Below are 991,661 nucleotides of genomic sequence, written 5' to 3'. Positions count from 1 at the left end.
ATTGGGTTTTTCAGCCTACATCCTAAGGATGGATTGCGGAAATTTTGTAATATATAGTCGGCAGGTGGCCCGAACAATCTCGTTCATTTTTGTGAAGGCGTAATCGTGGACATACGCTGTTGTACCCAGGAACCTCTAATGAAGTTTTTCCATTCCCCAACAATACATTTTATATGAAGATAAAGTGGCGCGAAACAATTAAATTCAAAATTATATGTATATATATAGCGAATGTGTTATTTGAGCATTTTCTTTGTTGTAAACCTTTTAATATTTTTTTTATACATGTGAGCACACGCGCACACGCAAATATCCTTTTGTGAAACGTAAATTTTGAACTATCAGTAAATTTTATTTTTTTTGGATAATCCAGTTTTTTTTGGCGCACCCTATTGTGGTCTATAAAGTGCAAGCAAAGGTCTTGTGACGATACTTGATGCAAGAGCAATTGGATTGCGGGACATATTAAGCATATAAAATTTGTGCGTGCGGGTGTTGTTGCCATTAAATCCCTCGATAGGGTAGTTCAAATTTAAGTTAATCTTTGTTGCGGGGTCAAAAATGATAAAAATTAGTCGTTAAGATATGGATGGTTAGTATTATATGTATACTGGTGTTAGCATTGCAGTTTTTGTGCATATGCAAAGCGATTTTGCCCGTATATTGAGACTTGTTTAACCCAATCGTATATTCTTTTTTGTTTGTCATCTAGGCTTATGCATACATATAGATACACAGCCATCTATCAGAGCTCTTATAGGTAGGTTTCTACTATTTTTTTTTTTGTGAGAATCATTTCTAGCTTTGTTGTCTGCTTATTGGCAGGGCGCTTTGAATAAGATAAAGATACGATAAGCAATAATTTTAGTGTGTTTCCTTGTAAGATTTTTACTCCTAATATATTTTGATGTCATGTGTACTGGTAATATGATGAGTTAATTTATTTGTTGGGGTAGTGAAGATGGTATGACGAAGAGGTATGTGGAGGGGATGGAGCATGGCAAGAGGGCGACCGCTAGAGTAGGATTGGATGAAGCGAGCGGTCTAAGGTAGGGCGGGCTTCCTGTGGTTGAGGAGTGTGTGGGGTAAGAAGGTGAATGAAGAAGAGAATAAATATGTGTCCGTCCAGCTCCTGGTTGGAGGGTTGAGAACCACTTCCCGTTGTATACTGAGCTAGCCAGGGTTCAACCAGGGGCCAAAAATGTTCGTGTACGTGACATATATTTATATGGCGCCCAAACTAAAAGACAGGAAAAGGACATATAGTTACATATAGATATGTAGGTATATGTCATTTGGTATTGTTTTTTTTTAATAAATATTCGCGCGGCAAAAGGTTTAACTTAGCGCCCACTCAAGATCAGTAAAAAAAAAAAATCCTAACATGCGTTAATAGGAGAACAAAATTGTTGTCGAATCGTTTGATTCTGTTAAAATCTTGTTTAAAAAAATAATTTATTTAAACTTTTTGTACATTAAAATCATTCATCGTAAAAGGGTTGGATAAAAGCGGTCTTCCTTGGCGGGCGAGGTGACTTGTATTTAGTTATTTAGTTACAAAGTTCAACTGCACTAGCACGTCAGGAGTCAGTTCATCGGTCCCGATTCAATAGCCATTCGGTGGCATAGTTATCGATTATTACATTGACCTATTTGCACCGCCACAATACAATACAGATGCAGTTTTAAAAATCTTGCTTTTTCGGAATTACGTAGATCAGTTCAGCACAGTAAGTGAAAGGAGACCGAATTTGAAAATAAAAATTTTTGTTGCTCCATGCGCTTATATCATATTTAGTGACCGCAACCAGTTAATAACAGAGGTTGTGAAGCCTAAAGTTTTTTTTATATACATTTTTTTTATTTTTATCTAATAAATAGCCCACACCCTAGTAAACACAGGAACGATAAACTATGCTCCAAACCCTTCGTTGGAAAAAACCTCTTTGGGAATCATGCCATCGGAACTCCCGCAAATTAGCACAGCATAGAATATTTTTAATCCACAAGAGTTTTTCTTAAAGCATATTTGAAACTTTTTTAGGTATACTAGGTCTTACACAAGTTTATATTCTTATAAAAGTTTATATTTTAACACGAGTTCCTGAGACTACGGTTTTTATAATTTTTTTTTATTTTTTTTTTTGATACTCGGAAAACTAACTTTTTATGAACGATACACCAGCCTGTAATACCCGAGGCAAAATAAAAAGTGCCGCCATGGCAGCCAATGAACAAAATGCTAAACTATCGATGGAAGATGACCCAGCCTTTATTGATTTATCGGATAGAATTCTCGGATCGAAGATTAGTGGGAATGTAACTCCGGGAAATAGGGAGAATGAAGGTGCTAAAAGTATGACACCTGCGGTAAGCAGTAATACAGTGGCGGTACCTAAGCAAAATACAGGAGCTCAGGTCACCCAATCAGTGCTACTACGGCCACCCTTTTTGTATTTTCCTCGTCCTCCTCCGTTCCATAATTTCGCAAATAATGCAACAGCTCATCGGCCAATCCCTCATAGCTTACGCGATGAAGTTGCTCCTTTGGTTAGGGAAATGATGGGTGAAGCGAAAGAGGCCCTGTTGGGAGAAATGCGAATAGGAATACAGGAAATGATGAAAACCATGAATAATTCAAACGGCGAAATGGGACCAACCGGTCAAAGGAATAGGGCGCGTGTATCGTATAAAAGGAGGAATCCATGGAATCAAGGAGGTCAGTACTCGAAAATGAAGGTGTCAATGAAAATGCCAGCAACCATGCCAATGTACAAAACCCGGTCAATTTACAAAAGCATGTCCCTATAAGGCCTGCGGCGGGTCCATTGCCGGCGTTTAATGCACAACTACAACATCGTCAAATACAAGGCGCACAAGCAGCGAGCCATCATTCCGTCCCGGATAGCTCTCCGTCTGACAATCAAAATAAGAACGTGGTAAATAGGTCAGATTTGAAGATAGAGAAGTGGGGGATTAGTTATCAAGGTCACCGCGATGCCATGTCTGTAGATGATTTTTTGTTTAGACTCGAATATATGAAGGAAAAGTATGGGCGCTCGTGGGGAAATATTTTACGGGATTTCCACCGTCTTTTGATAGGCGAAGCGCGAGAATGGTACTGGTTGTACATTCGTACAAACCGAAATGTAGATTGGCAGACTTTACAGTTTGCATTGCAGCGCCAGTTCGCTTCTCAGTTGACGGATTATGAGGTAATGCGAGAAATCAATGAACGTAAGCAAAGGCCAGGCGAGACAATCGATGAGTATTTCCATGCCATCGGTATACTTCGATCTCGGTTGAGAAGTCCCATACCCGAATACGAAATGGTCCGTCTTATAAAAGGGAATTTGCGGGAATCCTTAGCGAAACTAGTGTATCCCATCGCGATATACTCCGTGGAGCAGCTGAGGATGGAGTGTAAAGAAGTGGAACGATGTTTCCCTCGGAATCGGGAACGGATGCCACAAAGTGGATTCATGCCCCGCCAATACCAAGTGAATGAGGTCGTACATACGCAGGCTGATGAGCAGGAATCTCTCAGAGATGAGGGTCAAGTCTCTGTGGAAGAGCTCCGCTATCAGCGCGTAACAAAGCATCCATCATCGCGCGATCAATCAACCCGGAAAAATGTATGTTGGAATTGTGGACTCGAAGGTCATATGTTCACAGAATGCATGTCACTACACCGAAGGATATTTTGTTTTAAATGTGGTAAGGTGGATGTAATCACGCCCAAATGTCCGGTGTGCAATCCAGCGGGAAACGCGAATCGGAACGCGATGACAGCGGGGGTATCGCGCTCCACACAGTTCCCGCATGTATAGATGCGTCAACCAACACACCATTAGACGTAGAAAATTTCGTGATCCGGGATGAACGACCAGCGGGAAATGCGAAAATAATCAAAAATACCGCGTTACAGGCCAGTTCTAACAAAAGTACCCTACACCGCCCAGTTATGCTCTCGCTGGAAGAGCGCATGAGAAAGTACCTTGAAGCGCGCGAACGAATCTTCGCCGAGAGTGTACTGCGAGGTCGTAGGATGGCTTCGCGCAGAATACAAAAAGCAAGAGAACGTTTTCGACGACGAAAACGACTCCGACGAGAAGTAGTAGCTACTGTCAAAAGGGCAGATCGAGTTGACCCGCGAGTATACGCGGATACAGAAATCAAGGGTAGGAAGGTACGCGGACTTTTGGATACGGGGGCTTCCGTTAGCATTTTAGGACGAGGATGTCGCGAGTTAGTAGTATTAGGCGCACCAATCGAAAAATTTATATCAAGCGTCACAACTGCAGGTGGAGGTGCTCATACGGTGTTAGGAAAGATCACTTTAACTGTAAAATACAAAGATTTAGAAAATATTATTACATTTTACTTATGCCCATACCTGGAACAGAACATTTATCTCGGGATTGACTTTTGGCGGATTTTCCAACTAGCTCCAAACGTAACTGACGTAGAAGAAATTGATTTGGTTAGATTAGAGCAGCAGATTGTGACAGAAGAGGATAAGAATAAACGGCGTGTACTGCATGAGTTGACGGCAGAACAACAACAACGGTTGCAACAATTTAAAGAAAGCTTTAAAACTTTTGAGCAACACGGATTAGGTCGAACTCGTCTTGAGAAACATTCTATTCAGCTCGTAGAGGATGCAGTGCCAGTTAAAGATCGCCATTACCCTTTATCTCCCGCGATGCAATCTATAGTTTATGAGGAAATTGATAAAATGTTAGAGTTAGGAGTTATAGAAGAGAGTGAAAGTCCTTGGAGCAATAGAACGACTGTCGTGCGTAAACCTGGGAAAAACCGATTTTGTTTAGATGCGCGGAAGTTGAATGCTTTGACAGTCAAAGATGCATACCCCCTACAGAATATCGAAGGGATTATCAGTCGCCTGGATGATACACATTACATCAGTAGCGTAGACCTGAAGTTCGCCTTCTGGCAGATAGAACTCGAGGAAAAGTGCAAACCATATACTGATTTTACCGTCCCGGGACGTCCCTTATACCAGTTCGTAGTTATGCCATTTGGCTTATGCAATGCAGCGCAACGGTTGTGCCGATTAATGGACCGCGTTATACCACAGAAATTGAAGTCCAACGTGTTTATATATTTGGACGACTTGCTTATCATTGCCCCAGACTTCGATTCGCATATGCGAACGTTACAAGAAGTGGCCGTCTGCCTCAAAGAAGCGGGACTAACGATAGGTTTAAAAAAATCCATGTTTTGTTTTAAAGAATTACCCTATCTGGGATATATTGTAGGCGGGGGAATGCTGAAAACAGACCCTGAGAAAGTAAAGGCGATTTTGAATATTCCATTACCTAAAACTGTAAAACAGGTCAGAAGTTTTTTAGGAACAGCAGGGTGGTACAGGCGTTTCATCAAAGATTTTGCAGCGCTGGCTGCACCATTGACCGACATGTTAAAAAAATCGAGCAAATTTGAAATAACGCCAGAAGCAGCAGAGTCCTTTAACGAATTAAAGAAAGCTCTTACGAGCGCTCTTGTACTAAAACACCCCGATTTTGCAAAGCGTTTTTGGGTCCAGTGTGACGCTTCTGACTATGGTGTTGGAGCGGTGCTCTATCAAAAAGCAGATGATGGTGCTGAAAATCCCATTGCATACTCCTCGCAGAAGCTAAACGACTGCCAACGCAAGTACAGCACGACTGAAAAAGAATGCCTCGCGGCGGTGATGGCAGTGAAAAGGTTTCGCCCGTATATTGAGCTAATGCCATTTACAGTAGTGACTGATCATGCCAGTCTTAAGTGGCTAATGTCCCTAAAGGATTTGAACGGAAGGTTAGCGAGATGGTCATTGCATCTGCAAGCATTCAACTTTGAGATTGAGCATAGGAAAGGGTCAAGAATGTAGTTGCCGATACGTTGTCCCGTTGTATCGAAGACATATCACAATCTCTAATAGCCGGGATAGATACGTTAGAATTTGAGTCTACAGAATACCGGAGTTTGATAAACACAATTGAGGGGAATGCGGAGCGATTCCTCGACTTAAAAGTGGAAGATGGGTTTGTTTTTAAAAGGGCGTTAGCAAAAGACATAGAATTAGAAGAAAGTGAATGGAAGTTGTGGGTACCGTCAGCATTGACATCGACATTGATCGAAAATGCTCATAGTTCTGAGATAGCTGCACACGGAGGAATGACCAAAACTTTACATCGCTTACGGCGTATGTATTACTGGCCGAATATGGTGGTGCAAGTCCGAAATTTCGTTCGTGACTGCAGGGTCTGTAAAGAAAGTAAGCCTAGCAATACTATTTTGAAACCAGGGATAGGATCCGAAGTAGTCACAGAAAGACCGTTTCAAAAAATTTACATTGACTTCCTTGGAAAATACCCCAGGTCAAAGAGAGGAAATACATTTATATTTATCGTAGTAGATCATTTTACTAAATTTACATTTTTAAAGGGCATGCGGGAAGCGACAACGACTAATGTCGTGAAATTTCTTACTGAGGAAATATTTTACAAGTTCGGCGTGCCGGAAACAATTCATTCCGATAATGGCAAGCAGTTCACCTCAAAACAGTTTGGCAAAATGGTGGAAACATATAGTATCAAGCACCTGAAAACCGCGTTTTATTCTCCACAGTCAAATGCTGCGGAACGATTCAACCAATGGGTTTTGTCCGCAATCCGCTCATATTTGAAGACGGACCATCGAGATTGGGACTTGTATTTGCCAGAAAATGAGTGTGCGCTGCGCAGCGCAATACACTTCGCAACTGGTGTGTCACCCTACTTTGCCTTATTCGGAATGAATATGTTTACCAGTGGCGCCGACTATGCATTGGCTCGAAAACTGAGCGCCCTGGACGATAACGAAATTCTTCTCTTAAATAACGGCGACAAGATGAAGATAATGCGGGAGAAAATCAAAGAAAATATGCACGAGGCATATAAAACAAACGCGACGCGTTACAACAAGAGGATTCGCGAAGTTAGATTTATACCCGGACAGGAACTTCGTGTTAAGCGACTTTAAAAACAATGTAAATGCGAAGTTATGCAAAAAATTCACGAAGTGTAGGATTACAAAAGCACTGGGGAAGAATATGTACCTTTTAGAAAACATATCTGGGCGTAGTTTGGGTGTTTGGCATGCGAAAGACCTCAAGCAATAATTTACCATATGCGTTGATGTGTCTCCGGCGATGAGGGTCAAGTCGTCCGGAGAGGCACGTATGTCTCGTGCTCAGCGAACCCAAGCATAAAGAGGAGAAACCAAAAAGTAAAATCCTCATGCAAAATTATAACCAAAATACTTTCCGTAAACTCCCACTGATCGTTTATGGTTGCATTATTTTTGCTACATATGCCCGGCGTAACTCTCGGAGCAGGAGACTGTGTCAGGGGTGGGTGTTCCCCGCGTTGGGCTGGCATAATGTTTTCGTTGGGAAGTCTTACCAGCTTAATAGGGACCGCTCGTCATGAAGCGCGACACAGCTTCAGCATTTGCAGGTCAAACAGTGGTGGTATCTGGGCATAAGAAAGGCCACCATGGCGCTAGTTACGCGGTAATTACCCAATAATCTAATTATAATTATTATTAATTAACATTTAATAATTTACTTAATAATTTATTTAATAATTAGCATTTATTTTTTTTGCAAGAAATCAAAGCAAATATTTTCTTTCAGTTACTGCAGTTATGGTGTCCGAGAGATATGTATTACAAAATTATAACATATTATGTCCGTTTAATAATTTAGCTTCAAGTTCCCTAAGATTTCCATAATAAGGACATTAGTGAGGTTTGGGGGTGTGTGCAAAGTGTGAGCGATCAGCCGGTAGTTGCGCTACTTGGTAAAGCTCATAATTGGTACGGTCGTGAATTTACTCGTTGCGAATGTCAAAACAATGGCAACTAGAAAACTCAACGAAGGTAGAGCTTTTGAAGTGTTGCCGGACGAATATTTTTTGTATAAATTGTTGGTATAAGGGGGAGTACAACAACAAAGAGTTGCTCGGTAGCAACCCGCTAACGATTAGCGGAGAATGAAGGATAGAGGATTAACGTTAAAAGGAAAAGACATAAAAGGGCATACGAAAGATGCTTACGGTATAGTACCAAAAGTTATCGTCACGGCATACGACTGCCCCGCGCTAGTTATTTAAAGGCAAGAAAGTGGTGTAAAAAAATTTTAAAGTTTTAAAAAAAAGTAAAGTGTTAGTTTTTTTATTACATGGGTAAAGTGCCCAAAAGGAGTTGCTGGAAGGAAGTTAAGTGGATTTTAGTGCCGAAGACAGAAAAAAAGGTGAGAGTAGTTTTTATATAGGATGGTGGATGGATATGTACATATGTGCAAGCGTGCATACAGGTGTCTGTATAGACATATATGTATGCATGTACGTGGATATATGTGGATATCCGTCTAGGGATAGAATATTCGGGGGTTTATAAATTTAATTAAAGTCCTGTGCGTTGCAGGAAGTGACGATACATGGTGCCCCGGGTTGCCTAGAGTCGGGCAAGCTAGAAACAGGAATTTTTGGCTCTTTGTGCAACACGTCCAAACGGCGAGATGTAAGTTACGTGAAAATAAGGTTTTAAGCAGTTTTTTGTAAATAATTTTCGTTGTATTGTGCGTAGAAAATTCAGCGCGGGAGGCTTAAAGGTACAACTCGCCGTAAGTGATAGCTTCTAAGTTTTGTTTATGATTAATACATATATATACCTGGCGATATACATACATGCGATTTTGTTTGAAAACGGCAACCAAAAAAAAAAAGGAAATCAAATTCCATAGTCCCCACTTATCGCGTGCATACATAGGCCTACAATTGGGTTTTTATGCCTACATCCTAAGGATGGATTGCGGAAATTTTGTAATAAATAGTCGGCAGGTTGCCCGAACAATCTCGTTCATTTTTGTGAAGGCGTAATCGTGGACATACGCTGTTGTACCCAGGAACCTCTAATGAAGTTTTTCCATTCCCCAACAATACATTTTATATGAAGATAAAGTGGCGCGAAACAATTAAATTCAAAATTATATGTATATATATAGCGAATGTGTTATTTGAGCATTTTCTTTGTTGTAAACCTTTTAATATTTTTTTTATACATGTGAGCATACGCGCACACGCAAATATCCTTTTTTGAAACGTAAATTTTGAACTATCAGTAAATTTTATTTTTTTTGGATAATCCAGTTTTTTTTGGCGCACCCTATTGTGGTCTATAAAGTGCAAGCAAAGGTCTTGTGACGATACTTGATGCAAGAGCAATTGGATTGCGGGACATATTAAGCATATAAAATTTGTGCGTGCGGGTGTTGTTGCCATTAAATCCCTCGATAGGGTAGTTCAAATTTAAGTTAATCTTTGTTGCGGGGTCAAAAATGATAAAAATTAGTCGTTAAGATATGGATGGTTAGTATTATATGTATACTGTTTTTGTGCATATGCAAAGCGATTTTGCCCGTATATTGAGACTTGTTTAACCCAATCGTATATTCTTTTTTGTTTGCCATCGAGGCTTATGCATACATATAGATACACAGCCATCTATCAGAGCTCTTATAGGTAGGTTTCTACTATTTTTTTTTTTTTTTTGTGAGAATCATTTCTAGGGCGCTTTGAATAAGATAAAGATACGATAAGAAATAATTTTAGTATGTTTCCTTGTAAGATTTTTACTCTTAATATATTTTGATGTCATGTGTACTGGTAATATGATGAGTTAATTTATTTGTTGGGGTAGTGAAGATGGTATGACGAAGAGGTAAGTGGAGGGGATGGAGCATGACAAGAGGGCGACCGCTAGAGTAGGATTGGATGAAGCGAGCGGTCCAGGGTAGGGCGGGCTTCCTGAGGTTGAGGAGTGTGTGGGGTAAGAAGGTGAATGAAGAAGAGAATAAATATGTGTCCGTCCAGCTCCTGGTTGGAGGGTTGAGAACCACTTCCCGTTGTATACTGAGCTAGCCAGGGTTCAACCAGGGGCCAAAAATGTTCGTGTACGTGACAACCAATTAAGAGAGTTTATGTTATAATTAAAGTACTTACTTTTCTTTATATCAATTGTATTAATTTAAGTTGCAATATCACGTACATATATAATAAGGGATGTGATACGATTGCTATCGGAATTAGATTTGAAACCAATCAATACTCCTGCTAAGGGTTGCAGAATTATTGCTTATATGATTAGATTTAGAACAATAATAAGTCTGACTCAATTACAATTCGTACATTTTTAAGTTCATCAATTACGACAGCAATCGGATTCCACGACACCTTTGAATATTCTTGATCTGAAACAGGAGTAAACCTAATCTGAATTTCTACTAAGCTTTAAGTTGTAGATTATTTAAATAATTGGAGTTTTTTCTGAAGCTTGGAAAATATTTCAATTGGAAAATAAAAATCAATAAGGCGAGTTTATTTATTATTAAAATTCTTACTTTTCTTTTTTATCAACTGTATTAATTTAAGTTACAATTTCATGTACATATATAATAAGGTATGTCGTGATACGATTGCTGTTGGAATTAGATTTGAAACCAATCAATACTCCTGCTAGGGTTTCAGAATTATTGCTTGAATGATTAGATTTAGAACAATTATAAGTCTGACTCAATTACTAGTCCTACATTTTTTAATTCATATTTTACTTTATTACTTTCAAATTCAATTACGACAGCAATCCGATTCCACGAGACCTTTGAATATTATTCTTGATTTGAAAACAAGAGTAAATCTAATCTGAATTTCTACTTACCTTTAAGTTGTAGACTTAAATTGATTCAAATAATCAAATTTTGTATTCGAAACCATGTAAACAACTCAAATTATACATGAATATAACACACTTCTGAATTGTCCAAATGTAAAGTTAGCTGCAGCAGCAATATAGCTCAAAGCAATTAATATATTATTATGTTATTATTAAATTACTTACTTCCTTTTTATATTAAATGTATTAATTTAAGTTGCAATTTCATGAATATATGAGGCTCCAAGATGCAAAACCAGATGAATCAATGATATGTAAAACTTAGAAAAGCACAAAAAAGATGAAATTTTGTAAATTGTTATGAATTTTCAATACGGCTTTTTAGAATGTTGCAAGGCGATGCAATATTGTCGCAATTTAAATATTATTTTAAAATTTTTAAATATATGGTTTTGCATCTAGGCGCCTCATATATTCTTTATTTGGCAAAAATTGATTGTTTGGTTATTATAATTAAAAACAAATATTGAAAATTAAATTTTTTTGGTTCATATTTTATTCTCGTGGCTGCTCCAGGTAAAGTAAATCGGCAGGTAAAATTCAAGTTATATGGCGGTTATATAAATGGTAAACTTTATTGTCAACAGACTCGGAAATGTAGAGTGAAATGACTGAAAAAATGACCGCCATTTGACGAGCATTGTGCCGTGTGTGAGCAGAACAGTGCTAATCGCACATCCTATAAGAGGGAGCAGAATGCACGATCACATTAAGAGGAACGAAACGGAAAATTTGGTCACAAAAGTTCATCACGCCCATGCAAACGTGGCTATGAATATAACCGTTACAGAAAGTCACAATGACCGCTAAATGACTAGTAAAATGACGTGGAGCATTTTTGCAGGGCATGTTTCATTTGTTGCGCTAGTTGAAAAATGAACATTGCGCAGTGCTGCAATGAGTTGAGATGGTCTTGCAACTAAAATATATATATTATAAATACAATGGAAAATGAACGCTTCTTGTGCGAGTTTTTCGACTTATACCGTGAATTACCAGCACTGTGGAAAAAAATAGTGATTTTTTATACAATTAGTGCCTTTTTTATACAATTAAAATACGTGTTTCATTTGTTGCGCTACTTTAAAAATGAATATTGTGCAGTGTTTTTGAGCCGTATATGTCAAAATTTTCATTTGCACAAATTTCTTCGTTTTATATTTGCGGATGGTTTTTGTGTCATTATGGGCCGTCATAGGAAACAGCGAACAGTTATAAAAACAGCGATATCTGATGTATTGGAAGTACCCATAGGCTTGCCACAAGGCTCGGTCCTGGCGCCAATATTGTTCCTAATATATATAAATGATATAGTTAATGCGATACAAGACTGTGATATCAAACTATTTGCGGATGATGCATTACATCATAGATTAGATTGATACGAATCTTTTGTTTACGCTCTCATATTTTCGCTCTCACGAGGGATTTATCTTCTAGTTGTTGCTGGCAACAATCACAGATAAATCCCTCGCGCCAGCTGAAGCGGGTGCCAGAACAAAAAATGTGCCAGCCAAAACGAAAAACGTGCCAAAAATTTTGGTAAACTTTAGTTTGACCTACAACTGTAGAATAGCGTTCAAAAATTATGGGAAAAAGGATAAAAATACTTGTCTTAGTGTAAGTATTATTAGTTTGAAGGCGGAGGGTAAATATTATTTCCCATTCAAAAGTTATCACTAAAAACAGGTTTTGTAAATATGAACTCCCGATGCAACCAGTCCATTTTGATCACAGAACCTGGAACGCCAGACATGTAGGATAAGCCCTATCCATTAAATAATGTTAACTATTATATCATAAGTCCGATTTACAGAAATTTCAAAAGAATATATGATTTTCACTGCGAGTTAAATGCGTTACAATATTTGACTAATTAATTTAATCTAAATGTTAGTTTTACTTAGATTTGTTTATATTTAACTCTAACTAGTCGTATTATTGTAAAATAACTTTAAGGAAATAAATATTTTACGATTATCATTTTATTAAATGATTGGAACTATAATCGCCGAAATGTATGTCAAAAATCCCCATTTTCAGATCTATTCATTTTTGTTTGGAGTGGCATCATTGATAAATGTTATAAAAAATGTGCATTTTGACAGCGCTCTCTCGAAACAAAGAGTTGCAAATCCATTCATCTATGCATTACATATGATCAGTGACAATAATATTACTACTGCGGTATTAAAAATGCAAACTGATCTCAACAATTTATACACATGGCTATGTGCGAATAGGCTAAATCTTAATATAAACAAAACCAAATATATGGCCATAACAAAAAAAAATATTAATGATGAGGACTTAGTGAGCTAAAAATAAATAATGAAACCATACAAAAAGTTAATAGCATAAAACATTTAGGGGTTATAATTGATAACAAACAAATTTGAAGAACATATAAACTACACAGTTGCGAAAGTCGCGAAAAAGATTGGTGTTGTGCAGAGATCTACCAAGTATATACAAGAAAAATATAAAATAATTATTTATAAATGTATTATTGAACCACACTTTGTGTATTGCCCATCGATATTATTCATAATAGCGGACAAAGAAATTGATAAGCTACAAAAGCTTCAAAATAGATGTATGAGGTTTATTCTTAAAAAATCTAGAGATGTTAGACGGCTGACATGTTAAGAAAGTTGAACTAGCTGAGTGTCGAACAAAAGATTTATTTTCATACCATGAAATTTATATTTAATATAAAACATGGAAATGTACCTGAATATTTAAGTAGCAACGTAGTTCTAGTGGAGCAAACACACAATATAAATACTAGAAATAGACATAATTTTAAATTGCTATTTTTCGAACAGAAATAGATAAGCAAAACATTTTTTACAAAAACCTAAAGGGTTACAACGAGCTCCCATTGGAAATTAAAAACTGCAATGAAATCTTAGGTTTTAAGGCAAAATTATATGAATTTTGTAAAACTCTACCTATAAGATAGAATAGTACTATTTGTATCTTGAATTAGGCTTTAAGGCGTAATAAATAAATAACTAACTAACTAAATGTATGTAAAACTATACAAATCGTCTTTTCCGAAAAAATATGCAACGGCATCACTTTTTTCTCAAGTTCCGTTTTGTGTGGACTTTTATACGATTCAAACGTATGAAAATTTTCATTTAATAATTTTGTTTATTTGAATAAAATGATTAAAACTCGCATATTTTGTGCATTAAATGATGGCAAGATGTTGCAATATTGATATAAAATTGATAACAATTGTTTAAAATAAATTTTTACAGCTTTCCTTGTAGGTTTTGTGACGCTAGAAGTACGGATATTTGATGTTCAAATGTGATTCGCAATGCATTACGTGAGGCTTCGTCGTGCAGGCTGAAAATTGCAACAACGGAGCCAAATGCACCTTTTCTCCATATTGTGGCGTTCACGCCAAGGACGACTTACATATATCACGGCGTGGGCAAAACTTATGCGTTTCAGACACCTCTGAGCTCTTTCTCTCATCTGTATTTGGTGGTGTCTCATTCACCATAAATCTGAGACCAACTGTGCGCTTTTCTTTTTTTCATCTAACGCGCCTATTGGATGGCTATATTATCAGCATCTTCCGTGACGAAGGCAATAACCAGGCGGTGGCATAATTTCCGTCAATGAACCGGAAATTTTAAATGCATGACCTCATTTATTTATTTATTTATTTATTAGTACCGAGACTTTTATGGTTGTTTGGTTGCTTGAGATATCCTGTTAGTGTTAAGCTCAAAACCATTTGGTTAGGTCAATATACCTCCTGAGCATTTTGATACCGCCCTTAAATCGGATAACAAAAACCTGGCTTATGTTCGGGACGTATTGCTCCCTGGGGCTAAGCTCTCAAGGGAATATGGATGACTTTTTCCTATCAACCGTGCTCACTACATCTCTTACACCTAGCGTTGAAGGGGACTTCCAGACTTTCCATGTGTAGCCTGTGCCTTGTTATTGTGAATGTGATCCTTAATATCTCTTTTCTAGTTATAATCGTAGAAACTGTTATTTTCTGATCGTATTTTAATAATTTGTTTGTCGGTTTTATAAGAGTCCGTAGTAACCAATTGCGGATTTCTTGAGATTGGTAAGTATGTCACTATTGATGAATAAAGCTGATGGGCCGTCAGCCTCAGAGATGTCTACCGATACACCGGTCTTTGAGAGGTGGGCGCATTATATTACACTTTTGTATAGTAACCCGATTAATGTACAAGTCATCCACCCATGATGGTCATTCCAGGTGAATGGCTATCAGAAGCTTGTGTAGAGAGGATGGTATAACCTAGAAGGCTCAACTTGGTCACATCAATTCCTTTCAGAGATACTCCTGCTAATACCCTAAGGACACTAGGTGCATCTATATCCGGAAAAGGACTATTAACACCGATAACGTTACATAAAACCTTTGGGGAGTATATTTTATCATTAAGACAAAAGCAAGAAAAATTTATGCTATGTCATGTAGATGAACGCAATGATTCTGAGCGTTACCGGTAAAATAGTACCCAGAACATTATGTAACCGAATATCGTTACCAGTTCTTTTATCCGCGATTCATGCCAGGCATTAAAAAGAAAAGTTTTGGCAAACACATTGTCGTTAATTGTTGATGAAATAACTGACTAATCAAAAAAAAAACTCTTGTTTTATAATAATATTAATAATGGCTAGATATTTCGATCGGTTATACAACACTATGTAAAATATATGAAAATAAAAATTGCTTCTCGCCTAGCATAGCTTATAGCGAGCACTCTGCTGTGTGCCTAACACTTTCAAAACTTATACAAAGAAATTCTATGCATTACTTCTCGTTTGGCACGTTGATATTTAAATCTTTCTCACCCAGCTCAATGAGATCAAGGAATTCCAGGACTATTTTGGTGTTAAACCACGCAAGGTAATTGAAAACTAAGTATCTTGTCACAAGAAATATTTTAATTCGAGGACAGAAGGAAGAGATTTGATTTCGGAAGAAAAGTTTTGTATAAAATTATTCCCGTAGGGCTAGCAGACCCCTGATGCCTGGGATCAAAACTCACACTTACTGAATCTAGGCTCTGATATTAAGTTTAAACGTTAAGGGAAAAAGTAAGCATCTATAAAAATATCACTAACAAAATTGCCTAGTTTCGTTTATGATTTAATGAGTTTTCCACATACATAGTACGGCAACACCAGAACGCAAATTTTGAACCGTTTCTTACTAAAACCTAACTGCACTATACATTTTATTTCATTGCAATCAACAACATAATCCAAGAATCAAGAGCTTTGTGACCAAAACTAGGTTCACAACGTTTTGTTCGTGAAAGACATAGACTTATCTTTTGTCAAAATATAGTACCATTTTTGGTTGCATGCACATATATTTGTTTGTTCAGCTTGAATTAAAGGAAAGTCTTCACATGTTTAGTAAAATTTCAAAATTTTATTTTTTATACTAATAAAATAAAACAAAAATGTTGTCCTTTTTTCGATGAATTTTGGCCCCAAATGAAAACTTGGTATAGCAACCGTGTTCGCTTTACCGAAAATGTCTCACTTGTAGATACGAGGTTAACGAATAAGCGGGACGATGTGTATATGCATATTATGCATGATAAGTTTCTACACAGCTATATGGTAATGTAAACAAATATGTATATATATGTATATGTATAGCAAGAGGCAACACTTTTACTATTATCTTTACTTATTTGCGCTTACAAATCTTTATTTTTCAGTTTTGCCTTTTTCTAAACAACAGCTGTTGTGTGGTTATTTCGATGAAACCACCTCCTTTTGTGGGTAAAAAATTATCCGGCTACTTTCGTGGGTAGAATACCAAAAGGTTGTAAAAGTTCACACGTGATTTCGTTACCGTGGTGAAGAATATTGTTACCACACTAGAATTGGGGCGGTAATGTTGTTTAAAACAACGCTTTTCTTCTGTACTGTCAGCGAAGGCTTGGATAGATGTGTAGTCTAATGACCGATGATCCTTTTGGCTCCGAACTTATGCCTACAGTTGACCTGAGCGTCGAATTGTAATGGTGGGTGACCAGCATTGAATCTTCTCACAGCGGAAACTTCTCAGGTTTACAGGATAAATACTCAAATTCAGAACTTCAACTTACTATATCCAACGTAATTTATACACCTGTGGTCTTGTTCGTCCTACTATTGTATGTTGTTAAATTTTTCCACCACTCCGCTGGAAGGACCAGGCTGAAAAAAACGATTTAAGCTCCCTTGGTGTAACCAGTTGGCAGAGAAAAGAAGCGGCTTGCACACCGTATTGGACGGCCATAACCGTTTAAACGGTTGAGCGCCAATTAAGTAAGTTATACTACAGGACAGGGGTAGACTGCTAATACCCGTTCAAAACTGTCAGGAACGTGTTCAAAAGTCACGTTTTGGTCTCGGAGTTTAAATCCGAACAATGACCCTCTACCGCTCAAAGGCGATCTTTTTCATAGTCTTTTGTCGCAGAACCCTTTCAGAATAATATTTACATAGTTTGTTTTTGCAAACATCTTTTTACATTAATAAAGTTTTTACTTACACGTTATTAATATCGGGGTCAAAACACGTCTTTTGAAACCCTTTTCCGACATTTTTGGCAGTGTATTAGCAGTCGACCTCTGTCCTAGAGTATTACCAGCAAAATCGATGAGCGGTTAACGTTTCAAAAATAATAAAGCAAACTAAATTTCATAGTTTTTTTCATAAAATTGCATTAAAATCAAGCCACATCTATATTCTATCATTATTTAAAAAGTTTTAATTTAAGTACTATTTGAAAAGGGGCCCTCTTTTACGGCCACATTCTCTTGTGCTTCCAAAATAACACCTGGTGCTCACTGGAGCTAAAGCGGGAGTCATTGTTGCCCACAAATCACACAAGAATATTGCGCATTGCGTATGTAAACATTAGTTCATCTCTTTTTATGGGCAATTCTTACGTCATTTACCTTTAGCTCTTGTTTTTTTTCGCTCAAACAGTCAACTGTGACGTAGATGCGCAGAACGAAGCAATTTTGAACTCGCTGTAGTCGTATCCCTAACGTAATCAGCTGTTTATCGTTACGACGGTAAACCAAAACCAATTGGTTGGCTACGATACGGTTACGACCTTACCGGCACCAATAATCGTTTGAATTGATTCCCATGAGGTTGGTCGAATCAGCTGTTATAAGGTTACCGATACGGTTACCGATAAAGCACCATTGTCTGCAGCTTAAGGCCCTGCAAAAACGCTCCACGTCATTTGACTAGTTATTTTACGGTCATTGTGGCTTTCTGCAGCGTTTACATTCATAGTCACGTTTGCATGGGCGTGACCAAATTTTCCGTTTCGTTCCTATTAATGTGATCGTGCATTCCGCTCCCACTTATAGGATGTGAGCATAGCACTGTTCTGCTCATACACGGCACAATGTTCGTCAATTGGCGATCATTTCTTCCGTCATTTCACTCTACATTTTCGAGTCTTTTGACAATAAAGTTTACTGCTGTTTTACCATTTATATAACCGCCATATAACATCAATTTTACCTGCAGATTTACTTTACCTGGAGCAGCCATATGAATGAAATATGAACCAAAAAAATTGAATTTTCAATATTTATTATTTCCAATATTATTATATATGTACATGAAATTGGAACTTATATTAATACAGTTCATATAAAAAAGAAGTAAGTACTTTAACCTTAGAACACACACCCAGAAAATACCACGAAAACACACACCCGGGATACGTTTGTACCCGGGACCTTATTTTGCGGTTTTTTAATGCTTATTCAACCGATTTCTCTGATTTTTTGTTTTGAAGTGTATATTTTAATATATAACAAGTATTTTGTCTTTTGTTTGATTCGAATATTCCTACTGGTTCCAGAGATATGGGCAAATAAAATCAGAACATGCAACAGTGGATTTTTGTTTTTGTTGTTGTCCTGATAAATGCAAAACAAAATAATATAATTTATAATAATATACTTGTAGAGTAACAACGAATACACAGTTTGGTTTTTATTTCATTGAAATATTCTACCTGGTTCAAAAGATATGTGCAAAAAGGTCGCGCAAGGTATGGGTACGTAGGTAGCAAATACACTGGTGTAACTGGTTTTTGTATTTTATATGCAGCTGCAAGGGTTGTTTTCACACGAGGTGTTGTTATAAATGCTGCCTGTTGATATATTCATTATTGTTTTGGTGCTCAAAAGTGTAAGAAGTGAAAATATAAGTGAAAATAAATATAACTGAAACTATAAATAACTGGATACGAAATGACTTCAAGAAGAAACGAATATTTATCAAAAGCAGCATATAGAAGGTAAAAAATGTAAAATAAGCAACAATGTAAACATATACTAATTTTTTTGTATTATGCAGACTAACTGAGGAACAGCGAGAATCATATATACAATCTTTATTTGATGAAATTTGTGACGATGACGCTCCCTATGACTTTGACTCAGTAGATGAAGAAGAAATTCAATTCAATTACATTGAAATTGCTGATGACGATGCTGAAGTTTCGCAAAGTGCCGCAGAAGTATTACCTGATTATGAGGATGATGAAGAAGACGATGAAGAAGAAGATGAAGAAGTAGAAGAAAATAATGAATTATCTGCTAGGGCGAAAAATGTGTTGCACGTGATGGTACTGAGTGGATGAAAGAACCAAATGTAAGTCGTCAGGTACTCGGACAAAATATTATAAGAGAACGTTCTGGACCAGCTAGATGCACTGAAATGTTGTCAATAGAGCAAACATTCAAATGTTTCATGAACGTTAAAATGGCTGATATAATTATGCGCCACACAAATAAGTTAGCAAAAGAAACTTATAATGCTTACAACAATGCGCATCCAAACACAACTCCTAAGTCATGGACGCCTGTGTCAATAACAGAGGTGTATGCATTTTTTGGCAAACCATAGCAATGGAGAACATGATCGAGATTTATGGAGCGTCAAAAACTATCCTTTATATCGCGCCACAATGGGAGTCAACCGTTTCTGTTCGATATTGCGGTTCCTAAGATTTGACGACAAAAAAACACTCGTGCAAGACGCTTACTAACTGATAAAGGAGCACCGATCAGTGAGTTGTGGACGATGATCAACAATAATCTTGCTGCACATTACAAGCCCAGCTCATGCTTGACGATTGATGAACAATTATTTCCTTACCGTGGACGCACACGGTTTACGCAGTACATACCGTCAAAACCTGCTAAATATGGTGTCAAGGTTTGGTGGATTTGCGATGCCACAAATGCATATCCACTGCATGGACAAATATATACTGGCCAAGCAGAAACTGGTAGGGAAACGAACCAAGGCGAACGAGTGGTGAAGGATTTGTCTACCAAATACCAAGGAAGTGGCCGAAACATTAAAATGGACAATTTTTTTACGACCTTGCCAGTTGCAGAACTGCTTCTCACCTGGAAACTTACGATCGTTGGAACTTTGCGCAAAAACAAATCATATATTCCTCAAGAAATGAAGCAGAACAAAAACAGGACAATTGGTTCAACGACATTTGGCTTCAAAAATAATGTGACAATGTGCTCTTATGTTCCCGAAAAAATAAAGCAGTAATTTTGCTTTCGACCATGCATAATGATGCTGAAATAGCTGACAGTGGGAAACCTGAAATAATTGAATATTATAATCGCACCAAAGGTGGTGTTGATCGAATGGACCAAATGTTTGCGGAATATCCAACACAAAGACAAACAAAACGATGGCCACTAGCGATGTTCTTCAACATGTTGGACATTACAGCTCTTGCAGCCTACATTGTCTACGATTTGAATAACCCTATGTTGCCTTGGAGAACAAACAACAAGCGTAAGCAGATCCTGCGCAGCTTGGCTGAAGCATTGTGTATGCCCATTATTGAAGCCAGAGCCATAAATCGTCAAGTGACGCGAAATTTTTCGACTAAACTTGCTATTGAAGCATATTTCAACCGACCGCTGGAATCAATTGTGTCAACAGCAGGATCAACATCTGCCGCAGCGCGCACGCCGAAACCTGTGTCCGGATCTTGCTATTTATGTTACGTACAAGAGGAAAAACGCCGTAGAAAAACCAGAAAGCTGTGCGCCAAATGTAAGAAGCCAATTTGTCTTGTACATTCGGTCACATCAACAAATTGGTCTATTTGCCATGATTTTCCTTAGATATAAGATGCATTTTTATAATTTTTATAATAAAAGTCAATAATATAATGTGTGAAATGAATATTTTTAATTCTTCAAATAAAAAAATAATATAAAAAATGTTTTTTTTTGATTATTATGAGGATTTTTACTATTGGGGTACAAACGTATCCCGGGTGTGTGTTTACGTATATAATGTGTTTGGAAGGCTGTAGCTCCTGAACCAAAGGTCCGATCTGGTTCAAATTTTGAATTTGAACTCAAAACTAAATAATCTTCCTAGATCCGAAGTTACAACCCTTCAACGGTTCAAAAGTTACAACACTTCAAAGTTGATACTGGATACATTTGTACCCGGGTGTGTGTTCTAGGGTTAATAATAGCCGTGTTTTTTAACACGCGTATATCCGTTTACGCTTAAACCTTATATTGACTGCTAAGAGACAAACTATAAATACACCTCTGAAATTGCTGCGCATAAATTTTGTCCTACTAAATTTCAATACGCATTATACTCATATGTAACTGAAATATGTGTCTTTGTTTCACCCTCTACACTAATTCTATGTATTCTATGTGTGTCCACAATTCATCGCAACTGATTCAGCTATATGTTATACCCTATGGCCATCAGAGCGTTGCGTCTCCGCTTTTCGGTACACCCTGTTGCTGTAGCTAGTTGTTTAACCACAGCCGCTAGATGGGTCTCCTAAGCATTGTGTAAGCGAAGATAGGCGTTTTTTTACACGCGCAAACGAAACGTATACGCGCGTGTTAAAAAACACGGCTAATAAATAAACTCGCTTAATTGGTTTTTGTTTTCCAATTGAAATCTTTTCTAAGCGAGAAGAAAATAATTTTAAGCTTTAGAAAAAATTCCAATTATTTGAATAATCTTCAACTTAAAGCTCAGTAGAAATTCAGATTAGGTTTACTCTTTTTTCAGATCAAGAATATTCAAAGGTGTCGTGGAATCCGATTGCTGTCGTAATTGATGAACTTAAAAATGTACGACTGGTAATTAAGTCAGACTTATTATTGTTCTAAATCTAATCATTCAAGCAATAATTCTACAACCCTTAGCAGGAGTATTGATTGGTTTCAAATCTAATTCCAACAGCAATCGTATCACGACATACCTTATTATATATGTACATGAAATTGTAACTTAAATTAATACAGTTGATATAAAGAAAAGTAAGTATTTTAATAAGAAGTAAACTCTCTTAATTGGTTTTTGTTTTCCAATTGAAATCTTTTCTAAGCGAGCAGAAAATAATTTTAAGCTTTAGAAAAAACTCCAATTATTTGAATAATCTACAACTTAAAGCTTAGTAGAAATTCAGATTAGGTTTACTCTTTTTTCAGATCAAGAATATTCAAAGGTGTCGTGGAATCCGACCGTATGACATTACCCTACCGACTGTCTTACACCTTAAAATTTTGGGTGTGACTTTCGATCAGGATATAGATCTTGGATAGCCTGCACTAGCACGAATACTAGTAACGAAAATCCAGAGCTGTAACAAATATTTAATATAATTCGATAAATCGGCAGTACTTGGGGTAAATATAAATAGACGTTTGCATGGTACGCGTCTCCGATATGGTCGCCAAGCCTAAAGGTTACTCACTGGAAGAAAATACAGGCCTGCCAAAATGCTGCCCCCAAAACCCCTACGGGCTGCCTCCTTATGTCCTCGGAACACCACCTGCACAATGAAGCGAGAAAACTCCCAATAAGGGAAAGAAATGAAATGCTAACCAAACAGTTTCTGTAAAATACCCAGCATCCCAACCTTGGCATCCCAACAGACATCTGATTGTTGATCCAACACTGCTTAGGGGCTTAAAGAGTCATCTCCGTAAGCATTATGAGGAAATACGGCACCTGAGAACTCAGCCGTATGAAGTAAAAAAACACAAGCAGGTCCTCAGTGAACTCCACAAACAGGCGTCGGACCTTTATGCTAGGAATTGCTCGGCGAATCCAGTACCTACAGAACAGTACCCAAAACTTGCGGAAGAGGACCGCATACTCCCCAGGGAAAAGCGAGTCACTCTAGCTTAACTTCGTTCTGGATACTGTAACAGGTTAAACTCTTACCTATCCAGAATCAACCCCGACATACAAAATGTATGCCCCGCTTGTAATGTGTCCCCACATGACACCAACCATCTCTTTAATTGTAATGTGGAACCAACGCCTCTAACACCCCTTTCCTTATGGTCCACCCCTGTTGAAACAGCAAGTTTCCTTGGATTCCCGTTAGAGGATATTGATGACAATTTGTGATTAGTCTGACCTATTGGATGGGGCAAAGCACTGTTACAACAACAACCAGTGCTAAAGTTGGTTTTATTTTAATTACATGCAGTTGGGGCATGCCCTCATTCTCTAGTGCGCTCAAAACTATCGCCTCCAAATGGCAATCCAATCAAGATGAGCTAAAAGTAACAGGCAAACATGTTATAGCAGCAATACAAAAATCACTAAGCGAAAAATCGACGACAGCTGTATCTGAGGCAGGTAGTGCGGACGCCAAGCTGCAAGAGTCTTTACGCATCTTTAAGCGACGTTATGATCAACAACACGGCGGTTTTGGTACACAACCGAAATTTCCTGAAGTTTCACGTCTCAAATTCCTTTTACATGCCTATATTATCACCAAAGATGCAGATGTGCTCGATATGGTGCTGCAAACCTTACAACACATTGGTCACGGTGGTATACTCATCATGTTTTTGGTGGTTTTGTGCGTTACTCGGTGGATCGTGTTTGGCATTTGCCACATTTTGAAAAAATGCTCTATGATCAAGGTCAACTTATGACCGCCTACGCAAGTGCTTATAAGCTAACAAATGATAAGACATATATGCGCTATGCTGATGGTATATTTCGTTATTTAATGAAAGATTTACGTCACCCTGGGGATGGTTTCTTTGCTGGCGAAGATGCTGATTCTTTACCTACAGCAGATGCTAGAGCAAAAGTCGAAGGTGCGTTCTATGCTTGGACTTGGGCTGAAGTGAAGTCGGCTGTGGATGCAAATGCAACGCTTTATGAAGAAATAAAATTGGACATGGAACGTATATTTGAAATTTATACTTTTCACTACGACTTGCGTGCAAAAGGCAATGTTGAACCAAAAAGTGATCCGCATGGTCACCTAACTGCGAAAAATATACACATTGTTGGTGGTTCCATTGCTGAGACATGTTATAAATTCGGCTTAACCGAAGAGCAATTACAACGGGTACTTAATATTAGCAATGAAATCGCAGCAATGCGGATGTTGTGCCGCTTCATGAAATCGACTATCTCCGTAATCTTCCCAGTTAGTCCATTACAGTTTAACTGCAGAATTCTGAAGTGCATAAGGGGAGACGCCGCCACACCGGGGTAAGTGACGGGTGACTACGCCTGGGTTGTGGAAGGCCAGGACGCAATTGCTGTTGTGGCCCTGGGACTGGGCGTCCTTGGGCAAACATTGGGGTACCCGGATGATTTGGGTTTGCGACCTGGCAACATGGCGCGATGAAACCCGTCGGGGGGTTGCCGTCGCGGAGACCAGAACATCTAGGAAAGTGCAACCACCCAAGGCAGGAGCTGCATTGGGCGGATGTCGCAAACCTATATATTCTGTGCTGGCAGACGGTGCAAACGGAGGTAGGGACTAAGAGTCTGTTTCCCTGTGGTAGTGGGGGGGCGCTTAGGCGTAGACTACGGGACGCCCTTGGGCGTGAACAGCAAGCAGCCACAAAAGATTTATAAAAGTTACGGGGACGTCGGGTTTTGGGATCAAGCCAAGAACAACCTGTCCGATGCAACCATCCCTTGCACGAAACACACTGAACAGAGTATGACCGTCGTAAAAAGATCCTTTTCCGGCAGATGCAGCAAAACCATTTCTCAGGACCGGGGTCAGGAGACGGACACGGATTGGATTCGATGCCTTCCCGGAGTAAGAGAATATGGAGCAGTCCTGCTGCAAGGAGCTGCTGGGAGGATGACAATTTGTGGGAGGGACGAAACAAATTAAATGGGGTCACACTGATATGACAGTCCTTGGTCGGGAAAAATCCCGAGTCGCTCCGGTACATAGAACCGACTGCCTTGGGAAGCGAGAAAAGTGCTGCTCCGCTCTTTCTATGGACTAGGGACTGGTGATGCAACGCTGGAAAGTATAGCGTAAGTTATATTATGAATTTTACAGTACCACACCTATCGATGGTTCCCTTGACGACTACGCATTTCTCATCAGAGGTCTGTTGGATTATTATAACGTCGTTGGATGGCAGCGTGCTAAAATGGGCACGTGAACTTCAGGAGATACAAGATGTACGATTTTGGGATAATACACATGGCGCCGATTTCTATTCAGAAGAAAATTCTCCAAATGTGATTGTACGCCTAAAAGAAGGTAGTTCATAGTTTTTTATAATCAGTATTGGTTTTTGATGGCAGAGGGGAATTGAGCTACTCTGTAGCCAAATGATTTTTGGGAAACCTAAAACTAAATTAGAGCTCAAAGGCAAGTCAGTGTTCAAAGTAACTAGAAGCAGGTGTTGTGATAACCTTCAGCATGCTCACACCAGTGTAAGGGGTGATATGATATTGGGGTTAAGGAAATCGTTCTCGCTATAATTGTGAGTATTTTTACTCTTACAACATAAACCGAATAAAAGGGCTCTTGTGTGATTGAAAAGGTGGTTCGAACCTGCGTAATAAAGCTCCTGACTACAGCAGGGCCATCTCTGAGAATTCGAGAAATGCCAAGGCGTGGAAGGCATTAAGCTAAGATAGACACAATACCGCAAAGCCTCACTCTTACATTTTTGACAAATTTTTGAAATTAACTCTGAACTAAAAAATAACTTAACGTTCTACAAATGAGCCTAAGTCTTTTTTATTGTTACATAAAATGTGAATTTGTCTTACTTTTCAGATCATGATGGCGCTGAACCATGTGGCAACAGCATAGCTGCACGAAATCTTATCTTACTCTCACATTATTTGGACGAAAAAGCTTTAAGCAACGCGCTTCTAAACTGCTTGAATTCTTTGCTGAAGTTAATCCTTTCGGTTATATGCTACCAGCTATGATGTCCGCATTATTGTTACATGAAAATGGTCTTGATTTGGTAGCAGTTGTCGGTCCAGATTCGAATGATACACGACGTTTTGTTGAAATATGTCAAAAATTCTATATACCAGGCATGATTATATTACATCTTGATCCACAATATCCGGATGATACTTATAATCAACGTGTACAACAAAAATTCAAAATGATAAATGGTAAAACAAAGGTTTATATATGTCATAATCGTGTTTGTCAGCTACCAGTTACCGACCCAGAGCAACTTGAACAAAATTTAAAAGAAAATTTCTTTAAGAATGAACATTAGGCATGTAATATGTATGTACAGTTTTTTTATGATTTTCGTTATATATAATCATGTAGTAAAGGCGCTTGGAAGGTAGTTATTAGAATGAGTTATGGTGTATAGCTGGTACATTTATGTCGAGTTATTAATATATGTATTTTCAAATGCTTCGATTTCAAACTTGAATTGATTCGATTTCAACCTCACCTAACCGCGGCGAATCCTGTTTCACTAACAGACGAGGTTCTGGCGACCTCAAGCTCCTCATGGAACTTGAGGTGGCGAGGGAGGGATTGCCTAGAGGTTTAATGTGGCCATATAAATCGTGCCCGAAATGGTCGGGGTAGCACCTTAATGGTGCTGTGTTACCGGAGCGTTACGGATCTGTATCCGGCAAAGGACCATCACATCGACAACACTCCCCAAAGCCTTCGTGGAGTAACCTTATCGCTACAACAACAACAGCAACAACAACATCAACAACAACATAATCCAAGTTAGATAATCTCAACTCTACCACTATATGCCTAGGTTTCATTGCTTAGAGAATTTATGTAGTAATTGCATTTACTTACATGCTTGAATTCAGAAGAAATATATGCCTTCTTTGGCAAGCTGGATGTTTTTGTTATCGTATTGCTTGTCAAACCGAATTTTGGCTGATAAGTTCGCGATTCTTGTTCTAGTTCACGAAAAACAGTTGCATTGCGGACATCTGGACTCTCTGAGCGTTGCTTAAGATTTGACATGAGCGGCGTAGTTGCTGTATTTTTCATGTATGCACCAACCGGACTTACGATATGCGAAAATTGTTTAGGTCCGGTATTTTCTTTGAGACGTGATGGCATAGCAGTTTGAAGTTTCTTAAATAACTCCAATTTTGACACTGGTTTCATAGAAATTACAAAACGATTCGTTTTCTGTGCACTTGTTAGTGGTGTACGCTTTGGTGATGAGAGTTATTGCTACAAAAAAATTAAGAAAATGAAATCAAATTTTATAAGTGTTATTACATTAAGTAAAAAACTTCTAAATCAACTAATAGTAATTAGTTACAACCCATATCTAAGCGAGTTAACCAGCTTAAAAGCCATCAATAACAAGTGCCAAGAATATATCCGCGGCATACCTGCCGACCAAAATGATTCAAGGGGTTTTGATTGCCAACCTCACCTACCCGTGGCGAATCCTGTACCTAACAATTTGGTGTGAACAATTGGTGCCATTTAACCCTCTGAAATAATCGGCGCAATTGTACGCCATTGTGTTGGCATTAATTTGGCAAAATGCAAAAGATTTTCATCCTCCTCCCGTGACCATTCTGTCTTCTTTATGCTAGGATCAAGCCATTCGTACCAGCGTGCCTTACATTGCTTGGTTTTTGCCATATTTCATTACAGCTGCTTTGAGGATTTCATCCTGAAAGTTATCAATTTAGAGTATGTTTGAGCTCTAATAAGCTTCAAGAAAAAAATAATGAAATTGTAGAGAAACTATTTAAATATAAAATGATCTATACGAAAGAGAAATACCAATTAATAACCAAAACGGCCATCGCGCCAAGACTATATGGCTTACCTAAAATCCATAAAGAAGGATTACCATTGAGACCCATTTGTTCGTCTGTCAATTCCCCATCATACAAGTTATGTAAATATGTTGTCAATGTCCTTGAAAATATAACTAAAACATCTAAATATAACGTAAAAGATACTATCGCCTTTAAGAACAAAATTAAAGATACCTACATCTTTGACGACGAGAGTCTCGTTTCCTTTGATGTTGTCTCATTATTTCCAAGCATCCCGGTAAATCATGCCTTGGAAATTATACTTTCCAAGTGGGATGATATAAAGAACCATACAACTCTCACTAAGGAACTTTTTATGAATATGGTTCGGTTCTGCATAAGAGATAATAGATATTTTAGTTTCAACAATAAAATTTATGAGCGACGGTCAGGAATGCCTATGGGGTCACCAGCATCTCCTGTAATAGCGGATATTGTGATGGAAGAATTGTTACAGAAATTCGAAGGAGATTCACATCACAAGCCACATTTATTAACGAAATATGTGGACGATTTGTTCGCCATCGTAAAAACGGATGCCGTGGAAGATATGCTTAATATTTTGAATGGATACAATAGGAGCATCAAGTTTACTGTTGAAGTCGAAACTGATGGACAGCTGCCATTTTTAGATACCTTAATAATAAGAAGGAATAACCAACTTTCATTTGATTGGTACAAGAAGCCCACTGCATCGGGTAGGCTAATCAATTATAACTCGAATCATGACAAGGCAACGATAGTCAACACAGCCAAGAATTTTGTCAGAAGAGTTCTCTCCATTAGTGATGAAGTCTACCACGAGGAGAATATAAAATCAATAAAAAACATATTAGAAAATAATGAGTTTCCAACACATATGATACAGAGCTATATAAGAGATTATTTCGTAAAATTAAATACAAATAAACCAGCTAATGATACAAAGAAAATGTATAAATCGACCACATTTGTATCTGGTCTGTCTAATAGAATAAAATATTCAAACATATATGACAGAGAGAGATTTAAATTAGCTTTCACATACAACAATACGTTGCAACGGAGGATTTTTAGCAATACGAAAAGCAGAATAGAGAAATTTGGTAAATGGGACGGTATATATAAAATTAATTGTAATGGCGACGGGTCCCACGTATGCGACAAAGTATATGTGGGGACAACTAAATCGAAATTGAAGACGAGGATTTCCGGACATAAATCAAATATCAAAAATCGTGACAACCCTAATGACAATAAGACAGCTTTAACTCAGCACTGTAGAACCACTGGACACTCTCCCGACTTGGAAAATGTAACAATAATGCAGCATGAGAGAAACAGCAATAAACGCTATATACTTGAAATGTTACACATAATAAATACACCAAGTGACAAACGCATAAATTTCAAATCAGACACAGACCATTGCGCCTACGCCTATAGAGAACTTATCAACAACAACAAAAAAGGCTTATAATAAGAGTGTGACTTCGTTTGCACAATTATTCACCTGCTGCTGATGTGAGCGTCGCTTACGTTTGGAGAATTAATGTATTGTTGTTTGTATAAAAATTTGTTTACGATTACTGTATTTTATTGTTTATGTTTTTTAATGTTTTTTAATGTTCTTTTACCCTTGTTTGTTAAAATATAAAATATAAAGTTAGTCGACCAGGTGCAGTCATAAGTGTAAGTTGGCACTTGCGACAATTGTATAATTATGTATGTATGTACCAATGTCTCTATAAATGTTCTTCGTTTTTTTTTCAGTCCTGAAGGTGACTTCAGATTGAAGTCGAAATATTGGCAAGACAAACCATTCGACAAATAAATATACATTGTTTAAACACATTTGCTGTATTTTAATAAACATATGTATATATTGGCCTAGAGCTCAAACATACTTTGAATATATTAACTAAAAGGCCGGAATACAAGAAATTAGTTATCAATTTAGTTAATAAACGGCCAAGAGTAACCAGTCGCGTCAAATGCTTACCTCAGTGTTTCTCCACACACCACCTTTTATCATAATTCGCGGCATGGTGCTATATAATTGTGAATTCTTTCGATGCGCACAAAAATCAAATCAAACATTTTTGTTGAAATAAACAGCAAAAATCATTGTATATTAAAGACTTTGGGAAAATTTTAGAATAGCACCCCCCGAGTTCGGGGTAAAACTTGGTATCAAATGAAAGAGGGAGTTCTTCCGATCACAAATATATATATTTTAAAGTGCGCATACTTATAATTTAAAAGTTATTTGTTGTTAGAATTTGCACCGTTTATAACAATGCCAAGTTTAAGCCTAAAAGTTTTTAAATCGGAAAAATTTGTGATTTAAGCACCTAAGATTTATGTATACAATATTCGATTTTTTTATAGACATCCAGATGTCATATTTTAGTAAAAAAAATATACGTGAGATATAAAAAGCAATTTGGTTTAAATTTGGTGGCCACAATGTATCATTTGAGTGATGGTGAAGATGGTACCGTTGAAATAGTACCACGCCAATCCTACACATTCTTTCGCCTATTTAACATGAATTGGCTTAACGATGATAAATTTTTTTCGCGGTTTCGGTTGACGAAAGGAACAGTCGCACGTATACTTGATGATCGAACCGGGTTTGCAGTTCAACCCAAATCGGTAAATTTTACAAACAATACATTCCCTTGAGATAATAACGTTCGTGATTAACCCGTAAATATTAAAATTCTTATATGAAGTTCACGGAGCATAACACCTTTGAACCAGTTATTAATCGCGCTACGATTTTTCGCAAGCGGAAGTTTTCAAATCACCGTTGGCAACTTTATTGAATGCAGTCACACGAGTGTCTGCATTATTTTAGCGCGCATATCCACAGCAGTAGCTCGCTTACTACCACAAGTCATACGTATGCCTGACACTTCGGAGGAGATGCGGAGGACAAGTTTGGAATTCTACAACATTGCTAGCTTTCCAGGAGTCATTGGTGTAATCGATTGCACGCACGTGAGGATCCAGTCTCCTGGTACTTATCAAGCCGAGAACTATCATAATCGCAAAGGTAGAGAAAGAAGTTAAATTTTTTTTGTGATTTTTCAACATTAGTTATTTTCATTCTTCATAAGGGTGGTTTTCTATTAACGTGCCAACAGTAGTAGATGCGAAAGCCAGAATTACGAATATTGTTGCACGATGGCCAGATTCTACACATGATTCAACGGTATTCAACAAATCGCGATTGTACCGCCGATTAGAGTCTGTGAAATTCAATAACTATATGCTTGTTGCCGATGGTGGCTATCGAAATACCGAATATATGGTGACGCCGCATTTGAATCCACAAACAGCTGAGGAGCAATTGTATAACTCCAGCCACATTAGCACGCGTAATGTTGTTGAGCGGTCATATGGTATATTTAAACGACGTTGGCCACTATTATCAATGGGAATGCGAGTTCGTGTTCGTACGGTACAATCTATTATCGTCGCTTGTGCGATTCTACACAACATTGCAATCGACGCATGTGAGAACCTACCTGACGACGAAGTCGATCGAACCAGCAAAGAAATGGCTGCATCTCAGAATTCAGTTGCATATAGTGATAATAGTACGCGGAGCAACATAAGAGGTCGATTAACTCGACAGTACTTCCACAGCTTGTTGGTAGCTGGAATCGAATAGCCTTGTGTACCTTAGGAGGTTTCTTTAATAAAAGTAAGTTTCCCTATTTTTTTGCTTTTGATGAATAAAAACTTGTAATTTTTCATGTGGTAATGTTTTCTGTTTTATTGGTACCGGTTAGTTGTACGGAAGCGGTTATATTTGGATAAGATTAGCATATTGTTCTTAAATCCAATCGAAACCGGTCAGACCTAATGGACTTCGTCGGTTTGTAACTGGCTATTTTTCGATACCAGCAAGTTTTTTGGATATATGAGTAAAAGCTGGTTTTCCGAGCCGGTTAACTTTGGTTCAAAACAGCAACAACAGGCATTTTTTGCTCAGCGTTCTCGTACAAGATTTCTAATTCTTCGCTCATGGCGAAAATTAGCTCTTCTGTGCCGTTGCCGTCTTTGCTGTTGTTGGGTTTCGCGACAGAAGTGGACACAGCCTGGGTTTGCGAACAAATCTTCGTCGTCATCGTCGGCATTTGGATCGAGACTTTCGATTGTTAAAGCAATCGCAGCGTGCAATTCCTGCTTCGAGTAGCTCAGTACCTTGTCAATATTTTCTGGAGGTTCGCCGCCACCGGTGAGGTGACGAGCAAGCTTGTTGTCAGCGTAGTCCTTCCGAAGAGCAGCTTTAATATTTTTAAATTTGCTTGCTAAGTTCTTGGCTGATCGGAATTTCTATAATAAGACCTCGTCAGAAAAAGGAAAGACAATATAATAGGAAAACAAGTTACCTTGGAGATTGATGACGAATTGAACTCCTTTTCACCTTTCAGCCATGCTTCATTTTTCATTGGTTTATTTTGCATATTTGTGCGCTTGTCCAAAAGCATCTTTCCCTTCGTCCTCAGAATAATTTTGATTCCGTAATTGCAGCAATACAATCAATGGGCCGGAAAATTGTTTGCGTATAAACCACTAACAAGTAGCAAGGGCGAAGTGCTGTTAGAACGTTCCTGGTTGCTAACGTTGTTGCGTGAAGGCGCCAGGATGGAGCAGATTTTAGTATTTTTTGTGCAAAAAGTGCGGGGACAAGCCGAAGCAGCTGTAGCGTTTTTAATAACATTTATAAAAATAATGCCAACTCCATTGGTTGCAAATCATTTGGAGACAATTGTAAGTATCTTACAGGATTGCTTGCCATGTTTGATTACATTTCTTTTTTTACAATTTAAGATTAAATCAATGTCAGCTATGGCCAAAGACACCAAACGCTTTTGTCGAATAAAAATTGGTTATTTGTTAAAAAAACTTTGCAAACGTTTCACTGCTGAAGAATTAATTAAATTTGTATCAGGCGATGTTAAAGTAACACATCGACGTCTCAAAAAATACGGAAGCAAGTGCGACGTGAAAATAGAAAACAGTTGAATGAGAAGGATAAGAACAATGATGAAGATTCTGAATCTTCTTGCAGCATTGGTGACATACTAGCAGATTCAGATTCTGATTTACCCGAAGAAGATGGAAGACTGATTATAAGTGATAAAGCTGTACCTGGTGGCGATGTCAGTGGCAGTACAAGCGACGATACCTATGATGGTGACGCTGGTACTACAATTAAGAAAGCCCCTAAACGTGGCATGGATGTTGACTCCAGTGATGGTATGGTACCATGATTTTATAAAATATTACTGCTTTTTTTAATAATATAACAATTTGTCAACTCTTTCAGAAGAGGAACACCCCACTACAAGCCGAAAACGTAAAGCAACAGATGCTGTCAGTATGCGCTTGGGTAAAACGAATACTTCAAAATATATAGTCGATGGCAAGGGTATACATCGTCCATTAGGTGGTGCTAGCAATGATGCAATATCTATGAAGTCTGGCTACTCAGCAAAGTCGGACAAATCGCGAAAATCTACAGCATGTGATGCGTATGCGGGTAGTGAATATACAACAAAGGAAGCTAAAGGCGAAAAGAAGAAAAAAGGCAAATTCGATCCGTTTGCATATATACCGCTCAGTCAAAATACGCTAAATAAAAGGTTAGATTTACTATATACTGCAAAGCCAAATCAGTGGCTAAAGAATTTGAAATAATGGTGAATTCTGTTATTGAAAGAAATCGCTATGACGAAATGGGTCGTGTAGTTTCGTAACATTTCGGGATTGTTTTGGAAGTATTTTACTTTTTTTCTGGAGCTTTGTATCGCTTTGTAAGTATGCATTATTTTTTAAAGTTTATGTCCAACTTAGAATAACTCAAGTAGCAAAACTATGAATATGTGATAATCTATTACAAGTTCGATTTATGTTTTATATGTCTTTTTATATTTCTTTGCAGAAAACGATAAAAATATCGTAAATAGTGCGCGCAAAGGTGCTTTGAAAGGTGTTAAATATAAAGTTGCCAAGCCTTACAAAAAATAAAAAAATTATGAAACACTGCATAACGAAAAAAAATTTATACCCATATACTTACTTATAATGTATATTTTAAAGTTATCTTGTTGTTAACTATTGAGTTATAAATCAAAAATGATAAGCAGAAAATAAAATTAAATAACATTATATACATTGTAATAAATGCAGTCCCATATAATTATTTAAATGAGAGATTAGAATTAGTTAGCAACTACGTAAGTATATGTGGATGCGGCGGCGTACTCCGGTATTCTCCCTCGTTCACTTACTCCAGAGAGGCTTCGAACTTAGCCCCGGTCTTTGAAATTGCTGCGTCTTCTGAAAAGAAATAGAGATATATAAAATGGTCACACTTTTGTCTGTATATTTCGGCGTAGTTTGTGGCTCCTTGGCGGTCACGCACAAAGGCGACTTACGGTTGCTATTAATGGTCTTTTAATACTCATGCCTCTAGTGGCACAGGTAGCCTCCAGTTTTTTCGGCTGTTTTTAGGAGCTACAATTCCCGATGTGCGAACAGTAGCAAAACTGACCATCAGCCGCTACCACACCTCCTGACCCTCACACCATGACATCACAGAAGCTATAGGACTGCGACTTTGAGCTCATACCTTCGTCGACTTCGCTGTCCTAGAAGCTCTAGGTGTAGCTCCGAATACTTTCCAACGGATGTTTTTGTCGTGCTATGCTTGCCGATTTACACCAAAGAAACACCTTGAAACGTTGGGAGTGTCTATTCGGCCAAGGATGCCGCCCTCGAAATCATAAGCAGTCTAAGTGGATATCATTGCGTAACTCATGGGTGAAAGTCGTATAATCCTCGGAACATCTACATAATTAAAATTTTAGAAGGACCCTGGATAAAATTTTAATATATAGACCAAAAATTGCAGACGGTTGTGTTCACAACATTGATTTCTATAGTCTTCGTTAAATCGCAACGACATTTTAGAATGAAAGTCGACCGATTTTAAGTCGAAAGATGTTAACTGCTGCTTTCCGGCCTTATGATATAAGTGATCATTATGGATGACCGCGTAGCTTCAGTTTTCATACAAGTTCGACTGTCCATCACGGCGGCGGCTTTTATCGGCGGCATATATCTCTAATGTGGATACAATATTTGAACCGTTTATTGAAATTAGCACAAGTACATCTCCGAAATCATTGAACTTATTACAATTTTGGTAAGCTAAAGGTATTTCCATTCAAGCAAGCATTCTTAAAACCGTATTCGAAAAAATTTAACTAAATCATTGGCAAAAATATGACATTTCTTTTTCAGTTTTTTTGTAATAATAACACTGACACGAGTCCAGTTGACAATAAAATAATCGTAAAATTGAACATGTTTACAATCCAGACTGAACTCTACATAGAGTAACCTACCTCTACCGGTAGTTTATAATCAATCTAAATAATTCGATACATAGAAAAATGTACTTGTGACACTCTACAAAGAAACGGCTCATCTGTGTGGTTATGCGCTATTATTAAAAATACTTTTATATTGTTTCACCTGATTCACCAAAAAAGCTAAATAAAATGTGTTTTTAAACAAAAAAAAAAGCTAAAGCTTTAAGGCAACTTTTCAATCGTTTTATTCACTTTCTTTCATAATAACATAACATAAAAGCATAAACATTTCATACATTTAGTAATTTTTTAAATTAATTCGTAGTTCAATTTCATAAAATATACGGCAATTTACAGATCCTATCTGTTTTAAATTTTTTTAAAACCACCAATTTCATAAAAAACAATCGTTTAAACATATCATACTTCTAGTAGAAATTAAAATTAATTTGTACTTCAATTTCCTAACATATAAAGCAATTTAAAATGAAAGGTAGTGTTTTATGCACACGTTTTTAAGATTAATAAACATCAAACATTTTAATAATGACCTAACTGCACTATACATTTTATTTCATTGCAATCAACAACATAATCCTGGAATCAAGGGCTTTGTGACCAAAACTAGGTTCACAACGTTTGGTTGGTGAAAGACATAGACTTATCTTTTGTCAAAATATAGTACCATTTTTGGTTGCATGCACATATATTAGTTTGTTCAGCTTGAATTAAAGGAAAGTCTTCACATGTTTAGTAAAATTTCATATGGAAATATCCTAAAATTTTGTTTTTTATACTAATAAAATAAAACAAAAATTTGGTCCTTTTTTTCGATGAATTTTGGCCCCAAATGAAAACATGGTATAGCAACCATATTCGCTTTACCGAAAATGTCTCACTTGTAGATACGAGGTTAACGAATAAGCGGGACAATATGTATATGCATATTATGCATGATAAGTTTCTACACAGGTATATTGTAATGTAAACAAATATGTATATATATGTATATGTATAGCAAGAGGCAACACTTTTACTATCTTTACTTATCTTTACTTATTTGCGCTTACAATTCTTTATTTTTCAGTTTTGCCTTTTTCTAAACAACAGCTGTTGTGTGGTTATTTCGATGTAACCACCTACTTTTGTGGGTAAAAAATTATCCGGCTACTTTCGTGGGTAGAATACGAAAAGGGTGTAAAATTTCACACATGATTTCGTTACCGTGGTGAAGAATATTTTTACCACACTACAATTGGGGCGGTAATGTTGTTTAAAACAACGGTCTTCTTCTGTACTGTCAGCGAAGGCTTGGATAGATGTGTAGTCTGGTGACCGATGATTCCTTTGGCTCCGAACTTATGCCTACAGTTGACCTGAGCGTCGAATTGTAATGGTGTGTGACCAACATTGAATCTTCTCACAGCGGAAACTTCTCAGGTTTACAGGATAAGTACTCAAATTCAGGACTTCAACTTACTGTATCCAACGTAATTTATACACCTATGGTCTTGTTCGTCCTACTATTGAATGTTGTTAAATTTTTCCACCACTCCGCTGGAAGGACCAGGCTGAAAACAACGATTTAAGCTCCCTTGGTGTGACCAGTTGGCAGAGAAAAGAAGCGGCTTGCTCACCGTATTGGACGGCCATAACCGTTTAAAGGGTTAAGCGCCAATTAAGTAAGTTATACTACAGGACAGGGGTAGACTCCTAATACCCGTTCAAAACTGTCAGGAACGTGTTCAAAAGTCACGTTTTGGTCTCGGAGTTTAAATCCGAACAATGACCCTCAACCGCTCCAAAGCGATCTTTTTCATAGTCTTTTGTCGCAGAACCCTTTCAGCATAATATTTAAATAGTTTGTTTTTGCAAACATCTTTTTACATTAGTAAAGTCTTTACTTACAGGTTATTGATATCGAGGTCAAAACACGTCCTTTGAAACCCTTTTCCGACATTTTTGGCAGTGTATTAGCAGTCGACCTCTGTCCTAGAGTATTACCAGCAAAATCGATGAGCGGTTAACGTGTCAAAAATAATAAATCAAATTAATTTCATAGTTTTTATCATAAAATTGCATTAAAATCAATCAATTATTTAAAAAGTATTAATTTAAGTACTATTTGAAAACGGACCCTCTTTTATGGCCACATTCTCGTTTGCTTACAAAATACAACCTGGTGTTCACTGGAGCTAAAGCGGGAGTCTTTGCCCTACAAGACAGGTACCCGTTACCTAGTCGATTACTTAATCGTCACCAATAACTTGTTCACCAATTATCGTCTTAATGACTTTTACATTACTGTCGTATGCGCTCTCTCAAAATAGTGTACGTGTGACTCGCTTTCTCGCTCTTACCTATTGTGTTTTCGACATTCCTTCTCGCTCGATGTTATTTACATTTTTAAGTTACTTCATCAGTTATGTTTTCGTTATCGCTAACCAAAACATATGCAACAACAACAACACGGGTAACTGGCCTATCGGTTACCCGTATCGGTTACCTTATGTCAAATCGCTTTTTCCATGAATGAAACTCGTCCTTTATGTTCAGATAATATTTAATTATAAATAATTCATATACAAGGTTTTTTACAATTTAAATGATTCCCTTATTACTCTAGTGAACTTTACATATGTGTATATTGATATGTACAAGCTAATTAAGTACAATAACGTCTATTAATAGCTGTGCCCTTTCTGAAACTTTCGAAGCTCAGTGATAATGCCCAATTTTTCCTGCGCTGGTGGTGTGGTTCAACATCAGTTTGCAGAGCCATATGAGTTTTGTAGCGATAATACCGGAAGCCCCAATTCGTGCTATCAAAGTCGATTTACAGGTGATATTGATCCTTTGGTCTTGACCCTTTCCCATAGTATGCTTGTTAGCGCCTTATCTGTGGTACTAAAAAGGCGGGGAGATAGTTGTCGCAGTTTTCTTATAATTTGAGCAAATTTATGTTCTTCCTTCAGCTACAGCTGGAATATTGCTATGCGCACATCGTCAAAATCAAATTACCTAGAATGAGAAAGAAACTAATATCAGTAAGGATAAAGTTTTTAATAAATTTAACCCAAAAAGTGTTCTATAAATAGGGCTCCACAATTAGCTCTTTTCTGAGAGGCCAAAGGCACAAGGGACTCAAGGAGATTTCAGATAACTAGAATCAGGGGTACCCGAAGATGCTTCGCTGTTGCATTCATAGAGAACGCAACATTGTAACAAGGGACAATTGATTGATATTACGAAGGAAATTAGACGTGCTACAAAAACAAACAAATGCAGATGACTGTTTAATTCAACAACAACAACAACAACAAGTTCTTGTATGGACGTGCAGTATGAAAAGTGCAAATTACTGCTAAAACGGATTTCCCCGAGTAACCCGGGAACGAATTGATGTGACTACGCCTATCCTTCTTTAGCAGCAGGGTCTAGAACAAGTTCCCTGTTGGACAGGAAAATAAACGTTTGGTCATCTCCAAGTTGATCATATGCTATTACAGAATATACTCGTATGCTGCATCCGACCAGTACATCCAACTTTCCTAGATTTTCTGGGCTCAGCAAGGGTATCCTCCTGAATGGTGCATTTGTTGCACGCTGCTGCCTGGCCGCTCACCCAACAAAACAAGACACGACGGAACTTTCCTTGGGACACCCAAGGTCACAAACGCTTCTCATGGCTCCAGCGGGTTAGGGGGCTTATAGTATACCCGCGGTAGGCATGCCTGCGTAAGAGGCGATTAAAATACCAAATTGGTTCAGGGGGTTGTGTAGCGCAACCCGTTCAATGGGTTGCCAGCGCAATATATAGCTTCCCAAACCCAATTGTGAACCTCACCTACCCGTGGCGAATCCTGTTTCTTTAACAGCCGAGGCTCTGGCGACCCCATGTTCCTTATGGATCTACATTTGAAGGCGCTTAGTTAGCTGACATCGCTTACTTAAACGGTTGATTCTAAAGTAAAAACCAAAACAAAATATAGGTTAGGTTGAACTGACGGGTTCATGACGACCTCACATAGACTGAATGAGTCCGTAGTGTTACCAGAAGTTTGTTTTAACGACCAAGCTAAAAACCCTATCAACAACCAGGACATGTTATAAAATAACTCCTTCCTCTTGACAAATAACAGAAGCTTCCTAGAACTTAAGCCACTTGCTGCTTATAGATCTGACAGGTGTCAGCTGGAGTCCTAGCATGGCAAGCGCAGGGCAGGAGCACAGAACGTAATCGACCGTTTCCTCCTCCAACCCGCACTTCCTACATCTGCTATCTGCTATCACTGACCAAGCTTAATTTAAAGGCATGTGACGCCAGATGGCAGTGTCCAGTAAGAATACCCGTCATGAGTCTACAGTCTACAGTTTAATGATAATGAAAATATAAGAATCAGTGTTTATGAATAACATATTTTAATTAATCTCTTACAACAACGTGATCGGTGGCTACATCGCCATGTAGGTAGTGTGGTGTTCCAGCTTGTATAAACGTAGGTACCGTATGTGCTCAACCGTGCAAATTGACATTAGCAGTAACATTATTTACTTAAACATAGCTTGGTATTTGTGCAGGCATCAATATAGCATACATTGGTCCAGTTCGGTGTGCACCAGCCACTGGTACAAACACTTTTGAATGCATAGCTTTCATATAGATTGGATGTCCAGCAGTGCTCCGGTTGTGCCAATATTTAAAGGGTTGCTCCGCCTCTTGGTACGGCTGTATAGGTATGGGCGTGTGCAATGTATTACTAGTCTGCTCAAGATCGTATGGTACATAGATAGCTCGAAGACGCCAGAGGGGATTGGAGCCAAAATATCAGTAGCTCTAAAAGCACATCCGAGCATTTTTCAAGCGGAAGTATTCGCCATAAGTTAGTGCGCTAAGCTGAACCTTCAGCGCTGATACCCCAATGAAACAATTGCCATACCCAATTAGGCCCTACTAAAGGCATTTGCGGCGTTCGAAATAAAGTCAGCACTGGTCCTTCAGTGCGTAGAAAACCTAAATCAATTAGGAGCACACAACGTAGTACTGTTGCCGTGTCCTAGGCCACAGGGGAGTAGAGGGTAATGAGCAGGCGGACTCAGTGTTTAATTTATTGCGTCCCTCCCACAAATTGTCATCCTCCCAGCAGATCCTTGCAGCGGGTCTGCGCCATACTCTCCTCTTCCGGGAAGGTATCGACCCCAATCCGGGTCCATCTCCTGACCCCGGTCCTGAGAAATGAGTTTGCTGCGTTTGCCAGATGTTATGGAATCGCATTTACGATGGAAGCAGTAAGGAAGGCGGTCGGCATGATGTGTTGGTGCATAGTGGCTAGTCATTGTCGGCTGGGGCGGGTCCTTGCCAACCTTACTGTTCCTGCGCCATAATCAGAAAAAAATCATATCATGCCTATCAAAACGAGCAGCTGTCAAATTCAAAAAAAAACCGACAGAAGCGCAGAGACCGACTCAAAACGCTTATAAATTCAAAATAAAACAACATCCGGCCGAACCGGATGTCACGGACAGACCGTTAACATTCAAAAAATTTAAACTTCAAAAAAAATTCAACCGCAAAAAAATTTACCGAACCGGACATGGCCGGTTACAAACGCTGAAATTCAACAAAAAATGCTGAAAATTTAAAATAAAAAAGAACAGGGCCGAATATAACTTGGGGGCGCCGCGGGTGTTCTTGCGACGCCCGGTGCTGATACCCACCCTCAAAATCCCTGGCCACCGACGCACCTAAATTTCGGTGGCCCCTTACCTGTTCACCCTACGTGCCTTCTAAATAAATGATGCCAGCATTCCCATATTGTTAACAGATTTATTCAATATTCATTATTGCTAACATAGCTTTCTTTTCCTGTTCTTACTGCAAGGGTTTTGAATATATTTAAGCTTATAAATATTTTTTTTTTTTTTTTAATTATAGCAATCAATATATAGCCTTTATATGTAATAAAATAAAAATATACTATATATGTAATAAAAAAAAATCTTTTTTTTTTCAGAAATTTGGATAAATGCCCTTTTCTCTTTTTTTTGTTTTACAAATCTATCTTAGGGCTGTACAGTTTGGATACAACTTCTGATAATTGGGGCCCCCTTACAAAATTAATAGTTGTTGTATTAAACTTACTTTGAGTTTAACTGAACATCATTTCGGTATTACACATAGTATAATGACAGTAATATGTACTATGCACTAAGAAATTAGTTATAAACGCAACTAGGACTAAACTTGGGGTAAATCCTACCCCTCAAAAAGTATTGTTTCACAAGCTCAAGTAAGACGTAAGCTTTTAGATTCATGGAAAAATTACCGAAGTCATTCACCTGTTCAGGTAAAACATGAACCCTTTAAACTTATAGTACAATTAATGAAATTGTTTTACTTGTTCAGTTGAAACGTTAACTATTTTACATGTAACAGTCAGGGTTGGTATTGTTTCGGGTTTAGTTCGACTCAGTCACCAAAAAATGTATACAACAAAAAGTTTTGTTTTGATAACGCAAGCTAACCCGCATTACTTGTTATTTGCGTCTCTCAATATAGAGTTAATGCATTTTACTGATAATGCAACTGAACCTGAATTACCAATAAAACTTTATTCCTTACCGAAACAATATCAACACTTTTGCTCACTCCAAAATCATATTCGCCACGATGGCATCAATAAAAAAAATGTAATAGTAAAATTCTACCACAACGCAAAGCAAATTTTAATACCTGAAACACCTTTTTCTTTGTTTCACAGGCAGTATAAATAGCACACCTATGACCATTAAAATATGCTTTGTTTGTGTTGGTTAAAATTTCTTTTCAGTATGCAACAACTTGAACGTACAATAAGAATTGCTTCTTTTCTTTTTAACTTTTCATTTCCTCCGGTCATTGTGCATATTGCATTCGTATTCACATTTGCTTTGATTCTACAATAGGGTGATAGCCCTAAATTTGAGTACGGTGGTACATTAACATTACATAATGTTGCGGAGTCAAAAATATAATTTTAAAAGATAGGGTTAAGGCTACAAATACATAACTTTAGTTCAGTAGTGGAACGAACTCACCGCTTTAACCGCTGATGTTCGTTATCGCAATTCGTTTGCCCGCAGGCCTATACTCGCTGCCCTGTGATCGTCATTGTCGCTGGTTTATTGTAGCCCGTCTGGTCGTAGCTGATACGGGTTGTGCTAGCATTGTTATAGCCGGGATGGACGCAGCCAATAAGGATGCGCTAGTAGTATTATTGCCGGTATTTTATTTTTATTTATTTATTTTTTATTTATTTATTATTTAAAGTCGACGACAAACTATGGTCGACTGCATAATATAAAAGATATATAAATATACAACTCAAAAGATAAAATTTAAGATATATCGAGCTTTCAACAATGTTATATTACAAACAAAGAAAGATTAATGAACATTACTATATAATTTCAGAATATAATAATAATAAGAAATATGAGCAGAAATAAGATCTTATGCCGAAATCTTATACTGGCGGAATGCATCAGATTCCGCTCAGCATGATTTCGGAATGCAGTGGATTCCAATCTCCCTGTTGGATTGCAACAAGATTCCAATCAGCATGTTATGGGAATACGGCAGTGCTAAGAGTAGTGTAATGAGGATACGCCATCACAAGGCATAAAAAAGTAACATGACCTGTGTTGTTGGAATGCACCGGATTCCAATCAGCTCGATGCTTGACCCATAAGATTATACTGCCGGAATGCATACGATTCCGGTCAGTGACTCATGAAAAAGCATGTTTTTTACGTTGTTGGAATGCACCAGATTCCAATCAACACAGTACTGTCTTGTTCCTTCTTAATGATACATGTTGATAAATGTTCCTCCATCCTTAAGCGAGATAGTTCCTGTTTATTATCGAAGGAATAAAATGCCGGCAAATTAAATTAGCTTGCATCTCTTAAATTAGATAGGCAAGTATTGCATTACGTATAGTGGCAAAAGTACATTCAAGACTGATGCAGCTATACAAGTCATTGTAGTGCGCGCACCAGATAAGAAGAGGATTATTTTTAGCAAAGTTTCGTCGACAAAGGGGTAAATAGAAAGGAACGTAGTGTCTGGATACTCTAGGGGGAACCGCAAAAAACAAGCGGCTGAGGAGGTCCGCGGAATCAATTTCTCCAATAATGAGCTTATGGATGAATAATACCCCCAGTAATATTCTCCGATTTTCCAGAGTGGGTAAGTTAATAAGAAGAAGTCTACTTCTGTATGGAGGAAGGTGGAGACTTGAGTCCCAATTAAGGCCGCGCAATGCAAATATCAAAAATTGCTTTTGAACTGACTCAAGACGCTTTATATGCTTTTGAGAAACAGGGGACCAAACGCATGAGCAATACTCGAGTATTGGACGAACCAGCGATGTGTAAAGAACCTTAGTGAGGTACGGATCATCGAACTCTTTAGCCCATCTTTTAACAAATCCAAGTAAACCCAACGCTTTGTTGGCTGTAGATGAAATATGCATGTTAAAATTCAATTTCGGATCAAAAAGGACACCTAGATCATTTGCAATAGATATACGCTCCAAAGGCGTACCATCTATTACATAAGATTTCAATGCTGGCTTCACTCGGTGAAATGTCATATGCTTACATTTAGAGCAATTTAAAGCTAATAAATTTGTTGTGCACCAACATTGGAACGAGTCCAAGTCGGCCTGAAGAAGATCCAAGGAACTCAAATCGGTAGGACAGTAAGTGTAGCAAAGTTTTACATCATCCGCATACATTATAGTATGGGAATATAATATTGTCTGTGGCAAGTCATTAATGAAAAGGGCAAAGAGCAAAGGGCCTAGATGACATCCCTGGGGTACGCCGGAGGAAACTCCGAACGATTCCGACAGATTGCACTTGAACAGGACTTTTTGGGTCCGGTTAGAAAGATAGCTTTTCAGCCACATTAATAGGTGAAACGGAAAGCCCAGTAAATCAAGCTTATGAATAAGCAACTCGTGGTTGACGGTATCAAATGCTTTGCTGAAGTCCGTGTAGATGACATCCGTTTGCTCGTTCGCTAAAAATCCTTCCATAACTATAGAGGTGAATACAAGCAAATTTGTAGTGGTTGACCTTTGACGAATAAAACCGTGTTGGCATGGAGATAAAAGACTAGAACACTGATATTGCAATTGATTGGTGACAATCTGTTCAAAGACTTTAGGAATGACTGAAAGTTTAGCAATACCCCTGTAGTTTTCAACTTTTGACCTACTACCTTTTTTATGCAGGGGTATAATAAAAGACTGTTTCCAAAGTGCCGGGAATGACGCAGATCCCAGAGATAGCTCAAATAATTTTAATAATAGGCTCATACATGTTTTCGGCGCAGTACCTAAGCACGCAACTAGGAACACCGTCCGGTCCCGGAGAAAAGGTGGGCTTCAAAGATTGAAGACTCTGAAGAACAATATTACCATCAATAGCAGGATTCCTAATGTAATTCGAGCTATCTAAGCAATAGGGATATTGACCAGAATGAAAACCACTGGATGAATACGTGGACTTAAAGAACTCAGAAAATAGTTCAGCAACGTCGTCATCAGTGCAAGCTTTTTTCCTCCAAAGGTTAATGAGGAAGGATACCCTGAAGTTTTCCGCTTTGAATTTACGAAACTGTAAAACTTTTTTGGATTTCTAAAATATCTTTTTTGCTGAACGCAGCTAATAAAGATGCGGCTAGTATTTGGGTCGGTGGTACCGCCTGTTGTTGGTGTTACCATTAGTGGCTCCGCTACGTGCGTTGCAACTGGTGTGGCGGTACGTCTGATGGTTGTTGCGCTCGTGGTTGCGCTTATGAAGGAGTTGGGGGAGGTACTACCGATGGTGATGCCCGTGGTAATAGTAGGCGCCGTTGGTGGCGGTTGGCGCTGTGGTCCGAGGTGACCAAATGACCCAGGTGGCGATAAAGCTTCGTGCTGGCCTTTACGCCGGTGGTAGTGTCCTCACTAGGTTAAGATTTATTACCACCCAATTTTTTTACATTTGCTGCGCTGCATACAATTGCCACTTGAACATGCCTAATGGTTGATAGGTTAAATGCAAATCTAATTCTGGCGTTGTTTCATTGATGGGAAAATGTTCACGTTGTAAGTTCCAATAATCATTTATAAACACACTAGGTAAATAGGTTTTACCACCATCATCTTTTTTGGTGTCGATCTGGCCGGAAACTCGGCGATTTTTCTCGATTTTTATTTCTTACCAAAATTTGTTTATCTTTCTTCGTGTGTATGCAGCCGGAAACTCCATGCCTTTCTTCCCTCGTGATGGCAGGTCTGTCTTTTTCTTGTTTTCGATATTTTTTTATCGCCACTTTCTCCACATCGTTAGGTGTGTTCGCGTGAACACGCTCCCAAGTGGATCGTAGCCGTAGACCGTAGCAGCAGACCGTAACAAACCTGTTTCGCTTTGGAGACCTGACGATGAAGCGAACAGGAAACTGGATCATCTGTGGGAAGCTACTGCCAGGGATCTTCGACGACAAGCAACGTGGGGCACGACTCACCCCTGAGATAAGAGTCTCAAAGTCCTACTATGAAGCTAGCCGGGCAACATAGGTCCATCAAAAAAAAACTAAGTCAGGTTGGGAATTAATTCTGTTTCCTAGTTTAAAAGGGCTTTGCGGCAATTAGACATTTGTTATGGAGAACTCGTCAAAACTCCGAAAGATGATTTCTAGTGGGTATCGCTCCCACAGGAATGCAAAACAAAAAGTGTAGACATTTTGATCTGGAGAACTCGTCTAAACTCCGAAAGGATAGTCCGACCCAAGCGTGGACTGCCAGGTTGTTCACGGTCCTCGGTGAGTACGCGTGTGAACAACCTATGAGGTCATGGCTCGGGAAGAATACTGGGCGAGATGTCCCCGACCGCCAAAACGCCCAGACAAAAAAAGTCCAATTGGTAGGTATATAAAAAAAAGTAAAATTGTAATTTGGCAAGGAAACGTTTTCTGGTTCATTGCGGACGAATGTCCGAAGCGTGAAAGCGACCTATCAATTTCCCGTTTAGGTCTTCGAGATCATACAGTGCATTACCTATTTTTCGAAGCACGCGACACTTCAGGTATTTGGGTAGGAATTTGGCGTTAATGCCCTGTTTGAAATTACTTAAGGCAAAGTTTCTCCGAAAAACTTCCTGACCTTCCTTATAGTTGACTTGTCTAAAGCGCTTGTTATAGGTGGTTACTCCCCTATCCTTGGCCTGATCTAAATTTCTACGGATCTGCTCACGAATATTAGTCAAATTGTCAGCTCGGCTTACTACCGTAACCTGGTCTTCCCGAAGGCTGCCGAGTTTCCCTAAAATGTTGTACGTTGAGGCATGTTGGACCATATTTTGGCCATATAATGCAAAGTATGGAGAACACTGAATCGCCGTATGAAAATCACTTCTCAAAACTGATAAAATCTCGGGTATATGCTTATCCCAATCGGTATGGTCAGGTTTATCTTTCAGGAAAATCCTAATCTTCGAAACAATCTCTCTATTAACGCGCTCGGATGCGTTTGCTTGGGGAGAATATAATCCCGTCCTCACGTGCGTCACCCCGTAATTTGCAAAAAATTGGTTCATTTCCTTCGAGATAAACTGTTTACCATTGTCACTGTGAATAAACTCAGGGACCCCTATAGCCGGAAAAATTTCTGAAGCGAAGTAATTTATAACGTTAACAGTGGTGGCTCTCTGCATGGGCTTTAGCCAAACGTATTTTGAAAAATGGTCTAGTACTATGAAAAGAAATTGATTTCGCCGCTTAGATCTCGGATACGGCCCTAGAAAGTCGCAATATAACCGCTGAAACGGCCTTTCGGATTCAAAGGTACTCCCTATAGGTGGTCTCGACTGCTGATTGGTGGGTTTTACCGTTTTGCAGGTGTCACAACGCTGGACGTAGTCCCTGACGTCCTTAGCCTGCTGCGGCCAGAAGTACTTCTGCCTGACACGTTCTAAGGTTTTCTGCCATCCGCCATGGTAACTCCGGTTAGCGTCATGTGCTAATCTCACTGCTTCCTTAGTCAACCCTTTTGGCAACCATAAACGCCACAGCGAGTCTTCTTCCCCTTCCATCCCCTTACGAAACTTAACTCTTTTGAAAATTACACCGTCCACAACTCGTAAATGCGGAAGTGATTCCTCGTTTTCGGTGACGGTTCGAATTAAGTCTAAATCTATTTCTCCGGGTGTGGTAGTGAAAGACAACTCATCGGCATCAAAACGCGACAGCGCGTCTGGTACTACATTCAGGGTGCCCTTACGATGTTGCATTCTAAAGTCGTATATTTGCAGTAAGAGTGACCATCTCGCCAACCTCCCGCTCAAGTCTTTTTGTATCATCAACCACTTGAGACTGGAGTGGTCCGTAATAATCCGAAAAGGTAATCCTTCGACATAGGGTCGGAAACGTTTCACGCTGATTATGGCGGCAAGACATTCCAGCTCGGTTACTGTATAATTGTGTTGAGCATTATTCAGCTTTTTCGACACGAATGCGATTGGATGCTCAGCGCCCTCATCATCGACCTGGAACAACACTCCGCCAACACCTATTTTGGAAGCGTCGCATTGTATTACGAATTCTTTGGACAAGTCTGGTTGGGCCAAGACAGGCGCCGAACTCAAGGCTACTTTTAGTTTTTCGAATGCCTCTATAGCTTCAGGAGTAAGCTTAAACGGGCCTGCTGACTTGCGGAGACAGTCGGTCAAGGGACCTGCCAAGTCAGCGAAATTGGTAATAAACGCTCGGTACCAATTTGCCATGCCCACAAACCTACGCACTTGCCGAGGGGATTTAAGGATCGGGAAGTTTTGCATTGCTTCTATTTTTCCCGGATCCACTTTCAAACACCCGCTGCCTATCAGGTACCCTAAATAGCGTATTTATTTCTGGCAAAATTTACTTTTCTCGACGTTTATTGTCAGACCTGCGTCTCTCAAACAGTTAGCCACTTCCGCCAGCAATTTCAGGTGGTCTTCAAAATTTGTACTACACTCCATTAGATCATCTAGGTAGACGAAGACATTCTCTCGCAGACGCGAAGGGATTGCCTTGTCCATCAGCCTACTCATAGTCTGCGGTCCATTGCACAGACCAAATGGCATCACCTTGAAGTGGTACAGAGGCCTCCCCGGAACTGCAAATGCTGTTTTTTCCTTGGAGGACTCTGTCAGTTTGATCTTCAGTCTGCTCAATAAGCCGTTGATATAAGGCAGGGGGTACGAGTCTTTCTTAGTCACCGTGTTGACCTTCCTGGAATCTATGCACAGCCTAACTTTACCTGGTTTCCGGACCAGTACTACAGGACTACACCACGGGGAGTTCGATTCTTCTATAACTCCTAATTTGAGTAACCTGTCTAGTTCGCTAAAAGCTTCGGCTTGCCTCGGTGGCGAAAGAGGGAAATGTTTGCTTTTTATAGGTACAGCATCACCGGTGTCGATGTGATGCTCCACTAATTTGGTTTGCCCTAGGCCTAATTTCTCGTATGAAGGAAACGTCTCGATGACCTTTTGTAATTCTAATTTCCGGTCTGGTGACAATTCATGGAGGTTAAGTTCCTCTTCCTTTTCGAGCCTAATCTCTAAACACTCTACGCTTGGGAATATTTCGGGAGCTAACGCAAATGCTCTCCAAAAATCTACCCCGAAGTCTGCTTCTTGGAGCAATGAGGGAACAAGGTAAAAACGAATAACCTTTGTGATATTTTTGAAGGTGACTGGTAGGGATACTGAGCCTAAACTTTTTTGCTTGTTGCCGCCCGCGGTATATACGAACGCGTGTAAGGGCTGATATTCGAAGCCGTTATCCTCTAGGAATTCTACTCCAGTTTTCCCTAAGATGGACACGTTGGCTCCCGAGTCCAACAACCCTACAAGAAAACTATCTTTAATTTTAGCCTTTACTAAAGGCTTTCGTCCTCTGTAAGCGTTAACGTGGTGGCTTGCAGCAGTCTACGCTCCTGTACTCTCCTGTGGTATCTCTTCCTACCCTTCAAAATATTTTCCGATACCGGGCAGTTGCGTCTGACAAGCGACATCCCTATGCCGGCGTCGCAGAATTTTAGTCGGCTCGCCCATCGCGGATGAAGACGTTTGACTCTCGGCTTCAGAACTATTCGAACTGTCCGTACTATCAGGGTACGTTATTATCACTTTTGAGGGCTCTTCTGGGTACTACTGCACCTCGGAAGCGTATCACCTCCATGCAGAGATTGACCCTCTGGCTCAGCGCACGGGACGACGCCTCGATCACTGGCTGATGTGGGAGCTATGAAGCCGAACGAGGTTCCCCCGCCTTCTCGCTCGGGTACTGGTTTCCCTGCCTGCGATGGTCCCTAGGGCATTTAGGAGTAAATACACCCTTATACCCACATTTAAAACAAAAGGGATTTTTTATGGGTTCATCACAATATATATAGGAGTGCCCCATTCCCTGGCAATTCCAGCATTGGATTCCCGAATAGTCCGGTCTTCTGTTGCGTCGATATTCCAGCGCCTCTATCTGCGGATCCATCTCGCCGTCTTCGTTTTCCATCCTCATGTCCGGGGTTGTCACGCGTGCTTCGCTTACATGCCGTCCTGGGTAAGTGGCTCCCAGCAGCTTGCTTTTTTTCAGCACTTGTTCACCTCTGCGTGCTACATCGCGTAGATCATGAAGGGTCCTTACGTCCGCATTAAAAAGCATTAGCTTAAGGCTACTGTTGACGTTCCTTTTTATTATGTCAATCAGTAAAAGCTCCGACATTGGCTCTCTTAAGCGCGCGTTCAAGGAGATTATGTCCGTGTGAAACACGTCATAACACTCACTTGCTTTTTGCTTCCGCATGGAGATCTCCATCATGATCTCGTGGTCAGTTTTCAAAGTGCCAAACTCTCTTTTCAATGAGTAGCACAAAAAGGCATAGGTCGCGTTTGGGTTTTGTTTAGTGAAAAGCCAGTACCATTCTTCGGCCCGCCCGGAAAGAAACAGGTGGAAACTAGCCATTATTTGATCGTCCGTGCATTGTGTGCGCTCACACAAGGTGTTCAGTTTGAAAAGGAAATCGGCTACGCTCCCAGTGCCGTCAAATGAGATTTTCCACTCCTGCGGTTTTACTGCTATGCTGCTTGGAGTCGGGTACATTGGTGGTACTACCGATGGCAATGGGTTACGGTCCATCCTATTTGCGTTCCTGTGTTGCTGGTTGGATTGCTGCGCAGATTCGAGAGCGGCGTATAGCTGGTCCATATTGCTTCGAATTGACCCCATCTCCCTCCGCATCTCTTCCTGTAAGGTCCTGAACAGTTGGTGCAATACTGCCACCCACGAGTCTCCCTGATTAGCTTCGTTACGCATTCCTGCGGCATTTGTCCCTTCGCTTGCAGCGTCTCCAAAGTTTCCAACTTCATAATTTGGTGGTAAAGCACCAGCTCCATCTGGTGCATAGGCCGACACATTAGTCAGTAGCCCCGAGATGTCATGTGCGTTTAGTAGCGGCGCATTTAAATTGTTGGTACTTACAGGTCGGTCCAGTTTCTCGCGAGGGTCAGTCAGGTCCGAGCCCATGTTTATTAACGCGAGATCTCCGTATTGTCCGCCTACTGGGGTGTGCACCACCAAGGGACGCCTGGCGTGAGAGAAGGCCCCTCTATTTTTGTTACCGCCCCGGCTCTGGTTTCTTCGGGGATTCCCCGTACTCCCAAGCGGAGTAGTTCGGCCCGGTTGGCCGTACGACTGCTCGCGAGACATAATAATTAAAAAAAAATTTTATTTGTTAGGTCGTAGTTAGTTAAATCCTAGTATTCGGAAAAAGGCTTTTATCTACTGCCAAACGTAAGGCCGTTAGGGGTAGGTAAAAGGTCTGAACTCACCCCCCTTCCACCCTATATTTTAGGCGAGGATTTGTCAAAAAAAAAATGTGAATATTTATACATATGCGAGAAAAAAAAAATTTTTGTGCGGAAAAAAAATCGCGCGAACACGTATTGTTGTCCTTTGTTCGACTATCGTATCGACAAAAAAAAAATTTTAAGTTGGAAAAAAGTAGTTAGTAAAATATACAATATAGGTGGTGATGGGAATGCTGACATCCCATCATTAGAAGGCAGCAGGGTCACAAAAAAAAAACACAGATACATTCATACATGTCCCTAGTGCTCCCAACCGCAATACGAGGGGGTCTTAAGGCCCCCTCCGAGACTGGTTGGGGCCACCAGGGTCCGCTCCAGGCACACACGGGTCGGTCTCAACACGCCCAGCCGCAACGCAGGGGCAGTCTCCAGGGGCTTGCCCCTGGGACTGGTTGGGGGTGTTGAGGCCTCTCGTCCATTCTTACTGGACACCCCTCCTGCCTCCGCCGCAATGGGTGGAGCGGTTTCGGAACCGCTTCCCCAGTCTGGTGGGACAGTTAAGGGTGCCGCTTGGGATCCCAGCTCAACCCGTCACAATCCAGATGGTATTCGGTGGTACCACCTGAGACGTGGGCTGAGCTGGGGTCCTACCATTCGATCACACACTCACACTAACATCACAAAATTCGGCAGGTAAAAGAAAAAAAAATGTTTACATTACAAAACAACCCAATTAGCGGACAAATATTTTTCCAATGCCGACTAACGGACAACATTCCGGGAAAATAAAAACCCCAAACCTACAAAAAAAACTTAAGTGCGTGCAGCACTGCCTCATCGGGTGAATACAAAATCCCGATAACTGACGTTAAGTCACGTGGCTCCGTCAGCCACTGCCCCCGATGACCAGCCCGGACAACCTGATCCGTCTAACCATCCCACCGCAACGTAGGTGGCAGCTCCTGTGGCTGCTCACTCGGACTGGTGGGATGGTCAACCTCACAGGTTGACCCGACTGACCCTCGCGAACAGCGCCTCAGGCGCCCTCAGCAACTGTCATTGATGATCATTCTGGACAACTTGATCCATCCAACCTTCCCACCGCAACGCAGGTGGCTGCTCCTGCGGCTGCACACCTCGGACTGATGGGATGGTCAACTTCACAAGTTGACCAAAACGACCAGCACGACAGCGCCTCGGGCACCAAATCCCGTTGGGAGCCATCTGTTATGGAATCGCATTTACGATGGAAGCAGTAAGGAAGGCGGTCGGCATGATGTGTTGGTGCACAGTGGCTAGTCATTGTCGGCTGGGGCGGGTCCTTGCCAACCTTACTGTTCCTGCGCCATAATCAGATAAAAATCATATCATGCCTATCAAAACGAGCAGCTGTCAAATTCAAAAAAAAACCGACAGAAGCGCGGAGACCGACTCAAAACGCTTATAAATTCAAAATAAAACAACATCCGGCCGAACCGGATGTCACGGACAGACCGTTAACATTCAAAAAATTTAAACTTCAAAAAAAAATTCAACCGCAAAAAAATTTACCGAACCGGACATGGCCGGTTACTAACGCTGAAATTCAACAAAAAATGCTGAAAATTTAAAATAAAAAAGAACAGGGCCGAATATAACTTGGGGGCGCCGCGGGTGTTCTTGCGACGCCCGGTGCTGATACCCACCCTCAAAATCCATGGCCACCGACATACCTAAATTTCGGTGGCCCCTTACCTGTTCACCCTACGTGCCTTCTAAATCAATAATAATGCCAGCATTCCCATATTGTTAACAGATTTATTCAATATTCATTACTGCTAACATAGCTTTCTTTTCCTGTTCTTACTGCAAAGGTTTTGAATATATTTAAGCTTATAAATATTTTTTTTTTTTTTAAATTATAGCAATCAAAAAAGCTATATATGTAATAAAAAAAAAAATATACTATAATGTAATAAAAAAAAATCTTTTTTTTTTCAGAAATTTGGATAAATGCCCTTTTCTCTTTTTTTTGTTTTACAAATCTATCTTAGGGCTGTACAGTTTGGATACAACTTCTGATAATTGGGGCCCCCTTACAAAATTAATAGTTGTTGTATTAAACTTACTTTGAGTTTAACTGAACATCATTTCGGTATTACACATAGTATAATGACAGTAATATGTACTATGCACTAAGAAATTAGTTATAAACGCAACTAGGACTAAACTTGGGGTAAATCCTACCCCTCAAAAAATATTGTTGCTTTTAGATTCATGGAAAAATTACCGAAGTCATTCACCTGTTCAGGTAAAACATGAACCCTTTAAACTTATAGTACAATAAATGAAATTGTTTTACTTGTTCAGTTGAAACGTTAACTATTTTACATGTAACAGTCAAGGTTGGTATTGTTTCGGGTTTAGTTCGACTCAGTCACCAAAAAATGTATACAACAAAAAGTTTTGTTTTGATAACGCAAGCTAACCCGCATTACTTGTTATTTGCGTCTCTCAATATAGAGTTAATGCATTTTACTGATAATGCAACTGAACCTGAATTACCAATAAAACTTTATTCCTTACCGAAACAATATCAACACTTTTGCTCACTCCAAAATCATATTCGCCACGATGGCATCAATAAAAAAAATGTAATAGTAAAATTCTACCACAACGCAAAGCAAATTTTAATACCTGAAACACCTTTTTCTTTGTTTCACAGGCAGTATAAATTGCACACCTATGACCATAAAAATATGCTTTGTTTGTGTTGGTTAAAATTTCTTTTCAGTATGCAACAACTTGAACGTACAATAAGAATTGCTTCTTTTCTTTTTATCTTTTCATTTCCTCCGGTCATTGTGCATATTGCATTCGTATTCACATTTGCTTTGATTCTACAATAGGGTGATAGCCCTAAATTTGAGTATGGTGGTACATTAACATTACATAATGTTGCGGAGTCAAAAATATAATTTTAAAAGATAGGGTTAAGGCTACAAATAGGCATAACTTTAGTTCAGTAGTGGAACGAACTCACCGCTTTAACCGCTGATGTTCGTTATCGCAATTGGAATGCCCGCAGGCCTATACTCGCTGCCCTGTGATCGTCATTGTCGCTGGTTTATTGTAGCCCGTCTGGTCGTAGCTGATATGGGTTGTGCTAGTATTGTTATAGCCGGGATGGACGCAGCCAATAAGGATGCGCTAGTAGTATTATTGCCGGTATGAACGCAGCTAACAAAGATGCGGCTAGTATTTGGGTCGGTGGTACCGCCTGTTGTTGGTGTTACCATTAGTGGCCGCAAGCCTATGTACGTGGCCCCGCTACGTGCATTGCAACTGGTGTGGCGGTACGTCTGATGGTTGTTGCGCTCGTGGTTGCGCTTATGAAGGAGTTGGGGGAGGTACTACCGATGGTGATGCCCGTGGTAATGGTAGGCACCGTTGGTGGCGGTTGGCGCTGTGGTCCGAGGTGACCAAATGACCCAGGTGGCGATAAAGCTTCGTGCTGGCCTTTACGCCGGTGGTTGTGTCCTCACTAGGTTAAGATTTATTACCACCCAATTTTTTTACATTTGCTGCGCTGCATACAATTGCCACTTGAACATGCCTGATGGTTGATAGGTTAAATGCAAATCTAATTCTGGCGTTGTTTCATTGATGGGAAAATGTTCACGTTGTAAGTTCCAATAATCATTTATAAACACACTAGGTAAATACGTTTTACCACCATCATCTTTTTTGGTGTCGATCTGGCCGGAAACTCGGCGATTTTTCCCGATTTTTATTTCTTACCAAAATTTTTTATCTTTCTTCGTGTGTATGCAGCCGGAAACTCCTTTCCTTTCTACCCTCGTGATGGCGGGTCTGTCTTTTTTTGTTTTCGATATTTTTTTATCGCCACTTTCGCCACATCGCTAGGTGTGTTCGCGTGAACACGCTCCCAAGTGGATCGTAGCCGTAGACCGTAGCAGCAGACCGTAACACAGAAAAGAATCTTTTTAGGACGGTCATATATATAAGGGCCTGAAATATTTCAATGAACTTCCTAATGACATAAAAAGTAGTAATAACTTTAATACTTTTAAAAAAAGGTTTATTGGAGCATTGTAAAACCCTACCAATAAGATAAAGTTTTTCTCCTCTTATTTTTTACATGATATATCCGATACTGGAGCGCTAACAGGAAATGGTAATATTGGAAGCAGCAAAATACAATGCATCTGGCCCTAAGGAAAAGAAAATCGGTCGCCACCTGTAACTGCAGACAGTTCCAACAACTAATTTCGCTGGAATTCGGTATTTCCAGCTGATATTTACTGTTGCTGATCGGAATCACTCGCATTCCGACAGCATTAATATAACAATACAATTATATAATGTGTAACAAAAATAACGAAAATAAGGCCAAACAAAAGTTGGAGCAGGGGGGATTTAAAACACGTCCTTTTCAACCTCCCATTATATGTTGAGCTGTACTAATCGGAATCTTCATGCATTCCGACAGCGTCTTTACTAAACAAAGTTGAGGGGTGTTTGGATACACGTTATTTTCAATTTCCAACATCCAAAGACATGTTTAGCTGTGTTGATCGGAGACTAATACATTCCGACAGCTTAAAATACACATATAATTGAAAAATATAAGCTCCAAATTTTGGTGCCTTAAGCTGGGAGCACTGGAGGATTGGAAACGCGTCCTTTCCAACCTTCCTTAAATGAGTGGCTCCCAGACTCGTCCCTTTGTCACGCTAGTAAATATGCTGATTGGAATCACATGGCATTCCAGCAGCATATTCAATAGAAATAAGTGATCTTAACAATGAATTGTACTTATTAGTTTAAGTTTTAGGCCTAAACAGCCGTAATAATAAATAAATTAAATTAAAAAAATAAATACTATTGCCAGTGTTTCACGTGCAAGGGATGGTTGCATCGGACAGGTTGCTCTGGGCTAGATTCCAAAATCCAGCGTCCTCGTAACTTTTACAAATCTTTTGTGGCTCTTGTTGTTCACGGCCTCATTACATTATGAGGAAATACGGCACCTGAGAACACAGCCGTATGAAGCTAAAAAACACAAGCATGTTTTCAGTGAACTCCACAAACAGTCGTCGGACCTCTATGCCGGTGATTCCTGTACTCAAAGACCAAAACTAGCAGAGGAGGAACGCACTCTCCATAGGGAAACGAGAGTAGTCACTCTAGCTCAACTTCGAGCTGGATAACGTAACAGGTTAAACTCTTACCTATCCAGAATCAACCCCGACATACAAAACATTGTCCTGCTTTTAATGTGTCCCCACATGACACAAACCATCTCTTTAACTGTATTGTGGAACCAACGCTCCTCTCATTATGGTCCACCCCTGTTGAAACAGAAAGTTTCCTTGGACTCCCGTTAGAAGAGATTGATGACAATTTGTGATCGGTCGCACCTATTGGATGGGACGAAGCACTGCTATAACAACAACAGCAGGCGAACAACCCGGAAATAGAGGCAGCAACTGCATTACCCATCGATCCCGAGCCGTTCCTGGCAGTTGGCTCACTCAATAAATGCCCCTAATAGTAGAAGGGAGAGAAAAGAGAGAACACTGGCGCAATATGCCAGGCCTGAGTCAGTCTAAGTTACTGTTAGGGGGTTACAGCACAACTCGATATAGGGCATTAATAGGCTTCTCAAAAAGAATCCTAACGGCTATTCTTACAAGACACTGTAGACTGAACAATCACATGCAACAGCCGGGTATAATATCGAACAACACATACCGATTTTGTGATGGATCAGCAGACGGCGGACCATATCCTTCTAGATTGCGGCGCAATTTCAAGACGTAGGGCTAAGTTTATGGGCTCACCATGGCCAGAGCATTCCCACATTTAATCCCTCAAGCCAAGAACACTGCTGGGGTTCATCAAGGAAGTCGGCTAGGATGAGGTGCTGTGAAGGAGATGTGCAAGTCACTGTGCAATCCTCAATAAATTATCTATCTATCCACGTTCCAAGCACCATTGTGGTACTAGCCCCACCATCTCGGGAACTATGGACATGACTACATTAAACCTTCTAGGGATTGAATATTAATAATGACCGCAATGCGAAAGTCTGCTAAAATGTACCATTCTCCATGGAATGCTCGATATATAACTTTCCATGTTTTGAAACAGTGATGAAAAGAGCAAAATTTACTAAAATTTTAACTGGCTGTGGGTAGTAAGGTGTTGATGTCCTCTGTTAACGCAATATAATGACAACTGCGACGCAGGGAAAATGACAAAAATTTTGTAAATCTACTGATAATAATTAATTTATTCCTCCCCTTTTATGCAGTTCTATGCATACATACATTTGTATTTTTCTCTCCAAACGCTAATTAAAAAAATTAATTGGTTTTCAATTGAACTTCGAAGTCTGTCGTATTTGCATTCTTCATTTGATTATCAACAAAAGCATGAAAAATTATTTAATATGGTAGCCAATTTACTTACCCTTTCTGGTGCGGGGATTCCTGGACAATCGGGCCTGACTAGACGCGATTTTTTTTTTGCCTTAAGAGAGCGTGCTTAACGCGAACCATATCATGTTATGGCACACCTTTGGTGATGCAAACAATCAGACATTTCAGCTTCTAATGCTTCTAGGATAGCAGCAGTAGCTCCCGGTGGCGCCACATAAATAACAGTTGCGTGCCGATCAGTTGTCTTTTTTGCTCTGGCTACCTATTCAATTTTAATTCACATTATATTATCTATTATTGCAATTTTTAATCAATACAAATCAATATAAATTACCGAAGCAAATACTGGCAAACAAAGATGCGTAGTTCCCCCTTTTTTAGGGAAATACATCCAACAAGTTTGGTACCGTATTCCAAAGCATGTTGGTTGTAAAGTACCTTGTATCCTTGGCAAATGAAACGTGAATCTGCATTTAATTGTAGATTTCCTCTGATTTTGGCATATTCTGAGCTGCATCGGAACCCGGCGGAGATGCTATCTATTAGAATAATATAACATTTTTTTTATTATTTAAAAATGCACATACGTATGGATGAAAATCAGAAAGTAAAGGTAGTAGTGCAGTTTACGGTTCCCACCCTAAAGTTGTGCCAAGATTTTCGAGTGAGGTATCAAAAGACGCGTATTAATCTCGAAAACAATAATCCGAAGGCGGAAAAGAAATATTGTATCTCTGTCCGGAGATATTTGAAGTTGAATTTGGCGATTTTAATGTGGTTGTTGTTGTGTTTGTACTCACAAAAAAATTGTGCATCACCGTGGCGGTAGCCACGGTTATACCACACACCCGGACTTGGCATGGCGTAGCCCAGGGTTATTTTTTATAAGCGTGGCCGAAGGCCACCAACGCAGAAAGGTGTTCTGCGCAAAAATACTATGGATCTCACCCCCGGTTTCAGAGGGAGCCGCGGGTCTTTTTCGGGTTTTGGTTAATATGTTTTGAACGGGTAAAAAAAATTAACTTCCGCTTCCGGATTCTTGATCTAGACGAGAATACGCGTCTTTTAATATCTCACTCGAAAATTTTGTCCCAAATTTCGGTAGGTACCGTAAACTGCACTATTACCAAAGTAAATAATGTTGTTGTTGTTGTAGCGATAAGTACACTCCCCGTTTCGACTTTGTTGGTCCTTTGCCGGATGCAGATCGGGTACGTTCCGGGAACAATTAAGGTACTAGCCCGACCATATCGGGAGCGATTTAGTATGACATGAAACCTTGTAGGCCATCCCGTCGATTATATACAACTTAATATGGTAACGATTTAAAAGACGGTGCACCACTTAATTTTTATCAAAAATTATCAAACGAGGAATCAAAAGACGCGCCTCGAGCTCCGTTTTTATCATTATTTGATATTTTTAAATTAGGTGGTGCACCGTCTTGTAAAACGTTACCCTTAATATTATTTAGGGCGAAGGCCGCCAACGCAAAAAGATGGTCTCTGCAACAAAATTTGGTAATAGTCTAGTTGAGGGGTCGACTGCTAATACGCTACCAAAAATATCGAGAGAGGTGTCAAAAGACGCGTATTAATCTCGAGAACAATAATCCGAAGGTGGAAAAGAAAATTTTTATCTCTGTTCGGAGATATTTGCAGTTGAAGTTGGCGATTTTCATGTGGTTGTTGTTGTGTTTGTACCCACCAAAAAAATTGTGCATCACCGTGATCGTGGATCCCCCCCCCCCCCCCCCTGGTTTCGAAGGTACCCACGGGTCTTCGGATTATTAATACAGATGTCAAGACGCGTCGTTTGACACCTCTCCCGATATTTTTGGTAGCGTATTAGCAGTCGACCCCTCAACTATACTATTACCAAAATGTTTAATTTCCGTCACATGTCACAACTAAAAGCACAAGATAATTTTCGTTGTAAACAATGCTATTTTTTCTCCGTTTCAAAGTTTGTCGGAATAATTAATGAACTGTCATTTCGATGACAGCATGAAACGTCGATGTGTTAGTGGAGAGCGAAAAAAGCTTTGAATGTGTGGTTGAACTAGTTACCTCCGTCTTGTAGGGTGGTGCCCACAAATCACACTAGAATATTACGCGTTGCGTATGTAAACATTAGATCATCTCTTTTTTATGGGCAATTCTTACGTCATTTTCCTTTAGCTCTTGTTTTTTCGCTCTTTCTTTCATTCGCTCAAACAGTCAACTGTGACGCAGATGCGCAGAACGAAGCAAATTTGAACTCGTGAATGCGCAATCTGGGAATGTGATATGTGATTGGTGCCGTATGTCCTATCGCTGTAGTCGTATCCCTAACGTAATCAGCTGTTTATCGTTACGACGGTAAACCAAAACCAATTGGTTGGCTGCGATACGGTTACGACCTTACCGGCAGGTTGGTCGAATCAGCTGTTATAAGGTTACCGATAAAGCACCATTGTCTGCAGCTTAAGGGCGTTCCATATGAAAGCTGTCAAATCTTCCGCCACCTTCTATGATTACATCCCAGCAAAAATGTACCCGTAAATTGACCAGTAAAATGACTAAAATCTGTGTCGATGGAACACGTAAATCGTTAAGTAGCATTTGTACATGGCGTCGGGCACTTTTGTGACCAGTCCATTCCGTCATACCTATTTATGTGATTGTACATACTGCTCACACATAAACGGTATTAGGTTATCGAAATGTAAACAAACTATAGCGCTGTACTGTTCTTACATTCACGTTAACTGTCAAATGGCAGTCATTTTTTAAGTTATATATCAGTAACTTTACTAGTGTTTTTACAGTACTTTTACGCCTTTTGACTAGTATTACGACCGTTGTTTACTTGGATTATAACTGAAATTGCTATATAAATAAAACATTTCTTTAATTCAAATCCATTAACATTACTTTTATTCAACATGTTTATAATATATGAGATTATTTATAATAGTTGTAAATTATTAACTATAAGCCATAAGGAAGGAATAATTTTTCAGTCTTGTTGGTGAGCCATAAATACAAATTTTCTTGTATGCGATTGCATGCATACAAAATTAAGGGAAACTTAAATAAATTAATTAATGATATAGAAAACAAAAGAGAAGAACTAACAGAACTATTCGTTGCAGTAAACCATCAAATCGCGAGTAGGCAATTCACAATTTGAGTAAGTTGACTTGCAATTCGCCAATTTTAATGCTATACCTTTTTTATTTTAGTTCAGAAAGCTGCAATTGAGGTTCGAAAGTTACAATTGAAGTTCAAAAATTTCAATTCAAGTTCAGAAGTTTTAAATTCAAGCTCAGAATTTCTATTTGTAGTTCAGAAAATTAAAATTGAAGTTTAGAATTTCTGTTTGTAGTTCAGAAAATTATAATTGAATTTAAATTGTAATTTTCTGAACTTCAGTTGTAATTTCCTGAACTGCAGTTGAAATTCCTGAGCTTCAATTATAACTCATTGAACTTCTTTTGAAAATTCTGACTTCAATTGTAATTTTTTGAACTTCAATTCCCGAGCTTTCAGAACTTCAATTGCAACTTTCAAAATTTGTTTACATAAAATGAACAATTTAACATTTTTCTGACACTTTTTAATAATTTCATTAATAGACAAATATAACTTTTTTTCCTTTACATTTTAGAACTGTGTACAAAAATATGGAATTTTACATATCGCAACCTGAACCAAAATTTGTGTTGAATGTTGATTTATACCACAAAAACAACAAAATTCTTAACAAAACCAGGCTAAACGATAAAGTTAACTACCAAAAAACATAAGTTATTTTACGATGCTTTCATGGATCGATTTACACTTAAATACCGATTAAATTTTTTTTTAAGTTTTAACATTTTTTAGTTTAAAATGCGATATATACATTCAGTGGAATAATTTTACATTGAGGGTACTTCATGCAATTTTCTTTCTTCGAGATTTTGCAATAATAAACATAGATACTCATAGTAATTTTTTGTTTTGAATTATGTGATTACAATATTTATAAGGACCATTTAGTTGATGATATTGGTACTGTCAGTTAATTATTTATATTCAAAATATTTTCTTGTTATACATCTATTTGTCGAATATTTTTTTAATAAAGAGAATAAAATGCTTATGCCCAGTTTTTTGAAAAAGTGTTAAGTTTACGTCGCGATTTAAAGCTGCTGAATTTAGATTTTACCCAAATTGGATTTTTTTAGAGAGTTTTAATTTTTTTACGACACCGTTTATAACAATTCCAAGTTTAAGCCTAAAATTTTTTAAATCGGAAAAATTTGCACCTTACTCCGAGATTTATGTATACAATATTCGATTTTTTTATAGACATCCAGGTGTTATATTTTAGTAAAAAAAAATATACGTGAGATATAAAAAGCAATGTGGTTTAAATTTGGTGGCCACAATGTATCATTTGCCAATTTCTAATTGGATCAGTGATGATAGTGACAGAGAGAGTGATGGTGAAGATGGTACCGTTGAAATAGTACCACGCCAATCCTACACATTCTTTCGCCGATTTAACATGAATTGGCTTAACGATGATAAATTTTTTTCGCGGTTTCGGTTGACGAAAGGAACAGTCGCACGTATACTTGATGATCGAGCCGGGTTTGCAGTTCAACCCAAATCGGTAAATTTTACAAACAATACATTCCCTTGAGATAATAACGTTCGTGATTAACCCATAAATATTAAAATTCTTATATGAAGTTCACCGAGCATAACACCTTTGCACCAGTTATTAATCGCGCTACGATTTTTCGCAAGCGGAAGTTTTCAAATCACCGTTGGCAAATTTATTGAATGCAGTCGCACGAGTGTCTGCATTATTTTGGCGCGCATATCCACAGCAGTAGCTCGCTTACTACCACAAGTTATACGTACGCCTGACACTTCGCAGGAGATGCGGAGGACAAGTTTGGAATTCTACAACATTGCTAGCTTTCCAGGAGTCATTGGTGCAATCGATTGCACGCACGTGAGGATTCAGTCTCCTGGTACTTATCAAGCCGATAACTATCGTAATCGCAAAGGTAGAGAAAGAAGTTAGATTTTTTTTTGCGATTTTTCAACATTAGTTATTTTCATTTTTCATAAGGGTGGTTTCCTATTAACGTGCAAACAGTAGTAGATGCGAAAGCCAGAATTACGAATATTGTTGCACGATGGCCAGATTCTACACATGATTCAACGGTATTCAACAAATCGCGATTGTACCGCCGATTAGAGTCTGTGAAATTCAATAACTATTTGCTTGTTGCCGATGGTGGCTATCGAAATACCGAATATATGGTGACGACGCATTTGAATCCACAAACAGCTGAGGAGAAATTGTATAACTCCAGCCACATTAGCACGCGTAATGTTGTTGAGCGATCATATGGTATATTTAAACGACGTTGGCCACTATTATCAATGGGAATGCGAGTTCGTGTACGTACGGTACAATCTATTATCGTCGCTTGTGCGATTCTACACAACATTGCAATCGAGAACCTACCTGACGACGAAGTCGATCGAACCAGCAAAGAAATGGCTGCATCTCAGAATTCAGTTGCATATAGTGATAATAGTACGCGGAGCAACATAAGAGATCGATTAACTCGACAGTACTTCCACAGCTTGTTGGTAGCTGGAATCGAATAGCCTTGTGTACCTTAGGAGGTTTCTTTAATATAATTAAGTTTCCCTATAGTTTTTTTGGATATATGAGTAAGAGCTGGTTTTCCGAGCTGGTTAACTTTGTTTCAAAACAACAACAACAGGCATTTTTTGCTCAGCGTTCTCGTATAAGATTTCTAATTCTTCGCTCATGGCGAAAATGAGCTCTTGTGTGCCGTTGCCGTCTTTGATGTTGTTGGGTTTCGCGACAGAAGTGGACACACAGCCTGGGTTTGCGAACAAATCTTCCTCGTCATCGTCGGCATTTGGATCGAGACTTTCGATTGTTAAAGCAATCGCAGCGTGCAATTCCTGCTTCGAGTAGCTCAGCACCTTGTCAATATTTTCTGGAGGTTCGCCGCCACCGGTGAGGTGACGAGCAAGCTTGTTGTCAGCTTAGTCCTTCCGAAGAGCAGCTTTAATATTTTTAAATTTGCTTGCTAAGTTCTTGGCTGATCGGAATTTCTATAATAGGACCTCGTCAGAAAAAGGAAAGACAAAATAATAGGAAAACAAATTACCTTGGAGATTGATGACGAACTGAACTCCTTTTCATCTTTCAACCATGCTGCATTATTCATTGGGTTATTTTGCATATTTGTGCGCTTGTCCAAAAGCATCTTTCCCTTCGTCCTCAGAATAATTTTGATTCCGGACCTTTGACAGACCGCCTTGTCTCTTTTCGTCGCGCTTTGATGTCATTTCGGTATTGAAAAATTTTTTTATTTGAAATTGACAAATAAATAATTTTCAATATCAGGTCGTAAACTGAAAATTCAGCATATTGTCAGCGTCTCAAAGCCAAGTCGTAAATTCTCGTTTACGACGGGTCTCAATTCTAATAGTTTTTGTGAACAAACTGAAAAGTTTTAGCTGAGGTGTAAACGGCATTGTATTATAAATCGGGATTTAACTACATCGAGAATTAGACCGCTTTACGACTCGGTGAACAAATTGGCCATTAGAGTGATTAATTAGAATACATTTTTAAGTTCACCATTTATGTCCGGCTCAGTGGCTTCAGTTGCATCTGTCTCTGCGTCGTCTTCATCATCGCCGTCGTTGCCCTCATGTTTGTTTTCTTCATCAGATTCTTCTTCATTGTCTTGCATTTCATCTGTGTCATCATTCATCACTGTTTGTCATCATTCTCATGTTGTGTGCTATTATCATCGCCAAGTCGCCCGCTCATTTTTGGGCGCTGTTGTATTTCAAGTATAGCGTATGTTGGATTACCCTCATATCTAAGAACCACTGGTTGTTGAACTTCACTCAGTTCCTCTTCATAGTCAAATTCTTTTTCTGCACGTTCGCGTGCAATTTGGTCGCGATCCTGTGACAAAACTTCAGCCCATGAAAACTTTTTCTTCTTCATAGATTTTTTGTCAGATTTGGACCTTAGGTTTCTAGGCGCCACCCGATTGGAGAGTGTGCGCTCATGGAATGGCGTGCCCATTCTGATGACACAAATTTTTGATTTTGGTAAAAATTCTTCATAATCTTCATCGGATGAAACTGCCTTTGTCTGTGTCTTCCTTAACTGAAATACCATCCTCATTGAAGAACTCTGAATAACTAAAACGTTTTGCTGGGGCGTAAATAATGTGACTTCACCATTTCCTCATAGATCGAATTTCTCTTTTGGCGTCGGCATGAGCGTACCTGCAATACATTTTAAATTGTATTAATATAAAAATAGCAAATATTTTGTTTTATTTATATACCGAATTTGATCCACTATATTCCACGATGTTGCGTGGGCGACGCTTCCGATTACGATTTACTGGTGTTTCATAAATGTCAACACTGTTGCTGTTTGTTGTTGCTCCACCATCAAAGTCCTCATCTTCGTCGTCATCGTCGTCCGCATACGTATTACGTTTAACAACAAAATCAGGATCATCATCGTCATCATTGGCCTCCTGCTCTGAACTATTGCCGCTATCTGTAGTCTGTTGTTTTTCTTCATAGTGCTCATCGTATTTTGAGGACTTTATATTAGGCGAACGCGAAGATTTCGTATTGCCCGTGGTAACAGGAGCAGTAGCAGTTTGTTTATTATAATACTTGCATTTGGAAATCATAAGATTTTGCGCTTTCACATCATTGTGACAGTAGCCTTTATCGTGTAATTTTTACAAAACGTTAACAATAGCCGCGTTCTATTCTAAGCGACCACGAAAAGAACGCCAAACTCGGTTAAAATTTCCCTGCATGTATTTAACAACACTGGTAACATTTCAGCTGTCAAAATCAACTGTTGTTCATTATTGACGTTTTCTTTGTTTGTTTAAGCGCGAAAACTAAAACATTTTTGTAAATCATTAATATTTGTTGTGTTTTGAACACCTATCTTGGCGCTTCTTTTCATATTTTCATTGTAGAACTCGTGGAATTTGCAATACAACATTTAAGCAAAATGAGTGCTCCGGAAAACTATTTTGTAAATTACTAATTAATGAAGGAAATTATAAAGAAATAAGGTGTAGTAATCTTTCAGTTTGGATCTCTTCTCTTGGATGACCAGAGAGAATTGCGTGATACTCAAAGCTCAATGCGCATACAAATTGAGCACTCCATAATTGCAGCAATACAATCAATGGGGCCGGAAAATTGTTTGCGCATAATACCACTAACAAATAGCAAGGGTGAAGTGCTGTTAGAACGTTCCTGGTTGCTAACGTTGTTGCGTGAAGGCGCCAGGATGGAGCAGATTTTAGTATTTTTTGTGCAAAAAGTGCGGGGACAAGCCGAAGCAGCTGTAGCGTTCTTAATAACATTTATAAAAATAATGCCAACTCCATTGGTTGCAAATCATTTGGAGACAATTGTAAGTATCTTACAGGATTGCTTGCCATGTTTGATTACATTTCTTTTTTTACAATTTAAGATTAAATCAATGTCAGCTATGGCCAAAGACACCAAACGCTTTTGTCGAATACAAATTGGTTATTTGTTAAAAAAACTTTGCAAACGTTTCACTGCTGAAGAATTAATTAAATTTGTATCAGGCGATGTTAAAGTAACACATCGACGTCTCAAAAAATACGGAAGCAAGTGCGACGTGAAAATAGAAAACAGTTGAATGAGAAGGATAAGAACAATGATGAAGATTCTGAATCTTCTTGCAGCATTGATGACATACTAGCAGATTCAGATTCTGATTTACCCGAAGAAGATGGAAGACTGATTATAAGTGATAAAGCTGTACCTGGTGGCGATGTCAGTGGAAGCACAAGCGACGATACCGATGATGGTGACGCTGGTACTACAATTAAGAAAGCCCCTAAACGTGGCATGGATGTTGACTCCAGTGATGGTATGGTACTATGATTTTATAAAATATTACTGCTTTTTTTAATAATATAACAATTTGTCAACTCTTTGGGAAGAGGAACACCCCACTACAAGCCGCAAACGTAAAGCAACAGATGCCGTCAGTATGCGCTTGGGTAAAACGAATACTTCAAAATATATAGCCGATGGCAAGGGTATACATCGTCCATTAGGTGGTGCTAGCAATAATGCAATATTTATGAAGTCTGGCTACTCAGCAAAGTCGGACAAATCGCGAAAATCTACAGCATGTGATGCGTATGCAGGTAGTGAATAAACAACAAAGAAAGCTATAGGCGAAAAGAAGAAAAAGGCAAACTCGATCCGTTTGCATATATACCGCTCAGTCGAAATACGCTAAATAAAAGGTTAGGTTTACTATATACTGCAAAGCCAAATCAGTGGCTAAAGAATTTGAAATATGGGTGAATTCTGTTATTGAAAGAAATCGCTGTGACGAAATGAGTCGTGTAGTTTCGTAACATTTCGGGATTGTTTTGGAAGTATTTTACTTTTTTTTCTGGAGCTTTGTATGTATGTATTATTTTTTAAAGTTTATGTCCAACTTAGAATAACTCAAATAGCAAAACTATGAATATGTGATAATCTATTACAAGTTCGATTTATGATTTATATGTCTTTTTAAATTTCTTTGCAGAAAACGAGCAAAACACACAGTCACATTAAAAATATCGTAAATAGTGCGCGCAAAGGTGCTTTGAAAGGTGTTAAATAAAAAGTTGCCAAGCCTTACAAAAAATAATAAAATTATGAAAAACCGCATAACGAAAAAAATTTATACCCATATACATACTTACTTATAATGTATATTTTAAATTTATCTTGCTGTTAAACTAATGAGTTATAAATCAAAAATGATAAGCAGAAAATAAAGTTAAATAACATTATATAAACTGTAATAAATGCAGTCCCATATAATTATTTAAATAAGAGATTATAATTAGTTAGCAACTACATACGTAAGTATATGTGGATTAGAGGTTTAAGCCGATCCTTTTATCGGCGGCGGTGGCGTACTCCGGTATTCTTACTTTAAAAAGCTTGATATTTCTATTTAAAAAAATAATATTTAGGAAAGGTTTTGTTTGTATTTAAGGAAATCAACGGTTTGGCCATTTCGGAAAGATCCGGGGTTTTGCCTCAAAATCTCGCAGATCGTTCAAACATTTTCAGGAGTAGCTCCTTGCGGAGGGATTGCCCTCGTTAACTTACTCCAGAGAGGCTTCGAACTTACCCCCGGTCTTTGGAATTGCTGCGTCTGCTGAAAAGAAATAGAGATATATAAAATGGTCACACTTTTGTCTGTATATTTCCGCGTAGTTTGTGGCTCCTTGGCGGTCACGCACAAAGGCGACTTACGGTTGCTATTAATGGTCTTTTAATACTCATGCCTCTAGTGGCACAGGTAGCCTCCAGTTTTTTCGGCTGTTTTTAGGAGCTACAATTCCCGATGTGCGAACAGTAGCAATACCGACCATCAGCCGCTACCACACCTCCTGACCCTCACACCATGACAGCACAGAAGCTATAGGACTGCGACTTCGAACTCATACCTTCGTCGACGTTACTGTCCTAGAAGCTCTAGGTGTAGCTCCGAAGACTTTCCAACGGATGTTTTTGTCGTGCTATGCTTGCCGATCTACACCAGAGAAATACCTTGAAACGTTGGGAGTGCCTATTCGGCCAAGGATGCCGCCCTCGAAATCATAAGCAGTCTAAGTGGATATCATTGCGTAACTCATGGGTGAAAATCGTATAATCCTCGGAACATCTACATAATTAAAATTTTAGAAGGACCCTTGATAAAATTTTAATATATAGACCAAAAATTGCAGGCGCTTGTGTTCACAGCATTGATTTCTATAGTCTTCGTTAAATCGAAACGATATTTTAGAATGAAAGTCGACCGATTTTAAGTTGAAAGATGTTAACTGCTGCTTTCCGGCCTTATGATATAAGAGCTCATTATGGATGACCGCGTAGCTTCAGTTTTCATACTAGGCGTCGTATATCTCTAATGTGGATACAATATTTGAACCGTTTATTGAAATTGGCACAAGTACATCTTCGAAATCATTGAACTTATTACAATTTTGGTAAGCTACAGGTATTTCCATTCAAGCAAGCATTCTTAAAACCGTATTCGAAAAAATTTAACTAAATCATTGGCAAAAATATGACATTTCTTTTTCAGTTTTTTTGTTAATAATAACACTGACAATAAAATAATCGTAAAATTGAACATGTTTACAATCCAGACTGAACTCTACATAGAGTAACCTACCTCTACCGGTAGTTTATAATCAATCTAAATAATTCGATACATAGAAAAATGTACTTGTGACACTCTACAAAGAAACGGCTCATCTGTGTGGTTATGCGCTATTATTAAAAATACTTTTATATTGTTTCACCTGATTCACCAAAAAAGCTAAATAAAATGTGTTTTTAAACAAAAAAAAAAAGCTAAAACTTTAAGGCAACTTTTCAATCGTTTTATTCACTTTCTTTCATAATAACATAACATAACAGCATAAACATTTCATACATTTAGTAATTTTTTAAATTAATTCGTTCTTCAATTTCATAAAATATACGGCAATTTACAGATCCTATCTGTTTTAAATTTTTTTAAAACCACCAATTTCATAAAAAACAACCGTTTAAACATATCATACTTCTAGTAGAAATTAAAATTAATTTGTACTTCAATTTCCTAACATATAAAGCAATTTAAAATGAAAGGTAGTGTTTTATGCACACGTTTTTAAGATTAATAAACATCAAACATTTTAATAATGAACTTACACCTGCGAACAGAAAAATAGCAGTCTCAATTCTTAATAAATTTCGTCAACTAAATACTTTTTTTTATTTCCGATAATTCACGAAAAAACTTCCATGAATTTTTTTAACTGAAACTATGAAAAACAATATCGAAAGCGTTTTCGAAAAACGAATTTACCGAAATTTTGAACTTCTTATTTATGGTTCTATGCATTTTTGGAGTATACAATTTTGTAGCAAAATCAATTTTGGTATAACAAGAGACATGGATGCTATAGGTCTCTAAAAATGTTGTTGATTTTTGAGGTTTTTTGAAGGGTGTTTGAGATTTTCTTCTATACAAATTGTGAAACAGTTTTTTATGAAAGAAAATCTGAAAGACTTTTCAGTAAAAAAATACTCAAAAATCAATGCGAAATAAAAATCTTGTACTTTGTTATACTAAAATTGACTGGGCTACAAAACTGTATACTCAAAAAAGTTCTAAGAACCCCAAATAAAAAGTTCAAATTTAGGTAAAATTTTCTCAAATTTTTGAAAACGTTTTTGAGATGGGTTTGCAAAGTTCATAGAAGCTTTTTCTTGAAATATCGGAAATAAAAAAGAAGTATTTAAGTGACGAAATTTGTTGAAAATTGACACCACTTGTTGAAGACATGGATGAAAATTTGATCCAATTTGATTAACTTACCTGTAAAAATACTGACCTGTTAATACCTACCTTAAATTGCATTGCTGAATTTACACTCAAATTTGAATTTTATACTTACCATTTATATCCATATTTACCCTAAAATCCTAATGTAAAACTCTTAAGAAGAGATTGGAAAGCTACCGCTTCTTTTCTATTTACTTACCTTTTTTTGTATATGTTGATTTGTATGCTCACTGCACAGCTCAGCGAGCGGTCATCGATGGCCGCGCAGACAGTTGTCTTTTAGAGCGCGCGGTTGATTTACCTATCAGTGGTTAAGATTAAAGTAGTTATAGTAGTAAAATCCTATACTCAACCAAAACCTATTGTGCATAAGAAAAATAAAAATCTTGTGAAGTGAAATAAAGTTTGTGAACTAAAATCGTGAAACAAAGAAAATAAAACTGGATTAAAATTAATTATTATTGTATGAAATTAGAAACCATATCGTGTTCTTATTTAGCAAGGAAAGTGCCTGCCAGTGGTGATTGCCCCTACCCCCTCCCATTAATGTGAATACTTGAACATGGTCCTTCGGCGCCAAAAAGTGAACCAGCGAAAAAGCCAATTATGTGTGTGAAAAAAAAAAACTAGCAATTGTGCTAAATAAGAAAAAATAAGTGAAAATAAGCTGGAAGCTGAAAAGAGAAAAAAGGTTTAAAAATATTTGAGAAATAATAATCCTGAAAAGAAAGGTGGAAAACAAAAAACCCGAAAATATAACATATATATAAAATTAAACAAAGGAAAAAAGCGATATAGGTGCTCCGAAGAACCTGTAAGTAAAAAGCAAGAAAATCAGTAAAATAAAAAGCTATTTCGAAATCTGGTGCAAAAAGCAAAAGCGGTTGCTACATTAGGGTACCCGAAACCTGGAAAAAAATTAAATAAACAGTTGAAAATTTAAAAAAAAAAAAAACATAAAAAATAATAATAATTGGAGTATTGAAAAACCTGCAAAGAAAAAAAAGAAGGTTGATAAAAAAGAAATTAAAAACGCAATTATTCGGAAGATTATTTTTACAATTTAAAAATGATTAAGGGAAACTTACCTAAACTGAATCATAAATTTGTGAAATTATAACCGCTTGTTAAAGTGCAAAATTTTCGCAAAACCGAAAACAAAAAACCCAAAAACAAAGTACAAAGTCCACCAAGGAAAGTGAGGTACAGTCAACCCAAAACAGTAGCAGGAACAACCGCAACAGCAAAAAACCAACAGCCGTCACCAGAAAAACCCGTTGTTGAGAAAAGCAACAAACGCTCCATAGAACAAAAACAGGTAGTCAAGTACCAGGACAAAGTAAGTTCCGTTTAAAAACAGGTTCCTCATACACATATATACAGATTCAGATTTATATAACTTAGCGGAGTTTTAAGGCAGTAGATGAGAAACCTCTCAAGTTCTCGATCTATTCTGTCATAAAAAAAAGCTCTTCTTTATATACTCAATCCCTCTAATCCGCTAAGACATATAAATCAAATTTCATATTTATATACACACTGATAAACTCAATATTTATATATACACATATCGCCTTTTCACCTTACCCACGTACCACAGACGATCCGCTATTAGTTCACAAACCTCACAGCCATATAAAAACCCCGCTATAAGACAACGCCGTTAAATATTTCACCCCATAAGCACATATATACATATCCCTGTGTAGAAAGATTTGCATAGCTTAACGGATCAATATAATAAATGAGAAACCTCATGTCCTCATTTGTTGCATTTTAAATAATATGTTCATACAAATCTCCAATTGGTATATATTCTTTCCAAAATCCGCTAAGACATAGAAGTCATACAAAATTTTAAATACATGCATATCACCCGTTTTATATACCAGACCTTGTCACTTCGCTTTATATATGTAATTTACTTACCCGCTGCTAATTACCGTACCACGTAAATCTCCTTTCCCCAATTTGCATTCCGGTCAAAAAACAATATATTGGCGTCTACGTATGTGGACAGTCACCTCACACGCACGTTAATTCTGTTTCTCCCATTCCCCTCACTCTAAGCACACGAAAATCAAAACTTCCAAAAAATTGCAGTTAGCAATATACAAAAATACACTTGGGCTCAGAATCTGTACTCAAATTGCGTCACACATACATACTTGTATTCAGAGACGCTGAAGCAAGTGCATAAGTCAAAATTTATTGCATATAAAGGAAATATATATATGTACACAGTAGCCGCACAGTGAATCTGAATAGCAAAAAACGCACAAAAATACACTGGGTACAAATCACAAAAAAAGTGGTCAAATTTTATTTATTCTCGAATGAGTATAGCCCAAAATAAATTAATTACATAAAAAGGAGTTCTTATCTCCTTTAATAATAACTATTAATTATTATCTCCATTTAATAATAATTTTGGCTATAAAGACCTCCTCGTGTACTCCTAATACATAAGCCCTTAAATATACTTTCTTAACACACAGGGCTTGAATTTTAAAACTTTCCTGTGTACTTCTAAGACACAATATCTCAAATCTTTTCTGGTGTATTCCTGACATACAATATATTTAAAAAACCCAGTGGACTCCGAATACAGTTTCTAGTAATACTCACAAGTATACTCCTTGCGACCCTTTGCAAACGAAATCCCACCCATTAAAACAGCTTAACTTCAACGAAGCATTTATAATGGCTGACGAAAAAGGTGAAAAAACCAATACGCTTCCAGCACCCCAAAGGCCAAAAACGCGATCAAAATCACTGGCAGAAGAAGAAGAAGCGACTCAATCAGTGAGGAAATGCCTATTCGAGATAGCAAAATTCGAAAAGTTTTGCGGGAAATATTGGAACTGCAATTAGGCAGATCACACAAAACCTAGTCTGCAAACTTACATGGAGGAACTCAACAGGCACGTATCCCTAATAGAACGAGCATATGAAGTAGCATACCTAAACCTCACGGATGAACGTTCCATTGCATCTTTGGAAGAAAAATATGACACAGCGATGGGAACAAACATAAGCACCAAAGCTCGAATAAATGAGCTTCTCGCAACGTTGGAACCAACATCCAGCATTCAAATCCAGTCCCCACCTGTAGTAGCCCGGAATAACCCCGAACCCTACCTCAAAGTCCCCGCGTGTGATACAGAAGTGTTTCACGGTGGTTATGAGACATGGCCGTCCTTTAGGGATATGTTTACGGCAGTATACATAAATCACCCTAAATTGTCCAAGCCCAAAAACTTTACCATCTGAGACAAAAAACCAGAGGAAAAGCAGCCCTCATAATTCAAAAATACGCCCTCAATGACCAAAATTTCGAGCTAGCCTGGGGTGCACTCAAGTCTAGATACGAGAATCGAATAATTCTCATAGACAGTCAGCTTAAAACTCTCTTTAATATGCAACCCGTATTCTATGAAAGTGGGGAAAGAATTCAAGAAATTGAAACCACAATAAACAATTGACTCTCAGTGTGTCGGAGCGCAACAAGTTCGTAAAAGACAATAATTATTGTAAAAATTGTCTAGCATTCTCCCATTTAGAAGCCGAATGTTGTAGCAACTTCAAATGTGTATATTGTCAAAAGCGACATCACTCTCTGCTACACTATCAAACATCTCGGCCAGCGAACCCTAACACTTCCCGACAGTATCAGAGAAGAAATCAGTCCAAGACCCAAACCAATGATCAAGAAAATCCTGTACATCAAAACAGGCAATGCAACTCCAAGAATCACAAGCCCAAAACTCTACAAAAACACAAGATTCAGGCAACAAAGTTCTATCTCACTTCTACAGTAACAAAGAAAGAACGTTATTGCCCACGGCAGTTGTCCCGATACTCCATCGAGGAGAAACTTTCAAGGTACGGGCTTTGGTGGACCAAGGCTCCCAAAAGTCATTTATAACCTCTCGAATACAAAAATTGCTAGGTCTACCAACCGAGAAGACTAATTACCAGATATTAGGGATGGGCGGACAAATAGTCCAAAACTCCAATAAAATTTGTTCTATAACAATATGCTCTCGGGATTTAACGACACGAATCATTACCCAAGCCATAATTTTACCACAGTTGACACACTTCCTCCCTTCTTCCAAAGTGGTGATCGAAAATCTTGAACAGTTCTCCTCTTTAGCACTAGCTGACCCCAATTACTGTTCTCCAGGGAGAATAGACATGGTAATAGGTAGCGACATACTGCCACAAATCCTTCTGCAAGGCCTCGAAACCAACGTCGCAGGAAGCCTCATAGCTCAAAACACCATATTCGGCTGGATATTGAGTGGCCCAATAACTGAACAAATTTCAACGTTTTCAACCCTCATAATTGAAAACCCCGACGACTCTAAATGAACTCCTTAAAAAATTTTGGGAGCAGGAAAAGTTCAATCCAACACACCGCTCACAGATGAAGACACCCTTTGTGAAGATCTCTACAAAAGGAGCACCACCAGAAAAGAAGATGGTTGCTACATGGTAAAACTCCCATTCAAACAAAATTTCCCGGAAACATTAGCCCTCGGTCACTCACAACCCGCTGCTCAACAGCAGTATATTAGCATAGAAAGATCATTGGAAAAGAAACCAGAACTAAAAGAAAAATATTCTGAAGTACTGGAAGAATATCTAACCATCAATCACATGGAACCCACTTCACCCCTCGAAATCATCAAGGAAGGAAAATACTACTCATTTTATTTGCCCCATCATGCTGTCATAAAGCCCGACAGCAAAACAACAAAGGTAAGGATCGATTTTAATGCCTCAAAACTCTCGCATTCCGGAAGTTCGCTGAACGACGTACTACACACTGGTCCGACCCTGCAGAACGACTTGATGCTTGTAATCCTACAATGGCGCCTCTACAAGTTCGTTTTTAATGGCGACATCGAAAAGATGTACCGCCAAATATTCATAGACCCAGAAGATCAGGACTATCAGCGAATCATAGTACGCAGATCTCCAAAATCACAGCTCGAAGATTTTAAACTGAAAACAGTTACCTTTGGTGTGAACTGTGCCCCCTACCTAGCAATCCGCACCCTCCATCAGCTAGCAGCAGACACCAAAGATGAATTCCCCCTCGCCAGAAATGTTCTTCTAAACGAGACTTATGTAGATGACATCCTCTCTGGCGGATATAACCTACAGTCCACAATAAACTCCATGACCCAAGTTATCGAAGCTCTGAGATCAGCCGGTTTTCCTCTGAAGAAAATAACGGCTAATCACTCTGGAATACTCAAATCCATCCCAAAATCTGATCTCCTCGATGCAGATTTTCTAAAATTCCATGATATCAGCTCCACAAAGACCCTTGGAATAAAATGGAACGCTATCAACGACTCATTCTCGTACTCGTATGACCCTCTACCAGCCGCCGACTCAAGGACAAAGCGACAAATATTATCAGCAATAGCGAAATTGTTTGACCCGGCAGGATGGCTAGCGCCAATTATGATCTTAGCCAAGGCTCTCCTTCAACAACTCTGGTTGGAAGGAACGGACTGGGACGAAGAGATCAAACCTCTGGCCTTACACAAATGGAATACCTTTCGGGGAAATCTCGCAGCGATAGGTGACATAAAAATCCCCCGATGGATCGACTTTTCTCCCGAAAAACCATTTCAAATACACGGATTCTCTGATGCCTCAGAAAAAGCATTCTGCGCATGCGTGCACCTCAGAGTGCAGAATAGCGATAACGATTTTACTACAAATTTGTTAGTAGCAAAGAGCAAAGTAGCCCCTTTAAAAACTGTAGGCCTACCTCGCCTCGAATTGTGTGGGGCAGTAATACTCTCAAAATTAGTCAAACAAATATGCTCTCATTTAAAACTGCCCCCACATGAGCTAAGTCTCTGGCCAGACTCTTCAATCGTGTTAGCATAGGTGGAAAAACCACCTCACACCTGGAAGACATACGTAGCAAACCGCACTGCGGAAATTCTCAAAAATGTCGGCAATGTTACTTGGCGCCATGTGTCAAGCGGCGACAATCCAGCAGACCTTGGAACACGCGGATGCAAATCCCAAGAGCTAGCTGAATCCTCCCTATGGTGTAAAGGCCCGGAGTGGCTATCAAGTCTCCCGATTTCTGACCCAAAGCGGTTTCTCAAAATTCCAGTCCCCCAGAACAAAAACATGTCGAAGCATTACACACCGGAGAGGCCCTGGATTCCTTAGAACGTTTCTCTTCATTCGCTAGGGCCCTCCGCGTTACCGCGTACATGTATCGGTTCATCCACAAAGCGAAAAAACAACAAGTCCCTTCAACACATTCTCTCTCTCCAGAAGAGATATGTCATGCAAAGGAACGCCTTATCATCGTAACTCAACAAATGTACTATGCGGAAGCAATCTCTTTATTAAAAGCCTCTAAGCCGATAAGTAGGAAGAGTCCGCTACTGCCATTGAACCAGATGTTAGACCATAAGGAAATATTGCCCGTGAATGGACGCCTAAGTTATGGCCCACTCAGTGATAATGAACGTCATCCGATCATCATTCCCGAATCCTCAAAATTTTGTACCCTCTTCCTCGACTTTACTCACAATCGTCTATTTCACGCAGAAAAGCAACTCATGCTTCGGATGGTACAGCAAGAATATTATATTGCGCGCTTGAAACAAAAGATAAAGTCATATATTTTCCACTGCAAGACTTGCACGATCCACAAGCCGAAGATGAATTCCCAGATCATGGCAGCGTTGCCAGCCGAACGATCAACGTATACTGTCCCGTTCCACACGACAGGAGTCCATTTTGCTGGACCATTCCTCGTCAAAACCTCTACTCTACGACGCGCCTCCTACTCCAAAGCCTATGTCTGCGTCTTTGTTTGTTTTTCAACAAAAGCCATACACCTTGAGGTCTGTTCAAACTTGACAACAGAAGCGTTTAAAGCAGCCTTTGCGCGTTTTTTGTGCCGCCGCGGAATGCCGCACAAAATCATGTCCGACAACGGAAAGAACTTTATCGGCGCTCATCGAGCGATGCAAAAGGAAATCCCTCTTTTTCTCCAAGAAGCAGGTCAAGACATCGCCGAAAAATATGCTCCTCAAGGCCTTTCTTGGCAATTCATACCACCATATGCTCCTCACATGGGTGGGCTATGGGAAGCAGCAGTTAAAAGTTTTAAAACCCATTTAACAAAAGTAGCCGGTAATCATAAGTTCTCCTTTGAAGAATTCACGACCCTCATCGTGCGTATTGAAGGAGTCCTCAACTCCAGACCTATTTCTCCCATGTCGGAGGACCCTACAGACCTACTCGCGCTAACGCCAGGACATTTTCTCCGTGGTGCCCCCTGCTGTCCCTGCCGGAAGCCAATGCAGAAAATCTTAATCCAACTCGCAAATGGCAGTTACTTAAACTCTTACACCATCAATTCAGCAACCGCTGGAAGAACGAGTATCTTCAACAACTGCATAAACGACAAAAATGGAAAACATCTCAGACGAACCTGAAAGAAGGCGATCTAGTCGTTGTTAAAGATGGTCTGTTGCCACCCAATGAGTGGCGCCTCGGACGCATTTCAAAACTACATGCAGGTCACGATGGAAATGTTCGCGTCCTCGATATTCGTACTCAAAATGGAGTAATAACGCGGAACATCACCAAAATCTGTTTACTGACCCCATCCTAATTCTCTTGCCTTTTTCTTCCCAGCTAGAACTATTTTATCCTCAGTTCAATCTCAATTTACCCTAATGCTGAGTTACGTTTCTCTTTTTTCTTCTAACGTTTTTCTCCGCATATCTAATCATGGGATTGGGAAAATGCCGCCTATGTTGCCGCCAGCACGCTTTGCGCCAATGCCACGCATTTCTAGTAATGACTCCTGCAGAGCGATATGAGTCAGCACGCGCCCATCGCTACTGCGTCAACTGCTTGGCCACGTCACATACCACCGGCGAGTGCAATTCCGCCGGCAGCTGCCGCCACTGCGGCCGAGCTCACCATACTTTGTTGGACCGTCCGTCCGTTCCAACATCAACACGCCTCCGCCACCCGCGCCTCATAGGCGCGAGGAACCCACGAAGAACGCGACACCGTACAATTTAACGTCCAGCCGCCCGTTCGCAGAGCCGTAGTGGTAGTCAACGTAACATAAGGAAGCTGGTTAATCAAGCAAAGGTTACTTTACAGAAACTGCAAGAGCTTCTAAATTTGTCGACTCCGCAGGCCGGCCGCCATGTTGAAGACATGGATGAAAATTTGATCCAATTTGATTAACTTACCTGTAAAAATACTGACCTGTTAAATACCTACCTTAAATTGCATTGCTGAATTTACACTCAAATTTGAATTTTATACTTACCATTTATATCCATATTTACCCTAAAATCCTAATGTAAAACTCTTAAGAAGAGATTGGAAAGCTACCGCTTCTTTTCTATTTACTTACCTTTTGTATATGTTGATTTGTATGCTCACTGCACAGCTCAGCGAGCGGTCATCGATGGCCGCGCAGACAGTTGTCTTTTAGAGCGCGCGGTTGAATTACCTATCAGTGGTTAAGATTAAAGTAGTTATAGTAGTAAAATCCTATACTCAACCAAAACCTATTGTGCATAAGAAAAATAAAAATCTTGTGAAGTGAAATAAAGTTTGTGAACTAAAATCGTGAAACAAAGAAAATAAAACTGGATTAAAATTAATTATTATTGTATGAAATTAGAAACCATATCGTGTTCGGAAAGTGCCTGCCAGTAGTGAGTGCCCCTATCCCCTCCCATTAATGTGAATACTTGAACACTGCTATTTTTCTCTTCACAGGTTTATGTTTATCGCAAGTATTAAAAATTTGATTCAACTTTTTTGAAAGTAAATCTAAGCTTAAGAAAAAGGTATTCAGTCCAACAAATTCCATAAAGTCCAAAATTTTAATCAATATTACTCTAATAATTAAACATATGTTTGGCTCGCAAGTAAAATATACAGATATGTAAGCTAAAGTAATTTAAATTGGACTGTAGCACACTGTTGAAGTAGTGGAGGTAATGAAAATGTCTACATGACCACATAAGGCGCTCTACTTGATTTCGAATAGTTTATAAACTCATTACAACACAAATTTTCAAACCATCTCGAAATGTTTTCTGTATTGGTTCAAACTCAAAACGTGTTCTAATACGTCGGTCGCTATTGTCGTGTAAACATGGTATCAGAAAATTAAAAAACGTTTTATTTCATAAATTGTTTGAACTACTACTACTTATAAATTTTATTCAAAAACGCTATATCTCAGAATTTGTTTCACATGAAAACGTATTGCATTCGCACTCAGATAAAGTTATTCCAAACAAATTATGAGCGTTTTTAAAACAAATTCTCTGGCAGTGTCTTCGAACGTTAAGGATTATCTGTCCGGTCGGGTGATGCAACCCAGAAATCATCAACATCTACATCCCTCCTGCCACCTGTTGCCCCAGTGGATACCGCCCTAATATCAGCGCCGTACTCACTGGAAACAATGGCATTATCTTAGGTGATTTCAGTGCCCATCACGATCTATGGCATTCAAACTTGCGGGTGGACAGTAGGGGTGAGATGTTGGCGGATCAAATAGAAGAAACCACGTTCTGCACAATAAACGGAGACGCCCCCACACGTATGGTAGGAAGCTGCCAGAGTTCGCCGGATATTTCAATCGTGAGCGCAGAACTCGTAAGCTGCGTCAACTGGCAGCCGATGGTAACATTGGCATCCGACCACCTACCTATACTTATTTCGCTCGAGCGTACCGCCGACTTCATCGTCATAAAAAACGTACTTTCGTAAACTTTAAAAAAGGAAAATGGGATGAATACAAATCCTTTACAGACAACCGCTTTGCTGCCCTCCCTATCTCGACTGATGTCCGCCAAGGGGAGCGTGCTTTCCGTAAGGTCATTGAATCCGCCTCGGCACGTTTCATTCCCGCCGGTAGAATTCCCGAAATTCGGCCTCACTTTCCGGAGGAGGGCGCAAATTTAGCGAGAGAACGTGACCTTATAAGATAGCTCGATCCCGGCGACCCTCAAATAAGGGATATAAAGCAACGCATCCGAACGCTTGTGGATGAACACAAGCGGGCGAAATGGGAGGAGCACCTAAGCGGTTGTAACCTCTTTGCCGGTGTAGGTAAACTTTGGTCCACTGTAAAGTCCCTATCGAATTCGTCTAGGCACAATGTCAAAGGTTCCATTGGCTTTAGAGATAAAGTGCTGTCGGCTAGCTAGCCTGTCATCAGCATTGCTTCAGAAAACTCCATAGCACCACCACCGCGCTAAATGCCATTAGCAACCAGATAAATAGCGGTTTAAATCAAAACACCCACCATAGAACAGTACTCGTTGCGCTAGATATATCAAAAGCTTTTGATACGGTTACCCATGGCACGCTACTGCAAGAAGGAAGGGTCTACCCTTCCCCCATGTCTTAAAAGGTGGACCGCAAATTATCTGGATGGTCGGCAGGCATCGGTGCAATTTAGAAACGAAACATCTAAACCAAGAAGAATTAAACAAGGGGTGGTACAGGGTGGTGTTCTATCCCCACTTTTGTTTAAGTTCTACATATCAAAGCTACATTCGCCACCAGCAGGAGTTACTACCGTTTCCTCCGCCGATGACTGCACAATAATGGCCACAGGCCCATGCCCACAGATCGATAAACTTTGCAACAGAATAAACGGCTACCTCCCTGATCTCTCCAGTTTTTTCGCCTCGCGAAACCTGGCATTATAACCGAATAAATCATCTGTGACCTTATTTACAACATGGACGTCCCAAATGTTGACTATTTTAAACATCGATGGCACTACGCTACCGACCGTCCTACACCCCAAAATCTTGGGTGTGACGTTTGATCAGGATCTACATTTTGGTGAGCACGCAGCCGTAATTGTTCCGAAAATCCAGAGTCGTAAAAAAATCCTCAAATCCCTTGCTGGCAATACCTTGGGAAAAGATACAGAAACGCTCATTACTACATACAAAGCAATAGGCCAGCCGTTTACGTGCTACTCGTCACCCATATGTTCGCCAAGTCTAAAAATTACCCACTGGAAGAAGCTAGAGGCCCGTCAACATACTGCTCTCAGAATCGCCACGGGCTGTCTTCTTATGTCCCCAGAACACCATCTACATAATGAGGCGAGAATACTCCCCATCAGGGAGAGAAATGAGATGCTAACCAAACAGTTCCTGTTGAATACCCAGAAACCTCGGCATCCAAACAGGCATCTGATTGATGAGCCAACACCGCCTAGGGGCTTAAGGAGTCATCTCCGTAAGCATTTTGAGGAAATATGGCACCTGAGAACCCAGCCGTATGAAACAAAAAAAACACAAGCAGGTCCTTGGTGAGCTCCACAAACAGGCGTCGGACCTTTATGTCAGGAATTGCCGGTGAATCCAGTACTCAAAGAAAAGTACCCAAAACTTGTGGAAGAGGAACGCATACTCCCCAGGGAAACGCGTGTCACTCTTGCTCAACTTCGTTCTGGATACTGTAACAGGTTAAACTCTTACCTATTCAGAATCAACCCCGACATACAAAATGTATGCCCCGCTTGCAATGCGTCCCCACATTGACACCAACCATCTCTTTAATTGTAATGTGGAACCAACGCCCCTAGCACCCCTCTCATTATGGTCCACCCCAGTTGAAATTTCCTTGGACTCCCGTTAGAGGACATTGATGACAATTTGTCATTGGGCGCACCTATTGGATGGGCCGAAGCACTGCTACAACAATAACAACAACAAAAATAGCGTCCACAACCATTTTAGAAAAGAAATATTTTCGTTGATGAATAAGTTTGGGGACATTGCTGTGGCAGCGCATTTTTCCAATAAAGCACGATGTTGTTCCATGTCATATTTTGGTCATGCATAATTGTAATGCTTTATGTATAGCTTTAATGATAATACGTGCATGCACGCCTTTCTCAGCATATGGCTTAACTTGTTTTAAGATTTCACCTGCTTAAAGTACTACTGAAGTGGTGCCGTCGCCGACCTGATAAGAGAAACATTTTTATTCTACACATTCTAATATAACAAAAAACTTACCTCAGCATCTTGAGATTTGGCGATGTCGACTACAGTTTTACGGCTGGATATCCAATAGTTTCATACTGTTTGCACCATAATTTTAAATTGAGGCCTTACCACTGCAATCAACAATATGCCTGTCCATACTGCGTGGACCCAATGTAGTGCGTACAGCGTCCACAATTGATTGCGAGGCATTGACGTTGGATATGAGTGGCTCATATTCACCCTCAACCGTGCGTGCCATTGGTGAGATGGTAAGTGTAAAGGACAAAGCTGTTGTTTTTAATAAATCAGTTGTTGCAAGTATGCAATACAAAGAGGACCTACAAACGAGAAAGATCAATGTAATTGCCAAACAAAACATTAATTTCGAATATCAATACCTAACGTAACGTGGCGAGGAGTTACCCTGATCTTCTACCACATATTTTGTGGTCACCAATGGTGGTAATAAACCCTGTTGATTACTAATAAAAGCACAACCAGCGCTATTTTGATTTTCAATGATAACGCTTATCGGATTTGGCATCTGATCGGGATATAAATGGCGTTGGGATTGATCATACTGTTGCGGCTGTTGATATATACCAGTACCAGGTGCAGGTGGTTGCTAAAGAAAATAATACAAAAATAATCATCAGTAATATTTGAAATATATTAGTTGTATTAGCATACCTTATAACCAGGACGTTTGGGTATTGGGGGTTAACCCGGCATGGGTGGCTGCCTGGGCATTGGCTCCTGTCCAGGTTTTGTTGGTGGCATCATATGACCCATGGAACCACCTGGTGCACCTGGTTGTTGTAGAGGATAACCTGGCTGCTGATGCTGGTGAGGATAACCAGGGACCAGGTTGTGGTCGATAGCCCGGCTGTTGTGGCATTGGCAGATATCCAGGCTGCTTATTCAGTGAAGTTGGCTGCGATAGTTCTATATGTGAAAAAATTTCCTTGGTGTATTTAGACTTCATTCACAATAGAGCAATTTTTTTCTACTTTCAACACTACCTCTCAACTCGCTTATTGATTAGCCGACTTCACGAGGACTGGATAAAATAAGCGAGCTAGTGTTATTGCTTTGAATGTAATTCGATGAATAAGCGAGTGTTCTTTTCGTGCTCGCTTATAATAGAACGCGCCTAATGTGTATGCCAAGTGTTAACACATACTTTTGATGGACACGACAAGGCAGCGATTTAGCTTAGCACCCCCCGAGTTCAGGGTTTAACTTAGTATCAAATGAAAGAGGGAGTTCTCCCGATCACAAATATATATTTTAAAGTGCGCAAACTTATAATTTAAAAGTTATTTGTTGTTAAGATTTGCAAATTTCTATACAACTTTTATATGCGTATACGTATATATATTTTATGACATTACAAATCTGTGCTGCCACATCTAAAAAACGGAACAATGCAGAACCGAAAAATAACTCATAAAAATACCTTTCATCTGATATATATATATCTTTAACTTTTCTAGTTTTTATTTACCAAAAATTTGAAAAATGTCTTTTTTGCATTCGTGAACGAGCTGATATTACCTCATAACTCTTATGTTTATTGTTATGTTAGCCGATCCAACACCGGCTGCGCCATGCACAGTAATTCTGCGTAGAACACCTTTCTGCATAGGCGGCCGCTTACGCGGAAAGGTGTTTCAACTTTTCAAAATTAGTAGTAAAAATATATACATATTTTCCTTTTTCTTTATTAACTGAAATGTGGTAAGGTAATATTATGTGGCAGCACAGCTTTGTAATGTCATCAATAATATGTATATATATAAATGTGCAATTTAAGTTTATCGTTGCCAATTTATATAGATAAGTATGTGGATTAAGGTTTTGAAAGATGTGTAAATTGTAATTTAAAGTGCTATAGAAGTTTGCTAAATTTGCAAACTTTAACAACAAATAACTTTCAAATTATGAGTTTGCGCACTTTAAAATATATATACTTGTGATCGGGACAACTCCCTCTTTCATTTGATGCCAAGTTTTACCCCGAACTCGGGGGGTGCTATTCTAAAATTTTCCCCACGACAATTTTTAATTAAATAATGTAGATCGCGATCAAAACGCTGCAACACAAGAAAACGGTAACGAGCATCACCAAAATAATGAGAACCTGATGCGATGTAGCTGGGTATACCCGTAGGTGGAATTTGGGTTAATGATGCTGTAACATTATACATCTAATTAATAACTTTGGTTAAAAATTATTGACAAATTCGTTGCAATTCAATTGCTTTAAAAATTGTTGCAAACTTTACGCCATTGTTGAAAATTTTTTTAATTAGAGCATAAATATCTTAGAATAGGAACGTAGGAAAAAAACTTAGAATTATTGGGTTCTTGTTGAATTCCTAATACAACTCTGCAAACGAATCGTGCATTTCACTCAATTTCTATGTACTATGTATACTTTGTATATAAGGCTAATGTACTTTACAATAATTGAAGAGATTAGCTGTATAGACATCATACCATTTTATTGTAACAGTAAGTTGAAATAAAGAGTTTAACCAGAACGGTCACGCGTTTTAATTCCGCTGCGCTTAAAGAACCTTACAATTGGTTATGGGCCCAGATAGTAAAATCTGGTAAAATCTTTAATTCGGAAAAATTAAAGACTAATTAAAGACAATTTGTTGTGTTTTTCGGTTGTTTTGCTTATCCGGTGTTAAAAGCAATAATCGCGGTATAATGGCGAATGTGTTATCGAATATTGAGAAGTTAAGTAGTGATAATTATTCTACTTGGTGCATACAAATAAAAAGTTTGCTAATTACGTTAGATTTATGGTCTGTTGTAGTGGATTATCCTCCAGAAGCAGAGGAAGCAAAAACAGCATGGTTGATAAGTGATAGAAAAGCACTTGCAACTATCACTTTGAGCGTTAAACCTAGTGAGCTTATACACATAAAAAGCTGCGTTACAGCAAAAAGTGCTTGGGATGTTTTTTAGCGGTCTTTACAAATCAGACACGGCATGTCGCAAAGTAAATTTGTTTAAAAAATTAATTCACTTTAAATTTTCAAGTAGCGGTAAATTTTCGGTCCAATTAAAAGAATTTTGCTGTATAATAGACGATTTAAAGGAAGTTGGCATAACAATGGAAGACGATTTTTTTTATCCATTTTGCTCTTATGTTCGTTACCAGACGAAATGGAAAATTTTGTGGTGGCAATCGAAAGTAGGGACACATTGCCAAAGTTGGATAAACTCACAGCAAAAATATTGGAAGAAGAACAAAGACATGGCGACAAGAGCAGCGGTGGAGAAATAGTTTTTTCAGAAAACGAAGCGCGAAGACGGTACGGAGCTGGAAGTAGCAAAAATGTAAACAGCAGCAGAGGTGGTAGTGGTGATACTGGCATTGGAAGCGGCAAAGGTGCGAGCTGTGAAATCAGCGCAGGTGGTGGCAGAGGCTTTGGCAGCAGTAATGATACGAAGACAAGGCAGAAAGAAAATAGAAAAACTAACGAGCCAGGCAAATACAACAACGTTAAATGTTTTCGTTGTGGGCGGAGAGGGCACATACGCTCACAGTGCTCTTCTTCAGGTAACAATTCGTTGGTAGATGAAAAAACTTGGTCATTATTTGAGAGAGATGGCGATTTCAGCGGAACTTGGATCATTGACAGCGGGGCGACGTCGCATATGTGAAAAAATGCAAATAGTTTTGTGTCGCTTGTTCCTCTTAAGCATAAAATTATCGCGTCGGGTTCGTGCATTTATGCAAAAGGAAAAGGCACGGTAGAATTAAAAACAAATTTTACAACAATGAAATTGCGAGATGTTTGGTATGTGCCTGATCTTCACTCAAATTTTTTTTCTATCAGCAAAGCAAGTGAGGGTGGTAATGTCGTGACGTTTGCACAAAATAGCGCGGTTATAAAAAATAAAAACAAAGACACTATTTTGACTGCTAAATTGGAAAGCGAAATCTATGTAGCAAATGTATTAGCTGGCATAGGTGGTTTGGCCACATAAATGCAAATGATTTAATAAAATTAACAAAAACAAATATGGTGAATGGTTTAAATCTAAAATTTCCTACGAAAATTTACTATTTTACATGTGCAGTTTGTAAAATCCATGGTAAGCCCTACGCAAATTATGGTAAAGTTTATACGAAAGATGTCTTGGAGTTGGTGCATACAGACTTATGTGGACCGATAGGTATTAACTCGGTGGGTGGCGCATCATACTTCATGACTTTTATAGACGATTATTCGCGATATAAAGCGGTTTATTTTTTGAAAAACAAATCCGAAGCGTTTGAAATGCTTAAACTTTTTACTGCGATCGCGGAGAAGCAGACAGGCCGCAAAATAAAAACAATTCGTAGCGACAATGGGAAAGAATTTGTCAATTCCCAGGTCAAGAATATTCTTAATGCGCGGGGTATTCGACACCAAACTACGGTTCCGTATAGTCCTCAGCAAAACGGCGTTGCTGAAAGGGCCAACCGGACATTGGTCGAGATGGCGCGATGTATGCTAAACGCGTGTGGGTTGCCTCAATCGTTTTGGGCAGAGGAACAGGTCACCTACGAAGATTTTGGAATCTGTAACGCCTTATGAAAGGTGGAATGGACGAAAGCCAAGCGTGTCACATTTTCGAACTTTTGGTTGCGATGCAGTGCAAAAGGGTCCGAAGCCGCGTGGAAGTAAATTTTTGCCAAAGGGAATTAAACTAAAGTTCGTTGGTTATCATACGTCAACAAAGGGGTATCGATTAACTAATTTGGAAACAAATCGAGTAACAATTGCACGCGATGTTATATTTTTTGAGAGGTATTTTGAGACAAATTCAAGAGATGAAGAAAACCGGGAAGAACCATTTTTTATCAGCGAAGAACCATTTTTAAGCCAAAATAAGCACGTAATGAGTGACGATACGGTTGAAGAAGATGAGGAATGCGACGACGAAGAAGAAAAACAAGTAGATGAAGAAAAAGAAGTAGTAGAAGAAGAAGAGGAAGATACCGAGTCGGATTATGAAGAGGTAGCGATGGCTAACAATAAGCGAAAGCGAGGTAGGCCAAAAATCATTCGAACTGGGAGTGTAGAAAGACCAAGAAAGGTTTACTGCATGGAAGCTGATGCCGATTTGTTGAATAGTGTTGTTGACGATCCTAGAACGGTGAAAGAAGCATTAAACTCGTCAGAGGGGGAGAAATGGAAGGAAGCCATGAAGCTGGAATATGACTCGTTAATGCGTAATAGCACTTGGGACTTGGTAGACAAACCGGTCAATAAAAATATCATTGGTTGTAAATGGGTATTTACTATAAAACGGAAGCCCGATGGTACGGTTGACAAATACAAGGCAAGATTAGTTGCATTTGGGTGTTCACAAAAGTACAATGTTGACTATAATGAAACATTTGCTCCAGTGGTACGTCATTCAACGATTCGTTTACTGTTGGCGTTAGCGGCGAAACACAAATTGGTTGTAAATCATGTGGACATTGTTGCAGCATACTTAAATGGGGATTTGGAAGAAACGGTTTACATGTATCAACCACCAACGTTCAAATACGCAAATCATCCGAATAAAGTGTGCAGGCTCAGAAAGGCTTTGTACGGTCTGAAACAAACTGGTCGTGAGTGGAACAGGAAAGTCACAGATATATTGTCGAAAATGGGGTTCTTGAGATGTAGGTCTGACCCATCCGTTTATATTCGTCGCGATAAAAACAATATTAATATCATCGGTCTATATGTCGACGATATGATAATAGCGAGTTCCAGTACACAAGAAATGCAGGCAGTTATCAAATCATTAAATAAGCACATCGAGGCGGTCCATCGTGGTCCAATATCTTTTTATCTTGGGATGGAAATTGAAAGAGAGGGTGATCGTGGTGACATAACCATACATCAAAAGAGATACGTCGAGCAACTACTTCAGCAATGGGGCATGGCTGACTGTAAGACAGCAGCAACTCCATGGGCACCGGGTACGGGTTTGCGAAAGTGCGACAAATAATGCGACGCGTTAGAAACAAAAACCTATCAGAGCTTAGTTGGTGGGCTCATGTATCTGGCTGTCATCTCTCGTCCAGATATTGCGCATATAGTTTCCAAACTGTCGCAATATAATTCGCATCCACATAAAGAGCATATGCAAGCTGCAAAATATGTTCTGAGATACCTAAAGAAAAATCCTGTCGGTAAATTAACTTTTTCTGCTAATTGTAAAAGTTTTGTATGTTTCACAGATGCAGACTGGGGTTGCGATAGTGGCGATAGGAAATCCTTCACAGGATACCTTGTTCTAATGGCAGGTGGCGCTTTATCCTGGGAGTCTCGCAAACAGTCTCTGGTTGCCTGAAGTTCAATGGAGGCCGAATATATTGCGTTGTGTCAAGGTACTAAAGAGACGGTGTTCCTTCGTGGACTTTTAGGCGAGTTGGGCTATCATGAATATGCAGAAGGTCCTACGTCAATTTTGTGTGACAATCAAAGCGCGCAGTTCATGGTAAAAAATCCAATGGTGCAAAAGCGAAGCAAACATATCGACATTCGCTATCACTATATCCGTGAAATGTATGAATGCGGGCATATCGAAGTGGAATATGTACCAACAAATGAGAATGCAGCGGACATACTTACGAAACCATTGGGAAAGCAGAAGCATATTTATAATTGCAAATTAATGAACTTAAATATTTAAATTTGAAAGTTTCATGCACCAATTTGGTTTGAAAGGGCGTTTGTTGATCTCCTAATACAACTCTGCAAACCAATCGTGCATTTCACTCAATTTCTATGTACTATGTATACTTTGTATATAAGGCTAATGTACTTTACAATAATTGAAGAGATTAGCTGTATAGACATCATACCATTTTATTGTAACAGTAAGTTGAAATAAAGAGTTTAACCAGAACGGTCACGCGTTTTAATTCCGCTGCGCTTAAAGAACCTTACAGTTCTTATATAGTTTTTAAGTTTGTTGTACAAATTCGTTGCAAATTCAAGGTAATTACAATGTTTATAAGGACCATTTAGTTGATGGTATTGGTACACTCAGTTAAGTTCATCACAAATATTAAATTCAAAATATTTTCTTGTTATACATCTAATTTATAAACTTTGGTTAAAAATTATTGACAAATTCGTTGCAATTAAATTGCTTTCAAAATTGTTGCAAACTTTACGCGATTGTTGAATATTTTTTTAATAAAGAGAATAAAAAGCTGGAGATATTTAAAACGGCGTTGCTTTTCCTATTCGAAGTAGAGGTATACATATCTATGTCTCCTTAAAATATGTCCTGGCTCGCCATTCTTTCTGATCATATGTTCTCCAAGCAAAAAAAAAATACAATTACGAGTTAGCATTTATATAAGTTTGTTTGAAAATATATGAGGAGGTTCTCACCAAAACGTAACAATTCATTCATATGTGAATTCGAGTTAATTGACAAAGTTTATTTTACAATTGATCCCTTATGAAAGCTTATTACGAATATGTTTTTCAAAATAAATATTTTGGAAATGTTACGTTTTGGTATGGACCTCCGCATGTGATCAAATTGGAGCAAGCGATAATATAAGAATATTAGTTTGAAAAAGGTTATGAACTAAGGGTATGAGAAGGTATTTATTTTCAAAAGGAATACAAAAATACTTATGTTCAATATCTTCCCAGGAAATTTCAAGTCTGACTTCATCCAACCTACTTCCAAACAATATACCAAGGCCTGAAAGTGACTCAAGTGGTGTAATGTTATTCCATAATTCCAAAATTTTTCTTTTTTTACATGGTTATTATATTCTCGTTTGTCTCCACACTAGTGCGTATCCATTTTTGCCATGTCAACGCTTTTTGTGGGTATAAAGTTACGAGATGAAAGCTGACATTAAAGGGGTATGTCGCCTGTCTACATAAGATTATATAAGGTTTTGATCCTTGGGAGCGAGGTCTTTCGGGGCCCGTCTTTGCGGCTAACAATCAGTGGTTGGGGGGTTCGCGACCTCTTCCTTAAGATCTCAGTCATTACATTGATATTACAGAGCCCCTATTTTTTTTTTTTTTGATTATTACAAAAATTATTTGATGCCCGTGGATAATGTATTGGAAAAGATCTAATGACAAGGGTGGATGGTGTGATGGATTGGAATCAGATCAGCTGAAAATACGGAAACTAAATATGTTCATACACGGAAAGCTGCACTGGTGTAATTGCGCTCGGGCTTCCATGCCCTCCCCGCCTTGGCCTTTAAGCGCCTAAAATGTATGTTTATAAGGCCCCTTGGTTCGACTTACCCTTTTACATTATTACCCGGAAAACATTTGTTCCTAAATTAGCATTCCATGATTTTCTTTTTTAGAGTTTAAAGTTTAAATACAATAACATTTCATCTTTATATATATTTCTTTCTTTTTTCTTAACTTTACAATATTGCTACATAAAGCGTTCTTACTATAATCGTACTAATCTAAACCTAATTTGGTAAAGAATTTGCAAGAAGGTCTTGATAAATGAATACAAACGAAACGTTACAAAAATTCCAAAGCTAACATTTGAGTAAATTTATAATAACAGTGTCTAATATGGTGATTTTCTGTGTACAAATGGATCTTTCAAAAATAAGAAACCAACCTTGACCTAACAGTAAGTTTATTTATTCAATTTACAATGTTTTCTAGAATTCAATTAGATATGATTACATAATTACTAACATGATTTTTTTTGGTGGTAGCCTAATTTCTGATCTACCTCAACATTGCTTATTGCACATATGTGCTCCATGACCTACTTTTGGTTGCCATATGTATAAATGTAGCAACCTTGGGCACCTATATATGTATACAAACGAAGATCAAAAAAATTTAAAGAGAAGCTCAGCTGCTTCGAACTTTGTAGGGAGGTATGTACTTGATGAAAAATTCCGATACAGTAGCGTCCAATAAAAAGTTATCAATATAATGTAATATATAGCAAAAATTTGAAAGACTTTATTACCGATCTTAAATAGGAAGACTACTGGCCATATATAAGGAACGTACTGTGGATAATGTTCAAAGATAAACAAAGTAAAAAAAACAAATTTACATAACCTCGTTAATAAGGCGAAGGGAATTCTGAGACTATCTTTTCACCGTATTAAACCATACAAATTGTGGTTCTGAAACTCAAAATTGGCTTTTTAGAATCACGTATATATAAACAAATGAAAGGTTACGTTTTACGGGATTCCACCACAATTCGCTTTCATATCACACATATATAAATTAAATTGCAAAATTATGGAAAACTTAAATGCGATACATAAGACTAATAAAAAGTACTTACATTGTTATCGATGATGCGTAGAAGGCCTTCCATGATCGTCGTGATTGCTAGTTTATGGTAAAATTTTACGATCAATCAATTATTAGGGTAATGCATGATTTTTCCATAATTGAACTTACGAGTTTTATGTGGTTAAGTATGATAAAAAAAATAAGCTTTATACGAAACCAAAAGATCTCAAATTCGCAAAATAGCTATAACGCTTTTTTTGAAACAGTCTAATATGCGCACATTAACGGGGTTATTCTGTGTACTTGACAAATTGTCAATAAGTTGACAAGTAATCAAGATGTTTATCAAGTTGACAAATATTTCTATTCTGTGCATAGCTTGACAACTCTAAAAAACTCTACGACCTGTGCTTTTCACCATATTGGGGTGAACTAAATTAGCTAAGCGTGGGGCAGTTGAGGGCGAGTAGTTTAATGTGAGTTATAAGGGAGTGATTTGATGTGCTTGCAGTTGTATAAGTCGTGGCACAGTGGATGACGTACCCGAGTCACACGTTTGGGGTTGCGGTTTCAAAGCCCACTGCAAGCGAGCATTTTTTTAATTTATTATTATTTTTTTATTTTAAAAATTATTATTTTAATGGACTGTATTTTATTTTCATTTAAATCAACGGTTTAGTGCAACAATCGCGAAATGGAAAAAACGTAAGAGTTAAATATTGTTCTTAATTTTTTGTAACAAATATTTTAAAATCATAGTTTTTTCAAAGAAATCAAAATTGGAAAGTGCTACGCATGAGCAATTGGAGCGATATGTCTCGTTTTATGCGTCTAACCCCGAAATTGGAATAGGAAAAAATAATCCGCTGGGTTTTTTGGGGGTCATTTCGACATTGGCGTCATTTAGGGGTCGAGATCTTTTTGGAGACTCTCAGGTGGTCATTTGGGGGACATAACCCCCAAATAACCTCGAGGGAGTCCCCAAAACCATTCCGTAATTATCTCGGGAGAGTCCCCAAAAAAATACCGGAACGACCCCTAAATGACGCCGGGAGGACCAGATGGAGTCCCCAAAACCATCCCGGAATGTCCCCCAAATGCCCCCGCGGGAGTCCCCAAAACCGTCCCGGAATGATCCCCAAATGACCCCGAGGAATTCCCCAAAACCTCCCCGTAATTATCCCCAAATGACCCCGCGGGAGTCCCCAAAGCCATGCCAAAATTACCCCTAAACGACCCCGAGAGAGTCCACATAAACATCCCGGAACGACCCCCAAACACCCCGAGGGAGTCCCCAAAACTGTACCGGAATGATCCCCAAATGACCCCGAGGGACTCCCCAAAACCTCCCCGTAATTATCCCCAAATGACCCCGCGGGAGTCCCAAAGCCATGTCAAAATTACCCCTAAACGACCCCGAGGGAGTCCCCATAAACATCCCGGAACGACCCCCAAATACCCCGAGGGAGTCCCCAAAACTATACCGGAATGATCCCCAAATGACCCCGAGGGAGTCCCCAAAACGATACAGGAACGACCCCCAAATGACCCCGGGAGCACCCAATGGAAACCCCAAAACCATCCCGGAATGTCCCCCAAATGACCCCGAGGGAGACCCCAAAACCGTCCTGAAATTACCTCCAAAATCCCCAGAGGATCTTCCCACAATAATAGCAAAAGTAATAAATCTTCCATTTTCTCTCGATCGCACAATAACAAAATTCTAATTTAAGTTTATCCGTATAAATTAAATTATCAAGGCGTTTGACTTATTGACAATTTGTCAGCGAAAAGGCTTTTTATTTTTTACATAGAATAGTAATTACTTGATAAATTATCAAACTTGACAAATAAGCAAGATGGTGAATTTGTCAAGTGCACAGAATAGGGCTGTAAATGTATATATAGAAGGAGGTATATGCTCACAGAGCTCGAGAAGAATTACTTAAAGACAAATAATGAGATTACATCTCTTTGCAAATGATTAAATATGACCTTCACCATGAAATTTACAGAAGGGATCGCAAAAAAAACAAAATGAAAACAACAATGTTGAGAAAATTAGTGGGGAACAAGTGGGTGAAGATTTCCATACATATATGTTTGTAACACAGTCTTAAATTTTAACATGTACATATGAAGGTGTATGTATAAAGGCATATAACTAACATTCGATTTTGACTAAGCAATAGGCTAATGGGTATACATACTTTTTGTTGTAAAATTTGGTCTGATAATTCCGATTAATTGGAAATTGCTGGATTGTAATCAATTTTACTCCTACTTTTGGTAGAAAATGGATAATGGCTTTTTATCGCTTAGCCTGATGTACCTAACCATTTGAAAAATTACATTTACTTTAAATTAATTATCACATCATAAAAAGCACGTCTAAACTCTTTGCTGGTGCAATTAGAAAAGAAAGAGGCTGCACATTCTGATTGACAGCTCACTCTACTTCCTGTCTAAACCACATATCCGCCATATGGTAATGACATTTGGAAAATTGTAGTAGATTCCATTTATGCTTTTTGGTATACCAGTTCGCTTAGTTTTGCTTTTGTACATTTTATATGGTAGCATTTTTATTTTTGGTACATTTTTTATTAGGTGAATTTTTCCAGTTGGTTTCGCTCAACTACGCATAGGGATTACATGGAAAAGATATCTCTAACTCAAAGGAAATCAATTCAGAGTGTTTGTAGGCAGATTCTGATGAAGAATTACGGTGTTAGCCCCCTTTCCCTCGGATACCTAGCTATTTCTACAATGTTCATTACAGTGGTGCTTCGTAATAATTATCGACTTGTAGAAATGCGTTCGCTACTACCACGTCCTTTCCCAATTCGTTTATTGTTTCTTTATTTTTATTGGACCTGCCCCCTTACTAAAGAAATATGAGTCCTTCTCTTTTTTTGAATCAATAATAAGAGAACCATATTTTGATGTTTTTTTTATTTCTAGGCATTTTCTCTCCTTAAGGCGAAGATAAAGTTGCTGCAAAATTTGATTGGGCTTTTTGATTAAATTTTTCAGGAATTGCATAAAATTTTCGAATTTGTATGCAGAGAATTGATCCAAGGTCCCATTATCCCTGGCACACGCAGGCAAATGCAACAAGCAGTGGATATTAAAGCTAATTAAATCCTCACCGTAAATTTCACCAAAGAGGTTGACAAACTCGTCTAACATTTCTTGTACAACATTGGTTTCGGTTTCGCAAAATGTTCCACAAGAAAGTACTCGTATGCTGGCATGTAAAAGAAGGAAATGATAATAAAACAAATATCCCAGAATAAATTAAAAACTGCCTGTACTCTGTTGATTTCCAGTTTTTATTTTCTTCTAAATTTCTACAAACTCTTCCGAATTCTGAAGGGACGTAGGAAGATATATAGTCAAACATTGTATTCATTTCAACTATGTTTCCCTTGTTAACCAATTGCTGAAGCAGTTTTTTGTCACGCCTAGATTAACAAGATGCATTGGATCGAGGGGGAATTGGGATACCATACGAAAGTTTGCTGCCTCGAGTACACTTTGTTGTCCTAAGTTATGGTGTTCCTTGTCAAGCCTGTTCTTAAAGGACAAGTCGGTTCGCAACTCACATACGTGCTTTGAGAATGTCAATCTTGTTTCTATACGTTCTCCCACCTGGCAACACTTAAGACAACTGTGTTTTCCGCTATGTCCTTGTACTCCAGAAATAAAAGCTCGTGCGGGTGAATCGCATATAAATAGATGAACATCAAACCGTTTCAATTCGGGGAATGATCCTACATTCAAACCATTAACCCTCAATTGATTAACTTCCTCCGCGAAGTCTTTCAAAAAGCCGTTTGCGTTTGTGGGTTTTTGTTTTCCTGAAAAACACGCAATCAAAAAAGGACGCTCTATTGGATCACCGACAATTGATCCTAGAATCGGCCATAGCACTCTCTTCGCACTTTGAAATGGTTTGAGACCATCAACTCCCACATCTATTAATACTTGTGTAGTGTTTTTTAGACTAGGAAACAACCTTGACTCGAAGTAGGATGAATGCCATAGTATGCAAACTCACCACCGAGAATATTCTGTACTTCCACACTATTTTTTGGTGTTTCAAGAATTGTCTGTGCCGACAGCGGCAGATCTTTCACCCCAATAATTAATAAAGTCCGAACGAGGTCATTTAATGCTTCTTGGGTAATAATATGTCGCATGGCCCATGACTTTATATAATAACATTTTCCTGCAGTCGAAAGTTCAGAAGGGAAGCTGTCGAACGTACTCTAAGCATCTGTTGCACATTCAGAAGATTCCTCACGGCAGAAAGAGCTTTCGGAGGTGGTGTCCCATATATATGTAGCAGCTGCATTAAAATCAGCATCTACCCGAGCAAATTTTGAAATATTGGCGTAGTCCTCTACACTGCGCTTGAAATCTTTATTTTCTTGACTGGCAAGATTATAAAAGGGTTGTTCTTCATATTTCTTACCTGATATAGGGCACGTTCAGAAACACACCAAAATAGCACGAACCCAAACACTCAAGCGTAAAAATTCTGCTTCCACTGCTGATATACCTAATCTTTTCCAAAGTATATGATTGCCTAAATATTGAATAAAAAAATTTCAAATTAAAAAACATTGTTAAAAGGCACTCGGAGTGTTAGCCAAATCACTGTCTATGGGCGACCCTATATTATTTTTTATATTTATTATTTTGTCATCCTCTTTCTTTACTTCGAAAATATTAAATCTGAAGTGACATTTGCCTGAGAGACGCGCAGGTCAAGCAGTTGTAGCAAATATGCGCTTTGTCAATTGCATTTTCCATCACGCCTAAAATTTTTAGAGCTACTGAACAATACTTCGTTCTTAGTTGATAAATACATCCAATAATGGAAATAAAAGATTAACGGTAAAGCAATGAAATGATACAATAATATTCCTGTGTTGGATGTGGTGGTATAGACGTGAATATTGAATTATTGAGAATAGAGAAGCTAGATTGTTATTTTGCAGATTTATAGTTAATAGAAGACTTTACGAAGGTTTTGGTGGATGTGTTGTCGATGTCGATGGCCTTTTGACGGATATTGATCCGCACGTTTCGAAATTAAAGTACTAGCCCTACAATCTAAGGAGCGATTGGATATAACCACTTTGAACTTTCTAGGTCATGCCACCATCCATCCCTTTTATACCAAACTGGAGACATGGTTATGATAGTTGACTCATTTTTTTGTGTTGATTTTTCGACAGGGTGCATAATCAGTTATCATTGTTGTTTTGATTTAAAATTTTAGTATATAAAAATGATGTCCCTGGGGGTGGGAGGCCCGCAACAAATTAAATGGGGTTACACTGAAATGACACACTTGGTCGGGAAAAATCCAGAGTCGCTCCGATGCATAAGACCGGCTGCCTTTGGAAGCGAAAATGATACCACTCAAACACTGTAACAAAAGCAACCAATAACTTAAGGAATATTTTAGTCGCAACTCCATGAAAAATGTTTCCTATCCTACTACAAATTTTTTACGACTACTTTCCTTTTAAAGAAAGACTCTACCTACCTACAAAAATCCACACATAAAACTATAGATACTGATCTTGAATAGGTTTGGTAACATTGAGCTCTAAGTGAGAATTGATGTTGCCAACCTAAGAAAGTGATGATTTGACAGATAAATGAACAGCTGATCAATTTGTGGCGGAAATTTAAGCATTTGCAAGTGATTTTGTTATTAAAAGCATGGCTGATATTATCTTAGAACTATTTTATAACGCCAAAAATGTTGGTGATTGACATTTTGCGAATGCGAAAAACATTCGAGTGATCATTCCAATCCCTTGGAACTACCAAGCACCAAATAAGAATAAAATATTTAAGTGGCAAATGATGAGCTTCAAAGGAAGTTATTTTGCAGATTTGAAAGGAAGCATTTTGCTCATTACTAAACACAATTAAGGACCATTCCCGCAAACTGGTTCGAGGGAAGGCTTTACCCCTATTTTAAAATTATGCGCTACGCTCAGATTCCTTGCTGGTGGCAGCTATCAAAAATGCTGTGGAAATTATATTGGTTTTGAACTGGTTTTAGGTATTATTGAGGAGAATATTTGTGCGAAGTGGACTAAAACCCAAACAGCAAAAATTGTATTTTACTCTAAAACAGGATTTCCAAGAGTAGTGATTAGTATCAATTGGACTCACGTTCGCATAATTTCACCTATTTTGGCTGCATCTGAACTGCGGCCAGCCTCGTCCAACTTGGAATGTCGCTCCATAAAGTTAAAAAGTTATTCAATGTAATCCTTCGTTGAAACGTTTTTTCTATACATGTGTACAAAATTGTTGATTATTCTTTGATTAAAAAAATTTAACGACCGCCTTTAAATTTTTTGGTTTTTTCGGTAACATTTTATGAGACCGTGCAAAGGTGGTATCAAAAGACGTGTTTCGATCTCCGTTTTTAGGATTCGAAAGCGGAAATGAAAAACTTTATTTCTGTCCGAAAAATATTTACAAAAACCCACAAAATGGCCTCGAGAGGGTCCGAAATATGAGGCCCGATCCATAGTTTTTTTGCACAGAACATCTTGGGCCTTGGGCTGCGATTTGTAAAAATAACCCTGGGTGCATCCAACGCCTTTCTGCATTAATGTGTACAAAAAATCTGGAAAAATACAACAACCACATGAAAATTTGAACCGAAATGATATGACAGAAATTAAGTTTTTAATTTTTGTTTACGGATTCTTAAATCGGAGGTCTGAACGGGTCTTTTGATACCAACTTTGAAATTTTTTGTTAAAAATTAGGTGGTGAACCTTCTTGTAAAACGTTAACTTTTTTCAACACAACTGCAAAATTATATGAGACAACTGCTAGCAATCAGTTGTGAGATTTTGACGTCTTTGACAACTATACCAGCACAAGGTTGTAAACGGTAATGCCACAAAAAGTTGTTAGACAAGACAAATCAACAGAAATTTTTTTGAGAGGTTGAGTTGTAATATGTAATACCAAATTGCGAAATTTCAACCCAACCAGAGTTGAGTTGTAAACGGTAATAAGGGCATATGGTTCAGCTATATGGTTGGCTCATCTCCATAGCAACAACCTACCTTTGTTCAGATTGTCAATATCTGCGGGTAGCTGTTAGGCAAATGAATGGAATGAGAGCATAAAACTTTGCAAATCTTGTGTGTTGTACCATGGCTCAACTATAGGGGTTAGGCGAATGAAATGAAGAGGAAACATAATACCTTGCATTTCTTGTGTGTTGCCGGAATATAAAGTCGCAAAATAAGACGCATTTACTAAAAAAAATTACTTAAAGTGATGTGAAACTACTTTTTATAAAAAATTGACCACTACGGCAGTACATAATTATCAATGTGTTGGTATCATTTTGCGTTTTCCATATCCTTTTGGCGATCCCTATACCAGTGAAATATTTATTTATAAAAAATTTATTTCTATACAATTATTATTTCTTATTAAGTTTAACAGCCAGCTGTATATAAAATTTAAGTTAATTATAATTAAAAACTAAAATAAATAGATTTATTAAATATTATTTTATATCACATTAATCATCAGCCATTGCATTAGCATCTAACCAGAGACCTATCTTTTCCCTTAACAATCCAACGTTTCTTACATTTTTACTTCATCTGGGACGGTATTGTATATTGCTAGTCCATTCCCAGCAAAAATCTAGTGACTGAAAATGGCGACCAACAACAAAATATCCCACATTGTTCCACAATTGTTAGTATGACAGAATGAGATGTCCTAATTGAAATGTCCGATCCATATATGCTTGCCTTTTCTTACATGATATGTACCCTCAGATACGTCACAAAAATTTTCTGCGAATCCGCCATTTGTTGTATTCAGCTTGAAACCACAAACGTAGCAACAGCAGAGTAATAAAAATTGATTTAAAAATAATTTCGGATTTAATAAAAACTAAATTTAAATTAAGGGTTGTGTGCGCTACGGTATTTGGTTTTTTATTTTAATAATACATTTATATTTTCCACAAAGGAACCAAAATCAAGTAAGTTTTAATGCGATATGGGAAAAGCCATTTTCTGGGAAACTTAAAATCATTTTCCCATATCGCTACACATCCATTAATTCATTTTCATTACTGATGCTAAAAAATCTACATCGTGCAATCTGTTATATTGTAGAATTTATTTTAATATAATTTGAATTAATAAAAAACTATTATTTACCGCATATCGAAAATTTGTCCCCATTATCGCCAGAGGTAATTTCGCGTCAGGCAACAATCAATATTGGCAGGATTGGATACGGTAAGTAAGCTATTTCCGGAGTTCAAACGGAAAGCCATTTTTTATGCAATGCCACGACAGCAGCAGCAACAACCTATCTGCCAATGCCACAAAAGTCGGGCTATCCACCACAACCTGGTACACCTGGTTGCCCTCCACAACCTCAACATCCAGGCTATCCTCTACAACAACCAAGTGCAGCAGGTGGTTAAATGGGTCAAATGATGCCACTAACACAACCTGCACAGGCGCCAATGCCCAGTCAGCCACCCATGCCGGGTCAACCCCCAATACCCGCATGTCCTGGTTATAATATATGCTAATACAAATAATATATTTCAAATATTGCTGATGATTGTTTTTGTATTATTTTCTTTAGCAACCACCTGCACCTGGTACTGGTATATATCAACAGGCGCAACATTATGATCAAGCCCAACGCTGTTTAGATCCCGATCAGATGCCAAATCCGATAAGCGTTATCATTGGAAATCAGAGCAGGTGGTGCTTTTATTACTAATCAACAAGATTTATTGCCACCATTGGTGACCACAAAATATGTGGTACAAAATCAGGGTAACTCCTCGCCACGTTACGTTAGATATTGATATTCGAAATTAATTTTTGGTTTGGCAATTACATTGATCTTTCTCGTTTGCAGGCCTTTTTTATTGCATACCTGCAACGGTTGATTTTTTAAAAGCAACAGCTTTGTCCTTTACACCTACCATCTCACCAATGGCATGCAAGGTTGAGGGTGAATATGAGCTACCCATTAAATTTTGGTGAAATGGGTCTAATTAGATGTAATCGTTTGCAAGGCTAAAATGCAATTTGTAGATGCTGGTCGTCGTTTCCAATGTCTAATGTGTAAAGTAACAACAGATGGTAAAAAAATCTTTCACTTTTACTTGTGTTCATTGATATATATTTTTTCTCAACAGTGCCAACTGAATATTTCCAACATTTGGGCCACACCAGACAGCGTGTCGATAAATATGAACGTCCTGAACTTGTATTGGGTACATGAGTTTTTGTGTAAAAAATATTTGGGTACCGATAGCTGTCAAGGTAGAACCTCTACTCATATCCAACATCAATGCCTCGCATTCAATTGTGGACGCTGTACGCACTACATTGGGTTCACACAGTATGGACAAACATATTGTTGATTCCAGTGGTAGGGCCACAATTTCAAATGATGGGGCAACTATTATGAAACTATTGGATATTGTGCATCCAGCCGTAAAACTCTAGTCGACATCACCAAATCTCAAAATGCTGAGGTAAATTTTTTGTTATATTAGAATGTGTAGAATAAAAATGTTTCTCTTATCAGCTCGGCGATGACACCACTTCAGTGGTACTTTAAGCATGTGAAATCTTAAAACAAGTTAAGCCATATGTTGAGGAAGGCGCGCATGCACGTATCATCATTAAAGCTATACGCAAAGCATTACAATTACTTACTTACTTAATTGGCGCTTAACCGTCTAAACGGTTATGGCCGTCAAACAAGGCGCGCCAGTCGCTCCTTCGCTCCGCCAACCGGCGCCAATTGGTCACACCAAGGGAGTTTAAATCGTTTTCCACCTGGTCCTTCCAACGGAGTGGGGGCTGCCCTCTACCTCTGCTTCCATAGGCGGGTTCCGATAGAAACACTTTCTTGGCCGGAGCATCATCTTTCATTCGCATAACATGGCCTAGCCAGCGCAGCCGCTGCGTTTTAATTCGCTGGACTATGTTGATGTCTGCGTATAGCTCGTACAGCTCATCATTAAATCTTCTTCGGTACTCGCCATCGCCAACGCGTAGAGGTCCATAAATCTTTCGAAGAACTTTTCTCTCGAACACTCCCAAAGCCGCTTCATCTGCTGTTGTCATGGTCCATGCTTCTGCCCCATATAGCAGGACGGGTACGATAAGTGACTTGTAGAGTATGATTTTCGTTCGCCGAGAGAGGACTTTACATTTCAATTGCCTACCTAGTCTAAAGTAGCATTTATTGGCAAGATTGATTCTTCGCTGGATTTCAGTGCTGATGTTGTTGCTAGTGTTGATGCTGGTTCCCAAATAAACGAAGTCTTTTACTATTTCGAAATTATGGCTACCAACAGTAGCGTGGTTGCCAAGGCGCATATGCGCTGACTCTTTGCTCGATGACAGCAGGTACTTCGTTTTGTCCTCATTCACTATCAAACCCATCTTTACCGCTTCTTTTTCCAGCTTGGAGTAAGCAGAACTAACAGCGCGTTTGTTTAGGCCGATGATATCAATGTCATCAGCTTATGCCAGTAATTGCACGCTTTTATAGTATATTGTTCCAGTGCGGTTAAGTTCTGCAGCCAGTATAATTTTCTCCAGCATCAAATTAAAGAAATCGCACGATAGGGGGTCACCCTGTCTGAAACCTCGTTTAGTTTCGAACGGCTCGGAGAGGTCCTTTCCAATTCTGACTGAGCTGATGGTGTTAGGTAGGTAGGATAGGTTAGGTGGTAGCTGCCCTGATAAGGATAGCTCACTTGGACAACACGAAGGTCCGTTGTGATACCACATACACCAAAAATAACGGTGACCTAGATCCAGCTACTTAGAGAATCGTTGGGTAGCAACGATAAAGCTCCGAATGATACCGATCTCAACTTTGGATATATCCTCGGGAGATCAAAGTGAGTCGCGACCGAAGTACTTTCGCCTAATTCTGGCAAAAGCTGGACAATCAAGCATAAAGTGATTTGGTGATTCCACCTCATCATCCTCCATACAGCTGCAGCAGGATGGAGTTTCCAGTATATTGAGACGTACCGCATGGATACCCATGGGACAGTGCCCTGTCAAAACCCCAATGACCATTGATAGGTGAGCCTTAGTGAACCCAATTATTTCAGCAGACCTCCTGCCATCCACTTTCGGCCAGAAAGATCTTGCTACCCTGCAAGACGTGGTATCCGCCCAACGTTTGCTGAGCTGATTCGAGGCCCAGCTATGGAGGAGCAATCCACAGGTGGCCAGCGGGATCCCGAAGTCCCTACAGCCATCTTCATCCGGTTCAGTTGTACCGATGCGGGCTAAGAGATCCGCTTGACAGCTGATGGTGTTGCTCAACGTCAATTTGCACAGCCGTATAAGTTTTGCGGCGAAACCAAATTCAGACATAGCGGCATATAGGCAGCTCCTTTTCGTGCTGTCGAAGGCGGCTTTAAAGTCGACGAAGAGGTGATGTGTGTCGATTCTCTTTTCACGGGTTTTTTCCAAGATTTGGCGCATTGTGAAAATCTGGTCGATGGTAGATTTACCAGGTCTGAAGCCGCACTGATAAGGTCCAATCAGCCGGTTCACGGTGGGCTTCAACCTTTCGCACAATACACTTGAAGGGACCTTATATGCGATATTAAGAAGGCTGATTCCACGATAGTTGGTGCATTTTGCAGTATCCCCCTTCTTGTGGACTGAGCAAAGAACACTTAGATTCCAACCGTCGGGCATGCTTTCGTCCGCCCATATTTTGCTAAGAAGCTGCCGCCGAACTTGAATAGCTCCGCAGGCAATCCATCAGCGCCCACGGCCTTGTTGTTTTTCAATCTGGTTATTGCTATTCTAACTTCATCATAATCGGGCGGGGGGACATATATTCCATCATCATCGATTGCGGGATCGGGTTCTTCATCTCTGCGCGGTGAATTGCTGCCTCCATTTAGGAGAGCAGAGAAGTGTTCCCTCCATAATCTAAGCACTCTCTGGACATCAGTTACAAGGTCGCCGTTTTCATTCCTACAGGAGTTTGCGCTGCCACAGCAATGTCCTCCAAACTTATTCATCAACAAAAAGATTTCTTTTCTAAAATGGTTGTGGAGGCTGTACTTTTCTTTGGTGGACCCAACGTCATACAAAAAATATAAAATCGCAATTTTAAATATAGAATTGGTTGAATTCCAAGCGTGACAATGCTGAAGTACGTATTGATAATGTTCAAGAGTATCAGAAAATTATTGATGCTGAATGGCGTATTATGTACAATAAACTAGCCAAGTACGACGCCAATGTTGTGTTATCTAAACTACCAATTGGTGATGTTGGTACACGGTATTTTGCAGATCGTGAAATGTTCTCTTAGTGTACCAGAAGAAGATTTGAAACGTACAATGAAAGCTTGTGGTGGTGCTGTTATGACTACAGCTAATGATATTAATTCAAGTGTTTTAGGTCAATGTGATTACTTCGAAGAACTTCAAGTTGGTGGTGAACGTTTCAACATTTTCCAAGCTTTGATATGATATTGATATGATATTTCAACATTTTCCAAGGTTTGATAGTGGGTTTGACATTGATTTTATTTTCATAATTTATAATTATTTAAAGGTTGCGTTAATGTTAGAATATGTACATTGCTTTTACGTGGCGGGTGCCGAACAATTTTTGGAAGAAACTGGGCTTCATTACATGATGCTATAATGATTGTGCGGCGTACAATTAAAAATGATTCTGTTGTTGCTGGTAAGTCAAATTACAAATTGAAGAAAAAAAAAAAAACAATGTAATCTTAGGGCCTCATTCTCATTACGAAACGAACTTTCGTTTGCGTATCAGAGACGAATCGTTAGTGTATTTGCACTATGTTAAACGATGGAAACTTATCACTTGACAATTACTTTTGCCTTCCTGTTAGTTAGAAACGTAAAGGCCGAACGAAAATGATAGAGAATACCATTGCTAGACGAATACAGAACGAAGCCCTTAAATAAGTAATATAATGAAAAATTGTGTCCAACTGCCGAAGAAAAAAACCATAAAATTTGTGTCAGTGAAATGATAATTATAGCTTTTGATTGTTAGTTTGGAGGCATCGCCTTCGAGTGCTTCCTGATCGTATATGCCGTTTCTTTTGCCAACTACCTATAAGGCGTTAAACTGATGAGTACTTTGGTTACGGCTAATACTGCCGCTTGGAAAACGCTACAGTAATCCGGCAGCCTGTAGGATCTGCTTGTTTCCGGATCAGCACAGTATACCGCAGACCCTACTCCTTCCACTACTTTGGAACCATCTGTATACACATGTATCGCCTTGTCCGCCATTTGAGCACCCTTGCGCCAACAGTCCGCCTCTGGCTTTAAGATCGCCCTCGAAGCGCAGATAGGGAATCAGGTAGTCTGTTCGTCTTGTGATTGATGACGCTATACTACTATGGGCATATGGTCGACGCTTTTCTATGAGATTCTCTTCGCCGTGGAAATTTCACGCTTGTAGATCCCTGTACTCGTCCCGACACGCTTCGCTTTCCTCGGTCTGCGTGAGCTTAAGTATTTCTTTTACCTGTCTTCTTAGAAGACTCAGCTCATTGCTCTACCATGGCGGCTTTGCTTTTCCTCTGAATCTTCTGAGAGGGCAAGCTTTGTTACACGCAGTCATAAACGTCCTTGTTAGGAATTCATTCGACTCCTCCAGTTCCTAACTGGGGTTGTCCCAGTTTTGTTTCTACCTGTTTCTGTAATTTAGTCCAGTTCGTTGACCTAGGGTTTATAAAAGTTCCTCCCTTCTCTACCCTCTTTAGGGGGATGCTGAAGCTGATATACGCATGGCCGGAGAAGGATGGTCTAGCAAGAACCATCCAATCATGTCTTGATATATCACGTCCGGAGCTCAATGTAATATCCAGAACATTGCTGGATGTTGGACCAATGTATGTAGGGACATTTCCCCTGTTGCCTATCTGCAAATTGGTTTGCAGGATGTAACAAAATAGAGATTCGTCTCTCTCATTCGTATCTGTTCCTCCCCACGCATTGTGGTGCGGATTTGCATCTGCGCCTATGACCAACCACCTTTGCGCCTTTCCTCCTGTACTAGCCTTCTGCACTCCATCGGTGGAACCTCCGCAGCATGGGCCATGTAGCAGGACGCCAGGATAAATGCCTGCTTATTCTTTTGCTCAGCGGCCACCACTACGAGGTCATTAGTAGTGTAATTACGCAGCATATTTGAATGCAGCTGTTTCCTTACCATTACTACAGCTCGCACCCGTCCTTCCGTTTGCGCATAGTAAATGCCAAATCCGCGCGCACTAAGTCCAGAAACCTTTCCTCCCGGTGAGAGCCACGTCAAACGAACTCTCCTCAAGGGTTAGGAGGAGTTCGCTCGAAGCCACTTTACTGTCTTGGGGATTTATCTGTAGTACTCGCAGCATCATTGGGCTGTTTGTCCCCCTCCAACACCTTTTGGTTTAGAGTATTCGACGCCCCCTTCAGCCTCTCGTAACTGTTGTGCCGGGTGTTCCTCTGTGCGAGTCACAGCACCATTTGGCGGTTGGTCCTCTTCTAACACCTTCGTGGTGACGTTGGGGACCTCCACCTGTTTTTTTCCCCTTAGGCTTTTGATGTCCTTTTCGACTTCGACCGCCTCTAGCGCGTTAGGGGTTTTATCCTCAGGACTTCTTTTCCTGAGTCGCATGTAAATTTTGCCAGTGCCAAAGGACATTTTGCCAAGCTGCGTGTGCAAAATATCCTCCGCCTGCTTGTTTATTTGGAAGATGTAGAACTGGCCATCCTCGGTAGGCCGAGATACAGTAAGTACCTTCCAATCCTGTGCCGGTATGTTCGGATTCTGATTCTGCAGAAGTCGCAGTGTATCTTTCGACTTCATCACGCATGGTATCCATACCTTAACTTTCGGTACCGTGGGGATTTGGCTTATCCACTACCTCAAACCGCGCGTTCGTGCCTTGCCTTTGGAGGTTTGGAACCATTCCTCCAGCCACCACAAGCTCGTGATGTTGTTGCACGCTATCATATTCACACCAGTATACCATCCCCGCGATTCAAAGGATGGAAGGGGCTTAGGGGGCTTGGTTGTTCTCGCATCATCTTAAGCATTAAACTAATAAGCTCCCTTTCTACAGATATCCACCTTTCAATAGTCATCTGTCTGAAAGGACTGCTACGATCAACCAGCGCCACAGTCTGTGACTGCTTTGCCACGTCACTCATCTTCTCGGGTAAAGCCGGAGTTTTAGTGTTATCTCGCTTTGGCACCTCCGAGAAGGCCGGAGTCTTAGCTTTAACTCCCTTTAGCACCTCCGAGAAAGCCGGAGTCTTATCGTTATCTCCCTTTGGCTTATCTCCCTCTTCCGTAGTTGGAACTTCCCCCTGACTCGCAGCTTTCGAGGTAGTTGCTACCTCACTATTGGGGCCCAACTGTCTTACTTGTCTTGTCTATGCGACTGCCCTGCCTCGCGGCTTCGGGACTGGGTTCTTTCTACCTCTTGAAAGCAGGCTTGTCGCCTTCCGTCGAACGATGCCTCTTCATTCTGCCATTAGACGCTTCTTCCTCCTCGTACCGGTTGCACAACCGAGGGTTTCTAGCAGCAAACCTTTTGAACTGCCTTCGACCTACTTCTACCTCCTCATGGGCCCATTCCAAGCGCTCGATCTCCACTTCTGTTGGGTCGACCACTGCTCCCAGGCGTTGGACAATTTTTAGTGCTGCATGGTACTGCGAGAGAGCTCTTTTACTGCCTCTGCTCCGTACCCTTCTCCACTCTTCTAATCCGTTTTCATTTGTGTGCTTTTACAACACGGAGTTCATTCATCAGCATCAGCACTACTCTCGCTCCCCGATTCCGACGCATCGCTTAATACGTATTCGTCGTCCTTGGCTTGCGACTCAGTATTCCTCTTATCATCCTCCTTATTACAATTTGGCAATGAGTCGTTCATCTTGGTCGTATGACCACCTGCCCGACAAGGCGGGCTCGCCGGTCCAGTATTATATACGGGGAAAGAACCGTCAGCCATAGCAGCGCTCCTTACTGTGGTAAGGCCATCAATACTTTCCGAGGTGGCCCGGAATCGGGAAGGCTCCGTTCGAATATAGCCGAATTTATCCCCTGGCTGCAAATCGTCCAATAGGGACGGTCCGCATAACACCCTGGATTAGGGGGTTGGCAGTTCTTGGTCACCGACATCTCGCCGCCCTCCTATGAGGCGAAACGGCGTAGATGCCAGTCCTAAACAGCTCCGTATAGTCGGGTGCTATGCAGATCGGCTAAGCCCTCACACCAACGACAAGGTGCCTACCCTAGTGAGGGAGAGATTGGGGAGATAGCTGTTTATTTTATAACAAAGCTCATCGATGTAGGAAACAATAGCATTGGCGTAGAAGCAATAGTGACTCCTTCTGGTGGTAAAGGTAGCTATTGATATGTAGAAGTTAAACAGAAATTTAATGGCGGCCACCGTGGTGTGATGGTAGCGTGCTCCGCCTACCACACAGTATGCCCTGGGTTCGCACCCCGGGCAAAGCAACATCAAAAATTTTAGAAATAAGGTTTTTAAATTAGAAGACAATTTTTCTAAGCGGGGTCGCCCCTCGGCAGTGTTTGGCAAGCGCTCCGGGTCTATTTCTGCCATGAAAAGCTTTCAGTGAAAACTCATCTGCCTTGCAGATGCCGTTCGGAGTCGGCATAAAACATGTGGGTCCCGTCCGGCCAATTTGTAGGGAAAATCAAGAGGAGTACGACGCAAATTGGAAGAGAAGCTCGGCCTTAGATCTCTTCGGAGGTTATCGCGCCTTACATTTATTTATTTTTTTTTTTATAAACAGAAATTTAAATATGAGTTTTTTTAAGTTATTGCAAAAAAAAGCGTTGAGGATTTTTAATATCTTATGAGGCACTTTCGTACATGTTTCTAAGAATGAAGAATGTGACCTATTCAAACTATACTTTAACATACAATACTTTACCCCATTTTAACACAACTATCATTTTCTGATTTTATTAAATTTTATAAAATGTTTCTTTGGCTTCGCATTTTCTCCAATTTTTCAATAACTGTGAAAAGTTGGTCACAGCTTGACTCGGAGCATCTATTCAATAGCTCTCTAGTGGTGATGGTGACAGCAGAGAAACCCAACTGTTTACAAATGTTACACTTCAAAAAGAATCAAAATATCTGCCATTGCGTCTACGGCTCAAATATACTCAGTATACGAATAAATCGAACGCACCTAATTGTCTGCCTAATGGATAGTATACATATTCATGATATACGAGACATCAAAATGTTACATCAAATTGAAAATATTGCACCAAACGAACTGGATGGGTTTAGAGGGTGAGTTATTGAATAACATACGAAAACCACTTTAACCCATCTATTTATTTGCATTACAGCTGAAGCTTTACAAACAACAAAAATTGCTGGCGCCAAGCAATTGGAAAAAGCAGAGAAGCATTCATCGCACTGTACGGATGGTGCAAAGTCAGAAACTGCTGTTGTAACTGCTGCCAACGACACAACGGTCATCTCTACTTCGCCGAGTAGCGGCTCGTCCGACTATCTATCGAAGACAGTATCACCATATTTTTTGCCAACACAGGTTAGTGATGTGCTTGCGCAGGAAAAGATATCAATTAGAAAACAAAAACCAATTAAGCGAGAGTATTTATTATTAAAATACTTACTTTTCTTTATATCAACTGTATTAATTTAAGTTGCAATTTCATGTACATATATAATAAGGTATGTAGTGATCCTATCGCTGTCGCAATTAGACTTGAAACCAATCAATACTCCTGCTAAGGCTTGCAGAATTATTGCTTGAATGATTAGATTTAGAACAATCATAAGTCTGACTCAGTTACTAGTCCTATATTTTTAAGTTCATATTTTACTTTAGTTTATTACTTTCAAATTCAATTACGACAGCAATCGGATTCCACGACACCTTTTAATATTCTTGATCTGAAAAAAGAATAAATCTAATCTAAATTTTTACTTAGCTCTAAGTTGTAGATTTAAATTGATTCAAATAATCAAATTTTTTATTCGAACCCATGGAAACAACTCAAATTTTGCATGAATATAGCACACTTCTGAATTGTCCAAATATAAAGTTAGCTGCTGCAGCAATATAGCTCAAAGCAATTAATATATGTATTTTTTATGTAGTTATTAATGTATTTACTTTTACTTTTTTATATTAAATGTACTAATTTAAGTTGCAATTTCATGTACACATGAGGCTCCAAGATGCAAAACCAGATAAATGTTTATATTATAAGTTATGTTTGGTTATTATAATTAAAAATAAATATTGAAAATAAAATTTTTTTGGTTGATATTTTATTCATGTGGCTGCTCCAGGTAAAGTAAATCGGCAGGTAAAATTCAAGTTATATGGCGGTTATACAAATGGTAAAAGCGCAGTAAAATTTATTGTCAAAAGACTGGGATGCACGGTAACATTAATAGGAACGAAACGGAAAATTTGGTCGCAAAAGTGCATCGCCTCATGCACAAATGACTATGAATATAATCGCTGCAAAAAGTCACAATAACCGCAAAATGACTAGTCAAATGACGTGAAGAGTTTTTGCAAGGTGGTTATGGCGTTAGTGCTATGGTATGGCACCATTAATCGATTACATTGATTTCCATAAGGTAGGTTCGATCAGCTGTTTTATCTGTATATTGTGCTATGGTTATAAGTCACCATTAATTGTCCATTTACCCAGAAAAAATCTAGTGACTGAAAATGGCGACCAACAACAAAATATCCCACATTGTACCACAATTGTTAGTATGACAGAATGAGATGGCCTAATTGAAATGTCCGATCCATATATGCTTGCCTTTTCTTACAAGATATGTACCCTCAAACGTCACAAAAATTTTCTGCGAATCCGCCATTTGTTGTTTTCAGCTTTAAACCGCAAGCGCAGCAACAGCAGAGTAATAAAAATTGATTTACAAATAATTTCGGATATAATAAAACTAAATTTAAATTAAGTGTTGTGTGCGCTACTGTATTTGCATTTTATATTAATAATACATTTATATTTTCCACAAAGGAGCAAAAATCAAGTAAGTTTTAATGCGATATGGGAAAAGCCGTTTTCAGGGAAATCTAACATCATTTTCCCATATCGCTACACATCATTCATTCATTTTCATTACTGGTACTACAAAATCTGCATCGTTCAATCTGTTATATTGTAGAATTTGCTTTAATATAATTTGAATTAATAAAAAACTATTATTTACAGCATATCGAAAATTTGTCCCCATAGGTAATTTCACGTCAGGCAACAATCAATATTGGCAGGATTGGACACGGTAAGTCCACTGTTGTGAAAGCTATTTCCGAAGTTCAAACGAAAAGTCATTTTTTATGCAATGGCACGACAGCAGCAGCAACAACCTATCTGCCAATGCCACAAAAGTTGGGCTATCCACCACAATCTGGTCCACCTGGTTGCCCTCCACAACCTCAACATCCACGCTATCCTCTACAACAACCAAGTGCACCAGGTGGTTACATGGGTCAAATGATGCCACCAACACAACGTGGACAGGCGCCAATGCCCAGTCAGCCACCCATGCCGGGTCAACCCCCAATACCCGGACATCATGGTTATAATGTATGCCAATACATCTAATATATTTCAAATATTACTGATGATTATTTTTGTATTATTTTCTTTAGCAACCACCTGCACCTGGTACTGGTATATATCAACAGCCGCAACAGTAGCCAGACGCCGTTTAGATCCCAATCAGATGCCTAATCCGATAAGGGTTATCGTTGAAAATCAAAATAGCGCTGGTGGTGCTTTTATTACTAATGAACGGGGTTTATTACCAAAGTAATGGCCGGTGGTGTCCAATATAAAATAATACATCTGTATAAGGACAATATTTAAGATTTTATTAATTGACTTTATTTGATCGCAAACAGTAGATACACACGAATGAATATATCAGAAAACGCCATTTTAGTATATCTCAGCTGCCAATCGTTTCCAGTGTTGCCATTGCGTTTATTTTCATCTGGGCTGCCAGGTCTCCACACCCCTCCCTTGTTTTTCAATTTCAAAATTCTTTTTGGATTAATATTTCCTGGTTCATAATTCGTTGCTGTAGAAGATGGGGCTGGGGCTTCCGGTTCCGAAAACTTGGTAGTTGCCGAATCAAGGACAGGAATTCTTTTCACGTGACTTATGTTTCGCCGGAAGACTTTGCCATTACCACGAATTACAACATCGTTTCCACTACGGTCTATAACCTCATATTCCACACTATCAAAATTAGTCGTCAGCTTATTTGGAAACAGAACATTACGAAGAAGGACCTTATCGCCGATCCGAATTTCGCTGTCTTTTGCTCCTTGATTCGTGTCCCCTTTTCTTTGTTCAGCATGTCCCTGTCTTTAACCTCTTCAACCAAAATGTTCTCCTTAATGTCATGAATTGATGGTATTTTATCTCTCAGCCGTCTTTTGAATAATAACTCCGATGGTGATTTACCAGTAGTCCCATGAGGAGTGATATTATACATTAGAATGAACTTTTGTATCTCCTTTTTATAATCTACTCCCCTCGAGTGAGCAATCTGCAATCGCTTAAGAATTGAACGAATCATATTTTCCACTTCGCCATTAGCTTGTGGCCAATAAGGTGGAGACGTCATCAGAATCTTTAAAATTCATCGCCGACAAACTGGCGTCCATTAATAGCGGTCTCGAGAACATCTCTTCTAAAATATCAATTATTACCGTGGATGTAATTTTTCCCACAAATTTCAACTCATGATATCTCGAGTAATAATCAATTACAACAAATATATATTCATGACTCGGCAACGGTCCCAACAGATCCATGGCTAAGCATAGCCAAGGTCCTTCTGGTAGAGTGCGCCTGTTCATTGGGACAGGTGGATTTGGTCGTGATACTAATAAACATTCATGACAGCGTTTCACAAACTTCTCGACATCTCGATCGACTAAGGGCCACCATAACTTAGATCGGACTCGTCGCTTCATTACAGTTTCTCCTGGGCGCCCTTCATGTGCTAATTCTAATACCCTGGACCTCAAATTAGATGGGTTTACTATTTTAGTTCCTCTCAATAGAATATTTCCTAAAGTACATAGTTCGAACCTGTATGGAAAATATTTGCTTTTGTTATCGTTCTTTACTCTGCTTATTGCATACAAAAGATCCGGATCTAAATAATTTTCGCGCACTATTTCCAAAATGGTCAACGCCGGCGGTATGGATTTCTCAATAATTGTGCTTATGTGGTGTTCGCAGCCCTTATCAAAATTTTCGGACTTACCGTTACAGAGTCTGGAAAACGAATCAGCAATATTTGTTTTACCTGGGCGCTACACAACTTTGAACTTAAATGATTGGAGCCGTAGGACCCATCTCTCGATACGTGCTGGAGGCTTTGATGTCGGTTTAAAAATCGTTTCCAACGGCTTGTGGTCTGTAGCTAGCTCAAACTCAATTCCTGCTAGGTAGTAATAAAATCTTTCGACGGCCCATACTAAAGCTAGGCTTTCCTTTTCAGTTTGTGAATACCGTCGTTCGGTTTCAGATAAGATTTTACTAGCAAACGATATTACCTGTGGGCTTTCATTCTCAAATTGAAGAAGCACCGCTCCCAAAGCTACTGGACTAGCGTCTGCAATGAGTTGGTACGACTCTTCGATTTGAAATACGACAATGTTGGTAACTAAATAGTTAGTTTAGAGCGGTAAACGACTCACACACACGACAATATAAAATTGATACACCTTAAAGTCGTATAAACAATATATTTATTGTTTTTGTCTTTATTAAAATAAAAATAAAAAAGCAAAACACTGATGAAGACACTACGTATGTGTCGAAATAATTGTTTTGCTTTTTTATTTTTATTTTAATAAAGACAAAACAATACATATATTGTTTAAACGACTTTAAGGTGTATCAATTTTATATTGTCGTGAATGTTGGTAACATAGCAAGCCTCTGTTTCAATTGTTGAAATGAATCATTTTGAAGTGGGCCCCACACAAATTTCGCGTCTTTTTTAGTCAATCTTCTAAGAGGTTCTGTGACGTCGCCTAAGTCTGGAATGAACTTGACAAGATAAGTTACTAACCCCAAAAAACTTCGAATTTCTTCCTTGTTTGATGGTGCTCGAAATTGCAAAATAGTATCTATTTTCCCAGGGTCAGGATCTATACCTTGACTTGTAAAATATTTGGCATCTTTCAGTCTGGTCATAAAGGAATCAAATGTGGGAAGGGGTAATTCTCCCTCAGAATGGCTTGGTTTGCTCTCCTCATGTCAATGCATATGCGTAGATCTCCATTTTCTTTATGCATAATAACCACAGGAGACACCCATGCACTCGGTCCCACTACCGGCTCGATAATGTCTTGCGCTAAAGCTTAATTCAACTTCGCTTCAACTTTGTCTTCCAATGCTGCTGGGGTTCTTCTAAGCGGTTGCTGAACTGGCTTAATAGAGTCGTCTATTGTTAACAAGATTTTGATATCTTTAATTTTTGGAAAGGAATGTATTTCGTGTATTTGGTTCACCCCAAAATCTAGCTTCAACACATTAAGTTTAATAGCAGTATCCCTACCTAACAAAGATTGTCTACCGTTTTCAATCACGTAAAAGGTAGAAATCAAGTCTGATGTAATCTGTACTCAAATAACTGACTCAAAAACAACTTTAACTTTTAGCAAGTCGTTCCCAACGTATGCACGAATTAAAAGAAAATTCGTGAATCTGTTCTCGTGTTCCACATAGTTGCTTTCCGCCTGTTTAAAATTTCCCAGTCATCCTCACTGAGTAAATTAAACTGAGATCCGGAATCAATGAGCATCGATATTTTATGACCCCCAATGTAACACTCTATTTTCTCATCCATATTAGAAATTGAGCCATCCTCTAGCATAATTTTAAAACAATCAAAAGTTTGTACATCGCTATCTTTTGTTTCTTGCTCAAAATTTTCTGCAACTGAAATACATTTTACATTCGATGTACCGGACTTTGCTCTCTTAGCATTTTTGTTGATGGAATCTAGTTTACATTTATTGCTTCTTGTGCGACACATACGCGCGAAATGTCCAACAAAACTGCATTTATTACACTTCGCGCTTTTCGCTGGGCATCTTACATTGTTAGTGAGATGACCCTGCTGTCCACATCTGCTACACTCTTGACCAGTGTGTTTATTTGTTTCAGAAGATGAAATTTTGTAAATGCCAGAACAAGTAGGAGCCGTTGTCATTTCACCCGATTGACTGTTGATTTGCTCATATCGTGAATATTCTTTACCTCATCAAGTGAATATTCTTTCTCTAATAATCGTTTTTTAAGATCTTTTGGAGCCCAAGCATCTATCAATTTTTCCTTCAGGTTATAATTGATAACCTCTTCTTTAGTTTGCCCAAACTGACATTTGTTTACCTGATTTCTCAACCGTAAAATAAAATGACTTAAATTTTCGCCACTTTCGGGTTGTAGTGATCGAAAGAAATGATGCTCAAACGTTGAGTTTCTTTTGGACGAAAAATATACGTTTAGTTTTTTAACTATAATTTCAAACACATCTTCCTTCGTAGTCGGCTCTATCAACGCACCAGGAATGTTATATATTAATTCTTGGAGTTGTATGCCACGTAGGTGCAATAGCTTATTCCGTTTCTTTATCGAATTTTTGATTTCTTCTGCTTCCAGATACAATCTAAAAGCCCGATACCATTTCTCCAATTCAATTCGAATTAAATATTTATCAATTGTCTCAAACATAAATGGTAATATGTCTGTTGAATTCATCATCACCCTGAAATACCAATATCTTCTTACCGCGGCGAAATTATATTTGTATTTGCAAACAGCAGCACAAAGCTTCAAATATATTGTTTTTTGCTTTGTCTTTTCCTGTTTATGTTTTTGTTTTTACATAGATAATTGTATTTGCAGGCAGCAATTCAGTGCTTCAAAATACTTATATTGTATTTGCTTTGTCTTTTCTCGTTTATGTGTTTTTTTCATGGAAGTCTTTTTCCACGCATGCTTTGCATTGACTTGCTAGTGTGCTTCTGAAAAAACAACACTAACACTTTGCGTTTCTTTTCCATTAATAACATAAATTTACATTTCACTTACGACACTTTCGTCAATTCGCATTCGTCCCTTTTCAAGAGATCTGCATTTTATTCGAAATGACTTGCTTATGCGTTTTCTGAAACGAAACTCCATTAGCACTTTTTATCATATTTTAGGTCACAGAACATTCTTGCATTCAAACATGCACACACAAATGTACATATGTTGATATGAACATTTATATGGATATGTACCCCTGCAAAAATCGCGAGTACTCCATGCATGCATGTATGGAGTACTCGCTATGGACCAACCGAGTTCTCCAAAATTAATCACAATTCATACAAAAATATGTTCCAATTAACATTGTGATGTCCTAGGCCCGGACCATATACTCCAGCTCCGCATTACATCAGAGTAATCCATGGAGTACCCACAGCCCAATAAACATCGTGTAGTGATGACAATCGTAAAAAACGAGCAATGATCATATTGTAAGCCGATCATGTAGAAACATCGTGTAGAAACATGAGTTGGTCCATTGCTGCATTACAGTGGAGTATAATGGTAAGTACTCCAGTGGAACACATGATCCAACGATTTTTGCAGGGTACATGTGTGACTACCTGCACTCACAAAGAGTTGCTAGTTTTTTGTTTTTTATGTTTACCTCGTCGCCAATGTAATGACCGGTGGTGTCCAATATAAAATAATACATCAGTATAACGACAATATTTAAGAGTTTATTAATTGACTTTATTTGATCGCAAACAGTAGATACACACTGTCATTGTTTCCAGTGTTGTCATTGCGTTTACTTTCATCTGGGCTGCCAGGTCTCCACAACCACCATTGGTGACCAAAAAATATGTGGTACAAGATCAGGGTAACTCCTCGCCACGTTACGTTAGGTATTGATATTCGCAATTAATTTTTTGTTTGGCAATTACATTGATCTTTCTCGTTTGCAGGCCTTTTTTTATTGCATACCTCCAACAGCTGATTTATTAAAAACAGCAGCTTTGTCCTTTACACTTACAATCTCACCAATGGCACGCACGGTTGAGGGTGAATATGAGCCACCCATTGTAAATTTTGGTGAAATGGGTCCAATTAGATGTAATCGTTGCAAGGCTTATATGCAGTTGGTAAATGCTGGTCGTCGTTTCCAATGTCTAATGTGTAAATTAACAACAGATGGTAAAAAAACCCTTTCACTTTTACTTGTGTTCATTGATCCATATTTTTTCTCAACAGTGCCAACTGAATATTTCCCACATTTGGGCCACACCGGAAAGCGTGTCGATAAATATGAGCGGTCTGAACTTGTATTGGGTACCGATAGCTCTCAAGGTAGAACCTCAACTTATATCCAACATCAATGCCTCGCATTTAATTGTGGACGCTGTACGCACTACATTGGGTTCACACAGTATGGACAAACGTATTGTTGATTCCAGTGGTAGGGCCACAATTTCAAATGATGGGGCAACCATTATGAAACTATTGGATATTGGGCATCCAGCCGTAAAACTCTAGTCGACATCGGCAAATCTCAAAATGCTGAGGTAAGTTTTTTGTTATATTAGAATGTGTAGAATAAAAATGTTTCTCTTATCAGGTCGGCGATGGCACCACTTCAGTAGTACTTTAAGCATGTGAAATCTTAAAACAAGTTAAGCCATATGTTGAGGAAGGCGTGCATGCACGTATCATCATTAAAGCTATACGCAAAACATTACAATTATAACATACATCAAAACACCACCCGTATGTCTACTATGGGAATCGCAACGAATACATTTGTATGTCGGAATATTTAATTCGGTATCCATTATAAGATCAGTTGTGCATGTTTCTGCGCATAGTACAATGTTTGGTTTTTTATTTCGACAAGCCTCTCCAGTTCAATTTTGTTTGCTGTTATACTACAAATATTGAGATATATACATTCTAAGCTATGCACCCCACTACTTCGATTTTTGTACTTTTTACGCTTTGGTTGCTAATAAACAATCTTTATTTTCCTTGCGGATAATTTTTGCTGATATACAGGCCATGCTCTATCCATAGTATCATGGTTATCATCAAGCCCAATATTCAGTTCCTTATTTGCCCTCATACAGTTGATACATTATAGGCCATGTTATGCGAATGAAAGATGATGCTCCGGCCAAGAAAGTGTTCCTATCGGAACCCGCCTATGGAAGCAGAGGTAGAGGGCGGCCCCCACTCCGTTGGAAGGACCAGGTGGAAAACGATTTAAACTCCCTTGGTGTGACCAATTGGCGCCGGTTGGCGGAGCGAAGGAGCGACTGGCGCGCCTTGTTGGACGGCCATAACCGTTTAGACGGTTAAGCGCCAATTAAGTAAGTAAGTAAGTTGATACATTTCCTGACTGGTTCCTTATCGCATTGGGTATGTTTGTGTTCACCAAGACATTTTGTGCACACTTCCCTTTCTTTACAGTCACTGGCCTTATGATGAAAGCCTTTGCATTTAAAACAACTAAGTACTTGGACTGCATCATACACTCTGCTCCGTTCCCAGCCTACATTTATCCTTTCTGCAGCTAATATATTCGTGAAAGCCTCTACGTCCACTTCCAGTACTGTGTTGTAATACACATTCGAACCCTTTTTCTTTTCATACAGTTTTATAATTTCAATGTCCGTTTCAGAAAGACACGCATTTTGTCGTTTAATTCTCTGCGTCAGTTCTTCACTACCATATTTATAATTTATACCCGATACAACAACTGTCGGTTTCACTTTCTTAGGGATCTTGACCTCATAGGTATTTCCAAGATTAGTCTCGATGGCATTTTTAATTTTATCTCGTTCTTGATCATTTTTACTTTCAACTATCACTACTCCGCTTTGCCTAGTAACTATATTCGTTATTTGCAGCTCTTTAGGGTCTACTTTTGAATTAAGGTCATTTTTTGTCCTTTCCGCATCTTGTTTTTTTCTCGGTTTCACTATTAGCCATATGTTGAGGAAGGCGTGCATGCACGTATCATCATTAAAGCTATACGCAAAACATTACAATTATAACATACATCAAAACACCACCCGTATGTCTACTATGGGAATCGCAACGAATACATTTGTATGTCGGAATATTTAATTCGGTATCCATTATAAGATCAGTTGTGCATGTTTCTGCGCATAGTACAATGTTTGGTTTTTTATTTCGACAAGCCTCTCCAGTTCAATTTTGTTTGCTGTTATACTACAAATATTGAGATATATACATTCTAAGCTATGCACCCCACTACTTCGATTTTTGTACTTTTTACGCTTTGGTTGCTAATAAACAATCTTTATTTTCCTTGCGGATAATTTTTGCTGATATACAGGCCATGCTCTATCCATAGTATCATGGTTATCATCAAGCCCAATATTCAGTTCCTTATTTGCCCTCATACAGTTGATACATTATAGGCCATGTTATGCGAATGAAAGATGATGCTCCGGCCAAGAAAGTGTTCCTATCGGAACCCGCCTATGGAAGCAGAGGTAGAGGGCGGCCCCCACTCCGTTGGAAGGACCAGGTGGAAAACGATTTAAACTCCCTTGGTGTGACCAATTGGCGCCGGTTGGCGGAGCGAAGGAGCGACTGGCGCGCCTTGTTGGACGGCCATAACCGTTTAGACGGTTAAGCGCCAATTAAGTAAGTAAGTAAGTTGATACATTTCCTGACTGGTTCCTTATCGCATTGGGTATGTTTGTGTTTACCAAGACATTTTGTGCACACTTCCCTTTTTTACAGTCACTGGCCTTATGATGAAAGCCTTTGTATTTAAAACAACTAAGTACTTGGACTGCATCATACACTCTGCTCCGTTCCCAGCCTACATTTATCCTTTCTGCAGCTAATATATTCGTGAAAGCCTCTACGTCCACTTCCAGTACTGTGTTGTAATACACATTCGAACCCTTTTTCTTTTCATACAGTTTTATAATTTCAATGTCCGTTTCAGAAAGACACGCATTTTGTCGTTTAATTCTCTGCGTCAGTTCTTCACTACCATATTTATAATTTATACCCGATACAACAACTGTCGGTTTCACTTTCTTAGGGATCTTGACCTCATAGGTATTTCCAAGATTAGTCTCGATGGCATTTTTAATTTTATCTCGTTCTTGATCATTTTTACTTTCAACTATCACTACTCCGCTTTGCCTAGTAACTATATTCGTTATTTGCAGCTCTTTAGGGTCTACTTTTGAATTAAGGTCATTTTTTGTCCTTTCCGCATCTTGTTTTTTTCTCGGTTTCACTATTAGTGGATGATTTTTTTTATCTCTGGCAACGCTTCTTTTTTTTGTTTACTGCTTTTTGTTATGTTCGCATACGATATTTTTGCTTCAACATTATTGACATTCTGCTTCAGTTCATTGCACATTTTTTTGTTTTCGCTGCTTATTGCTTCAATCATTTTCTTATTGTCATCTTTGTTAGTTTTTAATTCGACACATACCTGTTCACTGCTTCGCTTAAAGCCTTCTGCTATTTCCCGTATTTTATTAACCTCTTTTACACTTTTTTCACACGATTCTTGCGCTTTTTGCATAGCTCTAATTCTTTCACTGAAAGCTGTTTCCACCGCTTGTAGAAGATGCTTTATTTCTTTTTCGTTCTTTCTAAGTGCATTGTCAATTTCACTTCTATATTCTTGTAGTTGTTGCCCATTTTGCTTCACTACCATTTGCATGTCTTTTAATATGTCATCTACATTATGTACATACTGTACACAGTCAGTACACATAAATCTTAGCATTTCACATTCTTGCAGTTTATTAATGCTGTATTGGTCCAACCCAGAGCATTAGGTCAGGTGGTAATATTTACCACACACCCCTTCACATCGTATATTGGCCACTTCTCCATGTATCGAACTTTTGCACTTGTCGCACTTTTCCATTTTGGTTTAAGTAACTTGCATACATATGTACATATGCATGTAGCCACTAATGCAGGTGCAAATGTGTATGTCTTATTTATATTAAAAATTGATTAATTTAGACTTTATTTTATTTAATGTCACAAATAACTTCGAAATTAGTTTCCTGAGTCTCTATCTCTTACATTAGATTATGTTATCTAATATTTTTATGGGGTTTTACAATTTTTCAATATAAAATTCAAGGAGCAAAATTAAACACGACCGTTCGTTTTCACGCCACTTTTATCGGCCTATTGATAAAGAATTCAAGGTTCGAAACGAGCTCAAGGCCATAACAATAAGTTTTTGTAATGATTATTTTTTTTTAATTTTTCTATAAATGAAAAATTTTATTTTGTTTTTGGAATAGTAAGTAGAAAATTTTTTCAGACAACCTGCCATAGCTGCGCAGATAGATCCATTTCGAAGGGTGCTAAGCCTTCATCATCAGTACGCTTTAGGCACGCTGCGCTAACCATTTAGCTATACAAAGGTGGTTTATTTGACTTATAAATTGCTACTTCTATTCCTCTTTTACCAACTATATTAAATCAGCGTTGCGCCATCTGTTGCAAGACTCTTATAATGTTGGATTTTTTACTTGTTTGACACATCCCAAGTGCTCTTGGTTTACTAACAATTGTTTTTGTTTTATCGGCCTATTGATAAAGGATTCAAGGTTCGAAACGAGTTCAAGGCCAGAAGAATAAGTTTTTGTAATGATTAATGTTTTTTTAATTTTTCTATAATTGAAACATTATAATTTGTTTTTTGAATAGAAAGTAGAAAATTTGTTCATACAAACTGCCATAGCTGCGCAGATAGATCCATTTCGAAGGATGCTAACCCTTCATCATCAGTACGCTTTAGGCACGCCGCTCTAACCATTTAGCTATACAGCTTTGGTTTATTTAATTGATACATTGCTACTTCTATTCCTCTTTTACCAACTATATTAAATCAGCGTTGCGCCATCTGTTGCAAAACACCGATAATATTGGATTTGTTTATTGCCAATTACTTTGCTTGACTGATAAATTGTTACTTCTATTCTCCTTTTACCAACTATATTAAATCAGAGTTGCGCCATCTGTTTCAAGACTTTGATAATGTTGGATTTGTTTATTGTCAATTACTTTGTTTGACATTTCCCAAGTGTTCTTGGTTTACTTTTTGTTTTATCGGCCTCTTGAAAGAGGATTCAAGGTTCGAAACGAGCTCAAGGCTAGAACAATAATTTTTTGTAATGATTATTGTTTTTTTAATTTTTCTATAATTGAAAAATTTTATTTGGTTTTTGGAATAGTAAGCAGATATTTTTTTCAGACAACCTGCCATAGCTGCGCAGATAGATCCATTTCGAAGGGTGCTAAGCTTTCATCACCAATGCGCTTTAGGCACGTTGCGCTAAACATTTAGCTATACAGCGGTGGTTTATTTGATTGATACATTGCTACTTCTACTCCCCTTTTACCAACTATATTAAATCAGCGTTGCGCCATCTGTTGCAAAACACCGATAATATTGGATTTGTTTATTGCCAATTACTTTGTTTGACATTTGTCAAGTGCTCTTGGTTTACTAACAATTACTTTTGTTTTATCGGCCTATTGATAAAGGATTCAAGGTTCGAAACGATAATAATAATGATAATATTTGCACCTAGGGCTTTAACGGTAGAGATGTATTAAATCTCACATAATAACCTGCACTGCCTCCACCTCAATTTTATTTGACGTTTAATTTTTTCGCATTGAAAAAGCTATGAAGTGGGACCGCATGCACAGTTTAAATTTTTGTGAAGTTTTACAGTCACAAAAAAATTTTATATTTTCTAACTAAACGCAGTCTTTTTTACTTTTACTATAAAGCAAAAACATTCCTGAATGTTATATTAAATATTTTTTATTTTAATCACGTTTAGCAATAAAAATCTTAGCTTTAAATCTTCGAAAAACAACTGTCATCCATGAATTTAAAAACTGCTCATACCTTAAGATATTTCTACCTTAAAACATTTTCCTATCAAAAAATTACATGACATGTGATTTGTAGGTTGGCATACCGGAAATATTGTAATGATTGAGCAGGTGATTGAAGATTTAACTTAAATTTTCTACGTTTCGAGATTTAATTTTGTATGATAAAACTTGCAAGATTAAGCTTTAAATTCTTTTAGATGCCAAAATCTCGAGGTCGAGGTATGCTATAAAGAAAAGTACCAAAAATGTTTTTACTTACTAAAAGCTTCTAAATTTGAAAAAATGGTAGCCCGGTTTGAAACAGACCATATTAAGTACGAATAACGGAAAGTGGTAACCTTGATAGTAATGTGAAGATTGTTTAGTATATAACTGTCATTTGGAAAAATCAATTTCTGCCAATTGGTACGCTTTGTTATAAAATATAGATATTTATTTTGCTGAAAAATTGAAATATTTATGAAACTTTTGTGCTTAATTAATTGGACAGAGAGCATATTGAAATTGCAGTTTAGCTAAATTTGTCGAGCACAGTCAGGTAAGCTGTGATTAATTCTTACCATCTTGAGCTAGCAAGGGCGGATTTTTGTTTATACATAGTTGTAATAACATATATATAGTTTGCAGCTAATCAATAACTGCAATGTATTTTAAATACATTAATTGCTCCATAACGCCGAAAAAAATTTGATGACACATCATGGCTTTGAACTTTATTATATTTATTTAACAATTAGGTGGTTAGGTGGTGCACCGTCTTCTAAAACGTTACCGAACTTTATTGATTTTTCTTGGTGCTTACTGCATTTCGGGTTTTAGCAGTCTACCCTTGTAAATGATTACCACAGCTTATATTTAACATACGACCGTAACATTCTTACTTTTGTTTATGAACTAAATGGGTTTTCAATGTTGTACATTTACGTTACCCGATGTGTATAAATGTGTAGAAAGGTGTTTGCGCGGATTAATGTTTGATCCCAAACAGGTGTTGACCCTCACGAAAAAACTTTGTATACAAGGGGATTTAATTGGCCGAAATCCGTCAATGCATAAAAGCGTTTCCGTAAAATTGCTATCGATCCCACTAATCCGCATCCAAAATTGTAGGATGGGCTGTCAAATGACGTGTCTTGATCGAGATATTTGTTGTTGGTGTTGAAGTGGTTCCCCCATCCAAACTGATACGAAGATAAAATAATAAGCTTAGCCAGGAGTATTCCTCTAACAACTATTATTTATCCGTTTGGTAAATATTTACAACAGGGGTAGACTGTAGACCTCCACCATAGGACAGTACTCGTTGCATTAGACCTTGCAAAAGCTTTTTACATGGTCAACCACGGCAGGTTACTGCACGACCTGGAAAGGTCCTCCCTTCCCTCAAGTCTCAAAAGGTGGACCGCAAATTATCTGTCTGGTCGGCAAGCATCGGTGCAATTCAAGAACATAGCATCCAAACCAAGAAGAATTAAACATGGTGTACCACAGGGTGGTGTCCTATCCCCACATCTGTTTAACTTCTACATATCGAAGCTACATTCACCACCAGAAGGAGTCACTATCGTTTCCTACGCCGATGACTGCACAATAATGGCCACAGGCCCCGGCCCATACATCGATAAGCTTTGCAATAAAATAAACAGCTATCTCCCTGATCTCCACAGTTTCTTCGCCCTGCGAAACCTGACATTGCCACTGACCATATCATCGGCGACCTTATTTACAACATGAACGCGCTAAATGTCGACCAAATTTAACATCCACGTCGATGGCATTGACTGTCTTACACCCAAAAATCTTGGGTGTGATGTTTGATCAGGATCTACGTAATATTTTTTTTTATTTATTTTTTTATTTATTTATTATTACGGTCTTTAAGACCTAGTTTAGGTTAAAATAAGAGATTAAACATAAATACTTATGACACATTTAGTGACGTACAATATAAAAACAATTTTTCTTTGAACTTACTAATATTTTCACAGTCTTTCAAATCAGAAGGTAACTCATTATACATTTTATACCCTATATATTCAAGAGACCTTTTGGCGAACTGAGTTCTTATTCTAGGCAGTCTTATATTATTGCAATTTCTTGTTCCATAATTGTGGATTTCATGATTATAATGTATTTTACTACTCAGGTAATTCGGTAACATTCCTAACCTAAGTTGGTGTATAAATTTCAATGTGAAATAACTAACTGACTGTTTAATACTAAGCCAGTTTAATCTATTGAGCATTACAATTTTTGGCGTTCTTGGAGGACATTTTAAAATAAATCGCATTGCCTTGTTTTGCTGTATTTGAAGTTTCTTAATATATATATCATTACTTAATAGCAGAATAGTAGGACAATAAATAAAGTGTGGTTCAATAATTGAACGATATACCAATATTTTATGACTTTGACTGATATGTTTACATGTTCTATACATGAAGCCTATTTTCTGTGCAATTTTCCTTTCCAGATAAGTTACATGCTCTCCAAAATTTAGATTATCATCAATCAAAACTCCTAAATACTTAATTTTGTCTACTCTTTGGATTTCCATGTTTTTTACCTTCAGCGTAATATTATTTAAACTATTGTTACTTATGATATTAGTGTTTTTACAAAATATCATGAACTTAGTTTTTTCGACATTTAATTTCAGTTTTCTAAGGCATAACCATTTGTATAGCGAGTCCAGGTCTTCTTGTACTTTCAGCATGGCACATTCTGCATATTTTTTACTTATGATAAGCAATGCATCATCCGCAAATAGACGTATTTTACAATATTTTAAGCATCTTTTGATATCATTGATATACAATGTAAACAATATTGGCGCCAAGACCGAGCCTTGTGGTAAACCAATGTTAACATCCACCACTGATGAAACCTCCTTTCCAATTATCGTTCTCTGTTTTCTGTCACCCAAATAACTCCGGAACCATTCCAAAGCCTTTCCTCTTATACCAATTTTAAACATAACGTCCAATAGCTCAGATCTATCGACAGTTTCAAAAGCCCGTTTTAAATCCAAGAAGACAGACACCGTAAATTTTTTGTCCGCCATGTCTTCTTTCCAATCTGCAATTACCATATTCAACGCTGTTTCACAAGAATGGCTCTTCCTGAATCCCGATTGTTCTGGGATAATCACATTGTGCTTCTCTAAGTATGCCACAAGTTGATCCTTCACCACTGTCTCCATAATTTTTTCATCTGTAGGTAACGTGTTAATTGGACTTAGTTCCTCGGGTTTCATTGTATTTTTTACTTTTTCAACAGGTATTATTGTTGAAATTTTCCAGTAACTAGGTACAATACCGCTGTTTAAGGATTCGTTAATTATGTCTTTGTAGAAATTAGCAGTATATGTCATGGCATCTTTAACGACACCCTCCGATAAAAGCTTGTCGCCGCCATATTTGTTTTTAAGTGATTTTGTGATAATAATAATATCGTCCACTACAATGTCAGTAAATTTAAATGTTTCAAATGGATTACTATGATTTGCGCTTATTTCATCCCCATTTACAATTTCTTCGATGCTATCATTAATTTCAACAATACTTTGTATAAAAAAGTTATTTAGGGCATTAGCTATATCATATTCATTTTCCAGGCATTCACCGTTAATTACAATTTTAGTGATATGTTTTTTAACATCATTAAGCTCGACGAGGTCTTTTAGACACTTCCACATACGTTTCATATCGCCATTGTTATGATTTACTCTATCTTCCATGTATTTCTTTTTTTTATAAATTATGGTTCTTTTATATATTTTCTTAATGACGTTATATTCGTCCCAAAATCCAGTATTTCGAGCAGTTTTATAAGATTCTATTTTTCTTTTATGCAGGTTTGTTAATTCTCGGTCGTACCACTTATTTCTTATCTGTATTTGGGTCCTCTTTATATAAGTCAGTGCTTGCATAGTCACAGTTAAAACTTCGTTTAGGGCTTTAGTTTTAGTTTCTACTCCGGAAATTGACATAAAGCTGAAATCGCATGTTCGTAGCAAAGTTAAAAGATTTTCAGCACTATAGTACTCCCAACATGTAACAGTAGCATACCTTCTCATTTTACAAAGCTTTGTTGTTGGCACTTCGAAGTGGATTGTCTCATGGTCAGAAATGCGATGTTCACCTATATTTACTGCTTTAACTTTATCATTGTTACTGAATAGCAAATCAATTCTTGTAGACGAGTACTCTGTTATCCTTGTGTCGAAGTTTATCCTTTGTATCATTGCCATTTGTGCAAATAAACTTGTTAGCTGGTTTGAGTATGTTGACGATACATTTACATTGATATTAAAATCACCAATTATTAAATTATTATCCGCCTCCTTGAGATGTTCAGTGATGATTTCATTTAGATAAGTAATAAAGGTGGAGTCACTGCTACTTGGTGAGTGATATAGTACACCGATTTTCCATTTTAACGCGCATTTGTTTATTTTTACAATAATGCACCACACATTCATGTTGATAGCTTTATTACAAACTATGCTAAATTGTATATTTTCATTCACATACATGACAACACCGCCAGTGTGCCTACTTTGAGAGTCGCAACGAATGCATTTGTATGTCGGAATACTAAGTTCAGAATCCAAGATATGTTCTGTTGTACACGTTTCCGTACATAACACAATACTTGGTCTTCTTATTTCAATAAGACGTTCCAGCTCGATTTTATTTGCTATGATACTACTAATATTAAGATAAATGCATTCCAAGTTGTATATATTGCTATCTCGATTTGAATATTTTGACTTTTGCGCTGCTGTAAGGATTTTCTTTGGTTGCTAATAAAGAACTTTCCTTTTCCTTGCATCTAGCTTTTGTTGGTATACGGGACAAGTTCTATCCAGAGTATCATGGTTTTCGTCAAGTCCTAGATTCAGCTGCTTGTTTGCTCGTATGCAGTTAATGCACTTGTTTACTGCATCCTTTATGCATTGTGTATGCTTATGCTCACCCAAGCATTTTGTGCATACTTCCTTTTCCTTGCAGTCAGCCGCTTTGTGATTGAAGCCTTTGCATTTAAAACAACACAATACCTGCACTGCATCATATACTCGGCAACGTTCCCAACCTACACTTTTTATTCGGCTTGACAATTAGGGGATGATTCTTTCTAATGTCTGGTAACACTTCTTTTTTTTGTCCATCATTTTTTGTTATCGCTGCGTATGACACTTTGGCTTCAACACTATTAACATTTTTCTTTATTTCATTGCACATTTTTTTATTCTCTTTACTTATTTCTTCAATCATTTTCTTATTGTCATCCTTGTTTGTTTTCAACTCATCACAGACCTGCTCGCTGCTTCGCTTGAAGCCTTCAGCAATTTCCCGTATTTTGTTCACTTCTACAACACTCTTTTCGCATGATTCTTGCGCTTTTTGCATTGCCTTAATTCTGTCGCTAAATGCAACTTCCACTGCTTTTAAAACTTGCTTTATTTCTCTTTCATGTTTCTTGAGAGCATTATCAAATTCATTCCTGTACTCAGATAGTTGTTTGCCATTTTTGCTCACTACCATCTGCATATCTTTTAGAATGTCATCTACGTTATGCACATACTGCACACAATCATTACACATAAATCTAAGCATTTCACATTCGTCTAATTTATTAACACTGTATTGGTCTATGCCAGAGCATTTTGGTGCTAAATGATAATATCTCCCACATACCCCTTCGCAACGAATTTTTGACACTTCTCCTCGTATTGTACTTTTGCACTTGTCGCATTTACTCTCCATTTTTTATATAGAATGAATATATGTATATATATGTATCAAACTTTGTAAGTGTATGCGTTTTGCTTTCTTTATTTAGAGTCACTTTCTCGCAAATATATTAAATTTAAAAAATCAAACTTTATTTGGTATAATATTCTTGAAACCAACTTCTGCTTCCGCTTTTTGAGTCTCTGTCTCACACATTATTTATTCTTAAGAAGTATTTGAATATAGTTTTACCATTTTAAAATGTAAAATTCAAGGAGCAGAAATAAACACAACCGTACCGTTTTACCGATGTTGCCAATCTAAAATAAAATCCTCAAATAAAATACACGCTCATTACTACTTACAAAGCATCTGGGCTGCCGTTTGCATGCTACGCGTTGTAGTTGTTGTATTAACGATAAAGACACTCCCCGAAGGCCCTGGGGAGTGTTATGTTGTTGTTGAAGCAATGTTTCGCCCCACTTAATAGCTGCCACCGATCACAAATTGTCATCAATATCCTCTAACAGGAGTCCAAGGAAACTTGCTGTTTCGACACATTGCAAGCGGGGCATACCTTTTGTATGTCGGGGTTGATTCTGGATATGTATGAGTTTAACCTGTTACAGTATCCAGAACGAAGTTGAGCCAGAGCAACTCGCGTTTCCCTGGGGAGTATGCGTTCCTCTTCAGCAAGTTTTGACTACTGTTCCCCGGCATAAAGGTCCGACGCCTGTTTGTGGAGTTCACCAAGGACCTGCTTGTATTTTTTTGCTTCATACGGCTGAGTTCTCAGGTGCCGTATTTTCTCAAAATGCCTACAGAGATGACTCCTTAAGTCCCTAGGCGGGGTTGGCTCATCAATGAGATGTCTGTTAGGCGCTTCCCAAGACAGTCGGTTCTATGTACCGGAGCGACTCTGGATTTTTCCCGACCAAGGACTGTCATTTCAGTGTGACCCCATTTAATTTGTTGCGTCCCTCCCACAAATTATCATCCTCCCAGCAGCTCCTTGCAGCAGGACTGCTCCATATTCTCTTACTCCGGGTAGGCATCGAATCCAATCCGGGTCTTTTTAGGACGGTCATACTCTGTTCAGTGTGCCTCGTGTAAGGGATGGTTGCATCGGACAGGTTGTTCTGGTCTTGATCCCAAAACCCGACGTCCACGTAGGTAGGTAGGTTGAACTGGCCGGTCCATGAGGCCCTCACATAGACTGATTGAGTCCGTAGTGTTACCAGAAGTTTGTTTTAACGACCAAATTGAAAAACCCTATCAAAAAACCAGGACCTATGTTATAAAATAACTCCGTCCTCTTGGCAAATACTAGAAGCTTCCTAGGACTTAAGCCACTTGCTGCTTCTAGATCTGACAGCTGTATCACTCCTAATAGCTGGAGTCTTAGCCTGGCAAGTGCAGGGCACGAGCACAGAACGTGCTCGATCGTTTCCTCCTCCAACCCGCACTTCCTACACCTGCTATCCGCTTCCCAAGGAAGTCGGTTCTATGTACCGGAGCGACTCGGGATTTTTCCCGACCAAGGACTGTCATTTCAGTGTGACCCCATTTAATTTGTTTCGTCCCTCCCACAAATTGTCATCCTCCCAGCAGCTCCTTGCAACAGGACTGCTACATATTCTCTTACTCCGGGAAGGTATCGAACCCAATCCGGGTCCGTCTCCTGACCCCGGTCATGAGAAATGGTTTTGCTGCATTTGCCAGAAAAGAATCTTTTTAGGACGGTCATACTCTGTTCAGTGTGTCTCGTCCAAGGGATGGTTGCATCGGACAGGTTGTTCTGGGCTTGATCCCAAAACCCGACGTCCACGTAACTTTTATAAATCTTTTGTGGCTCCTTGCTGCTCACGCCCAAGGGCGTCCCGTAGTCTACGCCTAAGCGTATCCCCACTACCTTCCAGCAGCTTCGCTGCTCAGCAAGCCACAACAAGTACCCGCTGCTGCTCGCGCCCCACGGCGCCAACAACTCAAACAGCTGATACCACTCATAACTACTACCTTCGTAGTAGAGCTGGTAGCAATGCTGAGCATCAGCCCTTGCCCCCGTCTTCCTCTCCCCCCCTCTTTTCTGGCAGCAATCGTGCAGGTCAGGGAAACAGACTCTTAGTCCCTGCCTCCGTTTGCACCGTCTGCCAGCACAGAATATATAGGTTTGCGACATCCGCTCAATGCAGCTCCTGCCTTGGGTGGTGCCACTTTCCTAGATGTTCTGGTCTCCGCGACGGCAACGCCCCGACGGGTTTCATCGCGCCATGTTGCCAGGTCGCAAACCCAAATCATCCGGGTACCCCAATGCTTGCCCAAGGGCGCCCAGTCCCAGGGCCACAACAGCAATTGCGTCCTGGCCTTCCACAACCTAGGCGTAGTCACCCCTCACTTACCCCTAGAGTGGCGGCGTCACCCCTCATGCACTTCAGAATTCTGCAGTTCAACTGTAATGGACTAACTGGGAAGATTACGGAGATAGTCGATTTCATGAAGCGGCACAACATCCGCATTGCTGCGATTCAAGAGACTAAACTCCGGCAAGATCTGCATTGCAGACCTGCTCTGGTTATAATGTCCACAGGAAAGACCGCGAGAGCGGAAATGGAGGCGGCCTCGCGTTTATTATACACCACTCTGTGCAATATCATATATTTGATCCTGGCATCGACCGCAGTGACAATGTCTTAGAACGTCAAGGCCTATCTGTCCGGTCAGGCGATGCAAATCTAGAAATCATCAACATCTACATCCCTCCTGTCACCTGTTGCCCCAGTGGATACCGCCCTAATATCGAGGCCTTACTCACTGGCAACAATCGCATTATCTTAGGCGATTTCAATGCCCATCACGACCTATGGCATTCAAACTTGCGGGCGGACAGTAGGGGTGAGATGATGGCGGATCAAATAGACGAAACGACGTTCTGCACAATAAACGGAGACGCCCCCACACGTATGGTAGGAAGCTGTCATAGCTCGCCAGATATCTCAATCGTGAGCACAGAACTCGTAAACTGCGTCAACTGGCAGCCGATGGTAACATTGGCATCCGACCACCTGCCCATACTTATTTCGTTCGAGCGTACCGCCGACTTCATCGTCACCGAAAAACGCACTTTCATAAACTTCAAAAAAGGAAAGTGGGAAGAATATGAATCTGCAACAGACAGCAGCTTTGCTGCCCTCCCTATCCCGACTGATGCCCGCCAAGGGGAGCGTGCCTACCGTAAGGTCATTGAATCCGCCTCGGCACATTTCATTCCCGCCGGGAGAATTCCCGAAATCCGGCCCCACTTCCCGGCGGAGGCCGCGAGCTTAGCGAGGGAACGCGACCTTATAAGACAGCTTGATCCAGGCGACCCCCAAATAAGGGATATAAACCAACGCATCAGATTGCTTGTGGACGAACACAAGCGGGCGAAATGGGAAGAGCACCTAAGAAGTTGTAACCTCTCTACCGGTGTAGGTAAACTTTGGTCCACCGTAAAGTCCCTATCGAATCCGACTAAGCACAAAGACAAAGTTTCCATCGCCTTTGGCGATAAGGTGCTGTCGGATGCGAAAAAATGCGCGAGCGCTTTCTGCCGACAATATATAATGCATCCTACGGTCGACAAAGATAGACGGAGAGCCAACAGACACGCACATAAACACAAACTCAGCGCGTCACCAATTACCATCACCGCTAGAGAGGTTGAGGACGCGATTGGTCGCGCTAAACCATCCAAAGCAGTGGGCCCAGACGGCATAGCCATGCCGATGCTTAAAAACCTAGGGAAAGAGGGTTTCAAATACTTAGCGCATGTCTTCAACCTGTCTCTTTCCACCTTTGTCATACCCGAGAAATGGAAAATGGCCAAATGGTATCAAAGCTTTTGATACGGTCAACCATGGCTCGTTACTGCAAGACCTGGAAGGGTCCACCCTTCCCCCATGTCTTAAAAGGTGGACCGCAAATTATCTGGGTAGTCGGCAGGCATCGGTGCAATTCAGAAACGAAACATCAAAACAAAGGAGAATTAAACAAGGGGTGCCACAGGGTGGTGTCCTATCCCCACTTTTGTTTAATTTCTACATATCTAAGCTATCTTCACCACCGGAAGGAGTCACAATCGTTTCCTACGCCGATGACTGCACAATAATGGCCACAGGCCCAGGCCCAAAGATCGATGAGCTATGCAATAAAATAAACGGCTATCTCCCTGATCTCTCCAGTTTTTTCGCCTCGCGAAACCTGGCATTGTCACCGACTAAATCTTCCGCGACCTTATTTACAACATGGACATTTGGTGTCGACCATATCGAACATCCACGTCGATGGCACTACGCTACCGACTGTCCTGCACCCCAAAATCTTGGGTGTGACGTTTGATCAGGATCTACATTTTGGTGCGCACGCAACCGCAATTGTTCCAAGAATTCAGAGCCGTAATAAAATCCTCAAATCCCTTGCTGGCAGTACCTGGGGAAAAGATAAAGAAACGCTCTTGACCACATACAAAGCAATTAGCCAGCCGATTACGTGCTACGCGTCACCCATATGGTCGCCAAGCCTAAAAACCACCCACTGGAAGAAACTACAGGCCTGCCAAAATACTGCTCTCAGAATCGCCACGGGCTGTCTTCTTATGTCCCCAGAACACCATCTGCATAATGAGGCGAGAATACTCCCCATCAGGGAGAGAAATGAGATGGTGACCAAACAGTTTCTGTTGAATACCCAGAAACCTGGGCATCCCAACAGACATCTGATTGACGAACCAGCACCGCCTAGGGGCCTAAGGAGTCATCTCCGTAAGCATTTTGAGGAAATACGGCACCTGAGAACCCAGCCGTATGAAGCGGAAAAACACAAGAAGGTCCTTGGTGAACTCCATAGACAGGCGTCGGACCTTTATGTCGGGAATTGCCCGGTGAATCCAGTACTTCAAGAAAAATATCCAGAACTCGCAGAAGAGGAACGCATACTCCCCAGGGAAACGCGTGTCACTCTTGCTCAACTTCGTTCTGGATACTGTAACAGGTTAAACTCTTACCTATCCAGAATCAACCCCGACATACAAAATGTATGCCCTGCTTGCAATGTGTCCCCACATGACACCAACCATCTCTTTAATTGTAATGTGGAACCAACGCCTCTAACACCCCTTTCCTTATGGTCCACCCCTGTTGAAACGGCAAGTTTCCTTGGACTCCCGTTAGAGGATATTGATGACAATTTGTGATCGGTCGCGGCTATTAGGTGGGGCGAGCATTGCTACAACAACAACAACAACAACAACACCTGCTATCACTGACCAAGCCTAATTTAAAGGCATGTGACGCCAGAAGGCAGTGTCCAGTCAGAATACCCGTCATGAGTATACAGTCCTCTCATTTTAATGATAGAAGCAACTGTGTTAGTCTAAGGTTGTAAGACCTACACATAATCTTCGACACTTTACAGCCCCGCGCTTGAACCCACGCCTTTTCTGCTTGGTCGATCATGTGCACCTCTCGCCTTCACTTAATCTCGCCCAGTCTAATTGGGACGTCTACGGAGAAAGCTTCAAGGGATGCGCCCTTTTTAGCTAGTTCGTCCGCTTTTTCATTGCCATATGCCCTGGGACCCAATATAGATGTATGCTTCTCCCTGTCCCGATTCTCTCCAGAGACTGCTTACACTCTAACACGCATTTAGATGCTGTGCTATGCGAGATTATTGCCTTAATTGTTGCTTGACTGTCAATATAAAAGTTAACACGGTTGCAGCTTAAGCTATTCTCTTCCAGGGTTTCTACTGCTTTGGTTACGGCTAATATTTCCGCTTGGAAAACGCTACAGTAATCCGGCTGCCTGTAGGATCTGCTTAATTCCGGATCAGCGCAGTATACCGCAGACCCTACTCCTTCCACTATTTTGGAACCATCGGTGTACACATGTATCGCCTCGTCCGCCATTTGCGCACCCTTGCGCCAACCGTCCACCTCTATTGTGGCCTTGAGATCTTCCTCAAAGTGCAGGTAGGGAATCATGTAGTCTGTTCGTCTTGTGACTGAGGACGCTATACTACTATGGCCATATGGTCGGCGCTCAAGCTGCCCCGAAGCATCGAGCCTGGTTGCGGTCGTTAACGCTTTGTTCTTTGCTACCAGGTCTACAGGTGGAATGTGCAGAATGGCATACATTGCAGCCGTCGGGGTTGTTTTCAGGGCTCCCGTAATGCAAAGCATCGATAGTCTGCATACCCCCTCTAATTTTTTGAGGTATGTTGTTTTTTGTGTGGCTTTCCACCAAACAAGAACTCCATAGTATAGAATAGGGCTTACAATCGCTGTAAAAACCCAATGAGAAAGAGAGGGCGATAGGCCCCACGTACACCCCAGCATTCTTTTACATGCATAGAGTGCCGTTGAGGCCTTCTTGACCCTCTCCTCCACGGTGAGCTTCCATGACAGCTTACTGTCTAGGATGATTCCTAGATATTTTGTGCAAGGTTTCTCCTGTAAGGTCACCGCTCCTAACTTAGGCCTGGGACCTTGTACCTCTTTGTAAACAAGACCATATCCGTCTTCTCCGCATTGACTTTCAGCCCGACATTAGATGCCCAGGTATGAATATCCCGAAGCGCCCGATCCATCAAAGAACTAATCGTTGGAAGGCATTTTCCACTTATGACAATTGCAACGTCATCTGCGTAAGCCGTAAGTTTTACGGGTCCCTCATCGAATTGCCTGAGCAGTTGGTTGATGACCAGTGTCCACAGCAGAGGTGATAGCACCCCTCCCTGCGGCGTGCCCCTGTCCACTGATTTCGTGGCCTCGTACAATCCCCATTGTGATGTAATATTTCTGCAATTTAACATGCAGCCGATCCATCTGATTAAGGCAGGATGTACTTTAATGTAATTAAGACCATCCATAATCGCCCATTTTGCAACATTATTGAAAGCCCCGGCAATGTCCAAGAAGACTCCTAGAGCATACTCCTTATATTCCAAGGATTTCTCTATGCTTATTACCACCCTATGCAATGCGGTGTCTACCGACTTGCCTTTGGTGTACGCATGCTGTGTTGTGGAGAGCAGCTTTTCATCCACGTTGGACTTTATGTACACATCTATCAGCCTCTCAAAGGTTTTGAGCAGAAATGATGTTAAGCTAATGGGTCTATAGTCTTTGGGATACACGTGACCGATCTTCCCCGCCTTTGGTAGAAAAGCTACACGAGCAGTTCTACAAGAGTGCGGTACATGATTCAGTCTTATGCACCCATCGAATATTATTTTAAGCCATTCCACGACCGCCCTACTTGAGACTTGTAGCATGGCCGGGAATATATCATCTGGGCCCGGCGATTTAAACTTAGAAAACGTCTTCACTGCCCACTCGATCTTGGTATCGGTCACCAAGCCCGGCAGCACTAGCTCCGTGATCGAAGTGTGAGTGATGTCTGCTGGTTCTTCTAAACCGTCTCCCGATGGGAAATGTGTATCGAGAAGCACCTCAAGGGATTCCTCACTATCACGTGACCATTCCCCGTTCTCTTTCTTTATTAGTCCCTGGACTATGTTTCCCTTTGCTAGGACTTTTTTCAACCGTGCTGTTTCACTGGAGCACTATGTACTCCGTACAGAAACTTTTCAATGAGTTTCTCTTCGCCCTGGTAATTTCACGCTTGTAGATCCTCAGTAGATCCCTGTACTCGTACCGACACGCTTCGCTTTCCGCGGTCTTTGCGAGTTTAAACATTTCTTTTACCTGTCTTCTTAGAAGACTCAGCTCATTGCTCCACCATGGCGGCTTTGCTTTTCCTCTGAATCTTCTTAGAGGGCAAGCTTTGTTATACGCAGTCATAAGCGTCCTTGTTAGGAATTCATTCGACTCCTCCAGTTCCTCTACATTAGCAACCTCTTTGGGTTGTCCCAGTTTCGTTTCTACATGTTTCTGGAAGTTAGTCCAATTCGTTGCCCTAGGGTTTCTAAAGGTTCCTCCCTTCTCTACCCTCTTTAGTGGGATGCTGAAGCTTATATACGCATGGTCGGAGAAGGATGGTCTATCGAGAACCATCCAATCATACCTTGATATATCACGCTCGGAGCTCAATGTAATATCCAGAACATTGCTGGATGTTGGACCAATGTATGTAGGAACATTTCCCCTGTTGGCTATCTGCAAATTGGTTTGCAGGATGTAACAAAATAGAGATTCGCCTCTCTCGTTCGTATCTGCTCCTCCCCACGCATTGTGGTGCGCATTTGCATCTGCGCCTATGACCAACCGCCCTTTGCGCCCTTCCTCCTGTACTAGCCTTTTGCACTCCATCGGTGGAACCTCCGCAGCATGGGCCATGTAGCAGGACGCCAGGATAAATGCCTGCTTATTCTTTTGCTCAACGGCCACCGCTACGAGATCCTCGGTGGTGTAATTAGGCAGCATATATGAATGCAGCTGTTTCCTTACCATTACTACAGCTCGCACCCGTCCTTCCGTTTGTGCGTAGTAAACGCCAAACCCGCGCGCGCTAAGTCCAGAAACCTTTCCTCCCGATGAGAGCCACGGCTCCTGGATCAGCGCCACGTCAAACGAACCCTCCTCAAGGGTTAGGAGGAGTTCGCTCGACGCCACTTTACTGTGTTGGAGGTTTATCTGTAGGACTCGCAGCACCATTGGGCTGTTTGTCCCCCTCCAGCACCTTCGTCTTGTCGTCGTCCTCCTCTTGCCCTTTTGGTTTAGAGTATTCGAGGCCCCCTTCAGCCCCTCGTGAATGTTGTGCCGTGTGTTCTTCTGTGCGAGTCACAGCACCATTTAGCGGTTGGTCCTCTTCTAGCACGTTCGTGGTGACGTCGGGGACCTCCACCTGTCTTTTTTCCCTTAGGCTTCTGAGGTCCTTTTCGACTTCGCCCACTTCCAGCGTGTTAGGATTTTTATCCTCGGGACTTCTTTTCCTGAGTCGCATGTAAATTTTGCCAGTGCCAAAGGACATTTTGCCAAGCTGCGTGTACAAAATATCCTCCGCCTGCTTGTTTATTTGGAAGATGTAGAACTGACCATCCTCGGTAGGCCGAGATACAGTAAGTACCTTCCAATCCTGTGTCGGTATGTTCGGATTCTGATTCTGCAGAAGTCGCAGTGTATCCTCCGACTTCATCACGCATGGTATCCATACCTTAACTTTTGGTACCGTGGGGATTTGCGCTTTATCCACCACCTCAAACCGCGCGTTCGTGCCTTGCCTTTGGAGGTTTGGAACGACTTCCTCCAGCCACCGCAAGCTCGCGATGTTGTCGCACGCTATCATCTTCACACCATTATACCATCCCCCCGAATCAAAGGTTGGAAGGGGCTTACTTGGTTGTTCCCGCATCATCTTAAGCATTAAGCTAATAAGCTCCCTTTCCACAGATCTCCACCTTTCAGTAGTCATTTGTCCGAACGGACTGCTACGATCAACCAGCGCCACAGTCAGTGACTGCTTTGCCACATCACTCATCTTCTCGGGAAAAGCAGGAGTCTTAGTGTTATCTCCCTTTGGAACCTCCGAGAACACCGGAGTCTTCGCGTTAACTCCCTTTAGCGCCTCCGAGAAAGCCGGAGTCTTAGCGTTATCTCCCTTTGGCTTATCTCCTACTTCCGTAGTTGGAACTTCCCTCTGACTGGCAGCTTTCGAGGTAGTTGCTACCTCGCTATTGGAACCCATCTGTCTTACAGCTTTGGGCCTACTTGTCTTGTCTATGCGACTGCCCTGCCTCGCGGCTCTAGGACTGGGTCCTTTCTGCCTCTTGAAAGCAGGCTTGTCGCCTTCTGCCGAACGTTGCCTCTTCATTCTGCCATTCGACGCTTCTTCCTCCTCGTACCGGTTGCAGAACCGAGGGTTTCTCGCAGCAAACCTTTTGAACTGCCTTCGACCTACTTCTACCGCTTCATGGGCCCATTCCAAGCGCTCGATCTCCACTTCTGTTGGGTCTACCACTGCTCCCAAGCGTTGTACAATTCTTAGTGCTGCACGGTACTGCGAGAGAGCTCTTTTACTTCCTCTGCTCCGTACCCTTCTCCACTCTTCTACTCCGTTTTCATTTGTGTGCTTCTCCAACACGGAGTTCATTGAATCAGCACTACTCTCGCTCCCCGAGTCCTACGCATCGCTTAATTCGTATTTGTCGTCCTTGGATTGCGACTCAGTCCTCTTTACATCCTCTTTATTACATTCAGATAATGAGTTGTTCATCTTGGTCGTACGACCACCTGCCCGACAAGGCGGGCTCAGCGGTCCAGTATTATATACGGGGAAAGAACCGTCCGCCACAGCAGCGCCCCTTACTGCGGTAAGGCCATAAATACTTCCCGAGATGGCCCGGTATCGGGAAGGCTCCGTTCGAATACAGCCGAATTTATCCCCTGGCTGCAAATCGTCCAATAGGCACGGTCCGCGTAACACCCTGGATTAGGGGGTTGGCAGTTCTTGGTCACCGACATCCCGCCGCCCTCCTATGAGGCGAAACGGCATAGATGTCAGTCCTAAACAGCTCCGCCTCATAGTCGGGCGCTATGGAGTTCGGCTAAGCCCTCACACCAACGACAAGGTGCCTACCCTAGTGAGGGGACGTCCACGTAACTTTTATAAATATTTTGTGGCTCCTTGCTGTTAACGCCCAAGGGCGTCCCGTAGTTTACGCCTAAGCGCCTCCCACTACCTTCCAGCAGCCCCGCTGCTCAGCAAGCCACAACAAGTACCCGCTGCTACTCGCGCCCCAGGACCCCAACAACTCAAACAGCTGCTACCACTCATAACTACTACCTTCGTAGTAGAGTCGGTAGCAATGCTGAGCATCAGCCCCTGCCCCGTCTTCTCCCCCCTCTTTTCCGGCAGCAATCGTGTAGGTCAGGGAAACAGGCTCTTAGTCCCTACCTCCGTTTGCCCCGTTTGCCAGCACAGAATATATATGTTTGCGACATCTGCCAAATGCAGCTCCTGCCTTGGGTGGTGCCACTTTCCTAGATGTTCTGGTCTCCGCGACGGCAACCCCCCGACGGGTTTCATCGCGCCATGTTGCCAGGTTGTTGTTGTTGTTGTAGCAATGCTCGCCCCACCTAATAGCCGCGACCGATCACAAATTGTCATCAATATCCTCTAACGGGAGTCCAAGGATACTTGCCGTTTCAACAGGGGTGGACCATAAGGAAAGGGGTGTTAGAGGCGTTGGTTCCACATTACAATTGAAGAGATGGTTGGTGTCATGTGGGGACTAATTGCAAGCGGGGCATACATTTTGTATGTCGGGGTTGATTCTGGATAGGTAAGAGTTTAACCTGTTACAGTATCCAGAACGAAGTTGAGCAAGAGTGACACGCGTTTCCCTGGGGACTATGCGTTCCTCTTCCGCAAGTTTTGGATAATTTTCGTTAAGTACTGGATTCACCGGGCAATTCCCGGCATAAAGGTCCGACGCCTGTGTATGGAGTTCACCAAGGACCTGCTTGTGTTTTTTCACTTCATACGGCTGGGTTCTCGGTGCCGTATTTCCTCAAAATGCTTACGGAGATGACTCCTTAAGCCCCTAGGCGGTGCTGGTTCATCAATCAGATGGCTGTTGGGATGCCCAGGTTTCTGGGTATTCAACAGGAACTGTTTGGTCAGCATCTCATTTCTCTCCCTGATGGGGAGTATTCTCGCCTCATTATGCAGATGGTGTTCTGGGGACATAAGAAGACAGCCCGTGGCGATTCTGAGAGCAGTATTTTGGCAGGCCTGTAGTTTCTTCCAGTGGCTGATTTTTAGGCTTGGCGACCATATGGGTGACGCGTAGCACGTAATCGGCTGGCTAATTGCTTTGTATGTAGTCATGAGCGTTTCTTTATCTTTTCCCCAAGTACTGCCAGCGAGGGATTTGAGGATTTTGTTACGGCTCTGAATTCTCGGAACAATCGCGGCTGCGTGCTCACCAAAATGTAGATCCTGATCAAACGTCACACCCAAGATTTTGGGGTGTAGGACAGTCGGTAGCGTAGTGCCATCGACGTGGATGTTCAAAATGGTCGACATTTGGGGCGTCCATGTTGTAAATAAGGTCGCGGAAGACTTAGTCGGTGATAATGCCAGGTTTCGCGAGGCCAGGTCGCAAACCCAAATCATCCGGGTACCCCAATGCTTGCCCAAGGACGCCCAGTCCCAGGGCCACAACAACAATTGCGTCCTGGCTTTCCACAACCCGGGCGTAGTCACTCGTCACTTACGACCAGAGTGGCGACGTCTCCCCTTATGCACTTCAGAATTCTGCAGTTAAACTGTAATGGACTAACTGGGAAGATTACGGAGATAGTCGATTTCATGAAGCGGCACAACATCCGCATTGCTGCGATTCAAGAGACTAAACTCACAGCAAGATCTGCATTGCAGACCTGCTGTTGTTGTTGTTGTAGCAATGCTCGCCCCACCTAATAGCCGCGACCGATCACAAATTGTCATCAATATCCTCTAACGGGAGTCCAAGGAAACTTGCCGTTTCAACAGGGGTGGACCATAAGGAAAGGGGTGTTAGAGGCGTTGGTTCCACATTACAATTGAAGAGATGGTTGGTGTCATGTGGGGACACATTGCAAGCGGGGCATACATTTTGTATGTCGGGGTTGATTCTGGATAGGTAAGAGTTTAACCTGTTACAGTATCCAGAACGAAGTTGAGCAAGAGTGACACGCGTTTCCCTGGGGAGTATGCGTTCCTCTTCCGCAAGTTTTGGATAATTTTCGTTAAGTACTGGATTCACCGGGCAATTCCCGGCATAAAGGTCCGACGCCTGTTTATGGAGTTCACCAAGGACCTGCTTGTGTTTTTTCACTTCATACGGCTGGGTTCTCAGGTGCCGTATTTCCTCAAAATGCTTACGGAGATGACTCCTTAAGCCCCTAGGCGGTGCTGGTTCATCAATCAGATGTCTGTTGGGATGCCCAGGTTTCTGGGTATTCAACAGGAACTGTTTGGTCAGCATCTCGTTTCTCTCCCTGATGGGGAGTATTCTCGCCTCATTATGCAGATGGTGTTCTGGGGACATAAGAAGACAGCCCGTGGCGATTCTGAGAGCAGTATTTTGGCAGGCCTGTAGTTTCTTCCAGTGGGTGATTTTTAGGCTTGGCGACCATATGGGTGACGCGTAGCACGTAATCGGCTGGCTAATTGCTTTGTATGTAGTCATGAGCGTTTCTTTATCTTTTCCCCAAGTACTGCCAGCGAGGGATTTGAGGATTTTGTTACGGCTCTGAATTCTCGGAACAATTGCGGCTGCGTGCTCACCAAAAAGTAGATCCTGATCAAACGTCACACCCAAGATTTTGGGGTGTAGGACAGTCGGTAGCGTAGTGCCATCGACGTGGATGTTCAAAATGGTCGAAATTTGGGGCGTCCATGTTGTAAATAAGGTCGCGGAAGATAAAGTCGGTGATAATGCCAGGTTTCGCGAGGCGAAAAAACTGGAGAGATCAGGGAGGTAGCCGATTGTGACTCCTTCGGGTGGTGAAGGTAGCTTAGATATGTAGAAATTAAACAAAAGTGGGGATAGGACACCACCCTGTGGCACCCCCTGTTTAATTCTCCTTGGATTTGATGTTTCGTTTCTAAATTGCACCGATGCCTGCCGACCACCCAGATAATTTGCGGGCCACCTTTTAAGACATGGGGGAAGGGTAGACCCTTCCAGGTCCTGCAGTAACGAGCCATGGTTGACCGTATCAAAAGCTTTTGATAGGTCTAGCGCTACGAGCACTGTTCTATGGTGGGGGTATTGATTTAAACCGTAATTTATCTGGGTGCTAATGACATTTAGCGCGGAGGTAGTGCTATGGAGTTTTCTGAAGCCATGCTGATGAGGGGCTAGCTGAAAATTTGATTGGAAATAAGGGAGCAAAATGGCTTCAAGCGTCTTTGCCACTGGCGATAGGAGAGATATCGGACGATATCTGGGTATAATGTCCACAGGAAAGACCGCGAGAGCGAAAATGGAGGCGGCCTCGCGTTTATCATACACCACTCTGTGCAATATTATATATTTGATCCTGGCATCGACCGCAGGGACAATGTCTTAGAACGTCAAGGCCTATCTGTCCGGTCAGGCAATGCAAACTTAGAAATCGTCAACATCTACATCCCTCCTGCCACCTGTTGCCCCAGTGGATACCGCCCTAATATCAGAGCCTTACTCACTGGCAACAATCGCATTATCTTAGGCGATTTCAATGCCCATCACGATCTATGGCACTCAAACTTGTGGGCGGACAGTAGGGGTGAGATGTTGGCGGATCAAATAGAAGAAACGAACTCGTAACTGCGTCAACTGGCAGCCGATGGTAACATTGGCATCCGACCACCTGCCTATACTTATTTCGCTCGAGCGTACCGCCGACTTCATCGTCACCGAAAAACGCACTTTCATAAACTTCAAAGAAGGAAAGTGGGAAGAATATAAATATTTTACAGACAACCTCTTTGCTGCCCTCCCTATCCCGACTGATGCCCGCCAAGGGGAGCGTGCCTTCCGTAAGGTCATTAAATCCGCCTCGGCGCGTTACGTTCCCGCCGGGAGAATTCCTGAATTCCTGACCTTATAAGACAGCTTGATCCAGGCGACCCCCAAATATGGGATATAAACCAACGCATCAGATTGCTTGTGGACGAACACCAGCGGGCGAAATGGGAGGAGCACCTAAGAGGTTGTAAAGTCCCTATCGAATCCGACTAAGCACAAACACAAAGTTTCCATCGCCTTTGGCGACAAAGTGCTGTCGGATGCGAAAAAATGCGCGAGCGCTTTCTGCCGACAATATATAATGCATCCTACGATCGACAAAGATAGACGGAGAGCCAATAGACACGCACATAAACACCAATTCTGCGCGTCACCAATCACCATCACCGCTAAAGAGGTTGACGCCATTGGTCGCGCTAAACCATCCAAAGCAGTGGGCCCAGACGGCATAGCCATGCCGATGCTTAAAAGCCTAGGGAAAGAGGGTTTCTAATATTTAGCGCATGTCTTCAACCTGCCTCTTTCCACCTTTGTCATACCCGAGAAATGGAAAATGGCCAAGGTGGTCCCGCTACTAAAGCCTGGGAAACCAGCTAACATAGGAGAGTCGTATCGTCCGATATCTCTCCTATCGCCAGTAGCAAAGACGCTTGAATCCATTTTGCTCCCTTATTTCCAAGCAAATTTGCAGCTAGCCTCTCATCAGCGTGGCTTCAGAACCAGCACCGCCTAGGGGCCTAAGGAGTAATCTCCGTAAGCATTTTGAGGAATTACGGCACCTGAGAACCCAGCCGTATGAAGCGAAAAAACACAAGCAGGTCCTTGGTGAACTCCATAGACAGGCGTCGGACCTTTATGTCGGGAATTGCCCGGTGAATCCAGTACTTGAAGAAAAATATCCAGAACTCGCGGAAGAGGAACGCATACTCCCCAGGGAAACGCGTGTCACTCTTGCTCAACTTCGTTCTGGATACTGTAACAGGTTAAACTCTTACCTATCCAGAATCAACCCCGACATACAAAATGTATGCCCCGCTTGCAATGTGTCCCCACATGACACCAACCATCTCTTTAATTGTAATGTGGAACCAACGCCTCTAACACCCCCTTCCTTATGGTCCACCCCTGTTGAAACGGCAAGTTTCCTTGGACTCCCGTTAGATGATATTGATGACAATTTGTGATCGGTCGCGGCTGTTAGGTGGGGCGAAGCATTGCTACAACAACAACAACAACATGTCTGTTAGGGTGCCCAGGTTTCTGGGTATTCAACAGGAACTGTTTGGTTAGCATCTCATTTCTCTCCCTGATGGGGAGTATTCTCGCCTCATTATGTAGATGGTGTTCTGGGGACATAAGAAGACAGCCCGTGGCGGTTCGGAGCGCAGTATTTTGGCAGGCCTGTAGCTTATTCCAGTGGGTAGTTTTTAGGCTTGGCGACCATATAGGGGACGCGTAGCACGCATACAACTGGCCAATTGCTTTGTATGTGGAAATGAGCGTTTCTTTGTCTTTTCCCCCAAGTACTGCCAGCAAGGGATTTGAGGATTTTATTGCGGCTCTGGATTTTCGGAAAAATTGCGCCTACGTGCTCACCAAAATGTAGATCCTGATCAAACGCCACACCCAAGATTTTGGGTCGGTAGCGTAGTGCCATCGACGTGGATGTTCAAAATGGTCGACATTTGGGACGTCCAAATTGTAAATAAGGTCGCGGATGATTTAGTCGGTGATAATGCCAGGTTTCGCGAGGCGAAAAAACTGGATAGATCAGGGAGGTAGCCGTTTATTCTGTTGCAAAGCTCGTCGATCTGTGGGCCTGGGCCTGTGGCCATTATTGTGCAGTCATCGGCGTAAGAAACGCTGGTAACTCCTTCCGGTGGCGAAGGTAGTTTTGATATGTAAAAATTAAACAAAAGTGGGGATAGGACACCACCCTGTGGCCGTCGGTTCTATGTACCGGAGCGACTCGGGATTTTTACCGACCAAGGACTGCTATTTCAGTTAAACACCATTTAATTTGTTGCGTCCCTCCCACAAATTGCCATCCTCCCATCAGCTCCTTGTAGCGGGACTGCTCCATATTCTCTTGCTCCGGGAAGGTGTAGAACCCAATCCGGGTCCGTCTCCTGACCCCGGTCCTGAGAAATGGTTTTGCTGCATCTGCCGGAAAAAAGTCTTTTTAGGACGGTCATACTCTTGTCAGTGTGTCTCGTGTAAGGGATGGTTGCATCGGACAGATTGTTCCGGGCTAGACCTCAAAACCAGACGTCCACGTAACTTCTATAAATCGTTTGTGGCTCCTTGCTGTTCACGTCCTAGGACGTCCCGTAGTATGCGCCTTAGCGCCCCCACTACCTTCCAGCAGCCCCTCGGCTCAGCAAGCCACAACGAGTACCCGCTGTTGCTCGCGCCCCACGGCGCCACCAACTCACACGGCTGCTCCCACTCATACCTACAACCTCCGTAGTAGAGTCGGGAGCAATTCCAAGCATCAGCACCTGCCCCCGTCTTCTTCCTCCCTCTTTTCCGGCAGCAATTGTGTAGGTCAGGGAAACATACTCCTAGTCCCTACCTCCCTTTGCACCGTTTGCCAGCAAAAAATATATACGTTTGCGACATCCGCCCAATGCAGCTCCTGCCATAGACGGTGCCACTTTCCTAGATGTTCTGGTCTCCCAGACGGCAACCCCCCGACGGGTTTTATTTCGCCATGTTGCCAGGCCGCATACCCAAATACACCGGGTACCCCAATGCCTACCCAAGGACGTCTAGTCCCAGGGCCTCAACAGCAATCGCGTTCTTTCCTTCCACAACCCAGGCGTAGTCACCCGTCACTTACTCCCAGAGTGACGACGTCGCCCCCTATGCTTTTCAGAATTCTGCAGTTAAACTGTAATGGATTAACTGGGAAGATCACGGAGATAGTCGATTTCATGAAGCGGCACAACATCCGCATTGCTGCGATTCAAGAGACTAAACTCACAGCACGATCTGCATTGCAGACCTGTTCTGGGTATAATGTCCACAGAAAAGATCGCGAGAGCAGAAATGGAGGCGGCCTCGCGTTTATAACCGCTTGCCAAGGCAGTCGGTTCTATGTACCGGAGCGACTCGGGATTTTTCCCGACCAAGGACTGTCATTTCAGTGTGACCCCATCTAATTTGTTTCGTCCCTCCCACAAATTGTCATCCTCCCAGCAGCTCCTTGCTGCAGGACTGCTCCATATTCTCTTACTCCGGGAAGGCATCGAATCCAATCCGGGTCCGTCTCCTGGCCCCGGTCCTGAGAAATGGTTCTGCTGCATCTGCCGGAAAAGAATCTTTTTAGGACGGTCATACTCTGTTCAGTGTGTCTGGTGCAAGGGATGGTTGCATCGGACAGGTTGTTCTGGGCTTGATCCCAAAACCCGACGTCCACGTAACTTTTATAAATCTTTTGTGGCTCCTTGCTGTTCACGCCCAAGGGCGTCCCGTAGTCTACGCCTTAGCGCCCCCCACTACCTTCCAGCAGCCCCGCTGCTCAGCAAGCCACAACAAGTACCCGCTGCTGCTCGCGCCCCACGGCGCCAACAACTCAAACAGCTGATACCACTCATAACTACTACCTTCGTAGTAGAGTTGGTAGCAATGCTGAGCATCAGCCCCTGCCCCCGTCTTCCCCCCCCCCCCCTTTTTTTTTCCAGCAGCAATCGTGCAGGTCAGGGAAACATACTCTTAGTCCCTACCTCCGTTTGCACCGTCTGCCAGCACAGAATATATAGGTTTGCGACATCCGCCCAATGCAGCTCCTGCCTTGGGCGGTGCCACTTTCCTAGATGTTCTGGTCTCCGCGACGGCAACCCCCCGACGGGTTTCATCGCGCCATGTTGCCAGGTCGCAAACCCAAATCATCCGGGTACCCCAATGCTTGCCCATGGACGCCCAGTCCCAGGGCCACAACAGCAATTGCGTCCTGGCCTTCCACAACCCAGGCGTAGTCACCCGTCACTTACCCCCAGAGTGGCGAAGTCTCCTCTTATGCACTTCAGAATCCTGCAGTTAAACTGTAATGGACTAACTGGGAAGATTACGGAGATAGTCGATTTCATGAAGCGGCACAACATCCGCATTGCTTCGATTCAAGAGACTAAACTCACAGCACGATCTGCATTGCAGACCTGCTCTGGGTATAACGTCCACAGGAAAAACCGCGAGTGCGGAAATGGAGGCGGTCTCGCGTTTATCATACACCACTCTGTGCAATATTATATATTTGATCCTGGCATCGACCGCAGGGACAATGTCTTAGAACGTCAAGGCCTATCTGTCCGGTCAGGCGATGCAAACCTAGAAATCATCAACATCTACATCCCTCCTGCCACCTGTTGCCCCAGTGGATACCGCCCTAATATTAGGGCCTTACTCACTGGCAACAATCGCATTAGCTTAGGTGATTTCAATGCCCATCATGATCTATGGCATTCAAACTTGCGGGCGGACAGTAGGGGTGAGATGTTAGCAGATCAAATAGAAGAAACGACGTTCTGCACAATAAACGGAGACGCCCCCACACGTATGGTAGGAAGCTGTCACAGCTCGCCAGATATCTCAATCGTGAGCGCAGAACTCGTAAACTGCGTCAACTGGCAGCCGATGGTAACATTGGCATCCGACAACCTGCCCATACTTATTTCGCTTGAGCGTACCGCCGACTTCATCGTCACTGAAAAACGCAATTTCATAAACTTCAAAAAAGGAAAGTGGGAAGAATATAAGTCCTTTACAGACAGCAGCTTTGCTGCCCTCCCTATCCCGACTGATGATCGCCAATTGGAGCGTGCCTTCCGTAAGGTCATTAAATCCGCCTAGGCACATTTCATTCCCGCCGGGAGAATTCCCGAAATCCGGCCCCACTTCCCGGCGGAGGCCGCAAACTTAGCGAGAGAACGTGACCTTATAAGACAGCTTGATCCAGGCGACACCCAAATAAGGGATATAAACCAACGCATCAGATTGCTTGTGGATGAACATAAGCGGGCGAAATGGGAGGAGCACCTAAGAGGTTGTAACCTCTACCGGTGTGGGTAAACTTTGGTCCACCGTAAAGTCCCTATCGAATCCGACTAAGCACAAAGACAAAGTTTCCATCGCCTTTGGCGACAAAGTGCTGTCGGATGCGAAAAAATGCGCGAGCGCATTCTGCCGACAATATATAATGCATTCTACAGTCGACAAAGATAGACGGAGGGCCAACAGACACGCACATAAACACAAATTCAGCGCGTCACCAATCACTATCACCGCTAAAGAGGTTGAGGACGCCATTGGTCGCGCTAAACCATCCAAAGCAGTGGGCCCAGACGGGATAGCCATGCCGCTGCTTAAAAGCCTAGGGAAAGAGGGTTTCAAATATTTAGCGCATGCCTTCAATCTGTCTCTTTCCACCTTTGTCATACCTGAGAAATGGAAAATAGCCAAGGTGGTCCCGCTACTAAAGCCTGGGAAACCAGCTAACATAGGTGAGTCGTATCGTCCGATATCTCTCCTATCGCCATTGGCAAAGACGCTTGAAGCCATTTTGCTCCCGTATTTCCAAGCAAATTTGCAGCTAGCTCCTCATCAGCATGGCTTCAGAAAACTCCATAGCACTACCACCGCGCTAAATGCCATTAGCACCCAGATAAATTGCGGTTTAAATCAATACCCCCACCATAGAACAGTACTCGTAGCGCTAGACCTATCAAAAGCTTTCGATTCGGTCAACCATGGCTCGTTACTGCAGGACCTGGAAGGGTCTACCCTTCCCCCATGTCTTAAAAGGTGGACCGCAAACTATCTGGGTGGTCGGCAGGGATCGGTGCAATTTAGAAACGAAACATCAAAACCAAGGAGAATTAAACAAGGGGTGCCAAAGGTTGGTGTCCTATCCCCACTTTTGTTTAATTTCTACATATCTAAGCTACCTTCACCACCGGAAGGAGTCACAATCGTTTCCTACGCCGATGACTGCACAATAATGGCCACAGGCCCAGGCCCAAAGATCGATGCGCTATGTAATAAAATAAACGGCTACCTTCCTGATCTCTCCAGTTTTTTCGCCTCGCGAAACCTGGCATTGTCACCGACTAAATCTTCCGCGACCTTATTTACAACATGGACGCCCCAAATGTCGACCATATTGAACATCCACGTCGATGGCACTACGCTACCGACTGTCCTACACCCCAAAATCTTGGGTGTGACGTTTGATCAGGATCTACATTTTGGTGCGCACGCAACCGCAATTGTTCCGAGAATTCAGAGCCGTAATAAAATCCTCAAATCCCTTGCTGGCAGTACTTGGGGAAAAGATAAAGAAACGCTCATGACCACATACAAAGCAATTAGCCAGCCGATTACGTGCTACGCGTCACCCATATGGTCGCCAAGCCTAAAAACTACCCACTGGAAGAAACTACAGGCCTGCCAAAATACTGCTCTCAGAATCGCCACGGGCTGTCTTCTTATGTCCCCAGAACACCATCTGCATAATGAGGCGAGAATACTCCCCATCAGGGAGAGAAATGAGATGCTGACCAAACAGTTCCTGTTGAATACCCAGAAACCTGGGCATCCCAACAGACATCTGATTGATGAACCAGCACCGCCTAGGGGCTTAAGGAGTCATCTCCGTAAGCATTTTGAGGACATACGGCACCGAGAACCCAGCCGTATGAAGTGAAAAAACTCAAGCAGGTCCTTGGTGAACTCCATAAACAGGCGTCGGACCTTTATACCGGGAATTGCCCGGTGAATCCAGTGCTTAACGAAAATTATCCAAAACTTGCGGAAGAGGAACGCATACTCCCCAGGGAAACGCGTGTCACTCTTGCTCAACTTCGTTCTGGATACTGTAACAGGTTAAACTCTTACCTATCCAGAATCAACCCCGACATACAAAATGTATGCCCCGCTTGCAACGTGTCCCCACATGACACCAACCATCTCTTCAATTGTAATGTGGAACCAACGCCTCTAACACCCCTTTCCTTATGGTCCACCCCTGTTGAAACGGCAAGTTTCCTTGGACTCCCGTTAGAGGATATTGATGACAATTTGTGATCGGTCGCGGCTATTATGTGGGGCGAGCATTGCTACAACAACAACCACCTGCCCATACTTATTTCGCTCGAGCGTACCGCCGACTTCATCGTCACTGAAAAACGCACTTTCATGAACTTCAAAAAAGGAAAGTGGGAAGAATATAAATCCTTTACAGACAACCGCTTTGCTGCCCTCCCTATCCCGACTGATGCCCGCCAAGGGGAGCGTGCCTTCCGTACGGTCATTGAATCCGCCTCGGCACGTTTCATTCCCGCCGGGAGAATTCCCGAAATTCGGCCCCACTTCCCGGCGGAGGCCGCAAACTTAGCGAGAGAACGTGACCTTATAAGACAGCTTTATCCAGGCGACCACCAAATAAGGGATATAAACCAACTCATCAGATTGCTTGTGGATGAACACAGGCGGGCGAAATGGGAGGAGCACCTAAGAGGTTGTAACCTCTCTACCGGTGTGGGTAAACTTTGGTCCACCGTAAAGTCCCTATCGAATCCGACTAAGCACAAAGACAAAGTTTCCATCGCCTTTGGCGACAAAGTGCTGTCGGATGCGAAAAAATGCGCGAGCGCTTTCTGCCGACAATATATAATGCATCCTACGGTCGACAAAGATAGACGGAGAGCTAAAAGACACGCACATAAACACAAATTCAGCGCGCCACCAATCACCATCACCGCTAAAGAGGTTGAGGATGCCATTGGTCGTGCTATACCATCCAAAGCATTGGGCCCAGATGGCATAGCCATGCCGATGCTTAAAAGCCTAGGAAATGCCGGTTTTAAATATTTAGCGCATGTCTTCACCCTGTCTCTTTCCACCTTTGTCATACCCGAGAAATGTAAAATGGCCAAGGTGGTCCCGCTACTAAAGCCTGGGAAACCAGCTAACATAGGTGAGTCGTATCGTCCGATATCTCTCCTATCGCCAGTGGCAGACGCTTGAAGCCATTTTATCACTTATTTCCAAGCAAATTTGCAGCTAGCCCCTCATCAGCATGGCTTCAGAAAACTCCATAGCATTACCACCGCGCTAAATGTAATTAGCACCCAGATAAATTGCGGTTTAAATCAATGCCCCACCATAGAACAGTACTCGTAGCGTTAGACCTATCAAAAGCTTTTGCTACGGTCAACCATGGCTCGTTACTGCAAGACCTGGAAGGGTATACCCTTCCCCCATGTCTTAAAAGGTGGACCGCAAATTATCTGGGTGGTCGGCAGGCATCGGTGCAATTTAGAAACGAAACATCAAAACCAAGGAGAATTAAACAAGGGCTGCCACAGGGTGGTGTCCTATCCCCACTTTTGTTTAATTTCTACATATCTAAGCTACCTTCACCACCGGAAGGAGTCACAATCGTTTCCTACGCCGATGACTGCACAATAATGGCCACAGGCCCAGGCTCAAAGATCGATGCGCTATGCAATAAAATAAACGGATACCTCCCTGATCTCTCCAGTTTTTTCGCCTCGCGAAACCTGGAATTATCACCGACTAAATCTTCCGCGAACTTATTTACAACATGGACGTCCCAAATGTCGACCATTTTGAACATCCACGTCGATGGCACTACGCTACCGACTGTCCTACACCCCAAAATATTGGGTGTGACGTTTGATCAGGATCTACATTTTGGTGAGCACGCAACCGCAATTATTCCGAGAATTCAGAGCCGTAACAAAATCCTCAAATCCCTCGCTGGCAGTATTTGTATTTGTATTTGTATTTATTAGGCAATTCATCCCAGCACAACAATTTGACAAAAATTATTTTACAGTGCTAGTCGGTAAAAGGCATAAAATAGGAACAATCTAATCTTGAAACTTAAAGCTAATGACTATGGCTAAGAAAAGGTTACAACAAATAATATATTTAATAAATAGTAAATAGATAAATAAAGGAATGATAGAGTACATTTGCTTAGAAGGAATCAGTATTTTAATTGTCTAGGTTATTATAGAAACTTGTTAATTCTTTATTGAAGAGCAGAGCATTGCTTATAAGCCTAAGTCTAGAAGGGAGCGAGTTCCAAAGACGTATGGAATTAATGAAGAACTGGCGATCAGATATTAGCATACGATGTCTGAAGTGGGTAAGGAGAACAGATCTAGACGACTGGAGAAAATTTAGCCTCCGATACAGATAGTCAGGTTCCTTCATATATATTAATTTATGTAGCGTAGTGAGCGTTTTAAGTTTAATAAGGTTATCGAAAGAAATGTTTAGCAACCTGTAAGCATGTTGAGAGACGTGGTCAAGTCTTTTCAACCCATAGACGTATCTAGCAATGTTGTTATACACAACATTAAGTTTCCTCTTACATACATAGTCACAATTGGAGTAAACCTCACAACCATAAAGGAGCGTAGGTATTAAGTACGCTTTTGCTATTAGTAGACGAATATGTAACGGAGTAAAATATTGTGTAAGCCAGAGTGTACGAAGCATCCCATACACTTTTCCCACTGTGCGGAAGATGTGATCTTTCCATGTCAGGGTTTTGTTAAAAACTATACCTAGATTTTTTGCCGTGTCAACGTATTCTATAATAGTGTTGTCTAAAATTAAATTTTCCATTCCACTTTTATCTAGTGACCTTCTATGAATGACTATACATTTCGACTTCTTAGGGTTAAGACATAAGCCGTTCATAGAAGCCCACGTACCAATTTGACACAAATCGTAATTTAAGTTATTAATACATGAACTGGTACGATCACTAGGACAGCACATATACAATTGTACGTCGTCAGCATAAATGTGAATATTACAATACTTGAGAACACCAGGCAAATCGTTTATATACAAAACAAATAACAGGGGACCAAGGATTGAGCCTTGTGGGACTCCTCTTAAAACACTGACGAAGTCAGACTTTCTGCTACCAACACTTACTGCCTGAGTTCGGTCGGCCAAATACGATCTGATTAGGGCTGTTGCAGAGTTGGAGAAATTAAATAGGTTGTCCAGCTTCTTGCAGAGAACGGTGTGGTCGACCGAGTCAAACGCTTTTGAATGGTCGAGAAGAGTCAGGAAAGCAGTAAAATTTTTGTCAACTTGTTCTCGAATATCCTCTATCACCGATAGGAGCGCTGTTTTACAGCTACGATTTGACCTGAATCCAGACTGGGAATCTGTGAGAAGGTTATTATTCTGCACATAAGTATTTATCTGGCAGTGCAAAATTCGTTCGACGACCTTGGAAAGGAAAGGCAGAATAGCTATAGGCCTATACTCCTTGTTTTGCTTGGGGATTGGGATTACCTTAGCAACTTTCCAACATTTGGGAAATACACAGGACGTCAGCACAGAGTTAACCAAGTAGGTTAAGTGAGGAAGGATTTTAGGAAGAATTATTTTTAAAAATTTCGGACATATACCATCGAACCCCATAGCATTAGACTTTACTGAAAGAATGGCTTGAACGACATCACACTCATCGACACTAGCAAACTCAAGAGGACCAAAATCAACATTAGCGCGAATACAATGATTATCAGCACATATATTGTCAGTTGAGATTGGCAGATTTACAAAATTTATATTTATCTCATTAATGTCTACATCAGGGAGGACAGAAATATCACATTTGGATTTTCCGATACCAATATGTTTAATCGACTTCCAGGTTTCCTTCGAACTCAAAGCAGCACTAAACTTGTTATTATAAAATTTCTGCTTAGCTGACCTAATGGCTTTGTTTGCAGCGATCCTAGCTGTTTTGAAGCAGTTGTGAGCCTCCAGGGTTTTGTATCTTTTCCATCGTGAGTAAGCAAGGTTACGCTGGTGAATTAAGTGTTTTAGATTGGCACTAAACCAAGGGGTATTATTGTGTGTAGCAGCTTTGAGTTTCACTGGCACATAGTTGTCGAAAAGCCTAATGATATGGTTCTGTAGGAATGATGCCTGATCATCGACCGATGTCAGTGTACGAATCAAGCTCCACTCAACCGACTCCACCGCTGCATTAAGGGAACTGTAATCTATGCTTCTAAAATCACGATATGTAAAGGAACATTGTATGTGTGACGTTTGGAAGTTGTAACTAAGAAATATTAGATCGTGTTTTGAAAAGCAAGATGCCGACAATTGATCGTAGTGGAGCAATTTCAGGGGATCATTCACAAAAAATAAATCCAGCAAAGAAGAATTTGAGTCAGTAAAGTGTGTAGGTGAAGTTAAATTGGTGGGAAAAAGTCCAAGAGACTCCATACTTAGCTTTAGAGTTGAGTCGACGAGAAGGTTGGAGTTGAAATCCCCAGCGATGATTATATTATCATAGCTTATAAGTAGAGGCTCGAGAAATTCAATAAAGCCAGAGAAGTCAACTCCACGATTAGGTCTGTATGCACAGCCGATAAGAAGCCTTTCATTATTTACAGAGAAAACGTCTACGAACACATATTCGACAAGATCACTTGGACTAGCACTGCAGCAAAGTTTACAGGATAAACTACTTTTAACATATATAGCAACACCACCACCATGACCACGTCTATCAGCCCTGAACAGTTGATATCCATTTAGTTGCACCAAATCATTTTTGTGACATGAAGAAAACCAGGTTTCGGAAATACATATAACATCTATATCAGAACCCTCAGATATGAATCTCAATTCATCCAGCTTTTTATATAGGCTTTGCGCATTAAGATGGATGACTTTGAGCCCTTTAGTACGTTTGTTGAATACGCGCAACAGTGTATGTAAACAGTCTTTGGAACTAGACAACCTATAGTCTAGGACCATCACTATATATGGGATATAAAGAATGCTCTGCGATGCGTAACAATAAAGACAACATAAGTGATTGTTTACAAGTATGATAGGGAGAGATAAAGACAGAAACGAACAGACTCAAGAACTTAAGTAATATACCATACATAGAAATTAATTTATTGATCATTATTCGTTGGCGCATCATCAACTCGAAAGGAACTCGCGCTTTCTTCGCCGGTATTCTCAAGACGCTCTAGAAAATCCAAGCTATGTATTGCTTCAGGGCTGGCGTTGGCTGTTCGTCTGATATGTACCAGACCCTTCTTAGAAAAAACCGCCACCACCTTCCTTTTCTTCTTTAGACGGATCGCTGCCTTGAAGATCGCATAGTTTTGCCTAGACAGTGAAGCATTTACATAAATCGGAGCATTTGAATTTATGCCCACATGAACTAATTGCAGACCTTTGATGTTTGGATTGTTTTGGCGCCTAAAGGTGCCTATACTTTTTAGCAATTTGTTTCTGTCTGTCGGCGACTGAAATTTGATTATTACGGCCGGATCTGTCACGCTGTTGTCTATTTTCCGTAGCCGAAAAATGCTCATTATAGGTATTGGTTGCAATCTAAGAGTGGAACAGAGGTGATGAAAGACACTTGCTAAGTTTTCTCCTTCCTTAAAGGGAATTCCGTGTACACGGACTTCACTTGCGGCAATATGGCTCTCTTGCTTTGACGCACTGTTTTTGAGTTTTTTTACTTCCTCTTCGAGATAACCAACGCGCTCGAACACACTCTCCAGCTGAGTAACTCTTGCATTAAGCTCACTGACCTCTTTCTTCAGCACCACAAATTTGTCTTCTAGTTTTTTGCATACGAATTCGATGAGCCTTTTTTCCGAGTCCAAAATTTGCTTAGCAATCAGATCGTTGAACTTAGCAAATCGCTGATCCATGCTTTGCATTAAACTAGGAGAGAAGCCGCTGATCCGTTGCACCTTTTTGGCGCTATCAACCTCGTTATTAAGGTCGTCACCACGACGTTTACCATTGACTTGATCCATGGTGTTCGAAAAAAAAAACGGGCCAAAAAATATTGCTCCAAGAAACTGGGTGGCAGCTCTAACGCAGCTTAGATTATGACGCAGGCTTCAAGTTTAGCATAGACGCAAACCACAAAATAAAGCTTGAAGCACAAACTTCAGTGACTATAAAACTTTTGGCGGGAAGATACACAGTTGATGAAGGTGTCAAAGAAAAACAAGTTGACTAACAACAACAAAGCAGGAGCACCAATCGCAATATACTGCCAAGTTAGTAAAGTTGAATTGGAGATCACCTGGACAGAGGATCTTACTTTCCACAGACAAATGTTACGTTTATTAATGTTTAGACACAGGTTGTAAGAATTAAGACTCACAATAAACAATGAATTTGAAAATTTTAAGAGGAGCACAAATTACTTTAGCTTTCACACACCAGGGTACCTGGGGAAAAGATAAAGAAACGCTCATGACTACATACAAAGCAATTAGCCAGCTTTATGCGTGCTACGCGTCCCCAATATGGTCGCCAAGCCTAAAAACTATCCACTGGAAGAAGCTACAGGCCTGCCAAAATACTGCGCTCAGAACCGCCACGGGCTGTCTTCTTATGTCCTCAGAACACTATCTGCATAATGAGGCGAGAATACTCCCCATCAGGGAGAGAAATGACATGCTGACCAAACAGTTCCTGTTGAATACCCGGAAACCTGGGCATCCCAACAGACATCTGATTGATGAACCAGCACCGCCTAGGGACTTAAGGAGTCATCTCCGTAAGCATTTTGAGGAAATACGGCACCTGAGAACCCATGGATATTGATAACAATTTGTGATCGGTCGCGGCTATTAGGTGCGGCGAGCATTGCTACAACAACAACAACAACATATTTTATCCCGACATCGACGGCAGGGACAGTGTCTTAGAACGTCAAGGATTATCTGCCCGGTCGGGCGATGCAAACCTAGAAATCATCAACATCTACATTCCTCCTGTCACCTGTTGCCCCAGTGGGTACCGCCCTGATATCAGCGGCGTACTCACTGGAAACAATCGCATTATTTTAGGCGATTTCAATGCCTATGACGATTTAAGGCATTCAAACTTGCGGGTGGACAGTAGGGGTGAGATGTTAGCGGATCAAATAGAAGAAACGACGTTCTGCACTATGAACGGAGACGCCCCACACGTTTGGTAGGAAGCTGTCACAGTGCGCCGGATATTTCAATCGTGATCGCAGAGCTCGTAAACTGCGTCAACTGGCAGCCGATGGTAACATTGGTATCCGACCACCTGCCTATACTCATTACGCTCGAGCGTCCCGCCGACTTAATGGTCGCAGAAAAACGCACTTTCATTAACTTTAAAAAAGGAAAGGGGACGAATACAAATCCTTTACAGACAACCACATTGCTGCCCTCCCTATCCCAACTGATGCCCGCCAAGGGGAGCGTGCTTTCCGCAAAGTCATTGAATCCGCCCGGTTTAATTCTTCTTGGGTTTGATGTTTCGTTTCTGAAATGCACCGATGCCTGCCGACCACCCAGATAATTTGCGGTCCACCTTTTAAGACATAGGGGAAGGGTAGACCCTTCCAAGTCTTGCAGTAACGTGCCATGGTTGACCGTGTCAAAAGCTTTTGATAGGTCTAGCGCTACGAGTACTGTTCTATGGTGGGGCTTCTGATTTAAACCACAATTTATATGGGTGCTAATGGCATTTAGCGCGGTGGTGGTGCTATGGAGTTTTCTAAAGCCATGCCGATGGCCGGCTAGCTGCAAATTTGTTTTGAAGTAGGGGAGCACAATAGCTTCAAGCGTCTTGGCTACCGGCGATATGAGAGATATCGGGCGATATGACTCTCCTATGTTAGCTGGTTTCCCAGGCTTTAGTAGCGGGACCACCTTGGCCAATTTCCATTTTTCAGGTATGACAAAGGTGGAAAGAGACAGGTTGAAGACATGTGCTAAATATTTGAAACCCTCTTTCCCTAGGATTTTAAGCATCGGCATGGCTATGCCGTCTGGGCCCACTGCTTTGGATGGTTTAGCATGACCGATGGCATCCTCAACCTCTTTGGCGGTTATGGTAATTGGTGACGCGCTGAACTTATGTTTATGTGCGTTTCTGTGGGCCCTCCGTCTATTTTTGTCGACCGTAGAATGCATTATATATTGTCGGCAGAAAGCGCTCGCGCATTTTTTCGCATCCGACAGCATTTTGTTGCCAAAGGCGATGGAAACTTTGTCATTGTGCCTAGACGGATTCGATAGGGACTTTACAGTGGACCAAAGTTAACCTACACCGGCAGAGAGGTTACAACCGCTTAGGTACTCCTCCCATTTCGCCCGCTTGTGTTCATCCACAAGCAATCTGATGCGTTGGTTTATATCCCTTATTTGGGGGTCGCCGGGATCGAGCTGTCTTATAAGGTCACGTTCTCTCGCTAAACTAGCGGCCTCTGCCGGGAAGTGGGCCGAATTTCGGGAACTCTACCGGTGGGAATGAATCGAGCCGAGGCGGATGCAATGACCTTGCGGAAAGCACGCTGCCCTTGGCGGAAATCTGATGGGATAGGGAGGGCAGCAAAGCGGTTGTCTGTAAAGGATTTGTATTCGTCCCACTTTCCTTTTTTAAAGTTAATGAAAGTGCGTTTCTGCGACGATGAAGTCGACGGAACGCTCGAGCGAAATAAGTATAGGCAGGTGGTCGGATGCCAATTGACGCAGTTTACGAGTTCTGCGCTCACGATTGAAATATCCGGCGAACTGTGACAGCTTCCTGCCATACGTGTGGGGCGTCTCCGTTTATTGTGCAGAACGTCGTTTCTTCTATTTGATCCGCTAACATCTCACCCCTACTGTCCACCCGCAAGTTTGAATGCCATAGATCGTGATGGGCATTGAAATCGCCTAAGATAATGCGATTGTTTCCAGTGAGTACCCTGCTGATATCAGGGCGGTACCCACTGGGGCAACAGGTGACAGGAGGGATGTAGATGTTGATGATTTCTAGGTTTGCATCGCCCGACCGGGCAGATAATCCTTGACGTTCTAAGACACTGTCCCTGCGGTCGATGTTGGGATCAAATATATGATATTGCACAGTGTGGTGTATGATAAATGCGAGGCCGCCTCCATTTCAGCTCTGTTGTTGTTGTTGTTGTTGTAGCAGTGCTTCGCCCCACCTAACAGCCGCGACCGATCACAAATTGTCATCAATATCCTCTAACGGGAGTCCAAGGAAACTTGCTGTTTCAACAGGGGTGGACCATAAGGAAAGGGGAGTTAGAGGCGTTGGTTCCACATTACAATTAAAGAGATGGTTGGTGTCATGTTGGGACACATTGCAAGCGGGGCATATATTTTGTATGTCGGGGTTGATTCTGAATAGGTAAGAGTTTAACCGCTTACAGTATCCAGAACGAAGTTGAGCAAGAGTGACACGCGTTTCCCTGGGGAGTATACGTTCCTCTTCCGCGAGTTTTGGATACTTTTCTTTGAGTGCTGGATTCACCGGGCAATTCCCGGCATAAAGGTCCGAAGCCTGTTTGTGGGATTCACCAAGGACCTGCTTGTGTTTTTTCGCTTCATACGGCTGGGTTCTCAGGTGCCGTATTTCCTCAAAATGCTTACGGAGATGACTCCTTAAGCCCCTAGGCGGTGCTGGCTCATCAATCAGATGTCTGTTGGGATGCTCAGGTTTCTGGATATTCAACAGGAACTGTTTGGTCAGCATCTCATTTCTCTCCCTGATGGGGGTATTCTCGCCTCATTATGCAGATTGTGTTCTGGGGACATAAGAAGACATCCCGTGGCGATTCTGAGATCAGTGTTTTGGCAGGCATGTAGCTTCTTCCAGGGGGTAATTTTTAGGCTTGGCGACCATATGGGTGACGCGTAGCACGTAATCGGCTGGCTAATTGCTTTGTATGTAGTAATGAGCGTTTCTTTATGTTGTTGTTGTTGTTGTTGTTGTAGCGATACGGTTGCTCCCCGAAGGTTTAGGGAGTGATCGATGTGATGGTCCTTTGCCGTTTACAGATCCGGTACGCTCCGGTAACACAGCATCATTAAGGTGCTGGCCCGACCATCTCGGGAACGATTTATATGGCCACATTAAACCTTCAGGCCAATCCGGTATTTTAGTCGCCTCTTACGACAGGCATACCTACCGCGGGTATATTCTAACCCCTGACCCGCTGGGTCATTACTGCCAGCGAGAGATTTGAGGATTTTGTTACGGTTCTGAATTCTCGGAACAATTGCGGCTGCTTGCTCACCAAAATGTAGATCCTGATCAAACGTCATACCCAATATTTTGGGGTGTAGGACATTCAGTAGCGTAGTGCCATCGACGTGGATGTTCAAAATGGTCGATATTTGGGACGTCCATGTTGTAAATAAGGTCGCGGAAGATTTAGTCGGTGATAATGCCAGGTTTTGCAAGGCGAAAAAACTGGAGAGATCAGGGAGGTAGCCGTTTATTCTATTGCATAGCTCATCGATCTGTGGGCCTGGGCCTGTGGCCATTATTGTGCAGTCATCGGCGTAGGAAACGATTGTGACTCCTTCCGGTGGTGAAGGTAGCTTAGATATGTAGAAATTAAACAAAAGTGGGGAAAGGACACCACCCTGTGGCATTCCTTGTTTAATTTTGCTTGGTTTTGATGTTTCGTTTCTAAATTGCACCGATGCCTGCCGACCACCCAGATAATTTGCGGTCCACCTTTTAAGACATGGGGGAAGGGTAGACCCTTGCAGTAACGAGCCATGGTTGACCGTATCAAACGCTTTTGATAGGTCTAGCGCTACGAGTACTGTTCTATGGTGGGGGTTTTGATTTAAACCGCAATTTATCTGGGTGCCAATGGCATTTAGCGCGGTGGTAGTGTTATGGAGTTTTCTGAAGCCATGCTGATGACAGGCTAGCTTCAAATTTGCTTGGAAATAGGGGAGCAAAATGTCTTCAAGCGTCTTTGCTACTGGCGATATGAGAGATATCGGACGATACGACTCTCCTATGTTAGCTGGTTTCCCAAGCTTTAGTAGCGGGACCACCTTGGTCATTTTTCGGGTATGACAAAGGTGGACAGAGACAGGTTGAAGACATGCGCTAAATATTTGAAACCCTCTTTCCCTAGGCTTTTAAGCATCGGCATGGCTATCCCGTCTGGGCTTTGGATGGTTTAGCGTGACCAATGGCGTCCTCAGCCTCTTTAGCGGTGATGGTGATTGGTGACGCGCTGAATTTGTGTTTATGTGCGTGTCTGTTGGCCCTCCGTCTATCTTTGTCGACCGTAGAATGCATTATATATTGTCGGCAGAAAGCGCTCGCGCATTTTTTCGCATCCGACAGCACTTTATCGCCAAAGGCGATGGAAACTTTGGCTTTGTGCTTAGACGGATTCGATAGGAACTGTACGGTGGACCAAAGTTTACCCACACCGGTAGAGAGGTTACAACCTCTTAGGTGCTCCTCCCATTTCGCCCGCTTGTGTTCATCCACAAGCAATCTGTTGCGTTGGTTTATATCCCTTATTTGGGGATCGCCTGGATCAAGCTGCGTTATAAGGTCACGTTCTCTCGCTAAGTTTGCGGCCTCCGCCGGGAAGTGGGGCCGAATTTCGGGAATTCTCCCGGCGGGAATGAAACGTGCCCAGGCGGATTCAATGACCTTGCGGAAGGCACGCTCCCCTTGGCGGGGCATCAGTCGGGATAGGGAGGGCAGCAAAGAGGTTGTCTGTAAAAGATTTATATTCGTCCCACTTTCCTTTTTTGAAGTTTATTAAAGTGCGTTTTTCGGTGACGATGAAGTCGGCGGTACGTTTGAGCGAAATAAGTATAGGCAGGTGGTCGGATGCCAATGTTACCATCGGCTGCCAGTTGACGCAGTTTACGAGTTCTGCGCTCACGATTGAGATATCTGGCGAACTGTGACAGCTTCCTACCATACGTGTGGGGGCGTCTCCGTTTATTGTGCAGAACGTCGTTTCTTCTATTTCATCCGCCAACATCTCACCCCTAATGTCCGCCCGCAAATTTGAATGCCATATATCGTGATGGGCATTGAAATCGCATAAGATAATGCGATTGTTGCCAGTGAGTAAAGCGCTGATATTAGAGCGGTATCCACTGGGGCAACAGGTGGCTGGAGGGATGTAGATGTTGATGATTTCTAGGTTTGCATCGCCTGACCGGACAGATAAGTCTTGACGTTCTAAGACACTGTCACTGCGGTCGATGTCGGGATCAAATATATGATATTGTACAGCGTGGTGTATGACAAACGCGAGGCCGCCTCCATTTCCACTATCGCAATCTTTTCTGTGGACATTATACCCAGAGCAGGTCTGCAATGCAGATCTCGTTGTGAGTTTAGTCTGTTGAATCGCAGCAATGCGGATATTATGCCGCTTTATGAAATCGACTATCTCCGTAATCTTCCCAGTTAGTCCATTACAGTTTAACTGCAGAATTCTGAAGTGCATAGGGGGGGGGGGGGGGGGGGGGACGACGCCACTCTGGGGGTAAGTGACGGGTGACTACGCCTGGGTTGAGGAATGCTAGGACGCAATTGCTGTTGTGGCCCTGGGACTGGGTGTCCTGGGGCAAGCATTGGGGTACCCGGATGATTTGGGTTTTCGACCTGGCAACATGGCGTGATGAAACCCGTCGGGGGGTTGCCGTCGCGGAGACCAGAACATCTATGAAAGTGGCACCATCCAAGGCAGGAGCTGCATTGGGCGGATGTCGCAAACATATATATTCTGTGCTGGCAAACGGTGCAAACGGAGGTAGGGACTAAGAGTCTGTTTCCCTGACCTACACGATTGCTGCCGGAAAAGAGGGGGGAGAAGACGGGGGCAGGGGCTTATGCTCAGCATCTACTACGAAGATAGTAGTTTTGAGTGGTAGCAGCTGTTTGAGTTGTTGTCGCCGTGGGGCGCGAGCAGCAGCGGGTACTTGTTGTGGCTTGCTGAGCAGGAGGGCTGCTGGCAGGTAGTGGGGGGGGGCGCTTAGGCGTAGACTACGGGACGCCCTTGGGCGTGAACAGCAAGGAGCAACAAAAGATTTATAAAAGTTACGTGGACGTCGGGTTTTGGGATCAAGCCCAGAACAACCTGTCCGATGCAACCATCCCTTACACGAGACACTGAACAGAGTATGACCGTCCTAAAAAGATTCTTTTCCGGCAGATGCAGCAAAACCATTTCTCCTGACCGGGGTCAGGAGACGGACCCGGATTGGACTCGATACCTTCCCAGAGCAAGAGAATATGGAGAAGTCCCGCTGCAAGGAGCTGCTGGGAGGATGACAATTTGTTGGGGGGGGGCGCAACAAATTAAATGGGGTTACACTGAAATGACAGTCCTTGGTCGGGAAAAATCCCGAGTCGCTCCGGTGCATAGAACCGACTGCCTTGGGAAGTGCCATTTCCGCTCTCGCGATCTTTTATTTATTTATTTATTTATATTAGTAACAAATGTTTAGTACAGACACTTATGACTAAATTACAGAAACCGGCATAAGCTGAAAACCCCGCCTAAATGCCACGTAGCAATCCTCATCAGATTGTTTAGTGCATAACTGTCATTTGGAAAAATCAATTTCTGCCAATTGGTACGCTTTGTTAGAAAATATAGATATTTATTTTGTTGAAAAATTGAAGTATTTGTGAAACTTTTGTGCTTAATTAATTGAACAGAGAGCAAATTGAAATTGCAGATTAGCTAAATTTGTCGAGCACAGTCAGCTAAACTGTGATTAATTCTTACCATCTTGAGCTAGCAAGGGCGGATTTTTGTTTATGCATAGCTGTAATAACATATACATAGTTTGCAGCTAATCAATTAATAACTGCAATGTATTTTAAATACATTAATTGCTCCATAACGCCGAAAAAATTTGATGACACATCATGGCTTGATACTTTATTATATTTATTTAAAAATTAGGTGGTTAGGTGGTGCACCGTCTTGTAAAACGTTACCGAACTTTATTGATTTTTCTTGGTGCTTACTGCATTTTGGGTTTTAGCAGTCTACCCTTGTAAATTATTACCACAGCTTATACTTAATATACGGACGTAACATTCTTACTTTTGTTTATGAACTAAATGGGTTTTCAATGTTGTACATTTACGTCACCCGATGTGTATAAATGTGTAGAAAGGTGTTTGCGCGGATTAATGTTTGATCCCAAACAGGTGTTGACCCTCACGAAAAAACTTTGTATACAAGGGGATTTAATTGGCCGAAATCCGTCAATGCTTAAAGGCGTTTCCGTAAAATTGCTATCGATCTCACCGCTGGTTTCGACAGGGGTCGACTGATAGCTAATCCGCATCCAAAATTGTAGGATGGGCTGTCAAAGGACGTGTCTTGATCGAGATATTTGTTGTTGGTGTTGAAGTGGTTCGCCCCATCCAAACTGATACGAAGATAAAATAATAAGCTTAGCCAGGAGTATTCCTCCAACAACTATTATTTATCCGTTTGGTAATTATTTACGACACGGTAGACTGTAGACCTCCACCATAGGATAGTACTCGTTGCGTTAGACCTGTCAAAAGCTTTTTACACGGTCAACCACGGCAAGTTACTGCGCGACCTGGAAAGGTCCTCCCTTCCCTCAAGTCTCAAAAGGTGGACCGCAAATTATCTGTCTGGTCGGCAAGCATCGGTGCAATTCAAGAACATAACATCCAAACCAAGAAGAATTAAACATGGTGTACCCAGGGTGGTGTCCTATCCCCACTACTGTTTAACTTCTACATATCGAAGCTACATTCACCACCAGAAGGAGTCACTATCGTTTCCTACGCCGATGACTGGGGATTCAAGGGGTTGTGTAGCGCAATATATAGCTTCTCCAACCCAATTGTCAACCTCACCTTCGAGCGGCGACCCCCGTTTCACTAACAGACGAGGCTCTGGCGACCCCAAGCTCCTCATGGAACTTGGGGGTGGGGAGGGAGGGTTGGCCTGAAGGTTTAATGTGGCCATATAAATCGTTCCCGAGATGGTCGGGCCAGCACCTTAATGGTGCTGTGTTACCGGAGCGTATCGGATCTGTATCCGACAAAGGACCATCACATCGATAACACTCCCCAAAGCCTTCGGGGAGTAACCTAATCGCTACAACAACAACAACAACAACGCCGATGACTGCACAATAATGGCCACAGGCCCCGTCCCATTCATCGATGAGCTTTGTAATAAGCTATCTCCCTGATCTCCCCAGTTTCTTCGCCCCGCGAAACCTGACATTGTCACTGACCATATCATCGGCGACCTTATTTACAACATGAACGCGCTAAATGTCGACCAAATTTAACATCCACGTCGATGGCATTACGCTACCGACTGTCTTACACCCAAAAATCTTGGGTGTGATGTTTGATCAGGATCTACGTAATAAAATCCTCAAATAAAATACACGCTCATTACTACTTACAAAGCAATTGGGCGGCCGTTTGCATGCTATGCGTTGTAGTTGTTGTTGTATTAACGATAAAGACACTCCCCGAAGGCCCTGGGGAGTGTTATGTTGTTGTTGTAGCAATGTTTCGCCCCACCTAATAGCTGCGACCGATCACAAATTGTCATCAATATCCTCTAACAGGAGTCCAAGGAAACTTGCTGTTTCGACACATTGCAAGCGGAGCATACATTTTGTATGTCGGGGTTGATTCTGGATAAGTATGAGTTTAACCTGTTACAGTATCCAGAACGAAGTTGAGCCAGAGTAACTCGCGTTTCCCTAGGGAGTATTGTTAGGGTCTGCTGCTACGGTCTACGGTTACGGTCCACTTGGGAGCGTGTTCACGCGAACACACCTAGTGATGGGGCGAAAGTTGCGATAAAAAGTATCGGAAAACAAGGAAAAAAACAGACCGGCCATCACCAGAGAAAAAAATTGAGAATGAGTTTCCGGCCGCAAGTAAAACGAAGAAGACGTGGAAAAATTTAGAAAAAGAAAAGCAAAAAGATAGCACGTTTTTCCGGCCGGGAAAAAGCAAGAGTTGGATTTTCTTTTGCGCAGTTAATCGGAAAATTTTATAAACCAAAGAGCCAAAAGCGTCAAGCACAGCTCCTGCTTCATTAACACTATTGCTTACAGCAACTGCACATCCCCGACTATATTCAACTCATCGCAAAACACCCTCGCCGTGCTGTGCACATATTCAAGAGAGTATTGTGATGAACCACAAGACCGCAACGAGGAATTGTAGGCCGATTCCTTCACCCAACTACCAAAATAACAAACGGGAAAATGCCCAGAAACTAGGAAAGAGTCGATAGCGCAAAGTACCGACCAGTTCAATCTGACAAACCTCGTTTTTACTCGTCTATTTTGGGTGGTAATAAACCTTACAACGGTTGTGTTGTGTGGACACCAGCTCAACGTAAAGAATATCCAGTTGAAGTAGTAGGTCGGCGTTTCACTGTCAAACCTTGGTATCCGAAGATAAATTCCTTTCTCTACGTTTACGACCTACACCACCACCTTTGGATAAGCGTCCAACACCACCTCCGCCTCCAGGGCCAGCAGTACACTGCAGCGTAATACAACGAACGCCAAAGTTGGCACAAAGTCATCCAGATCGTAAAGGTCAACACGAAGTTTTATTGCCACCAGGTTCACTTGATCACCTCGGACCAGAGCGCAACAACCACCAACAGTACCAACACAGCGCGCCCAAGACCGCGCGCCATAACCAACAACAGCGACAACTTCACCAGCAACAACAACATCACCAGTAACCACGCCGGCAGAGGCCCACGGTACGTACTCTGGCGGCCATGTAAGTACCAGCCATGTATGAACTTTTTGGTCATAAAACTTACCCACGCCCATGCAAATGTGACTAGGAATATAACCTATGACTGTATAATAGCTAGTCAAATGACGTGGAATGACGAGAGCGTTTTTGCAGGGTAGTTAAAGAAACTTCTAAGCAGTACCTCGAGAGTTTTATACAGCCCGGTTAAACCATTTAACAAGGGTCGATTTTTTTTTTTTCGTCAAATTGTATTATTGAATACTCGAAGTTGTTAGCTATACAACAAGGAGCATACATTTCCTTTTATTCATTTTAATGATATTTTTTCTTGCTTTAAAATGATTGAAGTTAGCTCTATAAATTTTATTCATAATAAGCCGTCTTCATCACGTAAAACGTTTTATCGATCCATTTTTGGAGCTCAACCATAAATTGTTAGAAAAAAAATTTGCGACCGCAGCTATTGGTCGATTATGCACGAATTGGCTAAAAGATTTAAACTTTTTTTCTTATATCATACAAATACAATATATATATGCATATTTAATTTAATTTAATTTATTTATTATTACGGCTGTTTAGGCCTAAAACTTAAACTACTAAGTACAATTCATTATTATATCATTTATTTCTATTGAATATGCTGTTGGAATGCCATGTGATTCCGATCAGCATATTCACTGGCGTAACAAACGGACGAGTCTGGGAGCCAGTCATTTAAGGAAGGTTGGAAAGGACGCGTTTCCAATCCTCCAGGGCTCCCAGCTTAAGGCAACAAAATTTGGAACTTATATTTTTCAATTATATTTGTATTTTAAGCTGTCGGAATGTCCGATCAACACAGCTAAACATGTCTTTGGATGTTGGAAATTGAAGTGTACCCAATCACCCCTCAACTTTGTTTAGTAAAGACGCTGTCGGAACGCATGAAGATTCCGATCAGCACATCTCAAAATATATTGGGAGGTTGAAAAGGACGTGTTTCCAATCCCCCCTGCTCCAACTTTTGTGTGACCTTATTTTGGTTACACATCATATAATTTTATTGTTATATTAATGCTGTCGGAATGCGAGTGATCCCGATCAGCAACAGTAAATATAGGCTGAAAATACCGAATTCCAGCGAAATTTGTTGTTGGAACTGTCTGGAGTTACAGGTGGCGACTGATTTTCTTTTCCTTTGGGCCGGGTGCATTGTATTTTGCTGCTACCAGTATTACCATATGAATCAATATTGCTAGCAATATCGTTCGAATAACCAGAAGAAAATAATATACGTGCATATAATACGTAGTACTATCACAATTTGATCTTTATTGCTTTTATAACAAATTTTCTTAGCACATATTACATATTATTCTCATCGTATTATGCCATTATACCAAATTGATATTTTGTGACACTCAAAAATAAGTTCTACTACAACAACATAATAATTTTGTAAGAGAGCCCCAATTATCAGAATTTGTATCCAAACTTTATAGCCCTAAAACATGTTTTGTGAATAAAAAAAAAGGGTATTCGACCAAATTCTTACTTTGTATGTAGTATATTTACTATACATAAGTACATTTAATTACATATTTTTCTCACACATAGCGTTTATAACGATTATAAAAAAAAGGGGGGAGACGTAAATAATTGTATAATTTAAAATATTACGAGCAAAAGTAAGAGAAAAGAAAAGAACCCCCAACAGAACAAGCTTAGTTAGACTAAAGTATTCATATTAGATTTCGTTTCGATTTCGGCCCAATAAAGTGTGATCTGTTGGATCATTTTTTTTTCTCACTTATGCACTACACACACTTACCTACATTTTCATAGTGTAATTAGCTATTCGTAGTTCAACAATGCTGTAGCCCTGGTTAAGAAACCTGCATTATCTTATTTTTTTGTTGCTTACATACGTTAATAGAAATGAATTATAAATAAATTAATATTTAAAATGGGAATGCTGGCGTCGCCATTTATTTACAAGGCACGTAGGGTTTACAGGTAAGGGGCCACCGAAATTTTAGGTGCGTCGGTGGCCATGGATTTTGAGGGTGGGTATATACACCGGGCGTCGCAACAACACCCGCGGCGCCCCCAAGATATACATATTCGGCCCTTTTCTTTTTTATTTTAATTTTCAGCTTTTTTTTTGCAATTTGATTTTTCAGCAGTTTTTTTTTTTTAATTTTGATTTTAGAGTTAGTAACCGGTCATGTCCGGTTCGGTATTTTTTGTTGCGTTTGATTTTTTTTTGAATTTTGAGTTTAAATTTTGAATGTTTTAACGGTCTGTCCTTGACATTCGGTTCGACCGGATGTTGTTTTAGTCCATTTGAGGGTTTTGAATTAGTTCTGCGCTTTTGTCAGTTTTTTTTAAAGGCATGATATGACCTTTTTTCTGATTATGGCGCAGGAACAGTAAGGTTGGCAAGGACCCGCCCCAGCCGACAATGACTAGCCAATGTGCACCACCACATCATGCTGACCGCCTTTCTTACTGCTTCCACCAAAAATGCGAGTCCATAACAGATGGCGCCCAACGGGATTTGGTGCCCGAGGCGCTGTCGCGCTGGTCATTCCGGGTCAACTTTTGAAGTTGACCATCCCACCAGTCCGAGGTGAGCAGCCGCAGGAGCAGCCACCTGCGTTGCGGTGGGATGGTTAGATGGATCAAGTTGTCCGGAGTGATCATCGTTGACAGTTGCTGAGGGCGCCATAACAGATGGCGCCCAACGTGGCACCTGAGGCGCTGGTCGCGAGGGTCAGTCGGGTCAACCTGTGAAGTTGACCATCCCACCAGTCCGAGTGAGCAGCCACAGGAGCTGCCACCTACGTTGCGGTGGGATGGTTGGACGGATCAGGTTGTCCGGGCTGGTTATCGGGGGCAGTGGCTGATGGAGCCACGGACTACACGTCGTGTCCTCCGGACTTTTGTATTCACCCGGTGAGGCAGTGCTGCACGCACTTTACTTTTTTTTGTAATTTGGGATTTTAGTTTTCCGGATGTGGTCCGTAGTCGGCTTTGGAAAATATTTGTCCGCTAATTGGGTTTTTTTTTGTAATGTAAAAATTTTTTTTATATAACTTTCTTTGCCGAATTTCTGATGTCCAGTGTGAGTGCGTGCGTGTATGTGTTGCAAGGACCCCAGCTCATCCCACGTCTCAGGTTGTTGTTGTTGTTGTTGTAGCAATGTTCGCCCCACCTAATAGCCGCGACCGATCACAAATTGTCATCAATATCCTCTAACGGGAGTCCAAGGAAACTTGCCGTTTCAACAGGGGTGGACCATAAGGAAAGGGGTGTTAGAGGCGTTGGTTCCACATTACAATTAAAGAGATGGTTGTGGTCATGTGGGGACACATTGCAAGCAGGGCATACATTTTGTATGTCGGGGTTGATTCTGGATAGGTAAGAGTTTAACCTGTTACAGTATCCAGAACGAAGTTGAGCAAGAGTGACACGCGTTTCCCTGGGAAGTATGCGTTCCTCTTCTGCGAGTTCTGGATATTTTTCTTCAAGTACTGGATTCACCGGGCAATTCCCGACATAAAGGTCCGACGCCTGTCTATGGAGTTCACCAAGGACCTGCTTGTGTTTTTCCGCTTCATACGGCTGGGTTCTCAGGTGCCGTATTTCCTCAAAATGCTTACGGAGATGACTCCTTAGGCCCCTAGGCGGTGCTGGTTCGTCAATTAGATGTCTGTTGGGATGCCCAGGTTTCTGGGTATTCAACAGAAACTGTTTGGTCAGCATCTCATTTCTCTCCCTGATGGGGAGTATTCTCGCCTCATTATGCAGATGGTGTTCTGGAGACATAAGAAGACAGCCCGTGGCGATTCTGAGAGCAGTATTTTGGCAGGCCTGTAGTTTCTTCCAGTGGGTGGTTTTTAGGCTTGGCGACCATATGGGTGACGCGTAGCACGTAATCGGCTGGCTAATTGCTCTGTATGTGGTCAAGAGCGTTTCTTTATCTTTTCCCCAGGTACTGCCAGCAAGGGATTTGAGGATTTTATTACGGCTCTGAATTCTTGGAACAATTGCGGTTGCGTGCGCACCAAAATGTAGATCCTGATCAAACGTCACACCCAAGATTTTGGGGTGTAGGACAGTCGGTAGCGTAGTGCCATCGACGTGGATGTTCAATATGGTCGACATTTGGGGCGTCCATGTTGTAAATAAGGTCGCGGAAGATTTAGTCGGTGACAATGCCAGGTTTCGCGAGGCGAAAAAACTGGAGAGATCAGGGAGATAGCCGTTTATTTTATTGCATAGCTCATCGATCTTTGGGCCTGGGCCTGTGGCCATTATTGTGCAGTCATCGGCGTAGGAAACGATTGTGACTCCTTCCGGTGGTGAAGGTAGCTTAGATATGTAGAAATTAAACAAAAGCGGGGATAGGACACCACCCTGTGGCACCCCTTGTTTAATTCTCCTTTGTTTTGATGTTTCGTTTCTGAATTGCACCGATGCCTGCCGACCACCCAGATAATTTGCGGTCCACCTTTTAAGACATGGGGGAAGGGTAGACCCTTCCAGGTCTTGCAGTAACGAGCCATGGTTGACCGTATCAAAAGCTTTTGATAGGTCTAACGCTACGAGTACTGTTCTATGGTGGGGATATTGATTCAAACCGCAATTTATCTGGGTGCCAATGACATTTAGCGCGGAGGTAGTGCTATGGAGTTTTCTGAAGCCATGCTGATGAGGGGCTAGCTGCAAATGTGCTTGGAAATAAGGGAGCAAAATGGCTTCAAGCGTATTTGCCACTGGCGATAGGAGAGATATCGGACGATATGACTCACCTACGTTAGCTGGTTTCCCAGGCTTTAGTAGCGGGACCACCTTGGCCATTTTCCATTTCTCGGGTATGACAAAGGTGGAAAGAGACAGGTTGAAGACATGCGCTAAATATTTGAAACCCTCTTTCCCTAGGTTTTTAAGCATCGGCATGGCTATGCCGTCTGGGCCCACTGCAACCCATAGTGCCACCTGGATTGTGACGGGTTGAGCTGGGATTCAAAGTGGCACCTCTTCCTGTCCCACCAGTCTGGGGAGCGGCCCTTGAAGCCGCTCCACCCATTGCGGCGGAGGCAGGAGGGGTGAATGAACGGGAGGCCTCAGCACCCCCAGCCAGTCCCACTAGCGCGTCCCCAGAGACCACCTCTGCGTTGCGGCTGGGTGTGTTGGGATCAACCTGTGTGTGTAGGAAATTTACCCTAGTGGCCCCAACCAGTCCCAGAGGCCGGTCCTTAAGACCCCCTTATGCGTTGCAGTTGGGGGCACTAGGGACAAGAATGAATGAGTTTGTGTTTTTTTTTTTTTTTTTTGGAGCCCGAGTGCCTTCGGGGAACAGGAGATGTCAGCGTTCCCATTGAGTATCCAAATTTTTTTTTGGCCTTCTGTGGGGGCGATGACCACTAGCATTTCGGTGTTTGGACGAGTTTTCCTTTATCAAAATGTCTACCCAAATTTTTGTTTGGCCTTCTGTGGGGGCGATAACCACTAGCCTTTCGGAGTTTGGACGAGTTCTCCAGATCAAAATGTCTACACCTTTTTTTTGTTTTGCCTTTCTATGGGGGCGATAACCACTAGAAATCATCTTTCGGAGTTTTGACGAGTTCTCCATAACAAATGTCTAATTGCCGCAAAGCCCTTTTAAACTAGGAAACAGAATTAATTCCCAACTTGACTTAACCTTTTTTTTGATAGACCTATGTTGCCCGGCTTCGTAGTAGGACTTTGAGACTCTTATCTCAGGGGTGAGTCGTGCCTCACATTGATTGGAATCGGATGCCCCTGGCCCCAGCAGATCCGGTTTCCTGTTCGCTTCATCGCCAGGCCTTCAAAGCGAAGCAGGTTTGTTATGGTCTGCTCCTTCGGTCTACGGTTACGGTCCACTTGGGAGCGTGTTCGCGCGAACACACCTAGTGATGGGGCGAAAGTTGCGATAAAAAGTATCGGAAAACAAGGAAAAAAACAGACCGGCCATCACTAGAGAAAAAAATTGGGAATGAGTTTCCGGCCGCAAGTAAAACGAAGAAGACGTGGAAAAATTTAGAAAAAGAAAAGCAAAAAGATAGCACGTTTTTCCGGCCGGGAAAAAGCAAGAGTTGGCTTTTCTTTTGCGCAGTTAATCGGTAAATTTTATAAACCAAAGAGGCAAAGGCGTCAAGCACAGCTCCTGCTTCATTAACACTATTTCTTACATCAACTGCACATCCCCGACTATATTCAACTCATCGCAAAACACCCTCGCCGTGCTGTGCACATATTCAAGAGAGTATTGTGAAGAACCACAAGACCGCAACGAGGAATTGCAGGCCGATTCCTTCTCCCAACTACCAAAATAACAAACGGGAAAATGCCCAGAAACTAGGAAAGAGTCGATAGCGCAAAGTACCGACCAGTTCATTCCGACAAACCTCGTTTTTACTCGTCTATTTTGGGTGGTAATAAACCTTACAACGGTTGTGTTGTGTGGACACCAGCTCAACGTAAAGAATATCCAGTTGAAGTAGTAGGTCGGCGTTTCACAGTCACACCTAGTGAGGAAAGTTCTAGTGATTCCGATTCGGATTCGGACGGCACTAAAATTGTTGATGAGAAACCCTTGGTATCCGAAGATAAATTCCTTTCTCTACGTTTACGACGTACACCACCACCTTTGGATAAGCGTCCAACACCACCTCCGCCTCCAGGGCCAGCAGTACACTGCAGCGTAATACAACGAACGCCAAAGTTGGCACCAAGTCATCCAGATCGTAAAGGTCAACACGAAGTTTTATTGCCACCAGGTTCACTTGATCACCTCGGACCAGAGCGCAACAACCACCAACAGTACCAACACAACGCGCCCAAGACCGCGCGCCATAACCAACAACAGCGACAACTTCACCAGCAACAACAACATCACCAGTAACCACGCCGGCAGAGGCCCGCGGTACGTATTCTGTCGGCCATGTAAGTACCAGCCATGTATGCACTTCAAAATAATTACCCTACAAACAAATTTGGTCATAAAACTTACCCACGCCCATGCAAATGTGACTAGGAATATAACCTATGACTGTATAATAGTTAGTCAAATGACGTGGAATGACGAGAGCGTTTTTGCAGGGTAGTTAAAGAAACTTCTAAGCATACAGCCCGGTTAAACCATTTAACAAGGGTCGATTTTTTTTTCGTCAAATTGTATTATTGAATACTCGAAATTGTTAGCTATACAACAAGGAGCATACATTTCCTTTTTTTCATTTTAATGATATTTTTTCTTGCTTTAAAATGATTGAAGTTAGCTCTATAAATTTTATTTATAATAAGCCGTCTTCATCACGTAAAACGTTTTAGCGATCCATTTTTGGAGCTCAACCATAAATTGTTAGAAAAAAATTTGCGACCGCAGCCATTGGTCGATTATGCACGAATTGGCTAAAAGATTTAAACTTTTTTTCTTATATCATACAAATATAATATATATATTATAATTCCGGTTTATTTGTAATAATAATGCCAAGGTTGGGTTTTTTATGTATATCCGTTCGCATTCAGTGCTCTATTCTCAATCAATCTTCTTTTTTTTTCGTGTCTACATCATTGCCATATTTTCACATTTTTTTTAAACATCTTTCTTATAATAAGTTACCGATGTTTTCCTACAGAGGGCTGCGTCAGCTAAGCGAGAATGAAAGCGGGCACCTGATTGGCTGATCGCCAGATTCTTGCCTAAAAGACAGCGCTGCCATGCTTATATTTTTCACATTACACCTTCTGCTCGTGCAACCGATCTGACTGTTAGATGGCGTTGGCTGCAATCCATCCAGTGACTATTAGGGCTGGCACACAATTATTACTAACGACGAGTGTCAGTACCTTCATTTCTGATGGATTACAGCTTCGGCCAATCTGACACTATAATCGACCACGATTATTAAGTCACTTATTTCTATTTGTAACTATAAGCTAAATTGTCCTTACTTAAAATAAACACAATATACTTGAAATACATGGAGTGTCGCCTAAACGGGAGTTGAGTGGCATTCAGATGCATCGGCAGACCACATTCTAATGCGCGATGCTTCTATAATACCATCATAGGGTAACTGGGTTAACTGGCAATTTTTTATGTCTCTTATTACGTATCGGTCATGTGGTAATACCTTATGAATTACGTATGGGCCTCTATATTTTGGTATAAACTTTTTATTAGAACCGGCCGATGTATCTACATTACGTATGACAACAAAGTCACCGACACTGTATGTCTCAGGAGGCTTGGAGCGATTGGAAAAGTATTTTGAGTTATATTCTTGTGACTTTTCTATAGCAGCTAAGGCAGACGCACGGGTAGCCTCAAGGTCACGAGGCGCACTGTAATGGTTTTTATCCTCTAGGTGTTCTGTCAATTCATCGATTATCGCTCCTCTCTGTTTCACACCGAACAGCAACATACTTGGTGCGTAACCAGTGGTGGAGTGTATGGTATTATTAAGACCGTATTCTACTTGACCTAACTTGGCTGACCAGTTGGCATGGTTCATCGGCTCGGAGATTTTACTCAACATGGCCTTGATTATTCTATTCACCCTTTCTACCTGTCCGTTTGCTTTTAGGGAAGCCGTGGCTACTTTCACGTGACATATGTTGTTTTTTAACAAATACGCGTCGAATTCGAGAGAAGTGAAACAAGAGCCGCGGTCAGATATCAGCCTCTTGGGTCTGCTGTAATAACTGAAGTATTTGTCTAGGGAAGCTATGACTTCTTTCGTACTCGTTGAATTTACTGGATACAAACGAACGAACTTCGTGAATGCATCAACAACCACTAAAATATATTTGCGCTTCGAGTTAATGGAGGGCAGAGGGCCAAAGTGATCGACATGTATGGTGTCGAATGGTATCGGTATTTTAGCAATGCTAAGCATATTTCGCTTGTTCACGCGGGCTGGGGGTGAGTACATGATGCATTTAATGCAATTTCGAACAAAGTTGTCTACTTTATCTTTCATCTTGGGTAGCCAATAGTGTTTCTTTAGTTGATCGCACGTCTTATCGACGCCTAAGTGACCAATTTTCTCATGAACCAGTCTAATAATGTTATTCTCCATCTCATTCGGGACGTACAACTGTAGCCTCCCCTCCCCCTCTTTCCTAAAGACGAGACCGTCTACTAATTCAAAGTTCGGCACGGGACCTGTCTCTAGCTTTTCTCGTAATTGTTTTATGTTATTGTCGCGGCATTGTGTCGCTTGGATGTGAAAATCTGCTTCGTCAGCATCCGCGGCGAAGACCATTTCGCAAAGTTTTATTATTCCCGCAGGCTTCTTGTCGATAGTAGGATTCATCGGCAGTTCCGGCTTCAGGGCAGCGGCTAAGCACATCAACGTGTCCCGTGTTAACTCCACCTCTGTGTTGAATTGTATAGTTATAATTTTCAAGCTCTAGAGCCCATCTGGCTATCCGCGGGCTAAGTTGTTCTTTACTTAAAGTCATCGTAAGGGAGTTGCAATCTGTGACTATCTTGAACGGAATTCCTTCCAAATAAACTCTAAACCGGCGTAGAGCGTATATGATGGACAGGGTTTCCAGTTCGAAGCTGTGGTATATTGCTTCCGCGGGCGAGGTGGCTTTTGAAAAGTACATAATCGGGTGCAAACGACAGTCCGTTTGTCTTTGGAGTATGACCGAACCGAAACCTGCTGAACTTGCATCGCAGTGCAACTCAGTTTGTTTCTTCGGATCGTATATTGCAAGCACTGGGCGGACGACAGTTTTATTTTAAGTTCCTTAAAGGCTCGTAAACATTCTTCTGACAGTTCGAATTTAACACCATCTCGTGTCAGTTTTTGTAATGGTCCAGCTATTTTAGCAAAATTCGGAATAAACCTTCTGAAGTATGAGAAGAGGCCTAAGCAGGTCTTAAGTTCTTTACAATTTTTCGGGAGCCTATATTTTTTGATTGCTTCTATGTGCGCATCGCTGGGGCGAATGCCATCCGAACTGACTGAATAGCCTAAATATTCGAGAGTATTAAACCCGAACATACATTTATTTAGCCTAAGTTCTAAATTCGTTTCCTTCATTCTTCTAAGTACTTTGCCGAGGATCTTAACGTGGGTTTGGAATTCTACCGTGGCTAAAATCATCCATATATATCATTATCGATCCATCGTCAACCAAATCTTTGAAAATGTTGTGGACATATCGCTGGAATACAGCGGGGGCGTTTTTTAACCCAAACGGCATACGCATATATTCAAATTGACCGTAAGGCGTTACAAAAGATGTATATTTAATGGAATCTGGGCCATTTTAACATGGAAGTACCCGTTTTTAGGTCTAGTGTTGAGAAAAATTTTGTTCCGCCTAGATAGTCGAGGCAGTCTTCGATCAAGGGGAGCGGGAAATTGTCCCGAACTGTTAATTTATTCAGCGGTCGGTAATCAACACATTTACGAATTTCGCCATTCTTTTTTTTTACTAATACAACCGCAGAGGCATATGGTGAATCGCTTGGCCTAATGATACTCTTTTCCAATAATTCATCCGTTATCTTTCTAAGTTCAGCTTTTTCATAATGAGAAAGTCGCCTTGGCAACGCATGGAATGGTTTATCCTCAACTAACCTTATTTTCATCTCGTAATCATACGGTTTAGATTCGATATTTCTTGGCCTCAAATAGTTATATTCTAAGATCTTTCTCAATACATCAGTACTATTTTTTTCTAATTCTTGATTTATATTAATTTCAGATATGCAGGCGGCCTGTTTATTAAAAATATTCTCACTAAAATTTTGATCAAGTGGGCATAACCCATCGCTGCAAGCCTCATGAGACACTACGTTTATTTCTTCGAGCTCAAAATCTTCTACCCGTATACTGCTATTTGGTACAGAGATTTGTAATTCTGAATGACTCTTTTCACCCTTAAGACTAGGTATATTATTCAAGTTAAGCGCACAGAAATAAGAAGTGTTATATGGCATATCATTATTTTCTTGTTTTGTATGTTTAATTGTCGCATCACCTAATAAGCATAAGCAAATATGAAATCTTTTTAAAAAATCTCTGCCTAAAATTAGAGGAATCTCCATAGTGTCATCAGGCACCACATTTAAAACAAATTCATCTATTTTATTTTTAAATTTTATTTCGCATTTAATTTTTCCAAAAATCATTAATTTGTTATTTCCCAATCCTCGATATTTTGACTGCTTGGCGACTCCGCTCACATCAAATGGCACGGCCGACTTGCGAACAAAGCTAGTTGGACTGCCAGTATCAAAGAGAGATAAACAATCCATAAATCTTTTGCACTTAACTTGTTTTGTTACATAGGCGACACTTACCATATTCATAGATCCTCACATTCGGTAGCAACGTTCTTCATCCCCATCTTCAGTGTCGGTCCCTACTGCAGAAACGGTTTTCTTCAAGTTTAGTACCTTTTTTGAGTTAGTACAACTGCGGTGGTCATGGCCCATCTTCCAGCAACGGAAACAACTTCCCACCGGCCTTTTTTCGTATGGCCATTTGCTCTGAAAGTGTCCCATATGGGTGCAATTGAAGCAGCGTATTTCTGCTGCATCAGTTTCATCGTTCTTTGGCGTATTTGATTTTGATGGTTTCGGTTTTTGAACGTTGTCGTATATAGATGGGCGAGATGAGCGACGACGCTCGTATAGGTCAAGCGATTGTTTGAATTCTTTCATCGTCCTTGCATTTATTAGGATATATATTTCCGGGGACCTGTCTTGGAGGCCACCAACCATAAAGTTGATCAGTTCAAATTCGTCGACATAGTCACAACGAGCAGCGATGTTTTCCATTTCCAACACATATCGGCGAATGCTGCTTTTTTTTATCCCATTTATGAGTGGCCAACGCTTTGTATACTTCGTGACGGCTCACCACCCGACCAAATTCTCTAACCAAAAGCGATTTTAAATCTTCGTAATTTAGAACGTCTCTATACAGTAAAAGTTTAGCGTCACCGCAAAGAGAAGTGCACAAGCAAGTGTACTTAAAAATGTCGTCTGCATTTACCATCTGCATGACTCTATCAAAATTGCGAAGAAAGTCGTGCACGCTATATGCTTTATTTTCACCGTCAAATTTTGTGATGGTATGTTCGATGTCCCGAAAAGTTAAACGATTTGGGATTTGTAGCCTACCGTTACCAATGGGGGTGTCGTTTCGTGCGTTTTGGAATTCACGTTTTAAGTCCGCAACGGATTTTTCCAACGTCAGGATTTCTTTTTCCTTTCTTAGGATTTCTATCCTTTTGTTCAGTTCATCTTTTATATGTTGTGGACTGTTAGGTATTTCCCCGTATAATATGCCTGCAGCTTCTTCAGTGAACTCGGTTGTGGTATTGGCCATAGTGGCAGCGGTGGTGATGGCGTCGGTATTGGCAATGACAGCGGCGGTGGTGATGGCGTCGGTAGTGGCAGTGGCAGCGGTGGTAGTAGCAGTGGCAGCGGTGGTAGTAATGGCGGCGGTGTCAGCGTCGGGAATGGCGATGACAGCGGCGGTGGTGATGGCGTCTGTAGCGACAGGGACATCGGTGACAGCGGCATCGGTTACGGCAGCATCAGCAGTGCCGGAAGCACCAGAAATAATAACATCATTGGTAATGTTTTGGTTATCCGCGGCAAATGAATCATTTGTATTAATAGCTGAAGGAACGCGTACTGCAATATTGGTGGAAGGGATTTGGCCAGTCCCAACCACGTTTTTTAACAATTTCCGCAACTGCGTTGTTGTAGCTGTTTGTGGAAATTCCACCCCAGCATCAGCCAAGATATTGGCCATTTCCTCACGAATGTTCATTTTTCAATTGTTTTTGTGGTACATAAGTTCTTTTTTCACACCTGAGCTATAATTCCGGTTTATTTGTAATAATAATGCCAAGGTTGGGTTTTTTATGCATATCCGTTCGCATTCAGTGCTCTATTCTCAATCAATCTTCTTTTTTCTTTTTTCCTTGAGAGGGGTGTTAGAGGCATTAGTGGTTCCACATTGCAATTAATGAGATTGTTGGTGGCATGTGGGGACAACTTGCAACCACGACAACATTATGTAACCTTATTTAATTTGTTGTCCCTACCTCCCTTTGCACCGTTTGCCAGCACAGAATATATATGTTTGCGACATCCGCCCAATGCAGCTCCTGCCGTGGACGGTGCCACTTTCATAGATGTTCTGGTCTCCGCGAAGGCAACTCCCGACGGGTTTCATTGCGCCATGTTGCCAGGCCGCATGCCCAAATACACCGGGTACCCCCATGCTTACCCAAGGACGTCCAGTCCCAGGGCACAACAGCAATCGCCTTCTGGCCTTCCACAACCCAGGCGTAGTCCCCCGTCACTTACTCCCAGAGTGACGACGTCTCCCCCTATGCACTTCAGAATTCTGCAGTTAAACTGTAATGGATCAACTGGGAAGATCACGGAGATAGTCGATTTCATTAAGCGGGGATTCAAGGGGTTGTGTAGCGCAATATATAGCTTCTCCAACCCAATTGTCAACCTCACCTTCGAGCGGCGAATCCCGTTTCACTAACAGACGAGGCTCTGGCGACCCCAAGCTCCTCATGGAACTTGGGGGTGGGGAGGGAGGGATGGCCTGAAGGTTTAATGTGGCCATATAAATCGTTCCCGAGATGGTCGGGCCAGCACCTTAATGGTGCTGTGTTACCGGAGCGTATCGGATCTGTATCCGACAAAGGACCATCACATCGATAACACTCCCCAAAGCCTTCGGGGAGAAACTAATCGCTACAACAACAACAACAACAACATTTCATGAAGCGGCACAACATCCGCATTGCTGCGATTCAAGAGACTAAACTCAGCAAGATCTGCACCGCAGACCTCTTCTGGGTATAATGTCCACAGAAAAGATCGCGAGAGCGGAAATGCAGGCGGCCTCGCGTTTATCATACACCACTCTTTGCAATATCATATATTTGATCCCGGCATCGACCGCAGGGACAGTGTCTTAGAACGTCAAGGCTTATCTGTCCGGTCAGGCGATGCAAACCTAGAAATCATCAACATCTACATCCCTCCTGCGACCTGATGCCCCAGTGGATACCGCCCTTATATCAGCGTCTTATTCACTGGCAACAATCGCATTATCTTCGGCCATTTCAATGCCCATCACGATCTATGGCATTCAAATTTGCGGGCGGACAGTGGGGGTGAGATGTTGGCGGATCAAATAGAAGAAACGACCTTCTGCACAATAAACGGAGACGCCCCCGCACGTATGGTGGGAAGCTGTCACATTTCGCCGGATATTTCAAACGTGAGCGCAGAACTCGTAAACTGCGCCAACTGGCTGCCGATGGTAACATTGGCATCCGACCACCTGCCTATACTTATTTCGCTCGAGCGTGCCGACTTCATCGTCACAGAAAAACGCACTTTCATCAACTTTAAAAAAGGAAAGTGGGACGAATACAAATCCTTTACAGACAACCGCTTTGCTGCCCTCCCTATCCCGACAGATGCCCGCCAAGGGGAGCGTGCTTTCCGCAAGGTGATTGAATCCGCCTCAGCTCGTTTCATTCCCGCCGGTAGGATTCCCGAAATTCGGCCTCACTTCCCGGCGGAGGCAGCAAGTTTAGCGAGAGAACGTGACCTAATAAGACAACTCGATCCCAGCGACCCCCAAATAAGGGATATACACCACCGCATCAGACTGCTAGTGGAAGAACACAAGCGGGCGAAATGAGAGGAGAACCTAAGCGGTTGTAACCTCTATGCCGGTGTAGGTAAGCTTTGGTCCACCGTAAAGTCCCTATCGAATCCGTCTAAGCACAATGACAAAATTTCCAACGCCTAATAATAATAATAATAAAGTGCTGTCGAATGCGAAAAAATGCTCGAGCGCTTTCTGCAGACAATATATAATGCATTCTACGATCGACAAGGTTAGACGGAGGGCCAACAGACACGCACATAAACATAAATTCAGCGCGTCTCCAATTACCAATTACAAAGAGGTTGATGATGCCATCGGTCATGCTAAACCATCCAAAGCAGTGGGCCCAGACGGCATAGCCATGCCGATGCTTAAAAGCTTAGGGAAAGAGGGTTTTAAATACTTAGCACATGTCTTCAACCTGTCTCTTTCCACCTTTGTCATACCCGAAAAATTGAAAATGGCCAAGGTGGTCCCGCTACTAAAGCCTGGGAAACAGCTAACATAGGAGAGTCATATCGTCCGATATCTCTCCTATCGCCAGTAGCTAATACGCTTGAAGCCATTTTGCTCCCCTACTTCAAAGCAAATTTGCAGCTAGCCTGTCATCAACATTGGCTTCAGAAAACTCCATAGCACCACCACCGCGCTAAATGTCATCAGCTCCCAGATAAATTGCGGTTTAAATCAAAACCCCCACCATAGAACAGTACTCGTTGCGCTAGACCTATCAAAAGCTTTTGATACGGTCAACCATGGCACGTTACTGCAAGACCTGGAAGGGTCTACCCTTCCCCCATGTCTTAAAAGGTTGACCGCAAATTGTCTGGGTGGTCGGCAGGCATCGGTGTAATTTAAAAATGTAACATCAAAACCGCGAATAATTAAACAAGGTGTGCTACAGGGTGGTGTCCTATCCCCACTTTTGTTTAATTTCTACATATCTAAGCTACCTTCGCCACCAGAAGGAGTAACTATCGTTTCCTTGAATGCCATAGATCGTGATGAGCATTGAAATCGCCTAAGATAATGGATTGTTTCCAGTGAGTATGCCGCTGATATCAGGGCGGTATCCATTGGGGCAACAGGTGAAAGGAGGGATGTAGATGTTGATGATTTCTAGGTTTGCATCGCCCGACCGGACAGATAATCCTTGACGTTCTAAGACACTGTCCCTGCGGTCGATGTCGGGATCAAATATATGATATTGTACAGTGTGGTGTATGACAAACGCGGGGCCGCCTCCAATTCCGCTCTCGCGATCTCTTCTGTGGGCATTGTACCCAGAACAGGTCTGCAATGCAGATCTTGCTGTGAGTTTAGTCTCTTGAATCGCGGCAATGCGGATGTTGTGTCGCTTCATGAAGTCGACTATCTCCGTGATCTTCCCAGGTAATCCATTACAGTTTAACTGCAGAATTCTGAAGTGCATAGGGGGAGACGTCGTCACTCTGGGAGTGAGTGACGGGTGACTACGCCTGGGTTGTGGAAGGCCAGAACGCGATTGCTGTTGTGGCCCTGGGACTAGACGTCCTTGGGTAAGCATTAGGGTACACGGTGTATTTGGGTATGCGGCCTGGCAACATGGCGCAATGAAACCCGTCGGGGGGTTGCCGCCGCGGAGACCAGAACATCTACGAAAGTGGCAGCGTCCATGGCAGGACCTGCATTGGGCGGATGTCGCAAACGTATATATTCTGTGCTGGCAAACGGTGCCTAGGGAGGTAGGGACTAAGAGTCTGTTTCCCTGACCTACACAATTGCTGCCGGAAAAGAGGGGGAAGAAACGGGTTAGGGGATCAGAATATACCCGCGGTAGGTATGCCTGTCGTAAGAGGCGACTAAAATACCAGATTCAAGGGGTTGTGTAACGCAACCTTTCAGGTTGCCAGCGCAATATATAGCTTCTCTGAACCCAATCGTCAACCTCACCTATCCGCGGCGAATCCTGTTTCACTAACAGACGAGGCTCTGGCGACCACAAGCTCCTCATGGAACTTGGGGGTGGGGAGGGGGGAATGCCCTGAAGGTTTAATGTGGCCACATAAATCGTTCCCGAGATGGTCGGGCTAGCACCTTAATGGTGCTGTGGTACCGGAGCGTACCGGATCTTTATCCGGCAAAGGACCATCACATCGATAACACTCCCCATAGCCTTCGGGGAGCAACCTTATCACTACAACAACAACAACAACAGGGGGGAAGAAGACGGGGGCAGGGGCTGATGCTCGGCATTGCTCCCGACTACTACGGAGATTGTAGGTATGAGTGGGAGCAGCCGTGTGAGTTGGTGGCGCCGTGGGGCGCGAGCAACAGCGGGTTCTAGATGGGGTCACACTGAAATGACAGTCCTTGGTCGGAAAAAATCCCGAGTCGCTCCGGTACATAGAACCGACTGCCTTGGGCGATTTCAATGCCCATCATGATCTATGGCATTCAAACTTGCCGGCGGACAGTAGGGGTGAGATATTGGCGGACCAATAGAAGAAACGACGTTCTGCACAATAAACGGAGACGCCCCCACACGTATGGTAGGAAGCTGTCACAGCTCGCCAGATATCTCAATCGTGAGCGCAGAACTCGTAAACTGCGTCAACTGGCAGCCGATGGTAACATTGGCTTCCGACCACCTGCCCATACTTATTTCGCTTGAGCGTAACGCAGACTTCATCGTCACTGAAAAACGCACTTTCATAAACTTCAAAAAAGGAAAGTGGGAAGAATATAAATCCTTTACAGACAGCCGCCTAGCTGCCCTCCCTATCCCGACTGATGCCCGCCAAGGGGAGCGTGCCTTCCGTAAGGTCATTAAATCCGCCTCGGCACATTTCATTCCCGCCGGGAGAATTCCCGAAATCCGGCCCCACTTCCCGGCGGAGGCCGCAAACTTAGCGAGAGAACGTGACCTTATAAGACAGCTTGATCCAGGCGACCCCCAAATAAGGGATATAAACCAACTCATCAGATTGGTTGTAGATGAACACAAGCGGGCGAAATGGAAGGAGCACCTAAGAGGTTGTAACCTCTCTACCGGTGTAGGTAAACTTTGGTCCACCGTAAAGTCCCTATCGTATCCGACTAAGCACAAAGACAAAGTTTCCATCGCCTTTGGAGACTAAAGTGCTGTCGGACGCGAAAAAATGCGCGAGCGCTTTCTGCCGACAATATATAATGCATCCTACGGTCGACAAAGATAGACGGAGAGCCAATAGACGCGCACATAAAGACAAATTCAGCGCGTCACCAATCACCATCACCGCTAAAGAGGTTGAGGACGCCATTGGTCGTGCTAAACCATCCAAAGCAGTGGGCCCAGACGGCATAGCCATGCCGATGCTTAAAAACCTAGGGAAAGAGGGGTTCAAATATTTAGCGCATGTCTTCAATCTGTCTCTTTCCACCTTTGTCATACCTGAGAAATGGAAAATGGCCAAGGTGGCCCCGATACTAAAGCCTGGGAAACCAGCTAACATAGGTGAGTCGTATCGTCCGATATCTCTCCTATCGCCAGTGGAAAAGACGCTTGAAGCCATTTTGCTCCCTTATTTCCAAGCAAATTTGCAGCTAGCCCCTCATCAGCATGGCTTCAGAAAACTCCATAGCACTACCACCGCGCTAAATGCCATTAGCACCCAGATAAATTGCGGTTTAAATCAATACCCCCACCATAGAACAGTACTCGTAGCGCTAAACCTATCAAAAGCTTTTGATACGGTCAACCATGGCTCGTTACTGCAGGACTTGGAAGGGTCTACCCTTCCCCCATGTCTTAAAAGTTGGACCGCAAATTATCTGGGTGGTCGGCAGGCATCGGTGCAATTTAGAAACGAAACATCAAAACCAAGGAGAATTAAACAGGGGGTGCCACAGGGTGATGTCCTATCCCCACTTTTGTTTAATTTATACATATCTAAGCTACCCTCACCACCGGAAGGAGTCACAATCGTTTCCTACGCCGATGACTGCACAATAATGGCCACAGGCCCAGGCCCAACGATCGATGTGCTATGCAATAAAATAAACGGCTACCTCCCTGATCTCTCCAGTTTTTTCGCCTCGCGAAACCTGGCATTATCACCGACTAAATCTTCCGCGGCCTTATTTACAACATGGACGCCCCAAATGTCGACCATTTTGAACATCCACGTCGATGGCACTACGCTACCGACTGTCCTACACCCCAAAATCTTGGGTGTGACGTTTGATCAGGATCTACATTTTGGTGAGCACGCAGCCGCAATTGTTCCGAGAATTCAGAGCCGTAACAAAATCCTCAAATCCCTCGCTGGCAGTACTTGGGGAAAAGATAAAGAAACGCTTATGACTACATACAAAGCAATTAGCCAGCCGATTACGTGCTACGCGTCACTCATATGGTCGCCAAGCCTAAAAATCACCCACTGGAGGAAACTACAGGCCTGCCAAAATACTGCTCTCAGAATCGCCACGGGCTGTCTTCTTATGTACCCAGAACACCATCTGCATAATGAGGCGAGAATACTCCCCATCAGGGAGAGAAATGAGATGCTGACCAAACAGTTCCTGTTGAATACCCAGAAACCTAGGCATCCCAACAGACATCTGATTGATGAACCAGCACCGCCTAGGGGCTTAAGGAGTCATCTCCGTAAGCATTTTGAGGAAATACGGCACCTGAGAATCCAGCCGTATGAAGTGAAAAAACACAAGCAGATCCTTGGTGAACTCCATAAACAGGCGTCGGACCTTTATGCCGGGAATTGTCCGGTGAATCCAGTGCTTAACGAAAATTATCCAAAACTTGCGGAAGAGGAACGCATACTCCCCAGGGAAACGCGTGTCACTCTTGCTCAACTTCGTTCTGGATACTGTAACAGGTTAAACTCTTACCTATCCAGAATCAACCCCGACATACAAAATGTATGCCCCGCTTGCAATGTGTCCCCACATGACACCAACCATCTCTTCATTTGTAATGTGGAACCAACGCCTCTAACACCCCTTTCCTTATGGTCCACCCCTGTTGAAACGGCAAGTTTCCTTGGACTCCCGTTAGACGATATTGATGACAATTTGTGATCGGTCGCGGCTATTAGGTGGGGCGAGCATTGCTACAACAACAACAACAACAGCAACAGCGGGTACTTGTTGTGGCTTGCTGAGCAGCGGGGTTGCTGGAAGGTAGGGGGGGGGGGGTGCTAAGGCGCAGACTACGTGACGTCCTAGGGCGTGGACAGCAAGGAGCCACAAAAGATTTATAGAAGTTACGTGGACGTCTGGTTTTGGGGTCTAGCCCAGAACAACCTGTCCGATGCAACCATCCCTTACACGAGACACACTGACAAGAGTATGACCGTCCTAAAAAGATTATTTTCCGGCAGATGCAAAGCCATTTCTCAGGACCGGGGTCAGTAGACGGACCCGGATTGGGTTCGATACCTTCCCGGAGCAAGAGAATATGGAGCAGTCCCGCTTCAAAGAGCTGCTGGGAGGATGACAATTTGTGGGAGGGACGCAAGAAATTAAATGGGGTTACACTGAAATTGCAGTCCTTGGTCGGGAAAAATCCCGATTCGCTCCGGTACATAGAACCGACGGCCTTGGGAAGCGTCCACGTCGATGGCACTACGCTACCGACTGTCCTTGTAACAGCAGCCTTAACGAATAATAAAAATGTCACCCTGTTTCCAAATTGCTGCAACACCCGTTGTCTACTGTGAACGGACAACAGGTGTTGGAACAGCTTGGAAACAGAGCAACTCGGCTCGGCAGAAAAAGACCGGCAATTATTAAAATCGGGACTACAAAAATCGCAAGACGAACATTGGCAAAACTTAAAAACTAAAATAAATCGAGTAGTACAAACTAAAGTTAATTGATAAAAAAGTGAAAAATAATTAAAAGATATTTTACTATACGATAACTGAATTAATTGAATAAAACTAAACAAAAAAACTACAACTACTGTGTTTGGTGTCTTGAGTGGAGTAAGTGCGTTGCGCGTGCAAAGCGCACGTCCATTTTTCGGAAGTACTTTTCGTGAACTTTATATGGCGACCGTGAGGCTGGAGCCTCAGCAGGCAACCGTATTTTGTTTGAAGAAGGTAGGAGGTGGTGTTAAATTATTTTTTTGCAAAGGCAATTCTAGGTGGCAGTGGCAGTGAAAGTACAGAAAGCGCCAAATAATAAATTGTCTAAAACTACAACTAAATTAAACAGAAATAATACAAAAATTCTTTTAATTAACAAAATGTGCTAAAAACTACAAATAAACGGTACAGATATAATACAAATGTAATATAAAGCTAAAAATAGAATATCTGGTACGAGTATAATCACGCCATTGAATAACGGCACATATAGATATATAACCCACGCCACTAGCCAACAGTAAAACATCGCCATTTTTAAACACCACCACCACCGCCAGCAGCAGCAACAACACCGGCTGCGACTTCGGCAGCAGAAACAACTCCGGCAGCAGTAGCATTGGCGACATCAGCGGCAGCGAAGCAGCACAATAAGTATATTATATATATATATGTATTTAACATTTTCTTAACATTTTTTTTTTAAACGTATATATGTATGTATATTACAAATTAAAATTTTTTATTAAATTCGGTGCCATATGTATATTTCGCATGTCAATTAAAATAATTTCGCATTTCATATAAATTTTGGATTTTTGACATAACGGTGGTTTGTGAAAAACCAATTGAATTTTTTATATAAACGGTGGTTTGTTAAAAAACCAATTAACTTTTTGATATAAACGGTGGGTTGTTAAAATCCAAGTAAATTCTTTCGAAATATGCGGTGGTTCCGTTAAAAACCAATTAAAATTTTTTTGAAATATGCGGTGGTTCCGTTAAAAACCAAGTCAGATTTTTATATAAAGCGGTGCGTCCGTGAAAATATATGAATTTTTTTTTTACAAAGCGGTGCGTCTGTGAATATAAATGGATTTTTTTGAACAAGTTACAATTTTGAAATTTTTACCAACTAATACCTATATACTTTTGTGCAAAGTTTAAATTCAATTATTTCTTAAAGATTTTTCTATACAAGGTTACTAAAGTTTTAGTTAGTTCTTCAAATAAATTGTTAAATACTTCTTTAGTGACTATTCACCTGCAAATCAGTTCTCTTATACAAAATTTATTTTTCCTTTTTCCTCAACATTTCAGCTTCAAAGAATTCAGACATTCAAATAAGTACTTCATTAATTTCATAGTTTGAACTGAATTATTTGAGCTATTCTGATAACTACATATGTACCTTAGAAGTGGTAAACAGGTGCAAAAAAATTCAGAATCCGATTCCGATAATTCAGCCTCAAGCTACGAAAGCTTAGCTTCATCTTCGACCGAAGAAGTCACAAACCAGGAAAATAGATTTTCTTCGTCAACAGATTTTCCAGGCTTCGAAAATTCTTCCATTAAAAATTCAACTTCTAATTTAGATTCAAATCTTAACTATTCAAATAGTGCAAAACTAACTTCAACTTCTTTTACTTTAAAATCAGATCTTAACGATTCAAATAGTAGAAACGTTGCCTCACCTTCTGCTAATTCAGCTCCAGATCTTAACGATCAAATCATGGCAACACCTGAGGAAAAGAGAATTTTCATTAACACATGTGCTAATTCTATTAGAGAGAACTACAGTGGTGATCCTCTAGCACTTGATTCTTTTATAGACAAAATCGCATTACTTGAACAATTCGCTACTGCAGATTTAACTGATACTTTCATAGCAATACCAACACAGGTAACTTCAGTCAACGAAATTAAAACAGCTCTACGTAACAGGATCAAACCGGACAACTCGAAAGTTGTAGCAGCGAGAATTGCAGCGTTGCACGTTAACGGTAACAATTATACAGATTTTGCCAAAAAAGTTGAAGATTTAGCTGACTCACTTGAGCGGTCTCTTATTATTGAAGGGATCACTCAAGCGAAAGCTCATGAAATGGCAGTCGAACAAACTGTTAACGTGTGTAAACGCAAAATCAAATTTAGTAAAAACCATTTTAGCCTCAACGGCATTTACTGATCCGAAAGACGTGGTAGCAAAATTAATTGTAGAACAAAATAACGAAGTAACAGAGCGTCAGGTTTTAGCTTTCCGATCACGTGGTAACAACACATTCACGTGGTGGTTATCGAGGCTTTTACCCAAACCGCGGCTAGACTGGTTATAGAAACAATAATTCATTGGCATAAAACAGCAACTATAACGGCAATAATAATCAGAGATATAGGAATTATAACGGAAATAGATACCAGAATAACAACAGTAATAATACGCGCCCAAATACAAATTCCAATACAAATACAAATAATAGTATCAATAGAAGCAACAATTCAAGATCTTCAAACGGCAGAGGTCGAAACGCAAACGTTCGCGCTTTAAACGCCAGCGCCCCTCAGGAGCGAACACTGGGGGAGGACGAACTAAGCGAGTAAGCGAACATCCCTCACCAATAGGCATCTATTGTTTAAATCTGAATTACTCTGATTTCGTTGAATTACAACCTAACGAGTCACAAAAATTTTGTTCTTTCCTAGTAGACACTCAAGCGGACATTTCTTTAATACAGATTGTGACGGACTTTTCCTTTGACTTTTCCGGGGTTAGCCTCAGTCAGTCCAGGGTTCCTGGAAGTAGAAATTCCTACCGGTCCTTCTAAAAGAATAACCCTGTTTATTTCGTATAAAAACGTTATAAAAGTATTTAATAAAAATCCTATTTCTACTCCTAGCTGATTCCCTTGCTTTGTAAGAGGTGACTGAGGTAATAAAGCCCTCGGCCAACCTCTGCGGTCGAATGGAGTAATAAAGCCTCCAGACGAATATACTTTTAGTACAAATGAAGTCAAAAACCTTCAGGTGTACTCTTGGTCGGTAGTCATAAAACCTACCGACTCGTATGCCTGTCTCCTAATCTCTGCATTTCAATGCGAACTCGTCGCCCTTATATACTAATTTTTGTACGCAGGCAAACGGTTATTTTATAATAACAACTTTTAACTATTAGTATTAATATATATAACAACTGTTAGTATTAATATGTAAAACAACTGTTATTCCGGTGAATATTTCCTTCCCATGAATTTCCATGCACCATAATGCTCCTTATTGAATACAATGGCTTTGTACTTGCTCATACCGTTCTTTCCAGCCGTTGCTATAACTATTGTGTGTTTGTATATTTGTTTGTGATCACCTGATTCTAATGTTGTGTTTTGCTTTCCCAATGCTTCTGCCTTCTGTAGTATGGCGTGCGTTGGTGTGTTGTATGCTAGTGCGTAAATATGTATAGCGAAATTTCTATTAGTAGCGGCGCTTATTTTGACGACTTGCTGCTGATCTCCGTTCACTTAAGTTATTATGTATGTTGTATTTGTAGCTGGATGTATTGGATTTTGAGATTGCAAAGGGTTGGTTGACCGCTGCATTTTTATGTTTTGTGCGTATCTACCTTCCTTCCAAATATTCAATGCATGTTAGGGTGATCTTATATTTAAAATTTATGTTTGCGAAAATGTAAATATTTTGCTTGCGTGCAAAAGTGCGCAGGTCTAATTTGTCCTTCAATTTAATAATTATCAATTCAATGTACAACAGAATATATGTATTTAGGGTATAATTCATAAAGGTATACATATGTATATTTCATATAAAATGTATGTATGTATGTATGTATGTATGTATTTATTTGAAAATTTGTTCCTAGCACAACAATTTTGACAAATTATTTAACAGTGCTAGTCATGAATACATGAGCTATAAAAATTGAACATTTATAATAATAATAATTTTGAGATTGCAAAGGGTTGGTTGACCGCTGCATTTTTATGTTTTGTGCGTATCTAACTTCCTTCCAAATATTCAATGCATGTTAGGGTGATCTTATATTTAAAATTTATGTTTGCGAAAATGTAAATATTTTGCTTGCGTGCAAAAGTTGCCAAGTCTAATTTGTCCTTCAATTTAATAATTATCAATTCAATGTACAACAGAATATATGTATTTAGGGTATAATTCATAAAGGTACACATATGTATATTTCCTATAAAATGTATGTATGTATGTATGTATGTATTTATTTTAAAATTTGTTCCTAGCACAACAATTTTGACAAATTATTTAACAGTGCTAGTCATGAATAGCATGAGCTATAAAAATTGAACATTTATAATAATAATAAATTAGATTAATAAAATTAAATTAAATATAACGGACAATAGTGAAATATTTATGTATGTAAATGTAAATCTTAAAACTAAAAAAAGTAGTTAATAAATATTAAAAGACAGCAGCAGTGATGATAACCTTTGGCTGGTTATAGATTGAATAGTATTTAGCAAATAAAGAAAGAAGACACAGAGAAAGGAAAAGGACTTAGAAATGAACATTTTAACAACAATTTGAGATCCAGTTAAAGAGTCGTTAAAAAATGATGTTAGCTCTTTTCTGAAGTGCAGAGCATTACTTAAGAGTCGAAGACTTGTAGGTAGCGAGTTCCAAAGACGTATTGCAGTAACAAAGAATTGGCGCTCAGAGGTTAGCGAGCGGTATCTGATGTGCTTAAGAAGAAGCACCGATCTTGATGATTGCAGAAAAATAAGCTTACGATATAGATAGTCAGGTTCCTTCGTGTGTATCAATTTATGGAGGAAGGACAGTGTTTTGACTTTTAAAAGATTTTCGAAAGAAATGTTTAGCAACCTTTCAGCATGTTGAGATACGTGGTCAAATCTTTTCAACCCATAAACATATCTAGCAATGTTGTTATAAACAACATTTAGTTTGTTCTTGCACAGATAGTCACAGTTTGAGTAAATCACACAACCACGGAGTAGCGTAGATATTAAGTACGCTTTAGCCAGAAGTAGTCTTATGTGCAAAGGCGTGAAATACTGTGTTAACCATAGTGTACGAAGCATTCCATACACTTTCCCAACCGTTCTAAAAATATGGTCTTTCCATGTCAATGTTTTGTTAAAAATTACACCTAAGTTTTTCGCCGTATCTACGTATTCTATAACGGAATTGTCGAACACTACATTCTCTAAATCATTAGTACGAAAAGACCTTCTATGAATAACAATACGTTTTGACTTATTCGGGTTTATACATAAGCCATTCATAGCAGCCCATGAAAATATTTGATTCAAATCGTGGTTTAAGTTACTTATGCACAATGCACGAGGACAACACGTAAACAACTGCACATCATCAGCGTAGATATGAACATTACAATACTTAAGGACATCGGGTAAGCCATTGATGTACAGAACAAATAACAGCGGACCCAGGATAGAGCCTTGAGGGACGCCTCTTAAGACATGAAGGAAGTCAGACTTTTCACCATCTATACATACTGCTTGAGTCCTATCGCCAAGATATGATCTTATAAGGGCAACTGCATGACCAGAGAAGTTAAATAGGTTTTCCAGCTTCCTACAGAGCAGAGTGTTGTCTACAGAATCGGAAGCTTTGGAGTGGTCAAGAAGTGTTAAGAAGGCAATGTAACTTTCATCCACTCGCTCACGAATTTCTTCTGTCACAGATAATAGTGCCGTTGTACAGCTCCGCTTTGACCTGAAACCGGACTGACTGTCTGACAGGAGCTTGTATTCATGTACATATGATACGATTTGCCCATGTAGAATACGTTCAACGACCTTAGAGAGGAAAGGGAGTATGGCTATTGGTCGATTCTCATTATTTTGTTTACGGATTGGAATAACTTTTGCAGCTTTCCAGTATATTGGGAAGATACCGGTCGTCAAAATTGAGTTGACCAAGTAAGTAATGTGGGGAAGGTTTTGGGAAGAATGACTTTTAAAAACTTTGAACATATACCATCAAGCCCCATTGCGTTAGACTTCACAGAAAGTATGGCTTGGACAACATCACAATTATCGACACAAACAAACTCGAAAGGGCTTGTGTCAACATTAACACGCACGGAGTAGTTATCAATACACACATTGTCGGCTGAGTTTGGTAGTCTTACAAAAGTATTATTTATTTCGTTGATGTCGACATCAGGGGGATGAGACAGGTCACTTTTGGGCTTACCAATTCCCATTTGTTTGATTTTGTTCCACTTTTCTTTTGTATTCAAAGCAGAACTAAACTTATACTTAAAATAATTTGCCTTGGCCAGCCTTATGGCTTTGTTTGCAGTAAGCCGAGCTGTTTGAAAGCAGCTATGCGCTTCGACTGTTTTGTACCTTTTCCACCGTGAGTAGGCTTGTTTACGAAGGTGGATAAGGTGTTTTAATGTAGCATTGAACCAAGGGCTATTCTTGTATTTAGGTGTTTTTATTTTTAGTGGAACGTGATCATCGAATAACTTATTTATATTATCCTGCAGAAACTTTGTCTGGTCATCAACCGATGTTAACGTACGAATCAAGCTCCATTCAACCGACTCAACGGACTCAGCAAGAGAATAATAATTTATACTTCTGTAATCGCGATACGCGAACGAACTTGGCCTACATGATGTTTGGACGTTGTAGTTTAGGAATATCAGGTCGTGTTTTGAGAAGCAGGAGGCGGATAGTTGCGTGTAGTGAATCATTTTATGAAGATCATTGACAAAAAATAAATCTAATAGAGAAGAGTTAGTATTTGTGAAATGCGTTGGTATAGCACAGTTTGTGGGAAAAAGTCCCAGAGATTCCATGCTTTGTTTTAAAGTGGCAACCACCAGTAGGTTACTATTAAAATCTCCAGCGATGATAATATTGTCATAGTCTAATAGTAACGATTGAAGAAATTCAATAAACGCGGAAAAATCTACTAGTCGATTCGGTCTATATGCAGAACCGATAAGAAGCCTACTATTATTATCAGAAAACATATGAACAAACACATATTCCACAGGATCACCTGTATAAGTGATAAATTCAAATATTATTATAAGTTTCCAGTTATTTCAAAACGTATGTTTTTTAGAAAAATGTATGAATATGTGTATGTTGTGAGGATACAAAGTCCTCGACTTTGGGGTCCTCACACTCCCCCCTCACCTGCCGCAATGAGACCCACCGTCACCAGGTCGGTGCGCGTGATCAGTACGCGGAAGTGGTGTTCGCCCATGCTGCTTCGTCGTCGCTGGCCATCAGGCTTAATATATCGCTTTTTGTCGTTGGGGCTGCCGTTGACCCCGCTGGCCTTACGGCTTAATATTTCGCTGTCGTCGTTGGTTGTTGGCGTTTCGCTGCCCTTCCCGTCGGCTGTATGTGTTATGCCAGTCTATAAAGTAAATGAAAAACTGATGGATTTTCCTTAGGGTGTGGTATATCATGCGCATAGTTAAAGAGTATATTGATGGGATATTTATGTAATTGTGGTTAGAGTTTACCGAGCTTTTAGTGGTTGATTCGACTTCCGGGTACTTCTTGATATGAAATTTCTTCGTGTATGATTTGACACTGTCTCGGTTCGGCGTGTCCGTTACTACCGATTTCATCCAAATTTAAGTAGAATCTTACAAAATAGTATGTAATTCCGCAGTTGTCTCGGGGTGTGTGTTCGTTTATGGCTGCCATAGCGAACTGCATTCCCAGGTGTAATCTTGATCCATGTGCCGGTTCTCTGGCGATCTGTAATTTGTTTTCTGGAAATATACGTACCTGATTCTCCGCAATGTTTTGTACTTTACCGTCTCTGTATGCCATCAGCTGTTGACTTGTACCTTGGTTCTCTCCGTGTTGTCTCTCGGTCTCTTCGCTGACTCGTGTGAGCGTACCGCAAATGGCTACCTCGTTCTTCTTTCTCTGTTGTTCTACCTCGGGATTATTGTTTGCTGTTCGATTTGACGATGTTGACGCGGTTTGATCTTCCCTAGCGTCCTGGAGTCGTTGTTGTCGGCGGCGTCGGCTGCGTGGTATGATTTCAGCTCACTTAGGTGGGCTGTCCTCCTTCCTCTGAAGACTTTGTCTAGCTCTACGATCACTGGGGACACAAAGTTCGTTACCCGGTAAGGTCCACTGTACCTGGGCGCTAGTTTGGCTGCAAAGTTATCCGCCGCTTTTGACAGCTGATGTTCCTTTACCAGCACTAGGTCGCCTATCGCCGGTCGCCATTGCCTTCGTCTTAAGTTGTAATACTTCGCTTGCTCCATAGATGCTGTCTCTTGCTTCCGTCGTACCATCTCGAATATCTCTTTCATCCTCGTTGACTTCTCTCCTGGGTTCGCTAATTTCTCACCTGTACCAAATATCTGCTCATCGTAAAGGCTGTTGGGGATTCTCGGTTCCCTCCCTTGTACTATGTATGCTGGACTGTAACCTGTCGATTCACATACACTTGTATTCAGTGCCAGCGTTATCTCTGGTAACAACTCATCCCATGTCTTCTGCTCTTTTCCCGTAAATTGTGCTATCATCCTCTTGATGTTCCTGTTTGCCCTCTCTGTCGGGTTCTCCTGCGGTGTGTACTGTGCCGTTAATTGGTGATTCACGCCAAGATCCTCTAAAAATCTCTTAAAACGTCTGCTGATAAACTGTGCTCCGTTGTCCGTAATAAATACTTTTGGGACGCCGAACCGTGCCAAAATCCTCTCTCGAAATCCTCTTATTAAACATTCTGTCGTTGCCTTTCTGATTGGTACTACCTCTATCCATTTTGAAAATTTGTCTAGGAAGACTAATGCCATCGTGTTGCCATGCTTCGATCGTGGCATTGGACCAACAAAGTCTGCACAGACTGTTGCCCAAGGCTCCTCTGAAATCTTCGTTAGCATCTTACCCGCGGCTGGCTGTTGACTCGGTTTGTATATTTGACATGTGTGACACTGCTGTACGTACTTCCTTATATCTCTGAACATTCCTGGCCAGTAATAACGTGTTGTTGCTCTTGGTATCGATTTTCGGATGCCCATATGCCCTGCGCTTGGTGTGTCGTGAATCTCCTCTAGCACTCTGCGTCTCTGTGGAGTCGGCACACATAGCTTCCATGGCACTACATCTTCGCCATCCATCTGACTTCCTATGCGTCTGTACAACTTTCCATCCTCGATAACGTACTCTGGGAATTTCTCCGGGGCCTTTCTTATATCTTCCATCTTTGCTTTAAGCCACTTACACTCGGCTTTTCCGTCATCCATCGTCAACGTACCCAACTGCTCGTCCTTCGGTTGCCTTGATAATGCATCTGCCACAACGTTCAACTTTCCTTTTCGGTACTGTACGTCAAATGAGTATTGCTGTAGTTCCAGCGCCCATCTCGCTATCCGACGAGTCGACCTCTCTATCGCATTCAACCATTTCAACTCTAGGTGATCTGTTATTACTGTAAACGTGTATCCTTCTACGTATGACCTCATCTTTCGTATTGCCCAGACTATTGCCAAACACTCCTTTTCTGTCGATGAGTAGTTCATCTCTGTCTTGTTTAACCTGCGGCTTGCGTATGCTATTTTTCGTTCTTCGTCGCCTGAACCTTGCGTAAGTACTGCACCAAGACCAAAATCACTTGCATCCGTCTGTAAACTAAACTTCCTTGAGAAATCTGGACAAGCGAGTACCGGTGCCTGCGTCAGTGCTGCCTTAAGTGCTTCGAATGCTGACTGCTGCTCTTCAGACCACCTCCACTTACTACCTTTCTTAAGCATCGATGTTAACGGGTGTGCGACTTGTAAGAAATCCGGCACGAATCTTCTATACCATGACACGACTCCTAGAAAACGTCAAAACTCTCGTATATTCTTCGGTGGTTCCAGTTCTTTGATGGCTGCTATCTTGTCTGGGTCGGTATGGATGCCTTCCTCGCTAACGACATGACCTAGATATTTTAACCTTTTCTTAAAAAACTCACATTTTTCCGGGTTTATCCTCAGGTTCGCTCTATGCAGCCTTCGAAATACTTCTGTTAAATGTGCAATGTGCTCTTCCAATGTTTTACTTGTAATGATAATATTCAAGATAAGCAAACGCGTATGATTCCAATTCTGGTCCTATGACACGATCAAGCGCTCTCTGGAGAGTTGCTGGGGCTGAGTGCAAGCCAAATGGCATTACCCTCCATTGGTATAGTCCACGCCCAGGTACTGTGAATGCGGTGTATTGCTTGCTGCTTGCTTCCATAGGGATTTGCCAATATCCATTTTTCAAGTCCAAGCTACTGATAAATCTCGCGCTTCTTAATTTGTCCAAGATATGTTGTATACGTGGTAAAGGGTATGCGTCTGGTACTGATCTTGCGTTTAGTTGACGGTAGTCTACGCAGAGTCTCCATTTACCATTCTTCTTTGCCAAAACTATGGGTGCGCTGTGCGGGCTATTCGATGGTTCGATGCAACCTTTTTCGATCAGATCGTCGACTTCCTTGTTGATTATTTCTTGCATTTTCGGATTCTTCGGATAGTACCTTTCCTTAATTGGTCGGTCGTCTCTCACAACTATTTTGTGTGTGGCCACGTTGGATACTCCTGACATCTTTGCGAACACCTGTAATTCTTGGCTCAGAAATTTACTCACCGAATCCTCTGTCTTGCTAGTTGCTATCGCGCCATTGGGTTGTGTTCCTTGAAATCTTCGCTATTCGTTTCTACCATAGTTGTACATGTTACTACCTCTTGCCTCCATTCGTCTACTCTCAACGTTATTTCTTGACCTCCACATCTCATCTCAAAGTTTACCTTCGCCAGATAGTCCGTGCCAATTACTGCCTCATCGCCCAGTCCCGGTAGGATTAGCATCTCGTTTCTCTGTACTTTATCACCCATTCTTAATTCTGCATCTACCGCTTCTTTGACTATTATTGCTCTGCCGTCGCCCATTCTTACTCGCGTCTTTACTTCCTTGAATTTGCCAGTTTTTAATCTTTTCGACATTGCATCACTTATAAAGCTCCTCGTCGCTCCCGTGTCAATCGCTGCTACCGCTTCTTCTGCGTTCACATACGTTGTTACCAATATGCGGCCCTCTGTGTATTTGAACATATCTAATCTCTCCGAGGTTGCACTTCGGAAGACCCCATCCCTCGGTTCCAATGTGGTCGTTTCCTGTCGTTTCCCTGTGGCTTCCTACAACAATCACGCGTGAGCACGCCTATCTTACCACATGTCCAGCAAAATTCTCTTCTTATGCCTCGGCACCCGTATGAAAAGTGACCGCCTCTTCCGCATCGTCTGCAGGCCGTTATTGTATCTACATATTCTTGTTGTGGCTCTGACCTCTGCTGTTGTTGGACTTCTACTCGCTCCTCCTGTCTTTGTTCTGCCTGGAGACACTGGTACTGACCTTCTTGACGCCGTGGTATGAATGGCCTTGTGGTTGGTCGCATTGGTTCCCTGTCAGGAGTAATATTTTCATAGTTTTGAGCTAAACTTACCAGCTCCTCAAGATTGTTGACCTCGCTCCGCTTTATATATAGTTGGTACTCTCTGCGCGAGTTTCTGTATATACGGGTTAGTTTCTGCTCCTCGGTGTAGCCCGCGTGACGCATGAGTCCTTGTAATACTAAGACATAATATTTAAATAGCTCACCTTGTCATTGTACGCGCATTCGAATTTCATCTTCCAATTGCTCTAAGTATCGGGAGCTTAGAAAGAACTCCAGGAAGTCCTTCTTGAAGGCGTCCCACTCCTGCCAATGCCGGTTGTTATTCCTGTACCATACCAACGCTTTGTCCTTCAATAACTCCGGCAGCGCTTTTGAAATTGTGTTGCGGTTGATTTCATACCCATCTGCTAGCTCCTCCACTCTTTCGATGAATCCTAGGGGATCTTTGCCTCCGTCGTACTTTAATCCCCAGTTCTTACTCTGTCCATGGTCGTTGCATATGTGCCAGGCTGTTGAATATAATTTGTCGTTGCGTACGTACCAGGCAGCTGAATAAAATGTACCGGTGGTTGTCCGACCTCCAATTGATTGGGTGCACCATTTGCCTGCCTATCATTTCTTGGTGAATTTAGTTTGTGAGGACCCAAATCCACCGGCTTTGGAGCCCACACATTCGAACCTACAAATATTTATCAAAACTCATTAAAACGTGTATAAATCCTACTTGAATTACAATGAATTTATACATATAGCATGTAAAATGTACAAAACTGAATTATATGAATTAAATTTACACATACAAAATAATAATTTTTGAATTACCCTAATATACATATAAACATTCATGACAACATCTAATTTCTTCGTTTAAATAATTGTCTCTGCCCGCATACGGTAAATATTTTGGTTGAACATTATAATTTCCACAGATAACCCATAACCGGCTGGAATTTTAAATAATGCTGGGAATACAGCAATGCAATAAGCAACACACATAAGCTCCCATTGCAAGAACACCAAAAACATACAAACATACGTATACCAAGCCATTGCGACCAAGCACAGCAGGCATTGAAGCGAACCGTCGGGGTGGACATCGCACAAAGAGAAACAAAAAAATGCAATGTACTAGGAAGCGGTCACGTTAGCATACCAACAACACAGCGTGGGTACTAGACACAACACTAGACAACAACAAGACCCAATAAGCAAGCAGCAGAGGGAAAACAAAAATAACTATGCTAGCTAACTGGAGATGCGTACCAACGAACTCACATGTTAGGGGGGCAGTACAAGAGGCATTTTTACATACGCAATTTGGAGATAAATACTTATAATGCGATATATGGATAGAATAATACAGTTAAATGTAAGATACCTTAAGTAAATACATATAATAAGTAAAATTTATTGTTGCAGGATAACTGTCCACCTGCGCGTGGACAAGTATAAAAGGGCGACAAATTTCGCGAATTGAGACAGTAGCCAGCTAGGTATAGTAGCCTGCTAACGCCTTGTTTAGCGGTGAATGGGACTCCTGGGATTTTTCCATCTCACGAGTTCTTTATTTTAGCAACTTTGGGGGTTTTTCCAACCCCATCGTTAGAGGGATTGTGGTGGTTTTTCCACCTCCGCAACCTTCAGAAAGAGCAGGGTATTCTTAAGCTATATACTCGGTGGGGGTTTTACCAACTCCAGCGACTGGGAGGAAGTGGTGGTTCTCCACCTCCACTTTCTTTACGAAGTAGTCTGAGATTTTTAGTTTAAGCGTAGTCCCGGTGGGGGTTTTCCCAACCCCATCGGCGTAGAACCGACGGTGGTTACCCACCTCCGTCGCCATAGCTTTAAGGGTAGTTTGAATATTTTGGAATAAAGAGTTTATAACGTTTCTTTTTTAACAACAAAACGGGATCTTTCTCTTTAAAAGGAGACGATAGGGATTCTTCTCTAATTCCACAGGGATCCTGGACGGACTGAGCATACCCCGGCGCAAGGAAAAGTCCGTCACAAATGGCGCCCGAGCAGGGACTCTGAATACATAGACTCATGGTAAACAAGTAACAACACGAGGATAACCACACAGAGGATTTCGGGACACAAACCACAGAGGATTGCGAGATACAAAACATCCACATGTTAGGCACGGAGAGAAAGCAAAATAGCTAGCAGGCATGGTGAAGGTAACTTGGGTGTATTATCTCAATCGTGAGGAACTTCTCAAAAACGCATCCGAGTTTGGGCTGGAAGACAGCGGAACGGTGGAAGAGCTACGCAAGCGCCTCGCAGGCTTCATCCAGACGAAAGGTACCGACACAAGATTCCAGGAACGATTCACAGAATTAGCCCTACAGCACGTCCGACCAGTAATCACGGTAAGACCACCAACTCCGATAGAAAACGCCGAGTAAACATCGCCAGGCGGCAACACACAGGAAACTGTCAACGAAACAACCAGGCACGAAGAGGGGTCACGAACACCGCCATACGCGATGTACCAACCAGCATCACACACAAATATAATGGATCGAGTACGTAAGTGGGGTCTGAAATATGACGGTGGTAAGGACCCGCTATGTTTTATTGAACGGGTGGAGGAGCTGGCCGACAGTTACGAAGTTGGTCGCGATTCCATCCCACGAGCGTTACCTGAGTTGCTGAAGGACAAGGCCTTGGTGTGGTACCGGAACAACAACAGGCAGTGGCAAGAGTGGGAAGCCTTCAAGAAGGACTTTCTAAAATTTTTCCTGAGCTCGAGGTATTTCGAGAAGCTAGATGACGAGATCCGTCAGCGTACGCAGCGCGCAGGTGAGCAGTTTAAGGATTACGTTTTATCATTACAGGCACTCATGCGTCACGCTGACTACAACGGCGAGCATAAGCTGAACCGGATTTACAGAAATTGTCGACGAGAGTACCAGCTTTACATCAAACGGAGCGAGTTCACCAGCTTAGAGGAACTGGTAAGCATGGCCGAGGATTACGAGAAAATCTTACCGGAGAAAGAACCGCTGATGCCGGCGGCGAAACCTTTTGTGCCGCGACGGCCAACCGAGCATTATCAATATATATACGAAGATGAGAAGCAAGGAGATCGGAGAACGGAGGCGCAACGACAAGCGAGCACGCCAGAGCATGCGACGACACCACACCAAGGGCCCATCGATCCGCGGAACGCATGCAGGCGATGCGGGGAAAGCGTACACTACGCACATGGGTGTCGAAACGAACGAAGGGATTTTTGCTGGCAGTGTGGCCGAGTAGGAATACTAATGCGTGACTGCTGTCGTGAACAGCAGGGAAACGGGCAGAGACCCCATTGGTATCGAGGGGTGGCGTCTCAACAAACCACACCTCGTACTCAGTAAGTACATTTAGGCAGACCCAAGGGCGAATCTTGGCTGCAGTAACCCTGGATGGAGAGGAAGTCATGGCGTCAGTAGATACGGGGGCGACACGAAGTTTCATCAGCGAGAAGACAGCGGCGAAAATAGACGCACGGAAGCTCAAGAAGATACATACACGAGTGGTGATGGGCGATGGCAGCGCAGCATGGATAGCGGAGGCAGTGGACGCAGAGGTAAAACTGGGGGATCAAGTGCATCAGAGTGAGTTGTTAGTTCTGCCTGGGTTAGTCGACAGCGTGGTGATCGGGACAGATTATCTGGCAAAGGCTAAATTTGAGCTGAGGTGTGGCAACGAAACAATGACTTTACGAGCAGAAGAGAGAGCGCAGGAGATGGTGACGTGTACAACCATGATGGAGGACGAAGGTAGCGCAAGTATCGAGAAAGACGTGAGGAGTGACGTTGCGGTGAGTACGTTTCTAAAGCGCAAATTACAGATTTTCGAAGAAATGACAGGAGTATCCAACATTGCCACGCATAAGATAGTGATGCGAGATGACCGTCCAATCAAACAGCGGTATTTCCCTAAGAACCCAAAGATGCAGGAGATCATAAACAAGGAGGTAGACGAGCTAATAGAGAAGGGTTGCATCGAACCATCCCACAGCCCACACAGTGCACCAATAGTTCTAGCCCGGAAGAAGAACGGCAAATGGAGACTCTGCGTTGACTATCGGCAGCTCAACGCTCGCTCAGTGCCAGATGCGTACCCACACCCAAGAATACAGCATATCTTAGATAGGCTACGTAGCGCGCGTTTTATCAGCAGTCTGGACCTCAAAAATGGTTATTGGCAAATCCCGATGGAAGAAGATAGCAAGAAGTACACAGCATTTACCGTACCCGGCCGAGGGTTGTATCAATGGAAAGTGATGCCGTTCGGTCTACATTCCGCTCCGGCTACGTTTCAGCGAGCACTCGACCGTGTTATTGGCCCAGAGTTGGAACCAAATGCGTTTGCCTACCTGGATGATATCATCATCACCAGCACAACTTTGGAAGAGCATATAAAGCACCTAGGAGAGGTATTTCGGCGGCTACGGAGGGCGAATCTGAAGATCAACCCAGAGAGATGTGAGTTTTTTAATAAAAGTTTGAAATATCTAGGCCACGTCGTCAGCGAGGAAGGAATACACACGGATCCCGACAAAGTTGCGGCTATCAAGGAGCTGACGCCACCACACAACAGACGAGAGTTAAGGCGATTTCTGGGGATAGTCTCTTGGTACCGGAGGTTCGTACCCGACTTTTCACAAGTTGCGCACACACTGACGTCAATGTTGAAGAAGGGAAGTAGGTGGAAATGGTCCGAAGAACAGCAGGCGGCATTCGAAGCGTTGAAGAATGCACTAATACAAGCACCAGCACTAGCTTGCCCAGATTTTACGAAAAGATTTCGATTACAGACAGACGCGAGCGATTATGGTCTCGGAGCAGTTCTCACACAGGAGTTGGATGACGAAGAGCGAGTAATAGCGTATGCTAGCCGCCGGCTGAATAAAGCCGAGATGAACTACTCACCAACTGATAAGGAATGTTTAGCAATCGTGTGGGCAATAAGGAAAATGAGACCGTATTTAGAAGGGTACAATTTCACGGTTATCACCGATCACCTGGCTTTGAAATGGTTGAACGCGATCGAAAGTCCGTCAGGCGGGATCGCTAGATGGGCGCTCGAGTTACAGCAGTATTCATTCGACGTGCAGTATAGGAAGGGCAAGATGAACGTGGTCGCAGATGCACTGTCGAGGCAGCCACTGGAGGAACAGCTGGGTAGCCTTACGACACATGAAGAAAGTTTGAGTTGCAAGTGGTACACGTCAAAGATGGCTGAAGTAACGAGGACACCAGAGAAGTTTACCGAATACGTCATAGAGGAAGGAAGACTATACAGACGAATTGGAAGTCAAATGGATGGTGAGGATGCGGTACCGTGGAAGTTATGCGTGCCGAAATCGGAGAGGCGAAGAGTGCTTAACGAGATTCACGACATACCAAGCGCGGGGCACATGGGGATACGGAAATCCATCGCGCGTGCAATGATGCGGTATTACTGGCCTGGGATGTCAGGGACGTACTGAAGTACGTGCAACAACGTCACGCATGCCAAGTCTACAAACCCAGCCAGCAACAAGCTGCAGGTAAGATGCTCACGCAGATTTCAGATGAACCTTTTGCTACCGTTTGTGCAGATTTCGTTGGACCACTCCCTCGTTCGAAGCATGGTAATACGATGGCATTAGTTTTCGTGGATAAATTCTCGAAATGGGTAGAGATCATAGCAATACGGAAGGCGACGACGGAGAATGTGATCAGAGGTATGAGGGAGAGGATTTTGGCCCGATTTGGCGCGCCAAAAATTCTAATCACAGACAATGGAGCACAGTTCACAAGCAGGAATTTCAAGAATTTTTTACAAGAAACCGGCATAAAGCACCAGCTAACGGCACCGTACACACCGCAAGAGAACCCGACGGAGAGAGCGAATCGTAACATCAAGAGGATGATAGCACAATTCACTGGGAAGGAGCATAAGACATGGGATGAGTTGTTGCCAGAGATGACACTAGCACTGAATACGAGCGTATGCGAGTCAACAGGCTACAGTCCAGCATTCGTGGTACAGGGTAGGGAACCGAGGATCCCCAACGCCCTCTACGATGAGCAAACACTTGGCACAGGCGAGGAGAAGGTGGCTCTCAGTGAAAAGATGGCGAAAATGCGAGAGGTATATCAGATGGCACGTCGTAGACAACAGCAAGCGTCAGCGGAGCAGGCAAGGCATTATAATTTACGTAGGAGGCAATGGCAACCGGCGGTGGGCGACTTGGTACTAGTAAAAGAGCATCAGCTGTCCAAAGCAGTGGACAATTTCGCAGCAAAGTTAGCACCAAGATACAGTGGGCCTCATCGTGTAACGAACTTCGTATCGCCCGTAATCGTCGAGCTAGACAAGGTGCATAACGGCAAAAGGAGAACGGCACGCATAGGCGAGCTAAAAGCATACCATCAAGCGACAGTCGAAGAAGAAGCAAGTCCAGAAACAGAAAGAAGAATACGTTCACCCCGCGAACGTGGTAAGTCAAAAGCGCCCCGCCAAGCCCCGAATGGGGGCTTCACCGAAGTTCCCATCGGGGAACAAACGAGACGACCGACGACGATAGCAACAACACAACGCGCACCATCATCAGCATCGTGTAGTAGAACCTCGAACCAACATTCCACCGAGATATCCACCGAGGAACACACAGAGCAACTGGCCGTAGTAAGAGCAACGCCACGCGCGTCAACATCGCAAACAGTCCAGGTCACGGAAGAAGATCAGACGGATTACAGCACGGTAGCGACGTGTGGTTCACTAGCACTCGCCAATTCAGGTGCAAATGATTTCGGAATCGAACGCGCAGACATAATCAACAACCAACAGGTGGTAGATGAAGACCGGAGTGGGTGGCACACAGCACGAGCGCAAGCCCCAACCCTAGACAACGGGATCCTGACGACGATGAACTACGCCAACCACATAGCCAGCCAATGCTATAACCTGGTGACGGAATTCTGCATAACATTTCATTTTAGAACAAGGCCCAGATCGCGAGAGATTACCCTATAAATAACGCAAGTATTGACCGCTACGAGAAATTGAATTTTACAATGGTGACAGTAAGTCACATTACGGCAGGTGAGGAGAGAGCGTGAGGACCCAAATCCATCGGCCTTGGGGCCACACACGCAAAACCACATTTTTCAAATTTTACAATATTCAAATTCCACGTTCCACGTTCCATCGGAACATAGACGGCCACACGTACCGAGTGAGAATCACTAGGACCGGCCTGGTAACGGTAACCCTGCTTACGGCAGGTGAGGGGAGAGTGTGAGGACCCAAATCCACCGGCTTTGGAGCCCACACATTCGAACCTACAAATATTTATCAAAACTCATTAAAACGTGTATAAATCCTACTTGAATTACAATGAATTTATACATATAGCATGTAAAATGTACAAAACTGAATTATATGAATTAAATTTACACATACAAAATAATCATTTTTGAATTACCCTAATATACATATAAACATTCATGACAACATCTAATTTCTTCGTTTAAATAATTGTCTCTGCCCGCATACGGTAAATATTTTGGTTGAACATTATAATTTCCACAGATAACCCATAACTAGCTGGAATTTTAAATAATGCTGGGAATACAGCAATGTAATAAGCAACACACATAAGCTCCCATTGCAAGAACACCAAAAACATACAAACATACGTATACCAAGCCATTGCGACCAAGCACAGCAGGCATTGAAGCGAACCGTCGGGGCGGACATCGCACAAAGAGAAACAAAAAAATGCAATGTACTAGGAAGCGGTCACGTTAGCATACCAACAACACAGCGTGGGTACTAGACACAACACTAGACAACAACAAGACCCAATAAGCAAGCAGCAGAGGGAAAACAAAAATAACTATGCTAGCTAACTGGAGATGCGTACCAACGAACTCACATGTTAGGGGGGCAGTACAAGAGGCATTTTTACATACGCAATTTGGAGATAAATACTTATAATGCGATATATGGATAGAATAATACAGTTAAATGTAAGATACCTTAAGTAAATACATATAATAAGTAAAATTTATTGTTGCAGGATAACTGTCCACCTGCGCGTGGACAAGTATAAAAGGGCGACAAATTTCACGAATTGAGACAGTAGCCAGCTAGGTATAGTAGCCTGCTAACGCCTTGTTTAGCGGTGAATGGGACTCCTGGGATTTTTCCATCTCACGAGTTCTTTATTTTAGCAACTTTGGGGGTTTTTCCAACCCCATCGTTAGAGGGATTGTGGTGGTTTTTCCACCTCCGCAACCTTCAGAAAGAGCAGGGTATTCTTAAGCTATATACTCGGTGGGGGTTTTACCAACTCCACCGACTGGGAGGAAGTGGTGGTTCTCCACCTCCACTTTCTTTACGAAGTAGTCTGAGATTTTTATTTTAAGCGTAGTCCCGGTGGGGGTTTTCCCAACCCCATCGGCGTAGAACCGACGGTGGTTACCCACCTCCGTCGCCATAGCTTTAAGGGTAGTTTGAATATTTTGGAATAAAGAGTTTATAACGTTTATTTTTTAACAACAAAACGGGATCTTTCTCTTTAAAAGGAGACGATAGGGATTCTTCTCTAATTCCACAGGGATCCTGGACGGACTGAGCATACCCCGGCGCAAGGAAAAGTCCGTCACAAGTTCGCTGCTTGTCTTTGATGCTTGTGGATTTGTTAACCGCGCATGCCGAATCGCCAACTCTGTGAATCGGTCCCTTAAGTTCTCGTTATCCTTCTCCTCTTGGATGAATGTCGCCAATCGTTTTCTTAGTTCTTCAACCGTTCCGCCATCCTCTAGCCTAAAGTCCATGCTATAGGCTACCAAATTCTCTCGAGTGAGATAGTATATCCACGATACCTTTACCATTGTTATGCTTTATATCCTCGTCGTATTAACCCAGAAGTGTGTGAATCTTTTTTCCCTCTTCGTTTCTGATGCTCTGAAAGTATATCTTAAAATTTGATTTGTTTAACCTGCTCGGGCGCCAAAATGTGACGGACTTTTCCTTTGACTTTGCCGGGGTTAGCCTCAGTCAGTCCAGGGTTCCTGGGGGTAGAAATTCCTACCGGTCCTTCTAAAAGAATAACCCTGTTTATTTCGTATAAAAACGTTATAAAAGTATTTATTTAATAAAAATCCTATTTCTACTCCTAGCTGATTCCCTTGCTTTGTAAGAGGTGACTGAGGTAATAAAGCCCTCGGCCAACCTCTGCGGTCGAATGGAGTAATAAAGCCTCCAGACGAATATAATTTTAGTACAAATGAAGTTAAAAACCTTCAGGTGTACTCTTGGTCGGTAGTCATAAAACCTACCGACTCGTATGCCTGTCTCCTAATCTCTGCATTTCAATGCGAACTCGTCGCCTTTATATACTAATTTTTGCACGCAGGCAAACGGTTATTTTATAATAACAACTTTTAACTAATAGTATTAACAATATAAAACAACTGTTATTCCGGTGAATATTTCCTTCCCATGAATTTCCATGCACCATAATACTCCTTATTGAATACAATGCCTACTAACTATTGTGTGTTTGTATATTTGTTTGTGATCACCTGATTCTAATGTTGTGTTTTGCTTTGCCCAATGCTTCTGCCTTCTGTAGTATGGCGTGCGTTGGTGTGTTGTATGCTAGTGCGTAAATATGTATAGCGAAATTTCTATTAGTAGCGGCGCTTATTTTGACGACTTGCTGCTGATCTCCGTTCACTTAAGTTGTTATGTATGTTGTATTTGTAGCTGGATGTATTGGATTTTGAGATTGCAAAGGGTTGGTTGACCGCTGCATTTTTATGTTTTGTGCGTATCTACCTTCCTTCCAAATATTCAATGCATGTTAGGGTGATCTTATATTTAAAATTTATGTTTGCGAAAATGTAAATATTTTGCTTGCGTGCAAAAGTGCGCAAGTCTAATTTGTCCTTGAATTTAATAATTATCAATTCAATGTACAACAGAACATATGTATTTAGGGTATAATTCATAAAGGTATACATATGTATATTTCATATAAAATGTATAAGTGATAAATTCAAATATTATTATAAGTTTCCAGTTATTTCAAAACGTATGTTCTTTAAAAAAATGTATGGATATGTGTATGTTGTGAGGATACAAATTCCTCGACTTTGGGGTCCTCACAAGATATCATGTTTAGACAGAAATATTTCCTTAAATACGAACGACATTATTAACATTACCGGTGTCACTTCTAATTAAGTTTCTACTTTAGGTAAAATTACAACAACTTTAAATTTTTCAAACTTTAAATGAAGACTTTAATATTCCATCCGATAGCATACTGGTTAAAGATTTTCTGAAAATTAACAAATGCATTATTAATTTTGAAAGAAATGGTATTTCCTTTTGGGTAGGTAATGAAAAAGTTGCGATACCAATCCTGCACGGAACAGAAAGCGACAGTTGTATCATTCCACCAAGATGTGAAATATTCAAACTTTTTGATTTAGGAAATTCACCCGAGCCACTTTTCGTGGACTCGCAGGAAATTGAAAAAGGTGTTTCAGGTGCATTGTTAATTCCAGTAACCCAATAATTAAAGTGAAATACCACGGATGATATAAAGTATGTGAAAAGAAAAAGTATTAGAACAGAAAAACTTTCAAATTATACACCACATTAAAAATCTTTCAAAAGTTATCGATACTTGTAAGTCTTTCAATCTCCAACTTAACCCAAATAAATGCAGCTTTTTACGTCCAGAAGTTACATTTTTAGGTCACAAATGTTCAGCCAAAGGTTTGTTGCCAGACGACTCCAAAATAAACGCAATTAAAAAATATACAAAACCGACTGATAAAGACTCGGTACGACGATTCGTAGCGTTTTCAAACTATTACAAATGGTTTATACCTAATTTTGCGTCTCTGGCAGCGCCTCTGAACCGATTAAGCAGAAAAAGAGTTGAATTTGTATGGGATGTTGAGTGCGAAAGAGCATTTTTATCTTTGAAAGCAGCTTTACTTTCACCAAAATTACTTCAATATCCAGATTTTACTAAACAATTCATTATTACTGTTGATGCTTCCACAATTGGATGTGGCGCTATTTTGAGTCAAGAACAGCAAGGTAGTGATTTACCAATTTGTTTCGCTTCTACAGCATTTAGTAAAGCAGAGCAGAAAAAACCAATTATAGAGTTGGAACTCTTAGCTATTTATTTCGCAATAAAGCAATTTCGAATATATGTGTATGGCACCCATTTCATTGTAAAATCAGACCATAGACCTCTAGTATATCTATTCAATATGAAAGACCCATCTTCAAAACTTTCAAGAATGAGACTCGAACTATCTGAATATAACTTTACCATTGTATATATAAAGGGTAAATGAAACGTTTGTGCTGATGCACTATCGCGTATTACAATCGATGAGATTAAGGAATCGAACAAACAAATTTTAGAAGTTCAGACAAGATCAATGACAAAACGGCAAAACGACAACAACCTTCCTAGCAAAACAGACAAAAACGACGAAAAACAACTTAATTTACATGTCTACGACAAATTTTCATTTAATTTTTCGAAAAAAGTTCCACGAATAAGATCTGAAATTACGTACGATAAAAATAATAAAACAACAAATTTAAGAATTTTTGCGCATATTAAACATAAGAAACTCGATTTACTTAGTTTTGAGCTTGTTAACGAAATAATGACTTTAGAGAAATTACCTTCGAGGCTTGAATCAGAAGCCGGCAAACGCAAAATTAAACAAATTGAATGGCCTGAAAACGATATTATGTTCGAACATTATACTATTACAAATTTCAAAAATATTGGAAATAAAATTTTAAAATCATTAGAAATTATACTAACAGATCCAGTGGAGACAGTAACAGATGAAGATACATAATTAAAACTAATGAAAATTTACAATAATGATCCCATTTCTGGTGGACATTGCGGAATGAAAAGACTTTACGCAAAACTACGAACAAAATTTTATTGGAAGAACATGACTCGTGATATATCGAAATATATCAAAAATTGTAAAGATTGTCTCTTAAACAAGGCTAAACCTAAAACAAAAGAAAAACCAGTTCTAACGCCAACTCCTTGTAAACCATTTGATATACTAGTAATTGACACAATAGGACCCCTACCTGAGTCCAAATATGGTAACAAGTTCGCACTTACCATGATTTGCGACATGACTAAATACCTGGTAACAGTCGCTGTGCCAGACAAATCGGCAAAAACAATCGCTTCAGCAATTTTTGAAGGATTCATCCTAACACACGGCACAATGAATGCCATAAAATCATATTTAGGTACTGAATTTAAAAATGAATTATTTGAAGAATTAACTAAACTTTTAAATATGCAACATAATTTTTCAACTGCATACCATCACGAAACTGTTGGCACGATTGAACGTAATCATAGAGTTTTTAATGAATACTTACGTGCATATTTAATAGATACTTTTTCTGATTTAAAATATTTTACTTTCCTACACAACACTACGAGTAGCACATTTTTCGACAATCAATTTTCTCCTTTCGAGTTAGTTTTTGGGAAAAAGGCAACTTTGCCTAATGAATTGACAAAAGAAACAAATGACCCAATTTATAACGTCGAAAACTATGCCAAAGAAGTTAAGTTTAGGATGCAGAAAACGCACAAAATGGCACAAAATCTGATTAATAAAAATAAATTACAAAGTAAAAATCTGTACGATAAAACGGCACGACCTTTAATTGTAAAAATCGGAGATAAAGTACTTTTACAAAACGAACCACATCATAAACACGAAAATATTTATCAAGGTCCATTTATTATAACCAAAATTAACGAACCTAACGTAACTATTTTCGATGAAGTTAAAAATAAGGAACACATTTGTACATAAAAATCGGCTAAGTAAAGTAAATTAACGTTACTTTAATATTTTGATTAAACTTTAAATTTGATTGAAAAAAATCCAAAAAAAAATTTTTTTACTAGCATTTAAGCAGCCACGAAGGCTCAAAAACTGTTAAAACAAAAAAAGGAAAATAGCACAAAATTTTGTATATTTAAGAAAAGAAAAGGGTATTTCTTAATTGCTAAAACAAAAATAACATATAATATGTAATAAAAATGTAAATATATCAAACATAAATACTTACAAAGAAAAATTCAACATATATTGTTGTAAATTAAAATGTTATTAATATTTATAGCTTTTATTTAAGTTACAATAAACTACAAAAATGTAACTACAATTTGAGTATTATAAGTATAAAATCTTGTTCAATTAGTAATAAAAAGGGTTCCGAACTAACGAAACCGAAATGGAAGGAAGACCCTAGTGTATGGTAAACATATTCGTTAGTTCCCAAGAATTTATGGCCAAAGAAGAATGTGACAAAACTGATCACTTTGTCAATTCTTCTTTTCCCCAAAATGGATGATGTACCAGCAGCCTTAACGAATAATAAAAATGTCACCCTGTTTCCAAATTGCTGCAACACCCGTTGTCTACTGTGAACGGACAACAGGTGTTGGAACAACTTGGAAACAGAGCAACTCGGCTCGGCAGAAAAAGACCGGCCATTATTAAAATCTGGACTACACAAATCGCAAGACGAACATTGGCAAAACTTAAAAACTAAAATAAATCGAGTCGTACAGACTAAAGTTAATTGATAAAAAAGTGAAAAATAATTAAAAGATATTTTACTATACGACAACTGAATTAATTGAATAAAACTAAACAAAAAAACTACAACTGCTGTGTTTGGTTTCTTGAGTGGAGTAAGTACGTTGCGCGTGCAAAGCGCACCTTCATTTTTCGGAAGTACTTTTCGCGAACTTTATATCCTACACCCCAAAATCTTGGGTGTGACGTTTGATCAGGATCTACATTTTGGTGAGCACGCAGCCGCAATTGATCCGAAAATCCAGAGCCGTAATAAAATCCTCAAATCCCTTGCTGGCAGTACTTTGGGAAAAGACAAAGAAACGCTCATTACCACATACAAAGCAATTGGCCAGCCGATTGCGTGCTACGCGTCCCCTATATGTTTATGTTTGTTTATGTTTAATTTATTTAGTCTTTGATCAGAAATAAACTTACAGACTAGAAACAAAAGTAATTAAAAACTAAATAAACAACTTATAACTACACAAAAATGTGAAAATATGACTAGCATAAGCAAACAAATAAAAAAAAATACAAATATATATTGCAAGTTAAAATTAGAGATATACTTCCAGAGTTGACTTGAAAATACTTCTCGACATAGAGAAATGGCCGCCAAGCCTAAAAATTACCCACTGGAAGAAGCTAGAGGCCTGCCAAAATACTGCTCTCAGAATCGCCACGTGCTGTCTTCTTATGTCCCCAGAACACCATCTACATAATGAGGCGGGAATACTCCCCATCAGGGAGAGAAAAGAGATGCTAACCAAACAGTTCCTGTTGAATACCCAAACCTGGGCATCCCAACAGACATCTGATTGATGAGCCAACACCGCCTAGGGACTTAAGGAGTCATCTCCGTAAGCACTTTGAGGAAATACGGCACCTGGGAACTCAGCCGTATGAAGCAAAAAAACACAAGCAGGTCCTTGGTGAACTCCACAAACAGGCGTCGGATCTTTATGCCAGGAATTGCCCGGTGAATCCAGTACTCAAAGAACAGTACCCAAAACTTGCGGAAGAGGAACGCATACTCCCCAGGGAAACTCGAGTCACTCTAGCTCAACTTCGTTCTGGTTACTGTAACCGGTTAAACTCTTACCTATCCAGAATTAACCCCTACATACAAAATGTATGCCCGCTTGCAATATGTCCCCACATGACACCAACCATCTTTTTAGCTGTAATGTGGAACCAACACCTCTAACAGCCCTTTAATTATGGTCCACCCCTGTTGAAACAGCAAGTTTCCTTGGACTCCCGTTAGAGGATATTGATGACAATTTGTGATCGGTCGCAACTATTAGGTGGAGCGAAGCACTGCTACAACAACATCACGGAGATAGTCGATTTCATGAAGCGGCACAACCTCCGCATTGCTGCGATTCAAGAGACTAAACTCACAGCAAGATCTGCACTGCGGACCTGTTCTGGGTATAATGTCCACAGAAAAGATCGTGAGAGCGGAAATGGAGACGGCCTCGCGTTTATCATACACCACTCTGTGCAATGTCATATATTTGATCCCGGCATCGACCGCAGGGACAGTGTCTTAGAACGTCAAGGCTTATCTGTCCGGGCATGCGGTGCAAACCTAGAAATCATCAACATCTACATCCTTCCTGCAACCTGTTGCCCCAGTGGATACCGCCCTAAAATCAGCGCCTTACTCACTGACAACAATCGCATTATCTTAGGCAATTTCAATGACCATCACGATCTATTGCATTCAAACTTTAGGGCGGACAGTAGGGGTGAGATGTTGGCAGATCAAATAGAAAAAACGACGTTCTGCACAATAAACGGAGACGCCCCCACACGTATGGTAGGAAGCTGTCATAGCTCGCCATATATCTCAATCGTGAGCGCAGAACTCGTAAGCTGCGTCAACTCGCAGCCGATGGTAACATTGGCATCCGACCACCTGCTCATACTTACATACGCCCCCACACGTATGGTAGGAAGATGTCACAGTTCCCCGGATCTTTCAATTGTGAGCGCATAACTCGTAAAATGCGTCAACTGGCAGCCGATGGTAACATTGGCATCTGTACCGCCGACTTCATCGTCACAGAAAAACGCACTTTCATAAACTTTAAAAAGGAAAGTGGGACGAATACAAATCTTTTACAGACAACCGCTTTGCTGCCCTGCCTATCCCGACTGATGCCCGCCGAGGGGAGCGTGGTTTACGCAAGGTCATTGAATCCGCCTCGGCACGTTTCATTCTCGCTGGTAGAATTCCCGAAATCTGGCCCACTTCCCGGCGGAGGCCGCAAATTTAGCGAGAGAACGTGACCTTATAAGACAGCTCGATCCCGGCGACCCCCAAATAAAGGATATAAACCAACGCATCAGATTGCTTGTGGATGAACACAAGCAGGCAAAATGGGAGGAGCACCTGAGCGATTGTAACCTCTCTGCCGGTGTAGGTAAACTTTGGTCCACCGTAAAGTCCCTATCGAATCCGTCTAGGCACAATGACAAAGTTTCCATAGTCGTTGGCTATAAAGTGCTGTCGGGTGCGAAAAAATGCGCGAGCGCTTTCTGCCGAAAATATATAATGCATTCTACGGTCGACAAAGATAGACGGAGGACCAACAGACACGCATATAAACATAAATTCAGCGCGTCACCAATTACCATCACCGCCAGGGAGGTTGAGGATGCCATCGGTCATGTTAAACCATCCATAGCAGTGGGCCCAGACGGCATAACTATGCCGATGCTTAAAAGCCTAGGAAATGCCGGTTTTAAATATTTAGCACATGTCTTCAATCTGTCTCTTTCCACCTTTGTCATATCCGAAAAATGGAAAATGGCCAAGGTGGTCCCGCTACTAAAGCCTGGGAAACCAGCTAACATAGGAGAGTAGTATCACCGGATATCTCTTCTATCGCCAGTAGCAAAGACGCTTGAAGCCATTTTGCTCCCCAACTTCAAAGCAAATTTCCAGCTAGCCTGTCATCAGCATGGCTTCAGAAAACTCCATAGCACCACCACCGCGCTAAATGCCATCAGCACCCAGATAAATTGCGGTTTAAATCAAAACCCCCACCATGGAACAGTACTCGTTGAGCTAGACCTATCAAAAGCTTTTGATACGGTTAACCATGGCACGTTACTGCAAGACCTGGAAGGGTCTACCCTTCCCCCATGTCTTAAAAGGTGCACCGCAAATTATCTGGGTGGTCGGCAGGGATCGGTGCAATTTAGAAATGAAACATCAAAACCAAGAAGAATTAAACAAGGGGCCTATCCCCACTTTGCAACAGAATAAACGGCTACCTCCCTGATCTCTCCAGTTTTTTCGCCTCGCGAAACCTGGCATTATCACCGACTAAATCCTCCGCGACCCTATTTGTGACATGGACCTCTCCATTTTGAACATGTTGTTGTTGTAGCAATGTTTCGCCCCACCTAATAGCTGCGATCGATCACAAATTGTCATCAATATCCTCTAACGGGGGTCCAAAGAAACTTGCTGTTTCGACAGGGGTGGACCATAATGAAAGGGATGTCAGAGGCGCTGGTTCCACATTACAATTAAAGAGATGGTTGGTGTCATGTGGGGACACATTGCAAGCGGGGCATACATTTTGCATGTCGGGGTTGATTCTGGATATGTAAGAGTTTAACCTGTTACAGTATCCAGAACGAAGTTGAGCCAGAGTGACTCGCGTTTCCCTGGGGAGTATGCGTTCCTCTTCCGCGAGCTTTGGATAATTTTCTTTAAGTACTGGATTCACCGGGCAATTCCCGGCATAAAGGTCCGACGCCTGTTTATGGAGTTCACCAAGGACCTGCTTGTGGTTTTTCACTTCATACGGCTGGGTTCTCAGGTGCCGTATTTCCTCAAAATGCTTACGGAGATGACTCCCTAAGCCCCTAGGCGGTGCTGGTTCCTCAATCAGATGTCTGTTGGGATGCCCAGGTTTCTGGGTATTCAACAGGAACTGTTTGGTCAGCATCTCATTTCTCTCCCTGATGGGGAGTATTCTCGCCTCATTATGCAGATGGTGTTCTGGGGACATAAGAAGACAGCCCGTGGCGATTCTGGGAGCAGTATTTTGGCAGGCCTGTACCTTCTTCCAGTGGGTAATTTTTAGGCTTGGCGACCATCTAGGTGACGCGTAGCACGTAAACGGCTGGCCAATTACTTTGTATGTAGTAATGAGCGTTTCCTTATCTTTTCCCCAGGTACTGCCAGCAAGGGATTTGAGGATTTTATTACGGCTCTGGATTTTCGGAACAATTGGGGCTGCGTGCTCACCAAAATGTAAATCCTGATCAAACGTCACACCCAAGATTTTGGGGTGTAGGACAGTCGGTAGCGTAGTGCCATCGACGTGGATGTTCAAAATGGTTGGCATTTGGGACGTCCATGTTGTAAATAAGGTCGCGGAAGATTTAGTCGGTGATAATGCCAGGTTTCGCGAGGCGAAAAAACTGGAGAGGTAAGGGAGGTAGCCCTTCATTCTGTTGCAGAGCTCATCGATCTGTGGGCCTGGGCCTGTGGCCATTATTGTGCAGTCATCGGGGTATGAAACGATAGTGACTCTTTCTGGGGGTGAAGGTAGCTTAGATATGTAGAAATTAAACAAAAGTGGGGATAGGACACCACCCTGTGGCACCCCTTGTTTAATTCTTCTCGGTTTTGATGTTTCGTTTCTAAATTGCACCGATGCCTGCCGACCACCCAGATAATTTGCGGTCCACCTTTTAAGACATGGGGAAGGGTAGACCCTTCTAGGTCTTGCAGTAACGTGCCATGGTTGACCGTATCAAAAGCTTTTGATAGGTCTAGAGTTACGAGTACTGTTCTATGGTGGGGGTTTTGATTTAAACCGCAATTTATCTGGGTGCTGACGGCATTTAGCGCGGTGGTGGTGCTATGGGGATTTCTGAAGCCATGCTGATTGGTGATTGGTGACGCGCTGAATTTATGTTTATGTGCGCGTCTGTTGGCCCTCCGTCTATCTTTGTCGATCGTAGAATGCATTACATATTGACGGCAGAAAGCGCTCCCACATTTTTTCGAATCCGATAGCACTTTATCGCCGAAGGCGATGGAAACTTTGTCATAGTGCTTAGACGGATTCGATAGGGACTTTACGGTGGACCAAAGTTTACCCACACCGGCAGAGAGGTTACAACCTCTTAGGTGCTCCTCCCGTTTCGCCCGCTTGTGTTCATCCACAAGCAATCTGATGCGTTGGTTTATATCCCTTATTTGGAGGTCGATGGGTCAATGCCCATCACGATCTATGGCATTCAAACTTGCGGGCGGATAGTAGGGGTGAGATGTTGACGGATCAAATAGAAGAAACGACGTTCTGCGCAATAAACGGAGACGCCCCCACACGTATGGTAGGAAGCTGTCACAGTTCGCCGGATATGTCAATCTTGAGCGGAGCACTCGTAAACTGCGTCAACTGGCAGCCGATGGTAACTTTGGCATCCGGCCACCTGCCTATACTTATTTCGCTCGAACGTACCGCCGACTTCATCGTCACAGAAAAACGCACTTTCATAAACTTTAAAAAAGAAAATTGGGACGAATACAAATCCTTTACAGACAACCGCTTTGCTGTCCTCCCTATCCCGACTGATGCTGGACAAGAAGAGCGTGTTTTCGGCAAAGTCATTGAATCCGCCTCGGCTCGCTTCATTCCCGCCGGTGGAATTCCCTAAATTCGGCCTCACTTTCCGGCGGAGGCTGCAAATTTAGCGAGAGAACGTGCCCTTATAAGACAGCTCGTTCCCGGCGACCCTCAAATAAGGGATATAAACCAATCCATCAGATTGCTTGTGGATTAACACAAGCGGGCGAATTGGGAGGACCACCTAATCTGTTGTAACCTCTCTGCCGGTGTAGGTAAGCTTTGGTCCACCGTAAAGTCCCTATCGAATCCGTCTAAGCACAATGATAAAATTTTCATCGCCTTTGGCGATAAAGTGCTGTCGGATGCGAAAAAATGCGTGAACGCTTTCTGTCACAATATATAATGCATTCTACGGTCCACAAAGATAGACCAACAGACACGCACATAAAGATAAATTCAGCGCGTCACCAATTACCATCACCGCCAAAGAGGTTTAGGATGCCATCGGTTATGCTAAGCCATCCAAAGCAGTGGGCTCAGACGGCGTAGCCATGCCGATGCTTAAAAGCCTAGGGAAAGAGGGTTTCAAATATTTAGCGCATGTCTTCAACCTGTCTCTTTCCACCTTCATCATTCCCGAAAAATGGAAAATGGCCAAGGTGGTCCCGCTACTAAAGCCTGGGAAACCAGCTAACAAAAGAGAATCATATCGCCCGATATCTCTCCTATCGCCAGTAGCCAAGACGCCATTGAAGGCATTTTGCTCATCTACTTCAAAGCAAATTTGCAGCAGGCCTGTCATCAGCATGGCTTTGAAAACTCCATAGAATCACCACCGCGCTAAATGCCATTAGCACCCAGATAAATTGCGGTTTAAATCAAAACCCCCAACATAGAACAGTACTCGTTGCCCTAGACCTATCGAAAGCTTTTTGATACGTTCAACCATGGCACGTTACTGTAAGAACTAGAAGCGTCTACCCTTCCCTTTAGAAACGAATCATCTAAACCAAGAAGAGTGAATCAAGGGGTGCCACAGGGTGGTGTCCTATCCCCACTTTTGTTTTAACTTCTACATATCAAAGCTACCTTCGCCATCAGAAGGAGTTACTATCGTTTCCTACGCCGATGACTGCACAATAATTGTCACAGGGCCAGGCTCACAGAGCGATGAGCTTTGCAACAGAATAAACGGCTACCTCTCTGATCTCCCCAGTTTTGCGCCTCGCGAAACCTGGCATTATCACCGACTAAATCCTCCGCGACCTTATTTACATCATGGACGTCCCAAATGTCGACCATTTTGAACTTCCACGTCGATGGCACTACGCTACCGACTGTCCTACGCCCCAAAAACTTGGGTGTGATGTTTGATCAGGATCTACATTTTGGTGAGCATGCAGCCGCAATTGTACCGAAAATCCAGAGCCGTAATAAAATCCTCAAATCTCTTGCTGACAGTACTTGGGGAAGAGATAAAGAAACCACTTACAAAGCAATTGGGCAGCCGATTGCATGCTACGCGTCCCCGATATGGTCGCCAAGCCTAAAGACTACTCACTGGAAGAAGATACTGCCCTCAGAACCGCCACGGGATCTCTTCTTATGTCCCCAGAACTCGATCTATATAATGAGGCGAGAATACTCCCAATCAGGGAGAGAAATGAAATGCGAACTAAACAGTTCTTGTTGAATACCCAGAAACCTGGACATCCCAACAGACATCTGATTGATGAGCCAACACCGCACAGGGGCTTTAGGGTTCATCTCCGTAAGCATTATAAGGAAATTCGGAACCTGAGAACACAGCCGAATTGCCCGGTGAATCCAGTATTCAAAGAGCAATACCCTAAACTTGCGGAAGAGGAAGGCACACTGTGACGGACTTTTCCTTTGGTTTTGCCGGAGTTGGCCTCAGTCCATCCAGGGTTCCTGAAAGTAAAGATCCCTACCGATCCTTTTGAATGAATAACCCTGTTGAAAAACGTTATAAATTTCTATTTCATCATTCTATTTTTACTCCTGCCTTAATCCCTTTCTTTGTTAGATGTGACTGAGGTAATAAAGCCCTCTGCCAACCTCTGCGGTCGAATGGAGTAAGAAACCTCCAGACGAATATACGTTAGTACAAATGAAGTCAAAACCTTCAGGTGTACTCTTGGTCGGTAGTCATAAAACCTACCGATTCGTATGCCTGTCTCCTAATCTCTCTGAATTTTAATGCGAATTCGTCTCCCTTATATACCAATTTTTGCACGCAGGCAAACGGTTATTTTATAATAAAAATTTCTAACTAATAATATTAACAATATAAAACAGTTATTCCGGTGAATATTTATTTCCATAAATATCCACGCACCATAATGTTCCTTATTGAATACAATGCCTGTATTTGCCCGCATACCGTGCTTTCCAGTCTTCGCTTTAACTATTGTGTGTTTGTACATTTGTTTGTTGTCACCTGATTCTAACGTTGTGTTTTGCTTTGCTCAATGCTTCCTTATGTTGTATGCCGTGCGTTGGTGTGTTGTATGCTAGAGCGTAAGAATGAATAGCAAAATTCCAATTAGTAGCGGCGCTTATTTTTGACGACTTGCTGCTGATCTCCGTTCACTTAAGTTATTATGTATGTTGTATTTGTAGCTGGGTGCATTGGATTTTGAGTGTGCAAAGGGTTGGTTGACCGATGCATTTTTTTATGTTTTTTGCGTATCTACTTCCCTTCCAAATATTCAATGCATGTTAGGGTGATCCTATATTTAAGATTTATGTGGGCGGAAATGTAAAAATTTTGCTTGCGTTCAAAAGTGCGCAAGTCTAGTTTGCACTTCAATTTGGTAATCATTAATTCAATATAAAACAGAATATATATATTTTAGAATATAATTCATTAATATATGTGTACATTTTGGATACTTCATGAAAATGTATGAACAATAGATTCAAAGTTATAAATTCAAATATTAGGTATACTACAAAATGCATGTTAAGAAAATATATGTATATATGTATATGTTGTGAGGGTACAAAGCCCTCGGCTTTGGGGTCCTCACACTCCCCCCTCACCTGCCGCAATGAGACCCACCGTCACCAACCCAGTTCGTGTGATGCGTATGCGGCAGAGGTGTCCTTCAACAAAGCGCTTGAAGGACTGCTGTCGTCGTCGCTGTGGCTACTGTTGTTGAGGTTGCCGTTGACTTCGCTCGCCAAACGGCTTAATGTTTCGGTGTCGTCGTTGATCGTTGTTGCCCTTCCAGTCGGTGGTGTGTGTGATGACAGTCTATACTTTAAATGAAAAACTGGTGGATTTTCCATAGGGTGTTCCCACCGTGTATGGTGGATTTAAAAAAACCTGGTATATCATGCACCTAGTTAAATAATATATTTATGTGATTATGTAATTGTGCTTAGAGTTTACCGAGCTTTTAGCGGTTGATCCGACTTCCGGGTACTTCTTGAAATGAAATTTCTTCGTGTATGATTTTACACTGTTTCGGTTGGGCGTGTCCGTTACTACCGATTTGATCCGGATTGAAATAGAATCTTACAAAATAGTCTGTTATTCCGCAGTTGCCTCGGGGTGTGTGTTCGTTTAGGGCTGCCATAGCGGACTGCCTTCCTAGGTGTAATCTTGATCCATGTGTCGGTCTTCTGGCGATCCGTACCTGATTTTCTGGAAATGTTCGTACCTGATTCTCCGCAATGTTTTGCACTTTACCGTCTCTGTATGCTATCAGCTGTTGGCTTGTGCCTTGGTTTTCTCCGTGTTGTCTCTCGGTCTCTTCGCTGGATCGTGTGAGCGTACCGCAAATGGCTACCTCGCTGTTCTCTCTCTGTTGTTGTACCTCGGAAATATTGCTTGCTGTCCGATTGGACGATGTTGACGGGATTTGATTTTTGCTAGCGTTCTTCTTTTTGTTCTGTTTATGACTGCTTCCTGGATTCGTTGTTTTCGGCGGCGTCGGTTGCGTGGTATGCTTTCAGCTCACTTAGGAGGGCTGTCCTTCCTCTGAAAACTTTGTCTAGCTCCACGATCACTGGTGATACAAAGTTTGTTACTCGGTGAGGTCCACTGTACATGGGCGCTAGTTTGGCTGCAAAGTTATCCACCGCTTTTGACAGCTGATGCTCCTTTACCAGCACTAGGTCGCCTATCGCCGGTCGCCATTGTCTTCTTAAATTGTAATTCTTCTCGGTTCCCTCCCGATTCACATACGCTTGTATTCAATGCCAGCGTTATCTCTGGTAACAACTCATCCCAAGTATTCAGCTATTTTCCCGTAAATTGTGCTATCATATTCTTGATGTTCCTGTTTGCTCTCTCTGTCGGGTTCTCCTGCGGTGTGTACGGTGCCGTTAATTGGTGTTTCACGCCAAGTTCCTCTAAAAATCTCGTAAAACGTCTGCTGATAAGCTGCGCTCCGTTGTCCGTAATAAATACTTTTGGGACGCCGAACCCTGCCAAAATCCGCTCTCGAAATCCTCTTATTAAACCTTCTGTCGTTGCTTTTCTGATTGGTACTACCTCTACCATTGTGTCACTGTCGGATGCGAATATATGCGCGAGCGCTTTCTGCCGACAATATATAATGCATCCTACGGTCGACAAAGATAGACGGAGGGCCAATAGACACGCACATAAACACAAATTCAGCGCGTCACTAATCACCATCACCGCTAAAGAGGTTGAGGACGCCATTGATCGTGCTAAACCATCCAAAGCAGTGGGCCCAGACGGCATAGCCATGCCGATGCTTAAAAGCCTAGGGAAAGAGGGTTTCAAATATTTAGCGCATGTCTTCAACCTGTCTCTTTCCACCTTTGTCATACCCGAGAAATGGAAAATGGCCAAGGTGGTCCCGCTACTAAAGCCTGGGAAACCAGCTAACATAGGTGAGTCGTATCGTCCGATATCTCTCCTATCGCCAGTGGCAAAGACGCTTGAAGCCATTTTGCTCCCTTATTTCCAAGCAAATTTGCAGCTAGCCCCTCATCAGCATGGCTTCAGAAAACTCCATAGCACTACCACCGCGCTAAATGCCATTAGCACCCAGATAAATTGCGGTTTAAATCAATACCCCCACCATATCGTACAAACAAATTCTAGAGTCAACCCTGGTCCACCTTTATGGCGATATCTCGAAAATGCGTCCACCTATAGAGCTAAGGCCCACTCCCTTTTAAAATACTCATTAACACCTTTCATTTGATACCCATATCATACAACCAAATTCTAGTCACCCCTGGTCCACCTTTATGGCGATATCTCGAAAAGGCGTCCACCCATAGAACTAAGGCCCACTCCATTTTAAAATACTCATTAACACCTTTCGTTTGATACCCATATTGTACAAACGCATTCTAGAGTCACCCCTGGTCCACCTTTATGGCGATATCTCGAAAAGGCGTCCACCTATAGAGCTAAGGCCCACTACCTTTTAAAATACTCATTAACACCTTTCGTTTGATACCCATATTGTACAAACGCATTCTAGAGTCACCACTGGTCCACCTTTATGGCGATATCGAAAAGACGTCCACCCATAGAACTAAGGCCCACTCCATTTTAAAATACTCATTAACACCTTTCGTTTGATACCCATATTGTACAAACGCATTCTAGAGTCAGTCCTGTAGAGGAATTCACTAACTTTTTTAACGACATTTGCCATCGCTTTATTTGCGAATCGATAACTATAACGATTTCGTTATTCAGTAACTATTTTGTATCGATATTCGTTTATCGACGATCAGCTGTGTTGTTAAATAAACGGAAAGTAAATGGGCTGCCTTAAAAATCACGAAATTAACATTTCTGGAAATTTTAGTTAAAAAGGAAATCGGAACTTTAATTAAATACTTTCAAACACGAAAAGTTGCTTTATTTATAAATCAAATGGCATTTGTGTACTTGGCGTACGTTTTATCACAATATGAAGAATTACTAAGTCCATCGCCAGTCGACAGAAACCTTCTTAGAGAAGTAGATAACCCATTCCACTTGAATCCAATGGAGTTTCGAAAGCTGTACCGACTAACCTCAGACTCGGCTCATGATATTATTTCTCAACTTGATGAAGGGGTACAAGAATAATTGCGATATCCACAGAGAAAAAAGAAATTAATACCGCATTTACTTATCTTTTGTTAAAATATGTAAAAACTTGCACAATAAAGGCTTTTGAAAGCAGTTAGTATACGGAATTTATTTATTTTTGGCATCCCTTTTGTTCTTTTCGCATTTTTTAGGATTCGTTAAGCTGTGCTGCCACCTTTCTACTATTAAAATGAAATTTAAATGCCATTTATTTCGAGTCGTTAAAATTAAGTTAGTGAATAGTACAATCGATAAGGCAAGCGACAAAATCGTTAATTAAAATCTCGACAAATCACATCGTTATAAGTTAGTGAATTCCACTACTGGTCCACCTTTATGGCGATATCTCGAAAAGGCGTCCACCTATAGAGCTAAGGCCTACTCCATTTTAAACTACTCATAAACACCTTTCATTTGGTACCCATATCGTACAAACAAATTCAAGAGTGGGCTCTGGTCCACCTTTATGGCGATATCTCGAAAAGGCGTCCGTCCACCTATAGAACTAAGGCCCACTCCCTTTTAAAATACTCATTAACACCTTTCATTTGATACCCATATACAACCAAATTCTTGAGTCACCCCTGGTCCACCTTTATAGCGATATTTCGAAAAGGCGTCCACCTATAGAACTAAGGCCCACGCCCTTTTAAAATGCTCATAAACACCTTTCATTTGATACCCATATCGTACAAACAAATTCTAGAGTCAGCCCTGGTCCACCTTTATGGCGATATCTCGAAAAGGCGTCCACCTATAGAACTAAGGCCCACTCCCTTTTAAAATACTCATTAACACCTTTCATTTGATACCCATATCATACAACCAAATTCTAGAGTCACCCCTGGTCCACCTTTATGGCGATATGTCGAAAAGGCGTCCACCCATAGAACTAAGGCCTACTCCATTTTAAAATACTCATTAGCACCTTTCGTTTGATACCCATATTGTACAAACAAATTCTAGAGTCACCCCTGGTCCACCTTTATGGCATATCTCGAAAAGGCGTCCACCTATAGAGCTAAGGCCCACTCCCTTTTAAAATACTCATTAACCCCTTTCATTTGATACCCATATCGTACAAACAGATTCTAGAGTCAGCCCTGGTCCACCTTTATGGTGATATCCCTAAATGGCGTCCACCTATAGAACTAAGGCCCACGCCATTTTAAAATACTCATTAAAAGCTTTCGTTTGATACCCATATTGTACAAACGCATTCTAGATTGAACCCTGGTCCACTTTTATAATGATATCTCGAAAAGGCGTCCACCTATAGAACTAAGGCCCACTTTCTTTTAAAATACTCAATAACACCTTCCATTTGATACCCATATCATACAAACAAGTTCTAGAGCCACCCCTAGTTCAGCTTTATGGCGATATCTCGAAAAGGCGTCCACCCATAGAACTAAGGCCCACTCCGTTTTAAAATACTCATTAACACCTTTCGTTTGATACCCACATTGTACAAACGCATTCTAGAGTCACCCCTGGTCCACCTTTATGGCGATATCTCGAAAAGGCGTCCACCCATAGAACTAAGGCCCACTCCATTTTAAAATACTCATTAACACCTTTCGTTTGATACCCATATTGTACAAACGCATTCTAGAGTCACCCCTGTTCCACCTTTATGGCGATATCTCGAAAAGGCGTCCACCTATAGAGCTAAGGCCCACTCCCTTTTAAAATACTCATTAACCCCTTTCATTTGATACCCATATCGTACAAACAGATTCTAGAGTCAGCCCTGGTCCACCTTTATGTGGATATCCCTAAATGGCGTCCACCTATAGAACTAAGGCCCACGCTCTTTTAAAATACTCATTAACACCTTTCATTTGATACCCATATCGTACAAACACGTTCCAAGGTTACCCTAGGTTCATTTTCCTACATGGTGATTTTCCCTTATTTTGTCTCCATAGGTCTCAGCTGAGTATGTAGTGTTCGGTTACACCCGAACTTAGCCTTCCTTATTTGTTTTAAGCTAGTTCGATCTAAATGGGTTGAGTTCAAATAAACCGAGTTATTTCACCTTACGGCCCAACGTTTCGCCAACTTTCCTTGGCATCTTCAGGGGCGAATCTGTATTTTTAACAATAAAACATACCAAACAACAACAGTTAATGATTTAAAATAATCAAGAGAAAAACATAATTTCATACACCAATAAATTGAAAACCATTCACTTACATTGATATTAAACATTGAAGGTAAAATACGAATTTAGACATTGATTTTTGTCTTTAAACTAAAGTCCAATTTCTACAATTAAAAACGATACCATCTAATGTGGTACACTTGTCATACTAAAACTAATAAGTAATATTAAAACTCATAAGCATAATAGGTAGCTAGCCACCATACCGTCTGTGTCCTCCTTCTTGTTCACAGTTTTATCTCGGTTTTGCAAAATCCGTAAGCTCTCTAATGTGTATCGTGTTTTTTCTTTGGCTTCCTTGTCTATAATTTTTGTGTTTGCTAAATCAATCATATGCGTGTGTGTTGTTGCGTGTTGTGAGAGAGCTGTGTTTTGTTTTTGCTTCCTAATATCAGCTTTATATTCGGCTATTCGTGTGCCCAATGCGCGTTTAGTTGTGCCTATGTAAATTTTATTGCAATTTTCATCGTTGTTTCCTTTGCATCCAATTTTAAAAACCACGTTGTTTTGTTATTCTATGTTGAGTGGGGTTTTTGTTTTTGTAAAACATCTCGATAACGTGTGTTTAAATCGCTAGGCTATTGTGATATTTTGCTGTTTAATTATGTCTTGTGCTAGATTTTCTGTTAGCCTGGGAATGTGAGTGAGACTATGGTATTGCTTTGTTCCTTTATTAGTTGTTCATGGTGATTTGTATTGTATTAGGTCCGATATGAGGTGGTTTGGGTAATTACTTATTTTCAGCGTCATTCTTATTTTCTGTATATTAGCGTCATGAAATTGGCTATGGCTTATTGTCAAAACTTAGTTTATGAAAATTTTGACAGTATTAATAATTTGTTTATGAAATTTTTGGCAGTATTAATAATAAAAAAAAATTCTTTGTAACTACACCATCGTGTACACATGTATCGCCTCTTCCGCTATTTGAGCACACTTGCGCCTCTATTGTGTTATTTTTGTTTTATTAAATCAAAATCTAAACTTAAATATAACTTGATTTTTAAGGACCAACATTTTTTTTGGTTTTTTTTTTTGAATTTCATAGAATGCAATTTACATAAAATATTTCCGGGGAAGTTGAATTGGAAATTGTATGTGAAAACTTTCGAAATACCGTCAGAATTATTAAAATGCTCGAAAATAAATTATAGGCGTGTTACTTAAAGTTACCCCTCCATAGACAAAGTAGTATCTCCGTTTTTCGAAGTTTTCCTCCAAAAAATAGATATCCGCTTTCCAAGTTCGAAATTCTACATTTCGAAGTTTTATTTTTTTTTGTTAACGCGTTCAGCAAATTAAAAAAGTAAAAGCTATATATCCGAATTTTCGCTACGCATATCAAAAATCTAAGAATTGCTGTGAAGGTGGTTAAATGGCCTTTATTTTGATATGCATATCTTTAAAGAAAATTTGGCAAATCCCCTGTTTAAGCGAAAAAATGCGTTTTTTACCAAAAATTTATTTTCAAATCAAAGCACTGCGTTTTTATACTTAGGAGCTCTTAACAGTACTTATGTCCGCTGTGCTTCCCGGCAAATGATTATTATCAAGTGTGCGATGCTTTTAAAGTGAGTAAGTACTTAGATACAGTATTGTAGATGGCCATGATATAACAATTTTTTTTTAGATGTACATAACAGAAGCACTTGTCATGTACATATGTTTAAATTACCATATAGGTGATAACCGGATAAAACGTCGCAAAAGAGAGTGCATTGAAAGTTTGTATGTGCGACTGCCAAGACCACACAGTCATAACATTCCCGTACCTCCCAGAAGAAGCCCTTGTCCAACAACGCTGGAAACAGCTTCTGTGAATATTCCATACGAAGGTGATGAGACATTTGTTCCATCTGAATCAACTGGATTAGTGAGGCTCATTACACAAAGGGGGTTAGATGAACTGGTGAGAATACTCGCCCTATTAAAAAGACAATCCGAAGAATTGGCACAATTTTTAAAGTATGGAAACCACTTGGCATCAGATGTAAGAACGTCGGGCTATCGTGACAGGCAAGCATCTATTAAACAATATTTTACTGTAAATGATGCTCACTCGTTTACCTATTGCCATGATGTCGCCGGATTGATAAACGAGATGAGTATGAATCATAATCCACCCGATTGGCCCCTCTTCGTAGATTCTAACAAAGCCAGTTTAAAAGCAGTCTTGTTATACACAGACAAAAATATTCCACCAGTCCTGCTAGCGTACAATACCGACAGGCTTGAAACATACAACTTGAAAGTCCTTCTCAATTATATACAGTACGAGCAATTCCAGTGGAGAGTGTGTGCAGACATGAAAGTAGTAGCCGCTATCATGAGACTGCTACCTTTTGGATGGCCAAGGAATGTGTGCTTTATTTGTTTGTGGGATACGCGTTATATCGGAGACAATTCAATAAAAAAAGATTGGCCACTTCGATCCGAATATACTGTTGGGAAGGCAAACGTCATAAACAGTCCTCTAGTAAGTCGTGAGAAAATCTTGATTCCGCCACTACATATAAAATTGGGACTAGTAACAAACTTTATCAAGTCATTCATTAAAACAAATGATGCCTCAAAAGCGTTGCTGAAACAAATGTTTCCTAATGTTGCTTGGGATGCGTTAAAGGTTGTTATTCCTAAGGTTCTTGGAAATCAGCGTGATGACAATTTTCGAGAATATGTTTTCAAAAGCACACTTTCATATGTCTTCAAAAGTGCATTTGATGCATGCTCATCTTCAGTGGTTAGAGAGATAACTTTCTACCGAATCCGAAAAACAGGAAGAACGCTTCCACCAAACAGCTATACAAATGGAGTCTCGATACAAAGATAAAAAGCTAAACGCCATGATAGCTGATATTTGTTGGTGGCTAAAGATTGCTGAGAAAATCTTGGACGAGAACGAGAATGAAATTGACGGCGTCCAAGGCCTTAACGGTGTAGATAAAGAAAAAAATCTTGTTTCCAGCAATATGTAAAATCATTTGTAATATGTATATCTTTTAATAAATTTAGCTTTACAAAATACAAGTTTAACTGCAGTTCTACTGTGTAGTCAAGCTTTATTTGATTTAATTGTACACAAATTTTTTGTTGTCGTTTTTACACACATTTAAATCATGGCATAGATGATCGTCATTTGTTGGGAGCACAGTGGACATAAGTACTGTTAAGAGCTCAAAAGTATAAAGACGAAGTGCTTTGATTTGAAAATAGCACATTTAGTGCAAGTTTATGATTTATTTAATATTCAATAGTTTTACCAGCTAGAAATTGTGTTGGTTAAAATAAATTTTTTGGTGAAAAAACGTATTTTTTCGCTTAAACAGGGGTTTTGCCAAAATTTTCTTTAAAGATATGCATATCAAAATAAAGGGCATTTAACCACCTTAGCAGGAATGCTAGGACTTTTGATATGTGTAGCGAAAATTCTGAAATATCAGGTTTTTCATATTTTCGAAGTTCTGATTTTCCACCTCGTATAACAGCTGTTATACTAAATTTCTCAAAAAAGAATTCAGCCCTTCAAATAATGGGAAAGAGCGGACCACGGCCACATTTTTACTTTTTTAATTTGCTGAACGCCGATATCTATTTTTTGGAGGCTAACTTCGAAAAACGGAGATAGTACTTTTTATACTTAAGCCTCAATCTCCTCAAAAAAGTTGGTTTGGTCCAATACCCAAAAAAAGTTGATTTTGTCGCATAGTGTTACAAAACAAGTAAGTTCGGCACAGCCGAAGACTTCATACCTTTCATGAATGCGGCTGAGCAATAACTTATCCCATTCGTAATATCCAAATAATGGGATGTATAAGATAAGAAATATATAGTGAACAGATGTACATACCTAAACGATTTTTAAGATAAATATAAAATAAAAAATGGCAAAAAATCCCCTTATCTGAACGATAGGTTTTATGGGATATATATTATATATAGCTCCGATCGAAATAATTTTTGCAGGAAATCTTCTACGATATTTTAGAATATATATCACCAAGTTTCACGTTTTTATATTGGAAACTAAGGGAGAAATGGCCAAAAATCTTTCTATTTGAACGATCGGTTGTATGGGATAGGTATGTATATACTATATACATATAGCTCCGATTATAGTGATTTTTCCGGGAAATCTATGATTTATTAGAATAAATATCACCAAGTTTAACGTTTTTATATTGGAAATTAAGGGAGAAATGGCTAAAAGCTTTCTATCTGAACGATCGGTTGTATGGGATATATATTATATATAACTCCGATCGAAATGATTTTCTCATGAAATCTTCTATGATACATTAGAATAAATATCACCAAGTTTAACGTTTTTATATTGGAAATTAAGCGAGAAATTGCCAAAAATATTTCCATCTGAACGATCGGTTGTATGGGATATATACTATATATAGCTCCGTTCAAAGTGATTTTTTAGAAAATCTTCTATGATATATTAAAATATATATCACCGAGTTTCACGTTTACACTTTCTAAATTAAGGGAGAAATGGCCAAAAATCTTTCTATCTGAACGATCGGTTGTATGGGATATACATATCTAGTTCCGATCAAAGTGATTTTTTCAGGATATCTTCTATGATATATTAGAATATATATCACCGAGTTTCACGATTATACTTTCTAAATTGAAGGAATGACCAAAATCGTCTTATCTGAACGATCGGTTGTATGGGAGATATATGTTATAGTGGTCCGATCCTACGGATCCTACGGATCTAATATAATACAAAAACACATCCTTGTGCCAAATTTCATTGAGATATCTCAAAATTTGAGGGACTAGTTTGCGTTCAAACAGACAGACGGACGGACAGACGGACATGGCTATATCAACTCAGTCCGTCGCCGTGATCAATTCGGTATACTTAATGGTGAGCCTATCTTCTATATTTCTCAACGTCACAAACATCGGGCCAAAGTTAATATACCATTTCATGTTCATGAAAGGTATAAAAACAAAATTTTCCAGACAACTTGCCATAGCTGTGCATATAGATTGATTTCGTAGGGTGCTAAGCCTTCATCATCAATACGCTTTAGGCACGCTGTGCTAACCATTTACCTATACAGGGGTGGTTTGTTTGACTGATAAATTACTACTTTTATTCCTCTTAACCAACTCTATCTAATCAGCGTTGCGCCATCTGTTGCAAATCGCAGATTATGTTGGATTTCAGTTATAGAAAAATTGAAAAAAAAAAAAACAATTATTATCATAAAAATTATTGTTCTGGCCTTGAGCTCGAATCGACCCTCGAGTCCTTTATCAGTAGGCCGATAAAAGCAAAAACAATTGTTAATAAACTAAAAGCACACGGGAATGTCAACCAAAGTAATTGAAAATAAACAAAAAATGCAACATCAACGATTTGCAACAGATGGCGCAACGCCAATTAGATATGGTTGGTAAAGAGGAATAGGAGTAGCAATTTATCAGTCAAACAAACCGCCGCACAGTGTTTCGTGTAGAACAAGCTAGCTGGACAAAATTATTTTATGAGATTTTCCGTTTCATATGCAGTCATTTGTTACAACTACGTCATTTTTTTCAGCCATATGTTCTTTTTTTTATTTTTTTTCCAAAATTTTACTTCATATGCATACATTTGCTTATTTCATATACAGTAACTCATGTGAATAAGTGACATAGATCCAAAAAAATTTAAAGGACTTAAAAATATTACTTTATTGTACTTAAATTGAATGGACTACAAATCTCAATACTCTAAAAAATTCTAAAAATTCGTAAAAAAAAATTAAATTTTTTTATGAAAATTCTCGAATTTTTCAAACATTTTTTAAATATAATTTATTTTTTTATAGATCGTGACAAATGTTCTTATGGGAAATAAGTTAAAATAAATTTTCGAAAGCGAAAATTGTAAGAATTGTCCAAAAAGGAGTGTCTACTTATTTATGTGAGTGACTGTACATATGTACATACATATTTTGTATTTATTTGAGTATTTATCCTGGCACTACAATTTTTACAAAATTATTTTATAGTACCAGTCAGGAATGTAAAAGCGAATTACAATAATAATAATAACAATGTAAATAATTTAATTAATTATGTGAAAATTACTTATTACAAAAACTTAAAAGTAAAGTATCATACAACGTAGAAAAGACAATAGATTTAAATTAAATAAAACCTGATCCAACAAAAAGTTATAGGGTAGGTTATATTTTATAATTATGTTATTATTCGCTGTCATCACTTTCATTCGATGAGTCACTTGTGGAATAGTCATGAGCATCAGCAACACTACTATGAAAGCTTGAAACAACTGGGGTATTTATTGACTCCTCAACATTATCGGTGGACAGTAAATTTAAGACTTCTGAAGTCAGTCAATAGGTAAAATTGCTGATTTTATAATATCAGTATTATTCACTAAGATTTTATGAACTGTAACAGGCATGTTAAACCATGGATAGAGATATATGTATAGTTTTTTAGTCTCGACCGCAAATTTTTCAAATCGTTGGATATTTATATTGTACCCAGATGCTAACGCGAAGAAGAGTGTCGAATTTTTTTATGAGTTACATCCAATCCCGTAATCTCAGCACTAGCCTCAGAATTTTCGAAAAACCTACGAGCAGTGTTGCCGTCATTGGTATTGCCGGAACCTGGTTTTGGTTTATCTACTATCAATCCAAGTACACTTTTAAATTTATTCTGGATTTCGTTGGAACGTAGCTTTACACTCTTTATCTGCCTCATTCCTAAGCTGCCATTTTTTTTACTTCGAGGCGATAACTTATGTGAAGCAAGCATTCAAAACATCTTATCCATGCATGGAGAGTAGACAAACCAAAACCAAGATTATCTCGGTTAGGCGTACAGTCCCGTAACTCATTATTCATATCTTTTGGAGTGGCACCACAAATATAACACTTTTGTGCGGAAGAAGTTTCAGTCAAAGCATTGCAAACTTTTCCGTCAATCATTGTTAGAAGCATATTGTGATTTACGGAAACTTCGTATTGTTCGAGCATGTACTTTGTTGGCAACAACGCATTTATCTCCTCTAAAACTTTGTTCGTTTCAAAAACAATAAAATCTTTTGTTTCTTTAGAAAAAATAAATTTAATTGGACGACAATACATGGTAGAAGAAGGTCGAGGATTCTGCCAAACAATGTTACCTTTTTCATCCTGTAATTGAAGAGGAACGAAAGAAAATATAAACAAAAACTCATCAGTGTCAGAACTGCATGTAAACTTTTGCTTATATGTGCTATGGCCAGAGCTTCCATCGCAACCCCACTTGTTGATTAAAGTATACGTCAAGTTTGTAGGTAATAAACTAACAAAAACTTCTTGATTTGCTAAAACTAAACGCTCAACAGTTTTATCTAATACGGACTGGACTTTAATTTCAGCACGTGTTTCACCCACATCAATTTCATTTGGATAGCATTCTGCCTTAGCTTTTCTTAGACTGTAAAATGATGGATAAACCTTATGGCCTGCCTTGATGCTCCACTTCCAGTCGTTTTGTACCCATGAGTCGTCGACTTGCTATCTACGTAGTATGCTAAAGCTTCTACATTGTTCAAGCATCTTGCATCTGGCTCACATGTCATCTTTTTGCCGGATATTTGAGTGGTTTCCTGTGATTCTTTTATAATGTTAGCAACATTTCTGTTGCCGGACATACGCGTTGATACTTCTGCCGCATAAAGTAACTCACCAGGACTTCTAGATTGCAAGAGGTCATCCACTCGACGCCGTTTGGTTTTTTCACTGCAGCTAACAAAGTCCTTCTTTCGTCTTCCGGGCCCGGGGTTACCTGAAGAAGTGGTTGTTTGGTCTGATGGCAACTTTGAATCCACCGTTATTGTAAATGTTTGTACCCGAAAGCCACTCCGAGTTTTTATTCAAAAATCGCTCCTTATGTCTTCCAGAAGTGTTCCACTTTTGATCCAGCTTCGACGAATATGCCGATATTTGTAAGCTTCAACTTTTTATCAAATATTCGGCTGCTTCGCTGAAATCGTACTTAAGTACAACAAAACTCAATAATTCTTTATATCTGGTTTCCTTCGAATGTTGAACCCAAATGTCAAAAAACTCCGTTCTTGGTACGGTTATAACTAAACTGCTTTGTGTTGTTGATTTTCCGACAAGGTGAATTGTTGATGATTGTTGTGCTGCCATCTTAAGTGTCGTTGATCGTTCTGATTTGTTATCAGTTGTGCAGTATTTATATTACATTCAGGTATTGGCGTAGATGCTACCAAATGGGGTTGTTTTGCGTAGCGTTCCTGTGTGGTTATACCTGCATTAGGATTGCTTTGTGTGTACCTGTTTTTATGCCTTGGTGACTGGTGCGGTAGGTTGTGGCAGGTTGAAGTCAGTGATCTTCGCCTTTTTGCTTGTGGTGTGCTCTTGTTGACCTTGCGCGTTTATTTTTGTGTGTTTTACGGCTACGTGTTTGTTCCCTGTACCTGGGAATTGGTTTTGCCGTATGTAGATCAGCTTTAAAGGTTCAAATATCTCGTCGGAGCTGGTACGTACATACGTCCTATTTTATATGTAGAGATAACTAAATCTACAAAAAAAAAATTTAAAATAGATGTGCAAAGAATTCGCAATGGTTTTTTCTTTCGACTATTAGACAATACTTGCGACTATAACATATGTAAAATTAAGCCCGGATGTCCGCGGATGTATGTAACTTTTTTGTCCCTAAAGTTAAAAATATAGAGAAAAAATACCTTTTCTTCTTAATAACGGAATGTTAAATATATTGAAAATACTCTAATTGCGAAAGAATTACTATTACAAAATTTTACTTACTTTCGAGCTTAGAATCCATCAAAAAATTATATAAAAGTGTTCACTTAAAAGAAATATGAAGCTTATTATTCAACAAGAATTTTGCAAATTAATCAATGCATTTTACGGCCACTCCTGCCTTCTTACTTCAATTACTCAATATGTATGAACAAAAATATCAAAAAAAAAAAAGCAAAGATCCCGTTATTTTGTTTGTTTTCTTTCATTTCTCATTACACTTTTCTTGGAATAAGAACTTTGTTTTTGCCCAGCTAGCTTGTTCTACACGAAACACTGTGCGCCGCTGTATAGCTAAATGGTTAGCGTAGCATGCCTAAAGCGTACTGATGATGAAGGCTTAGCACCCTTCGAAATGGATCTATCTGCGCAGCTTTGGTAGGTTGTCTGAAAAATTTTCTACCTACTATTCCAAAAACAAAATACAATTTTTCAATTATAAAAAAATTAAAGAAACAAAACAATAGTTATCATAAACATTATTTTCAGCAATTATCAAAAACATAATTTCTTAAAAATCTTTTGAGGAACAAAATTGTTTGTATGTTTTTGTTTTGCCCAACGCTCCCATATATTGATCCTAACTTATTTTTATTTAATGAAGCAGTGCGTCTGCAATAAAATATGAGATTTTTTTATATATTTTTATGATACAAGGCGAAGCGGTGCGTCCGTGATACAAATTCGATACCATAAAATTTGGATTTTTTCCACAATACTTTAAAAAATGTCATAAGTTAAGTCTAATAAAGTTCAGTTTTTCTTTCTTGGGGCCACTTGCAGAGCGGCACGTTATCTTTTAAACGCAGAGTTAATTTAAACAATTTCTCAAAAATGTATGAGTTTAACCCCTCATGTTAAGTTAACTTTGAGTTAGAAAGATAACTTGCCGTTCTGCAAGTGGGTCTTATAGTCCACTTTCAATTGGAGTTCAAAGATTTTTGGTCTGAAAAATTTGGTATTTTCCCTGATTTTCTATTCATGTCAGATTCGGATAGCTCTGCCAAGTCTTCAATATCCCTAAGTGATTTTCGTCCAGCTAGATGCTCCTTGCTTGAGGACTTTTTTGGATTTGATAACTCAAGTCATTCAACGCGAACTTTAATTTCTAATACTATCTTACCTTCTGATACAAATTCTATCTCAGCTTCTGGCTCAAACTCCAACTTAGCTTCAAACTCAAATTCCGATCCTAACTTAACTTCCAATTTCAATTCAAATCTTAACTATCTAAATATGATAACGTCTGAGCAAAAGAAATCCTACAATAGTACTTGTGTTATGCGAGAAAATTACAGCGGGGATCCGCTATCACTTGCCTTATTTATTGACAAAATTGATTTAATTGAATAACTATCTGATGTATTATGCATATGATTCATTTTTTGGGTCAATGTCAAGCAATGTGCTTGATATCACAGTGAGCTCTGAACGGAAGGTCCTTGACAGGCCATCCTTCTCAGACCATGCATATATCGTTAGCTTAATGTGAAAATGTACTAAGCCACTTTTTTTTGAAACATTTTATTTTAATGCAGTTTTAGAACTGAATTGTATTTTGAATCACAAAAAAAATTTGTATATATATATATATTTTTTTTTCATTTTTACGTGGTGTTGGCAATGATGTGTGAATGTGCTAAGTCGTCAGCTGTCAAAAAAAGCATGTGCTAAATCAACCTGTCAATAATACCAATCTGAATTGCTAATCATTTCGTTGACCGTGCATTTTATTTGCGAAATATATAGTTTTAGTGTTATATTTCAAACATTACAAGTGAGGGGTGATGTTTATTGACTAATTTTAGCAATATATATTATAAAATAAAATAATTTAAAACAAATTTTTAAGTTAAACGGTTTTATTGAAAACAATGCTTACATGAAGAAATAATAATACTAAAAGCTAGAAAATAATTAGGTAGGTCCTAGGTACTAGTCATCACACTCCTCATCAATCTAGGGTGTTGATCAGACAATTAAATAAAAATAAATAATGATTATTCAAGAATAACCCCATTTGAGGCACACTTTTCTCACGACGATTCATTGATTTTGGAATAAAAAGTACTTTTAAATTTGAATGTTTTCAATCATCTGGGGGTATGATATTTGAATATTTTTTGATAAAATTTTTCAAAAAATTCTGGCTGGGTACCGAATCAACGATCACCAGGAATGTATTGTTTTTAAAACCAGACTCTGAATCATCCGTAATCATCTCATTTAAATTATCTTCAGAACGTCTTTGGGGTTTTCTTTTTCGAATGTCCGGAAACTTCGGCGAGATGTTCAATCTGTTTTGAATTCGTTTGAAATTGTTTCCCATTGGTTCCTGATCAACTTCAAATCAGCTAATAAGGCATCTAGATGTCGGACCTCAACATCTATGGTGGCGTCTCTAGCTTGGAGGACCACGTTTCTTTCATTAATGGTAGTCAGTATTTTGAACCAAATTGAGGACAGCAAGATATATTCGAACTTGTTGATGTACTTGAGAATGCCGGTAACATCTCCGTATATTTGCGCAGTCAAATTTTGCTTTTGTCTGAAAGACTATGAATAGAGCTCGGTACATTTGAGACTGTGGGTTTGCACAAAGCAAGTAATCAGCATTCGAGTTTTTGTCGAGAATGTGACTTAGTGCCCTGTTGTAAGCTCCTTTCATATTGGGGCCGTTATCGTACCCTTGTGCACGACAATCTTTTAATGGGATTTCATGTTTACCTAGATTATGGCAAATTAGATCAGCGATTTTCTGACCAGTTTTTTGGTTACAATTCACGAAAGCCAAAAACCGTTCTTGAATTGTAAAATTTGTTGCTTTCGAATTGAAATGGAGGTAGTGCAAAATGAAAGTAGTCTGTTCAATGTTACTAGCATCAGGCATAGCATCAACGATAATAGCAAAATACTCGGCTTTCTTGCCTTGATCTAATAGAGTTTCCATCACGTGCTTTGCACAAATTTCTATAAACTCGTTCTGCATGTCTGGGGAAGGATAGTGAACTTGTAAACGTTTGTGCTGCTGTTATGAAATCCTAACTTTCTCCAAAAGATCTCTAAGTATCGGATCATAATGACTTATGAGATCTTATATGCCCAAAAAATACCCATTGTTTCGTTCACTTTCGCCTTTGTAAGCTAGGCCCCAAAAATAAAATAGTGTCCAAAATTCTATATAAAACTTCTTTCCACTTTTGAGTTTCAGTGACTAGCTGTTCATTGATAAGTGTATCAATTGTAGCCTCCTTTTGAATTGGATTTTGTAAAGATCGCCATTGAATATAACATTTAATGTGATCATGCGTATTTCCTGTGATGGCAGTTTATCGTATAGCTTCTTCCATACCTGGAATTTCGAATATCCGCCAGGACAACAAATGGCAATAAAAAGTATTGCTACTGGCACTCCACACTAACCAGTCACGCTCCACTTTCTCTCCATTTGGCAAGATTCTGTTTAACAACGAGGTAGGAAATGCCTCGTCATGACAATCACGTGGAAAAATAACAGGACACTTTTGATGACCTCGACGAATTATTTCGTTGACTTCTTCAGATCGCAAAAACTCATTATTCACGGTACCGATATCGAAGTCGCTTAAATAATCTGGACTTTGGTACAGAGTTGGTGGTATTGTAGGAAGGCTTTTTGAAGATGAACCTTCATCAGTGTCACCACCAAAACTTTACGATTTCGGATTCATGTAAACATACATTTGCACATGAAACAACTAAAGACTCTCCTGAATTAAAAAAAAAATTTCTTAGTACCTCTAAATCGCGGGCCTCCTGAGAAAGCCCGGGCCCGGGGGATGCTTCAACTGCCCGAAACAATCTTGGAATGATTTTGAAGTGATCCTGTAACTCTCCCGAAATGATTTCGAAATGGTCTTGAAATAATCGTGAAATTGTCCTGGAGACTGTGACATCCCCTTCAAAATTTTATCGAAGTCCGTCAATTCCTTACGCATTTACAAAAGTAACACGTAGCTTTGGTTGATATGAACGCACATCCACTTTAACTGAATAGCATGATGTGTCCACTTTCAATTAAATGATGTGGTATTCCATTTACATGTAACAAACTCTTCTTCATTGTTCTAGGGTAAATTAAATTAAGTTTTTCATTACTTTCCCCGCTTGTACTCAGAGGGGACTACCAAAAAAAGTAGTTCCAAATTTACCATGGATAAACTGAAAATGACTGAAAAAGTTGAAGAATTTTTTTTTCTTAATTTAATGAGAAATTGTATAGAAATTTAGGAAATTCTTACTCATTCAACAAATATTTAAAAATAATCATTTGAAATTCATATTGAAAGATTAAAGACAAGGTTTAAAATTTGAAGTATACGTAAAAAATTTTTAATTTCCCAAATAAAAATTTTATTTTCTCTAATTTTACTTTTTACATTTTACTGCCTTTTTGCTATGGACGGCAGTATAAATGCGTTTATTGCCTTAAACTATTTTATTAATATTTGATATTTTATTTTTAGCAAAACTCTATCATACGCTGTAGAACAAATAGCAGCCGTCTGCAACTTGAATATCCACAACCAACTTACATTCTGACGAGGAACATGAAAATGGTTTTGTCACAGAGGCAGCGCGAGGAGCTGTAAGATAAATATAAAATATTTCATTAACATGTAGATTTTTAAAGCGACTCTTTCTGAGACTCATAGTTGTTGGGTTACGTTTAACGGGTTTCATTGACCTTTTGTGCCATCGCCCTTGCTAAGGCGCAAAACCATGGGGGGTGGCGAATTTAGTTGGGGTAGTTAGGACGTTTTTTTCTCTATTTTTGAAGTTGCTTTGCCCGGAAGTTGAACCCAGGACCCTTGGTGTGGTAGGCAGAGCACGTTACCAGAACACCATGGCGGCCACCGAGAGAATAGTAATAAAATATGGCACACTATTTCGGACTAACAAAGGTTAGGACGGGAACTAGACGGAGAGCTTAAGAGAAACCTCTCACTACACCGGCCACCATTAAGAAAAATGCAGCGCTTGGGTGCAGTGGAGGTTGTTGTTGTAGCGATAAGGACACTTCCCGAGGTTGTTGTTGTTGTAGCGATAAGGTTGCTCCCCGAAGGCTTTGGGGAGTGTTATCGATGTGATGGTCCTTTGCCGGATACAGATCCGGTACGCTCCGGTAACACAGCACCATTAAGGTGCTAGCCCGACCATCTCGGGAACGATTTATATGGCCACGTTAAACCTTCAGCCATCCCTCCCTCTCCATCCCCAAGTTCCATGAGGAGCTTGGGGTCGCCAGAGCCTCGTCTGTTAGTGAAGCAGGATTCGCCGCGGATAGGTGAGGTTGACAATTGGGTTTGGAGAAGCTATATATTGCACTGGCAACCTGAAGTGTTGCGCTACACAGTCCCTTGAATCTGGTATTTTAGTCGCCTCTTACGACAGTCATACCTACCGCGGTTATATTCTGACCCCCTAACCCGCTAAAGTGCACACTTCCCGAGATCTTGGAGAGTGTTATCGATGTTGATGGTCCTTTGTCGGAAGCAAATCCGGTACCTTCCGGTAACAAGCACCATTAACTATCCCGATCATCTCGGGAACGATTTAGCATGACCACATGAAACATTCTAGGCCATGCCACCCTCCCACCCCCAGGTCCTTGAGGAACTTGGGGTCACCAGAGCCTCGTCTGTGGGAGAAACAGGATTCGCCACGGGTAGGTGAGGTTCCCACAAATCGACGTCCTCCCAGCAGATCCTTGCAGCGAGACTGCGGCATATTCTCCTGCTTCGGGAATGAATCGAACCCAACCCGGGAACTGTACCTGATCCCTTTACAAATGAATGCTTTTACTGCGTTTGCCGGAAAGGAACCCTTTTAGGACGGTCACACTCTTGTCAGTGTGTCACGTGTAAGGGATGGCTGCACCGGACGGGATGTTCTGGGCTAGACCCCAAAACCCGTCGTCCTTGCAACTTTTACAATTTATGTGTGGCTCCTTGCTGTTCACGCCCAAGGGCGTCCCGTAGTCTGCGCCTTAGTCCTTTTGGACCGTTTGCCAGCACAGAATATATATGTTTGCGACATCTGCCCAATGCAGTTCCTGCCTTGGACGGTGCCGCTTTCATAGATGTTCTGGTCTCAGCGACGGCAAATGCCCGACGGGTTTCATTGAGCCATGTTGCCAGGCCGCTCACCCAACTACACCGGGTACGCCAATGCTTATCCAGGGATGTCCAGTCGCAGGTCCCCAACAGCACTTACGTCCTGGCCTCCTTCAACCCAGGCGTAGTCACCCGTTACTTACCCCTAGAGTGACGCGTCTTCCCCGTTGCACTTCAGAATATTGCAGTTAATCTGTAATGCCTAACTGGGAAGATGACGGAGATAGTCGATTTCATGAAGCGGCACAACATCCGCATTGCTGCCATTCAAGAGACTAAAGTAACAGCAAGATCTGCTCTGAAGACCTGTACTGGGTATAATTCCCACAGAAAAGATCGCGAGAGCGGAAATGGAGGTGGTCTCGCGTTTATCATACACCACTCAGTGCAATATAATATATTTTATCCCGACATCGGCCGCAGGGACATTGTATTAGAACGCAAAGGCTTATCCGTCCGGCGAGGCGATGTAAACCTAGAAATCATCAACATCTACATCCCTCCTGCCACCTGTTGCCGCAGTGGATACCACCCTAATATCTCTGATTACTCACTGGCGATAATCGCATTATCTTAGGCGATTTCAATGCCCATCACGATCTATGTCATTCAAATTAGCAGGCGGACAGCAGGGGTGAGATGTTGGCGGATCAAATAGAAGAAACGACGTTCTGCACTATAAACGGAGACGCCCCAACTCGTATGGTAGGAAGCTTCAATTGTGAGCGCAGGACTCGTAAATTACGCCAACTGGTATCCGACCACCTGCCTGTACTTATTTCGCTTGAGCGAACCGCCGACTTCATCGTCACCGAAAAACGCACTTTCATAAGCTTTAAGAAAGGAAAGAGGGATGAGTACAAATCATTTACAGCCAGTCGCTTTGCTGGCCTCCCTATCCTGACTGATGCTTGCCAAGGGGAACGTGCTTTTCGCAAGGTCATTGAATCCGGTCTGTTCGTTTTATTCCCGCCGGAAGAATTCCCGAAAACCGGCCTCATTTTCCGTCGGAGGCCGCAAATTCAGCAAGAGAACATTATCTGATAAGACAGCTCGATCCCGGCGACCCCCAAATAAGGGATATAAACCAACGCATCAGATTTCTTGTGGATGAACACAAGCGGGCGAAATGGGAGGAGCATTTAAGTGGTTGTAACCTCTTTGCCGGTGTGGGTAAGCTTTGGTCCACCGCTAAAAGCCTAGGTAAAGAGGAAAAATGTCCAAGGTGGTGTCGCTACTAAAGCCTGGGAAACCAGCTAACATTCTTCTCGCCCGATATCTCTCCTATCGGCAGTAGCCAACACACTTGAAGCCATTCTGCTCCCCTACCTTAAAGCAAATTTGCAACTAACCTATCATCAGCATGGCTTTGAAAAACTATATAGCACAACCACCGCGCTAAATGCCATTAGCACCCAGATAAATTGCGGTTTAAATCAAAACACCCACCATAGGACAGTACTCGTTGCGTTAGACCTGTCACAAGCTTTTGATACGGTCACCCATGGCACTTTACTGCAAGACCTGGCAGGTTATACCCTCCCCCATGTCTTAAAAGGTGAACCGCAAATTATCTAGGTGGTCGGCAGGCATCGGTGCAATTTAGAAACGAAACATCAAAATCAAGAAGAATTAAAGAAGGGGTGCCACAGGGTAGTGTCCTATCCCCACCTCTATTTAATTTCTACATATCGAAGCTACCTTCCAGAAGAAGTCACTATCGTTTCCTACGCCGATTACTGCACAATAGTAGCCACAGGCCCAGGTCCACACATCGATGAGCTGTGTAATAAAATAAACAGAAATCTCCCTGATCTTTCCAGTTTTTTCGCATCGCGATACCTGACATTGTCACCGACCAAATCATCGGCGACCTTATTTACAACATGGCACGCCAAATGTCTACCATATTGAACATCCACGTCGATGGCATACGCTACCGACTGTCTTACACCCAAAAATGTTGGGTGTGACTTTCGATCAGGATCTACATTTTGGAGAGCATGCAACCGCAATTGTACTTAAAATCCAGAGCCACAATAAGATCCTCAAATCACTTGCCGGCAGCACTTGTGGTAAAGACAAAGAAACGCTCATAACCACTTACTAAGCAATTGGGCGGCCGATTGCATGCTACACGTCCCTGATATGGTCGCAAAGCCTAAAGGTTACTCACTGGAATAAAATACAGGCCTGCCAAAACACTGCCCTCAGAACCGCCTCGGGCTATCTTCTTATGTTCCCAGAACACCACCTGCACAACGAGGCGAGAGTACTCCCCATTAGGGAGAGAAATGAAATGCTGAACACACAGTTTCTGTTTGTTACCCAGGAACATGGGCACCCCAACAGACATCTGATTGAGGAGGCAACACCTCCCATGGGCTTAAGGGGTTGTTGTTGTTGTTGTAGCGATAAGGACACTCTCCGAAGGCCTTGGAGAGTGTTATCGATGTTGATGGTCCTTTGCCGGATGCAGATCCGGTACGTTCCGGTAACAAGCACATAAAGGTGCTAGCCCGACCATCTTGGGAACGACTTGGTATGACGACATGGAACTCATTTATTTTGTGTTGTTGATTTTCCGACAGGGTGGATACATGATGTTTGTTGGAACGATTTTCCGTCCCTTGTCAAATTTGGTTTCGAGACAAACCGGTTTCGACGTTGTGTCATCATCAGAGTCGATTTTTGTTCTGATCTGTTGTCGTTTGTCTTATATTTATAGTTCGTATGTACATGAGCAGGTATTGTCAAAATTGATGCTTGTGTATATTTAATTGTATGTGCTGTATGTTCATTCAGAACCGAGGGTGGTTTTTACTGATCGATCTGTGTGGCTGACTGAGGCAGGTAAAAGTCAGTAATTCTAGTCGTTTGACCTTCTTTGTGCGTTTGTTGCTTTGGTGCGTTTATTGGTTTGTGTTTGTCTGTTGTACCTGTGTGATTACTTTGTTTCTTGTAAACAAGTTCTAAAGGTTCAAATATTGTGTCAGTGATTGTGTTTATCTGTTCGTTTATTATTCTACCGTCGAATGTTTTCTGTTTGTAGATTTCCATGTTTTCGAGTACGTTGACACGTCGGCCTTTTGATTGTATGTGAAGGACCCTAACTGTTTTATTGCTGGGGAACATTCATTTTCGACCATGTGATTGGCGAAGTTAGACTCTGGTATAATGTTTGGATTCCGTGTTTTCTTGTTGTAATCTCTAATGTGTTCTCTGAATCTCGTTCTTATTGGCGTCCTGTTTGTCCTATGTGTCTGTGTTGGTATCCGCATGTTAACCTTGTATACGCCGTGGCTGCTAAACGGGTCCTCTGAGTTAGTTTTAGTTCTTACTTTTCACCCTAGATTGTTCGATGTTTTGAATGCTTTGTTGTATTTTTTAAAGAAGTTTCTCAATTTATATGTTGCTTTTCCAGTATATGTCATAGTCGTCCAGGTGTTATTATTTTCCTATCCATTGTTTTGTTGTTGTAGCAGTGCTTCGCCCCATTCGATAGGTGCGACCGATCACAAATTGTCATCAATATCCTCTAACGGGAGTCCAAGGAAATTTGCTGTTTCAACAAGGATGGACCATAATGAGAGGGGTGTTAGAGGCGTTGGTTCCATAATACAGTTGAAGAGATGGCTGGTGTCATGTGGGGACACATTACAAGCAGGACATATGTTTTTTATGTCGGGTTTCCTTCTGGATAGGTAAGAGTTTAACCTGTTACAGTATCCAAATGAAGTTGAGCTAGAGTCACTCGCGTTTCCCTAGGGAGTGTGCGTTCCTCTTCTGCAAGTTTAGGATATTGTTCTTTGAGGACAGGTTTCACCGGGCAATTCCTGGCATAGAGGTCCGACGCCTGTTCGTTGAGTTCACTGAAGACCTGCTTGTGTTTTTTGGCTTCATACGGCTGTGTTCTCAGGTGCCGCATTTCCTTAAGCCCCTAGGTGGTGTTGGCTCATCAATCAGATATCTGTTAGGATGCCCAGGGGTCTGGGTATTCAACAGGAACTGTTTGGTTAGCATTTCATTTGTCTCCCTAATGGGGAGTATTCTCGCCTCATTATGTAGACGGTGTTCTGGGGACATAAGAAGACAACCCGTGGCGGTTCTGACGGCAGTATTTTGGCAGGCCTGTAGCTTCTTCCAGTGAGTAGTCTTTAGGCTTGGCGACCATATCGGGGACGCGTAGCATGCAATCGGCTGGCCAATTGCTTTGTAAGTGGTAATGAGCGTGTCTTTATCTTTTCCCCAAGTACTACCTAGGATTTTATTACGGCTCTGCATTTTCAAGTACAATTGCGGCTGCATGCTCACCAAATTGTAGATCCTGATCAAACATCACACCCAAGATTTTCTGGTGTAACTGTAGAGTTATCTACTTATAACAAATATACTTATTATATTAGTTATTTTTTTATTATCAAAAAATTGAAATATCTGAGTCTTCAAAAATATCTTTTAAAAAAATAAAGTTTTAATAAATTATTCAAAATTATATAGAAAATTTTTATTTTCTATATCTGGCGATCCTACCAACGATCCTTCTGACCTATTCTCGATTTACGCGATAACAAAATTATGAAATTTCGCTGCTTTCGTGCATATAGATAACAATTATTTAAAGAGTGCATAATTTTGAAAGTGATAGCTAAATATGTCCTTGCATAGATTTAACTCAAATTTAACAAAATGTTTTCACTAATACGAAAAATACTACAAGTGCATTGCAATGTAGATGTGATAGCGGCATCAGCACAAAGAATCCAAATTGTTAAAAAATGTACTAATCAATCTTACCATCATTTGGCCATTAAGCAAAATTGTGAAGAAATAAGTACACGAGAACAAAAACAATTACTGAACAAATTCCAACGAACATTTATCCATCATCAGATATTTTGCATTTAAGTAAGATTCCATCATCGTATACTGATGAAAACATTAAAAAACGTTCACCTCTAATAACTTCGAAGTTAAAGCATTCAAATTTTTCCCCAAAAGACCGTAAAATTACGCTACTTCAACTCTCATCGCTTATCAAAGTACACAATCATCAACTTTCAGAATCGAATCATTTACGTGTCACTTTCTCCAAACTCAAAATCTAAGCTATAACTCTTTGTTGCATTAAAATCGATTCAACTGCAATACGATGAAGAATAAATAAAACAAAACAGTGAATAACTAATCAACCAGTACCAATCTTAAAGAGACAGATCATCAAAAAAAAAAATTGCTAATAAGAAATTGATACAAAAGTAACAGACGAAAAATCAAATCAATTAAAAACAGAACAGAAACAAACAAAACAAAAGGTTCAAGAACGGATACTAAAAATAGTAAAAATCAAACAAACAAATTTCTAGTGTAAAAAATTTTTATTATTGATCATTCAATTGATCACCAACATACTCATACAGACATATGTAGTCTCAAAATCTAAAACAACAACAACAACTCTAACTCTATATATATTAACTAACAATTATAATAGATTAATTCTATACTTACATACATATTTGTTTAGACGGATTCGATAGGGACTTTTCGGTGGACCAAAGCTTACCCACACCGGCAGAGAGGTTACAACTACTTAGATGTTTCTCCCATTTCGCCCGCTTGTGTTCACCCACAAGCAGTCTCATGCGTTGGTTTATATCCCTTATTTGAGGGTCGCCGGGATCGAGCTGTCTTATAAGGTCACGTTCTCGGTAAATTTGCGGCCTCTGCCGGAAAATGTGGGCGAATTTCGAGAATTTTTCCGGCGGGAATAAAGCGAGCCGAGGCGTATTCAATGACCTTGCGGAAAGCACGTTCCCCTTGGCTAGCATCAGTCGGGATAGGGAGGGCAGCAAAGCGACTGTCTGCAAATGATTTGTACTCATCCCACTTTCCTTTTTTAAAGCTTATGAAAATTCGTTTTTCTGTGACGATGAAGTCGGCGGTTCGCTCAAGCGAAATAAGTACAAGCAGGTGGTCAGATGCCAATGTTACCATCGGCTACCATTTGACGCAGTTTACGAGTCCTGCGGTAACGATTGATATATCTGGTGAAATGTGACACCTTCCTACCATACGAGTGGTGGCGTTGTTGTTGTTGTTGAACGTCGTTTCTTCTATTTGATCCGCCAACATCTCACCCCTACTGGCTGCCTGCAAGTTTGAATGCCATAGATCGTGAAGGGCATTTAAATCGCCTAAGATAATAACACTATCGCCAGTGAGTAAGGCTCTGATATTAGGGCGGTATCCACTGGGGCAGCAGGTGGCACGAGGGATGCAGATGTTGATGATTTCTAGGTTTACATCGCCTGACCGGACAGATAAGCCGTGACGTTCGAAGGCACTGTCCCTGCGGCCGAAGTCGGGATATATGATAGTGCACTGAGTGATGTATGATAAACGCGAGACCGCTTCCATTTCCGCTCTCGCGATATTTACTGTGGACCTTATACCCAGAACAGGTCTGCAGAGCAGATCTTGCTGTGAGTTTAGTCTCTTGAATCGCAGCGATGCGGATGTTGTGCCGCTTCATGAAATCGACTAACTCCGTGACCTTCCCAGTTGATCCATTACAGTTTAACTGCAGAATTCTGAAGTGCAGCGGGGGAAGCGTCGTCACTCTAGGAGTAAGTGACGGGTGACTTCGCCTGAAATGTATGAGGCCAGTTTGACTGAAAAAGCAACATCAAAAGTTTTGGAAAAGATTTCTTCAATTAGGAATGTTTTTCTTAGCAGTGTTAACCCTGGACAGTGGTTTGGCAAACACTCCGAATGCATTTTTTAACTGAAAAGCTTCTTGGAGAAGAGTCTCTTAAATGTCTTAGGAGGTAAATCTCGCCGTTTTTTTTCAATCGTGGCTCGAATGAAATCTGTTAATCGTGGCTTTCTAGTTTTGCCAAAAAGTTACCCATGCACTTTTCGTCAGTGACAGCATTTGCAGACTCAATCGCAAGTCGCGATCTCTTACTAGTTTCACCAAGTAGGTTTGGCGTTATTGACGCTACAAATAAGCCTTATACTCGTACATGCAAGAATATCTCAGAAATATACGTCCATGCGTTATATGTTACTAGTTTTTTTAAAACCACATACTGAATAGCATGTAATAAGAGTCAGGTTCATTAGTAACTATAAATAACTTTAATAGTGCTATAACTTCTTTGTTTATTAACTTAGGAAAATGGTTCAAAAACAACAATGTAAAGAATTTGGAAGAACTTTCGCCTGGTAAAACCAAAAGAATAAATTAGGGGAGGTAAAACCCGATTAGCTGACCGAATCAAGTGAAAACGACTTTATAGCTCGAAAGGACACTAAAAGCAAATATATAAATTTTGAAGACCAAAAAAATTATATCAATTCCAATAAAATAATTTAAAAAAATATGTAAGTTGAACGGTTTTATTGAAAACAATACTTGCATTAACGCAACTCATGTTACTTTTTATGTAATGTGATGGCATACCTTACACTACTCGGAGTTCTTCCACATTCCAATAGCAAGTCGATTGGAATCTAGTGCATTCCGAAATCATGCTGAGCTGATGCATTCCGCCAGTATAAGATCTTATTTTTGCTCTTTTTTTTACCTTTGTATTAGGAAATTAAGTTGTAATGTTAAATAATATATTTCTATATTTCTAATATAACATTGTTGAGTTGTATATATATATCTCTTATATCATGTATTCGACCATCTGACGTTTGTTTTCGACTTTAAATAAATAAATAAATTAATTAAGTAATAATAATACTAAAAGCTAGAAAATAATTAAATAGGTCCTAGTTACTAGTCATCACAGTCCTCATCAATCTAGGGCGTTGATCAGACAAATAAATAAAAGCGTGGGCTGCGTCAAATTTCTATTGATAGTCAACCGCTCATATCTTTACAAATCATATTTCATATATGTATAAGTAAGACGAACTGAACCTTAATCAGGGGCCGAATCGTAACATACGATCCGTGATCGAATGCAGTTTTTTTTTATATAGAAATAGCTCCGAAATGGTGTATCGGATTAATGAAATATGTGAAATAGGGACAACGCGTACTCACTAGATCCAAAATATATTATTGTTTTTTTTTTTTAAATAGTAGGTTTGCCTTAGTTTTATCGCTTGGGTGAAAATAGTTTTCGATCCGTGATCGTTTGTTACAATTCCATAGCTGGTTATGCTAGTTGGAACCTCACGTTTTTATAAATTTCACTCGCCCAACGCTTTTATTTATTTGTCTGATCAAGGCCTTAGATTGATGAGGAGTGTGATGGCTAGTACCTAGGACCTATCTAATTATTTTCTAGCTTTTAGTATTATTATTACTTAATGTAAATACTGTTTTCAATAAAACCGTTTAACTTGAATTTTTTTTCATTATATTTTTTTTTTCTATCTTTTAGTATTATTATCACTTAATGTAAGTATTGTTTTCAATAAAACCGTTTAACTCAAAATTGTATTTTTAATTATTTTATTTTGGTACTAGCAACCCGCACCTTGTTTCACACAGGTTGCAGTGTTTAAAAATTGTAATTTTTGTTGTATTTTGAATTAATGGTTCAATTAAAAAAAAGATAATTCATAAAAAAATTAAGCCCAAAGCGAAGTTAGTTTTTATTTTCTTTCTTATAAAATTTCATTGTATACAATGTTTCCAGCTTTCCCGTCAGGAGCCAAAACATATAAATTATCTTTGTTTGTTACACGGGATAGAGCTACATATAGTTGGCCATGTTTGAAACATTGAGCTCTTAGGTCCAAACCGGCTACCTTAAGTGTTTGTCCTTTAGCCTTGTTTATTGTTACTGCAAAACACAATTTGAACTGCATGGATGAAAGTTAAGGAAAAATTATCGTAATTAATTGTTTTCATTTCCTTTCTTTTCCCTTTCTCTTTTCCTTTTTCCTTTCCTTTCCCTTCCCTTCCTTTCCTTTTCTTTCCTTCTTTCCCTTCCTTCCATTTCATTTCCCCTCGTTTCCTTTCCGTCCTCCTTTCTTATCCACCTTTCTCTCATACTTTCCTTTTTTCGTTTTCTTTCCTTTTCTTTCATTTCCTGTCCTTTCGTTCGCTGTCCGGTCTTGTCTTCTCCCTTCCTTTCCACCCTGTAATTTCCTCTCCTTTTATTTCCATTTCTTTCCTTTCCTCGCCTTTCCTTTCCTCTTCTTTCCTTTCCTTTCTTTTACTCTCCTTTACTTTTTTTTTATTACTAATAATACTAAAATAATATAGAAAATCGAACTGTATGGTACTGTATTTTAACGAATTTACTGCAATTCCGCTTATTGACAACCTTTTGCTAACGTTCGAATCACTAAACTGTTGAATAAAAAAAAAAATAAAAAAAATGTATGGCGCGATAACCTCCGAAGAGATCTAAGGCCAAGCTTCTCTTCCAATTTGCGTCGTGCTCTTGATTTTCCCTACAAATTGGCCGGACGGGACCTACATATTTTATGCCGACTCCGAACGGATCTGCAAAGCAGATGAGTTTTCACTGAGAGCTTTTCATGGCAGAAATACACCCGGAGTGCTTGCCAAACACTGCCGAGGGGCGACCCCGCTTAGAAAAATTTTCTTCTAATTGAAAAACCTTATTTCTAAAATTTTGATGTTGCTTTGCCCGGGGTGCGAACCCAGGGCATACGGTGTGGTAGGCGGAGCACGCTACCATCACACCACTGTTGAATAAATAACTCAAATATTCGGTAATGCAAAATGGTCTTTATTTAAGTACTTTCAAAATAACACTTCTATTGCTCGACAGATAGCGTGCTTAAACAAAACTGATTGTCGTGTCTCTACTGTTGCTGCCTTTTATACTGTATGGTTTCCTCGTTGCATATTTGTAGGCTTTTCTATTCTAAAATTTACTAGTTAGTTATCAGATACAAAATTACCAGCTATAACTACGTTCATAGCTTCTCATACGCGCGTTTATATATGATTGATACTCGCACAAATTATTGCCTTCTTTTGTGAGCATCTCAGATAAGATATATGCATGTGTTTGTGCGTCTCTTCTGCGCTGCTCGTATGTTCATATGGGTAGACATAATTATTGATTTAATGATGTGCATACAAGTCACTGCTTAGCATCGGTTTAGAGATGATAGTATCCCTTAGCGTTGCTAATATTCGCCACACTGCCCTCCACCTAAGTCTGATCGTCCCGATCAGACAAATCTCTCGATCTAAACGCTGCCAGCCTTTCCAAATGAACCACTTTCATTTTGGTTCGTGGTTTGCCAATGGTTTGTATGCGGTCACTACATCGTTGAACCGTTTTACAACTTTGTATGGGCTTCCCAATTACACTACAATTTCGGGGGCAAACCTTTTTTTCGTTGTGGGTTGTATAACAGCACCAACTCTCCTTCCTGAAACCCTTCGAATTAATTGCTTTATCGTATCTGGCTTTCATCTTGTCACTCATAATCTTTGCTCTTTGCCTTACCAGATCGTGTATCTCTCTCAGCTCTTCTTCCAAGACACCAGTGGATTTCTTGACATTTCTCTCTGCATCGGCATCTATCCCATACTTCAAATCAGCTGGCAGTGGAAGGTCATTGCGAAAAATTACCTTTGCGGGAGTTTGGCCCGTTGTCTCATGTACTGCCGATCGGTAAGCCATCAAGAATAATGATATGTGTGTATCCCACTCCTTATGGTACTTGTCTACTACTTTCCTTAAATGCTCCTCCAATGTTCTATTGAAACGCTCCACCATGCCATCGGGCTGAGGATGCAATGCAGTTGTCCGTGTTTTTCGAATGCCCAACTTCTTACACATTTCTTGGAACACACCTTATTCAAAATTCCTGCCTTGGTCAGAATGTAACTCCATTGGTACACCATACCTTGCAACCCAATCGTTTGTAACCACTTCTGCTACTGTTTCCGCTTCTTGGTTTGGGATTGGGTATACCTCTGGCCATTTACTGAAATAATCCATAACCACCAGTACGTATTTGTTTCCGCGGTTGCTAGTAGGAAATGGACCTGCGACATCCATTGCGAGCTCTTTCGCTCTGTTGCAAACCTCGCAGTTGGCAATCCACTCAGTGACCGACTGACGGTAACGAACCAAATAGAATCTCTGCTTGATCTTCTCGAGCGTCTTCGTAATTCCAAGATGACCTCCCCTTGGACCGTTATGTAGCTCACTGAGAACGTCGGGAATCCTTTTCCTTGGAACAACTATCAGTTACCTCTTACTTTGACCATCCTCACTCTCCCATACTCGATGAAGGCAACCGGATATCAAACTAAACTGTTCCACTGTGCCCAATATGACTTCGCAATGGGATTCTTTGCTGACGTCTACTCTCTATTTGGCCTTTCGTTTCGTTCGAGCCCTTGCATAACATCTGGCAGATCTGTATCTTCTAGCTGACACTTTCTTAGTTGTTCCTTGTCCCATTCATCCGTACACGTTATAGTCATTAGCCGGACATCTATAATGTCTTCTTTAGCCTCGGCCTTTGAACAGTGCTTGCATTCCAAACTACATGGTCTTCGTGACATTGCATCAGCATTTCCATGGGTACTACCTTTTCGATGCTCAATGGGAAAGTAATAGCTTTGTAGTCGCTCGATCCACCGTGCCAATTATCCTTCCGGATTACGGAACTGCAGAAGCCATTTCAACGCTGCGTGATCTGTCCTGACGCGGAATCGCTGGCCGTAGAGGTATTTGTGAAAATGTTTAATGCACTCTACCAATGCCAACAGGTCTCTCCGTGTAACGCAGTAGTTCCTCTCTGGTTTTCCAATTGAACGGCTGTAATATGCAACTACCTTCTCCTGTCCATCAACCAGTTGTGACAAAACGCCTCCTATAGCATATCCACTCGCATCTGTATCTAGAATAAATGTTGCTCCTGGAATCGGATATGCCAACATTGGGGCAGTGCACAAACGCTCCTTAAATGTGGTTTTCCACACTGGACTTGAAAAGCGGCTACTGGCAAGTTGAGGTGAAGGAGGAAGATAAAGAGAAAACAGCCTTCAGTGTCGGTGATGGTCTTTGGCAATTTACAGTAATGCTCTATGGACTATGTAATGCATCAGCTACTTTCGAGAGACTCATGGATCAGGTATTGAAAGGACTGCATTGAAAAACATGCTTGGTGTACCTGGACGACATCACCGTATTGGGCAAGAACTTTGATGAACATCTTAAAAACTTGGAGGAAGTTTTCCAGAGAATAGCTGGCGCTGGTCTGAAACTAAGTCCCAAAAAGTGTGCGCTGTTTAAAAAGGAAGTAAATTATTTGGGTCACAAGGTAACGACAGAGGGCATCTGCACTGCGAACGAAAAGATAGAGGCTGCAAAGGATTGGCCAAGACCACATAACCTGCATGAATTCAGAAGTTTCCTTGGGCTGTGCGCATATTACCGCTGATTTGTACCAAATTTTCCAGCGTAACCCGTAGCCTCTATGAGCTTACAAGAAAAAATAAAGCTTTTGAATGGAAGAAGGAGCAAGAAGCGGCTTTCCAAACATTGAAGGAGCGTTTGTGCACTGCCCCAATGTTGGCATATCCGAATGGTTTTACTTACTTACTTAATTGGCGCTTAACCGTCTAAACGGTTATGGCCGTACAACAAGGCGCGCCAATCGCTCCGCCAACCGGCGCCAATTGGTCAAACCAAGGGAGTTTAAATCGTTTTCCACCTGGTCCTTCCAACGGAGTGGGGGCCGCCCTCTACCTCTGCTTCCATAGGCGTGTTCCGATAGAAACACTTTCTTGGCCGGAGCACCATCATTCATTCCCATAACATGGCCGAATGGTTTTAGTTATACAAAAAAAATGTATTAACGAACTTTAGAGGGCGAGCCCATTTTCGGTATTACCTACGAGATCAACTCTTAAAATTTTATACCGAAAATGCGAGTTTGTGAACTTTGTCGGAATTCCAAACCATATAATTAAACCAAAATTGCGGAAACTTAAATCGACGAGATTATTACCTTAACTCCCTATTTTATGGTATACAAATTTTCTTTTTAAATTATCGTAGTTACAAAATGAAACTATCACTGAGTGATCGTAAGAATGACCAAAAAACTAGTTACATCCCTAATTAATTTATTTATGCAACTAATCTTCACTAGCTATTTTTCATAAGAATATTTAGAAACAAAAAAAAATCTTTATAAATTATTTAACTCTAAAGCTAAATTTCCAGGAATCCATTACGTCGACCGTCTCGAAGTTTGTTGGGAAATTTCGGCGTCTGAGTATGGACTAAGGTTACAGCTACTTCTTCACCCGCGTGATGATTTCTTTTCCTATTTTTCGTTGACATTTCTAAATTTAGTTGGGCACATCGGCCACTTTAAACATTTTCATTTGATGAATCACGGTTTTAGTGGCCGTAATTTCCATCACTCCTACACACTTTTCACCATTCTTCTCGGGTTAAGCAAGTAGATTCTATACAAGTTTGTTGGATAATTTATTACAATTTTTGTTTGCCATTTCGTGTTTCAAAGCTTTTTTTCACAACACGTCTATTCAGAAAGTTTTGAGTTTAAATTTTATAGTTAAGGGTTAATGTTTTTATGGAGTCACTTATTTTCTTATTACGTTTTGAACTTCAAAATGGCCACAATAGCCCGATTTGTTCATCTGGCTTACAACTGGCTCAGAGTTGGTTGTAGTTTTTAATATTTATTAATTGGTTTAGGTAATTTCTTTGTTGTTTTGGTCTACTTCGAGATCACTACAGTTTGCCTTCTACTTTTAATATCGTTGTGGGATCGTAAAGTCCAGCTCCCGCCATAACAGGACGATTCTTATAGCGCCGTACGTGATATGCTATCAAGGGTATGTTAATGCACAATGAAAACCATTCGTTACATAATAAGAACAATAAGTTAAGAAAAAATATGTAGCCCATATTTTTAAAATTTACGTAGGGTCAAATTTATTAAAAGTATTGTTAGCAATTGCCGAATATTCGGATTGTAGTAGAGTTTCAGTTTGATAGACAGTTCTGTATTTCATCTATTGAAAGTTATTCGTTGAGAAACTCGCTCTGAAAGCTTTTCGCTACTTTTATAGTTATTCCACTTTTTTGCACAATGCACTTCAGAGCGTTTTATTAGCTACTACTCGATTTCAATTTATCAGATATTTTGTAAACATGGAGCTTAGCAAACGCAATTCCCATTTTTAAGGCTTTTTTTTTTTTTTTTTTTTTTTTTTTTTTTTTTTTTTTTTTTAATGGACCTTGTGGCAGCGCGCTGCCCTCAAGTGGCCCAATGAAACCGGGCTAAGCCTGTTCACGCGATCGATTTATATATATATATATAATAACTTTTTTTTTATTTTTTTTTTTATTTTTTTTTTTATTTTGCCGAGTCTTTGGTGGGCAGCGGTTTGTCAAGCGTCACGATCTGAGACTGCTCAGCTACAGAAGAAATTTCATCAGCCAAGCGAAATACTTAAAGAGAACAGAAGCAAACGTATTAGAGAGGTGAGAACAATCTTTTTTATAGAATAAACGCCGAAAAGGTTCATTTTGTTCGAAATTCGTTCTACATTGTTTCAGCAGAAGAGGTTTGAAGTGTCTCGATGTCCGAGAGGGAACGCAAAAGTTCACTTCATTCAGAAGGAATGGGCTCGAAATTGATCCATTTAAAAGTTTTGTCATAAATATTACACCAAGCATCTCCCTTCGACTAGCAAGAGTTGGAAGATTGATAAGCTTTAATCGATTAGTATAAGGTGGAAGATTAGTTAAAGAGTCCCATTGGAAATTTCTTTAGGCAAATAGTAAAAATTGTATTTGTATTGATTCGAGACTGTCTGCATGGACTTGATAACGCGGATTCCAAATTATCGAGCCGTATTTTAATATTGGCCTAACTAATGTTGTAAAAAGTGCTTTAGTTATGTAAGGGTCGTTAAATTCTTTTGACCACCGTTTAACAAATGCAAAAACACCTTTGCCTTTATTCACTGTAGCATTAATATGAAGATTGAAACTAAGTTTGGAATCCATCATGACTCCCAAGTCAATAAAATTATTTACAGTTTCTAGACTATAGTTGTTAATTGTATATGAAGCTGGTGGCGAAACTCTCCGAGAAAAACACATGAATTTACATTTTTTGAGATTGAGCGGCATATAATTTACATTGCACCAGGTAACCAAGTGATTTAAATCCATTTGAAGCAAGGAATGTTCCTCAACCGAGGCACATGATTTGAAAAGTTTTACATCGTCTGCGTACATCAAGATTTTTGAGTATTTAATTGTACCAGATATATCGTTTATGAACAACAAGAACAGAATCGGACCAAGATGGCTGCCCTGAGGAACATCAGAAGAAACATTGATGACCCCAGAAAGTGTATTTTTTAAGATTAATTTTTGCGTACGATAACCAAGATACGAAGAAATCCAACATATAAGACGGGGTTGAAAACCGAGTTGACTGAGCTTATGAATAAGTAATGGGTGTGATACTTTGTCGAAAGCTTTACTGAAATCGATGTAAATTACATCAGTGTGAAGGCCTTTTCTAAATCCATTAGAAACGTGGGTGGTAAATTCTAGTAAATTGGTGATAGGTGATTTGCCCTTACAGAACCCATGCTGCGAGCTTGCAATTATGGGGGAAATAGAGAATGTTAGGTGGTAGGTAACAATAGCCTCAAATAACTTTGGGATAGCGGATAACTTTGCTATGCCCCGGTAGTTTTCTATTGAAGACCTGCTTCCATTTTTATGAAGCGGAATAAGAAAAGATTCCTTCCATATTGTTGGGAAAACGCCATAAATTAAAGATAAATTAAATAAATCTGTTAGCGGCTGATAGATGTTTGCAGCACATTTTTTAAGAAAGTGTGTCGGGATCCTGTCGGGGCCGTATGAATATGATACTTTTAAAGTTTTTAAATAAGATAATACATCTTCTGAAGATATAAATGGAGCTCTGATTGAATAACATGAATCAATATGGTATGGGTATTCATTAGGTGAAACGTTGGTCTCAATAGAGTAATTTGATTTGAAAAATTCCGCAAAGAAGTCGGCGATCTCTTGATCATCGCTGGAAATATTATCTTGGAATTTCATGGATGATGGAAACCCTTTCACCCTGCGTTTAGAGTTTACGAATCCGTAAAATGCCTTCGGGTTGCAAGTTATATTTCTTTTCATTTTACAAAGATAAGCTTTGTAACACTTTTTGTTCAATTGAAAATACTTGCAGCGTAGAATCGAGTACTGTAAGTAATGGTTATGTAAACCCGTCTTTTTGAACAACTTGAAAGATCGAGACTTTTTATTCTTTAAAATTTTCAGCTCTTTAGTGAACCATACTTGGCTTGTATCGGAATATACACAAATCCGCTTAGGTACTTACTTACTTACTTAATTGGCGCTTAACCGTCTAAACGGTTATGGCCGTCCAACAAGGCGCGCCAGTCGCTCCTTCGCTCCGCCAACCGGCGCCAATTGGTCACACCAAGGGAGTTTAAATCGTTTTCCACCTGGTCCTTCCAACGGAGTGGGGGCCGCCCTCTACCTCTGCTTCCATAGGCGGGTTCCGATAGAAACACTTTCTTGGCCGGAGCATCATCTTTCATTCGCATAACATGGCCTAGCCAGCGCAGCCGCTGCGTTTTAATTCGCTGGACTATGTTGATGTCTGCGTATAGCTCGTACAGCTCATCATTAAATCTTCTTCGGTACTCGCCATCGCCAACGCGTAGAGGTCCATAAATCTTTCGAAGAACTTTTCTCTCGAACACTCCCAAAGCCGCTTCATCTGCTGTTGTCATGGTCCATGCTTCTGCCCCATATAGCAGGACGGGTACGATAAGTGACTTGTAGAGTATGATTTTCGTTCGCCGAGAGAGGACTTTACTTTTCAATTGCCTACCTAGTCCAAAGTAGCATTTATTGGCAAGATTGATTCTTCGCTGGATTTCAGTGCTGATGTTGTTGCTAATGTTGATGCTGGTTCCCAAATAAACGAAGTCTTTTACTATTTCGAAATTATGGCTGCCAACAGTAGCGTGGTTGCCAAGGCGCATATGCGCTGACTCTTTGCTCGATGACAGCAGGTACTTCGTTTTGTCCTCATTCACCATCAAACCCATCTTTACCGCTTCTTTTTCCAGCTTGGAGTAAGCAGAACTAACAGCGCGGGTGTTTAGGCCGATGATATCAATGTCATCAGCATATGCCAGTAATTGCACGCTTTTATAGTATATTGTTCCAGTGCGGTTAAGTTCTGCAGCTAGTATAATTTTCTCCAGCATCAAATTAAAGAAATCGCACGATAGGGGGTCACCCTGTCTGAAACCTCGTTTAGTTTCGAACGGCTCGGAGAGGTCCTTCCCAATTCTGACTGAGCTGATGGTGTTGCTCAACGTCATTTTGCACAGCCGTATAAGTTTTGCGGGGAAACCAAATTCAGACATAGCGGCATATAGGCAGCTCCTTTTCGTGCTGTCGAAGGCGGCTTTAAAGTCGACGAAGAGGTGATGTGTGTCGATTCTCTTTTCACGGGTTTTTTCCAAGATTTGGCGCATTGTGAAAATCTGGTCGATGGTAGATTTACCAGGTCTGAAGCCGCACTGATAAGGTCCAATCAGCCGGTTCACGGTGGGCTTCAATCTTTCGCACAATACACTTGAAAGGACCTTATATGCGATATTAAGAAGGCTGATTCCACGATAGTTGGTGCATTTTGCAGTATCCCCCTTCTTGTGGACTGGGCAAAGAACACTTAGATTCCAACCGTCGGGCATGCTTTCGTCCGCCCATATTTTGCTAAGAAGCTGCTGCATGCGCCTTACCAACTCCTCGCCGCCGAACTTGAATAGCTCCGCAGGCAATCCATCAGCGCCCACGGCCTTGTTGTTTTTCAATCTGGTTATTGCTATTCTAACTTCGTCATAATCGGGCGGGGGGACATATATTCCATCATCATCGATTGCGGGATCGGGTTCTTCATCTCTGCGCGGTGAATTGCTGCCTCCATTTAGGAGAGCAGAGAAGTGTTCCCTCCATAATCTAAGCACTCTCTGGACATCAGTTACAAGGTCGCCGTTTTCATTCCTACAGGAGTTTGCCCCGGTCTTAAAACCTTCCGTCTGTCGCCGTATTTTTTGGTAGAATTTTCGGGCGTTATTCCTGGTGGCTAGCAGCTCAAGCTCCTCGCACTCACGCCTTTCTGCTTCTGCTTTTTTCTTCCTGAAAAGGCGTCTCGCTTCCCTTTTCAACTCACGATAGCGTTCACACACTCCTCTTGTCGCGCTCGCTTTTAACGTAGCCCTGTAGGCAGCGTCTTTTCTTTCGGTTGCAACGCGGCATTCTTCATCATACCAGTTGTTTTTTCGTGGCCGCCGGTAACCAATTTTTTCCTCGGCGGCAGTATGAAGTGCTTTGGAGATATGCTCCCACTGCTCCTGTATTCCTTCAGGATGAGTTGTGCCCTCAGAGAGCAGGTGTGAGAGTCGAGTTGCGAAATCATTGGCAGTCTGTTGTGATTGAAGCTTTTCGACGTCTAGCTTTCCTTGTGTTTTTTGTTCCTTGTTTTTAGCCGCGTTGAGGCGGGTGCGTATTTTGGCTGCAACGAGATAATGGTCCGAATCGATGTTAGGTCCTCGGATCGTTCGCACATCTAAAACACTGGAGGCATGCCGTCCGTCTATCACAACGTGATCGATCTGATTGCGAGTATTTCGATCAGGAGACAGCCATGTAGCTTGATGTATCTTTTTATGCATGAACCTCGTGCTTGATATGGCCATGTTTCGAGCACCGGCAAAGTCAATCAGCCTCAGTCCGTTAGGAGAAGTTTCATTGTGTAGGCTGAACTTTCCGACTGTAGGGCCAAAAACACCTTCTTTGCCCACCCTGGCGTTAAAGTCGCCAAGCACGACTTTTATATCATGACGGGGGCAGCGCTCGTATGTGCGTTCTAATTGTTCATAAAAAGTGTCTTTCACCTCATCGTCTTTCTCCTCTGTCAGCGCATGGGCGCAGATGAATGATATATTAAAAAATTTTGCTTTTATTCGAATAGCGGCGAGACGCTCGTCCACAGGCGTGAACGCCAGCACTTGGCGACAAAGTCTCTCTCCCACGACGAATCCGACGCCGAAACTGCGCTTATTCGCATGGCCACTCCAATATATGTCACAATTTTTGATCTTCTTTCTTCCTTGCTTCGTCCAACGCATTTCTTGGATGGCGGTGATGTCAGATTTTGCTTTGACGAGGACATCAACCAGCCGGGCATCTGCACCAATCCCATTCAGGGAGCGGACGTTCCAGGTGCATGCCCTCAATTCATTGTCCTTCAAACGTTTGCCATGGTCGTCATCAATAGAGAGTGTATTTATCCGAGGCTTGTTGTTATATTTCATTGGAGTATGGTTTTACGTGACGGGTCCCAAGCCCAGCGCACAACCCGCTCAGCGGGGGTGAAAATATTAATTGGCACGTTTATATAGCGAGCCGCTTACTCCAAGACAGACGCCCGCTTGCAGCCGCACCTAGAGGTGTACAGACGCTGCCGATGAAATCTCCCCCGGCTAGCCCTTAAACCGATTATGTCAGAGTGGCCTAGCCAGGTTGTCGCCTTCTCACATTAGCTCACCGCTAAACGGGTGTTTAGCGGCTACCCAGAGGATACTTGGCCGCAAGCGACCGGCAGTAGTGAGCTGCTTGAACCGCATGCAAAAGAATCGCTCTGGCCATTCCCAGGTGAATGGCGGTCAGAAGCTTTCCCCACTTTCGTGGACTTCTACACACGGCCCCACCCTCCTCCGCTTAGGTACGTATTTTTCAAAAAGACAGTAAATGGTATTGTAAAAGTGAGAAACGCTTTGCTCCACATCAGCATTAAATATTGGCCACACTATTCGAGATAGATCACGATTTAATTTTTTAAAATTGGCCTTCGCAAAGTCGAAGCGATAACTGGAGTTGTATCGTTTATTTCCGCTGTTACAAGCATAATTTACAACTTCGTAAACTATTTTGAGGGAAGGGTGGTAAGCATCTTCAGGTTCAATAATGGGTTCGCATCGACTAATGGAATATTTAGATTCATCAGACATTCCGTCTAGAAATTCATTGTTGGAAGACTTTGACGAAACTGGTACGATATTAAAGTCAGAGATTCACCATGATATGTGTGGCATATTGAAGTCACCCAAGACAATAATGGAATCGGAAGGCTTTAGCATCGAATTAACAGTTCTTAGCAAGGAAATGTGATGCATATAAACTCACAGTTCAGAAGATGGCGGGATATAACAGATGGCCAAATAAATGTGGATATTTGCTAGTTGTGTGCGTATGCACAAGAACTCAGTTGTATAGGTGGCGGTTACGCAAATCTCTTCAGATGGTATTGAAGAGTGTACAGCAAGCAGAACCCCACCTCCAACCCTGTTCAGGCGGTCATTTCGATATATCTGGTAGTCATTACAGAGGATCTCTGAGTTAAAAACATGAGGTTTCAGCCAGGTTTCGGTTAAAGCAATTATATCGTAGCTTGAGTTAAATGATTTTAAAAACAGTTCTGTTAACTTGGTGTTTAAGCTTCTAACATTTTCGTAAAATATATCTAAAGCAGATTTTCGTTCACAATTGTTTTTGTTTTTATCGGCCTATTGATAAATCATTCAAGGTTCGAATCGAGCTCAAGGCCAGAACAATAATTTTTTTCTAATGATAATTATTGTTATTTTTTAATTTTTCTAAATTTGAAAAATTGAATTTTGTTTTTGGAATAGTAAGTAGATTTTCGTTCAGTTTTTTGACTCAGTGTTATTAAGAGGGATATTTGCTAAGTTTGGAACACTCTTATTCCGCCTATATTCAAATTCCCGCATAAGTGCCCCAGGGGGCCAAAAATCGTTACTTAAGATAGTGTCAAAATGGTCAATAGGTACATCTAATCTAAAGGAAGATACGTTTCTTTCATAACTAAAATTAAATTTCCGAATTGTTACGTCATGGGTTTTCCTTTTTGAGAAGATATACGATTTCAGATCCTCCTCAGTAGTATCCCTCTCGAATCTTGACACGAATATCGATTTTTTAGGAGGGACTACAACCAACTTCCTAGTTCCAGGCTCAATCGCCTGAGAACGGTTTGCAGGTTCAGTATTTTTTCTAGCTGCTAGTTTTGTTGGAGGTGCCTTTGATGTTGAAGGCTCTACTGTAAGAGGACTTGGAGATGCTAAGTTTATTAATTCTATCGTGCTAGGTGTAGGAACGATTGGGTTCTGGATATTTTGAACGGGGTCTAGGGTCAATACGCCAGCCGAGACATCAGTTCGTTTTCGTTTGCTGTCACGACTGTCGCTGTTAGCATTAGCAGCTGAATCGGTAATACATTTGAAAGTTTTAAACAAGTTTTCATAATACTTGAATTTATCCCCTAATGTAGAAAGTACCTTACCGATTTCGGAGAATGCGTTTCGGGTATGTTTGAAAAGCCTAAAAAGATCCACTTCCGTGGATCTGCATTTCAAGCACGACCAACGCACACCCTTGTTATCGTTGATCGCATCACACACCCTTGCTGTCAAACTAGCGCACTTCATATGAGCAAGCTCATCACAAAGCCAGCACGACACGAAACGCTCGTTATCACCTTTCACTTGGCAGTTAACAAAATTGCAAGACATTATAAGGTAAAGTATAAATTGGTTACACAGACGGAGGCAATAAAAAGAGTTTGGAGATCACAGTAAGAAAATCCTGTATGGGCAGTTTGAAGATCGTTATTAAATGACGCTTAACAACACATAATGCAAACAGCTGTGACAGTGAAAAGAAAATGAAATAACAATTGAAAACTGAAAATAAATAAATGCCAATCAAATGCAACATCAAATATGCAAATAAATAGAATAATTTTGAGTAAATACTAAGGTAACTTCGCCAATAAAGACAATTATTGTTTGGTCATCAAACCTGAAACTAAGTTTTACTTTTTTATTCTATATGGCGATCCTGCCATACCTGCTTGATAACAAGCAGACTGCTATTTAAAAAGCAGTTTGCTAAACAAGCAGGACTTCGTTATTTTATATCAAGCAGGATACGCCTTACTATATGGCGATCCTGCCAGTTCCAGTATTGTCAGCAGACTACTATTTAGAAGCAGACTGCTAAACTCTTGAATAGATCCTGCCAGATCTGCTTAATAACAACCCTACAAGACAGGTACCCGTTACCTAATCGATTACTTAATCGTCACCAATAACTTGTTCACCAATTATCGTCTTAATGACTTTTACATTGCTGTCGTGAAAAAGGTAACGAATGCGCTCTCTCAAAATAGTGTACGTGTGACTCGCTTTGTCGCTCTTACCTATTGTGTTTTCGACATTCCTTCTCGCTCGATGTTATTTACATTTTTAAGTTACTTCATCAGTTATGTTTTCGTTATCGCTAACCAAAACATATGCAACAACAACAACACCGCTAACTAGCCTATCGGTTACCCGTATCGGTTACCTTCTGTCAAATCGCTTTTTCCATGAATGAAACGCGTCCTTTATGTTCAGATAATATTTAATTATAAATAATTCATATATAAAATGTTTTTTTACAATTTAAATTATTCCCTTATTACTCTAGTGAACTTTACATATGTGTATGTTGATATGTACAAGCTAATTAAGTACAATAACGTAGCTAGTAGCGTAGTAAAGAAGCTCAGTGATGATGCCCAATTTTTCCTGCGCTGGTGGTGTTGTTCAACATCAGTTTGCAGAGCCATATGAGTTTTGTAGGGATAATACCGGAAGCCCCAATTCGTGCCATCAAAGTCGATTTACAGGTGATATTGATCCTTTGGTCTTGACCCTTTCCCATAGTATGCTTGTTAGCGCCTTATCTGTGGTACTAAAAAGGCGGGGGGATAGTTGTCACAGTTTTCTTATAATTTGAGCAAATTTATGTTCTTCCTTCAGCTACAGCTGGAATATTTGGAATATTGCTATGCGCACATCGTCAAAATCAAATTACCTAGAATGAGAAAGAAACTAATATCAGTAAGGATAGATTAAAGTTTTTAATATATTTAACCCGAAAAGTGTTCTATAAATAGGGGTCCACAATTAGCTCTTTTCTGAGAGGCCAAAGGCACAAGGGACTCAAGGAGATTTCAGATAACTAGAATCAGGGGTACCCGAAGATACTTCGCTGTTGCATTCATAGAGAACACAACATTATAACAAGGGATAATTGATTGATGTTATGAAGGAAATTAGACGTGCTACAAAACAAACAAATGCAGATGACTGTTTAATTCAACAACAACAACAACAACTGTTTAATTCATTATCCGAAGTTCTTGTATGGACGTGCAGTAAGGGCAAAGTACTGTTAAAACTGCTTTCCCCCCGAGTAACCCGGGAACGCTCGTTATCACCTTTCACTTGGCAGTTAACAAAATTGCAAGACATTATAAGGTAAAGTATAAATTGGTTACACAGACGGAGGCAATAAAAAGAGTTTGGAGATCACAGTAAGAAAATCACTGTTTGAGCAGTTTGAAGATCACTGTATGAGCAGTTTAAGATCGCTATTAACTGACGCTTAACAACACACAATGCAAACAGCTGTGGCAGTGAAAATGAAGTAAATGTGCACGAGCAAATAACAATTGAAAACTGAAAATATATAAATGCCAATCGAATGCAACAACAAATATGCAAAGTGACTCGGCAAATATGTATGTATGTATGGATATACACACTTTATCAATTATTTTTAAGATACAATTTATTTTAGTAAAGAAAAGCAGAACTTTAAAATTGCCAATGCAGTACACAACGTGTTTACACTTATTTTTAGCACAATCATTATTTAAACAAACAAATTTATTGATTTAAGACAAAATAAGGCACAGTAGAAATCAAAACACAACTTCACAGCTTGACGTTCGCACTATATAAATTTTCTCTTGATTAATTTTGTAAATCATTATCTTAACGCTCTGTAAAAGCTTATTTGGAGCATTATTTATTAAATATTATTAGTTCTACAATGTTATTAGTTCTACGCCATGTTTTCAGCAACTTTAAGCAATTAAATTTCGAAATTATCTAGAACAACCAGGGATTTTAGTCCCAACGCACGCGAGTTTGTGTCCGACGATTTAATTTTTTTTTGCCAGCCGTGTTGGTCTTTCCGATGTCTCATCATAAACTGAACTTGTTAATCTTTGGCCTACGCCTTCAAAGCCTTTGCTTCTACCGGGAGTTTTCCAGTTTTCCATATCTTCTGTCCTTAGGTATAGGTCGAACGGCATAATCGCCTGATCTTCCCGTTAGACATTGTTTTTCTTTTCTTCTTGATATACCTTTGTACAGTCAGATCAGACAATGACTTCCTTACTCGTATCGAGAGATGAGAAATAACGTTATAGATCACGCCATCCAAATTTGCTTAACAAAAAAAAAAAAAAAAACAGGACTATAACAGCATAAATTCGTACTGGTGCAAAAAAAAAATGATTGAAATTGCGTCAACCATAAATAAATCATCTACGTAACTGTCCTGTCGATCGTTGACTAGCAAACAACCAAAGCTAAAATTTTATATTTCCCCATATCCTCCTTTAGGGTTCAAACTTGGTACTTTTTCTGTCGGGTGCTTCGCCCTTTTTTCCTGGCGTAGCTAGGCTATTTCACCTTAAATTAGGACAGAGATTGTTCTTGGTAATCCGATCCGGTTTGGGACTGTTTGTATATGATCGAAATCTACTCTACCTTGAATACAGCAATAAAAACTACCAGTTTCTTGTAAAAAAAAGAACAAAGAAAAAAAAAGGCACAGATGAAGACTAGTTTGGCATAGGATTCATACTGGTTGTGCGATAGTTTGCATCATTGGATTCTCTGCATGGTATGTATGTATGATTTGTGCCTTAACATCATCTAGTAGTTCTGTGTTCCACTAGTTGAGCGCCACCTTCGTTGTGCGCATGTGCGGGTTTTCCAAGTATTAGTGCATGCTCACTAATTCCAATCTACATATGTATATAGTGTTTAGTTGTTTCATGTGCAAATGTATGTTTACATGAATCCGAAATCGTAATGTTTTCGTGGTGACACTGATGAAGGTTCATCTTCAAAAAGTCTTCAAAGTCCAGATTATTTAAACGACTTCGATATCGGTACCGTGTATAATGAGTTTTTGCGATCCGAAGAAGTCAACGAAATAATTCGTCGAGGTCATCAAAAGTGTCCTGTTATTTTTCCACGTGATTGTCATGACGAGGCATTTCCTACCTCGTGGTTAAACAGAATCTTGCCAAATGGAGAGAAAGTGGAGCGTGACTGGTTAGTGTGGAGTGCCAGTCGCAATGCTTTTTATTGCCTACCATGTCGTCTGTTAAGCACCAATACTTTAAATCGACCTAAAATTTGTTGTGCGGGTATTCGAAATTCCAGGTATGGAAGAAGCTATACGATAAACTGCCACAACAATGGGACATCCTCAAAAAAAAAAAAAAATGTACCGAGCTCTCTTCGTAGTTTTTCAGACAAAAGCCAAATTTGACTGCGCAAGCATACGGCGATGTTATCGGCATTCTCAAGTGCATAAACAAGTTTGAATGTATCTTGCTGTCGTCAATTTGGTTCAAAATACTGACTACCATTAATGAAAGAAACGTGGTCCTCCAAGCTACATACGCCACCATAGGTGTTGAGGTCTGACATCTGAGAGATGAGAGAGAGAGAGACACATCCGACATCTCCAGCGGGTTAGGGGGTCAGAATATACCCGGGGTATGTATGCCTGTCGTAAGAGGCGACTAAAATACCAGATTCAAGGGGCTGTGTAGCGCAACCCTTTCAGGTTGCCAGCGCAATATATAGCTTCTCCAAGCCCAATTGTCAACCTCACCTATCCGTGGCGAATCCTGTTTCACTAACAGACGAGGCTCTGGCGACCCTAAGCTCCTCATGGAACTTGGGGGTGGGGAGGGAGGGATGGCCTGAAGGTTTAATGTGGCCATATACATCGTTCCCGAGATGGTCGGGCTAGCTCCTTAACGGTGCTGTGTTACCGGAGCGTACGGGATCTGTTTCCGGCAAAGGACCATCACATCGATAACACTCCCCAAAGCCTTCGGGGCGTAACCTTTTCGCTACGACAACAACAAAGTCCGACATCTTGATGCCTTATTAGCTGATTTGAAGTTGATCAGGAACCAATGGGAAACAATTTTAAACGAATGCAAAACAGTTCCTATTCAATTGAACATCTGTTATGGAATCGCATCTATGATGGAAGCAGTAAGGAAGGCGGTCGGCATGATGTTGTGGTGCACAGTGGCTAGTCATTGTCGGCTGGGGCGGGTCCTTGCCAATCTTACTGCTCCTGCGCCATAAACAGAAAAAAATTCCTATCATGCCAATCAAACTAACAGCTGTCAAATTCAAGAAAAACCGACAGAAGCGCAGAGACCGACTCAAAACGCTTATAAATTCAAACTAAAACAACATCCGGCCGACCCGGATGTCACGGACAGACCGTTAAACATTCAAAATTTAAATTCAAAAAAAAAAAATAACCGCAAAAAAATTACCGAACCGGACATGGCCGGTTACCAACGCTAAAAATCAAAATAATAAACATAAAACTGAAGAAATGAAGGGCCGAATATATAGAGGGGGCGCCGCGGATGTTGTTGCGACGCCCGGTGCTTGTCCCACCCTCAAATCCATGGCCACCGACGCACCTAATCTTTCGGTGGCCCCTTACCTGTATGCCCTAAGTGCCTTCTAAATGAATAGACACCTCAGCATTCCCATTTTAATTACAATTTTATTGACAATTCATTTTAATAAAGACTTATTCCGTACTTATGGCTAATATAGGTTATAATACTAACCCTAAACTAAGGCTTATTCAAACGAATATAAGGGAAACCCTAAGCAAAAAAAAAATTCAAGGTTAGGCTAATCTCATGTTCTTTTCAAGAAGAAATTTTAGTTCCAAAGTTAGCGGAAGGCCATAGATATAATTAAGTATGGGGGCGGAAGTTAAAAAAACAATTGCTGTAATTTAGCTTATTTCGTTTTATCCTATTCTACTATAGTTTATTTTATTGTACTTTATTTTATTTTATTTGTTTGTTATTCTTTTTTTAGTCTATCTCATTTTGTTTTATTGTAGTTTATGCTTTCTCTTGAAGAATTAGTTTAATTTTACTGTGTCTTTTTCTTTTATTTTTATTATTATTATTTATAAACTTTATTATTTTATTAAAATTTATTTTATTTTTGGTATATTTAATTTAATTTTATTGAACTGTATTTTATTTTTATTCTATCCGCAAAAAAATTGTGTCGGAACATATACGACTAATTTATTTAGATTGTAATATCTATTTGTATCGGTGTTTGACAGTTTCAGAACTGTCTTTAATTTGCCTACTTTTAATATAATGTATTATAAGGTTTGCATGTCTGTGAACATATGCACTTTATGTATGTCATTTCAGGTATGTATGCCTATCCGTATTTTTGCGAGCAACGCAAGTGCTATAGATTTTAAGCTTATTAACGTTTCTTACGCTTTTCAAAACCATTTAAGTACTCTTTTTATGCATAATCTATGTTTAAAGTTCGTATGTATTTACGTAGTAATATGTTTATCATGCTTCAGCTTTTGGCATTAATTCTTTAACTATGTTAGCCTTAGTTTAAAATTGAATAATCCGAGATTTCAAATTGCGGATGCCGTAATTATTTACGCTTCTATAATGACCCTAGTTCACTCCTTTAAATTTTATACATGAAAAATCTTAATTGGAGTTCATACCCACCAGCATCTGGATGACGAATTTACCTCCGTATCAATAAGCTTTGACTACTCCTTGCGACTAAATACCGATTTTTGTTAAACAATTGAATCAACTTTCCATTGAAAATCCGATTGCCTTCCTATGCTCACACTTCTCGATAAATAAATTCACAAAAAAAATTATGACTATACCAAAATGTGTTCGAGACCTAAGGAAATGTGGATGCTGTTCCTAGACTACGATGTCCGATAGCATTTCTGCCGACACGTCTTTCAAAAAAAACCAGGTTACAGTGTAAGAAACCGTTGCTCGGAAGCTCCGTTGTGTTGAACCGCTGGTAATAATAGGTTTATAATATAGTATTGAATTACGCACTAAATAGGATGGAAAAATTAATCGTAATCGTATTCACAAATAATTCCAAAACATTATTCCATATGAGGGATAATCGTTTTTAAATATGATAAAAAAATGATGGTGGAAGCGAATCAAATGTCATATCGAAAATGATGATGAAACGAATAAAAAGGGAAAAGAAAATATGACTTTGTTATAGTTGTTGATGGGGTTATAGTTGATAATTTGCTAACTGCTGCTGTCGTTGTTGTTGTTATAGAGATGACTGGCGGCAACGAGTTTGAGCTGGTGTGTCTTGCCAAATATTGGCGGGCGTTACAGCGCTGCTTATGGTTTACCAATAGATTATCTTTTGTATAGATTTGTGGTTTGCTAACATGCGCATTCATCGACAAATTGTGAGGTGAACGACGGCGAGGTGCTGGCTGCTGTATTCAACAATTTCTTTAATATTTTGCTGCTCGAAATGTGGGTGCGGTGCTACTTCTCGTTGTGATTTTAGTGGCGATTATGTTATTGTTGTGTTGTTGTTGTTGTTGTAGCAATGCTCGCCCCACCTAATAGCCGCGACCGATCACAAATTGTCATCAATATCCTCTAACGGGAGTCCAAGGAAACTTGCCGTTTCAACAGGGGTGGACCATAAGGAAAGGGGTGTTAGAGGCGTTGGTTCCACATTACAATTAAAGAGATGGTTGGTGTCATGTGTGGACACATTGCAAGCGGGGCATACATTTGGTATGTCGGGGTTGATTCTGGATAGGTAAGAGTTTAACCTGTTACAGTATCCAGAACGAAGTTGAGCAAGAGTGACACGCGTTTCCCTGGGGAGTATGCGTTCCTCTTCCGCGAGTTCTGGATATTTTTCTTCAAGTACTGGATTCACCGGGCAATTCCCGACATAAAGGTCCGACGCCTGTCTATGGAGTTCACCAAGGACCTGCTTGTGTTTTTTCGCTTCATACGGCTGGGTTCTCAGGTGCCGTATTTCCTCAAAATGCTTACGGAGATGACTCCTTAGGCCCCTAGGCGGTGCTGGTTCGTCAATCAGATGTCTGTTGGGATGCCCAGGTTTCTGGGTATTCAACAGAAACTGTTTGGTCAGCATCTCATTTCTCTCCCTGATGTGGAGTATTCTCGCCTCATTATGCAGATGGTGTTCTGGGGACATAAGAAGACAGCCCGTGGCGATTCTGAGAGCAGTATTTTGGCAGGCCTGTAGTTTCTTCCAGTGGGTAGTTTTTAGGCTTGGCGACCATGTGGGTGACGCGTAGCACGTAATCGGCTGGCTAATTGCTTTGTATGTGGTCATGAGCGTTTCTTTATCTTTTCCCCAGGTACTGCCAGCAAGGGATTTGAGGATTTTATTACGGCTCTGAATTCTCGGAGCAATTGCCGTTGCGTGCGCACCAAAATGTAGATCCTGATCAAACGTCACACCCAAGATTTTGGGGTGTAGGACAGTCGGTAGCGTAGTGCCATCGACGTGGATGTTCAATATGGTCGACATTTGGGGCGTCCATGTTGTAAATAAGGTCGCGGAAGATTTAGTCGGTGACAATGCCAGGTTTCGCTAGGCGAAAAAACTGGAGAGATCAGGGAGATAGCCGTTTATTTTATTGCATAGCTCATCGATTTCTGGGCCTGGGCCTGTGGCCATTATTGTGCAGTCATCCGCGTAGGAAACGATTGTGACTCCTTCCGGTGGTGAAGGTAGCTTAGATATGTAGAAATTAAACAAAAGTGGGGATAGGACACCACCCTGTGGCACCCCTGTTTAATTCTCCTTGGTTTTGATGTTTCGTTTCTGAATTGCACCGATGCCTGCCGACCACCCAGATAATTTGCGGTCCACCTTATAAGACATGGGGGAAGGGTAGACCCTTCCAGGTCTTGCAGTAACGAGCCATGGTTGACCGTATCAAAGGCTTTTGATAGGTCTAGCGCTACGAGTACTGTTCTATGGTGGGGGTATTGATTCAAACCGCAATTTATGTGGGTGTTAATGACATTTAGCGCGGAGGTAGTGCTATGGAGTTTTCTGAAGCCATGCTGATGAGGGGCTAGCTGCAAATGTGCTTGGAAATAAGGGAGCAAAATGGCTTCAAGCGTCTTTGCCACTGGCGATAGCAGAGATATCGGACGATATGACTCACCTGTGTTAGCTGGTTTCCCAGGCTTTAGTAGCGGGACCACCTTGGCCATTTTCCATTTCTCGGGTATGACAAAGGTGGAAAGAGACAGGTTGAAGACATGCGCTAAATATTTGAAACCCTCTTTCCCTAGGGTTTTAAGCATCGGCATGGCTATGCCGTCTGGGCCCACTGCTTTGGATGGTTTAGCACGACCAATGGCGTCCTCAACCTCTCTAGCGGTGATGGTGACTGGTGACGCGCTGAATTTGTGTTTATGTGCGTGTCTATTGGCTCTCCGTCTATCTTTGTCAACCGTAGGATGCATTATATATTGTCGGCAGAAAGCGCTCGCGCATTTTTTCGCATCCGACAGCACCTTATCGCCAAAGGCGATGGAAACTTTGTCTTTGTGCTTAGTCGGATTCGATAGGGACTTTACGGTGGACCAAAGTTTACCTACACCGGTAGAGAGGTTACAACCTCTTAGGTGCTCTTCCCATTTCGCCCGCTTGTATTCGTCCACAAGCAATCTGATGCGTTGGTTTATATCCCTTATTTGGGGGTCGCCTGGATCAAGCTGTCTTATAAGGTCGCGTTCCCTCGCTAAGCTCGCGGCCTCCGCCGGGAAGTGGGGCCGGATTTCGGGAATTCTCCCGGCGGGAATGAAATGTGCCGAGGCGGATTCAATGACCTTACGGAAGGCACGCTCCCCTTGGCGGGCATCAGTCGGGATAGGGAGGGCAGCAAAGCTGCTGTCTGTTGCAGATTTATATTCTTCCCACTTTCCTTTTTTGAAGTTTATGAAAGTGCGTTTTTCGGTGACGATGAAGTCGGCGGTACGCTCGAACGAAATAAGTATGGGCAGGTGGTCGGATGCCAATGTTACCATCGGCTGCCAGTTGACGCAGTTTACGAGTTCTGCGCTCACGATTGAGATATCTGGCGAGCTATGACAGCTTCCTACCATACGTGTGGGGGCGTCTCCGTTTATTGTGCAGAACGTCGTTTCTTCTATTTGATCCGCCAACATCTCACCCCTACTGTCCGCCCGGAAGTTTGAATGCCATAGGTCGTGATGGGCATTGAAATCGCCTAAGATAATGCGATTGTTGCCAGTGAGTAAGGCCTCGATATTAGGGCGGTATCCACTGGGGCAACAGGTGACAGGAGGGATGTAGATGTTGATGATTTCTAGATTTGCATCGCCTGACCGAACAGATAGGCCTTGACGTTCTAAGACATTGTTCCTGCGGTCGATGCCAGGATCAAATATATAATATTGCACAGAGTGGTGTATAATAAACGCGAGGCCGCCTCCATTTCCGCTCTCGCGGTCTTTCCTGTGGACATTATACCCAGAGCAGGTCTGCAATGCAGATCTTGCTGTGAGTTTAGTCTCTTGAATCGCAGCAATGCGGATGTTGTGCCGCTTCATGAAATCGACTATCTCCGTAATCTTCCCAGTTAGTCCATTACAGTTTAACTGCACAATTCTGAATTGCATGAGGGGTGACGCCGCCACTCTAGGGGTAAGTGACGGGTGACTACGCCTAGGTTGTGGAAGGCCAGGATGCAATTGCTGTTGTGGCCTTGGGACTGGGCGCCCTTGGGAAAGCATTGGGGTACCCGGATGATTTGGGTTTGCGACATGGCAACATGGCGCGATGAAACCCGTCGAGGGGTTGCCGTCGCGGAGACCAGAACATCTATTAAAGTGGCACCACCCAAGGCAGGAGCTGCATTGAGCGGATGTCGCAAACCTATATATTCTGTGCTGGCAGACGGTGCAAACGGAGGTAGGGATTAAGAGTCTGTTTCCCTGACCTGCATGATTGCTGCCAGAAAAGAGGGGGGGGGGGGGGGGGGGAGAAGAAGACGGGGGCAGGGGCTGATGCTCAGCATTGCTACCAGCTCTACTACGAAGGTAGTAGTTATGAGTGGTATCAGCTGTTTGAGTTGTTGGCGCCGTGGGGCGCGAGCAGAAGCGGGTACTTGTTGTGGCTTGCTGAGCAGCGAGGCTGCTGGAAGGTAGTGGGGGGCGCTTAGGCGTAGACTACGGGATGCCCTTGGGCGTGAGCAGCAAGGAGCCACAAAAGATTTATAAAAGTTACGTGGACGTCGGGTTTTGGGATCAAGCCCAGAACAACCTGTCCGATGCAACCATCCCTTGCACGAGACACACTGAACAGAGTATGACCGTCCTAAAAAGATTCTTTTCTGGCAAATGCAGCAAAACCATTTCTCAGGACCGGGGTCAGGAGACGGACCCGGATTGGGTTCGATACCTTCCCGGAGTAAGAGAATATGTAGCAGTCCTGCTGCAAGGAGCTGCTGGGAGGATGACAATTTGTGGGAGGGACGAAACAAATTAAATGGGGTCACACTGAAATGACAGTCCTTGGTCGGGAAAAATCCCGAGTCGCTCCGGTACATAGAACCGACTGCCTTGTTGTCGTTGTCGTTGGTATGAACGCAGTTTATATTTTTCATAGAATTTAAACATTTTTCGGTGCGTCAAACGATTTGGTTAATATGATGATTTGCCCGAGTTGTTGCCAAAATGCCAAGTAGCTCTTCGCATACGAAATTGCTACCATTTTTATGCTTTTTTAAATTTTTCTCTAAGAACAAATGTGGGGTGTGTATATGAATAATTACAACCACTTGCTGGCGTCGTGTTTCCAACTCCAAAATTCAACCAACATATGCGCCCTGCTCTGCTGCTGCTGACGCTTAATAACTTTGCGTTCGAAAATATGTCCTGATTTGTCAAAAATATAATCAATTGACAAAGAGGTAGTTCGCAAGTAAATTTTTTGTTTTTTGCGAAATATTAACGCAAAATTTACTAATCTGTTGAAAATCCAGGTTATGAGTTTTTTCGCTAATAAAATTTACTCCCGATCATAGTGGTTTTTCTCTGCCTTCTTTTTTCCGGAAACTCGTGGTTTTTTTCTTTCTAGCGATCGCCGATTTTATTCTTGTTTCTTTCGATACTTTTCCATCGCAACTTTTAGGTCCCATCCCCAGCCACTGACCGTTCCAACGAAAACGCTCCCAAGTGGACCGTAGCCGTAGACCATAACAGCAGACCGTAACAAACCTGCTTTGCTTTGAAGACTTGACGATGAAGCGAATAGGAAACCGGATCATCTGTGGGAAGCCACTGCCAGGGACCTCCGATGCCAATCAACGTGGGGCACGACTCACCCCTGAGATAAGAGTCTCAAAGTCCTACTACGAAGGTAGCCGGGCAACATAGGTCCATCAAAAAAGGTTAAGTCAAATCGGGAAATAATTCTGTTCCCTAGTTTAAGGCTTTGCGGCAGTTAGACATTTGTTATGGAGAACTCGTCAAAACTCCGTATAGTTCTAGTGGTTATCGCCCCCACAGAGAGGCAAAAAAAAAATATGGGTGTAGACATTTTGATATGGAGAACTCGTCCAAACTCCGAAAGACTAGTCCAATTCAAGCGTGGACTGCCAGGGTTCACGGTTCTTGGTGAGTACGCGTGTGAACATCCTATGAGGTCAGTGCTCGGGGAGAATACTGGGCGAGATGTTCCCGACCGCCAAAACGCCCAGACAAAAAAAAAGGTCCAATTGGTAGGTATATAAAAAAAAAAATCAAATTGTAGTTTAGCAAAAAAAAATGTTCTTGTTGGTTCATTGTGGGCGAATATCCGAAGCGTGGAAGCGACCTATCAATTTCCCGTTTAGGTCCTCGAGATCATACAGTGCATTGCCTATTTTTCGGAGCACGCGACACTTCAGGTATTTTGGCAAGAATTTGGCGTTAATGCCCTCTTTGAAGTTACTTAAGGCAAAGTTTTTCCGAAAAACTTCTTGACCTTCCTTGTAGTTGACTTGTCTAGAGCGCTTGTTATAGGTGTTTATCCCCCTATCTTTTGCCTGATCTAAATTCCTGCGAATTTGTTCACGAATATCGGTCAACTTGTCAGCTCTGCTTACTATCGTAACTTGGTCTTCCCGAAGGCTGCCGAGCTTCGCGAAAATTTTGTACGTTGAGGCATGTTGGACCATATTTTGGCCATATAATGCAAAGTATGGAGAGCACTGAATCGCCGTATGAAAATCACTTCTCAAAACTGATAAAATCTCGGGTATATGCCTATCCCAATCGGTATGGTCAGGTTTATCTTTCAGGAAAATCCTAATCTTTGAAACCATTTCCCTATTAACGCGTTCGGATGCGTTCGCTTGAGGAGAATATAACCCCGTCCTCACGTGCGTCACCCCGTAATTTACTAAAAATTGGTTCATTTCCTTCGAGATAAACTGCTTACCATTGTCGCTATGAATAAACTCGAACCCCTACAGCTGGACAAATTTCTGAAGCGAAGTAATTTATAATGTTTACAGTGGTGGCTCTCTGCATGGGCTTTAGCCAAACGTATTTTGAAAGATGGTCTAATACTATAAAAAGAAATTGGTTTCGCCGCTTAGATCTCGGATGTGGCCCCAGAAAGTCGCAATATAATCGCTGAAATGGCCTTTCGGATTCAAAGGTACTCCCTATAGGTGGTCTCGACTGCTGATTGGTGGGTTTTACAGCTTTGCAGGTGTCACAACGCTGGACGTAGTCCCTGACGTCCTTAGCCTGCTGCGGCCAGAAGTACTTCTGCCCAACACGTTCTAAGGTTTTCTGCCACCCGCCATGGTAACTGCGGTCAGCGTCATGTGCCAATCTCACTGCTTCCTTAGTCAACCCTTTTGGCAACCACAAACGCCACAGCGAGTCTTCTTCCCGTTCCACCCCCTTGCGGAATTTAACTCTTTCGAAAATCACACCTTCCACCACTCGTAAGTCCGGAAGCGATTCCCCGTTTTCGGTGACGCTCCGAATCAAATCGAGATATTCGTTACTGCTGAATTCGGGAGAGACTAAATCTATTTCTCCGGGTGTGGTAGTGAAGGTCAACTCATCGGCATCAAACCGCGAAAGCGCATCGGGTACTACATTCAGGGTGCCTTTACGATGTTCCAATTTAAAATCGTATCTTTGCAGTAGGAGCGACCACCTCGCCAACCTTCCGCTCAAGTCTTTTTGTGTCATTAACCACTTGATGCTGGAGTGGTCGGTGACAACCCGAAACGATAATCCTTCAACATAGGGTTGGAAACGCTTCACGCTGTGTATGGCGGCGAGACATTCCAGCTCGGTTACTGTATAATTGCGTTCAGCATTATTCAGCTTTTTCGACACGAACGCTATTGGATGCTCAGTGCCCTCGTCATCGACCTGGAACAACACTCCGCCAACACCTATTTTAGACGCGTCGCATTGGATTACGAATTCTCTGGAAATATCAGGTTGGGCCAAGACAGGAGCGGAACTCAAAGTTACTTTTAGTTTTTCGAAGGCCTCTATAGCTTCAGAGGTAAGCTTGAACGGGCCTGATGACTTACGGACACAGTCGGTCAAGGGACCTGCTAAGTCAGCAAAATTGGTAATAAACGCCCTGTACCGATTCGCCATGCCCACAAATCTACGCACCTGCCGAGGGGATTTAGGGATCGGAAAGTTTGGCATTGCTTCTATTTTTCCCGGATCCACTTTCAAACACCCGTTACCTATCAAGTACCCTAAGTATCGTATTTCCTTCTGACAAAATTTACTTTTCTTTACGTTTATTGTCAGACCTGCGTCTCTCAAACATTTGGCCACTTCCGCTAGCAATTTCAGATGGTCTTCAAAATTAGTGCTACATACCATCAGGTAGACAAAGACGTTCTCTCGCAGACGCGAAGGGATTGCCTTGTCCATCAGCCTACTCATAGTCTGCGGTCCATTGCACAGACCAAATGACATTACCTTGAAGTGGTACAGAGGCCTCCCCGGAACTGCGAATGCTGTTTTTTCCTTGGAGGACTCTGTCAATTTTATCTGGAAGAACGCGTCCTTCAGATCAATGCCACTAATAAAATGCGTATCTTTCAGTCTGCTCAATAAGCCGTTGATATGAGGCAGGGGGTATGAGTCCTTCTTAGTCACCGCGTTGACCTTCCTCGAATCTATGCACAGCCTAACTTTACCTCGTTTCCGGACCAGTACTACAGGACTACACCACGGAGAGTTTGATTCTTCTATAACTCCTAATTCGAGTAACCTGTCTAGTTCGCTAAAAGCTTCGGCTTGCCTCGGAGGCGAAAGAAGGAAATGTTTGCTTTTTATGGGAACGGCATCACCGGTGTCAATGTGATGCTCCACTAACTTAGTTTGCCCTAGGCCTAACTTCTCGTACGAAGGAAACGTCTCGATGACCTTTTGCAATTCTAATTTCCGGGCTGGTGACAATTCATGGTGGTTAAGTTCTTCTTCCTTTTCAAGTCTAATCTCTATGCACTCTACGCTTGGGAGTATTTCGGGAGCTGACGCAAATGCTCTCCAAAAATCTACCCCGAAGTAGGCTTCTTGGAGAAGTGAAGGAACAAGGTAAAAACGAATAACCTTTGTGGTATTTTTGAAGGTGACCGGTAGAGATACTGAGTCTAAAATTTTTTGCTTGTTGCCGCCCGCGGTATATACGAACGCACGTAAGGGCTGATAATCGAAGCCGTTATCCTTTAGGAATTCTAATCCGTTTTTCCCTAAGATGGAGACGTTGGCTCCCGAGTCCAACAACCCTACGAGAAAACTATCCTTAATCTTAGCCTTTAGGAGGGGCCTTTCATCCTCTGTAAGCGTTAACGTGGTGGCTTGCAGTACACTACGCTCCTGTACTCTCCTGTGGTATCTCTTCCTACACTTCAAAATATTGTCCGATACCGGGTATTGTTCAAAAATGGTATGTCTTATTTGCTCATACCTATGTTCCCTTTCTTCTAGGTTTGGTGAAAATTGCGTTTGGCAAGCGGCATCCCTATGCTGGCGTTGCAGAATTCTGGTCGGTTCGCCCATCGCGGATGAGGACGTTTGACTCTCGGATTCAGAACTATTGTCCGTACTGTCAGGGTAAGTTATTATCACATTTGAGGGTTCTTCTGCCAGGGTACTACTGCACCTCGGAAGCTCACCACCTCCATGCAACTCGGAACCTGCGAGAGATCCACCCTCGGGTTCAGTGCACGGGACGACGCCTCAACACTGGCTGGTGTGGGAGCTATGATGCCGAACGAGGTTCCCCCGCCTTCTCGCTCGGGTACTGGTTTCCCTGCCTGCGATGGTCCCTAGGGCATTTTGGAGTTAATACTCCCCTATGGCCACATTTAAAACAAAAAGGATTCCTAATGGGTTCCTCGCAGTATATGTATGAATGGCCCGTTGCCTGGCAATTCCAGCATTGGATTCGCGAATAGTCCGGTCTCCTGTTGCGTCGATATTCCAGCGCCTCTATCTGCGGATCCATTTCGCAATCCTCGCCTTCCATCCTCATGTCCGGGGTTGTCACGCGTGCTTCGTTTACATGCCGTCCTGGGTAAGTGGATCCCAAAAGGTTGCTTTCTTTCAGCACTTGTTCACCTCTGCGTGCTACATCGCGTAGATCATGAAGGGTCTTTAGATCTGCGTTGAAAAGCATCAGCTTAAGGCTACTGTTGACGTTTCTTTTTATTATGTCAATCAGTAGAACCTCCGACATGGGTTCGCTTAAGCGCGCGTTCAAGGAAATTATGTCCGTGTGGAACACGTCATAGCACTCGCTTGCTTTCTGCTTCCGCATGGAGATCTCCATCATGATCTCGTGGTCAGTTTTCAAAGTACCGAACTCTTTTTAAGGAGTAGCACAAAAAGGCATATGTCGCATTTGGGTTTTGTTTCGTGAACAGCCAGTACCATTCTCCGGCCCGCCCAGAAAGAAATAGGTGGAAACTAGCCATTATTTGTTCGTCCGCGCATTGTGTGCGCTCACACAGGGTGTTTAGCTTAAACGCTTCCAGTGCCGTCGAACGCGATTTTCCACTCTTGAGGTTTCACTACTATACTGCTCGGAGCAGGGTACATTGGTGGTACTACTGCTGGAAGTGGGTTACGTTCCATTCTATTTTTCATTTATGGACTGCTGCGCAGACTCGAGAGCGGCGTTGAGCTGGTCCATGTTGTTTCGAATTGACCCCATCTCCTTCCGCATTTTTTCCTGCGAGTTCCTGAACAGCTTGTGTAACACTTCCACCCACGAGTCCCCACGAGGAGCTTCGCTATGAATCCCTGGAGTATTCATCCGGTCACTTGCAGCTTCTCTAATATTTCCCGTTCCATAATTTGGTGGTAAAGCACCGGCTCCATCTGGTGCATAGGTCGACACATTGGTCATTAGCCCCGAGATATCATGCGTGTTTAGTAGGGGCGTGTTCAAATGACTGGTGCTTCCCGGTCTATCCAATTTTTCGCGGTGGTTGTTCAGGTCCGAGCCTTGGACAAGGCCCCCCTATTATTAACACCCCGGTTCTGGTGCCCTCGAAAATTTCCCGCACTCCCGAACGGAGTATTCCGGCCCTGTTGCCCAAATGACTGGTCACGCGACATTATAATTCGGTAAAAAAGATGTATTTGTTAGGTCGTAGTTTGGTATTTTATATACTTCTGCTTAAATAAGATGTAAAGCAGTTAGGTTTACCCTATATCCTATACGATGATTGGTTTAAAAAAAAAGATTATATATATATATATAAAAATATTGCGCGAGGGAATAAGGAAAATTCGCGAGAATAAATATTACCACTATTTATTCGATAATCGTATCGAAGAATATTTCGAGCTGGAAAAAGGTGATTAGTTAAATATTTATATATATTATACAATCAATGGAAATGCTGATCGTTCGATTCCTCAAGAAGGCACAGGGTAGAGGCAAAAAAAGACACAAATCCATTCATACTTGTCCCTAGTGCACCCAACCGCAATGCAAGGGGGTCTTAAGGCCCCCCTCCGAGACTGGTTGGGGCCACTAGGGTCACTCCAGGCACACACGGGTTGGTCTCAACACGCCCTGCCGCAAATCAGGGGCAGTCGACAGGGGCTCGCCCCTGGCACTGGTTGGGGGTGTTGAGGCCTCCCAGCTCAACCCGTCACAGTCCAGGTGGTATTCTAAACTACCACCTGGGACGTGGGATGAGCTGGGGTTCTTTCAACACATACACACACGCACTCACACCAACGACACAAATTCGGCTAAAGAAAGAAATCATAAAAATTAAACGTTATAAAAAAAAATTATTGAAACCCAATTAGCGGACATATATTTTTCCAAAGCCGACTAACGGACAACTTCCGGAAAACTAAAATCCCAATTACAAAAAAAACTAAGTGCGTTCAGCACTGCCTCACCGGGTGAATACAAAAATCCGGAGACTTGACGTTCAGTCTCGTGGCTCCTTCGGCCACTGCCCCCGATGACCACTCCGGACAACTTGATCCGTCAAGCATCGCATTCTAATACCAACACAGGTGGCTGCTCCTGCGGCTGCCCACCTCGGACTGGTGGAATGGTCAACTTCCCAAGTTGACCCGGAATGACCCCCGCGAACAGCGCCTATGGAACCCCCGTTGGGCGCCATCTGTTATGGAATCGCATCTATGATGGAAGCAGTGAGGAAGGCGGTCGGCATGATGTTGTGGTGCACAGTGGCTAGTCATTGTCGGCTGGGGCGGGTCCTTGCCAACCTTACTGTTCCCGCGCCATGAACAGAAAAAAATTCCTATCATGCCTATCAAACTAACAGCTGTCAAATTCAAGAAAAACCGACAGAAGCGCAGAGACCGACTCAAAACGCTTATAAATTCAAACTAAAACAACATCCGGCGGACCCGGATGTCACGGACAGACCGTTAAACATTGAAAATTTAAATTCAAAAACAAAAATAACCGCAAAAAAATTACCGAACCGGACATGGCCGGTTACCAACGTTGAAAATCAAAATAATAAACACAAAACTGAAGAAATGAAGGGCCGAATATATAGAGGGGCGCCGCGGATGTTGTTGCGACGCCCGGTGCTTGTCCCACCCTCAAATCCATGGCCACCGACGCACCTAATCTTTCGGTGGCCCCTTACCTGTATGCCCTAAGTGCCTTCTAAATGAATAGACACCTCAGCATTCCCATTTTAATTACAATTTTATTGACAATTCATTTTAATAAAGACTTATTCCGTACTTATGGCTAATATAGGTTATAATACTAACCCTAAACTAAGGCTTATTCAAACGAATATAAGGGAAACCCTAAGCAAAAAAAAAATTCAAGGTTAGGCTAATCTCATGTTCTTTTCAAGAAGAAATTTTAGTTCCAAAGTTAGCGGAAGACCATAGATATAATTAAGTATGGGGGCGGAAGTTAAAAAAACAATTGCTGTAATTTAGCTTATTTCGTTTTATCCTATTCTATTATAGTTTATTTTATTGTACTTTATTTTATTTTATTTGTTTGTTTTTCTTATTTTAGTCTATCTCATTTTGTTTTATTGTAGTTTATGCTTTCTCTTGAAGAATTAGTTTAATTTTACTGTGTCTTTCTTTTATTTTTATTACTATTATTTATAAGCTTTATTAAAATTTATTTTATTATAATTTATTTTATTTTTGGTATATTTAATTTAATTTTATTGAACTGTATTTTATTTTTATTCTATCCGCAAAAAAATTGTGTCTGAACATATACGACTAATTTATTTAGATTGTAGTATCTATTTGTATCGGTGTTTGACAGTTTCTGAAACTGTCTTTAATTTGCCTACTTTTAATATTATGTATTATAAGGTTTGCATGTCTTGTGAACATATGCACTTTATGTATGTCATTTCAGGTATGTATGCCTATCCGCATTTTTGCAAACAACGCAAGTGCTATAGATTTTAAGCTTATTAACGTTTCTTACGCTTTTCAAAACCATTTTAGTACTCTTTTTATGCATAATATACGTTTAAAGTTCGTATGTATTTACGTAGTAATATGTTTATCATGCTTCAGCTTTTGGCATTAATTCTTTAACTATGTTAGCCTTAGTTTAAAATTGAATAATCGGAGATTTCAAATTGGGGATGCCGTAATTATTTACGCTTCTATAATGACCCTAGTTCACTCCTTTAAATTTTATATATGAAAAATCTTAATTGGAGTTCATACCCACCCAGCATCTGGATGACGAATTTACCTCCGTATCAATAAGCTTTGATTACTCCTTGCGACTAAATACCGATTTTTGTTAAACAATTGAACCAGTTTTCCATTGAAAATCCGATTGCCTTCCTATGCTCACACTTCTCGATAAATAAATTCACAAAAAAAATTATGACTATACAAAAATGTGTTCGAGACCTAAGGAAATGTGGATGCTGTTCCTAGACTACGATGTCCGATAGCATTTCTGCCGACACGTCTTTCAAAAAAAACCAGGTTACAATGTAAGAAACCGGTCCTCGGAAGCTCACATGTGTTGAACCGCTGGTAATAATAGGTATATAATATAGTATTGAATTACGCACTAAATAGGATGGAAAAATGAATCGTAATCGTATTCACAAATGATTCCAAAACATTATTCCATATGAGGGATAATCGTTTTTAAATATGATAAAAAAATGATGGTGGAAGCGAATCAAATGTCATATCGAATATGATGATAAAGCGAATAAAAAGGGAAAAGAAAATATGACTTTGTTATAGTTGTTGATGGGGTTATAGTTGATAATTTGCTAACTGCTGCTGTCGTTGTTGTTGTTATAGATATGACTGGCGGCAACGAGTTTGAGCTGGTGTGTCTTGCCAAATATTGGCGGGCGTTACAGCGCTGCTTATGGTTTACCAATAGATTATCTTTTGTATAGATTTGTGGTTTGCTAACATGCGCATTCATCGACAAATTGTGAGGCGAACGACGACGAGGTGCTGGCTGCTGTATTCAACAATTTCTTTAATATTTTGCTGCTCGAAATGTGGGTGCGGTGCTACTTCTCGTTGTGATTTTAGTGGCGATGATGTTATTGTTGTCGTTGTCGTTGGTGTGAACGCAGTTTATATTTTTCATAGAATTTAAACATTTTTCGGTGCGTCAAACGATTTGGTTAGTATGATGATTTGCCCGAGTTGTTGTGGTTGTTGCCAAAATGCAAAAAAGGAAGAAAAACCACTCTTTGATATCCGAACCTTCTATATTGAATAATTAAAATTTATAATCCTCATTTAATTTATCAAAAATGTATTAAAATGTTACCAAATAACTAGAAAAGATTATTTGAAACAACATGTGGCTGTTAAAAGAGAATTTTATTTCTACGTTACAATAAAACAGTATAGTGTGACGAATATTATCATCACCAAGCGATACTATCATCACTAAGCCGATACTAAGCAGCCACTCGTATTTACGTAATCAAATCAATCATCATGTACACACATACACACAAGGCAGCAGAGAGATACTCACAAACGCATGTCATCATCAGCCGGCGTTCTACTCACATATACACCCGCATATGGCTACAAACTGCAAATATACATGTAGATAGCTGTAGCATGAAGTTCACGAAATTACTAGACCTTAGGAGAAATGGGTGAACGAGTAAACCGAGAGTATAAAGGCAGCGCAAGCTGAGGCATGACTATTCAGTTTTGATTTAAGCACGCTATTGGTTGTGAAGTATAAGTGTTATTGTGAAGTACTTTCAAAGTAGTCTAATAAAGACCATTATGCATTATTGAATATTGGAGTTATTTATTCAACAGTTTAGCGATTCGAACGTTAGCAGAAGGTTTGGAATAAGCGGAATTTCCCTAAATTCGTTACAATAGTAAATATTCTGTGTTAATTTTATTTTCAGGTCTTAGTACAAAAATCATTTAGTTGATGTAGCAAAATTTTTTTTTTGATGTAATCCATTAATAATGATTCATGCATGAGACGTCATTAATTCAAATTAATCAGATGTATTAGTGGATTTTTTATAGGGCCCGTAAATTGTTTAGTTCCGGGCCCGGATTTTCTCTCTACGGCCCTGCCTAGAACCGTGCTGTCTTCTCCAGTGGCTGTACGCAATCTTGCTCCATGCAATGGTCTTATCTTCTTGTTGCCTAAATCCGATCGAATGATGGAATGAGATGCACCCGTATCAGTCAGTAAACGTTCCTTTCCATCCACATGTCCTCCGACAGTAAGATTGTTTGACCTTCTTCCCATTTGCCAGATAGGGATTATGGGGCATTCAATTGAGGGAGCCAGCTGTCGCCCCTTGCGGCTGACTCTCTTTAGTTTAACGATTGAGTGGACTTGGAGATTTGCTCATCTCCGTCAGCTCTGCGTTTACGACCACCCACATTGTTGGAACTATTAGGACCGTTGCCGCACTTGAAACATTTCATAACTACAGAGTTTTTCTGTTGTGATCCCTTCCGTGCTTCCAAAATTGTGTCCACCCAATCTGGCCTTTCTACTTCCACACGATGGGCTTTGTACGCTGGCTTACTTAAAAGTGAGGCAGTTTCCTGAGTCAGTGCATGGGATACCGATTCAGCAAATGTTGGCTTTGGGGTCGCATATGTAGCTCGTTTCGTTTCGACATCCCGTATTCCATTTATAAAGCTCTGAATTTTAACCCTCTCGGTGTACTCCGCGGGTGCGTCTGCATTTGCGAGAAGAGCCAATCTTTCAACATCCGACGCAAACTCCTGCAAAGTCACATTTGCTTTTTGGTATCGGTTTTACAACTCAATTTAGTATATCTGTTTTCTATGCTCGCTTCCATAACGTCTCTCGACAGCGGTCATCAATGCTTCATAGTTGTCCCGCTCTCCTTCGGGAATCGTCTGTAGGATTTCGGCTGCTGGCCCTTCAATGCTACGAATTGAGCTGCCACTTTAACTTCAGCATTCCACTTGTTCACTGCTGCGGTCTTCTCAAACTGTAGCTTAAAGACCTGGAAAGGAACAGAGCCGTTTGGATGGAGTTTTTACCTTCGTATTGCTCGCTGGCACAGCTGGACGGTTTAGTTGTAACTGCTCCATACGACCTTTTAACGCTTCTATCTCGGCATCAATTTTGTCCTCGAGTTGTAAAATTTTTGCATCCTGCTCTTCCAGTTTCACAAAGAGCTGCGATGATACCTATTCCGAAATTTGTGCCGACATTTCAGATATACGTGCCTCTTGCGCTTCCAGTTGAGATGCCAAATATGTCTTCTGTTCTTCCAATTGTGATGTTATACAGGTTTCCTGCGATTCCAGTTGGGATGCCATATTGGTTGATATTTGTGACGAAATTTCTGAAATGCGCGTTTCTTGTGCTTCAATCTTGGACGTTATACGGTTCTCCTGGGATTTCAGCTGCGTTTCCATCTTGGATGTTATACGTGTCTCCTGTGATTCTAGTTGAGATGCCATACTTTCAGTTATACGTGTTTCCTGGGTTTCCATCTTTGTCGATATCTGTGATAACAAAGATAATATCGCATTATTCTCGCCGTTTCCAACTGGACTCGGACTTCCGTTCTTCTCTTCCATTTTTGTTGTTGATTCTTCCACATCAGGATAAAAGACATACTCGTCCACATCAATTCCTTGCGACTCCATTACCTCTCGTAGCCGTGCTTGAAGTTCGATCTTATTGCCGGTTGTATTCAATCCATGGTTCTCCAACTCCTTTTTCAGTTGCTGGATCTTTAATTCACTCAACTTTGCCATGTCCAAGTTGTATTCAAAATCTTCGGAATTTATTCAACAATTCCTCTTCTAACACCAATTGTAACGAACTTACTGCAATTCCGCTTATTTGCAACCTTCTGCTAACGTTCGAATCACTAAACTGTTGAATAAATAAATAACTCCAATATTCGACAATGCAAAATGGTCTTTATTCAAGTACTTTCAAAATAACACTTCTATTGCTCGACAGATAGCGTGCTTAATCAAAACTGATTGTCGTGCCTCTACTGTTGCTGCCTTTTATACTGTCTGGTTTCCTCGTGGCATATTTCTAGGCTTTTCTATTCTAGAATTTGCTGGTTAGTTATCAGCTACAAAATTACCACCTATAACTACGTTTATAGCTTCTCATATGCGCGTGTATATATGATTGATACTTGCACAAATTATTGCCTACTTTTGTGGGCATCTCAGATAAGATATATGCATGTGTTTGTGCGTCTCTTCTCCGCTGCTCGTATGGGCATATGGGTAGACATAATGAATGATGTAATGATGTGCATACAAGACACAGCTTAGCATCGGCTTAGAGATGATAGTATCCCTTAGTGTTGTTAATATTCGTCACAGTATTGTACTTACCTTTGCAATAATATTGATAAAAAAAGCTCACTTTTGTTTTGATTTTAAATAAAGTAAAATAAATTATTAGCACAGCTTAAACAACTTACGTACAAATTTTAATAAGAGAATTCGTGGAAACTAACTAAAATAACTCCTTTAGGGCTGCCATAAAAAAACATTAAAAATGGATACTCATTTAATTTGTCTTTACGATCAGCATACAAATTAGCATAAAAAATATATTGAAGAATTAAATCTCCTTAGTGCACAAATATTAGCATATAAATGCAAAGATACGAAAAAATAAAACTGTTGTTTAAGAAAATTAAGGAAATGTTCAATATTTTTAACGAAAGAGTATTTTACAAGAGTTGTATGCATTCTAAACCATTTATGTTGCATTAACTTGGCAACACGCATAAATATGTATGTACATACATATGTTAAGCTGATATGATATGAAAATACATACATACTACATCCATACATATAAATGTACTCTTGAAGTTAAATAACGCAGCGTATGCTATGTATGTACGAATGTGATGCTTCTTGTCTCACTCAAACCAATTTGCGCGCACAGTTGACAGCGAACAACCACACGCACTGCATTTTTTTTTTTTAAATGTTACTTTGGGAAGTGTGCAATTGGGCCAAATTTCTTTTTAATTTTTCTGTTGCATAGAGAGCTGCTTCGGCCTTTTTTTGGTAATAAAACAAAAATTTATTGTTTTTGCATACCTACGCGTTTCGACGCAACAGCATCATCCTCAGGGTGTTCTGTTTTTATTAATAATAAACATGAAAAATAGCAATTAGTTATAAACACACTCAATTACAATATAATTTTTTTCCTCAATATAATATTTTTTCATTGCATTTGACTCACCATGTAATGATATTCACAAAAATATATAGCGAAATCCGTAAGTTTCTCCTTAATTTGTACATGATTTTCTTACATCACACAAACATTAATACATATAACATTTTGAACGCCAGTACATTTAACATTGAGTTATTTAAAAATATATCACAGTTTTTTCCTTCTTTAATTGTCAAGTTTATTAATTTGTATTATTTAATCACTGCTGTATATGCACTATTTGTGTTGTTGATGTCTTCCTTGAAGGTTATGACGTTTCTCAGCTGTTGTTGTATACGTAAGGTTTCCAGTGTTAGTCGTCGTTTTTCTTTTCTCTCTATGTCCAATATTCTAGCGTAGGAGAAATCAGCTGTATGATTGTTGCTTGTCAGGTGTTTTGCCAGTGCTGTTCCTTCCTTCCTTTTTGTTTTTGGCGTCCATTTCATGTTCATGTATTCTTATACCCAACGCTCGTTTTGTAGTGCCAACGTAGCTCTTGTGGCATTCGGCATTTTCGTTGCCTTTGATCTTCTTTCCGAAGTCTATCTTTAGTTTTGGTAAATATTTTGTTTAGCGTGTTATGTGGTTTTTGAGCGTAACTTACGCAATTACTCTTGTGGCCCTGGGACTGGACGTCCCTGGATAAGCATTGGGGTACCCGTCGCGGAGACCAGAACATCTAGGAAAGTTGCACCGTCCAAGGCAGGAGCTGCATTGGGCGGATGACGCAAACATATATATTCTGTGGTAGGGACTAACAGTCTGTTTCGCTGACCTACACGATTGCTGCCGGAAAAGAGGGGGAAAGAAGACGGGGGCGGGAGCTGATGCTCGGCATTGCTACCGACTATACTACGGAGATTGTAGTTATGAGTGGGAGCGGCCGTATGAGCTGGTGGCGCCGTAGGGCGCGAGCAGCAGCGGGTACTTGTTGTGGCTTGCTGAGCAGCAGGGCTGCTGGAAGGTAGTGGGGGGGCGCTGCGGCGTAGACTACGGGACGCCCTTGGGCGTGAACAGCAAGGAGCCACAAAAGATATATAAAAGTTACGAGGACGTCGGGTTTTGGGATCTAGCCAAGAACAACCTGTCCGATGCAACCATCCCTTGCACGTGACACACGGACAAGAATATGGCCGTCCTACAAAGATTCTTTTCCGGCAAATGCAGCAAAACCATTTCTCAGGACCGGGGTCAGGAGACGGACCCGGATTGGGTTCGATACCTGCCCGGAGCAGGAGAGTGTGGCGCAGTCCCGCTGCAAACAGCTGCTGAGAGGATGACAATTTGTGGGAGGGACACAATAAATTAAATGGGATTACACTGAAATGACAGCCCTTGGTCGGGAAAAATCCTAAGTCGCGCCGGTACATAGAACCGGCTGCTTTGGGAGACGTTTCCTTTTCATTCTTTCTTTTTGGTTCTAAATGCGTCCTTCTGAGCTTGTCTACTAGTGTTTTTTTTATATCCATTGTTTGCAGCAATGTTATATATTACTTCAAGCTCTCTGCTATATGTTTCTGTGTAAGAGGTGTTCCTTCATTGGTGATTTGAGGTTGTTGTTGTAGCGATAAGGACACTCCCCGAAGGCCTTGGGGAGTGTTATCGAGGCTGACGGTCCTTTGCCGAATGCAGATCCGGTACGTTCTGTTACCAAGCCCGACCATCTCGGGAACGATTTGTTATGACCACATGCGAACTTCTTGGCCGTAACGCCTTCCCACCCCTAGGTCCATGAGGAGTTCGGGGTCGCCAGACAACCTCTTGAATCTGGTATTTTAGTCGCCTCTTACGACAGGCATACCTATCGCGGGTATATTCTGACCCCCTAACCCGCTAGGGGAGTGATTTGAGGTATTATGTATTATTGTGTCGGTACCCGCTGGCATTCTACATATGTCGTAATAAAATGTTTTGGCAACTTTATCAATATTTATCGTGATGTCTAAATAGTTGATTCCTCCGTCTTTTTCGATTCCCGTTGTGAATTTTATATTCCCGTGCTGCTTGTTGAGGTACTCCAGTACAAGCTTTTCGTTATTAGTAGTTAAAACGCATATTATGTCATCCACTAATTTGGACTTCAGCTCCTGTATGTAATTTTCTTCCAGATTTTGCATGAACCTTCCATAAGAACGGCTGATGTGGGGCTTCACATTACAAGACCATATGTTTGTATATATATTTTATTGTTGAATTGAAAATAGTTTTGACGTAAAGTGGTTCTTAACGTATTCCGTATTACGAACTATGAGCCGGACCCGTGCGCATCTTGTGCATCCAATATAAAAGTCTCTTATCAATTATCAACATAAATCAGCTGTTCTATCAGTCAATTAAAACTTACAGCTTGCGCTGCCATCTGGCGTATGGTAGCAACTGCCGGCAATGCAGTGCAAATATTAACAATAGTGCCATAATACAAATAGATTTCTTTGTGTGCTCACAATCGTTTGTTTTTAAGAAATAATTTTAATAAAATATAGCTAAACAAAAGCACTACGACCAAAATTACCCAAAGCTCACTAATAGCCCGAATCTGCATCTTTACAACCAAAACTTTATATATAGATTTGGATTCCAAATAAGAGCGATAAAGGGACCCGTACATAAAAACAGCAATTAGAAATAATATATACGAGCCGGACCCGTGCGCATCTTGCGCAACCAACATAAAAGTCTTTTAACAAATATCAACAGAAATCAGCTGTTCTATCAATCAATTAAAACTTACAGCTTGCGCTACGATCTGGCGTATGGTAACAACTGCCGGTAATGCAATGCAAATATTCACAATAGTGCCATAGTATAAATATTTGTGTGCTCACAATCCTTTATTTTAAGACATTATTTTAATAAAATATACCTAAGCAAAAGCACTACGACCAAAATGACCCAAAGCTCGCTAATAGCCCGAATCTCCATCTTACTTACTTACTTAATTGGCGCTTAACCGTCTAAACGGTTATGGCCGTCCAACAAGGTGCGCCGGTTGGCCACACCAAGGGAGTTTAAATCGTTTTCCACCTAGTCCTTCCAACGGAGTGGGGGCCGCCCTCTACCTCTGTTTCCATAGGCGGGTTCCGATAGAAACACTTTCTTTCTCTATCTTTACAACCAAAACTTTATTTATAGATTTGGATTCCAAATAAGAGCGAAAAAGGTACCCGTACATAAAAACAGCAATTAGAAATAATTTATACGAGCCAGACCCGTGCGCATCTTGCGCAACCAATATAATAGTCTCTTATCAAATATCAACAGAAATCAGCTGTTCTATCAGTCAATTAAAACTTACAGCTTGCACTGCCGTATGGCGTATGGTAGCAACTGCGTGATGCTTAGCATACGCCACTTACCCCTAGAGATACGTCTCCCCCCCCGGACTTCAGAATTCTGCAGTTAAACTGTAATGGATTAACTGGGAAGATCCCGGGGATAGTCGATTACATGAAGCGGCATAACATCCGCATCGCTGCGATTCAAGAGACTAAACTCACAGCAAGATATGCTCTGCACACCTGTTCTGGTATAATGTACATTTAACATTGAGTTATTTAAAAATATATCACAGTTTTTTCCCTCTTTTAATTGTCAAGTTTATTAATTTGTATTATTTAATCACTGGTGTATATGCACTATTTGTGTTGTTGATGTCTTCTTTGAAGTTTATGACGTTTCTCAGCTGTTGTTGTATACGTAAGGTTTCCAGTGTTAGTCGTCGTTTTTCTTTTCTCTCTATGTCCAATATTCTAGCGTAGGAGAAATCAGCTGTGTGATTGTTGCTTGTCTGGTGTTTTGCCAGACCTGCAGACCTGTTCTGGTATAATGTCCACAGAAAAGATAGCGAGAGCGGAAATGGAGGCGGTCTCGTGTTTATCATACACCACTCAATGCAATATAATATATTTGATCCCGACATCGTCCGCAGGGACAGTGTCTAGAACGTCACGGCTTATCTGTCCGGTCAGGCGATGTAAACCTAGAAATCATTAACATCTACATCCCTGCTGCTACCTGTTGCCTCAGTGCATACCGCCCTAATATCAGAGCATTACTCTCTGGCGATAATCGCATTATCTTACGCAATTTCAATGCCCATCACGATCTATGGAATTCAAACCTGTAGGCGGACAGCAGGGGCGAGATGTTGGCGGATCAAATAGAAGAAACGACGCTCTGCACAATAACTTGAGACCCTATCTATCATATGATAGGAAGCTGTCACAGTTCGCCAGATATATCAATCGTGAGCGCAGGACTCGTAAACTGTGTCAACTGGTAGCCGATGGTAACATTGACATTTGACCACTTGCCTGTACTTATTTCGCTTGAGCGAACCACCGACTTCATCGCCACCGAAAACACTTCCATAAACTTAAAAAAAGGAGAGCGAGATGAGTACAAATCATTTACAGGCAGTCGCTTTGCTGCCCTCCCTATCCCGACTGATGCTCGCCAAGGGGAACGTGCTTTCCGCCAGGTCATTGAATCCGCCTCGGCTCGTTTTATTCCCGCAGGAATAATTCCCGAAAACCGGCCTCATTTTCCGGAGGAGGTCGCAAATTTAGCGAAAGAACGTGACCTTATAAGACACCTCGATCCCGGCGACCCTCAAATAGGGGATATAAACCAACGCATCAGATTGCTTGTGGATGAACACAAGCGGGCGAAATGGGAGAAGCATTTAAGTGGTTTGTAACCTCTGCCGGTGTGGGTAAGCTTTGGTCCACCGTAAAGTCCCTATCGAATCCGTCTAAGCACAATGACAAAATTTCCATCGCCTTGGGCGATAAAGTGCTGTCGGATGCGAAAAAATGAGCGAGCGCTTTTTGCCGAGAATATATAATGCATTCTGCGGTTGACAAAGTTAGACGGCGGGCCAGCAGATGCGCACATAAGCATAAATTCAGCACGTTTCTAATTACCATCACCGCCAAAGAGGTTGAGGATGCCATCGGTCATTGCTACACCATCTAAAGCAGTGGACCCAAACGGCATAGCTATGCCGATGCTTAAAAGCCTAGGTAAAGAGGGAAAATGGCCAAGTTCGCCCCCTACCAAAGCCTGGGAAACCAGCCAACATTCTTGTCGCCCGATATTTCTCCTATCGCCAGTAGCCAAGACACTTGAATCCATTCTGCTCCCCTACTTTAAAACAAATTTGCAACTAGCCTATCATCAGCATGACTTTAGAAAACTACATAGCACAACCACCGCGCTAAATGCCATTAGCACTCAGATAAATTGCGGTTTAAATCAAAATCCCCACCATAGAACAGTACTCGTTGTTAGACCTGTCAAAAGATTTTGATACGGTCAGCCATGGCACGTTACTGCAAGACCTGGAAGGGTCTACCCTTGCCCCAAGTCTTAAAAGGTGGACCGCAAATTATCTGGGTGGTCGGCAGGCATCGGTTCAATTCAGGAACGCAACATCCAAACCAAGAAGAATTACACAAGGGGTGCCACAGGGTGGTGTCCTATCCCCATTTTTGTTTAACTTCTACATATCAAAGCTACCTTCGCCACCAGAAGGAGTCACTATCGTTTCCTACGCCGATGACTGCACAATAATGGCCACAGGCCCAGGCCCACAGATCGATGACTGAATAAACTTGGGTCTCTCTTCGCTACACTCAAACCCGAAAATAAAAGAGTAATGTTTTTTTCATAAAACGTTATAAAATTCACCTTTTTTTTCAATTTATTAATGGTTGCTTAAATTCATGCAAATTCCAAGTATTAATTAAATTTATATAAAAGAAGCGCGTCCGCGATTGCCGGCTAATAATGCTTGACTGACGAATGCCATATATAATTGTTGACGATGGTAGTGTATGCGCCTTGGCGCCTTTCCATTCGCCGCGCACGGCTGCGCATAAGGATTTCGCCGCCGTATAAATTATGAAGGAGGCGGCTTAAACATCCTGCCCGCCCTGCAGGGAGGTGCCAGTAAGCACCTTCTGCAGTTCCTGCAGGGCGCGGATGGTAGTATCTAAGGCGCGATTCGTATTGCGCCGTTTGCAAGCCTTGAGGGGTGCGCGCGATCGTGCGCTTGGCCGTCTTTGCGAGTTTGGGGGTTGCCGCTGTTTTGAATGCAGGGTGCGCCTTTTGGGCGCTGCAGGCGCAGGTCGATGTCCTCTCTTTTTCCTTCTTCGGCTTGGGTTTCGGCTTGCGGGGAGCTTGGGGGGTTTTTAGTGGAGGGGCTTTGCGCTGCCCACGTCGGCCTTTTGGCCTCTCGTGCAGGAGGGTGTGATGTGCCAGGCCGCAAATTTTGCACGACCCTCGGGAGTCGCATTCCCCCGTGGTGTGCGTGAGTGCCAGACAATTGAAACAATAGCCCTGTGCCCTGGCCACTGTAGCACGCTGCGGTGGCCGCATCGCCTTGAAAGCCGGGCAGGTCCGCAGCGCGTGGTAGCGGTGGCAGAGCCGACACTGGAGGCAGTTATCGGTTTCTGCTGTGGGAGCCAGTGGGCATGCTGGTCGAGATGCCATGATGGTGTCGTCCTGAAAGTACAAGAGCAGAGAGAGAAACGAGAAGTAGTTGGATACAGCGGATGATACGGAAATTTAATTATACAGGGGAAACGTATATAAGTTAGAGCGCTGTGCTCGAAGAGTACTCCATTGGAAGAAAGCACAGTTTAACTAAGGGGCGCATGACAAGCCCATTTTGGGTGCGAACCTCTACAACCCGAACATGGTTGTCAGGTCCGTGGCGAACGTTCTCGATTCGTCCCAGACGCCACTCGGTGGGTGGGAGCGAATCTTCTTTAATTACGACAAGGTCGCCTGGTTGAGGATTTCGCTGTGGCGTTTGCCATTTATAGCGCTTCTGAAGGTCCTCCAGATAATCCTCTTTCCAGCGTCGACTGAATTGGTGATGAAGCGATTTGAGTTTTTCCCATCGATTTATCCAGGAGAGGTCTTCCGCGTTTGGCTCAGGAATGGCTAATAGCGGTGCACCTCGAAGGAAGTGACCCGGAGTGAGCGCTGTGAAGTCAGCTGGGTCCTGGGATAGTGAGGTTAGAGGCCTTGAATTGAGAACTGCTTCAATACGCACCAGCAGCGTCGTGAATTCTTCGAATGTAAACTTGTGGGATGCAGCGGTTTTTTTGAAGTGGGTTTTAAAACTTTTTACTGCGGATTCCCACAAGCCGCCCATATGAGGAGCGCTGGGTGGAATATACTGCCAGTTTATTCCCTGGGGGGCATATTTTTGCACAATGTCCGCAGAGCATTCGTTAAGAAATTTAACGAAGTCGCGTTCGAGTGCGCGCTGAGCGCCAATGAACGTTTTACCATTGTCGCTCATTATTTTTGAGGGATAACCTCGTCTGCCAACGAATCGGGCGAATGCTGCGCGAAAGGCTTCAGTAGTAAGGTCCGAGCATAGCTCGAGATGTACTGCCTTTGTGGAAAAACAGACGAATACAGCCACGTACCCTTTTATGATAGTGGTCGACCTCAGAACCGATGCTTTTATTTGGAATGGACCTGCAAAGTCTACTCCTGTTGTGGAAAAGGGGAGTGAGAAATTGCAGCGCTCAGGTGGTAGAGCTGCCATTATTTGCGTGCGCGTTTTCTGTTTGAAAAGCGTGCAAGATTTGCACTGAAAAATGCATTTCTTTATAAGAGGCTTTAGTTTTGGTACGTAGTACTCTTGCCTTACCATTTGGAGCATTAACCGCATTTCTGCATGAAGAAGCAGGCGGTGTAAAAACTCCAGATACAACTGGCAGAGCCTTGAATCCGGAGGAAGGATTACTGGATGCTTCTCGTTGTACTGCATTGTAGAATGTTCCAATCTTCCACCGATACGTAGGAGCCCGTATCCATCCAGAAATGGGTCAAGAGCCAGAAGGGAACTCTTTTTGCTTATTGGCATATTGTTTTGTAAGGCGCTCTTTTCCGCCCCGAAATGGCGAGATTGTGCCATTGCCACAAGCCACGTTTTCACATGTTGCAACTCTTTGTACGTCAGATGGAGATTATGTGTTGTTGCCACCGATTTGGATTTGTTGCAGGCATTGTTCGCAAAGCGGAACACGTATGCAATCACACGGAGAGCTCGAGAGTATGAGGAGAAACGTTGAAGAATGTCGTCCTCTTCCTCGAGTGCGTGATATGCTTCCACCTTGCGTTTCTCGGGTGGAGAAGCGCTACCTGCTTTCGGCTTTGGCCATGCCGAAATGTGGCAAGAAAGCCATTGTGGTCCGTGCCACCAAAGTGATGAACCTATCAAATCATGCGGCTTGCAACTACGTGTGCCAAGATCAGCAGGGTTGTCTTGGCTAGATACATGGCGCCAGGTGCCGCTGGGAAGATATTCTCGAATTTGAGAGGTACGGTTGGCCACATAAGTCTTCCAGGTCGATGGAGATTTCTCTAGCCAGGCTAGTACAATCTCAGAATCTGACCATAAGAATATGTTGCATGCTTGTAAGTCGAGCTGTTTTCGAACAGTTGAAGCCAGTTTTGCGAGTAGGACTGCACCACATAGCTCTAAGCGGGGTAAGCTTACAGTTTTTATGGGGGCAACTTTGCCTTTCGCAACCAAAAGAGAAGATTTTATTTGGTTGCCCACATGTGTGCGGATGTAAATCGCTGCGCAATATGCTTTTTCCGAGGCATCACAGAACCCGTGGATTTGAGTGTCTTGCCCTGGAACGACATTAACCCATCGAGGGATTTCGATGTGGAAAATATCTGGCAGATTTTCTGCGAAATGTTGCCATTTTGATAATGTCGCGGGTTTGGCGCTTTCATCCCAATCGCTTCCATCCAGCCAGATTTCTTGGAGAAGCATCTTGGCCTGGATCATAACTGGCGACAGCCATCCTGCCGGGTCAAACAGTTTTGCAACAGAAGATAAAATTTGTCGCTTTGTGACCGCATTTTGGGTGTGTTCCGGCAGAATGGTGTATGAAAATTTGTCCGTGAGCGCGTTCCATCGAATGCCAAGAGTTTTGGTATTGGAAGTGCTCTCGAATTTCAAGAAGTTGGAGTCTAGAAGATCCTCCTTCGGAAACTGTTCTAATATGGCCGGGTGATTAGCCGTTAGTTTCTTTAGTATGAAACCAGCTGATTTTAGGGCGTTCATCACTTGAACGAGTGATTCAGTGGATAGGATGTCGTCGACATAAGTTTGCGTCTTGAGAATTGTTGCAGCCAACGGGAATGTCGCTTTCGTGTCATCGGATAGTTGATGCAAGGTACGAATAGCGAGATATGGTGCACAATTGACGCCGAATGTAACCGTTTTTAGATTGAAATCGCTAACATTGGAGTTGGCCGATTTGCGAAATAGGATTCGCTGAAAATCTTTGTCGTCCTCGTGTATAAGGATCTGACGGTACATTTTTTCAATATCTCCATTGAACACATACTTATGCATGCGCCACTGTAGAATTAGTAGCATGAGATCTGGTTGGAGAGTTGGACCAGTGTATAGCACGTCATTCAGGGATTTTCCTGACCCAGATTTTTTAGAGGCGTTGAAAACCACACGAACTTTGGTGACCTTGTCTGGTTTGACTACCGCATGATGTGGCAAGTAAAATGAGAAGACCTTGCCATTCGAAGTTATTTCGCATGGGTCGGCAGATTCCATGTGATCAAGGTCGAGATATTCTTGCAACACATTGTTGTACATTGTACCTAACTCCCCCTTTTTCTGAAGCGATCGCTCCATGCTGAAAAACTGCTGCAGAGCAGCCGGGCGGGATTTGCCGAGGGAGAGTTTTTCAGGAAACTCTTTCTTGAATGGAAGTCGCATAATGTATCGACCGTTTGGTGCACGTGTCGTGGTTGTTGCATATATCTGCTCACACGCTTGATCCTCGGGGGATATCTGTGGAGGTTGTGGAATTTCCTCCTCTTCCCAAAATTTTCTCAGTTGAGAACTGAGTGTCTCGTTTGACGCTTGGACTTGCGTCGAGAATGACACAACATTTTCAGTTATTGGACCACTGAGAATCCAACCAAAAATGGTTTGTTGCGCAAGTATGCTACCGCACACCTTTTTTATACCTTCCAGCAGAATTTGGGGAAGTATGTCGCTGCCAATGACCATGTCAGTCTGACCTGGTATGTGGCAACTGGGATCAGCGAGCTCAAGGAGTTTGAACTGCTGCCAGATTTTGCGACTAATGGTGGATGTTGGCAGATTTTTTGTCAATTGCGGCAACACAATGGCATGAGCCTTTATCCTTTTCATGGCCTTGGGTGCAACCAGTGTCAAAGGACAAAGCTTGGAGGACTTTTGTACGACTTGTCCACCCATGCCAGAGATTTCGAACTTTGAATGTTGGAATGGAAGTTTCAACCGTTTTTGCACTTTCGAGGAAATGAAAGTTCTTTCCGAGCCTTGATCAATAAGGGCTCTCAGTTGAAATAATTCCCCTACGTGTTCGACTGCGACCATAGCAGTAGGAAGGAGAATTTGGTTATCATTGGCTGCATGCAATGATTGAACCGGTGCGTGTTTTGAACAACACGGTAGCTCGCCAGAATCGGAGCTATTCTGCGTTTGTCGAACGGGAGATGTTGACTCAGCAGTTGTGTGCTGCACGTTTGGTGCATTCGTTCGCGGGGTGGAACGTTGAGCTTGTGGGCTCGCATGCAACAGCGTGTGATGCCGTTGATGACATGTCGAACATGACCACTTGCTCGTGCACTCATTGATGATATGAGTGCTGCTAAGGCAGTTTGTACACAGCTTAGCTTGTTTTATGAATTGTGTCCGGTTTTGCACACACATTCGTTTGAATCGTGGACAGAATCTAATAAGGTGCGGGGAGTTGCAACATTAGCAAGTTTACTTTTTAGATTCTGCCACAAGGGTTTGCGTCCTGTTGAAGGACCTGTTTTGCGCAGAATTTTGATGAGCGACTGGTTTTTGTTTGCTTGGTTGAAGCCTATTGACCCTTTCAACGACTTCATATCTCGAGGTGAGAAAGTCGTTCATTTGTGACCATGAGGGTAGATCTCTTCGAGAAGAGAGAGACTGTTCCCAAAGTGACAGGGTTGTTTCTGGGAGCTTTGATGAACAAACGTACACCAGAATCGGATCCCAACTGTCTGTCGTAACTCCTTGGGAGTGAAGGACGGATAGGCAGTTGTTTATTGTATTTTGCAATTTCTGAAGTTGCTCACTATTTTCGGATGGAATAGTGGCAAGAGTCAGTAAGGATTTTATCTGGTTGTCAACCAAGATACGCTTGTTTTCGTATCGTGACCGTAAAGCTTCCCAGGCAAGGTCAAAGTTAGCATCGCTCAACGCATATTGTTTGACGATGGAGCCGGCTTTGCCTTGCGTTTTGTACCGGAGATGGTACAATTTCTGAGCACGGGAGAGCCTTGGGTGGTTAATGTACACCGCTGTGAACATGTCACGAAAAGCGGGCCATTCTTCATAGCCACCATAAAAGGTCTCCGTGTCGCAGTCTGGGACCTTGAGGTAAATATTTGCCTCAGCCGGGGGTTGTTCCACGCGGGGTGGTGGACTCGGCGTTGCCATCATTTTGATCAATGAAAGTTGATCGGCAATTTTTGCTTTAGTCACTTCATACGTATCAAGGCAGGCGCATTGTTTGCCTTGCACTGAACTCTTGAAGTCTTCAGGGAAACTTTCGTCTGGTTTCGAAAAAACCAGATCGTAAACCGATTGAAGTCGTGCCCAATAATCATCTAGTGATTTGTCCTTTATCATGAGATACGATTCAGTGTGATCCTGAATCGGTGCTTCGTTGAATTTTGCACAGTATCTCATCAGATTGTCACTTTCCGCGATGAACTTTTGCGCGGATGGGTCAACTGATTTGGATTTCTGGGGGGATGTTGACCTCTCCTTGGCCGTTTCTTCCTTTGGGCCACCTTTTGGTTTTGTCCCGGTTTCGGACGTTTTTGGGGGACTGCGAGGCATTTTATGCAAGCTTTTGGGTTTTCACCAAAAAAACCGAGTAAAGTATGTGTCCGCTCAGAGAACGTTCGCAAAATTTGAAGATGGAAAACTCTTCGTGCCACAGAAATTTAAAAAGGGGAATTTTAATTGGTGGCGGTGTTTGTGTTTTTTTTTTTTTGAACAATAGAGTCAAGCACGGACAACGGGACGTTCCTTAAGTGCTTTAAATCCGCGAAATTCGGAATTTAATAGGATGTATATTGTTTTGTAAAAACAAAAGTTATAAAATTAAAAAAAAAATCACAAACACTTTTCACTTATATGTACGTGTAAATATACGTGTGGAAATAAACGTGTATTTGTAAATTACTGGTATATATAGGGATGTATATATTAGAAAATAATAATATGTACTTGAAGTTTATATGGATATTTTTTGAAAGTTCCTATAGGGACGAAAATATCTCAAACTTAGTTTTGTACGCCAGAATAGGTACAAATGTACACGCGCAATATACAACGTATGTATATATATTTGTTTGTGCGAACGTATGCACGTGAATCAGATGAGCTTCTCTGTTTATGTTTACAAACAGAAGAGTTTGTTTTGATTCGCTTCTTCGTCGCTTTAATGTCGCGTTTCTTTGTGAAGCTGAGTGCGCTTGATTGCACTGTTGGGAGAGTGCAGCAAAGAAAGATGAAAAAATTGCAAATATGAGAGAGGTTGAGAAATTTGATCAGCAGTACACAACTCTCGTTGCTAATGTAGCTCTATGTGCTGGGAAAATGTCGCTGGAAGAGCGACTTGAACGTGTGAGTAAACACGTATGATGTTCTCTGAGTGGAGAAGTATGATTGCTGGAAAAGCAACTTGAAATTATTTGTACATGTATGTAAGTATGTACATACGTATGAATATTATACTTTTCTATATGCTGCGAAGCAGAAAAAATGATTTGGAAGAAGTTGAACTGTATCGACAAGTTCAACGCTCTGTGTGAACAACGGGGTAAACTCAGCTGTAGAAGAAGATTTTGCCGATGTTGTTCTTGCACAGTGGATTTGAGTAGGCAAGTAAACTGCAATTTTTTGTTGGTTAAATACCACTAGAAATATGTATACATATATATATATATATAATTGGCGGATTTTGCCTATCGGTATAGCGGAATAATTTCTACCAATTTTTGGTTGCAAAAAAGTTGCAGTAAAACCAACGGTAAGAAAATTTCCGCAATATTCAAGTATATATGTGGATATATATATATGTTTTTGCAGTTTACCCAAAATAATATAACTTTTGTGGAAAAAAGTTTTATTATTTTCTATATTTTTATGAAAAATAAAAGCTGCCTACTCACCAATGCCTGTATTCTGTTGCTCTTTATATTGCTGCTGTTGCCTGGTCGCTTGTTATTGATGATAACCTGGTTGATGTTGCTGCTTAGCTGGCTGTTGCTGGGTAAAGATGATTTTAAACTTTTTATTTTTTGATTTTCAAAAATTTCTTCTTCTCTTTTCAAAAACAATTTTTGCGTGCATATAAGTGTTTGTATTAATATATGTTTGTATCAAAACGGCACTTATGATGAGTGCGCCCACAATTTTCAAAAACTTTTTTTTCTTTAAATTATTTCAAACTTTGTTTTTGATTATTTAAGTTTTTTGAAGCACTCAGATTGTATATATACATATATGTATTTTCTCCTTTTCTTTTGTATTTTTGTATTGTCACTTGAAAACCTTCAAACCATTCGTTTGTATATTTTTTATTTCTTATGTTTGTTGCAAAAAATTTTTTTTTTTCCACTAGGTTTTCCTTTGTTTTAAATTTATATGTTTCTTTGTATATTTTTGAACACCCACTGTTTGCACATTTGTGTATTTATTTTTTTTTTTTATTTTTTGTACGAACGAATATTCGATTTAATAAAAAATTGTTTGTTTTACATTAATTTAAGGGTGGGCCAAGGATGGCTGCGAAGGACCATGAATAAACTTGGGTCTCTCTTCGCTACACTCAAACCCGAAAATAAAAGAGTAATGTTTTTTTCATAAAACGTTATAAAATTCACCTTTTTTTTCAATTTATTAATGGTTGCTTAAATTCATGCAAATTCCAAGTATTAATTAAATTTATATAAAAGAAGCGCGTCCGCGATTGCCGGCTAATAATGCTTGACTGACGAATGCCATATATAATTGTTGACGATGGTAGTGTATGCGCCTTGGCGCCTTTCCATTCGCCGCGCACGGCTGCGCATAAGGATTTCGCCGCCGTATAAATTATGAAGGAGGCGGCTTAAACAATGACATTATCACCGACCAAATCATCGGCGACCTTATTTACAACATGGACACGTCAAATGTCTACCATATTGAACATCCACGTTGATAGCATACGTTACCGACTGTCGTATACCCAAAAATGTTGGGTGTGACGTTCGATCAGGATCTAAATTTTGGAGAGCATGCAATCGCAATGTAGCTAAAATCCAGAGCCATAATAAAATCCTCAAATCTCTTGCCGGCAGCACTTGGCGTAAAGATAAAGAAACGATCATAACCACTTACTAAGCAATTGGCCGGCCGATTGCATTCTACGCGTCCCCGATATGGTCGCCAAGCCTAAAGGCTACTCACTGCAAGGAGATACAGCCCTGCCAAAATACAGCCGTCAGAACCGCTACGGGCTGTCTTCTTATGTACCCAGAACACCATGTACATAATGAGGCGAGAATACTCCACATTAGGGAGAGAGATGAAATGCTAACCAAACAGTTTCTGTTGAATACCCAGAAACTTGGGCATACCAACAGACATCTGATTGATGCGCCAACGCTGCCCAAGGGCTTAAGGGGTCATCTCCGTAAGCATTATGAGGAAATACGGCATCTGAGAACACAGCCGTATGAAGCTAAAAAACACAAGCAGGTCCTCAGTGAACACCACAAACAGGCATCGGACCTCTATGCCAGCTCTTACCTATCCCGAATCAAGCCCAACATACAAAACATATGTCCTGCTTGTAATGTGTCCCCACATGACGCCAATCATCTCTTGAACTGTATAGTGGAACCAAAGCCTCAAACACCCCTCATTATGGTCCACCCCTGTTCAAACAGCAAGTTTCGTTGGACTCCCGTTAGAGGATATTGAGGACAATTTGTGATCGGTCGCACCTATTGGATGGGGCGAAGCACTGCTATAACCAGAAGAACAACAACACTTGAAGCCATTCTGCTCCCCTATTTCACCGTAAATTTGCGTCTTGCCAATCATCAGCATGACTTTCGAAAACCTGCCAAAAGCTTTTGATACGACCAACCACGGCACGTTACTGCAAGACCTGGAAAGGTCCTCCCTTCGCCCAAGTCTCAAAAGGTGGACCGCAAATTATCTGTCTGGTCGGCAAGCATCGGTGCAATTCAGGAATATAACATCCAAATCAAGAAGAGTTAAACAAGGTGTGCCACAGGGTGGTGTGCTATCCCCACTTTTGTTTAACTTCTACATTTCAAAGCTACCTTCACCACCAGAAGGAGTCACTATCGTTTCCTACGCCGATGAATACACAATAATGGCCACAGGCCCAGGCCCACAGATCGATGGCATTATCACCGACCAAATCATCGGCGACCTTATTTACAACACGGACGCGTCAAATGTCGATCATATTGAATATCCACGTCGATGGCATCACGATACCGACTGTCTTACACCCCAAAATCTTGGGTGTGACGTTCGATCAGGATCTACATTTTGGAGGGCATGCAGCCGCAATTGTACCGAAAATACAGAGTCGAAAAAAATCCTCATATCCCTTGCCGGCAGTACTTGGGGTAAAGATAAAGAAACGCTGTTATTGTTGTTGTTGTAGCAATGCTCGCCCCACCTAATAGCCGCGACCGATCACAAATTGTCATCAATATCCTCTAACGGGAGTCCAAGGAAACTTGCTGTTTCAACAGGGGTGGACCATAAGGAAAGGGGTGTTAGAGGCGTTGGTTCCACATTACAATTAAAGAGATGGTTGGTGTCATGTGGGAACACATTGCAAGCGGGGCATACATTTTGTATGTCTGGGTTGATTCTGGATAGGTAAGAGTTTAACCTGTTACAGTATCCAGAACGAAGTTGAGCAAGAGTGACACGCGTTTCCCTGGGGAGTATGCGTTCCTCTTCTGCGAGTTCTGGATATTTTTCTTCAAGTACTGGATTCACCGGGCAATTCCCGACATAAAGGTCCGACGCCTGTCTATGGAGTTCACCAAGGACCTGCTTGTGTTTTTTCGCTTCATACGGCTGGGTTCTCAGGTGCCGTATTTCCTCAAAATGCTTACGAAGATGACTCCTTAGGCCCCTAGGCGGTGCTGGTTCGTCAATCAGATGTCTGTTGGGATGCCCAGGTTTCTGGGTATTCAACAGAAACTGTTTGGTCAGCATCTCATTTCTCTCCCTGATGGGGAGTATTCTCGCCTCATTATGCAGATGGTGTTCTGGGGACATAAGAAGACCACGGGCTGTCGATTCTGAGAGCAGTATTTTGGCAGGCCTGTAGTTTCTTCCAGTGGGTGGTTTTTAGGCTTGGCGACCATATGGGTGACGCGTAGCACGTAATCGGCTGGCTAATTGCTTTGTATGTGGTCAAGAGCGTTTCTTTATCTTTTCCCCAGGTACTGCCAGCAAGGGATTTGAGGATTTTATTACGGCTCTGAATTCTTGGAACAATTGCGGTTGCGTGCGCACCAAAATGTAGATCCTGATCAAACGTCACACCCAAGATTTTGGGGTATAGGACAGTCGGTAGCGTAGTGCCATCGACGTGGATGTTCAATATGGTCGACATCTGGGGCGTCCATGTTGTAAATAAGGTCGCGGAAGATTTAGTCGGTGACAATGCCAGGTTTCGCGAGGCGAAAAAACCGGAGAGATCACGGAGATAGCCGTTTATTTTATTGCATAGCTCACCGATCTCTGGGCCTGGGCCTGTGGCCATTATTGTGCAGTCATCGGCGTAGGAAACGATTGTGACTCTTTCCGGTGGTGAAGGTAGCTTAGATATGTAGAAATTAAACAAAAGCGGGGATAGGACACCACCCTGTGGCACCCCTTGTTTAATTCTCCTTTGTTTTGATGTTTCTTTTCTGAATTGCACCGATGCCTGCGGACCACCCAGATAATTTGCGGTCCACCTTTTAAGACATGGGGGAAGGGTAGACCCTTCCAGGTCTTGCAGTAACGAGCCATGGTTGACCGTATCAAAAGCTTTTGATAGGTCTAACGCTACGAGTACTGTTCTATGGTGGGGATATTGATTCAAACCGCAATTTATCTGGGTGCTAATGACATTTAGCGCGGAGGTAGTGCTATGGAGTTTTCTGAAGCCATGCTGATGAGGGGCTAGCTGCAAATGTGCTTGGAAATAAGGGAGCAAAATGGCTTCAAGCGTCTTTGCCACTGGCGATAGGAGAGATATCGGACGATATGACTCACCTACGTTAGCTGGTTTCCCAGGCTTTAGTAGCGGGACCACCTTGGCCATTTTCCATTTCTCGGGTATGACAAAGGTGGAAAGAGACAGGTTGAAGACATGCGCTAAATATTTGAAACCCTCTTTCCCTAGGTTTTTAAGCATCGGCATGGCTATACCGTCTGGGCCCACTGCTTTGGATGGTTTAGCGCGACCAATGGCGTCCTCAACCTCTCTAGCGGCGATGGTAATTGGTGACGCGCTGAGTTTGTGTTTATGTGCGTGTCTATTGGCTCTCCGTCTATCTTTGTCGACCGTAGGATGCATTATATATTGTCGGCAGAAAGCGCTCGCGCATTTTTTCGCATCCGACAGCACCTTATCGCCAAAGGCGATGGAAACTTTGTCTTTGTGCTTAGTCGGATTCGATAGGGACTTTACGGTGGACCAAAGTTTACCTACACCGGTAGAGAGGTTACAACCTCTTAGGTGCTCTTCCCATTTCGCCCGCTTGTGTTCGTCCACAAGCAATCTGATGCGTTGGTTTATATCCCTTATTTGGGGGTCGCCTGGATCAAGCTGTCTTATAAGGTCGCGTTCCCTCGCTAAGCTCGCGGCCTCCGCCGGGAAGTGGGGCCGGATTTCGGGAATTCTCCCGGCGGGAATGAAATGTGCCGAGGCGGATTCAATGACCTTACGGAAGGCACGCTCCCCTTGGCGGGCATCAGTCGGGATAGGGAGGGCAGCAAAGCTGCTGTCTGTTGCAGATTTATATTCTTCCCACTTTCCTTTTTTGAAGTTTATGAAAGTGCGTTTTTCGGTGACGATGAAGTCGGCGGTACGCTCGAACGAAATAAGTATGGGCAGGTGGTCGGATGCCAATGTTACCATCGGCTGCGAGTTGACGCAGCTTACGAGTTCTGCGCTCACGATTGAGATATCTGGCGAGCTATGACAGCTTCCTACCATACGTGTGGGGGCGTCTCCGTTTATTGTGCAGAACGTCGTTTCGTCTATTTGATCCGCCAACATCTCACCCCTACTGTCCGCCCGCAAGTTTGAATGCCATAGGTCGTGATGGGCATTGAAATCGCCTAAGATAATGCGATTGCTGCCAGTGAGTAAGGCGCTGATATTAGGGCGGTATCCACTGGGGCAACAGATGGCAGGAGGGATGTAGATGTTGATGATTTCTAGGTTTGCATCGCCTGACCGGACAGATAGGCCTTGACGTTCTAAGACATTGTCCCTGCGGTCGATGCCAGGATCAAATATATAATATTGCACAGAGTGGTGTATAATAAACGCGAGGCCGCCTCCATTTCCGCTCTCGCGGTCTTTCCTGTGGACATTATAACCAGAGCAGGTCTGCAATGCAGATCTTGCTGTGAGTTTAGTCTCTTGAATCGCAGCAATGCGGATGTTGTGCCGCTTCATGAAATCGACTATCTCCGTAATCTTCCCAGTTAGTCCATTACAGTTGAACTGCAGAATTCTGAAGTGCATGAGGGGTGACGCCGCCACTCTAGGGGAAAGTGACGGGTGACTACGCCTAGGTTGTGGAAGGCCAGGACGCAATTGCTGTTGTGGCCTTGGGACTGGGCGCCCTTGGGCAAGCATTGGGGTACCCGGATGATTTGGGTTTGCGACCTGGCAACATGGCGCGATGAAACCCGTCGAGGGGTTGCCGTCGCGGAGACCAGAACATCTAGGAAAGTGGCACCACCCAAGGCAGGAGCTGCATTGAGCGGATGTCGCAAACCTATATATTCTGTGCTGGCAGACGGTGCAAACGGAGGCAGGGACTAAGAGTCTGTTTCCCTGACCTGCACGATTGCTGCCAGAAAAGAGGGGGGGGGGGGGGGGAGAAGAAGACGGGGGCAGGGGCTGATGCTCAGCATTGCTACCAGCTCTACTACGAAGGTAGTAGTTATGAGTGGTATCAGCTGTTTGAGTTGTTGGCGCCGTGGGGCGCGAGCAGCAGCGGGTACTTGTTGTGGCTTGCTGAGCAGCGAAGCTGCTGGAAGGTAGTGGGGATACGCTTAGGCGTAGACTACGGGACGCCTTTGGGCGTGAGCAGCAAGGAGCCACAAAAGATTTATAAAAGTTACGTGGACGTCGGGTTTTGGGATCAAGCCCAGAACAACCTGTCCGATGCAACCATCCCTTGCACGAGACACAATGGACAGAGTATGACCGTCCTAAAAAGATTCTTTTCTGGCAAATGCAGCAAAACCATTTCTCAGGACCGGGGTCAGGAGACGGACCCGGATTGGGTTCGATACCTTCCCGGAGTAAGAGAATATGTAGCAGTCCTGCTGCAAGGAGCTGCTGGGAGGATGACAATTTGTGGGAGGGACGAAACAAATTAAATGGGGTCACACTGAAATGACAGTCCTTGGTCGGGAAAAATCCCGAGTCGCTCCGGTACATAGAACCAACTGCCTTGGGAAGCGCCCAAAAGAAACGCTCATTACCACTTACAAACCAATTGGCCAGCCGAATGCATGCTACGCGTCCTCGATATGGTCGCCAAGCCTAAAGGCTACACACTGCAAGAAGATACAGCCCTGCAAAATACCGCCCTCAGAACCGCTACGGGAAATACGGCACCTGAGAACACAGCCGTATGAAGCTAAAAGCACAAGCAGGTCCTCAGTGAAATCCACAAAAAGGGGTCGGACCTCTTTTTTAATCCACTACTTAAAGAACAATACCCAAAACTGAGGAACGCACTCTCCCTAGGGAAACGCGCGTCACTCTTGCTCAACTTCGATCTGGATACTGTAACAGGTTAAACTCTTACCTATCCAGAATCAACCCCGACATAGAAAATGTATGTCCTGCTTGCAATGTGCCCCCACATGACACCAACCATCTCTTCAACTGTATTGTGGAACCAACTCCTGTAACACCCTCTCATTATGGTCTACCTCTGTTCAAACAGCCAGTTTCCTTGGACTCCCGTTAGAGGACATTGATAACTATTTGTGATTAGTCGCACCTATAGGGGGGAAGCACTACTACAACAACAACAAGCCCTTCTGGGTATTCAGCAGAAACTGTTTGTTTAGCATTTCATTTCTCTCCTTAATGGGGAGTACTCTCGCCTCATTGTGTAGGTGGTGTTCTGGGGACATAAGAAGACAGCCCGTAGCGGTTCTAAGGGCAGTATTTCGGCAGGCCTGTATTTTCTTCCAGTGAGTAACCTTTAGGCTTTGCTAGTTGCTGTGGAAGTGGTGATGAGCGTTTCTTTATCTTTGCCCCAAGTGCTGCTGGCAAGAGATTTGAGGATTTTATTACTGCTCTGGATTTTCGGTACAGTTGCGCTTGCATGCTCTCCAAAATGTAGATCCTGATCGTACGTCACACCCAAGATTTTTGGGTGTAAGACAGTCGGTAGCGTGATGCCATCGACGTGGATATTCAATATGGTCGACATTTGACGCGTCCGTGTTGTATATAAGTTCGCCGATGATTTGGTCAGTGCCAATGTCAGGTTTCGCGAGTTGAAGAATTTGGATAGATCAGGGAAATAGCTGTTTATTATGTTACAAAGCTCATCGATCTGTGGGCCCGCCCATTATTCTGGTGGTGAATGTAGCTTTGATATGTAGAAGTTAAACAGATGTGGGGATAGGACACCACCCTGTGGCACTTCTTTAATTCTTCTTGGTTTGGGTGTTAAGTTTCTGAATTGCACCGATACTTGCCGACCAGACAGATAATTTGCGGTCCAACTTTTAAGACTTGGGTCGTGCAGTAACGTGGATTGGTTGACCGTATCAAAAGCTTTTGACAGGCCTGACGCAACGAGTACTATCCTATGGTGGGTGTTTGGGTTTAATCCGCAATTTATCTGTGGCGTTTAGCGCGGCGATAGTGCTATGTAAATTTCGGAAGCCATGCTGATGATTAGGAAGACGCAAATTTGCATTAAAATAGGGAAGCAGAATGGCTTCAAGTGTCTTGGCTACTGGTGATTGGAGAAACATCGGACGATAAGAATCTCCTATGTTTGCTGGTTCCCCAGGCTTTAATAGCGGAACCACCTTAACCATTTTCCATTTATCGGGGATGACGAAGGTGGATATGGACAAGTTGAAGACATGCGCTAGATAATTAAATCCCTCTTTGCCTAGGGTTTTAAGCATCGGCATGGCTATGCCGTCTGGGCCCACTGCTTTGGATGCTTTAGAATGAACGATGGCATCTTCAACCTCTTTGGAGGTGATATTAATTGGGGACGCGCTGTATTAATGCTTTTGTGCGCGTCTGTTGGTCCGCCGTCTGGCTTTGTCAACCGTAGAGTGCATTACATATTGACGGCCGGAAAGAAGCGCCGGCATCCGACAGTACTTTATCGCCAAATGCGATTGAGATTTTGTCATTGTGCGTAGTCTGGTTCGATAGGAACTTTGCGGTGGACCATAGCTTACCTAACAGAGAGGTTACAATTCTCCAAGTGCTCCTCCCATTTCGCTCGCTTGTGTTCATCCACTAGCAATCTGATGTGTTCGGTTATATTCCTTATCTGGGGGTAGCCGGGGTCGTCCTGTCTTATAAGATCACGTTCTCTCGCTATAGTTTCGGCCTTCGCTGGAAAATGTGGCCGCATTTTTCGGAATTTTTCCGGCGGGAATGAAGCGAACCGAGATTCAATTGCCTTGCGGAAAGCTTCCCTTGACGGGCATCAGTCGGGATAGGGAGGGCAATTAGTATAAGTTTTGTAATCATCCCACATTCTTTTCTTAAAATTGATGAAAGCGCGTTTTTCAGTGGTGATGAAGTCGGCAGATTGGTCGATTTCTTTAATTTCATGCTGGAGAAAATTATACTAGCTTCAGAACTTAACCGCTCCTGAACAATATTCTAATGTTCTGTACGAGGCCATGTTATTCGAATGAAAGATATTTTTATCAAAGCACGTCTGTGGAAGTAGAAAAAGGGGCGGCTGCACTCCACTAGAAGGACCGGGTGAAAAACGATTTAAACTCGCTTTGTGTGCCCCACTAGCTCCGAGTAGGTCAGGGAAACAGACTCTTAGTCTCTATATAAGGAATAGGCTTTAGGAGTCTTCTTAGACATTGCCGAGGCTTTCAATAATGTTTCTAAATGGGCGATTATCGATGGTCTTAATTACATTAAAGTACATCCAGCCTTAACCAGATGGATTGGCTGCATATTAAATTGCAGGAAGATTACATCTCAATGGGGATTGTACGAGGCCACGAAGTCAGTGGACAGGGGCACGTCGCAGGGAGGGGTGCTATAACTTCTACTGTGGACGCTGGTCATCAACCAACTGCTCAGGCGATTCGATGAGGGACCCGTAAAACTTACGGCCCACGCAGATGACGTTGCAACTGTCATAAGAGGAAAGTGCTTTTCAACGATTAGCTCTTTGATGGATCGGTCGCTTCGCGATATTCATACCTGGGTATCTAATGTCGGGTTGAAAGTCAACGCGGAGAAGACAGATATGGTCTTGTTTACAAAGAGGTACAAGGTGCCAAATTGGACCAGGCCTAAGTTAGGAGGAGTGAACCTACCGAAGACACCTTCCACAAAATATTTAGGAATCATCCTAGACAATAAGCTGTCATGGAAGCTCAACGTCGAGGAGAGGGTGAAGAAGGCCTCAATGGCTCCACGTGTAGACCTGGTAGCAAAGAACATAGCGTTAACAACTGCAACCAGGCTCGGTGCCTCGCGGCAGCTTGAGCACCGACCATATGGCCATAGTAGTATTCCGCCATCAATTACAAGACGAACAGACTACCTGATTCCCTATTTGTGTTTCGAGGGAGATCTTAAGGCCACAATAGAGGTGGACGGTTGGCGCAAGGGTCCTCAAATGGCGGACGAGGCGATACATGTGTACACAGATGGTTCCAAAGTAGTGGAAGGAGTAGGGTCTGCGGTACTCTGTGCTGATCCGGAAATAAACAGATCCTACATGCTTCCGGAATACTGTAGCGTTTTCCAAGCGGAAATATTAGCCGTAACCAAAACACTGGAAGAGAATAGCTCAAGCTGCAACCGTGTTAACTATATATTGACAGTCAAGCAGCAATTAAGGCAATAATCTCGCATAGCACAGCATATAAATGCGTGTTAGAGTGTTAGCAGTCTCTGGAGAGTATCGGGACAAGGACAAGTATACATATATATTGGGTCCCAGGGCAATAGATGGGAGTGAAAAAGCGGATGAACTAGCTAAAAAGGGCGCATCCCTTGAAGCTTGCTCCGTGGACCTCCCAATTAGACTGGGAGAGATTAAGCGAAGGCGAGAGGTGCACATGATCGACCAAGCAGGAAAGGCGTGGGTTCAAGCGCGGGGCTGTAAAGTGTCGAAGATTATGAGTAGGTCTTACAGCCTTTTTTTATTGGACGTTGGGGTGGCGCACTACCCTCAAGTGGCCCAATGAAACCAGGCTAATCCTGTTCATGTGTCTGCACCCCGTGGGACCGCCGTTAGGCATAACGGCACGGGGGGTAAAGGCGCTCTCTTTCAGCCTGCATCAATTTCGTCATTACTATAAAGGCCTTCTTGCTCACAGCAGTTCAACAATATATTTGTCCGGACATTCGTGGAACTAAATTGCTAATGGAAACAGAGAGTCTTTCGCCGTGAAAACGAGGGCAGTGAAACATTACTTATTTAGATATTCCTTGAAGCCGCTGTGCCCTCTCAACAATATCTATGTGAGATGGTAATTTAGTTCACCGTGTTTTCGCTCGTACCATTCCGATATATTCCGAACTAGCATGAAGGTACAGCGCCCTTTTCTCGATTCTTCCCACCGTTCTTGCCACCTAATTATTGTTCGCCACCTTGCGCTTTTCTTAGCATCTTCAGATGGTCGGCTGATTCCAATGCCATACAGATCGGCAATTTCACCTGAGAGTAGATCTACTGGGATTTTCCTGGATAAAAATTGGATCGCGTCCCGATAAGCACATGCTATTCGTATAGCAGTAATGCGGTTGGCTACTAGTATATCTTTCTGGTGTACCATTTTAGATCCGCGCCATACTGGTCTGCATTTAATATTATAGAGCTGGTTACGTTGGATAATAGCTAACGGGTAGCTTCGCCTGGGCCGCCGATGTTGGGCATTATTCGCGTTAGGGCTCCACTAACCCTACAAAATTTCTCCCCCACTTTCCTGAAGTGCTCCTTAAAAGTTAGTTTCGAGTCAATGATTTCACTCCTAGATATTTCAAGGAAGGCTTTGACCTCACCAAAACCACTTCTGTCTTGCTAGATATCCCAAGTCCCATGATCGTCAGCCATTCCTTTATTCTTCTCACAGCGTCATTACATAATGCTTGGAGCAGATCAAGTTTCTTTGCCCCTGCTACTACGACAATATCATCTGCATAGCCGACAATTTCCGTGCCCCCGGAAGGTCGATTTGTAGCACTCCGTAATACATCGCATTCCACAGCGTTGGACCTAGAAGATATCCCTGAGATACACCGCCCGTGATGTTGTGATATCTTGGTCCCTCATCCGTATTAAAAATGAGTACTCTGTCGCTTAAAGCTACCAATTATTCTGAGCAGGTAAGCAGGTGTGCCAACGTTTCGTAGCACTGTCATTATCTGCATCCAGTTCGCGGTGTTAAAAGCATTTCAGATATCCAAAGTTATCAGTGCACAGAGCTTTCTTTTACTTTGGCCTCCGGTTATGGCTCTGCGGGCTATATTGACAACTGTTTGTATCGCATCTCGATTTTCGAAATCCAAACTGACTATTTGACAAGCCACCTGGGCTTTCCAGGGTCTGCTGCAGATGCTCACTAATAATGCGTTCGAGAATCCTTCCTAATAAATCCAACATACAAAGTGGCCTGTATGAAAATGGCTGGTTGGACATCTTACCAGGCTTCAGCAAAAGAAACTTTGAAGTTTCCATAAGCGGGTAAAGACGCTTTCTTGGCGTTGAAGAGATCCATAAAAACCGATGTTCTATACCTTATCGCTGATTTAAGGGCTATATATGGCACTCCATCCGGTCCTGGAGACTTACTATCCGCAACTCTTTGTGTTGCATCCAGTACCACCTACTCTTGTAATATGGGCATTTTTATACCCAGGTTTTTGGGCCGGCTCCCCACGCACATATACCCTAACAAACTCACAACGCTTTTAAATTTTTCTTTTCTTTATTTATTACTTTGTGTTTCGTTTCGTTTTGTACAATAAATATTTTTAATTCCTTATTGTTTTAATTGTTTTATTGTTAACACCGTTTAGTTCTTTTGATTTGAGTTCTTTACACTATTTTATAATTTGTTTCCCACGTTATACACACGCGTGGGTAGCGCACTGTGCTCACTCCGTGCCGGCTCAATTCAAACTGAGATGAAGCTGAAAACTCCTGACGCTTCAAAGCAGCCCTGCCGGTATGCATTTTCGCATGATAGAGCGTGATAGAGCCGAGTAACGGGTTGAATCTCCGCGTCATTCGACTCTAACATTTTAAGTGTTGCCAAGAGTTAATATGAGGGTTGCATCTTTTTATGTATTTGAGAGGGAGGGGGGGGGGGGGGGGGGGGGGGTTTCCAGATTTACTGCAGTGACCCAATTTGACACGACGTCACGAAGAAAATGCCGGTACGAACTCACGACAGATTTGGCACAAAAAGAAATAAAAACCAACGAATTAAAATGAAATTATAAAAGTGTATTTAAAAAGATAAATACATAGATATGCAACGAAAGTAATAAAATAGATTTGTAGGTACAATAGAAAGTTAATCACAAGAGAAAAACTTATAGATTATCTGTAAGACACGATGATGGCCGGATGCGATTCCGATGATAGTTAAACGGCCTGTGAGGTACATTTATGGTCTAAAAAAGTTACTTCGGAACGAAGGAAATTGCATTTGTTGGGATTTAACTTTAAATTGAATTTTCTGCAAATTTCGAAAACTGTTTCTAAATTTTTGAGGTGATGTGTCTCGCTACAACCGATGACGATAACATCGTGAATGTACATAAAAGCTTGATTTGGCGAAATGCCTGAAAATGCCAATAACATCATACGTGCTATATTTAAACCGAAAGGTAAAACTTTCCAACGAAAAGCTCCTCGATCTGTACTGAAAGATTTAACGTCTCTAGAATTGACATGAAGTGGTATTGTATTGTATTGTATTGTATTGTATTTTATTAAACATTTTCCAGATGCATACTTATTAACCTAAGATTACAATATTACATTAAAAAATTTCAAATTACTATGCAGCATAGGAAAAGTATATGGCATTTTTTATATTAAAGTTTAACATAGTTCTAAATGCCAGTCCTAGCTTTGGTATATTGTTTTGTGTGGGGTGTACAAAAATAAAAATTTCATAAAGAGTTTAAGTTATACATTAAATTAAATCATCAAAGATATGAAAGAGAATCAATACTAAATATTTGCAGCTTCCTAAGGTATGTACGGTTTATAGGGTCATCCTCAGCATCGTTTCTAATTCAAAGTGATTATAACCAAAAAGATACAGCTTAACTTCTTTTTTAAATAAGTTGACATTTCTTATTACCTGTACAGTGGGAGGAAGGGAGTTGAAAAATTTGCACGACGTGTATGTGTAAAAACTTCTAAAGTGCGACGTCCTAGTATGCGGAATTTGTACCATCGGAAGTAGATTTCTTCGTAAGTTGTAGACTTCCGAAGGAAAGCTTTCCAGGTAGCCACACCGTATAAAGAATGTTTTTAAAACTTTGTAAAGATAGAGATGTCGACACGGAAATATATCTAGTTTCCTAAAATATAGCATAGAGTGAGACCTATAGTTTGCACTACAGATTCGCCTTATAACCCCCTTTTGAATTGTTACCACTGCTGACAGCTTATTAGCCGAAGCGCCGCCCCAGCAAGTGATACCATATTGCAGTTTAGATTTAAATATTCCGTAGTAAACTGTTTTTAAAGTGGATATTGAACATAACTTTTTCAGACGATAAAAGTGACGAGTGGTATATAGAAAGTATTTTTTTAGAGCATTAATGTGCTCAGACCAACTCAAGCGGTTGTCTATTATAATTCCTAGGTACTTGAAATTCTCAACAACTTCAACCCTGAAGCAGCTCTCACTACAGTTTCTATTACAATCAAAAGATCTCATCGCGTCACTTTGAGTGCACGCTATATGGTGCATGTTAAAGCGAGAGCACACTGCGGAGTGAAATATGACATCATAACTTGGTTGTTCTTTGAGAACATGACTGAAATACATAAGTCTAGTTTTACTACTTACAATCAGTTTGTGTGAAGCGAACCAGGTTCGTAACAAATGTATATCATGGTTAATGTCACATATTAATTCAAAGTAATTCGGTGTACTGTACGCAATTGCAAGATCGTCTGCAAAGGCAGTGGCCTTGCCTCTCAATGGAAGCTTAAATATTGAATTAATATAGACCAAGAACAATATTGGACCAAGAACTGAGCCTTGGGGAACACCCAGATTAACAAGCTGTAAGCTACTGTAGCTACATTCTACTTTAACTTTTTGTGTTCTGCCCGATATATACGATTTAAGCCACTTATGCATAACACCGCGGAATCCTGCACTATATAGTTTATCCAATAGTACACCCCTATCGACCATATCAAAAGCTTTTGTTATGTCCACAAAGAGACCAGCACAACTTCTTTTTTCATCCAGAGCTTTGTAGACGTTGGTGCAAAAATCTAGCAAAGCGTCTTCTGTTGAAAGGTCAAAACGAAAGCCAAACTGCATGGAGCTAAAAAAGCTCGCTTTATTTAGAAAATTAACAATTCTGGTTTTAACAGCCTTTTCAAAAACTTTAGATATGGCCGAGAGTAGTGAAATAGGTCTGTAATTATTAACATCTTTTTTATCCCCTTTTTTCAAGATCGGAATTACAATCGCACATTTCAAACCATCGGGAAAAATACCCTGAGTAATGCTGGTGTTGAATAAGTATATCAGTATATCAACCACATTAAAATATATCTTTTTTAAAATTAAATTGGAAATACCATCCTCACCGCATGAACTAGAGTTTTTTAAGGTTTTTATAATGCTTATAATTTCGAAACCTGTGATAGGGTCAAAAAAGAAGCTATTTCGAGCATATTGGCCCGATGGTAAATGGGTCGCAAACCGACAATTGCAGTTAGTTAATACTGTGTTCCCAACCGTTGTAAAGTGCGTGTTAAGTTTATTAGCTACTTCCACAGCATCCGTAATCGACTGACTTCCAGCTTGTAATGCTATTCGCTCATTATCTTTTTCACCGTTTCGATTAAGAAGATTATTTACAACTTCCCATTCTTTCCTAATATTACCAAGTGCTGAATTAAACTTGTTTCGAAAGAAGTTTTCCCGCGTCAGTCGTATGGCCTTATTGGTGCTATTACTTATTTTGTTGTATCTAGTGCGGAGCCTTCTATTACTAGGATACTTAGCACATTTTTTTCTTAGTTGGTTTTTGAGCTTTATTTTCTGTAGGAGATCCCGAGTAATCCAAGGCTTAAGTCTCACATTTTTTTTACGATTATTTACAGTATACGAAGAGTTGAGAATGTGCGCGTTTAAGGTATCTAAAAATATGTAAAAAGCTACTGATATGTCATTTTCAGCGAGGACATTCGACCAACTTTCGAAACATAGCTTATGGTTCAGCATAGGGAAATTAACTTTGGTATATGATTTCTGAACGCGATTTGCTTTTGGTTTGTCGAAAACAATTCCAAATATTTGCAAACCCGTCATCGTGTGATCAGTTATTTGCAAGTCAATGTTAAAACTATTACAATATCTATATGGTACGGCATTAAAGCGGCAAAAAATATGATCAATACACGTACCCGAACTTAAGCGCGTCGGCTCATTAATATAGGAAGTATAACCATTTCCAGCCATCAAGGCCAAATAATCGTCAGTTGTATTACAGTGATGCAAAAGGTCTAAATTAAAATCACCCAGTATGAAAAAGTTTGTAGTTTCTTCACACAGCACGAAACTGGAGTATTCTTGAATAAATACAGAAATAGGAACAGATTGTAGTCTGTATACCCCTAGGAAAACAAATTGTTCGCCTTTTATATTAAGAGAAAGTTGTAGCATATCAGCACTATAAAGATTTTTACTTACTGAGGTACACTCATAAGTATCGCGCACAAAGGCTCCAACACCTCCCGCACTGTATCTATCATTCGCATTGGCATAAAAATTGAAATGAGGTATGCTGTAGTCACTTACTTCATAAGAATATATCCAAATTTCCGTTAAAAATATAATATCTGGTAGGCAACCTAATGCATCGATATGACTTAAAAATAAATCAAAATTCTGCCTAAGGCTACGTATATTCTGATGCACAACTTTTATATCGTTAGAACCTACTGAGGGCGCTTTATGAAAAAAATTTTTGCTAGCGATGATTGGGTTATCATCAATCAGAACGTCAACAAACATCGAAGAAAAATAAATGAAGAAAAAAAGAACAAAGAGTATAGCTACAGAGTAGCTAATCAACAATAAATTTGATGTCTTCAAAAGTTCTGATGTTGATAACCCTCTCATTTTCTGCTCTTTTTAATAGGAAGCTCGATTTCCCTAACCATAAATATTTGTAGTGTTTCTCTTTCTTTAATTTATATGCTGCCGTAAACAAAGCTCGATTAAAACCCGTGAGTGCATCATTAATATATATTTTGCTATTGCTAGTTCCATCAAACATTCGCGCTGTCAGCTTACGTGCTTTTGTTTTTCTCGCTGCCATAACTCTCTTCTTGGTATCAGTTGAGGAGAAATGCACGCGTATAACACTGCGGGTGAGCGAAGCGTCATTTTTTTGCTTTATGCTTCTTACTACGCATTTTTCAATCTCAGATGGTGTTACTGAGATTCCCAAAGTGTCCACGATTTTCTGCATACATTCTTCCGCATTTTTGCTGTGTTCTTGTGGAATGCCAGCAATTTCAATCACGTTGTTAAGGTCTCTCTGGTCTCTCCAGTTAGCTTGCTCTCTAACGTAGTCACCTTTTCTTTTAATGCTTTGTTTTCATCAGCAAGCATACTCAGTGTGCTAAGCATTTCAGAGTTAACACTTCTGAGGGCAACTATCTCTTCATATAGCAGCTGAAGAGTTATTGGCTTTTTGCTGCTATTCGGTAATCCGCAAGGTTGTTGACTCGTAGATGCCTGAATTTGACTTTTTATTTGATTGTTACCTTTATTTTTCATGCTAATCGTATTGGCATGTGTGTTACACTGAGCTGCACGTTGTTTTTGTTCCTCTGCACCTGCTGTAGCCGAATTAGTGTACAGCGCAGTGGGAGTTGTGGAGGCGACAGGTGGATCAGAAACAGCTTGCATTGGTGCCAGGGACTGCGTCTGCATCGATTTGCGACGGAGGATGGAACATCCCTCACATCTATAGTTAAGATTATTGGCTTTCATATATTCCACATCAGTCTTGTCCATCTTGGGGCACAAACAATGAAATATGCACTTACAGTCTGCACAGGTGACTTTGGCAGGATCTGCGCGTTCAATTTTTTGCTTGCAAACTTGACAGTTCATAATTATTTATGTAAATTATTTAGTGTAAAAGAAAAAACTAAATCAGTTTAGTGAAACGAAATAATCAAATGCGCGCACCCCACACACACCGAAAAACACGTCCACTCGTGACGACGATTGATTCTAAAGTGACATATTAGGTGAAAACCAGAAAAAAGATCTAAAGTTGAAAAATATTTGGCTCTGCCAAGATTGTCGAGTATGTCGTCTACACGTGCCAACGGAAATTTGTCTGCGATAAGCTTTTTGTTGACTGCTCTGAAGTCAACGCATATACGATAAGACTTTTGGCCTGTAGGATTTTTTTTTTCGCTACCAAAATTAAAGGACTGTTATAATTAGAAAAGCTGGGTTCTATTAAATCATTTCGCATTAAATTTTCGACTTGTTTGTTAATTTCTTCACGTTGTGTATATGGTAAACGATATTTTTTTATATATACTGGATTTGTATCAATTAAACGTAGTTTTTGTACGTAAAAGTTATTTAAAGTCATACGATCCGTTTTGAAAGCGAATACATCTTCATATTTTAAGCATAAATCTAGTAATTGTTTTTGGGCATAACCTGGAATTTGATTTATCAAAATTTTCGTTAATTCCTCTAAGCGCTTTTGATTTGTTTCATTGATTTTGTAAACATTGTAGTTGGTGATACCTTCTGTTACGATATTGCAATTGTTGACATGTTTTACTTCGTCAGTAACATTTAAAATTTTTATAACTGGATTATTTGTGTCAACAATGCACTTTGCCGTAAAAGCACCACTACAGATTTCTTGTGAGTCTACAAAAACAAGATTGTCGCATTTTTGTAATTTAAATAAACGATAAACTTCACATCTCGGAGGAATAAATAAAGAATCGGTATTAATAGTTATGCTATTGCTTGCATAATTAATAATGCATTTATTTAATTTTAAAAAGTCTTTGCCGAGTATTCCGTCTAAAGGTATATTGAAATCGTCGTTAGCTACATGTAAAATATGCGGTATTAAAAAATTATATGCAATTAAGTTGGTTTTTAAGGTGTCTAAAGTTGAAATTGTTTCTTTTGTTACGCCTGTTATATTAATTATTTCGTTACTATTAAAGATACAATTTGGAGATAAACTTGAAATTTTAATTAGAGAAACATCTGCTTGAGAATCTACTAGAAAAGTGCAAGGTATGTAGGAATCGCTAAATTTAAGTTCAATAAATTCTGAATAATTAAGGTTCAAGCAGTAGATGGATTTTGATGTTTTCGAAGAAGATTCGTTTAATTGTCTAAATTGTGATCCCGATCCCCCAGTGTTCGCTCCTGAGGGTCGTTCATGTTTAAAGAGCGTACATTGGTATCACTTCATTATTAGTAGCGTTATTGTTACTACTACAAGGCTGATTGTCTCTATTAGTGCTATATCTGTCATTATTACTTCTGTTAGAATTTTTGTACCTGTAATTATTATTGTTTTAGTTATTTTTATTGTTATTGTTGAATCTTGCATTTGGATTGTTGTGCCTACTATTGAAATTATTACCTCGATAATTTCCTCGAAAACTACTTTGCCAATTACCACGAGAATGAAATGCTAGTACTTGTCTTTCTTTAACTTCATTATTACGTTCAACTATCATTTTTGCAACTACGTCTTTTGAATCACTGAAGGTAGTTGAAGCCAGGATGGATTTGACTAATTCTGAACGAGTGCTCAACTTGCACACATTCACTGTTTGCTCTACGGCCATTCCATGTGCCTTGGCTTGTGTCATACCTTCAATAATCAAAGAACGTTCCAATGCGTCGGATATTTCTTCAACGCGCTTAGCAAAGTCCGAGTAGTTGTTATTGATGACATTTAAGGACGCGATTTTACCAGAAACAACTTTCGAGTTGTCCGGTTTTATTCTATTTCTCAAGGCAGTCTTTATGTCATCAACTGAATTTATTACGGTTCGCAATGCTTCGCGTGCTTTTCCCTCAAGTTTGGATTTCAAAAATGCTATAAAAGTGCTATCTAAATTTTTATCTGAGTGGACTTCAATCAACTTAATTTTGTCGATAAAAGATTCTAATGTCAGCGGATCGCCGCTGTAGTTTTCTCTAATAATTGAGGCGCAAATGCTAATGAACGATTTTTTCTGTTCTGAGGTTGCCATGATTGAAATATTGTTATTCGATTGTAAATCTGAAGAATTATTTGTTGAAGGCAAATTAGAAGAATTTGAAGTAGAGTGAGAATTGGAAGAATCAGTTTCTGACTGAGAATTAGAAATATTAGTTAGTAAGTTGTCTGAATTATTAGACGAATTTGCTGAAGGCTGAAAATCCGGTTATTATTTGTCGCGTTTGGTATAAATTTTATAAAATGGTAGGTCTGGCTAAGATAATTATATAATTTGTTTTTAAAACAATGGTCTGCGGATTTTCTCTAAATTATAGGCTAGAGAAATGCCAACCCCCTTCCGTGCCAAACTTAGTCGGACTTACCGACTGTCCCCCACTAGGTTAGCGCCGACATTTATTTTTTATTTTATATTTTTTTTCAATTTCAACATTTTTGTAGATAAAAATTTTTTTTTTGTAATTTTTCTGATTTTAATTTTTTTTGGAAATGTTAGAATTTCATTGTATGTGTTTCGTACAATTTAGAGTTTTTTGGCAATGTTTCAGTTTTGAATTTTTTTAAATTTTTAAATTATGTACTTCCTTTTGTGTAGATTTATATATTTTTGTAGTTTTTGTTGATTTTACAATATTTTGTGTAATATTTCGATTTGTACTTTCATTTGTAATTAAATGAAATATGCGTATATAATCAAATAAGATATCTTTTGCCGCATCAGCGGCATTTACTTTTCACACCGCCTGTAATATTAAAACGAAATAAAACGTTTGCTGCATCAGCGGCATTTTTAATTATCACCGCCTGTATGACTAAATGAATAAACGAATTTAAACGTTTGCTACATCAGCGGCATTTTTAATTTCACCGCACATCACCAGGTTAATCCATTTATATAACAAATAAAACCGTCTATTTCAGTTTTTAATATATATTGTAAAAAGAATAAAATATCGTAGAATTTTTTAATCTTTATTTCAATTCTTAATCCAAAACATTTGGATACACTACATTTTTCGTTTCTCCATCTGGGATATGAATAAACAAACAATTTGGAATGCATACTCTGAAACAGGCAACGTATAGCTGTCCGTGCGAAAAGCACGGTTCCTCCAAGTTCAATCCGCATACTCGAAGCGCTTTTCCTTGCGCCTTCTTAACTGACATATCAAATGACAGGCGCACTGGAAATTGCAAACGCTTGAATTCAAATGGCATGTCTGTTGGTATCAGTGGGATTCGCGGTATAAGCACAATTTCACCTTTCGCTTTGCTGGTCAGTATTGTTGCTTCAAATAAATTCGTCATCAACTTTTTTACATTAAGTCTTGTTCCATTACACAATTTTTGTGCATTTAAATTCCGTTATAAAATAACTGATGAGCCGACCTTCAAATTTAAACAATGCGGTGGCATACCAGACGGTTCCAATGAATTCAAAAATTCAACTGGATAATTCACTGCGTCATCTTGATTCATTGCGCTATCCACTGACTTGAATGTTGTAACCACACCTGGAAATTTTTTCAGAATGTGATGATTGATTTCATTGACATGTACATTCTTTGGTGCCAGTATTGCGCGTTCTCTCAACCAATCGGGATTCATGTAACTTTGAACAATATTTGGAAACACTCGTTCAATTAATTCTTTTTTTGATTGGATAATTGTACAAAAATTGTTTGGCAATGTAATCAAACCATTTGTTTTGTCGATTGGAATTTTGCCATTTCCGATCTCTAAAAATTGCTTCGAGAACTGCTCTGCAGACTGACCATTGTGCAACTGAACACGCATGTTTATGTGTAATGTTAATTTTTTCACCTATCGCCACAAAAGGGAATACTTCAAACATGCATTGATCTCATCTGCCGGTGTTGATCGTGGAATAACGGGCAATGTTTGTCGAAAGTCACCTGACAATAAAATTAAAGCACCACCAAAAAGCCTTCGGTTTCCACGTAAATCTTGCATCGTTCGATTTAATGCTTCCGATGATTTTTTGTTTGCATTGTACACTCATCCCATAGAATGACCGCTGCTTGTTGCAAAACTTTTTCCATCGCTGAATTTTTGGATATGTTACAGGTTGGAGTTTCAACCACCTGTATATTCAATGGCAATTTTAAAACCTAATGAGCTGTTCGTCCTCCATCCAATAAAGTTGCAACAATTCCAGAAGAAGCGAGTGGCAAAGCAATTTTCTGCTGCGATCGAATAGTTGCTAAAATCAATGAAATCACAAATGTTTTTCCGGTGCCGCCAGGAGCATTCAAAAAATATAATCCACCAGTGTTATCAGAAACAGCTTGCATGATTTTGTTGATTGTTCAATTTGGTGATGTCGGATTGAACAAATGTACGTAAATCGTCACAATCGAATTGTTGTTCACGCTGCAACTCTCAATCAAATAAATCATGCATTGGACGATTTGGTGAAATCAAAGCTAACTGCCCCAATGCTTTATTGGCAATCGCAAGACACATAGGTTAGGTTAGGTTGGGTGGTAGCTTCCCTGATAGAGGAAGCTCACTTGGACAACATGACGGTCCGTTGTGATACCACATATAATAAACTAAACTAACGGTGACGTAGATATAACTACTTAGAGAATCGTTGGGTAGCAACGATAAAGTTCCGAATGATCCCGATCTCAACCTTGGATAGCTCCTCGGGAGATCCAAGTGAGTCACGACCGAAATACTTTCGCCTAGTTCTGGCAAAAGCTGGGCAGTCAAGCATAAAGTGATTTGGTGATTCCACCTCATCATCCTCCATACAGCTGCAGCAGGATGGAGTTTCCAATATATTGAGACGTACCGCATGGATACCCATGGGACAGTGCCCTGTCAAAACCCCAATGACCATTGATAGGTGAGCCTTAGTGAACCCAATTATTTCAGCAGACCTCCTGCCATCCACTTTCGGCCAGAAAGATCTTGATATCCTACAAGACGTAGTGTTCGCCCAACGTTTGCTGAGCTGACTCGAGGCCCAGCTATGGAAGAGCAATCCACAGGTGGCTAGCGGAATCCCGAAATCCCTACAGTCATCTTCATCCGGTTCAGTTGTACCGATTCGGGCTAAGAGATCCGCTTGACAGTTACCCGGAATATCACTATGGCCCGGGACCCAGATAATCTTAATTGTAAAATAATTCGATGCAATCGCAAGTGTGGTCAGGCACTCCCAGACCACCCTCGATCGCACTGTAGTTGAGCTCAAGGCCTTTATAGCCGCTTGGCTATCAGAGTAGATGTTAAATTCCCTAACCGTAGTAGCGCTGGATAGCATTTCATCCACCGCATCCTTAATCGCAGCAACTTCCGCTTGGAATACACTGCAGTGATCAGCCAACTTAAACTTGCGGCTTACATTTAGCTCTTGACAAAAGACCCCCCCGCCAACCTTTCCGTCCAACTTCGACCCATCCGTGAACAAGTTAACCGGTCCCATGCCCCAGATGATTCCTCTTCTCCACTCCTCCCTCGGGGGAATGACTGGGGTGAAGGTTGTATAGGGAGCGGCCACCGGCATGCAATAGTCCGTCCTGTCCGGGATAAAGTCGAAACTAGTAAGAAGGCTAGAGTGTCCGAAATCAGAAAGCATATAACCCATATCACGAAGCCTGTCCAACGACCGGGCCGCGGCTGCCTTTCCCGCAAAATCTACTGGATGTATATTCAGCATGACATTCAGTGCCAAGGTAGGTGTTGTTCTCATAGCGCCACTGATACCGATAAGCGCCGTCCGTTGCACTGACACTAGCATTTTGGAGGTGCTCGCCGTGTCCAGTGCTTTCCACCAGACCAGCACCCCATATAGCAGAATCGGTTTGACCACCATCTCATAAAGCCAGTGTACTACTCCTGGCGAGAGCCCCCATCTCTTTCCGATAGCCCCCCTGCAGCAGTACAAGGCAACCGCGGCCTTCCTGGCCCTATCTTCCACATTGGGCCTCCAGGACAGCTTCTTGTCCAGAACAATTCCCAAATATTTAACCCTGTCAGTAAGTACCAACGGTACCCCTCCAATCGAAGGAGTTCTGAAGTCGGGTATCTTATATCTCCTTGTAAAAAGAACCAATTCTGTTTTTCCCGGGTTGACCGCCACTCCACATGATTCAGCCCACCTAGCCACAGTATCCAGGTATCCCTGCAGAACATCGCGCAGGGTGCCCAGAAATTTGCCCCTGACTAGGATAGCGAGGTCATCTGCATAGGCAACCACCCGACAGCCATTGGCTTCCAGCTCCACAAGAAGCTCGTTGACTACCACAACCCAGAGCAGAGGAGATAGGACACCTCCCTGTGGCGTGCCCCTGCACACCTTCCTCCTTATTATGGCTCCTCCCCACTCCGCTGCGACAATTCTGCCGCATAGAAGTTTGCTAATAAATTCAACCAGAGCCGCTTCGACTCCTAAACCCACCAGAGCTCTTTCGATTGCCCCCGGTAGAACATTGTTAAAAGCCCCCTCGATGTCTAGAAAGGCACCCAGAGCATACTCTTTATGTTCTAGAGACCCCTCTATTTGCTTTACAATCGAATGGAGAGCCGTTTCCGTCGATCTGCCTTTGCAGTACGCATGCTGTGAAGCCGACAGTAACCCCCCAGGTATCCTTTCTCGTAGGTACAGGTCAATCAGCCGCTCAAACGTCTTAAGAAGAAACGACGAGAGACTGATTGGCCTGAAATCCTTAGGTGACACATGAGAGCCCCTGCCGGCCTTCGGAATGAAGATGACCCTAACCGTGTGCCACGACTTAGGGATATAGTTAAGCCTGAGGCAGTTAGTGTAGATGATGGCCAACCAGCGGTAGGAAATCCCTAAAGACCTTTGAAGTTGCGCAGGAATGATGCCATCCGGACCGGGTGACTTATAGGGCTTGAACGAATTTATAGCCCAGGATATTTGACTTTCCCGTAGTGGGATGGCAGGATTTCTGCATGGCCAGCAACCGCCGACCACGCAAGCGAAGATCCCTGCGCAACTGGGACATCGGGAAAATGATTGTCCAGTAAAAGTCTCAGGGACTCCCCGCTACTCATCGACCAGTCCCCACCATCATCTCTCAGATACCCCCGAGGGGCGGGATTCCTAGAGAGTATTTTTCTAAGCCTCGCGGGTTCATTGCAGCCCTCTACGTTTTCGCAGAAGCTTCGCCATGAATCTCGCTTGGCTAACCTTATTTCATATTTATAAATCCCCAGACTCACCTTATTGAGCTCCCAGTCCGAGGGTAGTTTACTCCTCCTGGCTCTATTAAAGAGCCGCCTACTGGACGCTCTTAGGTCGTCAAGGGAATCAGACCACCAGGGCGGCTTGCCCTTCCCCCTGTAAGTTTTCAGTGGGCAGGACTGTTGAAAGGCGCTACTGCTTGCCAAGGTGAAGTTTTCACCAGACCGTCTATTTCAGATTCGGACAGGTCCGAACCAACGATAGGCGCCTCAGGCAATAGCTCTCCCAACTTCCTACAATACAAGTCCCAGTTGGTACTTTTAGGGTTCCTAAAAGATATTTTACCGGGACGTTCTTCATTCACCGAGAACTGAATATATCGGTGATCAGAGAAAGAGTGCTCGTTGAGAACCCTCCATCCAGATATCCGATCTTCCAGTTCTCTGCTAACCAGGGTGAGGTCCAGGACCTCCTCCCTTACCGCAGTAATAAAAGTCGGGTCATTCCCCCTATTACATATACAAAGTCCCTCATCTACAATAAAAGTAAATAAAGACTCACCTCTGGTGTTCGTATCCGAGCTCCCCCATATGCTATGGTGTGCATTAGCATCGGCACCTATGATTACGCCAACACCTCTCCGCCTTGCTTCAGCGGTGATTTCGCCCAGTATCACAGGCGGTGGTCCCGTTACGTCCCCATGGGGCATATACGCTGAGACCACCCACAATTCGTTACTGCCTCGCTCGAGGCAGACCGTGGTTACGTCAGCATTGCTGAAATTAGAGAGAATAAAAGCTTTAAATTCCTTTTTAATAAGCACACAGGATCTAGGCCTACCTGCCTCCCCATGCGCCAAGGTGTTGAATTTCACCGTCCTTAATCCAGAAATTTTTCCGCCGTTACTACTCAGCCACGGCTCCTGGACAAGGACAATATCCACTCCGCCTTTCTCAAGACAGAGCAACAAGTTTGCGGAAGCCGCCTTAGAATGCTGAAGATTGATTTGACGGATTTCCATCAACACCACTCTTCTTCTTCTGCACCCCATCCTTGGCGGCTTCGCCCTCGGAGACTAGGAGATCCTCCTCCTCCCCCAACAGACGACTTACACTGATGACGGATCCCGCCATCGATGATTCGCCCTCGGAGGCCAGGAGCTCCTCCTCGGCCCTATCAGCCAGACGACTAGCACTGATGACAGATCCCGCTATTGACGGGGCGTCAACAGTGCTTTCGCTGTCCAAATTAGCGGAGTCAGCATCCACAACCATGGGTACTGGCTCCCCTGCGGACGCCTCCACCTCCCGAGCAGTCTCTGTGGGAGAGGAACCATCTCCCCTGGAATCGGCGTGGTAGATTTTGAGAACCACACGCTCGAGGCCATAGGAGATAACCCCCCTCGTGTCAGAGAGAGGACCGGTGGACTCTGCGTTTAGCAGAATCAGCACTTGCCGACGTGGCCCAACAGCCTCCTCTACTCTGAGGACCCTCCAGTTATGCGTCGGAAGGTTCGGGTTGCAGTAACGCATTAATTCGAGTATTTTCTCCGGCTGAGATGGCCCGGCAGGCAACGACACCCGAGCCCTCGGTCGAAGAGGAAGATCCCTCCGTTCCACGGCCTCGAGTCTGGCCCCCCTCCAGACCTCCCCTACCAAAGAAATTATTTTCTTAAAGATACAGGCCGACCGCTCGTCAGCACAAGTAATCAGTCTAAAACCATGATACCACCCCGAGTATTCGAAGCATGGCCGCGTACCTGGGCTCTCCATAACAGCGGTCATATAGGCCGCTGATATGGCGCTGGCGACCCACGGCCACTCCTCTCGGGAGATGGCACCATCCTCCCTACTCCTATCCAGGACCCCGAGGGTGATGGAGCCTGCACGTTTAGCGATTTCGCTAAACGAAATTGCGTCCCCACCTCCTCGGGCCCTTTTTGTCGTTGAGGCATTCCGCTCATCCGACCTTTGCCGCTTCATAGCCCCCAAACCCTGCTGCTCACCCGCATCGTTCGACACCGGTGTGTGGTCGGTGCAAGCTACGACGCTCCTGGCCCACTCCAGCGTCCGGGAATGCTTCTCAGATATCTGAGCTGCATCCCTTCCGCCGTAGCGCTCCAAGATCTTCTCAGCTAGGCGCCGATCACCCAGAGCTTTCCTACGCGGCGTCGATCGCCTACCTTTCCCGGCAGGCTTCGACCCCAGGGCCCCCGTTGGGAAAGCTCCTCGCGACAGGGCTTCCTTACTAGTACTGGGCTGGTCCGTCGCATTCGCCGGACCTCTGCCTTTCCCTGTCACAGCCCCATATGGGCCTGCATGTGTCAGTTTCGACACCCCTCCACTACCCGAACTACCCGTACCTACGGGGTTTGAAACCAAACCCCTGCGCTGATCCGTCTGATCAGCCCTTTTGACCCGCCGGGAGCTTTCCCGGCTGGCGGCGACCTGCTTCGGAGCACTCTCCGCACCTGTCGCGTCCCTCGCACCATGACGACTTTCGCCGTCACTCCTACCCTCCTTTTTATTCGTCCGCAAGACACATATCTTCAATTATTATCAAAGCTTCATTGTACATTTCCAATGTAATCAGCAAATCAGGATCCATTGCTCTACGACGCATCCGAATTAAAATATATTCAGTCATGTAATCTTTATATTTATTCCACAATTCAATTGAATTCGAATTGTTGATATTATAATCGAAAATAGCATTCGTATTGCTGTGGATGAGATGAAATCGATGCATCATGAAGTGTTGCGTCCCAATGAGTGTTATCTTCTAACAAATGCAAGAGCTGACATGCTTCACGATATGTCTGACAAAAATGACCGTGAACTGTTCTTAAATCCTGAAATGATTTTGGTCCTCGAAAGTTTACCAACAACATTCGCAAATAGAAACATTCAGCATTGTTGGGATGTACCGTCATCTGTTTGGAAAATACCTGGATGACCATCAACTGGTGTTCCTTGTTTACGCCGTTGAAATTTTTTCGCTGATGCATTCCAGGTGTAATATTGCGGTATATCAACATATATCAAATTTCTGGCAAATGTGTCGATTTCACACAATTGAAAAAATGCGGTTAAAGTAGTTGCTGTTGGTTGTGCTGCTCTCTGCTGTACTTTATCAGTAGTGAAATAAACTCGTTGACCATTCTCCAGATGAACTGCCAAATGGACAACAACAGGATGTCTTTCGTGCAAAGGAAACGAAAAGAGACGCCAAACTGCTTCATTACTGCTTATGTATCATCATTCCTATTTTCACCACCTACTCTAAAAACAGCCACATCACTTCCTTTATTCACATATTTACAAATGTATTATTGAGTTACAGTACCCAGCATTTATGTGAGCCTGAAAAACTTTTGACAGTATCGGTGAATATGGCACGACCCAACGATTGTCAACTTCGATGTCTTGATTGCGCACTCTTATTATCGCCGTTTTACCATTATTTTCAAATGATCGACGTCGATATAATGGATATCCGTCATTGCCTGTTATGGTATCGGAAATTAATGCTCGCGGATACCGCTTTGAACATTTCCCATCGATCATACATGGTGAATTCATATTTATTTCACCGCATGGACCGTGAATCATGTTTTTTGTTACCACTTCAAATAATTCTGGATCGATGGTTTGATCTGGTATTTCGGCTGATATGACGCTATCAATCTCGTCCGGTGTTATTATCGTACCAGCCATATCAATATGTGTGCGTGTGGCAAACCTCTTTTTTGCCATTCAATCGGGTACATCCAACATTGTACCTTTCCAAAAACGCTTCATTTCACAATTAAATCCATCAGTGCCTTCAGTTTTTGCCGAAAAACACGTGCTGTAACATCGTATCGATCTGTTGGTGACTGACCGTCGAAAAAATTATTTTTTATATCGTTCCACATCGGATTACACGTAAAAGTGATTAAAACATCTGGTCGGCCGTATTTTCGAACATATGACATAGCATCTTGTGCATATTCGTGCATGTGGCTAGGACTACCAATATAAGAAACTGGTAATATCGTCAGACGTCTGATTTCATTCACATTTGCATCATTCGCTATTGCATCTTGCAAATGTATGTACTCTTCAGATCGCAATTTGACTTGATTGAATCGGATGAAATTGAGATGTTCAGTTTCAATTTTTGCATACATGTCTACAATGTATTGGTGAAAAAGTTTACCACATCTCAGAATGTTATTTTGTTCTTGTGCACGAATCATCAATCCATAAGAATAATAATTCATCGCACTACCTTTCTTTTGAACATCTCGACCTGTAAAAAATATGTTCATTCGATTTTAAATTTTAGTTTTTATTTAATATCTGATAAATATAATTAGTATATTATTTACCGGTTCTTGGATCCATCATTGGGATATTAATGTGATAACCATCATCACCTTTCCAATGTAGAATTGGATATTGTAATGCGTCGTAACTGGGATGAAACTCCGAAACACGCTGTAATTGTTCATTTTTACGATGAAGTACAATATCGCGGGATTGAAACTGATAGCCAACAATTACAATTGCCTTTTCATCAATCGTCGGTACATTAAATCTTATGGCATGCTCACCAAAAGGCGTTTTATCCGCTCTGATTATGATTTTGTGATTATCAGATGGCATACGATCGAGAGCGGTTTTGAATAATTACACCAATTCATTGTTCTGATGAAAAAATCTTTGGAGATCGCAAATAATCGCTCGTTTTGTATGTGCGCCAATTGTGCAACGTTCACCCAACTCACGATTTTCATCTCCGATAAAATATATTTGCAAAAACGTATGGTTAGCGTCAGGAAATGGTAACAATGCACCCGCTCGATGATAAATCTGACCTTGATTCTGTAATATGTATGCAATGTAATTTGATATAGGATCAGAATCCTTAAAAACGTTGTATAAACTGTTACTTAGATCTACAGAACAATTAGATATTTCACATGAACTAATCACCTAGGTTAGGTTAGGTTGCAAGGGCTGAGCTGAACACTATGGTAACAGCTCACTACTTAGGCCACCAATGGGCCCATTGTAATACCCTATACGGTCTCAAAAGAGGACCCCTACCCTGCCTAAAGCGGGTCAAACCACCTCGTGGAAATTATAAATTTTGCCAGAGCCTTTACTTCATAGCAAGAGACCTCAGCGAGGTCATGTAGAAAAGGTTTACCGAGGATAGCCATCCTACGCCTACTAAGCGCTGGACAGTGACAGAGAAGGTGCTGGACGCTCTCTTCCTCTTCTGTACATCTGCAGCTGCGACAATAGTCGAAGGTCGTTACCCCCATTCTAGCACCGTGCATGCCTATTAAGCAATGCCCTGTTAGAACCCTTATCAGGGACGATAGAGCTGATTTGTTTAAAATCAGAAGCGCTTCTGTGCGCCCCTTGTCATATGAGGACCAGGTTTGCCTGGATGTCTCACACGATGATATGGCTGACCATAGTCCATTTGCGATTCTTATAGTGCTTGTGTTCACACGAAGCCTGAAAGTGGTCATGGGTATGCCTACCGAATCATTTCCCGGAAGGATATGGTCTGCAATTGCCCTCAATATCCCTGTGCCCAGGTACCAATATAAGGCTGAAGTGCTGAGCCATCTCGTTAAGAGATCTGCGGCATTCAGTGACCGACTTTGCGTTGTCGACGAATGAGTCCAGGGCCTTTAATGCGGCCTGGCTGTCTGAGAAAATAAACACCCGTTTACCATCCTTAGGCATAGACCAGAGATGGTTCACAGCCCTGTGTATTGCCAGCATTTCCGCTTGGTAAACACTACAGTGATCTGGTAGGCGAAAAGAGACCTCTAGACCCAGATCCGGCGAAAAAAGGCCTGCTCCCACCTTCCCGTCAAGCTTAGAACCATCCGTGAATATGTTGATGGCACCCGGTACCGGATGTTGTCTGGTATTCCAGTCCTGTCGCGATGGTATATATATACTATAATTTTTAACGAAGACGTTATTTGGCGTGCAGTAGTCAGTGCGCACCGGTATTGGGACTGGGGCGCTCGTGCCCAGGATTGTCGCGTGTCCACTAGATCCATTTGACCAGAGACCTGTTTCCCTTATGCGTAGAGCTGCGATAACCGCTATTTCCTTCGCCACCAGGTCAAGAGGTGGAAGGTATAGCATTGTTTTGAGTGCTTCAAATGGAGTGGAGCCGAGAGCCCCGGTGATGCAGAGCTCCGAACTCCGTTGCACCTTTTGAAGCGTCTTAAGATAGGTAGTTTTAGCTAGTGCAGGCCACCAGGCCAGGGCACCATAAAGAAGAATCGGGCGCACAATGGCTGTATAAATCCAGTATATCAGCTTGGGGGAGAATCCCCAGGAGGTGCCAATTGCCCTCTTGCAGGTGAACAGCGCTGCTGTTGCCTTCTTGCATCGCTCCACTATATGGTCACTTCCTATCCAGAATTATTCCCAAATACTTGACTCGATCGCTAAACGCTAAAAACGTACCCCCAATTCTTGGCGGTGTTAGATTTGGTACCTTATACCTCCTCGTGAAGAGGACAAGCTCGGTTTTATCCGGGTTGACTTCCAAGCCTGTGGCTGTGGCTCAGTGTGAGATTTTGGATAGTGCCCCTTCCATTAGGTTGCAAAGAGTTTGCGGAAATTTCCCCCGCATGGTGACGTAGATGTCATCTGCATACGCGATCACTTGGTGACCTTCCGATTCCATGAGGCGGAGTAGTTGGTTGACGGTAACCACCCAAAGTAGCGGAGAGAGAACACCTCCCTGCGGAGTGCCTCTGCCGACCGGTCTGCGGATCACGCATCCACCTAGCTCAGTTTTAATCTGCCTACGCGTAACCAGATTTTATATAAACTCCACCAGGCACGCGTCCACCCCCAGATTGGTCAGCGCCGAGGTGATGGCCTCCGGGAGAACGTTGTTGAAGGATCGGGTGCCTAGAAATGCCACCAATGTGTATTCCTTGAGGTCTAGTGACCTTTCGATAGCGGATACCAGTGAGTGCAAGGCCGTGCCAGTTGACCTGCCCTTAGTATAGGCATGCTGTGCTTGCGAAAGAAGCGACGGCTCAATCCTCCTCCTGATGTGGTCCTCTAGAAGTCTTTCAAGCGCTTTAAGCAGAAAAGAAGATAAGCTTATAGGCCTATAATCATTTGGTTTAGAGTGGGAGGGTTTCCCTGCCTTGGGGATAAAGACCACGCTGACTTCCCTCCACGATACTGGTACGTAATTGAGCCTAAGACAACCTATAAACATCCCTTTAATCCATCATCTGTGATTTCGCTTATCAGCTGATCATTAGGTGACCCTCCGCTGACAATACTTGAAGACACGCCCGTTCTTGCTGGGAAGTGCGTATCCATTAGCAAGTTTATGGTTTCAGCGCTGGAGTCCGCCCAGTGCCCATCCGGCTTTTGGACGTAACTTAGCTGAGTTGGAGATTTCGATAGCACCTTCCTTAACCGGGAGGCTGCGGATGCGGATTCAATCCTGCCGCAGAAATCCCTCCAGGAGGATCGCTTCCCATTCCGGATTGCTTTTTTATATATATTTATCTTCGCTTTATAAGCATCCCATGAGGATTCATGTCCATCATGCTTTGCTTTATTGAAGGCCACCCTACATGACTTTCTAAGTTTATCAAGATCAGACGACCACCATGGTGGTTTGTGAGTTTCCAAAACCTTTTTAGCCGGGCAAGCCCTATCTAAAGCATTCCTGCAATTTTGACTGAAATCATTTACAAACACGTCCAGCTCCTCCTCGCTTTCTGGGACTCGTACCTCCTCAGATAGCTTTTTACCTATAATCTTCTTATAGTAGCCCCAGTGAGTTCTTCTAATATTTTGTACATACTTAGGACTTGCGTGCGCCTGCGATATAGAAAAACTTATATATCTATGGTCAGAAAAGGAGTGCTCCTTTAGAACCCTCCATGAAACGATCAGGTCACTGAAAGAGTCTGTGACCAGTGTTATGTCAAGGACCTCTTTGCGGTTCCTCGTAATGAATGTGGGATCATTTCCCCTATTACATATACTCAGATTAGTGCCTAACAGATAGTTGAATAGAGACTCACCTCGGTCATTTGTATCTCTGCTGCCCCACTGGGCGTGATGAGCATTAGCGTCGCCCCCGAGCAGGATAAAATCGTTTCGTGGATTTGCCGCTCTCACGAACTCCTTGAAATTATCCGGTGGTAATGAGCCTTGGTGATCGTGCGCTAGGTAGAAGGAGGCAAGTTTAAAGCTCCTCCCTAGCACCTCGACGCTGACCGCTGTCAAATCCCCATCGCAACCACCTGCGTACGAGATGCAAGGTTTACCAAGGCTTCGACATCAGCCTTATAAATCTTAAGGCTTATATTTTTGAAGCCGTAGCTTACCCTGAAATCCTGCCTTTTCAGCGCTTCGACGCTTGCGCTTTCGAGCAGCAGGACTATCTGCATCGTGGCCCGTTCAGTCTTCTCCACGTTAACCACCTTCCAGTTTTGGGTCGGTAGACCCCGGGTTGTGCCCTGAAACAGTTCCAAGATATCAGCGGGGTCCGTTGGCGTCACTGGAACCCAGGCTCTCGCCCTTGGTCGTGAGGGGATATCACACGCCTCCACTACCTTGAGGCGCGCGCCCGGATACACCTCTATCAGCAAAACGGCGGCTTTATAAAGCTTCGCCGACCTGGCGTCGTCACACGCAATTAATTTTATATTGCCCTGGAACCACCCCGCATCGGTATAAGAAGGCGGCGGACCAGGGTTATCTTTTTTGACCTTAGCGGCCACAGTAGCGAGCGCTGCCTCAATCCACTTCCACTGCTGTTTCGGGATCCTGCCATCTTCGCTGCTCTCGTCCATAACACCAATGATCTGCCGATCCTTGGCTATTTCGGCGAAAGACCGAGTCCAGGCTCCCTGCACCTTGGCCCTTTTCGGCGCAGTAGGGTTGGATTCATCCATAGACCGCTGGCGCTTCGAGGCTTCATCTCTCTCGACCCAGTCCTGCCTGAACTCCGGCAACATTTGCAAGATCGCGCTGAGCCTTCGCCCAGTCCTCCGCGGAAACTTCCCCCTCCCTTATCGGCGAGGAGGCATTCCTACGCAGGGCCATAAGGGCCTGCCGGTCGGTGGCCCCTCCCCGAGAGGTACCGGCCTTTGGAATACCATGGCTGGATTTTTCCTCAGCCCTTTCCTGCCTAGATTGGCCCCTGGCCCTATAGCCGACCCCTCCCCTCACCCTGAGGCCCCCAGCAGTTGACCCACCAGACGCTTGTCGCTGGGAGGAGCGTTTGCTGGTGGGGCCCAAGGGAGGGACGGTAGTGGCACTGATGGCCTCTCGGTCAGTACCCCCTCCATGAGAGGTACTGGCCATCGGACTGCTCGAACCGGATAAACTCTCGGCCCTTTTCTGCCTACCTGCCGCTGCGGCAGCGAACCTCTGAGGAGTTCTCTCAGCTAATTTTAGGCCCGGCTGAGCCGTAGCCTTTGCGGAGCAAGCTCCTAACGACTTCTTTTTTGTCGAGTCGCACTCCTTACCAATTTTTAAAAATTTTTCCTCCATACTTAAAACCCACGAGTAGCGGAGAAGGGGAAAGGTCCACCCGGACAGAGATCCGCGATGTCCGGGTAAGGCTTAATAGCATCGAAGGTCGCCCGGTATTCGATGCATTCCGTTAACGACTGGGCTATTTTTGGGGCCCCAGCCAGGCTGATTCTCGGCACTGGTCGTATAACACCTTGATCCAGCCCATTAAGGAGAAGGGGAGAGAAAAAGGAAAAGGAAGAAGAAGGGAAAATAGGGTTTAAGGGGAGTGGGAAGAGAGGTCGCCGCTCGAATTAGCCGCCGAAGCGTTACCAGGTGCCACCACGAGGAGGCTCCGCCCCTACATGAGGGAGGGAGGGTGTAAAAACACCTACGAGTCGACGGTTTGGGGGACGCCGGTGAGTGCAAGGCGCAAACACCCCAAGTAGTCACCTAAATGATGAATTGTATTCTTGTATATGATTCATAAAATGCTTCGACATTCGTGATCCTCCAAAAATCAATGAGTGCAATGGATCAGGTGGAGTTTCAAATGCCGGCAATTTCACTTTGCCTTTAGTACGACACATGCCAGACGTTTCACCCAGCAACTTAGCTGCTTCACAATGTGGACATATCGCACTCATTAATCCAATATATCCATTCATACTGTAATCAATTTGTGGATCGTAATTAAAACCAGCACAATACATATTTTCTAGAACACGACGTCGTATTTGTGTTGGTCGTGCTGGATTTCTTTGCCGCTGTGGTTCTGCAGATCTATTTCGTGCATATCGTTCACGTCGTATTTCATTTTGTTGTGATAGGTCATCAATACTTTGCGCTCTTCTTTGAAGTAACATTCTGTTAGCACTACGCGTACGTCGACCGATATTTTGACGTCTGGCTCGAGGCATTTTCTTCAAGAGAAAGGAAAAAAATTCACTAAAACTCCATGTTCAACGCAAGAAATTTAATTTAAGAAGAGCACACGTTCAAACAAAAGCGCGGTCGAAATACATCCACACGTATATTTCCAAAATACAAAACGAAAATTTGATGAAAAATACAATAAAACACGTGCGCACGATTAGATAGAGTTTAAATCGCTAAATTTATTCTGTAAAATGAACGAAGAAAGAACATTTGAAAAAATAAATTTGAAGAGAAAAACATGTTACATCATTGCCACAACTTTCTACTGTTTTTGTTCAACGATACGACATACTTACAGAAGGAATTCCCAATGTATTATAAATATTGACTATTGATATGAATAAACAAACAATTTGGAATGCCTACTCTGGAACAGGCAAGGTATAGCTGTCCGTGCGAAAAGCACGGTTCCTCCTAATTCAATCCGCATACTCGAAACATCTTTCCTTGAGCCTTGTTGACTGATATAGCAAATGACAGGCGCACTGGAAATTGCAAACGCTTTAATTCAAATGGCATGTCTGTTGGTATCAGTGGGATTCGTGGTATAAGCACAATTTCACCTTTCGCTTTGCCGGTCAGTATTGTTGCTTCAATTAAATTCGTCATCAACTTTTTTACATTCAGTCTTGTTCCATTACACAATTTTGGTGCATTTAAATTCCGTAATAAAGTAACTGATGAGCCGACCTTCAAATTTAAACAATGCGGTGACATACCAGATGGTTCCAATGAATTCAAAAAATCAACTGGATAATTCACTGCGTCATCTTGATTCATTGCGCTATCCACTGACTTGTATGTTGTCACCACACCTGGCAATTTTTTCAGAATGTGGTGATTGATTTCATTGACATGTACATTTTTTGGTGCCAGTATTGCGCGTTCTCTCAACCAATCGTGATTCATGTAATTTTGAACAATATTTGGAAACACTCGTTCAATGAATTCTTCTTTTGATTAGATAATTGTACAAAAATTGTTTGGCAATGTAATCAAACCATTTGTTTTGTCGATTGGAATTTTGCCATTTCCGATCTCTAACAATTGCTTCGAGAACTACTCTGCAGACTGATCATTGTGCAACTGAACACGCATGTTTCTGTGTAATGTTAATTTTTTCACGTATCGCCACAAAACGGACGACTTCAAACATGCGTTGATCTCATCTGCCGTTGTTGATCGTGGAATAAGGGCAAAAGGCGTTTTATCCGCTCTGATTATGATTTTGTGATTATCAGATGGCATACGATCGAGAGCGGTTTTGAAAAAATTTTTGTAGATCGCAAATAATCGCTCGTTTTGTATGTGAGCCAATTGTGCAACGTTCATACAACTCACGATTTTCATCTCCGATAAAATATATTTGCAAAAATTGATGGTTAGCGTCAGGAAATGGTAACAATGCACCCGCTCGATGACAAATCTGACCTTGAATCTGTAATATGTAAGTAATGTAATTTATGTTGGATCAGAACCCTTAAAAACGGTGTAGCACCTGTTACTTAGATCTACAGAACAATTAGATATTCCACATGAAGTAATCACCTAAATGATGAATTGTATTCTTGTATATGATACATAAAATGCTTCGACATTGCTTATCCTCCAAAAATCAATGAGTGCAATGGATCAGGTGGAGTTTCAAATGCCGGCAATTTCAGTTTGCCATTAGCACAACACATGCCAGCCGTTGCACCCAGAAACTTAACTGCTTCACAATGTGGACATATCGCACTCATTAATCCAATATATCCAGAAAAAGGAAAAAGATTCACTAAAACTCCTTGTTCAGCGCAAGAAATTTCATTTAAGAAAAGCACACGTGCAAACAAAAAAAGCGCGGTCGAAATACACCCACACGTATATGTCCAAAAGACAAAACGAAAATTTGATGAAAAACACAATAAAACACGTGCGCACGATTAGATACAGTTGAAATCACTAAATGTATTCTGTAAAATGAACAAGAAAGGACATTTGAAAAAATAAATTTGAAGAGAAAAACATGATACATCATTGCCACAATTTTCTACTATGTTTTTGTTCAACGATACGACATACTTACTGAAGGAATTCTCAATGTATTATAAATATTGTTATGAATTCAATTGAAAATGAAGAAATACTCAATTATGAATCGAAAACTACATAAATATTGAACACACGTGTTGGTTCTCCATAGCTCATAACAAAAAGATCTAATGTCAATATACACCGAAAGTACGATGTGACAGATATGTTGTGTTGTGGCTTATCTCCTTCCATTGCATCTGAAAAATCCCTATTGCCAAAAAGGCAGTCATGTTCATTGTTCATACTCTTGTCTAAGAAAACTCGATCAGATGCAGATGAATCAGTCAACACATCATAAATACATTTCTTCATTACTTTTTTTTAATTTTTTTATTCTTAAGGCATCAGAGTAAAAAAGTTAGTAAGTGTGTAGGAACAACAATTTTCGTTGAACTCGAGGGATCCATGAGTTAGGTTACCAAATAGTTGTAGCGATATTGATTCGAAAAGAGGTGGGCGAATGTTTCTAATGTTGACTTGATCCGTATTTCGAAGAAACATTGTATATGTAAATCTTATGGCTATCAGATTTGGTAGTCGTAAATTTGCAAGTTGAATGGTAACAGTCAACGATTCTGTATATTCGTTTTCCCAATAAGTGATTTCTCGTCGTGAAAGAAGATTGAACACGTTGCGCCGAACCGTTGTTTGTTGGGACAGTTGTGTAATGAAGAGATATTGTAAATTTTCAGTAAGGAAGCGACCATTTGAAATTTGCGGAATTTCGGGTTCTGATTTCGAGAAATCTAAAATATTGACTGAAATAATGCATCAGCGCTTCGTCGTAAAAAATACGATGCACTCGATACTCTTGAATTCTTTTTGCCAAAATCCCAGCCAAAAATGAATTTGCCGATGCGAAATGTATGACATCTTCATCAGAATGCAGTCGGTCAGCAATTTCCAAGATTATTTCAACTGTATTCATGGTTGTTTCTGAAGAAAAGCAATGCAATCTATTACAATGTAGTTTTTTTGACACAACAAAATCACACTTAATAAATTTAGTGGGATATTACTCACCAAATTGAAGCACAGCATATACCGAATTTACTTAAATCCAGTTCATTTATTTTATTTTTTCACAGTTTTTATGAAAAAAAAAACAAATGACTTCTTGTTTTCGTTTGGTTTTCACTTGAGAAATGCCGAACGTCAAATTATAATTCTAGAAACGTCAATTCCATTGAATAATGCAAAATGGAAATAAGCACCACCTATTCCATTTAATGAAATAACGCAAATATGCAAATAAGCACCATCTATTGGTAGGAAACGTAGCCGTAGCTTGGTGTGATATATCTCATGAACCGCTCGACCAAATTCAATCAAACTCTACATGATAGCCCAAATGTACCGTAGAAATTTGGTTGAATTTGGTGGAGCCGGTCTCAAGTTATAAAGTAACACCAAAAATGTGCACTTATTTTTATATATATAGATTTATGTAAATTTGAGTTTCACAATTTTATTTAATCGCGCGTCACTCAATTGAATTTATTTTATGAAGAAATGAAAACTGTTCATTTTAGTTTATATATACATATATAGAAAACGTTTATTTAGATTTTTAAATAGTTCTTTTAAGTTCTTTCACAATTCTTGAATTTTTTCTTTCTGCCGCGTTCGAATAGTCACGGTCGCCATGTAATATGGGCATTTTTTATACCCACGTTTTTGGGCCGGCTACCCACCCTATAGCAAACTCACAACGCTATTTAAATGTTTCGTTTCTTTATTTATTTACTTTGTCTTTCGTTTGGGTTTGTACAATAAATATTTTTAATTCCTTATTTATAATTGTTTTATTGTTAACATCTTTTAGTTCTTTACACTATTTTATAATTTGTTTCCCACGTTATACACACACGTGGGTAGAGCACTGCGCTCACTCCGTGCCGGCTCAATTCAAACTGAGATGAAGTTGAAAACTCCTGACGCCTCAAAGCAGCCCTGCCGGAATCTCCTCGTCATTCGACTCTAACATTTTAAATGATGCCAAGTGTTAATATGACAGTAACCTTGTGTCGGAAAATTAGTTTCTGCGATTCTTTCCATTAGTATCGGGAATGTAGGCTGTTCTGATTTCCGCCATTTATTTTCGCCATCCCGTTCTGTAAACCAATCTCCAAGGATCCAGATCGGCACTATCCATCAGTTCCTTGAAGCACGCTCTCTTGCTATCTTTTATAGCATTTTTAAGCGCCGTCCTTTGGGCTATGTAGTTATTGAGTAGCTTATCACATCGTGGCGATGAGCGTGCTCTTCGTCGTGCCTTGTGGCATTTTCTACGCTCGTCCGCTATTTCCTCGTTCCATCAATATACCGTAGTCCCATTAAATTTTTCGCGACTTCTGGGCATGGCAGCATCACACGCCATAGTTAATGACTTAGATATTTGAACCGACAGATCTTCCGCATGTGCCCTTCATGTTATGGCATCATTCCATACAACATCAAATACTTCTGGTTCAAAAATATGTTGTTTCCATGTTCTTCTTTTCAGTTGGTTGGAAGCTGTCCTTGGCGAAGTTTCCTCTAGCTCTAGGCTAATAGCTTTGTGGTCGCTGTGTGTGTAGAAGTTACTGGTGAACTATTTTCCTCGCCTCTCTATTTCGCTGCTAGCAAACGTGAAATCTATAACGGAGCGTATATTGCAAGTATCGATTATATATTTCCCTGGCTTCAGAGAAAATTGCCTACCCTGGAAACAGTGGAAAATGTGCATTGTGTGCGCGCAGTGGCGGAGTTCAAAGAGAGACAAACAGCTCATTGGCGCTGCGAGCCTTACAGGTAAAACTCCAACACAGTAAAGTGGCGTCGAGCCAACTCCTCCTGACCCTTCAGGAAAGTTCTTTTGATGTGGCGCTGATACAACAGCCACGGCTCTCATCTGAAGGAAAGGTTTCTGGACTCACCGCTCTCCTTTATTTATTACGCAAAGACGGAAAGCAGTATTAGAGCTGCAGTTATGGTTAGAAAACACCTACTATACTCGTGTATGCTATCTAACTTCAACACCGACGGCCTAGCGGTAGTAGCAATAGACGGGAAGAAATAACCGTCCTTATCCTGGCATCCTGCTACATGGCCCATAACGTGGAAGCCCCACCAGAAGAGTTCAACAGGCTGGTGGATATAGAAGGGTGCAGAGGACGGCTTATCGTAGGCGCGGATGCGAATCCTTCTCAGACCATGTATATATCAGCTGCAGCATCCCCCTAAAGATGGTAGAGAAGGCGAAACCCTTAGAAAGGACTGGTACGAAAAGTTCTGCAAATTAACAAAAAGTAATATAAGTAGGTTCAACTTAGCTCATGACCTATTCAAATGGTCACAAGATCAATGAAAGCTTTTCGCACGTTTCAAGGACCAATGCAAATGCAATAATTTGACTGTGAGGTGACATAAAGTTAAGGGACATTAAGTCAACTGGCCTTATGACTACTTCAAATGCCATTGAAACGTTGCACATGTATCAAGGACCGATGGCAATGCAAAGTGGTCACAGGGCCAATTTACCTTATGGCCATTTAAAGTGGCCATAGAGTCAATTGACTTTATGGCACTTCAAAATTTGGTGTAGTGGCCATTTAGGAAATTTTCGTTGGGCCATGTGACCATTTCGGGAAAAAGTCCATAACCATACACATATGTATTTACTGAATTAAGACAAACACAAATACAAGTTCTGCAGGATCAGTTTTACTTTAATTTGCAATAGCTTTTTTACTCGATTTCCCACTGGAGTCAAATAAGAATAAGGAAAATTAGAGCCGCGGCAGTTTTTGTTCCAAATTTTCTTAGGCGCAAACATCAACCATACCTACAAACATGGAAATCTAAAAACAAAATACATAGAACTAAAAAATTCAAAATATAGAGCGAAAGCTACGCTTCCATAGCTGCAGAACTAAAAATTAGAAAATAATTTTTAATCACAAAAGGTTTACCATAAATAATTTACTCGAAATAAAATTAACTATAATAAAGCTGAGGTTATTAACAGAAACTCAAATTCAGCGTATTATAGAATTAAATAGAAATAAATAGAAAACGCAATAAAAATTAATACACATCAGAAAGGTCTTAAATTTTTGCAACATAAAATGGGGTTTAATTTAAGCAAATTCAAATGTGGATAAACATTTAAAAGTAAAAACACTGCTCCAAAAGAAATAATTTAACTTCAATGTATAATAATAATTATAAAAAATCGAAAATCTTCTTCAGTAGTGTGGTGGGGCATTGATACCCTAACCAGCAATAGAACAAAAGGGCCTGCGGTGTTTAGAACGAAGTCGATTCCCGGTTTAATGCCAATAAAATCTTTGAAAGCGTTTCAATAATATAATATTTATTTAAGAGAACACATGTGTTTTTGGGTGTGTCGCACCCCACCACACCAGCTAAGCAAGTTCCCTGCAAAGTTAATAGGGCTCTGCTGAATGCCGTTAAGCAAAACTACCAGCTCCGTAAGGATTGGGCAGGACCGTTCCGAAACCAAAAGAGGCTTCAGACAAGGGAACTCCCTTTCGTGAGATTTCCTTAACATAGTGCTGGGGATGGTGGGTCAGATGAATGGCATATGCGAGCTAGTGACAAATAGTACTCGTTAGATCCATAACCTATTATAACTTTTAGAAATAGTTTCAGAGTTGCATAGTTATCGCTTTAGTGCAAATAGCAAACAGTCACTGATCGTAACACTTAATACGGGCCCAGCATTTTCAGCAAACACAATGGCAAAGTCCTCTCTCGAAGAACAAAAATCATGCTCCACGCTCCGGCCATGAAAGTATTTCAGTTGACACCGCAGTTATGAGGAAAACTTGACTTCTCACGGTGACACCAATTGGCATCAGTAGAAACGGCCAAACTCGCTTAGGCAGTTAAGCGCCAATTAACGATGATGATGTCCGTAAGACCGAACTTTTCTAGAGAGACTCGACATCAAGTTTTGTACAACGGGTTAGTTCATTTTTATCGATAATGTTCCCCACATTATTTTTACATCTCTAACGGTTTTTGTTGGATGCCCTATTTTCAAAAGTTTTGCTTTCATCAGTTATGTTTTTCCTTACATAATGTGCATTGTTAACTTCGAACCACTTTTGGGTGATGCGAGCGTATTGTGCTAGAGTCAAGAACGGCCAAAATATAGCTGGTCCATTATGATAGCTGATCCATACTGATGGTTACTATCATAAATAAATAATTTAAAAAATGTTTAAGTTAAACGGTTTTACTGAAAACAATACTTACATGAAGTAATAATAATACTAAAAGCTAGAAACTAATTAGGTAGGTCCTAGGTACTAGTCATCACATTCCTCATCAATCTAGGGCGTTGATCAGACAAATAAAAGCGTTGGGCGCATGAAATTTCTAAAAATGTGAGGCGTAGCATAACCTTATTAAGGTTCACTTGGTCTTATATATGACTATCAATAGAAATTTGATGCGTCCAACGCTTTTATTTAATTATCAGATGAACGCCCTAGATTGATGAGGAGTGTGATGACTAGTACCTACCTAATTATTTTCTAGCTTTTAGTATTATTATTACTTCATGCAAGTATTGTTTCCAATAGAATCCTTTAACTTAAAATTTTTTTTAATTATTTTATTTTCAAGTTTTTAGTCTTTATTTAATTGCCTATTATTTCTCATTCTGTTTAGTTCATTTAGTGACTCATTATTACAAGGACTCTTTCCTGACAATTTGTTACAACCTAAGTCCTGAATACATAATCCTTCCAAAGACTACTCGACTCTGCACCACGTATGCTTGTCCCTCCTCGAACTCCAAAATATTTTGATGTCACTTCTACCGAACTATATGTAATATTAGTTCCAAATATGAGCCAAATCGGACATCATAGGTCGCTTTCTATTCATCCTTGTGCCACCCAGCGGCGATTCTTTTCATAGGTCGCTTTCTATTCTTGTATGTATTATGTATTCCAAATCGGACCACAAATATGATTTTTTTGAATATCTCAATCCTTGCGCCAACTAACGGGGATTTTTTGTTTATAGGTCGCTTTCTATTCTTGTATGTATTATGTGTTTCAACTATGGACCAAATCGGACCACAAATACGATTCTTTTGAATATCTGGATCCTTGCGCCACCTAGCGGCGATTTTTTTCATAGGTCGCCTTTTATTCTTGTATGTATTAGGTGTTCCAAATATGAGCAAAATCGGACCTGTTCAGGAATGACAAAGCATTTAAGCGACAGGTTGAAAACGTGGGTTCGGTAGTTTCTTCCCTCAGCGCCAAGTGTTTTAGCATTGGCATGGTTATTATCGCTAGGCCTATTGATTTGGTGGGCTTGGCAGGGCATACATTTTGTATGCCGGGGTTGATTTTGGATAGGTAAGAGTTTAACCTGTTACAGTATTCAGATCGAAGTTGAGCTGGAGTGACTCGCGTTTCCCTGGGGATTGTGCGTTCCTCTTCCACCAGTTTTGGGTATTGTTTTTTCAGTACTGGATTCACCGGGCAATTCCTGGCATAAAGGTCCGACGCCTGCTTGTGGAGTTCACTGAGGACCTGCCTGTGTTTTTTGGCTTCATACGGCTGAGTTCTCAGGTGCCGTATTTCCTCATAATGCTTACGGAGATGACTCCTTAATCCCCTGGGTGGTGTTGGCTCATCAATCAGATGTCTGTTGGGATGCCTAGGTTTCTGGGTATTCAACAGGAACTGCTTGGTTACCATCTCATTTCTCTCCCTGATGGGGAATACTCTCGCCTCATTATGTAGATGGTGTGCTGGGGACATAAGAAGACAGCCCGTGCCGGTTCTGAGAGCAGTATTTGGGCAGGCCTGTAGCTTCTTCCCGACCATATAGGGGACGCGTAGCATGCAATCGGCTGGCCAATTGCTTTGTAAATGGTAATGAGCGTTTCTTTGTCTTTTCCCCAAGTACTGCCAGCAAGAGATTTCAGGATTTTATAACGGCTCTGGATTTTCGGTATAATTGCGGCTGCATGCTCACCAAAATGTAGATCCTGATCAAACGTCACACCCAAGATTTTGGGGTGTAGCACAATCGGTAGCGTAGTGCCATCGACGTGGATGTTCAAAATGGTCGACATTTGGAACGTCCATGTTGTAAATAAGGTCGCGGAGGATTTAGTCGGCGATAATGCCAGGTTTCGCGAGGCGAAACAACTGGAGACACAAGGGAGGTAGCCGTTTCTTCTGTTGCAAAGCTCATCGATCTGTGGCCATTATTGTGCAGTCATCGGCGCAGGAAACGATAGTACCTCCTTCAGGTAGCGAAGGTTGCTTTGATATGTAGAAGTTAAACCAAAGTGGGGGTAGGACACCACCCTGTGGCACCCCTTGTTTAATTCTTCTTGGCTTTGATGTTTCGTTTCTAAATTGCACCGATGCCTGCCGACCACCCAGATAATTTGCGGCCCGCCTTTTAAGAAATGGGGGAAGGGTAGACCCTTCAAGGGCTTGCAGTGACGTGCCATGTTTGATCGTATCAAAAGCTTTTGACAGGTCTAGCGCTCCCCCAGCGGATTAGGGGGTCAGAATATACCCGCGGTAGGTATGCCTGTCGTAAGAGGCGACTAAAATACCAGATTCAGTGGGCTGTGTAGCGCAACCCTTCAGGTTGCCAAGGCAATACAGCTTCTCCAAAGCCAATTGTCAACCTCACCTATCCGCGGCGAATCCTGTTTCACTAACAGACGAGGCTCTGGCGACCCCAAGCTCCTCATGGAACTTGGCGGTGGGGAGGGAGGGATGGCCTGAAGGTTTAATGTGGCCATATAAATCGTTCCCGAGATGGTCGGGCTAGCACCTTAATGGTGCTGTGCTACCGAAGCGTACCGGATCTGTATCCGGCAAAGGACCATCACATCGATAACACTCCCCAAAGCCTTCGGGGAGCAACCTTATCGCTACAACAACAACAAAAACAACAACAGGTCTAGCGCAGCGGGTACTGTTCTGTGGTGGGGGTTTTGATTTACACCGCAATTTATCTCGATGCTAATGGCATTTAGCGCGGTGGTGGTGCTATGAAGTGTTCTAGAGCCATGCTGATGACAGACTAGCTGCAAATTTGCTTTGAAGTAGGGGACCAAAATGGCTTTAAGCGTGTTGGCTACTGGCGATAGGAGAGATGTCGGGCGTTATAACTCTCATATGTTAACTGATTTCCCAGGCTTTAGTAGCGGGACCACCTTGGCCGTTTTCCATTTTTCGCGAATGACAAAGGTGGAAAGAGGCAGGTTGAAGACATGTGCTAAATATTTCAAACCCTCTTTCCCTAGGCTTTTAAGCATCGGGATGGCTATGCCGTATGGGCCCACTGCTTTTGATGGTGTAGCATGACCGATGGCATCCTCAACCTCTCTGGCGGTGGTGGTAATTGGATACCCGCTGCATTTATGTTTATTTGCGTGTCTGTTGGCCCTCCGTCTAACTTTGTCGACAAAAGAATGCATTATATATTGTCGGCAAAAAGCGCTCGCGCATTTTTTCGCATCCGACAGCACTTTAGCGCCAAAGGCGATGGAAATTTTGTCATTGTGCTTAGATGGATTCGATAGGGACTGTTTGATTAGGGCTTTTCCTAATCTTAATAACTAATTTATGCGGGCTGTGAAAATAAAGAACGCGATGTTTCCAATTTGATGGTCAACAGGTAGACTTATTTATTTCAATGCATCAAAATTACAGTAAGCTAAAAATTGTCAGCCTCTGCTGATATGGAGATGTTATGTAGTTATGTATGTATATTTAATTCTTAGGAACTATGTGGTTGGTACATGCTTACACCTATGTACGTGTTATTGTGCTTAACTAACGAAGGGCTGCATAAAGCGTAGGTGAAAATATTTGATTGGCTATGTAGGTATGTACATACATAATTACATATGGCAAAATAATTGTGCTGTTAGGCTATTGTCATCAAAGTGCATCTTAGTTCAGTGCCAAGCTGCGGGAATATGCTGGATTGAAGAAATGCATGATAGTGATTCAATATCTGCAGTAATGCAGGGATTCTGAATCTTTTATATGTGTATGAGGTGCCGTAACTTATGACCAACATCCCAATCCATGACCAAACATCCCGGGCCCGTTGAAAGAACTTTCAAGCAGGTAATATGGCAATTTTGTGTATTGGACGTCGAATGATTCCTCGTGATGTGCGTATGTCAACTACTCGCACGCGTGCATCCTTCCCTGGTATGGCATTTACAATTCTTCCTAGTTGCCATCGTTGCGGTGGTACGTTGTCCTCTTGAACGATAACCATCGCATCTTTAGCAATGTTACAGTGTTCACTGGTCCATCTTGTACGCATTTGAAGTTCGTTCAGATACTCATTTGACCAGCGATTCCAAAAGTGTTGCTTTATGGCGGTAATTTGGTTCCATTTCTCCACATGACTCAGATCGTTTCGCATTGTTCGCTCTGGTAAACCCTTCAAAGCGCTTCCAGTGATGAAGTGACCAGGAGTTAACGCTTCGTAGTCATTTGGATCGGATGACAGTGGTGCAATAGGGCGCGAGTTAAGCACGGCTTCAATTTCAACTAAAACTGTCGACAATTCTTCGTATGGAAGTCTGACGTCCATCAAGCTGCGATTTAAATGACCCTTAGCGGATTTCACAGCGGCCTCCCAAATTCCGCCAAAGTGAGGTGCCCTGGGAGGAATAAAATGAAAGTTTATGAATTCATTAGTACGATCAGTGGTTATGACATTTTGGTTTTGTTTATTAAACATAAATGCCTTTAACTCGGCAAGCTTTCGACAAGCGCCTACGAAATTCGTTGCATTATCACAGAATATATCTGTGGGAAGACCTCTGCGTCCAATCATTCGCTTTAGTGACGCGAGAAATGCATCCGTTGTTAGGTCGGAGACCACCTCGATGTTTACTGCTTTGGTAGTGAGGCAAACAAAAATAGCAACATAGGCCTTGTATGGCGTTTTGCCCCTAATGCGAAGGTATATGTTGACAGGACCACAAAAATCTACACCACAGCGGGCAAATGGACGCGCTGGTGTTAAACGATCAACTGGCAAATTTCCCATCATCTGTTGTAGAAGTTTCGGCTTGTACCAAACGCAATGAATGCATGATCGAACGATTTTCCGCGCCACGTCGCGCGCATTCACAATCTAGAACTGAAGGCGAATCAAACCAACCAGCGCTTTAGGTCCAGCGTGGTAATTCTTGATGTGTAAATGCCGAACGTAACGCTCGACGAAATTGCATTTGCTGGGAAGCAGGATTGGATATTTCCGGCTTTCTGGTAGATCTGCCAACTCCAGTCGTCCGCCGACTTTCAGCAACTCGAATCCTTCCTTGGTGTCCAAAAAAGGGTTAAGGTATCGCAGATTGCCATTTGTCGATGACTCTGTCTGTAGCGAACGGATTTCTCCAGCAAAATATTTTTGTTGAACATTCCAAACGATGCAAAGCAATGTATGGTGCAATTCCTCCGAAGAGATTGGTTGCATTGAATTATTCTTGCTATGTTTTCGTATAATATTGTAAAAACGGAAAAGCCAAGCCACGAGACGTATACAGCGATTGTATGAACTGCAATTGTCAATGATTTCAAGAATATAGTTGGTTTTAACATTTACCTTAAAAATTGACTTCCTCTTTTCTTTTCTCCATGTCGATTACTTCATTCTTTTGCTTATGCCACTTCTCTTCATCGTCAGATAGGAACGAGGGTCAGCTGTACTTCCTCGAGAGACGATGTCAGCTGGATTACATTTTGTTGGAATGTGTCTCCAATGGGCCCCGGTAGTCAGATCCTGAATCTCTGACACTCTATTGCCAACGAATGTTGAATGCTGTTTCAACCAGTGGAGTACAATCTGTGAATCTGTCCAAAGATAAACATCAAGGTTGTGGTTAAAAAAAGGAGTTTTGTTTTTGCTAAAAGTTTAGCTAGTAAAAGTGCGCCGCATAACTCCAGTTTCGGTAGTGATTGCTTCTTTATGGGTGCGACTCTCGACTTTGCCGTAAGTAGATTTACGTGAACAATTCCAGAAGTATCTATACTACGAACGTAGATTCCGCACCCATAAGCTCGAATCGATGAATCACAGAAACCATGAAGCTGATATGATGTAAAGTTTATTGTTAAACAATAGCGTGGTACTTTAATTAACGAAATCTGCGATAAACTAGCAACGAATTTAATCCAAGCAGATTGAATATTTTGTGGGACTGATTCATCCCAGTTCAGTTTTAGCAGCCACAGTTCCTGTAGAAGAATTTTTGCAGTGATTGTAATGGGCGCCAAGAGTCCGAGTGGGTCAAACAGCGACGAAGCGATAGAGAGAATAGATCTTTTCGTTATCCGCCCATTGGGGATTTGTCTAGGTTCAAAGGCAAATAGAAATGAATCATTACTTTGATTCCACCTCAAGCCAAGTGTGCTAGTGATAGATGAGTCGATATTCAAATTCTTTGTCGAATTATCATTTGTGAGATGTTGATGGTTCGAATGCCATTTTGTCAATTCGAGTCCGCCTAATTTTAAAATATTTGTAACCTCCATTTTTATTTGTTTTAACTCCGAAAGTGTGTTGGCGCCGCATAGCAAATCATCGACATAAAATGATGATTTGATGATGGCAGCCCCAACTTCGAATTGGGTTGCGTGTTGTTCAGCAAGATAATGCAAACTTCTTACAGCGAGATATGGTTCAGCTGCCATGCCATAATGACCGTATTAAGCTGATATGTTTGGATATCCTGATGCGGTGAGCTTCTCCATAAAATGTATTGGAATGTACGATGTTCTGGATGCACAAATATTTGCCTGTACATTTTAACGATGTCTGCAGTTAGTGCGAAGCGATATAAGCGAAATCTAAGAAGTAAAGTTACAAGATCATTTTGAATAATAGGTCCTACCATTTGTATGTCATTAAGTGACCTTTGAGTTGTTGTTCGACACGATGCATCAAAAACTACCCTCAATTTCGTTGTTGTACTGTTTGGTTTTAATACACAGTGATGTAGAATATAAAAATGAGGTTCATGAAGATTGGGGCTATGTACTATACTCATATGTCCTAGGCGCTCATATTCGTCCATAAAGGCGACGTGCTGCGTTTTCAAGTCTGGGGTCTGTGACAACCGCCGTTCCAATGAGTTGAATCTACGCAATGCTGTTGTGCGTGAATCGCCTAAGCACTTGGGATCGTCTTTGAATGGCAGTTTTGCGACTATCCTGCCACTATCATTGCGAGAAACTGTGTCAAGATATAGGCGTTCGCAAATCTGTTGTTCACGGGTCCACACTCTTTCTGGTGTCGAGACTTCGTCGATCAACCACAGTCGTTCCAAGTTTGATTCTATGTACTGATCGCATTCAACGAGATATGTTGGTGGGAGAGAAATGTGTTGCATTGGTTTTATATATCGGCCTGAAAAAACCCAGCCTAACAATGTTTTCTGCAGAAGCGGCAAATTTTCCCCAAGTTTTATTTGACCAACCTCAAGGAGGCTAAAGAAGGTTTCTGTACCGGGAAGTAAGTCTATCTTTTTTGATTTGTAAAATTGGTCATCGGCCAGAGAAATATTTGGTGGAATATTCCAAGACGAAATATCTATATCTGGATCAGGCTGATAGGCAATATGTGGAGTTATACAAAATGAAAGGGGTAATTCAAAGCCAGTTACTTTCGATTTAATGTTGGTATTTGTTAGAAATTTAATATTGGTTGATGACTTACCAATACTGTGAATCTCTATATTGTGTTTTATGCGTGGCAACAACAATTTTTGAGAAAATTCATCTGTCATAAGGTTTACCTGTGAGCAAGAGTCCAACAATGCTCTACGAAGCCGATATCCGCCAGATGCGTCCCGAACATTAATTACAGCCGTAGCTAGAATCACTTGATCCAAAATTGAGTTATTTATGTGAGTATGTACTGCAGCTTCCTTCGGTGTTGACGATGACGTAGTTGTCAATGACGTTGTTTATCGAAGGGTCCACTACAGATCCACGATGTAGAAGGCTGTGATGTTGACGTGAACAAACTTTACATTTATATGACGAGGGACAACTTGAAAGTTGATGGCCTTTAGACAGACAGTTAATGCAAAGCCCTTGTTTCTTTGCATATTCAAAACGGTGAGCTACGCTAAGTTCTTTAAACCGATCGCAATTGTGAATTTTGTGGCTAGCATTAGAACACATCAGACACATAGATTTGGAGCAAGCAAATGCGAATCCATTGCGCTGATTCCTTGGCTTTGTAATCTTGTTATTAGTTTGACTTACCGATGATGTCGAAGGAACATGTTCGATGGAATCCAAATATTGGCAATGTCTCTCTAAAATGGTTGTGCAGCTATTCCAAGTTGGCAAGGATTTAAAATCTAATGACTCTTTCCATTTTTTGTTAGTGTCTTCATCAACCTTTTGAAGCACAATGTGTATTAACATAGCTTGTGCGATTTCACTGGCGCTGAGGCGTAGACTACGGGACGACCTTGGGCGTGAACAGCAAGGAGCCACAAAAGATTTATAAAAGTTACGAGGACGTGGGGTTTTGGGATCTAGCCCAGAACAACCTTTCCAATGCAACCATCCCTTGCACGAGAAACACTGACAAGAGTATGACCGTCCTAAAAAGATTCAATTCAATTCAATTGTATTAAACATTTTCCTTACTCCTATGTACATGGTGAATAATATTCCAAACTACAAAAGAAAAAACAATATTACAGCGAATATAAAAATACTATAGGCATAAGAAAAGTTAAGGCATTTTATATGTTAAGCTTAGCATAGCGCTAAATGCCAATATCTACTAGTTACAAAAATACAGTGGCGTGGCTTTAAAAAGTTAAATAAATTGTAAAATTCAAATTAAAATTCAAAGTAAAAAAAGAAGGAAAAACAAACATAAAAAAAAAATGTACATCAGGTACGTGGGTAAGGTTTTTAGAAGATTAAAAGTATTAAAAGCAGAAAAAACAAATAGTAAATTTCAGAATATTCAAATATATTGTCAATATTGAGCATACAAATATTAAGTATTGGTCCGCAGCAAAACTTCGAATAATAAGCTAGGTGGTATGATTGTTCTAAAAAGAAGAATTTCACATTCTTTAAAAATTTATTCATATTTCTTATGACTCGAATGCCGGCAGGTAGCGCGTTAAATAGCTTATAAGACAAGATAGTAAAAAACCTGCTATAAAGTGTGGTTCTCCAAGAAGGGACTATTACGGTGTTCTGCGAGTTTATCCTTAGACTATAAATTTCCGATGTCATGCTTTCCAGGTAACCACACCTATTAAAAAAATATTTAAGACTTTGAAATAATAAAGGTCTTTTACTGGAAGAATCTGTAAACTCCTAAAGAGCTCTCTTGAGGGATGCGTCCGATTTACCCTGCATATTTCTCGAATAGCACACTGTTGCAATATTAATAAAAGTTGGATCTTGTTTAGGCTAGCACCTCCCCAGCAAATGATACCATATAGCAATTTAGAGTTAAATAATGAGTAGTAGACTGTTTTCAGGGTGCTTTTTGAGCAGTAACTTCTGAGGTGATAGAAGCAGCGTAAAGAAAATTTTAGATATTGTTTTAAACGCGTTATGTAGTTGCACCACTTCATGTTTTTGTCTAGGGTGAGGCCTAGATACTGGAATTCATCTACCATGTCAATTACAAAGCAATTGGTACTACAAAGTACACGAGAATTAAAAGTGTTGGTTTTTAAATCCAGCATTGCTTGAGGCATATCCAATCGCAAGGTCATCAGCAAAACCAGTGACATTTCCTACGAAAGGCAAATGAAAGATTTAATTAACGTAAACTAAGAAGAGAATAGGACCCAGGACAGAACCTTGTGGAACCCCAATCGTTATTGAATTACTGCTGCTGAGATATCCGTGTAATTTAACCTTTTGCACCCTATTAGACAAGTATGACTTAAACCACTGGTTTACGAACCCCCGGAGGCCGGCGCAGTATAATTTATGTAGTAAAATTTCATGGTCCACCGTATCAAAAGCCTTAGTAATGTCGACAAAGAGACTAGCGCTGTTTAGTTTACTATCGAGCTGTTTGTAGATGAAGGAGCAAAATTCTAAAAGGGCATCTTCAGTTGAACGTCCGGACCTGAACCCAAACTGTTTTGAACCAAAAAACCCATTTCTTTCAAAGAAACTTAAAATACGATTTTTAAATGCTTTTTTCAAAAACCTTTGAAATAGATGGCAGTGGGGAAATCGCCTATAATTGTTTTTATCTTTTTTGTTACCTTTTTTGAATAAAGGAACGATTATCGCACATTTCAGCAGGTCCGGAAAAGTTCCTGTGAAAAGTGCTGTGCTCTTAAGTAGTTCTTTGAAATGCCGTCATACTCACAAGACTTGGAGTTATTTAAATTTTTAATAATTGCTGGAATTTCAGAACCTGTGAAAGCTTCAAATAAAAAACTGTTATTGTGATTATATGTATCATTGTCAGAGAAGATACACTTGCAAGGAGTAGAGTTAGATTGCCCCACCGATACAAAAAAATCATTGAAGATGCCAGACACGGTCGGAGATAGTATTCCAATTTTCGGTTAGAGTGACAGCCTGCTCATCATTTACCCGTTTCCGGTTAACGACACTATTAATAACTTTCCATTCTTTTTTCGAATTACCTCTGCAGTCTAAGAATCTATCACAGAAATAGCTATCACGTTGAGATTGAATATCTTTATTTAGCTGCTTGCATAACTTGATATATCGAGAACGAAGTTCCCGATTTGATGGGTGCTTACGGCATTTACCACCTAGCTTATTTTTTAGATTAGCTTTCCTAATGAGGTTATCATTAATCCAGGGTTTAAGTTTAGACGGTTAAGCGCCAATTAAGTAAGTAAGTAAGTTTAGTTTTTAACTGCAGACCGTATGTGAGAATGCATTATGCCGATAAAAATTGCGCACGCTTTGGAGATATTCACCTCATTGTAAACCCTAACCCAATCTTCATGGCGTAGCCTCTCATCCAATAGCGAATAATTGATTTTATTTATCACGCCTTTATTTTTTGGTTTCTTATTCTCGTAATAGAAATTAGCAACTTTAATTCCAGTCATAGTATGGTCGGTAATTTGAAGATCCAAGTTAACAGCACAAATGCTACTGAATCTACAAAAAACATGATTCAAGCAAGTTCCAGAGCAAATTCTTGGGTTCATTTACATAAGAAATAAATCCATGATTTTCCATAAGGGCTAAATAATTTTCAGATATAGTATTCGATTGGAGTATATCTAGATTCAGGTCACCTACTATAATAACGTTCCTCGATCTCTCAACATTTAGAATGTTTGTAAATTCTTCCAGAAAGCATAGACCAGATTCAGCATGACGTCTGTATACACAGACTAGAGTTAAAAACTTATTATTATTTTTTAATACAACTTTCAATATGTCTGTGCTCGACAGATTATAGCGTGATATATCGCATTCAATTGTATTACGCACAAAAACTCCTATACCACCTGCAGAATATTCATTATTGATATTAGCAAAGAAATTGTAGTCGCGGATACTATAAAACTCAGTTTCATGGGAGTAAATCCATATTTCTGACACGAATATTAAATGAGGAAGAACGGGAAGTGCTTCCAAGTTACACAGCAAGGAATCAAAATTTTGCCGTAGACTACGAATGTTTTAGTGGACTATATAAAGACAATATTTATCAGAAACAATCAGATTTGCACTGCGTACAGGGCTGTCATTAAGTATGTTGTCGCTGTTGAGATCATTCGGTATAAATATGTTCATACCTAAGGTTTTTTAAAATTGGTAAACGAACTAGTCTGGAAATCCAGACAAATCATCAAACGCTGTCACAACAACAACAACCCCTTTTTCAGCTTTTCTTAACATTATTTTAGAATTCCTAACCCATAAATACTTATAGTGTTTCTCGTTTTTTATTTTATTTGCTTCTGCATATAAAGCTCTGTTATAGGGCGTAAGACTGTCGTTAATAAAAATTTTCTGCTTAATGTTAGCACTAGGGAAAATATCAGAGGTTAACTTATTTTTTGCTTTTGATTTCGCTCTCATTACTTTGTTCTTCACCTCACGCGAAGAGAAACGCACACATATACTTAGTTAGCGGGCCGCGGAGAGGCTGCTACGTTTTTTTGTCTTTATGTAGCTCCTTTCAATTTGATCAGCTGGTACAACAACTCCCAATGCCATAGTGTACCTATACAAGTGTGTCAACTAAGCGATAGACGTCAAAACTACTAATAGCCTCGCTCACCTGATGCAAATCTCAGTTCTAGAGTTGCATTTTTGGCACGTAAGAGTACTTCAAGCTGAGTTGCATTTTATAGTTTACTAAAACTTTGTAGTATTTACAGATGCAATGGTTGCATATATTTCCGCGGAAATAAGAATACTAGGAGATTTGTAGCCTGCAACAATGTGGAAACATACGGAAAGCAAAATTTATTTAAATTAGAGTCAAAATATAAAGCGGCACACGTGTAACATCGAAAAATTTCACTTCTAAGTCTGTTTACACAAATGCATAAGGGCAAAATTATATAAACGCTTTGGTCGCTTCAGAGCAAAGATAACGTACAGCGTTTCATTGTTTTTCGTATGGCGTTGTCAAAGCTTAGGCACGCAACCAAAGCATTTATGTAAATTTTTCGATACTTCGCCCGACAGATGAATTAATGAATGCAACACAACCAAAAAGTCTGTGTAAATCCGCCTTACAAGCCAACCAAATAAAACCGCAATGCGTTTTTTTAGCGCACGCAAACAATCGGCGTTTTTTGCCCTAACCCATGTAAGCATGCGTTGCGACAATGTAAAGCATGTGTGCAAACGTCAAATCTAAATGTCACGCAGAACAAAAATTGGAAATCGAGCCAGGTTTTCACGCAGCAAATTCAATTTGGGTTGCTCTCATACAAGTTGTATGTGCATGAGACATTTTTGACAGAAAATGACTTGCGTGCGTTTATATTAGGTTGGCTTGTTAATTTTTGTAGCTGTGAAAGTCTCCTGCAATATATATATTGGTGCTGTAAGTGCAAACAAATCAAATTCCTATATGACACTACTTTATTTTCTATGTATTTTTCTTGTATTTTCTTTTATATTTTTTGTCGAGGGAGCCAATAAGGTTTCAGTACTGGTGTAAGTGTGTGAACTATATTTAAAAAAACTAACGAAATAAAAGAAAAATACAAAGTAGTTCATTAAAAACAAACAAGCCAGTTTGTATTTCGATAGGGTTTTTTGACATTAGGTCGTTTTTCCTTTATTTTTTCTGACAAATGAAAATTTTGTTTTTAGTTTCAAAATTTTGTGCATAAAAACGCAACTAAATTCAAAGTGTAAATTGTGTGTGCAAATGAGTTTTTATTAAGTGTACATTTTTCAGTTTTTCATAGTTAAGGAATTGACCTCCAGATTCTTATGTTACACAAATATAGTGAACTTGGGTACAGAAATTCAAATTAAAAAGTGTTTCACAATAATTTGATAAACTCTACGTTTTCTATGCTTTTTACACTTAAAGGAGTAACCCTCTGTAATAAATTAAACTTTTAATGAAAATCAATAACTCTGAACTGACCACTTTTCGTCATGATATAAAATTAAAATGCTGTGGAACAGGAGCAACACTTCTGTGACTACATAAACCGTTTTCAATCTTTTACGTCTCTGCACAGAACCCTAATTGACCGTTTTCAACCGAAACAACAATGGCAACCCAGATTTTCCCGTTATGCTCACTTAAGCGAGTGCCTGTCAGAAAGAAGTCAACACACTTGTACTTGTAAACTATACCCAATGCATCAGCAAACAATTTCTCAACACAAGAGTTAATGTTTTCGGGCTTCACGTTAGGTATACCAACAATGTCAATATCGTTCTCCAGCTGTTTTTGCGCAATATAATTCACCTGTCGTTCAAGTCTAACGACTTTCTCTTTTAAAACTGTGTTCTCTTCTCTTAAACAGTCAATCGTTTTAAGAAAATCAACGTTGAGTGTCTTAAGGCATAAGATCTCTTTGTACAAGAGATGTAGCGTAATATTTGCATCATCTTCGCAACTCACCGACTTGTCGTTTACAGTACCAGCATTGTCATTGCTATTTGATTTCTTATTGCTAAAACATGGGCTGAAATGTTGTAGTTGTTGTTGTTGCAATTCTTGAGAAGAACCGGTTATGACTGCTAGCTTTGTTCTCGGCTTTCCCTGTTGTTGTAATGTTGATGGCAATTGTTGTTGCAATGGCTGAAGTGAATGAAAACACGTTCACTCGCGAAGGCGAACAAACACAATATTTTCCGGCAGACGCAGCAAAACCTCTTCTCAGGACCGCGGTCAGGAGACGGGCCCGGATTGGGTTCGATACCTTCCCGGAGCAATAGAATATGGAGCAGTCCCGCTGCTGGGAGGATGACAGTTTCTGGAAGGGATGCAACAAATTAAATCGGGTTACACTCGACTCGGAATTTTTCCAGACCAAGGACTATCATTCCTTGGTCGGGAACAATTCCGAGTCGCTCCGGTACATAGAACGGACTGCCTTGGGAAGCGATAGATAATTTATCGTTCTGTTTAGTTTGATTAGACAAGGATTTGACGGTCGAACACAATTTACCAACACTCGCAGAGAGGTTGCGGTTCCTTGATGCTCCTCCCATTTGGTACGTTTGTGTTCATTTACCAACCGTATAATATCCAAGCTGAGACTCATAATATAGGGAGTCTCTATGGTCGGGATGTCCCGCCAGGTCACGTTATTTTGCTAAATTTGCAGTTTCAGCCGGGAAATGTGGTATGATTTCAGGTATTCTACCGGCCGGAATAAAGCGTGCCGAAGCGATGACCTTGCGGAGCGAATGCTCGCCTTGCCGGACATCAGTCGGAATGGTGGGAACAGCAAAAAACGATTTATTTGTGAAAGTTGTGTAGCCTTAATAAAAGTCCGCTTTTAGAGGTGAAGAAACTGGCAGGTAGCTGTATTGAAAGGAGTATGGGCATGTGGTCAGATGCTAAAGTAAACATCGGCTACCATTCAACGCAGTTAATTAGCCCCGCGCTGACGATTGAGAAGTCAGGCGAGCTGTTACAATTACCTGCAATTCTGGTGGGGGCATGTTGTTGTTGTAGCAGTGCTTCGCCCCATCCAATATGTGCGACCCATCACAAATTGTAATCAATGTCCTCTAATGGGAGTTCAAGGAAACTTGCAGTTTCAACAGGGGAGGGCCACAGAGTGGTATTCTATCCCCGCTTTTGTTTGACTTCTACATATCGAAACTACCTTCACCAACTGAGTCACTATTGCTGTTGTTGTTCTAGCAGTGCTTCGCCCTATCCAATAGGCGCGACCGATCACCAATTGTCATCAATATCTTCTAACGGGAGTCCAAGGAAACTTGCAGTTTAAACAGGCGAGGGCCATAGTGAGAGAGGTGTTAGAGGCATTGGTTCCACAATACAGTCGAAGAGATGGTTGGTGTAATGTGGAGACACATTGCAAGCAAGACATACATTTTGTATGCGGGGTTGATTCTGGATAGGTAAGAGTTTAACCTGTTACAGCATCCAGATCGAAGTTAATCTAGAGTGACGCGCGTTTCCCTAGGGAGAGTGCGTTTCTCTTCTGCAAGTTCTTGGTATTTTTCTTTAAGAAATGGATTCGCCGGGTAATTCCTGACATGGAGGTCAGATGCCTGTTTGTGGATATCACTGAGTGCTTTTTTGCTTCATACAATTGTGTTCTCATGTGCCGTATTTCCTCATAATGCTCTCGGAGATGACCCCTTAAGCCCCGCTTTCCAAAGTAGCCTGTTCTATGTACCGGAGCGACTCGGGATTTTTCCCAACCGAGGGCTGTCATTCCAGTGTAACCCCATTTAATTTGTTGCGTCCCTCCCACAAATTGTCATCCTCTCAGCAGATCCTTGCAGCGAGACTGCGCCACACTCTCCTGCTCCGGGAAGGTATCGGATCCAATCCGGGTCCTTCACCTGACCCCAGTCACAAAAATTGTTTTGCTGCGTTTGCCGGAAAAGAATCTTTCTAGGACAGTCACACTCTTGTCAGTGTGTCACGTGCAAGGGATGGTTGCATCGAACAGGTTGTTCTGGGCTAGACCCCAAAACCCGACGCCCTCGTAACTTTTATATATCTTCTGTGGCTCCTTGCTGTTCACGCCCAAGGGAGTCCCGTAGTCTACGCATCAGCGCCATCGCGAGAGCGCAAATGGAGGCGGTCTTGCGTCTGTCATACACCACGCAGTGCAATGCAATATATTTGATCCCGACATCGGTCGCAGAGGCAGTGTTCTTGGAAGTCACGACATATCTGTCCGGTCAGGCGATGTAAACCTAGAAATCATCAACATCGACATTCCTCCTGTCACCTGTTGCCCCAGTGGATACCGCCCTGATATCACGGAGACGCCCCCACTCGTATGGTACGAAGCTGTCACAGTTCGCCAGATCTATCCATCGTGAACGCAAGTCTAGTAAACTGCGTCAACTGGCAGCCGATGGGAACATTGGTATCTGACGACCTGCCTATACTCCTTTAGCTCGAGCGAACCACTGACTTCATAATCACCGAGAACCGCACTTTCATCAACTTTAAGAAAGGAAAGTAGGATGACTACAAATCCTTTACAGACAATCGCTTTGCTGCCTTCCCTATCACTATACGATGAAAATCAATTGAAATTCAATATTCTGTTCCCCTTATTCATAAAAAATAAAGAGTTTATAAAGCTCTTGTAATTTGAAATGGAAATGTCATTTAAAAAAGAATTCGTTTTTATTTTCAAAGCTTTTTGGCTTTTCTTATTTCCATACAAAATATAAATCAAAATATTTCTTAAGCGTTTACTTAAACGGTTCTTTATCATAACCTTAAAAATGTCACGTTTGTGTTAAAACAACATCCGCGTAAACAGGTCCACAAATCTATAAGCTGAGAGGAGATGCCAAAATTTTATTTTTCATATGTAAAAGTTTTGTGTAGTTTAAATGCAGTTTCGATAAAAGAGTTGGTTAAGGCCTTCAATATATTACGGCCTTCAATATATTAGGGCATTCAAATAAAAGTAACTGTGTAAAACATTGTTCTTTTAGGAACCAAGCAATCGCAGATTATTTAGGCAGCAATGGCTATGCTGAATCTTTGGACGCATTTCGCAAAGAAGCCGACGTTGCTGCAGAAAACGACAAGAAAGTAAGTGGACTGTTAGAAAAAAAATGGACATCAGTCATTCGATTGCAAAAAAAAGTAATGGAACTTGAAGCAAAATTATCCGAAGCCGAAAAGGAGGTTATTGAAGGAGCTCCCACAAAAGCCAAAAGAAGTCCAGGAGAGTGGATTCCACGCCCGCCAGAAAAGTTTTCGTTGACTGGACACCGTGCAAGCATAACACGGGTATGTAAAATATGTTAATCTACAACTGAGTCGACAAACTGCCTGTCTAACTCGGCTGCCGGTTCGAAAACGCCCTCTCATAGGATTTCTTTTAGGAAATCCCTTTTCCAAAACCCACTTATCTCAGAATTTTACTAAAGGAAGCCCTATCTCAGAATTCGGTTAAAGAACGCCCCATCTAATAACTGCTTTTATGAACGCTCTTTCTGGGCTGACAATTTTTTGAGTTCATGTTATGGTATTAAAATCAAATTCTGATAAGGCGTTCTTCAATAAAAATCTGAGATAGGCTGTTTTTGAAAAAGGCAGCCGAAAATAGGTTGTGCGCCTAGCCGTCGTTTATAATGAATAGATCATTGTGATACACATAGAAGCTATACGAAAAATTAAAATATATCGAACGATATTCTCCAGAAGAGCTTAATCGATGATGTTCGATTTTACATTTTTAAATAAATCATTTTTGACTTAAGCGCACAAAATACTTTGTGCATTGTGTTCGCTCTGTTTCGGTTAGGCGTTTCCCCAGAAAAATGTGCAGCTTTAATTTAAAGTTTATACATTGCTGTATGAAAGCTTTATGGTTTTTTTCTCTTTAATCCACATGTGGGCTTCTTGCAAATACACGTAGTTATGATATACATAACTTTCATTGTTTCGGTATTAACTAAATTCTTCTAAATTTCAAGCTAACTCGCCTTAGTTCTGCACAGCGTCACTGAATCTTCAGTGATGGTTGACTTTTCGGAGATAACAAACAGTTTTTAGCGTATTTGATATCAGTTCGGGAAAATAGGGATGAAGCTTCCCCTAAAGCAATGAGGCTGATCGACTCACCATAGCCAGTACCAGGTTCTAGCATAATAATATACATCAAACTGCTGCCCCCGATCGAATTTCACGTAATTAAATTGACCATGGCCTCTTGTGTTTTAGATGTATTCACAACTCGGATGTACCATGGACTCGGATCACTACCTTTTCGCAACCAAAGTACGACCCTGCCTCCGCGCAGCTAAAAGCAAGAAACCAAAAACCAAAGGAAAGCTAGACGTCGAAAGGCTGCAACCGCAACAGACTCATTTACGCCCATGATGCAATTACTACAGGTGACTGACGTTGGCAGCTTTCCTTTCTAATCCCCCATCTTTAATTTCCACTCAAAAACTCATTTTGCCTTTTTGCGAAACTATTTTCCCATTCAGAGTATGATTTCTGTTTTCCGAGAGAGAATTTTACTTTTCAATTGCCTGCCTAGTCCAAAGAAGCATTTATTGGCAAGGGTGATTTCGGAGCTAACGTTGTTGTTAGTGTTGATGCTGGTTCCCAAATAAGCGAAGTCTTTTACTATTTCAAAATTATGGCTGCCAACAGTAGCGTGGTTGCCAAGGAGCATATGCGCTGACTCTTTGCTCGATGACGGCAGGTACTTCGTTTTGTCCTCATTCACCATCAAACCCATCTTTACCGCTTCTTTTTCCAGTTTGGAGCAAGCAGAACTAACGGTGCGGGTGTCATCAGCATATGCCAGTAATTGCACGCTTTTATAAAATGTTGTTCCAGAGCGGTTGAGTTCTGCAGTTAGATAATTTTCTCCAACATCACCGTGTCTGAAACCTCGTTTAGTTTCGAACGGCTCAGAGAGGTGCTTCCCGATTCTGACAGAGCTGATGGTGTTGCTCAACGTCGTTTTGCACAGCCGTATAAGGCAGCGCGTTTTCATGCTGTCGAAGGCGGCTTTAAAATCGACAAAGAGGTCATGTGTGTCGATTCTTTTTTTAATTATTCCATCATCGATTGCGGGATCGGGTTCGTTCCCTGTGCGGTAATGTAAGTACTCTCTGGACATCAGTTACAAGGTCGCCGTTTTCGTTCTTACAAGAGTTTGCCACGGTCTTAAAACCTTCCATCTGTCGCCGAATTTTTTGGTAAAATTTTCGGGCGTTATTCCTGGTGGCTAGCAGCTCAAGCTCCTCGCACTCACGCCTTTCTGCCTCTGCTTTTTTCTTCCTGAAAAGGCGTTTCGCTTCCCTTTTCAATTTGCGACAGCGTTCACACACAGCTCTTATTACGCTCGCTTTTAACGTAGCCCTGTAGGTGGCGCCTTTTCTTTCGGCTGCAACGCGGAATTCTTCATCATACGAGTTGTTTTTCCGTGGTCGCCGGTAACCCATTTTTTCCTCGGCGGCAGTATGAAGAGCTTTGGAGATATGCTCCCACTGCTCCTGCATTCCGTCGGGTTGAGTTGTGCTCTCAGAGAGCAGGTTTGAGAGTCCAGTTGCGAAATCATTGGCAGTATGTTGCGATTGCAGCCTTTCGACATCTAGCTTTCCTTGGTTTTAGCCGCGCGGAGGCGGCGCATATATTGGCTGCGACGAGATAATGGTCCAAGTTGATGTTAGGTTTTCGGATCGTGCGCATCTGATTGCGAGTATTTCGATCTTTGATCTTTTCATGCATGAGCCTCGTGCTGGATATGACCATGTTTCGAGCACCGGCAAAGTCAATCAGCCTCAGTCCATTAGGAGAAGTTTCATTGTGAAGGCTGAACTTTCCGACTGTGGGGCCAAAGAACACCTTCTTTGCACACCCTGGCGTTAAAGTAGCCAATCACGACTTTTATATCATGGCGGGGACAGCGCTCGTATGTTCGATCTAATTGTTCATAAAAAGCGTATTTCTCCTCTGTCGGTGCATGGGCGCAGATGAATAATATAATAAAATAATTTTGTTTTTATTTGGATAGTGGCGAGACGTTCGTCCACAGGAGTGAACGCCAATTGGCAACAAAGTCTACCTCCAACCACGAAGCTGACGCTGAAACTGAGCTTATTTGTATGGCCAATCCAATAGATGTCACAATTTTTAATTTTCTTTTTTCCTTGCTTCGTCCAACGCATTTCTTGGATGGCGGTGATGTCAGATTTTTCTTTGACGAGGACATCAACCAGGCGGGCATCTGCACCAATCCTATTCAGGGAGCGGACGTTCCAGGTGCATGCATTGTCCTTCAAACGTTTGTCATGGTCGTCATCATTAAAGGGTTGTCTGTTGTGGCGTGTCTCGGGTCCCGCTCAGCGGGGATGAAAATATTATTTGGACGTTTATATAGCGAGCCGCTTTATCCAAGACAGACGCCCGCTTGCAGCCGCACCTCGTGGTGGACAGACGCTGCCGATGAAAGATCCCCCAGGTAACTCTTAAGCCAATTCTGTCAGAGTGGCCTAGCCACTCTGTCGCCTTCGCACATTGGCTACCCAGAGGATACTTGGCCGCAAGCGACCGGAAGTAGTGAGCGGCTTGAACCGTATGCAAAAGAATCGCTCTGGCCATTCCCAGATGAACGGCGGTCAGAAGCTTTCCCCACTTTCGTGGACTTCTACACACGGCTCCACCCTCCAATTGTCATTTGTCATATAATAATTTTATTTGTATTTTTTAAGCAAAATTATGGAAATTAAATATCTTTGGAGTAAAATAAAGGAGGATGGTTACAATAATATTGATTATACGTGCTTTAAACATTTTTTTACAGGGGAACTGGCTGTTTTCTATATATGTTTAATAGGTCGATTTGTGGGGAGGCAAAAAAATCGCCCATTGCTCTGTGAAGATCATATTCTAGGGATCAAAATAAGAAACTTTGCCGAAGGAACCATACCTCTAAAACGAATTCTGATGTCCCCCAATTTGGGTCGAACTTTTGGGTAGGGGCAAATTTTGAAAAATCCCACTTTGACCCATTTAGAGTGCTCCAATCGAGTCCAAATGTATGACCGACCCCCACTAACTTTGGAGGCCCGACCCACCGATGCCAGTGGCACACCCCCTGGAACCCCCTGGAGGTTCACCATACAAATATTTCAAAAAATCGACGGTTTTGCACTTTACATGAAAAAATCAGCTAAATGGCTATGTGGTAATAAGGCCTATTGACCTTATGGCCGTTGACCTTATGTCACCACACCATCACATTAATGCATTGTCATCGAGCCTTGATAGGTGTGCAAAGTTGCAATCAAACTTATCGCCATTCAAAGTGGTGATAAGGCCAATTGACCTTATGGTCGTTGACCTTATGTCACCACACCATCACATTAATGCATTGTCATCGGTCCTTGATACGTATGCAAAGTTTCAAATTAATCAGACTTCTAGAAACCGGTAAAAATTAAGCTCAAAGATTCCGTTACATACAGGCCAAGCTAATAAAAGCGTGCTAAAAATGAATTTAACTTAGTAATAGAAAAAAAATTAAAAAAATTATTAGAAATTAGCGTTTTTACAACCCTTTTAAAACCAAGGCATCACTGTGATGCATTTGCATGTCGTAAACATAGTTGTGTGGGTTTTTTATTCAACCGTTTTAAAAAATTAAGGTATCACTGTGACACAATTGCAGATCGTAAAATCGCTTGTGTTGTTTTTTTTAAGCCACCATAAGACACAGCAGGTACAATTGAAATTACCATTTCATTCTTATTACCTCGTCTCGTAGACCATATATAACGCAACAGTTTTTGTGAATGCATTAAGTCGTTGTGAAGAATTCAAAGTGTGAAGTGCTAATTTCATAAAAAAAATATTTCAAAAAAAATAATAAGTGAAGTGACCATTCCAAATCAAAAAGTTTACAATGAATCCACCATCCTCTACACCGCAAGATGAAGCAACTACATCAACAACTATCGAAAACCCAATGAGTCATATACCCAAGCATGATGTTCCAGTCTTACGTAACCAATCAATTCAGAATTGGGTTCTCTCAAAATAACAGGATGAGGTTCTTTTACCATCCTAGTATGATACTTCTCATCAATTTTATCTATAGTTTCTTCTCTTGATTTGCTCTTGATACTTGTCAAGCAATTTATTCAATTTATTAAATACACTTTTTTTCAGCATTATTTCCATACCAAGTTTTTCCCAAATTCCAATCAACTTATCTTGTACTTGAATAGTGAATGATTTATGGGAAACATTTTTTTGTTCTGTTTTAGCACGTTCGCTTAAGTAAAAATAATATCTCAAGATATCCAGATGGGTTGGTAAATTAAGATCAGTTAAATCAGTAGACACACCAAAAACAGTAACATCGTGCTTGGGTTTATGACTCATTGGGTTTTCGATAGTTGTTGATGTAGTTGCTTCATCTTTGGGTGTAGAGGATGGTGGATTCATTGTAAACTTTTTGATTTGGAATGGTCACTTCACTTATTATTTTTTTTTGAAATATTTTTTTATCTGAAATTAGCACTTCACACTTTGAGTTCTTCACAACGACTTAATGCATTCACAAAAACTGTTGCGTTATATATGGTCTACGAGACGAGGTAATAAGAATGAAATGGTAATTTCAATTCTACCTGCTGTGTCTTGTGGTGGCTTAAAAAAACAACACAAGCAATTTTACGATCTGCAATTGTGTCACAGTGATACCTTCATTTTTTAAAACGGTTGAATAAAAAACCCACACAACTATGTTTACGACATGCAAATGCATCACAGTGATGCCTTTGTTTTAAAAGGGTTGTAAAAACGCTAATTTCTAATACTTTTTTTTTAATTGCTTTTCTATTACTAAGTTAAATTCATTTTTAGCACGCTTTTATTAGCTTGGCCTGTATGTAACGGAATCTTTGAGCTTAATTTTCACCGGTTTCTAGAAGTCTGATTAATTTGAAACTTTGCATACGTATCAAGGACCGATGACAATGCATTAATGTGATGGTGTAGTGGCATAAGGTCAACGGCCATAAGGTCAATTGGCCTTATTACCACTTTGAATGGCCATAAGTTTTATTGAAACTTTGCACACGTATCACGGCTCGATGACAATGCATTATTGTGATGGTGTGGTGACATAATGTCAACGGCCATAAGGTCAATTGGCCTTATCACCACTTTGAATGGCCATAAGTTTGATTGATACTTTGCACACGTATCACGGCTCGATGACAATGCATTATTGTGATGGTGTGGTGACATAAGGTCAACGGCCATAAGGTCAATTGGCCTTATTACCCCTTTGAATGGCCATAAGTTTGATTGAAACTTTGCACACGTATTGCACGTAATGTGATGGTGTGGTGACATAAGGTCAATTGGCCTTATTACCACATAGCCATTTAGGTGATTTTTTCATGTAAGGTGCAAAACCGGCGATTTTTTGAAATGTTTGTATGGTGAACCCCCAGGGAGGTTCCAGGGGGTGTGCCACTGGCATCAGTGGGTGGGGCCTCCAAAGTTAGTGAGGGTCGGTCATACATTTGGACTCGATTGGAGCACTCTAAATGGGTCAAAGTGGGATTTTTCAAAATTTGCCCCTACCCAAAAGTTCGACCCAAATTGGGGGACATCAGAATTCGTTTTAGAGGTATGGTTCCTTCGGCAAAGTTTCTTGTTTTGACCCCAGAATACGATTTTCACAGAGCAATGAGCGATTTTTAAATCGACCCGCCCTAATGTTTAAATATAGGGCTAATGCCGCTCAGAAGGCTGTGCTGATTTTCGATTCGACAAGAGTTTTATTCGAGCCGATGATGGAAACCCGATTCCTGCGCATATCTTAAACCATTTGCGCACGCTGTCCATCTGTTTATCACAATTGCATGTTTTCTTGGACCTGGTGCTGAATGAAACCATTTTTCGCGCATATGCAAAGTCTGTGACGCCAGATTCATCCTTGTCCACTCTGGCGCTGAAATCGCCTGGCACGAATTTTTTATCCTTACAGAAGGTTAAATCTCTGCCCCATTCTATCGTATAATGCCTTTTTTCATCTTTGTTTTTTAAAAGGATAACTATATTAAACGAAGCAGGGTGCAAAGTTTTTTCTGAAGCTTTGAAGGCCTCAAATACACAAAAGTGTTATGAGCTCATGAATTCTTAAATATTAAGTACAAATTGAACACACCATTAACGAACAAACGAAATATGCTAAGTTTTAAGGTCGGAACGCATGTTTCGATGCATCTCCCGACATTTCTGGAGGTGGTGTATCAGTCGCTCCTAAGTGCAACCAACCTTTTTTAAGCTAAAACTTTCGATATGGTAGGCAAGTCCGCTACGTTATGCCACGGCAGCCAACTTGACCAACATAATTTATCGTATTGCACCCGCGTGACAGAGCTCAGCTCGACGTGAATTAATTATTTATATGTGACCCGGCCCATGAAAAGGTGGCTTATGGCTCACAAAAAAAAGAAAACTACAAAGAAACTGAAGAAATGCGTTGTTTATATTTGACAGCTGTTCCTCACAATTTCTTTTTTGAGTCATAAGCCACCTTTTCATAGGCCGGGTCACATATCTTAAATTAAATTTTCCTCAGGAGCTCTTAGCTTCACTACATATACAATTAATAATACATATGAATGTTTATATATTTCATTGAATTGCTCCAACTAGCTTTTGCGATAGTGTCGGATACATAAACAAATACACATAAGGTTAAGAGTTAATAAAAACTACATTGTGACAACATCCAGATAAAAGAGTTTAGAATTTTGATTATTATCTGTCCTTCAAATTCGACAAAGGCGTTTCGGAGATGGTAGCGGATACAAGAAAGAATGTATATAGCAGTATAAGGTGGAAATATTACGGCGTAAAATGCATTTTCTTTGATACCTATATAGCAATAAAAATAAGAAAGTACAACCTGAGCAGAAACATCTTTTCAAATGGGTCCTTGGATTGGTATCAATACTGTCGTACCTCATTTAAATTCAAAGACACTCTCAGGACCAACACTTAGGAAAAAACAAAGTGTGATTGACAGTTGAATATTATTCTCATGTAAGGGACGATTATGTCAAACAAATGTAAACAAATAAACTAACCCCTGTGGTGCATGTTTTATCGCTTCTTTTGTTTTTTTTTTTGCATTTTCCCTTGTGTGATTGCAATATTTATGACTACATAGAAAATAATATCAGAACTTCAAAAGCCGAACGTGCTTATTTCAAAAGAACGAAATACACAAACACATTTTAATATCTGACAATGTTTGTTGTTATATCGGCCTACTGATTTGCAAGATTGCGGGTTCGAATCGAGCTCAAGGCCTAACAATAATTACTTTATCATTATTATTGTTATGATAAATTTTTTCAAGTATTATTTTATCATTATTATTGTTATGATACATTTTTTCATAACAATAATAATGATAAAATAATTATTGCTAGGCCTTGAGCTAGATTCGTTGTATTAAAGGGGTATTTTTCTTAATATAAAACATATATGTTTACAAACCGGTTTTTGTATTTAATTGACCAAGATTTATGCTTTTCCGCATTAGTTATCTTCCCAATACCAGTACAACTTTTTGTTAGGATTTTTATTTTTATACACCTAACCTCCTCGAGCCATACTTTCATGTTTAATATTTTCTCATTTCGAAAACTGGTTTCGAAAGGGCTTTCGGTTTGAGTTTCCCAATCGGAAACATATGTGGTATTTTGTTTAAATGTGCCCAACTTGAAGCACTCGGTTTAATTGGAATGGGAACAGCTCCTAAATACCATCTGACGGACAGCTGATCAAATCAGTTTCCTTAACATTATTTTCGGAAAGGCGTGATGAACTTGTTAGTACAACCCAGCTTTCTTCCCATCGCTTCAATCTTCGCAAGCTGGCATTTTAAAAAAAAAAAAAAAAACAGACTACTTGTCATCGCCGCTGTTTGTAACACGCACCGCAATCTTCATACCTTGTGCTCCTTTTCCTATTTCTTCCTTCTATCTAAATTGATTTGTGCGAGGATTAAAAGGGTTGATAAGCGCAATAAAAAGCTTTATAGCCCTACAGCTTCCGCAACTCAATTGCCAACCACACCTACTCGAGGGGAATTTTGTTACAAATATTTAGCAAGCAAGGCTCTGGCGACCCCAAGTTCCCCATGGAACTAGTGGTGGGATTGCCTAGAAGGCTCAACGTGGTCATATTGTAACGAATTTAGGGTATTTCAGCTTATTTGCAACCTTCTGCTTACGTTCGTATCGCTAACCTGTTGAATAAAACACTCCAGTATTCTGTATTACAAAATGGTCTTTATTAGACTACTTTAAGAGTATTTCGCAATTAAACTTCACTTCGCAACTGATAGCGTCTTCGGTTTCCTCGTTCACCTATTTCTACTAAGGTCTAGTAATTTCGTGAACCTGATGATTGTTTACCAGCTATATACACGTATATTTGTAATTTGTATCCATATGCGTGTGTATATGTGAGTACTTCTGCGAATGATGATGACATGCGTTTGTTGCCTTGTATGTATGTGTGTAGATCAGAGATAACCATTTAGTTGAATAATTATTGGCGCAATGCGCTTGTTTGCGTACGACTATGCTATTTATGCGCGAAGTTTCGTAATCTTGCGCATAAATAAACAATACGATGTTGCTTCGTTGCTTGCTAATAGGTGAATGAATCGTGCATCAAGTGATTCGTATGATCATCGTGCTCTCACTAATACAGCTACACTTTTAACTTTGGTTAACCCTGGTGTAGATGATGATTGATTTGTTTATGTACATACTGCTTAGTATCGGCTTAGTGATGGTAGTATCGCTTAGGGATACTAATATTCGTCACACTGCCCTCCACCTAAGTCGGATCGTCCCGATCAGACAAATTTCCTTATCTAAACGCTGCCAGCCTTTCTAAATGAACCACTTTCATTTTGGTTCGTGGTTTGCCAATGGGTTTGTTGCGGTAAACTACATCATTGATCCGTTTTACAACTTTGTATGGGCCTTCCCAATTGCACTGCAATTTCGGGGACAAACCTTTTTTCCGTTGTGGGTTGTATAACAGCACCAAATCTCCTTCCCAAAAACCTTCCAATTAATTGCCTTATCGTATCTGGCTTTCATCTTGTCACTCATAATCTTCGTTCGTTGCGTCACAAAATCGTGTATTTCTCTCATCTCTTCTCAATGGATTTCTTGGTATTTCTGTCCGCATCGGCATCTATCCCAAACTTCAAATCAGCTGGTAGTCGAAGGTCATTGCAAAAATTACCTTTGCGGGAGTTTGGTCCGTTGTTTCATGCACTGCCCGGTAAGCCATCAAGAATAATGATATATGTGAATCCCACTCTTTATGGTACTTGTCGACTACTTTCCTTAAGTGCTCCTCCAAGGTTCTAATCGTTGCACCATACCATCGGACTAGGGATGCAATGCATTTGTCCGTGTTTTTCGAATGCCCAATTCCTTACACATTTCTTGAAACACCGCTGATTTGAAATTCCTGCCTCGGTCAGAACGTAACTCCATTGGTATACCATACCTTGCAACCCAATCGTTTGTAACCATTTCTGCACTGTTTTCACTTCTTGATTTGGGATTGGGTATACCTCTGGCCATTTACTGAAATAATCCTTAACCACCAGTACGTATTTGTTTCCGCGGTTGCAAGTAGGAAATGGGCCTGCGACATCCATGGCGATCCTTTCAAATAGTGCACCTGAAATATACTGCTTCATCTGGCCATGACTTCGGGTTTTGGGCCCTTTCTCTCTGCTGCAAACCTCGCAGTTGGCAATCCACTCAGTGACCGACTGACGGTAACGAACCAAATAGAATCTCTGCTTGATCTTCTCGAGCGTCTTCGTAATTCCAAGATGACTGAGATGACTGATCACTGAGAACGTCGGGAATCCATTTCCTTGGAACAACTATCAGTTACCTCTTACTTTGACCATCCTCACTCTCCCATACTTGATGAAGGCAACCGGATATCAAACTAAACTGTTCCACTGTGCCCAATATGACTTCGCAATGGGATTATTTGCTGACATCTACTCTCTATTTGGTCTTTCGTTTCGTTCGAGCCCTTGCATAACATCTGGCAGATCTGTATCTTCTAGCTGACACTTCCTTAGTTGTTCCTGTCCCATTCATCCGTACATGTTATAGTCATTAGCCGGAAATCTATAATGTCTTCTTTAGCCTCGGCCTTTGAACAGTGCTTGCATTCCAAACTACATGGTCTTCGTGACATTGCATCAGCATTTCCATGGGTACTACCTTCTCGATGCTCAATGGAAAAGCCATAGCTTTGTAGTCGCTCGATCCACCGTACTAATTGTCCTTCTGGATAACGGAACTGCAAGAGCCATTTTAACGCTGCGTGATCTGTCCTGACGCGGAATCGCTTCCCGTAGAGGTACTTGTGAAAATTTTTCATGCATCCTACCAATGCCAACAGCTCTCTCGCAATAGCTCCTCTCTGGTTTTCCAATTGAACGGCTGTATTAGGCAACTACCTTCTCTTGTCCATCGCCCAGCAGTGATGAAACGCGTCCTATAGCATATCGGCTCGCATCTGTATCTAGAATAAACGTTGCTCCTGGAATCGGATGTGTCAACATTGGGGCAGTGCACAAACGCTCTTTGAATGTTTGGAAAGCCACTTCTTGCTCCTTCTTCCATTCAAAAGCTTAATTTTTTTTTGTAAGCTCCTGGAGGCCATGTGCTACGCTGGCAAAGTTTGGTACAAACCGGCGGTAATAAGTGCACAGCCCAAGGAAACTTCTTAATTCATGCAAGTTCCGCGGTCTTGGCCCATCCTTTACAGCTTAGATATTTTCATTCGCAGTGCAGATACCATCTGTCGTTACTTTGTGACCCAAATAATTTAAATAAATAAATGTAAGGCGCGATAACCTCCGAAGAGATCTAAGGCCGAGCTTCTCTTCCAATTTGCGTCGTGCTCCTCTTGATTTTTCCCTACAAATTGGCCGGACGGGACCTACATGTTTTATGCCGACTCCGAACGGCATCTGCAAGGCAGATGAGTTTTCACTGAGAGCTTTTCATGGCAGAAATACAATCGGAGCGCTTGCCAGACACTGCCGAGGGGCGACCCCGCTTAGAAAAATTTTCTTCTAATTGAAAAATCTTATTTCTAAAATTTTTGATGTTGCTTTGCCCGGGAGTTGAACCCAGGGCATACGGTGTGATAGGCGGAGCACGATACCATCACACCACGGTGGCCGCCAAATAATTTACTTCCTTTTTAAACAGCGAACACTTTTTGGGACTTAGTTTCAGACCAGCGCCAGCTATTCTCTGGAAAACTTCCTCCACGTTCTTAAGATGTTCATCAAAATTCTTGCCCAATACGATGATGTCGTCCAGGTACACCAAGCATGTTTTCCAATGTAGTCCTCTCAGTACCTGATCCATGAGTCTCTCAAAAGTAGCTGGTTCATTACAAAGTCCAAAAGGCATCACTGTAAATTGCCAAAGACCATCACCGATACTGAAGGCTGTTTTCTCTTTGTCTTCCTCCTTCACCTCCACTTGCCAGTAGCCACTTTTCGGGTCCAGTGCGGAAAACCATTTCGTACCAGAGAGCGAGTGCAGAGTATCGTCAATTCTTGGCAATGGGTAGCTATCCCTTTTCGTAACGTCGTTCAACTTGCGTTAGTCCACGCAAAACCTCATTTTTCCATCCTTCTTCTTCATAAGGACCACCGGTGAGCTCCATGGACTAGCTGATGGTTCCATGACGCCGCTGGTGCCACATATCCAGTGTCAATTTGATGTATCACAACGTTGGTGCGGCCTGGTTTGGAGCCATCTTGGTCAATTATGTTCGCGTACTTTAGGAGCAGTTGGTTTGCCTTACTCTGATAGGCTTTCTCTAGCCCTCCGTCCATGCCGTGATGCCATTTGAAAGATCAGTATTTTTCGTTGAAACATGTTCCTGGAGCCGTTCACAGTTAATAACTACTTCAGCCTCTTGACATCTTCCCAAAATAGCTCCTTTGGTCAGTGTGAGTCGTGACTTGAACTCATTGAGTACTCTTACCGAAATACGTCCATCTTGATTTGTCATAGCCAGGGCTTTTCCTACCAGTACATTTGGTGTTGATTTGTTTGCTGCTTCAACAACCCACAATTTCTTTGTCCCACAATCTCCATCAAGTTTTGCCCAGATGACTTCTTCGGATTTTTGGTGGTATTTGCTGACTCTCTTCCACCAGCACTCGATTACTGCTGTAGCCTCTCGTATCCGAAATTAAGTGGCACATCCATGTTCTTATATCGCATTGTCTTGCTTTGCATATCGATCTTGATGCCTTAGTCGATTAAGAAGTCCACTCCAATTATGATTTCATCAACAATAAATACTATGTCTTAATAAATAGTTTGCAATGTTTTTATGCATGGTGAATAATAAATTGTTTGAGATATTGACTCTTATAATGTGAATAGTTCGTTGTGATCACAGTGTGTATAGAAAACAATAAACAATTAGTAATTATATCTATTCATTTGTGCATGATTTGTATATTTATTTAACTAAATCTGACTTGTCGTTGTGGGACGAAGGTGGAACGTTCTCAGGCCAAAGTGCAGTGCTCTAATTGTAATGAGCTTTTCCACCTACATTGTGTTGGTATGCAACAGTTTGACTTAGAGTACCTGTTGAGTTCAAATACCCCATTTCTGTGCGATGAGTGTAAAGCAGTGCGCCGTTGTTCTCTTCGATCCCCGCTTAAAAATAATACACAAGTAATGAGCGCCAATGCAACCCCAGCGGGTTAGGGGATCAGAATATACCCGCGGTAGGTATGCCTGTCGTAAGAGGCGACTAAAATACCAGATTCAAGGGGCTGTGTAGCGCAACCCTTCAGATTGCCAGCGCAATATATAGCTTCTCCAAACCCAATTGTCAACCTCACCTATCCGCGGCGAATCCTGTTTCACTAACAGACGAGGCTCTGGCGACCCCAAGCTCCTCATGGAACTTGGGGGTGGGGAGGGTGGGAATGGCCTGAAGGTTTAATGTGGCCACATAAATCGTTCCCGAGATGGTCGGGCTAGCACCTTAATGGTGCTATGGTACCGGAGAGTACCGGATCTATATCCGGCAAAGGACCATCACATCGATAACACTCCCCAAAGCCTTCGGTTGTAGCCTTATCTCTACAACAACAACAACAACAGCGCCAATGCAACCAAAACGTTGACAATCAATCTCTTGCGTTGTTGATCGATGAGCTCGCTGAAGTTAAAGCTCTTAATTCTAATATTCTGTGTGTGGTTAATGCTGTGAGAGAACATAATAAATGCCTTCGCAATAAAGTTGAGACTCTTCAAACGGAAATCATTGAATTGCGCTCATGCTTTCTGAAAATAAATCGAATGTGTCGCACTTGCTATCTGAATACAGTGAAGTGCTTGGTATTGTTAGTGGCGCTTTGGCCAAAGAGAAAGAGAGTGGAAAGGAAATAATTGTGTCTAATGGTAATGGCGTACTCAGTGCAGTCAATACTTCTTATTCTGCAGCTGGGACAGCTTCTGTTCCAACAACATATGTGCGATACGCTTTCTTTGCTGCTTTGTCAACTAGTGTAATTACTAATACTTCCTCTTCTTATACCACTTCTTCTGCTTTTGCTGGCCAAAAAACAATGCTGCCGTCCCCTCATATTACTGCTCCCGCTACTGGTACTCCGACTGCGGCGCCAGTGTTTCCAACGCATATGAGTGCAACTAATTTAGATGAACCACATGCAGCTGCTGATAACCAAAGTGATTGAAACACTGTGCGTAAAAAAGGAGGTCTAATAAAAGCAAAAATAAGTCCTATGGTTCTAGTACAGCAAATTCTTGCCAAAGCGATTTAAATTAAAATCTGTTGCAAAACTTAGGTAACAATGCTGATTCCAGGGCAAATATCAACGGTAGCCCACCAAAAAATACAAACGTTCGGAAATTAATTAAACCTTTAGTTATTGGGTCGAGCTCCAGTAATGAGTTACGCGCTGTTGTCAGAAGAAAATGGCTCCATATATCTGCCTTTTCGACTTCAGCAACAGCTGACCAGGTAAAAAAATATATTGCTAGACATACTGGTATGGAAGAAAACTCCATTATTTGCAAAAGTCTTAGCAAGAAAGGTGTGGATCCGAACTCTTTGAGACACCTTAAGTTCAGGTTAGGCGTTAATGCCAACTCATATTCGATTCTGTTGCGGCCTGAACTATGGCCTGCAAATATTGTTGTGCGCCCATTTAAATTCAAGCCAAAAAACGACGAAATCTAACCGATGTCCGACGGAAATCGGTTGGGTTAGATGGAGGAAATAATCACCTAATATTATATATGCAGAATATGGCTGGTGTTAGAACAAAATCCCAGCTGGTGCGGCTATTTAGCTCCCATGAAGAATATGTTGTTTTCGTCTTCATTGAGACGTGGCTAAATGAAAACCTTTTCAGCGAGGAATATTTTGATTCTATTTTATACAATATTTTTCACAAAGATAGAAATTCAAACCTTACTGGTTGTGCACGAGGTGGTGAAGTTCTCATTGCGGTACATTCCAAACATCATGCTTCTGAAATCATACTGGAAAATAATAGTGCGCTACTTGACCAGCTATGTGTATGCAATCGAGGCTCATCAGACCCTGTTTTTGTTTGTGCTTCATATATACCGCCCAATAGTAGCCATGACTTATACACTACACATGTCGACAATATTACGTCACTGGCATTGAACAAAGTTGGTGGTGATCATATCTGCGTGCTGGGTGATTTTAATCTGTGTAATGTTAAATGGTCACAGACTCTATCAAACTCGACTTTAATAGCATGTGACGTCATTGGCTCCAGTGAAATATATTTAATAGATAGTTTTTAAGTATTGATATTAGACAAATTAATCGTTTTTCAAATAGACTAGGCCGTACTTCGGATTTGATATTTTTATCAAATAATCTAACCGTGGTGTGATGGTAGCGTGCTCCGCCTACCACACCGTATGTCCTGGGTTCACACCCCGGGCCAAGCAACATCAAAATTTTAGAAATAAGGCTTTTCAAGTGTTTGTATTTGGCAAGTGCTCCGGGTGTATTACTGCCATGAAAAGCTCTCTGTGAAAACTCATCTGCCTTGCAGATGCCGTTTGGAGCCGGCATAAAACATGTAGGTCCCGTCCGGCCAATTTGTAGGGAAAATCAAGAGGAGCAAATTGGAAGAGAAGCTCGGCCTTAGATTTCTTCGGAGGTTATCGCGCCTTAAATTTATTTTTTTAATCTAAATTTTTCACTTTTTGAATGTATTTCGCCTATTAAAAAATCCGATTTGCATCATGTTCCATTTGTTCTTGATCTGGAGTTTTATAAATTTGCCGAAGCTAATACTACCAGCTCTAATTTTTCTTTTAATTTTAAGAGATGCGATTTTTCGAATTTGAACAATCTTTTGCTGGAAATAAATTGGTATGTTTGTTTCATGGTGTTTTCAGTTTATACTTATATTTAAGAATTCATGAGCTTAACACCTTAACATCTTATTATAAGCCGGTGTTAAGCTCATGAATTCTTAAATATAAGGAAATAAATTGGGATAATTTGTTTTACAGTCTTGATACCACTAAAAGGTTTGAGATATTTAAGTCTACTGTTCTGCAAATTTGTAGAAATGTTATACCCTTGGCTCCCAAAAAGAAATACAAGGTGCCCTGGCATAATAAAGCCTTGATGAAACTCCGGAATTTGAAAAATAAATTTTTCTTTAAATTTAAATGAACTCAAAATCCAACGTTTCCACTTGTATAAAGAGTATGATAAGAAATTCGCGTGTCTGGATAAATTCTTACACAGAAATTATATTTTAAATTTTGAAGAAAACCTTAAATCTAACCCAAAATCATTTTGGAACTTTGTCAACTCGAAGAAATCAGTTTCGAATATTCCGTCCTCTCTTTTTCTTGCTGAAAAAGCTGTCGATACTCCGGAGGACGCTGCAAACCTTTTTGCTGAATACTTTATGAACAATTTCACTTCTGATTCTGACAATCATGATAATATTACTTTTAATATTCAGGCTTCTATTGACTTCGGTAATGTAGTACTCTCTACGAAAGATGTTCTTAATGGGCTTATTCGGCTTAAGACGTCGATGAGTACCGATATCGATGGTTTGTCTGCAATTTTGTTTAAACTATGTGATTCCCTAGTCTATCCACTGTTGTTAATTTTTAATAATTCGTTATCTACAGGTATTTTTATTGATGCGTGGAAATTAGCGTTCATTACACCTATTTTAAAGAGCGGCAATAAAAATGATATTACTAATTCTGGCCTATTTCAAAACTTTCCACCATTGCAAAGGTTTTTGAATGTATCATCCAAGATAAATTACGTTTCTGTGTTAAGAATTTTGTGTGTCCAGAGCAGCATGGATTTTTTCCAGGACGCTCAACTGTGTCTAATTTGACTATTTTCTCGGATGACTGCCTCGCAGCTTTTCAGGCAGGATATCAGGTTGACGCTATGTATACTGACTTCCAAGGCATTCGATCGGGTCTCTCTTGTTAGTTTGATTAAAAAGTTAGCCTGTTTGGGCTTTCACTCAGTATTTTTGAGTTGGATTGAATCCTACTTATTTAATCGTCGTTGCATGGTTGTAGTTGATGGTGTTAGGTCTCATCCATTCGTTGCTTCCTCCGGTGTTCCACAAGGTAGTATCCTGGGTCCATGTCATGTTTATTAATGATATTCGCTCTTGCTTCTCTAAAATAAAATTCTTGCTGTATGCAGATGACCTTAAGATATACTTGCATATTCATAGCCTTCATCATGCGGTATTGTTGCAATAAGCTTTGGATAAACTTAGTAACTGGTGTAATAATAATCGGTTATCACTTAACCTAAAAAAGTGCATTCAAATAACTTTTTCGAAGCGTGTCAACTTGATTGAAACCGTGTATCAAATATCAAACTCGCCCCTGTTGCGGGTTAGTGAAATTAAGGACTTGGGAGTAATATTTGACTCGAAGTTTTCGTTTTCAAGTTATATTAATGTGTGCATTGCTAAGTCGTATGCCATGCTAGCTTTTGTTAGGCGTCATGGATTTGTGGATGTCTTGGATTTCAGTGACCCGTATACGCTAAAGCTTTTATATTCCACGTTTGTGCGATCCAAACTTGAGTACGCTGGTCTCCGTATTATTCCTGCCATGTTTCAAGAATAGAACGAATCCAAAAAGTATTCGTACACTTTGCATTACGTGGTCTGCGCTTTTTGGATCCTATCCCGACTTATAAAGCTCGTTGCTTATTGAGTAACTTAAAATCATTGCAGGACAGGAGGACAATTTTATCGCTGACGTTCGTTTTCGATTTGTTACGTGGGGTTGTTGATTGCCCTGTGCTCCTGGAGAGGATTTTCATTAACCGGCACACACCGGCTAGAGCTCTTCGTGCTTCTGAGTGTTTTCATATTGGTGTTCTTAGGGCTCTTTATGCGCGGAATGCTCCAATTACTAGAGCCTTAATTGAGTTCAATAGAATTTCTAAATTTTATGAGATAGATTTTTCTTGTTAGAAAGATGGCTTTCTGAGTATTTTAAATACTTTTTATAAGTAAGGTAATTTTTATTAACATAATTAATAACATATTAAATAAATAAATAAATAAACAATCTCTGCCACTATAAAATTGTGTACTACCGTGACGTTCCCAATTGCGACTTCACATGCTACTTCTCCTAGAACCGTGGTGTCTTCTCCAGTGGTTGTACGCAGTCTTGCTCCATGCAATGGTCTTATCTTCTTGTTGACTAAATCCGCTCGAATGATGGAATCAGATGCACCCGTATCTACAGTCAGTAAACGTTCCTTTCCATCCACATGTCCTCCGAGAGTAAGATTGCTCGACATTCTTCCAATCTGCGAGATAGAGATTATGGGGCATTCAATTGCGGGAGCCAGCTGTCGCTCCTTGCGGCTGACTCGCTTTAGTTTAACGATTGAGTGGTCTTGGAGATTTGCTCATCTCCTTCAGGTCTGCGTTTACGACCACCCACATTGTTGGAACTATTAGGGTTGGTGTTGCAATAACGCGCAATGTGCCCTGGCTTTCCACACTTAAAGCATTTGGCTGCATCATTATTCTTCTGCTGCATTCCCTTCAATGCTTCCAAAATTGCGTCTACCCACTCTGGTCTTTCCACTTCCACACGATGGGCTTTGTATGCTGGCTTACTCAAAAGTGACGCCGTTTCCTGAGTCAGTGCATGGGATACCGTTTCAGCAAATCTTAACTTTGGGTTTGCGTATGTAGCTCGCTTCGTTTCCACGTTCCGTATGCCATTTATAAAACTCTGAATCTTTACCATTGCCATTTGCAAGATGAGCCAATCTTTCAATGTCTGAAGCAAACTCCTGCAAAGTTTCGTTAGATTTTTGGTAGCGGTTTTGCAATTCAATTTGGTAGATTTGTTTCCTGTGTTTGCTTCCGTAACGTCGTTCTACAGCAGCCATCAATGCTTCATAGTTGTTCCGCTCTCCTTCGGGAATCGTCTGTAGGATTTCGGCTGCTGGCCCCTTCAATGCTACGAATAGAGCTGCAACTTTATCTTCAGCATTCCAAGACCTGGAAAGGAACAGAACCGACAAAGGATGGTGTTTTTACCTTTGGATTACTCGCTGAAACTGCTGGGCGATTTATTTGCAACTACTGTATACGACCTCTCAAAGATTCTATATCGGCATCAATTTTGTCCTCGAGCTGTACAATTTTTGTATCCTGTGCTTCCAGCTTTGATGTTACCCTTGCTTCCTGTGCTTCTAACTGTGAAGACATTTGTGCCACCTGCAATGATAAGCGCTCCTCTTGTGCTTCCACCTTAGATGTAATCTGTGTCGACATTTCTAAAATACGCGATTCTTGTGCCTCAGTCTTCGATGTTATTTGTGTCGACTTCGGATATACGTGTCTCCTGTTATTCCATCTTGGATGTTAAACGTGTCTCTTGCGATTCCAGTTGGGATGCCATATATGTCTCTAAGCTCTAGCGAGCACGGAGATAGAAACTTCAGAGTGTTGCTGAAATTTCGAATCGATGCTGGAGATGAAATACTGCAAGAACATGTAAACAAGTGCTCCCGAAACGCCCCTTTTATCAGCAAGACCACTCAAAATGACTTAATTGAATGCTGCGGGGAAGTGATCACGAACCAAATAGTGGCCAAAATTAAAAAGGCAAAATATTTTACCATTATTTCCGATGAGACCACAAATGTTTCTACTCACGAGCAAATAGCCATTTGTATTCGCTATTTCGATGTAGATACAAACGAAATGCAAGAAGGCTTCATAATGTTTGTCGAAACTGTTGAAACTACTGGGGAAAACATTGCTCACCATATTTTAAAGGCTTTGGAAAAACTTAACCAGGACATAACATTGTGCCGCGGACAAGCATATGATGAAGGAGCTAACATGAGCCGTAAAATAAAAGGTGTCCAAGCACGTATATGCAACATCCAATCTTTAGCCTTTTTTACCCACTGCGCAAGCCACCGACTCAACTTAGCCTACACCGTACCGGGCATAAGAAATCCCGTAGGGGTTATCTCTAGTGTAGCAAATTTTTTTCGAGAATCAGCTCATCGAATACATATCGTCAGAGAAGAAATGAAATCTCATCTGCCGAATGAAAAACAGAATATGTTAAAAAAAATTGTGTGAGACTATATGGGTTGAAAGACATGAAACAGTTTTGATATTTTTGGACCTATTGCCATGTCTTTCTGCAATATTTGCAAAAAATGTCGGATGAAGGAAACATAAAAACTGCTATACCTCCATTTTCGTTGCTCCAGTCTATAACCTTCGGAATTTCTGATAAGCTTGGTAATCTTTTCTGATATTTTGGGAATCACGCTGCTCTTATCCCGATCATTACAACAGAAAGAAATTGATATGCTTTCTGCAATTCAGCTTGTCAATATGACCACAGCGAGTTTGCAGAGGCAACGTGAAACTAGCACAGTCACATTTAAAAAACTTTTCCATCAGGCTGAGGGCATCGCAAATGAATTTGGTACAGCAATCATAGTCCGCAGAATCCCAAGCCGTCAAGGAAATCGGCCAAACATTCAGACTGAGTCAGTTGGAAATTATTACCGACTTCCAGTATACATCCCGTTTATAGACTATATGCTAAGTGAAATGAAATCCAGGGTCCCTAGTGCGCCATTGCAAGGAATAGGAAATTTGCAAAAGTTGTTGTCCCATAACTTCAGCGACGAAGATGCAGTTCGTGTATTACAAGGCGCTGAAATGTATATGGAAGACCTTCCTTGTTTTATAGCTGTAAAGGGAGAATTAAAAGTTAGGCAGCAGATGAGTAAAGATATTCCACTATCTCCAGTAGATGCTTTCAAACATTCAGCAATGCTGCCAAATATAAGAACACTTTGCCAATTACTGTGTATGTTTCCAGTGACTACTAGCACTGCCGAGCGTTCTTTCTCCACATTACGGCGATTGAAATCATATCTTCATAACAGGATGACAGAAGATCGTTTGAATGGATTGGCTTTAATGCACATTCATGGCGATATAGCGGAAAAGATGGACCCTAATGAGGTGCTGGACATCTTCAGTAGGAAACATAAGAGAAAACTGTCTTTATTCAACATTTAGTATTTTTAGTATTTACATTTTCTTAAACGTTCCTATATACTATAACTTGCACTAATGAATTTTAAGTATGTCACTTCTTGTATTTCTATCAGTTTTTGTTGATTTTTTTTGACCGTTCGTCCTTTGTTAACTGCCAAGTGAAAGGTGATACCGCGCGTTTTGTGTCGTGCTGGCTTTGTGATGATCTTGCTCATATGAAGTGCGCTAGTTTGACAGGAAGGGTGTGTGAAGCGATCAACGATAACAAGGGCGTGCATTGGTCGTGCTTGAAATGCAGATCCACGGAAGTGGATCTTTTTAAACTTTTCAAACATTTCGGGTATCCACGCATTCTCTGAAATCGGTAAGTAACTTTCTACATTGGGAGATAAATTCAAATATTATGAAAACTTATTTAAAACTTTTAAATGTATTACCGATTCAGCTGCTAATGCTAATAGCGACAGCCATGACAGCAAACGAAAACGAACTTATGTCTCGGCTGGCGTACTGACCCTAGACCCCGTTCAAAACATCCAGAACCCAATCGTTCCCGCACCCAGCACGATAGGATTAATAAATTTAGCATCTCCAAGTCCACTTACAGTAGAGCCTTCAACTTCAAAGGCACCTCCAAAAAAACCAGCAGCTAGAAAAAATATTGAACCTGCAAACCGTTCTCAGGCGACTGAGCCTGGAACTAGGAATTTGGTTATATTCTTTCCTAAAAAATCAATATTCGTGTCAAGTTTCGGGAGGGATACTGCTGAGGAGGATCTGAAATCGTATATCTCCTCAAAAAGGAAAACCGATCACGTAACAATTCGGAAATTTAGTTTTAGTTATGAAAGAATCGTATCTTCCTTTAGATTAGATGTACCTATTGAACATTTTGACACTATATTAAGTAACGATTTTTGGCCCCCTGGGGCACTTATGCGGGAATTTGAATATAGGCGGAATAAGAGTGTTCCAAACTTAGCAAATATCCCTCTTAATAACACTGAGTCAAAAAACTGAACGAAAATCTGCTTTAGATATATTTTACGAAAATGTTAGAAGCTTCAACACCAAATTAACAGAACTGTTTTTAAAATCATTTAACTTAAGTTACGATATAATTGCTTTTACCGAAACTTGGCTGAAACCTCATGTTTTTAATTCAGAGATCCTCTGTAATGACTACCAAATATATAGAAATTACCGCCTGAACAAAGTTGGATGTGGAGTTCTGCTTGCTGTACACCAGAGCCGGCCACACAAACACTAAAACAATTGCATAAGTGTGTGTAAAAATTCAGTGGCAACTCCAAACAGTGTGCTAAAAGAAAATGTGGACTGTGAAGTTTGAAATTAAAAAGGACTTTGGTTATTTGATTTCAAGCTAATCCTGACTATTTTTACTTATATTGATATAACTAAGAACGCGGAGGTCGAGCTAGTCAGATAAAACTTTTTTATAAAAGAAGGTATGGCGTTTCTTCAATGCAAAATTTACTTTAAAAAATTCACTTTTTCATTAAGAAAGAACTATAAAACAAAGTAAATGTAAAGATAGAAATATATATTTTCAAAACATAAAGTTATTCAATAAAAACAAAAGTATGAAAATTAATAAAATTAAGTAGAACGTATAAAAAGATACTTATATTAAATTGTCAATACTTATTAATAATTTATTAATTATTATTAATTATTAATAATTAATATTTAAATTGTCAATATTAATATGTATGTTCAAAGGAACTTAATAATACTAACTAAAACGTATTAAAAGTCACTTTAAAATTGCAGCATATTGTTTTTACTATGTGCCCAAAAAGTAGCATGGACTTTTCCTTTTGCATTCACTGTTGATTTTAGTGAGTGACAAGCGAAATCAAACGATCGTGATCACACATCGTTAGTGTCGGTGTGAAAATACGAACTCAAATTGTACAATGTGCAACTTTTGGCCGGCTTTTCTGTACACTCTTCAATACCATCTGAAGAGATTTGCGTACCAGCTATCGATACAACTGAGTTCTTGTGCATACGCACTCAACTAGCAAATATCTACATTTATTTAGCCATCTGTTATATCCCGCCATCTTCTGAACTGTCCGCTTATATGCATCATATTTCCTTGCTAAAAACTGTTAATTCGATGCTAAAGCCTTCCGATTCCATTATTGTCTTGGGTGGCTTCAATACGCAGCACATATCATGGTGCATCTCTGACTTTAATATCGTACCAGTTTCATCAAAGTCTCCCAACAATGGAAAGTATTAGATTTCGCCTTCGTGGATGATGATCTAAATATTCCATTAGTCGATGCGAACCCATTATTGAACCTGAAGATGCTTACCACCCTTCCCTCAAAATAGTTTACGAAGCGGTAAGTAGAGCTCGTAACTGCGGCAATAAAAGATACAACCCCTGTTATCGCTTTGACTGCGAAGGCCAAGTTCAAAAAATTAAATCGTTATTTATCTCGAACAGTGTGGCCAATATTTAATGCTGATGTGGAGCAAAGCGTTTCTCACTTTTACAATACCATTTACTGTCTTTTTGAAAAATACGTACCTAAGCGGATTTGTGTACATTCCGATACAAGCCAAGTATGGTTCACTAAAGAGCTGAAAATTTTAAAGAATAAAAGGTCTCGGTCTTTCAAGTTGTTCAAAAAGACGGGTTTACATAACCATTACTTACAGTACTCAATTCTACGCTGCAAGTATTTTCAATTGAACAAAAAGTGTTACAAAGCTTATCTTGTAAAATGAAAAGAAATATAACTTGCAATCCGAAGGCATTTTACGGATTCGTAAACTCTAAACGCAAGGTGAAAGGGTTTCCATCATCCATGAAATTCCAAGATAATATTTCCAGCGATGATTAAGAGGTCGCCGGCTTTACTGAATTTTTCAAATCTTACTCTATTGATACCAACGTTTCGCCTAATGAATACCCATGCCATATTGGTTCGTGTTATTCAATCAGAGCTCCATTTATACCTTCAGAAGATGTATTATCTTATTTAAAAACTTTAAAAGTATCATATACATATGACCCTGACAGGATCCCTACATACTTTCTTAAAAAATGTACTGCAAACATCAGCCGCTAACAGATTTATTTAATTTAATTTATCTTTAACATACGGCGTTTTCCGCTTCATAAAAATGGAAGCAGGTCTTCAATAGCAAACTACCGGGCATAGCAAAGTTATCCGCTATCCCAAAGTTGATTAAGGCTATTGTTACCCACCACCCATTTAATTTGTTGCGTCCCTTCCACAAATTGTCATCCTCCCAGCAAATCCTTGCAGCGGGACTGCTCCATATTCTCTTGCTCCGGGAAGGTATCGAACCCAATCCGGATCCGTCTCCTGACCCCGGTCCTGAGAAATGGTTTTTGCTGCATCTGCCGGAAAAGAATCTTTTTTGGACGGTCATATTCTTGTCAGTGTGTCTCGTGTAAGGGATGGTTGCATCGGACAGGTTTTTCTGGGCTAGATACCAAAACCAGACGTCCACGTAACTTCTATAAATCTTTTGTGGCTGCTTGCTCTTCACGCCCTAGGACGTCCCGTAGTCTGCGGCCTCGCGTTTATCGTACACCACTCTGTGCAATATCATATATTTGATCCTGACCTCGACCTAGAACGTCAAGGCTTATCTGTCCGGTCAGGCGATGCAAACCTAGAAATCATCAACATCTACATCCCTCCTGCCACCCGCTGCCCCAGTGGATACCGCCCTAATATCAGCGCCTTACTCACTGGCAACAATCGCATTATCTTAGGCGATTTCAATGCCCATCCGGATCTATGGCATTCAAGCTTGCGGGTGGACAGTAGGGGTGAGATGTTGGCTGATCAAATAGAAGAAACGACGTGCGTGAGCGCAGAACTCGTAAACTGCGTCAACTGGCAGCCGATGGTAACATTGGCATCCGACCATCTGCCTATACTTATTTCGCTTGAGCGTTCCGCCGACTTCATCGTCACAGAAAAACGCACTTTCATTAACTTTAAAAAAGGAAAGTGGGACGAATACAAATCCTTTACAGACAACCGCTTTGCTGCCCTCCTATCCCGACTGATGCCCGCCAAGGGGAGCGCGCTTTCCGCAAGGTCATTGAATCCGCCTCGGCTCGTTTCATTCCCGCCGTGCTGTCAGATACGAAAAAATGCGCGAGCGCTTTCAGCCGACAATATATAATGCATTCTACGGTCGACAAAGATAGACGGAGGGCCAACAGACATGCACATAAACATAAATTCAGCGCGTCACCAATTACCATCACCGCCAAAGAGGTTGAGGATGCCATCGGTTATGCTAAACCATCCAAAGCAGTGGGCCCAGACGGCATAGCCATGCCGATGCTTGAAAGCCTAGGGAAAGAGGGTTTCAAATATTTAGTACATGTCTTCAACCTGTCTCCTTCCACCTTTGTCATACCTGAAAAATGGAAAATGGCCAAGGTGGTCCCGCTACTAAAGCCTGGGAAACCAGCTAACATAGGAGAGTCGTATCGTCCGATAACTCTCCTATCGCCAGTAGCAAAGACGCTTGAAGCCATTTTGCTCCCTTATTTCCAAGCAAATTTGCAGCTAGCCCCTCATCAGCATGGCTTCAGAAAACTCCATAGCACTACCACCGCGCTAAATGCCATTAGCACCCAGATAAATTGCGGTTTAAATCAATACCCCCACCGTAGAACAGTACTCGTAGCGCTAGACCTATCAAAAGCTTTCGATACGGTCAACCATGGCTCGTTACTGCAGGACCTGGAAGGGTCTACCCTTCCCCCATGTCTTAAAAGGTGGACCGCAAATTATCTGGGTGGTCGGCAGGCATCGATGCAATTTAGAAACGAAACATCAAAACAAAGAAGAATTAAACAAGGGGTGCCACAGGGTGGTGTCCCACTTTTGTTTAATTTCTACATATCTAAGCTACCTTCACCACCGGAAGGAGTCACAATCGTTTCCTACGCCGATGACTGCACAATAATGGCCACAGGCCAGGCCCACAGATCGATAAGCTATGCAATAGAATAAACGGCTACCTCCCTGATCTCTACAGTTTTTTCGCCTCGCGAAACCTGGCATGATCACCGATTATATCTCCCGCGACCTTATTGACAATATGGACGTCCCAAATGTCGACCATCTTGAACATCCACGTCGATGGCACTACGCTACCGACTGTCATACACCCCAAAATCTTGGGTGTAACGTTTGATCAGGATCTACATTTTGGTGAGCACGCAGCCGCATTTGTTCCGAGAATTCAGAGCCGTAACAAAATCCTCAAATCCCTCGCTGGCAGTACTTGGGGAAAAGACAAAGAAACGCTCATTACCACATACAAAGCAATTGGCCAGCCGATTGCATGCTACGCGTCCCCTATATGGTCGCCAAGCCTAAAAATTACTCACTGGAATAAGCTCCAGGCCTACCAAAATACTGCTCTCAGAACCGCCACGGGCTGTCTTCTTATGTCCCCAGAACACCATCTACATAATGAGGCGAGAACACCCCCCATCAAGGAGAGAAATGAGATGCTAACCAAACAGTTCCTGTTGAATACCGAGAAACCTGGGCATCCCAACAGACATCTGATTGATGAGCCAACACCGCCTAGGAACTTAAGGGGTCACTCCGTAAGCATTTTGATGAAATACGGCACCTGAGACCTCAGCCGTATGAAGCAAAAAACACAAACAGGTCCTTGGTGACCTCCACAAACAGGCGTCGGACCTTTATACCAGGAATTGCCCGGTCAATCCAGTTCTCAAAAAACAGTACCCAAAACTTGCGGAAGAGGAACGCATACTCCCCAGGGAAACGCGAGTCACTCTGGCTCAATCGCGTTCTGGATACTGTAACAGGTTAAACTCTTACATATCCAGAATCAACCCCGACATATAAAATGTATTCCTCGCTTGCAATGTGTGGGGACACCAACCATCTCTTTAATTGTAATGTGGAACCAACGCCTCTAACACCCCTTTTATTATGGTCCACCCCTGTTAAAACGGCAAGTTTCTTTGGACTCCCGTTAAAGGATATTGATGATTTGTGATTGGCTGCAGCTATTAGGTGGAGCGAAGCATTGCTACAACAACAACAACAACCAAACGTTTTCTATTTCCCCCATAATTGCAAGCTCGAACATGGGTTCTGTAAGGGCAAATCAACTATCACCAATTTACTGGAATTTACCATTCACGTTTCTAATGGATTTAGAAAAGGCCTTCACACCGATGTAATTTACACCGATTTCAGTAAAGCTTTCGACAAAGTATAACACCCATTACTTATTCATAAGCTCGGTCAACTTGGCTTTCAACCCCGTCTTATATGTTGGATATCTTCGTATCTTGGTAATCGTACGCAAAAAGTAATCTTTAAAAATACACCTTCTGGGGTCATCAATTTTTCTTCTGGTGTTCCTCAAGGCAGCCATCTTAGTCCGATTCTGTTCTTGTTGTTCATAAACGATATATCTAATACAATTAAATATTCAAATATCCTGATATACGCCAGGGGCGTAGCGACGGGAGATTTTGGGGGTTTAAACACTCCCCCTTGACTCAGTATCATTTGATTTTTTAGGTCGTTGCAATTCAAATATTTGATGTTTTTATGTCTATGTTAATAAATTTCTTTATAATTATGCTACGCATTTACTTTGTTGGTGATATTATATTTTTAATATGCAAGCATACATATGTATGTACGAAGTGAACAATTATATTTTAATCATATTATGTTTCATAATAATTCTGCAATTTATTAAATATAGAAATGTACATGTTAACTTTTACTATAATTTCATAAAGAAGTTTCCATGTTAATTTGCCTAACGACCATCTACATTGTCAGGTCGTGGGTCGTCCCCGCGTTGGGCTTCATTCAGACCTTGGCCTGCTTGGATGTATAGAGCCTCATATGTTTGGGCTGAGTACGCTGTTAAAACAGCAACATCAAAATGAGTTTTTGACTCGTTCAAAATATATGTATGAACAAAAAACCGAAAATTACCCGCGGGTCCCTCCTAAACCAGGGGTGGTATCCACAGCATGTTTGCGCAGAACACGTTGGCGGCCTTCTGGTGCGCTTATAAAAAAGTACCCTGGATGGGTCTAACCCCGGTTTGGAGACTAAAACTATATCCACGCAAAACACTTATGTTCACAGTTTTTTTTTTGTTGGGGACACAACATAACAACAATTACATGAAAATCTCCAACTTCAACCGCAAATATCTCTGGATAGAGATACAATTTATTTTCCGCCTTCGGAGTAGTGTTCTCGAGATTAATACGCGTCATGTGACACCTCTCTCGATAGTTTTTTTGGTAGCAGTCGATCCGTCAACTATGCCTTAACCATAATAGAAATTATAAAAAGCGTGTTTACCAAAAACGTAAACACGAGAATATCAAATGGAAATTTCCCAAAAACACCATTGTGAATTCACATAGGTTCACAATGACAAAAAAAGCTTTATTTGTAAGATTGCCAGATGGGCGTGCATGATATGGTGAGAATAAGGACAGGGATAGATATAGGGTGGTCATGATTGCGGTAGGCGAAAGAAAGACCGTGGGAAACGGCAAATGGAAACGGTTCTTTCCAGCGATTTGGATAGTATAAAAGGGGTAAGGAGGAGAGCAAAATTAAAAAAAAAAATATAGCAGCAAATCGAATTGAAGTGCGCGCGCCGCTTTCCAAAAAAAAGAAAATATATTTGATTTACTTGTGTTAATAAGTTTGCTAAATTCCCTGTGCGCGAAGATCCAGAAAGGAGCAGTGTAGTGCCGAATACTATAAATTTGTAATTATGATATAAGGCTAATTGCCTTCAATTAGAAGCGCGGTTTCGGTCGCAAATTTTAAAGGAAAAGGGCGACGCTACATCCAACTACCAGGTCAGGATCTCCTTGCTGCATAAAGATGTGGAATAGTTATTTACCTGGTGGGTCTTTAAATGATAAAGATTTTTTTTTTAATCACAGGGACTTTCGCGCCGTTTGGGGTTCACGCGACCTCAATTTCGACTTCGGTCACCAACCTCCTCGATAAATCCGCAGGCACGGATTTTCCTGAGGAAGATTCCCACTCGATTATGGGTTTCTTGTATTAATTCTAAATCATTACCTTTTTTGATTTTTTTCTGATTTAAAAATTTTTTTTTTTGATACATTCATTTATTTTATTTTATATTATTAACATATGTGTGACATAAGGCGCGTGAAGGCCAAACCGGCGTTGGGAGCCTTAATAAAAAATGTAATTGGCGCTAATTGAGATTTTGTTCTCGTAGTGGGAACCGAAGGTGGCCAGTGAAGCCTTTTTCAAGCGCCAGGGAATATCATTGTCTACAAATTCAATCTCAGTTTCTACACATTCAATCTTCCAATTATTACATTCATACCTCATTCTCACCAATTAAATTGTTATTGCATCTCATCACATTTTTTGGTATTGCAATTTCATCACCTTTAAATCCTTTTATTGCATCTCGGAAACCTGCATCAAATTGAATTTTTTTATTCACCTTGCCATTTGCCCTACCGTTCGAGTGATTTACCTCGTTATAGCAGTCACCAAAAAGTCCACCATAATGTAAAATGAAAAAAGCTTTTTTATGGTAAATAGAATTAACAAACGAGTCAGGGTAGTCTAAAAATTGTTTTTTTTTTTTATCATAAATTTTAAATTGAATTTCGCATTGAGGTGCATAGATGTATAGCCGAGTCACTATAAATTTTATCCGTTTTAGTCTTAAACGTAATGTTCATATTAGATCTAAATTTTATAAAATTTTAAGGCGTCTATCAGTCAAAAAATATACCAAAACAATTAATTAGGCTGTTTTTTGCAGAAAGGGTATAAACCCTGCGACAATAAGCCCCCCAATCCCCACATAAAAGAGCTCTTTTAGGCAGGCATTGGGGTGTGTTTTGAAACTTTTAATATATAACTCCAATTGAGTAGATAAGAGTTTGGTGATTTTGGCGACAGAAAGACCCAGAAATATAGTCCAAAAGAATATTTGTTATAAATTTTTTTTATATGGAATTTATGTGCACATTGTGATTTTTTAGGTTTATTATATTTATAGGCCTGTTTATACGATCATAAATACTTTTTAATACGTTTTTTTATTTTTGTATGTTTGTGTAAAAAATTATATTTTTTTTTTTTTGCGAGGAAAGGACACATACAAGTTTTTTGAAGAAAAAATAATTTAACCTAAACGAAGCTTGATTTTTTTGTATAAGATTTTATTTCATTCGTGTATACATTTTAAGATTATGTTTATTAAAATGCGTTATTGAAAGTGAAAAGAGTAACAAATATGGCTTGCTAATTTCTTTTGGGGCGGGATGTAAGGATGGAATGAGGAGGAGGTAAGTAGGAGTATGGAGCATGGCATTAGAGTGACCGCAGATTAGGTTGCATGATGCGAGCGGTCCATGGTTGGGTGGGATTCCTGTGGTGCGGTGGGTAAGTGAATCCGAAGAGGTTGAACGTAAGGAAATAAATATATATGTGCGTCGGGTTCCAAGATGGCGGATTGAGAACCACGGCCCGCCAAATGTACTGCGCTAGCCAGGGACACCATCGGGAACCAAAGCAACGTGTACGTGACATATATTTATAATGGCGCCCAATTTTAAAACACATGAAGTGGTCGCTATATTTCGTATAGCGCCCGAGAAATATATTTTTTTTCAACAGAGCGCATGAAATGAAGCTTGAATTGGCGCCCTCGCAAGAAATAATATATTTTTCAGTAACATCTAGTAGAAATACAAAGATATATTATATAATTGGATTTTTTTACTACGAGTGGCGCTGATATGTGCTAGCCGAGATTAAATTTTTATAGGATCTAATACACATACATACATACGCAGTAGGCCGGGTCGATTTGTGGGGAGGCAAAAAAATCGTCCATTGCTCTGTGAAAATCATATTCTAGGGATCAAAATAAGAAACTTTGCCGAAGGAACCATACCTCTAAAACGAATTCTGATGTCCCCCAATTTGGGTCGAACTTTTGGGTAGGGGCAAATTTTGAAAAATCCCACTTTGACCCATTTAGAGTGCTCCAATCGAGTCCAAATGTATGACCGACCCCCACTAACTTTGGAGGCCCGACCCACCGATGCCAGTGGCACACCCCCTGGAACCCCCCTGGGGGTTCACCATACAAATATTTCAAAAAATCGCCGGTTTTGCACTTTACATGAAAAAATCAGCGAAATGCGTATGTTTTTTCTTTTTGGAGTTTATTTTTCTCTTTAGAAATTTATTTAGTCAGATCATATGTAAATGGAAAAATTAATTTAACTTAGTAATAGAAAAGAAATTTAAAAAAATTATTAAAAATTAGCGTTTTTACAACGCTTTTAAAACCAAGGCATCACTGTGATGCATTTGAATGTCGTAAACATAGTTGTGTGGGTTTTTTATTCAACCGTTTTAAAAAATTAAGGTATCACTGTGACACAATTGCAGATCGTAAAATTGCTTGTGTTGTTTTTTTTAAGCCACCACAAGACACGGCAGGTAGAATTGAAATTACCATTTCATTCTTATTACCTCGTCTCGTAGACCATATATAACGCAACAGTTTTTGTGAATGCATTAAGTCGTTGTGAAGAACTCAAAGTGTCAAGTGCTAATTTCAGATAAAAAAATATTTCAAAAAAAAATAATAAGTGAAGTGACCATTCCAAATCAAAAAGTTTACAATGAATTCACCATCCTCTACACCGCAAGATGAAGCAACTACATCAACAACTATCGAAAACCCAATGAGTCATATACCCAAGCATGATGTTACTGTTTTTGGTGTGTCTACTGATTTAACTGATCTTAATTTACCAACCCATCTGGATATCTTGAGGTATTATTTTTACTTAAGCGAACGTGCTAAAACAGAACAAAAAAAGTTTTCCCATAAATCATTCACTATTCAAGTACAAGATAAGTTTATTGGAATTTGGGAAAAACTTGGTATGGAAATAATGCTGAAAAAAGTGTATTTAATAAATTGAATAAATTGCTTGACAAGTATCAAGAGCAAATCAAGAGAAGAAACAACATCCAACAATTTACAGAGTGTGTAAAATCTCTGGAAATAATTTTTTACTTGTGAAACTCTTCCGGTAAGTTATTGCTATCACTCATTTATTATAATTGTCAACCATTTTTAATTATTTTATTATTAAATATTTTCAGGTGGTGGACGGCTTCCAGAAAATTAAGTTGCAAAATATGCCCCCTGCTCCAGAAAAAATTCAATTTTCCACCGATTCGAAGCACTTATACGACATGGCCCATGCAATTTCTAGCGGCGTGGTTCCGGTGGATCTGGCTAACTTCAAACCAGGGCCGCTAGATTATTGCGATTATATGTGACAACGGAAAATCCAGATTCAAATTTAAGAATTCTGGTTGAATTTATAATTAAATGTTATGTGGCAATGTACTTCAATATCAAGTATTACAGCTCTGTCGTGTACGGCAGTGCATTATTTTTCAAGGTCATTGGTTGGTCACGATTTCTAGAACCTCGTTTACGCAAAATTGCCAATCAAGTAATTAAAGATAATTCATATTATGCGCATTCGGAAAATATCTTGTTATCAATGTTGTTTGATGATAGCAAAGAAAAGCGCGACTGTGCCATCAAGAAAATTCTACGCTATCGAACCGATGTTGACGAGCCAATGGAAGTTAGAGTTTATAAAAAACCAGATATAAACTTTAATTGCACAAGTTATACGGAAATGATCAATTTGAATGATATAAATATCGTATTTGAACCACCATTCACGCGAAGCATTCCGTACGATACATTGAAAGAATATTTAAATCAAGATGATCCACCGTTTAATGATCCAAAAATTCCATCACACATACAAGGAACGGAACGACATGTTCAGTTGCTAGCTAGCGTTTCCAAACGGGTTATACCGGAAAATGTAGAGGCTGTAGATGGCGACGACATTAGAGAGCCGTGCGAAATTGACCAGACTTGAAAGTAAAAAAGACTTCAAACAATACTTTTTTTTAGTTTCTTTTCTATAACTCACTTAAATTAATTTTTTCATTTACATATGTTCTGACTAAATAAATTTCTTAAGAGAAAAAATAGATATTATTATAAATAAATAGTAAATATTATTATAAATAAATAAATAAAAATAAAGAAAAAACATAGCCATTTAGCTGATTTTTTCATGTAAAGTGCAAAACCGGCGATTTTTTGAAATGTTTGTATGGTGAACCCACTGGCATGGGTGTGCCACTGGCATCGGTGGGTCGGGTCTTCAAAGTTAGTGGGGGCTCGGTCATACATTTTGACTCGATTGGAGCATTCTAAATGGGTCAAAGTGGGATTTTTAAAAATTTGCCCCTACCCAAAAGTTCGACCCAAATTGGGGGACATCAGAATTCGTTTTAGATGTATGGTTCCTTCGGCAAAGTTTCTTATTTTGATCCCTAGAATACGATTTTCACAGAGCAATGAGAGATTTTTAAATCGACCCGCCCTAATACGCAGGCATCTCGATTTATATTCAGGGTCTTTACATTAAGATTGTTTTATTACCAATATTTTTTTTTTCGGTTAATGCGTTGTTACATGTAATTTATTCAATTAATCTTGCACTTACAAATGTATTTAAGCTTTCGAAAAAACGTTCATTTGAAAAAAGGTTATGGTGTAAGCTGGTATCTAAGCTAGTTAGGTGACTTGCTTGTGTATTTCTGACAAAGTTTAATTGCACCAGTAGTAATGAGCAAGCCCACCAGATCTGATACAATAACCCAACGGTGACATAGACATCAAACATGAGGGTGATCTATTTGCATCGACATTTACAACACAAAATTTTATTTTAGATTTCTTTTTTTTCTCAGTTTTTTTTTTTTATAGAGATTAGTTTCAGAGATATTGCTACAAATTGGAAGCCAAAACACAGACTATGGAGTTTTGTTGTTCCATAAGTAGTAGAGTTGTGACCACAACTACATCGCGAATGGTAGATGTTGTGAAGCATAAAATAGTTTTTTTTTAATTTGTTTCGTTTATTTAGTTTATCAGTGAGGATTCACATACCAACCCACACAGGAACGAACAACTATGCTCCAGAACCCTAAGCCTCCTCAAGTAGTCAGGCCATCCGAACTCCCGCCAACTCATAATATTCGAAATTATTAAATTTTTTTATATATTTTTTTATGTCTAAGAGTTTTTATCTTAATTTTGGTATTGTTTTTTTTTTTTTTTGAGTCAGTTTTTACAAAGATTGAATTTTTTTTGGTGTACGTGTTACGTTAATACGTCATTATACGTTTACGAACATTCATTTAGCATAGGATTTTAACCTACAGATATACCATATTCATACCTCTTCATCCATACACATATTATTTTTTTTACTCTATATATATATATTTTTATAAATTTTTTTGGTTGATTTTGCATGAAGCGCTTATACGTGGGTGCGTGTTTGTAGACACTCAAGGTTAATAGCATTTAACATACATAGATTTTGTTTTGTCGTATATTCTCCTTTTTGAGATTATATCGAGATTACGTGGCTATTTGATATTTTGTTTTACATCAATATTTTTATACCAACATATACATTTTTTTTTATAAGATTCAGTACCTATAGGATTGAACATACAGATATCATATTTTATAATTTTATATATATATATATATATATATAAATATTTTTTTATTGATACATGTTTTATTTTTTTTTTATATTGCATGGTTTGTTAATATATGGGTGCGTATTTGCGAATAGTCAATTCAGAGAGAATTTAACGTGCATATACTTTCATTAGATAGTATATTTTTTCGTTTTTTTATTACATGAATTTTTTTTACTTTATTGCCGATATAATTGGATTTTTTTACTACGAGTGGCGCTGATACAGTAGTCTGTGCTAGCCGAGATTAAATTTTTATAGGATCTAATACACATCCATACATACGCAGTCATCCCGATTTATATTTAGAGTCTTTACATTAAGATTGTTTTATTACCAATAAATTTTCTTTGTTTTTCGGTTAATGCGTTGTTACATGTAATTTCGCATAGGGCTTTAACCCACATATATATATTATATTTATTTATTTTCTTTTGATCTTTTTAAAGCACTAGTACGTGAAGGCGTGTCCGTAGACACTCAAGGCTCATAGGAGTTAGCATACATTTTGTGTTTTTATATTATAGTTTTCCCTTTTAGGGTTACATAGAGATTTTTTTATATATATATACATTTTACATTGTTCTTTTTGGTGCCTCGTTACACAAAGATTTTTTTTAAGTCCTAAAATTTGTTTTTGAATCATTCGTATGAATCACTCGCCACCGGCCCATAATACGCAAGCGAGAACAAAAATAGCCAACATGCCAGCAGTAGACCCAAATAAGCAAATGAATGAGGGTGATCCCGCATTCATTGAGTTTTTAGATAGGCCATGAATACCTTACAAAAAAAGGAGGCATAACATTAGCAGCGAGTCAGCAGAGTCGAGGCGTACGGTACCTGAAAAGGAAAGAGTTAATGAAAACGTCAACAACAATCTTAATGTACATAATAATATTCCTGTTCGGTCAGCGATAGGTCCGTTACCGGCGTTCAACAATCAAACAAATCAGCGTCCAATCCTGGGCCCTCCAGGGGAAAATCATCGTTCCTCGCCACAGAGAATATTATCTGAGCCTCAATACAGAGCTGGTACCTACCGAGCTTAAATGAACATAGAAAAGTGGGGGATCAGTTATCAGGGTCACCGCGATTCCATGACCATAGAGGATTTTGTATTTAGGGTGGAGTATTTGAAAGAGCAGCATAGGTGTTCGTGGGCTGATATCATTAGAGACTTTCATCGGCTACTGAGTGGAGCGGCTCGCGAATGGTACTGGTTGTACATCCGAACAAATCACAACTTAGACTGGCCAAGCTTACGATTCGCGCTACAACGGCAGTTCGGATCTCAGCTCACGGACTTCGATCTAATGAGAGAGATCACTGAACGCAAACAGAAGTCCGGAGAGACGATTGATGCATTTTTTCACGCTGTCGGCATACTGCGTTCACCGATTGCATGCCGCTTCAGAGGCGAATATTTTGTTTTAAGTGTGGGAAGGTTGACGTCTCCACGCCGACGTGTCCAGTATGCAACCTATCGGGAAACGCGAGACGGAACGCGATGACAGCGGGGGCATCGCGCTCCACACAATTTCCGCTAGAGTAGACGTGTCGACAAACACATTAGAGGAAGACCTCGTGATAGGGGGCGATCAGCAGAAATTACTGATAAAACCAAAACCAACAAATGATGCTATAATTAACAAAATAAATAACCCGGCTAGACTGTCCCTTGAAGAACGTATGAAGGGTACAAAGAAGCCCGCGGACAAATCTTTGCCGACTGCGTGCTATTAGGTCGTCGTAGGGTGTAACGTAAGATACTGAAGGCAAGGGATCGATTTCGAAACCGGAGGGTGCTACGTCGAGCAGTTGTTTCCACTGTTAAAAGGGAGACCAAGATGACCCACTGGTGTACGCGGACATCGAAATAAACAGTGTACAAAAACGAGGGTTACTGGACACAGGTGCCTCAGTTAGTCTCTTAGATCGAGGATGCCGTGAGTTGGTCGAGGAGTTGGGAGTACCTATCGAACGTTTTATTTCAAAGGTTACAAAGGTAGGTGGTGGCGCACATACGGTATTGGGAAAGCTGACTATACCTGTCAAATACAAAGATTTAGAAAATAATATAACGTTTTACTTTAGTCCATACCTTGAACAAAACATTTATCTTGGGATAGACTTCTGGCGCGTTTTCCAATTGGACCCAAATGTCTTAGATGTAAATGAAATAGATTTTTCTAAGTTAGAGCAGCAGATAGTGACGGTCGAAAATAGGAATGAACGGCGTGTGCTTCATGACCTCACGGCAGAATAACAACAGCGCTTAAATCAGGTCGTCGAAGGTTTCAAGACGTTTGTAAAAGATGGTCTAGGTCGTACGCCGCTGGAAAAACACTCCATTAAACTCGTGGAAGATGCAGTTCCTGTGAAAGATCGCCATTACCCACTATCACCTGCAATGCAATCCATAGTTTACACAGAAATAGACAAAATGTTATAATTGGGGGTAATTGAAGAAAGTGAGAGCCCATGGAGTAATCGGACCACTATAGTACGTGAACCCGGTAAAAATAGGCTTTGTTTAGATGCCCGAAAATTAAATGCATTGACCAGTAAAGACGCTTACCCACTGCAGAATATCGAAGGCATAATTAGTCGCATAGATGATACCCATTTTATTAGTAGCGTGGATCTTAAGTTCGTTTTTTGGCAGATAGAACTGGAAGACAAGTGTAAACCATACACCGCTTTCACAGTCCCGGGGTGTCCCTTATATCAGTTCGTGGTCATGCCGTTAGGACTATGGAATGCGGCGCAACGTTTATGCAGATTGATGGACCGAGTCATACCACAGAGATTGAAGGCAAACGTCTTTTTACACTTGGACGATTTACTTATAATCGTTTCCTATTTCGACTCTCATTTGCATACGTTGAAAGATGTCGCCATTTGTCTGAGAGAAGCAGGATTAACAATAGGATTAAAAAAGTCAAAGTTTTAGTTCAATGAGTTGCCATATCTAGGATATATTGTAGGTGGGGCATGTTAAAGACCGATCCCGTAAAGGTAAAAGCAATCGTGAACATCCCGGTACCGAAAACCATGAAGCAAGTTCGGAGCTTCCTAGGAACAGCCGGGGGTACAGGCGGTTCATTAAGGATTTTGCGGCGATAGCGGCCCCGTTGAAGAAAACAAACAAATTCGAAATGACACCTCAAACAGTCGAGGCGTTTTATAAATTGAAAAGGGCGCTTACCTGTGCGCCTGTCCTAAGACACCCGGATTTTACTAAACGTTTCTGGGTTCAATGTCTTGCCTCTGATTATGGTATAGGAGCGGTGTTATTTCAAAAAAATCTCGATGATTCCGAAAACCCTATTGCTTATTTCTCTCAGAAACTAAACGATTGTCAACGCAGATATAGCACTACCGAGAAGGAGTGCCTCGCGGCTGTAATGGCAATGCAAAAGTTTCGCCCATATATAGAGCTGTTGCCGTTCACGGTGGTGACAGATCACGCCAGTCTTAAGTGGCCCATGTCGCTAAAAGATCTGAGTTGGTCTTTGCACCTTCAATCATTTAATTTTGGAATAGAGCACAGAAAGATCTCTGAGAATGTGGTTGCATATAAACTGTCACGGTGCATCGATGAGCTAGCTCAATCATCGATAGCGGGAATGGATACGGTAGAGTTTGAGTCGGAGGAATATTTAGATTTGATAGGCACGATACAAAAAAATGCTGAGCGGCTGCCGGACCTGAAAGTCGAAGACGGGTTTGTTTTCAAGAAAATGATTGCAAAAAATGTAGAATTAGAGGAAAATGAATGGAAGTTGTGGATGCCGGCAGTATTGACATCGACCTTAATAGAGAATGCGCACTGTTTCGAAACTGCTGCGCACGGCGGCATGGCAAAAACTTTGCAACGCTTGCGACGCGTATACTATTGGCCAAACATGGTAGTTGAAGTCCGAAACTACGTCCGCGACTGTCAGGTTTGTAAGGAAAGCAAACCCAGTAACGCTATTTTGAAACCTGGTATAGGATCGGAGGTAGTTACCGAACGACCCTTTCAGAAAATTTATATAGACTTTTTAGGCAAATACCTTAGGTCCAAACGAGGCAATGCCCATTCTTTGTAGTTGTGGATCATTTTGCCAAGTTCACATTTTTAAAGTCAATGCGCGAGGCTACGGCCCCAATGTCGTGAAGTTCCTCACCGAGGAAATCTTTCATAAGTTTGGTGTGCCGGAAATAACACACTCAGGTAATGAGCAGCAGTTTACCTATAAACATTTTGCCAAAATGATAGAAACGTACTGCGTTAAACACTTGAAAACCGCGTTTTACTCGCCACAATCAAATGCAGCTGAACGGGTCAACCAATCGGGTTTGGCTGCTATCCGTTCGTATTTAAAAACAGACAAGAGTGATTGGGACCTATATCTGCCAGAGATTGAGTGCGCGTTGCGCAGCGGCGTACGCTCTGCACTCGGCGTGCACTCAGTGACGCAGACTATAAGCTGGCTCGGAAACTAAGTTCCCTTAACGACAGTGAATTACTGTTGCTGAACGACAGCGATAGAATGAGATTAATGAGGGAGAAGATTAAAGAAAATTTACACGAAACCTATGAAATAAACGCGGCGCGGTACAATAAAAGAATCCGTGAAATGCGCTTTGTACTCGGACAAGAAATATATAAGCACAACTTCGTATTAAGGGATTTTAATAAAAATATAAACGCGAAGTTTTGCAAAAAGTTTATTAAGTGCAAAGTAACGCGAGCGTTAGGCAAAAACATGTACCTGTTGGAAACGTTGTCGGGAAGAAGCTTAGGGGCGTGGCATGCCAAGGACCTCAAGCAGTAGTTCTCCTTCATTCACCCAGTATTTCTTCGGCGATCAGGGTCAAGTCGTCCGGAGAGCAACAACCGATCCATGATGTCAGCCAACCTGAAAGAAAGATAAACAAAATATCCGTAAAGTAACTCGCTTATATGTGAGTTTTATATATAATAATACTTCCCGTAATTCTCTCTCCGGCGATGAGGGTGAAGTCGTCCGGGGAGGTCCAATATCCAGTGTATACTATCCTGCACAAATGCCCGGCATAGCTCGCGAAGCAGGAGACAGTGTCAGGTCGTGGGTCGCCCCGCGTTGGGTTTCATTCAGACCTTGGCCCGCTTGGATGTATAGAGCCTCATATGTTTAGGCGGAGTACGCTGTTAAAACAGCAACATTAAAATAAGTTTTTGACTCGTTCAAAATATATGAACAAAAAACCGAAAAATTACTGAAGGACAAACAAAAAATAGCCGCCCAAAGGGATCAGTTGACGCCCAGTTGTAGAACAATGTTCTATTCCTAATTAGGAAAACCCGATCCATGTCAACAAGAGATTTAGCCAAAATAGCGAAAAGCACACACAAAGTTCCATAACGATGTGACATATAGAAGGCAAAGAACATTTCGCTCAATCTCACAGCCCTCTAACGGGAGTCCAAGCAAACTTGCAGTTTCAACAGGTATGGTCCACCCTGATAGGGGTGTTACGAGGCGTTGGTTCCACATTACAATTTAAGAGATGGTTGGTGTCATGTGAGGACACATTGCAAGCAGGACATACATTTTGTATGGCGGTGTTTATTCTGGATAGGTAAGAGTTTACCCTGTTACAGTATCCAGATCGAAGTTGAGCTAGAGTGACGTGTGTTTCCCTAGGGAGAGTGCCTTCCTCTTCTGCAACTTCTGGGTATTTTTCTTTAAGAACTGAATGCGCCGGTAAATACCTGACATAGAGGTACGACGCCTGTTTGTTAATGATGCCAGTTAGTGTTTCAAGTTCTGTCATCATCTTTTCTATGCTAACGATTTAAAGATCTTCATGATGGTTGTTGTTGTTGTTGTTGTTGTAGCAGTGCTTCGCCCCACCTAACAGCCGCGACCGATCACAAATTGTCATCAATATCCTCTAACGGGAGTCCAAGGAAACTTGCTGTTTCAACAGGGGGGACCATAATGAAAGGGGTGTTAGAGGCATTGGTTCCACATTACAATTAAAGAGGTGGTTGGTGTCATGTGGGGACACATTGCATACATTTTGTATGTCGGGGTTGATTCTGGATAGGTAAGAGTTTAACCTGTTACAGTATCCAGAACGAAGTTGAGCAAGAGTGACACGCGTTTCCCTGGGGAGTAGGCGTTCCTCTTCCGCGAGGTTTGGATACTTTTCTTTGAGTACTGGATTCACCGGGCAATTCCCGGCATAAAGGTCCGACGCCTGTTTGTGGAGCTCACCAAGGACCTGCTTGTGTTTTTTCGCTTCATACGGCTGGGTTCTCAGGTGCCGTATTTCCTCAAAATGCTTACGGAGATAACTCCTTAAGCCCCTAGGCGGTGCTGACTCATCAATCAGATGTCTGTTGGGATGCTCAGGTTTCTCGGTATTCAACAGGAACTGTTTGATCAGCATCCCATTTCTCTCCCTGATGGGGAGTATTCTCGCCTCATTATGCAGATGGTGTTCTGGGGACATAAGAAGACATCCCGTGGCGATTCTGAGAGCAGTATTTTTGCAGGCCAGTAGCTTCTTCCAGTGGGTAATCTGTAGGCTTGGCGACCATCGATCTGGTAACCTTGCCGTGCGCGGACGTGTTTTTGATCGCTCTTCGAATTGTTATTCTTTTTACTTTGTAAACAAGTTTTATCTTTCATAAATATTTATTCATAGAATAGAAAACAGTTTAAAAGTTTAATTTCGTATTAAATCTTTACACAGTGCAATATACATAGTGGCTTTTTGTGCAATTTAAACATTCAGTCTGTGTGTTCATATATCATAGATTTTCACAAAAATTTGTGATAACTGCATACCTTTTTGTTGGTAGCTGCTATTAGCAAGTCATTGTGTGCCCTTTTTGCTTTGTGTTGTGTTCGCTGCTAGCTATACGCTGTCTTGCGATTTGCATCCAGTGCTCCAAAATAACTCTTGCCCATAATTTTTGAACAGCTGTTCAATTTATCTTATACTTATAGTTTCTCTTGCCTATTTTTCTTTTGGGTTTGTTTAACTTTGCAATTATGTTGGATTGCTGTGTCAAGAAGTGCACCAATCAAAAGAAAATTTCCCGTGGTGATACTTATGTTTGTTGTTGGCTCTGTGATAATATGGCTCATGTTATCTGTGCCGGTTTCTCTCACATAGGTGGTCGGGTGGTTGACCTAATATCCAGCAAAATTGGACTGAACTGGACATGTCATGATTGTCGTTCCGTAGAAAATGACATGCGAGCTTTTATGAGGCAAACTCAGAAAGAGTTCAACAACATTTTTATTGGGTTTCGTGACCTTAACGAAAGATTCAAAACGATGGAGGCTCACTTTAAAAAATTGAAAGTGATATCTGAATCCCCAAAACGAAAGAAATGTATGCCCAACAATGACTCCAACTTGTCTTCGAGTCAGGGGCAAAGCTGTCCTCCTACGAATGTCCCTTCAACCGCGTTGACTAATACGAACAGGCTAACCAAAGACTTTATGAACAATGCAGCTCAGAAATCTCCACAAGAATCTCCACAAGGTTGTGTCGAGACTTCCAGTGAGACGATCTCTGGCAAATTAAACGATGCACGAACTAATAGTGGTACCTTTGCGGCTGTTTGTTCTACGTCACCAATGTTGATTTCGCTGGACTCCCCAATTCATCCTACACCTCCACCGGTATTTTTAGCTCCAACAATAACAGTTACCGATACTGGGGTTGTTGCTGGCGATACAAGTGTACCTGAAAAAAATAGTACGGGCTCGATAACCAACGCTATAACGGCCGCACCTTCCCAGCTCTCTGGTGCGCTATCCGCTACTCCTTTGCAGGTGACTGCCGTGCCACCTCGTAGGGCTGTATTTGTGTCCCGATTACACGCCTCGCTTACCGAAAATGACATTGCTCATTACGTTTGCTCTAAACTTGGTGTTGCACCCACTAGTAACATCAATGTGTATAAATTTAACTTTAAATATGAGAGAGACATCTCCTCATTTAAAATATCCCTTTCAGATGAATATTTCGATAAGGTACTTGATTCCTCTTTTTGGCCCAAGCATACTGTGGTTCACTTGTTCACGAGAAAGGCGAGGGCCGAACCTGTTTTATTACAGCCAAAAAACGGTATGACGAACACAGTAATAACAACACAAAGGTAATTGCTGATCTGTCCCGTCTTCTCATTAATTATCAAAATGTTCGTGGTTTACGATCAAAACTTGTTCCATTCTTTCTTAATTCTTTCAACTTTTCTGCACAAGTTGTAGCTTTTACGGAGACCTGGCTAAAGCCTGATAATTACAATTCTGAGGTTTTTTCAAATAAATATGCTGTTTATCGGCGTGATCGCATCTCTAGAGCGGGAGGTGTCCTTATTGCTGTTGAATCTAACCTATCGTCTGAGTTGATTTCGCTGGACAATATCTCCCATATCGAATTCATAGCAGTTAGGCTTTCATTCGGTAGCTATAGCGTAATTGTTTGCTGTTCGTATATACCACCTCGTTCGGATATGGATGTTTATGCTAGTCATAGCTCGGCCATCTGTGATTTGCATTCGCAGTTAGGAGATAACGATCGACTTGTTGTTGTTGGTGACTTTAACTTGCCAACAGTTAGTTGGGTTAATATAAGTGATTCAAACTTTTTAACTCCCACAGATTAACAATGTTCCAAATAGTGGAAATAAAATGCTGGATTTAGTATTTGTGGATGGCTCGGTGGGTACTGCCCTTACGCAAATACCACCTTTATCCCTTCCAGAAGACCCTCTTCACCCTACGCTAGAGATATCACTTGATATCAGCCTACCCCGTAGGATTCAAGTACAGTCTCGTCCCCGATCTAGATGCTTCTACAAAGCGAATTTCATTATGCTCAATGATCTGTTGGCTTCCCATGATTGGTCGGATCTCTATGCTTGCACTGATGTCGATTCGGCTATCTCTATATTTTACAGTACGCTTGATAGCTTCTTTGATACCTGCATTCCTACTCGCTATACCCTATGTTCGAATAAGCCCCCTTGGTTTTCAAGGCAACTTATCAGACTTAATAACATCAAATCTAGGCTTTATAAGAGGTACAAGAAATCTGGAGCATCTGCAGACCTCTCTAAATATCTAATAGCTCGTTCTAAATTTCACCGTCTTAATCAGCTTTGTTATAAAAATTACTTGAGTTGTTGTAAAGCCCATTTTTTTAGAAATCCAAAAAAGTTTTACAGTTTCGTAAATTCAAAGCGGAAAACTTCTGGGTATCCTTCCTCATTAACCTTTGGAGGTAAAAAAGCTTGCACTGATGACGACGTTGCTGAACTATTTTCTGAGTTCTTTAAGTCTACGTATTCATCCAGTGGTTTTCATTCTGGTCAATATCCCTATCGCTTAGATAGCTCGAATTACATTAGGAATCCTGCTATTGATGGTAATATTGTTCTTCAGAGTCTTCAATCTTTGAAGCCCACCTTTTCTCCGGGACCGGACGGTGTTCCTAGCTGCGTGCTTAGGTACTGCGCCGAAAACATGTATGAGCCTATTTTAAAATTATTTGAGCTATCTCTGGGATCTGCGTCATTCCCGGCACTTTGGAAACAGTCTTTTATTATACCCCTGCATAAAAAAGGTAGTAGGTCAAAAGTTGAAAACTACAGGGGTATTGCTAAACTTTCAGTCATTCCTAAAGTCTTTGAACAGATTGTCACCAATCAACTGCAATATCAGTGTTCTAGTCTTTTATCTCCATGCCAACACGGTTTTATTCGTCAAAGGTCAACCACTACAAATTTGCTTGTATTCACCTCTATAGTTATGGAAGGATTTTTAGCGAACAAGCAAACGGATGTCATCTACACGGACTTCAGCAAAGCATTTAATACCGTCAACCACGAGTTGCTTATTCATAAGCTTGATTTACTGGGCTTTCCGTTTCACCTATTAATGTGGCTGAAAAGCTATCTTTCTAACCGAACCCAAAAAGTCCTGTTCAAGTGCAATCTGTCGGAATCGTTCGGAGTTTCCTTTGGCGTACCCCAGGGAAGTCATCTAGGCCCTTTGCTCTTTGCCCTTTTCATTAATGACTTGCCACAGACAATATTATATTCCCATACTATAATGTATGCGGATGATGTAAAACTTTGCTACACTTACTGTCCTACCGATTTGAGTTCCTTGGATCTTCTTCAGGCCGACTTGGACTCGTTCCAATGTTGGTGCACAACAAATTTATTAGCTTTAAATTGCTCTAAATGTAAGCATATAACATTTCACCGAGTGAAGGCAGCATTGAAATCTTATGTAATAGATGGTACGCCTTTGGAGCGTATATCTATTGCAAATGATCTAGGTGTCCTTTTTGATCCGAAATTGAATTTTAACATGCATATTTCATCTATAGCCAACAAAGCGTTGGGTTTACTTGGATTTGTTAAAAGATGGGCTAAAGAGTTTGATGATCCGTACCTCACTAAGGTTCTTTACACATCGCTGGTTCGTCCAATACTCGAGTATTGCTCATGCGTTTGGTCCCCTGTTTCTCAAAAGCATATAAATCGTCTTGAGTCAGTTCAAAAGCAATTTTTGATATTTGCATTGCGCGGCCTTAATTGGGACTCAAGTCTCCACCTTCCTCCATACAGAAGTAGACTTCTTCTTATTAACTTACCCACTCTGGAAAATCGGAGAATATTACTGGGGGTATTGTTCATCCATAAGCTCATTATTGGAGAAATTGATTCCGCGGACCTCCTCAGCCGCTTGTTTTTTGCGGTTCCCCCTAGAGTATCCAGACACTACGTTCCTTTCTATTTACCCCTTTGTCGACGAAACTTTGCTAAAAATAATCCTCTTCTTATCTGGAGCGCGCACTACAATGACTTGTATAGCTGCATCAGTCTTGAATGTACTTTTGCCACTATACGTAATGCAATACTTGCCTATCTAATTTAAGAGATACAAGCTAATTTAGTTTGCCGGCATTTTATTCCTTCGATAAAAAACAGGAACTATCTCGCTTAAGGATGGAGGAACATTTATCAACATGTCTCATTAAGAAGGAACAAGACAGTACTGTGTTGATTGGAATCTGGTGCATTCCAACAACGTAAAAAACATGCTTTTTCAAGAGTCACTGACCGGAATCGTATGCATTCCGGCAGTATAATCTTATGGGTCAGGCATCGAGCTGATTGGAATCCGGTGCATTCCAACAACACAGGTCATGTTACTTTTTTATGCCTTGTGATGGCGTATCCTCATTACACTACTCTTAGCACTGCCGGATTCCCATGACATGCTGATTGGAATCTTGTTGCATTCCAACAGGGAGATTGGAATCCACTGCATTCCGAAGTCATGCTGAGCGGAATCTGATGCATTCCGCCAGTATAAGATCTTGGTATAAGATCTTATTTCTGCTCATATTTCTTATTATTATTATATTCTGAAATTAAATAGTAATGTTCATTAATATTTCTTTGTTTGTAATATAACATTGTTGAAAGCTCGATATATCTTAAATTTTATCTTTTGAGTTGTATATTTATATATCTTTTATATTATGCAGTCGACCATAGTTTGTCGTCGACTTTAAATAATAAATAAATAAATAAATAAAAAAATAAATAAATAAATATGGGTGACGCGTAGCACGTAATCGGCTGGCTAATTGCTTTGTATGTAGTCATGAGCGTTTGTTTATATTTTCCCCAAGTACTGCCAGCGAGGGATTTGAGGATTTCGTTACGGCTCTGAATTCTCGGAACAATTGCGGCTGCGTGCTCACCAAAATGTAGATCCTGATCAAAAGTCACACCCAAGATTTTGGGGTGTAGGACAGTCAGTAGCGTAGTGCCATCGACGTGGATGTTCAAAATGGTCGACATTTGGGACGTTCATGTTGTAAATAAGGTCGCGGAAGATTTAGTCGGTGATAATGCCAGGTTTCGCGAGTCGAAAAAACTGGAGAGATCAGGGAGGTAGCCGTTCATTCTATTGCATAGCTCATCGATCTGTGGGCCTGGGCCTGTGGCCATTATTGTGCAGTCATCGGCGTAGGAAACGATTGTGACTCCTTCCGGTGGTGAAGGTAGCTTAGATATGTAGAAATTAAACAAAAGTGGGGACAGGACACCACCCTGTGACACCCTTTGTTTAATTCTTCTTGGTTTTGATGTTTCGTTTTTTATTTGCACCGATGCCTCCCGACCACCCAGATAATTTGCGGTCCACCTTTTAAGACATGGGGAAGGGTAGACCCTTCCAGGTCTTGCAGTAACGAGCCATGGTTGACCGTATCAAAAGCTTTTGATAGGTCTAGCGCTACGAGTACTGTTCTATGGTGGGGGTTTTGATTTAGACCGTAATTTATCTGGGTACTAATGGCATTTAGCGCGGTGGTAGTGCTATGGAGTTTTCTGAAGCCATGCTGATGACAGGCTAGCTGCAAATTTGCTTGGAAATAGGGGAGCAAACTGGCTTCAAGCGTCTTTGCTACTGGCGATAGGAGAGTTATCGGAAGATACGACTCTCCTATGTTAGCTGGTTTCCCAGGCTTTAGTAGCGGGACCACCTTAGCCATTTTCCATTTTTCGGGTATGACAAAGGTGGAAAGAGACAGGTTGAAGACATACGCTAAATATTTGAAACCCTCTATCCCTAGGCTTTTAAGCATCGGCATGGCTATGCCGTCTGGGCCCACTGCTTTGGATGGTTTAGCGTGACCAATGGCGTCCTCAACCTCTTTAGCGGTGATGGTGATTGGTGACGCGCTGAATTTGTATTTATGTGCGTGTCTGTTGGCCCTCCGTCTATCTTTTTCGACCGTAGAATGCACTATATATTGTCGGCAGAAAGCGCTCGCGCATTTTTTCGCATGCAGGTCTGCAATGCAGATCTCGCTGTGAGTTTAGTCTCTTGAATCGCAGCAATGCGGATGTTATGCCGCTTCATGAAATCGACTATCTCCGTAATCTTCCCAGTTAGTCCATTACAGTTTAACTGCAGAATTCTGAAGTGCATAGGGGGGGGTCGTCGCCACTCTGGGGGTAAGTGACGGGTGACTACGCCTGGGTTGAGGAAGGCTAGGACGCAATTGCTGTTGTGGCCCTGGGACTGGGCGTCCTTGGGCAAGCATTGGGGTACCCGGATGATTTGGGTTTGCGACCTGGCAACATGGCGCGATGAAACCCGTCGGGGGGTTGCCGTCGCGGAGACCAGAACATCTATGAAAGTGGCACCACCCAAGGCAGGAGCTGCATTGGGCGGATGTCGCAAACATATATATTCTGTGCTGGCAAACGGTGCAAACGGAGGTGGGGACTAAGAGTCTGTTTCCCTGACCTACACGATTGCTGGCGGAAAAGAGGGGGAGGGGGGGGGGGGGGGGGGAGGAGGGGGGCAGGGCTGATGCTCAGCATTGCTACCGACTCTACTACGAAGATAGTAGTTATGAGTGGTAGCAGCTGTTTGAGTTGTTGTCGCCGTGGGGCGCGAGCAGCAGCGGGTACTTGTTGTGGCTTGCTGAGCAGCGGGGCTGCTGGCAGGTAGTAGGGGGGGGGGGGGGGGGGGAGGAGCTTAGACGTAGACTACGGGACGCCCTTGGGCGTGAACAGCTAGGAGCCACAAAAGATTTATAAAAGTTACGTGGACGTCGGGTTTTGGGGTCAAGCCCAGAACAACCTGTCAGATGCAACCATCCCTTACACGAGACACACTGAACAGAGTATGACCGTCCTAAAAAGATTCTTTTCCGGCAGATGCAGCAAAACAATTTCTCAGGACCGGGCTCAGCAGACGGACCCGGATTGGATTCGATACCTTCACGGAGCAAGAGAATATGGAGCAGTCCCGCTGCAAGGAGCTGCTGGGAGGGTGACAATTTGTGGGAGGGACGCAACAAATTAAATGGGGTTACACAGAAATGACAGTCCTTGGTCGGGAAAAATCCCGAGTCGCTCCGGTACATAGAACCGACTGCCTTGGGATGATGGTAAAAAGTTACTCTGATATTGAAGTTATTATAAAACGCCAACATGTTAATTTAAAATAAAACAACACTAGCTAGTGTATCTCTTGGTATCAAGCCAATTATTTCTTTATTAAAGAATATTCCGTCGTATTTATACAAAATTATTCTAATTAGTTCTTATGAGCTACATACATTACATATTTACATTAATACATACTTACTAAGAGTGGGAACTGCATCGAAATCGAAAAATTGCTGGGAACTGCAAACTACGCGAAAACGGAATAGGTTGTGAGAATTGTGTGCAAGCAAAGGTTTGTGGTGAGAATTTAGTCGGCTTTAAATGAAATAGAATAAGCTTCAAGTTACGAGACAGTAGACTGTCATAGCACGTGTCAGAATATATGTATGTACAAATGAATGAATAAATGCTGCACCATCCGCCTATGAAAGAATAGTCATACATAGCTTGTGCACCAATTATGCATGGCTATTCAAGTGTCACAATTAACTTTTGAATCCGTATATACTTACATTGTTATTTTGTTTATTATTTGCCGTGCGCCAGTATTTTGTAACTTGATTTCAGAGGAGGTTTTTTATTTGTTTAAGTATTCTATGTTCTCTTTGATTTGTTTACATTTGTGTTGTTTGGTTTTTTTTTTTGTGTACATATTATATATATAGATTGGAATGCTTTTATTTATTCAAGTGTGTGCTAGAGTTCATTGAATCAACACTACTCTCGCTCCCCGAGTCTGCAAATCGTCCAATAGGCACGGTCCGCATAACACCCTGGATTAGGGGGCTGGCAGTTCTTGGTCACCGACATCCCGCCGCCCCCTATGAGGCGAAACGGCGTAGATGTCAGTCCTAAACAGCTCCGCCTCGAGTTCGGCTAAGCCCTCACAACAACGACAAGGTGTCTACCATAGTGAGGGCATTTAGTATGTAAGTATGTATTAATGTAAATATGTATGTAGGTAGCTCATAAGAATTAATTAGAATAATTTTGTATAAATATTAAGGTAATTTCGTCAATAAAGACAATTATCGTTTGGGCAACAAACGAGTAACCAATATTAACTTTTTTATTATTACAAAGGATCGTGGCGAAAGATAGTGAAAAACTATGGTATAACTATTAATAATAATCAGTGAGTCATTTTAATAGGTATTTTTTTTTTGTTGTCCGGTTAAAAACTTCCTTGGTGAAAGTGTATGGGATTCGTACCCATAGCATTTTCATGACGAATCATGCAGCCTTTTTCAAAACACTCCACAAAAAAAAAATCCGGACATTTGTATTATAATTCCGCAAATAAAAGTTAAATCCGGACTTTTTTTTAAGAACAGAATAAAACAACGGCCTCATAACTAAGATGCGGTTCATCCAAATGTGACGAATTTTTTACCAATCCACTCTCGTAAATATCTGGATTTGAAACCTATAGGGACACTTTACAATTGCAAACACTAGAAGTTGTTATCGAAAAATCATAATCAAGTGTTGTTGTTGTTGTAGCGATAAATAAACTCCCGGAAGGCTTTGGGGAGTGTTACTGATGTTGATAGTCCTTCGCCATATATATTTCATATATCATATATATTTATTAAGTCTAATGGTAATAACCTTACTGACTAGATTACAGGTTATATTAGTACTGGTTTAACAATTTTAAAATGAGGTTTACTGAGATAAGTAATAAAACTCAATGCTTGCCTTAAACAGAAGCATTGACATGGCAAAGTCCAGATCAAGGCGATTAAATTCTACAATACCTCTTAGAAAAGGTGCGAAACTGAAGTAAATCGAACGCAGCACTTCAACGCGGAATGTACTGTGGAACCGGAGAGCTCTGTTAGGGACATTGAAAGTCAACTGCCCAAGTAGTTCTGAACAGTAAATGCCGGGAGTTCCACAAAATTCCCAAACACAAAATCCCCAAATAAGTAGTCCCCAAAATCAAAATCCCCAAAGTAAAAATCCCCAAATTCAAAATCCCGAAACACAAAATCTCAGTGCTATGATAAACATCATGACCGTGTAAAAAATAGCATATCTCTTTCCTCTTTCATTCATATTTATGTATGTATAACTATATATTCACGTTTTGGCAATACATATTTTTACTTATCCATATATAGGACTTCTAGTGGCTCTAATTCGAACAAGCTAACAGAAGCGTGTACTACGCAGAAGGGCATCACCGTGGCGGTAGCCCAGGGTTATTTTTTATAAGCGCGGCCCACATGACACCAACCATCTCTTTAATTGTAATGTGGAACCAACGCCTCTAACACCCCTTTCCTTATGGTCCACCCCTGTTGAAACGGCAAGTTTCCTTGGACTCCCGTTAGAGGATATTGATGACAATTTGTGATCGGTCGCGGCTATTAGGTGGGGCGAGCATTGCTACAACAACAACAACAACAGCCGCCTATGCAAAAAGTTGGTATGGATTATTAGCCTTTTTTGGTCGCGGCGATTTTAAACCTAATTTGAATTTATTTCACACATAAAATGGGGATTTTGTGTTGGGGATTATGAGTTTGGGGATTTTGATTTTGGGGATAACGTGGTAAACCCTAAATGCCACCGGATATTATGTCAAAAATAAACATTACGTTTTGAACAAAACGTAAGACATTGACAAACATGCATCTAGCATTGTAGGATGGCAGGGGATTATCAAAGTGTAGAGATTGAAGAGCAAATCGTATGAACATGCGCTGAATTCTTTCAATTCTTAAAGAGTGTGAAGAGTATATCGGATTCCAGATGACTGAAGCATACTCTAGCACTGAGGATTTTCCTGGTATATGGGTCCTTGAAATCCTTAGTATATCGTCGCAAGAAAGCCAAGTTGGTATAAGCTTTTGGTATGAGTAAGTTTACATGATTAGCAAAAGTAAAAGTTGAGTCAAAAATTACGACAAGTCCGCGAAACTCATTAACTGACACAAAAGTTACACTTGAAATTGAATACACGAAAGAAAACACATTGATAGACTTTGTATACGTTATGTGACAGCATTTACTAATATTGAGTCGTAGATTATTTTGAATGGCCCAATTGTTAATAGCATTTAGATCTTCTTGCAGACTCAATGCACCAGAGGTACAGGAGATCATCCGAAAGAGTTTTAGGTCGTCGGCATAAAGCAAGTAATTCGAATTGTTTATGCATGAGCCAACATTATTAATAAACATTAAGAACAAATAGGACCAAGGATGCTACCTCGTGGTACACCCGAGGTTGCTGAGAATTCGTAAGACTTAGTTTTCTCGATTTCAACAAAAGAGATTCTATTTTCCAAATAGGACTTCAGCCACGGCAGAAAGCTTGAGTGAAAGCCCATGTTTTAAAGTTTCCATAGAAGCAATTCGTGCGAAACTGTGTCAAAAGCCTTAGAAAAATCCGCATATATGGTGTCAACTTGACGTCCATCCTTAAACGCAGAGACACAAAACTGAGAGAAAACAGCCAGATTTGTGACAGTCGAACGTCCCGCAATAAAGCCATGCTGATATGGATCGACTATTCTATTGATAGCGAATGATAAATTGTTTTTAATTACCTTTTCCAAAAGTTTTTGAACATGTTGACAATTTGGATATTGGCCTGTAATTCTTTACTTCATGATAGACGCCAGCTTCCAGCGATCAACAAAAACTCCAGACGATAGCGAAATATTGAAAATATGGCACAATGGCACACAAATACTACACACAAATATACACATTAATTGAATCTAGCCACAGTCCTCAGATTTACTATTGAAAAGTCTTAAAAGTTTGAACTGTGTAGTAATGGTCGAATTTCCATTTGACGAGGTACGAGAAATTAGTTATTATTAAAATTTCTGGGGTTCTGCTCTTCAACGGGAATAATTTGGGACAAAGCGTTTATATCAAATCTACGTTTGACATTTGTAGAGTTATCGTTTTCCAAAAATATTCCTACCTTACTTCCAATAAAAATATTCCTTGGGTTAAGATACTTACTATTCTAAATTATGTAGGTACACTGACCTAAAATTACTCATATTGATGGAATAATATCAGCAGACTAAATTTTTCTGATTGAACTCTTTAGCGCAGGTCGGAAATGTATAGAAACTTTTAATTCTGTAACTGATATTGAATTTTACGGTTGTATAGCAGAAATGCTATTAACTTCCAGACATAAAAATAGAAAATATGGCCGCATCGCAGTGTGAAGAATATAATAGCCTTGGAATTCCTAAAACTCATCAATTTGTTTTGTGCTGTGTGTGAAAAATTTAAAAACTCTCATTACCTATCGAAGCATATCGCATAACTTGAACATAAAACAGGTGTAAGTGCACTTAATATAAAACAAATTAGTCTCATTAATTTATTTAGTTTTCAATACAAGAATGTCTTCATCAGTGGACAACTCCGTCAAATTACTTTGAGATGTACGTGCATTTTTTAAGCTCAAACAGTGACAAAAGTCTATCACGAAAATTTTTTGATAAACGATCGAAATATCTAGCCACAAAAACAAGATTTTCTCATTGACCGCTTGTTTCACCAAGAATTAACTAAAATTGGTTTGCTTCAAGATCCAACACTTTTCTAAACTATCTACTAGTTCTGCTACATTTTGTTGGCATCAATTTTTTTTGTAATAAATCCTTTGAGGTAAATTTTAAATTATATAAGGGTTAATGAAGGTGTGGAAAATTTTTTGGGGGTGTTGAACATTTTTTCCTCAGTGAAAACAAACAATTTTGACCAAACTTGGAAAAAAGGGACCAGCGGACCAAATGGGGTTAGAAAGGACCATTTTATGTGCTCACAAGCGCATGTAGTCATCGGCCGAAGTGGTGCTCACATATACACACGCATATAGCTACAAACTACAAATATACATGTACATGGCTGGTAAACAAGCATTGAGTTCCCGAAATTACTAGACTAGAGAGAAATGGGTGAACGAGGAAACCGAGAGTATAAAAGCAGCGCAAGCTGAGGCATGACTAAACTGATTTAAACACGCAATTAGTTGTGATGTATAAGTGTTATTGTGAAGTACTCTCAAAGTAGTCTAATAAAGACCATTTTGCAATACTGAATATTGGAGTTATTTATTCGACAGTTCAGCGATACGAACGTTAGCAGAAGGTTGCAAATAAGCGGTGTTCTCCTAAATTCGTTACAATACGAAAAAATGTAAGACAATCACCTGCAGTCACCGATAGTCACTGAAGTGAATGAATGCTCTTATATGATTCGAATTTGGTTACACTTGGGTGAACGTGACTCCTCGCGTTGCGTTGCGTTATACATAATAACGCGGTAGGTTTTTATATGTATTTTTCAGTGTTTGCACTTGCTTCTCTAGTAGTAAAGAAAAATATGCTCTGCTACAGCTCCGGCTCGGAACGCGAACAGAGCTTAAATCAAAGTAAAGTTCAGAACTACCTACCACGGGAAGTCTTCCTTTGTCATCAGAACTTCATTTACGTACAGAGACGAGAATACTTCTCATAAAGAAGTAAAATGAAATGCTGAAGAAACAGTTTCTGTTGAATATCCTGATCATGCCAACAGACATCTGATTGAAAGGCCATGCCTCACAGCGACTTAAGGGGTCATCTCCGAAAGCACTTTGAAAAAAAGTCGACGCATAAGAACTCAGCCGTTTGATCCTGATGAGCATTAACAGCCCTCAGTCTCATCCATGATGGGTTGCTACAGGCTTATGCCGATAATTGCCCGGTAAACCCCCGGTGAAGGAATCAATCTCCCCAGGTCACTTGTTGGGTTGTGAACCCACATCCGTCATGGGTTTTGAAATAGTCGGCTATAAGGTGCATGAACTTTGTTTTTTCTAATTTACTCGTTTTCTATGTATAATAGTTTAATAAAAGATAACTTGTACAATATAAATTTTACAGAAATAACAAACTTGGTCTTGAATACAACAAATTAATATAATAAGTAATTATTTACAGACCAGTAAAACCAAACTTTACATTAAACACTTTCAGTCTACAGAAAAAGCACCCTGGAATTCTAACAAAAGCAAGAGCTTAAAGAAAAACCATATGGGCTGCGACAAAAATCCTCGTTCAAGGAGATAATAGCACTTGATTGGCGCACTCAATTGACGGTGGTGAAGAATAAAAACAACAAACGCTGGAAAACGAGTTATAAATGGAAACTTGCAGAATGCATTGATGGCTTGATGCGCTAAACGTCAGGCCTTCAATGTGTGGATCGCTGATAATAAACCGTCACGGGTTTAGAAGTAGTGGGCAATACGGTCTATGCACTTTGGTTTTTTCTAATTTAATATAAAATAACTTGTAAAATATACTACATTTTACAAAAATAACAAACTTGGTATTGAAGACAAATTAATATAAAAAACATTTTAGTCATAAACAATAGTCCACAATATCAGTAAATTGTAAAACGGTCGAATCTACACGTTTATTAGCAGGGCCCGTGTCGTGTTATTCGATCCGTGATAGAAATCCATTTTCAAATCACAAAAGCTCTGATTTGTGAATCCTTTAAATGGCTATGTATGTTTACTAGTGATCATACGTACCCATTAGATCGTTTTACTATAATTTTATAAATAGTTTGACAGCTTCGTATTTATCATTTGAGTGAAACTGGCTTTTAATCCGTAATCGTATAACACGATACCGGCCTAGATTTGATTTGATATGAAACTTCTTTAATTTAAGTAGTTTGTGTACTTTATTCATAACAAAGATTTTTACTCCCATATTCATAAAAATAAGGAAAGCTGTTGAAAACTTTTTAAACGGCATTTTCATTTTTGATAACTAAGGATACAGTTTCATTCAAAGAATGTTCCATAATTTCACATAAGATCTGTGCTCCCCGGGTACATGTTGAAGTTCGTAGTTCTAATCTAATATATAGAATTCTTCTGTCACGTTAGAGGCCTAACTCCTCCGTGTTTATACAATATGGATATCAAATGAAAGCTGTTGGTGAGTGCTATAGTACAGGATAATTTTCATACCCCTGGGTGACTAGGGTCTCGAGATATAGGCCAAAACGTGGACCCGGGTACCCCTAGAATGTGTTTATACAATATGGATATCAAATGAAAGCTGTTGATGAGTGCTATAGTACAGGATAATTTTCATACAACTGTGAGGCTAGGGTCTCGAGATATAGCCCAGAACGTGGACCCGGGTACTCCTAGAATGTGTTTACACAATATGGATATCAAATGAAAGCTGTTGGTGAGTGCTATAGTACAGGATAATTTTCATACAACTGGGAGGCTATGTTCTCGAGATATAGCCCAAAACGTGGACCCGGGTACCCCTAGAATGTGTTTATACAATATGGATATCAAATGAAAACTGTTGAGGAGTGCTATAGTACAGGATAATTTTCATACAACTGGGAGGCTATGGTCTCGAGATATAGCCCAAAACGTGGATCCGGGTACCCCTAGAATGTGTTTATACAATATGGATATCAAATGAAAGCTGTTGATGAGTGCTATAGTACAGGATAATTTTCATACCCCTGGGTGTCTAGGGTCTCGAGATATAGGCCTAAACGTGGACACGAGTACCCCTAGAATGTGTTTATAAGATATGGATATCAAATGAAAGCTGTTGATGAGTGCTTTAGTAGAAGGTTATTTGCATACCCCTGGGTGACTAGGGTCTCGAGATATAGGGCCATAACGTGGCTCGGGTACCCCTAGAATGTGTTTATAGAATATGGATAACAAATGAAAGCTGCTGATGAGTTGTTGTTGTTGTTGTAGCAATGCTCGCCCCACCTAATAGCCGCGACCGATCACAAATTGTCATCAATATCCTCTAACGGGAGTCCAAGGAAACTTGCCGTTTCAACAGGGGTGGACCATAAGGAAAGGGGTGTTAGAGGCGTTCGTTCCACATTTCAATTGAAGAGATGGTTGGTGTCATGTGGGGACACGTTGCAAGCGGGGCATACATTTTGTATGTCGGGGTTGATTCTGGATAGGTAAGAGTTTAACCTGTTACAGTATCCAGAACGAAGTTGAGCAAGAGTGACACGCGTTTCCCTGGGGAGTATGCGTTCCTCTTCCGCAAGTTTTGGATAATTTTCCTTAAGCACTAGATTCACCGGGCAATTCCCGGCATAAAGGTCCGACGCCTGTTTATGGAGTTCACCAAGGACCTGCTTGTGTTTTTTCACTTCATACGGCTGGGTTCTCAGGAGCCGTATTTCCTCAAAATGCTTACGGAGATGACTCCTTAAGCCCTTAGGCGGTGCTGGTTCATCAATCAGATGCCTGTTGGGATGCCCAGGTTTCTGGGTATTCAACAGGAACTGTTTGGTCAGCATCTCATTTCTCTCCCTGATGGGGAGTATTCTCGCCTCATTATGCAGATGGTGTTCTGGGGACATAAGAAGACAGCCCGTGGCGATTCTGAGAGCAGTATTTTGGCAGGCCTGTAGTTTCTTCCAGTGGGTAGTTTTTAGGCTTGGCGACCATGTGGGTGACGCGTAGCACGTAATCGGCTGGCTAATTGCTTTGTATGTGGTCATGAGCGTTTCTTTATCTTTTCCCCAAGTACTGCCAGCGAGGGATTTGAGGATTTTGTTACGGCTCTGAATTCTCGGAACAATTGCGGCTGCGTACTCACCAAAATTTAGACCCTGATCAAACGTCACACCCAAGATTTTGGGGTGTAGGACAGTCGGTAGCGTAGTGCCATCGACGTGGATGTTCAAAATGGTCGACATTTGGGGCGTCCATGTTGTAAATAAGGTCGCGGAAGATTTAGTCGGTGATAATGCCAGGTTTCGCGAGGCGAAAAAACTGGAGAGATCAGGGAGGTAGCCGTTTATTTTATTGCATAGCGCATAGATCTTTGGGCCTGGGCCTGTGGCCATTATTGTGCACTCATCGGCGTAGGAAACGATTGTGACTCCTTCCGGTGGTGAAGGTAGCTTAGATATGTAGAAATTAAACAAAAGTGGGGATAGGACACCACCCTGTGGCACCCCTTGTTTAATTCTCCTTGGTTTTGATGCTTCGTTTCTAAATTGCACCGATGCCTGCCGACCACCCAGATAATTTGCGGTCCACCTTTTAAGACATGGGGGAAGGGTAGACGCTTCCAGGTCCTGCAGTAACGAGCCATGGTTGACCGTATCGAAAGCTTTTGATAGGTCTAGCGCTACGAGTACTGTTCTATGGTGGGGGTATTGATTTAAACCGCAATTTATCTGGGTGCTAATGGCATTTAGCGCGGTGGTAGTGCTATGGAGTTTTCTGAAGCCATGCTGATGAGGGGCTAGCTGCAAATTTGCTTGGAAATAAGGGAGCAAAATGGCTTCAAGCGTCTTTGCCACTGGCGATAGGAGAGATATCGGACGATACGACTCACCTATGTTAGCTGGTTTCCCAGGCTTTAGTAGCGGGACCACCTTGGCCATTTTCCATTTCTCAGGTATGATAAAGGTGGAAAGAGACAGATTGAAGACATGCGCCAAATATTTGAAACCCTCTTTCCCTAGGCTTTTAAGCATCGGCATGGCTATGCCATCTGGGCCCACTGCTTTGGATGGTTTAGCACGACCAATGGCGTCCTCAACCTCTTTAGCGGTGATGGTGATTGGTGACGCGCTGAATTTGTGTTTATGTGCGTGTCTATTGGATCTCCGTCTATCTTTGTCGACCGTAGGATGCATTATATATTGTCGGCGGAAAGCGCTCGCGCATTTTTTCGCGTCCGACAGCACTTTGTCGCCAAAGGCGATGGAAACTTTGTCTTTGTGCTTAGTCGGATTCGATAGGGACATTACGGTGGACCAAAGTTTACCCACACCGGTATAGAGGCTACAACCTCTTAGGTGCTCCTCCCATTCTCATGCGTTGGTTTATATCCCTTATTTGGGGGTCGCCTGGATCAAGCTGTCTTATAAGGTCACGTTCTCTCGCTAAGTTTGCGGCCTCCGCCGGGAAGTGGGCCGGATTTCGGGAATTCTCCCGGCGGGAATGAAATGTGCCGAGGCGGATTTAATGACCTTACGGAAGGCACGCTCCCCTTGGCGGGCATCAGTCGGGATAGGGAGGGCAGCAAAGCGGCTGTCTGTAAAGGATTTATATTCTTCCCACTTTCCTTTTTTGAAGTTCATGAAAGTGCGTTTTTCAGTGACGATGAAGTCGGCGGTACGCTCAAGCGAAATAAGTATGGGCAGGTGGTCGGATGCCAATGTTACCATCGGCTGCCAGTTGACGCAGTTTACGAGTTCTGTGCTCACGATTGAGATATCTGGCGAGCTGTGACAGCTTCCTACCATACGTGTGGGGGCGTCTCCGTTTATTGTGCAGAACGTCGTTTCTTCTATTTGATCCGCCAACATCTCACCCCTACTGTCCGCCCGCAAGTTTGAATGCCATAGATCATGATGGGCATTGAAATCACCTAAGATAATGCGATTGTTGCCAGTGAGTAAGGGCCTGATATTAGGGCGGTATCCACTGGGGCAACAGGTGTCAGGAGGGATGTAGATGTTGATGATTTCTAGGTTTGCATCGCCTGACCGGACAGATAGGCCTTGACGTTCTAAGACATTGTCCCTGCGGTCGATGCCAGGATCAAATATATAATATTGCACAGAGTGGTGTATGATAAGCGCGAGACCGCCTCCATTTCCGCTCTCGCGGTCTTTCCTGTGGACGTTATACCCAGAGCAGGTCTGCAATGCAGATCTTGCTGTGAGTTTAGTCTCTTGAATCGCAGCAATGCGGATGTTGTGCCGCTTCATGAAATCGAGTATCTCCGTAATCTTCCCCCTGCTGCAAGGAGCTGCTGGGAGGATGCCAATTTGTGGGAGGGACGAAACAAATTAGATGGGGTCACACTGAAATGACAGTCCTTGGTCGGGAAAAATCCCGAGTCGCTCCGGTACATAGAACCGAGTGCCTTGGGAAGCGTCGTGGTTTACTAGAGGGTAATTTTCATACCCCTGGGTGAGTAGGGTCTCGAGATATAGGCCAAAATGCGGGCCTGTGAATGCCTAGATAGTGTTTTTATATTATGGGTGCCAAATTGAAGCTGTTGATGAGTGATTTAGCACAGGGTAGCTTTCATACCTATTGGTGACTAGGGGCGCGAGATATAAGTCAGAACTTGGATCAGGGTAACACTAAGATGTGTTTTTACATTATGGATATCAGATTGAAGCTGTTGATGTGTGCTTTGGTACAGAGTAAGTTCTATGCCGATGGGTGACTAGGGTCTCGAGATATAGGCCAAAACGTGGACCCGGATACACCTAGAATGTGTTTTACATTACGGGTATCAAATTGAAGCTGTTGCTGTATACTTTAATACAGAGTAAGTTTACACCACTGGGTGACTAGGGTCTCGAGATATAGGCCAAAACATGGACCCGGATACACCTAGAATGTGTTTTTACATTATGTGTATCAAATTGAAGCAGTTGATGTGTGCTTTAGTGCAGAGTAAGTTTTACACCGCTGGGTGACTAGGGTCTCGAGATATAGGCCAAAACATGGACCCGGATACCCCTAGACCGTGTGTGTATTATGGATATCAACTGAAAGCTGTTGCTGAGAGCTTCAAAGTAATTTTCATTGTGATATTCGATTTAGTCGCATCAGCCTGCCAAAACTGATAAATATGCATGCGAAGCTGAAATAATGACATGAATTAATAATACCCACATACCTATTTACATACGTCCTATTCGATTTGCCTGAAATGTGTATATAAATTTACCTATATTAGTATTTACGATCCTTTTTTCCGGGAAGTAGACCAGAGAAGGACTGGGACTGGGATTAGGACTAGGACTGGGACTGAGAATCGGAGTGGAACAAAATACATACCACCCTCTGGGACTGGCAATAAGATATGAGAGAAGGAGACTGAGAAAGAGATAAAATGAGACGAAGATGGAGATAGATGAAGCGAAAACTACTGAGGGAGGAGTGAATACAAAGATTAGGAAAAAGTGTAGAAGGGCGAGGACAGAGTTAGACGGAAAAAGCTTATTAAAATGAATGCAGATAGACCAATTTTAGGGCAGAACAACGTCTGCCGGGTCCGCTAGTATGTATATAAAACTATTTAAATCAATTTTAGAGAGCAAGCAGCGTTCACTGGTTTTATTCATATAGCCCAGCTTTAACACCTTGAGTATACATATATTAATTATTTGTTTCATTCATTTTCTTTGCGATAATTTGTTTCAAGTTACGCTATTTGGATAAATGAATATATGAAATATTGAAGAACCGGCATCTTAAAAATTTGAAATATTAGGATTAGTCTAACTATTATTTATAAATATTTTTGTGACTCACCTTTTGCAACCTCATACACATTCTTCACATCTTTTAAACCCTTATTTCCGTGATTGCCTTCTAAATTATATTCATAAATAAGTCGTGGATTGAAAATAAGATCTATGTTTTTGTCCAGCTTAGGTTAGGTTGAACTGGCCGGTCCATGAGGAACTCACATAGACTGATTGAGTCCGTAGTGTTACCAGAAGTTTGTTTTAATGACCAAAATGAAAAACCCTATCAAAAGCCGTCCTCTTGGCAAATACTAGAAGCTTCCTAGGACTTAAGCCACTTGCTGGTTCTAGATCTGACAGCTGTATCACTCCTAATAGGTGGAGTCTTAGCCTGGCATGTGTAGGGCACGAGCACAGAACGTGCTCGATCGTTTCCTCCTCCACCCCGCACTTACTACATCTGCTATCACTGACCAAGCCTAATTTAAAGGCATGTGACGCCAGAAGGCAGTGTCCAGTCAGAATACTCGTCATGAGTCTACAGTCCTCTATTTTAATGATAGAAGCAACTTTGTTAGTCTAAGGTTGTAAGACCTACACATAATATTCGACACTTTACAGCCCCGCGCTTGACCCCACGCCTTTCCCGCTTGGGTGATCATGTGCACCTCTCGCCTTCGCTTAATCTCGCCCAGTCTAATTGGGACGTCTACGGAGAAAGCTTCAAGGGATGCGCCCTTTTTAGCTAGTTCGTCCGCTTTTTCATTGCCATATGCCCTGGAACCCAATATAGATGTATGCTTCTCCCTGTCCCGATTCTCTCCAGAGACTGCTTACACTCTAACACGCATTTAGATGCTGTGCTATGCGAGATTATTGCCTTAATTGCTGCTTGACTGTCAATATAAAAGTTAACACGGTTGCAGCTTAAGCTATTCTGTTCCAGGGTTTCTACTGCTTTGATTACGGCTAATATTTCCGGTTGGAAAACGCTACAGTAATCCGGCAGCCTGTAGGATCTGCTTATTTCCGGATCAGCACAGTATACCGCAGACCCTACTCCTTCCACTAGTTTGGAACCATCTGTGTACACAAGTATCGCCTCGTCCGCCATTTGCGCACCTTTGCGCCAACGGTCCACCTCTATTGTGGCCTTAAGATCTCCCTCGAAGCGCAGATAGGGAATCAGGTAGTTGTTCGTCTTGTGATTGATGACGCTATACTACTATGGACATATGGTCGGCGCTCAAGCTGCCCCGAGGAGCCGAGCCTGGTTGCGGTTGCTAATGCTATGTTCTTTGCTACGAGGTCTACAGGTGGAATGTGCAGAATAGCATACAGTGCAGCCGTAATGCTAAGCCTCGATAGTCTGCATAACCCCCCCCCCCCCCCCCCCCCCTAATTTTTTGAGGTATGTTGTTTTTTGTGTGGCTTTCCACCAAACAAGAACTCCATAGTATAGAATAGGGCGTACAATCACTGTAACAACCCAATGAGAAAGAGAGGGCGATAAGGCCCACGCACACCCCAGCATTCTTTTACATGCATATAGCGCCGCTGAGGCCTTCTAGACCCTCTCCTCCACGTTGAGCTTCCATGACAGCTTACTGTCTAGGATTATTCCTAGATATTTTGTGCAAGGTTTCTCCTGTAAGGTCGGTCACACCTCCTAACTTAGGCCAGGTCCAATTTGTGACCTTGTACCTCTTTGTAAACAAGACCATATCCGTCTTCTCCGCATTGACTTTCAACCCGGCATTAGATGCCCAGGTATGAATATCCCGAAGCGCCCGATCCATTAAAGAACTAATCGTTGGAAGGCACTTTCCACTTATGACAATTGCAACATCATCTGCGTAAGCCGTAAGTTTTACGGGTCCCTCATCGAATCGCCTGAGCAGTTGGTTGATGACCAGCGTCCACAACAGAGGTGATAGCACCCCTCCCTGCGTCGTGCCCCTGTCCACTGATTTCGAGGCCTCGTACAATCCCCATTGTTATGTAATCTTCCTGCAATTTAACATGCAGCCAATCCATCTGATTAAGGTAATGTAATTAAGACCATCCATAATCGCCCATTTAGAAACATTATTGAAAGCCCCGGCAATGTCCAAGAAGACTCCTAGAGCATACTACTTATATTACAGGGATTTCTCTATGCTTATTACCACCCTATGCAATGCGGTGTCTACCGACTTGTCTTTGGTGTACGCATGCTGTGTTGTGGAGAGCAGCTTTTCATCCACGTTGGACTTTATGTAGACATTTATCAGCCTCTCAAAGGTTTTGAGCAGAAATGATGTTAAGCTAATGAGTCTATAGTCTTTGGGATACACGTGACCGATCATCCCCGCCTTTGGTAGTAAAGCTACACGAGCAGTTCGCCAAGAGTGCGGTACATGATTCAGACTTATGCATCCATCGAATATTATTTTAAGCCATTCCACGACCGCCATACTTGAAACTTTTAGCATGGCCGGGAATATACCGATTTAAACTTAGAAAACGTTTTCCCTGCCCATTCGATCTTGGTATCGGTCACCAAGCCTGGCACTACCCGATCCGTGATCGAAGTGTGAGTGATGTCTGCTGGCACTTCTAAACCGTCTCCGGATGGGAAATGTTTATCGAGAAGCACCTAAGGGATTCCTCACTATTACGTGACCATTCCCCGTTCTCTTTCTTTATTAGTCCCTGGACCATATTTCCCCTTGCTAGGACTTTTCACCCGTGCTGTTTCGCTGGAGCACTCTATCTCCGTACAGAAACTTTTCCATGAGATTCTCTTCGCCCTGGAAATTTCACGCTTGTAGATCCTCAGTATATCCCTGTACTCGTCCCGACACGCTTCGCTTTCCGCGGTCTTTGCGAGCTTAAACATTTCTTTTACATGTCTTCTTAGAAGACTCAGCTCATTGCTCCACCATGGCGGCTTTGCTTTTCCTCTGAATCTTCTTAGAGGGCAAGCTTTGTTATACGCAGTCATAAGCGTCCTTGTTAGGAATTCATTCGACTCCTCCAGTTCCTCCACATTGGCAACCTCTTTGGGTTGTCCCAGTTTTGTTTCTACATGTTTCTGGAATTTAGTCCAGTTCGTTAACCTAGGGTTTCTAAAGGTTCCCCCCTTCTCTACCCTCTTTAGGGGGATTCCAAAGCTGATATACGCATGGTCGGAGAGGGATGGTCTATCCAGTATCATCCAATCATACCTTGATATATCACACTCGGAGCTCAATGTAATATCCAGAACATTGCTGGATGTTGGACCAATGTATGTAGGGACATTTCCCCTGTTGGCTATCTGCAAATTGGTTTGCAGGATGTAAAAAAAAATAGAGATTCACCTCGTTCGTATCTGCTCCCCCCACTCATTGTGGTGCGAATTTGCATCTGCGCCTATGACCAACCTCCCTTTGCGCCACTCCTCCTGTACTAGCATTTTGCACTCCATCGGGGGAACCTCCGCAGCATGGGCCATGTAGCAGGACGCCAGGATAAATGCCTGCTTATTCCTTTGCTCAACGGCCACCGCTACGAGGTCCTCAGTGGTGTAATTAGGCAGCATATATGAATGCAGCTGTTTCCTTACCATTACTACAGTTCGCACCCGTCCTAAGTCCCCGCTAAGACCCGCTAAGTCCAGAAACCTTTCCTCCCAATGAGAGCCACTACTCCTGGATCAGCGCCACGTCTAATGAATAGGAGGAGTTCGCTCGACGCCACTTTACTGTGTTGGAGGTTTATTTGTAGGACTCTCAGCACCATTGGGCTGTTTGTCCCCCTCCAGCACCTTCGTCGTGACGTCATCGTCCTCCCCTTGCCCTTTTGGTTTAGAGTATTCGAGGCCCCCTTCAGCCTCTCGTAACTGTTGTGCCGGGTGTTCCTCTGTGCGAGTCACAGCACCATTTGGCGGATGGCCCTCTTCTAACACCTTCGTGGTGAAGTCGGGGACCTCCACCTGTCTTTTTTCCCTTAGGATTTTGAGGTCCTTTTCGACTTCGCCCACCTCCAGCGTGTTAGGATTTTTATCCTCGGGACTTCTTTTCCTAAGTCGCATGTAAATTTTGCCAGTGCCAAAGGACATTTTGCCAAGCTTCGTGTACAAAATATCCTCCGCTTGCTTGTTTATTTGGAAGATGTAGAACTGACCTTCCTCGGTAGGCCGAGATGCAGGAAGAACCTTCCAATCCTGTGTCGGTATGTTCGGATTCTGATTCCGCAGAAGTCGCAGTGTATCCTCCGATTTCATCACGTATGGTATCCATACCTTAACTTTTGGTACCGTGGGGATTTGCGCTTTATCCACCACCTTAAACCGCGCGTTCGTGCCTTTCTTTTGGAGGTTTGGAACCACTTCCTCCAGCCACCGCAAGCTCGCGATGTTGTCGCATGCTATCATCTTCACACCATTATACCATCCCCCCGAATCAAAGGTTGTAAGGGGCTTACTTGGTTGTTCCCGCATCATCATAACCATTAAGCTAATAAGCTCCCGGGTTCGAATCGAGCTCAAGGCGTAACAATAATTATTTCATCATTATTATTGTTATGATAAATCTTTTCTTAATTAAAAAAATTATTAAATTAGAATAGAAGAAAGAAAAAATTTAGACAACTGCCAAAGCTCGTTGTATAGATCCATTTCGGGAACTGCTAAATTCCTTCATCGGCAAATTTTTTCTTTCTTCTATTCTAATTTAATAATTTTTTCAATTAAGAAAAAATGTATCATAACAATAGTAATTATAAAATAATTATTGTTAGGCCTTGAGCTCGATTCGAACCCGCGATCTTACAAATCAGTAGGCCGATATAACAACAAAAATTGTTAATACATCCCAGAGCACGGGGAAAAAGTGTCAATAAAATATGACACTATGGCAGCATTGCCATCAAACAAGTCCAATTTTCACATTCATTCTGCAGCAGATGTCGCAGTTTTATGAATATCAATTGGCAAGAACCAGAATAGAGGTAGGATTAATGAACACAAACAAAAAACCGCTGTGATGGCTGAATGGTTATAGCAGCGGCGCCTAAAAGTTGCCGATGAAGGAATTTAGCAGTTCCCGAAATGGATCTATACAACGAGCTTTGGCAGTTGTCTAAATTTTTTCTTTCTTCTATTCTAATTTAATAATTTTTTCAATTAAGAAAAAATTTATCATAACAATAATAATGATAAAATAATTATTGTTAGGCCTTGAGCTCGATTCGAACCCGCGATCTTACATATCAGTAGGCCGATATAACAACATAGGTCGCTGGTTCATATCCGGCTCGAAGGACCACATGCGTAAACTGGCCTCTCTTCGCTACACTGCACGATTGTTTGCACAATAAAAAGATGTTTATTTAGGTTTTATCTTTTCAAAAACGTTATAAGTTCACCTTTTTTATTATTTAATAATTAAGTACTTAACTCGTTAAAAACTTTAGCTCTTGACTTTAAATATTCACAAATTCAAAGTTTTAATATGTATACGTATTTTAAATAAATACACAAAAGGAGCGCGTCCGCGGTTGCCGAGTGATAGTACTTTACTGCTCGATTCGCACATTGTTTGATGGTGATGGCCCCTCGTCAGTGTTGGCGCCTTCCAGTTCGCCGCGTACGGCTGCGCGTGAGGGTGGCGCGTGCCGCCGTTTAATTTGGTAATGTAGGCGGATTAAACATCCTGCCCGCCCTGCAGGTAGGTGCTAGTAGCAGGTAGTCGTATCTAAGGCGCGACTCCTATTGCGCCGTTGGCATTGCGCCGTTTGCAGGCCTTGAGGGGTGCGCGCGATCGTGCGCTTGGCCGTCTTCGCAAGTTTGGGGGTTGCCGCTGTTTTATTGCAGGATGCGCCTTCTGGGTGTTGCAGGCGCAGGTCGGTGCCTTCTTTTTCCTTCTTGGGCTTGGGTTTCGGCTTGCGGGATGCTTGGGGGGTTTTCCGTTGAGGAGCTTTGCGCTGCCCACGTCGCCCTTTTGGCCTTTCGTGCAGGAGGGTGTGATGTGCCAGGCCGCAAATTTTGCACTACCCTCGGGAGTCGCATTATCCCGTGGTGTGCGTGAGTGCCAGACAATTGAAGCAGTAGCCCTGTGCCCTGGCCACTGTAGCATGCTGCGGTGGCCGCATCGCCTTAAAGGCCGGGCAGGTCCGCAGCGCGTGGTAGCGATGGCGGAGCCGACAGTGGAAGCAGTTATTGGTCTCTGCTGTGGGAGCCAGTGGGCATGCTGTTCGAGATGCCATGATGGTGTCGTCCTGAAAGTACAAGAGCAGACAGAGAAACGAGAAGTAGTTTGATACAGCGGATGATTTAATACGGAAATTTTGATATACAAGGAAAGCGTATAAAAGTTATAGCGCCGGGCGCGAAGAATGCTCCATTGGAAGAAAGCACAGTTTTACTAAGGGTCGCATGACAAGCCCATTTTGGGTGCGAACCTCTACAACCCGAACATGGCTATCAGGGCCGAGGCGAACGTTCTCGATTCGATCTTCTTTAATTACGACGAGGTCGCCTGGTTGAGGATTTCGCTGTGGTGTTTGCCATTTATAGCGCTTCTGAAGGTCCTTCAGATAATCCTCTTTCCAGCGTCGACTGAATTGGGGATGAAGCGATTTGAGTTTTTCCCATCGATTTATCCAGGAGAGGTCTTCCGCGTTTGGCCCAGGAATTGCTAATAGCGGTGCACCTCGAAGGAACTGACCCGGAGTGAGCGCTGTGAAGTTAGCTGGGTCCTGGGATAGTGAGGTTAGAGGCCTCGAATTGAAAACTGCTTCAATACGCACCAACAGCGTCGTGAATTCTTCGAATGTAAACTTGTGGGATGCAGCGATTTTTTCGAAGTGGGTTTTAAAACTTTTTACTGCGGATTCCCACAAGCCGCCCATATGAGGGGCGCTGGGTGGAATATACTGCCAGTTTATTCCCTGGGGGACATATTTCTGCACAATGTCCGCAGAGCATTCGTTAAGAAATTTAACGAAGTCGCGTTCGAGTGCGCGCTGAGCGCCAATGAACGTTTTCCCATTGTCGCTCATCATTTTTGAGGGATAACCTCGTCTGCCAACGAATCGGGCGAATGCTGCTCGAAAGGCTTCAGTAGTAAGGTCCGAGCATAGCTCGAGGTATACTGCCTTTGTGGAAAAACAGACGAATACAGCCACGTAGCCTTTTATGATAGTGGTCGACCTCAGAACCGATGCTTTTATTTGGAATGGACCTGCAAAGTCTAATCCTGTTGTGGAAAAGGGGAGTGAGAAATTGCAGCGCTCAGGTTGTACAGGTGCCATTATTTACGTGCACGTTTTCTGTTGGAAAAGCGTGCAAGATTTGCATTGAAAAATGCATTTCTTTATAAGAGGCCTTAGTTTTGGTACGTAGTACTCTTGCCTCACCATTTGGAGCATTAACCGCATTTCTGCATGAAGAAGCAGGCGGTGTAAAAACTCTAGATACAACTGGCAGAGCCTTGAATCCGGAGGAAGGATTACTGGATGCTTCTCGTTGTATTGCATTGTAGAATGTTCCAATCTTCCACCGATACGTAGGAGTCCGTATCCATCTAGAAATGGATCAAGAGCCAGAAGGGAACTCTTTTTGCTTATTGGCATTTTGTTTTATAAGGCGCTCTTTTCCGCCCCGAAAAAGCGAGATTGTGCCATTGCCACAAACCGCGTTTTCACATGTTGCAACTCTTTGTACGTCAGATGGGGATTATGTGTTGTTGCCACCGATTTGGATTTGTTGCAGGCATTGTTCGCAAAGCGGGAGACGTATGCAATCACACGGAGAGCTAGAGAGTATGAGGAGAAACGTTGAAGAATATCGTCCTCTTCCTCGAGTGCGTGATATGCTTCGACCTTGCGTTTCTCGGGTGGAGAAGCGCTACCTGCTTTCGGCTTTAGCCATGCCGAAATGTGGCAAGAAAGCCATTGTGGTCCGTGCGACCAAAGTGAAGAGCCTATCAAATCATGCGGCTTGCAACCACGTGTGCCAAGATCAGCAGGGTTGTCTTGGCTAGATACATGGCGCTAGGTGCCGCTGGGAAGATATTCTCGAATTTGAGAGGTACGGTTGGCCACATAAGTCTTCCAGGTCGATGGAGATTTCTCTAGCCAGGCTAGTACAATCTCAGAATCTGACCATAAGAATGTGTTGCATGCTTGTAAGTCGAGCTGTTTTCGAACAGTTGAAGCCAGTTTTGCGAGTAGGACTGCGCCACATAGCTCTAAGCGGGGTAAGCTTACAGTTTTTATGGGGGCAACTTTGCCTTTCGCAACCAAAAGTGAAGATTTTATTTGGTTTCCCACATGTGTGCGGATGTAAATCGCTGCGCAATATGCTTTTTCCGAGGCATCACAGAACCCGTGGATTTGGGTGTCTTGCCCTGGAACGACATTAACCCATCGAGGGATTTCGATGTGGCAAATGGCTGGCAGATTTTCTGCGAAATGTTGCCATTTTGATAATGTTGTGGGCTTGGCACTTTCATCCCAATCGCTGCCATCCAGCCAGATTTCTTGGACAAGCATCTTGGCCTGGATCATAAATGGCGACAGCCATACTGCCGGTTCAAAAACTTTTGCAACAGAGGATAAAATTTGTCGCTTTGTGACCGCAATTTGGGTGTGTTCCGGAAGAATGGTCTATGAAAATTTGTCCGTGAGCACGTTCCATCGAATGCCAAGAGTTTTGGTATTGGAAGTGCTCTCAAATTTCAAGAAGTTGGAGTCTAGAAGATCCTCCTTCGGAAACTGTTCTAATATGGCCGGGTGATTATCCGTTAATTTCTTTAGTATGAAACCAGCTGATTTTAGGGCGTTTATCACTTGAACGAGTGATTCAGTGGCGTTATCGATGGTATGACTTCCTGATAGGATGTCGTCGACATACGTTTGCGTCTTGAGCATTGTTGCAGCCAACGGAAATGCCGCTTTCGTGTCATCGGATAGTTGATGTAACGTACGAATAGCGAGATACGGTGCACAATTGACGCCGAATGTAACCGTGTTCAGATTGAAATCGCTAACAATGGAGTTGGCCGATTTGCGAAATAGGATTCGCTGAAAATCTTTATCGCCCTCGTGTATGAGGATCTGACGGTACATTTTTTCAATGTCTCCATTGAACACATACTTATGCATACGCCACTGTAGAATTAGTAGAATGAGATCTGGTTGGAGAGTGTATAGCACGTCATTCAGGGATTTTCCTGACCCAGATTCTTTAGAGGAGTTGAAAGCCACACGAACTTTGGTGGTGACCTTATCTGGTTTGACTACCGCATGATGTGGCAAGTAAAATGAGAAGACCTTGCCATTCGAAGTTATTTCGCATGGGTCGGTAGATTCCATGTGATCAAGGTCGAGATATTCTCGCAACACATTGTTGTACATTGTACCTAACTCCCCCTTTTTCTGAAGCGATCGCTCCATGCTGGAAAACTGCTGCAGAGCAGCCGGGCGGGATTTGCCGAGGGAGAGTTTCTCAGGAATCTCTTCCTTGAATGGAAGTCGCACAATGTATCGACCGTTTGGTGCACGTGTCGTGGTTGTTGCGTATATCTGCTCACACGCTTGATCCTCGGGGGATATCTGTGGAGGTTGTGGAATTTCCTCCTCTTCCCAAAATTTTCTCAGTTAAGAACTGAGTGTCTCGTTTGACGCTTAGACTTGCGTCGAGAATGACACAACATTTTCAGTTATTTGACCACGGAGAATCCAACCAAAAATGGTTTGTTGCGCAAGTATGCTACCGCAAACCTTTTTTATACCTTCCAGCAGAATTTGGGGAAGTATGTCGCTGCCAATGACCATGTCAGCCTGACCTGTATGTGGCAACTGGGGTCAGCGAGCTCAAGGAGTTTGAACTGCTCCCAGATTCTGCGACTAATGGTGGATGTTGGCAGATTCTTTGTGAGTTGCGGCAACACAATGGCATGAGCCTTTATCCTTTTCAAGGTCTTGGATGCAACCAGTGTCAAAGGACAAAGCTTGGAGGACTTTTGTACGACTTGTCCACCCATCCCAGAGATTTCGAACTTTGAATGTTCGAATGGAAGTTCGACTGCGACCATAGCAGTAGGAAGGAGAATTTGGTTATCATTGGCTGCATGCAATGATTGAACCGGTGCGTCTTTTGAACAACACGGTAGCTCGCTAGAATCGGAGCTGTTCAGCGTTTGTCGAACGGGAGATGGTGACTCAGCAGTTGTGTGCTGCACGTTTGAAACATTCGCTCGCGGGGTGGAACATTGAGATTGTGGGCTCGCATGCAACAGCGTGTGATGCCGTTGATGACATGTCGAACATGACCACATGCTCGTGCACTCATTGATGATATGAGTGCTGCTAAGGCAGTTTGTACACAGCTTAGCTTGTTTTACGAAGTGTGTCCGGTTTTGCACAGACATTCGTTTGAATCGTGGACAGAATCTAATAAGGTGCGGGGAGTTGCAACATTGGCAAGTTTCCTTTTTAGATTCTGCCACAAGGGTTTGCGTCCTGTTGAAGGACCTGTTTTTCGCAGAATTTTGATGAGCGACTGGTTTTTGTTTGCTTGGTTGAAGCCTATTGACCCTTTCAACGACTTCATATCTCGAGGTGAGAAAGTCATTCATTTGTGACCATGAGGGTAGATCTCTTCGAGAAGAGAGGGATTGTTCCCAAAGTGACAGGGTTGTTTCTGGGAGTTTTGATGAACAAATGTACACCAGAATCGGATCCCAACTGTCTGTCGTAACTTCTTGGGAGTGAAGGACGGATAGGCAGTTGTTGATTGTATGTTGCAATTTCTGAAGTTGCTCACTGTTTTCGGATGGAATAGTGGCAAGAGTCAGTAAGGATTTTATCTGGTTGTCAACCAAGATACGCTTGTTTTCGAATCGTGACCGTAAAACTTCCCAGGCAAGGTCAAAGTTATCATCGCTCAACGCCTATTGTTTGACGATGGAGCCGGCTTTGCCTTGTGAAGTCAGCTGGGTCCTGGGATAGTGAGGTTAGAGGCCTCGAATTGAGAACTGCTTCAATACGCACCAACAGCGTCGTGAATTCTTCGAATGTAAACTTGTGGGATGCAGCGATTTTTTCGAAGTGGGTTTTAAAACTTTTTACTGCGGATTCCCACAAGCCGCCCATATGAGGGGCGCTGGGTGGAATATACTGCCAGTTTATTCCCTGGGGGACATATTTCTGCACAATGTCCGCAGAGCATTCGTTAAGAAATTTAACGAAGTCGCGTTCGAGTGCGCGCTGAGCGCCAATGAACGTTTTACCATTGTCGCTCATCATTTTTGAGGGATAACCTCGTCTGCCAACGAATCGGGCGAATGCTGCTCGAAAGGCTTCAGTAGTAAGGTCCGAGCATAGCTCGAGGTGTACTGCCTTTGTGGAAAAACAGACGAATACAGCCACGTACCCTTTTATGATAGTGGTCGACCTCAGAACCGATGCTTTTATTTGGAATGGACCTGCAAAGTCTACTCCTGTTGTGGAAAAGGGGAGTGAGAAATTGCAGCGCTCAGGTGGTACAGGTGCCATTATTTGCGTGCGCGTTTTCTGTTTGAAAAGCGTGCAAGATTTGCATTGAAAAATGCATTTCTTTATAAGAGGCTTTAGTTTTGGTACGTAGTACTCTTGCCTCACCATTTGGAGCATTAACCGCATTTCTGCATGAAGAAGCAGGCGGTGTAAAAACTCTAGATACAACTGGCAGAGCCTTGAATCCGGAGGAAGGATTACTGGATGCTTCTCGTTGCATTGCATTGTAGAATGTTCCAATCTTCCAGCGATACGTAGGAGTCCGTATCCATCCAGAAATGGATCAAGAGCCAGAAGGGAACTCTTTTTGCTTATTGGCATTTTGTTTTGTAAGGCGCCCTTTTCCGCCCCGAAATGGCGAGTTTGTGCCATTGCCACAAGCCGCGTTTTCACATGTTGCAACTCTTTGTACGTCAGATGGGGATTATGTGTTGTTGCCACCGATTTGGATTTGTTGCAGGCATTGTTCGCAAAGCGGAAGACGTATGCAATCACACGGAGAGCTCGAGAGTATGAGGAGAAACGTTGAAGAATATCGTCCTCTTCCTCGAGTGCGTGATATGCTTCGACCTTGCGTTTCTCGGGTGGAGAAGCGCTACCTGCTTTCGGCTTAAGCCATGCCGAAATGTGGCAAGAAAGCCATTGTGGTCCGTGCGACCAAAGTGAAGAGCCTATCAAATCATGCGGCTTGCAACCACGTGTGCCAAGATCAGCAGGGTTGTCTTGGCTAGATACATGGCACTAGGTGCCGCTGGGAAGATATTCTCGAATTTGAGAGGTACGGTTGGCCATATAAGTCTTCCAGGTCGATGGAGATTTCTCTAGCCAGGCTAGTACAATCTCAGAATCTGACCATAAGAATGTGTTGCATGCTTGTAAGTCGAGCTGTTTTCGAACAGTTGAAGCCAGTTTTGCGAGTAGGACTGCACCACATAGCTCTAAGCGGGGTAAGCTTACAGTTTTTATGGGGGCAACTTTGCCTTTCGCAACCAAAAGTGAAGATTTTATTTGGTTTCCCACATGTGTGCGGATGTAAATCGCTGCGCAATATGCTTTTTCCGAGGCATCACAGAACCCGTGGATTTGGGTGTCTTGCCCTGGAACGACAGTAACCCATCGAGGGATTTCGATGTGGCAAATGGCTGGCAGATTTTCTGCGAAATGTTGCCATTTTGATAATGTTGTGGGCTTGGCACTTTCATCCCAATCGCTGCCATCCAGCCAGATTTCTTGGACAAGCATCTTGGCCTGGATCATAACTGGCGACAGCCATACTGCCGGTTCAAAAAATTTGGCAACAGAGGATAAAATTTGTCGCTTTGTGACCGCATTTTGGGTGTGTTCCGGAAGAATGGTCTATTAAAATTTGTCCGTGAGCACGTTCCATCGAATGCCAAGAGTTTTGGTATTGGAAGTGCTCTCAAATTTCAAGAAGTTGGAGTCTAGAAGATCCTCCTTCGGAAACTGTTCTAATATGGCCGGGTGATTAGCCGTTAATTTCTTTAGTATGAAACCAGCTGATTTTAGGGCGTTTATCACTTGAACGAGTGATTCAGTGGCGTTATCGATGGTATGACTTCCTGATAGGATGTCGTCGACATACGTTTGCGTCTTGAGCATTGTTGCAGCCAACGGAAATGCCGCTTTCGTGTCATCGGATAGTTGATGTAACGTACGAATAGCGAGATATGGTGCACAATTGACGCCGAATGTAACCGTGTTCAGATTGAAATCGCTAACAATGGAGTTGGCCGATTTGCGAAATAGGATTCGCTGAAAATCTTTATCGTCCTCGTGTATGAGGATCTGACGGTACATTTTTTCAATGTCTCCATTGAACACATACTTATGCATACGCCACTGTAGAATTAGTAGCATGAGATCTGGTTGGAGAGTGTATAGCACGTCATTCAGGGATTTTCCTGACCCAGATTCTTTAGAGGAGTTGAAAGCCACACGAACTTTGGTGGTGACCTTATCTGGTTTGACTACCGCATGATGTGGCAAGTAAAATGAGAAGACCTTGCCATTCGAAGTTATTTCGCATGGGTCGGTAGATTCCATGTGATCAAGGTCGAGATATTCTTGCAACACATTGTTGTACATTGTACCTAACTCCCCCTTTTTCTGAAGCGATCGCTCCATGCTGAAAAACTGCTGCAGAGCAGCCGGACGGGATTTGCCGAGGGAGAGTTTCTCAGGAAACTCTTCCTTGAATGGAAGTCGCACAATGTATCGACCGTTTGGTGCACGTGTCGTGGTTGTTGTGTATATCTGCTCACACGCTTGATCCTCGGAGGATATCTGTGGAGGTTGTGGAATTTCCTCCTCTTCCCAAAATTTTCTCAGTTAAGAACTGAGTGTCTCGTTTGACGCTTGGACTTGCGTCGAGAATGACACAACATTTTCAGTTATTGGACTGAGGATCCAACAAAAAATGGTTTGTTGCGCAAGTATGCTACCGCACACCTTTTTTATACCTTCCAGCAGAATTTGTGGAAGTATGTCACTGCCAATGACCATGCCAGTCTGACCTGGTATGTGGCAACTGGGGTCAGCGAGCTCAAGGAGTTTGAACTGCTCCCAGATTTTGCGACTAATGGTGGATGTTGGCAGGCTCTTTGTGAGTTGCGGCAACACAACGGCATGAGCCTTTATCCTCTTCATGGTCTTGGATGCAACCAGTGTCAAAGGACAAAGCTTGGAGGACTTTTGTACAACTTGTCCACCCATGCCAGAGATTTCGAACTTTGAATGTTCGAATGGAAGTTTTAACCGTTTTTGAACTTTCGAGGAAATGAAAGTTCTTTCCGAGCCCTGATCAATAAGGGCTCTCAGTTGAAATAATTCCCCTTCGTGTTCGACTGCGACCATAGCAGTAGGAAGGAGAATTTGGTTATCATTGGCTGCATGCAATGATTGAACCGGTGCGTGTTTTGAACAACACGGTAGCTCGCTAGAATCGGATCTATTCTGCGTTTGTCGAACGGGAGATGTTGACTCAGCAGTTGTGTGCTGCACGTTTGGTGCATTCGTTCGAGGGGTGGAACGTTGAGCTTGTGGGCTCGCATGCAACAGCGTGTGATGCCGTTGATGACATGTCGAACATGACCACTTGCTCCTGCACTCATTGATGATATGAGTGCTGCTAAGGCAGTTTGTACACAGCTTAGCTTGTTTTACAAAGTGTGTCCGGTTTTGCACAGACATTCGTTTGAATCGTGGACAGAATCTAATAAGGTGCGGGGAGTTGCAACATTGGCAAGTTTACTTTTTAGATTCTGCCACAAGGGTTTGCGTCCTGTTGAAGGACCTGTTTTGCGCAGAATTTTGATGAGCGACTGGTTTTTGTTTGCTTGGTTGAAGCCTATTGACCCTTTCAACGACTTCATATCTCGAGGTGAGATAGTCGTTCATTTGTGACCATGAGGGTAGATCTCTTCGAGAATTTGTTCCCAAAGTGACAGGGTTGTTTCTGGGAGCTTTGATGAACAAATGTACACCAGAATCGGATCCCAACTGTCTGTCGTATCTTCTTGGGAGTGAAGGACGGATACGCATTTGTTGATTATATTTTGCTATTTCTGAAGTTGCTCACTGTTTTCGGATGGAATAGTGGCAAGAGTCAGTAAGGATTTAATTGGTTGTCAACCAAGATATGCTTTTTTTCGTAACGTAACCGTAAAGCTTCCCAGGCAAGGTCAAAGTTATCATCGCTCAACGCATATTGTTTGACGATAGAGCCGGCTTTGCCTTGCGTTTTGTACCGGAGATGGTACACACATGTTGACCTTTCCTTGGCCGTTTCTTCCTTTGGGCCACCTTTTGGTTTTGCCCCGGTTTCGGACGTTTTTGGGGGTCTGATAGGCATTTTTTGCAAACTTTTTGGTTTTCACCAAAAAAAAACCCCAATAAAATATTTGTACGCTCAGAGAACGTTCGCAAAATTCGAAGATGGAAAATCTTCGTGCCACAGAAATTTAAAAAGGGAATTTAAATTGGTGGCGGTATTTGTGTGTTTTTTTTTTTTTTAGAAATAGAGTCAAGCACGGACAACGTGACGTTCCTTAAATTATTTAAATCCGCGAAATTCGGAATTTAATAGTATGTATAATGTTTTGTAAAATCAAAAAATATAAAATTAAAAAAAATCACAAACACTTTTCACTTATATATACGTGTGGAAATAAACGTGCATTTGTAAATTACTGGTATATAGGTATGTATATATTAGAAAATAATAATACTTTGATGTTTGTGGGGATATTTTTTGAAAAGTTCCTATAGGGACGAAAATATCTCAAACTTAGTTTTGTACGCCAGAATAAGTACAAATTTACGTGCGCAGTATACAAACGTATTAATGTATATATGTTTGTTTGTGCGAACGTATGCACGTGAATCAGATGAGCTTTTCTGTTTATGTTTACAAACACAAGAGTTTGTTTTGATTCGCTTCTTCGTCGCTTTAATGTCGCGTTCCTTTTGTGAAGCTGAGTGCGCTTGATTGCACTGTTGGGAGCGTGCAGCAAAGAAAGACGAAAAACTTGCAAATATGAGAGAGGTTGAGAAATTTGATCAGCAGTACACAACTCTCGTTGCTAATGTAGCTATATGTGCTGGGAGAATGTCGCTGGAAGAGCGACTTGAACATGTGAGTAAACACGATGATGTTCTCAGAGTTGAGAAATAGGAATGTTGGAAAAGCAACTTGAAATTATTTGTACATGTGTGTAAGTATGTACGTATGAATATTATGATTTTTATATATGCTGACAAGCAAGAAAAAAATGACTTGGAAGAAAATTTCCGTAATATTCATATATATGTGTATGTGGATATATATATATGTTTTGCAGTTTACAAAAAATAATATAACTTTTGTGGAAAAAAGTTTTATTATTTTCTATATTTTTTATGAAAAATAAAAACCTGCCTACTCACCAATTCCTGTATGTTTTGTTGCTCCTTATTGCGTTGTCTGGTCTGCTTGTTGTTGCTCTCTTGGTGATGATGCTGCTTAGCTGGTTGTTGGGTAGAGTTGATTTTTATAATTGTTTGATTGTTTTATATTTTTCGAAAAATTTTCAAACAATTTTTTCCTCTTTAAGACAAGTGTTCACCAAAAAATTTTTTTTTTTGTTGTAAATAGTAGTGTATATTTTGTATATATTGCTTTTTAACTAAGCACTTTGAACATTTTTTTAACTATTTGTTTATATATATTTTTTCGTTTTGCAAAAGGTGTGTGTCAAAGAATTCTTTTTTTTTTTTGCATTTTTTTTTTTGATTTGTCCTTTCACTTTTATTTTAGATTTACATATATGTTATTTTGTATGTATAGATAACCACTGTTTTTACACTTTTGTGTAGTTTTGTTTTAAATTTTTATTTTATTTTTTTGTTTTTGGGCGAACGAAAACGAAAAGCACGATTTAAATTTATAATTTTTGTTTGTAATTTTTAGGGCGGGCTGCGAAGGGCCATGCGTAAACTGGCCTCTCTTCGCTACACTGCACTATTGTTTGCACAATAAAAAGATGTTTATTTAGGTTTTATCTTTTCAAAAACGTTATAAGTTCACCTTTTTTATTATTTAATAATTAAGTACTTAACTCGTTAAAAACTTTAGCTCTTGACTTTAAATATTCACAAATTCAAAGTTTTAATATGTATACGTATTTTAAATAAATACACAAAAGGAGCGCGTCCGCGGTTGCCGAGTTATAGTACTTGACTGCTCGATTCGCCCATTATTTGATGGTGATGGCCCCTCGTCGGTTTTGGCGCCTTCCAGTTCGCCGCGTACGGCTGCGCGTGAGGGTGGCGCGTGCCGCCGTTTAATTTGGTAATGTAGGCGGCTTAAACATTGCACAGATCTCCAGCTTTCAGTAGTCATTTGTCCGAAAGGACTGCTACGATCAACCAGCGCCACAGTCAGTGACTGCTTTGCCACATCACTCATCTTATCGGGAAAAGCCGGAGTCTTAGTGTTATCTCCCTTTGGCACCTCCGAGAAAGCCGGAGTCTTAGCGTTAACTCCCTTTAGCACCTCCGAGAAAGCCGGAGTCTTACCGTTATCTCCCTTTGGCTTATCTCCTACTTCCGTAGTTGGAACCTCCCTCTGACTCGCAGCTTTCAAGGTAGTTGCTACCTCGTTATTGAGACCCATCTGTCTTACAGCTTTGGGCCTACTTGTCTTGTCTATGCGACTGCTCTGCCTCGCGGCTCAAGGACTGGGTCCTTTCTGCCTCCTGAAAGCAGGCTTGTCGCCTTCCGCCGTACGTTGCATCTTCATTCTGCCATTCGACGCTTCTTCCTCCTCGTACCGGTTGCAGAAGGTTTCTCGCAGCAAACCTTTTAAACTGCCTTCGATCTACTTCCACCGCCTCATGGGCCCAGCGCTCGATCTCCACTTCTGTTGGGTCGACCACTGCTCCCAAGATTTGTACAATTCTTTGTGCTGCACGGTACGACGAGAGAGCTCTTTTACTTCCTCTGCTTCGTACCCTTCTCCACTCTTCTACTCCGTTTTCGTTTGTGTGCTTCTCCAACACGGAGTTCATTGAATCAGCACTACTCTCGCTCTCCGAGTCCGACGCATCGCTTAACGCGTATTTGTCGCCCTTGGCTTGATACTCAGTCCTCTTATCATCTTCGTTATTACAATCAGGTAATGAGTCATCGTTGGGACGACCAGTCCCAGGGTCACAACAGCAATTGCGTCATAGCCTCTCACAACCCAGGCGTAGTCACCCGTCACTTACTCCTAGAGCGACGAAGTCTCCCCCGTTGCACTTCAGAATTCTGCAGTTAAACTGTAATGGATTAACTGGTAAGATCACGGAGATAGTCGATTTCATGAAGCGGCACAACATCCGCATTGCTGCGATTCAAGAGACTAAACTCACAGCAGGATCTACTCTGCAGATCTGTTCTGGGTACAATCTCCACAGAAAAGATCGCGAGAGCGGGAATGGAAGCGATCACGCGTTTATCATACATCACTCAGTGCAATATCATATTTGATCCCGACATCGGCCGCAGGGACAATGTCCTGGAACGTCATGGCTTATCTGTCCGGTCAGGCGATGTAAACCTAGAAATCATCAACATCCCTTCTGCCACCTGCTGCCCCAGTGAATACCACCCTAATATTAGTGCGTTACTCACTGGCGACAATCGCACTATCTTAGGCGATTTCAATGCCCATCACGACCTATGGCATTCAAACTTGCTGGCGGATAGCAGAGGTGAGATGTTGGCGGATCAAATAGAAGAAACGACGTTCTGCACAATAAACGGAGACGCTCCCACTCGTATGGTAGGAAGCTGTCACAGTTCGCCAGATATATCAATCGTGAGCGCAGGACTCGTAAACTGCGTCAACTGGCAGCCGATGGTAACATTGGCATCCGACCACCTGCCTATACTTATTTCGCTCGAGCGTACCGCCGCTTCATCGTCACAGAAAAACACATTTCATCAACTTTAAAAAAGGAAAGTGGGATGAATACAAATCTTTTACAGACAACTCTTTGCTGCCCTCCCTATCCCGACTGATGCCCGCCAAGGGGAGCGTGCTTTCCGCACGGTCAATGAATCCGCCTCGGCACGTTTCATTCCCGCCGGAAGAATTCCCAAAATTCGGCCCCACTTCCCGGCGGAGACCGCAAGTTTAGTGAGAGAACGTGACCTTATAAGACAGCTCGATCCCGGCGACCCCCAAATAAGGGATATAAACCAACGCATCAGATTGCTTGTGGACGAACACAAGCGGTTGAAATAGGAGGACCACCTAACCTCTCTGCCGGGTGTAGGTAAACTTTGGTCCACCGTAAAGTCCCTATCGAATCCGTCTAGGCACAATGACAAAATTTCCATCGCCTTCGGCAATAAAGTGCTGCCGGTTGCAAAGAAATGCGCGAGCGTTTTCTGCCGACAATATATAATGCATTCTACGGACGACAAAGATAGACGGAGGGCCAACAGACACGCACATAAACATAATTCAGCGCGTCGCCAATTACCATCACCACCAAAGAGGTTGGGGATGCCATCGGTCATGCTAAACCATCCAAAGCAGTGGGCACAGACGGCATAGCCTTGCCGATGCTTAAAAACCTAGGGAAAGAGGGTTTCAAATACTTAGCATATGTCTTCAACCTGTCTCTTTCCACCTTTGTCATACCCAAAAAATGGAAAATGGTCAAGGTGGTAAAGCCTGGGAAACAAGCTAACATAGGAGAGTCATATCGCCCGATATCTCTCCTATCGCCAGTAGCTAAGACGCTTGAATCCATTTTGCTCCCCTACTTCAAAGCAAATTTGCCACTAGCCTCTTATCAGCTTGGCTTTAGAAAACTACACAGCACTACCACCGCGCTAAACGCCATTAGCACCCAGATAAATTGCGGTTTAAATCAAAACCCCCACCATAGAACAGTACTCTTTGCGCTAGACCTATGAAAAGCTTTTGATACGGTCAACCATGGCACGTTACTGAATGAAGATTGGTTTGTGAACAATACGAACATCGAAGTACCGCAGGAGTCGCGTTGGTTATTGTCACTTGGCAACAAATTCGCCTTACCAGTGTCAAGGAAAACATTTTCACCCATTGAAATAATCGCCGATTTGGAACAATGCGTACAAAGTTTTGAAAATCAATACTTTTCAGCAAAAAATTAGAAACAGCACTAACAAATGCTGACAAAGGCAGCAAGACAGTTATGATGTACAGGGACGAATACGAACTAAAAATGAGTTGCTAATCGACAAAAACACATACAAAACAATTAGGAATGATCCTACACAAAAATTTATGAGGAAAAATAACACAATTATAAATGATCTTTACACACAAAGGAGACTCGACGCAAAACAAAAATGTCAGCTGACATCCGCGGCTGCTAATGCTCCAAGACTTTACGGACTTCCGAAAATTCACAAACCATACGCACCACTTAGACCGATTTGCTCATCTATTAATGTACCATGTTACAAATTAGCAAAATTTGTTGGAAGCATTTTGAAAAATATATTATCCCAAGATCTTCATATAAAAAGTTCACTTCAACTTAAAGAAAAATCAATAATTTCACAATTCAAGACGATGAAGTTCTCATTTCATTCGACGCCGTATCTCTTTTTACGAATATACCCATACATTTAGTAATACGCACTATTATGCAAAAATGGGAAAAATTGGAGACACATACACAAATAGACAAAAAACAATTCCAGAGGATACTCGATTTCTGTGACAACAATTACTTTTCACATAACAACACCCTATACCAACAAATCTACGGAATGCCAATGGGCAACCCGCTATCTCCAACCGTTGCACATATCGTTCTGGACAAAATATTGGACGACAGCCTCGCAGAATTAAAAAGCAAAGACATATATGTCAAATACATAACCAAATATGTAGATGACATCTTCGCAATTGTTAAAGCTAAAGACGTGGAAGACATACTAACAACATTTAACGCACAGCATACCAAGATACAATTTACTAAAGAATTAGAACAGAATAACAAAATTGCCTTCCTAGAAGTAGAAATACACCAAAAAACCAAAACTTAACGTTCAACTGGTATGCAAAGACGATGGCATAAGGTAGAATTATCAATAATCACTCCAATCATCCATGGAAGCAGAAAATTAACACAGCAACAAGTCCCATAAGGAAAATACACCTTCTTAGTGATAGCGATTTCATAGAAGAAAACAAGAAGAAAATAAAAAGTATTCTCTTCAAAAATAGCTACCCGCAAACACTAATAGAAAAGCTTATAATTTATACGACACAAAAAATGGACCACCCTAATTCATCAAATGGACAAACAGAAGCAAACACAAACAAAACTTATATTGGAGTTAGCTATGTACCCGGACTAACAGGTAATCAATCGCTCAGGAGAAATATGAAAAAAGACAACATAACATTTGCTGACAAGCCACACAATACACATAATCGTTTCTTTACAAAAACCAAAGACAAAATATACAAGGAACAACAATGCAATGTAGTGTATAAAATTCAATGCAATGGTAACAACAACAATGCCTGCAATAAATGTTACATTGGAACAACGAAAAGAGCTTTGAGAACGAGAATACACGAACATGAAATGGACGCAAAAAACAGAAAAACAAATACCGCGCTTTCACAACACCTGACTGACAACGATCATACAGCTGATTTTGGGTATGCAAGAATTTTAGATGTTAAGAGGAGATGCAAAAGGAGGATGACACTGGAAAGTCTCCGCATCCAACAACATATGACGAACGTCACGAATTTTAAAGAAGACATTGACAATACAAATAGCGCTTATGCAGCAGTAATAAAACATGATGAAAACAAAAATAGAAAATAAGCAAAATGAATGTGTCGGTTGTCCTGAACCTGTGATGTTATTGTGTTTGTACAATTAATTAAATTATTGTGAGTTATTTTTCTAATGTTGAATTTGTAATGTTTAATGAAAAAAATGATTCGTTTTGTAATTTCATGTTGTTTGTTTGAAAATAAAATAGGCTTCCTGATGATGACGCGGATGCGTCGAAATGCATAGAAGAGAAACAGCTCCAACCGAGCAAACAAAAATTATTCATATTGACAGATTGAAGCCAGCAACAATAGATGATTCTAATTCAAGCTAATTGAATATCTAATTGCATTAGCAGAAGTCAATTAGATTTCTAATTGTAAAGGTAAACCAATTTTTTTGCTAATGGCAACTAATTGCAATTAGATTTACCATTAGAATAAAAATTTCAATTATCTAATGGGAATTAGGTGAACCTTTTTAATTGTTTAATGAACAAGAGAATTTCGCAAATGAAGGTTAATTAGCAATCATTAGCATTATCTAATCATTACTTAACATCTATGCTTTTAACGTTGTACGATTTTCGCCATTTACTACAATATCTCCAACATCGACTATGAGCGATCAGAAGAAAGACACTGTGTGTGTGAGAGAATACTTAAATACCCTTTAAAAACCCTTTATAAATTTGTAACGTAGCGTTATAATAATAAAACACCCGCTAAACCTCCTTTCTTACTTGCGCCTGAAACTATGAACATATGTTAGCTAATAGCAGGCAGTTACAGCAACAAGGCAACCATCATATGACACTCAACAGTAAAGGGCAATACACAGAAATGCCAAAGTAGGGGTTCATTTCTTAAATTCTTTATAACGCAGGCTGTATAAAAGAAGTGAATTTGCTATTGGCATTTCAGTCCTCGCAGGTGAGCCAGTGGGAGTGGATGTCTTTTTAAAAACATAGTTACTACTACTGCTAGCTAGCTGAGTGGAACGGATGCTGTCACGGCGCGCGTCACCCTTCACTTAGGTAAGGACGAAAGGGCGGATGCCTTCGGGCTACTTGGCCCCCCTCGCCCACCTAAGTGTTGAGCGGCCCGACGCCTTAATGACCAGGTAACCTCATCATCTCTGGCTTCGGCCGTAATCTGGTCCGTTTGAGTAGAGGAAGCCGATGTGTTCTTCGGAATACACCCCTCCCGCGATCACCCGGACCGGCATATACGCCCGAGCCGGTGCGAAGCCAGACCGACGACTACGAAGTAGCTTGAAATTCGGAGGAGGCGGTGTCCAGCGACGAAGCCAATACTTTTGGTAAGCTGGCCGGAGCGGATTCCCTAGGGCATATTCAACGCTCCCACTAGCTAGCTGGGGAGAAGGGGGTGCGGTTGTGAGCCACCATTCGCTTTGCCTGGACGACGAGGCTGGTGCCTCCGTGCTACTACTGCTGATCCCGGCGCCGCTACGACGACCGTTGGCCGTCCGCTACCCTATCGCCGTTCAGCCGCCGTGCTGATCGCACCACTGCTATGACAACCTTCGGCCGTCCGCTACCCTTCCACCGTTCCGCCGCCCTCCTTCTTTCCCCACAATCTTGGCACGGAAAACTTCTGTCCTCATAACACCTCCAGCCGTGTGTGTGTGTTCGTAACACATAAATACTATGTTTTTATTCAGTAGGAGTTTGTGAGACCTTTACTTGACTCTGGATTGACTGAGCGTTACCTCAGCCTTCAACAAACCTACCTCATACCATTCAAGAATTGATATTGAAAGAATTATAATTTTAAGAATTGATATTCAATTATTTGTGGTTAAATATTAATTTCTAGAAGAGTATTTTTATATTGAAAACTTTTGAAAACATTAAATTAATAGTTGCAAATTAAATATTTCTATACGTATTTAAAACACAAAATTCAAAGTGATATAATTATAAAGTTAACTAAAATTTAAGCATTCTAATACAAACACCCCAAAGTACTCAATCGATTTTTTATTTAGAAGAAAGTATTGGCGCAAATAAATTTTTTGTTGAGAAGTACGTATTGGCGCAAATAAATCGAGTGGTGTTGTTTTTTTTTTTCATTTTCACAATTTAACCCCCCTTATTTTTAGGATAAATTTTATTAGAACCCTCAAATAATGCAAGCATAAGACTTTTGAGTGGCCACAATTACAGCATACCAACAAAATGTTTGTGACTGTAAAGTAAACGTTGAGGAAGTGCATTTGCTTTAAAGAGATCCATATACTCACAGCCAAAAAAAGCTTTAGATATGTACCCAGCGGACTAAAGCCTCGCAAATGATACCCTATATGAGCAATGTACAATACTTAACCAAATAAAACTCTCGCAAACGTATAAGACGATAACAATGTGATTCATATGTCGTTCAGTTTGTGGCAGTGTAATTATTTTTTACGGTAGTCGCAACAAATAATGCTAGCGAGTCTTGAGCAATATTTTCTTACAGGCTTTTTTGATACTGTGCATCGTTCCTTGCTCGCCTACGAGTATTCCTGCAAGCATTTTGCTAACCTTCGAAAAAATTTTGGGCCAAGCTTCCCTTCCAATTTACGTCGTGCTCCTAATTTTTCCTACAAATTGGCAGGGCAGCGATTGACTAGAGTTTAAACCTGCACTTCGGCCGCTTAAGATTAAATGCGCAGCAGAATTGTGTGTTATCGAGCAAAGTAGCAAGGTTAAACTCCATTCAACTTTACCTGTAGTTTAAACTCGGACTGAAAAACCGGGCCGTGTTTATATTGCATACAATTGAACTCATTATTCACAAATGAAATCATCCTTACATAGGATGAACCTCTGTTGTGTGGCAATGCGCGATCTCGATTTTTTTATAGGTATTTGTTGGGAATGTGTTAATGCTATTTTGATTTCTATGTCATCTAGGTCGTATTTCATCCAATTTTTGGTTTGATGGTTTCATCATCAGAAGATGCCACCATTAAAATTTGGGACTTCGAAACCGGGGAATATGAACGTAGTTTAAAAGGTCATACAGATTCAGTTCAGGATGTTGCATTCGATGCGCATGGAAAACTTTTAGGTGAGTATTAACAATCAATTTTTTATTACGTTAGACACACTAATATTTTTGGTATATTTTACTTTCAGTATCGTGTAGTGCTGATTTGTCTATAAAGTTGTGGGATTTTCAACAAAGTTATGAATGTGTTAAAACAATGCATGGCCATGATCATAATGTATCATCTGTTGCATTTGTCCCAGCAGGAGATTTCGTTATTTCAGCATCTAGGGATAAAACCATAAAAATGTGGGAAGTGGCTACCGGGTAAGTGATAAATATTTTTTAATTAGGTTTGTATTTTTGTTTATAATAATTGAATATTCAAGTTAAAGGACAATAGTCCTTGATTGTTAAAAAAATTAATTTGTTAGGCCAACTTTCCCAATGAACAACACAACACACGGTTTAAATAATAATGGTTAAGTATATTTGAATGTGGTTCCAATTACAATTAAAGGTAACGCTAATTATTACTAAACGCTATTCCGTCCCGAACTCGAATGCTTGCTCTGCTGCAACTGCTCCCCTATATAGCCCAATATCCACCAGCGATGCCCCTCTTGCATAACTTGTTTACAGCCCGCTGTCTGAGAACGTTGAAGTCGATTTCATCCCACAGGTGCCGTATGCGTATATTTCACAATAATGTGCAATATCACGTCTGGAGTAATTCCGTAGCATAAGTATTAGTTGCCGTCACTAACTATGGCCTTGAATTAAGGTGTTAGGTTGCCATGCGCGGCCGTATGTTGTGAGAATATAATTTGCTGACTCAGCGCACGTGTACTGGTCATACGTGGGAATGTTGCAATAAGGCAACTGGCGCGTGTTAACTCTTCTCCCTTTAGGATTTGGACAAGTGTCCTCTTTATGTTGTCTTCTAATGGACAGTCGCAATTCCGGGAATTTTGGTCCCGTTGTTAATTTCCTCCAAATTATCCAAATCATGAGTAGGAGCAGAAGTAGCCCCAAAGTTTCCGACGCCGTGAACCAATTTGTTTTGTCCCTCAGGTACCTCAAGAGCTTAACATTGCCGATTGTCATCTCGTGTACAAGATTAAGGTGAACTGCAAGGCTTTTATTCGCAATAGTAGATAGCACAGGGGGAAGTATTTGAACTCCTGAACTATTCATACTCCAGTAGGTTCTGTCACCAATACGAATCGTTTCATTGTCCAGTTGAAGGATGTAAGAGCCGCTCAAGTGATTGGGAACATCACCTGACCACACCGTGTTATTAAAATTGTCTAAGAGAATCGTGTCTTCATGGATCACCTCGACCGTTTAGTCATTGCAATTGATGTACCGGCAACTAGTTTTACCACCTTTGAGCAGACGTGGCAAACAGTCGTCCTCTCGAAGTAGGTCCAGCGCTTTTTGTTTGCATACCGTTGCGCTTGTAAGGTGGGTGCAGCTATACTTGATACCATACGTTTGCTCTTTGTTGATTAAGACTGTGCTGTACTTCAGGTCTATGCGATGTCCGTTGTTGTAGCAGTGCTTCGCCCCACCTAACAGCCGCGACCGATCACAAATTGTCATCAATATCCTCTAACGGGAGTCCAAGGAAACTTGCTGTTTCAACAGGGGTGGACCATAAGGAAAGGGGTGTTAGAGGCGTTGGTTCCACATTACAATTAAAGAGATGGTTGGTGTCATGTGGGGACACATTGCAGGCGGGGCATACATTTTTTATGTCGGGGTTGATTCTGGATAGGTAAGAGTTTAACCTGTTACAGTATCCAGAACAAAGTTGAGCAAGAGTGGTCACGCGTTTCCCTGGAGAGTATGCGTTTCTCTTCTGGGAGTTTTGGATACTTTTCTTTGAGTACTGGATTCACCGGCTAATTCCCGGCATAAAGGTCCGACGCCTGTTTGTGGAGTTCACCAAGGACCTGCTTGTGTTTTTTCGCTTCATACGGCTGGGTTCTCAGGTGCCGTATTTCCTCAAAATGCTTACGGAGATGACTCCTTAAGCCTCTAGGCGGTGCTGGCTCATCAATCAGATGTCTTTTGGGATGCTCAGGTTTCTGGGTATTCAACAGGAACTGTTTGGTCAGCATCTCATTTCTCTCCCTGATGGGGAGTATTCTCGCTTCATTATGCAGATGGTGTTCTGGGGACATAAGAAGGCAGCCCGTGGCGATTCTGAGAGCAATATTTTGGCAGGCCTGTAGCTTCTTCCAGTGGGTAATTTTTAGGCTTGGCGACCATATGGGCGACGTGTAGCACGTAATCGGCTGGTTAATTGCTTTGTATGTAGTCATGAGCGTTTCTTTATCTTTTCCCCAAGTACTGCCAGCGAGGGATTTGAGGATTTTGTTACGGCTCTGAATTCTCGGAACAAATGCGGCTGCGTGCTCACCAAAATGTAGATCCTGATCAAACGTTACACCCAAGATTTTGGGGTGTATGACAGTCGGTAGCGTAGTGCCATCGACGTGGATGTTCAAGATGGTCGACATTTGGGACGTCCATATTGTCAATAAGGTCGCGGGAGATATAATCGGTGATCATGCCAGGCGAGGCGAAAAAACTGTAGAGATCAGGGAGGTAGCCGTTTATTCTATTGCATAGCTTATCGATCTGTGGGCCTGGCCTGTGGCCATTATTGTGCAGTCATCGGCGTAGGAAACGATTGTGACTCCTTCCGGTGGTGAAGGTAGCTTAGATATGTAGAAATTAAACAAAAGTGGGACACCACCCTGTGGCACCCCTTGTTTAATTCTTCTTTGTTTTGATGTTTCGTTTCTAAATTGCATCGATGCCTGCCGACCACCCAGATAATTTGCGGTCCACCTTTTAAGACATGGGGGAAGGGTAGACCCTTCCAGGTCTTGCAGTAACGAGCCATGGTTGACCGTATCAAAAGCATTTGATAGGTCTAGCGCTACGAGTACTGTTCTATGGTGGGGGTTTTGATTTAAACCGCAATTTGTCTGGGTGCTAATGGCATTTAGCGCGGTGGTAGTGCTATGGAGTTTTCTGAAGCCATGCTGGTGACAGGCTAGCTGCAAATTTGCTTGGAAATAGGAGAGCAAAATGGCTTCAAGCGTCTTTGCTACTGGCGATAGGAGAGTTATCGGACGATACGACTCTCCTATGTTAGCAGGTTTCCCAGGCTTTAGTAGCGGGACCACCTTGGCCATTTTCCATTTTTCGGGTATGACAAAGGTGGAAAGAGACAGGTTGAAGACATACGCTAATATTTGAAACCCTCTTTCCCTAGGCTTTTAAGCATCGGCATGGCTATGCCGTCTGGGCCCACTGCTTTGGATGGTTTAGCGTGACCAATGGCGTCCTCAACCTCTTTAACGGTGATGGTGATTGTTGACGCTCTGAATTTGTGGTTATGTGCGTGTCTGTTGGCCCTCCGTCGATCTTTGTCGACCGTAGAATGCATTATATATTGTCGGCAGAAAGCGCTCGCGCATTTTTTCGCATCCGACAGCACTTTATCGCCAAAGGCGATGGAAACTTTGTCTTTGTGCTTACACGGATTCGATAGGGACTTTACGGTGGACCAAAGTTTACCCACACCGGTAGAGAGGTTACAACCTCTTAGGTGCTCCTCCCATTTCGCCCGCTTGTGTTCATCCACAAGCAATCTGTTGCGTTGGTTTATATCCCTTATTTGGGGATCGCCTGGATCAAGCTGTCTTATAAGGTCACGTTCTCTGGCTAAGTTTGCGGCCTCCGCCGGGAAGTGGGGCCAGCGCTTCCCAAGGCAGTCGGTTCTATGTACCGGAGCGACTCGGGATTTTTCCCGACCCAGGACTGTCATTTCAGTGTAACCCCATCTAATTTGTTGCGTCCCTCCCACAAATTGTCATCCTCCCAGCAGCTCCTTGCAGCGGGACTGCTCCATATTATCTTGCTCCGGGAAGGTATCGAATCCAATCCGTGTCCGTCACCTGACCCCGGTCCTGAGAAATGGTTTTGCTGTATCTGCCGGAAAAGAACCTTTTTAGGACGGTCATTCTCTGTTCAGTGTGTCTCGTGTAAGGGATGGTTGCATCGGACAGGTTGTTCTGGGCTTGACCCCATAACCCGACGTCCACGTAACTTTTATAAATCTTTTGTGGCTCCTTGCTGTTCACGCCCAAGGGCGTCCCGTAGTCTACGCCTAACGCCCCCCCCCCCCCCCCCCCCCCCCCCACTACCTGCCAGCAGCCCCGCTGCTCAGCAAGCCACAACAAGTACCCGCTGCTGCTCGCGCCCAACGGCGCCAACAACTCAAACAGCTACTACCACTCATAACTACTATCTTCGTAGTAGAGTCGGTAGCAATGCTGAGCATCAGCCCCTGCCTCCGTCTTCTCCCCCCTCTTTTCCGGCAGCAATCGTGTAGATCAGGGAAACAGACTCTTAGTCCCTACCTCCGTTTGCACCGTTTGCCAGCACAGAATATATATGTTGGCGACATCCGCCCAATGCAGCTCCTGCCTTGGGTGGTGCCACTTTCCTAGATGTTCTGGTCTCCGCGACGGCAACCCCCCGACGGGTTTCATCGCACCATGTTGTCAGGTCGCAAACCCAAATCATCAGGGTACCCCAATGCTTGCCCAAGGACACCCAGTTCCAGGGCCACAACAGCAATTGCGTCCTAGCCTTCCTCAACCCCGGCTTAGTCACCCGTCACTTACCCCCAGAGTGGCGACGTCTCCCCCTATGCACTTCAGAATTCTGCAGTTAAACTGTAATGGACTAACTGGGAAGATTACGGAGATAGTCGATTTCATGAAGCGGCATAACATCCGCATTGCTGCGATTCAAGAGACTAAACTCACAGCGAGATCTGCATTGCAGACCTGCTCTGGGTATAATGTCCACAGAAAAGATCGCGAGAGCGGAAATGGAGGCGGCCTCGCGTTTATCATACACCACTCTGTGCAATATTATATATTTGATCCTGGCATCGACCGCAAGGACAATGTCTTAGAACGTCAAGGCCTATCTGTCCGGTCAGGCGATGCAAATCTAGAAATCATCAACATCTACATCCCTCCTGCCACCTGTTGCCACAGTGGATACCACCCTAATATCAGCGCCTTACTCACTGGCAGCAATTGCATTATCTTAGGCGACTTTAATGCCCATCACGATCTATGGCATTCAAACTTGCGGGCGCACAGTAGGGGTGAGATGTTGGCGGATCAAATAGAAGAAACGACGTTCTGCACAATAAACGGAGACGCCCCCACATGCGCTTCCCAAGGCAGTCGGTTCAATGTACCGGAGCGACTCGGGATTTTCCCGACCAAGGACTGTCATTTCAGTGTAACCCCATCTAATTTGTTGCGTCCCTCCCACAAATTGTCATCCTCCCAGCAGCTCCTTGCAGCAGGACTTCTCCATACTCTCTTACTCCGGGAAGGCATCGAATCCAATCCGGGTCCGTCTCCTGACCCCAGTCCTGAGAATTGGTTTTGCTGCATCTGCCGGAAAAGAATCTTTTTAGGACGGTCATACTCTGTTCAGTGTGTCTCGTGCAAGGGATGGTTGCATCGGACAGGTTGTTCTGAGCTTGATCCCAAAACCCGACGTCCACGTAACTTTTATAAATCTTTTGTGGCTCCTTGCTGTTCACGCCCAAGGGAGTCCCGTAGTGTACGCCTAAGCGCCCCTAATACCTTCCAGCAGCCCCGCTGCTCAGCAAGCCACAACAAGTACCCGCTGCTGCTCGGGCCCCACGGCGCCAACAACTCAAACAGCTGACACCACTCATAACTACTACCTTCGTAGTAGAGTTGGTAGCAATGCTGAGCATCCGCCCAATGCAGCTCCTGCCTTGGGTGGTGCCACTTTCCTAGATATTCTGGTCTCCGCGACGGCAACCCCCCGACGGGTTTCATCGCGCCATGTTGCCAGGTCGCAAACCCAAATCATACGGGTACCCCAATGCTTGCCCAAGGACGCCCAGTCCCAACGCCACAACAGCAATTGCGGGCGGACAGTAGGGGTGAGATGTTGGCGGATCAAATAGAAGAAACGACTTTCTGCACAATAAACGGAGACGCCCCCACACGTATGGTAGGAAGCTGTCACAGCTCGCCAGATATCTCAATCGTGAGCGCAGAAGTCGTAAACTGCGTCAACTGGCAGCCGATGGTAACATTGGCATCCGGCCACCTGTCCATACTTATTTCGCTCGAGCGTACCGCCGACTTCATCGTCACTGAAAAACGCACTTTCATAAACTTCATAAAACGAAAGTGGGAAGAATATAAATCCTTTACAGACAACCGCTTTGCTGCCCTCCCTATCCCGACTGATGGCCGCCAAGGGGAGCGTGCCTTCCGTAAGGTCATTGAATCCGCCTCGGCACGTTTCATTCCCGCCGGGAGAATTCCCGAAATCCGGCCCCACTTCCCGGCGGAGGCCGCAAACTTAGCGAGAAAACGTGACCTTATAAGACAGCTTGATCCAGGCGACCCCCAAATAAGGGATATAACCCAACGCATCAGATTGCTTGTGGATGAACACAAGCGGGCGAAATGGGAAGAGCACCTAAGAGGTTGCAACCTCTCTACCGGTGTGGGTAAACTTTGGTCCACCGTAAAGTCGCTATCGATTCCGTCTAAGCACAAAGACAAAGTTTCCATCGCCTTTGGCGATAAACTGCTGTCGGATGCGAAAAAATGCGCGAGCGCTTTCTGCCGACAATATATAATGCATTCTACGGTCGATAAAGATAGACGGAGGGCCAACAGACACGCACATAAACACAAATTCAGCGCGTCACCAATCACCATCACCGCTAAAGATGTTGAGGACGCCATTGGTCACGCTAAACCATCCAAAGCAGTGGGCCCAGACGGCATAGCCATGCCGATGCTTAAAAGCCTAGGGAAAGAGGGTTTCAAATATTTAGCGTATGTCTTCAACATGTCTTTTTCCACCTTTGTCATACCCGAAAAATGGAAAATGGCCAAGGTGGTCCCGCTACTAAAGCCTGTGAAACCAGCTAACATAGGAGAGTCGTATTGTCCGATAACTCTCCTATCGCCAGTAGCAAAGACGCTTGAAGCCATTTTGCTCCCCTATTTCCAAGCAAAATTGCAGCTAGCCTGTCATCAGCATGGCTTCAGAAAACTCCATAGCACTACCACCGCGCTAAATGCCATTAGCACCCAGATAAATTGCGGTTTAAATCAAAACCCCCACCATAGAACAGTACTCGTAGCGCTAGACCTATCAAAAGCTTTTGATACGGTCAACCATGGCTCGTTACTGCAAGACCTGGAAGGGTCTACCCTTCCCACATGTCTTAAAAGGTGGACCTCAAATTATCTGGGTGGTCGGGAGGCATCGGCGCAAATATAAATATGTTTCCATCAAACCCAAGAAGAATTAAACAAAGGGTGCCACAGGGTGGTGTCCTGTCCCCACTTTTGTTTAATTTCTACATATCTTAGCTACCTTCACCACCGGAAGGAGTCACAATCGTTTCCTACGCCGATGACTTCACAATAATGGCCACAGGCCCAGGTCCACAGATCGATGAGCTATGCAATAGAATAAACGGCTACCTCCCTGATCTCTCCAGTTTTTTCGCCTCGCGAAACCTGGCATTATCACCGACTAAATCTTCCGCGACCTTATTTACAACATGGACGTCCCAAATGTCGACCATTTTGAAAATCCACGTCGATGGCACCACGCTACCGACTGTCCTACACCCCCAAATCTTGGTGTGTGACGTTTGATCAGAGAATTCAAAACCGTAACAAAATCCTCAAATCCCTCGCTGGCAGTACCTGGAGAAAAGATAAAGAAACGCTCATGACTACATACAAAGCAATTAGCCAGCCGATTACGTGCTACGCGTCACCCATATGGTCGCCAAGCCTAAAAATTACCCACTAGAAGAAACTACAGGCCTGCCAAAATACTGCTTTCAGAATCGCCACGGGCTGTCTTCTTATGTCCCCAGAACACCATCTGCATAATGAGGCGAGAATACTCCCCATCAGGGAGAGAAGTGAGATGCTGACCAAACAGTTCCTGTTGAATACCCAGAAACTTGGGCATCCCAACAGACATCTGATTGATGAACCAGCACCGCCTAGGGGCTTAAGGAGTAATCTCCGTAAGCATTTTGAGGAAATACGGCACCTCAGAACCCAGCCGTATGAAGTGAAAAAACACAAGCAGGTCCTCCATAAACAGGCGTCGTACCTTTATGCCGGGAATTGCCCGGTGAATCCAGTACTTAAAGAAAAGTATCTAAAACTCGCGGAAGAGGAACGCATACTCCCCAGGGAAACGCGTGTCACTCTTGCTTAACTTCGTTCTGGATACTGTAACAGGTTAAACTCTTACCTATCCAGAATCAACCCCGACATACAAAATGTATGCCCCGCTTGCAATGTGTCCCCCACATGACACCAACCATCTCTTTAATTGTAATGTGGAACCAACGCCTCTAACACCCCTCTCCTTATGGTCCACCCCTGTCGAAACGGCAAGTTTCCTTGGACTCCCGTTAGAGGATATTGATGAAAATTTGTGATCGGTCGCGGCTATTAGGTGGGGCGAGCATTGCTACAACAACAACAACAACAACGCCCCCACACGTATGGTAGGAAGCTGTCACAGTTCGCCGGATATCTCAATCGTGAGCGCAGAACTCGTAAACTGCGTCAACTGGCAGCCGATGCAAACATTGGCATCCGACCACCTGCCTATACTAATTTCGTTCGAGCGTACCGCCGACTTCATCGTTACAGAAAAACCCACTTTCATAAACTTTAAAAAAGGAAAGTGGGAGGAATACAAATCTTTTACAGACAACCTCTTTGCTGCCCTCCCTATCCCGATTGATGCCCGCCAAGGGGAGCGTGCCTTCCGCAAGGTCATTGCATCCGCCTCGGCACGTTTCATTCCCGCCGGGAGAATTCCCGAAATTCGGCCCCACTTTGTTGTTGTTACTGTTGTAGCGAGTTTTATTATTTCTTAAGTTTCCACTTCCCTGTCCTTGTTAGTGCGCTCCCTGAAGTTTGCTAAACCCTGGTAATTTATCCTAGCTGTCCTATTCAGAAAACCATCAGCTGGCTTGCGCGTTATTACGGAATATATCGTGTTATTATACGTATCCACAGTTATTGGGACGCGTTCTTCAGGTGTTAATCTAGGACATTCAGCGGAAAGGCAGGGGATATTTCAATCAAGGTGGAGTGTAGCCTCTCTACCTGACCATTGGCCTCACTTCGCTGCGTTGGCGTTTGGTATATTTCTATCCGTATGGACCTGATATAATTTAATACAAGTGGTGACACAAATCCGCGCTCGTTGTCCATAACCAAGGCTCGTGGCACTGTAAAATAATGCAGCGCGATCGCTAGGTTCATTCGCAACTGAGGAGATGACTTATTTTTGATTGGGATGAGCTTAGCAAATTTGGTAAATTTGTCGATACAACTCAAATATTTTTGTCGTTCAATTTCGAAAATATCGATGTGCAAGATTTCGCACGGATAACTAGGAATGGGAGTTGGTAGCTCATATGGTTTAGAAGGGTGCCTATCGTATTTGTTCAATTTACATGTTTCGCATTGACTAATGTATTCCCTAATTGTTTGAACATTGCGGGAAAATACAATTTTTCCAGTACCTGTTCCTTATTCTCACGAGCATTTCGATGCGCGCGCTTGTGCTCCTTCTCGATAATGTCGAATACCCTATCAGCTATTGTCACATCTTCTACCACGCGCTGCGTGATCCTAGTTTTATATCTGCCGAAATTGTTAACGCATACAGCCTGCAAACTGTGGAGGTCATCTTCCGGAATTTTAATGCCATTTATACCGTTAGGGTTGAGGTAATTTTTGAGGACTGGTGACAAAGCTTCGATGCTTAATATAGGCATTGTGATAAATTACCTCTTGTAACCCCTATGAAGCTCTTCTGTACACTCGCAACTCGCCCCCCGCCTAAAAATTATTGGATTTCTAAACACCTTTATGGATGCCTATACGTGAGGTATGAGGTCAGAGCTATCCTGCTCTGCGGAGTGCATGGTACCCTCTGAAGCAGCTATAGTACTCGATGGTTGTACCGTAGGGCGGGTCGATTAAAAAATCGCTCATTGCTCTGTGAAAAACGTATTCTAGGGATCAAAATAAGAAACTTTGCCGAAGGAACCATACCTCTAAAACGAATTCTGATGTCCCCCAGTTTGGGTCGAACTTTTGGGTAGGGGCAAATTTTGAAAAATCCCACTTTGACCCATTTAGAGTGCTCCAATCGAGTCCAAATGTATGACCGACCCCCACTAACTTTGGAGGCCCCACCCACCGATGCCAGTGGCAACCCCCTGGAACCCCCTGGGGGTTCGCCATACAAACATTTCAAAAAATCGCCGGTTTTGCACTTTACATGAAAAAATCAGCTAAATGGCTATGTGGTAATAAGGCCAATTGACCTTATGGCCGTTGACCTTATGTCACCACACCATCACATCAATGCATTGTCATCGAGCCTTGATAGGTATGCAAAGTTGCAATCAAACTTATCGCCATTCAAAGTGGTGATAAGGCCAATTGACCTTATGGCCGTTGACCTTATGTCACCACACCATCACATTAATGCATTGTTATCGGTCCTTGATACGTATGCAAAGTTTCAAATTAATCAGACTTCTAGAAACCGCTGAAAATTAAGCTCAAAGATTCCGTTACATACAGGCCAAGCTAATAAAAGCGTGCTAAAAATGAATTTAACTTAGTAATAGAAAAGAAATTAAAAAAAATTATTAGAAATTAGCGTTTTACAACCCTTTTAAAACCAAGGCATCTCTGTGATGCTTTTGCATGTCGTAAACATAGTTGTGTGGGTTTTTTATTCAACCGTTTTAAAAAATGAAGGTATCACTGTGACACAATTGCAGATCGTAAAATTGCTTGTGTTGTTTTTTTTAAGCCACCACAAGACACAGCAGGTAGAATTGAAATTACCATTTCATTCTTATTACCTCGTCTCGTAGACCATATATAACTCAACAGTTTTTGTGAATGCATTAAGTCGTTGTGAAGAACTCAAAGTGTGAAGTGCTAATTTCAGATAAAAAAATATTTCGAAAAAAGTAATAAGTGAAGTGACCATTCCAAATCAAAAAGTTTACAATGAATCCACCATCCTCTACACCGAAAGATAAAGCAACTACATCAACAACTATCGAAAACCAAATGAGTCATATACCCAAGCATGATGTTCCAGTCTTACGTAACCAATCAATTCAGAATTGGGTTCTCTCAAAATAACAGGATGAGGTTCTTTTACCATCCTAGTATGATACTTCTCATCAATTTTATCTATCGTTTCTTCTCTTGATTTGCTCTTTATACTTGTCAAGCAATTTATTCAATTTATTAAATACACTTTTTTTCAGCATTATTTCCATACCAAGTTTTTCCCAAATTCCAACCAACTTATCTTGTACTTGAATAGTGAATGATTTATGGAAAACTTTTTTTGTTCTGTTTTAGCACGTTCGCTTAAGTAAAAATAATATCTCAAGATATCCAGATGGGTTGGTAAATTAAGATCAGTTAAATCAGTAGACACCAAAAACAGTAACATCATGCTTGGGTATATGACTCATTGGGTTTTCGATAGTTGTTGATGTAGTTGCTTCATCTTGCGGTGTAGAGGATGGTGGATTCATTGTAAACTTTTTGATTTGGAATGGTCACTTCACTTATTATTTTTTTTTTTAAATATTTTTTTATCTGAAATTAGCACTTCACACTTTGAGTTCTTCACAACAACTTAATGCATTAACAAAAACTGTTGCGTTATATATGGTCTACGAGACGAGGTAATAAGAATGAAATGGTAATTTCAATTCTACCTGCTGTGTCTTGTGGTGGCTTAAAAAAAACAACACAAGCAATTTTACGATCTGCAATTGTGTCACAGTGATACCTTCATTTTTTGAAACGGTTGAATAAAAAACCCACACAACTATGTTTACGACATGCAAAAGCATCACAGTGATGCCTTGGTTTTAAAAGGGTTGTAAAAACGCTAATTTCTAATAATTTTTTTTAATTTCTTTTCTATTACTAAGTTAAATTCATTTTTAGCACGCTTTTATTAGCTTGGCCTGTATGTAACGGAATCTTTGAGCTTAATTTTCAGCGGTTTCTAGAAGTCTGATTAATTTGAAACTTTGCATACGTAACAAGGGCGATGACAATGAATTAATGTGATGGTGTGGTGACATAAGGTCAACGGCCATAAGTTTAATTGGCCTTATCACCACTTTGAATGGCGATAAGTTTGATTGCAACTTTGCACACCTATCAAGGCTCCATGACAATGCATTAATGTGATGGTGTGGTGACATAAGGTCAACGGCCATAAGGTTAATTGGCCTTATTACCACATAGCCATTTAGCTGATTTTTTCATGTAAAGTGCAAAACCGGCGATTTTTTGAAATGTTTGTATGGTGAACCTCGAGGGGGTTCCAGGGGGTGTGCCACTGACATCGGTGGGTCGGGCCTCCAAAATTAGTGGGGGTCGGTCATACATTTGGACTCGATTGGAGCACTCTAAATGGGTCAAAGTGGAATTTTTCAAAATTTGCCCCTGCCCAAAAGTTCGACCCAAATTGGGGGACATCAGAATTCGTTTTAGAGGTATGGTTCCTTCGGCAAAGTTTCTTATTTTGATCCCTAGAATATGATTTTCACAGAGAAATGGGCGATTTTTTTGCCTCACCACAAATCGACCCGGCCTATTGTACAGCTATGCAGTCAGTGAGTGCGTTCACTTCCGTCTTGAGACGGGAGAGTGCATCAGGGACTACATTTGTCTTACCTCGTTTGTAAATTAACTCGCAGTTATATTCCTCTACGAGCTTTCCATCGCTTGAGCTTTGCATTGTAATTGCGATTACTCCAGGAAAATGTCAGAGGTTGGTGATCAGTGTCAACCCTAATTTTCTTCGCGCCGTAAGGGTAGGAGCGCAAATTATCCAGTGACCGAACAACAGCTAGAAGCTCTTTTTCATTCGTATCGTAGTTTTGTTCGGCTTTGTTTAGAGACCGCGATATGTAAGCTATCGGTTTATCATCACCTATTGATCCTTGTGATAGTACCGCGCCAATGGCGTAGTTTGATTAGTCCGTTGTCAAATTAAATGGTTTCGAAAAATCTGGAAATGCTAATACGTCCGCTGACATCAATCATTGTTAAGCTTAATCGCTACGTTTTTTGACGCGTTTGCTTTTACCTGACCATTTTCCCCCCGAGTGAGCTTGGTGAGTGCCTTGGTGACCTTGGCGTAATCCTTAATGAATTTCCTATAGTATGAGGTGATACCAAAGAAACTTTTTAAATCCTTCAAATTTTCCGGGGGTGAAATCGTTTTAATAGCTTCTACCTTTTTTGGGTCAGCGCGTACTCCATCGGGAGTAATAACATAGCCTAGAAATTCGACTTCTTTTTCAAAGAAGCATGTCTTTTCCAAACTAACCTTAAGATTCGCCTCCCAAAGCGTTGCAAAAACCTTCTCAACATTAACAAGGTGTTCCTCTGCATCCTTGCCAAATACTATGATATCGTCAATACAGACGTAACAAATTTTTCCGATGTACCTCTTGAGGACATCGTCTATCATCATTTGGAAAATGGCAGGCGTATTTTTCAACCCGAATGGCAACCGAAGAAATTCGTATTTCCCATTCATTGTGTAGAAGGCTGTCTTTGGGATGTGCGAATCCTTCATGGGAATTTGGTGAAATTCGGAAGTCAAATCAATTGTCGTGTAGAAGTTGGCGTGGCCAAGGCTATAAAGAGTCGCGTTTATATCGGGAATTGGGTAAGTATCGGCGATAGTTACAGCGTTCAACCGTTTATAGTCTATAACCATACGATACTGTCCCCATTCGCCTTAGGCTTTTTAGGGACTACCCAAATTGGAGAGTCGTATGGTCGTTTTGACAGCCGGATAACACCTTCGTCTAGGAGCTCATTTATTTGTTTTTCAACTTCATCTCTTATACACGTCGGATATGGGTAGGATTTACTATATACCGGTTTGGAGGTTGATGTTTTTATTGTTTACATCGCGAGATTTTTTGTCTTTCATGGGGATTTTGCAATTATCTATACTAAGGAGGTTATTCTTCCTATCTATTATCGCGCCTAATTTCCTCAGGGTATCGTCCCCAATGATTCCGCAGAATTCATTAAGAGTCGGTAAAACGAAGAAATCAAATTCTGTGTAGTTACCCACACTTTCAAATAATTTTAGTTTTACTTTGTCCTTTATTGGCACGCTACCCCCCACCGAAGCTACATTGAATAATTTTTTTACAGGAGTTGTTTTCGTTGCAATAGCATTTTTGATTAAATTCTCTTTTGCGCCGGTATCCACAAGGAAATCTAGCACACGACCATCAGGCAAGGTATATTCTAGGTATAGTACGCTAGATGACCGGAAGACAGAAAATCCTCCAAGTTGTCTTCACTTGACGATTCCTTCGGGTCCACATCTCTCTCTTCACTATCCTCGGGTGTAGTATGGAACACCTTTTGTTGCTTCCGTGGTAGATTTTCCGAACTGGCGCTGCTTTTAAACGGATTTGGGCGATTCATGTAGTTGCGTGTCTGCACTGAGGGGTCTACGTCCATTTTCTCTACAGGCGAATGTAGTGGGGCGCTGGCATTTCCAAATCGACCTGACGGACGATCACTCCTTACATATGGATGCTTTTCCTGGTTGCGCCAAGTAGGTTTAGGGGGTAACTGGGGAGGCTTGCTCCTGTTCCTAAATGAGGAGGTACTGGGCAAATTGTTAACAGGAACAGCCACACGGTTATTGAAATTGTTCTTATGAACGGAAAAATTGCGGAAATCCACATTTTGGATTTCCAAACAGGCTGAATATGCCTCTGGCAACGCATTCGCGACATTTCGCCGTTAAGCCCACGTATAAAAACGTCCAGGGCACAATTTAGGTTTCTACCAGAACTTTAACAGCGTCTTCCGTGTAGGATTCCTTTTTTAATTTATTAATAATAAGGAGAATTGATGATTCACCTTGGCGTAGACGTCATCAACAAGGTGTTCCTCTGCTCTGATGATTCACCTTGGCGTAGACGTCATCAATTCTCATTCCCTTTTGCTGTAGATGGTGCAGTTGGTGTTCGAGTGTACCAACATCCCTCTTACCTGCGTAGTGCAGGGAGAGACATTCCTTAATTTTTCTCCAATTACTATCGAATTTGTTGTAGGAAATAAGTGCAGAATCAGCTTCACCCCGTACCTTCTGCCTAATATGTTGGAGAATCGTTCGGTAAAGGGGCTTTCCCTTCATTACCGCAAAGTCTGAAAGGATCACTTCCACAGAGTGAACCCATGAAATGTACTGGACAGGGTTACCGTCAAACACTTGTAGCTCCTTGACACAATCAGAGAGCCTACAGGTATCTTTGATCTCAGCCTCAGAAGTGGGTGGCCGAGCCACCACTTCTTCAACCACTGGAGTAGTGGCCGCTGTAGATGAAGACCGATGAAATCGACGTGAGCCACCAGCCTTTCTAGCAAATTTATTTTTCAAGAAGGGCGTTGACGGCCCAGTCAGTTGACGGCCCAGTCAAATTTGTCACTGTGGTTCTTATATCTTCCATTTTTTGTGGGAATATTTTTATTTTACTATACCTTCGTGTTTTTTTTTATACTCACGTGATGAGATAAATCATCCGTATTATATCAGAATTGCGGTGCAGTGCATCCAGGCGCTCTTTGGAACTTTCACTAGTGAGCACAAATACGTTGCAGTGCGTCCAGGCACTTTAGGAACTTCCACTAGTAGGTAATGACGGCAGTAGGTAATGCTGATGATCTTGACAGAAAATTTTCCTTCAGTTTTTTCTACACAGTTTTCTTCTTTCAAGCAAATTCTTTAGACAGTTTTTTCTTTTTAGAATTTTTTGCAAAGTTCCTCTTTTTTCAAACAATTTCTTTGGACAGTTTTTTTCTTTTTAGAAAATTTTTGCACAGTTTCTCTTTTTTCACACAAATTTTTAGCCAGTTTTTTCTTTTTAGAATTTTTTTGCACAGTTCTTTTCACTTCCTGGGTCCCTGCTCGGGCGCCAGTTAAAGGACAGTAGTCCTTGATTGTTAAAAAATAAATTTTTTTGGCCAACTTGCCCAATGAACAATACAACAAAAGGTTTAAATAATAATGTTTAAGTATATTTGAATGTACTTCCAATTACAATTAAAGGTAATGCTAATTATTACTAAACGCTATTCCGTCCCGAAGTCGCGGTTTGCTCTGCCGCAACTGCTGCCCTATATAGCCCAATATCCAGCAGCGACGCGCCACTTGCATCACTTGTTTACAGCCCGTTGTCTGATAATGTTGAAGTCGGTTTCTTCCCACAGGTGTGTTATGCGTATATTTCACAATTATGCGCAATATAATTTTGCTGGCTGTGAGTCTGGAGTAATTCCGTAGCATAAGTATTAGTTGCCGTCACTAACTATGGCATTGAGTTAAGGTGTTAAGTTGCCATGCGCGGCCGTATGTTGTGAGAAATATAATTTGTTGACTCAGCGCACGTGTACTGGCCATACGTGGGAATGTTGCAATAAGGGCAACTGGCGCGTGTGAACTTTCATGATGTATATTGGAACAATTTTCCGTCATCCCTTGTTAAATTTGGGTTCGAGACAAACTGGTTTCGACGTTGTGCCATCATCAGTGTCGATTTTCGCTCTCATCTGTCGTTGTCGTTTGTCTTGTATTTATAATTCGTAGGTACATGATCAGGTATTGTCAAAATTGATGCTTGTGTATATTTATTTGTATGTGCTGTGTGTTCATTCAGAACCGGGGGTGGGTTTTACTAACCGATTTGTGTTGCTGATAGAGGCAGGTAAAAGTCAGTAAATCTAGTTGTTTGATCTTTGTAGGTTTGTTGCTTTGGTTTTTTTTGGCATTTATTGTTTTGTGTTTATTTGTTGTTGTGAGTTTGTCTATTGTGCATTTGTGATTACTTTTTTTCTTGTAAACGAGCTTTAAAGGCTCAAATATTGTGTCAAAAATTGTGTTACTTTCGCTTGCTTATTTCAGTTTATCCCGTTTTTACTCTACCAACACAGTTTTAGACATCCTGTCTCTATATCAATTTGTGTGTACTATAGATTTGTTAGTTCATTTTTTACTGCGGATAAGTAGCTTTTTGTGAACTGACAGGTTTACATACATATGTTTAATGGTGTTGTATTTGTACTTGTATTGTGAAGAAGCTTGTAGGGTGAAGAAGCTTTTTTCTTCTCGCGAAATTAATTTAAAAAAGGGACTGAATGTGTATTCATATGCATACACAAGTGAAGGATGGAAATGACAAAGTGACAAAATCTATCACTATGGTAGGTAGCTACATATGTAGGTATACATGTGTTTGTGTATATTTATTATGTGGGTTCATACATTTCTGTTTGTATTATAAGTTCATACTCTAATATGGGAATTGCCAATGCGACATTTATGGATATTATTAAATCGTAAGGTATATGATTGAACTTAAAGTAAATACACTTGCAAGTGTTCTTGACCTACGGCAACGTGCAGAGTGTATCTTTAGGTGATCCAACGTACCGGCCCGGTTTAAAGAACTTTCAAACCGGTTGTTGTTGTTGTAGCAGTGCTTTGCCCCATCCAATAGGTGCGACCGCTTCCCAAGGCAGTCGGTTCTATGTACCGGAGCGACTCGGGATTTTTCCCGACCAAGGACTGTCATTTCAGTGTGACCCCATTTAATTTGTTTCGTCCCTCCCACAAATTGTCATCATCCCAGCAGCTCCTTGCAGCAGGACTGCTACATATTCTCTTGCTCCGGGAAGGTATCGAACCCAATCCGGGTCCGTCTCCTGACCCCGGTCATGAGAAATGGTTTTGCTGCATCTGCCAGAAAAGAATCTTTTTAGGACGGTCATACTCTGTTCAGTGTGTCTCGTGCAAGGGATGGTTGCATCGGACAGGTTGTTCTGGGCTTGATCCCAAAACCCGACGTCCACGTAACTTTTATAAATCTTTTGTGGCTCCTTGCTGCTCTCGCCCAAGGGCGTCCCGTAGTCTACGCCTAAGCGTATCCCCACTACCTTCCAGCAGCTTCGCTGCTCAGCAAGCCACAACAAGTACCCGCTGCTGCTCGCGCCCCACGGCGCCAACAACTCAAACAGCTGATACCACTCATATCTACTACCTTCGTAGTAGAGCTGGTAGCAATGCTGAGCATCAGCCCCTGCCCCCGTCTTCTTCTCCCCCCTCTTTTCTGGCAGCAATCGTGCAGGTCAGGGAAACAGACTCTTAGTCCCTGCCTCCGTTTGCACCGTCTGCCAGCACAGAATATATAGGTTTGCGACATCCGCTCAATGCAGCTCCTGCCTTGGGTGGTGCCACTTTCCTAGATGTTCTGGTCTCCGCGACGGCACCCCCTCGACGGGTTTCATCGCGCCATGTTGCCAGGTCGCAAACCCAAATCATCCGGGTACCCCAATGCTTGCCCAAGGGCGCCCAGTCCCAAGGCCACAACAGCAATTGCGTCCTGGCCTTCCACAACCTAGGCGTAGTCACCCCTCACTTACCCCTAGAGTGGCGGCGTCACCCCTCATGCACTTCAGAATTCTGCAGTTCAACTGTAATGGACTAACTGGGAAGATTACGGAGATAGTCGATTTCATGAAGCGGCACAACATCCGCATTGCTGCGATTCAAGAGACTAAACTCACAGCAAGATCTGCATTGCAGACCTGCTCTGGTTATAATGTCCACAGGAAAGACCGCGAGAGCTGAAATGGAGGCGGCCTCGCGTTTATCATACACCACTCTGTGCAATATCATATATTTGATCCTGGCATCGACCGCAGTGACAATGTCTTAGAACGTCAAGGCCTATCTGTCCGGTCAGGCGATGCAAATCTAGAAATCATCAACATCTACATCCCTCCTGTCACCTGTTGCCCCAGTGGATACCGCCCTAATATCGAGGCCTTACTCACTGGCAACAATCGCATTATCTTAGGCGATTTCAATGCCCATCACGACCTATGGCATTCAAGCTTGCGGGTGGACAGTAGGGGTGAGATGTTGGCGGATCAAATAGACGAAACGACGTTCTGCACAATAAACGGAGACGCCCCCACACGTATGGTAGGAAGCTGTCATAGCTCGCCAGATATCTCAATCGTAAGCGCAGAACTCGTAAACTGCGTCAACTGGCAGCCGATGGTAACATTGGCATCCGACCACCTGCCCATACTTATTTCGTTCGAGCGTACCGCCGACTTCATCGTCACCGAAAAACGCACTTTCATAAACTTCAAAAAAGGAAAGTGGGAAGAATATAAATCTGCAACAGACAGCAGCTTTGCTGCCCTCCCTATCCCGACTGATGCTCGCCAAGGGGAGCGTGCCTTCCGTAAGGTCATTGAATCCGCCTCGGCACATTTCATTCCCGCCGGGATAATTCCCGAAATCCGGCCCCACTTCCCGGCGGAGGCCGCGAGCTTAGCGAGGGAACGCGACCTTATAAGACAGCTTGATCCAGGCGACCCCCAAATAAGGGATATAAACCAACGCATCAGATTGCTTGTGGACGAACACAAGCGGGCGAAATGGGAAGAGCACCTAAGAGGTTGTAACCTCTCTACCGGTGTAGGTAAACTTTGGTCCACCGTAAAGTCCCTATCGAATCCGACTAAGCACAAAGACAAAGTTTCCATCGCCTTTGGCGATAAGGTGCTGTCGGATGCGAAAAAATGCGCGAGCGCTTTCTGCCGACAATATATAATGCATCCTACGGTCGACAAAGATAGACGGAGAGCCAATAGACACGCACATAAACACAAACTCAGCGCGTCACCAATTACCATCACCGCTAGAGAGGTTGAGGACGCCATTGGTCGCGCTAAACCATCCAAAGCAGTGGGCCCAGACGGCATAGCCATGCCGATGCTTAAAAACCTAGGGAAAGAGGGTTTCAAATATTTAGCGCATGTCTTCAACCTGTCTCTTTCCACCTTTGTCATACCTGAGAAATGGAAAATGGCCAAGGTGGTCCCGCTACTAAAGCCTGGGAAACCAGCTAACGTAGGTGAGTCATATCGTCCGATATCTCTCCTATCGCCAGTGGCAAAGACGCTTGAAGCCATTTTGCTCCCTTATTTCCAAGCACATTTGCAGCTAGCCCCTCATCAGCATGGCTTCAGAAAACTCCATAGCACTACCTCCGCGCTAAATGTCATTAGCACCCAGATAAATTGCGGTTTGAATCAATATCCCCACCATAGAACAGTACTCGTAGCGTTAGACCTATCAAAAGCTTTTGATACGGTCAACCATGGCTCGTTACTGCAAGACCTGGAAGGGTCCACCCTTCCCCCATGTCTTAAAAGGTGGACCGCAAATTATCTGGGTGGTCGGCAGGCATCGGTGCAATTCAGAAACGAAACATCAAAACAAACGAGAATTAAACAAGGGGTGCCACAGGGTGGTGTCCTATCCCCGCTTTTGTTTAATTTCTACATATCTAAGCTGCCTTCACCACCGAAAGGAGTCACAATCGTTTCCTACGCCGATGACTGCACAATAATGGCCACAGGCCCAGGCCCAAAGATCGATGAGCTATGCAATAAAATAAACGGCTATCTCCCTGATCTCTCCAGTTTTTTCGCCTCGCGAAACCTGGCATTGTCACCGACTAAATCTTCCGCGACCTTGTTTGCAACATGGACGCCCCAAATGTCGACCATATTGAACATCCACGTCGATGGCACTACGCTACCGACTGTCCTACACCCCAAAATCTTGGGTGTGACGTTTGATCAGGATCTACATTTTGGTGCGCACGCAACCGCAATTGTTCCAAGAATTCAGAGCCGTAATAAAATCCTCAAATCCCTTGCTGGCAGTACCTGGGGAAAAGATAAAGAAACGCTCTTGACCACATACAAAGCAATTAGCCAGCCGATTACGTGCTACGCGTCACCCATATGGCCGCCAAGCCTAAAAACCACCCATTGGAAGAAACTACAGGCCTGCCAAAATACTGCTCTCAGAATCGCCACGGGCTGTCTTCTTATGTCCCCAGAACACCATCTGCATAATGAGGCGAGAATACTCCCCATCAGGGAGAGAAATGAGATGCTGACCAAACAGTTTCTGTTGAATACCCAGAAACCTGGGCATCCCAACAGACATCTGATTGACGAACCAGCACCGCCTAGGGGCCTAAGGAGTCATCTCCGTAAGCATTTTGAGGAAATACGGCACCTGAGAACCCAGCCGTATGAAGCGGAAAAACACAAGCAGGTCCTTGGTGAACTCCATAGACAGGCGTCGGACCTTTATGTCGGGAATTGCCCGGTGAATCCAGTACTTGAAGAAAAATATCCAGAACTCGCAGAGGAGGAACGCATACTCCCCAGGGAAACGCGTGTCACTCTTGCTCAACTTCGTTCTGGATACTGTAACAGGTTAAACTCTTACCTATCCAGAATCAACCCCGACATACAAAATGTATGCCCTGCTTGCAACGTGTCCCCACATGACACCAACCATCTCTTTAATTGTAATGTGGAACCAACGCCTCTAACACCCCTTTCCTTATGGTCCACCCCTGTTGAAACGGCAAGTTTCCTTGGACTCCCGTTAGAGGATATTGATGACAATTTGTGATCGGTCGCGGCTATTAGGTGGGGCGAGCATTGCTACAACAACAACAACAACATCACAAATTTTCATCAATATCCTCGAACGGGAGTCCAAGGAAACTTGCTTTTTCAACAGGGGTGGACCATAATGAAAGGGGTGTTAGAGGCATTGGTTCCACATTACAATTAAAGAGATGGTTGGTGTCATGTGGGGACACATTGCAAGCGGGGCATACATTTTGTATGTCGGGGTTGATTCTGGATATGTAAGAGTTTAACCTGTTACAATATCCGGAACGAAGTTGAGCCAGAGTGACTCGCGTTTCCCTTGGCAGTATGCTTTCCTTTTCCGCAAGTTTTGGGTACTGTTCTTTGAGTACTGGATTCACCGGGCAATTCCTGGCGTAAAGGTCCGACGCCTGTTTGTGGAGTTCGCCAAGGACCTGCTTGTGTTTTTTTGCTTCACATGGCTGAGTTCTCAGGTGCCATATTTCCTCAAAATCCTTACGGAGATGACCCCTTGGCTCATCAGTCAGATGTCTGTTGGGATGCCCAGGTTTCTGGGTATTCAACAGGAATTGTTTGGTTAGCATCTCCCTGATGGGGAGTATTCTCGCCTTATTATGTAGATGGTGTTCTGGGGACATAAGAAGACAGCCCGTGGCGGTTCTGAGAGCAGTATTTTGGCAGGCCTGTAGCTTCTTCCAGTGTATAGTTTTTAGGCTTGGCGACCATATAGGGGACGCGTAGCATGCAATCGGCTGGCCAATTGCTTTGTAAGTGGTAATGAGCGTTTCTTTATATTTTCCCAAAGTACTGCAAGCAAGAGATTTGATGGTTTTATTACGGCTCTGGATTTTCGGTACAATCGTGGCTGCATGTTCACCAAAATGTAGATTCTGATCAAACGTCACATCCAAGATTTTGGGGTGTGGGACAGTCGGCAGCGTAGTGCCATCGACGTGGATGTTCAAAATGGTCGACATTTGGGACGTCCATGTTGTAAATAAGGTCGCGGAGGATTTAGTCGGTGATAATTCCAGGTTTCGTGAGGCGAAAAAACTGGAGAGATCAGGGAGGTAGCCGTTTGTTCTGTTGCAAAGCTCATCGATCTGTGAGCCTGGACCCGTGGCCATTATTGTGCAGTCATCGGCGTAGGAAACGATAGTAACTCCTTCTGGCGAAGGTAGCTTTGATATGTAGAAGTTAAACAAAAGTGGGGATAGGACACCACCCTGTGGCACACCTTGTTTAATTCTTCTTGGTTTTGATGTTTCGTTTCTAAATTGCACCGACGCCTGCCGACCATCCAGATAATTTGCAGTAACGTGCCAGCATAACGAGTACTGTTCTATGGTGGGGGTTTTGAATTAAACCGTAATTTATCTGGGTGCTAATGGAGTTTAGCGCGGTGTTAGTGCTGTGTAGTTTTCTAAAGCCATGCTGATAAGAGGCTAGTGGCAAATTTGCCTTGAAATGGGGCACTAAAATGGCATCAAGCGTCTCAGCTACTGGCGATAGGAGAGATATCGGGCGATATGACTGCTATGTTAGCTGGTTTCTCAGGCTTTAGTAGCGGGACCACCTTGGCCATTTTCCATTTTTCGGGAACGACAAAGGTGGAAAGAGACGTGTTGAAGACATGTGCTAAATATTTAAAATCCTCATTTCCTAGGGTTTTAAGCATCGGCATGGCTCTACCGTCAGGGCCCACTGCTTTAGATGGTTTAGCTTGACCGATGGCATCCTCAACCTCTTTGGCTGTGATGGTAATTGGGGACGCGCTGAATTTATGTTTGTGCGCGTGTCTGTTGGCCCTCCGTCTAGCTTTGTCAACTGTAGAATGCATTATATAATGTCGGCAAAAGGCGCTCGCGCATTTTTTCGCATCCGATCGCCAAAGGCGATGAAAATTTTGTCGTTGTGCTTGAACGGATTCAATAGGGACTTTACGGTAGACCAAAGCTTACCCACACCGGCAGAGATGTTACAGCTTCTTAGATGCTCCTCCCATTTCGCCCGCTTGTGTTCATCCACCAGCAATCTGATGTGTTGGTTTATGTACCTTAATTGGGGGTCGCCGGGATCGAGCTGTCTTATAAGGTCACGTTCTCTCGCGAAATTTGCGGCCTCCGCCGGAAAGTCAGGCCGAATTTCGGTAATTCTTCCGGCGGGAATAAAGCGAGCCGCTGCGGATTCAATGACCTTGCGGAAAGCAAGTTCCCCTTGGCGAGCATCAGTCGGGATAGGGAGGGCAGCAAAGCGGCTGTCTGTAAAGGATTTATATTCTTCCCACTTTGAAGTTTATGAAAGTGCGTTTATCAGAGACGATGAAGTCGGCGGTACGCTCGAGCGAGATAAGTATTGGCAGGTGGTCGGATGCCAATACGTGTGGGGGCGTCTCCATTTATTGTTCAGAACATCGTTTCTTCTATTTGATCTGCCAACATCCCACCCCTACTGTTTGCATGCAAGTTTGAATCCCATAAATCGTGACGGGCATTGAAATCGCCTAAGATAATGCGATTATTGCCAGTGAGTAAGGCCTGATATTAGGGCTGTATCCACTGGGGCAACAGGTGGCAGCAGGGATGTAGATGTTGATGATTTCTATGTTTGCATTACCTGACCGGACAGATAAGCCTTGACGTTCTAAGACACTGTCCCTGTGGCCGATGTCGGGATTAAATATATGATATTGCACAGAGTGGTGTATGATGAACGCGAGGCCGCCTCCATTTCCGCTCTCGCGATCTTTTCTGTAGACATTATACCCAGAACAAGTCTGCAGAGCAGATCTTGCTGTGAGTTTAGTCTCTTGAATCGCAGCAATGCGGATGTTGTGCCGCTTCATGAAATCGACTATCTCCGTGATCTTCCCAGTTAATCCGTTACAGTTTAACTGCAGAGTTCTGAAGTGCAACGGGGGAGACGTCGTCACTCTGGGAGTAAGTGACGGGTGACTACGCCTGGGTTGTGAAAGGCTAGGACGCAACTGCTGTTGTGGCCTTGGGACTGGACGTCCTTGGGTAAGCCTTGGGGTCCCCGGTGTATTTGGGATTGCGGCCTGGCAACATGGCGCTTTGAAATCAGTCAGGGGGTTGCCGTCGCGGAGACCAGAACATCTAGGAAAGTGTTTTGTGCGCGCTTCACAACATGAATCAAATAATGTAATAATACGTTATTGAATACCTAATATAATAAGAATTAGGTTAGGTTAGGGTGGCTGCGCGAGGGCACACTTAGGCCAGTAGTATTAGGCCCGTTGTGATACCACGAAAAACACCGTTACCTTTCCTCTTCGAACCATTTTGAGAACCTGATGAAAGCTACCAGGTCTTTGACGTCATGCTCCACAACCTGGCTCAGATTATCAAGAAATGGAGCTCCCAGAAAGCGCTGCCGTGCTCCGCTTAGTGCTGGGCAGTTGCAAATGAGGTGAACCACCGTTTCTTCCTCCTCATCCTCTTTACAACTCCTACAGCAACGTCGATAAGGCGCTCCTAACCTTTCTGCATGCCTACTTATGAGGCAATGACCCGTTAGTGCCCCCACAAGTGTGGAAATTGTTTCCCTTCTTAGGTTGTACACGTGACGGGATCTTTTAGGATCCCATTTAGGCCAGGTTTCTTTCGATGTTCGACACCCCGATGTTTGTAGCCATCTTTCGTCGGCTTGACGGTAGATGTGCTCTTTTAGCATTGCTTGCGTTCTTGTCCAGGAAGAACCTGCCTGGTTGTACCCTGCCTAGCGAGTTTATCTGCAATGCAGTTTCCCTCGATATCTCTATGTCCAGGGACCCATGTGAGGTATACACGGTTCTGTTGATCCATCTCTTGAAGATATCGGCGACAGTTTAGTGCTAGTTCAGAATTGAACGAGTGGGAGCCAAGAGATTTTATGGCAGCTTGGCTGTCAGATAAAAAATTTCTTTGTCGACATTGTATGTCCCTATCCTAGCTGCGGCTTCCATTATGGCTGCAACTTCTGCCTGGAATACACTGCAGTGGTCGGGTAGTCTGAATGAGAGCTGGAGGTCAAGGCCCCTTGTGTATACTCCACCTCCAACTCTGCCGTTTAGCTTGGAGCCGTCCGTGTATATGGAAATGCTGCTGCCCATAGCAAGGCACTTATCCGACTCCGTCCAGGCATCCCTGCTGGGTATGTTTATCTTAAAGTTGGTTTCCGCAACTGTTGTGGTCGCACAGCGATCCGTGCTAGGAGGAAGAAAACTGTATTTGTTTAGTATACTTGAGTGTCCTGTGGTCTTGTTGTTCTAACACGACAACTCCCTTAGACGTAGGGCTGACGTTGCCGCTGCTCGATGGTCAGCTAGATCCAATGAAAGGATGTCAAGAATGATCTGCAGAGCTTCGCTAGGCGTTTTTCTTAGAGCCCCACTTATGCTTATCATGCTGGATCTGTGTACAGCAGTATGGGTCTGATAATCGCGGTATAAATCCATCTGCATATGTTGGGGGTGAGTCCCCATGTTTTGCCAATGGCTCTTTTACACGTATATAATGCAATGTACGCTTTCTTTTTTCGCTGAATAACGTTGTCCTTCCAGTTCAGCTTTTTGTCTAAAACTACGCCTAGAAATGTGGCTTTATCTGACAGGTTTGGGGCACCCCATTTAGTTCTGGTAGGTTTGGCGATGATATTTTGTATCGTTTGGTATATAAGACAAGCTCAACTTTATCGGAATTGACGCTTAGTCCACATCGGGAAGCCCACAGGGAAACCTCTCGCAATGCTACCTGCATCAAGTCGCATAAAGTTCGAGGGAACTTGCCTCTGTAGACAATAGCTAGGTCGTCAGCATATGCCACAACCTTCCCGCTCCCCCAACTAGTATCTCTTAATAGCGAGTTTACAGTTAGGTTCCATAGTAGAGGGAAAGGGACACCACCCTGGGGCGTGCCCCTTGCGACAGATCGTGTTATATCAACCTCCTCCAGTGAGGAAAGCACTTTCCTTCCCCTCAATCAGTCCCACTAGGGGTCAATTAGTCCCACTAGGGGTCTTTTTACGTCCAGACCAGTTAAAGCATTGTTAACGGCGTCTGGACTTATATTGTTGAATGCTCCTTCAATGTCTAGGAAGGCCACAAGACAATAATCCTTTTCGAACAAGGATGTTTCTATAGAACACGTTCCTCAAGAACACGCCATTTTTTAACCCACCTAAAAACGCTTTCGCTACAAATAGTGAGGTCAATAACCTCTTTACGGTTTTTAGTAATAAAAGTTGGTTCATTACCTACATTGAAAACTACCTGGTTAGTTGTTAAAAGGTAATCAAAAAGTGAATCACCACGAGTGTTTATGTCGGAACTACCCCACTGCACGTGGTGGGCGTTTGCGTCTGTCCCGATTAGCAGATGGCCTTTGCTTGAGTCGGCCACCAGATCCTTTACCGTCTTTCGCGGAGGAGGTTCCTCTGCGTCGTACGGCATATAAACGGAGGCTAGCGTTACGCAGTTCTGCTGGAACTGCTGGAACCCATGTCCTGTCCCTTGGCAGAGCCGGGATGTCCTTCCAGTAGACGACCTCAATAATCGCCCCGGGATAGAATTGTCCCAGCTTTGCGGCTGCTGCCTTGTACAGCGCAACAGACCTTGCGCCCTCGCAAGCGACTTTATTTGGCCCTGGTACCATCCTGCATCAGAACCTCGCGGCGGACTACCCGGAGGCTCCATCAGCACGTCCAGAACGGTGTTACCAATTTCATTCCGGACGTACGGCCATTGGTCTTTAGGGATTGCACCACGGTCATTCCCTCGGTCCAGGATTCCTATAAGGATCCGGCCTTTGGCTACCTCGGCAAAGCTGGGTTTGGCTACCGCGGGGTGATTCTGGTGCCTTTTCGGCGGTTGTTTAATATCCTCGTCTGACCTTTGACGCTTGTATGGGGTTGCGCTTTCTACATTTGATGGCAGAGAACCCCGAAAATTCAGCAGTGGAGCTCGCGCCCTTTCCACCGAATTCCTGGCGTTCTCTGGCAGCGTTTCCAGCGGAACGCCCTCATACCGTGACAGGACTTTTGTAGCCCTTGTCTCGTTCCTGTGGAACGATCCCTTCTGGGACTCTTCTTGAGAAGGAGTCCGACCCGTAGTTGCCGTCTCGGTCGTACCCCCGGAAGATGTCTTCTTTATGGCTCCTTTGGCTCAGTGTGACCAGATCGTGGGACCCCTGTCACAGCCGTGCGGAGAACAGTCGCCGTACCGGCGTCAGACGGGCGCCCAGCATTAGCAGGCGCGTCAGTGTTCGCCGTTGCCAGCGCAACTACCTTCGCCGCCACACTGGTGCTTGCCCCCGTCAGATCACCTAAGACCGTATTGACTGAGGTTGTCCTCTTGTCGTCCATGGGGAGCCGACCCGTTGTTTCGAACGCAGTCGCTCCCCGGTTGAAGTAGCTGTTGCGGCCCTGTTTTCCCTAGGCTCAGAGTGGCCAGGTCTAGATACCCCCGCCACAGCCGTGGGAAAAATGGTTGCCGTTCCGGCGCTTGGTCGGTGTCCGGCACCAGCAGGCGCGTCAGGGTTCGCCGTTGCCGGCGCAACTCCCTTCGCCGCCATGCTAGTGCCGACCTCCACCAAGTCACTCTTCCCTGTAGCATTGGTAGCCCTCCCTAATTCACTAGGGCGTATGGATACCTTTGGTGTTGTCCTTCTCCCTGAGGAGGGGGACGAAGTTTCTTTTTTAATTTGTTTTTTATTCATCTTGTTCGTACGACCCCTTGCTAGACGAGGCCAGCTTAGGGTCAACTTATTGAAAAGGGGGAAAAGTCCGCCGCGGCAGAGCCCCTTACCGCGGTAAGACCATTTCTACTCTCTGAGGCGGCCCGGTTTCAGAGAGGATCCGTACAAATACAGCCAGATTAACCTCCCGGCTGCAAACCGCGGCAAGATGTCTGTCCTTCGCGAGTGTAATAAGAATTAACTTTGAGAAAAAAAGACTCAAAAAATTTTATTTAATAAACAAATTTAAACACATACATATAACAACAAACGGAGAAGTAAATCGAAATAAGGCAAAAGCAAAGTGAGTATGTGCGCGAAATGCAATCACTCGATAAGAGGAAAGACAGGTATACGATGCGAGGGTGTGTGTACTAAAGTGTACCATTGAAGCCTCGCATGTGCGGGTGTTGATAAATATAGTTCTGAAATTTTTGAGGAAAAACCTATGGCACGATTTATGTGTGATGAATGTCTTATATATATTCAGAATGTAGACTTGGTGCTACACAAAATGCAAATGAGTGTGAAGAAAAACAACACAATATTAAATGAGTATAAATATGAGTTTGAAGAGGTGATGAAGAAAAGCCAAAATGATATAAAAGCTTTATTGGAAGCTGTAGAGGGTCGATATAAGAGTAGCAACAATGGAAAGATCGCAAAAGCTTTTTGAAAAAAAAATTGGTGAGATAAAAAGCTTATATGAAATGATAGAAGAAGTGAAAAATAAAACTGAAATAATTGGTAAAGACAATGAAAAAGTATGTAACGAAATAAAGAAAATCAGTAGTAATAATATTGAAAAAGCACTGTCATACGCAGAAGTAATGAAAAGTAAAAACAAAAAAGGTGAAAACAAAAGCAAAGATATTACTCTGCGTGAATTAAAGAAACGTACTCCTATTATTGTTAAAGCGAAAGTCAAACAAACGTGTGAAAAAACCAAGAAAGATCTAAATAAAAAAATTAATCCTAAGGAACTAAAGATAACAGACATTCAAGCTAGTAATAATGGTATTATGGTGATGGATAGCGTTGATGAAAAGAGAGAAAATGAAAGAAATCATGGACAAAGAAATTAGTAATGAATATGAGATAAAGATACCTCGTGAATATAAACCAAGACTATTTATAACAGGTATGCAATTTGAAAATAATGGTGATGAATTAACTGAATATCTACGAAAACAAAATAAATGCTTTGAACAGGGTGAAGTAAAAATTATTAAGCAATATAATATTAAAGTTAGTCACAAAAATGATTATAATGCAATAGTTAGTTGAGCTGGATGTGGAAATATTTACTGAAGCGTTAAAATTAGATAAACTGAACATAGGAATGGAAAGGTGGAAAGTATACGATGGTGTTGATATAACAATGTGTTTTAAATGTAAAGGATACAACCACAAAGCTAGTGAATGTAAAAATGAGGATGTTTGTAGCAAATGTTTGGGTAAACACAAAACCATGGAGTGCAAGGAACAACCTAAAAACATCTACATAAATTGTATAAAAGCTAATGAGAAATTAAATCTAGGGCTTGATACCAATCACCCTTACAATAGCAGACATTTCCCTGTCTACTTAAAGCACCTAAATGTTAAAAACAAAGGCTAGGGTATTAGCAACCACTGGCTCAACTGGACCATGCTAATGATAGCAACGTAGGGTATCAAGGTACAAAAAAAGATCAACAAAGAACATCAACAATGACTTTAAATGCATCTATTTAAACGTAAAAAGCCTATTAGCTAACAAATCAGAGTTTGAAGTGTTGGCGGAAGTTCAAAGACCAGTAGTGGAATTCACTAACTTATAAATGCGATTTATCGCGATTTTAATTAGCGATTTTGTCGCTTGCCTTATCGATTGTACCATTCACTAACTTAGTTTTAACGACTCGAAATAAATGGCGCTTAAATTTCGTTTTAATAGTAGAAAGGTGGCTGCACAGCTTAACGAAACCTAAAAAATGCGAAAAGCACCAAAGGAATGCCAAAAATAAATAAATTCCGTATACTAACTGCTTTTAAGTCATTATTGTGCAAGTTTTTACCTATTTTAACAAAAGGTAAGTAAATGCGGTATTAATTTATTTTTTGTTTTCTCTGTTGATTTCGCAGTTATTCTTGTACCCCTTAATTGACCATCAAGTTGAGAAATAATATCATGAGCCAAGTCTGGGGTTAGTCGGTACAGCTTTTGAAACTCCGTTGCATTCAAGTCGAATGTGTTATCTACAAACTTCTCTAAGAAGGTGTCTGTCCACTGGCGATGGACTTCGTAATTCTTCATCTTGCGATAAAACGTACGCCAAGTACTCAAATGCCATTTGATTTATAAATAAAGCAACTTTTCGTGTTTGAAAGTATTTAGTTAAAGTTCCGATTTTCTTTTTTAACTAATATTGCCAGTAATATTAATTTCGTGATTTTTAACGCAGCCAATTTACTTGCCGTTTATTTAACAACACAGCTGATAGTCGATCAACGAATATCGATACAAATTGGTTACTGAATAACGAAATCGTTACAGTTATCGATTCGCAAATAAATTGATGGCAAATGTCGTTAAAAAGTTAGTTAATTCCACTAAAGGCATCATACTGTGCTCTGAAACATGTACAACCAAAGATATGCTAGACAATGAATTAGAAATAGCAACCTATAAAATGATAACATGTGATTCCCATAGCAGGCACACAGTAGGTGTGTTAGTTTATGTACATAGTACAATTGATGTTAAAGTAATTTATAATGATAACATAAATGAAAGCGTATGGTGCATTGTAATAAAACTGAAAAAGATTGATAAAAAAGTTGCAGATTGGAGTTCTGTACCACTCGCCAAGCACTAGTGATACAGCTTTTGTAGAATACCTAAATGAAATTCTAATTGATAAATATGAAAAAAGTAACCATAATATAGTCGTCGGTGATTTTAATATTAACATGTACTGCATATCAACATATAGTACTAAGTTAAATGAGATATTTACTGTGATGGGTATAAGCCAAAAAATAGAGTTTAATACGCGAATCACATATACAAGTGAATCGAAAATTTATTTAATATTTTCAAACTCGGATGAAATTCACTGTAATAATTTGCAGGAATACAAAATATCTGATCATGAAACTATAAAATTTAATTTTATATTGTTCTTTGGCTTCCTTGTCTATAATTTTCGTGTTTGCAAAATCAATCATATGCTTGTGTGTTGTTGCGTGTTGTGAGAGAGCTGTGTTTTGTTTTTGCTTCCTAATATCAGCTTCATGTTCGGCTATTCGCGTGACCAATGCTCGCTTATAATATATATATAATATATAATATAAAATTATTACTGCCGGAAAGCCTGCCGGAAAGCATCCACACACATACATATCAATAAAATATAAAATTTAATATTAAAACGTCCAAAGTATACAAGATGAGACTGACCAAGAAAATCATAGCTTGGGACAAATATAATAGTTATATATTAATAAGCATCCTTAGATCATTTAACTTCAACTTTACTGTAAACTTATCAATTGATGTAAAAGTTGAATTAATTAATAATATAATTAATATAATATCAAGTTAATGAATAAATGGTATGACAGAGAATTGGCACAAATGAATAAATACAAATATAATATGTACACGCGCGCATTACAAACTGGAGAGTGGGACGAATATAAAAATATAAATAGTTCATACAAAAAATTAGTCAAATTAAAAAATAAAGTACATGGAGAATAAAATCATTATGAATGAAAATAATGCCAAAGAAATTTGGAAGTATCTCAAACAAACGGTTAACCTAACTAAAGATAACGAAGGGATAAAAAAGGTGATACTAGATGGCATACTGGTTGAAAACGAAACCGATCTGGCGAATGGTTTTAAAAGATTTTTTGTAAACACCGTGATTGAAATTAATAATAACATAGAAACCTGTTAAGTAGAACTAGAGGATACACAAGTCCATTTAAAATTAAAGTTTGCTTAAATTACCACCGATGAAGTTATTTATATCCTAAAAGACTTTAAATATATAAATAGGAGGCAGAACACTTCTATCCGAAGGTGTACTAAGATATTGTATATCGTATACCTGATACTTCTATGCTGAAATAATCAATAACAGCCTAGAAGATGGTGTGGTACATGAAATGTGGAAAACGTCAACAATAATACCTGTGGAAAAAGTTAAAAAGACAATGCAACCTGAAGAACTTAGACCCATAAATACCCTGCCAAGTGATGCTAAAATTCTCGAAGTCGTTGTAAAGAATCAGTTGGTGAATCATATTGAAGTAAATAATATACTAGTCTACGAACAGTCAGGATTTAGGAAAAAAACATTCGTGTGAGACAGCGCTGAACTTGGTGATATCTGATTGGAAAGAAGAGCTAAACAACAAAAAAGTAGTGGTTTCAGTATTCCTTGACCTCAAAAGAGCTTTTGAAACAGTGGATAGAGAGATATTAATAAAAAAATGCAGCGGATGGGCATAACTGATACTGAACTTAAATGGTTCCGCAACTATTTGAAGCAGATAAAGCACAAAACAGTTATAAATGCTGTGACGTCTGATTTATTAGAGTTACCCATAGGGTTACCTTAAGGCACAGTATTGGCACCTATACTATTTCTTATATATATAAATGATATAGTCAATGTTATCGAAGGTTGTGAAATTAGACTTTTTGCGGATGACGCATTAATTATGATCAGTGAAAATAATATTAATATTGCAATTGTCAAAGTGCAACATGAACTAAATAACTTGTATAAATGGTTGTGTGGTAATATACTGAAACTAAATATTAATAAAACTAAATATATGATAATAACAAGGAGGAATATCAAGGAGGATGATATAGCCGAGATACAAATAAATGATGAAATCATACAAAGAGTTAACAGTATAAAATACTTAGGAATAATATTGATAATAAACTCAAATTTGAAGATCATATAAATTATACAATTGAAAAAGTTGCTAATAAAATAGGAGTCATGCAGAGAACAACTAAATTCATTCAAAAAAAGTACAAAATAATTTTATATAAATCAATTATAGAACCGCACTTCGTGTACTGCCCTTCCGTTCTATTCATGATATCGGATAAAGAAGTAGACAAGCTCCAAAAGCTACGAAATAGATGCGTGAGATTTATTCTTCAGAAACCTAGAGATACACGAACGGCTGACATGTTGAAGACTTTAGACTGATTAAGTGTGAAACAAAAAATTTGTTTCCACTCTATGAAATTCATATTTAATATCAAACATGGAAATATACGTGAGTATTTAAATAAAAATATAGCACTAGTTTAGCAAACTCACAACATGAATACGAGGAAGAAACATAATTTCAAATTGCCGTTTTTTAGAACTGAAATTGATCAACAGAATATTTTCTACAAGGGTCTGAAAAGTTACAATGATCTGCCTATATATATAAAAAGTTGCAACCAAATAACCAAAAAACAAAATTATATGAATATTGTAAAACCTTAGGATAGACCCTGTAATATATTCCAATTTAAGAATTATGCTTCTGGTCGTAACAAATTAAATAATAATTTCTGCCGGAAAAGAGAGGGGATGTAGACGGGAGGCAGGGGCTGATGCTCGGCATTGCTTCCGACTCTACTACGGAGGTTATAGGTATTTATTTATTTATTATTATTAGCGGCCGTATGAGTTGGTGGTGCCGTGGGGCGCGAGCAGCAGTGGGTACTTGTTGTGGCTTGCTGAGCAGCGGGGCTGTTGTAAGGTAGTCGGGGTGCGCTAAGGCATAGACTACGGGACGCCCTTGGGCGTGAACAGCAACGAGCCACAAAAGAATTATAAAAGTTACATGGACGTCGGGTTTTGGGATCTAGCCCAGAACAACCTGTCCGATGCAACCATCCCTTGCACGAGACACACTGACAAGAGTATGACCGTCCTAAAAAGATTCTTTTCCGGCAGACGCAGCAAAACCATTCCTATGCACCGGGGTCAGGAGACGGACCCGGATTGGATTCGATACGTTCCCGGAGCAAAATAATATGGAGCAGTCCCTCTGCAAGGAGCTGCTGGGAGGATGACAATTTGGGGGAGTGGCGCACCAAATTAAATGGGGTTACACTGAAATGGCAGTCCTTGGTGGGGAAAAATCCCGAGTCATTCCGGTACATAAAACCGACTGCCTTGGGAAGCCTGGTAACATTGCAATCTTGTGGATTGGGCGACGAATAATTCCCTTCGGTGTTCACACATGTACTACTCTGACCCTTCCATCCTTTCCAGGAACAACGTCTATAATGCGACCAATTAGCCATCGTTGCGGTGTTACATTGTCCACATATATGAGAATCATTGAATTTTTGGTGATGTTTTCATGATCGGTGTTCCACTTTTTACGTGATTGAAGTTCGCTTTTTCCAAAATCAATTTTTGATAGACTTTATTTGATCCCATCTCTCCACAAAGTTAATGTTTTCTGTAATTGTTCGCTCCGGAAGGGCTTTTAACGCCTTGCTGTGTGACCGGGAGTCAAGATTTCGTAGTCCATGTTTCGGTTCAGGGACCTTTGGCTGCAGCCTGCCAAATGCCGCCAAAGTGAGGGGCCCTAGAAGGAATAAAGAGAAATTTATGAATTCATTTAAGCAAAAATTAGTTATTATGTCTTTATTCTCCTTTCCGTAGATAAATGCTTTCGATTCAGAGAGTTTGCTGCAAGCACCAACGAAATTGGTCGCATTGTCGCAAAATATGTCTGATGGAAGGCCTCTTCTTCCAACTATCTGTATAAGCGATGTCAGGAATGCATCCGTAGACAAGTCTGAAACGATATTGATGTGCACCGCCTTTGTTGCGAAGCAAACGAAGATAGCTTCGTAGGCTTTATGGGGTACCTTGCCTCTAATTCGAAGGTAAACGTTGATAGGTCCATAAAAATCAGCGCCGCAACGAGACAATGGACGTGCTGGTGTCATCATATGTTGAAGTAGTTTCGCCTTGTATCGGACGCAATGGATGTATGAACTAATAATACGTCTTGCGAGGTCGCGGGCGTTGTCGATCCAAAATTGTGATCGAATTAAAGATACCAGTGCTTTTGGTACTGCATGGTAATGTGAAGATATCGAACGTATCGTGTGACGTATTCACATTTACTTGGCAACAAAATCGGACGTTTTTGGTGATTCTGGGGTGTTTGCCAGCTAAAGTCTTCCGCTCACTTTCAGGAGTTCAAATCCTTGAGTCGTCTCCAAGAACGGGTTTAAATTCCTTAGTGTACCATTTGTCATTATCTCGTTCCCTAAGTTTTGAATATCTTCGGTGAATGGTTGCTGTTGAACGTTATACAATGCCTAGCAATACGCAGTGTATTTCGTCGGAAGTGAGAGGTCCACTTTTAATATTTATTACTGGTTTCTTAAGTTTTGTGATAAAACGAAACATCCATGCCACGATTTGAAATTCGTTAGTATGCGAACTATACCTATCGAGAGTATTGAAATGTTTGGAGAAAATGAAAAGGAGTTACGACTTCGATGTGCAAACATTAAATCTCTGTTTATTCAATAAATTCTTTGTCTTATATAGTAATTTACTTAACCTATACATTCATAAATATCTTAATACTAATAACTAAAAATATGTACATTGAAAATGGGGTATGAGTACATGTAAGTTTGTATACAGTCTTTGTATACATGTAGTTTTGTATGCATGACTCTATACATGTAGTTTTGTATATGTTATTTAGCTACGTCAGCAGATCAATGTGAGTACTTTGGTTAATGCTATGCATACACGTAAGTTTATATGCCTGTTCGCAACGTCGGAATATCGATGTGAGTATTTTAGTTAGTTCCCATAATGGGTTGTATGTAATAAGTAATTTATTAGCTGTGAACGGATAATGGTTTCATATTCGGCATTCCATTTATGTTAGTTAACCGTCTGGGTTAGTTCAATAATTTATGTTGGAAAATATTGTAATACGATTATTACTAAAATATATTTGGAGTTCATGATACGTATTATTGCAAGTGTGTTACAGTGGGTATGAAGCATAATGCTACATTACAGTGGGTATGACGTATAATGCTACACCATCCGCCTTAGAAAAAGAGTGTTATATAATTGTTTTGTGGACAATTGTATAAGACTCTTTGTCGTATTTTCAATGATTTTGATATTTTATTGTTACTTGATATTATAGTGAAAGAGGTTGTTTGCTTTGCTTTTGATCTGCTGACCTTGATGTTTTTATTATTTATATTTTAATGCATATCCTTTTTTTTCAAAAATGTTTACATTTTACATATATTTTTTTTTGTTTTTGTATACGTCCTTATTTCAAAATTTTAAATTTTTAGATATAGAATTTTTAAATTTTACTTATTTTATTTATCTTGTTTATTTTATTTATTTTATTATTTTATTGCCTGATCCATCTAAAATCCGCTTGTTTTTAGAATTTATTTTTAATATTTGTATGGAAATATGAAGCGGAAGAAAAAAAAATTGTTTTCAATTGTTTAGATATAAATTATTAAACAATTGAATAAATTGGAATATTTCTTTTTAGATTCTTTCTAAGAGATATTTTAGATGGACTATTAATTATTTTTATTGTTCCTTCCATTTTTATCATGCAACTTATTTTCCTATCGAAATATTTTCCTATTAATATTTTCTAATCTATTGAGGAATTTGAAGTAAGAATATTTCTTACTACTATTCAATTCTATTTAGCGTAAAAGATATTTCCTATTACTATTTCCTATTCTATTTTATCGGAGTTAAAGAAAAAAAATTATTTTTCCTGAAATTATGGTTTCTATAAAAGCGATTTTTTATAGCTGAAACACCTCATACTTATATATATTTCTTAACACCTTTTCATTGTTATATTATTTTATTAGGTTTACATTAAACTTAAAATCAATAAAAATTGTATAGCTAATTATTGATCTTATTTGTCATGCGATTTCTGCGGCGGCCACCAAGACAGAATCGTTATAACATTTATGAAGAATATTTTTATTTTTATACCGGGATTGTCACATGCACAACCTCTTTGGTTAGTGCTATTGTTTGGTCTTAGAGAACTTTGTTAACAATTATTATTTTATAAATTCGCGTACTGCAGTAAATATTCAATTCTTAATCACCAATTTGTCCCTCAGGACAACTGTGTATTTTCTTATAATTTTCAAGTCCTGGGTTGCCGGCATTTCTTTTATGCCTGGTCGAATATTGTCCTAAGTCAATAACTTCCTCAACAATCTGGTTACTTGATAATTTTCTACGCTACTATTTTTCTGCCTTAAGATGAAAAACGAGCGCGACTAGTCTTTTATTGTAAATAGCGCTTTAATATGTTTATATGTTCTCTTTTGTGACTATTCTTCATTATTATTTTTTTTTTGTTGTTATGGGCTGGTTTTAGCAGTTTTGTATTATTTATTTTTTGTTCTTAGTTTTTGCCCATTTCCAGAGTCCTAGAATTTGCTATTGTTTCTTGACTAATTTTGTCAAGAGCATTTAGAGGTGTTATGGAAGTTTTCGGTTTGCTGTTCGCTTTAGGCAGGGCTGCCTTTACCGTCTATTGTGATATTTTAAGATTTTCTATTTGAGATTTTATTTCAATTGTTTATTACTCTTCTTCAGTTGTTTTCTGATAAAAGGATATTAGACGCGCTGTTGCACGTTATTCATTTGCCTATATTTAAATTTCATATAGGTTTTAAGTATAGCGGCTATCGCTATGATTAACAGCACGATAATGCATATTAAAACTGCTAGCCAAACATCTGGAATGTTTGAGCAGCCTTGGTTTCTGGTTCAGCTGGTGGTTCATATTTTACTATCCTGTTCTCTGATGTTTCAGAGTTTCCTTTTCCTACCTCGTAGCCAGCTATGGCTACCATAATTGCCTTGGGCTATTTTTGTCCACCAAGACATTTTGAATATAATTATTTTCCTGCTTCTATGAGTAATGAACTAAATTTAATTTTTAATAAAATTTTTCGGTTTTATTCTCTTATCCTATGCGTTCCATTTTACTCTTGACATTAATAAATTTATCTTATTTAATTAATTGATATTTTAACAATTTACTTCTAAAATTGTAATTTTTGTTTTACTTTAGAATTATTCATTTCCGATTTAAGTATTTTACATTTTTCCTTAAAGAAAATTTTAAAATTTTTATTTTTTCTTTTGTTTAAATAATTTTACAAAGTAACTAATATTTTTCTTTAATTTTCAGAAATAGTAATTTTTCTTCAAAATATTTTAAAATTAAATTTTGCTGATTTAGTTTTCTTTATTTAAATTTAATATTTTTGACATTTCTTAAAATTGAAAGGAAAACAAAATTTCCAAGTATTATTTATTGTTATTATTTTTTTTTCTCTATGTCACATTGGGTTTCAATCTTTTTCCTAATTTTTAGGTTGAAAACGAGCTTTTTTTTTTTCAGATGCTACTTAGCATTTGGCATTGTTGGGGAACACTCTCCTCATCATACGCATTATTTCTTCCACCGTGGTAGTGGGGTTTAAAATGTCCTCAATTGTGGGTTCCCTTTCCATACCTATTATCTTCCACAATTTCTTTAAACCCTCTAATTCTTTGGGTAGGTCCCTAGTGTGTCGGGTATTTTCGTCCCACCAATAGAGAGGAATGTCCGAGGAGTTTCTTTGCATTTTTATTTATTATTAACAGTAATTTTATTTTTAAATCTATAAAAATGTCCTATAGGCTTTCTCCAAAGGAAAGGTGAAACTGTCTGAAGTTAACTGACTATTTTAAAGAAGTGTCCTAAACATTCCAATTTACTTTAACATTTAAAAAATTTAAGTAAAGTTTTTTTTTTGAATTTAAAAAATTTTAATTTTCCTGCTACTTCTTTTTTTCCATAAAGATATTTTACTTTAAATTAACAAGGTAAATTATATATATATTTTTTTTGAATTTTTAAAAAAAAATTTGTTCAATGTTTAATACAAATTTGTTTCTAAAAAAAAATTTTTTTTTTTAACTAATTTTCTTTCATATCTCAATTCCTACTTAAAGAGGACAAAAAAGAATCCTAAGCAAAAACTTTCGTTTTTGCTCATTGTTCAGCGTCCATAAAGGCCGCCCAATTTGTTTCTAAATTTTATACCTATTTATATAGCTGCCAGTTTTGTTGTCGTCTCAGCCGGTACTCCGTCGATTGCTAATGTATTTCCGGTCTCAATTTATTCCACCTTTTATGCGATTATATATGTAGCCATGTATCTTCCTGTCCTTAATTTATTCCACCTTTTATGCGATTATGTATGTAGCCATGTATCTTCCTGTCCTAATTTATTCCACCTTTTATGCGATTAGCCATGTATGTATGTGTACTTATTTCAGCAATGCTTGTGGTGTATGAAAATAATTCCTTGGTTTGAATACCATCCGAGATTTTTACCAACTGAAGAATTAGCAGGTCTTTAAACTGCAGATGCGTTGTCGATTCTTTCTTTCATCATATAAAAAATTGTTTGCAATTTTGCAGGATTTACTTGTTGGCCTTGGCGGCCACCGTGGTGTGATGGTAGCGTGCTCCGCCTATCACACCGTATGCCCTGGGTTCAACTCCCGGGCAAAGCAACATCAAAATTTTAGAAATAAGATTTTTCAATTAGAAGAAAATTTTTCTAAGCGGGGTCGCCCCTCGGCAGTGTCTGGCAAGCGCTCCGATTGTATTTCTGCCATGAAAAGCTCTCAGTGAAAACTCATCTGCCTTGCAGATGCCGTTCGGAGTCGGCATAAAACATGTAGGTCCCGTCCGGCCAATTTGTAGGGAAAAATCAAGAGGAGCACGACGCAAATTGGAAGAGAAGCTCGGCCTTAGATCTCTTCGGAGGTTATCGCGCCTTACATTTATTTATTTTACTTGTTGGCCTGGTTTTATAAACTGGCGGAATTTCTGGTGAATCCTGTTTTATTTATTTTTTCCGAACCGACAGGCTCTTCTGGCCAGCTAGATCTTTTAGCAGTTGTGCTAGTTATTGACCTAGACTGGCAGGATCGCCATGAAATGTTTGGAGAAAATGAAAAGAAGTTACGACTTCGATGTGCAAACATTAAATCTCTGTTTATTCAATAAATTCTTTGTCTTATATAGTAATTTACTTAACCTATACATTCATAAATATCTTAATACTAATAACTAAAAATATGTACATTGAAAATGGGGTATGAGTACATGTAAGTTTGTATACAGTCTTTGTATACATGTAGTTTTGTATGCATGACTCTATACATGTAGTTTTGTATATGTTATTTAGCTACGTCAGCAGATCAATGTGAGTACTTTGGTTAATGCTATGCATACACGTAAGTTTGTATGCCTGTTCGCAACGTCGGAATATCGATGTGAGTATTTTAGTTAGTTCCCATAATGGGTTGTATGTAATAAGTGATTTATTAGCTGTGAACGGATAATGGTTTCATATTCGGCATTCCATTGATGTAGTTAACCGTCTGGGTTAGTTCAATAATTTATGTTGGAAAATATTGTAATACGATTACTAAAATATATTTGGAGTTCATGATACGTATTATTGCAAGTGTGTTACAGTGGGTATGAAGCATAATGCTACATTACAGTGGGTATGACGTATAATGCTACAGTATGGCCAACCCAATAAATTATAAGTCAAAGGTTATTATTATATTTGATACTTTATTCATCAATGAGATGTTCACTGTTTGAATGTCTACAACCAACTAACTACTCTCTCATTCAGCCTGTATGGTATGGCTCTCGTTCTCATTGTCAGTTCTCCACATCCCTCCTTTATTAACAAACTTCAAGCGCAACTTGGAGTCACCAGCTGGAGCACTGCTTCCAGGTCGATCGGGATAAAGTTCACTAGGTGTTTCCGATGAAGCTTCCGTTAATGGTGGCGTCGTATGTGTATAGACAGATGTCGGTGCGGCTGAGAATAATGATGGGACGGTGGCTTTAGGTGTATTAGTCCGTTCAGGAGTAGCAGTCGTATCTTTCGATTGGGCTAAGGTTTCAGATGGCACTTTTTTATATGGCTTATGTTTCGACGTATTCGTTTCCCATCTGCCGTGACTACAACTTCATTTCCATACCGTTCAAAGACTATGAACTCCGTTGGATCAAACGTTGGTATGAGCTTATGCGAGAAAACGACATTTCGAAGTAGTACCCTATCTCCAGGAACTATATCCGATGGTTTGGCTCTTCTTGCCGTATCCCCTTTCTCTTTCCCATTTTGCTTATTTATCAAGTCTAAATCCCTCGCCTCCGGTTCCAGCATGTCATCCGTTATATCATGTATACCAGGAATTTTATCCCGAATAATGCGATTGAACATGAGTTCTGTTGGGGCTGATCCCGTGGTGCCATGTGAGGTTATTATGCATTAAGATAAATTTCTGAATTTCCTCCTTGTAGTTATTTCTGTTGGTATGGGCAATTTTCAAGCGTTTCACTAAGGATCTATTCATATTTTCGACCCTTGGGTATTCCCAGATGGCAAAATATTTCATCTAAAATTTTGATTATAGCTTCAGATGTAGAAACTTTATTTCCTGATAACATGGATAATAATCATAACGAGTACGTATTCACTATTGGGTAGAGGCCCCAATAAATCTGTAGCAACATTTTGCCAGGGACCATTAGGAAAAATGTGCCTCTGAATGGGTGTTGGGTTATTTGGTCTGGAAACTACCAAACAATCTCTACAGTTTTCCACATATGCCTCCATAACCATTAGCTTCATGGCGGACTCACCCGGGTGTCCCTCATGTGTCAGTTCTAGAATTTTTATTCGTAAAGCTGTTGGTACTACAATGCGAGTACCACGTAAGACGTTGACAATTCATGTCGAAACGGATAATATTTATTCCGGCAGTCAATAGGCCACGAATAGTTCTTGATATGTTCGATTGTGTCAACGATCTCTTTCTCCTGATAACTTTTTTTAGAAATATCGGTGATGTTCACCGCAGATGGGGTTGAACTACAAACTGCATGGAAAATTGATTGTTCCCCATTCTCGCCAAAGGATTTCCTTTGCTCGATTTTGCATAATGTCGAAATAGAATCGGCAATATTTTCTTTTCCCGGACGGTAAATATTAAATTTATACAGTTGAAGCCTGAACAGCCACCGTTCAATCCTGGCAGGTGATATCGAAGTCGGTTTAAATATAGCTTCAAGGGGCGTATGGTCAGTGACCAGTTCAAAATCCAAACCAAGTAAATAATAACAAAATCTCTCTACTGCCCAAACTAATACCAAACTTTCCTTTTCGGTTTGGGAATACCTTTTCTCAACTTCCGAGAGGCTTTTACTTGCGAACGAAATGATATCTGCTTCGTTATTAGAGTCAAATTGAATAAGAACTGCGCCGAGGGCTACTGGACTCACATCTGCTATTACTCTAGTTCTAGTACGCTAGGCTCGGTATGTTTGATAAACGCCTTTTTAGTTCCTCAAATCCTTTTTCCTGTGAGGCACCCCACTCAAATTTAGAATGTAACTTTTGCAAGCTTCTCAGTGGTTCCGTGATATGAGCCATGTCTGGAATAAATTTTCTTACGTAGATAATCAGGCCGAGAAAACTCTTCGTTTCTTCTGTTGTTCTTTAAAACTTCGAGTATCTTTTTAACAGATGTATTGTATTTGTCTTCCGTGTTACCGTATATAATAACGTCATCAATGTAGTTTAAGCAATTTTTACAAGGGGATAATAGTTCCTCAATAACCCGCTGAAAGATCCCGGTGGCAGAGCTAATGCCGAACATAAGTCTTTTGTAGCGGAATAATCCCTTATGCGTTATAAATGTGGTAATTTCACGACTAGATTCTTCAAGCCCCAGTTGATGGTAGGCCCATTTGAGATCTAAGCGGGAGAAGAACTTAGCTTCCTTTAATTTTGTCATAAAACGATCAAAAGTCGGAAGTGGATAATTTTCACGCAACACTGCTTGGTTGGCCCTACGCATATCCACACACAAACGCATTTCTTCCCTCTTTAAAACCAGCAACAATTAGCGATATCCATGAACACGGTCCAATAACCGGCTCAAGGATATCTTTGGCAAGGGCTTCATTCAACTTGTCTTCGACCTTTTTTTCAAGAGCAATTGGTATACGGCGCATCGGTTGCTTAACTGGTTTTACGGAATGATCAAATGATAACTTTACTTTAATATTGGATATTTTAAGGAAAAGGCTTTACTTCTTCAACGCTATTCACGCTCAGACCCAACTTCAACACTTTAAGCAGGATGGCAGTATCGCGGCCAAGAAGAGATTGCTTGCCATCTTTAATAACGTAAAAAGTCGCTATACTTTCTGAATGCTGTTTCATCGCTATTGGTGCCTCGAAAACAAAGATAACTTATAAAAGCTGACTCGCTGCATATGCTTTAAACCGGTTAACTGATTCTGTGCGAATGTTCCACATTACAGCTTTTCTACAATTAAGTTCGTCCCAGGCTTCCTGACTAAGCAAATTGAAACGAGACCCTGAGTCGATAATCATATCGATTTCGCAACCTCCGATATGACATTTAATCATTTCGTTTACTGACTTCGAATTGTCTACCTGAAGGCAGTCATGCTCGTACGATCTACCCGCAAATCGTCACTATTTTCCTCAATGCACCTTACTTTTGGCGGCTGAAATCGACGTTGTTTTGATTTGCTAACCCCTGACTCATGTTTTCGTTTCAATATGTCCCAATAGTCCACACATATTACATATTGATTTCTTTGTCTTTGCCGGACAGTCACTATCAAAACTTGTATGACCAACCCTGCCACATCTAGAACATTCAGCCATAATACTTCCAGCCTTAAAAGATGTCGAAGATACCTTATTAACTGTTTGGGTCTCTTGTTTGGAAAACATAACTTGTGATTGCCTCTGGATTTTTTCATGAATTTTGCACGCCTCAATGATTTCATTCAAGCTTTGCTCTTTTTCAAGAAGACGTTTTTTTTATTCTACGTTAGCCCAAGAGTCACGAACGAAGAAAATGCCGGTACGCACTCACGGCAGATTTGGTACCAAAAGAAATAAAAGCAAACGAATTAGAATGAAATTATAAAAGTGTATTTAAAAAAATAAATACATAGGTATACAAGCAAAGTAAGTATATGGATTTGTAGGTGCAATAGGAAGTTAATCACAATAGAAAAACTTATAGATTACCTGTAAGGCACGATGGTGGCTGGATGCGATTCCGATGATGGTTATCAAAAGACCCATCGTTCCAGTTACTTCTCTCCTAGTATGCAAGTGATCACCGGTGATTTTCCAATGACAGAGTTGGTTTGTAGGGAACTGCTGAATTGGGAGAACACCAGCGATTCCCAACCATTGCAAGCATTTTGGCTTCAACATTGCCGCCGGCCTTGCAATACTGTGGAATTGCAACTACTAAAGGAGAAGCTCCTTAAGGTGGTAACGTGAAAGAAGGTATTATTTACATGAATTCAACTATAAGAATGTACTAGTCTCTATCCTAGCATGCGTGCAATAATAATAAATTGTTTAGCTTTTTCAATGTCCTTTAATTCATAATTCGTTATAAATTCAATACTTAAATCTATGCCCATTAAGGGGCCATAACAACTTAAGACTAATGCCCATTAGGTGGCCATGAGATCATCTATATATACATAAAGGAACGTGACCCATTAGGGGATCGCTGTGCCTTAAAGGACACATGGGCCAGAAAGGACCCACCCGAAATTTTGGGCAACAGGATGCCCGGGAAACTTAACAACCTCAGATTTGACGATCTTGTGGTATACATCCCCCCCTAAGATCACTGCTACAGCGGAGGACGTATGGAAACCGTGATCGGCCAACGTCATGTTTCCGAATTTTTCGCAAACTGATTCATCTAAATGTCGAGGCGGCGTTTTCAACCCGAGCTCTGGTATGACTCTTGCCGGCAACGAGAAGCGGATGTGAGCGCCATTCGAAGAGCTGATAAGCAGTTCGCACATGTCGATGTCCGCAACTGGCACCGTGGGTAGACGAAAACGGCGCACCAACGAATTACAAATCATGCTCGTTGGCGAGCAAGGGTCAAGCAGGGCCCGGGTTAAGATTTTCCGCTGACCCACATGCACATAAACGGTAACTGTGGGTGGAACCGTGACCGATCCGGAAAGCTGTGTCAAGACCGGAGGAAGCCCGCGTTGCGGACTAGGGCGATTGCTCGAGTGTAGAAGCGAGTGATGCTTGCCTCCACAAAAGTGACATGTCCCAGTGCTTCTGCAGTTTTTGGTGATGTGCGAGTGCGCTAGGCATCGCGAACGATAACGATGCAGAAGCACCAGGCGTAGTCGCCGCTCAAACTTCGCGTCAATGAACTTTTTGCAGAACCGAAGTGGATGTGACCGATCGCAAACTCTACATTTAGTACCGCTGTGTTTGCTGGTTTTCGGTGGTGCTGACGAGACCTTGGCTGCCAGTTCCTTGCTGGGCGATGTCGCCGCTGCTGCCGTTGCAATGGGGAGGAGGATGGAGAAAATTCGATTAGTGGTGCTTCCATTTTACAAACCTATAGGAAAAAAAAGAATCGACATAATGTGGAGTTAGTTTGGTAAGGATGGCGATGGGGCGTGTTATCATTCCCTTTTGGGTGGGAATGTCGGCCACTCGAACTCTTTTATCAGTTCCATGGTATACCCTACCCAGGCGCCATTCATTAGGTGGAAGATTTTCATGGCGAACTAAAACTAGGTCATCGATGGCAATATCTTTTTGAGGGGACTTCCTTTTATGACGTTTGTGAAGTTCCTTTAAATATTCCTCCTTCCAGCGAAGCGAGTGTCGTTAAGTTTTTGCCATCGGTTGATTAATGAGATTGGATTTGTTTCGATTGAGGGTTCCGGTGGGGCGATTATTGACCCCCCAGTTAGAAAATGACCCGGAGTGAGAGCTACACAATCACCGGGGTCGTTGGAATTAGGTGATATCGGTATTGAATTTAGACAGGCTTCAACGCGACAAAGAAGGGTTTGAAATTCTTCAAAGCTGAATTTCTGAGAAGTAGCGGTACGATGAAAATGGAATTTTAAACTTTTAACCCCTGCTTCCCAGAGACCGCCCATATGAGGAGCGCCTGCCGGGTTAAAATACCAGGAGACTTCTTGAAGGCTATATGCACACAGACTCTTGAGTTGTGGTAATGAATTTTTGAAAGTCATTTTTAAGAACCGTAGATGCGCCTACAAAGTTAGTTCCATTATCCGAAAAGATATTTTTTGGACAGCTTCTTCTAGCAATGAACCTTGAAAATGCGCCAAGAGAGGTTTCCGTTGAAAGATCGCTGGCAGCTTCTAAGTGAACCGCTTTCGTAGAAAAGCATACAAAAAAAAAAAAAAGCATACAAAAACAACCTTTAGTCATCTTGTAAGATCTTCCCGAAAAACTTTTAATATCGAATGGACCGGCGAAGTCTACACGGTCTGGAAAGTGCCGTCCGTTCTTGACATTGATTTTGATTTCTGTATATAACACATGGTTTACAAATATGAATAACGGTCTTTATGAGAGTTTTGGCTTTCGGAATCCAATATTGTTGGCGCAGTAACCGAAATACCAATTGATTTCCGCCATGAATAGAGCCCTTTTGAATAAGTTCTACTAACAACTTTGCGAAATAACAACTATAGGGCAAAATAATCGAACGTTTTTCGTCTTCAGACAACATCTGCAAATTTGTCAGTCGACCGTTGGCTCGAATTACACCATGAATATCGACGAATGGTTTAAGGAGAGAATTTTACTCTTTGACGATATTGAAATTTTAGCGGTAAGATTCTTGTGTTCCTCTGGAAAGTGTTTCATCTGGGCAAGTATTATGAGCCGAACTCGAATTTTAGAAATTTCTTCTCTAGAAATAATTAGAGAGGGGTAGGAATGAAACCGTCGGGTATATCGGTTAGTTCGATTGTAGAACCTAAACACATATGCACCCGCAATGCACGCGGAAGCGACGAAAATCTTTGTAAGGGGTCATCCTGCTTCGACACTTGTGAAGTGTGTGCCTTTAATCCCCTCGCTTCGATAGTAATGTCATCTATATCTACATCCAGGGAAGGCCACTGTTCTACGCATTTGGCTAACCACGAGGGGCCGTGCCACCACAACTTATTCGAGCATAAGTCCTGTGGGTAAGTTCCTCTGCTACCAAGAACCGCGGGATTATCCTTGGACTCAACGTGACTCCAATGCCTAACGCTAGTGACAAAGGTGGTCCAAGAGCATGGCCTTTTCCGACGGCTCTAAGGACCAAATGATCGGGGGAGGGGGGGGATCAAACGAAGAAAATGCCGGTACGAACTCACGGCAGATTTGGTACCAAAAGGAATAAAAACCAACGAATTAGAATGAAATTATAAAAGTGTATTTAAAAAGATAAATACATAGGTATACAAGCAAAGTAAGTATATGGATTTGTAGTTACAATAGGAAGTTAATCACAATAGAAAAACTTATAGATTACCTGTAAGACACGATGATGGCTGGATGCGATTCCGATGATGGTTATCAAAAGACTCATCGTTCCAGCCAATCATTAGTTACTTCTCTCCTAGTAGTGATCACCGGTGATTTTCCGATGACAGAGTTGCTTTGTAGGGAGCTGCTGAATTGGGGGAACACCAGCGATTCCCAACCATTGCAAGCCTTTTGGCTTCAACAATATCATTTGTCTAAAAACCTCTGATTATTGGCACAAATTTAAAATAAATTTCAGACTTATTAGGCAATTTTTTATACATAGGTACATAGTAAAAAAACGTATACATACAAGGTACATTTTTTTAAAAAACAATTCATGAAATAAAGTTTTTTTTGACAAAAACTGAAGACTTAAAAAACTAGAATTAACAAATTTTCTTACTCATATTCATTTTTAATTTGCTTCGCAAACATAACAGCTTCATCCGTTTCTACATTATACTTTTTTTTTTTTTTAATTGTTTTTATCAAATTAAATTGTGAAAAAATACGTTCAGCCGCTGCTGAGCTATGAGGTAAACTCATGACTTTCGATGCGAATTCAAAAATGTCTTTATACAATGGAAATTTTTCTGCATTTTTTATATTACCTACATTTCCCCAAAACTTTTCAATATTGTTTAAACACGACAGATTAGTTTCTAATTGCAACAATTTGTGCTGTGTACATACATATATCTTTTTTTTTCACTATCATACATGTTAGGAAATGAGTTTAAAAGTGCTAAGAAGGAAATAAAATCATTTTCTGAAACTATTTTTTCAGGATCTATTGAGTTGTATGATTTGCGAACATAATTCAATATAGGAACTACGTATCTTTGATTTAATTTGCAAAACATCTGCGCTGTCTATTTTTTTCTGTGATTTATACGATTCTGCATTAACTCCAATCTAAATATCTTTCAAAGGTAGAAAATTTGACTGCTCATTAACATTTAATGTGCTTAGTTCCGCTTTATTGCAAATATCACGTTTTATAAAAAATACCAAATTTGTTTATTTTACCAAATACCAAATTTTATTAATTTGTTTCAAAGTTTTTGTAAATTTTATGTAAGCGAAACTCCTCTGACTGAAAATCTAAATCTAATTTTGTGCTAATGTTCAATATATGTGAAAGAAAATAGAAATATATTTTATAATAAGGATCACCAATCTTTTCAGCAATGTCTTTAGATATTGAAATGTTTTCCCCTGCCAGTGAAGAAATAAAAAAAAGTTGCAACGCATCCCACTGAGTACCACTTTATGCTTTTTACGTCAACGTAATCTTGGAACTTCGCAAATTGGCCGATTCTTTTGGGACTATGTGCAAAAAAGGTGTATACATCCCGCGCTAGCATCTCTATTTCATTTGGTAGTTTCTTGCATGCATGAGAGGTACATAAATGCAGCGAGTAACAAATGCAGGGCATATAAAATAAACTTGAATTCAACGTTTTGAATTTTGCACACAGCCCTCCTATCTCACTGGCCATAATAAAAGCATTATCTGTAGCAAATCTAGTTACATTTTTTAAAGGAATTTCTAAACTATTTAAATGGTCTTTGATAACATTAAATATAGATACAGCGTTACAATCTCTTAGTTGAAGTAGCCCAAAAAACATGTCACAAGTTGAATGCTTCGTTTTACAATAAAACCGCGCTACCAAAGCAAGAACTTTTTTTAAACTAACGTCTGTACTCTCACCAACAATTAATGAAAAATATGTCACTCTTAAAATGCTTGCTAATTTGTTCTTTGCCTTCGGTGCCAAATGATTTTTTATTATATTTGTGGACTTTGTTCTGGCACAGGCCACATTTTTTTTAATACTTGAATCCGGAAAAATATTTTTTAAAACTCGAGGTAGATCATCCATTGTTGACATTAGTAGATTGTGGACTGCGCAAAACATAACTGATGAGTGTTCAGCGTACCTTACCTTTTTCAGCATGTTTGGTGTAAAGTAGATTTTTCATGGCGTTGAATATGTGTTAATATATTGAACATACTTTTCCTGCAGTATACACAAAATGCATTACCATTTTGTTCATCCAGCCAATGAAATAATTCCTTCAAATTATCCCTGAAACGCCGTTCATATGCTTTGTGCATTGAAGATCTAAATGAGTGGTGAAATATATTTGCAAATTAAATGAATGTGCATATGTATGCATGGATGTGTATATTTTTTTTTTCAATTACCTTTCTTTTTCGATGTTTTTTGATTCTTTCCCGTGGAATCCACCTTATTTTTTGCAAGCCGTTGTACAAATCTAATAATATGTGTTATTTTAATTTATTATTTTATTACTTTCACTAAAGGAATACTTACTTATCATTTTTACGCAAAATCAACGCGTCTGGCCTTTCCAAATAAAACAGTAAATGAGAAACAACACTTATTCAAATCCATATGCACATACACACACGTTGTACATACGCTCAACAGTGTTGTCAAAGCAAAATTGAACCGAAAATAGAAAAGAAATCAGGGTTGTCTTTCTGTATATGAGTTGCCAAAGAAAAATTTTAGTATTTCTAAAATTTTATAATAAAATAAAATAAATTTGTTTTAATTTTGATTGCGCCTAGGCAAATTTAAAATTAATTTAGAGAAATAAGCAAAATGTACCAAAATAGGGCATTTCGTAATAAAAAAGTATCTATTTATCAAATCACTAAATTTAGAAAAAAAATGTATCAAGAATGATACAATTGTAGCAAAACGGCAACGCTGCATATATTCACCGCCTTCGCTATTCAAATCGAGTTACTGTGTTTGACTTTGTTTTATTATTGTTTTCGGCAACCAAAAGCAAAGGTAAAACCAGAAGCAAAATCGGCTGATGTCAAAGTGTTCGCTGTGCGGTATATTTCTATTCACAGTCTTTGCTTTTCGATTGTATGTGAACAAACTGGGGTCGTCTCTCTTCGCTACACTCTTATAAACAATAAATAGGTTTTTGAGTTTTTTCATAAAACGTTATAATTCATTTAATTTTTAACTTCTTCTTTTAATTAATTATGACTTTGAATGTCACAAATTAACTTTATTCAAAAGGGGACTTATAATATTCAAATATATAAAAGATAACTTTCACTTCATATATAAAAGATATACACAAGTATTTAAAAGAAAATTATAGGATCGCGTCCGCGGTTGCCGAGTGATAATGCTTGACTAGCGAATGGAATATTGTTCATGCGCGATGGCAGTGGTGGGTGTTCGTTGGCGCCTTTCCATTCGCCGCGCACGGCTGTGCATGGGAATTGCCGCCGTCTAATGGGGATGGAGGCGGCATAAACATCCTGCCCGCCCTACAGGGAGGTGCTGGGAAGCACCTTCTGTAGTTTTTGTAAGGCGCGGGTGGTAGTATCTAAGGCGCCACTGGCCGTGCTGCGCCGTTTGCAGACTTTGCGCGGTGCGCGCGATCATGCGCTTGCGTTCGGTTTTAGGGGTTGCCGCTGGTTTCTACTCTTGTGCGATCCGCTGCGCGTGGTAGCAGGGGCAGAGCCGACACTGAAGGCAGCTGTCGGCCTCTGCCGTGGGAGCCGGATGGGTGTCGTCCTGGAAGCATAAGAGCAGACGGAAATTTTGATATACAAGGAAAGCGTATATAAGTTATAGCGCCGGGCGCGAAGAGTGCTCCATTGGAAGAAAGCACAGTTTTACTAAGGGGCGCATGAGAAGCCCATTTTGGGTGCGAACCTCTACAACCCGAACATGGTTGTCAGGGCCGAGGCGAACGTTCTCGATTCGTCCCAGACGCCACTCGATGGATGGGAGCGAATCTTCTTTAATTACGACGAGGTCGCCTGGTTCAGGATTTCGCTGTGGCGTTTGCCATTTATAGCGCTTCTGAAGGTCCTTCAGATAATCCTCTTTCCAGCGTCGACTGAATTGGTGATGAAGCGATTTAAGTTTTTCCCATCGATTTATCCAGGAGAGATCTTCCGCGTTTGGCTCAGGAATGGGTAATAGCGGTGCACCTCGAAGGAAGTGACCCGGAGTGAGCGCTGTGAAGTCAGCTGGGTCCTGGGATAGTGAGGTTAGAGACCTCGAATTGAGAACTGCTTCAATACGCACCAACAGCGTCGTGAATTCTTCGAATGTAAACTTGTGGGATGCAGCGGTTTCTTTGAAGTGGGTTTTAAAACTTTTTACTGCGGATTGCCACAAGCCGCCCATATGAGGGGCACTGGGTGGAATATACTGCCAGTTTATTCCCTGGGGGGCATATTTCTACACAATGTCCGGGGAGCATTCGTTAAAAAATTCGAGTGCGCGCTGAGCGCCAATGAACGTTCTATCCGTGAGGGCAAATGTCGCTATTCTTGATTCTTCTTCTTCTGCATCCTGATCATCCATTTGATACGCCCAAGACTTGGTTCTTTCTGTGAGGGCCAGGGATAAGACCCCATCTGAGCTTTCTCCGTCATCGAGGAGGTCGCTCGTTGTTTGCCTCCACTCCTTGGTTTTGTCCCGATGAAGGGTAGTATGATGATGCTCGTTGCATCGATAGCACTTGTCCTTACTTGTGCACACCTCGTGACTGTGGAAAGGGGACAAACAGTTGATGCAGTAGTTATGTTTTCGAACCGCCCGCCACCTCTCTTCAGTCGAAATCCTGCGGTATTGTTCGCAGAATCGTACGCCGTGATTTGCGGCGCAAAGGCGGCATGGCACGGAGAAATTCCTGGAACGCCCCTCTGTCTTGATGCGAGTTGCCGTGAAACGAGTCATTCTAAAAACATAATCAAGTGTTATTACGTTGATTTCGTCAACATGGATGGCTAGTGGGTTTATGTATGAGGTTTTTTTTTAATATTTGCTACTATTATAAAGAAGGGGCTAAGGGAAAAACGGCTAAACGGATTTTAGCACCCATCATTCCATGTAGATGGTGCTTTGGTATTTTACCTTTCATATTTCAGCTTTGGCCGGTCGATGTCGCGGAGCTGGCGCTACATAATCCGTGGTGCGTCTTAGTTTTACCACACCTGGCATGCCACCGCACCCCACGAATTCGCAACTTGACTGTTGTAAGTGTATAAAAAAAAACTTGCGCAGTTGCGTTTTCACCGTTTAACATTATTTTTCGACATGTATTGTCGATAATTGCCGTGTTCCACTAAGTTTTGCAGCTCCGGCTCACGCTCAATTCTCACGTGAATGCTCTGGATCGTGGAGAGACTTGAGAAGCAGATGTCGTGAAATTTTCGCACACGCGAAATGTGGTGGGCAGATGTCGCCGCTGTTTTTCATTTAACACATACGGCGAAAGGCTAAGCCGCAACATCTATTTGTGAAAAGTAGGCTTATTAAACGCAGCGTTGCCAAAGAAGTAATTAACAAATTATCTGGTTCAGGATTTTGCCACCGGATGATGGCAAATGCTGAAATACGTGGAATTAAGTATTCGAATCTCGACCAAATGATTGATAGAGATATTTTATACGCGACATGTAGTGTGGCAGCGCGACATGTGGTTTTCGAAGTGCGTGAGGCCTAACGTCTGTGGTGCAATGCTTGACCATGCTGGAATTATATATGGTGGCGCATTGCGCATGTAAACATTAGTTCAGCTGTTTTGTATGGCAAATTTTTCTCCTTCAGCTCTTGTTTTTTTTCCTTCATTCGCTGAAGCAGTCAAGTGTGACGTAGATGCGCAGAACGAAGCAATTTTGAACTCATGCATGCACCATTTTCAATGTGTGATTTGTGATGCTTGACTACTTGAGGGTCAGAAGTGGAGTGTAGAAGTTTTGACATTTACTACACTTTTCCACTTCCTGAACGAAAAAAAATCATGAATGTAAAACACGCGGGGTGAGTACATAGTATACTGAGCGATTTTATCTTTTTTGTTTAGTCATTACTTTTCCATTTTTTATTTACAGGAAACGCAGTGGTTTTCTTTGTAGCGTCGCTTTCTACGGTTTAATGGCCCGAATTTGTTTTGAGATTTTTGCATGGTGAATGTAACCGAAAACGAACGTAGTGACCTTGGTATTGGAGTTAAACTATTTTTAAATACAAGTGCAAATATATTTATTGAGCAAGCCACGTGGACAATGTTGTGTTGGCTTATCATCCGAAAACGCATGAAAGCAGCAGCACCAACACACAAAATCATAATGCCGACTGTGGTGAGCACAATGCAGACAAGAATAGAACACAACAAATGCAAAAAATGTTGATCAGCTTAAGAAGCTTTGGTCCGCCTTAGAACAATTGGCCTTAAAAAAAAACAAATAACACAATTGGGTATAGCAGATTTAGATATTGAACAATTACAACAATTAAATAGCGCTGCAAATGTACATCCAACTATAGCGCAAATAAATTTAGAATCTTGTTGTGTTGTACCACCCGCATTACAAGATTATTGTACCAAAAATGATATACAATTGCTGACTCATAATGATCCAGAAGTATTGCTGCCCAATGAACAATTCATTTTGCCTGGCTATCAAGTTGATTGGGCATTACGTTATCGAGTATATGTTCGATGTCGCGGTGTAATTGTGGCAAGAGGTTACGTTGTTGGTGCTAGCAGAAATGAAAAGATGATGGTTTGAATAGCAGTAGCAGCAGCAACAACAGTATGTATTTTACAATGTTATAGAAACAATAGAACTCTATACAAAAGGCGTAGGCGTGGGGGACACCAATAAATATTAGGCGGTATTTATATGCGTTTGATGCTAATATTGAAATAAGTTAGAATGGATCATAAGTAGCGTGACTGCAATATGATGGTGATAATAAATTGCTTACAAATTTAAATGGACCTCAAATATTGGGATGAGTAAGAACAATATAAGTATGCTTGTGGTAGCCGAAGAGAAATTTACAAGGTACTTCTACAAAGCCTTATTATGGTCAGTGCGCGCTCTAAACTTTATAATCGCTGATAAGACATACATGCGCACACATACATCTATACAATGTTTTGGGAGTAGAGTAGCAAAACGGAAACTGTTGGCCTCGCAGAACACTCGGTGCGCGGAGGTCCGATATATGTAATTGGAAGAAAAGGAAAAACACAAATAATTTCAATATTAGTATGGTATAATAATTGATTTATTATTTGTTAAGTTAGTACAATATTGTAACGAATTTGCTGCAAATCCTCTTATTTGCCCTTTTGCTAGGTTCGTATCGCTAAACTGTTGAATAAATAACTCCAATATTGAATAATGGAAAAATGGCCTTTATTAAAATACTTCACAATAACACTCAAACTGTGCAACGAATAGCTTAATAGCCAAACTGATAGCTTAAATGAAACTGACTTTCAAAATAATACTGCTATTGCTCGCTAGATATCGTCTTAGTCGTAACTGCTTGACAACTCAAATCAAACTGAATTCCAGCGCCTCTACATCTGCGGCCTTTTATACTCTCTGGTTTCCTTGTTCGCATCTTCTAGAATCTACTAGCATTGTCCATGAGCTCTCAAACTTCTCAGCTATAACTAAAGTTGCACGATTTTATAGCTGCTCTCATACCCCATGCTTGTATGTGTTAGCGACACTTCCACAATTATAATTGCCTACATTTTGGAGCATCTCAAATAAGATGTCTGCATATGGTTGTGCTTTGCTTCTCAGCTGCGTGTACCTACATATGTGTAGACATAATGATTGATTCGTTTATGTAGATACAAGTGACTGTCTGCTTTATTGTTGTTGTGAATTTATTTACTTAGCATCAGACTAGGGATGTGAGTATCACTTAGTGTCACTCATAGTCGTCACAATATTTTACCTTTGGTATGTGGCGTGACAGCAGCAGTTGATCTTCTTCCTTCGTGGTTGAAATTGAACAGAAAAATGGAAAGTGATCTCCGTGTTGTCGAACCGGAGATCGTGCACGGATTTTCCAAAGGATATTTGTTATCCGGTGGAAAACTCAGTTACCCGTGTTAGTGTTGCATATATGTGAACATACATGAATGTGTATGCATGTGGGTGTACAGAATATGAAAGTATGTATGAATGCATTTGCACTAACTAAATTATGTATTAGAGTGGCCGTGTTTGCAGTATAAAAATATTTGGGTCCTGACGTAAACATGCCGGCCCCGTGCGGTAAGCAACATCTTAAAATGAAGGAAATTCATGCTGAAGCTGTCACGCGCACGTATTACTTAAAACTAGACACAATATGTTTGTATTATTGAATGAAAATTTGTTGGCTGATCACGTCCGGACTTCTTTGCATATAGTAGCCGCTGTAGGAAAAAGAAGCAACATATTAAAGCTGAAAACAAGAACGGGTTATAATTCAACGCACATTATACAGTATAGATATTTGGACTGTATTTATCTCTTTTGTGTTCCGAGATTTTTCGTAGTCTGGACGTCTCCGTTCCAGATTTCGACGAATGTAAATTAATTTTCCATCTGGACAAAGAGGCCAAGTCTCTGTTCCAGATTTTAATTTTATGAGGTTAAATGTTATATCCAGACGAAGAGGACGTGTCTCCGTGCCAGATTGGATTTATTTTGTTATATTATGTGAAAATTAATTTTCCATCTGGACAAAGAGGCCAAGTCTCTGTTCCAGATTTTAACTTTATGAGGTTAGATTTTATATCCAGACGAAGAGGACGTGTCTCCGTGCCAGAGTGGATTTATTTGGTTATATTATATTTGAATTTTAATTTTTGTTTTTATTTAAAAAAAATTATTTTGGTTAGGTGGCGAACGTTGAATGGCATACATATGTATATGAAATTCTTTATATTCGTATTGACCCTCTGACAGGCACTTATAGCAGATTGACCATGTGCAAGGACCTGCTTATGGGTTGTCCAAAGTTCTGGCAGTGATGCAAGAATGACCGCGTGAGCGCACAACTGTTTATCAATGGGTTATTGATCACTTTCTAAATGCTCCCTGAGTACATCATATCTCTTCTTTGTATTAAATTTCGTGTTTCTGCATTGGATACGTAGAAAATGAATAAATTACACTTGCAAGTGATTAATTCATAATTTCTACTGAATACAATAAATAAAAATTTGTATATTCGAATCTGATCGAAAATTTATAATTTGGTTTTTATTTTTGTGATTTAATTTGTCACAAAGTGTCTTGCCACCCAAGAAAGTTTCGCATTTTCCAACTAGATTTGTGGGTTTCGGTAAAAATATGGTAGTTGAAAAAATTTTTGTTGCGAAAAAATTCAAACCTTTCGAGTTTTGAACAATTTTCTTGCAATTCGTACTTATTTTGCAATATTTTTCAATAAAGTATTCGTGAAATCAGTAATTACAAACAGTGAAAAAAAAAATTTGAACTAAAACACCCATATTGGTGTAAAAAAAAAAAAATTTCGCTATGACAATACCATACCGCGTAAATGAAATGTCATGTAAATGACAAAAGCGAAATGTAATTACATAGTAAACATGCCGGAAGGTAAACATAGAGGCATTTTGTAATTTATTAATTGTATGATTTGACTAACTTGTATTTACTTTTCTTTTCAGATTATGCCAATTAAATGATGTCCCTGTGTGTACATATGTATGTATATACACTATGCGGCAATTAACACCCAAGAAGCGCTTTATGTTGCAGTATTACCGGTTGCTGCACAGGCAGCAACAACAAAGAGTAAGTAGGGAAGAAAAAACCTTATGGACTAATTAATGGAGTGCGTCCATCAGGTTTGGATATTTTAATGGATTAGGAAATCCGAAATTAAATGCTTTGTGCACAATTGTGTTGTTTTGCGTGAAAAATAAGCACGTTATTTGTATTGTTTTTGGTTCATTTACTATGTCTCATAATACCCTACAAAAATGTTGTAAGGTACTATGAGAAATAAGAAACAGAAATTAAACCCAAAAAATATTATTTTCGATTCCGCTTTAAAATAAATATGTAAATTTGTTTGCAATTTCAATGCTACGCATTATTAATACTCTGAACGAGTGGTGGGTTTATACCCGATTGCATGTGAGGTTTGTACCTACTTGCGAATTTGGTTTTTAATGAAAAATAATGGAATTTAATTAAAAAAAATGCTTATGTATTGTAGTTGTCCAATTACACCAACTTGACGTGAAATTTTGTCAAGTTGTTGTAGTTGTACCTTGTAATTGAAACATTAAACCCTTTTTTTCTTTAGGTACATTTTGATGAAGAAAATAAAGATGGTAGATTTTTGAAATAAAAGTGGCGAATTGAATTTATTTTCCTGCAGCTTATGGACGTAAACGTGGTAAACTGTTTGTAGATTGGTCATCGGTGGATACCTCTCCACTTGTTTCATTCGCTGGTGGAAGTAGAACCAGTTTGGCCAATGGCCTTGTAATTAGACCTTTTTCAGTCGTGATGTCGACAACTCGTACAAGGTCGTCTGGTCCTGGGTGGAGTTTGACCACTCTTCCAAGTCTACACTCGTTCGTAGCTAAATTTTCCATCTTTTGCAAAAGGTTTGATGCAAAGCTTTTAACTTATGCCACCTATTGACTATGGAGGCAGGATTCTCATTGGAATCTATTTCTGGAGGAGCGAGAAGATGCCCGCCTACCAAGAAATGACCAGGGGTTAAGGGTTCTAAGTCGGTGGATTCGTTCGACGCTGGACTTAATGGTCGCGAGTTGAGGCAAGCCTCTATTCGACAAGGTAGGGTTGTGAATTCCTCAAAGGTATATTTATCCCTACCTGACACTTTTCGAAAGTGGCTTTTGAAACTTTTTACTCCTGCTTCCCACAGACCTCCCATATGAGGATAGGCAGTGGGGATGAAATGCCATTACAGAAGTTGATGAGCATATTTAGACAATCCGTTTTCACGCGAATCAGCTATAAATGCCCTAAGCTCAGATCTAAGTGATCGTGAGGCTCCGACAAAGTTAGTCCCATTGTCGGAATAGATATTTTTCGGACATCCTCTCCTGGCGATAAATCTGGTAAATGCCGCGAGAAAGGATTGGGTGCTAAGGTCGGTTGTAGCTTCCAAATGTATGGCTGTCGTAGTAAAGCAGACAAACAGACAGACATGACCTTTCGAAATTCGACACCCTCTACCTCTGTAACTTTTTATGTCGAATGGTCCTGCAAAATCTACCCCTGAATTAGTAAATGGTCGGGAAAATGTAGTACGTTCCTTGGGAAGGTTACCCATAAGTTGGGTTTGTAAACGGTTTTTATTGATTGTGCAGACCTTACAATTGTGAATGATGGATTTTCTCATATTTTGAACCCTAGGAATCCAGTATTGGGTCCTAAAAAGCCTAAACATTAGTTGATTTTCTCCATGTAAAGAGATTTCATGGATAAACTGAACTAAAAGGCTAGAAAATTTGCATGTATAAGGTAGGATTATTGGATGGCGTTCATTGTATGGTAGGTCTAAAGCCGCGCGGATGCTACCACCAGTCCTTACAATGCCATACTTGTCTAAGAAAGGGTGAAGAGGAAGCACATCGCTTTTACAATCTACTAGCTTGCCTGACTTCAGATTTTTGTATTCTGTGGGATAAAACTGTTGTTGCGACATCTTAACTAAGCGTTGCGTAGCGATTTCGATTTCATCTGATGAAACCAGATACGACGTTTTATTAAAATAATCTTTTGTCTTTGGATGAGTTCTTTCGAGAAATCTCAAGACATAAGATATCACCCTTAAGGCTCTGGGTAGGTTCGAAAATCTATCCGAATATCAAAATTTGTTTTGGTCGTTACTGCATGTGCTTGCGCTTGCTTCTCCTCGATGGTTGTGTTGTATGTTATATCTTGTGTAGGCCATTTGAAGGAATTGTTGACCAGTTCATGAGCTGGGAGGCCTCTGCTAGCCATATCGGCTGGATTTGATACCGAATCCACATGACGCCAATTATCCTTTCCGACCTTCTCGACGATTTTCGTGATACGGTGTGCTACGAAAGTTGACCACGAACAAGGGGGCTTTCGTATCCAAGCCAGTACAATCGTGGAATCGGTCCATAAATAGGTTTTCGGGTTTCCTAAATAGAGATTTGCTGCTAATGTTTCCATCATTTCGGCGAAAAGCACTGCTCCACATAATTCCAATCAGGGAAGGGAGATAGTTTTTACAGGAGCTACTTTAGTTTTCGCCAATAGCAAATTGATTTGAACTTGTTCGTTTGATTCGACGCGGAGGTATATTGCCGCAGCATACGCTTTCTCCGATGCGTCGCAGAAACCGTGTATTTCCACATTGTTGGTTGGAGAAAAGTGTGTCCAGCGCGGTATCCGAATGTTATCAATTTCGGGATAATTTTCCATAAAAATTTTCAACGTTCGGTAGTAGTTGGTGATACTTTTTCATCTCACTTTGTGCCTTCAAGCCAAATGTTTTGCATAATGATTTTGGCTACGATGACTATTGGAGCAAGCCATCCAAACGGGTCGAAAAGTTTTGCAATTGCTGATAAAATCGTTCTTTTGGTCAAAATCTCATAATTTTCCATGGGATTTGCGATGAAGTAAAATTCATCCTTATGTGCATTCCACCTGATTCCTAGTGCCTTCACTGAACTAGCGTCTTCGAATTCTAGGAAATCTTTGTTAAGGAGATGTTATTTAGGGATAAGTAAGTAAGTAAGTAAGTTTAGTATTTGGTCAGAATTGGCTGTCCATTTTTTTAGTGGAAAGCCGGCTGATTGCAATGCTTGAGATATTTGATCTCTGGCAGTAATTGCTGATTGGATGCAGTGTCCACCAGCAAGAATATCATCCACATACATGCGTTCTCTTAGTATTGTGGATGCAATTGGAAAGGTGTCTTCGACGTCCTTTGTCAATTTTAAAAGTGTCCTTATTGCTAGATAAGGAGCACAGTTAACTCCGAATGTCACAGTCTTTAGTTCGTAAAGGCTGATGGGGCTTTCAGAGCTAGTACGGAATACTATGCGCTGGTATTTGGTTTGGTTAGGTTGTACCATAATTTGTCGGCACATTTTCTCGATATCGCTGTTGAAGACATATTTGTAAAGTCTCCAGCGAAGTATAAGAATAGTTAGGTTAGATTGTAGCGTAGGACCTGTATACAAAACGTCGTTCAGACTTACTCCGTTTGCGGTCGGACTAGATGCGTTGAAAACAACGCGAACTTTCGTGGAGGTACTTTCTTCCTTGATGACGGCGTGATGAGGTAGAAAATAATGGTCAGAGGAGTCTGGTGGAACACAGCTGTTGATCCTTGACATATGTCCTAATTCCTCGTATTCGGTCACAACTCGATTGTACTCCGTTTGTAAAGTAGGATTTTTCGCGAGGCGTGTCTCGTTCCGGAAGAACTGAGAGCATGCTCTTTTAAGAGAAGGGATATATTGGAAGGAAATTCTCGTTTAAAAGGTAATGAGACTGTGTATTTCCCGGTATTATCCCTAGTGGAGGTACTTCTGTATAATTCCTCGCAGTATTGTTCATCCGCATTAAAGTGTTTGTTTTTAGGGATTTCTTCGAGTTCCCAAAAGACGGATAATTGCTTATCCAATGATGCGTCACTGTAATAGGAGACGATTTCTTTTGGTTGCTCTTGAACATCCGTACGGCCTGTAAGTATCCAGCCGAAAACAGTTTCTTGTGCTAAGAGCGTACCAAGTACATTCTTCTGCAATCCGTTCAAGATGATTTGAGGGTAAATGTCCCCTCCAAGAATCCAAGAACTAGATCCACTGGTTCGTTGACAAAGAATCTTTTATCGGCCAACTCGAGATCAGGGAATCATTGTCAGGTCATCGCACTGATCTGGCATGTTGGAAGATCCCCTGTAAGCTTTGGCAGGACAAGAACTTTTGTGGTCAAAGAACATAATGGGTCAATTAGTGGCCGCAACTCTATTGAACAAGACTCTTTGACCTGTGCAGAGAATGAGTTAGTTATACCGGAAACTTGAGCTCGAATTTTTTTGGATGGCAGATTAATTCGACGTTTGAGACGTTCGGTAATAAATGAAAATTCAGAACCAGAATCAATTAGGGCTCTGGCTGAAAAATTGGTATTGTTATAATGTATGTTGACACGAGCGGTGCCTAACAGTACACCAGCGGTATTATGCGCATGGTAAGATTGCACATTGGAGGTTTGCTTGTCATTGGACTTTGAATTTTGCCTCTCTCGTGTTTATCGCGATGTTCAAGGGGTATCATCTTCCTTACTTGTATGAACTGCTGCTTTTTGCTGAATTTTTTGTATATGTAGGAGCATGTTGTGTCGAGAATGGCATATACTACAGTTATAAGAACTAGTACATTTCGACACAGTATGTCCAGAAGACAAACAATCAGGCAGCTATTATTGGTTTTAATAAATTCAATTCTACGAGTAGGTGTAAGTTTAAGGAATTTAGCGCAGGTTCGCAGTTTGTGGTCATTCGTGTGACACATTTTGCAATTAAAATTCTTTATGCTTGTTTGGAAGCTGCCAACCTTTTTATTATGAGGTTCAGGGGTTTTGGTATTTTGGGGCTTAAAACTTTTCGAAGTTTTATTACCTCTGTGACCAGACACGTTTTCTAACGCAAGAAATCTATCGGATAGGAATTTATCCATGTCCTCCCATTTTGCAATATCCGTTTTGTTCCCTAAATGCTGTTCCCAATTGAAAGGCTGGTTTCGGGCAATTTTTCTACGCACAGATACACAAAAAGCGCATCCCATAAATCTATCTTATGCCTTTTAATGCATTCATGCAATTATTTCATTTTAATTGTAAATCTTTAATAGATTTACCGCAATCCGTTTCAATAGGTTTTATTCCGAAGACAGTGTCGAGCTGAGCCTTAACCAAACTGCGCTTGTTTTCATACCTTTCAGTGAGGTTCTTCCACGCTATTTCAAGCCCTTCATTTGTGACAGGTGCGTTGCTAACAATTTCGTTGGCCTCCCCCTTTGTTTTATGACTGAGGTAATATAGTTTCTCAATCGGGTAAATATCGTCGTTCGAAATGTAAATGGCCGTAAACATATCTCGGAATGTTGGTCAAGACAAATAGTCACCCTTGAAGACTTCGGTATCACATGGAGGGAGGCGAAGGTGGTGTTTGCGATCAGTCTGTTTTTGGGCAGGCTGGTCAATTTTCTCTGTTTCTGCTTTATTAAGGGTCTCTGTCTGAGCCGACATAGCAGACATACATTTAAAATAACTAGCCATAGAAAGTTTATGCTTCTTTTTTATGGCTCTAATTTCTTCTTTGGACAAACCCGCGGAGATTAACGCGTCATTAACCGTTTTTTGTTTTTACCCACATATTTTCTAACTCTTCTTGTTGGAAGGAAAGAGTGTGTTTGTCGAGATCAGTCACGTTACCGATATCTGATTCGAATTCTACAATTGCCTCAGCAAAAAGTATGTATGCATCCATTTTGACTTAAGATATGTATACAGATAGAAATCCGGAAGATTTAATGTATACTTTTGAGGCAAAAACCTTTTGTTGCCCTCTCTGCTCAGCTAGTGTTATGTAATTAAGTACCGCAAGTAAGGTAGAAACCCTCAGTTGCGTTTTGATCGGTGGTAGAAACCCACCGACTCGTATACCTAGCTAAGTGCTACCGCAAGTAAGGTAGAAACCCTCAATTGCGTAATAATAGGTGTTAAAATTCCACCGACTCGTATAACTAGCTAAGCTACTGAAAAGAAAGCTAGAGAAAGGAGGGCAATAAAAGCAAACGCAGACTAAAATGCAATGCACTTTTTAAATTTTCACTATCTATTTCTTTTAGTGTAATTTTGTATGCGCGGATGTATATAAAAAACGCCGATTCGCCACCCACACAGATGTAATGGATATTTTTTATAACAAAAAACCTGGACTTCGTTGTGTTAATCCAGTATATGTTAAGCCGCAAAAAATAAGGCAAAGTGTGAAAAATAATAAGCAACAAATAAGGAGTTAAAATTACTAGGGAATTTTTTGTTGGGTATGTGAACCCAAGTGAAGTGCTGTTGTTGTTGTTGAAAATTAACAAACAACGAAACTAAAAAGAATGTATGGTTATGTGAAACCGAAAATAGTGCAGTTTAAATTAAAATTAAAATTGTTTCTACTAAAAATTCTGCACTATGTTACCTTAAGCTGTGTCAGCAAAACCTTACCGCGGGTGGGGGGATAATGCTGATAGACAAAAGGCCTTTTTACACTTAATTCACTTAAAAAAAGTTCACTTAAAAAAATTGTGCGTTGTAAATTATAACCACGTACCTTGATTGTTGTTGCGGATATCTGTGCTTGGTGGTGGTTTTTGTTGAAATTTGTTTAAAATCTCGAAGTTCTTGTTGAGGTGTGCCCAAAAAATCTTGAAGGTCTTGCTTGTTGCTATTAAGGAATCTCGAAGGTCTTGTTTGTTGTGCCAAATTTAATAATGATAATATGCCTTTTCCTTGTGGACTGTATGGATCAAGTTCTGGTCGCTTGAAAAAAAACTCACGGTGAGAAAGGACCAAATGTATAATCTCGCATGGTGCGTGGTTGCACGGAGAATATATATATGTAACAAAAGAAATAAAAAGGCAAATATTTGTATTAATAATAATGACAAATAATTAGTTTATTTAATGTTAAAATGGTACAATATTTTACCTTTGGTATGTGGCGTGACAGCAGCAGTTGACCTTCTTCCTTCGTGGTTGAAATTGAACAGAAAAATGGAAAGTGATCTCCGTGTTGTCGAACCGGAGGTCGTGCGGGGATTTGCCAATGGATATTTGTCATCCGATGGAAAACTCAGTTACCCGTGCTAGTGTTGCATATATGTGAACATACATGAATGTGTATGCATGTGGGTGTGCAGTACATGAAAGTATGTATGAATGCATTTGCACTAAATAAATGATGTATTAGAGTGGCCGTGTTTGCAGTATAAAAATATTTAGGTCCTGACCTAAACAGAAACTAAAAATGATATAACATTCATATATATATTTGTCCAACCATATATTTAGTACTATTGTATCTTTTAGCATTATGCAGATGGATGGACCATAACGTGTCATGTTAACACCTTTTCGACGACTTCGATAGATGTATGTACATACTTATATATCTCGATTTCTTAATAAAAACCTAACCAATGTTCGAATTATGGTTGTTTCCTCTTAGATTACTAATCTGCTAAACAACACTTCTGCATCACAGGCAGTACACTTTAAAATTATCCTGGAAAGAATGAGAATAACCCATAGCAACCTGAAGTATTTTCATGCTATATGACTAGTAGATACTAATCACGAGTCAACTAAGCAAAAATATGATAAGTTGCCAGAATACACTATCGATAACTGAGTAATGCAGTTGCAAAAACGTATTTATTTAAAGCTTATCCAACATTTATTAAACATATTCAGGGTGGCGTAGAAAAATAAATAGACAGTGACGGAGAAAGGTCTACATACACCCCCTTTTTCCGCTGGATTGAAAGGCTAATAATTTTTCTGAAAAATGGGATTATACAGTTGTATAACTGACTCATTTTGTTTTATTGATTTTCATAATAAACTACAAAAACCCTCACTTTAACATAAAATAGCAAAGTTATGGCAAAAAAACAAAAAAACAACGTACATGCAGTACACAAATAACCTGTTTTAGTATGAATAGCTTCACGTAACACTAAATAATATTGTTTTTTTAATAACATCTTGAAACCGTCGTGGCGTTGAGGCTACTAAATTCGTTAACAGGTGCTATACTGTTCTAAATTTCTATGATGCGTTCTTTGAGGACAGCAGCGCTAGACACCGGGCTTTTTTTCCCATTTCTAAAGCCATTTAGTATGCTTTGGAGCCCAATTTCGGAAAACATAACTCCCCAAAATTATCGTTTTGCTCCAATACCCCGATCGGTGCTTCATAGGGTAATTTTGTTTTTTTGAAATAAAGTTAAAATAAAAAATGATTGGAAACTTTTTGTGCACCACGCACATTAAAAAAAAACTTTGTGCACTAAGCTATCAGCTTTTAAATTTTAGGGAGAAACTTTTTTTTTGTCAGCCATGAAAGTCGTAGAGGAGCATGTTGAAGATATGCCATTATCATGAGTAAAATTTTGGGAACGTGTTGGTGTGGCCCCCATTTTGTTTTTTTTGTATGAATGTGACTCCGCCAAATAGGAGGTGTGTGAATGGCTCCGCTAAACATAGGAGCGTACATTTCACTCATGCCAAAACATAGGCAGTTTTTTTGGCTCCGTGAAACTAAGGAGCGGTTGTGTGTGACTCCGCCACTATAGGAGGTGTGTGAAAGGCTCCGCCAAACATAGGAGCTTGCCTTTCACTCATGCCCAAAGCAAGGCCACGGGCGAATGAAAGCAAGTCTTGCGCCGAGGTGAATTAGTTAGGTTATATATATATATAGATATGGCCTAACCCACGCGTTCCCACTTGAGCTCGTATTCACCTTTATAACTAAACATTAGGCAATCTTAACCCAATGCCATCTGCAAAGGTGTACTATTGTTTAGATAAAATATAGGTTTGCAGACAGAAATTCTCCTTGGCTGATAATTTCATGGCTGATAAGAAAGCTTTTAAACTTAGACTTATTTTAAAGAGCAATGCAAGTGGCCAACCGCATCGTTGTTTTGAAATTTGTTCCTAAGGAGTGTTGCATGAAGGGTTTGCTGGTCTTGGATAATTTGTAATAGGATAATAAGAATTGTAGACAAGCTTCAGATCCCTAATTCGGTGTCACACCCTGACTAGAAAAGAAGTGGAATTAGGGAGAATGCGAAGTGGGATATTAAAGATCTCCGACCCTCTCCTCGCAAGGAGGAAGCAGGACCAACTTTGTGATTGGTCTCGTCGTGTGCCCTCTCGCCGTATCAAGCTCGACGACTCGAACTCGATTGTCGGCTCCATAATGGAGTTTGGTTATTCGTCCTAATCTCCATTCGTTCGGAGGTAAATTTTCCTCTTTTATGACTACCAGGTCCCCTTGTTTCAGATTGGCTTGCGGGTTGTTGTTGTTGTTGTAGCAATGCTCGCCCCACCTAATAGCCGCGACCGATCACAAATTGTCATCAATATCCTCTAACGGGAGTCCAAGGAAACTTGCCGTTTCAACAGGGGTGGACCATAAGGAAAGGGGTGTTAGAGGCGTTGGTTCCACATTACAATTAAAGAGATGGTTGGTGTCATGTGGGGACACATTGCAAGCAGGGCATACATTTTGTATGCCGGGGTTGATTCTGGATAGGTAAGAGTTTAACCTGTTACAGTATCCAGAACGAAGTTGAGCAAGAGTGACACGCGTTTCCCTGGGGAGTATGCGCTCCTCTTCTGTGAGTTCTGGATATTTTTCTTCAAGTACTGGATTCACCGGGCAATTCCCGACATAAAGGTCCGACGCCTGTCTATGGAGTTCACCAAGGACCTGCTTGTGTTTTTCCGCTTCATACGGCTGGGTTCTCAGGTGCCGTATTTCCTCAAAATGCTTACGGAGATGACTCCTTAGGCCCCTAGGCGGTGCTGGTTCGTCAATCAGATGTCTGTTGGGATGCCCAGGTTTCTGGGTATTCAACAGAAACTGTTTGGTCAGCATCTCATTTCTCTCCCTGATGGGGAGTATTCTCGCCTCATTATGTAGATGGTGTTCTGGGCACATAAGAAGACCTGTAGCTTCTTCCAGTGGGTGGTTTTTAGGCTTGGCGACCATATGGGTGACGCGTAACACGTAATCGGCTGGCTAATTGCTTTGTATATGGTCAAGAGCGTTTCTTTATCTTTTCCCCAGGTACTGCCAGCAAGGGATTTGAGGATTTTATTACGGCTCTGAATTCTTGGAACAATTTCGGTTGCGTGCGCACCAAAATGTAGATCCTGATCAAACGTCACACCCAAGATTTTGGGGTGTAGGACAGTCGGTAGCGTAGTGCCATCGACGTGGATGTTCAATATGGTCGACATTTGGGGCGTCCATGTTGTAAATAAGGTCGCGGAAGATTTAGTCGGTGACAATGCCAGGTTTCGCGAGGCGAAAAAACTGGAGAGATCAGGGAGATAGCCGTTTATTTTATTGCATAGATCATCGATCTTTGGGCCTGGGCCTGTGGCCATTATTGTGCAGTCATCGGCGTAGGAAACGATTGTGACTCCTTCCGGTGGTGAAGGTAGCTTAGATATGTAGAAATTAAACAAAAGTGGGGATAGGACACCACCCTGTGGCACCCCTTGTTTAATTCTCCTTTGTTTTGATGTTTCGTTTCTGAATTGCACCGATGCCTGCCGACCACCCAGATAATTTGCGGTCCACCTTTTAAGACATGGGGGAAGGGTAGACCCTTCCAGGTCTTGCAGTAACGAGCCATGGTTGACCGTATCAAAAGCTTTTGATAGGTCTAACGCTACGAGTACTGTTCTATGGTGGGGATATTGATTCAAACCGCAATTTATCTGGGTGCTAATGACATTTAGCGCGGAGGTAGTGCTATGAAGTTTTCTGAAGCCATGCTGATGAGGGGCTAGCTGCAAATGTGCTTGGAAATAAGGGAGCAAAATGGCTTCAAGCGTCTTTGCCACTGGCGATAGGAGAGATATCGGACGATATGACTCACCTACGTTAGCTGGTTTCCCAGGCTTTAGTAGCGGGACCACCTTGGCCATTTTCCATTTCTCGGGTATGACAAAGGTGGAAAGAGACAGGTTGAAGACATGCGCTTGCGGGTGTTTCCACTTGGTGCGTTTTTGCAATTCGGTGAGATATTCGGACTTCCACCGTTTGCAAAACGTTTGATGTAATGCCTTCAGCTTCTCCCAGCGGTTGACAAGTGAGGCACGATTCTCACTGACGTCAATCTCTGGTGGGGCTAGTAGATGACCGCCAATGAGCAAGTGTCCCGGAGTGAGTGGCTCCAAGCTGGACGGGTCGTTGGAGGAGGGGCTCAGAGGTCTCGAGTTGAGACAAGACTCAACTCTGCAAAGAAGGGTACTGAACTCCTCCATAGTAAATTTATAGTCCAACGCTATCTTTTTGAAGTGGTTTTAAAACTTTTGACTCCAGCTTCCCACAGTCCGCCCATATGAGGGGCGGCTGCAGGTATGAAGTGCCATTGAAGGGTTGGGTGAGAGTACTTCGATAGGGTTTGGTTACGCGCATCGGCGAGGAAAGCTTTGAGTTCGGATCAAAGTGCTCGAGAGGCACCGACGAAGTTTGTTCCGTTGTCGGAGTATAGTCCGAAGAACACCTGGCGACAAACCGATAGAAAGCTGCTAAAAAGGCGGCGGTACTGAGGTCACTCGCGACTTCTAAATGAATCGCCTTGGCGGCAAAGCAGACAAAGAGGCAGACGTAACCCTTTGATATGCGGCATCCTCTTCCGCTATAAGATTTGATGTCAAATGTTCCGGCAAAATCTACCCCCGTATTGGTGAAAGCCCGGGAAAAGGTGGTTCGCTCTGGAGGTAGATCTCCCATCAGTTGGGTTTGGGTCCGTTTGCGGAATATGGTGCAGGTTTTGCAATTATGTATGAACAATCGGATCATATTTTTTACCCTAGGGATCCAATATTCTGTGCGTAGGCGACGAAACATAAGTTGGTTCTCACCATGCAGGGTATCTTTGTGGATGAACTGGACAAGAAGTCGTGTTAGCCGGCAGTCATACGGCAGAATGATCGGGTGCCGTTCACTGTAGGGAAGATCTTTGGCCCCTGAAAGACGACCGCCCACCCTCAATATGCCCTTTTCATCGACAAGGGGGGTAAGAGGCAGGATTTCACTCTTTGAACCGATGAGTTTGCCGGATTTTAAACTCGAAAGTTCCTCCGAATAATGCTTCCGTTGGTAGAGAGTTATTAAACGACTTGTCGTGGCCTGAATTTCATTGGGTGAAATGAAGTACGATTCCGCTTTAAAGGAAGATTTTGTTTTAGTATTGGTTCTTTTCGAAAACCTTATAATATATGATATGACCCGCAAGGCTCTTGAAAGTTCTGAAAACCTTTCTAGGATATCCTCATTCCCATTTATTTTTGATGTGGTAAAGGCTTTTAGGCGCTTTTGCTCAATATTCGTCTGATACTCCTTTTCTTGATTTGGCTACTTTGAATTGTCTTCTTGTAACCAAGAAGGTCCCTGCCACCACAAGGAGCTTGCGACTAGGTTTTTTGCTGACATCCCTCTGCTGGCCAAATCTGCTGGGTTTGATGCAGACTCTACGTGGTGCCAGGCACTGTTCCTACCTTTTCTGCGATTTTGGTTACTCGATGAGCAACAAATGTTGACCAAGAGCAGGGAGGTTTTTTAATCCACGCTAAAACGATCGTTGAGTCAGTCCATAGATGTTTATGGAATTTACCCAAGTTCAGGTTTTCGCGCACTGATTCTAAAGTTTCGGCTAACAAGATTGCTCCACACAGTTCTAATCTGGATAGCGAAATTGTTTTTACGGGAGCTACTCTTGTTTTCGCCATTAGTAGGTTGACGTGGACCTCCTCATTAACCCTTGCCCTAAGAAATATTGTAGCTGCATAGGCTTTTTCGGATGCGTCGCAGAACCCATGTAATTCAACGTCCGCATTTGGTGTAAAATTTACCTATCTTGGTATCTGAATATTGTTAATATCCGGGTAGTCCTCCATAAAGCTTTGCCATTTATCTAGGGTACGCGTGGACACTGTCTCTTCCCAGTCAGTTCCTTCCAGCCAGATGTTTTGCATTATGATCTTGGCTACTATGGTGACTGGCGCGAGCCATCCCAAAGGATCGAAGAGTTTGGCGATCGCTGAAAGTATTGCCCTTTTCGTCAGGACCCCACGATTTTCGATAGGTTTTGCGGTAAAATAGAAATAATCCGAATGCGCGTTCCATCTGATGCCTAATGTTTGGACTGTAGTCGCATCCTCGAATTCCAGAAAATCTTCGTTTAAGTGGGATTTTGCGATTCCTTTCAGTATTCGGCTCCAGTTCGAAGTCCACTTTCGCAAAGAAAAACCTGCTGACCGTAGTGCGTGGGTGACTTCCCCCGAGCTTTAATCGTTGACTCGATGCTGTGGCCTCCTGCTAGCACGTCATCGACGTACATGCTTGTACGTAGAATGCTGGCTGCTGTGGGTGATGAAGTCTCTACATCGTCTGCTAGTTGGTGCAGTGTTCTTATTGCCAGATAAGGAGCACAGTTAACTCCAAACGTTACTGTCTTTAATTCATAGACGTTGATAGGATCCCCTTGATTATTGCGAAATACTATTCTTTGAAACTGGGTTTGGTTGGGCATTACCCATATTTGGCGATACATGTTCTCTATGTCGCTGTTAAGGACATATTTGAAGAATCACCAACGAAGGAGCAGAATTGTTAGGTCGGCCTGCAGTACGGGGCCGGTTTATAACACGTCATTCAAACTAGTGCCATTGGCAGTGGAACACGATGCGTTAAAAACTACTCTTACTTTTGTAGTCGTGCTCTTCTCTTTTATTACCGCATGATGAGGCAAAAAATAGCAATTTGTTGAATGGGGAGGGATAATTGTGGGAACTTTTGTCATATGCCCTAGTGTTTCGTATTCCGCTAATACTCTGTTGTTTTCAGTTTGTAGGGCTGGCGTTTTCGATAGGCGCGTCTCGTTTCGGTAAAACTGAGAGCAAGCGCTTTTCAGAGAGGGCCCTAATGTGATGCTGTTTGGAAACCCCTGCTTGAATGGTAGAGCTACGATGTATTTCCCATCAGTATTCCTTTTTGTTGTCTCTTTGTAAAGTGCCTCGTAATAGACATTATCCTCAGTGAGGGAGCTTTTCTTAGGGATATCTTCTAGCTCCCAAAAGGCAGTCAATTGTTTCTCGATGCTGATTTCATTAAAAAAAGATACTCGGTTATTAATTGGCTGAGTTGTTTCTGTGCGACCGGTTAATATCCAACCGAAGACGGTTTCTTGGGCGAGAAGGGTATTTAAGACGTTCTTCCGTATGCCGTCTAGAATTACTTGAGGATAAATGTCGCCTCCTAGGATTAGGTCCACTGGTTCGTTAACGAAGAACCTTTTATCCGCCAGAACAAAATCAGGGAACTCTTGTCGAGTCATTGCGTCAACTTGACATGTTGGAAGATCCCCTGTCAACTGAGGTAGGACCAGAACCACTGTATCAATACATACTAAGGGATCTATAAGGGAACCCAGTCTTATGGAGCAGGATTCTCTTTGAACTATTCGTGTGAGTTTTGGGCGGCTTGGATGGTTTGCTACCCTTTATGTCAGACACAGTTTCTAGAGTCTGAAAACGGCTGGACAGGAATTTGTCCATATCTTCCCATTTTGGGATGTCCGTTTTCTTCTCTACGGTTTGTTCCCATAGCGCCAAGGTGGATTCCGGGAGCTTTGTGGAACATAAGTATGTTATAATTGCATCCCAGTTTGTAATGTCGATTTTGTGACATTGAAGCGCCGATATGCAGTTATTTATTTCGCGTTGTAATTTTTTTATTGCTGTTCCGTATTCGTATTCGACTGCCGTAAGATTAAACAAAAGCTTCAATTGCGTGTTTACTAGGACACGCTTATTCTCATACCTGTCTTTTAAGTTTTTCCAGGCTGTTTCAAACCCTTCATTCGTCAGGGAGCAGCTTTCTACTATTTCTTTTGCTTCCCCTTGAGTCTTCTGCCTTAGACATATCTCTAAAAGCCGGCCAAGAAACCTTTAAACACATCGGTATCGCAAGGGGGTAGCCGAATTTTATGTCCATGACTGGGATTGGTTTCCACTTTTGTGGCAGGGGCATTTGGAGGTGGTGCTAATTTTTCCACTTCAGCAGCGATTGTAGCCATGCATTTCATATAGCATGCGAAACAGCTTTTATTTTTCTGCTTAATGGATTGCAGGTTCTCTTTCGTTATATCTGTAGAGTTGAAGAGACCTTCATAAAGTGACTTTGTCTTCTTCCATAGTGATTTCAGCTCCTCTTGCTGTATTGCAAGGGTGTGTTTGTTTTGTTCAGCGATTGGCTTCGCATTGAACTCCTGCTCAAACTCCACTATGGAGTCTGTCATTCTTATGTAGGTCTCCATTTTTTTTTTGTTATTTTAAATATCTTATCTCTTTTAAGGAACGAGAGCGGAAGTAACGACTCTGGAGTATTGTGCTTGCAACGAAAGCGAAACTATAAGAATGGACACAGATAGAAATCTTTTTCAAGATTTAATGTGCCTAATTATTTGTGTATTGTTGTTGAAATCTCTACAAGTGACACAGATAGAAATTTGAGTGAAAATTTATTGTATCAAAATTGGTGTTTGATGAAAATGAAGTGGGCTAATTGTGCCAAACCAAATTAGTATTCCAAAAAAAAAAAGGAATTGAACGCAATTGTGTACTTCTTCGAAAGTGAAAAGCGTAATAAACTTATTTATTTTGATTTTTCTCTGTTTAATACACAATTTCCAAAATAACTTTATACGGACTGTAAGTGAATATTGTCTACTACAAGCCTCAGTTGCCACTAGCCATCCAATGGTGTATAAGTCGCAGTGGCGTGGATATTGTGTACAAGTGTATATAAACTGAAGTGAATTTGTGACAAGTTTACAAAAAACATCAACCAGGTGGAAATAAAAGTGTTGTGTACTTCTTGTCGAACTTTTTAATTAAAGGAAACTATCCCTAAGTCTTATGTTGCACAGTGCAGTGGAAGTGACGAAAGCGAGAGAAAAAAAATCACTGCCTGTCTGCCTTGAGCTGTGTCGGAGGACTCTTACCACTGGTGGGGGAGTCAACCGATAGTCAAAAGGCGATTGGTGTGTTTAAAAAACACGAAATTTCCACCTACTTCGAATTATAAATCTATCACAAGTTCACTTCTACACGTATTGCAAAAAAAATGGTGGTGCATGAACCAATAAAACCAACGTACCTTGTATCGTTTAAGTGATGATTTGTTTTTATGATATTTGGTTAGATGTGTTGAGTGTATGATGTGCGGACTGTATGACGTGCGGACTGTATGATGTGCGGACTGTATGAAGTGTTGACTGTATGATGCGATGATTATGTGATGTGATAACTGTGCCTATAGAATGCTCGCTATTACCACTCGTCGCTTATTAATGGCCGATCGTTGGTATTTCTTTAAAATTCCAACTTATTTTCTTGCAAATTTGCACCGTCGATTCTAAATAATTTTGCTGATAAATTTGCACTTTAAATTTTAATGCGCTGGCTGAATATTGTGTTCACTTCGGTTTTCCTGGCGCGATAGGACCAATGATTACCTGCAGTTCGGGACGATGGGGATTCGTTCGCACGTAACACCAAAAAGAAAGATAAAAAGGAACTAGTTAGTGTCTTAAGGAAAAACCAACACTTTCACTAATCTAATTAATAACAAACTTTCTTTATTCAACAATTCAAAAGTAAGTGGAAAATTTAAATTTTAAAGTATTTGCGGAATCACACTAGCTTAACTTTATCGAATTTACACTTGAAAAACAGGAATTCTTACCTTCGGTTTGGTTGCTGGAGCTCACTTGCAGACGTTCAGAAAAAGTGAATTGAAAAGAAAAGAAAGAGTCCATGACACCCGCCGATTACTAACTTTCGTCGAGTTTTCCCCTACTCAATTAGTTCTCGGCTGTGCAAGGACAGTTACCGGTAATAATCAAAGTACGGGCGCATTAGGGTGACCCGAAAGTTATTTTAAAAAATATATTTAGGCTGGTGACCTAAACAGTGTCTGTGTTGACTTTAACAAACAAATAAATAAAGTGATTGAATTTTTCTATGGTAGATATGCTAAACTCTCTATCGATGATTTGTTTAAAAGGAGTAATAATTTGCCGAGTAATGTTCGCTGTGTAGACGTGTTTTTGTTTCGCTGACAAAGGATTGCTGTTTTCTTTGCTTTATTTACGTAAATTTGTACCAAATAAGTGTTTGGTGATATATTTATGCAATTCTGCTAGTTTTTTATAAAAGTGGTTACATTCCAAACAAGTAAAAAGCAACTTTAATCTAAAATCTTCGAGTTGGTGTTTATTTTTGGTTTTCTTTTGTGGCAAAATGAGTAAACCGAATACAAGGCTCACAAAGCAACAACAACCAGGGCTTTTGGCGCGGAATGATGTATCGTCACCAATCACTTCGCTGTCGCCTAATGCATCAATTTCAACACAATCACGGAACGCGGACCGAAAAATGCAAGGTGAGAGTATATCAGCCGAACAGCTTATGCTAATATGGGAGAAAAAACTCGAAAAGCATGAAAAAAATATCATTGAACACATAAATGAAATGTGTGAACAAAAACTCAAAACGCACGAAGAAAATATTATTAAACATATTAATGAGTCAATGCAATCCATGGAGAATAGAGTTATGCAAAAAATGAGCGAGCTTACGGGTGAGTTAGCGAATGCGAAAGATAGAATAGAAAGATGTGAACAAAGAGTAGCGGGTGTCGAAAATGCACAAACTGAGTTTGCATTTCTCAAAACCAAGATTGATGCATTGCGTGAGGAAATTGAGGATCTTGGGGAAAAAGCTGTGTCAACTGATATCGTGATAAATGGTATACCGAATTCAAATGACGACAATGTTAAAGAAATTTTCAGCAAACTGTGTGAAGCAATTAGTTATGAGACACCTGCCATTCGTCAAGCTTTCCGTATGCGCTCAAACAAACACAAAAATTCAAATAATGATTATGTGCCTGTTATAATTAAACTTAACTCAGCGCACGATAGAAATCAACTGCTTAAAGCTGTTTCTACTTTTGTGAAGCGCCAGGGTTCATTAGCTTCTGCTTTTAGCATTAGAGGCAGAGTATACGTGAGAGTGCAGAGAAAAACGGAGGCGAAGCTGGTGAAAAGCAGAGAAGATATAAATGCTCTTGTCAGCGAAGGCAAACAATGATGACGAATTTCGACAACGACGCAAGCATGTTTATTACTACATTTACTTTTTTGTCTTTCTCTCTTACTTTTTCAAATATGTATGTTTATCATTTGCAAATTCCTCTTTTATTTATTACTTTCAATTCTACAAACCAAAGCCCATTACGCAGCGCTAAATGCATTAATCCTAATGATCAGTGAAAATGAGTATCTGAGTACTGACAACGTATGTCTCAAGATCATTTTAACCCTTGTAAGCAACAGTCATGCAGGTTTGCAGCTTTGCCACATAAATGCACGTAGTCTTAATTTACAGAAACTTGATTACATGAACCAAATTTTGCAAAATACAAAAATTGACATACTTTGTGTGACTGAGACTTGGTTTAGAGAGGATATTGAGGATGAATTTTATAACTACACTCTTACACATTGGCACGGAATGATAGGAAAACCGGGGCAAGAGGTGGAGGTGTTGCCATATATTGTAAAACATCGCTGAGACATCAGGTTATCTTCAAATCCAACGAAAATGATCCTGTTGAGTACTTGATTATAGAAGTTAGTGATGCATTAAAGAAGTGTTTAGTTGTGTGTATGTACAACCCCAGTAAATTCCATAAGCTAGACAATTTTTTCCTAAAATTGTCTGAATTTATATGCAAATATGAACCTATTTTGGTCTGTGGTGACTTTAACACAGACCTATTAAACAATGACTTGAGGTCAATGACATTAATGGATAATTTGTATTCCGCTGGCTTAGACGTTGTCAATAAATCTCCTACTAGATTTTCACCAAATTGCAAATTTAACTTGCTAGACCTAATATGTACCTCGGACCGTTCCAGTGTACTTTATTTTGACCAGTTCTCAGTTGCGGGAATATCGGATCATGACATGTTGTTTATATCGTATGATATAGATTTTAATTGCAATACCGAAACACAATTTTATTATAGGGATTTTAAGTCAGTTAATATCTCTGAACTAATGTGCGAAGCTGATTCTTTACATTGGAACCGCGTATGGATGTTTTCAGATATTAACCAAAAACTCAGTTATTTCATGTTTCTTTTAAATTACCTATTTACTAAATATGTACCTCTAAAGGCGGTAAAGTCCCAAACAAATAAACAGCCGTGGTTCACAAAAGAGGTTCTGCTGGCTATCAAAGGTCGTAGTAAGTCTTACAAAATTTGAAAACTGGCAATGTTATCGTCTGGCCAGAAATCATGCTACACTCACAGTAAGAAATTCTAAAAGACTTTTTTTTCAAACAAAGCTTGACACTAATTTACCAACCAAGAACTTGTGGAAAAATCTCAAATCAATAGGGATTGCATGTAAAAATGATTCGAAATGCGATTTGGACCCTGACTCCATCAATGACTTCTTTTTACAGTCGAGTAGTTATATAAATAATCAAAATTTCAAACTTAATGAAAACGTGATGTACATACCAGATAATAACAAATTTCAATTTTTCGGAGTTACAGAGGATGATGTCATAGGATGTATATTCTCAATAAAGTCCAATGCCGTTGGTGACGACGGTATAAGCCTTAGGTTTGTAAAACTTATTGCAATCAACATTGTTTCAACGTTAACACATATTATTAACTTTTCGATAACGACTTCAACTTTTCCCGATGCTTGGAAGATAGCAAAAGTTATTCCTATTGCTAAAAAGCCATCGGCTGTTTTGCCAATGGATTTTCGGCCGATAAGCATATTACCCGCTCTTTCTAAAATCTGGGAAAAGTTAGTGGTGGCCCAAATCACCGAATACCTCAATAAGAAAAACCTTCTCTCAGAATGCCAGTCTGGTTATAGAGCGAGCCATAGTTGTGCGACGGCTTTACTCAAGGTAATTGAAGACATCCGCCCTGCCTACGATAGGGGTGATTTGACTGTGATGTCACTTTTAGATTTTTCGAAAGCCTTTGACACAGTAGATCATTCCATTCTCTTAATGAAATTACGACACTACTTTGGATTCTCTTCTAGCGCTTCAAGATTGCTCGAAAACTATCTTACAAATCGTTGGCAGAAGGTAGTAGTTAAAAGTGGTTGCTCTGAGACGAAGTGCCTGTGCTCGGGGGTGCCTCAGGGATCTATACTTGGACCAGTTTTGTTCAGTATGTTCATTAACGATATTACTCATTGCTGTAAAAGTGTTTCAATACATCTATATGCTGATGATGCACAAATATATCTATCTCGCCCTATTGGCTTATCTGAAGATTTGGTTTGTAGGATGAACGAGGATCTCGGAAGCATCTCTTCGTGGTCGAGTGATAATAATTTAAATCTAAATGCGTCTAAAACAAAAGCTATTTGCATTTCGCACTCTCCGAAACTAGTAGAGAATTTGCCATCGGTTATACTACAGGATATTACCATTAAGTATGAGTCGGTCGTTAATAGTTTAGGGTTCAAACTAAATTCCAATTTTAACTGTGTTGATCATATTAACTACGTTTTATCAAAAATTTATTTTGTGTTAAGGAAATTGTGGTACACGGCTGCTTTCATTCCTCCAAATGTCAAATTAATGTTAGTCAGATCACTAATAGTTCCTTTCATTTCGTTGGGAGGGTTAGTGTTTGGTGATATAGACTGCAGGTCTAGAAATAAGCTACAACTTGCATTGAACAATTGTGCAAGATATATCTACTTGAAGCGTAAATTTGACCACATATCAGAGTTTTCGTTTAAAATACTTGATTGCAGTCTTACTACCTTCCTAAACTATCGCAATCTAATTTTCCTGAATAAATTAATTTATAAAAAACAACCAGAATACCTATTCCGAAATTCATGTTTTGCTAGATCTGACAGAACCTGTAACCTCATCGTTCCACACCATAAATATCTCTCATCATCAAGGACGTTCTTTGTCAGTACTATCAAAGTATGGAACTCATTACCTAATTTTATTAAAAATGAGCCCAATGCATCGCGCTTTAAATTGGCTTTGTCTGAATTTTTTGATATACGAAAAACACTATTCTAGCTATTTTCTCGAATCTACATTGTCTATTTCTGTTATTTGTTTTATATTAATATAAATATTGTTATACTCACATTATTATATTGTACACATATACAAATATCGAGTACTTTAAGAGACAATAGTCTCACTTGTACAAATGTGTTAAATAAATTGAATTGAATTGAATTGAATAAAATTTTGATATGCAGAATACTTGCCACCGAATGACGGAAGTTTTAGCTTAGGTAATTTTGAACCTGACTGGATAACACAAGTGGTATCTGACAGTGAAGCGTTTGAATCCTCAGAAATCTGGACTGAATGATAAATTTAGTTGTTATGTACTACTCCTCCGTCAACACGACCATTGTCCTCCAAATCAAGTTTTCGATGTCCGTTTGTGTAAACAACACATTTTTGAAAAACGACTCAAGAATACCAAGTCGACATTTATATTCGGCAGGTGACAAAACTTTACACCCTGGTCGTAAACTGGCCTCAACAATATTTTTGATGCGAGAAATATGTTTTCTTTATATTAGCTCGCTGTTGCTTGAGTTCCTCGAGAGACATTGTAAAATGTGCTAAAACTTAGTAGGTGCTTATTTTTTGCGATGGAAAAATAGAGTACAATGACTAATGGCAGGAAACACCGTTCAATCGTTCGTTGGGTAGCGACAAATATTTCGATAGCAAGAAATCCCAAATGAACAGCCCATTTACCGGAGTTTTGGCAGAGAAATTATATGCCAGCGAAGTTGGCGATAGCGCAAACAGCGAAGAAATAGCAGCAGTTACAGCAGCGGCAGCGAAAGAAATGTGCCCAAAGCTAAGCGACCATAGCCGAATTGCCAAAGGTGATAAATGTAATGTAGTGTCGGCAGCGAATTGACGGAGTAGCGGCAGCGATGTAATACAAAAAATGCAAAGCAGCGAACTAAAAAAAATATGGGTTCAGGGAAAAATTGTGCTGCTACTTGCACTTGAACAAATTGATTCCGTTACTCCAACCTTCTGGAAATTTTCCAACTGGATCCGATGTCCAACAAAATGATTATGACGGCGATGTTGATATGATGCACGATTTCTTGTGACCACCAAGAGTAAGACCACTATATTTTACGAAATGCTTCTTCTTCAAAAAAATTTTGGTTTGTTGGGTGAATATACGCAAATATTCACATTTTCTAAAAGGTGTGAATGGTAAGAAAGGTAAAGAATGAAGTTTTGTCTACCAAAATTGGTAAAAAGCTTATATTCGGTTGTTATGGTATCTGTGAAAAGGGTGCTATGAAACGTTTGAGTATCGTTCAGAAGGTCTTGTGAGATGCCTCCTGTAGCTGCCGCGTGTGCACTGGCTTGTTCCCGGAGCTTCAGCCTGGGGCGGGGTAGTTCAAACAGCTACAGGACCAAGATACCTTCTCCCTATTCTACAGTCCTAACAAGAAATATTTATACTTGCACACTAAACGTAAAGAAAACTATCACCTGAATCTTACTTCTACAAGCGTACTTACGTGTTCAACCCTTATCACCTTGCAGCACATATATAGGTTTCGGCTGCTCTAAACCCACCCTACCTTGGCCTTTAAGATGGTTATAAGGCCCCATTAGACCACCCCCCACTTCCTTCGATCAGACCAAACTAATTATTTTAGCAATCCATTATAAAAACTATATTTATTTACAATCAAGGCATAATTATGTGCTTATGGTACTTAGGATTCTAAGAGAAGAAACTCAACTTTCAAATTTCACATATGCTTCTATCACTTAACTACTAACACATTTTTTGATGGGTCTTATACAAAAAGACAATAACTAACCTACCTCAACAGCTGGTATCGTATTTGGTCATTGCCCTATATTCTTAAAGTATGTAATTTTCATGTTCTAATTACATACCTACATACACATGCATTGGTTTTCGCAAAGAAACAGGAAAGGAGCAAACCAAGAACTAGGGAAGAGTGGGAGAACAGAGTCTACCACGTTTGGTTCTCAAATAAAAACAATGTTGGCAGAAAGTTTGAGTGAATCAAAAAAAAATGAAATTCTTTATATTATGAATGAATTCCAGTTCGTTCATAATCTTTGCATAGTTGTGTATGTATGTAGCTCAACAAACTAAGCTCCTCCATATGTACGTATCATCGTATGTATGATCACTTAGAAGAGAAGATCAGGATAGTAAACCAAACGTAAAAGAAATTTAAGTACACTAATTCCGCGGGTACAACCGCACTTGTGTATATACACACGTATATAGGTACATATGGATGAAAAAAAAATTGTTTTTATAATTAGTGAAAAATAATAATTCAATATCACTTACATTGGTGTCAATAAAGCAGTCCCACGTAGCGAAGAGGCCTCCTTGCTGTGTGCGCTGAAATCTTAGGTTTATGTTTGTTTCATATATGCATATGTTATTTATTTTCCTATCCACCCTAATAAGTATTCATATTTTTAGTTATTGTAAGAAATGAAATGAAACAAATCGACAAGAATTTCGATTGAAAAGCAGAAGAATAGTAAGGGAGGGATCACTAAATGTGATGATCTCCTAAATCACGTGACAGCATGCATGTGTATAAATATGTAAAATGTAGGTGTGCATTGAAATCGAGACTTTAAGATAAAACTAAACGGAGAAAACCAACTCTTGTTGAGGGAGACTAATGCTTATTTTGGCCCTCAGAAATGCCAAAATGACACTCTTATTTTAATCATTATTTAACAATTATTATCGTTCTAATTAGATTTTATTTTCATTGACCTAATTAAGTTAGGTTAACAATAAGTTAAAAGGGGTAACTCTTTACTAAATTACCCTTTGGTTTTCTTTAGATAAGAAAGCCAATTCCTATGTAATATTTAGCGCGATTTAAGATTTTTCTTTTTCTCCTCTTTAAATTAATGTATAATTTCCTTCGGAATATAAAATGTTAACACCTTTTGTCGCAATTAGCTTAGTGTGTGCACGTGTTTACACACACGTAGATATAATGTTAAGTTATTTTTACTTTGGTGCATGTTTAATTTAACATAACATTTATTGGCACGGCAAAGTTAAAAATATTTTACTTTGGGAGCAGTAAAATTCAATTAGGATAAAAAGCAATATATTTGGGAGAGAAAATATGTTTATTTATCTGTGTCACGAATTTGTGGCTTCCTGGTGTAGGATGATGATGCTGATTCGCAGAGGATCGGCCTCCTCCTGGTGGTTTCCGAGTCTTGATGGTGGTAGCAGCTAATTAAAATCTGGATGGTGGTTGCAGCCTCGTAGCCAGCAGAGATTTAACACGCGTTGCCGATTAAAATATTTGAAGCGCACACTTTTTATTTACTACTTTAAATAATATTTATATAACCGCGTCAATATATATTTATATCATTTGGTTATACCATTAAACGTGGTTTTGAACTCATGATTATGTTGGCGTGTCTCTGCTGGTCTTACCTCCTTACACGTTCGTTCCCAAAAAAGAAAAGAAAGAAGTTTTTCCGGAAACTCAAGTGGGCAATTTTTGAAGGCTGACAAATCAGCTGTTTCATGAATGTCATTGAAGGAAGTGTTCGGAATGACATAACTTTTAGTACAAATTGGGTTAATTGACAAGGGGAAAATGATATATACCCTATCGTAAGTTGTGTGGTTTTTTCCGGAATAATCATTATGACGAATATGTTTTTTTTTTTTCTCAGGCACGTACGCCAGTACACGGTTGAGAACTAGATAAGTTGCAGTCATATTAGACTACAATTGCCATGCATGTAATACTCCTATATTGCTAATAGAAAATGCTCGCAATGTGTTTTGGATGCGAAATCAAAGTAAGACAGCCTATAAAATGTTTGTGATTGTAGCAGCATAAGTGTGGCAAGGAAAACCTTAAATTTTGGTACATTCGATTATTGAATACAAAAACAAAAACATGTAAACAGCAATATATCGGCACTCTGATGTTGGGTAATGTACTTAGCTTTTTGTAGCAATGTAGAAGTATTACATATATGACAATTTCCAAGTAAACATTTCTGAGTCGTTTCGATGCAATTTGATTTTTATTCTTTCAAATTTTGAATTAGTCAGTTTTCAACATATTTAAAAAAACTGAAAACCCATTGAACTCTAATTCTCTAATTTCCAGTTCTGATGCATGTCAGAGTTGGTGCAGTCTGCAATAAATAAGTGCATACAGATAACACTAAACTTGACAAAACCCGAAAATATGTGAAAAAAGTGATTCACTGGAAACATTTTCACAGTAAGTTATGTTTTCCTAGTTAATATATACATCCTTGAAAAGGTCTAATTCTCTTCTTATACGATCTGGAAATAAACTGTGAAGGTCTTTTGCCGGATATAGATCCCACTCGTTCCAGTAACAAGTACCATTGAGGTACTAGCCCTACCATCCCGAGAACGATTTAGTATGACCACATTCTTTCTAGGCCATTCCGTCCGCGTCACCCCCTGCATGAGGAACGTGGAGTCGCCAGAGCCTCGCATGCTATATGTGTATGTGTATGACACATGCATATTTGTAACAGGATTTGGCTTGAGTAGGTTGGTAATTGGGCCGCGGGAGCTATGAAAACGCGCTTGTAGTTGTTTTCTTGCTTATTTCAGTTCATTTCAGTTTTACAGTAACGGCACAGTTACATTCTGTCTCTATTTCTCTAATTCTGTCTCTTGTTTACTTAGTATTAAAAAAATTGTCTGTGTAATGTTTCTATATTTCCCATTAGATACTGTGTTAAAACATATGCTGGGCATAGAGAATGGGTGCGCATGGTTCGAGTACACAATGAAGGTAGCATATTTGCTTCGTGTTCAAATGATCATTCAATTCGTGTATGGTTGACAAGCACGAAGGACTGTAAGGTATGCAAGCTTATTAATTTATTCCATAAATATTTAGATTAATACCCATATTCTGCACTTAGATTACCTATCCACTTTCCGCTTCCCTACTATTGAAATGTTCTATTCTAATACACATCTCCTAATTTATTTTCTTGTATTTTTTCTTAAATTTGTTTCCCCTTCCCTCCTAATACGGTTTCAGTACTGGTGTAAACAATATTCCAAAAAGCCAACGAAATACAAGATAAATACAACCTAGTTTATTAAAAACAAACGAGCCAGTGTTTTTTTGGCATTCGACCGTTTTTTGTGAATATTTTATTTTTATTCTTAAAATTTTGTGCACAAGTATGTAACGAAATTCAAACTTCTTGCGAAAGAAATCAATTTGTTTTATTATGAAAACATTTGGTTAGAAGAAAATGAAAAAAACGTCAACAATAACGTGTCAAACTTATTTATTTTGCTCTCGTTGGAAATTGCTACAACATGCTACACTCACAAACATCAGAGTGCCGATATATTGGTTCCACCCATAAATTCAGAAAACAAAAATTCAGAAATACATTTTTTCAGAAAACATTAGTCAGTACTCTTTTTTAAGAAAGCCAAAATTCAGAAGTCACAACTCCGAGACAAAAGTTCATAAATCAAAATTCAGAAGTCAAATATCAGAAGTCAAAATTCAGAAGTCAAATTTCAGAAGTCGAAATTCAGAAGTCAAAATTCAGAAAGTAATCAGAGAGCAAAAAAACATAAAATTTTGCGCAAAATTTAATGTTTTTTTGCTCTCTGATTACTTTCCGAATTTCGACTTCTGAAATTTGACTTCTTAATTTTGACTTCTTAATTTTGACTTCTGAATTTTTGTTTCTGAATTTTGACCTCGAGAACTATGGTGGCGTCTCTAGCTTGGAGTACGACGTTTCTTTCATTAATGGTAGTCAGTATTTTGAACCAAACTGAGGACAGCAAGATATATTCGAAATTGTTGATGTACTTGAGAATTCCGGGAATATCTCCGTGTGCTTGTGAAGTTAAATTTAGCTTAAGTAATGCGTTTAGTCCGTGTGTTAGTCCTGGAATATGGTTTGCGAATGGTCTGACTGCCTCAATTCTAGCCGACCACCTAGTGTCTGAAATACTGTGAAGAGAGCTGGGTACATTTTTTTGAGGATGTCCCATCGCTGTAGACTGCTGCCGAAAATAGTAAAACATGTTTGTACAACCCAGAAGAAAGTAGTTGCAGCCGTACAAAATTCTGCAGCATCAACACCACATAAATTCAGACTGTGGGTTGCACAAGGTGAGTAATCAGTATTCGAGTTTTTGTCGAGAATGCGACGTTGTGCTCCATTGTAAGCTCCTTTCATATTGGCACCGTTGTCGTACCCTTATACACGACAATCTTTTAATGGAATTTCATGTTTACCTAGAGTATGGCAAATTAAATCAGCGATTTCCTGACCAGTTTTTTTGTTACAATCCACAAAAGCCAAAAACCGTTCCTGAATTGTAAAATTTGTTGATTTAGAATTGAAATGGTGGTAGTGCAAAATGAACGTAGTGTGTTCAAAGTGACTAGCACATGCGTAGCATCAACGATAATGGCTTTCTTGCGTTGATCGAATATAGTTTCCCTCGCGTGTTTTGCACAAATTTCTATAAACTCGTTCTGAATGTATGGGGAAAGATAGTTAACTTGTAAACGTTTGTGCTGCTGTTATGAAATCCTAACTTTCTCCAAATTATCTCTTAAGTATCTGATCATAATGGCTTATGAGTTCTAAGATGCCCAACAAATTTCCATTGTTTCGTTCACCAATATATATACTTTCACCTCTGAAAGCTATGCCTCTTTCACCCAAAAAAAAAACATAGTGTCCAAAATTCTATATAAAATTTCTTTCCACTTTTGAGTTTCAGTATTTAGCTGTTCATTGATAAGTGTGACAATTGTAGCCTCCTTTTGAATTTGGTTTTTGTAAAGATCCCCATTGAATATAACATTTAGTTTATCGTATAGCTTCTTTCACACTTGCAATTTCGAATATCCGCCAGGACAACAAATTTTAGGTCGATTTCAAGTATTGTTGCTTAACAGACGACATGGTAGGCATAAAAAGCATTGCTACTGGCACTTTTGGCAAGATTCTGTTAAACAACGAGGTAGGAAATGCCTCGTCATAACGATCACGCTTCATCTATCTCCATCTTCGTCTCATTCTATCTCTTACTCAGTCTCCTTCTCTTTTCTCTTCTCTCAAGTTCTTCTCATTCTTCCTCATACCTTATTGCCTGTCCCAGTGGGTGGTATGTATTTTGTTCCAGTCCCAGTCCCACTCCGAGTCTCAGTCCCAGTCCTAGTCCTAATCCCAGTCCCAGTTCGTCTCTGGTCTACTTCCCGGAAAAAAGGATCGTAAATACTAATATAGGCAAATCGAATAGGATGTATGTAAATAGGAATGTGGGTATTATTAATTCATGTCTTTATTTCGGCTTCGCATGCATATTTATCAGTTTTGCCAGGTTGATGCGACTAAATAGAATATCACAATGAAAATTACTTTAGAGCTCTCAGCAACAGCTTTAATTTGATATCCATATTACCCACACATTCTAGGGGTATCCGGGTGCACGTTTTGGCCTATATCTCGAGACCCTAGTCACCCAGCGGTATAATATATTACTCTGTACTAAAGCACACATCAACAGCTTCAATTTGATACCCATAATGTAAAAATACATCCTACTGTTACCCTGATCCCCGCTTTGGCCTATATCTCGACACCCTAGTCCCCAATAGGTATGAAAAAACCCTGTACTAAAGCACTCATCAAGAGCTTTCATTTGTTATCCATGTTCTATAAGCACATTCTACCCGAGACCACGTTTCGGCCTATATCTCGAGACCCTGTAAGTCGATCGCAACCAAACCTATGTAATAACCATCGCGTGAGTTATACGCAACTTATGTGAAAGTTTGAATAAAATCAACCTACGCATCTATTCAAACACCGGCAACCAACTAACACACATTTTAACCTTTCTCTTTATATATATATATAGATTTTTATTTTTCACACTTCACTATAATATTAAAACGAAATGCAGATATTCGTTGCTTTTGAAATTCGGCTGAAAATTCCACAATTGAACAACTAAAGACTCTCCTGAATTAAAAAAATTTCTTAATACCTCCAAATCGCGAAAATATCGTTAAACGAGTGCAATAACATTGATTGTTAATGTTTTTAAGTACCGAATATTAATTAAGCAGTGGCTTGCTAGGGTGTTGGTTTCCGGCAAATCAGCAAAAACTGTTTACATTTTCTATATGCTTCTTTATATTGAGCTCTCTTGCCTAACTATTTAATATGGAACATGGCAGTTCCGAGGGCAGTGTTTTGGCAGGCTTGCAGCCTTTTCGAGTGTGTGTTCTTAAATCAAACTGGCTACGCATAGCACATAAACGCTTGAACTTTTTATGTTGTTAGCAATGTTTCTTAACTTTTTCCCAAGTGCTGCCGGTAAGCGATTTGAGAATTTTGTTGCGGCCTTGCACTATAGCTGCAATTTTGGTACCATTGAAGCTCATACCACTATGGTCGTATGGGCCGCGCTCTAGATTCCCTCGTTGCTAATGCTACACTGTTTATAACGTTAAACTGTTCTTTTTCATAATATAAAAGCTGCAATTTTTACCACAAACAAAATTTCTAATTTTTGTTTTAAACATTTTGGTTCGTATTTTATTATAAGGGAAGGATTAAGAGTGTCTGGCTGGACAAAGCCACTATTGAATGGCAATGAGGCTAATGGCTTCTCATATCGTTACGAAGACAATATATGAAAATCAGCCTTTATAAAATGGCGAAAGTAAGGTCTAATTTATCGCACATTTTTTTCTAAATGACGAAGGTCTGGCAGTCACGGGCTCGTTGTTGTAGCAGTGCTTCCCCCCATCCATTAGGTGCGATCACTCACAAATTGTCATCAATATGGTCACTTGAATAAATGTTTATTACAATTGTTGGTTTTTTATTAAAAAATTGAAAAAATGTGACAGTTTGAAATGAATTTGAAAATTGTAAAAATTGAAACTCCCTTCAATGATTGCTTATTGCTCTATTTATATCTTTTCTGTTCATGAAAATTTCAGTATCCGCTCACTCGATTACATCAAAGTCTGTACAGTGTAATACTATTGAAGTAGATTGTTCTATATTCCCACAATTCGGCCATCCTGCTATGCATTCGTCTCGAATGCGTCATGATCGTCATCGTATTCACTTGCCCATGGTTTCATGTATTCTGCACACGTTGTGGTTTGCTTCGAGCCTTCGCCTTCACCAATGCGAACAACGTCGTATGTGTCATTTACGGGGTTATTCTGTGTACTTGACAAAACTGAACTTGAACTAAATTGCGAGTTCAAAGCCCACTGCAAGCAAGCATTTTTTAAATTTATTATTTATTTTTATTTTATAAATTATTATTTTAATGGACTGTATGTTATTTTCATTTAAATCAACGGTTTAGTGCAACAATCGCGAAATGGAAAAAACGTAAGAGTTAAATATTGTTCTTAATTTTTTGTAACAAATATTTTAAAATCATGGTTTTTTCAAAGAAATCAAAAGTGGAACGTGCTACGCATGAGCAATTGGAGCGATATGTCTCATTTTATGCTTCCAACCCCGAAATTGGAATAGGAAAAAATAATCCGCTGGGTTTTTTGGGGGTCATTTCGGCATGGCTTTGGGGACTCCCTCGGGGCATTTGGGGTTTCCCTCGGGGTCATTTGGGAATCATTCCGGGACGGGTTTGGGGACTCCCTCGGGGTCATTTGGGGGACATTGCGGGATTGTTTTGGGGTCCCCATCGGGTGCATTTGTGGGTCGTTCCGGGATCTTTTTGGGGACTCTCGGGATAATTTGGGTGTCTTCCGGGATGATTTTGGGGACTCCATCGGGGTCATTTAGGGGTCGTTCCGGGATGTTTATGGGTACTCCCTCGGGGTCTTTCCGGGGTGGTTTTGGCGACTCCCTCGGGGTCCTCTCGGGGTCACTTGGGGGTCATTCCGGGATCCATTTGGGGACTCCTTCGGGGTCATTTGGGGGCCATTCCGGGATGGTGTTGGGGACTCCATCGGGTCCTCCCGGGGTCATTTAGGGGTCGTTCCGAGATCTTTTTGGAGACTGTCTGGGGGTCATTTGGGGGTCATAACCCCCAAATAATCTCGAAAGAGTCCCCAAAACCATTCCGGAATGACCTCGGGGAGTCCCCAAAAAGATACCGGAACGACCCCTAAATGATGCCGGGAGGACCAGATGGAGTCCCCAAAACCGTCCCGGAATGATCCCCAAATGACCCCTCGGGAGTCCCCAAAGCCATGCCAAAATTACCCCGAGAGAGTCCCCATAAATATCCCGGAACGACCCCCAAATACCCCGAGGGAGTCCCCAAAACTGTACCGGAATGATCCCCAAATGACCCCGAGGGAGTCCCCAAAACGATATAGGAACGACCCCCAAATGACCCCGGGAGCACCCAATGGAAACCCCAAAACCATCCCGTAATGTCCCCCAAATGACCCCGAGGGAGTTCCCAAAACCGTCCTGAAATTACGCCCAAAATCCCCAGAGGATCTTCCCACAATAATAGCAAAAGTAATAAATCTTCCATTTTCTCTCGATCGCACAATAACAGAATTCTAATTTAAGTTTATCCGTATAAATTAAATTATCAAGAGCGTTTGACTTATTGACAATTTGTCAGCGAAAAGGCTTTTTATTTTTTACATAGAATAGCAATTACTTGATAAATTATCAAACTTGACAAATAAGCAAGATGGTGAATTTGTCAAGTGCACAGAATAGGGCTGTTAGTTTAACTTTGGTAACACGGTAGGGCCTCAAAAATTTTGGTTTCAATTTAAGGCCACCACCGAATTGCGTGTGTTTTATTGCTACCATTTCACCGATTTTGTAGATTTTCGATGGTTTACGTCGATGATTAAATGACCTTTTATTCTCATTTTGAATTTTAAAGATTTGATCCTTTGCCGCCTTTCGTATAGCCTCACGTTCGGCGTCAAAACTTTCAATAAATTCGTCTTCTATTAGATGTCTGATATTGTGATCGTTCTTTGTACGCATTTTGATACCCACCATAAGTTCGAAGGGTGTTTTATTTATGCTTCTAACGCACGTAGAATTAAGTGCTTGCTGTACGTCACCAACGAAACGATACCACTTTGCTGGGTCTTCCACGCTAAGTTTTGCCAAAACATTAATTATTGTCGCATTCAACCTTTCCACCTGACCATTGGCATGAGGCAGACCGGTTGTTACTTGAAAATGTTTGATATTTTCTGCTTCACAGTAATTTTTAAATTCGTCAGAGGTAAAAGCTGAGCCACGATCAGATATAATCCATACAGGATTACCAAACAGAATACTTTGCATTTGCAGCTTTGAAACAACTTCTTTAGCAGATGTCGTCTTGGTAGGATAAAGCCACGCGAATTTCGTAAACGAGTCAATGACAGCCAAAATGTGCTTATACTGCTTATTTGTTGACTCCAACGGCCCAAGGAAATCAATATGATACGTTTGTAATGGATGTTCTCCTTTATCTAAAGGATGAAGCTCGCCTTCTTGCTTACCACACTTTCGATTTCCAACTATACAAGGAATACAGTTCGCGATGTGTCTTAGTATCTTACCATCGAGCTGAGGTACAAAAAATTCTTTATTCACAAGCTCCTTGGTTTTCTTTAATGCAAGATGACCTCTATCGTGCGCCAGTTTAATAACTTCTCTCTGCATTGCTTTTGGAACCACTAGCAACTCGTCGTCTTCTATAAACTTATACAATATGTTATTTTTCAAACAGTACCCATTGTATGATGGTTTATCCTTTAGTAACTCTCTTATGGTTTGTAGTTCTACATCTTGTGATTGCGCCCGTTGAATCTTAGTTAAAATATTATTATCATGTATTGTCATAACTGGATGCCTGCTTAATGCGTCAGCGTGTCGGATTTGCGAGCCCGACCTATGTTCTACTATGAAGTCATACTCTTCTAAAAACAAAATCCATCTCGCTACTCTAGTGCTAAGGTCTTTTTTCTCTAGGGTTTTGGTAAATGCCTTACAGTCAGTCACTAGCTTGAATCGCAAACCGAGTAAGTAAACTCTAAATTTTTTCATAGCTTCAATAACAGCTAAAACTTCTAGTTCGTAACTAGTAAGTTTTCTCTCAGCATCCGTCGTTTTCTCACTCATATAATATACTGGGTGCAGTTGCTTGTCATCTGGTGATCTCTGCAACAGTACGGCTCCATAACCATCGATTGAGGCATCTGTGTGAACTTGGGTTTCGCAATGCTGGTTGAAAATTCTTAAAACAGGTCGTGTGCTTAAAACTTCCTTTAACGAATTAAATGCTTTTACCTGTTCCTCTTCTATTTCAAATTTCGTATTTAACTTTCGTAAATCTGTCAGTGGTTTTGCGATTACTGAAAAATTGGGTATAAATTTCCGAAAGTAACTTGCTAGTCCGATAAAACTTTCTATCTCTTTTAAATTTTTAAGCATATTGTACTTCATCAAAGCTTCAACTTTACGCGGAGATGGTGAAATTTGTTGGTTTTCTATTGTATGCCCCAAGAATTCTATTTTAGTTTTAAAAAAATTACATTTTTTAACGTTAATTTGGAGTCCATAGTCTCTGCATAGGTTTAAAACTTCTTCTAAATATTCGAATGCTTCATTTTCGTTACTAGAAGGAATTATTATGTCATCTATATATGGCAAAGCTATACCACGTCGCATAAAATCTCTAAAAATTGCATTTATGTGCCTTTGAAATACACTTGGCGCATTTGAAAGACCAAAAGGAACTTTTAAAAACTGGTATTGTCCGCTATGGGTCACGAATAAAGTGTATTTGCGACTATTTGGTGCTACATCGACATGAAAAAATCCATTTTTCAAGTCTATTGTACTAAAAATCTTTGCATTCTGTAGCCTATCAAGTTGATCTTCAATAAGCGGAAGAGGAAAACGGTATCTTACGGTAGCTTTGTTGATTTTTCGGTAGTCCACACATAGTCTTGGAGTACCATCGCGTTTTCGTACAAGAACAACTGGGCTACTAAACTCTGAATCAGACTCCTCTATGATACCATCTTTCAGCCACTGGTCAACTTGATCATCAACTATCAATCTTTCACTTAAAGGCAATCTTCGAGGTGTACATGAAATTGGTGTTTGATCTTTTAGCACAATACTTAATTGCACGCTTGTAGATTTACATTGTCTAGTTTTAAAATTTTTGACAAGATCTCTTACCTTCTGTTTGGCATTTTTACTAGCTGACTCTTCAACATTTATACAGTCATCATCTTGGTCAATTTCAATATTCAAATAAGATGCATTTTCATTATCATCACGTAGTTTTTTGATTGCAAAACCGGAAGGATTAATTGTAAGTTCGGCTTGTAAGCAAATGTCCGTACCAACTATAACGTCTACGCTTAAACATTCTCTTGGTACCACTCTAAAAAGTGAATTGTATAACTCACCATCAACTGTTATTGTTTTCGTTAGCTCACCTAATGGCTTACAATTATTGTTTTTACCAAACCCGGTTAACACTACATTTGACTCGACCATGCGTGGTTTATTTAAAGCATTATATACTTCAATTGACATAATGTTAACTTTACTGCCTGTATCCAAAAGCGCATAACACTTTACACTTTCAATGGATATATATTTTTTCGTAACTTCATCGTTGCTTTTACTAACAACATTCACACTTTTTGTAGAGTCACTGTTAGATTTTTCTGGGCAATTCTTTGCAATATGACCAAATATCTGACACTGAAAACATTTGGCTCCCTTGCTTTTGTTGTTACATTCAATTGATTTGTGCCCTTTCATTCCACAGTTAAAGCACATAATGTCACTTTTAATATTCTTCTCAAGACCATTTGATTTCTTTTCATAGTCCTTTTTAACACTCTCTTTTATTTGCAATTGTTTATTTTTCTCACGCATTGTTTCATAACATTTTAATTTAAGTTTAAAGTCTTTTAAATTTACCGCACCATACAATATAGTTTTATTAACATTTATATCTTTGATTCCATCTATCACATATTGAATCAATGCACACTCTTCTACGTTACCACGCGATGCTAAGTCTTTCATATGAAAGAAATACTCATACACATTTTCGTCTTTATTTTGTTTTATTTCAATTAGGAGTTTATGCAACTGCGCACTATTTGTTACCGATTTAAATTCGCACAACAAACTGTTTTTTAATTTCTGCCAAGAGGTTATTCCCCTTTCCGTCGATATAAAGAGCTTTGCCGACCCTCTAAGCAATTTTTTGGCAAATATAAATTTCTGGAAGTCGTCCCAGTACATCAACGCTGCCGTTTCCTCAAATTCTTCTACCCAAGTCTCAACGCACAATTTTTCCGACCCGTCAAATAATTTTATACTGTCTTCAACATCGCGAAAGTTAATTGCAAAACGAGGCACAAAATGTGTCATTGCATTACTTCTAGCCCACTCATTATTTTCGTTAGCTACATTTACACTTGTTTGCTTATTTCCGTTGGCGTTATAGTTTCCGGTAATATCCGAAAAGCCTACCGCGCCTGCTACGTCATTATTATTTGTCTCTTCGACACCATCAAAAGACAAATAGCAATCGTCATTTCTCTGCTGTGGCACATTCGCTCGATCCGCTCGTCGATTTACATTGCTGTTATTGATTTGGCTTATGCCGCTTAGGCCGCTATGCACTCTTTCTTACTGCGTTTTAAATTTTCGCCAACTTCCGGAATCGCGCCTAACGACATGGTAATCTGCGGCATTTCTTTTATATAGCTTTATTTTTTAGGTTGAGCCCCCAATATATGGTCACTTGAATAAATGTTTATTACAATTATTGGTTTTTTATTAAAAAATTGAAAAAATGTGACAGAGTTTGAAATGAATTTGAAAATTTTAAAAATTGAAACTCCCTTCAATGATTGCTTATTGCTCTATTTATATCTTTTCTGTTCATGAAAATTTCAGTATCCGCTCACTCGATTACATCAAAGTCTGTACAGTGTAATACTATTGAAGTAGATTGTTCTATATTCCCACATCAATATCCTCTAACGGGAGTCCTAAGAAACTTGCAGTCTCAAAAGGGGTGGACAAGAGTGAAAAGAGTTTACAGGCGGTGCAATTAAAGAGATTGTTGGTATCATTTGGGTACACATTGCCCGCAGGACATACAATATGTATGTCGGGGTTTATTCTGGAGAGGTAAGAGGTTAACCTGTTACAGTATCCAGATCGAAGTTGAGCTAGAGTGACGCCTCCCTATGGAAAGTGCTTTTTTCTTCAGCGATTACAAGGTATTTATCTTTTATAACTAGGTTCGCCGAGCAATTCCTGGTATAGAGGTCCGACGCCTTTTTGTGAATATCACTGAGGACCTGTTGGTGTTTTTTCTTCATACGGCTGTGATCTCAAGTACCGCATTTCCTCATAACGTTTGCGGAGATGACTTCTGAAGCCCCTGGGGCTAAGGCCTCTTCTGAGCAATATTTTATTTTAAGTTAAATAGAAATTAAGACACACAGTAACTAGGTTTACCATCTGTGTGTATTTCTTTATAAATAAGCAGACGGTAGATTACTTGATTTAATGTTTTCTTCCAGTAACTTGAAATTGTCCTGTGAGGAGTGCCTGCATCCAATTTTAAGTAACAGCTTGCATCACAAAGCGATTTTAGTTGTGACCCAATTTTACAATTTCGAAACTATAAAATCCAACGGACGCGATTATTCGAAGGCGGATTATTAGCGTTAAATAATTTTTTAAATTCAATGGACTGGGCGTTTCTTAATGGCTTGAACGGCTCGACCGTTGCATATAATACTTTTCGGGAAATTTTAAATCTTGCCATATCTCGCTATGTCCCTGCCAAAAGACTAATTATCCGAAATAAACCACCTTGGTTTTGTTCTAGGCTTTGTAATTTAAAGAATTTGAAAAACAAAGCTTTAAAAAAGTTTAAAAAAAAGTAATCTGGAAACTGACCGACTTAATTTCCTTCGCTCAAGAAAGGATTTTGATTATCTCCATGGCTTTTTGTTTCGGAATTACATGTATAAAATTGAAGATAACCTTAAATCTAACCCATCAGGTTTCTGGCGTTTTACTGACTCAAAACGTAAAACAAATGGTTTCCCCACCAGCTTGCATTATAATGGCGATTCTTCTGACAACACAGTTGACTCCTGCGAATTATTTGCCAAGTTTTTTCAAAATGTGTATGAAACCCAAATAATACATTCATCTCCGTCGTTTTCAGCTTCTTCTTTGCCTATAATAACTACTTTCACGGTTTCTGAAGACGATTTCATTTCGGCAATTTCGTCGCTGAATTCTAGCCCAAAGTCGGATTGCGAAGGTTTCTCACCATTATTTTTCAAAAATTGTTGCAGTGATTGCTCTCTATATTGCTCTTCTCTTTGAACTGTGCCTTAATAATGGAATTTTTTTGAATCAATGGAAGATATGCTCTGTTATTCCAGTCTATAAATCTGGTGATCGTAATTATGTCCTCACAAAATGTCTGATTTTCGCCGACGATGTGAAATTTTTCTCAGTTATGCGTGACTACTCTGATCGTCGTAAAATGCAGAATGATCTCGAAGCTCTTGAAAAATGGTGTTCTTTTAATCGCCTACAACTAAATATCAATTAGTGCTATGTAGTAACGTTTTCTAGAATGCCTACCAGAAACATTACATTTGACTATGAGCTAAACAGTTGTAAAATATCTCGCTGTGAGGAAATGAAAGATTTGGGTGTTATCTTCGATTCGAAGCTCACATTCTCGAAACATATACACACCAATTCTAAATATTCTCGCGGATTTTTTTATTCCCGCGGAAAAATTCCTCCAATTCTTTTCTCCTAGGGAGGAGAATAATTGGGGAATACGAATTTCGAATTTTCGAAGTCAGCTGTTTTGTCAATTGAAATTTCGTTGCGCATTTCTTATTTTGTTTAAAAAATAGAAAAGTTTATTTATTGTTGCAAATTTGTTTGGAATTAAGAAATAAAATATAAACAATGCATAGTATTGCATTTCATTTGGTATTCACTGAAATGAGTAATGAATTGGTGCCACAGCAACATCAACAGAGGAGCATAAGAAGAAGAAGACGGCGGGATAACACAAATCCGCCGGAGTTGCCTGCTTTCATTCAGCAAAACTATTTTCTGGCGGCCAAGTCGAGTTGAATTATTCTTTCATCATATGCCAAAATCTATTTAAGCCTTCTTAAAAATCCTTGCGCAATTCCTGGATGGCTGCATCAAATATACGAAGAGCTCTTCCGTTGCTTATGATATACTTTTCGAATTAAAATAAAGAATATTGTGGTTGTTGTATTAACAGTGAGAATATTGTGGTAGAATGTAAATACATATTTTAGCACAAATTTGTACAAATAATTGTTCTTCTTAAAAGAACCAATTTCATTTAACTGTTTTGAAGCATTCCCTTTAATTTAACAAGTGAAAAAACTCCTATGAAATGGCAAAGAAATCTCCCTCACATTCATAATACCTACTTTTCTCCCATAACCCGTTTCCGCTTTTTCGAACATTGTTCAGAATACGAGGAAAGGGAGAAGTGAAAAAACTCACAAGGAATTTTTATTTATAATACGAGGAATGGGGGAAGGGAAAAAACTCGCACGGAATTTTCATTTAGAATTGGGCTGATAGACTTTATGGTGTCTAAAGCCTATGCTATGCTAGGGTTCATAAGACCAAACACCAAAGAGTTCAAGGATCCACTGACTTTAAAATAGCTATATATTTCTCTAGTCAGGAGCCGCCTAGAATACGTAATTTGGAGTCCCTATTATGTTGTACACATTCAAAAAATCGAACGCGTATGTAAGCTTCAGTGGCATAGTTTCCTCCCTTCTTATGATGGGAGGCGTAAGCTGCTAGGTTTGTAGTCCTTGCATGACAGAAGACAATATTTCTCAATTATCTTTGTGTATAATATAATTAATAGACGCATCAATTGCACAGCTCTAGAAAATTTGTTCATTTAATATATTCCTCCTCGTATATTTGAAAGTACAACGCGTTATACGAATTATGGTGATAATGAGCCAATTACTAGATGCATCAAGCTTTGTAATACTTACTCTAATTTCATTAATTTTAATTTGAATATTGATAGGTTTAAATTAAATCCTTTTTTGTTATTTAATTAATGATTAGCTTAGAAAGTTTTGTTATATGCCAATTAGTCTGTAAGAATTGTATTCTGTAGACTGTATTAATAAATAAATAAATACTTACCATCATATACATATATATATAATCTAAGTGTTCTTTGCCCAGTCCATAAGAAGGGGGATACTGCAAAATGCACCAACTATCGTGGAATCAGCCTTCTCAATATCGCATATAAGGTCCTTTCAAGTGTATTGTGCGAAAGATTGAAGCCCACCATGGAACGGCTGATCGGACCTTATCAGTGCGGCTTCAGACCTGGTAAATCTACCATCGACCAGATTTTCACAATGCGCCAAATCTTGGAAAAAACCCGTGAAAAAAGAATCGACACACATCACCTCTTCGTCGATTTTAAAGCCGCCTTCGACAGCACGAAAAGGAGCTGCCTATATACCGCTATGTCTGAATTTGGTTTCCCCGCAAAACTTATACGGCTGTGCAAAATGACGTTGAGCAACACCATCAGCTCAGTCAGAATTGGGAAGGGCCTCTCAGAGCCGTTCGAAACTAAACAAGGTTTCAGATAGGGTGACCCCCTATCGTGCGATTTCTTAAATTTGATGCTAGAGAAAATTATACTAGCTGCAGAACTTAACCGCACTGGAACTATATACTATAAAAGCGTGCAATTACTGGCATATGCTGATGACATTGACATCATCGGCCTAAACACCCGTGCTGTTAGCTCTGCTTATTCCAAACTGGAAAAAGAAGCGGTAAAGATGGGTTTGATGGTGAATGAGGACAAAACGAAGTACCTGCTGTCATCGAGCAAAGAGTCAGCGCTAATGGGCCTTGGCAACCACGCTACTGTTGGCAGCCATAATTTCAAAATAGTAAAAGACTTCGTTTATTTGGGAACCAGCATCAACACTAGCAACAACATCAGCATTGAAATCCAGCGAAGAATCAATCTTGCCAATAAATGATACTTTGGACTAGGTAGGCAATTGAAAAGTAAAGTCCTCTCTCGGCGAACGAAAATCATACTCTACAAGTCACTTATCGTACCCGTCCTGCTATATGGGGCAGAAGCATGGACCGAGACAACAGCAGATGAAGTGGCTTTGGGAGTGTTCGAGAGAAAAGTTCTTCGAAAGATGTATGGACCTCTACGCGTTGGCGATGGCGAGTACCGAAGAAGATTTAATGATGAGCTGTACGAGCAATACGCAGACATCAACATAGTCCGGCGAATTAAAACGCAGCGGCTGCGCTGGCTAGGCCATGTTATGCGAATGAAAGATGATGCTCCGGCCAAGAAAGTGTTTCTATCGGAACCCGCCTATGGAAGCAGAGGTAGAGGGCGGCGACCACTCCGTTGGAAGGACCAGGTGGTGTGACCAATTGGCGCCGGTTGGCGGAGCGAATGAGCGACTGGCGCGCCTTGTTGGACGGTCATAACCGTTTAGACGGTTAAGCGCCAATTAAGTAAGTAAGCAAGTATTTGCAATGACGGAAAAAATGCATATCCATATAAATTTTTCGCGTTTTATGTAAAAGTACTACACCAGTTTACAAATATAATGATCGTAGACCATTTGCACAAAATCCTGAACTCACCAATTTTTTTATATGCCATAAAATGAGATTTTTGTCTCTATATATAAAGTACCTCAATTTAATATGAAAATATTAAAACATTTTCATTAATTTAAATTTTTTAAAGAAAGCGGTGCTTCCGCGATATAATGTTTCAGACTTAGAATTCAATAAAAATTTATACCAAATGCGACAAATATTAACCGGATTTACAGATATCACTCGGATGTATAAAATATTTACTTGATTTACAGAAAAGTTTTCTTGAAAAGAATAATTTCCAATAAAATTACCCTGCCTTTAAACACAGGTCCAATGATGAGGGCAATTCCAATGATAATTCAGTAAAAGTTATGATAAGTTTTCTTATGATTTTTCAAAAAGATACTGCGAGTAAAAGCAACTATACAATATAATAATAAATAATGAGATCTCCAATTTACAAATTTATGCACATTTAAAACATGAAATCAAAAATATAATTCACTTAATCTTGTGACTGTTAACGAAATAACGAATTTAGATGAGTTACTTTCGAGGCTTGAAAAAGCAGCCGGCAATCACAATATTAAAAAGTTAGAATGACCAAAAAATGATATACTTTTTAATAACTTTTCAATTACTAACTTTAAAGTCAGTGGCAATAAAATTCTATATTCATTAGAAATAATATTAACCGACCCTGTAGAAACTGTAACAGAAAAAGAACAAAAACAAAAACTTATGACAATTTATCACGAGGACCCACTTTTAGGCGGTCATTGCGGTACAAAAAGTTTATATGCAATTGTCCCAGCTCTGTCGAAGCTGTTGAGACATAGGCTCACATGACTCGCTAATTGTTGATCGGTTACACAGTTCTGCCAGTGACTTATTCCGTCTTCTAGAACCTTGTGTCTTCCCAAAGAGGTGCGAGATCGTAATGTATTATAAACCTCCAAGGTAGCTGTCATCAGTTTTGTTGATCCTATACCTTCGAAATACAACCCAGGATTGCTTGGAAATTCCGTAACATTCACAGACGAGGCTAATGTCAGAGGCTAATATCGAAATACAACCCAGGATTGCTTGGAAATTCCGTAACATTCACAGACGAGGCTAATATCAGAGGCAGCAAAAGAAGTGATATTACAATTGTACTGAAAAGTCCTTGGGAGCTATATGACACAAGTTGTCGTTTTCGTTGACTTGTGCTGCTGTCGCTTTCCGATGAATGTTGCCTTTTCTGCGATGTCGGCTCGTCATATTCAGAGTTCTATAGTTGAGTATCGTTGAGTAGTGGAGCAAGTTTGTGAATAGGCCTTTTTAGAGTTGCCTTTGCTGGTTTTACGTGGCGTACTCGAATTAATCCATCGTCTCCCTTGTATATTCGTGTAATTCTACCCAACGGCTATTGTAGCGCAGGAATATTGTCTTCCTTGAGGATAACAAGCATACCTTCAGTCACATTGAGCGGAGGCGTTTTCCACTTTCCCCTTTGCTGCAACTCATGTAGGTATTTTTCGGTCCATTCCTTCCAGAATTTATGTTTGATTTCTGAAATTAACTTCCACCGGCCGCCCAAGGACATTTTCATCGACTTAGCGTTGGCACCATGGCTGATGTCAATGGTTCTCCTACCAGAAAATGACCTGGCGTAAGCGCGTTCAGATCGTCGTAACATGACGAAAGTGGGATTAATGGCCGAGAATTTAAAATGGCTTCTATTTGCACAAAAACGGTTTCTAGCTATTCATAAGTTAGCAGCGATGCTGCTGAGACGCTTCGTACCAAGTGATATTTGGCGGATTTGACTGCTGCCTCCCAAAGTCCACCGAAATGAGGAGCTTTTGGCGGAATGAATTTAAAGTTAATTGCCTTACCACTGCATTCTCGTATGATTTTTTCTTGAGTTGATTGTGAGTATATAGAGTTTTTTAGCTCGACCAGTTTGTTGCTTGCTCCAACAAAATTAGTGGCGTTGTCGGAGTACAATGTTTGACAGTGTCCTCTTCCACTGATGAAGCGCCTTAAGGCTGCTATGAAGGCTTCAGTTGTAAGGTCCGACAGAACTTCCATATGAATGGCCTTTGTGGCAAAACAGCAAAACACGGCAATATAAGCCTTGCCCGGTCTTTTGTCTCTAACCTTGTGATGAATCCAAATTGGTCCAAAGTAATCTATTCCTGTTGTTAAAAACGGGCGTGCTGGCGCTACCCTGGACGCTGGTAGATTCCCCATTAATTTTTTGAAGAAGATTGGCTTTGCTTTAGTGCACCGCACACATTTGTGTACGATGCTACGTGCTACTGACTTTCCATTCGTGATCCAGAATTGTGCCCTGGATGCCGCCAACAGTGCCTGTGGGGCGCTGTGATGATTTTCTTCATGAAGCATGGTGACTAATAATTTCACTATGGCATGGTGGTTGGGCAGTATTGCAGGGTGTTTTGCTTTGAATGACAGCGTGGATTTTTGCAGACGGCCACCCATTCGCATTATTTGATGATCATCCCAGAATGGATTGAGTGAAAGAGCTAGATTTACTGACAGGCGTATTATTTGACAGTTTTTACAGCCCTTCCTCAAATTCAGTTCCTTGAACGATTCTTAATATCATGATTAATGCGCCTTCCATCTCCAATGCGTTAAGTGACTTATTATTTGGCCGCAGTTGTTTAGCAATTTTTGCATTTTTTATGAATCTTAAGACATAGCCGATCGTTCGTTGAACGGTTTTGAATGAATTGCGATGGTTAATCTATCGATTATCTCTTCCCAATTTTGTTTTTTTGACGTCATGGTTAAGACAAGTTTTGTCATCTTTCGTTCTTCGTCGCATGCGATGTTCATGCCTTGTGACCATGGCTTTGGCCACTCCCTTTTTCCTAAGAGAAATAGAGGACCATAAAACCATATGGAATAGTGTGAAAATTTTTCTGGTGGGATTCCCCGGGATATTGCGTCTTCTGGGTTTTCCTTAGAGTTGACGTGATTCCATTGAATTGGCAAACTTAGGCTTTGAATTTTGGATATCCTATTTGCCACAAAGGTATGAAATGAGGCTGCCGATGAGTTGATCCAGGCTAAGACAATTTGGGAATCTGTCCAAAGGAAGTTTTCGTATCTCGGAGCCGTAGATCCCGCTGTACCTTGTTAGTCAACTCTACACTTAGCACTGCCGCGCATAGCTCTAATCCTGGTAGGGTTTGTTTCTTTATTGGTGCTACCCTTGACATAGCGCAGATTAATCTGGTTGTGATGGTACTATCGGTATACGTTGACCGAATGTAGATTGCAGACCCATAGGCACGTTCGGCTGCATCGACAAATGTATGAATATCCGTTGAGATTGCCTTCTGATGTTTAAGCACAAATCTATCTACCTTGATATCATTTAATGCTTCTATGCTGCATCGAAAGTCGTTCCATTGTTTTTGAAGACCTTGGGGTAATTCGTCATCCCATGTGATTGGTAACTGCCACAGTTCTTGTAGAAATATTTTAGCCTTTACACCTGCTGGGCCAAAAAGTCCTAATGGAGCGAAGTTTTTTGCAAGTTCTGAGCTTACGACCCTTTTTGTGATGCGCCCTCCAGCTGCTGCTGTCTTCTGTGTTCGTCCGCACAGTTGATCAGCCTTTGGTAGCCATATCAAACCAAGTATTTTGATTGAACAGTTTGATGAATCATCCAGATTCAGGTTAATTTCTTGATCTTCTTGTGGTATTCCGCTTAGAAGTTGAGGATGATTTGACCACCATTTTCGAAGTTTGAACCCAGCCTCTTTCAGGAGTGAGATTATTTGTCGTTGTGATTCCAGCGCAACATTGAGAGTATCAGTGCCACTAAGACAGTGATCCACAAAAAAATCATCCCGTAAGATTGGAGCTCCTAGAGGATATTTTGTAGCGTTTTGTGTGGCTAAGTATTGAAGGCATTTTGTTGCCAGGTACGGTGCTGAAGAGGTTCCATAGGTTACGGTTTTCAGCCGATAATATCTTATATCTTGGTCCTTGTGGTATCTCCAAATGATGAGCTGGAATAGTTGAACCGTATCCATGACTTAGATTTGTCGATACATTTTTTCAATTTCCGCTGTAAAGACATACTTATGCATTCGAAAACGCAACAGAATGGAACCAGTTGGCCCAGCGTGAAGAATGTCACTAAGTGACGAGCCGCTAGATGTCTTGGCCGATGAATCGAATACTACTCGTAGTTTCGTGGTAGAGCTCTCCGGTTTCAACACACAGTGGTGAGGTAATACGTAGTGGCACTCTGGAATGTCTTCTTCCCGAATTTATTCCATATGGCCAAGGGACTCATACTCTTGCATAAACTTGTTGTACTCTTGTCTAAGATGAGCGTTACTATCCAAACGCCTTTCTAGAGCTATAAATCGGTTGCACGCCATTGCCTTTGAGCTCCCGATGATTGCTAGATTTTCCGAAAATGGCAGGCGAATGATAAATCGTCCTTCGTCATTCCTTCTTATATTCTGAATAAAGTGGCTCTCACATCTTTTGTCGTTCAGTGACATTACTTGTTCTGTATCGCCTGTATCATCAAGTTTCCAAAATTTTTCGATTAGTTGGTTTGTTGTTTGCTACTCGTGACTTAGGACGGCGCAAGTAGCCATGTTGTTAGTACTTTCTTGCAGCTTTCCCGTAACAGTCCAACCGAGTTGCGTCTTCTGTAAGATTGGCAATTCAGTGCTGAGTTTTACCTGATGAGAGCACATGATTTGGTGGTAAAACTCAGCTCTAATCAATATGCCGATTCAGCCAACTGATTGTTTCCGAAATGTCCCAACTTCATGTGTCGAATGACGATGTGGGCTGTGGTGATACAATATTAGGCAGAACAAAAGCTTCGATTCGGGTGGAAAAGCTGCCTGTAATTGATTGAAGTTCGAGATTGACTCGCCTGGATACATTGCGAATCTTGCGGCATATTCCTTCAATGCACAGCGTCGACTGTGATGAGTTCACTAGTGGTCGATTGCCATAATACATCGTTTTTGACAGAAAAATCCTACAGATATTTGATAATGAGCGCTACCTTGGTTGTGTAGTATGACTCAGGATGATCTTGATTGGCCTCATCCTTTATTTAGTCAATATTTCGGCTTAAGGCACGTATTAAGGCCTTCTGATTTCGAAGAACCTTATTGAGCGTGTCATCACGTGATTCCTGACCCTTTTCCTTAGTTGCACCCTCTTGACCTTCCTTACGTTGAATATCTGCTGATTTCAAAATTCGAAGCATTTCGGACTCGAACAATTCCCTGTATTTTATCGTCGTATTTGAAATACGTAGATACTGGTCCGTGAAATATTGATGATGCATTGGTGCATTGGTAGAGAAGAGAGACACCTTATTCGATTGTCCGTGCTCTCAAACTTCGACCACGCATTTTCAAGGCGTTGAAGACGTTCTTCATAATACCCTTGAATTTTTCTTGAACTCGAGTCCTTCCTGAAAGTCCGAATGAGGGTCTCGATCTCGTCTGCCGTATTCTGCTGGGCAGCGACAAGCTCTTCGAAATTGGTCATAAGGTTGGTTAGAATGGATAATCGTTGGGGTTATGGCGTGAATTTGTGCCGTTCTATAAGTTCGTTTCCTAATGTGATCCTGTGTCTTGTTACATGATGACTTGTGTACGTTGATGTTGGTGCCAATGTGAAGCAGCAAGTTGGTTTTGAAATGTTTTTTAAAGAAACTAAAAACGCCAATGGTTAGCGTGTAAAACAGAATTCACTTTATTGAAGAGATTCATTTCTATTTATACAATAGTTCTTAACCTACACATACATACTTACATTAATGCTTACATATTAGAGTACATGATTTCATAATGAATGATGGTTTGTCAGCATATTATTGTATTTTTGTTTTCTCGGATGTTGTGGCAGCGCACTGCCCTCAATTGGCCCGATGAAACCAGGCTAATCCTGTTTTTTTTTTTTTTTTTTTTTTTAATTCATACATACTTTTTTTTTTTTTTTTTTATTTTTTTTGTATTTTTTTTTTTGTATCCTAATTCTTATTTATATGTTACTTATAATTTTTTTGTTACCGAGTCTTTGAGAGGCAGTGGCTTCTTAAGCGCCGAGATCTAAAACCGCTCAGCTACAGAGAAACCCATCAGCTGAGAAATATAGATTCACAAAATACAATAGACTAAAAGTATAAATATAATTTTTTAATTATTAAGAGAAGATAGAACCGTCTTTTTTATGGCAAAGAGCGAGTCCGAAACATCAATTATTCTCGAGTGAGAGTTATAATCTTCACAGAAACATAGAAAAGGTTCGTGTAGTTGGAAATTGCTTCTGCATTGTTTAAGAATTATAGGTTTATAATGCCTTGAAACTCGGTATGGAACATTCAAGTTTACTTCGTTCAATAGAAATGGGCTTGACATCGATCCATTTAAAAGTCTAGCCATAAATAGTACACCTAGCATTTCTCTACGACTTGCAAGGGTTGGAAGATTTATTAGTTTTAATCGATTAGTGTAAGGAGGAAGATTATACGGAGATCCCATTGAAGATTTCTAAAGGCGAAAAGTAAAAACTGTTTTTGAATTGATTCTAGTCTATCCACATGAACTTGATAACGCGGATTCCAAATTATCGATCCATATTCTAATATCGGCCTCACCAATGATGTAAAAAGGGTTTTTGTAACGTAAGGATCACTAAACTCCTTTGCCCATCTTTTCACAAATGCTAAAACTCCTCTCGCTTTATTGACTGTGGCATTAATATGAGGGTTGAAACTAAGTTTGCAATTCATTGTAACTCCCAAGTCCACAAAAACATCAACGCTTTCCAGAGTTTGGTCATTAATTGTGTAGGAAGCTGGCTGTATGTTCCCACGTGAAAAACACATGGATTTACATTTTTCTATGTTAAGAGGCATAAAATTCGCATTACACCAAGTAACTAAACGATTTAAATCCGCCTGGAGTACAGAACGTTCTTCAACCGACGCGTATGACTTAAAAAGTTTTACGTCGTCGGCATACATTAAAATTTTAGAATATTTTATAGTTGTGGAAACATCGTTTATAAAGATCAAAAACAGAATAGGTCCTTAGCTTTAATTTTATTTGTGCGATTGTATTTTCGTTGCTAATGTAGTTTCTAGCTGTACCTTTCAGCTTAGTTTGTATCATGGTTATTGCCACAGCTTCATGACTATCTTTGATTTGTTCTAAGATGTCAAGGGCGTCGAAAAATCTGTGCAGATTCTCTGGCTTACCATCAAACTCTGGTAGTACTGATGAAGCTGTCTTGATAAATTCTACTACTGTTTGTGCCATTTTTACATCTATTTTTACCGATTCTGGTGGTATTGTACCTGGGGTTTGGGTCTGTGAGGTCTCTGTTGACTCAACTGGTTTATTTTCCTCAGTCAAAGAGGGCTCAGTTAAAATAGTGTTAAAATTAATCTGATTTCCTTCAATCGTAGTGGGTACTGTTATTTCGAAGTTATACCTTGCTAATGAAGACACCAATTTGTCTCTTACATTTGAAAAAAATTGGTATGCTTCAACCTGATGATTTTTTGTTAGTGGGGGGTCTACTTTTAGTATTAATTTTCCTAGTGTGTCTAATGATTCAAAAATAATTGACAAATGTTTAACTACCGTTTCTGAGTTTATTGTTATGTTTTTATTTATACATTTATAAGATTTTTCTGCTTTTACTTTTTCTTCTGAGAGTGCTTCATAAATTTGTTCCCATTTGTTTCTGTTTTGGGAAGACATCAGTAAACATATCAGAGTATTTTTTTTTCTTTAAGAAGCTTTATGAAAACGTCCTAAGCATTCCAATTTACGAACTTAAATTTTGAAATTTAATTTTTAATTAATTTTTTAACATTTAATTAATTCTTTTTTTTTTTTTTAAAACATTGTTCTCTAAATTTTAGCCGAGCTTTTAACATGACAAATTTAAAATATTCTTTTAATTTTAAGTTACCATTTCTGACTTAAAAAAAAAATGTCCAAGCAAAAATAAAATTTTTGCTCCTGGGTAAGCATCCCTAGGGACGCTCAATTTTTTTTCTAATTGTTTATACTTAAAATAATTCTGCTGCCTGCTGCCAGTCGTGCTGTCAGTCAACGTTGTATCCCAGTTATTCCACTTCTTTTATGCAGATGAGAAAATAGCAACTCCCAGATGTGCCGATACTTGTAGATTTTGGTTCGAGTTTAATAATGGAAAATTTCTGCCTTCCCAGGTAGGTATAGGTGACATCGAGGTGAAAAAATGCTATGACCCAGTGTATCCTACTCAGAAGTTTGATAACATATCAAGGGTTGCCTTCTCATTCTTGCTGATTTCACGTAATTGCTCAAGGACTGATGAAGATGAATATGCCAATACTCATGAATATGCCAAACGCAGTAATTGCTCCAGGAATGATGAAGATGAATATGCCAAATGAATATACCAAACGCCTTGTTCGAGCCTTTAACTTTCCATTTGTATGTCCCGTGTATGATTCGGACTTATTGATGAGGACCTCTGACCAGTTAGATTATTTTAGCAGTTTTGCCGGCACTAATCCTCCTGGCAGGATCGCCATGAAATGTTTTTTTAAAGAAACTAAAAACGCCAATGGTTAGCGTGTTAAACAGAATTCACTTTATTGAAGAGATTCATTTCTATTTATACAATAGTTCTTAACCTACACATACATACTTACATTAATGCTTACATATTAAAGTACATGATTTCATAATGAATCATAATGTATAATGGTTTGTCAGCATATTATTGTATTGACATACATACTGTCAACATGATCGCACATAAGTTGGTTGGTGTGGCTGACGATAAATTGGAAAGTTTGGTAAATGCAAATGAACTCTGAGTCAGTAAAATATGAACGTTTGTTTGTATGTATGTAGGGTTGAACCTAGGGGCGGCCGTTTATATCAAACAAATGTAACCACGTACGCTACCAGAATAAGTTACACAAAGCGATTCTCTTGACCGTGTGATCAGTTTTATTATTTAATAGTTCTTAAAGTTAGTTAGATTAAATTTAGTATATAGCTTTTTATTAATATATGTAAGTACTTTCACTGGCAACGATTGGACAACCTTTCTATTCAAGTGACGCGACGTAACTTAAATTAACTGAAGTTTTACTTGATTGTCTTGTCCGTTTTTCGTCAGGCTCGTTCAGTTTAAGGGTTTTGTGATTTTATGTCAGAGTTGTATTGCCGGCCACTTCTTGTACGGCAATCCAACTCCACATGTATATTAGTGTTAGCATTTGAAGTGAGGTGCATTCCAAGCAATGCTGTAATGCTACAGTTTTAAAGCTTGATGATGTTGGTGCCAATATGAAGCAGCAACTTGGTTATGATAGCTTGTTGAACACGATGGTGTTGGTGCCAGTATGAAGCAGCAACTTGTTGTAAACAGCTTGGCGGTGCGTCTTCCTGTGTGATTATGATCCTTGTTCGCAGGATCACGTTGGGGTCACCAAAATGTTCGACTTGGTAGAACACCAGTCGAGTAAATTGAATAGCTTAGCTAGATTCACCTTAAATTGTTGTGTTAACTTGGACAGATTCGCCTTAAGTTGGGTTATTGAGTTTGAATTTAGCTAGGGTAGAAACATCGTAATTATAATCATAAATGAGTTGATGCGCCTAGTATTGTCACTAGTCCCGTTATGCAATAAAATATGATATTTCTTTTCTGCACACTGTTCTTTATTGTAATAAGTCTTTTATACAAAATAAATGCTTACCCTAACATAAATATCTTTAACTGTTAACAAATAATAAATTGCGTGCTTGGCAATAAGTAAATAAAGTTGATGATTACTAATAATTAATTAGGTCACGAGTTGTGACTGCATTGCCTACTTTACCAATTTACGCATTTGTTGCGGAATTTAGTTTTATTGGTTTTTACTTATTATTATTGATAGTGTATTATGCTTACGATAACATTTATTGTCCTTACTTAAACTACTTCTAAATATATGTACATATGTATTAACATTTATTTTTATGTTTATGTTTTTCTTTTCTTCTCTTTTCTTTTCAAACAATGCTTCACCTAAAATTTATTGTAAAGTGCTATACTCAATGCATGCATTATAATTATACGTTTTTCTGGTAATGTTATAGTTGTTTTGGGTTGATGTTTGTTGTTTATGTCCCCTAGCAGAGTCGTGTGTGGTGCAGTCGATAACAGCCTTGCAATGCTAAACGTCGTATGCCAGCAATATAAGGGCTTTAACATAGTGCACTTTAATGCGAGAAGTCTCAATAAGAAGAAAATGGACTACATAAAATTTGTATTTGAGTCGTCTGCCGTTGATGTAATCTGCGTGACCGAAACCTGGTTTACACATGAACTGGATAATATTCATTTTAATATTAACAACTACAGTGTGATTCGAAATGATAGAATGCACAAGAGGGGAGTGGGTGTTGCAATTTATTATAAAAAATACCATTCAAATGAAGCCAATTGATGTCTGTAGGACCTGGAGGGGAGTATCTAATTGTTGAGGTATACAATAGATCTGTTAAAATGTTAATCTCATGCGTTTACAACCCCCATAAGTCTATAAGTCTCGACACATTCTTTTCGTCCTTATCCTCGTATGTAGTGGACTTTGATTATTTCGTTATCTGTGGAGACCTTAATGTTAACCTACTTGTTTCTGATTGTACTAGTGATGGATTATTAGAGAATGTTGCCGCGGCTGACCTTTCTATTGTTAATAGAAACGTACCCACAAGATATTCCAAAAACTGTTGTCCTAGTCTGCTGAATTATTTTATTGTTTCTTCTTATCGTAAAAGTGTTTTAAAATTTGACCAGCTTTCGTTCTTGTCCGAGCATGACTTAATTTTTTGTGCCCTGAACTTTAAATTTGACCAACCCAGTATAGGAAGTACATATAGTTTTAGAGACTACCGTTTAGTTGACAATAATGCCCTTTTTCCGATTTGTCCCGTGTTGATTGGTGCGAATGCTGGCGTCTCCCATCTGTTAATGACAAGCTTGACTTTCTCAATAATAAAATATTCGAAGTATAACCCAGCCTCATTCAGGAGTGAGGTTATTTGTCGTTGTGATTGGAGTATCAGCGCCACGAAGACAGTTATCCACATAAAAATCATCCCGTAAGATTGGAGCTCTTAGAGGATATTTTGAAGCGTTTTCTGTGGCTAAGTATTGAAGGCATTTTGTTGCCAGCTACGGTGCTGAAGAGGTTCCATAGGTTATGGTTTTTAGCCGATAATATCTTATATCTTGGTCCTTGTGGTATCTCCAAATGATGAGCTGGAATAGTTGATCTGTATCCATGACTTGGAGTTGTCGATACATTTTTGCAATGTCCGCTGTAAAGACATACTTATGCATTCGAAAACGCAAAAGAATGGAAAACAGGTCACTCTGAACAGTTGGCCCAGCGTGAAGAATGTCATTAAGTGACGAGCCGCTAGATGTCTTGGCCGATGCATCGAATACTACTCGTAGTTTCGTGGTAGAGCTCTCTGGTTTCAACACACAGTGGTGAGGTAATAGGTAGTGGCACTCTGGAATGTCTTCTTCCCGAATTTCTTCCATATGTCCAAGGGACTCATACTCTTGCATAAACTTGTTGTACTCTTGTCTAAGATGAGCCTTACTATCCAAACGCCTTTCTAGATCTATAAATCGGTTGCACGCCATGCCTTTGAGCTCCCGAGGATTGCTGGATTTTCCGAAAATGGCAGGCGAATGATAAATCGTCCTTCGTCATTCCTTCTTATATTCTCAATAAAGTGGCTCTCACATCTTTTGTCGTGACATTGCTTGTTCTGTATCGCCTGTGTCATCAAGTTTCCAAAATGTTTCGATTAGTTGGTTTGTTGTTTGCTCCTCCTGACTTAGGACTGCGTAAGTATCCATGTTGTTAGTACTTTCTTGCAGTTTTCCCGTAACGATCCAACCGAGTTGCGTCTTCTGTAATATTGGCAATTCATTGCTGAGTTTTACCTGATGAGAGCACATGATTTGGTGGTAAAACTCAGCTCTAATCAATATGTCGATTTTACCAGTTGAGTTGAAACCCGGATCAGCCAACTGATTGTTTCCGGAATGTCCCAACTTGATGTGTCGAATGACGATGTTGGCTGTGGTGACAAAATATTTGGAAGAACAAAAGCTTCGATTCGGGTGGAATAGCTGCCTGTAATTGATTGAAGTTCGAGATTGACTCACCTGGATACATTGCGAATCTTGCGGCTTATTCCTTCAATGCTCAGCTTCGACTGTGATGAGCTCAATGATAGTTTATTCAGGACTCTCTCCGTTAGTAAATTAACTTGCGACCCGGAGTCGAGTAGTGCTCGAAATATGCCGTTACGGCCATTGCTTCCAGTTACCTGTACCCTTGCTGTCGCTAGTAGTATGTAATGATTATCGGACTGCGGCTGGTTTGCTGACGCTACGATTAGACTGGTTGAGCCTTTATTACTCTTAGTTGGAGAAGACTCTTGTGGTCGTACCTTCTGGTGTTGTGTTTCTTCTGAGATGGTTGTTGGCTTACGTATTGACGTCTCCAAACGTAGCAATGTGTTATGCTTCTTAATGCACTTGGAGCAGGAGCGTCTGGTACATTCCTTGCTCCGATGGTCCGTCCTAAAAGAGTTGACACACAACCGCTTCCTTTGGGTCCATTGTAATCTGTCATTCGGTGAAATTTTCAAAAATTTCTCACAGTAATATATGGGATGATCCGCTTATCCACATACTTTACACGCAGTGGTCGAGGCAATTGCCGTTGTTTTGAGCTTGTCCTTTACCGATTTAATTTCGCCGGTCCTTACACGAGTTTCCAGTGCTTGGAAACGATGTTCTATGAATCTTAACAGCTCACTTACGCTTATGAGCCTCTTGTTATCATTAAGAGATTGCTCAAACAACGTTTCAGTAGAGTGATCCAATTTTATTAATAATAGGTGCACTATTATAGCATCCCATTGGTCCAATGGAAGCCCCTGTGCTTTTAACCCATGGATGGATGCCTTGGCAAGCTCATGTAGGCATTTGAGGGCTTGCGCTCTTTCGTGTTTTATCTTTGGATGAGATAGTAGGTTGTTCAGTAGTGTCGTCATAAGCTGTTTTTTGTCGTATCTGTTTAGTAACAGATTCTATGCGATTTCATAATTTGCAGTGGAAATCGGCAAGTGTCTTATACGATTTTTTGGCTCGTCCGACAAGTGCGTTGTCAGATAAAACATGTTTTGGACCTGGCTCATTAGTGCATTTTGTTTCATCTGCACATACAGGTCCTTGAAAGCTATCCAATGGAGATAGCTTCCGTTGAATTTTGGGATATGAATTTTTGGTAGCCGTACTACTTAGGTGTTGTTCATTTACGTTGTGGTTGGGTAACATACTTGTGATGTTATTACCGATGTGCTGCTGTAATTCAGAGAGGGTGTTGTGCGCTCGGGCTTCTAATTCATAGTAGACATCCTGAGTATAGCCGTCGATATCTTCACTAGTGGTCGATTGCCATAATACATCGTTGTTGACAGAAAAATCCTGCAGATATTTGGTAATGAGCGCAAGTATGACTCAGGATTATCTTGATTGGTCTCATCCTTTATTTCGTCAATATTTCGGCTTAAGGTACGTATTAAGGCCTTCTGATTTCGAAGAACCTTATTAAGCGTGTCATCACGTGATTCCTCACCCTTTTCCTTAGTTGCACCCTCTTGACCTACCTTCCGTTGAATATCTGCTGATTTCAAAATTGGAAGCATTTCAAACTCGAACAATTCCCTGTATTTTATCGCCGTATCTGAAATACGTAGATACTGGTCAGTGAAATATTGATGATGCATTGGTATAGAAGAGAGACACCTTATTTGATTGTCCGTGCTCTCAAACTTCGACCACGCATTTTCAAGGCGTTGAAGACGTTCTTCTTAATACCCTTGAGTTTTTCTTGAACTCGAGTCCTTCCTGAAATTCCGAATGAGGGTCTCGATCTCCCCTGCCGTATTCTGCTGGGCAGCGACAAGCTCTTCGAAATTGGTCATGACGCTGGTCAGAATGGATAATCGTTGGGTTTATGGCGTGAATTTGTGCCGTTCTATAAGTTCGTTTCCTAATGTGATCCTGTGTCTTGTTACAGGATGACTTGTATACGTTGATGTTGGTGCCAATGTGAAGCAGCAACATGGTTTTAAAGCTTGATGATGTTGGTCCCAATATGAAGCAGCAACTTGGTTATGATAGCTTGTTCAACACGATGATGTTGGTGCCAGTATGTAGCAGCAACTTGTTCTAAACAGCTTGGTGATGACGGCGGGGGCGTCTTCTTGTGTGATCCTGATCCTTGTTCGCAGGATCACGTTGGGGTCACCAAAATGTTCGACTTGGTAGAACACCAGTCAAGTAGATTAAATAGTTCAAGTAGATTCACCTTAAGCTGTTGTGTTAACTTGAACAGATTCGCCTTAAGTTGGGTTATTGAGTTTGAATTTAGCTAGGGTAGAAACACCATAACTATAATCATAAATGAGTTGATGGGCCCAGTAGTGTCACTAATCCCGTTATGCAATAAAAGATGATCAGACCAATTCTAAATATTCGCGCGGAATTTGGTTCTCGCGGATTTTTTTATTCCCGCGGAAAAATTCGTCCAATTCTTTTCTCCTAGTGAGAAGAATATTTGGGGAATAGGAATTTCGAATTTTCGAAGTCAGATGTTTTTTTCAATTGAAATTTCGTTGCGCATTTCTTATTTTGTTTAAAAATTGTAAAGTTTAATTATTGTTGCCAATTTGTTTGAAATTAAGAAATAAGGTATAAACAATGCACATTACTGCATTTCATGTGGTATTCACTGAAATGAGTAATGAATTGGTGCCACAGTAACATCAACAGAGGAGCATAAGAAGAAGACCGGCGGGATAACACAAAACCGCCGGAGTTGCCTGCATTCATTCTGCAAAGCAATTTTCTGGCGGCCAAGTCGAGTTGAGTTCGCCTTTCGCCATATGCCAAAATCTATTTAAGCCTTCTTAAAAAAAGAAGAGCTCTTCCGTTGCTTATGATATATTTTTCGATTTAAAATAAAGAATATTGTGGTTGTTGTTGTTGTTGTTGTATTAACAGTGAGAATATTGTGGTAGAATGTAAATACATAATTTAGCACAAATTTGTACAAATGAGTGTTCTTTCTTAAAATAACCAATTTCCTCTAACTATTTTGATGCATTCCCTTTAATTTAACTTGGGAAAAAACTGCTATGAAATGGCAGAGAACTCTCCCTCACATTCATAATACCTACTTTTCTCCCATAACCGGTTTCCGCTTTTTCGAACATTGTTCAGAATAGGAGGAAAGGGAGAAGTGAAAAAACTCACAAGGAATTTTTATTTAGAATACGAGGAATGGGAGAAGGGAAAAAACTCGCACGGAATTTTCGTTTAGAATTGGGCTGAATATTTCTTTTGTGCACACTGTTCTTTATTGTACTAAGTCTTTCATACAAAATAAATGCTTACCCTAACATAAATATCTTTAGCTGTTAACAAATAATAAATTGCGTGCTTGGCAATAAGTAAATAAAGTTGATGATTACTAATAATTAATTAGGTCACGAGTTGTGCCTACATTGAATACTTTACCAATTTATGCATTTGTTGCGGAATTTAGTTTTATTGGCTTTTACTTATTATTATTGATAGTGTATTATGCTTACGATAATATTTATTGCCCTTACTTAAACTGCTTCTAAATATATGTACATATGTATTAACATTTATTTTTAAGTTTTTGTTTTTCTTTTCTTCTCTTTTCTTTTCAAACAATGCCATACCTAAAATTTATTGTAAAGATTTTTAGTTCAAGTGCTATACTCAATGCATGCATTATAATTATGAGTTTTGCTGGTAATGTTATAGTTGTTTTGGGTTGTATGTTTGTTGTTTATGTCCCCTAGCAGAGACGTATGTGGTGCAGTCGATAACAGCCTTGCAATGCTAAACGTCGTATGCCAGCAATATAAGGGCTTTAACATAGTGCACTTTAATGCGAGAAGTCTCAATAAGAAAAAAATGGACTACGTAAAATTTGTATTTGAGTCGTCTGCCGTTGATTTAATCTACGTGACCGAAACCTGGTTTACACATGAACTGGATAACATTCATTTTAATAACAATTGTTTTTGTTTTTATCGGCCTATTGATAAATCATTCAAGGTTCGAATCGAGCTCAAGGCCAGAACAATATTTTTTTTCTAATGATAATTATTGTTATTTTTTTAATTTTTTTAAATTTGAAAAATTGTATTTTGTTTTTGGAATAGTAAGTAGAAAATTTTTCAGACAACCTGCCATAGCTGCGCAGATAGATCCATTTCGAAGGGTGCTAAGTCTTCATCATCAGTACGCTTTAGGCATGCTGCGCTGTACAGCTAAATGGTTAGCGCAGCATGCCTAAAGCGTACTGATGATGAAGGCTTAGCACCCTTCAAAATGGATCTAGCTGCGCAGCTATGGCAGGTTGTCTGAAAAATTTTCTACTTACTATTCCAAAAACAAAATACAATTTTTCAAATTTAGAAAAATTAAAAAATAACAATAATTATTATTAGAAAAAAGTTATTGTTCTGGCCTTGAGCTCGATTCGAACCTTGAATGATTCATTTTAATATTAACAACTACAGTGTGATTCGAAATGATATAATGCACAAGAGGGTGGCGGGGGGGGGGGGGGGGGGTGTTGCAATTTATTATAAAAATACCATTCAAATGAAGCCAATTGATGTCTGTAGGCCCTGGAGTGGAGTATCTAATTGTTGAGCTATACAATAGATCTGTTAAAATGTTAATCTCATGCGTGTACAACCCCCATAAGTCACGACACATTCTTTTCGTCCTTAGCCTCGTATGTAGTAGACTTTGATTATTTCGTTATCTCTGGAGACCTAAGTGTTAACCTACTTGTTGTTTCTGATTGTACTAGTGATGCATTATTAAAGAATGTTGGCGCGGCTGACCTTTCTATTGTTAATAGAAACGTACCCACAAGATATGTCAAAAACTGTTGTCCTAGTCTGCTGGATTATTTTATTGTTTCTGATCGTAAAAGTGTTTTAAAATTTGACCAGCTTTCGTTCTTGTCCGACCATGACTTAATTTTTTGTGCCCTGAACTTTAAATTCGACCAACCCAGTATAGGGAGTAAATATAGTTTTAGAGACTATCGTTTAGTTGACAATAACGTCCTTTTTTTCGATTTGTCCCGTGTTGATTGGTGCGAATGTTGGCGTCTCCCATCTGTTAATGACAAGCTTGACTTTCTCAATAATAAAATAGTTGAAGCTTTTGACAAGCACGCTCCCCTGCGCACCTGAAAGGTCAAGTCCTCATCATGCCCTTGGTTTAGTAACAAAGTTCTAGCTGCAATAAAAAAGCGGAATAAGGCGTACTGCAATTGAAACAAGAAAATACGTAATTCGGACTGGGACTTCTACAGAAATGCGAGAAATCTCGCCACAAAGATCATTAGAATAGAAAAGTGCAAGTATTTTTCATCACGTCTTGACCCTGAACTTCCACCTAATGTTCTATGGCGAAATCTTAAAAGTCTGCGAGGGTTCGGTAAAGAACTTCCTGAGTGCACTTTGAGCTCAAGTACCCTTAATAATTCGTTACTTAATAGTGCTGTGTCTAATTTAAGTTCAATGAATATTGTTTATAGTGAATCTGCTCGTTTTCAAGGTTTCTCTGCTGTAATAAGATGCATCCTTAAAATTAAGACCAAAGCAATCTGAGTAGATGGAATTCCAATTATATTTGTATAAATGATTCTGCCTTTCATTATAGGGAGAGTTACCCATATAATCAACCATTCGATAACAACCTCATACTTCGCGGAATCGTGGAAAGTGGCCAAAGTTCGAACTCACCCAAAAATAGAAAAGCGTGTTCGCCGGGAGATTTCAGGCCTGTTAGCATTTTACCCATTTTATCAAAAGCGTTGGAAAGCTTATTGGCGGAACAAATCAGCACCCACGTGTCTGTATATAATCTACTGTCGCCATACCAGTCAGGCTTCAGAGCTGGGCACAGCTGCTCGACTGCTCTTATAAAAATCTTGGATTAGCGATCCTGTTTCTACTCGATTTCTCGAAAGCGTTTGACTCAGTCAACCACTCACTACTGTGCTATAAGCTACAAAAATATTTTAGATTCAGTAGTAATGCTCGAAAGATGATGGAAATGTATTTATCAGGCAGGACTCAGTTTGTTATGAATGGAACAGATGTATCAGAGCCGATGGAAATAATTACGGGCGTCCCCCAGGGGTCTATACTGTTTAGTCTTTTTATTAATGATGTGTTCAATGTAAATATGCACGCTTATGCCGATGATATTCAGCTGTACTTGGCTGGTGTCTTAAGTGTCACTCGTGATCTTTGGTTTAAACTCAATAGTGACTTATCGGCGATATTTGCTTGGTCGAATAATAATGGCCGGTGCCTCAATGCTAGAAAATCGTACTGCTTGCCCCTTGCAAAAGAGGATGTTTTGAGGCTTGAAATACCTAAAATAAGCATCGGGAACGCTGTTATAGCAACCGTCAATAAAGGCAAAAACCTTGGAATTATGATGACCTCTAGCCTCACTGCAATCGATCACGTCAACGAAGTAGTGGGTAAGGTATATGGGACTCTTCGTAATTTGAAGCTGACTGCGCCCTATACTTGTATTCAAATTAGGAAAAAACTTGCAATCCAGCTCATTGTCAAAATCATTACGTATTCTGAGTTAGTTTACAACAAGCTAGACTCAATGTCTCCTCATAAAATAGAGGTTGTGAATAATCAAGTTGCACGTTATGTTTATGGACTGGGCAAGTTTGACCATATATCTGCATGGAGAAATCGGGTTTTGGGATGCAATCTATTCGGATACCATAAGGCTAGGAGCGGCATTTTTCTTTTCCGCCTTATTTCAACAAAGTCGCCGCCGTATTTGTACGATAAAATAGGCTCTAATAGATCTACTAGATCATGCACCTTAGCTGTCCCCATTTTTAACTATGTAGAAAGTACTACTTTGTTTTTCGTCAACACCACACGTCTCTGGAATTCTGTTCCTACTGCTGTGAGAAACTCTCTAAACCAAAAAAGCAATAGACGGGTACCTTTTTCTTTAGTGATAGCACTTAAGCTTTTTATCTATTGAAGCTTTTGAAATCTACATATTTCTCTATACTCCTTAACCTTTCTGTTTCTACTTTACTCTCGTCTATTTTTTGAAACATAGCTTAAGATATAAAACTATATAGATATGCAAGGTAGTACTACATAAACCGCAATGATTATGACATCTGTTCGTTGTACTATAAAATATTTATCTTAATGTACTAATAATTAAATTGTGAAATAAATATTCAAATATTCAAACTTAAAAAATATAAGGTTTGGGGTCTTCCACGCGTACATACGAAGCATTTTAGTGCCGCTAAAAAAGAAGGAGTTGATAAGTCCTTAACCAGCTCTAAATGAACCGCCTTTGTTGAAAAACATATGAAAAGGCATACAAAGCATTTGATTGGAGGTCGATTTCTGACCTCTGACTGGTAAGAAAACGTTTTGATGGCAAGCTTCCCATCAAATGTTCCATTAGCTTGGGCTTGGCGTGAAAACAGCGCACGCATTTATTAATAACGCGAGTAATTCTTGCGCCCACCAATATGCCAGTACTGCAGGCGAATAGAGGCTAACAAAGATTAGAGGAACGGCATGGAGCTGCTGATGAAAGAAGGTGATAATTGAATCAGTTACGAGCGGGATAAAATTATTGGATGCCGCGCGTGGTAGTCCACTGACGAGTTTTGAATCCTGCCACCAACTTTGATGAAGTCATTATTGGTTTTTTACCTTCTAACAGTTTGAAGTCCTCTTTCAGGTGTGTGGTTTGGATCATACGAATTAAAAGATGAGTCCACGTTGAATTTCTATAGAGGTCAGTGATGCAGTACATTTCGTAACAGGGCGTTTTAAAAAACGAGAGACGTAAGCATATACCCTGCACAATTTGAGAAATAAATTCACCTTACCAACAAAACCTGTATGGCTACACACACAAATGCACCCTTTCGCTTCTCTGGTATTTCCTTCGGTAAAGCAGGGGATACTGGCCCTTTGTGTTGGTCATTCACGAGAAAGGTCCATATTTCTACATTGGCATATTTAATAATTCCTGTGGGCTAGCTCCCTTTGATAAAATGTCAGCTGGGTTTATTTCAGATGGAACATATCTCCATGTCAAATTCTGCGATAGTGCTTGAATGCTGTTAATTCGATTAGCTATAAATATTAAAATTGGCTGGTTCGTTACGCAGCCATGATAAAACGATAGTCAAATCTGACCAGCAAAAGACCTTACCCTGGAAGACGCGTAAATTGAAGTAGTATGTTTATATATGTTCTGGATCACATTTTGTATGGAAAACTCGGTTCATGTCTAACCCTAACAACTCAATACTTTTGGACCTGTCTGCCACCAGTCTGGTCTTAGGTATGTGACCAGTTCATTATTTTCAGACCAGTCTAGGGTGAGTCTGACCGAAGGAATGAAACCAGGTCTATATTTATCTTGACTTGAAATTTTTACCACCTCAAGATCATTCAACAATTCCGCTAGGTGTCGCAAGCGTTCTTCTGGTTTGTGTTCTGGCTGAACTTCCGGTTCCGGTTTATGTTCTGGCTAACTTCCGCTAGCTGGCGCATAAGAAAAAGCTTAGTGGTGTATAAGAAAAAGCTTAGAGCTTTTAGCAGAGCTTTGCCGTTCAGGAGAGGATCGTTAAATGGGGGGCCCTACATTTTTAAAGGGCCGCAAATTTCTAAATGTCTCCTCATATTTCTAATGATTCCTAGACTTCACCCGAGCCGTTTTAAAGAGTCCCATAGATTTCTGATCGAGCGACTGCTCCCCAATCCCCCCACCCTCTCTTTTTTCTCGTCTACAAAAAGTAGCAGTTGGACACCTGTAGTACACCCCAACCCCCCATCCCCAACCCCCCTCGCCTAAAAAAAGGAGTCGATGGGCACTTGTAGTACCCGCCCCCCTTTCTTTCTCGTCTGCAAAACGGGCCTGTCGGGCACCCGATCAGGGGCAAATTGTTAACTAAAGCTTATCTTAATATTGAACTTATGATTTTTCATTATTGAACATTTTATTTGTCTTTTTATTAGGGTAGAAGTTTGTATGTACATACTTACACATATGTTTGTATATGGGAATTTTATTAAACCACACTGATAAGAAACCTCAACCGTAGAACATTGCAACATATTTATATGTTTATATGTAAATAAAACTTCACGCTGTATTTCATTTAATTAAATTCGTTATCAGAATTTTCCGTGAGTATAAAACATAGAAACCCGATCAGGGCATATTGAACATTTTATTTGTCTTTTTATTAGGGTATAAGTTTGTATGTACAACTTACACATATGATTGTTTGATTGTAAGTTTGTGTACACATGCTGATCCTGGTCCACATATATATATATATATGGGGTATTCCATCCGACCAATTTTGAACCCGACCCCTTTAGAATTGGCTGAAAGTTTTTATTCTTTTTCTAGCTTACGAAAGACGTTTTTCAGAAGTTTTTCTAAAATTTTCATCCAACTCAAAAAAAGCTATGAATTTAAAAAAAAACACCGTTTTTGTTTTCAAAAGGCTATAACTTTTTCAAAAATTGACCGTTTGGGATATTTTTTTTTTTTTAAATTTGTTTTTAAATATACATTTCTGAAAAAATACAAAAAAATATTTAAAGTTTTTTTTGTAGTTTTTCAGTTTTTCGAGATTTTTCGAATTTTGCCCTTTTTTTTTGTCTCATAAAAAACTTCAATCAATTCTGCAATCATCCCCACTAATCCCGGAGTGGGCCGAGATTTTTTTTGTTTTTATTTAATTGAAAAAAAACTAAAAATTTTTTTGTATTTTTTCCGAAAATTCATTTAAAAACATATTTAAAAAAAAAAAAAATGAACCCAAACGGTCAATTTTTGAAAAAGTTATAGCATTTTGAAAAAAACACCGTTTTCCAACTCAAAATAAGTTTTAAATATTTTGAAAAAAAAAACGATGTTTTTTTCAAAATGCTATAACTTTTTCAAAAATTGACCGTTTGAGATCATTTTTTTTAAATATGTTTTTAAATGTACTTTTCGGGAAAAATACAAAAAAATTTTAGTTTAGTGGGGATGATTGCAGAATTGATTGAAGTTTTTTATGAAAAAAAGGGGCGAAATTCGAAAAATCTCGAAAAACTGAAAAATTACAAAAAAAAACTTTAAAAATTTGTTTGAATTTTTTCCGAAAAGTACATTTAAAAACAAATATAAAAAAAAAGATCCCAAACGGTCAATTTTTGAAAAACTTTCAGCCAATTCTAAAGGGGTCGGGTTCAAAATTGGTCGAAATGGGATAGAATACTCCATATATGTACATATATATATACCAATTTTGAACCCGACCCCTTTAGAATTGGCTGAAAGTTTTTCTTCTTTTTCTAGCTTACGAAAAACGTTTTTCAGAGTTTTTTCAAATTTTTTCATCCAACTCAAAAAAAGTTATGAATTTAAAAAAAAACACCGTTTTTGTTTTCAAAATGCTATAACTTTTTCAAAAATTGACCATTTGGAATCTTTTTTTTTTTTAATTTGTTTTTAAATGTACTTTTCGGAAAAATACAAAAAAAAATTTAAAGTTTTTTTTGTAATTTTTCAGTTTTTCGTGATTTTTCGAATTTCGCAATTTTTTTTTCTCATAAAAAAACTTCAATCAATTCTACAATCATCCCCACTAATCCCGGAGTGGGCCGATTTTTTTTTTTGTTTTTAATTGAAAAAAAACTTTAAAAATTTTTTTGTATTCTTTCCGAAAAGTACATTTAAAAACAAATTAAAAAAAAAAAAGATCCCAAACGGTCAATTTTTGAAAAAGTTATAGCATTTTGAAAAAAACACCGTTTTTTTTTAAATTCATAACTTATTTTGAGTTGGACACCGTTTTTGTTTTCAAAATGCTATAACTTTTTCAAAAATTGACCGTTTGGGATCTTTTTTTTTTTTTAATTTGTTTTTAAATATAATTTTCGGAAAAAATTCAAAAAAATTTTTAGTTTTTTTTCAATTAAAAAAAAAAAATCGGCCCACTCCGGGATTAGTGGGGATGATTGCAGAATTGATTTAAGTTTTTTATGAGAAAAAAAATGGCGAAATTCGAAAAATCTCGAAAAACTGAAAAATTACAAAAAAAAACTTTAAAAATTTTTTTGTATTTTTTCCGAAAAGTACATTTAAAAACAAATTAAAAAAAAAAGATCCAAACGGTCAATTTTTGAAAAAGTTATAGCATTTTGAAAACAAACGGTGTTTTTTTTTTAATTCATAACTTTTATGAATGAGTTGGATGAAAAAAATTGAAAAAATTCCGCAAAACGTCTTTCGTAAGCTAGAAAAAGAAGAAAAACTTTCAGCCAATTCTAAAGGGGTCGGGTTCAAAATTGGTCGAAATGGGATGGAATACCCCATATATATATGCATGTGAAATTTCATAATTAACTAAAGGTTATCTTAATTTTGAACTTATGATTTTTTTTTGTTTTGTATTTCAATAAAACATGTTCTCACATTGATTACAACCATTTGGACTCGTTTGGCATTTTATTAGATTGGGTATGATGAAAGATGAATGTAATGGGAAGTTAATAAAAGAGTCTATAGGTTTCAGAGCAAAAATGTATTCATTTAAAATTGATAACGATATAAATGAAACTAAAAAAATTAAGGGAATAAAAAAGTGTGTAACTTCTACACTGAGTTTAAGTGATTTTAGAAGATGTTTATTCGAAAAGAAATTGTACTTTGACTCAATGTTTATTTTTAGATCAAAATGTCATGAATTGTATACATAAGAAATAAATAAAGTAACGTTAAGTTTTTAGATGATAAGGGATTTGTAAAAAATAATGGAATTAATACCTACGCTTGGGAATGTTTGTATAAGAGAAAAAATCAAAACATGCTGATAAGAAACCTTAACCGTACAACATTGAAACATTTTTATATGTATATATATGTAAATAAAACTTCATACTGTATTTCATTTAATTAAATTCGTTATCAGAATTTTCCGTAAGTATAAAACACAGAGCACCGATCACTTCCCATTTAGTTGAGCTTTACAACTATTCCAAAATTAGCTACCCGTTGAGTTGAACTTTAGCCTGCGCTTCAAAAATCGGAGAAGAAAAAACAAAAAACAGAATTTATTATTAAGATTTAGATCTCGAGCCGACAAAAGAGGAACCAAGCATAATAAAAACTCTAGAAAAAAGAAAATAAAAAAAATAGTATGCCTTCATTTGTGTGCGAGTATTGTAACAAATAATTTGAATATGATCGTAGTTTAAGACGACATATTAGAAACTATCATGTGAAATAAGTGAGTTGCAATGTATGCAAACAAAAGTTTAATAACATTCAGATGTTGTTAACACATAAACGTTTACAACATACAACTAACGCGGATGACCCTATATATTGTGATGTTTGTGCAATTAATAGCGCAAAAAAACTGTGGTCATATCACATACGGTCTAATACCCACAAACAAAAGGCTAGACAGAACTTCACTTCTAACGTTAAAAGCATTAAATCAGTATTCAATAAGCGAATCGAAACATTTCTATTTGAAAATAATGTAAAAGAGGATTTGATTGTTGGACGCTTTTTTGCAACAATAAAAAAAGAAGTTTGTAAAATTTTAAGAGAAAAACTAACTCATTATCAAAACATTAAGTTTAATTGCGAGCTGTTTTGTAAATATATTTTGATTAAAGAAGGAGTAGAGTGTTTGATAGAATTGAAATCACATCAAACCAAGATGATTTTGCTTGAATCAACTTCTACGGAAAATGATATTAATCTGTTTTACGAGGACCAGTGTGTCATTTTATCTTCAAAAATGAGCGAATTTCAAGAAAGAGATAGTAGTTGGTCACTAATTGAGGTAACACATCTAGAAGCGAATATAAATAAATATGAGCCTATTAAAGCGAATATAAATAAATATGAGCCTATTAAGGGTCAAAATATATACCTTTACCACCAACAATTCAAAACAAACATTCGTGTATAAATATTCAAAACACAGATGAATACTGTTTCAAATGGGCAATTATATCAGCTCTATATCCTAGAAGTTGTAACACAAATAGATGTTCATCATATGAAGTTGATGATATAAAAGCAGATGTGATAGAACTGCGAAACAATATTACAATAAACTTCCATAATCTAAATTTTCCACTTGCGGTTAAACAAATAAAAATATTTGAAGAAAACAATCCTGGCATTAGTGTCAACGCTTTCGGCCTGGATAATACCACTATAGTGGGCCCATATTATTTTACAAAAGAGGAACGAGAACATCATATAAATTTATTGCTGTTAGAGGACATTAACAACTTCCATTACGTTTGGATAAAGAACATTTCGGGGTAAGACATTAAGAAAAACTTAAATTAAACAAAGTTCGCTAACGCAACTTTTATTTTTATATATTTTCAGATTAATACGCAGTCAATTAACAAAATTTACAAAGAAAGTGTTCGCATGCAACACATGTTTAATCCACTTCCATACAAACGAAGCTTTAGCATACCACAAGGGTCATTGCAATAAAATAGTAACAAATATGCCTTCCGAAAATGATAAGGTATTAAACTTTAGTAATTTTAAAAAACAATTGCATGTGCCCTTTGTTATTTATGCAGACTTTGAGTGTATTCTAGAACTAATAGATATTAAAAATTCTAGCAAAGTTAAATCAGTTCAAAATCATATTCCTTACGCTTATAGTTACTATATCAAATGTTCTTATGACAACAGTTTAGATAGTTTTAGAATATATAGTGGTGAGGATTGCACAAACCATTTTTTCAAAAATTTAATTGAAGATGTTTTGAAAATCTATGGTGTTATAAGTAAAAAAATACGGATGATCCCTTTAACTCCCTCTCAAGAACAATTTCATAAAGAATATTCAAAATGTCATATTTGCAATGAAAGTTTTAATGAAGATGGCAGAGTTGCAGATCATTGTCATTTAACTGGTGAATATAAGAGGTCCTGCTCATAATAAATGCAGTTTAGAATATCAAATTTCGCGCTTCTTGCCAATATTATTTCACAATCTTTCGTCCTACGACTGTCATTTGTTTGTTAGAGTACTTTCGACAACACAAGGCGACATTAAAGTTATTCCCTTAAATAAAGAGTTATATATACCCATATCTAAGAGAATATATATAACTGAAAAAGATTTTATCGAACTTCGTTTTTTGGATTCATACAGATTTATGCCATCTAGCTTACAAAGTTTAGCAAGTTACTTAACCGATGAAGATTTACATATTGCAAAATCAGTTTATAAAAATAATAATGAATTTACATTAATGAAACGTAAAGGTGTATTTCCTTATGATTACCTAAACTCGATAGACCGTTTAAAAGAAGCAAAACTACCTGCTCGTTCATTTTTCTTTAACAAATTAAATAATGAATCGTGTAGTGCAGCTGATTACGAACATCCTCAAAAAGTGTGGAATATATTCAAATGCAAAAACTTAATGGATTATTTATTGTTATATTTGAAAGTAGATGTTTTACTATTATGTGACATTTTCGAAAATTTTAGAAAAGTATGCAAAGATATCTATAACTTAGATCCATGTCAATATTATACTACCCCAGGGTTATCTTGGGATGCTATGTTGAAGACAACAAAAATAAATTTAGAACTAATAACCGATAATAATATGTATAGTTTTATAAAGTGGGGTATTAGAGGAGGAATTGTTCAGTGCAGTAAGCGATATTCAATATAAAATAATAAATATATGAGTGATTATGACTGTAATAAAGAATCAAATTACCTCATTTATTTAGATGTAAACAATTTGTATGGTTTTGCTATGTCACAAGATCTTCCAATTAGACATTTTGAATGGGTTGAAAATATTGAAGATTTTAATGTAAACAATATTGCAGATGGTGCGGAAATTGGTTATATATTAGAAGTGGATTTAGAATATCCATCTAGTTTACATGATTATCATAATGATTTTCCATTCTGTTCAGAAAACAAAAAAAATAAAAATATGAAATATACTAAGCTGATAACAGACTTATCCAAAAAATAAAAATATATAATACACTACAGAACTCTTAAAAAATGCATAAGACATGGATTAGTTTTAGTTAAAATACATGTAAAAAGGAAAGTTAACGTTTATGGAAATGTTATTCACTATTTATTTATAGTTTTATTTCAATATGTTTCAAATTCACAAACTATTTAATAATTTAATGATTTTTTGCTAAAAGTATAGAAAATATATAAAGTATTGTATTAAGTAAGTTTTGCGTTTCGCGACTTTATTTAATGCTTTAGAAAAAAACCGACGGCTTTCGACTGACTTCTACGACTGCCTCTGCTGGGCCAACGGATACATCAAAAAACGACTGGATCAATTGCAATAAACAACGGGATCAACTGAGAGAGTAATTAACGACTGGAAATAATATGACCATATTCCAACGGGAATACAAATTCACATTGGTTGTTGTTGGCAACTGATATTAGACGGTGACCATTGTTTACATTAGGCCATCCTGTTCATCGTCATCTGACCCAGATGACACCAAATCTTCGGAGTTACAAACATAACGCCATAATTTCATGTTTTCTGCTGACGATGATGTTTCAAAGGGACCTTCACAGTTTTCAGCTTTTTTACATCGTATCGGTCGTTTCGTTTAACTTTTGTGACAACGTAGGGTCCAAGACTTTTTCCAGCAACAAATTGCGTACGTTAATTGCTACAACGTCGTTTACTTTGTATATAGGTGCATTTTTTCGTTGCTTATCGTAGTTTTTCTTATATTGAGCTTGGCTTTAAGAATTTGCTGCTTCACGTCACGGCGTAAATTTTACCGTTCATCTTCAAACCCATCGATCAGCTCATTGCGTAATATATCCAGCATCCTGTTACTAATATCACCCCTCATCTTCACTCCACACATGATTTCGAATGGAGAACGTTTTGTTGATGTGTGCACATGAGAATTAATGGCTTTTTGTACTAGCCCGACGTATTTGTACCATTTCGCAGGCTCGTCAGTTGATAGTTTTGATAACACCTGCAAAACGGATCGGTTGACGCGTTCAACCTGGCCATTGCCACGAGCGACACCTGTAGTGATAGTAACATGAGTGATTCCATTTTTCTTACAGAAATCGTTGAAGTTATTGGGGGTAAAAGCCGAACCTTTATCGCTGATTATTCGTGGTGGATTGCCAAATACGGGTGTCCATTCATTCATCCTACGTATTACCTCTTCAGCATTCGTCGTCTTTGTTGGAAAAAGCCACAAGAACTAGGATGTATTTGTATTGCTTTGCCGTGGCGTCCATTGGTCCGAGGTGGTATACGTGCAGCGTTTCGAGCGGTTGATCTCCCTTTTCATTGTGTACTATGCACTTTACACAATTGTCTATGCAACGTCTTACTTTATTTTGCAAATGTGGTATAAAATAGTTTTGCTGTATAGCGTGTACTGTTTTTAGTTCTGCGAAATGACCAACGTTATGTGCATCACGAACTATGTCAGCTTCTAACGATCTGGGCACCACTAATAATTCGTGTCCATCTACTGATTTGAATAATAAATCGCCTTTTACTATGTAATTTTGATATTGCTTACTTTTGAGTATTTCGCGCACTGCTATCAAGTGCTCATCTTCTTGTTAGGCTTTTCTTATACGTGTGGTAACATCTGACGCAACAACAAATATATCCGCAACTGGGTTACGACTAAGGCTGTCGACATGCCTCATTCTTGGCGCTATACGGTGTTCAACTTTCAATCTGAAGTCTTGGAAATTCATAATCCATTGTGCAGCTTCTCTCGGAATATTGTTTTTCGACGTGCTGCTTTTAAAAGCGGAGTCTACTCCAAGTAAGTAGTGCCGAAACTTTTGCATTGCGAGATGAGCTGCTTTTACTTCTAACACATAGCTGTGTAGGCTAGACTCTTGCGGTGTTATTTTTTTGCTCCAGAAGTATACGGGATGCAGTTCACCCTCGAAAACTTGCATCAAGGCTGCACCAAAACCCTCTTTGGAAGCATCAGTATGTAACTCTGTTCTCGCGTTTCTGTCGTACAACTTGAGCACTGGTTCTTCTGCTAGCTTCTCTTTGAGTTCATTAATCGCCGCAAGCTCGATTTGGCCTAATTTGAAATTACTGTCTTTTTTCAGCAAATCGGTAAGTGGACGTGCTATTATGGAATAATATTCCACAAACTTTCTAAAAAAGCTGGTCAAGCCCAGAAATGATTGTATGTCTTTGACGTTCTTGGGCGTTGGAAACTGCTGTACCGCCCTCGTTTTCTCTTTGTCAGGTCGCACTGTCCCACTTTCGATTACGTGACACAGAAAATTAATTTTCGTTTGCATAAACGCACATTTTTGCCACTTTATTTTAAGGCCATATTCAGAAGCTTTAATTATAACATTTTGCAGCTTTTTCGTACAATCGTCTGCCGTAACACCGAAGATAAATATATCGTCCATATATAGCTGCATAACACCTTCATTCACCATATCTTGAAAAATGTAATTTAAAACGGCTGGCGAATTACAAAATCAAAAGGTTCATAATTAAATTCAAATACGCCTGCTTTAGATTTTTTAATTGTCATTTAACTGGTGAATATAAGAGGTCCTGCTCATAATAAATGCAGTTTAGAATATCAAATTTCGCGCTTCTTGCCAATATTATTTCACAATCTTTCGTCCTACGACTGTCATTTGTTTGTTAGAGTACTTTCGACAACACAAGGCGACATTAAAGTTATTCCCTTAAATAAAGAGTTATATATACCCATATCTAAGAGAATATATATAACTGAAAAAGATTTTATCGAACTTCGTTTTTTGGATTCATACAGATTTATGCCATCTAGCTTACAAAGTTTAGCAAGTTACTTAACCGATGAAGATTTACATATTGCAAAATCAGTTTATAAAAATAATAATGAATTTACATTAATGAAACGTAAAGGTGTATTTCCTTATGATTACCTAAACTCGATAGACCGTTTAAAAGAAACAAAACTACCTGCTCGTTCATTTTTCTTTAACAAATTAAATAATGAATCGTGTAGTGCAGCTGATTACGAACATCCTCAAAAAGTGTGGAATATATTCAAATGCAAAAACTTAATGGATTATTTATTGTTATATTTGAAAGTAGATGTTTTACTATTATGTGACATTTTCGAAAATTTTAGAAAAGTATGCAAAGATATCTATAACTTAGATCCATGTCAATATTATACTACCCCAGGGTTATCTTGGGATGCTATGTTGAAGACAACAAAAATAAATTTAGAACTAATAACCGATAATAATATGTATAGTTTTATAAAGTGGGGTATTAGAGGAGGAATTGTTCAGTGCAGTAAGCGATATTCAATATAAAATAATAAATATATGAGTGATTATGACTGTAATAAAGAATCAAATTACCTCATTTATTTAGATGTAAACAATTTGTATGGTTTTGCTATGTCACAAGATCTTCCAATTAGACATTTTGAATGGGTTGAAAATATTGAAGATTTTAATGTAAACAATATTGCAGATGGTGCGGAAATTGGTTATATATTAGAAGTGGATTTAGAATATCCATCTAGTTTACATGATTATCATAATGATTTTCCATTCTGTTCAGAAAACAAAAAAAATAAAAATATGAAATATACTAAGCTGATAACAGACTTATCCAAAAAATAAAAATATATAATACACTACAGAACTCTTAAAAAATGCATAAGACATGGATTAGTTTTAGTTAAAATACATGTAAAAAGGAAAGTTAACGTTTATGGAAATGTTATTCACTATTTATTTATAGTTTTATTTCAATATGTTTCAAATTCACAAACGATTTAATAATTTAATGATTTTTTGCTAAAAGTATAGAAAATATATAAAGTATTGTATTAAGTAAGTTTTGCGTTTCGCGACTTTATTTAATGCTTTAGAAAAAAACCGACGGCTTTCGACTGACTTCTACGACTGCCTCTGCTGGGCCAACGGATACATCAAAAAACGACTGGATCAATTGCAATAAACAACGGGATCAACTGAGAGAGTAATTAACGACTGGAAATAATATGACCATATTCCAACGGGAATACAAATTCACATTGGTTGTTGTTGGCAACTGATATTAGACGGTGACCATTGTTTACATTAGGCCATCCTGTTCATCGTCATCTGACCCAGATGACACCAAATCTTCGGAGTTACAAACATAACGCCATAATTTCATGTTTTCTGCTGACGATGATGTTTCAAAGGGACCTTCACAGTTTTCAGCTTTTTTACATCGTATCGGTCGTTTCGTTTAACTTTTGTGACAACGTAGGGTCCAAGACTTTTTCCAGCAACAAATTGCGTACGTTAATTGCTACAACGTCGTTTACTTTGTATATAGGTGCATTTTTTCGTTGCTTATCGTAGTTTTTCTTATATTGAGCTTGGCTTTAAGAATTTGCTGCTTCACGTCACGGCGTAAATTTTACCGTTCATCTTCAAACCCATCGATCAGCTCATTGCGTAATATATCCAGCATCCTGTTACTAATATCACCCCTCATCTTCACTCCACACATGATTTCGAATGGAGAACGTTTTGTTGATGTGTGCACATGAGAATTAATGGCTTTTTGTACTAGCCCGACGTATTTGTACCATTTCGCAGGCTCGTCAGTTGATAGTTTTGATAACACCTGCAAAACGGATCGGTTGACGCGTTCAACCTGGCCATTGCCACGAGCGACACCTGTAGTGATAGTAACATGAGTGATTCCATTTTTCTTACAGAAATCGTTGAAGTTATTGGGGGTAAAAGCCGAACCTTTATCGCTGATTATTCGTGGTGGATTGCCAAATACAGGTGTCCATTCATTCATCCTACGTATTACCTCTTCAGCATTCGTCGTCTTTGTTGGAAAAAGCCACAAGAACTAGGATGTATTTGTATTGCTTTGCCGTGGCGTCCATTGGTCCGAGGTGGTATACGTGCAGCGTTTCGAGCGGTTGATCTCCCTTTTCATTGTGTACTATGCACTTTACACAATTGTCTATGCAACGTCTTACTTTATTTTGCAAATGTGGTATAAAATAGTTTTGCTGTATAGCGTGTACTGTTTTTAGTTCTGCGAAATGACCAACGTTATGTGCATCACGAACTATGTCAGCTTCTAACGATCTGGGCACCACTAATAATTCGTGTCCATCTACTGATTTGAATAATAAATCGCCTTTTACTATGTAATTTTGATATTGCTTACTTTTGAGTATTTCGCGCACTGCTATCAAGTGCTCATCTTCTTGTTGGGCTTTTCTTATACGTGTGGTAACATCTGACGCAACAACAAATATATCCGCAACTGGGTTACGACTAAGGCTGTCGACATGCCTCATTCTTGGCGCTATACGGTGTTCAACTTTCAATCTGAAGTCTTGGAAATTCATAATCCATTGTGCAGCTTCTCTCGGAATATTGTTTTTCGACGTGCTGCTTTTAAAAGCGGAGTCTACTCCAAGTAAGTAGTGCCGAAACTTTTGCATTGCGAGATGAGCTGCTTTTACTTCTAACACATAGCTGTGTAGGCTAGACTCTTGCGGTGTTATTTTTTTGCTCCAGAAGTATACGGGATGCAGTTCACCCTCGAAAACTTGCATCAAGGCTGCACCAAAACCCTCTTTGGAAGCATCAGTATGTAACTCTGTTCTCGCGTTTCTGTCGTACAACTTGAGCACTGGTTCTTCTGCTAGCTTCTCTTTGAGTTCATTAATCGCCGCAAGCTCGATTTGGCCTAATTTGAAATTACTGTCTTTTTTCAGCAAATCGGTAAGTGGACGTGCTATTATGGAATAATATTCCACAAACTTTCTAAAAAAGCTGGTCAAGCCCAGAAATGATTGTATGTCTTTGACGTTCTTGGGCGTTGGAAACTGCTGTACCGCCCTCGTTTTCTCTTTGTCAGGTCGCACTGTCCCACTTTCGATTACGTGACACAGAAAATTAATTTTCGTTTGCATAAACGCACATTTTTGCCACTTTATTTTAAGGCCATATTCAGAAGCTTTAATTATAACATTTTGCAGCTTTTTCGTACAATCGTCTGCCGTAACACCGAAGATAAATATATCGTCCATATATAGCTGCATAACACCTTCATTCACCATATCTTGAAAAATGTAATTTAAAACGGCTGGCGAATTACAAAATCAAAAGGTTCATAATTAAATTCAAATACGCCTGCTTTAGATTTTTTAATTGGGACATGGAAAACCCCATTTTCCAGGTCCATTACACAAAAATATTTAGCTTTTTGTAATTTCTCTAAAACATCGTCTATTATTGGTAGTGGAAAAGAGTCTTTAAGCACCATCGAGTTTAGTTTTCTAAAATCGATACAAACACGATATGACCCATCCTTTTTTTTTCACAACTACCACTCTACTTGCAAATTCAGAGGTAGAGTGCCTAACAATACCTTGTTTTAGCTACTGATCAACTTGTTTCCTCACCGCCTCTTGCTCCTCAAACGGAAGCCGACTTGGCGATTGGCGAAATGGTCTAATATTATCATCGATAATGTCCATCACAATAGGGCATTCGCGATCAGCTTTTATTGGTTTATAAAGTTTAATAATTTCCACGATTGCCTCTTTAAAACAAACTGGTACTACGAGATCGTGCTGATATTCACTTATATTATACACTTTCAATTCGTTTTCAAAGCTTTAATCAGTAAGCTTACTGAAATTATAACCACTTTTATCAAAGACAACCTTGAATCTGTTTAGGAAATCAAAACCAAGTAAAATGTCAAATTTTATATTCTTATCACACACGACAAAAAAGGTTTGCCCACAGCTCAAATTACACTGGACCACGAATTTCAACTTTTTCTCTTACCAGAGACGCCGTTATGAAATTCGTATGTAAAATCACCCCCTAATTTCGAAGATTTAGTTCATTTTTGATTCTATGATACCGTTTTTGAGATATTTGCAATTTACCGTTATTCGAAAAAACCAAAAAGTTGGCTCCCTTTAATTACGTATATCTCACGAACGGGTCAAGCAATTGCAAAAAAGTTTACAGGGCAAACTTTCGTGTGTTGGCCACTTTTGTTACAATTAAAACACTTCATAGGCTCCTTACACGCTGGCCTTTTGTGCTCTGTAGAGCCACAGTTGAAGCAGTGTTCTTTTTTCGACGTATTATTATTATTTTTATTATTTCTCACAACCGGCTGATCACTTTTAAATGCATAGTCAAATGTTTCATGACGTTCAATTAACTCTTTCACAGTTTTGCAATTATATAATACAAATTTTATTTCGGGTTTAACGCGTAACCCATCAACAGCATAGCGGATTACCGATGCATCATCAACTGACCCAAGTAATGCCAACTTTTTAACACGAAGAACATACTCATGGAAATTTTCATCACTATGTTTTTTTCATTTCTCTTAGTTCTTTATGCAATTTCGCACTTGTATAGTCTTTATGAAATTCGTCAATTAATTTTTCACGTAAGCTAACGTAGTTATTCACACAAACTGACTCTAAAAATAATTGCGCTGTTTTTACCATTTTTCCGCGTGCCTGCACATATTTTTGTTTTTCATCGAGTCCATACGCCTCCGCAGTACTTTCGAAGTTTTGAAGCCACTGTAACACCGGAATGCTATTGCCATCGTACGCTGGTATTATTTTTGCAAAGCTTTCAGCCGAAATCTTAACTTTCTTATTGTTGTCGTCCTCTCTTAGCATCTTTAGCGTGAGCAACTTTATTAAATCTTTTATACTGTCGTCATTCTCTTCTAAATCGTTCGAAATATCCAATGGTCCCACACCATCACTCTCAACCGCTGTCTTGCTGCTATGTTGATCGTTTCGTTTGATGGAAGGTTTTTATCACCATTTCCGTTTACAGCTTTGTTTGTGTTCTCCTCATCAATTGGTGTTAACGGCGACATTGCCCCTGCGCCTCTATCTCCTTGTCCTGCGTTCAAACGTGTGAAGTAAGAATGTGTAGTTTTTGGCATATTCTGCATGATTCTTTAATTAACGAAATATTAAAGGGGATTATTTATTACAGCAATTGGTGACAAATAACGCCTATAATTTTGCGACTTTGCTTGCACGACAAACAAACGGATTTTATATTATATTTTTGGCTTTGGTTGGGCCCCCAAATTTAAAAAGGAAAGTTAACGTTTATGGAAATGTTATTCACTATTTATTTATATTTTTATTTCAGTATGTTTCAAATTCACAAACGATTGAATAATTTAATGATTTTTTGTTTAAAAGTATAGCAAATATATACAGTATTGTATTAAGTAAGTTTTGCGTTTCGCGACTTTATTTAATGCTTTAGGAAAACACCGACGGCTTTCGACTGACTTCTACGACTGCCTCTGCTGGGCCAACGGATACATCAAAAAACGACTGGATCAACTGCAATAAACAACGGGATCAACTGAGAGAGTAATTAACGACTGGAAATAATATGACCATATTCCAACGGGAACATAAAGTCACATTGGTTGTTGTTGGCAACTGACATTAGACGGTGACCATTGTTTACATACATAAAATTCTAAAGTTTGTTCAATCAGATTGGTTGAAAAAATATTATATTGATTTGAATAACCACCATCGAACATTAGCTAAAAATTCATTTGAACATACTTTTTTCAAGCTATTAGATAATGCAGTCTATGGAAAGACTATGGAAAATGTTGGTAAAGGAAAAGATATAAAAATAGTAACCGAATGGGAGAGTAGAGGTAGGAGATTAGGAGCTAGATCTCTAATAGCAAAGTTTAATTTTCAAAGTTCACAACAATTTACTGATAATATGATTGCAATACAATTGATTAAAGGTTTCACAATTTACAATAAACCTATTTATATAGGTTTTACCGTTTTAGAACTTTCTAAACTGAAAATAAATGAATTTCATTATGATTATATTAAACCAAAATATTGTGAAAATGTTAATCTTAACTATGTGGATACTGACTCCTTTATTTACGATATTAAGACAAATGACGGTTAGACGGTTAAGCGCCAATTAAGTAAGTAAGTAAGACAAATGACTTTTATGATGATATTCGTAAGGATATAAGCATGCAATTTGATACATCTGCATACCCAAATCCAAATGTGTTTGATTTTCCATTGTTAAACAAAAAGGTTTTGGGTATGATGAAAGATGAATGTAATGGTAAATTAATGAAGGAATTTATTGGTTTGAGAGCAAAAATGTATTCTATTCGCATCGATCAAGAAGAAAAAGAGATTAAAAAAATTAAGGGTGTTAAACCATGTGTTACTCTCAAACTTTCTGCAAATGATTTTAAAAGATGTTTATTCGAAAACATCTCTTCGGAGGTTATCGCGCCTTACATTTTTATTTTTTTATTCGAAAAGAAATTGTACTTTGACTCAATGTATATTTTTAGATCAAAATGACATGAATTGTGTACACAAGAAATAAATAAATTAGCATTAAGTTTTTTAGATGATAAGAGATTTTTAAAAAATAATGGAATGAATACCTACGCTTGGAATCATTATAAAATAAAAGAATAAAACCCTTCGAAAAAGAATACTTTCGAAATGGCATCATCGTCTTCTTTAGGAGCAGCTAGGCTAATTATTCTTGAATTTGTTTTCGTTTTCGATCTTCTATTATCAAATGAGGAAGTTCCAAATTTGTGTATACTCATATTACTTAATAATATTTGCTTCTCGCAACTCTTCAGTGATTAATTAATCAGTTCAATCGGTGGCTGTAAATTTCCAAAACTATCAAAATATTCTTTTTAGTTTTTCTTAATACTTTCATGGTCTTGGCAAGATTTGCTTATACAGTCATATGATTATTTGACATGATTTTAAACGACCGATCGAAAAAATCTGTTATCTATCAGCTGTGTATCTGATAAGAATCTGCTAAATCTGTTACCTATCAGTTGTGTAGCTGATAAGAATCTGGTCTGATATCAATTTTACTTATTTTGAACAGTTATATATTAAACTTGACTCGGGGTTTGCTAACAAGGTCACTGCAACCTTTAATAATGTTACCGGTAATTTCCTTGTACATATTTGTTGTGAAGATCTCTTCTAATTATGAATGGATTTTGTTTTTGCAGATGATAGGTTTTTATGTGTGTATTAATCCACAAGTTGATTAAGTATATACACACCGACGCACATATATACAGCAAAACAATTTCGTTGCCTACATTTAGGCACACCCGTTCTTTCGGGTTGTGTTCTGATCGATCTATATCATTTAGGTGCATACGTATGACACCGCAAAACAACAAAATAATTTCGTTGCCTACATTTAGGCGCATCCGTTCCAAACCGCAAATGTGTGTGTGTGCGTTTGAACTTTGCAAACCCAGCAAGATATCGAGCGACTGATACTGATCTGATCTGCGAGAAGCAAATATTATTAAGTAATATGAATGTAAGTCTGCTGTCGTCGAGTGCGGACGTGTTTTTCGATCGCTCTCGCTGTGCGTAATATTTTAGTACGTTTTCATAACGTCTAACTGCATTAAATGCAAATCTAAATGTTCGGCCAACGACCACCTTGCGTGTGATATTTGTTGTTCAAAAGCACACCTAAAGTGCACTAAACTGAATTCAACTTGTTTAAACGTAATATCCTCAAACAAAAATATTGTGTTTAAATGTGACAAGTGTTGTGACAAAATTGCTCCATTTAGCAAAGACAAACTTGATGATGCGCTTAATACCCCAGCGGGTTAGGGGATCAGAATATACCCGCGGTAGGTATGCCTGTCGTAAGAGGCGACTAAAATACCAGATTCAAGGGGCTGTGTAGCGCAACCTTTCAGGTTACCAGCGCAATATATAGCTTCTCCAAACCCAATTGTCAACCTCACCTATCCGCGGCGAATCCTGTTTCACTAACAGACGAGGCTCTGGCGACCCCAAGCTCCTCATGGAACTTGGGGGTAGGGAGGGCGGGAATGGCCTGAAGGTTTAACGTGGCCACATAAATCGAGATGGTCGGGCTAGCACCTTAGTGGTGCTATGGTACCGGAGCGTACCGGATTTGTATCCGGCAAAGGACCATCACATCGATAACACTCCCCAAAGCCTTCGGGGAGCAACCTTATCGCTACAACAACAACAACAACAACATGATGCGCTTAATAACATAAATCAACTTAACGATTTCGTTCAAGCCTTCGTAAATATACATAATGATAATATGCCCACCAACAATACTGGTGCTTATAGCAGAAGTATCACGACACGATCACAAGCAGAGGTGACTGAACTTGCTGCTAAACAAAAAAGTGAGCAAATTTCTTCGCCTTTGCCTTCCAACGTAACAATTGATAACAACAAACAGAACACGGGCGCAGTAAATTCTTCGGATGTTCTACCTCAAGCCGCTGCCGAGGATTTGCTAGTGTTTCTTATGCAAATGCAGCTAAAACTAACGCTGCTACTGCGAGCGCAACTTTTCCTACAAGCAGCAAGATGAATATATACCTGAACCAGCTGCTAATAAGATCAATGCGAAGAAGAACAATGCGAAAAATAAAAACAAACACACTGTTATTATCGGTTCGAACATAAACAATGAGTAGGATGTTGCTGTTCGATTTAAATGGATTCACTATTCGTCTTTCAAACCAACTGTTACCGCTGACAGCATACTGGATTATGTTTGTAAACAAACAAATCTAGATAAGAATTCTTTGCGGTGCTTTAAGTTAGTAAAAAAAATCGCCGATAATGATAGTAGCAATAATACCGAAAAGGCTTCTCCCAACAGAATAAGCTATAAGCTGGGTATTTATGAATCTCAGTATGAATCATTGTTTAATGCTAAGTTGTGGCCTAACAATGTAAGGGTCCAACCATTTCGGGTTTTTCGACCCGCCAAACCAAATGTCCAAGAACAATGCGTCTACTTCTTCAACTAACATTACATCAAAGTATACAATGTATTATCACAACGTCAGCGGCATGCGAACAAAATTAACGCAATTTCGGCGTAACGTATGTGCTCATGATTATGATATTGTTGTGATATGTGAAACGTGGTTAAATCAACTTATTTCATCTTGTGAATTTTTTGATGATTACTACCATGTTTATCGCTTGGATCGTTGTCCTGAAAGTTCAGGGCTTGAGCGTGGCGGTGGAGTGCTGATTGCTATTAGAAATTACTAATGCTGAGGATCTTAACTCATATGGCAATAAGATTGAACAGATCTGTGTTAAAGTTAAATTTTCTAAATCAAAATGTATTTTCATTGTATTGTCTTATATTCCTCCCAATAGTACTATTGATGTTTATGAAAAGCATTTAGCCAACCTAATCTTGGTATACAATAATTTAACTCAATTCGATGAACTTATTTACCTTGGTGACTTTAATTTAGGTAATATTGAATGGATATCCACTGATAATTTAACCTCACCATCCAACTTGAGATCAGATATCGATATACTGTTTGTGAGCAATATATTATCTTATAACTTAAATCAAATTAATTCTATTGTTAATTATTTAAATCGCTTTTTAGACATAGCTTTTTTCCCCCTGATTTGAATTCTTCTTGTGGGGAATGCATTGCACCATTATTAAATAATAGTATTCATCACAAAGCACTAACCATAGAATTTCAATTCTACCAATACGATAGGAATGTCGTTGATGATACCAAATCATATAACTATAATAAAGCAGATGTTACTGGAATTAATAATTATCTTAATAATGTTGGCTGGCCATTTCTAGACTCCCTAGATGATCCACAGTTATTACTATACAGCAAGATCACCCAGATGTTTACTCTTATGATTTCAAATTTTGTTAAAAATAAAAAAATTAAGGTCCAACAATAAGCCTCCTTGGTTCAATCACAGATTGTGTCACCTCAAAAACTTTAAAAATAAAGCCTACAAAAAGTATAAAACAACGGCTTCAGAGGCCGATCATTTAGTCTTCATCCGTCTAAGAAAGGACTTTGATTGTTTGAATAATTTTCTCTACAAGCAATATATGTTTAGAATGGAATCCAACTTGAGACAAAATCCTAAAAGTTTTTGGCAATACATCAACACGAAAAGGAAAAGTTGTGGGTTTCCAACTACCCTGTCTTACGATGGTAATGTATCCGACAACAGTTGATTCTTGTAATCTCTTCGCAAATTTTTTTCAAAAAGTGTATGAAGTTCATGCACCTAGTGACTATACAACGCCGAATGCCTTGACATTGGATCAAGTTGAAGGCTTTAGCGTCTCGCCACAGGATGTTGCGAACGCAATATCTATTCTAAAAAATAGTTCAAAAGCTGATCAAGAACGGTTTCCTCCAATATTTTTCAGGCTACTTAACTCAATCATATCTACTCCCATCGCTAAATTATTCAATAAGTGCTTAAGTAAAGGTATCTTTTTAGACTCTTGGAATCTCTGCACAATATTGCCAGTCTACAAATCGGGTAAACGAAATGACGTATCTAACTATAGACCCATTGTGATACAAAGTAATTTTCCAAAAATCTTCGATGACGTGGTCAAAGCTAAACTATACGATCACGTTCAATCATATATCTCTATACATCAACACGGATTTGTACCCTCGAGATCAACTTGCTCAAATCTGGTCTTAATTACAAACAAAATAGTTAACGCCTTTGAGAGCCAAGCACAGTTAGATGTAGTTTACACTGACTTTTCTGAGGTATTCGACAAGGTAGACCACTCCATTCTCTTCGAAAAACTCAAAGCATTCGGTATTAACGGAAACCTAGATTTTTTTCTCAAGTTTTCTTATGGGACGAAAACTTTTTCAAACTTACATACATGCTTGGTCAGGTATCCCCCAAGGTACACATCTTGGGCCTCTCCTCTTTTTACTATTTATTAATGACCTTCCTGATCAATTTTCAACTGCGGATTGTCTTATGTTTGCGGATGATGTTAAACTATTCCTAAAAATTCAAAATACAATTGACTGTTCTAGTCTTCAGTCTGATCTAAATAATCTCTCTAATTGGTGTATATTAAATCATCTCCATCTAAATGTTAGTCAATGTTGCGTCATCACGTTTGCTAAAAATCTAAGACAGTGACTTGCGACTATGTACTAAATGGACAAAAATTGTGCCGTAAAGATACTGTTAAGGATCTAGGGGTTATTTTCGACTCTAAGTTGAGGTCGAAGTCTTTTTCTATGATTGGTTTTATACGCAGAAACACTGTGGATTTTGTTGACCCACTTACTCTCAAAGCGCTGTATATATCTTTAGTGCGTAGTCATTTGGACTATTGCTGTATAATTTGGAACCCTTACTATCAAAAACTTACTTCTATAATTGAAAAGGTGCACAGGGTGTTCACTAGAATGGCTTTGCGTCCTCTGTCATGGCTTGATGGGCTTCCAAACTATATTGGCAGACGCAAGTTGCTAGGTCTACAAATTTTGGAAGAGAGAAGGGCTTATTTTTCTATTATTTTTGTGTATAATGTGATGAAGTCTAGAATCAACTGTGAACTCATTTCTAATTTAATACATGTTCACTCATCAAGTCTTAATTTAAGGACAACTCGTTTATTCGATGTAATTTTTCATGCAACCCATTATGGTTTCAATGAGCCACTCACAAGATGCGTTCGAATATGCAATACATATGCTAAAAATTTGAATTTCAGTTTAGAGATAAGTACCTTTAAGACTAGTCTCTTTATACTTTTTAATTAATGGGTCTGTTAGAACTATTCGGTAGACAATAATAAATAAATAAATAAAGTAAATAAATATGAGTATACATAAATTTGGACCTTCCTCGTTTGATAATAGAAGATCGAAAACGAAAACAAATTCAAGAATAATTAACCTAGACGCTCCTAAAGAAGACGATGATGCCATTTCGAAAGTATTCTTTTTCGAAGCGTTACATAAGATAAAACTGAATTATATTTTTTTATTCTTTTATTTTATAATGATTCCAAGCGTAGGTATTAATTCCATTATTTTTTACAAATCTCTTATCATCTAAAAAACTTGTTAATTTATTTATTTCTTGTGTATACAATTCATGACATTTTGATCTAAAAATATACATTGAGTCAAAGTACAATTTCTTTTCGAATAAACATTTTTTAAAATCATTTGCAGAAAGTTTGAGAGTAATACATTGTTTAACACCCTTAATTTTTTTAAACTCTTTTTTCTTCTTGATCGATGCGAATAGAATACATTTTTGCTCTCAAACCAATAAATTCCTTCATTAATTCACCATTACATTCATCTTTCATCATACCCAAAACCTTTTTGTTTAACAATGGAAAATCAAACACATTTGGGTTTGGGTATGCAGATGTATCAAATTGCATGCTTATATCCTTACGAATATCATCATAAAAGTCATTTGTCTTAATATCGTAAATAAAGGAGACAGTATCCATATAGTTAAGATTAACATTTTCACAATATTTTGGTTTAATATAATCATAATGAAATTCATACATTTTCAGTTTAGAAAGTTCTAAAATGGTAAAACCTATATAAATAGGTTATTGTAAATTGTGAAACCTTTATTCAATTGCATTGCAATCATATTATCAGTAAATTGTTGTGAACTATGAAAATTAAACTTTGCTATTACAGCTCTAGCTCCTCATCTCCTACCTCTACTCTCTCATTCGGTTACTATTTTTGTATCTTTTCGTTTATCAACATTTTCCATAGTCTTCCCATAGACTGCATTGTTTAATAGCTTGAAAAAAATTTTTTCAAATGAATTTTTAGCTAATGTTCGATGGTGGTTATTCAAATCAATATATTTTTTTCAACCAATCTGATTGAACAAATTTTAGAATTTTATGTATTTTAGCTAAAACTAATCCATGTCTTATACATTGTTTAAGAGTTCTATAGTGTATTATATATTTTTCTTTTTTGGATAAGTCTGTTATGAGCTTAGTATATTTTATATTTTTATTTTTTTTGTTTTCTGAACAGAATGGAAAATCATTATGATAATCATGTAAACTAGATGGATATTCTAAATCCACTTCTAATATATAACCAATTTCCGAATCATCTGCAATATTGTTTACATTAAAACCTTCAATATTTTCAGCCCATTCAAAATTTCTAAATGGAAGATATTGTGACATAGCAAAACCATACAAATTGTTTACATCTAAATAAATGAGATAATTTGATTCTTTATTACAGTCATAATCACTCATATATTTATTATTTTATATTGAATATAGCTTACTGCACTGAACAATTCCTCCTCTAATACCCCACTTTATAAAACTATACATATTATTATCGGTTATTAGTTCTAAATTTATTTTTGTTGTCTTCAACATAGCATCCCAAGATAACCCTGGGGTGGTATAATATTGACATGGATCTAAGTTATAGATATCTTTGCATACTTTTCTAAAATTTTCTCTAAAATGTCACATAATAGTAAGACATCTACTTTCAAATATAACAATAAATAATCCATTAAGTTTTTGCATTTTAATATATTCCACACTTTTTGAGCATGTTCGTAATCAGCTGCAATACACGATTCATTATTTAATTTGTTAAAGAAAAATGAACTAACAGGTAGTTTTGTTTCTTTTAAACGGTCTATCGAGTTTAAGTAATAAGGAAATACACCTTTACGTTTCATTAATGTAAATTCATCATTATTTTTATAAACTGATTTTACAAGATGTAAATCTTCATCGGTTAAGTAACTTGCTAAACTTTGTAAGCTAGGTGGCATAAATTTGTATGAATCCAAAAAACGAAGTTCGATAGAATCTTTTTCAGTTATATATATCCTCTTAGATATGGATATATATAACTCTTTATTTAAGGGAATAACTTTAATGTCGCCTTGTGTTGTCGAAAGTACTCTAACAAACAAATGACAGTCGTAGGACGAAAGATTGTGAAATAATATTGGCACGAAGCGCGAAATTTGATATTCTAAATTGCATTTATTTTGAGCAGGACCTCTATATTCACCAGTTAAATGACAATGATCTGCAACTCTGCCATCTTCATTAAAATTTTCATTGCAAATATGACATTTTGAATATTTCTTTATGAAATTGTTCTTGAGAGGGAGTTAAAGGGATCATCCGTATTTTTTTACTTATAACACCATAGATTTTCAAAACATCTTCAATTAAATTTTTGAAAAAATGGTTTGTGCAATCCTCACCACTATATATTCTAAAACTATCTAAACTGTTGTCATAAGAACATTTCATATAGTAACTATAAGCGTAAGCAATATGTTTTTGAACTTATTTAACTTTGCTAGAATTTTTAATATCTATTGGTTCTAGAATACACTGAAAGTCTGCATAAATAACAAAGGGCACAAGCAATTGTTTTTTAAAATTACTAAAGTTTAATACTTTATCATTTTCGGAAGGCATCTCTGTTACTATTTTATTGCAATGATCCTTGTGGTAAGCTAAAGCTTCGTGTGTATGGAAGTGGATTAAACATGTGTTTTGCATGCGAACACTTTCTTTGTAAATTTTGTTAATTGACTGCGTATTAATCTGAAAATATATAAAAATAAAAGTGGTGTTAGCGAACTTTGTTTAATTTAAGTTTTTCTTAGTATCTTACCCCGAAATATTCTTTATCCAAACGTAATGGAAGTTGTTAATATCCTCTAACAGCAACAAATTTATATGATATTTTCGTTCCTCTTTTGTAAAATAATATGGGCCCACCATAGTGGTATTATCCATGCCGAAAACCTTGACACTAATGCCAGGATTGTTTTCTTCAAATATTTTGATTTGTTTAACCGCAAGTGGAAAATTTAGATTATGGAAGTTGATTGTAATATTGTTTCGCAGTTCTATCACATATGTTTTTATATCATCAACTTCATATGATAAACATCTATTTGTGTTACAACTTCTAGGATATAGAGCTGATATAATTGCCCATTTGAATATTCATCTGTGTTTTGAATATTTATACACGAATGTTTGTTTTGAATTGTTGGTGGTAAAGGTATATATTTTGAGCCTTTAATAGGCTCATATTTATTTATATTCGCTTCTATATGTGATACCTCAATTAGTGACCAACCACTATCTCTTTCTTGAAATTCGCTAATTTTTGAAGATAAAATGACACACTGGTCCTGGTAAAACAGATTAATATCACTTTCCGTAGAAGTTGATTCAAGCAAAATCATCTTGGTTTGATATGATTTCAATTCCATCAAACACTATACTCCTTCTTTAATCAAAATATATTTACAAAACAGCTCGCAATTAAACTTAATGTTTTGATAATGAGTTAGTTTTTCTCTTAAAATTTTACAAAGTCCTTTTTTTATTGTTGCAAAAAAGTGTTCAACAATCAAATCCTCTTTTACATTATTTTCAAATACGAATGTTTCGATTCGCTTATTGAATACTGATTTAATGCTTTTAACATTAGAAATGAAGTTGTGTCTAGCCTTTTTTTGTGGGTATTAGTCCGTATGTGATATGACCACAGTTTTTTTGCGATATTAATTGCACAAACATCACAATATATAGGGTCATCCGAGTTAGTTGTATGTTGTAAACGTTTATGTGTTAACAACATTTGAATGTTATTAAACTTTTGTTTGCATACATTGCAACTCACTTCTTTCACATGATAGTTTCTAATATGTCGTCTTAAACTACCATCATATTTAAATTCTTTGTTACAATACTCGCACACAAATGAAGGCATACTATTTTTTTTATTTTCTTTTTTCTAGAATTTTTATTATGTTTGGTTCCTTTTTTGATGTTTTTGTTGGCTCGAGATCTAAATCTTAATAATAAATTCTGTTTTTTGTTTTTTCTTCTCCGATTTTTGAAGCGCAGGCTAAAGTTCAACTTAACGGGTAGCTAATTTTGGAATAGTTGTAAAGCTCAACTAAATGGGAAGTGATCGGTGTTCTGTAACTGTATACTTACGGAAAATTCTGATAACGAATTTAATTAAATGAAATACAGCATGAAGTTTTATTTACATATATATACATATAAATATGTCTAAATGTTGTACGGTTAAGGTTTCTTATCAGCATGTTTTGATTTTTTCTCTTATACAAACATTCTTAAGCGTAGGTATTAATTCCATTATTTTTTACAAATCCCTTATCATCTAAAAACTTAACGTTACTTTATTTCTTATGTATACAAATCATGACATTTTGATCTAAAAATATACATTGAGTCAAAGTACAATTTCTTTTCGAATAAACATCTTCTAAAATCACTTAAACTCAGTGTAGAAGTTACACACTTTTTTATTCCCTTAAATTTTTTAGTTTCATTTATATCGTTATCAATTTTAAATGAATACATTTTTGCTCTTAAACCTATAAACTATTTTATTAACTTCCAATTACATTCATCTTTCATCATACCCAATCTAATAAAATGCCAAACGAGTTCAAATGGTTGTAATCAATGTGAGAACATGTTTTATTGAAATACAAAAAAAAAATCATAAGTTCAATATTAAGATAACCTTTGGTTAATTATGAAATTCTTACATGCATATATATATATATATATATATATGTGGACCAGCATCAGCATGTGTACACAAACTTACAATCAAACAATCATATGTGTAAGTATGTACATACAAACGTATACCCTAATAAAAAGACAAATAAAATGTTCAATCTGCTCTGATCGGGTTTCTATGCTTTATACTTACGGAAAATTCTGATAACGAATTTAATTAAATGAAATACAGCACGAAGTTTTATTTACATATAAACATATAAATATGTTGCAATGTTGTACGGTTGAGGTTTCTTATCAGTGTGGTTTAATAAAATTACATGTACAAACATATATGTAACTTCTACCCTAATAAAAAGACAAATCAAATGTTCAATAATGGAAAATCATGAGTTCAATATTAAGATAACCTTTAGTTAATAATCTGCCCCTGATCTGGTGCCCGACAGGCCCGTTTTGCAGACGAGAAAGAAAGGGGGGCGTTACTACAAGTGCCCATCGACTCCTTTTTGTAGACGATAAAAAAGAAAAAAAGGGGGTTGGGGTGTACTACAGGTGTCCAACTGCTACTTTTTGTAGACAAGAAAAAAGAGGGGGTGGGGGATTGGGGAGCAGTCGCTCGATCAGAAATCTATGGGACTCTTTAAAACGGCTCGGGTGAAGTCTAGGACTCATTAGAAATATGAGGAGACATTTAAAAATTTGCGGCCCATTTAAAATGTAGGGCCACCATTTAGCGATCCTCTCCTGAACGGCGAAGCTCTGCTAAAAGCTAAAAGATATACGCTTTTTCTTATACACCACTAAGCTTTTTCTTATGCGCCACCTAGCGGAAGTTAGCCAGAACACAAACCAGAAGAACGGGTGCGACACCTAGCGGAATTGTTGAATGATCTTGAGAGGTGGTAAAAATTTCAGGTCAAGATAAATGTAGACCTGGTTTCATTCCTTTGGTAAGACTCATCCCAGACTGGTCTGAAAATAATGAACTGACCCCATTCCCAAGACCAGACTGGCCCAAAAGTATGAGTTTTTAGGGTGAGACATGCACCGAGTTTTCCATACAAAATGTGATCCAGAACATGTATAAACATACTACTAATTGATCACCTTGTGTATCAACTCTGCTAACAGCAATGTGGCAGATAACTCAAGCTTTGGTACGGTGAGTGTTTTTATTGGAGCTACACGGGACTTTGAACAAAGTAAGTTTGTGCTTACGACACACCCCTTTTTTCTGCGCGTAAATATACAAGAACCATAAGCTGCCAAACTTGCGTCGCAAAATCCATGGATTTGGATTTCCGCATCAGTCATAAGCACGCATCTCTCAAAAGCGAATGAAGGAACTAGTTAATATTGGCTACAGATGCCTAACCATGCTGTCTGAATAGACTGAGGCGGGATTTCATCCCAATGTAAACTTTCCTTCCAAAGATGTTGTAAAAATATTTTTGCTTTGGCAATCACAGGTCCAATCAATCCCAATGGATCATACAATCTGGCAATCGTAGAGAGAATCGTGCGCATTGTTGCCTTTGTTGGCGCTGTAAAAAGTAAGAAAGAAAAAATAAACATATCTTATTTAGGCTCCCAAATTAAACCAAGTGTTTTGTGTTATGCTAGTGCTATCGTGAAACGTTAAGAAGTTTTGCTTTTCTGATTCAACTATATCTGCCAATAATCGCTTATCATTTGAACACCATTTTCTCAATTAAAATTTTCCCTGAGAGAGCAGCTCCTTTGTTTGGTGTAAAATATCACGAGCTTCATCCAAAGAATTTGCCCCTGAAATCATGTCATCAACATAAGAACAGTTATTAATGATTTTGGCTCCAATTGGGTAGGCTGGACCTTCATCAATGCAGAGTTGTTGCGTTGCCCGTATGGCTAAAAACGAAGGAATTAATCGAGCGCTCATTTGTTGTTGGCGCAGAGCCATCGAACACAACTCGAAATTTTGTTGTTGTGCTGTCGTCTTTGTGAACACAGTGATGTGGTAAAAAATGTACACGTACCTGGTCCGGTATAGCACTGACTGCTGACATGTGCATTGTGTACAGTACAAGTGTGTCAACTAAGCGATAAACGTCAAAACTACAAACAGCCTCGCTCACCTGATGCAAATCTCAGGTCTAGAGTTGCATTTTTGGTACGTAAGACTATTTTAAGCTGAGTTGCATTTGATAGTCTAATAAAACTTTGTAGTATTTACAGATGATATATGTAGTTGCATATATTTCCGCGGAAATATAAATAATAGAAGATTTGTAGCCTCCAACAATGTGGAAATATACGGAAAGCAAATTTTGTTAAAATTAGGGTCCAAAAAGTCTAGAGAAACTTAACAAAATATAACGTGTCACACGTGTAACATGTTTTCCTCAGGAAAAATTTAACTTCTATGGCTATTTACACAAATGCAAATGAGCAGAATTATATATACGCTTTGGTCGATTCAAAGCAAAGATAACGCAAGGCGTTTCATTGTTTTTCATATGGCGTTGTCAAAGCGTAGGCTCGCAACCAAAGCGTTTATGTAAATCTTTCGATGCCTCGCCCGACAGATGAGTTACATTTATGGCAGCTCCTATATCTTGCTAGGCAAAGTTTGTTGAATGTTGAGGGACTCAAAAAGTTGAGAAATTTTCAAAAGAGGATTTACAGCTCTTTCTTCGCTTGGCAATGAGTTTAATTCTTATATTATGGAGCTGCCAGAGCGTTAAATCGATGCAACACAACCAAAGCGTCTATGTAAATCCGCCCTAATTTATGTCGCTGTGAAAGTCTCACGCAAATAAAACGATGCTGTGAGTGGAAGCCAACCAAACGAGCAGGCAAAAATATGAATGAATGATAGTTTAACTATTAGATACGTTTTTTGCAATAACATTGTGGTTTTTTCATTTAAAAATTATGTTACCAGATTCTTGTATTGCACGAATATAATGAACTTGGGTACAGAAATTCAGAAATCCTAGAAAATAGTTTACCAATATACTTTGCTTTTAAAAACTTGTTCAGAATAATTTTAAAACCTACATGTTTTCTATGCTTTTTACACTTAGAAGAGTAACCTCATGTAATAAATTAAATTTTTAATGAATATCAATAACTCTGAACGAACAATTTTCGCCATGATATAAAATTAAAATGCTGTGGAACAGGAGCAACACTTTTGTGACTACATAAACCCTGTTTCAATCTTTTACGTCCCTGCACACAACCATAATTGACCGCTTTCAACCGAAACAACAATGGCAACTCAGATTTTCCCTTTATGCTAACTTAAGCGAGTACCTGTCAGAAAGAAGTCAACACACTTGTACTTATCCACTATGGGCATGTGTCCGAGATCAATATATTCATGTATAAAAGAAAAGTATTGCTGCTTTAGTTGAGTATTATGCTGCAATTTGCAAGTGATTTATCCACGATTTGCTCCTTTGTTCCAATTGTATGCAATGCACGTAAATGAGCGTTGATACCATCACTTAATTCGCGAAGCTGTTACTGACTCACCTTCCATTGCCTTGAATTAATCGATGTCTCTAATATGCGCCTGATAATTCAGTAGCTTGTTATCAAAGCAGTAGTGCCATAGTAAATTGCATTAAATTAAATTGTAGCTGGCAACTCCCTCTTTGGAGAAGTGCAAGATGCAACCATGCATCAGATGCACTTGGCATCACTAAAAATGTTAGAGTCGAGCAACGCGGAGAGTTTCTGATTGTTTGAAACTGCCGTTGCTCGACGTCGTTATTAATTTCGACGCCATCATTAATTTCGTTGCTAAGCAACCTAAAGAAAAGCTGCCTAGGCGCAGAGTTGCGTTAGCGGCAGTTGGCAGTTTTAAGTGAGCCGGCAAATTAACTACACGCGTGAGTCCTAAAAATTAAAAACTAAAACTTAAGTGCCCAAGTGTAACAAGATTTAAAAACTTCAAATAAAAATACTATTTATATATACGTACTAAACATAAATAAAATTTTTATTAATTAAAGTCAAAAAAGGACTAGCGAGACGAACAGAAAGATAATAGGAAGTGCGTGCGCGTTTTCTGCAGTTCACGTGCGTGCAGAACATTTTTCAGAGTGTCCATAAAATGAACACCTTTCATGGCGACCGTGGCAGGACGTAACCTAGCTATTACAACGCGAGTTATTAAAGAAAACTAAAGGAATTAAACTGTGTTTTAATAAAAAGTGGGTAGTGCGCGCAGAACGTTCCTGCCCGGCGAGCGGCCATAAGAAGGCAAGCTTCCCAACAGGCATGGGTGCACTAATTAAAGTGGATAAAACCCATAAAATTTATAAATTCGAAACCTATAAAAAATTCATGAAATCGAAAAAAATGAAATATTGACAAAAATTTCAAAAAATACATATACACAAAAAAATACAAAATTTATAAAAACCCTACAAAAAAAAAATAAAAAAAAAACATTTAAAAATCTACAAACAAAAATACAAAAACTTAAAAAACCATTTACAAAAAAATATATAAAATTTAAAACCATTACAAAAAAATATAAAACTGAGAAAAATCTACAAAAAAATTTTTAAAATCATTAAAAACCAACAAAAAAAACATATATATAAAAATTAACAAAAAAAACCTACAACAATAATTTTGAAAATCTACAAGAAACATTTTTCATGGCAGTGGTGGTGGATTTTTTTGGCAGTGGCTAGTGGCAAAAAAATCGGTTGAAAAAATATAAATATACACATAATACCAAGACTTAATAAAAATCGGAAATAATACGAAAATTCAAAGCTAATAAAACAACAAACTAATCGGCAGCAGAAATAATAAAAGAAATTAGAAAGAAACTCGAAACAAAAAAAAAACTATAAAATCCAAAACCGAAACTGTACCACATAACTAGTGAAAAAACGGCACTAGCCAAACCGAATAGCGGAAGGCTAGTGACGCCCTCAGCAATAGCAAGTGCAGCAGCAGAATATCAGGTGGCAGCAGCAGAACAGAAAGCGCAGCAGTAGTACACCAGGCGCAGCAGAAAAACAGCAAACGGTAAAACGCAGCAGCACTTGGTATGGAATTTTTCCTCAATTTTTATACTCACTTTTATACTATTTAAACATTTTATAAAAACTACTTAAAATTACTTTTTTCAATTTCTGTACGCTACAAATCCAGTTTTCATACCATTTTCTATAATAAAAAAAAAAATTTATTAATAAATACATACATAGGTATATGCGTAAGGTTTCAGGTAGGCACTGTGGGACAGGGTCGGACAAAAACAGAAAACAATTTTTTTTTTAATTTTTCGTTAATTGCTTCTAGTTTTAGTCCCACTCTGTCCTACAGTGGGCTCCATCAACACAAAAATACAAAAAAAATATTTTTTTTACTTTTCGTAAGCGGTGCGTCCGCGTAAAAATATGATAACAATTTTTTTTTAAATCCCGGTGCGTCCGAGGACATTTATATTACAATTTTGAAAAGATGCGGTGCGCCCGTATCTATAAAAATAAAACGTTTCAGGCCTTATATGAAATTATTTGCCATTCTTTAATTTTTGCATTTAGATCATAAAAATTCAATTAAAAATTATAATTTTTGCCATACATTTCAAATTCGAAATTTATTTTCCAACTTTCTGTACAATTAAATATTCTTACATTTCAATAAATATATTCATAAACAACATTCACTTACTTACCTTCTTACTTACTTAATTGGCGCTTAACCGTCTCAACGGTTATGGCCGTCCAACAAGGCGCGCCAGTCGCTCCTTCCCTCCGCCAACCGGCGCCAATTGGTCACACCAAGGGAGTTTAAATCGTTTTCCACCTGGTCCTTCCAACGGAGTGGGGGCCGCCCTCTACCTCTGCTTCCATAGGCGGGTTCCGATAGAAACACTTTCTTGGCCGGAGCATCATCATTCATTCGCATAACATGGCCTAGCAAGCGCAGCCGCTGCGTTTTAATTCGCTGGACTATGTTGATGTCTGCGTATAGCTCGTACAGCTTATCATTACATCTTCTTCGGTACTCGCCATCGCCAACGCGTAGAGGTTCATAAATCTTTCGAAGAACTTTTCTCTCGAACACTCCCAAAGCCGCTTCATCTGCTGTTGTCATGGTCCATGCTTCTGCCCCATATAGCAGGACGGGTACGATAAGTGACTTGTAGAGTATGATTTTCGTTCGCCGAGAGAGGACTTCACTTTTCAATTGCCTACCTAGTCCAAAGTAGCATTTATTGGCAAGATTGATTCTTTGCTGGATTTCAGTGCTGATGTTGTTGCTAGTGTTGATGCTGGTTCCCAAATAAACGAAGTCTTTTACTATTTCGAAATTATGGCTGCCAACAGTAGCGTGGTTGCCAAGGCGCATATGCGCTGACTCTTTGCTCGATGACAGCAGGTACTTCGTTTTGTCCTCATTCACCATCAAACCCATCTTTACCGCTTCTTTTTCCAGTTTGGAGAAAGCAGAACTAACAGCGCTGGTGTTTAGGCCGATGATATCAATGTCATCAGCATATGCCAGTAATTGCACGCTTTTATAGTATATTGTTCCAATGCGGTTAAGTTCTGCAGCTAGTATAATTTTCTCCAGCATCAAATTAAAGAAATCGCACGATAGGGGGTCACCCTGTCTGAAACCTCGTTTAGTTTCGAACGGCTCGGAGAGGTCCTTCCCAATTCTGACTGAGCTGATGGTGTTGCTCAACGTCATTTTGCAAAGCCGTATAAGTTTTGCGGGGAAACCAAATTCAGACATAGCGGCATATAGGCAGCTCTTTTTCGTGCTGTCGAAGGCGGCTTTAAAGTCGACGAAGAGGTGATGTGTGTCGATTCTCTTTTCACGGGTTTTTTCCAAGATTTGGCGCATTGTGAAAAACTGGTCGATGGTAGATTTACCAGGTCTGAAGCCGCACTGATAAGGTCCAATCAGCCGGTTCACGGTGGGCTTCAATCTTTCGCACAATACACTTGAAAGGAACTTATATGCGATATTAAGAAGGCTGATTCCACGATAGTTGGTGCATTTTGCAGTATCCCCCTTCTTGTGGACTGGGCAAAGAACACTTAGATTCCAACCGTCGGGTATGCTTTCGTCCGCCCATATTTTGCTAAGAAGCTGCTGCATGCGCCTTACCAACTCCTCGCCGCCGAACTTAAATAGCTCCGCAGGCAATCCATCAGCGCCCACGGCCTTGTTGTTTTTCAATCTGGTTTTTGCTATTCTAACTTCGTCATAATCGGGCGGGGGGACATATATTCCATAATCATCGATTGCGGGATCGGGTTCTTCATCTCTGCGCGGTGAATTGCTGCCTCCATTTAGGAGAGCAGAGAAGTATTCCCTCCATCATCTATAACAACATTCAACTTCTTTTAAATTGTAATTGAATATCGGGAAGTAGGAACAGTTTTGCATGAAAAATTTTCAGCTAATTCCAATCATTGGGTTTGGATTTGCGGACAACAAAAGCGTAAAGTAAATATTTTTGAATCTTTCTTTTCACTAACTGATCACTAACTTTAGTATTTCACTAACCAAAGTTTTTTGCATTAAGTATTCGCTAACCAATTTTACAATAATAAAATCTGAAAGCTTTCAAAAATGCACATTTTCACAAATTTCCTTTTAAAATATTGTCGTAAATTTCCTTTAAAATACTTTCATAATTTTCTTTTGAGCTCAACTTAAATCAGTTCTATAATCAAAATTTAGGTTTTCGTTAAATAATCGGATAATTCTTTCAGCTTAACTCTCTCAAATCCCACTTGCATTGCAATTCTGCATAACTTCTCTAATCAAGCACAATCCATTTTCGAATAATTCTCTCGTTCAAATTCAATTTCCTTTAAATTCAATTTCTATTCAATCTTCAAAAATAATTTCCACATATCTTGCTCCAATAAAATTTTAATATTTCATCTGTTCGTTTCAACACGTATGGACCTAAGAAACGGGAAGGTAGTTTCTAAAAATTCATATCCAGGTTCAAATTCCAAAAATTCAGAGCAAGATTTAGATTGCAAAAATTCAGAGCAAGATTTAGATTGCAAAAACTCAGAGCAAGATTTAGATTCCAATAATTCAGATTCCGATTCAGCTTCAACTGCATCTTCAACGGATACCTAACAAGGGAACATAATAAATTATCCCTGAGTGCAGACTTTTTAGGATTTGCGGATCAACCCGTAATTCCAAATTCTAGTTTTTCTATTCTAAGTCCGATTCTTAACGTTACAACCATGGCCACAATCGAGGAGAAAAAATCGTTTATTATTACTTGTGCCTCGATTATGCGAGAAAACTACAGTGGAGACCCGTTAGCACTTGGCTCATTTATAAATAAAGTTGAATTAATGGAAGTATTCTCTAGCGAAAATTTAACTCGAAGGCAAAGCTCGCGAAGCCCTTCCAACGCATATAGAATCAGTCAGCCAAATTAAAGAAGCGATATGTAGTAAAATTAGGCCAGACAACTCGAAAGTTGTCGCGGGAAAAATTGCAGCCTTCAGAGTGACAAATAACAATTTTTCAAAATTTTCCAAGCAGGTAGAAGGGCTTTCTGACTCGTTAGAGCGCTGTCTAATCATTGAAGGTATAACGCAGGCAAAAGCCCATGAGATGGCGGCTGAACAAACCATTAGCGTTTGTAGGTTAAATAGTAGGTCAGATATGGTGAAATCAATCCTTGCGTCAACAACCTTCAAAGATTCAAAGTACGTTGTAGCGAAAACGATTATAGAGAGAGAACAGGAAGTTAAAGAGCGGCAAGTGTTAGCGTTTCGGTCACGTCCTATAAGATATAATAATTTCCGTGGAAATTCCAGAGGTAACAGTAATTTCAGATATAACAACAATAGCTGTATTTCGTTGCTAACTAGTACAATTAAAACACTACCTGGCTTACCGAATGGCATGGAAAGCAACAATAAAAAGTAATCGAGTTGAGCTGGCTAAGCGCTTTCAGTTGAAACCGCTTAGGTAATTGTTGACCTGATTGATAGTGTTGTATAGTGTTGCATATTCAAAAATAGGGCACTATTGTGAACGAGCGAATGAAATGAACAGACGAATGTGCAGATAAACAAAAATAACAACATAACAGCGTGGCGGCAGGGTGACATACATACAAACAAACACACGCATTTCATGTATTTTGTTTTTGTAATTCTCTGGCTGAGTGTCAAAAACATACTGCGCTAGAAGTAGAAATGTCATAGCAGCGAAAAAAAGTAACAATTAGCTGATAAACCTCCACCATCTGTATGGTTTTGGCATAATGAAACTGTTTAGCTAGTTGAAGCGTTTTTTCCAAGCTCGCTTGAAAAAAAAAACACCTAATAGTAACTTTCGATTTAACGGTAATACAAATAGACAACACAATAATACAAATTTCCGAAATAACAATTATAACAGTGGCAATAATAACAATTACAATAGAGGCAATAGCAATTCCAACAATAACAATAATAATCGGTCAGTAAATAACAGAAATTCCAATAATCAGGGTTCAAGTTCTAGAAATTCAGTCAATGTTCGTTCTTTAAATGCCGAAGCCCCTCAGGCGCGAACACTGAGGGAGCAGGAGCAATTCGACTAAATACTTCTCAGTCAATGTATTGTCTAAATTTAAATTTTTCCGATTTCGTCGAAGTCGCTTGTAGCGATTCTCATAAAATATGTTCTTTTCTAGTAGATTCACAGGCAGACATTGCACTAATAAAAATTTCCAGTTTGGCAAACGAGGTAGGAGTAGACGATCGTAACGTAATAAATATAACAGGCGTAACAACAGACACGGTAACAACACTAGGAACAGTTAATACAAGTATAATCGCATCAAATACATTTTTTCCTCTGACTCTTCACGTTGTCAATGACAACTTTAATATTCCTTCGGACGGTATAATAGGGAAAGACTTTCTAAAAACGAACAAATGCAGAATCAATTATGCTAATGACACAATTACATTCGGACAAGGGACAGAAAAGGTAAATATTTCAATTTTGTATAGCACTTCGACAAATACTCTTGTAATTCCACCAAGATGTGAAGTTTTTCGTGTTTTTAGTTTGAAAATTCGACAAGTCCAGTTTTTGTTGATTCTCAGGAACTTTGTAACGGTGTTTTCACAGCCAAATGTATCGTTGATACAAAAAACTAAATAATAAAAGTTAACAACACCACCCACGTAGTCAAGTACGTAAAAGATTTGAATATTCAAATTGAAGACATTAAAAATTTCAATGTCTATCGCATAAATGATACACCTATAGATTCAAAACGCATAGAAGAGCTTAAATCAATTTTAGCAAAACAATTGCCTTCTTATGCTAAAGAGAAATTACTTGATTTATGTTTGAAATATGCTGATATTTTTGCATTAAAAACCGACTTAATGACGCTTAATAATTTCTACGAACAAAAACTTAGATTAACTGACAAAACCCCTGTCTATGTTAAAAATTACAACGCGAAGAAATAAATAAACAAGTCGAAAACCTATTACAGAATGATTTAATCGAACCTAGTTTTTCAAATTATAACAGTCCTTTAATTTTGGTACCGAAAAAAGATCCAACAGGCAAAAAGTCGTATCGTATGTGCGTAGATTTCAGAGCAGTTAATAAAAAGCTTATAGCCGACAAATACGCGTTGATAACATACTCGACAATCTTGGCAGAGCCAAATACTTTTCAACTTTAGATCTTTTTTCTTAATTTTTAATAATTTCTACGAACAAAAACATAGATTAACTGACAAAACCCCTGTACAAATTACAACGCGAAGAAATAAATAAACAAATCGAAAACCTATTACAGAATGATTTAATTGAACCTAGTTTTTCAAATTATAACAGTCCTTTAATTTTGGTACCGAAAAAAGATCCAACAGGCAAAAAGTCGTATCGTATGTGCGTAGATTTCAGAGCAGTTAATAAAAAGCTTATAGCCGACAAATACGAGTTGATAACATACTCGACAATCTTGGCAGAGCCAAATACTTTTCAACTTTAGATCTTTTTTCTGGTTTCCACCAAATACCTATTCACCCTAAATCTAGAGACGTAACTTCTTTCAGTACAGATCGAGGAGTTTTTCGTTGGAAAGTTTTACCTTTCGGGTTGAATATAGCACCAAACTCTTTTTCTCGTATGATGTCAATAGCATTTTCAGGCATTTCGCCAAATCAGGCTTTTATGTATATTGACGACGTTATCGTCATTGATTGTAGTGAGACACACCACCTTAAAAATTTAGAAAAAGTTTTCGAAACCTGTAGAGAGTTTAATTTAAAGATGAATCCAAACAAGTGCAATTTCCTTCGTTCCGAAGTAGCTTTTCTAAGTTATAAATGCAGGTCAAAAGGTTTGTTGCCAGATGATTCGAAAATAGACGCTATTAAAAGGTATACTAAGCCAAAAGACAAAGATGCGGTTAGGCGATTTGTCGCGTTTGCAAATTACTACAGGCGATTTATACCGAATTTCGCGTCACTGGCAGCGCCTTTAAATCGTTTAAATCGGAAAAAAGTTGAATTTGTTTGGGACGAAGCGTGCGAAAACGCTTTCGAAAAGCTAAAACTTGCATTAATGTCTCCTCAACTAATACAATACCCTAACTTTACAAAAGAATTTATAATTACAGTAGATGCTTTAAGAGTGGGTGTGGTGCTATATTGAGCCAAAATCATGGTGATAACGACTTACCAATTTGTTTCGCGTCAAAATCTTTTAATAAAGCAGAACAGAAAAAAGCAATTATTGAATTAGAACTCCTAGCAATACATTTCGCTATAAAGCATTTTCGTCCATATGTTTACGGTACAAATTTCACAGTAAAATCCGATCATAGACCACTAGTTTATTTTTTAACATGAAAGACCCTTCGTCTAAACTTTCAAGAATTCGATTAGAACTGTCAGAATATAAATTTGCGATTAAATATATAAAAGGAAAATCTAACGTTGTGGCTGATGCTCTTTCACGCATTAGTATAGACGAAATAAAAGAATCTACAAAGCATGTTTTAGCAGTCCAAACGCGATCACAAACCAAACAAAAGAAATTACAAAATAAAGACGATACTCTTACTGATACTTTTTGCGAAACGCCTAAAGTACAAGTTTATGACAAATTTTCATACGATTTTTCAAAAAAGATACCGCGAATAAAGTCGACTATACAATTTAATAAAAATAATGAGATCTCCAATATACAAATTTATGCGCATTTACAACATAAAAAACTAAATTTACTTAATTTTGTGAATGCTAACGGAAAAACAAATTTAGATGAGTTATTTTCGAGGTTTGAAAAAGCAGCCGGCAGTCACAATATTGAGCACTTAAAATGGCCAAAAAATTATACATTTTTCAATAATTTTTCAATTACAAATTTTAAAATCAGCGGTAATACAATTTTAAAATCATTACAAATAATACTACTAGACCCTGTAGAAACTGTAACATAAACAGACCAAAAACAAAAACTTATGACAATTTATCATGAGGACCCTTTGTTAGGCGGTCATTGCGGTACAAAACGATTATATTCCAAATTAAGAACAAAATACTATTGGAAAAATATGACTCGTGACATAGCTAAGTTTGTAAAAAATTGCAATAAATGTCTTTTGAATAAAGTAAAACCAAAAACAAAGGATAATCTTGTGTTGACTCCAACACCCTGCAAACCCTTTCACATAGTAATTATCGATACAATAGGTCCACTTCCGGAATCCAAATATGGTAACAAGATCGCTGTTACTATGATTTGTGACTTTTCTAAATACCTGGTAACAGTAGCTGTACCAGATAAAGCAGCAAAAACTGTTGCTTGCGCTATTTTTGAAACCTTTATATTAACATATGGTACAACGAAACCTATTAGATCCGATTTAGGAACGGAATATAAAAACGAATTATTCTCTGAATTGACAAAACTTTTAAAGATTGCTCATGATTTCTCAACAGCTTACCACCACGAAACTGTTGGTACTGTTGAAGGAAATCATAGAGTCTTTAACGAATACTTGCGTGCATATCTAAACGAAACGTATTCATATTGGGATACATATTTAAAATACTTTACATTTTTACACAATACTTACTACAAGTAGTTCGTTTTTTGATAATAAATTTACTCCGTTTGAGCTAATATTTGGCAGAAAAACTACAATTCCACATTAATTGCAACAAGAGCAAAATGATCCGATCTATAACGTAGAAAATTACGCAAAAGAGCTTAATTTTAGAATGCAAACATCGCATAAAATGGCAAAAAATTTGATTAATAAGCATAAGATTAGAAATAAAGATTTATACGATAAAACGGCTAAGCCTTTAGAAATTAAAATTAATGATAAAATTTTAGTAGAAACAGAACCTAGAAATAAACATAAAAATATATATGAAGGTCCTTACATTGTAAAAAATATTGATGGACCAAATATAACGATTAGTGATAGATGTAACAGAATGTAAAAATTGTACATAAAAATAGAGTACAAAAAATTAATTAAATTTAGTCTGTACTTATTCCTATAAAAGTTAGTAAATAATCTTTAGATATAAATATACAAGTATATTTTAAGAATCCGCCAATGAAGGCTAAAGAAAAGAAATTTTATGAAAATGTAAATATAAATTTACTAACGTAGATCCTACAATAAGAATAGAAAAACCGGTTCATTTCAAACAAAATTTCTATTAATTATAAATCTCTGAAAATAAATTTTTTTGCATATTCAATTTTCTTGGTACTTTAAATTTTCATTATATTTTCAAAAGTTGCACTGTTCTGAATGAACGAATTCCGGGTTAACACCGTTCATTCAAAACATTACAACAAATTACTAAAGCCCAAAGAAGAATGTGGCAAGATTAGTTACTAATCTTACCAAATTCTTCTTTTCTAAAGGGGGATGATGTAGTGACATAGTAAATTGCATTAAATTAAATTGTAGCTGGCAACCCCTCTTTGGAAAGGTGCAAGATGCAACCGTGCATCAGATGCACTTTGCATCACTAAAAATGTTAGGGTCGCAACGCGGAGAGTTTCTGACTGGTTGAAACTGCCGTTGATCGACGCCATCATCAATTTCGACGCCATCATTAATTTCGTTGCTAAGCAACCTAAAGAAAAGCTGCCTAGGCACAGAGTTGGGTTAGCGGCAGTTGGCCGTTTTAAGTGAGCCGGCAAATTAACTACACGCGTGAGTCCTAAAAATTAAAAACTAAAACTTCAAATAAAAATACTATTTACATATATGTACTAAACATAAATACAATTTTTATTAATCAAAAGTTAAAAAAGGACTAGAGAGACGAACAGAAAGATAATAGGAAGTGCGTGCGCATTTTGTGCAGTTCACGTGCGTGCAGGACATTTTTCAGAGTGTCCATAAAATGGACACCTTTCAAAGCGAACCTTTAATAAATCAATCGCCTTTTCGTAATTTTGCTCTGAAATTTGTAATGAACGTATGGTCTCCAAAGCAACGTCGCGATGGCTTGAACGCAAATGTTGGAATTTTTGACACGAGTCAAATCAACATCACGATGTACCACTGTATTAAACATAGAAAAAAAGTCAGGCCAGTCTTTTGGCCATCGTGGTGTGATGGTAGCGTGCTCCGCCTGCCACACCGTATGCCCTGGGTTCGCACCCGGGCAAAGCAACATCCAAATTTTAGAAATAAGGTTTTTCAATTGGAAGAAAATTTTTCTAAGCGGGGTCGCCCCTCGGCAGTGTTTGGCAAGCGCTCCGAGAGTATTTCTGCCATGAAAAGCTCTCAGTGAAAACTCACCTGCTTTGCAGATGCCGATCGAAGTCGGCATAAATCATATAGGTCCCGTCGGGCCAATTTGTATGGAAAATCAAGAGGAGCCCGACGCAAATTGGAAGAGAAGCTCGGTCTTAGATCTCTTCGGAGGTTATCGCGCCTTGCATTTATTTGTTTAGTCTTTTTAATTACCATTAAATTTGGGTATCTGAAGTATTGGTAGCTTCTGCTTGGGTGGTGTTACAATCATCGAAGGATGTTCTACGATTTGGGTGTTTGAGTGATCAGGTGATGTAGCACGACATGATTATAGTTGGCGCTTCAACTTCGTTTTCGCTTCTATATAATGGGTAGTAAACTGAAAACTTACGTCCTCGGAATCATCCTCACCTTCCAACTGTGTTTGAATAACGTCAAGCTTCTTTTCCGGCCGGTCCACCTGCTCTATACGCACTTTATCTTCGGGTTCCTCCATCTGCTGCAGCACGTCAATTGTTAAGGAAGCGTTGATTGCAGTGATTTGTTGCAGATTGGAATCTCGCTTCTTCTGCTTTCCTTCAATATCTTCCGGTAAATGCGATTGATTATATATACACATTTTTATGGAATATAGGTATATGTTAATAATTTAATGTGATCGCAAAAAACGATCACGTTAGGGTCACCAAATGTTTCGTGGCCACTAAGCTTTTTTAGCAGCCAATGTCCATGATACGTATTAAGGGCTTGCGCGATACCAAGTCCAAATGACACTAGTATCATTAATCCAAAAAGTAAATTAACGCAGCCATTTTGAACCACCAAAAAACGCCAAGATGAATGATGAAAAATGCCAAGTTTAAATTATGTTCAATTTATTGATTGCTAATTGTAATGTATTTTGACTGTAAAATGCAAAATATTTCAATGCTTTCATTTTGTTAGCCGCCAATGCGAAATGCCAACTGCAACACAATTAAAGTAGAAGTGATAAAAGTTGATTTACATGACTATTTAATAGCTCGCTGTGCAAATAAATTGCCATGTATTGAATTAGCGGTGGTTGATTTATCATATGAAAACAAAAACATAGCATCTCCCTATTGTTGCCACTTTAATAGTATGTATGGTTAGTTGTATAGCTTAACAGCTGTACCATTACTTGATTTACCGTTCGCTGAACGTGTTTAGCGTAAGTGTATTAAGAATAATTTCTCTCAGAGCGACAAAAAACAGTACTACTTATGTATCAAAATATGTATTTTCAACGTTAGATTTGCACCCTGGAGATTCCATCAAATACCTTTACATAGTGACTAACGTGATATATCTTCCTTTAGCACTAATAAGGGAGCATTCGAATGGAAAGTTTTACCTTTTGAGTAGAATTTTTAAATTCATTCACGCGAATAATGACTTTTGCAATTTCAGGCAGTCCTCCAAACGTGGCGTTTCTTTAGGTGGATGACATAATCGTAAATGGCTGTAGTGAGGCGCATCACATAAAAAACCTGTCCAAAGTTTTCTAAACTTAACCCGAATTAATGCTATTTTCTCAGACCGGAAGGTGTGTTTTTAGGCCACAAATGTTCTGCTAAAGCTCTGCTGCCAGACGAGTCCAAAATCGACGCAGTAAAAAAATACGCAAAATCGATTAATAAAGATGCTTTGCGACGTTTCGTGGCGTTTGCTCATTACTATAGACGCTTTATTCAATACATTTTTCATCTCTGGCAGCCCTCTAAAACATTTAGTTAAAAAAAAATTGTACTTAATTGGGAGTGTGTGTGATAAATTCTGCATTAATATCACCTAAGGTATTGCAATATCCCGTCTTTACTAAACCATTCATAATTGCAGTAGATGCTTCAAAAACAAGGAGTGGCGCTTTTTAAAGCTAGGATCACCAGGGTAGCGATTTATCTGTCTGTTTCGCCTCTAAGACATTCAACTAAGCCGAACAGAATAAACCAGTTATAAAATTGGAACTCTTAGCAGTTTACAAGGCCACAGCTGTTTCGATTTTACCTTGTAAATCTCTTCAAAGCCTTTTCACCCGGGAGTGGGAGTCGAGCTTTGAAGAGATTTATAAGGTATAATCGAAACAGCTGTCGCCTTGTCCGTCCTGATGTCCCGGTGTTTAAATTTTTTCCAAATTATTAAATAAATTATAAAATTAAAAATTGCTTGAAATAAATGTTTTCATACATTTAAAGCGATACGGGCAATCCCCGGTTGACTCATAGAAGTAGACAACATTTGGTTAATTCGTTGTAGTTCTATAAATAGAACAAAAACAGCAACAATGCCAAGTTTCTCTGAAAACCGCCTTACAAACATGCATAACTTCAACACATAACTACATACGAAGTATGTGATGTGTAGAAGACAATATATGCGAAAGAAGGCAATTGGGAAAAACATTACAAAAACTAAGGCATGACGCAGCTGATTGCGTTTGTAACCATTTCAACTATCGTAGGAGTGCGGGTTCGACTCCCACTCCCGGGAGAAAAGGCTTTGAAGAGATTTACAAGGTATAATCGAAACAGCTGTCACCTTGTCCGTCCTGATGTCACGTTGTTTAAATTTTTCCCAAATTATTAAATAAATTAGAAAAACGACTAATTTAATAATTTGCGCGCATATAAAAAACTCTAGTTATTTAAATTTGAGATTGCTAACGAAATAATGACTTTGATGAAATTTATTGCGAGGCTGGAATCCGCAGGTAGCAGACACAAAATTAAGCAAATAGAATGGCCAAAAGATGATTTATCTGTATTTAATTAGCGAGACATGCTCATATTGTTTTATTCAAATGTTTTTTGTTATTGATGTTAGAAAAAAATTGCAGTGTTGAACTCGAAATCTCCAACATTCATACTTTATACTAGTGTAAAGGCAGATGCCTTTAACCACTCAGCCATATGAATGCCCCGCTGGTCCCTTTGCAATTGGTCTCTAAGTATTGCCTTTTTGTTGCTATACCTTTATTCACCATTTAGGTTCATACGAATTCTATATGCTTTTTAATTCTAATTGTGTGGAATAATTATAGGCGCGCTTAAGAGCTTAGTAACGTTGGGTTTTTATAGTACTGCTTTTATAAGCAGTAGTTCCGCTGTTCACTACTATATCAATATTATTATCTGTATTTAATTAGCGAGACATGCTCATATTGCTTTACACAATTGTTGTTTGTTATTGATATTAGAGAAAAATTGCAGAGTTTACAAACGACGATGGTTACTACGACATGTTTCTGAATTTCACTTCATCATTATCTAGCTTCTCGGGTGCTGAGTATTGAACTTGAAATCTCCAATATTCATACTTTATACTAGTGTAAATGCCATATGAAAGCTACTCGCTTTGCCTAGTAACCATCGCCGTTTGTAAAATGTTCTCTAATATCAATAAGAAAAAATGATTTATTTTTCAAGCATTTTTATACTCAGTTGAGCAGAGCTCACAGAGTATATTAACTTTGATTGGATAACGGTTGGTTGTACAGGTATAAAGGATTCGAGATAGATATAGACTTCCATATATCAAAATCATCAGTATCGAAAAAAAATTCGATTGAGCCATGTCGTCCGTCCGTCCCTCCGTCCGTTAACACGATAACTTGAGTAAATTTTGAGTTATCTTGATGAAATTTGGTATGTAGGTTCCCGGGCACTCACACATCGCTATTTAAAATGAACGATATCGGACTATAACCACGCCCACTTTTTCGATATCGAAAATTTCGAAAAATCGAAAAAGTGCGATAATTCATTTCCAAATACGGATAAAGCGGTGAAACTTGGTAGGTGAGTTGAACTTATGACGCATACTAGTAAAATTTTGGACAATGGGCGTGGCACCGCCCACTTTTAAAAGAAGGTAATTTAGAAGTTTTGCAAGCTGTAATTTGGCAGTCGTTGAAGATATAATGATGAAATTTGGCAAGAACGTTACTCTTATTACTATATGTATGCTTAATAAAAATTAGCAAAATCGGAGAACGACCACGCCCACTTTAAAAAAATTTTTAAATAAATAAATAAAGTCAAAGTTTAAAAGAAAAGTTAATATCTTTACAGTATATAAGTAAATTATGTCAACATTCAACTCCAGTAATGGTATGGTGCAACAAAATTCAAAAATAAAAAAAATTTTCAAAATGGGCGTGGCTCCGCCCTTTTTCATTTAATTTGTGTAGGATACTTTTAATACCATATGTCGAACAAAACATTACCAATCCTTGTGAAATTTGGTAGAGGCTTAGATTCTAGGACGATAACTGTTTTCTGTGAAAAAGGGCGAAATCGGTTGAAGCCACGCCCAGTTTTTATACACAGTCGACCTTCCGCTCGGCCGTTAACACGATAACTTGAGCAAAAATCGATACATCTTTACTAAACTAAATTCACGTACTTATCTGAACTCACTTTATATTGGTGTAAAAAATGGCCGAAATCCGACTATGACCACGCCCACTTTTTCGATATCGAAAATTACTAAAAATGAAAAAAATGCCATAATTATATACCAAATACGAAAAAAGGGATGAAACATGGAAATTGGATTGGTCTATTGACGCAAAATATAACTTTAGAAAAAACTTTGTAAAATGGTTGTCACACCTACCATATTAAGTAGAAGAAAATGAAAAAGCTTTGCAGGGCGAAATTAAAAGCCCTTGGAATCTTGGAAGGATAACTGTTCGTGGTATTACATATATAAATAAATAAGCGGTACCCGACAGATGATGTTCTGGGTCACCCTGGTTCACATTTTGGTCGATATCTCGAAAACGCCTTCACATATACAACTACCACGACTCTCTTTTAAAACCCTCATTAATACCTTTAATTTCATACCCATATCGTACAAACACATTATAGAGTCACCCCTGGTCCACCTTTATGGCGATATCTCGAAAAGGCGTCCACCAATAGAACTAAGGCCCACTCCCTTTTAAAATACTCATTATCACCTTTCATTTGATACCCATATCGTAGAAAAAAATTCTAGTGTCAGCCCTGGCCCACCTTTATGGCGATATCTCGAAAAGGCATCCACCCATAAAACTAAGGCCCACTCCGTTTTAAAATACTCATCAGCACCTTTTGTTTGATACCCGTATTGTACACCGCGCATTCTAGAGTCACCCCTGGTCCACGTTTATGGCGATATCTCGAAAAGGCGTCCACCTATAGAACTAAGGCCCACTCCCTTTTAAAATACTCATTAACACCTTTCATTTGATATCCATATTGTACAAACGCATTCTATAGTCACCCCTGGTCCACGCTTATGTTGATATCCCGAAAAGGTGTCCACAAATAGAACTAAGGCCCATTCCCTTTTAAAATACTTATTAATACCTTTCGTTTGATACCCATATTGTACAAAAGCATTCTAGAGTCACCCCTGGTCCACCTTTATGGCGATATCTCGAAAAGGCGTCCTCCTATAGAACTTAGGCCCACTCCCTTTTAAAATACTCATTAACACTTTCATTTGATACCCATGTCGTACAAACAAATTCTAGAGTAAGCCCTGGTCCACCGTTATGGCGATATCCCTAAATGGCGTCCATCTATAGAACTATGGCCCACTCCCTCTTAAAATACCCTTTAATACCTTCCATTTGATACACATGTCATACAAACACATTCCAAGGTTACCCTAGGTTCATTTTACTACTAGGTGATTTTCCCTTATTTTGTCTCCATAGCTTTCAACTGAGTATGTAATGTTCGGTTTCACCCGAACTTAGCCTTCCTTGCTTGTTTATTGTAGATTTGAATTATAGAGGAAATAAATTATAAAATCGTTAGAAATAGTTTGAACGGATCTTGTAGAGGCTGTTATAGACGAAGATAAAAAACGTAAATTAATGACAATATACCCTAACGACCTAATTACAGGGGGTCATTGTGGTATACAAATACTTTATGCGAAACTACGAACAAAATTTCATTGGAATAATATGACTCGTGATATATGTAGCAACATTTGTCAAAAATTGTAGCAAATGTCTTTTGAGCAAGGTCAAACCAAAAACAAAAAATAACGTTGTCATAACTCCACCACCATCTAAAGCGTTTGATATATAAGTAATAGATAAAATAGGACCATACACTGAATCCAGATTTGGCAACAAGTTCATAGTTACCATGATTTGTGATATGACAAAGTATATGTGGCAACGCTATTCAGGTCAGCGTAGGAGAAAACCAGCAACACTCATTTAATACTTTTTTACATTTTAGTTTTATGAATTCCTTTAATTTTTTCCGTTATTCGTTCTTCTTATTTTTTTCACTTGGTAAAGTAAAGACACGTTTTTGTAAAACTTTAAAGAGAATTTGTTTTTAATAATTGGTACGAGAAACATTGGGAAGACTAAAGTGGTGACCCCGTATATCATTAATACTCAGTACCATGGGAGGAAACAACGACAATGAAAGTGCTCAACCATTTCCACTAGCAAACACGCAGCCGGTAGGCAATCAAACACAACCTCAAAATGTTTTACCAAATGCACCAATGCCATATACTCTGCCGGAGTTTCACGTGGATGCAGCAGTAGGTCCGCGTATTAATCCACCAAGTATGACAGAAACTAACATTGAGTCATATTTCTTATCCCTCGAATTCTGGTTTGCGGCCACCGGAGTTACCAACGATAACAGAAAGTACAATTTAGTAATGGCGCAGGTATCGCCAAACAAATTTACAGAGTTAAAGTCCATAATTGATGCTACACCCCAGCTAAATCGCTATGAGTACATCAAATCTAAACTCATAGCACACTTCGCGGACAGTCAACAATGAAGAGTACAACGTGTTCTCTCTGATATGCCATTGGGTGATTTAAAACCTAGCCAAAGTTTCAACGAAATGCGCCGCGTGGCTGGGAGCGTACTTTGCGAAACCGTACTCGTAGACGTGTGGGCATCACGTTTGCCACCACACGCCCAAGCCGCAGTTATCGCCTTAAAAGGCGACATAGCAGATAGGGTTACAATTGCCGACGCCATTGTCAACTCTCTCAATTTTCGACAAATTAATGCGATCAGCGCTTCCAGCACATCTACTTCTCCGGCAGCTCAAAATAACGAGTCGCTTGCATTACAGGAACTACAGCAACAAATAACCCAACTCACAAAACGATATGAGTCCATATCAGATCGTAGACCGAGAAGTCGCAGTCGAAGCAGACGTGATTACAAACGAGACACGCACAAGGAAGCAAACCGTGCCAACGGTTTGTGTTGGTATTACCATCGATTCAGTGCCAGTGCACGGATATGCAAAGCACCTTGCACGTTCAACAAACGCGAGACGACACAATGACTATGCACAACAGAGACTGCAACGCACACTCGCGACGTACAACAAACAGTCATACATCGCCTCAAATTATACGATAATCTTTCAAATTACCTATTTTTAATAGATACTGGAGCAGATGTTTCAGTTATTCCCCGCAGCATACGTACTAGTAAACTCAAACCTTCAACAGTAAAACTGTTCGCTGCTAACGGCACACCAATAAAAGTCTACGGTGAGGTTCTTGTAAAAATAAATTTAGGCCTACGGTGCGAGTTTCTCTGGAATTTCCTTATTGCCGACGTAACATGCGGAATAATAGGAGCCGATTTTTTAAGCCATCTTGGGCTACTAGTCGACTTAAGGCAAAGCGCTTAGTTGACAATCTAACATCTCTGATCACAACCGGGAAGGTCGTACACAGCAATATTTTATCAGTCAAAATATTCGACGCACAGTGCGCTTACGCAAGCCTGCTCAAAGAATTCGGCAACCTAACACGGTTGGCTCGGTTAGGAAGCCCTGCGGAATCAACAGTAGTGCATCATATAGAGACTCATGACCCTCCAGTATCCGCACGAGCCAGACGTCTCTGTTCGGATAAGCTAGCAGCAGCAAAAGCAGAATCCGACAATTTGATACATGGTACATGGCGCCGTTGCGGTGATTTTAGGGCTCAGAACAGAAAAACAATTCCTTACAGATACCCGATACCATACTTGCAGGATTTTACCAGCAATTTAAGTGGTAAGTCTATATTTTCTAAAGTCGACTTGCAAAAAGCCTTTCACCAGGTGCGCGTAAACCCCGAGGATGTGCCAGAAACGGCGATCGTCACGCCATTTGGCCTCCTCGAATTTATGTTCATGTCAGTCGGGCTGCGGAATGCAGCACAAACTCTACAGAGGCTAATTCACGAAGTCCTACGTTGGCCCGACTTTGTCTTTCCGTACACGGACGACATTTGCGTACCGTCATGGTCCCCTGCCGAACATTTATCGCACCTTCGCCAGCTTTTTGAGCGCCTAGAGAAGCACAACCTAAAAATAAATGCTACGAAATCTGTGTTTGGTAGAAATCTCATTTTTGGGGCATACTGTGTCCTCTGACGGCGTTAAGCCACTGCAGCAACGCGTTCAGGCAATTCAAGAGTTTAAGAGACCAACAACCGTAGCCGAGCTTAGCGTTTCCGTGCTACAATAAACTTTTACAGACGGTTTATCCCACATGCTGTCGAAACGCAATTACTTCTGTTGGTCATACGCCCCGGGAATGTAAAAAACGACCATTCAAAGCTCAGATGGACAGATACAGCTATAACTACCTTCGAAAAATGCAACACCCAGCTCATGAATGCGGCTCTCTTAGCACACCCATTAAAATACGCAGAATTGTCCTTATGGATCGACGCATCGGATAAGGCAGCAGGTCCTGTTTTGCATCAGATTACAGCTAGGAATCTCGAACCACTTGGATATTTTTCGAAAAAGTTCGGTAAAACACAGATCCGTTACAGCACGTACGACCGAGAACTTACAGTGATGTTCCTAGCAGTGCGTCATTTTAAGTACGTGCTGGAAGGGCGAAGATGCCACATTTACACCTACTACAAACCACTAATTTATGCATTTCATAAGAACCCTGATAAGACATCAAGCAGGCAAGCTCGCCAGTTGGACCACATATCCCAGATAACAACCGACATTCGACACGTCGAAGGGGAAAACAATGTAGCAGCTGACATGTTCTCAAGAATCGCAACGCTTGACGCAAGAGGCATAGACTACGACTTAGCAAATGATCAACAAATACTTAGCAAATGATCAACAAATAGACGAAGAGCTACAGCGGCTGCGTCAAGGCAGTGCAAACTCGTCCCTACAGCTTAAGTTATTCAGCGTATCCGGTAGTAATAAGGAAATAATCTGCGACTGTTCAACAGGTAACATCAGACCATTTATCACCAAAAAATTTCGCGCAGCCGTCTTAAAGACAACACTTGGTTTATGTCACCCAGGTACACGTGCTACAGCAAAATTGGTTTACAGCAGATTCGTTTGGCCAGGTATCCAGCGTGACAGCAAAGCCTTCGCTCGGTCGTGTATGCAATGTCAAAAAGCTATAGTTACTCGACACACGTTCTCGCCTCTCATGCGAATCGAACACTCGTAACTAATTGGATTGCCAAGTTCGGAGTACCTAACACTATAACTTCGGATCAAGGGCGACAATTTACATCCACGTTATTTAAAGAGCTAACTAAATCACTCGGAATAACACATTTAAAAACAACAGCCTATCACCCGCAGGCTAACGGGATAGTGGAGAGATGGCACTGAACATTAAAAGCTGCCATCCTTTGCATCGACTCAGAACGCTGGACTGACTTCCTACCGACTATTCTACTTACGCACCGTCTACAAAGAGGATCTAGGAGCATCACCTGCTGAATTAACCTATGGTAGAGCATTGCGAATCCCATCAGAATTTATCGCACACAGCAGTCAAATTAAAACGCAACCGGACTTCGTTCCGAGCTTAGAGAGGTAATGACCTCCATCAGTCCCACCGAAACAGCGTGGCATGGAAAAAAGAAAATATTTATCCATCCGGATCTATCAACTTGCGAGCAAGTATTTATGCGGAACGATTCAATACGTCCATCATTTTCAAAACCGTACGAAGGACCTTACAAGGTAATGTCGAAATCAGATAAATACTATAAGATCATCGTAAAAGGGAAACCGGTCAACATTTCCATCGCCAGACTAAATCTACTTGCCTACGGAAAACGTATCGCCACAAAGCAAAAGGTGTGGAACTATATCGACTGGGTCGAACCACGGCGGGTAAAATTTGTTCCATACAAAGCACAATAAAGGGTTCACCCATTCTAAGGGAGAATACTGTGGCAACGCTATTCAGCTGAGCGTAAGAGAAAACCAGCAACACTCATTTAATACATTTTAACATTTTAGTTTTATGAAACCCTTTCATTTTTTCCGTTATCCGTTCTTCTTATTTTTTCATTTGGTAAAGTAAAGACACGTTTTTGTAAAACTCTAAAGAGAATTTCTTTTTAATAATTGGTACGAGAAACATTGGTAAGACTAAATATATGATATCAGATAAAGCAGCAAAAACTATTGCATCTGCAGTTTCGAAGTTTCATATTAACATACGGTGTATTGAAATCAATAAAGTGAGATTTGGGAACCGAGTTCAAAAATGATTATTATCTGAATAAACACGAATACAATACATACTAGAGCACCGAGAAAAGTGTCAATAAATATTGTAACGAGTTTACTTGCAAATCCTCTTATTTGCCCTTCTGCTAAGTTCGAATCACTAAACTGTTGAATAAATAACTCCAATATTGAATAATGGAAAAGTGGCCTTTATTAAAGTACTTCACACTTATACTTTGCAACTAGCTTGCTTAACAACCAAACTGATTGATATCTCAAATGAAACTCTACTATTCAAAATAATACTGCTCTTGCTCGCTAGATAGCGTCTTAGTCGAAACTGATGACAACTCAAATCAAACTGAATTACTTCTTACTCGCTTGCGCCGCTTTTATAGTTTACGCTGCATACATCTAGGGTCTTCTATTTCCAGAACTTACCAACTATTTCGTGTGTTTATAGTTCTCATATAGTTTCTACTTGTTTACAATTGTCTACTTTTCAGCGTCTCCCAGATGTATGTGAGTTTGTAGTTTACAGTCTCTCGCACACACATAGGCGTATAAGTAAATGCATCTGTGTGTGACATCTCTCGGCTGCTTTATATATGTGTATACATGATTTGATTACTGACGTAAATACCGCTTAGCATGGCCTTAGTATCACCTTAGTGATGGTATAGCTTAGTGATGCTAACATCCGTGACACTGCCCTCCACCTAAGTCTGATCGTCCCGATCAGACGAATCTCTCGATGTAACCGCTACTAGCCTCTCCAAATGAACCACCCTTCTATTTCGTGGTTTCCCAATTGTTTGTATGCGGTAGGTGGCATCACTGATCCTTTTTACAACTTTGTACGGGCCTTCCCAACTGCACCAAAATTTGGAGGGAACACCTTTCCGCCGGTGAGGGTTGTACAACAGTACCAAATCTTCCTCCAAGAAACCCTCCGAATTATTCTTGTTGTCGTACCTGTATTTCATCTTACTACTCATTATCCTGGATCGTTCCCTCGCACTCTGTTGCTTGGCCAATGAAGAACTACTTCGCAGAGCTTGATCTTGACGGATTGACGTTTCACAACAGTAGTACGCGCTGGCTTGAAACCACCCTTGCATTCTTTCTGGAAAATTCTTCCAGTCGTTTTAGTGCGTCCATTAGGGTTTGTCAATGCCAGTGTTTTTCTCGCACGTACTTTTGATTTCGCTTTATTTGGCCCATTCGATCCATCAACCTTTGCTCCATCTACTTTCCTTGACTTTCGTGGTCTCTGTCGAATCTCCTCCACGAGCACTCGCTTACTGCTGAACCCTTTTCCAAACTGAAGTTAAGTGGCACATTTACATATTGGTTCTCATATTGCATCACCCTTCTCTGCATATCGATCTTGATGTCATGGTCAACCAAGAAATCCACTCCCAATATAACTTCATCAACAATCTCCGCCACAACGAATTTGTGTAAAACCATGACCTTCCCAATTAAGACTTCACAGATCACTTCTCCCCGGACTTGGTTATACTCGCCAGTGACCGTACGCAACCTCGCTCCAGCTAACGGTTTTACTCTCCTGTTGACCAAGTCAGATCGGATCAAGGAATGAGATGCGCCCGTATCTACAGTCAGTACACGGTCCTTGCCATCCACATTCCCTCTGACGGTAAGACTGCATGATTTCCTTCCAACTTGCGACACAGATATCACAGGACATTCAATAGCCGGGGCAAGTTTTCGTTCTTTACATCCGGCACACTCTTGCTCATTTCCTCCAGCTTTGCGTTTACGGCCACCCCCATTGTTGGAAGTGTTAGGATTGGTACTGCAATAACGTGCAATGTGCCCTGGCTTCCCACATTTAAAGCATTTGACGGCACCCTCGTTTTTCTCCTGCGTTCCTTTTAATGCTTCCAAAATTGTGTCTACCCAGTCTGGCCTTTCCACTTCCACGCGATGAGCTTTGTATGCTGGCTTACTCAAAAGTGACGCTGTTTCCTGAGTCAGTGCGTGGGATACCGTTTCAGCAAATGTTAGTTTTGGATTCGCATATGTAGCCCGCTTCGTTTCCATATCTCGTATGCCATTTATGAAGCTCTGGATTTTTACACTTTCAGTGTATTCCACGGGTGCGTCCGCATTTGCAAGATGAGCCAATCTTTCAAGCAGCAAACTGAACTTGAAGCAAACTCCTGCAATGTCTCATTTGCTTTTTGGTAGCGGTTTTGCAACTCAATTTGGAATATCTGTTTTCTATGCTAGCTTCCGTAACGTCGTTCTACAGCAGCCATCAATGTGTCATAACTGTTCCGTTCGTACTATGGAATAGTCTGTAAGATTTCGGCAGCTGGTCCTTTCAATGCTACGAAGAGGGCAGCAACTTTATCTTCCGCATTCTAGTTGTTCACTGCCGCGGTCTTCTCAAGCTGTAGCTTAAAGACCTGGAAAGGGACAGAACCGTCAAAGGATGGTGTTTTTACCTTTGAATTACTCGCTGAAACAGCTGGGCGATTTAGTTGTAACTGCTCCATACGACCCTTCAAATCATCGACTTCTGCCTGAAATTGAGCGATTTTTGCATGATGCGCTTCCAGCTTTGATGTTACCCTTGCTTCCTGTGCTTCTAACTGCGAAGACATTTGTGCCACCTGCAATGATAAGCGCTCCTCTTGGTCTTCCATCTTGGATGTTATACGTGTCTCTTGCGATTCCAGTTGGGATGCGATACTTGTCTTCTGTTCTGCCAGTTGAGATGACATTTGTGACGACATTTCTGAAATACGCGTTTTTCTGCTTCAATCTTCGCTGTTATTTCAGATGACATTTCTGCAATACGTGTCTCCTGCGATTCCATCATGGATGCCATATATGTCTTCTGTTCTTCCATCTTGGACGTTATGCGTGTCTCCTGTGATTCCAGTTGAGATGCCACTGTCGATGCTTGAGCAGTTATTGCAGCCAATATCATGTTCAAGTCTGTGCTCGTAACTGTCTGCGATGTTTCGTTTTTCTCTTCAATTTTTGTTGTTGTGTCGTCCCCATCAGGATAAAAGACATACTCTTCCACATCAATTCCTTCTGCTTCCATTGCCTCTCGTAACCGTGCCTGAAGTTCGAGTTTAACGCCGCTTGTATTCAATACACGGCTCGCCAACTCCTTCTTCAGTTGCTGGATCTTCAATTCACTGAACTTTGCCATGTCCTTGTTGTCCTCTGGAATTTATTTAACAATTCCTCTTCTGACACCAATTGTAACGAGTTTACTTGCAAATCCTCTTATTTGCCCTTCTGCTAAATTCGAATCACTAAACTGTTGAATAAAAAACTCCAATATTGAATAATGGAAAAATGGCCTTTATTAAAGTACTTCACACTTATACTTTGCGACTAGCTTGCTTAACAACCAAACTGATTGATATCTCAAATGAAACTCTACTATTCAAAATAATACTGCTCTTGCTCGCTAGATAGCGTCTTAGACGAAACTGCTTGACAACTCAAATCAAACTGAATTACTTCTTACTCGCTTGCGCCGCTTTTATAGTTTCGCTGCATACATCTAGGCTCTTCTATTTCCAGAACTTACCAACTATTTCGTGTGTTTATAGTTCTCATATAGTTTCTACTTGTTTACAATTGTCTACTTTTCAGCATCTCCCAGATGTATGTGAGTTTGTAGTTTACAGTCTCTCGCACACACATAGGCGTATAAGTAAATGCATCTGTGTGTGACATCTATCGGCTGCCTTATATATGTGTATACATGATTTGATTACTGACGTAAATACCGCTTAGCATGGCCTTAGCATCGCCTTAGTGATGGTATAGCTTAGTGATGCTAATATCCGTGACAATATGAAGCTATGGCATCATTGCCATAAAGACAAGTCTAAAGTTTACATTGTTTCTTTAACTGATGTCGCAGCGCTGTGAAGATCAATCGGCAAGAAACAGAATATAAGTACAGATTATGAAGACAAACAAACAACCACTGTGATAGTTAAATGGTTATCACAGCGCCGCCTAAACGTTACCCATGACGGAATTTAGTAGTTCCCGAAATGGATATATGCAACGAGCTTTGGCAGATGTCAACGCTTTTTTCTTCTTTTCTAATTTAAAAACTTTTTCAATTAAGTAAAAATAATTTTGGTTTTGACGACCTTTTATCTACAGATATTGGTTTTATGTGTGCCGGCTCGAGGTCAATATATTTATTAATAGTTTTTATTTTTATTCCGATATATTTCGGTTACGCCTGGGTAAACGTCTTTAAGGGACTATACAAAACAATAGAAAACAAATTTCTTGCATGTAAATAAACAATATTTTTTACTTACATACATTTGAGGGAAACGTCCGTTCGCGTTGACGTGGACTTTTTGTACTGTCGATTTTGTTAAGAGCGACGTGTAATGATTAGCAAAATTGAAACTGTGGCTGTGTTAGTAAGAGCTGGAGGTTTGACATATTTAATGATACTTCCCCTGTTGCCTATCGGCAAATTGGTTATGTAACAAAAGAGAGAGACTCGCCTCTTGCGCCCTTCCTCCTGTGTTAGCCTCTAGAAATCCCCCGAAAGGGCCATATGGCAGGATGTCAGGTTAAATGCCTGCATATTGTGCTCCACGGCCACCACTGCGATGACCTCAGTAGTGCTATTTTGTGGAATATATGAATGCAGTTGTTTCCTTACAATGACTGCAGATTGCACCCTTCATTCCGATTAGGCGTAGTAAACGTCAAATACGCGCGCACCAAGCCCAGAAGTTTTTCCTTCCTGTAAGAGTCATGACTCCTGGATCAGCGCCATTTCAAACAAACCCTGCTCGACGCTACTTTATTATGTTGAAGGTTTATCTGCAAGAATTGCAGCGCCATTGGGCTGTTTATCTCCCTCCAACACCTTCGTTGTGACGTCCTCCTCTTGCCCTTTTTGTTAAATATTTTCGTGGTCCTCTCAGCCTTCCTAGGTTCTTGCATTCGAGTCTTCTGTTTCTTTGGGTCTTTTTTACCGAGTCGTATATGCTGTTCGGGGTGTTCCTCTGTGCGACTATCGGCACTATTTTCTTGTCTGTCCTCCTTTAAGACTTTCATGGTGACGTCGGCTACCTCCACCTTGCCCTTTGCTTTAAAGCTTTCGATGGCCTTGTTTTGCCCACTTCTAGCGTGTTAGCATTTTTACCTTTACGATCTCTTTTCCTGGGGCGCATATATATATTTCCTCTACCCCAGAACATTTTGCCAACCTGCGTGTACAATATATCCTCCGCCTGCTTGTTTATTTGGAAGATGTTGAACTGACGCTCCTCCGCAGGCTGAGATACTGTTAGTACCTTTCGACACAGGCCGTATATTCGGGTTCTGACTGCTGAAGTCGCAGCGTTTCCTCCGATTTCATCACGCATGGTACCCATATTTTAACTTTTGGTATCGTGGGGATGTGCGCATTATCCCCGACCTCAACTAGCGCGTTGTACCGTGCCTTTGGCGGTTTGGAACCACTTCGTCCAGCCACCGCAATTGAGTTGTCGCACGATATCATCTTCACACCATTGTACCACCCCTCCGAATAAATGGTTGCAAGGGCTTTACTTGGTTCTTCTCGCGTCATCTTGAGCATTTTGCTATTAAGCTTCTTTTGTCACATCACTCATTTTCTCAGAAAGAGCCGAAGTCTTAGTGCTACCTCTTTATGCTTGCTCCGGGAAAGCCGGAGTGTTAGCGTTGTCTCACTTTGGTTTATTTCCTACTTCCGTGTTTGGCACACCGCCACTTTTAGCGCCCTCTCTATGATTTGCAGCTTTAGAGGTAGCTACTATCTCGCTATTGAGGCCCAGCTGTTCTACAGCTTTAGACCCACTTGGCTGGTCTATGCAGCTGTCCTGCTTCGCGGCCCTCAGACTGGGTCCTGTCTGTCTCTTGAAAGCAGGCTTGTCGCCTTCCGCCGAACGTTGCCTCTTCATTCTGCAGTTCAACCCAACGTTTCTTCCTCATCGTCCCGGTTGCAGTACCGAGGTTTTCTCGCAGCAAATCTCTTGAACTGCCTTCGACCTATTTCTACCACCTCACGGGCCCATTCCGAGTCGACCACTGCTCCCAACCGTTGGACAAATCTAATTGATGCATGGTACTGCGACAAAGCTCTCTTACTACATCTGCCCCGTACCCCTATCCTTTTCCAACACGGTACTTATTGACTGTCGCTTATTGAATTTTTATCGTGGTCGGATGTCCTTTTGCCCGACAAGACAGGCTTAGCGGTCCAATCTTAACGGTCCGCCACAGCAGCACCGCTTATTGTGGTAAGGCTATTTATACTTCCCGAGGTCGCCAGGTACCGGGAAGGTTCCGTTGGAATACAGCCGAATATATCCCCTGGCTGCAAATCATCATATAGGCACGGTTCGCATAACACCCTGGATTAGAGGGTTGGCAGATCTTGGTGACTGACATCCCGCCACCCTCCTATGAGGCGAAACGGCATAGATGCCAGCCCTAAACTTCTCAGCCACATAGTCGGGCCTCACACCAACGACCCTGCCTCCCCTAGTGAAGGCTGGTACCCAAATAATAGAAGTCTTTTACTATTTCAAAATTATGGCTGCCAACAATATCGAAATTTTCGACAAATGGGAAAATGCATTAACGGATACAATGCCTTAGACAACTCAAGTTTTGGTACGGTGAGTGTTCTTACTGGAGCTACACCGGACTTTGAACAAAGTAAGTTTGTGTTACCGACACCCCTTTTTTCGGCGCGTGTAAATCCGTTAATTTGGATTTTCGCATGAGTCATAAGCACGCATCTCTCAAAAGCGAATGAAGGAACTACTTAGTTCATATTGGCTACAGATGCCTAACCATGCTGCCTGAATAAACTGAGGCGGGCTTTCATCCCAATGTAAATTTTCCATCCGAAGATGTTGTAAAAATATTTTTGCTTTGGCAATCACAGGTCCAATCAATCCCAATGGATCGTACAATCTGGCAATCGTAGAGAGATTCGTGTGCTTTGTTACCTTTATTGGCGCTGTAAAAGCTAAGAAAGAAAAAAGAAGTTTTGCTTTTCTGAGTCAGCAATATCTGCCAATAATCGCGTATCATTTGAACAGCATTTTCTCAATTCAAATTTTCCCTGAGAGAGCAGCTCCTTTGTTTGGTGTAAAATATCACGATCTTCATCCAACAAATTTGTCCCTGAAATCATGTCATCAACATAAAAACAGTTATTAATGATTTTGGCTACAATTGGGTAGGCTGGACCTTCATCAATGCAGAGTTTTTGCATTGCCCATATGGCTAAAAACGAAGCTGGCTTAGTGCCATAATTGACAGTGTCCAGTTTATATATACGAATATCTTCAGCACGGCTATCCCTCCATACTATGCACTGAAGGTAATTATCCGGTTCGGACATTCTAATACGGCGATACATTTTATATATATCTGCTGTCAGACCAATTTTAAAAGAACGAAATTGTAAAAGTATATTAAATAACGGAGGCTGTATTGTGGGTCCTGCCATTAAAATTGAATTAAGCGAGCGCCCATTTGTTGTTGGCGCAAAGCCAACGAACACAACTCGCAATTTTGTTGTTGTGCTATCGTCTTTGTGAACACAGTGATGTCGTCCGGTGTAGCACTGACTGCTGACATGTGTCCAAGATCAATATATTCATGTATAAAAGAAGAGTATTGCTGCTTTAGTTCAGTATTACGCTGCAATTTGCGCTCAAGTGATTTAAACCGATTTACCGTCTGATGATATGAGTCTCCGATTTTTGTAGAACTGGTAGGTTCTCCGCCAAACGTATTTGCCCAATGCGTAGAAAGTTGAAAAATAAACCAGCACCAATCAGCATATCAATGCGTTGGGGCTCGAAAAACAAAGGATCTGCTAAATGAATGTTGGATGGTATGTTCCAGTTCAAAGATTTTTAAGGACGGCCTGGCTCCACATCGGTAACGGTATGTGTGACAACTGCTGATAATTTATTGCTATAATTACTGGCGCGTGAATGTAGTTCGAGGCCTATACCAGAAATGGACAAAGAAGATTTTAGTATTTTCAATTTAAATAGATTAACTAAGCGATTTGTCACAAAATTTAGCTGGGAGAGTCAAGCAACGTCCTGCAAGGAACCAGCGACCCAGCGCGATTTTTTACATAAATGACTGCTGTTGCTAATATAACAAATTGTTGGTTAATATTAACAGCATTAGACTCAGAACTGACCAATGCAGAACCTGAGGGCAGTGTATGAGAAGTTGATGACGAATGTGATGTGTTTAAATTTTTGGAGGGGAGTCCATTGTTTGATGCCAAATGTGAAGCGGGTACTAATGCGTTGTTAGCCGAGGCACTTCCTTGATGAAGCAACGTGTTACGTTTCGATGAGCAATATTTGCAGCAGCCGGATCTACAATTTTTTACCGAATGACCAGCCCTTAGACAATTTAAACAAAGTTCTAATTTTTTCACTTCCTTGTATCGCAACGAGGGTGAAAGTCGAAGAAAATGTTCTCATTGAGAAATAGTGTGCTGGCTAGAATTGCACGATAAACATTGAGCCGAAATCGATGCCAGCGATACCTTGCGACTGCTACAATATATTGAACGCTTTCCTACCTGCTTGTCCTACTTTAATGCAATTTCCGAATTTTCCACGTTTTCCAAGCGCTGGCAACGTTTTTCCATAAATTTGGCCATCGAATCCCATGATGTTAGTTCATTTACGGGAGTTTGTTCCTACCATTTCTTTCTAGAAGCGACGTCTATTTTTTGGAAAATTAGTTGAATGAATTTACCATCCGCGATTTGCTCCTTTGTTCCAATTGTATGCAATGCACGTAAATGAGCGTTGATACCATCACTTAATTCGCGAAGCTGTCACTGACTCACCTTCCATTGCCTTGAATTGATCGATGTCTCTAATATGCGCCGGAAAATTCAGTCGCTTGTTATCAAAGTGAGCCTTTAATAAATCAATCGCCTTTTCGTAATTTTGCTCTGAAATTTGTAATGAACATATGGTCTCCAAAGCAACGTCGCGAAGGCTTGAACGAAAATGTTGGAATTTTGACACGAGTCAATTCAACATCCACGATGTACATGAGCTTAACACCGGCTTATAATAATTGAATTTCAATTATTATGTTTTCTAAGAGAAACTGAAAAGAAAGAAACATTTACTGGCATATTGCGATGGAACCATTTCGAAAACCGCCAACGGAATCATCATGTTGTAGTTGTTGTTGTAGCAATGCTTCGTCCCACCTAACAGCCGCGACCGATCACAAATTATCATCAATATCCTCTAACGGGAGTCCAAGGAAACTTGCCGCTTCAACAGGGGTGGACCATAAGGAAAGGGGTGTTAGAGGCGTTGGTTCCACATTACAATTAAAGAGATGGTTGGTGTCATGTGAGGACACATTTCAAGCGGGGCATACATTTTGTATGTCGGAGTTGATTCTGGATAGGTAAGAGTTTAACCTGTTACAGTATCCAGAACGAAGTTGAGCAAGAGTGACACGCGTTTCCCTGGGGAGTATGGGTTCCTCTACCGCGATTTTTGGATACTTTTCTTTAAGTACTGGATTCACCGGGCAATTCCCAGCATAAAGGTCCGACGCATGTTTATGGAGTTCACCAAGGACCTGCTTGTGTTTTTTTGCTTCATACGGCTGGGTTCTCAGGTGCCGTGTTTCCTCAAAATGCTTACGGGGATGACTTCTTAAGCCCCTAGGCGGTGCTGGTTCATCAATCAGATGTCTGTTGGGATGCTCAGGTTTCTGGGTATTCAACAGGAACTGTTTGGTCAGCATCTCATTTCTCTCCCTGATGGGGAGTATTCTCGGCTCATTATACAGATGATGTTCTGGGGACATAAGAAGACAGCCCGTGGCAATTCTGAGAGCAGGCCTGTAGCTTCTTCCAGTGGGTGGCTATTCAGTCTATTCAGGCAGCATGGTTAGGCATCTGTAGCCAATATGAACTAAGTAGTTCCTTCATTTGCTTTTGAGAGATGCGTGCTTATGACTCATGCGGAAATCCAAATCCACGGATTTACACGCGCCGAAAAAGGGGTGTCGGTAACACAAACTTACTTTTACGCTTCCCAAGGCAGTCGGTTCTATGTACCGGAGCGACTCGGGATTTTTCCCGACAAAGGACTGTCATTTCAGTGTGACCCCATTTAATTTGTTGCGTCCCTCCCACGTAATCATCATCAGGCAATTTTGTAATGTTATCGAAGGTTTCACCGGGATTCGAACCGTGAACCACATGGTGAAACTGCAGTTGCCTTAACCACTAGGCTATCCTGCTGGTATTTGTTTTCATGCTTAATTCAGTTTTTCTCATTTCTACACTAACAACACAATTGAGACATTTTGTCTCTATATTAATTTGTGTGCCATGTAGATTTGTTTTTGTAAAGTTCTTCTTCGTTGCGAATGAGAAGCTTTGTAAACTCGGGCTCAGTTTTACATATTTATGTATGTTTGTTTAATAGTGTGTTCAGTTTATACTTATATTTAAGAATTCATGGGCTTAACACCCGCTTATAATAACTGAATTTCAATTATATTTTCTAAGAGAAACTTAAAAGAAAGAAACATTTACTGGCATATTGCGATGAAACCATTTCGAAAACCGCCAACGTAATCATCATCAGGCAATTTTGTAATGTTATCGAAGGTTTCACCGAGATTCGAACCGTGAACCACATGGTGAAACTGCAGTTGCCTTAACCACTAGGCTATCCTGCTGGTATTTGTTTTCATGCTTAATTCAGTTTTTCTCATTTCTACACTAACAACACAATTGAGACATTTTGTCTCTATATTAATTTGTGTGCCATGTAGATTTGTTTTTGTAAAGTTCTTCTTCGTTGCGAATGAGAAGCTTTGTAAACTCGGGCTCAGTTTTACATATTTATGTATGTTTGTTTAATAGTGTGTTCAGTTTATACTTATATTTAAGAATTCATGAGCTTAACACCCGCTTATAATAACTGAATTTCAATTATATTTTCTAAGAGAAACTGAAAAGAAAGAAACATTTACTGGCATATTGCGATGAAACCATTTCGAAAACCGCCAGCGTAATCATCATCAGACAATTTTGTAATGTTATCGAAGGCTAGTGGTTAAGGCAACTGCAGTTTCACCATGTGATTCACGGTTCGAATCCCGGTGAAACCTTCGATAACATTACAAAATTGCCTGATGATGATTACGTTGGCGGTTTTCGAAATGGTTCCATCGCAATATGCCAGTAAATGTTTATTTCTGCTCAGTTTCTCTTAGAAAACATAATAATTGAAATTCAATTATTATAAGCCGGTGTTAAGCTCATGAATTCTTAAATATAAGTATAAACTGAACACACCATTAAACAAACATACACAATGTACCACTGTATTAAACATAGAAAAAAAGTCAGGCCAGTCTTTTGGCCACCGTGGTGTGATGGTAGCGTGCTCCGCCTGGCACACCGTATGCCCTGTGTTCGCACCCCTGGCAAAGCAACATCAAAATTTTAGAAAAAAGGTTTTTCAATTAGAAGAAAATTTTTCTAAGCGGGTCGCCCCTCGGCAGTGTTTGGCAAGCGCTCCGAGTATATTTTTGTCATGAAAAGCTCTCAGTGAAAACTCATCTGCCTTGCAGATACCGTTCGGTGTCGGCATAAAACATGTAGGTCCCGTCCGGCCAATTTGTAGGGAAAATCAAGAGGAGCACGACGCAAATTGGAAGGAAGCTCGGCCTTAGATCTCTTCGGAGTTTATCGCGCCTTGCATTTATTTTTTTTAGTCTTTTTAATTACCATTAAATTTGGGTATATGAAGTATTGGCAGCTTGGGTGGTGTTACAATTATCGAAGGTTGTTCTACTATTTGGGTGTTTGAGTGATCAGGTGATGTAGCACGACATGATTATAGTTGGCGCTTCAACTTCGTTTTCGCTTCTATATAATTGGTAGTAAACTGAAAACTTACGTCCTCGGAATCATCCTCACCTTCCAACTGTGTTTGAATAACGTCAAGCTTATTTTCCGGCCGGTCCACCTGCTCTATACACACTTCAACTTCGGGTTTGTCTATCTGCCGCAGCACGTCAATTGTTAATGAATCGTTGATTGCAGTGATTTGTTGCAGAGTGGAATCTCGCTTCTTCTTCTTTCATTCAATATGTTCCGGTAAATGCGATTGATTATATATAAACATTTTTATGGAATATAGGTAGGTATATGTTAATAATTTAATGTGATCGCAACGAACGATCACGTCGGGGTCACCAAATGTTTCGTGGCCACTAAGCTTTTTTAGCAGCTATTTTGAACCACCAAAAAACGCCGAGATGACTGAAGAAAAATGCGAAGTTTAAATTATGTTGAATTTGTTGATTGCTAATTGTAATATAACTGTATAATGCAAAATATTTCAATGGTTTAATTTTGTTAGCGCCGCCAATGCGAAACGCCAACTACAACACAACAAAAGTAGAAGTGATAAAAGTTGATTTACATGACTATTTAATAGCTCGCTCTGCAATTAAATTGCCATTTATTGAATTAGCGGTGGTTAATTCATCATATGAAAACAAAAATATAGCATCTCCCTATTGTTGCCAGTTTAATAGTATGTATGTTTAGTTGTATAGCTTAACAGCTGTACCATAACCTGATTGATGGGAAAAGAAGCGCGTACCAAGCAGAAATTGAAGCGGTACTAAAGTTATAACAAAGTCCCAAATGGTCACACTACAGTGCAGAGATCTCGATGAGGTTACTACGCCCGAGGAGATTTGCAACGCCCTCCACCAGCAATGCAACATCAGACTTCCAGATGTGGCTGCCATAAAAAGCATACGCACAGGGTACAGTGGCACGAAGTCGGCACTTATAAGCCTTACAGCGGATGATGCCAAGGCGGTTCTTAATACGCAAATAATCCGGGTAGGATGGGTTTCCTGCCGAATTAGAGAGCTCAAGCAAGAGAAACGCTGTTATAGGTGCTGGGGCTACGGGCATATAGCTCAGAGATGTAAGGAGACTGTAGATAGGTCTAGCCTATGCAGGAAATGCGGCCAGGAAGGTCATAAGGCTGCAAGTTGCGAAAACGCACCGAAATGCGCGCTATGTGGGGGACAACATTCAGCAGGCAGTTTTAAATGCTCACAACGAGAGGGCAGCAAAATGACTGTCTCATGAGGGTATTGCAGCTCAATTTAAACCATTGCGAGGCACCCCAAGAGCTATTATCCCAAACAGTGTATGAAGGAGGATATGACATAGTGGTACTCTCTGAACAATAGAAAAATCGCCAGGAGCAGGGTTGGCACTCAGATTCAGCAGGGAAAGCCTCAATTTGGGCACCAGGGACATTTCTTCCACAGGAAAATATGACGCCAACGGTAGCAGGATTCACATGGGCAAAAATCAACGGTATATACGTCTTCAGTTGCTATGCCCCTCCGAGCATGACCATCGCCGAGCTTGAAGACATGATATACGGGATCACCATTGAAGCACGAGTTAAACACCCGCTTTTAGTGTGTGGAGACTTTTTTGCATGGTTATCTGTGTGAGGAAGTAGACGTACCAACGAAAGAAGGAGAGTTCTTCTCGAAATCCTTACTTCTTTGAGGCTAGAACTCCTAAATGAACCAGGGATATATACCTTCGATACAGGTACCAGACGATCCTTTATAGATCTCGCCTTCGCTAGCAGCGAAATAGCAAGACGAGCAAAATGGTCCATAAGCCACGTCTACACACACAGCGACCATAAAGCTATTAGCGTAGAGCTGCTCGAAACTCCACGAACGGTAGCAGCAAGACATCGACAAAGTAGGAAATGGAAACAGCACCTTTTCGACCCACAAATATTTGACCTTATCTGGAAGGACGCCATAGTACGAGAATCGCATGCGGAAGACCAGTTGGTTCAAATCACTAAGTTGCTATGTATGGCATGTGATGCTGCCATGCCCAGAAGTCGCGGAAAAGCACAGCGCACTCCGGTATATTGGTGGAATGACGAAATTGCGGAAGAGATTAGAAAATGTCACAAAGCACAAAGAATAGCGCAGAGGGCACGCTCATCACCACGATTTGCGGAGTTACACAGCACCTATGTCGCACAAAGAAAGGCACTTAAAAATGCCATAAAAAAGAGCAAGAAGTTATGATTTAGGGAACTGCTGGATAATGTCGACCTAGATCCTTTGGGATCAGCCTACAGAACTGTGATGGCCAAAGTTAAAGGACCGATATCACAGCAAGCTACGTGCCCGATACTGATGAATATTATTGTTGAAACACTTTTCCCGGCGCAAGATCGCTGGACTTATCCAAGCGAGGATCTAGAAAGTACGGAAATTCCGCAAATTACAGAGCAAGATGTGCTGGACGCTGCAAAAAGAGTTGCTGATCCCCAGGACCCGACGAAGTACCAAATATAGCCCTTGAAGCCACTGATCCTTTTAATGCCTCTATGCAAGAAGGCTTGTTCACTCGCCCGTGGAAACGACAAAGACTTGTCCTATTGCTGAAACGTGGTAAACAGCCGGACCAACCATCCTCATATAGGCCACTTTGTATGCTGTGTTCCCTAGGGAAGATTTTCGAGCGTATAATTAGTGAGCGCCTACAGCTGCCTCTAGAAAGACCAGGTGGCTTATCGAATAGTCAATATGGATTTCGAAAATCAAGATCCACCGTAGATGCAATACAAACAGTCGTCAATATAGCTAGAGAAGCTATCTCTGGAGGCCAAAATAAAAGGAAGTTCTGTGCACTGATTATGTTGGACATCAAGAATGCTTTTAACACTGCGAACTGGAAGCAGATATTGGCAGCGCTGCAAAGCTTCAGCACTCCAGCTTACTTACACAGAATAATTGGTAGCTATTTTAAAGACAGATTACTTCTTTTTGACACGGATCAAGGAGCAAAAGAGTACAAAATCACAGGAGGCGTCCCACAGGGATCTGTTCTCGGTCCAACCCTTTGGAATGTAATGTATGACGGGGTGCTAAGGATTGATCTACCAGAAAACACGCAAATTGTGGGATATGCTGATGATATTGCAGTGGTAGTAGTGGCCAAGAAACTGGACCTGCTTCAAGCATTATGTAATGACGCCGTAGCAAGAATAAAGGAATGGCTGACCAATACGGGACTGGAGTTGGCTAGCCAAAAGACGGAAATGGTATTAGTAAGCTCCAAACGGTCGGCGAACGAGTTAGTCTTAACTGTCGGGGATCATCAAATCACCTCAAAGGATTCCTTAAAACACTTAGGAGTGCACATTGACTCTAAGTTAATTTTCAAAGAGCACTTCAGAGCGGTGGGGAGAAAATTACCAAAGTTAATGGATCACTTATGCGAATAATGCCTAACATTGGTGGTCCGAGCGAAGCTACACGTCAGCTATTGTCCACAGTAACCAGCTCAATAATACTATACGCAGCACCAGTGTGGTATGGATCTAAACATACCCATCAAAAATATATATTAGCAGCGTACCGACTTGCTTCTTTAAGAATAGCAAGTGCCTATCGGACGGTGTCCGACGACGCGATCCTGGTTCTAACCCGGAAAATCTCAGTGGACTTACTGGCAAGCGAAATGGCCGATCTGTATAACACTAATATCGAGCGACCATCTGAAGAAGAAAAGAAAAGAGCAAGGACACAAACAATAGCTAAGTGGCAAAAACGCTGGGAGGCCTCGAGTAAAGGGCGTTGGACTTTCACACTAGTTTGGAACGTAGCTCAATGGGATGAGCGGAAGCACGGCGAACTGAACTACCATCTCACGCGATAATGAGTGGACATGGCGGTTTCAAAGAGTATTTATGGAAGCGTAGGATAGAGGAAGATCCTCATTGCCCAATGTGTACCACGGAGTTAAAAAACGCAGAACACGTCATGTTCCACTGCCCCCGTTTCCACGAAGAAAGACTCACCTTGCATGGAGTTTTTGGGGAGGAACCTACCACGAGGAATTTAGTATCACATATGTGCAACAGGAAAGAGTGCTGGACTGCAGTGAGCAAAATGACATTTATAGTAATGACACGCCTGATGGATGCTGAGAGCGAGCGCAGAGAAATGCGCATGCGAAGCAGTGGCGATTAAATGGACACTCAGAGCAAATAGCGGAAACCTGGACGCAGGGACAACTGTAGGCTCTTAAGAAATGAGAAATATGGAACGCCACCCAGAAGTAGTGCGAAAGTGGTGCCGGGGCGGGCGACGGTTCCAGAACGGGGCTGTTTTTTAGTCTACGGACACACGGTTGCTGCGACGACAGCAATTATGGTGCATTAGGCATTAGCCTCCCCGCAAAAAAAAAACTGATTTATCGGTAGCTGAACTTGGTTAGCATAAGTGTCAGGGATGATAAATGGATTTTTTAATTTTGTACCAAACGAGGAAAAAAAATGTACCAAATCATCCAAAAATGTACCAAAAGTCTTCGGATGTGAATTTGAACCAAACTAGAGCTATATTCTGCTTCTTTATCCAAAAACTGGTTTTAGTCAGAAAACTTGCTAACACACTTAGTTTTAATTGAATTTTGTATATAAAATATTCTTTCTACGTTTGTGGATGGATGTGGAATCGACAATATGCTTTAAACTATTCTATAAATTGTGGAAAACATTTGCGCATTTAATTTATTTTTAACTGATCTTAATTCTTCCCAAAAGCTGCATATAATTTCTAAGGCTCTCATGCTCTGGTAAAGCTCTAAATTCAGAATTAATTTTCTCTATTTTATCAAATGCAGATATCGGAAACAAGCCCATAACTAAAGGCACAATACTATTTGTTTCACCGCTTAAAATACTTTCTGCTGAAAGCTTTGTAGCCCACAACAAAGTTGTATCATTCAAATTTACTTTCTTTAATAAAGTACTAAGAAATTGTATATAAAATTGTTTATCACAGCTCTTAAATATGTCATCTTTTTCGAAAAAGTTGTTTGATAGAATAAAATCCACATTAACACCGCAGTAAACTTCATCTGGGGTTAAGTGATTTTCGTCTGAATCAATATTCAACATCCAAATAGGACTGGAGTCTAAATAAGATTTTTTTATGAAATTGTTAATTTGGTAATAAGTAAATGTATGCGAATATCTTCAACTGCATTTCTATATTCACACTATTTATTTTATTTAAAATATAAGAAACAAATTTAAAATATACTTTATAAATAGGACTTTGAAAAATTTCGGATATAAGATTAATATTTTGATTACTGCTTTTATTTTCAAATACGTAAATATTAAAATAATACTTGAGGGCATCCCATTGCTCAAGAATAAGAATTCTATCTATGACATACGTTTCTGTACCGAAATGTTCTTGAAAACTGTTAAAGTCTGCCCTCCTAAGGGGGCTGTTAAAAAATGATAGTTTACGTCTTTTAAAGATTTATCAATTTTGTTGGGAAATACATCACAAGCGGCTATTGAAGCTAAATTTAAAATGTGACAAACATATCCATTAACATGCAGATTTGGAACAACTTGCTTCAGCCTTGCTTGCATTCCGCTTTTTGCTGCCATCATAACCGAGCAATTGTCGGCAGTGAAACAAATAATTTTTTTCAAGTGGTATCGAATGGCCTTTCAAAGATTTAATAATGGCATTAAAAATACCCACCGTGTACTATCGGTCAAAGTTATCAAAAATTCGAATCGAAACTGCCAAATTTTTTGATATACATATATCAGTCGTTTCATCTATTATTAGAGAGTAATAATTCTTCTGACAAAATGCAATTATGGATTTATAATTTTCTGGCTTTGTTATTTGAGTTATTATTTTATGTGCTTTAATTCTATTGATGCCAAATTTGTTCACAAATTTAGAATCAGGTATGCTATTTTTCATGAGCATATTTAAATGATCCATAATTGCAAATGCCAAATTGTATTTTACAAAAATGTACCAAATATATCAATGTAGTACCAACGCACTTTCGGAAATCGAAATGTACCAAAAAAGGTACAAATTTACCATGATTATCATCACTGATAAGTGTATTAAGAACGGTTTCTCTCAGAGCGACAAAAAACAGTAGGGGGACTCATGTAACCGTATAAATGCCTTATAAAGTGTGTAAACGTATAAATTTATCTAGTGCGTAAACGAGCTGTCAAATTTTGTATGAAAAATCATTTACACAATTTGTATAAATTTACGCGCACATTTCATTGCGTAAACGCGATAAACTCAAAGGAATGCAACCCTGCAGACATTACAGCAGGCATTTTCATCAGAAATCTCCAATATCAGCAAGTAAAGGTGTTTTAGTTTTGATTTTTCACTTAATCTTGGCATTTTTTAATTTGTATAACAATCAAAAAAATTTTGTTTGGCAATAATACAGCTGATAAACAATCAAGTTTATCAAGAGTATTACTAGGTGCGTTCATATAACAGCGTGTGTAAATGGATATAATTTTACACCTTATAAGTTTATATGCTTTCATGAGTCCCCCTAGTACTAGTTATGTATCAAAACATGTATGTTTGTAAGTAGTTTAAATCTTTGCTCAATTTTCGGAGTGCAATAACTTATCAGTGTTCGGACGTGGAACATGATCAAATAGTGTTGGTACAATATAATTAAATAGGGAGTAGATGTAAAGTAGTTTATATAGTACTATAGTAAGGTGATTCAACACACGGGTTGATGATATCCTCGACGACCTTAATCGAGCAAAGTATTTTCCAACGTTAGATTTGTTCTCTGGAGATTCCAGCAAATAACTTTACATAGTGACTAACGTGATATAACTTCCTTTAGCACTAATAGGGGGGCATTCAGGTGGAAGGTTATACCTTTTGAGTAGAATTTTTGAATTCATTCAAGCGAATAATGGCTTTTGCATTTTCAGGCAGCCCAACCAAACGCGTCGTTTCTTTAGGTGGATGATATAATCGTAATTGGCTGTAGTGAAGGAGCATCACATAAAAAACCTGGCCAAAGTTTTCGAAGCATTCAGGTCATTCAATCTTAAACATAACCCGAATTAATGCAATTTTCCCAGACTGGAAGTTCCGTTTTTAGGCCACAAATGTTCTGCCAAACGTCTGCTGTCAGACGAGTCCAAAATCGACACAGTAAAAAAAATACACGAAATCGATTGATAAAGATGCAGGTGGACGTTTCGTGGCGTTTGCTCATCTGTGGCAGCCCTCTAAAACATTTAGTTAAAAAAAATTTTTTTGTTAATTGGGAGTGTGTGCGATTTTACTAAACCATTCATAATTGCAGTAGATGCTTCAAAAACAAGGAGTGGCGCTTTTTAAAGCTAGGATCACCAGGGTAGCGATTTATTTGTCTGTTTCGCCTCTAAGGTATTCAACAAAGCCGAACAGAATAGACCAGTTATAGAATTGGAGCTCTTAGCAGTTTACTTTGCACACATTTCACTGTATAGTCGGACCATATGTAACGTACGGGTTTTCATCCAGTGGTGTAGCAAACTCCAACTCTCATACTAGCCTACTCCCTCACTCCAATCCGCTCGGCATGTCGGGGTCAGCGCTGGTACGCTTGCATTTTTGCACGAGCTAGCTCGCCGGACTGTGGGGTGGTTCTTGCGCCGCACCGTACAAAAAAAATCGTACCGATCTCTCCACTTATTTCACACTCCAGGGATGTCACATCATCCTAGTCCCCATCGCTGCCCCGATTCCCCCAAGGGTTCGCCCCCTGAAACCCCCCACTCGGCCATAGATGTTGCTTGGCCGGCCACTCTGTACCCACCCTTCCTTGGTCGCCAGTTGTTGTTGTTGTTTTTGCTGCCGACCCCCTTTATCCCTTCGATCTTCACCCGCCCATGTCTCACCCATGTCCGTCCGTCCCCATCGCATCTGAAATAAGAAGTCAACCATTTTCAGTATTAAATTTAACAATTCATTATGAAGTTTTTATTGAATCATTCTTAAAATACATACTATGATAGGTAATTAAATGAGATTCAATGTTTAAGTGCGCTTGCCTTTTTTCTTCAATGCAACAAAGCGTCTATACCAAAATGATTCGAAAAATTTTATGTTTATATGATTTTAAATATACTGGCCCTCTGGGTCCGATACAAATATTGCAATTTAAAAATCCAGCAATTAAATCATCTGCCCATGACCTTGCGTCTAACAAAAATAAACCCTGGGTTTAAACAACATATCTGTATATGCTTGCTTAACCTAGGCTATGGATATTTAGACATTCATTTGTATCCTTATGTAACTTGTGTGTCAAAATGAACCTAGAGCATGCATGGGTGTGCACTAGACTGGGTGGAAAAAAAAGTTGCTAATGTCCGCCCCTAAATTTAAAGATTAAGCTGAGAGGGTTTCGGAAATTTTTTTTTTAATTTTTTGTGATCCCTCGAAATACAGCCGATATCTATTTTTTGGAGGTTAAGTTCGAAAAACGCAGATAGTATTTGTTTACTTAAGCCTTAATCTCTACAAGAAAGTGGGTTTTTTTCCCATACCCAGAAAAAAATTTGATTTTGTCGCAGAGTGTTATTATTATAAATACGAAATAACAGGTTTGACTCACTTATTTACTTTGACTTCCCCTATTCATGATATTTGGCATATCTTTATTAACTTTTCAATGCAAACCCTGCAATTTTTCCTCCAAAAACATCATGAGTTTCAGGTCTAAGTATAATAAGAATCAGGTAAAATAACAGTTGCAATAAATATTGAAAGTGCTATAACTTCTTTGTGTGGCCACCGTAGTGTGATGGTAGCGTGCTCCGCCTATCACACCGTATGCCCTGGGTTCGCATCCCGGGCAAAGCAACATCAAAATTTTAGAAATAAGGTTTCTCAATTAGAAGAAAATTTTTCTAAGCGGGGTCGCCCCTCGGCAGAATTTGGCAAGCGCTCCGGGTGTATTTCTGCCATGAAAAACTCTCAGTGAAAACTCATCTGCCTTGCAGATGCCGTTCGGAGTCGGCATAAAACATGTAGGTCCCATCCGGCCAATTTGTAGGGAAAATCAAGAGGAGCACGACGCAAATTGGAAGAGAAGCTCGGCCTTAGATCTCTTCGGAGCTTATCGCGCCTTACATTTATTTTTTTTACCTTTGTGATTAATTTAGTAATATGGTTTCAAAGCAACATTTTCTTGAATTTTTAAGTACTTTCGTTTGGTAAGGAAAAAGGATACATTAGGGGGTAAAATTTTGTTAGCTGACCTAATCATGTGAAAACAACTTCATAGCTTAAAAGGACATTAAACGGAAATGTGAAGCTTCTCAAGGCCAAAAGAATGACATATCAATTTTAAAAATCGGACGTCAAAAAACGAAGTTACAACGAAGAAACCTTTTTGGCTGTATTTCGAAGGATCAAAAAAAATTTTCCGAAACCCTCTCAACATAATCTTTAAATTTGGGAACGGATATTAGCAACTTTTTTTTTGTATGGGGACCAACCCAGTCTAGTGTGCACGTTTCGATAACCCCTCCCAGCAAATTTCATAAACTGTGTTCATGCTCCCTCCCAAAGTTAAGCGGGCTTACGTTCCCCGTGCACACACATGCATCCACTTGGCTTCGCACTACAATGGCTTTATTGAGAAAAAAAAAAAAAAAAAACACAGAGATCCTTACTCCTTATTGGGTGGCAGCAGCCCAAGACAGGCTCAAAGGCAGGGGATCTGGCTTCACTGCGCCAATTGTGAAATATTTTTTTTCTTCTTTTTCTTTGCCTCTTCCCCCATTTTGGAGTCAGTTGACGACACCGCTGACCTGCGGCTCACGCTTCACAATAAAGTTAAATTTTACGTACAATCAGAGTTTTGTGTCTAATCTGATTTATATATTTATAGGCACGTACGCCCCTGCTCAACCCTACCCTGCCTATTCGGGTGTAGAACCCACGTACATACGTACCTCGCTTTAAACTGGCCCACTCACGGCATACACTACTGAGTCTCATACCCCACTACACCTAAACTACGAAACCTGGCTCCTTGCTCCTCCTGTTGTCAGCTGCGATGATGCCCAGAGATGCTGATGGCGTGGCAACTGTTGTTTCAGCATGCTTCTTGTTGACGGTTGTGGTGATGCGAGGTGTGATCATACATGCGATGATGCTGGAACGGTCTGCATATACGCCGTCAGTGGCGACAATCGCAGCGATGCAGAGTGCAACGGTGATGGCTAGTGCGTGGAAAGTCCAGCATTCCATATATGGATTACCGGGCCACGCAACCGGCGGCCCGGTCGTGAAAATAGTATCGTGCTCTAGGAAGACGTGGGTATGTCTGCTCGAGCGCATGCCCCCACGCTACCGTCCCCTAAAGTTGTTGGCGTGGCGACCACTGTTTCGCTGACGGCGTAGCCCGACACTATCCTATCAACAACATTTTTATTACTTGTATTTCCCTGTTCGTAGGATGTCTACTTACCACGCTGTTTCCTCCTTATTCGCCTGATTGCGATCCAAAAATAACTGCCCGGATTTCCTTCCGTTTGCTTGATGTCCCTGTTGGTCAAGGGTGTACCCGTAGTCTTTGTATCCTTTGCGGGATGCGATAGGATTTACTTCCTCAAATTTTGGGGTTTCCTATGGTTTCTCGTGACCGCGCTGCCTGGATTCTACGACGAAAAGGCAGAAACAGCAATGGCCGAAAGTTGGCTGTGGTTGGTGAATGGCAGCTGTCATTCATGACATGACACGAAAGCGGAGTGTTGCCAGACCATCTTTTGGCTCAGCCCCATAGGGTGACCGCAACAGGGCGAGTGCTCCACTCGGCGATGCTCTCGAAAAGCCGGTCGATCAGCCCGCCCTTCCCTTATCGCCATATGTCCTTGGCATGGTAGACTTCCACGGGTCGCCACGATGAGTCTCCTAGTTCATAGAGGGCGTTCACTTTCGACGCTAGCACTATCGAGCGGAGGTATTTCGGAGCGAGCTTCGCTTTATAGCCTTCTGTTGCACTGCTTAGTTTGAAATTTCGGCGATACACTATTTCTCCTTCTCGGTACATAATAGGTCGAGCCCTCGAGTTGTATATTTGCTGTCGCTTCCTATGTGCCTCTTCCAGACAACGGATTAATCCTTCGCGCATCAGGCTCATGCGATCCCCCCTGTGCAGGACCCCTATGTCGCTCTCTCGCAATGCTTCCAATCGCCGTAGGGTCTCGTAAGCTTTCCCATGCTGAACCATCGCTTATCCGAATACCTCTCTGTAAGGATCAATGCATATGGCCTCATTCACCGCGCTTCGCAATGCGATTGCTGCATCCGATACGGTTGATCCCAGGCGAGTTGATCCTCCCCGCCGATATATGTTCTAAGCATGGCTAGCAGCGAGAGACTCACCCTTTCCGATGCACTCGCCTATGGCGAGTAGGGTGCGGTTTTAACGTGCTTCACCCCGTATGTGGCGATAACTCCCGCAAAGGGGTCCGCCTTGTCTCCCCTTGTCCGAGTGCAGAGTTTCTGGGATGCCAAAGGTATGGAATATGTCCTTTTCGAGATAACTTATGACGTCTGACGCCGTCGCCTGTCGCGTTGGTTTAAAAAAAGATAAATTTGGTCAAATGGTCCAGTACCACGAATATGACGGTGTTTCCAGCCCGTGTGCGCGGGTACGGCCCACAAAAGTCTACGTATATACTCTACAAGGGTCTCTCAGTTACGAGGCGGTCGGTCATTAGCGGTCGAGACGATTGGTTCGGCGCCTTGGAACACTTACACAATTCGCACCTCGCAATAAAATCTTGAACCGCCTTCACCATTCCAGGCCAGAAGAATCTACCCTTCAAGCGATACAGCGTCTTCGCCACGCCACCATGTCCAGCAGATCTATCGGAGTGTGCCTTTATAAAAGCTGTTGCCTCAATCCCTCGGGCACTCATACTCTCCACGCCGACTCCTCTGCCTCTTCCATGCATCTCGACCACATTCTCTTGTGGACCACCCCATCCTTCACGCACAGATCCGGTAACCGTTCGGAGCTTTGTTCTATGTGGCGCTTCAGTGATGTGTAGGCTTCATTGGCGAACTTGGGCGACGCGAAATCGATGTCGGCTTCCACTTCCAGCTCGGCGACCTCTCCATATACATTCTGCTCAGCGTGTCTGACACGACATTTTGCGATCCCTTCCTGTGCTCGATTTTAAAATCGAAACCTTGCAATTTTAGGCTCCACCTCGCTAAGCGTCTGGACAGGTCATTTTGCCCCATTAGCCACTTCAAACTCATGTGGTCCGTAATAATGGCAAACCCTCTATATACACTTGAAATTTCTTCACGCTTACGACCGCTGCTAGACACTCAAGTTTGATGATTGTATAGTTACGTTGGGCCGAATTTAGCTTTTGAGATATGAAGGCGATAGGTCTTTCATAGCCTCCTTCATCCTTCGGAAATATAACGCTGCCAATGCCTTGAGTCGACGCATCGCACTGGATATCAAAATGTTTGGTGAAGACGGGATTAATCAGTACGTCTGTGGAGGTTAGCACCCCTTTTAATTCGTTGAACGCCTCTACCGCTTGTTCCGTCATTGCGAACACCTTTTTCCTTGCGCAAATACGCAGTCATCGGGGCGGCGATGGTGGCAAAATTTGGTATGAATCGCCTATACCATCCACACATGCCCAGAAATCGACGCAACTGCTTTATGGTCGCGGGTACCGGAAATCCGACAATCGACCGCACCTTATCCGGATCAGTCTTCAGTTCTCCTTGACCTACTACAAAACCGAGGTATTTTAGCTCTTTTTTTAGCAGAATTTCGACTTTTGCAAATTTATTGTTAGGCCAGCACTGGCGAGACATTCCGCAACTTCCGTCAAGTGTACCATGTGGGTCTGGAAGTCTGATGAGCATACCAAGAGATAATCTATGTATACAAACACGTTCTCTCTGAGATGCGACGGAATTACTTTATCCGTTAACTTACATAGTCTCTGGCTCGTATTAGACAACCCAAATGGCATCACCTTGAATTGGTGGAGCGGCCGCCCAGGGACCGTGAATGCCGTTTTCTCCCTTGATAATTCCTCTAGCGGAATTTGCCAGAACGCATCCTTAAGATCGATTCCCGAGATAAATTGCGTTTCCTGTAATCGCTTTCTCATGTCCACGCACAATCGCTTCTTTCCCGGCTTCTCCACGAGCTTACAACTGTCTGCGCTTTCCCATCCTCCGTCTTCAGGTTCTCTCTCAGCTTTAGCAACTTGCTTGCCATCTTCTCTTCCCAAGCGCGCGCCACTGACCCGAAGCAGCTAATTGATACGCCGCTGTCCAGCATCCCCTGTACTTTCGATTTCTATTTGTACATACGGTCGCTTGTCGGTAGCATCGCGGATCACGGTGTCGTCGATAGCTTTCGCCTCATGCCGCTTCTCGCGCGAACGCTTGTGCACGTCGAAAAACTTCCGCCACCTACGGCTCGTTCCCAGTCTGAATGCCCTAAGTTCGCCGTCTTCGTTGCATGTGGACTCCAGTTTCGGCGAAACTCCGAATATCCGCTTCCGCGCTGCATCGTATATGGCTTGTTTCCCGTCCAGTGAAAGACGGGGCGACAGTTTGCTCGCCGGTTCACCTTCATTGCTATTTTTCAAAGGTCAGGTTTGGTTAAAATTGTGATAGGCTTTTCTTCGCGAATATCCCTATCGAAATTCGATGCGCCTATTTTTCCGGGGTCAGACGACGCTGGCAAGGCTCACTGGGTTTCCCGCCGTTCTCCTGGTTTTTTGACTGACAACTCCGGCACAACTGCCTGCTGGGCTGATTGCACTTATAGCCAGGGCCGAAACTGTTATTCCTTTTATAATATAATTCCTTGCAAAACTATTAATTTTGGACTTTTAATATATTTGGATCAAGATAAAAATTATTTTCGGATTTTTATTTTTTGAGTCCGACAGAACTAGTTAAACTCGGACTTTTAAAAATAAAAGTCCGGAAATAAAATTTAAATCCGGACTTTTATTTTTTAAGACCAACATAAAAGTCCGGCTTGATAACAAAGAAACGGCTTATCCGAAACATACAATTTTTTTAATTCAGATAAGCCGTTTCTTTGTTATCCAGCCGGACTTTTATTTTGGCCTTAAAAAATAAAAGTCCGGATTTAACTTTTATTTCCGAACTTTTATTTTTAAAAGTCCGAGTTTAACTAGTTCTATTTATTTATTTATTTATTTATTTAAAATACACATATAAGACATAGTCTTTTACTGTGCCATATTTGTTATTATTCTTATTACTAGTACAAAGTAAGTTTAAAAGCTAGAAACAAAAATAGAAGTAACATTCACACCATACAGCATATGTTCCATGGAGGTAAGTAAAAAAGAAAAAGAAAAAGTAAAATACAAAAGAATGTTCAAGAACAAAGGGTGCGATGTACAGCTAATTTGAAGCGCTTAGGATTTGATAAAAAAACAGATTTTACTTTTATATGTGGACTTTTATGGAAAAAGTTCGAAAAATAAAAAGGAGGCATGATTCGACATGATATTGCTATATAGATACCTGAGAACTCAAACATTTTCACCTGGGACAATTTTTTTACCAGGACTTTTTCGACTCCAAAAAAAAAAATTATTATTTTCCCGTCCCTGCTTATAGCAGATCATGCTATAAAGTCTACCGTCACAACCATGGTCGGCGACTCTTACCGGTGGCTGGATATCCCTGTCCGCCGCATTGGCGTCACTCGAGCCCTCCCCGCGTATCGGCCCATCCCTAGCGGATCGGTGAAACACTTCGAGTGTCTCCGAATAATCCTCGTCGCTTCCGTTTTCCAGTTCGTCCTTCCTGCGGTATGGCTTCGCCTCATAGTCGGCCAAGTGCTTCTCTGCGCGCCGACATTTCCTCCTAAGGCCCCCTAATGATTCGATGCGACAGCCGAAGATCAAATTTTTGATCCTGGGCTTGAGGTTTCTCCGCATTAGATCGACCAAGCTCAGCTCCGGTAGCCTTGTCCTCATAGTCAGCTCCATTCCCCGCACCATGGCGTAATACTCTTCGAACTTCTCGTGGTACTCTTGCTTGCGCTCGTTCATCGCCTAACGAATTTTTTTTCATGTTGTTGTTGTTGTTGTAGCAGTACTTCGCCCCATCTAACAGCCGCGACCGATCAGATATTGTCATCAATATCCTCTAATGGGAGTCCAAGGAAACTTGCCGTGTCAACAGGGATGGACCATAAGGAAAGGGGTGTTAGAGGCGTTGGTTGCACATTACAATTAAAGTGTTGGTTGGTGTCATGTGGGGACACATTGCAAGCGGGGCATACATTTTGTATGTCGGGGTTGATTCTGGATAGGTAAGAGTTTAACCTGTTACAGTATCCAGAACGAAGTTGAGCAAGAGTGACACGCGTTTCCCTGGGGGGTAGGCGTTCCTCTTCCGCGAGTTTTGGATACTTTTCTTTGAGTACTGGATTCACCGGGCAATTCCCGGCATAAAGGTCCGAAGCCTGTTTGTGGAGTTCACCAAGGACCTGCCTGTGTTTTTTCGCTTCATACGGCTGGGTTCTCAGGTGCCGTATTTCCTCAAAATGCTTACGGAGATGACTCCTTAAGCCCCTAGGCGGTGCTGACTCATCAATCAGATGTCTGTTGGGATGCTCAGATTTCTGGGTATTCAACAGGAACTATTTGGTCAGCATCTCATTTCACTCCCTGAGTATTCTCGCCTCATTATGCAGATGGTGTTCTGGGGACATAAGAAGACAGCCCGTGGCAATTCTGAGAGCAGTATTTTGGCAGGCCTGTAGCTTCTTCCAGTGGGTAATTTTTAGGCTTGGCCGCCAAATAGGTGACGCGTAGCACGTAAGGGGCTGGCTAATTGCTTTGTATGTAGTCATGAGCGTTTCTTTATCTTTTCCCCAAGCACTGCCAGCGAGGGATTTGAGGATTTTGTTACGGCTCTGAATTCTCGGAACAATTGCGGCTGCATGCTCACCAAAATGTAGATCCTGATCAAACGTCACACCCAAGATTTTGGGGTGTAGGACAGTCGGTAGCGTAGTGCCATCGACTTGGATGTTCAATGGGACGTCCATGTTGTAAATAAGGTCGCGGAAGATTTAGTCGGTGATAATTCCAGGTTTCACGAGGCGAAAAAACTGGAGAGATCAGGGAGGTAGCCGTTTATTCTATTGCATAGCTCATCGATCTGTGGGCCTGGGCCTGTGCAGTCATCGGCGTAGGAAACGATTGTGACACCTTCCGGTGGTGAAGGTAGCTTAGATATGTAGAAATTAAACAAAAGTGGGGACAGGACACCACCCTGTGGCACCCCTTGTTTAATTCTTCTTGGTTTTGATGTTTCGTTTCTACATTGCACCGATGCCTGCCGACCACCCAGATAATTTGCGGTCCACCTTTTAAGACATGGGGGAAGGGTAGACCCTTCCAGGTCTTGCAGTAACGAGCAATGGTTGAACGTATCAAAAGCTTTTGATAGGTCTAGCGCTACGAGTACTGTTCTACCTAGACTACCTAGGCTTTTAAGCATCGGCATGGCTATGCCGTCTGGGCCCACTGCTTTGGATGGTTTAGCGTGACCAATGGCGTCCTCAACCTGAAACAACTGAAGCGCTGAATTTGTGTTTATGTGCGTGTCTGTTGGCCCTCAGTCTATCTTTGTCGACCGTAGAATGCATTATAAGCGCTCGCGCATTTTTTCGCATCCCACAGCACTTTATCGCCAAAGGCGATGGAAACTTTGTCTTTGTGCTTAGACGGATTCGATAGGGACTTTACGGTGGACCAAAGTTTACCCACACCGGTAGAGAGGTTACAACCTCTTAGGTGCTCCTCCCATTTCGCCCACTTGTGTTCGTCCACAAGCAATCTGATGCGTTGGTTTATATCCCTTATTTGGGGGTCGCCTGGATCAAGCTGTCTTATAAGGTCACGTTCTCTCGCTAAGTTTGCGGCCTCCGCCGGGAAGTGGGGCCGAATTTTGGGAATTCTCCCGGCGGGAATGAAACGTGCCGAGGCGGATTCAATGACCTTGCGGAAGGCACGCTCCCCTTGGCGGACATCAGTCGGGATAGGGAGGGCAGCAAAGAGGTTGTCTGTAAAAGATTTACATTCGTCCCACTTTCCTTTTTGAAGTTTACGAAAGTGCGTTTTTCTGTGACGATGAAGTCGGCGGTACGCTCGAGCGAAATAAGTATATGCAGGTGGTCGGATGCCAGTGTTACCATCGGCTGCCAGTTGACGCAGTTTACGAGTTCTGCGCTCACGATTGAGATATCTGGCAAACTGTGACAGCTTCCTACCATACGTGTGGGGGCGTCTCCGTTTATTGTGCAGAACGTCGTTTCTTCTATTTGATCCGCTAACATCTCACCCATATTGTCCACCCGCAAGTTTGAATGCCATAGATCGTGATGGGCATTGAAATCGCCTAAGATAATGCCATTGTTCCCAGTGAGTAAGGCGCTGATATTAGGGCGATATCCACTGGGGCAACAGGTGGCAGGAGGGATGTAGATGTTGATGATTTCTAGGTTTGCATCGCCTGACCTGACAGATAGGCCTTGACGTTCTAAGACATTGTCCCTGCGGTCGATGCCAGGATCAAATATATAATATTGCACAGAGTGGTGTATTATAAACGCGAGGCCGCCTCCATTTCCGCTCTCGCTATCTTTTCTGTGGACATTATACCCAAAACAGGTCTGCAATGCAGATCTCGCTATGAGTTTAGTCTCTCGAATCGCAGCAATGCGGATGTTATGCCGCTTAATGAAATCGACTATCTCCGTAATCTTCCCAGTTAGTCCATTACAGTTTAACTGCAGAATTCTGAAGTGCATAGGGGGAGACGTCACCACTCTGGGGGTAAGTGACGGGTGACTACGCCTGGGTTGAGGAAGGCTAGGACGCAATTGCTAAGAGTCTGTTTCCCTGAACTACACGATTGCTGCCGGAAAAGAGGGGGGGGGGGGGGGGAGAAGACGGGGACTGGGGCTGATGCTCAGCATTTCTACCGGCTCTACTACGAAGATAGTAGTTATGAGTGGTAGCAGCTGTTTGAGTTGTTGTCGCCGTGGGGCGCGAGCAGCAGCGGGTACTTGTTGTGGCTTGCTGAGCAGCGGGGCTGGCAGGTAGTGGGGAGGTAGACTACGGGACGCCCTTGGGCGTGAACAGCAAGGAGCCACAAAAGATTTATAAAAGTTATGTGGACGTTGGGTTTTGAGGTCAAGCCCAGAACAACCTGTCCGATGCAACCATCCCTTACACGAGACACACTGAACAGAGTATGACCGTCCTAAAAAGATTCTTTTCCGGCAGATGCAGCAAAACCATTTCTCAGGACCGGGGTCAGGAGACGAACCCGGATTGAATTCGATACCTTCCCGGAGCAAGAGAATATGGAGCAGTCCCGCTGCAAGGAGGTGCTGTGAGGATGACAATTTGTGGGAGGGACGCAACAAATTAAATGGGGTTATTCTTGTAATTTTTTTCGATCAGTTCAAATTAAGGTTTATATGAATTATTTCAGGCTTGGCTGATCCATTTATTTTGGTGCAAATGAAAGAATTCAATTCACCATTCTGCTCAACGTTTTGCTGACAAATTTTAGCATCATCAGGGGCAACTCTGTTTATTTAAAAAAAACAAAAGACATATATCAATTATACATTCGCACAAACAGAAGAAATAAATGCTCTTGAATTTCCGCAATACTCACTACAATATGAAACAATTATATTAGAGCTTAAAACTAGTACCATCAGTACCACTTCTTGTGGTAGTCTTGTCTAAACTAAATTGCTGTTCATTTTCTTATGCATAACAAGTAAGCTGATGTTACCGGTGTCCTCTTTTTTGTTTATCGTCTCCTCCCTTCTTTGTAATATTCTTAGATACTCTAATGTGTATCGCGTTATTTCTCTCTTTTCTTTGTCGATAATTCTGGTGTTGGTAAAGTCAGCTGCGTGGCCACTACTTAAAATGTGTTGAGACAAGGCTGTGCTTTGTTTTTGCTTTTTTATATCCGATTCGTGTTCGGTTATGCGGACGCCTAATGCTCTTTTTGTTGTTCCGATATACACTTTATCACAGCGTTCGTTGTCGTTGCCCTTGCATTTTATTTCATAAAAAACGTTGCTTTGTTGTTGTTTTTCTATTGGTCTTTTCGTTTTCGTATAAATGCTGGATATTGTTGCATTCGATTTGTATGCAAGCGTAATATTTTGTTGCTTTAATATTTTCTGATCAAAGTTTTCGCTGAGTTTTGGTATGTATGTGATGCATTAGATGTTTCTGGGTTTTGTTGCTTCGTTTTCTGTTCTCCTGTTATTATTTTCTCTTGTGTGATCAGTTCGCGTATCAATTTCACTGGGTAGTTGTTGCTTTTTAATATGTTGTATATTTTTTCTATGTTAGCTTCGTGGAATTGTCTATGGCTTATTGTCAATATTTTACGAATTAAATTTTTCGCTGTGTTAATTTTATATTTCCTAGGTTGGGAAGAGAAATAGTTGATCAGACGTCCAGAGGAGGTGGGTTTAGAGTACCAGTTCAGAATTATATTGTTTTTATCTCTATGTATACGGACATCAATGAAGGGGATGCTTTCGTTTTCCTCCATTTCTATTGTGAACTTGAGTTTTGGATGATATTTGTTAAGTGTCTCTAGAATCTTGTTAGTGTCGCTTCGTTTTGTTATTGCAAAAATGTCGTCTACATATTTGTTGATAAATTTGATGTCAATATTGTAGTGTTGTTTCAGCTCCGAGATGGTGTTGTCAAGTAGTTCGTCCATAACAATGTCCGCAATGGTTGGGGAGAGGGGATTGCCCATTGGCATTCCAAATGTTTGGAAGTATAATTTGTTATTGCACTCAAAATAATTGTCGTCTTTGAGATAAAAGTCCAGGATTGAAATCTTTTATTTGGGATTTTCGTTGTTTCTTGTATTCTGTCCCATTTGTTCATTATAATCTTGGTTGCAAGCATTGTCGGTATATTTGTGAACAGGGAAATGACATCGAATGAGACTAACACTTCATCATCGGACAAACATATATTAGCTAGTCTATCTTTCAATTCATATTCATTTTTCACATTAAATCTTACTGAAAGAGGCGCGCCCGCCTCTACTCGACGTTCCGCGGTTGGACGCGCTGGTCCGGTGCACACCTCCGCATTGCTCCTGCTCATCGGCGCTGGCGCTTGCAGCTCCAGCTTCCCCGTGCAACAGCCAATCGTCGCGCTATAATTCTTCCCGATCGCGCTCGCCTGTGTCCTCTAGCGTCGACAGTCTGCCCGCCAAACCATTCATGTCCCTCCTAAGTGTATGCATGGCCTCCTTGACCGCTTCCGTGGTTGAGCGACTCATTTCCAACTGATTCCAAACATCATATCGAATTTCTGCATTAGCGCGTTGCTCATCGAATCGGCGGTTGCGTTGTGTTGACTGGAATCCACTTTCAGCACGGGCGTCACAGTTTGCGATTGGTCCTGCTCGTCTCGCGTTCCGGCCTCGTCGTTGTTGTTTTCTGGGCTAGCGCCCGCTCCAGCGTCGTGTTCCTCCACTAGCTCCGGTGTCCCGCTCTCATCGTCGGTGTTTTCATCGACCTCGCCAACCGTAGCGCTTCAAAGCCCTGCTCTCTTCTTTGTCATCTCCGTATCTTGCTATGTGCGACGCGCTGTATTTTCCCGAACTGAACTTCAACCTGTTCTAGAGAACGACGACGCTCACTCGAGGTCGCTAACACGTCGGTGCCAACAAACTAACCGCCGAATGTGTGACTCACGTTCTTACCGCTGGCGCGATATTATAACTCTGGCCCTCGGATCGCCCAAAGGCACGTAGAAGTAACAGCGTTCGAAAATTTATTTAAAAAAATAAAAAATAAAAAATAAAAACCCTAAGGTGTATGCAACAGCGTGACTTTATATTTATCAAAAAAATCTCAATATAGGTTTTCCTTCCGGGAAGATGGACTTCACTGGAGAGGGTAATCCGCGGAGGCAAATGGTTTCAAAAAAAAAAAAAAAATCAGATATGTAATACCGTAGTGTTCACCGTGCTTTTAGAAGAAAAGAAATACTAAGTATATATATGTGGTTGCATAAACGTGGTTATGAATAGAGCGCAAAATAAAATGATATGAAGCAAATCGATTCCATTTCAGATACGACGAGTCTGTCCTACCTACTGTCGTCCGTCTAATTCTGTCCCCCTCTAGCTGTAATCCCCTCATCTATTCCAGCCGTGGATACTATTATCTGGTGCTGCACTAACCAACTAAGCTACCTAGTTAGCCTGACCCCCCCCCCCCCCCCCCCTCCGGAACCCTCCCACGAATATTATCGTCCGCTCTAATACTGGCAAAACGAGCTACTCGCGAGCGGGATTCTCAGCGACCCAAGTCAGTCCTCTGCCACTATTGTCCGGATCAAACCTCTCCAGAACAAGCTGACAGACGAGCGACTCCATTCACTTTACCCCCCAACCTCGATACTATTGATCAGCTCCACGGGAGCTAAGTCAAGCTACCGACGTCTCGAAAATAAAAAAAAAAATAAAAAATTAGAGTTTGGAACTCCCCCCAAAGAAGATGCGAATATCCCCGAAGTGTGTCCGAACAATTTTACTTAAGGCTCACAAGGCTATGGACCTCACGCGTTGGGCGCCATTTCTGTTACGTACGGGTTTTCATCCAGTGGTGGAGCAAGCTTATACTCTCATACTAGCCTACTCCCTCACTCCAATCCACTCGGCATGTCGGGGTTAGCGCCGGTACGCTTGCATTTTTGCACGACGTAGCTCGCCGGATTGTGGCGCCGCCCGTACCATGCACCGCACCATACAAAAAAATCGTACCGATCTCCATTTATTTCACACTCCAGGAATGTCACATCATCCTAGTACCCCTTACTTCACATCACTGCTCCAATTCCCCCAATGGTTCGCCCCCAGAAACCCCCAACTAGGCGATAGATGTTGCTTGGCCGGCCACTCTGTACCCACCCTTTCTTAGTCGGCAGTGGCAATGTTGTGGTTGTTTTTTCTGCCGACCCCAAAACTCATCCCCCTTTGTCCGCATCTGAAATAAGAAGTCAACCATTTTCAATATTAAATTTAACAATGCATTATGAAGTTTTTATTGCCTCATTCTTAAAATACATACTATGATAGGTAATTATATGAGATTCAATGATTAAGTGCGCTTGCCTTTTTGCTTCAATGCAGCAGAGCGTCTATACCAAAATGATTCGAAAAATTGTATGTTTATGTGATTTTAAATTTACTGGCCCTCTGGGTCCGATACAAATATTCCAATTTAAAAATTCACCAATTAAATCATCTGCCAATGACCTTACGTCTAACAAAAATAAACCCTTGGTTTAAACAACCTATCTGTATATGCTTGCTTAATCTAGGCTATGGATATTTGCACATTCATTTGTATCCTTGTGTAACTTGTGTGTCAATATGGACCTAGGGCATGCATGGGTGTGCACGTTTCGATAACCCCTCCCAGCAAATAACAAAAAACAGAGAAATAGTATGTATAGTCAAAAAATGGTGTTAAGGTGAGTCTGACATGACCTCAAGGTGAAGGCCCCGCCCAATCCTTACTCCTTGTTGGGTGGCAGGCTCAAATTACAGTTTCTATTCCCAACCCCTCACGGAACTTGGGGGTGGGGAGGAAGGGATGGCCTGAAGGTTTAATGTGGCCATATAAATCGTTCCCGAGATGGTCGGGATAGCACCTTAATGGTGCTGTGTTACCGGAGCGTAGCGGATCTGTATCCGGCAAAGGACCATCACATCGATAACACTCCCTAAAGCCTTCGGAGAGCAACCAACAACAACAACAACAGTTATGATGTACCAGGTGGACTACAAAAACAAAATGGAGCAATTATTACACGATAGACAAACATACAAAACAATGAGAACGGATCCAACAACCCAATTATTAAGGAAAAACAACACCATTGTAAAAGACATATATCAACAAGGGACTATCAGTCTTAATTTAAAAAAACAACTAACTTGTACTGCAGCTATAGCCCCAAGACTTTATGGTTTACCAAAGATACATAAAAAAAAACACCCCACTTAGACCGATCGCATCATCAGTAAGTGTGCCATGCTTAAAACTCGCAAAATATTTAGAAAAAATCCTGAAAACATAATTTCGGACAGTCTAAATGTAAAAAATTCCGTACAACTAAAACGCAACTTAAAAGATATCACGATTGCAGACGATGAAATTGTAATATCGTTCGACGTTGTTTCCCTCTCCACCAATATACCGATTCATTCAGCAATAAATACGATTATGAAACAGTGGGGTAACCTACACATGCATAAAACTGTGACGACAATTTCAAACCTGTTTCTGTTTGAGGGATAACAATTACTTCACGTATGATTGCACTTTTTACCAAGAAGGGTATTGTATGCCTATGGGGAATCCTCTTTCGCCCACTGTAGCTGAAATAGTTTTAGACAAAATTCTTGACGACAGCATTGCCGGGCTCAAATCAAAGGACATATTTATCAAATACATAAACAAATATGTAGATGATATATTCGCAATAATTAAGACTAAGGACGTGGAAGAAATACTAAAGGCATTTCGTAAAATAATTTAATAATAATTTTGTTTTTTTCAGTTAAATAAATAGAAAAAATGTTGTCTTTAGCTTTAACATTAAAGTACGTGTATTTAGAATATGATATAAAAAAGGTAACATTAAAAACTCAAGCGCATGCGTCGGCTTTTCTTTGCCATTTCATCTAAAAAAAAAATCAACGGTAACAATTAGATCACGGTGGATGCTTTGTGATACACAGCCATTCAATCGATTTTTACTCATCGTGTTTCTCAAATAGTTTTTAATCAGCCTAAGAGTTGAAAAAGATCTCCGTTCGTTTCCATTGTTATTGGAAGCGTATACAAGATTTTCAACAACATGTGAACATTAGGAAAAACCACAGAATCGCATTCCTGTAATATTAATCATAGATAAATTTATTAAAAAAAAACGAAGTACCTCCTTCAGGAATAAGTAGAATTTATGCTTTTTGAGTCTATGCATGAGATCTAACGTATACATATATAAAATTCAAAACAAAGAAACTGATCGAACAGAAAAAAATTTAATTAAAAAAAGTCATATCTACACGGAAAAACACTGTGTTTTTTACATTTTAAAATGTGAAAAACACATTATTTTTTCTTTTATTTAATAATTTGGGAAAAATTTAAACAACGTGACATCAGGACGGACAAGGCGACAGCTGTTTCGATTATACCTTGTAAATCTCTTCAAAGCCTTTTCTCCCGGGAGTGGGAGTCGAACTCGCACCCCTACGATAGTTGAAATGGTTGTAAACGCATTCAGCTACGTCATGCCTGTTGTGAAGTCTTTCCCAATTGCCTTCTTTTTGCATATTTTAATCTTTTACACATTGCATACTTCGTTATGTGTTAAAGCTATGCTTGGTACGGCGGTTTTCAAAGAAACTTTGGTTTTGTTGCTGTTTTCGTTCTATTTATAGAACTACAACGAATTAACCAATTTTGTCTGTTTGTATGATTTTTAATAATCGGGGATTGCCCATATTGCTTTTTTTAAATGTATGAAAACATTTATTTGAAGCAATTTTTGTAATTTTATAATTTATTTAATAATTTGGGAAAAATTTAAACAACGTGACATCAGGACGGACAAGGCGACAGCTGTTTCGATTATACCTTGTAAATCTCTTCAAAGCCTTTTCTCCCGGGAGTGGGGGAAAAGGCTTTGAAGAGATTTACAAGGTATAATCGAAACAGCTGTCGCCTTGTCCGTCCTGATGTCACGTTGTTTAAATTTTTCCCAAATTATTAAATAAATTATAAAATTACAAAAATTGCTTCAAATAAATGTTTTCATACATTTAAAAAAAGCAATATGGGCAATCCCCGATTATTAAAAATCATACATTATTTTTTCATTTATCAAATAATTTGAATTTTACATTTTTGAAATGTGTTTTTGATATGAAAAAAATGTAGATATTGCATTATAGTAATGTGTTTTACAACGAAACGTCTTTATGAAATTATAGTAAAAGTTAACATCTACATTTGTATATTTAATAAATTGCAGAATTATTATGAAACAGAATATGATTGAAATATAAGTGTTCACTTCGTACATACATATGCTTGCATATTGAATACGTAGCAGAATTATAAAGAAATTTATTAACATAGACATAAAACATCAAATATTTGAATTGTAACGACCTAAAAAATCAAATGATCCTGAGGGAAAGGGGGAGGGTGTAATCCTCCTCCCCCCGTCGCTACGCCCCTGATACATACATATGAGAGAAACGTCCGTTCGCGTTGGCGTGGACTTTTTGTACTGTCGGTTTTACTATGACTAAGTGTGTGTACAAGTGAGCGACGTTGATCGTGTCTGTTTTGAAGTTAAGTCAAGTGATCGCCAAAATTAAAACTGTGGCTGTGTTGGTAAGAGCTGGAGGTTGGACCAATATATGTAAGGACACCTACCCTGTTGACTATCGGCAAATTGGTTATGTAACAAAATAAGACTCGCCTCTTGTATTAGCCTCTAGAAATCCGCCGCACGGGCCATATGGCAGGATGTCAGGTTAAATGCCCGCATATTCTTCTGCTCAACGGCCACCACTGCGATGACCTCAGAAGTGCTATTTTGCGGAATATATGAATGCAGTTGTTTCCTTACAATGACTGCAGATTGCACCCTTCGTTCCGTTTATGCGCAGTAAACGTCAAATACGCGCGCACCGAGCCCAGAAGCCTTTCCTCCCTGTATGAGCCATGGCTCCTGGATCAGCGCCATTTCAAACGAACCCTGCTCGACGCCACTTTACTGCGTTGAAGGTTTATCTGTAAAAATCGCAGGGTGTCGTGGGGACCTGCGCATATTTACGACCTCAAATCGCGCGTCGTGCCTTGTTTGGAAACACTTCGTCGAGCCACCGCAATCGATGTTGTCACACGCTATCATCTTCACACCATTGTACCACCCCTCCGAATTAGTGGTTGCAAGGGGTTTACTTGGTTCCTCCCGCGTCATCTTGAGCATTTTGCTATTAAGCTTCTTTTGCCACATCAATCATTTTCCCGAGAACAGCCGAATTCTTAGTGCTACCTCTTTATTCTAGCTCCAAGAAAGCCGGAGTCTTGGCGCTGTTTCACTTTAGTTTATTTCCTACTTCCGTGTTTGGCACACCGCTACTTTTAGCGCTCTCTCTATGATTTGCAGCTTACGTGGTTGTTGCTTTCGGCGTAGCTACTACCTCGCTATTGAGGCCCACCTGTTATACAGCTTTAGACCCAATTGTCTTATCTATGCAGCTGTCCTGCCTCGCGGCCCTGGGACTGGGTTCTTTCTGCCTCTTGAAAGCAGGCTTGTCGCCTCCGCCGAACGTTGCCACTTAATTCTGCAGTTCAACGTTTCTTCCTCATCGACCCGGTTGCAGTACCGGGGGTTTCTCTCAACAAACCTCTTGAACTGCCTACGACGTTGTTTCCCAACGCTGTCGGTTCTATGTATCGGAGCCAATCGGGATTTTTTCAGAGCAAGGACTGTCATTTCAGTATAATCCCATTTAATTTGGTTGTGTCCCTCCCACAAATTGTCATCCTCCCAGCAGCTCCTTGCAGCGGGACTGCTCCATATTCTCCTGCTCCGGGAAGGTATCGAATACAAACCGGGTCCGTCTCCTGACCTCGGTACTGAGAAATGGTTTTGCTGCGCCTGCCGGAAAAGAATCGTTTTAGGACGGTCATACTCTTGTCAGTGTGTCTCGTGCAAGGAATAGTTGCATCGGTCAGGTTGTTCTGGGCTAGATTCCAAAACCCGACGTCCACGTAACTTTTATAAATCTTTTGTGGCTCCTTGCTGTTCAAGCCCAAAGGCGTCCCGTAGTCTACGCCTTAGTCTCCGCAACGGCCACCCCCCGATGGGTTTCATAGCGCCATGTTGCCAGACCGCAAACCCAAATACACCGGGGCCGCCAAAACTTACCCAAGGACGTCCAGTCCCAGGGCCCCAACAGCAGTTGCGTCCTAGCCTTCACAACCCAGACGTAGTATCCCGTCACTTACTCTCAGAGTGACGACGTCTCCCCCGTTGCACTTCAGAATTCTGCAGTTAAACTGTAATGTATTAACTGGGAAGATCACGGAGATAGTCGATTTCATGAAGCGGCACAACATCCGCATTGCTGCGATTCAAGAGACTAAACTCACAGCAAGATCTGCTCTGCAGACTTGTTCTGGGTATAATGTTTACAGAAAAGGTCGCGAGACCGGAAACGGAGGTGGCCTCGCGTTTATCATACACCACTCTGTGCGCAGGGACAGTGTCTTAGAACGTCAAGGCTTATCTGTCCAGCCAGGTGATGCAAACCTAGAAATCATCAACATCTACATCCCTTCTGCCACCTGTTGCCCCAGTGGATACAGCCCTAATATCAGGCCTTACTCACTGGCAATAATCGAATTATCTTAGGCGATTTCAATGCCCACCACGATTTATGGCATTCAACCTTGCAGGCAGACAGTAGGGGTGGGATGTTGGCGGATCAAATAGAAGGAACGACGTTCTGCACAATAAATGGAGACGCCCCCACACGTATGGTAGGAAGCTGTCACAGTTCGCCGGATATATCAATCGTGAGCGCAGAACTCGTAAACTTCGTCAACTGGCAGCCGATGGTAACATTGGCATCCGTCCACCTACCTATACTTATTTCGCTCGAGCGTACCGCCAACTTCATCGTCACAGAAAAACGCACTTTCATAAACTTTAAAAAAGGAAAATGGGACGAATACAAATCCTTTACAGTCAACCGCTTTGCTGCCCTCCCTATCCCGACTGATGCTCGCCATGGGGAATTCCAGAAATTTGGCCTCACTTTCCGGCGGAGGACGCAAATTTAGCGAGAGAACGTGACTTTATAAGACGGCTCGATCCCGGCGATCCCCAAAATAAGGAATATAAGCCAACGTTTGTGTTCACCCGGGCGGGCGAAATGGGAGGAGCACCTAGGCGATTGTAACCTCTCTGCCGGTGTGAGCTTTGGTCCACCGTAAAGTCCCTATCGAATCCGTCTATGACAATGAGAAAATTTACATCGCCTTTGGCGACAAAGTGCGAGCGCTTTCTGCCGACAATATATAATTTAAAAAATTTAAATAAAAAATCGGGCGATTTTGAATTACAAATTAGCTATTTATATTAGTACTACTATTTATAATAGCACGATTTTTTATTCCAAATTTTCTATTCATATTAAAAAAATGTAAGGCGCGATAACCTCCGAGGAGATTTTAGGCCGAGCTTATCATCAAATTTGGGCCGTGCTTCTTTTTAATATTTCCTACAAATTAGCGGGACGGGACCTACTTGTTTTATACCAACTCCGTACGCGCATATGAGTTTTCACTAAGAGCTTTTCATGGCAGAAATACACTCGGAGTGCTTGCCAAACACTGACGGGAGCGACCCCTCTTAGAACAATTATTTTCTAATTTATTTATTTATTCAATAAGTCAGTGGACTTTAATCCTTACAGACTATGATACAAACTAAAATTAAGAGAAATAATTATCTCTAATACAGGGTACTTAGAAAGCAGAGTTGAACTCACGGAGAGCACGAGCGATGGGAGCATTACTGGAATAGTGGGTTTTAAAGTTGTCACAATAAAATGGATAAAAACTACGAAAACACCTCTGAGGAATATCAAATCGAATCCTATCAAATAAATATGCACAGTCAACGAACCCATTAATAATATCATACGTAAATGACAAGCAGAGTGTTGATCTGCGATTTCTAAAGGCTTAAGGCTTTAAAGCAGAAGTGGCGTAGAGCAGGAGGGTGTAGGATTTGAGAAGTTTAAAGGACGAAGGGCATATTTGAGAAAAATTGTTTATTCTTTCAATTCTGGTAATAGCATTTTGACTACTTGGTCTCCAATAAATACGCCATATTCCAGATGAGACCTAACAAAAGACGTGTAAAGTAGCTTAAAAGTGTAGGGATAAGAGAATTTGGCAGCATTGCGCCTCACAAAGCCAAGCATAGAATATGGTTTAGAGGTTATCAAATTTATGTGTTTACTAAAAGAAACCTTCCCATCCAGCATTTTTTGAAAATTTTGATCAAAAATATTCAAATATCATACCCTAAGATGATTAAAAACGTTCAAATTTAAAAGCATTTTTTGTTCGAAAATTAACGTATCGTCGGGAGAAAAATGTACCATTAATGTGATTATTCTTGAATAATCATTTATGATTCATATTTCGAAACGCTTTTTATTCATATTTGATAATAAAATAAATAAATGTAAGGCGCGATAACCTCCGAAGAGATCTAAGGCCGAACTTCTCTTCCAATTTGCGTCGTGCTCCTCTTGATTTTCCCTACAAATTGGCCGGACGGGACCTACATGTTTCATGCCGACTCCGAACGGCATCTGCAAGGCAGATGAGTTTTCACTGAGAGCTTTTCATGGCAGAAATACACCCGGAGCGCTTGCCAAACACTGCCGAGGGGCGACCCCGCTTAGAAAAATTTTCTTCTAATTGAAAAACCCTATTTCTAAAATTTTGATGTTGCTTTGCCCGGGGCGTGAACCCAGGGCATACGGTGTGGTAGGCGGAGCACGCTACCATCACACCACGGTCATATCATTGTAAAATTGAGCTTTAATTATTTTAGAGCAATATTTGACTACTTTTCAGTCATTTGCTGATCATATTCGTGAACATATTTCAATCGTTTTGGTTGAGATTTTTGAATAATTTTTGAATGCGATTATGATGCATTTATTCTTCATATCTCATTCTAAATATATAATACATAATAATCTTATTTCATCAGGGGCGACTACAACATCCAACATCAGGTATAATCGTCAATATTTTAAAATACGATACGGCACGGGATGTTGAAGACATATCCAGGTACATATGTCAAGAGAGTTTCACTTACCTGGTCAAATAGCTCACAACTTTTGTATTGTCCAACTATTATTTATTTTCTGGGAAGCCGAAGGTCGAGAAATGGTTGGGGAAATCTTCGGGCACGAGCAGCATTTGTATTGCATTGTCTTGAAGAATGTCTTAATAATACAAATTTTACATACACATTTTTTCTGAACTTCATGATTGAAAAAATGTGTGTATGTGAAAAAATAACATTTTCAATGAAAAGTAAAGTTTTAACAAGTAAAAAACTCATTATTCAGTCAACAAATATAGTCAGAAAACATTCAGAAAGCTGATTGAAAAATTATTATAAGTTTTTGATCACCTAAAGTAAACACATTTGATTCAAAGATGATTCCAAAATGTGATTGAAAAACTATATTCAGTTTTTGATCATCAAAGGTAAGCATATTTGATTATTTTTTTGTTGGTTTTTATGAAATATTAAAAATTGAAAATTTAATCATCTAAATGCTGAGTGGGTTATTGTTAAAGACAACACCAAGGTCATTAACCTCATTAACACATTGAAGCTCACAATTAAAAATACTATAATTTGTAGTTGGAAGATTAATTGACTTCGAGTAGGTCATGTGAAAGCATTTGGACGGAATCAAAGAGATACGAAAGTTCACGCACCATTGGTCCGATTTTTTATATCAAGTTTTCGCCTCCGGCGCTGTTTTTATTCACTCTTATTGTCATTGTTGTCGTCGTCACTAAACGACGACGTGTTAATTTCGGCATTGCCGTCGTCGTTTTCGATAACTATTGACGACTATCGACACATGTTTGGTATTGGCTAATCAAATTTGCTGTCGCCTTCGCCCTTACACGACGCCATTTTTGTCCACTCTGTTTCTACTGACGACAGAAGAAAATTTTGTAAGTAAAACATTTCTTTTTTAATTAATTAAATATACAAACATGTAGTATGCATTTTTTTTTTTTGTAGATATTCAAAAAGAAAATAACGAGTGCGCAACAATTCGACGTTCTTGTAGCTGGGCTAGAAACAATCGGAGTTATTTCTGATTTTTTTGCTATTGAGCAAGCTCCTCTTTATTATTTTCGTCACTAGAGCTCGCACTACTGTCATAATAAAACATTTTTGTAAAATCTTGAAATGAAATATTTAAACAAATCTCAAATCGCGAAAAAAGATACAGAAATTGTAAAAAAAAATGGAACAGCTGATCCAGAAATGGCAGAGATGGTATATTTTCCTTTCGTTTTATCGATAAATTGTCGTCGTTGTCTCAACAAGCTTAGCCAATACCGATTTGGTGTCGAAGCGACGACGACGTCGATACGATGTGAGATCGACTGAAAAACGACGACGATGTCGACGACGACAATGACAATAAGGGTGATTATAATAATTAATGTTTGAAAAAAATTTTAATCTTATTGTTATAGACAACAAATATTTGGAATTAAAATTTGTGCGATTTTTATTCTAAAGATCGGTGGTGGTGTCCATAAGAAGTTTTGACATTAATTCTCTTTGAAAGGCGTATTAATGTCACATGTCGCTAGTTCCATTGACACTATTGCACGTCACCGATGAAACTTGGCGAGAGGATTAAATTAAATTATTTTCACCCCTAATAAGTTCGGAAGGTCTTACACAAAAGGTCTTGGGGAGTATTATCGATGTTGATGGTCCTTTGCCGGATGTAGATCCGGTACGTTCCGGTACCAAGCCCGACCATCTCGGGAACGATTTGGTATGACCAAATGCGACCTTCTAGGCCATACCGCCCTCCCACCCCTAGATCCATGAGGAGTTCGGGGCCGTCAGAGCCTCGGCTGTTAATGAAACAGGATTCGCCACGGATAGGTGAGGTTGACAATTGGGTTGGAGAAGCTATATATTCTACAACCCTTTGAATCTGTTTGGTATTTTAGTCGCCTCTTGCGACAGGCATGCCTACCATGGTGTGACCAATTGGCTTGAGTTAGCAGAGCGAAGAAGCGACTAGCGCGCCTTGTTGGACGGCCATAACCGTTTAAACGGTTAAGCGCCAATTAAGTAAGTAAGATAAAGAAGGAGGGTCATTTTACGATATAAAAAATGTCTTAGTCACTGTAAGATACGACTCTTCGCGGATGATGCATTATTGACCTTAAGCTGTTCTTCGGAGATAGAAGCTATGTCTAAAATGCAAGCGGACTTGAATGCTGTATATAACTGGTCGTGTCAAAATAAGCTTAAAATAAATATTGACAAAACGAAATGATGATCATGAGAAGAAAGCCTGCCGAAGAAAATAATATAGCCTTGAAAATAGCAAACAGTACCATACAAAAAGTCAATGAAATCAAATACCTAGGAACTATAATTGATGAGAAACTAAAGTTCAATGAGCATCTTAAATATACAGAGGTAAAAATATCGAAAAAATTTGGATTTATGTTCCGAAAATTCAAGCACGTCAGCAAATATTATAAAATTATGGTTTATAGGTCCATTATAGAACCTCATTTCATATACTGCCCTACGATTTTATTCATGTTAGCCGACTCAAACATTGCAAAGTTACAGGTGAAAAAAATAAAGCAATGCGGTTTATTCTTAGAAAACGATACGATCCCCAATACATGAAATTTTAGAAAGTTTAAATTGGCTGAGTGTAAATCAACTCATAGTATACTACTGTAGGGTTATATTTATATTCAAATTTAAATGTACCTACTTTAAATAAATTGAATTTTTGGTTCTTTTTAATTTTTTTATATTTCAATTTTGAAATGATTGTTTCAAAAATTTTCATTCTATTATAAAATTTTAAAACGAATTGTTAGCATACATTTAGGAGTCAATATAATAAAGATATTTTATAAAAATAAAATAGTGCGTGTACAATAAATAGTGGTATAATTAATGACTACCTAGTGCGTGTACAATAAATACTGGTGTAATTACCAACAACCACATTGGCGATCAGCCAGCCTTTTTTTAAAGCGTGCAAAACAACCCCAAATATAACTACAGCAAGATTAGCAGAAAATTTACAAATGCTCAGTGCCATTACTTGGTCATCTTGTTGAGATCCTGAACGCTAAATGTATAAAAAGCTAGAAAGCAACAACATCAAGAAGAAAAAACGCTCCTCGTTGATGTAAATTGCTGGGCAACGATTAAAAGCAGAAAAAACATCTCAGCTAAAGCTATACATTGGAACCGAACAATACACATTGAGCTGAGAGCGTAATCCTTGTGCATTTAAGCCAACATTTTATTCAAAGCCAAGTCACAGTAAAGCAGAATTCCAATCTGCAATCCAATTCCAAACAACAATCTAAATTTAACTGAAGAATTCATTTGAAATAAAGAGCAGTGAACTACAACAACAACAAATTTAATAAAAACAACAGCTCGCCCGTGTGAGAACGTGTGGAGAAGGAACTTAGGAAAATTTGTTACGAAGTTTTGGGTCTTCTGGACAAACACCTTATTTCAAAATCAGTAAAAAATATACAATTGCGACAACTATCAACAACAAATAAAGGATTTGGTGAGCTGTATCTAACATTTAGTTTATTTAAATTTATATTATTTATATGTATATGTATATATATGTATATGTATATGTATCAAAATAGATTAAACAATTTTGTTTTGTAAACGCTCCTTTCCGGACATTTTTTTATTTCTTCCTATAATATAATTTTTGTAATTATTTTTATTAAAAATGTTTCATTCACCATCAAATAATACACGTACATCTACACCACGAAATCAAGTAAACGATTCGCTTATTGATTTGGATAATGAAAATTATCAAAATGATTTACCAAATCCATATGCGAATCAAAATAACGGAATTTTTGCTACATCGGTAAAACTTCCCCAATTTTGGACTAATTGCCCTGAAGCATGGTTCATCCATGCTGAAATGCAATTTAGTCGAAAGAACATTACTCAGGAAGGGACAAAATATGAATATGTCATAACTGCACTTCCGCAGGAGGTAATTATGACAATACTTGATTTTATTCAAAATCCTCCTGAAGATGACAAATTTTCTGCATTAACGAAAATTTTAATTGAACAGTATTCATTAAGTGAGAATGCCAAGTTAGATCGAGTGTTATCCGATTCAGAAATGGGAGATCGTAAACCTTATGAGGTGGGTTTTGTCTAAGGCTGGGGTAACGCTCAGTCAATCCAGAGTCGAGTAAAGGTCCCACAAACCCCTACTGAATAAATACACAATATTTATGTGTTACGAACACACGCACACGCGGCTGGAGATATTAGACGGGCAGCAGCTTTCCGTCGCAAGATGGCGAGGGGGCGGAGCGGCGGCTAACGGTCGTTGGAACAGAGGAGGTTAGGTAGGACGGCTGAACAGTCGGGTAACGGGCGGATTGGTACGGCGGTACGGAAGCAGCGGCTTAACGGCGGTAGGATGGCGGACGGCCAACGGTCGTCGTAGCAGCGGCGGGTCGGATGCAGCGGCTTAATGGCGGTGGGATGATGCACGGCCAACGGTCGTCGTAGCAGCGGCTTAACGGCGGTAGGATGGCGGACGGCCAACGGTCGTCGTAGCAGCGGCGGGACGGATGCAGCGTCTTAACGGCGATCGGACGGCAGACGGCCAACGGTCGTCGTAGCAGCGGCGCGAAGGATGCAGCGGCTTAACGGCGCTAGGATGGCAAGCGGCCAGCGGTTGGTGTAGCAGCGGCGGCACCAGCGCGGCGGTAGGATGGCAAGCGGCCAACGGTCGTCGTAGCAGCGGCGTGACGGATGCAGCGGCGGTGGGCTACGGAGCGCGTACCAGGGCCGGGGTGAGAGGGGAAGTAGGCTGGCGACGGGGTTTACCTGGACAGCGGCGGCTCGTTCCGGGCGGGGTCGGCTGACGGTATCGGCAGGATCGGATTGATCGGCAGTCTTCGGCAGAATCGATAGCAGGCTGGTCGGTCACCTGGGGAAGAGACTGCGAGGACTCGTTAGTGCTGGTTTCACCGCTGGACACCCCCGCCTCCCTACTTGCACACTAGTGGAAGGTGCGTAAGGGGGCGGGGTTGTACCAGCCGATACACCGTGGGTCGACCCGTGGGCGGAGGGGAAGTGCACCTTAAGGGCACAGCGGTAGCCCCTGTGCACACGCATCGGCTCACGGCCGAAACCAGTGCTGAGGGGAAGGGGTGGAATGGTCATGTGGGCGTCAGGCCGCTCAAAGCCTAGGAGGGCGCGGGGGGCAAAGTAGCACAAGGCATCCTCCCCGTCGTCCTAACCTAAGTGAAGGGTGACCCGCGCCATGACGGCGCCCCTGCCACTCAGCCAGCCGAAGCTAGGACTGAGGGGAAGGGGTTAAATGGCCATGAAGGCGTCGGGCCACTCAACACCTAGGAGGGCGCGGGGGGCAAAGTAGCACAAGGCATCCTCCCCGACGTCCTTACCTAAGTGAAGGGTGACCCGTGCCATGACGGCGCACCTTCCACTCAGCTAGCTAGCAGGAGGGAAAAGTATGTCTTAAAAAAGACGTCCACTCCCGCTGTCTCACCTGCGAGGAGTGAATTGCAAAAATGCAAATTCGATGTTTATATGGGTGGTGCCGCAAACTGGTTCAGAAGTCAACACACCATTATTGTGATTTTCATTGGTTTGCTATCAGTGGTTGTTGACTATGCTATAAAAGAATAAGTACAAGTGGTTGTTGGCTATGCTATAGGAAAATAAGTACAGGGAGGTTCAGGTTTAAGTGAATAAGGAAATACAGGGGGTTACGTTATTGTAACGCTACGTTACAACCTTCTGAATTTTATCGGTCTCTAGTGCTACTCTCTGGAAACAATTTTAGCAAGGAAATGCTTAAAAAGCTTTGGATAAGGAAGTTGCCAAAAAATTTAAGTATTATCCTTGCTAGTTCGAATTCGAATGAAATAAGTGAATCAGTTAAATTAGCCGATAAAATTTGGGAAGCTTATAATAAAAATGAAATAGCTTCAGTTAGTAATTTTCCAAATTCTAAAAGCGAAAATGCAATTATTTCAAATTTGGTTCAAACAGCTAACATTATTTGCAAAAATTTTGAAAAATTGTCATTAGAGATCAGTGAAATTAAAAATCAGATGAGTCAAAATTATTCAAGGTCCCGATCTTTTATTAGGAATCGCTTAAGAAGTCCCTCTAGATATCGATCAAAGTCTCGTGGCAACCCAAATTTGCTCTGTAGGTATCATTATAAGTTTGGTAATCAGGCTTTGAAGTGCGAACAACCATGCGCTTTTAAAAATAACAATAGTTCGTCAAACTAAAGTCATCCGTTGTTGCGGCGACAAACAACGGAAATTTAGACACCTTTACACGTCGCTTATTTATTTTTGATAAAACAAACAAATTGAATTTTTTAATAGATAGTGGAGCAGAAATTTCAGTGCTTCCGGTTTCAAAATCTTCATGTGCGAAAAAGTCATCAGATATTATTCTAACGGCAGCTAACGGTTCAACGATTTCGACATACGGTAGAAAACTTTTAAATATAAATTTAGGACTGCGTCGCAAATTTCCGTTCACGTTTTTAATAGCAGATATAGCAAAACCAATTATCGGTGCTGATTTTCTGTGGAAATATGGTCGATTAGTTGATGTTAAAAGCAAATGCTTAGTAGATCCGGTAACAAGTCTTTCAGTTAACACAATTTCATGTGTTTGTAATGTTTCTCTACCAAAAGTTTTCGCTGTTGATAACAAATTTACACAGTTATTGAAAGAATTTCTTTCTTTATTTTCTGAACCAGATTATTCACAACCAGTTAGACATACAACAGTTCACAGACTAGTCACTGAAGGAAATTTGCCATTTTCTAAACCAAGGCGTTTAGACCCTATCAAATTCAAAGTAGCTAAAACTGAATACGATTTTTTAGTAAAGACAGGGATATGTAGGCCTTCTAATTCAGCGGTAGCATCTCCTTTGCATCTTGTACCCAAGAAGGAGTTAAATGACTGGCGTCCTTGTGGAGATTTTAGAAGATTAAACGTTGTAGCAGTCCCTGATCGTTATCCTTTGCCCCATGTTCATGACTTCAAAATGAATCTCAGAAATAAGAAAGTATTTTCGAAGCTAGATTTGGTAAGAGCTTATCACCAAATTCCAATGGCAGAAGAGGATATCTATAAAACTGCAATTACTGCATGCCTTTTGGCATGTTTGAATTTGTACGAATGCCTTTCGGACTTAGAAACTCCGCGCAAACTTTTCAACGGTTTATTAATGAAGTCGTTAATGATTTAGACTTTGTTTTTACATATATTGATGATCTCTTAGTGGCAAGCGAAAATGAGGAACAACATTTCCAAGATCTTCGCGTACTATTTCAGCGCCTCACGGAGTACGGTTTAAATATAAAACCAAGTAAATGTACTTTTGGCGTAAAATGTTGACTTTTTAGGACATAATATTTCTGAAACGGGAATTAGGCCCTCGGAAGAAAAAGTTTTAGCCATTCGAAATTTTGATCGTCCAAAATCTATTAAGCAGGCACAAAAATTTATTATATGGTTAATATTATTATATGGCTAATTATTACCATCGATATATACCAAAATTAGCAGAGTTTACGGCAGTTATCTATGATTTAATTAATAGAACAAATAAGAAGCGAGACAAGATTTTAATTTGGGATGATACATCTAATAAAGCGTTCGAATGCATTAAAGAAAAGTTTGCATCTGCGATATTGTTAAATCATTTTAACAAAGATGCAAAACTTTCTTTAAATGTAGATGCATCCAATTCGGCAATAGGTGGTGTCATACATCAAACGTTTAATAATCTATCAGAACCACTTGCATTCTTTTCAAAGAAACTGTCTCCATCCGAAATTAAATATAGTGCATTTGATAGGAAACTGTTAGCTATTTATTTGAACATTAAACATTTTCGTTACCTTCTAGAAGGACGTAGATTTACAGTTTTCACAGATCACAAGCCTCTAGCATTTGCTTTAAATTCAAAAACAGAACGCAGTCCAAGACAAACTAGACATATGGAATTCATTGCACAGTTTACGAATGACATTAGGTATATTAAAGGGCAGGAAAATGTTGTAGCTGATACATTATCTCGTGCGTTTGAAGTAGAAGCGATTAATAATTCGGACATTAATTTAAAAATTTTACAAAGTGAACAACAACAATATAGTGAATTAGGCAAACTTACCTCAGAGCAAACGTTTTTAAATTTGAAACTAATAAAAATCCCTGTTCTTAACTTTAATATATGGTGCGAAGTGTCAGGAGAAAATCCTAAACCATTCATTCCAAACAATTTATTTATTTATTTATTTATTTCAGTCATCGAAACAAGATTTCTTACAGACTATGAATTAAATAGTGCAAATAGGCTTAACTTAAAACAATAAAGGCTGTCGTTAAAGTTTATTTGCGGAGCGAATGTGTTACACAGGCGAATGATTCTGGCTATCGGTTCATTATAAGAATAAAGCGACTTATGTGAACCCTCAGTAAACTTTCTGGGATTTCTGAGATTAATATTACATTCCTGTACTCGAAACAGAATAAGTATATCTGGGCAGTCAATATTGCCAGATAAAATATTGTAGGCAAATAACAGCGACAGATATGACCTTCTGTCCGCAAGAGATTGTAAGCCAAGGAGTCTCCTCCTTGAGGCGTAACTTGGAATGTCATTTTCGATAAACACTCTTTTCATAGCAAATCTCGTAAATTTCCTCTGTATCATCTCTATTTTATCAGAGTACTTTGCGTAGTATGGGTTCCAAATGATCGCCCCATACTCTAAAATACTCCGTACCAAAGCAATATAGAGTGTTTTCAGAGTCATAGGGTCCTTAAAATCTTTGGTGTTCCTGATTATGAAACCCACCATCGAGTACGCTTTAGACGAGACTAGATCAATATGTTTGGAAAATGTTAATTTTGTGTCAAAGATAATTCCTAAATCCTTAATTTCGGATTTACGCAAACCATCCAGAGAATAGTTGAAAGTATAGACATATGCGCGGCGGCAATAAGAGACAACGCAGCACTTGCTAATGTTTAGGCTTAGGTTATTGATGGTACACCAATTTAAGAAAATGTCTAAGTCTTGCTGAAGTTTTTGGCAATCGAGAAGGCTGTTAATATTGAGGAATATTTTGACATCATCTGCGAACATTAAGCACTTTGACGATATGATATGCGACGGTAAGTCGTTTATGAATAGTACGAATAACAGAGGGCCAATGTGAGTTCCTTGAGGAATACCCGATGTGGCATAGACTTCAATGTTCGAGCGTATTGAGTTTATTATCACCGATAATTTCCTACCAAAAAAAAACTTCTGAAAAAGCTCAATAAAGTGCCGGAAACACCAAATTTATTGAGCTTCAGTAAAAGAATGTTATGGTCTACTTTATCAAAAGCTTTTGAGAAGTCGGTATATATGACATCGAGTTGCGAATATTGTTCCATTGCAGTGATAATGTTGTTTGAAATAAGAGATAGATTAGTGACTATTGATTTACCTTGCAAAAACCCATGTTGGCAGCTAGTTAGGGCATGCTGAACATGTTCCAGAAGTTTTTTGTTAAGTATGTGATCGAAAATTTTTGGAAAGACCCCCTGCTTTACTATAGCTCGATAGTTGGAGATGAGGCTTTTGTTTCCAGATTTGAAGATGGGTTCAATTGAGCATGACTTCCAACAATCTAAGAATCTTCCTTGGCGTAAACATGTCTTAAAGAGTTTGGTGATTGGTTTTACAAGAGAATCCACGCACCGAATGAAAAATATTGGGGGAAGACCATTAGTGCAGTTGAAGCTTGGCTTAAGGTCTATGATTGCATCTACAACATCACCCTCAGTGATAATAAATGCGTCAATAAAATTAAAATCAGTTGGTCTTGAAATTGTAGAAGGGGTGTCTTCGGACTGGTAGCTTTCATGAACTTCTTGAAAAAATGAGGCAAACAGATTGCAAGTCTCTAGCGTAGTATTGGATACACAGCCTTTGTATTCCATTCTATCAGGTATGCCGCATGATTTACGCCTAGAGTTCACGTAATTCCAGAACGAAGACGGATTGAGTTTCAGGCTGTCTTCAATTTTGGTTATATATTGATTAAAGAGATATTTATGAAGTCTGTCAAATTCGCTTTTATAATTGTTGAAATTATGAAGGTCCACGGGAGACTTTGAGCTTCTGTATTTTTTTAGAGCCTTATTTTTAATGTTCTTTAGATGGCTTAATTCCGCGTTGAACCAAGGCGGTTTATTTTTGGGCTTAGAGGATTTCAAAGGCACAAACTTGGTGACGGCATCAGAAATAATGTCACAAATATTTGTATATATTAAGTCTGGATCTTCTATGAAATCTAAGAAATCCCAGTTGTGCAATAAAGAGAGGTATTCAATGCATGCGAAGTTGGCTTTTCTAAAAGATAATAAAGGTTCGTGGTTCATATTAAGTCGCTGAAAACTTAGAAATTCGAATTTAATAGTTAAAGCTTTATGATGAATTGTGTTACGTGATATAGGTGACAAATTTAATTCACATGCTAATTTGAGATCTTCTGTTGCGAATACTAAATCCAATATTTTATCATTAGAATTTGTAAACGAATTTAATTGTTGAAAATTGTTAGATAAGAAAAAACTAGTGACAGAAGATTCAATATCGGATTTAATATTAAAAGGTAGTAGCCAGCCATTGTCAAATGACCAAATAATGTCAGGTAAGTTAAAATCACCCATAACTATTATCTGCCCATTTAGTGCAACAGATTCACTGACAAAATTTATCTTATTAATATGTTGTTCATAAACAATAAAACTAGAGTTAGGCGGTATATATGATATCAAGATGTAAATATGTTTGTCATTTGAAATTGATACATCTATGCAGACTTGTTCGACTAACTTATCAGCAAAGGGCAAAACTAACAAACTGCTATTCAGGCTTGTTTTAGCTGATAATAACACTCCTCCACCTCGAGCGCAGCCACTAGCAATAGGGCATCTATCATGGCGATAAACAGTGTAATGGTTGTCAAAAAACTCGGAGCTGGAAATTTGTTCACAAAGCCAGGTTTCGGTGATAGCAACAATATCATATTCACGTAATGATGAAGCAATCCTAAATTCATTTGATTTTGTTCGTATACCACTTGCATTTTGATAGTATATTGAAAATGATTCAAGTGATGTTGAGCTCCGCTCCCTCTTGAAAATACTGAAATGGACGGATTTTAACATTAGCAGTCCATAGCTTTGCATCAAATATGGCATCATAGTGACGTGGAGATACACCGAGTTTGAAGCTTATGCGCCTTAATTCATTGATATTTGCATCTTTCTTCACAAGCGCAAAACACGATAGATGGTCGCGAGTAATTCCAGCGTGCTTTGTAACGTAAGAGATAATATCCTCTCCTTTGACGGTATTTTTAAAATAAGAGAGGTGAATCCATCTTTTCTTAGCAACCACATCAAGCTCCAAATTATCGTTCATACCAACCACGGGGGCGGCATTTACATTTTTTACGTTATCTGCATTTTTGGCATTATCGCTATAGTTTGCATTAACATCAACATCAGTGTTACCATTTGCACTAACATAGATAGGCGTACGTGGATATTTCCTAACAGCGCCCGTGGCATTAGCATTGATGATAGCATTTGCATTAACATTGGCACCGGTTGGCCCTTTATTATCCATGTTGGCGTCATTTTCTTTAAGAAAAATAATATTTGATATGTTACATGGGATTTCACATCCTGGTAGTAGAGCTACACGTCGTTTGATAGTTAAGAAATATTGTTGGCCAAAAATGAATAAAGACATCCATACTTGGTCCAAAGAATGTATAAGTTGTCAAAAACCGAAAGTACATCGTCATACAAAATCTCCAGTTGTGAAAATTCCAATTCCAAAAACTAGATTTGAACACATTCACTTAGATATTGTCGGACCCTTGCCTGTTTCAAAGGGATATCGTTACATATTAACTATAATTGATAGATTTACACGTTGGCCAGAGGCATTCGCGCTAAGAGATATTTCTGCAGTTACGGTTGTAAATAAATTTTTTAAGGAATATATTTCACGTTTTGGGGTTACATTGGAAATAAAAACAGATCAGGGATCTCAGTTTACTTCAAACTTGTTTTCAGAATTAACGAAACTTCTTGGAAGTCATCAAATAACGACTTCTTCCTATCATCCCCAAGCTAATGGAATGATAGAATGTTTCCATAGACAGCTTAAATCTTCAATAATGGCTAGGAATGGGTCCAGGAATTGGTATGAAGAGTTATCAATAGTGCTTATGGGTTTGCGATCGATTTTTAAGGAAGATATTTCGGCAACACCAGCTGAAATGGTTTATGGCCAAAATTTAAGATTACCTGGTGAATTATTTGTTTCAACTACAGAGAATGTAACTTCAGCGGATGTTTTAAGTAGTTTGCGTGAACATTTAAAAAAATTTAAATCAAATTTGGAACATCATCAAAATTCTAGCGGTATTTTTGTTCCAAAAGATTTAAAAGATTGTCATTTTGTTTTTGTACGTGTAATAAACAAACATTCCTTGCAGCATCCGTATGAGGGTCCTTATAGAGTTATTGAAAAATATCTTAAAAACTTTAAAATTGAGATAAATAATAAAATTAAATCTATTCCTATTGATCGTTTGAAACCAGCAATGATTGATAAAATACAGATACCTAACACAAAAACAAAAAAGAAAGTTACTTTTAATTTATTTAACGTTAAATCTCCGGAAGGGGGGGGGGGGGTATTGTAGGGTTATATTTATATTCAAATTTAAATGTACCTACTTTAAATAAATTGAATTTTTGGTTCTTGTTAATTTTTTTATATTTCAAGTTTGAAATGATTGTTTCAAAAATTTTCATTCTGATATAAAATTTTAAAACGAATTGTTAGCATACATTTAGGAATCATTATAATAAAGATATTTTATAAAAATAAAGTAGTGCGTGTACAATAAATAGTGGTATAATTAATGACTACCTAGTGCGTGTACAATAAATAGTGGTATAATTAACAACAACCACAACTACACCCTAAAATTTATACACATCATGAAACTAGGCAACTTGCCGAAATATTTAAATTACCGAATAACATATAACAATGAGGTTCATGATTACCACACAAGAAATAGAAATAACTTTCGCCTTCCAGCTGTTCGATATATACTACGAGTGATTGAGAGAATACAACGAACTACCATGTGAAATAAAACAATGTCAAAATATCAATAAATTTAAGAAATTATTATATAACTATTGCAAAGCACTACCATTTATATAATGATCCCATACATAAATGTACCTAATTTAGGTCTACAAGACCGTAAATAAATAAATAAATAAACTCTGAAGATATAGCGATAACCCTAGTATTTTGAACTCCTTCCAGTTATTCTAATAAAATCAATTGACAACCCTTTAAACATCCGTATCTGCAGCACTCGAACAACTTAGCTATGTTTCCAATTATATGTGCTGGAGATGTTTTAGTTTTATCTTAAACCTAAATGAATCTTTTAAATATTGTCCCACATGTATACATAAAAAATGTGCTGTCTACATCTACGAGCCACTATCTGATTTCTTCAGTATTTCTTTGAAGCAAGATATTTTTCCATCGCCATGAAAAAAATCTTTCCTTATACATCTTTATAAGAAAGAGAGTAGGTCTGCCATTGGCATAGCTTAATTTTCTGCTATTCTAAAATTATTCGAGGCTATCGTTAATGTTACATATTGTTACTATAGGGATTTTGTAAAGGTAAATCAACTGTCACCAATTTACTTGAATTCACATTGCTTGTATCAAATAGATTTAGAAAAAGCATGCACACGGATTTTTTAGTAAAGCGGCTGACAAAGTTTGTCACTCATTACTCATCCATAAACTTGACCAGGTGAAGTTTCAACTAAGTCTCACCACGAGGATCACTTTAAAAATACCCTATACAAAGTTATAGATAGGGTTCGTACTTCCACACTCATGTGCAGCACATTTGTACATTTTTCGCTGAGTCACATGAGCTGTGTGTTGACTCGAGGAAAGTACATTCACTTATGTGTGCTTTGTATATAAAATCATTATGCGCATATTCCTGTGCTGTGTACAAAAAAAAATATGAGTCATGTGAGCATTTTTCTTCAAAAATCATTCATACACAATTTTTCCTGTCATTCGGAATCAAAAACAGATATCAAATGTTCTTTCACTATTCGTTTAAATAAATCCAATTGATTATACATATGTATGAATTTTTGTAAATTTTCTGGATGTAGGATTCCAGATAGAAGAACGGGATAAACCTAAAATTTTTGAGAGGGCCACTAAATCGTATATTATCACGACTTCCATTATGTGTTCAGCTTCGTCTTCACATTGAAACATTTGCAGTTGTAGTATTATCGTTGAATGCAGGAACAAAAATCTCTAATCTCAACGGCTTTTAAAGTTAGATGCCCCTTTCTTTGACTGAACTAAAATTTAGGGCTTTGATTTCCTCAAATAAACCTATTTACCACTTTTACTATAAATGCCCTCCTAAAGGAAATTTCGTCTATTAGAAGAAACACTCTTACCTCCTTCCGATGAATACGGCTGAACCGTAGGCGAGTAGATACGAATTGTATTCGACGAAATCCTAAAGGGATAGAATTTACGGTTATGCAACTTTTCGGTTTAAGCAACTTCTAAAATGCGTCGAGCCCACGTTTTCATAATCGTTGGACAATGAGGATGATGATTGCTCTGAAACCAGGGCCCCTTAATTTCTGTGCTTGCCCATGTGGATGACTAACAGCACTCGGCACCTTTTTCTTATATTCTGCACGCACGCGAGTATGCGCATAATTATTTTAAATCAAAGAGCACACTCATGCGCATATGCGTTATTTCATATGCGCATATGTGCAAAACTTTTTTTCAAGATTGCTCAGCTCTTGCATTGAATTCAGTGAGTATTTAGTTCCCACACGTGCGTGTGGGGTGCATGTGTGTGCAATTACGAACCCTGGTCATAGATGTGTCCTACGGGATTCCCCAATGTAGCCATCTTGGCCCGATTCTGCTCTTCATTTATGATATCGTCACAATAATTATATCCTCCAAAATTGTGATGTATGCTGATGACGTCAACTTTTTTAAATCCTTTTTGTCGTCCGAAGATGCAGAATTTTTACAATCAGATCTAAACTCCCTGGCTTCTTGGTGCGACTTAAACTACATGCCTTTAAACTTAATGAAATTTAAATACATGTGGTTTTCACGTAGAACGATGCAGCCAACTTCCTATGCAATTAACAATTGTAACCTTTAGCAATTGTATGAGTTTGTTGACCTAGGAGTTGCGATGGATCGCAAGCATAGTTTCAACTTTCTAAATAATGCAACTATATATAAGGCAGGAGGTGTGTTAGCATTCGTAAAGCGATGGTCAAACGAATTTAGATATCCTTATCTTATGAAGGCCCCTTTTACAAGGTTGGTTTGGCCGATAATCAATTAAAAACCAGTTTTTACATTTTCTCTCTGCAAGATTTTCAGTGGGACTCCTTCTGTAATCTACGCCGTAGAGAGATGTGCGGAGTTATTTTTTTTATTATCAGATTAGTGTACGGTTTGGTTTCTAGTCGTTTTCTACTAAGCGAAGTTAATTTTAATGTTCGTTTTTGGCCAACTAGACATTTTAAGTATGTTTTTGTGAAAAAATTTAAAACCAATTTTGAATTAAACGAGCCCTTCCGCCAGTCAAAGGTTATAACACGCACTCAAGCACAGTTGATAGATCGGAATTGGTTTTTAGCATTAAAAAATCTGTTCTTTCCTCTCGTAATAATAAGCAATACGTTTATTCTGCTCACCTGAAGGTCGCTATTTACCATTTATCTATCAAAGTATTTAAAATTAAGTTTACGGACCACACCCACTTTTGTATAAAAGATTTGTAAGGGTTCGTGGGTGACTAAAATAAGATATATCTTTGAAAAAAAAAAAAAACTTTCTATCAATGGTGTTTCATTTCCCAAGAGGAATTATCACAAGAAAAACAAAAAGATTACAAATTTTGAAAATAGGCGTGGCACTGCCCCTTTTATTACCAAGAAATTTTCTATTTTACTGGAGCCATAACTCGAAGAAAAATTAGCAGATCGTAATGTGATTTGGTACACATATTTTCCTTATAGAAGGAAATACTTCTAGAAAAAGTGGACGAGATCGGTAAAAGACCACGCTTACATTTATATAAAATACTTTTAAAAGGGTTGTAGATGAACATCTATTGAGTGGCCATACAAATAAGCGCAGTTTCGGCGTCGGATTCGTTGTTGCAAATACTGACGTTCACGCCTGTGGACGAACGTTGTGCCGCTATCGGAATAAAAGCAAACTTTTTTAAGGGTAAAGACTATGAGGTGAAAGACACTTTCTATGAACGTATAGAACGCACATACGAGCGCTGCCCCCGCCGAGATAGTCGCGCTGGCGAACTTTACGCCAGGCAGGGTGGGCATGAAAGTGTTTTGGCCCAGTCCGAAAGGACTGAGGCTAATTGACTTTGCGGGTGCTCGAAACGTCATATCCAGGATTGGGTTCATGCATTCAAAGATACATCAAGTTACATGGCTCTCCCCCGATTGAAATACACGCAATCAAATCGACCAAATTGTGGACCTTACATCGACTCAGATCATTATCTCGTCGCACCCAAAATACGCGCCCGCCTCTGCGCGGCTAAAACCAAGGAATAACAAACACAAGGAAAGTTAGACGTCGAAAGGATGCAATCGCAACAGACTGCCAATGTTTTCGTAACTCGACTCTCATAGCTGCCCTCTGAGAGCACAAATCAACCCAACAGGGAAAACATTGCTTACCGGCGACCACGAAAAAACTGGTTCGATGAGGAATGGCGCGTTGCAACCGAAAGAATAGACACTGTCTACAGGGCCACGTTAAAAGCGAGCGCAAAAAGAAGAGTACGTGAACACTACCGCGAGTTGAAAAGGGAAGCGATACGCCTTTTCAGTAAAAAGAGCAGAGGCAGATAGGCGTGAGTGCGAGGAGCTTGAGCTGCTAGCCAGTAGAAATAACGTCCGAAAATTTTACCAAAAAATTCGGCGACAGACGGAAGGTTTTAAGTCCGGGGCAAACTCTTGTAAGAACAGAAACGGTGGCCTTGTAACCGATGTCCAGAGGGTACTTAGATTATGGAAGGAACACTTCTCTGCTCTGCTAAATTGAGGCATGTTCCCCCGCCCGATTATGACGAAGTTATTCAAATATGGGGAATATGGTCGGCCATAATCTTAGTGCTCTTTGACCAGTCCACAAGAAAAGGGATATTGCGAACTATCGCGGAATCAGTCTTCTCAAATCGCATATAAGGTCCTTTCAAGTGTATCGTGCGAAAACCATGACCTGGTAAATCTACCATCGACAAGATTTTCATAATGCCCCGAATCTTAGAAAAAACCTGCGAAAAAAGAATCGACACACATCACATTTTCGTCGATTTTGAAGCCGCCTTCGACAGCACGAAAAGGAGCTATGTCTTAGAGAACGGCTGAACGGATTTGGATGAAATTGGAATACATATTGTAACGAATTTACTGCCATTCCCCTTATTTGCAATTTTCTGCTAACGTTCGAATCACTGAACTGTTGAATAAATAACTCCACTATTCAATAATGCAAAAAGGCCTTTCTTAAAGTTCTTCACAATATAACGTAATTCACAATAAATAACTCTACTACTGCTCGCCAGGTGGCTTCTCAAATCAAAACTGATTCTCGCGCCTCTACTGTTGCTGCCTTTTATAGCGTTTGGTTTCCTCGTTGACATTTCTAGGCGGTTCTGTTCTAGAATCTACTAGTTGGTTATCTGCTATAAGTTTCTCAGCTATAACTACAGATGCACAATTTTCATAGCTTCTCTCATATGCGCGTGTATTTGTGAGCGAAACTTCCACAATTATAATTGCATATCTCAGATAAGATATCTGCATGTGTTTGTGCGTTGCTTCTCCGCTGCGTGTACGTACATATAATGATTGAATTATTGATGTGCATACAGTCACTGCTTAGCATCGGCTTAGAGATGGCAGTACCCCTTAGTGTTGCTAATATTCGTAACACTGCCCTCCACCTAAGTCTGATCTTCCCGATCAGACAAATCTCTCGATCTAAACGCTGCTAGCATCTCCAAATGAACAACCCTTCTATTTCGTGGTTTCCCAATGGTTTGTATGCGGTAGATGGTATCTCTGATCTTCTTCACAACTTTGTACGGGACTTCCCAACTGCACCGAATATTGGATGGAACACCTTTCCGCCGGTGAGGGTGGTATAGCAGTACCAAATCTCCCTCCAAGAAACCTTCCGAATTATAATTCTTGTCGTACCTGTGTTTCGTCCTACTACTCATTACCCTGGGCTGTTCCCTCACACTCTGTTCGTTGGCCAATGAACTACTTCGCTCCCACGTTTGACAACAGTAGTGCGCCCTGGATTGTAACTAACCTCACATTCCTTCTGGGAAATTCTTTCCTTCGATTTCGTTCGTCCCTTGGGTTTTGTCAATGCCAGTGTTTCTCTCGCAGGTACTTTTGATTTCGCTTTATTTTGCCCATTCGATCCATCAACCTTTATCTTTGACTTTTGTGGTTTTTGTCGAAACTCTTTCACCAGCACTCGACTACTGCTGAACCCTTTCTCTAAACTGAAGATAAGTGGCACATCCTGGTTCTTATAACGCATCACCCTTCTCTGCATATCGATCTTGATATCATGGTCAACCGAGAAATCCACTCCCAATATGACTTCATCAACGATCTCTGCCACAACGAACTTGTGTAGAACCATGACCTCCCCAATTAAGACTTCACATACCCCTGCTCCCTGGACTTGGTTATACTCGCCTGTGACCGTTCGCAATCTTGCTCCAGGTAATGGCTTTACTCTCCTGTTGACCAAATCTGATCGGATTAAAGAATGAGATGCGCCCGTATCTACAGTCATTACACGCTCCTTGCCATCCACATTCCCTTTGACGGTAAGACTGCTCGATTTCCTTCCAGTTTACGAGATAGGTATCACACGGCATTCAATAGCTGGGGCAAGTTCTCGATCTTTACATTTGAATCGCTCTTGCTTATCTCCTCCAGCTTTGCGTTTACGACCAGCCAAGTTGGAACTACCATGGCCGGTTCTGCAATGACGTGCAATGTGACTTGGGTTACCGCACTTGAAACACTTCATAACTCCGGCATTTTTTTGTTGTAATCCCTTCAGTGCTTCCAAAATTGTGTCTACCCAATCTGGCCTTTCCACTGTTTCCTGAGTCAGTGCATGGGATACCGTTTCAGCAAATGTTGGCTTTGGGTTCGCATATGTAGCTCGTTTCGTTTCGGCATCCCGTATTCCATTTATAAAGCTCTGAATTTTAACCCTCTCGGTGTATTCCACGGGTGCACTTGCATTTGCGAGATGAGCCAATCTTTCAACATCCGCCGCAAACTCCTGCAAAGTCTTATTCGCCTTTTGGTAACGATTTTGCAACTCAATTTGATATACCTGTTTCCTATGCTCGCTTCCGTAACATCTCTCTAGAGCGCTCATCAATGTGTGATAGTTGTTACCTTCGTACTCTGGAATTGTCTGTAAGATTCAGCTGCAGGCCCTTTCAATGCCACGAACAGTGCAGCAACTTTATCTTCAGCATTCCAGTTGTTCGCTGCTGACGTCTTCTCAAATTGAAGCTTGAATACCTGGAAAGGAACATAGCCGTCAAAAGATGGAGTTTTTACCTTCGCATTGCTCGCTCGAACAGCTGGGCGATTTAGTTGTAACTGTTGCATAGGACCTTTCAACGCTTCTATCTCATCAGCATCAATTTTGTCCTCGAGTTTTAAAATTTTTGCATCCTACTCTTCCAGTTTCGCAAAGAGCTGCGATGATACCTGTTCCGAAATTTTTGTCGACATTCCAGATATACGTGCCTCTTGCGCTTCCAGTTGAGATGACTATATGTCTTCTGTTCTTCCAATTGAGATGACATTTGCGACGCCATTTCTGAAATACGTGCCTCCTGTGACTCCAGCTGAGATGCCATTGTCGATGTTTGTGCAGATATTGTGCTCGTCACTGTCTGCGGTGTTTCGTTTCTTCCATTTTTGTTGTTGTTTTGTCGCTATCATAATGAAAGACATACTGCTCAGCATTGATTCCTTCATATACATTTATCGCCAAAAGTAGCCAATCCACGGACTTCCAACTCCTTCAGTTGCTGGATCGTCAATTCACTCAACTTTGTCATGTCCAAGTTGTATTCGAAGTCTTCGGAATTTATTCATCAATTCCTCTTCTGACACCAATTGTAACGAATTTACTGCAATTCCCCTTATTTGCAATCTTCTGCTAACGTTCGAATCACTGAACTGTTGAATAAATAACTCCACTATTCAATAATACAAAATGGCCTTTATTAAAGTTCTTCACAATATAACGTACTTCACAATAAATAACCCTACTACTGCTCGCCAGGTGGCTTCTCAAATCAAAACTGATTCTCGCGCCTCTACTGTTGCTGCCTTTTATAGCGTTTGGTTTCCTCGTTGACATTTCTAGGCGGTTCTGTTCTAGAATCTACTAGTTGGTTATCTGCTATAAGTTTCTCAGCTATAACTACAGATGCACAATTTTCATAGCTTCTCTCATATGCGCGTGTATTTGTGAGCGAAACTTCCACAATTATAATTGCATATCTCAGATAAGATATCTGCATGTGTTTGTGCGTTGCTTCTCCGCTACGTGTACGTACATATGTGTAGACATAATGATTGAATTATTGATGTGCATACAGTCACTGCTTAGCATCGGCTTAGAGATGGCAGTACCCCTTAGTGTTGCTAATATTCGTAACAATATAGCCAATAGTCTAGAAGGATCTACTAGCTATATGATTTTGAAAAGGAGATGGGGGCGGGGTGTCCACGCCCCTGGGAACAATTATAATTTAGTTTTATTTTTTCGTCTTTGTGAATGTGCTATACGGATTTAGATAAAATTTGGAACACAGATAGACAATAGTCTACTGGATAGAATTTTTTCGAAACTGGAAAGTGGGAGATCCCACGACCCTTTCAAACAATTACTTTTTAATAATTTGTATTATAACTTCAAATTTACAACCTTAACGGGTCAAATTAGTCGGGGGCTTACAAAGTGAGCAGGGATCATTTCTGCATTGTTTACGGTTGGTTTTCTTTCCGGGATCCCGTCAGGGTAATTTTTCGGGACTTTTTTGGGATCATTTTGGGACTCTTCCGATATCATATCTGGATGGTTTTCGGGAGTCGTGCGGTATCTCGTCGGGGTAATTTCGTGACTTTCTGTATTATTTCAGAAACATTTGGGGACACTTCCGAGATCATATCAGGTTCATTTCGGAACTTTTTCGGGATCATTTAGGGACCTTTTAGATATCATTTCTGGATTGTTTTCGGTATCCGACCTGGATCGCGTAGGGGTAATTTCGGGATCAATTCTAGATGGTTTTGGGATCCGTCCGGAATCCCATCGGAGTTATTTCGCGACTCTTCCGGGTCATTTTGGGACTCCTCAGGTATAATTTCTGGATGATTTTCGGGATCCCGTCGGGGTTATACCGCGACTGTTCCGGGATAATTTGAGGACCCTTCCGGGATCATTTCTGGATGTTTTTCGAGATCCGTCCAGGGTCCCGTCGTCATTTTGTCACTCTTTCTGGATTATGTCGGGATCCTTTGGGGACGTTTTCGAAGTCATTTCTGGATGTTTTTTGGAATCCTTTCGGGACTAAAGATATAGTTAAACAACTCTTTTAACTCTGAATTTAATTTTTCTGTAAATAACTTAGATTTTATTATAATTTTATTTTGAGGTGATTAATTATGATTTATTGTTCGATCTTCCACTATAATATTAAACCTTTGTACTCAAAAATTATTTTCAATTTTTTCGTTTGGTTAGCTATTTTTTAGTTTTTTATATGTACTGTTATTTATAAATCGATATAACTCTGAATCTATTTGGAACTATTTTCAGACTATTTCCGAATTATTTTCGAGATTATAACGGTACGATTTGGGGATAATTTCAGAACAATCTTCAGATCCTTTCGGGATTATTTCAGAACTATTTCGAGTTAATTTCGCTACTATCTCCAGATCATTTCGCTACTATTTTGGGATAATTCCAGGTCCATTTCGGGTCTATCTCCAGATAATTTCAGAATTATTTCGGGACAATTTTAGGACTATTTCCAGATCATTTCCTTTATATTTTTGGGATTATATAGACACAATTTCGAGATCATTTCGTGACTATCTTCAGATCATTTTATGATTGTTTTGGATTATCCCAGGACTACTTGAGGATCATTGCGCGACTATATGCAGATCATTTCGCGACGATCTCCAGATCACTTGTAGATTATTTTTGAGACTATTTCGGAATAAGCAGGCTAACGTGAATAGCCCATATGTTTAATTTTCTCCTTGCGGATGGGGCCGCGGGTGAAGGCTAGTATTCTATAGAAGCGTACAACTACTGGCGTATGCTGATGACATTGATATGTGTCATCGGCCTGAACACCCGCGCCGTAAGTACTGCTTACTCCAAACTGGAAAAAGGAACGTTAAAGATGGGCTTGATGGTGAATGAGGATAAAATGAAGTACATGCTGCCATCGAGCAAAGAGTCAGCGCATATGCGCCTTTGCAACCACGCTTCTGTTGGCAGCCATAATTTCGAAATAGTTAAAGACGTCCTTTATTTTGGAACCAGCATTAACACTATCAACAACATCAGCGAAGAATCACTCTTGTCAATAAATGCTGCTTTGGACTAGTTGAAAAGTAAAGTCTTCCCTCGACAAACGAAAATGATGCTCTACAAGTCACTTATCGTACCCGTCCTGGTATATGGTGCAGAAGCATAGTCAACATAGTCCAGCAAATTAAACCGCAGCGGCTACGCTGGCTAGGTCATGTTATGCGAATGAAAGATGACTCTCTAGCTAAGAAAGTATTTTTATCGGAACTCGCCTATGGAAGCAGAGGAAGAGGGCGGCTCCCACTCCGCTGGAATAATCAGGTGGAAAACGGTTTAATCTCCCTTGGTGAGACCAATTGGCATAACCGTTTTGACGGTTAAGCGCCAATTAAGTAAGTAAGACGAGTATATAAGCTATACCTTTAAGAAAAAGGAACTTAATATCCATGGTGTTTTACTTTCCAAATGTAATTATAACAAGAAGTTAGAAAATATTAAAATTTTTAAAAATGGGCGTGGCACTTGACTAAGCAGTTTTCTATGTTTCGGGAGCCATTACTCGAAGAAAAATTAATACATCGTAATAGACTTGGGAATACATACTTTCTTTATAGCAGGAAATATTTCTAGTAAAAATGTTAATGACTACGACCACTTTTATATAAGAGATGTTTAAAAGGGTCGTAGACTAGAATAATAAGCTATATCTTAGCGAAATAGTTTTGTATCAATGATATTTCACTAACTAAGTTCAATTTAATTTGGAAATTGGGAGAACTTTTTTTTTGTTTTAATTAGCGGAGCCATGCCCCATGCTTGATCGGAGCATTACACAACATTTCTGGAGCCTCAAAAAAAGATAAATATAAATCCCTCGTAACAAAATTGGAAAAGTAATTCACCTGAATTGAACTGTACAATTTAAGCCTACGCTGAGTATATAATGTTCGGTTACACCCGAACTTAGACACTCTTACTTGTTGCACATAACTTACATTACTTTTATGACTAACGTAGTTCAACGCGTCATAGACTGTCCTTATCTTCTGGAAAGGATTACATTCAACGTTTACAGGCGCAACCTTGGTGTCTCTCACCCCTATTATTGCAATAGGGTCAAAGCTAGATTTGCCAGCAAAGCTCCTCTTGAAAGATCCATGCGTGAATTTAATATTCTGTTGCCATTGATTTATCAATGACCAAACAAGCTTTTTTGAACTTCTTCCGATATTTCTGTTGAGATATGTAGTACCTACATATTATTTTTTATTTTCTAGTATGTGTGAATTATTCATGTTGATAGTTAATTGAACAAACTATATTCTTATCAGTCTGTAAGAAATTTTGTTTCATAGACTGTTTAAATAAATAAGTAAGCGATAGCGGAACGGCACTTCTTGTGCTGCTAATAAATGAGTTAATTGTTTTGAGTTTCTAAGATAAATTTTTTTTAAATAAAAAAATAAATGTAAGGCGCGATAACCTCCGAAGAGATTTAAAGCCGAGCTTTTCTTCCAATTTTCTTCGTGCTCCTTTTTAATTTTTCCTACAAATTGGCGGGACGGGACCTACTTGTTTTATGCCGAGGTGCGACCCCGCTTAGAAAAATTTTCTTCTAATTGAAAAACCTTATTTCTAAAATTTTGATGCTGCTTTGCCCGGGGTATGAACCCAGGGCATTCGGTCCATTACACCACGGTGGCCGCCAGATAAATTCTAAAAAATTACTCCACGAAGTAGTCATAAAACTCGCAAACCAAAAAAATTACCTTTTCATTTTATATTTCAGGTTGAACTTCGGGATCACGATCACACCGTAGAGTGCATAGCTTGGGCGCCAGAAACAGCGACATCCTTTATAAATGAAGGCACTGGTGTAGATAACAAAAAAGGTCATTATCAGGGTCCGTTTTTGGCATCAGGATCTCGTGACAAAACTATTCGGGTATGTTATTTATTATGTGTTAAGAAAATAGTGAAACAATTTGGTAAGACACAGTATTTAACGAATTTAAACTTACTTTGTTATTTAGTTTAGTACCTCGTATGACCACCTTTTTGTTAAATAACATCTTCAAGATGATTTTCCATAGATGCAATTAGATTTTGAGTGGCTTCGCGTGGTATCTTATGACTTTCTTCGACAAGAGTAGTTTTTAAATCGCCAATCTTACTAATCTGCCATTGCCGTGTAGCCGATTCCAAAATTGACCACAAATTTTCAATGACTCTTAAGGCGAGAGAATGTGGAATGGGATTCATGAGGTGTGGAGAGTTCAATATTACCCATGCCTGCACAATCCCGGATTTGTGTTAAGGGTATTTATCTTGCTTATTGCGAAATCGATCACGTACACCTAAATTAGGGGCACTTTGCAACAAATTGTCTTTTCGTAAGGTTAAATAAAAATTGTTGTCCATTGTGGCAAGAAAGTTATTTTGCCAACTCCAGAGGCAGCCAAGTAGGCCCAAAATCATCACACGTCCACAGCCATACCATACAGTTGCCTTAAAATTTTTATTTTTGAGCTCTGAAATTGCTTTTTTTGCTGTATTTGCTTTACACCACACCTTAATCAAGCCATATAAGCCAAATATATAAAATTTTTAAGGGGATACGTGCGGTATTTTTATTTGATCGCTTATAACTTACGTAGTTTTGCATCGATTTTCTTCGGTGATAGCTTATATTTTTTCTAATTAAACAGAGCTTTACGTAAATAAAAAATATTTGGAGAAAAAGTTGTGGTTTTGGAATGCTGCCATCGCCATGCCATTTTTTTTCATAAAAGAAAACAAAAATCTGAAACGATGAGCTAATATCTCGAAAACTATATGGTTGAGCAAAAAACAATGTATGATGTATTTATAGAAAATTTTATCGTCTTTCCGATTCTGTAAACTTATTTGCAATTGCTTGACCCGTTCGTGAGATATACGTAATTAAATGGAGCCATCTTTTTGGTTTTTTCGAATAACGGTAAATTGCAAATATCTCAAAAACAGTACCATAGAATCAAAAATGAACTCGATTTTCGAAATCAGGGGGTGGTTTTACATACGAATTTCATAACGGCGTTTCTGGTAAAGAGAAAAAGTTGAAATTCGTGGTCCAGTGTAATTTGTATTTTTATTATAACTAATTTCTGGAAAAAATGTTCTATACTAAACAATGCATGCATATATCCGGAGCACTTGCGACAGGTTTTGTAATAATTATAAGCATTTATCTTTTTTTCTCACGTTCAACGTTATAATGGGAATTATTAAAATATGCTTTAAAAAAACTGCCCAGTAGAAAAAGGAAGGAGTAAGAAGCAATTACAAAAGCTCTTCTCCGGAGTCTAGAGGGCCTTACCATCTAGATGAATTCCTTATTAATTTTTTATATGAAACGGGCCAAATAGCAAGGCCTTGCCTTTCCGCTACCGAAGAAATGGCTTTTGAAGCATTTCGTCTCAAGCACTCCATATACGCCTCGTTCTAAGGCATTACCGCCTCGCTTCCTGAGGAATGGCTTATAGAAGGAGTTCGTCTCAAGCATCCCATATACGCCTCGTTCTGAGGCATTACCGTTTCGCTCCCTGAGGAATGACTTTTAAAAGGAGTTCGTCTCAAGCACTCCATATAGGCCTCGTGGTAAGGCATTACCGTTTCGCTTCCGAAGGATAAGTTTATAAATGAAATATTTAGAGTGCTTACGTAGATACGTATGTACACATGTTTATTGGTTCAACAGGAAAAAAACGTAAAAATAAATATTAATTCAGCGTAAATTAAATGTTATATGTATGAACATATATGTTACTCCATACGCGAAAAAACGTTAAAATTAATATTATTAATTTAGATCAATAAATAAATATGTATTTGTACATATAGAAGAACATAAGAATAAGACTGCATTCAAGTATTTTCTTAACATTTTTACCAATAAGTGTATGTTATTTGATATACTAAAAAACGACGAAATAAACATTAACAAAACGAAATGTAATATTATTGCTAGACATGTTGCCTTGTGTACTCGGTTCTTGGCATTTTTTAACCCTTTTTTGATTTCGAAAATAAAGTTTTCTTTTGTTACGACTTTTTCAGCAACAGCTTCTGCAATTGAAAAGAGCAGAAAAATAAAGAGTTTGATTGAATATTAATTTTATTACAACTTACTATATAAAATACCGTTTATGTTAATATATTGTTTGAACGTTTGTTTCGTTTGTACCCCGTCATAATTGAAATTAAGAAAAATGTCCACATTCAATAATTTGTTTGATGGCATTAATCTAAAATCAGAAGAAAAGGTGTTCGGTTATATTAAGCATATGTAGAGAAAGCATTAGGATATGGGGGCTTAGAGTTGAAACCTGCTAACTCAAAAAGTCGAATTTGTAGAAGATCGAAACAAAACGAATAAAGTTTATTATATTCAGACAATTTATATTTAGCAGTTCCACACTTTAAATCGGCAATACACAAAGATATCATGACATGAATCTACAATCAGTATATAACGTACCAAAGCTAGTTCATCTAAGTTTGGTGTATTATCTTCAAATCGCTGCAACTCATCGATATATTTAAAAGGAAACATTTGAAGTATATCGAGCGGTGTGAAGTTAGCCCCCCCAACTAAAAATTTTTAATTTTTTAAAATGCTAATCGTTTGATAGTCGTTTGTTAATGATTGATACGCTTCTATTTTCGTTTGATAGTTATTCGTTTGTTAGAAAAAAAAAATTTAAATATCTATGTGAAGTTAGCCTCCCCAACTAAAAATTTTTAATTTTTTAAAACGCTAATCGTTTGATAATGATTGATACACTTCGATATTCGTTTGATAGTTATTCGTTTGTTAGAAAAACGAAATTTTTTAAAATATCTATGTGAAGTTAGCCCCCCCAACTAAATATTTTTAATTTTTTAAAACGCTAATCGTTTGATAGTCGTTTGATAATGATTGATACACTTCGATATTCGTTTGATAGTTATTCGTTTGTTAGAAAAACGAAATTTTTTAAAATATCTATGTGAAGTTAGCCCCCCAAACTAAAAATTTTTAATTTTTTAAAACGCTAATCGTTTGATAGTCGTTTGATAATGATTGATACACTTCGATATTCGTTTGATAGTTATTCGTTTGTTAGAAAAACGACATTTTTTAAAATATCTATGTGAAGTTAGCCCCCCAACTAAAAATTTTTAATATTTTAAAACGCTAATCGTTTGATAATGTTTGATACGCTTTTATATGCGTTTGATAGTTATTCGTTCGTTAAAAAAAATTTAAATATCTACATATGTCAAATTGCCCCCAGTTGATAATTTTTCAGGCTCTAGAGGCCTAGGAGCTCGAAGCGATGTCTATGTCATTCTCTGGTTGATAATACGTGATAATGCAACTGGCTACACCCCCCCTTTAGCGGCTCTTAAGTTAGAAGGGCATACAAATTTTATGTCAATTTTATATATAGGAAGAAGATAAACATTAATTTCAGTGTACCTCTTATCCGTAGTTTTGATTATATCTGTTAAACGGCTTTAAATAAACCAAATAGTTTACTTTTATGTCATCAGCATCTTTATTTGATATCCATTTTTTACAATTACATAAAAAATTCCGGGGTCCCTAATATATAATATGCAAAGATATAGTATGCAAAGCAGGGTTGCTGCTGGAGTGTTGCACAGGTACGCTTCTGCTTCCGCGTCATATTTCTATAGATAGTCATAAGTAAAGCCAACTGAATCTTAATCAGGTTATGCTACGCCTCACATAGATATTTTAAAAAATTTCGTTTTTCTAACAAACGAATAACTATCAAACGAATATCGAAGTGTATCAATCATTATCAAACTACTATCAAACGATTAGCGTTTTAAAAAATTAAAAATTTTTAGTTGGGGGGGCTAACTTCACATAGATATTTTAAAAAATGTCGTTTTTCTAACAAACGAATAACTATCAAACGAATATCGAAGTGTATCAAACATTATCAAACGACTATCAAACGATTAGCGTTTTAAAAAATTAAAAATTTTTAGTTGGGGGGGCTAACTTCACATAGATATTTTAAAAAATTTCGTTTTTCTAACAAACGAATAACTATCAAACGAATATCGAAGTGTATCAATCATTATCAAACGACTATCAAACGATTAGCGTTTTAAAAAATTAAAAATTTTTAGTTGGGGGGGCTAACTTCACATAGATATTTTAAAAAATTTCGTTTTTCTAACAAACGAATAACTATCAAACGAATATCGAAGTGTATCAATCATTATCAAACGATTAGCGTTTTAAAAAATTAAAAATTTTTAGTTGGGGGGGCTAACTTCACATAGATATTTTAAAAAATGTCGTTTTTCTAACAAACGAATAACTATCAAACGAATATCGAAGTGTATCAATCATTATCAAACGACTATCAAACGATTAGCGTTTTAAAAAATTAAAAATTTTTAGTTGGGGGGGCTAACTTCACATAGATATTTTAAAAAATGTCGTTTTTCTAACAAACGAATAACTATCAAACGAATATCGAAGTGTATCAATCATTATCAAACGACTATCAAACGATTAGCGTTTTAAAAAATTAAAAATTTTTAGTTGGGGGGGCTAACTTCACATAGATATTTTAAAAAATTTCGTTTTTCTAACAAACGAATAACTATCAAACGAATATCGAAGTGTATCAATCATTATCAAACGACTATCAAACGATTAGCGTTTTAAAAAATTAAAAATTTTTAGTTGGGGGGGCTAACTTCACACCGCTAGTATATCGGCATTTTGCTCTCTTCTCAGCTGCCATGTCACGTACAAATACATTGATAGAGGGTAATTCCTTTATAATCATTTCATCTCGATTGGACAAGTCTTCTTTTAAAGTTTTAATGGTGTTACTCTGTTGAGTTACTAAATCTTTTAACGCCTTCAATTCTAATTCAATATCTAGAAAATATCAATAAGTAATTATCTTTTAAATATTATGTAGAAAACTTATACTTACTATTAATTTGTTCATATGATTTAGAACTACCCAATGTGGTATTCATCCGCCGCTTCTAATTTTTCGTTTTAAATTTGCATAAAATTGGTAATATACCCATATCACATTGACTTAAATGGAGTAAGCTGTGAACATTGAATGTCACACTATTTTCACCAAATAGGGATGGAAACTTTTCTACAAACAACGACAATAATCCATTAGCTACATTAATATTTGAGTCCAAATTGTGAGGTGTTGAAAGCAATCTATATGCCGAATGGAGTAATAAGAACTCGTTGTAAACTTCGACAGGAATGATATTTTTCAGTACGACTGGTCCGGTATAGAGAATAAATTGGCGAAACTCTGTGGCTTTCCATCGGCATATGTCATCAAATAATCGAGGTTTTCTCTGAAAATCTTTCGGAATGTACAATTTTTGAAATATTGACAACTCTTCCCAGTATTGGCCACAAACTTTCTGAGCTACTTTTGTAAAGTGGCAATCCATCCACACCTATATCGAGGACTATTGCGTCATAACCAAGCAACGCATATGGTGGCAATTTTTTTTAACTGCTTCTCTAGCCCAATGTGCAAATATTTTCCAGGTGCTGTAGTTCTAATAATGGGTTTCGTCTAGGTACTTTTAAGTAGCCCCGCCAGCGTCATAGGCACAATTAATCCCTCGGAATTTAAGATGCCCAAGACGGCATTCAGCATATTTCTTGAAGGACTGAAAGCATAATAAAACTTTTTTAGTTTAGTATTTAGACTCTCTGGCTGTCTGTCTGCATCTATGGCAGAAATATTTAATTCGTAGGAAATTATATTTTCACTTTTGTTATATACTTCTTCGATAGGCTCCACACTTAAGTTTTTCTCTTAGTTTGTTTTTTTTTCACAATTTTTCGTTTTATGTTACTTCTACTTGTTCTTCTTTTATGCATTTTTAATTATATTAATATTTCCTCACCACACAAATTAATACGCGTCTTTTCGTCACAAAAATTTTACTTACAGCGTTTTCTTTTCTGGCTATAGTGTTACGCTTTTTGTGCGCCGCGCAAGGGTTGTTGCTCGCAACGCAAAAGCGTTACACTTTTACCCTGTATAAAATTGCGGTGTGGCAGTGCAACTCTGTGAAAATCTCAATTCACTCTTGAGTTCCACATATACTCCGTTAGTATGAGTGCATAAATCACCTACCCAGATTGCGCATTCACGAGTTCAAAATTGCTTCGTTCTGCGCATCTACGTCACAGTTGACTGTTTGAGCAAATGAAAGAAAGAGCGAAAAAACAAGAGCTAAAGGAAAATGACGTAAGAATTGCCCATAAAAAAGAGGTGATCTAATGTTTACATGCGCAATGTGCAATCTTCTTGTGTGATTTGTGATATGAGTGAATATGGTTAGATGAAATGTTCTTGTATGCACTGGGGTAGGAGTAACACTATTAAGGCGTTACCATTTACTTAGGCAACAATTTATTTCAGAAACGAAAACGCTATTAAAATGATAAACGCTGAAATTGACGCGTCACTTTTCAGTTTGTGCTGTTATACATAGCTGTAACTTGCATAGTTGAGACAAACAAAGCATTTTTTGTTCGACATCTCATCAACTCGCTCCTCAAGAAAGAGCACAAGAAGCGATCACTATGGAGCGCTGTGGTAACGTGCATTGGTCTCGCTTGGAAGCTGTTCTGTAATGCCTTCTTAGGGGAAGCGCTTGACAACTTTTCTTCTGGGTGTCAAACGTGAATCTGAAACACGATGGAGCGCCAGAATACAAGCGGTTAGCGTTATCATCGATTTGCTAGAGAATGTAGTAGAACAATTAGCAGAGGCCACTTACACCACAAGTGACACCAGAAGCGGAGCTACAATTCTATTGCAAAATATACTGAATTTTAGTTTCATAACATTAGTTCATTTCTGGAATGAAATCTTAAGGAGGATTGATCGTGTGCAGCTCAGATTACAAGATCCGGGGATGAATTTTAGAGAAGCGTATCATGATCTTAAATCTTTAGCGACCGAACTATCCGAAATTCGAGACACTCTCTGTGAAGAAGCAATAGAAAAAGCGAAGTTTTTTTGTGAAAAATGGGATATTGATATAGTAAAACGTGTAAGAAGGCGCCGTAAAATGCCCAGAGAATCGGCTAGAGATGTTGGTGTATCCGCAGAATGTGAAATTTCTCGCTTTACGAAAATTGTTCTCGATCGTCTCCAACAAGAAATACGTACAAGATTTACACGACTAAATGACCTTAATTTAATTTGCGGCCACCGTGGTGTAATGGTAGCGTGCTCCGCCTACCACACCGAATGCTCTGGGTTCACACCCCGGGCCAAGCAACATCAAAATTTTAGAAATAAGGTTTTTCAATTAGAAAAAAATTTTTCTAAGCGCGGTCGCCCCTCGGCAGTGTTTGGCAAGCACCCCGAGTGTATTTCTGCCATGAAAACCTCTCAGTGAAAACTCATCTGCCTCGCAGATGCCGTTCGGAGTCCCGCTCGGCCTAAAATCTCTTCGGAGGTTATCGCGCCTTACATTTATTTTTATTTATTTCCCTTATACGTATGTTAAACAAGGATAATAACGACTTAGAAAGAAATTGTAAGAACTTGGGTGAATTTTATAATACAGATTTCGATGGAAGAGAACTTTTTATCGAAATATGTGACTGCAAAATATTGCTTCGCAGTATAAAAGAAATGTAACCTAAAACACCGTCAGAATTACTTACTTTTATAATCGCGTATGGAGAAGATGTTTTTCCAAACTTGCGAGTGGCTCTTCAAATACTCTTGACTATCTCAGTATCAATTGCTATCTGCGAAAGTTCATTCAGCAAATTAAAACTGATTTTGACATTTTTACGATCAACGATGGGGCAAGGTGACCTTAGTGACCTAACATTATTAAGTGTGGAAAAAGAAAAATGTGTGTTGATAAATTTTGATAATATCATTGATATATTTCCTTCCTCAAAGGCAGAGCTGCTCAACCCCTATACACTTGTAGCCCTTTGTTTTTTGTTTTGCCCTGAATCATAGGCACAGCTTCAAATTCACACTTTGAATATAAAAAAAAAATTTCATAACACTCCCATATGCCCTCACATATAATTTCGAATCATATGAAAATGCTTGAATTTCTTATGAAAGTTCCTAGAAAAAGCACTCCCGTATGAAATTCAGGCATTTGTGTATGATAAAAAAATTTACACTAACAATTTGACAACTAAAAATTATTCAAAAACATTATAGCACTGAAAACTTTTTGTAATCAAAATTGATTCATAAATAAAATTAAGATATATAATTGACCGCGCAGCTGAAATATATGGGGCATATGACCAAAGAATGTAAGCAAAACTGTAACTTCATATGATATTAGTTAATTACTCTCAAGGGAAGTCAGTAACTAGTGATAAAAAATTTTGGTACATAACTCGACCTAGAGTGCCAAATAAGTATTAGTTCCCTAATAGCTAGATTTTCAGTTATAAAATCGACAAAAAAAAACTGCTATCAGCTTTAACGAGTTGCGGCTACATATGAGTATGAAGAAGCAATAGAAAAAGCGAAGTCTCTTTTTGAAAAATGGGATATTGATATAGTAAAACGTGTAAGAAGGCGCCGCAAAATGCCCCGAGAATCGGCTAGAGGTGTTGGTGTATCCGCAGAATGTGAAATTTCTCGCTTTATGAAAATTGTTCTCGATGGTCTCCAACAAGAAATACGTACCAGATTTACACGACTAATGACCTTAATTTGTATTTCTCTTATACGTTGGAAATATGTTAAACAAGGATAATAACGACTTAGAAAGAAATTGTAAGAACTTGGGTGAATTTTATAATACAGATTTCGATGGAACAGAACTTTTTATCGAAATATGTGACTGCAAAATATTGCTTCGCAGTATAAAAGAAATTTAACCTAAAACTCCGTCAGAATTACTTACTTTTATAATCGCGTATGGAGAACATGTTTTTCCAAACTTGCGAGTGGCTCTTCAAATACTCTTGACTATCTCAGTATCAATTGCTAGCTGCAATGTTTATTCAGCAAATTAAAACTGATTTTGACATATTTACGATCAACGATGGGGCAAGGTGGCCTAAGGTCCTGTAAGTGACCTAACATTATTAAGTGTGCAAAAAGAAAAAATTGTGTTGATAAATTTTGATGATACCATAGATATATTTCCTTCCTCAAAGGCAGAGCTGCTCAACCCCTATACACTTGTAGGTAGCACTTTTGTTTTTGTTTTGCCCTGAATCATAGGCACAGATCCAAATTCACACTATGAATATAAAAAAAATTTCATACACTCCCATATGCCCTCACATATAATCACCCTCACAATAATCGAATCATATGAAAATCCTTGAATTTCTTATGAAAGTGCCAGGAAAAAGCACTCCCGTATGAAACTCAGGCATTTATGTATGATAAAAAAATGTTACTAACAATTTGACAACTAAAAATTATTCAAAAAGAATATAGCACTGAAAACTTTTAGTAATCAAAATTGATTCATAAATAAAATTAAGATAGATAATTGACCGCGGAGCTGAAATATATGGGGCATATGACCAAAGAATGTAAGCAAAACTGTAACTTCATAGGATATTAGTTAATTACTCTCAAGGGAAGTCAGTAACTAGTGATACAAAATTCTGGTTCATAACTAGACCTCGAGTGCCAAATAAGTATTGGTTCCCTAATAGCTAGATTTTCAGTTATAAAATCGACAAAAAAACGGCTACCAGCTTTAGCGAGTTCCGGCTACATATGAGTATGAAGAAGCAATAGAAAAAGCGAAGTCTCTTTGTGAAATGCCCGGAGAATTGCAAAATGCCCGGAGAATCGGCTAGAGATGTTGGTGTATCCGCAGAATGTGAAATTTCTCGCTTTATGAAAATTGTTCTCGATCGTCTCCAACAAGAAATACGTACAAGATTTACACGACTAAATGACCTTTATTTTAAGTTTGTATTTCTCTTATACTTTGGAAATATGTTAAACAAAGTTAATAACGACTTGGAAAGAAATTGTAAGAACTTAGGTGAATTTTATAATACAGTTTTCGATGGAACAGAACTTTTTATCGAAATATGTGACTGCAAAATATTGCTTCGCAGTATAAAAGAAATTTAACCTAAAACTCCGTCAGAATTACTTACTTTTATAATCGCGTATGGAGAAGATGTTTTTCCAAACTTGCGAGTGGCTCTTCAAATACTCTTGACTATCTCAGTATCAATTGCTAGCTGCGAAAGTTCATTCAGCAAATTAAAACTGATTTTGACATATTTACGATCAACGATGGGGCAAGGTGGCCTAAGTGACCTAACATTATTAAGTGTGGAAAAAGAAAAATTTGTGTTGATAAATTTTGATGATATCATTGATATATTTCCTTCCTCAAAGGCAAAGCTGCTCAACCCCTATACACTTGTAGCACTTTTGTTTTTGTTTTGCCCTGAATCATAGGCACAGATCCAAATTCACACTTTGAATATATAAAAAAATTTCATAACACTCCCATATGCCCTCACATATAATTTCGAATCATATGAAAATGCTTGAATTTCTTATAAAAGTGCCAAGAAAAAGCACTCCCGTATGAAACTGAGGCATTTGTGTATGATAAAAAAATTTACACTAACATTTGACAACTAAAAATTATTCAAAAACATTATAGCACTGAAAACTTTTTGTAATCAAAATTGACTCATAAATAAAATTAAGATAGATAATTGACCGCGGAGCTGAAATATATGGGGCACGTGACCAAAGAATGTAAGCAAAACTGTAACTTCATATGACATTAGTTAATTACTCTCAAGGGAAGTCAGTAACTAGTGATACAAAATTCTGGTTCATAACTAGACCCAGAGTGCCAAATAAGTATTAGTTCCCTAATAGCTAGATTTTCAGTTATAAAATCGACAAACTGCTACCAGCTTTAAAGAGTTGCGGCTACATATGAGTATGCATCTTTCTCAACACTATCACACCAGTACATAACTATCGAAAGAGTACCAAAAAGAAATTGGTATATAGTTAGTAACTAGTGAAAAGTTAAAGCAGCGGGGGCAATTTCCACCACTTAGGACATGGCCATTGTGAGGACCAAATATAACACCATTAATTTGGCCCACGCAAAACGACCCCACATCATATTCGATACAGCACTAACACAACAGCCAGTCACAAAAGGCTATAGCAACAGACCAACCAACAAGTTCAATACAGCATTGACACAACAGCCAGTCACAAAAGGCTATGGCAGCAGACCAACCAACAAGCCTCAGCAACACAACGGGCAAGCACAACAATTTAATGCCAACACAACAAACTAACAAATCTCAACAACGCAACGAGCGTTCGCCACATCAAACAGCAACCATGGCAACGCAACCATTCGAGCCAGCAATACCAAACAAAGCAATAAAAGGAGCAACACAGCAGGAAAGAAGTTAGTTAGCACGGATCTGTGGCCGTGACCAGAGCTACTTGTGGAGCGTCCCTTGAAGTTGTCGGTTCTACCATGCGGACAGGTCGTTTGACAGGAGTAAGTCGTGGCCTCAAGTGGTGAATGTGTCGGTTATACCACCAAACACCGCTTGAAACTTCGCCAGCAACGGCACTACCACAGTAACGCGCACCCGCGAACAGGCAGCGTCCGCCCGCCTGCGCCGACAGTAACAGCGCCACAAACAGCGCTACGCAAGCATATACGTTGGCCGCAGCAACACTACGCAAACATACAACGCTAGCCGCAACAGCACTATAGCTAATACACTACGTTGGCTTCAGTACTGCGCCAATCTACTACGCTGGCCGCAACAGCACCATAGCTAATACACTACGTTGGCTTCAGTACTGCGCCGATCTACTACGCTGACCGCGACAGCGCCCCGATAATATACTGCGTTGACACAGCAAAGTTACGCAAACCTACTACGTCAACTGTACCAGAGTTACCCTCGTGCCGAAGCACGGAGCTGTGGTCGTGACCAGAGCTACTTGTGGAGCGTCCCTTGAAGTTGTCGGTTCTACCATGCGGACAGGTCGCTTCACAGGAATGAGTCGTGGCCTCAAGTGGTGAATGTGTCGGTTATACCACCAAACACCGCTTGAGACCTCGTGAGCAACGGCACCACCACAGTGACGCGCCCCGCGAGCAGATGACATTCGCCAGCCAAACTACCACGCTGGTCACAATCGCAAACATACTACGTTGGCCATAGCATTACGCCAATCCACTACCCCGGCCACAATCACACACACACTACGTCGGCCACAGCATTACGCCAGCCACTACGCTGACCGCGACCGCACCACGCTAACATATTACGTGGACCACATCACTACGCAAACATACGACATTGGCCACAGCATTGCGCCAACCCACTACGCTGACCGCAAGCGCCAACATACGACGCGGGCCACAACAGCGCTACGCAAGCACATTACGTTGGTCACCGCACCACGCTGGCCACAACAGCACTACGAACACATACTACGGTGACCACAGCAGAGTCACGCAAATACACGACGTCAACCACACTAGGGTTGCGTACATACACGCCACCGCAAGGCGTCACCGAAACACGTTTTACACGCACTCAGGCACCGACCAGCCGGGCGTCCTAACGGGACGTTCCTAACGGGACCCGTACGCCGACGCAGGGCGTCACAAAACACATTTACATACACACAAGCAACGACCATCGAGGCGTCATAACGGGACACGAGTAGCGTTGGCCCACCACGCAGTATAGAGCAAGCATACAGTGAAACGAAAACAACAAATATTTCTTCTTTTGATTACGTAAAATTTTTCATTTTAATTATAGTGTACATACATATATAGAATTAGAGAAATAAAGTGAATTTATATGAAAACGATTTGCACGGTGTCCCAAATTTACAAATCTATTGTAAGCGAACCTTGGACACGACGAGTATACCCCTAGCACTTATTGAAGAAGCGCCGGGACGGAAAAAGCTTCGTTACAATTGGCGCCCGAGCAGGGACCTGCAAATCGTTACCACGTCAGAAATAACATTCCTGACGAGAAACCTAACCACAAAATGGTCGACCAGATCGATACCACGTGGTTAGACACAATTTCAAAGGAGCAGCTGATATCCATCACACAGGAATTGGGTATTGAGCAGACAGGTACCACCCGAGAAATCCGAAAGCGCATAGCAGCACTGGCCTCAAAGGCAAATACGGACTCGGAAATACACGAAACGTTTTTATCCCTACAAGCCACCTACAAGGGAACTACGCACATGAGCGACGTAAATGAGGTTAAGACATCGACTCCGTCGAACCGAGGAGGCACACCGAAGGTCGCCGTTACAACAGTAGAACAACCTCAATTCGCGTTTCCTCCCAGGAATACAGTACCCACACAACAGTACTTACCATCAGGAATAGCGGTACCACCCAACGGTACATCTCAGGCACTTCCCAGGAGTACAGTACCCACACAACAGCACGTACCATCAGAAATTACGGCATCATCAACCGGCACATCTCAACCCACGCAACCGTACTTACCAGCGGGAATGACGGCACCAGCCATGAACTATACATGCCACGTAACTCAAGCACCGACCGTGGTGTTCGCGCCCATCATCGACCAGGTAAGAAAGTGGTCCGTAAAGTATGAAGGTGGACCGGACCCGTTAGCGTTCATCGAACGGTTAGAGGAGTTAGCCGAAGTATACGCGCTAAACGTGGACCTCCTGCCAAAAACCATGCCCGAGCTATTAGGGGGCGCCGCGCTACAATGGTACCGCAATAACAATGCGCAATGGGGAGAGTGGACAAGCTTCAAAAAGGATTTTTTACGTTTCTTCCTACCAGTCAGGTACTTCGAGCGGCTCGACGACGACATACGCCAACGAAGGCAGTACAACAAGGAGAGGTATAAGGACTACGTACTAGGAATCCAGAGCTTGATGAGACACGCAGGGTACACCAGCGAACAGCGGCTGGAACGAATCTTTCATAACAGCCACCCCGATTACCAACTTTACATCCGTCGGAGGGACTTCACTAATCTCGCAGAGCTCCTGACACTTGCCGAAGAATACGAGAACATACGCGAGGACTATCGAAGATCATAAGGCGGGCTCCACGAATAGGAAGGCGCCGTGGGCCCAAGGGACCTAGCGCGGAAACGACAGTAACGATACCCAAGGAACCCAGCGCTGAAACGGCAGTAACAATGTACCAAGAGCATGGTCGCCTCTACGCCGTAGCCAAGCTCGGCGCGGAATCAGCCGAAGCGGTCATCGACACAGGGGCATCAAGAAGTTTCGTCTCGAGCAGCTTAGCAGAACGTGTGGTGAACTCGGGAAGCGGATAAATGGTGAGAGTGGCCATCAAAATAACGATGGCAAACGGGACTAGCACTACCATCTTCGACGCCATAAGGACTGAGGTACGCCTCGGAGAAGCGTCACTCCACACAGTTTTACACGTCATGCCCAGAGCGATCGACGACATCATACTGGGCCTAGATACGCTAGGAAGCATGGGAGCCATCGCCTGGTACGACAGCCCTGGGACTATTCCAAGTTCAATATCATCAAGAAAGGATATCGCCAGGTACGACAGCCCTGGGACTATTCAAAGTACACCATCAGCCAGAACGGATATCGCCAGGTACGACAGCCCTGGGACTATTCAAAATTCAACATCCTCAAGAACGGATATCGCCAGGTACGACACCCCGGGGACTAATCAGAGTATAACACGAGCGAGAAAGGGTAGCGCCGGGTACGACACCCCTGGAGCCCCATCTGGAACCATTCAGAGTGTAACAGCACCGAGCAGTAGTAACTTCAAGCACGACGACATTATGCAAAACAACGACGACGACATACAAGAAGAAGCGGAACGAGTGCGCGGTTTTCTGGCAAAGGAACTCCGAAAATTCGAGAGCATGAGTGGAGTGACGACAATAGCCGAGCACAAGATTGTCCTGACGGACGAACGCCCCATCAAGCAACGTTACTTCCCACGCAACCCAGCCACGCAGACAATCATCAACAGCGAAGTTGACGGTTTGCTCCAGAAAGGATGCATCGAGCCATCCTGTAGCCCACACAGCGCACGGATCGTACTGGCCAAGAAGAAAAACGGGAAGTGGAGGTTATGCGTGGACTATCGGCAGCTCAACGCCCGATCCGTACCCAACGTATACCCCTTACCCATAATACAACACATCCTGGACAAACTACGACGAGCGAAGTACATCAGCAGCTTGGACTTGAAGAACGGCTACTGGCAAATACCACTGGAGCCCAAGAGTCCTACACAGCTTTCACAGTACCGGGACGTGGAGGTCTTAAAGCAAAAGCTCACGGAAGCACCGATACTTGCCTGCCCGGACTTCACCAAGACCTTCACCTTACAAACGGACGCCAGCAATTTCGGGCTGGGTGCCGTATTGACACAGGACCTGGAAGGCGGAGAACGCGTGATCGCCTACGCCAGCAGGAAACTCAACAAGGCGGAAACCAACTATTCCGACTCCAACTACTACCACCGAGAAGGAGTGCCTCGCGATAGTCTGGGGAATACGCAAGATGAGGCCATACTTGGAAGGATACCGATTCAAGGTAATCACGGACTAAACTCCATCGAAAGCCCTTCAGGCCGTATAGCACGATGGGCCTTGGAGCTTCAACAACACACTTTCGACATCGAGTACAGGAAAGGGAAGCTGAACCTGGTAGCGGACGCACTATCACGGCAGCCACTGCAGACCCTACGCCTAGCAACGACAACAGAGCCACAATGCAAGTGGTGGCACAAGCGCGTCGGCGAAGTACGCACTAACCCCAAGAAATTTTCTGACTACATGATACAAGATGGGCAACTGTACCGCCATATTCCCTGCCGGTCACACGATGAGGAAACGGTCCTTTGGAAATTTTGTGTACCAACACCACTGCGACAATGAGTGTTAGAAGAAAACCACAACATCCCAAGCGCTGGACACATGGGCATCCGCCGGACGGTAGCACGGATTGCCAACCGGTATTACTGGCCCGGCATGTTTCGGGACATCAGTCGATATATACGGCAGTGCGAGTCTTGCCAGAAATACAAGGAGGCACAGCAAAAACCAGCAGTAAAGATGCTCACACAGGTGGCCGCAGAACCATTCGCCACGGTATGCGTCGATTTCGTCGGACCACTCCCACGATCCACACACGGGAACACGATGTTATTAGTATTTTTCGACCGCTTTAGCAAATGGGTGGAATTGGCCCCCATGAGGCGTGCGACAGGAGAGGGCCTTCGCCGCGCGTTCAGAGAACGCATCCTAGCAAGATTTGGTGCTCCCAAGATACTGATATCGGACAACGGCGTTCAGTTCACCAGCACAATGTGGCAGCGTTACCTCAAGGAAATGGGGATACGACAACAATTCACGGCGCCCTACACACCGCCGGAACGGGCGAACAGAACGGTAAAGAGGATCATAGCGCAACTCACCAAATCACAACATAACAAATGGGACGACTTTCTCCCAGAGATCGAGCTGGCCATCAACACCAGTGTAACCGCGTCCACAGGGTACAGTCCAGCCTTCCTCGTACAAGGACGGGAACCGCGATTACCAGGGGCATTGTTTGACGAGGTCAACCTTGGGACGGGCACAGCCACCACCACGGCAGAAGAAAAATCCGACAGAATGCAAGAGGCGTTCAGAATAGTGAGGCAGAACATGGAACGAGCAGCGGCAGACCAAGCACGGCATTACAATCTACGGCGGAGAAAATGGACCCCCGTAGTCGGCGAACTAGTGCTCGCAAAGGAACACCATCTCTCCAAGGCCAAGGTAAATTTCGCGGCAAAGTTGGCCCCCAAATATGACGGACCCTACTAAATCCTAGGATATGTATCCCCAGTGATACTCAAAATACGAAAACCCAACGGAGGAAAGGAAAAAACTGTCAACATCGCGGAACTAAAAGCATATCATACAGCAGAGATCATCGCGTGAAACCAAACAAATTCAGGGAGACCAATTTTTTATATTATTAATTAATATCAAGGACAATGAAGCGCCGGTCATTCCAACGCAAACCACCGAGGTGACAACATCGTTTTCTTTTGCTACGAATTTTTTTCACAAACCAATAATCTACAATGCAGAACTATAACGCTAGACTAACCAACAGCGTCAAGCGTATGCGCCAGCGCTACGAGGAGGAGGAAGCAAAACGCCCGAGGGCCGTATTGCTGGAAGGAGTTACAGGCGCCGACGTCAGCCACACGCGTGCAACTATACGCGCAAACAGGTACGCTGACGTCGAACACATCATTACACCATTAAACACTACTGGGGCCGACGTCAGCCACACGCGTGCAACTATACGCGCAAACAGGTACGCTGACGTCGCACGCATCATTAAACTACCACACATCACGGGCACCAATGACAACACCACGAACACCGAACCAGCCACGGCCAAGGCCCACAATAAGACCGGAGCATCGCCGATAACATTCACACTCGGTAGGATAGAAGTGAAGGCAGGGCAGTCGCCGGCAGCCATCGAGGTCCCCTCCAATGAGGACACAGCTCCACCGGAAAAGCCACAGTCGCCGAAAATTATCGAGCTCTGCTCGGATGAGGACACAGCCCCACCGCCAAGAGATACGCCTAAAATAATATTCCCGGCAGGACCAGACGGCATACCCCTCTATACGACTGACCCCGACACTCTCAGAGAATCGAAATGGTTGACCGACACCGTCATTGACGCTTGGGCAAAGGGACTGGAAGAGCAACATGAGCAACAAAATACGACTCTCAGCCCGTTCGTGATCTAGGAGCTGACCCAGAAGAGTAACACGGGGGAAGACTACCAACGCATACGCCGATGGGTCCGAAACGTCGACCTGTTTGGCAAGAGTGCGGTCCTAGCACCCCACAACACAGCTAACCACTGGTGCCTGCTCGGTCTGGCAAACGCAGCAGTCACCCACCACGTCACCGACACGGAATGCTGGCAGGAACGATATATATGGGTAGCAGACTCAATGCACAGGGTCAGAGTCCCCCACGCAACCCAGGTTTGGGCAGATTTCCTCCGGTGGGAATACATACAGCGGTACGGACACGATGGTTTTAAAGCGCAGGAACTAGTACTCGAGGTGCCCCAACAACGACTGTGGCGTCTACGTAGCCGAGAATATGGAGAGGGTTTTACGATACACAGGGAGCGAAGAGGGAATGCCCGGACTGTGTAAACAGCCGTTCACGGAGGAAATGGCGAGCAAGAAGCGCACAGAAATGCTGGCACGGTTCCTACGAGACGGCCGAAAGCCCAAGGAGACCATACAAAACACTACCACCACATACCACTCTCACGCAGCTCCACAACTAAGTACCGAGGACAACACCCACCCCATAATACCGGACACCAAAACGAAGCCACACACGACAACAGCAGACCTCCAAGTAATAACCATCGAGGCTAAAGACGCAGATGGACCAATGCTTGACCGATTCCCGGAGATAGCAGGGGAGGTACGGGACAAACTCCGACACATCGCCGAAGGCAGAACATACTCCCGAACACGATTCGTGGCAGAGAAATACCGGGTCACCATAATCAAAAGCAAGGCGCGCATACGACTACGGAATACCGGGGGCTCACTCTCCGAAGTGTGAGGGGGGGGGGGGGGGGGGGAGTGTGAGGACCAAATATAACACCATTAATTTGACCCACACAAAACGACCCCACATCATATTCGATACAGCACTAACACAACAGCCAGTCACAAAAGGCTATAGCAACAGACCAACCAACAAGTTCAATACAGCATACATCATATTCGATACAACACTAACACAACAGCCAGTCACAAAAGGCTATAGCAACAGACCAACCAACAAGTTCAATACAGCAATGACACAACAGCCAGTCACAAAAGGCTATAGCAGCAGACCAACCAACAAGCCTCAGCAACACAACGGGCAAGCACAACACTTTAATGCCAACACAACAAACTAACAAATCTCAGCAACGCAACGAGCGTTCGCAACATCGAACAGCAACCATGCCAACGCAACCATTCGAGTCAGCAATACCAAACAAAGCAATAAAAGGAGCAACACAGCAGGACAGAAGTTAGTTAGCACGGAGCTGTGGCCGTGACCAGAGCTACTTGTGGAGCGTCCCTTGAAGTTGTCGGTTCTACCATGCGGACAGGTCGTTTCACAGGAGTAAGTCGTGGCCTCAAGTGGTGAATGTGTCGGTTATACCACCAAACACCGCTTGAGAACTCGTGAGCAACGGCACCACCACAGTGACGCGCCCCGCGAGCAGGTGGTATTCGCCAGCCAAACTACCACGCTGGTCACAATCGCAAACATACTACGTTGGCCATAGCATTACGCCAATCCACTACCCCGGCCACAATCGCACACACACTACGTCGGCCACAGCATTACGCCAGCCACTACGCTGACCGCGACCGCACCACGTTAACATATTACGTGGACCACATCACTACGCAAACATACGACGTTGGCCACAGCATTGCGCCAACCCACTACGCTGACCGCAAGCGCCAACATACGACGCGGGCCACAACAGCGCTACGCAAGCACATTACGTTGGTCACCGCACCACGCTGGCCACAACAGCACTACGCACACATACTACGGTAACCACAGCAGAGTCACGCAAATACACGACGTCAACCACACTAGGGTTGCGTACATACACGCCAACGCAAGGCGCCACCGAAACACGTTTTACACGCACTCAGGCAACGACCAGCCGGGCGTCCTAACGGGACACGCACGCTGACGCAGGGCGTCACAAAACACATTTACACACACACAAGCAACGACCATCGAGGCGTCATAACGGGACACGAGTACCGTTGGCCCACCACGCAGTATAGAGCAAGTATACAGTGAAACGAAAACAACAGATATTTCTTCTTTTGATTACGTAAAATTTTTCATTTTAATTATAGTGTACATACATATATAGAATTAGAGAAATAAAGTTAATTTATATGAAAACGATTTGCACGGTGTCCCAAATTTACAAATCTATTGTAAGCGAACCTTGGACACGGCGAGTATACCCCTAGCACTTATTGAAGAAGCGCCGGGACGGAAAAAGCTTCGTTACACCATGTTAAATTCGCCAGTTGAAAACATGTAAAAGAGATAGATGGCGAACTATTAGTGGTTCAGAATGCAGTAGAAATGCACTTATTATACTCAGCTGAGCAGAACTCACAGAGTATATTAATTTTGTTGGCATAACGGTACCTCGTAACGGCGTAAACTAATCGAGATAGATATAGACTTCTATATATCAAAATGATTTGGGCGAAAAAGAAAGTCATGTTCGTCCGTCCGTCCGTCTGTCCTTAAACACGATAACTTGAGTAAATTTTTGAGGTATCTTAATGAAATTTGGTATGTAAGTTCCTGGGCACTTTTTTCAGACCGCTATTTAAAATGAACGAATTCGGACTTTAACCACGTCCACTTTTTCGATATCGAAAATTTCGAACAACCGAAAAAGTGCTATAATTCATTACCAAAGACAGTTAAAGCGATGAAACTGGGTAGGTGGGTTGACCTTACGACGCAGAATAGAAAATTAGTAAAATTTTGGCAATGACACCGCCGACTTTTAAAAGAAGGTAATTTAAAAGTTTTGCAAGCTGTAATTTGGCAGCAGAGTATATAATGCTCGGTTACACCCGAACTTAGCCTTTCTTACATTCTTACTTACTCCATACGGGGTAGTTTCTGTGGTTTTTATTTCAATTCGGTATATTATTCTTCTTGGTTATGAGACATTCTTTGAATGGAAGTGGGGGGAACCGTAAAGTAACCATGCCTATCATTTACTTGCTAAACATTTTATTAAATTCAAATGGCATTTCAGCACCTCAGTAATGTCTGTTGCTTATATACATATGTATGTTAATGTGAACACAAATTTCAAACAAACCACGTGGAGCCCTCTAATTAAGCATTTCAAAAGTTTTGAAATTCAATTTCCAATGCAACATTCGCGGAAATCTCCCACAAAACTTAAGGCTAGAGGTCAATGTAATTTTTCGCTTCTTTCAGAATTAAATTTATTGGCTCTTGTATGTTGGTATATAACTATTGACGTAATATTTTAAGCAAATATTCAACTTTTTTCGACCTCAAACAATTAAAATGTTTAAATATATTTTTTTAAATACAATAAAAGTTTCAGTGCACATACAATTTTGTATATGTATGTTGATTCGCACTTCCATATAAAAAAATTTGAGCAGCACTGCTCAAAGGCAAGCAAAATTTGCACATAGATATTAGTTTTACGAATGTATTATAATGATATTATTATTAAATATGTATTTGAGTCTACTTATAGATGATATATTCAGCCCATGATAAAAGTATAGGAAGGTAAAACCATTCTCCCTTTCGGCGGCCATAATTTTCAAAAATTTGGTATGATTTTTTTTAGTTCGGATTTATAGTTTGTTTTATTTTTTTTTTTTTTAATTTGTACGATTTAATTATGCATGGTCATTATTTGCTCATATCAGCAACCCTTTTCCCACACTTTGGCGTTAAGTGGGACGTCCCGATTTTGTTTTGATGACAGGCAGAGAGCAGCGCCAATACACATTTTCCTGTTTGTCATCGACAGAATTAGGCGGCGTAGTCTATTTCCCGTCCGTCCTTGTATGTTTTTTTTTTGTTGTAAAAATCCCTGTCTGGGTTAATAGGCTAAAATTTAAATAAAATCCTTTAACGGAGGTCCAAGGAATCGAGCGGTTTCAATATGGTTTTACCAAAAAGAAGTTGCTATTACAGATTTTTGTTCCACATTACAAACGAATATATGATTTGTGCAATACAACAGGCTGGTGCCATACATAGAGATCGAAGTTGGGGCAGAATAACGCGTATATCTTTCGGAAGTGTGCATTCTTCTTCAGCGATGTCTGCAGAGGCGGGAGCCTGACTTTATGTACACCAAATCAGTGTTAAGTCCTGTGATGTGACAAATTTGAAGAGACAAGGGATATAAATGTTTATTTTACAACATACTCGTATTTTTCTTTTGTTGATTCCAGTCTGCATTCGCAGATCCATGAAGCTGCCGGACAAAACTAAGTTCCTCCTCTAAGCCTTTCAACCCGCCGAGGAATTAAGCTCCCTTCGTTGTTGTTTTTCAGCAACGGAGGCAATGTTTCCTATATTTCAGGACGAGGGTGGCAGAGGTATGATAACTTTCCCACTGTTATGATGGCTTTCCCACCAAAATGATTACACTGCAACGAGAATGCGGGGGTTCTCACAAAAAATTTTGAGGTTAACGTAAAAATATTTGATATAATGAAATAAAAATGTAATGTTTGTTTATGCAAATTTGTTTGTAATGAAAACAAAATCAAAATAAAATAACAAAATATGAGAGCCGTGTGTTTGGCGCCGTTAACACCGTGAGAATTTAAAAATTTTTTTAAACATCATTTGACTCTCATCGGCTTTACCTTGTAATATTTGTATCATGCTTCAGCCTACGACTTTATTGGTTTATTAATTTTTGACTATATAAAATTATATAGTTTTGGTAATTTAGGGGGGAGGGCGCCAAAAAAAAAATTTCCCCGGGCGCAAGAAAACCTCACTACGCCACTGTTGTAACTGAGAACTTGTTGGTTGCTCTAGTTTAATTTGGAGCAGGTTGCACTGGCTCGTCCGTGAGGACCTCACATAGATTGAATGATTCCATAGTGCCAAATTTTTCCGTTAAACATTGTCACTAATAGTGTTAAGGGGTTGCCAGCGCAATATATAGCGTATCCAACCCAATTGTCAACCTCACCTACCCGTGGCGAATCCTATTCCATTAATATCCGAGGCTCTGGCGACTCCAGGTTCCTCATGAAACTAGGGGGTGGGGAGGGCGGGATGGCCTGAAGGTTTAATGTGGCCATATAAATCGTTCCCGAGATGGTCGGGCTAGCACCTTAATGGTGCCTTGTTACTGGAACGTACCGAATCAGTATCCGGAAAAGGACTATCAACATCGATAACACCTCCCAAAGCCTTCGGGGTGTGTCTTTATCGTTAATATAACAACAACAACAGTAATAGTGTTCCGAAAATTTAGTTAGCTAACTCAGCGTGAGACTATTAGACCAAACTGGTTGAGTGTAGGCTTAGTTCGGCCTAGAATAGCCTGCTCAACGATTCAGACAAGTTTTCCTTTTATGTACTCAACTCATGTACATACATTGTTTAATAAATATTATTTTGTCTATAAACTTGTATTTGCATCTATATTCTGAAACCGAAATAAAATAAATTGAAACCAAAGCAGATTAAAAATACCGAACCGGAACGTTTTTTTAATCTTGCGAGAATCGGCGCTTTGGAGCCAAGTCACTTTTGGCGGATATACATGTAAAAGGGTGGCAGCCCTGCAATACTCGGATAATAGCCATGCACTCCAGTTATTGGTGTCATTGAAATCAGGAAGTCAAGTCGTTATCCAGTCGTTGAAGTTAAAAGTCGAAGAGAGAAACGTCGGTCGTTAAATAGTACAAGTCGTGTCATTAAAGTTGAACTATTTAAGTTGAATATTTTCAAATCCAAATTAATTATCTAATTTTCACTACCAAACTATTAATTGTAATTTATTGAATTCATCGAACATTGAATATTTAATCAATAAACAACTTTAAACAATAATTATTACTAATTATTATTACATGGGGGCTCAAGCTACACACCATTAAAATAATTTGTTGTATAACGGAGCTAATACAAAAGAAAGACAAGAGTTTAAAATGTCCAGTATCGTATGATGCTACTGAGATCTGGAAAAGGAATAATATCAGAAATAGGTGGTGCAGATTTAACAGAGAGTGAAACCGAAGAAGAAAAAGGTGCTCTAATTACTATTAATAACGAAGTGCCTCAAAAAGTCCTAACAGAAAGCGAAAGTGAAAATAACTTAGACCAAAAAAACATCAATAATAGCAAAATGCCTAATAACGATTTAACCGCAGTTGATACAGAAAAAGATAATAGAAATGTCGAACTTTTACGTTTATTAACAGAAAAGCTCTGCAGCAATGCAAAAAGTTCCATTTCAATCGAGAGCTATTCCAAAATCGTACCGGACTACGATGGAATTAGTATGCCAGTAAAATTGTGGCACAGAATTTCGACGAAAATGCAGAAGCATATGAGTTAAACGAAAAACAAAAGTATGTAAACGCACGAAACAAAATGAAGGGCACAGCGAAACTCTTCATAGAGACAGTTGCGATAGCAAATTATAACACTCTACGCGAGGCGCTTATAGCAGAATTTGATAAACATTTAAGCAGCGCTGAGATTCATCAGCAATTAAGAGGTAGGAAAAAGAGAGATTCAGAGAGTATCCACGAATATGTTTTACATATGCGAAAGCTTGCTGCCATAGGCAACGTGGACCAAACGTCAATCATCCGATATATTGTTGAAGGGTTAAAACTTCGAAACGAGTTGAAATGCCTTCTTTTTAATGCGAAAACCTATAAAGAGCTTATGGACAATATGAAATTATCGAAACTGCGAACAACAGCAAACAGAGCAGCGAAAGAGCTTTTTCAACAACAGCAACAGCGCGCCAAAAACAGCGAACAAGTGGGAGATATACACAAAAGTAGTGAGCGCAAGCAGCTCTGCTACAATTGCGGATCGACAAAACAAATGAGACCAGAATGTATAGAAGAAACGAAATGTTTCAAATGCAATGGAAGTGGTCACATTGCGAAAAACTGCACAAAGCAAAACGTCAACCTTATTTCCAAGAGACTGAAAATAGGTGGGAACGAGTTGGATTGTCTTGTGGATACTGGAGCTGAAGTTACGCTTATGAACTTTAGTACTTATAAAAATATATTTGCCGACTATTTTTAAAATCAAGCGACATGAAGTTGTTCGGTTTAGGCAACAAAAATACAAGTGTTCGCGGTATGCTTACAGCCATGATTGAAGTAGACGATTTAAAAACAGAACACAGCAGTGGTTAATACAGCAGCAGTTTTTAATGTTAATGGGTTGGATGAAATCAATGTTCCACCTAAATATAGAACAATTGTTGATCAAATGATTCGAAATTATACAACAAAAAATCACAAAATAGAATGTCCTGTCCAGCTGAAAATAGTTCCTAGTAGCGAGCAAATTTGCATTAGAGAAAATCTAAGCCGGCTATCAGCAGCGGAGAACGCAGTTGTAAAAAAAACAAGTTGAAGACTGGCTACGAGAAGGTGTAATTCGTGAGTCTACGTCTGACGTTGTCAGTAAAGTGGTGCTGACAAAGAAGAAGGATGGCACATTCAGAATGTGTATCGACTATAGAAAGCTTAATCGCCTAGTTTTAAAAGATCGTTTTCCAGTGCCCATTGAAGAAGAGGTTTTAGAGAAAATGCAAAGTGCCAAGTTTTTCACGGTTATGGACTTGAAGGACGGTTTTTTTCATGTGCCAGTTGGAGGCAAGTAAAAAGTATACCGCTTTTATCACCAGGCAGGGCTTTTTTGAATTCAATAAAGCACCTTTCGGCTATTGCAATTCGCCTGCGGTTTTCGTACGATATCTCAACATAATATTTCAGAACTTACGTAACGAAGGTATAATGGAGCTGTACGTTGATGATATAGTATTCGGGCAATGTGCGGAATCGTGCCTATCGAATGTACAAAAGGTTCTGGAATGCGCGCAGTTGTATGGACTAGAAATAAAGTGGTCAAAATGCCAATTCTTACAGAGTCGCCTAAATTTTCTAGGGCACATTATACAAGATAGCAAAGTACGCCTGGTCATGCTGCTACAAATGCATGATGGCAAATGGCATCCGGTGTATTACTGAAGAGAAGCAACACAGCTATATTTTGGAAGTAAAAGCTGCATACCTGGCAACAAAACGTTTACGCCATTACCTGCTTGGCAATGAGTTCGTTCTAGTAACAGATTGTGCCGCGTTCAAGCAGACAACTACCAAGAAAGATGTTCCACGCGAAGTCGCCCAATGGCTAATGTATTTGCAGGATTTCAATTTTAAAACTGAACACCGTGTTGGCAGTAGAATGAATCATGTGGACCACTAAGTCGCTATCCAGTTTATTTTATCTCATCAGAGATTAGAGCAAGGCTGTTGCGAGCGCAACAAAGTGACGAACATTTAAAAGCAGTAGCCGAAATACTTACGAAAAACGCATACGGAGATTTTGTTATAAAATATGGGTTAATTTATAAACAGTTAAATGGAAATGATGTTTTAGCAGTGCCAAAAAGAATGGAGAAGGAAATCGTAGAAAAGGCGCATAATATCGGGCATATGGGTGTACAAAAAACTATGCACGCAATTCAACAAGACTACTTTATACCGCATTTGGAGCAGAAGATTAAGCAACACATTTCCAACTGTATTGAGTGCATATTACATAATCGGAAAATAGGGAAACAAGATGACTTCCTTCATGTGATAAACAAGGATGATGCACCACTATGTTCTATACATGCCAACCATCTAGGGCCGTTAGACGCCACAACAAAGTGCTACAAATACATTTTTGCAATAGTGGATGGTTTTAGTAAATTCATTTGGTTATTTGCAACAAAGTGGACAGATGCAGCAGATGTTGTAAAACACCTGACAACATGGGTGGATATATTCGGCAACCCACAAAGGATCGTTAGCGATAAGGGTTCAGCATTCACTTCGAAGGCATTTAAAGAGTTCTGCAGCACACATAACGTTGAGCATGTCGAAACGACTGTAGGTGTTCCAAGAGGAAATGGCCAAATTGAACGAGTAAATCGAGTCATCATATCGGTTTTGGCAAAGTTATCATCAACCGAACCAAGCAAATGGTACAAATATATAGGACAGGTACAGAAAGCGATTAATGCGCATGTCCACACATCAACTAAATTCACGCCGTTCGAAGTATTGTTCGGAGTAAAAATGCGTAGCGAGGCACAGCCAGATTTGGTAAGAGCGATTGAAGAAGAAATCTTAACTTTATTTTCAGATGAACGACAAAAGGTTAGAGTAAACGCGAAAGAGGCCATAGCAAAAGCACAAGCACAGTATAAAAAGAGCTATGACAAAAAACGCAAACCTCATGCTGGGTATAAAAAGCTTGATCTCGTAGCAATTAAGAAGACCCAATTTGTAGCTGGAAAAAAGCTCAGCAATAAGTACATCGGCCCATACAAAATTATCGACGTGAACAGAATGGCAGATATGATGTGGAAAAATTTGCAGATTTCGAGGGGCCAAAACACACGTCCACAAGTGCAGATAACATAAAACCATGGAAGTACCAAGACGATGTTGGTGATTTATCATCTGAGACAGATGATGATCAGGATGGCCGGGTGTAAAAGGGTGGCAGCCCTGCAATACTCGAATAATAGCCATGCACTCCAGTTATTGGTGTCATTGAAATCAAGAAGTCAAGTCGTTATCCAGTCGTTGAAGTTGAAAGTCGAAGAGAGAATCGTCGGTCGTTAAGTAGTACAAGTCGTGTAATTTAAGTTGAACTATTTAAGTTGAATATTTTCAAATCCAAATTAAATATCTAATTTTCACTACCAAACTATTAATTGTAATTTATTGAATTCATCGAACATTGAATATTTAATCAATAAACAACTTTAAAAAATAATTATTACTAATTATCATTACATACATTGAATACTGTGAAGGATTTCATCTTTTTGGAAACCAGAATTAACAGCAAAAACAAATGAAACTAAGTAGTCAAACGAAGAATAACTCTTGCCAAGAAATGCTACTTTGGACTGAGTAGGCAATTGAAAAGTAAAGTCCAGTCTCGGCGTTTTTTTAACCTTACAAGAAAGAATCGGCGCTTTCGCGCCTTGGGAGCCACGTCACTTTTGGCGGGTGCAACACTCGCTGAATCGACTATAGTCGTCCCAATTCTTTTCGGAGAAATTAAAAGAAGACAGGAGTTGCATATGATCCATCATGCAGGAAAGGCGTGGACGTGGAAAGCTTAGAGAAGACTAAAGGCTCATGATAGGCATACTAACTGGACCTGGTTTCTGGCATCACATGCTTTTAAGTTAGGTCTCGTCAGTAAAAGAAGATGTAGGAAGTGCGAGCTGCAGCAAGACACGGTTTCCCTGTGTTCGTGTCCCGCGCTCGCCAGGTCAAGGCTCCTATTATTAGGGGCGGAAGGGTCGCCAGATCTGGAGGCAGCAATTAAGCTAGGTCCTACAAAACTTCTAGTATTTGCCCAGAGGGATGAGTTATTCTATAACATAAATCCTGGTACATGATTCAGGTTTTTCCGTTTGGTCGTCAAACAAATTCTGGTGATACTATGGGCACATTAAATCTATGTAAGTTCTTTATTGACCAGCCAGTTCAAGCGAACTTATGTATTCAAATGGAGGAGGTTTGAGCATAGAATTCATTCATGAGGTGCTCACTGCTTCAAGTACAGGCTAAAACTTATTGCTTGCTTTACTGAATCTTTGTCGCTGCGCTTACACGACATTTAGGTGAACGCCGAATAGTTTTCCGAAGCTCTATGAAGCTCTCGACCTATGCATCGTAGTTACTTACTTAATTGGCGCGTAACCGTTTAAACGGTTATGTCCGTCCAACAAGGCGCGCCAGTCGCTCCTCTCTACCAACCGGCGCCAATTGGTAACGCCAAGGGAGTTTAAATCGTTTTCTACCTGATCCTTCCAACGGAGTGGGGCTGCCCTCTACCTCTGCTTCCATAGGCGGGTTCCGATAGAATGATGTTGCTAGTGTTGATGCTGGTTCCCAAATAAACGAATTCTTTTACTATTTCGAAATTATCGCTGCCAACAGTAGCGTGGTTGCCAAAGCACATTTGCGCTAACTCTTTGCTCGATGACAGCAGGTACCTCGTTTTGTCCTTATTCACCATCAAACCCATCTTTACCGCTTCTTTTTCCAGTTTGGAGTAAGCAAAACCTACGGCGCGGGTGTTTAGGCCTATGATATCAATGCCATCAACATATGCCAGTAATTGCACGCCTTTAAAGAATATTGTTCCAGAGCGGTTAAGTCCTGCAGCTATTATAATTTTCTCCAGCATCAAATTAAAGAAATCGCACGATAGGGGTGATCCTGTCAACCTCGTTTAGTTTCGATAGGCTAGGCGACGTCCTTCCCAATTCTGACTGCTGTCGAAGGCGTGCTGTCGAAGGCGGCTTTAAAATCGACGAAGAGGTGATGTGTGTCGATTCTTTTTTCGCGGATTTTTGGCCAATATTTGGCGCATTGTGAAAATCTGGTCGATGGTAGATTTACCAGGTCTGAAGCAGCACTGATAAGGTCCAATCATCCGATTCACGGTGGGCTTCAATCTTTCACACAGTACACTTGACAGGACATTATATGCGATATTAAGAAGGCAGATTCCGCGATAGTTGGTGCAGTTTGCAGTATCCCCCTTCTTGTGGACTGGGCAAAGAACACTTAGATTCCAGTCTTCGGGCATGCACTCCTCCGCCCATATTTTGCGAAGAAGCTGATGCATGCGCCTTACCAACTCCTCGACGTCGTATTTGAATAGCTCCGCAGGCAATCCATCAGCGCCCGCGTCCTTGTGGTTTTCAATATGGTTATTGCTATTCTGACTTCGTCAAAATCGGGTGGGGGCCATTTATTCCATCATCATCGATTGCGGGATCGGGTTCGTCATCCCTGTGCGGTAAATTGCTGTCTCCATTTATGAGAACAGATAAGTGTTCCCTCCATAATCTAAGTATTTTCTGGATCAGTCACAAAGTCGCCGTCTTCGTTCTTACAGGAGTTTGCCCCGGTCTTAAAACCTTCCATCTGTCGCCGAATTGTTTGGTAAAATTTTCGGGCGTTATTCCTCGTGGCTATCAGCTCATGCTCCTCGCACTCACGCCTTTCTGCCTCCGCTTTTTCCTTCCTGAAAAGGCGTCTGGCTTCCCTTTTTAACTCGCGATAGCATTCACACACACCTCTTGTTGCGCTCGCTTTTATCGTAGCCCTGTAGGCAGTGTATTTTCTTTCGGTTGCAACGCGGCATTCTTCATCGTATAAGTTGTTTTTCCGTGGCCGCCGATATCCAATTTTTTCATCGGTGGCAGTACGAAGTGCTTTGGAGATATGCTCACACTGCTCCTGCATTCCTTCAGGATGAGTTGAGCTCTCAGAGAGCAGGTGTGGGAGTCGAGTTGCGAAATCATTGGCAGTCTGTTGCGATTGCAGCCTTTCGACGTCTAGCTTTCCTTGTGTGGCGGGTGCTTATTTGGCTGCGACGAGATAATGGTCCGAATCGATGTTAGGTCCTCGGATCGTGCGCACATCTAAAACACTGGAGGCATGCCGTCCGTCTATCACAACGTGATCGATCTGATTGCAAGTATTTCGATCAGGGAACAGCCGTGTAGCTTGATGTATCTTTTTATGCATGAAGCTCGTGCTGGAAATGACCATGTTTCGAGCACCGGCAAGATCAATCAGCCTCAGTCCATTAGGAGAAATTTCATTATGTAGGCTGAACTTTCCGACTGTAGGGCCAAAAACACCTTCTTTGCCCCCCTGGCGTTAAAGTCGCCAAGCACGACTTTTATATCATGGCGGGGGAAGTGCTCGCTGCTGTCTGCATAAAGCTCGTACAGCTTATCATTAAATGTTCTTCGGTACTCACCGTTTCTTTAACTTCTGGACTGACTGTTTTTTGTGCTAATGCTGGTTATCAAATAAACGAAGTCCTATACTATTTGGAAATTATGGCTGTCAATAGGGGAGAGGTTGTCAAGACGCAAATGCGCTGACGCTTTTGTTTAGGACAGCAGGTACTTCGTTTTGTGCTCACTCACTATCATTTCCGCTTCTTTTTACTGCGCAGGTTCTCAGCCCGATTATGTTGTTGTTGTTGTAGCAGTGAAATGGGGTACACTGAAATGACAGCGCTTGTTCAGGAAAAATCCCGAGTCGTTCCGGTACATACTTAGAACCAGTTGCCGTGAGAAGCGTCCGATGATGTAAACGCCGTCAGCATACAATTCTTATTTATCACCCTTATCGCGAGTTTTATTTTCACCCGAAAATATTCACAGTTTTTGTTCACTTTTTCGTGTTCGAAAAAGATTTCGCCTTATTGGCAACTCTTTGTTCGGACGAAATGAACAGCGGGAAAAACCCAAATTTATTTACTTATATTTTACAGGCGAGCGAAAGAAAAACAAAATGTAAGTAATTTTTTTTAATGTTGATATTCTTATAATTATACATATGTACTTTTATTATTAGGAGTAAATCAATAAATTATGCACAATCAGAAATGCTGCTTGACAAGATAATGCAAAATCCCGACATTGCAAGAGGGGTTTCAAAAGAGAATCGGGAAAAAGTGGCGGACTTCTGGAAGCAGGTTACTTTATGTTTAAATAGTCCTGGCCCACCTGTTAAGAGTGAAGCTGAGTGGAAAAAAGTAAAATTCCTTTATTGCTAAGTATGTAATAGTATGAAATAGTATCGAATATTGTACTGTGCGATGATGACCTTCCTGGTTGCAGTACCGGTTTGCCTACAAGCATGACGGACAGCGAACCTGTTCGTCCAAATTGTGATCCCGTTGCTGCTGAACGTGAATGTCCACGAAGCGATATCAGCACTCAGCCGGTTCTGCAAAGTTTACCTAATTCTAACAAAAAATTGACAAATTCAAAGTTAATCCTCACGGAGTTAGAGACTCAACAAGACCTATGTGGTAAATTGGGTGAAATTTTAGCAGAAATAAAACCAAATAACGAGAAAATATTATTACGAATATTAGCAACACTAAGGGGTACTGCCATCTCTAAGCCGATGCTAAGCAGTGACTGTATGCACATCAATAATTCAATCATTATGTCTACACATATGTACTTACACGCAGCGGAGAAGCAACGCACAAACACATGCAGATATCTTATCTGAGATATGCAATTATAATTGTGGAAGTTTCGCTCACAAATACACGCGCATATGAGAGCTATACACGTACATCTGTAGTTATAATTATAGCAGATAACCAACTAGTAGATTCTAGAACAGAACCGCCTAGAAATGTCAACGAGGGAACCAAACACTATAAAAGGCAGCAACAGTAGAGGTGCGAGAATCAGTTGGATTTAAGACGCTATCTAGCGAGCAATAGCAGTATTATTTTAAAAATCAGTTCCGTTTAAGCAAGCTGTCAGTTGCGAATTATAAGTGTTATTTTCAAGTAGTCTAATAAAGACCATTATTGCATTATTCAATATTGGAGTTATTTATTCAACAGTTTAGAGATTCGAACTTAGAGAAGGTTGCAAATAAGAGGATTTGCATTAAATTCGTTACAATTGGTGTCAGAAGAGGAATTGTTGAATAAATTCCGAAGATTGGGAGTACAACTTGGACATGGCAAAGTTAAGTGTATTGAAGATCCAGCAACTGAAGAAGGAGTTGGAGAGCCGTGGATTGAATACAACCGGCATTAAGCTAGAACTTCAGGAACGACTACGACAGGCAGTGGAATTAGAAGGAATTGCCGTGGAAGGGTATGTCATTCATCTTGATGGCGATGAGACAACTAAATTGGAGGAGAAAAATGAAACATCGCAAACAGTTACGAGCACAGACTTGAACACGATTTTGGCTGCAATATCTGCACAAACATGGACAGTAACATCAATGTCGTCGCAAATAGCATCCCAACTGGAATCACAGGAGACACATATAACATCGAAGATTGAAGCACAAGAAACGCGTATGGCAGAAATGTCGACACAGATTACATCCAAGATGGAAACTCAACTGGAAGAACAGAAGACATATATAGCATCCCAACTGGAATCACAGGAGGCACGTATTTCAGAAATGATGTTGCAAGTGTCATCTCAACTGGAAGACCAAAAGACATACATGGTATCTCAATTGGAAGCGCAAGAGGCACGTATATCTGAAATGTCGGCAGAAATTTTGGAACAGTTATCATCAAAACTGGAAGCGCAGGATGAAAAAATGGCGCAATTTCAGGCAGAAGTAGATGATTTGAAAGGTCGTATGGAGCAGTTACAACTAAATCGCCCAGCTGCTTCAGCAAGCAATCCGAAGGTAAAGACACCATTCTTTGACGGTTCTGTTCCTTTCCTTGAGACCGCAGCAGTGAGCAACTGGAATGCGGAAGATAAAGTTGCTGCACTGTTCGTGGCATTGAAAGGGCCTGCAGCGGAAATCTTACAGACGATTCCAGAGTACGAACGGAACAGTTATTAAGCATTGATGGCTGCTGTCGAGAGACATTATGGAAGCGAGCATAGAAAACAGATATACCAAATTGAGTTGCAAAACCGCTACCAAAAAGCAAATGAGACATTGCAGGAGTTTGCTTCAGATATTGAAAGGTTGGCTCATCTTGCAAATGCGGACGCACCCGTGGAATACACTGAAAGGGTAAAAATCCAGAGCTTCATAAATGGCATGCGAGATGTGGAAATGAAGCGAGCTACATATGGGAATCCAAAACTAACATTTGCTGAAACGGTATCGCATGCACTGACTCAGGAAACAGCCTCACTTTTGAGTAAGCCAGCGTACAAAGCTCGTCGCATGGAAGTGGAAAGGCCAGACTGGGTAGACGCAATTTTGGAAGCATTGAAGGGTACGCAACAGAAGAATAATGATGTAGTCATATGCTTTAAGTGTGGAAAGCCAGGGCACATTGCGCGTTATTGCAACACCAACCCTAACAGTTCCAACAATGTGGGTGGTCGTAAACGCAGAGCAGAAGGAGATGAGCAAATCTCCAAGACCACTCAATCGTTAAACTAAATCAAATCAGACGCAAGGCGCGACAGTTGGCTCCCGCAATTGAATGCCCTATAATCTCTATCTCGCAGATTGGAAGAAGATCGAACAATCTTACTGTTGGAGGACATGTGGATGGAAAGGAACGTTTACTGACTGTAGATACGGGTGCATCTCATTCCATCATCCGAGCGGATTTAGTCAGCAAAAAGATAAGACCATTGCTTGGAGCAGGATTACGTACAGCCACGGGGAGGACACCCAGGTAATTGGAGAATTAGTATGTGAAGTAGCAATTGGGAACGTCACAGTACTACACGATTTTATAGTGGCAGAGATTGTTGATAAAATCATAATTGGAGTGGACTTCTTAATCGACCAAGGCATCAAGATCGATATGCAAAGTAAGACGATGCGATATAAGAACATGGATGTGCCACTTAATTTCGGCTACGAGAGAGGCTACAGCAGTAAATGAGTGCTGGTGGAAAAGAGTCAGCAAATACCGAAGCAGTCATCTGGGCAAAGGTTGATGGAGATTGTGGGACAAACAAATTGTGGGTTGTCGAAGCTGCAAACAAATCAGCACTGCACATACTTGTAGGAAGAACCGTGGCTATGACAAGCCAGATCAGATGGACGTATTCCGGTAAGAGTACTCAATGAGTTCAAGTCACCACTCAAACTGACCAAAGAAGCTATTTTGGAGATGCCAAGAGGCTGAAGTAGTTATTAACTGTGAACAGCTCCAGGAACACGTTTCATCTAGTAATACTGATCTTTCAAATGACATCACGGCATGGACGCAGGGGCTATAGGAAGCCTATCAGAGTAAGGCAAAACAACTGCTCCTAAAGTACGCGAACATATTTGACCAGGATGGTTCCAAACCAGGCCGCACCAACGTTGTGAAACATCAAATTGACTCTGGAGATGCGAGAGCGATCCGTCAAGCTCCACGTAGTGTTCCACTGGCGAAGCGGGAAGTTGTGAGTCAAACCATACAAGAAATGAGCGACAGCGGCGTCATAGAACCATCAGCTAGTCCATGGAGCTCACCGGTAGTACTTGTAAAGAAGAAGGATGGAAACATGAGGTTTTGCGTGGACTACCGGAAGTTGAATGACGTTACGAAAAAGGATAGCTACCCATTGCCAAGAAGTGACGACACTCTAGACTCGCTCTCTGGTACGAAATGGTTTTCCACACTGGACTTGAAAAGCGGCTACTGGCAAGTTGAGGTGAAGGAGGAAGACAAAGAAAAAACAGCCTTCAGCGTCGGAGATGGTCTTTGGCAATTTACAGTAATGCCTTTTGGACTTTGTAATGCACCAGCTACTTTTGAGAGACTCATGGATCAGGTATTGAAAGGACTGCACTGGAAAACATGCTTGCTATACCTGGACGACATCATCGTATTGGGCAAGAACTTCGATGAACATCTTAAAAACTTTGGAGGAAGTTTTCCAGAGAATAGCTGGCGCTGGTCTGAAACTAAGTCCCAAAGAGTGTGCGCTGTTTAAAAAGGAAGTAAATTATTTGGGTCACAAGGTAACGACAGAAGGTATCCATGCAGCAAATGAAAAGATAGAGGCAGTAAAGGATTGGCCAAGACCACAGAACTTGCATGAATTAAGAAGTTTCCTTGGGCTGTGCACATATTTCCGGCGATTTGTACCAAACTTTTCCAGCGTAGCCCATAACCTCCATGAGCTTACAAGAAAAAATAAAGCTTTTGAATGGAAGAAGGAGCAAGAAGTGGCTTTCCAAACATTGAAAGAGCGTTTGTGCACTGCCCCAATGTTGGCATATCTGATGGGAGACTGAGGATAGTCAATGCAAGAAGAAACTGAAAGTTGTTCCCAGAAAGAGGATTCCTGACGTGCTCAGCGAGCTGCATAATGGTCCAAGCGGAGGTCATCTTGGAATCACGAAGACGCTCGGGAAGATTGAACAGATATTCTATTGGGTTGGTTGCCATTAGTTGGTCACTGAGTGGATTGCGAACTGCGAGGTTTGCAGCAGAGCGAAAGGGCCCAAAACCCGAAGTCATGGCCAAATGAAGCAATATACTTCAGGTGCGCCATTTGAAAGGATCGCTATGGATGTCGTAGGTCCATTTCCTACTAGCAATTGGAAACAAATATGTACTGGTGGTTATGGATTATTTCAGCAAATGGCATACCCAATCCCAAATCAAGAAGCGGAAATAGTAGCAGAAGTGTTTATAAACAATTGGGTTGCAAGGTATGGTGTACCAATGGAGTTACATTCTGACCAAGGCAGGAATTTCGAATCAGCTGTGTTCCAAGAAATGTGCAAGAGTTTGGGTATTCGAAAAACACGGACAACTGCATTGCATCCTCAGTCCGATGGTATGGTGGAACGGTTCAATAGAACATTGGAGGAGCATTTAAGGAAAGTAGTAGACAAGTACCATAAGGACTGGGGTACACACATATCATTATTCTTGATGGCCTACCGATCGACGGTACATGAGACAACGAGCCAAACTCCCGCAAAGGTAATTTTTGGCAATGACCTTCGACTGCCAGCGGATTTGAAGTATGGGATAGATGCCGATGAGGAGAGAAATGTCAAGAAATCCACTAGTGTCTTGGAAGAAGAGCTAAGAGAGATACACGATCTGGTAAGGCAACGAGCATAGGTTATGAGTGACAAGAGGAAAGCGAGGTACGATAAAGCAATTAATTCGGAAGGGTTTCAGGAAGGCGATTTGGTGCTGTTATACAACCCACAACGAAAAAAAGGTTTGGCCCCGAAATTGCAGTGTAATTGGGAAGGCCCATACAAAGTTGTAAAATGGATCAACGATGTAGTGTACCGCATACAAACCATTGGCAAACCACGAACCAAAACGAAAGTGGTTCATTTGGAGAGACTAGCAGCGTTTAGATCGAGAGATTTGTCTGATCGGGACGATCAGACTTAGGTGGAGGGCAGTGTTACGAATATTAGCAACACTAAGGGGTAGTGCCATCTCTAAGCCGATGCTAAGCAGTGACTGTATGCACATCAATAATTCAATCATTATGTCTACATATATGTACGTACACGCAGCGGAGAAGCAACTCACAAACACATGCAGATATCTTATCTGAGATATGCAATTATAATTGTGGAAGTGTCGCTCACAAATACACGCGCATATGAGAGGTATACACGTACATCTGTAGTTATAATTATATCAGATAACCAACTAGTAGATTCTAGAACAGAACCGCCTAGAAATGTCAACGAGGAAACCAAACACTATAAAAGGCAGCAACAGTAGAGGCGCGAGAATCAGTTGGATTTGAGACGCTATCTAGCGAGCAATAGCAGTATTATTTTAAAAAACAGTTTCGTTTAAGCAAGCTATCAGTTTCGAATTATACGTGTTATTTTCAAGTAGTCTAATAAAGACCATTATTGCATTATTCAATATTGGTGTTATTTATTCAACAGTTTAGTGATTCGAACTTAGCAGAAGGTTGCAAATAAGAGGATTTGCAGTAAATTCGTTACAATATGCCGTACACTGGATCGTAAGTGCGATCTAAAGGGAAAAAATGGAAAAGTTTCGTAAACGTGAAATTGAGGAGCAAATTGAGGTTAATCGACGTACGTTAGAGTTAAAAGAATTAAAATAAAATTCTACGACGAAAAACCAAAGACTGAGTTTTAATTTTTTTAAATTAATTTTAAACGAATTTTCAGTGAATGAAATAGTTATTTATTTAGCTAAATATTTTTATTTTTATATATTTGTGTTCCTTTTTTATACCATGAGCAAGATATAGGTTTCATGAAATGAAGTATTTATGTTTGATTTTGACTAGAATAAGTTAGATAAAATGGTACTTTAATACTTTTAAATAAAAATAATGAATGAATTTTAATTAATATGATTTATTTAAAGAGTGGCGCTGGCAAATTTGGTTGACTTTTGTAATGAATGCAAATGTTATGTAAAGCTGCGCAAACGTCAATTATTTTTATTGCCTTTACAGGAGAATAATACAATACAAATAAAAGACACCTCATCGTTTTTTAAGAACAGCATTTGTTCTTTCAATTATATTTCGACAACGCGTGTGTACTTCATTAAATTTTGTGGCAGGTTATCCACTTTCCGGAGTTCTGATGGTTACTTACCCCAAGGCTCTAGAGGGTACCCAGCGTCACCTGTAAACCTGGTAATTTTAAATGCATTCGTTTCATTAATTTTAAGCTATTACCTAGTAGATGGGCATTGCTGTAACTTTGCAGATAATTCTGCTCCATTTCTGATCTTAAGTCGATTATGTTCCATATAAAGGCATCATGGCAAGCACCAGGGTGTGTAGCACCGATAGCACGAATTGTCAGATTGCTGTCTCATACCTGAAAAAATATTTGTGTATATAATTTATATTTTATTTTGACTTAAATTATATGCACAGCTCTCACCAGAATAACATTTAAACTGCATTTGCCTTTTCTATTGTAAAATTGGTGAACGTTCTTTGAAGGGCTTGCCATGTTAACGTGTGTTTCCTCAACACATCCTACAACTCTTGGTATTACGAACTTTGCATAAAAATCATGTGAAGTTTGATTTTGTTCTTCCAAAGACGGCCAAGTTATCCATTGTGGACAAAACAACGGTTCCAAAATGTTCAGCGCCTCTGAAAGTACCTCACTGAAACAAAATTGGCTAATACCAACATATTGGTGCTTTCCAACGCATTTTTGATGTCCCCCCTCTGCGAAATAACGAACACATGCGCCCAACTTTACAATTGGTGGAACTCCAAATTGTTGCTTCAATGGTGGCAAGGAGTTGGTAAGAATATCCAACAAATATTTGAATGCCGGCTTGTTTAGCCTGTAATATTGCCGAAAACTAGTTGAAAATCAGTTAGCTCCAAAGGGTTGCCTCCGAATCGCTTTCACATGTATATTCTGCTCGCGCTCAATCAATACCAACCTAAGTGCAATACTAAACATGTTTTATAAATTTTTATCTCTATTTTTGCTGTTTTTTAGGGAAATATACGCTTGTTTACACAATTGCAGGTAAATTATTTGTTCACTGCTAATTCACAATAGAGCGTCAGCTGTTTCGAGGTGAGCATTTGTTCGCGCGAAATTTCCGATAGGCGAAAAAAGGTCACCCGAACAAAAAAAGTGAAGGCGTCCGCGTGAACTTCGCGATAAGGGTGAATATTCCAAACAGATTGTGGAAAACACCGAAAAAATTCTATCTAATATCGTTTTTATAATTATAAATCTATCTTTAAGTTATTACAGTATAGAGATTCACTGAGAACTTTATATTTTTAAAAACTAATTTCTGAACTAAAATAAATAATGATCATCTATAAATTTATAATAAAATAAAATAATTATTTCTAGATTTGGGACGTTACTGCTGGAGTGTGTCTATTTATTCTCAATGGTCACGATAACTGGGTCAGAGGCCTATCGTTCCATCCAGGTGGAAAATATCTTATATCAGCAAGTGATGACAAAACAATCAGAGTTTGGGATTTACGCAATAAGCGATGCATGAAAACATTATACGCACATCAGCACTTCTGTACTTCAGTTGGTAAGTTATATAATTTGAATAATAAGTAATACTAGTATGTTGCCCCCGCACACAGAAAAATTTCTTACATTTTTAGTTAACATGAATCATGTTGAATCAACATGAACAGCTCTAGTACGTAAAGCAAAAACAATTTCGAAAAATCAAAATGAACATTTTAACATGAATCGTATGGTTAAAATAACATGAACTATTTCTGCATTAGAATTACATTAGTGTGTATCCCGCACCATAAATTCGGTTTGATTTTACATGAACAAGTGTTTTCGACCGCCATCTGTCCCCCATCAAAGGCTGTGAACAGAATTTTGTTCTCAAAAGAACAGAAGTTAAGTCGTGGTCAGTGTTGCCACTATTGGTAAGGTAAAATGGCCAAAAGTTCCAAAGTACCAAAGTTCTCTTATCGAAAAAGAGAAACATTATTGTTTGTGGCATATTGGAGAAACTTTACGAGAGAACATCACGCTTTGGGAAAAGCTACTTTCTGGGAATGGTAGAGGGGGTCCTACAGATCACAAATGTGAAAGTAGAACCTAAAGGAAATTCAATATTTTAGTGTGTATATATGTATATACGGGTACCTACCGAAAATCTGATAAAATATATCAAATAGGGGACCCAAACAGGCGTATTTACGTCTAGATTAGGAATCTGGAAACAGAAATTTAATATCTCAATTCGATCAAAAGTAATGCGCGAAAAACCGTGCAAACCCCAAAAAAAACACAAGGTCTTAACTAAAAACTCCGCTAATATTATAGTTTATATGAAAAATAGACTTGGAATGCTCGAAGGAAATTGAATTTTCTGGTTTGTTGGCATGCTAGACTTTGGACAAAAAACTATTTTGAATTTTGGACTGTTACGTTACATGAAAAAATGCGATCGAATTCATTGTGTTCAAAAGTACTCAAAACATTTGTCTTCTCGAAATATTTTATCTAATTATTTTCAGTTAACCTAAATCTGCCAGAAAAAGGTAACTAGAGCGTTAGAGATAAGATTCCTGAAATGCAAACGTACCTGTTCGTTAGATAATGTAATTTTTAAAAATTTTGTTCATTAAGAAACACTACAGAAACTATCGTATGTTTTCGAGGAAAACAAGAGGTTGCGCTATGTCTTCAAGCATAGGTTTCTTTGAGCATGTGTGTAAGCCCAAAACAAAATTCTAATTTTTTCTGTGGTTTCGTTTTTGGCGATGTTGGCCATATATGCAAAAATAGAGTACAAAAAACTAGCTTGACATTAGAAACTAACTTAGTAGTTAAACACGCCATTTTATTATTTAGTTTACATTTTGGATAAAAAATCTCTCTGTGGCAACACTGTTCGTTCGTTTTTCAATGCTGCGCTGCATGGCGAACCAAAACTAGGTGGCGTCGGTAAGCAGCTGATTGCTAGTTTTTTCATAAGATTGGACATAACATTCTCTAGCGTAGTGCGATTTTGGACATTACACTAGAGAATTACAAAAACAAAGCACATGGAACGTTTGTATGCATGTCGAGCCGCGGCCACCTTGTACTGTTCCGCCATGGCTGCGCTGCCTCTTGCATTATTCCGATTTTAATATGTAAGCGCATACGTGGCGAAAAATTCTGTGAATTATTGTCTAAAACTTTATTTTGTGAATTGTGCGAACAAATAGATTTCCTTATGCCTCATTTCGACCAAGAGTCGTATGTGTTATTTGTTGAGACTCCAGAGGAAATATTATTTGATTATTCTCCGAATAAAGAAGTGGAAGCTTTACGCGAAATTATTTGCGGTAGGATGCAATTTGATGAACGAGTTTTACAAAGAGTTTTGGGTAAGTAATTTGTGAATTTTTCATGTTACGTGGGTATCAATAATCCAAAGCGCTTCCATGGTATTTATGTGCAGAACAGAGTTTGGCATTTGTTTCCTTCTGTGAAGAGATATTTGCAATCAAAGTTGCAAGTTTCACGAGGTTGTTGTAATCACATTAGGCAAAAAAGTGTTCTGCGCAGAAATACTGGGCATGGCGTCGTTGTATACCTATTCCGACATTTTTCGGACGTATTGTAGCAGTTTTACAATTGCTTGGGCAATTCAAAAGTTTTTAATGAAACGATTTTGGGTTAATTTTCAGATTGTGGCTTAGATGCTGGAAGCATGTGTCTTCTAAACGATGCTGACTTGGCAGACATTTTCCTAAAGACAGATTGGGCTAAGAATAAAATTCAGGGAGCGGCTTTCACACTGGCGTCAAAACGAAGTAAGTTTCCCTTTTTATGTATTTGCCTTATTGTTATAAGGGGTATTCATGTTTAATTGCATATGGGTTATATATTTTTTATAAAAAAAATTTGTAAATGAATTATAAAAGTATTTTTTTTATACATAAGTTTTTTGTGTGCCTTATTTTTTTGTTATGTGAGAGCGCGTGTACCGAGTGCCACTCAAAATGTCCATATTAATATAAAAAAACAATCCTTAATTGAAAATGTCATAAGTAAATAAAATTAATTTAAAAAACCAGAAGCCAGGTGTTTTATTTTTAGCATGTTAATTTAACAATAAAAACCATGTTAAAATAACATGATAGATCGTGTTAATTTAACAATAAAAACTGTTAAAATAACATGATAGATCGTGTTAATTTAACAATAAAAACCTGTTAAAATAACATGACAGATCGTGTTACTTTTACAATAAAAAACTGTTAAAGTAACAAGATAGATGGTGTTAATTTAACAATAACAACCTATTAAATTAACATGATAGATCGTGTTCATTTAAAAATAAAATCCTGTTAAGTTAACGTGATAGATCGTGTTAGTTTAACATGACATATCGTGTTATTTCAACATAGTATAGTGTTAGTTTAACATGTCAGATCGTGTTAGAGTAACATGAAATAGTGTTAATTTAACGAGACAAATAATGGTGTATTAACAGGAAGTCATGTTGATTCAAACGTTTGTGATCATGTTAAATTCACACAGTTCCTTCATGTTGATCTGACATGTAGGAACAGTGAAAAAGTAGATTCATGTTAAAACAACCTGAGCGATAGTGTTGAAAAATAATAACCTGAAAAAGTGTTAAAAAAGTGTTGATTCAACATGAAAATTTTTCTGCGTGCGATAATCGGGTGTGTTTTTTTAGCAAATAACATATCTCACACCTTGATAGATAAAATCTTATGATTATTTCATATTAGATATACCTAAAAACATGATTCCACTCCCACTTTCACTTCCACCCCCACTCCCACTCCCATCACAACTGAACTTCAATGTTCTGGCAAGAACACTTCCAAAGTTTTGTAGTATCAAATATCCCATTTGTATGGGAGGTGTCACGCCCCCTTTATATATCGACATTATTTTTGAGCTATAACTATCCTTGTAAGGTGTCTAGTTAGTATTTAAAATTTTTTTATGATCGGCCAAACCTTTCAGGTCGCAACCCGATCTATACCTTCATATATACATTAGACTGGGCGATTTATTAATTAGGAAAAAAGGTTCCACTTCGCATACGAAAAATCGATGGCGTGATATCGGTTAACTTTCGTCAATACAAATCGACCCAGGTTAATATACATACATATATACATAATTTGAATTTTATATATATGGATATATGTACATATAATTTTTTATTTTTTTCATTTAAAAATATTTGCTTAAAAATCAAAAATGTTTTAATACGGTGAAATTTTTCATTTTGAATTGTATATACCTTGGGAATGTTCGACATAAGAGAACTTTCCATATATTTAAAAAACAAATACTTCATTTAATTCGGATTTACATAAATGTTTTGGTCGCGCTGCTTCGCTTTGATGCTTTTATGCTATACGATAGTAATGCACGCCTTGCCGCTTTCTTCGCTTTGAAGCGACCATAGCGTTTATGTAAATCCGCCATATGAAGTGGCAAGCACGGTCATAATATTTGAAAAAGATTAAAAAAAATTGCATTAACACGAAGTGCATAAAAATAAATGTAAGGCGATAACCTGCGAAGAGATTTTAGGCCGATTTTCTCTTCCTATTTGCGTCGTACACATGGCAGAAATACACTCGGAGTGCTTGTCAAACACTTCCGTTGGGCGACACCACTTAGAAAAATTTTCTTCTATTTGAAAAATCTTGTTTCTAAAATTGTTGATGTTGCTTTGCCCGGGGCGTAAACCCAGGATCCTCGTGTGGTAGGCGGAGCACGCTATCATCACACCACGCCGGCCACCATACGAAGTACATAGTAATGTAAAAAAGGATCGCGCATAATTGGTGCTAATAAGAGCTTCAAATGTACATAACGTTAGCTTAATATGAAAATGTGCTAAGTCACTTCTTACGAATTTTACAGGAGACGAAAAAAATGAATAATTTTTGAAATAACCATTTTTTCAAAACTGTAGGATACCTTAATTGCAATACTTTTGAGTGGAGAAGCTTTGAAAAAGATAAATAAAAATCATGTATGCTAACCCAGCAGCTATTTTATGACTTAGCAGAATTTCCGCACTCAAAACAAATTTTTTCTCCTGACTTAGCACTTTTTACTCAATATGTTTCCCCATCACTCCTCCGCTTTAATGATTGAAATATAACACTAAAACTATATATTTCACAAAAATACAATTAATTTGTCAAACTATTTCTAACAGTTCTTATCTGGACTCTTTTGCCGGATGGTGCGCAGACAATAATTTATTTTTAAATTCAAACAAATGCTGTGTTGTGTCTTATTCCAGCTAAATCTCGTAATCGTTGCCAAGAGAAAAAAAACTTGGGTGTAATTTTTTTACTCCAAACTGTCTTTTTCTAGTGATATTGAATTCATTGTTTCAAAATTTGTTGCAATGGTTGGGTTCCGTAGACGTAACGCCAGTGACTTTAAGGACCCTATGACGTTGAAGGCACTTTATAAATCCTTGGTTAGAAATGGTCTTGTATATTGCTCAATAATATGGAATCCTTTCTATTAATCTAACTCCTATAAAATTGAGAAAGTTAAAAAAAATTTACAAAAATTGCTTTACGTATGCTTCACTGGCCAGACGGCCTCCCATCATATACCAGCAGGCACAAATTGCTTGGTCTTCAGGCTTTGCATGACAGAATAAATCTTATCTCACTCATGCTTGCTTATAATGTAATAAACTTTAGCACGAATTGCTCTGATTTGTCTAATTTGTTCTTTCCATATATTCAACTGCGTGATCTTCGGCATAATAGATTATTTATCGAAATAACTCATAAAACGAATTATGCTATGAATGAACCTATAAGTATAAGGACTATACATCTAGCAAATCGATTCAGTAGTGTTATTAATTTTAATAACAGCTTATATAAGTTTAAGCTTGAATTGTTTTCTATTTTTAACTAGTCTGTAAGAAAGCATGTAGTTATCGACATGTAAGAATTGAAGTAGATTATGGTCAGCGCAAAGCATTTATCAAACACCAAAGCCATGTCTCAATTGAGTGAATCCAATTTCAAGGGGTTGTGTTCGCAACCCTCTCAAGGGGTTGCCAGCGCAATATATAGCATCTCCAACCCAATTGTCAACCTCATCTAACCGTGGCGAATCCTGTTTCATTGACAGCTGAGGCTCTGGCGACCCCAAGTTCCTCATGGAATTAGGGGGTGGGGAGGGCGGGATGGCCTAGAAGGTTTAATGTGGTCATATAAGTCGTTCCCGAGATGGTCGGGCTAGTACCTTTGTGCTTTGTTACCGGAACGTACCTGATCTATATCCGGCAAAGGACCATCAGCATCGGTAACACTCCCCATAGCCTTAGGGAAGTGTCTTTATCGTTAATACAACAACAAAGCATGTAAATAAAATGCGCACACAAAGAAATGACTAGTAATTCAGATTGATGTTATTGACAGGTTGACTTGGCATATTCTTTCTAACAGCTGACGACTTGGCACATTTACACATCATTGCCCACAGCACGTAAAAATTAAAAATTAAAATATTTTTTTTGTGATCGATGTGTTTTGAATTCAGTTTTAAAACTGCATTAAAATAAAATTTTTCAAAAAAATTTGCTTAGCACATTTTCACATTAAGCTAACGATATATATCAGTGGTCACCAAAATTTAAACTGTGGGTGTGTTAGTTTTATCGTAGTGGTAGTGGTTCAATCGTTGATAAAAAAGAAATGAGGTAGGACTTATGTACGCATGTTTGTTGACACTCAAAAAATAATTCGTAAATATACCATACAAATACTACTTTATTGCTTGGGTCTAACGAGAAAACTATAGAAAACATATTGTTAAAATAAAACCATTAAAACATTCTGCGTTTGAGCGTTTGTTTGCAAAATATATTTTTGGAAATGCGCAAATAAACAATAACCGCTTCAGATACAGTCATCGATTTCTGAATACTTGAAAGCATCGCGCAAAAAGTTCAAATCTTGATTGGGGCATTCAATAGAATTAGTGCACCTATACCATACTTTGATGTAAAGTTTAAGAATAAATACTGACATATCTCGAATACAATTAAGTTCTCTTCACAAAACTGTTTTATTTGCTCTATTTCTTCGTGGCTAATTTTGGAACCAACAATCTGGTAATTTATACCGAAACTGTATTGGTCGTGTTTTATATTCTCCCATATGTCAGCGAATCTATTAAAAATTAGAGTTTCCGGCGCACTACTTTTAACGCACTTCTTTTCAAAAACGTTTTTTAGCACAATATCATAAATGTGATGACGGCATGCAAGATTGATAAGTTTCCGACCGAGAAGTTCATTCAAAAGCATACAACCACCACGTTTAAGGCCAGTGTTTGAAGAGGCTGTATCGAAGCATGAAGCTACTACTTTTTTAGAAATCCCCCACTCGACAAGAAGTTTGTGAACAGCTTGGGCGATGTTTTTTTCCGTTACCCGATTCAATTTTGGGAGCTCCTAAAAACTTGGCCGTTCCATTGTAGCTTATCAGAACTGCTATTCGATCTACATTTGATCTGCCGACTAAATCTGCCAAAATTTTCCCATCCCAGTGAACCACCAAGCGATCGTACTTAACTATTTTATAATACATAGACAAACTTAAATATACAAAATATGTTTATCTATGCATAATACCCACATTTTTTATTAACTCAGACTTTGTTTCATTGAATTGATAGAGTCGATTGTTTTCACGCAACTGTTGTAGTGAAGTACGATTCAGGACCAGATTATCTGCAGAAATTTTTAAATCCTCTACTGTTGCCATTAATATATGCATGCCTGCCAATCTGATATCTAAAGTCGTAATAAATATTAATTTGGAGTGAGTCTCATTTTTAAAATTCTTTTTTTTTTTGCAACATTTGCTTTATCAAGTGCAGCGTATAACCGTGGCGTAATCCATTTTCTTTTTATAACAGAACTCGTATTTTGTTGTATGGGTTCATTATCATCATCGACAACACTATCTGTAGATGCTTCCATATAATCAGATGCAATTTCGGTTTCACTGTCGGAGTAAACTTTAGTGAGAAAACGATTTTATTTCAATTGGAACTAATACATATATAATTATAGTCCACAAAAGTAACTATTAAATTATTTACCAACTGGCTGCAACTTTGACGTTTGCACATGTTTTGATATCCGTGCTTCTTCCTCTCCTCTTCTCAATTCCGATCTTTTTTCTTTGTGTGCCAATTTTTTGTCAGTCATTGAACCTGGTCGCCATTTCTGCTGCTGCTTTTCCAAAAACACTTTGTCCTGTTCGTTCCTCAGCATAGTCAATGCATCGCAAGCCGCAATATCAAAAAGATCATCTAAAATGCTTATGAAAAGATCAAACTTTTTCTTCATTCCCGCTGCCATCTTTTCCACCTTCACTTTTTTAAAGTTTTCCAATCTTCGTACATTTTTATAAGCTTGCCAGAGCATTTATGATGATCTCGGGTTGGAACACGCGCTTGTTGCCATAATATCGCTAGCCTTGCACTTTCTTTTGCATTTAGTTTCACAAAACGCATATTGTAGAAAAATACTTCTAACACTTGTCTGTTTGAAGGCAATTTGGCTCCTAAAATTTGATGTGAAACATGTCCAATCAATGCCATTTTTTTTGTTGCTCATCACTTTTGCGTGTTTTAACCGATGAAAGTTTCGACTTTGCCATTTTTATCATAAATATTAGACGATTATTTGTAACACTCGAAAGTAACACTTGAAATTAGCACGTAAACAAATAAGTTTGGCAAAAACACATTGCAATTCATATAATAACGGTTTCAATGCATGCGCAAGGTCGTTTTTTCATGCAAGTAGCGTATCCTGCACAGTTTTCGGACTTTGATTAGTGGTAGATTTGCAAAAAATTGTCGTGGATTTGAAAAAAAATTTGATATATTTCGGTTGTCTTAAATATTTTTAGCAATCAATATTAACCAATTATTTTCTCATAGATATGTATGTATGTATGTAGTTAGAAGTGGCAATAAAGTACTAAAAGACCCAAAGACAAAACTTTAACCAACTTTTGGGTCCATTAATTATTTTCCGAGAGGTTTCAAATTTTTCATGTGCTTTCCTTAGGTAAAATATAAACTTTTTCAGCCCGGCGCTCATCGATACTACCACCTTTAAAAATTTCCTAGCTTATTGCGGCCACTCTATTGGCAATTGAATTTTCATGACACCACTGCCGATGTGTGACCCTCGGTTAAATAAAGTTTTGAAATAGGTTAATATGAATAAAGGAATTTGAAGTCAGATGGTGTCTTATTATAAGTCCAAGCAAATTTATATGTGCAATAAAACATACTAGTATCACCTGTGGTCGCAATTCGACCAACGTGTATTTTTTATGAAATTGACATAGAATTATGGTGAAATTACTTGAAATTGAATTGAAAAATAGGTCTTTCCACACCCGGAAGGTCCCCGTTGGTGCGCTACCGAAGTTAGTTTTGGGAGCTCGGTTCCGCAGTAGGCCTATATCACCCATATACATATATCGCCCATTAACTTCAATAGTCTCATAATTCAAAAAACATGAACTTTTAGTTAAAAACAAAGAAATTTGCTAAAGGAATTTAGCATATTTCACGCCACCCGCTTAATTTTGTATAAATACATATCTAATATGTAAGCGTGACACAAAACAAAAATTTCGAGTAGAATAAATAAAATAAAAATATAGAAAAATTATGTAATGAGAAAGAAGGCAGAGTTTACTAAAAAAATGTTTAATTAAAGAAGAAAAAAATAAAGTACTTAAATTGCGAAAAAATTAAGTGAAGTGAACAAACAGCTCCATATAAAAACGCAATAAGTGCACTTAGACTTTTTTCCGGGTTTTAATGTGATCATTGTGGAAGTATGAAGATTCTAATGTTCGGATATTTAATGTTGGGTTTCCCATTGAGATCTTTGTACGTAATTAATTTGTATTAAATTTGTAAACACTCCATTTCATTAATATATATGACCATATCTACCATAAAATATCGTCTGTGAACAATATAATACTAAGATATAACAAAGCAGAATAAATTAGGAAGAAAAGAAAAACAAAAAAAAAACATTGAAGTTATTCACGCAAACATATTTACTAATATAAAATTGATTTCATAACTTTAAGCGACATAAACAAATTAGGGTTATGGGATCTAAGCATCCGATTAATGGATATATAATCCAACAAAGTTAGCCTAATAATAAATATAGTGGGTAATATACTGCCTATGCAATACGACCGCTATGGTGCCGGTTGCCGCTTTGACCAAAAATCAAAAACATTTTTGGGACGTTTTTTGTTCGTAATTAGCATAAAAGGCAATATAAAAACTGTAATGTTATATATTTGTAACTTTTTTTTTTGTTCAGTATAGGACGTACTTTATCTAAAATAAGGATTTAATCTGCAAATGCAAACACATTTTCGAGCAAATTTGCCATTAATTGTTATAAATAAATTAGCTAGTTTCAACAAAAGTTAATTCATTATTTGTGATTTCATGTTTTTTGAAAACAACTAAAATAAAAAACAAAGAATCTGTAAAATAAAGACTTATGTAAGTGAAATTTGCCACAAAAAATGGGCCGGTCAAAAATTAATTCTATTTAAGACTTTTTGGTACGCTACAAATTATTTTGGAACAATTTTTTAGGATTTTGGTAGAGGCTATTATACATAAAATTTGAAATTCACATTCCCAAAGACGGCGCGCTTGTGCATAAAGGTTTAGGTCTTTGAAATTCGCATTAGAACACTTAGATAATTGTTCCCAAAGATGGCGCGATTGTGCACGAAAATGAATTACGATATTTGTATGAATTGTTCGAATTTACAAAAAACTCTATTAAATATAAACAAACAGAGTAATATTTGTTAACAAATAGGCCTATGCACTGCGGCTGATCCAGGCATGCTTAACGAACGAAACGATATCATTTCGTTACGATAATCAACGCTAATAAACGAAACGAAGTCACTTCGTTAATTTGACGTTCTTAACGTTAATAAACGAAACGAAGTGACTTGGTTTCGTTTATTAGCGTTGATTATCGTAACGAAATGATATCGTTTCGTTCGTTAAGCATGCCTGGGCTGATCAATACGAATCGATTCATATAACTTTTATATGATTATACGTATGCTAAGTATGCGAAACAGCCTGTCAATTGATTGTATGGAAATTTTTTTAGCGTATTAATATATAGATAGTGGGTAATATACTGCTTATGCAATACGGCCGCTATGATGCCGGTTGCCGGTTTGACCTAAAATCAAAAACGTTTTTGGGACGTTTTTTTGTTTCGTAATTAGCATAAAAGGCAATTGCCATCATCCGGTGGCAAAATCCTGAGCCAGATAAATAATTTTGCATGTAAATGCAACAACAACGATTTGAACCAGATAAATCCAGATAGAAGTCTGGTTCAATTTGAGAGCCAGATAATTTGTTAATTCTTTTTTTAGTTTGACAACGCTGCCTTTAATAAACCTAGTTTTTTAAAAATAGATGTTGCTGCTTAACCTTTGGCCGTATGAGTTAAATGAAAAACGGCGGCGACATCTGCCTATCACATTTCACGTGTGCGAAAATTTCACGACATCTGCTTCTCAAGTCTCTCAATGATCCAGAGCATTCCCGGGAGAATTGAGCGTGAGCCGGAGCTGTAAAACTCACTGGAAGACGGCAAATATAAAAAATGTAATGTTATATTTTTGTAACTTTTTTTTTTGTTATAAATAAATTAGTTTCAACAAAAGTTAACTCATTATTTGTGATTTCATGTCTTTTTGAAAACAACTAAAATAAAAAACAAAGAATCTGTTAAAAAAAGGATTATGTATTTACGTGTAAGTGAAATTTGCCACAAAAAATGGGCCGGTCAAAAATTAATTCTATTTAAGATTTTTTGGTACGCTACAAATTACTTTGGAACAATTTTTTAGGATTTTGGTAGAGGCTATTATAGGTAAGTGGCAACAACGGGAGACCATATTTGTATATAGGTGAAACATTTGTGCTTTCGGATTTAGCGGGGATACATAAAATTTGAAATTCACATTGGAACACTTAGATAATTGTTCCCAAAGACGGCGCGCTTGTGCATAAAGGTTTAGGTCTTTGAAATTCGCATTAGAACACTGAGAAAATTGTGCTTATGCACGAAAATGAATTACGATATTTGTATGAATTGTTCGAATTTACAAAAAACTTTCTATTAAATATAAACAAATAGAGTAATATTTGTTAACAAATAGGCCTATGCACTGCGGCAGATCAATACGAATCAATTCATATAACTTTTATATGATTTTACGTGTGCTAAGTATGCGAAATTTTGTGAGCGTATTAATATATAGATAATAAGGTTATAGTATGGTACACTAGACTGGACATATTTTGTATGAAAAAATAAAAGTTTATGAAAAACCTGTACCGCCCCTCAAATTTTTCCTTTGTATGTAGGTAATAAAATTCCAAACTCTTGGGCAGATAGCTTCAGGTTAAGGCGTGGCACATTTCCATTGAAAATGCCCAGAATCGGGGTTTTTTGTTATTTTCGAGAGCCATAACCAAAAAAAACCTTCTAAAAAGTTGTTAATACGCTTTTTCTCTTCTAAAGTGTATTTATAACAATTAAATGAATGGCAACAATTTTTGGAAACGGGCGTGGCACCGCCTCTTATTTGATCATGTATTGGCTACGGTTTCTGGAGCTATAACTCGAATACCGATTGACGTAACTTAAACATTTTTAAATGGGTGTGACAACCTCTTTTGAACAATGAAGAAGAATTGTACTACTGTGAAAAACTCTTTACACTTGTTTCCTGCACAAAGAGGAATACTTCTTATAAATTGCTGTATGTGTACAAGTGAAAATGTGTATTATTTATATAAGATTTACTTACTTTTATGATTTTCTTGTTGGCACACACAATTATAAATGAAACCCAATTAATATTAAGCGCAAAGATCTGATTTATTAGTACTTCCATATTTTTTTCTGTAATCTGTTACTATTTGCAAAATATATTGTTTTTTTCTCGTTTTTAGTTAAAACCGCATTACAATCTTCCATTAGTACAGAACGTAACAACATATATTCCTATTTTAAATCCATATTCATTTTGCCATTTCGATGGGTCAACACTCAGAAAATCAGTGTGGGAATAGAAAATATTTCAAAAAACGATAATGTTTTTTCGTTGACAAAATCTGAAATTTATGCATCTCAAAAATAAGGCGTTTACTTTCATTATCGTTTTCGTCTTTCAGGTACCACACGTGTTCAGAAAACTTGCTCGCTACTTTCTTACTTAATTTTTAATTTAATTCATTGAATTGCGTTATATTTTCAGATCATTAAGTGGTGCTTTAGCGGCAATTGGGGCTTCAATCCAAGGTCTCAAGTAAATTTTCAAAATAAACAAACTAAAGCATTGGCCTCAACCGACGAAATTAAAAATTATTTCCGGAATAGAAAATTTTTAAGCGTATATATCGCTTTAGCCATCCACCGGGCATGATGGAACGCTCCTGGTGACTTAAATTTTATTGGGACTCTGCCCTGACCAAGAAAGATAAGAACTAGTTCCAATAACTCATTATAATCTGCTCTGGGATGTTGTTTAGCAACATAGTTACGCGCAAATTGGGCTATCTTGTCATGTTCAGCAACGCTTAATAAAGACTTTAGACGTATATCCTTTATTCCACTTTCGAATTTCTCGTGATTCAACTTAGACCAAGATGCTCTAAAGCGCTGAAAAATGGACATCGTCGGACCACTTGATTCCAAGTTATATTTCTCGAATTCACTTCTTAACAAAATTTCGTAAATGTGATGATGACATGGAAGGTATAACATTTCTCTCTTGAAGTTTTGTTCTAACAAAATGCGAGAACTTTGCAATCGACCTGTGTTTGTAGCAGTCGTATCAAAACACAAAGCTTGTACCTAATTGAAAAACATTTTATGTAATAAACATGTTATGTAATAAACATTTTATGCCTTGAGAATTATCTTTGAAATTACCTTTTCTGTCAGATCCCATTCCTCTAAGAGTTGGATTATGGCGTCTTCCTGTTCTTTTCCAGTACAAGCTGTGAGGACAGGTATTCCAAGAAGATGCTCAATTCCATTTGATGTGATCACTACGGGTAATCTGTCAACTTTTTCCTTTCCTGTGAGAGATGGTAAAATTTTTCTATCCCAATGCACAGTAACTTGCTTTATATTTTCGTTGCGAAAATCCTGCTTTAATTTTGCAGCAGCTTCCGAGCGAAATTGCTTACGGCAAAGCCGAATGGATGTCTTACTAATCACCAATGTACTGACATCATGGTTTAAAGCTTCAGCAGTAGCTATAGTAACTCGTACTGCGTTCCTATCGCTAACTAACATTTATCTAAACATTTATCTAAAGTAGCTACAAGCTTTGGTGTAATAAAATGCATTACATTCAGAAATTGGTTCGACATCTTCATCTTTGTCAGAAGCGTTCATATCAGTGAAGTCTTCTGTATTATCACTCGAGTACTCTGCTGCTGAAAATCCTTGAAGCTGTCCTTCGTTCTGCCTTTCTTTCCTTCTCAACTCCCTTTCCACACGCACATTTTTCCGCTTTTCTTTTTGAAGTAATGACCGATCAGAACCCACCATAGCACCTGGTCTACCTTCCTTACGTTGACTCAAAAAAACCATTTTATCTTCTTCGATTTTAATTAAATCTAACGCATTTCCGTGTGCTATATCAAAGAGGTTATTCATGTTGCTAGGAAACTCTTCCTCTCGCTTTTCCTGAAGTGGTGTGCGCCGTGTACATGTTCTTTGAAGACTTTTCCACTGCTGATATAACGTTTCAACTTTTTGAACACTTCTATGAATTTGACGAACTGGAATACGCGCTTTGTTCCATAGAATTTCTGCCTCTTTAACAACCAGATATGCACTTGAACGAAGATCGAGCTTCACCTTACGCATGTTAAAAAGCCACACTTTTAAAATTTGACCATTTGAGGGTAACTTATATCCTATGATTTGGCTTTCATCATATTCTATTAAATAAATCTTTTCACTTGCTCTTGTTTCCATTTTGCACAAATTACTTTTCGACAAATTGACGCACACTCTTTCAACACTCTTTCAATAGTAGAGTTGGGTCGTTTCGTTCTGAACTTGTTCAATTGACCGGGTCTCTCAACTGGACAAGTGAACTAGATCTTCGATTTCGGTTCTATTTGTTCTTTTAGTTCATTTGTTCCTTTAGTTTGCTTTATCTAATGTTATTCTTTCTCACTTCTCGTTCGCGAACATTGTAAATTCATACATACATACGCAGAAATTCTGAGCACGAATGTCGATGATGCCACTTACACTAAAGATATGTGTGGTCATCTTTGTGTGTGGCACTGCTAAAACAATATATGTATGGACTAAGTGTGAAAAACATCTTTTTTAAGAAACTAATTACATTTGTTCAACTTGAAAAGATCATATTTATAATTTGTGTCTGTACTCTTTCAATTTCCTTCCTGGATCTTCCGAAATTTGTAACTTTTTTTAAGTTAATTAAACATATATGTATATATTAACTTATTTATTCATAACACATTTAAATATACCTACACAAAGCATTACTGCATACACACCCTCATCTATACTTGTTGGCTTTTTTTGCGGGTGCAAGCAGAAAAAGCAGAAAAAGAACTAAAGGATCGAATCTCTGAAATGAACGAAAAAGCACAATTCTATTCAATAGCCTACATTTCTCCCTTCATTAGTCGCTGTTTGCACACGAAAAGTTTTGTTGATTACTATAGGCAATTTCTCGTTTGAATTTGCGAGTCTTACGGAAAATCTGTTTATGCAACAATTTGACAAATGCGTGGATCTGGTAACGCGATACATGTTTTCACATCTATTTTGGCGTGCTGAATCTGAATTCGCCATCAGAATTTACCTGATGGGTCATGGTTCAGCAAAAATCCCGTTTTAAGCGAAATTACTAGTAATTTATTTCTGTTCTTCGAGGTGGGGTTAGTTATAGAAAACGTAAGTTTAACGTTAATGCACTTATGTTTAATTGTTTGCTAATGAAAAAAGCCATTAAAAGTAAGCAAGTTTTAATGAAAGGATATGTAACATATACACTTAACTACTTTGTAACAAAGTGTCTAACATTTCTCTTGCAAATTATAAAAATTCCGATATCGGCATATTTAATGAGAATGTGCTACGACTTAAACTGAAGTAATCTGTCTAAAACTTTGGAAATCGACCATTTAAATAAAAAGGAATAATTTGAGGGGGCGGTACGATCTGTTTGCAAAAAAATTTTTTTAAGACCACTCTAATGGTACACCAATCCTAATTCAACCTCGTTATTATAACAGCTTATGTAAGCCTGATTTTGCGTAAGCCTTATATAAAAGGTCTTACTACAGCAAGTAGTTTCTTTTAATAAGGCCTTATGCAAGTAAGCATTATTTTTGTTGATCCATAAGCCTTATAATAAAGTTGATATACTCTACCTTATGGCTTATAATAATTCCTTACGTAAGTTTTACTTTATATGAGCTATAAGGCTTACATACAACGGTATCTTTCAAATAAATATTATGCCTGTTAACATAGGGTTTATGTTGTCTTAATAAAGTTACTACGCCCATCAGTGATCAATTCAGGATGAGGGTTGAATTGTAAGTTGGCGCTGAAAGTGCTAAAACTTCATACATATTAAATATTTTAGATTAAAAAAAATCATTACAAGTATTATGAAAACATATGTAAGTTATTTTCAGGATAACCTTACCTTTCGCCATAAATTCGCTTCTTTCGATGGGGACCAAGTACATTCAATGCCAATGCAACCTCTTTCCAAAACGCACTTCTTTAGGCCTTTCTGAGAAACCTTGTGCAACGTCTCTTTTTGTTGACAGCATTTCCACCAATTTTTCGTATTGCTCTGGTGTTGTACTTGTTGCCCTGCAAAACCACAAAAAAATAAAGTTTGTTTTTAAATAGTTTTTATAAACATTAATGCATATTTTACTTACATATTTTTTAAAAAATTGCGCTTTAAAGCCCGTGAAAATAAAAACCAAAACAATCTCCGTCAACTAATTTGCAACTGATAAAAACCGCACTCCGCTCGAAGTGTAGGATACGTCAAATCGAGACTTTCCAAGTTGGACTGAATGAAAACGGAACGCAGGATAGCAAAGTTGCCAAACTGAGAAAATTTCAGCTCAGTTCAAAGTGCAGAATAGGGGTGATTTATTTGTCTGATCAACGCCATAGATTGATGAGGAGTGTGACGACTAGTACCTAGGACGTAGGTCCTTATTTTCTAGCTTTTAGTATTATTATTACTTAATGTAATTTCAATAAAACCGTTTAACTTAAACAATTTTTTTTATTATTTTATTTTCAAATTTTTATTTTTTATTTAATTCCCTATTATTTCCCATTCTATTTAGTTCATTAAGTGCCTCATTATTACAAGGACTCTCTCCTGACAATTTGTAACAATCTAAATCCTCAGTACATTCCGGTCTTGTATTTACGTGTGAGTGGACGTGCGGTGTCATCCTCAACTCAACGTCAATTTTCGGGCTTTTTTGCGTTGAGTGGAAAAGTAAAATTCGCCTCAAGGTTGGCTGCTTTGCTTCCCTCGGGCGTTTTGGCGAGTTAGGAGATGCAATGCCTTCCTGACCTGGAGTTAGGGCGGTTTTATTCACTCCTAATAGGAATCAGTGACATTTGAAAACTGGCGTGGTGCCAATAAAAAACCTAACCTTATTTTTATATACTAAACAAAATGTAACGGGATATTGTAACATAAAATCGTATTTGTGGTCCGATTTTTCTCATTTGGAACACATAATGCTTACATGAATAGAAGGCGACATGTGAAAAAATCGGCGCCAGGTGGCGCAAGGATCGAGATATTCAAAAAAATCGTATTTGTGGTCCGATTAGGCTCATATTTGGAACACATATTACATACATGAATAGAAGGCGACATATGAAAAAAATCGGCACCACGTGGCGCAAGGATCGAGATATTCACCCTTATCGCGAGTTTTATTTTCGCTCGAAAATATTCACAGTTTTTGTTCACCCTATCGCAGAGGGTAGCGAAAAAATTTTTCGTGTTCGAAAAAGATTTCGCCTTATCGGCAACTCTTTGTTCGAGCGAAATGAATAGCGGGGAAACCCAAATTTATTCACTTATATTTTACAGGCGAACGAGAGAAAAACAAAATGTAAGCAATTTTTTGTTTTGAAATTTGAATCATATCAAATCAATAAATATTGCTTGACAAGATGATCGGGAAAAAGTGCCGGACTTCTGGAGCAGCTTACTTTATATTTAAATAGCCTTGGTCCACCTGTTAAAAGTGAAGCTGAGTGGAAAAAAGTGAAATTCCTTTATTGCTAGGTAGGTTGAACTGGCCGGTCCATGAGGACCTCACATAGACTGATTGAGTCCGTAGTGTTACCAGAAGTTTGTTTTAACGACCAAACTGAAAAACCCTATCAAAAACCAGGACCTATGTTATAAAATAACTCCGTCCTCTTGGCAAATACTAGAAGCTTCCTAGGACTTAAGCCACTTGCTGCTTCTAGATCTGACAGCTGTATCACTCCTAATAGCTGGACTCTTAGCCTGGCAAGTGCAGGGCACGAGCACAGAACGTGCTCGATCGTTTCCTCCTCCAACCCGCACTTCCTACACCTGCTATCACTGACCAAGCCTAATTTAAAGGCATGTGACGCCAGAAGGCAGTGTCCAGTCAGAATACCCGTCATGAGTCTACAGTCCTCTCTTTTTAATGAGAGAAGCAACTGTGTTAGTCTAAGGTTGTAAGACCTACACATAATCTTCGACACTTTACAGCCCCGCGCTTGAACCCACGCCTTTTCTGCTTGGTCGATCATGTGCACCTCTCGCCTTCGCTTAATCTCGCCCAATCTAATTGGGACGTCTACGGAGCAAGCTTCAAGGGATGCGCCCTTTTTAGCTAATTCGTCCGCTTTTTCATTCCCATCTATTCCCATATGCCCTGGGACCCAATATAGATGTATGCTTCTCCCTGTCCCGATTCTCTCCAGAGACTGCTTACACTCTAACACGCATTTAGATGCTGTGCTATGCGAGATTATTGCCTTAATTGCTGCTTGACTGTCAATATAAAAGTTAACACGGTTGCAGCTTAAGCTATTCTCTTCCAGGGTTTCTACTGCTTTGGTTACGGCTAATATTTCCGCTTGGAAAACGCTACAGTAATCCGGCAGCCTGTAGGATCTGCTTAATTCCGGATCAGCGCAGTATACCGCAGACCCTACTCCTTCCACTATTTTGGAACCATCGGTGTACACATGTATCGCCTCGTCCGCCATTTGCGCACCCTTGCGCCAACCGTCCACCTTTATTGTGGCCTTAAGATCTCCCTCAAAGTGCAGGTAGGGAATCATGTAGTCTGTTCGTCTTGTGACTGAGGACGCTATACTACTATGGCCATATGGTCGGCGCTCAAGCTGCCCCGAAGCACCGAGCCTGGTTGCGGTCGTTAATGCTTTGTTCTTTGCTACCAGGTCTACAGGTGGAATGTGCAGAATGACATACAGTGCAGCCGTCGGGGTTGTTTTCAGGGCTCCCGTAATGCAAAGCATCGATAGTCTGCATACCCCCTCTAATTTTTTGAGGTATGTTGTTTTTTGTGTGGCTTTCCACCAAACAAGAACTCCATAGTATAGAATAGGGCTTACAATCGCTGTAAAAACCCAATGAGAAAGAGAGGGCGATAGGCCCCACGTACACCCCAGCATTCTTTTACATGCATAGAGTGCCGTTGAGGCCTTCTTGACCCTCTCCTCCACGTTGAGCTTCCATGACAGCTTACTGTCTAGGATGATTCCTAGATATTTTGTGCAAGGTTTCTCCTGTAAGGTCACCGCTCCTAACTTAGGCCTGGTCCAATTTGGGACCTTGTACCTCTTTGTAAACAAGACCATATCCGTCTTCTCCGCATTGACTTTCAGCCCGACATTAGATGCCCAGGTATGAATATCCCGCAGCGCCCGATCCAACAAAGAACTAATCGTTGGAAGGCATTTTCCACTTATGACAATTGCAACGTCATCTGCGTAAGCCGTAAGTTTTACGGGTCCCTCATCGAATTGCCTGAGCAGTTGGTTGATGACCAGTGTCCACAGCAGAGGTGATAGCACCCCTCCCTGCGGCGTGCCCCTGTCCACCGATTTCGTGGCCTCGTACAATCCCCATTGTGATGTAATCTTTCTGCAATTTAACATGCAGCCGATCCATCTGATTAAGGCAGGATGTACTTTAATGTAATTAAGACCATCCATAATCGCCCATTTTGCAACATTATTGAAAGCCCCGGCAATGTCCAAGAATACTCCTAGAGCATACTCCTTATATTCCAGGGATTTCTCTATGCTTATTACCACCCTATGCAATGCGGTGTCTACCGACTTGCCTTTGGTGTACGCATGCTGTGTTGTGGAGAGCAGCTTTCCATCCACGTTGGACTTTATGTACACATCTATCAGCCTCTCAAAGGTTTTGAGCAGAAATGATGTTAAGCTAATGGGTCTATAGTCTTTGGGATACACGTGACCGATCTTCCCCGCCTTTGGTAGAAAAGCTACACGAGCAGTTCTCCAAGAGTGCGGAACATGATTCAGTCTTATGCACCCATCGAATATTATTTTAAGCCATTCCACGACCGCCCTGCTTGAGAATTGTAGCATGGCCGGGAATATACCATCTGGGCCCGGCGATTTAAACTTAGAAAACGTCTTCACTGCCCACTCGATCTTGGTATCGGTCACCAAGCCCGGCACCACTAGCTCCGTGATCGAAGTGTGAGTGATGTCTGCTGGTTCTTCTAAACCGTCTCCCGATGGGAAATGTGTATCGAGAAGCACCTCAAGGGATTCCTCACTATCACGTGACCATTCCCCGTTCTCTTTCTTTATTAGTCCCTGGACTATGTTTCCCTTTGCTAGGACTTTTTTCAACCGTGCTGTTTCACTGGAGCACTCTATGTCCGTACAGAAACTTTTCCATGAGTTTCTCTTCGCCCTGGTAATTTCACGCTTGTAGATCCTCAGTAGATCCCTGTACTCGTCCCGACACGCTTCGCTTTCCGCGGTCTTTGCGAGTTTAAACATTTCTTTTACCTGTCTTCTTAGAAGACTCAGCTCATTGCTCCACCATGGCGGCTTTGCTTTTCCTCTGAATCTTCTTAGAGGGCAAGCTTTGTTATACGCAGTCATAAGCGTCCTTGTTAGGAATTCATTCGACTCCTCCAGTTCCTCTACATTAGCAACCTCTTTGGGTTGTCCCAGTTTCGTTTCTACATGTTTCTGGAATTTAGTCCAATTCGTTGCCCTAGGGTTTCTAAAGGTTCCTCCCTTCTCTACCCTCTTTAGTGGGATGCTGAAGCTTATATACGCATGGTCGGAGAAGGATGGTCTATCGAGAACCATCCAATCATACCTTGATATATCACGCTCGGAGCTCAATGTAATATCCAGAACATTGCTGGATGTTGGACCAATGTATGTAGGAACATTTCCCCTGTTGGCTATCTGCAAATTGGTTTGCAGGATGTAACAAAATAGAGATTCGCCTCTCTCGTTCGTATCTGCTCCTCCCCACGCATTGTGGTGCGCATTTGCATCTGCGCCTATGACCAACCGCCCTTTGCGCCCTTCCTCCTGTACTAGCCTTTTGCACTCCATCGGTGGAACCTCCGCAGCATGGGCCATGTAGCAGGACGCCAGGATAAATGCCTGCTTATTCTTTTGCTCAACGGCCACCGCTACGAGATCCTCGGTGGTGTAATTAGGCAGCATATATGAATGCAGCTGTTTCCTTACCATTACTACAGCTCGCACCCGTCCTTCCGTTTGTGCGTAGTAAACGCCACACCCGCGCGCGCTAAGTCCAGAAACCTTTCCTCCCGATGAGAGCCACGGCTCCTGGATCAGCGCCACGTCAAACGAACCCTCCTCAAGGGTTAGGAGGAGTTCGCTCGACGCCACTTTACTGTGTTGGAGGTTTATCTGTAGGACTCGCAGCACCATTGGGCTGTTTGTCCCCCTCCAGCACTTTCGTCTTGACGTCGTCGTCCTCCTCTTGCCCTTTTGGTTTAGAGTATTCGAGGCCCCCTTCAGCCCCTCGTGAATGTTGTGCCGTGTGTTCCTCTGTGCGAGTCACAGCACCATTTAGCGGTTGGTCCTCTTCTAGCACGTTCGTGGTGACGTCGGGGACCTCCACCTGTCTTTTTTCCCTTAGGCTTCTGAGGTCCTTTTCGACTTCGCCCACTTCAAGCGTGTTAGGATTTTTATCCTCGGGACTTCTTTTCCTGAGTCGCATGTAAATTTTGCCAGTGCCAAAGGACATTTTGCCAAGCTGCGTGTACAAAATATCCTCCGCCTGCTTGTTTATTTGGAAGATGTAGAACTGACCATCCTCGGTAGGCCGAGATACAGTAAGTACCTTCCAATCCTGTGTCGGTATGTTCGGATTCTGATTCTGCAGAAGTCGCAGTGTATCCTCCGACTTCATCACGCATGGTATCCATACCTTAACTTTTGGTACCGTGGGGATTTGCGCTTTATCCACCACCTCAAACCGCGCGTTCGTGCCTTGCCTTTGGAGGTTTGGAACGACTTCCTCCAGCCACCGCAAGCTCGCGATGTTGTCGCACGCTATCATCTTCACACCATTATACCATCCCCCCGAATCAAAGGTTGGAAGGGGCTTACTTGGTTGTTCCCGCATCATCTTAAGCATTAAGCTAATAAGCTCCCTTTCCACAGATCTCCACCTTTCAGTAGTCATTTGTCCGAACGGACTGCTACGATCAACCAGCGCCACAGTCAGTGACTGCTTTGCCACATCACTCATCTTCTCGGGAAAAGCAGGAGTCTTAGTGTTATCTCCCTTTAGAACCTCCGAGAACACCGGAGTCTTCGCGTTAACTCCCTTTAGCGCCTCCGAGAAAGCCGGAGTCTTAGCGTTATCTCCCTTTGGCTTATCTCCTACTTCCGTAGTTGGAACTTCCCTCTGACTGGCAGCTTTCGAGGTAGTTGCTACCTCGCTATTGGAACCCATCTGTCTTACAGCTTTGGGCCTACTTGTCTTGTCTATGCGACTGCCCTGCCTCGCGGCTCTAGGACTGGGTCCTTTCTGCCTCTTGAAAGCAGGCTTGTCGCCTTCTGCCGAACGTTGCCTCTTCATTCTGCCATTCGACGCTTCTTCCTCCTCGTACCGGTTGCAGAACCGAGGGTTTCTCGCAGCAAACCTTTTGAACTGCCTTCGACCTACTTCTACCGCTTCATGGGCCCATTCCAAGCGCTCGATCTCCACTTCTGTTGGGTCGACCACTGCTCCCAAGCGTTGTACAATTCTTAGTGCTGCACGGTGCTTGCTCCGTACCCTTCTCCACTCTTCTACTCCGTTTTCATTTGTGTGCTTCTCCAACACGGAGTTCATTGAATCAGCACTACTCTCGCTCCCCGAGTCCGACGCATCGCTTAATTCGTATTTGTCGTCCTTGGATTGCGACTCAGTCCTCCTCTTTACATCCTCCTTATTACATTCAGGTAATGAGTTGTTCATCTTGGTCGTACGACCACCTGCCCGACAAGGCGGGCTCAGCGGTCCAGTATTATATACGGGGAAAGAACCGTCCGCCACAGCAGCGCCCCTTACTGCGGTAAGGCCATAAATACTTCCCGAGATGGCCCGGTATCGGGAAGGCTCCGTTCGAATACAGCCGAATTTATCCCCTGGGTGCAAATCGTCCAATAGGCACGGTCCGCATAACACCCTGGATTAGGGGGTTGGCAGTTCTTGGTCACCGACATCCCGCCGCCCTCCTATGAGGCGAAACGGCGTAGATGTCAGTCCTAAACAGCTCCGCCTCATAGTCGGGCGCTATGGAGTTCGGCTAAGCCCTCACACCAACGACAAGGTGCCTATCCTAGTGAGGGTTTATTGCTAAGTATTTAAATTCATTTTTTATGACAACGTATCTTTTCCTTGGTATGGAATGACCAAAAAAGATATGTCCGAAAGCCGTTTAAAAATGCAAGTTATGCGAAGGGGACGGGAGATGGGCCTAACATCCTACAACTCCTAGTATTCCGAACTTTGTATAAAAATCGTTTGCAGTTTGACGTTGCTCTTTTAAATACGACCAAGTTATCCATTGTGGATAAAGCAACGGTTCCAAAAGTGAAAGTACCTCACTGAATCAAGATTGGCTAAGACCCACCTCATGGTCCTTTCCAACGCCTTTTTGATGTCCTCCCTCTGCGAAAAAATGAAGACATATGTTCAACTTTATAATTGTTGGAACTCCAAATTTTTGCTACAATGGTGGTAAGGAGTTATTAAGAATATCTACCAAGTATTTGAATGCCGGCTTGTTTAGTGTGTATTATTGCCGAAAACTAATTGAAGAAAAGTTAACTTTTTATTCAAAAGTGCTGAAAATAACTTACAGTGGATCACTTAGCTCCAAAGGGTTAGAACAGTCCCCTAATTGCCTCCGAATCGCTTTCACATTTATGTATATTCTCCTCGCGCTCAATCAATACCAACCTAAGTGCAATACTAAACTTTCTTTTATACATTTTATATATCTATTTTCGCTGTCTTTTAAGGAAATATGTGCTTGTTTACAAAATTTACAAAATTGCGAGTAAATTATTTGTTCACTGCTAATTCACAATAGAGCGTCAGCTGTTTCGAAGTGAACTTTTGTTCGCCCGAAATTGCCGATAGGCGGAAAAAGTTCACCCGAACAAAACAATTGAAGGCGAACACTTTTCCGTGTGAACTTCGCGATAAGGGTGAAGGTATCAGTCGGCCAAGTTATCCATTGTGGACAAAGCAACGGTTTAACAATTTTAAGTACCTCACTGAAACAAGATTGGCTAAGACCCACTAAATGGTCCTTTCCAACGCCTTTTCCCTATGCGAAAAACGGGAACATGTACTCAACTTTACAATTTGTGGAACTCCAAATTGTAGCTTCAATGGTGGCAAGGAGTTGGTAAGAATATCTAGCAAATATTAAAATTCCGGCTTGTTTAGCCTGTAATATTGGCGAAAGCTAATTGACAAAAAAAATTTACTTTTTATACAAAAGTGCTGAAAATAGTAATTTTTAGCTTACAGTGAATCATTTAGCTCCAAAGGATTAGAACTGTCCCTTAATTGCCTCCGAATCGCTTTCACATTTATATTCTAATCGCGGTCAATCAATACCAACCTAAGTGCAATACTAAACATTATTTTATAAATTTTGTATCTCTATTTTTGTTGTATTTTAAGGAAATATATGCTTGGTTACAAAATTTACACAATTGCAAGTAAATTATTTGTTCACTGCTAATTCACAATAGCTCATCAGCTGTGAACTTTTGTTCGCCCGAAATTGCCGATAGGCGGAAAAAGTTCACCCGAACAAAAGAAGTGAAGGCGAACACTTTTCCGCGTGAACTTTGCGATAGGGGTGATTAAAAAAAATCGTATTTTTGGTCCCATTTGGCACATATTTGGAACACATATTACATACAGAAATAGAAATCACTTCATGAAAAAAATTCCGCTAGGTGTGGCAAGGGTCGATATATTATATATTAAAAATACTCGTATTTGTGGCCAGATTTGGCTCACATTTGGAAAAAATATTCCATACAGTCCGGTAGAAGTGACATCAAAATATTTTGGAGTTCGAGGAGCGAAAAGCATACGTGGCCCGTGTACAGTAGAGTATATGGAAGGATTGTGTGAACTAGATTGTAACAAAATTGTCAGGAAAGAGTCCTTGTAACAATGAGTCACTAAATGAACTAAATAGAATGAGAATAATATTTAATATTTAATTAAATAAAAATAATTAAATAAAAAATAAAAATTTAAAAATAAAATAATTACAAAAAAAAATTTTAGTTAAACAGTTTTATTGAAAACAACATTTACATTAAGTAATAATAATACTAAAAGCTAGAAAATAATTAGGTAGGTCCTAGGACTAGTCATCACACTCCTCATCAATCTAGGGCGTTGATCAGACAATTAAATAAATGAAACCGGTTTGTGTCGAAACCAAATTTGACAAGGGATGACGGAAACCCGTTCCAATATACATCATTTATCCACCCTGTCGGAAAATCAACAAAAAAAGATAAGTTAATTAAATAAAAGCGTTGGACGCGTCAAATTTCTATTGATAGTCATAAGTAAGACCAACTGAACCTTAATCAGGTTATGATACGCCTCACATTTTTAGAAATTTCACGCGCCCAATGCTTTTATTTAATTGTTTGATCAACGCCCTAGATTGACGAGGAGTGTGATTACTAGTACCTAGAACCTACCTAATTATTTTCTAGCGTTTAGTATTATTATTACGTAATGTAAGTATTATTTTCAATAAAACCGTTTAACATAAATTTTTTTTTTTTGAATGATTTTATTCTTATTATTGCATTGTGATCGGGTTCAGAACTATATTCCAAGTTTCAAGCATTTATTTACAAAATTCGTAAACAACGGCCTACCGGCCGCTACACAGAGTCAAGCTAAAATGGCACCACTGGTTCTTAAACAACGCTCGCTACACAGAGTCAAGCTAAAAAAAACCGTTTAAAACAGCTAAATCTAGCTTGAAAATAGCTAAAATGGTAACACTGGTAACAACTAACAAACGTAATTTTAAGTGCACTCATTTCCGCAGCCAACACATCAATCCTTGCGTTATCGCTATCAGCAATGCTTTCGTTTTTCGCGTTCTTTCAGCGATGTAGGGGGGGGGGGGGGCATCTTGCACCGGGCGCTACTCACAGGGGGCGCCAAATGCTCCGCAAAGCAGAACTTCCTGGATAATTTTTATTTTTATTATAACTGATTTCTGGAAAATATTGATTTCTGGAAAAAGTTTCCTATACTAAACAATGCATGCATATATCCGGAACACTTGCGACAGGTTGTGGAATAATTGAAAGCATATTTCTTTTTTTCTCACGTTCAACGTTACGATGGAAATTATAAAAAACGCCTTAACAAAAACTGTCAAACGTGAATCTGAAACACGATAGAGCGTCAGAATACAAGCTGTTAGCGTTATCGTCGATGGGCTAGCGAATGTAGTAGAAAGCTTAAAACCATTAGCAGAGGACACTAACACCACAAGTGACCCCAGAAGCGAACCTTCAATTTTGTTGCAAAATATACTAAATTTTAGTTTCATTACATTAGTTCATTTTTGGTATGAAATCTTAAGGATGATTGATCGCGTGCAGCTCAGTTTACAAAATACGGGGATAAATTTTAAAGAAGCGTGCCATGATCTTAAATCATTAGCGACTGAACTATCCGAAATTCGAGACACTCTCTGTGAACAAGCAATAGAAAAAGCGAAGTCTCTGGGAAAAATGGGATATTGATATAGTAAAACGTCTTAGAAGGCGCCGAACAATACCCGTAGAATCGGCTAGAGATGTTGAAAAGTGTCCTCGATCGTCTCCAACAAGAAATACGTACAAGATTTACGCGACTAAATGACCTTAATTTTAAATTTGGATTTCTCTTATACGTTGGAAATATGTTAAACTAGGATAATAACGACTTGGAAAGAAATTGTAAGAATTTTATAATACAGATTTCGATGGAACAGAACTTTTTATCGAAATATGTGACTGCAAAATGTTACTTCGCAGTAGAAAAGAAATTGAACCTAAAACTCCGTCAGAATTACTTACTTTTATAATCGTGGATGGAGAAGACGTTTTTCCAAACTTGCAAGTGGCACTTCAAATACTCTTGACTATCTCAGTGTCAATTGCTAGCTGCGAACGTTCATTCAAAATTAAAACTGATTTTGACATATTTACGATCGACAATGGGGCAAGGTCGCCTAAGTGACCTAATATTATCAAGTGTGGAAAAAGAAATATTTTGCCCCGGGCGCAAGAAAACCTCACTGCCTCTGCGTTCTTTTTCATCTTCACACTGTTAGGGCACGCTTACACAGCCACCGATATTGATCGCCCGATGCCGCACAGTGTGATATATCATCAACCTAGCTGATATAAAGTCACGATTGGAATAAATAATTAGTTTTTCTAGCTCTACTCACCAACTAATGTTTTTACATAAAAATAAATATATTATTTGTAAATATTTATTATTATTTCACCACTTTTTAAGTTTTTATTGAGCTAAATAAATTTAAATTAAGAAAGGTTATATCAATGTTACCCTCACTAGGGTAGGCACCTTGTCGTTGGTGTGAGGGCTTAGCCGCGCCAGACTATGAGGCGGAGCTGTTTAGGACTGACATCTACGTCGTTTCGCCTCATAGGAGGGCGGCGGGATGTCGGTGACCAAGAACTGCCAACCCCCTAATCCAGGGTGTTATGCGGACCGTGCCTCTTGCACGATTTGCAGCCAGGGGATAAATTCGGCTGTATTCGAACGGAGCCTTGCCGATACCGGGCCACCTCGGGAAGTATTTATGGCCTTACCACAGTAAGGGGCGCTGCTGTGGCGGACGGTTCTTTCCCCGTATATAATACTGGACCGCTGAGCACGCCTTGTCGGGCAGGTGGTGGTACGACCAAGATGAACGACTCATTACCTGATTGTAATAAGGATGATGTAAAGAGGAGGACTGAGTCGCAATCCAAGGACGACAAATACGAATTAAGCAATGTGTCGCACTCGGGGAGCGAGAGTAGTGCTGATTCAATGAACTCCGTGTTGGAGAAGCACACAAATGAAAACGGAGTGGAAGAGTGGAGAAGGGTACGAAGCAGTGGAAGTAAAAGAGCTCTCTCGCAAAACCGTGCAGCACTAAGAATTGTGCAACGCTTGGGAGCAGTTTTCGACCCAACAGAAGTGGAGATCGAGCGCTTGGAATGAGCCCATGAAGCAGTAGAAGTAGGTCGAAGGTAGTTCAAAAGGTTTGCTGCGAGAAACCCTCGGTTCTGCAACCGGTACGAGGAGGAAGAAGCGTCGAATGGCAGAATGAAGAGGCAATGTTCGGTGGAAGGCGACAAGCTGCTTTCAAGAGGCAGAAAGGACCCAGTCCTAGAGCGGCGAGGCAGGGCATTCGCATAGACAACACAAGTAGGCCCAAAGCTGTAAGACAGATGGGCTCCAATAGCGAGGTAACAACTACCTCTAAAGCTGGGAGTCAGAGGGAAGTTCCAACTACGGAAGTAGGAGATAAGCCAAAGGGAGATAACGCTAAGACTCCGGTTTCTCGGACGCGCTAAAGGGAATTAACGCTAAGACTCCGGCTTTCTCGGAGGTGCCAAAGGGAGATAACACTAAGACTCCTGCTTTTCCCGAGAAGATGAGTGATGTGGCAAAGCAGTCACTGACTGTGGCGCTGGTTTATCGTAGCAGTCCTTTCGGACAAATGACTACTGAAAGGTGGAGATCTGTGGAAAGGGAGCTTATTAGCTTAATGCTTAAGATGATGCGGCAACAACCAAGTAAGCCCCTTCCAACCTTTGATTCGTGGTGATGGTATAATGGTGTGAAGATGATAGCTTGCGGCAATATCACGGGCTTGCGGTGGCTGGAGGAAGTGGTTCCAAACCCCAAAGGCAAGCACGAACGCGCGGTTTGAGGTGGTGGATAAAGCAGAAATCCCAACGGTACCAAAAGTTAAGGTATGGATACCATGCGTGATGAAGTCGGAGGATACACTGCGACTTCTGCAGGATCAGAATCCGAACATACCCACACAGGATTGGAAGGTACTTACTGTATCTCGGCCTACCGAGGATGGTCAGTTCTACATCTTCTAAATAAACAAGCAGGCGGAGGATATTTTGTACACGCAGCTTGGCAAAATGTCCTTTGGCACTGGCAAAATTTACATGCGACTCAGGAAAAGAAGTCCCGAGGATAAAAACCCTAACACGCTAGAGGTGGGCGAAGTCGAAAAGGACCTCAAAAGCCTAAGGGAAAAAATACAGGTGGAGGTCCGCGACGTCACCACGAACGTGCTAGAAGACGACCAACCGCTAAATGGTGCTGTGACTCGCACAGAGGAACACCCGGCACAACAGTCACAAGAGGCTGAAGGGGGCCTCGAATAATCTAAACCAAAATGGCAAGGGGAGGACGACGACGTCAAGACGAAGGTGCTGGAGGGGGACAAACAGCCCAATGATGCTGCGAGTCCTACAGATAAACCTCCAACACAGTAAAGTGGCGTCGAGCGAACTCCTCCTTACCCTTGATGAGGGTTCGTTTGACGTGGCGCTGATCCAGGAGCCGTGGCTCTCATCGGGAGGAAAGGTTTCTGGACTTAGCGCGCGCGGGTTTGGCGTTTACTACGCGCAAACGGAAGGACGGGTGCGAGCTGTAGTAATGGTAAGGAAACAGCTGCATTCATATATGCTGCCTAATTACACCACTGAAGATCTCGTAGCGGTGGCCGTTGAGCAAAAGAATAACCAGGCATTTGTCCTGGCATCCTGCTATATGGCCCATGCTGCGGTGGTTCCACCGATGGAGTGCAAAAGGCTAGTACAGGAGGAAGGGCGCAAAGGGCGGTTGGTCATAGGCGCAGATGCAAATACGCACCACAATGCGTGGGGAGGAGCAGATACGAACGAGAGAGGCGAATCTCTATTTTGTTACATCCTGCAAACCAATTTGCAGATATGCAACAGGGGAAATGTCCCTACATACATTGGTCCAACATCCAGCAATGTTCTGGATATTACATTGAGCTCCGAGCGTGATATATCAAGGTATGATTGGATGGATCTTGATAGACCATCCTTCTCCGACCATTCCTATATCAGCTTCAGCATCCCCCTAAAGATTGTAGAGAAGGGAGTAACCTTTAGAAACCCTAGGTCAACGAACTGACTAAATTGCAGAAATATGTAGAAACAAAAATGGGACAACCCAAAGAGGTTGCCAATGTAGAGGAACTGAAGGAGTCTAATGCATTCCTAACAAGGACGCTTATGACTGCGTATAACAAAGCTTGCCCTCTAAGAAGATTCAGAGAAAAAGCAAAGCCGCCATGGTGGAGCAATGAGCTGAGTCTTCTAAGAAGACAGGTAAAAGAAATGTTTAAGCTCGCAAAGACCGTGGAAATCGAAGCGTGTAGGGACGAGTACAGGGATCTACTGAGGATATATAAGCGTGAAATTACCAGGGCGAAGAGAAACTCATGGAAAAGTTTCTGTACGGACATAGAGTGCTCCAGCGAAACAGTACGGTTGAAAAAATTCCTAGCAAAGGGAAACATAGTCCAGGGACTAATAAAGAAAGAGAACGGGGAATGGTCACGTAATAGTGAGGAATCCCTTGAGGTGCTTCTCGATACACATTTCCCATCGGGAGACGGTTTAGAAAAGCCAGCAGACATCACTCACACTTCGATCACGGAGCGGGTAGTGCCGGGCTTTGTGACCGATACCAAGTTCGAGTGGGCAGTGAAGACGTTTTCTAACTTTAAATCGCCGGGCCCAGATGGTATATTCCCGGCCATGCTACAAGTCTTAAGTAGGGCTGTCGTGGAATGGCTTAAAATAATATTTGATGGGTGCATAAGACTGAATCATGTACTGCACTCTTGTAGAACTGCTCGTGTAGCTTTTATACCAAAGGCGGGGAAGATCGGTCACGTGTACCCCAAAGACTATAGACCCATTAGCTTAACATCATTTCTGCTCAAAACCTTTCAGAGGCTGATAGATATGTACATAAAGTCCAACGTGGATGAAAAGCTGCTCTCCACAACACAGCATGCGTACGCCAAAGGCAAATCGGTAGCCACCGCATTGCATAGGGTGGTAATAAGCATAGAGAAATCCCTGGAATATAAGGAGTATGCTCTAGGAGTCTTCTTGGACATTGCCGGGGCTTTCAATAATGTTGCAAAATGGGCGATTATGGATGGTCTTAATTACATTAAAGTACATCCTGCCTTAATCAGATGTATCGGCTGCATGTTAAATTGCAGAAAGATTACATCACAATGGGGATTGTACGAGGCCACGAAATCAGTGGGCAGGGGTACGCTGCAGGGAGGGGTGCTATCACCTCCGCTGTGGACGCTGGTCATAAACCAACTGCTCAGGCAATTCGATGAGGGACCCGTAAAACTTACGGCTTACGAAGATGACGTTGCAATTGTCATAAGTGGAAAGTGCCTTCCAACAATTAGTTCTTTGATGGATCGGGCGCTTCGGGATATTCATACCTGGACATCTAATGTCGGGTTGAAAGTCAATGCGGAGAAGACGGATATGGTCTTGTTTACAAAGAGGTACAAGGTCCCAAATTTGACCAGGCCTAAGTTGGGAGGGGTGACCTTACAGGAGAAACCTTGCACAAAATATCTAGGAATAATCCTAGACAGTAAGCTGTCATGGAAGCTCAACGTGGAGGAGAGGGTCAAGAAGGCCTCAACGGCACTCTATGCATGTACAAGAATGCTGGGGTGTACGTGGGGCCTATCGCCCTCTCTTTCTCATTGGGTTTTTACAGCGATTGTAAGCCCTATTCTATACTATGGAGTTCTTGTTTGGTGGAAAGCCACACAAAAAACAACATACCTCAAAAAATTAGAGGGGGTATGCAGATTATCGATGCTTAACATTACGGGAGCCCTGAAAACAACCCCCACGGCTGCACTGTATGCTATTCTGCACAGTCCACCTGTAGACCTGGTAGCAAAGAAGAAAGCATTAACGACCGCAAGCAGGCTCGGTGCTTCGGGGCATCTTGAGCGCCGACCATATAGCCATAGTAGTATAGCGTCATCAATCACAAGACGAACAGACTACCTGATTCCCTATCTGCGCTTCGAGGGAGATCTTAAGGCCACAATAGAGGTGGACGGTTGGCGCAAGGGTGCGCAAATGGCGAACGAGGTTATACATGTGTACACCGATGGTTCCAAAGTAGTGGAAGGAGTAGGGTTCTCGGTATACTGCGCTGATCCGGAAATAAGCAGATCCTACAGGCTGCCGGATTACTGTAGCGTTTTCCAAGCGGAAATATTAGCCGTAACCAAAGCAGTAGAAACCCTGGAAGAGAATAGCTTAAGCTGCAACTTTTATATTGACAGTCAAGCAGCAATTAAGGCAATAATCTCGCATAGAACAGCATCTAAATGCGTGTTAGAGTGTAAGCAGTCTCTGGAGAGAATCGAGACAGGGAGAAGCATACATCTATATTGGGTCCCAGGGCATATGGGAATAGATTGGAATGAAAAAGCGGACGAACTAGCTAAAAAGGGCGCCCTTAAAGCTTGCTCCGTAGACTTCCCAATTAGATTGGCGAGATTAAGCGAAGGCGAGAGGTGCACATGATCGACCAAGCGGGAAAGGCTTGGGTTCAAGCGCGGGGCTGTAAAGTGTCGAAGATTATGTGTAAGTCTTACAACCTTAGACTAACACGGTTGCTTCTATCATTAAAAAGATAGGACTGTAGACTCATGACGAGTATTCTGACTGGACACTGCCTTCTGGCGTCACATGCCTTTAAATTAGGCTTGGTCAGTGATAGCAGATGTAGGAAGTGCGGGTTGGAGGAGGAAACGATCGAGCACGTTCTGTGCTCGTGCCCTGCACTTGCCAGGCTAAGACTCCAGCTATTAGGAGTGATGCAGCTGTCAGATCTAGAAGCAGCAAGTGGCTTAAGTCCTAGGAAGCTTCTAGTATTTACCAAGAGGACGGAGTTATTTTATAACATAGGTCCTGGTTTTTGATAGGGTTTTTCAGTTTGGTCGTTAAAACCAACTTCTGGTAACACTACGGACGCAATCAGTCTATGTGAGGTCCTCATGGACCGGCTAGTTCAACCTAACCTAACCTATATCAAAGTTTAAAAAAATGCATTAGAGAAAACGTATCATCGTGAAGAAAAGCATATTTTGTATGTAGTAATAAGTAATTGCAATAAACTTAAATAATTGTAATCAAAATCAAAAAAATGTAAGTCGATAACGTTATGTTAATCGCTGAAACTTGAGTCGAACTCTTCATCTAGGTCTGAGATGTCGGAGCCTTGATCATAATTTGCTTTTGGGTTTGACAATAGTTTAAGTACTTCTTTGTCGAATTTGCCTTAAATTCCTTCGAGTTCTTTTCTGAAATAGAGTATATTAGGGGATCGACGACAAAAAAACAAATATTGAATAAATCTTCCATTGTACATTTACGAGACATCTTTGTTATAATGTCTTGCCTGTAGCTCTTAAAATCTTTATTTCTATTATCCAGTGCTTCCTCTGAGAGCTTTCTTATTGGAAGTAATGCTTTATTAATAATGTCTGCCCCATGAATCAAAATTTTGTGAATGCTCGATGGCATGTAATACCATGGGTACAAATCTACAAACATTTTTGTGGTCAACGGCGAATCCACATGACATAGTTTGAAGTATGACAGCAAATCGCTTAGTTAGATTTTCGTCAACTCCCTTTATTTCCGCAGCGTTTGAAGGGAATTGGAAAAACGTCTGGCTGTGTTACCATCATTGGTCGTCCAAAATCCCTTGTTTTGGAAAATCTACTAATAACCACATGTCTTCTTTAAATCTTTTTTTCTCTCTTCAACAATCTTTTTTTCCGTTCCTTCAAGAGTTTTGTCCACCAACGCTTGCAGGTGGACTTCCGCTGACAGATCAGTTATAAGAATGGATTATTTTGGAGGATAACATGCACTTTTTTCTTTTCTGGCCCCAGATCGTATTTCCAAATAAGTTTTCACTGTAAACTTTTGACTTATGTATGTATAGAGTTACTGCCTCTTCTGGAGTATATTTAACTATTACTGATGCTGGACGCGTAAGGGCATGTTATATTTTAGTTCCGTCTGCATTTTGGTTTCTGCCATTCATGCTGCATCCCGCTGACCCGATAACCTCAAGCTAGAAGCAGTTGCAAACGCCAACTCTTTTCTTGAATAGCTTCTTATCAAATGTGATAACTTTTTCCTTTTCGACTGATGACTAGGCTCCGAAAAAGATATCACTGTTCATCCCTTCATCTTTAAGATATGTCTGCAACTTTTCCACTCACAAATTTTGAAACGGCTTTCTTTATTGGAGTCAACTTTGAGCTGTAAGTTTTTTCTTTTCCGTTAGTTTGCTTATACCGAATCTCGAAAAGTTCGTCCTTTGAAATTGCCATATTTCCTCAAAACAAAATAAATATTACATGAAAACCTGCATTTTCCTGCAGCTAAAGTTGTACTATTTTAGTTATACGAATAGTTGCAACCAAGTTTAGATAAAAATTAAGGCAGATAAACGCGGATAACGAGATTACTGTTCTTATGAATTCAAAACATTTCAAAAATTTTACTTAATTTAACATTATCCCACCATAACATGGAAAACCAATTCCTATTCAATTAAAATCACAAAAATGTATATTTACTAAAATTAGCAAAGCTCAGAAAATAATCACAATATGATATTTTAGCAATTGAAGTATAACTCACAGCAGGCCAGCAATTTAACCCATTAAGTCCTGAGCATAGAAGGAAGGGCTGGAGCCTTTCTGTGGCCATATAAATTGGTCCAATTAAGAATAAAAAACAAAAAAAAATTTGCGGTCCTAACCCATTGGGGTGGTAGGGCACGTTGCGTACACGCAACGTTAGGCCTTAATGATATACAAATTTTTAATTTTAAGTTCATTTTATTTAAAAAAATTTATTTAGTTTGTTTGCGATTAAGCTTCCTTACAGGAGCTTGAAACAAATTTTCCGCAACAAAAACTCGAAACTCTAGCTGTCCCATAATAAGAGCGTTTTCCAGTTTTTTCAACAGACAGTGTATTTTCCTGGCATTCACCATGGCTGAATCTAGTGCATTTGTTATAAGTGGCCAATACCGTTTTTTTTTTCCACGAATGTGAATTCTGTAATTGCTCATTGCGTTGTCAAAAAGGTCCACATCACCCGTGTATGGGAAATGGGATCGATATTCCGTGTTTTTCACCTTTCTAACATATCGATTTACTTTATAAGTAGCGCTTTTCTCCAAATGATTGGAAAGAATAGTCAACACAGAATTATCGTTCCATCATACCGCATTAATTTTATTATTTTTATCGAATGCATGGACACTGGATCCGCGAGGAGTTTTCTTGAACTTTTTAATATCTGTAAGTTCTGCACCACCAGCTCCATTTCCACGCACAGTAACCCATTGTAGTTAGTTGAGACATAAACTTAAAAGATATGAAAAAGTTGTCAAACAAAATTCGGTGTTGGTTTCGCTTACACGTATCAATATTTTCAAGAAGTTGTAACACAATAGACTGGCCAAGACCTAAGTTTGTACCTCTGATAAATGAAGCCCCGGAATAGGGTATAAAAGCAAGCAGGTATCCCTCTGCGGAACACAGATAAAAGTATTCGTATCCAAATCGAATTGGTTTGGATGTCTAAAATATTTTACATGAATGCCTGCCGAATTATGCTATCATTTGTTCATCTAACATATTGCACCACCACCGTCGTGGTGTGATGGTAGCGTGCTTCGCATAAGATCCTGGGTTCACACCCGTGGCAAAGCAACATCAAAATTTTACGAACAAGTTATTTCAATTAGAAGAAAATTTTTCTAAGCGAGGTCGCCCCTCGGCAGTGTTTGGCAAGCACTCCGAGTGTATTTCTGCCATGAAAAGCTCGTAGTGAAAACTCATCTGCCTTGCAGATGCCGTTCGGAGTCGGCATAAAACAGGTAGGTCCCGTGCTGCCAATTTTTAGGAAAAAATCCTCGTTCACAACTTCTGTGTCACTAACTGCATCAACAGTCTCAGGCGGCAGCAATATCATATCAACTGAATCCGCGTTTTTTATATTATTTACGACTTCATCCTCCTCGTCCGATTCACTAACTATATTTTCTATTTATCTTTTAGATAAATATTTTTTAGAAAAAATTTGCAAAGAAAGAACGTCACACTCTTTCTTAACAGAAAATGTAAATAAAGAGTATCAGCTGCTGTTGTTGTTGTTGTTGTGGCAATGCTCGCCCCACCTAATAGCCGCGACCGATCACAAATTGTCATCAATATCCTCTAACGGGAGTCCAAGGAAACTTGCCGTTTCAACAGGGGTGGACCATAAGGAAAGGGGTGTTAGAGGCGTTGGTTCCACATTACAATTGAAGAGATGGTTGGTGTCATGTGGGGACACGTTGCAAGCGGGGCATACATTTTGTATGTCGGGGTTGATTCTGGGTAGGTAAGAGTTTAACCTGTTACAGTATCCAGAACGAAGTTGAGCAAGAGTGACACGCGTTTCTCTGGGGAGTATGCGTTCCTCTTCCGCAAGTTTTGGATAATTTTCGTTAAGCACTGGATTCACCGGGCAATTCCCGGCATAAAGGTCCGACGCCTGTTTATGGAGTTCACCAATGACATGCTTGTGTTTTTTCACTTCATACGGCTGGGTTCTCAGGTGCCGTATTTCCTCAAAATGCTTACGGAGATGACTCCTTAAGCCCCTAGGCGGTGCTGGTTCATCAATCAGATGTCTGTTGGGATGCCCAGGTTTCTGGGTATTCAACAGGAACTGTTTGGTCAGCATCTCATTTCTCTCCCTGATGGGGAGTATTCTCGCCTCATTATGCAGATGGTGTTCTGGGGACATAAGAAGACAGCCCGTGGCGATTCTGAGAGCAGTATTTTGGCAGGCCTGTAGTTTCTTCCAGTGGGTGATTTTTAGGCTTGGCGACCATATGGGTGACGCGTAGCACGTAATCGGCTGGCTAATTGCTTTGTATGTAGTCATGAGCGTTTCTTTATCTTTTCCCCAAGTACTGCCAGCGAGGGATTTGAGGATTTTACGGCTCTGAATTCTCGGAACAATTGCGGCTGCGTGCTCACCAAAATGTAGATCCTGATCAAACGTCACACCCAAGATTTTGGGGTGTAGGACAGTCGGTAGCGTAGTGCCATCGACGTGGATGTTCCAAATGGTCGACATTTGGGGCGTCCATGTTGTAAATAAGGTCGCGGAAGATTTAGTCGGTGATAATGCCAGGTTTCGCGAGGCGAAAAAACTGGAGAGATCAGAAAGGTAGCCGTTTATTTTATTGCATAGCGCATCGATCTTTGGGCCTGGGCCTGTGGCCATTATTGTGCAGTCATCGGCGTAGGAAACGATTGTGACTCCTTCCGGTGGTGAAGGTAGCTTAGATATGTAGAAATTAAACAAAAGTGGGGATAGGACACCACCCTGTGGCACCCCTTGTTTAATTCTCCTTGGTTTTGATGTTTCGTTTCTAAATTGCACCGATGCCTGCCGACCACCCAGATAATTTGCGGTCCACCTTTTAAGACATGGGGGAAGGGTAGACCCTTCCAGGTTCTGCAGTAACGAGCCATGGTTGACCGTATCGAAAGCTTTTGATAGGTATAGCGCTACGAGTACTGTTCTATGGTGGGGGTATTTATTTAATTGATTTATTGATTTATCTGGGTGCTAATGGCATTTAGCGCGGTGGTAGTGCTATGGAGTTTTCTGAAGCCATGCTGATGAGGGGCTAGCTGCAAATTTGCTTGGAAATAAGGGAGCAAAATGGCTTCAAGCGCCTTTGCCACTGGCGATAGGAGAGATATCGGACGATACGACTCACCTATGTTAGCTGGTTTCCCAGGCTTTAGTAGCGGGACCACCTTGGCTATTTTCCATTTCTCAGGTATGACAAAGGTGGAAAGAGACAGATTGAAGCCATGCGCTAAATATTTGAAACCCTCTTTCCCTAGGCTTTTAAGCATCGGCATGGCTATGCCGTCTGCGCCCACTGCTTTGGATGGTTTAGCACGACCAATGGCGTCCTCAACCTCTTTAGCGGTGATGGTGATTGGTGACGCGCTGAATTTGTGTTTATGTGCGTGTCTATTGGCTCTCCGTCTATCTTTGTCGGCAGAAAGCGCTCGCACATTTTTCGCGTCCGACAGCACTTTGTCGCCAAAGGCGATGGAAACTTTGTCTTTGTGTTAGTCCGATTCGATAGGGACTTTACGGTGGACCAAAGTTTACCCACACCGGTAGAGAGGTTACAACCTCTTAGGTGCTCCTCCCATTTCGCCCGCTTGTGTTGATCCACAAGCAATCTGATGCGTTGGTTTATATCCCTTATTTGGGGGTCGCCTGGATCAAGCTTTCTTATAAGGTCACGTTCTCTCGCTAAGTTTGCGGCCTCCGCCGGGAAGTGGGGCCGGATTTCGGGAATTCTCCCGGCGGGAATGAAATGTGCCGAGGCGGATTTAATGACCTTACGGAAGGCACGCTCCCCTTGGCGGGCATCAGTCGGGATAGGGAGGGCAGCAAAGCGGCTGTCTGTAAAGGATTTATATTCTTCCCACTTTCCTTTTTTGAAGTTTATGAAAGTGCGTTTTTCAGTGACGATGAAGTCGGAGGTACGCTCAAGCGAAATAAGTATGGGCAGGTGGTCGGATGCCAATGTTACCATCGGCTGCCAGTTGACGCAGTTTACGAGTTCTGCGCTCACGATTGAGATATCTGGCGAGCTGTGACAGCTTCCTACCATACGTGTGGGGGCGTCTCCGTTTATTGTGCAGAACGTCGTTTCTTCTATTTGATCCGCCAACATCTCACCCCTACTGTCCGCCCGCAAGTTTGAATGCCATAGATCATGATGGGCATTGAAATCACCTAAGATAATGCGATTGTTGCCAGTGAGTAAGGCCCTGATATTAGGGCGGTATCCACTGGGGCAACAGGTGGCAGGAGGGATGTAGATGTTGATGATTTCTAGGTTTGCATCGCCTGACCGGACAGATAGGCCTTGACGTTCTAAGACATTGTCCCTGCGGTCGATGCCAGGATCAAATTTATAATATTGCACATAGTGGTGTATGATAAACGCGAGACCGCCTCCATTTCCGCTCTCGCGGTCTTTCCTGTGGACGTTATACCCAGAGCAGGTCTGCAATGCAGATCTTGCTGTGAGTTTAGTCTCTTGAATCGCAGCAATGCGGATGTTGTGCCGCTTCATGAAATCGACTATCTCCGTAATCTTCCCAGTTAGTCCATTACAGTTTAACTGCAGGATTCTGAAGTGCATAAGGGGAGACGGGTAAGTGACGGGTGACTACGCCTGGGTTGTGGAAGGCCAGGACGCAATTGCTGTTGTGGCCCTGGGACTGGGCGTCCTTGGGCAAGCATAGGGGTATCCGGATGATTTGGGGTTGCGACCTGGCAACATGGCGCGATGAAACCCATCGGGGGGTTGCCGTCGCGGAGACCAGAACATCTAGGAAAGTGGCACCACCCAAGGCAGTAGCTGCATTGGGCGGATGTCGCAAACCTATATATTCTGTGCTGGCAGACGGTGCAAACGGAGGTAGGGACTAAGAGTCTGTTTCCCTGACCTGCACGATTGCTGCCGGAAAATAGGGGGGGGGGGGGGGGAAGACGGGGGCAGGGACTGATGCTCAGCATTGCTACCAACTCTACTACGAAGGTAGTAGTTATGAGTGGTATCAGCTGTTTGAGTTGTTGGCGCCGTGGGGCGCGAGCAGCAGCGGGTACTTGTTGTGGCTTGCTGAGCAGTTGGGCTGCTGGAAGGTAGTGGGGGGGCGCTAAGGCATAGACTACGGGACGCCCTTGGGCGTGAACAGCAAGGAGCCACAAAAGATTTATAAAAGTTACGTGGACGTCGGGTTTTGGGATCAAGCCCAGAACAACCTGTCCGATGCAACCATCCCTTGCACGAGACACACTGAACAGAGTATGACCGTCCTAAAAAGATTCTTTTCCGGCAGACGCAGCAAAACCATTTCTCAGGACCGGGGTCAGGAGACGGACCCGGATTGGATTCGATGCCTTCCCGGAGTAAGAGAATATAGAGCAGTCCTGCAGCAAGGAGCTGCTGGGAGGATGAAAATTTGTGGGAGCGACGAAACAAATTAGATGGGGTCACACTGAAATGACAGTCCTTGGTCGGGAAAAATCCCGAGTTGCTCCGGTACATAGAACCGACTGCCTTGGGAAGCGAGTATCAGCTGCTAACAGGGCTGAGTGCTGCCGGTTGAAAAAATGCATAGCGTTAAGTCCTAACGTTGCATTTGCGCAACGTAAACTTTTAATTTAATATATTTGCTATATGTTGCAATATAAACTTTTGCAAAATTAATTTTCAGGTAATTTGCTAAGACAAAATACTGTTAACAAGGAGATTTTTTTTACTTTTAAATCGAAAGTGTTTTTTAATAATTTAACAAAAAACACCAAAAAATTGCGGGAATTCAAACGAATATAATTGGGTATGAATCTTTACTAGATTCAAATATAAGTATAACATATTTTAAATAAGTTCACTTTTATTAAATTTTAGTTCCTTTTTCGGTTAATTTTCTTAAAATCTGTGTAATATATGCGAAGCCGCATAAGTCGCGCAGACGCAACGTGCAATGGGTTAAACTTTCACATTCAATGGCAAAAATTCGAGTTAAAACTTTTTCTCAATTGATATGCTTCCAAATAAAGCTCCGTTAGTCGATTCAACTTTGTTCAAATTTCCTAGTTTTTTATTTTTTCGCTTAATTACGTATTTCTAAATAGAATTTCAAAAGAATTTTTGAAATTCAAAGATATACTTTTTTTAATTAATATTTTCTAGAACATGAAAGTAATACACTGTGTGCGGATCGTAATCGTGTGATAAAAATAAATACATGTATTGAGATGAGCGCGTGTAGATTTCAACATATCACCGAATCGGTGTCGGCCGTTGTCGTTTTTCAATGCCGATAAATTCGCACATGTTCAATTTTATCGTCCGATTTGTTTGGTAAATTGCGTGCATTTACTGTAAAAAATTAATTAATTTTATGCAAAACAGGGATAAGCACATTCGAGCAAGCGTGTTTTTGCGAAAAAGTAAAATGTAAGAAAAAAAGCTGCCGGCCGCTAATCGGTTGCAATTTTAGCACCAGCCCGGACGGTTGCAATTTTTCGGTTTCTCGGTAGCTGTGTAAGTGTACCCTTACTGGTTTTTGCTTTAGGTGTTGCATTTATTAGCGCGAAACCAATATTAATAATATTTTTTAGATATTTAATTTGTACAGCCAATTCTTTAAGCTTCACCTCATATGTCGCCATTATAGCTTCGAGTGTAAGCTTTTGAGAAGAAAGTACTGCTCCATTAACACGCTCAGGACATAAGTAGCGTACATTGAAGTTTGTTTTATTAGCTTCACATCATATTCAGTTATTGGGCCCGCACAACAACTCGATGGAAACGCCTCACGCAAAAGCCATTGCAAGGCATTGCAACAGCTTCAGTACTTCCAAAGGTCTTGTCGCACTTTCCGCAATAATCGTCCATGGTTAAATTGTTAATTGACAATAAATACAAGGCGGAAAATTACACTATTGTTTGAGATAACAATACTGTTTTAATTCATGTTAACTCTTCTAAATTGCGAATGGGTCTGCAGTTAATAAACGAATGACACGGTACTAAATGAAAATTAAAGCCATGAACTTTATATAACTTTAACTCTTTAAATCAAAATCACTGAAAATCACTGCACGAGGAATTCAGCCTGGGATTCAAGGGGTTGATAAGCGCAATACAAAGGTTTATAGCTTACGCAACCCAATTGTCAACCTCACCTACGCGAGGGGAATCCTGCTACAAATATGAATGTATCATACATATCCTTAGCAGACGAGGGAATTGCCCGGTGAATCCAGTGCTTAACGAAAATTATCCAAAACTTGCGGAAGAGGAACGCATACTCCCCAGGGAAACGCGTGTCACTCTTGCTCAACTTCGTTCTGGATACTGTAACAGGTTAAACTCTTACCTATCCAGAATCAGCCCCGACATACAAAATGTATGCCCGGCTTGCAACGTGTCCCCACATGACACCAACCATCTCTTCATTGTAATGTGGAACCAATGCCTCTAACACCCCTTTCCTTATGGTCCACCCCTGTTGAAACGGCAAGTTTCCTTGGACTCCCGTTAGAGGATATTGATGACAATTTGTGATCGGTCGCGGCTATTAGATGGGGCGAGCATTGCTACAACAACAACAAGAACAGACGAGGCTCTAGCGACACCAAGTTCCTCATGGCACAAAGGGGTTTGAGGGCGGCATGGCCTAGGAGGTGTAATGTGGTCATATTAACCGTTCCAGAGATGGTCGGGCTAGTACCTTTGTTACCGGAACGTACCGTATCTGTATCCGGATTTATCGTCTTTATCGTTAATACAACAACAATAACAAGCCTTCAGGCTTTTTACACTCATTGAACAACTGTGTGGTCTTTCTTTGTTACACTTAACAATTCCAATTAAAAAGGTCAATATTTTTTCTTTAAAAACGTTATAAATGCACTTTATTTATAATTTAATAACTAAGTAATTAACTCGTTAAAAACTTGACTTTAAAAATTCAAATTCAAAATATTAATATGTTTGCGTATTTTAAATAAATACCCAAAAGGATCGCGTCCGCGGTTGCCGGTTTATAGTGCTAGACTGGCGAATGGAATATTGTTCATCGCCGATGGCAGTGGTGGGTGTTCGTTGGTGCCTTTCCATTCGCCGCGCACGGCTGCGCATAGGAATTGCCGCCGTCTAATGGGGATGGAGGCGGCTTAAACATCCTGCCCGCCGTACAGGGAGGTGCTTGTAAGGACCTTCTGCAGTCCCTGCAAGGCGCGGATGGTGATATTTGAGGCGCGACTGGCTATATTACGTCGTTGGCAGGCCTTGTGGGGTGCGCGTGATCGTGCGCTTGGCCATATGCTCCGGTTTGGGGGATGCCGCTGATTTCGTCGATCTGTCCGCTGCGCGTGGTAGTGGAGGCAGAGCCGACACTGAAGGCAGCTGTCGGTCTCTGTCGTGGGAGCCAGATGGGTGTCCTGGAAGTATAAGCGCAGACAGAGAAACGAGAAGTAGTTGGATACAGCGTATGATAAACGGAAAGCTAATTAGACAGGGGAAACGTATATAAGTTAGAGCGCTGTGCTCGAAGGGTGCTCCATTGGAAGGAAGCACAGTTTAACTAAGGGGCGTATAACAAACCCATTTTGGGTGCGAACCTCTACAACCCGAACGTGGTTGTCAGGTCCGAGGCGAACGTCCTCGATTCGTCCCAGACGCCACTCGGTGGTTGGGAGCTAATCTTCTTTAATTGCGACGAGGTCGCCTGGTTGAGGATTTCGCTGTGGCGTTTGCCATTTATAGCGCTTCTGAAGGTCCTTCAGATAATCTTCTTTCCAGCGTCGACTGAATTGGTGATAAAGCGATTTAAGTTTTTCTCATCGATTTATCCAGGAGAGGTCGTCCGCGTTTGGCTCAGGAATGGCTAATAGCGGTGCACCTCGAAGGAAGTGACCCGGAGTGAGCGCTGTGAAGTCAGCTGGGTCCTGGGATAGTGAGGTTAGAGGCCTCGAATTGAGAACTGCTTCAATACGCACCAACAGCGTCGTGAATTCTTCGAATGTAAACTTGTGCGATGCAGCGGTTTTTTTGAAGTGGGTTTTAAAACTTTTTACTGCGGATTCCCACAAGCCGCCAATATGAGGGGCACTGGGTGGAATATATTGCAAGTTTATTCCCTGGGGGGGGGGCATATTTCTGCACAATGTCCGCGGAGCATTCGTTAAGAAATTTAACGAAGCGAAAGGCTTCGGTGGAAAGGTCGGAGCATAGCTCGAGATGTACTGCCTTTGTGGAAAAACAGACGAATACAGCCACGTACCCTTTTATGATAGTGGTCGACCTCAGAACCGATGCTTTTATTTGGAATAGACCTGCAAAGTCTACTCCTGTTGTGGAAAATGGGGGTGAGAAATTGCAGCGGTCAGGTGGTAGAGCTGCCATTATTTGCGTGCGCGTTTTCTGTTTGAAAAGCGTGCACGATTTGCATTGAAAAATGCATTTCTTTATAAGAGGCTTTAGTTTTGGTACGTAGTACTCTTGCCTCACCATTTGGAGCATTAACCGCATTTCTGCATAAAGAAGCAGGCGGTTTCAAAACTCCAGATAAAACTGGCAGAGCCTTGAATCCGGAGGAAGGATGTTCCAATCTTCCACCGATACGTAGGAGTCCGTATCCATCCAAAAATGGGTCAAGAGCCAGAAGGGAACTATTTTTGCTTATTGGCATATTGTCTTGTAAGGCGCTCTCTTCCGCCCCGAAATGGCGAGATTGTGCCATTGCCACAAGCCGCGTTTTCACATGTTGCAACTCTTTGTACGTCAGATGGGGATTATGTGTTGTTGCCACCGATTTGGATTTGTTGCAGGCATTGTTCGCAAAGCGGAACACGTATGCAATCACACGGAGAGCTCGAGAGTATGAGGAGAAACGTTGAAGAATATCGTCCTCTTCCCCGAGTGCGTTATATGCGTCGACCTTGTGTTTTTCGGGTGGAGAAGCGCTACCTGATTTCGGCTTTGGCCACGCCGAAATGTGGCAAGAAAGCCATTATGGTTCGTGCCACCAAAGTGAAGAGCCTATCAAATCATGCGGCTTGCAACACCGTGTGCCATGATAAGCAGGGTTTTCTTGGCTAGATACGTGGCGCCAGGTGCCGCTAGGAAGATATTCTCGAATTTGAGCGGTACAGTTGGCCACATAAGTCTTCCAGGTCGATGGAGATTTCTCTAGCCAGGCTAGTACAATCTCAGAATCTGACCATAAGAATGTGTTGCATGCTTGTAAGTCGAGCTGTTTTCGTACAGTTGAAGCCAGTTTGGCGAGTAGGACTGCACCACATAGCTCTAAGCGGGGTAAGCTTACAGTTTTTATGGGGGCAACTTTGTCTTTCGCAACCAAAAGTGAAGAGTTTATTTGGTTGCCCACATGTGTGCGCATGTAAATCGCTGCGCAATATGCTTTTTCCGAGGCATCACAGAACCCGTGGATTTGGGTGTCTTGCCCTGGAACGACATTAACCCATCGAGGGATTTCGATGTAGCAAATGGCTGGCAGATTTTCTGCGAAATGTTGCCATTTTCATAATGTTGCGGGCTTGGCGCTTTCATCCCAATCGCTGCCAACCAGCCAGATTTCTTGGAGAAGCATCTTGGCTTGTATCATAACTGGCGACAGCCATCCTGCTGGGTCAAAAAGTTTTGCAACAGAAGATAAAATTAGTCGCTTTGTGACCGCATTTTGGGTGTGTTCGAGCAGAATGGTGTATGAAAATTTATCCGCGAGCGCGTTCCATCGAATGCCAAGAGTTTTGGTATTGGAGGTGCTCTCAAATTTCAAGAAGTTGGAGTCTAGAAGATCCTCCTTCGGAAACTGTTCTAATATGGCCGGGTGATTAGCCGTTAATTTCTTTAGTATGAAACCAGCTTATTTTTAGTGTTTTAATCACTTGAACGAGTGATTCAGTGGCGTTATCGATGGTGTGACTTCCTGATAGGATGTCGTCGACATACGTCTGCGTCTTGAGCATTGTTGCAGCCAACGGGAATGTCTCTTTCGTGTCATCGGATAGTTGATGTAACGTACGAATAGCGAGATATGGTGCACAATTGATGCCGAATGTAACCGTTTTTAGATTGAAATCGCTAACATTGGAGTAGGCCGATTTGCGAAATAGGATTCGCTGAAAATCTTTGTCGGCCTCGTGTATACGGATCTGACGGTACATTTTTCAATGTCTCCATTGAACACATACTTATGCATGCGCCACTGTAGAATGAGTAGCTTGAGATCTGGTTGGAGAGTTGGACCAGTGTATAGCACGTCATTCAGGGATTTTCCTGACCCAGATTCTTTAGAGGAGTTGAAAGCCACACGAACTTTGGTGGTGACCTTATCTGGTTTGACTACCGCATGATGTGGCAAGTAAAATGAGAAGACCTTGCCATTCGAAGTTATTTCGCATGGGTCGGTAGATTCCATGTGATCAAGGTCGAGATATTCTTGCAACACATTGTTGTACATTGTACCTAACTCCCCCTTTTTCTGAAGCGATCGCTCCATGCTGAAAAACTGCTGCAGAGCAGCCGGGCGGGATTTGCCGAGGGAAACTCTTCCTTGAATGGAAGTCGCACAATGTATCGACCGTTTGGTGCACGTGTCGTGGTTGTTGCGTATATCTGCTCACACGCTTGATCCTCGGGGGATATCTGTGGAGGTTGTGGAATTTCCTCCTCTTCCCAAAATTTTCTCAGTTAAGAACTGAGTGTCTCGTTTGACGCTTGGACTTGCATCGAGAATGACACAACATTTTCAGTTATTGCACCACTGAGAATCCAACCAAAAATGGTTTGTTGGGCAAGTATGCTACCGCCCACCTTTTCTATACCTTCCAGCAGAATTTGTGGAAGTATGTCGCTGCCAATGACCATGCCAGTCTGACCTGGTATGTGGCAACTGGGGTCAGCGAGCTCAAGGAGTTTGAACTGCTCCCAGATTTTGCGACTAATGGTGGATGTTGGCAGGCTCTTTGTGAGTTGCGGCAACACAACAGCATGAGGACAAAGCTTGGAGGACTTTTGTACAACTTGTCCACCCATGCCAGAGATTTCGAACTTTGAATGTTCGAATGGAAGTTTCAACCGTTTTTGCACTTTCGAGGAAATAAAAGTTCTTTCCGAGCCCTGATCAATAAGGGCTCTCAGTTGAAATAATTCCCCTTCGTGTTCGACTGCGACCATAGCAGTAGGAAAGAGAATTTGGTTATCATTGGCTGCATGCAATGATTGGACCGGTGCGTGTTTTGAACAACACGTAAGCTCGCTAGAATCGGAGCTTTTCTGCGTTTGTCGAACGGGAGATGTTGACTCAGCAGTTGTGTGCTGCACGTTTGGTGCATTCGTTCGCGGGGTGGAACGTTGAGCTTGTGGGATCGCATGCAACAGCGTGTGATGCCGCTGATGACATGTCGAACATGACCACTTGCTCGTGCACTCATTGATGATATAGTTGCTGCTAAGGCAGTTTGTACACAGCTTAGCTTGTTTTATGAATTGTGTCCGATTTGCACAGACATTCGTTTGAATCGTGGACAGAATCTAATAAGGTGCGGGGAGTTGCAACATTGGCAAGTTTCCTTTTTAGATTCTGCCACAAGGGTTTGCGTCCTGTTAAAGGACCTGTTTTGCGCAGAATTTTGATGAGCGACTGGTTTTTGTTTGCTTGGTTGAAGCCTATTGACCCTTTCAACGACTTCATATCTCGAGGTGAGAAAGTCGTTCATTTGTGATCATGAGGGTATATCTCTTCGAGAAGAGAGAGACTGTTCCCAAAGTGACAGGGTTGTTTCTGGGAACTTTGATGAACAAATGTACACCAGGATCGGATCCCAACTGTCTGTCGTAACTCCTTGGGAGTGAAGGACGGATAGGCAGTTGTTGATTGTATTTTGCAATTTCTGAAGTTGCTCACTGTTTTCGGATGGAATAGTGGCAAGAGTCAGTAAGGATTTTATCTGGTTGTCAACCAAGATACGCTTGTTTTCGTATCGTGACCGTAAAGCTTCCCAGGCAAGGTCAAAGTTATCATCGCTCAACGCATATTGTTTGACGATGGAGCCGGCTTTGCCTTGCGTTTTGTACCGGAGATGGTACAATTTCTGAGCACGGGAGAGCCTTGGGTGGTTAATGTACACTGCTGTGAACATGTCACGAAAAGCGAGCCATTCTTCATAGCCACACCAAAAGGTGGGGGGGGGGGGGGGGGGGGGGGGATGTTGACCTTTCCTTTGCCGTTTCTTCCTTTGGGCCACCTTTTGGCTTTGTCCCGGTTTCGGACGTTTTTGGGGGACTGAGAGTAATTTTTTTGCAAAATTTTGGGTTTTCACCAAAAAAAAACCCCAATAAAATATTTGTACGCTCAGAGAACGTTTGCAAAATTCGAAGATGGAAAACTCTTCGTTCCACAGAAATTTAAAAAAGGGAATTTAAATTGGTGGCGGTGTTTGTGTTTTTTTTTTTTGAAAAATTATAACCGCACTGCGTTACACGCTTTACGTAACAAAATGCACCCCTGCGTGCAGGTGGCATCGCCGTCAGCTGTTGCTGAACAGCAATGCCAATTGCACTCAGCAGTGACAATTGCATTCAGCTATAGGAAAAATGGCAACGCAGCGTGGATATACATAGAGACGAGAACAGTTAAGTAATAACCGGTAAATGAGACACGACAATTAAAGTGAAAAATAAGTGACTAGAAAAATTGAATTAAAGTTAAAACTAGACACTAAGTAGAAACTAAAACGTGTACAAAACAAACTATTGCAAATAAAAATCAATTAAATTTAAAACATTAAAATAAACATTTATTGAACTAAAAGGGAACTGAAGAAAAAAGTAAGTGTGTATCGTGGTGAGTGTGCGTGTAGGGTGCACAGCATAAATTTTTGGATGTCCAAAATGGGCATCTTAAATGGCGACCGTGACGCCGGGCCTCGGCATTGCGGCCATAGGCGTGAAGAGGCACGAAAACTCAAAAAGAAAAAAAAACCTAAAAATTTAAAAAGCCAACCTTAAATCACAAAAATTTAAAACCAATTTTATTACCTAACAAAAAATATGAATTGAATCTACATAAATTCTTGCAGAATTGAAATTTAATTTCGCAAAACCAAAAAAAAAATGCAACAAAAAAAAAATTCCAAAAAATAACCCTCAAAAGGTTACACAAAATTTAAATAAAATATTAATTACAACAAAATACACACATACGAAAAGAAAAAGTTACAAATTTAAAATTCCAAAATCTATACAAAAAAAAAACGCAAAACTCTTACAAAAAAATTTAAAAACCATCAAAATCTACAAAAAAAAAAAAAAAAAAAACTAAAAATGCAAAAAAAAAATGGTTACAAAAAAAATTTATTAAAAACAACACTAAACAACATGTTCTTTAAGAAACTATAAAATCTACAAAAAAAATACAAAACTTATAAAAACCCTACAAAAAAAAAATATAAAAATGCAAAAACCCTACAAAAAAAATGTTCCTTTGAAAACTGTATACAAAATTACAAAAAAAATTTAAAAATGCGAAAAACCATTACAAAAAAATTACAAAATATTTAAAGAAAAATCTACAAAAAAAAGTACAAAATCAAAAAATTACAAAAAAATATATCACTTGATACACAAACCTTATTAATCATTTTCTACAAAAAAAAAAAAAATTTTTTTTCAACGATGATGCATATGGCAGTGGTGGTGGTTTTATTCCGTGGCTAGTGCGAAAAATTAGAAAAATAAAAGACGAAAAATCGGAAAAATATAATAAAACTACTTAACAAAAACGGAAATAATAAGAATTTGTTTTACTATAATAAAAATACTAACTAAAACAGAGATAATACGTAAACACAACAAAAACTAAAATATACATGTGCGAAAACATTTTTGGAAAAACTGTACCAAAATTGCGAAAAAAAACGGCACTAGCCACGCCACCAGAATAACGGAAAACCACCGTACACCAAAAGAAAGCCGAATAGCGGAAGACGAGTGACGCCATCGACAACAGCAGCAGAACATCAGATGCAGCAGCAGATTTCCAAGCGCAGCAACAGAACATCAAGTGGCAAACCAAATAATGAAGAAGTCGGTATGACGCACAGTGTGCGAAAATCATTTTTATATTCATATTAACAGATATCAAAATTAAAAGTTATATTACACATTACATATATATTTTCTAAATTTTCTATTTTCACAATTAATACAAAATACTTTACAAAAAAAAAAAAAAAAAAAAGAAGGTTTTTATCAGCTATTGAAAGCGCAAAATAACCCAATTACACATACATATATATGAGTGAACTTACGACTAGGCACAGTGGGACAGAGTTGGGAAAACACCGAACAATTTTTTTTTTCGAGTTTTATTTAACCAGTTCAACTGATAAATTTTCTGGGAAAAATTAAAAGCAGTTGCCATCTTTAAAAACAAATTAAATAACTTTTATCAATTTTTCGGTTTTAGTCCAACTCTGCCCTAAAGTGGGCTTCATCAAAAAAATACAAACACAAAAAAAAAAAAAAAAACATAATATTTTTTTGCAAAAAGCGGTGGTTCCGCCATTAACCAAAAAGTTTTTTTTTGCGTAAACGGTGGTCCCGTAAACAACCAATGTAAATTTTTTTTTAATCCCGGTGCGTCCGAGGATATTCGTAATACAAATTTTGAAAAGATGCGGTGCGCCCGTATCTATAAAAATAAAACCATACAATTTTAATAAAAACGGTGCGTCCGTTATTACACAAACACATTGAAATCTTTTTAATAAAGCGGTGCGTCCGTTATCAACAGCCAAGTCCTTTTATCAAATTAAAATATTTTCCTTTAAAAGCAATTTAAATTAAATTACTTCAATATACATTCAATTTATCATTAAATATTCAGTCTCTAATTAAATTACCGAATAATTCTTTCAATATTACATCAACATTCAATTCAATTTCAACTTCTGTTAAATTTTCGTAAGCAATTTCTACAAATTCGACTTTAATCAATTTAAATATTTCTTCCTTTGCTTCCTACTACATATGTTCCTTAGAAATCAAAAAGTGGTTCCTAGAATTTCAGAACAAAACTCAGATTCCGAAAATTCCGAAAATTCCAAAAATTCAGATTCTAATTCCAAAAATTTTAATTCCGAAAGTTCCGATTCCGAAAATCTCAATTTTAAAAGCCCAGTTTCCGAAGGCTCAACCATATATTCGCCCAATACAATCAAAAACCTTGTTGTTAGACTTTCTTTGTCCGGAGAATTTCACGGATTTGAGGAATTGCCCGAAACTAATATTTCTAATCCTCCTAATTCCGATACAAATATGGCGACTCCTGAAGAAAAAAGAACGTTTATCGGCATATGTGCTGGTATTATGCGTGAAAATTATAGCGGTGAGCCCCTAGGTCTCGAATCTTTCATTACTAAAATTGAGTTAATCGAACAATTTGTCGACGAAAATTTAACTAGCATTTGTATTTCATATATTAAATCCAAACTCGATGGTAAAGCTCGAGAAGCGATACCAACCCAAGTACTTTCAGTTAACGATATAAAAATAGCACTACGTAACCGTATAAAACCCGACAACTCCAAAGTTGTGGCCGGAAAATTCGCAGCTTTGCAAGTTAATAATAATAATTACACCGATTTTGCAAAACGCGTTGAGGAATTGTCTGATGCTTTAGAGCGTTCGCTCATTATCGAAGGGATTACTCAGACCAAAGCCCGTGAAATGGCCATCGAGCAAACAGTTAACGTTTGCCGATTGAACGCAAAAACCAGTTTAGTAAAATCAATCCTTGCTTCAACCAATTTTTCTGATTCCAAGGACGTAGTAGCCAAACTGATTGTAGAGCAATCAAATGAAATAAAAGAACGTCAAGTTTTGGCATTTAGAGCGCGGAACAATAACAATTTTAGAAATTTTCAAAGTAATAACCGAGGTCGAAATTTCCAAAATCAAAATCGTAACTTTAACAATTATAGACAAAATAGACCATCCTTTAGTAACAGTAATTATGGCAACAACTTCAATCGCGGCAATCAAAGGCAAAATTTCCGTTCCAGCGGCGGAAATAGGAATCAGCCTAATAATAATAATAATAATAGCAACAATAGTCGTACTAGCAATAACAACGGTTCTAACACTTCCAATAATAGAGCTAGAAATGCAAACGTTCGGGCTTTAAACAGGGAAGCCCCTCAGGAGCGAACACTGAGGGAGGACGAGACAAATTACTAACTGATTCAGCTCACAATTTTTCTTCAAAAAACGTTTATTGTCTTAACTTAAATTATTCCGATTTTATACAAATAAATATTACTGGCTCTAACAAATTTTGTACATTTCTAGTCGATACACAAGCCGACATTTCGTTAATTAAAATTTCCTCTCTTAATACAAATTTGTCAATTAATAACAATGATACAATTAATATTACTGGAGTAACTACAGATACAGTTTCTACATTAGGAACTTTTACAACTAACTTACACTTTTCAAATTTTTATATCAAACATACGTTGCATGTGGTAGACAATGATTTCAACATTCCATCAGATGGAATACTTGGTAAGGATTTCCTAAAAACAAATAAATGCGATATCAGCTATGCAACAAATTGCATTTCCTTCTGGATAGGCAATGAAAAGATCGCACTTCCCATCCATCACGGAATGGAAAGCGATACATTTGTTATTCCACCTCGTTGCGAAGTTTATAGAATTTTCGCTTTAAAAAAAGACTCAGAACCACTTTTCGTGGATTCTCAAGAGATTTCCGACGGTGTTTTCACAGCGAAATGTATAGTTGATTCCAATAATCCGATCATTAAAGTAATAAACACCACAAATAGCGTAAAATACGTAAACAACCACAACATTCAAACCGAAAAACTTTCTAATTATCACGTTTATAAAATTAATAATCCAGTAAAGCAAGATAGTCGTATTAAAGAACTTAAAAGCATTTTAGAAAAACAAATACCTAATTATGCTGAAAACAAACTTATTAACTTATGTTTACAATATTCCGATATTTTTGCGCTAGACAATGATAAGATGACAATCAACAATTTTTATGAACAAAAACTAAGACTAAACGATACGACGCCAGTATACATTAAAAATTACCGCCTACCGTATTCTCAACGTGAAGAAATCAATAAACAAGTTAATAAATTATTGGAAAACGATCTGATCGAAAATAGTTGTTCGAATTATAATAGTCCCTTGATTTTGGTACCGAAAAAAGACCTAAATGGCCAAAATCGTATAGAATGTGCGTTGACTTTAGGGCTGTAAATAAAAAGTTAATTGCCGATAAATTTCCTTTGGCACGTGTAGACGATATTTTAGATAACCTTGGCCGTGCGAAATTCTTTTCTACATTAGATCTTTTTTCGGGTTTTCACCAAATCCCACTTCACAAAGATTCAAGAGACATAACATCTTTTAGTACTGACCGCGGAGCTTTTCGATGGAAGGTTTTACCATTTGGTCTAAACGTAGCTCCAAATTCATTTTCAAGAATGATGTCAATTGCATTTTCTGGTATTTCACCCAACCAAGCCTTTATGTATGTAGACGATATAATAGTAATTGGATGTAGCGAAGCACATCATCTCAATAATCTAAAAAAAGTTTTCGAAACCTGTAGGAAGTTCAACTTGCGACTTAACCCAAAAAAGTGTAATTTTCTTAGACCTGAAGTAACTTTCTTAGGGCATAAATGCTCAGCAAATGGTTTGCTACCAGACGATTCAAAAATTGAAGCAATTAAAAGGTATCCTAAGCCACGCGATAAAGATGCTGTCCGAAGATTCGTGGCATTTGCAAATTATTATAGGAGATTTATCCCAAATTTCGCTTCTTTAGCAGCTCCACTGAATCGTTTGAGTAGAAAGAAGGTTGAATTTAATTGGGATACGGCATGTGAGTTAGCTTTCGAAAAACTAAGAAAAAGTCTGATTTCTCCAAAACTTTTACAATATCCAGATTTCACCAAAGAATTTTTAATTACGGTTGATGCTTCAAAGTTAGGGTGTGGTGCGATACTGAGTCAAAATCATAATGGTAACGACTTGCCAATTTGTTTTGCTTCAAAATCCTTTAGCAAATCAGAACAAAATAAAGCAATAATAGAATTAGAACTTTTGGCAATATATTTTGCAATAAAGCAATTTCGTCCATATATTTATGGCACTCACTTCAAAGTTAAATCAGATCATCGTCCACTAGTTTATCTATTTAATATGAAAGATCCGTCGTCGAAACTTTCCAGAATACGTTTGGAACTGTCCGAATATAATTTTACCATAGAATATATTAAAGGAAAATCTAACGTAGGTGCAGACGCATTATCGCGAATTTCAATCCAAGAACTAAAAAATTCCAATAATCAAATTTTAGCGGTACAGACGAGGTCTATGACGAAACGTCACGAACAATTACAACAATCGGCTGAAGACGTAAACGAAGATAATGTCAAATTACAGGTATTCGACAAATTTTCATATAATTTTTCCAAGAAAATCCATAGGATAAAAAGCCAAATATGTCATGACAACGATAATGATAAAATCAATTTAAAAATATATGCGCATTTAAAACATAAAAAACTCGAGTTACTTAATATTGTGTGTACTAACAAAATAATGCAATTAGATGAATTACTTTTGAAGCTTGAAAAAGAAGCTGGTAAACACAACGTTAAGAAAGTAGAATGGCAAAAAGATGATCAAATATTTAAATATTTTTCTATTTCAAATTTTAAAAATACAGGAAATTCAATTTTAAAAAATTTAAAAATACTATTAATAGAACCTGTCGAAACAGTTACAGACAACGACAAGAAACTTAAATTAATGGAAATTTACCACAATGACCCGATATCAGGAGGTCACTGCGGAAATAAAAAGCTTTACGCAAAAATACGTACGAAATATTATTGGAAAGGTATGACCCGTGACATTGTCAAATACGTCAAAAATTGCAAAAAATGCCTTTTGAATAAAGTCAAGCCAAAAACCAAAGAAAATTTAGTGCTTACACCAACACCCTGCAAACCTTTCGATGTCGTAGTTGTAGATACAATAGGACCTTTGCCTGAGTCGAATAATGGGAATAGGTTCGCGGTTACCATTATGTGCGACTTTAGCAAATACCTTGTTACCATATCAGTCCCTGATAAGACAGCAAAAACAATTGCAACAGCCATTTTTGAAAGCTTCATCCTCATTTATGGCATAATGAAATCAATTAAAACCGATTTAGGAACCGAATATAAAAACGAAATTTTCTCTGAATTAACCAAACTCCTAAAAATCGAACATAATTTTTCTACAGCTTACCATCATGAAACCCTAGGTACAATTGAAAGAAATCATCGGGTATTTAATGAATATTTACGAGCTTTTCTAAATGATAACTTCCCCGAATGGGACGTTTATTTGAAATATTTTACATTTTTGCATAATACAACTCCTAATACAGTTTTTGATAATGGACTTACTCCATACGAATTAGTATTCGGTAGAAATGTTACCTTACCAAATGAAGTTCAAAAGGAACAAATCGATCCAATTTACAATGTTGAAAGTTATGCAAAAGAAGTAAAATATAGACTACAAAAAACGCACAAATTAGCAAAAGATTTAATTAATAAACATAAAATTAAAAATAAGGATCTTTATGATAAGAGGGCGCGTCCGTTAGCTATTAATATAAACGATAAGGTAGTAATACAAAAAGAACCTAGAAATAAGCATGAAAGCATTTACCAAGGACCATATATAGTCACAAAAATTGATGGAGTTAATGTTACGGTTTTTGATGAAGTAAATAAAAAGGGAAAAACCGTTCACAAAAACCGAATCAATAAGGTAAATTAAAAAAATTTTTTTTTTCTCTCATACAAATTTATAAACCAACTTGTAACTAATTTTAAATTTTCATTACTTTGTTATTAAAGCATGAAATATCAAATTAAAATTTATATTAATATTAATATACAAAAACAATTAATTTTTTCAATTTGCATGTAAATAAAATCAAAAATTAATATGCACGCACTATTTGTAATAAATATATAATACAATAATTTAGTGCAATAGAAATTAGAAAACAAATTACATGTAAGTAATTAAATTAATATTAACTAAATTTCATATGTGAAAGGAAAAAATTGTTCTGATTGAACGAATGAGAAAAAAGGGGAGGAACACCCTAATATCATACATTCATTCAACCAAAACAATTTGAAAGTCAGAGAACAAGAAGAATATGACAAATCTGATCAACTTGTCCGATTCTTCTTTTTCTAAGGAAGGGTGGTATAACCGCACTGCGTTACACGCTTTACGTAACAAAATGCACCCCTGCGTGCAGGTGGCATCGCCGTCAGCTGTTGCTGAACAGCAATGCCAATTGCACTCAGCAGTGACAATTGCCTTCAGCTATAGGAAAAATGGCAACGCAGCGTGGATATACATAGAGACGAGAACAGTTAAGTAATAACCGGTAAATGAGACACGACAATTAAAGTGAAAAATAAGTGACTAGAAAAATTGAATTAAAGTTAAAACTAGACACTAAGTAGAAACTAAAACGTGTACAAAACAAACTATTGCAAATAAAAATCAATTAAATTTAAAACATTAAAATAAACATTTATTGAACTAAAAGGGAACTGAAGAAAAAAGTAAGTGTGTATCGTGGTGAGTGTGCGTGTAGGGTGCACAGCATAAATTTTTGGATGTCCAAAATGGGCATCTTAAAAAATAGAGTCAAGCACGGACAACGGGACGTTCCTTAAATAATTTAAATCCGCGAAATTCGGATTTCAATAGTATGTATAATGTTTTGTAAAAACAAAAAATATGAAATTAAAAAAAAAATCACAAACACTTTTCACTTATATATACGTGTAAATATACGTGTGGAAATAAACGTGTATTTGTAAATTACTGGTATATATAGGTATGTATATATTAGAAAATAATACTACTTCGAGGTTTGTAGGGATATTTTTTGAAAAGTTCCTATAGGGACGAAAATATCTCAAACTTGGTTTTGTACGCCAGAATAAGTACAAATGTACGTGCGCAATATACAAACGTATGTATATATGTTTGTTTGTGCGAACGTGTGCACGTGAATCAGATGAGCTTCTCTGTTTATGTTTACAAACAGAAGAGTTTGTTTTGATTCGCTTCTTCGTCGCTTTAATGTCGGGTTTCTTTTGTGAAGCTGAGTGCGTTTGATAGCACTGTTGAGAGTGTGCAGCAAAGAAAGATGAAAAAATTGCAAATATGAGAGAAGTTGAGAAATTTGATCAGCAGTACACAACTCTCGTTGCTAATGTAGCTCTATGTGCTGGGAGAATGTCGCTGGAAGAGCGACTTGAACGTGTGAGTAAACACGTATGATGTTCTCTGAGTGGAGAAGTATGAATGCTGGAAAAGCAACTTGAAATTATTTGTACATGTATGTCAGTATGTACGTGTGAATATTATGATTTTTAGATATGCTGACAAGCAAGAAAAAATGACTTGGAAGAAGTTGAACTGTATCGACAAGTTCAACGCTCTGTGCGAACAACGGGGTAAACTCAGCTGTAGAAGAAATTTTTGCTAATGTTGTTCTTACACAGTGGGTTTGAGTAGGCAAGTAAACTGCAATTTTTTTGTTGGTTAAATACCACTAGAAATATGTATACATATACATATATATGATTGGCGGATTTTGCCTATTGGTATAGCGGAATATTTTCCACCAATTTTTGGTTGCAAAAAGGTTGCACCAACCAACGGTAAGAAAATTTCCGCAATATTCATGTATACATATATGTGGATATATATATATGATTTTGCAGTTAACAAAAATAATATAACTTTTGTGGAAAAAATTTGTATTATTTTCTATGTTTTTTATGAAAAATAAAAAAAAAATACCTACTCACCGATTCCTGTATTCTGTTCCTTATGGGGTTGTTGTATGGCTTGTTGATTGTTCCTTAGCTGGCTGTTGATGCTGCTGCTTGTAAAGCTGGTTTTTATTTTTGATTTTTTCAAAACAGGCACTTATGATAAGTGCGCCGACAATTTTCAAAAATGTTGTTCTCTTTTTTTTCGCAATTTTTTATAAATATATGTGTTTGTAGTTTGTTTGTGTTTTGTTACAGGACTGGAGCTCTTTACAAAATCGGAGTTGTGGACTCGAAAGCACAAAACTGATGGTGAAAATTCAATGTTCGTGTAAATTTACAAGAAAAAATTATTTTCTTTTCATGTATAGCTATGTGTATATTTTGAGCACACACTGTCACTTTTATTTTATAGTTGCATATATGTTATTTTGTATGTCTAGATAAATATATTTTAAGCACACACTACTTTGTTTTTTGCGTAGGTCTTATTTTTATTTTTTTTTTGTCGAACGAGAAAATTCGATTATGTATAATTTAATTATTTTATTTTGTTTTTAAATATTAGGGGTTGGGCCAAAGATGGCTGCGAAGGACCATGAACAACTGTGTGGTCTTTCTTCGCTACACTTAACAATTCCAATTAAAAAGGTCAATAGTTTTTCTTTAAAAACGTTATAAATGCACTTTATTTATAATTTAATAACTAAGTAGTTAACTCCTTAAAAACTTGACTTTAAAAATTCAAATTCAAAATATTAATATGTTTGCGTATTTTAAATAAATACCCAAAAGGATCGCGTCTGCGGTTGCCGGTTTATAGTGCTAGACTGGCGAATGGAATATTGTTCATGTTGTTGTTGTTGTTGTTGTTGTTGTAGCAATGCTCGCCCCACCTAATAGCCGCGACCGATCACAAATTGTCATCAATATCCTCTAACGGGAGTCCAAGTAAACTTGCCGTTTCAACAGGGGTGGACCATAAGGAAAGGGGTGTTAGAGGCGTTGGTTCCACATTACAATTAAAGAGATGGTTGGTGTCATGTGCGGGCACATTGCAAGCGGGGCATACATTTTGTATGTCGGGGTTGATTCTGGATAGGTGAGAGTTTAACCTGTTACAGTATCCAGAACGAAGTTGAGCAAGAGTGACACGCGTTTCCCTGGGGAGTATGCGTTCCTCTTCCGCGAGTTCTGGATATTTTTCTTCAAGTACTGGATTCACCGGGCAATTCCCAACATAAAGGTCCGACGCCTGTCTATGGAGTTCACCAAGGACCTACTTGTGTTTTTTCGCTTCATACGGCTGGGTTCTCAGGTGCCGTATTTCCTCAAAATGCTTACGGAGATGACTCCTTAGGCCCCTAGGCGGTGCTGGTTCGTCAATCAGATGTCTGTTGGGATGCCCAGGTTTCTGGGTATTCAACAGAAACTGTTTGGTCAGCATCTCATTTCTCTCCCTGATGGGGAGTATTCTCGCCTCATTATGCAGATGGTGTTCTGGGGACATAAGAAGACAGCCCGTGGCGATTATGAGAGCAGTATTTTGGCAGGCCTGTAGTTTCTTCCAGTGGGTAGTTTTTAGGCTTGGCGACCATATGGGTGACGCGTAGCACGTAATCGGCTGGCTAATTGCTTTGTATGTGGTCATGAGCGTTTCTTTATCTTTTCCCCAGGTACTGTCAGCAAGGGATTTGAGGATTTTATTACGGCTCTGAATTCTCGGAACAATTGCGGTTGCGTGCGCACCAAAATGTAGATCCTGATCAAACGTCACACCCAAGATTTTGGGGTGTAGGACAGTCGGTAGCGTAGTGCCATCGACGTGGATGTTCAATATGGTCGACATTTGGGGTGTCCATGTTGTAAATAAGGTCGCGGAAGATTTAGTCGGTGATAATGCCAGGTTTCGCGAGGCGAAAAAACTAGAGAGATCAGGGAGATAGCCGTTTATTTTATTGCATAGCTCATCGATCTCTGGGCCTGGGCCTGTGGCCATTATTGTGCAGTCATCGGCGTAGGAAACGATTGTGACTCCTTCCGGTGGTGAAGGTAGCTTAGATATGTAGAAATTAAACAAAAGTGGGGATAGGACACCACCCTGTGGCACTCCTTGTTTAATTCTCCTTGGTTTTGATGTTTCGTTTCTGAATTGCACCTATGCCTGCCGACCACCCAGATAATTTGCTGTCCACCTTTTAAGACATGGGGGAAGGGTAGACCCTTCCAGGTCTTGCAGTAATGAGCCATGGTTGACCGTATCAAAGGCTTTTGATAGGTCTAGCGCTACGAGTACTGTTCTATGGTGGGGGTATTGATTCAAACCGCAATTTATCTGGGTGCTAATGACATTTAGCGCGGAGGTAGTGCTATAGAGTTTTCTGAAGCCATGCTGATGAGGGGCTAGCTGCAAATGTGCTTGGAAATAAGGGAGCAAAATGGCTTCAAGCGTCTTTGCCACTGGCGATAGGAGAGATATCGGACGATATGACTCACCTACGTTAGCTGGTTTCCCAGGCTTTAGTAGCGGGACCACCTTGGCGATTTTCCATTTATCGGGTATGGCAAAGGTGGAGAGAGACAGGTTGAAGACATGCGCTAAATATTTGAAACCCTCTTTCCCTAGGTTTTTAAGCATCGGCATGGCTATGCCGTCTGGGTCCACTGCTTTGGATGGTTTAGCGCGACCAATGGCGTCCTCAACCTCTCTAGCGGTGATGGTGATTGGTGACGCGCTGAATTTGTGTTTAAGTGCGTGTCTATTGGCTCTTCGTCTATCTTTGTCGACCGTAGGATGCATTATATATTGTCGGCAGAAAGCGCTCGCGCATTTTTCCGCATCCGACAGCACCTTATCGCCAAAGGCGATGGAAACTTTGTCTTTGTGCTTAGTCGGATTCGATAGGGACTTTACGGTGGACCAAAGTTTACCTACACCGGTAGAGAGGTTACAACCTCTTAGGTGCTCTTCCCATTACGCCCGCTTGTGTTCGTCCACAAGCAATCTGATGCGTTGGTTTATATCCCTTATTTGGGGGTCGCCTGGATCAAGCTGTCTTATAAGGTCGCGTTCCCTCGCTAAGCTCGCGGCCTCCGCCGGGAAGTGGGGCCGGATTTCGGGAATTCTCCCGGCGGGAATGAAATGTGCCGAGGCGGATTCAATGACCTTACGGAAGGCACGCTCCCCTTGGCGGGCATTAGTCGGGATAGTCAAAAGTGTTGGTTTAAACTATTTAATGTAGATAACATCGCTATTTAAATAACTTTTTTTTTTCGAAGTCCGCGTCAAAAATTTTCCAAGGCAAAAATTTTTGAGTTTCCAGGTATCCCTATAGTAATATCATGTCGAATCATGCATCCTTTTTTCTAACTTTTTCCATAAAATTAAATCTGTATTTTTATTTTTTGAGTCCGATGGAACGAGTTAAACTCGGACTTTTAAAAATAAAAGTGCGGAAATAAAAGTTAAATCCGGACTTTTATTTTTTAAGCGCACTCAGCTTCACAAAAGAAACCCGACATTAAAGCGACGAAGAAGCGAATCAAAACAAACTCTTCTGTTTGTAAACATAAACAGAGAAGCTCATCTGATTCACGTGCACACGTTCGCACAAACAAGTCCGGTTTGATAACAAAGAAACGGCTTACCCGAATTAAAATTTGGTACCCATCGATTCTCCTGGATTCCTAAAATTAAAAACCTTATGGACTTTTGAGAATTTATGTTAATAATACTAGCAATTTATCAGAAGCAAACTATGTCGAAAATCTCGTAGTATAAATAGTGAACCTGCAGTGGATTTTTGCAATAAATTTCGTTCCAATAGAACTATTAGAGTCAAAATTGGTAAACCGCATTCTGCTATGATGGCAAAGCCTTCTAAAAAATGGGCGTAATCGGTCAGTAGCCACGCCTATTTCTGTATATAGAAATTTCTGCACAGAACATGCGATATTTGAGTATCTAAAGAAGCCATGTTATTTAAATATTGCGTGACATTGCATGTAGTTGATCCACATAGTGTTTTTGGACAATGGGCGTGGCACCGCCTACTTTCCAAATAAGATTTTTTGGACTTTCAAGAGCGATAACTCGTACACTCTTTGAGCTATGTTTTTGCAAATTGGTAATCGAACTTCATGTTTGTATTTTTACATGCCGACAGAAAAATTTTAAAATCGAATTAAAGTCACACCCACTTGTATATAAAAATATCAAAACTGGCTACTTGAATTCATTGCTAAGTACGTGAATATAATAATAATAATAAACCCAACGGATTAATACCCTCCAAAGCCCGCCCAACCGACATGAGGGACGCATCCGCATAAAGCACGGATTTGTTTTTGTTTTTGTTGAATTGTTGATAGGCGGAGGTTTGTTATGCTATGTTCAAACAGAAAAATAAATTGAGGCAATATCAATTCAAATTGAGTGGTGTTCATACAACTCAATTTAGCTTACACAATAGTAATTTGATGGCCGGTTGGCTCATCTCTACAGCAACAACATACCTGTGTTCAGAATGTCAAAATGTGCGTGTTGGAATTAGGTGAATGGAATGGAATGAAAACATAAAACTTTAAAATTTTTGTGTGTTGTAAGATAATGTGTTCAATGTTTTGGTTTCATTTTGAGTTTGCCATCCTCTTTTGACAATTCCTACTCCAGTGAAATGAAAAAAATAATATCAGCTGATGAGATGAGCCAACCATATAGTTGAGCCATGCGCAGCTGACGTTTAAGTCTACTCAATAAACACACTTTACAAGGTTGTATTTACAGTTTGAAACAATTTATTACGCAATTTTTTTTAAATTGGCAATTTGTTATTACAATTTATTATATGATAAATTGCGTAATAAATTGCCCAAATGGTATAAATTGCCAATATGGCGTGTGTTTGTACCTAGTATTAAGCGTCGAGATCTAAAACTGCTCAGCTACAGAATAAAAATCATCAGCTGAGTATTATATACATAACAGTAGAAAATTATACATATAGTAAATTGCTTAATAAGTTAACGATTTAGCATATAAAGATTTTTATTTTTTTTATTTTTATTTTGTTACGAGTTAAGATAGGATAGGACAGTTTTCCTTATAGTAAAAAGTGAAATGAATTCGAGTGAGATTTAAAATCATAACACAAACACCGGAAAGGTTCATTTAATTCGAAATTAGTTCTACACTGCCTCAAAAGAAGAGGTTTCAAATGTCTTGACGCTCGTGATGGGACATTGAAGTTTACTTCGTTCAAAAGAAAGGGGCTAGAAATTAGTCCATTCAGTAGTTTAGCCATAAATAATACGCCTAGCATTTCTCTACGTCTAGCGAGAGTTGGGAGATTGATAAGCTTTAACCGACCAGTATAAGGTGGAAGATTATACGCAGAGTCCCAGTGAAAATTCCTTAAAGAAGAAAGTTAAAATTGCTTCTGTATTGACTCAAGCCTATCTGCATAAACTTGATATCGTGGATTCCAGACTACTGATCCATATTCTAGTATCGGTCTAACTAATGTGGTAAAAAGGGCTTTGGTTACATAAGGGTCACTAAATTCTTTAGACCATCTCTTCACGAATGATAGAACACCTCTAGCCTTATTGGCAGTAGTCATAATATGAAGGTTGAAACTAAGTTTAGCATCCATCGTGACTCCCAAGTCAACAAAATAATTTACTGATGCAAGACAAAAATTATCAATTACGTAAGAGGCTGCTGGCAAACGCTCCGGGAGAGGCACATGAACTTACATTTATTGATGTTCAGCGGCATTGAATTCGCGTTGCACCAAGGAACTAAGCAGTTTAAATCCGCTTGAAGCAATGGACGTTCTTCAATAGACGCATAAGACCTAAAAAGTTTTACATCATCAGCATACATTAAAATTTTGGAATATTTTATTATGGTACAGATATCATTAATAAATAGCAAGAACAGAATTGGACCGAGATGACTGCCCTGTGGGGCGCCAGAGGGAACATTGATGACCTCTGAAAAAGTATTTTTAAAAATTATTTGTTGCGTTCTACCGCAGAGATAAGAAGATATCAACTGAGTGAGACCTGGTTGGAAACCAAGTCGATCCAGCTTGTGGATAAGCAATGAATGGGAAACTTTGTCAAATGCTTTACTGAAATCAGTATAAATAACATCGGTGTGAAGATTTTCTCTAAATCCATTAGAAACATGCGTTGTGAATTCAAGTAGGTTGGTAATGGTAGATTTGCCTCTACAGAATCCATGTTGAGATTTTTTTGCAAGTTATTTTCTTTTTCATGGCACAGAGATAGGTATTGTAATACTTTTTATTTAATTCAAAATATTTATGGCGCAATATAGAGTACTTCAAGTAGTCGGAGTGTGACCTCGTTTTCTTGTACAGCTTGAAGGAACGCGATTTTTTGTTTTTTTAAAGATTTCAGTTCTTTGGTGTACCATATTTCGACTAGTTCAGTGAAAACACGTTTACGCTTAGGTACATGTCTTTCCAGAATAGCGTGAATGACGGCGTTGAAGTCAGAAACGTTTTTGTCAATATCTGCACCGTATTTGGGCCAAACTATTGTAGATAAAATTTGGTTGAGTTTATTAAAATTAGCTTTCGCGAATTCGAATCTAAAACTAGAGTCGTTTTCGGTGGTAGTGCAACTCCGAGAACTCTCTTCCAATTCGTAAACAATTTCCAGCGAAGGATGGTAAGGATCCTCAGGTACAGTAAGAGGTTCACACCTCCTAAGAATGGATTTTGATGTATCATCAACAAATACCAGATCAAGTACCCTCCCGTACATGTTTGGAACTATATTTATCTGTCTTAGGCAAAGTTCAGTTATTTCAGCTAAAAAGTCGATGCTGGAGAATTTTGAAGAAACCGGTACAATACCATGGTCTGATGTGGTCCATGATACGTGCGGAAGATTGAAATCACCCAAGACAATTATCGAGTCAATAGGCTTCAACATTGAACTGATATCATTCAGTAACGAAATATGGTTCATATACACCGAGGGATCTGAAGATGGTGGGATATAGCAAATGGCTATATAGGTAAAACCTATTCCTAGCGTGGTTCTAATGCACTTAAATTCCGTAGCTTCAATAACAGGTAAATTTACCTCAGCGGAAGGTATAGAAGAATGTACCGCGAGCAAAACTCTACCTCCAACTCTGCTCAAGCGGTCATTTCTATATATTTGGTAATCATTGCAAAGAATCTCCGAATTAAAAATATGAGGCTTTAACCAAGTTTCAGTAAAAGCGATGATATTGTAATTACAGTTAAATGATCTCAAGTATAGTTCAGTTAGTTTTGTGTTTAGGCCTCTTACATTTTGATAAAATATATTAAGGACAGGTTTAATATTTAGTTTTTTGCAGCATTATTGGTTTGAGGAACGGTAGCAAGATTACGAATATTAACGTTGCGTCTATGCTCGAATTCACGCACAAAGGCTCCGGGTGGCCAAAATGAATTATTCAAGATTGTTTCAAAATGTTGAGCTGATACGTCAATCCTAAATGACGAAATGTCTCTAGGATAATTAAAATTAAATTTACGAATAGACACATTTTCAGATTTAAGTTTACTTATGATGTACGACTTCAGGTCCTCTTCTGTAGTGTCTCTCTCGAATCTGGAGACGAAAGTCGACTTTTTAATCGGGACAGTAATCAATCTACCAGCCGGCGGTTCAAATTCCGCAGAGGGGTTTTGGGGAACCTGGTTCATTTTTGTGGAGGGTACAGTAGATACAGCTGAATGAGTATTCGATGTCGATGGTCGAACTGCTAAGGGACTCGGAGAGGACAGATTTATCAATTCAATAGTTGGGAATGGAAGATCTTGAGGTGAAGGAACTTTGTGATCAGCATCCATAGTCGGTGCTGGAAGGGAAACATCGATAGACCTACGATTATTATCCGGAATGTTCACATTTGAATGTTTGAAAGACTTAAATAAGCTTTCATAATGCTTAAACTTCTCGGATAAAGCGGAAATCTCTCTGCCTATTTCAGAAAATCCATCTCGGGCCTGTTTGAAGACCTTGAAAAGGTCAATTTGGGTAGGCCTACATTTCAAACAAGCCCAACGTACTCCCTTATCGTTATCGCTAAGTGCGTCAACCACTCGTGCTGATAAACCGGCGCAGCATTCCACGAAGGGATGTGATTCACTGTTTACTAAGCAGTTAGGATATAAACACGACATTCTTAATAACTTTAAAGAGGATGAGGAAATAAATATATATAATAAATGCTACGGAAAACCGAGAATTAATAAAATAGGAAAAGTATGAATATTAATTGAACGATAGCACAACGGGTTATAAGAAAAAATACAACTGTTTGAAAGTAGCTGTTAGAAAGAGATATGCTGTATGAGCAGTTTGAGATGCACTGTAATAACACTGAACAAACCGCGCAAACAGCTGTGACACTGAGAAAAGAATGTGCACGCAAAAAATCAAAAATAAAAAGAAAATTACACTATTAAAAACTGAAGCCTATCAACAGCAACAACACAACGCAAAAATACTCGGCAATTCAACTGCAAACAAATATGTATATATGTGTGTATATGCAAAATTGATGCAAATTTTAATTTCCAATATTAAAACTTTAAGTAAAAGCAATTTAATTTAAATTTAATGTCGGAGTTATTTCGGGACTTTTTCGGGATCATTTGGGGATCCTTCCGGTATCATTCCTGTATGACTTTCGGGATCCCGTCAAGGTTATTTCGGACTTTTTCGGGATCATTTGGGGATCCTTCCGGGATCATTTATGGATGGTTTCCAATATCGCGTCGGGGTTACTTCGGAACCATTTGGGGACTCTTCCGGTATAATTTCTGGATGGTTTTCGGGATCTCGTTAGGGCAATTTCGGGACTTTCGGGACCCTTCCGGCATCATTTCTGCATGATTTTCGAGATCCGTCCGGAATCCCGTCAGGGTCATTTCGGGACTTGTTCCCGATCATTTTTGGACAATTTTCGGGATCCATCTGGGATCCCATTGGGGTTATTTCGGGACATTTTCGGTATCCTTCCGGCATCATTTCTGGATAGTTTTCGGGATCCGTCCGGGATCCCGTTAGGGCTATTTCGGGACTTTTTCGGAAGTATTCCCGGATCATTTATGGATGGTTTTCGGGATCCCGTCGGGCTTATTTCGGGATCATTTGGGGACTCTTCCGGTATAATTTCTGAATGATTTTCGGAAACCCGTCAGGGTCATTTCGGGACTTCGGTATCATTTTGGGACCCTTCCGGGTTCATTTAAGGACTCTTCGAAACCTGTAGTTCAGCACAAATGATTTTTTAAATTATGAGCTTCTAAGGCCATGGATTTGCTGCAAATTATTCGTAATTAAAATTCGGTATGTTTTATCTTTAATGTCTAACACAGCTTTTTCGTTCTATTTTTGATTATTTTAAATGAATTCTGTAATGGACTGCTATAACTATAATTACACTTTTTGTAATATTTTAACCAATTAAATACCCAAAAAAGCAACACTATTTTCATTTAAAAAATTCTCTTTGGTTTTAGCTAATTATATTTTCACTCCTTTGTGCCATGAATAGTAATTCCTTCACCCCTGTCATATCAATTAATTTAACTTAAAAACAAAATGTATTTTTTTAATTCGAAAAAACTGTATTGTACTATTCACGTAAGCGTGCCTTTCAGGTTATCAGCTCATTTATTTATGTTTTTTACTCTATTACAAAAATCAAATACATTGACAAGAATAATTTTTAAACAGATTACTTGATAAGCAAGCAGGCGAACACGAATAGCCCATGTATTTTAATTTCTTCTTGCGGACGGGGCCAGGGGTAAAGGCTAGTATATACATACATAAATGCAACTATGTACATTAGAGCGGGTCATATTTTTTTTTTTTTATCAGGAGTATAGCAAAAACGTAATCTACAGGTGATTCTAAGAAAAATTGCTGAAGACACCATAGCTCTAAGTCAGATTTCGAGTCCTCCACTTTTGCAAAATAGATATCTTGCCGTATGAATGTAGGGTTTGGCCAAAAAATCTTCATAGCTTCTGACAGAATTATAGGAAAAATATTATATTGGGCTTAATTTAAAAGTATTTTACGTACATTTCAGAATATGTGTTAATCAGCCCTATTCTGTATTTCGACTTGGATTGGAATTTTTTCGATTTGGCAATTTTGGTATTCTGTGTTCCAATCTCTTTCGATCCAACTTCGAATCGTTCGATTTTTTGTATTCTGCATTTCGATCGTAGTTCCGTTTTTCTAAGTTGCAAATTAGTTGGCGGAAAAATATTTTAAGATCGCGGGTTCGAATCGAGCTCAAGGCCTAACAATAATTTTTTATCATTATTATTGTTATGATAAATTTTTTCTTAATTGAAAAAATTTTTAAATTAGAATAGAAGAAAGAAAAAATTTTAGACAACTGCCAAAGCTCGTTGTATAGATCCATTTCGGGAACTGCTAAATTCCTTCATCGGCAACGTTTAGGCGCCGCTGCTATAACCATTCAGCCACCACAGCGGTTTTTTGTTTGTCTTCATTAATCCTACTTCTATTCTGGTTCGTGCCAATTGATATTCACACCACTGCGACATCTGTTGCAGAATAGCTGTGAAAATTGGACTTGTTTGTTGGCAATGCTGCCAAAGTGTCATATTTTATTGACACTTGTTTTTCCCCGTGCTCTGGGATGTATTAACAATTTTTGTTGTTATATCGGCCTACTGATTTTAAGATCGCGGGTTCGAATCGAGCTCAAGGCCTAACAATAATTTTTTATCATTATTATTGTTATGATAAATTTTTTCTTAATTGAAAAAAATTTTAAATTAGAATAGAAGAAAGAAAAAATTTTAGACAACTGCCAAAGCTCGTTGTATAGATCCATTTCGGGAACTGCTAAATTCCTTCATCGGCAACGTTTAGGCGCCGCTGCTATAACCATTCAGCCACCACAGCGGTTTTTTGTTTGTCTTCATTAATCCTACTTCTATTCTGGTTCGTGCCAATTGATATTCACACCACTGCGACATCTGTTGCAGAATAGCTGTGAAAATTGGACTTGTTTGTTGGCAATGCTGCCAAAGTGTCATATTTTATTGACACTTGTTTTTCCCCGTGCTCTGGGATGTATTAACAATTTTTGTTGTTATATCGGCCTACTGATTTTAAGATCGCGGGTTCGAATCGAGCTCAAGGCCTAACAATAATTTTTTATCATTATTATTGTTATGATAAATTTTTTCTTAATTGAAAAAATTTTTAAATTAGAATAGAAGAAAGAAAAAATTTTAGACAACTGCCAAAGCTCGTTGTATAGATCCATTTCGGGAACTGCTAAATTCCTTCATCGGCAACGTTTAGGCGCCGCTGCTATAACCATTCAGCCACCACAGCGGTTTTTTGTTTGTCTTCATTAATCCTACTTCTATTCTGGTTCGTGCCAATTGATATTCACACCACTGCGACATCTGTTGCAGAATAGCTGTGAAAATTGGACTTGTTTGTTGGCAATGCTGCCAAAGTGTCATATTTTATTGACACTTGTTTTTCCCCGTGCTCTGGGATGTATTAACAATTTTTGTTGTTATATCGGCCTACTGATTTTAAGATCGCGGGTTCGAATCGAGCTCAAGGCCTAACAATAATTTTTTATCATTATTATTGTTATGATAAATTTTTTCTTAATTGAAAAAATTTTTAAATTAGAATAGAAGAAAGAAAAAATTTTAGACAACTGCCAAAGCTCGTTGTATAGATCCATTTCGGGAACTGCTAAATTCCTTCATCGGCAACGTTTAGGCGCCGCTGCTATAACCATTCAGCCACCACAGCGGTTTTTTGTTTGTCTTCATTAATCCTACTTCTATTCTGGTTCGTGCCAATTGATATTCACACCACTGCGACATCTGTTGCAGAATAGCTGTGAAAATTGGACTTGTTTGTTGGCAATGCTGCCAAAGTGTCATATTTTATTGACACTTGTTTTTCCCCGTGCTCTGGGATGTATTAACAATTTTTGTTGTTATATCGGCCTACTGATTTTAAGATCGCGGGTTCGAATCGAGCTCAAGGCCTAACAATAATTTTTTATCATTATTATTGTTATGATAAATTTTTTCTTAATTGAAAAAATTTTTAAATTAGAATAGAAGAAAGAAAAAATTTTAGACAACTGCCAAAGCTCGTTGTATAGATCCATTTCGGGAACTGCTAAATTCCTTCATCGGCAACGTTTAGGCGCCGCTGCTATAACCATTCAGCCACCACAGCGGTTTTTTGTTTGTCTTCATTAATCCTACTTCTATTCTGGTTCGTGCCAATTGATATTCACACCACTGCGACATCTGTTGCAGAATAGCTGTGAAAATTGGACTTGTTTGTTGGCAATGCTGCCAAAGTGTCATATTTTATTGACACTTGTTTTTCCCCGTGCTCTGGGATGTATTAACAATTTTTGTTGTTATATCGGCCTACTGATTTTAAGATCGCGGGTTCGAATCGAGCTCAAGGCCTAACAATAATTTTTTATCATTATTATTGTTATGATAAATTTTTTCTTAATTGAAAAAATTTTTAAATTAGAATAGAAGAAAGAAAAAATTTTAGACAACTGCCAAAGCTCGTTGTATAGATCCATTTCGGGAACTGCTAAATTCCTTCATCGGCAACGTTTAGGCGCCGCTGCTATAACCATTCAGCCACCACAGCGGTTTTTTGTTTGTCTTCATTAATCCTACTTCTATTCTGGTTCGTGCCAATTGATATTCACACCACTGCGACATCTGTTGCAGAATAGCTGTGAAAATTGGACTTGTTTGTTGGCAATGCTGCCAAAGTGTCATATTTTATTGACACTTGTTTTTCCCCGTGCTCTGGGATGTATTAACAATTTTTGTTGTTATATCGGCCTACTGATTTTAAGATCGCGGGTTCGAATCGAGCTCAAGGCCTAACAATAATTTTTTATCATTATTATTGTTATGATAAATTTTTTCTTAATTGAAAAAATTTTTAAATTAGAATAGAAGAAAGAAAAAATTTTAGACAACTGCCAAAGCTCGTTGTATAGATCCATTTCGGGAACTGGATCTATACAACGAGCTTTGGCAGTTGTCTAAAATTTTTTCTTTCTTCTATTCTAATTTAAAAATTTTTTCAATTAAGAAAAAATTTATCATAACAATAATAATGATAAAAAATTATTGTTAGGCCTTGAGCTCGATTCGAACCCGCGATCTTAAAATCAGTAGGCCGATATAACAACAAAAATTGTTAATACATCCCAGAGCACGGGGAAAAACAAGTGTCAATAAAATATGACACTTTGGCAGCATTGCCAACAAACAAGTCCAATTTTCACAGCTATTCTGCAACAGATGTCGCAGTGGTGTGAATATCAATTGGCACGAACCAGAATAGAAGTAGGATTAATGAAGACAAACAAAAAACCGCTGTGGTGGCTGAATGGTTATAGCAGCGGCGCCTAAACGTTGCCGATGAAGGAATTTAGCAGTTCCCGAAATGGATCTATACAACGAGCTTTGGCAGTTGTCTAAAATTTTTTCTTTCTTCTATTCTAATTTAAAAATTTTTTCAATTAAGAAAAAATTTATCATAACAATAATAATGATAAAAAATTATTGTTAGGCCTTGAGCTCGATTCGAACCCGCGATCTTAAAATCAGTAGGCCGATATAACAACAAAAATTGTTAATACATCCCAGAGCACGGGGAAAAACAAGTGTCAATAAAATATGACACTTTGGCAGCATTGCCAACAAACAAGTCCAATTTTCACAGCTATTCTGCAACAGATGTCGCAGTGGTGTGAATATCAATTGGCACGAACCAGAATAGAAGTAGGATTAATGAAGACAAACAAAAAACCGCTGTGGTGGCTGAATGGTTATAGCAGCGGCGCCTAAACGTTGCCGATGAAGGAATTTAGCAGTTCCCGAAATGGATCTATACAACGAGCTTTGGCAGTTGTCTAAAATTTTTTCTTTCTTCTATTCTAATTTAAAAATTTTTTCAATTAAGAAAAAATTTATCATAACAATAATAATGATAAAAAATTATTGTTAGGCCTTGAGCTCGATTCGAACCCGCGATCTTAAAATCAGTAGGCCGATATAACAACAAAAATTGTTAATACATCCCAGAGCACGGGGAAAAACAAGTGTCAATAAAATATGACACTTTGGCAGCATTGCCAACAAACAAGTCCAATTTTCACAGCTATTCTGCAACAGATGTCGCAGTGGTGTGAATATCAATTGGCACGAACCAGAATAGAAGTAGGATTAATGAAGACAAACAAAAAACCGCTGTGGTGGCTGAATGGTTATAGCAGCGGCGCCTAAACGTTGCCGATGAAGGAATTTAGCAGTTCCCGAAATGGATCTATACAACGAGCTTTGGCAGTTGTCTAAAATTTTTTCTTTCTTCTATTCTAATTTAAAAATTTTTTCAATTAAGAAAAAATTTATCATAACAATAATAATGATAAAAAATTATTGTTAGGCCTTGAGCTCGATTCGAACCCGCGATCTTAAAATCAGTAGGCCGATATAACAACAAAAATTGTTAATACATCCCAGAGCACGGGGAAAAACAAGTGTCAATAAAATATGACACTTTGGCAGCATTGCCAACAAACAAGTCCAATTTTCACAGCTATTCTGCAACAGATGTCGCAGTGGTGTGAATATCAATTGGCACGAACCAGAATAGAAGTAGGATTAATGAAGACAAACAAAAAACCGCTGTGGTGGCTGAATGGTTATAGCAGCGGCGCCTAAACGTTGCCGATGAAGGAATTTAGCAGTTCCCGAAATGGATCTATACAACGAGCTTTGGCAGTTGTCTAAAATTTTTTCTTTCTTCTATTCTAATTTAAAAATTTTTTCAATTAAGAAAAAATTTATCATAACAATAATAATGATAAAAAATTATTGTTAGGCCTTGAGCTCGATTCGAACCCGCGATCTTAAAATCAGTAGGCCGATATAACAACAAAAATTGTTAATACATCCCAGAGCACGGGGAAAAACAAGTGTCAATAAAATATGACACTTTGGCAGCATTGCCAACAAACAAGTCCAATTTTCACAGCTATTCTGCAACAGATGTCGCAGTGGTGTGAATATCAATTGGCACGAACCAGAATAGAAGTAGGATTAATGAAGACAAACAAAAAACCGCTGTGGTGGCTGAATGGTTATAGCAGCGGCGCCTAAACGTTGCCGATGAAGGAATTTAGCAGTTCCCGAAGTGGATCTATACAACGAGCTTTGGCAGTTGTCTAAAATTTTTTCTTTCTTCTATTCTAATTTAAAAATTTTTTCAATTAAGAAAAAATTTATCATAACAATAATAATGATAAAAAATTATTGTTAGGCCTTGAGCTCGATTCGAACCCGCGATCTTAAAATCAGTAGGCCGATATAACAACAAAAATTGTTAATACATCCCAGAGCACGGGGAAAAACAAGTGTCAATAAAATATGACACTTTGGCAGCATTGCCAACAAACAAGTCCAATTTTCACAGCTATTCTGCAACAGATGTCGCAGTGGTGTGAATATCAATTGGCACGAACCAGAATAGAAGTAGGATTAATGAAGACAAACAAAAAACCGCTGTGGTGGCTGAATGGTTATAGCAGCGGCGCCTAAACGTTGCCGATGAAGGAATTTAGCAGTTCCCGAAATGGATCTATACAACGAGCTTTGGCAGTTGTCTAAAATTTTTTCTTTCTTCTATTCTAATTTAAAAATTTTTTCAATTAAGAAAAAATTTATCATAACAATAATAATGATAAAAAATTATTGTTAGGCCTTGAGCTCGATTCGAACCCGCGATCTTAAAATCAGTAGGCCGATATAACAACAAAAATTGGAAAAATATTTTCTTTTTATTTTTTTATTAATTTATAACAAAATTTTAACAAAAATGTAAGTAAAACTTGTTAAGAAACGTAGAAGGCTTGATGATGATTGTTTTTTATATGTTTCCAGGTCAAAAACAACATGTCGATGTCGAAGTCCTTGGACGTATTTGCCCCGCAAAAGTATCTAACACATACCTGAAAGCATCCTTGTTAAGTCGAAAGTTTTTTTTTAACCTAAATAAGAAAATAAGTCATTAAACTTTACCACTTTTAAGTTCAATTTCTTGCATTTCGCCACTCATCTCAAATGGATTACACAAATCTCGCAATATTTGCCTTTCCATTCTCGACTGGCAATTTTCGTATGCGTTGCTTTCCATCTCAATAAATAATGCCGCGGCTATTGATTCCATTATAATAGGCAACTATAATTTGTGTCTGTTCGTTGGGTCCAGTTATATGCTAAAGCAAGCTGCCGGCGTAGAGGAAGGTGAAGCGAAAACGTAAACAATCCTTGCGGAAAGAATAAATAAACCTTTATAAAGTATTTTAGGCCAGTGCAATGAAATTAGCATCCTTAAAATTCAGAAAATATCAACTATATTCGTGCAGGAATCCGTTTTAACAAAACTTGGTGGCCACGGCAGGGAATTGGCCAAAAGAACGACAAGAACACACTTACAATTATGGAAGCACTTCACTCAAAAAAATATAACACTGCGGCAATATATTCTATTGCTTTTTTTTTGTACAAAATGGCGTGGATAATAAAATATCAACGTTTTTCAGTGTTTTTTACAAATTTTCTTTAATTTATTTTGTTCCAATGTTCACACATTCCGTACTAACAGCTGATTTCGAAAAACCATTTGCTCTTCCTCTTCTCTTTACGATTCCGTCGTAATGCAGAATACCAAACTTCGATTAAAGCGGGGCGTAGAACGGGAACGTAATCGAAATGCAGAATAGGGGTGAATATCTATAGTGTTTTTGAATTTTAATAGGGATATCAGGCTTAAATTATGAGAAATTAGCCTAAAATGAACTTTTAACTACTATATTATCATTTTTAACAAATTTCTTATGGAATTTTTTTCTTTACAGCTAAAATATTGATTTATCTGCTATATCGCAATGGGCAACTGATAACAGTTTATGCCTAAATGCGTCTAAGTCGTTTGTGTTGCCAATATGTAATAGTGTAGTCAGTCTCGAAAATATTCCAGAATTGTTTATTGGCAGTAGTGCTCTGCAGTTCACAAACAAAATTAGAAATTTAGGTTTCGTCATCAACTCTAGGTTGAGCTGTTCCGATCACATTAATAGTGTTGTAAGTAATGTATACTGCGTTCTGCGTAGACTGAGAATGTCTGCATCATTTACACCGTTAGAAACCAGGCGTAAATTAGCTATACAGCTTATCATTCCTCATATAACATACGCCGAACTTGTCTACAGCAAGCTTGACTCAACTTCCGCTCACAAAATCAATGTCCTATTTAATAATGTTACCCGTTATGTTTATGGTCTGAAAAAGTTTGATCATATTTCCCTTCGGAGGAATGAGATTCTGGGTTATAGTATACTTGATTCTTGCTGCCAGAAACTGCATGTACATATTTAAACTACTAATATGGAAATGCCCAAAGAGTCTGTATGAAAACGAAATCCCCAAGACTTCACAATCTGAATGTACCAAAATATAACTACTTGATATCTTCCAGACTGTTTTTCATAAATGCTGTCAGGCTTTGGAACAACATCCCCTAGTCTGTTAGATCTGTGCTGAATAGGAGTAACTACAAGGCAACGATCCTCAATCACTTTAAGTCGTGTTAGTGAGTGCGATTATAATTACTTCAATTCTGTCTGTCTTAGCTAAACTCTATATCCTTCTCTCTCTATCTCTTTTATTTATTCTTATTATACACTTTTTTATTTATTAATTAATGTATGTATTTTTCTTGTTAGATATAAGATCATTTAATTACAGTTCTAATCGATGTTAGCCATTTTATGGTAATTAATTTAAGCTGATTGATGTACTTTTAAAAGACCACTGTCTTATATGTACTGCCACTGTGTTATTAAATAAATTGTTATTAAATTGTTATTATATTAGTAATACCCACATAACTATTTACATACGTCCTATTCGATTTGCCTGGCAATAAGGGATGAAGAAGAATGGGAAAAACTTGAGAGAAGAGAAAAGATGGAGACTGGGAAAGGGATAGAGTGAGACGAAGATAGAGATATATGAAGCGAAAAGACGGAGGGAGGAGTGAGTAAAAGACGGAGTTGGATGAAATTTGGCACACATATAGCCAATAGTCTAGAAGGATCTACTAGCTATATTTTTTTGAAAAGGGGGAGGTCCCCGCCTCATAGGAACAGTTATAATTTAATTATTGTATTTTTTCTTTGTGACGGAATCACGCCAGAACGGCTACACGGGTATTGATGAAATTTGGGACAGAGACAATCGTCTTTATTTTTATTTCGAGCACGGAAAGGGGGGAGGAGGTTCGACAACCCCTTCGAATAATTACTTTTTAATAATTTTTGCACATTATAACTTCACGTATACTGACCTTCTCAATATTACAAACTCAATGGGTCAAATAAGTCGAGGGCTTACAAAGTGAGCAGTGACACCCTCCACCCCCCCTCCTCGCCCCTCTCGTGCAAAATCTATAAATTGTTATAACTCAATGTAAATTTTCTCTTAAATCAATAGTTTTTGGTATCTGGCTCCTACAGATCGAGATCTAAACAATTTTGGAAAAACGATCAGTGGTGCTCTCCTCCTCCCGCCATCCGCCCTCCTTCAATTGTTTTATTAGCATGCTTTTATTAGCATTACCCGTATGTTTGTTTGTTTGTAACTCTTCATTCGCTTCAACGTGCCTGCTGCCTTATTAACATGCTTTTATAATTAGCTTCAACTTATTTGTAATCCCGTCACGGTCATATCGAGATCCTTCCTGGATCTTTTTAGGATGGTCTTCGAGATCCCGGCGGGGTCATTTCGGGACTCTATCGGGATCACTTTGGGACTCCGGGATCCCGTCGGGGTCATTCGGGATGATTTTTGGACTATTTCGGGATCATTTTGGGACTCTTCCGGGATCATTTCTGTACAGTTTTCGGGATCCGTCCGGGATCACTTTGGGACTTTTCCGGAATAATTTCTGCATGGCTTTCGCAATCCGTCCGGGATCCCGTCGGGGTCAATTCGTGACTCTCGGGATCATTTTGGGACTCTTACGGGATCATTTCTGTATGGTTTTCGGGATCCGTCCGGGATCCCGTCGTGGTTATTTTTGGACTTTTTCGGGACTATTCCGGTATCATTTCTAGATGGTATTCTGGATTCCGTCAGGGTCATCTCGGGACTTTCGGGATCATTTGTTAACACTTCCAGTATCATTTCTGGATGGTTTTGCGGATTCCGTCGGGTCATATCAGGACTATTTCGGGACTATTTCGTTATCATTTTGCGACCCTTCCGGGATCATTTCTGGGAAGTTTTCGGGATCCGTCTGGGATCCTGTCGGGACAATTTCGGGACTTTTACAGGATCATTTCTGGATGGTTTTCGGGATCCGTTTGGGTTCCCGTCGGAGTTATTTTGTGACTATTCCGGGTTTATTTGGGGATCCTGCCGGGATAATTCCTGTATGATTTTCGGAATCTGTTCGGGATCCCGTCGTAGTTTTTTTAGGACTTTTTCCGGACTATCTCTGTATCATTTGCGGACCCTTCAGAGATCAATTCTGTACAGTTTTCGGGATCAGTCCGGAATCCCGTCAGGGTCATTTCGGGATTATTTCGGAATAATTTTGGGACCCTTCCGGCATCATTTCTGGATGGTTTTCGGGATCCGTCAAGGTCGCTTCGGGACTTTTTCGGGATAATTTTGATACCCTTACGGGATCATTTCTGGATGGTATTCGGGATCCGTCCGGGATCCCGTCGTGGTTATTTTGGGACTTTTTCGGGACTATTCCGGTATCATTTCTAGATGGTATTCGGGATTCCGTCAGGATCATCTCGGGACTTTTGGGATCATTTGTTAACACTTCCGGCATCATTTCTGGAGGGTTCTGTGGATTCCGTCGGATCATATCGAGACTTTTGCGGGACTATTTCGGTATCATTTTGGGACCCTTCCGGGATCATTTCTGGGAAGTTTCCGGGATCCGTCTGGGATCTTGTCAGGGTAATTTCAGGACTTTTTCTGGGCAATGTCATTTCTGGACTTTTACAGGATCATTTCGATACCGGCGGGGTAATTTGTGGCTTTCGATCATTTGGGGACCCTATAAGGTTAGCAGCTATTTTTTTACTATTACATAAATAAAATACTGTGACGACTATGAGTGACACTAAGTGATACTCACATCCCTAGTCTGATGCTAAGTAAATAAAGTCACAACAACAATAAAGCAAACAGTCACTTGTATCTACATAAACGAATCAATCATTATGTCTACACATATGTAGGTACACGCAGCTGAGAAGCAAAGCACAACCATATGCAGACATCTTATTTGAGATGCTCCTAAATGTAGGCAATTATAATTGTGGAAGTATCGCTCACACATACAAGTATGGGGTATGAGAGAAGCTATAAAATCGTGCAATTTTAGTTATAGCTGAGAAGTTTGAGAGCTCATGGACAATGCTAGTAGATTCTAGAAGATGCGAACGAGGAAACCAGAAAGTATAAAAGTCCGCAGATGTAGAGGCGCTGGAATTCAGTTTGATTTGAGTTGTCAAGCAGTTACGACTAAGACGATATCTAGCGGGCAATAGCAGTATTATTTTGAATAGTAGAGTTTAATTTAAGCTATCAGTTTGGTTATTAAGCTATTCTTTGCACAGTTTGAGTGTTATTGTGAAGTATTTTAATAAAGGCCATTTTCCATTATTCAATATTGGAGTTATTTATTCAACAGTTTAGCGATACGAACCTAGCAAAAGGGCAAATAAGAGGATTTGCAAGTAAATTCGTTACAATACATTAGACAGACATATTTGTTTAAACTGATAACTTGAATACAGGATAACGTGAATAGCCCATATGTTTTATTTTCTCCTTGCGGACGGGGCCGCGGATAAAGGCTAGTAATCTAATCTAATATATATTATAAATGGCAAAGTTTGGATGTTTGGATGTTTGTCCAGACGTTTGTCTTTGGGACTCAATCACGCAAGAACGGCTGGACGGATTTGAATGAAGTTTCGCACACATATAGCCAATAGTCCAGAAGGAGCTACTAGCTATATATTTTTCAAAGGGGGGGATCCCCGCCCCCCCCCCCCCACGAACAGTTATAATTTAATTATCATATTTTTTATCTAATCTATCTAATCTAATATCTAATATATATTATAAATGGCAAAGTTTGGATGTTTGTCCAGACGTTTGTCTTTCTGACTCAATCACGCAAGAACGGCTGGATGGATTTGAATGAAATTTGGCACACATATAGCCAATAGTCCAGAAAGATCTACTAGCTATATATTTTTCAAAAGGGGGGAGGTCCCCGCCCCCCACGAACAGTTATAATTTAATTATTATATTTTTTAGTCTTTGCGACTGAATCACGCCAGAACGGCTACACGGATTTTGATGACATTTGGGACACAGACAGTAGTATACTAGCGAAATTTTTTTCGAACATGGAAAGAGAGGTGGGGGTCCCACGACCCCTTCGAGCAATTACTTTTTAATAATTTTTACACATAATAACTTTACGTATACTGGCATTCACCAATATCACAGACTCAATGGGTCAAATAAGTCGAGGGCTTACAAAGTGAGCAGTGACACCCTCGGCCCCCATCCCCCTCTCCCTTTCTACCCCTCTGGTGTAAAATCTATAAATTGTTATAACTCAATATAAATTTTCTCCTAAATTAATAGTTTTTGGTATCTGGCACACACAGATCGAGATCTAAACAATTTTGGAAAAACGAGCAGCGGTACTTCTCCTCCCCTATCCGCCCTCCATCAATTGTTTTTATTAGCACGCTTTTATTAGCTTTACCTGTATGTTTATTTGTAACTCTTCATTCGCTCCAACGCGCCTGCTGCCTTATTAAAATGGTTCTACAATTAGCTTCGCCTTATTTGTAATCCCGTTGGGGTCATATCGAGACCCTTCCGGGATCATTTTTGGATGGTTTTCAGAATGCGTCCGGGATTCCGCCGGGGTCATTTCGGGACTTCTTCGGTACTATTTCGGGTTAATTTTGGGACCCTTCCGGGATCATTTCTGTATAGTTTTCGGGATCCGTCCGGGATCCCGTCGGGGTTATTTTGGGATATTTTCGGGACTATTCCGGGATCATTTCGGGACTTTTTCGGGAACATTTAGGGACCTTTCCAGCACCATTTCTGGATGGGTTTCGGGATCCGTTCGGCATCTAGTCGGGGTATTTTCCGGATCATTTGCGTACCTTTGAGAGATAAATTCTTGATGGTTTCCGGGATCATTACGGGACTTTTTCATGGTAATTTTAGGTCCCTTCCGCCATTATTTCTGGATGGTTTTCGGGATCCCGTCGGGGTCATTTCGCGACTTTTTCGGGATCATTTGGGGTCCCTTCCGGCATAATTTCTGGATGGTTTTCGGGATCCGTTCGGGATCATTTCGGGACTATTAGGGGATCATTTGAAGACCTTTCCGGCATCATTTCTGCATAGCTTCCGGGATTCGTCGGGGATCATTTCGGGACTATTAGGAGATCATTTGAATACCTTTCCGGCATCATTTTTGCATAGTTTTCGGGATCCGTCGGAGATCTCGACGGGGTCATTTCGGGATCATTTCTGCATAGTTTCCGGGGTTCGTCCGAGATACCGTCGGGGTCATTTCGGGACTTTTTCTCGACTAATACGGTATAATTTGGGGACCCTTTCGGCATCATTTCTGGATGGATTTCGGTATCCTTCGGGAATCCCGTCTTGGTCATTTTGGGACTTTTTCTCTAAAATACGGGATTATTTGGGGACCCTTTCGGCATCGTTACTGGATGGTTTTCGGGATCCGTCCGGGATCCGCGCGGGATCATTTCGGGACTCTTAAGGGATCATTTGAGGACCTCTCCGGCATCATTTCTGCATAGCTTCCTGGATCCGTCGGGGCTCTCGACGGGGTAATTTCAGGACTATTTCCGGATCATTTGGTGTACCTACCGGGATCACATCTGGATGTTTTTGGGTATCCGTCCGGGATCCCGTCGCAATCATTTCGGGACTTTTTCGGGATCACTTAGGGTACCTACCGGCATCATTTCGGGATGGTTTTCGGTATCCGTCCGGGATCCCGCCGGGGTCATTTCGGGACTTTTTCGGGATCATTTGGGGTACCTACCGGCATCATTTCTGGATGGTTTTCGGGATCCGTCCGGGATCCGCGCGGGATCATTTCTGCATAGTTTCCGGGATCCGTCGGGGATCTCGACGGGGCCATTTCGGGATCATTTCTGCATAGTTTCCGGGGTTCGTCCGAGATACCGTCGGGGTCATTTCGGGACTTTTTCTCGACTAATACGGGATCATTTGGGGTCCCTTCCAGCATCATTTCTGGATGGATTTCGGTATCCGTCGGGGATCCCGTCTTGGTCATTTTGTGACTTTTTCTCTAAAAATACGGGATTATTTGGGGGCTCTTTCGGCATCGTTACTGGATGGTTTTCGGGATCCGTCCGGGATCCGCGCGGGATCATTTCGGGACTCTTAGGGGATCATTTGAGGACCTCCGGCATCATTTATGCATAGTTTCCTGGATCCGTCGGGGCTCTCGACGGGGTAATCGGGACTATTTCCGGATCATTTGGGGTACCTACCGGGATCACATCTGGATGGTTTTTGGTATCCGTCCGGGATCCCGTCGCAATCATTTCGGGACTTTTTCGGGATCACTTGGGGTACCTACCGGCATCATTTCTGGATGGTTTTCGGTATCCGTCCGGGATCCCGCCGGGGTCATTTCGGGACTTTTTCGGGATTATTTGGGGTACCTACCGGCATCATTTCTGGATGGTTTTCGGTATCCGTCCGGCATCCCTTCGGCGTCATTTCGGGACTTTTTCGGGATTTTTGGGGTCCCTTCCGGCATCATTTCTGGATGGTTTTTGGGATACGGTCGGGGTAATTTCAGGGCATCATTTCTGGATGGTTTTAGGGATCCGTCCGGGATCCCGACTGGGTCATTTTGGGGCTATTTCGGGATAATTTTGGGGTAGCTACCGGCATCATTTCTAGATGGTTTTCGGTATCCGTCCAGGATCCCGTCGGTGTCATTTCGGGAATTTTTCGAGATTTTTTGGGGTCTCTTCCGGCATCATTTCTGGATGGCTTTCGGGATTCGCCCGGGATCCCGTCGGGGTCATTTCGGGACTTTTTCTCGACTAATACGGGATCATTTGGGGACCCTTTCAGCATCATTTCTGGATTGTTTTAGGGATTCATCCGCGATTCCGTCGGGTCATTTCGGGAATTTTTGTCGACTAATACGGGATCATTTGGGGTCCCTTCCAGCATCATTTATGGATGGATTTCGGTATCCGTCGGGGATCCCGTCTTGGTCATTTTGGGACTTTTTCTCTAAAAATACGGGATTATTTGGGGACCCTTTCGACATCGTTACTGGATGGTTTTCGGGATCCGCGCGGGATCATTTCGGGACTCTTAGGGGATCATTTGAGGACCTCTCCGGCATCATTTCTGCATAGTTTCCTGGATCCGTCGGGGCTCTCGACGGGGTAATTTCGGGACTATTTCCGGATCATTTGGGGTACCTACCGGGATCACATCTGGATGGTTTTTGGTATCCGTCCGGAATCCTGTCGCAATCATTTCGGAACTTTTTCGGGATCACTTGGGGTACCTACCGGCATCATTTCTGGATGGTTTTCGGTATCTGTACGGGAACCCATAAGGGTAATTTCGGGACTTTTTCGGGACTATTTCTGAATCATTTTGGGACCCCTCCTGGTGGATTTCTGGATGATTTTCGGGATCTGTCCTGGCATTTTAGTATCATCTTGGGACCCTTCCGGGATCATTTTAGGTCTCTTCGCAACCGGTAGTTCAGCACACATGCGTTTTTAAATTATGAGCTTTTTTGGCCGTGGATTTGCTGCTAATTATTCGTAATTAAAATTGGGTATGTTTTATCTTCAATCTAACACAGCTTTTTCGTTCTATAATCGTGTAAGGAACTGTTATAACTATAATTACACCTTTTGTAATATTTTAACCAAATATCCGAAAAAGCAACACTATTTTCGTCTTAAAAATTCTCTTTGGTTTTAGCTAATTGTAGTTTCACTCCTTTGTTCTATGAGTAGTAATTCTTTCACCCCTTTCATATCAGTTAATTTAATTTAAAAACCAAATTTATATTTTTAATTCGAAAAAACTGTATTGTACTATTCATGAAAGCGTGCCTTTCAGCTTATCTTCTAATTTAGTTCTTTTTTTTACTAAATTATAAAAATAAAATACATTAGACAAAAATAATTTTTAAACAGATAACTTGATAAGCAGGCTAACATGAATAGCACATATATTTTATTTTCTCCTTGCGGACGGGGCCGCGGGTAAAGGCTAGTATTATATTAAAATGCGAAAGTTTGGATGTTTTTATGTCCAGACGTTTTCCTTTGTGACTCAGTCACGCAAGAACGGCTGGACGGATTTAGATGAAATTTGGCACCCATATAGCTAATAGTCTAGAAGGATCTACTAGCTATACGTTTTTGAAAAGGGGGGAGGTCCCCGCCCCATAGGAACAGTTATAATTCAATTATTATATTTTTTCGTCATTGTGACTGAATTACGCCACAACGTATACAGGGATTTTCATGAAATTTGGGACACAGATAGACAATAATCTACTGGCTAAAATTTTTTTCAAAATGGAAAGGGGGGAAGTTCCACGACCCCTCGTACAGTTACTTTTTAATAATTTTTGCACATTATAACTTTAGGTATACTCACCTTCACCAATATTACAAACTGAGTAGTAACACCCTTTGCCCCCTCTCCACCTCTGGTACAAAATCCATAAATTGTTATAACTCAACATAAATTTTCTCCTAAATCAATAATTTTTGGTATCTGGCTCATACAGACCGAGATCTAAATAATTTATGAGAAACGATCGGTGGTGCTCTCCTCCTCCCGCCATCCGCCCTCCTTCAACTGTTTTTATTAATACGCTTTTATTAGCTTCACCTATATGTTTGTTTGCCCTGGGTTCACACCCGGGGCAAAGCAACATCAAAATTTTAGAAATAAGGTTTTTCAATTAGAAGAAAACTTTTCTAAGCGGGGTCGCCCCTCGGCAGTGTTTGACAAACGCTCCGGGTGTATTTCTGCCATGAAAAGCTTCCAGTGAAAACTCATCTGCCTTGCAGATGCCGTTCGGAGTCGGCATAACACATGTAGGTCCAGTCCAGCCAATTTGTAGGGAAAATCAAGAGAAGCGCGACGCAAATTGGAAGAGAAACTCGTCCTTAGATCTCTTCGGAGGTTATCGCGCCTTACGTTTATTTTGTTTTATATGTTTGTTTGTAACTCTTGTTGTTGTTGTGCTTCGCCCATTCAATGGATACGACCACTCACAAATTGTCATCAAAGCCCTCTAACGGAACTTTTTCGGGATCATTTGGGGACCCTTTTTTTAGCTTTACCTGTATGTTTGTTTGTAACTCTTCATTCGCTTCAAAGCGCCTGCTGCCTTATTAACATGTTTTTATAATTAGCTTCATCTTATTTGTAATCCCGTTAAATGCTTTTCAAAAAGTCTTATAACACCATTTTCTATTCCAGTATTAGCTGGTTCTCCGTCGCTGCATATGCCAATTAATTGATGTATTGACAGTTTTTTGCTATTGAAGAATTCATTTAATTTTTTTAATTTGTGTTTTGCATTTTCTTCTTCACCCAAATTAACATATCCAAGTAATTCAGCATTAGGCTCTTTTAGAACAACTAAATTTTTAGCATCGTATCGTTGAGTATAATGTCCTCGTTTCGTTGTAACAGATACTTCTGCAACTGCTTTATTTGCAATTTGTGCTTCACCTGTTTCCATATCTGTTTCAAGTGTAGTGTTGCGTGGAATTCACCTCACTTCGAATGCGCTTAACGTTACAAATATACATACACACCCACGTTCATATTTAACTGACCCAGATAACCACTATGAGTTCATTCGCATTTGCCAAACCGCCCAATATATCGATTCGTCATACCAACCAGCTTACGCGCGGATCATATTGACAATATGTAGGTCAATACAATAATATGCTGACAGACAATTATTCATTATGAAATCATGCATTTTTAGTATGTAAGCATTAATGTAAGTATATATGTGTAGGTTAAGAACTCTTTTATAAATAGAAATGGAGTTCGTTAATAAACAAGAATGACTATTTTGCGCTACACTTAAGCGGACTTGTTTTCATTTCCTTAAACATTACATGGCGATCCTGCCAGTTTAGATCAAGAATTAGCAAAACTTCTAAAGATCTAGCTGGAGGAAGATCCTGCCAATTCGATCATTAAAAGTTGCTGTTCAAGCAACGCTAAAAAGATCTTACTGGAAGAGATCTTGCCAAGTCTAAAGTAAAGTAAAAATTAATAGTCCTGCCAGTAAGGCAAAATTAACAATTCCATTGGTCTACTAGCTCAAAATTAAGCGAATATTCATACCTGCGGGCAAAGCCCACCTTCGCAGAGCAACAAAACAACAACAAAAAATGGTACTAAGTTATTAAGCAGCCCTGGCACAGACAGAACAATCGAGCTAATGAATGAAGTTCCAGCTGCATAATAGAGTGGAAGATTAAAATACACATACTGGACGAGTAGCTGAAGAAGAGAGAAAAGTAAAACAGGACCTCAACAACAAACGCGAATAAACGAAGTGGAATATAACATAGCCATACTAGCAAATAAAGGAATATCTAGCAGCACGGCGGATAACAATTGACTGGAAACAATCCTGACTGGCAGCAAGCGGGAACAACTATTTTTTATAAGTATATTTAGAATCAATTGAGCGGCCTTATGGACGCTCCACCATGAGCAAAAACTTTTGTTTTTGGTTGGGAATTTTTTTTTTTTTTTTTTGAAAACTAGAACTTATGTTTAACTAAAGAAAAAAAAAATTTTAATTAATAAAATGTTTAAACTAAACATTATCTTTGAAAAATGGCACATATTCAGCCTAAAAATAGAAAAATTTTAAAGCCCAGAGTGGCATAGAAAAGGAAATGGCATAAAAATAGCATAGAAATTAATCTTAAATAATATTTTGTAAAGTTAGTTAAAAGAAAAATAAACTATACTCAACAATTAATAATTTGAAAAAAATAAATTATTTATTCTTTTTCGAAATGTTAAAAATTTTAACGTAAACAAACACATTTATACGAAAAAAATGTTTTTAGAATAAAACTTTTTAAATAATAATTTTTATAAATTAACAAAAATTATAAGTAAGATGGAATGCTGAGGATAAAGATTAAAATCAAAGAAATTTTATTGAAATTTGAATTCACCCCTTATTCCCGGAAACAGAAATAATTATAAGAAATTTTAACATGGCTGGGTGGGCAAAGATTGGGCATGATAGCGATAGCCGGATACGAACTAGGGAAAGAAAACTCTGAAACGTCAGAGAATAGAATAGTAAATTATGAGCCACCAACTAAGGTAGATACAGAAAATATTCCGAACATTCCAGATTTTTGGTTAGCAGTTATAGGTTGTGTATTCATGCTATTGATCATCAAAATTATATGAAGCATAAATAAACCCGTCACAGATCATATCTAAGAAATAGCATTTTTTGCAACCCATTACCTAAAACCAAACCCAAAACGGAGGAAGAGCAACGAATAATTAAAATAACTCCAAAAAGTAACCTTCAAAATGTCTCAATTGACAGTAAAGTCAGCTTCATTAGCTCCGCCCAAGTTTAATAGCAAATCAAAATTTGCATAATTCCTATGAATGCTCCTGACAACGATGGTCATGAAGCAATAGGACAGTGGGAATATGCAAAAACTAAGAACGAAAAAAAAAAAATACTAAAAAACCAGCCAATAAGAACAACAAAAAATGAAGAAAAAGTCACAAAGAGAACATAAAAAAAAACACAAAGCGCTATATAAATTTGCAACAATGAGACATGTCGCGCTCCTCCTCATAGAAAAATTGTAGCGTAAGGAAAACAAGCAACGAGATTGTTAATGATAAAATTGACTTAGGACAATTGCTTATTAGGCTGTGCCTGCAATCTAGGACTTGTATAGAATAAAAAACACAGTTGTCCTGAGGGACAAATTGGTGAATAATAATAATATATACTGCAGTAGGCAATTTTAAAAAATAAAAATTGGTACCCAAGTTCTCTAATCTCAAACAATTGCACAAACCCAAGGGTTGTGAAAGTGACAAATCCCGGTAAAAACTAAAATAGTTCTTCATCAATATCATGACGATTCTGTCTTGGTGGCCGCAGAAATCGCATGACACACTTAAGATCAAAAAGATATTGCTGGAAAATATGAAAGTCTAAAAAATATAAAGATATGAAAATTTTTGCACCCACTGTGCCATTCATTTTCCCATTAATAGAACTACTACCAATAATTATCTACTTTGCTCTTCCAGCAATCACAACTCCTAAATTTTTCGATTTCTTGCTTTATATGTTCTTAGTTTAGTAGAACTCAATAAACAATGAAAAGTCTGGTTTAATAAAAATAGTTAATATAAGAATCATTCATCTTTAGTTATTAGAAATATCACATTAAAAAATAATTATAAATGTATTGTCATATCATTTAAGAAAACCCCACAAATAAAGAGGTTATAATTTTACATAATAGCATATTATGAAAAAAAACGAGAGTCAGCATAACGGGTACATATGTAAAGCAAATGCATACGAATAAATGCAAAAAGAAAACACATACACAAACAATTCATTATTTATAACATCAAGTTACCACTATGACATAAATTACGAAAAAAAAGGATATAAAATTTGGTAACACCAAGCAAGTTGAAGCGCGAAATTATATACGTTCACTTTTGAAAGGCCGATGGTGTAGTGTTGCGTGGAATTCACCTCACTTCGAATACGCTTAACGTTGCAAATATACATACACACCCACGTTCATATTTAACTGACCCAGATAACTACTATGAGTTCATTCGCATTTGCCAAACCGCCCAATATATCGAATCGTCATACCAACCAGCATCCGCGCGGATCATATTGACAATATGTAGGTCAATACAATAATATGCTGACAAACAATTATTCATTATGAAATCATGCACTTTTAGTATGTAAGCATTAATGTAATTATGTATGTGTAGGTTAAGGACTTTTGTATAAATAGAAATGGATTTCGGTAATATGACTATTTTGCGCTACACTTAAGCGGACTTGTTTCCATTTTCTAAACATTACACAAGTGGTTCGTATGTTGGATCATCACTAACTGTTGGTATTTGTTGTACGTGTTTCTTCAACAATGTCATCCATATATTGAGGTATTGTGAATTTTCTATCATTATGTTGGTCCATCATAAATTCTTTTAAATTGTTTGATATTAAACCACATGAGCATTCTGTTGTTTTTAACTTGCATTTACATTTTCCAATGTAAAATAATTCATTTGTTGATTGTATGTACGAATGCTGTAAAGTCCTGAACTTTTGTTCTGTGTTTAATGCTTTCGTGATATTTTTCAATTAAAACATTTAGTTTTCTTAGAATACCACGTCTATCAATTAGTTGTATATTCAATTTATTCCAAATTTCAACCAATTTATCAATTACATGAGGAGTTAAATTTTTATGCGAAAACATTTTACTTTGGATTTTAGCATGATCACTTAAAAAAAATTAAATCTTAAAATGTCACGACTGGACGGTGGTAAATTCAGATTATTTGATTCACTTGATAAACCAAATGCAATAATATCGTGTTCAAGTATATGTGATAAAGTGGATTCAGATGATGTAGAAGGATTTGGTTCATCCATTTTAAATTTAAATACAAAAAGCTGTAAATAAAAAAAAAATTTCCATAATAAATTTGTTAAAAATGATAATATAGTAGTTAAAAGTTCATTTTAGGCTAATTTCTCATAAGTTAAACCTGATATCTCTACTAAAATTCAAAAACACTATAGATATTAATACAGACTCTGAAATGTACGTAGAATACCTTTAAAGTAAGCCCAATGCGATATTTTTCTTATAATTCTATCACAAGCTATGAAGATTTTATGGCCAAACCCTCATTCATATGGCAAAATATCTATTTTGCAAAAGTGGGGGACTCGAAATCGGACTAAGAGCTATGGTGTCTTCAGCAATTTTTCTTAGAATCCTCTGTAGATTACGTTTTTGCTATACTCCTGATAGAAAAAATTTGACACGCTCTAATGTACATACATATCCACGTACTTAGCAATGACTTCAAGTAGCCAGTTTTGATATTTTTATATACAAGTGGGTGTGACTTTAATACGATTTTAAAATTTTTCTGTCGGCATGTACAAATACAAATATGAAGTTTGCTTACCAATTTGCAAAAACAAAGCTCAAAGAGTGTACGAGTTATCCCTCTTGAAAGTCCAAAAAGTCTTAGTTGGAAAGTAGGCGGTGCCACGCCCATTGTCTAAAAACATTATGTGGATCAACTACATGCAATGTCACGCCAAATTTAAATAACATGGCTAGTTTAAATAGATACTCAAATATCGCATGTTCTGTGCGGAAATTTGTATATACAAAAAGAGGCGTGGCTACTGACCAATTACGCCCATTTTTTAGAAGGCTTTGCCATCATAGCAGAATGCGGTTTACGAATTTTCTCTCTAATAGTTGTATTGGAACGAAATTTATTGCAAAAATCCACTGCAAGTTCACCAGGGGTGACTCTAGAATTTGTTTGTACGATATGGGTATCAAATGAAAGGTGGTAATGAATATTTTAAAAAGGAGTGGGCCTTAGTTCTATCGGTGGACGCCTCTTCGAGATATCGCCATATAGGCGGACCACGGGTGTATAGAATGCGTTTGTACGATATGCGTATCAAATGAAAGGTGTTAATGAGTATTTTAAAAGAGAGTGGGCCTTAGTTCTATATGTGGACGCCTTTTCGAGATATCGACCAAAATGTGGACCAGGGTAACCCAGAACATCATCCGTCTGATATCGCTTATTTATTTATATATGTAATAGCACGAACAATATTCCTGCCAAGATTCCAAGGGCTTTTGATTTCGCCCTGTAGAACTTTTTAATTTTCTTCTACTTAATATGGTAGGTGTCACACCCATTTTACAAAGTTTTTTCTTAAGCTATATTTTGCGTCAATAAACCAATCCAATTACCATTTTCATCTCTTTTTTCGTATTTGGTATAGAATTATGGCATTTCTTTTCAATTTACGTAATTTTCGATATCGAAAAAGTGGGCGTGGTCATGGTCGGATTTCGGCCATTTTTTATACCAAGATAAAGTGAGTTCAGATAAGTACGTGAACTAAGTGTAGTAAAGATATATCGATTTTTGCTCAAGTTATCATATTAACGGCCGAGCGGAAGGACAGACGGTCGACTGTGTATAAAAACTGGGCGTGGCTCCAACCGATTTCGCCCATTTTCTCAGAAAACAGGTATCGTCATAGAATCTAAGCCCCTATCAAATTTCACAAGGATTGGTAAATTTTTGTTCGACTTATGGCATTAAAAGTTTTCTAGACGAATTAAATGAAAGAGGGCGGAGCCACGCCCAGTTTGAAATTTTCTTAGTTTTTTGTATTTTGTTGCACTATATCATTACTGGAGTTGAATGTTGACATAATTTACTTATATAAGATATTAAATTTTTTGTTAAAATTTGACTTTAAAAAAAATTTTTTTTTAAGTGGGCGTGTTCGTCATTAGCATCATTTTGCTAATTTTTATTTAGCACACATGCATTAATACGAGTAACGTTCCTGCCAAATTTCATCGCGATATATTCAACTACTGCCAAATTACAGCTTGCAAAACTTTTAAATTACCTTCTTTTAAAAGTGGGCGGTGCCACGCCCATTGTCCAAAATTTTACTAACTTTCTATTTTGCGTCATAAGTTTAACGCAACTACCAAGTTTCATCACTTTATTCGTCTTTGATAGTGAATTATCGCACAATTTCGGTTTTTCGAAAATTTCGATATCGAAAAAGTGGGCGTGGTTGCAGTCCAATTTCGTTCATTTTAAAAAAGCAATCTGAGATGAGCGCCCAGGAACCTACATACCAAATTTCATCAAGATACCTCAAAATTTACTCAAGTTATCAAGTTTATGGAGGGACGGATGGACGGACATGGCTAAATGGATTTCTTTTTTCGCCCAGATCATTTTGATATATAGAAGTCTATATCTATCTCGATTAGTTTATGCCGTTACGGAATACCGTTATGCGAACAAAGTTAATATACTCTGTGAGCTCTGCTCAGCTGAGTATAAAAATTGATTAAAAACTTTAAAATTCACAAAATCTGAACTTTTCAAAGCGAACCAATTTTATTAAAATAAACTCTAGGTTTTCGCTCTTATTTTTCCACAAACTAGTATTACAATTTTTATTTTATCTTTTGTTTCCCTTTTATTTGTTTGTTGGCGATGAATAATTCATCACCACTATTAAAGTTCCGAGGGGGTGAGCGGGTTATATTTTTGTCCCTAAAGTCTCTTTGGCCTTGATAGTTTATTCTAGCCGTTAAAGAATACATCCACCGGTTTTCTTTTTGTTATAGAGTGGATAGTATTGTTGTATCTATCTACAACAATGGCCACCCTCTCCTTGGGAGTCATTCTGGGAAGATCCTTACACAAACATCGATAAATTTCTATCAGGGTTGAATGTAGCCTTTCCACCTGGCCATTGGTCTCGCTCCGTTGTGTAGGCGTCTGGTAGATTTCAATCGCGAGAGCTAATGTAATTGAGAACGAGTGGTGTTAGGAATCCCCTCTCGTTGTCCATGACCAAGGTTTTTGGCACGGAAAAATAATGTAAAACATCGGTAAGTTTATTTCGGATATAAATGGACGACTTATTCTTGATAGGGAACAGTTTGGCAAATTTCGAAAATTTGTCTATACAACTAAGGAACTTTGTTTTTCGATTTCAAAAATATCCATGTGGATGATCTCACATGGGTGGCTGAGAATCGGTGTCGGTTGGAGATGAGGCTTAGCCGGGTGCCTGTCATATTTGTTAAGCTTACAGACTTCGCACTGCTTAACGTAATCCCTAATTTGTTTTGACATACCTGGGAAGTAGTATTTTTCTAAAACCTGTTCCCGTTTTTCTTTCGGGTTCCTGTGTGCTCTGCGATGCTCTTCCTGGATTATAATGAAAATTCTGTCAGGGATAGTTACATCTTCCACTAGGCGCTGAGTTATCCTGATTTTGTACCTGTGGAAATTATCCGTATACACGTTTTGCAACAGTTGGATGAATTCCTCAGGGATTTTTATGCCATTTATGACGTTAGGATTAAGGCATTTCTTAAGAATTGGAATGAGGATCGATCTATCGATGTTTGGTAAAGAAATAAAATATATGCGGTAACCGTGATGCGGTTGCTCATGGCATCGAGATTCTTGACCTACCCTAAATATTAACTGATTCCTAAAGACGTTTATGGGTACCACTACATGCGGTACCAGATCGGAATTATCTTGTTCAGCGGAGTGCATCGTTGCTTCCGATGCAGCATCTTCATCATTGTTTCCAATTTCGCTTCCTGACGGTTGAGCCACCACAGAATCCGTTAAAGCGTTTACTTCGGTCTTCAGACGTGAAAGAGCCTTCCCTGGCTTATAAATTATTTCGCAATTATTCTCCTCGATTCGTGCCTTCCACCTTTTTAATTTCGCATTATAATTACGGTAGCTTAAGGAGAAGGTTAACGGTTGATGATCGGTATATATCCTTATCTTTTTGGCACCGTACAAATACGATCGCAAATTGTCTAATGCCCATACAATGGCCAACATCTCCTTTTCGTTGGTGGCGTAGTTTTCTTCAGTCTGGTTTAGGGAACGAGAAATATATGCAATTGGTTTATCCGTACCTATATCCCCCTGTGATAGAACTGCCCCAATTGCGTAGTTCGATGAGTCAGTTGTTAGGTTAAAAGGCTTGCCGAAATCAGGAAATGACAGAACATCGGCGGAGGTCAGCACACGCTTCAGGTCAGTAAAAGCTTGCAAAGCAGCGCTGTCAAATCGTATTGCTACCCTCCTCGATGCACTGGCCTTTATTTGTGCATTCTGCCCACGCGTTAGGTTTGTTAATGGCTTAGCTATTTTGGCATAATCCCCAATGAACTTCCGATAGTAGGAGGTCATTCCCAAACAACTTTTTAGATCCTTCAAATTGCATGGTGGCAAAATTGAGTTCATGGCCTCCACCTTTTTTGGATCGGGACGAACTCCTTCCGGAGTGATGATGTACCCTAAAAATTCAACCTCAGTCTGCAGGAAATGTGTTTTTTCTAAATTCACTTTAAGCAATTGGGAAAATACCATTTCGATATTCTTCAAATGATCATCAACATCTTTACCAAACACAATAATATCGTCTATGTAAACATAGAAGATTTTGCCGATATATTGTTTCAATACGTCGTCGATCATGCGTTGAAAAATGGCCGGTGCGTTTTTAAGGCCGAAAGGTAATCTCAAAAACTCATACTTTCCGTTCATCGTTGAGAAAGCAGTTTTTGGTATGTCGAATTCCTTCATGGGGATTTGATGGAACCCAGAAGTCAAATCAATAGTTGTGAAGTAGCGAGAGTTGCCAAGACTACACAAGGTGGCGTTTATATCCGGAATAGGGTAGGTGTCAGGGATCGTTACAGCGTTAAGCCTTTTGTAATCTATCACCATTCGGTACTGTTTCTCCCCATCGGGCTTAGGTTTCTTAGGAACCACCCAAATAGGAGAGTTATATGGGCTCTTGGATGGTCGGATAACTCCTTCTTCTAACAACTCGTACACTTGTCGGTCGACCTCTTCCCTCATACAAGAAGGATAGGGATAGCTTTTGCTATAAATGGGTTCGGGGGTTGTTGTCTTAATTTCGGCTCGTACGCAAGTGTCTACTAATTCCGTCCCGTTAAGGGGTAAGAAAAGATCGCTATCAATGAGGTTACACAATTTTCCTTCTGTCTCAGGAGGGAGATCTTTAGACAACGTATAATTCACTTCCGTAGATGTGCGAGCTTTCAACGGAATTTGGTATTTGTTTACTTTCAGGATGTTCGATTTCCTATCAACTATAGCGCCTATATCCCTAAGTGTGTCGTCTCCTATGATCCCGTCAAATGACGTCAATCCTGGGAGCACAAAGAATGTTGTCTCAGAGTCATTACTTATGTCTTCGAATAGTTTTAAATTAATTTTTTCTTCTATGAGAATATTCCCGCCAGCTGATTTTACGGAGAAAGGGTTTTCGACCGTATTACCTTGCTTTACGACCGTTCTGCTGATGAAATTTTTATTGGTACCGGTGTCGATGAGAAAATCTAGGATGCGGCCGTCAGGGAGTACGTACTCTATGTAAGGTACGTTAGATGGCCGTCGGATAAAAAATTCTCCTCCTGTGCATCTTGTGCCTTCTGTAGGTAGTTATTCTCTTCGTCGTTGGTGCTTTCTGTTTCTATGTTGAACAGCCTTTGCTGTTTCCACGGAAGATTGTCTGACTTTGCACCTCGTTTAAAAGGATTCGGTCTATTCATATAATTTACCTTACGGGACTGGGTAGATTCGTCTACGTCCATTTTCTGGATGGGTGGCTGAGAGGTTGTTGGAGGATGTCGTTTTGGTACAGTGTATCCACGTCGTTTTTCAAAGGGATATCGACGCTCCTGGGGACGGTATGTCGTCCTAGGTGGTAGCGGAGGTGCCTTGTTGCCCTCTAGGCCATGCATGCGTTCTGGCATGGTGTTCATTGGCGCGATGATGCGACTTGCGATTATTGAATCGCGTAGTATGCACCCTGTAATTTCTTAAGTTTGTATTTTGTAATTCGAGGCAGCTTGAATATGCCTCGGGTAGAGTCTTTGGACGCTGAACCAGGAGCATCTTTGAGAGATCCCCATTCAATCCGCGGATGAACACATCCAGCGCGCGGTTCCTGTACGTGTCTATAAGTACCCGCACTGTCTCCGGAGAATATTTTTCAGTTTTAAGTTTATTAATTATTAGAGCAAATTGGTGATTCACGGCTCCGAAGAAGTCATCAAGCCGTGAATCCTTTTGAGAGAGTTGGTGGAGTTGGTACTCCAAGGTGCAGATGTCACGCTTGTCCGCATAATGGAGTGATAGACATTCTTTCATGGCGGCCCAGTGAGTGTCAAAAATACTATAGGAAACGAGGGCAGTATCGGCGGGTCCTCGTCTTTTGGCGAACGTGTTGTAAAATTGCCCGATGGATGGGCTTATTTTTCACTGGCTCGAAGTCCTTAAGGATGCTTTCGACAGCGTGCACCCACGACGCAAACATCGTTGGATTACCATTAAAAATTTGTAACTCTTTTACGGAGTCCGGAAGCCTCGAGATATCCTTTAATTCCGCCTCAGTTGCTGGAGCTCGGGGTTGAACAGGAGCTTCTACCGTTTCTCGCACCGGGGTAGCAGCTTCTATCGAAGCGATTCTGCTTTGGAGTGTGTCCAAGCACGATACACGCCTCTCCAGACCATTTATTTGGTCCATAAGTGCATTCACGGCACCTGTCAAATTTGTAACTGTAACCTGGAGTGAATCCATCCTGGAAGACAAAAGAGAAGAAATATGGAAACAACAAGAAGTATTACTCACGTAACCAGGATTAGCATTTAATTGTTCACTCTAATTTAAAGCCTTTATTTAGCTAATATTTTTCTTTCACTTATTGGCTTTTAATTCCTTTTTTAAATATAGCTTTAATTATCTAATTTTTTCTTTAACTTGTTGGCTTTAACTTCCTTTTTTTTAAATATAGCCTTAATTTAGCTAGTTTTTTCACTTCACTCCAATTCACTTCACTACTGGTCCCTGCTCGGGCGCCAGTAAAGGACTGAAGGTCCTTGAACAATAAAAAAATTAAAGGGCCAACTTGGCCTGGAATGAAACCCAGAAAAGTTAGATTTACAGTAATTTATTGGAATAGAACAAGCGGGTTAGTAGTCCACGATGCAACTGCCACTTTGATGCGCGCTGCTTCCTTATATAGACTTGTTGCTCTGCTGCCTTGGGGTGTGCAGTATTTGGAACGCTGGCTTAGGCCCTAGCTTCTCACGGTTGACATGCACTCGTGCATCGTGTGAAACATAATTTGCTGACGCTACTGTCTGGCCCTGTTGGTATGATTCTTGTTGATGTGCAAGTATTTCACAATCGTGTGAAACATAATTTGCTGACGCTACTGTCTGGCCCTGTTGGTATGATTCTTATTGCGTAAACATTAGTACGTGGTACTAATCATGAACTTGGTTTCCCACAGGTGGATATGGTGAAATATCATTGGCCTTGAATTAGGGGTTGGGTTGCAAAATGGTATGACTGCAATTATGCTGATACCGCGGCACGCGTACGGGTAGAGTGTGGGAATGGAATGTGTTGGGTGCCGCAGCGTGTTAACTTGCATAATATCTTTTTTAATTTTTCTTAATTAGATTCATTCTTTTATTTTTTTTCTTTTTTTTTTTTTTGTGCATTCATACAAATATACATAAATAGAATAGTTGATAGTGTTAAGATTTAATTCTGCGATTAGTTTTAAATAAACTACTTATTTAACATAATGTGACGAATATTAGTGACACTAAGTGATACTCACATCACTAATCTGATAATAAGTAAATAAAGCCACAACAACAATAAAGCAAGCTGCCACACTTGTATGTACTGTAACGAATTTACTGAAATTCCTCTTATTTGCAACCTTCTACTAACGTTCGAATCACTTAACTGTTGAATAAATAACTCCAATATTCGATAATGCAAAATGGTATTTATTAGACTTCTTTCAAAATAACACTTCTATTGCTCGACAGATAGCGTGCTTAATCAAACTGATTGTTGTGCCTCTACTGTTCCTGCCTTTTATACTGTCTGGTTTCCTCGTTGCATATTTCTAGGCTTTTCTATTCTAGAATTTACTAGTTAGTTATCAGCTATAAAATTACCAGCTAGAACTACGTTTATAGCTTCTCATATGCGCGTGTATATGTGAGTAATACTTGCACAAATTATTGCCTTCTTTTGTGAGCATCTCAGATAATATATATGTATGCATGTGTTTGTGCTTCTCTTCTCCGCTGCTCGTATGGACATATGGGTAGACATAATGATTGATTTGCTGATGTGCATACGAGTCACTGCTTAGTATCGGCTTAGAGATGATAGTACCCCTTAGTGTTGCTAGTATTCGTCCCAGTACGTAAACAAATCATTATGTCTACACATATGTCCATACAAGCAGCGGAGAGAAACGCACGAACACATGCATATATCTGAGATACTCCCAAAAGTAGGCAATCATCGGTGGAAGTATCACCACATATACACGCGCATGTGGCTATGCTAGAAGCCATAATGGTGCATCTGTAGTTATAGCTGATGAGTTTATAGCTGGTAAACAAGTAGTAAATTCTAGAAGATAGAAACGCCTAGAAGTATGTGAACGAGACATCACAGAGTACAAAAGGAGTTAAAGCTGAGTAATCAGTAATGAGTTTGTTTTAAACGCGCTATCAGTTGCGAAGTGAAGTTTATTTGTGCAGTACTTTCAAAGCAGTCTAATAAAGACCATTTTTTAATACAGAATATTGGAGTGTTTTATTCAACAGTTTAGCGATACGAACGTTAGCAGACGGTTGCAAATAAGCGGAATTGCACTAAATTCGTTACAATTGGTGTCAGAAGAGGAATTGTTGAATAAATTCCAGAGGGCAACAAGGACTTGGCAAAGTTAAGTGAATTAAGGATCCAGTAACTAAAAAAGGATTTGGAGAACCGTGGATTGAATACAACTGGCATTAAGATCGAACTTCAAGCACGGCTACGAGAGGTAAAGGAGTTGGAAGGAATTAATATGTACGAGTATGTCTTTTATCCTTATGTGGAAAAGCCAGCCAATAAAATGGAGGAGAAATAGAGACTCCATTGGCAAGTGTTGACACTAACGCGATACTAGCAGTGTTGAAGCAAATGTCGTCACAAATATCAACCGAAATGTCATCTCAACTGGAATCGCAGGAGAACTGTGTAACATCCAAACTGGAAAAACAGAAAACGTATATGTCATCACAGATGGAATCCCAAGAGACACGAATAACATCTAAGATTGAAGCAGAGGAGACGCGTATTTCCCAAATGCCGGCACAAATTTCAGCACAGATATCACCTCAGATCTCCAAACAACTGGAAGAGCAGGAAGTCCGTATATCATCTAAACTGGAAACGCATATGGAAGAAAACTAACCCAGTTTCATGAAGGCTTCAGTGGTCGACAGGATAAAATAGAGGCAGAGATGGATGCTTTGAAAGATAAGATCCAGGAATTACAATTGAACCGCCCAATCACTTCAACGTCCAATCCGAAGGTAAAAAATCCATCCTTTGACGGCTCTGTTCCTTTCCAGCTCAGTTTGAGAACACCGCAGCAGTGAACAACTGAAATGCTGAAGATAAAGTTGCAGCTCTATTCGTAGCATTGAACAACTATGAAGCATTGATGGCCCCTGTCGAGAGACGTTATGGAAGCGAGCATAGAAAACAGATATACCAAATAGAGTTACAAAACCGTTACCAAAAAGTGAATGAGACTGTGCAGGAGTTTGCGTCGGATGTTGAAAGATTGACTCATCTCGCAAATGCAGGCGCACCCGTGGAATACACCGAGAGGGTTAAAAATCAGGGTTTTATAAATGGAATACGGAATGTCAAAACGAAACGAGCTACATATTCGAACCCAAAGCCAACATTTGCTGGTACTGTGTCCCATGCACTGACTCAGGAAACAGCGTCACTTTTGAGTACGCCCGCATACAAAGCTCATCGCGTGTAAGTGGAAAGGCCATATTGGGTAGACACAATTTTGGAAGCACTGAAGGTATTTCAACAGAAAAATGCCGGAGTTATGAAGTGTTTCAAGTGCGGTAACCCAAGTCACATTTCACGATACTGCAGCACTGGTCATGGTAGTTCCAACTTGGCTGGTCGTAAACGCAAAGCTGGAGGAGATAAGCAAGAGCGAGTTAGATCGAGAACTTGCCCCAACTATTGAAAGTCGTGTGATACCTATCTCGCAAACTGGAAGGAAATCGAGCAGTCTTGCCGTCCAAGGAAATGTGGATGGCAAGGAGCGTGTACTGACTGTAGATACGGGCGCATCTCATTCTTTAATCCGATCTGATTTGGTCAACAGAAGAGTAAAGCCATTACCTGGAGTAAGAATGCGTACGATTACTGGCGAGTATAACCAAGTCCAGGAATAAGTAGTATGTGAAGTCTTAATTGGGGAGGTCACGGTTCTACACAAATTCGTTGCGGCAGAGATCGTTGATGAAGTCATATTGGGAGTGGATTTCTTAGTTGACTATGACATCAGGATCGATATGCAGAGAAGGATTATGCAGTATAAGAACAAGGATGTGCCACTTAACTTCAGTTTTAGCAAGTCAAAGGCAGCAGATCGGGCAAGGCTTGATGGAACGAATGAGCCGAACAAATCAAAACCGAAGGTACCAGCGAGGAAAACACTGTAATTGAAACCAATGGACGCACTAAAACGACTAAAAGAATTTTCCAGAAAGAATGCAAGGGTTTTAAGCCAGCGCGCACTACTCTTGTGAAACATCGGAACGATACTGATTATGCGAAGCCAATCCGTCAAGCGCAAGTTCTACGAAGTAGCTCATTGGCCAAACAACAGAGTATGAGGGAACGGTCCAGGATAATGAGTAGTAGGATGAAATACAGGTACGACAAGAACAATAATTCGGAAGATTTCTTGGAGGGAGATTTGGTACTGATATATAACCCACAACGAAAAAAGGGTTGTCCACGAAATTGCAGTGTAATTGGGAAGGCCCATACAAAGTTGAAAAACGGATCAACGATGTAGTGTACCGCATACAAACCATTGGCAAACCACGAACCAAAATTAAAGTGGTTCATTTGTAAAGGCAGGCATCGTTTAGATCGAGAAATTTGTCTGATCGGGACGATCAGACTTAGGTGGAGGGCAGTGTGACGAATATTAGTGACACTAAATGATACTCACATCACTAATCTGATACTAAGTAAATAAAGCCTCAACAACAATAAAGCAAGCTGCCACACTTGTATGTACGTAAACAATTTAATCATTATGTCTACACATATATCCATACAAGTAGCGGATTGAAACGCGCAAACACATGCATATATCTGAGATACTCCCAAAAGTAGGCAATCATCGGTGGAAGTATCACTCACATATACACGCGCATATGGCTATGCGAGAAGCTATAATGGTGCATCTATAGTTATAGCTGATGAGTTTATAGCTGGTAAACAAGTAGTAAATTCTAGAAGATAGAAACGCCTAGAAGTGTGCGAACGGGACATCACAGAGTATAAAAGGAGTTAAAGCTGAGTAATCAGTAATAAGTTTGTTTTAAACACGCTATCAGTTGCGAAGTGAAGTTTAATTGTGCAGTACTACTTTCAAAGCAGTCTAATACAGACCATTTTGTAATACAGAATATTGGAGTGTTTTATTCAACAGTTTAGCGATACGAACGTTAGCAGAAGGTTGCAAATAAGCGGAATTGCACTAAATTCGGTACAATAATATATATTAAAAATAAATTTAGAAATTCGAAATATTCTATAAGATCCGAATGTTGATATACGTTAAGAGAAAATAGTCTTACTTGTAAAAATTTATTAATAAACTAAACTAAACTTTCCTAATGGTCTTTGGCAATTTACAGTGATGCTTTTTGGACTTTGTAATGCACCAGCTACTTTTGAGAGGCTCCTGGACCAGGTATTGAAAGGACTACATTGGAAAACATGCTTGGTGTACCTGAACGACATCATCATTTTGTTAGCTGACCTAATCATGTGAAAACGACTTCATAGCTTAAAAGGACATTAAATGGAAATGTGAAGCTGTTACGTAGCGTTACAATAACGTAACCACCCCCTGTATTTCCTTATTCACTTAAACCTGAACCTCCTTGTACTTATGTGTGTATAGCATAGTCAACAGCCACTAATAGCAAACCAACGAAAAAGCACAATAATGGTGCGTTGACTTCTCAACCAGTTTCTATAGCATAGCCAAAAACCACTTGGATAGCATAGTCAACAACCACTGATAGCAAACCAATGAAAAGCACAATAATGGTGCGTTGACTTCTCAACCAGTTTGCGGCACCACCCTGGGTGTTGAGCGGCCCGACGCCTTAATGACTATATAACCCCCCCCCCCCCCTCTCAGCTCTGGCCACGGCTAGTTGAGTGGAAGGGGCGCCGTCATGGCGCGGGTCACCCTTCACTCAGGTAAGGACGAGCGGGGCGGATGCCTTTGTGTTATTGCCACCCGTCGCCCCCTGGGTGTGGAGCGGCCCGACGCCTTAATGACTGTATAACCCCCTCCCCCTCAGCTCTGGCCACGGCTAGTTGAGTGGGAGGGGCGCCGTCATGGCGCGGGTCACCCTTCACCCGGGTAAGGACGAGCGGGGCGGATGCCTTTGTGCTATTGCCACCCGTCGCCCCCGGGTGTTGAGCGGCCCGACGCCTTAATGACTATACCCCCCCCCCCCTCCCCCTCAACTCTGGTTTCGGCCGTGAGCCGATGCGTGCGCATAAGGGGCTACCGCTGTGCCGTTAGGGTGCACTTCCCCTCCGCGCACGGATCGACCTACGGTGTATCGGCTGGTACAGCCCCGCCCCTCTTACGCACCTATTAGCGTGCAACTAGGGAGGCGGGGGTGTCCAGCGGTGAAACCAGCACTAACGAGTCCTCGCAGTTTCTCCCGCAGTTGACTGACCCCGCCGACTACCAAGGCTGCCGAAGAAGAGCGATATCCCAAACCCTGTTGAAGCCGGCCGACCAATACCAGCCCGTTGGTACGCCCATCCTACCCCGCCCGGAACACGCAGCCGCTGCCCAGGTAAACCCCGTCGCCAGCCTATTTCCCCTCTCACCCGGCCCTGGTACGCGCTCCGTAGCCCACCGCCGCTGCCGTCGCATCGTCGCTCCCCTGGTGCTGCCGGTGCTTCCATCCCGCCGGTGCTACGCCGACCGTCAGCCATCCGCCATACTACCGCCGTGCCCATCCCGCCTTGCTGGTGCCGCCGCTGCCCCACTAACTGTCGGCCGTTCGCCATCCTACCGCCGTTAAGCCGCTGCATCCGTCACACCGCTGCTACGACGACCGTTGGCCGTTTGCCATCCTACCGCCGTTCAGCCGCTGCATCCGTCACGCCGCTGCTACGACGACCGTTGGCCGTCTGCCATCCTACCGCCGTTAAGCCGCTGCATCCGTCCCGCCGCTGTTAGACGACCGTTGGTCGTTCGCCACCCTACCACCGTTAAGCTGCTGCATCCGTCACGCCGCTGCCACGACGACCATTGGCCGCTTGCCATCCAACCGCCGTTGATCCGCTGCTTCTATCCCGCCGCTGCTTCCGTACCGCCGTACGAGTCCGTCCGTTACCCGACCGTTTAACCGCCCTACCGAACCCCCTCTACTCCAACGACCGTTAGCCGCTGCTCCGCCCCCTCGCCATCTTGCGACAGAAAGCTGCTGTCCGCCTAATATCGCCAGCCGTGTGTGCGTGTGTTCGTAACACATAAATATTGTGTATTTATTCAGTAGGGGTTTGTGGGACCTCTACTCGACTCTGGATTGACTGAGCGTTACCCAGCCTTAGACAAAACCCACCTCATAAATAGCGCCCGAGAAGGGACCCTCCTCCGCAGATGACCGTGGAAAAACAACTACAACCACCACCAACACTGCCGGGACGGGTTCAACGAACACACCGCTAGAAACAACAAACACACCGGCCGCCGAAGTTACGATGCTGAATACCGACTCACTCAATTGGATCAACTTACTGGAAGATCAAACCGTAGCCGATCTACGACGCGCACTGAGCACGTACGTGCAAGCAAAACGCACGAGAAAATCAAGTGAAGACCTACTGAAGGAGTTGGAGAAGGAGGTAGAAGAGGACGAAGGAAAACCAGTTAAACTACCATCACCGACACTAAACATCTCCCTCACACCACCGAACAAGCCAATCCCCACCATCCCGATTCATAGTCCCCAGCCGCATGCGCATGAAAGAGAACGCGCACCACCAAAATGAGACGAAATGAGCACCGGTGAGCTAATGAATACTCTCCGCCAGTGGGATCTGCATTTTTCGGGAGAGGAGTCGCTGCACGAATTTCTGGAGAGAATAGAGGAGCTCGCCGAATGTTACCGCATCCCCGTCGACCGGCTCCTCCTAACGCTGCCGGAACTGCTGCGTGGCAAAGCACTCCAATGGTACCGCATCCGTAAGCAACAAATCAACCACTGGAGCGATTTTCGAAGGGAGGTGAAATTTTTTTTCTGCCTAAGCGTCATCTTCAACATTTAGAAGAGGCCATCCGAAAACGCAGCCAACAAGGCCGAGAAAAATCCAAGGACTACTGTTGAAGCACATCAGTTCAAACAATTTCCTCATCGTACTTTTCGCTTCATGCCCACTGTATTGGTATACATTACATACCAGCAAAATCATCGTCACCAACTTCACATTCATATGTACATATTTATACATCTTACATACTTTCGTTCTTTTCGTTGTCATAACCACATAGGTAGGAGAGCAAACTGCAGCTGCATCGAAGTCGGTACCGCAACCAACAACAATACACTCTAGCATCACGTCACCTCACTAAGTCACGTAGGCAATACGCATCTCTTCCTCCCACCCACCGGTAGTCGCATAAGGTAATTAGAAAAACAATTTACCGCTCTTCGCTTGCACCGCTATACTGGAATATTGAATACATTTTTTAATGCTTGGACATTGCTGTTCGAGTTGAGTGAAGAAGGAAGTTTTTGGATCATCGTTGGATACAGTCCGCTTTTATTATTGACCCGCGAATTAATAGCGCATCAAATTAGTTGTATAGTAATTTTTGTAACTTCTTAAATTGAATTAAAATTTAAAGTGCCTACAAAGGTATTAATTTTTTCGTTTTATTTGCACGTATAGCAAGTGGAAAAGCCCACTTGTTCGAACAAAGGTCCTTCGAGCCGGATTTCGGCTCCGCGTTCGCGTTATAATCAAAGCCAAATTTTCGATCGCGAAATTGAATTTTATTCGTCACACGTATCATCGAACAGTATGGAAGGGGAGACTGGAACACCCCCAAATACAGCCGGCAACATTAGAACAAAATTGCTTCAACGAGACAAGTTACTTAGCAGAGTAGCAGAGCTCCATCAAGATATCCAGCAGTTCTCTACCATGTCATCGTATCACCTTGAGACCAAACTAGCGCTGATTGAGCACCACTTCGCTGTCTTCGAAAAGGTGCAGTCGGATTTAGAATCCTTAGATGAGTCGCAAATCGACCAAAATCATCGCTCCTTATTTGAGGATACCTACTGCGATATCAGGAGCGCTATTGTTGAGCGCATAGCTGAAATTAACAAGGTAGAGGCATTGAGCAGCACCACGATGCCTGCTATTCAACCATCGTCTTCGCATCGCCATAGTTTACCGAAACTCCAACTGACGAAATTCAGTGGAAACCATACCGAATGGCTAGACTTTCATAATATGTTCACCGCTCTCGTTCACAATAATTTAGGACTGAATGAAATTGAGAAGTTTCAGTACCTACGGTCATGTTTAACCCACGGCGCCTTCAGGCTCATTCAATCTTTAGAGGTCACCACTGACAATTATAATCGTGCCATTGACTTGCTCATGAAAAGATATGACAACAAAAGGTATATTTTTCAGTCACATGTACAAGCAATGTTTGATAACAAATTCCTTAAGACGTCGAGTACGTCTTCGCTAAGAGAATTCATCGATTCCATAAATTCCCATCTTCGCGCATTACAATCTCTTGCTTCACGCACACAAATCACGGATGGAATTTTGTTGCACTTCATCGTCTCTAAATTAGATCCAGAAATTCAAGTCAAATGGGAAGAGTATGTGACTACTAAGTGGGATAATTCTTCGTCATCTTCGCTTCAGTTACCAACATGGGATGATCTAGCTACATTTATCGAGCGCCGCTGCCACACGGTCAATATCATTGAAGTCAACAGAAAATCCACATCTAAGGCTTCGTCAGCTACCAAATCATCGGCGTTGGTGAAGTCAAGTACATCATTGGTGTCGTCAGTAACCAACAAATGTTTATTATGTAACGAGGCTGTTACACATTCGCCATTTAAATGTGAAAAATTCAACGCAATGGACCCAATGCAGCGTTACAGTATTGCAAAGAAAAATCAACTATGCCTAAATTGCCTTGGAACAGGTCATACGTCTAGTAAGTGTCCTTCTGCCAATCGTTGTCAACATTGTAAGGTAAGCCACCACACGCTTCTTCATCGACAACAGCCGCAATGTTCGGAGACAATGCATTCGCCGCCATCAGCTGCATTGAAGGTCAGTACAGGTACGAGTGAGGTAATTCTGGCAACTGCGTTAGTGCAAATTTATACTAACCATGGTACAAGGCTAATAGTAAGAGCGCTGCTTGATTCGGCCTCCCAGTTGAACTTTATGACGGAGCATGCGGCTCAATTGCTTCATCTAAAACGGACCAAAATTGACCTCGAAATAACCGGTATTGGAGCATTAAGAACCAAGTCATACCAAGGCGCTTGTATTAGTATCCAATCGCTTCACAATGGATTTTCCTCGGTAATGGAAACAGTTATACTCCCATCGATTTCGACACATCAACCCCAAAATTGTATTGATGTAACCCATTGGGGAATACCAAAAAATATCAAATTAGCTGACCGCACCTTCAACTGTCCTGGTCCAATTGACTTACTCATCGGGGCTGGGCTCTTTTTCGACATTCTATCGGTGGGTCAGATAAAATTGGACAAAAATCTGCCAGCACTACAGAAGACGCAGCTAGGCTGGATTGTAGCTGGTGCTATAAGGTCACGACCATTAGTTTCATCATCGACCTTGCTTACTTCGTCACCACCCGTCATCCCCTCCAGCACACATACCACAACAGCGCAACCGTCAATAGACACTCTTCTAGAGAAGTTCTGGAAATTAGAAGAGAGCTATCATTCCCGAAAGGCCGAGCGTACGTTGGAAGAGGAGGAGTGTGAGGTATATTTCCAAAAAACAACAACTCGTTGCCCTATAACACACAAATTCATTGTTCGGTTGCCCTTCTCGACAAGTCCAAGCAAGCTTGGCCAGTCATACGAAATCGCTCGTCGTAGATTCTGGTCGGTGGAGAAGAGAATACTTACCGACAGTGCGATTAAAGACGAATATAAAAACTTTATACAGGAATACATCGACTTAAAACATATGGTTTTATTACAACCAAATGAATTGTCATCGAAGGCCAGAACGTACATTCCCCACCACTGTGTGGTCAAATTGGACAGTTCATCGACAAGGCTGCGAGTGGTGTTCGATGCGTCCTGTCGCACATCAAATGGAGTTGCATTAAACGATGTTCTTCGAAGTGGTCCTACGTTGCAAGACGACATATTCACCATTCTTCTCCGCTTTCGCACGTATCGGTACGTATTAATGGCCGATATAACAAAAATGTATCGGCAAATCATCGTAGATGAGAGAGATGCGAAGTATCAATGCATTTTATGGAGAAACGCACCAGGTCAAGAACTCTGCACTTATCAGTTGCAGACCGTCACATATGGAACCAGTTGTGCCCCTTTTTTGGCAGTGAGATGTCTTCGGCAGTTAGCTTACGACAATGTTTCGACACACTCGATTGGGGCTGCTGTCACTCTCCGTGATTTTTATGTTGACAACTTAATGACTGGCGCTGCAACTCTCGAGGAAGTGGTGGCCATTAAGAATGAAGTAATCGATTTATTAGCTGGAGGAGGATTTCCTCTTCGAAAGTTCGGGTCGAATCACCACAACATTTTAGCTGACATACCAGACGCCGATAGGGAAGTAAATGTAAATATTGGCGGCGTTTCATATATCAAGGCGCTAGGTCTGAAGTGGTCACCCCAGGATGACAATTTTCTGTTTTCGTACTCGTCTTTGGACCCACCATCGTCAAAAATTAGCAAACGCACTATTCTGTCGAGAATTGCGAGCATCTTCGATCCGCTTGGGTTGTTAAACCCCATCGTCGTTACCTGCAAACTATTGATGCAGCAGCTCTGGAAGCTCAAATTATCGTGGGACGAAAGCGTGCCAATGCAAATCTACACACAGTGGACGGACATATGCCACCAAATCACATCGATTAGCAATTTAAAAATTCCAAGGTTAGTACATTTTGATTTTGAAGCGCAACTACACGCTTTTTCAGATGCAAGTACAAAGGCATACGGCGCGTGCATTTACGCAGTTTCGCGGTACGAGGGAACAATGTATACATCTCTTATATGCGCCAAATCAAGAGTGGCACCAACCAAAGAGATGACTCTTCCTAAATTGGAACTATGCGCGGCTGTTCTCTTAACAGAATTGTTACAATCAGTAGTAACTATATTTAGGACAGAAGCTAGCAACATACATTGTTGGTCAGATTCGACCATTGTATTATCATGGATACAGGGTGAGCCCATGCGATGGACAACATTCGTTGCCAATAGGGTGACAAGGATCCAACAGCTAACAGCAAACTACAGTTGGCATCACGTACCTACGAAGGAAAATCCAGCTGATTTTGTTTCACGTGGAGCAAATGTACAGGGCCTCATCGATAATTCCCTATGGTTCCACGGACCATATTTTCTGCAACAAGAACAATCAACCTGGCCCAAAAATCCAATTAATAACATTGAAACCCTTCCCGAGCAACGTAAACAACATCATGCTCTGCTCGCAGCGGAGTCAGACGACCTAATTGCAAGGCATAAATATGCCAATAACTATACTAAACTACTTCGTATTTTCGTTTATGTTCATCGCTTCATATCACGCTCTCGTCGCTCACCAACTACGTACTCAGGCTCAATCGTCGCAGAAGAATTAGATTCTGCCTTATTTCTCATTTGTGGCTACATACAAAGGCAAGCGTTTGCAGCTGAATACAAGCAATTACAGGAAGGTAAAGTAAGTCGACAGTCCAACTTCAATCAGCTATCGCCATTTATTCATAACTCGTTGATTCGTGTTGGTGGAAGAATAAAAAATTCTTCGCTACCTTTCGATGCTAAGCATCCAATTCTGCTCCCAAGAACACACCCCTTTGTATACACTCTCATCGAATATCTTCATCGTCGTCATATGCACGCTGGGTGTCAAACCCTGCTAAGTATTTTGCGTGACAAATTTTGGGTTATTAACGCTAGATGTACTATAAGACAAGTTGTGCATAATTGTATACTATGCTATCGCAGTAAGCCTCAACTGCATAATCAAATAATGGGGTCACTACCACAAGAACGAGTTGAGCCCACATTCCCTTTCGCAACAACTGGGGTCGACTATTGTGGACCCTTTTCAATAACTCCACAGTTAAGGGGTAGGGGCTCTATCAAAGTCTACTTGGCTGTATTTATCTGCTTTACGACTAAGGCAGTGCATTTGGAATTAGTTCCAGATTTAAGTACAATGGCATTTATCTCTGCACTTAAGAGATTTATCGCTCGGCGAGGCAAGTGCAATACAATTTTTTCTGACAATGCAACCAATTTTGTTGGTGCCAATCGAGAGCTCAGAGAACTCTTGACCCTCTTCGCCTCGCAGCAACACATTGCTTCGGTACAAACCTTCATGGCTGAAGAAGGCATAAATTGGAAATTCATACCCCCAAGGTCACCGCATTTCGGTGGACTTTGGGAAAGTGCAGTAAAGCTAGCCAAATATTATTTACGTCGCGCGATTGGATCTCACATGTTGAAATTCGACGAACTAAATACAGTATGCTGCCAAGTAGAAGCCATGATAAACAGTCGCCCGCTTACACCGATATCAAATGATGCTGACGATCTCAGAGCTATCACGCCGGCACATTTTTTGACCGGACGCACTCTGTATACTATTCCAGAGCCATCATTGTCTGACGTGAATATGGGTACTCTAAAAAGATTCCAAATCATTCAAGCCATTCAGCAGCAATTTTGGAAACGATGGCACTCAGAATATTTAAAGGAGCTTCAACACCGGTATAAATGGCAAACTATTCGAGAAAACCTAAAGGAAAATGACATGGTTCTTGTTAAGGATGAGAATACACCACCTCTCAAATGGCCTCTTGGCAGAATCGTTGAAACCATGGCTGGTTCTGATGGTTTAGTACGTGTTGTCATGATAAAGACTGCTGATGGGATACTCAAACGAGCAATAACAAAGGTGTGCAAATTACCAATAGAATCTTCGACTTGCGCCTAATTAGTTACCAAACACTCATCGCCGAACCATCGACTTTATTAAGTCATCATTATTGTTTGATTGAAAACACAGTTTTCAAGGGGGGAGGATGTTGAAGCACATCAGTTCAAACAATTTCCTCATCGTACTTTTCGCTTCATGCCCACTGTATTGGTATACATTACATACCAGCAAAATCATCGTCACCAACTTCACATTCATATGTACATATTTATACATCTTACATACTTTCGTTCTTTTCGTTGTCATAACCACATAGGTAGGAGAGCAAACTGCAGCTGCATCGAAGTCGGTACCGCAACCAACAACAATACACTCTAGCATCACGTCACCTCACTAAGTCACGTAGGCAATACGCATCTCTTCCTCCCACCCACCGGTAGTCGCATAAGGTAATTAGAAAAACAATTTACCGCTCTTCGCTTGCACCGCTATACTGGAATATTGAATACATTTTTTAATGCTTGGACATTGCTGTTCGAGTTGAGTGAAGAAGGAAGTTTTTGGATCATCGTTGGATACAGTCCGCTTTTATTATTGACCCGCGAATTAATAGCGCATCAAATTAGTTGTATAGTAATTTTTGTAACTTCTTAAATTGAATTAAAATTTAAAGTGCCTACAAAGGTATTAATTTTTTCGTTTTATTTGCACGTATAGCAAGTGGAAAAGCCCACTTGTTCGAACAACTACGTCCTCGCATTGGAAACACTGATCCGGCAGCATCCGACAATGCGCAAGGAGAATCACCTCGAGCGAATATACGATGGCCTACGCGTTGAATACCGCCTCTTCGTCAAGCGCAGCGAGTTTAAGACGATCGATGAGCTCCTGGAAATAACGGAGGCATATGAGCTGCTAAACACCGAGGAAGCGAAACAGGACAAAGAGGCGATCCACATCCTATATCATCTTCAAAAGGAGTACGATAGCAAGGAGTGCTGCTGGCGCTGCAAGGAACGCGGACACCGCCGCTCCCAATGCAGGGGCCGCTGGAGAATGTTCTGCTCCAGGTGTGGACAAGACAACATCCTCTCCAGGGACTGCCTATGCCCTTCGACCAACAAATCCACCGACAACAACACATCCAGGATGCCGTCACCCCATGTAAGAGGAAGCCGCCAAGCATTATTTGTTCGGCCAGAGAAGCCAATGAAACCACCAAGCTTCGAGCCCACTACCGAAATGCAAGTAGATAACTGTTTCTACATACCGATAACCATCGAGGGCATGGGCGTGCGCGCGCTAGTGGACACCGGCGCCACCCTCTCATACGTCGATAAGTCAATACGAAACCTCCTGGAGAGGAACAACATCAAACCACATCTTAACAGGCGGAGCGTCCAATTAGCAGACCAGACGTGTGTCTATAGTTCGAATTCCTACCCAGCAAGGATTACGTACCACGGACGAACGACTAACACAATGATGTCCGTCATCCCGAACCTGGCAGAACGGATGATCTTAGGAATGGACTTTTTACGGGAAAGGGGAATCGCTCTCACGCTAGATGGCCAGCCGTTAGAAGTCACATTGACCAGAAGATCAGCCGAATTAGACACACTATGTACAATGACCAGCTGGAAACACGCGAACAATGGCCAAAATTCGGAGCAGGAAACTTTTTCAGCACACCACCAGAAGCGATCGAGCAAAACCGTTACCGCAGCCGAACATTCGACCATCCGTAAGCATAACCGACCGCCGAAGCAACGCTTCTACCCCCGTTACCCGGCTATACAACAATACAACTTGAATAAAGAGTACCGAAAAAGAGCGCCGAACGCGATATGTCATGCGCTCTCCCACCGCCCGTTACAAAACACCAACACACCGACACAAAAACCAGACATATTTTACACAATAAAAAGCGACAGAGAAGAGCCCGGTGAGATTATTGGCAACCAGGCAATATCCGCAGCCACGGAAAATAGTAACCGCCGACTTCGTGCCCCCACTACCACGTTCCAAGCAAAGAAGCAACTACCTCCTCGCCATGATCTACAAATTCTACAAGTGAGTGGAGTTAACCTCGGCGCGCCAAGCAAAAACGGCAAGCGTGCTCAAAGCGCTACAAGAAAAGGTCATATACTTACTTGGTTGTCCGAAAACCTTCCTCACCGACAATGGGAAGCAGTTCGGCGGAAAAGCGTGAGCACCGTTCCTGAGCAACCACCGCACATGGGATTAGGAGATTCCACAAATGGCAATTACAATAAACATGGCCAGAATAGAGGGTACAAAAACATCTGCAGCAGGCATAAACTTCGGCGAAATAGAACGATGTCAGAGCGGGTGCATACGGAGGGAGCAGTACCAGTGGCCAGCCAACCGAAGAAAAACGCGAAGGGGACCTATTTTATTTCGGGCCACATTTTACCGCATAACTGATAGCCATGATGAAATCACAACCCGAGGAAGATGGAAACGAAGAAGAAGAATATTATGTATTATAATGAATTGTATGAAATATACTCTGTTAGTTTTAAGAACAATGAAATGTAATTATTCTTACGTTATACAAATTAATTAAAAACATAAACTCTGTTAGATGTAAGTGGAATAACTCTGTATATATTTGAGAAAAAAAATTAATAAAGTGCTTCGCCCACACGCACACCGGCACAATACCTAGGCCATGTCTGGTGATCCATCTCTCCCCACCGCAGCTTTCCGTCAACCGAAGTGGGAGGGGGACTGTAACGTAGCGTTACAATAACGTAACCACCCCCTGTATTTCCTTATTCACTTAAACCTGAACCTCCTTGTACTTATGCTTGTATAGCATAGTCAACAACCACTAATAGCAAACCAATGAAAAAGCACAATAATGGTGCGTTGACTTCTCAACCAGTTTCTATAGCATAGCCAAAAACCACTTGGATAGCATAGTCAACAACCACTGATAGCAAACCAATGAAAAGCACAATAATGGTGCGTTGACTTCTCAACCAGTTTGCGGCACCACCCTGGGTGTTGAGCGGCCCGACGCCTTAATGACTATATAACCCCCTCCCCCTCAGCTCTGGCCACGGCTAGTTGACTGGAAGCGGCGCCGTCATGGCACGGGTCACCCTTCAGCCAGGTAAGGACGAGCGGGGCGGATGCCTTTGTGCTATTGCCAGTCGCCCCCCCCCCCCCCCCCCCTGTGTGTTGAGCGGCCCGACGCCTTAATGACTATATAACCCCCTCCCCCTCAGCTCTGGCCACGGCTAGTTGAGTGGAAGGGGCGCCGTAATGGCGCGGGTCACCCTTCACCCAGGTAAGGACGAGCGGGGTGGATGCCTTTGTGCTATTGCCACCCGTCGCCCCACGAGCGGAGCGGATGCCTTTGTGCTATTGCCACCCGTCGCCCCCGGGTGTTGAGCGACCCGACGCCTTAATGACTATACCGGCCGTGAGCCGATGCGTGCGCATAAGGGGCTACCGCTGTGCCGTTAGGGTGCACTTCCCCTCCGCGCACGGATCGACCCACGGTGTATCGGCTGGTACAGCCCCGCCCCTCTTACGCACCTTCTATTAGCGTGCAACTAGGGAGGCGGGGGTGTCCAGCGGTGAAACCAGCACTAACGAGTCCTCGCAGTTTCTCTCGCAGGTGACTGACCCCGCCGACTACCAAGGCTGCCGAAGAAGAGCGATATCCCAAACCCTGTTGAAGCCGACCGACCAATACGCCCATCCTACCCCGCCCGGAACACGCAGCCGCTGCCCAGGTAAACCCCGTCGCCAGCCTATTTCCCCTCTCACCCGGCCCTGGTACGCGCTCCGTAGCCCACCGCCGCTGCCGTCGCATCGTCGCCCCCCTGGTGCCGCCGCTGCTTCCATCCCGCCGGTGCTACGCCGACCGTCAGCCGTCCGCCATACTACCGCCGTGCCCATCCCGCCTCGCTGGTGCCGCCGCTGCCCCACTAACCGTCGGCCGTTAGCCGCCGCTCCGCCCCCTCGCCATCTTGCGACGGAAAGCTGCTGTCCGCCTAATATCGCCAGCCGTGTGTGCGTGTGTTCGTAACACATAAATATTGTGTATTTATTCAGTAGGGGTTTGTGGGACCTCTACTCGACTCTGGATTGACTGAGCGTTACCCCAGCCTAAGACAAAACCCACCTCATAAAGATTCTCAAGGCCAAAATAATGACATATCAATTTTAAAAATCGGACGTCAAATAATCAAGTTACAACGAAAAACCATTTTCGGCTGTATTTCGAAGGATCAAAAAAAATTTAACAAAATTTTTCCGAAACCCTCTCAACATAATCTTCAAATTTAGAGGCGGACATTAGCAACTTTTTTTTTTTGTATGGGGACCAACCCAGTCTATTGTATATGTCCCACTTCTGGCCATAGGCCTCCTCTCTTAGGCAAGAGATAATGGTCTGTAGTCCATGCTAGCCCAATGCGTATTGAAGACTTCACATTCATCCATAGATCATAATATCTCGATGCATCAATCATCTTTATCGCTAGCTCTTCGTTGAAGGGACAACGTCGTGAGGAAACCTGCGTGCATTTACCATGAATCAAAAATAGCAATTTAACTTCAATAAAATATTTATTTAGAAAAATCTTTTTTTTTTTTTTCAAGATTTCTGTTCCGCAAAAATGACTATAACATCACCAAAGTTTAAAGATCGGGCCATAGAATTTTCAATAGACAGAAAAGTCAAGTTACATAACCTGTCTTGTCTTATAGAGTTTCTTCATTGGGTTTCTATCAATTTTAGTTTAGAAAATGATCGTTCAGCACTAGCTGTAGTCGCAGGAATTGTAAGAAATAGCATTAATGCAGTGCATACTTCAGGAAAGCCGCAAGACATAAAATTATTTTTTATTATTAATAAATAGAAACCTACTCGTATACACGACGATTTTTCTATTTAATCTCTGATAGTGGACCGAAAACTAAGATATAGCATTTTGATATATCTTAACAAGTTCTAGAGCTTTTTTTAATAGATCAGTGTCATTTAAAACTTTTAAAGTTGAAGGCTGCAAAACACTGAAATTTTAAACAATTTCATTCATTGGAATGAAACGCGATCTCAGTTGGGTTATAATGATGTCAAATACTTGATAAAGTATATTCACTTTGAACAAACTTTTCAGATCTTGTAGACGCTCATTTCCGAAAAAGCCCATCAAAAATGCGTTTTACCCTCCTCTGACGAGTTTTATAAAATTCAGTTGTGATAGAACTTTTAGAAAAAGTTTCGATACCCCGGTACCCATATAAAAATACTCGGATCATCGTATCAGTGCTAGTACTCATACTCAGTAAAAGGTATTGGGTATACTCGATCCAAGTGAATACTTCTGAAGTTTTACCAAAAGTAAAGGAACTTTTTTAAACGGTTTTATTTAGCTTGGCTTGGCAGGCTGCACGTCCGTTGTGAACGAATTTTGTAATTAATATTTAAGTAACTTCCCGATAAGCTACAAGCTTGAAACTTGGAATATAGCTCAGAACCCGATGACAATGCAATATTATGAAAAAAAAAACTCCGAAAGGTGGCGCATGGATCGAAATATGTCAAAAAATCGTATTTGTGGTCCGATTTGGCTCATATTTGTAAACACATAATACATACATAAATAGGACAGCGACATATGCAAAATCGCCGCCAGGTGGCGCCAGGATCGAGATATTGAAAAAAATCGTATTTGTGGTCCGGTTAGGCTTATATTTGGAACAAGTATTACATATATTAATAGAAAGCGACATATGGAAAAATCGCCGTCAGGTGGCGCAAGGAACGAGATATTAAAAAAAATCGTATTTATTGTCCGATTAGGCTCATATTTGGACACATATTACATACATGAATAGAAGGCGACATAAGAAAAAAATCGCCACCAGGTGGCGCAAGGATCGAGATATTCAAGAAACTCATATTTGTGGTCCGATTTCGCTCATTTTTGGAACACATATTACATACAGAAATAGAAATAACTTCATGAAAAAAAATTCCGCTAGGTGTTGCAAGGATGTAGGTATTAAAAATACTCGTATTTGTGGTCCGATTTGGCTCACATTTGGAACAAATATTCCATACAGTCCCGCTAGAGTGGCATCAAAATATTTTGGAGTTCGAGGAGGGACAAGCATACGTGGCGCCGAGTACAGTATGAGTCTTTGGAAGGATTATGTGACCTAGATTGTAACAAATTGTCAGGAAACTATGTGTCACTAAATGAACTAAAATAGGATGAGAAATAACAGGCAATTAAATAAAGACTAAAAACTTTGAAAATAAAATAATTAAAGAAAATGTTTAACTTAAACGGTTTTATTGAAAACAATACTTACATTAAGTAATAATAATACTAAAAGCTAGAAAATAAAATAGGTAGGTAGGTCCTAGGTAGTAGTCATCACACTCCTCATTAATCTAGGGCGTTGATCAGACAATTAAATAAAAGCTTTGGACGCGTCAAAATTTCTATTGATAGTTATAAGTAAGATGAACTGAACCTTAATCAGGTTATGCTTTTAGAAATTTCCCGCGCCCAACGCTTTTATTTAATTGTCTGATCAGCGCCCTAGATTGATTAGGAGTGTGATGACTAGTACCTAGGACCTACCTAATTATTTACTAGCTTTTAGTATTATTAGTACTTACTGTAAGTATTGTTTTCAATAAAACCGTTTAACTTAAACCTTTTTTTAAATTATTTTATTTTAAAATGAGATGGTATGTGTTGAATTTAAAGAAAACCAGTAAGGAAGTTTAAGTTTGGACGAAACTAAACATTATATACCCATTTGTGTGCTCTTACATACATATATCTTAAGGATACATTTAATGAGAAACGTCACTAACATTCGATGAATTAAAAGATTTTTGATAGACTTATGACGTTAAAAAAAAGAAGCGTTGGTTCCACATTGCAATTGAAAAAATGGTTGGGGTCATGTGGGGACCCGTCGTAAGCAAAAAGTAATTCTGAATTCCATTTAAATATTGACGATATAAACAATTTCTTTCTACAATCATGCAAAACAAAAAATTACGGGAATTTTAAGGTTGATGAAAGTTTACTTCATACACCAGAAGATAAATTTCAGTTCAATGCAGTAACAGAGTTTGATGTCATGAAAAGTATGATTGCAATTAAATCGAATGCAGTTGGCGAGGATGGTGTTAGTCTTAGGTTTTTGAAACTGATAATGCAATACATAGTGCCAACTCCGACTCACAAAATCAGTTTTTCAATTACACCGTCAAGCTTTCCCGATGCTTGGGAAATAGCAAAAGTCATTCCTGTTGCTAAAAAACCATCGGCTGTTGTCTTAACGGATTATCGTCCCATAAGCATATTGCCGGTCTTGTCAAAAGTCTGGGAGAAATTAGCGGCTGCCCAAATTACGGAATATCTTAATACAAACAGGCTCCTGAGCGAATATCAGTCTGGTTACAGGGCCTTCCACAGTTGTAATACCGCCATGCTCAAAATTATCGAAGATATCCGCCCTGCCTATGACAGAGGTGAATGAACTGTGCTGGCGCTTTTTGATTTTTCCAAAGCTTTCGACACATTGGATCACTCTATTCTTTTACTAAAATTAAGTAAATACTACAGATTCTCTAATAGTTCCGTAGGATTGCTTGAAAGTTATCTTAGAGGTCGCTTACGGAACTAGCTGCTCGGAGATGAAACGCCTTGATTCGGGGGTGCTACAGGGATCCATTCTCGGTCCAATACTATTTTATATTTTTATTAATGATATGACGTTTATTTCCATGAGCGTATCTATACATCTGTATGCTGATGACGCTCAAGTATATCTTTCTCGTCCGGTTGGCCTATGAGATGATCTGGTGTGCACATATCTTTATGGGCAAATGACAATAAATTTAATCTAAATGCGTCTAAGATCAAGGCTATGTGTTTGGCGTATTCCCGGCAGCTGGTTACATTGCCTACTTTATCTTTGCAAGGTCTTGATATTAAATATGAGTCTGTGGTTACGAGCCTTGGATTTAATTTGAACTCATACCTTGGATGAAGTACCATGTAAACTATACTTTAAGCAAAATATACTACGTCCTAAGAAAGTTGTGGCACTCAGCAGCTCTAATTCCAATTATTAGGAAATTGAAATTGGTGAGAACTCTTATAGTTCCACTGATATCCTTTGAGGGGATCGTTTTCGACAATATTGACAGTGAGTCACTGAAAAAGCTGCAGCTAGCTTTAAACAGCTGCGCTCGATATATATTTTCTAGGCGGAAATTTGATCATATATCAGACTTTTTCTACAAGATACTTAATTACAGTCTCATTAGCTTTCTGGATTATCGCAATTTGTGGTTCCTGCACGATTTAATCCATTAAAGGCAACCGGAATACCTCTTTACAAATTTAAGCTTTTCAGAATCCGACAGAACTGGCAATCTTATTGTTCCACGCTATAAGTATTTTACATCTTCCAGAACATTCTATGTCAGTGCTATCAAATTATGGAACTCACTACCAAATGACATTAAAAATGAACGCAATAACAGGCGCTTTAAATTGGACTTATCAGAATTTCTGCAAAATATACATGCATAATAACTTTTTTAATTTTTCTGAATTAGATTCATTCTTTTATTTTTTTTTTTATTTTTGTGCATTCATACAAATATACATACATAGTGTAACGAATTTTCTGCAAATCCTCTTATTTGCCCTTTTGCTAGGTTCGTATCGCTAAACTGTTGAATAAATAACTCCAATATTGAATAATGGAAAAATGGCCTTTATTAAAATACTTCACAATAACACTCAAACTGTGCACGAATAGCTTAATAACCAAACTGATAGCTTAAAGGAAACTGACTGACTTTCAAAATAATACTGCTATTTCTCGCTAGATATCGTCTTAGTCGTAACTGCTTGACAACTCAAATCAAACTGAATTCCAGCGCCTCTACATCTGCGCATTTTTATACTCTGGTTTCCCCTTTCGCATCTTCTAGAATCTACTAGCATTGTCCATGAGCTCTCAAACTTCTCAGCTGTAACTACAATTGCACAATTTTATACATCTTCTAGGCGCTTCCAGAATCTACTAGTCCAGTAGCTCTCAAACTTCTCAGCTGTAACTACAATTGCACAAGTTTATAGTTTTTCTCATTGCATACTTATAGGAGTATCTCAGATATATGCATGTGTTGACTCTTCGCTGCTCGTATACGTACATGGTACATATATGTAGACGCAGTTATTGTTTCGTTTATGTAGAATTATTAATGTGCATTCACGCCACTGCTTAGCATCGGCTTAGAGACGGCAACACTCCTTAGTTTTGCTAATATTCGTAACAATAGAATAGTTGATAGTGTTAAGATTTAATTCTGCGATTAGTTTTAAATAAACTACTTATTTAACATAATGTGACGAATATTAGTGACACTAAGTGATACTCACATCACTAGTCTGATACTAAGTAAATAAAGCCACAACAACAATAAAGCAAGCTGCCACAGATAGGATCCAGGAATTACAATTGAACCGCCCAATCACTTCAACGTCCATTCCGAAGGTAAAAAATCCATCCTTTGACGGTTCTGTTCCTTTCCAGCTTCAGTTTGAGAACACCGCAGCAGTGAACAACTGAAATGCTGAAGATAAAGTTGCAGCCCTATTCGTAGCATTGAAGGGGCTAGCAGCCGAAATCCTACAGACAATTCCGAAGGAGAGCGGAACATCTATGAAGCATTGATGGCCGCTGTCGAGAGACGTTGTGGAAGCGAGCATAGAAAACAGATATACCAAATAGAGTTGCAAAACAAACAAAGTGAATGAAACTGTGCAGGAGTTTGCGTCGGATTTGAAAGATTTACTCATCTCGCAAATGCAGACGCACCCGTGGAATACACCGAGAGGGTTAAAACTCAGAGCTTTATAAATGGAATACGGAATGTTAAAACGAAACGAGCTACATATGCGAACCCAATTTAGATATTTGTTATTGTATAAATATTTTGGCAGACACATTGACAAACTGTCATTGACGCTCAGTCACGCTATTAACGAATTGGTCAATGCGCCAGTTAAACGTAACCGGATATGGGTCTTGCTGTCGGCATTTGTATATGATGTTGAACTCCCGCTGTGTTGGGGTTAACATAATTTATGTAGGTCGATATTACAATATGAATGCAATATTACTATGTGGGGTCGATATTTATATATGCATGAAAAATGCATTGGCATAGAAGAGCATAATGCATAATGCTACAAATGTATTGGCATAGAAGGGCATAATGCATAATGCTATATATACATCTATTTATATTGGTTCCCAGGGCATATGGGAATAGATGGGAATGAAAAAACGGGTGAACTAGCTAAAAAGGGTGCATCCCTTGAAGCTTGCTTCGTAGGCGTCCCAATAAGATTGGGCGAGATTAAGAGAAATCGAGAGGTGGACATGATCGACATAGCGGGAAATGCGTAGGTCCAAGCGCGTGGCTGTAAAGTGTCGAAGATTATGTGTAGGTCTTACAACTTTACTAGCACTGCCTTCTGGCGTCACATGTCTTTAAATAAAGCTTGGCCAGGAAGTGGGGGTTTGAGGATGACACGATCCAGCACGTTTTGTGCTCGTGCCCTGGGCTTGCCAGGCTGAGACTCCTGTTATGAGGAGTGATACAGCTGTCAGATATTTTTTTATTTTGATTTTTTTTGGACGCTGGGGTAGCGCACTACCCTCAAGTGGCCCAATGAAAGCAAGCTAATCCTGTTGATGTGTCCGCACCCCGTGGGGCGCAGTTAGGCATAATGTCACGGTGCGAAAGGCAATTTAGTCGCCACTACTTCGTATGCGCATTTCTCTGCGCTCCCTTTCAGCATGCATCAATTTCGTCAAAACTATAAAAGCCATGTTGCTCACAGCACTCCAACAATTTACACACTGTCCGCACATTCGGGGAACTAAATTCCTAATGGAAGATTCCACTCCAAAAACTCTGTGTACAGAGAATCTTTCGCCGTGAAAACGAGGGCATTTACATGTTCTGCGCTTTCCAATTTGGAGGGACAGTGTGGCCAGAAACGATCCTCCTCTATCCCACGCTTATGTAGATATTCCTTGAAGACGCCATGCCCGCCCAATATCTGTGTGAGGTGGTAATTTAGTTCGGCGTGCTTTCGCAGGTACCATTCCGCTATATTCCGAACTAGCGCTTTTCTCGATTCTTCCCACCTAACTATTGTTCATGACCTTGCGTTTTTCTTAGCATCTTCAGATGGTCGCCTGATTCCAATGCCATACAGATCGGCCATTTCACCTGAGAGTAGATCTACTGGGATTTTCCTGGATAAAACATGGATCGCGTCGTCGGACACCGTTCGCTAAGCACATGCTATTCGTATAGCTTTAATGCGGTAGGCTGCTAGTATATCTTTTTGGTGGACCATTTTAGATCCGTGCCATACTGGTGCTGCATATAATATTATAGAGCTGGTTACGTTGGAGAATAGCTGACGGGTAGCTTCGCCTGGGCCGCCGATGTTAGGCATTTTTCGCGTTAGGACTCCACTAACTCTAGAAACTTTCTCCCCCACCGCCCTGAAGTGCTCCTTAAAAGTTAGTTTTGAGTCAATGATTACTCCTAAATATTTCAAGGAAGGCTTTGAATATGTCCTCACTTTGATAGGTCCAGTAATATTTTGTCGGAAACAGAGTTTCTACGATTCTTCTCATTAGTAGCGGGCATGTAGGCTCTAATTTCCGTCCTTTAATTTTCGCCATCACCGTTCTGTAAGCCAATCCTCAAGGATCAAGATCGGCACTATCCACCAGTTCCTCGAAGCACGCTCTCTTGCTCTTTTTTATAGCATTTTTAAGCGCCGTTCTTTGGGCTATATAGGTATTGTATAGCTAATCATATCGTGGCGACGAGCGTGCCCTCTGTGCTTCTACGCTCCTCCGTTATTTCCTTGTTCCACCAATATACCGGAGTCCGATTTACTTTGCGCGACTTCTGGGCATGGCAGCATCACACGCCATACCTAATGACTTAGATATTTGCACCGAAAGATTCTCCGCATGTGTCCTTCGTATTATGGCATCATTCCATACAACATCAAATACTTCTGGTTCAAAAAGGTGCATCTTATTCTTTGCAATTGGTTGGAAGATGTCCTTGGTGAAGGTTTCACTAACTCTAGGGTAACAGCTTTGTGGTCGCTGTGTGTAGACGTTACTCATTGACCATTTTGCTCGTCTCGCTATTTCGCTACTAGAAAACGTGAGATCAATAATGGAGCGTATATTGCCAGTGTCTAATGTATATTTCCCTGCCTCAATTAGAAGTTCTGGCCTCAGGGGTGTAAGGCTTTCGAGAAGAACTCTACATGTATCGTTAGTTCTGCCACTACCCCATCAGTTGTCCATGCATTGAAGTCTCCAAATATTATAAGCGGGTGTTTACCCTGTGCTTCTATGGTCATCCCAAGAATCATGTTCTCAAACTCTGTGCTAGTCATGCTCGGAGGTGCATAGCAACAATCTCATAGGGAAATCTAGTTGCTTCCTTCCTGTTGTGGGATCTAAGACTGCCTGCCGAATCTTTTCCCCCACATAGCGCAAATTTCGGCACGTTGGAGCAGTTCGCGGCCTTATGTCCCACCTGACCACATTTCCTGCAAGATTTTCAAAAGATTCGAGCGGCCATAGTAGGCGTTGCCACGCGCTTTTTTTTTGTAAAGGTAGTTAATCAAAGTTTTTAAGTCATAAAATTCATTAACATTGATCATAAAATTTATTAACGTTGTGGCTTTATAAATTACGGAAATATCCCGTTAATTATTGAATTACCATAGAATTAATTTTCATTTTGAAATAACATATATTTTTTAAAGGAGTATTAGTCGCGGTCAGAAGAACTAATGTGTGGAATTTCATTGCAATATGTTTCTTTAAATGAAAGTTATTGCAAAAAACAAACGTGTGGTGATGACCCCTCAGACAAGTGGGCTGACGAATAGACTGATGAATGGATGAGTTATGCTAACATAATCTTTCTTTTTCCGATTTTTTTGATTGACTTAAGTAGAATATCAAAGAAAATCGTTAGGCGCTATCACCGATCAAGACGATAGTGGCTACCGAAAAAATCGGATTTTTTTTTGTTAAGTTCCCTTCAAAATGCCTCTTTGGATCCGCCAATGTACGCATTATTTCGCTTGGTCAAAAATCAAAACAACCTACAAACCAATAAAATGAATTCAAATTATGATTTTTTGCAACATTTTTTTGTACAATATATAAATATTAGAGAATAAAATCTAAAATTTTCCAAATACCACCGAACCGATTGGAATTCAACTTTTGAAATAATCTACATTTAGCTCTATTCTAATTGCTATTAATCCGCTTATCCATTTCCCAAATAGGCAAAAATTAGGTTAATTAATTTTTTACAATATGCACAGCATTGCTGCAATCGAATGTCCAATCCGGGAATCGTGTGACTGTGTGAGCAATAAATGCCCAGCACACATTCGGAGTCATAAAAGATACAGAAAGGATTCCTAAATCGGAGGGTTTAAGCTTTGAGCTATTTAGGAGTCTGAAATCAACACATTTCCCTTAGGTCATCTCGATGTCTGATAGGAGATACATGGGGACCGACACATTAGCCGATTATGCCTCTTCTGTGGAAACAGTTTCGTGGTCACAAAATGTTGTGGTCACGAAATGTTACACTGTGAAGATAAAAACAAGTAAGGAAGGCTAAGTTCGGGTGTAACCGAACATTACATACTCAGTAAGAGGGAGTGGACTATAGGTGGACCAGGGCTGACTCTAGAATTTGTTTGTACGATATGGGTATCAAATGAAAGGTGTTAATGAGTATTTTAAAATGGAGTGGGCCTTAGTTCTATAGCTGGACACCTTTTCGAGATATCTCCATAAAGGTGAACCAGGGGTGACTCTAGAATTTGTTTGTACGATATGGGTATCAAATGAAAGGTGTTAATGAGTATTTTAAAAGGGAGTGGCCCTTTTCTATAGGTGGATTCCTTTTCGAGATATCGCCATAAAGGTGGACCAGGGGTGACTCTAGAATGCGTTTGTACAATATGGGTATCAAACGAACGGTGTTAATGAGCATTTTAAAAGGGAGTGGGCCTTAGTTCTATGGGTGGACGCCTTTTCGAGATATCGCCATAATGGTGGACCAGGGGTGACTCTAGAATTTTTTTGTACGATATGGGTATCAAATGAAAGGTGTTAATGAGTATTTTAAAAGGGAGTGGGCCTTAGTTATATAGGTGGACGCCTTTTCGAGATATGGTTATAAAGGTGGAACAGGGTTGACTCTAGAATGCGTTTTTACAATATGGGTATCAAACGAAAGGTGATAATGAGTATTTTTAAATGGGAGTGGGCCTTAGTTCTATGGGTTGACGCCTTTTCGAGATATCGCCATAATGGTGGACCAGGGGTGACTCTAGAATTTTTTTTGTACGATATGGGTATCAAATGAAATGTGTTAATGAGTATTTTAAAAGGGAGTGGCCCTTAGTTCTATAGGTGGATTCCTTTTCGAGATATCGCCATAAAGGTGGACCAGGGGTGACTCTAGAATGCGTTTGTACAATATCGGTATCAAACGAACGGTGTTAATGAGTATTTTAAAAGGGAGTGGGCCTTAGTTCTATGGGTGGACGCCTTTTCGAGATATCGCCATAATGGTGGACCAGGGGTGACTCTAGAATTTTTTTGTACGATATGGGTATCAAATGAAAGGTGTTAATGATTATTTTAAAAGGGAGTGGGCCTTAGTTCTATAGGTGGATTCCTTTTCGAGATGTCGCCATAAAGGTGGGCCAGGGTTGACTCTAGAATGCGTTTGTACAGTATGGGTATCAAAGGAAAGGTGATAATGAGTATTTTAAAAGGGAGTGGGCCTTAGTTCTATAGGTGGACGCCTTTTCGAGATATCGCCATAAAGGTGGACCAGGGGTGACTCTAGAATTTGTTTGTACGATATGGGTATCAAATGAAAGGTGTTAATGAGTGTTTTAAAAGGGAGTGGGCCTTAGTTCTATTGGTGCACGCCTTTTCTAGATATCGCCATAAAGGTGGACCAGAGGTGACTCTAGAATTTGTACGATATGGGTATCAAATGAAAGGTGTTAATAAGTATTTTAAAAGGGAGTGGGCCTTAGTTCTATTGGTGGACGCATTTTCGAGATATCGCCATAAAGGTGGACCAGAGGTGACTCTAGAATTTGTACGATATGGGTATCAAATGAAAGGTGTTAATAAGTATTTTAAAAGGGAGTGGGCCTTAGTTCTATTGGTGGACGCCTTTTCTAGATATCGCCATAAAGGTGGACCAGAGGTGACTCTAGAATTTGTACGATATGGGTATCAAATGAAAGGTGTTAATAAGTATTTTAAAAGGGAGTGGGCCTTAGTTCTATTTGTGGACGCATTTTCGAGATATCGCCATAAAGGTGGGCCAGGGGTGACTCTAGAATTTGTTTATACGATATGGGTATCAAATAAAAGGTGTTAATGAGTATTTTAAAAGGGAGTGTGCCTTAGTTCTATTGGTGGCGCCTTTACGAGATATCGCCATAAAGGTGTTCCAGGGGTGACTCTAGAATTTGTTTCTACGATATGGGTATCAAACGAAAGGTGTTAATGAGTATTTTAAAAGGGAGTGGGCCTTAGTTCTATAGGTGGACGCCTTTCGAGATATCGTTATACAGGTGGACCAGGGTTGACTCTATAATGTGTTTGTACGATATGGGTATGAAAGAATGGTGTTAATGAGTTGTATATGTAAAGGCGTTTTCGAGATATCGACCAAAATGTGGACCAGGGTGACCCAGAACATCATCTGTCCCGTACCGCTAATTTATTTATATTTGTAATACGGACAGTATTCCTGCCAAGATTCCAAGGGCTTTTGATTTCGCCCTGCAAATCTTTTTCATTTTCTTCTACTTAATATGATAGGTGTCACACCCATTTTAAAAAGTTTTTTTCTAAAGTTATATTTTGAGTCAATAAACCAATCCAATTACCACGTTTTATCCCTTTTTTCGTATTTGTTATAGAATTATGGCATTTTCTTCATTTTTCGTAATTTTCGATATCGAAAAAGTGGGCGTGGTTATAGTCCGATTTCGTTCATTTTAAATAGCGATCTGAGATGAGTGCCCGGGAACCTACATATCAAATTTCATCAAGATACCTCCAAATTTACTCAAATTATCGTGTTAACGGACGGATGGACGGACGGACATGGCTCAATTAAATTTTTTTTCGATACTGATGATTTTGATATATGGAAGTCTATATCTATCTCGATTCCTTTATACCTGTACAACCAACCGTTATCCAATCAAAGTTAATATACTCTGTGCGCTCTGCTGAACTGATTATAATTACTAAAGACCTCTAGTGACAATTAAAGAATAAGCGTCCATGTAATTATCAAAAAAAAAGAAAAAAAACAAGATACGTTATGAACAATGAATTGATTCAAATTTAATTTAAAAGAAAAATTTTCAAAATAGTATATGAATATTTGTTTCGAAGTTGCGTTGTTAAAATAATACTTTTGGAATATGGCTCTTAAAAATCGTATTGTTCGTCGCCGCGTGCAGACTTGTTTTTCTGTTGCTCCGTGGCTTATTTTCTTTTAAATACTTTGTTATATCTTTGTGTGCTAATTGTGTTTTACAGTGTGTTTCGGGTGGATTCCTATCGTGCGGTATCTGCTCTTTTAATTATCATAAAAAGTGCACTAAGTTGAGCTCTAGCTACTTTAAACTCATTACTTCATGTGAGAATGTAATTTTTAGATGTGACAGTTGTGTTGGCATTTCTACTCTACTTATTTGAATAAGCTTGAAAATACCATAAGCTCATTAAGTGAGTTTCACAAGGCTTTGAGTGGTCAGAAAAATGTAAATCGATCTAAGAAAAAAGTTCAATTTAGTGAATGCACTGCCAATGCAGCTAAAGACAATAACAACAAAAATAATAATTTGCCTAGCAAATCTAAAAACAATGATGCTAGTAGCACTGCTGTTAACAATGGTGATGTGGATGTTAATAATCTAATTCTTACGCGATATAAAACAAAGGTCGCTGACCGGGATGGCTTGCCCGTTAAGGCACATGCTGCTTCTTGCATAGTTGCTTTTAATGATATTACTCCCGCAACTGATGTTAGTGTTACCGATGTTGTTGCTGCATCTGCTGATAATTCTTCTAGTGCTCACTATCCCATGCTGGACAGCAATAATAATCATACCGAATTAAGTGCTCTTTCGGCTACTGATATGACTCGTGCTGATTTGTCAAATGCAATTGCTGATGGCGATTTGCGCTCATCATCTGCAGTAGAGTATGTTGATAACTCTGAGCCTAGTGTTGGCGGCACTTCGTCACAATCGTCTCTAAATGCAAACAATACTGATTGGACTGTTGTTGTAAACGACAAGAAAATAAATGGAAGAAAAAGGCAAAAGAAATCACAAGTTGTTGTTAGAACAAGTGATAACACTGAATTGTCTGTTTCTGTTCGCAACAGATGTTTCATTTGTCGTCTTTTGGACATAAAGTTACAGCGGATGACATAAAAAACTAAGTTGCGAAACATACAGATATCAATATTAATTTGATCCATTACTATGCTCCTATCAAAAAAGATAACCCAGCAAATAAGCGCAGTCGTGTCAATTTCAAACTGGATGTACCATCATCTTTATTCCGTATTATTATGCAGTCATCTCTTTGGCCAGAAAATGTTAACCTAAAGCCGTTTATTTATTTTTTTTTTAAGGAAACGGCTCAATCACATCAAATGTGACCCTGAACACTAGTTCTTCGTCTGATTGTAAAAGTGGTCTGAAAATATATTTTCAGAATGTCTCCGGGCTGAGGGCTAAATCAGAAATTATACTTCATTTTAGCACCGAAGAGGCCTTTGACGTTGTTGTTTTGGTAGAAACATGGCTAAATTTTGAATTCTATGATAATGAATTTTTTGATCCGAGTCCATATGATGTCTTTCGTAAGGATCGTGATGCTGTCAAAACTGGCTGTAAGAGAGGAGGTGGCGCTCTCATTTCTGCTAGAAGAAAGTATCGTGCATTTTCTTACACTCTTATTAATGATGACTCGTTGTTGGTTCAACTTTGTATTTGTTCAGAGGGTCTAAAACTTTTGGCTGTTTGTATGTCATTGCTTCATATATCCCGCAAAACAGTGATCCGACTTTATATAAGGCTCTCAAAATGCATTTCTCCAATATCCGATGAAGGTGTTCATCATGCTCCATGAGATAATAAGCTAACTTTCTATGAGTTTCTACCCTTAAGCCATACCGATTCTCTCAATGAATTCAATTGGGCTGATTTACTTTCGGATCTAGATATTCAAAGTTGCTTCTCTAAATTTAAAGTAATTATGAATGACTTTTGTTTAAATAATATTCCTTTAAAAAGGAGGGCTATTTATAAATCTCCTTGGTACAACTTGGGTTTAAAAAGCTTGAAAAATCTTTAAAAGTATAAAATATCTCATAATTGCGCATATTTTGTCAAATATCAGCATTTTCAAAAAAAAATGTAGTCTTTAGATAAAAACCTTTATAAAAGGTATATAAATGACACTGAGCGTAACATTAAAACTAATCCAAAAATGTTTTGGAATTTTGTTAAATCGAAAAAGGCTTGCTCAAGTATACCTACCTCGGTTGTATATGATAACAATTATGCGAGTACCCCAGTTGAGGCTGCAAACCTATTTGCAGAGTTTTTAAGTCAAACTATGTGACTGATGACGGGGTGCCCCCTGATTTTTCTGCTGAAATCCCGTCATTCTTAAACTTTGGGAACTTGGAAATTTCTTCAAAGGATGTTATTGACGGTTTAGCATACCTTAAGCCTTCTTCTAGGACAGATGTCGATGGTTTCTCAGCTATTTTATTTAAAAGTTGTTCAGCATTAGTTAGTCCACTCGTGATCATTTTTAATAAATCCCTATCCGCAGGTACCTTCCTAAATGATTGGAAACTGACTTCCATAATGCCGTTTTTCAAAAATGGTAGTAGTGATGTTCGCAACTATAGGCCGATAGCGAAGCTCTCATGTATCTCTAAACTTTTTGAATACATACTATGTATTACATAGTCTAAGAGAAAATCTACTTTTCTGTTAAGACTTTAATAAACCCAAATCAACATGGATTTGTCTCAGGTTGGTCAACAGTTTCTAATTTAGCTGTGTTCAGTGAATTCTCCACTTCCTCATTTTCTTCTGGACTACAAGTTGACTGTATTTATACAGATTTTTCTAAGGCTTTCGATAAAGTCTCCCACAAAATTTTACTTAGTAAATTGGCCTGCATAGGATTTCACTCATATTTCTTATTGTGGATCAATTCATATTTAATGAATAGATGCTGCGTAGTTGCGATTGATGGTGTGTCTTGTTGTTGTTGTTGTTGTTGTAGCGATAAGGTTGCTCCCCGAAGACTTTGGGGAGTGTTATCGATGTGATGGTCCTTTGCCGTATACAGATCCGGTACGCTCCGGTACCACAGCACCATTAAGGTGCTAGCCCGACCATCTCGGGAACGATTTATGTGGCCACATTAAACCTTCAGGCCATCCCCTCCCTCCCCAACCCCAAGTTCCATGAGGAACTTAGGGTCGCCAGAGCCTCGTCTGTTAGTGAAACAGGATTCGCCTCGGATAGGTGAGGTTGACAACTGGGTTTGAAGAAGCTATATATTGCGCTGGCAACCTGAAGGGTTGCGCTACACAGCCCCTTGAATCTGGTATTTTAGTCGTCTCTTACGACAGGCATACCTACCGCGGGTATATTCTGACCCCTAACCCGCTGGGGTATGCCTTCTAACCAACTTGTTGCCTCTTCAGGGGTCCCCCAAGGTAGTATTTTAAGACCACTCCTATTTATACTATTTATTAACGACATAAGTGATTGTTTCTTACATGCAGAGTTTTTGCTTTATGCCGACGATTTAAAAATTGTTTGTAATGTTAGAAATTTAGTCGACGCTTTGAACCTACAGAAAGATCTCGACAATCTTTATAGATGGTGTGTGAAATCGCGCCTCTCTTTAAATATTAAAAAATGTTTCCATTTATCTTTTTCCAAGCGTCAGTCCAATCTGAGTACATCGTATACTATTGGTACTGGTGTACTGCAATCCGTTACAGAATTTAAGGATTTAGGAGTTGTGCTTGATGCAAAGTTTAATTTCAACAGTCATTTAAATGGTATAATTTCTTCGTCACAACTCGTCTGAATTTGCCGACCGTTACACCCATAAACAACTCTTTACGTCGCTTGTCCGGTCACATTTGGAGTTTTCAGTCTTTATTTGGCGACCATATGAGCACCTTTCGCTCAATAGGATAGAGCGGGTGCAAAAAGTTTTTCTGAAACGCGCATTACGTTCCCTTCGGTTCGAGGATCCAGCTCCCTCGTATGATGCTCGACGTATGCTAATAAATTTGGTTTCTTTGGAAAAGCGACGGAAAGTTCTTTCACTTGGGTTCGTGTTTAAAGTTATTAATGGCGTAATTGATTGTCCAGTTTTACTTGAGCGTAAGAAATCTGCGTACAATGTTCCCCTTTTGTTTAGAAAATTTTAAAACAAAATATGCGAGTATGGCGCCTATTGCTCGGGTATTGCGTGAAATGAATGCTTTATTTTCAATCACAAAAAAATTTATCATAACAATAATAATGATAAAATAATTACTGTTAGGCCTTGAGCTCGATTCGAACCCTCGATCTTACAAACCAGTAGGCCGATATAACAACACAAAATGTTAATACATCCCATAACACGGGGAAAAAGTGTCAATAAAATATGACACTATGGCAGCATTGCCATCAAACAAGTCCAATTTTCACATTCATTCTGCAACAGATGTCGCAGTGTTGTGAACATCAATTGGCAAGAACCAGAATAGAAGTAGGATTAATGAGGACAAACAAAAAACCGCTGTGATGGCTGAATGGTTATAGCAACGTTGCCGATGAAGGAATTTAGCAGCTCCCGAAATGGATCTATACAACGAGCTTTGGCAGTTGTCTAAACATTTTTTCTTTCTTCTATTCTAATTTAATAATTTTTTCAATTAAGAAAAAATTTATCATAACAATAATAATGATAAAATAATTATTGTCAGGCCTTGAGCTCGATTCGAACCCGCGATCAAATAAATAAATAATTTTCAACATATCGGAGTCATAAAGACATCCTAAATTACCAAATTTCTGAGGTTCAAATTTTTCACATATTTCGGATTGATTTTTGATTCTTTAATTATGAGGGCTCCAAAAATGTTTGAAAGGTAACAATTATGATAGTATAGTTTATTTGTGAAAAATGTGAGGTGACATGTAAATTATCAAATTTGAGTGCATGGCAAAACCCCGTATATCTTATGCCGTGAGATTGTTTGTTCTAAATTTAAACAAAATTACAACCTATCGCACAACTTATTCAGTACTCTTAAACATACTACGTTTTTCGTTTTGTTCTAATTTGCGGTATAAACCAAACTGATGGTTTCCATGCGTTAGAGAGTTGAGTGAAGATGCGTTGCAGAGTTGTCCATTAGCAAAACAGGAATATTCTAAATCAATGCCACACAGTTCCAAATAATTTAAGTTGTTTAAAGTCGAAAGGCAAATCCGGTGAAATTATATTGTGTGTGGTGTCGAAATATCCCCCATTTATAATTTCCTTTCAATAACCTTTTTTACTACCAAACGTATGCCATTACAAAGTCGTGGCGGACTTATATTTCGTAGGAAAACAATGGGTACACCAATTTTAAGTTTTAAGTGGTGAGGTGGTAGTCCATGCAAATCGAGGGAATGATTGATTGATTTCCCGGAATGGCATTCATAAAAGTCACCTTGAGGCCGAAAACATCTGTATTTTTTGCAGCTAACATTTCACTAACCAATCATAGTTTCTATAGTTTTCCACAATGCCGGGCCACTTTTGTAACCAGTTCTGGTTTTGACTGTGTTAAATGATAAAAGTTATCGAAAGCGTAATCATTCCAGCCACTGTGGTGTGATGGTAGCGTGCTCCGCCTACTACACCTTATGCCCTGGGTTCGCACCCCGGGCAAAGCAACATCAAAAATTTTAGAAATAAGGTTTTTAAGTTAGAAGAGAATTTTTCTAAGCGGGGTCGCCCCTCGGCAGTGTTTGGCAAGCGTCCGGGTGTATTTCTGCCATGAAAAGCTCTCAGTGAAAACTCATCTGCCTTGCAGATGCCGTTCGGAGTCGGCATAAAACATGTAGGTCCCGTCCGGCCAATTGGTAGCACGACGCAAATTGGAAGAGAAGCTCGGCCTTAGATCTCTTCGGAGGTTATCGCGCCTTACATTTGTTTTTTATTTTTTATTTTAATCATTCCAGGGATAGGAACGCAACAATTGTGTCATTACCAATACCTAACAAGACCGTGCTGATGGACGATTTTGCAATCGAATACGTACATTTTCAGTCAACGTCAGTTTTTGAACAAATCTCCCTAAATATGACGCTTTCAAACATGCACTCAATTCATTGGCCATATGAGATCGGACATTAACCGGAAATGTTCGACGAAAATCACCATAGAATTAACGCCTCACCAAACAAATCTAGGTTTTTTTGTAGATCTTTCATAGTGCTATTTAACGCCTCTAGTGATTTTTTATATGCCATTGTTCATTCATCCAAAACAATTAACTCACATTGCTGAAAAATGTGGCCTATTACAGGATTCCTAGAGATATTGCAGGTAGAATATTCGGTACTTAGTTTGTATTTTCAAAGGCAACTTCAGTTCTGAATGTGCTATCCGACCACTATCTAATAATGTGGCAGCGATTCCAGATGATGTGAGTGTCAGTTATAAGTGCTGGGGCTATGGAAATATAGCTCTGAAGTGCAACGGGACATAGATAGGTCAAATATTTGCAGGCAATGCGGTCAGGAGGAACATAAGGCTGCGAACTGCTCAAATCTACCGATATTTGCGGTATATGGGGGAGAACATCCGGCAAGCAGTTCTGATGCCCACAATAGGGGGAAAGAATCACATTGCCCAATGAGATAGTTATAACTCATTCTAAACCACTGCCAAGCCGCCCAAGACCTATTATCCCAAACAATGTTTGAAGGAGGATTTGATATAGCAGTGCCTTCAGACCCGTACAGATATACTCAAGAGCAAGGTTGGCTTTCAGACTCAGCTGGCAAAGCCTTAATTTGGATACCAGGAAAACCTCTCCTACAGAAAAAGATGACACCGACAGTGGCTGGATTCACGTAGGCAAAAATCAAAGGAATATACATATTTAGTTGCTAAGCACATCCGATCATGAATAGCACGGAGTTTGAGAGCATGATTCTTGGGATGAGAATAGAAGCACAGGGTAAGCACCCGCTTATAATAGGTGGAGCCTATAATGCTTGGTCAACTGGTCAACGGGGTAGTAGTCGAACTAACGATAGAGGTAAAGTTCGTCTCGAAATCTTTACATCCCTTAGGCTAGAACTTCTAAGCGGACCTGTGAAATATACATTCGACACTGGCAGTAGACGATCCATTATAAATCTCACGTTTGCTATTAGCAAAATAGCATGGCGAGCAAAGTGGTCCATCAGTAACGTCTACACACCCAGCGTCCACAAAGCTGTTAGCTTAGATCTAGTGGAAACTTCACCAAGAATAGCTTCCAATCAACTATAAAGATGAAGATGGAAAGATCACCTTTTTGAACCGCAAACATTTGTTGTGGTAAATATATAAGTCGTTAAGTACGCTTGCGATGTTTCCGTGTTGTTGTTGTTATTGTAGCAATGCTCGCCCCACCTAATAGCCGCGACCGATCACACAAATTGTCATCAATATCCTCTAACGGGAGTCCAAGGAAACTTGCCGTTTCAACAGGGGTGGACCATAAGGAAAGGGGTGTTAGAGGCGTTGGTTCCACATTACAATTAAAGAGATGGTTGGTGTCATGTGGGGACACATTTCAAGCGGGGCATACATTTTGTATGTCGGGGTTGATTCTGGATAGGTAAGAGTTTAACCTGTTACAGTATCCAGAACGAAGTTGAGCAAGAGTGACACGCGAGTTCTGGATATTTTTCTTCAAGTACTGGATTCAACCTGCCATAAAGGTCCGACGCCTGTCTATGGAGTTCACCAAGGACCTGCTTGTGTTTTTTCGCTTCATACGGCTGGGTTCTCAGGTGCCGCATTTCCTCAAAATGCTTACGGAGATGACTCCTTAGGCCCCTAGGCGGTGCTGGTTCGTCAATCAGATGTCTGTTGGGATGCCCAGGTTTCTGGGTATTCAACACAAACTGTTTGGTCAGCATCTCATTTCTCTCCCTGATGGGGAGTATTCTCGCCTCATTATGCAGATGGTGTTCTGGGGACATAAGAAGACAGCCCGTGGCGATTCTGAGAGCAGTATTTTGGCAGGCCTGTTTTCTTCCAGTGGGTAGTTTTTAGGCTTGGCGACCATATGGGTGACGCGTAGCACGTAATCGGCTGGCTAATTGCTTTGTATGTGGTCATGAGCGTTTCTTTATCTTTTCCCCAGGTACTGCCAGCAAGGGATTTGAGGATTTTATTACGGCTCTGAATTCTCGGAACAATTTCGGTTGCGTGCGCACCAAAATGTAGATCCTGATCAAACGTCACACCCAAGATTTTGGGGTGTAGGACAGTCGGTAGCGTAGTGCTATCGACGTGGATGTTCAATATGGTCGACATTTGGGGCGTCCATGTTGTAAATAAGGTCGCGGAAGATTTAGTCGGTGACAATGCCAGGTTTCGCGAGGCGAAAAAACTGGAGAGATCAGGGAGATAGCCGTTTATTTTATTGCATAGCTCATCGATCTCTGGGCCTGGGCCTGTGGCCATTATTGTGCAGTCATCGGCGTAGGAAACGATTGAGACTCCTTCCGGTGGTGAAGGTAGCTTAGATATGTAGAAATTAAACAAAAGTGGGGATAGGACACCACCCTGTGGCACCCCCTGTTTAATTCTCCTTGGTTTTGATGTTTCGTTTCTGAATTGCACCGATGCCTGCCGACTACCCAGATAATTTGCGGTCCACCTTTTAAGACATGGGGGAAGGGTAGACCCTTCCAGGTCTTGCAGTAACGAGCCATGGTTGACCGTATCAAAGGCTTTTGATAGGTCTAGCGCTACGAGTACTGTTCTATGGTGGGGGTACTGATTCAAACCGCAATTTATCTGGGTGCTAATGACATTTAGCGCGGAGGTAGTGCTATGGAGTTTTCTGAAGCCATGCTGATGAGGGGCTAGCTGCAAATGTGCTTGGAAATAAGGGAGCAAAATGGCTTCAAGCGTCTTTGCCACTGGCGATAGGAGAGATATTGGACGATATGACTCACCTATGTTAGCTGGTTTCCCAGGCTTTAGTAGAGGGACCACCTTGGCCATTTTCCATTTCTCGGGTATGACAAAGGTGGAAAGAGACAGGTTGAAGACATGCGCTAAATATTTGAAACCCTCTTTCCCTAGGTTTTTAAGCATCGGCATGGCTATGCCGTCTGGGCCCACTGCTTTGGATGGTTTAGCGCAACCAATGGCGTCCTCAACCTCTCTAGCGGTGATGGTGACTGGTGACGCGCTGAATTTGTGTTTATGTGCGTGTCTATTGGCTCTCCGTCTATCTTTGTCAACCGTAGGATGCATTATATATTGTCGGCAGAAAGGGCTCGCCCATTTTTTCGCATCCGACAGCACCTTATCGCCAAAGGCGATGGAAACTTTGTCTTTGTGCTTAGTCGGATTCGATAGGGACTTTACGGTGGACCAAAGTTTACCTACACCGGTAGAGAGGTTACAACCTCTTAGGTGCTCTTCCCATTTCGCCCGCTTGTGTTCGTCCACAAGCAATCTGATGCGTTGGTTTATATCCCTTATTTGGGGGTCGCCTGGATCAAGCTGTCTTATAAGGTCGCGTTCCCTCGCTAAGCTCGCGGCCTCCGCCGGGAAGTGGGCCGGATTTCGGGAATTCTCCCGGCGGGAATGAAATGTGCCGAGGTGGATTCAATGACCTTACGGAAGGCACGCTCCCCTTGGCGGGCATCAGTCGGGATAGGGAGGGCAGCAAAGCTGCTGTCTGTTGCAGATTTATATTCTTCCCACTTTCCTTTTTTGAAGTTTATGAAAGTGCGTTTTTCGGTGACGATGAAGTCGGCGGTACGCTCGAACGAAATAAGTATGGGCAGGTGGTCGGATGCCAATGTTACCATCGGCTGCCAGTTGACGCAGTTTACGAGTTCTGCGCTCACGATTGAGATATCTGGCGAGCTATGACAGCTTCCTACCATACGTGTGGGGGCGTCTCCGTTTATTGTGGAGAACGTCGTTTCTTCTATTTGATCCGCCAACATCTCACCCCTACTGTCCGCCCGCAAGTTTGAATGCCATAGGTCGTGATGGGCATTGAAATCGCCTAAGATAATGCGATTGTTGCCAGTGAGTAAGGCCTCGATATTAGGGCGGTATCCACTGGGGCAACAGGTGACAGGAGGGATGTAGATGTTGATGATTTCTAGATTTGCATCGCCTGACCGAACAGATAGGCCTTGACGTTCTAAGACATTGTCCCTGCGGTCGATGCCAGGATCAAATATATAATATTGCACAGAGTGGTGTATAATAAACGCGAGGCCGCCTCCATTTCCGCTCTCGCGGCCTTTCCTGTGGACATTATACCCAGAGCAGGTCTGCAATGGGGGTGAGTGTCGACGTTGAACATTGGAGATTGGCTGACAGAACGGTAATGGCTAAAATGAAAGGGCAGAAATTAGAATAATTTACATGTTCGGGGTGCTACTCTGGACATCGCACAGTGTTTCGTGTAGAACAAGCTAGCTGGACAAAATTATTTTATGAGATTTTCCGTTTCATATGCAGTCATTTATTACAACTACGTCATTTTTTTCAGCCATATGTTCTTTTTTTTTTATTTTTTTCCAAAATTTTACTTCATATGCATACATTTGCTTATTTCATATACAGTAACTCATGTGAATAAGTGACATAGATGCAAAAAAATTTAAAGGACTTAAGAATATTACTTTATTGTACTTAAATTGAATGGAATACAAATCTCAATACTCTAAAAAATTCTAAAAATTCGGAAAAAAAATTAAAATTTTTTATGAAAATTCGTCGAATTTTTTAAATATAATTTAGTTTTTGTTATAGATCGGGACAAATTTTCCTATGGGAAATTAGTTAAAATAAATTTGCGAAAGCGAAAATTGTAAGAATTATCCAAAAAGGGGTGTCTCTGAGTGACTGTACATATGTACATACATATTTTGTATTTATTTGAGTATTTATCCTGGCACTACAATTTTTACAAAATTATTTTATAGTACCAGTCAGGAATGTAAAAGTGAATTACATTAATAATAATAACAATGTAAATAATTAAATTAATTATGTGAAAATTACTTATTACAAAAACTTAAAAGTAAAGTATCATACAAAGTAGAAAAGACAATAGATTTAAATTGAATAAAACCTGATCGAACAAAAAGTTATAGGGTAGGTTATCTTTACATTTTTTCTTAGGTATCTCCCTAAAACTGTTAACTAAAGGATCCGATGTTATAAGCAACATATTCATAAGATCTCTATTCGTGGCTTAACGCGACTGCTTTTGTGTGTTATCAGCCCTGAATCGTCTCAAATCTTTGTTACGGGCTTCCTGTGCTTCCTCGGAAAGTTAACCAATAGGTAAAATTGCTGATTTTATAATATCAGTACTATGCACTAAGAATGTATGAACTGTAACAGGCATATTAAACTATGGATAGGGATCTATGTATAGTTTTTTAGTCTCGAACACCAATTTTTCAAATTTTTGGATATTTATATTGTACCCAGATGCTAATGCGCGAAGGAGAGTGTCGAATCTTTTGATGAGCGTTACATCCAATCCCGTAATCTCAGCACTAGCCTCAGAATTTTCGAAAAACCTACGAGCAGTGTTGCCGTCATTGGTATTGCCGAAACCCGGTTTTGGTTTATCTTCATCAATCCATTGTATGTACCTGTTTTTATGCCTTGGTGACTGGTGCGGTAGGTTGTGGCAGGTTGAAGTCAATGATCTTCGCCTTTTTGCTTTGGTGTGATCTTATTGACCTTGCGCGTTTGTTTTTGTATGTTTTATGGCTACGTGTTTGTTCCCTGTACCAGGGAATTGGTTTTACTGTTTGTAGATCAGCTTTAAAGGTTCAAATATCTCGTCGGAGCTGGTACGTACATACATCCTATTTGATATGTAGAGATAACTAAATCTACAAACAAAAATTAAAAATAGATGTGCAAAGAATTCACAATGGTTTTTCTTTCGACTATTAGAGAATACTTGCGACTATAACGTATGTAAAATTTAGCCCGGACGTCGGCGGATGTATGTAACTTTTTTGTTCCTAAAGTTAAAAATATAGAGAAAAAATAAATTTTCTTCTTAATAACGGAATGTTAAATATATTGAAAATACTCTTATTGCGAAAGAATTACTATTAAAAATTTTACTTACCTTCCAGCTTAGAATCCATCAAAAAAATTATGTAAAAGTGTTCACTTAAAAGAAATATGAATCTTAATATTCAACAAGAATTTTGCAAATTAATCAATGCATTTTACGGTCACTTCTGCCTTCTTACTTCAATTACTCAATATATATGAGCAAAAATATCAAAAAAAAGCAAAAATCCCGTTATTTTGTTTGTTTTCTTTCATTTCTGATTACACTTTTCTTGGAATAAGAACTTTGTTTTTGTCCAGCTAGCTTGTTCTACACGAAACACTGTGCATCGGTTATAAGGTCGCCGTTTTCGTTCTTACAGGAGTTTAGCCCGAACTTTAAATTTCCGTTACACAATACGCTTGGAAGGACTTTATATGCGGTATTAAGTAGGCTGATTCCGCGATAGTTGGCGCAGTTTGCAGTCAGTTCTTGTGGATTTGGAAAAGAAAACTGAGGTTTCAATTGTTACGCATGCACTTTCCGACCATATTTTGCAAAGATGCTGATGCATGCGCCTTACCAACTTCCCGCCCATGTAACTGAAAGCTCCCGAGCCGACCCATCAGCGCCCGCGGCTATTCTGAATTCGTCATAATCGGGTGGTGGCGCATTAATCCCATCATCATCGAATGCAGGATCGAGTTCATGACCCCTGGACGGTACATAATTTTCTCCAGTTGAAAGAGCAGAGAAGTATTCCCTCCATAATCTAAGTACTCTCTGGACAACGGTTACAAGGTCGCCATTTTCGCCGTTGCGTTTCGCTTCCCTTTTCAACTCGCGGTAGCGTTCATACACTCTTCTTATTGCGCTCGCTTCTTAAGTTTTTTGAAACAAGTTATGCAGCAAATCACAACAATGATGACACTGCTTTTCGCCCTCACTACTAAAAACTGTTCTCCCCTGACCCCTTAGATTTCATTATCTGGAATGCGAATGGCCTTTCCAAGCATTTACTTGAAGTAAAGGCATTACTCCAGACCCACAACTTAGACATACTTCTCATATCTGAGACCCACTTCACTGATAAAAGCTACTTTGAAGTCCCTAAATATAAGTTTTATCACACAAAACACCCAGATAACAAAGCACATGCTGAATCAGGTATCCTAATAAGGAGAAGTATTAAGCATTGTAATACAAACTCGTACTGCACGAATGCTATCCAAGTCACTAATGTTACTGTCGAAGATACGAATGGCCCAATTACGCTCTCAGCTATCTATAGCCCACCCAGACACGCTATCACTGCGGAAGAGCATGAACATTTCTTTAAAACTCTTGGAAATCGATTCTTAGTTGCCGGTGATTACAACGCCAAACACACCTTCTGGGACCTTCGCCTTATCACCCCTAAAGGAAGGCAACTATATCTGGCTATTAGCCGTCTCAAACTAACTCCATTCTCTACTGAAACACCCACATATCGGCCCTCAGATAAAAATAAATTACCCGACGTGATCGACTTCTGTGTGGTAAAGGCATATCTTATTCAGAAATAACTTGCAAATCGTGCTTTGAATTGTATAGTATGGTAATTGTGCGTGGTGCTTATTTCCATTTTTCATTATTCAATGGAATTGACGTTTCTAGAATTATAATTTGACGTTCGGCATTTCTCAAGTGAAGACCAAAACAAAAAAAGAAGTCATTTCTTTTGTATTATTTTTTTTCATAAAAACTGTGAAAAAAAAACAAATGAACTGGATTTAAGTAAATTCGGTATATGCTGTGCTTCAATTTGGTGAGTAGTGTCCCACTAAATTTATTAAGTGTGATTTTGTTGTGTCAAAGAAACTACATTGTAATAGAATTGCGTTGCTTTTCTACAGAAACAACCATGAATACAGTTGAAATAATCTTGGAAATTGCTGACCGACTGCATTCTGATGAAGATGTCATACATTTCGCATCGGCAAATTCATTTTTGGCTGGGATTTTGGCAACAAGAATTCAAGAATATCGAGTTCATCGCATTTTTTACGACGAAGCGCTGATGCATTATTTCGGTTAATATTTTAGATTTCTCGAAATCAAAACCCGACATTCCGCAAATTTCAACTGGTTCTTTTTAAATGATCGCTTCCTTACGTAAAATTTACAATATCTCTTCATTACACAACTGTCCCAACAAACAACGGTTCGGCGCACCGTGTCCAAACTTCTTTCACGACGAGAAATCACTTATTGGGAAAACGAATATACAGAATCGTTGACTGTTGCCATTAAACTTGCAAATTTACGACTACCAAATCTGATAGCCATAAGATTTACATATACAATGTTTCTTCGAAATACGGATCAAGTCAACATTAGAAACATTCGCCCACCTTTTCGAATCAATATCGCTACAACTATTTGGTAACCTAACTCATGGATCCGTCGAGTTCAACGAATATATTCACCAGCGTCCCGAAAATTGTTGTTCCTACACACTTACTAACTTTTTTACTCTGATGCCTTAAGAATAAAACAATTAAAAAAAAAGTAATGAAGAAATGTATTTATGATGTGCTGACTGATTCATCTACATCTGATCGAGTTTTCTTAGACAAGAGTATGAACAATGAACATGGCTGCCTTTTTGGCAATAGGGATTTTTCAGATACAATCGAAGGAGATACGCCACAACACAACATATCTGTCACATCGTACTATCGGTGTATATTGACATTAGGTCTTTTTGTTATGAGCTATGGAGAATCAACACGTGTGTTCAATATTTATGTAGTTTTCGATTCATAATTGAGTATTTCTTCATTTTCAATTGAATTCATATCAATATTTATAATACATTGAGAATTCCTTCAGTAAGTATGTCGTATCGTTGAACAAAAACATAGTAGAAAATTGTGGCAATGATGTATCATGTTTTTCTCTTCAAATTTATTTTTTCAAATGTTCTTTCTTCGTTCATTTTACAGAATACATTTAGTGATTTCAACTGTGTCTAATCGTGCGCACGTGTTTTATTGTGTTTTTCATCAAATTTTCGTTTTGTCTTTTGGACATATATGTGTGGGTGTATTTCGACCGCGCTTTTTTTGTTTGCATGTGTGCTTTTCTTAAATTAAATTTCTTGCGTTGAACATGGAGTTTTAGTGATTTTTTTTCCTTTTTCTGGATATATTGAAGTTTGAAGTTTGTTTGAAGTCGTCCCTTTTCTGGAGATACGTGAAAAAATTAACATTACACATAAACATGCGTGTTCAGTTGCACAATGATAAGTCTGCAGAGCAGTTCTCGAATCAATTGTTAGAGATCGGAAATGGCAAAATTCCAATCGACAAAACAAATGGTTTGATTACATTGCCAAACAATTTTTGTACAATAATCCAATCAAAAGAAGAATTCATTGAACGAGTGTTTCCAAATATTTTTCAAAATTATATGAATCACGATTGGTTGAGAGAACGCGCAATACTGGCACCAAAAAACGTACATGTCAAATCAATCATCACATTCTGAAAAAATTGCCAGGTGTGGTGACAACATACAAGTCAGTGGATAGCGCAATGAATCAAGATGACGCAGTGAAGTACATCGTATACTATTGGTACTGGTGTACTGCAATCCGTTACAGAATTTAAGGATTTAGGAGTTGTGTTTGATGCAAAGTTTAATTTCAACAGTCATTTAAATGGTATAATTTCTTCGTCACAACTCGTCTGAATTTGCCGACCCTAACACCCATAAACAACTCTTTACGTCGCTTGTCCGGTCACATTTGGAGTTTTCAATCTTTATTTGGCGACCATATGAACAGCTTTCGCTCAATAGGATAGAGCGGGTGCAAAAAGTTTTTCTGAAACACGCATTACGTTCTCTTCGGTTCGAGGATCCAGCTCCCTCGTATGATGCTCGACGTATGCTAATAAATTTGGTTTCTTTGGAAAGGCGACGGAAAGTTCTTTCACTTGGGTTCGTGTTTAACGTTATTAATGGCGTAATTGATTGTCCAGTTTTACTTGAGCGTATTAGTTTTAATGTTCCGCAAAGAAATCTGCGTACAATGTTCCCCTTTTGCTTAGAAAATTTTAAAACAAAATATGCGAGTATGGCGCCTATTGCTCGGGTATTGCGTGAAACGAATGCTTTATTTTCAATCACAAAAAAATGTATCATAACAATAATAATGATAAAATAATTACTGTTAGGCCTTGAGCTCGATTCGAACCCGCGATCTTACAAACCAGTAGGCCGATATAACAACACAAAATGTTAATACATCCCATAACACGGGGAAAAAGTGTCAATAAAATATGACACTATGGCAGGATTGCCATCAAACAAGTCCAATTTTCACATTCATTCTGCAACAGATGTCGCAGTGTTGTGAACATCAATTGGCAAGAACCAGAATAGAAGTAGGATTAATGAAGACAAACAAAAAACCGCTGTGATGGCTGAATGGTTATAGCAGTGGCGCCTAAACTTTGCTGATGAAGGAATTTAGCAGCTCCCGAAATGGATCTATACAACGAGCTTTGGCAGTTGTCTAAACATTTTTTCTTTCTGCTATTCTAATTTAATAATTTTTTCAATTAAGAAAAAATTTATCATAACAATAATGATAAAATAATTATTGTCAGGCCTTGAGCTCGATTCGAACCCGCGATCAAATAAATAAATAATTTTCAACATATCGGAGTCGTAAAGACATCCTAAATTACCAAATTTCTGAGGTTCAAATTTTTCACATATTTCGGATTGATTTTTGATTCTTTAATTATGAGGGCTCCAAAAATGTTTGAAAGGTAACAATTATGATAATATTGTTTATTTGTGAAAAATGTGAGGTGACATGTAAATTATCAATTTTGAGTGCATGGCGAAACCCCGTATATCTTATGCCGTGAGATTGTTTGTTCTAAATTTAAACAAAATTACAACCTATCGCACAACTTATTCAGTACTCTTAAACATACTACGTTTTTCGTTTTGTTCTAATTTGCGGTATAAACCAAACTGATGGTTTCCATGCGTTAGAGAGTTGAGTGAAGGTGCGTTGCAGAGTTACCCATTAGCAAAACAGGAATATTCTAAATCAATGCCACACAGTTCCAAATAATTTAAGTTGTTTAAAGTCGAAAGGCAAATCCGGTGGAATTATATTGTGTGTGGTGTCGAAACATCCCCCATTTATATTTTCCTTTCAATAACCTTTTTTACTACCAAACGTATGCCATTACAAAGTCGTGGCGGACTTATATTTCGTAGGAAAACAATGGGTACACCAACTTTGAGTTTTAAGTGGTGAGGTGGTAGTCCATGCAAATCGAGGGAATGATTGATTGATTTCCCGGAATGGCATTCATAAAAGTCACCTTGAGGCCGAAAACATCTGTATTTTTTGCAGCTAACATTTCACTAACCAATCATAGTTTCTATAGTTTTCCACAATGCCGGGCCACTTTTGTAACCAGTTCTGGTTTTGACTGTGTTAAATGATAAAAGTTATCGAAAGCGTAATCATTCCAGGGATAGGAACGCAACAATTGTGTCATTACCAATACCTAACAAGACCGTGCTGATGGACGATTTTGCAATCGAATACGTACATTTTCAGTCAACGTCAGTTTTTGAACAAATCTCCCTAAATATGACGCTTTCAAACATGCACTCAATTCATTGGCCATATGAGATCGGACAATAACAGGCAATGTTCGACGAAAATCACCACCGATAGAATTAACGCCTCACCAAACAAATCTTGGTTGTTTTGTAAATCTTTCATAGTGCTATCTAAGGCCTCTAGTGATGTTTTATATGCCATTGTTCATTCATCCAAAACAATTAACTCACATTGCTGAAAAATGTGGCCTATTACAGGATTCCTAGAGATATTGCAGGTAGAATATTCGGTACTTAGTTTGTATTTTCAAAGGCAACTTCAGTTCTGAATGTGCTATCCGACCACTATCTAATAATGTGGCAGCGATTCCAGATGATGTGAGTGTCAGTTATAAGTGCTGGGGCTATGGAAATATAGCTCTGAAGTGCAACGGGACATAGATAGGTAAAATCTTTGCAGGCAATGCGGCCAGGAGGAACATAAGGCTGCGAACTGCTCAAATCTACCGATATGTGCGGTATATGGGGGAGAACATCCGGCAAGCAGTTCTGATGCCCACAATGGGGGGAAAGAATCACATTGCCCAATGAGATAGTTATAACTCATTCTAAACCACTGCCAAGCGGCCCAAGACCTATTATCCCAAACGATGTTTGAAGGAGGATTTGATATAGCAGTGCCTTCAGACCCGTACATATATACTCAAGAGCAAGGTTGGCTTTCAGACTCAGCTGGCAAAGCCTCAATTTGGATACCAGGAAAATTTCTCCTACAGAAAAAGATGACACCGACAGTGGCTATATTCACGTAGGCAAAAATCAAAGGAATATACATATTTAGTTGCTAAGCACATCCGATCATGAATAGCACGGAGTTTGAGAGCATGATTCTTGGGATGAGCATAGAAGCACAGGGTAAGCACCCGCGTATAATAGGTGAAGCCTATAATGCTTGGTCAACTGGTCAACGGGGTAGTAGTCGAACTAACGATAGAGGTAAAGTTCGTCTCGAAATCTTTACATCCCTTAGGCTAGAACTTCTAAGCCGACCTGTGAAATATACATTCGACACTGGCAGTAGACGATCCATTATAGATCTCACGTTTGCTATTAGCAAAATAGCATGGCGAGCAAAGTGGTCCATCAGTAACGTCTACACACCCAGCGTCCACAAAGCTATTAGCTTAGATCTAGTGGAAACTTCACCAAGAATAGCTTCCAATCAACTATAAAGATGAAGATGGAAAGATCAGCTTTTTGAACCGCAAACATTTGTTGTGGTTTTTGAATGATGCCACAATACGAAAGATAGATGTCGGTTCAAATATATAAGTCGTTAAGTACGCTTGCGATGTTTCCGTGCCAAGAAGTCGTGCCAAAGGAAATCGGACTCCTGTTGAACTACGAAATAGCGGAGGAGCGTGGAAAATGCCACAAACCAGGGCAAGGGGCACAGTGGGCACGCTCTCAGTCAACAAGGCTCAAGGAAAAATGCTTCGAGTATGCGGATTGAATTAGGAGGCACCGTGCTTTTCGCACGGACAGCTATACGTTGCCTGTTCCAGAGTAGGCATTCCAAATTGTTTGTTTATTCATATCAATAGTCAATATTTATAATACATTGGGAATTCATTCTGTAAGTATGTCGTATCGTTGAACAAAAACAGTAGAAAATTGTGGCAAAGATGTATCATGTTTTTCTCTTCAAATTAATTTTTTTAAATGTTCTTTCTTCGTTCATTTTACAGAATAAGTTTAGCGATTTGAACTCTATCTAATCGTGCGCACGTGTTCTATTGTGTTTTTCATCAAATTTTCGTTTTGTATTTTTGACATATACGTGTGGGTGTATTTCGACCGCGTTTTTGTTGTTTGAACGTGTGCTTTTCTTAAATTAAATTTCTTGCGTTGAACGTGGAGTTTTAGAGAATTTTTTTCCTTTCTCTTGAAGAAAATGCCTCGAGCCAGACGTCAAAATATCGGTCGACGTACGCGTAGTGCTAACAGAATGTTACTTCAAAGAAGAGCGCAAAGTATGGATGACCTGTCACAACAAAATGAAATACGACGTGAACGATATGCACGAAATAGATCTGCAGAACCACAGCGGCAAAGAAATCCAGCACGACCAACACAAATACGACGTCGTGTTCTAGAAAATATGTATCGTGCTGGTTTTAATTACGATCCACAAATTGATTACAGTATGAATGGATATATTGGATTAATGAGTGCGATATATCCACATTGTGAAGCAGCTAAGTTTCTGGGTGAAACGGCTGGCATGTGATGTGCTAAAGGCAAAGTGAAATTGCCGGCATTTGAAACTCCACCTGATCCATTGCAATCATTGATTTTTGGAGGATCACGAATGTCGAAGCATTTTATGAATCATATACAAGAATACAGTTCATCATTTAGGTGATTACTTCATGTGGAATATCTAATTGTTCTGTAGATCTAAGTAACAGTTTCTACAACGTTTTTAAGGATTCTGATCCTACATCAAATTACATTGCATACATATTACAGACTCAAGGTCAGATTTATCATCGAGCGGGTGCATTGTTACCATTTCCTGACGCTAACCATAAATGTTTGCAAATATATTTTATCGGAGATGAAAATCGTGAGTTGGGTGAACGTTGCACAATTGGCGCACATACAAAACGAGCAATTATTTGCGATCTCCAAAGATTTTTTCATCAGAACAATGAATTGTGAAATTGTTCAAAACCGCTCTCGATCGTATGCCATCTGATAATCACAAAATCATAATCAGTGCGGATAAAACGCCTTTTTGTGAGCATGCCAGAAGATTTAATGTACTGACGATTGATGAAAAGGCTATTGTAATTGTTGGCGATCAGTTTCAATTCCGCGATATTGTACTTCATCGTAGAAATGAACAATTACAGCGTGTTTCGGAGTTTCATCGCAGTTACGACGCATTACAATATCCAATTCTACATTGGAAAGGTGATGATGGTTATCACATTAATATACCAATGTTAGGTCAAAGAACGGGTAAATAATATAATAATTATATTAATCAGATATTAAATAAAAACTAAAATTTAAAATCGAATGAACATATTTTTTACAGGTCGAGATGTTCAAAAGAAAGTTAGTGCGATGAACTATTATTCTTATCGATTGATGATTCGTGCACAAGAACAAAATTACATTCTGAGATGTGGTAAACTTTTTCACCAATACATTGTAGACATGTATGCAAAAATTGAAACTGAACATCTCAATTTCATCGGATTCAATCAAGCCAAATTGCGATCTGAAGAGTACATACATTTGCAAGATGCAATAGCGAATGATGCAAATGTGAATGATAACTGACGTCTGACGATATTACCAGCTTCTTATATTGGTAGTCCACGCCACATGCAGTAATATGCATAAGATGCTATGTCATATGTTCGAAAATACGGCCGACCAGATCTTTTAATCACTTTTACGTGTAATCCGATGTGGAACGATATAAAAAATAATTTGTTCGACGGTCAGTCACCAACAGATCGACACGATGTTACAGCACGTGTATTCCGGCAAAAATTGAAGGCACTGATGGATTTAATTGTGAAATTAAGCATTTTTGGTAAGGTGCAATGTTGGATGTACCCGATTGAATGGCAAAAAAGAGGTTTGCCACACGCACACATATTGATATGGCTGATACGTAAAATAACACCGGACGAGGTTGATAGCGTCATATCAGCCGAAATACTAGATCATACCATCGATCCAGAATTATTTGAAGTGGTAACAAAAAACATGATTCACGGTCCATGCGGTGAAATAAATATAAATTCACCATGTATGATCGATGGGAAATGTTCAGTGATGGGTATCCGCGAGCATTAATTTCCGATACCATAACAAGCAATGACGGATATCCATTGTATCGACGTCGATCATTTAAAAATAATGGTAAAACGGCGATAATAAGAGTGCGCAATCAAGACATCGAAGTTGACAATTGTTGGGTCGTGCCATATTCACCGATACTGTCAAAAGTTTTTCAGGCTCACATAAATTCTGGGTACTGTAACTCAATAATACATTTGTAAATATGTGAATAAAGGAAGTGATGTGGCTGTTTTTAGAGTAGGTGGTGAAAATAGGAATGATGATACATAAGCAGTAATGAAGCAGTTTGGCGTCTCTTTTCGTTTCCTTTGCACGAAAGACATCCTGTTGTTGTCCATTTGGCAGTTCATCTGGAGAATGGTCAACGAGTTTATTTCACTACTGAGAATGTACAGCAGAGAGCAGCACAACCACCAGCAACTACTTTAACTGCTTTTTTCAATTGTGTGAAATCGACGCATTTGCCAGAAATTTGATATATGTTGATATACCGCAATATTACACCTGGAATGCATCATCGAAAAAATTTCAACGGCGTAAACAAGGAACACCAATTGATGGTTATCCAGGTATTTTCCAAACAGATGCTTTGAGCAGGATGTATACGGTACATCCCAACAATGCTGAATTTTTCTATACGCGAATGTTGTTGGTAAACGTTCGGGGACCAAAAGCATTTAAGGATTTAAGAACAGTTCACAGTCATTTTTATCAGACATATCGCGAAGCATTTCAGCTCTTGCATTTGTTAGAAGATGACACTCATTGGGACGCAACACTTCATGATGCATTGATTTCATCTCATCCACAGCAAATACGAATGCTATTTTCGATTATAATATCAACATGCATTCTATCGAATCCAATTGATTTGTGGAATAAATATAAAGATACATGACTGAAGATATTTTAATTCGGGTGCGTCGTAGAGAAATGGATCCTGATTTGCTGATTACATTGGAAATGTATAATGAAGCTTTGATAATAATTGAAGATATGTGTCTTGCGATTGCCAATAAAGCATTGGGGCAGTTAGCTTTGATTTCACCAAATCGTCTAATGCATGATTTATTTGATCGAGAGTTGCAGCGTGAACAACAATTCGATTGTAACGATTTAACAATCAACAAAAGGATATATATGACAAAATCCTGCAAGCTGTTTCTGATAACACTGGTGGATTATATTTTTTGGTTGCACCTGGCGGCACCGGAAAAACATTTGTGATTTCATTGATTTAAGCAACTATTCGATTGCAACAGAAAATTGCTTTGGCACTCGCTTCTTCTGGAATTTCCGCAACTTTATTGGATGGAGGACGAACAGCTCATTCAGCTTTAAAATTGCCACTGGATATACAGGTGGTTGAAACCCCAACCTGTAACATATCCAAAATTCAGCGATGGCAAAAGTTTTGCATCAAGCAGCGGTCATTCTATGAGATGAGTGTACAATACGAAACAAAAAATCATTCGAAGCATTAAATCGAACGATGCAAGATTTACGTGGAAACCGAAGGCTTTTTGGTGGTGCTTTAATTTTATTGTCAGGTGACTTTCGACAAATATTGCCCGTTATTCCACGATCAACACCGGCAGATGAGTTCAATGCATGTTTGAAGTCTTCCCTTTTGTGGCGATACGTGAAAAAATTAACATTACACATAAACATGCGTATTCAGTGGCACAATGATCAGTCTGCAGAGCAGCTCTCGAAGCAATTGTTAGAGATCGGAAATTGCAAAATTCCAATCGAAAAAACAAATGGTTTGATTACATTGCCAAACAATTTTTGTACAATTATCCAATCAAAAGAAGAATTAATTGAACGAGTGTTTTCAAATATTGTTCAAAATTACATGAATCCCGATTGGTTGAGAGAACGCCCAATACTGGCACCAAAGAATGTACATGTCAATGAAATCAATCATCACATTCTGAAAAAATTTCCAGGTGTGGTTACAACATACAAGTCAGTGGATAGCGCAATGAATCAAGATAACGCAGTGAATTATCCAGTTGATTTTTTGAATTCATTGGAACCGTCTGGTATGCCACCGCATTATTTAAATTTGAAGGTCGGCTCATCAGTTATTTTATAACGGAATTTAAATGCACAAAAATTGTGTAATGGAACAAGACTTAATGTAAAAAAGTTGATGACGAATTTAATTGAAGCAACAATACTGACCGGCAAAGCGAAAGGTGAAATTGTGCTTATACCACGAATCCCACTGATACCAACAGACATGCCATTTGAATTCAAGCGTTTGCAATTTCCAGTGCGCCTGTCATTTACTATGTCAGTCAACAAGGCGCAAGCAAAAACGCTCCGAGTATGCGGATTGAATTTGGAGGAGCCGTCCTTTTCGCTATACGTTGCCTGTTCCAGAGTAGGCATTCGAAATTGTTTGTTTATTCATATCCCAGATGGAAAAACGAAAAAAGTAGTATATCCAATGTTTTGGATTAAGAATTGAAATAAAGATTAAAAAAATTCTATGATATCTTATTATTTTTCCAATATTTTTATTGGTGTAGCGAAGCACCCCGGGGTCCCGCTAGTGCAGTACTAAAAACTCAATTCATACCCTCAAAGTGGAAAGTTTCGCAGATGAAAATGATCCTGAAACCCGGAAAGCCAGCTGATATAGTTGCATCTTACAGACCTATTAGTCTGCTGCCTATCGTCTCAAAATTCATTGATCCCTTCCTTAATAGACTCTTGCCCATAATAGAAGAACGTAAAATCATTCCCAATCACCAGTTTGGCTTCAGAAGAGGGCACGGAAGAATTGAGCAGGTCCACAGACTCACCGAGCAAATATACGACGCTTTTGTTTATTTATTTACTTTATTTATTACGACTCTTAGAGCCTAGATCAACACTTAAAAATGTTATTGCATTAATTAACAATATGTACTATGTATGAGATTGAACCTGAATTTGTATTTGAATTTGAAACATGAGTTTGAATTTGTATTTGAAACATGTAACACAAATCCATTCGAATCCTAATATTTATTTTATATTCATTGACTTCGCGTGAGCATATAATCTTTTCTTAAATAAGTTATTATCACAATTCTTAATATTTGCAGGTAATTCGTTGAAACATTTTAACCCTTTGTAAAAAAGACTATTTTTTTCAGACTCCGTTTTTTAATTAGGTAATTTAAAATCATTTCTCTGCCTCGTATTTCTGCCATCAACCTCGTAGTTAAATTTAATATTTGTGTTTAGATAATCAGGCAAATATCCGGTTTTTATGTTGTATATAAACTTCATACTGTGCAAAAATATTTGTATATACATTTGCTTTATAACAACTATTCAAGTTTCTACAGGTTCTTTGAATGAAATAAATTTCTTTTAGCTATTTTACATGTTATATAATCAACATGGCCATCAAATTTTAGTTTACAATCTATTTGAATGCCGAGATATTTAATCGTCTGTACCTTTTCAATTAGAGTATTATTTATTTTAATAGTTTCAAAATGAGCAATATTCTTCCTTGTTATTACCATATATTTAGTTTTTTCAATATTAATTTTTAGTCTGTTACCACACAGCCAAATATAGAGAGCATCTAAATCACTTTATAGTTTTTCTCTTATTTCATGTTCATTCCTACCATATATGGAAATTAGTGCATCAATCATCCGCCAATGGTACTGAATTTCAATATAGACTTAATATCATTAATATAAATATTAAATAAAATTGGAGCTATCACAGAGCCTTGGGGTAAACCAACCTTAACGTGACCTTCATCCGATAATGCTGAACCAATTATTGTTCTTTGCTTACGATTTGTTAAGAAATTATCAAACCAGTCTAAATCAATGTCTTTAATACCAATGCATGATAATTTTTCTAATAATATTTTCTGATCGATAGTTTCAAAGGTTCTTTTGAGATCAATGAAGACTGCAATGATCGACTTTTTGTTATTAAGTTCTTCTTTCCATTCAGCGATAACCATGTTTAAAGCTGTTTCGCAAGAATGACTTGGTCGAAATCCTGACTGTTGAGGTATAAGTATCTTATTATTTTTTAAATATTGAACTAATTGGCTTTTAACTACCAGCTCTAAAATTTTCTCATCACTGGTCAAAGTATTTATTGGTCTCAGCTCCTCTGCTTTAATAGTATTTGCAACTTTTTCTATTGGGAATATAGTCGAGGTTTTCCAAATGGTTGGAAATATGCCACTGCTTAAACTTTCATTTATAATTTGAGCATAGAAATAACCTAAATATGGTATTACGTCTTTCACAATACCATATGATAACAATTTTTTTCCACCTCTATTGGCTTTAAATTTACTGAAAATTTTTACGACGTCATCCGTGCTAACTTGGTCAAATTTAAAGACACAATTAGTTAGACTAGGTATATTGGTACCTGTATCAAATACTTCTATATTACCACAAATGTCTTGGATGCTATCTACAAAATATTTATTTAAATTGTTGGCAATTTCCGATTCATTATCATATATTAAACCATTTATTACTATTTTTTTTATTGATGAAGTTCTCTTTCCCATACTTATTTCCTGTTTCAAATGTTTCCCCATCATTTTACTATCATAACTATTACTATTCATTTTATGTTGCATATGTTTAATTTTTTTAATTTTGACAAGCACTGTATTTTTTTAACGTTTCTGTACCATCCCTTTCTCCTGAAGTTTGCGCAAGTTTATACATTTCATATTTATATTTATTCATATTGGCTAACTCATTGTCATACCATTTATTCATTAATTTTAATTGAACTACTTTTTCATATGCCCCTATTACCGTTTACAACTCAACTTTGGTTGGGTTGAAATTTCGCAATTTGGTATTACAGATTACAACTCAACCTGTCAAAAAAATGTCGGTTGAGTTGTCTAGTCTAACAATTTTTTGTGGCATTACCGTTTACGACCTTGTGTTGGTGTAGTTGTCAAAGACGTCAAAATCTTACAACTGATTAGTAGCAGTTGTCTCCTACAATTTTGCAGTTGTTTTGAAAAAATGTAACGTTTTACAAGACGGTTCACGACCTAATTTTTAACAAAAATTTCCAAAGTTGGTGTCAAAAGACACGTTTCGACCTCCGATTAAAGAATCCGAAAAGAAAATTAAAAATTTAATTTCTAATAAAATCTAATTTCATGTGGTTGTTGTATTTTGCCAAATTTTTTGTACACACTAATGCAGGAAGGCGTGAGACCCACCCAGGGTTATTTTTACAAATCGCGGCCAAAGACCGCCAACGCAGAAAGATGCTATGTGCAAAAAAACTGTGGATCGGGCCTCATATTTTGGACCCTCGGGCCATTTTGTGGGTTTTTGTAAATATTTTTCGACAGAAATAAAATTTTTAATTTCCGCTTTCGAATCCCAAAAACGGAGATCGAAACGCGTCTTTTGATACCACCTTTGATAAGAGTTAGATAGTACACGGGCTCATAAAACGTTACCAAAAAAAAAACAAAAAATTTAAAGCCGTTAGTTACACCTTTTTTAATCAAACAATAATCAACAATTTTGTACACATTTATAGAAAAAATAACGTTTAAACGAAGGATTACATTGAATAACTTTTTGACTTTATGGAGTGACATTTCGAAGTTGGACGAGGCTGTCCGTAGTTCGGATATAGGCAAAATAAGTGAAATAATGCGAACCTGAGTCCCTATGATACTTATCACTACTCCTGGGAATCCTGTTTCGAGTAAAATACAATTTTTGGTGTATGGGTTTTAATACACTTCGTACAAATATGCTCCTCAATAATATCTAAAACCAGTCCAACACCAAAATCATTTCCACAGCATTTTTGATAGCTGCCATCAGCAAGGAATCGGAGTGTGGTGCATAATTTTAAAATAGGTGTACAGCCTTCCCTAGAACGCGTATCCGGAAATGGTCCTTAATTTTGTTTAGTAATGAGCAAAATGCTTCCTTTCAAATCTGCAAAATAACTTCATTTGAAGCTCATCATTTGTGAAATAAACATTTTCCTACTTGGTGCTTGAGAGCTCCAAGGGATTGGAATGATCAAGCGAATGTTTTCCGTATTCGCGACATGTTAATCACCAACATTTTCGCCATTATAAAATAGATTTAATATCATATAATATCTGTAATAACAAAATCACTTTTGCAAATGCTTAAATTTTCGTCACAAATTGATCAGCTGTTCATTTATCTGTCAAATCATCACTTTCTTAGGTTGGCAGCACCAATTCAACTTCAACTGAAATAAGTTGTAATGCGTAATACCAAACAGGAGTTGAGTTGCCTGAAAGTTGAGTTGTATACCGTAATAGGGGCAATAAGTTAGATTTTGCATAACACTCAAAATATTGGTATTAATGGTAGAAACTTTACTATCCAAATTAACTCTGTCAAAATTTGCTAAAATCACATATGCGCAATTGATTTGTAAGTGATTAAGTATTATAGTACTCCCATGAAGTAATTTTTATAGGGCTCCTCATTCTAAATTTAGGGCTTATTTTTATCTTAAATTGTATTGTTTCATGATCGGAAATATCGTGATCGTCTAACTTTTCACACACTATGTCTTTAGTATTCGAAAAAAGTAAATCAATTTTTGTTTTGGATACCTCGGTTATACGAGTACCAAAATCAACTGTTTCATACATACAGTATGATTTAAAAAGTTCAACTAGTTGTATGCTATATGTTGACATATTATTTAAGTTAATATTAACATCGCCTACAAGAATGTTATTAACAGACAACTCACTAGTACTATCTAAGACGGTACGTAAGTAGTTTATGAAATCCGCATCGCTTGTGCTCGGTGAGTGACCACACTGCCATTTTGGATTAAAATGCTTCAATTTAATAAAAATACACCACATATTTTTATCTATTGCCTTATTATACTTAATGCTATATTCGATGGAATCATGCACATACACCAGAACACCACTATGTGAATCACATCTGACTAGGTTATAAGTTTGTATGCTCAACTCGTTATTAACTTTGTGGTACATGTTTCAGCACACATTATTACAGCTGGATTTTTAATTTCAATCAGTCTTTCCAATTCTACTTTGTTCCCTAAAATACTATTTATATTGAGATATAGACAAATTAAATTGGTACTATTTGATTGCTACTTTCTAGTTTTGGTTTTAACTTGAATATATCTGGCGGCCTCCGTGGTGTGATGGTAGCGTGCTCCGCCTATCACACCGTAAGCCCTGGGTTCAACTCCCGGGCAAAGCAACATCAAAATTTTAGAAATAAGATTTTTCAATTAGAAGAAAATTTTTCTAAGCGGGGTCGCCCCTCGGCAGTGTCTGGCAAGCGCTCCGATTGTATTTCTGCCATGAAAAGCTCTCAGTGAAAACTCATCTGCCTTGCAGATGCCGTTCGGAGTCGGCATAAAACATGTAGGTCCCGTCCGGCCAATTTGTTGGGAAAAATCAAGAGGAGCACGACGCAAATTGGAAGAGAAGCTCGGCCTTAGATCTCTTCGGAGGTTATCGCGCCTTACATTTATTTATTTTATATCTTTGATATGCTGGGCATTCCTTACTAAACGCAGCATGGTGTACATCAGTCTCTATCAATTTTTTCTGGACTAGCTCACAACAGTTTACACAATTATATACATTTGATACACAATCTCTGAAATCGTGATTACCTCCACATCTACTACAAGCTTTTTTATTGATTAAATCCCAAGCATTTAAAGCATCTAAATACTCTTTCATAATCAGTAATTATGCAAGAGTCCCATTCTACATTAATTCTCTTTTGTTTAATAATATTGTCGTATGTTTCTATATCTGTTTCAACAAGAGCATTGAAACATTTTTCTCTTGGTCTGAAATTCTCAAAAACCCTTACAACTTTGATATATTTACCCTCACATATGCTATTTTGTTTTCAGTTAAACCAATAACTTTAAATATTTTTTTAGTCTCTCTCTTATCTTTTGTTTTTTCCATGTCGTATTCATTCCCAATTTGTTCCGCTATCTTTTTCTGCAATACTATCCCTTCGTTGTTGATCTCTTTTACAGCTGTGACAATGACATTTGGTTGGCTCGATGACTGTTTTAAGCGCTATTTTTCTTTGCTTTGTCTTTCGGTTTAATCACAATCCTATTTTCATTTTGTGAGACTGCTTGTGCATATGTAATTTTTTTGTTTACATTTGTGTGTTGTTTAGGCTAGTACCCGCCAAAACTTCATTTAACTTTTCACTATTATTTTCTATTGTTTGACTCAAACAGTATATCTTTTCTCATTTGAGTAATTTTAATTTCTACATTATGTTCAAGCAGTGAATTAAAATCAGTCATCAGACTAATTTTCAACTGCTGTATTTTGTGAAATAATGCTGCTTCAATTTTATCTTTCATTTCTGTCTTTCCGAGTCTCTGTTGATCGCAACTTTGTATCAAATGTTTTATTGCAATAAATTTGGTATTGGTATCACAAACCGAGCATTGATTGCAAAACCACTTTAAATTAGCATTATCACTCAATAGTTTAATTTCTTGTCTTTTCATGTTGCTGCATTTTATGCAGAAAAAAGATGCACAGCCACCCGAACATAAAATCGCATCGCCTATTGGCACTAATTTTATCATGCAATCTTTGCATTCAGACGGCGGCATTTTGCCTAATCCGCCACGAGTTTTTCATAAAAATTGGTTGATAAAGTCACTGTTTTCACGATTTCCAATTTGGAATTTATATTTTTTACTCATCAACGAGTTTATTTAACAATTAGACTAAAAATTAAAAGCTCAATTGCGCATGAAAATAAAAACTGACACGGATCAAATAAAAACACGTCCGTCTTCTTTCGCTCTCTTTCTCTTATTTTTTTTGAGAAGAAAAAATTCTCCACAGCTGCTTTTCTAGATATTTCACAAGCGTATGGCATGACGGACTACTCTATAAAGTAAAATACACCCTCCCTATAAACTACTTCTTATTTATACAATAACATCTAAAACATCGTTATTTCTACGTTAAACAAGGTGTGGAACAGACTGCCCTTTATGAGTGCTTAGCAGGCGTCCCGAAGGCAGTGTAATGGGCCCAATACTCTATCTACTTTACACGTATAACCTCCCAATAGCAGAAGGCGTCACTATAGGCACGTTTGCCGATGATACTGCGGTGCTGGCCGTTGACCCTAACCCTAGCGTAGCTTAATTCTAGCTCCAAGGAAGTTTAACTGAAATTACCAATTGCTGAAAGAATGGAGGATTAAATGAATCAAAATCCGTTAAAGTGGCGTTTACTACCAGACGTAACACTTGCCCACCCGTTAAACTCAACGATATTAATATACCACAAAGCGGCGAAACAAAGTACCTTGGTATGCACCTCGACAGAAAATTAACCTGGAGGACCCACATATTCAACAAAATAAAAGCCCTTGGTATCAAACTAAGAAATCTGTATTGGCTTATGAACCGAAATTCACAATTATCAGTATTAAAATGGATGCACTACTGAGAGCAATTCATCCATGCCCATTAAGTTTAATTAATTATGAACTACTTTTAAAAAACCACAAATTTGTTAAATGTATTCTATGTATACAGTTGGCAAAATATATTGGATGCTAAACAAAAAAAAAAAAAAAAAATGTTACCTGTTGTTCTCCCGTGGTTACCGGTACCCAATTTTTTCCTTGGCGGCGGTGTGAATTTCGTTAGAGACATGCTCCCACTGCTCCTTCATTCCTTCGGACTGACTTGTGCTTCAGAGAGCAGGAGTGAGAGTCGGGTTGCGAAATAATTGGCTGTCTGTTGCGATTGCAGCCTTTCGACGTCTAGATTTGCTTGTGTATTTTGTTCCTTGCGTTTAGCCGCGCAGAGGTGAGCGCGTATTTTGGCTGCGGCGAGATTGTGATCCGAGTCTATTTTAGGTCCTCGGATCGTGCTCACATCTAAAAGACTGAAGGTATACCGACCGTCTTTCACAGTGCGGTCGATTTGAATGCGGGTATTTCGATCGGGTGATAGCCATATATATATAACCATATTTCGGGGATAGGCGAAGTCAATCAGCCCCGCCCATTATGAGAAATTTCGTTGTGTAGGCTGAACTTTCCGACCGTAGGGCAAAAACACTTTCTTTGCCCACCGTGGCATTAAAGTTGCTAAGCACGACTTTTATATACATATATATTATTTCTTGGATGGCGGTAATGTCGGCTTTTGTTTTCACGAGGTTATTAACCATCTGGGCATCTGCATGAATCCCTTTAAGGGAACGGACACTCCAGGTAAATGCCCTCAAATCATAATCCTTTAAACTTTTGGTTTCGTTTTCATTGAAGGGTGGTTTTATGTGGCGGGTCCAACGAGGAGCCGCTTGATCCAAGATTGACGCTAGCTTGCAACCGCGCCTTATGCTGCTGATTCACTACTAAATGGTCAGAGGATATTTGGCGCAAACGACCGGGAGTAGTGAGCTGCATAAACCGCATGCAAACGAATGGTGAATGGCGATCAGAAGCTTTTCCCACATACGTGGACTTTTACTCACGGCTCCACCTTGTGTCTGCATATAAAATCTTTGAAAACAACAATAAAACATAAATTTTTCTATTAAAATCGTATCTTGTTGAAATCAGAATTGATTGATTATATACTCAAACAAAAAAGTGAAGAAACCCGTTATACAATATATGTAATATATACAATACAAAAACCGTTAACATATAGGTTTTTTCGTAGACTAAACAGAAATAAAGTTATAGGCCAATACATGAATCAACCTATGAAAGAGAGGTTACGGACGCGATAAATTTTAAACACCAGTAAAATATGTTACTCGAACTTTCCGGAGAATTTATTTTGCAAATTAGTACACATAACTATTTAACATCTGAAAGCTTTTTGAATTTCAAGTGCACCCTTTCTTATTAGAAAAATATTTGTCGTTTTTTGGTAGCGGATGCGACTCAAGGGTAAGGGTGGGATCAATTTTATTTTATTTGTTTTTGTGAAAAATTTTTTTACGGAAACATTTATGAATCTTTTCTAGGTTTCGTTGGAAAATTGCTTGTTATTTCTATAGCATAAGAGGTTACTTAATTTAAATCGATGTAAAGAGATTTTTGCATAAAATGAGCAATGTTTTTAATTTTTGAAAAAGGTTGAGCCCATACATATTTTTTCGTAAATACGCAGAAAAAACTGCTAAGTACTCTACAAAGTATGCCATTTTCTTAAAACAAAGTATAGGGAAAATGCTAATATTTGAACCTCTATCAAGCAAGGTGAATATTTTAGTTATCCAAGGACAACAACAAGATTCTTCTGCAATGAAAAAGCATTTTACAAAAAATAATTGCTGTGCGTTTCACAAATGAGTGTAGAGACAGAAAGTCCTACTTTGTTGTTGATATCATAAATGTGGGATACAATTGAAGTAAGCGAGATGAGAAAACACAAATAGTTAACTCAGTGGTTAAGCGCTACAGGCCTTCGCCGAGTTAACCTCGGTTCGAATCTTTGCGAAACCTTTGGAAAATAACATTGCAAAATTGCCTGATGATGACGTGAAGGTTTTCGAAGATTGTCATGAAAATGTGGCAGGAAATCTCTATTTCTTTGAATTACAATAACATATTATTAACCGGTGTTAAGCCATGAATTCTATAATTGAAATTATTAATTAGCTGGTATACAAATTGTTTAATTCTTTATTTTATCTATTTACAGACTTCCACAAAACTCATCCATTTGCATTTCGGGAAGCGTGGATCAGACTGTAAAAGTTTGGGAATGCCCGTTAACTTCAAAGAAAAAGCATAATCATGCGAGTAAAGTAAAATGCTTACACCATTTGGTACATGTATGTAGGTTTTTTAATATTCTAATGAGCCAACAACGATTTTCAGGTTTTTCCAATCATGATTTTTAGCTATATTATGTTTTTAATGCAGTTTTTACATCATAATGTTTGTGATTTAGTGTGATCAGTGTTTACGCGGAAAAATCCGTATTAGAGGACGAATTGGATCTAAAACTGGTGAGTGGAAAAACTTGAGAAGCATTGGCAGCTCACAGAATAGGGTATATTAGATATAAATAAAACCTTAAAATGTTAAACGAGGTAGCAAATGCAATGATTTCGAATAACGTATGTTATATTGTAATTACTTCATAAGCTTGAATTGATAAATATACACATTAGCCTGTATCTGAGTTTTTTTCCTCGAAACTAGGCTTCGAAATTTCGTCTCGTTGAAAAATAGTATTTAATTGGCGCTAGAACGTCTGACCGTTGCACAACAAGCCACTCCAGTTATCGCAGTGACCCGATAGCTGACGCCAATCGGATCACCAAGGAAGTTCAAATTTTCCTCCAACTTGCCAGTTACAGCATTATTACTACCAGGCCCGACAAGAGGGGGGGGGGGGGGGGGGGGGGGGGGGGGGGGGGGGGTGGATGGGGGATTCCCCTGGCCCGGGTTTCTCAGGAGGCTCGCGATTTAGAGGTTACTAAGACATTTTCTTTAATTCAGGAGAGTCTTTAGTTGTTCAATGTGCAAATTTTAAGCCGAATTTCAAAGCATCGAATATTTATAATGATTTTTTGCCTGGGCCTGAGGAGACAATAAAAGCATCGAATAAAAATGTGTTTCCCAGGAGCCCGCGATTTAGAGGTACTAAGAAATTTTTTTTAATTCAGGAGAGTCTTTAGTTGTTCCATGTGCAAATTTTAATCCAAATTTCAAAAGCATCGAATATTGATAATGATTTTTTTTCTGGGCCTGAGGAGACAATAAAAACATCAAAGAAAAATATGTTTCTCAGGGGTCCGCGATTTAGAGGTACTAAGAAATTTTTTTTAATTCTGGAGAGTCTTTAGTTGTTCCATGTGCAAATTTTAAGCCGGATTTCAAAAGCAACAAATATTGATAATGATTTTTTGCCAGGGCCTGAGGAGACAATAAAAACACTAAACAAAAATGTGTTTCTCAGGGGCCCGCGATTTAGAGGTACTAAGAAATTTTTTTTTAATTCAGGAGAGTCTGTAGTTGTTCCATGTGCAATATTGATAATGATTTTTTGCCTGGGTCTGAGGAGACAATAAAAACATCAAAGAAAAATGTATGTTTACATGAATCCGAAATCGTAAAGTTTTTGTGGTGACACTGATGAAGGTTCATCTTCAAAAAGTCTTCCGACAATACCACCAACTCTGTATCAAAGTCCAGATTATTTAAAAGACCTCGGTATGGTACCGTGAATAATGAGTTTTTGCGATCTGAAGAAGTCAACGAAATAATTTGTCGAGGTCATCAAAAGTGTCCTGTTATTTTTCCACGTGATTGTCATGACGAGGCATTTCCTACCTCGTTGTTAAACAGAATCTTGCCAAATGGAGAGAAAGTGGAGCGTGACTGGTTAATGTGGAGTGCCAGTAGCAATGCTTTTATTTTGCCTACCATGTCGTCTGTTAAGCACCAATACTTTAAATCGACCTAAAATTTGTTGTTCTGGCGGATATTCGATATTCCAGGAATGGAAGAAGCTATACGATAAACTGCCATCACACGAAAATACTCAAGATCACATTAAATGTTATATTCAATGGCGATATTTACAAAATCTAATTCAAAAGGAGGCTACAATTGATACACTTATCAATGAACAGCTAATCACTGAAACTCAAAAGTGGAAATAAATTTTGTATAGAATTTTGGAGACTATTTTATTTTTGGGTGAAAGAGGCCTAGCTTTCAAAAGCGAAAGTATATATCTTGGTGAAAGAAACGATGGAATTTTTTTGGTCATCTAAGATCTCATAAGCCAATATGATCCGATACTTAGAGATCATTTGGAGAAAGATAGGATTTCACAACAGCAGTAGAAACGTTTACAAGTTCACTGTCTTTCCGCAGACATTCAGAACGAGTTTATAAAAATTTGTGCAAAGCACGTGAGGGAAACTATATTAGATTAAGGCATGAAAGCCAAGTATGCCATTATCGTTGATGCTACGCCTGATGCTAGTCACGTTGACTACGTTCATTTTGGGCTAACTCCATTTCTGTTCGAAAGCAAATTGTGCAATTCAAGAACGGTGTTTGGCTTTCGTAAATTGTAACCAAAAAACTGGTCAAAAAATCGCTTATCTAATTTGCCATACTTGATTGAAAATTGTCGTCCACAAGGGTACGATAACGGCGCCAATATGAAAGGAGCTTACAACGGAGCACTACGTCACATTCTCGACAAAAACTCGAATGCTGATTACTCGCCTTGTGCAACCCACAGTCTCAATTTATGTGGTGGTGATGCTGCAGAATATTATAGGCTGCAATTACTTTCTTCGGAGTTGTACAAAAATGTTTTACTGTTTTCAGCAGCACTCCACAACGATAGGGCATCCTCAAAAAAATGTAACGAGCTCTCTACATAGTCTTTCAGCCAAAAGCCAAATTTGACTGCGCAAGCATACGGCGATGTTAGCGGCATTCTGAAGTACATCAACAGGTTAGAGTGTATCTTGCTGTCCTCAATATGGTTGAAAATACTGACTACCATTAATGAAAGAAACGTGGTCCTCCAAGTTAGAGACGCCACCATAGATGTTGAGGTCCGACATCTAGATACCTTATTAGCTGATTTGAAGTTGATCAGGAACCAATGGGAAACAATTTTAAACGAATGCAAAACAGTTGCTATTCAATTGAACATCTCGCCAAAGTTCCCGGGCATCCGAAAGAGAAAACCCAAAATACGTTCTGAAGATAATTTAAATGAGCTGATTTCCGATGATTCAGTCTTATTTAAAAACAATACATTCCTGGTGATCGTTGATTCGGTAATCACTGACACTACTGAACGATTTGCAGCTATTAGAAATTTGAGCGAGACGTTTTCCTTTTTGGGACAATTTGAAGACATGAATGAAACTACGGTTCGGGCGAGAGTAGCAAAATTTGTCGAAAAATAGGGCATTTCTCAAAGCTTAGAATATGAAATAATTCACGTGAAGCACATTTACGAAGCAAATTTTGATAAAGGTCTGTCACCATTGGAATTGCTAAATGCCATCTACATATCTTCAAAATCTGTATACGATTTACCCCAACATTTGTGTTGCTTTACGTATCTTTTACGCTATACCTGTCACTGTAGCTAGTGCAGAACGTTCCTTCAGCGTCCTTTCAAGAATAAAAAACTTTCATAGATCGTGCCCATCTCAAGAGTGAGTTTCATGCTTGACACGCTTTGTGTTGAATCCGTTTTGGCAAGACAGTTAAATTTTGATGTTATTATAAAAATTTTGCAGCGAAAAAGGCAAGTGAAGCCACTCTTTGATATCCGAACTTTCTATATTGAATAATTAAAATTTATAATTATCATTAAATTTATCAGAAATGTATTAAAATGTTACCAAATAACTAGAAAAGATTATTTGAACAATATGTGACTGTTAAAAGAGACTTTTCTTTCTATGTTACAATAAAATAGTATAAATAGTAAATATTCTGTGTTAATTTTATTGCCAGCTCTTAGTCTAGAAGTCATTAAGTTGATGTGGCAAAATTTTTTTTGATGTAATCCATCAATAACACAAGTATACACGGTTTTGGATCTGGGCAACTAAAAGTGGTTTTTAAGTCAATTTATGACGCTGAATCCGAATCTGCATTCCGTTTTTTAAGATTGATTCTAGTTTTTAATATAGTCAATAAATTCAGTTTTTAAGATTTTTGTCAATTAATATTCATTTTATTAACTTAAAAGTAACAAATCAGAAATGAAGATTGGTGGAACTTTGCCTTTTGTATTGTTTAGTATCTGTTTCGCGTATTAGAGTCCAACAATAGTCGCTCATCATGCCTTCATCCCAAAATCCTTGGTATCGTCTTTCAATGTTGGCTAGATCTTGGTGTAACCGATCTCCCTGTTCGTCGCTCGTATCACCAAAGTTTTCGGGAAAAAAATCGATATGGGACCGCAGAAAATGCATCTTTAGAGACATCCGAGCTCCAATCTTGCGATAATTTTCCAACATATCGCCAATAATTTCCTCAAAATTAGGGGATTTGTGATTACCAAGAAAGTGGTGAACGATATTTTGAAAAGATGCCCACGCGGCTGCTTCATCGGGCGTTAAACATTTTGTGAATTCTTTATCAGCCATTAGTTTTCTAATATCAGGTCTGACAAATATTCCTTCTTTGATTTTTGCATATGACAATTTAGGAAACAACTTGACTAAGTACTGAAAAGCCGGTCCTTCACGGTTTAATGCTTTGACGAAGTTCTTTATAAGACCAAGTTTAATGTGAAGAGGTGGCAGGAAAATGTCTTGTGGATTTATGAGTGGTTCAGCGGAGACGTTTTGCTGTCCAGGCTAATATTGAGTACCACTTTGCCATTCTTTCCTCACATAATGATGTTCAGTTGCGCGGCTATCCCACAAGCATAAGAAACACAAAATTTGGTGAATCCAGATTGCATCCCAATTAAGATGCCAATAACCTGTTGAAATAATATAAAAAATAAGTGTTTTCGATTTAATTGGAATCAATGTTTATACCTTTAGATCACAACATATTTTCCATTTATGATCATTGTATTTGATGAAGCACAGGATCTTCCGCATTGTTTCGTAGCATTCCTTCGTTTGTACTGCATGAGCAATCGGAATCCCGTTGTGGAGAAGAGCAGCTTTTAGGCTGTATTTGGAACCATCAATGAATAAACGCCATTCGTTTCGATCGTAGGGTGCATTCATTTCATTAAATAAACCATTAATATCGTTACAGAAACTTATGTTGTCTTCTTTTTTGAAGAACGGTCGAAGTGCCTCATTTCTGTTTCTGTATACAGTAACTTTTGTTCGAGAGTCTAGATTTTTCCATTGCTGCAGCCGTGATCCTAGCAACTCTGCTTTTTGTTTGGACAAATTCAAATCACGAATCAAATCGCTTAGTTCATCTTGCAAAATTAAATGTGGCCCCTTCCATCACAAAGTCGCTTTCACTGCTCGGGGGTGATGGAGTTAAAGTTTCCAGGACGTTTGTACTTATACTTCGATAAACTGGCAATGGATCATTAGCAGTACGTGGCTTGGATACTGATGATACATCAGGATAATTATATTTTGCTAATTTTTTTGCATTTATACCCGTAACTTTCATCAAACAAAAGTAGCAAGCATCTTTATGGTTTTTAGGTTCTCTCCAGAGCGCTGGCATTGAAAAGGAAAGTACTCACGTTCTCCCGATGACCACTTATACAGCTTTGTTTTGCATGCATTACAAATAAATTTCGGTATCCATGACTTATGACTGTCTGCTACTCTGAAACCAAAGTAGTGCAGATACGCATCTTTGAGCGCATTTGTTATTATTTTGCCACTTTTTTTTAATCATATAACCACCACAAACGTAAAAAAAACAATTTGGATCAACTTTGCAACACTGTCTGCATTTTTATACTCAGTTGAGCAGAGCTCACAGAGTATATTAAGTTTGATTGGATAACGGTTGGTTGTACATATATAAAGGAATCGTGATAGATATAGACTTCCATATATCAAAATAATCAGGATCGAAAAAAAATTTGATTGAGCCATGTCCGTCCGTCCGTCCGTCCGTCCGTTAACACGATAACTTGAGTAAATTTTGAGGTATCTTGATGAAATTTGGTATGTAGGTTCCTGAGCACTTATCTCAGATCGCTATTTAAAATGAACGATATCGGACTATAACCACGCCCACTTTTTCGATATCGAAAATTTCGAAAAACCGAAAAAGTGCGATAATTCATTACAAAAGACCGATAAAGCGACGAAACTTGGTAGATGAGTTGAACTTATGACGCAGAATAGAAAATTAGTAAAATTTTGGACAATGGGCGTGGCACCGCCCACTTTTAAAAGAAGGTAATTTAAAACTTTTGCAAGATGTAATTTGGCAGTCGTTGAAGATATCATGATGAAATTTGTCAGGAACGTTACTACTATTACTATATGTACGCTTAATAAAAATTAGCAAAATCGGGGAAGGACCACGCCCACTTTTAAAAAAATTTTTTTTTTAAAGTAAAATTTTTACAAAAAATTTAATATCTTTACAGTATATAAGTAAATTATGTCAACATTCAACTCCAGTAATGATATGGTGCAACAAAATACAAAAATAAAAGAAAATTTCAAAATGGGCGTGGCTCCGCCCTTTTTCATTTAATTTGTCTAGGATACTTTTAACGCCATAAGTCGAACAAAAATTAACCAATCCTTTTGAAATTTGGTAGGGGAGTAGATTTTACGACGTTAACTGTTTTCTGTGAAAATGGGCGAAATCGGTTGATGCCACGCCCAGTTTTTATACACAGTCGTCCGTCCGTCCGTCCGTCTGTCCGTTAACACGATAACTTGAGTAAATTTTGAGGTATCTTCATTAAATTTGGTATATATGTTCCTGGGCACTCATCTCAGATCGCTATTTAAAATGAACGATATCGGACAATAACCACGCCCAATTTTTCGATATCGAAAATTTCGAAAAATCAAAAAAGTGCGATAATTCATTACCAAATACGCATTAAGCGATGAAACTTGGTAGGTGAGTTGAGCTTATGACGCAGAATAGAAAACTAGTAAAATTTTGGCCATTGGGCGTGGCACCGCCCACTTTTAAATGAAGGTAATTTAGAAGTTTTGCAAGCTGTAATTTGGCAGTCGTTAAAGATATCATGATGAAATCATTACCCTTATTACTTTATGTCTGCTTAATAAAAATTAGCAAAATCGGAGAACGACCACGCCCACTTTTTAAAAAAATTTTTTTTTAAATTCAAATTTTAAAAGAAGAGTTAATATCTTTACAGCATATAAGTAAATTATGCCAACATTCAACTCCAGTAATGATGTGCTGCAACAAATTACAAAAATAAAAGAAAATTTCAAAATGGGCGTGGCTCCGCCCTTTTTCATTTAATTTGTCTAGGATGCTTTTAATTCCATAAGTCGAACAAAAATTAACCAATCCTTGTGAAATTTGGTAGAGGCTTGGCTCCTAGGACGATAACTGTTTTCTGTGAAAAAGGGCGAAATCGGTTGAAGCCACGCCCAGTTTTTATACACAGTCCACCGTCTGTCCTTCCGCTCGGCCGTTAACACAATAACTTGAGCAAAAATCGATATATCTTTACTAAACTTAGCACACGTACTTATCTGAACTCACTTTATCTCGATATAAAAAATGGCCGAAATCCGACCATAACCACGCCCACTTTATCGATATCGAAAATTACGAAAAATGCCATAATTCTATACCAAATACGAAAAAAGGGATGAAACATTGTAACTGGATTGGTTTATTGACGCAAAATATAACTTTGGAAAAAACTTTGTAAAATGGGTGTGACACCTACCATATTAAGTAGAAGAAAATGAAAAAGTTCTACAAGGCGAAATCAACAGCCCTTGGAATCTTGGCAGGAATACTGTTAGTGGTATTCCATATATAAATAAATTAGCAGTACCCGACAGATGATTTTCTGGATCACCTGGTCCACATTTTGGTCGATATCCCGAGAACGCCTTCACATATACATCTAAGGGCCACTCGCTTTTAAAACCCTCATTAATACCTTTAATTTGATATCCATATCGTACAAAGACATTCTAGAGTCACCCCTGGCCCACCCTAATGGCGATATCTCGAAAAGGCGTCCACCTATAGACCTAATGCCCACTCCCTATTAAAATGCTCAGTAACACCTTTCGTTTGATACCCATATCGTACAAACATTCTAGAGTCACCCCTGGCCCACCCTAATAGCGATATCTCGAAAAGGCGTCCACCTATAGACCTAATGCCCACTCCCTATTAAAATGCTCAGTAACACCTTTCGTTTGATACCCATATCGTACAAACATTCTAGAGTCACCCCTGGCCCACCCTAATGGCGGTATCTCGAAAAGGCGTCCACCTATAGACCTAATGTCCACTCCCTCTTAAAATGCTCAGTAACACCTTTCGTTTGATACCCATATCGTACAAACATTCTAGAGTCACCCCTGGCCCACCCTAATGGCGATATCTCGAAAAGGCGTCCACCTATAGACCTAATGTCCACTCCCTCTTAAAATGCTCAGTAACACCTTTCGTTTCATACCCATATCGTACAAACATTCTAGAGTCACCCCTGGCCCACCCTAATGGCGATATCTCGAAAAGGCGTCCACCTATAGACCTAATGCCCACTCTCTCTTGAAATGCTCAGTAACACCTTTCGTTTGATACCCATATCGTACAAACATTCTAGAGTCACCCTTGGTCCACCTTTATGGCGATATCTCGAAAAGGCGTCCACCTATTGAACTAAGGATTACTCCCTTTTAAAATACTCATTACCACCTTTCATTTGATACCCATATCGTACAAACACATTCTAGAGTCACCTCTGGCCCACCCTAATGGCGATATCTCGAAAAGGCGTCCACCTATAGACCTAATGCTCACTCCCTCTTAAAATGCTCAGTAACACCTTTCGTTTGATACCCATATCGTACAAACATTCTAGAGTCACCCCTGGCCCACCCTAATGGCGATTTCTCGAAAAGGCGTCCACCTATAGACCTAATGCCCACTCCCTCTTAAAATGCTCAGTAACACCTTTCGTTTGATACCCATATCGTACAAACACATTCTAGAGTCACCCCTGCCCACCCTAATGACGATATCTCGAAAAGGCGTCCACCTATAGACCTCATGCCCACTCCCTCTTAAAATGCTCAGTAACACCTTTCGGTTGATACCCATATCGTACACACATTCTAGAGTCACCCTTGGTCCACCTTTATGGCGATATCTCGAAAAGGCGTCCACCTATAGAACTAAGGATTACTCCCTTTTAAAATACTCATTACCATCTTTCATTTGATACCCATATCATACAAACACATTCTAGAGTCACCCCTGGCCCACCCTAATGGCGACATTTCGAAAAGGCGTCCACCTATAGACCTAATGCCCACTCCCTCTTAAAATGCTCAGTAACACTTTTCGTTTGATACCCATATCGTACAAACATTCTAGAGTCACCCCTGGCCCACCCTAATGGCGATATCTCGAAAAGGCGTCCACCTATAGACCTAATGCCCACTCCCTCTTAAAATGCTCAGTAACACCTTTCATTTGACTCCCATATCGTACAAACACATTCTAGAGACACCCCTGGTCCACCTTTATGGCGATATCTCGAAACGGCGTCGACCTATGGAACTAAGGATCACTCCTTTTCAAAATACTCATTAACAGCTTTCATTCGATACCCATATCGTACAAACATATTCTAGAGTCACCCCTGGTCCACCTTTATGGCGATTTCTCGAGAAGGCGTTCACCTATAGAACTAAAGCCCATTCCCTTTTAAAATACTCATTACCACCTTTCATTTGATACCCATATCGTACAAACACATTCTAGAGTCACCCCTAGTCCACCTTAATGGCGATATCTCGAAAAGGCGTCCACCGATAGACCTAAGGCCCACTCCCTCTTAAAATGCTCAGTAACACCTTTCATTTGATACCCATATCGTACAAACAAATTCTAGAGTCAGCCCTGGTCCACCTTTATGGCGATATCCCTAAATGGCGTTCATCAATAGAACTATGACATACTCTCTCTTAAAATACTCTTTAATACCTTCCATTTGATACACATGTCATACAACCACATTCCGGGGTAACCCTAGGTCCATTTTCCTACATGGTGATTTCCCTTATTTTGTCTCCATAGCTCTCAAGTATGAGTATGTAATGTTCGGTTACACCCGAACTTAGCCTTCCTTACTTGTTATTTTTATACTCAGTTGAGCAGAGCTCACAGAGTATATTAAGTTTGATTGGATAACGGTTGGTTGTACATATATAAAGGAATCGAGATAGATATAGACTTCCATATATCAAAATAATCAGGATCGAAAAAAAATTTGATTGAGCCATGTCCGTCCGTCCGTCCGTCCGTCCGTTAACACGATAACTTGAGTAAATTTTGAGGTATCTTGATGAAATTTGGTATGTAGGTTCCTGAGCACTCATCTCAGATCGCTATTTAAAATGAACGATATCGGACTATAACCACGCCCACTCTTTCGATATCGAAAATTTCGAAAAACCGAAAAAGTGCGATAATTCATTACAAAAGACCGATAAAGCGACGAAACTTGGTAGATGAGTTGAACTTATGACGCAAAATAGAAAATTAGTAAAATTTTGGACAATGGGCGTGGCACCGCCCACTTTTAAAAGAAGGTAATTTAAAACTTTTGCAAGCTGTAATTTGGCAGTCGTTGAAGATATCATGATGAAATTTGGCAGGAACGTTACTCTTATTACTATATGTACGCTTAATAAAAATTTGCAAAATCGGAGAAGGACCACGCCTACTTTTAAAAAAAATTTTTTTAAAGTAAAATTTTAACAAAAAATTTAATATCTTTACAGTATATAAGTAAATTATGTCAAGATTCAACTCCAGTAATGATATGGTGCAACAAAATACAAAAATAAAAGAAAATTTAAAAATGGGCGTGGCTCCGCCCTTTTTCATTTAATTTGTCTAGGATACTTTTAACGCCATAAGTCGAACAAAAATTAACCAATCCTTTTGAAATTTGGTAGGGGCATATATTTTATGGCGTTAACTGTTTTCTGTGAAAATGGGCGAAATCGGTTGATGTCACGCCCAGTTTTTATACACAGTCGTCCGTCTGTCCTTCCGCATGGCCGTTAACACGATAACTTGAGCAAAAATCGATATATCTTTACTAAACTCAGTTCACGTACTTATCTGAACTCACTTTATCTTGGTATGAAAAATTAACGAAATCCGACTATGACCACGCCCACTTTTTCGATATCGAAAATTACGAAAAATGAAAAAAATGCCATTTCTATACCAAATACGAAAAAAGGGATGAAATATGGTAAGGTAATTGGATTGTTTTATTGACGCGAAATATAACTTTAGAAAAAACTTTATAAAATGGTTGTGACACCTACCATATTAAGTAGAAGAAAATGAAAAAGTTCTGCAGGACGAAATAAAAAACCCTTAAAATCTTGGCAGGTATTACATATATAAATAAAGTAGCGGTATCCAACAGATGATGTTCTGGGTCACCCTGGTCCACATTTTGGTCGATATCTGGAAAACGCCTTCACATATACAACTACCACCACTCCCTTTTAAAACTCTCATTAATACCTTTAATTTGATACCCATATCGTACAAACTCATTCTAGAGTTACCCCTGGTCCACCTTTATGGCGATATTTCGAAAAGGCGAACACCTATAGAACGAAGGCCCACTCCCTTTTAAAAATACTCATTAACACCTTTCATTTGATACCCATATCGTACAAAGTCTAGAGTCACCCCTGGTCCAGAAAGGCCCACTCCCTCTTAAAATATTCATTAACTCCTTTCGTTTGATACCCATATTGCACAAACGAATTCTAGAGTCACCCCTGGCCCACCTTTATGGCGATATCTCGAAACGGCGTCCACCTATGGAACTAAGGATTACTCCCTTTTAAAATACTCATTAACACCTTTCATTTGATACCCATATCGTACAAACGCATTCTAGAGTCACACCTGGTCCATCTTTATGGCGATATCTCGAAAAGGCGTCCACCTATAGAACTAAGGCCCACTCCCTCTCAAAATACTCATTAACTCCTTTCGTTTGATACCCATATTGCACAAACGAATTCTAGAGTCACCCCTGGTCCACCTTTATGGCGATATCTCGAAAAGGGGTCCACCTATAGAACTAAGCCCCACGCCCTTTTAAAATAATCATTAACACCTTTCATTTGATACCCATATCATACAAACAAATTCTAAAGTCACCCCTGGTCCACCTTTATGGCGATATCTCGAAAAGGCGAACACCTATAAAACGAAGGCCCACTTCCTTTTAAAAATACTCATTAACACCTTTGATTTGATACCCATATCGTACAAACAAAATCTAGAGTCACCCCTGGTCCACCTTTATTGCGATACCTCGAAAATGCGTCCACCTATAGAACTAAGGCCCACTCCCTCTTAAAATACTCATTAACTCCTTTCGTTTGATACCCATATTGCACAAACGAATTCTAGAGTTACGGCGATATCTCGAAAAGGCGTCCATCTATAGAACTTAGGTCCACGTCCTTTTAAAATACTCATTAATACCTTTCATTTGATACCCATATCGTACAAACGCATTCTAGAGTCAACCCTGATCCACCTTTATGGCTATATCCCTAAATGGCGTCCACCTATAGAACTATGGCCCACTCCCTCATAAAATACTCTTTAATGCCTTTCATTTGATACACATGTCATACAAACACATTCCAGGGTTTCCCTCGGTTCATTTTCCTACATGGTTATTTTCCCTTATGTTGTCACCATAGCTCTCAACTGAGTATGTAATGTTCGGTTACACCCGAACTTAACCTTCCTTACTTGTTATATAATGGTGTTGATGGTTTAGAATATATTTTAATTCTGAGTCTTAAACTATTTTACATTTGCTTATATACTAAATCTTAAAACTATGTTCCTAAACGTAACTATACTTGTAAGTGCGTTTGTGTATCTAATGTTAGACAAAGGACTAATTTTAATGTCTTCTTAGTTTATTCTATTGTTTGCTTCTATTAAGAAACCATCTGTTTTGTATGAGGGTTTTTTATACTTATATTTCCTCAAGTGGACTGTATGTGTGTACATATGTGTGTGTATGTGTGATAGGTTTAGGTACCTTATCCTGTTTGTTTTGTAAGTCTGTATGTATGGCAATATTATCTTAAATTCTAGTGGACTGTATAAATTTACTTATTTTAGAGCGGCGTAGTTATATGTTCATACTTTTATGAACATTCTGCCATTTTTACTTACTTATCAAGCAGTGCCACGATTTAAAAGCTGCTATAACAGCACAATGGTGCTATCATGCGAGGTCTCGGAAACTAGAATCAATCTTGAAAAACTGAATGCAGATTCGAATTCAGCATATCAAATATAGTTAAGAATCGCTCTTATCTGCTCAGATCCAAAAGTTGACCTGAATTTGTAAACTTGTGTAATTATACATGAATGAGACGTCATTAATTCACGTTAGTCAAATGTATTAGTGGATTTTTTATAGGGGCCCGTAAGTTGTTTAGTCCCGGGCCCGGAATTTTTTCTACGGCCCTGATTACTACTAGAGATATATGCCGCCGATAAACGCCGCCCCCGCCGATTTAAGTCAGTTGTGGCGCGCCGCTGCCGAATGCCATAATTATCGTCGCAGCTGCGGCGTCGGCGTTCGGCGTTGTTCATTATAATTTACTTATTTTAGACTGTATAAAGCTCGGTCCGATTTTATGAAAATTGGTATCAAATGACTCGTGTTACTTTCAGCATTAAGAAAACCAAAATAAACTTGTTTAATCGGTTAAGAGTTATTTTCTGAAAACAACAGATGTTAGGTATGCATTTCAAACCACACAGGTTTAAATAGAAATATAAAATATAACATGTTATTTAAATGGAATTTGGTGTAAAAATTAGTCGAAAATTTCTTTATTCAAATTGTCACTCCTGTGACGAATGAGCACAGCTATATTTTGTGTTGTTTTCAGAGTCATCAAACCATTATTGACTTTATTGAAAAAAAAATTATTCTAAACAATTAATATGTACTACAATACATATTTATACTAAACTTACTTATATATTAAATGCACTCTAGTATATGCCAGCGAATTGCATAAGCACATATATATTCAGTACGCTGGGAAATGCAATCTAAGCATAAAGAAAATAGCACGGACACAAACAAAAGTATGTAGCAATATATAAGGAAGTAGTCGGCTCGAGTTGAGTGTACTCTTGGGCTCTGGCTGTATACATTCCATAGAAGTAGGGTTTATTGTACTTTTGGTGCGTATTAATGCGGTTCTAACTTGGCCGTCTTTAGCAGTGACTACGTCTTTTATTATACCTTTTATCCATTGGCTACGGGGTAGACCAGAATCGCAAACGATGACAACCTGGCCTGGCTGTAAAGGTTACCTTCTCTCTCCATTTGGATCGGCGTAGTAATGATGGCAAATATTCTCTTACCCATTTCTTCCATAATTTGTCTTTTAAAGCTTGCGATATTCTGTATTGTTTTCGTAGACATGTATGTTCTTCCTCGACATTCGGCGTTTGAGTAGAATTAAGGCTACCCAATAGGAAGTGGTTTGGGGTTAACGGCTCCGGGTCATTCGGAGATACGGAAACTTTCGTCAGAGGGCGACTATTTAATATGTTTTCCGCTTCGATGAGCGTACTTCTTAAGGTTCCCAAATGTGGTGATTCTTCTTTTAGGACGTGGTAGAGCAGACGTTTTACGCAACGTACTAACCTTTCCCAGCACCCGCCAGCTGATGGATTGGCAGGACAATTAAAGACCCATTCAATGCCATGCTTCGTACACTCTTGTTCGACACTGTTGAAATGAAATAGGCTGTTCTCCGACTTCAGGATTTTCTGGGCGCCAACAAAATTAGTACTGTTGTCATTTCTAATTCGGATTGTCGTTCCCCTTCTGTTGACAAAGTTTCGTAAACATATCAGAAATGAATCGGTAGACGAATCTTCTGCCACCTCCACATGTATGGCTCGCACGGTGAGACAAGTGAATAGAGCGACCCAACGTTTTTCACGTCGTCGACCAATGACTATTTGGAACGGACCACAATAGTCGACCCCTGTGTAACTAAACGGGCGAGTATATGGCGTTAAACGGTCGGTTGGCAATTGCCCCATCTTTTGCGTATTAGGCTTTGCGGCGTTAATTTTACACGCTGGACATGATCTTTTTACGGACTTCAATACCGAGCGGATGTGTGGTGCCCAGTACTTTTGTCTGACTTTGCTTATGGTTAAGATATCGTTTTGATGGTGAAACATTTTATGGAAATGATCAACGATCAAGCGAGTGAAATAATGATTTTGCGGCAATATAACTGGACGACGAGCTGACACTGGGAGAAATTATGCATCGATACGACCGTTGACCTTTATTAACCCATCGTCGTCAAGAAATGGAGTTAGTCCGTAAATGCCACTGGACTTATCGACTCTTTGTTTGGATTGCATTTGGAGAAGTTCGGCAGCGAATTCTTACTCCAGGATACGATGACATATGGCCTTTTCTGATTTAGCAATTTCGAAAGGTTTCAGTTCCCCTGTACGTCGTTGAAGACTTTTGGCATTGTGTATGAATCTCAGTACCCAACTCAACTCTTAGTACCTTAAAGAAAGATGAAAATTTATTTAAATTCAAGATATACTCATCTTTTGGCAATACATAATGTTATTTTTCTCTTCGTTGGTGCATTAATCGGTTGTGAAATCAGCGGGTTCTGGCGGCCATTCTTCCTCTCCGGATCGTAATAAGTCTGGTCCCTTTATCCATCTACCATCTACCTTATCCATCTACCATTTGATTAAATTCTGACAGAGGTTTACCTCGTGTGGCATCGTCAGCCACATTTAGTGATGTTGGTAACCACCTCCACTGACACGGTTCTGTTGAAGCAAGAATTTCAGCTACTCTGCATGCGACAAATTGTTTATACTCCCGTGTGGTTGACCTGACCACAGCAGCATTGTTTTAGAGTCGCTCCAATAGACGATTTTATCAATGTTAAATTCATGGTAATCTTGTACGGACAGCTGACTGAAGCTTTAGACGAGGTACCGTCATACCTTTCAGCGAGGCGCATCGTTCTTTAGCTGCAACAAAGGCGACATTAAGTGTACTACCTTTGCACATACGCAAATAGGCAACGGCTGCATATGCACTTGATCTAGCGTCGACGAAAACGTGCAGCTGGATTTTATCAGCTGACATTAGTACGGGTGAGTAGCACCTTGGTACGGAAAATGACGACACATTTTGAAAGCTTTCCCACCATGATATCCATTGGTGATTGAGCTGTTTTGGTAGCGGATCGTCCCACTGCGTTTGACATTTCTAGATTGATTGTAGGAGCAGCTTCATGTAAATGGTAACATTGGCTAAGAGTCAAAATATATCATAAATTGCCATTAGGATACCTAAAAGTTCACGCTTCGTTGGCGGATGGTTACCGCTCAACACATCTTGAGCAATTTTATGAAATTTGATGTGGAATTCGAAGGAATTGAGTGTGTTCCAAAACATACCCAAGACCTTATCTACAGGCTAGGCTCGTGTTCCATGTTCACGAACGTCATCGGCGTTTCTGTTTTACCACATATTATACTTTGATGTGCCTTATAGTTTGACAAAAAGTTTCGTAATTTGAAACCAGTGGCTCAACTTATGGTAATGGCCTCTTTAACGACTTTCTCGGCTTCAGTGGGATCGTTAAAGCTGATTACTAAATCATCGACATACATATTGTGGATTACGGCTGCGGACCCCTGTGGCATGATTGACTTAAACTTGGCAGTGTTTGTATTTTTGACAAATTCGGCACAGCATGGAGAGCAAATTGCTCCGAAAATCATTGACGACATTACGTATGTCTCAATCGGTTTTGTCGGATCACCGTTCCGCCACAAAACTCGCTGCGAACTTTGATTGTCATTTCTTATTTGCACCTGCGAAAACATCACTTGAAAGTCGGCTGCTACTACCACGACACCCTGTCGGAATTTGTGAATAATGGCAACGAGTGGTTTCGCATGGTCAAGGCTTTTTAACAAAACCGAATTTAAGGAAACATTGGAGGTGGCGGCCGCGGCGTCGAAAACAGTGCGCAATTTGTGTCTTATGGAGCTTTTCGGCCGTTGGTTTTAAAGCATAAAAACAATGTTTTTTCTTTTTTCTTCTACATGTTTCGGTGCTATTTTTCCCCTTCCTCAGGAAGTGTGTTTATGGGACAAAAACATAAAATAATTTATAAACATAACATCGATAAAGTATATAGCATTTTTTACTTAACACTTACATTAATTGTATTTTACAATTTTTCCACTTGAAACATATTAATTTACTGAACTATTTATTTTATTTATTTTCCTTGATCGCCGTGGCGTAAGCACAACTAATATTGCCCACATCGTCCTTAAAATTTACAGCTTTTTTTATTCTTTGCTGTATTCGAAGGCCTTCCAGCGTCATACTTGTTTTTTCTCTTTCTTCTACGCAATTGTTTAGTTTATGGGATTTAACCACCCCATAATGCGGCAAATACCCGGTAGTAGGTCCGGACTTTAACTTTTCTTCCTGTGGCAATGGCCGGGCGTAACCTTTACTTATATACGCTTCCATCTCGTTTTTATATTTCTCAGCAAAACTAACATCCTTGAGCATCCGTGTCTCCAGATTTTTTAAACGATGACAAGCCATATCATAACTAGGCGGTAGTATTGTTGTATCAATTCGCCATAACAAACCCACTTCGTATTTTTTACCAATTTCGTTGGTGGTGTTTTGTAAAATGGCCCCTGCTCTACGGTCATTATCTGACTCCATCATGACGTTTGTGATACGTATGCCAAAGTTTTCTACCGAATGGTGCTCTTGCGCTAACCTATGCAACTCTTGTAATGACTGTGAGTGACGAACGTACAGCACTCTTTGTTGCGAAACTTGCTTATGTTGGCGGGGTCCATACACCACCGCCCCAATCGCGTGGCTGTAGCAATTGGTTGTTGTGGCCCTGCCTCCACCGTGCTGTCACCTATACCAAGGTAACTGTTGTCCAGACCTAACAACAATACCGGCTTAACGTTTGTATAACTTTTTATTGACAAAGACTGTAAATGTGCAAATTGTTGTTTGTCAAAAGTTTGATTTGGCAAATTCAGTGACTTGACTGTATGTAATTGTTTAAGATAAAACTCTGTTGTACTACCCTTGATGGCAACCGATACTTCTTTGGAATGTTCTTTGACTTCACTTTCGCCATACCACTGCAAAGTAAGTGGCATGGTCCTACCACGAAGACCTAATTGGTTGGCAATATTTTCTTCTAATAACGTGATTGACGACCCTTCGTCGAACATTGCGTATGCAGACAACTTTCCCTTTGGACCTTAGACTGTGATGAGCACGATTTTAAAAAGTGTCGACTGCCCATCAGAGGAACAGTTTAAAACACGTTCTATCTCTTCGGTGGCCACGGGAGAGGATTCTGATGCACTTCGATGTAGCGACGTGTCATGCATGCGCTTAAAACCATCAACCGTACATTCTTTACGGTGGCGGCAATTGCCTAGTACTGTGGCCTTTGCGTAGGCAACCAAAACACAAATGATTATTTTTGACAAAGCTCTACTTTGTTGGGAGATCAAGCGAAAGAAATTGTTTACATTCACCTATTTTATGAGATTGACTACATTTTAAACATATATACTTCGTTTCCGGCTGCACTTCTTTGTTATGCAATATACAACGTGCATTATTTCCACTAGAACAAATAGCGCTCTTTGACTGCGTAGTCGACGGTGCCTGCATAACGTTGGCGTAGATGGACCGGAGCGATACATCCGACATACTTGGCAACAATGATACGAATTTCGCAATTTCACTAAGCCATTCTGCAAAATTTTCTACGGTAGGAAAGGGGGTAATACCTGCCGCGCGCTGACTCCACTCGTTTTGCTTCGATGGAGGCAATTTCGCAACTAAACACTCAATCAATGTAGGATTCAATAGATGGTGAGCACACCTTACCTACTTAAGAAATGCAACCATATTTCTGGTGCGGTTAGAAAAATCTAAAATCTGATCTAACCGACTCTCATCTATAGATGTAAACCGCTGCACCCTCTGTAATTGGGCTTTTGTTAATAACTTAGGGCGGCCAAAATTAAGCTCAAGTTCTTGAATAGCCTTTGGCACATCTTCGGGATATATTAGCAGCGACGTAACTACTCGTTTCGCGGCGCCTTGCAGGGCTTTGTGCAGGCGCATAAGATTTTGCCTGTTACTATATTGAAACTCCATGGTTGTGTCATTATAATTGGCTAAGATAAGTGGCCAGTCTGGCAACGGAAAAAGCTTGGCGGCAGAATTGTCCATAAATATTAACATACCTGTATTGAATGTTTGCATTGGCAGCATTCGTGTTGGCAAATATGTAGAAGACAAAGGCTGTTGTATTTGTGGTGGTATATGTATTGATGACGAAGGCTGATGTGTCTGCGATGTTAAGTACGTTGACGACGGCAGCGGCTGCTGGAATTGTGACGTCGAATATGTTGGCATATGGATTGACGACGAAGGTTGCTGTGTTTGTGTTGTTAAGAACGTTGACGATAGTGGCTGCTGAACAACATGCGGTTGTAGTTGCTCTGTTGACGATTGCGTTTGCGGTGATGTTTGTAGCGGTGGCTGAGTTTTGTCGAAGCGAACAGCGTTGGCAGAGCTGTCTCCGACCACATGCTTACTACGGGTGGCGTCAATTCGAAGCTCCTCGACACATTCACGAAGCGGTTTAATGCTGGACACCAATAACGAAATTGTATCAGCAGGAAACGCTACTGGATGACTTCCATCTGCAGCTTCTTGTTGTGCTTCATCCTTACCTTGTCCGCGTGTGCACTTATGGATTATGAGCTTCCTGTTTGCTTTCTTGCGTTTCTTGTAAGCGGCATTTTTTTGTAAATGACACCGATAAAACAAATTTTAAACAAATATAACGACAAATCCTAGCAAATGAAACTCAAAGTAAGAAAGTATTACTTGCTGTTAATGAATTTATTAGACAATATTAAAATTTGATGTTTTCTCGGCGGTGTCAAATTGTGAATGTTATAATTTGCACAGTTCTTCCAATCAATCCAGTTCAATTCTAACGGAATACATTTACAGGCAAATGTGGACGTATGCATGTACATATATGTGCTATAATATGAGCAGAATGTGAGGATTCGAATATTTAAGTGAGAATTCATGACTATGTATACATATTTAAGAAATATAAATGATCCAAAGTTACATTTGTATAAATATAAATTAGGGTACACCCCATTAGTATGAAATAAAATTATAAATTATACTGTGGTAGTAATAACAGCTTGTATTGTAATTATTTTGATATTTATTTTCTATTTTGTAGGGAATTAAAGAAAAATTGTTATTCTAATCAGTATTTTCTACTTTATAGGGGTTTAAGCTTATGGGTACGCTTACACAGCCACCGATGAACCGAAAAATTGCAATCAGCTGATGAAATCGGCCGGGCTGGTGTTAGCATTGCAACCGATTATTGGTCGGCAGCTTTTTTTCTTACCTTTTAGTTTTTCAATTGTTTTTGTTTTATCGGCCTATTGATAAATAATTCAAGGTTCGATTCGAGCTGAAGGCCAGGACAATAATTTTTTTCTAATGATGATTATTGTTTTTTTTTTCTATAATTGAAAAATTGTATTTTTGTGTTTGGAATAGTAAGTAGAAAATTTTTCAGACAACCCGCCATAGAAGCGCAGATAGATCCATTTCGGTGGGTGCTAAGCCTTCATCATCAGTATGCTTTAGGCATGCTGCACTAACCATTTAGCTATACAGCGGTGGTTTGCGGGGCCGATAGAACAAAAACAATAAACCAAGAGCACTTCGGAATGTCAAACAAAGTAATTGACAATAAACAAATCCATCATTATGAGTGATTTGCAACAAATGGCGCAACGCTCATTAAATATAGTTGGTAAGGAGGAATAGAAGTACCAATTTATCAGTCAAATAAACCTCCGCGGTATAGCGAAATGGTTAGCGCAGCGTGCCTAAAAGGTACTGATGATAAAGGCTTAGCACCCTTCGAAATGAATCTATATGCGCAGCCATGGTTGTCTGAAAAATTTTGTACTTACTATTCCAAGCACAAAAATACAATTTTTCAATTGTAGAAAAAAAAAACAATAATCATCATTAGAAAAAAATTATTGTCGTGGCCTGAGCTCGAATCGAACCTTGAATCATTTATCAATAGGCCGATAAAACAAAAACAATTTTTAATAAACCAAGAGCACGTGGGAATGTCATACAAAGTGATTGACAATAAACAAATCCAGCATTATAAGTGATTTGCAACAGATGGCGCAACCCTGATTAAATATAATTGGTAAGGAGGAATAGAAGGCACAATTTACCAGTCAAACATGCCACTGCTGTATAGCTAAATGGTTAGCGCAGCGTGCCTAAGGCGTTCTGATGATGAGGGCTTAGCACCCTTCGAAATTGATCTATATGCGCAGCTATGGCAGGTTGTCTGAAAAATTTTCTACTTACTATTCCAAATACAAAAATACAATTTTTCAATTATATAAAAGAACAAAAAAAACAATAATCATTAGAAAAAAATTATGCTTTTGTGTGCTTATCCCATAAACGGCGCCTGTTTTGCACACAATTAAATAATATTTCAGTCCACCGCACAAATAATTAATTTTTCACAGTTAATGCACGCAACTTAATAAACAGAATCGGACGATAAAATTGAATGCGGTGATCGGTTGAAATGTACACACGCTCCTCTAAATACATGTGTTTATTTTGATCAGACGATTACGACCGGCATCGGGCGAACAAAATCGGTGGCTGTGTAAGCGTAATCTGTTTCTATGGATCATTATTTTCCTCTTCTTATTTGTGCTATCGCTATTTTCTACTCTAGGGGGAATTAATGCAAAGTTTTTTTTGCTTATCAATGTTTTCTACCTTACAGGGCGCTGTATATCTACTATCTAACTTATGACCTGTTTCATCTTTAACTAATACTAAATCTCCTATATTTATTTTCTTAATGTGACTATTTTCATCATAATAAATTTTTGGTTTTTCTTAGCTTCTTGCACTAACCTTTTAGCTTTTTTGTGCTATTTTGGACTTATTTTTAATTTCCTTGTCATAAGCCTCATGGTTATATACTTGGCTAACGATATTTTCTCGTAAAAAAGCGTAAGTCAGAGGTGTATTTGCAAAAATTAGTTCAAAGGGACAGTAACCGTGAATTGTAGACGGTGTTATATTGTAAAAATACGAAAAGTTTTTAAGATATTCATGCCAATCGTCTTTGTCAGTGGATATCAAGGAACGCACACATTCATTGAATGTTCTGTGACTTGCGTTCAACAGTGCCTTAAGTTTCATGATGGTAAGGTGTTGAGGTTTTATGTTCAATTTTGAGGATCTTGCGCAATTCCTTAAATTAACTATTCTTGTATTCGGTTCCCATATCCGTTATGATTGTTTTCATACAACGATAAATCAGAACAAAATGTACAAATCTTCAAACACAGCAACCACATATCTAATTAGATCGCATACAATAGTAACCGCATATTCATTTCCGTGTATCGATTTCGGTAATGGTCCGATCGTATCGATTTGTACTATATCGAAAAATTTCGGAGGCGTTTCCGTTATAGTCATTGGTTCCTTCAGATGTTTATTAACTTTATTTTTATTGCAAATTTTTCCAGTAAAATTTTTGTTTTATTTTGTTTGTTATACGATTGATACCTGGGTGGGCACCAAAAAAAGTCCTAAATTGTCGGCTTGTTTCATAAGTTTATCTTCGCTTCAACAATCAGGTTGCTTGTATCTATTTCGCTACAAATTTTCTTTCCTTTTTTGAAATATAATTTCGAGGGATTGCAAACGAGCTCAACATATCTTCTTAATTCATACATATTTATTAAGCGCTTCGAATATTATAGGGTTCTCATTGTGACTTTCATTTTCTTCATTTTCTAATATTATTACTAGTCCGTTGTCTAGTTTCCAATCTCGTTGTAAATTTTAATATTTTACATGCTTCGATTGACATATCTTTAAGATTATTTATGTTAATGCGCGATAGTGCGTCAGCTACGTGATTTTCTTTTCCAGCTATGTACTCCACTTCATAGTCATATTGTACCAGTCTAGTCTAACTCTTGTTAATTTTGACGGGGGGGTTTTCATTGAAAAAAGGTATGCTAAAGGTCGATGGTCGGTTTTAATTAGAAATTTTCTGCCATAAACTTAGATCTGAAATAAGTTATACTCAATTAATTGCTGCCAATTCTTTTTCAATTGTCGCTTTATTAATTGATAATTGTTTGCTCTCATATTCTTGACTAACAACTGCACCACAGGCATAACCGCTAGCGTCTGTTGTTATACAGAATCATGCCTCCTTCTTTTTACAGAGTGTTGTTAAAACTCTAGAATATTCTACAAAATTTGGTACGAATCTTCGTCACCTGTTTTGTGCGTTGGATAATTTTGAACGGTTTCTGGTAAGATTCCTTTACTTGCGGATACTACCGAACAGATTGGAATTCAACTTTTGAAATAATCTACATTTAGCTCTATTCTAATTGCTATTAACCCGCCTATCCATTTTTCAAATAGTCAAAAATTAAGTTAAATTACTTTTTACAATATGCACAGCATTGCTACAATCGAAAGTCAGATCACTGTAGTGGGAATACGTGTGACTGTCTGAGCAATAAATGCCCAGCACACATTCGGAGTCATACAAGATACAGAAAGGATTTCTAAATCGGGGGGTTTACGCTCTTTGTGAGCTCATTTAGGAGTCTGAAATCAACGCATTTCCCTTAGGTCGTATCGATGTCTGATGGGAGATACGTGAGGACTGACACATTAGCCGGTTGTGCCCCTTCTGCGTGAATAATTTCGTGGTCACAAAATGTTGTGGTCCCGAAATGTTACCCTGTGAAGATAAATGTTACTAAAGACCTCTTGTGGCAATGAAAGAATAAGCGTCCATGTGAATATCAAAAAAACAAAAACAAAAACAAGATACGGTATGAACAATGAATTGATTCAAATTTAATTTAAAAGAAAATTTTTCAAAATATTATATGAATATTCGTTTCGAAGTTGCGTTGTTAAAATAATAGTTTTTGGAATATGGCTCTTCATTTTCATCATATCGGAGTCATAAAGACATCCTAAATTACCAAATTTCTGAGGTTCAAAGTTTTCACATATTTCGGATTGATTTTTGATTCTTTAATTACGAGGGCTCCAAAAATGTTTGAAGGGTAACAATCATGTTTGTTTCGTGTATTTGTGAAAAATGTGAGGTGACATGTAAATTATCAAGTTTGAGTGCATGGCGAAACCTCGCACATCTTATGCCGTGAGATAGTTTGTTCTAAATTTAAACAAAATTACAACTTATAGTACGACTTAGTCTATTTAATGCTCTTAAACATACTACGTTTTTCGTTTTGTTCTAATTTGCGGTATAGTATAAAAACTGTCGTGTCGTGTGGTTAAAACAGAACTAAGTGTATGCAATGTAGAATAAAAAGTAAGTATCTAGAGTAAAAAAGTAAGGCGTATCCTGCTTGGTACAAAATAATGACGGCTAAACTAGTCCTGCTTGTTTAGCAGACTGCTTTTTAAATAGCAGTCTGCTTGTTATCAAGCGGGTATGGCAGGATCGCCATATAGTATAAAAACTGTTGTGTGGTTAAAACAGAATTAATTGTATGCAGGCAAAGGTTTGTGGTGAGCAATTTAAAATAGAAGAAACCTCAAGTTACGAGACGTAGACTGTATTTATGTACAAATGAATGAATATGTATGTAAGAGTCAATGCGTCTCAAGACATACGAAAAGAAGTCAAAATATATTGTAACGAATTTACTTGCAAATCCTCTTATTTGCAATCCTCTGCTAAGTTTGAATCACTAAACTGTTGAATAAATAACTCCAATATTGAATAATGGAAAAATGGCCTTTATTAAAGTACTTCACAATAACACTGAAACTGTGCAACGAATAGCTTGCTTAATAACCACGCTGATTGATAGCTCAATGAAACTCTACTATTCAAAATAATACTGCTATTGCTCGCTAGATATCGTCTTAATCGCAACTGCTTGACAACTCAAATCAAACTGAATTACTTCTTACTCGCTTGCCCCGCTTTTATAGTTTACGCTGCATACTTCTAGGCTCTTCGATTTCCAGAACTTACTAGTTGTTTCGGCTACAAAATCGCCAGCCACAACTACGTGCACAAATTATTGCTCTCTCTTGTGACAACTCAGATAAGATATATGCATGTGTTTGTGCATTGCCGCTCCGCTGCTCGTATACGTACATATGTGTAGACGCAATTATTTATTCGTTTATGTAGATACATAAAGATTGAATTATTGATGTGAATGTTTGTAGTTTACAGTCTCTCGCGCGCACATAGGCATATAAGTAAATGCATCTGTGTGACATCTCCCTGGGCTGCCTTATATATGTGTATACTTGATTTGATTATTAACGTAAATACTGCTTGGCATGGCCTTAGCATCGCCTTAGTGATGGGATAATTTAGTGATGCTAATATCCGTGACACTGCCCTCCACCTAAGTCTGATCGTCATCAGACAAATCTCTCGATCTAAACGTTGCTAGCATCGCCATATGTACCACTCTTCTACTCTGTGGTTTCTCAATGCTTTGTATGCGGTAGATGATATCACTGATCTTCTTCACAACCTTGTACGGGCCTTCCCAACTGCACCGAAATTTGGATGGAACACCTTTCCGCCGGTGAGGGTTGTATAACAGTACCAAATCTCCCGCCAAGAAACCTTTCGAATTATTTTCCTTGTCGTACCTGTGTTTCATCTTACTACTCATTATCCTGGATCTTTCCCTCGCACTCTGTTGCTTGACCAATGAAGAACTACTTCGCAGAGCTTGCGCTGGACGGATTTCCTTTGCATAATCAGTATCGTTCCGACGCTTCACAACAGTAGTGTGCCTTGGCTTGAAACCACCCTTGCATTCTTTCTTAGTTTCAGTACGTCCGTTAGGGCTTTTCAATGCCAGTGTTTCTCGCACAGGTACCTTCGGTTTTGATTTGTTTGGCCCATTTGTTCCATCAACCTTTACCTTTGAATTTCGTGGCCTTCGTCGAGTCTTCTCCACCAGTACCCGATTACTGCTGAACCCTTTTTCCAAACTAAAGTTAAGTGGCACATCTTGGTTCTCATAACACATCACCCTTCTCTGCATATCGATCTTGATGTCATGGTCAACCAAGAAATCCACTCCCAATATAACTTCATCAACAATCTCCGCCACAACAAATTTGTGTAGAACCATGACCTTCCCAATCAATACTTCACATATCACTTCTCCCTGAACTTGGTTATACTCGCCAGTGACCGTACGCAACTTTGCTCCAGGTAACGGTTTTACTCTCCTGTTGACCAAGTCAGATCGGATCAAGGAATGAGATGCGCCCGTATCTACAGTCAGTACTCGTTCTTTGCCATCCACATTCCCTCTGACGGTAAGACTGCTTGATTTCCTTCCAATTTGCGACACAGATGTCACAGGGCATTCAATAGCTGGATCTAGCTCTCTACCTCTTACTCGCTCTTGCTCATCTCCTCCAGCTTTGCGTTTACGGCCACCCACATTGTTGGAGCTATTGGAACCGGTGCTGCAATGTCGTGCAATATGACCTGGGTTGCCTTTTAAAATACTCATTACCACCTTTCATTTGATACCCATATCGTACAAACACATTCTAGAGTCACCTCTGGCCCACCCTAATGGCGATATCTCGAAAAGGCGTCCACCTATAGACCTAATGCCCACTCCCTCTTAAAATGCTCAGTAACACCTTTCGTTTGATACCCATATCGTACAAACATTCTAGAGGCACCCCTGGCCCACCCTAATGGCGATTTCTCGAAAAGGCGTCCACCTATAAACCTAATGCCCACTCCCTCTTAAAATGCTCAGTAACACCTTTCGTTTGATACCCATATCGTACAAACATTCTAGAGTCACCCCTGGCCCACCCTAATGGCGATATCTCGAAAAGGCGTCCACCTATAGACCTAATGCCCACTCCCTCTTAAAATGCTCAGTAACACCTTTCATTTGACTCCCATATCGTACAAACACATTCTAGAGACACCCCTGGTCCACCTTTATGGCGATATCTAGGAACGGCGTCGACCTATGGAACTAAGGATCACTCCTTTTCAAAATACTCATTAACAGCTTTCATTCGATACCCATATCGTACAAACATATTCTAGAGTCACCCCTGGTCCACCTTTATGGCGATTTCTCGAAAAGGCGTTCACCTATAGAACTAAAGCCCAATCCCTTTTAAAATACTCATTACCACCTTTCATTTGATACCCATATCGTACAAACACATTCCAGAGTCACCCCTAGTCCACCTTAATGGCGATATCTCGAAAAGGCGTCCACCGATAGACCTAAGGCCCACTCCCTCTTAAAATGCTCAGTAACACCTTTCATTTGATACCCATATCGTACAAACAAATTCTAGAGTCAGCCCTGGTCCACCTTTATGGCGATATCCCTAAATGGCGTCCATCAATAGAACTATGACCTACTCTCTCTTAAAATACTCTTTAATACCTTCCATTTGATACACATGTCATACAACCACATTCCGGGGTTACCCTAGGTCCATTTTCCTACATGGTGATTTCCCTTATTTTGTCTCCATAGCTCTCAACTGAGTATGTAATGTTCGGTTACACCCGAACTTAGCCTTCCTTACTTGTTATTTTTATACTCAGTTGAGCAGAGCTCACAGAGTATATTAAGTTTGATTGGATAACGGTTGGTTGTACATATATAAAGGAATCGAGATAGATATAGACTTCCATATATCAAAATAATCAGGATCGAAAAAAAATTTGATTGAGCCATGTCCGTCCGTCCGTCCGTCCGTTAACACGATAACTTGAGTAAATTTTGAGGTATCTTGATGAAATTTGGTATGTAGGTTCCTGAGCACTCATCTCAGATCGCTATTTAAAATGAACGATATCGGACTATAACCACGCCCACTTTTTCGATATCGAAAATTTCGAAAAACCGAAAAAGTGCGATAATTCATTACAAAAGACCGATAAAGCGACGAAACTTGGTAGATGAGTTGAACTTATGACGCAAAATAGAAAATTAGTAAAATTTTGGACAATGGGCGTGGCACCGCCCACTTTTAAAAGAAGGTAATTTAAAACTTTTGCAAGCTGTAATTTGGCAGTCGTTGAAGATATCAAGATGAAATTTGGCAGCAACGTTACTCTTATTACTATATGTACGCTTAATAAAAATTAGCAAAATCGGATAAGGACCACGCCTACTTTTAAAAAAAAATTTTTTTAAAGTAAAATTTTAACAAAAAATTTAATATCTTTACAGTATATAAGTAAATTATGCCAAGATTCAACTCCAGTAATGATATGGTGCAACAAAATACAAAAATAAAAGAAAATTTAAAAATGGGCGTGGCTCCGCCCTTTTTCATTTAATTTGTCTAGGATACTTTTAACGCCATAAGTCGAACAAAAATTAACCAATCCTTTTGAAATTTGGTAGGGGCATATATTTTATGGCGTTAACTGTTTTCTGTGAAAATGGGCGAAATCGGTTGATGTCACGCCCAGTTTTTATACACAGTCGTCCGTCTGTCCTTCCGCATGGCCGTTAACACGATAACTTGAGCAAAAATCGATATATCTTTACTAAACTCAGTTCACGTACTTATCTGAACTCACTTTATCTTGGTATGAAAAATTAACGAAATCCGACTATGACCACGCCCACTTTTTCGATATCGAAAATTACGAAAAATGAAAAAAATGCCAATTCTATACCAAATACGAAAAAAGGGATGAAATATGGTAAGGTAATTGGATTGTTTTATTGACGCGAAATATAACTTTAGAAAAAACTTTATAAAATGGTTGTGACACCTACCATATTAAGTAGAAGAAAATGAAAAAGTTCTGCAGGACGAAATAAAAAAACCCTTAAAATCTTGGCAGGTATTACATATATAAATAAAGTAGCGGTATCCAACAGATGATGTTCTGGGTCACCCTGGTCCACATTTTGGTCGATATCTGGAAAACGCCTTCACATATACAACTACCACCACTCCCTTTTAAAACTCTCATTAATACCTTTAATTTGATACCCATATCGTACAAACTCATTCTAGAGTTACCCCTGGTCCACCTTTATGGCGATATTTCGAAAAGGCGAACACCTATAGAACGAAGGCCCACTCCCTTTTAAAAATACTCATTAACACCTTTCATTTGATACCCATATCGTACAAAGTCTAGAGTCACCCCTGGTCCAGAAAGGCCCACTCCCTCTTAAAATATTCATTAACTCCTTTCGTTTGATACCCATATTGCACAAACGAATTCTAGAGTCACCCCTGGCCCACCTTTATGGCGATATCTCGAAACGGCGTCCACCTATGGAACTAAGGATTACTCCCTTTTAAAATACTCATTAACACCTTTCATTTGATACCCATATCGTACAAACGCATTCTAGAGTCACACCTGGTCCATCTTTATGGCGATATCTCGAAAAGGCGTCCACCTATAGAACTATGGCCCACTCCCTCTTAAAATACTCATTAACTCCTTTCGTTTGATACCCATATTGCACAAACGAATTCTAGAGTCACCCCTGGTCCACCTTTATGGCGATATCTCGAAAAGGGGTCCACCTATAGAACTAAGCCCCACGCCCTTTTAAAATAATCATTAACACCTTTCATTTGATACCCATATCATACAAACAAATTCTAAAGTCACCCCTGGTCCACCTTTATGGCGATATCTCGAAAAGGCGAACACCTATAAAACGAAGGCCCACTCCCTTTTAAAAATACTCATTAACACCTTTGATTTGATACCCATATCGTACAAACAAAATCTAGAGTCACCCCTGGTCCACCTTTATTGCGATACCTCGAAAATGCGTCCACCTATAGAACTAAGGCCCACTCCCTCTTAAAATACTCATTAACTCCTTTCGTTTGATACCCATATTGCACAAACGAATTCTAGAGTTACGGCGATATCTCGAAAAGGCGTCCATCTATAGAACTTAGGTCCACGCCCTTTTAAAATACTCATTAATACCTTTCATTTGATACCCATATCGTACAAACGCATTCTAGAGTCAACCCTGATCCACCTTTATGGCTATATCCCTAAATGGCGTCCACCTATAGAACTATGGCCCACTCCCTCATAAAATACTCTTTAATGCCTTTCATTTGATACACATGTCATACAAACACATTCCAGGGTTTCCCTCGGTTCATTTTCCTACATGGTTATTTTCCCTTATGTTGTCACCATAGCTCTCAACTGAGTATGTAATGTTCGGTTACACCCGAACTTAACCTTCCTTACTTGTTATATAATGGTGTTGATGGTTTAGAATATATTTTAATTCTGAGTCTTAAACTATTTTACATTTGCTTATATACTAAATCTTAAAACTATGTTCCTAAACGTAACTATACTTGTAAGTGCGTTTGTGTATCTAATGTTAGACAAAGGACTAATTTTAATGTCTTCTTAGTTTATTCTATTGTTTGCTTCTATTAAGAAACCATCTGTTTTGTATGAGGGTTTTTTATACTTATATTTCCTCAAGTGGACTGTATGTGTGTGTATGTGTGATAGGTTTAGGTACCTTATCCTGTTTGTTTTGTAAGTCTGTATGTATGGCAATATTATCTTAAATTCTAGTGGACTGTATAAATTTACTTATTTTAGAGCGGCGTAGTTATATGTTCATACTTTTATGAACATTCTGCCATTTTTACTTACTTATCAAGCAGTGCCACGATTTAAAAGCTGCTATAACAGCACAATGGTGCTATCATGCGAGATCTCGGAAACTAGAATCAATCTTGAAAAACTGAATGCAGATTCGAATTCAGCATATCAAATATAGTTAAGAATCGCTCTTATCTGCTCAGATCCAAAAGTTGCCTGAATTTGTAAACTTGTGTAATTATACATGAATGAGACGTCATTAATTCACGTTAGTCAAATGTATTAGTGGATTTTTTATAGGGGCCCGTAAGTTGTTTAGTCCCGGGCCCGGAATTTCTTCTACGGCCCTGATTACTACTAGAGATATATGCCGCCGATAAACGCCGCCCCCGCCGATTTAAGTCAGTTGTGGCGCGCCGCTGCCGAATGCCATAATTATCGTCGCAGCTGCGGCGTCGGCGTTCGGCGTTGTTCATTATTTTTTACTTATTTTAGACTGTATAAAGCTCGGTCCGATTTTATGAAAATTGGTATCAAATGACTCGTGTTACTTTCAGCATTAAGAAAACCAAAATAAACTTGTTTAATCGGTTAAGAGTTATTTTCTGAAAACAACAGATGTTAGGTATGCATTTCAAACCACACAGGTTTAAATAGAAATATAAAATATAACATGTTATTTAAATGGAATTTGGTGTAAAAATTAGTCGAAAATTTCTTTATTCAAATTGTCACTCCTGTGACGAATGAGCACAGCTATATTTTGTGTTGTTTTCAGAGTCATCAAACCATTATTGACTTTATTGAAAAAAAAATTATTCTAAACAATTAATATGTACTACAATACATATTTATACTAAACTTACTTATATATTAAATGCACTCTAGTATATGCCAGCGAATTGCATAAGCACATATATATTCAGTACGCTGGGAAATGCAATCTAAGCATAAAGAAAATAGCACGGACACAAACAAAAGTATGTAGCAATATATAAGGAAGTAGTCGGCTCGAGTTGAGTGTACTCTTGGGCTCTGGCTGTATACATTCCATAGAAGTAGGGTTTATTGTACTTTTGGTGCGTATTAATGCGGTTCTAACTTGGCCGTCTTTAGCAGTGACTACGTCTTTTATTATACCTTTTATCCATTGGCTACGGGGTAGACCAGAATCGCAAACGATGACAACCTGGCCTGGCTGTAAAGGTTACCTTCTCTCTCCATTTGGATCGCGTAATAATGATGGCAAATATTCTCTTACCCATTTCTTCCATAATTTGTCTTTTAAAGCTTGCGATATTCTGTATTGTTTTCGTAGAAATGTATGTTCTTCCTCGACATTCGGCGTTTGAGTAGAATTAAGGCTACCCAATAGGAAGTGGTTTGGGGTTAACGGCTCCGGGTCATTCGGAGATACGGAAACTTTCGTCAGAGGGCGACTATTTAATATGTTTTCCGCTTCGATGAGCGTACTTCTTAAGGTTCCCAAATGTGGTGATTCTTCTTTTAGGACGTGGTAGAGCAGACGTTTTACGCAACGTACTAACCTTTCCCAGCACCCGCCAGCTGATGGATTGGCAGGACAATTAAAGACCCATTCAATGCCATGCTTCATACACTCTTGTTCGACACTGTTGAAATGAAATAGGCTGTTCTCCGACTTCAGGATTTTCTGGGCACCAACAAAATTAGTACTGTTGTCATTTCTAATTCGGATTGTCGTTCCCCTTCTGTTGACAAAGTTTCGTAAACATATCAGAAATGAATCGGTAGACGAATCTTCTGCCACCTCCACATGTATGGCTCGCACGGTGAGACAAGTGAATAGAGCGACCCAACGTTTTTCACGTCGTCGACCAATGACTATTTGGAACGGACCACAATAGTCGACCCCTGTGTAACTAAACGAGCGAGTATATGGCGTTAAACGGTCGGTTGGCAATTGCCCCATCTTTTGCGTATTAGGCTTTGCGGCGTTAATTTTACACGCTGGACATGATCTTTTTACGGACTTCAATACCGAGCGGATGTGTGGTGCCCAGTACTTTTGTCTGACTTTGCTTATGGTTAAGATATCGTTTTGATGGTGAAACATTTTATGGAAATGATCAACGATCAAGCGAGTGAAATAATGATTTTGCGGCAATATAACTGGACGACGAGCTGACACTGGGAGAAATTATGCATCGATACGACCGTTGACCTTTATTAACCCATCGTCGTCAAGAAATGGAGTTAGTCCGTAAATGCCACTGGACTTATCGACTCTTTGTTTGGATTGCATTTGGAGAAGTTCGGCAGCGAATTCTTACTCCAGGATACGATGACATATGGCCTTTTCTGATTTAGCAATTTCGAAAGGTTTCAGTTCCCCTGTACGTCGTTGAAGACTTTTGGCATTGTGTATGAATCTCAGTACCCAACTCAACTCTTAGTACCTTAAAGAAAGATGAAAATTTATTTAAATTCAAGATATACTCATCTTTTGGCAACACATAATGTTATTTTTCTCTTCGTTGGTGCATTAATCGGTTGTGAAATCAGCGGGTTCTGGCGGCCATTCTTCCTCTCCGGATCGTAATAAGTCTGGTCCCTTTATCCATCTACCATCTACCTTATCCATCTACCATCTACCTTATCCATCTACCATTTGATTAAATTCTGACACAGGTTTACCTCGTGTGGCATCGTCAGCCACATTTAGTGATGTTGGTAACCACCTCCACTGACACGGTTCTGTTGAAGCAAGAATTTCAGCTACTCTGCATGCGACAAATTGTTTATACTCCCGTGTGGTTGACCTGACCACAGCAGCATTGTTTTAGAGTCGCTCCAATAGACGATTTTATCAATGTTAAATTCATGGTAATCTTGTACGGACAGCTGACTGAAGCTTTAGACGAGGTACCGTCATACCTTTCAGCGAGGCGCATCGTTCTTTAGCTGCAACAAAGGCGACATTAAGTGTACTACCTTTGCACATACGCAAATAGGCAACGGCTGCATATGCACTTGATCTAGCGTCGACGAAAACGTGCAGCTGGATTTTATCAGCTGACATTAGTACGGGTGAGTAGCACCTTGGTACGGAAAATGACGACTCATTTTGAAAGCTTTCCCACCATGATATCCATTGGTGATTGAGCTGTTTTGGTAGCGGATCGTCCCACTGCGTTTGACATTTCTAGATTGATTGTAGAAGCAGCTTCATGTAAATGGTAACATTGGCTAAGAGTCAAAATATATCATAAATTGCCATTAGGATACCTAAAAGTTCACGCTTCGTTGGCGGATGGTTACCGCTCAACACATCTTGAGCAATTTTATGAAATTTGATGTGGAATTCGAAGGAATTGAGTGTGTTCCAAAACATACCCAAGACCTTATCTACAGGCTAGGCTCGTGTTCCATGTTCACGAACGTCATCGGCGTTTCTGTTTTACCACATATTATACTTTGATGTGCCTTATAGTTTGACAAAAAGTTTCGTAATTTGAAACCAGCGGCTCAACTTATGGTAATGGCCTCTTTAACGACTTTCTCGGCTTCAGTGGGATCGTTAAAGCTGATTACTAAATCATCGACATACATATTGTGGATTACGGCTGCGGACCCCTGTGGCATGATTGACTTAAACTTGGCAGTGTTTGTATTTTTGACAAATTCGGCACAGCATGGAGAGCAAATTGCTCCGAAAATCATTGACGACATTACGTATGTCTCAATCGGTTTTGTCGGATCACCGTTCCGCCACAAAACTCGCTGCGAACTTTGATTGTCATTTCTTATTTGCACCTGCGAAAACATCACTTGAAAGTCGGCTGCTACTACCACGACACCCTGTCGGAATTTGTGAATAATGGCAACGAGTGGTTTCGCATGGTCAGGGCTTTTTAACAAAACCGAATTTAAGGAAACATTGGAGGTGGCGGCCGCGGCGTCGAAAACAGTGCGCAATTTGTGTCTTATGGAGCTTTTCGGCCGTTGGTTTTAAAGCATAAAAACAATGTTTTTTCTTTTTTCTTCTACATGTTTCGGTGCTATTTTTCCCCTTCCTCAGGAAGTGTGTTTATGGGACAAAACCATAAAATAATTTATAAACATAACATCGATAAAGTATATAGCATTTTTTACTTAACACTTACATTAATTGTATTTTACAATTTTTCCACTTGAAACATATTAATTTACTGAACTATTTATTTTATTTATTTTCCTTGATCGCCGTGGCGTAAGCACAACTAATATTGCCCACATCGTCCTTAAAATTTACAGCTTTTTTTATTCTTTGCTGTATTCGAAGGCCTTCCAGCGTCATACTTGTTTTTTCTCTTTCTTCTACGCAATTGTTTAGTTTATGGGATTTAACCACCCCATAATGCGGCAAATACCCGGTAGTAGGTCCGGACTTTAACTTTTCTTCCTGTGGCAATGGCCGGGCGTAACCTTTACTTATATACGCTTCCATCTCGTTTTTATATTTCTCAGCAAAACTAACATCCTTGAGCATCCGTGTCTCCAGATTTTTTAAACGATGACAAGCCATATCATAACTAGGCGGTAGTATTGTTGTATCAATTCGCCATAACAAACCCACTTCGTATTTTTTACCAATTTCTTTGGTGGTGTTTTGTAAAATGGCCCTTGCTCTACGGTCATCATCTGACTCCATCATGACGTTTGTGATACGTATGCCAAAGTTTTCTACCGAATGGTGCTCTTGCGCTAACCTATGCAACTCTTGTAATGACTGTGAGTGACGAACGTACAGCACTCTTTGTTGCGAAACTTGCTTATGTTGGCGGGGTCCATACACCACCGCCCCAATCGCGTGGCTGTAGCAATTGGTTGTTGTGGCCCTGCCTCCACCGTGCTGTCACCTATACCAAGGTAACTGTTGTCCAGACCTAACAACAATACCGGCTTAACGTTTGTATAACTTTTTATTGACAAAGACTGTAAATGTGCAAATTGTTGTTTGTCAAAAGTTTGATTTGGCAAATTCAGTGACTTGACTGTATGTAATTGTTTAAGATAAAACTCTGTTGTACTACCGTTGATGGCAACCGATACTTCTTTGGAATGTTCTTTGACTTCACTTTCGCCATACCACTGCAAAGTAAGTGGCATGGTCCTACCACGAAGACCTAATTGGTTGGCAATATTTTCTTCTAATAACGTGATTGACGACCCTTCGTCGAACATTGCGTATGCAGACAACTTTCCCTTTGGACCTTAGAATGTGATGGGCACGATTTTAAAAAGTGTCGACTGCCCATCAGAGGAACAGTTTAAAACACGTTCTATCTCTTCGGTGGCCACGGGAGAGGATTCTGATGCACTTCGATGTAGCGACGTGTCATGCATGCGCTTAAAACCATCAACCGTACATTCTTTACGGTGGCGGCAATTGCCTAGTACTGTGGCCTTTGCGTAGGCAACCAAAACACAAATGATTATTTTTGACAAAGCTCTACTTTGTTGGGAGATCAAGCGAAAGAAATTGTTTACATTCACCTATTTTATGAGATTGACTACATTTTAAACATATATACTTCGTTTCCGGCTGCACTTCTTTGTTATGCAATATACAACGTGCATTATTTCCACTAGAACAAATAGCGCTCTTTGACTGCGTAGTCGACGGTGCCTGCATAACGTTGGCGTAGATGGACCGGAGCGATACATCCGACATACTTGGCAACAATGATACGAATTTGGCAATTTCACTAAGCCATTCTGCAAAATTTTCTACGGTAGGAAAGGGGGTAATACCTGCCGCGCGCTGACTCCACTCGTTTTGCTTCGATGGAGGCAATTTCGCAACTAAACACTCAAGCAATGTAGGATTCAATAGATGATGAGCACACCTTACCTACTTAAGAAATGCAACCATATTTCTGGTGCGGTTAGAAAAATCTAAAATCTGATCTAACCGACTCTCATCTATAGATGTAAACCGCTGCACCCTCTGTAATTGGGCTTTTGTTAATAACTTAGGGCGGCCAAAATTAAGCTCAAGTTCTTGAATAGCCTTTGGCACATCTTCGGGATATATTAGCAGCGACGTAACTACTCGTTTCGCGGCGCCTTGCAGGGCTTTGTGCAGGCGCATAAGATTTTGCCTGTTACTATATTGAAACTCCATGGTTGTGTCATTATAATTGGCTAAGATAAGTGGCCAGTCTGGCAACGGAAAAAGCTTGGCGGCAGAATTGTCCATAAATATTAACATACCTGTATTGAATGTTTGCATTGGCAGCATTCGTGTTGGCAAATATGTAGAAGACAAAGGCTGTTGTATTTGTGGTGGTATATGTATTGATGACGAAGGCTGATGTGTCTGCGATGTTAAGTACGTTGACGACGGCAGCGGCTGCTGGAATTGTGACGTCGAATATGTTGGCATATGGATTGACGACGAAGGTTGCTGTGTTTGTGTTGTTAAGAACGTTGAGGATAGTGGCTGCTGAACAACATGCGGTTGTATTTGCTCTGTTGACGATTGCGTTTGCGGTGATGTTTGTAGCGGTGGCTGAGTTTTGTCGAAGCGAACAGCGTTGGCAGAGCTGTCTCCGACCACATGCTTACTACGGGTGGCGTCAATTCGAAGCTCCTCGACACATTCACGAAGCGATTTAATGCTGGACACCAATAACGAAATTGTATCAGCAGGAAACGCTACTGGATGACTTCCATCTGCAGCTTCTTGTTGTGCTTCATCCTTACCTTGTCCGCGTGTGCACTTATGGATTATGAGCTTCCTGTTTGCTTTCTTGCGTTTCTTGTAAGCGGCATTTTTTTGTAAATGACACCGATAAAACAAATTTTAAACAAATATAACGACAAATCCTAGCAAATGAAACTCAAAGTAAGAAAGTATTACTTGCTGTTAATGAATTTATTAGACAATATTAAAATTTGATGTTTTCTCGGCGGTGTCAAATTGTGAATGTTATAATTTGCACAGTTCTTCCAATCAATCCAGTTCAATTCTAACGGAATACATTTACAGGCAAATGTGGACGTATGCATGTACATATATGTGCTATAATATGAGCAAAATGTGAGGATTCGAATATTTAAGTGAGAATTCATGACTATGTATACATATTTAAGAAATATAAATGATCCAAAGTTACATTTGTATAAATTAGGGTACACCCCATTAGTATGAAATAAAATTATAAATTATACTGTGGTAGTAATAACAGCTTGTATTGTAATTATTTTGATATTTATTTTCTATTTTGTAGGGAATTAAAGAAAAATTGTTATTCTAATCAGTATTTTCTACTCTATAGGGGTTTAAGCTTATGGGTACGCTTACACAGCCACCGATGAACCGAAAAATTGCAATCAGCTGATGAAATCGGCCGGGCTGGTGTTAGCATTGCAACCGATTATTGGTCGGCAGCTTTTTTTCTTACCTTTTAGTTTTTCAATTGTTTTTGTTTTATCGGCCTATTGATAAATAATTCAAGGTTCGATTCGAGCTGAAGGCCAGGACAATAATTTTTTTCTAATGATGATTATTGTTTTTTTTTTTTCTATAATTGAAAAATTGTATTTTTGTGTTTGGAATAGTAAGTAGAAAATTTTTCAGACAACCTGCCATAGAAGCGCAGATAGATCCATTTCGGTGGGTGCTAAGCCTTCATCATCAGTATGCTTTAGGCATGCTGCACTAACCATTTAGCTATACAGCGGTGGTTTGCGGGGCCGATAGAACAAAAACAATAAACCAAGAGCACTTCGGAATGTCAAACAAAGTAATTGACAATAAACAAATCCATCATTATGAGTGATTTGCAACAAATGGCGCAACGCTCATTAAATATAGTTGGTAAGGAGGAATAGAAGTACCAATTTATCAGTTAAATAAACCTCCGCGGTATAGCGAAATGGTTAGCGCAGCGTGCCTAAAACGTACTGATGATAAAGGCTTAGCACCCTTCGAAATGAATCTATATGCGCAGCCATGGTTGTCTGAAAAATTTTGTACTTACTATTCCAAGCACAAAAATACAATTTTTCAATTGTAGAAAAAAAAACAATAATCATCATTAGAAAAAAATTATTGTCGTGGCCTGAGCTCGAATCGAACCTTGAATCATTTATCAATAGGCCGATAAAACAAAAACAATTTTTAATAAACCAAGAGCACGTGGGAATGTCATACAAAGTGATTGACAATAAACAAATCCAGCATTATAAGTGATTTGCAACAGATGGCGCAACCCTGATTAAATATAATTGGTAAGGAGGAATAGAAGGCACAATTTACCAGTCAAACATGCCACTGCTGTATAGCTAAATGGTTAGCGCAGCGTGCCTAAGGCGTTCTGATGATGAGGGCTTAGCACCCTTCGAAATTGATCTATATGCGCAGCTATGGCAGGTTGTCTGAAAAATTTTCTACTTACTATTCCAAATACAAAAATACAATTTTTCAATTATATAAAAGAACAAAAAAAAACAATAATCATTAGAAAAAAATTATGCTTTTGTGTGCTTATCCCATAAACGGCGCCTGTTTTGCACACAATTAAATAATATTTCAGTCCACCGCACAAATAATTAATTTTTCACAGTTAATGCACGCAACTTAATAAACAGAATCGGACGATAAAATTGAATGCGGTGATCGGTTGAAATGTACACACGCTCCTCTAAATACATGTGTTTATTTTGATCAGACGATTACGACCGGCATCGGGCGAACAAAATCGGTGGCTGTGTAAGCGTAATCTGTTTCTATGGATCATTATTTTCCTCTTCTTATTTGTGCTATCGCTATTTTCTACTCTAGGGGGAATTAATGCAAAGTTTTTTTTGCTTATCAATGTTTTCTACCTTACAGGGCGCTGTATATCTACTATCTAACTTATGACCTGTTTCATCTTTAACTAATACTAAATCTCCTATATTTATTTTCTTAATGTGACTATTTTCATCATAATAAATTTTTGGTTTTTCTTAGCTTCTTGCACTAACCTTTTAGCTTTTTTGTGCTATTTTGGACTTATTTTTAATTTCCTTGTCATAAGCCTCATGGTTATATACTTGGCTAACGATATTTTCTCGTAAAAAAGCGTAAGTCAGAGGTGTATTTGCAAAAATTAGTTCAAAGGGACAGTAACCGTGAATTGTAGACGGTGTTATATTGTAAAAATACGAAAAGTTTTTAAGATATTCATGCCAATCGTCTTTGTCAGTGGATATCAAGGAACATTCATTGAATGTTCTGTGACTTGCGTTCAACAGTGCCTTAAGTTTCATGATGGTAAGGTGTTGAGGTTTTATGTTCAATTTTGAGGATCTTGCGCAATTCCTTAAATTAACTATTCTTGTATTCGGTTCCCATATCCGTTGAAAAAAGGTATTCTAAAGGTCGATGGTCGGTTTTAATTAGAAATTTTCTGCCATAAACTTAGATCTGAAATAAGTTATACTCAATTAATTGCTGCCAATTCTTTTTCAATTGTCGCTTTATTAATTGATAATTGTTTGCTCTCATATTCTTGACTAACAACTGCACCACAGGCATAACCGCTAGCGTCTGTTGTTATACAGAATCATGCCTCCTTCTTTTTACAGAGTGTTGTTAAAACTCTAGAATATTCTACAAAATTTGGTACGAATCTTCGTCACCTGTTTTGTGCGTTGGATAATTTTGAACGGTTTCTGGTAAGATTCCTTTACTTGCGGATACTACCGAACAGATTGGAATTCAACTTTTGAAATAATCTACATTTAGCTCTATTCTAATTGCTATTAACCCGCCTATCCATTTTTCAAATAGTCAAAAATTAAGTTAAATTACTTTTTACAATATGCGCAGCATTGCTACAATCGAAAGTCAGATCACTGTAGTGGGAATACGTGTGACTGTCTGAGCAATAAATGCCCAGCACACATTCGGAGTCATACAAGATACAGAAAGGATTTCTAAATCGGGGGGTTTACGCTCTTTGTGAGCTCATTTAGGAGTCTGAAATCAACGCATTTCCCTTAGGTCGTATCGATGTCTGATGGGAGATACGTGAGGACTGACACATTAGCCGGTTGTGCCCCTTCTGCGTGAATAATTTCGTGGTCACAAAATGTTGTGGTCCCGAAATGTTACCCTGTGAAGATAAATGTTACTAAAGACCTCTTGTGGCAATGAAAGAATAAGCGTCCATGTGAATATCAAAAAAACAAAAACAAAAACAAAAACAAGATACGGTATGAACAATGAATTGATTCAAATTTAATTTAAAAGAAAATTTTTCAAAATATTATATGAATATTCGTTTCGAAGTTGCGTTGTTAAAATAATAGTTTTTGGAATATGGCTCTTCATTTTCATCATATCGGAGTCATAAAGACATCCTAAATTACCAAATTTCTGAGGTTCAAAGTTTTCACATATTTCGGATTGATTTTTGATTCTTTAATTACGAGGGCTCCAAAAATGTTTGAAGGGTAACAATCATGTTTGTTTCGTGTATTTGTGAAAAATGTGAGGTGACATGTAAATTATCAAGTTTGAGTGCATGGCGAAACCTCGCACATCTTATGCCGTGAGATAGTTTGTTCTAAATTTAAACAAAATTACAACTTATAGTACGACTTAGTCTATTTAATGCTCTTAAACATACTACGTTTTTCGTTTTGTTCTAATTTGCGGTATAGTATAAAAACTGTCGTGTCGCGTGGTTAAAACAGAATTAAGTGTATGCAATGTAGAATAAAAAGTAAGTATCTAGAGTAAAAAAGTAAGGCGTATCCTGCTTGGTACAAAATAATGACGGCTAAACTAGTCCTGCTTGTTTAGCAGACTGCTTTTTAAATAGCAGTCTGCTTGTTATCAAGCGGGTATGGCAGGATCGCCATATAGTATAAAAACTGTTGTGTGGTTAAAACAGAATTAATTGTATGCAGGCAAAGGTTTGTGGTGAGCAATTTAAAATAGAAGAAACCTCAAGTTACGAGACGTAGACTGTATTTATGTACAAATGAATGAATATGTATGTAAGAGTCAATGCGTCTCAAGACATACCAAAAGGAGTCAAAATATATTGTAACGAATTTACTTGCAAATCCTCTTATTTGCAATCCTCTGCTAAGTTCGAATCACTAAACTGTTGAATAAATAACTCCAATATTGAATAATGGAAAAATGGCCTTTATTAAAGTACTTCACAATAACACTGAAACTGTGCAACGAATAGCTTGCTTAATAACCACGCTGATTGATAGCTCAATGAAACTCTACTATTCAAAATAATACTGCTATTGCTCGCTAGATATCGTCTTAATCGCAACTGCTTGACAACTCAAATCAAACTGAATTACTTCTTACTCGCTTGCCCCGCTTTTATAGTTTACGCTGCATACTTCTAGGCTCTTCGATTTCCAGAACTTACTAGTTGTTTCGGCTACAAAATCGCCAGCCACAACTACGTGCACAAATTATTGTTCTCTCTTGTGACAACTCAGATAAGATATATGCATGTGTTTGTGCATTGCCGCTCCGCTGCTCGTATACGTACATATGTGTAGACGCAATTATTTATTCGTTTATGTAGATACATAAAGATTGAATTATTGATGTGAATGTTTGTAGTTTACAGTCTCTCGCGCGCACATAGGCATATAAGTAAATGCATCTGTGTGTGACATCTCTCTGGGCTGCCTTATATATGTGTATACTTGATTTGATTATTAACGTAAATACTGCTTGGCATGGCCTTAGCATCGCCTTAGTGATGGGATAATTTAGTGATGCTAATATCCGTGACACTGCCCTCCACCTAAGTCTGATCGTCCCGATCAGACAAATCTCTCGATCTAAACGTTGCTAGCATCGCCATATGTACCACTCTTCTACTCTGTGGTTTCTCAATGCTTTGTATGCGGTAGTTGATATCACTGATCTTCTTCACAACCTTGTACGGGCCTTCCCAACTGCACCGAAATTTGGATGGAACACCTTTCCGCCGGTGAGGGTTGTATAACAGTACCAAATCTCCCGCCAAGAAACCTTTCGAATTATTTTCCTTGTCGTACCTGTGTTTCATCTTACTACTCATTATCCTGGATCTTTCCCTCGCACTCTGTTGCTTGACCAATGAAGAACTACTTCGCAGAGCTTGCGCTGGACGGATTTCCTTTGCATAATCAGTATCGTTCCGACGCTTCACAACAGTAGTGTGCCTTGGCTTGAAACCACCCTTGCATTCTTTCTTAGTTTCAGTACGTCCGTTAGGGCTTTTCAATGCCAGTGTTTCTCTCACAGGTACCTTCGGTTTTGATTTGTTTGGCCCATTTGTTCCATCAACCTTTACCTTTGAATTTCGTGGCCTTCGTCGGGTCTTCTCCACCAGTACCCGATTACTGCTGAACCCTTTTTCCAAACTAAAGTTAAGTGGCACATCTTGGTTCTCATAACACATCACCCTTCTCTGCATATCGATCTTGATGTCATGGTCAACCAAGAAATCCACTCCCAATATAACTTCATCAACAATCTCCGCCACAACAAATTTGTGTAGAACCATGACCTTCCCAATCAATACTTCACATATCACTTCTCCCTGAACTTGGTTATACTCGCCAGTGACCGTACGCAACTTTGCTCCAGGTAACGGTTTTACTCTCCTGTTGACCAAGTCAGATCGGATCAAGGAATGAGATGCGCCCGTATCTACAGTCAGTACTCGTTCTTTGCCATCCACATTCCCTCTGACGGTAAGACTGCTTGATTTCCTTCCAATTTGCGACACAGATGTCACAGGGCATTCAATAGCTGGATCTAGCTCTCTACCTCTTACTCGCTCTTGCTCATCTCCTCCAGCTTTGCGTTTACGGCCACCCACATTGTTGGAGCTATTGGAACCGGTGCTGCAATGTCGTGCAATATGACCTGGGTTGCCGCACTTGAAACATTTAATCACTCCGGCATTTTTCTGTTGTGATCCCTTTAGTGCTTCCAAAATTGTGTCTACCCAATCTGGTCTTTCCACTTCCACACGATGAGCTTTGTATGCTGGTTTACTCAATAGTGAGGCCGTTTCCTGAGTCAATGCATGTGATACCGTTTCAGCAAATGTCAGTTTTGGGTTTGCGTATGTAGCTCGCTTCGTTTCCACGTCTCGTATGCCATTTATAAAACTCTGGATTTTTACCCTCTCGGTGTATTCCACGGGTGCGTCCGCATTTGCGAGATGAGCCAACCTTTCAACATCTGAAGCAAACTCTTGCAATGTCTCATTTGCTTTTTGGTAGCGGTTTTGCAACTCAATTTGGAATGTCTGTTTTCTATGCTCGCTTCCATAACGTCTCTCGACAGCGGCCATCAATGCTTCATAGTTGTTCCGCTCTCCTTCGGGAATCGTCTGTAGGATTTCGGCTGCTGGCCCTTTCAATGCCACGAACAGAGCTGCAACTTTATCTTCAGCATTCCAGTTATTCGCTGCCGACGTATTCTCAAATCAAACGTTGGGGATTTTACCTTCAGAGTAGACGTTGAAGTGATTGGACGGTTCAATTGTAACTCCTGAATCCGATCTTTCAAAGCATCCATCTCGGCCTCCACTTTATTTTGTCGTTCACTAACAGCCTCCAGCTGCGATGAGAATTTTGTTTCCTGTGCCTCCAGCTTTGTTGAGATACGCTCTTCTTGTGCTTCGAGCTGTAATGTTATACGTGCCTCTTGTTCTTTTAATTGTTCTGCAATTTGTGACGCCATGTGTGTTTTCTGTTCTTCCATCTTCGATGTTATTCGTGTCTCTTGGGATTCCATCTGTGATGACATATACGTTTTCTGTTCTTCTAGTTGAGATGACATTGTCGATGTTTGAGCAGATATTGCAGCCAAAATCATGTTCAAGTCTGTGCTCGTAACTGTCTCTTCCATTTTTGTTGTTTCCTCGCCATCAAGATGAAAGTCATACTCTTCCACGTCAATTCCTTCTACTTCCATTGCCTCTCGTAGCCGTGCCTGAAGTTCAAGTTTAACGCCGCTTGTATTCAATCCACGGGCTTCCAACTCCTTCTTTAGTTGCTGGATCTTCAATTCACTGAACTTTGCCATGTCCTTGTTGTCTTCTGGAATTTATTCAACAATTCCTCTTCTGACACCAATTGTAACGAATTTACTTGCAAATCCTCTTATTTGCAATCCTCTGCTAAGTTCGAATCACTAAACTGTTGAATAAATAACTCCAATATTGAATAATGGAAAAATGGCCTTTATTAAAGTACTTCACAATAACACTGAAACTGTGCAACGAATAGCTTGCTTAATAACCACGCTGATTGATAGCTCAATGAAACTCTACTATTCAAAATAATACTGCTATTGCTCGCTAGATATCGTCTTAATCGCAACTGCTTGACAACTCAAATCAAACTGAATTACTTCTTACTCGCTTGCCCCGCTTTTATAGTTTACGCTGCATACTTCTAGGCTCTTCGATTTCCAGAACTTACTAGATGTTTCGGCTACAAAATCGCCAGCCACAACTACGTGCACAAATTATTGCTCTCTCTTGTGACAACTCAGATAAGATATATGCATGTGTTTGTGCATTGCCGCTCCGCTGCTCGTATACGTACATATGTGTAGACGCACTTATTTATTCGTTTATGTAGATACATAAAGATTGAATTATTGATGTGAATGTTTGTAGTTTACAGTCTCTCGCGCGCACATAGGCATATAAGTAAATGCATCTGTGTGTGACATCTCTCTGGGCTGCCTTATATATGTGTATACTTGATTTGATTATTAACGTAAATACTGCTTGGCATGGCCTTAGCATCGCCTTAGTGATGGGATAATTTAGTGATGCTAATATCCGTGACAATATGTTTGCACAAATGAACACATGACTGAATGAGTGAATGAAAGAATGCTACAGCGGTATAAACCAAACTGATCGTTTCCATGCGTTATAGAGTTGAGTGAACATGCGTTATAGAGTTGTCCATTAGCAAAACAGGAATATTCTAAATCAGTGCCACACAGTTCCAAATAATTTAAGTTGTTTAAAGTCGAAAGGAAAATCCGGTGTAATTATATTGTGTGTGGTGTCAAAACATTCCCCTTTTATATTTTCCTTTCAATAACCTTTTTTACTACCAAACGTATGCCATTACAAAGTCGTGGCAGACTTATATTTCGTAGGAAAACAATGGGTACACCAACTTTGAGTTTTAAGTGGTGAGGTGGCAGTCCATGCAAATCGAGGGAATGATTGATTGATTTCCCGGAATGGCATTCATAAAAGTCACCTTGAGGCTGAAAACATCTGTATTTTTTGCAGCTAACATTTCACTAACCAATCATAGTTTCTATAGTTTTCCGCAATGCCGGGCCACTTTTGTAACCAGTTCTGGTTTTGACTGTGTTAAATGATAAAAGTTATCGAAAGCGTAATCATTCCAGGGATAGGAACGCAACAATTGTGTCATTACCAATACCTAACAAGACCGTGCTGATGGACGATTTTGCAATCGAATACGTACATTTTCAGTCAACGTCAGTTTTTGAGCAAATCTCCCTAAATATGACGCTTTCAAACTTGCACTTAATTCATTGGCCATATGAGATCGGAGAATAACAGGCAATGTTCGACGAAAATCACCACCCATAGAATTAACGCCTCACCAAACAAATCTTGGTTGTTTCGTTAATCTTTCATAGTGCTATCTAAGGCCTCTAGTGATTTTTTATATGCCATTGTTCATTCATCCAAAACAATTAATTCACATTGCTGAAAAATGTGGCCTATTATAGGATTCCTAGAGATATTGCAGGTAGAATATTCGGTACTTAGTTTGTATGTTCAATAGCAACTTCAGTTCTGAATGTGCTATCCGACCACTATCTAATAATGTGGTAGCGATTCCAAATGATGTGAGTGTCAGTTATAAGTGCTGGGGCTATGGAAATATAACTCAGAAGTGCTACGAGACATAGATAGGTCAAATCTTTGCAGAAAATGCGGTCAGGAGGAACAAAGGCCGCGAACTGCTCAAATCTATCGAAATGTGCGGCATATGGGGGAGAACATCCACAACGGGGGTGACGCAATCACATTGCCCAATGAGATAGTTTATATAACTCATTCTAAACCACTGCCAAGCAGCCCAAGATCTATTATCCCAAATAATGTTTGAAGGAGGATTTGATATAGAAGTCCTTTCAGACCCGTACAGAAATACTCAAGAGCAAGGTTGGCTCTCAGACTCAGCTGGCAAAGCCTCAACTTGAATGCCAGGAAAACTTCTCCTATAGAAAAAGATGGCACCGGCAGTGGCTGGATTCGCGTAGGCAAAAATCAAAGGAATATACATATTTTGTTGCTAAGCACCTCCGAGCATGAATAGCACGGAGTTTGAGAGCATTATTCTTGGGATGAGCATAGAAGCACAGGGTAAGCACCCGCTTATAATATTGTGGAGCCTATAATGCTTGGTCAACTGGTCAACGGGGTAGTAGTCGAGCTAACGATAGAGGTAGATTTCGTCTCGAAATCTTTACATCCATTAGGCTAGAACTTCTAAACGAACCTGGGAAATATACATTCGACACTGGCAGTAGACGATCCATTATAGATCTCACGTTTGCTATTAGCAAAATAGCATGGCGAGCAAAGTGGTCCATCAGTAACGTCTACACACTCAGCGTCCACAAAGCTATCAGCTTAGATCTAGTGGAAACTTCACCAAGAATAGCTTCCAATCAACTATAAAGACGAAGATAGAAAGATCACCTTTTTGAACGACAAACTTTTGATGTGGTTTTAAGTGATGCCACGGCTTGTGACGTTTCGGTGCCAAGAAGTTGCGCCAAAGGAAATCGGACCCTGTATACTGGTGGAACGACGAAATATCGGAGGAGCGTAGAAAATGCCACCAAGCACGGCATGGGGCACAGAGGACACGCTCTTCAGTACGCACAGTGTTTCGTGCAGAACAAGCTAGCTGGACAAAAACAAAGTTCTTATTCCAAGAAAAGTGTAATGAGAAATGAAAGAAAACAAACAAAATAACGGGATTTTTGCTTTTTTTTGATATTTTTGTTCATATATATTGAGTTATTGAAGTAAGAAGGCAGGAGTGGCCGTAAAAAGCATTGATTAATTTTCAAAATTCTTGAATATTAAGATTCATATTTCTTTTAAGTGAACAATTTTACATAATTTTTTTGATGGATTCTAAGCTCGAAGGTAAGTAAAATTTTTTAATAGAAATTCTTTCACAGTTAGAGTATTTTCAATATATTTAACATTCCGTTATTAAGGAGAAAAGGTATTTTTTCCCTATATTTTTAACTTTAGGGACAAAAAAGTTACATACATCCGCGGACATCCGGGCTTAATTTTACATATGTTATAGTCGCAAGTATTCTCTAATAGTCGAAAGAAAAAACCATTGCGAATTCTTTGCACATCTATTTTAAATTTTTTTTTTTTTTGTAGATTTAGTTATCTCTACATATCAAATAGGATGTATGTACCTACCAGCTCCTACGAGATATTTGAACCTTTAAAGCTGATCTACAAACGGCAAAACCAAATCTCTGGTACAGGGAACAAACACGTAGCCATAAAACATACAAAAATAAACGCGCAAGGTCAACAAGATCACACCAAAAGCAAAGAGGCGAAGATCATTGACTTCAACCTGCCACAACCTACCGCACCAGTCACCAAGGCATAAAAACAGGTACATACAATGGATTGATGAAGATAAACCAAAACCAGTTTTCGGCAATACCAATGACGGCAACACTGCTCGTAGGTTTTTCGATAATTCTAGTGCTGAGATTACGGGATTGGATGTAACGCTCATCAAAAGATTCGACACTCTACTTCGCGCATTAGCATCTGGGTACAATATAAATATCCAAAAATTTGAAAAATTTTCGGACGAGACTAAAAAACTATACATAGATCTCTATCCATGGTTTAATATGCCTGTTACAGTTCATAAATTCTTAGTGCATAGTACTGATATTATAAAATCAGCAATTTTACTTATTAGTCAACTTTCCGAGGAAGCACAGGAAGCCCATAACAAAGATTTGAGACGATTCAGGGCTGATAACACACAAAAGCGGTCGCGTGAAGCCACGAATAGAGATCTTATGAATATGTTGCTTATAACATCGGATCCTTTAGTTAACAGTTTTAGGGAGATACCTAAGAAAAAGTCTGACTTCAGAAGTCTTTAATTTACTGTCCCCCGATAATTTTGAGGAGTCAATAAATACCCCAGTTGTTTCAAGCTTTCACAGTAGTGTTGCTGATGTTCATGACTATTCCACAAGTGACTCATCCAATGAAAGTGATGATTGCGAATAATAACATAATTATAAAAGATAACCTACCCTATAACTTTTTGTTGGATCAGGTTTTATTCAATTTAAATCTATTGTCTTTTCTACTTTGTATGATACTTTACTTTTAAGTTTTTGTAATAAGTAATTTTCACATAATTAATTTAATTATTTACATTGTTATTATTATTATTGTAATTCACTTTTACATTCCTGACTGGTACTATAAAATAATTCTGTAAAAATTGTAGTGCCAGGATAAATACTCAAATAAATACAAAATATGTATGTACATATGTACAGTCACTCACATAAATAAGTAGACACCCCTTTTTGGATAATTCTTACAATTTTCGCTTTCGCAAATTTATTTTAACTAATTTCCCATAAGAAAATTTGTCACGATCTATAACAAAAACAAAATTATATTTAAAAAAATCGTCGAATTTACATAAAAATTTTTAATTTTTTTTTATTTCCGAATTTTTAGAATTTTTTAGAGTATTGAGATTTGTATTCCATTCAATTTAAGTACAATAAAGTAATATTCTTAAGTCCTTTAAATTTTTTTGGATCTATGTCACTTATTCACATGAGTTACTGTATATGAAATAAGCAAATGTATGCATATGAAGTAAAATTTTGGAAAAAAATTTAAAAAAAAGAACATACGGCTGAAAAAAATGACGTAGTTGTAATAAAAGACTGCATATGAAACGGAAAATCTCATAAAATAATTTTGTCCAGCTAGCTTGTTCTACACGAAATACTGTGCTACGATATGATGAGCTACCCACAAAGCCCAAAGAACATCGCTAAGAAATGCTATAAAAACGAGCAAGAAAGCGTGCTTCAAAGAACTAATGGAGAGTGCCAACGTTGAGCATTGGGGATTGGCTTACAGAACGGTCATGGCTAAAATGAAAGGGCAGAAATCAGAATAATCTACATGTTCGGGGTACTACTCTGGACATCGGTTATAAGGTCGGCCGTTTCGTTCTTACGGGAGTTTACCCCGGACTTAAAATTTCCGTTACACAATACGCTTGGAAGGACTTTATTTGCGGTATTAAGTAGGCTGATTCCGCGATAGTTGGCGCAGTTTTCAGTCAGTTCTTGTGGACTTGGAAATCAAAACTTAGGTTTCAATCCTTACGCATGTACTTGCTGACCATATTATGCAAAGATGCTGATGCATGTGCCTTACAAACTCCCCGCCACCGTAATTGAAAAGCTTCCGAGCCAATCCGTCAGCGCCCGCGGTCATGTTTTTTAAACCTGGTTATTGCTATTCTGACTTCGCCATAATCGGGTGGTGTCGCATTAATCCCATCATCATCGAATGCGGGATCGAGTTCATAACCCCTGAACGGTACATCATTTTCTCCAGTTAAGAGAGCAGAGAAATGTTTCCTCCATAATCTAAGTACTCTCTGGACATCGGTTACAAGGTGGCCCATTTTCGCCGTGGCGTCTCGCTTCCCTTTTCAACTCGCGGGAGCGTTCACACACTTATTGCGCTCGCTTCTTCATCGTACCTGTTGTTCTTCCGTGGTTACCGCTACCCAATTTTTTCCTTGGCGGCGCACAGTGTTTCGTGTAGAACAAGCTAGAGGGACAAAATTATTTTATGAGGTTTTCCGTTTCATATGCAGTCATTTATTACAACTGCATCATTTTTTTCAGCCATATGTTCTTTTTTTTTATTTTTTTCCAAAATTTTACTTCATATGCATACATCTGCTTATTTCATATACAATAACTCATGTGAATAAGTGACATAGATCCAAAAAAATGTAGAGGACTTAAGAATATTACTTTATTGTACTTAAATTGAATGGACTACAAATCTCAATACTCTAAAAAATTCTAAAAATTGGGAAAAAAAATTTATACTTTTTATGAAAATTCGTCGAATTTTTCAAGCATTTTTTAAATATAATTTAGTTTATGTTATAGATCGTGACAAATTTTCTTATGGGAATTAGTTAAAATAAATTTGCGAAAGCGAAAATTGTAAGAATTGTGCAAAAAGGGTGTCTACTTATTTATGTGAGTGACTGTACATATGTACATACATATTTTGTATTTATTTGAGTATTTATCCTGGCACTACAATTTTTACAAAATTATTTTATAGTACCAGTCAGGAATGTAAAAGTGAATTACAATAATAATAATAACAATGTTAATAATTAAATTAATTATGTGAAAATTACTTATTACATAAACTTAAAAGTAAAGTATCATACAAAGTACAAAAACAATAGATTTAAATTAAATAAAACCTGATCCAACAAAAAGTTATAGAGTAGGTTATCTTTTATAATTATGTTATTATTCGCTATCATCACTTTCATTCGTGGAGTCACTTGTGGAATAGTTGTTGTTGTTGTTGTTGTAGCAATGCTCGCCCCACCTAATAGCCGCGACCGATCACAAATTGTCATCAATATCCTCTAACGGGAGTCCAAGGAAACTTGCCGTTTCAACAGGGGTGGACCATAAGGAAAGGGGTGTTAGAGGCGTTGGTTCCACATTACAATTAAAGAGATTGTTGGTGTCATGTGGGGACACATTGCAAGCGGGGCATACATTTTGTATGTCGGGGTTGATTCTGGATAGGTAAGAGTTTAACCTGTTACAGTATCCAGAACGAAGTTGAGCAAGAGTGACACGCGTTTCCCTGGGGAGTATGCGTTCCTCTTCCGCGAGTTCTGGATATTTTTCTTCAAGTACTGGATTCACCGGGCAATTCCCGACATAAAGGTCCGACGCCTGTCTATGGAGTTCACCAAGGACCTGCTTGTGTTTTTTCACTTCATACGGCTGGGTTCTCAGGTGCCGTATTTCCTCAAAATGCTTACGGAGATTACTCCTTAGGCCCCTGGGCGGTGCTGGTTCGTCAATCAGATGTCTGTTGGGATGCCCAGGTTTCTGGGTATTCAACAGAAACTGTTTGGTCAGCATCTCATTTCTCTCCCTGATGGGGAGTATTCTCGCCTCATTATGCAGATGGTGTTCTGGGGACATAAGAAGACAGCCCGTGGCGATTCTGAGAGCAGTATTTTGGCAGGCCTGTAGTTTCGTCGAGTGGGTAGTTTTTAGGCTTGGCGACCATATGGGTGACGCGCAGCACGAAATCGGCTGGCTAATTGCTTTGTATGTGGTCATGAGCGTTTCTTTATCTTTTCCCCAGGTACTGCCAGCAAAGGTTTTGAGGATTTTATTACGGCTCTGAATTCTCGGAACAATTGCGGTTGCGTGCGCACCAAAATGTAGATCCTGATCAAACGACACACCCAAGATTTTGGGGTGTAGGACAGTCGGTAGCGTAGTGCCATCGACGTGGATGTTCAATATGGTCGACATTTGGGGCGTCCATGTTGTAAATAATGTCGCGGAAGATTTAGTCGGTGACAATGCCAGGTTTCGCGAGGCGAAAAAACTGGAGAGATCAGGGAGATAGCCGTTTAATTTATTGCATAGCTCATCGATCTCTGGGCCTGGGCCTGTGGCCATTATTGTGCAGTCATCGGCGTAGGAAACGATTGTGACTCCTTCCGGTGGTGAAGGTAGCTTAGATATGTAGAAATTAAACAAAAGTGGGGATAGGACACCACCCTGTGGCACCCCTTGTTTAATTCTCCTTGGTTTTGATGTTTCGTTTCTGAATTGCACCGATGCCTACCGACCACCCAGATAATTTGCGGTCCACCTTTTAAGACATGGGGGAAGGGTAGACCCTTCCAGGTCTTGCAGTAATGAGCCATGGTTGACCGTATCAAAGGCTTTTTATAGGTCTAGCGCTACGAGTACTGTTCTATGGTGGGGGTATTGATTCAAACCGCAATTTATCTGGGTGCTAATGACATTTAGCGCGGAGGTAGTGCTATGGAGTTTTCTGAAGCCATGCTGATGAGGGGCTAGCTGCAAATGTGCTTGGAAATAAGGGAGCAAAATGGCTTCAAGCGTTTTTGCCACTGGCGATAGGAGAGATATCGGCCGATATGACTCACCTACGTTAGCTGGTTTCCCAGGCTTTAGTAGCGGGACCACCTTGGCCATTTTCCATTTCTCGGGTATGGCAAAGGTGGAGAGAGACAGGTTGAAGACATGCGCTAAATATTTGAAACCCTCTTTCCCTAGGTTTTTAAGCATCGGCATGGCTATGCCGTCTGGGCCCACTGCTTTGGATGTTTTAGCGCGACCAATGGCGTCCTCAACCTCTCTAGCGGTGATGGTGATTGGTGACGCGCTGAATTTGTGTTTATGTGCGTGTCTATTGGCTCTCCGTCTATCTTTGTCGACCGTAGGATGCATTATATATTGTCGGCAGAAAGCGCTCGCGCATTTTTTCGCATCCGACAGCACCTTATCGCCAAAGGCGATGGAAACTTTGTCTTTGTGCTTAGTCGGATTCGATAGGGACTTTACGGTGGACCAAAGTTTACCTACACCGGTAGAGAGGTTAAAACTTCTTAGGTGCTCTTCCCACTTCGCCCGCTTGTGTTCGTCCACAAGCAATCTGATGCGCTGGTTTATATCCCTTATTTGGGGGTCGCCTGGATCAAGCTGTCTTATAAGGTCGCGTTCCCTCGCTAAGCTCGCGGCCTACGCCGGGAAGTGGGACCGGATTTCGGGAATTCTCCCGGCGGGAATGAAATGTGCTGAGGCGGATTCAATGACCTTACGGAAGGTACGCTCCCCTTGGCGGGCATCAGTCGGGATAGGGAGGGCAGCAAAGCTGCTGTCTGTTGCAGATTTATATTCTTTCCACTTTCCTTTTTTGAAGTTTATGAAAGTGCGTTTTTCGGTGACGATGAAGTCGGCGGTACGCTCGAACGAAATAAGTATGGGCAGGTGGTCGGATGCCAATGTTACCATCGGCTGCCAGTTGACGCAGTTTACGAGTTCTGCGCTCACGATTGAGATATCTGGCGAACTATGACAGCTTCCTACCATACCTGTGGGGGCGTCTCCGTTTATTGTGCAGAACGTCGTTTCTTCTATTTGATCCGCCAACATCTCACCCCTACTGTCCGCCCGCAAGTTTGAATTCCATAGGTCGTGATGGGCATTGACATCGCCTAAGATAATGCGATTGTTGCCAGTGAGTAAGGCCTCGATTTTAGGGCGGTATCCACTGGGGCAACAGGTGACAGGAGGGATGTAGATGTTGATGATTTCTAGATTTGCATCGCCTGACCGGACAGATAGGCCTTGACGTTCTAAGACATTGTCGCTGCGGTCGATGCCAGGATCAAATATATGATATTGCACAGAGTGGTGTATAATAAACGCGAGGCCGCCTCCATTTCCGCTCTCGCGGTCCTTCCTGTGGACATTATACCCAGAGCAGGTCTGCAATGCAGATCTCGCTGTGAGTTTAGTCTCTTGAATCGCAGCAATGCGGATGTTGTGCCGCTTCATGAAATCGACTATCTCCGTAATCTTCCCAGTTAGTCCATTACAGTTTAACTGCAGAATTATGAAGTGCATGAGGGGTGACGCCGCCAATCTAGGGGTAAGTGACGGGTGACTACGCCTAGGTTGTGGTAGGGCAGGACGCAATTGCTGTTGTGGCCTTGGGACTGGGCGCCCTTGGGCAAGCATTGGGGTACCCGGATGATTTGGGTTTGCGACCTGGCAACATGGCGCGATGAAACCCGTCGAGGGGTTGTCGTCGCGGAGACCAGAACATCTAGGAAAGTGGCACCACCCAAGGCAGGAGCTGCATTGAGCGGATGTCGCAAACCTATATATTCTGTGCTGGCAGACGGTGCAAACGGAGGTAGGGACTAAGAGTCTGTTTCCCTGACCTGCACGATTGCTGCCAGAAAAGAGGGGGGAGAGGAAGACGGGGGCAGGGGCTGATGCTCAGCATTGCTACCAGCTCTACTACGAAGGTAGTAGTTATGAGTGGTATCAGCTGTTTGAGTTGTTGGCGCCGTGGGGTGCGAGCAGCAGCGGGTACTTGTTGTGGCTTGCTGAGCAGCGAGGCTGCTGGAAGGTAGTGGGGGGGGGGGCGCTTAGGCGTAGACTACGGGACGCCCTTGGGCGTGAGTGCTGCTGAGGAGCCACAAAAGATTTATAAAAGTTGCGTGGACGTCGGGTTTTGGGATCAAGCCCAGAACAACCTGTCCGATGCAACCATCCCTTGCACGAGACACACTGAACAGAGTATGACCGTCCTAAAAAGATTCTTTTCTGGCAAATGCAGAAAAACCATTTCTCTGGACCGGGGTCAGGGGACGGACTCGGATTGGGTTCGATACCTTCCCGGAGTAAGAGAATATGTAGCAGTCCTGCTGCAAGGAGCCGACTGCCTTGGGAACCGACTGACTTGTGGAATAGTCATGAGCATCAGCAACACTACTGTGAAAGCTTGAAACAATTGGGGTATTTATTGACCGCTCAACATTATCGGGGGACAGTAAGTTTAAGACTTTTGAAGTCAGACTTTTAAATTTTTTCATAGGTATCTCCCTAAAACTGTTAACTAAAGGATCCGATGTTATAAGCAACATATTCATAAGATCTCTATTCGTGGCTTCACGCAACTGCTTTTGTATGTTATCATCCCTGAATCGTCTCAAATCTTTGTTACGGGCTTCCTGTGCTTCCTCAGAAAGTTGACCAATAGGTAAAATTGCTGATTTTATAATATCAGTACTATGCACTAAGATTTTATGAACTGTAACAGGTATATTAAACCATGGATAGAGATCTATGTTTAGTTTTTTAGTCTCAACCGCTAATTTTTCAAATCTTTGGATATTTATATTGTACCCAGATGCTAATGCGCGAAGGAGAGTGTGGAATCTTTTGATGAGCGTAACATCCAGTCCCGCAATCTCAGCACCAGCCTCAGAACTTTCGAAAAACCTACGAGCAGTGCTGCCGTCATTAGTATTGCCGAAACCTGGTTTTGGTTTATCTACTATCAATCCAAGTTTTGCAGTATTTATATTACATTCGGGTATTGGCGTAGATGCTACCAAATGGGGTTGTTTTGTGTAGCGTTCCTGTGTGGTTATACCTGCATTAGGATTGCTTTGTATGTACCTGTTTTTATGCCTTGGTGACTGGTGCGGTAGGCTGTGGCAGGTTGAAGTCAGTGATCTTCGCCTTTTTGCTTTTGGTGTGCTCTTGTTGACCTTGCGCGTTTATTTTTTTGTGTTTTATGGCTACGTGTTTGTTCCCTGTACCTGGGAATTGGCTTTGCCGTTTGCAGATCAGCTTTAAAGGTTCAAATATCTCGTCGGAGCTGGTACGTACATACATGCTATTTTATATGTAGAGATAACTAAATCTACAAAAAAAAAAATTTAAAATAGATGTGCAAAGAATTCGCAATGGTTTTATCTTTCGACTATTAGAGAATACTTGCAACTATAACATATGTAAAATTTAGCTTGGATGTCTTCTTAATAACGGAATGTTAAATATATTTAAAATACTCTAATTGCGAAATAATTACTATTAAAAAAATTTACTTACCTTAGAGCTTAGAATCCATCAAAAAGTTTATATAAAAGTGTTCACTTAAAAGAAATATGAAGCTTAATATTCAACAAGAATTTTGAAAATTAATCAATACATTTTACGGCCACTCCTGCCTTCTTACTTCAATTACTCAATATATATAAGCAAAAATATCAAAAAAAAAAGCAAAAATGGCGTTATTTTGTTTGTTTTCTTTCATTTCTCATTACACTTTTCTTGGAATAAGAACTTTGTTTTTGTCCAGCTAGCTTGTTCTACACGAAACACTGTGCGGCGGTGCGAATTTCGTTAGAGACATGCTCCAACTGCTCCTTTATTCCGTCGGGCTGACTTGTGCTTCAGATAGCAGGAGTGAGAGTCGGGTTGCGAAATAATTGGCAGTCTGTTGTGATTGCAGCCTTTCGACGTCTAGATTTGCTTGTGTGTTTTGATCTGAATGCGTGTATTTCGATCGGGGGATAGCCATATATATATGACCATATTTCGAGGATAGGCGAAGTCAATCAGCCCCGCCCATTAGGAGAAATTTCGTTGTGTAGGCTGAAGTTTCCGACCGTAGGGCAAAAACACCTTTGCGCACCGTGGCATTAAAGTTACTAAGCACGACTTTTATATACATATATATTATTTCTTGGATGGCGGTAATGTCGGCTTTTGGTTTCACGAGCACATTAACCAGCTGGGCATCTGCACCAATCCCTTTAAGGGAACGAACACTCCAGGTAAATGCCTTCAAATCATAATCCTTTAAACTTTTGTTTTCGTTTTCATTTAAGTGTAGTTTTATGTGGCGGGTCCGAAACGGAGGCGCTTGATCTTGCAGCTTATGCTGCTGATTCACTACCAAATGGATGGTCAGAGGATATTTGGCCGCAAGCGACCGGGAGTAGTGAGCTGCACAAACCGCATGCAAACGAACTGTGAATGGCGATCAGAAGCTTTTCCCACTTACGTGGACTTCTACTCACGGCTCCACCTTGTGCCTGCATATGAAATCATTGAAAACAACAATACAACATAAATTTTTCTATTAAAATCGTATCTTGTTGAAATCAGAATTGATTGATTATATACTCAAACAAAAAAGTCAAGAAACCCGTTATACAATATAATATATACAATAAGCTAAAAGGAGATAACAACGGGCAGATGTCAACCGAAAGGTGGAGATCCGTAGAAGGGGAGCTGATCAGTATTATGATCAAAATAATGCATGATGAACCGAACAGACCACTACCAGCCTTCGAAACAGCTAGATGGCGTAATGGGGTTAAACTGATGACCTGCACCAATAAGGCGAGTTTAGAATGGCTGCAGAGAGGTGTTCCAGACCTTCAAAAACAAGAAGGCGAAACGTTATAGGTGGTGGATAGAGCACTTATCCCCACGATACTAAAGGCCAAGGTTTGGATCCCCCGAGTAGTAAAGGCGGAAGACACGCATAGCATGCTGCAGCGGCACAACCCGAACATACCAACACGGTAATCCACGTATCCCCACCCGCGGAGGGGTGCATGTACTACATCCCCCAAATTAGGGAGGAACCGTTGCACTCACAGCTTGGGAAAATGTCCTGGGGCGCAGGTAGTATATTTATGAGCCTTAAAAAGAGGAGTCCCCAGGACAATAACCCCAATACGCTAACCTGAAAGTAGCGGCAAATGATGGGGGCAAAGTCGCAGTGGCAGAGGTTCACGTGCAAATCAATGGTGCTGAAAACCTTAAGAAAAACTAAAACATGCTAAAAGCAGGAGAGGTGGAGGTATTGGAAATGGACAAACAGCTCAATGATGCTGCGATTCTAACAAAGACGTTTCGAACAGAGGAAGGAGAAACGGACCTCAAGACTCGGCCAACACCGTGAAAAGTGCATTGCGTGAGCGCATTGGCGGATAATTTGGAGGGAGACAAACAGCTCAATGGCGCTGCGAGTCTTACAGACAAAACCTCCAACACAGTAAAGTGGCATCGAGCGAGCTCCTGCTGACTCTTGAGGAGGGTTCGATTGATGCGGCGTTGACACAGGAGCCATGGCTTTCATCTGGAGGAAATGTTTCTGAACTCAGCGCCAGCGATTCAGCGTTTATAACGCAAAGAGGGAAAGCAGGGTTAGAGCTGCAGTCATGGTAAGGAAACACCCATACTCGTGCATGCTATCTAACCTCATCACCGAAGACCTAGCGGTATTCGCAATAGAGGGAAAGAAAGAACCTTCCCTTATCCTGGATCCTGCTACATGGCCCATGACGTGGAAGCCCCACCAGAGGAGTTCAAAAGGCTGGTGGATTAAGAAAAGTGCAGAGGACGGCTTGTCATAGGCGCGGATGCGAATGCGCATAAAAGCATATGGGGAGGGAACGATATTAATGATAGAGGTGAGTTCCATTTTTGTTATATACTACAGAGTAGTCTACAGGTGGCGAACAGAGGTAGCGTGCCTACATATTCTGGTCCTACGTAAAGCAATGTGCTTGATATCACATGAGTTCTGAACATAATATATCGGGGTATGAATGGAGGGTCCTTGACAGGCCATCTTTCTCAGACCATGCATATATCAACTTCAGAATCCCCCTAAAGAGGGTAGAGAAGGCTAAAACCTTTAGAAACCCTAGGGCAACGGACTGGTACAAATTTCAGAAAGATGTGCCAGGAAGACTGGAGCAGCCTAAAGAGGTTGCCACTTTACCATACACTTTATTTAAAAAGGTTACCTCCAACGCTTTACCAAATAGAAAACTGCTTATTTAATATTGTATGGTTTTACTTTATTTAACATACACTTTGCATATATATGTATGCAAATATACTCAGGCTAATATTTAACAATTTATTAAAAGACCGACTCGCAGTAAGTATCCAATTTTAATGGCCGAACCACCCAAGCGCTGGGTTGCATTCGGTCAACTCGTCCAAGAACAACTGATGCATGTTTGATGTGGTGAGTTGCTCTTAGGGTGTCGTTACATCACCCTCCCTTGGGAAGAAGAAGTCGGCAGAGTGATCAATTGTGCTGGCTTCTTCTTGCCCGACAATATGTTAAAGTGATGAACTCAAACATACATCAGCTTATCTTCCGGTTGATAATAAAAAATTATAAACTTATTTAATATGCAGAAATATAATAATGAAATTTACTTATACATGTTATTTTAATTAATGATAATTAAATTTATTTGTACAATGTCATTGAAAATTTTTGCATTGCAATATGCAATAATTTGCATGGTATATGTATACAATTTGGTATTCAGTTTTTAATGACTTTTGTTTAAATAAAACCATTAGTCAGAGTATTTTGTAAAGTTTTAAGTATTATATCGCACTTTTATCCGGAACCGCTACTGTTACTAAGTACTTTGTTAAATCGCAAATTATGGTAACTGCGAGCCTGGTACCATACTTCTATTCTGGCAACGGTCCTATTGTATCAATGACTACTATTTCAAATGATTTACAAGGTGTTGGCGTTAACACTAGTTTTTCTTTTGTTTTAGGTTTAACCTTGTTTAAAAGACAATCTTTACAATTTTTGATATATTTCGATATATCACGAGTCATATCTTTCCAATAAAACTTTGTCGTAGTTTTGCGTAAAGTCTTTGCATTCCGCAATGTCCACCAGAAATGGGACCATTATGGTAAATTGTCTGCCAAAATTTGTTTGTTAGCTTCTTTAATCTCATCCATTGTAATGCGCGATAGTGCATCAGCGCCAACGTTTGATTTACCCTTAATATATACAATAGTGAAATTATATTCAGCTAGTTCTAGTCTTATTCTTGAAAGTTTTGAAGATGGGTCTTTCATATTGAATAAGTATACTAGAGGTCTATGATCTGACTACAATAAAATGGGTGCCATAAACGTATGGTCGAAATTGCTTGATTGCAAAGTAAATAGCTAAAAACTGCTTTTTTCTGCTCTGCTTTACTAAATGCTTTAGAAGCGAAACAAATTGGTAAATCACTACTTGCTGTTCTTGACTTAAAATAGCGCCACATCCAGTTGTGGAAGCATCAACTGTAATAATGAATTGTTTAGTAAAATCTGGATATTGAAGTAATTTTGGTGAAAGTAACGCTGCTTTCAAAGATAAAAATGCTCTTTCGCACTCAACATCCCATACGAATTCAACTCTTTTTCTGCTTAATCGGTTTAGAGGCGCTGCCAGAGACGCAAAATTAGGTATAAACCATCTGTAATAGTTTGCAAACGCTACGAATCGTCGTACCCCGTCTTTATCAGTCGGTTTTGTATATTTTTTAATTGCGTTTATTTTGGAGTCGTCTGGCAACAAACCTTTGGCTGAACATTTGTGACCTAAAAACGTAACTTCTGGGCGTAAAAAGTTGCATTTATTTGGGTTAAGTTTGAGATTGAAAGACCTACAAGTATCGAAAACTTTTGAAAGATTTTTAATGTGGTTTGCTGCACTACAACCTATGATGATAATATCGTCGACGTACAAAAATGCGACGTTGGGTGGTATACTCGAAAAAGCAATTGTCATCATTCGTGAGAATGAATTTGGTGCTATGTTTAACCCGAATGGAAGCACTTTCCATCTAAATGCACCTCGGTCATTGCTGAAGACGTAATGTCACGTGAGTCAGGATGCAAGGGGATTTGATGAAATCCCGAAAAAAGATCTAATGTGGAAAAATATTTTGCTCTACCGAGATTGTCTAAAATATCGTCAACTCTAGCTAGTGGAAATTTATCAGCAGTGAGTTTTTTGTTTACTGCGCGAAAATCTACGCATATACGATATGCTTTCTGACCATTAGTATCCTTCTTTGGGACTACAATCAACGGACTATTGTAGTTCGAATAACTGGGTTCAATCAAATCGTTGTCTAACAATTTATTTACTTGGCGATTTATTTCTTCGCGTTGAGATTATGGCAATTGATAGTTTTTAACATATAACGGCTCGTTGTCTGTTAATCTTAATTTTTGCTCGTAGAAGTTGTTTAAAGTCATTTTGTCCGTGTCAAGAGCGAAAATGTCGGCATAATCAAAGCAAAGGTCATTTAATTTACTATTAGCATGTTGAGGTATTTGATTTTTTAAAATTGAAATAAGTTTTTTCGTACGTTTGTCTTCTGTTTCTGTCCTGTTAATTGTATAAACATTGTAGTTTGAAAGTTTTCTGTCCGAATACTTTTTCTTTTCACATACTTTATATCATCCGTGGTGTTTATGACTTTAATTATTGGGTTATTGGAATTAACAATGCACCTAGCTGTAAAAACACCTTTTTCAATTTCCTGCGGGTCCACGAAAAGTGGCTCGGTTGAATCTCCTAAATCAAAAAGTCTGAATATTTTACATCTGGGAGGGATGATACAACTGTTGCTTTTTGTTCCGTGCAGGATTGGTATCGCGACTTTTTCATTGCCTACCCAAAATGAATTACTATTTCTTTCATAATTGATAATGCATTTGTTAATTTTCAGAAAATCTTTACCCAGTATGCCATCGGATGGAATATTAAAGTCTTCATCTACTACATGTAAAGTATGTTTAATAGAAAAGTTTGAAAAATTTAAATTTGCGGTAATTTTACCTAAAGTGGAAACTGAATTGGAAGTAACACCGGTAATGTTGATAATGTCGTTTGTATTTAAGGAAGTGTTACTGTTTACTGGAGGGTGGGGCCGTGTGTAGAAGTCCACGAAAGTGGGGAAAGCTTCTGACCGCCATTCACCTGGGAATGGCCAGAGCGATTCTTTTGCATGCGGTTCAAGCAGCTCACTACTGCCGGTCGCTTGCGGCCAATAATCCTCTGGATAGCCGCTAAACGGATGTTTAGCGGTGAGCTAATGTGAGAAGGCGACAACCTGGCTAGGCCACTCTGACATAATCGGTTTAAGGGCTAGCCGGGGGAGATCTCATCGGCAGCGTCTGTACACCTCTAGGTGCGGCTGCAAGCGGGCGTCTGTCTTGGAACAAGCGGCTCGCTATATAAACGTGCAAGTAATATTTTCACCCCCGCTGAGCGGGTTGTGCGCTGGGCTTGGGACCCGCCACGTAAAACCATACTCCAATTAAATATAACAACAAGCCTCGGATAAATACACTCTCTATTGATTACGACCATGTCAAACGTTTGAAGGACAATGAATTGAGGGCATGCACCTGGAACGTCCGCTCCCTGAATGGGATTGGTGCATATGCCCGGCTGGTTGATGTCCTCTTCAAAACAAAATCTGACATCACCGCCATCCAAGAAATGCGTTGGACGAAGCAAGGAAGAAAGAAGATCAAAAATTGTGACATATATTGGAGTGGCCATAAGAATAAGCGCAGTTTCGGCGTCGGATTCGTGGTGGGAGAGAGACTTTGTCGCCAAGTGCTGGCGTTCACGCCTGTGGACGAGCGTCTCGCCGCTATCCGAATAAAAGCAAAATTTTTTAATATATCATTCATCTGCGCCCATGCGCCGACAGAGGAGAAAGACGATGAGGTGAAAGACACTTTTTATGAACAACAAGAACGCACATACGAGCGCTGCCCCCGTCATTATATAAAAGGCGTGCTTGGCGACTTTAACGCCAGGGTGGGCAAAGGTGTTTTTGGCCCTACAGTCGGGAAGTTCAGCCTACACAATGAAACTTCTCCTAACGGCTGAGGCTGATTGACTTTGCCGGTGCTCGAAACATGGTCATATCCAGCACGAGGTTCATGCCTAAAAAGATACATCAAGCCACATGGATGTCTCCTGATCGAAATACTCGCAATCAGATCGATCACGTTGTGATAGACGGACGGCATGCCTCCAGTGTTTTAGATGTGCGCACGATCCGAGGACCTAACATCGACTCGGACCATTATCTCGTTGCAGCCAAAATACGCACCCGCCTCAGCGCGGCTAAAACCAAGGAACAAAAAACACAAGGAAAGCTAGACGTCGAAAAGCTTCAATCACAACAGACTGCCAACGATTTCGCAACTCGACTCTCACACCTGCTCTCTGAGAGCACAACTCATCCTGAAGGAATACAGGAGCAGTGGGAGCATATCTCCAAAGCACTTCGTACTGCCGCCGAGGAAAAAATTGGTTACCGGCGGTTACGAAAAAACAACTGGTACGATGAAGAATGCCGCGTTGCAACCAAAAGAAAAGACGCTGCCTACAGGGCTACGTTAAAAGCGAGCGCGACAAGAGGAGTGTGTGAACGCTATCGCGAGTTGAAAAGGGAAGCGAGACGCCTTTTCAGGAAGAAAAAAGCAGAAGCAGAAAGGCGTGAGTGTGAGGAGCTTGAGCTGCTAGCCACCAGGAATAACGCCCGAAAATTCTACCAAAAAATACGGCGACAGACGGAAGGTTTTAAGACCGGGGCAAACTCCTGTAGGAATGAAAACGGCGACCTTGTAACTGATGTCCAGAGAGTGCTTAGATTATGGAGGGAATACTTCTCTGCTCTCCTAAATGGAGGCAGCAATTCACCGCGCAGAGATGAAGAACCCGATCCCGCAATCGATGATGATAAGGCGCATGCAGCAGCTTCTTAGCAAAATATGGGCGGACGAAAGCATGCCCGACGGTTGGAATCTAAGTGTTCTTTGCTCAGTCCACAAGAAGGGTGATACTGCAAAATACACCAACTATCGTGGAATCAGCCTTCTTAATATCGCATATAAGGTCCTTTCAAGTGTATTGTGCGAAAGATTGAAGCCCACCGTGGTCCGGCTGATTGGACCTTATCAGTGCGGCTTCAGACCTGGTAAATCTACCATCGACCAGATTTTCACAATGCGCCAAATATTGAAAAAACCCGTGAAAAGAGAATCGACACACATCACCTCTTCGTCGACTTTAAAGCCGCCTTCGACAGCACGAAAAGGAGCTGCCTATATGCCGCTATGTCTGAATTTGGTTTCCCCACAAAACTTATACGGCTGTGCAAAATGACGTTGAGCAACACCATCAGCTCAGTCAGAATTGGGAAGGACCTCTCCGAGCCCTTCGAAACTAATCGAGGTTTCAGACAGGGTGACTCCCTATCGTGCGATTTCTTTAATTTGATGCTGGAGAAAATTATACTAGCTGCAGAACTTAACCGCACTGGAACAATATACTATAAAAGCGTGCAATTACTGGCATATGCTGATGACATTGATATCATCGGCCTAAACACCCACGCTGTTAGTTCTGCTTACTCCAAACTAGAAAAAGAAGCGGTAAAGATGGGTTTGATGGTGAATGAGGACAAAACGAAGTACCTGCTGTCATCGAGCAAAGAGTCAGCGCATATGCGCCTTGGCAACCACGCTACTGTTGGCAGCCATAATTTCGAAATAGTAAAAGACTTCGTTTATTTGGGAACAGGCATCAACACTAGCAACAACATCAGCACTGAAATCCAGCGAATCTTGCCAATAAATGCTACTTTGGACTAGGTAGGCAATTGAAAAGTAAAGTCCTCTCTCGGCGAACGGAAATCATACTCTACAATTCACTTATCGTACCCGTCCTGCTATATGGGACAGAAGCATGACAACAGCAGATGAAGCGGCCTTGGGAGTGTTCGAGAGAAAAGTTCTTCGAAAGATTTATGGACCTTTACGCGTTGGCCATGGAGAGTACCGAAGAAGATTTAATGATGAGCTGTACGAGCTTTACGCAGACATCAACATAGTCCTGCGAATTAAAACGCAGCAGCTGCGCTGGCTAGACCATGTTATGCGAATGAAAGATGATGCTCCGGCCAAGAAAGTGTTTCTATCGGAACCCGCCTATGGAAACAGAGATAGAGGGCGGCCCCCACTCCGTTGGAAGGACCAGGTGGAAAACGATTTAAACTCCCTTGGTGTGACCAATTGGCGCCGGTTGGCGGAGCGAAGCAGCGACTGGAGCGCCTTGTTGGACGGCCATAACCGTTTAGACGGTTAAGCGCCAATTAAGTAAGTAAGTAAGTTACTGTTTATACATGATATTTTTATTAAATAAATGTCTGCTTGAGTGTCTACTAGGAAAGAACAAAATTTTTGTGACTCGTTAAGTTGTAATTCTATGAAATCTGAGTAATTTATGTTTAAACAATAGATGCTAATTGGTGAGGTAAATTCGCTTACTCGGTTAGTTCGTCCTCCCCCAGTGTTCGCTCCTGAGGGGCACTCGCGTTTAAAGCGCGTACGTTTGCATTTCTACCTCTACCGTTGGATGATATTGCTTCTATTGTTACTATTGTTTGAATTAGGATTTGTATTTGAACGCTTATTATTATTGTTATTATTCTGGTATCTGTTTCCGTTATAATTCCTATATCTTTGATTATTGTTGCCGTTATAGTTACTATTGTATGAAAATGAACTATTATTATTTCTATAAACAGTATAGCGGCGGTTTGGGTGAAAACCTCGATAACTACCACGTGAATTTCTGAATGTGTTGTTACCACGTGATTGAAAAGCTAGAACCTGACGTTCAGTTACTTCGTTGTTTTGTTCTACAATTAATTTCGCTACTACGCTTTTCGGATCAGTAAATGCCGTTGAGGCTAAAATGGTTTTTACTAAGTTTGATTTTGCATTCAAACGACACACGTTAACAGTTTGTTCGACTGCCATTTCATGAGCTTTCGCTTGAGTGATCCCTTCAATAATAAAAGACCGCTCAAGTGAGTCAGCTAAATCTTCAATTTTTTTATATTGTATAATTGTTACCGTTAACGTGCAACGCTGCAATTCTCCCTGCTACAACTTTCGAGTTGTCTGGTTTGATCCTACTACGTAGGGCTGTTTTAATTTCATTGACTGAAGTTACTTGTGTTGGTATTGCTTCACGGGCTTTACCCTCAAGTTTTGATTTTAAGAACGCTATAAAAGTATCAGTTAAATCTGCAATAGCGAATTGTTCAAGTAATTCAATTTTGTCTATAAAAGAATCAAGTGCAAGAGGATCACCACTGTAGTTTTCTCTAAGAGAATTAGCACATGTGTTAATAAAAATTCTCTTTTCCTCAGATGTTGCCATGATTTGATCGTTAAGATCTGGAGCTGAATTAGCAAAAGGTGAGGCCACGTTTGTACTATTTGGATCGTTAAGATCTGATTTTTAAGTAAAAGAAGTTGAAGTTAGTTTTGCACTATTTGAATCGTTAAGATTTGAATCTAAATTAGAAGTTGAATTTTTAATGGAAGAATTTTCGAAGCCTGGAAAATCTGTTGACAAAGAAAATCTATTTTCCTGGTTTGTGACTTCTTCGGTGGAAGATGAAGCTAAACTTTCGTAGCTTGAGGCTGAATTATCAGAATCGGATTCGTTGAATTTTTTTGCACTTGCTTACCACTTCTAAGGTTGTACATATGTATGTAGTTACCAGAATAGCAAAAATAATTCAGTTTAAACTGTGAAATTATGAAGTACTTGTTTGAATGTCTTAATTTATATTTGAAGCTGAAATGTTGAGGAAAACGAAAAAAAAAAATTGTATAAGAGAACTGATTTGCAGGTGAATAGGCACTGAAGAAGTATTTAACAATTTATTGGAGGAATAAATTAAAACTGCAGTATAATTGTATGAAAATCTGTAAAATTGAATTTAAAATTTGCACAAAAGTATATAGGTATTAGTTGGCAAAAATCTCAAAATTGTGGTAAACTTGTTCAAAAATCCATTTATATTCACGCTTTTTAAAAAAAAAAAATCGTATATTTTCACGCACGTACCGCTTTTTAAAAAAATCTCACTTGGCTTTTCACGGAGCCACCGTTTTATATCCAAAAAAATCTCATTTGGTTTTTCCGAAATCACCGTATATAATGAAAAAGTCCAAACTTTACAATACGTACGTGGAAATATGAAAAATGCCCGAAAATTTTGAAAAGAAAAATATTTGTAAAAGACTATTTGAAAAATAGGCTTAGGAACACGTTAGGAGTTAAGGGAAATACCGTTTGCAAAAATCGCACTTTTGGATTCACTTTAAATCACTTTATAACACACATAACCTGTAAAGTTCACATGCAAAATAAAATATACGTGTGTAATAATAATTGTACACATGCAAGCAAAACAAGTGTAGTATGTTCGAATAGATGTGTTTAATATTTATGCATTATTTCCCATTTAGCATTTTACCAATTATGTAAAACAAATATAATTTTAACACTAGTTTTAAGCAGAAGTAGTTAGCAGTAATTGGAAAAGAAAAATTGTCGTTGCAGCTGGTTTTAAGGAAAGTAGTTTTAAATGTGAAGAATTAGTATTTATTTTAAACAAAAGTAGTTGTAGTGAAGTAGTTTTGATTTATCGTATTTTTAACTATAACTTTAGTTAACAAAATGATTTTTTCCGTTCGCGCCAAATATTTATATAAACAAAAGGTTTTAAGTTGAAGTTAGCATTATATACTTAGTCACTTAATTTAAGCTAATGTAGTTTTAAGTTTATAAAATTAACATATTTGGAAAAATTATCCTCGTGGGACTAGAACTGGTCGCCCAAAAATACTGATGCAATTAAGTAAGGTTATTTTACGTGCTCCCACGCTGCAGTCATAAAAAGTGAGGTTATTTTACGTGCTCCTACGCTACAGTCATAAAAAGTGAGGTTATCTTGGGTGCTCCCGCGCCGCAGTCACAAAAGTAAGGTTACTGTATGTGGCGTGCTTTTGCTGCCCATTAGACGAAACAGAAAATGGCGTTTTTCTACGCACACGGATATGTATGCCCCTTTTTAGGTGCTCCAAAGCAAATTTTACTAGCGGCTGGCCCGCGCGTCTCGGTCGTCATTTAGCATACAGTTTATTTAAAAAGGTTACTTCAACGCTTTACCAAATAGAAAACTGCTTATTTAATATTGTATGGGTTTACTTTATTTAACATACACTTTGCATATATATGTATGCAAATATACTCAGGCTAATATTTAACAATTTATTAAAAGAATTGTATTTTCACGACCGACTCGCAGTAAGTATCCAATTTTAATGGCCGAACCACCCAAGCGCTGGGTTGCATTCGGTCAACTCGTCCAAGAACAGCTGATGCATGTTTGATGTGGTGAGTAGCGCTTAGGGTGTCGTTACACCACCGTAGAGGAGTTGGAGGTGTGCAACAACTTCTTATCAAAGGCGCTGACAACTGCGTACAACAGAGCTTGTCCTCTGACAAGATTCAAGGGGAACGCAAAGCCACCATGGTGGAGTAAGGAGCTGAGTCTTCGTAAAAGCCATGTAAAAGATATTTTTAAGCTGGCAAAAGTTTCGGAAGGCGAGGAGTGCTGGGCCGAATACAGCCATCTGTTGCGGATCTATAAACGTGAAATCAACAGGTCAAAGCGGGTTTCATGGAAGAATTTCTGTGCCGACATAGAATGCTCCAGCGAAACTCCTAGACTGAGGAAAGGGCTATCTAAAGGAGATGCATTCCAGGGACTGATAAAAAAGGACGACGGGGAATGGTCACACAGCAGTTAAGATTACCTCGAGGTGCTACTTAACACACACTTCCCATCAGGAGACGATGCGGAAGAGTTATGTAACCACGTCTACAGTCCTCATATGAAGCGAGAGGTACCAGGATTGGTGACAAAGATCACAATTGAATGGGCAATAAAAACGTTTGATATTCCCTGCTATGCTGCAGATGGCCGGTGGAAGAATTATAGAATGGCTAAAAATAATTTTTGAGGGTTGCATAAAGCTGAACCACGTCCTGCAATCTTGGAGAGCGGCTCGAATAGTCTTCATACCAAAAGCGGGAAAAGCCAGTCATCTGCACCCGAAATACTACAGGCGTATTAGTTTGACATCTTTTCTACTCAAAACCCTAGAGAGATTAATAGATGTGTATATAAAATCAAAAATGAACGAGGAATTATTCTGTTCAGCACAACATGCTTACACCAAAGGCAATTCAGTCGAAACTGCATTGCATAGGGTGGTTATGAATATAGAGAAGGCCTTGGAGCACCAGGAATATGCCCTAGGAGTCGCTTACACAGCCACCGATTTTTATCGCCCGATGCCGGTCGTAATCGTCCGATAAAAATAAACACATGTATTTAGAGGAGCGTGTGTACATTTCAACCGATCCCCGAATTGTTGTAGGCCGTTGTCGTTTTTTACTGCAGATAAATTCGCGCGTGTTCAATTTTATCGTCCCGATAAATTGCATGCATTTACTGTGAAAAATTAATTATTTGTGCGATAGACTGAAATTTTTATTAATTGTGTGCAAAACAGGCGCCCTTTATGGGATAAGCACATAAAAGCATGAACGCAAGCGTATTTTTGCGAAAAAGTAAAATGTAAGATAAAAAGCTGCCGGCCGATAATTATCGGTTATGATCGGTTGCAATTTTAACACCAGCCCGGCCGATTTCATCAGCTGATTGCAATTTTTCGGTTTATCGGTGGCTGTGTAAGCGTACTCTAGGCGTTTTTCTGGACATTGCCGGAGCTTTCAACAATGTCTAGAAAAGAGCAATCATGGACAGTAGACTGGGTCAAATTTATTGTTGAAAAGGTTCATCCAGTTTCTGAATCTATGGGTCATACTGAGTAATATTGCCCATGAGGCCATAGGTCTGAAATGAATTTCGAGCTTCCCTAATTTTGTTAGAAAATTTGATATCAAAATTTTCTCACTTGATTAGGGAGGCCCGAAATTCATTTCAGACCTATGGTCCCATGGACAATATTACTCGGTATGCCCCATAGATTCAGAAACTGGATCTGCACCTGCAGTTTTTCCCCATACAATTTGACCCGCCTCTAATGGACACTCTCAACTCGATTGAAGTTCATCCAGCTTTAGCAAATTGGATCGGCTCCATGTTAAGCTACAGAATGATCACATCACAATGGGGTTTGTGCAAAGCAACGAAATCTGTAAACAGAGCAACGCCACAGGGTGGCGTTTTATTACCAATGCTGTGGACGCTGGTTATATACCAATTGTTTAGGCGGTTCGACGGAGAACCAGTCAGACTTACCGCATATGCAGATGACGTTTCTATCATCATAAGCGGAAGATGCCTAACAACACTCAGCTCTCTGATGCATCAGGCACTTCGAGATGTACATGCCTGAGCATCTGGAGTCGGGTTAACCGCCAACGCGGAAAACCCAATTTAGTATTATTTAAAGGAAGTATAAGGTCCCTAATTGGACCAAGCCTAAGCTTGGAAGGGTAACCCTGCAAGAAAAATATAGCACAAGGTATCTAGGAATTATACTACATAGTAAGTTGTCGTGGAAACTCCATGTGGAAGAAACTCCATGGGGAGGAGAGAGCGAAGAAAGCCTCCGCGGCATACTGTATTATGGGGTTCTTGTTTGGTGGACAGCCACACAAAAAAGTACGTATACCAAAAAACTCGAGGGTATGCAGTGTATCAATGATAAGCATAACGGAAGCCTTAAAAACTACACCGACAGCAGCATTGAATGCCATTCTACACATTCCGCCTGCGGACCTAATGGCCAAAAACATCGCGTTAGCAACGGCAACAAGGCTTAAGGCCTCGGGGCAGTTTGAGTGCAGGCCTTATGGCCACATCAGTATAGCGTCATCTAATATCGGGCAAACGGAATATATGGTCCCGTGTCTAAGCTTCGAAAGAAATATTGGGGCCACAATTGAGCCGGAGGGTTGGTGCCGGGTTGAAGAAATTGCAGAACATGCTATACACGTGTATACGGATGGTTCCAAATTAATGGAAGGGGTTGGGTCTGCTGTTTACTGTGTCGACCCAGAAATAAGAAGATCCAACAGGCTGCCATGTTACTGCAGCGTTTTTCAAGCGGAAATTATAGCAGTAAAGAAAGGTGCAGAAATTCTGTAGGAAGTGTTCTTAAGCTGCAGTCGCGTCAATTTATATATTGATAGTCAGGCTGCGATTAAGGCAATAATCTCACACAGTAGTTCATCCAGAAGTGTTCTGGAATGCCAAGAAGTATTGGAAAAACTTCACTCAGGCCGCACCATACATCTTTACTCGGTTACCGGCCATAAAGGGATATAAGGTAACGAAGAGGCCGATGACTTGGCAAAGGAGGGTGCAACAGTCGCTGAGTCGATGATAGACGTCCCAATCCGTTTGGGAGAAATCAAAAGGAGATAGGAGTTGCATATGATCCATCAAGCAGGAAAGGCGTTGACAAAAGCGCGTGCAAAGCCTACGATATTCGACTCACAAAGTGGCTCATATCTCAGAAGAGAGAAGACTTAAAGCTCACGTTGGGCATACTGACCGGACATTGCCTTCTGGCGTCACATGCTTACAAGTTAGGCCTCGTCAATAACGGCAAGTGTACGAAGTGTGAGCTGCAGGAAGAAACGGTTGAACCCGTTCTGTGTTCATGTCCTGTGCTCACCAGGTCAAGGCTCCAGCTTTAGGGCCGGCAGAGTTGCCAGATCTTGAGGCAGCAATTAAGTTGGGTCCTATAAAACGGTTAGCATTTGCCAAGCGGACGGAGTTATTCTATAACATATGTCCCGGCACCTGATTAGGGTTCTTCCGTTTGGTCGTCAAACAAATTCTGGTAGCACTATGGACACATTCAGTCTATCTGAGGACTTTATGGACCGGGCAGTTCAACCTAACCTAACCTAAGCTTATCCTTTAAGCCGGTAAACAAATTTAAAAAACCCAAAATGTTAGCTATACGAAGTCGGTAGCCGCTGAGTAACCGAAACAAATGGGTTAAAAAATTCGTACGCGGTTTTTATGAAATATAACCCTAGAAATAAAGGATATAAAACAATACACAACGTTTGACAACCTTTAACAAATTTTAATATCTATCGCACAAAGTGTCGGCCTAAAGCAAATAATTGCTGAGTAATCTACTCAAATTTGTTTAACAGAAATTCTTACGTGTTTTAACTAAGCTTATCCTTTAAGCTGGTAAAAAAATTAAAAAAACGCAAAATGTTAGCTATGTAAGCAAATAATTGCTGAGTAATCTACTGAAATTTGATTAACAAAAATTCTTAAGTGTTTTAACTAAGCTTATCCTTTAAGCCGGTAAACACATTTAAAAAACGCAAAATGTTAGCTATACGTAGACGGTAGCCGCTGATTAAGCGAATCAAATGCGTTAAAAAATTCGTACGCGGTTTTTATGAAATATATCCCAAGAACTAAAGAATATATGTAAAACAATAAACAACCTTTGACAACCTTTAACAATTTTTAATATCTATCGCAAAGTGTCGGCCTGAAGCAAATAATTGCTCAGTAATCTACTCAAATTTTATTAACAAAAACTCTTACGTGTTTTAACTAAGCTTGTCTTTTAACCTGGTAAACAAATTTAAAAAACGCAAAATGTTAGCTGACGGTAGCCGCTGATTATCCGAAACAAATGCGTTAAAAAAATTCGTATGTGGTTTTTATGAAATTTAACCGTAGAACTAAAGAATACAAAACAATAAACAACGTTTGGCTACCTTTAACAATTTTTAATATCTATCGCAAAAAGTGTCGGCCTGAAGCAAATAATTGCTGATTAATCTACTCAGATTTGGTTAACAAAAATTCTTAAGTGTTTTCAGTAAGCTTGTCTTTTAACCTGGTAAACAAATTTAAAAAACGTAAAATGGTAGCTATACGTAGCCGGTAGCCGCTGATTAACTGAAACAAATGCGTTAAAAAAATTCGTATGTGGTTTTTATGAAATTTAACTGTAGAACTAAAGAATATAAAACAATAGTAGTAAGTTTATGTATGGGGGCATGTACAGTGGGCCTTATTGGTTAAATATAGAACTGATCTCATTAATACCATCTTGTGTTCTGACTGCAAGAAAAAAGAGCTTGTGTGTGTTTGCAAAACCACAAAACCGCAAATATGTGTGTGTGTGTTTGTGTATGTACAAAACCGCAAAACCGCAAATGTGTGTGTGTGTGTGTGTGTGTGGGTGAAAACTTTGTGAACCCAGCAAGAAATCGAGCGACTGATCAGTATCAGATCAGTATCAGGTCAATCGATTTCTTGCTGGGTTCACAAAGTTTTGACGCACGCACATACACACACACACACAAACTCTTTTTTACTTGCAGTCACAAAACAAGATGGTATTAATGAGATCAATTCTATATTTAACCAATAAGGCCCACTGTGCATGCTCCCAGTTTTCCATACAAAATGTGGTCCAGAACATACATAAACCTACTACTAACAATAAACAACGTTTGACAACCTTTAACAATTTTTAATATCTATCGCAAAAAGTGTCGGCCTGAAGCAAATAATTGCTGAGTAATCTACTCAGATTTGATTAACAAAATTCTTAAGTGTTTTCACTAAGCTTGTCTTTTAACCTGGTAAACAAATTTAAAAAACGCAAAATGTTAGCTATACGTAGACGGTAGCCGCTGATTAACCGAAACAAATGCTTTTGACAGCGCTGGTAGCGCTATGCATTTTGCGGAAACCATGCGGATGAGTCTCTAGGCGAAGATTCGCAGTAAACTGTCGGAGCAGGAAGGTTTCCAAAGTCTTCGCTACTGGCGAACGGAGTGATACCGGTCGTTATAACTCACCTTCGTTAGCCAGTTTCTCAGGCTTGAAAACGTGCGGCAGGTAGCTTACTCACTTAGCGCCAAGATATTTTAGAATTGGCATGGCTACTCCATCTGGACCTATTGATTTGGAAAGTTTGGCTTTTTTCATGGCTTCTTCAACCTCTGTGGGGGTGATGGTAATGGGACACGTCGTGTTCCCCTCTGTTTGCACGTCATCTGACCTTGTCTACTCAAGGACGTAGTAAAAACTGCCGGCAAAAACCGCGCACGTATGTCTTCGCAGAGTTTTATAGCCAAAGCCGATGGATATATCATCATTGTGTTTTTTCGGGTTAGACAAGGATTTGACGATTTACCACGGCTTATCGACTCCCAAGAGAGGTTGCAGTTATGCTCTTCCCAATTGAGCGTTTGTGTTAATTTACCAGCCGCGTAATATTCAAGTTGAGATTCTTAATATGAGTCAAGTTATCTTGCTAGGTGACGTTAGCACCTGGTGGAATTTCTTTAGAAACTCTTTTAATTAATTTTTAAACATACATATATCATGTGAGCCAGAATCGTAGCTCTGAGCCTGGTTGTAATGTAACACAATGGAAATCAATGTATAGATCCCAATGTCCAATCCTGTGTCGGTATATTCGGATTCTGATTCTACAGAAGTCGCAGTGTATCCTCCGATTTCATCACGCATGGTATCCATCTATCTATTCAAACACCTTTTTTTCTTTTGTAAGTCCTTAAAGGAGATGAGAAAAAAAAAACAAATAAGCATACCAAAATGATCAGGATGACGAACAGTTTTTTATCCGTATGTCTGTTTGAATGCAAACTAGTGCCTCAATATTTGAGATATCTTGAAATTAAGAGAGCGCGTATATTTTAGTGTCCGATTAGACATTTGTCGGAACCGACCGTATCGGATTTCCCATACAACCGATTTTTCAGAAAAAGCATTTTCGCCAATTGTTTCTAGTTTTAACAATGTGGTAAGTATTGTTGTCAGAAAAAGTCGTCAAAAAGGTCGGTCGCTGGTTCACTTCCCGGAAAGAAGAGTTTCTCAAATAATGACCTGGTCAAGGAAATACCCCCGTACCAAATTACAAGGAAATCGCACCATAAATTAATTCTGCTTAGAATATGCCGGCCTCTGGTTAATTTCCCGTGAAAATAAGAAAGAAAACGGAGCAAGCTGTGAATCGAAAGCATCTACAATTCTCCTTGAACATATACACAAATCATATATATTATTTCTAATTGCTGTTTTTACGTACAGGTCGCTTTTATTTGGAATCCAAATCTATAAATAAAGTTTTGGTTGTAAAGATGGAGTTTCGGGCTATTAGCGAGCTTTGAGCAATTTTGGTCGTAGTGCTTTTGTTTAGCTATATTTTAATAAAATAATTTGTTAAAAATAAACGATTGTGAACACACAAAGAAATCTATTTGTGAATATTTGCCCTGCATTATCGGCAGTACGCCAGATGGCAGCGCAAGCTGTAAGTTTTAATTGATTGATAGAACAGCTGATATTTGATAAGAGACTTTTATATTGGTTGCGCAAGATGCGCACGGTCCGGCTCGTATTCATTAAAATGGGTCCAGTTTTTTAGGAGTTCAGTCACAAATACACGTGCATATGATATACATACATATGGAGTATTCCATCCCATTTCGACCAATTTTGAACCCGACCCCTTTAGAATTGGCTGAAAGTTTTTCTTCTTTTTCTAGCTTACGAAAGACGTTTTTCAGAATTTTTTCAAATTTTTTCATCCAACTCAAAAAAATTTATGAATTTTTAAAAAACACCGTTTTTGTTTTCAAAATGCTATCTTTTTCAAAAATTTACCGTTTGGGATCTTTTTTTTTTAAATTCGTTTTTAAATGTACCTTTCGGAAAAAATACAAAAAAATGTTTAAAGTTTTTTTCTTGTAATTTTTTAGTTTTTCGAGATTTTTCGAATTTCGCCATTTTTTTTTTTTCTGATAAACAACTTCAATCAATTCTGCAATCAGCCCCACTAATCCCGGAGTGTGCCGATTTTTTTATTTTTTTTATTTAATTGAACAAAAAAACTTTAAACATTTTTTTGTATTTTTTCCGAAAAGTACATTTAAAAACAAATTAAAAAAAAAGGATCCCAAACGGTCAATTTTTGAAAAAGTTATAGCATTTTGAAATCAAAAACGGTGTCCAACTCAAAATAAGTTATGAACTTAAAAAAAAAAACGGTGTTTTTTTCAAAATGCTATAACTTTTTCAAAAATTGACCGTTTGGGATCTTTTTTTTTTAATTTGTTTTTAAATGTACTTTTCGGAAAAAATACAAAAAAATTTTTAAAGTTTTTTTTTCAATTAAATAAAAATAAAATCGGCCCACTCCGGGATTAGTGGGGATGATTGCAGAATTGATTGAAGTTTTTTATGAGAAAAAAAGGCGAAATTCGAAAAATCTCGAAAAACTGAAAAATTACAAAAAAAAAACTTTAAACATTTTTTCGTATTTTTTCCGAAAAGTACATTTAAAAACAAATTAAAAAAAAAAAAGAAAACGTTATAGCAAAAACGGTGTTTTTTTTTTAATTCATAACTTTTTTTGAGTTGGATGAAAAAATTTGAAACAATTCTGAAAAACGTCTTTCGTAAGCTAGAAAAAGAAGAAAAACTTTCAGCCAATTCTAAAGGGGTCGGGTTCAAAATTGGTCGAAATGGGATGGAATACCCCATATATATTTTAACGAAGGTGTGATAGGAATAATGTGGATACCATTACCTAAAAACTCACTAATTTTGCACAAGGCCTTATTACCAAAAGTGAGGGAGATGATAACCTGTCTAACATAATCCTTGGCCCTGGTACAAGGACAAACATCGTACTGTGAGGAGCTGGAAATGCAAATCACCCCTATTCTGCATTTCGATTACGTTCCCGTTCTACGCTCCGCTTTAATCGAAGTTTGGTATTCTGCATTACGACGGAGTCGTAAAGAGAAGAGGAAGAGCAAATGATTTTTCGAAATCAGCTGTTGGTACGGAATGTGTGAACATTGGAACAAAATAAATTAAAGAAAATTTGTAAAAAAAACACTGAAAAACGTTTATATTTTATTATCCACGCCATTTTGTACAAAAAAGGAATAGAATATATTGCCGCAGTGCTATATTTTTTTGAGTGAAGTGCTTTCATAACTGTGTGTTTTTGTCGTTCTTTTGGCCAATTCCCTGCCGTGGCCACCAAGTTTTGTTAAAACGGATTCCTGCACGAATATAGTTGACATTTTCTGAATTTTGAGGATGCTGATTTCATTGCATTGGCCTAAAATACTTTATAAAGGTTTATTTATTCTTTCCGCAAGGATTGTTTACGTTTTCGCTTCACCTTCCTCTACGCAGGCAGCTTGCTTTGGAATATAACTGGACCCAACGAACAGACACAAATTATAGCTGTATATTATAATGGAATCAATAGCCGCGGCATTATTTATGGAGTTGGAAAGAACGCATACGAAAATTGCCAGGCGAGAATGGAAAGGCAAATATGGCGAAATTTGTGTAATCCATTTGAGATGAGTGACGAATTGTAAGAAATTGATCTTAAAAGTGGTAAAGTTTAATGACTTATTTTCTTATTTAGGTTCAAAAAAACTTTCGACTTAACAAGGATGCTTTCAAGTATGTGTTAGATACTTTTGCGGGGCAAATACGTCCAAGGACTTCGACATCAACATGTTGTCTTTGACCTGGAAACATATAAAAAACAATCACCATCAAGCCTTCTACGTTTCTTAACAAGTTTTACTTACATTTTTGTTAAAATTCTGTTATAAATTAATAAAAAAATAAAAAGAAAATATTTTTCCGCTAACTAATTTCCAACTTAGAAAAACGGAACTACGATCGAAATACAGAATACAAAAAATCGAACGATTCGAAGTTGGATCGAAAGAGATTGGAACACAGAATACCAAAATTGCCAAATCGAAAAAATTCCAATCCAAGTCGAAATGCAGAATAGGGCTGAATATCCCGACTTAAAAATAATGAGGCACAGAAGAACATCTGACCACTAAACTTTTCAACAAAGGGGCGAAACGATGTATCATCTCTACGCAAACTTTTAAACATAAAGAAGCATTTGGCATTGACAAATGTATTTGCACCTGGTGCCGCTATACTTTAGTTCACTTCACTTCAAACGCTTCTGAGGTTTTATACGGACGACTCTTTCTCACTGTCTGCTCTAATATTATGTATTTAGTACAATATGGTTCAGAGGAGACAACTATGGATGGATCAAAAGATCAATAATACGAGAAAAAAGTTTTCCGGAACATTAATGGTGTTTACGTTAGCCCGCTGAATGTATCAAAGGAAATTAAAGACTATGCTGATTTCCTACAGCCACCACCCTTTTATAGCGAAGGATGGAAAGAAGATGTCGTTACTTAGCTGGGAACTTCAAGAGGATAATGATTTGATATTCATTGGTGTTTCCAAATGCCTTCAGTTACCACACACAAGAAGAAACTGATGAAATAATGAAAAGTGTGACCAGAAAAGTCACCCACATAAACCGGAGTGAGTTCTTATACACAGACTAACTTGTGGTTTTTACTTTCCCAATTCCTTTGAGGAATGGAATAGGAAATTCGAAAGTACTTTTTCCATTCCTTGTAATATTATTGAAAGAAAATTCGATTACATTTCCCATTCCTTTCGAAAGTGCTGGGAAAGAAATTACAATTGCGCAAAGTATTTTTTTTTCAATTATAAACAAGAAATTTTTTGTAATCGAGCCTCAAAAAAAAAAAACGAAATTACTTTTGGTATTTTTTTTTTGTTTTTTTTGTAGAGGAATTGAAATATAATCAATTCCTTTGCAGTGTAGGAAAGGAATTGATTACTTTTTCCAGTTACTGCGGAATGTAATGGGTAATGTAATGGAATTGAATTTACCCAGCTCTGTAGTAAACTGATGATCGGATACTCGAGCAAAGCTTTTTTGATTTTACGTAATTCAAAAACGCCTTGGGATTTTCTTTAATATCCAATTCAAAGTTTCCTACAAAATTTCTGTGGAGCCTCTTACTTGGCACTTTAAATTTCTTAGAAAATTGCAGGAATTTAGCTTTATATACCAAGGACTTGGTAGAATTAAATTTCTTGAAATATCTACTTCCCAAATTCTTCAGCCGCTTTCATTTTTTAGTATACCACGGAATTTTGTAACAGTGTTTTTTCTTCGAGGTATATTATTAGAACAAATTTGATTGACAGTATCTTTAAAAAGATTGAAACAATTAGTAAGATCGTTTCCCAGAAAAAGAGCTTGTCAGTCAGTGGATGGGACTTCCTGACAGATCAAATCAAAATTGGCACGCCATTACATTCCGCAGTAAATTAGAAAAAAGGAGCTCCATTATATGTTTGTATACTTTTAAACGAATAAAATTCAATATTCAAGACGAGCGGGATGTGATGTAGACTGGAGCATGACAGCGGGTCAAGACATTCAGTTATAGTACAATTTATATTATCGCTAAAGAAGACAAGATCAAGGGTTCTAGATAACTGATTGGAGAAGGTTTTTATCTGGGAAAGATTAACACTTAAGAACTTGTCAATAAGGAACATCTCAGAAGTAGAATTAACATTTTTTGGAACCAAATAAATGCTATTGTCTACATAGGACCACTCAATGTTAGGCAGATTAAAATCCCATAGTACGCAAAAGTTACTATTTTCATATTTACAAACTAAATCAGCGATTTTATCTACATGTGATTTGTAGAGGGAGTCCTCACTAGAAGGCGGAATGTATGACGCGCAGATGAAAATTTTAGAAGTGCCTTGAATTGAGACACAAAGTTGATCCAATAGTGAGTCATTCCCATTTAGCTCCACAAGCGATTATTTAAATTGACGAAGATTAGCTATTAAAACTCCACCACCTCTCGAGAGACCAGTTTTGAAGAGTCCCGATCCTTACGATATACGTGATATAGTTCGGAATCAAAGAACTCGCCATCCTGGAATTCAGGATTGAGCCGGGTTTCGATAAGAACAAATACGTCATAGTCGGTATGCGAACTCATATTAAAGAGCGAATTAGATTTAGTTCGCATACCAGAGACATTCTGAAATTAGATACTTATTAATTAAACCTCCTAAACTATCTATCGCTATTTCGCCTTTAAAATAATTGAAAGGGCGAACATTGACGTCAGCAGGCCATACGTTGGGATTTAAAACGCGGTCATAAAAAGCAGAGGTAAAAAAAAAAAAAAAATAAATGTAAGGCGCGATAACCTCCGAAGAGATCTAAGGCCGAGCTTCTCTTCCAATTTGCGTCGTGCTCCTCTTGATTTTTCCCTACAAATTGGCCGGACGGGACCTACATGTTTTATGCAGACTCCGAACGGCATCTGCAAGGCAGATGAGTTTTCACTGAGAGCTTTTCATGGCAGAAATACAATCGGAGCGCTTGCCAGACACTGCCGAGGGGCACCGGTTTTCACCAGCTTACGGCACAAAAGATGACTACTGTCGATACCCTCATACTTTGGAACAAAATCCACGACATTTTTCTCCGAGACAGTCGGTTCGGCTGTTCCCAACAGACTTTGCAATGTTAGCAGCAGCACTGGGTTTAACTGTTGTATTGGCAATGTGAACAGTATTAACAGGTGCAGCCAGTAGTTGAGCATAAGACATTTGTGTATTGAAATTACAAAAATGCTCACTATTGCTAACAGCCGAAATTTGACTTGCACAAACAGGTGATCGGGCGAGCAAATTGCAATGCATACATGGCTGAATTAGTGTAGGTGGCATCGATAGAGCATGTGGTGTGAGCGCGCACCTATTATTACCACTGCTCAACGAGTTCGGATTATTGATAGAGCTGACAACATTTTTTATTTTATTTATGCCATCAGCCATTACCTCCACACACCTTTCGTTGTTTTTGTTAGAGTCGTCCTCTTTATCTTTAAAATGTTTTTTATGACATTTTTTATTTCAGCCATCTCTGCAGACAAATCTTAAAATTTAATATCCAAAGTGAGCATTGCGGATTATAATATAGCTTTATCGGATGCCAACACAGCGTCATAGGCCTTAGAAAGCTTTCCGCAGGCATTTAGGCAATCCGTACACATATAATTTATATGGCGGTTCTTTATAAGCAAGTTCACGTCATATTCTGAAATGTTGCCTTCACAGCAAGAAAAATGGTAGACATTTTTGCAAAAGCCCCCACAAGGCACAATAAGGGGCCGGAACGCGAAAAATGCTTGTCACACTTGGCACAATAGTTATCCATTTCACCAGATAATTGTGATAGGAAAAAGAAATAAAAACTGGACGAAAACAATAAAAAGCTAGAGAGCGAGATAAAACACGTCTGACTAACACGAATGCTGTATTCTGAATTCTTAGTGTTTTCACTAAGCTTGTCGTTTAACCTGGTAAAAAAATTTAAAAAACACAAAATGTTAGCTATACGTAGACGGTAGCCGCTAAGTAACCGAAACAAATGCGCTAACAAAATTCGTACGCGGTTTTTATGAAATTTAACCGTAGAACTAAATAATATAAAACAATAAACAATGAATGACAACCTTTAACACATTTTCATATCTATCGAAAAAAGTGACGGCCTGAAGCAAATAACTGCTAAATAATCTACTCAAATTTGATTAACAAAAATGCCTACGTGTTTTAATTAAGCTTGTCTTTTAAGCTGGTAAGCAAATTTAAAAAACGCAAAATATTAGCTATACGAAGACGGTAGCCGCTAAGTAACCGAAACAAATTTATTTATTATTCCTCCGTGGTTTTTATGAAACTTAACCTTAGAATTAAAGGGTATAAAACAATAAACAACATTTGACAAACTTCAACAATTTTTAATATCTATCGCAAAAAGTGTTGGCCTAAAGACAATAACTGCTGAGTAATTTATTCAAATTGAATTAACAAAAATGCTTGCGCCTTTTAACAAAGCTTATGTAATGTAACTGCTTGGTCCGGAGCGAGAAGGGTGCCGGTTAGGCATGGTGGGGAACCCGGCTGAGGCTCGTCGGTGTTGAGGAGCGGTTCTTGCCACCTTCCTCGACCCACAGTCACAAAAACAAAATTATAATTGTCATGCCTTATTCGTGAAGAAGAGAAAAAATAGGATCAGAAACGGGAATAAAAAGAAGGAAAACGATGGAGAAAAGGAAAGCGGTAGAAGACCGTCCGTGTCAGGTGGAGTCATCCGACCCCTCTTGTTCATGAGGCATGAACTACCTTTAACTCCACTTTGACACCAATAACCGAGTGGAGTTCCCTTGTCCTGACTCGTTCGTCTGTGAAAGTCAGGTATCGACCATCAGTCAGTCCGGTTGCAACACCTCCCCCATTCCTAGAAGGCCGCGAGGGCAACACCCACACTAACACGAAGGAGACTTAAAGGGTCTGCATTTTTCCTAACGTAACTTCAACCAAAAAATTCCAAAACATATCCGTTGTCCTTAAAATTTATTCAACAATTTCAGTTATAACTTATATGCTTAGTGGTATATCTATTTTATTGTTACTTACGCCTACCCTGAACCAAAATAATAACGTAGAAATTAAAAAGAATCCAATAAAATAAAAGGAAGAGAAAGAATATCACCAAACTAAAATTACCCCACAATAAATTTATTTTAGAAATACCTTTAACCATTTAAAAAGAAATATTGAAATAAACAAAATCCAATGTATTGGAATGAAAGAAAGAATGAAAAAACAGGGTTGCAAAAAAACAAAAAAAAGGTTTATATAAAATTAAAATAAACTTAATGGGAGATGGTCCTCTCAGAAAATAATCGTAAGGGAAGGCGGGATTCAAATAAAAAAATAAAAAAATAAAAACAATTTAATGTTAATAAAAATGTAACAAAGAAATTAAAGTTCCTTTTGCCCAAACCTATCAATTCAATATATATCTACGAATATTTTGAACAATGGAAAAAAGCGCTTATGCGCTTATGACAATATGTATATTACCATTCATTGCATTCGCCACGCTCATCTGCAGACCAGATACCGAGGCTAGAGTGGTGCGAGCTCAAAATAAAGAAAAGAGAAAAAAATCCCACTAATTTTCTATATGTTATTATGTATCGCCGCGCGTGGAACCTTTTAGTTCCGGTTTATACAAATGAAAATACACATGTACATTTTGCGCGATCGTAGTAATTCGTAACAAGACTATTTAATAACAAAAGAACATTTAGTGAAAATTATCGCGAGTTTTGCGGGAACATGATAGGCAAAAAAAATAAAAAATCAAAAAAAGCAAGAAACGTGATGAAACTACAAAAATAGAAAAACCAAAAATGGTCAAATATTGGTGAATGAAGTGTAACGGGTGCACTATGAAAAATGTGTTCTTGTTGTAGAGAAATTATTGTAAAAAAAGTAAAAAATAAAGCAAACAAAAGGAAAATTCCTAATAGTAGGAGCAATAGTAATTCTGAAAAAAATGATGCAAAAAAAATTCAGCGGAAGCAACTAGAAAAATAGGATTTTATGCAAAATAAAATTCAGAAAATTCAAAGAAAGAAATCTAAATTTTTGCCATATACATACAAGAATCAAAAAAAAAAAGAGAAATCAAAATTAATAAATTTTTGCAAACTAAGATGTTTATCAAAAAAAAATTTAAGTGGGAGTGAATTATTGCAGTAGATATTGGGTAAGTTGCATACAAAAGAATAAAATATGTAGACTAATATCGCCAATTAAAAATAAGATACATTCAAACAGAAATACATACGTAGGATTTACAAAAAAACTAAAAAAACGTAATAAAATGATCATAAATAGAAAAGGTTTTCTAAAAAAAAGTGTAAAAGCATAGATCGTTCGTTGGTCGCCGCCGTGCTGTATCACATTCAGGTTGGTGGTCCGATGCCGGCGTTGTTGTGGCGAATTCGGAGCGATGATGAGCACGCTCTCTGCCCTGGCGATCCTCTGACCACTTCGGCCTCTATTTCTCGCCGTTTGATGCAATAATCCGCACCAGCGACTGGCTGATTTTACTCACCGTCAAAACTTATTTGATGTTATTTGCTAAGATGTGATGTAATGCGATATAATATGGTATGTCGTGGTATGATATGCATCTGATGAGACATGATGTGGTTTGGTGTGATGTGATGCGTTGTGTTGTGGCAGTATTCGAAGGGGGTAAATATTGTTTGTGTCTATGTGCGTTTCGTTGGCCACCAGAACGGTTGCGGCAGCGATACCTTTAACAATTTTTGATCACTATTACCTGGTTTGGTGTGTGTTGTTACCTTTTTTCGATGAGTTGCCTAACTTGTGGATGTGTTGTTTGGTGTGCCGACTGATGTTGGTCCAAGGTGTCGCCTGTGGTTATGTTAGTGTGGTGTAGTTTTCTGTTGTTGTTGTAGCAATGCTCGCCCCACCTAATAGCCGCGACCGATCACAAATTGTCATCAATATCCTCTAACGGGAGTCCAAGGAAACTTGCCGTTTCAACAGGGGTGGACCATAAGGAAAGGGGTGTTAGAGGCGTTGGTTCCACATTACAATTAAAGAGATGGTTGGTGTCATGTGGGGACACATTGCAAGCGGGGCATACATTTTGTATGTCGGGGTTGATTCTGTATAGGTAAGAGTTTAACCTGTTACAGTATCCAGAACGAAGTTGTTCAAGAGTGACACGCGTTTTCCTGGGGAGTATGCGTTCCTCTTCCGCGAGTTCTGGATATTTTTCTTCAAGTACTGGATTCACCGGGCAATTCCCGACATAAAGGTCCGACGCCTGTCTATGGAGTTCACCAAGGACCTGCTTGTGTTTTTTCGCTTCATACGGCTGGGTTCTCCGGTGCCGTATTTCCTCAAAATGCTTACGGAGATGACTCCTTAGGCCCCTAGGCGGTGCTGGCTCGTCAATCAGATGTCTGTTGGGATGCCCAGGTTTCTGGGTATTCAACAGAAACTGTTTGGTCAGCATCTCATTTCTCTCCCTGATGGGGAGTATTCTCGCCTCATTATGCAGATGGTGTTCTGGGGACATAAGAAGACAGCCCGTGGCGATTCTGAGAGCAGTATTTTGGCAGGCATGTAGTTTCTTCCAGTGGGTAGTTTTTAGGCTTGGCGACCATATGGGTGACGCGTAGCACGTAATCGGCTGGCTAATTGCTTTGTATGTGGTCATGAGCGTTTCTTTATCTTTTCCCCAGGTACTGCCAGCAAGGGATTTGAGGATTTTATTACGGCTCTGAATTCTCGGAACAATTGCGGTTGCGTGCGCACCAAAATGTAGATCCTGATCAAACGTCACACCCAAGATTTTGGGGTGTAGGACAGTCGGTAGCGTAGTGCCATCGACGTGGATGTTCAATATGGTCGACATTTGGGGCGTACATGTAAATAAGGTCGCGGAAGATTTAGTCGGTGACAATGCCAGGTTTCGCGAGGCGAAAAAACTGGAGAGATCAGGGAGATAGCCGTTTATTTTATTGCATAGCTCATCGATCTCTGGGCCTGGGCCTGTGGCCATTATTGTGCAGTCATCGGCGTAGGAATCGATTGTGACTCCTTCCGGTGGTGAAGGTAGCTTGGATATGTAGAAATTAAACAAAAGTGGGGATAGGACACCACCCTGTGGCACCCCTTGTTTAATTCCCCTTGGTTTTGATGTTTCGTTTCTGAATTGCACCGATGCCTGCCGACCACCCAGATAATTTGCGGTCCACCTTTTAAGACATGGGGGAAGGGTAGACCCTTCCAGGTCTTGCAGTAACGAGCCATTGTTGACCGTATCAAACGCTTTTGATAGGTCTAGCGCTACGAGTACTGTTCTATGGTGGGGGTATTGATTCAAACCGCAATTTATCTGGGTGCCAATGACATTTAGCGCGAAGGTAGTGCTATGGAGTTTTCTGAAGCTATGCTGATGAGGGGCTAGCTGCAAATGTGCTTGGAAATAAGGGAGCAAAATGGCTTCAAGCGTCTTTGCCACTGGCGATAGGGGAGATATCGGGCGATATGACTCACCTATGTTAGTTGGTTTGCCAGGACCACCTTGGCCATTTTCCATTTCTCGGGTATGACAAAGGTGGAAAGAGACAGGTTGAAGACATGCGCTAAATATTTGAAACCCTCTTTCCCAAGGTTTTTAAACATCGGCATGGCTATGCCGTCTGGGCCCACTGCTTTGGATGGTTTAGTGCGTCCAATGGCGTCCTCAACCTCTCTAGCGGTGATGGTGATTGGTGACGCGCTGAATTTGTGTTTATGTGCGTGTCTATTGGCTCTCCGTCTATCTTTGTCAACCGTAGGATGCATTATATATTGTCGGCAGAAAGCGCTCGCGCATTTTTTCGCATCCGACAGCACCTTATCGCCAAAGGCGATGGAAACTTTGTCTTTGTGCTTAGTCGGATTCGATAGGGACTTTACGGTGGACCAAAGTTTACCTACACCGGTAGAGAGGTTACAACCTCTTAGGTGCTCTTCCCATTTCGCCCGCTTGTGTTCGTCCACAAGCAATATGATGCGTTGGTTTATATCCCTTATTTGAGGGTCGCCTGGATCAAGCTGTCTTATAAGGTCGCGTTCCCTCGCTAAGCTCGCGGCCTCCGCCGGGAAGTGGGGCCGGATTTCGGGAATTCTCCCGGCGGGAATGAAATGTGCCGAGGCGGATTCAATGACCTTACGGAAGGCACGCTCCCCTTGGCAGGCATCAGTCGGGATAGGGAGGGCAGCAAAGCTGCTGTCTGTTGCAGATTTATATTCTTCTGAAAGTGCGTTTTTCGGTGACGATGAAGTCGGCGGTACGCTCGAACGAAATAAGTATGGGCAGGTGGTCGGATGCCAATGTTACCATCGGCTGCCAGTTGACGCAGTTTACGAGTTCTGCGCTCACGATTGAGATATCTGGCGAGCTATGACAGCTTCCTACCATACGTGTGGGGGCGTCTCCGTTTATTGTGCAGAACGTCGTTTCTTCTATTTGATCCGCCAACATCTCACCCCTACTGTCCGCCCGCAAGTTTAAATGCCATAGGTCGTGATGGGCATTGAAATCGCCTAAGATAATGCGATTGTTGCCAGTGAATAAGGCCTCGATATTACGGCGGTATCCACTGGGGCAACAGGTGACAGGAGGGATGTAGATGTTGATGATTTCTAGATTTGCATCGCCTGACCGAACAGATAGGCCTTGACGTTCTAAGACATTGTCCCTGCGGTCGATGCCAGGATCAAATATATAATATTGCACAGAGTGGTGTATAATAAACGCGAGCCCCCTCCATTTCCGCTCTCGCGGTCTTTCCTGTGGACATTATACCCAGAGCAGGTCTGCAATGCAGATCTTGCTGTGAGTTTAGTCTCTTGAATCGCAGCAATGCGGATGTTGTGCCGCTTCATGAAATCGACTATCTCCGTAATCTTCCCAGTTAGTCCATTACAGTTTAACTGCAGAATTCTGAAGTGCATGAGGGGTGACGCCGCCACTCTAGGGGTAAGTGACGGGTGACTACGCCTAGGTTGTGGGAGGCCAGGACGTAATTGCTGTTGTGGCCTTGGGACTGGGCACCCTTGGGCAAGCATTGGGGTACCCGGATGATTTGGGTTTGCGACCTGGCAACATGGCGCGATGAAACCCGTCGAGGGGTTGCCGTCGCGGATACCAGAACATCTAGGAAAGTGGCACCACCCAAGGCAGGAGCTGCATTGAGCGGATGTCGCAAACCTATATATTCTGTGCTGGCAGACGGTGCAAACGGAGGTAGGGACTAAGAGTCTGTTTCCCTGACCTGCACGATTGCTACCAGAAAAGAGGGGGGGAGAAGAAGACAGGGGCTCAGCGTTGCTCAGCATTGCTACCAGCTCTACTACGAAGGTAGTAGTTATGAGTGGTATCAGCTGTTTGAGTTGTTGGCGCCGTGGGGCGCGAGCAGCAGCGGGTACTTGTTGTGGCTTGCTGAGCAGAGAGGCTGCTGGAAGGTAGTGGGGGGGGGGGGGGGCGCTTAGGCGTAGACTACGGGACGCCCTTGGGCGTGAGCAGCAAGGAGCCACAAAAGATTTATAAAAGTTACGTGGACGTCGGGTTTTGGGATCAAGCCCAGAACAACCTGTCCGATGCAACCATCCCTTGCACGAGACACACTGAACAGAGTATGACCGTCCTAAAAAGATTCTTATCTGGCAAATGCAGCAAAACCATTTCTCAGGACCGGAGTCAGGAGACGGACCCGAATTGGGTTCGATACCTTCCCGAAGTAAGAGAATATGTAGCAGTCGTGCTGCAAGGAGCTGCTGGGAGGATGACAATTTGTGGGAGGGACGAAACAAATTAAATGGGGTCACACTGAAGTGACAGTCCTTGGTCGGGAAAAATCCCGAGTCGCTCCGGTACATAGAACCGACTGCCTTGGGAAGCGGTGTAGTTTTCTGCCTCCTGACGTTGTATGTCGCAGTTGGAGTGGTTGCTCGGGAGTTGCTGTGTTGGCTGCTGCAAGTCACTGGCGTGGTTGTTGCCAATACAAGTGGTTGTGAATGCTGTTGGTTGCGAATGTGATGGTGTGTCGCAATAATGTTTGCGAGTATCTGTTGATGCAGGGGTATGTTACCTTGTGGTGCCGATGGGTATCTGTGTTTCGGTGTGATTGACGTTACGGAGCGCGTTGTGTGACGGCTGGTTGTGTGATCTTGTGACATTGTTCGCAGTTTCTTGCAATTAGGATAGCGTGCTGTGGTGTTTAGGTATGTGCATTTGTGGATTGGAGTAGTGACGGCTGGTGGTTTGGTGCCTCGCACCGAGGATTAAAACTTCCGCACTTAACCGGAATCAAGGTTCCTGAAAAGAAAACCACCAACAGATGCGCCGGGTGTACATAACGTGGTGGGAAGCAATTTGGCCCCGTTTTCTCAAGCGACTTTCAGGGTTTATCTGGCGATCGAAATTTTCATTTATAGGGCAGTAAACCTTTAAAATTCATATGAGAAATCGGCACTAAATTCGTTATCAGGTTTAGTCACTTCAGAGGTGTATGTGTTTCACTTACCGATAGTGGTCTCAATATAGTACACCTTAACGCGAGAAGTTTAAATGGTGTAAAGATGGATTATGTTAGGTATGTTTTTGAGTCCTCCGCTGTTGATATTATTTGCGTGTCGGAAACTTGGTTTCTTAACAGTGTTAGCGATTTTCACTTTAACATAAGCAATTTTCATCTATCCGTAACGACCGTATTGGTAGAAAAGGTGGAGGAGTTGCGATATATTGTAAAAGTACCATTAATATGAGACTCATATGTGAGTCATCTAATGAAGGCGTGAAGTTTCTAACTGTTGAACTATCAGATCGTTTTAACAAAGTTCTTGTTGCATGTGTGTATAATCTGAATAGGTCTATTTGTTTGAGTCCATTCTTCGAAAAGTTATGTCCGTTGCTGTTGATTATGCAAATATTATCATTTGTGGAGACTTTTATATAAATCTTCTCGTGCCTTACCCTGTATGTACTTTGTTCCATAATTAAGTTGCAAGCTGTGATCTTTCTGTTGTTAATACCCTGGTACCAACCAGGTATTGTAATAATTGTAGTCCTAGTCTTCTTGACTATTTTGTTGTTTCGGACCCCTCATACAGACTTTCGACAAAATTTCGTTAACTTCAGACTATGATTTAATTTTCTGCACATTAGATATTCATTTCAACCACTCAAAAGTTGAAAAATCTTTTACTTATCGAGACTATCGTTCAATTGATCTTTAGTGGTTAGTGGTTGCGATGTAACTGTCTGTGGCGGCAGGTCATGGGACACTAGTTTCCTATTGCTTGAATCCCGTTCGGTTGCGGTACTTCACGGCACTGTAAAAAAAACTACACCTTTTTTTCTTTTTACTTTCACACGCGAAATTAAGCGACCGTTCGACACTTTAACTTAGATTTTTCTTGAAGAAAAACGGAATGGTGGCCTTTTATAGGCGACTTTTTTTCTGCTGCCACTACCGTTTGGCGTTTGCTGACAAACCATTTTTCTTTTAGATCAAAATCACTCAAAGATCCTGGAAGCCTTCAAACATGTCGAGTGCAGGAATAAGTCATATACCCACACAGATACACACGTAATCTAGAGGCGGTTTGTATATTGTTGGTATGCTTACTTGCAGAAATAATTTTTAGCAGTCATACAAGTACGGGGGCGTAGTTTATGCAAATGCTATCGTTACATACTCGCATGCGCCGACGATGCCTGCATCATGGAGCGTGGGCGTAAGAAAAATGCATAACGCAGCCCCCAATTAATATTTCTTCGGGCCAACGTGTGGCTTCGAACCGCTCCCAAAGCCGGGCTTAATGAAGTTGTACCCTTGCCCTCACGTAAATCAACCTACTGTAGTGTTGCGTGGAATTCACCTCACTTCGAACACGCTTAATGTTACAAATATACATACAAACAAACGTTCATATTTAATTGACCCAGATAATCACCATGAGTTCATTCGCATTTGCCAAATAGCCTAATATCTTGATTCGTCATACCAAACAGCTTAAGCGCGGATCATATTGACAATATGTAGGTCAATACAATAATTTGCTCACAAACTATTTTTCATTATTAAGTCATGCACTTCTAGAATGTAAACGTTCATGTAAGTATGTATGTGTAGGTTAAGAACTTTTGTATAAATAGCAGTGAGTTTCGTCAATAAAGAAGAATCGCTTTTTAACGCTATTCATCAGCGTTCGGAAAACCTTTTTCGTTTTATCATTTCAAAGTTATTACACTGCTCTGACACATATATACATACATCACTGAGGCTTAAAACTAATTTTCTAAGGTGTCACTGGTAAAAAAAATAAATAATAAGTCTATATCACAGGTTATTCTAAATCTATATCACAGGTTAATCTTGTTAGGCTATATTGTCCACCGTAAGAGGTAGTAAGAAAAAAAGGACATTTAAATGTATAAATACTAAAATAATTAAATAAATAAATACATAAACAAACTGGTTAATAAATACATGGTCAAGTCGGATATTTAGTTAGAGTGTGTTGTTGGTCTAGAGAATTTCTACCGTCATTAACAATAAATAACATAAAACATGATTTGAGAACAAGCTACACTTTACATTGGTTACAAGGACTACATAGAACATATATCTTAAGCCGCGAACAGATCTTTGCCATGGTATACTCCGACTGCTTTGCCACTAGTATCTCCTAATTCGTACATCGAGTTTCCAATGACCCTAAGTACAATGCACTTAACTTGTTTTGGTGCGATTTTTGCGTTAAAATTTTCTACTTTTGAACTTTGTTTAAAATTGTGGCGGTATACCGTTTGCCCTACTTTAAAAACTACTTCTCTGCTTCTGAGGTCGTACGTTCTTTTGCTTCTTTCGTGTGCCAATTTGAGTTCCTTCATGATTTTTTCCCTGAGTATGTGCATCTTATCTTCTGTTCTCTCTACCTCGACGTCAGTGTCTTTCAAGGCACTAAATTTCATGCATATTTCGTATGACGAGCCATGTTGCATCATCGGAATTCCAAAGATCGCTTCATATGGTGACATATTTATTGCTGTGTGTACGACACTGCGAAGGGCAAATGCTGCGTCGCTTACATGTTTGTCCCAACTCCTTTGGTTGTCTTTTATATACGATAAGATAATTTGTAGTATGGACCGGTTAACCCTCTCTGCAGCCAGGGCCGTAGAGAGAAAATGCGGGCCCGGGACTAAACAATTTACGGGCCCTATAAAAAATCCACTAATAACTTTCATTTATTTGAATTAATGACGTCTCATTCATGAATCAATATTGATGCATTACTTAAAAAAAAATGTTGCCACATCAACTAAATGGTTTTTGGACTAAGAGCTGAAAATAAAACTAACACAGAATATATACTATTTATATTATTTTATTATGGGCGGCCACCGTTATGTGATGGTAGCGTGCTCCGCGTATGCCCTGGGTTCACACCCCGGGCAAAGCAACATCAAAATTTTAGAAATTAGATTTTTCACTTAAAAGACATTTTTTCTAAGTTGGATCGCCCCTCGGCAGTGTTTGGCAAGCGCTCCGGGTGTATTTCTGCCATGAAAAGCTCTCAGTGAAAACTAATCTGCCTTGCAGATGCTGTTCGGAGTCGGCATAAAACATGTAGGTCCCGTCTGGCCAATTTGTAGGGAAAATCAAGAGGAGCACGACGCAAATTGGAAGAGAAGCTCGGCCATAGATCTCTCCTGAGGTTATCGCGCCTTGCATTTATTTTTTTTATTACTATTTTATTGTATCGTAGAAATAAAATTCTCTTTTAACCGCCACATATTGTTTCAAATAATCTTTTCTTCCTATTTGGTAAAATTTTAATACATTTCTGATAAATTTAATGATGATTATAAATTTTAATATTTTATATAGAAAGTTGGGATATCAAAGAGTGACTTTTCTTGCTTTTTTTGCTGAACATTTTTTTATAATAATGACAAAATTTAACTGTCTTGCCAAAACGGGTTCAACACAAAGCGTGGCAAGTTCTGAAACACGCTCTTGAGATGAAAACGATCGATGAAAGTTTTTGATTCTTGAAAAGACGCTGAAGGAACGTTCTGCACTAGCTACAGTTACAGGTATAGTGCAAAAGATACGTAAAGCAACACACATGTTGGGGAAAACTGTATACAGATTTTGAACATACATATGTAGATGGCATTTAGCAATTCCAATGGTGACAGACCTTTATCGAAATGTCCTTCGTAAATGTGTTTCAATTGAAATTTTTCCCATTCTAAGCTTTGAGAATTGTCCGACTTGTATTTTTCCACAGATTTTGTTGCACTCGCCCGAACCGTAGTTTCATCCATGTCTTCAAATTGCCACAAAAGGGAAAACGTCTCGCTCAAATTTCTCATAGCTGCAAATCGTTCAGTAATGCCAGCGATTATCGAATCAACGATCACCAGGAATGTACTGTTTTTAAAATCAGACTCTGAATCATCCGTAATCATCTCATTTAAATTATTTTCAGAACGTCTTTTGGGTTTTCTCTTTAGAATGTCCGGAAACTTTGGCGAGATGTTCAATTGAATAACAATTGTTTTGCGTTCGTTTAAAATTGTTTCCCATTCGTTCCTGATCGACTTCAAATCAGCTAAAAGGGCATCTGAGGCGTCTGGTGGCGTCTCTAGCTTGGACGACCACGTTTCTTTCATTAATGGGAGTCAGTATTTTCAACCAAATTGAGGACAACAAGATACATTCGAACTTGTTGATGTACTTGAGAATGCCGGTAACATCTCCTTATGCTTGCGCAGTCAAATTTGGATTTTGTCTGAAAGACAATCTTTTAATGGGATTTCATTTTTACCTAGAGTATGGCAAATTAGATTAGATTTTCTGACCAGTTTTTTCACGAAAGCCAAAAACCGTTCTTGAATTGTAAAATTGTTTGCTTTCGAATTGAAATGGAGTTAACTTATGAGAATTTAGATGTTTTAACATGCATCATATGGCGTGCACTTTGAATGGCACGAAAAGTTCATTTGCAACCAACGTTAAATGCAGTGATAACTGCTTCAGGATTGATGCTGTTGAAAATTTCAAATACCTAGGTATTATAATCGATAATCATTTAAATTGGTCTGCACACGTTCAGAAACTAAAACATTACTTTCTGTACACTACCCGTCACTTCTATCGTCTCAAAAAGTGTTGCACTATGTCCACTCTAAAAGCTGTTTACTATGGTCTAGTCCAATCGAAACTTCAATATGGGATTACCTGCTGGGGTGGCGCCTCGGCTAATAAGTTGTCACCCATTGTAACACTCCAAAAGGGAATTATAAGACGTATATGTGGCGCAAACTACAGGTCTCACGCTATCATATCCTTTAGGAGACTAGATATACTACCATGTCGTCATCTATATTTATTTAAAGTCCTAAAAACGTTCTTTATTAGATCGGGGTACTTAGAAAGTTATCCTTCTGAAGTCTACAACCTTAGGAGCAATCTGCTTCCATCGGTACAAATCCCGCATGCTAGGACATCTCACTTCAGAAGTTTTTATACATACACGTCGTGCAAAATGTTCAACTCTCTTCCTACTTCTGTACAAGTTATAAGAAATCTTAACCTATTTCAAAATAAAATAAAAATGTATATGATTAGTTTTAGCCACTACGATCTAGAAGCCTTGCTGAGGACGTTGTTGTAAGAAATATCTAACTTTTGTAACTATATCAACTGTTTCTCTATCGGAACCTTAACTAATTAACGAATCATCAATTGTTTCTCTATCGTAATCTTAACTAATTATCTGAATTATTATGAGTTTATTCTATAATATTATTAAAAACTATACACCCCACTCTGAAAAGGAATTTTACTATGTGAACTGGCATTTAATACTATTTTAAAAATTTAATATAAAAAATGCCATGTACTTTTCTTATGCTATATAGTAATAGAATGTGCTCTTTCAATATTGTAATTTATTTAAAATATGCATTAAGAAATGTTTAATAAATAAATAAATAAAAAAAATATATAACATCTAAGAGTATTTTCGTGTGATGCCAGTTTATCGTATAGCTTCTTCCATACCCGGAATTTCGAATATCCGCACAACAAATTTTAGGTCGATTTAAAGTATTGGTGCTTAACAGACGACATGGTAGGCAATAAAAAGTATTGCTATTGGCATTCCGCACCAACCAGTCACACTCCACTTTCTCTCCATTTGGCAAGATTCTGTTTAGCAACGAGGTAGGAAATGCTTCGTCATGACGATCACGTGGAAAAATAACAGGACACTTTTGATGACCTCGACGAATTATTTCGTTGACTTCTTCAGATCGCAAAAACTCATTATTCACGGTACCTATGTCGAAGTCGTTTAAATAATCTGGACTTTGATACAGAGTTGGTGGTATTGTTGGAAGACTTTTTGAAGATGAACCTTCATCAGTGTCACCACGCAAACTTTACGATTTCGGATTCATGTAAACGTACATTTTGTTTGATGTTCTCATTGTCTCCTCACTGTTCGAAGGCCCAGGCAAAAAATCATTATCAGTATTCGTTGCTTCTGAAATTCGGCTTAAAATTTGTACATGGAACAACTAAAGACTCTCCTCCCCCCAGAGTTTCCAGGCATGGTCTTCTTGTAGTTCGTCTCCCCTGTTGAACTGTGTTCGTCTGTAAACGTAGCCGGCTGAAACGCAAAGTCCCGGCAGTCTGCCTTTGTTCTCCTTTATTGTGTTCTGCAACTCCATATATTCAGTGGACTTGAAATGTGGCGACTTTAGGTCTATGTCCAGTCCTCTGTCATTGATGTCGATTTCGACAATGTCCATTCGTGATAGCGCATCAGGCCAGTGGCGTAGCTACCTTGGGTGGCACCCGGTGCGGAAGTTGGTGGTGTTACCCCATCGAAAGTAAAAAGCAATAAATTGTATATGATAAAGGTCATGGACAGAAAAGGAATAGTTATACAATTAAAATGTATTCTTTCTAGCTTTGACAGCTGCAAACTCAGCAATTACTTCATCGTGTTCGATGGCTAGTATACCAAGATTGCTAAGACGTGATTGGGCTATTGCTGTCCGCAAGTAGTTTTTTTTATTAATTTTAATTTACTGAAACTTCTCTCACATGAAGCTACGGGCACGCAAACTGTCATGAACAATGTCAGTGCAATCATAAGATTAGGGAGAGATTCTGTAAAATCCCATTCTACAATAAACTTAAAAAAATCTAGGGACACCCTATCAGTAACCGTAACGTTAGCGGGCTTTAAATGTCTTCGCAGTCTTGGTATATCCAAAACTAATTCGGTTTCTGAGACCTCATCATAAAAATCAGTAAATTTAGATGTAGCTAATTTCAGTTCTTCAGTATTCGCCAAAAGCAAAGCATTAGTTTGTACCAGGGATGCACCTTAACGTTAAGCTAATCGTTTATCAAAAAATTTCCACCGTTTCCGTTGAAACACTTCGAAATATTATCGATAAAGAAATTATCAAGATAAATTGTATCTCGTTTTTAACCGAAACGAAAAGCTTTCGTTAACGTTAAAAACGTTAACAAAAACGTGATACTTTATGTTTGAATTGTGCTGGCAATGCTATAGCCATGGTGAAGCCGTAAGGTGGCAACAGCGAGCGGACATGCACACACAAACTCCATGTAATTCGTTTGTGGTAATGTCAAAAATTCTCTGAGAAATGTTCGTACTGTCAAAATTCATGAGAAAAGTTGCAATCAGCTTGGCTAATGCTTTCACCTTTAATTACTCCGCCACCAATCAGCTTTGCCAGCATAGCTTGAAATTTATAATCAACATAAACAATTTGATTTCGTTTTGGTATGGCAGAAAACGAAACGAAATCATTTCTTTAATTTGACGTTCTTAACGTTAATAAACGAAACAAAGTCTTTTCGTTTCGTTTATTAACGTTGATTATCGTAACGAAATGATATCGGTTCGTTGGTTAAGCATGCCTGGTTTGTACGATCTCGAACAATGAAGCTAAATCTTGAAGAGATAATTTAACAATTCACGCCAACCAAACACAACACACTTCACGAAACAAATGAGAAATGTTGCAATTGAGACGTCAGAGATCGCGATTTTTGGACGGGGAATCCCCCAAGACAGCGTCAGACTATTTTGCGGAAATCCCCGAATTATACATAGAGCTGAGCTAGTGGGGGAATTCTAGAAAAAGAAATTTTTGTGCTAGCGATTTTTTTTTTGTTTGTACATTGTTCTTAAAATTGAGAGACCGGGTGGGTGTCACCCCAAAAAAGGTGACACCCGGTGGCCCCCCCCCCCCTTTGCTGCGCCACTGCATCAGGCACTACGTTTTGGGTCCCTTACGGTGTTCTATGTTAAAATCATACGCCTGCTATTTCAGGCTCCATCTAACCAGGCGGCCTGATAGATCCTTTTGGCCCATGAGCCACTTCAAGCTAGCATGGTCTGTAATCACCGTAAACGGTAGACCCTCCACATATGGCCTGAACCTCTTTATGCTTATTACAGCCGCGTAACACTCCAGTTCCGTAATACTATAGTTGCGTTGGGCTTTATTTAATTTAGCGGACACATACGCTATCGGTCGTTCGTTGTTTTCGTCGGCCAGTTGGAATAGTACTCAACTCACCCCGTCAGTCGATGCGTCACACTGTATACAAAAATGCCTGTTGAAGTCCGGGTGTGTCAGTACTGATGTCGATATCAGGCTCCGTTTTAAACTGTCAAACGCCGCCCTTGCTTCGTCTGTCATTGTGAATTTCTAGATATTTTCTTTAGTCAGTCTATCGTGTAGTGGTGCAGCAATAGTGGCATAGTCCTGTATAAATCGTCTGTACCATCCTGTCATCCCTAGGCCTCTTCTAAGCTGCTTCGGAGTTCGTGGTTCCGGAAAGTCGCGCATTGCTGCAATTTTGCTATCATCAGTTCGGATGCATCCATCCCAGACCACGTATCCGAGATAGCGAACCTCCTTGAAGCAAAATTTGCTCTTCTCAACGTTGATCGTCAATTTCGCATCATGAAGACATTTAGCTACAACAGATAACAAATATAAATGAGACGAAAAATCTTCTGAACAAAGAAGCAAATCATCTAAATACACAAATACGGACTCACGAAGTGAAGCGGGTATAACCCTGTCCATTAGTCGGCACATGCGCTGTGCAGCATTGCACAGCCCGAAGGGCATTACCGTAAAATGGTACAGGGGTCTCCCAGGTATAGTGAAGGCCGTCTTTTCTCTTGATTTTCTCTCTAATGGTATCTGCCAAAACGCGTCTCTTAAGTCGATGACAGATATATAGCGGGTATTTTGTAATCGACTTAAAATACCATCTATGTGTGTGAGTGGGTAGGTGTCTTTTATGGTGCGTTCATTAACTTTTCTGTTTTTGGTTCCTTTGATTACGAGGGACACAGGTGAGTTCCAGCAGCTGTTGCTCTTTTCTATTACTCCCATCTCTAAAACGAGCTCGTTGTATATTAATTTCTGTATTGCGGGTGAAATAGGATAATGCCTTTGTTTCACGGGTAGGTGTTCATCAGTGACTTCAATAATGTGTTCCTCCATGTCGGTTTTTTCCAGTCCCAGAACAGTAAGCGATGGAAACTGTGACTTGAAGTCCTCTAACGCTTTGTTTTCCTCAGGACTTAGCGTGAGTTGCACTGCATCCCAACGCAGGTCCCCCGCGGCGGGTGTAAGTTCTGATACGACAGCACCTTTAGACGTATGTTGTTGTTGTTGTTGTAGCGATAAGGTTGCTCCCCGAAGGCTTTGGGGAGTGTTATCGATGTGATGGGCCTTTGCCGGATACAGATCCGGTACGCTCCGGTACCACAGCACCATTAAGGTACTAGCCCGACCATCTCGGGAACGATTTATGTGGCCACATTAAACCTTCAGGCCATCCCCTCCCTCCCCACCCCAAGTTCCATGAGGAGCTTGGGGTCGCCAGAGCCTCGTCTGTTAGTGAAACAGGATTCGCCGCGGATAGGTGAGGTTGACAATTGGGTTTGGAGAAGCTATATATTGCGCTGGCAACCTGAAGGGTTGCGCTACACACCCCTTGAATCTGGTATTTTAGTCGCCTCTTACGACAGGCATACCTACCGCGGGTATATTCTGACCCCCTTACCCGCTGGGGGACCTTTAGACGTATCACGTCCCCTACTAATGAAACTTAGCCCCAAAAAGTCTGCCAAAAACCAACCCCTAAGTAGACTTCCTTCTCAACCCCCTATCTCGGCTCTTGCAAAAAATCGGTTATCACCCTTAATTGTAACGATTGCAGCTATTATCTTATTTCTTATTCTTCAAAAATTCTTTTTCTTTTCCCTCATTTTCTGTATTTTGTTGTAATTCCTATTTGTATTTCTATTTCTTCGTTTATCTAACTCCCCGCAGAATATGCGTCTACCGGCTTCCTCATATTTAATTTTTCTAACATATAAACTATCTTTTTCCACTCTTGGCTCCTTTTCTTCTTTATCCAGTACTCCTACTATCTTCTCACGTTTCAAAATCTTAATGCCTACCTCTTGGCCTAGTTTGTTTCTTCCTTTCCGGGTGTTCCTTGTTCTGGACAGAGTGACCGGACATCTCCGCCAGACCCCGTTTCCCCGCCTCAGGTTTAAACACACAGAAGGACGAATCTTTACTACACGCAAAACACTTCATAAGGTGAAAAGAGGACTTATATTTACTGTCCTTCGCTGCTTCAGCCGGGTTCCTAATATAATAGTCTACCGGCATTCCACAAGCGAAGCACAACATGAGGTGGAATGGTGACAAACAGAACGCTTGATTTGGGACACTACTAACATTTTTACTGTGATTGACGGATGACTCACACACACTTGGGTTAGGATTATAGGACGAAGGATTATAGGAAGGAGGATTGGATTTCAACAAATCACGCGAAGAGGCGAGGCCGGGGCTAACTTTACTCGAAACAGTTTTGACCCTAGTATTCCTGTTGAACGCTTCAACCTCTACTTCCCAATTGTCAACATATAGCTCGCTTACCGCCTTAAACCGGTCCCTATTTTCCTTCTTGCGTTTCTCTGCGCGCTTACACTCATGCTTTAACTCAGCGAGAGTTGTTAATTTGGCGGAAAAATTCTAATTCGCTATGAACGGCTTGAGATTCCCTTTGATTATATTAACCAGTTCTGGCTCCGGAATCCTTGTTCTCAGGCGGAGAGTGAGATCATGGATGTCCGCGTAAAACTCATCAAACGTCTCCTGTAGGAGTTGCTTCCTTTCCATGATCTCGCGGATAACCTCATAATCTGAGTCGGCCGATTTAAATTGGGCCAAAAGTTCAGCTTTGAGGAGAGAGTAATCAAAGCTTGAGTCGTCTGCGTTGTCTTCTAAGATCTGCCAGTACCATTTGAGTGCCGAGCCAGTGACCAAACAGTGAAAATCCGTAAAGATCTGTTCATAACTCAACTGGTACTGCACTCTCATCCTCTCTACCCTGAAAACAAAACATTCGACCGTCATTCCCTTCGGCGACCCATCGAACTTAAGGTTCCATTTATGCAGATCGATCCGTTTTCCGCCATAATTGCCCCTGAACCAGTCTTCCCGTTGCTGGGTGTTACTGCTGGTTTCCCTACTCTCTCTACGATTGTTGTGCCCTGGTGTTGAGGTGGAAGCTGGGGGAGGTGCTGCTGTTGGATCTTGCATCAATGACTCGACATCGGCTACCCGGTTGCTCAGACGCGACACGTCGGCCCTCATCTTGCGGAACTCGTCCATTGCCTCTAGTAAAATTTGATTTTGTTGAGAGATCGTTTCCATAATCGCGTTCAAATTGTTTATGCGATCTGCCGGTGGTGTTGTAGTTTGTCTCCTCTTCTGTTCAGAGTTACTGCGTGAAAAGCTTAACGATTCGTCGGCGTTATCTACGACTACGGTGTTGGTCACAGCGAACTCCTTCCTCCCCTGGTCAAGATGCTCAAAATTCCCGAAAATCCTGGCAGAACAACGGTTTAGGCAATCAGTTGGCAGGAATTCTACTGGATTCTCTATGCCCATGTCCACCTGTGTGAATATAGACCCAACTACATGGTTCTCGAGTGCCCTAGAAATGCTTCGAGTGATCGGCCTTCTTCTGCTGCTACTAAAAAGTCCTAACCGTGGCCTTGGTGTTTCCCCTTCCTCTTGTTGCCTATCCATGTACCACCGAGACGAGGTACGAAAAGGAAACGGCAATATCCAACAGAAAATCCGCACAGAAAATATTAAACTCTATAATTCAAACCAAAGCCTTTTTTACTTTGAAAACTATTAAAAAAAATTGCTACGAAAAATTCAAAAATGATCCCAGACGGTCAATTTTTGAAATTTTAAAGTTTTTTTTTCAATTAAATAAAATAAAAAGTTATAATTCAAAGGCCGTAAACAACAAAAATAATTAAATAAAAAAAAATTCTCGGCCCACTCCGGGATTAGTGGGGATGATTGCAGAATTGATTGAAGTTTTTTATGAGAAAAAAAGGGCGAAATTCGAAAAATCTTGAAAAACTGAAAAATACAAAAAAAAAAACTTTAAAAATTTTTTTGAATTTGTTCCGAAAAGTACATTTAAAAAAAAAAGATCCCAACGGTCAATTTTTGAAAAAGTTATAGCATTTTGAAAACAAAAACGGGTTTTTTTTTAAAAATTCATAACTTTTTTTGAGTTGGATGAAAAAATTTGAAAAACTTCTGAAAAACGTCTTTCGTAAGCTAGAAAAAGAAGAAAAACTTTCAGCCAATTCTAAAGGGGTCGGGTGTAAAATTGGTCGAAATGGGATGGAATACCCCATACATATTTATTTCTATTTAAAACAGTTGCTATGAGCGTACTTCACAAAGTTATTTACCTCGTTGAAGCTGTGATGTCATTTAAAGTTCTAGATATGCATATTGAATGATTTTTAGGTACAGAAAATCCCGAAGCTATAAGTCCGCATTGCCTATTATGGTTTATAAATCCCAATTTGTAACTTAAAGTGTTTACTAACGAAAGAATGCTACTATATTTGCTACTAACTTGTAAAAAGTTCCAAATAGATAAAAACAAGCTATATGATTTGCATCACATTCATATGAAACGAGCCGGACCCGTGCGCATCTTGCGCAACCAATATTAAAGTCCCTTATCAAATATCAACAGAAATCAGAACAGATCAATCAATTAAAACTTACAGCTTGCGTTGCCATCTAGCGTATAATAGCAACTGCCGGTAATGCAGTGTAAATATTCACAATAGTGCCATAGTACAAATGGATTTCTTTGCGTGCTCACAATCGTTTATTTTTGACAAATTATTTTAATAAAATATAGCTAAACAAAAGCACTACGACCAAAACTGTCCAAAGCTCGCTAATAACCCGAATCAACCAAAACTTTATTTATAGATTTGGATTCCAAATAAGAGCGAAAAAGAGACCCATAAAAACAGCAATTAGAAATAATATATATGATGATGATATAAAGCATACCATTGTAGATATAGAAATGGCTTTAGCAATCCTCTCTGAAGATAAGCACGTTTGACGTGAGATTATTGTAAGGAGCGGAAGGTATCACCGAAAGACATACACAGATAATGAGAACAAAAAAACAATCAGAATATGTTGGACTGCAAATTGAGTTCCCGAAAATACTGGGATAGCAAAAGGCATAAAGATAAGCGGCCGATCTGGCAGCGTTAAACTCTAGTTAACGCAATGGCGTTAAATATACATACCCAACTAGCATTTAGGCTTGATTACCATTAGAGCTCATGTTGATAAGGAACAATCTTCCAAAATCTCAAGTGTTGTTGCGAAACAGTGGCCCAACTTGAAAGTTATAATGTTTTCAGCTAAAAATGGAATTTTTTATAGGAAAACAATGCCTTTACTCAAATTTAACAAAAGATAGTTCTCGGCTTGTACTCAAGTAAGGTTCTCTAATTGTACTCAAATGTAAGATTTCAATATAACAGTTTTTTCACGAAAATAATATATATATATATATATATATATGGTTGTAACTTTAGTGTGTAATATGTAGATAAGAAAAGATGGAAAACAAAAATTTTTTTTTTTAATTCAACGCACAACGATATTTCAAAAGAAATGTCGAACTATAATTCAGAATTCAGTGTGCAATTTATTTAAAAGGTTATACTTGGTATTTCAAATAATCTGAATAAATGTGTGTAATATATGTGCAAATTTTCTTAAACGTAATATGAAGCACCAAATTTACTACGTGGCTGATAACAAAAATGAAAACGAGCATTTGTGGCCATAAATTAAAACAGGGTATATTTGTTATTCCCGACGCGCTTTGACGTTAACTTACGTCTTCTTCTTTGGGGATCTGTTTAATGTTAAGTATATAAAATTAAATACATTAAAGTTTATTTTAGGATATCTAACAATAAACATAAAACTAACACATCACTTAACACTTATTTAGCTACTTACATTAATATTCACATTAATAATTATTTATTTCAGGTACTAATATAATTTTTGCACAACATTATTAACATAGGTAAATTAAAATGACATTTGTTTATTTTTTACTTTCTCTTGCATCTCTGTATAACAGCTGAGTAGGCGCTGTTTATGTTGTCAAAATCTTCTTTGAAGTTCATCGCGTTTTGTAGTTGTTGTTGAATGCGTATACTTTCCAGCGTCATTCTCGTTTTCTCTCTCCGTTCAATGTCTAAAATTTTAACATTTGAGAAATCCGCTACGTGTTTGCTCTTTGTAAGGTGTTGTGCTAGACCGGTCGACGTTTTTTTTTTGTTTTCTGCATCTTTCTTATGTTCATTAATTCTTATACCTAGTTGCCGTTTTGTTGTACCAATGTAACATTTGTTACATTTTTCGTTTTCGTTACCATTGCAAGTTATTTTGTAAACAACATCTGTTTGTTGTTCTTTTGTAATTGGGTCTTTTGTTCTTGTGAAATTTTTTTTGAGCGTGTTATTTGGTTTATGCGCGTAATTAATGTTTTTGTTATTTATAGTTTTATGTAATATTTCATTTTCTGTAAGGCCCGGGATGTAATTTACGCCGATATATTTCTTGTTCGTATTATCTTGTTGTGTGTTGTTATCTTTTTGGTGAACTCTGTTCACCGTATTTTGGATGAGTCTATCCGTAAGAGGACTTGGATAGCTATTTTTAAATAGAATTTTCTTTATCTTTTTAACGTTATCCGTCAAGAAATCTTCATTTCTAAGTAATATTACTTTTCTTATTAAATTTGTTGTTGTGTTGATTTTTTGTTTCCATGGATGGTTTGAGTGGCAATTTATTAATCGTCCCGAGGCAATTGATTTTTCGTACCAATTCATTACTAAATTTTTATTTTTTCTACTCACTTCTACATCTAGGAAGGTTAATTTGTTGTCTTTTTCCGTTTCAATCGTGAATTTTATACTCGTGAGTTGAGAATTTAATGTGTTTAATATTTCTTCCGCGTCCTTAGATTTGATTATTGCGAATACATCATCTACATACTTGTTGATGTATTTGATGTATATGTCCTTTTTCTTCAATTCAGCTATGCTGTCGTCAAGAATTTTGTCTATTTCTATATCCGCCATAGTTGGCGATAGTGTATTTCCCATTGGCATCCCGTAGGTTTAATGATACAATTTTGAATTGTACATGAAATAATTGTTTTCTCGCAGGCAAAATTTTAGTATGGTTTGGAATTGTTTCTTTGAAATATTTGTATGTATTTCCAACTGCGTCCATTGTTTCATTATCGTATGTATTGCTATGTGTGTGGGAATGTTTGTAAAAAGTGAAATTACGTCAAATGATATAAGTATTTCGTCATCGTCAATATTAATATTCTTCAATCTTTCTTTTAATTGGAACGCATTTTTTACATTGTAATCATCAGATATTAAGTTTTTCAGTATGGCACCAGTATGTTTAGCTAACCCATAGCAAGGTACTTTCGTAGATGATGAGATCGGTCGCAGTGGCATGTTATCTTTATGGATTTTTGGTAGACCGTATAATCTGGGCGCGATAGCCGCAATACATGATAGTTGATATTTTTCTCTTACATTAATTTTATTTTCTTTGTATAGCTCGTTAACGATGGTACTGTTTTTCCTCATTAGTTGTTGCGTTGAAGACCGTCCGTGTCAGGTGGAGCCATCCCCCCTTCTAGTTCATGAGGCATGAACAACCTTGAACTCCACTTTGACTCCGATAGGAGTGGAGTTCCCTTGTCCTGACTCGTTCGTCTGTGAAAGTCAGGTCTCGACCATCGTCTATCAGTCCGGTTGCAACACCTCCCCCATTCCTAGTATGCCGCGAGGGCAACACCCACACTAACACGAAGGAGACTTAAAGGGCCTGAATTTTTCCTAACGTAACTTCAACCAAAAAATTCCAAAGAAAACATATCCGTTGTCCTTAAAATTTATTCAACAATTTCAGTTATAACTTATATGCCTAGTGGTATATCTATTTTATTATTACTTACGCCTACCCTGAACCAAAATAATAATGTAGAAATTAAAAAGAATCCAAAAAAATAGAAGGAAGAGAAAGAATATCACCAAACTAAAATTACCTTACAATAAATTTATTTTAGAAATACCTTTAGCCATTTAAAAAGAAATGTTGAATTAATCAAAATCCAATGTATTCGAATGAAAAAAGAATGAAAAAACAGGGTTGGAAAAAACCCAAAAAAAGGTTTATATAAAATTAAAATAAACTTAATGGGAGATCGTCCTCTCAGAAAATAAGCGTAAAGGAAAGCGGGATTCAAATGAGAAAAAATATGAAAAAAACAATTTAATGTTAATAAAAATGTAACAAAGAAATTAAAGTTCCTAAGGGAACACCCTTTTGCCCAAACTTATCAATACAATATATATCTACGAATATTTTGAACAATGGAAAAAAAGCGCTTATGACAATATGTATATTACCATTCATTGGATTCGCCACGCTCATCTGCAGACTAGGTACCGAGGCTGGAGTGATGCGAGCTGAAAATAAAGAGAAAAGAGAAAAAAAAACAAAATCCCACTAATTGTCTATATGCTTTCGTACTATTATGTATCGCCACCGCGTGGAACCTTTTAGTTCCGGTTTATACAAATCAAAATACACATGTACATTTTTCGCGATCGTAGTAATTCGTAACAAGACTATTTAATAACAAAAGGACATTTAGTGAAAATTATCGCGAGTTTGCGCGAACATGATAGGCAAACAAAAAAAAAAAAACAAAAAAAGAGAGAAGAAACGTGATGAAACTACAAAAATAGAAAAACCAAAAATGGTCAAATATTGGTGAATGAAGTATAACAGGTGCACTATGAAAAAATGTGTTCTTGTTGTAGAGAAATTGTTGTAAAAAAAGTAAAGAATAAAGCAAACGAAAGGAAATTTCCGAGGAGTAAGGGCAAATGTTAATGTGGAAAAGAAATGATGCAAAAAAAAATCAGCAGAAGCAACTAGAAAAATAGGATTTTTCTGAAAATAAAATTCAGAAGATTCAAAGAAAGAAATCTAAAATTTTGTTATATACAATAATCAAAAAAAAAAAAAGGGAAATCAAAATTAACAATTTTTGTAAACTAAGATGTTTATATAAAAAAAAGCGTGATAAAAGTGGGGGTGAATTATTGCAGTAAATATTGGGCAAGTTGCATAGAAAAGAATAAAATATGTAGACTAATATCGCCAATTAAAAATAAGATACATTCAAACAGAAATACATACGTAGGGTTTACAGAAAAAATAAAAAAACGTAATAAAATGATCATAAATAGAAAAGATTTTGTAAAAAAAAGTGTAAAAGCATTGATCGTTCGTTGGTCGCCGCCGTGCTGTACCACATTCACGTTGGTGGTTCGATGCCGGCGTTGTTGTGGCGAATTCGGAGCGGTGATGAGCACTCTCTCTGCCTTGGCGATCTTCTCACCACTTCGCCCTCTGTTTCACGCCGTGCAATAATCCGCACCAACGACTGGCTGATTTTACTCACCGTCACGACTTATTTGATGTTATTTGCTGAGATGTGATGTAATGCGATATAATATGATATGTCGTGGTATGATATGCTTGTGATGAGAGGTGGTGTGGTTTGGTGTGATGCGATGCGTTGTGTAGGGGGTAAATATTGTTTATGAGTATGTGCGTTTCGTTGGCCACCAGAATAGTTGCGGCAGCGATACTTTTAACAATTTTTGATCACTATTACCTGGTTTGGTGTCTGTTGTTACCTTTTTTTAGATGAGTTGCCTTACTTGTGGATGTGTTATTTGGTGCGCCGAATAATATTGGTGCAAGGTTTCGCCTGTGGTTATGTTAGTGTGGTGTAGTTTTCTCCCTTCTGACGTTGTGTGTCTCAGTTGGAGTGGTTGCTGGGGAGTTACTGTTTTGGTTGCTGCAAGTTACTGGCGTGGTTGTTGCCAATACAACTGGTTGTCAGTGCTGTTCATTGCCAATGTGATGGTGTGTCGCAATAATGTTTGCGAGTATCTGTTGATGCAGGTGTATGTTACCTTGTGGTGCTTATGGGTATGTGTGTTTCGGTGTGGTTGCAGTTACGGAGCGAGTGGTTGCGCTGATGGGTGTGTATACCTTTGTGGTGTTGGTAAATGTCTTTGACGGCTGGTTGTGTGATCTTGTGACGTTGTTCGCAGTTTCTTGCAATTAAGATAGCGTGCTGTGATGTTTAGGTATGTGTATTTGTGGATTGGGGTAGTGACGGCTGGTGGTTTGGTGCCTCGCACCGAGGATTAAAACTTTTCCGCACTTAACCGGAATCGAGGTTCCTGAAAAGAAAACCACCAACAGATGAGCCAGGTGTACATAACGTGGTGGAAAGCGTGGTTCTTATGAAATTTAACCCTAGAATTTAAGGGTATAAAACAATAAACAACGTTTGACAACCTTTAATAATTTTTAATATCTATCGCAAAAAGTGTTGGCCTAAAGACAATAACTGCTGAGTAATCTACTCCAATTTGATTAACAAAAATTCTTAATCCCTTTAAATAAGCTTATCCTTAAAGGTGGTAAACAAATTTGAAAAACGCAAAACGTTAGCTATACGAAGAAGGTAGTCGCTGAGTAGTTAGCCTACAACTAAAGGATATAAAACAATAAACAACGTCGGCCTGAAGCAAATAACTGCTAAGTAATCTACTCAAATTTGATTAACAAAAAATCCTACGTGTTTTAACTAAGCTTGTCATTTAAGCCGGTACACAAATTAAAAAACTCAAAATGTTCGTTATACGAAGACGGTAGCCAGTGAGTAACCGAAACAAATGCGTTAGAAAACTTCGTACGCGGTTTTTATGAAATTTAACCCAAGA

The 991,661-nt window shown here is 40.1% G+C and overlaps 2 protein-coding genes, 2 long non-coding RNA genes and 3 pseudogenes across 14 annotated transcripts; 4 read left to right on the top strand and 3 right to left on the bottom strand.

Moving 5' to 3' along the window:
* The first annotated feature begins 23,282 nt into the window (after nt 1-23,282).
* Nucleotides 23,283-26,381, top strand: LOC137245984 (spermatogenesis-associated protein 20-like; annotated as a pseudogene).
* An 11,500-nt stretch (nt 26,382-37,881) lies between these two features.
* On the bottom strand, nt 37,882-64,234 carry LOC137244258 (uncharacterized). The gene is made up of 5 exons (XR_010950859.1): nt 63,831-64,234; nt 63,149-63,774; nt 57,969-58,173; nt 57,666-57,896; nt 37,882-38,327 (listed from the first exon to the last, which is right to left on the bottom strand). It is a non-coding gene; the product is annotated as an uncharacterized lncRNA (long non-coding RNA).
* A 215-nt stretch (nt 64,235-64,449) lies between these two features.
* On the bottom strand, nt 64,450-65,729 carry LOC137244257 (nucleolar transcription factor 1-like). Its single transcript, XM_067772996.1, has 2 exons — nt 65,034-65,729; nt 64,450-64,971 (listed from the first exon to the last, which is right to left on the bottom strand). The coding sequence occupies exons 1-2, from the start codon at nt 65,391-65,393 to the stop codon at nt 64,885-64,887; spliced, it is 447 nt and encodes a 148-aa protein (XP_067629097.1). The 5' UTR covers nt 65,394-65,729; the 3' UTR covers nt 64,450-64,884.
* Nucleotides 65,730-103,536: 37,807 nt separating this feature from the next.
* Nucleotides 103,537-111,280, top strand: LOC137245983 (T-complex protein 1 subunit eta-like; annotated as a pseudogene).
* Nucleotides 111,281-122,931: 11,651 nt separating this feature from the next.
* Nucleotides 122,932-883,955, top strand: Lis-1 (LisH and WD40 domain-containing Lis-1). 10 transcript variants are annotated; one of them, XM_067772987.1, is made up of 11 exons: nt 122,932-123,114; nt 231,821-231,915; nt 239,311-239,432; nt 360,312-360,612; nt 446,858-447,014; nt 447,083-447,260; nt 530,543-530,678; nt 684,345-684,500; nt 723,884-724,079; nt 726,196-726,321; nt 883,475-883,955. In XM_067772987.1, the coding sequence occupies exons 3-11, from the start codon at nt 239,395-239,397 to the stop codon at nt 883,525-883,527; spliced, it is 1,341 nt and encodes a 446-aa protein (XP_067629088.1). In that variant the 5' UTR covers nt 122,932-123,114; nt 231,821-231,915; nt 239,311-239,394; the 3' UTR covers nt 883,528-883,955. The 10 variants fall into 10 exon arrangements, with proteins under 10 accessions (XP_067629088.1, XP_067629086.1, XP_067629096.1 ...); XM_067772985.1 differs by lacking the exon at nt 231,821-231,915; XM_067772989.1 differs by lacking the exons at nt 122,932-123,114; nt 231,821-231,915 and adding an exon at nt 163,254-163,278.
* Nucleotides 500,952-501,560, top strand: LOC137247308 (glutamate--cysteine ligase regulatory subunit-like; annotated as a pseudogene).
* An 82,285-nt stretch (nt 883,956-966,240) lies between the features above and the next one.
* LOC137244253 (uncharacterized) lies at nt 966,241-991,372 on the bottom strand. Of its 2 annotated transcripts, none has more exons than XR_010950857.1 (3): nt 990,539-991,372; nt 989,259-989,318; nt 966,241-966,830 (listed from the first exon to the last, which is right to left on the bottom strand). It is a non-coding gene; the product is annotated as an uncharacterized lncRNA (long non-coding RNA). The 2 variants fall into 2 exon arrangements; XR_010950858.1 differs by having other exon boundaries at nt 990,561-991,372.
* Between the last annotated feature and the right edge of the window lie 289 nt (nt 991,373-991,661).

This window comes from Eurosta solidaginis, chromosome 3 (assembly GCF_040869045.1).
Source record: "Eurosta solidaginis isolate ZX-2024a chromosome 3, ASM4086904v1, whole genome shotgun sequence".
In the NCBI taxonomy this organism is placed as follows: Eukaryota; Metazoa; Arthropoda; class Insecta; order Diptera; family Tephritidae; genus Eurosta; species Eurosta solidaginis.
Note: the sequence above shows the minus strand (reverse complement) of the source record. Positions and strands in the feature narration are given on the sequence as shown.

Coding starts and splice junctions, on each gene's coding strand:
- LOC137244257 (XM_067772996.1), bottom strand. CDS start 65,393: ATGATTTCCAAATGCAAGTATTATAATAAACAAACTGCTACTGCTCCT. Junction 64,972..65,033: donor AATATAGTGGATCAAATTCG/GTATATAAATAA, acceptor AATGTATTGCAG/GTACGCTCATGCCGACGCCA.
- Lis-1 (XM_067772985.1), top strand. CDS start 239,395: ATGAAAATGGTTTTGTCACAGAGGCAGCGCGAGGAGCT. Junction 447,015..447,082: donor TGCGCATGGAAAACTTTTAG/GTGAGTATTAAC, acceptor TTTTACTTTCAG/TATCGTGTAGTGCTGATTTG. Junction 684,501..723,883: donor CTCGTGACAAAACTATTCGG/GTATGTTATTTA, acceptor AATTATTTCTAG/ATTTGGGACGTTACTGCTGG.